The sequence below is a fragment of the Cervus elaphus genome, chromosome 2 (assembly GCF_910594005.1).
Source record: "Cervus elaphus chromosome 2, mCerEla1.1, whole genome shotgun sequence".
Lineage (NCBI taxonomy): Eukaryota > Metazoa > Chordata > Mammalia > Artiodactyla > Cervidae > Cervus > Cervus elaphus.
In genome coordinates, this window is record NC_057816.1 from 15108105 (window position 1) to 16101710 (window position 993606).

The 993606-nt window shown below is 45.9% G+C and overlaps 1 protein-coding gene, 1 non-coding gene and 2 pseudogenes across 6 annotated transcripts; 3 read left to right on the plus strand and 1 right to left on the minus strand.

Annotated features, from left to right (window-relative positions):
* The first annotated feature begins 5379 nt into the window (after nt 1-5379).
* Nucleotides 5380-935441, plus strand: NTM (neurotrimin). Of its 5 annotated transcripts, none has more exons than XM_043873142.1 (10): nt 5451-5784; nt 532986-533070; nt 759353-759585; nt 813904-814029; nt 911162-911296; nt 913151-913271; nt 919151-919302; nt 922405-922440; nt 927091-927123; nt 934444-935441. In XM_043873142.1, exons 1-10 carry the CDS (start codon nt 5703-5705, stop codon nt 934545-934547), a joined length of 1107 nt encoding a protein of 368 aa, XP_043729077.1. In that variant the 5' UTR covers nt 5451-5702; the 3' UTR covers nt 934548-935441. The 5 variants fall into 5 exon arrangements, with proteins under 5 accessions (XP_043729083.1, XP_043729077.1, XP_043729089.1 ...); XM_043873160.1 differs by lacking the exon at nt 5451-5784 and adding an exon at nt 531167-531477; XM_043873148.1 differs by lacking the exon at nt 922405-922440 and having other exon boundaries at nt 5380-5784.
* Nucleotides 19925-20036, plus strand: LOC122677496 (annotated as a pseudogene).
* Nucleotides 340899-342095, plus strand: LOC122674656 (annotated as a pseudogene).
* Nucleotides 690348-690420, minus strand: TRNAE-UUC. Its single transcript has one exon. It is a non-coding gene; the product is annotated as a tRNA-Glu (tRNA).
* Nucleotides 935442-993606: the final 58165 nt, after the last annotated feature.

Here is a 993606-nt window from a genome sequence, read left to right on the forward strand (position 1 = left end):
ATAAACGGAATTAGACTCAAATCCAGGTCTTTTGATTTTTAAATGCTAAATTCTTTCTGTTATATTACTGTGCCGTCTGGCTTCTTTTTGAGATGATGACGATAACTCATAGAAACCGAGGCCAGATGCCTGTGCCTATAATTCCAGTTAGAAAACACAGACCGTGCTCCTCTTGTAGGAACGTGGATTTAAATCTCTGTGTCCCTAATCTCTGTGCTGCTAAGAGTTCAACTTTCATTGTAATATCAGCTTAGGCAAATTATCAATACATCAGGAAATCAGCTCGAAGTCGATTTCTCAAAATAGAGCCCACAGAATTCTGGTGTTATTAGTACCCGGGACACATCACCTCCATTCATGTCAAAAGTAACCTTATCCACTGGAACCACGCCCAGGAGAGCTTTCCAGGGAGACCCCTTGGAAAGGTGGGGGCCATCTTCTTCCCCGCCATGGCTTTCTCCCCCCCAAACTGACACCTGCAAATCAGAGCTGGGCCCCCTGCTCCTCCCCAGGTGTGGGAGGGTGGGCAGATCCCTCCCCGAGGCGGCGCACCACGGTCCAGCCTCAACCAGGTGGCACGGCCGCAGCAGGTGGAGCGGAGCGGAGCAGCGGCTTTTGTTAACTCTTGCACATCATTTCAGGGCTGCTCTTTAGATGGAAGCCCCTGCGGTTCTTTCCATAATAGCTGCGAGGAATCAAATCCACTGCCCACACCCCTTCCCCCTCCTCCCACCCACACACTCTCCTCCTCCCGCCTCTTCTCCTCCCCACGGGGCCTCTGTCTCCAGCCTTGGATCAGGCCCACCACCTGCGATCGGTTGCCACCCTCCTCCTAGGGCTGGAGGGCTTGCTGTCCCGTTCAGCAAGGGGCCAGGAGCACATGGCCAGTTCACAGAGAATCAGTCCCCCCTTGCCCTCGCTCACTGCACAGAAGCTTCAGCTACTGATGCTGAACGGTGTTATGAAATGCCATCCTGGCTGCCTCTCCGCAGAAGTTAGAGCCTTCATCCATTTCCCTTCCTTATTCCTCTTCCTCGTTCCTTATCTGCAAACAGAAAAATCACATCCTCAGTAACGTTCTCTTAACATCAAAGAGTGTGGACGGTGAGAAAATACCATTCTGCCTAGAACAGGAGACCCTGTTCTGATGTCAATTTTGTCTTAGGACCATTCATCCTCCTCTCACCCTTGAACTGGGAAGTAAATGGTGTATATCATGCATCTGGATGATCCAAGAGGCGAGTCTCATCGTCCTGCAGACACCTGATGAGAAGTACTTGAGCCTTTGAGCTCAGGGGAAGGAGTTCTGATTGTTGAGTGAGGAGCCGAGATTTCCAAGGGTCCCCTCCAATCAGAGCTTCCCCTAATCAGGACCTCCAGGGCACAGTCTCTCTGCTGGACCCAGGCTACCCCATATGCAAGGACCTGCTCACCCACTGTTCGGGGCAGTTGCAGCAGAAAAGATTCCCAGCCCTGGGGCCTGAAAGATTGAGATTAAAATGGAAAAAGGAAAGGAAGATTGCCAACTGCCTCAATGTGATCCATGCTTTAGGTAAGGAATGGGCCTGGTTGAACAGACCCCTGGGTGTGGACTGCCCAGGACCGGCTTTCTCATCTGTAACTGTATTAATGATCTGTTGAATATCCAACAGGCCTATGCATTCAGCCCATGTCAGAGGAGGGGAACAGATGTCTTCTCCATCGTGTGCTCCTGTGAAACATGAGGGCCGCTGGGAAATTTTACTCGGTGGTAAATCCAGCCTTGAAAGAGCTATAGCTCTCCAGACAGCTTAGCACCAAGCAGTACTGAGCCCAAATTAGACTTGTGGTTTGATGGCCCCTAAGGAGAGCTTTCGCCTTGGTGAACGCACAAAGCGATTCTGGAATAATGCCTGCCAGGAGCTTAGTTCACAAGCACCAAGAGCTCCTCCCAGGGACACGTGGCAGACTACTTCAGTTTCAACTTGATGAAAATGGCAAAACCGTGAAAACTGGCTGATGGTTACGATGTATGGTGGTGGTGGTCACAGAGTTAGAGCTAGTACCCCTATGTCAGATGTGGAGCTTGAGGTGTCTCAGCTGAGGCTCCCCTGGCCCCTGGGAGGCTGAGCCTAGGGTTTGGACCAGCCAGACGCCCGCCCAGCCTGTGTGGGCCGTCAACAAGCTGTGCTGATGATGACAAGTGTCTGTTGGGTGTGCCTGTGTGTGCCAGGCATAGTTATATTATCTGTGTATAGAGGGTAATTAATACAGGTCAGAATTTGTGCCAGGTTCATTTTTTTATCTTTTAAAAATTTTATTGCAACCTAGTAGTGCAAGATCAGGGCTCACAAACATGTTTCAAGAGCCCCAAAGTTAGGTGTTGTTTTTCTGTCTCTTATTTTTGATTTACAGTGTCTCTTGACTGCATATTCTTCTCTCTGCTTTAAATCTGGTCTCTGCCTCACTTTCAAGGTATTTTATTATGACTCTCACTATCTCCATAGGGCTTTTAAAACCTGTTGTAGAAAACACCCATCTATCACTTTCTTGGCATTTGGATAAAATTGCTAATTGTCTGTGCCAACCATTTGCAACTCGATTACTACTAAAAGTAATACATGGGGAACTTCCCTGTTGGCCCAGTGGTTAAGACTTTATCTTCCACTGCAGGGGGTATGGATTCAATCCCTGGTTTGGGAGCTAAGATTCCATCCACATGCCTTGCAGCCAAAAAGCCAAAAAGCCAAAAAATGTAAAATAGAAGCAATAGTGTAACAAATTCAATAAAGACGTTAAAAATGGTCCACATTTAAGTAAGTCAGAAAGAAAAACACCAATACAGTATATTAATGCACATATATGGAATTTAGAAAGATGGTAACCATGACCCTATATGTGAGACAGCAAAAGGGACACAGATGTAAAGAACAGATTTTTGGACTCTGTGGGAGAAGGCAAGGGTGGGATGATTTGAGAAAATAGCATTGAAACATGTATACTATCATATGTGAAATATATTGCCAGTCCAGTTTCGATGCATGAGACAGGGTGCTCAGGGCTGGTGCACAGGGATGACCCAGAGGGATGGGGTGGGAAGGGAGGTGGGAGGGGGGTTCAGGATGGGGAACAGATGTACACCCACGACTGATTCATGTCATTGTATGGCAAAAACCACTACAATATTGTAAAGTAATTAGCCTCCAATTAAAATAAAAAATTGTCCACATTAAAAAAATAAAAAGTAATGTATAGGTTTTCCTATATTTTCTCTGTGGATGTTTGTGCTGTTTCATGTAAATTTTAATATCATAGGCTATTAACAATAGCAAAGGGGTTATACAAAATATATATTTTTTATCGAGTGCCTATATCTATTTGAGTCCCTCAGAGTATTTAGCATAGGATAATATTTTAGAGGTTGGTCTGAGAGACAAATGCCCAGGTTCACATCCTGACTCCATTGCTTACCAGCTGTGGACAAGTTTTCCTTGAGTCTCAATGTTCTCAGCTGTAAAATGGGCATGATAATTGCACCACTCACAGAGTTTGAGAATTTAATAAGAAAAAATTGCATAGGAAACTCTGGCCCTCATGTCTGGCACATAGCAAATGCTCAGTAAATGATGACTAGAATGATTTGTTTATTATTGTGGTCACACTTACGGATGTTTAATAGAAAGTAGTGAATGTACAGATTTATTGCAGGTCAGGGTGAGGACACTTGTAAGTGTTGGTATCTCTGCCTCGCCTCCTAACAACTTACCAATGACCTGTCATCTTCATCGTCACTCTGGAGAGCAGAGAAGTGGCGATGACGACGCCACCGTGCCTTCTGTCCTGGGCAGTTATCACTGAGGCCACAGCCACTCTGAAGCATCTAACCACACAGGTCACTGTGCGGAGCACTGCACGAGACCAGTCTAGAGATAACGTGCTTGTCCCTTGGGAGTTAGAGACGGGAAGGACATTTTGATGGACTTGTGAATTAGATTGCAGTGGCTTAAAAAGAAAATCTGTTAATATAACCACCTTTAAAATGAAGAGACTTGGGACACAGTGCTCCGGTTGTATGAAGGGAGGACACGGGGAGCTGCCCACTGTCCCTCTGTGTGTGTGTAGCTCCAGCTGGATGCAGATATCCAGACCCCGATGCTCCTTCCGCTCGGAGCTGCCTGGCTTCACACCTGCAGGGGGCGCTGTCCTTCTCACACTGCACAGGGTGAGCAGCGCCTCTGGGGCTTGTGTAAACGGCAGGGCTGTTTCCAGTCCACCTGTGTACTCAGTATCTACTTTCATTCTAGGCAGCTCGGGATATATACAGTAACATTACTATGGGGCTTATAAGGAAGTATAATAATTACTGTGGAAGTCTGAAAGACACATTTCAAAAATATGTGGGTTCAGGCATCATAATGGTACCAGATATATCAGAATCAGCTAAGGAAGGTGGTGGGAACCAGCTAAGTTTTCCAGAATTTTTGTTCACATCATAAAAATTGCTTCCAATAAGAGAAAAACTACAAACTAGATCATCAATTTTCACGGCCCTTAGAAGATCTCTCAGAAAGTCCTCACATCTATTAGATTATCTCTGTCCGAGTTATAGTGTACCCATCATCAAGGACGTGCATATCTGCAGCTCTCTGAGGACATTTGGTAACCACACACAAAGTCTATACCTGGAAAGTTCATCAGCGTGTCTAACCTAAGTCTGTCTTGCTGCAGTTTAAATAAGCCGCAAGCACTTACATTATTCGTTGTCGTGAATGTGGGTTGCCCGAGGCACACAGAATAAACTCCTCCTCTGCTCCCTCTTGGAGAAGCTTCTTCATGTGCAGACTGCAGTCCTCAAATCTCAGGAGCTCTCTCCCTTTTCATGTTATCATACGCACATGGATGACTTCAGGAAATAAGTGAATGAAATATAGGCGTAATGCAGGTATTCTGAAACAGGAGTGACAGGAGAAGAAAATAGAAAGTTATTTACTATTTTCCAAGCGATGAAATAGGAGATTGATTGGAAAAGGTGAAAGATGAGAGCGAGAGAGAGAAAAAAAATCTGTCATTGAATGATATTTTCATCGGAGAGGAAAATAAATACCAACAAATGAAATTTGACTCATCTTTGCAAGTTTCACCAAGCATGAAAATGTCCCTTTAAAATTTCTAGTAAGCAGTGGCTGGCTATGGGATTTTTCCAGTGTAAAGGGAATATGAGTTCAGGAGGCCTAGGAATGCCAGAGGAAAGGGGTTTTTTGATGTTTGGGGCTCTGAGACTGTCGGTTTAAAAAATGAAGGTAATATAGAAGGGCCAAAGTGACATTTATCATGCCATCTCTCCAGGCTCCTGTCTCTTTAATCAGCTAGCCTGATTTGCCCAGTAAATGATTCCTGAGTGTGTGTGTGTGTGTGAGCGCGCGTGTGTGCCTGCGCGCGTGTGTTGTAGCTCTGTCAATCCTTGGATTAGAACCAATGATTGCAGCTCGTAGGAGGGCTGTCCAGGGCCAGATTGTACGATGTGTCTCACTGCCAGAGTATGAGGAGAGATAATTACTGAGAAGTCACACTCTCCCATCCTTGGCTTTCTTGTGGTGTCCTTCAGCAAAACAGTGGATTTAAATCTCCTTCCACCAGCTCGAGAGCAACGCAATCTGTCAGGAAAGAAAGAAAGAGAAAACCGAACCTGACAAAAAAGAAGAAAAAGAAGAAGAAAAAAAATCATGAAAACCATCCAGGCAAAAATGCACAATTCTATCTCTTGGGCAATCTTCACGGCGCTGGCTGCTCTGTTTCTCTTTCAAGGTAAGAGCTTGCTATTGATCTGCCTACAGCAGACCCAGGAATTGTACAGTGTGCTGTGGGTGATTCGCAGACTCTCCGAGTCGGCTCTGCTGTATGGTTTGCAGGTGGAGGAGAGAGCGTTCGCTCGCGTTCCAGCAGCATGGCTGGGACGTTCTCCTCCCTCCCAGGCTGTGAGGGTATTGATCCGATTCTGGCTGCTAGGGGAACAGGCGGGGGATGTATGTACATAAGTAAAGCGTGTCTGGGGCTCCTGTTTGGTAATGTGGCTGTTTGCTGGTCCCCCGGCTGTCTGTACGTTCTTGCACACACACGATGGATGGAGACTCATGGAAGCCGGGGAATTAAGGATTCGGAGGGCGGCGGGGGAAGCTGATGCGTTGCTTGTGGTACTGGGAAGAAATTTCGAGAGGAAACTTTAAATATCTATCGGCCAGTAAAGTTGCAAAGCTTCTGCAAGGAGCAAATGGAAAATGCAGGCTAGGCATAATCAGGTAACTGTGCTTTGTGGTCAGAAAGCCAGCTCTGAGGGCTGAATCAGTCTGCAGCAGAGCTGGGCAACCGGGTTAGTTTTCTGTGTGTTTGGGGGTGTGTTTGTGGAGGGGAGCAGTGGGGGTGGTTAAAAAGCAGATAAGAGGCTGCGGGAGCAAGCAGGGCTCTGAGATTCCGGAAAGCTCTCCTAAGTTGAAGGGAGAGAGGCAGGAAGAGTCGAATGCTAATGTTCTGTTTCTCTGGGAAGCCGAGCCCTCTGAGCTGTAGTCAGGGCCGGGCTTGCCGAGTTGTGGTCCTGCTGTGCTGGGGTGGGTGGGAATCCACTTCAACCTGGAGTCCCCTCGCTGCACCGGGGCGCCCCAGCGCTCTGTCCCAGCTCCCACCTCCCAGCAGGCTCCCACCTCCCAGCAGCCGCTTTCCCTGCCCACCTGCTCGCCCCGCCCGCCCTGTCCTTTGAGGATCTGGTGTGCCTCTTTCTCATTAAAGACCCCTGCGTTCCCAGGCACTGAGGTGGGCAGAGAAACTTTCCCCAATGGTTGCTCAGCTCCATCTCCCACAGGACCCCACTTGGGAGCTCAGTGCTGGCCACTGCATCCCCAAAGGAAAGTTGGCTCCCGGTGGGCGGGGGTGGAGAAGGCTGGGGAGTCCCACCCATCTGGTTCCCTTCCCCACTGCAGTACGGGGCTCTTGCGGACCCCACCTCTAGTCCCCTGAGCTCCCCCTGAGGGTGGTCTTTGGTGACTGTCCCCTTGCCGGAGTTGCAGAGGCGTCCACGCAGATCCACAGGAGGTGGGCAGAGAGGGACTAGGCTGGGAAGGATCAAATGCCTGCGAACCCTCGGCTGGGGCTCAAGGAGGGGGGAGGGGACCCTGGAGGGCTCTGCAAGGATGCAAGGAAGTCCGTAAGTCCATCGGATGGGATCTCCTTGCCCTGCAGCTCCCAGCCATGGGGGCGGGGGGCATGGGCCTCAGGGTCTCCCTCCTCCCCCACAGGGCAGTGGGTGTGAGCATGAAGGAGGCCACGTGGAGGCAGCCCTGACTGACTCCTCTTACATAACATGGAGCAGAGGCAGCGTGTGTGTGTGTGTGTGTGTGTGTGTGTGTGTGTGTTCACGCGCACCCCTGCTTGTACTTGGGTGAACAGGGGCTCACCCAGTGAGATCAGGGCCCCAACTCTAGCACTTGGGAAATTGAGCCCAGAGCCAGGCAGCCTCCAGGTAACAGCTTCCATCACGATAACCACAGAAATGTAAACCAAATGGGGGAGGGGTGGGGGGAGGGGTCCGGAGGAAGGGGCAGGGAAGGTCCCAAGACCTCCATCATTCCCATCCATCCTGAGGTTTGAGTCTCTTCCATTTTAACCTCCCACTGGAGACAATTGCCAAAATTCCACCATCCACAGCCCCACTGGCAGCTTGCCAGGAGCCCCAGGGCCATACTGGATTTACATATAAATTAGCATATGTGATTTTTTTTTTCATCAGAAATAAATGCAGGAAGCATAATATTTGCTCATACTTTGAATCATTCCTGAACAGATGAGAAGAAAGTGGGGGTGTGAAGTTCTCCCCCGGGGAATTCTGATTGTGCACTCTTGTTGCCATCTTGGGTGGGGACAGGGGTGACTGGGTTACCCCAGCCCTCCTCACAGTCTACCAAATCCTGAATTTAATAAGACAAATCATGGCCTTACTTGCACTATCTACCTCGAACCAGCTTTCAATAAGCTTTGATGTGTCATAAAAGAACCGGGCTGCCCAATTTTAAGGCAAAGTGACCCCCGAGACCCACCCCCCACTCCCTCCCAGTTGGACCAGCCAAGGTGACGTGTGTTTTCACTTTCAGGGCATGGGAGCTGGGGTGGGCCAGTTACCTCTTATCAAACTCACAGAATTACTCAGGCAGCCAGGTCTTGCCTGCAATAACCCACCCCTATTGCACTGACCCAGTGGGACTAGTTAGAATGCGGTACACATCCTAAGGCAATTTTTTTCTTCTCTGTTTTTGTTTTAGGCTGGCTCTTCCTAGAGCCCTTACTTCCTGGGCTTCTTGCCCTCTTGAAAAGGTGTTGGGGGCTAAGGGGCGGATGATGGACCCCTCCCTGACCTGCTCCTCACCCCAACCCACAGCCACCATGATCCAGCTTAGAGGAGGAGGGAGTCAGCCCCGATTAGTGATAGGAGGAGGGTGGGGGTGATTAGCGCCCAGGGGCTCTGGCCCTAAGACGCTCCGGAGTTGATTAGCCAGAGGTCCTCCTCGGCCCTGGGAGCCAGAACAGCTCCTGGATGAGGCGCTGTCCTTTTCAGCTCACCGCCCACCTCCTGCCACGGAGAGGCTCAGAGAGGAACGGCTGGTGTACGGCATCTTCTCTCTTTCTAGAAACCCGACCATTTCTCCTTCGAAGGATTAATGCTCCTTTCAACACCTTCCCAGGAGCTGGGCTAGATTCCTGCCTTACCTTTCTCATTTTCTTTCATCTCCTCACATCCCACATCAACTACCTGCCCATGTACACAGCAGCAGGGCAGAGGGGAACGGAGAGGACATGGAGCTGGGTTCCCCTCTCTTTCTCTGGGTGCCGGTGACACAGACACGGTTCAGCTGGGCAGATCGGCCAAGTTCCTGCCACTCACAGCAGACACTTGGGTGCCAGCCGCAGCCTGAGCTGGGCAACGCTTCTGAGATGCAGGCAGTGGGGGTGACAGATGAGACCGTAACAATGTTTACTGGCAGAGTGAAAAATCGGTTTGGGGTGATGGGCTCCTGGGCCTGATGCAAGTAAGCATTGTGGGCACTTGGAAGCATGGCCAAAAAAAAAAAAAAAGAAAAATTAAGGGGAGATGACAGAGGAGCTTCACAAAGTGGACATTAGCTGCCAGGCTTGGACTTTCCAATGGGGGAGGCAGGGAGGCCACGGGCAAGTCATGGAGTGTATAAGAACTGCAGCTTCCCTCCACTCTTCACACCCTGGGACTGTCCTCCGGGCGTTGGATGGAGGTAGGCACAGAGGCCCAGCCGGGGGGCATTCTCAGGTGGCAGTTTCAGGCTAGTCCTGAGGCTGGCTCTTTCCTTTCATCACTTTTAAAGCCAAAATGAGCCCTAGGATCCCTTCTCGCACTGTGGCCTCTCTCCCTGGCTTCGGTGGTTTCTCAGTGGCCTCTCTTGTGGCATGGGGCTGAAGGGTGCTGAGCTGTGTCCCTGGGGGGCGTCTCCTGGTTCCTTGCTTGAGTGTGCCAAGGGGCACTGTCCGTAGCAGCTCCCTGGGGATCTGCCCCTGCTCCCTGGCAGCCCTGAGGTGCAGCAACCCCGGCTGGGGCCAGCTACTTGTCACGGATGGGTCACACCAGTGTTGACTTCAGCCACGGTGTATCCCTCAGGATGAGGTGTGCTCTCCGGACATCCTAAGAAGGGGTGACCTGCAGGACAGGTGATTCCGGCACCTGTAGGAAGATGCTGGAAGGATGTGAGATGCTCTCACTATCTCCTTATGGTGGAAATACTTCAGAGAGGATGACTGTGTCGAGGTTTTGTCTCTGTCCCAGATATTTTAGGTCTGGAACTCACGGCCTGCTCCTACCCATCAACTAGAAAGACGAAGGTGTTAAAAACAACAACAAAAATCCACTTTGCTTTATATTTAACCTCAGCAGAGGTCCTATGGACCCTTCAAACACTGTAATGGGCGTGCCTGTCTGTCTGATTTCCAATCGTTTCAGGTGGCCTGAGCACGCTGGGTGGGGAGCAGGTACATCCGAACACAAAGTTCCCCATGACTTCTGTAGGTGACAATACTTCCCTCTGGGAAGTCTCCCCACCTGTCTGCCAGGCCGGGGAGCAACTCCCCCAAGGGTTGTAAAGGCTCATTAATGCTTGTAAGGCAGCAAACATGTGGTGCTAAGTGGAGCTCCACGCTGAGCCTGCTGGTATTTATGGAGCTCCTTTGCTTTCTGCTCTACTGGCTTGTTACATGTTTACTTTATGTCTGTAGTCATTTGAAATTCAATAAAACTAATTAAACATAAAAAATGAAAACATGCAAAAATAAGGTAATCGATGGCGTGCAGGTCCGATGGGGTCTTGGGTACCACATCCTCCTGGGTGTCTCCTCTGCAGACCTGGTGGCCGGGCCCTCCTTGCCTTAGAGGGTGCGCGGTGGGAGAAGACCAGAGGGGATTTAGAGGAAACACGCGGGACTACGCCTCCTCACTCTTTTCTAGTAGGAGGAAGACTTTTGCCAGGAGGCGTCAGGGGGCGGGGCCAAGGGCAGAGGGGCGGGGGGAGGGGACATGGGAGGACCGGGAGTTTCAGAGGGTAAAAACCAGATGTAAGCTGGACTGGCAAAGGGTGGAAAGAAGAGGCTCCCGTCCTCTGCTTTGACTGATTTCGTTCAGCAACCTCTAGAGCTTATGTTTTATGTATTTATGTGTGTGTGTGTTTCTGCAACCTTCTGAACTGAGCCTGCCCTTGCTATGGCAGCTGAAACTTACAGGAGCGTCCATGGAAGAGATGTGCATGTCCCTCCACCATCCCTCTCCTTCCCTCTCTCCCAGCTTCTCCCTCTCTTCCTCTCCCCTCTTCTCCCTCCCTCTTTCTGCCCTCTCTCCCCCTCTTCTCTGCCCTCCCTTTTCTGTTTCTCGCTGTCCCTTATTCTTTCTTCCTTTCATTTTTCCTTCTCCTCCGTGGGAAAAATAATTGATCAGCTGACAGATCTGGGTCAAGCTGGCAGGGGCCGCTCGCCTCATGTAGGGCTTGCCTAGAAGAGGGGGGAGGGGGGGTCTGTCCTCCCAGGTCACAGGAGCCCAGATGATAGACTGCAATGGTGGTGGTGGGGGACCAAGGAACCAGTGGGGAGTTCATGTCCATAAGGTTGGCTGGGGTCCCACTGAAGGCAACATCCTCAGCTGTTGCGTGTCTGGTACCCCAGGGTTTCACATCCTTTTCCCCTTTGCCTCTTTCCTGCTTCTGTTCCACTTGTACACCCTACTTGTTCCAGTTTCTTCCCTCATCTTTCTGCTTGCCCCTCCTTTTCTGTTCCTTCCCAAACCAAGACAGGAGATCACAGATTCTCCCCCGCTTAAGTCATATTAGAGAAATGGCCTTTTGTTTATTTGCAAGAAGAAAAACAGAAACTCTGCCAGAAGAGCTCTGTAAGTCATTTGCAAACTGCAAAACAAACCAACAGCGCTTCACATTTCCATTGCTGAGAAAAGAGTATTTCAAGAGAGACTGTCAAGCTGAGAAACCAAATATTGGAAAACACATTCTTCAGCTCTGTTACTAAGGACATCTTAGGTTACTAAATTTGATTTTTTTTTTTTTTTTTTTTGGCTTCTTGAAGAGTGTTGCCCTTTACAGTAATAAAGGACTGTTCAAAAGATGGACTGGTTTTGGCTTCAGTAGCTCGTTCAGATTCACTCTCCAGAGGTGCCTCCTTGGCTTCATCTTGGTGGTGTCACCAAAATCCAATCCAACACAGACTAGATCTCGTTGTTTACTTGTGCATTGGTTCAATCACCTGGAGAGTGTTTATTGAGTTCCTATTATGTTCCCTGCATTGTTGTAGGTGCTGGGAATATATCAGTGACCAAACCAACTAGACAGAGTACAATCCCCAGATTTGATTTGATTTGTCATCTTTTTTAATCACATTGGGAAGAACCAGCAGGATTATCAGAAGTAGGGGTGGAGGGGCGCTGGGTGACATAGTCTCCTGCACAGTTGCTTGTGCAAATTACAACGGGTGGCAAGCGCACACCAACCCTGGAGGCTTGTTTTTAAATGGGGAGCGTGGGGAGGGCGAGTGCAGCCAGGCTCTGGGTTCATCGCGTCAGAGGTGCTGCCTCTGTTGCTCCATTGTGACTCCTGGCCGGAAGGGCTCAGGGGTGTGTGATGCTCCCTCCCTTAGCACGTGGACAGCAAAAGCTGCTGCGAGGTGTTGGCTTGGTAACCACTGGCTCTTGTCATTGTCATTCAAGTTATTCAAGTGGTGTCATCACCACTGCCACCCTGGCCAGTGGCCTGTCCAACACCTTCGTACCCTGCCTTCTGCAGAGAACTGGATGGCCAAGCAAGGGGTGGGGGTGCTTACGCAGAACAGGGTGGGGTGTGCTGAGGCAGCTGATCAGGGTGAGGCAAGTGCAGCTCATGGGACCCTGAGGGTTTCCTATTTTAGGGTGGACTTAAGATGATCTCCTTTCTGAGAACTCTTTCTTTGCTACCTACTCATGTCCTCAGCCATGTACTGAGCCCACCAGTCTTCTCTGTCCATGGGAATTTCCAGGCCAGAACACTGGAGTGGGTTGCCATTTCCTTCTCTGCTCCCCACTCATCACACCCTGATTTAGGGTTCCTGAAATGACAGACAAGCGTCATCGTTTATTTGTTCTCCTCTGATGCTACAACTGTGGTTGGGACACAGCCTTTTTTCAGTCATCAGCTTGTGTTTTCAGCCGTACGTACCCAAAGAGAATCCAGCTTCCCTTCTGCTCACGGTGTGAGTTGTGGCTGCCCTCTGAATGTTTTAAGGGGGTTGCTCACCTGGCTGCTTCTGTCTGCATTTCCATAGTGCTGGTGACTCTTCTTAGCATTTCCCCTGTAGAAGTACAGGTAAGTACCTTTCTCATGGATCCATGATTCTTCAAGTCAAGCAACCTGGAGCTATCTGCCTCTGCTGAGGTTAGGAGGTCCTCATGCAACAGGTACAATGTGCCTTTGCTTGCAATACTCCCATTTTCTAAGCCATTGGTCCTCAAATTTGTTCTACCATGGAATCACCTGAGGAACTTTATAAAAATACCAATACCTGGACCCTATCCCAGAACGCTTACATCAGCATCTCTTTGTGAGATGTTCTGATATTTTCCAGAGCTCTCTAAGAGGTTCCAACCTATGGCCAGGTTTGAAAGCCATACCTCTTTGGTTATCAGAAAACATTCTCCAACCTGGGATAAGGCACATCCCTTCTAGGAGCCTCTGTCACTTCATCTCTAAAATAAAGTGGTTGGACTAAAAGATTTTCAAGTTTCACGTCCCACATTTTGCAATTCTGCAAATAGCCTTTCTGAGTCTAGTACTTGCAAGGTAGTGGTGCTAGGGGAAAATATGCAGAAGCAGTGTCTGTTTGCAGGAAGCTAAGAATATAAACACAGCCACAGACGACCACAGTCGGAACATGTGAGTGGTGTGTGTGCACACAAATAGTGCATACTGTATCATACACACTGTCATGTATCCACACATGCCTGTGTTTCTCGTCTAGAAGGCCTCTTTCAGGTGGGAGGGAAGGACGAACAAGCCACAGCATTTCAGGTAGGGGGACTCAGGAATGAGAATGATCAATCCCACAGGAGAAATTCCGGAGCCTTGGAATGTGTGAATGTGGGTCAAGAATGGATGTGTTGGAGCCTGATTTAGCACGAGCTAAGTGATGGTGAGTCTTGGCAGAAGCTCCATTCATAAGTGTGAAGATTTCCATCTCTCTCTCCCAGCCTCCACTCCCGCTCACTCCCCAGGAACCCGCTACCCAGCCTGCTGCTTCCATCTCTCTCCTTCTCACCGGCAACAAAGGCTCCGTGCTCAGAACCCCAATGGCAGTTTGGCAGCTACTGTGTTAGGCCGAGGGAGGCTGGCTCTCACCTCCAAGCCAGGTCAGACCCTGCAGCACAGGCAGGAGTGAAAGCATGCCTGTTTTGATGGAGTCAGCAGGTACAGGCAGCAGAGGGGGAGCAGAGCTACCGTGCGGATTTGTGCCAAATACAGTCCCTGGGTAACTCACGAAGTGTTCCCGCTGCTCCGTCAGCCAGGCAGAGTCACAACCAGCTCAGGCCCAGAGAGACTTTCACGATGGTTTATTTCAATCCCCCTGTTGGAGCTGTAACATCCCAGTGGTGCAGCTGCACCACTCCAATGTGGGGGAACTTGCCTCTCTCCAGAGCTACTGCATCTGATTGATCAGGAAGACAGGGAGACAAAGGAGAAGAATCTGTCCTCTTATTGATTCCAGCCCCTTGCTCTCCGTCTGGAGACGAGACACAGCATAGTCGTTGGATGGTCTGGGTCCAAGCTTTGGTTCTGCCACTTCCTAGTCTGAAATCTTTGGCAATTTAATCAACCTCTGAGGGCAATTCAGTTCCCTCTTGTACAAAACGGAGCTAATTCTGAGACTTACATTTAAGGCTGGTGTAAGGATTACATAAGTTACTGCAGAGAAAGTGCTCAGAACACTGCCTGGCACACAGTAAGCTCTCAATAAATATCATCTATAGTATTACGAGGGCTGCTAATACTACTACCCACAGGATGAGGCTGGTTTTTCTTCGACATGACTTTTCTTCAAATATTTGAAAACACGATTCCCTCCCCTTCTCCCTAAGTTAAATATTCCAAGCTTTTCTCCTGTTTTCTGTATAATCATTCGTAGAAAGGGCGCCGATGGCCCTTTCCTAAAATTATTCTGTTTTCTTTTTATGCTGTTTTTCTACTTATGCTGTTTTCTTCTTAAGGTAAATCTCTTCGCTGTGTGCTTTGAGTATTAGAGGATGTGGCCTCACCTGATTCTAAATCCAGATAAAATGAAATCTCTGCTCTCTGGAAAGGCATGACCCGGGGGTGCCAGTCTCTCTCCAAACCCTTTGTCCTCTGGTTCCGTGAATTCCTAGGGCTTTGCTGCGTCTTCCCCCTAGTAAGCGTGCACCTGCTCCCTCTACTGATGGCTGTCCAGCCCACCTGGCTAAAACTTGTTATGATTCAACGCAGAACTCCAGGCTCAGCGCCTCTCCGAAGCTCCGACTGCCTTCTTTTCTGCCCCCCACGGCTCTGGCGCGTCCTTCCTGGTCTTTGCTTCTATTGCAAGTCTGTGTAGCTCCCTGCTGACGCCTCTGTCTCCTGTCTGTGGACAGTGAGCTCCTGGAGGTCTGGGACTGCCTGTGTGCCAGCACACCCAGCACAGTACCTGGCACACAGTTGATCAGTGTTTATGGATTAAAAAAAAAAGGGGAGAGAGAAGTGCCCTTAGGTTTATCAGGAGCCATAGAACCCTGTAGAATCTGGGGGAGTTATAATTAACCCTTCCTTCTCCAATGACTGTGTCATACTGTTCACACAACAACCTGACCTTGGAACTTGCTCTTCTCTGAAGTCTGTTTATCAGATTCAACTCATCTCTTCCTCTGACAAGATCTCTTTTAGACTCTGAATATGAAACTACAAACATCAGTCACCCCTGCTGGTGATCACCAGCCATAAACCAGATGTTATAGGCACCCAGGTGGTGGAAATGAGCTCTTGTTCTTCCTGGCTAAACTCACCCAAGAGCAGGACATGTTCTCTCTAGGGGCCAGCTGGTCAGAAGCTTGGAGGAGGGGGCTGCTCTCTGAACCACGTTGGCGTCAGAGGGCAAGGGAAAGTCAGACCTAGGACAAGAGGAGAGTGACTGGTGGGTTTTCTTTACCCAGAGAAGGTGAAGAGGATCAGTGCTTCTTACCCATTTCAAACATACTCTGCCTCCTTCTTCACCACTCCCTACCCCGGGGGGCATTTGACTGTCTTCTAAACAGCCAGAGGGGAACCTGACCCAGGCACAGCAAGATTAATTGACAGCCTTTTTTCTCAATGCAATTGGTGATGCACAGACATCTGCAGTTCAGTAAGCCATTTTGTCAGTTCTGAAAGCAAACAAGAATAATCGTTCCGTATTTCTCTTTCCTTCCTCCCTTAAAACTTCTTAATAGAAGGATTTGAATGCCTTCTCACCACTTTTTCATCACTCTCTGGCACTGCTGAATTCTTGTCCACGGCTAAAATAGTTTAATCATCAAGTCTAGAAACTCAAACTTTCTAGAGTTGTGGGAGGTACCTTGGAGTTTGCCTGGTCTCCCACCTGAATGATATTGGCTAATTCCTGCTCACCAGCTCCAGGACCCGCAGAGAACAAATGCTGTCTGAGTTGTGGTCCTGGTTCTGCTGTCTATCCAAATCACCTGTGGAGATTGTCAGAAGCCCAGGTTCAACTCACAGAAAATCTCATTATATGGATCAGAATGGGGTGAGGTCATCTCTACTTTGAAACACTTAGGACTTTCAGTGCAGATATAGCTGAGGATAACTGACACCAGCCCCCGGTTTCATAGTAGGTAAACTCTGCAAGAAAGTGCTGCTCAATATAAATTCTACCCTTTCTCTTTATACATAGTGTTCTAAACTTGTTCAGGACAGCAATATGCTTGCTTATAATATGCACCTCTGAGATTTGCTTAGAGCCGAGGATGGTCATGCCACGCGAGTCAGGCCAGTGGAAAGTAGGCTGAAGTTTCCCAGGTGGCAGTTTGAGTGTTGGACTCCAGAGTGCTGTTCTTTGTGAACCCTACCACTCCTACATCTTTTCTTGACTGAGAGCCTGGCATACTATCCGGGGGTCCAGGAACTAACCTGCAAACAGAAAGGCCAAAAAAAAAAAAAAAAAATTAAAAAACACTTACAACCAGAATGGCAAAACAGGAAGCTCTTAGGCTGAACTAAATGAATTTGCAGTTTGAGTAAATCAAAAATAGTTGAATGTAAACAATTTCACATGGCTCGGTCTAACAGAAGGACCCCAAGTTCAAGATAACATAGCAGTCACGCCAGCTGTGCAATATGTATTTCCACACTTATTATTTATGGAAAATATTTCCATATAATTAGGGTTCTATTACTTGTAGCTGAATACAATCCTAGTAAATCTACATGGGAAAAAAAATGTGCCTCTTTCTGACTTATGCCAGTTAGAGCCACTCAAAGTACCAGTAATATTGAGCGATCCAGTATCTTTCTAAGAGAAGACTGTGATGGACCCTAGTTATCTTACCTTGACATTCTTAGTTCCTTATCACCATTATCATGCATAACTTCTAAACCACTAATCATTGTGATCACTATCTTCTAAGCATGTTCCAGTTTGATGATGATTCACTAAAAGACATTACCAGACGGATTGTTCCTGCTGTAGCTTGATTGGCAAAGTGGGGAGTGGGTTATTGTCTACTACATTTTGGACTTTATACATCAGAACACTTTATTATTACACTCATTTCTTTTCTTGTTCAGATATTCCACACTATTGCTCACTGAAGTTGCACTCATTCCCCTGTCTAAATTGCTGTTATTCAAGACTTCTCCCATCCTTGCTTTTATGTGTTTGAAATTTTATTGCATGTGGGTCCATTATTTAAATCCACTGAGGCTATTTTTGTATTCTGATGAGCTGTCACCGTTAGTTTCCTGTCATTCCCAAGTGATATAAACTTGTCATGTCCACATCACCAAGGTGAATGATTAAAAAACAGCAAAATCATAGATTCAAGAGTATAGCCGAGTTCTTACTTACGTTTTTATTTCAACTACTCCAGAATGATTTATTCAGACCCTACTGTGTGCTAGCCATAAACAGTAAGTCCTAGTTCTTACATTCAGTCAAGAAAGACAATTCAAGACAACATGGTAAGTGTTGGGATGAAAGCAAGTCTTGTTTGCCATGGCCACATCGAGATATATCAGGTCAGAGAACTCTTCTAGAAGGAAGAGGTACTAAAGCTGAGACACAAATGTTACCAGATTCAACCAAGTAAGAGGAGAGAGAAATATTACAAGCAAAGGAATCGGCATATGCCAAATCCTAGAAACAGGAAAGCATGGTAGGAATTTAGGAATCCAATACCAATCTGGCTAGGCTGAGTGTGTTGGTGTAGTTTCCTGGGATAAAGCGGGGGTGGAGGCAGCTGGGAGGTAGAAAGACAAGGGGTGCAGTTACAGAAGTAGTCACAAGCCACACCTTAAGTGCCTTTATGGTTCTTGTTAAAGATTTTATTCTGAGGGAAGAAAGGGTTGTTTGTATGCCAGAGAGCAGCATGATTAAGTTTGCAGTGTTAATTGATAAATAACATTATTTAGGTTACTTAAAAATGTTAAAATGTTACTCCAGTTGCAGTGTGGGAATGAATTAAAAGACTAGAGGATTTGGCAGCCAAGCAGGCATGAATTAACCAGATGAGACTGACAGAGACAAGGAGATGTGGGTATTCAAGCGTCATGGACTTAGAGCAGGGGTCCCCAACCCCCAAGGCCACTGACAGCTACCTGTCCAAGGTCCGTGGCTGGTCAGGAACTGGCCACACAGCAGGAGGTGAGTGATGGGAGAGACAGCAAAGCTTCATCTGCAGTTCCCCATTGCTCCCCATAGCTCACATTGCTGCCTGAAATATACCCTGCCCCCTATCTATGGGAAACTTTTCTTCCACAAAACCAGTGCCTGGTGCCAAAAAGGTTGGGGACTGCTGACTTAAAGGATAGGACCTGGAGATGGAGAGGAAGAACAATGATGCTCGAGAAAGCAAAATGGAAGAGGACTTCTCATATCTGGGTAAATAGGACACAGGCAGGTTTTAGGGAGAGTGTGATGAATGCAATTTGGGTCTCGATGGTTTTATTGGTGTACACAGAGCTCTCTGATATGAAACTAGCTGGATGAATCTGGAACTCTGGAAAGATACCTGAGCTTGAACAAGAGAGTCTTTGACACAGACACAATGAGTTACCCAGGAAGGAAGATGATGAGAAATGGGGCAGACAACCAGGATTTAAGGATCAGGAAGGGAAGAGATCTTGGGAAAACAACTGACAAGAAGTGGCCAAAACAGGGGAGAAAAACCAGGAGAGTGGGATGATATTGAGGTTGGAGGATGTGTGTTTGGGGCAGGCAGGAGCCTTAGCCACCGCATCACATATTGCTGACGATCAACTAAGATCAGACTTAGAGGAAGAATATCTTCTATTCTCTTGGGAAAACAGTCTTTGGGGGTGGAGCCATAGTGTAAGGATCAAGTGGGGTGAGAATAAAAAACATGGATGATTATTTAAGTTTTTTCTTTATTTTAAAGGGAGATAAAGTTGTGACACCAATGGGAGCTGTAGTTGGAGAGAAGTTTGTTGCTTTTGTAAAATAGGGAAGACAGGTCTGAACGCTGGTGGGCGAGGCTGGTAAAAAGAGGGTGAAGGGCGGATAGGAGGTGGCTACCCAGATGAGGGCCCTGGAGGAATGTGCGGCTGGGTGGGCAAATCTTGAGCATAGGAAGAAAAATGGGACTTGCAGAGGAGTAAAAAAACCACTATCATTACTATGAAAAGTAAGGAAGGAACCACATGTTTGAAAATATCCATTACCTTTGGGTTCAGACAGAAATGACAACCACACAGTGAACGTGGTTTAAAGAAGATAGAAGTCTATCTCTCTGGTTACAAAACCACCCCACTGTGTTCCTGGCTGGTGCAGTGTTCCCAGCCTCAGGGACACTCAGGGACCCCACTCTTTCCATGGTTTGGATCTAGTGTACAAGGTCTAAGAGGTCAGCATTCTTGTGTCAGGCCATGGGATGGAAGAGGAGAAAAAAATAAAGGGCAGTACGCACGCACAGACTGTCTCCCAAGGATGCTCCCTCCCTTGAAGCCGTCACAGAAAGTCCCTCCTCACAAGTCCTGGGCCAGAGCTTAGTCACTCAGGCACACCGAGATGCAAGGCAGTGTGAGCAAGGTACCATCCACTCTGGATGACCACACGCCCAGACAAACTCTGGGGCCCGTGACCATGGAAGAAGGGGAGGCTGAATATTAGGAGCCAATTCATGTCTTATGAAAGGAGGGGGTTAAACCTCCCTTGACAAGGATGGGAGGGGCCCCATACAAGTGCATGGTTAAGGCCTTACCACTTATTCTGTGATCTAACCACGGATTTTCAGCATCTCTGGTCCTTAGGGAAATGCAAATACCATAATCGATACTACTTAATACCTATGAGGATGGTTATTAGTTTTTAAAAATGGTGACAATATAGAGAAACTGAAATGGAAACTTGTGCATTGCTGGTGGGAAGGTAAAGTGGTGCAGTCACCGTGGAAAATCATTCTTGGTTCCTCAAAAAATTAAAAATGGAATTACCATATGATCCAGCAGTTTCACTTCTAGGTGTATATACCCCAAAATTTGAAAGAAGACACTCAAATAGATATTTGCACACCAGTGTTCACAGCAGCATTATTCACATTAACCAAAAGCGGAAGAAACCCAAATGCCCAGCCAGGGAGGAATGGGTAAGCAACATGTGGTCTGTACATACGATGAGATGTCATCCAGCCTTGTGGAAATGAGTGAGTAAAATTCTGACATGGGCTACAACATGGGTCCCCAGCCTCTGGGATCTAATGCCTGATGATCTGAGGTGGAGGTGATATAATAATAATGGAAATAAAGTTAACAATAAATGTAATGCTCTTGAATCAACCCCATACCATGCCCCCCACCCAAGTTGGTCTGTGGAAAAATTGCTTTCCAAGAAACACTTTCTCTCTGGTGCTAAAAATGTTGGGGACCCTGGACAACATGGAAAAACCTTGAAGACATTATGCCAAGTGAAATGTCAGACACAAAAGGACAAATATTGTATGATGCAACTTCTATAAGGTACTTAGAACAGGAAATTCATAGGCAAAAAGTAGAATCGAAGTTACCAGGAGTGGGAATGAGGGTTTATTATTTCATGGGTACAGAGATTCTGTTAGGAAAGATGAGAGATCTGGGGACATTGATGGGGGTTATGATTGTACAACATCATGAATGTTCTTAATGCCACGGAATCATACACTTAAAAGTGGTTGAAATGGTAAATTTTATGTGTATTTGGCCACAATAAAGACAAGTGGAAAAATGAGAGCTGATTAGCAGTCTGTGGCACTGTATGGATGCAGGTAAACTTTGAAACTTAGTGACAGGAAGTCGAAGAAGTTAGCATCTGATGGCTTATATTTTCTCTGAGTGTAATTCATGGAAGGTTTATGTGTGCACACTTGTGTATACAAGTTTCCTGTGTATGCCTGTAACTGTGTAGGCTGGCTATTTTTTTTTTCCCAGAAAGCAGAAAAGGACTGAAAATAGTTGTGTGAATAATGATGGAGAGAACTGGCTAGAGAATCAGAGGGATTCCACGTAGTATTAATCACACCTTTCCTCATGGCATTCTTTTTTCTCTGGACTTTAAAATTATTGTTATTATTATTATTTTTACTGAAGCATCATTGATGTACAATATTATATGTTACAGGTGTGCAGTATAGTGATTCATAATTTTTAAATGTTATGCTCCGTTTATGTTACTGTGAAATGTTAGTTTTGATCCTCTTTTCTCCAGATTTGTAAGATATGATATGATCTACTCTCACTGTATTTTCCATCTCTTTTTCCCATCATTTAGGAGATACACTAGACTTTCTCCCAAACACGGTCAAAACTCATCTCCAACTCAGTTCTCACATGAACTCTGTAAGGAATTACGGAGATAGAGTTTTGCGTTTACAGTTTGCAGAGCCTATCCATGTAAAATATATTTCTTGATCTCCACACCAATCAAAAAATTCTTTTCTCATCGCAGTTCCATTGTTAACTCTGCCTTTAGAAACTGAGGGTTTTTGTTTTTGTTTTTTTTCCCCTAAAGGCTTTATTTCCCTCAACTGTAAATGGAATAGTTAAACTTTCTTGAAATGTAGTTTTCATGTTTACGTGGATTATCTTGTGAAATTCGTCTCTCCATTCATACTGAAAAAGTAAAGCCAGGGACCCTAGGAGGTTTCTGAACAGTGCACGTGTTCAGAAGGAACATGTGACTGTTTCTCCCCATGACGGCATGTGCACACACCCCCACACACCCCCACACACACACCACTCCCCTCCCCGACCCTCCTCCCCTGCAGTCTCTCACCACTGGCTTCCATTCTGTTTCTGACCTTCCCTGTGTCTCCAGTGCCAGCTCAAGCTGACTTCATTGCTCACAGGACTGCTGTTGCCTCTGAACGGGTCTCCTGTACCAGTCTGCATCCCAGCTCAACCCTTCCTCCATCTTGCCCATCACTGATTATCTTGCTACAAAAACAAATTTAGCCACTAGAGTGCTTTACTGAAAATCTCCATTAGCTGCATGCAGTTCTGAAGATAAAGCCCAAGTTCCTTAGCTTGGCACAGGCAGCCCTTCCGCCTCTGCCCAGCCAGGGTCCTGCTCTGTCTCCCAGAGACCTCCTTGTGCTGCCCTGCAGCCCCATTGACCCAGACACTGACCCTGCACACCGACTTGGAAATGGACCCTGGAAACTGACCCTGCACACTGATCTGGAAGCTGACATCTTCCCACATCGCAGTGACCCTGCAAAGCTCTCGGCCCAGGGATGTCCTTCCTGAGAGGTCAACACTGTGCAACCCTGCACACACTTGTGTCAGTGTTGAGAGGGGCAGACAGAAGACAGCCAGGGACAGAGTTTAAAAGGCGGGAAAAGGAGAACAAAGGGGTTTTGAGACCTGCTCAGACTCACCGATTCTATCCACAGAGGATCCTTCTTGGCAGTTTCCTTGTTAGGAGTTGGCCTTGTAGCCCAGGCATCCATGATGTCTGGTCCAATCTTGGTCCCTGAATCAGAAAGTCTGGGGCTTTCTGAAAAGGCAGCTACCTGTGTCTGGAGAAGCCCGTCAGATGTGTGAGTCACCCTAAATGTCGGGAACCGCTGACGTGAAGCGGTCGTGTAGCACAGGTGAGGAACTCTGATAGGAAGGAAGGGCTGCTCTGGGGGCTGCTGGAGCCTCAGGGGAGGGGTCTCAGTTTCTCTGAAATATTCCCTCCTTAGCAAGGAACCTGCAGACAAAGCAAACTTGGCAGTATGAAAGCTACAGTGAGTGAGGGAACGTTAGTCCCTCAGTCATGTCTGACTCTTTGCAACCCATGGACTGTAGCCCGTCAGGCTCCTCTGTCCATGGGGATTCTCCAGGCAAGAATACTGGAGTGCGTAACCATTCACTTCTCTAGGAGATCTTCCTGACCCGGGTCTCCTACATTGCAGGAGGATTCTTTACTCTCTGAGCCACCAGGCAAGTCAATAGAAATATGCAAACTAATGAGAATTTCCTTTTGGGTTGCCAGCTTTAGTAAATAAAAATCCAGGACACCCTACTTATTTTCAGATAAGTGATGCCTAACTTTTAATTATGCATAGCACATACTTATATTAAAACTTTTTTTGCTATTGATCTGAAATTCACATTGAAGGGGGCATCTTGTTTTTGCACCATGTTCATCTGACACATGTCTCTTGTCCATACATCTTAGACCTCAGGAAAATGGCCAGACCAGAATTACGAGTCTAAAAGGTGAACGTTTTCTTGGCTTCTCTTCTTTTTAATGGGGAGGTATGTAGTTTGGCAGTGGGGAGAAAAGAGATGGCTTCTCTTTCTGGCTCACTGGATTATATCTAAAATCCACATTTGGGAAAGAAAGAGAAATAGAAAAACAGAGGGTGGCTGAAAGTGGCCCACGTGCCAGGAAGTCCCTCACCTCAGTTGAGCTAACTGAGCACCTGCTATGGTCCACCCCCTGAACCCACAATCCCACAACAGAATGAGGGGCCGGCTGCAGGGAGACGGAATTCCATCCCTCGGGGCCCTGCCTCTGGGCAGCTTTTCTGCAGCCCCTGGTTCACCTGCCCCAGGAGGCAAGATGCCTCCTCAGAGGGCGGGGCTGCGGAGCGGAGACTGGGGGATGAGTGACAGGCTTCCTAACAGGATGCAGCTGAGGGAGCCGTGTGCTGACAGAACAATTTGCTGGTGCCCAGAATATCCACCCAGCTCCGCAAAGCGGCAGCCAGGGCGTCAGGAGAAATTTCAGGATTTATCGTTCGCCGGGGTGTCAGGTTTTCTGGGAGCCGCACGCTTCCCACCGCACTTTTCCAGACCTGCAGCCTTGACAGGCTGTCCGTAGAGACTTCCAGAGCCTTAGGAGTAACATGCAAAACTAGTCCCTTTTTCTCCCTTCCGGATCCACTGGTGTTTATGTAAATGACTGGAAAAGTAGTTTTAGGCTTATTTCTGGAGCTTAAGGGCTTGGTGAGAAGCCTATTATTGAAAAATCAGAAAACTGAAAAGCAACTTCTCAGACAATGAATTAGCAGCTCGAGGAGTGTGTGTAAGGCCGAGTGCACTGTAACTGGCTGCCTTGCAAATAGGAACTCCCCCGGGACTCAGTCATCAAACACGTGGCAACGGGATGTCTGTTTCAACACAGAGTAATCAAAGGAGATTTGCAGTTAATCCAAATAGAACAGAGAAGTGTCCAAGGCAAGGCCAGGAAGAGGAGACTAGAAGCGAGGTGAGGGGTGGCCCAGAGCTTTTGGACCTGGAGTGCCAAGTGCAACTGAGACAGCCTTGGAGGGCTGGAGGGTTGGGGGCTGACCCACTCAGCCCCTGAGGCACCAGCCACCCAGAGGGGAGACCGAGGCTTGGCTTGCGCTGATGCAAATGAGAACGTGAACCCGGCGCCTGGCTCTTCCGCTTGACCAGCAAGGTAAACTTTGGGAGGGATTGAACTAGCCTTCGCGGATTTGCTGGGCAATTCTGAGTCCCAGACTGGCTTGAGGGGCAGGGGTCGGGCAGGCGGGGAAGGACTTGCCATTCGGGAGGTGCCCTTTGGGCGGGGGTTCCACATTGCCTTTCAGGACACTGTTCCCTTCGCAGGGCCATCATGGTGGTTCTGAGAGTGGTCAGCACCGCCTGGGCACTTGTCAGAAATGCTAGTTCTGGGGCCCCACCCCAGACTTCTAGACCAGGGGTCCCCAGTCTCCGGGATCTAACGCCTGATGATCCGAGGTGGAGCTGATATAATAATAATAGAAATGGAGAGCAGAATAAATGCGCTTTGAATCATTCCAAAACCACCCTCCCCCACCTGGGTCCATGGAAAAATTATCTTCCCCCAAACCAGTCCCTGATGCCCAGAGGGTTGGGGACCCCTGGTCTAGACCCTCAAAAAATGCTGAAGCTAATGAGGCCCAGCTGTGTGGGGCTTAAGAGGCCCTCCAGGTGACTCTGCTGCTCGCTGTTGTTGACGTCTGAGAACCAGGGACCGCTGCGCTCACGTGGGGGCCGTGGTGTGGGCAGGCCAGGTGGGCTTGTCTTTGAGTGCAGCCCTGGCCAGTTTCAGATCCCAGAGCAATTCTGTGCTCACCATCCCCTATCCCAGTCCCCTCCTGGGCCGTTGGGGCTGTGGGGAAAAAAACGAAACATCTATCAAACATGTCCCAGTCCTTGGCGCCAGTCACCAGTGAATGTTTTATGTGTAATATTTTATTTAATCCTTTTCTACAACTTGTGAGCCGCGTTTTGCAGATAGGATTTTATCACTGACAAAAATTTTGGCTCCGAAAGGTCAGATCACGGGGTCTGGATGTTTCTGGATCCTGTGCTCTTTCGAATCCCCACAGCACCTCTGACACTAGCATCCTCTGCCCAAAGAAGCCCTTGGGGGCCACCCACACAAAGTGCCTGCCAGCCTGGCAGGGCCCCGCTTGGCCTCCCACCCTCCCCCACCCAGCCGGCTCCTTGCCTCATGTTAATTTCCCACCTGAGCACTGAACACTTTATAAATAGCAAATCTAAAATGAATTTTCTACCAGCGATCATTAGCTCCCTTGACATCCATTAAACATTCTCGCAAGCAGAGTGAAGTGACAAAAGGGATTGATTTTTACAGTGTGCTTAATAGGGGAAAGAAAGAAAGGTGTTGACAAGTCCTTTTTTTTTTTTTTGTCCTGATATCACAAGGAATTTGAAATCAGTCAAATGAGTTTTATCTGAAAAAAAGAAGGCTAGGATTGGGGGCGGGAGGAGAAGAGGGGTGGAGGGAAGAGGCTTTCTCAGCTCAGCCCGTTGCTGCATCTGTGACAGGTAAACATGAAGTTAGTTAGCTTGGGCTGGCCACCAAGATGAATATGTCAGATTTAATGCTTCAAAATACATAGGGTCCTAGCCGGGGAAGGTATGGGGACTGGTGGTGGGCGGGAGAAGTAAGCGGCAGCAAGCAGAGGGAAAATCACCCATCTTCTGCTGAAACTATTGGAAGAATAAATGTGTTGATGCAATAGTCGGAGTCAGAGAAGGCTGGTATATGAGGCACGGTAGCTGAAAATTCAACTTTGATTTCAATTTTCATATTTGTCAGCAGTAATTAGATTCACAAAATGTTGTGCCACTGTTCTAAAATACTAATAAGTAGAGGCCTTTGTAGTGTGGTTAATGGAGTCTTTTTTTCCTAGTGGTCTAGAAAAAATTTCATTAAGGCACAAAGTCATACTATATTACAGCGTTTCACCATCATGGACCCTGCTGCCACGGTAACACCATCGGAGACTGGAGCCCTCTGTCTGACTAGAGCCCCTGACTGGAGGGGGCCTGGGGCTTCATAGGCCTCAGCTGTCCATCATTTTTGACCTGCACGGACCTCCGTAGGTCATGGGGGAAGCCAGCTGGCCAGAGACAAAGAGAGAAGCAAATTCAATAAAGCATCATCGTCAAAAGGATGAGCCTGTGAGAGCAAGTGGAAGAGAGGAGAGGAGGAGAGGGTAGGCAGGTAGGCTCCTGGCCCTGGCTGGGAAGTGTGGCTTCCACCTTGAGAGGAGATCTGCTTTCTGTCCATCTCCAGACTGGACCCTTCCCTGGCTCAACATTGAAGCCCCATCAGTGCAGAACCCACGTACTGCGTGACCCTCTCCTCCCAGGCCCGCTTCTGCTCGGCACAGTATAGATTCACTGGAGACAGGGTTTGATGAAAAGGTTCAAGGTTTATGATTTTTGAGTGACTTTTCCCTGGGGTGTCCTAACCTCTCTGATGTCCCAGGAAATTCCCTATAGGCAGGATGTGCCAGGGGTAATTGCACCTGCTTGGGTAAGGGTGCAGTCTCCACATTCTCTAGGGAGTCTGACGGAGCTGGCGAACTGGGACATCCCTACTCTATCTCAGCACCACTCCCCTGCCGTCACCCTGGGTCCACACAGGTGGCCGGCATCTCCAGGACTGCTCGACAGACGTGGCTACAGAGACAGCAGTCTCTTAGCTGGGCTCTCGGAATCTAGTGAACTGAAGAACTCTGGCCGTGATGCTCTCAACTCTCCTCCCCAAAGTCCAGGAGAGAAGCCCAAGTGGTCAGTCCTGAGGCCTCCAAGCAATAGAAGAAAGAAAAACCAGTGGACACATGTGGCCTCCTCCTCCGGCCCCACACTCCCCCTCGGTTGAAACTGTGCTTTGCTCAGCCCAGGAGAGGAGTGGCTTGGATCTATAGCACCTGAGCCATGAGTGGGCGATGATGGAGGACCATGTGGATGGAGGGAGCTGACCAGGTCAGCAGGAGCCATTCGTGGTGAAGGTAGGGTACATCTGTCTCATGAATGCCAGGTCCCCAGCTGGTCACCCTGCCTGGATCCTGGTCTCCTGGGCCTTCCCCCCGCCCCCACGTCCCTGTATGTGTGTCTCTGGCTGTATCTCCTTCGCCAGAGCTTGCACACCTCCTTGGACCTTCCCCGCGCCCCTGCAATCCCCTCCCCACTGATCGTGCCTTGGCTGCCGCCGCATCTCCCCAGCAGCACGCCCAGATCTTATCCCTGGGAGGCACTTCAGGATGAAAGGAGGAGGGGGCATTACATCCCCCAGTGATACCCGTGGCAATTGGGAGAGGCTTTTGTTGTGTCATTTCCTACCTCCTTCAGCCTATTAAGCAAACAAAAGTGCTTGTGGAATGAGAAATGTAAATGGCCCACGCAAGCCGATTAATCCTAGATGTACAATTCCATTAATAAGGCCGCTTTTTAATAGGCGGCTCTGGCAGCGGCAGCGGGCAGGCCAGGAATTGATGTATTCTTTGTAATTGTATTGCAACTAATAGGATGTGAGGAAAACGGTACCAGAGAAGCAGGTCTTTCAATACTGTTTTCTAATCAGTCGAAATAATGACTTGTAGGGGAAAGCCTTGAAAAGTAACGACACACAAAATATATAACATCATCCAGGGATAACCCATTCTTCCAAATCCTAGCTTGGGCTTCTTCCTTTCATTCCTTCTCTTGACCTCTCTCTGTCTGCCTCCCTCTTCCACCACAGGTGATCACCTAAAACCCAGGTACCTGGCAGGCAGGGCTGGGAGACCCACACATCCCTAGGCTCGAGCGTTCTGGGATGTAGAGGTGCAGGGCCAGCTGGCTGAGATTGCTTTTGCCAGCAGGTCTGGAAGTCATGGTGGGGAGCGGGAGAGAGGCAGGGTTATGGGTAGCGGAGGGGACTCTAGGAGGGACCCGCGCTGGGGCTCACATAGTTACCTGAGTGACTTTGGATCGGCCTCTGCACCTCCCTGGGTTCCCTGCCCGCTCCAAAATGCAAGGAATCCTAATGAGTTTTCAAAGAATGGGCTGGGGGAAGCTGGCACCCTCGTATTCCAGGGATAAGGAGAGCCAGTGGCTGTGCCCAGGACCTGAACGCCCGTCGCCCGAGGCTCTGCTGCGCTCAGGTGTCCGCACTGCATGTGGCCCCTCCAGAGGTCCTCGCTGTGAGTCCTAGTCGCTGAGAAACTTGTTCATCACTCCCTCCTTCATGCCCCGATTCAACAAATACTGCAGGGCGCCACGATGCGCCAGGCCCTGCTGTAGGTTCTGATCAGGCAGCAGTGAGCAAAACAGACTCAACCCCGCACCTGCCCTCATGGGATGTGTGGAGTCTGTAAAGCTTGCTCTGAGCCCTCACCACGGGTCTTATCAGGTCGGGGCCTGCTCACTGGACGAGACCATTCCAGGGCAGGAACTGGAGCGCTGGCCCTCTGCTGTGGGCACAGTGGAGGAGCCAGGGCCCCCTGCCAGCCCCTTGCTCCCTTCGCCAGCCTCTCCTGGTCACTGGGTCTCTCTCCTGCCCATTTGTATGCGGGCTCTGACCCTCCCTTGGTCGCAGGCTGGAGAGTAAATATAAAAAGAAAAGGCAAAGCACATTTCAGTTGAAATCCCCAAGGAAACTGATGTGATTGCCGTACAGAAATGCTTCCAATAAGGGCAGAAAGGAATATTGCTTTTATAGCTTTGGGGACATAAAACATTTAGGAAATGTGATTGACTGGCAGGGCCTAATTTATCATTTATCTTGTTCCCTCTGCTCGCTCTCTGCCTTCTCCCCACAACACCCGGGTGGACAGAAACAGGCAAACTTTTTTCCCCTTTTTGCTTTCCTTTCTTCTCCTCTCTCGGAGACTCGGATTTATCATCATTCTGTTAAGCGGGAGAACTCCTGTGGCTATTTATAATTAATGCTCAGAAACCTGCCAATCCATTTAATGACACTGGCAGGTCAAGGCCCCCTTATAGCTCTCCATTAATCATCATTAGAACAGCTCTGAGTTTTTACATTCTTTTTAAATGTTAATTCACCTCTGTAATGCTCCTTTTAGTTAAAACTGTAAAGAGGCAAGTGGCTGGTGGCTCGGTGCTGCCCGCCGGGGGAAAGGCATGGTGGAATTGATAAAGCCAGCCTGGCTTCTTCTGTTCTTTGTCCTCCACCCCCTATCCTCGGCACCAGATGTCAACCCCATTTGTTCTTTGCGTGCCTATATTTATCTGTAGCAAAAATGGCTAGTGACTTAAAGTTCTGCGCCAATCAACACACTCTGATGTCTTTGGACTCTGGGGGCAACAGACTCTCAGGGCACCAGCCTCTGAGGAGTTGCTAATCCGGGGTCCTGACATGGTTTGGTGGCTCTTAAAAGTGACAGGGCATCAAGGACTCCAGAGGTAAGTGGGGCTGAGAACTGCCCACATGGTTTTTTCAACACTCGCAAACAGGCGGCACATGAGCTGTTAAAAGGGGTCAGGGCACATGAAGAATTCTCTACGTGCCACTCGTCTCCGTTTGGCCACTAATGGGCTCTGAGATTGTACGCAAAACATTTCATCTTCCTCCTCATGTACAAACTGGGGCCCGTGTCTGTCCTGCCTAACAGGTAAGGTTAAATCCATAAGGAAGAATTAGAGTTGAAATTATACTCAGCTTTGAAAACTGCTATATTGATGCACAGCATCAGGTTTCACCCTTCCCCACCTCTCCTGACCTCTCAGCCTGCGTCATTTATACCCAAGTATCTGCTCTCAAACTTCTGTTGTTCATGCACTAATTCATGTCCGACTATTTGTGAACCCATGGACTGCAGCAAGCCAGGCTCCTCTGTCCTTCATGGATTTTACTCAGACTCATGTCCACTGAGTCGGTGGTATTCTCTAACCATCTCATCCCCTGCCGCCCCCTTCTCCTTTTGCCTTCAATCTTTCCCAGCATCAGGGTCTTTTCCAATGAGCTGGCTCTTCGCATCAGGTGGCCAAAGGTTTAGAGCTTCGGCTTCAGCATCAGTCCTTCCAATGAGTACTCAGGGTTGATATCCTTGAAGATTGACTGGTTTGATCTCCTTGCAGTCCTCCATAGCTGTTGCTTTACATCATCTTTCTCAAGTCAGAAAAGTATATTTTGAATCATCAATATCTATGTAGCAAAAAGAATGTTAAATCTGGGCGGGGGACCTCTATTGGATTGGCCAAAAATTTTGTTTAGGTTTCTCCTTAAAAATGTTACAGAAAAACCAGAACAAACTTTTTGGCCAACCCAATAGATCTGAATATCTACTCTGTTACTTATTAACTGTGCAGCTCTGAGCACTTGCCTCATCTTTGTGAGCCTCTCGTCTCTTATTGTTGGACTTGATGTTTATAAGGACCCTTGACCTAGTAAAGCCTATGATTTTCTTGCCTGTCCCAAAGGGCCAGGACAGTGACTCAACCTAATAGTGACAAAAGGGTCCCTTTGACCATCTGAGCTCTTAAATGTTCCTTGTCTTATCAAGCAACACGGCCTAGAATTTAGAACTCTAACAAAAGCAAGGAGAAATTGATACAGAGATTAGACAATGTATTCTTAGAATAGAAAATGTACATGTAATTCACCTTTGACTCTTGATTCCATGCACCTTTGTGCAAGGCATTTGAAACTATGACCTTGACCTTATTTTCAGTGTTAGTCACTCAGTCGTGTCCAACTCTTTGCGACTCCATGGACCATAGCCCACCAGGCTCCTCTGTCCATGGGATATCCCAGGCAAGAATACTGGAGTGGGTAGCCATTCCCTTCTTTAGGGTATCTTCCTGACCCAAGGATCAAACCTGGGTCTTCTGAACTGAAGCTCAAAGAGGTACGGTGGTAGTTCAAGGTTCATGTAGTCTGTACTGTCCAGGGTCACAGGTCAAACTCAGACCACTTGCATTTAAGTCCAGGTTCTCTGTCTTTTTTTTTTTTGGTATGACTTCATCTTGTCCCCGCCCTCCCCACGATCTTGATGAATGATAATGAGGTGATACACCTTGGATGAAATACAGACATCATCCAGCAGCTGCTCTTGTTATGACTAAATTGTAACTAGCAACCTTTAATTTGGGCTAAAAACTTCCATTTCTGGGTTACTTCCCCAGTGTGTTTACATTCATACTGGCATTACTGTGTGGGAGTGAGACTCCTGGGGTCTTTGACAGAGAAGCCCACCATGTTTATTCTTCCCCCCTGTGTGGTCCCAGGGCCCATCCTTACAGCCACCGCCATGCCTCTCCACCCCTCCCCCGTAAGCATCACTGACACTCCAAGCAGACACCGGCCCCCAAGCTGGGCTTTGGCCATCTGTTCTGCCCATGACTTGAGAATGCAATAAAACCTGCTTGACAATCATGCCAACACGAAGGGCAGAGAGGGCTGCACGGCAAAGAGCTGTGTCACTTTCCTTCCTCTAAAGGTTTCATCAAGAATATTTGGGCCCAAAAGAACTCTAGCAGCCAGTAGAGTGTTGTATCATGTGCCTTCTTCTCATGTCACTTCTTGGCTTTGTTAATGGGCTTGTGTCAGTTCTCACAAGTTAATCATAATAAGGACTTAGGATAACGCAGCGCTGTCCACATTTGAAGAAGCTTTCACACGTCTGCTGTTTCTTTAAACTGTCATGGTTGCAGTTGGATGTTAGAACTAAAGGCCTTAGAAAATATTTACCCTAACTCTCTCAGCTGATTATTATTGACGTATTTAGCTTAAGTAATGCATCCTTGTTAAATATAATTTGGACACCACGCAAAAGTAGCTTTAAAAAGATTTAAAGTCACTCATGCACAATTAGATTTAATGTATTTTCTTCCATTTCCCCCCTTATTCTCTGCCATAGTTTTTATTATGTAGTTGTAATCATATCATTTATATCTCATTTTTTCTTCTAAGAACAGATCAGAAGCAATTTTCCATGTCGTTACGTAGTATTAGTGAACATAATTTTAATTGGTTTCATTGCATTCCATCAAGGAGATGTACAGTACCATTACCCTATGTTTGGACATTTATGTTGTTCTAATTGGGGGCTGTTATAAATAATGTTTCAGTGAAGATCTCCATGCATCCAGCCTTAATCCAATTTTAGGATTCTTTCCTTAGACCAGGTCACTAGAAATCCTGTTGCCACTAGTTCTCTTACTTCTCCCAGGGAAGTGAGGCAGGGAGAGATGAAGTGACTCTAGATCCCATGGACCATCAGAAGAGCATCACTCAGGCCCAAGGTCACATCTTTGGCCTCCTGGTTTCTGATTTCTTCCAATCCATGGTGGTCTTTAGAACTGCTAAATCAAAGGGCTTGAAAATGTATTGGGTGCCACATAAAAATAATTTTACTTTTAGTATCCAATGGTTGAGAAGAAAAACCACAATAAGAGCTACCATGAATTCTGCAGCACTGTGATCAATGTGTGTGAAATCAAATGCAGCAGCATCCCTATATACTTAGAAATAACACAAGCCATATATGCTGAGAAATATCTATCCCATCTGCTGACAGTGCTTGATGTATGCGTGGATTCTGAACCTATTTTAAAACTCTTGTCCCCTCTTCACACTGCAGCCCAAGCTAGGTCCCCTGTCCTTTAAAAAGAATGCATTCGTCCCAAGTTTTCTGTCAGGATAATAATTCCAAGATGAATGAATCCAAGATATTCATCCCATCTCATAGAATCCGTGTGAGCCAGGATTCCTTCCCTCTGGACCTTCCTGCCCTCTTTACCTCAAGGGTAGCTGAGTGGTAGAAGAGAGACAGAGAGGTTATTCTGAATATTGAGAGTTGGAACAGACATGCCATAAGTTTATGTAAAGATTTCAAGGCTTTACAGCCTGAACAAATAGTCTCCAATAATAACAACAGCATACTAGACACCAGGTATGCATTATTTTATACAAGTTTACAATGTTTCTGTGAAGAGGGTGCTACAAGTATCATGATTGTTATAGGTGGAAAAACTGAAGAGGACAGTAGTAGTTCAGGGTATCCAGAAACTTGAGATCTGGTAGGGATTTAAGCCTTGGAAACATAACTTCTTACTTATGCACACACACAGCCTCCTTCACCCCTGACCCCAACATTGAGAAGTATAATGAGGAAGGTCATGGTCCTTATGTGGTCAGCTCTTGTTCTCATCCTTACTACCCACTCAGAAGCCAGTGAGGGGGTAAGGGAGAATGTGACTATTAGGACTGGCCACTGGCCTCTTCTTCACCCACCAGCTTCCCAGAATCACAGAGATGACACTTCCTCCCATGGATGGGGAAGGGTGGGTGTCCAGGCAGCAGCCTTCTTTGACCTAGGTTCTGTGTACTCCATGACTAGGAATATCGTGATTGGTGATTGTGATTATGGCATTCAATTGAACCACACAAAATTGCCAGCATCTCACCATTCTGATGTTCACTAGCATCATTTTCATAAGGCTGGTCTTAGGGTATGTCTGGGCCTGATGGCCTTAGCACAGCTCAATGCTGGTTGGTAGACTATTGCAGTGAATGGGAGAAGGTGGACACATGGCACTCTGCCCACCCACCCCACCCCAGCTGGCACAGAGGAGTTGCAAAGGGCCCTCGCACACCTAGAGTGTTGTAGAAACTCTGCCACCTGTCCTTTCTCTCCAGTCTCTCTTCATGCCCCCTTGCATGAACCAGCTCTCCTGAGAGGTTGCCATTTGGGTTCTGCTCTTACCAGCTTTCATGAGAATGTGTACTAGGGTTCTGATCTCCTTTTCGCTGAAGATTGTGCTCCTTTTCTGAGCTTAAGCACCAGGGGAGAGCCCCCCAGAAGCGTGATCTTTATCCCTGGATGGCGCCTTGATCTAATTTCCTGCAGCATCGAGCAAAGCCCAGGGTTTAGAAATACAGGGGCCTTGGTTTGAATCTTGATTCTACCACCTGTTATGTGACCTTAAGCAGTTTGTTTCTTCTCTCTCAGCCTGGGTTTCATCAACTACAATCAAGACTGAAGATTAAGTTCTGGAATTTATGTAGAATTTTTCCATGCATCACGGCCATAGGACACATTTTGCTCCCATTTCTCTCTGAATCTGGTGACCTGGAAGATGCCAGGGAAGGCAGTCTGACTTTATCTTTTCACAGAGGAACGCTATGTGCTGAACCAAAAGTTGACCCCAGGGTTCCAACAAGGGCAGGTATGCTTGTGTGGGCAGTGGACCATAGCATTTGAAATAAGTCACATTGTAGAAAATCTAGGATGTGTGTTCCTTATTATTTATTCTCTCTCCCTTGAGCATGGAGTAAAACCAGTTTTCTGCTTCCTCTCTCTGAGCCTAACCTTTTAATTGTCTGGAGTCTGACACTGCACCCCCTTAATAAACATCCCCCTTTCCCACATGGAGATAGAAAAACATAAAAAGCATGAGTCAGATGGAGTGCAGAGACAGACAGAAACCTTAGAGACAGAGAAAAAGATAGTGGAAGTGGCATGGAGAGAGAAAACAGGTAGATGTTAAAACACTATGTCCCCAAAGCCAACAATATTTATGATCAGAAAAGCCTGTAATTAAGAAAAATAAATTCCTCTAGGTCTTATAAAGCATCCCCAGTAAACTCCCAGGGCACTTAGGTTTACCTGTTCCCAAAGAAGGTCTAATTCCATAAAGATCTGTAGAATTTGAGAAAGTGTGTTTGCCACACTCTTTTGCTCGGGAAAGTATATTAGGATGCCTCTTTCAACTGTTTCTTTCAATGAAAACATGGGTTTTTAAAGCAACAAGTGTTCAAAACTCTGAGGTTCTCTGTGCTGGCTGTTAAGTTATTTGACCTCATTAGGTCAGCCATAATCCTTTAGTCTAAGTTACAAAGATGTTATTATAAAGATGAAGTGATATATGACCATACTTGATATGTAACAGGTACTCAGTAAATGGAGATGCTGTATTTAAATTTCTGATATTTAGATGCATCCATAGTGGCTACTTCTTTCTCTGCCTTCCATTGTGGGCCCTTCATGCTCTTCAGGGTCCCTCTTCTTTCTGAGGACATTGGGTATTTGGACAAGATGTGCTAATTGGGCAGTTAGAAATGGTAAACTGAAAGAATTCCCTTCAGATATAGTTTACCAAGAAAATATCCTTCCTTAACCCAAAATTATCTCATCATTGTGGGAGTCAGGCCATTGGATTTTTTAATTTTTTATTTAAACTTGGCCCCATTTTCTTCACTTCCTTGAGTGATATGCACTGTCGGCATGACATGTGTTAGTTTTAATTGCCATTTAAAATTTCTTCAAAAAATGATACTTTCAATCACACATTGATTTAGCATTGGGATGAAAATCATGTATTCAGAAATGCATACAGACAGAGCAGCAGGGCGTAAATTTGATAATAGGCAAGTCCTATTTGTCTTTGAAAGAATGACCACAACAATTACAGGCTTTATAGGATCTAATACAGAAAGGATGCCCACAGCTGATAATTTTGTTGAAAAACATAAAAATTTCAACTTAAAGGCCAAGGGAATTTCTAAGTCCTTTGTAATAGAATAAAACTTCGCATCTGTAGAGGCTGATATGACCAGCTGAAAGTGTTTGACTTTTCTTATCTTATTAGTACTTAAGTTAATTGTGTGTCCCAGAAGAGATTGCATCTACCATTTGATGCATCCAAAATGGAATTCGTTATCCTACCATCTTGCATGCCACAGAGGCTATTCTTCCTACAGTTTCTCTGACTGACTTACTGGCACCCTTCTTAACATATTCCTTAAACAGAACCACTAAGAATTATCTTTGTTCCTCCTTTTTCTTCACCTCTAATATTAAATCTGACTACTTGTCTTGTTGGTTCTTCCTGCAAAAGAAATCTCCCATCCATTTTCACTCCCTTCACTCTAGTGCCTTCATCCGAGAGATCATGACATCCTGCCTGGACTGTTGCAGTAGTCAGTTCTGCTGCTTCCACACCATCCATCCATCCTTAACATCATGAGCCGGACAGTCCATTCTCCAAACAGCAGCCTAAATAATGCTTTCCAGAACAGATGAGACTTTGTCACTCCCCCTTGATGCTAAGAAGAAAGTCCACACTCCTCCCTGCAGCCCCTAGGCTCTGACGTTGAGGACCCTTGAGGATCCCCCGCCACCTCTTAGAGTCTCTTCTGTATCATCAACTTCCCCAGTGACTTTGCCCCAGAATCTCGATCTGTCCTCTGCCCTCTGTCTCTCAAACTTGTCTGATTTCAGGGACTGTCCGTTTGGTGGGATTTCTGCCTGGAGGTTTCTCCCTCCAGACTTCCCCAGGCTGGGCTAATTTCAGTAATTCCATCTCAGCGAGGCCGTTCACACCCAGCCTCTTTCCATGTGCTCCAACCTTTCCTGGTGCACATTCTCCACCCATCACACAGGCCCCTACTTCTCCTGAGGCTAGCTTAATTTGTTTACTCGTGTGTCACTTGTGTCCTCCCACGAAGATGTTAGTTCAAGAGAGAAAGGGTTACATAAAGCAGATTCATGTCTTTGGATAGCAGAAAATAACACACAGAGTCAGCATCCTCATCAGATTTTCTCTAAACTGCTCACTTTGCAAACTGAATGATAATTGAATATTAAAGAATACTTTAAAGAGGAACAAAATAGGGGATTGTCTCCTTCCTTATTTGATCATGAAGACTTAAGGTAGCATGTAGTAAGTAGCAGATGATCACTCAATAATGTTAGAATTTGGGAAGCAACAGATAGTCCACCTTTTTTTTTTTTTTTAAACAAACTGAGCAGTTTGTTAAACCCCACTTACTATGTGTGCTTACTGTAGAGTGGCCATGCAGAAATCCTTATCTCTCTGGGATATTTTGAGAGTTAAAACAATTTATGAAACAAATATTTTGCCAATTGGGAAAACTTATCATGTCACTCTTTGAGAATCAGATGAGGGCTCTTGCCCAGTCAGAGGGTGCCGGCCAGAGGTGTGAATTCAACTCTGCACATAACACCTCCAGAAACCTCACCTCTCCCCCCACAAACTTGAATGGTTACCTTGGTCCATGCTGAGTCAATCTGCAGGTTGATTACAACGGTTTGGAAAGTTAAGATGCTTTCTCTTTACAGTTAATGGCTAGGACACCATTTTATGTTGTAAATATGAAGGCCCCCACCTGTTGCAAATTCCAGGCACTGGTTCACTCCTACGAGGCCCTCTCCATTTTCTATCGATGGCCTGAGGGTTTCCAGAGGATAGTTATAAGACTGGGTTTAAGGAAACAAAAAGCAAGGCCCTCAGGAAAAGTCCTTAGTGACTAGTGTCTGTCTTGGGATTCAGTGTGTTTTCATCCCAAGGAGAGATTATGTAGCCAGAAAAGAATGTCACAAAGGGAGCCTCACATCCACGCTGTCAGCCCGTCCTGACACAAGGGCTGCATTCACTGCCCTGGAGGCAGCACCAGTTGTGAAATAGCTTATTGCGGCTCCCAGTCTGCACACCCAGAGAACCCAGTGACCGAGTTCAGAAAGGCAGGTTGTAAAAGTTACGAGGGAAGCATGCACTGGGCCCAGTGGAGTCTCCAAGGGCACCCAGGGAGGAGCCCTGTGGAGAAGAGAGGTCCATCAGGTGGAAGCAGCCTAAATGAAGCTCTGGGCCTTTTCTCTTTTCTGGGCTTAGGACTTGTCACCCTTCCTTCCGTAACGCAAATACTCTGAGATGGTCCTTGATGAACTGGATATTGAGAGGAAGGAGCCATGTGGTCCGGGATGCTTATGGGACGTCACACACGGGGACTTTCTGGCCCCGCTGCCCCATCCCCTGACTCCTGGGCGGGAGAGAAGGCCATAGCGATGAGGTCTGGACCCGCCCCTTTCTCTAAGCAAATATGCCAGTAGCATTTGGGTTAATGAACTGTGCCTTTTAATAAATGGTTCTTATCTCGCCAGAGTGGTGCTAAATTGTCAGGATTTTAAATTAACTTAATAGTTTCGGGGATGGTACTTATTCACTGGTTACTTGGAAAGTGAACACGGCCCCCAGCCTGGGCTTCTTATTGAATTATGCAACAGTTAGTTATTTCATTTGGGTTTAAGGGGAAATGTTTAGGATTAATGTGCAATGCCTCAATGCCCCCCTTAATGGGCATTTCCAGGCCTCCCCTAAACTAAAAGCATGCCATTCATCATCAGGTCACTCTCTGTTCTTTAGGCGTCTTGCATAGGAGTGGCCAATAGCCTGTTGGAAACACCCTCCCTGATGAAAGGGAGACAAAATGCCCATCTTCTCTTCCTTTTGTTCATTTGTGCAAAATATTTACTGAGAGGGGCAAACCCCTATCCTGCCTGTAGGAAGTTTATCATCTATATGTTCAAAAGCTATAAATATATAAGACAGTGAAGTTATGAAATTCTAGAACTTCTGAAGGGAAAGGAGAAGTTAATTCTGCCCTGGGGAGAGGAAGAATTGAGGTAAAGCTTCTAGGAGGTAACATGAGCAGAGCCTTGAAAAATGCATAATTTTATATGCATGGAGTTATGAAGAGCCATCCATGTAAATTCTTAATCCCATGCTTCTCTAGTTTACAATAATCAGCTTGTGGGTAAAAAGAATTGCCACTTTTTGAGCATTTACTATGAGACTGATAAGTTCTTCACGAGAAGCTTATGAGAGATAAAGTAGCATCCTGGGAATTCCCTGGGAGTTCAGTGGTTAGGGCTCCATGCTCTCACTGCTGAGGGCCTGGGTTCAATCCCTGGTTGGGGAACTAAGATCCTGTAAGTCACGTGGTATGGCCAAAAAATACATAAAGAAAAAAATAAATAGATACAGTAGCATCGCTTCCATTTTACAGAGGAGAAAACAGGCTCAGAGATGGTAAATGATTTGTGCAAAGCCACACAGCCTTAGGCACACAAAAACTCTAACCAAAACCCTAGTGGGTTGGTAGAACTTAATATTTTTTTAATTTTAAACTTTTAATTTTGTATTGGAATATAGCTGATTTACAATGCTGTGATAGTTTCCGGTGGACAGCCAAGGGACTCAGCCATACATATATATGTATCCATTCTCCCCCAACCTCCTCTCCCATTATGGCTGCCACATAACATTGAACAGAGTTCCCTGTATTATAAGTAGGTCCTTGTTGGTCATCCGTTTTAAATATGGCAGGGTGTACATGACCATCCCACACTCCCTAACTATCCCCTCCCCCTATTCTTCCCCCTGGCAACCATAAGTTTGTTCTTTAAGTTTGTGAGTCTCTTTCCTGGTAACATTGCTTTGGAAGCAATTCCTTTCTATCAAAATTTACTTTAGCGAGTTCATTCTCACCACAAAGCAGATTCATCCATCAGTGCATCAGAAATTGTGTTGGGAAAAAAGAAATGACTTCGCATGCAGTGAGCAGGTGCCAACTCTGTGCAAAGCTTGGTGCCCAGTGGGTTCTGAAACACGCAGAGATGAGGACAGGCAGAGGAGGTGCACCATCCCTTCCAACCAGAGACATGTGATCCAGGACCAGAATCACCGATGGAGGTGGTGAGCAAGTGTAAGGAAGGTGACCATCAGATGCTAAGTGCAGGGCAGAGGGTGGAAAGGCCGGGAATATTAGCATCAAATGCCTCTTAGAAGCAGGAGGATGAAGAGGGCAATAGGGATGGATGCTGAGACGGGCGCTTCCCCATCTGCCTTGGGAGCCCTCATTCAAGCCCTGGTCCAAGACCCCCCAGGGCCCCATGTCCATGGCCCCCAGGCGGGTGCAGCAAGCAGAGTTGGACAGACACAGTTGCGGGGGGGCTCCTTCTACCATCGGGGCACAGGTCCCCCAGCAGCTGCCGGACCTGCCCAGCTAGGAACTTCAGCGTCTCTGCCCTGGGGCAAGGACTCTGCTGTGACTCCGGAGAAGCAGAAAACAAACCCCAGCCCTTTCAGCTCCTTGGCGGTCCCCGGGAGAGGCACAAGGGGGCCTGCTGAGTGGAGTGACCTTGAGAAGGTCGGGCGGGCGTCTGAAGTGGAACAGCAGCGCTGGGGCAGGGGGAGCCACGCAGCCATCAAGGAGAGGCTGCCTATAAAGGATCCCTTCTCCCTTTCTTCTGGCACAGACACGGCCCCGACTTCATTCTGCATTCATAAAGCTTCCCTTGGAAGCGCCTTTAAGTACTGCTGAGGGCGGCTTGGAGAAGCATGTTGGAGGGTCAAACACACATCTCCTTGGGCTTTCTTTCATCTGCCTCAAAAACAAAAATCTCTTCTGTTTTAATCGCCTCCTCCTGTAAAAAGGGCTAATCTTTTTGTTGGCAGCAGCCTCCTGTGGCCCAGAATCTTAGCAATTAATACACCACGGCTGGGGAGAGAAGGTAGGGACTCTGGTCCACGAGGAAGATGGAAGCAGGTCAGAAAAAGGAAGCTGCGGGATGTGGGGGAGCTGGCTGGGTCCAAAGAGGAGGGAAGCCTGCAAGGTGCTGCCTGAGCAGGTCTGGCCTCAGAGAAAGGTGCTTTTCAGGTGCAAATCTGATCCTGCGGCCAGTCGCTTCAGTCTGTTTGACTCTTTGTGACCTCTGGACTGTAACCCTCCAGGCTCCTCCGTCCATGGGATTCTCCAGGCAAGAATACTAGAGTAGGTAGCCATGCCTTCCTCCAGGGGATTTTCTCAACCCAGGGATTGAACTCACGTCTCCTGCATTGCAGGCGGGGTCTTTACCACTGAGCCACCAGGGAAGCCCCTGCGGCCAACAGGTCAATCGAAATTGGCACCTGCAAGGAGGGACCAGGAATGAGAAGGGCTTTCATCTGACTGTACTCTTAGGCCCCCTGCTTCCTCCTGTGACCCTTTCCCTGATCCCCCATAGCAACCTCTTCATTGTAATCATTTTGTCTTTAACTGAAGCACTCCCTTTAATCTCTGTCATAAACAGATTCATTATTTTCCCAGTTTCTGACTATGGTTTGTTGCTTTAGAGTTACATTTCTAAGAAAAATGTGTGCTCCCACCTGGCTTGAAAACCTTCAGTGGCATCCAGTTTCTCCAACGGTAAAACTCGGAACACCACAGCATGGTTTGAGGTCCTCGTGCCCTGAGTTTGATAAATTCCCATCCTCCTGGGCCATCAGGTCCCTCCCCAGACACCTTGCACTTCCACCCACTTGGATGTGATATGATGTGACTTTGCCTCCGGAGTTACCCCACCTTCCAGTCTTCTCCCCTTCTTTTCCCACTTGGCAAATCTCTCCTTGTCCTTTAAAACTCTGCTAAAAATCACTGCCTCTGAGAAGCCTTTGCGAGCTCATCAGGGGGTTTTAATCGTTTTCTCTGCGATGCTTGCAGGGCAGTCTAGGTGCACCACTAACCATGTGCTTGTTGTATTACGTCTTAATGATTTGTTTATGTGGACATTTTTTACCTCCATGAGATTTTCTAAAGCGTAGAGTGTGCGTGATCCATCTTTCTCGCACAATGCCTGGGACCTAGTTGACACTGAACACATGTCTAGGCTAAAGATTGCCAAGATTTGAGGATAAAATATTAATATAATAACCTAGCCTCCAAAATCCAAAGATAGGAAAGAGGAAGAAAAGTTTCTGGGTTCAAGTGATTTTGTTCCATCAGGTGAGCATGAGGGACCTGCTGGATGATAGAGGGGTGTGTGTGTGTGTGTGTGTGTGTGTGTGTGTGTGTGTACAAGCTGAGGAAGCCAGTTAACAATGAGGAGACTGCAGTTAGCAGCTACAGAGTTCCTGAAGTCAAGAGCAAAGGATGCTTGTCTTGCAGACTTGCAGGAGGGACCCCCCAGAGGCCCCCACATCTTGGTTGCAGGTGGGGACCTCTCCGCCCACCGTGCCAGATTTGCGGAGCACAGAGAGCATTTTGGGCAAATCAGAGCACAAGGCTGTCACTTTTTTATTCTTCCCCAATTATGTGCTTGGAACAGAGCCCTGAGGACAGTTTGATGCAGCAAAGGGAGCAAAACCATAAGCAGCATTTGTCTTACTTCTTGAAAGGAGCTGTTACAACCCCCCTGCATGGCTAGATCTGAAAGCGTAGCTCCTCCTCTCTATTCTCAGGCCTGGGGACTCTGGGACCCAGAGCTCCTGAGCGCCCTGCCCCTCTGCCTGGGGAGTAAAAGTCGGGGCTGGCTCAGAGCATCACTCAGAGCATCACTGCAATTCTGAGGGCACGTTGCCCTTCAGTAAGAGTTATGTCCCTATGTCCTTCTTCCTGTCCTGTGTTAGCCTAGGAACTCCTGCCAAAGGGATGTGAGAGGTGAGGAAGCAAACCCAGCGTTTGCTGGGACCTTGTGAGCCTGTGGATGCTAATCATGGATAATGATGACTAGGCCTCTGGGACCTAGGAAACCTGTCAGTGAGGGGCAGGGCACCTTTTGGGTGTTTCAGTCTTATGGAAATAATGCCTTGTGGAAGGAAGGAGGGACAGAAACAGGGAGGGAGGGAGTGAAGGATAGAAGGAAGGAGGGAAGGAGGAAGTGACGGGGAGGGAGGGAGGCAGGAAAGAAAGAAAAGAAGAAAAGCAAATAGACCAAATAGTTCCTTTGTCTGTGAACTTTCAATCTAAAACATACATTTAAGACCAGAATATTCACCTCTGTAATCTTGGCCTCCTCGACTTCCGGATAATCATTGGAATGTCCCTCCCCTCCCCACTGCATCAAGTTAGTCATTCCCATACTTTGCAGGAGAGTTTTTATTAATTCCTGAGTAATTGATAGTAATGAATTTGTTCTCCAAGTGCTGTGGTTTATTGATGACACTTGGGTCTGATCTGCTCTCTGTGCTTATAAGAATAGGATCTGTGCTTGGCTTCTTGAGTTAATAAAAGCTACAAAGTGGTTTCACAGAATATGCACTCGAATGTAGTTCTTGGCAAAAGCAGCCACGTCTTAAGGGGGAGTGTGTGTATGTTTCTGAATCATCACTAATTACCAGAAAGGGAAAATGCCTGCTTTCTACTGGTTTGTTTAGATGGTAAACACTTAGGACAGAACCGTTTGGTGCTGAGGGGGACTTTAGATTCTGAGCTGAGTTTTGGCCAGAGAGTGTTTCAGATGTAATGAGACCTTGTGGTGGACTGGGGTGAAAGTGACACAGAATGCTGGTTTTGTGAGGTTGCTGTGAGTCTCTGCTCACCTCCAGACCGCATCTCCTCCCTGTGTCCATCCGATAGATGAGGGCAGATTCTCCAAGGGAAGGTTGCAGGTACAAGGGGTAGATTGATGCAGCCACCTTGGAGAAGCCACTGCTGGCAAATAATATTGTTATGAATGTGAGGGAAGCAATTAAAATGAACTCATCATTCCCCAAAATATTTATGTATTGAAAGTAATTTCAACTGATTGCCTTTAAGTAGCGTTTTCTTCTGTTTTGTGCGATAACCACTGGGAGTGTGTTTCTCTTTGATTTCGGGATTCAGTCCTCAAGTGTGTGGAGACGAGCAGAGGATCTAACTGGTGATGTGGCTGGACATCCAACCCTGACATCACCCAAGCCATTCCCCCTTCCCTCCTAGAGCTTTGGGAAGAACCTGGCCCTGAAGGGACACTTGTTGTTTCCACCCCCCGAGGGAGGAGAGAAATAGTCAGTTCAATAAGTAAGTCTTAGTTGCTCAGTCATTTCTGATTCTATGCAACCCCATGGATTGTAACTGTTCAAGCCCATCTGTCCATGGGACTTCCCAGGTGAGAGTATTGGAGTAGGTTGCATGCCATCCTCCAGGGGATCTTCCCAACCCAGGGATCAAACCCAGATCTCCTGCATCTCCTGCATTGCAGGCAGACTCTACTGCTGAGTTCCCAGGGAAGCCGGGTCAGTTCAGTGCTGCCTCCTTAATGCTACTGCCTGAGACAGACAGTGGCTGGAGTCAACTAAGGCAAATATGCAAACAGCTGTGTTGCCCCCTCTCTGAAGGATTTTATTAAGAATCATAGTATTTGTGGAGATGGTGGAGGAAAACCTGTGACAAGCCCTGTTTAGGCAGGTGGGGGACCCAGTTTCTCAGCCTGATGTGGTCCTAACTGGCTCTGTGACTTCGGGCCAGCCCCAAACATTCTGAATCTCGACTTCACTCTCCTCGTGTGCAAACAGATCTTTAAGGTCCGTTCCTCTTCTGACACCCCTGAATTCTGGAGAAAGCTCCAAATGCAGAGAAAGTGGAGAGCAGGAGGTTCTGGTCAAAGGTGGGGTAACATGAAAAATAGCTCAACTGTGCGGGGTGCCCCCTTCCCTGACGCTGGGAGAGGAAGTGAAGAGCAGGGCCCTTGTGTGGTAGTCCGGGGTCAGGGTTGCTGTCGAGGACCAGCTGCCTCGGTGCAGCCTACCCCTCTCTGCGGCCCGGCATCACTGAGCCTGGGAAGGGGTCAGGGCTCAAGGTCAGACCAGACTCTGTACCGCGACAGGGATGCTGCGGCCGATCAGGGCAGAGGCCTGGATGGCCACTTTACTCAAGTTTGGGAGCGCTGAGGAGGGGGACAGAACAAGGCCAGCCCCTGACATCACCATGACACATGCGTCCTTGTCTCCCATGCCCAACGCGGGCCCTATGCCCTGAGTCCTTGGTGTTTGCTGGTGATGGATGGAGGTATACACTGGGTTCCCCATTCCCTCTTTAATTTTGTCAAAATCTGCATGTCTGTTTCTCCAATTAGAATGCCTTGCCCCCACCACCCACTGTATGTGACATCCCTAATTTCTCGCAGCTTCTTTCTAACCCTTCACAGCCTTGCATGCTATTCCTTCAACCTCCAAGCAGAGTTCTCTGTACAATACAGCTGCCCAGGCCTTTGAAAAGCAAGCTGTGCATTCCTGAAACCCACCCAATTCCCGTCTGCCCGTCCTGCCCCTTACCACCTGCTGAGGACAGTCACGACAGTGACAGTGACTCTGCGGCCTCGGTGTGAGCCAGGACGCTCCTTCCCTGAGACACTGATAGAACTATTTATTGATAGTGAATCCAAGGGCAGGTCATCTGGGAAAATAACAGAGGGTGGAATTGGAATGGAGTCGAGCTGTAATCATAGACTCTTAGGAAGGATCTTCAGTGATTTTCTAAGTCAATGGGTTGCAGACTTTTTTTTTTTTTTTAAACCAGTGGCACTTTTATAACCACAGTATCTCTAGCAGCCTCCAGTGTCTTACAAAGCAGATATAGAGAACTTGCTGGTGGAAGCAGGAAGAGCCTGGAGCCAATGGGTCTTGGTCCTCAGGGAAGTTTGCAAACCCCCTGAGCCCTGGCCATGTGAGCACATTCTGAAAACCATCAATCTAAGCTAATAAACTCTCCTACAGATGAGATCATTAAGGACAGGGCTTCGGTAACTTATTCCTTTCCATGTGGCTTGATTTTGTCATCCTGTTGAGTTACACATGTACCATATGATTAAAGCCAAGCAAAATGGTTCTAAATTGTTTATCTGGAGTTGCATATCCCGTGAGGAACAGAACAGAAACCAGAATCATGGGTACCTGCCCTATAGGCTAGCATTCCTTCCTCTAAGCTAGAGTCCAAGCCAGCGGCATCATGACTGTGGGCCACTTGTTAGGAAGGCAAATCCTCAAGCCTATCTGCAGACTGACTGCATCAGAAACTATAGAGATGGGACCCAGAAATCTCTGTTATTATCAGGCCTCCAGGTGACTGGTGCTCCCTGAAGTTTGAGAGCAGCTGTCGTGGCCTAAACGTAGAAGATCCTCCGACTCGCCAAGTAATTTAGAATGTTCTTAGTGTTGTGTGAGTTAAGGCTTTGGGTGTTTTTGTGTGTTTATGTGGGTCCTAAGTGCAGGAGGAGGGGAGAAGATATAGAGTATACAGAATACCCCCACGTTCAATATTTGGGATGAAAGTTGACAGACTTAGCCAATGAAAAAATACAGGATACCAGTTAAATGTATTGCTCAGATAAACAATGAAAAATACTTTTGTGTATGTATGCAATATTTAGGGCATATTAATGCCAAAATGTTTTTTTTTTTTTATCTGGTGTGCACATTTAATTGGGCATACTGTATTTTATCTGGCAACCCTATCTGGGACAGATCACAAATTGGGAATATTGCTTTTTTTTTTCAGTCTTTTTCTCCTGCCTTCTTGAATCCAGTCAGACACGTGTCTCATTTGTTGTTGTTTAGCCGCTCAGTGTTGTTTGACCCTTTGTGACCCCATGGACTATAGCCTACCGGGTTCCTCTGTCCCTGGGATTCTCCAGGCAAGAATACTGGAGTGGGTTGTCATTTCCTTCTCCAGGGGATCTTCTTGACCCAGTGATTGAACCTGCATCTCCAGCATCTCCTGCATTGACAGACGGGTTCTTTATCATGGCACCACCTGACAGGCTCAACATATCTCATTGCGGGGCTCTTATTTCCCAAATACCTTTCTGTGTTGGTGAGAGAAGCTGGTAGAGAGGAATTAAAGCATGTGAAATGGTAAAGGCAGTAGTCTGCCAGCTCACCATCATTGTTTTTTTTTTTTTTTCCTAAATATTAATTAATTTTTATTTATTTATTGGGCTGTTATGGATCTTAGTTTCAGCATGAGAGATCTAGGTCCCTGACCAGGGATCTAACCTGGGCCCCCTGCATTGGGAGCAGAGAGTCTTAGCCACTGGACCCCCGGGGAAGTCTCCAGCTCACTATTTTTCACCACCGTTACTTCACTGGCACAGGCACCATATTGTAGAGACTGCTGAGTAAAAGACCAAGAAAACCTTTGCAGAATCACAGACTTCCTCTCTCTCCCTCTCCCACCCAGCAAGCTCCTCAGCCTGTCTGCCGTCTGCACGTCTGCTGATGGACTCACCAGGCTGGCCAATGAACTGCTTGTGGCCTCAGCAAAACTGGGTTCATATCTCTCAGATGCAGAATCAGACTCAGACGCAAACTCAGCTTCCACTGGCAGGAGCGGGGAGCACGTCATGGGCAGCAAAGAAAGTCCCATTGCTTTTACCATAAGCTCTTCCAAATACACTTGAATGTCTAATAAGACCTGATTTAAAAACCCAATTAAACGGCTCTGTAGTCTTGTTTTTGATGTATTGTCCTATGTAATGGAGCTGGATCTGGAGATTGGGAGGCAGAGAAATGCAAAATTCAGTGGAAGATTGAAAGCCCTGTTTTCTCACTATATCTTTTCTCTGACTCCCCTATTTTAGTGGCATTAGGACTGAGAGTCAAAGGCCTCATTTTATTTTTTTCTTGACTTTAAAAAAATACTTTTTATTTTGTATTGACATATAGCTGATTAACAATGTTGTGAGTGTTTCAGGTGGACAGCAAAGGGACTCAGCCAGACATGTGCATGTATTCACTCTCTCCCAACCCCCTCCCTTCCCATCCTGGCTGCCATATAACACTGAGCAGAATTCCGTGTGTCATACAATAGGTCTTTGTTGGTTATACATTTTAAATATAACAGTATGTACCTGTCCACTTCACACTCCGTAACTATGGACTCAAGGCAGAATGTAATGAAATATGATTTTGGACTAGGGATCTGTTTGATCTGAACAGTGCATCCTATCCTTGTTAGGGAAGGCTTTCCTGGCTCCAGAAAGAATTGAATTTTGTAAAACATTAAGGCACTTGTTATTTAATATTTGTGTGCATTGGAAAGATAAGTTCATTGGTCTAGAGGAAATGTCAAAGTATTATGCAGCCCTCCTAGGCTTCCCAGGTAGCTCAGTGATAAAGAATCTACCTGCCAATGCAGAAGACTTGGGTTTGATCCCTGGGGCAGGAAGATCCCCTAGGGAAGGGAGTGGCTACTCATTCCAGTATTCTTGCCTGGAGAATTCCATGGATAGAGGAGCCTCATGGGTTACAGTCCATGGGGTTGCAAAAGAATTGGACATGCCTGAGCGCACCCACATGCATGCAGCCCTCTGTGCATAGGTTGAAAACTTAATCACTGAGGGGAAAACATGTTCTAATGTAGAGAGCTCTGCAGGGGATGGGAGCAGGTATGATGATGTTCTCTGGCATGGCTTGAGGAGCTGAGTCCCTGCCAGATGTCATGGGCTGTGCCCATTGGCTTTAACACACATCTCCTGGGGCAGACCTGCAGTGCACACACAGGCACCACGCCTAGCTGTGTGGTGGCCTAGCTGGATCCTTGCAGAGAGCAATGCCCTAGCAAAGCATTTTGGAACCACAATAACCCAAAGGCCCCCAAGTTCCCATTCATGCAGGATCAAATTAGCATTTCATTTTCCTACTTGACCCAGGATTCTTTCCCTGTAGGAGAAGGGTCCCAAGGTTAGTTCTGTCCTAGATGTTGTGTTGTTCTCTGTACACTTTAACTCTTAGAGAATCTATGTCAAGGAGCAGTAAATCTATTATAGGCTGAATTTTTTATTTAGGAGGCAAATGACACCCTCATTATCTTATTGGAGGTGTTCAGTTTGGACGTTAAAATGAGGGTTGTAAAAGTTATCAAGAAAAGGACAGAATCAAGGAACCTAAGGCAATCATAGCCTTTCAATATCCATCTGGACTATCTCTCTTCCTAAAGGAAGATAGGGCCTGACTGTCCCCACAAGAAGGAGGTCAGATAATGACTTTCCTTCCCTTGATTCATGGGTGTCCCAGGTGACTCATTGGTAAAGAATGTGCCTGCCAATGCAGGAGACCAGGGTTAAACCCCTGGATCAGGAAAGTTCTCTAGAGAAGGAAATGACAACCCACTCTAGTATTCTTGCCTGGGAAATCCCATGGACAGAGGAGCCTGGCTGCAGTCCACGGGATCGTGAAGAGCTGGCCGTGACTGTGCACACACCCATCCCTTGATTCATACTATATGCAGGCAGGACATTGTACGCTGTGTCCCACCTAATGATCCCCTTTGGCAGGGCAAGTCTTTGGAAAACAAACCGACCCCAGTGGGAAATGTCCTGAGCTTGTGGCAGCCTCCTGAAAAGTTTGGTTACAGGTTTCATTTGCTCTCTTAATGGGATTTTCTGTGAGTTATTGGCAGTCAAGAGGGTTCAGACAACTGGCTGAACAGGAGGCATCATAAGATCATAGAATTTTAGAATCGGAGGGAGCACTGGGGCTTGCCTTCCAGACAGAAGTCATTTTGTCTGAAGTCCAGCTATAAGGTGGTGAAGCTGGAGTGATTTTATCCAGTCCTCCTGGCCACACGACGAGACTGATGGAGACCTTTAAATGTCAACAAGGCAATTCTGAATGGAATTCAGAGCCCACTGGGAGACTACCATCAGAGCTGTGTTGCTGGAGGAATTATAGGAACCAAATGTCTGTGGAACCCGTAGAAACCTCGGGCTGCAGCCTGCCGGCTTTATCAGCATGCTGGAGAAATGGCCCCTCTGAGGCCACGCAGGCCAGGAACTATTGGTTCAGATCATGATCACAGTAGAGCACAGGTAGGACGTGACAGATACCCAAATCGCCTTTGTCTCCCATTCTGCAGGGAATTGGTAATGGTTCTTTCAAAGACAGGGCTTTGAGCGAGTTAGAGCAGGTAGAGAAGGAGCAGACACCTTGTCTGAGCTCACCCGGCGTGGTCCGTGCAGAGAGATCAAGGGGGCGGATTGAGCCGTGATTGAGTTGGGCCCAAAGCTGACCCGTCTACTCACAGACCAGATGTCATAATGTTCTTGTTTGTCTCCTGTGGGAGGCCAGCTGTCTGTACCCTGATAGGAATCTCGGTTTGGTTCGGAGAGATGAAACTGACATGAGATTTTCCTGGTTAGTGAACTGGTTCTCTGTTAAAACTCAAGAAAGCAAAATAAGTGACCAAGGCCTATGTGTTGACATTTGTGTGTCACGTGTGTATTGAAAGATGGACACAATATCAAATCAAGAAGAGCCCATGCCCCAAACTGATTCCCCCATGTGTTGAAATAAGGGTTTCATCACCAAATGGATCAAGGAAATCACCCAGGGGTGTGCTTGGGAGACCAGGGTACAGGACAGGGTGAGTTGAGCATGTCCTCTTGATTAGTTTTCATCAATTCATCTGAATTTCCACTCATCCACCATCTACTCATTTATCTATCCACCTAAATGGCCCAGCTGCTCAGTGTATATGGATGAAAAGAACAGACCTGAGCTTGGCCCTTGCCTCACCTTGCAGTCTAGAGGGAGAGGTTATCAGTCCGACCAAAAGCAGCTTCATTGCTGGTAAATTTTTTGTCTTACTTTTATTACATACCTGTCAGAAAAGTTGTTATTCTATGCAAGTAAATAAACAGAACATTGCAATGTGTGTTAAGTGCTGAGTCATAGGGAGTGGCACGGTGCGGACATTTGGACCGTGTATAGAGCAAAGTAGAGAGAACAGGGGAGGGTAAAGGGTGGGTTTCCTGAGAAAGAGTGATCAAGGGAGGAGCTCTGGGAGGACTGAAATTTCAGCTGGAACCTCAGGGATCAAGAGAGAGCAGTGGTGAAAAGAGGACGTGGAGGGAGGAGCATGTGAGAAGACTATGAAAGGAGACAGAAGCCAGATCACACAGGGGCCTGAGAACTATAAGAAAACAGTTAAATTTTAAGTGAAATGGCAAGATATTGGAAGCAGGGGTGGGGTATTGATTCTTTTAGCTGCTGTGTGTAGATGAAATTGGAGGAGGACAGTAGCAGATATTGGGAGCTGTTTTAGTAACTTGGATGAGAAATGACAGTGTTTGAGCAAGAGAAGCTGTGGGTCAGGGCTGGATGCCCATCTTTCTTAGGGACCAAGAGCCATGCATGTCCAGGAATCTCCCCAGAGGATTCTATTACTACCATGGGAGGCTCCGTCAGCTTCTTCCTGCCTTTGTGTGTTGTGGGCAGGCGATCAGTGCCAGGTACAGGGTCCTGTTCTTGCTTAAGCAATTACTGAAGGGAATTTTGTAAATGGCAGTGCAGGCAGATGTATTACGGTCCCCCATTGCTGGAGAAGACTCCTGAGAGTCCCTTGGACTACAAGAAGATCAAACCAGTCAATCTTAAAGGAAATCAATCCTGAATATTCATTGGAAGGACTGATGCTGAAGCTAAAGCTACAGTACTTTGGCTACCGGATGTGAAGAGCTGACTCATTGAAAAAGACCCTGATGCTGGGAAAGATTGAAGGCAAAAGGAGAAGAAGGTGGTAGAGGATGAGATGGTTGGGTAGCATCACTGACTCAATGGACATGAGTTTGAGCAAACTCTGGTAAATAGTGAAAGACAGGGAAGCCTGGCATGTTGCAGTCCATGGGGTTGCAAAGAGTTGGACATGACTCAGCAACTGAACAACAGTACCTATCCATGCCCTGAACCCTGGAACCCGAGAGTGTGTTACTTTACATGGCAAAAGTGACTTCACTGATGTGATTGTATAATGGAGATGGGAAGATGATCCTGGATTACTCAGGTGGACCCAGTGCAATGATAAATATCCCTGTAAGAGGGAGGCCAGAAGGTCAAAGGCAGTAGCAGGAGCTATGACAGTGGAAGCAGGAGGTTGGATGGATGCAAAGAGGGGCCACAGACTAAGGCCTGTGGGCAGCCTATAAAAGCTGAAAAAGCAAGGCAAAGAAATGGATTCTCCTCTGAAGCCCCAGAAAGAACCAGCCCTGGGGACACCCTGACTTCAGCTTACTGAGACCTGTGTTGGATATCTGACCTCTAGAGCTCTAAGATAATACAGTTATGCAGTTTTAAGTCATGAACTTTGTGGTAATCCATCCTGACAGCAATGAGACACTGATACAGAAGCTAGTAATGATGGTATTGGGTAGCCTCAAGGACCACTTAAGGAGTCAGGACCTAATTTCTACACCCTCCTGGGTCCCCTGGTTTAGACCCACTGGACTGAAAGTGGCCCACATTACAATGCAGCTCAGGTTTGCTTCTGTTAGCGGAGCAGCCAACTGAGGACGCGACAAGTCTCAAGTTTCTCGAATTGGACAGGCTGAAGGAACATAACCCAGAAAAAGCAGGCAAAGGATGTATTTCTTTTTTTTCTCCTTTATAAAAGTCAAGTTCAGTCACATAGCAAACAGTGGCAAGAATGATAGCTGGTTGGAACTAGTGAGTGCTTGTTGGCAGCTGCTTGGTCTAACCGTGTGAAATGATCACAAACGTTCCCTGTTCAGTCCCACCCAGCCTCTAGCACTGGCCTTTTTTCTCTTGTCCCCTCAATCCTTCCTTCATTCTCTCTCTATGCAGAATCAATGGAGTGTGTCTGCCCTTCAGACCCTGGGGGAGACATGCCGATCCATGTGGGGTATGAGATGGGCTGGAAGCTTGTAGAGGACTCCACTAGAAGAGGAATTACCAACAGTTGTTTAACTGACAAATCACGCATTTGCCCTGAAATAAACGCATACATCTATCTGACAGCTCTGTGCCGGTTCCCACCGTGCAGGTCTGTGTCAAGTCCGGTGGCGTGGCAGGGCAGTGTTTCCTGCATGGGATGACCAAAGGCCCCTTGGGTATTTTTTTTCCCCCTGTGAAAGTGACAGGGTTCCCCAGAAGAGGAGAGGACCAAGACATCTAAGAAAGACAGCATCCTCCCCTCCTTGACGGTTCTTCCCTTGTAGGGCTGCAGGCACGCAGTGCTGCCCGGAGGACAGAGAAGGCATTGGATGGTGCTGACGGTTCTTCTGGACCCTTTGACCTTTTCCCCACATAGATTCTTTCTTTGAAACCAAGACTAATGATCTGGTAACCCTCCAGACAGCACTCCCGGAGCCAGGGCTTAATTAGGGCTCATTTATAGGAAGTTGTTGCATATGCAGTTCTAGGAGACTTCCCCAAGGGCTCCAGACGAAGACGACAGGGGTGTCGTGGGTCAAGACTTAGACTCTCTCTTTCCCAGAACTATCATTCCGTCCTGCCTGGTTTAGCCTTCCCACGCTCTACCTGAAATTTCAACACAGCACTTGCTGACTCACCTATATACCGTTATTAAGGACTCTCCACCTCAGCCTCAGAGAGATGCATAGTTAGCATTGTGATTATTTGGGGTTAGCTATTTTTTCCTCTTATGAATACGCATGAGGATTCTCCTTTTCCTCCTAGCTGTGTTATAGTGAATGCCTCGCTAATAAGGGCTGTACTTCTAAATGCATTTTACGTCCATAATTACTGAAGGACTTAAGTGCTCTCTGGAGATACTAGCTGTTCTTCCATCCTGTGAGCAGGCAGTGGTCAGGAGCATCAGCTGCTGAAGAATCGGTGGATCAGATAACCCTCAGAGTTCTCGTGTTCTGAAGCCCACATTTTGGCCACAGTGCAATTCGCTTACTCAGTGTAGGTGTCCTGCTTTATCCTGACAGTTCTCTTGCTTGAGCAGAGGAAACCCTAGGATTCTGATTGGCTGTTTGGAAGGATAATGATGACATCTGACAGCAGTTGGAGCTGAAAATTTCTTACCAAATGTCTCAGAAACTGATGTGTGCCCAGCTCTGATCTGCTGTGTCCCTTCTGCCAGAATCTCCATCTAGACACCTGTGCCCTGGATGTCCGTCTCCTCCCCAGAACATTTCTCACCTGCATCCCCATGCCCTGTCCAGTCTGGCTGAGGAAGGTACCATACTGCCTCTTCTGCTGGCCAAGTCCACTGGGCACTTCCTGTCCCCCTGGACTCAGCTCAGGTTTCTGACTGTGAACTTGTGCTAACGATGACCCTTCTGAATTGACACTCCAGTTTAGGAAACTCTAACTTCCTATACCTGTGGCCAGCAGGCCAGTGAGATTCTGAAAGAGAGAGGATGAAAGATATAGTCCATCTGTAAATTTTAAAGTAGCCTCTAAGTTCCAAGGAGGTGCTACATGGATGCTATATGAACAAGGTACCTAAGCTTGAATGTAGGAAATCTACGGCTTTGATAACACAAAGTCAAGTGTCCATGGGGTTCTGTTCTCTCATCTTTCAAGATTACCAGTAACATGAGCAACCCTGAAGAAAAAAATTTCGCTATAACAATTGTTTAGAGTCTTATATCTGATTTTCTTTTCTTTTTTTAAAAAACAACATGTTTATAACTTTCTATTAATATTGGTGTATTTATTGTGCTTATTAGAATATAAACTCTATGAGGGCAGAGATCTTTATCTTTTTTATTGCCACTGTGGTCTGAATACCTAAAACAGTGTCTGACTCCAAATAGTGACTCAATTGAATTTTTGTCCACGTAGGAGAATTCCTACAGGTTAAATAATTTAAAGCTGTTGAGATGATGGGTGTATTATTTTCAACTTAACTAAACATTTTGAAATTTCTTTTTAAGATGATCATACCATTTTACACATCTGTCATAAGAGTTCACAATTTTTCACATTTTTGTGAGCAAATGTTACTGAAACACTGCGGTTTTGTTGCAGGTTGGGTATGAAATGGTTTCAAAGTTGCCTTTTCCTAATTACTAATGAGGGTCTTCCTTGATAGCTCAGTTGGTAAAGAATCCGTCTGCAATGCAGGAAACCCTGGTTCAATTCCTGGGTCAGGAAGATCCACTGAAGAAGGGATAGGCTACCCACTCCAGTATTCTTGGGTTTCACTTGTGGCTCAGCTGGTAAAGAATCTGCCTGCAATGCAGGAGACCTGGGTTTGATCCCTGATTTGGGAATATCCCCTGGAGAAGGGAAAGGCTTACTCCAGTATTCTGGCCTGGAGAATTCCATGGACTCTATAGTCCATGGGGTCTCAAAGAGTCAGACACAACTGAGTGACTTTCACTTTATTATTTAATTTATTCAAACTAAAGAAAAAGAACAATTATTTCTTTCACCTCCGCACCAATCTGCTCTCTGCATCTAATGAACTTATTTTATAAATCTTTATATTTATAATACATAAAATATATTCAAATGTATTTTATATATCTAGTACATAATATAATATGAATATATTTGTATGTATTTAAATTTCACGTATAAGAGAAATCATACAGAATTTGTATTTCTTGGTCTAATGTCACTTTGTATAATGCTTTTGAGGTGAATCTATGGTGTCACAAATAGCAAGAATTCATTCTTTTTATAGCTGAGCAATATTCCATTGTATATATGTACCACATCTTCTTTATCAGTTCATCCACTGATGGATATTTGGGTTGTTTCTATATTTTGGTTATTGCAAATATTTTTATAATGAAAATTGAGGAATATATATCTTTTAAAATTAGGATTTTTGTTTTCTTCTGATAAATAGCCAGAAGTAGAATTGCTACATCATACAATAGTTCTATTTTTAATTTTTTGAGGAAACTTCATACAGTCTTCCATAGTGGCTACACCAATTACACATTCCCACCTTCAGCGTATGACAGTTCCCTTTTCTCCACATCCTGACCAGTACTTTTCATTTCTAGTCTTTTTATAATAGCCATTTTGACAAGCATATGATGATACTTCATTGCGGTTTTTATTTACATTTGCCTGATGATTAGTGATGTAGAGCATCTTTTCATGTCCCTGCGGATCATCTGTATGTCTTTGGAAAAATGTCTATTCAGATCTTATATCTTTTTTTTTTTTAATCAAATTGTTTGGTATTGCATTGTATGAGTTCTTTATTATTTTGGATATTGGTCCCTTATCAGATATATGATTCACAAATATTTTCTCCCATTTAATAGATTACCTTTTAATTCTGTTGATGGTTTCCTTTGCTGTGTAGAAACATTTTTGTTTGATGTAGTCCCACTTGTTTATTTTTACTTTTGCTGCTGTTTCTTTGGGTGTCAGATTAAAAAAATCATTGCCAAGACCCATGTCAAGGAGCCTATGTTTTTTTCTAGGAGCTTTATTTTAGCCCATTCTATTCTGTTCCATTGACCTGCGTGTTCGTTTTTATGCCAATACCACAATTTTAATTACTGCAGCTTTGTAATATAGCTTGAAATCAGGGAACATGATGTCTCCAAGTTTTCTCCTTATTTCTCAAGATTGTTTTGTCTATGTTTCATGATTCCATATAAATTTTAGGATTATATTAGTTCTATGGAAATGTCATAGGTATTTTGATAAGGATGGCATTAAATCTGAAATTTGCTTTGGTTACTATGGGCATTTTAACAATATTAATTCTTCTGAACCATGAACATGGAATATCTTTCCATTTATTAATCTTCTTTGACTTCTTTCATAAATGTCTTATAGTTTGCAATATACATGTCTTTCCCCTCTTCATTAAACTTATTTCTAGTTATTTTATTCATTTTGATGCTATTGCAAATGGGACTGTTTCTAAAAAATTTCTCATTCTGTTAGTTTGTTGTTAGTGTATAGAAATATAAAAGATTTTTGTGTATTGATTTTGCACCCTGAAACTTTATGTATTTGCTTATTATTTCTAATATTTTTGTGAAATCTTTAGAATTTTCTACATATGATGTTATGTTATCTGCAGATAGTGAGCTGTCTGGTCCTGGGTTTTTTTTTTGTTGGGAGGTTTTTTATTACTAATTCAATCTCTTTATTAGTAATTGGTTTGTTCAGATTTTCTCATTCATCATGATTGTCTTATGTATTTCTGGGAATTTATCCATTTATTCTAAGTAATCCAATATGTTAGTGGATAGCTGGCCATAGTAGTCTTTTATGATCCTTTTTATTTCTGTGGTATGGAAGATCCATTCAAGATAGCAAGGTAGGAAAATCTGAAAATCGTCTCCTTCCCCGGACACACCACAGACACACTGAGTCTACAGTCTAAAAATTTCTACACATGGAAATTTTTTGTCTTAAAAAAAAAACAAAACTGTAGGCTGGCTGTGTGGTTACTTCACATCACACAAACAAGAAGAAAATCACAGCAAAGCATGGAGGAGAGACTGGGACAAAATCTCGCCATAAATCTCACCTGATGTAACATCCCACAACCAGGAGGGAACTAATACCCAGAAGTTCTCCCTGAGGAGTGAGGGGTTTGAACTCCATAGGGACACCCCAACTTTTAAGACATACACTTGAGAGATGATCCCCTAAAACATCTAATTTGAAAACCAATAGGTCTTATGTCCTGAGACCCACAAGAATCCAGTGATCTGAGAAACTGCTCTTAAATTTTTCACGTGCTCAGACTCACCCACCCCAAGACTCAACTCAGAGGCAGCCAATCAAGTCCAAATTTAAAATGAGAGACACCTCTCCATTCTCCTAGATCTGGAGCCCAGAGGAGATTGCGTGCTTGGTCCGATGAGACTACAGTAATCCATGTCCCCATGACAGGAGTGCACACCCCTATCTGGTGTTCCAATTTTTGTGATTACCGCTGGATTTCCCTGGTGGATCAGACAGTAAAAAAATCTACCTGCAGTGCAGGCGATGCAGTTTCAATGCCTGGGTCAGGAAGATTCCCTAAGGAAGGGAATGACTACCCACCCCTGTAATCTTGCCTGGAGAATTCCATGAACAGAGGACCCTGGCAAGCTACAGTCCATGGAGTCACAAAGAGTTGGACATTACTGATCACACACAGCTGTCATAACAACTGGGAGCTATTAACCATATACACTGTCTCAGACAAGCACAAAGGTTTGAGCTGAGCAAGGTTTAACGACAAGGTTCATCTCCTACATGAGGCCACTCCTTCAAGACTGGGAGAGGTGATTGTTTCATCTGCTGTATAGAAACCAACACACAGACTCAAGCAACATTAAAAAAAGGAATATGTTCCAAATGAAAGAAAAAGATAAAATCTGAGGGTGGGGAGGAACACCAAAATTTATTGAAATGGAGATAAGTAATTTACCTGATAAAGAGTTAAAAGTAATTTTCATAAAGATTCACACTGAACTGGAACAAAGAATGGATAAACACAAATGACAAAGAGATGGAAAATATAAGAAAGTACCAAATGGAAGTGACAGAGCTGAAGAATATAATAATTGAACTGAAAATTACACTAAAGGGGTTCAACAGCAGACTAGATCAAACAGAAGGAAAGATCAGTCAACTCAAAGACAAGGCACGCACTCAATCAGAGCAGAAAAAAGAAAAAAAAATTCAAAAAGTGAAGCTAACTTAAGGGACTTATGGGACAACATAAAACAGACCACGGTTTGCATTATAGAGCTCCCAGAAGGAGAGAGAGAAAAAGGGAGAGAATCTTGTTTGAAGTAATAATGACTGATCATTTCCCTAACCTGGGGAAGAAAATAGATCTAGGAAGTCCAGAGAGTTCCAAATAAGAACCTGAAGAGACCCACACCAAGACACATTATAATTAAAATGTCAAAAGTTAAAGAGAGAATCTTAAAAGCAATAAGGAAGAAATTAAAAAATAAAAGCAACAAGAGAAAAACTTGTTACGTAGCGGGGAACACCCATAAGACTATCCACAGATTTTGCAGCTGAAACTTTCCAGGCCAGAAGTAGTGTGATGATACTCAAAGTGCTAGAAGAAAAAAAAAAAATCTTCTGACCAAGAATACTCTACCCTGCAAAGTTATCCTTCAGAATTGAAGGACAGCTCAAGGGGTTTCCAGGCAAGCCAAAACTAAAGGAATTAGTTCATTGCCACTAGACCAGTCTTACAAGAAATGTTAAAGGGACTTCTTTAAGCTGAAAAGAAAGGGCACTGATTAGTAATAAGAACACATGTGAAAGAATAAATCACACTAGAAAGGTAAATACATAGTAAAGGAAGTAAATAATCAGTTACTTATAAAACTATTGCAAATGTTAAAAGACAAAAGTAGTATATAAATAAAACTATGATCATAATAGTTAGTTAAGGGATGTGTGTGTTAGTCACTCAGTTGTGTCCAACTCTTTGTGACCCCACTGGTCTGCCCATGGAATTCTCTAGGCATTATGCTGAAGTGGGTTGCCATTTCCTTCTCCAGGGATCTTCTCAACCCAGGGATCAAACCAGGATCTCCTACATTGCAGGCAGATTCTTTACCATCTGAGCTACCAGGGAAGCCCCAGTTAAGGGATACATAAGATAAAAGATGTAAAAATGTGACATCAAAAACAAAATGTGAGGCAGAGCATAACAGTTCATCTGGATTAACACGCTCAGGCTTCCACAACAAAATATCATGGACTGGTGGGTTATACAAAGTTAATTTATTTTCTCACAATTCTGGAGGCTGGAAGCCTGAGATCAGTGAGTTAGTGGATTTGGTTTCTCCTGAGACCTTTCTCCTTGCCTTGACTCAGCTACCCTCTTGCTGTGTCCTCATGTGATTTTTCATCGGTGTATGTACCTCTGACATCTCTTTGTCCAAATTTCCTCCTCTTATAAGGACACTGGTCATATTGAATTAGGGCCAATGTGTGTGACTTCATTTTATATCAGTTATCCATGTGAAAACCTATCTCTAAGTATTTTGAGGTACTGGGAGTTAGGACTTCAGGGTATGAAGTTTGGGGAGACTTAGCTTAGTCATAGCACCGCCTTACACAGCTCTTCATTACAGCTTGCTACCCATATACATGATAATAGTAATTTGTTGTTCAGTCACTAACTTATGTCCAATTCTTTGCAACCCCATGGACTGTAGCATACCAGCCTTGTCTGTCCTTCACTATCTCCCGGAGTTTGCTCAAACTCATGTCCATTGAGTTGTTGATGCCATCCAACCATCTCATCCTCCATCATCCCCTTCTCCTCCTGCCTTCAGTCTTTCCCAGCATCAGGGTCTTTTCCAGTGAGTCAGCTCTTTGCATCAGGTGGCCAAAGTATTGGAGCTTCAGCTTCAGCAATCCCTCTTGCAATCCCGCATCAGACAAGTGTTTCAAAGTCCCCTCTTCCAGGAGGAACTAGATGCTGGAAAAATGAATGGCCCCACTTGGATTTACAGATCTAGTGATCATGAGAGTTGGGATATGAAAAGCAAAGTTCTCAGCCATCACACAAGGTGCCTCCTGGCCTTAGAGGGTAGGAGTTCAAGGACTGTCTCTAACGGGGGAAACAGCAGTCATGCTTCCCTTAACCTGGCTCCGAAGAGTCCCATTAAGCAAATACCAGGATGTTCTATAACTTGCCTTCTCCATAGGGAGATAGAATTAAATTGATCAAAAAGTGAGGAGAGGAGTAAAAAGCTTTTCCTCTTTGAAATGCTGGAAAGAGAATGGTTTGTTAAGTATCCTTCAATTTTTGGTTTCACTTTGGGAAGAAGCATTTTGCTTTGGCTTTTAAGGTTGAAGGACATCACCCCTGGAGCTGGGTGCTTGGAAATCGGATGAGCAGTGGCTATCAAATACCTGAGCTTTAAAAAGACCATTCATTCTTGATCAAGCACACATTAAATTGAAAACCAAAAGCTGTGAGGTCCTTCTGAAACCCACTCTGTGAAAATCATCTTGGGTAAATCTCAGAATCCCCAGTGTTAGCAAGAATCTGCCTAAGTAAGCTGGCCCATCCTGCTCTTCCAGATCATCTAGAACATGGTCTATTTTAGACACTTTGCTAAGTAGGAAATCTCAGGGTAGAACCTCCTCCTTTCCTCTGCCTGTCAAATGGATGTATTTCAGTATAAATCAAGTAGGCAACACCGAGGCAGTCACTGGAAACGACCGATCTTATTCTTTCCTCCTCTGCTTTAAATCTACCTGCTTATTTGATACATTTCACACATGCAATTTATATCTCCTAAATTGTACATAGTTCTTGAATATTGAATAAATCAGCAGCTTAAGGTCAGGGAACATATCTCTTATTGTTCTTGCTTCTAATTTTATAACAGTGAATGAAGCTGTCTACAAGCAGCAAGCAATCAATAACAAGATCTATGTTTGCTAAGCATTTATTAAGTGCCAGGCATCATCCTAGGAGCACTACATCTTTGCTACACAAAACACAGTGCCAGAGCAGCACTGTGTTCTTTGCTAGGGAGATTTTTTAGAGACGCAATCACTCAGGCCCATCCCACCTCCTAATCAGCATCTGCATTTCAACAGGACACTCAAGTGGTCCCTCTGCACATCCTGACCTGAGAGATGCTGCTTTCCTTCATTTCATTTATCTCTTACATCACTTCAAGGAGGTAGGGATTATTACCCCATTATTACCCAGATGAGAAAACTGAGACTCAGGAACATTAAACAAGTTTCCCAAGGTCTTATTTGCTAAACTGGTGTCAGGCGTTCAAATTCAGTTCTCTCTGTCCCCACACTCCGTGCTTTTTCTTTTCTGCTGTGACTTTAGAGGAGAAAAACATTTATGATAAAGATTCAGCTCTGTTGATGCCTGGGTTCCCTGCATTTAGAAATTTGCTAGAATAAAGCTGACACTGTGAGAATGTCTGAAGGTGCTGCCCAGTAGCATCTCCATAAGTGTAGTTCATCCTTTGCTCACTGTTGTGAAACCACACGGTTGTTGAACTTCTCTTGGAACCAGGCGGCACGAGGGGGAAGTTCAGGGTACGAGCCTAAAAGGTTTGGTGCCTGCATGGGAGGGAGGCTTGTTGCTGAGACGTGGTGCATGCACCAGCTCCTCAGAGACCAGGGGTGCTTCTGATATCAACTCTCGGTCCTCTAAAATTGCAGGCTGCCTGGAAGTCGATGAATCCCAGTTACCTCAGGTAATAAAGTACCTGGTTCCTTCTCGTAGCTGGTCAGATTGCATCATCTTTCCCTGTCCCTTTCCCTCCCTAGGGAGGGAACTGTAGAGAGCAAATTGGACTTCCTCCAGCAAACCAGCGTCCAGGCTCTGCATTCCCAGCTCTGGTCTTTCACCAGTGGGGCATTTCCATTTCCCTGAGGTCCTCCAGGAAGAAGCTGAGTGTAGGGTTCACCTGGCCAGCTGGTTAGGGATGCAGTCTTACAGTAGACTCCCACTTCACACCTAGAGCTTAAAGCTGTCGTGCAATAAGCCCTGATGGCTTTCCTCCTACATTTACGTTATCAGGAATTCTTTGACTGGCATTATGATGATAAATGAAAAATGCTTTGCACCATTACCTCAAGCAGTAATGCAGAGTGCAAAAAAAATCTGCCCTTTTTTTTAAAAAAAGAAAAAGAAAAAAAGAGAGAAAATAGGAGACAGGAAAGCAGTTGACTCCTGGTGTCCTGCAAAGTTATTTGCATGTGGGCCTGGGTGAGGCTGCCTGGTGGTGGTGTCACTCACGCTGCCTGGGGCAGGTCCCTGCCTGCCGCCTGCCTTCTCTGTACTGCAAAGTGTTGCCAGCCAGTATTTCCCATTTCTCGGGGATTCATGAGCCACTTCGACCCATTAGACCTGCAGGCAAGCCGAGTTATGCAACGTCCTCCAATCATTATAGATAAATGCCTGGCGCATCTAACTGGCCTGTGAACCAGTATGCTGATCGTTTCCAGTCCAGTTGCAATGTTTGTATGTCCATGTGTGCTCAGTCACTCAGTTGTGCCCAACTCTTTGCAAACCCCTGGACTGCAGCTGGTCAGGCTCCTCTGTCCACGGGATTCTCCAGGCAAGAATACTGACGTGGGTAGCCATTCCCTCCTCCAGAGGATCTTCCCAACCCAGGAGTCAAATGGCAGGTCTCCTTGAGCTCCTACATTTGTAAGAGAATTCTTTACCACTGTGCCAACTGGGAAGCCCTAGAGCTCAGTTTTATTTTGTATCCTTTTATTCTTCATTTGTCCCCCCTCTCAAATTTGAGTGCACTTTGTTGTGAAGACCATCAGCCTAAGAAGGAACAGGCTGGAACTGAAGCTCTCCTCTTCTCATCTTCACATTGTGGGGGAGCCATGCTGGGACTCAGTTTTCTCATCTTTAAAGTGGAGATGTTTGTTACTTACCTCTTCGGGGTTGTCTGTTTTGTTTTGTTCCTTTTGGTTGGATTTTTTGTTGGTGGTGGTAGTTTTTGGTTGGTGGGAGGTAGATCAGAAATAATTCAAGTGAAGGGTTGTATGTGCTGGGTTTTGATAGAAGGCAAAGCCATAGTGTCCACACAGCGTGCCACAGCTCCTTACTGAGACTTACAGACCACCATGTCCAAGTGGTCTGAGATCATGCGTGTCAATCGATAGAGGCCTTTTGATATAAGGCCCAAAACACTGAAGGGAATAATAAACACATTTAAAACCCTCTAAGGAGGTAGAGAACCCACTCCAGTGTTCTTGCCTGGAGAATCCCAGGGACAGGGGAGCCTGGTGGGCTGCCATCTATGGGGTCATACAGAGTTGGACACGACTGAAGCGACTTAGCAGCAGCAAGGAGGTAGAGAAGACTTAGAAATCTAAGTGGGGAAGGACGGCTGAGCCTGAGGCTGAATTCTGGCTCCCCTCCGAAATCACTAAACCAAACTATTATGTGACAGCACCAAGTTTGTGGCTTCCCCCTATAAGTAGAGCACTGTTTCTGCATGGTCTTCTGGGTGCCCTTGTGGAGAAGAGCACATTCAGGCTGCTTTTGAGATGCCCAAGCCTGGTTTTATGGGGGTCTTTCCATGTGAGCATGATGGAGGGTCTCATTAGGACCCAGAAGGATCCTCATGTAACTGCTTAGGGTGGGTGGACACAAACAGTCTTGGGGGAGGCTGGCCTTTGATGTTTTCTGTTGATGATGTAAAGGGTCTTTCAGGAAGCTCCTGGAAGGAATAAGAAAGCTATTTGGAAATGTTACCTTTCTGAGCAAGAGTCTTAGAAATGTTCAAGTGTTGATGAAGTCAGAGAAATGCAGAGGGTGGGTTGTCACCTAGTAGGACCCTTAGGCTGGTCCCAGGGGGACAGTGTTTGGAGCTGGTATCACCCTGGCCCTTGCTGTCAGCAAGTGTCACCTCCTGGAAGCTGTCATTGAGGGTCTGGTACGTGCTACAGCCGGGAGGGTCCTATTTGGCTAAGAGGTCACCTTGTCCTTCTCAACTTTCCTGAAGACAATTAGTGGCCACAATTTGGGTGTCGGGATGAAGGCTGGTAACGCAGAGTGCAAGTTCTTGATTTTGTGTCCACGTGTTTCTTTGTTGGTCCTGTGAGTGAGGAGGGCGGAGGGAGGGTGGCGGGGAGCCTTGAAGGAACCCGGGACGCAGGACACCTGTACTCTGGTTGGTGGGTCCTCTGCGGCTCCACACACCTGAGGGCTCTGGCTTCACACCACGGACTGACCCAGCATGCAGGTGGCAGCAGGCGGTGGGGGGGCGGGAGCGGGGGAATCTCTCCACTTCCAGCTTCAAAGGAGTTGTATTGAGCAACTGTGAATAAAAAACAATTAAATTTGCTAAAGGTCTGTGAAATCAGATCTAATCTCTTTGGGGACTTGGAAAATACAAGCAAACAAAAGAGCTGAGTTATTGATCGCTGCATTTCAGCAGCTCTTAATCTGAAATGAAATCAGCCTGGCTGGAGGCCCAGAGGCCAGGGACCCTGCTATCCATCCCCCTCCCTCCCTCTGCGCTGCCAGGAGGCCCACCTGTCAGAACCAGGGCTCCTTGCTGGACGACTGAATTAGCAGGCAGGTGGCGGGTGGCAGAGAGCTGCAGTCACTGAGCTTCCCTGGCCACAGAAGGCAGAGGATGACCTGGCTTATTTTTGTAAGTTTAAAACAGAGGAGCAAATTGAGTTCACAGGTCCACACCACTCATCATCATGTGAGAGGCACCTGCTTCTCCGGTGGCCATGCTTGGCCCCAGTCCTCCCATCTTCCTTTTCAGAGGGGCTGTCACTCTATTATCTTACCCCCAGTCAGTCTTTATCCCCTTGACCTTCAAAGCTGGAGGGGAAAGGGGGCAGTAAAACTGGTGAGGGGGAGAGGTAAGGGGGGCGACTTGCCCAGGAGGAGGAAGGCTTTGACCTTGAATAGGGGAGCAGGTGGGTGGAGCCAGAGGCCAGGATCTGAGGGGGCACGTTGTCTGACTTGGATTTTGTTTATTTTCTTCTACCCTATTGGTAATTGTAAGAAAGATTATTTCATGCTCCCTGAAGCAAACCAAAGGAGGTCTCAGATGACAAGGTGGCTCCTTTGGCAATTACCCTGAAAAGATCTAGCAAATAAGTCAGGATGTCTTACAAGTTACAGCTTGTCAGTTTACCTTACACCCAGGGACAGGAAAGAGGAAAACGACCAACACCTATCTGTTAGTGAGACCCCTTTTTCCCTTAGTCCATTCAGTCTGTGATATAGAATATCACAGACCGAGCAGCTTCTAAACAACAGAGATTTATTTCTCACAGTTTTGAAACCTGGGACATCCAAGATCGAGGTTCCAGCAGACTGTCTGGTGAGAGCTTGCCTCCTAGTTCATAGGTGGCTGTCTGTGCCCTCACGTGGTGGAAGGGGCGAGGGGCCGCTCAGGAGCCCTTTCCTAAGGACATGAATCCCATTCATTAGGGCTCCACCCTCATGACCTAATCACCCCTCAGAGGCCCCACTTCTAACATCATCATGCTGAGCATTAGGCTTCCATACATGAACTTTGGGAGGACACATTCAGTCTTTAGTGTCTTTGAACGGGGTCGGGCGGGGGCGGGCCTTCCCTTGTAGCTCAGTTGGTAAAGAGTCTGCCTGCAATGCAGGAGACCCAGATTCGATTGCTGGGTCAGGAAGATCCCCTGGAGAAGGAAGTGGCAACCCACTCCAGCAGTCTTGCCTGGAGAATCCCATGGACAGAGGGGCCTGGCAGGCTACAGTCTATGGGGTCACAAGAGTCGGACACGACTAAGCACACAGCACACACACCCCAGGAAACCACAAATGAAGTGATTTTGCAGGGCAGGTGAATCTGAAAATCTTCTAATTGATAGCTTAAAGTCTGTAAGTTGCCATGAATAGGACTCAGTGTTCTGCCCACACCCCCATTCTTCTAAGAGGGTCTCTAATCCTTCCTTCTCAGCCTACTGCACACCAGCTTCCACTGTGACTCCTGTTCGGTGTCAACCACGACCTTACCATTGACTAATCTCATTCCTCCTTAAGCTTGGTTTCCTCGAGGACTTGGAGCCAGGGGCATTCCTTCCCTGATGGCCAGGGCGCTGCATTCTCCTGCTTCTCCATCTGCCTCTGGTACCCTGCCCCTTCTGCATTTCTCTGCCTGACTTAACATTAGGGTGTGCCGAGGTCTCCCCTTTAACTCTTATATTTCTATACACTCCAAGTGATCGATCTATTCCCACAACATCCACTCTCATGCGTGCATGTGTGTTAAGTAGCTTCAGTTGTGTCCAACGCTTTGTGACCCGATGGACTGTAGCCTGCCAAGCTCCTCTGTCCATGCTATTCTCCAAGCAAGAATACTGGAGTGGGTAGTCATGCCCTCCTCCAGGGGATCTTCCTGACCTTTCTATTCTCAGTGTAGAGATAAGTATAAATTCTACTCTAATTTACATCTTTAGCCCAGACCTGTCCCCTCTGATCTAGGTCCATATTTCCAGCTGCCAGTTAAACATAAGTGCCTGAATGTCCCTCAGCTTTCAAACTCCATATGGAGAAAACCAACTTCTCAAATCTTCTCCTCGTCTCACTGTTGGGACTAATGAGATCGCCATTCACTTAGTTTCCCAAGCTGGAACTTCTGACTTCACTCTTCTTTCTGTCCACCTTCTTATTCAATTTAAATCCATACTTCTTGGTTTAGCATATGAGGGTCATCACAAGGTGGCCATAATCTACCTTTCCTGGCCTATGTGTGCATCAAATCTAGGCCAGTTTTCCACCAGACTATCTCTTTTTACTAATCTCTAGCACTGAGTATGTATTTACTCTTTGTTCATTTGTCTCTAAATGTCTGCTACACGTCAGGCCTCTTTCCCTTCTGGTGGTGTCCATGTCTTATTCTATAAGACCTACATTGGATGATGGCTCTTGGGGAAGCCTTCTCTCTTCTACCAGACAGAACTCCTGGGTCCTCCCAGGGTACTATTGACTAAAAAATTAGGCACAACCTGAAAGTAGAAAAATTTTTTTATTTGCTGGGAGTGTTAAGGACTCTGAGTCCAGGAGATATCATCTCAGGTAGCCCTGAGAGATTGCTCTAGCGAGGCAGGAGAGGGAGTCAGGCTCTGTTAGCAACAAGGGGGCAGGCAGCCTGAACTACACAGATTATTATCAAGTAAGGAAAACCAGATATCAAGTTACGGAATTTAGTGTTTTTCTATGTATGGAAAGGCGCAAGAGTATGGGATTACTGAAGTCATTCTTTTCATATACATCTCAACTATCTGGGGCCAGCATCCTGTCCTTTTGATTTCTCACATCCCCGCCCCCCTCCACCAGCTCCTTAGCAATCACTGAGGGGAGAGTGAGGGGGCGGCAGCATCTGCTGGATCTAAGGCATTGTGTTCTGTTTTGGGAGCCCTCATTCACATTTGGAAGCCCGAAATCGCTGATGGCTGTTACATCCTTGTTTATTGATGTGGCAGGAGATATTCCATTTCACAGTACACACCTCATCTGCCCATGTCACACCAGAGTGACGTATCTGTCCCTGCCCCCAGACTTGAGGAAAGAACGGAGAGAAATTACTCTCTTATCTTTGTATCATTTCAATGTTGTAGCACAATTTCTGGCACATAATAGAACCATAACAAATCTCGGTTCAGTGAGTGAATGTTTGGAACAGGAATAAATTCAGCTTTGGACATTCGTGAGCCCTCGAGACAGATGTGGTCCTGCCAAGGAGCACTCACCTGCCCCCTGGACGATGGTGTTGCTTTGTGTTTGATGGTGAAGGGACTGCGGGGTGGTGAGGAGGCTGACCAGGAAGCAGGCATGCAAGGAGGGCCGGGAGAGTCAGCCTCTTCAGAAAGAGCATAAAGCACACAAGCAGATGGAGTGGAGCCCAGGTTCTATCTCACTTTCAAAATGTGAGCAAGATGTAGCCTCAGATGCCTATTTGTGAGCAGGCAAAGCTTCCTGCTCTACAAAGTTGTTGTAAGAATTCAACGAGTATCCTGAGTGCCTTCACAAGTCATTCATGAGCCTAGATTTTGAATGTCATTACTTTTTGGAGTAATTATCTGTGAAGCTGATGATAACAATGATTATGAAAAAAGATATGAATAACAAAGGCAAAGTGACTCAAAAACAAATGGCTGTATAACTTACATGAGAATGTTGAAATCTGAAGAAAAAACAAAACAAAACTAGAGAACACTAAAGCCACTTGAATCGACAACTCTGCTCTTTCCATACATGCTGTTTTAACACGTATCAGACCACGGGGCTCTCATATAAGGACATGCTTAAGCATGCATTTCTGTCTGGTCTCTGCCTGACTCAGGTTTTACACTCACAGAATATTGTTCTAGTATTTGTGTTCAGTGGGCTTTATAATGTAATTATGAATTCATGCCATTAACCCTTCCAAGTCTCCAAAGACAGCTCTCGTTTGTCTCCAACATGTCCCAAGGCACCCTGATCTTACTTTTACCGTGGCCCTGCCCTTGCAAATGCTAGCTTATTTCTCAGACCGTCGCAAATGTTATTTGAGCGCGTTGTTCGCTGCGCTACTGCGACTTAGCTGAGGGTGGAATACTCTTTAAGTTTTGCTCAAAAGGTATGTGCTGGCACTTGTTCATCCGCTGACACGCATGGTGGGGAGAGCTTCCACTGAGCTGGCCCCCAACCTGCAGTGGTACCCCAAGTGCCCACTCACAGACGCTGTGGACAGGCGGGACTCAGCCACAGGAATTATTTAATTGACACTGCAGTGAAGTCCAGCAAAGCAAAAACACAAGGGCCCCTGACCATGTTTAAGGTGTAGGATTTGTGAGGAAATTACTTTCAAATCTAAAATATGAGAGTTATCCATACTGAGTGTGCAAGGGAGGGGGGTGCTAGGAGAGAGTGTGAGGACCAGTCCAGGCTGAGCCCCGCTGAAACCAAACACCTGAGCCCCAGACAGATAAAGGCCAGCTTCCCCACGAGTTATGAGGTCAGCTTACAGCAGAAGAAGGATTAGAATCCAGGGGTTTATCCCGGGCCACACAGTACAATGCGGAGCTATGCTCCAGAGAATGAGAGAAAGCCTTGAGGGATTTGAGAGTGACAGTGGGCCAGGATCCACGCTGACTCCAGAAAAGGGAAATGGCGGGTTCATGCTGCAAGTCACATCACACTCCTGGGGACCAGATGGTTCTCCTGCAGCAGAGACAGTCCTGCCCCTCAGCAGGTGCTCAGACGGCGAGAGTGGTGCCGACTAGTCCCCACCCCCGACAGCGCACCCTGCCCATTTGCTTCTATTAGAGAGTCTCCCTGCAGTTCTGCCAGCAGCGAGGGGCCTCTCTGGGCCTTACACCCTGGGTCATCTGCTTCCCCGAGCGCTGCCTCCCAGCAGGATCCTGCGGGTTGTCTCCAGAGCCTGTAGCCGCACTCCAGGTGGTGTCTTCCCCCAGGGTGCACGACAGCCTCCCTCCTGCCCACGGCTGCAGTGGGAGAGGTTGTGTGGCTGCATGTTGGCTCGACTTGCAGCAGCTCTGAGCAGAGGGCCCAGAGACCTGCAGAGCCCCCAGGACTGGGTTGTGTCTGCCTTCTATGGTTTCTGGGTGGTGCCTGTCTGCTTTTATAGCCGCCCCTCAGCCCTGCCCGGAACGGCAGTGTTTCCTGTGGACTCACTCGCTAGGAATGTGGGTTTCCCACCTGGGCTTTGTGGATGGAGGGATGGGAGAGGGACCCAAAGGGGATGCAGGGGGAAATAGTGACTCAGCATTGTGAGAGCCATCTAATCCTCTACCATCCGCTTCTCCTTTTGCCTTCAATCTTTCCCAGCAGCAGGGCAGAGGGTGAGATGGGTGGATGGCATCACCAACTCAATGAACTTGAACTTGGGCAAACTCCGAGAGACAATGAGGGACAGGGAGGCCAGGTGTGCTGCAGTCCATGGGGTTGCAAAGAGTCGGACATGACTTAGAGACTGAACAAAAACAACAATTGTGAGAGCTGCTGCCCTGGCAGGGGCATAGCCCCTGGGCATTTACTTCCTGCCCAAGACACCCTCTCCCTATCCCACCCCCCCATATATTCATGCTTCTTTGGGGTGGTGGTGGGAGGGGAGAGACTGACAGGCAGAAGAGGTAAAGAGATACGACTAAGCAAAGGCAAGTCCAAGTTCAGGATCTGTTTGCCCACCTCCCCCCATAGATTCGGAGCTCCAGACCAGCAAAGAGTTGTGCTTAGGACTAGCCCCAGCCCCTGGCACACAGCTGGCCCTTCCAGCCACGTCTAAAGCCAGTAATTGTGCATTTTCTCATTTGAGTCACACAACCGCTGAGATCTGGGTGGGGTAGTTTTGGTCTCTACAGCCATTTCACAGATGAAGAAGTTATACAGAAGTTATACTCCTCAAAGTTATACAGAGCCTGGAGCCCCGCACACGTCTCCTGATCTGGCAGCCTCCGGGTGAGGGGTCTGCTTCCCACCAGGGTCTCCATGTAGAAGCAGAGCCCTCTTTCCCCTTCCCCACCTCCCCAACCTAACCCTCTACCCTCCCACCTCTCCCACCACACCTCATCTTTCACCCCCACCCCTAAACTTTCTTGTTTTGAGTAGTAGAAAGAGGAACAATGAAAGGTATCTTCAAAAGTAATTTTCAAGGAAGAAACGCTTTTATCTCTAATGACTATTACTTGAGAACTTATGGAAGGCCGAATGCGGGCAGGAGATCCAGAACCTTCGCAGCGTGGAGGGCGGCCTGGGCCCCCTCTCTGCACTTTGAGAGGTGTGTATTCTCACTACGGAGAACTCTGTGTTCTATGGTGGAGCGGGGAGTGGTTGGTCCTCTTCAAGGAGAGAGCTGCCCCATTTTGATGCAGGAGGACAATCCTCATGGTGAGCTCAGCTGCAGACACGTTCATGCCTTCGTTCATTCTCTGCTCGGCACTGGGGGGGTCACGCGGTGGACACTGAGACCCATTCCTATGGACTCGATCGATACTCTGGTGGGGAGAGAGAGTAAATTGTCCATCTTCCCAGAAAGATTGTGATGACTGCCCAGCAGAACAGGTTTCTGTGAGAGAAACTGACAGGACCCCCTTTTTACTGGAAGGTGTCGGAGAGACGTTTCTGAGGAAGTGACAAACACGACAAAGTGATAAATTCCACCTAATTGAGAGACACTCATCAATCATTCAAAGTCATATAGGTGACATAATAGAACACAGTGGAATCAGGGCTGGGGTCAGAGGACGTTTGCCATTGTTCAGTCGCTCAGCCATGTCAGATTCTTTGCAATCCCATGGACTGTAGCCCACCAGGCTCCTCTGTCCATGGGATTCTTCAGGCAAGAATACTGGAATGGTTTGCCATTCCATTCTCCGGGGGATCCTCCTGACCCTGGGTTTGAAATTTGTCTCCTGCTTTAGTAGGTGGATTCTTTTACCATCTGAGCCACCAAGGAAGCTACAAGTATAACTCTTAAAAAGTAAAAATTGGCCTCACTCTATTCACCCAAGAGTCCCATTCTTTAAAACCAATCGTTCTCAACTCCCATCTGTTAATGTGTGGGTTAAACCACGAGATTTCTAAATACTAAGCTTGCAAAGCTATTCCCTAAAATCTAGACCCCAATTTATTATAGCAAATGAAGCTTTAGCACTCTAATACCACTTCTCATCACATTTATTAATACTTCTCCCATTTTCCCCAATACATCAAATATTTGGTCAAATCAATAACCAGTGTTCAAATTATCAATAAATGTAAATTAAACCAAGTAAATGATAATTTATTTACTTCCTTATATTAATACAACTTCATATGTTTCTTGGAGTTACTTGTTTTTCTGTGCATGTATATCTATTTTCTCCAGAATTTTCCCCACTGTGCTGTATATTTCACAAAGGAAGTGATCAGGCAGTTTTATTGTTGTTGCTTCTTGGATCAGAGAATCTCTTCTAGAACCTTCTACTGTTTCTGCTTCAGTTTGAACTGGCTGCTCTGCAGCCCTACTTTATGGCTGCCATCCAGATAGAAGTAGTAGCATTAGTCTCTCAGTTGTGTCTGACTCTTTATGACCCCATGGACCATATACCCCCAGGCTCCTCTGTCCATGGGATTCTCCAGACAAGAATACTGGAGTGGGTTGCCGTTCCCTTCTCCAGGAGATCTTCCTGACCCAGGGATTAAACTGGAGTCTTCTGCATTGCAGGCAGACTCTTTACTGACTGAGCCTCCAAGGAAGCCTGTCATGCAGATATTTAACCTTAAAATTATCCATCCTCTCAGCTAGTTTGGAGTTAATTTTTCTAGGACCGATGGTTTTTGTCTTCTTGATTTCTCCCATGTTTTGGAGGCACACATGTTTCAGCTACTTCCTGAGGAAGTCATTGGCAACTTGCTTGTTTGAAAAATATCACACATCTTTCTTCACATGATCGTTAGTTAGGTTAGATAGAGATATCTCACCTCAACATTTTACCTCAGAATTTCATCATTATCCTGTAGCTCCCAGGGTGGCTGCTTAGAAATGTTGTACCACTCTGGTTCCCACCTCTGTGTATGTGATCTATAGTTTTCCTAGAAAGGTCTTAAGCAATACTCTTTATCCCTGGTATTCTGAAATTTCTTCATACAGTGCCTTCATGAGGTGGTTGGTTTTTGTTTTTTCTTTAATTTACTCTTCTAGGTCCTTTGTGAATTCCTTTTCAATCAGTTTTGGAAACTAATCTTTTCATATTTACATGTTAATTTTCTCCTCTTTCTGGAAGTTCCATTAAGTGGATACACACACACACACACACACACACACACACACACACACACACACACACACACACACACACACACACACACACACACACACACACACACACACACACACACACACACACACACACACACACACACACACACACACACACACACACACACACACACACACACACACACACACACGCTTCCCAGGTGGTACTAGTCGTAAAAAAACCAATGTGGGAAACATAAGAGACACGGGTTCCATCCCTGGGTTGGGAAGATCCCTGGGAGGATGAAATGGTAACCCACTCCAATATTCTTGCCTGGAGAATCCCATGGGCAGAGGAGCCTGGTAGGCTACAATCCACAGCATCACAGAGATTCAGACACGATTGAACTGACTTAGCAGGCATATATATATATATGATATGTCTATATTACAACAGTTCAGTCACTCAGTTGTATCTGACTCTTTGCGACCCCATGGACTGCAGCATGCCAGGCGTCCCTCTCCATCACCAACTCCTGGAGTTTGCTCAAACTCACGTCCATTGAGTCAGTGATGCCATCCAACCATATTACCCTCTGTCATCCCCTTCTCCTCCTGCCTTCAATCTTTCCAAGAGTCAGGGTCTTTTCCAAGGAGTCAGTTCTTCGCATCAGGTGGCCAAAGTATTGGAGTTTCAGCTTCAGCATCAGTCCTTCCAATGAATGTTCAGGACTGATCTCCTTTAGGATGGACTGGTTGGATCTCCTTGCAGTCCAAGGGACTCTCAAGAGCCTTCTCCAACACCACAGTCCAAAAGCATCAATTCTTCAGTGCTCAGCTTTCTTTATAGTCCAACTCACACATCCATACATGACTACTGGAAAAACCATAGCTTTGACTAGATGGACCTTTGTTGACAAATTAATGTGTCTGCTTTTTAATATGCTGTCTAACTTGGTCATAGCCTTTCTTCCAAGGAGCATGCGTCTTTTAATTTCATGGCTGTGGTCACCATCTGCAGTGATTTTGGAGCCCAAGAAAATAAAATCTGTCACTGTTTCCCCATCTATTTGCCATGAAGTGATGGAACTGGATGCTGTAATCTTTATTTTTTGAATGTTGAGTTTTAAGCCAGTTTTTTCACTCTCCCTTTCACTTTCATCAAGAGGCTCTTTAGTTCTTCTTCTGTATTATGTATGTGTGTATGTATATATACATATGTATATATACTTTTTCTCCCATTTCTATGTTCTAACTTTTTTTTCTACTTTCTGGAAGATTTCCTCCGCTTTATCATCTTATAGTTAAGATTAATAGACCTTAAACAATTGCTTCAACAGTAGCATTTTTAATTCCTAACACATCTTCGGTATTCTTATTCTCTCTTGCTTGTTTTTTATGTTTACATTTTTATTTGATATTTTGTAATACCTAAGTTTTTGCATTTGAAATGTCTTATATGTTTGGCTTTGTGAGTTTTTTAGTTTTGTGGGTTCTGATCACATTTTAATTTTTTCGTTTTTATTCATGTTTATTGGATTATAGTTACTTTACAGTGTTGTGTTCGTTTCTGTAGTACAGTAAGGTGAATCAGCCATAGAGATGCATGTATCCCCTCTTTTGTGGATTTCCATCCCATCTAGGTCACCGCAGCACATAGAGCAGAACTCCTTGTGCAGTACTGTAGGTTCTCATTCTTTCGTTTGCTTTTGTTTGAGAAGCAAGTGCTAAGAAACCCCCTGGAAGGTCTGCGTGGGAGCACGTTGCCTAGGGGGCCTTCTTGCAGTGAATGGTGAGGAGCCAGACACTCCTTAGGAGATCCTCAGGGACCCACCACTTTGCCCCTTTCTCGTGGAAGCATTTTTTCAGAGAAGACACCCAGGCCACTCAACTATCACATCTTTTCTGACACAGCTCTGGGACATAGACTGTGAGATGGCATTTTTGAAAAGTCCCCAGGTGGCCCTGATGCTGCTGATTTGGGGACCACATCTTTGAAAAATGCTCTTGTAGGTCAAAATCTTTCCACCTCTTGTGTGTGCGCTCAGTCATGTCCGACTCTTTGAGACCCCACGGACTGTAGCTCACCAGGCTCCTGTGTCTGTGGGATTTCCTAGGAAGAATGTTGGAGTGGATTGCCAGGTCCTCCTTCAGGGGATCTTCCCCACACTGGGATCAAATCCATATCTCCTACATTGCAGGTGGATTCTTTACCAGTGGGAAGCCCCTTTCCACTTCTTATCAGGATAGAAGTCGGTTTTCAGGTCTGAGAGAGGATTTATGGAATACAGCTTCTTCTCAAAGAGACTTTCAACACCTCCTTGTTTCTTGCCCCATCATTACCACAGCCTCCGCAAAGACACCGTGTCCCAAATTCATGAATATTTCTAGTGCTGCAGCCTGAGTCAGCTTGCCTGTCCCATTTTGGGCATTTTGGGTTTAGCTTTCCCTACTGGTTAAATCAATGACCATTCATCTGCTTCTGTCCTGTACAATTTTGTCAGCATGTTTCATCTGCTCATGTTTTCTTTCCTGTTTAATTTGTCAACATAGTTTTTTTCTTTACTGTTATTTTGGACGGGTATTGGAAAAAACCAAAACCTAACAGACTTCTTCAGGCCACGATAATTAGTCATGTCAAGGGTTTATTCGATTGTAGGGCTTTGCCTCTCTTCCCACGGGAAGTCCACCTCCCTTTGGCCATACACTCAGATTAAGCTGGAGCCGCCCCCAGCCAGGGCTCAGGAACCATGCATGCGCCAGCATCCTCATCAGGAAAAACTCTCATCCCCATTTCTGCGGAGGGAGGAAGGCTTCCCAGAACGAACACACCATCCCCAGAAAGAAGAAAAAGCAGTTTGATATTTTCTTGACTATTTGGAATTTTTTTTCTAGCACAACAAGCTATTTATCCTCTGCTTTGATTCTCATTGAATTAAGGAGGGAGAAAAGAAATCAATTCACCCTCCATATGCTACAAGGGAAAAAGCACCCCTCGCTAAACACTATGGAATATGTAGGAAGGAGGAAAAGAAGATAAATCCATCAACTAACAAGATAAGTGCCCTGTTCCTCCATCTGTTACTGCTGTGTCCTTATCTAGAACAGGAGCGTGGCAGCCACAAGGTAGCTGTGTCAGTATTATATTTCAAAATCATATGAATGAATTTTCATGTGAGGAACCATCCATGATCTCACCGAGCCACGGCTCAATTTGTCCTGAGGCACCCACTGTCTTTTTGCATCTGGAAGTCCACTGAGATCACAGGTGGGCAGGGGGTTGGCAGAGCTCCGATGATGGTATCTGTCTCTCAGCTTTTCCAGCTTTGACCCTCTCTGCCGTGCAGAGGCTGGAGGTGATGACTTAGTTGATTCACCTCTGAGTGCTTGCTGGTGCCCTTATAGGAGACAGGAAAGCACTGGAAGCCTGGGCAAAATGTATAGAGAGGTCTGTGTCTGGGTACATCTATAACGATAGCATCATTGATGAGACGATTGATCAAATGTGCCACTTCTTAGGTCTCTGGGGAAAACTACAGAATAGTGTTCAATTGCAATGACATCCCAGGCACTTGAGCAGCCCCAATTATCCTGTGATGATTTCCTCATTCAAAAACAGAGTTTATTTTGAGAGCTGAGCCTTGACTGAGCTCCCAGGTGCAGACAGAGATGATGACACGTGGCATCGGAACCCGTGCTTTGGCGTCTCTGTCAGGGGCTGAGAGTCGCAGCAGATAGATAAAACTTGTTTGCATGTACGATGGAGACTGAGCTTTGCATTTTATTACAGAGACAGTGTAATTCGTCTACATTATCATCACTGTCATCGTCATCGTCCTCGGCAGCAGCAGGGACATCACAGCTTTCAGCACTTGCTGGAAACCTTACCCGTGTCCATCCCTGTCCTCCCAGCCTGAGAGCATCGAGCATATAACACAAGGGGTGTGCTGGTCAGGCTGCAGGGTCCATGAGATAGATGCGTGTCAGGCGTCCAGGTGAGATGCATGGGCAACTCAGATTTGTATGTGGTCAGAGGCTGGAAAGAAAGGAAGCAGGCAAAAAAAAAAAAAATGTAGTACATAAATTCAGGAAATAAAGATTGATTGTACTGTGTTAGAATAAAAGAATGGGATGAAATTTGTCTTCCAGGTTTTAAGCTATAATGCCTAGGCTTAGAAATAGAGAATAGGTCATATTGTTAGGAGAAAATACAAGTTCTGTTTGGAACAGATTGGGACTGAGTTGCTGAGAGGCATCTGCTTAAGGAGGGCTATCCTGGAAGAAGTGTGTATATGAGTCTAAAACTCGAGGGCCATGCCCAGGCCTAAAGATGCAGACATGGGACCATTGCTGCACAGGTGGTGTGTCAGGCAGCCTCTGGATCACGTCCAGTGATCCCCATCTACTGATCTTCATGCCCTGTATAATCTAGCCTCTTCCATTGGGTGTGGGCTGGACTTTTCATCTCACTTCTAACAGTGGACTACAGCAAAAGTGATGAGATGTCACAGCCAAGGTTATGTTATAAAAAATACTGTGCCTTCCACCTTGCGCTGTCTTTATCAGCCCCTCTTAGATCACTCACCTTAGCGAAAGCCAGCTTCCGTGGTATGAGGCAGCCCTGTGGAGAGACCCAGCTGGCCAGCAAAGGCACATGAATAAGCTAGGAGTAAGACTCCCCACACCCTGCCCTATCCCCCTCGGTGGTGCCTTTAGCTAAAACCATAGTCATGGTCAAGCACTTGACTATAACCTCTGAGAGATCTTGAGTGAGAAGAACTCAACTAAGCCTCTTTCTACACACACAAAGCATAATAAAAAGTCTTGGTATTAAGTTGCTAAGTTTTAGGGTGATTTATTCATGCCTGGGAAATCCCATGGACAGAAGAGCCTGGCGGGCTACAGTCCATGGGGTCGTACAGAGTCAGACACAACTGAAGCGACTTAGCATTACATAGAAATAAGTTACTAATACAAGTGATTAAAATTATGAGGATATTTGAGCTCATCCAGGAAGTTAGTGTAGAGGAAGAAACATAGACCCTGATGCTCACTAATGTCTAAAGGAACCAAGGAAACAAAAAGAGAGTCAATATGGGGACCAGAAGAAACAGTAAAAGTAAAATGAGAAAAACCAGGGCAACTTAGCTTTATGAAAACAGGTGCGTAAGTGTGAGCTCAGTTGCTCAATCACGTCCGACTCTTTGTGACCCCGTGGACTGTAGCCTGCCAGACTCCTCTATCTGTCCATGTGATTTGCCAGGCAAGAATACTGGAGTGGGTTGCCATTTCCTCCTCCATGGGATCTTCCCAACCCAGAGACTGAGCCCACATCTCCTGCCGCTCTGACATTGTCAGGCAGATTCTTTACCACTGAGCCAGCTGGGAAGCCCAATAAAAACACAAGGAATGCATTCTATGGAGAGAAAGAGATTAACAGTATTGAATGCTGCAGATAGCTCAAATAATATAAGGTCTGAAGTGTCCTATAGATTTGGCAATTGGGATAAAGGCTGACTGATCTTTCTTAGAGCGGCTTCAGCAAAGTAGGAATAAAAACCAGATGGCAGTGGATTGAGTAAAGTGGTACATGAGGAAGGGGAGAAGGAGGTTGTAGACTATGTTTTTTGTTTTGTTTTTTGACTATGTTTTGAGAGGAATGATTGAGGAGGGAGGACTGGATGATTGAAGATATGACACAATGATGGCTTTTCATGATAGAAGAGCTAGATGCTTTGACTACAGTAAGGACAGAGGAGGGGAAGTGGTGATATCAGAACAGGTTGTGGATGGATCAGTGGACAAAAGGCACAGAGGAAGTGGGAGAAACTGGGGTCAAGCACACAGGTGGAGGGAGCTGGTCCAAATGGGACTGTTGCTCATTGGCTAAGATGGAAGATACAAGGGAAGATACAAAGATACTGAAGATACAAAGATACAAGGGAAGATGTGGGTACTTATATGTATTTCTGGGAAGTGTCAAGCGAGTGTATGCTCCTCGGTTCTTTGTCTCGTCACAACAAGGATTTGGAGTGACGGACATTAAAGCCCCCCTCGGCGTGTCACAGCTCTCGGGTCTTGGACAGACCGTGTTATAGCTCTTAGGTCTCGAACAGACCGTGTTATAGCTCTTAGAGAAATCAGTGTTACAGCTCCATGTTACAGCTCTATTTTAGTTAGATAATAGCAGGAAAACCCATCTTTGAGGCGTGAGGGCACGTCGATCCAAAAACGCGAAGAGAAGAGCGCCCCATCGCGCGGCGGGGCGGGGAGAGAGAGAGAGAGAGAGCTTTGGCTCCTCTTTTTATATGTTTCTCTCTCCCTGGGCCTGTCCTATGTAAGTTGAGCCAGCCAGGAGTGTTGTTTGTTTTACCTGAGGTCCTCACTCCGGTCCTTGGACCTTCCTTTGTTCTATTTTCGTGGGCTTTTCCCTTCCAGGTCTTTTAGTCACCGCCATTCTGGACTCCTTTTCCCTATTCTAACTACCTAACAGAAGGAAGATGAGAAACTATAAGGCAGTACCTCTGCCCTTGATTTTCTTAGAAAAGCAGGAAGGGCTGTCGATCAACACGGTGCTTCTCAAACTTTTCCACTCAACATCCCTAGTGAGAGAGGAGTTAGTGTGCGTCCCTAGGAATCTGAAGTCATAGCACAAAGCGGTGAGCCGCAAGCTAAAAAATTAAAATTCATTATTAATACATGCTATTTATATTACATTCATTTCATAGCCATATTTTCACAGATGTTTTAAATTGGTTGTATTTAACTTTCCTCCCAAGTAAAAAATGTATGTTTCTGAAAGCTGCATGTATTTACCTCTTTTATATTTTATAATACATTTATATTATTTTGTTTTCTTAGTACTATTATGTTTATCTTGGCACACTGCCCTATATTGTGTGTATCTTGGTATATTGCCTTGAGGGTATTTCTCGAGTGGTTTGCAGGTTCCAGCACTAAACCATTAGCACTCACTGCCGCATGAGCTCGGTCAGATGTTGAGATTCATTCAGGTCTCGGTGGGCACCTTGGGAAGCACAAAGCTTCACCAGAGTGAATGAATTAGAAAAAAAAAAAAAGTACATACAATTGAGGAGCTGAGTGGGAGATCTCAAGCCTGGGGCAACATCGCCAGACTTGGTCTCTTCAGGGTCGAAGAGGTTGGGCTGTGTCCTCATGGGGTACACGGAGGAGCTGATATTTGAGGTCTGGCATGCAGGGGCATCATCGGTCCCAGATTGCAGGAGTTGGCTAGAGATGGCAGAACTTGGGGAGGGGTGTAAGGATGTGAGTGACAGGAACAATTGACGTCCCCATTTTTCCAAGTCAGCATTAACTCCTGCAAGATGAGATTTATGTATATACCATCTGACCTTCTTTGCAAATTACCACGAGCAGATTTTTTGTCTAGATCTAGAGACCAGGCGTTGGCAAACTAAGGCCCATAGGTCAAATCCAGTCCCCACCCACACACCCCTCCCCGCACCACTTTTAGTAAATCAAGTTTTATTGGATGGAATGTAGTCATGCTTATTTGCTGTCATATTGCTCATGGCTGCTTGTCCCTGATAACCACGGATCTGAATAATTGTGACAAAGACTTTATGATCCAAAGCCTAAAATATTATCTGGCTGTTTATAGAGAAAGATCCCTATGTTAAAATGACCTGTATTGTGAGATAAAACTTAGCCAATACATTTTACAGATATTTCTTGCTCATTTTGACAGTGATTCTGAGTCATCAGAAGCTCAGTGTAAGGCCCCTCATGCCTTTCGAGGGAAGGGCATCTCACCCTGAAGAGGGTCCTCAGCCTTCATGTGCACCCCTCAAGGTGGGCAGTGCTCAGTCGTGTCCAACTCTGCCACCCCATGGACTGTATAGCCCGCCAGGCTCCTCTGTCCATGGAGATTCTCCAGGCAAGAATACTGAAGTGGGTTGCCATGCCCTCCTCCAGGAGATCTTCCTGACCCAGGGATCGAACCCACATCTCCTGCATTGGCAGGCAGATTCTTTACCTCTAGTGTTACCCAGGAGGCCCCAAGGTTGGCATGGTGAAAGCCTATTAGAATTTCTGCGCTCAAGCAGAGCGTGCCTTCCAACAGAATTTCCCTGGTCTGCCTCAGCCTCATAATGCTTTCCCTACACTCCCGAACTGGCAGGAGCTCCACTGAGAAGCAGCCTTTGCTTTGTCTCTATTCACCCTTCTCAGCTGTTCTCCTTCCAAATTTTACTTTTTTTCTCTTTTAGAACTTCTGAGCAAGCACACTCAGAGTTCTGGACTCGGACTCTACCACTTCCTTCTTCTTTGATCCTCAGCAAAGATGCCGAACAGAACTAGTTAGCACATTAAAAACAAACAAACAAACAAACAAAAAACAAAACAAGTATTGGTCATAGAAAAGGACTTGCCCAGCCATCACATCAGGCATGAGATTCTGCATTTATTTGCCTTCCTCACCTCCACTTTTGAAATCCAGAGCCTCTGGAACCATTTGAAGCACCTTCTTTTTTTATTGGATTGGCTTTGCAATGTTGTGGTGGTCTCTGCCATATATCAATGTGAATCAGTCATAATTATACATATATATATATATTTTTTATTACAGTCCAAGGGATCACAAAAAGTCAAACACAACTGAGCAACTAAGCATGTATATATGTATGTGTATATATATATGTATATGCATACATATCCCCTTCCTCACGAGCCTCCCTTCTCCCTCCATCCCACCCCTCTAGGCCATCACAGAGGACTGGGCCCTGCTAGTTATACAGAGCTTCCTGCTAGTTCTCTCTTTTACTCATGGTAGTGCATATATGGGCTTCCTAGGTGGCGTAAGTGGTAAAGAATCTGCCTGCCAATGCAGGAGACATAAGAGATGTAGGTTCGATCTCTAGGTCAGGAAGATTCCCTGGAGGAGGGTATAGCAATCTACTCCAATATTCTTACCTGGAGAATCCCGTGGACAGAGGAGCTTGCCGGGCTACAGTCCAAAATGTCGCAAGGAGTCGGTCGGACGTGACTGAAGCGACCTAGCATGCATGCATGCAGTGCATATATGTTAGTACTACTCTCTCAATTTTCAGTTCTTGTGAGGCTGATGAGCCTAGAGCCGGTTATGCAAAGTGAAGTACGTTGGAAAGAGGAAAACAAATATAGTATATTAACACATATATATGAAATCTAGGAAAATAGTAGTGATGAAGCTATTTACAGAGAAGAAATGGAGATGCAGGTATAGGGAATGAAGTGCATTTTTCCAGGCTCCCCCATCGTACTGGGTTTCAGAACCTTGCTTGAGCCCTAAAGGTGTCTCTGATTCAGGGTTTGGGATGAAGTCGGTGTTGCCTACCTGTGACACAGCGGTGAGCACAGTGCGCAGGTCTGGGTGATGGGCTGGAGGTGCTCAGCACGCTTCGGGGCTCCATCTTCCCTGTTACCCGGAAGATCCCTGGGAAGCATGCTGTCATTCAAGTAGGTCTCAGGGGTTACAGGCGCCTAAGCTGAAAGCTGGCTGTGAAGCTTCACAACCAAGTCTAACAGTACCGAAACACATGTGGCAGATTCAAATTCAACAATAGCCAACTTTAAAAGATCAGCTCAGAGCATAGAGCCAGCACCAGGGATGCGGACAGTAGTGTTCTGGTCTTGGAAAACTGGTTTATTTATAGCAGAGCCCCTGAGGGTGGCACTGGCCATCTGGCCCAGTCATTCCAGCCAGTCCCCAGCACCTGCGAGTCCATTCATGAAATCTAGGCCGTGGACGTGGAGGTTTGGGGAAAGCATGGTTTGCTGGGTTATGTGGATTTGTGAGCCTCTCCTTAGGGCCCTTCAAACAACTGCAGATCACTTCGTTTTAAACCTCACGTGCTCTGAAAGAAGTCCTGACTTGGGGCTGGATTAGAATATCAGAAAATGGGGAAGAGAAAAGTTGTGACATTTACATGCACAGGAGCAACTGCCTGGACTCTTAATGCACATTATAAATGTCTACCCACTGCTCAACACCTGCCATGCGGCCCAGGGATGCTGGCTATTTGCATCTATTAGCTGCGTGGCAAGGAAGTATCATCGGTCAAAAATGTAGCTGTGCTGCTCCTGAGAAGAAAAGCAGTCCTAGTTGGACTCAGCAACCTTCCACAGTGGAGAAACCATGTGAGGGCAAGTGGGTGCCATGGGTGTGAAATTTTAATGGAAGCAACACATAGTGAGAGTTTTGAGGAAGTTTCACCCTGTGATATGTGTGTGTGTACTCAGTCGTGTCCAACTCTTTGTGACTCCATGGATTGTAGCCTACCAGACTCCTCTGTTCATGGAATTCTCCATGCATGAATATTGGACTAGGTTGGCATTTTCTTCTCTGGGAATCTTCCCAACCCAGGGATCAAACCCGCCTCTCCTGTACCAGCAGGTGGACTTGTTACTACTGTGCCACCCTGTAATACATGCTGTGATTCCCAGCTTGCCCCTGAAATATGCCTGCAGTCTTTTTTGCTGGATTTCTGAAACGGCACACTGCACCTGGGATTGAAACAATCCAGCTTTGTCCAGGCTGCATGCCACTCCCCCCACTGGCACCTACCAAGTGCCCTCCTACACACTTGCTGTCTATTTTCTTATGTATTCTTCAAAAAGATCTGTGAGGTAGCTAATACTGCTAAAGACACAGACTCAGAGAGGTGAGGTAAATGGGCCGCGAGTCACACTGCTGGTAAGAGGAAAGGTCAGGCAAGGTTCCACCAGGTTGGCCTTGCTCCAGACCTTCTGTGTGCTGAGACTGGCAGGCATCCGTCAGCATGTCTGGGTGGGCTGGGGGCCGAGATGCTGCCAGAAATGCACGCGTTTAACTATTAGCCTCACTAAAAATAATGTCAGGAAGGGAAGCAGTAACAGGACATGAATATGAATGTGGAATGTGCACCAAAGCCCAAAATAATTATTTTTGCTTTAAGTACCCTGCCATTTTATAGGATCCATGACAAGGCCACCTGCTTCCTGACATGGATCCTGAGTTGTTTGTGTTTGCAGGTGGGGGCGCTGTCTCTCATTTACGATATTTTCTGGGCTTTGAGGATTTGTATGTGGGCTGGAAGAGCCTGCTTTAGGGGTGGTGGATTGCAGACCCCCTCACATGCTTCTTAGGCCCTGAAAAACCAAGGTTATCTGGCAGTTCCTCCTCTTGGTATTTCCCTAGGCTGATGCTTCAGTTTATCCTTTTATCTCTGCAGAGTTCACGGGCTTACACTGAACTGAAGAGACGTCCCTTCTTCTTTCCTTCCCATTTGGCCCCTGACGGATTCTGGGCATCTCTTCAGAGCTCCCAAATCCCTCTTCTCATTTCAATTAGAGCGCGCTCCGTGGCGGTGCAGGCCGGGCTGGAGAAGCGAAGCCTGGTCCCCACATTAGAGCTGATTCATCTCCTTCCTGAGCTCAGCCCGCTCTTGGCTGGGGAGGAGGGAGAATGGAGCGGTCTTTCAGGAGGATAAATATGGTTTGTTTGTGTTTGTATTTGCTTCCACACTGAATTCTGATTGCATCCGGTGCCCCGACACCACAATTATTATTAATTTCCCCGTCTGCTCTCCGAATCTTGCTGCCACAGAGATGTGATGACGGATCATGTTAGATGTGGTAATTGGATGGGGGAAGGGAAAGGAGAGAGAGACAGATGTTTCATTCTGAGATTTGAATCTGAGTGTGGGCCTCCAGAGCACAGGCCCGAGATGAAGCTGCGCCGGGGTCGTGGGAAGCCAGAGGATCCCACGTGGATGCTGTGGGCCTGTCGTCCCGAGTCTGCGTCTCCACTCCACTGGTTCCCCGTGGGCCACTGGACTTCACACCCCTTTGAGGGAAAACAAGTGAGACAGAGCGTGAGAAGTAGGACCATCCTGACTCCTCAGACCATGGAATGCCCCGTTTGAGTACAGGGGTCAAACAGCCTGGCTGGTAACCACAGCTAACGGGTCCCAGTTGGTGAAATATAGCACCCTCCCTGCAAGGCCTCCTGCTTCGTGTTTACAAATGGGGGCTTGGTAGCCCCTGCCAAACTGCAGATCTCAGCGCTGAAGAGGCTGGTCTCCGATGAGGAAGCTGCTCAAGAGGAAGGACTTCTGCAGGGCCCTCCCCCACCTAGACTGCCTAAGCAGTTTTGGGCTCGAATTTCAGCCCTCTAATTACGTGGTCTCTCTGGTGACCAGCCCCATCTGCCCTTTCTAGGGCCACCACCTAAAGTCATCTCATTAGCACATGCTTAAAAGGGGCTTTTTTTTTTTTTTTTAATTGAAGTACAGTTGATCTACAATAGTATAATTTCTGCTTACAGCAAAGTGACTCAGTTATACATATGTGTACCTTCTTTTTCACATTTTTTTCCATTATGGTTTATCACAGGATATTGAATATAGTTCCTTGTGCTATAGCGTATGGCCTTGTTGTCTGTCTCTTCTCTAGACAATAGTTTACATATGCTAAGCCAAAACTCCCAGTCCATCCTGCTCCCATCCGCCTCTTGATAACCACAAGTCTGTTCTCTATGTCTGTGAATCTGTTTCTTAGATAAGTGTATTTGTGTCGCATTTTAGATTTCACATGTAAGTGGTATCATACAATATTTTTCTCTTTCTGACTTACTTCACTTATTATTGATAATCTCTATGTCCATTCATGTTGCGGAAAATGGCATTATTTCATTCTTTTTTTATGGCTAAGTATATTCCATTGTGTGTGTGTATATATACACATAAATATATATATATGTGTGTGTATATATACACATAAGTAGGAGATCAAACCAGTCAATCCTAAAGGAAATCAGTCCTGAATATTCATTGGAAGGACTGATGTTGAAGCTGAAGCTCCAATACTTTGGCCACTTGATGTGGAGAACTGACTCACTGGAAAAGACCCTGATGCTGGGGAAGATTGAAGACAGGAGGAGAAGGGGACGACAGAAGATGAGATGTTTGGATGGCATCACCAACTTGATGGACATGAGTTTGAACAGGCTCCAGGAGTTGGTGATTGTCAGGGAAGCCTGGCATGCTGCAGTTCATGGGGTCCCAAAGAGTTGGACATGATATATATATATATACACACACACATATATGTATGTAAACCAGGTGAAGGAAGGTGTTAGTTGCTGAATTGTCTACAATTATTTGTGACCCCATGAACTATAGCCCACCAGGCTCCTCTGTCCATGGGGATTCTCCATGCAAGAATACTTGAGTGGATTGCCATTCCCATCTCCAGGGGATCTTCCCCACCCAGGGATTGAACCCATATCTCTTAAGTCTCCTGCATTGCAGGCCATCTTTACCATCTTTACCATATTACCATATATATGCCACATCTTCTTCATAAAAGAGGCTTCTTATGAATGATGAAAGACAGTCCTTCCACTCAGAAAGTTCCAATGGTTTGAGGAGGTCTGTGCCTTGACCAGGGACAAAGACCAAGTACATTTCTTATGATACTACACTTGTCCTTAGATGTTCTCCTGAAGATCAGAAATTGACAGGCCAGTGATGCTGGTGACCCCCAAAGACCACAGCACAAGGCTTACTGCATGCTAGTAACCCTCACCCTCAGCTGAATTAGATCATAGCAGAGCTGGAGGCATGGCAGCCATAATTATTTGGGGGGTCTTCCTGGGGGCCTCTCTTGAGCATCCTCCTCTGCTTGGGGAAGGCTCTTGCTCACCCTCCTCAGACCCTCCAGGGGCTGCAGTAGGGCCTACAACACATGGGTACAAAAGGAAGGGGGCCCATTTTAGTGAACAAGCAGCATTTGGCTCACAAAGGAGCTGTTCCCGTCACTCCCAGGGAAGGGAAGCCGGGAGAGTCTCTGGGGACTTGGAGCTGTAAATCAGCCCAATCAGATTAGGTGCTTACATTTAGTTTTTTCTCATCAGCATGGACGCCGTGGCTGGTAATGGAGCTGCCGTGTGGTAACTCATGCATGAGATTAGCACAGAGGAAGGACGGGAGGGATAGGAGAGGAGAACCTGAGGGGGACCAGGTGTGGCCGCTCGCTTGTGGACCCCCGCAGGACCGGCAGACCGGAGCCTGAGTTTCTAAGGAACAGACAGGGAGACCAGCTTCCTCACTGTATGGGCAGCAGAGGCCAGGTGAATGAGGGACATGCCTCAGGGCACACAGCAAGCTGGTGGCCCAGCCTGGCGGGGCATTTGAGCAGTCAGCTTGCCTTTCCAATGAGCCTTTCCTCTGCACAGTCTTGCCTATGGAGGGTTAGCGGTGCATCGAGGAGAGGGCACGGTGCATGCCCAGCCAGGTGGCGATTCCAGCATCGCCCTGCTCTTTCTCTCCTCATCTTCCCCATTCAAATCCTGTCTCCTCTCTAATGAACTCTCTCTCGCTCTGTCCTTGCGGTAATTTCCACCAGCTGGCCCTTCGCTGGTGTGTATGTGTGTGTGTGTGCGCGTGTGCCTATGCACAGAGTCAGCGGGGGGCCCGGGTGTGATGGCCGACCCTGTCCTTTGAGCGAAGCCCTGGACAGCGCTTGGAAGCCCAACTTGTCTCAGACCTGTGTGCTGACTGGGGAAGTCTGCCTGGACACATGGGGCTCCACCGTCCACTCCCTGTGGGTGCCAGACAGAAACGGGGTGAGTCCAGGAGGGACACCCCTGCCTACTCACTGCAGCTATTCGGTTCTGGGTGTTTTCCCTGCATTTACTCAAAGCAGTGCTGGGACTGGGGTCCTGGAAACTGAGAGGCCCGGGTGCGGTTTGGGAAGGGTCCAATCCTCTTCTCGGGGCAGGCCTGCTCCGTCTGATCATCTGGGGATCAGACCTCTTCTCTCCTTTACTGCAGGCCTCAGGGTAGGCTGCTTTATTTAATCCTTCAAGTTGTTACCGCGTACTCTGTCCTTCAAAAAAGCTTCTCACACCTAAGCTCCCATGTGGAGCTGTCTTCTGGGCACCACTTCCCCGCCGCGTCCCATCTTGGCTGACTCCTCTCTCCATCCTCAGTTTCCTCTGGGTTCATCCAGGAAGTGGGGGAGAAACCCAAGGTTGCCATGTGGGGCAGGGACTCACACGGGGGTCTCCCGGGCAGACCTAAGAGTGGTACACAGCCACCCTGGGCTCTACTGGCCAGAACCCAGGGTCATGGCCACTGCCCATGGAGTCAGCAGCTGCCTCTGTCCTTGCTCTGAGATGCACCACCTGGAACCCTTCTGTGTTCATTTGACTGATTCCTACTCTGTTAGCTGTTAAGTCAGGTTTTGTTTCCCCCCCAGAAAGCCTTCCCTGGACCCTTAACCAGAAGGTGGCCTCCCTCCTTCCGTAACACATCTTGTGCGGCCTTACAGTATTCATCACGAGGTCAGCCCTCCTCACCCCCTTTCTCACTGGACCATGCCCTTCTCAAGGTCTGTGCTGTAACTTGTCTTTTTTTTTTTTTTTTTTTTTAGAGGCTTCCCTCCTTCCCCTAGTGATTCTTAATAGAAACTATGACTTAGAATCACTTGGAGATCTTTTAAAATATCTGTACTTGGACCTTGGGCTCCCCTGGTGGCTTAGATGGTAAAGAGTCTGCCTTCCTGCAGTGCGGGAGACCTGGATTCGATCCCTGGGTCAGGAAGATCCCCTGGAGAAGGAAATGGCAACCCACTCCAGTATTCTTGCCTGGGAAATCCCATGGACAGAGGAGCCTGGTAGGCTACCGTCCATGGGGTTACAAAGAGTTGGACACAACTAAGCAACTTCACTTCACTTGGACCTTTGTTGTTGTTTAGTCGCTAAGTTGTGTCCAGCTCTTTGGGACCCTATGGATGGTAGCCCACCAGGCTCTTCTGTCCATGGGATTCCCCAGGCAAGACCTGCAGTGGGTAGCCATTTCCTCCTCCAATGGATCTTCCCAACCCAGGAATCGAACCTATGTCTTCTGAATCGGCAGGTAGATTCTTTACCACTGAGCCACCAGAGAAGCCCTGGTGCTTGGACATTACCTTCAAAGAATTAAACCAAAATCTTCAGAATATGGGGTCCTGATATATTTTAGTTAAAATTTCAAACATTCCTTTAGGGCTGAGAACCATTGTAGTAGATGCTTCAGGACTGTTTGTTGAATGAATGAATGCTTCGCTCCAGCGTTTAGGGGAGCAGAGATGTAGCAGCACAAGGAGATTCCCCCTGGAGCCCAGCAACTCCCTTCAACGGGTTCTGCCCTCTTCGTGTGGTCTCTGTACCAGAAGTCAGCCTGTCTCTACCATTTAAAAAAAAATCGTTCAAACTTGTTCTGGATATTGTAAATTGAACTCAATAGAGTCCATTTCCTCTATCTGCAGAATTAGGGGGTAAGGTGTCTATGCAGAGAAAAAAATAAGTAAATAATTGATAGACATTTTATTATAAGCAGTTACTGATTGCCAACTGTATGCCTACTGTCCAGTGAGCCTGTGGGAGATACATACACAGAGTATAAAGGCATGGATTTCCAGTCTAGATAGGGACGCCAAGCAGATGCACAAGACAGGGTTTGTAGATGAGTCTTTTCTCTAAATATTTTGAGGGACCACTGTTACTTGGTACAGATAATTAGAGAAGACGACCGTGGAACACCAGGTGTTAATTATGCAGGACAAACATAATGTACAAGGAGCAAGTGAAGGGAGACATCATTGTGGGCTCTGCCAAGGAGCACGGCTGTGGGTTCAAGCTAGAAGGACCGGCCCACACAGGACCGGGTGTGGGCGGATGGAGGTGAGTCAGGCCAGGGGAGGTGTATGCGCAGATCCAGAAATGACACGTGCGTCTGAGTGTTTGTAGAGAGGTGTGACTGGGACAGAAGGTGTCTGGGGGAAGGAAATCCACACACCTGGGGAGGGCAGGTCACATTAGGACGGACTACGGCTGGAGGTGAGACTGACCCTGAGGCTAGTGCAGAGCATCATTGGTGTGGAACGTGGGGACCCCAGTTGTTAGGCTGGTTGTGACAGCAGTGTGAGAGGCAGATGGGAGAGAGACAGGCAGCAGTACAGAGGCCGGTAGGGATCAGGGTCACATGCGCATTGTGAGCAGGGCCTCTTCAGGCTCCCACGCACCTGGGGGTGGGCAGGGAGGGGTGTGTTGCGTGTGTTAGTGAAAAGCCAGGAGCCTGGGCATCGCAGTAGCTGCCAGCAAGGCCTAAACAACCACTCGACTGGGCTTCTGTGCCATTGCCTAATTTCCCAAGCCGTCAGCATCCTTTCCTCATGTAGTTGGAGGTAATTCAGGGCCCAGGATTTGAATCTGGGGTAGAGCTCCTTTGGAAAGGATGGTGCCATGATGGGCTGGCTGGATGCTTCTTTATCACCTTGAATATCTTTTCATTGTTTGGAGCTTTCTGCGCTTCATGGGCTGAGAAATGGAAGTTCCTGCAGTTGGCTGCAGCCCCGTCTCCCATCCTTTGCTTTGCTGCCTGGCTCAGGGCTTCCTCCTGGCCACAGAAACCTCCATCCCTCCAAGGTTCTCCAGGCTGTGGAAGCTTGTAGCCCAGGCACTCCTGGCTCAGCCCACTGTCCGTGGTGGTCTCAGGTGGGAGCCCCCTCTGAAGGCATCCTCCTTTTTCAGTCGTAAGACTCCTGGAGCCTAGCTCCTCGGCAGAGGGCCACTTACTTAAAGGAGTGCTGGATTTAAATGAGCTGGCCGGATGCTTCCTGAAGCAGGTGACATGTGTTCTCATTTGTAAAAAGGGGTGAACAGGGCCTTTTATTCAATCTTGTAAAGGCAAGTGATGACAAATGAACGTATCTTCTGTGTAGCAGCTGCTCCAAGAGGAAAGCTGTGATTAACAGATAGATTCCTTTTCATCCCTGCGCAGCCCCGAGGGGCCTCTTGGCTTTCCCAAGATCTGGCGAGTTGTGGTCCTCAGGGTGAGCCCAGTGCCTCTGAGGTTCTGAGTGGTCCACCTCCTTCTCTGTCAGCACGGACGGAGCTGGGATTGCATCTTTATCCAGAGCCCCCTTAGGAAAATCGAGACTCATAACCACTTCTGTGGCCAGCTCCCTCTAGGGACGGTGCAGTTGTCAGTGTCCTGAGGGACAAAGCCCACAGGACTCGGGTTTCCTTTGGCTCTGAGACCAGGTCTCCCAGGACCAGATTTCCACCTTATTTCTCAGAGGAGCTGCCTGTTCTAAAAGCAGACATATTTTGAATCTCTGAACCTCCTTTCATGCCCACAGCATCCTCTCAGGACCACTGGTCAAAGACAGAAACCCAGGATTCATGGTAGGGGGAATTCCTCTCAGAGGTGTATATGGGAAGCAGACCAAGTTTGGGAAAATGGGAAGCAGAAAAGGGAGAAATTGCCTTCTGTAGATACTCTGACCTCTGCAGCTTGCCAACACATGCTGTCAAAGAGAGGAGACCTCTGTGTAGTTATAATTAATACTGATGAGTGATCAGAAATAATTCTCTTTCCAGAAGGCTTGAGAGACAGTCAGTAATCCCATTGCAATGCAGGGAGTGGGTTTTCTGTGCGAACAATAGAATTGTTCCTGGTGAATTAGAGGTTCTTGATGTCTTGTCGCAGAAAGCATTCATTGAGAGACAAAGTGATAGGTAAGAAGTACGTTTGTTTAGAAACACACTTCACAGTCAGAGTGTGGGCCATCTCAGAAGGTGAGAGAGCCCTGAAATATGGCATGGTTAAGTTTTATGGGCCAGGTAATTTCATAGGCTAATGAGTGAGAGGATTATTCCAACTATTTTGGGGAAGGGGCAGGGATTTCTAGGAATTGGGCCACTGCCCACTTTTTGGCCTTTCAGGGTTGGCCTGGGAACTATCATGGCGCTGGTGGTTGTGTCGGTTAGCTGATATGTTACAATGTGTGTATGATGTGGCTCAAGGTCTACCGGAAGTTGAATCTTCCACCCTCTTGGACCTCGTTTGTTCTAACCAGTTTTTGTCATGTCCTATGAACATGTTATTCTTTTAAAGGTTGTGCCTTGCCCCCTTCCCTCCTTTTTCACAAACTGCTTCTCTGGTGGTAGAAAGAGACAGAGGAGAGACAAGTACAAGGAAAAGAAAGAGTAGTTTTATTCCAAAAACTAGACATGCAAACCAAAGGAAAGGAACTGCTCTAGGAATTATCAAGCCCACAGTCTCCAGAAGACCCAATTTTGTGCACTGCTGGGCTGTATGTTGGTATAAAGTACATACATGCTACAGTGAAATGAAGTGCCTGACATTTCACAGCCCCGGCCACCAGTCAGTCCATGTTGAAAACATAAGCCATCTGCCACCTCTAATGTGTGCCCAGCCTTTGCTCCAAATATCCACCCAATAAGGAGACGGGTATTCCTAGTAATGTCCCCTAATTCTCCATTCCTCTCTTTGGCTGGACTGCAGGCCAAGACATGCTCCTGTTTCCTGCTTCCTCTCTGCGTTGGAGCTGGGGCTGGGGCCTTTGTGGGTGGAGGCAGCGGGGGTGGAGAGGCAGAGTGTATATATCCATCCAAGGAAGCACGCGGCTTGCAGGTGCTATAAATTTTAGGAAGTCGTCTCCATGGGCAGCGTGGAAGCATGGAGTGGTGGGCGAAGGGGTGGGAGGCAGGGAGGAACAGGCCAAAGACTTAGAATTTAATGATGTCAACAGTGAGCCTCCACATCCTGATCTGGTAATAAGCCGGGGCCACAAAGAGAAGAATTGGGCCACTGTATACAGATCTCGTATTTGGCATAGTTTAAATAATTTTAAATGAAACTCTCAGCCTTAAGCTCTGAAATGTGCCTCCAGCAGAAGATAAACACAGAGATGACATGGGGGACTCCAGCGAGGGGGAAGATATCATGATCTTTAATATTCTTAATCAGCCTGTCTTCCCCAAACAGGAAGCATGGTTGCGTATACCCTTGTAGACCATACATTTCCTGGTTTTGGGGGTGTGGTTGTCAATGCAGGCATGATAGTTCCATTTCATAGGCTCAGTGAGATTTAAAATCTCTGCTTGGCAGCAGCTGGGCCAATGAAGGCGTCAGGTACTGTCAGCGGGCGGCTCAGCCATCGACCTGCAAGCTTGAGGCAGCAGCTGCTGGAGGCTGGAGGGTGGGAGGCTTGGTCATAGCTTGGAGGCAGGGCGGTGCTACAGGGGAGGCCAAGGCCAAGGTGGTCCACCCCAGAGGCTGCGCATCATCTAAAGGCCTGCACGCCCCCTGGTGTCCCTGTTCTCAGGCTGCATGGGGAGTTCCCACCCCCAGACTCAGACCTTGAGTTAGCCTCTATCTTGGAGCTGAAGCCTTATTGAGAGTCTTACTGTGAAGGAGTAGACCACAGGCTAAGGCAGGACCTAGAACCTGGTTGAAGGAACTGTTCCCAGGGAGGAAATAGGCCACTGAGTTAGGAAAGGCAGCTGAGAAAAACGAGGCAGGGTCTCCCAAAACCTGGGAAGCTGGGCCTAGCAGTGGTGCTGAGTGTCAGACAGAATTTGGCTTAAGTTCAGGCTCAAATGAAGGCCTGAGTCCAGGGCTGGAAGAACAGCTGGAAGGGAAGAGTGGGCTTAATTGGCCAGGCATGGACACAATGCGGCTCCATGCTAGTGGCTATGCCTGGTCTGGGAGAGGTGTGGGCTGTCTAAGCAGACCTCAAACTCCTCAACATGGCACAGCTTCTCCACTTTGAAGCTGGTCAGGATTTCCCTCCCTCCCTGTCCTCTTGGGGTAAGCCAAAGACCAGTGACTCAAATAGCTAAGGTTGGGAGCCAACAGGTCTCCTTGCCTGGGGGTTGGGGGGCAGAGTGGACAGCTAGAGAAGTCAGAGGTCAAGTTCAGATCCAAGGAAAACAGGACTGATGAGAACGGAAAGCAGAGCTCAAAAGCAAACCTCAATATTATGTGTAATTTTAACTTGGCACCAGAGCACACTCCAGTATTCTTGCCTGGAGAATCCCAAGGGCAGAGGATCCTGGTGGGCTACAGTCTGTGGGGTCACAAAGAGTCGGACACAACTGAGTCACAGAGCATACATACATGCAAAGATCACCTCCGACAGGGAAGGTTCCACCAGGGATGGATCATCTGTACTCAGTGAAGCTGGCAGGGGGAGCCAGCCAGGAACTAGGGAGAGGGGTTGAGGTTGGCTGCGTCAAGGTCAGCCAGGGCCTAGCAAGAGCCTTCCTGGAGGACAGGTGAAGACATCTAGATTTGCATAATTTGACAAAGGCCCACGGGAGATGTATTTGTGGAGACACAGAAGGAAAGCCTGTCTCGACGTCCCTGGGGAGTTCCTTCCCCAACCTCTGCTGACCAGAGCCCTAGCCCTCCTTCCAGGCACGTCTCAAAAGCCATTCCCTCCGTGAATTGACCACCAAGAAACTTCCCTCTCATCCTCTCCTCCTCAATCTGGCTGATTCACTTTCTCCTTTAATACCTTATGGAATTTTTTTTTGATACTTCACATGTCATCGTTTCCCCTGTTGTTCCTGTGGACAGTGTTAGCAGCTTAAGGAAAGGGGCTGTGCCTTATGCATTATTCACCTTCCACCTCACCTCTGCACCTGGCACATTACCTGGAATTACCAAGCCAGACATGTTTACTGAACTGAATTTTGAGAGTGATTACCAACCTCAGGCTCCCCCTTCCCAGGGCTGTCTTGACTGGATGTCAAATGCTAGAACAGTGGTTCTCAATTTTTTTTTTTTTTTCCAGATCATTTGGTGGGTTATTAGAAAACAGAACCCTGGGCCCCACCCCTGAGTTTTGGATTCTGTAGGTTGAAGAGACCCAGGAGTTTGCATTTTTAACAAGTTCTCATTGATATTGAGGCTTCTAGTTCAGGAAAAACACCTTGAGAACCCCACCTTGGAGCTAGAGTGTGACTTCTTTTGAGCAAGCCCATCACGCGGCTTCCCTGGAGAAGGTGGCGCTTCTTCTCTCTGCGCATCTGGTCTGGCTGCGTGGGAGAACACACATGTGGTTGAATACCAGCACGGCCCCCTGCATCAGCCTCCTGCGAAAAGGAGGGGCAGACATTGGGTGGGCCATCCGAGACGACCAGATAGCTGCTTCTGAGATCAGGGCCATGGACTCCTTACACTCACCAGCAGGGCTGTCAACTAGGCAGGTGAGATTCTCCCGCACCTTCTCCAGATTCTGAAATGGTGTGTGGCTCCTGAAGATATGTTTGAAATTTTCTTGTAGTTTTATTCACACGCACATCACTGAAGGCCTGAACCATAGGTCCATCTAATGGCTGTTGATAACAGGAAATGAGCCATATTTATTCTGAATGCTCAGAGCATCTGCTGCTATGCTGTGTCCACTTTTAATAATAAAGACTATAGGAGAAAAGTATTCCTAGGACGACTGTGAGCACTTAGAAAGGAAATTGTACTCACTGGAAGCAAGCACTGGTTCACTGCCACAAAGCCCTAGCAGCCCAATCTCATTTTCTTTTTATAACAAGCTACTTGGGGTATTTAGTAGACATCACTTTTCACACATAAGCATGGCATTTCCCAGGGTTCTCATGAGGTTCCCAGGTGGTAGATGGGTTTGGACTCCATGATGTTCTGAGTCAGTGTCAGCCCAGGGGACATCGTTGTCTTTGACCCTGTCCCGTCTGACGTTTTTATCAGCATTAAATGAAGAAGCAGCAGGCACATAGGTCACACCTTCGCCTAATTCAAAGCCAGGATGGATAGTTAATAGCATGACAGAACTGAGTTTCAGAGGATTTTGACAAGCTCAGGAAGTGGACTAGGTTTTGAAAAACTGGAACGCTAATCTCAAAGCAATATAAAGAAGAAACAGTGAGTAGCAGAACTTAAAAAAAATGTTTAGGAATGTTAGTTGCTAGAAAGTATGGCATGACATTAGTGCAATGTAACTTCCCCAGAAGCTGATAGATGAGATAGCATTCATAAACGGATAGCACCCAGAACAAACTGCATTTGCAGCATTATAAGCAGTTAGGGATTCAGGCAAACAGAATTGTAGCCAAGTGGCATTGATGATGAATAGACTGGATAACACATCTCATGATTCTTAGGTAGAGTTACAGAAGGAACCGAGGGAGTCCCTGGTGGCAGACGGTAAAGAATCTGCCTGCAATACAGGAGACCTGGGTTTGATCCCTGCATCAGGAAGATCACCTGGAAAAGGCAATGGCAACCCACTCCCGTATTCTTGCCTGGAGAATCCCATGGACAGAGGAGCCTGGAGAGCTACAGACCATGGGATCTCAAAGAGTCTGACAGGACTGAGCAACTAACACTTTCACTTTCGCTTTACAGAAGGTTGAGTTCAAAGACACAGTGTTTGTCTCCACAGACTTTGAAATGTCTCATATAAATTCCATTTATTTTGAAAGCCCCACACCCCAAACCAAATGTAAGATCGATGGGTGAAACACTAAGATGAACAGATTTTGGCTTAATACAGAAATGGAAATTCTAGGCTCCAGATTGTCTATAGGTGAAATCATAATAACAATGATAATATTGATGATGATGATAATGTCAGCAAAAGCTCTAACAACTCATGCAGGCGTATTAAGCACATCTTACTCCAGATCCAGTGCCTAATATCAGTAGACCATCAGGACAGTGGGCTGACATCACTGGGAAAATGCAGCCACTGGCTGAGCAGTGATGTTGCAGAGGAACTTTGGTTATCAAGAGGCTGAACAAGATGACCTTACATTCTGGAAATATTGGAAATACAGTGCCTTTTGGAAAGCTTGTGCACATAGAATGGTCAGTACAAAGTATTTCTTTTCTTCCATTATTTTATATTGTTTCCTCTGGATGTTTTCAAGTATGAGGGAAATTGTGAAGATGAGGGTGTTGGTTGGAAAAACATCCTCTTGCTACACATTTGAATGATGGGTTGCCTGTAAGCCAGAATCTACGGGTGTGTCTGCAATTTTCTGATGGTGGTTTAGTAGCTAAGTCGTATCTGACCATAGCCCAATAGACTCCTCTGTCCCTGGGATTTCTCAGACAAGAATACTGGAGAGGGTTGCCATTTCCTACTCCATGGGATCTTCCCAACCCTGGAATCAGACCCATGTCTCCTGCATTGGCAGGTGGATTCTCTACCACTGAGTCACCTGGGAAGACCCAGAAATGATTCCTGTGGTTTTATTTCTTATATACAATCAGTGTGTTGGTTGCTTATAGCCAACCCTGTCCCAGGATGACCTGAGTTGACTGGTGCATTTCAGTTCCACCTCCTTGCTGTGATAGAGTATCTACTACTGAGTCAGCAATTTGGGATCATGTACACATCCTAGAGAAACATCTCATGTATCTTTGCAGCTTCAGTGTTAGCATAATGCCCGGTACCTACTGAATGAACAGTTTTTTGTTGGTTAAAACGAGATTAGAAAAGAACTAAAGGAAAGTCTCTGTATAACTGACCTTAAGAGATGTGACAGATCAAATATAGAGAGGTTCAAGTTAATATCCCCTTACCTTGTACCGCAGCAAGCACACCCACATGTAAATATCTGTAACAGCTCTTTAATAATATCCCCAAGCTGGCAACAACCCAAATATCTTTCAGCTGGTGAGCAGATAAAACAGTAAGGTACATCCACACAATGGAATACTACTCAGCAGTAAAAAAAATAATAATAATAATAAGGGACTTCTGATACACAGACCACCATGACTGAACCTGGAATGCTTTTGCTAAATCAAAGAGGCTAGACCCCAAAAGCTAAAGACTGTGTGATTCCATTCACGTAACATCCTTGAAATGGCAAAACTATAGTGACAGAAAACAGGTTGGCCTTAGGGGAGAAACTGACCACACAGGAACACGTGGGAACTTTGTAGGGGATAGAAAAAAACCCGTAACTTGATTACGGTGGTGATGACATGACTGTATGTTCATTAAAACATGTAGAATTAAAAAAAATAATATAGAACTATATACAGTGAGAATGGGGAATTTTACTATAGGTAATTTATACTTCACTTTGAAAGAACAAACAATGAAACAGAGGCATCAGAGGAAATGGGATAAAAAGTGGGCTTAGAGTGGGGAGTTAGGTTCAGCCGGGAGGAGGGATGGAAGATGGCCATGTGAATTCTGCATTGCTTTTTCCTGAGTTCTTTTTTCTGTGGTGTAACTGCTGCTTTTCATCCTGTACCGTGGCAAACACCGAGCAGGTCCCTCCTCCCCAGCAGTAGACAGCTACCTAGGGCCCTGCCAGCAGCGTGGTCCTCTTCTGAGGCTGGGCAGCCTGTGGCCTGAAGCTCCCTGCCTTCTCACCGCACCCTGAGGGCATCGAAGTTTCACCCTGAATTACAAAGGGCCACCAGCTTCCTTCTGAGGAGCAGGTGTGGGCCAGAAGAGGCTGTCACTGTTTCAAAGGTTCAAATACAATTTCTGTGCATCCTCTTCAAATACAGTTGAGAAATACAGCCTTCAAGAACTGGAATCTAGGCCCAGGTTTTCCTTGAGGTCTCTGAGTTCACCTCTTCCGGCTTCAACTTTCCCACCTGGAAAAAGATGACAAGGGTGTGAGAGCCTTCCTGGCACCATCCTTGTGTCCTCAGTCCGAGCCCTGCTCCTGACACGCTTTCCAGTGTCCCTTCAAGTGGTGCTACCAGCTGTGCACGCCAGGATCCCTGGAAGGGTGGGTGCTGCTCCAGGGGACTTGGCAGGGAGCAGCTATCAACCACAGCAGGGGGCACAGGGGAAGGGTTGGAACCCTGGGTCTGCACCTTGACTGTGACCTTGGGTGGAAGGCTTAGCCTCAGTTGCTGCAGCAGAAAGTTACAGACAGTCCCCTGTACCCTGTTGAGTGGTTGCTGAGGACTAAACACAGGATCAGTGTACTAGGAGGGCACAGAGTATTTAGTAAATAACAACTGCTAAAATATGTCATTATTACATATATTTTTTTCTTTTTTGACTGCACCATCATGTGGCTTGTGGGATCTTAGCTCCCAAACCAGGAATGAAATCCACACACTGGGCATCTAGGCCCAGTGAAAGCACAAATTCCTAACCACTGGATAGCCAGGGGACTCTCTATGTTTTATTTATTTATTTTTTACAAATTAATAATTTATTTCATTATATAATCAAAGAAAACAAGCCCATAGTATCTCCATACCTAAACTGGTGAATGGCTAATCTATCATCATCCGTTACTTCCATCACTTTCTTTTTTAAAAAATTGTATTGGAATAGAGTTCATTTACAATGTTGTGTTAGTTTCAGGTGTATAGCAAAGTGATTCAGTTATGCATATACACACATCTACTGATTTTCAATTATTTTCAAATATAGGTTATTACAGAATACTAAGTAGAGTCCCTGTACTATGCAGTAGGTGTTTCTTGGTTATCTATCTGATACATAGTAGAGTGTGTGTGTTAAACCCAACCTAGTTTATCCCTCCCCATCACGTTTCCCCTTTGGTGACCATAAGTTTATTTCTGAATTCTGTGAGTCTGTTCCTGTTTTGTAAATGCATGTGTGTGTGTATTTGTGTGTGCCCATGCTCAATCTTGTTCGACTCTTTGCAATCCCACGGACTGTAGGCTTCCAGGCTGCTCTGTCCATGGAATTTTCCAGGTAAAAACACTGGAGGGGGTTGCCATTTCCTCTTCCAGTGGATCTTCCCAACCCGGGGATGGAACGCTGGACTCTTACATCTCCTACATTGGCAGGCAGGTTCTTTACCAGTAGTGCCACCTGGCCCTTGCTAAAGAAGTTCATTTGTATCATTTAAAATATGAGTGATATTACATGATACTTGTCTTTGTCTGACTTAGTATGATCATCTCTAGGTTCATCCACATGTAGGTGATTGATTACTATCATTAATGTCAGAGGTATTAATAGTCAGTATCTGAAAAACAACCCAACACACCAATATGCCAGTTACTATCAACCTGCAAACCTGACCCTTATAAATATTCTCCTCTCTGACCTTTTCCCTAACACTGGGGCATCATCATGATTCTCAGGCTCAGTCCCAGCCCGACTTGGACTCCGGAGGTGTCTGCAGTTGCAAGCCAGGAGGAGAGGATGGAGCCTGGAGGCGGTGGCGGTGGTAGCTTCTGGCTTCCAGGGATGGATTTATCACCACGTTGCTGACGAATGTGTGAGAAACACTGCGGTGATAAAGCAGCACCTGCCGTAATTAAAGTAACAGCTCCTGCGTTTTAAATGCTGTTTATATGATGCTTGGCTTTCTAGGGAGTTTCCCTTCTGCCACTCTAGGACACAGTGTTCCTTCCATCCAGAGACTTTGGGGAGAGCAACGCTGAGCATGAGGAAGGCGGCTGGGACTAGCAACCCAGGAGGACAAAAGCTGGTCCTTGATTCCAGCCAGTTCTGCGGCCCCAGTCTGGTGTGGATGCCTCCCGAGAACAGGGACTTGTAAACATCACACAGGGCCAGAAACTTTGGAATTAGTATAAATGAAGGACACGGTCTCTCTCAGTGTCTGCAGCGTCCAACAAGAAGGGCGGGGTCGGGGGTGGTGGTTGTTAGTTGTTCAGTCGTGTCCGACTCTTTGTGACCCCATGGACTGCAGTATGCCAGGCTTCCCTGTCCTTCACTATCTCCTAGACTTTGCTCAAAGTCCATTGAGCACTGTCCATTGAGTGAATGATGCCATCTGACTATCTCATTCTCTGTTGTCCCCTTCTTCTCCTGCCCTCAATCTTTCCCAGCATCAGGGTCTTTTCCAATGAATCGGCTCTTCACATCAGGTGGCCAAAATACTGGAGCTTCAGTTTCAGCATCAGTCCTTCCAATGCATGTTCAGGGTTGATTTCCTTTACGATTGACTGGTTTGATCTCCTTGCTGCCCAAGGGACTTTCAAGAGTCTTCTCCAGCAGCACAGTTTGAAAGCATCAAATCTTGGAGCATGTGATAAATCCGTCACTAAATCCACTCTTGCTGTCAGCTGTCCCCAAGCTGAGCAGCGTGTTTCCTAGGAGTAAATGCCGAGGCTGCATGCAGACTTTGCCTGAGTCTCTAACACCAGCCTCGCTTTTTGGGTTTCCTTTTCTCTTCCTAGCTCCCCTGCTCTTTTCTCTCTTTTCCTCACCTCCCCTCTGTTGCTGCCAGTTTGGCCAAATTCCTGCAGACTCAGACACTGTGACACCACAGACAGGCTCACAAATCAGGATGTCTTTAGATGGAATCCTGGGACCATTTGTGCCCTTGGAGGGGCCAAGATGCCCTGTTGGCAGCTGAGAACCATGTTCTCGCAAAGACTCTGGTAGGCTTTCACTATCGATGTCCCACCAGGGCTCCTAGGGCCAAAGGTGGCCACGAGTCACGCTTTAAAAGTTGGTTGAACAATTTACTTGCTTTTCCTAAATCTCAAGCCTCTTGAGAATGCATCATACTGGGTTGATAGATTCTTGGACAAGAATTCCAATTGTCATTTAAAAAAAATTAATTTTATTTAGTTATTTATATTTGGCTGTGCTGGGTCTTTGTTGCTGTGGGGGCTTTTCCCTAATTGTGGTGATCAGGGGCGTCCCTCTAGTTGCGGCGTGCCAGGTTCTCATTGTAGTGGCTTCTTTTGTTGTGGGGAGTGGACTCTAGGGTGCGTGGGCTTCAGTAGTTGCAGCTTGTGGGCTCTATAGGGCACAGGCTCAGTGGCTGTGGCACATGGGTTTAGTTGCTCCACGGCATGTGGGATCTTCCCAGACCAGGGATTGAACCCACGTCTCCTGCATTGGCAGGCGGATTCTTTAGCACTGAGCCACCAGAGAAGCTCCTCCAATTGTCATTTTAACCCATTGTTTCTACAACCTGGATTTGGGGATGAGTGGTATTAAAATACGGAAGGAAATGACACACTCAAGACACCCATATGCTGCTCTAGGTCTGGCCAACCCCCACTCTTCCCCAACAGTGGCTACATCCCAAATATGAATGACCCCGGAACGACTTATCTTTGGCCTCAGTGTATGTTAGGCGATTAATGCATGGTGGCATCATCTTCCTAATTGGGCTTTGCTTGGCTGATAAATGAGTTTGTGTTCCTTGAATACATCCCAGCTGGATGCCGAGGTTGAGCTGCTCCGGGATGAACTGCAAACAGACGGCCCCACAAATGGGTGGCCTGCTGGATCGTCACCCCCTGGATGACGGTTTCCGGGCACAGTTACTGCTTCAACTGCAGCCTGGGCTTTCTCTGCATTCCAGACTGGAAGGGGAAAGGATAGATTCTGAATCAGATGAGAATCCAAGAAGACTCCAGCCGGCCCTGCACTGGGAATAATAGACCCGCCGGAGCCCAGAGCCATGATGGAAGCTATGCCTGCCAGGAGACAGCCATGCCTGCAACCTCACCCATGTTGCCAGCTTAGTGCAACTTGTTCTGTTCACAATCAAAATCCATGTCATGTGTGAGATCCATGGTCCCCAGGTCCCGAGGCCTAAGCCTTTGAGTGAAAAGTGAAAGGGTTAGTTGCTCAGTTGTGTCCAATTCTTTGCTACCCCCATGGACTGCTAGGTTCCTAGCCTAGCAGGTTCCTAGCCTAGGTTCCTAGCCTGCTAGGTTCCTCTGTCCATGGAATTCTCCAGGCAGGAATACCGGAGTGGGTCGCCATTCTCTTCTCCAGGGCATCTTCCTGACCCAGGGATCAAACCTGGGTCTCCTACATTGGCAGGTGGATTCTTTACTGTCTGAGCCACCAGGAAAGCCCCAACCCTGGAGACCTATGTACTAATCCAAGGCTCCTTGGGTGATATACTTTCACAGAGCAGAGCCCCAAGTCTGATGGAAAGTCAATAACGTATTCAGTTCTACAGTCAACACTGTCTTCTCTTTCTCAGAATTCCAAATCCGAACCTCGTTAACACACACAGACAGGATGAGGTACGCCAATCTAAATGCACTAGAGCAACCCATAATGTTGCTGAAATGAAGCTGAAACTCCAATATTTTGGCCACCTGATGTGAAGAACTGACTCACTGGAAAAGACCCTGGTGCTAGGAAAGGTTGAAGGCAGGAGGAGAAGGGGACGACACAGGATGAGATGATTGGATGGCATCACTGACTCGATGGCCATGAGTTTGAGTAAGCTCCAGGAGTTGGTGATGGACAGGGAAGCCTTGTGTGCTGCAGTCCATGGGGTCACAAAGAGTCAGACATGACTGAGCAACTGAATTAACCGACTGAACCCACAATGCCTATATCTGCAAGTCCATGTGTGAGGAATTGTACTGAGACAGGTAGAAATGGTTTGTGGTGGTCCCTTGGCCATCCTTGGTATCACAAAGCCCTTGTCTATCCTCCAGAGCCTAACAGGGTGGCCTGGTGGTTGCTGATGACCAACAGATGTCTGAAGAGCACTGGGAGCAGAGACCTCTGAGCTCCCGGTCACCCAGCAGGGCTTTCAAGCAGGCAGGGCGTGTGTCTATCAGGCTCCTAGAAGCTTTCGCCCAAAGCCATCACCTCTGGCATCACACTCAGCCGAGAAATAGACACTGAGGAGCAGGTGTCTGATCTCTCCCCCCGACATCCCCACAATTCCACTGATATTCCAGGTGACTGGCAGCCAAGGATTCTGCCCTTGAGTGGAGCCCAGGGGAGAAAGTAAGGGAGAAAGGACGGGAGGGGGAAGTCAGAGAAAGATGTGTGAACAAGTGGGGGTGTTTTCCAAGCTGATAACACAGTCATGATTGATAAAATACTTCCTAAGGGCCAGGCCTGTGCACACTCTATCTCAGTTAATCCTTAGAGCAATCACTACAGTGGGTGCTGTGAGTGTCTTTGCTTTATAGCTGAGGAAACTTAACGTGCTGCACGTTTAAGCCACGGCCCTAGGACGAACAGTGCAGCTGGCAAAAGACTTGAGGAGCTGTGAAGGTTTGGGGAAAGTGACAACTGAATCCTAATTTCAGATCTTGGAAACCCACCCTGCCCTGGAGCCGTGCAGGCCTGGGTTGGCTCTTCCAGAAGCTGGGCCCCAGGAGACCCGCTCTCTCTCCCTCTCCCCTTCTCTCTGTCCCTCTCTCTCTCAGATGTCATGCAGCACAATTAGTTAATGCTTATAATGTGCTTTCAACAAGGAAAGTGCCACTTAAATTCACAGCTCTGCTAACCCCTCGGTGACTACGTCTACAAATTCCCTCTCTCCATGGAAATCGGGTGCTGAGTGTATCATGGCTCCAAATCACAGCAGTTGCTGATAGAGCAATAGAGTCAAGTGTGAAACTAATATGTTTAGAAAGGAGACAGCCTTTCTGAAAGCAGAATCACAAAGCAATCATTTCTTCTTTCCTGTTAAACTGTTCTCTTAGTGCTGGGCCTTTGTAGACTTATTCCTCTTGGACGCTGTACTTTCACAACATCTCCTGCAAGAGACACAGTCATTGGCCGACTCTATGGTTCATGTCACACACACACACACACACACACACACACACACACACACACACATTCACCACACATACACAAATACCCCCACACACACACCCTCCCCCACACACATGGACGCACTACACTTGCACATACACAGACACACCCACCACAAACACACAGAAGTATACACACACTGAACAAACACACACACAGACATAAACACACACAGACACATGTACACCACATGCAGACACATATATCACACATGTACCACACACATACACCACACATGCATACACACACACATACACCATACACATACCACAAACACACACACACACCATATACACATATATATCACATGCATACACAAACACATACCACACATATACAGACACACACACCACATGCCTACATACCACACACATAACACACATACCACACACACATACACTACACATACTACACACACATACCACACACATATACACCACACATACCACATATACATACACTATACACATAACACACACACACATCACACATACACCACACACACACACCCCAAACACACACACACACGTACATGATTTTCAACCCAACACAAGTTTCTGGCTTATAGGGACTATGAAAACTTGCTTTAACAGATTGTGATGATGAATGAGGAATTTTTTTTTAAATCTATACTTATTGGTAAAGAAAAGATAGGGAAGGGAGAGGGTGAAGGACTCAAGAGGAACAGTAGGAGGAAAGGCACAGAGTGGGGATGCAGGGCGGGAGGGAACAGCAGAAAGTCCTGGGGAAGGTGAGCCATGATCAGAGAAACTGACCCTTGACAAGCTTGTCCTCAGCAGTCCCGTCCCCCCGGGATGTGTAAGCATCTTCCTGTTCCCACTACAAGTTAGGAGCAGTCAGAGCCCAGCCGCCCCGAGTGCTTGGACCCATCAGCCCAGCAGCCCTGCCAACAACCAAGGAATCAGCTGCACATAGAAAGAACTCCAGGGCAGACCAGATCTGCACTGGCCACTCTGGAGTCCCCCAGGTGTGCACATGTTCCCTTGAAGTCAGTGCCTTCTCTGGCTGCAGTTCCAGGCTCCTCTGTCCATGGGATTCTCCAGGCAAGAATAATGGAGTGGGTGGCCATTCCCTCCTCCAGGGGATCTTCCCGACCCAGGGATTGAACCTGAGTCTCCTGCACTGCAATTCTGCTTGTTCTCATCAGTCAACCAAGGTGGAATTCAGAATAAGGAAATGTTGCAGGAATGAAGGGCGTCCTAGGTGTCTCAGAAAATAAAGAATCCAACTGCCAGGCAGGAGACGTGGGTTCAATCCCTGGATCAGGAAGATCCCCTGGAGGAGGAACCCACTCCAGTATTCTTCCCTGGAAACCCCATGGGCAGAGGAGCCTGGTGGGCTACAATCCATGGGGTCACAGAAAGTCGGACATGACTTAGCGACTAAACAATAACATCAACCCAAGAAACTTTATTGTTGGACTAAGTCAGTTGTTATTCAAACTGCAGGCTGCAGTCTGCGGTCCATTGCGTGCGTGGTAAGTCTCTTCAATTGTATCTGACTCTTTGTGACCCTGTGGACTGTAGCCCGCCAGGCTCTTCTGTTCATGGGATTCTCTAGGCAAGAACACTGGAGTGGATTGCCATTTTCTCCTTCAGGGGATCTTCCCTACCCAGGGATCAAACCCATGTCTCTTATATCTCCTGCATTGGAAGGTGGGTTCTTTGCCACTAGCGCCACCTGGGAAGCCCCTGCAACCCTTAGAGGTTACTAAATATTTTAGTGGCTTCTACCTATGATTAAACAAACAAACAAACAAAAATGATCAAAGTGTGTGACATAATGTACGGATATTTTATGAACATTTTATTTCAATGTTGTGTGGGGGGGTGTGTATATGCAGGGAGGTGTTGTGATATAAAATGAATTTGCTATTTTAGGTCACTGTCAAATGTTGAAAGCCATGGGACCAGGTGACCCGGCAGGCCCACGCCTCTGACTCAGAGCAGCCCCACAAGTCCACTTAGGTCTAGAAAACACGGGCCGGGAAGACTTCTGATGACAGGTTCTCCTATGTTCCCTCTGTCTAGGGGATTAGATGTTTGAGAAGAGTCTAGTGTATCATCGACCTCCGAAACTTCACAACATGGAGTGTGCTGGGGCAGCTTAGGATGAGCAGAGCTGGGGAAAGAACTGAGAGTGGGCGAGTCTAAACTGATCCAGCAGGCAGGGCAGGCGTGCAACACCAGGGCTTTCAGATGCAGGGCTGACGCTGCCGCCGGTGGGTGCCCACCTCCCCTTCTTGCCCGTCTGCTCAGCCACGTCTGATTGACTGGCTGACTCAGGCAACCTAATGAGAGGTAACACCCCATATGACGGAGCCAGCGCCGGGGAGTCGGTTGATTGACATCCTGGGATCTGACTCTGTGCATAGCCCCACTCCCAGATTCTGTTAATGGTGGAAAAATTAAAACGGTGCGCCGTGCCTAATGAATGCAGCATGTGCCTCCTATTAGCACATGCCAGCTGCATCTCGGGCAACTAGGAAGCAGTTTCTAAATTATTTATCAGTTCCCTTACCTCCACCCCAAAAGAGAGTTGGCTTATGCATTTCTTTATTTCATGGACCAATATGCAGAGTAATTGCTTTGGGTTTTTGTTTGTTTTTCTTTTCCTATGGATTTTCTTTTCCTGATTTAATGTCAGGTGGGGGCGGAAAGGATAGAAAATATCATGTCAATGTCATTTGAATCATAATAGCTACAAATTCACTCCCCTGAATAAATAGAGAAGCTTATTTATCAAACACAGACAAGATGTCTGTCGGGTTGTTAACAGAAGGAGAGAGATTTGAGTCGGCAGCAGCAGTTGCAGAAGTTTATATGATTCCAGAGCTCCCCTGGGAGCAGAAAGCATGCTGCTACTTCCCTGGCCTGGAACCTTGGGTGTTGGCAGCCAATGGGCCACCTGGACGTGGCTGTCTAAACCCATAAGGGGCTGAACCTGGAGGCTGAAACGGGCAGATAGCTCAGGGCGTCCTGCCAGGACCTATGGAGGGAAGCAGTGTGTGTCTCATTCCGCTCCTCGTCCATTTTGCTGTTGTTGTCCAGTCGCTCAGTCATGTCTGACTCTTTGCGACCCCACGGACTGCAGCACCCCAGGCTTCCCTGTCCTCCCCTGTTTCCCAGTTTGCCCAAACTCATGTCCATTGAGTCAGTGATGCCATCCAACTCTGTCTCCTCTTCTCCTCCTGCCTTTGATCTTTCCCAGCATCAGAATGGCTCCCATTTATTGAGCAGCTACATCCAGGGCCCTTCTGAGTACTGTATGTATATTATTTCATCTAATGCTCACGATAAACAGTGAGACCGTTTCATGACAAATTTACATCAATGAGAAAACCAAATCCCAGGTAAGCTGATGACTTGCCCGAGGCCCTTTCCATGGCCATGTGTCCAGCTAGGATTTGAGCCCTACCTTTTATTTCCATCCGTATATATAGACAGAGAGACACCTGGACTGTGGAGCTGGTTTTGAGCCCTAACAGCTGAGTTATCTTGGTCCAGTTACCCTTAGCTCTCTGGGAACTCAATTTCTGGGTAGCAATGAACTGTCATAGTGGAGAGAGTGGGCTCCTGGGTTTAGATCATAGCACCTTGCAGGGGGCTTACTTGACCTTAGCTTACTCCTCTATAAAGTGGAGGTGGTGGTTGTAATATCACACTGGTGGGGGCAGCTTTGCTGAGCTGATGGGTTGCCACAGATGGGAGGACTCTAGCCCAGCTTGGTGCACGGTCAGCCCTCAGTATATGTGTGTTCTTGATCCTCAGCTTCCATCCATGTGTCCACGTTTGTAGCAGGAGATGCAGGAGTTAAGGCCTACTTTGGTTTGGAAATTCTATGAATCAGGTCTCTGTGTGTACTTAAGCTCTGTAGCTATCTCTGGTGTTATGCCAGTGAGAACAAAGTTAGTGGGTGAAAACTGGAGTGGCTACGAGCAGTGTGAATGCCTGGCGCGGCTGTATCTTTTCCACTGGCAACGTCTGTTTCTGTCGACACCTCATTTCACACTAACGTGTCCACCTCGCGTTATCCCTTTCGGTACGGCAGCGATTGCATTCCCATCTTAAAGAATTGCTCAGCGATTAGCCTAAGGTCAGAAAGTGAGTGGAAAAGAGCGGGTTCTCTGTCCACCTCCCCTGCTTCCTACACAGTTCTTACTTGTCTGCAAGGCAGAGGGATTTGAGATTCTGAATCAAACCCCAAGCAAAGAGGCGCCTTAGAAAATGAGCTTTTTGTCTGACTGCACTAGGCATTTTCTTTTCCAAAATAAAAGGCTGGGCAAAACGTCCTGGCTCTATTTCACCAGCTCATCTTTTTCTAAACATGAAAATGTACCACTTTTCCTTTTTCTGACTGGAGAGCAATTAATCTTGTCTCCTCTAGACCCTCACATTGGCACATAGTACAACGGTCTTGAAGGCAGACGGTTCCCTGGGGGAAGAGAAAAGTGAAAACATCCCAAAGCAACAAGAAGGATTGGCAAGTTCAAAGCCTGGCCAGTGGGAACCCAGGAAGCTGCCCCAAACCTCCCCCAGTTCTTCGGGGGAAGTCAGGTCCCCTCCCCTTGGCGGCAGGCAGGGTGCGCAGGTCAGAGCAGAAAGGAACCCCAGTTGGTCATTTGCATGCAGCAGGGCTCTATCAGGTCCTGAGGGACAGGGAAAGGCCAGAGACCTGTGAACTTGAAAGAGAAAGCAGCAGTCTTTCGTTGAGAAGCAGAAAAGCAACGTCTGTTAACACTTGCACTTCCAGATCCCAGAGCCTGTGGACTCTGGTCCATGGAACCCATTTCTGAGCTCAGCAAATCTTAGCTCAGGGTTGACAGGGAATTGACATCTCTGCAGTTGAGCACGAGGCTGGGAACATAGCAAATGCTCAGCAAATTCCTGAAAAATCAAACTGGATTGTCCAAACTGAATCCAGCTGAAATACTATCTAACAATGTTGTTAGCTCTTAAATAACAGTGTGGGGAGGGCAGTCCTGATCCAGCTAATCCAACTAGAGTGGCTGATCCCCAGGACAATTCTGTGATTTCTCTAAACACATAGTGTTCTCTATCTATTTGCCTTCCCCAAGAAGTTTTCCCTTGGTTAATCCATGCACTCATTCAGCCACTGTTTGTGGAGTTCATACAATATGCCCGGCACCGTACTAGGAAATACAAGGGCATTAAGAGAGCCACCGTCTTTGCCCACACAGATTTGATCATATGTGGGAAAAAGATCAATATTATGCCATAATTAAAGGAATTATTTAATAGAGGAATTGTTTCTTTTTTCTTAGTCTTAGTCTTCAGAATTTTTTTTTAAAATTGGAGGATAATTGCTTTACAGTATTATATTAGTTTCTGCCATATATCAACATGAATCAGCCATAGGTATACATATGTCCCCTCCCTCTTGAATCTCCCTCCCAAATCCCGCCCCATCAGACCCCTCTAGGTTGTCACAGAGCAGGGGGTTTGAGCACACTCCCACTGGCTATCTATTTTACTTACGGTAATGTATAGGCTTCAGTGTTACTCTTTCAATTTGTCCTCCCCCTTCTTCCCCCACGGTGCCCACAAGTCTGCTCTATATGTCGGCATCTCCACTGCTGCCCTGCAAATAGATTCATCCGTACCATCTTTCTAGATTCCATACATATGTGTTAACATATGATATTTGCTTTTCTCTTTCTGACTTACTTCACTCTGTATAACAGGCTCTAGGTTCATTCACCTCATCAGACTGACTCAAATGTGTTTCTCTTCATGGCTTAGTAAAATCCCATTGTATATACATACCACAGCTTCTTTGTCTATTCATCTGTCGATGGACATCTAGGTTGCTTCCACATCCTAGCTATTGTAAATAGTGCTGCAGTGAACATTGGGGTACATGTGTGTTTTTCAGTCATGATTTTCTCAGGGTATATGCCCAGTAGTGGGATTGTTTTATTCCTAGTTTTTAAGGAATCTCCATACTGTTCTCCACAGTGGTTGCATCAATCTACATTCCCACCAACAATGCAAGGTTGATGCGTTGTTGCACCAACTTCTCTCCACACCCTCCCCAGCATATATGGTTTGTAGATGTTTCTTTGATGGTGGCCATTCTGACTCATGTGAAGTGATACCTCATTGTAGTGTTGATTTGCATTTCAGTTAGAGGAATTGGTAAAAGTATAGCTCATTGTTAAAGGAATATTGCAATAGGTAAAGGGATTGCTTAATTGCAATGGTTACATACCATAGTGGAATTAGATAGTGTTTTAGGAGTGTGTAACAGGAAGTAGTACCCAAATCTGCCCCAAGGACAGAGTGGTGAGGGAAGAAGTCTTTGCTGACATTTATGTTAAGACATGGGGAATGAGTGTGAGAATTCCAGGAAAGTTTGCGGGAAAGCAGGCTGAGCTATTTGCCTTTCTTAAGGACTTCCAACCAGAGGATAATCGCAGGTTGACTGGTGTGGACGCAGGCCTGAAAACTCACCCTGTCCTCGGCCTTCAGGGTGGCCTGGCCCTGTTCACACCTCAGAGAAGGAGGGGGTACCCCCGGAGCTCCATCTACCAAGCTGGGATGTGGGACTTCACTATACCTGTGGCTGCCCACCTGCGCACTCAGGAGCGTCAGCCTGAGAACAAACTCTTCTCATTGAGGCCTTGAAAGGGGTAGAGTCAGAGTCTACTCAATCAGGGGACTCACTGGGAACCCAGTTTCTCTGTCCAATGCTGTGGGAATACCACTGGTTTCCCGAACCTGAGACATTTCAATTAATGGGCGGTGCTTCACACCAACATTTTTCTCTTCCCTGGCTTCCCAGTCAGATGGCTGTGTATTATAAATAACAATAAGCCGGCCCAGTCAGAGGCTGTAATTGAGTCTCTTCTTTCTGCTGACATAACGGGATTCCCTCCAGTGAGCTACTGTGTGGGTATCTAATTGGGAGACACGTGGGAGGAAGCCAGCCTGCCCCTGCAGTCATGCTGGGTACGCCCACTGGTGTCAGGTCCACCCCAGGATGGGCTCCGGGTGTCACTTTGGATCTGCGTGGCCTTGGATACTATCGCAGAAAGGTCAAGGAAGACCAAGGACCAAGCAGGTCAGCCTGGAGGCTTGAAAACAGAGGGAACCTTGGCAGAAAAGAGAAATGATCCTGCAAACGAATACTGTTGCCCCAATTTCTGATTTAATTTGTTCAGAACATGATGTTTATTGATTGTGTGTGTGTGCGTGTGTTGGTGAGTGGTTCATAAAGAAGGGAGAAGAACCTTGGAGGACACCATCAGCTGTACAAAGTACAAAAGAACAACTGCTAGGTGCCTAAAGAAATCAATTTCAGCACCGCTTTCTTTAACTAGGAAGAAGGACACGGGAGAGGATTTCACTGTTTTATTTACCTGATGAATGTTTGGTGATGAATATGTACAATAGCCCTCTAAGGTAATATTTAACATACCCATTTGACAGAAGCTGGGTCTAAGAAAACACAGGTAATAAGTGGCAGATATTCAATTCAGACTCATGTCACTGTGACTCCAAATCCCATATTAATTCCACTCTACGCCTCGGCTTCAGCCACTGCTCAGTCCACTATCAAGCTTCTTGTATATCCATTGATTAATTAATGTGCAAAATATTTGTTCCCAGTGCAGGCACGGAATAGACTTCGGTCCTGTAGAGAATATGAGGAGCAGTCGTAATGCTAATATTTACAACAGTAGCTAATGTTTACATGGTGACTGTGATCTTCTAAGCTTCCTCCTGAACATTTTATAAATATTAACTTGATGAGGTGGTGTTGGTTGTTCAGCTGCTGTCATGTCCGATTGTTTGCGGCCCCACAGACTGTAGCACACCAGGCTTCCCTGTTCTCCACTATCTCCCGGAACTTGCTCAGACTCAAGTCCGTTGAGTTGGTGATGCCATCCAACCGTCTCATCCTCTTTCCCTCCTTCTCCTCCTGCCCTCAGTCTTTCTCAGTGTCAGGGTCTTGTCCAGTGAGTCGGCTTTTCGAATCAGGTGGCCAGAGCATTGGAGCTGCAGCTTCAGGATCAGTCCTCCCAGTGAATTTTCAGGGTTGATTTCCTTTGAAGGATTGACTGATTTGTTCTCCATTCAGCCCAAGGAGGTACCAGTGTCTAGACAACTGGTTTCCAAAGATATCACCATCATGCCCTGAAACCTGATCCTTTAGGGCTGAAGGCCCAGGTGGCAGGCTAGAGCAAAGATCAGGCTGTTAACCCATGACTGAGGCCAGGGTGGGCTACATGCCTCAGGCTGTGGCACAGGGGTTCCAGACCAAAGCCCAACTCCCCGAGCTTTGCCAGTTGCTCCAAGAAATTGTCCTCATGGGGTCCATGAGCAGAATGTCCAGATCCTCAATGGAGGAAGGGCTGTGAATCAGTGGGTGAGGGGTCTTCACCAGACACTCAATCCCCCCTCCCTGCCCATTCCCTACTAGGGGTTTGATTTTTCTCTGCAGCACCTGGGGATGCCACAGATAAAGATGTCCTTTATCCTCTCAGCAAACAGGTTTGGATGGGCAGGATTTAAATCATATCAGATGAACTAAAGATTGGGTATTATTGAAAAGTTCCTAGCTGCAAGGTTTTTGAGAAGCTTGGGAGCATATCTGAGTTAGGGGAGGGGAAGTGGGAGCTTCATCCATCACGGAATTGTGATGGCAGTCATCTCCCACTCCCGTTGCCTCCCAGTTACTCCAAACAGAACCCCTGTCCATGTCTGACCACCAGGAGGAGCTGCAACCTGGTCTGTCCCCTCTCAGGGCATGGGGTGACCCTCCCCCTTCCATGGGCTGACCCTGCCACTTCTACCACTGACCCTGTCCCCCCCAACATCTCCCTTGGGATGTTGCTGCATTCATCGCTGCCCTCTCTCTCCAGAATCTTTCATCTCTTCTTCTCCTTGGCCACTTTTTTCTCATCCTACTGTTTTTTCAACCTATCAAGTTTTCCTTCAAAATTAAGAAAAGCAATAAACATAGTCCTCTTGTGATAATTGCCTCATCTCTTTCCTTCCATTATCATCCAGATTTCTTTTAAGGGTAGTCTACAGTCCCACTGTTTTCACCTTATTACCTCATATTCACTTTTCAGGCAACTGTAATTTGACCTCACGCCCCACCATTTCACTCAAATTGCTCTCATTAAAGTCAGAAATAATAGCCTCCTGCAAGACAAAGTCTACAAAGCACTTCCAGAATTTCTCTGATCTTTCTCTGAACATATTCACATCTCACATCTTTGTAAGCATTGATGTAATTCACTGCCCCTCCATCCTGAAACTCCTCTTCCTTGGCTTCTAGGATACCTGCTTGTCTTTCATAAGTATCATCCTAAACAGTTGGTTTCTTTCTCTCCCTCTCTTTTAAAAATATTTATTTATTTGGCTGCCCCAGGTCTTAGTTACAGCTTGTGGATCTTAGTTACCTGACCAGGGGTCGAACCCAGACCCTCTGCATTGATAGCTCGGCAGAGTCTTAGCTACTGGACCACCAGGGAAGTCCCATGAAAAAGTTGGTTTCTTTGGGTTTCACCCTTAGCATGTTTTTTTCACTATGTGCTCTCCTTGCCAATTTCATTTAAACTCATGTTTTGAAGTTCCACTTATATGGTAATAATCCCTAAATCTCTATCTCTGGTCCCTGAGTTCTGTACCTACATAACCAACTGTGTGCTGGATAGAGTTACCTGAATGCCTCCCCAGCACCATATGCTTCACATTCTTTACATCCAACATGGAATTCATCATCTTTACCTCTTATCCTGTTTTGCTCTGAATTCTCTTTCTTGATTTGCAGCATCTCCATCTGCTCAGTTGCCCAGCCAGGAACCTGGACTTTTCGATATTCATCCTTCTCCAGAGCTCCATTTACAAACCAGTCACCAGTTCTGGAGTCTTTGTTTCAAGGATACCCCCTTTTGTCATTGCTGATGCCACTCTGTTAGTTGAGCTTCTCTTTGTATCATGCTTGGACTGTGGCAGGGGTCTCCTACCTGCTCTCCTTGCCTCCACGCTGCCCATCCCCTGTCCCACATAACACTCAACGTGCTGCTCCAGGGCAGTGCTTCCAAAATGTGAGTTACTCTGTGAGCATCCATACTCAATCGGACAGAGCTTAAGCTCTTCCACGTTACATCGAAGTATTTAAATGATGTGACATGAGCACATTCTCCACCTCAGGGCCTGCCCTTGCTCTTTCTGTGACATGGGTGTCTTGCCACTTGCAGTTACCCCAACTTAGCATTGGTGATTCCTAGCCCTCCTCCACTCAGACTGCCCTCACAGGATCCCGCCTCCTCTCTCCTCCATCATGTCTTTGGATCCATTAGCTCTTTAACCTGTCCTCTCAGTTGGCTGAGCACACTCCTTTGTGGACGCAAGGGAATAAACTTGTCAAGTCAAGACCAAATTTACAAGTAGGCAGGATGGGTGCCTACCATGTGGTTTAAATAATGAGGCTTAGCAAAGCTCATAACTAATTATATTTCATTGTTTAAAATTATTTCATTGTTGGATCATTCCTTTTGTTGTCTTTGTCTTTTTGTTCTTGGAGAATCCTCTGTAAATTTCTGTGGGAGGAGGTTAATCCCATGAACTTTTATAGCCCCACACATTACGGAAGGGGGGTCATGGCAGTCAGCTGAGAGAGAGGCTCTTGGTGAAACAGGACAGAGGATGAAAATCTGCACTGAGGATGTGGAGGCCTGTTGCTATGCAGAGAGAGGAGAACACATCAATATAGTGTCTATATTGCAGAGCTAACTCGGTTGAATCATGTGGAAATTTCAGTTGTTCAGTCGTGTCCGACTCTTTGTGACTCCATGGACTGCAGCACGCCAGGCTTCCCTGTCTATCACCAATTCCCGGAGCTTACTCAAACTCATGTCCATCAAGTTGGTGATGCCATCCAACCATCTCATCCTCTGTTGTCCCCTTCTCCTCCTGCCTTCAATCTTTCCCAGCATCAGGGTCTTTTCCAATGAGTTCCTCACATCAGGTGGCCAAAGTATTGCAGTTTCAGCTTCAGCATCAGTCCTTCCAATGAATATTCAGGACTGATTTCCTTTAGGATGGATAGGTTAGATCACCTTGCAGTCCAAGGGACTCTCAAGAGTCTTCTCCAACCAACTAACAACACCAGGAAGTTAGGATTCAAATTAATGCCCAGGTGACTAAAAAAGAGAAAAGATAAAAAGATCTCCTGAATAATACAGAATCATGACCTAAGGATCCCTGTGTTCATTTCCTTAAAAAACAGATTGTCAAAGAGAGATTGCTTTATTGGATCTTGTGAGATGGCCCAATATATCATCTGAGCTTTAGAAATAAAATGTAAAGATAATTCACTTAGCATCTTATAGGTGGTTGGAGGTAGATCGAGGAAGAAATTATGTTACTACCAAAAAACTAGGCAGAAAAGGAAGGAAGGCAGAAAGAGAAAGATACATGCAGCAACTTTGTGTTGAGCATCTACCCAGAGAGAATTATTCCACTGAGATTGTATTGGACGAGTGTGGGTCCCACCCCTGCTGTGAGTATCCACTTGGCATATGGCAGGTGCTCAGTATAAATGTTTGTGGAAAGAAGGAAGGAAGGAGGGATGGAGGGAGTAAACAAGTGCCCTATTGTTAGTTGGTTTAGAATAGCTTAAAGCAAATAGCTATTAAAAATTTACTGTTTAGCTTTTCACCCTGTGGTATGTTCTTGCCCACAGCTTGTTCTTCTAGAAAATTCACACTATATCTATTGCACATTAAGGTGAGGGAGCACTTTATCAGGCTAAGTGGCCTATCCATCAGTTCAGCATGTTAAATCTGAGGAGTTATTAAAGCAGACAGCAAGGGAGTGGCATAGTTGGAGTTCTAAAATCAGGTACCAAGAGCGGCCCAGCCAGTCAGGTACCGGGGCTCTGTAGCCAAGCTGGAGTCAGAGGACACTTGCCTGCTTGTCTAGACCTCTGGACAGGCCGGCCACCCGGCACACGCCCAGAAAGGGAGGATAAAGGCAGTATTGTGCTCAGGGCTAGGGTAAGCTCCGTCTTTGTTTTCTGAACCGCTTCTGTTACTTGCAGGGCCCAGAACAATGGGGAGAGGGCAAGCTTCTAACTTTCGATCAGAGGTGTTTACGTGTGTTCTGGGCCAGTTTTGTAAGACAGCTGCCCTAATAAAGGATTTATCAAGACAATAAAACAAGAGAGGAAAGAGCCTAAAGATGCTCTGGTGAGAGTGGCTCTTTTATTCTATGAGAGTCTAAGAGGGAATACTTTGAACAAAGGCCACAGTTCACCCGTGCCCACCAGCCAGCCTTCTCCAGCCCAGCCTAACACACAGGCAGAAGAGCTCTCGATCTTCCTCTCAGGGACCAAATACTACAGGCACTTGATAGTTCTTTTTGTTTTACAACACCTAAGCCCAATTCCCTTACCCCAGATGGGTTTTCTTTTTTTAGTAATGGCTTTCCTAGTTAGGCAGTTTTGAGGATTTCAAAGATGGCTTGTTCTAACCAATGAAGCAGTTTTTAATTGAAATTGGGCATTTTGACCATGTGATGTCACTAAGTTCTTTTCCATGTAACCCACCGTCAACATTCCAGTTCCACTGGGCTCTTTCCTGAGGGTTTACATTGTGCATGTGTTAGGTGGGAGGACTAAGGCAATTCCAGGTTGCTCCTGGGCTTGTGGAGGTCACCAGGAACACTTACTAGTGCCCTGCACACCACCTCGCACAAATAAGAGTTTAATACAGGCTTATTTATAAGCCTTCTGACCACAATGATTCAATTACTCAGTTATTCATAATTCATCCATATGTTCATCATACTTGTCTTGAGTACCTGCTATGTGCCTTTAATATAGAGATGAATTAGCAACAGCTTCCTTGTCCTTGAGAAGCATTTTAGAGCCTAGTGGGGGAGAAAGACAATTACAATGCAATGGAAATTGTGTTCTAACAGAAATTCACATAAGGAGCAATCTTTCCTGACAGAAGGAAGAGAGAAGTATTCTAGGCAGAGAGAATAGTATATATAAAGTGTGAGAAGGCTGGAAGAGAGCATGCGAGGGCCAGGAAACTGTTAGGTCTTAGGTGCAGTGCATCGTAGGGTAAGTGTTGATGAAGTGTTTGGGGAGCCTGGAAAAGGAAGTGGTAAGAAATGAGGCTGCAGAGGCAAACTAAAGGTTGCCTAAAGTGAGACTAGGAGAAATGAGGGTGAGACCAGTTATGGCTTGAATGCCTTTCTGTAGGCTCTAGGAAGTCCCGTGCACATCTCAAACAGTGTGAAAAGTAGAATCAACAACATGGAAAGATGTAGTTCAGGAAATTAGTGGACCAAATAGAGGACTATTATATTAATACAAGAAAGAGATGATGAAGAAATGAATTGGGCCTGGACAGTAAGTGTGGAAGGAAAGGAGTGATTCAAAAGGTAACTGGTAGTCAAAGATAACGGTCGTGAAAGGTAGTGAGCGTGGAGTCAGGACAGGGTCCAGAAGAGTGTAAACTCATCTCAGGACAGAATTTAGGGGGTGTCCATACTCAGTAATAAAGATGGATCACATTTTAATGCAATATTTTAAGGAATACAAATTAATGCTAAATAAACCCCCACAATTAACAACATATCACATCTTAAAATACAAACAATCATTATGACCAATTTTTCCTTTTACATCTGGCTTCAATATGGCTTGACATGGTAATGTACTTATTCTGGCTTTATTTAAAATGTTATTAGATCGTTCATTGTTGTTTTTGGATATGATTTTGATTTTTCTAAAAATATTGCATTAAATGATTGTCTTGATTACTCTCTTTTAGGTTGCGGCTGTTCAGTCACTCAATCATGTCCAGCTCTTTGTGATCCCATGAACTGCAGCACGCCAGGCTTCCCTGTCCTTCACCATCTTCCAGAGTTTGCTCAAACTCATGTCCATTGAGTCGGTGATGCCATCCAACCATCTCATCCTCTATCGCCCTCTTCCCCTCCTGCCCTCAATCTTTCCCAGCATCAGGGTCTTTTCCAGTGAGTTGGTTCTTTGAATCAGGTGGCAAATCTTTTAAGGGCACCTCGTAAGTTTTGTGCCAAGGCAGGTCCCTCATTCTTCTCACCCAGTCCTGGCCCTGGAACAGGTCTGGGGTCAGAGAGGGGAGGTGTCAGAAAAGATGTAAGATGCTGTCAAGTAGGATATACTGAGGTCCCAATAGGAAGTCTTTCTCTATTGAAGGACTGCACAGTCAGCTTCTAAAAGTGACTTTCTTCCCAGACACCTTTTCTCTGCCCACCACAGCTTGCCATTTCCTGCTAGGAATTTTCACCAAGTGCAGACTTCATTCAGACCCCGTCTATTGCCCTCCCTCTGAGCAACTGAGTTTGGGTCTCCCACGATGAAACGTACATACAGCTTGTATACCACTCGCCTAAATGCTACAAATGCTTTAGAATAAGCATGGAAATTGGTTTCTAAGCTCCAGCAGTTTCTAAAATAGGAGTGGTTTTAAAATAAAGCAGTGCTATAAAAGGGATTCCTATAGAGCAGATTGTGGGAAATGGTGGTGAGCCTCTAAAACGGAAAACCTGGGCAAAGAGTCATCAAGGGCTTCCAGTCAGTGCTGGAAAGTGTGCCCGAGAGGGAAACGTGGTCTGCCAGGGGAGCAGTCAGCTCTGGCTCTGGCTCCTCGGGGCCACGAAACTCATTTCTATCCATCCCCTGAAGCCGCTTTTCACTTTATATCCTGGACTGATGCAGAAGTAATATATTCTGTCAGTGCAAAAATTTGCCTTAAAAAAAATACCGTGGCCTTTGGAAATCTAGGAGGGAATTGGGTGGGGAGCTTCCAAATTAATTGCAATGCACAGCTGGAGTACAGAGGGCATGGTGAGGGGAGGGTGTGGACAAGGCAATGTTTGGGTGGAGAAAATGACTGGGTGGGCAGAAACGGGCAGCGGGGGGAGTTGGATGATAAAGGAGGGTAGATGGACGTGTGAGTGGAGCTGTCTCATAGCTTCAGTTTCCTTAGAGAAGTTGGAGAAAATGTTGCTTTCCGAGAGTCTGGGGTTAAGATGAATCTTCAGCAAGATTGTGAAGGTTAAAAGAAGGGGAGAGAGGATTGACCAAAGACACGTGTGAATCTTCATGGGTCCTTGCGGACCTTCTGCACTTGGAAGCCACGGATGCACATGACTCCAGTCTACACAGCTGCAGGATTATTTAAAAGCATTTATTTATTTAGTTTTGGCTGCAGTGGGTCTTTGTCTCTGCATGCGGGTTTTCTGTAGTTGCAGTGCACTGGCTTTTCATTATTGCAGAGAATGGGCTTGAGAGTGTGGGCTCAGGAGTTTTGTGGGGCACTGGCTTAGTTGTTCCGAGGCATGTGGAATCTTCCCAAATCAGGAATCGAACCCGTGTCCCCTGCATTGGCAGGTGATTTCTTAACCACTCAACCACCGGGGAAGTCCACCAATTGCATGACTTTCATCTCTGGGAAAAAGACTTGGAGAACCCAGGCCCTGGGACTGAAGCCAGGTTGGCAGTATGTAAGGCAGATGAGGGGTTAGGGGTGAGGGAGCTGGGTGGCGTCGAAGAAGAAGGAGAGTTTAGGAGTAGCCAGCATGGACGGGGGATGGGGGTAGTGACCAATGAGACCAGTGATGAAGCAGGGAGAAACCAACAATGCTGAAGAGTCTCAAGCTTCCAACTGTTCCAGCACTTGTTGAAAGTACGAGATGCAACTGAGGGATGTTGTGTGTTATAGGGTCCTGCCTCGGCAGGACCAGCCCCGGGTCAGCAGAGGCAGCCACACCGTGCGAGCTCCCTGGCAACCAAGGCCCCTTTTGCTCTGGTGGTGTCCCTACAGTCACGATGATGACCTCTGCGTTATCACATTACTATCTCTTCTCTTGAAATGCAGCCACACAGGCCCCTCTTCAGCCGAAGAAGGCATCTTTTCTGCCTCTCTGGAGCACCATGTAGGAATAGGCATCCCTGTATGGATGACTAATTTCATCAGTAGCACTGTTAGTTTCCCCCAGGCCCCCCACTTATCCTAAAATTGATAAAATATGACAGTCAATAGGGCTTCCCTCATGGTTCAGATGGTAAAGAATCTGCCTGCAGTGCAGGAGATCCGGGTTCCATCCCCAGTTCAGGAAAACCCCATGGAGGAGGAATAGCAACCCACTCCAGTATTCTTTGCCTGGGAAATTCCATGGACAGAGAGGCCTGGAGGGCTATAGTCCGTGGGGTTGCAAGAGTCAGACAAGACTGAAGTGACTAAACAACAGCAGCGGTGAGAGTCAATAAAGCAGGCGCCATCCTCAGGTTGCTAATGAAGACGGACTCTGCTAACAGTTCTTACGACTGTGCTGAATACAGCTGTCAAGACAGTGGGGAATTGGAGACGGTGGTGTGCAATTAACCTGGTTGGAATTAGGCCAAGGAACCCAAGGTTAATGGCCCTGGGAATGGGAACATTAATGACCACTGATGGTCAAGCCCCTTTTTGTCTTACTCATTAGAGCTGCCTTTTTTATTTTGTGGGAGCCTGGCCTCTGGCCCTGGGACGGAGGGTGATGGAGAGTTGCCACTCCCCCAGATGACGTGTTGTGCATTCTGACAGCTTCTGCCTAGCGCTTGATTCCCCCATCACAACATCCAGGTATGGTGCACAGCAGATCCCAAACATGCCCGCCATCTGCTGAGTGCCGCTGACAAACACACTATGCATATTCATGCACCCAAACCACTCTGGGTTTTCATCCGACAGACTGACAAAAGTGTGACACCCCCTTGCTTTCACCTGTTTGGTGCTGGTTTTCCATTTTCTACACGCTTCTGGGTGAGCTGGAATAGAATCTTTAACTGTGCCAAAATGTGTCCTCAGTCACATTTGACGGTGACAGAGTTATTAACATGTGAATCTTCACGGCCTTACGCCCTAACGTGATTGACAAAGAGGATGCTATTTCTGTCCACTCCGTATCTCTCTTTCCCTATTCCTTTTACCCTCTGAAAGAGAAGTCTACCTTTGCTGGAGCTAATCTCCTGTGATAAGCTTTTGTGATGCAAATTTGGAACACTGGGTGGATAGAGACAGATTGGGAGTGGGGGTGATGAGGTGTAAACTCGGAGGAAAGATGAAAAAAGCCTAGACCCAGCGAAGGAGCAAGAACAGTCCAATTCAGGATGAGAGCAATTTGCTGGGGAAGCTGAGCCTGGGGCTAGGAAAGGAAGAAGCTTCCAGGGAGCTGTGTAGGGTGTGTGAGAAAGACAGTGGAGGCAGGGGAAGGTGGATTTTAAGAAGCCTGGTTGATATTCTCAATCTCTTTGGGCATCTGTAGAGATATATGAATAAATGCTGCTCTCAGTTGTAATTCTGTCTGGTTGCTAGAGAGCTTTCCCTCCCATGGAGGACACTGGGATTATCTGGATTATCCCATCATCTATAACTGGGGGCCGAAGGTTGAGGTTCAAAGGACAGCGACCTTGCATTTTCCTCTTGACCTTAGAGTCAGAAACACATTTTGTGGCACCCCCTTCCCTAATGGATTTTAACAAAGAGTGTATTAAAAATTCATGAGTACCAAGACATTCCCTGCTATCCACAATTGCAAGTCTCTAGAAGGCTCTATGGTCACCCATCAGTTTTGTACCTTCTTCTATAAGCCTTTCAGAAAGTCTCAGGAGGAGATACTATTTTCCCATTTCATGAAGGTGAAAACTGAGGTCCAGGACACTAGAGTTAGGTTACAAGATTCATTAGAAGCGGCTCAACTCAGGGTTCACGTGTGAATTTTTATAAAAGGGGAAATGAACATAGAGGGAAAGATACTGAAATGTGCAAATAGTTCTTAAATAGAGGCAGCAATTTAGTAAAAACCATAAGGCTCAAGGGTTCTGGAAGCCTGCCTTTCCTGGGTGGTTCTCTAACACGCAGTCACTTTGAGCTTTCTGCTGAGAGTGAGAACCACAGAGAGGGAGACACAACTCGGTGAATCTATCTATTCATCCCGCACCTTAGCTTCGCATGGCCGGTAGTCCTCTGTTCACCAAGCCCTTTTCTTTGGATCCAGCAAAAGTGTGGTGGGGAACTCGGGGCCTGTCCTCTGCCCTTGGCAGTGAAGGGTTGGGTATGGGCAGGCAAGGTGAAGATGTCCACACCGTGCTGACAGCCTTGGCATTTCCTCGGCAAACCTGCAAGATAATTCAAGCCATTAAATCAGCCCAAATGACTTGCGGTGACTGTCATTTTCCTGTGTGAACATCTCACTGGCTGAACACCAGCATCTCAGTGGCCACAGTGCCCTAATTTTCTTCATTGGAGACGACAAAACCAAAGGTAGTGAGTAGGAGGAGGGACCGGGTTCTGGGGGCACTCTCTCCAGGGAAGTCTCTTGGGCTTAAATACATCTAAAGTGGATCTAAAAGAAAGCGGTGATTACAGGCTAATTTTCTGCCTGCATTATGTTAAGTGTACCATCATCTACACAAACAGCAAGTGCTTTACACCAGAAATCTTTTGACTGAATTCCTCTTATTGGTAAATTTTGTATTAAAAAAGAGAGAGAGAGCTTGAAGGAAGATTTTTCTATTTAAAGGTGATACTATTCAGCACACCAATAAAAGACACGAGATGGGCAGGGAGCCAGAAGATACTTTTCCCTTTTAAGTGCAAATACTAGTGAAGGAGAGATGGTCTAGTAACTTTGCAGGGAAGGGTCTGGGAGGACCACGCTGTGAGCTTGAGGAGGACACAGCTCTGCCTCCTGCAAACACCCTTGGTTTTCTGGCAAGAAAGCTGACAGCAGAGCAGAGGTGAGAAGAGGCTGGTAAACATAGCCAATCCTGAGTCACTCCAGATGGGAGTGAGGGGGCACTGGTGAGATCTCCTTTTCCTGAGTCAATACTGCCCTTTCCCAGGGGCAATGGAAGTCAACTGGGCCACTGAACAGAGACCCTCTTTCTGGGGCTCAGTCCTATAGGCAGTTTTATCATAGTCATTCATTCACTCATCATCTAATCTATGAACATTTTCTAAGCACCTCCTAAATTGCAGACCATGGGCCACGCCCAGGGAATTAAAAAAACAATAGAGAAAAGGAAGCTGGCAGCATGATAGTCAAACAGGAATAGAATGTGGGCACTGAAATCAGAGAGTTCTGAATGAAGATGTTCACCAAAGCTCGTCTTGCCTGGGATAGATAGCTTATGACGTCGTACTTATAAGCTGGGATATGGGGATGGATTATTGATACCTGCTTCAGAGAGACATTGAAAGGATTCATAATGAGTATAAAGCAATGACCAGAGAGCCTGTTGCCAAATCAGTGCTCAAGAACTGTGAGTTGTTCCACCCTCCTTCTGAATTCTCATTTGGTACCTGAACTTACCCCTGATGCTGGGAAAGACTGAGGGCAGGAGGAGAAGAGGGCGATAGAGGGTGAGAAGGTGAGATAGCATCACCGACTCAATGGCCATGAGTTTGAGCAAGCTCCGGGAGATAGTGAAGGAGAGGGGAGCCTGGTAGGCTGCAGTCCATGGGGTCAGAAAAAGTCAGACATAACTTAGTGACTGAACAACAACCAGAACTTACAACCTTCAGGCATCAAACTCCCAGGCCAACATCGAGAGACTCTTAGCTGTGCTTGTTATGATCCAAGTCTATGAATTTCTTGACACAGGAGGCTGGGAGGAGGCCCAGAGATTGGGATGTGTAGAGAAGGGAGAATTGGGTTCCCAGGGAACAGAGAGCTACAGAAAGGCCCTTCTCTGCCGGGTACCAGTTAGGCACTGTGTATAGATTATTTTGCAGGTCTGTGTAGGGGTGCAGGGGTAGGAATTCCTGCCCTATCCAACCTCAGCAACTCCAGCAGAGTGTCTCCAGGGTCAGGAGGACACATAAGAAATGGTACCTTCCCAGAAGCCCAGAAGAGTGCTAAGCCTCAGTCTTTGACCACCAAGGAGGTGGTCATTTGGAGGACATTCGGAGGACATTTGGCAGGATCATTAATTCCTAAACAGAATAAAGATTTGTGTTGCAGTTGAGAATAAGCTGTAAATTAGTCATTAGTCAACTTTTTGCAGACAGAGTTTGGAGACCAGGGAAGATCAGCTTACCCTCCAGCCATCCCCAGGGGGAACCTGGGACTTAATTTAAACTTATCTCCAAGTGTCAAGTTCCAGCGCCAAGGTGTGTATTTTACTTTCCTTGAACATGTTGACCCCAGGCTCCTGCAGTGCACATATTATTATGGAACCTTCTAAATGACTAACAGCCTCCAAGGTTGAATGCAGCCTCAAGGGCACAGTTGTGAGGGAGAGAAGAAGGGTGTTGGACTCTATTTCTAGAAGAGACTCAGAGCAGATTGTAATCCACATTTTGCCTATGATGAGTTGTGTGACCTTGGATGAATTACTTTATTTGTCTGAGCAAGTCATATCCTCTGGAAAATGGGGATGATACCATCTGACAGGGTTGTTGTGAGACTTAACTTAGAGAACACATTTTATATACCAAGCTGAGCAATGGCCATTTACTGGAAGCCCAGTTAATATTGGTGACCTGCTGCAGAAGGCGGGATGAAGGACACTTGGCAGAGATGCAGTGTCTGATGATGATGGTGATGAACAGAGTCTCACTGCTGATGCTCAGAAAGGAAGACGAGCAGGAGACTCCATCACCTCCAGAAACGGGAGGTGAGTCAGGCAAGAGGAGTGGAAATGAGGGTGGAGGTGGCTTCGTTGATTCACACTAGCAGCGGGGCCCTGAGGTCCAGTTGCAGACAGAAGAGTGGTCCACAGCACATACCGTGACAGGCCACAGGAGGAAATGGATCCACCATGGGCTCACTCATCTCTTTCTTCTCAACCTTGATTTCTCAGGACCAACCACCAGTTCACCTCCTCTGCCAACAGTGAGATGCTCTCAGATGGGGTCCCCTCTGCTCCCTCACCGGCAGCCACCCAGCTTTGCCTCTGATTAACCCTCTGAAACCCGGCAGAAATGGACTTCCTAGATCATATCTCGCTCGTCAGGAATTGACAAGGGTTTAAAGGAGCCGCTCAAATGGTAAAGCGTCTGCCTGTGATGCAGGAGACCCAGGTTTGATCCCTGGGTTGGGAAGATCCCCTGGAGAAGGAAATGGCAACCTACTCCAGTATTCTTGCCTGGAAAATCCCATGGTCAGAGGAGCCTGACAGGTTACAGTCCATGGGTGGCAAAGAGTCAGACACGACTAAGCAACTTCACTTTCACTTCTTTCACTTTAAAGGAGCCAAGCCCCACGTCCTCCTGTGGTCCAGAACTCCTGGAGTGTGGGGGTGGCTTCCTAAGGTGCCAAGTTGAGCATCTCCAGTTAGCATGACTGACTGTCACCCTCTTCAGTTTTCCTCTTTTCCTTTCTATACACGCTCTTCTCCAACTTCTCTTTCTCCCCCATCCTCTCATTCAGCCTTGCTCAAAATCGCTGAGTCAACAAACTCTTTTCCTGCTGCCTGTCTCAGAAAGCAGACAAATAGCAGGATGCCACCCTGGATGGGCCATAAATAATGCATAGTGCACAGAAACAGCTGGAGAGGCCCTCTGATTACAAAGAGATCTTTAGATAACAGAGCATCCCACTTACTCTTCTTAACACCCTAGTTCTTCATTCTGAGAGGCACCCACCTGCTCATTCATCAATAGGGACCCCCAGCAAAGGACAGTGTTTCTCCTGTGGTCTGACCCCAGCTCTACCACCAGGAAGGCCTGTCTGACATCCTCTTGTGATGCTATTCCCTGGGCCCCTGGACACCCGTGGTAATGGTGGCCAGGCTAAATCAGTTCAGGCCTTATATTTCATTATTTTAAACTCATCCTATGATTTTGATGTCTTGACACTTGGTGAATTCTGGAAGAGATGAGACCTCTAGCTTAGTACCCTGATATATTTTAAATATAGTGCCTCATAAGTTCCATATTTAGGACTAAGGGCTTGGTGAATACTGGATGCTCCAAGCAGAAACCTGTAAAGTAGGTTATTAGCATTTCCAGTTTCAGTTGAGGAAATTACAACTCAGATAAGTTAATTGATTAGTTCTAGGTCATCGAGCTAAGAAATTATAAACCTAAGATTGAAATCCAGTATCTGTGACTTCATCTTCCATATTCATTTTTCTTTCTGCTGATTAGGAATCAGGGTGAAGGGACTCACACAGCAGAGTAGATCAGCCGGGTAGGAGCGGAGAACAGAATTCCAGTTGGATCAAAGGAACAATGTGGGGTCTATGTGCTCTTATTAGCAAAGCAGAAATAGAGACACAAACATAGAGAACAAATGTGGAAACAAAGGGGGCAGGGTGTGTGGGGTATGAACTGGGAGATTGGGATTGACACATAAATACACTATTATGTGTAAAATAGATGACCAATGAGAACCTACAGAATAGCACAGGGAACTCTGCTCAGCGCACTGTGGTGACCTAAACGGGGAGGAAATCCAAAAAATGGATAAAAAATAAACATATCACTTATTCACTTTGTTATATAGTAGAAACTAACACAGCATTGTAAAGCAGCTATGCTCCAGTAGAAATTAATTTTAAAAAAAAAGAGGGGGAAGAACAGGGTCAGGAAGAGGAGATGGACACATTTGTAGGCAGGATATAGGAAATCCAGCAGGAATGTTGAGGCTCCCAGTGATTCCCTATCAAGCAAAGCAGTTATCACCTCTAGGCCTGGAGGGAAAAGAAGGAGAGATGATGGTGTAATCATAGACAAGTGAGAGCAGGAGCCGAGGAAGAGGGTCTGCCCTCCAGTATCTACACCTCGGAAGGCTTGGACACTGTCAGGACTCGGTCTGAAGGATCTACACCTCGGAAGGCTTGTCAAGACTCAGTCAAGACTCAGCCTGAAGCACAGAAGAAACAGGAGTAAGGGACCACCTTCTGGAGGAGGCGTTTCACAAACACCTGGAACCAACCAGCTAAGGAGAAAGTGATGCGCTTCATTGGTAGAGTCAGCAACCCTGATACAGAGCAAAACAGAGAAGGGAGCGGGCGGCCTATAGGGTACTGGACCAGGAGGATCACCCGCATGGAGAGTCAGCACACTGTTCTTTATCATTTGACGAGTGCACGAGTCACTGCCTGCATCCCCAGGCTCTTCGCCCAGGGCTGGATTTCCCACAAAGCTGATGAAATTTAAGCTTCGAGGTCTATAAGCCTTGTGCCTCACTGCACAGCAGACTACCTAGAAACTTGATGGCCTAAAACAAAAGTGATTTCTTATTTCCCGTATTTCCGTGGGTTGGCCAGGTGGTTCTTCTGCTTCTCGAGGTGCCAGGTGGAGTCATGGGTCACTTGTGCAGCTGATTTCAGCTGGGAGCTCAGCTGGGTCTGAATCGTATGGACGGCTCCCCTCCATTGTCTGGGGCCCTCGCTTCTTCTGCACACTCTTTCTCCTCAAGATCTCTCATCAGTCAGCACTCCAGCCCGAACCTCCTGGCAGCTGGCTTCTAAATGAGCTACAGCAGGAACTCAGGCCTCGTACTATTATTGGTCAAAAAAAGTGGCCGATTCTAGGAGAGGGAAGAGCAATATGCATGTACAGAGCCAGAAAAGACCTTGGGGATTTTACAGTTCATCTATGCTCCCCAAGACCCTGGTTGGGGTCATCCAGTGGCTACATCCATCTGTACTCCTTCAGGATGGGAACATCTAAGAAGGGCTCAACCTACTGTGTCTTGGGATAGTCTGTTATATAGCAAGAGATAACAGATGCTGAGTCCTGGGGAGAAATAGTCACCTAGTCAAATATATTTTGTAAATATAGAAAAGTAAGACAGTTTAACTGCAGCTAATCAGGACTTCTGTTACTTTTGACCTGACATCTCATTCATATACCGTCCCTGTATTGGGTACCACTGAATTGGCCATAAACATGCTGAGGATCCAGCTCAGAGGAATTTGAGCTGGGCTTGCTTTGATGCACTTTACATAGTTCCCTGTTACTTCCACGCACATGAGACCCTTGCTGGCTGCTCTGATGCAGTCACGGCTCCCAGAGTGATCCCATTGCCTTGGGACACCCAGCTACTCAACATTACTGTGCATTGTGAGTGCGCCCTCAGAGCCCCGAGCTGGGAATACATGGGGAGCGGAGAAGGCAAGGTTTGGATGATAAGAAGCCCGAGGCTAGTCTGTGGAAAATTCTCCCAAACATCACAGCACACAAATGAAAGAAATCTGATGGATGTTTTTCTAGATTTGGCCTGAATCCTGAGAATTCTCATGACACTAACGATCATGATTTGAGAAGCTAGAAGAAACTGCTCTGAACTATCAATTTAAAAAATCTGCCATGCTAGAGGACATTGGATTTAGCTTTCATTTTTTCTGTAGAAACTATTATAAAATCATTATCATGTGAAGCATTGATAAAATATATATATAGCTAATCAGTCCTAAAGGATATATATATATATATATATATATATATATATATATATATATATAGCTAATATATATATAGCTAATCAATCCTAAAGGGATCAACCCTGAATATTCATTGGAAGGACCGATGCTGAAGATCCAATACTTTGGCCCTCTAATGTGAAGAGCTGACTCATTGGAAAAGACCCTGGTGCTGGGAAAGATTGAGGGAAAAGGGAAATGGGTGACAGAGGATAAGATGGTTGGATGGCAAGAAAGTATTACTGAAATGTATTGGGAGAGAATTAATGTTATTTTTTTTTTTAGAGTTTCTGATGTTTGCAGGTACTTTCTATCTTTTAAAAATTTACAAGTTGCAATTTCTCATTTTAAATACATCCATACTTTTTTTTTTCTCAAATGTTAAATTTCTTTTATTTCTTTTCTTAATTGAAGTATAGTTGCTCTGCAATATTATGTAAGTTAGTTGTGCAATATAGTGATTCACAATTTCAAAGTTTACTTCTATACTTATTTTTCTATTTGTAATTTCTTTTTTTTTTTTTTTTAAATAAGAGAACCTCAAAACTATACAAGCTTCAGGCCCCACTGAATCTGGGCCATGTCTGCATCTAGACCAGGGGCAATCAAAGGATGCTCACTAATAACATGCTGGAGCTGGTGCTATCTCTCAGCATGGGGGAGTCAAGCTCAGAGTAAAATGACTTATCTGGGTTGTCTTTCTGGGGAAATAGAGATTCAGAGGATCCCAGAACAAGATAAGACAAGATGAGCCATGAAAAGCAGTGCAGAAGAAAGTTGTCTCACCTTGTAGCTGCTGAGGCAGAATGAGAACAGTGACTTGTGGCCATGGGACCCTCTCAATTCTGAAGCTCCCTGACATGCGGAAGCACAGGATGATAGAACTGCTAATAATGGCACCAGCAGTAGAGCTTGGCCCACTTGGGTAGGTATTGTTTCAGGTATCGTTCTGAGCACTTTGTGGGTATTAACTCACTGGCCCCTTAACAACCCTGTAAATCTCCATGTCCCTTCCATCTGCAACCTGAGGAAGCAGCGCAGAGAGGGGACAGGACCCACCCAGGGCACGCTGGTGTGGTGGGGCTGGGTATGCTTCCTTACCTACCTAAGTACCTGCGTCAATACAGCAATGTGCAGCTTATCAAGCAGTTTTACAGACAGCATCTCACTTGCAATCCTAATAGCCCTGAAAAAGTTGGCAGGACAGTTGCTGCTGCTCTCAAGTTATGGGTGATTAATTGAAATCTAAAATTACAAAGTGACTTATTCATGATCACATAGCCAGTAAGCGGAGGTATTGGAACTGAAAGCAGACTCTTGTGTGCTTTTCATTATATCACGCTGTGGATTAATACATTTCAGCCCAAGTACTTTTCAGTTTCTATAACATCTTTATGTATAATGCTAATGTAATAATGTCTACCACTTTATAAAAAGGTGTTATTATCCCAATGCTACTATAGAGAAATGAACGAGGCAAAGAGACAGCACACAGGCTGCACCTGAGCCCTGGCTTTTTTCTCCAAATTCACAGGCACACAAATTCAAATTCACATACTCCCTCACAAGTGGCAGAGCACCAGTCTGCTTGCCAAATCCTGAACGCAGCTTGGCTCTGGGGGGAACAGAAGGTAGAACCAATGCCCCAGGACTTGGAAGTGCCTGGTGGGCCCAGGAAATTTTGAGAGGATTGGTGTGGCTGCAACAGAGGGTAGACAGATGTCACACTGGGAAACAATTAGGACCAGAGGGTGAGGACTTTGAGTAGCGTGATGGGAGCATTATTTTGCAGGGAGTGAGTATTGGGCACACACCGAAATCTATACCAAACAACGGTAAATAAACTAAAGAAATTGAAGTGCATGCTTTAGCTGCAAACTGCAGTCAGGGCTGGGAGTTACAAATGTATATAAGGCAAGCAGGAGAAACAACAACAATCACAAAACAAACACTTCAAAATATCTGTGAAAGAATAGATAATCTCTTAATAAAAAATTAGTATTCACCTATTGAGTCTTAGGATCACAGAATTGTAAATAAAAGGGTAGTATAATAACCATAATATTTAAAATGCCCCATAGACTCCATGAGAACCCTGCTTACTAAATATTTTCTGTTTAAAGTTGACCTAGAGGTTGACCTAGATTGTAGCTTTATCAGTGGCCATTGATAATGGAGAATTCTCTTCTCCCCATAGTCCATTAGATTAATATTCCTTAAACATCTCAGTCGGAGAAGGCAATGGCAACCCACTCCAGTACTCTTGCCTGGAAAATCCCGTGGACTGAGGAGCCTGGTAGGCTGCAGTCCACGGGGTCACTAAGAGTCAGATGCGACTGAGCGACTTCACTTTCACTTTTCACTTCCATGCATTGGAGAAGGAAATGGCAACCCACTCCAGTGTTCTTGCCTGGAGAATCCCAGGGACGGGGGAGCCTGGTGGGCTGCCGTCTATGGGGTCGCACAGAGTCGAACACAATTGAAGCGACTTAGAGGCAGCAGCAACAACACCTCAGCGGGGGTGGTGATGATGGTGGTGATGGTGGTGATGGTGGTTGGTGATGATGATGGTTGTAACGCCAGTGGTAATGATGGTGGTGACAGTGATGATGGCAGCCACCATTACTCTTTGCTGGCTCTGCTGTAGGTCACAGGTATTGCCCCTGATTCAAAGTTACTCTTTAAGTTAGGTATGACTGCCCCCTTTTACAGATGAATACAGTGAGGCCCAGAAACATAAGTGCCTTTCCCAAGTGGTGAACCAGAGCTTAACACAGGTTAAAAACAAGATAAGCTTCAGAACCTTTTTCTTGCTCTCTGCCTCCCCATTCCTCTGCACAGAAACTAGCATTGGAATTCTGTTCTCTAACTCATTTAAGGCTGAGCAACTGATGTTCACATTTATGGCATCTACACCTGAGCCTAACCTACATATCCATCCTCACTTTCCCCCTTGTAGCCTCTTATTTTAGCTTTATTTTCTTACAAACTCATAATTATTTCTCCTCAAACACCTTTCCCCTAAGTGTCTGTCACTAAGTTCTATTAATCCAGCTTTTTTCCAACTACTTTTCTCAACACATTCACAAATCTCTCTTTCTTGAATATGCTTCTCTCCAGCTCTATCAAAGCCCTATGTGTCATTTAAGGTTTAGCTCTCATGTGTCAGGTGCAGAGCAAATCAATAAATATCTACTGTTATTATCATTGCTATTTTCATTACTATTATCAATCATCCAATGAATCTTTGAGTGCCTTCAACCTGCCCAATATCCAGGAGATGTTAGGAATACAATGACAAATAAGACACGATACTGGGCTCCAGAAACCATGGTGAGGTGAGGGTGTGTTGGATGAGGGGTGGAGGGCTGTGTGGTTACACACAACACAGCGTGTAAGAGTGACTGATGGGGCTGAGGAAGGATGAAGTTCATTCTGGAGTTACTGTAGAAAACTTTCCAGAGGGTACCTCTGAGCCTAATGAACACATTGAAATTAGCCAAGAAATATGGCTTCATGTTAGGATCAGGGGTTTTCTGAGTCACTCAATTTTAAGCACTAAAACTGGGACAGTTCCAGGCAAAGCTGGCAAATATTTTTGAATGAATGAGTAAATCATGCCTAATAAGTCCTTGAGTGGAATTACCCTGCACCCACTGACCTCCCTCTGAATGTTCGCAGATCCAAATCTGACCTGAGTCTTTGCAGCTGGCCTTGCAGCATCCCCTTCAGGGGTGCACCTCTGGGTGTGAATCCGTGGCAGGATTTTAATAAGAAAAGATGGAGAAGAAGATGGAACAGTCACCCAGGTGGGAGAGGACGGCCCTGGAAAATCTCTCCCCCCTCTCCCTCCCAAGCCTGTGTGTTTCATTAAAATATGTATGACAACATTTCTCCTAATATTGTTGCATTACACCATCCTTAATTACATAATTCAACATTTTCAAGGGTATTTGGAGGAAATTTGGACGGTTCATTGACTGGTATTTGAAGGAAGCTGAGAATTAAATTAGAAAACATGAGGGGAAATTAGTAGTAAAAGAGACTGATGGAAGGGCCGACGTGGCCCAACTTTGAGCTCATCACGCATGCCGTCTGGGGTCTTGGGGTTTCTCATCCTCTGTGGAGTCGCTCTTTCCTAGCCTGGTCACCAGGAGCAGGAGGATGGCACGGTCAGAGGCTGCCATGGGCATCACACGCCCCGCTGTTGTTTGTGTTGTGATGTCTGATATGCGTTTTGAGATTGCATATTTCCCCTGCTCTATGGAAGGCACACACTCTCGGGCTGATTGCAATCAGGCTGATTGGTGGCCCAGGCCCACTCCTCCTGCTGGCGTGGTGGTTGGGCTCATGGCTCCGTGCTCTGCCCTACAAACTTCCCTCCCTCACCATGTTCCCCGTGAACTTCCTCCCATCCAGCAGAGGTCCCCCCACCCCATCATCCCTTCTCCTGGGCTTAGACCAGGCCTACAGCCAGGAGGAGCCACCCTGGAAAGAGGCTGGGCAGGGGGCCAGGCACCCCAGGACAGCCCCCCAGAGCCCATGGCAGACATTCCAGCCTCAAATCCCTATTCCTCCCCCTGGAAAGAGCTCTCCTGCAGGCTCAGCCAAAACCTCAGGTTCAAGTCTGCCTCTTAGGGACACTCTGAGACTACCTTCGTATCAACAGAATGTCTCATTTCCACCCCCCACCAAGCGCTGCCTCCCACTTTGCTGTTGTGATGGCTTTGTCAGCAAAACAGAATGCTGGAGGGTGGTGGAGGTGTCAATTTATCAAAACAGAAGCTAAGCTTTTGAGAAGAGATGGCCAAAGATCTGAATGGGCTTCCAACCCCAGCGAGAGGCAAACGTGAGATGTTTGGCTGAATCCAAAACTGAACTCTTAGGGGCAGACGGAACGCAAGTGGATGTCAGAAGGCAACAGAAGCCCCTTCCTCAACCTGGACCCCAGCTTGTCTGGTGCAGCCCCTGCAGGAGGGCTGGGGAGGCGGGGCGTTCTGGGGTCATTTCCTTTTCTGAGACTTCAGTTCATGGCTGAGAATAACCTAGGCGTTGGCTGTCACAGTCCCTCACCGCAGAGAATGATGCTTTCAAGGTCCTGCTGGCAGCCGGTGGGAGTCAGGCCTTGGTTGGAGAAAGGGCCGGCCTCCTGGAGGCTCTCTGCACCTCCGAGAACTCCTCCTTGCTCTCGCTCTCGGGCACTGGCGTGCACCTTGACGGGGGCCTTGCCTGGGACAGGACTCCTGCTCCTGTCCGCAGACAAAGCAGGGAGCCAACCCCAGCAGGCCAGGATCAGGAGTCAGGGATGCCGCGGCCTGGTCACACACACACCGGGGCCCATCATCGCTCACCTGGGGTAGAGGGTACAGAAGCTCCTGGGAGCCCTGTGCCCAGTGGGTGGAGATCAGCCAAGCCCTCTTCACTCGGGGCTTCCTGACCCAGCATCTCCATCAGCCTGTTTGGGAGCAGGTAGTTTGTTCCAGTTCAGTAATCCACTCAATAAAGCTGCTGGTGCCTGACGCGAATCCCTAATTGGAGTGTGGCTCCAGGCCCACTCGCCGCCCCTCCTGGGCCCGGCACCTCCACCAGCCCCCCCACCCCCGAGAGTAAAAACCAGGTGATGTGAACACAGGAGCGGGGAGCACTGGGGTCACACCAGCAACGCCCAACCCCTGAGAGGCCTCGCCCCGGAGCACAGGCTACCCCACAGCCCGGCCTGCAGTCAGCCCCGGGCCCCTCCTAGACAGAGGTGAGATTGGCTGTTACTGAAGCCTCAGCCTTGGGCCTTGCTTCACAGCAGGGTTGTTCGGGTCTGGGGAGAGAAACGTGGCTTGAGAGGGTGCTCTGGTCAGGGAGCAGAGTCACTGTCTCCACCTCCCTCAGCCAGTGGGACCCTCGCCTCCCACGTCCATCACTCACCCCCACCTCCAGTCCTCCATTCCCGTCCCCCATCTCCTACCCCCACCTCTCCACCCTCCGTCACCTGCCTCCTTCCTCCCATATGCTGCTGCCTGAGCCTGGGTCTTCCGTGTTCAGGGCTGTGGCTGGTGCAAGACAGGGCAGAGGCCGCTGTGACTGGACCTTAGGAATACTGGCTCTGCAGTTAGACCAAAATTCGAGTCCTGGCTCTGCCTCGTTCAGGTCATGTGACATGAGACAGACCTGAGCCTCGGTTTCCAGGTTCCAAAAACCGGAGCAAACACTCCCTGCCTTGCAGGGCGGCTGGGAGACGGATGCACTTGTCTGTCTGCATGTTGTGAATATTGAACGCTTGTTAACCGTTACTGAAGTAATCGTCTATTCTGTATTGTTGCTCTATGGATTCTGTTACTGTTGCTTTTATTATGGTCGTGACAAGGTTTTTCTGAGTACTGTGGACAGCTGTGACCTCTGCCCTGGGGCTGGGGCTTTTCCCCTCCTTTTTCTCCAAAATCCACAGCAAGTCATCACCCATTACCTCTCTTACCCTGTTGTCTGGTTTCATTAAACATGCTAATTCCCCCAGCCTGCCTTCCTGTCTTGGCACTTGCGTATATACGTGAGCGGCTCCTTCCCAGGCTGGAGTGGGCTGCAAAGCTGGAGCTGGAAGGGAGCTGTGCTGGGGCGGGCTGGCTGCCAGGAGGGCCACTGCTCAGCTCTCCCCTGTCTCCTTTTTCTCACCTGCCCTCTTTAGAAGGCACCTGCTGGTGAGCAGGAGGAGGCTGGCTCCTGCCACCGGTGCTTCTAACTGCTCGGTCTTGCCAGCATCCGGTCCAGGCAGGAGACATGATCTGTGCTCTTGCAATACAGGAGGCTGGTTCTGGCACGGCCATTTCAGGAGTCACATCACTTGGCCGAGTGGCCCCGGGACATTCCATTCCAGCACTTGGATGCCACACGGATCCCAGTGCAGCCACACAATAAACACAATGGTTATTGCGGCTCGTGTAGCCTGGAAGATGTACCCGCTGAGCAGGTGTCCGTAATTTCATGGGAGAATGTCAGGAGCATGGATTCAATGATTTTACACATTCTTTTTAAAGTGAGTGAGTGGTGGACGAAGAAAATATTCGGGAGGGTTTGTAGATGTGGGTTCAAATACAATCTTGTGACTAAGCTAGGTCAGCTAGGTACTCACCTCCTCTGAGCCATAGCATCCTCATCTTTAGAATGGGTTAGCAGTAACTGCCCCACAGAGGAAAGGTGGTGTTGAAGCAGGCCCAGGCCTTGCCCACAGCTCAAAGCCCAGTATCTCCACTGTTCCCCCTGGGATGCCAGTCTCCCTGCTGGACTACTTCAACCATCCCTGAGGTCCTCCCACACACCCCTCTTGCTTCTTTCCAATTCTCCATGGAGAATGTCCTTTTCAAAATACAAACCGCATCATATCATCCACTTATTTTAAACTCTAAATTGGCTCCTCTTCTGTTTTGGGGGGAAAAAAGTTCAAAAAAGTCTTTCCACTCTCCTTTCACACCCTGGCCTGGTATAACCTAAAAATAGGCCAACTTGGTTCTACATCAGAGAAAACTCTGCTGTGTTCCCAAACCAGATTAGGTCCCTTTACTGAGCTCTGGGCGTGTCCCTGATGTCTACATAGCTCTTGTAATTCATTTATATTTTATTGTTTAATGGATCATTTGCCCTCTTTGAGAAGCAAAATATCTCGCTGAGGGAATGTGGCATCTGAGGGAGGACGGAGCAAGAAATGCCCACTGGCTCTGACAGGTCAGAAGTCACTGTTGTTCGTGACGACCTGGATTCTGGTCAAGGGAAAATGAGTGTGAGGCATTGCAGATGCAGGAGATGGCGAACTCCCTCGGGGGTTTGGGGAGACCTTTGGTTGGTTGATGATGTCTCTCTGTTTTCATTGGGGGACACCGAAGCACATGGGCCTGGCATCTGCAGACTGATGGGACTGTCCAGGGCAGGGAGCCCCTGGAGGTGAGGAAACTCAGGTGCGCAAAGGCAGGATGCAGTGTGTTGGAGATGCAGGGGGAGCACGTGGAGTCCTGAGCACAGAGGGGTCTTGACTTGAGATAGAGTGGAAACAGGAGAGAACGTGGAGCAGAGACCTGGGGTGAACTGGGGAAGAAAGACGCTTCATTTTCTTCTTATAGGTGCAGCTCCTCGGAGGAGTAAGAAGTGAAGTCTTCACCCGGGGGAAGGAAGGAGGTTGGAGGAGGGTGGATAAAGTGGGAGCTATAAGGTGGTCCTTTCTGGAGTTGAGGAAAGTCGATGCTGTGGGGAATGCACAGAGATCAAGGCGAAATTCAGGCCCGCTGGGCCTCTGAGGTCGTAGGTTTAAATCAGGCAAGATGGCCTGGCTTCCCTTTTCTCTGATCCCTTTAAGGACCACGCTGTCCTGGCAGGAAGTCCTGAGCCAGAGCCTTCAGAGGGAACCTGAGACCCTGCCCTGAAAGTGAAAGTGTTGCTTGCTCAGTCGTGTCTGACTTTTCATGACCCCATGGACTGTAGCCTGTCAGGCTCCTCTGCCCATGGGATCCTCCAGGCAAGAATACTGGAGTGGGTTGCCATTCCCCTCTCCAGTGGATCTTCCCAACCCAGGGAAGGAACCTGAGTCTCCTGCATTGCAGGCAGATTCGTTACTTTCTGAGCCAACACGGAAGCCTGGCCCTGAGGTCCACCCAAACCAGCATCAGCTGGCCCCGCAGCCCCTCTGTGCCCCTCTTCCACCCCCACCCGCTGTAGACCCAGGGCTCCTCCCTCCCCACCTGGCCACTGGCTGTTCCTACTCACCCTTCCCTCTGTCCTCATCATCACACCCCACTTCTGACTTCAGTTTGTGGGTCCACAGGGCTCCATTTCCCAGAGACAAAAATGGACCTTTCCTGCAAGGGGGTGTCCTTAAGTCAGGTGGGGCTGCAGCCGCCCCGGTTAACCCTTCGCACTTGGCAGGAATGGATTTCTCAGATGGAAGTTCCTGGCAAAAGAGCTGGAAGGGACTTGAAACAACAGCACCAGCACGCTGCTCATTCCCTGCTCCAGGTGGAATGGGAGTCCATTTCACAAGGTGCTGGGGTCTCTCGCTCAGAGATGGCAATGTCCCTGTGTCCGTCTCTGGGTTGGTCTACCTCTCCCTCGATTTGCAGCCTTTCGTGCGCTCCTGGGCCCGTGTGCACCCCCACACGTCTGTGGGCTGCCAGACGCCCTGGGTATCTGTCTCGGTATTGATCTGCAGGCTCCTGGCCATTGTGCACCCTGTCAGCCTGTCCACCCCCTGCTGCTGCTTCTGTCTGCACACGTGCCCGCCTCCCATTCAGCCTCATGCCCTCTGTTGCTCTTTCTCTGGCAGTTGGCTCTCAAGCCTCAGAATCAACGCAGACATGTGGATATCAGCCCACCCCATCCTCAGTCCTATGGTCCCCAGCCGGACTGCAGGCAGAGGGTGCTAACTTCAGGCAGGACTTTGCTCTGCCCCCAAGGCAGGTGGGGGACTTGGGGACAGGCATCTTGGTCTTGCAGCCGCTAACCTACCTTTGCTTCCTCTTTTCTCTCAGCCTCACCTGCCCCATCTGAGAAGCAGGGACCACACGCCCTGTTAGACAGGAGTGCTTCAAGGTTTAGACAACAAGGTATCCTTATATGTCTAGCTCAGCTTATGGTACATGGTAGGTCTTTTAAATGCTCTTGAACCTCTGGTGTATGGTCTAAATCTCAAACATGTAATACAATAGCCATTTATAGAAGAATTATTCTCGCCATATTAAAGCTGTTACGTGCTTTGTTGTGTTTAATTTTTACAAAACCTGGTGACCTGGATTATCACTGTGGTTCCAGAAACGGTAGCATGTGTATTACCTGGGGATTTTTTAAATGCAGACAGGGAATGAGGAGACTTCCATTCCACAAGCTGTGTGATCTTGGGCCTGTTGCTTTACCTCTCGGAGCCTCTGCTGCTTCACTGATAAACTGAAGTGATGGAACCCAGCGCTATCACAAAGCCTCTCAGTGATCATCCTTTGGTTTTGCAGGTGACTGGTGTTTTGGCAGTCTGTAGGCGGGAGAAGTTTGTCAGTGTTTCTATTTGATGTCAGTTACTGCTCCAGCAGTGGCGTTGCATGGGAACGGGGCAGTGGAGAGAGGCAAAAAGGAATAAGTGGCTGTCAGAGAACAGTTGAGGTTTGAAATCCAAACCTGGCTTCCCCTAAAACCAGTCTCTCTAGAGCGTGTACAGATCAGTGGGGCCCTGTGTCAATTACCTCTTGTGAATATTCTGGAGCCTGTTTGTGGAATCAGAGGCCCTTTCATACATCATTCCTAGGACTTTTCTCAGGGGGTTTATGGTCCAAGGACATCTGGTGCCTGAGGCTTTATGTCTGTTGGTGTGATCATCCGGACGGGGGAAGGGCTCATAACACTCCAAATGCTGGTGCCCGAATATCTTTAATTCCTTCTGAAGGGTCGGGGTTATTTCTCCATTGGGAGTGCTAATGGGATTCTAATACCCTGGCAAATGGGATTTTTTACAACTGCCATTCTGCAGTTACTGAGATGGTGTGTCGCTGGGACAGGCCTATAAATCCTGCCAGTCGCTCAGAGAAGGAGGAGGAGGGGGGCAAGACCACAGGGAGGGCTGGCTGGCTCCGTGGTGCTGACCACGTGTGTGGCGGGCCCGCTGGGGGGCCGCTCTGCATCCAGTTCTCAGGATGAGTTACTAACTGCACTGTGGGGCCCAGCTAAGCTGTGAAAATATGGCTGGGTCCACAGCCCCAGGGCCTAGAAGAGACAGAATTTGATGGAGCTGAGGCAGAAGCCTGTGAGAAATATACTTTTCCTCTTTCCCTCTACATTTGGCTTTCTTTTGAAGGCCTGTGTTTGGAGGGCTCATGGACTGAAGACTTAAGGCTATTTTCCAAAAGTAGGTACTTGTGTCCTTCCGAGCCCAGTGGAATAGGACCCCAAGAATATGGGAGGGGTCTTGTGGAGAAGGAACTGCAGGGGCCCCGTTTTGATGCTAGGTTAACACGGGAGCCTCAGAGTAACATCGCTGAGAAAGACAGATAGACATTTCACATTCAGACTGATTACCATATGAGCAGGAGTACCTAGTGATGTCTGGTCCCAATGTCAGCCTACCATCTACTGATAGTCTTCATTAGATCCCCGCCATGGAGAAGAAAGCCAGTGGAATAGATTACGTTCAGTCCATTGTACAGACGAACAATAAGCTGGGAAATCTGAAATGAGTTGTCCCAGGACATGCCAGTTGGTGAGACAGGACTCAGATCGAGACTTTGCGATTTGAACACAACCCCGCTCCCCATCCTTCTCCAGAAAGATGTCAGGCAGAGTCCACTTTCCTCCTTGAAGTCAGGCTCTCTCATACGGAAAAATTCACCAAAGTGGGAGTCATAAATAGGATTTGGGTTGCTTAAGAGTGGGGACCACCTTACCTTGGGGCCGCCATCCATGGGCACCTCCGCATGGTCCCATTCCGAGCCCCCTTATGCTGCCTGTGCAGCCCACCTCCAGGCTCTCTCCGCTTTTGTGCCCCTTTTTCCAAACTTCCCTTGCCTGCTGCCTTCCTCTCCAATCCCACCCCCACCCCTGTCCCTGCCCCAATCCCACAACACAGACAGATCACTCAGGGACATCCGATCTTGCGAGCCTGCTTTGTCCAGACCAAAATGTCAGCTTTTCCAGGGCTAGGCTGCAGCAAGCATTTATTGAGTAAATAATGTTTGCGTAACTGGACCCTATGGAAGAGATTAAAGCAATAAAACCAAACTCTAGTTTTCGAGGAACTCACAAAGGTCCCGGGGAGACAGGCTATATCCATCCATAAGTAAGAATCACGGTGATTTGTTACCATTGTTTAGCTTTGCACAGATAGTCTGCATGTTCAGGACAGCATCTCATCCTGGCTTCCCATTAAGGAGAGGACATTAGGATTTTGATTCCTTCTTTAAAGAACAGTGAAACAGGTAGGCGGAGGCTGGTCCAATCTTATGAAGTTAGATGTTGCTTTAACTGCAGCTCCACCCTAGGCCCGTGGCTTCAAGTAGACAGGCTGGCGAATAAGATGGTGCCAGTTCACACGATATAGACAGAAATGGCACAGTCACCAAAGGAAGAACAAAGAAGTCATCAGGCAAGAAGAACTGAGAACACCTTCATGCAGGCGGGAGGCAGTGCTCTCCGTCTCTCCAGAGTAGCTGCTTCTCCGTGGCTCCATGAGCACCCAGCAGAGCCCGTGGAGAGAAGGGCTGTGGACCCCCCAGGCTGTGGCCACATGGCCATCATGTCCCAGGAGCCGGAAATCTCAAGTTGCAGGAAGCAGCCCAGGCTCTCCCACTGAGGGGGACAGCTGGGCAACTGCAGATCTGAGATGAGCCCTGTCTGTCAACACAAGCAGCGGGTCCCCTCCTCCTCACACGGCAGGCCAGGTCTGCAGACTTGCCGCTCTCCACCCAGCTCCGTGGTCCTGGAGCCCTGCTCAGAGAGACGGGGCCCTTGAAGGCAACATCTCCACTGCAGGGGCACCCGGCCCCGCACAGCACCTCCGCCTGCGTCCCTCCCTGGTCCACATGGAAATGAATGGGCCTGCTGTACGTTCTCCTCTCCTGGCTCTTAGCTTCCCAAGGAGTGTGGCTTGGAGCCAGACAGCCCTTGGTTCAAATCCGGCTCCATCTCTCCACAGCTGTGTGGCTGTGTTCAATTTAATAACCTCTTTTAAGTATCTAATAACTTCAGCCTCAATTCGTTTCCAAGTATTTGGTTAAGTTGCTCACTTGTGTCCAACTCTTTTTGACCATGAACTATAGGCCTCCAGGCTCCTCTGTCCGTGGAATTTTCCAGACAAGAATATTGGAGTGGGTTGCCATTTCCTTCCCCAGAGGATCCTTTCAACCCAGGGATTGAACCTGGGTCTCTTGCATTGCAGGCAGATTCTTTACCACCTGAGCCACCTCCCACATCCCCAACTGATGTGTACTAAGTCGCTCAGTCTTTGTGACCCCATGGACACATGGGGAGCCTGCCAGGCTCCTCTGTCCATGGGATTCTCTAGGCAAGAATACTGGAGTGGCTTGCCATGCCCTCCTCCAGGGGATCTTCCCAACTTGGGAATCGAACCCGTGTCTCTTATGTCTCCTGTAATGGCAGGTGGGTTCTTTATCAGTAGTGCCACCTAGGAAGCCCCCTGTTGTTTATTATCATTTGGTTATTATCACACCTACTGTATTATCACCTGACTTTTCTGGAAATCCCAGGAGCTGTGTAACTAGAGGATCTGATGCTCTGCTGGGGGCGGGGTGGGGGGGTGGCTCGGGGCTCTGCCTTCTGCTTAGCCCTGGCTGGGCAGGGTCTGCTGCGTTTGCTCAGGTGTGAGAGGAGCGCTGCAGCAAATCCTGCCTCCCGGGTCCCTGGAAGAAGCCGGGAGCCGTCTGGCTGGAAGGAAACGGGCATGTCTGTCCTCACCTGGGTTCTGCCTCCAACTTTCAGGGCACTTTGGTGAAGTCACTTCAAATTTCAGAAACTCCAGTTGTTCAGGTTGAAAACCTTTTCGAAGAGAATGTAACCCCTCTGAGGCTACGGAGGGAGAGGACGCCCCGCCTTCATAAACCATACAGCCCTGTGCTGCTGGCCACGTGGTGTCTGAGTGATGCTTTGAGGAGCTCTTGGTCCATTCCTCTGAGACCCACACAGGTAGATGCCTCTGAGGAGGGAGGCCAACTGGTTGGTGGACACAGGTTCCCAGACCAGCAGGAGAAGTTCAAAAGGAGCCAAGCCAGGCCCTCAGGGCTGGAGCCAAGTGGACGGGCCCAGCAGGTGAGGCTGGCCAGCAGCCAATGGGAAGAACACAGCAGTCCCGGGTCCTAATTGAATCGAAGTGCAATGGACGGAGTCTGGCTGCAGCCACCCTCGGTCTTTGCCAGTCTCTGGCCAGGGCTATTGTGATCCTCAAGCTATTGCCCTGTAATCTCTAACCCCCCTCCCTCGCCACCCTGCAATTTCCCTCCAGCCTGAAGGATGATTTGAATACCACAACATCAGTGCCTTTAGCCTTCACTCTGAAGCCTACGACCTCAAGTCAGCTTGACTCCACGCCTGTCCTTGAAAAACAACAACAAAAAAAACCAACCCAAACAAAACAAAAACCCTGAGGTTGTACATTTTGCATGATGGCATCTGATCTCTGCTAAGAATTGATTTTTCTCCATCCCCAGTTGCAGGAAGCCAGAAAGATGGGATTATTGTCTCGGGCAATCAGGAGTGAGGCACCTGGCAGCTGAGCCTGTACCTCGGCTCCCCACACGCTTGTAAATAGGCACCATCTAGCCGCATCCTGTCCCCAGAAGCCTCAGCTTGCGCGGCACCAACAGCGGCATTTACTAAATCCTATTATAACGGGAAGAGCGCTTTGCAAAGCCAGTCTCCGTGTCAGAGGGGAGTTCTCAGAGCAAGAATGCAGAGGAGCCTCACCCACAGCTGGGGTCACAGGCAGGCAGCTCAGGGTCTCTAGTCTCTGGGAAGCCAGGCCCACCCATCTGCCGTCCACACGGGTTCCAGGGACACAGACAGGGAGAAGCAAGAGAGCCAGGGGCCAGAGGAGTCGCCATCCACTGAAGTGCAGAGGCCTGCCAGACCCTGGCCTCCGGGGCCGGGCTATCTCACCTGGAGCCCCAAGCCCACCTGCAGCCATGCCCCCTCCCCCGATGACTGGCTCTAAGGAACTAGCGAACAGGGCCTGGCTGTGCTTCCTCCCTCCTCTGGGAAGTGAGTTCCAGCCCTGGCTGTAGCCAGCGAAGCAGTAGCTCTGAGTCCCTGAGCTCAGGACAGTAGGGGCTGGGATGAGCAGGGTGGGCTGGAGTGCATGCCCAGGCCCAGCAGTGCTGGCCCGGCCAGCATCTAACGCTCCCGTCCCTTTAGCCACCGCCCAGACCCAGACTCACCACTGGGTAGAAGGAGATGTCTCTTGTGTAGACCCTGATGGAAGAGCCCCACACCCTCTGCTCATTCCCTACGCTGGCCTGCAGATTAGAGCCTCCGCACCCTGCCTCGGGGGTCTTCAGGGTGATAAACTGCAGGGGGGAACCAAGCTCGCCAGGCCAGAAACACCGAACAGTCACCGAGAAAGATCTTAAGTCAAGGGCCTATCCCTCCGTCAGCTGCGTTGTGAGGGGAAGGAGCCGCTCTTCTCGGGTTTCTGGGAGACAGGATTGCAGAATGAGGACAGCTTCCTTCCTGACATCCTGTTCCCACGTCAGAGGAGGGGACCAGAAAATGAAAGCCCCGGTATGAACGGGCTTTGAACTTTTTAGGCTCAAAGGAGCTTTAAGGATCTAAAGTCTTATGATAATCTTTTAACCGTGTGATAATATTGATGATACGATGGGGCCTATGGCTGTCTGGACAGAGTCCTAGGAAACCGAACGTCTTTCTTAAGTATTGTTGTGTGAAAGTCCTCGGCAGCTGAGATGCAGAGGGAGATTTATAAAGGTGGTGGAGGGACAGAGGTGAAGTTTTATCTTGATTACGTCCTGGGAAGTGGCTTTACGCCAAGTCCTAGCCCAGGAGGATGAGAATCAAATGTACCCTTCCCCACAGCACCGTCACCTCCTAATAGACACCATCACTTTGTGTCATCTTCACTGGCTCCTGCCTTAGGCATGTGTGCTCCCAAGCCAGCATCAGGCACCACCTGAAAAAAGTATTATTAATGGCAATAATAATAGTGCTAAGTCAGCTGACACCATCACCAATGTCCCTCAAGAGAAAGCAGAAGAAAATCGCCCCTAACATAAACACTTGTATTTTATTTCCTAAAAAGTTAGGAAATAATGCAGAATCCTAAAGGATTCTACTGCAGCTGATAAAGTAGAAAGATCATAGATCTCAGAGTCAGAGAAAATGGGGCAGGAATCTACCCCTGATTGCAGAATCTTTGCAGATCCCTTGATTTTTCTAAGTCTCGGGTTCTTTAAATGCAGATAATATCTACCTCATCATGCTGTCTTAAAATTCAAATGGGAAGGAGCATGCAAAGCATTCAGCAGACTGTCTAGCGCATGACAATTCTCTAGTATGGTCAGCTGTATTAACGTTGGTATCATTGCCAGGTTTTGAAAAGGCTCCATCACCTCTAGATGTTTTTCAAATGCAGATGTAGGAGCTCAGCCCCCAAGACTAATGAATCAGAATCTCCCTTTAACCAGAAATCAGAATCACTGACCTGACTCAAAGTTGTTTATCTTAAATTCATTAATTAATTTGATTAATTCATTTGGCTGCACCAGATCTTAGGTGCAGCACACAGGGTCTTCAATATTCATTGCAGTATGCGGGATCTAGTTCCCTGACCAGAGATGGAACCCAGTCCCCCTGCATTGGGAGCATGGCGTCTTAGCCACTGGACCACTAGGGAAGTCGCCTGACACAGTTTGTAAGGATTAACTTAGATGATGTAGGTCAAGTGTCTGGCACAGTGGGCAGCCCACAGTAGGTCCCCAGTATTTGTTTGCACCTGGACTCAGACTGGGGAAGGCAGGAACAGGGCTCTGAGCTCATAGATGTGGTGCTTCCTGCCTCCCTGGGAACATCGCTCACCTGCTCAACAGTCTGGTGCTGTGCATCCTTGGCCAAGAACACGGCTCTAAGCACTGGGATAATTACGGCCACGCCACAGACCTGGAGAGAGTCACCTATCTAGAGAGCAGGTAACAGACGAAGTAGGAGTTCTCCTGGAGTTCAAGGTGAGAATTGTGAAGACCATTTTCTGCTGGTGTCAGGCACAATACTTTAGGAATTTGCAATTCTGGCCTTGCAAGCCAAGCCTGGTTCAAAACAATAATTCACAGTTAATGAACTTACAGAGTTATGGCCCTGGGATCAAAGCTTTCCTCGCGTTCATTTGGCCAGTTTGCCTGGATCAGGTGTTTAAACCCAGAAATGAGAAACGTTTCAGCGAGATTGCACATATAAAGCTTCCTGTGAATGTCCAGGCTAATACAGGCCATTTTTGTTTAATTATGCTGTGTACTGCCATGCGAGGGATGAGCGAATTAATATTCTCTAACTAGTTTCTAGGGAGGGAAACAGACACAAAGAGAAGACTCATGTAGAATTTGGGTTTAGAAAATATGGACAACTTCCTAAACTTTGTAGCATTTCCAATGAGCTAAATAGAACCTATTCTTTCCATTGATAACCATGTGTATTGGTTTGCTTGCTTGTTTAATAAATATATTAGATACAGAGAAAGTACTGCTTGATTGAATAGATTTTCTTTAATCAGTGTTTTATTTCTAGAGTGTGCTTTTAATTTCCCAAAGTGCTTTTACATATATTATCTCATTTGATTTACACAATGGTTCTAGGTAGCAGGAAGCAGATATTATTTCATTTCATATAACAGATGGAGGAATCGAGGCTTGAGGTCCTTAGGCATTTAGTCCAGGGGACATGGTGGCCTTGCCAGAGCTGGGACCCCAGGCTTTCGTGTCTGTGACCTGTGCCCTTTCTGCACGATGACCCTGCCCTCTTGAAAAATCACACTGCGCATTATGAGAAAACATGTGTTTCATTAATTTGACTCGGCGGGATGGAGAACACCTTGAAAAACACCATAAAAATTTTCTTGTGTCACTTCCCAGGGAGAAAGTCATCTCTCCTTGTCTCTCTCTATCTCTTCCTCTTCTTAATGTAAGAAAGAATTTTTTTTTGCCTCTTCCTGGGCCCTTTTAAGTAATTTCCACAGAAGTAGATACAGAGCCCCTGTGGACTGCATTCCAGAGTTGGATGCTGGAGCAGGAAAGGTGACCATGTCAAAGCAGGTGGCCATCTGTCTTGATACAGTGGTACGGGCTCAGGAGGAGGGTGACCACTGGAAGTAGCCCCATGCCTGCTCAAGGTGGGGGTACACAGGTGGACTGGAGAGTCTTTCCCAGTCTTGGCACAGACCTCAACATTGCAGGTAGTGATGAGAAAGTCTGTCTCTTCTTGTTTATGCTGTGGCCAAGGTCTGAGCTGCTGATTAGGGCTCAATCTACAGAAATTCCAACCATGGCCTGCAACGGGCTTGATTGAGGCTGCATTGAGAATCCTTGTATAAGAGTCTGCATAATACATAGAAAACCAGAAGCTGGCAGCCCGAGTCACATACCAAACAAAACCCCCAGGGTCACTGTACTCGGGACCCTTCTCTTCAGGGTCAGCACTGCCCTTCCCCTGCCGTCCAGCCGACAATTAGCACTGGGTGCATCCCAGCAGCTTAATCACAAGTCATTAGTAAAAGGCAAAATTAACACACAGGCTGGCAAATGGTGGTGCAGGGCAATCTGATTGAATTCTTCATTTTGCTTACGTGTTAAATCCAGTGCCTCACATATGCCCTTTCAATATCCATCCTAATTGGTTGCCAAACATAATTTTTTTTTTCTTTTTCTTTCAGCAGCTGGGTGTAGAACCCAAGCTCTTTGGTCTAACCCTTCTTTGTTTCTGCCTCAGGCAGAATGGCCTTCTAGTCTTGGCAGGTCCCTGGAGAGACTTTACAAGGCCCTGGGGCCTGTATCCACCTGCCTTCACTTGCCTAGGTCTGATGCGCCTATTTCTAGCCCAAGTCCCCACCCATTAAACTTTTACTGACTTTTCCATTCTCCACCCTCCTTCGAGCCCCAGACCCTGCTGCTACCCAGGGTCGCATGGCCCATCTGTACCACTCAGTATTCTGGGTATCCATTCAGCCATCCGAGTTAGCACTAACACAAACATCCTCATTTACATGGAATGCACAGAAGGTGACATTCTGTCTGTAACAATAGGTTATAATTATCATGTCTCTCATTTGTATTCCATTTTGCAGCTTCTTGAATTGTTTTCACATGCATCACCCCGTTTGATTCTGCTTACAAGGCTGGGATGTAGGCAATTATTCATTCATTCCTTCACTCACCGAATATTGATCGAGGGACTGGGGAAGCCGAGGTAATTAAGACAGGCATGGTTCTGTCCTGGTGGAGTTTGCATTCTGGACCAAATAGATGCTCCCTTTTGCATTTTAGAGCTGACCTAACTGAGGCCCAGAGAAGTTAGACTCGGGTCTCTCAAGTAGTAAGTACAAAGTGAGGGCTGGAACCCAGATTTGTGTAGTTTACTTCTGGGGCCTCTTCTTCACCTGGTTGTTTCTCTGAGGATACAGGAAGTGCCCATCATACACAGAGGCTGTGTTTCAGAAGCTGAGTACTTGAAATTCAGGACACATTCTCCCATAGAAATTATGTTATAAATGGTTACTATGTTACAAGGCCATTCAACAAAAGCCCAGTTAACCCATTTAACCCATAATGTAGCTGAAGCGTGCTATTAATAGGACAATTCCTTCCACTGACACACACGCTGGGGAGGTCTTCCATTGGGCTCATTCAAAATTGATGCTGGGGAAATAAAACCAACTTTTGGCCTTTGGATTTCTCTTCCTCACTCACTGTGGGCAGGCCGCCCTCCCAGTGTAAGAAGCCTACTTTTCCCCATTTGCTCACTTTCCTTATATTTTCTGTTCTCTCTAATTTTGTATGTGTTGCAAGGAGCTAATGTGTATTAAGTATCTCGCTTGGTTTGTGTGGATTGTATGTTTTTAAATGAGGAAGTGATTGTCTGGCTTAAGGACAAATGTATGGCTGTTTCCATGGATACCTGGTCACAATAACTAATTAGACCAACATGTTTGCCAAAGCTAATTCCAGGGGCATTTCAGATGTGACCTACTCCAAACAGCCTATATTGCAGGTGTATTTTTCTTTTTATTTCTCTTTGGTAGCATCCATAAATAACTTCTGCGGCCTTTAATAGAGACTAAATGAATAGAGATGAGGAGTTTTGCCACTTGAGGTACTGAAGCAGCATCCGGTAAACTTCATGCCTCACCCACGATGTGAACTGAAATCTACTAACTGCTTCCAGGGTTGCTTCATCAGAAGAAGTACGAACATCCAAACTGAGACCCAAGGGATGCGCCTCTCTTTCCCTTCCCCTGCCCCCTCCTCCCATCTGAGGCTTCATTAGGACCTGAAACCTTCATGGGAGTGGTCATCACCAACCCAACTCTTCTTTACCCATAGGTCTTCTATAAGAGGAGAAGGCAATGGCACCCCACTCCAGTCCTCTTGCCTGGAAAATCCCATGGATGGAGGAGCCTAGTAAGCTGCAGTCCATGGGGTGGCGAAGAGTTGGACACGACTGAGTGACTTCACTTTCACTTTTCATTTTCATGCATTGGAGAAGGAAATGGCAACCCACTCCACTGTTCTTGCCTGGAGAATCCCAGGGATGGGGGAGCCTGAGGGGGCTGCCGTCTGTGGGGTCGCACAGAATCGGATACGACTGAAGTGACTTAGCAGCAGCTTCATAAGAGGTGGCATCTTGTGTTTCGTTTCTGTGTTAGTACCTGAGAGGTGGTGAGTGGGGCCTTGAACTTCTGTCCCATCCCACAGTTGTACTAGAGACTCACCAGAGAAGAAAACATCCTAGAATTGCTCTAGCGTTGGTAAAGTGGGAGCTGTCATCATTATGATGTTGATGATGACGAGGATGGTTATTGAGCATCCAGCATCCAGAGGCACTGTTCTTTATAACGATCCTTTTGAGTCCTCCTGACCATCTGATATTATCACAATTTTGAAATCAACAAACGAAGCTTGAAACATTTAGGTCCTTTGGCTAAGATGAAGCTCACAAAGCAGCACTGGGATCTGAGACACAGAATCTGCCAGTTTTACTAAACCAAGAAGTTCAAAGGCCCCTGGGAAATCCCAAGTGTCTGTTCTTTTTATTGTCTGTCCACCATCCTTCCGTAGTGTCCCAGATAGCAGTTTGATTTATGATGGTCCTTAGACCTGGACTCTTTCTTAGAAACTCAGGGGGCAGGAATTTTTTTTTTTTTTAATCCTTACAAATACAAATGTCTTAGGATGGTTAACTTTGATTTTACACTTTGTGTCTTATGAAAGCCCAGTCACTATTGCCATGCCATGATCTTCCCTTTACCTTGATGACTTAAAGAGTTTAAAAGATTTATATGTATATTACCCTAAAGGAGAAAAAAAACTTCCTGAAATCTGCCACTTAGCACCCCTCCATTTAAGTATGTGCTAAGAGAATGCTGAACTTGTATGAAGCTGCACGTGTATGAAGCTGAAAGATGCTTGCTTCTTCTCCGCATGTTAAGACACTTCTATACATACCTCACTACCTCATGCTTCCCCTTTGTAATCTCTGAAGATGCTTATGCCTGGATTTTTCATAAGTCCAGGTTTCTCTTACTTCTGATGTAATAATAGGCCAAATGTCTCTTGGAATCATAAGTGAAATTTAAATTTAAATTGATGTGATTTACACGAAAGGACAGCCATGCAGATATATATGAAAAGCCAACAGTGGAGAGTGAGTGGCTCCGGTTCCTGGATGAAAGAGATGAGCAATTTTATGATTGCTGATCAAACTCGGGGGGCAGAGGCACATAAAGATTAATGGCTCGGGTCATCTTAGATCTCCTCTCCTTTCAAGTTCAACATCCATGGGTTGACTTTTGAGCAAGTCTTATTTTTCTTAGGACCATTGATAATAACTGCAACTATTGGAAGGAGAAGAGAGAACTTGGAAAAATCAAAGTCAAGCCTTGTACAAATAAGCTAACTCATAAATTAGATGACCAGATGTTCTGCTAACAGTATTTGCAGGACAACAGAGAAGAGTCCTCTTGTTGATATATGCAGGGCTTCATTTGTAGCTAATGTAAGTGAGAAATATAGCAAGATGATTTGTTGAAATCTTGACTGATATGCATTTCATAACAACTACTGTGCAATTCACAGTTGAATTGATGAGCTATCAGGGTTACGTGTTTCTGTAAAACAGAGACCTCTAACTCAGAAAAGCTTTCTCCAGGGAAACAGCTATTTGAGCTAAATCAAAACAAGATTAAGGAGTGATTAAAGTGCTGCAAATAAGAACTATATGGAAACGTTGGGAAATTGGGTTTATTGAACTTGAGGCAGAAATTCTGCGGAGATTTCAGGAAAACTTCAAGTGTTCCAAACATTCTCCAGCCACTGTTTTCCTCTGTCTCCACAGAGCACAGAGCAGGGTGGATGATCTTAAGCTGTATTATTAGGGATTTAGGTCATTCAGTGGCCCTCAAGCCCCAGCTGCTTGTTAAAATCACTCAGCAACTGTTTAAGCCATACTGATGCCTGGGTCTTATCCTAGACTAATGAATCTCCAGACGTGAGGCTCCAGCATTAATGTTTTCTTTAAGTTATGCTGGTGATTCTAATATGTAGCCAGAGTTGAGAACCACTGTGTTAATTAAAGGAGCTGATTTCCTTACAACATGGGTCCCAGAAACTGGTCAGGAAAGCATCCACAGATATTTTAAAAATCTAGGTGAGTCATATTTTAACTGGACTGTTTATGGCTATGCCAGTTGACTTAGCAAACCCATTTCTGACTTAGCCATTTATTTCAGCTACTTAGTGGTCTGGGATCCTCAAGTCACAAAGGATATCTCAGCATGGATTCTCAGTCAATATTTCTTGAATGGAAATATGAATGCTAGAAGGTCTCACAGGAAGCCAGATGGCAGTTTCCAATGCTGGCCTGGAGAGGGGAATTTCAGGAATGGCTTCCCCAAAGCAAGTGATGCTTAAACTAAGAAAATGCCCCTAGACTTTGTTATTCAAAAGTATCTGCTGACCTTCAAGACTTTCATACCGTAGAGACAGAAGTCAGAATAGAAGATAGAAGTCAGGATTCAAAGGACAACAAAGAAGTGGGTGGCACGGAAGCAGTGGTTCGCTGTTGACTAAGTTATTTGTGAAGTTCGGAAGCAGAGTGAAGAAGAGACAGTAAGGTATACCTGGAGGTGGAACATTTTCTGTGCAAGTTTGAAGATGGAGAGGAAGAATGAGGGCGGGTGGAGGTTGAGGTGCTGGGCAGGGAAGCGCAGCTGAGAAGAGTCCAGAGGCGATGAGGTGGAAGACAGAGGCTTCTCAGAGTTGTTCAGGTGGTGTCTCTGGTCCCATTAGCTATGGCTGTGAAACAAACTAGCCCCAAACCATCCTGACTTGTGGATCAGGAATTTGTTCAGAACTTGGCTGGGTGACTCTCCCGCTCCTCATGCATCTGCTGGAGTCAGTTGGAATGTGGATGGTGACTATGTTGGCCTGAGGGGTCCAAGGCAACTTACTTTCAGGCCTTATTGCTTTGGAAGGCCGTGTTCGCTCGGCCCTGTGGTCCCTATGGACTCAGCACTTTCCACGTGATTTCTCTCATGTGGATGCTGGACTCAGGTGTGGGTGGTAGCCTAGAGCCCAGGGCACCCATATGGAAACTGCCGGCTGTCTCAGGCTGGGCCCACAATCCTGGGACAGCACCACCTCTGCTGCAGTCTCTGGTCTGGCAAGGCTCTGGGGCTAGCCTGGATTCGGAGGGAGGGGAGCTATCTCAACAGCAGGGCTATCAAATGAAGGCCATCATCAGTCTGCCTCAGCCACTCCCTAGAAAGAACCGGTGATCATAGAAAGAACAACATTCAGGCAGAAGATAGTGAAACTTCAGTGCTGAATGGATTTGCATGTTAGTAAAATAGAGATTGGGGCACAAGAGCCTGTGAGGCTCTGGCTTAAGGTGAACCTGGTTTCTAACCCTGGCTATTTAACCAAGTAATCTTGGACTGTTTCCTATCTGTAAAATGCAGTTAATGGTAGACCTACCTGAGTCTTAAGCTAGGTTCTTCAGGAAGCAGAATCTGGGACAAAACTGAACAAAAAGTTGTTGGTTGGGAGGGCCCTTAACAGCAGCCCTCCAGAAGAGGGGGTAAGGAAGGAGATAGGACAGAGGAACAACTTAGATTGTGATGTAGGATGACAGCAGCTCGGTAGAACCCCCAGGATTTGCTTTGGAGTGAGTGTGAATCTTCTGATCAATTCTGAGTGGGCTGAGATTGCCAGGTCTCTACTGAGTCACTGCCTGTGGCCACCTGGGGAGAGGACAGGCCCTGGAGTGAGATGGTTCTCTCCAACTGAGGGATCCCTGTAGGGCTGACAGCCAAGGGCATCTACCAGTAACACACCCAGCAGCTGGAACAATGATCCTTCATTGGAGGCGGCCCTGGGTAGGCTACCTTGTGCCAACCAAGAGGGGTTCATAATGCATCCAGGCACCAGCATGGCTTTGCTGGTCAGCTCGTTTGCTTGGAGTGCTTATAGGTTGGACAAGAAAGTCAGTTGCTGAAGGGTGATGTGAAGAAGGATCGGAAGACAACAAGTGAGCTGGGCAAGGGCTGTGTCAGCATTTAACAGAGTCAAAAGTAGCCAGAGAAAGCTCAGCTAATGGAACGGGCATATCTGAGAAGTTGCTAATACATTCCCAAGCCAGTGTCAATAGGTACCACTCTCTTCACTGTGAGAATGAGTAAAAAGGTCAGGGGACCACGTTTCTCCTCTTTCCCGGGATGACTCAGCGTCACTGGGGCACGAGGTAATGGAGAGATAATGGGCTCTGGGTTCAGATCCCAGCTCCACCGTTCACCAGACGTGTGAACTTTAGGAACTTAATTAATCTCTCTGATCTGCAGCTTCCTCATTTTAAAATGGGGACCACGGCAGCCAACTTGCTGGGCAGCTTAGCGGTAATGTATATCTAAATTGCCTGGATGAAGGCATGGGATCAACAAGTAGGAATGTTTATCTTGGACAAGATCACTTATGAACGGCTTCCTTTCTCTGTTTAGAAATTATGTAGGATGACCCCCAGGGCATTTATATTCAACAGAAACACAGATGAAGCATGCCTTGGGTCAGGCTCTGTACGCCCATGCTCTCATGGGAGTCTCATGGTGGTAAATGTCCAACGGCATCATTGCCCCTTTTCACAGAGAAGACAATGGAGGCTCAGAGAAGCGGAGGGCCTAAAGGGTTAAGTAGTGCAGGAAGTGGCATCAAAGCCATGGCTTCTGACTCCAAGTCCATCCTGCCTCTGCATCTCCATCCTGCCCTAAGTTGAGGCACAGCTTTGGGTGGGGTTTTGGGTCTGCAGCAGGGCACAAGCCATGCTGGCCACATGGGTGCTTCAGGTCGGCTGGAGCGTGCATCTCTGCCATCAGCTTGGACTGTCAGCTTTCTTCATAATGATTAAAAGAAGGTAAAGGATGAGAAAAAGGACTAAAGAAATCATCTTTGTACATTTTAATCTGAGCTGGTTTTGAGCAGGATGATAAGGCGGGTTGTGGAAATGTCAGCTTCTCCTTATCTCTAATTGACTTAAGTCAAGGCAGCTCTAATCCTTGTGAGCACAGCAGCCTGGAATGGAGAGATGAGGACAATTGATTCCTACTTTTTAATTAACACATGAGCTGGTTTAAAACAATAGTATATTGGGGGCAGCCTGGGAGCAGGAGGGAATGTGAGGTGGGGTCATCTCCACGGTGGTGACATTTAGAGCAGCATGGACCGGTGTCAGCATTTGATTGGAATCAGGGCTGGAGGGGAATGAGTGCATCTCATGCCTGGGCGTGGTCCCAGAAGGCTGCAGCCAAGGAGACAAAGGCGTCTCCATGTCTTTTCAGGCACAAGTGGGATGACTCTATTTTACGAAGTCTGAGGGTACCCTAAGGTGTGCATTTGTGAAACTGGTCCCTCACACTGTCCTCCATGTTGCTGTTTGGCCAGGGTGCTTCATGAAGCTGGTGGTCTAGCTAAGTGTCAGAAGTCCCGTCTACACTAATGAACAGGAGCCGGAGTATCTGTGCCCCCACTGTGGCTGCTGCGTCTGTGTGGTAGGTCCCCAGCATCTACAGCTTCCCCCTCATCTCCTCTTCTGTGCCTGGCTTTTGTCTTCATTCCTGCTGTTGTTTAGTCCAACTCTTCCACGACCCATGGATTGTAGCCCACTAGGCTCCTCTGTCCATGGGATTCTCCAGGCAAGAAGACTGGAGTGGATTGCCATTTCCTTCTCCAGGGGATCTTTCTGACCCAGGGATCAAACCCCTGTCTCCTGCATTGGCAGGTGGGTTCTTTACCGCTGAGCCACTGGGGTAGTCCTTCATTCCTGTAAGGTTTCCTTATTCTGAACTCCACCTTGGTTGACTGCTACCTGAATTTTCTACAAAACAACTTCTGTGCTCCCAGCCCCAGGAGCTGGATTTTGACTTGATGCCCTGCTCCTCTTACTTCATCCCTAGTCTTCTATCAGCTTGATCAAACCTACAACCACAATTTATCTTCTGCATTCAATGAGCATCACCCCTCCTATCACTCACTGGATATTCCTACTGCCATGTCCATCCTGTTCCCAAAATTACTTCTCGAGCATGCTGTTACTGTTACCTAAGATTTGCTTTATCTCTTGGACATTGACATTTGAATTCTTTTCAGCCCTCATTGGGGACAGGAAAGGAAGAAGCTTCACGTTAAATTAGCTTCCCGAGACCCATTCTTGCAAGAGCCGCCTTTATTTCTTTTTTCTTCCTGGTCAATTTTCAAGAGTCCAGCACTCTAGAGTAGTTCAGGGCCAAATGACCATGGGTCATGGCACTTACAGTGTTACTAGAGTGAGCACTAGAGGGTAATATGCTTTTAATTAGTGCTCTTAATATATTAATAGACGGGAGACAGGGGCATGGACTAAGTGGCCTCTGAATGTTTCCCTTTCCAGGATTTGAAGATCTGACTGTTCTGTAGATTTAGAAAGTGATAAATAAATTGGCTGTTCAGAACACTCTGCCCAGTCCATCATACTACACTTTGACCTCTCGCTCTTTACTCTTGCTATCATTTTGTTTCTTTTCATGTTTTTTTCAATTGAAGTATAATTGATTTACAATGCTGTGTTAGTTTCAGGTATACAACAAAATGACTCGTGTGTGTGTGTGTATATATATGTGAAAAGATTTTTAAAATATATGTATATAGGTAATACATGTAAATTATAGGTTATTATAAGATATCGAGTATAGTTCCCTGTGCTATACAGTAGGTCCTTATAGTTTAGTAGTGTATATATGTTAATTCCAAACTCCTAATTTGCCCCTCCATCATCTTTCCCCCTTTGATAACCAAAAGTTTGTTTTCTGTGACTGTGGATCTTTTTCCGTCTTGTCCGTAAGTTCATTTGTATCACTCTTTTAGATTCCACATTAAGCACATATATCTGGTTGACTTCACTGAGTATGAGAATCTCTAGGTTCATCCTATTTTCTTATTTCTTACGTCTTCCCCAAGCTCTGGTGTTAGGGAGACACATTGATCTGGAAATTTTTCTCCATCAGAATTTGTGTGTTGTTTAAGGATGGGGACCATATTTTATCCACTGAGGTCACTCTATGCTCAACAGATTTGACTTTACGGAGCACTCACTTGTGTCTGAGACTCTGCTCTGCCCTTTGCATGGTTACTTCTTTGGATGTGAACATCCACTCTTTGAGGTAGTACCACCATTCCCACATTTTCTAATTGAGGAAAAGGACATTGGGAGATGTTAAGAAAACCGGTGCAGGTCCATGGCGCTGTGTGAGTGTCAGAGATGCTGAGTTAGCGTGTAGCAGCTTTTCTGAATCTGTCCCAAAGCATGACACGCCAGAGATTCTCGGTCAGCCTAGCTGAATAAACAATGAATTAAGACAAGAATTCTGTTTCCATTTCTGCTACTAACTTGAACATTTCCTCTAAGTAACTGAGCTTTATTTTCTTACCTGCTAACTTCCAGAGGACCTGGGTCATAGCAAGTATTTAGTAAATATTTCATAAATGACCACTAACTAAATGGCCGAGTGGATGGTTGACCCTGGAAGTCTTCTAGGTCAACCATCTATGACCACAGCTTGGGTTTCTCTCTCTTCTCCGACCACACATACCACACTCCATGTCTAGACATTGGATTCCATTCTACCCTGCAGGTTCTAAGTGCTGAGCATGTGTTTTCTGTATTCCCCAGTTCCTTGTATTATATGTCCTTCTCCTTGGTCCTGAGGCCAGTGTCCAGACTATAATGCATGCTCAGTGAATACAGACTGAAGTGGAGCTGAGTGTTGCCCCAGAACACCTCAAGCCAGAAGGCACACTGACATAGCAGTAGCCTCCCAGGATCTTGTTTTAGTCTTCAAAGAAACTGCCATGTGTTTTCTGCTAAACAGATGTTTTTGACAGGTCAGGAAACAGCATCCAGTCTGCTGGTTTAAGGCACATTTGACACAGTGCCACAGTATGCTACCTTCCATCTATGGGTGCTAGTCTCCAGAGACGGAGGGTGGTACACAGTTCTGGGGGATCCAGAGAGCAGTGGTCTGGGAGAAAGACCCCACAGAAATTGACAAAACTCTACTAACCAGATGAATGGTGTCCTGAAATGGTTACACGCACACACACACACACACACACAACACACATACACACAATCAAACTTCATTATTCCTCATCCTTCAGCTACTTTCAAAGTTGTGGGCAAGACTAGACTCTTGGTCTTGCTCCTTCCTGAAAGTGGAGAGCAACCAATTTTCAGAGGGCAGATAGGATAAGGGATGAAAATGGGCTCTCAGTGCCCAAGGAACACAAGAAAAGCCATGGCAGTGTCAAGAGTAGCCGGAAAATCATGGCTTTCTCCAATATTTGAGATTCCAGAACTTAAAGAGCACTTACTTAAATAAAAACTGACAGGTACATGTGTTGGCTTCATGGCATGGATATTTATCCATAGATTATAGATTCTCTAGGAAGTAATTGAGGAAAAGTTAAGAGGAAGATGGGAAAGTCTGAGCCTGGAGGGACTACTCACATACCCTTAGTTATCCTGCTGCACATAGCCCAGTGGTTGACATTCCTTGCAAAAAGGCATCCATTCCTGTTTTGTTTTGTTTTTAATTCATAAGTAATTTACTCTTGGAAGAAATGAGGTCTTTTCCAATTCTGCCCACCTTTTCAGACACTCCCACACCTACACTATATATATTCACCAGACACTCCTTTAGGGCAGGGACCCTGTCACATTGATCTGAGACCCTCTGGTGCTAGCATAGCATCTGGTACATAGTGGGCATGAATAAGTGTTTGCTGAAAACAAGAATGAAAGAAAGTCTACTTGGGGTTGAGACATACTCAGCTTATCTTGTTCAGTTGTTCAGTCACTCAGTCATGTCTGACTCTGCGACCCCATGGACTGCATCACACCAGGCCTCCCTGTCCATCACCAACTCCCGGAGCTTGCTCAAACTCATACCCGTCGAGTCTGTGATGCCATCCAACCATTTCATCCTCTGTTGTCCCCTTCCCCTACTGCCTTCAATCTCCCAGCATCAGGATCTTTTCCAAAGAGTTAGTTCTTTGCATCAAGTGGCCAAAGTATTCAAGTTTCAGCTTCAGCATCAGTCCTTCCAATGAATATTAAGGAAAGCTTACCTTGAAGGATGCTTTATATCTTGTTTTTCTGTTTTAATTTATTTTTTCCCCTGTAAGAAGTTTTAATGTATGAGTGTCCAGGGGCAAGAAGAAAAGAAAAAGAAATACACTTACCATGGAAGTTACCCAGTAAAGTTTAGTCCTTTTCACAAAGAAAAATTTACCAGTTATTTAATTCGGGAACTTGAAAGCTCACAAAAGGGAAAGAAGGGTGAGAAAAGAGGAGGGAGAGGAAAAGTACTTTCCCACCATAGGGAGGACTGGGACAGGAACAAAAGCTCTGTGATTCACCCAAGAATAGTAGCTTAAAGGACCACGACTACGTGCCAAGCACCCGAGGTGCTGCCAACCTCAGCTCTTGTGGGGCATTTGCCCTTTGATGCAGCCAAGGGAAGGGATTTAACCAGGCAAGTGGTGACCTTAGAACAGCTGCTTGGAGGCCGTTTTGAAAGAGAAGAAGCACTGATATCCTCACCCTTCCCTGACGCTCTCCCTCTAATCGCCAAGGAAGCTAAAGAAAGAGTTAATTAAGAGACTAGAAAGAACAAGATTGTATTGCTGGTGGAATGACCTAGGCAGAAAAAACGTGGAGGCAATTAAGGAAGAAAGCTGAAGTTGAGGGGGTAGGGAAAAGAGGTGGGGAGAGAGATGATCCTTGAGCAGAGTTCCCGGAATAGGAGCCTGCAGTAGACAGCATAGCCAGGGACTTCCCCAGATCAGCTCCCCAAATCCTCACCAGCAACTGAGGGCCTATCTGCTCTTCTCACATCTTGGAGGAGGAAGTGAATTTTCAGCCAGATAAAAATAATAAGACCAGGACGCCAGGGACTTCACCCAGCGGGAGATCAGAAGCCGCAGCCAGGCCAATGAAGCAGAGCCCAGGAAGGGAGGAAACTTCACTTTATCTGCCCTGAGGCTTCTGATTTGTCCATTGTAACAGCGTTCTCTGAGCAGTTAAGACAGTCCACCCCCAACCCTCACAGAGCTAAAACAAAACAAAAGACCCATCGGTGTAATTAAATATTCATTGAACTCCTCCTGTGAGTTAGGAAGGTCCTCCTGTGCTGGGGATACAAAAATGAGTCAAACACCGCCCCTTACATAGGAAACTCCCAGCCCAAATCAGAAAATCATTGTCAAACAAGGTAGTCATTTAATAAGGCATGTGTAAAAGCTTTAAGAAGACACAGAGGAAAAGAGGAAGACCCCTGATGTCAGGGGTATTGGCTGAGCTTCTGCGGTAAGCTGAGGTTTTTGAGGGCGGAGTGGAAAAGGCATCCCAGACGAAGGGCAGCAGCACAGAGCCAGACCACGGCATTTCGGGTGCAGGCGGTCATCCAGGCTGTTTGGTGGGGGGAAGGCGGAGATCAGAGTCAACCTCCAAGATCTGTCATCTTAACAGTCTGTTGGAGAGGCAGTATTTTGCTTTGTTTTGTTACATTGTGGCAAAATTGCATAAAATAAAACTTTACCATCTTACCTAGAACTTGAAGCATTATGCTAAATGAAGTAAGTCAGACAGAGAAAGACAAACACTATCTGTTCTCTCTTATACATGGAATCTAAAGGTAAACAAAGAAGCTCATAGACACAAAACACAGATTGCTGGTTCCCAGAGGTGGGGAGTGGGAGAAATGGGTGAACTGTTTTTTATTTTAATTTAAATGCATGCTAGGTTGCTTCAGTCATGTTCAACTCTTTGCGACCTCACGGACCATAGCCTGCCAGGCTCCTCTGTCCATGGGGTTCTCCAGGCAAGAATATGGAGTGGGCTGCTGTGCCCTTCTCCAGGGGATCTTCCTGACCCAGGGATCGAACCCAAGTCTCCTACGCCTCCCGCACTGGTAGGTTCCTTACCACTAGTGCTGCCTGGGAAGACCAATAATGTAATATCATAAAATAATTTTTATATCGGTTATACTGTTGAAATGATAACATTTTGGAGATACAGGGCTAAAAAAATTATATGATTAACATTACTTTCAACATTAATTAATTCCTAGCATTAATTTTAAATAAACTGAAACAAAAAATAAAGCTTACTATCTTAACCATTTTTCAGTGTACAATTCATTGACCTGAATGAGTTCCACTCATAATGTTGAACAGTCATCAACCACCATCTATCTCCTGAGCTTTTTCATCATCCCAAACAAAATCTCTTCACCCACAAATCAGTTCACACCCCATCTCCCCTTCCCTCCAACACCTGGTAACTTAAATTCTACTTTCTGTCTCTGTGATCATTTGTCAGTTCTTCATATAAGTGGAATCATACATCTGTCCTTTTGTGTCTCATTTCACTTACACAGTGTTTCCGAGGCTCATCCAGGTTGTAGCATGCATCAGAAATTCTCGTTTGTGACTGAATAATATTCCATTGGATGTATCCACTACATTATGTTTGTCCCTTGATCTTTTGATGGACAACTGTGTTATTTCCATCTCCTGGCTACTGTGAATAATGCTACTATGAACATTGGTATACATGTATCTGTTTGAGTCTCTGCTTTCCATTCCTTAAGGTATATACCTGTAGAATATATAGAATACAGTAGAATTGCTGGATTGTACGATATTTCTATGCTTAAATTTTTGAGGAACCATTAAGTTGTTTTCCACAGTGATTATACCGTTTTATATTCTCATCAGCAATGTACAAGTCTCAATTTCTCTACACCCTCACCAACATTTGTTGTTTTCTTGTTTTTTTTTTTTTAATTACAGCCATCCTAATGTGCATGTGAAGGGTTATTATGGTCTTGATTTACATTTTCCTAGTGATGAGTAATGTTGAACATCTTTTCATGGTCTTATTTGCCATTTATATATCTTCCTTGGAGGAAAGTCTATTCAAATCCTTTGTCCATTTTCAAGGTGGGTTGTTTGGGCTTATTGTGGTTGAATGTGTAAGTTTTGAGTATTAGGAACCACGGACAGAGGAGCCTAGTGGGCTACAGTCCATATGGTCTCAAAAGAGTCAGGCGCGACTTAGCTACTGAACGAGAACAACAAACTATGGGATAGAAACTAAATGGGACCAATTATATTTTAAGGTGTTCTGAGGTGTAAGTCATCCATGGTGAAAGCCACTGGATTGGAAGCCTTGTCTGACTTGCGAAGGCCCATATGTTTCAAGATGTTTCAAGTGTGATTGATGAGTATCACTGCATTTAAGGAAATGGGAGAGGGTGGTCTGACCTGGCCTTGAAGCCACTCCTCTCTGTCCAGAAGTCCAGCCCTGGAGAGCAAAGCAGTAGGTGTCCCACTCATGTCACGGGGGACCTGGGCTGAGGACCACCTGTGTCCATCAGCTTAGGGGCTTTTCCTCCCACCTTCACAGGATCCTGGATCCTGGATGGTCAGGCAGGCCCTCCTGCTCCCTCTAGTGGATCAAGTCCAGGACTGGTGGGCAGATTTCCTGCCTTCAAATCCTAGTCCTCTTGTGTTTTTCAGGTGACCTTGGAGGTCCCTAAACCTTAGGTAACGCTTCTGCAAAATGGGGAAAGGAATTACAGCTCTAGGACTGTGATGTGACTCCTATGAAACAAAGTGTGTTCTGCACACAGTGGGTCAGACAGGTCACAGGGTTTGAGAGATGCTAGCGAAGAAGGAAGAAGGGCAGTGCAAGGCCAGGAAAGCCTCTCAGCCTGAGTGCAGAGGCGACTGCAGCCTCTTGCAGCCCGAAGCAGGTGTAACCTGGCAGACGGAGTGTCCTGTGCGGTGTTCCCCTGTAGACCTGAGGCCCCTCTCCCCAGGCCCAGACCCCCACCCACACCCCCTTCCCCGGGGCCTTGGGACCACCAGGCAGTCCTGCTCCATAAGCATTAATCCTCAGGGTTCCTCCCCGAGGGAGGCTTAGCTGCATTCATGAATTCAGAGTTAAATCCCTCACAGTCCCCAGTCAAATGGAACAGCTGGTCACGGATACTGATAGCAAGGACAGAAGTCATCAGTTTGATGGGTGTTTCCTGGAATAATAAGTGAACTGCTTATGACATTTCTGAAAGCGTCCGACACACCTGTCCCCGAGCCCTACCACCCCCTGCAGTCAGCCGCGTGGACAGGCTCTCTGTGCCTTGACTCTCGGGGAAAGCGCCAGCTTTCCTAATGCTCATGGAATGTGTGTAAACGGTGACATCAGGCCAGAGCCAGGGGCCTGCAGACAGCATGGGAAATACGCACAGGCTCCCAGAGGCTTTAGCATCAGGTTCTGACCATTGGCTCATGGCCTTGGGCAAGCTGTGAAGCATTTCCGAATCTAGATTTCCCATTGAAATGGGGTCAATATCTTATCCGAAATGCCCTGCTGGGATCAAATAGGACAGCAGAGGGAAGGGTCTCTGACATTCTGTTGGTGCTTCATAAATGCAATTCTTCAGTTTCTAGCCCAACATAGAAGCAAACTGCGGACTTATTTCTTTGCCCAAACAAAAAAACCTCATGATGGTATTTTGGGGGAGAGAACAGGAATAGGAGGGAGACAGGAAATTTTCCCACCAGTCGCACTGGCATCCCCCTTGGGTACAGGGCCATGACTGAGTCGCTTACAGAAACGGTGGCCGGGCAGGAGGAAGGCTGGACTCGGCGGGGCTGGGCTGCCTGAACATCCAGGACTCAGAGCCCTTCAGCCAACTAGTGCTGAGCCCGCGACGGTGTGGGTGACCCCCGCCCGCCCAGCGGCTGCACAGCCATGCGGCACAAATCCCTGAATTTTCAGCAGAAGGAGCCGCTCTGCTGCCCCTGAAGAGAGAAGGAAACAGACCCTTCCCTGCAAGCGTGTTTGCTCGGCAACCACCACTGAGCGCGATTTTAAATTTCACGTGCGGGCTGCCTCCCAGGGTCCTGATGCTGCTCACGGAAGACAGCAGCTCATTTGTCTGTGTGCCCCGTGGCCAGGGGTGTCCAGGTGACAGCTGCTGCTTGGAAGCGTGACGGGCCCCAGGCAGCAGGAGGACTTAATTAATCAGTGCATTGATGGAGCCGCTACTGAGAGCCAGGCCCTGTGCTGGGCGCTGTGGGGGAGAGAAAACTGGACAGAGTCTTGCCTTCTGGTGTCTTAAATTCTAGCCCAGGGTGGTGACACACAAGTGTGTGCAAAGTTAAATAGAAACATAAGAAATAAATAACAACTCAATTCAATACTATTGGCAATGTCACACGAATACTCCTGTTCATGATTAATTACCCAGGGAAAGGAGCAGACGTGAAGTGCTACAGGAAGGAATCTGTCAGTGTGTTTATTATTGACTGCCTCCTGCAGACCCAGGGCCATGAAACAAGCCAGATCTTTCTCAGGACCCCTGCCCTGGCCTCCCCATCCGATGTTGTTTCGAAGTTCTTGGCAGCCCATGAGGTGCTAGAAAGAGAGCCGAGTCATCCGTAAGAGAATCCCCATCCCCTCCAGTTTGTTCCAGGTGCTCAGGGTTGGTGCTTAAGTGCCCCAAGTGGAGAAGGCAAGGAAGAGGTTAGCACCTGCATCCTCAGTGGGTCTCCTTGAAGCCCTTATCACAGCCTTGAAACAACTGTGTCTCCCTCATAAGAGTACAAACCACCTGAAGACAGAGCCTTGTCTTGCCTATTTTTGTAGTTTCCTCTTTGCCACTGCTTGCTATGATGATGGACACACAGAAAATACTCCCACACATTATAGAATGCGCCTGGCTTCCTGTGTTGTTACTGCCAAACTTGTCAGATATCTCTAACACAATGCTTAGGAGTGGATCATGCTTTACTGGAAAGCATGACTCGTTTCTGGTCAAAAAACCCAATGCTTGTAATAAAGATAGAGGTTGGGTCTTGGGGATTTTGGGTGGGGTGGGCAACACTTACCTTATTCCCTCTTTTCCTTGGTAGAGAACTTGGAGGAGGCTTGTGTGCTAAGTCGCTCCACTCGTGTCTGATTCTTTGTGACCCTATGGACTGCAGCCCACCAGGCTCCTCCGTCCATAGGAGTCTACAGGCAAGAATACTGGTGTGGGTTGCCATGACCTCCTCCAGGGAATCTTCCCGACCTAGGGATCAAAACTGCGTCTCTTACATCTCCTGCATTGAGAGGCAGTTCTTTACTACTAGTCCGCCTGAGAAGCCCTGGAGGAGGGAGTCCTGCTCAATTACATCTTCCCTGAGACAGTCTGAGCAGAGGACAGGTCACTTGAACCCCACACATAGTGGAAGCAGGCTGGTTCTCCTTCAGGTTGGGGCAGAAGAGATGGGCGGGATTCAAGAGTAAGATGTGGTGTTGCCTGGTACCCCAGCCTGCTATGGAAATGTTGTCCGATGCAGATGGGAAGTCAGAAGGCAGACACAGCTTGGAAGGCGAATCGAGGGCACAGGGGTGGACAGAACTGGCAGCCTGCCCTGACTAGCTGAGCGCCCACTACCTTTTCTCAGCATCACCCTGGTTGTCAGAGGATGAAGCACAGGGAGCTCAGAGCCCAGGACGTAGTCGGCACTTCATAAGCGTTAACTCGAGATTAATGAGTGAAGCAGAAGAAACTTTTCCATGTTTTTCAACAATTTTATAGGAAAGTCATCAAACATAACAGGAAAGATGAAACAATTTTACAGTGCGTACCCACTAACCCATCACCAGACACTACAATTAGCATTTTATTCAATTTTCTGTATCAGAATTCATCTATCTCTCTGTTATCCATCCATCAACCTGACACTTGTGATTTTATAAAGGATATATTCCACTTAAGGAAACAAGGCAAGTACACGTGAAACAATTAGAGTTTTACAGGACGGTGCTAAATAGTGAGATATAAGCACGCATATGATTGGAGAGGAGAAGGTGATCTTCTGTGAGGAATATGATATTCAGGGACCATTTCAATGGAGACAGGACTTCAGCTGGGCCTGGAAGAATGTGTAGGATTTGGACAGCCAGAGGGAGGGAGCATGGATTTCAGCAGGCAGGACCCCGTTGCTCTGGGTGGTACTCCACCAGCCCTTTCTTCCCACCCAATGCCAGTCTGGTGTCATCTTCAGAGCTGAGGACAAAACCTGGATGTGAATGCCTCCAGGGCTTCAGACCCTGAGGACTCTGGGCATCTCTCTTGTTGAGCGACACACAGTGGGATTCCAGAGACTGGCCCAGAGGGATATGACCTTTTCACCCAGAATGAAGTTAAAGAACAAAGACCTAATTGGGTGTGTGGGGAGCTACAGGAACTTGAGGAAATGGTCAGGAAGTAGGTGGGTGTCTGGGGGCTTCCTCTAAAGGTACGGAGGGAAGACCAGGGAGCTTTCCCCCTGCCTCCCAGGCAGGGAAAGCAGCACAGAGCCACCAGAAGGGAACATTATGGCCTCGGAAAGGGCTGGCCGTCCTGCGCCTCTGATGGAGCAGGCCTGGTGTGGGGTGGACACAGCTCAAGGGGAGGCAGGAGCTGTAGTTCTACCAAATAAGCCAGCTGTCCCCTGGTGCCGTCTGGGGAAGTGGTTTCTGAAGAGTAACTGAATGAGTCCCGGTGACCCAGTCATGTCCTCCTCTTTGTGACCCTGTGGGCTGTAGCCCACCAGGCTCCCCTGACTGTGAGATTTCCGAGGCAGGAATACTGGAGTGGGTAGCCATTCCCTTTTCCAGGGGATCTTCCCAACCCAGGGATCAAACTCCAGTCTCCTGCATTGCAGGCAGATTCTTTACTGTTAGAACCACCAGAGGTTTCTGAAAATCAGCTTTAAAATGCTGTTAGCACGTGGGTTCCTCCCGGGACATTTGCTGGTGATGGGAGTCAAGTGCCAGCCTGGCTTGTGCTTCAAAGACCGACAGAGAAGGTGCTGAGCATTATTGAGCAGTTTGCACCGTTGTAAGAGCTGGTTACCTATCCCCCTGCAGGAGAGGGTCTGGCTGCCTACAGCTGGGACACACCACCTTGCCCTGTGTTTCCTCTTTCTCGCCTCTCGTTTCCCCAGACTGCTCTCCCCCTCCCTCCGAATCCTTTTTGTCCCCTTTGAATTGTATCGCTGTGCTTGGATGCAGTCCTTGTAGGACTCCCTGAGGGAGAGTTGGGGCCCCCTCCCCCTGCAGCGGTCACCCTGGTCTGCGACGGCTACAGTGGGCCAGGGGCTTTTGTAGAACAAAAGATACCTGTTCTGTGGACGGTCCAGGTGCAGGCTGGAAGGAATTCATCCAAGTGCAGTGGAGGATAAGCCCATTCATTTTGTGATGCAGCTTCTGTGTACTTTGTCAGCAAGATGGAGAACACTCACTATTTTCTCTGGCTTTTAGGATTTCCATATTTATTGCTTGTTTGCTACTGCTAGGGAGAAGCAAAGTGGCGGAGGGGGGGACAACAACTTGCTCCATTTGAAATTTTAAACATACACATGTGAGTTCCCCCCATCCCTGCCCCATTCCTCCCTGTCCCCTGCAGTTCCAGCAACGCAGAGAACCGCGGACTGTTAGAGCTAGAATCACTCGAGAAATCCAAACCCTATTTCCTCATTTTGCGCACAAGGAAATCCCGGGCAGGGTGTGGAGGGACTGGTCATCACTACACACCTAGTTCCTAGCAGCCCTGAGACTAGCGTTTATGCCCACAGAATCTTAATTCCCCATCAGTGGACCAAGTAAGCTCCTTTCCTATCAAGTCACGGTCCTACTGTGTGCAGGAGATCCCACTGTGCGTGAGGGCCTGTGTGGCCACCTGGTGTGTTCCCTGCATCGTTCCTCACAAGGGCGGGAGTCTCTCCCTGTTGGTTTGGTTGGTGAAGTGCAGGGACCACGGGGCAGGTGACATTGAGTCAGGGCTGGGGTGGGGGAGTGGGGGAAGGTGGTCCTCAGGACCCTACTACCTACTGGAGGTGAGGACACAGAACAGATGTGACTCAGTCAGGAATGCAGCATTATGGGAGCTAAAGCCCTCAGTGTCCACACACAGTACAAGCTAGATGCTTGTTGATGGACAAGAGGGAGACATCTCCCACCAAGAGGCCAGGAAAGGCTTTTCAAGACATCAGCATTGAGTTTTCTGCTAGAGGAATTTCAGCTACCAGCCACAATGGTATTTCCAGTAAAAGACAGAAATGAGTTGGAGTGTGTTCAGGAAAAAGGGACCAGCAGGTATGCAAGTTGTGTGTGTATGGAGGGGTGGGGGATGGAAGGTGGGGCTAGAAGGGAAGCTCAGCTGTCCACAAGATGGGGGTCGCGGAAGCCCTGCCATATGCAGGGCAGCCTTGTAGACCTGGAATTTTGCAGCCAACGAGACAAGAGAGGATGGCGATGGGAGGCAGAGACCCACACACAGTCTGTGATGTGACAGCAAGTGCCTGGGAGCCTGCAGTGACGGGGGTCTCTGGAGGTAACAATAAGGAAAAGCCAGCCATGGGGAAACCAGTGTTTACCATGGAGGGAGCCTTCCATGCAAAGGAGAGGCAAGGGGAAAGCTTTGTGGCCAGAACAGACTTGGCACATTTGAGAAAGAGAAAAAAGACTCTCACGAAATAAATTTCATTGGAGTCTACCAGTGGGAGAGGAGTTTGGGGTCAGATTATGTAGAACCTTCTAGTCCATGGCTGGGAGAGTGAATTTCATTCAAATATGATGAGAATAAAATCTAACCTCATTCCCTGTGTTACCTGGCCTTGGCCTCTGTCTTCATGGAAACAGTTCACCTTGATTGACCCAAGACTTTCTCCTTTTGATCACTGAAAGCCCAGCATCTCATGAACACCGTCATTTCCTGGGCAAGTGAGGAGCAGTCAGTCCCCTCACCTCCCACCCTCTTTCTTCCTTATGACAGTCCTATCATGATTCAGGGTGGGGGGGCATGTTTTCAGAGTCCCTCAAAATTCTCTAGATGATTCCCTAGAAAATAGATGGCCATTCAAGATTTCTGAAAACAGGAATGACATAATTAAAGCTATTTAGGCATCTTTAAAACACTGAAAGCCTCTAGGGTCATTCAATTTACATAAAGATGCCTTTCTGTTGCAATCTGGGATTTATTTGGATGCAGGAAGGCTAATGGACCAAGAGGCAGGCCTTCCTTGGGAATAAAAGAAGGTCATCTCCATCCAGATGTTCCTGTCAACACCCTCTCTTGCAGAATTGATTGGATTCTTTAGTCCTCATTCCTCAAGATTTGAAGCTTTGAGCTCTGAATCTCTCTGTAGTAAGCAAAGCTTAAAGGGGCAGGCCTTCACACGACTGTTCCAACGGAGCCTGCACGGTCTCCAGGATTATCTAAAGCTAATTGTGACAGAAATACAATGGCCTCTGCTCATCACCTCTGAAATAGTATTTTCTTTTTTTTTATTTATTTTTTTGAAATGGTATTTTCTAACTTCTCATTAGTTAAGTGTGAAATCAAAATAGTACCTGGTTCCTTTAAGAATCTTTACCAAGATAATGAAATTTGTGATCTCACAATTGCATAAATCACTGCCAGCCCCCTTAAGTCAATTCATATTTCTGTAGTTCATTAGTGGCTCGGGAGGAAATTGCATTTATTATAATTGCCTCTAATTGCACCAGATTAGTGATTACAATTATTGATGGCAGCTGATTATTCATTAGGCATCAAATCAATCCCTGTGCTTCTTCATTACTCGAAACAGTAACTCTGATGAGGAGAGGTCTAAAGGAGACCACGTCCACCCTCTTCCCTGCCTGCCAGGCGGCCTCCCCAGGCTGTCTCTACACAAGCACCTGAAAATGATTTAGGACTTAAAGTGACAGAAAAGCAGCCCTCTCCTTCCCCATCCAATGCCCAATGATGCCAATTGACTAATGAAATGGTGGAATCAATCCAACATCACCAAAGGCTATTTGGAGGCCCTGGAATGCTCTGGACCTGCAAACTCCTCCAGGATGCCCTCCTTGTTTGCAGAGTAGAAACGTCAGAGTTCCCTGGCCCAACTCTTCTGGAATACGCAAAACCCCGAATATGGAAAGAGAATAGACCTCAGGGCCCCATGGGCCAGATTTGTAACTGGCTGATCCCTTGGGAGCAATATAGAGCCCAGCGAGACACTTCAGCACTGCCTGTGCTGAAGAATCACCTACAGGTTGTGAGTCAACAGGGATGAGATGTCCTCTGCTCCTCTTGTTCACCACTGGACTCTCTCACCCAGGACAGGGCTGGCAGAGAGGAAGAGCTGATGCCTGGGTGAGGAGGGAAGACCTGATGGGGTGGTGCTGACAGCTGAGTTAGACGACATACTTAAAGCCCGTGTCTTACACCAGGTGATGAGTTTGGCTTCTTGGTGAAGGTCACTTCCTCCCCACCCCCATTCCCTCCAAACTTTAACATCTACATTACCTTCGAAAGTTCTATTCCTTATCTCTTTGTGCACTGGTTCAATATTAACTGTAAATTTATCTTCCCTGTAGTATCTGTAATAGAAGAACTGCTTCCAGAAGACCTCCCCATGGTAGTTTTCATTCTTTGGCTCACTCATCAATACCTACAGCGTGCCAGGCACTGGATCTAGAGGATCTGAGAGATAAATAAATCATGGGTATTGACCTTGAACAGCTTACAACCAAATGGGAAAGACCATCCATTCTGTCTCCAGGCTTTGTTTGCATTCACAGAACATACACAGTCTAATCAGCCCACCGAGGCTGGGGAAACCCTGCTCATATTGGAGGGTCAAGCAGGCCTCACAGATGTGGAATATGAGATTGAAATGGCAAGAATCTCTTCAAATGCCTAATGGAGTGGCTAGATTTTCAAGAGAGCAAGCAGCACCTGAATAGTGGGGAGGCAGAAAAGAGCCCCATTTCAGAGTGGCTCTGCTGGGTGAGGGCTTCAAGCCCACTGCAAGGATGTTAAGCACTCTTTCCAGATATTCCCGGAGGCCAAGACCTCCATGACCAACGGGCCTTCCCTTTCCTAGCAGCTGAGGTCTCAGAACTGTGGAGTGGTCTGAGGGTTTTTTCTTGTGGGCTCTGCGACCATGTAGAATCCTAACCCATCCTTTCCCCAAAAGTTTGGGTCACCTTGCTCTCCTTGCCACCCCAGGGGCCTCATCCATCAATTCTGCTGCTTTTCACAAAACCTGGTTTCCACCTGGGAGACTCAGCTTAAAGTGTGTAAGTGTCCACAGGGACCAGAGTCGTTTGGGCAGCTGCTGTCTATGCAGAGGCAGGATCCTCACACTCTGGAGAGGGAAGGATGGAGGCTGTGGACCAGGAGGCGTGCAGACCAGATCCTGTGTCCACATGGGTGGAGGCTGGTGCTCATTTCTCTGGTTGCTCAGACTTGAGCCCTGCAGTAGGTCTGACCTGTGCCCAGATCCCCTGAGAAAGTAAACAGTCATCCCTACACAGGGTGTGGGGATGAGCCTGGAGGACATGGCCCTGGTGCTCTTGCCCATGTGGTACTTGCCACCACTCTGCCTCTTTCCGGGAAGCTATAAGGCAACACGTGGCTTCTATGCACAGCATGTGTCTCTCTTGACTCTCCTGACTCCTGACTCTCTAGGCTCCTGTGCATCCTACGTCTGAGCCAGTGGAAAAGTCTCCTTTCTGCCCCAGGACACTCCACAGCCCAGGCTGCTGATTTTTGCAGATGGAAGAGACTCTCTTCTCTAACTGACACGTTCATGTACCTCCTGTCTTCCAGGTGTCCCATATGGTGGCTGTCTCCTTTTGAAAGCTGATCTTTTAGGGCAGGGGTCCCTGACCTCCGGTATCTAATGCCTGATGATCTGAACTGGAGTTGATCAATAATAAGTGCACAATAAATGTAATGCACTTGAATAATCCCCAAACCATCCCCACCCTCTTCTGGTCCGTGAAAAAAATTGTCTTACATGTAACCAGTTCCTGATGCTAAAAAGGTTGGGGACCACTGTAAATTTAGGGGGAGGAAATATATAAGTATAGAATCATTTGCAAAGAAACCTGAGAATATTAGTCTTCTATGATACATCAGAACCCAAAAAATGCTTTCTCTTTCTTGGCAATTGCGCCCACCCCAGCCTCTTTCCCGAGACCCGCCGGAGGTCTGAGTCTCTCCTCAAGGATAGCAGGATGCTTATCCACTGACCAAGAAAGGAAGTTGTGTTCAGCAATTTTCTGATTCACAAGAAAGCTGCTGTGGCCAGAGCCAGAGAGGAGTTCTGTGTGGGGACCAGGAATTGTAGAGATTTGCCTGGGCTGCTCTGGGAAGCTGTCTGGATCCTGCTGTCAGTGCCCCCATAGATAAGGAGAAGTTCTCCTACCCTCTGCTCCAGCAAAGCTTCCCCCGAACTCTAAACTTCCAGAGAAATGCGGACCCGAGCCCCCCGCCCCCACCCAGCCCTCCATCAGCTGGTGCCCGTGGTCCAGCATCACCGTGGTAACAGTTGGGGAATGAGTCCCAGTCTAGCTGCCTGTGCAGGATGGCTGTGCAGTAAGAGCCTTCATCCTTATGGCAGGCACATTAATGCCAAGTTTGCTCATTCTAATTAATAACAGTCAGTAAACACCAAAGAGAGCTAATGATGATTACAGGCCGCAGCTCCTGCCTGTTAGCAAACACACACAGGCAGGTGGCCCCCTCCCTCCCGGGGAAGAGGCTGGGGCTGCTGCACCCGCCCTCCTCCAAGCCCTGCCCCACCTGGAGTCCATCTTGGGTTACTCTTCTCCCGGATTCCTGGCCAGTAAGATAAGAACAAGGCCTGCACAGGCCAGCCATGTGGGAAGAATCCCTGGCTTTGAGAAAGAGGGCTGGGGGACAGGCCTGTGGGTCCTTTTGGGTTCTCAGGCAGCGTTCCCTGGCATTGGGCATTACACAAATTTTTCTATTTTTTTCTCCCTGATTTTAAAGATATTTTTCCAGTTTCCAAAATAATTCAATTTGCTCTGAAAATGAAAAAACTAAAGAAGTGTGCACAGAAGGGAGAGCCTCCCTGGGTGGGGTTTGTGGCTGGTGGAGCTGCCTGCATTTCCCACCTGGAGCTCCATCTCTCCTCTTGCCAGCTTCTGCTCCCATTCTACACCCTCCTCTGCCTGGTACACACACGGTTTTATCCGAAAACTGAATGATCCCCGTAAAGAACCTTTCACTCCTGGTCCTGCGGGTTTCTTACCCCTCCTCCAGCCCCAGTTCTGTTCTTATCTCTAAGGGTTCTTCCCAGGGCCATATTCCAGGACCAAGAGGGAGAAATGAACAGCACCCACGGACCTGAAGACACCCCATCTTGGAATGTTTTCTTCTTTGAGTTCCAGGGGTTGTAGCAATTAAACACAGTTATATAAACACCTGGGCATTCAGGCTGAATCTAAATTTGGAGAATATCCTACTTCTCAAAACATTCCCTGACCCCATGCCGCTAGGTGGATTTGAAATCTCCTCCTTGGGGAAGCTGTCAGCTCTCCGTTATGAAGCCCCGAGCGGCCCCACAGCTGGACTGGGAAAATGGATCTCTGATCACCCAACTAAGTGATGATGCAGCTGTGGCAGAGGCTGGAGGAACAGAGCAGCCGCGTGCAATCTGAATCTCACTCACAGTTTGCTCTTTCTTTGGAAGACCTGGGCCCTCTCAATCTGTCATGGTTTTCTTTGTTCACCCCGTCCTCCTCCTTACAGACGCTAGTTTATTTGGCTGCAAAGATAACGTTTCTTTTAGCACCTTCACTGCAATTCAGACAATACTTTTTTCCGCGAAGGACTGTTCAATCTACTCCACCCAGAAGTGTTTCTCTGAGAGTTTAAGAATAAAGAGAGTAGAAAGAAGTATGAAAGTGGCTGTGTGCCATTTCTAAGGATGCTAATGAAGAGATCCAAGTAAATAATGGGATGTGAGCTGCCGACCTTATCTTCCTGTCTTTTTAAATGAATGAGACCTTTACTTTGTTCCTTTCTTTTCTTTTTTTTTTTCTTTTATTTTGTCTCCCTTTCTATGGCTATTAGTCTTTCTTCCATTTTTTTCTCTATGATTTTTTTTTCTCTCTCTCCTCTCCTTTTGACTAGAATAAGGAATTGAAGGGCAATTCTAAATCTGGTGCAATGCATTGAATGCATTCATTCATCTGTCTGTTTTTTCACTCCAATAATATTCCCAGAGCTCTCGCGTCGCATTCTTGGCTAGTTTCTCCGAGCAGAGAGATGCATAGACCATCTCTGCTCTGGAGCAGCCCTGACTCAGCAAGGGGAGAAAGGCACAAAGTCAGAGTGACTATTAAATACATGCAGCAGATGACAGGAGCTGCAAGAAGGTGAGGAGCAGGTCGATGGGGTCATGTCAGGGAAAACTTCATACAGAACGTGACACTTGGGCTGAATATGAAACTATGTTGAGTCACCAGGTAGCAGGTGGGAGGCAGGGGCTGGTGGGAGGATGGAATTTACAGGCAGAGGGCGCTGCCTGAGCAAAGGCCAGAGGCAAGGAGCCCAGGTCCTGTGAGCACTGAAAGAAATACAACCCTACAGGGAGGATGGAGATGAAAACCTACCCAGGGATGGCTGCTGAGTCTGAACACGAAGAACCTGGCAGGATACTGGAACACACACACAATGTTTCCATGTGGGAATGTATCTTTATTTTTTTTTCCATTTTTAAAAATTTCATGGCACTAGTGGTAAAGAACCCACCTGCCAATGTAGGAGACTTAAGAGACATGGGTCTGATCCCTGGGTCAGGAAGATCCCCTGGAGAAGGAAATGGCAACCCACTCCAGTATTCTTGCCTGGGAAATCCTGTGGACAGAGGAGCCTGGTGGGCTACAGTCTATGGGGTCACAAGGAGTCGGACATGACTGAAGCCACTTAGCATGTATACACAATATACAGTTGGTTTACAATGCTGTGTTCATTTCTGCTATATTGCAAAATGATGCAGTTACACATATATTCTTTTTTTATATTCTTTTCCACTGTTTTATCCCAAGATATTGAATAGAGTTCCCTGTGTTATACAGTAGGATACTGTTGTTTTACTATCCCTTCACTTTAAAATAAGTGAGGGTAAACTCTTCATATATTTCTTTAACAAACTAAACCAGTTGATGTTTACCTCTGAGTATCAGAGATTGGTTTTATCTTCTGTTGGGCAATGACCCTCAGTAGAAACGAGGCTCCTTGCTACTCCATTAGCAATTCTGCTCTGCCTGGGTTCGCCTCTCTTTCCCTGTTGTCTTGCTCATAGACACCTGCATTTCCTTTCATATTCTGCACACCAGGGATTTCTGATAGGAATGAGAAACAGCCAGTCAGTTCCTGGTGGGTGATGTAAATCATGCCACATCTTCCAGACTGGGAGCCAGCCTTACCCCCTGCACCGGCTGAGGCAGCAGGTCGCCCAGCTGTTCCCACTGGGACCTTTCCCATCTGGCGTCACCGTGTTCCCTGTAATCGGAAGAGAGCCAGTAGCCTCTGCAGCTGGGAGTTGAAATGAGCAACTTCAGAAACCAGTAGTAACAGGCGCCACACTGGTCTCTCTACAGAGCTGCCCAGAGCCCCTAGGAGGGGATGAGGAAGCAGCTGGCCTTGGGGTTGTGAGAAAAGTAAGAGGCACCGAGGAACTACTCTCTCTGTTTCTTTCCTTGCTTGTCGAGCTGTGCCTTTCTCCTCCTCTGAGTTTGTCTCCCAGGCCTCAGACAAGACAGAGTGTGGGCCATCTCAGAAGGCAAGCAAGTGAGCAAGTGTAAATCACTCAGCCATGTCCGACTCTTTGTGACGCCATGGACTGTATCTCACCAGGATCCTCTGTCCATGGAATTGTCTAGGCAAGAATACTGGAGTAGGGGCCATTCCCTTCTCCAGGAGATCTTCCCAACCCAGGGATCAAACCCAGGTCTCCCACACTGAGGCAGATTCTTTACCGTTGGAACTACCAGGGAAACCCCAAGGCAAAAGGCCTCCAAATATGGAGTGGTTAGATTTGTGAGCTGGGTAATTTCATAGGCTAATGAGTGGGAGGATTATTTCAACTATTTTGGGAAAAGGGCTGGGATTTCCAGGAATTGGACCACTGTCCACTTTTTTGACCTTTTATAGTCGGCCTCAGAACTGCTATAGCACCCATGGGTGTGTCATTTAGCTGATAAATGTTTACAATGAATATATACTGAGTCTCAAAATTTACTGGAAGTCAACTCATTCTCCATCTTGGACCCAGTTGGTTCTAACCAGTGTATACCCTGTCTTCCAGAGTTGTCATCTTTTAAAGTTTGTGCTTGGCCTTCCAGTCTCCTTTTCACACCCAGGTCACATCTATCCCCGATTGGTTGCTCTTGGATCTGTGCGTCAATCCCACTTCCTCTTTGGAAGATCCTTGGAGGTGGGAGGCAGGATTTACAAGTCATCAGTAGCTCTCAAACCTCATAGCACACTGCTAGGCCGTAGGTGGCTAGGAGGTATCAGAATAAGATCAGAAGCTTGTTTTCAAGATCAAACCAAAAAAAGCAGCAATTTCAGAAAGAGACAGAGATAGGTTCGAATTCAGCCTCTACCACGGATCAACTGATCTTGGGCAAGGTCTGAATTTTTCTGTAACTATAAAATAGGGATAGTACTACTTCTCTGAGAATTTTAGGGACTGTTGAATTAGAACGTAAAGGAAGGAACTCGGGGTCTGGATATTATTAATACCAGGTAGTTGAGACATCTTCCTTCCTTGAATCTTTGCAACAATTTTTTCCCCCTTTTGGACACAAACATGTTTTGCCTCCACCACTACCTTTTCCCTGCTGCATTTTTTCTAAGTCAACCCCACCCAGGAAGAAATAGCCTCCAGGCAGCACATCCATTCAGGTGATGAGGCCTCCAGGAGTGAGTCAGGAGAACGTAGAAAAAGAATTATATAAAAATGCATTCTGTCTCCCTAGAAGAGAGGAGTAAAGCTTGATCAGCTTTTATATTCATGGTTCTTTTTTTTCTCCTCAGAGACTCAGTGTATATAAATGTAAAATTACAATAATTATGATAACATTCAGATTAACTGTGCTCCTGACAAGGCTTCAGGAGGTACAGAAGTTTACTGATTCCCACTAGAGTCCCTTTCTACCCTGACTGACTTCTCCATTCTAATCCAGGGGGACTGCCTGGGGGAGGTGGGAGTGAAGAGACCAGAGGCTGACCTCTTGGTGTTTTATTTATTCACATATAATACATCAAATACCTCCACTGCCTCTAGACTTCTTAGTATATCTAAAACCAGCAGTAAGTGTGTACATTAAATGAAAAGAAGTAAGCCAACAGCAAACTTTCACTGTGGACCAATCATTTCAAGTCAGTTGCCAGATAACTGGGAATTTGAAACACAGATACAGTAAAGATTTTTACTACTGCAAAAATCTTTAGTAATAAAGGAGTTCATAGCTAATGATATGATTGCCCTCAAAATTGGGGGTCCTTGAAGCCAGAATTCACGTCTCATACATTTTTGATTCATACGTGGTGCTTGTACATAGGTGATAGTTGAAAGAATGAATGAATGGGAATTCCTTGGAGGTCCAGTGGTTAAGACTTCAATGTGAGTGATGCAGGTTGGATTGCTGGTTGGGGAGCTAAGATCCCACATGCTTCTCAACCAAAAACCAAAACATAAAACAGAAACAATATTACAACGAATTCAATAAAAACTTTAAAAAATGATCCACATCAGAAAATCTCTTAATGAATGAATGAATAACCAGAGGCATAGGAACTCCTAGTCTCCACCATTCACTACTGTTCTTAGTGTCCAAAAAGCGACAGCAAGAAAGTATCATTCAAAGAAGGAAGATGGGAGAAGCAAGCTTTCTCCCTTTCTGGAATATCCTTGATCCTATTCTAAAGTTTGACAGCAGAAGCATGGATGTATGAAGTACGGGGGTGGATTATTTAATTAGAAAAGAGCATGTGTTTATCTGGGATGGTGCCTCAGAATATTGCAATCAAGTGAATAAAGAAATACATGTCTGGGACCACATCCTTGTTGTCGTTCCGTCACTCAGTCATGTCCAACTCGGTGTGACCCCATGGACTGCAGCACGCCAGGCTTCCCTGTCCTTCACCATCTTCCAGAGTTTGTTCAAACTCATGTCCATTGAGTTGGTGAAGCCATCCAACCATCTCATCCTATGTGTAAGAAACTCCAGGCATAAATAGACAAGAAAGTGAACCAAGGGTTCCTGACTGCCTACAAGATGCCAGGCACTAAGCTGAACCTTTCATATTTCTTATCCCACAATGAGTCATAGAGCAGTGATGGCATCCTTCATTTCCCAGGAAAAGCAAAACAAAAAGACAAACTGACCTGAGGATGGGAAATAATGCCCCCAGTCACAGCAAGCTGTGTTTTCTGTACCAAAAACTTTCTGACACCACGCACTCCCTTGCCTTGGACTCCAACGAAGGGTATTCCTCCAAGGACAAGCTCCGCTGGAGGTCATTCAAAGTCCTTTCATGCAGCCTTTCAGAAGTCTTCATTATTGAAGAGCAGGGAAGTGGTAAGGGGTGGGGTGGGAGGATAAAATATTCACAGGAGGAAATTAAATTCTGCCCCAAAGATGATTAACATCTAACACTAACAATGAGGTCCCATCCTTCAAGTGATAGCACGTGATGTCAGGGGATGTCCTTTGGTGGACACCGCTGGTCATCATGAATTGTGTCAGTAGAGTCAGGCATGTGAAGATGTCTATTTCCTGTCCTATGGGCAGGCCCATGTCCACACGAGAATTGCTTGCATCACTCCAGGGATGCGTGTGGCTCTGGATGCAGGGAGACAGGGATCCACGCTGGCCAAGGGAGCAGGGAGGCTACAAGATAATCACAAGGACAATAGACAGCTGCATTAAATATTTACTATGTGCCAGCTCTGCTCTGAACACGTTACCTGAAATATATTAATTAAACTTCAAAAAAAAAAAAAGAGAGCCCTATGAAATAGACATTGTTTGACCTTTTTAAATGAGAGAACTAAAAAAAATAAAAAAGATGAGGGAACTTTAGATGTGAAGCTTCATTTGTGAATGCTATGGGCTGGCAGTGGCAGAGCCTAGATTCAGACCTAAGCTTTTTACTCTGGAGTCCTGTCTTTTAGGAGGATGAATTGGTAACCCGCTCCGGTATTCTTGCCTGGGACACCTCATGGACAGAGGAGGTAGGCAGGCTATAGTCTACGGAGTTGCAAAAGCATCAGGCACAACTTAGTGACTAAACAACAGTGAGATATGTGCTAAAGTTCACCCACAGGATGGAGGTGGGGAGGAGGAGGGAGAAGGTTAGGGAGGGTGAAGAGAGGAGAGAGGGCCAGAAAGGACAGAAAAGGAACCTGCCAGCATCAGGTGCTGGTGAGACTAGAGTGGCGTCTGCCTCATACGCAGCCAGTGGGGCTGCAAATTGGGACAGTCACTTTGGAAAAGGGTCGCCTTTATGTACCAAAGATACGAGCACCATATGACCCAGACAATCCACTCCCACTTATAAGAAACGTATGCATGCGTGTTTCAGGAGCTGTGTGGCAATGTCCTTGACCAGGTTGTTTAAAATCGCTGCAAGATGGAAACACTGGAATGTCTATCATGGTGGAATGAAGACATCCACTGTGGTCCCTTCATTCAATGTGATGTCAAACAGCATTGAAAATTAGTCACTTCTAAGTATACTTAATGAGGATAACTCACACACATCACACTGAGCTGCAGTATCCAAAAGAACACACACTGTAGGACATCACAAAACAGACAAAATTAAACTCTTGTTTTTAAAGATGCAGACTTAGGTGGCAAAACAGAACAAAAACAAATGAACAAAGCCAAGTTAGTGGTTGTGATAAAGTTTCAGATGGAGTGATGTTCAGCAGAAGGGGAGTATGGGTGGGGAAGGGGCACCTGGGTTCTGGATGTTGCCTGGGTGATAGTTACCAGGGCATTTAGTTGACAATAATTCACCCAGTTGCACTTCTATACTTCATGCATCTTTTTTATTTTATATTCCACAGTTTTTAAAGAAATTTTAAAAAATCTAAATGAGAACAGAGACCAATTCTGCTTGCCTGCGTACTAGATGAACTCACAGCCATCCACCAGACAGGTTGACCAGAAGACCCACAGACAGCCTCAACTCTAAGGGCTGTGATCTCATTCACCCCTCTGGCCTCCAATTCTGCTCCTTCTTTTGTGTTTCCTAATTTGATGAATGGTGAGGCCATCTTATCTTAGAAACCCACAAGTTATTCTGTCTCCTCCTTCCGATAAAAAAGTTTTATCATGTTCAACTTTGTATGTGTGCTCAGTTACCAGTCATGTCTGACTTTTTGCAACCTCATGGAATGTAGCCAGCCAGCCTCCACTGCCCATGGAATTCTCCAGGCAAGAATACTGGAGAATAAAGGTTTGCCATTTCCTCCACCAGGGGATGATCTTGACTCAGGGATCGAGCCCGCAAGAGAGGCAGTCCTCAAATGTGAATCTTACTAGGTTAGATCATACTTTTAATGGCTTTACCATTTCTCCATCACCTGTAAAATCAAGTTTTGACCTCTCTGTGTGGCACACACCGTTATCTGAGCCCTAACACCTACATATGGTTTCATTCCCATTTCCCATGAGGCTGACCATTTGCTATTTTCAATCCTCTTAGCCCACAGGCCTGCTGTTCCCTCTGCTGCCAATAGCTTCATTCCCATTTTTGCCTAGTCAATCCCACTCATTTATCAATAGCTCAAAGCTCAAATCAAATGGCACCTTCTCTATGGATGCTCGTCTTCCTGACGTTAGATCTTGTAAGGTTTTTCTTCCCTCCTTTATACTGCTCCGATAGCTTGGACTAAGTTGTGACTTAACATGCTTTCTGGACATTGCATGTTGACAGTTATGTCTCCTCATCAGATCACGTGAACATCTAAACAGCTTTGCTACGTGTATGTCCATGGTTCCTAGACCAATGTCTGGCATAACATATGATCTCAGTCAGTTACCGAATGACTGAGTGAGCAGTGAATGGTTTACAGGATGACACTGCGATAGTCCAAGGCTTCAGGCTTATTGTGAAGATAGGTCCCTGCAGTATTTGGTGGTGTAGCCCTTGTTGACCAAAAGCAACATTTAGTCACTTATGACCTTTTGCAAACAGGGAAGATCAAGATCTTCAGGAATCGAGAAACTTAGAAATGAGTATTCTACAAATGGGAATGCATGCCTGTTCAGTTGTGTCCAACTCTTTATGACCCCATGGATGATAGCTCACCACGCTCTCTGTCCATGGAGTTTTCCAGGCAAGAATACTGGAGCAGGTTGCCATTTCTTACTCTAGGGGATCCTCCCAACACTGGAATCAAACCCTCGTCTCTTGCATCTCCTGCATTTGTAGGTGAATTCTTTACCACTGTGCCACCTGGGAAGCCGTTACCACAAATACTGGTTCTAAATACAGTAGACAAAGTTTTCTCAGGTCACCTTCAAACACATACACACACAAACACACACCTCTATGAAGGGATAACCCATAAACACAAAAGAATATGGGATCTACTTCTTAACACTCTATTCTTCTAATTTCTGCTAGTTTTTCCATTTCTCTGGACTACTGTCTTAAAAAGTTCACAAGGGAACAGCAAAAACATTTCTAAGATTAAGTTATACATTAACACAACTTTGCTATGTACAAAGAGCAGTTAAGCTTCAAAAAATTGTTTTGAAATCACATGGACTGTTTTTCCCTTATTTCTTTGAGAAACCCAGTCTCTGTCTGCGTGTGCTCTGCTTTTCCTTCTGAAGGGCAGGGCCTCCCAGCCTCCTCCTGCCTGGGGAATGGAGGCTGTTGACGGCATGGCAGCTACCCCACTATTCTTTCTAATTAAACCACCCAGGGTGCCTCTGGGTGATCAGCTTAGCAAGGTGTAAGAACCCAGCTCTTTTAAAGAAGTCATGAATTTACTAAGGGACCACTATGTATTTAACCCAGTTAGTTCTATGCATCATGAATATATGGGGAAAAAGTGAAAGAATTAAGCAGTCAGTCATGTCCAACTCTTTGTGATTCCATGGACTGTCCCCTGCCAGACTTCTCTGTCCATAGGATTGTCCAAGAAGGAATACCAGAGTGGGTTGCATTTCCTCCTTCAGGGGATCTTCCTGACCCAGGGATCCAACTGGGGTCTCCTGAATTGCAAGCAGATTCTTTACCATCTGAGCCACCAGGGAAGATAGATAGATGTTTTTTCCCAACCTGTGGTCAAAGTCAAGTTACTCCTTGTGCCATTTTCTTTGTTTGTTTTGTCTCGCTCTTAGAGAAAACATCGGGTAACCTGAGTAGAATTCCATTAGACAAGGTGGTCCCTTGGCCTTTATGATTAAACCTATATTGGAGATGGTCTTCTAAGGGTGAAAATATTTGAAAGTCATTGGTAGTTCCCAAGTTTTTCTTGGTGATGATGTGGTTTGTCAAGCAGAGACCTTCAGTACAGAAGAATTAACTAATGGTCCTAAACTGCCTGCGCGTCCCCCAAGTTTCTGGCCTGTGACAAAACCAATTACAGGTAGATTAGCAATGAGTGAGGCACTTCCCTTTAACTAAGATGGTAAAGAATCTGCCTGCAATGCAGAAGACCTGGGTTCAATCCCTGGGTTGGGAAGGTCCTCTGGAAATGGGAATGGCAATCCACTCCAGTCTTCTTGCCTGGAGAATCCCATGGACAGAGGAGCCTGGAGGGCTACAGTCCATGGTGTCGCAGAGTTGGACACAACTGAGCGACTAACACTATTACTAGCAAAGAGTGAAGCATAGAACTATCTCAGAATATTTCTTTTGTTTTTTGACTGTCCTGGGTCTTCACTGGGGTGTGCAGGCTTTCTCTAGTTGTGTTCATGGGCTTCTCCTGCCATGGGGCACAGGCTCTAGAGCGCACAGGCTCAGTAGTCACAGTATGAGGGCTTCTCTAGTTGCGGTGTGCTGGCTTAGTTGTCCTGAATCATATGGGCTTAGTTCCCTGATTGAATCTGAGGCCCTTGCATTGGAAGGTGGACTTTTAACCACTGGGCTGCCAGGGAAGCCCCTAGGAACATTTCTCTTTGCTCACTTTCATCCTTCTGTCCCAGGTCAATTGCTAGCCTAGGTTTTCAGATGGTCTCTGGGAAGAGGAGCCTTTGGAACTCTTGCCCAGGCAGGAAAGGTCCCTGCTCCTGCCTCCTCTTTCCTCTCTTAGGAAGATGACAGTCCCCTGGGGCCCAGAAAGAGCAGTCACTGCCCTCAGGGGATTAACTTAGTAGAACATTTTTAAATGCCAAGCAGTGACAATGTACTTTGAGCCCCCAGTCGCAGGCCTCTGGGTAGCAAAGAAGGAAGAATTCCTTATTGCAGAGGGGCAAAGATCCTGTCTCTGGGTGCCTCCAGATCCACGCACACACCTCAGGGGAGATGAACCAGCCTCCAAGGGACCAAAGTTCAAGGAAAGCCTCTTGCTTTCACCAGGAAATGCTGTTTGAGTGTCCAGTGGGAGAAAGTCTGTGTTGTGAGAGCTTCGTGGTGGAGAACGTGTCCTCAGGGCTTAAGATAACAGGCAAACAGAGCCCGAAGGTTGGGAACAGGAGTCAGAGCTGCACGAGGTGCCAGGAGAGAAACAAGGATGCCTCTGATGTCAGCCTCTGAGGGATGTTGTTGCTCAGTTGCTCAGTCATGTCTCTTTGTGACCCCATGGACTGCAGTACTTCAGGCTCCCCTGCCCTCCACCATCTCCCAGAGTTTGCTCAAACTCATGTCCATTGAGTTGGTGATGCTATCTATCTCATCCTCTGTCACCCGCTTCTCCTCCTGCCCTCCATCTTTGCCATCATCAGAGTCTTTTCCAAGAGGTGGCTCTTCGCATCAGGTGGCCAGAGTATTGGAGCTTCTGCTTCAGCGTTAATCCTTCCAGTGAATATTCAGGGTTGATTTCCTTTAGGATTGACTGGTTCGATCTCCTTGCTGTCCAAGGGACTCTCAAGAGTCTTCTCTAGCACCACAATTTGAAAGCATCAATTCTTTGACGCTCAGCCCTCTTTATGGTCCAGCCCCCAATCAGCTCCCCACATCCAAAACCAGTCCACTAAAACAGAAAAAGTCATCATCACCTCCCTCCCTAATCCCCAGAGTGAAGCAGGTAGTGGAATATCATTGTAAATTTGGGAAAACAGTCTGTTATATATAGATTATATTAAAGGCAGGGTATTATCACTTCATACTTCAGATTACACTCTTATTGGAAATGGTATTTAATAATGGGTAAATCAGAATGTCTGGGTTGAAAGCCTGGGTCTGCCACTTACAAGTTGTGAATCCTTGTGAAAATGACTGCAGCTCTCTGTCTCAGCACCCTCCTCTGGGTGGGGGGAAGGTGTAAGAACCGCACCTGTCTCATCAGCAATTTTGAGAATTAAGTGAAAAAATCTGTGTATCTGAGGAGACCGTGCTGTCAATACTAGAGATTGTCATCACTAATTATTATATTATCCTACGTGGAAGGGAAGTCAGAGCGCTAATGATGGGATAACTTCCATGCTATCTTGATATATATGTGTGTGTGTGTGGCTACAAAGGAAAATTTCAGGTGACTTGTAACTTAGTCTTTTTTAAATTAATTTTGATTGGAGCATAGTTGCTTTACAATGTTGCTTTAGTCTCTATTGTACAGCAAAGTGAATCAGCCGTAATAAACACATAGCCCCTCCCTTTGACTTCCTTCTCATCCAGGTCACCTCAGTGCATTAAGTAGAGTTCCTTGTGTTGGACAGTAGGTTCTCATTCGTAATCTATTTTATCAATAGTATATATTTATCTATTTTATCAACACTATATATGTGTTAACCCCAATCTCCCAATTCCTCCCACTCCCATTATCCTCCCCCCGCCCCCCTGCACATAACTTAGGTCATAAATCATAAATCAGATATGCAGGAGCTGCTCCTTCTAGTGTTTTGAAGCAAATTATTTTCTCTGGGTTTCCCAGGAAGGGAAGCTGTGCACAGCTGGAGCCCTCGGGCTGGGCTTTGTGGCTCCGTGTTTATGTGTGTGGTGGGCTTGTGGGTCCAGAAGGGGCAGGCTGAGGCCAGGCTGGGTGCTCTGAGTGTCGGGGGAGGCTTCAGAGGACAGAAAAATCCATCCCAGAGGCGGCTGTGGCGACCACTTTTCTCGAAGCAAATATGTAGATGAATCTTCTCTCTCCAGCTAAGCCAGTGACCTTGGGAGGGAAAAAGAGGCTGTGTGTAGTGTGCAGTAAGTGACTGGGCACTTGTCTTGTGGCTGAGACGTGGGTGCCACCAGTGGGATGTTCTGGGAAGAGTGAGCTGGCTCAGAGGAACGGGAAAGGAGGGTGGGATCCGCAGAACCTGGGCCATGACCTCCATCTCTCCCTGGACTCCTGACCTCCGAGAGCCACCTCAGCTCTCTGGGCTCCAGGCTTCTCGTTTGAGAGCACAGTGGAATCGAGAATCCTTTTTCACAGATGTGAAAGGATTCTCGTCTCGATGAAAGCATACCTCCTCCATCATCATGACTGAATTATGGTGTAAAGATCTTCCACACTTTTAAAGTTCATACACCCTCTTCCTTCAGGAAGCCTAGGCTCCCTGACCTAAAACTAGTAGTAGACTTATTTTTTAGTTCTACTTGTGAGGCACATTTAAAAATTAAGTCCATCATGTTTTATCAGCTTTATGATGCACAGAAGCGTATGGGTCTGTGCTTTGCAATTCACCTCCCTGAATGTAGCGGATTCTGTGGTTGATTCATCTGATGCTCTGAGGCTACTCATTGCAGTGGCTTCTCTTGTTGCAGAGCACAGGCTCTAGGGCATGGGCTTCAGGGGTTGTGGTTCCTGGGCTCTCTTGCACAGGCTCAGCAGCTGTGGGGCATGGGTTTAGTTGCTCCGAGGCATGTGGATCTTCCCGGATCAGGGATCAAACCCGTGTCTCCTGCATTGAAAGACGGATTCTTTACCACTGAGCCCCCAGGAAGCCCTGCTTCCCCTTTATTTGCTGTAATCCTTCTCCTTAATATCTATAGGAAAAGCATGGTGTGTTTGCTTTAATAAAGTTGTCTCAACTTTATTATAGTCCTGGCCCTTAAGAAGTTTGTATTTAAAACCCAGAGGTAGAAAGTGTAAAATAATACCTTAGTTTCAAAGGCCATTATAATTGGGTTTTATGTTAGTCAAGAAAAAGCGCTTTAATAAGGGCAACTCCAAAGACAATGGCTTAATCAAGGTAGAAATATATTTCTCTCTCATGTTGGTAGATGGCCTAGGACTGGTAGGGTGATCTTGACAGCCACAGCCTTTAACTCCAGTTCCAAAGTGGCTGCTTCAGCACTTGCCATCACACCTATAACCCAAGCAGCAGAGAGGGATAAGGAGACAAGGGAATCATACTTTCATTCTTTCCAAAAGCATGACGTGAAAATGGTACCCATCACCTCTGTCCTCATCCTATTGGACAGAACAATGTCCCATGGAGACCTAACTGCATCAGTGGAGGGAAAATGTAGACCACCCATTAAAACAAGAAGATACAATATTGGTAAAAACTAGAATTTTCTACCACAGCTTGCTAGCGGCCCACCAGGACTCAAATTCAGGTGTTCTGACGATGTGTATGGTATTATTTAGAACATAAAACAGCAAGGTAAAAAAAATGACTTGGCCCCCAAAATGAATGAACACAGTTGCTGCACCACATGTGTTTAGAAGACCCTGTAGGTAAAAGTCACAGATAAATCCTGCGATTCAGCTGATCTTTGCAAATCTTAGACAGAAATGTCTTTGCTATGCTGTCACAATTTTGCTCGGTCTTATCTTTCATGGGAGGTTGGGGATTTTTCCTCTTTTCTAGATGAAAAGCCCTGGTTTTCCTCACTTAGAAATTATAGAGATAGTTGCAACTAACATATATCCTCTTATGCAAACATAGTTGCAGAAATTTTGATTCAAAAATCCATTATACAGGGTCAGGACCAGAATATATGTTCCTACATGCCATACATTCTCTAGTAATCATATACTGTTTTTTCTTTAAAAAACAATACTTAGAAGTCAGCCTATGGTATAACATCCAAGGAAGGGAACCTTTTGTGGAATTTATTTTCCATTACATTTTTGTTTGGTGGATGTCCTGTATGCCAGAAGAAACTATCAGCCTCTTTCTTCCTTCATTATTTTGCTGGTCCCTCCCTTCCCCCTTTCCTCCAGTTGCATCTTTTGAATATGAAAAGCTATATTTAATGCTTAATGTATTCTTCTTGAAAAAGCTTTAAGGCCATCTTCATAAACACCACCATTTCTTATTTAATAAACAATCGCTGTCTCATTAAATGTAAATGAGTTCTTTATCCTTAGCGGTATTTGTTGAATCTATTACTTACTGTGTTTACCAATTTTGTTTCCTTTGGCTGGAAAGCTTTCTGTAAACTACTCATAAATATAAAGTTGAAATGAAGGCATTTTCTCTATGTCGAAGCACCTGCATTAGGAAGCTTTGAACAGCCCTTTCCTGAAAGTCTGCTGTCTTTCCTGTCCCCCTGGAGAGAGCTTGGGACTCCTGCTTCAGGCCATCTGACCCCTATCTTTTGTCTCTCAGGAATGCCTATGCCTACCTTCCTGGGTTGGAATCAGAGGACTTGCTGCAGGTAGAAACCAGGCGATCATGGAAAAGCACAGCACAGTCTGTCTTTGGCCGGGTGGAAAATGAGTTCTCCGTAGTGGCGGCAACATTTGGCACTTTGATTCACGCGATCCTATCGTGTCCAGGTTTCTTGGCTTCTAGGGCATGGAGTAAGGCCCATCTGTTCCAGCAGGCTTTCCCTGATTAGATAGGATGCTTGGCAAACAGAGTTGCAGATAATGGATATTTGAATATTTTTGTAATTTCCAGGCTTGCGCCTAACAGCTTAGCAGTTGGCCCTATGTTTAAAGAAAATGGATAATAATCATGAGTAATGTGGCAATTTCCATTCAAAAATTTCAAATGGTGCTTAATTAAATCTTCCAATAACATTTGGAAGCAAAGGTTCAGCCTGCCCATGCTGTAGTTGTGAAGAAAAAAAGAGGGAGAGGATAGTGGATGGAATCTTCCAGAACCGGTGGTGGGGAGACCAACCCAAGAACAGGAGCTGGGACCAGGCACTTCATCGCAGCCCTTGTATCAATGGTCCCTGAACTTTTTGACATCAGGGACCAGTTTTGTGGAAGACAATTTTCCAGAGAAGGAGGCGGAGGTGGGGGATAGTTTCAGGATGATTCAAGTGCATTGCATTTGTTGTGAACTTTATTTATATTATTACTGCATCAGCTCTACCTCAGATCTTCAGGCATTAGATCCCAGAGGTTGAGGACCCCTGCCCTGGATCACTCTCCACATCCCATGAAACTGACTGCCAATCAGGAGGCTCCTTAGCATCATAATGTATTTCCGCAGCATCTACTAGAAAGGATGGAACGCCCCTGGTTGAATGCCTGGGGGTGTGAGGCAGATCTAGAAGATTGTTCTGCTGACCCTCTCCTCGTAAGACTTCCTACTGTCCAGATCACAGAGGTAGCTGCTGGCCAGCCAGGGGGCTCATTCAGAGCTGGTCCTGGATTACAGAGCGGCCCTCATCAAACTCTTCCCACCATGGGTACTTATTTTAATTTTAAACATCTTCCATTGTAGCAGCATTCTTGAACCCTCCTTGGTAACTTTTAATGTCCAAAACCCCACTGGTAATAACATCGAAGAATCTTAGCATTTGGAAAGAATTTGGAAGTCTTCCATTTAGACCGATCATTTTAGAAATAGACTCTGTGTTCCATTCTCGACCCACCCAAAGGTTGTACATTTACCTTAATTCATGTCAGCAGTTTGCATCCGAGCTTGTCCTGGTCTGGAGACTCCCAGTCCAGCGACCTTTGGTTTCAGCACTGCAAATGGATTTTTCGTCTGTTGAAATCTGAATCTATTTTTGTTCCTTCAGTTCCCACCAGGGGACAGGTAGGAGGAGGAGTGATATAGGACAATTTGTCAGCATCCTACTTTTGTTCACCGTTCCTATCACATTGGGGCGTTACTCACCACCCCTCACGTTCCCTTGCTGCATCCCCCTGGCCTTACATTGGCACCTTTCCTCTTCTCCTCCTCTGGTCTCATTTTCCCAACCTGTAAAATCAGGTGAATAGGATTTACCCTTTCCCCTCTCGGGACGTTTGAAGATTGATAACATGTCAGGGAAAAGACTGGATTTATTAGAATTTTGCAATATCCCATTTAAACAGAGAAGAGTCCACGGGGAAAAGAAATTTAGAAATAACTTTCTCTTATATTATTTTTAAAGTTCATCATTTCCCTTCTGATTGCTATTAGTATATACATACATACATACATATATATATATATATATACATACATATATATATATATATTTTGTGTGTGTGGTCTGGCTCTACCACAATTTAAAGTCTTTTATAAAGGTCTTGACTGTTCCCAAGAAAGTCAGCCAAGCACTGAAGCAGGACAGAGAGAAGAATGATACAGTGAGCCCGGCCTGGGGACCAAGAGCCCTGTCACGCTGACTTATGATGGATAGAGGGGGAGTCTATTTCGCAACCACAGTGGGGGGAGGTGAAGTGTAAAGAAAGATGCACCCGTGAGTCTCTGGGTGATCCATCTTGCAACAGATAAACTCTCAGAAGCTGCAGTTCAGGAGAGAAGAAAGAAAGAAGTGAAAAATCAAATTCATTATGTGAAGTTTAATCTCATGAGGAAATATCAAAATATGTCAACAGCACCCAAGACAGGAGGGTGGGGGAGAGGGTGGGGAATTCGCTGATGGTGTTTGTCAGCTGCTAAACCAGGCGTGGAGGCAGAGAGGCTCTGGGCTCCGGGGCTCCAACTGCAAACAACCTTCCCAACCGATTCCACAGGAGGCCAGGCAGAGCTGAGGGCATCTCAGGCAGAATGAAGCCAGGGGATTCAGCAGACACGGGGGACCTATCTGAAGGCCCTACTTCCATCTGCAATTCACCTTCAGAGCCCTTTCTTTGTGTTTCTCATGTTCAGGCTCCACATCAGGGTTGGGTATAAATAATCCCATGAAAAGTGTGGCATGGAGCTTTCTCTCTAAAAACCTTTTGCCTTCATGTCTTCCCTGACCACTCCCTGTTCATTTCCAAATTAATTTCAGCAGGTACTGCCTTTGCATGAGCAGCCTAAATCTTGCAGAAGAAATTCATAGCTTGGGAAGTCTTTCCTGTCACTTTAAGCATGCTTCTTGGGGTCAAATTCTCCTTGTCCTGCGCAGACACGAGGCACCAGCCGGCTCCTTTCTCCCCTGTGCAGACCTGACCCCTCCAGCACCCCAGAGGGGGAGGCGGCAGAGGCATCCCCACCTCTAGGCACAGAGGCAGGTTTTGCAATTTCAATTTCCGTCCCACTCCTCATTCCCATGATGACCTTGGGCAAATCGCTTTCACCTCCCTGGGCCTCAGTTTCCACATCTGGAGAGCTGAGATAATAGCTACCTGCCTCCTGGGGGGAGTCTGCGGGGCTTAATTAATTAATGTTTGGCAAAGCTTCCGAGACCTTTGCTTGAAAGAAGCCTTGCGAGCGCAAATTATTATTATTATATCACAGAAGCCTTAACTCCAATTTTGCTGCTGAAGCTAATGATTATTTCTTTCCTGAAGACAAAAAAATATATATTAACTTTAACTCCAAGTTATTTATCAGATAGCGGGGAAAAAATTCTCCATTTGTCAAGGACATCGCTGTCTAAATGGAATTTCCAGCAGCCCCTCTCGGGGGAAGGTTGCAAGAAAATCTTTGTATTTTGCCCTCTTCCCCGGGTACCCTCTGTCTGTGCCCTTCTCCTGTCCCTGTTCTCGGGTCTCTCTCCGGGTCGGGGCGCTAGCCCGGGTGGGCCAGGATGACCCTTCTGCTGAATGTGCTTTTGATTTCCTGGGCTGTGGGGTCCTCACCGGGGTCCTGGTCTCCACCCACTGCCCTTTAAGCAGCTGACCGTCCAGCTCTGGCTCAGCATCGAAGCCAAATGCCAAGTATTTTTAAGGAATCAGACTTTATTCAGTACCCTTGGATCAATTTCAAATAACTGGGCACCATCACTATTAAAAGCATCAAACTGATTCAGTGTCAAATGACCCCCTCCCCTGAGACAGTGGCCCCTTGTTTTCCACGGAGATAAAAATAATGCGAGGCGCTGGCATCTCTTTTCTCACTTTCCTGTCTGTCCCTGAGGCTTGATGGGCTGCCTGGCTTCCCACCCCAGTTCTCATCCACCTCTCCAGCAGGTTTCCAGGGCTTCTTCCCTGTTTCTCAAAACAACCTCCAAGGCTCGTGTGCTGCTTTGCTGCCGGGCAGGGACATTCCTGGTACCCGTCCTCACCCTGCCAGGGAGCCCGCATCACCCAAAGTCAGATCAGGAGGGCCTCAGTGGGGCGCCCAGTGGGTGTTCTGTGCAAAGCTTTTCCTCCCAGACCTGAATGCCCCCTGTTGCTGCGTGAGATGTCGGAATCCGAAGGTGAGTGATGACTCCATTTTCCTGAGAAAGAAACCGAGGATCAAAAAATAGCTTTCCACCTGCTCTCCTTCACCTGGGTGCAGCCAGTCCTGACACTGCAGCCCTGGCCTGTGAGGCTCCAACCCCCGGCCCGAGTCTTCACTCCCACTGTCCGCTGTTCAAGAATATTCTCACCACACACACACACACACACACACACACACACACACACACACACACACACTCATCTATGTACACACGCAGTCTCGACTAACACACACATATAATCATCAGCTCACACATACACATTCACACACACAACCTCATCAACTCTCTCTCACACACACACCCAGAGTCTTATAAACTCGCACATGCACACACGCTCATCAACTTACACACACAGCCTCAACTCACATACAAATATGTCAACATCAACTCACACACAGACCTGAGAGTGCCTGTCCCTGTCCTCCCAGACCTGGGGGTCCCTCTTGCTGTGTGTCTCCATGCCTAGGGGTCCCTCTCCCCGTGTGCTCCTCAGACCTGGGGGTCCCTCTCCCCACGTGTCCCCTCTCAGACCTGGGCACCCCTCTTCCTGTGTGCCCTCACTGACCAGGGGTCACTTGATGGTTAACGTTCTCCACGCTGGGTGAGCACCTGTGTTTTCACGGCTCCTTCCCCTTCTTATCTAGAAGCATCTTGAGAACAGTGCTTGGCCCTTCCTTAGCACCAAATAAATATTTAATGAACGAATGTGTGAGCAAATAAGTGCCTCTCTGTTCTACGTTTTTAGAGCAAAAATTAATCATACATTTGATGTATTTTGCATGTGTGCTAGAAACATATCTGAGCAGTCTCTACTGGGCCTCGAGTCCCTGCGGGCGCTCTGCATGTTGCTTCTGATAAGCGCCGTCCAGCACATCTTGCTGAAATCTCCACACTCCCTCTGTTTCTGCAAGACCACAGGCGTGTTGTAGTGTCTGCTTCATCAGTCAGTTCTCAAGAGAGACCTTGATGCCTATGCCAATTTGTCTCCAAATGCAGCAAGTCCTACCTTTGTTTTACCTTCAGTCCTGGCAGCCCCAAGCTAGAAAACACTGCATCTTCGAGGAAGATGGGTAGCCTCTGTGTACAAGCCCAGACTGAAGTGGTTGGGAAGGGAAATGTGATGTCGATAGAAGATGATATTATTAGAAACCTGTTAAATGGGTTCCTGGTGCGTGCCTTTCACATCTCTCCCTTCAAGAAAACCACCCCACACCGTGACTCATTTTGTGCAGTCAATACAATCCTGATAAGACCTATCACAGCACTCACGGTGCGGGAAGAAATTAAACATTTAGGGGACTCCTCCCGAGCCACGCTGATTGAGCTGGAAGGATGCTGCTACGTTGACAGAGGCATTTGTCTGCTCTTGCAAGCTAGTAAGTCTTCCTGGCAGAATGAATTACAAATTCCTTAACAGCTAAGGAGATAAAAACAAAATCTGGAGCTCTTTTCTTCTACCTTGATGCTGTTTTTTTCTGGAAGGGAGTCTTGGTGTGCCTGCCTGTGGTGGGCGTGTGTGTGTGCATGTGTGTGTGTGTGTGTCTGTCTGTGTCTGAGTGTTGCAAGGGGGTGCAGCAGGAGAGCCACACAGCGGCTCATCTCATCACACACACAGTGTGAATCTTGAGCTCTCCCAGGCTGACCCTCTTTTCCTGGCCATTCTGTTAATTGAACCAACCGTGCCAGCTCCTGAAATGCAAGGACAATTTTGTCAGCGGGGGAAGGCACCTTGCACCTCTCAGCCAAATACATCACAACTTTAAACCGATTAATAAAACTCTTAAAAGGATAATATTGTTGGGCAAAGTGCGAAGGGGTCCTGCTCTCGCTTGGGTTGTATTTTTATTAAGCTGTGAGCTGTATTTTTTAAAAAAGAGAGAGAGAGAGATGGAGCGATGGAGGGAGAAAGGGAGGCTTAGAGCCTGCAGCCTCTTGTTTGCAGATTATTTTATGAAGATGCTCAGTAGAATATCAATTGCCTGTGATTAAAAGTCCCACCAGGTACTACCTTGAAGAGCAGAGGCTTTAGGAGCGAGAGCGACTCCTTGGAGAAGCCGTACATTTTAAATTTGGAAAAATGATGCAGCTGAAATTTTGCCTTCAGAGCAGACAGAGCAAGGCAGGGGCTGGTAAGGGCTAAGCCAGGGTGAGGAGCTGGTTTGAAAGGAAGATTTCTTGCTCTGCTTCTGTCCCTCTTGGTAAGAAGGGGACTGGTTCCACATGACCAGAGGGGCCCTGGGGGCCAGGGGAAGGACAGGCTGAAGAGGGGAATAAGGAAAAACCTAAAATCTTAAGGTCTTAAGAGATACTGGACAAACCTCTGGCTCCAGAAGCCTCAGAAGCTCTCATTGGAAGTGCTGCCATTCAGGCCTGTTCTATGAGTCCTTTCGTGAATTATCAAGTTCACCCCACCCATTAAAAATGTGTCCTTTGCTTTTTTGGAAATGAGAATAATTCTAAGTGGAAATGTGATCCTGCATCAGCTCAGTTGTGTCAATGCTGACATTTCTGCCCCAGACCACTTGACAAAGATGCTCCCAGCGTCCAACCTGCTTGTCCATCACAGTGAGGATGACACCAGCCATGGCCGGCTGGTGGGGTGACGGAGCATCACTCGGGTTCCAGGGACAAAATCTTACAAACGTTTATGGTGACAGAGCTGTTCTCACAGCTCAGGGTCTGAGCTCAGGGACCACTGGCTGGATGACACCCCGGGGAGTGATGGTGATGCTGGTCAGAGCTCATACGAGGACTCCACAACACGGGTCCTCTGCGTCTGGCCCCTTCCCTGAGTGCCATGCTTTCAAGGTCTTCCCATGGATCTGGGCTTCTTTCCTCTATAGCAGAGCCTCTCTTCTTCCACCATCTTGTCTTTCACTGAACTTTCTATTTTTACTTATAGATTCAGGTTTTTCTCTCGTTCATTTTTCCAGTTCAAGAGACCTGGGCCTTCTTGTCCCAGACACCCTTGCCAGACTTGGAAATCATTTTCCTTTGAAGCAGCTGAGCTTCTCTTTTTTAAAAATTAATTTTTATAAGAGTATAGCTTCTTTACAATGCTGTGTTAGTTTCAGGTCTACATACACATATATCCTCTCTCTTTCAGATTATTTTCCCATATAGGTCATTAGAGAGTATTGATGGAGTTCCCTATGCTATACAGTAGGTCCTTAATAGTTATCTCTCTTACATATGCTGCTGCTGCTGCTAAGTCGTTTCAGTCGTGTCCGACTCTGTGCGACCCCATAGACAGCAGCCCACCAGGCTCCCCCGTCCCTGGGATTCTCCAGGCAAGAACACTGGAGTGGGTTGCTATTTCCTTCTCCAATGCATGGAAGTGAAAAGTGGAAGTGAAGTCGCTCAGTCGTGTCCGACTCTTAGCGAGCCATGGACTGCAGCCTACCAGGCTCCTCCGTCCATGGGATTTTCCAGGCAAGAGTACTGGAGTGGGGTGCCATTGCCTTCTCCATCTCTTACATATAGTAGTATGTATATGTTCATCCCAATTTCCAAATGTATCCCTCCTCCTTTCCCCCTTGGAAACCATAAGTTTGCTTTCTACATCAGTGACTCCATTTGCATTTTGTAAATAGGTTCATTTGGATCAATTTTTAAAGACTGTATACAATAGAATATTACTTTGCCATAAATAAGAATGGAATAATGCCATTTGCAGCAATATGGATAGGCACAGAGATTGTCATACTGAGTGAATAAGTCAGACAGAGAAAGACAAACATCATATGACTTCACTTCTGTGTGGGATCTAGGAGCAGCTGAGCCTCTGAGGGAGCTGTGGTCCCTGCGCAGGGCAGCTGGGAGGTACTGGCCCTCAGTTTCCTGCCTTGGCCTTTTTTCTGTTAATGCTTGCTGTACTTTGCAGAGGTCACTGCGTCTGTGTGCTCACTCCTCCCTTCCCTCTGATCTTTGCTCTCAAAGTTTCTCACTCAGGGCTCTCCTAACAGCAGGGTGCAAAGAATGGCCCGAAGCTTACTTAAAACACTGATTCTTTTTTTTTAATTTAATTTTTTTTATTGCATCAGGGACATTTTTTTCTTTCTTTTTTCTTTTTTAAATTATTAAAGTATGATAACACATTTGTAGGAGTCTTGGAAAATACAGAACGAAGTTACATATAGTTATGCTATCTATTACAATTATTTTTAAGTAGATAAATTAAGATTTTTAGTTGGAGTTTCAATATCAAACTCTCAAAAATTGATAGAATGGATATACAGAGAAGTAGAAGAATATAGTAGATGTGAAAATCACCATAAATGAATGCAATAGAACTAAGATTTTTACAATTTTCACACATGTTTCCGTAGACTATAAACTAGGAGCCATGGAACACATCCAGGGACATAAAATAAGGTGCAAAAACTTCATGATCTAAAGGTATTGAAATTATATAGAGTCTATTCTCTAATCACTGTGGAATTGTGTTAGAAATCAGTATAAAAAGATGCAAAGTGTGGACTCTTGCACCTTTGGGTGGAAAGTGGTCCCTGATGGAAGCCTGTTATGTCTGAAGGGTAGCTTGGGCTGCAGTTCTTCACAAACTCTGAAAAATCCCCCAAACCCAGAAGCCCTATGTGAATTTTGAAAAACATGCATGGAGAATACATTTAATGGGGCAACTTAGTGGGTCATGAATTTGTGGAGTCCCTTACCCACAGGGAATAAGGCAGGCTAAAGTAATCATTGAAAAACAATAACCATTCTCTCAAAAAACACCATTGCTTACCGTGTACCGGCACTGGCAGACTCAGCAAGGCACAAGGGCAGTGTGGTCCCTGCCCTCCCGGCACGTACAGGGTGACAGAGAAGAGGCCACGGAAGAAGTGACTAAGGCCCCGTGGCAGCGCGGTGTGGTGGGGGAGAGAAATGCTTTCCAACCCACCTGTGTAAAATCTCAGTTCTGCTGTGTGGCCTGGGGCAGGTTACCTAGCTGCTCTGTGCCTCAAATGACTGATGTGCAAATGAGGACAATAGTAGTGCTTCATCGGCTGTGATAAGATGAGTGCTTCCGATGCCACCTGACACACAGTAGGCGCTCATTAACCAGGAGGTGCTTGATGAACCGAATGGACCGTGTTTTTGCTAAATGCTCAAGGGGAGGTGGGGTCCACGGTGCGGCAGGAGCTCCCTCCTAGGGCTGGAAGAGCCTCCTGATGGAGTGACATCGCAGGGGCTTGGAGGTCGTACCAGATGACTTACATGTATTAATATGAATCCAAAAAAGTTCTGCAGAGTAGGTGTTCCGCCTGTTTGAATTTGCCCAGGAGAAAACTTGATGTTTTTCGGGAAGTTTGAGCATCTTGCCCAAGGTCGGGTAATGGGAAACAGAAGCGAGTCCTACTCCAAAGGCCAGGCACGTGCCCAGCATATCACTCTGGTGAAGACACAGTTGTGGGAGGGAAGCTGCGTGATTATCACCAAAAGAACTTAGTTGTTTGAGGAGCCACACCCTCTTGGTGCTGTGGTTAGGAAGGCTGGGCAGGAGAAGCCCTGCTGTATTCCAGGGAGGCAGTAATGTTCTGTTCCTCTGTGTTCGTGTTCCTTGTTAAAAAGCACAGTATGGAAAGACAAAGGGAGGCCCTGATGCCTCCACCTTGTAGCCGATCCCCCAGCGAAGGAGGCACCGTCTGAGTCTTGTACTGTTTAATTAAAGCAACATAGGATCCAGCCTTTCAGAACTAGGTCACAAACATGCCTCCGTGCCCAGACACTCCTTTTCAGTGAGACGGGCTTTGGGAGGAAAAGAGCCTGTGATGAGGGTGAAGTTTGCTTTCCTATGTGACATGTCACCCTGCCTGCCAGTTTTTCTGTCCCGCAGAGCACTGCAGGTTCGACGGACAATCTTATAAAGCCACCTGCAACTCTGGATGGGCTCATTTGAAATAAACTTGACTGGTACCAGTTGGCTTCACAAACACAGGTCAGTACACATAAGACGCATGTGTCCAGCCACACACAGGGACTTTGTCTTGCAGGCAAATGGTGAGTGAGACACCCTGATGTGATGGAGCACCGCCCCCAGGGGGCGGGCTGTGGCCCCACGATTTCCGCAGGAGGTGCCCAGGTGAGGGTCCCCGCCCAGGGTGCCTCTCAAAGGTCCCTTCCCAGGACCAAGAATCCTTCTGCCACTGAATACGTGCTTGCATGCTCACTCAGTCATATCTGACTCTTTGTGAGCCCATGGACTGTAGCCCACCAGGCTCCTCTGTCTAAGGAATTTTCCAGGCAAGAACACTGGAGTGGGTTGCTATTTCCTTCTCCAGGGGATCTTCCCAACTCAGGGATCAAAGGCTCATGGCCTCTGTCTCATGCACTGGTAGGCAGATTCTTTACCACTGAGCCACCTGGGAAGCCTGCCATTGAATACATCTGCCCCCAGAGAAAGCTCTCCCCTTCCGCGCTTCTTCAGAGGGGTAAGACCCTAACCTGAAGCATCACCACGCCCACCCCCAACCCTTCCAACCATCTGGGTGCCCTCTCTTCTTCCATCCTGCTTCGTCCTCTTTGTCTTCCTTTACCTGGCTGTGCTTTTTGATCTCCGGTGTGACAAATTTCAGCTGCCACTAATGTTCATGTAGAGCATGTTTCTCTTTCCCTTTGGATGACTGTGCGCTCAATGAAAGACTTCTCAGAGAAGGCTCCCTGAATAGAAATGCACAGGAGACAAACAAAGCCCGCCGCTCAGACATCCCCACCAAGCCTCGGGGAGTTTAAAAAGCCCCCGTCGCCCTAGAAATGAGGCTATTAAGGTGTGACATGATTCTCGCTTTCAGGCAGAAGCTTTTTAAGCTGCTGTAGAGCCCAATCAAGAGGAGATGAAAACTTCAGTGTTTCGAGATATCTAACTCTTGTGCTGGTGAAGGAGGACATGCCGGGATGCAGGAAGAATGGGAAGCAGGTTCCTGGCTGCCCATCAGCCACCTGGCAGAGAGCGTGCTCCCCTGCTGTCCCCTGTATCTATCCGCTTATCATCTCCCCACAGACTCCTGACCATCAGGAGGGGTGGAGAGGGGGCCAGACCCTGCAAAGACATCAGTCAGAGCGGCACGGGGACACCACTTTGCCTTTTTATCCCTCTTCCTTCTGGGGTCCAGGGGATCCTCCATAGGACAAATGACAGCAACTAGCTTGGTGACCGGCTGGGAAAGGGGTACAAAACTCCTGCTGATTCCAACCTACTAGCTAGAGCACAGGTGCTTTTTCATCATTTCTGGAAATTAAACTTGCCCCAGGGAGTGACTTGACCCAGGGAGTGACAGAGGATGAGATGGTTGGATGGCATCACCGATTCGATGGACATGAGCTTGAGTAAGCTCCGGGAGTTGGTGATGGACAGGGAAGCCTGGTATGCTGCAGTCCATGGGGTGGCAAAGAGTCAGATATGACTGAGCAACTGAACTGAACTGAGGGAGTAACTTTGGAACCAGGGGAGTCAGGGCTGGCATCCCATCCCCGCTCATTGATCACTGTATCCCCTCACTTCAGTTTGCTCATTTGCAAAACACCCGCCTTTCGAAACTGAAGAGAAGAGCAGATGAAGTATGCTTCCTCAAGTGCCTGGCTGTAGAAAGGCTGTGTAAATTAGCCTGGCTGTGTTTTCAAATGGCAAGAAAATGAAGGCAAGGACTCCCAACCGGTGGGCTAGGGCTCAATTCAACTTCAGATTCCCCCAAGTGTTGACTTGAGACAGAAATTCTGCTCCTTCCCAAAGGCTTAGCTGGGAGAGGCGTGCCTCTCCCAGGCAGGTCCAACTTGGCCAAGGCCCCTTCTTCCAAAATAGCTCCCTCTTCCAAGATCGCCAGAGAGAAGCTGGAAGGAAAATGAAAGGGGATTATTTTAGCCAGCAGAAACGTCCTCTTTCCCACCAGCATTTTCCTGCCCACAAACCTCTCCTGAAACTGGATAACATCCAATAGAAGTATTGGGTTGGCCAGGAAGTTCATTTGAGGTTTTATGTATTAAATACAAACAAGCTTCTTGGGCAATCCAATACTTCAAAGAAGGGTTGGGGACCTTTGTCTTAAAGAGTCAGATTCTGAGACAGCTCCTCAGTCCTCTCTGGGGGCTTGGTGATGAGGATGGGGGTACATTCTGAAGTGACAGAACACACTTCCACCTGGGAACATGCAGGTACCTAGGGGTTTCTTCTCTGAGCCCCCAGACATGGTCTGTCTGTGCCAACTTAGATGATGAAGGCATGTGTCTTTCTTCTTCAATCCAGTGTCCTTTCTTCCCTCTCATGGTGCCAGCATGGGTGTTGGGGAGGGATTCAGACTTGAAGGTGTGGGAGCTAGAAGTCTAGTGTGTGTGCCTGGATTTTACAGAGGTTCTATAAGGTGCTTGGAGAGACAGACCTAGGTCAGCATTTTAAAAACCAAATAGACCTTGAAAAGCAACATTTATTCTTTTCTTTTTTTAAAGAATATATCTTTATTTTATTTTTGGACTGTGTGGCATGTGGGATCTTATTTCCTAGATTCTTAAACACTGGTCTGCCAGAGAAGTCCCCCAAATTTGTTCTTTGAAGCTGCACATCAAGTGCTCAGTGGTGGCTGCCATTAAGAAACCAGGATCACCGTCCCCCAACTCTAGTGAAATATGACCCCAAGTCACACCACACACCCAATGCCCCTTACATTCAAGACTCTCTGTAGTTTCTTTAATACCCTAGTGGAAAAGAGGAGATTCATATTCTCTGTAGTTTGCATAAACTGAGACTTGACTAGCGATGATGTGCTTTGTCCAAGGTTGCTCAGGCTGAGGGGGGACCTTCAGTCCCCATTGGACAGCACTGGAGAAACCACAAGATCCAAATCAGAGTCTGTGTGTGTTCAGTGTGTGCATGAGTGTGTGGGTGTGTCTGTAAGTGTGTGTGTGCACACAGGTGCACAATTACACTCAGTGAGGCTAGCATCCCTTCCTGCGATGCTGGTGGAGACCAGTCAAGGTGAACGAGGCCAGCAGCATTGAAGGAAGAGGGGGTACATGGACTTGGTCAAAGAAGCAATGCAATCCTTCCAAGAGGGTCCTTCTTCCCTCAGGTCTGCACTAGGAGAAAATCCCCATCACTCAGCCCTGGTCTCACAGCAGAGAAGGGGGGCGTCTCTCCTCTGCTGGACTCGCCTTGTTGATGAAGCTGGGATGGGCCTGTTTGAACAGCAGCAGGCCTCTTCTGGGCTTTGCCCTCCTTCAAAGAGGCCCCTGCATGCCCAGTGGTCTGGATTCTCTCAGGCTTGGAGGAGACCATAGATGGCACCTATTTCAACCTCTGATTAGTGTAAGAACACCCTACTCAGCAGGGTTTCCCAAATTAAAAAAAAAATCAATCCCTTTGGATGGCTCTTTAAATAAAACATGGAGAAGCCTCTGTAGTTCACCAGCTTGTGAAAGTGTTGGACACCTCTCTTCCCCTGAAAGATTCACAGTGCAATTTGGCTTATCAATGGGCTTCCCTGGGGGCTCAGATGGTAAAGAATCTGCCTGCAATACGGGAGACCTGGGTTCTATTCCTGGCTTGGGAAGATCCCCTGCAGAAGGGAGCAACTACCCACTCCAGTATTCTGGCCTGGAGAATTCCATGAACTGTATAGTCCATGGAGTTGAAAGAGTCAGACACAACTGAGCAACTTTCACTTTGGCTTGTCAAGGCTCCGAAAAGGCCTGCAACTAGAAACATATTGTTAAATTATGGTGAGACTAACAAAATCATATACAGACACAGTCTAAACAGCTTCAATGACAGGAAGTCCACTATCTCAGTCAAACTTGCTCCTAAAGTGATCTTAGAGTGTGTATCTTTGGAGATAGTGCCATTTTATTTTCTCTTCTAGTTGAGATGTTTCTTTAACACGAGAATTATAGATCATAGCACTTACTTCATAGCCTAGAACACACAGATTCAACGCTGCTCTTCCCAATAGGATGTATAAGGAAATTAAAATAATGCTTTCTAACTGAATTATGTATTTAATGAAATAACCTTGTTGCCTTGTCAGATCACTGGACCTTTCGGAATTCAGACAGTTGATTTGGAACCTACCTGTCTGTCACTCCCAACCTGTATCTCCTGCTTTTATCCCATTTATTCCCATATTTTAGCTGAATATCTTTGAGAAAACCACTTAAGGGGGTTCGAAAGTGATCCCTGGGCAGTGGTGGGGGTAGCAGTCACAGCAAAGACGGCTCAACCTCGCCCAATTCTGAGAGTCTCCAGTGCACGCCCCTTGCCCAGATCCCTTGAATCCCATTTCCTCTTATTAACATCATGTCTGATTCCTCTGTGCTTTCGCTCCCTGGGTGCTCTGTGGCTTCCGGCCGAATTAGTTCGCAGCAAAGATACTCTGAAAGAAGGAAGAGTGCAAAGCATCTTGCATCAGCAGGGTTAAAACGTCATTTCATTCCGTGTCTGATGAGATCCAGGACTGTTTGCTATCTTCCTTCCTGCTCAGTAAGCTGTAGAAACATACATGTCGACAGAAAGGCAGCCTCCAGCTTGGTGTCTGGAAGATGGGCTGGAAGGAGGGAATTGTTTTGATTTGTATTCCCTTCCTTCTACTCTGTTCCTGACAATTAGAGGCCGGAGGGAGCAGCCCCCATACCATAAATATCAGTGACACCCCCCAGGTCCTCCTGCTTCCAAGCAGGGTTCTGCTCACCTCAGCTACACATCCCCCAGGCCGGCATCACTTCCACTCCTCTCCAGCACAGCTGGAATAAGAGGAGAGGAAGCCGCTGGATGTGGCTATTTGAGGGGGTCTTCTTTCACAAGAGGCAGGACCTGTCTGTATCTAAATGTGCTAACAATAAACCTACCTTTGTCCCTCGTCCATCTCTCCCAATAGACACCCGCCCTTCTAGGACTGTGGCCCAGACACACCTCCACCCAGCGTCTGAACTTTTGCCTGGTTCTTCACCCCTTAGCCTATTAAAGCTCGCCTGTTTGGCTAGCCCCTCGCTTTCCATGTTCTGCTCTCAACTGGACATGTCAGACAGGCTCTGCTTCTCACTAAACCTTTAACAACTGATGGAAACTGCTTCCATTTAAACATAAGTCAATGCCTCACTCAGCAGAAAAACATCATCTCTGATGGTACATTCACCTAGGAGAGCTCATGGAGATGCGTAAAGCTTCTAAGACCCCTCAAAAAATGGCCAGTGGGCACCCGCCAGTGTCAAGCTTGACAGAAAGATGAGCTCTGATGTAAACAACAATAGCATGGCTGCTGACAGCAGAGCATCTGGAATCGGGTAACATGGACTTGACTCCGTTCCACCATTGTCTTTCTCTGTGACCCTGGGAAAGTTCTTCATCTTCACCCACAAAACTGGCCATCGTACTATCACCAACAGGTTGGCTATTGAGGTTAAATGAGATAATCTTTGTAAACACTCAGCACAGTGCCCAGCTCACGGTAAACACTCACAAATACTAGCTCTAGATTTCCTGATTGTGATAGGAGACTGAGATATGAAGGCATGTTTCAAGGACTTTGGGATGGAGCAAACCAGAGTTAGAATTTTGACTCTGATCACTGGCTGTGTGATTAGAAACAACTGATCTAACCTCATTTTAGCATCACCTTCCTCACTGGTAAACAGGAATACACCTGTCTCCCCCACTAGGATTGTTGCAAAGGTTGAAGAAATCATGTGTTCAAAAATACTTTGTAGCCAGGAGGCATTCAATAAATGTTTGGGGATGGGGAAAACATCCTCTGAGCAGATCGCTTGGAAAAAATGACAAGGATTCTTTTGGGCATTTCGATGTGTGCATTTCAATAATGGACTTGTTTCGTGGCTCTGTCCTAAGGCTATCTATCAACTCTTCCAGCACTTCGGTGAGGCAAAGAGCAAATGCTGATAATAGTGTCTCGATTTTATTAACAAAGTTAGTGTCCCAAGCACCAGTCAATAAAGCACAATCAAGTACACCTCGAGACAGATGGATTGCTTTCTTCCTTTAAAGCAGTCATTTTCCAAATATACTTTACATCTCACATTTTCAAGAAGATCTATAATAAACATTATTAAAATATACAAAATACTGGAGCTGCTCTGAGAGCAGGGGTGGGTGGTGCCTGCTCCATTTCCCTGCGGGCCCTGAGTTAACCTCTGACCCCCTTTAAGGAAGTCTAGGACTCCACAATAGTTCAGAACCCAATGTACTGGAGGCATAGAATTTTCTTTAGACTCTTAAACAATGCACAGTGTGAATTAATAGTGATTTCCTACTGTCTTAGATTTATTAATACTAGGTCACATCAGGCAAACCTCATTTCCGACTTTGACAGTGTATTACAGGGAGACACAGTAGGCCTGGTGAATCGGTATTTCAGGAATGCATTTTACACAGCTTTTGTAATAGCTTTGTTGGCATGATGAAGAAATTTAGGCTGAACACTAGTAAAATTAGGTATATTAGTGAGTGGATGAACACCTGTAGCCAACAGGTTCCTGAACAAGTAATTGATCAATGTCAAGCGTGGGCTGCAGGAGACACAGACTGTGTCCTGTGTCATTAAACGTTTCCATCAGCAACTTGGATGAAGACATTGAGATGACACTTATCAAATTTGTGGATGATATGATTGGGAGCCAAAGCAAATTTATCAGGTGATCACATCCAGAAAGATCTTGTCAGGGCTGGAGGAATGGGTCAAATCTAAGATGATGAAATTTAACACGGGTTGGGGGGGGGGAAATGCAATATCTTATAATTAGGTTGTAAAAGTAATTATTCAAATATAGATTTTTGTCAAATCTTATATTAGATTCAGGCATGGTCTGGCTCACTGCGGTGACTTCCCCAGGGGAGGGGTTCTTTGAGAAGGTCCTTGATCTAAGCACTGGATGATGCCCTTAGGAGAAAGACCAGTATAACAGGGACAGGAGGGGTAATCTAGAGAGTGTGGTTGCAGGACAGGGTGGTGGATAAGAGCTGGCAACCATCCCAGGCTGAGGTCCAGGTACAGAAAAGAATTTTTTTCACTCATTTCTTAAATATATTCATTCATGAAGCCATAGTGTTAGGTCTTTAAGGGCCCAGGCTCTCTACCATAGCCTGCCAATCTGCTCCGTCCATAGAATTTTCCAGGAAAGAATACTGGAGTGGGTTGCCATTTCCTTTTCCAGGGGAATCTTCCTAAGCCAGGGATGGAACCTGGGTCTCCCACATTACAGGCAGATTCTTTACCATCTGAGCCTCCAGGGAAATCCAGTACTCAGGCTATGCAGGATTAAATACTGGCCTCACTACCCATCAGCTGTGCACTTTTAGGCAGGTTACTTCCATTCTCTGTGTCTCAGTGTCCACATCTATAAAACGAGGGTAAAGTGTAGGGTTCTTGTGAGGTCCAGTTCAGTGATGCACATGAAGCATTTGTTGTTTTGACTCCTCTTCACTAGGTGCGCAGCTAGATTGAGCACGGGTGAGTCACAAGATTTCTTTGGAGGAAAAGTTGTTCAAGTCATAGCAGAACACCCTGCACTGAAGATCCCAAGGCCGAGAGCTCAGCAAGATAGTCACAGGAGGCAAGACAGGAAGCTAGTAACCAGAACTGTATAACTTGGCGCAAACTGGATTTGGGAACTAAAATGCAATTTAAGCCGTCAAAAGAAATGCAACATCCAAGTCAAGCTAGCGGACCCAGGGCCTGCGGCACTGGGCTAATGTACTTTAAATCTCTTGTGTTTGATGGTAGAGACAAAATAAGGTGGAAACTGCCGTGGACGCTTCCCACTCTGGATCCTGCTCTCAGGAACAGTGGCACCCAGAGGCAAATAGTTGAAATGAGGAAGAGGACAGTAGATTGAAGGAGAATTTGGTGTTAGCAGGGTGGAAAAGGAAGAAGGAAAAAAATGTACTGGTCTCATTGACTGTTAGTTTCCTACCAGTTACAAGAGTGTGGTGTGTGCACGTTCCATGTCTTCAGCCTTGTCCAACTCTTTGCAACCCCATGGACTATAGTCTGCCAGGCTCCTCTGTCTATGGGATTTTCCAGGCAAGAACACCGGAATGATTGCCATGCCCTCCTCCAGGGGATCTTCCCGACACAGGGATGGAAGTCACATTTCCTGCATCTCCTGCATTGCAGGTGGATTCTTTACTGCTGAGCCACAGGGAAAGCCCAGTGTGGTACCTCCTCCTTTGTATATTCTATAAAACAAAACATTCCCAAGTGTGGTGTTACTACAAGCCAGTGCGACAGTCCCGAGTGCCGTGCTGACCGTTGCGCACACCTAAAGGTTTGCAGTGGCCCATGCTGGCAAGGGTGGGTTTTTCAGGCCCATGGAAAGGATGCCATTTCCTGGCATATTTTGCCTTCTTTGACATTTTACTGACATTGAGCTTCAGAATTAAAGTTCTTTCCCTGGAAGTCCCATCCTCTGGTCCTTAGCAGTGCACTGAACAAGGATTTGTCACCCTCCCTTCACAAGACAGCCCTGCATATATCTGAAGAGGTCTCATGTCCGTGTGTGGACGCGGCTTTGATAACCCAGTAGACACTTCAAGCTCTGTAGTGGACATCTCAGCATTGCTTCAAGAGTTGGGCTGGATGTCATAGGGCTAGATTTATCAAATATAGTACTCTGTGTTTTTATGAAAACTGCGACGAAACAATTGGGCAAATCCTGGGATTTTGCCTGTAGTGCCAAAGCACCGGTGCCATCTTTGGAATGTCCGTGCTGGTCTGCATCTCTCCCTGCTCTCTGTTCGGATGGTCCTTTTTCATCGAGCTGCAGTTCAAGGCCAAGCCGGGAGGGGGAGCTGGTGTGTGAGGTGCCTGGAGGCCCCGCCAGGAGGGCTGTGGGATGAAGTGAAGCTGGGGCTCCGGTGGATTGGCAACCGTAAAGGAGCCCGAGAGCTAATCAGCCGCCATCTGTCTTCATTTTGCTAACCCCCTCCACTGGTTGCCACAAGCAGCTCACTTCCTATATTTATAAACATCCCCAATCAGTCATTTCTCTGCCCGCTGTCACATATTTGTGGCGTTAATGCCGGCTGCTTTATCACAGATTGGACTTCATTTCAGGCATAACTCTCCTACGCTGTGGTCCTGAGGTCTTTATGGCCGCATTACGCTCTATGGCTGAGTTGTGATTACACTTCAGCGCAGTGAGGCCACAGACGGTGATCTGGCCCACACCCACCCACCTGCCACCCCTGCCCTCTGCGGGCAGCCAGAGCTCCGGCTACAGACACAGACGAACGGGGATCCATGGGAAGGAGCACGAACAAAGGGCCAGGCACTCTCACAAGGACTCGGGAGACCAGAGCTGCCACAGGGCTGAGAACCACGAGACTGTCTCTTTCAGCCGAGTGACCTGCCAGATGGAGAGACTTAACGGTAGGAAAGCCAGGTGAGGGGGAGAAGTCTGTCCTTGAACTGACCTTTCTCAGGACACCCGTCCCCCTGCCACCTCACCCCAGGTCTCAAGGCTGACACAGGGGCCATAGATTTTTTTTTTTTTAATCTTATATCTGAAATGAAGAACCTTAGTGTTTCTTTTTACTCCCTGCATCAAGCTTGCCACATTCATAAGACCGTTTTTCTTATAGCAATGGAAAAATTTTTTTTGTTGTTCTGTTGCGTTTGGGTTTTTGTGGGTCCTGAGAACCACAGTCACATGGGAAGTAGCAAAAGTCCCTCTCCTACAAGTTGCAGTGGCTATCAAAAATCAGAAGTAAAGTTATACTTGGTTTGCAGATAAACATAACATTTTAGAAAATTGTAGGACCCTAAATTATTGCTAGAAACATGTAAAATACTGGGGATGTAATATGCATATTCAAAGAAAATGTTGTTTTCCATTCTGGAAGAGCAGCACTTCAGTCTTCGAGGCCAGGCCATCTTCTTTCTCCCCACAGAATCCCTGCTCTTCCTTCCTCTCGTTTCTGGTTCTGAGGCTCGTCCCAGGCCTCCGCAAGTCAGCACCCACCCAGGCTTCTCAGGGCTCCTATAGGCTTGTCACCTCTTTCTTTCAGTCCTTCTACCCGTGTCTCCACTTTATCCCCAAATGTAGGCATTGTCCTTTTCCTTCTTCTCCAAAGAGATGAGGCCACATGGTGGTATTGAGGGAAGTTACTTCAAGGAAGAAGGAGCGTGATTTGATACGTGACATCACACTTCTGACACCCAGCCCTCTAATTCTGCCAGATACCTTCCCTTGTCTGAGTCCTGGGCCTGCTCTGAATTCCAGGGCCCACCCTGCCCCGTCTCAAGGGAGACAACGTGCCACCTCTGCCATCCTAACTCCCTAGGGTGCTGCTCTGCCCACAGGAGCATGGGGTTTAGTGTTGTGATGGAGAACCTTTCCCTCCTGATATTTTCAAAATCCCCTTCAACTATCCAGCTCAACCTGCACATCAAAAAGCCTATTAAAATCCTCATTGCCCTATTCCCAGTCCCCACATGCCCCCAAAGCCAGCTTGACTCAGCATGAATTCTGTACCACCACCACCCCCACCTCAAATGCAAGAGTGCTGCTGCTTCAAAAGTTACACCCTTTGAGGGGATGGGTTTCCTATACTAGCAAAGTTTGTTGTAAAGGAACCTCAAGAATCATCTTGAAGGGGGGGAACATGGCCTGGGATCTACACCAACAGGCGCCACCCAGCTGATGAGAAATTGGAGAAAGAAAGCAGCCCAGCTCAGTCCTGTCAGCCATGGGACCACCATATGGAAATGAATCCTCGTCTCCTTTTAGACCCGTAACAGCAACTTCACTTCTAAATTTAAGTGATACATTGCTAAAGTTAACTTAGCCTATAAGCTGCGCTTTGAATTCAGGCTGCCTGCATTTTCAATCTAAGCTTCACCACTTACTAGTCTTGTTTTGTTTTGACTCTGAACAAGCCTCCGTGTTCTCATCTTAAAAAGGGAATCACAGCCTCCTCCAAGTTGGAGGGAAGAACCCTCAATGAACATCCTCAAAGCACTTGGGCCAGCCCATGTTACAGAAGTAACACTCAGTAATTTATGCACTGACATTATTCATCATAACCAATGCCACATCCCCTGTTAAGACAGGAAGGGGGCAGACCACAACCTTTAAAAGAAAGACAGCCATTGTGGACATGACATACACTGGTGAGAACCAACTAGGTCCAAGATGGAGAATGAGTTGACTTTCAGAAGATCTTGAGCATCTTATACACAACTCCTAACACATCAGCTAAGTGACACACCCACAGTTGCCATGACAGTTCCAAGGCTGACCATAATGGGTCAAAACATGGGTGGTGGTCCAGTTCCTGGAAATCTCTGCCCCTTCCCCAAAATAGTTTTAATACTCCTCCCGCTCATTAGCCTATGAAATTACCCAGTCCTATAAAATCTGCCAGCCCCATACCCTGGGGCCTCTCTCGCCTCCTGAAATGGCCCTCACTCTGTTTGTGGAGTCTGTATCTTCCTTGAGCAGACCTTCTTTCGCTTTCCTATGGCTCACTCTTGAACTCTGTCCTGTGTGAAACCAAGAATCCCCACTTGTCCACCTGTCCCAGGGATTCACCTGGGACCTGGGATGCGATCATCCTTTCACGCCCCATTCTCTTTCCTGCACCATCTTTTGGCCACTACTTTTCTCATGGGCAAACACCTCAAAAACCCCAAAGCAGGCTCTCCTGGGATGTATTCCACTTAGGGGTGCTGCCCTTGCATCAGATCTGGGCACCTGTGAGTCCCCCTCCCTCAGCTCCGTCATCCAGGCCACATTGCTCCCAGCTGAGCTTCTAAGGAAATCGAACGGAGGGCCTTTCCTTTAGGACCATGCCTCCAGATGCTGGTACCTGCTGGTACCCGCTGCTCTGCCCAGTGTGGGCCCGTCTCTTCTGCTCGCACTGATTAGCCCAACGCATTACTAACCTTCCTCCACAGTGAGTGGGAGGCTGGGATGAAAGACTGCTCTCTGAGTCTTCTGTTCCAATAGAACGAATTCTGTTCAGTGGTTTTCCGACTGGATTCAGATCCCTCAGCTGAATCCTGCTGGCCCTGGAGAGCAGAGAAGATGGTCTCTCTGCACCTCAAATTTAACTCATTTCAGAGAAATGTGAAGCCTCATAACAGTCCCTCCTCCCCCACAAACGCCCCCACACACAATACAGGCTTTTCCTCTCTAATTCCTCAGCCCTTGTGGCAAAGAGATATTAAAATATTAAATCTGTCTTAGATATCTTCTTCATAAAAAATTAAGGGAAAATGTCTGTGTTAACAATGTTTTAACATGAAATCATAAACAAACTGCAGTAATTGGATATTTTTCTCCTGAAGGTCATATGCCTCCACAAAAATCACCATGGCAAATGTGCAATTTGGAAGAGTAATCACACCTTACGTTCAGACACCATGCTTTTTCGTGTTCAAAGAGCATTCTTTAAACATTAATTAGTTATTCCACCAAATATCCTAGGAGGTGTGGATTAATATCTGCTTAATGCAGATGGAGATTCAAAGAGAGAGCAAGGCTGAGTTGGCCTCATGTCACAGAATGACTCTGAGACACGGATTCTTAGTTAAACCCTCATGAATGGACCAGGAGTAAGCCACAAGCACGGCTTAGATCAAGGATTATTTATCCTAAATTTCTTACAGATTCATTCTCTTCTTTGATTTGCATGAACCCCATAGATGTGTGCATGCGTGCTAAGTCACTTCAGTTGTGTCCAACTCTGCAATCTCATGAACTGTAGCCCGCCAGGCTCCTCTATCCATGGGATTCTCCAGGCAAGAATACTGGAGTGGGTTGCTGTGCCCTCTACCAGGGAATCTTCCCAACCCAGGGATCAAACCCACATCTTTTATGTCTCCCATGCTGGCAGGAGGGTTCTTTACCACTAGCTCCACCTGGGAAGCACCCCCCCTCCCAATAAATGAGCCCCTGAGAAACACTTTCATCTCCCCCTTCTTAAATCAGAAATTCACTTATTCCAAGGGTCTGGTTAAAGGATGTTATAATTGGGATTTCCCCCTGCTTAATAAGATAGGGGCTACTGTACTTGGTTTTGAGGACCATTTCATCCATGAGTGATTTTGCCTAAATGCCAAAAAGCAGGAGCAGGAAGGCTGCTAGGGGAGAACGCAGATCATGGAGATCTACAGCATCTCCTGGGATGCTACTCTCTCATGGCTAGGACAGAAGAAAGCTGAGATTAACTGGCTGCAAACCCACTTTGCTGAGACCTGCCCTGAGTCACAGGTGTACGTCCCTAGGTCCCTGCTCTGTGTTTTTCTTGAGGACTTATAAAGTGCCCGTCACATAAAACCACTTGCCTCCGTTCCCAATAATTGCAGCTTGGAAAGTAGCTGATCAGCATCTCACTTTTATGGCCGGCTACTAACCCAGCCAGCATTTTCTAATAATACTTCGCCTTTATGTCCCAGGATCGCAGAGCAATTTACGAAGATTAATTAGAAGCGCCTCAGAACTCTCATCCTTGGTGGAGGCAGGGGCGGAGGCCATGAGAGGGGAGTTAAATTAACCTCCCCTGAGAGTGGGAAGTGAGGAGTCTAAGTGAGGGCTTGTCTGGTTGAAGCCAGGACTCTATCTGAGAATAAGACCCCGTGTCCCATTAGTAGGCAAGAGAGAAACTCTATGTCATCAGATATTCCAAAAGGATTCAACTGGGAGGAAGGAACGAGGCTGTGTGTGTGTTTATTTTTTATTAGAAAATGATGTAAATACCCAAACTTGTGAATGCCCCCGGGGTCCTGGCAAGATGCCCGAGATATCTGTAATCCTGAGAGATTACAGTTTGCATCATGCAGTCTGGGTCATTTCACTTTTTGCTCTTCCCCACCCCAGGGCTTGCAGTTTCTGCTTCCCGGGAAGGTCAAGGGCATGGCTGGTGTAAATGTGACCCTTTGATAGATGGCAGAATGCAGGCTGCCATCTCAGGGCTCCCCCCGCCCAGTGTACCCCTGGGCCTGGCCATGTGGGGATCAGCTCGGAGGCAAAGAATAGGAAGTGATGACAGAGAAAGGAGGCGATCAGGGCATTGAGGAAGCACAGCTGCGAAGGGGCCAAGGAGGGGAGGGTGCGGCGGGGGGAAGCTGTGGTGACGTCCTGTTTTGTTCTTGCAACCAAGGCACAAATTAAGGCAAAATTAGAGACTTTCTTTGGGCGATTGGACGGATGGGAGGAGGAGGAAGACTGGGAAGCAGAGCTTTTAAGGACAGCAATTTGAGAACATCTGAGACAAATCTGTGGCTGATTTTTTTTTTTTTTTTCCTGGTGGATTAGTTAGTGACTTTCTTTCTGTATTCCGGAGGGGTTTTTCCCCCCTTCCTTTCCCTTTTTGCACCATGCACATGTAAATGTGATTGAGGATTCTTTCGTCAGATCTGCTGCCTTGGCAGCCTTCCTGCCAGCTGGCTGGGCCGGGGGAACCCGTGCTGGTGGCTGACTGCCATTGACAAGTTCTCGCCGGCCTCGTGGGAGGAAATTTGCCTCGGAGACACCGCCAGACCCTTGTCTGGGCTTTGGTGCCCAGAGGAAAGGAGGGCAGAGGGGACTCCCCCAGCAGGACTGGACCGCTCTCTGCCCAAGGATGGACGGTGCCCAAGACAGCACTGCCATTTTGCCTTTGTCCACCCAGCACACAGTGACCAGCGCCAAGCGGTCCTCTGCATTCATCGGAGCACCGTCCCCACAGAGTGCCCAAACACCGGTGCCCAAAGTCCATCCTGAAAGGCCATGTAAGCCACCCCCCTTCCCCTGCTTCTAACCAGGGCATTTCATCAAAACACCAAGATGGACGGTGTGAAAGAGGTGTGAAAACGTTGCCCACCTGAGTGGCTGCGGTTTCTGGCCAAATCAGTCTTTTGCTCCTGTTTCCATTCATTCTTCTTTGTGACTCCTCCTCCTTTCCCCACTCTGGCTTCAGGCCAGAGGCATTTGTTAGTGTTTTTTCTTACCTTCCTTAATTCCTTTCCACCACCAACCCCCCCCCAACCCCACCCCGGGAGGCACCTGACTCAAGGCTCACATCCTCCAGAGTTCTCTCCCGTAACAAAAAGGGACCCTGTGTGTAAACTGCTAAGCGCAAAGCCTGGCTTAAAGCACCAGGTCTCTCCAAGGTCGATGGGGCAGGGTCCCATCATGGTGATCTCTAGTGTGTGTGTGGGTTGGGGAGGGCAGTGTTAACTCAGTCTTCTGAGTTAACAGGTTCTCAGTCTTCTGAGAACCTATTGGCTCTTCTTTATCACAGGATCATAAGGCTACAGGTGTGCAAGTCTCCAGCGGCCCCTTTTCATGTAGGAGTCTGTGGCAGTCAGCCAGAGAGATGGTTCCAGGACCCCTGCCTCCTGGTATTCATAGTCTGTGTGACCCGCCTCCCCTGGAGATGGGGGCTGCACTTGTTGACTGGATTCTAAGGAACATAACATGGTGGAAGTGATGTGATGTCACTTCAAAGATTAAGTTATAGAAAGACTAGGACTTCCGTCCTGGGTGAGCTTGCTTTCTCTCATGGATGGACCCCGCTCATTGCCACAATGCGTTCCGCGTGCACCACCCCAGGTCCCCCTGTTGCAGAGTCGGCCTGTGTTCCCTCTGGCGTCACAGGACCAGTGGCCTCGCCTTCACCTCTGGGAAGCAGCAGGTCAGTGGCCCTCTCCTGTGAGTCACACACCCCTCCTCCCTCCGTGGGCCAGGGGTGCATATGGCTTAGGGTTGACGGTGATGCTCGTCAGGATAAGGGCTCGTACTGGTCAAATCAATGATGAGGTAAAGAAAACTGTGTTTTATTAAGCATCTATGATGCACTCATCTTATCCAGTTTAATACTTGACAAAACCAGAGGAGTGGCTTTGACTGTGGAGGGCAGACTCCTGGGCTCTTTAGAGCCTGCTGATGCTGGTGGCCAAGAACCAGCACCCCCAGTACTGGCTGGAAAGCCTTGGGCATGTAACAACCACCAAGACTCAGTTTCCCCCTCTGTAAAATGGAGTTATCATGTCTACCTTCTCTAGGACCACTGCTGCCTCCTCTTAATCTACTATCCACACAGCTTAGCCTGGGGCCTGAGGTCATAGATGCTCAATAATTTCTGCTTTGGTAACAGGTTGATGGGCTTCCCAGGTGGCTCAATGGTAAAGTATCCATCTGCCAATGCAGGAGTCGTGGGTTTGATCCCTGGGTTGGGAAGATCCCCTGGAGAAGGAAATGGCAACCCACTCCTATATTCTTGCCTGGGAAATTCCATAGACAGAGGACCCTGGTGGGCTACAGTCAATGGGGTCGCAAAGAATCAGACACAACTTAGCGACTAGACAACAATAACACGTTGATACTTGAGTGGTTGTGGTACATTTGAAATATCTTCCAAGGCTTGGCATAGCAGGTTTCTCAAAAAACTAGTGCCTCTTGCCCTGTAATGGTGGTGGCGGTCATGCAACCAGGGACTGAAGTTCCCTCTCTCCTGTCCGGCTGCATAACACACATGTGCGTGAGCATGAGCACAGACACACATGTGCACGCACATATGCAGGCACTCACCCTCACTCCTTTGCTCACAGCTGACATCTCCGCGCCTCCCCTCCTGTCTTCCCCATCACCTCTTGCTCCCGAGCTCCTCCCAGTCTCCTGGCCAGACCCTGACCCCACGTTTCCCACCCAGGAGCCCCCAGGTCCTCTCCCCCCACCCTGTCCCCCACCATCCTGGGCTCCAGACAGATGTGCGGCAGCCCGCCATCTTCCCTTGTCACTCTCTGGCATGCCTGGCAGCTGGAATCACAATTCGCCTTGTTTACAACGCATTGTAATTGCAGACACAGGCTCTGCTGTCACTTGTAATTCTATCTTGTCCTCTTCTCCCCACACATTCCGTTGCCTAAGAGTCAGGCGGGTGCCCTTGTGAGAGGTAGTATTGGCAGGAAACGTGCTCCAACACCAACAGCCAGCAAGAAACATGCTAGGACTTCTCTTTCCCCACTTCTCCACGTGAGAGAGGAAAACAGGCCCAAACAGGACACGCCCTCCTGTAGTCCCGCCCACCCTGAACTTCCTTTCTGGTCCCTCAGCTCTTCCGGTCACGTGGCCTCCTGCTTGGACCTTGCTCCTACAAGTTGGGAGGTTAGAGGGGAACAAAACAGGAAAGTCACTTACCTCTTTGCTGAGCTCTGGAGGGCGGGGTGTGGAAACCTCCTGAAGACAAACTGCCCTCCCGCAGGGCGGGGAGCTGAGGTCCAGAGGGTGCAGGCACAAGCTGACTCCAACCGGCGCACCTGAGCAGGCCTGGGGAAGAAGGCCCGCCCACCCATGCCAGTCTACATGGCCACCCTACCTAGTCCCTGCCATAGCTCTGCAAAGAGGGCATTAGTACCCCTGCTCGCGCGTGAGGAATTCAGACCTCAGTGCCCAGCAGAAGGCCACCCAGCTAGTTGTGTCAGAAAGCAGGGATTTGAGCTAACACCATTTAGCTCCCCGCTTTGTATTGGCTTTGCCTGTGTATCTTTATTTGTGGGTGCACTCCATCTCTGGGCTCACCATATGACTTAGGATGAACTGTTTGTTTGTTGTCTGTTTGTTGGCTACTAAACCTCAGAATCCTAGAGCACAGGGCCTACTTATTTCACTGACTCCTGTTGGCACCCAGCACAGTGGTCAATGCCAAGAGGATCATCCACATATATTTGTTAAGAATGTATGCATTCAGCAGGTTGGTGTTTCTTTGCTTGGATTGCTGTCTGGCAACTGCTAAATTCTGTGCACCAGCCTTACATACACTTGTTTCTGATGAACATGGGAAATTTTAGATGCATAAGTTTGATTGGTCTTAGACAAAGTTTGAGAGGACAATTCAGAGTATATACTTCATGACAATTAGATTCAAGCAAAAACAACAACCTGGACTACCATGCATTCGTTGTTTGATTTGGCACTTGAAAGCATTTTGGAGAGAAATTCTGGTATGTCCTGCAGATTCTTGGAATAAATATAAAGTTGTCCCATATCTGTCCACTTATTCATAGCATTTATGTTAGGATGGGGGAACTAGAGGTGGATGTCCTTTCAACTCTTTCTTCGCAGGTCTTACATAATGTTCTCATATTGTATCTGTAACAAAAAACGTACTAATTTAATAAAGATTGGTAGCAATATTTTTTCCAAGGAAAATATCACCGCATCTTGAAGGGAAGAAATGTACCCTGGCTTGCAGATCTGCAAAAAAACCTAGAGCAGTTGGTAGAAAGGAAGGTGTCACAGCAATCAGTTCTCCCCTCTCTCTCGGCTGATGCTCTGTCTCTGCTCAGCCGCTCACTAGCTGTGTGTCCTTGAGCCACTTACTCAGTCTCTCTGTGCTTCCATTTCCTTGTTTGAAAAACTGAACTAATGATGCCTCTGCATTGTAGGATTTTTCTGGATTTAAATAGATCATAAAATATATGAAGAATGCCTAGCATAGTGGCTCATACTCAATAGGCCTTCATTTAAAGAGGGCTGTTAATACCATGGCTGTTTTGATGCTTAGAGAGTGTGGACAGGGCCCTGACAGAGGTTGGGTAGCTGGGGCCAGGTCTCAGCCTGAGACTCGCTGCTCTGCATGGGCTCTACTTGGGGTAAACGGGGCTCACATGGTCACCACCCAGGCGCGGCCACCAGCTGCTCACCTGCTGGCGGCTGTCCCCTCCCTCCACATCACGATGGGCCTCCACCAGCTGAAGGCAACGAGAAAGCTTTGATGAGATCCAATTAGGAAAACAGAGTCTGCATTCAAGAGGGCTGGGCAGTTCATACAGAGGGAAGAAAAGACCCTGGAATTAGTCTAAGTACTCTCCTCAGATGTCCTCGCACGCTAAATAGTTAAGAAAGACGTGTCATTTAGCAGGACTGACCCCGGGGGTGTTTGCCTCTCATCAGCTGGGACGCTATTATTATTTTGCAAATGACACTTCCATCTCCAGCGACTGTGCTCCCCCTCACTCTAAACAGACACAAATGAATGATATTCAGAGATCGGCTGACTAGGGAAGAGGCTTGGCTGAGATGGAGGAATGGACTCCTGCATCTCCAGGCACCCCCTTCAGAGGCCCCCGGATGGACTCTCAGAGTCTGCATGGACACTTCTGAAGGTTGATATTTCTTTGAGTTGATATTTCTCAGAGTCTGGACCCTAGTCCTCCTTCCCTGGATAAAGGGATGCTTGGTCTAGATGCTTCCCAGTACACTCAGCTCTGTGTGTGTCTTCAAGATTATTATTTAACAGAAAGTCCAGTGATAAGCAAACATTTTCTCTAAACAGCCAAATAGTGAACCGTTAGACTTTGAGGGCCAAATATGGCAAATATGTAACTTGGGCATTGTGGCAACACAACTAAAGGAATGACAAAGGCTGTGTCTCAATAAAGCTTTATTTATAAGAATGGGCACAAGGGCCATACTGTGTTGACCTCACATAACTTCTCCAGATTTTCCTCCTCTGCCTGCCTCCCAGTGCCTCCCCTCTAGCTCCTTCTGCTCTGCTCTGCTAGCCAGGACTCCTGTGGGGTTTCTGGGTGTCTGAAGGTGCCCTGGAGGATGACCTCTCCTAAGCCCTTGCAGATCTTCTATCTGAATCTCTGTGGCATGGCCCCAGGACTCCACTAGGCTTCCTCTTCCTCTTGGGGCTGAAACTTGATTTAGTCTCCCAGTTAATACAAGGTTCAGCTTAGGCCCTCAGGAAACTTCAGTTCAGTTCAGTTGCTAAGTCCTGTCAGATTCTTGGCAACCCCATGGACTGCAGCACACCAGGATTCCCTGTCCTTCACCATCTCATGGAGCTTGCTCAAACTCATGTCCATTGCATCAGTGATGCCATCCAACCATCGCATCCTCTGTTGTCTCCTTCTCCTCACGCCCTCAATCTTTCCTATCATCAGGGTCTTTTCCAAGGAGTCAGTTCTTCACATCAGGTGGCCAAAGTGTTGGAGTTTCAGCTTCAGCATCAGTTCTTCCAATGAATATTCAGGACTGATTTCCTTTAGGATAGACTGGTTGTTCTCCTTGTCATCCAAGGGACTCTCAAGAGTTTTCTCCAACACTGCAGTTCAAAAGCATCAATTCTTCGGGACTCAGCTTTCTTTATAGTGCAATTCTCACATTCATACATGACTATTGGAAAACCATAGCTTTGATTAGACAGACCTTTGTTGGTAAAGTAATGTCTCTGCTTTTTAATATGCTGTGTAGTTTGGTTACAGCTTTTCTTCCAAGGAGCAAGCATCTTTTAATTTCATGGCTGCAGTCACCATCTGCAGTGGTTTTGGAGCCCAAGAAAATAATGTCTCTCACTGTTTCCATTGTTTCTCCATTTGACATGAAGTGATGGGACCAGATGCCATGATCTTCGTTTTCTGAATGTTGAGTTTTAAGCCAACTTTTTCACTCTCCTCTTTCACTTTCATCAGGAGGCTCTTTAGTTCTTCTTTGATTTCTGCCATAAGGGTGGTGGTGGTCATCTTTGTATCTGAGGTTATTGATATTTCTCCCGGTGATCTTGATTCCAGCTTGTGTTTCATCCAGTCTGGCATTTCGCATAATGTACTCTGCATAGAAGTTAAATAAGCAGGGTGACAATATATAGCCTTGATGTACTCCTTCCATGATTTGGAACCAGTTCATTGTTCCATGTCTGGTTCTAACTGTTGCTTCTTGACCTGCATACAGACTTCTCAGGAGGCATGTAAGGTGGTCTGGTATTATCATCTCTTGAATTTTCCACAGTTTGCTGTGATCCACACAGTCAAAGGCTTTGGCTTAACCAATAAAACAGAAGTAGATATTTTTCTGGTATTCTCTTGCTTTTTGATGATCCAGCAGATGTTGGCGATTTGATCTCTGGGTCCTCTGCCTTTTCTAAATCCAGTTGAACATCTGGAAGTTCACATTTCATGTACTGTTGAAGCCTGGCTTGGAGAATTTTGAGCACTACTTTACTAGCATGTGAGATGATTGCAATTGTACAGTAATTTGAACATTCTTTGGGATTGCCTTTCTTTGGGATTGGAATGAAAACTGACCTTTTCCAGTCCTATGGCCACACTGAGTTTTCCAAATTTGCTGGTGTATTGAGTGCAGCACTTTAACAACATCAACTTTTAGGATTTGAATTAGCTCAACTGGAATTCCATCACCTCCACTAGCTTTGTTCATAGTGATGCTTCATAAGGCCCATTTGACTTTGCATTCCAGGATGTCTGACTCTAGGTGAGTGATCATACCATCATGGTTATCTGGGTCATGAAGATCTTTTTTGTACAGTTCTTCTGTGTATTCTTGCCACCTCTTCTTAATATCTTCTGCTTCTGTTAGGTCCATACCATTTCTGTCCTTTATTGTGCCTATCTTTGCGGGAAATGTTCCCTTGGTATCTCTCAAATTTTCCTGAAGAGATCTCTAGTCTTTTCCATTCTATTGTTTTCCTCTATTTCTTTGCATTGATCAGTGAGGAAGGCTTTATCTCTCCTTGCTATTCTTTGGAATTCTGCATCCAAATGGGTATATCTTTCCTTTTCTCCTTTGCCTTTAGCCTCTCTTCTTTTCTCAGCTATATGTAAGGCCTCCTCAGACCACCATATTGCTTTTTTGCATTTCTTTTTCTTGGGGATGGTCTTGATCACTGCCTCCTATGCAATGTCATGAACCTCCCTCCATAGTTCTTCAGGCACTCTGTCTATCAGGTCTAATCCATTGAATCGATTTGTCACTTCCACTGTATAATCAAAAGGGATTTGCTTTAGGTCATACCTGAATGGTCTAGAGGTTTTCCCTAGTTTCTTCAATTTAAGTCTGAATTTGGCAATAAGGAGTTCATGATCTGAAAGCCACAGTCAGCTCCCAGTCTTGTTTTTGCTGACTGTATAGAGCTTCTCCATCTTTGGCTGCAAAGAATATAATCAATCTGATTTTGGTGGTGACCATCTGGTGATGTCCATGTGTAGAGTCTTCTCTTGTGTTGTTGGAAGAGAGTCTTTGCTCTGACCCATGCATTCTCTTGGCAAAACTCTGTTAGCCTTTGCTTTGCTTCATTCCATACTCCAAGGCCAAATTTACCTGTTACTCCAGGTGTTTCCTGACTTCCTACTTTTGCATTCCAGTACCCTATGATGAAAAGGACATCTTTTTGGGGTGTTACTTCTAGAAGGTCTTGTAGGCCTTCATAGAACCATTCAACTTCAGCTTCTTCAGTATTACTGGTTGGGACATAGGCTTGGGTTACTGTAATATTGAATGGCTTGCCTTGGAAATGAACAGAGATCATTCAGTCATTTTTGAGATTGCATTGAAGTACTGCATTTTGAACTCTTGTTGACTATGAGCGGTACTTCATTTCTTCTAAGGGATTCTTGCCTACAGTAGTAGATATAATGGTCATCTGAGTTAAATTCACCCATTCCAGTCCATATTAGTTCACTGATTCCTAAAATGTCAATGTTCACTCTTGCCATCTCCTGTTTGACCACTTGTAATTTACCTTGATTCATGGACCTAACATTCCAGGTTCCTATGCAATATTGCTCTTTACAGATTCAGACTTTACTTCCATCACCAGTCTCCACAACTGGGCGTTGTTTTTGCTTTGGTTCTGTCTCTTCATTCTTTCTGGGGTTACTTTTCCACTCTTCTCCAGTAGCATATTGGGCATCTACCTACCTGGGGAGTTCATCTTTCAGTATCATATCTTTTTGCCTTTTCATACTGTTTATGGGGTTCTGTGTTCATGGGACCTTCTGAAGGAAGTCACCATTATGTTCATTACCTCCACCATAGTTTGGTCTCAGATCAAACAACAGGGAGGAAACACAGCCCCACCCATCAACAGAATATTGGTTTAATGATTTACTGAGTATGGCCTGCCCATCAGACCAAGACCCAGTTTCCCCCACAGTCAGTCTCTCCCAACAGGAAGTTTCCTTAAGCCTCATATCTTTATCCTTCAGAGGGCAGACAGAATGACAACCACAATCACAAAAAGCTAATCAAACTGATCACATGGACCACAGCCTTGTCTAAGTCAATGAAACTATGAGCCATGCTGTGTAGGGCCACCCAAGATGGACAGGTCATAGTGGAGAGTTCTGACAAAACATGGTCCACTGGAGAAGGGAATGGGAAACCACTTCAATATTTTTGCCTTGAGAACCCCATGAACAGTAACCAGTCAATCCTAAAGGAAATCAACCCTGAATACGCTTTGGAAGGACTGATGCTGAAGCTGAAGCTCCAGTACTCTGGCCACCTGATGTGAAGAGCTGACTCATTAGAAAAGACCTTGATCTTGGGAAAGATTGAAGGCAGGAGGAGAAGGGAGAGGCAGAGGATGAGATGGTTCAACGGCATCACCAACTCAATGGACATGAACTTCAGCAAACTCTGGGAGATGGTGAGGGACAAGGAAGCCTGGTATGCTGCTGTCCATGGGACCGCAAAGAATCGGACATGACTTGGCTACTTAACAACAACAACAGTGGCTGAACATATAGCCCAATTGCTATAAAAGTGACTGTCTCAGGTCGATTATCTTCCTTGCCTTCTCCCAAACAGTACACATCACTTCTTGGAGCCAGCACACCTCTGGTGGTCAGAGTTGAAATATACAGAGGTAACCTTAAAACCTGCATCTCCAGATTTGAGATTGTTAATGACCTGGGGTGTAGTTGTCCATGTGGAAACTCTCCCACGGCAGCTTCCTCTAGGGGGCTGGGGTGAGGGTTGTGGGGAGACACCTTGCTGTTTAATAAATAATAGAAGAGCTTCAGAAAGTGTCTGGGAAGCACATTCCTCATGCAGAAATGTTACAGAATAACACAGGATGAATAATAGAAAAGGTTATTGAAAAATTCATAATTTCCAAGTGCCAGTGAAGGGCAGCTCCAGTGCAGTCTATTTGCCTGTAGAAAAGTGATTAAAATATATATTATTGTCCTGTCTATAGGAAAATGTATTATTAAGTGGATACTAGCATGACATTTGAAAAATCCATTTCATTCCATTTAGCAGCAGAGGGATTTTGGCTGCTGCTTTGTGTTCCCAGGTTTCGCAAGCGTTTTAATAAGCCATTTAAAAAACAAAAAGCAATTTTAATTATGGCCCCCTGCCTCTGAGCCATACTATTGCTTTGCACTTACAGTTCTTTTGCCAAAGAGATTTAAAAACACATAATAGGGAATGTAAACATCCTGCCTACATTTATTATGTCAATTGCCAAGAGAGAAAACTGATCATTGACCAGTACTTATGGGCTGAAAGAAGAGGTGGGGGGCGGGGGGAATGAATCTGCTGGTCCAGACACAACAAAGAATAAAGCCTCAGCAGAGAAGGCCTGCAATTCCTGCCAACCTACCTGTGGATACTTTTCTAATGGATGTTCAGCATCTTTCTTGTAAAGCCAGGAGTTCTTTGTGAGGTGTGCTACTAAATGGTTCCATCATAAGCAAGAATTCTAATTTATTCACAGGCTTTTGGGCAGGGTGGAGCTAACCAGCTCGAAGATTCCATCACAGTAAAATTCAGAGTTGGCTCCAGATGGACTCAGATTTGGGAATTGGAGTTGGACAGCTCTTTGATCCTTACTCAGGGCTAACTTTCTCCAGCAAACAAATTAAGGGTCAGAGCGGATGAGGATGGAGCCTAAAAGGCATGGGCCACATTCTGTAGACCTAAAGTGCTGATTCAGCTGGTATAGCCTGAAGCCTTTCGGTAAGTGTAGAGATAGACAGTGGTGGTCCAGAGGTCATATAGCAGTTGGTACAGTCCTGAATATTCATTGAACATACTGATGCTGAAGCTGGAGCTCCAATAAAATGGCCACCTGATTCAAAGAATTGACTCATTGGAAAAGACCCTGATGATGGGAAAGATTGAAGGCAGGAGGAGAAGGGGACAACAGAGGATGAGATGGTTGGATGGCCTCACTGACTCAATGGACATGAGTTTGAACAAGCTCTGGGAGTTGGTGATGGACAGGGAAGTCTGGTGTGCTGCAGTCAGTGGGGTCGCAAAGAGTCGGACATGACTGAGTGACTGAATTGAACAGGAAATCAGGCAGAAATAACAATGTGCTACAAATAGGGCAGCTGTAGCCCCTCTCTCTTACCAACTGGGTAATTTTTCTGGAATCACCTAATTTCTCTGGGTCTCGGTTTAAGGATAAAAAAATAGAGCACTTTTCATCAGATCGCAGTTTTTAGCATTTTTACTTATTTATCCTATTTTTTTAAAAAAAAAGATTATTAAACTATTTGTTCTAATAGAATCTCACTTGCAAGTTGTAAAATTGTTTCTCTAGTTAAACAACCACTCAGTCATGTCTGACTGTTTGCAATCCCATGGACTATAGCCCACCAGGCTCCTCTGTCCATGGGATTCTCTGGGCAAGAATACCAGAGTGTGTTGTGATTTCCTTCTCCAGGGGATCTTCCCATCCCAGGTATTGAACCTGTGTTTCCTGAAGTGCAGGCAGAATCTTTACTCTCTGAGCCACGAGGGAAGCCCACAGTTGAACAACAGTCAGGGAATCAAATTGCCTTAGACCTCAAACCAATGTCCTTCCCCTTTTCCAAGGCAACCCTCAGCAAGACGAGAGCCCTGATTTCACAGGGATTCCTGGAGCTCCATGTGAAAACCAAAGTACTCTTTCAATCATCACTTTCTGATATTGAATCCTGGCCTGGGTATGATCTGTTGAAATGGGAGAACAAATTCTTCTGGCTTCAGATTTTCTCCCACTTATTTAGAGTCATCATATGTTTATCTTTTAATCAGCAAACATTATACATGTATTACATACATATAGAATACTGGGCTAAGTAATGTTTCAATATCATGTGTAAGACATGGTTCTTATTCTAGTGGAGCAACAAGTATCTAAACAACTTGGTATAGTTAAAAATACAATAGGGTGATAATGGAGGAACAAGAAATTTTTTGCAAGTAAAAACTGAATTAGATTTAAAATAAACTAGATAAACATCTCTATCAAGGTAACGTTGGTCTCATAAAATGAGTTAAGAAGTGTTCTCTCCTCTTCAATTTTCTGGAAAAGTTTGAGAAGGAATAATATTAAATCTTCTTTGAATGTTTGGTAAAATTAGCCACTGAAGATGTCTGTTTGTGGGATTTCTTTTTTTTTGTTTGTTTGTTTTTTGGAGGTTTTTGATGGCTGTCAATTTCTTTATTAATGACTAATCTATTCATATTTATTTTCTTCATAATTCAGTTTTTGGAAGGTTGTATGAGCCTAAAAATGTGTTCATTTCTTCTAGGTTGTCTAATTGATGTATAGTTGCTCAACGTATTCTTTTTTTAATCCTTTGTATTTCTGTGGTATTTTGGTAATTTCTCCTGTTTCTGATTTTATTTATCTGATCCTCATCTTTTTTCCTTAGTAAGTCTAGTTAAAGATTTGTCCATTTTGTTTATCTTTTCAAAGAACCAGCTTTTAGTTTCATTGATCTTTTCTGTTCTCTCTTTAATCTTTCATTTATTTACACTGCAGTCTTTATTATTTTCCTCCTTCTATTGACTTTGTCTAGTTTCTTTAGCTATAAGGTTAGATTGTTTATTTGAGATATTTCTTGTTTATTGAGATAAGCCTGGAATTCTATAATTATACCTTTTAGTACCACTTTTGCTGTATCTCATAGATTTTTATTTGTCCTATTTTAATTTATCTTCAGGTTTTTTTTTCTTCAATGACCCAATGACCCTTTGTTTTCTTCAATGACCCAATAGTTGTTCAGTGGCATGTTGTTTAATCTTCACATACTTGTGATTTTTCCAGTTTTCTTCCTGTAGTTGATTTCTAGTTTCGTACCATTGTGGTCAGAAAAGATGCTTGATGTGATTTTAAATTTCTGAAATGTATTGAGACTTTTTTTGTGTCCCAACATATGGTCTACCCTTAAGAAAGTTCCACAAGCACTTGAGAAGAATCTGTATTCTGCTGCATTTTGTTGCAATATTGTATATAAATCCATTCAGCCCATCTGATTGAATGTTTCATTAATGTCAGTATTTCCTTGTTGACTTTCTGTCTGGGCGATCTATCCATCAATGTAACTGGAGCGTTAAAGGTCACCCTTTAGGTACATTAATAAAGGATTTATATATTTTAGTGCATATATGTTAGCTGCATATATATGAATAGCTGTTCTATCACCTTCCTGTACCATCCTCTTTACCACTACATAATCTCTAGTACTGTGTGTCTGGTTACCCTTTTTGGCTGATATGGATGTGGCTACATCCACTTTCTTTTGGCTTCCATTTGCTTCAAGAATCATCTTCCATCCCTTCTCTTTGAGTTTATGTTTGTCTTTAGAGTTGAGATGGGTCTCCTGGAGGCAGCATATTGTTTTTTAATCCATCTGGCCACTCTGTCTTTTGAATGGTGAATTCAATCCATTTATACTTAGGGTGAAGAATTAGTGCTGCTATATTGTTTTCTGGTTGGTCTATATCTCCATTGTTTCTTTTTCCTGTGTTTCTGCCTGTCATTTTAATTTGATGGCTTTTTGTGATGTTTCTCTAGGTTTTCCCTTTTTTTTTTTAAATTTTAATGTTTTGAGTCTCTGCTCTAGATTTGTATTTTTTGATTACCATGAGGTTTGTGTTAAATGTCTCAGAGGTAAAATCATCCTTTTTCTACTAATATCATTTTATCTTCATTTGCCTACCTGGGTTCTGTCCGTTTCCTTTTCCACTTTTATGTTTCTGTTTTCTCAAATTATCCCTTTTTTTGTTGTTGTGAGTTTATTGCCAAATTGAAGTGGCTATTTTTTCCCTTTAACCTTTATGCTTATTTGTTTAACAACCTATTCTGTTATAAAGTTGCAATTTTCTGATTTTGTCTATTTATTTACCACCTTACTCAGAGTTTGTGTACTTTTGCCTTTTTGTTTCAGGTAAAAGAGCTCCTTTCCACATTTCTCATAAGGCAGGACTAGCCGTGATGAACTCACTCAGTTTTTGTTTGTCTGGAAAAGACTTTATTTCTCCCACATATCTGAAGGATGACTTTGTCAGATGGATATTCTTGGCTGACAGCTTTTATCTCTCAGTATTTTGTGTCTGTCACTCTACCCTCTCCTGGACTGCAGATATTCTGCTGAGAAATCTTCTTTTAGCCTAATGGGGTTCCTTTGTAGGTTTTTGTCTTTTTCTTTTTCCTGACTGCCTTTAAAATTCTTTCTTTGTCATTGACTTTGGATAGGTTTAGTACGTGTCTGGGAAAAGGTCTTTTTGCCTAGAGGTAACCAGGTGTTCTCTTAGCCTCGTGAACATGTATATCTAGTTCCTCCCCCAGGTTTGGGGTGTTCTCAGCTCTTACTTCTGTAAACAACTCTGTACCCCACCCACCCCCCTGTTTTCTCCTTCTGGGAAACCCACCATCCTTATGCTGCCCTTCTGATGGGGTGGAATAGCTCTCATAGGATCTCTCTCTCTCTCTTATTTTTTTATCTTAGCATCGCCTCTTCTACCTGAATCATTTCTAGATTTCTGTCTTCAAGCTCACTAATTCTCTCTTCCATATGGTTTGCTCTATTTTCATAGGTTTCTAATACATTCTTCATCTTATTTGCTGAGTTCTTCAACCCTAGGATTTTGCTTTGATTCTTTTTTAGAATTTCAGTTTATTTGGCAAAATATTCCTTCTGTTCATTAACTTTGTTCCTGAGCTCATTTAACTACCTTTCTGAGATTTCTTGTAGCTTATCGAATGTCCTCATAACAACTATTTTGGATTCTCCCTCAGTTAGATCCCAGTATCCAAGACCTTGCTTTCTGGAGAATGGTCATCTTCTTTTTGTAACACCATGTGTTATTGTGATTCTTCATGGTGCTTGGTGACTTGTTCCTCCGTTGGCTCACTTGAAGTAGCCAATATTTTTCTTATTTAGGTAAAGCTTTTTTTTTTTTTTTTTTTTACTTGATTCTAACAATTCAATAGGGCTTCCCTAAGTGGCTCAGTGGTAAAAAAAAATCTGCCTGCCAACGCAGGAGACAGTGGTTCAATCCCTGAGTCGGGAAGATCCCCTGGAGAAGGCGACCTACTCCAGTATTTTTGCTGGGAAATTCCATGGACAGAAGAGGCCGGTGGGCTACAGTCCATGAGGTCTCAAAGAGTCAGACAGGACTTAGCGACTCAACAGCAGCCGCATTCAGGTTGGTAATTAAAGGCCTTTCTTCTGGTTTCCAGTAGGTGGCGCCATATCACAAACATTTTGGATTCTCGCACCTGCGCTGCCTTTGGTCCTATGTGAGAATCTCTCCTCTCTCCACTGCCTCTGCCAGAGATCTGGCGGGCGCCCTTGTGCTTCTGGGGTTGCCGCTGTCTTTTTGATGCCTGTGTTCTGCTGTGGCTGGTGTTGCCATAGCAGGCACTGGGGTGGTGGGACCCTCCACCGTGTCCAGGGTGGTCGGGATCACAGTGACCATGATGACCCCAGGGGGTGCGGGGAGCCAGGACCATGGGCGCCTCTGCGGAATCTGGGGTTGTCGGATTCATAACTGTCACTGCTGTGGTCCAGGGAGGCTGGAGCCACATCACGGCTGGAAGAGACCCAGGTCCCTGGCCCCCCTCCAGGTTCCCTGGCCCCTCTGACACCACTGCCCGTGCCCTGGGCTGTGGACCCTGTTGTGTCTTAGAGGTCAAAGTCCCATGTGCTGCCTCCTCTGCTGCTGCCGGGTTCTCTGGGGCTAGGGGCAGGGCTCTCAGGCATTGCCTCCACGGTTTCCCCAGTCCTCCCACCTCTAGATGTAGAGCTGTGTGGAATTCTCCAACATTTTGGTGGGTCTCAACCAGTGGCAACTCTGTTGACTTGTGGATGTTTTACTGGTTGTAGATTGAAAGGGAGACCAGGGTGTGCTCATGCCGCCATGATGTTGACATCCCTCCTTCCTCAATAATTCTGAGCAGCTTGATTGAAGTGTGACTCACATACCTCTACAGGTCACAAGTTGACATTGGGCAATTCAGTGTTGGCTAGTATATTGACAGAACTGTGTAGTCACTGTGACAGTCTATTCTGGGACATTTCAGCACCCTGTAATGAAACCCTGCACCCATTACCAGGCATCCTTGACATCTCCCCTAAACCCCAGTCCTAGGCAGACACTTGTTGTTCAGTGGCTCAGTCCTGTATTAGTCTTGTGACCCCAGGGACTGCAGTACGCCAGCCTTCCCTGTCTTTCACCATCTCCCAGAGTCCACTAGGTGGACATTAGCCCATGGCTATCCCTACAGACTTGCCTGTTCTGGGCACTACATGTAAATGAAATCATGCAACACGTCATCTTCTGTGACTGACTTCTTTTGCTTGACATAATTTTTTCAAAGTTTATCTATATCATTGCAAGTATCACTATTTCATTCCATTTGATGGCCAAATAATATTCCATTACATAGACATACTGCTTTTTGTTTAGCCATTCATCAGTTGATGGACATTTGAGTCATTTTCACTTTTTATCTATAATAATACTGTTAGGAACCTGCATATACAAGTTTTGGTGTGGAATATGCTTTCATTTCTCATGTGTATATATTTAGGGGTGAATCTGTTGGGTCATAGGGTAGCTAGCAGAGATATCACTTTGCCAACAAAGATCCATACAGTGAAAGCTATGATTTTGCACTAATCATGTACGGATGTGAGAGTTGGACTATAAAGAAGGCTGAGTGCTGAAGAATTGATGCTTTGAAGCTGTGGTATTAGAGAAGACTCTTCAGAGTCCCTTGGACAGCAAGGAGATCAGCCTAGTTGATCCTAAATGAAATCAACCCTGAATATTCATTGGAAGGCCTGATGCGGAAGCTGAAGCTCCAATACTTTGGCCACCCGATGTGAAGCACCAACTCATTGGAAAAGACCTTGATGTTGGGAAAGACTGAAGGCAGGAAGAGAAGGGGTTGACAGAGGATGAGATGGTTAGATGGCATCGCTGACTTGATAGACATGAGTCTGAGCAACCTCTGGGAGATAGTGAAGGACAGGGAAGCCTGGCATGCTGCAGTCCATGGGGTTGCAGAGTCAGACATGACTTGGTGACTGAACAACAACTTGAGATTTAATCATCCATCTATTTCTGATGCAAAGAGGTACAGCCTGAACAACAAAGAACAACCAAACTTTTTCAAAGTGGCCGTACCATTTTATAATCTCATCCTTGATGAATGAGGATTCCATTTCTCCACATCTACCCTAACAGTTGTTCTTAATTCTAATGTTTCTCAGTGGTTTCCTTAGGATTATCTCCACATAAGCTCATATCATCTACAAATAGAGTGCTTTAATTTTCCCTTTTCAGTCTAATGCCCTTTATTTTTCTTGCCTAATTGCCCTGACTAGACTCTCCAGTGCAGTGTTGAATGTAAGTGGTGGGAGTAACCATCCCTGCCTTACTTCTGTCTTGGGGGAAAGCTGTCTGTCTCCTATCAGTAAGGATGCTGTCAACTGTGGGTGTTTGGCAGATGTCCTTTATCAGGACAAGGGTGTTCCCTTCTCTCCCTGGTTTATAGAATGTTTTAATACGCAAACCATCTTCTTCCACTTCAAATCAGCTATAAGGTCTCTCGTTCGAGAGCCCTGAACCCAGCTCTCTGAACACCTCACTGGACATCATCCAGGTCAGCTTTTCCAGCCTGACTTTATAATTATTGCTTCTGCCCTACACTTCCTTTTATTACTTATTAAGTATCATAAGCATTTTCAGCTTCCTTCCTTGATTTACTTTTGTTTTGTTTTACTTCATTATCCTACCATGCCCTTGAAACTCTCCCCAGGAAGCCAGGGACCAAGTTTACCCGGTTCACTTCTGCTACCACAGTTCCTGAGAGAGAGGAGTTGATCAATCAGTAAACACTTTTGAATAATTAAAGAAATGAATGTACCCTCTATAGGCAAACAGGTAGTGCTGAGTGGCCAGTCAGCACACAGAAGCAGAAGGCACAGGTGGCCAATGACTGGATTTTAAGTAAAGATGACAAGTGGTGAGTCGAGAAAATAATAGAAAACCTTTTACAATGAAAGGTTTCAAACGATAGCCAAGACTGCAGGAGAAGCTCTGTAGAGGTGGGTCACCCTTGTACCTGAGCCCAAATCCAAGCCATACGTGCTCAGTGAGGGTGTATTGTTTCTTTCCCAGGTAACAATAGCTCTCTAGCATCCTAAGCACAGCCTGCCCCGCGGCTCCCTACCCCAGCATGCTCTGTGTCACAAAGCAAAGGCCGGCCCATAGGAGACCGCACAGAGGCCGGGTAAATCAACCTCTAAATGTACCTTTATCATCCGTTTCATCTTATTCCCTTCGCCACCCTGGAGTTAAATCTCTCCATTGCTCGGCCCCCTCCTCCTGGGCCCCCATGACGATCATCTAAATTAAAATCTGTTATCGGTGTCTGGGTAATCCCCTCTGATGCCCTAAGTACTGCAGGATCTGTTTTGCTCAAACCACGCATGTAAGAGCTGATAGCTTTTGAGCAGCTGAAATGGCTTTGTATATTTCACACAAATGTCTGCATTGCTTGCAAACAGCCAGGACCTGGCAGAAAAGACACATTCTTGGCTGGAAGGTTTCTGAAGCTGCGAGTGGAACTGCCGTGGAGGGCAGCTCCGGAGGGCTCCTTGCCATCTTCTGTTTACCTCCCCAGATAGAAGAGGAAGAGGGTCCCAGGCTTCTCAGCAGTCACCTAGATATCATCCCCCCACCCCCCATGGCTTAATTTGTGTGTTTCATCACAATCTTGTTCTGCTAGGTCATCCTGGTGAGTGTAGTGGCCAGGAAAATGTTGATGAAACAAGTGATGACTTCTCCTGGGCCTGTCAACCACAATCATGACAGGAAACAAAATTTCAATTTTGCTGTTTTCCTATTTCTTTCTTTCCTTGCTAATGCATTTTCTCTTCTGGGGAAGGAGGGGTGTCTAGTGTGTGTAATAGAAAGAATATACATTTGGGGTTAGCAGACCTTAGTTTAAATTCTGCCTGTGATGATTCTAGCTGAAAAATGCTGGGAAAGGTATTTGAGCCTCCCAAACTCAATCCCATGGTCTATAAAACAAAGTCCCTAATACTCACATAGCACTCATTACAAGAGAATGTAATTGATGATTGCTGCACTTATTTATTGTCATTCTACCAACATATACTGTACTTGTGTACATGGTTAGCTGTGTCTGATTCTTTGTGACCCCTGGACTGTAGCCCGCTGTCAGACTAGGCTCCTCTGTCCAAGGGATTTCCCAGACAAGGATACTGGAGTGGGTCTCCATTTCCTCCCCCAGGAGATTTTCCTGACCCAGGGGTCGAACTCACATCGTCTCCTGTTTCTTCTGCATTGCAGGTGGGTTCTTTACTCACTGGGCCATCGGAGAAGCCCCCTAACATGTATTGTAAATGAGGCCATAAACTCCACAATGGCAGGGAATGATTGCTTTGTTTCCTGTATTGGCAAAACCTCATATACATCACTCACTCAGTAAGCATTTTTGAAAGAATGAATGAGATAGATCAACAGGAAAGTGCTCAGGGTGACATAGTAGGTATTTAAAACATAATTAATCCTTTCACTACTAATTTGAATGTTTCTCAGATTCTGCCTACGGATGGGCACATTTGAAAATCTCAATTAAGGAGAAAGTGCCTTCTTTTTGAGCCTTTTCTGTGCAAAAATGTCACATCATTTTTCGTAAGTGATGGGCACTGTCTAATGCTTCCTGACCTGGGATCTGTGATTGACAAGATGCGGATGAAGCTTTGCCCTGGTCCCCAAGCCTTTTCCGTGGAGCATCTCGAGGAACTCTGTTTGCACCATCTCCTCTTCCCCTTCCAGTCTGCCAGTTATTCCCCCTTCCTTTTCTCTTTTCCTATTTCCCTACCCTCACCCCTCTCTTTCCCTCTCCCTCTCGCTTCTTATGCTTTGCTTGGGAATTCTTCTCTAACATAAGGTTTCCCAGGTGGTGCATGGTAAAGAATCCTCCTGTCAATGCAGGAGATGTGAGAGACACGGGTTCTATCCCTGAGTCAGGAAGATCCCCTGGATGCGAAAATGGCAACCCACCCTAGTATTCTTGCCTGGAGAACCCCCATGGAGAGAGGGGCCTGGTGGGCTACAGTCCATGGGGTCGCAAAGAGTTGACACACGCAGGACACAGGCTACCACCTGATGGATTTACTTCATTTGTTCAACGAGAAAACATTTTCAAAAACATTGGATTCAAAATGTTCCACCAAGTTGGAAGCAAATTCACAATTAGATATCAAACCTTTAATTCCGATCTTTTTGACTCTCTCGTATTTATACTACCTATAATACCTGGGAATATTAGTTAAAATAATAGTACCAGGAAATATTAGTTAAAATAGTTATGTTAACCTTTTTTTTTTTAAACTAAGGGAATGCCTTTCATCAAAATAAATCTATGCTCATGCCCAATGATTAAAACCAAGGAAAGTGGATGTACTCAGGTCGGGGTGTGGAGGGAACACACACGTTCAGCTTCCCTCTGAGCCTCGGGAGGCTGGCCTGTGCCAAGGGTCGGGGTCTCAGGGTGCTGGACGTGGTGACGAGTGACTGCCAGGCTCCACCCCGGGTCAGGCTGGTACAACCTTCCTGACTCTGCCTGTCTCGGCCACACTGAGAGCGTGGGCCTGGGCTGCTTGGCCTGGCAGGTTATTTCACTGTTGTTATGCCTGGCTTAATAGTCAGTGTGAGGTGCTGGCCAGAGCTCTATTATTCAAGTCATTAAACCCAGACAAGACCAAGTCTGAGAGCTCACACCGCGGGGAAGCCCCTGCCCACACTTGGGAAGGTAATGGAAGCTGTGACCTCAGCCGTCTCCACCTCCTCTTTCAATCTCCTCGGCGTCCGCATTCATGCTGTGCGGGTCCCTGGCTGTGACTCAGCCTGGGTTTCCATCTACAGCCTCTGACTTAATCCTGAGAAGATCGAAGGCTCCTTGGTGGGGCGAGGCACTGAAAAAGCAGACTGAGGTTTGCATTTGAGCTAGATTTATTTCTTGTTTTTTTTTTTTTTCTCCTTTTGTATGAATAACAATGGCAGTCCCTGGGTCTGGCACTTAACAGATCCTTATTTACTAGCCAAGTAAATAAATAACAGCTCCTCTTTATTAGCTGCCCCCCACAAACAGCCAAAACATACGTCCATCTTCAACCCTTCTACCCAGCCCTAGTTCACTTAATATAAATGCTAATTAGGACGTAGGTTAAGGCCATTACTCTCTCTCAGCGAGAAGATGCCAAACTTGGGCTTTCCTCTTGCTGAGGATCGTGAGTCTCAGGATGCCTGTCTTCCTCCTGCCTCCATCCCTCCATCCCGGGGAAGGAGATGGGAGTCTCTGCCCTTGGCAGTAGAAGAAGTACTTTCCTTTGTTGCAGTAGGCTTGCACAGTTTTGGCATTATCACTGGAGCAGCATCTTGTGGAAAACAAACATATACAAGCACGAATTACTCCAGCTTCCCACAGTGGGTAGTCCCAAACAGGACATTTGCCAATGGCACCAAACACTGTCGTTATCTTGGCAAACAATAAATAGGGTAAACTGAGAGAACATAAGCTCAGTGCAAGTAAACCAACGAGCTGGGCATCAGTGGTGGTAGAGAAGATGCTGAGAGGGAAGAGGGGACCCTGCCACGCCCATCACTGATGCAGAACCCCAGGTTTCGGGTTTAAACTGTAATGGGAAAGCTAGTTGTTTCCACCCAAAGTAGCTGTTGAACTAGAAGAAGAAGACGGGAATCCACTATAAACCTTATTTCTGAGCATCTTGTTAGAGTTTTGTCCAAAGAATTCATTAGCAAATAAGTACCGAAATCTTCTTACACATAGAACAGTTTGCCCAAGTGTGGAGACGACCCATGGACTAGTCTACAAGAAGACTCTTGTTTAAGGAGCTCTATTCCCAGGGTGAAAGGAGCTTGGCTTTAATACAAGGTTATACCCTGGGTCAAGTGAGCCGAGCAGACAATAACTGGGGTTGGAGTTTTAAAAAGGCAAGTGCTTGAAGGGCTGAGCAGGGGCGAGGCAATCCCAGGAATGGAGAACATTCTGAGTAGAGGCATTGGTGAGAGTTCTCCATTTGGTGCAAGGGACAAGTATATAGAAAAATATAGTCTAGAACGAATATATGCCAGGCCAAAGAGTCTTGACTTCATCCTGACATCAGTGGAAAGATACTGGAAGGTTTTTGAGCAGAAAAATGAATTGATGAAAGTGGCATTGAAGAAAGCTTGATCTGGTCAAAGTGTGCAGAACCTGTTTGACTGAAGGCAGGGGGCAGCCAGACAATACAGAACACTGAGGCAGATAACATGTTGAGAGGTGAACAAAACCTGGGGAGCGGTGGTGATGAGAGGAGAGAGGGATGAGCAGAGAGGTTTTTCAGCATTGGCCGCGGTGTGTGACACCAGGGAAAGTTAAGCAGACACTGAGGTTTCCAACCTTCGCATCATTTTAGATGGCAATATAAACAGGAAAATGTTAGACAGGAGAAGAAGCTGACTCCTAGGAGGAGATGCATTTGGCTTGACGTAAGTATGCTAAGTGTGAGCTAATATTCTAGCACAAGTAGGTGGAGAAATGTAATTAAAAATTGAGCTTCAACAGGGTTCCCTTCTCCCCACACCCTCTCCAGCATTTATAGTTTGTAGGTTTCTCACTGATGGCCATCATGGCTGGTGGGAGAGGACACCTCAGCTTACTTTTGATGTTGAGTACCTTTCTCTAATCACTAGTGTTGTTGAGTACCCTTTCATGTGCCTCTTGGCCATCTGTATGTCTTCTTTGGAGAAATGTCTGTCTAGGTCTTTCACCCATTTTTTGACAGGGTTATTTGTTCTGATATTGGGCTGCATGAGCTGCTTGTATATTTTAGAGATTAATCCTTTGTCAGTTGCTTCGTTGAGTTGGGAGATGATGATTGATAATATATACACTACCATGTGTAAATTAGAGAGCTGGTGGGAAGCTTCCGTGTAGCACAGGGAACTCAGCTCGGTGCTCTGTGATGACCTAGAGGGGTGGGATGGGGGAGTGGGGTGGGAGGGAGGCCCAACAGGGAAGGGTGTGTGTATACATTTAGCTAACTCACTTTCTTGTATAGCTGAGACTAACACAACATTGTAAAGCAATTACTCTTTAATAAAAAAGACTTGAGCTTCAGATGGCACCTTGGATCGGTGCAGAACTAAGTCCTGGTACCCGCTCATGTGACAGCATTTTATAATCATGTGCTTTACACTGCACAGGTGCATGAACTTAGTAATTACAGGATAAATCCTCTGGCTCTTGGCCTCTCCTGATCCTCTGTGTGGAATCATATTGCTCTGGGACCAAGAGAACAGTTGATCAAAGGGTAATCCACTTACACAAGGAAAGACAAAAAGGGCAAGGAGGAATGATGAAAGGTTTTTAATTCCAAAGGAGCTGACCATACAATGGTCCTGCAGTAGCCAGGAGAGCAGAGTCAGAACGGACAGGAAAGGGAGGCATTAGGAAGGAAAGGGGGGCTGGACAGAACTGGAATGGGGTGATGGAACAGAAGTTGGCAGAGGCAATGAAACAGTAAAATATGTCAACCGAGACTCTTCCCACGGGGAGACAGAATTGTCTGTTTGTGTGTCTGTGAATGTGAACGTATGCTTCTGAAGATAGTCCAAAAAGGGAATCCAAAGATTAATAGCTTGCTGAGGTAGCCAGCCTCTGAGATACACCCCAGTGCCCTCACCTCCTGGAATATAGACTTTTCCCCAGTGAATCCTATGCTAGAATATGCTAGGAATTGATGGGCTGTGACTTCAGAGACTTGGTCATAAAAGGCATTGCCCTTTCGGCCTTGACTCCTTGCATCATTTGGGCTTAGGGGAAAGCTGCCTGCGTGCCCCCAGCACACCCAGCATGCGATCAGGCAGCCACGTGAGACAGCCACCTTGGAAGTGGGTCCCTAAGGACAACTTCAGCCCCAAATGCATCAGGCTTCAACCTCACTGTTGTTCAGTTGCTAAGTCCTTTCTGACTCTTTGCAACCCCATGGACTGTAGCACACCAGGCTTCCCTGTCCTTCACTCTCTCCCAGAGTTTGCTCAAACTCATTCAGTGATGTCATCCAACCATCTCATCCTCTGTCATCCCCTTCTCCTCTGCCCTCAATCTTTCCCAGCATCAGGGTCTTCTCCAATGTGGGGAGGCTCTTCACATCATGTGGCCAAAGTATTGGAGCTTCAGCTTCAGTATCAGTCCTTCCAATGAACATTCAGGATTGATTTCTTTTAGGATTGATGGCTTTGAACTCGCAGTCCAAGGGACTCTTAAGAGTCTTCTCCAGCACCACAGTTCAAAAGCATCAATTCTTCAGTGCTCAGCTTTCTTTATGGTCCAAGTCTCACACCCATACATGACTACTGGGAAAAGCATAGATTTGACTATATGGACATTTGTTGGCAAAGTGATTTCTGTATTTTTTAATGCAATTTCTAGGTTTGTCATAGTTTTTCTTCCAAGGGGCAAGCATCTTTTAATCTCATGCCTGCAGTCACCTTCTGTAGTGACTTTAGAGCCCAAGAAAATAAAATCTGCCACTGTTTTCACTGCAATATTGACCCTAAACCAGAACTTTCCAGACAAACAGCTCCTGCATTCATTCCTGATCCAAAGAAACTGAGAGATAATAAAGGATTCTTGTTGTCGAACGTACTAAGCTTTGGGCTGATTTGTTATGCAGCGATGGATAACTAATACACCAGAGTCATACAAAATGTACGAAAACTGTTTAGACTGTTCGTCTCAATGTTTGATACGAGAAATATTTTGGCTGCTGTAATGCATCAGCAAGCTATTGAAATGTATGAATACGTGTTTTCAGCCCAAAGTCTATCCAAAGATGTGCAAAGTTCCATGGAGGGAAGCCGAGCTCGGGAAGAGAAATGGATGCAGATTAGATGTCAAGCACGTGCTTATTGAGTTAAATTGAATTGCAGTTGCAGACAGTTACAGATGAAGCACTTTACATTGTCACCTCACATGTTTATCAAACGCTGAACTACCGACAACAGTGTGGGATAGGAAACACTTCTGTGGCTCCGGGTAACGTGGTGGAACTCAAGTTTACCCAGCCACGCCAGAGGAAGGCGAGCGGCAGACGCCTTGGATAGGACAGCATCTTCTGTTGGCCCAGGGCCATGCTCACAGCGGCAGGGAGCTCAGCTCTCTCCCTGCCGTGCTCCCCTGGCCTGGCCGTCACCCCCTCCCTTGGTCTCTGCTGCAGGAGTGTCTTTGTGACACCCACAGCCCAGGCTCACCTCAGTCCAGGCAGGCAGGTGAAATGAATCCCATCTCCCAAAAACTGAAGCTCACATTCTGGGGACCCGGCCCGTCTGAGGACAGAGAGCCTCAGTTGCCCTCAGCAGAGCCTCCTGGTCTATTCCTCCCCAGGGGGATTCTCCTGTTCTTCTGTCCCCAATTCCTGCTTCCTTTACAGGATCTCTTGCTTTGCTATCTGGCCTGCTTCTTGCTGAAAGTGTCTGTCTGAGAGTTCTCACCTGGGAGCTGGCCCTCAGCCTACATGTCTGGGTACCATCCTTGCCCTTGAAGCCCATAGATCACTCCTACAATCAGACCCCTCATGGGCTCACTCACCATCCCGTGGACTGTGGACCCAAGCCGGTTCCTACTTTCCCCACAGCCTGGCATCCTCACACTGAGGTCTCTGAACAGAGTTTTTAATTACACGAGGTTCCTGCGACCCCCTGTGGGGAGTGTGATTTTTCTTCCAGTAGGTGCCATTAGCATCTCTTGGCCCCTTCCTCAGGCTGCCCCTCTCTCTGGGGTGTGTTGTACTCTGCTTTCTAACTCTGAGGCCCAAATGCCAGACGCAGGAGGAATCCAGGATCTGCTGGACACTTTCTTCAAATGTAATAAAAATTAAAAACATACCATGACTCAAGTTCAATAGTCCAATCTTAAAATATTAATAGTTACAGCTTCCGCTTATAAGGCATGATGAAGAGACAAGAAGAGTATGTAAGTGGTCTCATTGAATCCTCATTGTGCCTCTGAGAGGGAGTTTTATCATTCCCGGTTCACAGAAGAAGCTCAGACTCAGAGAAGTTAAGCACTCACCTAAAACCACACTGCCTGCGGAACCTGAGGCTTTTTTGTTTTCGGAGCATCTCCACTGGGAGATACCTGGGCGCTCCACTACCACGAGGCTGGAGGCAGCCTGGGGAAGCTCTGGGTACCAGCCTCGATTCCATGGCTGGGGAAGCAGGGGTGCTCTACTGGGCAATGCCTCACTGGCCCTGCTTTCTCTTAAAACGCCATTTATCACGTGCAGACTTTCATCTGTATTTCCCTCCCCGTTATGCAGAAAACCTCACATGTCGGTGGCATCACGGGACTTCGAGTCTCTCTGTACAGGCGCAGGATGACATGGAGAGGCTCATTGCCTGCACAGTCACCAGGATTCTGGGCTGAAGACTGGCCAGCCTAGAACCAGGAGGACACGTGTGGGGAGCTCCCTTATCTCAGGCAGAAGTCAGGCCTCTGCAGGGACCACGGGTCGGTCACGGTCACAGGGCCTGACTTCTAGAGCTGTCCCTGGCGTGACCTGACCAGAGAGCCGTTTCTGTAGATGCCCTGGTGCCCGGAGGGCTGTGCAGAGTCAGGAGGAGTCCCTGTCCCTGATGCACGGGGGTCCCGCTCCCCACTCCAGCCCCACTATTAGCACTTACAGGTCTGTCTGTGCAGGAAATGAGCACTTTCCCAAAAAAAATGGGTCAGGTTTTTTCCTTTGATCTCTGGTTTTCCCAAGGGAGGCAAAGCTGCTGGTGTTCCTGCAGGAGGTAAGGGGCGGATATGGAGCGCAGTGGGCACACGGGGTGTGGACTCTCCGCGTGCCCTAGCAAGGGGCAGCCCCGGAGGAAGGCCCTGGAGCCACAGCCAGCGAGCAGGAAGTTGTCCCCCGAGGCTAGAGCTAAGCTGCCTGAAGATCTTCGAAAGACTTGACCCAGTTTTCAGGCTAGCTCAGGGTGGACTTTTCATGATTGCCACTGCTCTGTCAGGTCGCATCTCAGTGTCCCCTGGGTTATAAAACTGCCATTGTCTGTCCCAGGTCTCAGTGCAAAAAGCTGCGGCAGCCGCATGGTGTCCACCAGGACTATGAAATTAGAGGACACGGTTATTCGCAACGTGTTTTATTGGAAGCAGGTGATCTAAGTCTCCGTCGGCGAAGCCCCTTCTAGCTCCTTCCCCCAGATCTAGCTCCAGGCCATGCCCCCTTCCAGCTCCTCCCCTCAGGTCCAGTTCCCAGGCCATGACCCTCATCCTGCCCCACCTCCCAACCCCTAACTTAGTGAGGTGGTGGAGCAGAGGTTGTCACCTTGAACCTCCCTCTTCACCCCAAAGTGCTGGTGAGCAGATACACGTCTAGTCAAAGCAGTGACCCAGGTTCCCTGAAGCCTCATGCAGGATGGTTAAACGCTTGAGCAATTCCTGGTTCAAATCCTGGCTCTTCAGAACGTCCTCATCCTGCAAACTAGATCACGTTACTAAGACTCTCCTCGTCAGCAATACAGGGGTGATGATAATGCCTGTCTCACAGGGCAAGGGGACAGAGTTAAAAGCTGAACACCATGCCTGGATCCCAGTAAGCTCTTCGTAACCCAGGACTCAGGACACCTAGGTGGTTGCCCCTGGGGGTACACAGCTCCCAGAAAGTGGAGTTTTGTCCCAGGCTTCTTCTGTAAACCCTGTTGTTGTTGTTGTTTAGTTGCTCATGTTGGAATTTTTGTGACCCCATGGACTACATAGCCTATCAGGCTCATCTCCCCATGGGATTCTCCATGGAAGACTGCTGGACTGAGTGGTCATTTCCTTCTGTCACCCAGGCTGTGCTGAGAAGGCTCATATCTGGGGTCCCTGAGTAACTGCTGAATCAGCTGAGATCAGGCAGTCCAGTGTTGGGACAGGTGAGCGAGGGGGGTCCTCTGCTGCCCTTGGCCATGACCTGGGGCTGGCCGGTGTGTTTCCATGAAGGACCCACGAGAGCCGAGGCTGAGAGTGTCATCTGCACACCCAGCGTCAGTCACCGTGAGGAGCAGGGTGGGGCCCCAGGATGAATGTATTCAGCAATTTGGCTTTCCTTCATTTTCTCGCTCAGCCTTCAGCGGAGTCCTCACAATAAGCTAACTAGCCCGGGCTCTTTGCCGCTCTTGACAGCTTCTTTGGTTTCATGCTCTTAGGGAGCCCGTTTCTTCAGGGGGCACAACTCAGCTACAAAGAAGGAGCCTGGCTCTGCCCAGGTGAGCGAGGTGAAGAATAGATCGTATCCTGGTGAGACAACATAGGATGCGGGGCTGGTGCCCACTGCCCTCCTCTCCTGGGCCACCTTCCTGCACCCCCTTCTCCTCCTCCGACCACAGCAGTGTCTGCGCCAGACTGCTCAATGCAGACGCCCACTCCCCAGGGACAGGGTTCGGGAGTTCAAGGACAGAGGAGAAAGAAATATTTCTCAAGACTAGGGAATGGGAAATGACCGCAGACGCGGGGCTGCCAGAGCCAGGCCATCATAAAACAGAGGAAACGATTTGACAATGAGGTGAAAATTGCCACTGCCAGTTCTCTCTGACACCCTGAGCTTTACTCCTGGGCTCAGAGAAAGCTGTCACTGGCTCAGGAAAACGTCTGCAAGGAGCTGGTAATAGTTTAGTAATGGCCTGGTGACTCGGAATGAGAAGGCAGGCGGCAGCTGGCTCCTGCTTTTAACCCAAGATGGCGAGATATGGAAACAGCCCTCTTCCCCAGCCCTGCTCCTCTGCCGGCTGAGCACATCGGCTCTGGAAAAGCCACAGGGACAGGGAGGAGGTGGAAAAGAAACTCAGACTGAGACAGGGCTTTAGAAACAGCCAGATTGTGAGAGTGAAAGTGTGTGTGTGTGTGTGTGTGTGTGTGTGTGTGTGGTTTTTCCAATAGCCGTTTTAATGCATGCACCTCCCCTTCCTGAGTCCCACCCCTCTCCCTCTAACATCTTTCTACTTTATGGCAAATGGGTTTTGATTCTGAAGCAAATTGACCTTGAAATAAGCTCCAGGATCTGAGTCCTTCCACCCCAGATGCTGGGGTCTGGAGCGCAGTCTGCTCATTCAGCAGATTCGGGCTCCATCGCAGGAGTCTGGAGGGATGGGCAGTGGCTACTGCCGGTTGTCAGCCTGATGGGCAGAGTTGGAGTCTTCAGTTGGAAGCTGCCACAGGCAAGGGTGGGGTATAAGGCAGATGTGGGTTTTGCCTTCGTTCTCCCTTCTGATTGTGAGTGTGTGTTTGTGTGGCTGTAACTGAGAATGTGCTTGTATTCTGGAATTGTGCAGTGAGTAGCAGGGGCTGGGACTGCAAATATCTAAGGTTCTGTGGCTGTGAAACTGCTCACCAATTGGCCATGTCATGGGGAAGTGGAATCAGCCACATGGGAAGAGCGCGTGTGTTATGTGCAGGCATGTGTGTGCAAGTGAGAACTGGCATTTATCAACATTTACACCAGACTTATGTTTGAAGTTAACTTTGCCTCAATTTGGCTGGATTTCTGACCTTCCTTTTGTGTCTTTTGTGTCAACCGAATGTCAGCCTTATTCTGTGGTGATTGTAATTTAGGGATTTGATGTAACAAAGCCCAGGACAGCGTCTTTGCGTTGAGTGTCTGCCCCGTGCCTAGCCAGGAACACTGCCTTAAAGGGAAAGCGTGAGCCCAGCTGCCGTGCAGAGAAGGAAGTGCCTGTCTTCAGCACACAGCGGTGTTAGACGCTGTTAGAACACCAGTGTTAGACAGTCCGGGTGCCAGCTCTAATCTGAAGGGGATTTCTTTTGCTTTAATGTGTCCGAGTTCAGCTGCATGGTTCATGAACTGAACTGGAAGTACAGGTGCTCATGTCAGCAGAGCTAAAATGTTCTATCCCCGCCCCCTGCACCCCGTTTTCAGTTCCTGTGACATAAGCTGTTGTTGAAAACATGCTCTTTCCCCAGGGAGTTTTGTTGTCACTGAGGCTGAAGCAATGAAACAGATCTGTGCAAAGACAACCAGATGCCTTCTCTAGAGGATGGGGATGTGTAGACCATAAGGCAGATAGGCAGTGGGGGTGGGCTGGGGGCACAGACATACCCTGAGTCCATCCGACCTTGAGACAGGGGACAGTGGGGCTGTCTTAGGAGCAGCGTAAAACTTTCAACTCAGCCTTTCTGGGCCAGAGCCAGGCTCCTCTGAGGTGGCCTAGCACCAAGCTTTGGGGGTGAGCTGGGCAGAGAGATGAGTAGAGATTTAGTGCCAGAACAGCAATCCCAGAAAGGCTTGGGGCCGCTCATTCCTCTTCCAGTAAGGGAGGCCATGGGGAGGGATTTTGATGGAAGAAGCCCTTAAGTATAACCCGGGTTACAGTAGAAATTCAGCAGCTTCAAGACCTCAAAAGTCCCCCAGAGGTTACTAAGTGCAGCCCTTTCCCCTAAGCAAGTCTGAGCCTACAACCATCCCAGAACCATGGGGTTTCCCTTTAAGTATTTCTCAGGCAAGATATTTCATAAACTCCCTAATGTGCTGGTGCCAAAACAAAGCTGAGCAGAGGAAGAACCAAATTTCCTCTGGACAAGGGCCGAATGCAATCCAAGATGAATACAGATGTTTCAAAAGCAGTCAGTCAGTCAGCAAACGTGCCAGCATGCCTCTTCCCTGTGCCCTCGGGTGACACGCTTCCCAAATTAGATTAGCTGGATGTGTGGTCCCACGCTCCCTCCTCTGATTCATCCTGGTGGGAACTGCGTTGTCAGTGCAGGGAAGAGAGGTGGGCAGACGTCTTGGCTCTGATAACATCAGGACCTGCTTTAACTTCCTTGATATTCAGATGAGGTGGACAAATTGGAATTAGAGTCAGTTACTCACAGTCCATAGTTAGCTTGCATTTTATTGAGCTGGCCCACAGTTTCGTTCAGAAAAACCCAAACGAACATTTTGGCCACCCGATGGCTCGTTCAGGTACAAGCGAACACCAAAAAAACGATGTGTTCTGTAAACTAAAGGCTTAGGATATCTTCCATGCATGGATACAAAAGAATTTGTTTGAATAAGCTGGAAACTAAGTGCTGTATACGGTTGCCCATAAGCATTAGTCACTCATCACTTGTGCTGCCAATGTAAGACGGCATTCCTGAGAGGTGCTAGTGAGAAAATAGAAGGGATAATTACCTGGAATGTGTTTAGAGTGTATGAAGAGTGATTAGAGAGGACACAAATCTGTGAATAAAAATACGCTGAGGATGAAAGAATTACTACTCGGCTAAAGATGTATGCAAGAAGAAGAGAATGTGGAAAGGAAAAGGAAGGAAGATGTTAGAACTTTGCCCACAGAAGCAGGTGGAGCTTCTGAGATGCAGTAGTTTCAGATTAAATGAGCTCAAAGGAGAATGTGCAGGCATACCCCTCTGAGGGTGAGAAAGAACGTGTTTGTAGTGGTGGATCTTATCCTGAAAAGGAAAATAGAGGTGATTATATGAAAACCTGACAAGGTTATTTAAGAAGCTTCTTGGGCTGTAAAGTAACATGGAAAGGAAGTCAAGACTCACCAGCCCCATGATGGCCCTCACTCTGGTTTTATTTTAAAACATTCTGCTCAGGCAGGAGATCATGGAGGAGACACATCTCTGGTGACAGTGGGGGCATAGAGAAGATACCACAGTGGGGACATAGATGAGGTTTTCATCTCTTCTAGCACTGAAGACAAGGTCAGGAATCAAATGCAGGAAGGAGAAAATTAAATGTGGTTATGTGTTTAGGACTACAACACAGCAGTTTGTCTGTGAAAGCATAGCTTATCAGACAGAAGTGGTGGGCATGACAGTAAATGGACAGTACCCATGGGAAGAGAAGGCACACGTTTGGCCAGGTGACCAAGAGGATGGAAAAGCAAAACTTGTGGGAAAAGGAGAAAAATGCCTATGACCCTGTCATGTCAGATCTTATGGAGAATAGCAGATGTGATATAGAAAGAAATGTGATAGATGCGGTGTCCAGGAAAATCACAGGGAAGCATAGAGAAGTAATATTTCTTCCTCAAATATCTGTATGCTGAAGCATGAATATATGTAATAAATAAAAGTAGCATGAGATTTCACCCACAGAGGTAGATTCTGTGACCCTAAGTTGAGCCCCATCAGGACTGGCTGAACTAAATTTTTCTATATATGCATTTTCTCTGATTTCTCTGCCCCTTCGTTGCACTGAGAATCTCCTCCTGGCACTGCTAAAACTCTTCTAAAGTCCTGATGAGGCCTCGTAGAGGCCCCTGACTGATTTTGTTTCTACTCGTTTGCCCATCCCTCCTTCTCATTCACTACTCACCAGACAGAATTATCCCTTCAAAACACAGATCACATCCTGTCCCTCCCTGCTTATAATCTCCAGGTGACTTCTCATCTCCTGCAGCTATAATTCAAATGTCGCAGGCAAGTTCACGAGGGTTCCCCAGCCTAAACCCTGTCCCTTCCACAGCCTCTTGTCCTACCCTTGGTCCTTGCTCTCTCAGCCCCAGCTGCCTGGGGCTTCCTGTGATTCCACAAACCCACCAAGTATGCACCTGCCTCAGGGCCTTGACACTGGCTGTTCCCTCTGCCTGAGACGTTCTGACTTGTCACAGGGCTGCTTGGGAACTTCACTCAAGTCTATGCTCATATGCTTCCTCCTAATAGCACATCCTCCACCACCAGCCCTATTCTGTCTTCATCACTCATTGCTATCTAACTTTAAATCACATGTGTGTTTATTACACAGTATCTCTCTCCTAAGCTAAAATGGAATTTCTGTAATAGCTGCTATTTTGTCTTTTGGTCTGCTGGTAGATCCCAGTGCCCAGAAGAGTAGTTGGTGTGTAGTAGATGTTCAATAACTGTTTGGGAAACGGATGAACTAACACTGACTCATAATCAGAAATGATGTTACCCAATGACACCAGTCACTGTCAGAAACTGGATGCTGCCAGAACACAGAGCCCTCTAACAGGTATGAAGCAAGGATGTGCTCAGCTGCTCAGTCGTGTCCGACTCTTTGCAAACCTCATGGGCTACAACCCACCAGGCTCCTCTGTCCATGGAATTTCCCAAGCAAGAATACTGGAGTGGCTTGCCATCTCCTCCTCCAGGGGAATCTTCCCAACCCAGAGACTGAACTCAAGCCTCTCACATCTCCTGCGTTGGCAGGCAGAAGCAAGAAAACAAAAGCTCTAGGTGAATTCACAAGAGAGAATATGAAGGAAATTCAGAGCTGGGGGAGCCCACTTCCTGTTAAGACAGTGAAACGCCAACTATTTATTGATGTTCATATAACGAGTAAGTAATGTCCAAACAATAAATTAGGTCTCTATATTCACTGACCAGAATTTTGCTTCTTTAGTCAGCAATCTATTTGTCCTCTGAAGATATGATTGTAATGAGAAGATCAGATGTGTGAATCTGATACAGTAATGGCGGATCATCTGTGAAGTACAGTAGATGGAGTGGGGAGGTGATCAGGAGGCGAAGAGGGAGAGGACAGGAACTCCGAGGACACAGGGATGGAGTCCCGTGTGTGCGCATCTGAGGGACAGTCGTGGAATACACAAGGGAAGTGACCGTCCGTCCCTAAGCCAGACCACAGATCAAGAGTCACCTCCAGGGAAGAAGGTTGCTGCAGACGGGAACTAAAAGTTCTGTTTTCAGGCTGGACTTAATGAGACACGCAGCCTGTATTTGGGGGCCTAAATAGCAGAGAAAAATACAGAGTGAGGGACAAACCATCTGTCTAGTTTCTCAGTGGAAGCATGGAAACAGCACTGTAACCAGAAAAGCTGAGTTTCTGAGGAGGGCTTCCTTAACCGTGGGTGCGATAGGCGTGGGGCTCCCGACATTGACAGGCGTGAGGGCAGGAGGGGGCTGCCTAGGGATCCAAAGCAGTCAGTAAGGAAGATGCAGCCGGAGACTGAGTCCTGCTAGTTATATAAGAGGGGTGTTATTTACTAACAATAGGATGACCTCACGGGTGCTCACAGCTGATGAGGACTTTGGAAAGATGAATAGAAATGCAGTAGGCAAACGTGCGTTTTGTTCACCTCATCGTACATGTAATCTCACGTGAAGAAGCCTGAGAGCCGAGGCTCCGATCCCCAAATGTGTTCAATCCTGTCATTGGCCGCGCTGTGTGGGGACGGCCATTCATTTGTATGCTCAGGGTAACCCAGTGTTCAAAAGTGATTCTGGAAAGAATGAACAAATAGTTTATTTCTTGCTTGAAAAGTTAATTCATTTATATTAGTATTTTGTTTATTATCTCTAAGTTGATCCGATTATTAAATTAACCATTATTTGGCAGCCAAACTTTTGCTGCACAAACAGAATACAAATTGATTGGATCTACTCTCTGATAAGGCAGTTCAGAAAAAACCCTGGGGATAAAAGAAGTAAAACAGGGCACATAGCTTCAGCTCTGCTTCCAGGCCCCTGCTCCCTGTCTTCTTCAGAAGCAGAGAGGAAGAAAATGTAGGGCAATATCCTGATTCCCCCCAGGAAGTCCACATCCCAGTAACCCACCAGTGATCACCTGTGTTGGGCCCTTTAGTTAATGAAAGGAAAATCAAACTGGCTGTCTAGGGACCATCAGTCAGTTGGCATTTGACTATCAAATTCAGGTTTTCATGCTTGTCACTAAGACAACTTCCACTGAACTCTCGCTGGTACATAGGCTTTCAAATTAAAGCTCTCCAAGAGAAAAAAAGAAGATAGTGGGAGATGCTATCTCAAAGGATCTCAGAAAACTCACCCACTCAGTTACCCCCAACATTGCAAGGATGGGGCTTCGTGAGTACACAGACTCCTCCATAACTGGAATTTTATTGTGCAAATTCCTTCAAGATGAGCCTGCCATGTAGCAGAGGGACCTCATCGATTGGTGGTATGGACATCGTGTGGAGTACGAAGTTTGAAAGCAGAAGGTGGAGGCTGAGTCCTGCTTCTGCCTTGCGATAGCTGGGTGACCTTGGGGAAGTCATTTCCCCTCTCTGAGCCTCAGCCCCTTCATCGTCAGTGTAGATGGTGTTACTACCTCCCAGGACTGTTTTGAGAATCAAATGAAAATGTGCATGAGAAGGCTTTACACCTGCTCACATCTCCAGCCATATACAAAGGCTGGTTATCATTACCATGAGATCCTTTTGGCTGTTCACTATCTAGAGGTGCTTTATTAAAGTCTAAGACAGACCCCATGCTGGACACCAAATTCCATTTTATACCAAGTCATATTATAGAGTCTGAGTGTTTCCATGTTAATATTCCATCTTCCACTGCTTGCATATTTAAATAGAAATTCATCTGGATGGCAGCATGCTTGGAGCAAGACAGCAGTGACTGAACAAACAAATAATCAGCGATGGATTAGGCCCCGATGCAGAGCACACGGGCTGGCACCAGCCGGGGAATGATCAGAGCCCATGGTCCTCCGGCGTGTCGCCCTCTGGTCCAGGACCGCTTCCCTCCTGCAAAGACAGCACTGCACAGTTAGTCGCCTAATGCTGGTGTAGACGGTGGGGAGGAGTCGATGATGCGTGTTTCTTTAACTTATCATTTTTGTGTTCTGCTTTCCCTCAGCCTGGAAAAACCTCACGCTTAGGTAGGATAAAATGGGGCTTGCGCCCCGGCAATTCAGAATTTGTGTCCCCACATCCACTCATCCAACAAAGTCTGTTGCTTTGACACAAGTGGCTAAAGAATCTTGATTCTTTTTGTGAAAAGAGGTGATGGGTCATGTTGGGATGTTTTTACCCCCAACTTTTCTCAGGACATCCTGAGCTCTGCTCCTGGCCAAGTCCCAGGCAGGCAGATGGCAGTTCAAGGGGGGTCTGGTCTGGGCATCCATTCTACCGGTGTCCTGCCCGCTTTTCCTGACCAGCTCACCCAGCACATTTTCCAGCGTGGGCTGTATCTCTGCACATAGAGCCCCGCTGACCAGCTCTGTGATCTGAAGGACGTGGCTTTAGGGTTCTCATCAGTGAGATGGCCCCAGCGCCAATCAGCCCACTGAGCAGTTCTGAGTACTAAGTGTCGTCATCCAATATGGATCCCAGATGGCATGTGCCACCTTGTCAACCACAGACGTCATAGGACATCACCCCTGCCTGCACCAGCACCCTTGGCTGCTCTTCCCAGCCAGGGCATTACTGCTGTGTGCGTGCACCGTTCGTGAGCTCCTTGTATGATTTGCTGTTTCACAAGTGCCTGCCTTCGAGGGCAGGAATCGTGCCACACACACTTACCTAACACTTGCAGCACTGAGCACTGTGATGAGCACAGTGTAGACATTTAACAGAAGGTTGCATTGTGCAGTCTGATTTTCTTCATGCACAGTAGAATTGCAAAGTTGAACACCCGTGCCCATGGTAGACACCATGAGGTTCTCCATGGCCCGAGCCCAGGGCATCCACTGTCTCTGTGTTCTGAGCACCAGTCTGCTGGGTGCATTCACTCGTTCTCTCACTAACCGCGTCCCGCTTGCCTCCTGAAGCCAGGGCTCTGGGAGGTGAGAGGAGCAAGGCAGCCGGGGTCCCGCCTCCACGACCTGCAGAGGGGTAGGCTCCGGTCACTGATGTGCCTTAAGTATGTTTGCTCCTTCAAAGGAGAAATCAGCAATGAGTCAAAGTCCTTGGAGATCTCCATAACCTGAAAAACTTGATGGTATGGAAATAACAACCTGCGCCTAATTATGTTTGTGCATGTGTGCGTGCATGCTAAGTTGCTTCAGTCTTGTCCAATTCTTTGAGAGCCTATGGATGATAGCCCACCAGGTTCCTCTGTCCATGGGATTCTCCAGGCAAGAATGCTGGAGTGGGCTTCTGTGCCCTCCTCCAGGGGTTCTTTCCAACCCAGGGATCAAACTCAGGTCTCTTATGTCCACCTGCATTGGCAGGCATGTTCTTTACCACTAGCACCACCTTGGAGGCCCCTTTTTATTTTTACCTATGATTAAAACTAGAAACAGAGTTACCAACTCAGACGCACTGCACTACCTTTAGAGTTTGTCTCTTGTTTGGAAGGCAACCATGTGGAGAAATCGCTTCATTAAAAAAAATACTCATGGTCTTTTGTAAGTGTGTTTTATTATCATGCTCTTTGGAGATGAACCTGTCCCTTCAAAGGCATGTGGCTCCCCCATAAGCCAAGAGGCACATGTGGTTGATCACTCTGATAGGATCCTCTGCAGGGGGGCTCCCAGGGAGCCCCCTGAAGAGAGGGAGACTTTCTGGTGCCATTCCTGTAACTGGCAGAGGAAGGAACAGGAATCTGTAGGATTCAGAGTTGACCAGGGCACTGAAGGCAATGCAGTCACTTCCTGGGATTCGCAGAAATTATTCTGTGGAATCTTTTCCTAGAGAGAGGGAAGGAAGGAAAGAAGAAAGACTTCATATACATGTTGTAAACTGTCTTTAAGTATGTACAGCCGAGTTCACAGAATGTCAGCTCAATGAAATAACACAAACGGAACACATCCAAATGGCCAGCACTCAGATTAAGGAGCAGAACACAGCATTCCAGTATCCCCATCCCACTTACAGTCCTGACTCCCTTCCCCCAGGAGCTAATCTCATCTCCACTCCTAGCACCAGGGGTGTGTCTGCTCTTCAACTTACATGGACGGGATCTTATGACAGTTGTTCTGCACTGTGACTGGCTTCTCCTGTTCAGCATTGTGTTATGAGATTCATTCGTGTTTATGTATTCCTGGTTGCTGTTCTCTATGCTGGGCAGTATTCCCTTATGTAAATATGCAACTGTAACAAAAGGCTGAGTGCCAAGAAGAACTGATGCTTTTGAATTGTGGTGCTGGAGAAGACTCTTGAGAGTCCCTTGGACAGAAGGAGATCAAACCAGTCAATCCTAAAGGAAATCAACCCTGAATATTCATTGGAAGGACTGATGCTGAAGCTCCAATACTTTGGCTACTTAATGTGAAGAGGCTGCTCATTGGGAAAGATGCTGGTGCTGGGAAAGACTAAAGCCAAAAAGAGAAGGGGGCAGCAGAGGATGAGATGGTTAGATGGCATCACCGACTCAATGAGCATGAATTTGAGCAAACTCCTGGAGATAGCGGAGCACAAAGGAGCCTGGCATGCTGCAGTCCACAGGGTCACATAGAGTCAGATATGACTTGGCGACTGAACAACAACAGCAACAAATATCAAAGATTCACAGAAGAGGAAAAGGCTTTTAAAAGTTTGAGCTCATATAGAGACTATACATGTTAAAGAGAAAGATACCTAATTGTATCAAGGCACTTATACTTCTTCAGCTACTTCATTGTAGTAATTAGTAATTACTGCAGTACTAATAATGAGTAATACAAAATAGATATGACCCCAATTGCTTGGTTCTTTAGGTGGAGTTCCATTTTATCTCCAAAATGATTGGGGAGAAACAGGTATTCATTGGATCACAGCTCTGGGACATGTGGCTATTCACCCAGAGGGGACAGCTTACCTCGGTTGCAGGCAGAGTATTCCTCGAAGAAAAGAGCAGTCTTCAGAATGCTGGTTTTGAAACGTTCTATACGTGGAGGAGGGACAGTGAACATTGCAAACCATGGGTGATGGGCAGAAGGAGAGGGCGAGCAGGACTTGGCAGACAGCTTTCTGTCACTTAAATGATCAGGGCAGAATGAAAGGATCGGCCAAGGGGTGAGGTCCCCGACCAGCGTACTTACTCCCCACATGTGACTGACGAAGAGCCTTCTTACATGACACGGTTCTCCTCGTGGGAGCAATTTGCACCCTCTGCTTCTAGGTTTGCTGAGAAAGCACAAATGAGTGAGTAAATAAACAGCCCAGCTCTCCTTCTCCAAATTGCTTCTTCCACCTGCCTCTTTCCAGGAAAACCATCTTGTGAATCACAGCATCCTGGACAAAAGCTCTCAAAAATCTCCATGCCCATCTCTCTCCCCCACACCCGGTGATAAGATAATGAGATGCAGGGCTCGGGTGTGTTTGACAAGCTGGTCTCTCCAGCAGAAGAGTTGAGAGGCTCAGGGGCTGGGACTGGAGATTAATTAATGCTAAAAGACACAGTTTGATGTGGCAATGAGATTTCGATTATACCAATCTCTAATTATCTTGTACCACGAGTGCCCTGACTCTCCCAGGTGTTTCTTCTTGGTTGGGAATTGCTATTTGTGCACGAAATAAAGCAGACTGCATTTCTGGGGGGTGGAGGGGTAAAGCGGGTGTACATGGGCATAGTGGGAGTGCAAAGAGTGTGCACATTGCCCTCCCTGTTTGGAAGCAAGAGGATGTCAGAGTATCTCTCTGAGGACAGTGAAATTGGCACTGGGATTTTATAAGTGTGAGTGAGGCAAGGTGAAGGAAAATGTGATGAGCCAAATTGAACCAGAATCCTTATTTCTTGAGAAATGGCTGCTGGACTTGCCACCCCTATGGGTCCTGGAGAAACGCTAGCAGAGGAAAAATTAAGTCTCATTTTCCCAAGTCCTATTAGGAGTCCTTTTCATCATAAAGGTCTCCCCTGGGAGAGAGAGTTAGTGATACCAAGCATGAGGCTCATGTCCATTTTATAGTGTTACTAATTATTAGCCATATTTATTGCTAATTATTAATATTATTATTGTATATTATCAGCACTACTACTTACTAACTACTAGTGACAGTGAAGTGAAAGTGAAAGTCACTCAGTCATGCCCTACTCTTTGCAACCCCATGGCCTATGCAGTTCATGGAATTCTCCAGGCCAGAATACTGGAATGGGTAGCCTTTCCCTTCTCCAGGGGATCTTCCCAACCCAGGGATTGAATCCAGGTCTCCCACTGGGATTCTTTACCAGCTGAGCCACAGGGGAAGTCCAAGAATACTGGAGTGGGTAGCCTATCCCTTCTCCAGTGGATCTCCCCAATCCAGGAATTGAAACGGGGTCTCCTGATTTGCAGGCAAATTCTTTACCAACTGAGCTATCAGGGAAGCTCAATATTACTGTTACTACTAGTATTGATCGGTACTAATCTATGAAGCATCTCTTCCTGGGGATGTCAGAGTTTGAGATATTAATTGTAATAGATATCTTCTGATTCAAAGTGGGGTTTGTGTGTGATGTGTGTGTAAAGCTGCTCAGTCGTGTCTGGCTCTTTGCGACCCCATGGATTGTAGCTCATCAGGTTCCTCTGTCCATGGAATTCCCCAGGCAAGAATACTGGAGAGGGTAGCCATTCCCTTCTCCAGGGAATTTCCCCCACCCAGGGATTGAACCCGCATCTCACTGTCTCCTGTATTGGCAGGCGGGTTCTTTAGCTCTAGCGCCACCTAGGATCCAAGGTTGGATGTTCTTCTAATGACAAAGGAAATGTAACCTCCCTAGGGGAGGACAGGAGCCCCTCTTCCCCCTGCAGACAGCTTGTGCCCTAAGTCCCCAGATGAAACCCCTGGGTCTGAGGCAGCAGCCGTGTCTGTGAAGGACGTGTGGACTATACCGGGCGAGACACCTCAATTCTGCTTCAAGATTACTCGTAGTTTGGTGGATTTATCAAGCCAGGTGAGGAAATTGACAAACTCACCTTCTGCAGGACATGGAGGGAAGAGAAGGCAAAATCTCTGCACTCTGACATCAGCAGGACGTGACAAGAAGACCCCCTAACTTCTGCTTGTTTCTCCCCAACCCTTTCCACTCGCAGCAACAGTTCAGACCACGTTCTGTCCACAGCACGAGCTCTGTGGCTGTGGGAGAGTTCCTCAGCCCCCCAACCTCTGCTCTTCCATTTGCAAAATGTGGGGGATAACAGTTATTAATACATCACAGAGAGTATTTTAATGTGAAAATGTGTTTGATACAGTGTTTGGTGTGCAATGAGCACTTAATACATGTTGCTGTTAAAAAAAAATATTTTCAACCTTCCTGGATCCTTTGCCCAAGCATATAGACATTCAAAGAGCTTTTAGGTAGAGTCACAAGTGTGTGTACACACCTGTGTGTGTGTGTGTGTGTGTATTTGAACTAACTGCTCATCAGGTTTATTTTGGGCATGTCTCATAGTCAAGAGTCAGGTACCCAAATGATACTCATACCTTTCATCTTCATCCCTGATACTAATTACCCTGCTCTCCAAGGAAATTACTGCCTCCATCTGAATCTCATTATGTGTCAGGAGTGCTGCTGGTCCATCCAGACCAAGGGTTATCTGAGTCGACATGTAGGGAGAGGCCTTTATCACTGGAGACATACAATTAAAAGAGTAGGCTGATGTACTGTCAAAGTTTTACAAAATGTCCAAAGGGGACCCTGAGGGATGGCTGCACCCTTGAAGCAGAGGTTAGTGTCCAGCTGGGGTGATGAGCTGTGTGCCCAGGAGCCGGGGCTGCGGAACAGAGGAAACAGTGAAAGGAGAGGGGCGTGAGTCCTGCAAAGGGGAGGCTGATGACTCATTTTGAGGTGTATGGCTCCCCAGTTGGGGCCGTGGTCAAGACTCCACCTGCTAGTGCAGGAGACACAACAGACGTGGGTCAGGAAGATCCCCTGGAGGAGGGCACGGCAACCCCCTCCAGTATTCTTGCCTGGAGAATCCCATGGACAGAGGAGCCTGGCAGGCTACAGTCCATGGCGTCGCAAAGAGTCGGACATGACTGAGCACACACACAGCGCGGTGTGAGTGTGGTGCATGATGTGGGAGGCCGGGGCCAAATGAAAGCAATAAACAGGGCTCCCTGGCCTGTGGCTGAGCTGTCTGCTAGGCTTGTGAGTTGGGAGAAGAATGATCTTGGGCAGCGTCCTTGGGAAGCTTGTAAGTGGGAGTTTGGGGAATTTTTCTATCATCCCTTTAAATGAAAATGACAGAGGTCTTCCTTCCCAGGGACTTAATAATGGATTCAATGAAGAGTAAAGCCGCGTGGCTGCAAATGCATTAAAGATTTTTTTTTTTTAATCTTTAGAACCAGTACAGAATGCCCAAGTCATTTTATACAAGGTTCTTTTAGTCTGATCATTTCTGGTTGTGCCTGAATGGAGCCCGGTTTCAACCTAAGCCCAGGGAAGCTCTGTCACTCCTTATCCTCCTGCATTCTAAGTCTGCATGGACATCCAGCCTGTGAAATGGTCTCATGCCTAGAAAAGCTTGGCATCCTTAGCTGAGGGACACCTGCTTTCTTAACAGGCAGCTCTGTGGCAAGGAAGTGTGCCAGCTTCACTACCCATACATTGAATAATTGGCTGGCTGCGGAAAATGGGACACTCCGCTGCCTCTTGCTCACACTTATCTGCTTAAAATTGCTTCTACTGATGGAAGCCCCGGGAAGAAGGCAGCTCACTTACAAGAAACACCCCGGAGGATGCATGGATACATGCACACAGTTTCAAAACAAGAGTATTTACACTTGGCTCCTTTGGTTGAACAAAGGATAGAACCTTACTTGCTCTTATTTGACCCACACTCTCTGTGCAAGAATAAAGTTGGCTCTTGCTAAAGGAAAGGTATCAGCCCCAGGTTAAGCTTCAAGAAAACCTGAAATAAAATGGCTTAAATAATAGAGAATTCCATGTTTCATACATAAAATTTTAAAGATGGGCAGTGCCGGCTGGTTTGATGTCTCTGCGGTCACCCAGGACCACTGTGCTCTTCCACGGTGACGCTTGGCTGCACAGTCTTGGCTGGGGCTCCAGCCATCACATCATTCACCTTCCAAGCAGCACAGAGGGAAGAGGTGAAGTCAAAGGACACAGCCAGCTATTGTTTGGGGACAATTCTTGGAAGCATCTATGCAACCCTCCTGCTGGCTATAACTTAATCACATTTAATAACATAGGGGATGATTGGGCCACATGCTCCCCTAAAAATGCATGATTCTGTGAAGGTCAGATGGTAAAGAGTCTGCCTCCAATTCAGGAGACTCGGGTTGGATCCCTGGAGTCAGGAAGATCCCCTGGAGAAGGGAATGGCTACCCATTCCAGTATTCTTCTGTGGAGAATTCCGTGGACAAAGGAGCCTGGTGGGCTACAGTCCATGGGGCCTCATGGAGTTGGACATGACTGAATTGGGTACGACTGAGCTACTAACATACATACAAACACACAAACACACCTTGGATTAGGAGAAATCAATTACATTTAATATCCAAAATCCCCAAATTGGATATTCCCAGGAAATGCTATATATATATGTATATACATACATATATACATATATATATGTACATATAGTAATTTTTCCCCCTTTTCAAAGCCCCAACTTAATCTCTTGTGATTAATTCTAGCTTTGAACATTTGGGTAAACTCCTTTAAATTGAATCTGGGGAAAATCTTGGAAATCTTCAGATGTGTGTGACTTTTCCAGGTTCTCAGCCTTGCCCTCTTCCTTGCTCCGCTTGACTTGAATAACAACCTTGGTGTGGTCAAAGTTGACCAGACTGATGACCGATTCCTTCAGTCATCCCCTCATTCCTCGGTGTTATGCGCCATGAATGGACCAGGAAGCTCAGGGATAAAAATGAAACCTGCCATCGGGGAACAAGACAAGAGTCAAGGACTGTTAATATGTGATCCAATAGGCTCCTTTAGAAACTGAGGTTTTCTCGATGTTACATCCCTCCTGGGTCAGATCATGATAATCGCCTTCTGCACTGGGATCTCTTGGAGGTTAATTAGTTACCTGTATCACAGGTTGAGCCTTTTATTGAATATTTTTCTCTCTTTATCTCTGGTACATCACATGAAATATTAACTTCAGTTTGTTAAGGATTTAGAGTTTTTCCCTTCAAAAACCCAATGTTAAATGATATCTCTGTGATAATATTCTTCAGAGCAGGGAAGAAATTTTGGATTAAAAAAAAAACACTAAAAAGTAAAATCATGTTTGCAGAAACCAAAAGATTGCCCCAATTTTTTTCTTATATATTCCACAGTTGGCTTCCCTGGTGGCTCAGATGGTAAAGAATCTGCCTGCAATGCAGGAGACCTGGGTTCAATTCCTGGGTCGGAAAGATCCCCGGGAGAAGGAAATGGCACCAGCTCCAGTACTCTTGCCTGGAGAATTCCATAGACAGAGGAGCCTGGCAGGCTACAGTCCATGCAGTCACAAAGAGTCAGACATGACCAAGTGACTAACCTTCATTTTCTTTCTTTCCACAGTGGCCAGCTGCTTTTTAATAGCCTAGAGTCAACTCGGTTCTATTGGTCCAAGTGAAATCAAATAAACGGAGGAAGTACAGCATAGAGGTTAATACTTTGGAAATACTATATATGGATTTTAATAGGGCTCTGGCCCCTACTAACAATTTCTTAAAACCTGTCTGAATTTTAGATTTTCCACCAATTCACTCACCACGACAATACCTAGTATGGGATGTTGTGAGAAGTTTATGAAACAATGTATGGAGATTACTTAGCTTACTAAGTAGTCAATAAATTGTGGACTTCCACTGGTTAAGATTCTGTGCTTCCACTTCAGGGAACGCAGGTTTGAGCCCTGGTTAAGGAACTGAGATCCTGCATGCTGCATGGTGCATCCAAAAATAAAATGATAAATAAATACATAGGGTGTGCAATAAGTGAACTTACTGCCTAAAGTATCTAGGCAGAGGTCCATGTTGTTAGGTATTTTCAAAGCCAAGATGGATTTTTAATCACAATGTACATTTTTTTTTCTAAAAGTTCCCTCACATATTCATAAAAGAGATTAAAATCATTAAGATATTGGAAAAAAAATTTTTTATAATACATGTTTTCAATACAGACAGTAGCAATTGACTCACGACTAGGATATGGATATAAGCACTGCTATACTTCCTCCCACTTTCCCATTAATTATGTCATTATTTTTCCATTGTCATTCATTTTTGTTACAGCAATTTCCATAATTGTTTGGTCTTAATTATAAATTTAAATGCATTGGATTTTCACAATCAAGGAGTCTTCCACCTCCTTTGCTTCACTTTGATTGGCTCACACATTCATGCATGTTTGAGAATGTCTACTATTGCCTTCAGGGCAACTTGGCTGCATCATATTCTGGGGTCACATTTTATTCTCCTCAAAGTTTGGCGAACACTCTTTTCACATCATCTGGCATTGAGTGTTATGTTGGAGAAGACTTAGATTAACTTGCATATTTTGTTTTTTTCTGATAGCTTCATTTTTCTTCTCCTGGATGCCAGAGATTTCTTACTTAATCCTCAGTGTTATGTTATGTGACAATGCTGTGTTTCAGCACCAATCATTCTGAAACAGTTGTTCAAGGAGCACAGAGTCCTTTTTTGATCTGTAGATTCTGTTATTCTTTCAGAGCTATTCTGTATTATATGCTTGAATACTTTTCAGTGCATTTATCAGGTTTTTGGTTCAGAGGAACCACGTTTTCTTATGTCGAATTCCCCCCATATTCATTATCTTCTCCTTAACTTCCTTAATCACTTTGTCATTTTTTCCTCTTTCCTCGTAAGAGTATCCCAAGTCTGCTCTATACCAGTAACTGAAATGTCCATTATGTCTTCATTTTTCTTAATGGTCCCAACTGATTTTTCTTGAAATGGTCCTCAGTTTGAGTCTTAGATACAAGCCTTACACTTTCATCTCAGTCTACTGTTTTCCAGTTTTTCCTGTAATTCTTATTTTGAATTCATGCTCTTATCAAGTCGTATGACACAAATTATTCACCAGCACTGGTCTCATGCATTTCAGATGAGATTTTCTTCCAAACAGGGTTCTTCATTTGATGTTTGCAAGCAAAATTCTGGTCTTTATTTCTAATTTTATTCTCCCTTTTTTTCCCCATAGCGTTTTTGCAGAGCCGCTGTAGCACTTCTTTTCATCTTGACCATTTGTGGGCAAATTTGTTTACCCACAGTCTCAAACATGCATGAATGTGTGAGCCAATCAAAGTGAAGCAAAGGAGGTGGAAGGCTCCTTGATTGTGAAAATCCAATGCATTTAAATTTATAATTAAGACCAAACAATTATGGAAATTGCTGTAACAAAAATGAATGACAATTTGTCACCTCTTCCACATTCCTCCCCAGTCCTGTCCAGAGACAGGTGTTGAGTGTTCTACCCCACCGCAGCCTGAGGGCCCAGCAAGGAAAGAGGGCAAAAGAGTTCATTTGAAGTATTTCTCAATAATTGGGCTCTGATTTATCCTCTCATATTCTGTTAGCTGTGCATTCCCACAGTTGCTGTCCTGATCACAGGACTCTTTCATCTGGGAATACTGCAGACTTCACTCAGTCCGTGGGGAGCTAATCCTCTTATGAGAGGCTGTTATTTCCTCTTCATTTGTTTTCCTTTTTTAGTTTTTATTTCATATTGGACTATAGTTCATTTACAGTGTTGTCTTCATTTCAGGCCTACAGCAAAGTGATTCAGTTATCATATGCATGTATCTACTCTTTTTCAAGTTCTTTCCCCATTTAGGTGATTATAGAATATTGAGCAGAGTTCCCTGTGCTATACAGTAGGTCCTTATCTGTTTTAAAGAGAGTAGTGTGTACGTGTCCATCCCAAACTCCCAATTTCCCAATTTATCTCTCCTCTTAGCCCACGTTGCCATCTTGCCTGTCCCATGGACTTAAACAGAACCCCGTGTTTGAGGCATTAGATTAAAAGTGAGGCTCAGCAAAAGTGATTATTATGGCTTGATCCAATCTCTGAAATGCAGAGTTTTCTATACATATATTAAGATCGTCCTATCTTTCAAACTTTTAAAGGGAGAATTTAAGTTGGCTGCATATCCTTCTCAGTGTTTCAACCAAGGTTCCATCTCTATCTCTCTCACATACACAAGCACACACAGCCATGCAATTTAGAAAAGCAAACATCTGGACACAAACCTGTTTGGGTCTTCCTAATGAATCAGAGCCTCTACCATGGAGAGCACTTTCAGAACTGCATGGCGGGGGAGCTCTGTTGCTTATGGTGTGATGTTCAGCCAGTGCACATTAGGAGCAGGAGAAGAAAACACACAGCCCAAAGTCATAAATACCAAGGCAGCCCAACTGGTCTCTTCCAGGCTGTATTAAACCAAACCCCCCAGTGAGCTGTTTTGAGTTGCAGATCTGTTTGCAAATGAGCTTGGAGCATCCTGGGTAAACAGAGATGGTTGGTAAATTCTACTTCACTTCACCAGTGAGCTGAGAAAGCATTGGATAATATGTTATGAGTTGTAGATCTGTTTGATTGCATTGTTGCAAAGTGGGAATTGTTTTGCAACATAGATTCTTAATCACTGAGGCATCTATGATTGAATGCATCGAAAATTGGCTGAAATTGAAAGTTAACTATACTGCAGACGGCTTATTCTGGTGTATAATTGAAAATAAATTCTAATAACTCTTCTCGAAAAAGCTGCTCAGAGGAAATTTGAAGTCCCCCCCGAAAAAAAAATGCTTTCTCCAAGAGGCTCTTCCTCTGCATAATGTAGTCGTGAAAACAAAGCTCTCTCTAAGTCTAAACTAGTTTTTCTGTGATTTTCATTGCACTAACCAAAAACACATTGATACTGAACTCTTGTAAACTTATTATGTAACGTGCTTCCAAAGGTTTTATACTGGAGAGGTCTTATCATTGCTATCTGAAGCCACTTTAGGATCATTTTACATAAGGATAACCCAGTCTGGGGGAAAAGGGTGTGAAATTTTTTTAATCAAACAGTCTAAGTTTAGATCCTTGCTCTAGATTTTACTGTGTGCCATTGGTAATTCATTTTCTTTTTCCTAAGCTTCTGTTTTTATCTCTTTAAAATGAGTTTAATAATGTAATCTAGTATTCTCTGTTTTGTATACTGTCAATATGAAAAATAAAGCATTTACATGAACAGTATCTTGTACATAGTTGGCACTCCACACAAGATAGAAATTACACATGGATATGTGTATATACAAGTAAAGTCTATATACTCATTTAGCAGTCATGCATACAGTCATATCTTACTTAAATATTTACCCATCTGCACAACCATAGGCAGCAATTCTGTAAGAGAATCAGAAGGCAATATCTAGCGCCACCTGGAATAAACATTTAACCTTCTGGCTTTGGATTTGGAAAGATCAGAGTTCCAATCCTATCCTGGGTATTAGCCTCTCTAAGCCTCAATTCTTCTGTCTGTAAAATAGAAATAAATAACATCATGCATTTTGTTAGGTCATCATTGTATTAAATAAAATCATGCAGCATAACTGTTGTATATTAAGTTCAGTTTATGATACAATCTCTGTGCTGCCACCAAGCCCAGTGGGCCAAGAATCGGCTTCAGGACCAGGCTGATCCAGGCTCTCCTGACTCCTCCCCTCACAGCTGTGAAACCTTGAGCAAGTCCCTGCATGTCTCCTGTCAGGCCACAGTCCATTCGTCACAAGAGATTCTGACCCATGTCAGTTGTCTCCTGAATTCCCCTGCAGTTGGCGTTGGCCTGGTTTGGGGTGGAGTAGACTTTGACGTTGCCTTTTTTTCATGGTGACTTCCTCCCAGGACACAGCTGAGTGACTAACACTTTCCCCTTAGGAGTGGCCAAAAGAATAGTCCCCTCTTCACCTCGCAGCTTCTGCAGGAAATATTCTGTGCTTTGTCTAAGGCAGCGGGTGCCAGTGGGACCCCAGGCCATCCACCCCGCCTCCTGGTGACCTGCCCTGACACTGCTGTGTTCAGTCCCTACAGAAACCAAGTCCAATCAGGCCTCCCCTCTGTGGCTGGGACGCCTGCCTCTGGCTGGTGGTGTGTGCAGCTCCTGAGGTTGTCTTCTCCATGGAAGGCCAGAGTATTTTCAGTGGAAAAAAATTAAAATTTAAAAAGCCACATAGCAGGGGCGACATGCCACTAGCCTGGAATGTCTTCAAGGGATGTGTGTGCACATTAAGGAGGTGTTCAGGGTCTCTGCACACACCTATATCATGTCTCCTCCCCTGGTTCCCAAACTGGGATCATCAGACCCATCTGTCTTCTCAGCTCCTTTCCAGTGGGCCTACTTTCCAGGCCATGCTGTCCTGGTCACGCCTGCTTTAGCCAGGCCAGCAGCTTTCCCTCCTCATCCTGTGCCTTCTGCTAGACAAGGAAGTCTGGCCCAAAATCAAGGTGTTGAACTTTAAACCAATAACTCGTCCCCTCTCACCATCACTGATGTTGAGTCTTACCTGCTCCTAACTTTGTTCTCTATCATTTCCCTTCTTTCTAGTTCCTCTGCCTAAGCCACAAGAATAAAAGCAAACATTAAAAACACTTGTCCTTAAATAGCTATTTTCCATGAAATTTCACCTCCTGAAAGCCAAACCATCCCTGGTGGTGTGCAAGAGAAAATGTCTGGCAGGGATGTTGTAAGGATGAGACAAAAATGAAAGTGCTTGGAGCAAATATGCTCTCAAAAATGATAGACTTTTCTATCTGTTTCCCAGACTCTGATTCCAGCCTCAGCTCCTCAGTGGTCTGATAACCAAGTACTGGTTCCCCTCGCTGGCCCCTTTTCCTCAAAAGCTGGACCCCAGCAGTTCAAACGGCTTCTCCGGACATAGCACGGCCTCAGTGGGGCAACCATCATTATCTGAAGAGCCTCTTGTAGTTTGATAAATCCTGGTTCTCATGCAGGGTAACCGTTTCTGAGAGGAAGAGTAGGTGTGCATTAGTTCATGAAATTTATCAGTTATAGGAAAATTGTGTCACTAGACGTGAGTTTGATCCCTGGGTCAGGAAGATCCCCTGGAGAAGGAAATGGCAACCCACCCCAGTATTCATGTCTGAAAAATCCACTGGAGAGAGGAGCCTGGCGGGCTATAGTCCATGGGGGTCATAACGAGTTGGGCATGTCTTAGCAACTGGACAACAACTGATAAGGTTAGGCACACTGGTATCATAGGGAAGAGTCAGATGGAGCTGAGTTTTAAAAATGCATGAAAACGTTATTCAAAAGCAAGCATAGAAAGATACCTAATAAGAAAATCAGATACAGAAGCTTTATTCTGGAATTGCTCTGGTTGAAATTGGGTAGGGTGGGGGCTTCCCTCAAGACATGCCTCTTAAGTCACCGGAGTTGCACCCTTTCATGTGGTTTGAAGGTCACATAGTATCCGAGGTTTGCATCAGGAAAGCTAGATCCTAGTTCCAGGCCTTGCCACCAAAAAGCTGGAGGATCTTGGACAGTCCCTTTGGTCATAGTTTTATTATCTCTACAATCAAACAGTGCGCTTCCCCCTGTGTGCCACTTGAAGGCATGTTTAAAAGTTAAAATTTACAAGAACAGTAACACTGACAACTATGATAATAGCTAAGACTCATGGAGTTCTTACAGGCACTCCTCTGGAAACCTTTGCATGAATTAACTCATGCAGTCTGCACAGCAGCCTTAAAAGCCTGGTCACTATTATGTTGCCCATCTGACAGGTGAGAAAAGAGACACAGAGAGGCTGAGCTGCTTGCCTGGGGTCACACAGTTGTCAAGTGGTGAAGCCAAGACTTCACACCAAGCCGTCTGAGCCCACACTGGTACTGCTATCTCACACTGTCTCCCTAAGAAGGAAGGTGGTGGTCCCAGCAGTACATGAAGAGGTGTTCTAGTATCTTACCATGTTCGTCAGCCTTGAGGTAATTGCTGCCACACCATTTGTAATGTAAACCGACTTTATAAAAACTATTTGTAAAACTTTTTTTTTTTCCCTGATTTGGGGATTTCCTAAGACGCTACTGCCCTGGAGGAGGAAATGGCAAGCCACTCCAGTATTCTTGCCTGGTAAATCCCATGAACAGAGGAGCCTGGTGAGCTACAGTCCATGGGGTTGTAAAGAGCCGGACACGACTGAGCTCGCACACACACTGAGACATTGTTGACTGGCCCTTCTCTCTTTGCTCATGGCACTTATTTTACAAATAAAATTGCTATTTATGAGATAGGATTTGATAGGGGGGATTTAGCTTTCAATGAGGAAGTGTAAAAAATCTTAAAAAATGCCAAGTGCTACCTTTTACCTCATGCCGCAAACTCCTACCTGTTCGGGCAGATACTTGATCCTCACATCTCGGGGAATTGCAAGACCTAACTATTCTTCTGTTCAACCAAGTGGTGAAAGAGATTCTTTCCAAAGCGCAAGCTTTGCCTGTGCCCCACTGGACAAAGGCCTCTCCTGACCCTCTCTGGGGAGAGGATGGCAGCCTTTCAAAGAGGAGGGATGTGGCCAAATCCCCTTATGGTTCTGTTGTGCCAGGAAAGATGGGAGTGTCTGCCTGGCAGAAGAGAGGAGCAGAGCAGCTCCAGTTCTGAGAATGTGTTTTTGTTTTCTATCTCCTGTGATTTCGTGCTGGTTCTGTAACCTCCTTGCAGCTGGGAAGAATATAGTCTTCAAAGGGCTTTCTTAGGCCAGAAAAAAGTATGAGGCCAAATTGAAAGAAACTACTTGTTCGTGCTGGAGGGATCAACATATACAATTTATTACAGTGGCAGTGAGACAAAGACTAAAAACAAGAATGTGTTCATGAAAGGCTCAGATCCATGTGTCTCAGTGAAGATGATTAGCAGAATGTGAGCTTCTGGCTCATTCTAGTCCTTTCAAGGTAACTCATGGGGAAGACAATTACCCTCCCCAGCAGAAGGCTGCCCTGAAAATGCATATTAGCTATACTTTGGCATTGCCTGAACTTTTGGATTGACCTAATTTGCTGTTTCTTATCTTGTTAACGAGGATAACCACTGCATAAGAAAAGACCTTGAAACGCAAGTCCAGAGACCAGACTGCACGACACTGCCCTGCAGAGGTGACTTCAATCAGGGGCTGGGACTCACCCTGCAGCCTTCCCCTAGTTCTGTATGGAAATCACCTGTGAAGCTTTCTAAAACTGGTAGATGCGCTGGTCCCACCCACTTCAGCACAATAAGTCAATCTCCAGGAGGGCCTAGAACATCAGCGCTGTTTAAAAGCTTCAAGGGTGATTGGTTCTGATGCTCAGCCCAGGTTGCACATGACTTGTACACGTGACTGCTCATCGGTCACCAAAGTCTAACTTCTGCTCACCTGCAGGTTGTGGTAGTAAACAAGTCATCTGAATTTTCCAGACACTGAGATCAGCATCGAGTGTTCACTCTCAGTATTAATACAAATATAAAGGGGGTCATGGGAATGACACTGCTCAAGAGACTTGAAGCAAGTATGCACAAGAAAACATGTATTCTTAGGAGCTGTCCCTCTGTCCTTGTTTGCCACCTTAGGCCAATTATTGTGCGTCCGAGTTGTCATTACTTGCTAACTTCTCTAGTGAGACTTATGTTCTGTACCCAGACTGACACTGTGATGATGAAAGTGTTGATAATAATGGTGGTGGTGGTGCTGCTGCTGCTGCTGGTGATGATGGTGATGATAGTGATGACAGTGATGATGGTGATGGTGATGATGATGGTGGTGATGGTGATGGTGGTGGTGATAGTGATGATGGTGATGATGATGGTGGTGATGGTGGTGGTGATGATGGTGATGGTGGTGATGGTACTGATGGTGGTGGTGATGGTGGTGGTGACGATGATGGTGGTGATGGTGCTGGTGGTGGTGATGGTGGTAGTGATGGTGATGGTGGTGGTGATGATGATGGTGATGGTGATGATGGTGATGATGATGGTGGTGATGGTGATGATGATGGTGGTGATGGTGCTGGTGGTGGTGATGGTGGTAGTGATGGTGATGGTGATGGTAATGATGATGGTGATGGTGATGATGGTGATGATGATGGTGGTGATGGTGATGGTGATGGTGGTGATGGTGATGGTGATGATAGTGATGATGGTGATGGTGATGATGATGGTGGTGGTGGTGGTGATGGTGATGATGGTGGTGATAGTGATGATGGTGATGGTGATGATGATGGTGGTGATGGTGGTGGTGATGATGGTGATGGTGGTGATGGTACTGATGGTGGTGGTGATGGTGGTGGTGACGATGATGGTGGTGATGGTGCTGGTGGTGGTGATGGTGGTAGTGATGGTGATGGTGGTGGTGATGATGATGGTGATGGTGATGATGGTGATGATGATGGTGGTGATGGTGATGATGATGGTGGTGATGGTGCTGGTGGTGGTGATGGTGGTAGTGATGGTGATGGTGATGGTAATGATGATGGTGATGGTGATGATGGTGATGATGATGGTGGTGATGGTGATGGTGGTGATGGTGATGGTGATGATAGTGATGATGGTGATGGTGATGATGATGGTGGTGATGGTGGTGATGGTCATGATGATGGTGATGGTGGTGATGGTACTGATGGTGATGATGGTGGTGATGGTGGTGATGTTGACGGTGATGGTGGTGATGGTGGTGATGGTAATGATGATGATGATGGCAGCGATGGTGATGGTGATGATACGATGATGGTGATGATGAAATTGCCCCAATTTACTAGACTAAGCAGTTCTCTGAAACAATGGGTATGACTCTGTTTGCGATGTCAGGAGCCAGTCACCACTGTGATCTTGGGTGAATCACTATCTTTACTAAGCCTTAGCTTTTTGGGTTTTTTTTTTTCACTTATAAGAAGAGGTGTGGTAGAATAGATGGGTAGTTTTCCACATCTGTTTCACAGTGGAACCCTTCCAAAATAAATAAGATTAAAGGGAATTCCTCTGGCTGCACCCATCTGTTAGGACCTGGGATCAGAGTTCTCCCTGTGTGAAGTCTCACTGAGACCAGCATGAACACTTGTGAGCGCACTAGCAGGAAAAGCTGAACCTCACTGACTGAGGCCCCTGTGAGTGTGTGAGCTGTCTATCTGCCTGCCTTCTCCCACGGGGAACTCTGGGTTGCAGTCACTCCTCTTGGGGAGCACACAGCATGGATGAGAGTCATCAGTGGCCATGAGCAGGACAGCAGCTTGTAAATCACTTCAGAAGATAATCCCCAAGTTTCATTAAAGCTCCAATATTCTGGATTTTAAGATTTCTGATCTTTAAAATACCTCTTAAATGAAGCAGAGGGGAAAAAAAGAAATTTTCTTTTAAACTTTGGACAAGAGAGCCATTTCTTTGGCACAACTTCGGAGCAATTGACCAGGTTGAATGGAGCCTGGAGAAAAGGAAGAATTGAGAAAGGCGCTCCAGGCTACAACCCCATCCGGAGTCTCAAGCTTTTGAGAAAGTCAAAGCAGTTTGAGAGGGGGAGTCAGTACTCCCTTCTAGAAACTGGAGAGACCCAGACAGTTGCTTGTCAAAAGAATAACAATTTGGGGAAGTGGGAGAACTGACTTTGCAACAGATGAAACAATATAAAACTCCAATAAACTCAGGTATCACTCTGGAATTAATGGAGGACAAATGGAATCTGCTGTTAACTTAAATACCCATCTGCTCACATCCCTGGAGCCCATAAATTTGTGGGGCTAATTAGTTGTTGCCAGCCTGAGAGCAGCAGGGGGCTAACCACGTTCCCTGGAGTTTTGTTACATGCACAACCCATTCTCCCTGCCTCTTCAGACACCTGAGCTGGAGGGGAAGGGAGAAAGGTGGAGATGGCCCTTCCTGGAGTGGTCCAAAGAGCTTGGATACGATCAGGTGCCTTGTCTTGACCTTCCTAAAAGATGGACTTGAGAAATCTGCAAACCCATTTACACTTCCTCTACTGTTTTTTCCCCAGCACTACAACAAACATTGCTTTTCCTCATCTACCCAATTATCACCCTGGCCCCTCCCTCAGTCCCCCTCTGCCGCCTGACTTGACTTCTCTAAAAGCAATTCTGTCTGTACCAGAAATGTGAAGCCTTAATATAGGCTCTTCAGCATAATCGCTTCTTAATTAAGTCAGGCTATGGCTCAGTTTCTCCGAATCGTTTCCAGAGGGCTTAATTTTACTTCTGCTCAAAATTAATATTTTACATTTTGCTCTTAAAAGAAACAAAAAAGGCTGGAAAGGAACTCGAGAAGAGGGGAATGAGAAAATGATCCAGGGAAAAAGAGAGATCATATTTCAGACCTCATTACTGAAGCGTTCAAGCCTCTGTCGCAATTTCCAGCGAGTAATACCCAATCTGTGACATTCACTTTAGCAAAACAAAGCATGGATCAAGGTAATTAAATGGCACAACTCAGAGTGAATTAGAGGAGGATTCTATCAACAGGCGACACCTGCTGATCTGACACTTTCCACGTGCCTGGTTTGTCCTGGCCATGCCTACTCTAGCGAGGGGGCTGCGGGGGAGCCTGCTGCCTCTCCCAGAGCAAGGAGTACCTGGGTGCACCTAGGAGCGGGCACAGTCAGAGCCTGTGTGCTTGTCAGGAGGGCGAGAGGCCCAGGAGACAAATGATGCTAATCCTCTTCCTCTAGAGCTGGCTGACTACTGTCCCGTGCCCGGCCCCAGCCCTCCCTGGGGCTCTGCTCAGCTCTCACTGTGGCCTGTGGGGCAGAGCCTTGTGCTCATGTTCACCCTGAGGTTGCAGGTCTTTCTTCCACAAGGAGATTCAGGGCGGCCGGTCCCACCCGACAACCCTGTCATCCATCCAGCCACTCACTGACTTCCGACTGTGGACCAGACTGTGCCCAGGTGCTGGAGCAACATCACGATGCGGAACTGAGAGCTGCCTTCATCAACCTGCAGCTCTGGGGCCATGGAACCTGGGCAGGCCTAGAGTTCACTTGCAAACTCTTAAGTGTGTGTGTGGAGAACTGTACAAAGGAGACCTGGGAATCCTCAAAAGAGACCAGAGGTGTACCTGGAAGATAAGCGCTGCCTAAAAATTGAACAACAGGACCACACACCCACACAAAGGTCCATCTAGTCAAAGCTTTGGTTTCCCCAGTAGCCATGGACAGATGTGAGGTTGGACCATAAAGAAGGCTGAGCACTGAAGAATTGATGCTTTCAAATTGCGGTGCTGCAGAAGACTCTTGAGAGTTCCTTGGGTTGCAAAGAGATCAAACCAGTCAATCCTAAAGGAAATCAACCCTGAATATTCATTGGAAGGACTGATGCTGAAGCTCCAATACTTTGGCCACCTGATGTGAAGAGTTAACACTTTGGAACAGACCCTGATGCTGGGAAAGATTGAGGGCAAGAGAAGGGGATGACAGAGGATGAGGTGATTGGATGGCACCACTGACTTGATGGACATTAGTTTGAGCAAACTCTGGGAGATGGTGAAGGAGATAAAAGCCTGGCATGCTGCAGTCCATGGGGTCGCAAAGAGTCAGACACAACTTAGTGACCGAACAGCCAACAGCATATAGCACTGGCTTGGAGTTTTGCAGTATGGCTGTGATCACATGTGCACACAAATTCTGCACTGCTCCCATCATCCTATCATCATTATAAGATCAGCTCTGTGGAATCTCCCAAGGACTGTGGAGCAGAGGTGCTGAGGAATCTATGCTGAGACCAAGAAGCTGGAAATGAGGTGCTGGCTTTGGCTGAATGTGTCACAAGTTAGTTGCCATCTCTCTGGGAGAATTTTTTCCTTCTATCCTCAGCCTCCTCTCTGCCTTTCAGCTAAGACCAGTGATGTGGCGGAGGCGGAGGAGAGGAGGGTTGGGGAGGGGATAGGAGGGGTCAGGGAAGGCGGAAGATGCTCAAGCACCAGTTAGACTGAGTACCTAACCATTTATCTAACCACATGGAATGTGTGCATCTGTGGGAACTGGGTGAGGACACCTGCATAGTTGATCGGTGTGACCACCTGAACTCTGGTTCCAGTAGCGTGGCGGGATGTGGAGGAGCTTCATCTTAGGGCCTGGAACTGACACTGCTCAGGGTGTTTCCTCTTCTCCTAGTTCACACAACTAATTACTGGCCAGATGTCCCCTCCATCCCAGACTCATGGCCAAAAACCAGCACCAGACCTGCAGAAGGGGGTTTCTGCTGAGTAGCCTGCTCTCGCCCAGGGACTGTTCAAATTCATTACTTGCCACAGATTGTTACTGTACAATATTCTACCAGGTCATTGTGCACTCCACCAGCAGGGCCTGGGAAATCCTTTTATATATCGATTATCTTCATTACTGTATATGTATTTTAGGGACAGACTTACTGTAAGGGTCTTTGTAGCATTTTTCAATTTTTTTTTTCTCTAATAGTTTATCAGCATGATAGATTTGTCTTAAGATGATGAAAGATACATTTTCCTTTTGCCAATTTTAATAAGAAGGGAAATGATTTTTTTTCCCCTGAAAAAGAATTTAGGATGGCAGTAAGCCCATGTATGTTCAGGTGCTTTATAATGGGAGTTGGGGTCTCATCATTTATTCCATTTTGTGGATTGTTCCCAAACACTTCCTCTGCAGGGGAAAGACATGAAAGATTGCCAGACGTGTGTGCTGCCAGGCTTCCCCGGGCTCCGGTTTGGGGTTTCTGAGCCTCTTGTCCGTATGAAAGGTACCATGGACTGAGCCCTTACCACATGCCAGGCCTTCCTTCAAGCGCTTCATTTATAGTAAAGAACCTTCACAGTGATCGCAGGAGGTGATTGCTATTATTAGCCATTTAACAGTTAGGAAAATTGAAGCGCAGAGGGCTTAAGCGACCCCCTAAGGTGATAAGAAAGTGGCGAGGTCTAGTTTCAATGACAAGGCCCCATGCTCGAGTCCCCATCATGCTTTGGAGATGAGCCTGCTTTCTGTCCTCAAATGTGCTGATTCTTCTCAGCCTTTCTACAAAGCATGGAGCCCTGCCGCATCAGAGCCCAGTGGCTGGAGAGAAGGCAAAAGGCGGCAGGCAATCTGGGGAAGGTGTGAAAGAACATTCCATCTCAATCACGGCTTTCAAGTTCAGACCTACACAGTAAACAGGGAAAGCCTTTTCTACCCTCAAGCCCTGTCTTCCTCTTTTTATAGTCATCCAGTTTTGAAACTCACCTCTTCCAAGGAGCCTTCTTCCAATGATTTATTTCGATATTCTTCTACTTCTTAGGTATTTAGGTACTCTTGGATATATATAGATATGCAGCTCCATAATTTATACGTAATGATACAGTTGACCCTTGAACAATGTAGGAATTCACCTGAAGTAGAGCTTGTGGTAGGTCTTCTATATCCACAGCTTCTCTGCGTCTGTGGTCTCCTCCAAGCATTGACTGTGCTGTGCCGTAGTGTTTACTTTTGAAAGGTGTGTGGGTACAAGTGGATCCATGCAATTCTAATCCATGTTATTCAAGGGTCAATTGTATTGTGTCTTAAAAATATGTACATATGTTTCCTATTTCCTCCATTGGACTGGAAGCTCCTCTTAGGAGGGTCAAATATTCTGTCTTTTGTATGATGCTCCCAATAGGATCTTGGCTAGGTCTGTAGACACTAGCTTGTATGGGGCACACAGAACGGATAAACAGCTAATGCTGGGGATTGAATCATGAGCTTAACATCACTCTACAACTTCAAAAATGTCTGTGATATCTACCATTGCAAAGAGAAACACAAACCTTAGAGTGTAACTATTAAGAGTATGACTCCCCAAGACTGGAATTTTCCTGATGCTCCAGTGGTTAAGACTTCATCTTCCAAAGCAGTGGGTGCAGGTTCCATCCCTGTTGGGGAGCTAAGACCCCACACATAAAACAGAAGCAATATAGTAACAAGTTCAATAAAGACTTTAAAAATGGCCCACATTAAAAATATCTTTTTTTTTAAAAAACCAAGCAAGCTCAACTGCAAATGTGTACGTACAGAAGCATATACTAAAAAGTGTATCTACACTGTCAGCATGGAGAAATAGACAAGCATGAACGTTTGTTTTATGGATAGGCTTCAAGGGGCAAATACACAGTGATTATCTAAGACTGGGGTCAGCAAACTCTGGCCTGTGGGCCAAGTCTGGCCTGTCACCTGTTTTTACGACAAAGCTTTATGGGAACACAGCCTGGCTCATCCTATTACACGGGACACAGGGCTGCTTCACACAGCCTCAGTGGAGCCCAGGAGGAAGGCAGAGACTGTGACCCAAAAGCCTCGATTGTACTACACAGCCCTCTTTGTTTCTATTTCTGACACACGCAACTTCTAAACTTCACAGGGGAAAAAAAAGAAAAACACCTCTGAAAATCCATCTTTCTCCCCAGACCTCAACCTATTTCCTTTTCCTCTTCCAACTATCAATTTGAAAATATGTCCAGCACTTCCACTCCTGCAAATCAGTTATTTCCTTAGAAAATGCAGAGCCATGGTCTATTTAGAAGCAGATTTTAGATGAGGTTCCAGATTTTTTTTTATTATACTTTACCTTTTTATAGTACATTTTAGCATAAATGATACTAGAATTCTTTGTGTATTGTCTCACACTTAGAATCACTCTGCCAAATCCTTCATTTTGGCAGAGACTGCTATGGTGCGTGTGATAACCATCAGACGGTCCTTGACACCTCCAACCAGACTGTTCGGTGAGAAATGGAAAAGAAACAAACTCCAAAGGGGGTTTCAAGCTCAGCATTTTTAACATTAGGAGTTTTGTTTCAATTTCAACCTACTATTCCCAGTAAGACATGTTTCCTATTTTTCTGTATTGATTTTTATATTATAGAAGAAATACAAGGATATGCTGCTTCTGGGCCATGTTCACAGTATCATGTGTTCACAAAGGCATGTATAATGCTCTAAGCCCCGAGTTACATGGAGACAGGAAACGTGGAAGGGGACATGTCACCAAGACACGGCTCGTAGAGCTCCCAGGCCGTAGGCTGTGCATAGGAAGTTTAGCCTTCAAGCCCACGCGGTACCTCCTGAGAACTCTGGGCTAACGCATCTTAAATCTCCCCCGTTTATCAGTCAGATTATATCCCCTACCAACCTTCCTTGGCTAAAGGTCAAGTGGATCGTGGAGAGGGGTCTGGAAATAGCCAGGCATGTCCTTGAAACTCAGAAGCATTTGATGCAGGGAAAATACGAGCTCTGGGCAAAAAGAAATTCACAGCTTACTGCAAACTCGAGAGTCTCATCACTAAGGGTTCTCTTCAGCGCATGGGTGGACTTCAGTGGGTTATTAGAGAGTGCTGGGAGGAGGGCACAGTGCCTCCCCAGCCTTTGAGAATGGCGTCACGGGGGGCAGCACACTGTTTGCGGAGCTACAATGTCCAACGTCACAGGGAAGATGACTTTGGGGGAGCTTCTCAGCTTCTAGAACAGAGAAGGGCAGGCAACGAAAAATACCACGAGGGGTTAGCCACCCCACGGACAACGAGCATCTCCAGTCTGCTGAGCACTTGTCGTACATGACCTCTTCAGTGCTTGCCAAATTTCTGAATTCTATAAATCACCTCCATTTAATAAATGATTAAATTAAGCCCTAGTGGAATCAAACAGTTTGTTCAGAGACGTATATTGGATCAGCCAAAAAGGTCATTTGGGCCATTTGGGTATTTCTGGAACATCTTATGGAAAAATCAGAATGAACATTTTGGCCAACCCAATAGTTTGTACGTGATGGAACAGGACACAAATTCATACCTGATTTTATTTTATTTTTTTACTATATCATCCTGGGTAGAAATACTAGCATCCCAAGCTGTCTTGGGGCCAAAGCTAGGAGGAAACATTGACTTTTATGTAGCTTATAGATAAGTTTGTTTCTTTTTTCAACTCACTAGAAATGATGATTTTTTTTTTTTTTTTAATTTTTTTATTAGTTGGAGGCTAATTGCTTCACAACATTTCAGTGGGTTTTGTCATACACTGATATGAATCAGCCATAGATTTACACTTATTCCCCATCCCGATCCCGCAGGCATACTATGTGGTCCCAGGCTAAGTACGGCTCAGGACCTAGCTGCTCTTGGTGACAAATGCTCTTTGCAGTCCACCTCTTTGTAATAGTAACATTCCTTAACCATCACATGAGGAAAGGAGGTGGCATGGAGGTGTGGATGGGAATGGGAATGGGAAGTCGCTCAGTCGTGTCCGACTCTTCGTGACCCCATGGACTGCAGCCTACCAGGCTCCTCCGTCCATGGGATTCTCCAGGCAAGCGTACTGGAGGAGGTGTGGATCGTGGCGTGTAAATCCCACCTCACTCCTGACCTCTCTCTCTGTACTTTATTTTGCAGCATGAGGCATGGGACCCAAGAGGTGTTGGCCGTTTCTCTTGGAGACCTTCTTAGGGATTATTCATGAGCTACTCTGTGGGACAGAAACTGTTCAGGGTCAACATGACATCCCCGATGTCAGGACAGTGTTGGTCATTTCCTGGTGTCATATGCCGGCTGCTTAGAGACGAACTGACCACCTGTGTTCAGATTACCATTGCCCTTCCCTCTGTGACACAGCAGTGGGAGATGGAAAGATCTCTTTCCCTAAACCCTAAGTAATAATGATAGTAATTAAAACATAGTGCATGCCACCAATTAATGATAAGAAGGAAGCTTACTTAAATCAATTAAATCTAAAAAATATTGCTTTGATAACCGTGTCTGAGTATAGGGTGGAGCTTTCAGAAATAGAATGTAGTGTCTGATTATGGGAGGTGGGGAGTGGGAACAAACACTGAATGGGTTGAGAAGTGGTCTGAGCATTCTCAAGCGCCTGTCAGTACCTGGAGAGAGCGCCATGATTCATAATCTTGAAATGCATAGGCAGATAATTGCCTTAATCACCAGAGAAACATGGCTAAAATGTACTGAAATAAGCCATAAAACTCATTACAAGATAACAAGATTCTATCTACTCTCCAAGGTCACGTTAGAGCTTCATAAGGTCAAGGAGTTAATCACCTCATTCAGTAAAAGCACCAAAGATAAGAACCTGGTGTGTGTGTGTGTTTGTGTGTGTGTGTGTGTGTGTGTGTGTGTGTGTGTGTGTGTGAGTTGTTTAACTAGAATCCAGTACAATAGTGATGGCCAGGTAGTTGAAAGGTAAGTGGATGACAGTCTCAAGATAACTAGTGATTTTGTGCTTTCCTTTTTAAGTTCTGGAGCAAAAACATCAGGGTGTTTGCTTTGCAGAGTTAGTATTCCCTAGATTGGTCCCTTCCTATACAGACCACGTAAGCTGTCCACAGGTCAACAGTGGAGCTGGGCCATGGGTTTAGAATCTGGACAGCCAAATTTCTTTCCCATTGGCCTGATGAAGTGCACCGCAGGCGGTTTTACAAGAAGGAGTCTTACGCATCACCTACTCTTACCTCCGAGTCTGTCAGATGAGAGAAATAACGTTCAGGCAGGTGCAGGGCTGTCCAGAGTCCCACAGGTTGTTCCAGGTGCAGCACAACTACAGAGGCCATGCGGAGTGCAAACTCTTTTATTTTTCTAAGAGGTCGGGCTCTCGGAGAGGGGAAGGCACAGCCTGCAGGCAGCACAGGTCTTTTCCTGAAGGTGAAATCTCTTCATTTCCCAGTGATGCGGTGAGCATCCAACGTGAAGGATAAAGTCTCACGTCTTCACACACCTCAGGTGTGGCCTCAGAGTTGAGTCGGTTAAACCTGGCCCAGGGGCTGTTGCTCCTCTTGCATTTTGTCCTCATCTGAGGCCGGAGGTCCTCTGTCCTCTCTGCAGGCCCTCAGCTTACCCCTGCCCACCACTCTTCTCCAAAGCTGATGAGAAGCTAGGCTTAGATCTACATCAAAGACTAGATGCCGTGGTTCCTAAGTAAAGACTGAAGAACAGCAACAATAACAAAACTGCCAGAAGGATGTTTACGAAGATAAAATGAGATTATGAGGCTGATTCATAGAACATTCTCAAAAAATAGTTACTATCGTCATCATCACCATCATTGTGATGGTCACCATCATCACCACCATCATCATCATCAGTTTCAAGAAGAGTGATTGACTAGCTTTCATCACTGCAATGGCCTCATTAAAGGAAACAGGCTTAAATTGCAGCCAAAAAAAAGAAAATCTAATTTTTTTAAAATAAAATTACTGGGAAATTCTGTTATTTACTTCCAAGGAAATATCTAAAATCCCTCTGGGATGATAAATGAGTTACTTTTTGGAGCCAAGAGGTAATTCCAGTGCCAACTCTGAATGTTTTCAGGCATTTAGACACCATTCATCATCAATAAATTACACATAAATTTAAATCTACTGATAAGAAATCCTACTTTTTTTCTGTTTCTTATTTTTTGGTACAATGTGATTTACAAATCTGTATATGAAAAAGACCAAGAAAGCTATCATTTTTTTAGTTATCCCAACAAGGAACTCTAGTTCCTCTATAGCTGCCAACTCCCCTGGAAAGATTTTTCTTTAAGTTGCTCTGTAAAAACAGTTCAAGCTCCCAAATATGCATTTATTGAGGATTTACTTTGATAGATTTTGCGTAGGTGGTGATTGCAGAATTAGCCGTCATTAAATACATTTCTGATACATCAGTTGATTTTCATTTAACACTTAGTAAACACCACACAAACTCTAGGCAAGTATATCTAGTCAAAAAAAAAAAAGTTGAATAAATACCAGCCAGTGAATCAAATGATTTATTGAGAATTAACTCCTTATTACTATCTGGACCCAAATCCATTGGAGACATTCATGGTTAATTTTACATGGTATGCTCTGGTGGGGCCATGGAATAAAGCTTATTCACTGACTTCCATAGGATTCTTGGATATGCATCCAGCCTGGGGCTAATAAGTCTAAATGTTTGCCCCCTAGACCGAGGATAAATGAAGAGAGTATAAAAACCACACTGGAGCCCACGAGGAATGACTGCCTAGGGCAGCTGCTCTGACGAGCTCCGTAAACAGCCGACCACGGGCTCAGAGTAGCCGGAGGTGATCTCCAGAAGTTCAGTCCTGCCAGCGCTCCTGTAGCATCCTCAGAATTGAGGCTCAGTGTCGGGGCCTGCTGCTGAGTCCCAGACCCAGGAGGGAACGGCTGTGACCTTGGGTAACTGACGCGCTCTCTAAACCAGCTTCCTCCCGTGTGAAGCGGGCATGTAAAAGACTACTGATGTCCTAAGACTTCTTACCAAACGTGATAGTAAGCAGGTGCATGCGTGAAAGGACCTTGCCCAGCACAGGAGTAGAAGCCCTGTGGTTGCAGGGATTTTCCGGGGAGAAAAGGTTTGGGATGACACTTTAAGGGTTCTGATGAGGCATTCTTGGCAACCAAAGGCATTTGTTGGGCAGCTCAGTGTCCAGGCATCACTCAGATTGCCAGTGGCCACAAACCAAAATGATGCAAAATGGTGGTCCAGTCTCAGTGCTGCCCTGGGCACGTGGCCCAGACCCAAGTCCATGCAGGTGGGGGCTCACCTCCTTGCTGAGTGCTCGACCCACTCTTGCGGCTGATATTTTTGGAAGATCACCCCTCGGTAATGTTGACGAGTGTGTAGCAGTCCAACTCAGGGCAAGATGACTCCTGACCGTCCACACTTGGAAAGAGCCAGAGAGGGAGGCTCTGGGGAGGGCCCATGCTTTACCCCTGAGGGGCTCCAGAGGTCAGAAGGCTGGGCCCAGAAGCTCTGGAGCTGGACCTAGTCCAGCCTGCCCTCCCCTGGCTGCTGGAGTCCTGAAGGGCAGGGCGCGGGCCATCCCCACCAGGTCATGAATAAACCAGCCAACAACCACGGAATGGGTGTCATCACACTGCCTTCCTGCTCCTCCCTGCAGAGGGTCGAGGCTTAGCAAGTCCAGGGGCAGCTGGTGGCGGCCACTCTGCCTTCCCAAAGCCACTTGGAATGCAACCTGCGAATTGCCCTCATCTTTTACTGCTCTGCCAGGCTGTTTACTGGAGCAACCTTATTACCGATCTCCTAAAAATCCCCATAAACTCCATAGATCATAGACTCTGGCGTTATTACAGCTGCCAGCCTGCATGAAGAGCCCCTGCAATTATTCGCCGGGGGCTGGATGAAGCAAGCCTTAGTCACCAGGTCCCGACTCACGTACGCGACGTGCAACATGGAACCAGCTCCAGAAACGAGCAGGAGGAGGAGGAGGAAGGAAGCGACTGCAGCAGTTTTCTTTTTTTTTTTTTAATTTCTTCCCCTTTTATGGGTCTTTTTTTCCCCCCTCCCTTTGTTTTTTCAGTCTCACACGTCTCCCCCACCTAATGTCCCTCTTAGCCTCCAGAAGCAGATGCGGGACGTTAGAAAGACAGCTTTTATAGCTTTCGTCGCTCCTGTGGGAGGCCTGGCAGCAGCCCGCAAGCCCTGTTTGGGGGTGGGGGTGAGGCTCAGGTCCCTCTGGCTGCAGCTGTGGGAGAAATCTCAGATGAATTTCAAAACCTGGCTTTGCTTTGGATGTGATCAACAGTCACAGTGGGGCCTCTATGTTTTACTATATGAGCAAACCCAGAGGGAAGGGGAAGACCCAGCCACCCCACCACAGCTCACCCCCTCCCCTGTGTGGTGTGGCTAAGTGGAGGGCACGGGAAACTTGTCTACCTCCTGCTCGTGGGCCTGGGCCTGCCCCGGTCACAGCCTGGAGAAGGTGGAAACGGCGGCTGTGCAGTCAGCAGGGATGTTCCACCCGATGCGGGGTGGGGCACCTCTTGGCTCCTGCCAGAATGTTCTGGGCAGAGAGCTTGGGGCACCCACATGACTGTGGCCCTGAAGCCGCTCCGGGTACCCGAACACCCAGGCAGCACCCCGTCCTCAGGCTCTGCCCTGCTCAGACTCCTTCTCGAATCTCCTGAGGACTGGCTTCCAGGTGACAGGATGGCTGCATTGGTGGGAAAGTGTTGCTGGGAGGGGGCGGTAGGTTACAAAAGTCCCAGCAAAGGAAAACCTCAGGCGATCACGGCCTCCAGCCTTATCACAAAGGTGGATGGAATGCTCACCGGAGTTTATGGAACAGTTGTTGATTATGCCAGAAGCCAGGGCAGGGCAACAGCCTCGTGGTTTCCTGCCCATCAAATGGGCCGTCCACTCATGGACGGTTGCAGCAGACACAGAAAACGTGTCTCCCTGGGCTCACAGCTGTCCCTGGGGTCTCGCTGTAAGACAACCTGCTTCCTGTCTCAGGACACTACTGCGTAGGCTTGCAGAGTTCCTTTCTAAAGGCATAGAGTCCACCTCTGGCAACAGGGAAGGGGGACAAGGAAACACTGGCCTCCTTCCCTTTCTGCTGGTAAAACCACTTTCGCAGAAATCTTTCTTTCCAGGCAGAGCCCTGGGAAGATAAGGACGAGCCAGGTGGACCCCCTTTTCCCAATGACAGAGCCAACGCCCTTATGTCTGTTCCAGAGAAGCCTGGTAGGATGTGTGGGGACCTCAGAGCTCCAGAAACTGCAGCTGTAATGGGGAATGACTCCATCAGGGTGCACACCCTTGGGGTCTATCTAATACGATGCATCCCCAAGCCCCGTCCCCCACCTGCAGCAGCACCATCACCCAGGAACTTCCCAGAAATGCAAGTTCTCAGGCCACCCCTCTAACCCAACCCACTGCCTTTTAGAACACCTGCCCAAAAATACTCCAGCTCTTAATGATCCCGTATCATCTCCCTGCCTCAACAGACTCAGAAGCAACCCTCATTGCTCTACCTTCCTGTAGTACTGTCTGGGTGGTGGTGTGGTGCCTTGGAATCAAGGGGATCGTGCAGGAGTCAGCCCCAGTGGCATGGACAGGGTGGGAGCTGGCAGAGTGTGATGGGTACCAAGGAGGAGGTGAAACTTTGGCCAGGTGTGGCCTGTTACAGAGATGCTGTTGGAGGACGTGGGGTTGGGCTCCTATGGATTCATCCTGTGGATGAATGTTCAGATTCCCAGGCTGTAGAGTGTGAGTGTCAGAGCAGGGCTGGAGAAGGCGGGCACTGCCAGCCCCGGGCCCAGACACTTGCCTTTTCATCCTGTCTCCCTTCCCTTGAGGCCCAAAGGCCATCCAAGGGAGGGCTGGAGAAGAGCTAGTCATGGATCAAGTTTGGAATAAGTATGCAACCATCAGAATAAGCTCTTCTCCTGGCTGAAGACCCCATTCCAGGGAAAGCACTTGAACTTGCTTTGGAATGTGTACATTTCAGATTTGCCTGAGTCCTTGGTGCTCCATGAGCACCCTGGGAGTCAGGCATCCTTTCTAAACTCTAAAGCCTAAGGGGCATCCTGGCTGTGGGACCGAACATGTTCATAGACCTGCCTTCCAGCAATGGGGAAACAGACAGAGAGAACAGACTTATGGACATGGGGAGAGGGGAGGAGAGGGTGAGCTGTATGGAAAGAGTAACATGGAAACTTACATTGAAGTGAGGTGAAATCGCTCAGTCATGTCCAACTCTTTGTGACCCCAATGACTGTAGCCTACCACCCTCCTCCATCCATAGGATTTTCCAGCCAAGAGTACTGGAGTGGGTTGCCATTTCCTTCTCCAGAGGTCTTCCCTACCCAGGGTCTCCATTTATGTCAAATAGATAGCTAACAGAAATTTGCAGTATGGCTCAGGAAACTCAAACAGGGGCTCTTATCAACCTAGAGGGGTGGGATGGGGAGGGAGATGGGAGGGAGGTTCAGAAGGGAGGGGATATATGTATACCTATGGCTGATTCATGTTGAGGTTTGACAGAAAACGATGAAGTTCTGTAAAGCAATTATCCTTCAATAAAAAAATAAATTAAAAAAAAAATAGAGCCGCCTTCACATTCAGGTTACAGTGAGGATTGGGGATGAGCAGAGGGCCTTCTGCAGTTGAAACTGTCACCACAGTTGGGCTATCACCATGTGTGGTTTTATCACGGCGCTCTGAGGAGCAGACAGAAAAGTCATTGACAAGGGTTGGGCTTGTAGGGCCTGGAGTGGAGACAATGTCAAGCGAGGCAGTCTGCAGAACTAGCTCCTCTCCTTCAGGAAGGAGAGCATGCGAGTTCATCAGAGGAGAACTCTGCAAGGACTTCCCTGGTGGTCCAGGGGTTAAGGTCTGGGCTTTCAAGGCAGGGGGCACAGGTTCAATTCCTGGTTGGAGAACTAATATCCCATAGGCCACATGGCAAGTCCAAAAAATAAAATATAAAAAAAAAGTTATACGAAAGAGAAGAACTTTGCATTCAGAAGGCAGAAAATGAAGGCGAGTCTGCCCTTGTCGTGGAGGGATGGAGGACACGGGTGGGCAGCGGGTTTTTAATGCAGCTCTGTAGCTGGAGCCGCTCAAAAAGGGCCAGCCTCTTTTTGAAGTCCTCCCTGATCCTTTCTACCAAATTCCAGTTTTCTTCTTTCCCTTTATATTACTCTCGGCACCCAAATGAAAGATGTGGGTGCTCGGCCCTCCCGTGGCACCCTATGCCTGCCCCATGGGGTCAGCCCCGATGCCACATTGTAATTCAGTCTCCTCGTCTGCTTTCTCTCTAGACTGCAGGGAGGCAGGGATCACATCTTTCATCTGAAGCCCCAGAGCCATCACAGGGTCTGCTGTGTATAGATACACAGTCCCTTATCTGCAATTCCAAATCCAGAAAGGTCTGAGAACCAAAAAGTCTTCTTATAACTCATTTTGCAGTAGAATCTGGGTGAGGTATTGGCAGGTTTTCAGAGGCAAGATGTAGCAGCAGAGTGGAGACAACGGATGAATAACAAATGGAAGAAACACTAAAAGCCAGAGCGAGCAGCAGCCACTGGGCTCAGAGGAAGGGGTGGTACATTATGGGGGACAGTATGGGGTGACCTCAGATACCTCCCGGTACTTGTTGTTATTCAGTCACTTCAGTCTTGTCCGACTCTCTGCAACCCCATGGACTATAGCCCGCCACGCTCCTCTGTCCAGGGGATTCTCCAGGCAAGAATACTAGCTTCTCCAGGGGATCTTCCTGACCCAAGGATTGAACCTTTGTCTCATGCATTGGCAGGTTGATTCTTTACCACTGAGCCAACTGGTTTTAAATTGTAGATTCAATTCTCAAAGATGAGGGGCCAGAGGGGAGGTACACTTGGGACAGTACACATAATTTTCTGAGTATTTTCCAAACTTGCTCTCTTCCCCGCTTCCTGTGGAGTTTGCAAACTCTCCCAGGGCTGGGACGTTGGCCCATTTTTTCCCCATTCTTTCCACATGGCCCAGTAAAAGGTGTTCCGAGGACAGTCCAGAATTCTCCTGTCCTGCAGGAAAGACTTCTGGGCCTTGCACATAGATTGCAATCAAGAATACAGTTGGTCCTGGAACAACTCAGGTTTAAACTGTGCAGGTTCAATAATACATGTTTTTTTTTTAATAGTGAACATTACAGAGGCCTTCCCAGGTGGCTCAGTGGTAAAGAATCCACCTGCCAATGCAGGAGACCTGAGTTCCATCCCTGGATCAGGAAGATTCTCTGGAGAAGGAAATGGCTACCTACTCCAGTATTCTTACCTGGAGAATTCCATGGACAGAGAAGCCTGGTGGGCTATGGTCCATTGGGTCTCAAAAGAGTCAGACACGACTGAACAACTGAACAACAACAAAACATTACAGAACCACAAGATCTGCAGGTTGGTTGGATCCCCAGATGTGAAACCCACAGACATGGACGATTGACTCTAAGTTACATGAGGGTTTTGACTATAGGGAGGATGAGTGATCCTAACCTTTGTGCTATTTGAGGGTGTTCTCTCCAATAAATGAAAACTTAGATAGTGTGAGTTTTACATTAATATGCCTTATTTTTGGTTTGTAGTAGAGCCGTTTTAGTCTCCAGCAAAATTAAGCAGAAAGTAGAGATTTTGCACCCATCCCCCTTACAGAAGGGCTTCCCTGGTGCTCAGTGGTAAAGAATCTACCTGCTAATAAACGAAAGGTGGGTTCAGTTCCTGGGTTGGGAAGATCTCCTGGAGGAGGATATGTCAACCGACTCCAATATTCTTTCCTGGAGAATCCCATGGACAGAGGAGCCTGGTGGGCCACAGTTCATGTGGTCACAAACAGTCAGACACAGCTGAGCAACTAAACAATAGCAACTCCTTACAAAAGCCTCCCCCATCATCAACAGTGGAACAGTCCTTGCATCACGTACTGACATTGAAACAATATTATTTTAATGCCTGTTTGTCCTCCCATAACAGTAATAACGACTCAGACAAGGTGTTGCTCCCCAGCTCTGATTGGGAACCTCTTACTCCTTCCCTTTACCTGGAGGTTCTTGGTGTATTGAGAAGCTAGCCGAGCTGCAATGCTGCGGAGCAGACAGGAGACAGGATGACAAGCTTTGAAAGGGGTCAACTCTGAGAAGACAGACAAGTCATTCCTGTGCTACAGAGGGATGCTTACGGACATAGACACTGTATATGGAGAAAGACGTACGGGATGAGTTCCCTCCCTGGGGACCGGAGTGGGAGAGGGAATCTGGACAGAGATCTGATGTCCAGATCTTTCACCCATGGGGAGGGCAAAAGCCACACCAGCTCCTGGGGGCAGCTGGAGACCAGTTTGTCTGTGTTTCTCCAGGAGTTCCGCCCAAAGACAGCAGTCCTGGATACCAAGCCCTGAAAACCATTCACTGTTCACAATTTACAGCACATATTTGAACACGTAAGAGTCTGACAGCCTCATACATGCTGGTGGAGCCTGCAGGGGGTGTGGGACTCTCTCCACCTATCAGAGGAGGGGCTGGGCAGAGCACGCTGGTGGGTTTCTCACAGTGGGCAAGGGGTGAAGCCAGAGTCCAGTAGGCATGTCCTGGGCTGTGCTTCCCACAGGGCGTGGAGGGAGGAGGATTCTCTCCCAGGCTCCTGGCCACCTCCTGTGATGAAACCCCATCGGTTATTCACAGTGTAACACCCATAAAAACAGCAACACAACCATCCTTCTGAAGCTGAGAAGAGTGTGTTAGATCGTGTGTGACTGCGAAGTCATTTCAGTCGTGTCCAACTCTGTGACCCCATGGACTGTAGCCCACCAGGCTCCTCTGTCCATGGGATTCTCCAGGCAAGAGTCCTGGAGTGGCTTGCCATTTCCTCCTGCAGGGGATATTCCCGACCCAGGGATCAAACCCACATCTCTTGCGTCTCCTGCACTGGCAGGCAGGTTCTTTACCATGACTGCCACCTGGGAAGCCCATTTTGGGTGTAGAAAAAAAAGTTTCTGCATCAAATACTTTTAAGAAAAATTCAAGCTTGGCTCTTCATTGCAGACCTTCTCCAAGTCTTCACTAGACTGATGTGGCCACAAAGAACGCAGGGAGAGGGAACATATTTCCTGAAGGTATCTGACCACGACTCTGACCTCGGCAGAGCTTCTTGAATGGAAAGCTCTTAGGGGATTGAATGCAGCATTCAGTTCAGTTCAGTTCAGTTCAGTCGCTCAGTCATGTCCAACTCTCTGCGACCCCATGAATCGCAGCACGCCAGGCCTCCCTATCCATCACCAACCTCCGGACTTTACTCAAACTCATGTCCATCGATTTGGTGATGCCATCCAGCCATCTCATCCTCTGTTGTCCCCTTCTCCTCCAGCTCCCAATCCCTCCCAGCATCAGGGTCTTTTCCAATGAGTCAACTCTTTGCATGAGGTGGTTAAAGTACTGGAGTTTCAGCTTCAGCATCAGTCCTTCCAGTGAACACCCAGGACTGACCTCCTTTAGGATGGACTGGTTGGATCTCCTTGCAGTCCAAGGGACTCTCAAGAGTCTTCTCCAACACCACAGTTCAAAAGCATCAATTCTTCGGCACTCAGCTTTCTTCACAGTCCAACTCTCACATCCACACATGATCATTGGAAAAACCATAGCCTTGACTAGATGGACCTTTGTTGGCAAAGTAATGTCTCTGCTTTTTAATATGCTATCTAGGTTGGTTATAACTTTCCTTCCAAGGAGTAAGCATCTTTTAATTTCATGGCTGCAATCACCATCTGCAGTGATTTTGGAGCCCCAAAAAATAAAGTCTGACACTGTTTCCACTGTTTCCCCATCTATTTCCCATGAAGTGATGGGACCAGACGCCATGATCTTAGTTTTCTGAATGTTGAACTTTAAGCCAACTTTTCCACTCTCCTCTTTCACTTTCATCAAGAGGCTTTTAAGTTCCTCTTCACTTTCTGCCAAAAGGGTGGTGTCATCTGCATATCTGAGGTTATTGATATTTCTCCCAGCAATCTTGATTCCAGCTTGTGTTTCTTCCAGCCCAGCGTTTCTCATCATGTACTCTGCATATAAGTTAAATAAGCAGGGTGACAATATATAGCCTTGACGTACTCCTTTCCCTATTTGGAACCAGTCTGTTGTTCCATGTCCAGGTCTAACTGTTGCTTCCTGACCTGCATACAGGTTTCTCAAGAGTCAGGTCAGGTGGTCTGGTATTCCCATCTCTTTAAGAATTTTCCACAGTTTACTGTGATCAACACAGTCAAAGGCTTTGGCATAGTCAATAAAGCAGAAATAGATGTTTTTCTGGAACTCTCTGGCTTTTTCAATGATCCAGCGGATGTTGGCAATTTGATCTCTGGTTCCTCTGTCTTTTTGAAAACCAGCTTGAACATCTGGAAGTTCACAGTTCACTTATTGCTGAAGCCTGGCTTGGAGAATTTTGAGCATTACTTTACTAGCATGTGAGATGAGTGCAATTGTGCACAGTTTGAGCATTCTTTGGGATTGCCTTTCTTTGGGATTGGAATGAAAACTGATCTTTTCCAGTCCTGTGGCCACTGCTGAGTTTTCCAAATTTGCTGGCATATTGAGTACAGCACTTTCACAGCATCATCTTTCAGGATTTGAAATAGCTCAACTGGAATTCCATCACCTCCACTAGCTTTTTTCGTAGTGATGCTTTCTAAGGCCCACTTCACTTCACATTCCAGGATGTCTGGCTCTAGGTGAGTGATCACACCATCATGATTATCTGGATCGTGAAGATCCTTTTTGTACAGTTCTTCTGTGTATTCTTGCCACCTCTTAATATCTTCTGCTTCTGTTAGGTCCATACCATTTCTGTCCTTTATCGAACCCATATTTGCATGAAATGTTCCCTTGGCATCTCTAATTTTCTTGAAGAGATCTCTAGTCTTTCCCATTCTGTTGTTTTCCTCTATTTCTTTGCATTGATCACTTAGGTAGGCTTTCTTATCTCTCCTGGCTAGTCTTTGGAACTCTGCATTCAGTGGAAATGTCTTTCCTTTTCTCCTTTGCTTTTCACTTTTCTTTTCACAGCTATTTGTAAGACCTCCTCAGACAGCCATTTTGCCTTTTTGCATTTCTTTTCCATGGGGATGATCTTGATCCCTGTCTCCTGTACAATGTCACAAACCTCAGTCCATAGGTCATCAGGCTGTCTGTCTATCAGATCTAGTCCCTTAAATCTATTTCTCACTTCCACTGTATAGTCATAAGGGATTTGATTTAGGTCATACCTGAATGGTCTAGTGGTTTTCCCTACTTTCTTCAATTTAAATCTGAATTTGGCAATAAGGAGTTCATGATCTGAGCCACAGTCAGCTCCTGGTCTTATTTTTGCTGACTGTATAGAGTTTCTCCATCTTTGGCTGCAAAGAATATAATCAATCTGATTTCGGTGGTGACCATCTGGTGATGTCCATGTGTAGAGTCTTCTCTTGTGTTGTTGGAAGCGGGTGTTTGCTATGACCAGTGCGTTCTCTTGGCAAAACACTATTAGCCTTTGCCCTGCTTCATTCCGTACTCCAAGGCCAAATTTGCCTGTTACTCCAGGTGTTTCCTGACTTCCTACTTTTGCATTCCAGTCCCCTATAATGAAAAGGACATCTTTTTTGGGTGTTAGTTCTAAAAGGTCTTGAAGGTCTTCATAGAACCGTTCAACTTCAGCTTCTTCAGTGTTACTGGTTGGGGCATAGGCTTGGATTACCGTTATATTGAATGGTTTGCCTTGGAAATGAACAGAGATCATTCCGTCATTTTTCAGATTGCATCGAAGTACTGCATTTTGGACTCTTGTTGACTATGAGGGGTACTCCATTTCTTCTAAGGGATTCTTGCCTACAGTAGTAGATATAATGGTCATCTGAGTTAAATTCACCCATTCCAATCCATTTTAGTTCACTGATTCCTAGAAAGTCGACGTTAACTCTTGCCATCTCCTGTTTGACCACTTCCAATTTACCTTGATTCACGGACCTAACATTCCAGGTTCCTACGCAATATTGCTCTTTACAGCATCGGACCTTGCTTCTATCACCAGTCACATCCACAACGGGTTATTGTTTTTGCTTTGCAGCATTAGAATGCAGCATTAGAATTCATCAAATGGGAGACACGTGGCTACTTTTCAATCTTCAGCTCTGGGGGTGTCCTGCAAGGAGGTTTGCAGAGAAGTCTGGAGGGGAAAAGACAGACAACTAAAATTTCTAAGAAGGGGCTCAAAAGAAGTGAGGTATTTAGGCATAATAAGAAAAGGACAGTGGCAGGCCACTAAAGTTGACTTTATCTACAATGTGAGGGGATTCGGGATCTCAGGTGGCCAGCTGCTGCTCTTGGAAGAACAAGGGACTCAGCGGGGCTTCCCTGCGGCAGAGGGAGGGGGTCCGCTCGGCTATGAGGAACATGCAGTGTGAATGCTGGGTGCCTAGGAGGCCAGGAACCAGGCAAGGGGAGGACCCAGCATCCTGTTCATGGACAGAGGTTCCCCTAGGATGTAGATGGACCAGGCTAGATCCTACTTGGAGGCAGAGGACCAAAGAAAATGACCCACGTGGGTCTCATCAGGCCTCATGGTGCTGAGATAACTAGTGATTCTTCTAGAAGCAGGTCTGAACCCTGAGCAACAAGGTAACCCTTGGATACTATGTCACGAAGTAGGGAGGCAGAGACCTTGGGTGTATTCATCTCAGGAAGGAGGAGAGAAGAGGGGAATGGGCGAGGGAGAGACAGAAAAATTCAGAGCCAGAGTCATCAAAAAGCTGCCAGGGCCTCCGAGGAAAGTCATCCTGGGGGAACTCTGACCCTTCCCCCGGCTAGGCCCACCAGCCCTGGCCCCAAGTCCCCATGCCTCCTCCCCCAAGAGGACAGGCCCCATGCACTGCACAGCCTCATCCTCACGTCCCATTCCCTTGGTCTCCGGTGTCTGCTCCTCTCTCATCCTCCCGCCCCTTCCTCAGTGAAGAGCGGGAGCGGGCAGTGCAAGGCCAGGGTGGCAGGGAGGGACAGGAAGCCGCCACAGAACCAAAGGAAATCTTGAGGGGAGGCTGGGCCCGAGGGATGGGCTTCTTGCAAAATCCCCAGTTTCATTAAATATAGAAAGGTGGGAGGAAGAAAGAATACCCACTCACTGTTCCAGTTTCAAAGTCGGAAGGCTGGCCTTGATTTCAAAGACCTTGTGTGTAATGTGATGCATGGCTTTCTCTTCTGTTTCTCTCTTTATAGGTAAGTGACATTTCATTCTGCTCATCCCCAAGGCAAAGTTGGATGGTTTTAAAGTGGAAAATAAAATGATCGGAAGGAAACGGGGAAGGTGGGAAGAGGTGGCGTCGAGGGCGGTACAGGTAGGTGCCCACGAGATCGCTGTCCTTCGCGCAGACAGGGAGGGGGAGGCGCCCGGAGCGACGGTGAATGCCTTTCCCCAGGTCTGGAGGTCCGGGCCGTGGCTGTAGTTTCTGAGATGTAGAAGCCTTTGCTCCTGGAAGGAGGTCTGTTCTCTAAAGTGGATGCTCGGGGCTGTCTCCAAGGAGTCTTTTCCTGTTAGGGGTTGGTTTCGTGTCCTGGTTCCATGTACCAGCTGCTTTGTGGTGGGCAGCTGGTGGGGTGCTGGTGGAGTGGGTAGGGAGGATGGGATTGTGTCTGGATAGACAGAACATCCCGGAGGAGGATCAGGAATTCGGAAGGTGAACATGCCTGTTGTGATGGGACTGCAAATAGCATGGAAATTTCTGGACAGGAAGGAGATTTGTGGGGAAACTGAGACCCTCTGGCACATTGAGAATCATTTACTTAATCGCCAGGTCTGTTTATTATCGCGGACGTATTTTCCTGTGGTCTCGGAGGCTACGACAGCACTTCTTTTCTCCTGAGCCTGTAGCTAAGCTGAGTCTTAAAGCTGGAGGCTGACTTATTACAGATGAGTTGGTCATTCAGGGAAGGTGTTTTGAAGTTCAAGATGAGTTTGGGTTTTCTACTCTCCTGAAATTCAATCCCTCTCCCCTAAGATGAAAGTGGAAGAACTTCTAATTTCTCCTATAACTTGCGAATGATCCACTGAAATAATTGATTGACGGCTCTGTCGACATGTACTTTTTTATTTTAAAGAAAGAAGGAAATGTAAAGCCTTCTGTTTAGCGGTTTGTTAATCTAGGTGAAGGACACACAGCTCAATTCAATGAAAATATTTAAAGTGTATGGTCTTATCATGCCCAATTAAGGGAGATAAATAGAGTTGACTGGGTGGGGGGAGGTTAGGAGGAAGGGGACAAAGGTAGAAACCACTTCAATCTGTGGCACTCAGAGGGGAAAATTCTCCACACACAGGAGGCAAATCTGAAGTCCCTAGAAATGTTAGAAAGAGGCAAAAATACTAGAATCTGTTATTTAAGCTATTTGATGCCATGTCTAAATGTTTGCTACACCATGGGTTAATTCTCTTTTCCTCCATTTCAACAAAGAAAACAAACAAAAAAAGAAAACTCAAAATACAATGTCTTTCTCTGAAATTGATTCTATATGGAAAATGACCATGCATCTCTTTTCGTGAATCCTATCCGAATCTTGAGGTCTTTTATTATATAATTATATTCTCACTGACCCCAGCTGTACTTCCAATGCTGTAGACAGGCCAAGAAAACTTCTTGGTATTTGTCCTGCGAAATGGGAAAAATTAGGCTGCATCTATTGGGATCCTAGTCCACAACAGAGCTCCGTTCACCCTGTCCTGCTTTGAAAATGCAGAGAAACTGCAGTTAAGAAGCAACGCCAGCATCTTGCCTGGCAGGCAACACAAGATGGGGTTCTAAGCTGGAGGGCTTTCTAAGCCCCCTTGTTCACAAAAAGCAGATTGTACCTTTGGATCAAGGTCAATTGAGTGACTGACTTTTGGAAAATTCATCTTCTTTTAGAATTTGTCAACAGAACAAGGGCTGTGACATAATCCTTCATCTGGATAGTCTGCCTTTTATGCAGATGGCAGATATTGGGTGGGTGGGAAGGGACTGCGTTCACCCCCAGGCTTCCCCTTTGGACACCGTAGTTTGACTTGTGGGCTCAGAGGGAAGGGCTGCTGAGAAGTCAGGCTGTTGGAGTGGATGAAGTCAGTGCCTTGGAATTTCCTGTTAATAAGGAGGTAATAGGGTATATGTTAATTTCACAGGAAACATTTCCACAGAGTATATAAGTACAATGAATGTATTTGAATAGTTTCCATATGCTGGGACTCTCGGAACCAGGAGGATAAAATTCCATTTGCACCTGTCTTATAAACAACACATTGGCAGCACTCGTGTGCCCTCTGGAATCGGAGGATGAACGGGCAATGCTTGCACACACATACATCCCCAAACATGCCAACACTTGCACATGCAACACACAAATGCATATTTTTAGATGCAAAAACACCAAGCTGCGATTTTGCCTTTGAAAGGTGACAAACAGTAAAGATCTTTTTGAGAACCAGCTCTGCCCTCTCTCTCTTGTTCCAAAAGACCCCACACACTCTGTTCCTCTCCCCCATCACCTCCCCATTGCCTGGTCCAGTTGCTGTATTTACTTCACAGCCTCGTCCCTGAAAGCCAGTTTCTTCCTTGGCTTTGGGATCTGTTGTACGCCCCCCTTCCCATCGTGAGTGCCCCGCGGAGGGGAGGGCAACAGTTCATCATGTGGGTCCAGCATTGACCTCCTTCCCTGTTTTTCTCTCCACTCTGGGCCCTGAGGCCTTCCTTGACCACTCTGTCCATCTGCACCAGCTCTGGAGATGAGGGACATGCTGTGGGATGGAGTTTGTGCTTCTTGGACCTTGAGGTCTCTGGGTGTCAGAAGGCAGTGATGAGTGTGAGGGGTCAAATTCCACAGCCCCTCCTCTGCCACTTTTGCAAGGCCTGCTTTGAGGCCAGCAGGAAGTCCCACATTTCTGACAAGGACCATTCTATGACATTCCTTTAAAGCTAACCTTCATGAATTTCAGACACCACGAGAAACCATTCTCTCTCTCATATTTTATTTTCAAAACGATCCTATGATGTTGGTGTTATCATCTTCTTCTTACAAATGAGGAAGTGAGATAATGTTGCCCAAGGTCACTTGACCTTGAACCTGAATTTGATGCTGTAGCTCTCTCACTGTGATGCGGTGGTTTTAACTGTTGTGTATCACATAGAGCACTTAAACTCTCTCAGAAGAGGACAGGGAGGCAGGGAGGGGAACCTTTAAACCTTTAAACTGGGCTGCTTCTTTCTAGCTCTTTAGATCAATCCAACTCTGGACCAAGCAGGCACCTTCTGGACATGGCCTTGGAGGAGCCAGCACAGAGCAATGGAAAAGAATTGGGCACAGGCTTAGCAGAACTGGGGTTTGAGGCCTGAATCTGCCGTTAAATCTCTGATGACTCCAGGCAATTGATTTAATTCCCTGAGCCTCTCACATCACGACAAAGGCATTATCAAGTACAGCACTATTTCAAAAGCTAAGTTGGAGACCCCATCAGAGAATGGCACCTAGGAAAGGATGCTCTAACCATACCTGCCCATTATCCTTACCTGAACAGTCCCCTTCCATCCTGGCTCCCCAGATCTCTAATCCGAGTTCTTGATTTTTCTGATGAAGTCTAGAATTTTTGCCAACAGTAAAGAACAGTTCTTGGCAGCTTCCTGAGTCTTCACTTCCTTTCAATACCAGGCCTAGTGGAGAGCAAAATTAGCCTGCCAATCACTCAGAGACATGTGGGCCCCAGGAAATTAAATTCCCCCTCTCTCCAGCTGTCTCCCCCGACGTGCCAGGTACCAAACGAATGTGCAGGCCACGCGTTTCCAATCCCGTCTCTCCTTCCTATATGTTAATTTGAGCACCTTAGTAGAACAAAACTAACCAAGTGGATATGAGATGAAGTTCATTATCCCCCAAAGCTAAAGGTTACAGGAGGGAGTTAGTTGGAAGGTAGGTTTGGCTCTCTTACATCATTCTTTTGGATTAGAACATTTTCTTTTTCCAGCAATATTTAAAAGCCACCTTCTTACACAGGTCACCATCTTTTGTGACCAGTTGAAAGGAGAGAAACGAACAGGGACTGAAGCTGCTTAGCACCTACTTGGAATTCCTGCAGCTGCCTGGTTCTCCCAGACCTCATGTCCTTCCTGCAACTACTTGGCACCAGGGACAGGACCCATGCTACTGCTTTCTGAAGATGATGTTTGGGGACCCACATGCAGCTGGGAAAACTGGGCTCCCAGGGCTTTCTGTGTCTGCTAGTGGCATTCACACAGCCCCTCCTGGCCTTGGGGGGATTGAGAGAGGACCTCCTCTGAAGGCTGACTCTTGGGGCGGCCACTCTCTTATGTAACCTTCCCACCTCTCAGCTCTGGAGCGAGGGCTCTTAATCCTGACATTTGCCTGAGCATTCAGAGGAAAAGCCTCTTCAGTACCATGGGGCGAAAAAGACTGTAGATACACAGTCACTGCACAGATGTGAAAAGCCAGGAATAGATCCCAGGGCAAGTGAAGGACACAGAGCTTTAGTGGAAATCTGCGGTCACTATTGTGCGATACCTCATGTCCCCTCTGAATTTCATATGTTGAAGCCCTCACCTCCAGCCCCTCAGAATGCGACTGTCTTTGGAGACAGGCCCTTTAAGGGGTAGGTCAGGTAAACAGGAGTAAATAGGAGGTCATAGGAGTGGGCCATTGCCCAGTCTAACTGATTTCCTTACAAGAAGAGGTTCGGACACAGACATGCACAGGTGAGGACGCAGGGAGAACATGGCCATCTAGAGATGCTTCAGAATGAAACTGACCCCCTAGACACCTTGATCTTGGACTTCTCACCTCCACAACTGTGAGGAAGTACATTTCTGCTGTTTAAGCCACCCAGTCTGAGGTGCATCTTACAGCAGACCAGGCAAGAGAACCCAGTCAGGGCAAGAAACAGCACAGGTGTCTGGAAACAACAGGATCTCCCATGGGCTGCAGAAAATAGGCAGACTCGTAGGTCAAATCCCTGGCCCCCATTCTCCTGACCTTTAGCTAGTTACCATTTTAATCCCCACTTTTCTCATCTGTAGAATGGGTTTGACAGGTATCTCACTGCTGTGTTGAGAACTGATTGATAATGAACAACAAATATTGTAGCATAAGGCTCAACATCCAGTTCTCTACTTCTTATTATTTCTCTTAATAGTGATAGGGATAAAAACCAAGTGTATATATAATATTGTGATTTTAGTGTGTGCTAGGCATTGTGCTAAACGTTCACCCAGGACACTTCATTTAATCTGGCCTTTTTATCTGGTGATTAGAAACAAGGCTAGTCTCAGGGCTCTGTGCCTGGGATCGTTGAGTACATCAACCTCTAAGCCAGGGCCTGAATGGAGACCTGTGAACTTTCCACTCGTCACCCCCTTGATTGACGCTTGTCAGATCTCAACCTTCTTGGCTTGGGAAGAAGGACTGCCTTGATCACGGGTCATGACAGGTCCACACCCCATCCCCAGCCTGCCTCCACTCATCTCCAGGTGTTCCTCTATTTAAACGAAACTCACAGACGATTGTGGCCAAGCTTGAAGTATTCACTTATACCTATTTACATCATTGAGGGTGAGATATTGAGTGTGAACATATCGTGCACCACAAACATACAGGCATTGAAAGGTAGGGGGTGGTCAGTTGTTCTGCCAGTGTCCTGGTCTGTTTGGACATGGAGCCTTGCCTATAACACACCCTCCCAGGTCAGCGGACCTAAGGATGAGTAAACACACTCAGCAAGCACACGCATTCTGATGCCCTGGCAGGGGAGAAGCCTGTGACCTCCAGGCAGAGGCCGCGTGACAGCCGAGAAGTCCCAGTTGACATTCCCACTGCTGCCCTTGCCCTGAGCCCGGAGATCTCCGCTCAGACAGTCGGGGTGGGCCGGGGCATCCTTAGCTATTTCCACATGCACCAGCTCCGGAGCTCTGCTTGAAGACATTCCCCTTCCCACTGCCTGAGTCTGGATTAGTTTAACTCCAAGAGCACCTTTCCTCCAAGTTCTTAACAGTCCTAGCACACTGTGTGAACTGCTCTGCTGCCTCATGGAGCTCAGTCCTAAAGATAACAAGAGATAGCTATTGGCATTCCTGTTTTGTGGGTGAGAAAGTGCAGCTCAGAGATTCGAAGCATCTGCTGTAAAGACACACAGCACCCACATGAACTCATGTCTGTCTAACTCCCAGCATCATATAGATACTGTGTCATATCTCTATACCTGCCTGGGTACAATCTGTATATAATGTGTAATATATATTACACATCAATATTCTATATAATTATGTATCAATATTAAGTTATATAGTAAATGCTAATATATATATATATATATATATATGTGTATATATATATATATATATATATATTGGAGACGATGCTTGGGTATTCAAAAGAATTCCCTTCTAGGAAATACTACAAATTGAGAACTAAGGTTTAAAAAAAAAACCCAGCACCTCGATTATATGTTACAAGTTGAGAATTGAGGTTAAAAAACCCCAGCACCTCGATTATGTGTTACAAGTGTCTAAACCTTTGGACGATGTCCCCTCACTGATCACTTACAGCTTTGAGCTGAGAAAGGGCAGTGCCTTTGAGGCCGCTTCTCTGAGCTGCCCAGGCCTTTTTCTTATTGAACAGGAGCAAGGTGGAAGGGATGAGACAGAAGCAAAGACTTGAGACAACTAATGTTTCCCCCTTCTTGTCCCCAATTTCGGACAAACATGGGGCCCAGAATGAGTGAGGGAATTAAATTAACGAAGACAATTTCTCCCTGTCATTGAACTCTGACTAATGAGTCTATTTCTGGGTAATAAGAAGGAGCAGGAAGTGACAAGGCAGTGTAATGAATTAGTGGCCCAGAACCTCGTTAGTCAGAATAATCTTTCCACGAAAGATAAATGATGCAAACATTAATTATAAAGCCAGGCTGGAAATGCATCCCATTATTTGGCTTCCTAAGAAATATCTCCCAGTTATCACAGGCATTTCAACCAACAACAATAACAATAAAGTAAAGGTTCACTGAGAACTCTCATCCTGGGGAGACCGGCTGGCGGTGGGAGCCTAGGGACCGGCCCCGCTCTCTAAAGCGACCCCTTCTCAAATCTCCTGCAACCTCAGGGTCTCGTCCCAGCCCCGCCTCTCTGTGACCTGCAGCCTCTCTGTCTCTCTGGCTTGGCCATTCAGAGCCGTCCACTCGGGGCCATTAGAGCCAGATGAGGCCAGGAGTTCAACGGGACTGTTCTCCCAGGTCAGAGAGAGAGGGGGCAAGGTCAGGGTTTTCCCAGTGACTCCAGCATCCTAAACGAGAGCTAGAGATCAAAACTGTGCAGGAACCAGAGAGACGGGTCAGCAAAGTTTCGGTCCTGGCTCTGTGTGAAAACTTACTTAGCCTGTTGTTCTGCTTATTTGTTTGTCTGATCAGAGAACTGCTGAGAGCGAGGTCTGTGGTTAAGAGGGCTCTTGGTGAGGGTTAAGTCTGGTTGGCACCTATTAAGTGCTGGGTGAATGCCGTCAGCACGTGTCGTGATGTGTAGTTTCAAGGCTACAGGGCTGGCAAGGGTATGGGGCGTTGGGGGCAGTTCTCTTGGAGCAGGGATGAGGGAGAGAGAGGCACCTGCCTGCCAGTGTCCCCAGGGGGCGAGTGTCAGGCCCCTGAAGGGCTGTCATCTCAGGCTGGTTATCAACTGGAATTTGGGGAGGTGCCCAGAAGGGAAGGGAGGAGAGGGAGGAGGCCTTCGCTCAGAACCAGAGCAGAGACTGAGTCAGTAATAAATGTGCTTTGCTGTGGCCATTACTCCCAAGAGTAAATAAGCCAGAATTAAAAACTATAAAAAAAAAGTCCTCGGCAGCGTCCGGTAATAAACTTGTCCGTGACTTCACGGCTTAGAGGTTCCTGAGCTTCTAAGGATGGTTGCTCCCTCCTGCCCACGGAGGGGCTGGGAATCCTTTGCTGCAGACCCGGGAGTCTGAAGCCCAGAGGCTGGAAGGTTCCGAGCCTCCTTCCAGGTGGCACCGTTGAAGCAGAGGCTGCAGGCGGCTTTGTTTCTAAGGCTTGGTTGTCATCTGACTGGCAACTCTTGGTAATGAGAGAAGAAAAAACCAATTAATTGGGAATGAGTTTTAATTGTCTCCGACTTCTCATTTGTAGGCTATTAAAACGAGTCACTATTAAGCGATCACATTGGGTTGCATCATCCGAGAAGATGGATGCCCCCCCAAATGTGCCCTCTCCTCTTCCAGCTTCCCCTTTGGGCAAAAACTGGGCTCTTGGGCTTTACGTAAAGTGAACCCATGGGGGGAAAATATAGAAAAAAAAAATCTTGCTGCCCAAATCTAATTTTTTCCTTTCTTTTTTCCACTAAAGAACAATTGCCTGCGCTTGTCTCTGATTCTGTGGCTGTTCTCCTCTTGTGCATTCTGGGAGCTGTAGGAGGGTTGCCGGGGAGGCAGGGCTTGCTTTGGGCAGCTTCTCTGTCCGCTCATCACTGGCTTCGTGGTCGTGGGGGTGTGAAAGGCTGTACAAGGTCTGCTGTCTGGGCAGAAGGAGGGGACCCAGCTTAGGAAAGGACTGCCAGGGCCACTCCCCCCTCCTGCTCCCTTCCACCCACCTCTTACTGCTCTAAAACGAGCTTTTATTTTTTTAAGCTTTGTGTGTGTCTGCATGCGTGCTAAGTTGCTTCAGTTGTGTCTGACGCTTTGCAGCCTCATGACCTGTAGCCCGCCAGGCGCTTCTGTCCATGGGATTCTCCAGGCCAGAATACTGGAGTGGGTAGCCATGCCTCTCTCCAGGGGATCTTCCTGACCCAGGGATGGAACCCGCATCTCTTAGTTTTCCTGCATTGGCAGGCGGGTTCTTTACCACTAGTGCCACCTGGGAAGCCTTTTTTGAGGTGTGATTGGCAGATAAAACTTATATATATGGAAGGTGTATGGACTGATGGTTTGATGTATGAATACACTGTGGAAGGATGCTCGCAATCAAGCTAAGGCATCCATCACCTCACACAGTGACCATGTTGTGTGTGATGAGGACCCTTAGGATCTGCTCTTAGCAAATCCCAAATGCGGGATAGGATGCCGTCAACTGCAGTCACCTTGCTGCATGCTAGGTCTCTGGAACTCACTCATCTTGATAACCAAAACTGCACACTTTGGCCAGCATCTCCCCACATCCGCCTCCCCATGACTTCCACTATTTTGGATTGCACAGTATTTGTCTCTCTGCGTCCAGATTATTTCACTTAGGATACTATTCATGGCAGAATTATTCACAGTAGCCAAGATGTGGAAACAAGCTAAATGTCCATGGGGGATTAATTGGCAAAGGAAACACGGCACATCCATACCGTGGAATATTACTCAGCCTTAAGGAAGAAGGGAATCCTGCTGTTTGGGTCCTTGGGGAGGGGCCTGCAGGGTCAGTGAGGTCTCCTGCTGGGAGCTGGGGAGCATTGCAATGTGGGTACCTGAGCTACTACGGACGTGGCAGGTCACTAGATGTTTCTGAACCTGCCCGGGCAGTGCAGGGAGTGGAGATCGCAGCCCTCCCCGAGGGCTTGTGTAGATGCCATAGGTCAGATGTAGGTTGTGTAGGTGTCCAGCTAGATGCTAACCCTGAGGGCCCGGGGGTCCCCATAGTGCTGGAACCCCGGCCCCTCCCCTTTCAGCTCGCCCTCATTGGCCCCCTTCCCATCCCTCTCTGATCTTTCTCTCTGCTCAGCTTTCTGAACGCCCATCACCTGTATCCCACCCGCCGTGTCCCCCTGCTCTCTCCACACAAAAGGGCCAGGGCCCCCACAGAAGGCTCTGCTCAAGGCTCTGCTGGGTAGGGCTTGGCTCCCTGCCTCTCCAGGTGAGCTCTGCCCTCAGCAGCTTTATGACTTTCAAGGTGGAGCTGTCTCTGCCCCCTCGGGCAGAGGCGTAATCAGCCTGGAAGGCCAGTCCCGCCCCCTCTGCTCCCAGGGGTCTTATCTGGCTTCTCTCCCCGCCGCAGTCCACCCCAAGGCTGCGCAGTATTTATGGAGGGCCGGGCACCGGTCCCCTTCCATCTCCTTCCATCTAAATCACCTGCACGTTCAGGGGACTAATTCATGGCTCCTGCTGCATTCGGCTTGTCAGCTCTGGGCTTTGCAGAGGAGGTGGTGGAATCGCTCTGGACTCTGTAACTGGTGGTGCAGTGTGTGGGGCCCGCGGGACCCTCACCAACCTCCCCCTGCCCACACACATCAGAGCCCATGCTGAACAGGGCACCTCTGCGACGTGACGGGGCTGGCAAGCGGCTTGGCTTGTGAGACTCACCAGGAGTCAGAGGTGTAAGAAGTTAAGGCTGGCACAAATCTGGAAGTCACCAGAGGGTGACGAAGTGCTACTAATGACAGTAGCTGATCAAAAAGACATCAGAAATGCAGAGAGCCCAGTCCTGAATGAAGACAGGGCGGCTGGTTGAGGCAGCGCTATTTCTCTGTTTGGGGGCTGAGGCCCTTTTGAAGGTTGAGGTCCAGGGACTCTAGAATTGGCACGCTTGATGGCAGAAGTTCCTGGGCTCAGGAGCCACGCCCTCCTAACCCCGGCTCCCCATCTTTGTCCCCATAGCTCTGCTGCTGCTGCTGCTAAGTCGCTTCAGTCGTGTCCAACTCTGTGCGACCCCATAGACGGCAGCCCACCAGGCTCCCCCGTCCCTGGGATTCTCCAGGCAAGAACACTGGAGTGGGTCCCCATAGCTCTAGGATGGCCTTAATGGGACAGCAGTGTTGATGTTTATTTTTCTTGTCCACTAGATTCCCAGAACTTTTAGGAAATGGACATGAGCCTATTTAGGTTTTAGTTCTCCTGCTACCTGGTAGGAGCTCAGGAGAGGTTTATGAAATTGAAATACCCATGGATGCCCTCTGACTGCCTCTTCCCAGCCCCAAAAGTAAGGCTGTGTGATGAGATTTTCCCTCAGAACAGAGAAGATCACCACACACTCGATTAAGAAGCTACTGTTATTTGAAGCCTAAAAACAGATCTAGACAGATGAGAGGATGGACAGGATCAGAAACCCACGGGCATTTCTGAGATGAATTGTGGGGACGTGATGGACCAGAAGGTGACCCACCGACCACTGTGCTGTCGGTGATCTAGGGCACGCTCATCCAGGGTGGCTCAGGGGTCCTGAGTGAGCAGCGGGTGGGGCTTGGAGTGACCCACGGGATCCCTAGTGCCTCGGGGGACACGGAAGCCGGGGGCAGCCTGCCCCGAAAGGAGCGTGTGGCCTTTGGACCGCGTGCTCCCCAGGTGTCAGCCAGCCAGGCTCCAGATCCGCGCTTTGTGAGAGCCGCAAGCCGTCAGCCCGTCGTGTGTGTGTGTGTGCGTGCCTGTGTGTGTAGGTGTGTGCTGTGTGTGTAAGTGCACGTGTGTGTGAACATGCGTGTTCTTTCTTCCCGCCTCCTCACCATCCTGGTCACCCAGCTCTGGGCAAAGCCTCCATTTAAGTGCGGCACCAGATACCTACATGGAGCATTCTGGGGGTGTCTGCCCACTGCTCCCCTTTTGGCCTCTGTCGGGACCTCTCCAGAAATGCTCCTCTGTCCCTCACCCAGAGCATCGCCAGAGAAACAGAGCCGGAGGCCCTGTTTGGGGGGCTCCCAGCTGACCCCCGACTGCTCCCCAGGCACCGTCAGGGCCTTCACCTCTCTAGGCCTCACCCACGGGGCTGGAGAACAGAGGCCTCACGTCTGCAGGCTGGCTTTTAAAACAAAACACCCGAACAGGGAAACTGCATCCCCACCCCCACCCCCCAACCCCCGCCGCCACCCCCAATGCAGTCTATTGGTGTCAGACTCTGATGTGTTGAAAGGCAGCTCAGATAGAACGGGGGTGGGGAGAACAGCATCTCAGGGAGATAATTGACTTCAGAAAAGCTATGTCTGAGATGTAGGAAGGAAACAAGTGAAAATATGTTATTTTACAACCTTGATACTCCTGACCTCATTGAAAATAAATATACACACGCTGTATGGGCGATCAGGTAGGGAAGTACCCTAGCACGGGGCACTGGCGCCCTCTTGTGGTCAAACGGAGTACTGCCACACCGCATTCCACATTCGGTTTCCCGTAGAAGCCGGTGTATTGCAGGAGTTGCTTGGGCCCTGCTTGAATTAGAGCCAGAAAGTGATCCTAATTGAAAAAATGAGCCATTCCTAAAAGCCTCCCTTCTCCAGACAAGACATCTGGTCACTCCTGGGCTGGCTGGCATGCTCCCAGAGAAGAGGAAGCTATCGTAGGAATGCAAGTCCTTTCAGAGCTTACGGTTTTTTGTGACTTAACATCTCCATGTCTTTCGCGGGTCTGAGTCTCATCATCTGCAAAATTACAAACTGGGAATGGACGGTGCTTCTGGTTCCTTCCAGCGGGACAGCCTGTCGGGCCTCAGCAGTCCTTGAGAGAGGCGGAGGCCTCAGACAGCTGGTGAATCACTGATCAGTCTGGGGGTGGTGGGACTCTTTGCATGGGGTTGCTTCATTGCATTAAGCTCATTCGCTGCTATTATGACAGGCTTTCTCTATTGCTGATGAATCTGGTGTTAGCTCAGTGTAACAGAACCAGACCTATTGTTCCCCCGTCTGCAAGAACGTCCCCATTGTCATTCCCAGGCTGACTGCCAGTCTGTGACTTGTGAAGTTGTCTCTGAAAGTGGTGAGCGAGGGAACCTTCCCAGGGGCTGTGATCATCAGACACCTAAGCTCACTCCCGCCACAGACCTGCACCCAAGAATGCTGGTGGGTGGATGGACCCTGAGCTCTGAATGCAGGGCACGGTTGACGGGATTTGCTCTTATGTTTTTTCCTTTCATCGGCATCTTAATACAGTTCACTCACTTACTGCATGAAAAGAAAGCTCCCCAGTATGGACTGTGTTGAAAAAGTTACCATTCTATGCATTCACTCTTTCTGTAGCAAGAATCTCTCTCTCTCTCTCTTATTTTTTTAGATACAAGACTTAAGCTTAACTAATCTTTTTAAAAAACTTTTTATTGCAAGATATTTGCTTTACGATTCTGTGCTGGTTTCTGCCATACATCAGCATGAATCAGCCACAGGTATACACATGTCCCCTCCCTCTCGAACCTTCCTCCCACCTCCCACCCCATCCCACCCCTCTAGGTTTTCGCAGAGCACCACCCGCGCATCACACAGCAAATTCCCACTGGCTATCTGTTTTACATATGGTAATGTCCATGTTCCCATGCTACTCTCTCAATTCATCCCACCCTCTCCTTCTCATACCGTGTCCACAAATCTACGTCTGCTTCTCCATTGCTGCCCTGCGAACAGGTTCATCAGTACCATCTTTAAAATGTTTAGCCCTGTCAGCTGAGCAAACATCAACCCTCACCCCCCACCCTCACCTCCTGGTCGCCAATGGGACCATCTCACACAGACTTCAGTTCTTGTATAAGATGAACAGAGTCGTTCATCTTTTCTGTTTAAGCCCTTGGGAGATTTCAGTTTGGCAAGACAGTAGTTTCAGGAAGCTACACTGTTTTATTAAGTGTATTAAACAGCACAGAAGCTCATCTGTTTGGCCACAGTTTGTCTACTGGTTGTCTTGGCTTTTTCCCAATATATCATGGGTTGTTTTCCCAACACATTTTAAAATTCTTATTACTGACTATGATGTGCTTTCGTTGATGTTATTATCATAATTAATTTGTTTCTTACATAGCTGAAAACACAGAGTGGTCATTTGCCAAATTTGCACCATTTATAACGTTTCCGGAATGGTGGCCACATCCATTAACAGCTGGTACTTGCTAGGTGCCTACTAAGCGCCACGTGCGTGCTAAGTCACTTCAGTTGTGTCTGACTCTTTGTGATCCTATGAACTATAGCCTGCCAGGCTCCTCTGTCCAGGAGACCCTCCAGGCAAAATACTGGAGTGGGTTGCCATGCCCTTCTCCAGGGGACCTTCCCCACCCAGGGACTGAACCCAGGCCTCTTCCATCTCCTGCATTGGCAGGTGGGTTCTTTATCACCAGCACCACCTGGAAAGCCCACATAGCTTTGCATTTACTTTCTTCAATTTTTCATCACAGCCCTGGGAGGGAGATCATTTTATCTCAGCATCCCAGGGGAGGACACTGAAGCCCCAGGAGGTTGAGTGGCTTTCTCAGTTCTCACAGCTACCGAATCCTGGAGGAGATAAAGCCCACACCCAGTTCTAGCCCCAAAGCCCAAGCATCGCTCACCATCACCCTCCACCCACAGTCCCACCTCCGCTGACATCCCACTGGGGACCTGATGCAGGAGCAGGTCCACCAGTCAGCAGATAGGCCATGGCTTCACGTGGCCTCTCCTGTGGAGGTGACTCAGAGTTTGAATGAAGTGTTTTCAGTCCAAGCACCCTCCCAGGAAAGGCCCTGCTCTGGGAGGGGGAAGCTCAGACCTTGGCTTGGCTCCTGATGAGCCGGAATCTGGACCCAGACACGCAGTCTGCAAGGGTTTTGATCACTCTACTATTTTGTGCTGGGGTGAGAGTTCCAGCAGAGATATTTGGTTCGGTGGTTTGATTCTTAGGCGCTTATCGAGCTGGTTTGTATCACTCAGTCTGGGGACACTGACATGGCCAACGTTTGTAATAAGAGCCTTGGGCTCGAGCCCCTTTCTATTCTGGGGAATTTGAGGTTTTGCTCCCTTTTTTTCTTTTTTTGCATGCAGGGTTCTTTAGCTGTGGCATGCGGGCCTGGCTGCCCCATGAGCTGTGGGACCTTAGTTCCCTGACCCGGGATCAAACCGGCATCTCCTGTATTAGAAGTACTAGATCACCAGGGAGGTCCCCAGAATTTGAGTTTTGACAGGAGACTCTGGGAAGACTATGAGGTCCATGTTGGCCCTAAAATATGCAAAACTTGGGAGAGGAACTGAGATGCTGAGAACACACTGCTATTTTCAAATACTCTGGGATGAGCTGTTTTCTATATGAGCACATCCAGTAAAGCCAAGACCAATAGGCTCATGTGACGGGAACCATTAGCTCGATATAAAATAAACGTGAAGGGCAGAGGTGCCCACACAGGTGAAGCACTGCCCTGGAGTTCTCCCAGCACTGGATGTGCATGGGTGTGAACACGCATTTACACGCTCATGCATGCATGGGAAAGGGCGAGCGGATCTGATCAAATGACCTTCACGACTCTATGATGTAGAATTACAGAATGATCTCTGTAACTAAATTTGATGGGCCTTCAGGCAGCACGCTGATTATCAGAGACATATGTTTGCTCGAGATATCTGCTCATTGCACATTTTTTTAGAGTTTCGAACCTTTACAGAAGTGACATGAACAGCATATGAGCACCTCTCACCCACATTGGCTCTGCAGCTTCTTGGAACCACACGTTCTCTTACGTAATCACAAAGGAGTGATCAAGTTCAGGAAATTTACGTAGATACCAGCTGCGTCCACTGTCAGCTCACACACAGTCTGTCTCACAGTCTTTTCTCGAACACAAGGTCCCCACCGCTGACCGTCCATGTGGCTGGACGCATCCTCACATCTCCTTAGTTTCCATCCGTCCTGACACTGACGTTCTTGGAGACGACAGATGGACTGGTGGTACCTGGTGCTTTTCAAATGTTGCTCGGATGTCCAGCAGACAGCTCTGTATCTGGCACACCGCACCTCATCAGGGTCAGCAGGACAGAGGGCTACCTGTGTGCTGGTGGGCCAGGGCCCAGGCCATCCCGGCTGGCAGGGGAGGGGCCGCCCAGGTGTGAATTCTGAGCTTGTGCCCGTCCCCCGCCTCCTGAGACCCGTGGCTTCCTCACCTCGCGGCAGTCATGAGAATTAAGTGGCATATTGTAGGTAAAAGTGCTTAGTAAACTATAGCAAAGAGCTAGACCTACGTGATACATTGTAATTTATTATTAATACACCAGCAAGGCAGCCTGAAGCCAGAATCAGAGGGGGAAATTGAAAAGTCTGTAAAATGCTGGGTTGAAAACAAAAGCGGGCTGCCCGGGTGGGGCTGCTGGCCAGGTGGCTAGACCTAGCGTCCCCGGCCTGTCCTGGGACCAGCGGTGCCTCTGCTCAGCTCGACCTTCTGAGGTTGGGGCACAAGAACTGCCCGTGCGGACTGAGCCTTCACCAAGGGCCAAGCGCTTTGCGGAGGGAGGCCCCGATATAACGGAGAGTGGGTCCGGCTGCTCGCCGCTCAAAAGCCCGTAAGGGGTGGGGTTGGTGGAAAGAAAAGCTTGCTTTATTTTGGGGGCCAGCACCTGGGATGGAGAGAGGCCGACTCCCCCTCACTGACGGTAGGCAAGAGCTTTTACAGATGGAGGGAGGGGGCTACTTGCAGAAACAGCACAGTCAACTCTGACAGTCATCTTGAAATTGGTCATCAGCAGTCTGATCAGTGTTCTCATGATGGTTTTAGGGACAGTTTATCTTCAGTTCTAGGATCAGTTTGTTTCCATTTCTTGAGGCTTGTTCTCAGAATTGTGGCAGCTTCTGTCAAGGCTACAGTCCAGTCATCATGGAGTTAAATTCTCCACCTGGTGGGGGTTTAGTATCTAAAGACAACTCACAGGATATGGCCCAGAATATTATCTATAGCCCTGGAGAAGGAACCAAAGGTCCTTGATTATGCTTAATGAGTAAACTATCATCATTTTATTTCCTTTGACTGTTTTCCTTTGCTTTTGCAAGTTCTCACTTCTCTGATTAAACTTATTTTTTGGCTAAAATCTTTCCACAGACAACAGCCAGGCTGAGGACCTGGGGGACAAGGACCCTAGGGTCCTGGTCCACTTCACCCATGCTCATGAGAACCCCGAAAGGTCTTAGGATCCTTCAATAAAATGCAGAGCTTCAGAGGTGATGTTATTCACTCAAACTCACACTGTCAGGAAGTGCATTTCCAACCCCTCCTGCAGCACACACACATACACACTCGTATGTACATGTGTGTGCATAGTGAGTGCATGCTCGGTCATGTCTGACTCATTTGTGACCCACAGACTGTAGCCCTCCAGGCTCCTCTGTCCATGGGATTTCCCAGGCAAGAATACTGGAGTGGGTGGTCATGTCCTCCTCCAGGGGATCGTCCCTACCCAGGGATCCAACCTGCGTCTCCTGTGTCTCCTGCATTGCGGGAGGATTTTTTACTGCTTGAACCATCAGGGAAGCTCATATGTGTGCATGTGTGCATGTGTATGTGCGTGTGTGTGTGTGTGCGCACACGTGTGTGTGTTACCCCTCCGTGGACACTGCAGCTGGAGCATTGAGGTCAATGACCTCAATGGATGAGCTCATATCCCCCCATCTCAGGTGACATCTCTTGGGGAGACCACTTCCAGGGCTGGAGGGCTGGAGGCAAACCTCCACACCAGGAATCCCCTCTTACCGGCCTCAGCGTCTGCATCAAGGCTGAGACACCTCGCAGGCTATGAGGACCACTGTGCTGAATTCCGACTCCATCGGCAGCTTTCTGATCTCGAGTTCCTTGTCAGCTCCTGAGAGATGGATGCATGACTGCTGGCCGGCCATACGTCTGGGGCAGCCTGTTTCCTCGCCTGGAAACGGGGTGATGCCCATCGTACGGGTTGTTGTGAATACTGATCTGAGAGCCCGTCACCGCAGAATCACCGCCGCAGTTCAAGGCACCGTGAGCCCGCCTCTGGGGACACCCTGCAGGGCCCGTGGAGGACCGAGTCCCAGTCCCTCCTCCGTGTGCGTTTGTCTTCCTAACTCCACAGAGGCCGGGCGCTCAGGGAGCCGAGGTTGGCTGTGGTCCCTACTCCCCACCTCAGCCCCCGCCTCGGCTCCGTGTGGTTTGAACACATCTGCAGAGTCAGAGCCGGACGCCCCGTGCTCGGCCTCGGTGAGCAGGGCTGCGCCCTCTGGTGGCGGCTGGCGGCGCTGCAGGCCCTCAGCACCGCGGGGCGAGGAGCGAGGACCCGCCCCTCACTTCCTCTCCAGGCTCCTGAGCTGGGAAGGGTCCTTGCTTCTCACGCCAGTCTCTGGTCTCTGGTCTCTACGCGTGAAAGCTACCCAGTTCAGCTGGATCTGAAACTGGCTCCCCCAACACATCAGAAAAGTTCCCTCTGGACTCTGCACTCACCTCCTCTCGGGGTTCGGGTCCCTCCTGGCGGCCCAGAGGGAGGTGGACTTGGCATCCCCACACTGTGCGTGAGGGCACCGTGTCTGGGCGCGTGGCTCCTGTGCATGTTACCTGCCAGCCAGGCCTGCCTGTGCAGAGAACACGATTGAAAAGCGTGTGAGTGTCAGAGACAGGACAGCACCTTCCCCCAACCCTCTCACATGCTCAGTGCACACACACGACACCCACACAAGGATACACAGACAGGGGACCCCTGGAGCCAGAGAGAGCTGTCTCTCTCTGTGGGATGTTGGGACAAGGAGTTGGCCAGTTGCATCAACACCTCCATCACACCCTCCCTGTCTCTGCACCCGGCACTGGCTCCACCCACTCTCCCAGGGTGGTCACGGAGGGTCACTCTGAGTGGGCGACTGGTGACGACAGAGATCACAGGACGGTAGCCTGAGCCCGCTCACCCCCTACAAACTGTGGGGAGGTGGTTGGCTCTCCTGCACACTCAGGGCAAATGAAGCATGGATTGGGGCCCTGCACAGAAAACCTTCTCTCAACAGCCTTGGAGTGGTCAGCAGCATCTTCCTCATCACACCCTCTCCTGCCCTGGGCTGCAGCTTACAGGGTGCTGAGAGCGGGCAGGGAGTGGGCACAGCCTCCCCTCGGGGCTTGGTACCTGCCAGTCTCCTGTCCTCTGGCTGGGATATGGGCTTTCTATACACCGAGTGGTTGCTTAGCTTGGGGTTTGAAGTTGGACCTCTGGGCTCAGCCCAGACTGGGGTCTGTGGCTTGCCCACCTAGGTCTCTTGGTCCTGCCTCCTACATCCCATCCCTCATCCCCTGTGGACCCTCTTTGTCCCAACATCCCACCTTCCTAGAGATCAGGGAGGTGTCAGGAGGCAGCGGTTTGAATCCAGCCCAGGTGATGATCTGGGGGAGATCACATTCCTCTGGGATGTGGCAGCCCCCGAGAGGAGAAGAGGAGAGAAAGAGGTGGGAAGAGGGGCAGGGCCTGGTGTGAGAAAGGTCTAGAAGGAGCCCCAGAGGGTTGCCAAGCTGCCCCGAGGGAGGACCGCAAGCGAGCTGATGTCTGCGGGAACGCCGGGCCTCCCTGTCCATCACCAACTCCCAGAGCCTACTCAAACTCATGTCCGTTGAGTTGGTGATGCCATCCAACCATCTCATCCTCTGTCATCCCCTTCTCCTCCCGCCTTCAATCTTTCCCAGCATCGGGGTGTTTTCAAATGAGTCATTTCTTCACATCAGGTGGCCAAAGTATTGGAGTTTCAGCTTCAAGATCAGTACTTCCAATGAATATTCAGGACCGACTTCCTTTAGGATGGACTGATTGGATCTCCTTGTAGTCCAAGGGACTCTCAAAAGTCTTCTCCAGCACCACCGTTCAAAAGCATCAATTCTTTGGTGCTCAACTTTCTTTATAGTTCAACTTTATTGTCTAATTTCATATATAGTAGCGTGTATTTGTCAAACCCAGTCTTCCAACTTCCAATTTATCCCTCGCCCCTTACCCCCCTTGATTAACCGTAAGCTTGTTTTCCATATTTGTGATTCTATTTCTGTTCATTTGTACCTTTTTTAAGATTTCACATAGAAGGGATATCATATGATCATTCTCTATGTCTGACTAACTTCATTCAGTATGACAATTTCTAGGTCCATCCATGTGGCTGCAAATGCATTAATCCTTTCTTTTTCCTGGCTGAATAATATTCCATCGTATACAGGTGCCACATCATCTGTATCCATTCCTCCATCGATGGACACTTCGGTTGCGTTCATGTCTTGGCTATTGTACCTAGTGCTGCCACGATCGCTGGGGTGCACTTGTCTTTTAAAGTTATGGTTTTCTCTGGATCTATGCCCAGGAATGGGACTGTAGGATTATAGTTTTATTTTTAGTTCGTTAAGGAACCTCCATGCTGTTCTCCACAGTGGCTGCACCAATTTACATTCCCACCATCAGTGCACCGGAAGGGCTCCCTTTTCTCCATACCCTCTTCCTTTTAATCTGTGTAGTGTCAGTCTCTCTACTAGAATTAAAGTTCCAAATGCTCAGAGGCACTTCCCTGTCTCCATCCACAGTGTCTAGAACATTGGCAGAAAAGGGCGCTTAAAAAACAAATTTGGGGAATCAAGTCACAGTAACAGGGACTTCTCTGGCTCTGCGACGACCTTAAGCTGCATAAGCAGTGCTACACTCTACACGGAATGTTTACAAAGTCTAGACTCAGCCCCGCCCCCAGGATGTATCTTCACAAAGGTGGGGGGATGAAGCACAGGTAAGGTGTTGAGTAACCGGGGCCCAGGAGAGCCCCCAGTGGGGAGGAGCCACAGGGCCACACAGGAGCCTGGGAGGGACTGCGAGCAGGTCAGCTCTGGGCCCCCCTGGCTCATCTTCCTATCAGGGATTATGCGGTTCAGAGACATCTCTCTGAGCCTCTAAAGGCTGGGCCCCACCCAGACGCCACAGTGAGGCTGGCCCAGAGACACCGATGAGAACGGGCTAATTTCCTTTGCTTTCCTTTGATGTCTTCAAAGGTAGAAAATGATTTCTGTGCTTTTCTGAAAACCACTCAGCTGAAGGCTGGGGCTTGGGGAATGTTCCATCTGGGGGAAATGCTAATTAGAGACAATTACACCCCAGACCTGGCCTGCCGGCTGCCCCTCCGGGAAGCAGCCTGAGCAGAGTGCCCTGGTCGCAGGGGTGCGGGGGGCCCTGGAGCCAGGCCCGCAGGCTGCGTCCTCCAAGGACAGCCCAAGGGCGGCTGCATTTGGAGGCAGCAGGGAATGTGAACCGGGAGCTGGCTCTCACGGCAGGTGGGGCTCAGCCTCAGCTCACACCTCGCGGTGCCTCCCACCCCCCAAACAACCTCCCTGCCCGCTGTCAGGCAGCAAACACTGAACTAAACAATGTTCCCGGGAAGCTAAAAAGCGCCATCAAGTGTGAAAAGTATGGAACACAGGAGTGAACATGGACAAATCCGTCAGCTGCCAGGAGTTCTGGGGCGCCCAGGTCACCTGTATCCCAACTGTGTGAATGCAGGGTTTCTGCCCCTTTCAACTGGGGTCCCAGCAGGGCCCGGCCTGCTCAGTCACTCAGTGACCCTAAGGAGACAGCACGGGGGTGAGAGCGTGCCTCCCGCTGCCACCTGGGGCTTCCAGGGTCCCCACCGCACCACCAGGCTGGTTCCCACCGTGAGGGACCTTCCTGAGCATCCAGCGTGGAATCGCCCTGGACTGTCCACCCTGTCTCCTGGGGTGACCAGAGCTGGGTAACCACGTTTCCCTGAATTAATGCACCCCGGTGCCTGTAGACAGTGCCAGGCACTGCGGTCTGGGTTGGGCATCGGGGTAGTGGGCACAGAACCCCTCCCCCCAGGGAGCAAAATGACTCCACCCCCCGTCACCAGGGAGAAAGGGACAAGGGCCGCAGGAGGGGAGGGGCACCGAGCAACCGGGCATCCAGGCCGGCTGGGAACTGCCCCCGCGTGGCCTCTACTGCAGACCCTCAGGTGGTCCCCAGCGCCCACTGGCCCTGCTGCCCCAGACACGTCCCCTGGCGCCGAAAGAGCTCTATCAAGGCAACCAAGTGAATGTATTTTTAAAAGAAAGCTCCTTTACCGATCAGGCCTCTGCAGCAGTTGCTGGAACAGCCCTCCTCTGGATGGAAACAGTGGTGTAACGGCCTCCCCGGGGCTATTATTGCGCTGACATTACGGGGGCTCATAAACCCCACCGGGTGCGGCGCGCAGCCCGCAGGTCGCACACCTGGATCCGGATCCTGCAGACGCCCGGCCCGGCGCGCTGCAGCTCCGAGGACGGCCACCGGAGGGCGCGCCCGCGCTCCTCGCGCCGCTGTCGGCGCTCCAGGCAGGAGGACCCCTGAAACCGGCGCGGAGGGGTGGGGGGCGCTTCGCAGAGCGCCCCGCGGAGCAAGCGCAGTCTGCCCTGCTCTCTAGCCGAACGCGCCCTCGAATGGGTGTCCGAACAAAGGTTTGCAAAGCCAACAGCACAGGTACAACCAGAGGAGGCTGGGTAGACACGTCATTAAATCAGATCCCAGCAGGTGAATGATGGTTTTTAAAACTCCTGAAAAATCCTTTCAGATCATATTAAAACGATCCTTTCAGGTGGGAAGGTCTGTGAGGTGAGCCCCAAACCCCCAAAGCCAGACTGGTCTCAGCTCTTCCGCCTCCATCTGCTTCCCTTGGGGAGTCCGTGACCCGGGACCCCTAGGGCGCCACCCCCCCGCCCCCTGCTCCCCGTGGGCTCCCAGCAGGGACAGAACCTGGACTATGCACCTTGCATCCCCAGGACCTGGTCACGATGCTGACAACTTGAGTTGAAGCTGACACCACTTCTTGTGGGGTGTGGGGATGCTCGGGCCAAAGCCCCCAGCCGCTCCCAGCACACTGAACATCAAATCCTGATCCCACCGTCAGGCCGTGCAACCCCGTGAGGGCTGGGAAAAATGCAGCCCCCAGTCTCACAGACCAATGGGCAGACACCCAACCACCCTCTGAGATGGTCTCAGCCAGTCCCAGAGGCCCAAGGACCCCAGTCCATCTTAGAGATGTTGCCTTAGGGCTCCTAGGCCACTCTCAAGACCAATGGCACATTTTATTTTCTTGTTTAAGTGTTTAGTTAGCTTTTTAAATTCTTTATTGGAGTATAGTTGCTTTACAATGTTCTGTTAGTTTCTGCTGTATAGCAAAGTGAATCAGTTGTATGTATACATACATCCCCTCTTTATTTTTTTTTTTAATTTCCTTCCCACTTGGGTCACCACAGAGAACTGAATAGAGTTCCCTGTGCTATATAGTATGTTCTCATTACATAGTAGTGTATATATATGTCGATCTGCTTTAATTTTCCATATGTGTATTCTTAGGAAGGGGCTTCCCAGGTGGTGCTAGTGTAAAGAACCCACCTGCCAATGCAGGAGATGTAAGAGATGAGGGTTCGATCCCTGGGTTGGGAAGATCCCCTGGAGGAGGCCATGGCAAGCCACTCCAGTGTTCTTGCCTGGAGAACCCCATGGACAGAGGAGCCTGGCGGGCTACAGTCCATGGGGTCACATAGAGTCGAACATGACTGAAGCGACTTAGCATGCGTGCACACCCTTTCAGGAAGAGCAAATGCTAGCAAACAAGTTGGATGTTTGTTAAGGAAAATGCCTGCAGCCCCCAGGGGCTGAGGAAGGAGGGAAGCCTTGGAGTGGGATAACTCTTTCTCCTGGGGCCTCTGCCATACCTGTGGCTCTGCAGGGGGACCAGGCGGAGCCAGGACAGAGGCAGGCAGGACCCTCCCGCCACCTCCCAGTGTGACCCAGGAACCCAGGAACTCCTGAAAGGGTCGCTCAGGGGGGGCTGGGAGGACAGGAGAAGGAAGGAAGGAAGGGGCAGGTGGAAGTGAGCCTTGCCTTTCAAGTTTCAGGGCACGACAGTAATAACTCTTTAACTTTCAGGGCCTTAACTCGCAGGCTGATCAGTCCCTAGACCGTACTCAGGACATTTATTCTAGGGAATTCCGTCTCCCACAAATGCTGCTTTTAGCCCCAGTTTCTCCCGGAAGCACTGGTTCCTCGCGAGGTGATGTTCAAGAGGAGGGGCGGGCTTGGGTTGTCCTTGCGCAGGAAGGGGCTCCGGCATCAGTAGATGTCAGTTTCTCGTCTTCCTCTGGGAAGGTCTTGCAGCCCAATTCACAAAACATCCCATCCTCTTTGGATACCGTGTTCGTCTTCTCCCGGGTCCTGGCCTGTCACTTCTGTCCTCCGCCGGGGCCCCTCCGCTCCGAGGAGGTGGCACCTGTTTCAGGTACAGGTCCTGATGCTGGTTCGCATGGGATCACAGAGGACCAAACAGAAGACGATGCCAAGTGTCCTTGCGGCAGGCTGAGGAGGGCGCTGTGTGGGCAATGCTGAGACCCGCCCCTACGTTCATCCTTTAATCCCTGTCTCTTGGCAACCCTTGGGGGGCGGGGTTGTCAGCACCCCATTCTGCAGATAGGAATGTGAGGCCTGGGGAAGTGGTGGGTCATCTCCGGTCCCTGCTCCCGCTGAACACTTAGGCTGGGCTCTTGCAGAGGCAGAAAGCACAAGAATCGCCCCCTAAGGCCTGGCAGGCTGGGGAGACAGCCCTGGCCCAAGAGCACAGTGCTCCCCAGAGCCCCAGGATGGTGGAGAGACGTGTGTGCAGTAGAGATGCAGGCACACCCAGGGCAGGACGAGAGGCCCGCAGGGGGGTCCTGCATTCCGGGCTCAGCCTGTCCATCTCCCTCCCTGCTCCTCATCCCCCACCCCACCCCAGGCTGAACTCCCAAGAGGCTGCACCAAGGCTCACCTCCTCGTCTCATCCTCCAGACAGCTGAGACTGCCCACCTCTGCTGCAGGGGCCACCAGGAGGTCACTTGGCTGGAACCCTGGGGCCCAGCCTGGCTGAGCTGAGATGTCAGAGCGGGAGGGGGGGTGTCCATCAGCTGGCCCTGCCCCTCCCCTCCCCCTCTTCCTCCCAGAGTCCCCATCCAGGGCTCCTGTGGGCACCGACCTCTGATAGACTCCATCTGCCTTGTTTTTCCTGAGCACCTCTCTCCATCCTTCTTCCCATTGCTTTCATTTTCTCCTCTTCTCTTTCTCCTCTTTCGTTCTTCTCCCCCTTAATATAAACCCCCAAAGCAGGGACAGCATGACCGCCACACCCCGGAGGATGGGGTCCTGCACTCAGGGTTTGGGGTGCAGTGACCCTGCCAAGCTCAGGCCCCTCCACTGGGTGGAGCTCATCAAGCATTTGTGTTTTCAGTGTGAATTTAGTCAAGATTAACAGGCTGCTGGGAGTTGGGGGAGGGTTGAACCCACACCCACTGAGCGCTTCTGTTAGGAGTTTGTCATATCCAGCCTTACTCATTACCCAATACACACTCACACTCACACACAGACGCTGTGCTACAAGGTAGATAACCATTAACTTTTCAGTGAAGAAATTGAAGCTCAGCGATCTTGTCTGATTCAGATACTGAAAATGATGGAGATGGCCGTGTCCTCTGATCAGCAAAGAAAGGCGCTCTGGTTGGAGCACCGCCAGGCGGACGTGCGGGTGGGGGTGGGAGCTGCGGCCGTGGAGACCGGCGTGGGGGGGGGCGCAGGAGGGGAGGAAGGAGACACGGTGAGGGGTGGGAGCCCCAGGCTTGCGCTTCTGCAGTCTTTACAGCTCCCGGTTTCTCTTCCTCCCCTGCCGCCCCCCCCACACACACACACTTTGCTGCGCACCGGGGACCCCTCCCAGAGGTGGTGGCGGCTGCCTTCCCCATGCAGATCTTCAGGTGGTGCTGAGACCAGGCTGACTCCTGTTTAAAGAAACGAGAGAAAGAGGAGAAGGAGAGAGGCCGGGAGAGAGAGAGGAGAGAGGGGTGAGGCAAGGAGGGAGAGAGGCAAGAGAAGAGGAGGAGGGGAGAAGGAAGTGGGGAAGAGAGAGGTTGAGATCCCATCGTGGCCTCTGGGCCAAGATGCAGGGACAGGAGTCCCTGGCCGCCGCTGACAGGGCATCAGGGATCCCATCGTGGCCTCTGGGCCAAGATGCAGGGACAGGAGTCCCTGGCCGCCGCTGACAGGGCATCAGGGATCCCATCGTGGCCTCTGGGCCAAGATGCAGGGACAGGAGTCCCTGGCCGCCGCTGACAGGGCATCAGGGATCCCATCGTGGCCTCTGGGCCAAGATGCAGGGACAGGAGTCCCTGGCCGCCGCTGACAGGGCATCAGGGATCCCATCGTGGCCTCTGGGCCAAGATGCAGGGACAGGAGTCCCTGGCCGCCGCTGACAGGGCATCAGGGATCCCATCGTGGCCTCTGGGCCAAGATGCAGGGACAGGAGTCCCTGGCCGCCGCTGACAGGGCATCAGGGATCCCATCGTGGCCTCTGGGCCAAGATGCAGGGACAGGAGTCCCTGGCCGCCGCTGACAGGGCATCAGGGATCCCATCGTGGCCTCTGGGCCAAGATGCAGGGACAGGAGTCCCTGGCCGCCGCTGACAGGGCATCAGGGATCCCATCGTGGCCTCTGGGCCAAGATGCATGGACAGGAGTCCCTGGCCGCCGCTGACAGGGCATCAGGGATCCCATCGTGGCCTCTGGGCCAAGATGCAGGGACAGGAGTCCCTGGCCGCCGCTGACAGGGCATCAGGGATCCCATCGTGGCCTCTGGGCCAAGATGCAGGGACAGGAGTCCCTGGCCGCCGCTGACAGGGCATCAGGGATCCCATCGTGGCCTCTGGGCCAAGATGCAGGGACAGGAGTCCCTGGCCGCCGCTGACAGGGCATCAGGGCTGAAAGCGTCTCCCTGATCTTCATAAAGGAAGTCAGGGAAATGCAGAGACTCAGGCAGGAAGCCGGGTCACCCCATGAGGCTCCTTGAGGGCAAAAGACACTGAGAATGGAATCCTAAGGAGAGAAAGAGTTCAAACAAAACCATAAATAAGGTCTCCTGATTCCAGAAAGAAATCAAAGGGAAGAATGTCATGAACGTTCGGGGCTAGTTTTCAATGCCTCAACCCAGAAATAGCCTGGCAGGTCATTAATGAACCTCGTTGGGATTCTGGGCTTTTATGCTATGGTTAATTAATCTGTGTAAGTATTTATAATGGTAATGGCAGAGCGACCATCAGCCAAGACAAGTCATTATAAGGCTAAATCAGGCTAGGCTCAGACCCGGGGTGGGGAGGGGCTTGGGGCTGGGGGCCTGGCCTTACAGGAATCACTGTGTTCCAAGTGTTCTGGGTCAGGGCAGAGGTGGCCCAGAGGAGCAAAGCCACAGTCTGAGGGTCAGAGGTCAACAGCCCTGGTCCAGGGCGGTGTGGGTGGGATGGAGGCTTGCCCAGGGGCCTCTTTCTAGTTCTGAGCTATTCTGTCTCCATGAGGGATGGGGGGGAAAAAAGTCTGCAGCTGAAAAATGTCACCTTCAACCTGACACTGGAACCAGAGCATTTACAAATCTGCCTGTCACCGTGACAGCCTGACGGATCGCAACCTCAGTCAGGACTGAGTTAAATCGCCACTATACGTCTTGCAAGAAGTTGGGGCTCTTAAGATTTTTATCATTGAGACAGGTTAAGAGATGGAGGGGCACGCCACTTCCAAGCAGGAAGGAGACTGAGGCTGTGAGCCTACCTTCCCTGGGACTCCAGCAGCTGCAAGATTATCTATTACCAGAGGGGAGGTGACAGCAGAAAATTACCCAGCGTCAGCCCCATCTGTTGCTGAGCACCGTTTATTTCACCTTCACTAATTCACTTGGTCTGTCATTTTTCCTTTGTCTCCGTGTCAGGCACCAAACCCTACATCTCTTTGCCCTGGTGTCCCAGCCGGGCAAGTGTGGCTGCAGAAACAAAACCTGGGGAATCTTTCCAGAGAACCACAGTCACTCTGAGTCTCTGTCTCCTCTGCCTCATTGTCATTTCCTCCATAATTGATTAGGAACTGGAGGCAAGAGAGAAACCGTGATTGCTTTTACAGCCTGGGTCTGCAGGCGAAGCACATTTCTGTGTTTGCTTTGTCTCCTGGGACCTGACTCTGTCAGCGGAGGTGGCAGAGTGTTAATAAGGGCTAGCAGACTGTGTCACCGGGAGCAAGGTTGCACACCTAGGCAAGATCCCTGGCACCCCCGTTATCCTTGGCTGCTTGGCCATCAGCCTCTCCCAGATTTGTCTTCTCATCTGTAATAGGTCTGATCCTGGCTCACCTCACCCACCAAGGTTGATGTAAAGATTAAATGAGATAGTATAGGGGCGAATCGTCACTGTGCCTGTTTAATGAGTAAGTGAATTTAATGCACTTAACAGAGCCTTGCAGATAGCAAATGTTCCATAACTACCCTTCTATTATTATGCAAATAGAAGTAACCATGGTGATTTTTTTTTTTTACCCTTGCAGCATCTGCCATTCTTCTGGTTCCTGAGCTAGATAGGGCTTCTCATTCAACATTTATTGAGTGAGTTCTATGTGCCAGATGCTCTGTCTCTCCTGGGGCTGGGGAGACTTTTTAAATGCAAGCAGAAATGGTAGCTCCTGGGTCTGGGAGCACAGAGTCTGGTGGGGAACCCTGTCCCCGAGTTGACAGCACGATGCTTAGGTGTGCACCCCACTTGGAATGGGGGTGGGGTTGCCAGAGAATGTCCTGATTGAGAAAGTGACTTTCAAGATGGGTTCTGTAGGGGATGACTTGTTGAGGTTGGGGGCAGGAAAGGGCATTCGGGTGAAAATTATGCTCAGTAACACTTCTGGGTGGGACAGGGATCAAGGCTCACTGAGAGAAGCACAGAGCCTAAGGTTTCCCTGAAGGATGCTTCCCCCTACTCCATATCTGACAGTGGACCTGTGGATAAGGGAGAAATTGCAGAAGGAGCAGATTCATTTGTTGCTGAGAATTCTGAGCTTCGCTAGAGGGCAGTGAAGACCATTAAAGGCTTTTAACAGAGGTGCCTGAATGGTCCGATTACAAAGAGTGAGGTTAACCTAGACGGTCACTTGGATGGCATGGGTCATGGACAGAGGAGGCTGGTGGGCTGCAGTCCATGGGGTCACAAAGAGTTGGACATGGCTGAGCAATTCACACTCACACACACACACACACAGAGGATGGAGAAGAACGATCAGCTAGGCTGACAAGACAGAGATCCAGAAACTGCCTGCCTGAGGAATGGGTGAAAGAGCAATTATTGCAGTACACCCTCATGCCCCCAGTCAGCACAGAGGAGCTGCCCCCAGAACAGGCAGGATGGCCGGGCCTGGGGCTGGAAGGGAAGCCCCCTGCCAGTTCAGAAGAGCCATGACATTGTGGGCTGTCACCACCAGAGGGCAGTGGCGGGCAGGCTGAGATGCAGGCAGTGCTGCAGGCTTCAGGTTCAGCCACCGCGAGGGTGGGGCAAGCCGTCCGCCGGGAGACCGCTCATGTGATGTCCAGGCTCTTTTCACCTGGAAATGTTCTGGGGCCAGGCCAAGGATTCAGCTTGAAAAAAATCTCTACACTCCACTGACCAGATGCACAGTGGGCTTGCACGAGACATCGGGCCGCCTGGGGTCCTGTCTACACCCCAGGTTTGATGCTCATTGCATTACCTGCCCCACCTATCAGACGGTGCGGGAGGTGGGCTGGGCTTGCCTGGAGGCTTCCGAGAGGGTGATTTCGCCGTCCACTATGCTTTCACATGCACTGTCTCTGTAAAGCCTCCTAGTAAACCTTCGAGTTGCAGATTAACACTTTCCAGGTGCAGGTTAACACTTTACAAGTGCAATTCAAATCAGTTCCCTGATCTGCAGGGAAACGAGGCAGCTGGCGTGGACTCAGCGCTCAGGTCCTTCCACCGTTTCACTCCGAGTCAAATTCTTTCAACCTCCTTTGTCCTTTGAGATCCGGTGTGTTTACTTCCTCAGGGGCACGTGTGTGGACTGTGAGTGTCTTGGAGAAGCTTGATCTGCTTTCTGAGAGCCTGGGAGGGCATCCTGGGGTGGATGGGGATGGACAGTCCTGAACGCCAGGCATTGACTCTGATTGAGACACTTACCGGGCCGCGTCCCACTGAGTCTTCCAGGCAACTCCATGGAAAGACTTATATCCCCATTTTCAAATAGGGAAACTGAGGCTCAAAGAGGTTCCTGTCCTGAGTCAGCAGAGCCAGTGGCCCCCCAGGGTCTGTGAACCCCCTCTGCTGGGGTCTGCGAGCCTCCTGGACCGGGTGGGGGTTGAGATCATGAGGGAGGCTAAATTTATGACCCAGAAACGGACACACGTATTTAACATTTCAGAACTAGTTAACCGAAACCCAATGGTTGACACAATGGACCTGTGATCATTCAGGACCAAGCAGAGAGGCCGCTTCCATCTGGGACCAAAAGAGCCATGATCAATCGGCCGTGGTGGGTGGTTCCCGTCACTGTGAAGACAGGGGCCAGGACGGTCAGGCCCAGGACTTGCTGGGGGAGGTCCCAGGCAGAGAGGAGGTGAGTGGGGAGGGATCCCAGGACACAGCGCTGACCACACAGCTGGACACAGCTGAACACAGCCCCAGCGGTTCTGGCCAGAGCCTCCACGTGTCCTGGGTTCAGAGGTCAGGCCAGCATGGTCATTTGCTTCCTCCCTGGACTCTGCAGAGGACAGATACCCCTCTTACAGAGTCAGATGGCCCCACCTACTTCCCAAGCCTGGGTTAGATGACACACGGCTGTGTTTCCATTTATCATGGACTCTAGGTTCCTTCCAGCATATGGATCTCCCTCTATCTTGTTGGTCTCCTCTCCAAGAGCGAGACTCGAGGCTACCTGACCCTCTCCTCTTCCAGAACTTCTCTGAGCCTTCTTATCCTCACGTGATAAATGAGCAGGGTACTGCTCTCTGGACCCTCCCCAGGATGGAAGGGATCGGTGTGTATGACTGCAATTAGCCCAGGGGATGGCACAGATGAAAGCAAAATAAATATTGGTTTTCTCTCTTCCTTCACCTTTGTGTCCGGAACATGCACACGCGTGCACACACACAGGGCAAGCCGCAAACCTTGCCAATAAATCTGTGCGAAGTCAGAGTTAACTTAGAGAATCGACCTGGTGCAGAAGCTTTTAGAGGACTGGCGTGCCTCAGGTGATGGAAAACAATAATAATAAATCTTCAGGAATGTCACCTTGCCCCTGGCACTAAAGACAAGAACCCGAAACGTTAGTGGAATAGCCTTGAGTGTGTGGAGGAAGGCGGCTGAGACAGCCTCCTTCCCGCAGGAGGGGCGGCGGGGTCTGGAGGGAGCCCCTGGAGGGCACGGGGACTGGTCCGGGGATTGTCAGAGTCCATGATTGTTAATTTCCTAGATTGCATGTCAGGATGGGGATGTGAGGAAAGATGGCTGTGTGTATGGTATACACAGAGATCACGGGGAAATTTGGGGATGGACTTGCAAACGTGGACGCCTCAGTGCATAGCTGTGCAGACTTCCACCTCTCAGAGTCCTAGATGCCCCCAGGGAGCTGGTGCTGTCCCTTCCGGCACCGTGACCATTCTGAGAATGTGTTGGGCCGCCCACTGCAGTCTCGTCCAGAACACTTTACTTTTTGATTGTTCGACATGTTCAGCTGCTCAGTCCTGTCCAACTCTTTGCGACCCCATGAGCTATAACACGCCAGGCTTCCCTGTCCTTCAGCATCTCCCGGAGTTTGCTCAAACTCATGTCCATGAGTCAGTGATGCCATCCAACCATCTCATCCTCTGGCTGTTTGACACATTGGTTGATTACTTTCAGACCTTAGGTCCTTCAGTCATTTTGGAGAATTGTTAATCTTCCATTGTCTCTTCAAATATTATTTCTCAGCTCTCTCTTTCTGAAGCTACTATGAGGCATGGATTTGGTCCTTTCACTGTTAACTGCTGTTTCATATTTTTCATTTCTATACATCTGGATGACTTCCAGGTTTATCTTCCATTTTGGTAATTTTATATTCTCGGATAATGCTTAACCATTCATTGAGACTTTAAAATTTTCATGACTTCATTTTTTACTTCCAAGAGCTCTTTAAGGCTTTACTTTTTCTATGTCTTAATTTCAGATGTATTTGATTCCTGCTTTTTAAAGCATTTTAAGCTGAGCGATTCTATAGTCTCGATTTGGTTTTTTGATTTTGGCTTCCCAGGTGTCGCGGTGGTAGAGAATCCGTCTGCAATGCAGGAAACCCAGATTTGATCTCTGGGTCAGGAAGATCCCCTGGAGGAGGAAATGGCTACCCACTCCAGTATTCTTGCCTGGAGAATCCCATGGACAGAGGAACCTGGTGGGCTACAGTCCATGGGGTTGAAAAGAGTCAGACACGACTGAGCACACACACACATGCACAGTCTTTTGATGACTTACAGTCTAAGAGGCTGTGGTTCTGTCCTCATGTGTTTGGTGATGTGGAATCAGGGGCCCGTGATCAGCAGGAGAGGGTGGAGACTGGGGTGCCAGCATGTCTCTCCCTCTGTTTTTTGGCTCCACGGGGACCCCGGGGAGTGAATCAGTCCAGGAAACACAAATCAGACCCCCAAACCCATCCCATCACAGGCTGCAGTCACACCTTCCCTGGGGAGACTCAGCTGTTCCACCCATCGGTCTGGACAGACGAGGTTCCTTGCTGTCCTCGTGCTAATTCTGGAATCTTTTCAAGCATTCGGCGGCTCTCGAGGGCTCCAGCCTCTTGTGGAAATGTCATCCAGTCCTGTCCTCGCTCTCCAGGTTCCCACGAGGACATGGCCCTTCGGTGTCTGTCTCCGCGAGCTGACTCTCCCTCCCCTGGCCCCAGGGAGCTGCATCCCCAGCCCATGCCCTGGCTGCTTTATTCCAAGACCCTTCTTTGTTGTTGGTCCTTAAAGAATTCCTTTATTTTCTCACATCAGTGTCATCATTAGCAACAGCCCCATCATGGCCAACATTTATTGAGTCCTTTAACTATGTGCCAGCCCTGCCCTAATTTCCTGATACAAATGAACTCATTTACCTTCATAACAACACTATGAGGCAGATGCTATAATTATCCCCATTTTTCAGATGATCAAATTGGAATTTTCTTTAAAGCAGGGGTCCCCCACCTCCAGGATCTAATGCTTGATGATCTGAGGTAGAGCTGATGAAATAATTTCGGAAATAATTTCAGAAACAAAGTGCACAATAAATGCAATGCACTTGAATCCGCTGGAAACCATGCCCCATCCCACCCTGAGTCCATGGAAAAATTGTCTTCCACAAAACCGGTCCCTGGTGCCAAAAAGGTTGGGGACCCCTGCTTTAAGGAACATGTACTCCCTATTGGAAGAAAAAATGCATTGTAAAGATGTAAGTAATAATTTTATAGCAGAAGAGAAAGAATCAGGTTCATAAAGGAAAACTATTTCCCTAGGTTCTCATAGTTACTTTACACCAGAGTCAGGACCAGCCTCCTTAGCCCAAACCTAGATTTCCCCAAGTCTTCCACTGATGAAGTTCTACTCATTTCTTATATTGTAGACAAAACTTGATCAGCAGAGGGAAGTCTGAGAGCAGGTTTGTGGCAGCCTCTGCATAAAGGTGGGTTTTGTCACCTGGGTCATGGCTTCTCTGATCTTTCTAACCAATCTCAATACTGGGAAGATAGCAGAAGGATTGTATCATTTGATCACAAAATTGTTATAAAGGACTGGCTGTTAAATTTTGTCTTCCATGAAGGGTGTTTCTTACAAACCCAGAGAGATGTATAAATACAGGTAGAACATCACTAAAGGAGAGGCTGAAAGATGATCTGGACTCCCTCCCTTAATGTGAGTCATTTTAAAAACAAAAATCTCCCTGTTGAAATTAGTCTCTGGATTAGGCTTTGAAATTACATTTCTATTTCTACAGAGATTGATGGTTGAAAATTAAAAGTCACAGAGAAACACGGGCTCCTTCTGTTACCTTTCAGTCCTAAGATTTTCTTCCCTTTGTTCACATAGAAGACTGGGTTTGAAAGCCTGATAGGGTGAGTCAGAAAAAGGGGGACGGGGAGGCATCCAAGCCTGGGATCTGCCAGGTCTGATAAAGCCGGAAAGGCCAGGAAGAGGCTAGAAACAGCAGCCTCCGAATTGAAGAAAGCAGAGAATCAGCCAGAGGAGCCAGGTGACTGCGCATCTCAGGATAAAGCTCCCAGCTCCGCGTGCGGCCCGTGTGTTTCACAGCCAGTGAGAGTCCAGAGCCCACGGGTCACCTTACCCCGCCCCCTCCCCCAGGCAGGAGCGCATGCCAGCAAGGCCGTGAGACATCTCCAGCCCTCCCCACCTGGATGAAAACCTGCATCTCTACCCCACACAATTCTTGTCTCATCACCAGTGCCGTTTCCTCCTGACCCAAAACCTCTTGTCCAAACAATCCACCCCAGGCTCTACTTGTGGCCTTCCTGACTTTGTCAGGCTGCTTTCCTTCCGGCATATTTTATTTCACCTTTTCTTTGACACCAAACCATGTATTTCATCTCCTGCGTATTAGCAGTCATTCTGATATGCAGTCATTCATTTCCTTCATAAAACCTGGGGTTGACCCATCCCCACCTATTCTATGCATTAAACATCCAGCTGGCAGCCTGATTCTTGAATGATGGTGGGAAATTAACCTGGGAAACACACAAGGAAGGCTTTGGGGATGAAAATGATCTTCATCTTGAATATGGTGGTGGTTATACAAGTATATGGGCTTCCCCAGGTGGCTCAGTGGTAAAGAATTTGACTGCCAACACAGGAACTGCAGGAGATGCAGTTCGATCCCTGGGTGGGGAAGATCTCCTGGAGGAGGAAATGCAACCCACCTCAGTATTCTTGCCTAGAAAATCCCATGGGCAGAGGAGTCTGGCAGGTTATGGTCCATAGGGTCACAAAGAGTAGGACACGACTAAACGACTGAGCTCAATCAGTCAATACACAGGTATTTACATTTATCAAATTTCATTGAGTGGTGCACTTAAAATGTGTGTAAACTATACCTCAACAAAGGTGACCTTTCCCGGCAAAAACTTCCCATACTGGACAAAGAAGGGCTCAGATCACTGATGTTCTCACGTATTCTTTAAGTCTAGTCTGGGAACAAAAGTGGGCTGGACTACAGAGAAGATGCTGAAATTAAAAATGAAGTTTCCAGGAATAAATTTTTAACATGAGAGTCTCTGAGTACCTACGATAGTCAGGCACTGTGCTAGGACCTGGGTCTAGGGATAAAACTCTGATGTAAGTTTATAGTGTAACAGGGAAGCCAGAAAAGCAAGACGTTCCAATTCAATGGATAAGTGCTGAGAGTGGGAACTAGGGAGGTGAGCAAACCCAAGTGAAGCAAAAAAGGTTTTCTGAAGGAAGTCATGTGTATTGGACTAGGGATCAAGAGGAAACCTCCAGCATCACTAGTCAAAGTAACAACCAGAAAGTATCGGAGATGTGTGTGTATGTGTCATGTTTGTGTGCATGCACATGTGTGCACAGACATATTCAGTGTCTTGAACTAGACCACAGCTCTGAAGACCCATGACTCTTCACCACGTAGAAGCCTGGGTACCACATTTGGGTTGGAAGCTGATTGAGGGGCTGGGAAATTATCAGCTACTATGATACTGGGCACAGTTTCATGGTCATTCTGTTCAGGGGTGGAACAGAGCAGCTGGGTTAGCTGTGGCCCCCTTTTCTCTAGGAGTTTGGTTTAATCTTATTTTGTTTGTTATTTCTGACTCTGTTGGTTACCATCCAAGGAGTTGTCTTCCTTGGTCAGAGACTCAATGCTTTATTGCAGATATAAAGAGTAATTTCTCTTTTGTTGAAACTTCAGAAATGGCTTTCTAATGGCCAGCCTTCATCCAGTTCCTCCAAGGCAGTCTGCATCTCTGATGATGCTTGTCTTGGGGCTCTCTTCTCTTCTCATTCCCTCCTTTCTGCTTTTCTCCCATGACCAGTTCCCATCTATAAATTCAGAATGCCTGATTTTACATCTCAGCCAAGATCTCTCTTTCTTAGTTCCATTTGACCCAGTTGCTTACTGGGTCATAATAATCTTCTTAGCTCCACGATGACCCACTTGTTTACTAGGCCATAATGATAGCAAACACTTCTGTAGCACTCACTGTGCCAAGCGTCATTCCAAGCACTTTAATGAGTAACTCATTCAACCTCCGCAGCAACGCTTTAAGGAAGGTGCCATCATTGCTGAGCATCCTCTTGGGGGCCCCATCACAAGCCTCAAACTCAGCTTGTCCACAAATGATGTCACAAGCACTCCGCTAGAACCTGCACCTCACCCTTATCCAGTTCACATTTCAATGAATGACATCATCTTCCCACTGGCTGCTCAACCATGAAACCTGGAAATCTCCCTTGACCTTTTCCATATGCAGTCTATATTCGGTCATCAGCTTTCCTCTGCTACCCAGGTCACAGTTAAGGCTTTGTCTTGGGAGTGGATTGTTTAGCTTGGAATCCTGAATCTGCCACTTCACAGCTGCAAGTCCTTGTAGAAATTACCTAAACTCTCTGAGAGCTTCTCTATTGGCCCAGTTGATTAAGAATCCATCTGCAATGCAGGAGACAAAGGTTTGATTGCCTGGGTCAGGAAGATCCTCTGCAGAAGGAAATGGCAACCCACTCCAGTATTCTCGCCTGGAAATCCTCCTGGACAGAGGAGCCTGATGGGCTAGAGTCAAAGGGGTCACAAAAGAGTCAGACACAACTTAGCAACTGAACAAACTCTCTAAGCCCCAATTTCATGGTGAGAATGAAAGAAATTAAAACATGGAAAGTATTTAGGATGGTGCTTGGAGTTTAGTAATGAAGTATTTCTTCGTCTGTGCCAGTTTACTAACGAGAACAAGGCAAATGGTGGCAGCAGGCCTGGGGTGCATCCTTTTTTGTCACTAGCCATCTATGTGATTTGGTCAGGGTGACTGATTCACTGGTCCACCCTCTTCATCTGTAACGGGATAATCTGATGCACCCACAGGGTCCTTGTGAGGAGTAAACTAGAAACTAGGGGGAAAGCTCCAAACACAGTGTCTGGCATATGATAGACATGCAATAAATGTATTTCTCTACTCCCCTGAACACGCCCGTTATCCACACCACCATCACCGCTGCCCCCCCACCCCCATTTCCACGTCTAAGAGGTAAATAATTAGTTGCCAGGAAAGTTTCTGGAATGGGAAGGAGTGAGGGAGCAAGTCAGCAAATTTGTGAGCTTTGCCATGAACTACAGCCTCCAGAGCCCTGGGCAGGAATCTTGCCTCTGACATTCCCAACTCTTTCATGTTTCATCCTCTTTTTTTTTTTTTTTTTCTCAAAGAGCTGAGTACCTGGTTAGCTTGTAAATCAGACCTATATTTTAACCATGTACCAATGTCTGATACTCACATTTCTGATAAAGTGGAAGCTCCAGCTCTCCCTCCCACTTCATGGAAGGTGCACTCTGAGCGCCCTTTCCTTTCCTAAGTTAATGGTGTGTCTGTCAGCGTGGAGGAAGAAGGGCCCAGAGGGACAGATCTGTCTTCACCCCACCAGCTAGAAGGCCAGGCATGCTATGGGTCAGCTGCGTCTTGTGTGGGCCCAGTACGAGATGAAGGTGCAAGACTCTTGCTCAAAAGTCAGGAAGCATTTTAGGTTGGCAGTAGCAGAGCATGCAACCAAACTCAGGGCCCTTCTAGCTGGGGCCCTGCGGGACTGCATGGGGCAGCCCCGGGCGGATGACCCAACTCTTTTCCACAGGCTCCCTGTGGCCTCCCTTTAAATGTACAGAAATTTCCCCAAACCTTTTCCCTTAGCCCTGGCTTCATCTTTTCACCCTCTGCTCAGCTCAGACCTCAGAAGCAAAGCCCCAACGTCAGGTCATCAGTCTCTGCAGCCACTCTGTGGCCTCGATTTCTCAGGCTCTGCTTCTCCAGTGATCTTCTCTCCTTCTCTTTATAAAGAAAGGATGGCAATTGACAAAGATAGGTTGATTTTTTTTTTTTTTAGATAGGTTGATTTTTGAAAGTCATCATTTAGTGGGTGCTTCTTAGTTCCACACAAAGGGCTCTTAGTGTAATTTTCTGTTTAATCTTTAAGACTAGCTCATCAGTGGTTACTGCTTTAACTCCATCCTAAGGATTAACTCATAGATATAGGAAGATCAAATATTCTGTCCAAGGTCAGGCAGTAAGAAAGGTGAGGCTGGGAACAGAACCCAGGATCTCTGATTCCAGAACAAGGGAGGAACTTTCAGAGTCTGGAGAGATTTGTGATAAAATGCAATCAACAACAGCAACAAAAAGAGAGAGAAACAAACTATATTTGTGACAAGAAGATTGAAGCCTATTAAGATGTCAGTTTTTCCCAAGTGACTTTATAGTTTTAAGACAATTCTAAGCAAAATGCTAATAGTTTTGTTTTCGTTTGTTGGAAAAGCTGTCAGGAGAGAATAGAGTTCACTTTTAGCTTTAGCCATGAAAACCCCCAGAGAGAAACCAACTGGAGGGTGGGAGGAACATCCTGGTCTATTTTAAGTCATTCCACAAACTACAGTGATAGAAACGGTGGGGGTCTGGCAGAGAAATCAATAGATGGGTCTATGTAACAGAATCGATTGCCCAGAAATACTTTTATGAAATATAAGATTTGTGGGCATGAATATGACAATTTCAGAAATAAGTTAGGAAAGATAAGGGTGTTCAATAAGTGATGTAGATTTTTTCTAATAGTGAAAAATCTATACTGAGCCCAACTGCAAAATAAATGACAGATTACAGAGAAGAAAGTAAAACACAAAGTTGTTAAAACTAGAAGTAAATGTAAGTAAGTTTACAGGTCTGTCTGTGTCCAAAAACATGGCATAATAAAGGCAGAAAAATTGATGAATTTGGCAACATTAAATCGTTCTTTATGTCAAACATCATGTAATTTAACAACAATCAATGGAAGTAATTTTTTAACAATACAAAAAAACGGTTAATATTTTAATACATAAAGAACTCCAAAAATCAATAAGAAAAACATGAATATTTCAGTAGCAAAATAAGAAAAGGCTCTGAAGAGCTAGTTAAAAAGATATTAATGAGTAAGAAACAAACAAAAACTTCAAATCACTTTGCATCAAAGAAATTCAAATTCATGTGAGATGGAGATGCACCCTTTTTTTTTTTTTTTTGCCTTCCAAATTGCCAAAGGTAAGAAAAATAAATGCTAACTTCAGTGTAGCAGTGGGTATTCTCAAACACTAAGGTTGGAAAATTAAACTGAAAAGCTGTTTGACTGCATGCGACAAAAGCATTAAAACAGCTACCTCATTTTACCTGGTGTTCCCATTTATGGGATTATATCCTAGGGTGGTTAAAATGTAACTAATAAACGATTCTTATAAAAAGCTATTTGTTGCGATGTTCTATAAAACAACAAAATAGTGGAAAGGACCTAAATACCCAGCCTTAGGAGAATGGCTATGTCAGTGAATATGATGCAAATTATGAAAGTCACAAGTGTTATTCATTCGTCAAAAATTCTAGTGAGGACTTTCCATGTGTTTGAAATGATTCTAAACCATGGGAATGCACCAGTGAACCAAACAATAAAAACCCTTGTCCTTGGAGAGCTTACATTTTGGTGGGGAGAAAAGAGATTAAAAAATAATATAAGGCAAAAACTGGACAATGTAAGTGCTAAGAGGAAAAATATAACAGGGTAGGAGATGGGGAGAGACAAAGCGTGAGGTGGCAGGTTGCACTTCTCAAGTGGAGCATCACAGTTGATCTCACTGCGAAGGGGTTATTTGAACAAACATACGACGGTAATGATGCAGTAAGTGTATTGGGCATTTGTGGGGAGAGAAGACACATTCCACCGAGGGAAAAGAGGCTGCAAAGGCCCTGAGATGGGAGTTTGTCCGCTACGTTCAAGAAGATTAAGGAAGACAATGTGACCAGAACAGAGTGAGCAGAGGCCGGGGTAAGGCAGAAGGTGCTAGAATTAGGGGGTAAGGCACGGGAGGAGGGCCAGAGGTGAATGACTTAGGGCAGAGGTTTCCGCTTTTGTTGTTTGTTTTATTGAAGCATAGTTGACTTACAATATTGCGTTAGTTTCAGGTGTATAGCATCATGATTTACTGTTTTTGCAGATAAGACTCCATTGTAGGTTATTACAAGATAACGTGTATTTCCCTGTCTCTACAGTATATCGTTGCAGAAGTATTATCTATCTTCTATCTAGTAGTGTGGATCTGTTAATCCCCTACCCCTAATTTGTCCCTCCCACCTTCCCTTTCCCGTTTGGTAACCACGAGTTTGCTTTCTGCAAGAGTGGATGGACCTGGAGATAGGATGCTCAGAGAAATGAATCAGAGAAAGACAAATGCTGTATGATCTTGCTTATACGTGAAACCTAAAAAACACAACAAGTGAAAGTATGTGCAAAGCAGAGTATTGTATGTCTCGAGAAAGCTTCTGCTTTCACTGGGCTGAGCTTAGTCACTCAGTGGTGTCCGACTCTTTGCAACCCCATGGACTGTAGCCCAGCAGGCTCCTCTGTCCTTGGGGATTCTCCAGGCAAGAGTGCTGGAGTGGGTTGCCATGCCCTCTTCCAGGGGAACTTCCCAACCCAGGGATTGAACCCAGGTTTCCCACGCTGCTGGTGGATCCTTTATCATCTGAGCCACCAGAGAAGCTTTCACTGTAGGTGAAAGGAACTCCATCGGCATCTTCAGAGCAGAGGAGTGGTGTGGAATGAACCGTGATCTCAAAGGATCACTCTGGCTGCTCTGGTGCGTTTCAACTCCGGGTGCTAAGAGTAGAATGAGGATACTTGTTGGGACATGACTTCCAAGAATCCAAGAAAGAGATGATGGGAAAGTAATGAAAATACTAAGATATCTGTGGTTAGTTTGAAGGCAAAAGCCAACAGGGTTCCCTAAAGGACTGGTTGACAGTTGTAGGTGAGAGACAGGAGTTACGGTGAACGGATTTTGGCTCCAGCATCTGGAAGGACAGTACTTCCACTAACACAGATGGGGATATCTTGGTCAGGCAAGACCAGCCATCCTTCTTCCACATGTTCACTTTGAGATTTCTGATAGTCATTCAAGCAGAGATGTGGAGAGGACAGTTAACTGCATGGTTATGCAGTTTATAGCAGAAGTCTTGCGGGATTGATGCATTTGGGAGTCATCAGCATGTAACAACATCTAAGTCATAAACCTGGATGAGATCATGGGAGTATAGATGCAAAAAAGAAGGTGTGCAAAGTGTGATCCCCGGGCACTGCACAGGAAGGGGAAGGGGGCAGTGGAAGCAGGGGAACCAGCAAAAGAGGCTAAGACGGAGCGGTCCTTGTGATAGAAGAAGAACAGCACGCCCCACACAGGACAGCATGGAACGCATAAGGCTGAGGGGAAAGGGTGTGCTGGAAGCAGCTTGAAATCCAAGTGTGATGAGGAATGAACCCTGGATGGGATGATGGATCAGCCATGTGGAGACCACTAGTGACCTTGACGAGCCGAGTGCAGAGGTGGAGAAACTGCAGTTGGAGACAGAAAGCCTGAACTAACCTACCCACTGGCCCGGGGATGCTGGCTCCTTGCACTCAAAGCCAGTCCTCCACTCTCTCTACCAAGTCATCAACGCCTTCTCCTGGATCATCCCCATCAACATACACATGTTCCACAATTTCTCAGTCTGTTTTTTTCTTTTTTTAAACTACTTAATGGCATCAGAAAACGCTCAGAATCCCAGGTTGAAGGATACAAATGGCACAAAATAAAATACCGGTGTGGGGCCACCAGCCACCCAACCATGGGCTTGGTCTCTTTTCCCTGAGTTACTAAGCCAGTGGTTCTCAAAGGAGCTCAAATCCGAGTCTCTCAAGCCTCCTGCATTGGGAGCTGGGTTCTTTACCACCGGTGTCACTCGAGAAGCCCCAAATATATATATATATGTATATATGTGTATATATACACACATTGTAAATAGATAGAGGCCATCATTCGTATATCATATATCTGTGTGTCAAAGCACAAAGGTAAATAATTACCCTTAATTGATAAAGTAGTAGATGGCTTTCTTCTTTTCCTTCTCCCTTCTCTTTCTCCTTCTCCTTTATTCTTTTTCCAAGTTTTCTGCATTGGACATATTTCACTTACATGATAAAAATGGATGAAATTTGAAAAGAAACAAAGGAAGAAAGAAATAATTATGAATGATTCAATGAAGGAAGGGAAAGGAGGAGGGAGGGAGGACCAGGGAGGAGCCTCACTGACCCCTCTGTGGGATGCGGGGGGCGGCGGGGGGGCGGTAATCTGACTGCAGGAGGTAGACCGTGGAGGAGCAGGGCGGAGCAGGGTGGAGGCAAGCCTGCTCAGGGTGGACCTTTGTGGAGGTTGAAGCCATTTGTGGAGGCCTGTCTGCCCCCAGCACTCCATCTCAGGCCTTCTACAGTTGTCCAGTGCCTTTCTGGAGCCGCGTGAGCCTAGGGAGACACCCTGCCTTTGTGTGGGAAAGCAAGGACGTGCTACCCACTGGCTTTGTAATTATAAACAAGTGGAAATTTTGGGTGCAACAAAATAGAAAATAGTCAAGAACATGTTCTAAATATAAACTACACAATGCCAAACACGCACCTAAAAGAGAGAGAGGGAAGATAGCAATCCGCTGTGCATGAAAGGGTATTGTTGCCACTTAACTGTAATAAAGTTCTGTCTCCAGCCATGGGCTGTATTGCCTCCTCCTATCTTCCTGGTTCAGCCTGGTCTGTCTCAGCATAGCCTCCGCGATTAAGCAAGTCCAAATGTTAAACGCCTCATTAACACCTCTTGCCACCAGGTTGTCTCCAGTGATTTTTCTCACCTTCTGAAGTCCAGTTCATTCTTTTCTATTTTTAAAGAACTAGTCTCTGAAAGCCTTTCCTCTCAAAGACTTCCTTGGTGGTCCAGTGGTAAGGATTTTGCCTTCCAATGCATGGGGTGCAGATTCCATACCTGGTTGAGGAACTAAGATCCCACATGCTATGCAGCCAAAAAAAAAAAAAGACAGGAGCAACATTGTAATAAATCCATTAAAGGGTTTTTTTAAAAAGATTTTTTTTTTCTGCATGTTTTCCTTTTCTCTTAATCCTTAAGAAGGTATGTGTTATACTCAGGTTGGCGACCAAATACACTTCTCTTTGTGTTTCCAGAGAAACCCACTCCACTCATTTTGGGCTTCCCAGGTGATTCTTGTGGTAAAGAATATGCCTGCCAATGCAGAAGATGCAAGAGATATGGGTTTGATCCCTGGGTTAGGAAGATCCCTTAGAGGAAGAAATGGCAACCCACTCCAGTATTATTGCCTGGGAAATTCCATGAACAGAGGATCCTGGCTGGCTAACATTCCATGGAGTTGCAGAGAGTTGAACATGACTGAGTGTCTGAGCGCATAGCAGAGAGGTCACTCATTTTCAAATTAATCTAAGTGTGCTGTCATAGATGAAGCAGGGGCTGCCATTAGCAGCAGCGCATATGGAAGGTATGCATCTTATTTGCAGAGTTGTCCTCCTCGAGTCCACTCTGGTCCACCATCGCTCTGTGATGTCTGTAAATATTAGATATCACTTGCAGATGGCCCTCTGTAGAGACATGGCCAAATTCCCCAGGCTCTGCTCTCTCCCAGGGCAAGAAATGAGGGATTGTGGGTTGAGTAATACTATTTCACAAAATTTATGCTCATTGACATTTATTGAAACGGCCTCCTTAGTTTTGCACGCTGAAGCAGTCTTAGAACCACACTGGCTTAATAAATGCTTTTTAAATGATAATATAAAGAAGCAAGAGCTGTTTATACATGGAATTGTGCCAGGCGCTTCAGGAAGATTCACAGCAAACACTAGCTTTTAGAAGCTTATGAAGCAAGACAGAGGAAGGGATGGTTATTAGATACATTGTTATTAGGTGGGGAGCAGCACCCTCCCCCAAATGCGGTAGCTTAACAGAGATAGAATTCTACTGCCTCTCACTTGACAGTCAGAACTAAGGTGCACAAGGGTCCTGGCATCCCAGTTCCCAGTTAGTAAAGAGGAAGGAAAAATGCAAGACAAGCCATGTACACCTTTATTGCTTCTATGCCGGGGTTCAAACCCATCACATGACGACTCCTGCAGGAAGCCTGGGGACTGTGGTCTTGAGGGGCAAGGCTGAAACCCGAGAAGGGGAGAAGCAGCTCCTGTTTCTGAAATAAGGAAGCAAACACAATTTCCTGGAGGCTGTGTTAGCTCTGGAGCTGCCATAACAAATTAGCACAAGCTGGGCCACTTCAAGCAGCAGAAGTATATTCTCCCACAGCTCTGGGGGCCAGGGCCCAAAGCAAGGTGCCCGCGGATTTGGTTCCTTCTGGAGGCTGTGAGAAGGACTCTGCTCCTCTCTCTCTCCTTCCTCCTGGAGCAATCCCTGCTGATCCTTGTCTTGTAGACACAGACTCCTATATCCGCCTCCATCTCCATGTTCTCCCTGTGTCTCAGTATCCAGGTCCCCTTCTCCTTCCTCTAAAAGGAGACCAGCTGTTGACTTTAAAATTAGTCACAATGTATAAGTTGAGAGTTATGTTTCATTTTCTGGGTATTTTTAGGACTTTGAGCCCAGGAGGTAGCATCTCAAGTAACACTGAGAGAACAGTTCAGAGGAGGCCTGGTGGGGAGCCAGGTCGTACAAAAGTTTTGCAACTGTGGGCAGGTAGTCTGAATATCAAAAGATGATTGTTAATTAAACCAGGTATCTCAAGTTAGGGACTTTCGCGCTTTTCTTTTTATGGAAGGATGTGAGATTCTGGGCTCACTGAAATCATTCCTTTGCTGTGCTATCTGGGGCCAGGATCCTGTGTTTTCGCATCCTGAGTTTTCTCAGAGTTCAGGGTAGGGAGTGGCTGCAGTCTGGTGGCTGTTAGATGGCAGGTATTCTTTCCTTCCCGAGTTCCCTCGGGGTTCACCAGCTCACCATCCCGGGTGGCTGCAGTCGATGGGGAGTATGACATTGTTTGTTTACTGACATGGCAAGAAATATTCCATTTCTCACACATGTGCTCAGTTGCTAAGTTCTGTCCGATTCTTTGCGACCCCATGAACTATAGCCTGCTGGGCTCCATGGGCATGGGGCTTCCCAGGCAAGAATACTGCAGTAGGGTGCCGTTTCATCCTCGAGGGGATCTTCCCGACCAAGGGATGGAAGTCTTGTCTCGTCTCCTGCACTGGTGAGTGGGTTCTTTACCACTGGGCCCCTGGGGAGCCCATTCTCACATATATCCCCCGCTCTGTGTTGGACTTCCTTCCCAGTCAGGTTACCACAACGCATTAAGCAGAGTACGCTGTGCTATATAGTATGTTCCCTGTTTTATAGTGTAGTTTAGTTACAGTTTTATAGTATAGTATAGCTCTCTGTTTATAGCAAAGTTACCTTTTTCCATAGCATAGTGTATATGTACCAATCCAATCTTCTAGCTCCTCCCACCCATCCCATTTCCCCCTTGGTATCCATATATTTGTTTTCTACATCTGTGTCTCTCTTTCTACTTTGCACAGAGGATCATCTATAACATTTTTCTAGATTTCACATATATGCATTTAAATTTAAAAAAAAACAGTTATCAGGGATTAGGATTTGAAAATATCTTTTGGGGGTAAATCCAATTTAACTCACCTCGGAGCCTCTTAGAAGTATCCTGTAGATTATGTCAGTAGTAAAGACAGTTCTTTTTAAAGAATAGGGTGACATCAGAGAGGAGCACCGCAAAGAAGGAGACCAGTATGGAATTCCTATTGGTATGCAGAGCAAAACTGAACCACAGAAACCGTATGTTCCCAGTACAGTGAACCCAGCAGTAAGTTGAGACTGAAGAAGCATGATAAAATAGGTGGAAAGGTTTTTTTTGTCTGTTTGTTTCATTTTAGCATTTAAGACTTCACCAATCTTCGTTTGCTATTTTGGCATATATTCCACAGCCTTATGAGACAAAATTGATACACAATAAATAATGCATATTTCAATGTGCAATATGGTAAGTTTTGATATGTCTGCACACAGGCGTCCCATTGAGGTCCAGTTATCACAATCAAGGTAGTGAGCAGATCCATCACGTCAGAAGTCCCCTTGTTGAATTCTGTTACCCTTCCCTCTTGCCATCCCCTCTCCACCCAGGCAACCTCTCATCTCCTTCTGTCACCATAAATTACTTTGCATTTTCTAGAGATTTGTGTGTTTGAAATCACACATTGTGTATTCACTTTTGTCTGACTTCTTTTACTCAGCACAGTTATTTTGAAGTTTACCCATATGGTTGCATTTATTAACAGTTAGTTCTTTTAAACTATGGAAGGGTATTTCATTGTATAAATTAACTACAACGTCCTTTTCCCTTCATAGGTTGATGAATATCTGGGTTGTTTCTAGTTTTTCTGTATTAGAAATAAAACTGCTAGGAACGTTCATAAGCAAGCCTTCGTATGCCTTTGTATTGTCACATGGTTTTATTTCTCTTGAGTGAATACGTAGGAGTGGAATTGCTGATTCATGTCATTAAATGCATCTTTAGCTTTTTATGAGGCTGCCAAAGTTTTCCAAAGTGATTGCATAAATTTACCTTCCCACCAGCAGTTTAAGAGAAGTTTTAATTCCTCCATATTCTTGCCAACATTTGGAATTTTAATTATAGCCATTCTAACAAGGGTGTAATGGTATCTCATTATGGTTTTAATTTGAATTTCCTTAATGACTAATAATGTTTGAATCTTAGTCTGTGCTTATTTGCTAATTGTATGTGTTTGTTAGCAAAGTGTCCATTCAAATCTTTTGAAATCTTTTGTTGGATTGTTTTATTTCTTACTGAATTTGAAAGTTTATTGTATATTCTGAATATAAGTTCTTTATCAGGTATATAATTCAAATATTTTTCCCAATCTGTAGCATATCTTTTTGGTTTTCTAACAGTGCTATTAAAGGGAAGAACTTTTACATTTTGCTGAAGTCCAGTGTATTTTTATATTTTAATTTATAGGTTGTGTTCTTGGTGTCCCATCTGAAAAATCATTGCCTAACCAAAAGTCACAAAGGTTTCCTCTTATGCTTTTTTCAAGATAGTTTCACATTTAGGTCCTTGATCCATTTTGAGTTAATTTTTGTATATGATGCAGAGCATGAATTGAAAGTTTTTAAAAATTGGTTGATATCTAGTGTACCTGTATCATTTGTAGAAAAAATTCTATATTTTAATACCATGAATTGCCTTAACCCTTAAAAAACTTAGTTCTTACAACTGTGGGTCAATTTTTGGACTCTATTTTGTTTCAGTGACTTATTTTTCTATCTTCATGATACATTGTTTTGTTTATAGTAGTTTTACAGCAAGTCTTTAAGTCAGGTAGAAGCCTCCACTTTTTTTTTTTCTAAATTGTTTTGGTTATTGTGTATGTTTTGCATTTCCATATTTGTTTTAAAATCAGAGTGTCAATTTAAAGTAAAAAAACTACTAGTATCTGGATTGAAATTGTACTAAATATGTGGATTAATTTTGAGAGGAATGTCATTTTAATAACAATGAATCTTGTGACTGATTAGCACAGTATATATCTCTATTAATCTAGGTCTTCTTTAATTTCCTTCAGCTATGTTTTGTAGTCTTAGACCGTCTTTGTACAGGTCTTAGACACTCTTTGATAGGTTTAGCTCTAAGTATTTGAAGTTGCGATGCTATTGTAAATGGAATTTTTAAAATTCAAATTTCAGACTATTCTTTGATTTTGCATAGACTATTTTATCTGGCAACTTTGCTGCACTCATTAGTTATAACTTTTTTATATATTTCATCAGATATTCTATAATGGCAATCATGTCACCTGCAAATAACAGTTTTACTTATTTCTTTCCAACCTGGATGCTTTTGTTTCCCCTTATCTTAGTGTATTGGCTAGAACCTCTGGTACAATGTTTAGTAGAAATCATGTAGACAGAGTTTCGTTTCCTGTTACTTATTTTTGGGGGGGAAGCATCCAGTCTTTTAATTTTAGATATACTGAAAGCTATAGGTTTTTCATAGATGCATTTTATCAGATTGAAAAATGCCTCAGCTTAATTTGCTGAGAGTTGTTTTTTGTTTTTCCTCAATCAAGAATGATGTTAGACTTTGTCAAAGGCTTTTTTTTCCTCTACCTTTTGAGATAATCATCTGCTTTTCTAACTTTCAGTTCAGTTCAGTTCAGTTCAGTTGCCCAGTCGTGTCCGACTCTCTGCGACCCCATGAACCTCAGCACGCCAGGCCTCCCTGTCCATCACCAACTGCCGGAGTCTATCCTTAGTTATACGCATTTCCATTCTTTTGTGTCTTTTCTGGCTTTTTAACTCATTTCTTTTCATTGTTAATGAGAAATTCATTGCAATTTGTTCCTTGTTTCTCTCTAGGTAATCTGTTTCCCATCTAGCCTAGCTCCTTTTAAGATTTTCTCTTTTTATGTCTTTGATTTGAATATTTCTAACTTTAGTTTGTTAATATTGTGAATTACATTGTTTTGATTTTCTTACTATTAAACCAACCTTGGTTTCCTAGAGTAAAAATACATTGTCCTGCTGTATCTTTTTTTTAGTATATTGTTGGATTCAGTTTGCTTAATTTAATTTTGCTTAGCATTTTTGCATATATGTTCATGAAAGATGTTGGTCTATAGTTTTATCTATTTATTTTTTTGTACCATCCCTTCACAATTTTGGTGTCAGGGTAATACTGAGCTCATAGAATTTAAAATGTGAATGATTTCTTCCTCTTTAACTTCCTTAGTTTATTTATAATTGATATTGTTTCATCATGAATTCATCTGGGCTTGCTTGTTTCTTTGTGGGAGGATTTTTATCTACAAATTCCATTTCCTCGGAATCTTACATTTGAGATTTGTTAGGTGAAATCAACACAATGCTTAGTGTTGAGACCAGCTACTGAAGTGAACTGCTTGAGTCACGAGTCACAGGTTTTCCGGTCTGACTGGTAGGAACAGGCAGTATTCCTGGCCCTGCCTATGGGCCGGGCAGTGTTCCCTCTAACCCTCTGGAGGGTTATTTCCCTAGATTTTGGTAATTTCATTGCACATACAAACTGACTACCTCCTGATTACTCAAGGGGACCCCAACAGATTTCTGCAGTCCTCTCTCTGCGCAGGTCTCCCCTGCCTGATATTCCATCCTGAGAACTCTGACTGCCGTCATCTCCCTGGTTCCCCAGTTGCTCAATTCTGAGTCCACTGGAGTCTGCCTGGTCCCCACTCCCAGCGCACACTGGGGAGCTGTCTCCAGGCAGCAAGCTGAGACAAGGGTAGGGTGCACCTCATCTGTTTTCCATCACTCGGAGTTCACTGTCTTTCCCTGCCTGCTGTCTAGTGTCTTGGAAACCGCTGTTTCATATACTCTGTCTCTCTCGTTGCTGTCGTTGTTTCAGGGGGATGGGTAATCTGGTGCCTGCCACTCATCCTGGCCAGAGGCAGAAGTCGGCATTCGCTTTTGATTCTGGGGAGTCATGCAGTGTCCTCCTGGAGGACATTATGGTCCTCCTGGAGAGGCAGCTGTTGGCTGCACCAGAACCATCATGTCAGAGAAACCTTTCAGGGAGAGGAGTGACAACAGAGATCCGGACAATCCATAGCAGTAAAAGCTGCAATCAAGTAGACCAAGGTCACATGGGGGGTACGCATCACAGAAGCAAGAGGTCCTACAGCTTTGGAAGCTTACCATAGCGAAGGAGGCAGTGTCTCAGGAGGGCTAGGTCAGAGAAATGATGGGTTCCTGAGTGCCATAGGAACCTGACAGCAAGCCGTTCCATGCCTGTGACTCCAAACTAAACGTGCTACTGGCTTGCTAAGTGTGGAGGTATTTCTGGAAGCCAGGAGGACCCTGCTTATCTTCCACATCCTGTTGTGTTCCATCAATGCTAATGGGGTCTGAGCAGCCGAAGCACCGCAGGTTACATCCGCTGGGAAATTTTCTCTCTGAGATCTAAGTGGAAACGTTCCAGCAGCTTCAACTTTAGGACACACTCATATGGAGGCAGGTTGCAAATAATGGGAAATTCCTTTGTTCTGAGTGTGCCCCCATGGTGGACTTCCTTCGTTTACAAGGTGCCATTCTCACACTGATGTCCATCCTCTACTTTCGTATATTTGGCATCCTTGAAAACCTAGGTGGGAGGAAATAGAAACTCATAACGTGGTATTTCAGAAGGAGCTTCCTTAGAGCAAAGAAGCACCATGATTCCAACAATGGAGTGATCAACTCAGGCTACAGATCCTGCTGCTTCAATCGATGTTCATTTTAGAAAGGCAACTGAGAAGTTACCAATTATTGTATGACTGCACTGTGCCAGGAGAGTGCTACATGCTTGATGTAAGTTAGTTCTCATAACAAGCACATGTGACATCATAACCTCAAGTTTATGGAGAAGTAGGTGGAGACTCAACTCCAGGCTTCCCTGGTGGTTCGGTGGTAAGGAATCCACCTGCCCATGCAGGAGACATGGGTTTGATCCCTGGGTCAGGAAGTTCCCCTGGAGAAGGATATGGCAACCTGCTTCAGTATTCTTGCCCGGGAAATCACTTGAACAGAGGATCCTGGTGGTCTACAATCCATGGGGTGGCAAAGAGTCAGACATAACTTAGCGACTAAAGAACAAAAAGTAAGTGGATTCTCAGGGAAGCCATACGCCTTGTTAAATGCAGTGGGTCTCTCCTCAGATCTCAAGCTCTTTGCTTATGCTGCCTAAAGAACCCTTATCTTTGTACAGTTCTGTATTGATGTATTCTGTGAGGCAGTCCTGGAAAACGGAATGCTGTTAGACTTTGGAATCAGACGTGTATAATTTAAAAGGTGAGCTCCACACCCACTCCCAAAATCATTCATCCATTCAACAGATGTATAGGGTCAGTAATGAAGGGGGTGGGGGAGATTAGTTAGAGTCTTAGTTTGATAAGTTTGGCAGCCTACTGATGGTGGCAATGTTGCGAGTCAAACCCAAATTTGTCTGTCACCCAGGCTTGAACTCTTTGCACCTCCCCCTGCATTCCCAATGCAGTTTAGTACTATGTTGACTCCTGTTAGGCTAAAGAGCTCGTTTGACTTTGGAGGCAGTATATTATGGTAGTTAAAAGTGCGGACTGTGAAACAGGCTGCCTAAATTTAGGTCTCATCTCTGATACTTACTTTCTCTGAGATTGCGCGCGTGTAAATAACTTAAACTTTCTTTGCCTCAATCATCTTGTTGATAAAATGGGACTAATAATGAGTCCCTGCTTTATAGGGTTTTGTGAGAATTAGATGAGTAGAGCATGCATATAGTGTTTGGTCCATTCCAAGTACTTAAAGGATAATTATTGTCATTTTTTTCTGCAGGGCTTGTACATAGAACACTTTCATTTTAGAGTTAATGAAAATTGTTTTGTTTCCTAGGGAAAAAAATTAATGCACATTAAATTAATGATTTTAGAACTAGGAAGAAAAATGGAAAATAACTTTTAAAATACATAATGTTACCCTTTCAAAAACCCTCCAGCCCAATTAGGATAAGTGACCCCGAGGAACTAGAATAACCCAGCTAATAGCAGTATAATTACCAGTGGAACCCAGGAGATGACAGTTCCTCTTTTCTTTAAACTATGATGCTCCTTCTGCCTTTGTTAAATTTCATCTTCGCACAGTGACTTTGGGGGCTAAGGACAATGGAGAGATTCCTGGAGCCGCTGGTTACTGGCTGGATGACCTTGGACAAGTTACCTAAACCGTCTGAGCTTTGATTTTCTCATTTATGATAATATGGAGATAATAGTGCTTCCCTCCTTAGGTCTTCATGATCATAAACTATGATAATATTTGCAACGCAGGAGGTCTGGGTTTGATCTCTGGGTCAAGGAGGTCTCCTGGAGAAAGAAATGGCTACCCACTCCAGTATTCTTGCCTGGAAAATCTCATGGACAGAGGAGCCTGGTGGAATACAGTCCATGGGATTGCCAAGAGTCAGACACAATGGAGTTACTGAACAAAAACAATGGCTAAAAGCAGAGTCTAGTGTCATATATGCCTGGACCTGAGTCCCCCTCCCCTCACCATAGATATGTGACTGCTTGAAGATAATGACCTTCCCTAGACTTCCTCTTAGACCCTTGATCTGTATAGCAGGATTGCATTATCTCTGTCTTAAAGTTGACATGAATATTCAAGCAAATAATGCTTGTAAAGCACCAGATGCAATGTCTGGCATACAGTCAGTGCCCAGTAAATAATAACAGATGTAAATATAGTTGCAATTCCTCTCATTTTAATTTTTTTCAATATCTCTATGTGCTTAAAATATAGTTCTATAAAGCTAAGTCTCATCATTGGTTAATGGAGAGGAGGGACCAGATTCCAAGTCTCTGACACACTTTATATAATTACGCTCTTAAAATCCCAACATTTCACTAAACTCATTACTATTTTCTAACTTTTCTGTCCAGAAGTGAAGCGACAAGCCATCTAAAGTCACATAATTATTTAATGGCCCATCTGAAATGGCCCATTCTTCTGATTCTCAGTTTTCTATTCTTTCCACTATGAAAAATAGAAATGCCCAAATCCTCTTTTCAGAGTCTGGCTATTGAAAGTCATGAAGCATTATCTTCTGCCTTTCATATCATCCAGTAGTGTTTTAAGCCTCCTTGCCATGGCAACCATCAAAATACTAAGCCCCTCGAAGCAGAATTGGAAAGGCAACTCCAGCCCTGCTATTGTTCCTGCTGATGGATGGAACGGGGTAGAGCCAAGAATCAGTTATCACTGGTCCTCTTCCACTCAAGTGATGTAGCTCACACAGCCGCTGGACCAGAATTCAGTCTCCTCTAAGATGTCTTTGCTGTGTGGAATGTATCCTGTGATAGTTTCATGCTAAACATACAGCAAATAAAGACAGGCATAATCATGGTAGGTTATCCAAGACCACTTCTACTCATCCTTCTGTTTTCCCTCCCCTCCTTCTTCCCTCTCTTTGTTCCTTCCATTCTTCCTCTCTTTCTTTGTATGAGAATGATAGCATAGCCTCTAAACCATGTCAAGTCATGGTTTCAGATAAGAAGATAAACTCCAGCCATCATATTCCAAGCCTCTAAGACACCAGACACTGGACGTAATGAGAAATGTAATAAAAATATATCCAGATCATTTTCTTCTTGTTAGTCTCCTTCTTTATTTTATTTTTCCACTTCTGCTATCTTCAGCAAAAAGATGTGTGTGTATGCAACTCGTGTGGTGTGTGTGTGTGTGTGTGTGTTAGGGGGAGAGAGAGAGAAGTGTGAAGTTGTATCTGAAACAGACAGGTGATGCTTCAAAGGTGGTTTGCTACTTGCTGACCCTGAGGTGATAGAAACCAGCAGGGGGCAGGGGAGAGGGGAGATGGCAGGGACCAACAGCAAGAAGGCCTAAGGGCCGATGCAATTGCTTTAAAGCAAATTTCAAAATGATTTCCCAGTTTGACATTATGTATCTGGCTGTGCATCTTTTAAAGGAGGTCATTCCTAACGAGTCAGCAGAGGGAGGGGCTATACCTTTTCGAGCTGGGATTGTATGCTGGCACTATGATTAGCGCCAAGTGGAACAGTGTGTGGGGGGGGAAGGTTGCAGGTACCAGGCCGTGGCTTTGTTCTCCCGTCCAGATGTTGTGCCAGCTGCAAGGTCACCAGGGAACTCACGGACCCCACCTTCTCTACTTGTCTGATACATAGCTGGAGGCTCCTCTCTTCAGCTGCCCATCTGGCTCTTGGCACCAGGAAGTAAAATTATTATTATTTTTCCAAATGAAAGGCTTTGAATCACAGCTGTTAATTACCAAATGATTATTAAAAACACATATTGCCTACCGAGGTTTGAGAAGACCACTCATGCGTGCTGACTGGCCCCCTCTCAGGGATTCTTTACCTCAAACGTTGCACGTGTTTCTTCAAAGAGCAAAATGTGATTTTCCTATACATTCAGGCAAATGCGTGTAAGATGGGTGGTGGTGAGATTCCAGGGCACTACTTAAAGGAATACGGATGTTTTTCTCCCTACAGAATGTTCCAGAATCTCTCATTGCTAATCTTAGCCCATTACTTGAGTCGAATTACCTTCGTTCGGGGACCTTTCAAACACCTGCAGCCCCTTTGATGGTGTTGACTAAGGCATGGGTACCAGTGATGCCCGAGAGAGAGAGAATGAAAGAAAAGACCCTGCAGAAGGGCACTAATAAATTATGGATCTCGGCTGTCATGCTGAGTTGCTGGAACTCAGCTGAGGGACAGATGGAGGCTGCCTGAGCAGGCAGAGCCTGGGGGCGGGGACAGCAGCCAGCGAGAGTGGACTCTTTACATGTCAGGGGTGAGGACCAGGAATCATGGCTGGAGGGGAAGAGGGAGCAGGCTGGGAGCTTTGAGCTGTGAGTTGGAGAGAGTGGAGGGGAGGGAGCTCTGGACAAATAAGGGGCATCACATGGGCTTTCTGTCTTGAATCCCCGGTCCAGGGGACAATGTGGTCAGACCAGTAATTAAGAAGCATCACGTGCTTTTTAAGTTCTCAGCTTGGTGCTGGACATGGTGGTGAAGAGGGGCATTCGTGAAGCTTACACCCTAGTTGACCACAAAGACAAGAATGAATGCTCGTATACAGGGCAGAGAGGAAAGAAGTGCTAAATTCACACATTTGACAAACAGGTATTCAATATTCATCACCACATGAGTCAGATACTGTATCAATGAACAAAAGGAAAATATGAAGCAAGATCTCTGGTCTCTTAGCTAACATCCTCGCAGGGTGAGATGACCAATGAAAAATTTGAGGAAGTGAAATGTATACCATGTTACATGCAGATATAGCCAATGGAAAAAAAATCAGAAAACAGAAATGAGTCGTCTTGGTGGGGGCAAGCCTAACTGTAAGTAGTGTGACCAGGGTAGATGTCATAAAAGAAAGGATCTGCAGGAGGGGAGGGACCGAGCCACGCAGACCTCGAGGGAGCATGTGACAGGCTCAGAAAGCCATCCCAATGCAGGTGTTGAGGCAGGAGCAAGGCTGGCACGTTCTCCAGTCACTGGATGCGGTGACTAGAGTGCAGAGGGTGACAGGGACAGTGGGCGTTGAGCACATGGGGTCAGGCAGGTAAAGGGGAAGCAGTGTGCATGTAGGACCTTGGATGCTGTTGCGGAGACTGGGTTTTGCTAACAGTGAGGTGAGAACCCGCTGGATGGTCTTGATCTCAAGAGAGAGAGGATGGGACTGCCACTCTCAGGAGGTGACTCTGGCCCCCAGGGTTGGTTCTCAATTTTAGCAATCAGGGCCACATGCGGGGGCCAGTGAAGATGCGTGTTGCTGAGCCCAGCCCCAGATGCAGAGGGTCTGGGGTGGGAACTGAGACCTTGCGTCACGACCAAGCTCTGAAGCGGCGCTGCCGCCTCTGACCTCCAGGGGCATAGGTCAAGGCCTCTGGGAGAAATAGCTGGAACAAACGAAGCATCGGGAAGAGGTGGACTGAGCTTAGGTCCTGAAGAATAGGTAGGATGTGGACAGTGGAAGGCAGAATCAGTCAAGAAAAGAGGAATTACGTGAGCGAACTCAGAGCAGTGTGTTTTTCCTTTTCCATTTTATTTTCTGCTAAAAGATGGAGAGCAGTTTATAAAATGTGGGATGGGATTATTTATGTGGAACTCTGAGACCGTACCTTTTCTTTAAATTGAAGTTTAGCTCTTTTCGCTCTCAGTCATGGGTACACCGCAGAAGGATGTTATCATTAAGTCAGATGCACCTGACACCCTGTTACTGGAGAAGCATGCAGATTATATTGCATCCTATGGCTCTACGAATATTGCATGTCTGAATATTTGAGAATGAGTGGCATCTATTGGGGTTTGACCGTAATGGATCTCATGGGACAACTACATCGCATGAATAGAGAAGAAATTCTGATGTTTATTAAGTCTTGTCAACATGAGTGTGGTGGAATAAGTACTAGTATTGGACATGATCCTCATCTTTTGTATATTCTTAGTGCTGTTCAGATACTTACTCTCTATGATAGTATTAATGTTATTGACATAAATAAAGTTGTGGAATATGTTCAGAGTCTACAGAAAGAAGATGGTTCTTTTGCTGGAGATATTTGGGGTCCCACTAAGCAGCTGGTCTAACTGGAATTAATGGTCTGCTGGAAGTTCCAGCATGCACTGTGCTAGTTATAGCAGCATACAGGAGTACTGGAACAGAGAGGGCAAGTCTAAAAGATAAGGGCTGAATACAGTGCAGGCCGGAGAGACCAGCTGCTTCATGGGATGTGAAAATCTACCTTTATATAATAGGGAGAAATTGATACAAGATTCTCTTTTTGTGCGGTGGCAACTTTGGCACTATTGGGGAAGTTGGATGCTATTAATGTGGAAAAGGCAGTTGAATTTGTTTTATCATGTATGAACTTTGATGGTGGATTTGTTTGCAGACCAGGTTCTGAATCCCATGCAGGGCAGTTACCAGATGTATGCTATTCATGGTGGGTGTTGGCTTCCCTAAAGATAATTGGAAGGCTTCATTGGATTGATAGAGAAAAACTCCACAGTTTCATCCTAGCATGTCAAGATGAAGAAACAGGAGGATTCGCAGATAGGCCAGGAGATATGGTAGATCCTTTTCATACTCTGTTTGGAATTGCTGGATTGTCACTTTTGGGAGAAGAACAGATTAAACCTGTTAGCCCTGTTTTTTGCATGCCTGAAGAAGTACTTTGGAGAGTTAATGTTCAGCCTGAACTAGTGAGCTAGGTTATACCCCTTGATGGAGAAGTTGGTTAATATAGTTTTTATTGTGTTTTAACATTTCAGTAGTTGAAGTGCTTAACAAACTTAGTGACTCCCATGTTAATATTTTGTACATGAATTGTGTTAATTTTAATAAATTATATAATTATACATATTGTAAAAAAATAAATAAATAAATTGAAGTTTAGTTGATTTTTTAGTATTGTTTTAGTTTCAGGTATATAGCAGGCTGATTCACTTTTATATATATATATATATTTTTTATAAATATTTTATAGTTTATTTATATTATATATATATTCCATTATAGGCTATTACAAAATGCTGAATATTGCCTGTTGTGTTATACAGTAATTTATCTATTTTATGTACACTCGTCTATATGTGTTAATTCCATATTCCTAATTTATCCTTCCCCCTCCTTTCCTCTTTGGTAACCATATATTTGTTTTCTTTGCATATAGATTTATTTGTATTATTTTCTAGATCCCACATATAACTGGTATATAATATTTATCTTTCTCTGACTTACTTCACTTAATATGATATTCTCCATGAATGCTGCTGCAAATGGCAATATTTCATTCTTTCTTATGGCTGAATAATATTCCACTGTGTGTATGTATGCATATGGGGCTTCCCGGGTGGCTCAGTGGTAAAGTATCTGCATGCAATGCAGGAGATGTGGGTTTGATCCCTGGGTTGGGAAGATCCCCTGGAAAGGAAATGGCAACCCATTTTCCAGTATCCTTGCCTGGGAAATCCCATGGACAGAGAAGCCCAGTATGGCTATAGTCCATGGGGTCGCAAAGAGTCAGACACAACTTGGCAATTAAACAACAGCAGCAAATATGTATGCATATATACATGACCTCACCGCCCTGAGTTTTTTTATCTGCTTGACGGGGTCATGGTGAAGATTAAATGTGTTAATCCATGTAAAGCACCTGGGATGAGCTGAGTGGTCAGTACGTGTTAGCGTTAGAGCGACGACATAGGATGAACACTTGGTAAATACTGCTGGGGTCAATGCAGGCACTTGGGTGCTTGAGGGGACACCCTGTCACCCAAGAAGATGGGAGATTTAGACAACATCCCAATATCCCAATGGGATATTTATGAAAACAAGTTCATTTACAAAAATTGACATTGTTATTCACATTCTATAAACTTTACCCTTTTATTTTATTTTTTTATATAGTTCCTTTTAATAGGAGGATATTTGTTTTACAACATTGCGTTGGTTTCTGCCACACATCAACATGAATCAGCCATAGGTATACATATGTTCCCTCCCTCCTCATCCTCCCTCCCACCCCATCCCACACCCCTAGGTTGTTATAGAGCACCAGGTTTGAGCTCCCTGCATCATATAGCAAACCCCAACTAGCTATCTAGTTACCTGTGGTAATGTATGTTTCAATGCAACTCTCTCAATTCGTCCCAGTCTCTCCTCCCCTCGCTGTGTCTGCAAGTTGGTTCTCTTTGTCTGCGTCTCCATTCACACCATCTTTCCAGATTCCACATATATGTGCTAATATACGAAATTTGTCTTTCTCTTTGACTCAGTTCTAATGAGGTGGATGAACCTAGAGCTTAGAATAAATTGCACCCTTTTTTAAATTTATTTTTTATTGAAGGATAATTGCTTTCCAGAATTTTGTTGTTTTCTGTCAAACTTCAACATGAACCATCCATAGGTATACATATATCCCCTCGCTTTTGAGCCTCCTTCCCATCTCCCGCCCCATGCCTAGATTGGTACTGAGTCCTCTAGATTGAGGAGCCCCTGCTTGAGCTTCCTGAGACATAGAGCAAATTCCCATTGTCTATCTATTTGGTAGATATGGTAATGTAAGTTTCCATGTTACTCTTTCCATTCATCTCACCCTCTCCTCCCCTCTCCCCATGTCCATAAGTCTATTCTGTATGTCTGTTTCTCCAATGCTGCCCTGTAAATAACTTCTTCAGTACCAATTTTCTAGATTCCATATACGTTAAAATACGATATTTATCTTTCTAAAATATACCCTTTTAAAGTATACAATTCAGTGGGTTTTAGTATATTCATGAAATTGTGCAATCATAGCCACTGTCTCCAGAACCTGTTTTAATCACTCCCAAAAGAAAACCTGTATCTATTAGCCATCACTCACCCTCCCCGTCCTCCCAGTCCCTGGCACTCAGGGACTACTACTTTATTTCTCTGTGTGTGCTCAGTCATTCAGTTGTGTACAACTCTTTGCAACCCATGCACTATAGCCAGCCAGGCTCCTCTGTTCATGGAATTCTCCAGGCAAGAATATTGGAGTGGGTAGCCATTCCCTTCTCCAGGAGATCATCCCAACCCAGGGATCAAACCCAAGTCTCCTGGGTCTCCTGCATTGACAGGTGGATTCTTTACCACTAGCGCCACCTAAGAAGCCCCTTATTTCTCTTGGATTTGTTTATTCTGAACATTTAACTACCTGGGACTATTCTATATGTGGCTTTTGGTGTGACTTCTCTCATTTAGCCTAATGTTTCCAAGACTGATCCATGTTGTAGCGTGGATCAGAACTTCCTTCTCTCTCATGTCTGAATAATATTCAGTTGTCTGAATATATCACCTTTTATTTATCCATTAATTAATCAATAGAAAATTGTAATATTTTCCCTCTTTGGTTATCATTAATAATGCTGCTATAAAAAAAAACACAGTAACTAAGCCTCAACCTAAAGCCTGTACCTTAAACAAAAAATGAACTCAAAATGCATCAGAAATCTCAAAGTATACAATTATGGAACTTTTAAAAGTAAACATGGGAGGAAACATTTGTAATCTAGGGTTAACCAGAGAATTCTTATTCACACCAGAGCATCATCCTTAAAAACCTCTTATCTACAGTCATTATAGCACAATCCAGGGGTTTGTTTGCTTGTTTTTTGTTTGGTTGTAGGGGAAGGATTCTGAGTTTTCCAGTTTTATGGTTTTCTTTTACCCTATAGCTTCCCTGGTGTCTCAGACGGTAAAGAATCTGCCTACTATCGGGAGACCCAGGTTTCATCCTTGGGTTAGGAAGATCCCCTGGAGAAGGGAATGGCAACCCTCTCCAATATTCTTGCCTGGAGAATTCCATGGACAGAGGAGCCTGGCAGGCTACAGTTCATGAGGTTGCAAGAGTCAGATAGGACTGAGTGACTAACATTTTACCTTAGAGCACCCTAAATTTGCCTTCTTATTTTTCTCTTCCTTTACACAATTCTATTGCCAAGAGCATTTCTACCTTTCTTTTTGACCTTTTTTTCTCCCTTAGAGGCTTTGTGTTTTGCAAGTCCCCTTTAAATCTCTCCTAACCCTTTAAAGTGTTATCTCCTCTTTTAAATCACACCTGTCATTTTAAAGAGTACCTCCTCCTTTGAATCATATCGACTTAAAAATCTCTTTTCTGTAGATTACGCCCTGATCTGCCCAGACACTTTCTCAGTATTTTCAGATTTAGGATAGATTTAATATTTTTGGTGCTCATTGCAAATAAATAAAAGTAATGCAGCTATGAACATTCAAATACAAGTTTTTTTGTGGACAAGTATTATCATTTCAGGCTTCCCTGGTGGCTCAGTGGGTAAATAATCCACCTGCCAATGCAGGAAACATAGGTTTGATCCCTGGGTAGAGAAGATCCCCAGGAGGAGGGCATGACAACCCACTCCAGATTCTTGCCTGGAGAATCCTGTGGACAGAGGAGCCTGGCAGGCTACAGTCCATAGGGTCACAAAGAGTTGGACATGACTGAGTGACTAAGCATGCACTTTACCATTTCTCTTGAGTATATACCCAGGATTGGAATTGCTGGGTCAAATGGTGATTCTGTGTTTAACACTTAGGAGAACTACCAAATTGTTTTGCAACGTGGTCTCACCATTTTACCTTCCCTCCAGCCAAGGATGAAGACTCCAAGTTCTCATCCTCACCAGCACTTGTCAGAACCTGTCTTGATTACAGCCATCCCAGATGCTGTGGAGTGATAACCATGGTTTGGATTTCTATTTCCCTGATGGCTAATGACTTGAGGCATCTTTTCATGTGCTTATTGGCTATTTGCATTTTTTCAGCACATTTGTTATTAACATGATACATTTGAGATGGGAATGATAGATCTGAATATGCCCAGGGGGTAACATATGTCTTATAAAGTGGGCATGCGTGTGAGTGGATGAGACTGGACTTTGGGTTTTGTGATAATCATCACACGGTGGTTACTGAAGTTGTGCAGAGATATGAATTCTAGGAGGAGAAGAGCAAGGAATCCCTGAGCCTTGGGAAACATTCATACGTAGTGGGAGAGTTAAATGGGAGAAAGGGAAGAAGATAAATGATCGTCGATAGCCAGGTATGGATCTAGGGTACCTCCTGAAAAGCAAAAATCAAATTTTAAGGAATTCTGTTAGGATCAGTGAAATATCTGAGGTCAGTGGCTTCTCTCCAAAATAGAACAGTCCCCAAGAAGATTCCAGTTCCAGAATACAGTCAGTAAGATTTCATCAGGTTTTGTTATAAAAAAAAAGATAATAATTCTCCTTAGGGTATTATTACCCAGTGCTTCTGACATCAGATTGCTAGACCGCTTTTATTAAAACCAGTGAAATAACCTTAGAGATTCAGAATGTAGAGTTGTTTTCCCTTATAGTTTCTCAGGCCAGAAAAATAGTCATAGTTTAATGGGAGACCTGACTGTTGGTTCTAAAAATCTTTCAGGGTCCACAACCTTAACCGCCCCCCCCGCCATGTATTCTTTTTGTACCTTCATGTCCAATTTCTTGACCCTAATTTTGCTCTATTTAGAGAACTCCAAAGAAAATCATAAGCATGTGGGTCTTTCTCGACTTTATACTTATCTGGTTTCTTTAGATCAAAGGTATGTAGATCAGCTCCCATTTTCATGTTGCTCAAAATAACTCGTCTGGTTGGGCAGGTCAATGCTTGGTTTTGATGCCAATTTTCCATTTGTGTCTGAGATCAGAGCATTTCCTTGTATATGATGTTATCTAATCAACTCCAAATTCCTCTAAAAGGGCTCTTAGTGGTTCCTGCTTATCCCTCTTATTTCAGTGCATTTTATGCAGCTTCAGACACAACTGACACTCACCCAGGTCCATTAATGGAAAATAAAGGTCATGGCTGGGGCACCGATCATCACCTCTCCAGACTTCTGCTCAGGCTTGTGTCTGCGTATGTCAATCTTTTCCATTTTCTTCCTGATTTAGTAGAAGCAATCGTAACAGAATTGGCTCTGAATGTAGGCTGCCACGCTTCTTTGATGAAATTCACCAGCAGGCAGGCAGCAGGCTGGCTGAACCTCATGACTGAATTCACCCAAATGCATTTTCAGAGGCGAGGAGCCAGCCCAACACAGGCTCAGCGATGGAGAATCGCTCTTCTCTGGAGAAAACTCCATGGGCTGTGTCTGCTGGTGATGGTTGATATCTGCTTGGTACCTCGGTGATCCCTCTGCAGAATCAGCCCACCCTCACCCCAGCCGTGCCCCTCTCTGCACATCTGCTTGTCCATCTGATGTCCTACTGTGTGTGGTATAACAGGTCAGGAAAAGGCATGCCTTTTCAAATTCCACTATCTCAGCAACGTCTTAATTGGGTGACTTTGGGCATATTTTATGTGAACGCTCCAGGCCTCCGTTTATTCTTCGGTAAAGTGAAGATAATTAAGGAACCTGTTTCATAGGGCTGTCGTGAGAATTAATGAGATAAGCTGTAGCAAGTTCTCAGTACAATAGAAAGTGCAAAATCCAGCTTGCGTTTTGTTATTTATTAGCCCCATTTGTTATTTATTCACCCAATTGTCTAAGCCGGAAACTTGAGTCTGTATACATACCCACCTCTCTCCTCATCCCCTGTCCCATTGGCCTCCTTTTCCTGGTCATGCTGTGACAGTCACTCTCCAGATCCATCGCCACCTCTGTTTCCCGCTGCCCTGCAGTTGCTGAGGCTCTTAGCACCTCCAGGGTTCTGCTGGTCTCCCTCCCAGCCCTATTCCTTCTCTCTCTCCACTGTCATCAGACACGTCGAACTGAACATTAACTTTCTCACTGTGAGATTTCCTTGGGGCAAATTTTAAGGCAATATATCGATTGTAATTTTAATAAAATCCCTCTCTCCCACTTTTGATTTTCATGGGTCTTTTTGTCACATGAAGTCTCATAATCTCCAGCCTGGGGCTATATTCTTCAGTCCTGTTTGCATCATTAGGTTTGTGTATCCTTTTTCTCTCTTTTTTATTATTTGAATTCTGGAAGTATGATAACATATTTACAGGAGATTTGGAGAATATAGAACAAAGTTACATATAATTCAGCTATATATTACAATTATTTTTTAAGTAGATAAATTAAGATTTTTAGTTGAAGTTTCAATATCAATCTCTCAAATAATAGTAGAATGAATAGACAGAAAAGTATTAATAGAATGACAGAGCAGATCTGAAAAGTACTATGAACCAATTTGACATAACTAAGATTTATACAAATTTTCACACAACAGCAAGAAACAAATTCTATTCAAGTTCCCATAGACTATAAACACTGGAGACACTGGAACATATCCAGGGATATAGAACAGGGTGCAAAAATTTTACGGTCTAAAAGTACTGAAATCATACAGCGTCTATTCTCTTATTGCTGTGGAATTATGTTATAAGCAATATCAAAAGCTATTTGGAAAAAACACATATTTTCAAGTGAAATGTGACATTTGCCAAGAGAGGTTTATGCATTCTTAGAAGACAGGAGTATTTGTGGATGATGTCTATTTGTGTGGGCATTTTTCATTTTCCAGGGCACATGGTCCAGGTCTGTAGATGATGCATATTTTTCCATATGCATTTTTACTATTTCAAATATTATTTTAATTATACTCCTGCATAAAACAAGACCCATGCTATCATAATTACATACATATCATTACATGATAACGAATCACATGTCAATTTTATAAAGAATATCTAAACATTAAAACACTGATTTGTTATTGAAAGCAGAGTAGGATAAAAAAAATGAGCTATAATTTTCATTTTTATTAAAGAGCTATCCCTCCGAGAAGAATCAAATCAATTAATAATATTCACAACTATTACATCCTGCAAATAATATATACCTGGGAAAGTTACAAAGTCTCATGTGCTTTAGTCATTTGTTCCTACTTACATGTTTTGGTTTCTTTTTTGATTGATTCTGTTAATATAATGTTTTTACATTAACACCATTACAGTGATAATCACTTATTAATTTATAGCATTAATGTGATAAATCTGATTTTAAACTAAATAGTAAAGCTTTGATTTAATGAAAAATGACAGATACATTATTCTTTTACAAAGAAATTTTGCTGTTTCCCCATCTCCATAAAGTGAAAGGGTTAGTTGCTCAGTTGTGTCTGACTCTTTGTGACCCCATGGACTGTAGCCTGCCAGGCTCCATGAAATCCTCCAGGCAGGAATACTGGAGTTGGTAGTCATTCTCTTCTCCAGATCTTCCCGACCCAGGGATTAAACCTGGCTCTCCTGCATTGCAGGCAGACTCTCTACCATCTGAGCCACCAGGGAAGCCCATCTCCATGAGTTAAATCCAACTCCCCATAGCATGGCATCCAAGATGGACCTACTAATCCAACTTCCTCCTTCCTTGCTCTACTAACCAGGACCTTGCCCTCTAGTTTTCTTTCCTGTTTTTTTTTTTCCTTCACCCATTTAACCTCATCACATTTTCCCATGCCCCTATAAGGCCTCTTTTAATAGCTGCATAATGATCTATCATATTGTTAGGCCATAATTTATTATAACATCCTCCTACTGTTGATCATTAAGATAATTTCCAATGATCTAATATTATGAATAATGTTATAAAGAGCATCATTGTTCATTAATTTTTTTGTCTACAATAATAGATAATTGTTTTGAGTAACTTATTGATGACCTGAAAATGGGCTTAAAATAGCACTGAGCAGTGACTCCTGTCCAATATAGACACCAGACAGCAAAGTACCCACATGGGGCAGCGGCGGAGCAGGAGGCAGGGGGCAAGGGAAGATGAGGACAACCATGTTAGTCAGTGAATTCCCATCCGTCATTCTGCCATCTCGTCCCCTAGCCTGGAAGCTGACTTGTCCTTTGCGGATTCTTTACCATCTGAGCCACCAGGGAAGCCCTTTAACCGGAAATAAACCTGGATTTGGAGTGGCTGAATTACCATCGTAATGCAGCTGGAACATTTGATTAAGTCCACCTAAGGTCCCAGTACCACCCCCTTTTCCTCTCTGACTTTGATTGACACCTTTCTGCTTTAGTGAGTCCTTCCTTCCTCCTTCCTGCCTACCTGCCTTCCATCCTTTCAGCAAAGGTACACTGTGGGCCAGATACGTGTTTCCTACTGTGTTAGAGGGACCCAGAGGTGAATGAGACTCGGCCCCATCCTAAAGGAGTGAACCTCATCATTTGTCATTCGAAGGACACAGAGTCAAGAATTTGGCTCCTGTCTCTAATTCTACTGCCCATGTCAGTGACTCCCAGCTCTACTTTGAGCTTGTATTGCCCTATTTTCTCTAAATTTAGGGTAGAGACATTGTTCACACCCAGACTCCTCCCCTTACACTACCCTAAGATATGTGAACATGCACAAGTTACATTTCTCTAACATGCTCCCAGCTTCCAGATGAAAACTACTTCATTACCGCCACGACTAGTACCACTATTAATAATCCAATAACAATATCCATATGACCAGCAGCACAGTATTCCCTCTGCCACTCCTCACAACAGTTATTATTTTATCTCTTTTTATTATTTCTCCACCATCACCCGGGGGCCGCTCAGAAAATTAAAATCCAATAATAAGAATGAAGAATAATTAAAATAACACCAAGAACAATAGAAATGAGATGACAAATACTGAGAGAGCTAAGAAAATTCAACCAAGGGGCTAAGTTCCCTGCGAAAGGTGCTAATAAGATCGGCCAGGAAGATGTGACAAAATCCTCCCAGAGAGCTTGAAAATTCTCTGCTTCTTACTCAATGGCCTTTTTGCCACCGAGGTCTCAAGAGGTGGTAGGATGTATAACACTTATTTAGCTGATCCTGCCAAAAATGTGCTGCAAAGGCGAAAAAAAGATCAAGGAAAGGAAGGACAACTCTTTCATTATGAGAGCCACACTGAAGAATATTTCCCCTCTGGCTAGACGCTGGCGAGACTCCCAGGCTCCCTCTCAGCTGTCCAGTTCCTGCGAACGCTTTGCAGGGCTTATGGGGAATTTTACACTGTATTTCCCACTACATTCTGTGCACCCTTATTGAATCTGACTCTCAGTTTCTCCATCTGAGAAATGGATGCAATTACCAGGCATACAACTCATGAGAAAAGTTGGGTTATATGGATGTTTCTAAATGAAACATACTATTGTAACACAACAGTCATTTTGATGAAGCACCTGGGTATTGAAAGTCCAAGGGGATGGCAATTTACTGTCTGAAACAAAATCAGGAGGAAAAAAATAAACAGAATAGTCAAGTTCTGTTTTGTGTATCCTGTGGCAAGGTGTTTGGCTTTGAATACCTTTAAAGTTTTACCTTTAATTGACCCTCAATCATGGCTATGTTTACTGGATGCTTGGCAGTTTCTTTGAGGGCTTTTGTGTTCTGTAACACAGTTGCTCCTTCTGTTAATTTTATGACAAAGATGAACATTGCCAGGCCATGCACATGTTGGTATAGGAGCACTGGAGTGGGAGTCAGAGACCTTGGCCACACCCTAGGTTTTCCATTCTAGACAAATGTCTTGGGTATGGTTGAGTCGTCTGTGTAAACACTCAAAGCAGTAGCTGTTGTTGTTTAGTCTCTAAGTTGTATCTGACTCTTTGCCACTCCATGGACTGTAGCCCGTCAGGCTCCTCTGTCCATGGGATTATCCAGGCAAGAATACTGGAGTGGGTTGCCATTTCCTTCTCCAGGGGATCTTCCTGACTCAGGGATTGAGCCCATGTCTCCTGCATTGCAGGCGTATTCTTTACCACTGAGCCACCAGGGAAACCCCAAAGCAGTAGAATCCTCCACAGATTTCATTTCCCTGTGTCTCAGTTTTGTAACATACCAAAAAAAAAAAAAAAAAAAAAACGGTAGGGCATTGGATAAGCTGTTCCTCTCAACCCTGATTTAATTCCCACTATTTCAAATGGGAGAAATGGATCTAGGAAAGATGCCTTGTCCTCAGGCGGATGCCTCAATTGGATGCTGGAAATCTACAACCCTGGGCAGCCAGTCCTAGATTCCAGAGCTATTTCCACAATGCAGAAGCTACTTACTATCCAACAAGCCATGGAAATAGTTATGCCTCTCCTCTACCAGCTCACACACCTTTATCTGTCCTCCACCCATCTGCCAGGTCTATTCCACTGCCCACACATTCCAAAGTCCTCACCAGATGCATTCGGTTAGGCAGCTCTGGAAGTGGCATCCTCTGCCCAAGACAAAGTCAGCTCTGCTGAGGAAGCACTGAAGCACCTGGGAGGGCCCGGGAAGCTCCGCCCACTGCCTGCTCTGGCTTCTCCTAACATCAGTCAGGCCAGTGTTGGCTGCTCCTGAGAAAGGGATCTCACTTTTTGTTCCATCTCATTTGACACTTTAGCAGCTGGAGATGATGGGAAGCCAGTGATCTGTCAGCTCCCAAGATATGTAACATATCTGCCGAACACTGCTTACTCCCTGGCAAGGCAGCCCAGAACACAACAAAGGAGAGAGAAAGAGGTAGATGATCAGCTTAATGCAAGTTCATTAAAGTCCTGCAAAACTCCCCCTGGCTTCTCTTTGGGCAGCACAGAGGGAGGAAGAGATGAGGGAGGAGAGGATCACCATCTCTGCTTCTGTCCTGGAAGGAAGTTTGTCTATCTCAGCTGAGAATTCAGTGTTGACCCATCACATCCTCATGTATTATTGAGACATGGCTTTACTTTATAAATAAGCCATTATTTCTGTGCAGGGACCACTGCCATGGCAAGAACCCTGCACATAATAACTGTCCTTGGGGAGCTTAAAGTTATACCTGCTCCTTCAAATGCAAGAGAGTGCTCTACATTTAGAATTTAGAAAATTGACATCCTGTGAATGTCAGGCTGTCAGGCTAATGGTGTCCAGGGGAGGAGGGCAGGAACGGACACTCACTGGGTTCTGATGTATTGATATCTGGCACTAGATAAGGTGTCCTCTTAAATGTGGCAGCTCACATAAAAGGGGACCGTTGGTCATGTGAGATGAGCCCCACCCACTTTGTGCAACGAGGGCTAAGAAAAGGCAGTTGGGAGGTTTCTAGGTAGGCTGGAAGGGGAGGGGCACAGTAGCTGGACTGGGAGGGGTCTCACCCCTTCCCCTTAGGATCCACTCCAGGCTGACCACAAACAGCTCACATCAAGGAGAATCTCTGTTCTGAAGTTCAGTTAGCTAGCTTGTTCCGCTACACGTCTCAGTAGAAGAAAACCCATTCATGCTATTTGTTTTACTGCCCCTCTGTTTTTATCTGGTATAAACTGTGTTGATTTTTTCAGCATTTTCTTATTTGTTATTTCATTTGCCCTCCAGAACTCAGAAAAGAGCATCAGACATCATTTTCCTTCTCCCTTCCTGATCCCGGGCAAGATGAATGGATCTGGTTTTATGATGTCTGTACTCTCTGCTCCCTTTCCCCTTTTTCTTTCTCTTTTATGTGCCTCCTACCCCTCCCTCCCCTTGGCTTCCGCAAATATCTTCCGCTTAGAATCTGATTCTTGGTTGCTGCCCTCGAGTGAGGCAGGGAGGTGTGGGGGGAGTTCCCATTCTTCTCAAACTCTGTCAGAAATATTAATGCCCAGTACAAGGCTGACACCCCAGGGCCCGGGGTTGTATCTGCTGCATTTTCTCTTTCTTGTTCAATTCAGTTTCAGGAGTTACATGGTTTATTTTTTGATATGAAAATTAATTTCTGGACAAGAAGAAATATGCCTGTACAGGGGCCAAATTTGTGTTTTCTCACCACATGGTTGTAATTCCACTGTAGCTCAAACCAACTCTCCATCCTCAGGGTTTTTTCCCTCTCCGTGGTCCTGAGGTTGCAGGGGCGGCCCAGAGCAGTGGGGTTTCACATAGCAGCGGTGCAAGGGGTTGGCGATGGATGGGCTGGGTTAGCCATCATTCCCAGGCCCCTCCCCTCAAATTCTTTCTCTGGATGGACATGTCCAATCCATACAAACACAGAAGAAGCTGGTGCTCAGGTCTCTGGCCACAGTGGGGGTTGGGGGAGGTTGGTGGCGATGGAGGTTCCCTTTATTCTGTTAGTTGCAAGCATTTCACTCCTGTGCTTTGAGATGTTGGCAACAAGAAGGGTTTGACACATTTCCCGTGGTCCCTACACATTGCCCATGACCGCCCTGCCTTCCAAAAGCGTGTGTTCACCTGCTAAGAATGGTCACTGTGAATTAATATCAAGGTAAGAACTTGTGAAATAGGGCAGAACCAACAAGAAATTTTCCAGAGTAATAAAAGTGAAGTGACTTTTAGGTTGTATTCAATATTGTGACTTCTAGAGGAATTTCCAGGAAAAAACCATGGCCTTTCTTCATACCCCAACTCCCACAGCTAATTCTAAACTGCTTATATATATATATATATATACATACATACATATATATATATACACACACACACACATATATATATGTAGCTGTACCACTGTTTGGTATAATTAGATATATGGTCCTCAGGTGGACATGTAGTCTTGTCTATAAGCCATGTATCTCTCCCCAAAGAAACCTATTTGATTCTGACAACTACAAGGTGAATACAAACTATTTATTCACATTGTAGCTAGCATTCCTCCAATATCCCCATAATATGTTGGGTCTGAATGATTTGTGTATGGAGAGAGGGTTGTTCAGACATACTTTATACATTGGAAAGTCAACCCGGGAGGTGTAGACAACTCTCATTAAGTGAGCCAAGGCTCAAAATGAGGTTACATGTTCTTGCAGATTGAACTGGGGGCCGAGGGACGTGGGCTCCGATCTCTCCAGTACTGTCATTGGTTCCCAGCGGCTATTCCTCTTTTTTCCATCTGCCAAGTGAGGTGAGGTACCAGTCCCTTTCCACACACCCTGCTCACGGCAACATCTTAAAGGTGATTGAGCTTCAGTGCCTCCCAGACAGAAAAACTCTTTCTCACACCCCTACTCCATCACTGTAATTATTATTATTTTTTTTTCAATGAATCAAATTATGGTTGGATGACTTTTGAGAAGTCAAAACAGCAGACTTTTTTGGAGTGGAATAAACATAAAGGATGGGTTTTGGAATCGAGCAATTTAAGATTTGCATCCCAAAGTTACCACTTACTACATTGATGGGCAAGTTACTCAGCCCCTGGGAGCTTTATTTTCCCACCTAAAAAGTGGGGGTATGTGCCATTTATGGAAAGTTACAAGGGTAAGTAACCATCTTTATTATGTCAGTACTCTTTCAGCACTGGGAGAAAGAATTCCATGTTTAAGTTGCTTTGTAACTACAGGGAACCTCTTACCACCACACACTGGTTGCAGTTTGCCTGTGCCTCTTCTGTAGCTTCTGATGCCTGCAGAAGCTTCCAGAATCCAGTGAGCTCAGCGCCACGGAACTGAGAAATGTCTTATGCTGAGCCCCGTTCTGTGCCTCCGGGTCCAGGGCAGGAAGCCACTGCTTGTCCCTGAAGGGCTCTGCTCCCGGTTAGAGTCCCCGTGTTTGTCCCCAGGAGAGGAGGAGCGTGACAGTGTAACAGTAGGTCTCAGATGGGAAAATGCAGCTGCCCAAGGATGCCTGAGGTTCTGGTTTCTCTTCACTCCTCAATACAGACAGACACCCAGCAGCCGGCTGGAGGTGAAGGCTCTGCAAAAATCGCCAGTGAAGGGCTCAGGTGTACGGGAAACACCAGGAATGAGGAGGGAGCTAACTGCCCAGCCCTGAGACCCAGGAGTGCGATTATCTGACATTTTGGCTTAATGGAAAAATCGATGGTTTAGGAGGTGCCTCTGGGTTTGAAGCCTCCTTCTGACAGGCCCTTGAGCAGAGTGCTGAGTCAGCGGCTTTCTTCACAGACTCCCAGTTTTCTTCTTGACAAGATCAGACTAATAGTTCCCTCACGGGGCTATGAGGTGAGTGTTCAAACCCCAGCCCAGCCAGTGAGCACCTCCAGGTCTCTGGGAAAACTTCTTACAGCTGTCTGCCTGTTTCCACATCTGTGAAACCAGGACAATATTTCTTGCCTGTCTCGCAGGGCATGGTAGGGAATCAACTGTATGATGTACCCAAGCACCTGAACTCATGAACAGTCCACAAATACACCCCCTTTAAGTGGCAATTATGGATGCTATTATTTTATTGATTTTTGCTTATTATACACAAGACTGGATAACTGTGCATGCTGTCACTCAGTAATGTCCAACTCTTTTGCAACCCCATGGACCGTAGCCTGCCAGTCTCCTCTGTCTGTGGGATTTCCCAAGCAAGAGTACTGGACTAGGTTGCCATTTCCTCCTCCAGGGGATCTTCCCGATGAAGGGATCGAGCTGCAATGGCCCACATCTCCAGCATTGGCAGGCAGATTCTTTACCACTGTGCCACCTGGGAAGCCCAGACTAGATAGTCCTTACCTACAAATTGGACTAGATTAGGACACCAGTTGAACCAAGTGTGTGCTTTTAAATGGCTCATACTAGGTAAAATTCCTAGAGAATTTTTATTTTCTGAGTTTTTTTTTCTTGACTCTGGACCTTCCTTCCTTAAATTCATGATTCTCAATCTCCCTCCCTCTCTCTCTGTCCTCCATGCAGTAAAACAGAGCTGCAGGCGGTCAATTTCGAGTCAGTGGGCTGTGGAAAGCAGTTAGAATAATAGTTTATTGACCCTGAATGTGGCAGCTGTGACTGAGGGCAGGCTAGTCTCGGGCACAGTGTAATCGTCACGAGGGAAGTTTGATCATCTTTGATCGTGTCAGCTACCTTTAAGAAACAGGATGTTTGCAGAGGAACGTGGTGAGTACAGCCAGAGACCAGGGAGATGGCCTCCCCAGAGAAGGTGGGGCTTGGGTGGAGAGTAGGCAGGCGGACCACAGGGGTGACGGCTTGCTCTCTGCGCCTGCGCATTGACCTGGCCTCCCCCATTCTCGGTGTCTGAGCGCTGAGCAATGACGGGTGCTCTGAGGTCCACTGGGGATGCTAACCCTCAGTTTCAATGTGTCAGAGCCACAGAAGGACTCTCTGCTTTTCAGATCATCTTTTGCAACTGGGATTGTTCCTAAATGCTGGCTGGCCTTCTTCCTTCACTGAGATGATCATGAACCTTCTGATGGAAACATAATTAGGAAGTAAAATATATTTAAGCTAATTTAATATTTCAATATTACAAACAAACTTTTTGCAAGCATAATTTCAAACAAGGGAGATAGTTGAAGAAACTCAAAGAGACAGGAGAGCATGAGTAAGTGAATGAGTAAACGATGATTTACATTTTGCCTAATTTGTGAGCTACATAATCAAATAAGAAAACAAGACTCTATAGTCATCGAATAGCATATATTTAATAAAGAAACTCAAAATGTATTAGTTCTGGGTAAAATGGGTTGTGGCCTTTAGAAACTATTTCTAAATAATATGTTACCTCATTCTCTAAGTGACGTTTTTACTTCATTGGTTGTGCTTATATTTATTCCCTTTGTGATCCTTGAGTTCAACTACCTATATTGGGGGAAAAAAAACATGTAAATGTATTTTTTCCTTTTTAAAAGAAAGTACCAATACAACTAAAGAGCACATGGGTCTTTCTTGGTATCTGCCATCTGCATTGTGGCTGGAGCAACAACTTGTTGGGATCCCAGAAACTGGGATTACAGCTAAAGAGCCTCCAATATTAGATAAAAGGCACTTATGTCAGTTTCAAGATGTTATGAGCTCTGAGTGAAATATATGAGAGAAGGGGCATGAATTATTTCTTTTCATTTATTATCTTTTCACTAAGAGCAGGGGAAGTTCTGGTGAACAAGCTGGCCAGGTAAAAACCAATGTAAGGAAAACTGACTGCTCTGGGAGAAACAGAAAAGGGGCTGTATATTCAAGTAGAATAGAATCTAGTTGAAGGGTGAGAAGATAGAAATGAAATAATAGTTTGTTTTTCATAGCGACAACCCAGCAAGTGCACAAATTAAATTTGTATGAGCTGAATCCCTAAGTACCGACTGTCTCTAAAGAAATGTGTGAAGAAGCATCTCTGAAGGTTGACACAAGAGGCTGATGGATTCAACTTCACTTTTGTCAACTGTTTATGCATTTATATGAACCATCTGAGGTCTTTATGCTTGATTGTTCAGTCAATTATTGCAAGAAGGGATTTCAGAAAAACCATCTCTGTCTTTTTTGTTTTTTCCCCTGCTCATGAAGTATGCAATTGTTTCCACAAGAGCTGAGACATGGTGCTAACCTCACAGGGCACATGCAGAAGACTTAACAAGTTTTAATGAACATTTTTCTTATTGTGTATTTCACTGACTACTGTTAACATTGTTTTTTTCACATTTTAAAATTAATGATTCTTGGTTAGGATAGATCCATGTCTGATGTCTGATAATTATTTAAGAAACAATTTTGCAGAGTTAGAAGGGAAGTAAAGATAAAGTGTGTTATGAGATTTCCATTTACAAAATTTCCTTTTAAAAATCAACACCCTATTTTCTAGAAACCAGAGATGGCAAGTTTCTGCACAAACTGTGAAACAAAATAAAACCCAACAAAATGTAAGGATAGGACCTTCTTAGTACTCTTCCTCAGAAGGGTAATTTGCTAATTTGCTATGTGGATTTTCTCTCTTTTTATTTATTTTTGGCTGTGCTGGGTCTTCGTCGCTGCTTGGGCTACTCTCTAGTTGCTGTGCATGGACTTCTCATGGCTGTGGTTTCTATTGTTTCAGAACTTGAACTCTAGGGCACATGGGCTCAGTAGTTGAGAGCACAGGCTCAATAGTTGTGGTGAACAGGCTTGGTTGCCCCATGGCATGTGGAATCTTCCCAGAGCAGGGATCAAACCTGTGTCCCCTGCATCAGCAGGCAGATTCTCAACCACGGGGCCACCAGGGAAGTCCAGTGTGGATTTTCACTGCATTCAGGGTCATGAATTCAATGAAACTTAGTCACCAAAGGCAGTGTCCCTACTAAATGCTTGGCCAGAAGAAAGGTACGTCTGGCAGAGGACATCCCACTTCCCAGATGTATTGATATTTGCAAGTCTTTGGCCCTTTGTAAGCCATTAGCCCTTTAGTTCCATATCTCAAGAAGAACAGGCAAGAAGCAATGAAAAAGTTGGGAAGCTGTGTGAAACGGTGGAAATAGCTGTTTTTATTTTTCCAAAAATGTGTACACTGTTCAGCATGAACCAGATAAATCAGAAATTCATCTAGAGTTTTTTAACCCTGGGCAGTGCTGTTACATCGAGGACAATCTCCAGTTCCTAGACACCATCAAATCTGCTCATTTCTGGCACCCCAACCAAATACAGTCTTGTTGATCATTTCTGTTTTCCTCAAGGTTTCTTGTGACTTCAATCATCTGCCTGTATTTGATTGGCTTTTAGGATGAAACCTCAATGTCTTTTTATACTGGGAGCTCTTGATGTTCCAAACTTAGTCCATTTTAGGGAAGCAAGTCCTATTCTATCTCCTATCTTTGGAGACAACTGATTTTCTTTGTCACCTGAACCAAGCCTCTTTACCTTTCCTGATTTTCCCAACTGTGAATCCGAGGTAATTATTCCTAACCTGAAGGAGTCGTCAAGAGGATCAATTTGTTAATGTTTATAAAGTACTTTGGATACATAAAGTGCTAAGTATTATTAAATTCCATACAAATAAATTGAAATCTAGACTCTAAAGGGACTAAATAATTGACTTTATTCTTGTGAGTTTATAATATTTCAGCAAATCTACAAAATGTGGGTATTTTTTCTATCTTACATTTGTATGGATATTATTATTGTTTGCAATACAGAGCATGCAAAGCAACCCCTCCTTCCTACTCAAGTTAATAAAAACGTAAAAGAAATGACTGTCATTATAAGCACAGTGAGTGTCCCAGGGGAAATATCCCCCAATTTCAAACATTGCTGGCAATTTCCTCTTCCAGCCGTCTACAGAAAATCTGCCCCTGAGAAGGTAAGAGGAACCGAGAAGGCAATTAAGGAATTGAATGTGGATTAGACAAGCAATGTTAAAAACTCAAGAATCTCCTAATTATGGTGCTTTCTAGACTCTGAAACAGTTGGGGTAAATATGCAAACTTAAGGTGCTTGCCCTCGAGTCCAGTTTCTTCAGGACCCGGGTACAGACGAGGGCCCTGGTTGCACTTTGTTCAGCCCCAGGGATGTTCAGCCCCTGGTGACCACATGTCCCTCTGACATCACCACACTGCCCTGTCTCATCCCCGCCTGTGGCACGCCAGGGTTACTGAGATTCCATAAATAGTAGTCCACCAGGGCCGCAGGCTTACATGTGTGCTCACCTCTGGGGTAAATGCAAGCACTGCCCGCTGACACGGTCCCTTGATGAGGATGGCTGAAGCCGGAAGCAGTCTCCGCCAGTTATAAAGGGGTGATGTTCTTATTTTTAGGGGGGCTGCTTTGAGTTTTAGTTGTGGCATGTGGGATCTTTCCACATGGCGCACAACTCAGTTTCCCTGGGGCATGTGGGATCTTCGTTCCTCGACCAGGGATCAAACCCACAGTCCCCTGCAGGGGAAGTGCAGAATCTTAACTATTGGACCAGCAGGGATGTCCATAGGGTAACACTTTTAAACAAACCCTGGCCCACAAAGCAGTGACTTCCGCTGGGGTTGTGATGACTTGCTGATTGGTGGGGCCTCCAGAGACCACTCTGTGACCTTAGAGCTGTGGGTGACAACGATGACTTCTTCCATCGCCGGGGCTGTTTCCTGGAGCTGTCCTATGGGGTGTGTAGGATTCCGCCAGAGAACAGAGCATCTGGGTCCTGCCTGCAGTGGGGGCTGGGAGGCCCATCGAGAACCTGAGTGAAGGACTCTTTCCCTCAGGCTCCTCCTCTTTCAAGCCGAGAGGGTTATTGAAGCTACTCCCCACCTTCTAGGATGAGGAGAACGTGGTACAATAACTGTGAAGGCATCGGAAAGCATCCACGCCCTGTGCAAATATGATGGATCCCATGGGAAGCACCCTTTCTCCTGTGAGCAGAGTCATCTCCCTGGCTTAACAATGCCTCAGGCTTCAACGCTCCATCCTCCGCTGCTGTGGTTCACTCCTGGGGAACCTCACATCCCGACAGATAATAAGTGAAGTTTTAGCACTGAAATAAATCCCTCTCATTGGGCATAAGAAACCCCGTTTTATTATTTTTCTTTTAATTTCACCAAAGGAAGAATTTCAGGGGCATATGTTCCTTTTCTTATGGGTGCCTATTTTTCTGCTTTTAGCCTGGGCTGCTGGGTGGTCCAGTGCAGGGGGCAGGGCTCTGAAAGGGGCCCTGAGGGGTTCCAGCCCCTGGGCCTGTGTCATCACTCATCTGAGGACATTTCATTTGCCCTCTCCAGGCATCTTTATATCCTCCTGCTCCCATGGATAACCAGAAGGATAAAATAAGTGGATATGATGGAGAACAGGAAAACGTCTTCCTTCTAAAGGTGACTTTCAGGGTTGGAGAGATGTAATTTATTTCTCTGTGGCAACCATCGGGGATGTCGTCCAGAGCTGGTTGGTACATTTCCTGCCTGGGACTGGGGCACAGATTGCTCTTTTTCAAGCCTGGGAAAGTGACACATTGCCCAACTGGGCGTTTTATGTTGGTTTGTGTAGCCGAATTGGTGCAGTGGAAATTTCACAGACAGGAAAGGAGGAGACCGCAAAAGGAAAGAAGACAGCTGCTCAGAAATTCCTTTCTTTATGATGCACCCAGGGTCTAAGCTGGCCTTTCTCGATCCTTGCGACATAATTTTCCCCATCAAGATAAGCATGAAGTGTGTTGTCAGTCTCTGCCTGTACAATGCAGTTTCAGGTTGTGCTCAGATAAATAGAACTGTGAGTTTGCAGAGACATTAATAAGCCTATGCATTTAAATAACCTTTATCTTCCAAGGAGCTCAGAGCATTATAAATGATGGGATGTTGCTTTTATTTTTTTTTTCCCTGCTTCAGACACTTAGCATTCTTATAAAACCTGAAATTTCAGTATCATCCTTCATGAGTCTAGTGTACCATCAAGAAAAAAAGAGCGATAACAAAGATGTCAACAAATTATTATAACAAAGACTCAGTGATACATACAGAAAAAAGGCAGAAGACTGGAGATTAAATCTCGACTAAGTCATGGATGTGCTACAGTATTTTTAGCCAAGTCACCTCGTCTTAGACACTCAATTTTATTACCTGTAAAATTGGGATAAAAATATTTTCACCTTTAGGGTTGTGGTAAGGAAAATAATAAGATAACCTATTTTATTTGTAAAGCATTACACAAATAGAAGATGATTGTTATAAACATTTCTTAGGATCCACTGCTCCCCTTAGGAACAGTTTCCTGTTTATGTAAATACGCCAGAGGGAAACTAAGGCACAGATGGAAAATAGGCTTTTTCCTTCTGCAGTCTATAAACTCACAACTCCCAAAACTATTAATGCAGCCACAATTCCTATGAGCTTAAAACTCCGTCGCCAAGATGCCGGCTGTGACTTAGAGCCCCCAACCGCAGCATCTCTTCTGAGTTCCTCTGCAAACCGTGCCTCCTTCTGGGTTCCTTCTTGCAGTTCCTGTCACAAATACCTGTGCCAGAAACTGAAGCGCCGTCCTGGTCCGACTTCTGTAGAGCAGAGAGGCTGACCCAATCCAGGTGTTCAGACTGTACGTCCTAGGCTTTCCTCCCATCACTCTCTTCCTTCTTGTTCCTACTATGACATCTCAGCAGAGACCCTCTTGTGTTTCTACTAAATGCAGTAGCTTTTGCAGAGGGGCTTTCTGCCTCTTCCTCCCTCCCCAAACCACTTTCCACGATCTCGCCAGAGCTATGTAAACAAAGTGCAAAACAAACCATGTCACGTCTCAATGTAACCCCTCTCCCCTCCAGAGGTCCCTGTGGACCACAGGATGAGCTCAAGCTTTTCTTCAGGATGAAGAAGGCACTTCATCACACGGGGTCTCAGACACAGACACTGCCACGCCTACCTCCCACTGGAACTTGCAGCAACACCACGTCCGTCCTGAAAGCCCCGTGCATCTGTCCGGCCGGTGCCACGATGCCCTGTCCCCCTTGCACAGGATCTCGCCCCCCACCCCGCCTCATCTGGCAAGCCCATCATCGTCCTGTGCGCAGGCGTGCCTGATCCAGGGCCAGCCACCCATCACCTCTGTGTCACAGGGCACCTGTCCCCTCTCCTGGGGACTTTAGTTACACACAACACAGCTTTCCTAGCAGAATCCACTGATGAGGGTTAAGGGGTTTCAACGCTACTGTTCGTGCAAGACTAAGGTTTGGTGTTGTTTGTTCACTCAGTCATGTCTGTCTCCTTGTGAACAGGATTGTCACCTTCCCTGGAGCCTTGCTCACTGCCCTACAAGTTACTGTAACAGTTGCAGGATTCCCAGTTCAGCCCCCTGTCTTCTTCACTCTCTGCTCAGTACCTCGTCTCCCTACCTGCTCGAGGCAGAGGTCCAGTGGCCTGTTACGCTTCCTTTCCTACAGTCCTGTCATCTGGTGTTAATCCCTCAGTTGTGTCCGCCTCTTTGTGATCTCGTGGACTGTAGCCCGCCAGGCTCCTCTGTCCATGGGACTCTCCAGGCAAGAATACTGGAGTGGGTTGCCATTTCCTTCTCCAGGGGATCTTTCCAACCCAGGGATCGAACCTGTGTCTCTTGCCTGGCAGGTGGATTCTTTACCATTGAGTCACCTGGGAAGCCCCCAAAAGAAAGGCACCAAGGAACAAATATGTTCGATGCCACAGTAGAGCTGTGCGTGTTTGGTCATGCGGTCATTGGACCAGCTCTGTTGAGGGCTTGTGTGTACCAGGTACTGGATTAGATTCTAGGTCATGCAGTATGGCCGGTCCTCTGGGGTGGATGTCCAGGGTGTGTACCATGTAGTGCATACACATGGATTCAGGCTTCCCCCTCATTCCTGAAACCTCTGAAAGTGAAAAGTGCTAGGTGCTTAGTCATTTCCGCCTCTTTGCAACCCCATGGACTGTAGCCCTCCAGGCTCCTCTGTCCATGGGATTCTCCAGGCAAGAATACTGGAGTGGGTTGCCATTCCCTTCTCCAGGGGATCTTCCCAATCCAGGTATAGAACCTGTGTCTCCTACACCATAGGCAGATTCTTTACTATCTGAGCCCCCAGGGAAGCCCCCCGCATCCCTAGAACCTCTGGGGGTTCTGAAAACAAGGGACCAGAGCAGCAGAGAGTGGTTCCTACCAGCAGGGGTCACTGCAGTCAACCAGACACCCAGACAGCCATCATCCAGAGGCTGGAGCTCTGCCTTGAATTAATAACATTCTAAACGTTTTCTATTTATACGTGAACATTCACATTTCTTTGCCTTTTGGGACCAGGCTGGATCTATTCATTCTCCTTAATGGCTTTGTAAACACTGTGGCTTCTGTGACCCGCTCCCCTCCTCCCCCCCTCGCTCCCTGGCTGTGGACCGCCTCTTACTACACCCAGTGAGGAGTGATTTGATTTTGATTGTATTCATTTCCTATACGGAGAGAGGCTGTAAGTGAATCGTACATCGGTTCAAATGACTTTCTGTTTTGAGAGTGTTCCCACGGGGGTGCGATTCTTTTAATTTATTTAATCTGATGTGCTTTTTCAGAATCCCTTGCTCTTCGGCAGAACAGATGGGAGGGGATTGCATGGTAGACTCTAGCTCTCTCTCTCTCTCTCTCTCTCTCTGCTCCCTGGGGAGACCTGGGTCCTCTGTATAAAGCCCAGGGGCTGCGTGGGGCTGTGTGCTGCCAAGGGCGATACAGAGGGGTTTCTTCAGCAGCGTGGGGTCTTTGACCTCCACGTGAGGCCTTGCTCTTGGTCCATCCCTGTAGCCAGCTCCCCTATTTCTGGCTGGATAAAAAAGAGCATGGAGTCGTCCATGTCCTCATCACTTAGATTCCGGAATCCTAAACCCTCTTTGGTTAACCGTGGAAGCATCGCTGGGCGCTGGGGAAGGTGTAATACACGCTGCCAACTTCATCTGCAGTGAAGTCCACTGTGAATATATTCATCATCAAGAGCCACTATCATCAGGAACAGGGCTTGCGAGTCACGTGAACCTGAGTTTAAACCCCAGTTTGGCTACTTCTTGAGGGGAGTTTTGGCAAGTGAAACCACAGTTCCTAGAGTTTAAGGACAGGGAAGCCTGGCGTGCTGCCATCCATGGGGTCACAAAGTGTCAGACAGGATGGAATGACTGAACAACAAATAGAGGAATAACAGGAATACCTGCCTCCCAGGATTGCCCTGCAGGGGAGATGCACAGAACCTGCTGAGTACTCAGCCCTGCATCTGCAGAGAGCAAGCACCCACTGAGCCTGGCAGTTATTATTAATATTAATTGGTGTTCAGTTTCTCACCCGGGTCCGACTCTTCGTGACCCTGTACACCGCAGCACATCAGGCTTCCCTGTCCTTCACTTCCAAGCTCCCAGAGTTCGCTCAGATTCATGTCCGTTGAGTAGGTGATGCTATCTAACCATCTTGTCCTATGCCACCGCCTCCTCCTCCTGCTCGCAATCTTTCCCCAGCATCAGGGTATTTCCAGTGAGTTGGCTCTTCACATCAGGTGGCCAGAGTGTCGGAGCTTCAGCTTCAGCATCAGCCCTTCCAATGGATATTCAGGGTTGATTTCCCTTAAGACTGGCTGGTTCGGTCTCCTTGCTGTCCAAGGGACTCACAAGAGTCTTCTCCAGCACCACAGTTTGAAAGCATCAATTCTTTGGTGTTCAGCTTTCTTTATGGTCCAACTCTCATATCCAGACTTGACTACTGGATATAGAATTACCACTAAGGGAAGGCTTACTTTCCCTTTCTCCAGTGGAAGGGATTTGGCCTATTGGATGGAGGTCCTACCTTGGCAGCTTAGGCCCTGAGATCCAGATCTGTCCCTCCACTCACACTGCTGTGTTGTCACTGGTTTGGCTGCAGGGCCACTGGACTTCCTCCTATTGCTGTCCAAGTCTCCTGCCGTGTTTAGGCAGCATCTTTTGTAGAGGAGCAGTTCCACGGATGCCCAGCAAAGGAAGGCAGGGCACTTGCTCCTTGGTCTGTATACTTACGGTCCCACTTAGGAGACCCCAGGCGACAAGCCATTAGGCACCTGCTTACATGTGACAGAGAAGCAGCAGCAATTACCATCATGTTCCTGTTTCTCTCTATAGCTGTCTCTTAGAATACCTGCCTGACATTTCCTTTTGAGAGACATCATCTTTTTTCTTCTATTCATGAAGCTAGGTGTTGCCGAGTCACTCAGCCTGGACTGGGCACGGTCTACACCCATCTGTGTGGAGTGGCCCTGAGTCTCCCCGATTAGATGGCATCTACTGAGAGAGACCCTAGGACATCATACAAAAGCCCCAGGCGTGTTGCCACACACTCGTGTATTTTTACTGTCTTTATTTTTGCAATCAGGAAAAATGTTACTCTGGCAACAAGATTGTCACCTTCCCTGGAGCCTTGCTCACTGCCGTACAAGTAACTATAACAATTGCAGGACTCCCAGTTCCGCCCCTGTCTTCCTCACTCTCTGCCCAGTACCTTGTCTCCCTACCTGCTCGAGGCAGAGGTCCCATGGCCTGTTATCCTCTCTTTCCTACAGTCCTGTCGTCTGGTGTCAGTTCCTCAGTTGTGTCCGACTCTTTGTGACCTCATGGACTGTAGCCCGCCAGGGTCTGTCTGCCCATGGAATTCTCCAGGCAAGAATACTGGAGTGGGTTGCCATTTCCGTTTCTAGGGGATCTTCTCAACCAGGGTTTCCTGCATGATGGGCAGATTCTTTACCGTCTGAGCCACCTGAGAAACCCACTTGCCATCTATGTCATCATCAAATCCTGTTGATTTCACCTCCAGAATTTGGCTGGGACTCCCAAATGTCCACTGTCTCCACCATGGCCCACACCTCCATCATCCACAGCAGCCACTGACCTACATCTCACCCCAGCCTCATTCAGACACTCTCCTCACTGGAGCCGGAGTCTGGGTGGGGTTTTGAAAGCATGGATTCCTCCACTCCCATTCACCCTTTGGTGAATTTCCACTCCGCTTTGAAATCAGATGCTTGCTTGATGAATGGAGAAACCAGCATTTATTTTATTTTTCTGGATGGTTACAACTCAGTTGACCTCAGGGAAATGCAAACCAAAACCACCATGATATATCACTCCACATCTATTATAAAGACTAATAATTTTAAAGATTGACTACAATAACCAGGTATTGGCCTACATCTGGAGTGACTGGCATGAATGTGCAGTGATGGTGGACATGCAAAATAAAATTATATATACATCTGTACAAAGACTTGTGCCCAATTGTTTACAACAGCTTTAATTATATTAGCCAAATTTGGGAACAATCCACATCCATCACTGGGTAAATGGATACATGAAGTGAAGTGAAGTGAAGTGAAAGTTGCTTACTCTTTGTGACCTCATGGACTACACAGTCCATGGGATTCTCCAAGCCAGAATACTGGAGTGGGTAGCCTATCCCTTCTCCAGGGGATCTTCCCAAGCCAGGAATCGAACCAGGGTCTCCTGCATTGCAGGTGGATTCTTTACCAACTGAGCTATGAGGGAAGCCCAAGTGGATACATAATGATGATAAATCTGTATATGGAATTGGCTTATCAATAAATTAGAATGAACCATTGATACAGGCAGCAATAGGGCTGGATTTCAAATCATTATGCTAAGCAAAAGAAGGCAATTGCTGAAGAGCACAGATGCTACAGTCCTTTAAGTCCATTCTATGGGCTCCTAGGAAAAGCAAAAGTAACCTATAGTGACAAAAGCAGAATGGTGGTTTCCTGAGGCTGACTGAGGAGTAGGGATTGACTGCAAAGGATATAAAGTAACTCTCTGGGTGATGAAAATATTCTGCATCTTGATTTGGGTGATGGTTATATAGATGTACACAAACATTCGTGAAACTCATAGAGACGTACACCGAAGTGAATACTTTCTATTGCTTGTGTGTATAGGTGTGTGTGTGTGTGTGTATATTACTGTATATACATGGTATGTATGTATATATGCATTTATCTATGACATCCTGATAAAGTTGGTTTACAAACCTCCACCAGGCACATCAGGGAATGTCAATCTTAAATGGTCATATGTAGAGCTTTCCCTTTTGGCTGAGGAGAAGTTTCAGTGCTCCTGGGAGTGGAGACTGGCAGTGAAGCAGAGGAGAGATGGATTGTTTTTTCCTTGATGACACTTTCAGTTTTTCATGGCAAAGTGAAGCTGGAAGCTCAAGGCATCAAGATATAGATGGGCTACATTTAGGTTTGCCAGGAAAAATACAGGATGACCACCCAAATTGCAGCCTGTGGTACATGACAGTTTTAGCAAAATAAGTAAGCCTTGTTAAAAAAAAAAAAAAGTATGTCTTGTGTAGTATTTGGGACACACTTATACTAAAAACAAAACAAAACAAAAATTGTCATTTGTCTGAAATTCACATGTTATTGAGTGTCCTGTATTTTCATTTGCTAAAGCTTGCAACTCTTCCAGCGTACCATATCACCACCAGAAGGCTTGAACTCATGCGTGGGAAGTTTTTCTCTGCAGCATATTTTGCATTGTATGATGCTTGTCACAAGGAAAATTGGAATCAATGTTATATGGTGAAAATAATGTGGATTTTGTAGTGACTCAGATCTGATTCTAATCCCAACTTTGCTTCCTAACTCACTCTGAGAGTTAGGCCAAGTTGTTAAACATCTCTGCAAAGTGAGGATAGTAACATCCAGCTCACAGCTCCATTCTAGGAATGCCAGGAATGGACCAGGTATTTGTCATCCCTAGTCTGGGGAACTGCTTCTTTTCCCGCTGCTGCCCTGTTTGGCCAGTAGAGGGCAGTGTCTCAACTTCCAGAAACCATGACATTGTGGTGAAAGGAGGCGCTCTTTGCTGACAACGACCCTCATTCTGAAAGGGGCTCTGGGCATCTTCGTTACTGCATCGGCATCCCTCACACTCACTGGTGTTCGTGGACAGGCGAGGATCAGAGCAGTGGTGTTAAGAATCAGGCTGAAATGTCATCTTCACAGTCCACTGATGCTTCTGAAAGGAAAGGAAGGCCGTGTAGGATTGAGGAGGAATAAAGAGGGGTCTTGATCTACTCTGGAGAAATGGGAGGGATCTTCTCCTGTTAAAGGTTTGCTCAATTAGGATATCATTTTATCTCAGGAAGGAAAAGGAAGGAAAAAGTGCAAGGAGGGTAGTGAAAACTGCTTACTCCCCTGACTTACTTTTCCTGACAGCAAGGCATAGACCTGAGGGCACTTGGGGAAATTTATGGCCAGTGAGTTCCCAGCCATTAAAAGGAAATGCTTCTTTATCTGCTCTGCAGTTGACTGCTGTGGGAGGTCACCGAAGCAGAACTAGGGGCTCTGTTTAGAAAGGGGATCCAGCAATTCTACGAGCCATAAAATTTTGGCTGGTTAGGCAGCTTGGAGCAGGGCATCCAGTGCCACCTGGGAGCCCAGAGTGATGGCTTCTGCCTTCAGCAGGGCGGGTGGGGCTGACCTTGGGCCACTTCTCCGGGCCCAGTACAGTCCTGGGCAGCTCTTGGCAATGGGAGCATCATTTCTCTCTTTGACCCTTCAGTCCTAGGCCTGCTAGAGAGTTCCTCTGGCTGCTGCTTTATAGGTTGGCTTATCATCTACTCCTTCACTTTCCCAACAACTTTATAGCTAGCTGTCATGTGAAATTCCTCCTGTTGGAGGCCTCCCATGCAGGCCGTCTGCCTGTCTGGCCCCTGAAAGATGCATCTGGACATGCCATTTCCCCCAGAATATTTCTGCCATCTTTAACAGGATGGATGGGTGAGGCAGAATCTGTGTAGCAGCATGTGCGTGTGCATCTGTGCTCAGCCGCTTCAGTTGTGTCTGACTCTTTGAGACTCCGTAGGTTGTATCCCACCAGGCTACTCTGTTTATGGGGATTCTCCAGACAAGAATACTGAAGGGGGTTACCATGCCCTCCTCCAGGGGATCTTGCCAGCCCAGGGATCAAACGAGCATCTCTTATGTCTCCTGAATTGGCAGAGGGGTTCTTTACCACTAGTGCCACGTGGGAAGCCCCATGTAGCTGCATAGTCAAGGCAAGTTTGGACAGAAGAAGATTTGGAAACTGACTCTTCCTGCTCTTCTAGCATCCATCCGCAGGGGTGGGCCAATTAGTTCCAGGGTCGGTGCCGTATGACTGACGACACTCCTGTTAACTCAGGGCACATGGAAGTCATACCAGGACTTACAGTTCTTTCAGATTCCACTCTGTGACTTAAAGTTAAACCATCGGTTGAATATTGTTGTTATCCTTGATGATTTGTTTTCTTAAAAGAAGTTATCCCTGAAGTATTCATGCAAAATCAGGATTCAGGGAAATTTAATTCTCTCACAGAGAAACTTAACCAAGGCAGAGGCAACAGAACAAAGATTAGCAAAAATGCACCCAGTTGAAATAAGGGGCTTCCCTGGTGGCTCAGATGGTAAAGAATCTGCCTGCAACACAGGAGACCAGGGTTCAATCTCTGGGTCGGAAAGATCCCCTGGAGAAGGGAATAGCTAACCACTCTAGTGTTCTTGCCTGGAGGATTCCGTAAACAGAGGAGCCTGGCGGGCTCCAATCCATGGAGTCACAAACAGTCAGACACAACTGAGCGACTAACACACACAGGAGGAAATAAACCCACCTCAAATTAAAAGGCAGAGAACATTTTAAAAAACACAGTTATGAAAAATGTATTCTATGGATAAAATTTGGATTAAGGACTTAATGTTTAGCATTATTCGGCTAGCTTCAAATTTTAAACAGACCTTCATTGACTAGTCTATGGGATTAAATGGGTCATGTTTCAAAGAGCTCTCAGTGATCAGTGGACATCGCAGTTTTCTGCTGAGAGCAAATGACCTGACTTAAGCAACAAGCAGAAAAGTCCAAGATGTTAAGTCCACTACAGACTATATAGTTTCACATTGTTCTAGTTGGTGGTTCATTTAAATTTATAGCTACAAATGGTACCATTTTTTAACTTTCATCCTTGATCCCAAATCAAACTTCTATCTTTCTCCCCACTACTTTGTTGTTCTCGTCATTCTGTGGCTACGCCGTGTTCGACTCCCTGTGACCCCACGGACCACAGCGAACCAGGCGCCTCTCTCCTCTGCTGCCTCCTGGAATTTGCTCAAATTCATGTCCATTGAGTTGGTGATGCCATCCAACCATCTCATCCTCTACTTACTTGTAGGAAACTGATGATGTGGCCGCATTAATACACAAATGTTTCATTCTGGACATTGGTGGGAAACTGAATGCTATTTACATTTGAAAAAAAAACTGAGTCATACTTCACCTTTTCTACAAAATACTGTCTTTGAAGCAACATCCTCAGAATGCTTTGAGGAAGGAGGGAGAGAGACAGACAAAGACAGAGAGATTCTTTTTTTAATAGAAGATTATTATCCCCAAACTCACCAGTTTCGCACACTCAGAGCTTTTTGAATGATATAGTCTAAAACATTTATCTACCTAGATGGGTCCTAACAGAAGCAGTGACTGCAGGGACATGAACAGATCACCCATCTCCCTGACATAAGGAGACCACCTTAAGCACTCTAGGCGTTTTATCTCTGAAAAGTTTAGTTTAGTATAATCCAAAGAGGAAGCACAGGGCTGCAGCTCTGTAGCTATTGTTTGGAACAGATTCTTTGAAAACCTTCACACCTCTGTGATTCCACAGAGAACATGGTAGCCATAATGAGCAGGTTCACAGCTGAGCAAGGGAAAGCTTGAAAGCATACCATCTTACTATGCTCTTTTCCCCAGCTCTGTTCATTGCCATATTTATAAGTCCTCTACAAAATGCTTCCGGCTTTTTAGAGAATGAGAAAATAGCTCCATGTTCATGATTTCAAGTGAAGTATTCCTGGGGCTGCAAAACCCACACTAGAGAGGCTAAGATTGCCTGGCATTCTGGAACCCAAGAGCAAACAGAAGACAGTATTCAATTTATGCAGCCCTGCAGATCTTACTCAAGTCAGAATTGGAACATGGACATTTTCATTGGCTTAACAACTGGTCTTTCATCACCCTCTTCTCCTAGCTCTTATCTCTTTCTCTTTTTATTTCTAACTCATTTGTTTGCAGAATGAGTTTATAACAACAGTTCTGTTTGCATATAGTAACAAATTCATAACTATATAAAGCAAATTTGCAAGTGATTAGAAAGAAGGCCATTTTTCCATAGGAGGCTAGTTGCCTGAAAGTGTTTAAGACCTTTCTCATGATGTTAATATTTGTGCTTGTCAGGGCTTATTTTCATAGCTGCTACCAAAATGTTCAGGAAAGTATGTACCTCACCCAGGTCACTCATTTACCTTCTTGAAATTGATAAGCTCGGAAGAAAGAATCCATTGTAACTTTGATCCCAAATGGATTTCTCTCTCCAGGAAGGAATCCAAGTTTCATTTTATGTTTAGTGCTTTTTAAGGTATTCTTCATAGGAGGGAGAGGGTGATGTCAGAGTGTTAATGAAAAAACTAAATAACTCTCTGAACATGAACCCATCATCTGAAAAACAGAAGCTAATTTTGAATTATTAAAGGAGGCTGGATCACAACTCACCACTGAGAAGCAGAGGGAGGGGAAATGGTGTTTGGGAAGTCCAATTATTTCTAAACCAGAGACAGTCTTATTAAGTTGGGCAGAAAATTAATTAGGCTAATTAGAAAACCACATTGGAATTCAGCAAGGAGTTATGAGAGGCTGCATGACAACATGGGGTGTGGGGGAGAGGGAGAAGGTACGGGGAGAGGGAGATGGGTTTTTCAGGAGCAATTGGAGGGTGAGTCACGCTCAGTGCAATTGATCATTGGGTCACTTCAGAGGGAAGCAGTCACGTTTTTATGGACTTTCTGTTCCCAGTTGCAGGTCTTCACTGAATATTAAAAATGATATCTAGTGTATGTTATAAGAGAAAAAAAAAACCTAAGATTTATTCTGAGGCTTCAGTGGGATTTTATATTTATTTTGGTATTTCTGATACACTGGTTCATCAGCATGGTGCATTGTTAAAAAGTGCTGGGTGGGTGGTTTTTTATCTTCATGGATTTATGGAGTTCTTAAAACATCTGTTCCGTCCTGATTCCCGCACTCAGGACAAAGACGTTAGTCCCGGGAAGTGCCGATCGCTGGGCTGTGTCGATGCACTGACGTTGGCAGAAGCTGATGGAGATCATTCTGATGAGAGGCAGTGGTGATGGGCTGGGGAGGAAGGGCCAGGATTCCTGCTCCTGGAAAAGACTCGAGGAAACAGGGTCCTGAGACAAGGCTTGATGCTGCGGACACCGGGACTCTCGAGTGAGGCAGGAGGGGCCCCAGGGTTGGGGGGTACAGGAAGGTGAGTGGACTTGGGGAGCCCTGTTCCCTGGAAGTCATAGCCCGAGAACAGGGCTGTGTCCGTGACCTCTGTATCTCTCCAAAGGTCCTGTGATGGTGACCCCGTTTTCAGTGGGGCCCCGGGAGAGGAGGAGTTGTCTAGCTCCTAGGGAGTGATTCCTACTGTTCTTGCTGTTTTCTGGGCTTTTAAGGTACAACCCAGACCAGGTCAGCAGGATGGAGAGGCTCACCAAAGAAGAGACTGTTTCCATGTGGGGGTAGCATTATGGCGGAACCCCTGATGGAAAGAGAGGCTGCCGTGGATCAGAGACTCCTTGAAAGAAGCAAGAGGGATGGGACCAAACGGACAGCTTTAATACCTCTTGTGTGTCAGAAGTTTCCTCTGCAGGCTCGTCCAATGTATGAGGTGCTGTTAGTCACATTATGTTGTTTTTTTAGTCACTAAATCATAAACAGCTTTGTGACCCCATGTTCTGTAGCCCACCAGGCTCCTCTGTCCTTGGAATTTCCCAGGGAAGAACAATGGAATGGGTTGCCATTTCTTTCTCTAGGGGTTCTTCCTGACCCAGGGATGGAAACTGTATCTCCAACTCAGCAAGTGGATTCTTTACCACCAGTCACCTGGGAAGCCCATTTATCACATTATACAGGGGAGGTAACTGGCATTTTGGAAATCGAGGTCTTAGGGGATCCACAACTAATAAGAAGAGGAAGCTGAAATTCAAACCCAGGGGTCATATGGACTGAATGTTTGTATCTCCCCAAATCCATGGTTTGAAGCCCTACTCCCCTGCCACCTGCTGGTTTTTGAGATGGGGCCGTAAGGAGGTGATTAGGGTTCGAAACAGTCAAGAGGATGGAGCCCTCCTGATGAGATGAGCACCCTTATCAGTAGAGGAAGAGAAGGAGAGACATTTCTCTCTCCGCATCAGGGAGGAAGAGCCGGTTGAGGACACAGTGAGCAGACAGCCACAAGCAAGCCAGGAAGGTGGCTCACCAGACCCCGGCCCTGCCGGCAGCCTAACCTCACACTCCAGCCTCCAGAACTGGAGAAAACACATTCCTGCCATTCAAGCCCCCCAGTCTCTTTTGTTAGGGCAGTGGGCACTAATCCATGTCTAACCAGCATCCACATCGAGGCTGCAAAGAGGGATGAGCTTGACTTGGGATCTTACGAATCGTGGTTCAGGAGATACAGATTTGGGTAAAACCAATCGCGTATACTGGGTAAGAGAAAGCATCGGGCAGGGGCTGTTAAAGTTGCCCAGCGAGAATTGTGATGGACAAAATTCAGTCCTTCAGGACTCATGAGATGCTTTAGGGCTGGGCCCAATACGTACTCTGTTTCTGGTAGGTGTCCTGGATGCCTTTGTCAGGACAATAAGAGCTCAGAAGGTCAGAGTCCACCCAGGCTGAGATGTTTATATTTATATTAAACCCATCTCAGATGTTTATAAGATGTTTATATTTCTCAATGTTCTCCACTCCATTCCAGAGAGCTCTCTTAGCCACACCGCCTCCATTTCTATTTTCCTTTCACGTATGCCAGGTTTGTTTTTCTCAAATTCACTGACCTTCAGCAGCACTGCAGTGCCTCCAGGAGCCCCCTCAATAGTAGCTGGACACTGGACATCCTTTGCCTCCGTTCTTATAGCAGTGGGTGAGAAAGCCCAGGGATGATGGGATGATGGTAATATGTCCTAGTGACCTGGAGGAGGACATTACTTTCACCTTCCTCGGTGGGGTGAGGGGGGTGGTAAAAACGATCTTTATCACTGGATTTAAGGTACTGGGGCACAGGTTCAAAATGAGGCCAAAGGGTCCGAGTTCCAAGTGTCCTTCATCATTGTAGCTCAGAGACACAGGCAGAAGGGCAGCGTGGCCTCCCTGTAGGCCAGCGCCCAGTCAGAGCTGCATGCTGGACAATGACGACCTGAATTTGTGGGGCTGATACTGGAGAGTCGGCCCACAGCATCCCCTGGGCCACCAGATGCCCTGGCCTCCCAGTCTCTCCTTGACCCAGGCCCCCTCTGAGATCGTCCTCTGCCGTTCCTAGGTTTGCCTGTCAAGCTGGTCTCGTAACGAGGCAGGAGTCAATTATTTTTCCCCAATAGACTGCTCCCCTGTCTATTCCCAGCCTCCCAGGTGACCCCATTATGATAATGGCCCGGCCTGGGTGCTCTCAGAACAGGTCTGCTGGAGAAGTGAGAGCCTCCTTGAAACGTGCGTTACAGAGAGGCTGGCAGTGATGGCTCTGTCCCTGCTGGCTCTGGCCAGGAGCCTTCTGCCTCCCCACTGTCACCGCCGAGCGATGCCATGTGCTTGTTCAACCACACGCTGCTGGCATTCAGGGACACCCACTGCGCCATCCCCTCCAACAACGGGCTTGATCTGCTGACACTCGGGAGATGGGTGGGTTCAGACTGCAAAACGTGCTGCTATCGCTCTGGCCTCCCCAGCTGAACTCAGTCTTTAGAGCAGGTGCCCAAGTTTATGACTTCAGGTGTATGAGGGTGTCCCTCCCTCCCGACCTCCATGAACACACCTTTCTATAAAATCTAGGCAGCCTGACTGCAAAGCTTTAGGATAAAAAAAATTAGCAAGTCAGACAGTCATCCGGATATTTGATTTAACATCAAGCATCTTAGTCTTTCCAAATATTTGAGTATGTTAATATTGTGATAGCGCAACCAAAGAAACGTTGTGTGAGGGTGATTGAGTGCTTCAATAATCTCAAATAACTTTCAAACAGTCTCATTCTCAACCTCTGGCAAGCTCTCCATCCTTGGTATGCACGCAAGCCACTGACTCCATGCAAGTAGCTGAGAAGTAGTGATAGAATATTTAGCCAAGACTAAAGCTAAATTTTGAGATACTTTAAAACACGGAGATTAAATGTATGTCACATGCAATAAGCTATTCAGTTAAGGGGATTATGTTGTTCGAGCAATTTATAGCCCTCAACAAATTGCTTTGTGTTCTGGGTGTGATAAAATCCATACACATGTCTGAATCCAGAACATATTACACACCCCAGGTTCTTCTTCCTAGGCTCATGTTGCTTTGCTTGGGATCCATAGGCAAATCTTTTTTTTTTTTGGATCCCTTCACAATTTCCTTTTTTCCTCCATTCTGCAAGCTGCTTTATATAGTGCATGTCTCTGTAGTTCTGGGATAATTTATTATTTAATTATGTAACCATTATATAATTCTTCAGCTTCAGCCTTCAATGTTTCTATTGTTGTTAATGTAACTGCTATGGAGGCATGTAAGTTTTATTTATTGTTTTCACTGCAGAGCTATAATTATGTAACTCTGCAATTCTGCAACTATTATTTCTATTTGTTTAATTACATAACTATAAGGATATTAAACCTCTAAAACATTTGGTGATAGATTTATGCAGAAGATGCTAGGAGACAGCAATAATAATGATGTATCAGAGCAATAATAAAACTAAATAATAGTATTAATATTAATATTAATGGCAATAACAGTAACAAGCCGCAACATTACCATTTGCTTTTCCTTCATGCTGTCTTTGATCCCTTTAACGGGTTCCTTCCCAAATCTCTGTGGTTAATTAGCTATAGAGCATTTGGTTCTCAGCAGTGGGTGCAACCTCATTTCCAGACTTTACCTGGCAAGGCTGTGCATTATAGAATACCAGATGGAACGGATCTGTTCTGTCCTTTATATAGGGCTGGGAGTGGGCAGATTTCTTTCTTTCCCCCGTCACCTGGGGACCTCCCATAGTTAGGATGCCCTGTGCTGAGGATGCAGGTGCTGAAGGATCCTACGAACCTGAGATGTGTCTGGGGTGCACGTGTGTGCCCTGGAGGAGCTGCTCTAGTGAGAAGAGCGTGGGCTTTGGAAAGAGACAGATCTGGATTGCATTCTGGCTCTACCACTAGCTAGGTGACCTTGAGCAAGGTTGCCTGACTCCTGTGGACCACAGTTCCCTCACAGTTAGATTGTCAGTGGTGGACATCGTATCTACACGACTGTGAGACTATTGTGAGGATGAAACACACTAATGGCTGCAGATGACGAGGGCGTCTGTGCGTGCCTGTGGTCACTACTGTTCTGGACCTACACTCAGATGAGAGTCAGAGGGACAGCAGGGCTTGAATTTGTTCCTTCCTATGAATTACCTTGTTTTAACCTTCTCAGCTCAACTCCCTCCCTCCCAGATCCTAAAAGTAATCATAATAGTTAAAGAGCTAATAAGTTGCCAGCAATCAACACAGGCCAGATTCCTTACCCACATAATCTGGTCAACCATCACAACTACCCTAAAAGGTAAGTACGATTACTACCACCTCATGGAGGAAACTGAGACACAGGGAGGTTAAGAGCGGACAAGGGTCCTCCCTGCTGGGTGGTGGTGGTACCTGGTCGAGCGCCACCGTGCCTGCCTTCATGGCAAGTGTTCTCACGCTACACCACGCACATGTAGCATCACCATCTAGAAGCAGCAAAATGAGCACCTCCTCCTCTGAATACGGGTGCCTTCTTCCCCTCTTGCCCTACTCCAGTCCATTCCCCTGCAGAAGAGCCTATAAATCACCTTCAAGTGTAAATCAGATGTGACTGTTGCTCCTTTTCAGCCCTCCAATGGCTTTCCGTTACTCTAAAAATGTAACCCCTGGTCAGGGTACATCTGAGCACCTTCGGGATGTGACCGCTGATTTCCTCTCCAAAGGCACCCCCTCCCATTCTCCACCGCTTGCCAGGTCCCGGACACTTCCAGGCTGTGCCAACCAAGCCCCACCCCTGTCTCTCTTGGGTCAGTACACTCAGTTTCCTCTGCCTAGAATGCTTTGTACCTTCTCATCCTCCATGTCTCAGCTTATACATGATCTCTTCTAAGAAATTTCCCCCGAGGACTTCCCTGGTGGTCCAGTGGTTAAGAACCCACCTTCTAACTGGTTCTGGAAGATTCCATATGTGCTACAACTGCTGAGTCTGCGCTCTAGAGCCTGTGCCCCACAAAAGGAGATGCCAGCACCATGAGAAGCCCGTGCACTACAAGTAGAGAGGAGCCCCCCATTCTGCACAACTAGAGAAAGTCTGCACATAGCAACGAACACCCAGTGCTGTCAAACATAAAAACTAGCTAATAAAAAGGAATTTCTCCCCAAAGCTTTACCTAACCTATTCTCAACCCAACATCCTATTCATTAGTAAGCATCTTGTTTCATGTGTAACGTGTACTGTCCCTCCATTGGTTTTATTTTTCTGATCGTCTATGTTCCGCAGGGTGTCTTCCACTAGGACATAACTTCTTGAGACCAGGCACCGTGTCCAGTTTGTTCAATGTCTGACCCTGGCACAGGGCTCGGGATCTGGACCTCGGCGAACATTCACTTATGGAAGGAAGGACAGACAGTCTGCCTGCGTGCGGCCATAGGTGTCCGTGGGCTTTAGACAGTTCATGCGACCTGGGGAGAAAGGCGGTTGTACTTTCATGAGGGGTATTGATTAACATTCGAGACGTGAACAGCACCCAGCTGCAAAGCGTAGACTTGGATGAGAGTATGTTGGAACCGGGAGCTGGGATCAGGGCAGGATATTCATGCAGTCAGCTGGGGAGAGGGTGCTGGGGAGAAGGCAGCAGAGTCAGAGGCCCCAAGAGGCTGAGGGGAGAGTGCCCCTTGCTCCGTAAAAGTGAAGGGAATCAGGTTTGTTGTTCTAAACTGACATCTGATTGAATCTCTGGGATTCAGACCAGCTGCATTCCCAGGGGTCGCCATAGATTCCCCCTTATGCCAAGAATATCTCTTGTTTGTACAACTGCCACCAAAAAACTCCCTCCCACCAACCTCTGTTATTCCACCTGTTATTATTTTATTGAGGCATTTTACTTCCTTGGGTTATATATGTATGTGTAATCTTAAAAATATATGTTGTCATTTATAGTAATGCATTCTTTCTCCTTTCCACTACTTTCCTTTTCAATCAGACACTTTTTACTCTCACCCATCACATTTCAGTCACAGCCGCATGAATAACAGGGCACATAAATATTCAGACCCGGCCTCCTTGTCCCCTTCCTAATTCCCAGTTTTCTCCTTACTTCACCTTCATGAGGATATTCCTCTCTCTCTGTCCCGAAGTCTTTGTTACCATAACTTTATCTTCTTCAAGAGTCATTGTTTTATTTTTCTATTATTCACTGGTGTGAACGAGGTGGAATCACTTATTTAGTTTATGTCATCTCTCTGTTTTCTTTTACATCCAGAACTATAGGTAAGGAAATAAATATCACATCAAGGTTAATAATTCAAGCTCCAGAATCCGTGTGTTGAGCTCCTAATCTCAGGTCAGAGGCAAGTTACTTGACATTTTGGACCTCAGTTCTTCTCCAAAGTCTTACCTCACTCATGAAGGCTGGGAGAGTTAAACAAGGCAATCTACACAAAGTGCTTAGTGATTTCTCCGAACCTCCTTAGTGGTAGTAGTATTTGTAATGAGGAAAGCCTGTGTAATCTTAATAGCACCAGCAGACAGCAAGTCCTGGTTCCCAACCTGTGGAGCCCAGACTCAGGGGCAGTGTGGGCTGGATAAATGATATGGACCCAGATATTTTTAAATGATTATTTTTCGCTGGAGTACTGATGGTTTGCAATATTGTGTCAATTTCAGGCATACAGCAAAGTGATTCAGTTTATATGTACATATATTCTTTACCTGGGAAGCCAGTGTGTAAATATGGGCTTCGCTGATGGCTTCACGGGTGAAGGATCTGCCTGCCAATGCAGAAGATGGAGGAGACATGGGTTCAATCCCTGGGCGGGGAAGATGTCCTGAAGAAGAAAATGGCAACCCTCTCCAGTATTCTTGCCTAGGAAATCCCGTGGACAGAGGAGCCTGGCAGGCTACATACAGTCCACGGGGTCGCAAAGAGTCAGACACAACTGAGGAACTGAGCCCAAGCATGATATTTATGCAGATATATTTCAGATTGTTCTTCATTATAGGTTATTAAGTTATTGAGTGTAGTTTCCTGTGCTATATGGTAAATACTTGTTTATTTTTTATGTAATAGTTTGTATCTGCTAATCCCACAATTAGCATGACTAATCCCATAATTATATCTGCTAATTATGCCTCCCTCCTTCCCGCTTTGGTAACCATAAGTTTGCTCTCTATGTCTGCGAGTCTGTTTCTGGTTTGGATTCCACACACGAGTGGTATCACATGGTACTCATCCTTCTCTGTTGGACTTGGTTCACTTTACTATGATCATCTCCTGGCCCATACTTGTTGCTGAGAATGGCCATGTTTCTTCTTTTGTTATGAGTGAGTGGTATTCAATGTGGGATGTCTCCATAAACCAACTGTCTGTTGATGGGCACCGGGTTTGTTTCCATGTCTTGGCTATAGTAGAGAAGTATGCAGTTGCTGTTATATTTAATAACCACCTCATTTAAATGGCTGCTGATTTCTTTAAATAAAAGTAAACTTGAGTAGGGGAGGTGGAGGGTCTTGATATCTGAGCAGGTTGTTAACCATTGGCATACGCTACTGAATCTCATTCCATGTGTGTGTTACATGTCACAGGCTCCAGGAGAGTCCATCAGAGCCACAGCAATTCAGGGTTAGCGGCTTCTATCCTATCGCAGAGATTCTCCTCGATTCAAATTTTCACACTCAGATCTGAATCCCCTACACTTTTTTCCCACTTTATCAGTCCTTATTTTATTCTCCAATGATTCAGCATTTTAAGTTTTTTTTAAGGCAAAATGTCTTCTACTGAAACTATTCTTTCAATTAGGAAGTAAAGCACTGAAACCCCTTTCAAGCTTCACACCTCTATGAAAATGCCAACAGAGAAACCCAGCATAAAAACAGGAGGAGAAAGGACACAAGAAGGAAGGAAAGAGGAGGAAATGAAAGAACAAAGAAGACAAATAAGTGTCCATCAGCAGCTAGCTTCTGGTGTCTGTAAAGCATTTACTGTTTCCTTTTTATGGGAAGTCAAAATAGGTTGAGTTCATTAACGGTAGCCATTTGGAGCATGCTGTCCTGTCTGGAGAAGCTCTGCATGACCCCACCTATGGAGCAAACTTATTAACTTTTTTTTTTTTTTAACAAATGAGGCACAGAAATTCAGAGCACTGGCGAGAAGAGCTCAAGGAGACAGCCAGTGACTCGAGCCAAGGTCTTGGGTTCCAAACGCTGCGCTCTTCTCACTTGTCCACGAGGGGAGGCAGGAGAGGGGAGCATCCGTCATATCTCTGCCCTTCGGATTCTGAACCGCCTGAGAACTAGACTAAGTCAGATGACGGTGTCAGCTGTGTCCTGGGTGATAAATGCCCTGCAGCCCCAGGCAGACTAGCAACGCCATCGCAGGGCCCCTGCAGGTCAGCATTGCTCCCCAGACGGTGAGGGGGGTCACTGGATCCAGGGGTACCTGTCCAGCCAGAGCACAGATGCTCAGGACCTCTCCTAGACAGACCAATCACCAACCGGATAGGGCTCTCCTCTCCTCAGGTAAGAGTGAGTGAGGGGGAGCTGGGCAGGGGAGCGGGGCGTGAAGAAGTGTGGGTCCAACTGAAGTTTCCTCTTGGAAATAGGAGGCTGAGGCAAGGTCCAGATAGTCCATGCTACTCTTCTGTTTGCTTATTTCTTTTTTTTCTTCTTAAGATTTTTTTTTGACATGGTCCATTTTTTAAGTCTTTATTGAATTTGTTACAATATTGCTTTTTTTTTTTTGTTTTGGTTTTTTGACCCTGAGACAAGTAGAATCTTAGTTCCCTGAGCAGAGATCAAACCCGCACCCCCTGCAATGGAAGGCAAAGTCTTAACCACTGGACCACCAGGGAAGTCCCTGCTCATTTAGTTTCCACTAAATCCTTTACCCAGATCCCCAATCACCTGGATTGCTCCTCCCCTGACGGGGAAGCTGGGGTGGCCAGACTTGAGCAGGCTCAGATTTTTCTTCCCTCCTCCATCTGTACATGAGTTTGAGCAAACTCCGGGAGATGGGGAGGGACAGGGAAGTCTGGCATGCTGTAGTCCATGGGGTCGCAAAGAGTCGGACACCCCTGAGAGACTGAACACATCTGCACAAAAGGTACAAAAGGGTGTCAAGGTCAAAGGGAGGAGGAGCGGGTGTGACTCCAGACCCAGCGTCACCTTACAGAGCTGACGTGGTCCACACAGTGGGAACTCTCCCACCAGCAGCAAAAGTATCCAAGTCCCAAAGGGTAGAACAAGAGGTCTCGGGGGGCTCCATTGACAGGGCAACTTTCTTTGCCTGAGTTCTCAGGCAAGTCTGATTGGAATTAGGTGTTTACTTTGAGGACTCCAGGGTTAGGATTACTTCTGAGCCCTGGCTTCATAAGTCATGAGATTTTCCTAATAAGAAATAAGTCTGCTAAGTTAAATCAATAGCCTGTGGGTGGAAATGATAGCTTCTGCAGGCAGAAATCCCCAGCTCCTGAGCTGGCAGAAACCCAGTCGGAGCTTCTTGAAGTATCCTCTGCACTGTCTCTGTTCCAGGGCTTTGCCTTTGATCCCTGGAAGGACTGGAGACACTGGCCCTTCACAACTTTGCTTTCAACTTCCTGGGTGGGGTGGTGAATGTCACTGCCTGCAGCCACATCTCTGAGTCAGAAAGGCTCACCATTAAGGGAATCGTGTCTCTGTGTCCCCAGAGCCAAAGCCCAGAACATTTTTGTTCTTTGTTCTTTCTGCTGCTGCTGTGCATGGCACGCTGGTTTTTGTAGATGCTTAGATCCGGGTTGATACTCCATTTCACAATCACTGTAGCCATGGCAACTGGAATGCTGAAGTCCTCTAAGCATGTGTCCACCTCTCTGAACGATCTGCAAATGCTGATCACCACCAGCTGTAAAACTCATAGAAGAAACCTGGCAATAAAAATATGTTGTGTCTTGGTACAAAAGTCAGCATGGAAATTCTCAAAACTCTGCCTCCATCTGACTGTCAAGTTTTTATAAAGTGTGTTACTCTTGGTCCTGCTGGCAGTCAAAGGCAGCTTGGCCTCCCCGTGATTCTGCAAGCCTGCTGCTGTGCATCAGGGTTTCCGGGCTTGTGCTCTGAGCAATATCACTTAAATAGGTGACATGGTGCTAATGAAGATGCCAGCATTTCTAGATCCCTGGCTGACAGCCAGCAGGAAACAGGACTCAGCCTTTCAGTACCTAGGCAATAGTTCTCCCAGTCACCCGTGGAAGAATGAATGGTCTTTCCCCATTGGAACCTGGAGGTGACATTACAGCTGGCTGACACCCCCATTTCAGCCTTGTGAGGTCCTACACAGACCACCTAGCTAATGCATAAGGGCCCCTGATCCCTGAAAACTGAATGCTTACATTTATGGTCATTAGTAATGGTCATTAGTCCTGCAACAAAAGAAGACTCACACAGACATTTATAGCAAACACCAGGGCATCAGAGAGGGAGGAATGGTTCATTCTATCTGCAAGGATTGGGATATTATAGAGTGGAGGGGCTATTTCAGATGAGACCTAATGGAAGGGTAGAGATTTGCAGATAGACGAAAGGGAGAGAGGTTTGTGGCTGTGACACCCTCCAAGGCATGTTTGCAGAGTAAGCTGGTGCGCTGGTGTAACTAAAGGGTGGACGCCTGAGCTCACCCTCTTGAGTCCCAATACAGCCGTTCCATAGTTATATTCTTGCCTTTCCCTGTGTCAAGAAATACAGTTACCCCCGTCTGAGTTACCCAGGTCAGCGATGCCCCCACATACGTCACTGCCCAGAGTTTTCTGTATCACTGTTTTGTTTTTTAAGACCAGGAATGCATGATTAACACCTGCAGCAAATAGTTGGGAGGATAACACCTGCAGCAAATAGTTGGGAGGACACCTTGACCTTGTCCCTGGCTGTGTCTCTCCTGTCTGACGACCCTCATCCTCACATGGCTAATGTGTGACTTCAGACTCATAACATTAGCATCCTGAAGTCGCACATCGTCCTGTCAAAGACAAGGTCTTTATCCAAGAGTGCTGGCAAAACTGATGTCCCAGCTGTGAATGTTCCACTCTTCACTTCCGGTAACTAAGCAGTGCGTGCTTTTCTTTATTATAAGGTCTGAGCCCTCATGCTTCATTCTGCCAGCCAGGACTGCTGGCCTCCCCATGTAATCCCCACACGTGTTTTAAAGCCTGCATTCAAGAGTGTTAAGGACCTCCGATGCCTGACATTTTCTGTCCTGACGTTTTTAAGCAAAAGAGTCAATAGCCTTGGTGTCATTGACTTTGCCTCCTTCCGCTTCTCCAAAATTGCTCTGAAACCTTCCACCAAGCTTGGAGCACTTAGTCGTCCATGAATTCTTCATAAATGTCAGTGGGAAAGCCCATCTGGCCCAAGAGCTTCCCTTATCTCAATAGCTTTTATTGAGCTTCCTACCCCTCAGGCTCTGGTTTTTGCCCCTTGCCACCTCAATTTCTTCTTTCAAGCAACATCCTAAGGATATGCGGTCTTCATTTCTTCCTCCTCCCCATTCTGTCTCCCCCTTGGGGATGTCCATTCTTAGCACTCACACTAGCCTTTGACTTTTCACACAACTGCACACACTTTCTTATGGTGGCTCAGACAGTAAAGAAGCCACCTGCAATGTAGGAGACCTAGGTTTAATCCCTGGGTTGCGAAGATCCCCTGGAAAAAGAAATGGCAACCCACTCCAGTATTCTTGCCTGGAGAATCTCATGGACACAGGAGCCTGGCGGGCTATGGACTCACAAAACTCGGACATGACTGAGCAACTAACACACTTTCTTAAGGAACTAGATGAGTCATTTTCGAGAGTTGCCTAACCATCTTTCTTTGTGGCAGGATGATATACTTTTCCCCACCTTCTGCAAAGAACTGTCTTCTCTATTTGAATCATCCCGGCCAGGCCAATAGAATCTCTGCTTGCCACAGCTGTGTCCCTGGCACGGGGAATAAATGAAGAGGTCATATTTTTGGCTCCAGGTATAATTTTCCATCTCTGATTTAGGTAATTATGTGGCTGCCAAGAATTGTGGCAGGTTTTCTTTTTTTTTTTTTCCCCTATCACTTGCCATTAAGGGACATTCCTCAGAGCTGTTCTCCTTGTGGTTTCCAGGAATGTATTAAACTTCAGGTGAAAAAATTTGGCCTCAGCGTTCAGGAGAAGCATCTCATTAATGATCTGAGTGCTGCTGTGGGCTCCTTCCTTCCTAAGATGACTGTGGCTTTTTTGGGAAGACTCAGATACCTACTGGGAGAAATCCCATGGTATCTCATGAGAAAAGGATACGTATGTTCCCTTCCCTTTTATCTCCCTTCCCTGCACAGATTCCTAGTGCTCAGCCATGCACATCTCACATGGAGGAGCTTTGTTTTCATGGGCATTGGAAAAACCACTCTGAAGATGGATGCTCACCCAGGTTACAATCAGTCTTACCATTGCTTTTGTTCAACATCCCTTGACAGGAGCTCAGCACAGGATTCCCTCATGGGAGGCCTACACCCCCAGCTAATCTGTGACTTACCAAACACAGTCAGCCACATCTTAGAAAAATATGTGGAAACACTGTGCATGGGGCCCATCCCCTGAAAATATTAGCTAGGGAGAATTACTGCTCAACTGCGGTTGGCACCCTTATCCATAAGCTCCCTTGGCTTGTAGTTTAATATTAGGTCACTTTTTGCTGTGTACTGCACTTTCTTAATAAAAATGGTACCATGTTTTCTCCCTGGAGGTGGGCTTCTCTGCCAGGCAAAGATGAGATGAAATTTTGGTGATTTTTAGATAATAGAAATCTGTGTAACTGAAGATCTTGTCACTGTAGTTTTCCTTACTTGATAAATCCCCAAAGGGAAACTTTTGACCCATGACCTACTACCTCCATCCATTTAAAGGGCGTGTCTTCCAGATGCTAGCTTCGATCACCTCTTCCATCCAAAAGGAATGGTCACTGGGGATCTCCCGGTACACGACATATGTTGCGACGGCCCTGTCTATCTTAGGCTCGCCATGGAAAGAACTGCATGTACTTGGCCTATTTCCTCTAGAAGACTTTAGTGTAGAATATGCAGGAATAGAAGAAACCCAGTCAACACGATGCTGGTGGCCAAATGAAGGCTTCTGTGCCAAGGAAGCAATGGTAATGTGACACGGATATGAGCCAGTGCAAGCTGTGAGGGGAGGCGTGTGTAACAAGGAAGTGACTATTTGGGACGGCGTGTTGGTTAGGACGGAGTGAGTGCTTTGACAAAGATAACCTGCACTGCTCACCATTTCCAGCCAGCATCCTGTGCCAAGACTCACACTAAAAGCTCTTTCCTGAAATAATGCCGATGTTCATTTCTCTGACCCTTCTCTGCCCTCTCCTACCATCAAGGTAATGGTAGGTAACTTGAGGCTATTTGGAACAATAGTCTTGGGTTAATCTCGTTTTTAGCTGCAGGGCTGTGTCACTTTGTTTAATTGAGAAGTCTTAATGGACCTTGGGGGCACAAAGATTTAGACTTATTTCTCATTGTTCTTCCTCTAGAAGTGATTTCAAATCTCTGCAACTCCAAGTTTCTGGTACTTTTTTTTCTTCTGCTTCTTTTTTGTCTGCAAACCAGCTCATTCTTTCTTGAAATACTTTGCCAAACACAGCAAGGGAAAATCAACATATGCTAGCATTCTGGCTCTTTCCAAGCACTTTTCCAAGATGCACAGCGTCAGTAGGCACCGGGTCTGCCTTCCACGCTAGCAAGGGTGACCGTTTTACCAAATGTTTCACTGCAGCAGAGCAGGGATTTCCAGCTTGCTTGATCTGTCTCCTTGCTGCCTACTGCAAAACTGCTAAGCTCTTGTCAGAGAATTTAGATATATTATGGCAGAATGTACTTCAAGGCTTGAGTTTCTGTCTTGTTTCAGGTAACGCTAGCAGCTGCAAGAATTGAATCCCCACGTTTTCAGGGCATAACCCAGTGAACATTATTTTTGCATACAAGTTCCAGTGCGGGTGTTCTGGGTCATGGAAGCCTGGCTCTCCTCTACTTGGTAAAGTAGGGATCCAGGTTCCTTCTGTCCCGTGACCCGTATGTTCCAGGGCCTCCAAGTCTTCAGCCTCTAGCCAACAGGGGAGTAAAAGGGCGGTGGCCTTGGTGAACCAGCCTTGGAAATGCAACCTATTACTTGTTCTCAGGCTCCACTTCCCTAGAACGCAGTGAATGGCTGGGCCAAAGTGTGAGGAGGCTGGCAAGTGTGGTCTCTGCCTGGGCAGCCACTTACCAGTGACAGTAGTCCACTGTGACGGTCACAGCACACAGTTTGGAGGTAGGAAGCTGTTTCTGCCATATATGGGGAAAAAAAAAATTGTGGACTTAAAAAATATCCACAACCTGAAATTTGAGAGTTACATGTTATTCGGTGGGAATCTTTAGGACTTCAAGCCCGGAAGACAACAGCTCAGGTGACCCCGAGAGAACTGCTCCAAGGAGGCGATGGGAGGAGCCAGATTACTTAGAACTTTGTAACAAAGGGCAGATAGTCTGAATTCAAAAGATTATTGCTAATTAAAGAAAACCAGATATCTCAAGTTAAGGAAGTTAGCCCTTTTCTACGGTTGGGAAGATGCAAGAGTCTGGGCTCACTGAAATCTTTCCTTTGACATGCACCTCACCTATGTAGAGCCAGCATCCTGGCTTTCATATCCCGAGCTTCCTGAGGGCTCACCGTGGGGAGAGGCTGCAGTCAGGTGGCTGCTAGATGGCAGGTATTTTTTTTCATCCCTGAGTTCCCTCAGCACTCACCAGCTCACCATCCATGGTGGCTGATGACTGTAACATCCTTTGTTTACTGATAAGGCAGGAAATAGTCCATTTCTCAAGTTTCAGAAAAAATTATTGAGTTCTACTAAGAAGGAAAATGAATATTCAAGAATACTTACACATATTGTGTGTACATATGGATACTATATATGGATACTGTATATCAGTATATAAATATGACATTGACATTATATATATATATATACGTGTATGGAATATAACAGTTTCACCAATACCTCTCTCTGCGGGCCTGGGTCACTCAAATTGGCCTGGGAAGAGGGAATGTCAAGAAGAAACACTAGGCTCTATGAAAAAAATGTACACCTTAGCACACATCATACCACACAGTGTAAGTGAACCACCATACCACACAGTGTTTGTGAACAATAGGATTCCAATTCATCGTTATGATTCAAGGGATCTTCCTTTTTGGTTTTGAAATATATAAGCATGAATTTCCATGCTTGATTCTTTGTGAGTAGATGCTTCACCATATGGAGTCCTGGTGTTAGTCCGAACTGGAGCATCTGCAGCAGAGTCTTCTCTCCTGTAAAACAGTAATATTCTTAGGAGGAATTTGAAGCAGATGCCTGCTCTGACAGTGTGTGCTGAGTCTGTGCATTTGCTTCAAAATATGGCATCCAAAAAACCAGAGAATTTCACTCTCATTTTTACAAAAACGGCTCCCCAGTATTGCTTGCCATGCTGGTAACTCACTCTAATTTCCTGGCAAATTGATATTGCTCAGAAATTGCAGGTGCTCCCGAGTTTCTAGTTGCTTCAGGAATTTCTACATTGTATTAATGTAATAACAAAGTTTTTCTCCAGTAAGTGACTGTGAATGTCCCAGCATGCACTTCCATTAATAGAAACACCACAGTTTTTACATTAATCATAAAGGGAATTGATAATTGCCTATGGGAGTTCTACCTATGAGCAAAAACGTTTGACCCAATTATGCCGGCATGGTGTGGGATGAATATATTGAATCATGATACATCTATCATCGGTGGATTTCAAGGGAAGAGAGGAACTATCCCAGGGGAATACGCCATGAGTGAGCAAGTGTTAAAAAAAATTTTAAAACTGATAATACTGTCATTATATCACCTGTCACAGCTCAGAAGTTTAATCCCACTCAATGCAGGAGATGAAAAGGTAAACCAGTATGTTCAGTAACATTAAGCACCTGTCATTCAAATCCCAGAATCCAGATGGATTTGTAGAAAAGCAAGATACACCTTCTACAAGGAGCTGAAACTGGCATTCCTGGCTTGTGACTAGCTTTCTAGGAGGTTAAATGGAAGCTAATGCAGCTGCCTCCATGCACTTATGGTTTGCAAAAAGATAAGCTGCCAGTCTTAGCTCAAAAGCCATCAGCTACATTCTTTTCAACTTGAAGTTTCAGGTTTGATTTAGAGTTGATAAAATTGAGCAAGAAACTTAAGAGTGGCTGATCAGACTTAATTCCACATTAAAGTCCCTTTTCACACATGTAACTACTCCAAGGCTGAGGGGTTTTTTGGTTTGTTTGTTCGCAATGAATTAGAGTAGAAGGCCAGAGAAGGCAATGGCACCCCACTCCAGTACTCTTGCCTGGAAAATCCCATGGACGGAGGAGCCTGGTAGGCTGCAGTCCATGGGGTCACTAGGAGTCGGACACGACTGAGTGACTTCACTTTCACTTTTCACTTTCATGCATTGGAGAAGGAAATGGCAACCCACTCCAGTGTTCTTGCCTGGAGAATCCCACAGACGGGGAAGCCTGGTGGTCTGCCGTCTATGGGGTCGCACAGAGTCGGACACGACTGAAGCGACTTAGCAGCAGCGGCAGCAGAGTAGGAGGCAATTATAGAGTAGAAGAAAGAGCATTTTAGTAGCAGTCAGGAAAGCTGCTTCTATCACAAAGTACAAAATTTTATATGCATTTATAAAAAGAGTAATTGAACCACGCATTTTTTTTTTTTTTAAAGCTGAGGAAGAAAGCAGTTTTATTATTGAATAGTGTGTTAGTCGCTAAGTCATGTCTGATTCTTTGTGATCCCACCCATGGACTATGGGCCACCAGGCTCCTCCCTCCATGGAATTCTCCAGGCAAGAATACTGGAGCGGGTTGCCATTCCCTTCTCCAGGGGCTCATCATGACCCAGGGATTGAACCTGGGTCTCCTGCATTGCAGGCAGATTCTTTATAAAGTTTCCATCATAACAGACCAGGGAGGGCTGGAGTCAGACAGGCATGTCTCTCTTGGTCCGTAGGAAAGTGAACAGCACTGTTGTGAACTGCCGATGAAGACCATGTGCTAAAGGTTCCCGCAGTCAGCCTCTAGAAGCTGGGAGTGGAACCAGCTAACACGTAGCAAGAAGGCAGGTCCCTCAGCCCAACAGCACAGGAAAAACATCTGCCCCAGCCATCAGCCAGAGGAGAAATAGGAGCCTCCGATGAGATCACGGGCAAGAGAACACAACACCGTGTGTGCAGCCTGGGCAGACTCTGAGCAGTGGACTCAGGGACCTCTGGCCCATGAAAATGTGAGATAATAAATGTTCTGTTGTTTTAAGCTGCTAAATCTGTGATAGTTTATTATGCAGCAAAAGAAAACTAATATACCTCTATGCAATATTTCGAAAGAATGTTCAACTCATTCTCCTCTTTCATTTTATATTCATTCACTCTTACAAAAGATGCTTATTAAGTAGCTGCAAAATGACCAATGGCCTGCTAGGTACCAGTGATATGACATAGTACCTGACCTTGAAGTGTTGCAGGTTATGATGGAAACTAGGGAAGAAAATAGGTATATAAACAAAATCTGTGAAGAGTGGATCACATGTGCTCTAAGAATAGCTCACTCATATCTGGTACAGCCAGAGCACAAAGAGGAAATAAGTAAGTCTACTTATGAGATAGGGGAGATACGAGGAGTGATTCTATTATAAAAGGCAACTTGAGTAAATTGTTAGAGAAGAGTGGGTGTTCTCCAGTGAAAAGGGGAGAGAAGGGCATTTTGAACAGAGATGCTATATGACTAATCATGAGATGTTTTTCTGGGCCCTTTAGGTGGGTAAGTGGGTGAAAAAGGGCTGCTGTGGAGGAGGCAGAAAAGACGATTGTAGAGAGTAGTGTGAATAGGAAGCCCCATCTTAGAGACTTGCTCCTCGACGTGTGGTCCAAGGAGCGTCAGCACGGGCCTCACTGGGAACTCGTTAGCAAGTGCGACATCTCGGGTCCCGCCTCAATCTACCGAGTCAGAATCCACACTTTAACAGCCTCCACAGGTGATCCACGGGCACCTTCATGCTTCAGAGCAAAGGGATGCTGGTGAATGTGGATGTTATCCTTTACATAAAGGGAAGATACTGACATTCTTCAACGCAGGGGGTAACACAGTCAGATCTATCTCTTTGAAAAAGCTCTGGAAGAAAGGAGAAGGGCTGACTGGAGGAGAATGATACAGAAAGAAGAGAAACCGGTTAGAGCATTGTTCTTGAGTGCAGGCAAACAAACATAGCAGGCGCAGTGGACACAGAAAGGAGTAGAGAAACAAGACAGATTCTAAGGCAGCAGATGATGTAGAACCTGAACAGACTTAGATGTGCTAACTGAGGAATACTGAGCTCTTTAGAAAGAACCTCTGGTGTCTGGTTAACATAACTATGTGGATGGTCATTTTCAAATGCTGGAAGCATAGGCAGAATGATGAGTTTCATCCCATGAGTGAGTTTCAGGACACACTCTGTTTGAGATGCCTGGGGCTGAGGTGAAAAACCTGCTAGGAAGAAGATGCATGCTTCTGACGTCACTAGGAACATCTAGGTCATTTATTTGGATGCCAAGGACTTGTAGGGTACATCTGAAGTCCTGAGAGTGAGTGAGTGCTTCCATGCTGATATTTCCTGTTCAATGGTCGCTCCTAAATTTTTTTTTTAAAGACTTCTAGACTCAAGATTTCTCCTGGTACTTGATATCCCTTCTTCCACCTTATTAAAAGAATACTTCCAAAAACACAAGTGTAACCCCATATTAAAAGGTTTGAAATGGGATAAGCACATCATTTCAGATTCTGATGTAAGAAATTTCTGACTTCTGAGTTAGGAAGTGATGCTGACATGGAGAAAAATCCACCTACCCCTGAATTTCCATAATCCTTCTTGTTCATGGATAATTGCAAAGAAATAAGTAATAACCATAAGAGACCAGTTAAAAGACTTGGCAGAGCCTTTTATAATTACAAGATGAATATCATTACACCCAAGATACAAGGGAGGAAATACAGATTTTAAAATAGTTACACTACAGAATTCAGAAGACAACTTTAGACAGTAAGTTATATATAATTTTCATATAGTCAAAAAATTCTGTGAGAAGAGTGATAAAATAGAAGATGATGTAATAGCAGATTGAATTACAAAAGTGTTCCATTATATCAAGAAATATTTAAGGAAACTAAAATTCAAGAGAAGGAGGATAGGACAGAAATAGCTTTCTAAAATGTAATCAGTGATGCAGAGAACATACTTCAGAATTTTTTTTTCCAAATTAAAAGATAAAGAACAAAGACATGAAAGAATTAAAGTAGAAAGAGAAACAATTCCTACCTAAGGAGAATTTGTGTCCTCTGAGAACATAACTTACCAACTGAGATCAACATACCTATGATAAATAAACATTTATAAATACAGGGAAATTGAAATTAAAATATATTTACTTTACAGGAAAAAAATTTGGCTAACACTAAGTGAAATAAAAAGGTCCATATAGTCAAAGCTATCATTTTTCCAGTTGTCATGTATGGATGTGAGTGTTGGACCATAAAGAAGGATGAACACCAAAGAATTGATGCTTTTGAACTGTGGTGTTGGAGAAGACTCTTGAGAGTCCCATGGACTGCAAGGCGATCAAGCCAGTCAATCCTAAAGGAAATCAATCCTGAATATTCATTGGAAGGATGATACTGAAGCTGAAGCTCTAATACTTTGGTCATGTGATTTGAAAAGCTGACTCATTAGAAAAGACCCTGATGCTGGGAAAGATTGAAAGCAGGAGGAGAAGGGGATGACAGAAGATGAGATAGTTGGATGGCATCACTTACTCAACGGACATGAGTTTGAGCAAACTCCAGGAGTTGATGATGGACAGGGAAGCCTGGTGTGCTGCAGTCCATGGGGTCGCAAAGAGCCGGACAGGACTGAGCGACCAAACAATAGCAACGACAATGACAAGGTGAAATAAATGAAGAAAGAACACAGGGATCAGCATGAGCCTAGTCTACATTTTAAATTATATATTAATTTATAATTGTTAAATGCTTGGCACTATAGCAAGTGCTAAATGATTCTGTCCAACTAATTAATAAAATATTGGGGAAAAAACTCCACAAACATCAAAAAGTTGATAGTGAGGCTTCCAGAATTTCGCTTCTGGCTATAAAAGATTAACTGGTGCCAGAATTCCCTCCTGCTATAACAAAAACTAGAAAATGAAGCATAACATATAAATGAGTGTTTTTTAGACACTGGACAACAACCAGTGAGGATGGTGATCCCTGAGAATATGAAAGCCGTCGAGATGAACCCCAGGATCCACTTTGATTTCAGCCTAGAAGCATTTTCTGGAAGCACGTCAGTCTTGTGGAGTTGAGCAGAGATCAGAGTTCAGTAAGGTTGAGGAACCTGGGAGGAGGAATGCATGTGGACAAAGAGCTGCAGAAATTGAGAAAGGGGTCCCTGTGATTTTGTTGGTGAAAATGCTAAGGGAGCTTGTGCAAAATAGGGAACCTGTACAGAGACAGGGGAAAAACTGTCAGGGATTGCACAGTGGTCTAATCCCTGAACTTGGAAAAGGGCTGAGAGCTACTCAAGTGCTGGCCAGCTAGCGACATTGTCAGACATGATGGTCATTCAAGGAAGACAACAGAAGAATCTCAGTACAGAAAAGAAACACCAAAGTTTTTGGTTATTTAAATCAACAAACTTCCAAGTTTTTAGTTCTTTAGAGTTTTCTTTAAAAAAAATCAATAAAATTGATAAGCCCCAAGCAGACTGATCAATAAAAAACAGAAAAGACAATTACCAAAAGAGAGAGAAAAGGGGGGTATTACTACAGCTTCCACAGACATCAAATGGTTGATAAGGGTGTATAATAAAATCTGTATGCTGATAAATACGACAACCGAGATGAAACGGAAAATTCTTTGCAAAACAAACATGTTTTATATATATAGTAACAAAATATTACAAGATATTACTATATATATATATATATATATATATATATATATATATATATAATACATGTATAGTAAAGAAATTAAAGGCATAGTTTGAAATAGTTGAAATTCAAGGCCTGTATGGCATTCCTGGTTAAACATATAAAATAATTAAGAAAGAAATAATACCAGACCTATAGAAACAATTTCAGGAAATAGAGAAATAAGAAATACTTCTCAATTTTATGAAACTGGCATTACATTGATATCAGAATGAAAGAAACACAAGATTAAAAAATTATAAAGCAAAATCACATGTAATCATTGACATGAAAATCTTTGACAACATAATGAACTGAATCCAGAAATACATGAAAGTGATAATTCATTAAGACCAGTGGATTTTATCCTAGGAACACAAAGTTGACTTAACATTTTAAAATCAACCAATATAACTGTCCATAGTAACAAAATAAAAGGGAAAGACTCAATAGATATAGAAAACCCATCCGGTAAAAGTCAATATCTATGCATGAGAAATCTCTCAGCAAACTACGATGAGAAGGTGACTTTCTCAACCCGACAACGGGCAGCTGCAGAAAATCTATAGCTATTATGTGGTGGTGGTTTAGCCGCTAAGTCATGTCTGACTCCTGGGACCCCAAGGACTGTAGCCCCCCAGGTTCCTCTGGCCACAGGATTTCCCAGGGAAGAATACTCGAGTGAGTTGTCACTTCTTCCTCCAAGCTATCATCATATTTAGTACAAAAAGATTGTTTTTCCCTAAGACTGAAACAAGGAAAGAATGTCTGTTCTCACCACTATTTATTATTAAACTGGATGTCCAAGCTAGTACAATAATGTAAGAAAAAAAAATTTATACAGATTGGAAGGAAAGACTTTAAATTGTTTGAATTCATAGATGACATGATTGTAAACTTAGAAAATCTGAAGAAATTTAAAAAATGCTAGTATAAATCAGTGAATTGAGCAAGGCTGGTTGATACAGGATCAATATACAGAAATCAAATTTATTTCCCTATGCTAGTAATGAATTGGAAAATTCAATTTGAAGAGTCCCATTTACAATAGCCTCAAAAATGTGAAATATTTAAAGCTGAATTTTTTTCCCAGTTTTATTGATATATAATTGACACGTAACATTTTGTAAGTTTAAAGTGTACAATGTTACGATTTGAAACACACATGTATGGAGAAATGTTTACCACAGTAAGGTTAGTTGACATATCCTTCACCTCACATATTGCCATTTTGTTCTTGTCATGGTGAGACCATTAAAGCTCCACCTTTATGGCAACTTTCAAGTATACAGTATAGTATTGTTAACTGTATTTATGATGTGTGCATTCAGTCTTCAGAACTTTTTCATCTTACAGATGAATGTTTACACCCTTTGACCAATATCTCCCCATTTACTCCAACTTTGAGGCCATGGAAATTATCATGCTATTCTGTGTTTCTATGAGGCCCAGGTTGTTCAATTCCATATATAAGTGAGGTCATATTTGGCTTTCTCTGTCTGACTTCTTTAACATAATGGCCTCAAGTTCCGTCCATGTTTTCTCAAATGGCAAGATTTCCTTCTTTCTCAGGGCTGAGTAATATTCCATTAGATAAATAGAAAGATAGACAGACAGACAGACAGACATCACATCTTCTTCATCCTCTTACTCCTTGATGGACACTTAGGTTCCTTCCATATCTTGGCTATTATGAATGATATTGCAATGAACATCAGAGTCCAGATATCTCTTCAAGATAGTGATTTCATCTCCTTCATGTATATACCTCAAAGTGAGATTGCTCAATCATATGGTAGTTCTGTTTTTAATTTTTTTAGGAATATACTATTTTCCACAGTGGCTACATCAATTTCTGTTTCTACTTGCAATGCATGAGACTTTCCTTTTCTCCATAGCCTCTCCATCATTCTATCTCTTGCTTTTGATAACAGACATTTCAACAAGTGTGAGTCTGTATCTCATGGTGGTTTTGATTTACATTTCCTTGATGATTAGTGATGCTGAGCACCTTTTTGAGTACTTCTTGGTCATTTGTATGTCTTCCTTGGGAAAATTCTACTTTAAAAAAATCTCATTTACAGTAGCATCAAAATAAACTTGAAATATTTAGATGTGGATTTTTAAAAAAATAGGTATTTTTACTTATATATGCTTGTTCACTTCAAACCACAAAACACTGCTGGGAAAAATTAAAGAAAATCTGAATAAAAGAGAAGAGATGTACCATACAGGTGAATTGGAAGACAGCACACTTAACATGTCCATACTCAATACTTCACAAATTTTATATATATATTTAACACATATACATGTACAGGTTCAACAAAATTCCAGTCAAAATCACTGCATGATTTTTTGTTAAAATTGATAAGCTGATTTAGAATAGCTATATACATATAATCAAACAATTCTTAACAAGAGTGCCATGAAAATTAATATGAGGGGTGTGAGTTTGCCTTTTTAATGTATAGTACTAAAAAAAGAAACTGGATATAAACATGGGGGGAAAAATCTATCCTTACCTCATATCTTGTACAAAACTCAGCTCAAAATGGGCCATAGATCTAAATATAAAAATGAAGACTATAAAATTTCTAGAAAAATGTTGGAGGAAAGTTTTATGACCTTGGGTTAGGTAAGTGGTCCTTAAGATTCCACATAAAGTACAAACCAAAAGATAAAAATTAATAAATTGAACTTGATTAAAAATTGTGATGTTTTACACTTTGAAAGTTTAAGAATATAGCAAGGCAAGCCACAAAATAGAGGAAAATATTCTTGATGCATATATCTGAAAGATGACATATTCATAATTTACAAACCAATCTTACAATTTAATATGAAGTGGTCAGACAGCATACCATGCTTTTTTTTTTTAATGATGGAAAGTTTAAAAATATTCTTCACAAAAGAAGATTGATTAAATGTCAGTAATCAAATGAACAGATGCTCAACATCAAGGAAGCCATCAAGAAAATGCAAATTAAAACAAGCAATGTCACTTCCCACCTTCTCAATTAGATAAAATTTAAAAATCTGAAAAAGAAAGTGTTAATAGGCTGTAGGAACAAGAGGAACTCTTTTATATTGCTGGTAGGAATGTAAAATTTCTATCCTTTTGGAAAACAATTTGGTAGTTTCTTACAAAAGTAGATATACGTGTATTATATAACCTATCAATCCCTAGATATTTACCTAAGATAAATGAAAATTGTCCACACAAAATCTTGCAATCAAATGTTCATAGCAGTTTCATTCACAATAGCCCCAAACTGGTAATAATCTAAATGTCCATCAAAAAGTGAATGGGTAAAACATTTGTGTTATAGCCATGTGTTGGAATTCTATTGAGTACTGAAATACTGATACACAGAACAGAATGAATGAATCTTAAAGCACCATGCTGAACCAGAGAAGCTAGACACAAAGAAGAACATTATTATTGGTTTCAATTCCATGATATTCTAGAAATGACAGAACCAAACTACAGTAAGAGAAAATCTGGCATCAGGGGCAGGTGATAGGGAGTGTTTCATGAATACACTGTAAAGGGACATGAGCTATTTTGCAGGGGTTGGATTTGGAAATGTCCTAAGTCTGATTTTGCTGGTAGTTATATGATTGTTTATAGTTATCAAAAGTCATTAAACTGTATGCTTTAAAATGGTTGCATTTTATCATGCAAAATATGCCTTAATAAAGTTGATAGGAATGAGTTTACAAATGGTTTTAAATTTCTCTTTTAGACCTTTCTTTTTTTTTTGGGGGGGGGGCGCCCGCCGCCGCCGCCATGCTGCCCGGCCAGCGAGCGCACGGCGGGCGGGGGCGGGGCCCTCTTTTAGACCTTTCTATATTTTCCAAATCTCTCATTCAGTTCATGTGTTTAAATTTTCATCACAATACACTAATTGAAATATTAGTTATAGTCACTTGTATTGCCCTTGTAGTAAACCCTGTGGCTAGAGAAAAAGTGGAAGCAGTGACAGATTTTATTTTCTTGGGCTCCAAAAACACTGCGGACAGTCACTGCAGCCATGAAATTAAAGGCTTGCTCCTTGGAAGAAAAGTTATGACAAATCTAGACAGCGTATGAAAAAGCAGAGACATCCATTGCCAGCAAAGGTCCATATAGTCAAAGATATTCCAGTACTCATGTACAGATATGAGAGTTGGACCATAAAGGTTGAGCACTAAAGAATTGATGCTTTCAAATTGTGGTGCTGGAGAAGACTCTTGAGGGTCCCTTGGACAGCAAGGAGATCAAACCCGTCAATCCTAAAGGAAATCAACCCTGAATATTCATTGGAAGGACTGATGCTGAAACTGAAGCTCCAATACTTTGGCCACCTGATGCAGAGCTGACTCATTGGAAAAGACCCTGATGTTGGGAAAGATTGAGGGCAGGAGGAGAAGGGGGTGGCAGAGGATGAGATGGTTAGATAGCCTCACTGATTCAATGGACAGGAGTTTGAGCAAATGTTGGGAAATGGTGAAGGACAGGGAAGCCTGGTGTGCTGTAATGGGGTCGCAATGAGTCGGACATAACTTAGTGATGGAACAAGAACAAAGGTACTCTTTATAAGCAACCTAGTCAATACTACCAAATATAATCGGGATCTACAATGACTACAGTACTTAAGCTTTCTGACTTGGTATATACATATGTAGGTTTTCTTCTACTGAAGATACTGGATTCATCATGTAAAACAAAATAAACACAAAATAGTAAAGGATGATCAACCAGTGCATTGGAATTAAGCTGTATAGTTTTCTTTATCAGTCTTGGCTGGAGCTGATCTGTACAACCCTCTCATCTTGTTATAGAAGAGCATGGAACAGGGTAGGTGGGGGGCCCAGGGAGCTCACTACACACAGAATGAAACCACTGAGCCATGGTGAAGTCTAAGTCATATCAGAAGCAAAAATCAAGATTATATGAATTTCAACACATTAAACATAGTGTGCAATGAAACAGAGGTTTAAAAAAAGATCAGAAATCATCTCAAAAATGAAAGAGTCAATTCTTCCAGATACCCAGAGAAACTAATTGTACAGCTGAGCCTTTGGCAGCTAAAGCTAACAAAGAAATTATGTAGTATTACTTAATTATCCTTTTCCATTGAAAGAAAGCATGACAATTTTCTGATAGAAAATGTGTTTCTGGAGCAGAACTCGACAGAATTTATTATGGGGAAGATGAACTTTTGGTAATGAGGTAAATGGTGTCTTCAAGAGAATTTTTAAAAAGTCAAAAGCTCTGCTCATAGACACTGTCTTTATGCCCAAGAGGGCAGAGGAGGTGACTCTCAGATGGAGACCTGATTGAAAATGGTCAGTTTGGGACACAAGGTTAAGGCATCACTTTCTGGTCATCTAACTTAATACAGTAGTCATAGCACTAGAAGTGAATAAAGGGGAAAAAGCAGTTGATATGAAGAGACACAACTGAAGCGACTTAGCACACATGCACGCACATGCCTATTGTATAGGACTTTCCTGGTGACTCTGGGGTAAAGAATCTGCCCATGCAAGAGAGGCAGTTTCAGTTCCTGGGTCTGGAAGATCTCCTGGAGAAGGAAATAGAAACCCACTCTAGTACTGGGTTAGTCATTCAGTCACGTCCGACTCTTTGTGACCCCATGGACTGTATGTAGTCTGCCAAGCTCCTCTGTCTGGGTAAGAATACTGGAGTGGGTTGCCATTCCCTTCTTCAGGGGATCTTTCAGCCCAGGGATTGAACATGCCTCTCTTGCACTGGCAGGCAGATCCTTTACAGTCTGAGCCAACAGGGAAGCAAGCCCAGTATTCTTGCCTGGGAAGTTCCATGGACAGAGGAGCCATGGGATCTCAAAGAGTGACAGGACTCAGCAACTGAAAAACAACAACAAATGCCTATTAAACAGCCTTCCTCAGATATTAGATGTATCAGGAGAGCCTCCGGCTGATGCTGAAACTGACAATTTACTATTGCATCCTCTAACAAGGTCTTGCAGTGCAGGCATCCCACATTGCTGGGCTGGCCATATGTTTCCCGTAGCAGATGGAGAGGGAGATAGCGTTCGGTTGTGAAAGGTGAGGAGCCAGACAGAAGGCTATCTCACTTTAGAACAGGTGGAGACAGCAGGGCTTCTTTCAGGTAAAGCCAGCATTTCCTTCAGGGAAGAGATTTCTGTCTTCTAAAGTATTTAAGTATGGGCTTGGTTAAGACCTCAGAGTTTTATACAACCTGGAAAAAATGCCTTTATGCCTGAAAATATTTAAGACAAGTCTTATAGCTGACCTCCTTGTTCATCAGTGACTTGAGCGCTGACACTGGTATGTCTGCTTTTTAGACAGACCACATCTTGATGTATTTGCCAACACAAGAAAGCTATAAGGTGAGCTGAAAGCTTCACCTGTGCCTTGGGTGTGGGGATGTTTTAACATATTTGTGTTCATAAATGCCTTGCAAATGTAGCGTTTGCAACTGTGGTGAAAAGTGATGCTGAGACACCCAGGTTGGGTGCTCCTCCATACCATTCATTATTAAAGTCCATCAGACACTGGAGGAAGGCACACTTTAGTTCAGCATGATTTAATGTCCCAGATGACATCTGAACACCTGCAAGGAACCAGGGAGATCAAGAAACAGTAACGGGCACTGGGGATTTTGAAAAAATAAGGAAAGCACTCTTAAAGAGCTTGGAAAGTACAAAGATGCGATTGATCTTTCAGATTTACCATGTTATTTAAATATGAAAGGATAATGTGAGACTATGTTAAGGTACAGCTCTGACTGGTAACATTTAAATTAGAGATAGCACCTGCAGGGGACTATGCCATCATGGCACTGGCTAGAAAGAGAGGTTAGGCATAGGTCTGGAGAGGCATGCAGCCAGTCTGTTGAGGCATCCAACCAGTCTGTTGGCCATAGACTATTCCTGTCCACTGAGCTTAAAGGTCAGTTTAAAGAACACCACAAATAGATAGACGCTTCACTGTCACATGTTATTCTTTATAAAATGACGGAATGGCCAAATACAATTATATAAACTCTGGGTTTCTGTAGACATCCATGCATATGCCCTTCTATGCACAATAATATTATTAAATTTGCACTCACTATTGTCTTTGAGAGCTAAAACCAAACCTCTAATTAACTACAGAAACTATATTTGTTAAGGCAGAGAGATTATTTTTCAAAGATCCTAAGATGAAATTGCTCTCAAACAATTCTAATTTCTAGTAGTCTCTTGATTCTATTAGAGTTTTACTTAGGGTCTCCCCAGCCCCAGGAGAAAGCCATACTGTGTTATAATTTTTTTAGTTAATTGCTCATTCTTTTAATATTTTAATGTTTAATTCTGTTAATATTTCCATGTCTATATGCCTGAATGAAATTGATTTCTAACATTTTTATTAGGTTTTGGTATTAACATAATACCGGATTTATGAAACAAATTTGGAAGTTTTAGTTTTCTTGTAGCCTGGACTATTTCAAATATCATTGGAATTTAAAGGTTAGGTAAACCTCAACTGTGAACTCATTTGGTCCTGATTCCTATTAAAAATAGCAGGTGTTTAATTTCATCAGTTCAGGATTTCTACCTCTGAGGTGAACATTTCATAAATTGCATTTCACTAGGATGTACATTTTGTCCTTGTTGCTGTTGAGTATCATGTAGTATCTTAACTTACTGAACTTGTTTGGATTCCAAGCTTTTTTCCTCTTCTATTTCCCCACTCTTAATTGTGCCTATATTTGCTTTTTTTCTGTTTTCTTCTTAATCAGGCTCGCAAAAGACTTTTCAATGAACTAGCTTTGAATTTTTTCTCTTCTGTTTTTATTTGCTTGTTTGTTTTTCATTAATTCTTGATTGCATCCATGTTAATCCCTTCTTCCTAGGTCTGTTTGCTTATTTTGTGGTTCTTTTCTAATTTCTTAGAATGAGTATCTAGTTCATCCATTTTTCATCTCTTCATTAATAATAAAGATGATTAAGGATACTTTGCTTTTTTTCCTGTTGTTCCATAGACTTGATGTGAGATATTTTAACATATTTTATTTAATAATTTAAAATTCCTTTTTCTGACCCAAATATGTTCTGAGGTATGTTTCTTATTTTCTAAGTAAAGGTTTCCCATCATGTTTTTATTATTTATTTCTAATTTAAGGGATTTTGGTCAGAGAATGGTGCCTGTAAAATCTTTAATATTTAAAATTTCTTGAAGTTTCCCTGTAATCCAGTGCAAGATCAGTTTTTAAAATGATGCCTTGTTTGTATACAAATTAATACTATCTAACTATAGCATATAAGAATGTAAGATTACATCTGAGGTCAATTTCATTGACTATATTCTTAATTCTTCTATCTTCTTATCACTTTTTGTCTATGAAATATGCCAAATTCTAAGAAAGTTGTGTTATTGTTTCCTATTTTACCTGTTTTTATCAAGTGTCTCTTGCATTATGGATAACTTTGTTTTATACAATTGACTATATACTGCATATATATAGTATAGATAGGTAATGGATAAAAGATAGATGGATTCACACCTATTATGTCTTCTTTATTTTTATATAATTCTTACATTGATTCTCAAATAACCTGAATAATTGGCACCAGGTTTCAGAAAATTGGACAACTGTAGGACTGAATGCAAATTTTTTTGATGGTTTGACAGAGTGGATTAATATTTTTTTTGTATATTTAAGACAAATCTTTAATCTGAGCTTAATTTTTTTTTAAGATTGCATCTGTTACATCTGAATGACTATCAGTCCTGTCTCCACCTTTGTAGGTTTAGACGTTCCATTCTACTTTTTAACAGGTATAATAATCTTTGCTGTCACAGTATTTGTTTCCTATTATTTGAAAAACAGCATAAAATATAACCTCTCCACTAGGTTGACTCTTGTCTAGAAAAATGCATTTTTCCCTCCCAATCCTCCCCAACTAGAAACGATGCTTGGAACACTTCTCTTCCTCTCCCCCCTTATCACAGCTCAAATCTTTGCTATTCTCTGCTTGCTTCTCCCACTTTCTTTCCTCTGAACCTGAAATGCTAGGTTTTGATGCAGCATTCTGGACAATTTTTGTCTTTGAGTGTGTGTAGTGGTGGGGTACATGCCTTCCTCGCCAAGGATGGGTTTAAACACACTGCAGGGTGAGCTTGGCCCATCACTCTGGGAGGAAGCAGAGGGGTGCTGATCTCCTTCTCCTGTTCCGCTCTCACCTTTGTCCTGCAGCCTCCGTTATACCTCATTCCTTGTTTGCTCCGAGCCGTTCTTGGCGCTTCCTTCAGCCGGGCCTGTGTGCGAAGCCGTCCCTGAGTTACTGCCCAGTCTCGTCATCTTTCTTTTGCTCTGACAGGAGGATGACACCTTGAAGGAGCATAGGATCCTAACACTGTCGTCATTTGCTCTCAGTCATCTGAGGGTTTCATCCTAGGCTTCTCCTCCCTGTGTTGCCCGTGAGTTCAAAGACAGTCTGATTTTCCCCCTCCATAAACCAATTTCCGAGCAGGAGTTCATACAATGATATATTTACATAGAATTCCAAAATTTTGCAAAGCATTGCAAAAAAAAAAAAAGCAATATTCTGAGCCATGTGTTTTCTTACCAGTCCAGCCTGGAATAGAGGAAACCCATTCAGTACCCAGACTCAGGTCTACTCACAGCTCCCCCAAAGCTTCTCCCATTGCTGGCTCAGATTTTGTCTCTGTCTTCTGTTTGTTTTCTACACGAAACAAGTTTTACTCGTGCATTAAACTCCTGTGTCTGTCCTGATGGTTGTCATATTTTCATCTGTGCTTTGAGATATACTTTGCCCCTGGCAACCAATTTGAGTCTCAACAGTGGTATTTCTCTTTCTGTTCAACAATAGAATTTTTTTTTGGAAGAAATTATGCATTTTAAAGAAAATCAGATATACTTGTGTGCAGTACTTGAATTCTCCTCTGTGTATATATTGTGTTATATATAATATGTATCTATATTTAACTCACTTTGTCATCTCTAGCAACTCTGTTTCACCAAACACTGCTGGTGCTGCTTGAATAGATTATTTTTCTCTGTCAATAGATTAGGATTCAGGTCTTGCTGAGAAATTACTAGTTAGGTGCTGGGGGGTGAAGCAGTCTGTCCTCCTGGGGGTCACTTTCTCTTTCCTCCTGGACTCAGGAACCAGGACACAGCTCACGTGTTCAGCTACTCCTAGGCTCCCCAAGGACCTGGGAGAAGCAGGTCATTCAAACCAGGTGGATGTTGAGATTTGTTCTCCCACTTAGAATTTCGGAGTTGGCTGTGGGATACCCTTGCTCCAGAGGCCCAGCACTTCCTGGCTGACCTGCAGGTCATTTCTAGTTTTTTTCCAGCTCACAGGAGAGCATGTTCTGTAGACATTCTCTTCATAGCAGTTACAGCAGAGGTGCTTGCATGAGCCTGCCCTTTGGACCCAGACTTAGGCTTTGGAGACGCAGATCAAAGTTCAAAATAAGAAGAAAAGGGAAGTCACCGCTTTTACAGGCCTGCTTGAATCACTCACAAGTTTCTTCAGAGAGGTCTTTATCGAACTGAGCATGCAAGCAGCAGCAACCGCTGCTGATTAGTGGGGGCCCTTTACAGTTTCCCAAACACACGTGATCCTTGAACTCACCCTATGTGGTGGGTGAGAAAGCAGGGTGAAGGTGTTTCGGCAGTGCCTGAATGTATAAGCTGGAAAGGAACAGCAACAAAACCCAGGCTTTCTGTCTCCAAGTCTAGTGATTTTTGTACAACTGTCTTAAAAAGCAAGAGGAAATCAAGTCTAGTTTCATCTTTCCTACTTCAAGCTAAGCATATATAAAGTCATAGAGTAAAGCATATAGAACAGTAAGAAACACCTGACATCAAGATGAACAGGGTCCTTTCAGACATTTGGGCTAAGGAAGAAGGATTTTTAAAAATCAGTACAGCATTAGCTCTCTAAAGGCAAAGACTTTTCTGCTTGTTTATTTGTTTTCGTATGTGTTTGCAATTTTATTGTGTCATTTTTTGTAGATGTGTGCATATACCTACATAGATATGTACATTCAGAAAAATCCACATAACATAAAAATATACATCTTCATGCAATTTCCAGACTGAACAAATCTATGAAACTAGCACCAGGATCAAGCAACATATGAACATCTAAGAAGCGGCCTCAGGCTCCCTCCCAGTCACTATCCAACCCTTGAAGGATGGGCCACCACCCTGACTTGCACAGCCTAGATGGCTGTCATAAGAACACCCTGATTTACCATGCTACATCCAGCTTTTAACCCTGAAGGCTTGCTGTGCTTGATAAATATCTGTCGAATGAGAGAATGAATGAAGGCATCAGTGAAGAACTGAGTGAGTCAGAATTAAGACCCTTAGAAGGTAAAACATTGCCAACTGACTCTGGAGCCAAAGACTGGAGTGACGCTCCAAGTTTAATTGGCTATGTGATTTGAAGCTAGTTATTTAATCTCTTTGAACCTCAGGTTACTCATCTAAAAATGGAAACACCAAAGTCTATTCCAAAAGGCTTTTTGCCATAATTCTTAAAGTTGATGTATGTAGAACAAGTGCCTGGCACCTAATAGGTTGTTTAATATTGGTACCTAATAACTGTTGTTATGGCAAGAAAGGGATTTGGGTGGCTGTATTTGGGGCATGACTAATCTCCTTACCTTGATCTTTTATCTCTTAAATAACATTCAAATCCTTTTAAGAAATGACATTTTAATACAGTGGAAAGGAATTATCCATATTCAGCATCCTAGCAAAAAACAAAAAGAGATCAACAAACAGACAGTGACTTGGGGCTAAAGCAGCTAGTTTGCGTCCATGAATAAGTTCAGGTCCTGATCGAGATTTCAACTCCTCTGCCTGTACCATCCTCTGTTTGCAGAGTGGTCTCATGAATTTCTGATCCTCCAGGCCTTGGCTTATTCCTGGTGGTAGATAACAGCCCCACCTGACTGAACTTAAGCCTAAGTTCCAAATCTAAACATTAATTGTTCCAGTTTCACTGGAATCCAGCCTTGCATGACCCCCACCAGGAGAATTCCTCTCTTCACTTCTATACGATGCTGCCACTATCTCTTCATAAACTCTTCATAAAGTACTGTCCCTCTGACCACCACTTCTAGACTCATGGCTTATTCCATCGGAGGCAGCAAAGGATGCAGATAAGACGTCCCTGACAAACAGACATGGCCTCTCCACACCGCTCCTGCCAAAATGCCGTGTGTGGTCCTTGCTCCTTGAATTGGTTTTGCTTTCATTTTGTTTTCAAGTTAAAAAGTGTAGGCATCCAGAGTGAAGTAAGTCAGAAAGAGAAAAACATACATCTTATATGAACGCTTATTTGTGGAATCTAGAAGGATGGTATAGATGATCTTATTTGCAAAGCAGAAATAGGGGCAGAGACATAGGGAACAAATGTATGGATAACCAAGAGGGGAAAGGCAGGGTGGGGTGAACTGGAAGATTGGGATTGACATATATACACAACTACGCTTAAAACAGAAAACTGATGAGAATCTACTGCAGAGCATGGGGAACTCTACTCAATGCTCTGTGGTGAACTAAATGGAAAGAAAATCCCCAAAGAGGGGGTATATGTAAATATAGGGCTTCCCAGGGGGCACGGTTGTAAAGAATCCGCCTGCCAATGTAGAAGACGCAGGTTCAATCCCTGGGTCGGGAAGATCCACTGGAGTAGGAATTGGCAACCCACTCCAGTGTTGCTTGTCTAAGAATCCCAAGGACAGAGGAGCCTGATGGGCTACAGTCCATGAGGTCGCCAAGAGTCAGACACTGCCCACATACACGTGTAAACGTATGGCTGGTTTATGTTGCTATTCAGGAGAAACTAACACAACATTGTAAAGTGACTATACTCCAGTTTCAAAAAATAAAAAGAGTAACACATAAAGGTGGGTGATTTGATAGGAAAAAAGAGTGATTAGGCTATAAAATGGCTTGTGGTCTGCATAACCTATCCATTGTCTGTGTAGTAAGTACATCTTTGTGGAATGAGCCATACCTGCTTTAGTTAAGCTGAGTAATTTCTCTAAGCAGCGTTTATCTCGCCTGTAAAATGGAAGAGTCTGGATCAGATTCCCCAGAGTGCGCTTAAACAAATGCACATCTGGAAGGGGGGTGGAGACAATCCCATAAAATGCAGGCTGTGGGTCCTCTCCTTAGGAAAGTCACCACTGCCTGGAAAGACTTTTCAGTTTCCTTTTTCCATTACCAAACCTGCAAACACTGAGAGCAATCTGGGGACACGGTCTGAGAGGCTGATAAGAAGCCAGCTACTCTGGCAGAATAATCTTCATCATATTGATAATGGATATGCTGCTACTATTTGGCTGCTATGACTTCTTTCATTGTTATCACTATTAATGATAATGGTAATAACACTGTGTAAAGTATCTTCTGGACTTCACGTATATACTAACCCCAGCATTCATGCATGGCACAGACTCAATACATATTGGTTAATGATTGGATAGAGGGCTTCCCTGGTGGCTCAGGTGGTAAAGAATGAGACCTGCGTTCAATCCGTGGGTCAGGAAAACCCCTAGAGAAGGGAATGGCAACCCACTCCAGTATTCTTGCCTGGAGAATCCCATGGACAGAGAAGCTTGATGGCCTATATAGTCCATAGGGTCGCAAAGAGCCAGACACAACTGTGCTCAATATTGTGCAGTGTGATCTTCTATAACTTGAAGCTGACCTATGAACTGGGAAGCATTCTATTTCACAGATTTGAAAACTGAGTAGCAGAGATGTTGAACAACTTCCTAAAGCCAGAGCCCCTGAGTGCTTCCCTCCCCACAGTCTGGTTGGAGTCCAAGTCACCCCTTCCACGGACCTGTAATAGTACCAGGTTTTGGAACCCTGGGCAGATTCTACTTTTAGACTATCTTAGATCCTTCTATCCTGCAAACCTGATACGTCATGCTTCCTGCCTCCCACTCTCTATCTTATTTTCAAAAATTGGAATTGGTGTGCTAGGAAGAGATCCCGGAGGAAGTTTCCTGAAGCAGTGATGCAAAGTCTGAGGGCTTCTGAATCACTTTGAGCATCAGATCACGGGGCTAGGGTGCAGCGCTCCCTGCCAGCTGCTGTGCCGGGCTCTGCCTCTTGTCATTTCTGTGTCAGACAGAGGTAGACGAATGGAAAGGCTGTCACCAGAGAACAACAAGAATGATTAGAGGGCTGGAGGGATTGACTAGTGAGATAAGATTAAAAGACCTCAATATTTATCATTTTCTGAGCTATGGCTGTGAGGCAGACAGAAGACCCATCTACAGGTATATGTGGTGTAATCACCTCTGACCTCTGGGCTCTGCAGGCAAGGGGATGCTGGCTGTCAGAAGGAAAAGGGGTTGCGAGGGTTGGAGCATGGTGCCATTCTCAGCCTGCTGGGCACCTCAGTGCCCACATCCAGGATGCCTCCACTTTCATTTAGGCTCTCCCCTGCACCACTGGCCCAGCAGCTAACTCTACCTCTGCACTGGCCCCACGGGTAGTCACACTGACATTTGAATGTAAGCCAGTCTGTAGCACCTGGGTGATCACTTTGTCACAACCTGCTTTAAACTAAGGCAGCAGAGAAGTGTAGTCCTTTAACTCAGGGATACCTAAGTTCTGGAACACGGGTAATATGTCCGCCATAGCCATTAGCCAGATAAGCCACTTGATGTGTTCATGATCTCTAATTTCAGGCACAAACTAGTATTAAAGCAAAGTGGTCTGCCTTTATTTCTCATCTGCAGTTTACTATTTATTCCTTGGGGGTTATCGCAAGGCAGACAGAATTTTGCTGTTTGGTAGTTTTTTTTTTTTCCCTGATAAATACATTGAATTCCAAAAGTACTTGAATAAAGAGTGGTAATAGACTGAATACATAATAGGCATTCAGTGGCTATCAGTTTTTCTTTCAAAGTTTAAACGTTTTACGTTATATTGGAGTATAGCCGATTAACAGTGTTGTGGTAGTTTCAGGTGAGCAGTGAAGGAACTCAGCTACATATACACATGTATCCATTCTCCCCCAAACCCCCCTGCCCATAACATTGAGTAGAGTTCCATGTACTATACAATAGGTCCTTGTTGGTTATCTCAATGGCTATTAGTTGAACAAAGGAATGGATGAAGAAGTAGTACATATAAAATCAGAACTGCACCTTTCAGCCCTAAAATGCATGACATCTAAAACCAGAGGAGATTGAGTAGACTGTAGGGAAAGAGAGTTCCATATGACATGTGAAAACCATTTGTGTTTTTTGAAAGCCCCTGCCTGCACTCCTCGGCATTCAGCTCAGAAAGCTATAGGAAACCGTGCCTTCTGTAGATAAATGTTGTGATCACCCTGGCTATATGGTCAGCAGTAAATGATTAAGGGTTTGGAGCTGGGGAGGCTGAATTTCCACTTCTTCTCCACATCTCACTGGACGTGAGATCACATGCATCTTTCAGAAGCTGTCTGCCATATCAGAACCCGAGGACAAAGAAAAAATCAGCAACATCTACCTCAGCTTTGCCCAAACTTTTAACATCTTGGTTATCATCAATTTGTATATTCGTTTTTATTTTTTTAAAAAGTATGTTGTATCAACATGTGTGTGTTGATTACTCATTTTTTGTCACTTTCTTAGATTTTGCTCTCAAGGAGATCTCCTTCACTTCACCCTCCGTCTCATCATTTCAGTATCATTTTTTTCTTCATAATAAGGCAGCAAAGGATTCTTTTTTGCAAAATAAGACTTTTGCAAAAGAGGTTAATGATTTCTCCCTCATAGGGTCATTGCTAGAATTTAGTGAGATAGTGCAGTGTCTAGATGCTTATGTCTAGGGCAACAAGTGGTGTGGCTCAGCAGTAAAGAACCTGCCTACCAATGCAGGAGACGAACCAATGCAGGGTTCGATCCCTGGGTGAGAAAGATTCTATGGAGAAGGAAACGGCAATTCATTCCTATATTCTTGCCTGCGAAATCCCATGGACAGAGGAGCCTAGTAGGCTATAGTCCATGGGGTCTCAAAGGAGTCACACACAACTGAGTGACTAAACAATTATTGTTATCAGCTATTTGCTTAGCATCACTTAAGAAAGGACTAGTGGTGTTTCCGGAGAAGGCAATGGCACCCCACTCCAATACTCTTGCCTGGAAAATCCCATGGACGGAGGAGCCTGGTAGGCTGCAGTCCATAGGGTTGCTAAGAGTCGGACATGGCTGAGCGACTTCACTTTCACTTTTCACTTTCATGCATTGGAGAAGGCAATGGCAACCCACTCCAGTGTTCTTGCCTGGAGAATCCCAGGGACGGGGGAGCCTGGTGGGCTGCCATCTATGGGGTCGCACAGACATGACTGAAGTGACTTAGCAGCGACAGTGGTGTTTCAGGAGTGTCCTTGGACTACTGTTCTAAGATTAAATGCTGAATATGTGACTTGAAGAAATGATACCCAGTCACCTCTAAGCTGACTTTTAACCTCCTGTCCTATGGTTCTTTCTTACAGCAAAACAGCATCCTGTCAGAATACAGCGAGGGCATTTTCATTTGATGTTTCTTCTGTGGGAATCCTGCTCCCTCCAGTTCAGAGCCCCAAGATCCTGTGAGGAGTTCAGTCCACACTTAGGCCAGCATGGGGGTAGTGCATGTTAGTTCAGGGCAAACAGTAGATATTTGTGGTATTTCTTCTAGATTCTGGATATGGTCAGAAGTGTGGGAGAGGCAGGGATCCACATTGTGACATTGTCTTGGGGACAATCGACTGGGGAGAAAAAGAAGAGTAGAAATAGCTGAGTGGTGGAGTAAGGGTGCAGGCACAAGGATGTCTGGGATGCAGAGGGAGGATGTGCAGGCCACTGGGTGACTTTCTGGGAGCAGGTGATGCCCAGTGGCGCCACAACAGCTGATCAGACATCTGCAGGTAAGGGAGACAAAAGTCCTTGCAATGGAGGGGATGTCAAAAGCCGTGAAAGAGCACTCCTGTGGAGAGGCATAACCAACAGTGTTGCACAGGAAGATGCAACCCACACTAGTTATTTTACCTAGGAGCATCTGATAGAGAGAATCCGGCAACAAGGTGCTGAAGGACTGCAAGGACAAAAGGAAACAGTGGAGCCCATTTGGGGCTGGGGAGAAGGAGAAGATAGGACTGTCAGAAACCACACTTGCGGGATTTGTAGAAATGCCCTGTGAGCAGGGACCAGCCCTGAAGGAGAAGGAGGGTCTCTGGAGCACCGAGGAGGGGCTGTGTGAGGCTAGGAGCAGACTCTGGGGGCGCAGGATGTGGGTCCTGCTCATGCTGGTTCCCATGGCAGAAACAGTGAGCTGAGCTGGGGGGTGTGGAAAGAAGCTGGAAATGAACCAGCTGTTCCTGGAGCTAAGTACTGCTGCCGGGTAAAAGGTCGTTGCTGTGGTGATGCTGACTGAACAGCCCCCAACAGGAAGTAGTCCCCTTTCCTGCCCCCCATCCTTCCTGTCCCTGCTGAGAGTTAGCAGGAAGCCAGGGGATACAGAAGAAATTAGTCTGCAGAATCCCAGCTGCATCGTCACCAGGCAGAATAGAGAGGGTGCACTTGGAGCCCAGACACCTGGGGTTTATGTCATGCCAGATGCCCTCGGCCTCGGCAGGTAGGGTAGAAGCTGGAGCTGGAGCTAAGTGGAGCCCCGGGAGGAGGCGAGCAAAGGTGGTGATACCCGGTCCCCTGAAACGCATGGCCAGGGTAGACAGTGCCTTCTGGGGAGGATGAAGCCCTCTCCCCCTTCCTTCGGGTGTGTGTGGTGGGGGAGGGCAGTCAGTGTATGAGGCACCAACTTTTATTACACTCACAAGTAGTTGGAAGTGATCCCTACCATGTCATGGAAAACATTTGGCAAATGATTAGAAAGAAATCTCTTTCTTCCTTTTGTTTTCTCTTTGCAAAGCACTTCATTGTTCAATGAATAACTAAAGAAAATACTTAGCAGGATCTAATAATGTAATTCTAATTAAATGCTTTTTAAATTCTTTTTTAAAGATTCTGAATAATGTGTTTAGTAAGTAATGGTGTTCCTGAGTTATCTTTAAACTAAGGAAATGACTTAAAACCATTTATTAGAAACTAGTGAGATTATTTTTGCATAGTTTTTTCCTCTGTGGTGTCCACAGGTGAGCAAAAGAACATCAACAAAGCAGTGAAAGGCATTTTGTGCAGGTGAATGACTGCTCAATTCCACATCCTTATCCAAACTTCTTTAGAGAACATTCACCCTAGGTGTGGTCCCCAATAGGAGGACGTGATACAGTAAGCCTCAGAAAAAGGTCTAATTCTCATCCTCCAAGAATTTACAATTGAACTGAAGAGATGCCATGAACACACAGCCTTGTGTTTGCCTTTGGCAGTGTATCTGTTCATCCCAGAACGAGTTTAAGGAAGCATGAGGTGCATGGGACCTTCCTCATATATGTCTTTTCCTCTAGCTGATGGCCCATTGTGGAACTGGAGTTGTTACTTACTCTTTTTGTTCTTTTGCTACTATAGGCAAGAATCTCTCAACTATTGAAAAGTAATAACACAGTATGGTAACGTGCATAAATCAATAATGCATTTTAGAACAGTGACTAATGTCGGTCCCAGGTGTCTTTTCCTGTGGATGGATTTTTGTGTTCATTGAAAAGTAACAATCACTTTAGTATGTATCACTAATTAAAAACTGCTGAATAATTTCCAACAGATATTAAGTAATTATTGGCAATGCCATGTCAGCCCCAGTAAATAATTATCTTACCTTGTAACACATAATTAAAATTACAATGCCCCCAAACAGGTATTAAATAGTCATAAATGATTCCAATTGTACAGCACACGGAGCAGATTCAACTCGGTTATGTTTATAATTTTAAATGACATTTTTCATTTGACTGCTGATTTATGAAATTTTTAAAAATCAATTTGCCTTTCTTAATGGGCTAATGCCTTTGGGGGATACACCAGATGTTCTTCTGCCCAAGGTTGGCAGCTGGGCAGAAAAAAATTAGCCAAGCATATTGATACAAGACCTAAACAAGAAAAGGGTAGTAATAATGGGTGGCAGGGTAAAATAAATTAACTGGGGATGTGCTATGAAGTGGTCCTTGTGATCCTCATCTTGATGATAAGAGGCTGTGCAGCCTGTGGTCTGCAGGTTCCCGGACACCTCTCTACACTCTTTCTCATGGCCATTGTTATCACGGAGCTGTCAGAGGACCGCACATGGTATCATGTCCTTCTCTTTTTCTGCTGGGATCAACATCTAAGGGCAGGGAACAGAGGAAGGCTCTTCCAAATGCTTAATGCACTGCCCCCCTACAGCCTGACTTCCCCGGGACGAGGGCATAGCAGGGGGATGGCAAGAATGAGGACTCCAAAGCCTGATTACTTTAGAGCAGATGGCAATCTTTCCATTGGTCGTCACTTGACAAATATTGATTGAGAACTTATTGTGTGCTAGGGACTACGGTTGGTGTATCCTCGCTTTTAAAATGTGAGCCGATACACTTTGTCCTTTCACCTCCAACAGTTTGAAGTCTATTGATCTGTATTCATCAGATAGTAAGTTGTTGTTGTCCATTTCTACCAACGTGTGAATATCAGGTACGATGTAGCCAGATCATCTCCAGCTTTTTGTGGATCCTGAGATATTATCATGGGTCCTTTAGGGTATCTGCAGTCTCCATCCCTGCGATGGGAGTCACCATCTGCACCTGCACCTGCCTTGGGTTACTTAGGTGCTTTCAGGAAGCAGATGATAACACCCAGTAAACTTCAGTGAACTGCTTGTTCAATGATCTTTCCCCTACCAGACCATTAAATTCCGTGAGAGAAGACTTCAGGTCTATATTAATAACTAATATGTTCCCTGCAATTAGACTAGTGTAAATATTTGTTTCATTAATCATTGAGTAAAATTTCAAAACAGTAAAAACAGCAGAGAGCAAAATTGCCGATGCCTCTCACTCTTTATAATCAATTCAGAGTATCCATCTTGAAAGACAAATATGACTACATCCTTAATACATCACTCCCAAACCCCAATATGTCCCCAGTCCTGAGTAGCATCCTATATCACCATGGTGAGGGTGCTTCCAGGTGTTCCGTGTAATTCACAGAGTTGGGCTGGGCTGGGTGCTTGTCACAGACACTGGGGTGGCTCTGGGCATTGTGTCAGGAGTAGCCTGATTGGGGCTGATGGATATTTTTCACTCTTGCATCAGAAAGAAACCCTGCGGGTGTACAAATCAGATCCAAGGGAACTGCACTTATTTGTTCTGTATCCTCAGGCAACATATGGGCCATCCATAGGGAAGGATTAAGTCTAGGTTGGAAGGGAAGAGTGGTGATTAAGACAGTGCTGTGCTGGGCTTAGTCGCTCAGTCATGTCTGACCCCCTGGACTGTAGCCCTCCAGACTCCTCTGTCCATAGGATTCTCCAGGCAAGAATACTGGAGTGGGTTGCCATGCCCTCCTCCAAGGGATCTTTCCAACCCAGGGATCGAACCCAGGTTTCCCACATTGCAGACCGATTCTTTACCATCTGAGCCACCAGGGAAGCCTGATAAAGGCAGTACTGAAGACAATAGGGAAACCAGGTTGTCTTCAGCTTTGGAGCCCAGTCTGCTCCATCCTGGCTCAGGGGAGGTTCATTTTCCCTGTGTGCTGCATGTGGGGACGTGGGTTCTAGGGTTTTGAATCCATTGTCAGCTGATCAAAGCAGTAGCTACAAGAGCTGGTCACTCCTTCTTGGAGGCGGACACAGGAAACTAGTTGTGAAGAGGGGAGGAGAATGCAAACAGACAGCCAGTACATGGATGAGTCTGTCTCAGTTCCTAGTGGCCGAAGGATGTTCTGAAATTCTTAATGATGTATCTGATCCATATGGAAAGTCACTTCTGAAAGCTTTGTTTGAATAGGTAGATGAGTCAAAGATTTGGGAGGACAGGGAACAACACAGAAAAGTTTCAGATTTATGGTTGGAGTAGATTCTATTACATATCCAGGTTGGACATATTGATGTGAGGAGACAATGCTCCAGACTAAAAATGTAGTGTTTTTTAAAACTGTAGATTTGTGTATGTGGGACCTGAGTTCTTGGGTACCTGTGCTTTGGGGTACCAGAGTGGTTTTTTTTTTTTTTTCAGAGTGGTTTTATTAAAACCTAGGAACATAACCAGAAGGTGATGCTTCATGAGTACCTGTGTTTGTTATTCCCAAAGGATGCAGTACAGAGACTTCAGCAGGTGGCAGAAGGATGCATGGTACTCATGTGCCTAAGAGCTCTTCCATTATCTCCTCAGGTGGTTCTAATACAGAAGCTTCTAGATGTCACTTGCCAATCCATTTTTCTCTTTAAAGAAGAGTGATTTGACAACTGCTTCATATAATGCTGTTTAGTCACCAAGTCGTGTCTGACTTTGCAACCCCATGGACTGTAGCCCACCAGGCTCCTCTGCGCATGGGATTTCCCAAGCAAGAATACTGGAGTCCGTTGCTGTGCCCTCCTCCAAGGAATCTTCCTGACGCAGCGACTGAACCCATGTCTCCTGCATCTCCCGCACTGGCAAGCAGATTCTTTACCACTGAGCCACCAGGGGAGACCTTTATATAATGTTAAATTCCAGTAATTTAAATCATGTATCATTTTCATTCGCTCTTTATACTGACTCTGTCCATCCAGCTCTGATGTCCATCGAGGATGGGACCCTTCCTGCACCACTGACTCCACGTGGCCCCTTTGCCACCAGAGTCCTGCTGTCCCCATGTCAGTGAGAGCAGCACCGTGTGATGGAATGAGGAGGGTTTTAGCCTTGGGTGATTTTAGTTTATGTCTTAGTTTACATCTCACCACTTACAAGATCTTGGTCGTTTTTCTTTAACTCATGAAACTGATTGCCTTCATTTAAAAATGAAGAAGCAGTAGCCACCTCCAAGGTTACTGGTGGATTTAATGAGGTGGTGCACGTAAAGCCCCAAGTGTGTGTCTTGGCACCTTCCAGGTCCCGAATAAATCTCCATTCGCCATGCACTTGGCACCTGGCCAGGTGGAACAAGCCATTGTGAAGGAGTCCAAGGGCTCCTGGAAGTGCTTCTACTTATGAAGCAAACAGATTTACCAATACTAAGGGTTCTTGACATTGACAATTTAGAAACAATTACAGTCCTTGTCAAGCTTCCCTGGTGGATCAGTGGTAAAGAATCTGCCTGCTAATGCAGGAGACGTGGGTTTGATCCCTGGGTCAGGAAGATCCCCTAGAGGAGGAAACAGCAACTCACTCCAGTATTCTTGCCTGAAGAATACCACAGACAGAGGAGCCTGGTGGGCTACAGTCCATGGGGTTGATGAGTCAGACACAACTTGGTGATTAAATAAGTTCCCATTGCCTTATCTGATGGAGACAACCTACACAAGTGTTATTTCCCATTTATTGAAGACAGAGCAAGCAGATGAGGAGGTTCGATGGCCAGTTACCCCATTATCCTGTATTTGTGCTGGGAGAACATGCTTTAAAGTATGAGGTTCAGCTTCCCTGGTTCCAGGTCCCTACACTCCCAGTGGGAATTCTGGGGCCACGGGCGCCTCCAGAGGAGGTTACATATTGAAAGGTTGTGCTGAACGATAAGACGCGGGATTCTTGGCCTCCGGAGGAGACGAATTCAATCCGGGGCCAGAGACGAGGCTGGATCGCTCAGAGCTTTTGTGTAATAAAGTTTTATTAAAGTATAGAGAAAGCTTCTGACATAGGCATCAGAAGGGGGCAAAAGAGTACCCCCCTCCTAGTCTTTAGCTGTATGTTATATAGTCACTCACAGTCTGTTAATGAAATGAAAGGAATGTCATAAAATTTAGAATGGCATCAGATAATTCATCCCAGGCCATAAAACGATTGACTTGAATCTTTTAGAAGGGCAGAATACCAACAAATAGTTCCGTTTACATAGATTAGGAGAACAATACCTGAGGAAGTAAGTTAGGCCGTTTAGCGGAACCAACTTGAAGATTGAGTCTGGGGTTCATTAACATAGCTTAAGACCACATTTCCATACGAAAAAGGCATGTATTGGTTAACTCAAAGTTTGAGAGTGGTTAGCTTTAGGTGAGACCAGGTGTCATGGCAACACAGAATGTTAAGAGAAACCTCCTTTTAAATTTGTATAGAGAATGAAAAACAAATCACTGGTTTGTTTCTTCTTGCCATTTAAGAGAGATAAAAATGTCTGGCACTTACAGCCTCTTTCCTCCATTTGGAGACCCCTGGCCTTCCTGCCTGTTACCCTTTCAATATCTTTCCATCTCCCTGCAAAAGATTCACATGAGCAAAAGAGATCGGACGGGTACATTTTGCTTTGTTTAAATAACATTTGCTTTTGCTGCTTTTAATCATGGGTTCCCCTGAGCCTGGCAAGCTCTCCACAGCACACACTGGCTGCATACCTAACAGATATTTTGAATACAACAGCTTGAGTCCCCTGCTGCTCCGATGATAGCGATTGGCTAGGTATTCCAGCCTCTTCCTTCTCGCTCCTCCATGGATGCAAGGAGATTTCAAGTGCAATTTGGCCTTGTACATCAAATAGCAATTTTCCTGCAGAAATCACCGCCTCCAAAAACTCTACTCTAATCAAATCTATCAAGCCCAATTTAGGGGCAAGCTTGTGTCTGTTTATCAAGGAAATGGAGTTGAAATTGCCCCCTTTAATAGAATCACAGCTGCCCACCACAATCTTTCACATGGATGTTTGAATTAATGGCAGGCCATGGCCCATGCTCCCCAACCTTGGCATCTGATTCCAGTTGGAGGAAATTGCTATAATTTCTGCCCCGGGATTCTGGGGAATGTTGGGGCATTTCCTGTGGGGGTGAGAAGGGAATGTGAGAAGGGTGTCAAGGGAATTAAGGAATTTGGAAGTGGTTGGGGGAAAGATTAGCACTTTACACAATACCCAGTGGGTCACCTCGGCATCAAAGCAAACCCAGTGTGACTCATGTGAACCTCTTTTACCAAGCCAAGGAAAAGAAAAATCACAGAGGGATGACTTTTTCTGAAGTTGAGGTTTTAAATCAGAACACAGTGGATCTAGGTAGCATGTATCTGTTCTGAATATAGAGCACCTCAGTGGTTTCAGTTCCATTTGAAGAGTGGGTGGGTGGGCAAAGAACTTGATGTAGGAGATAGATGGGCTCCAGGTTAGACATTCACAACTGGTCTCCTGTTTGCCTTTCATGGGGCACGAAAAAGTGGGCTTCAGGCAGGATACTTAACAGCTGTTAGCATCACTGAGACAAGAGATCGTTGGGCTCCAGTTAAGGCATTTTTTAATCAGCCTCCTGTTTGTCCTCTGAAATGGAAATAACAGCAGAAACAGGGTAAAGAGCCAGTGTTTGTCTCTTGTGAACACCTTAAGGTAATAGTCACAGCGATAGTCATGGCAAGGACAAGGAGGGGCAAGACCCTGTTTGAGTAAAGATTAAGGGATCTCTAGTCCCACCTCTTTGGGGTCAAGGGAGACACTACACATGCGCAGAAAGACTCTTTGTGGGTCAAAAGTCAAGGGACAATGCCAGACCATAATGAGTCTTGATCCTCCCAAAAGCCTTCACTTCAAGATCCATCTTGGCTGAGGGCTGTGTGCACACCCAGGGGAGGGTCCCAGGGTAGGTCAGGTGTGGGAGAAGATACCAGACAATTGGCCTGAAGGAAGACAAAGACCCAGAAGAAATGACCTCTATAAATGACTTAACCACCTCTTTGCCGTGTGCCTCCTCACTAGGGGGGATGCCCACACCCTTTCTCTCGGGTTGTGCCTCTCTGCCTTGCTTCTATGTGTGCTCGCCCACTTGTTGTTATTCTATGTCTCTAATAATAAAATTTATATCTATATTTACAGTTTCTACCTCCATGATAAATGCATTTTTCACCAGGCGCAAAGATCCAGAGATAAAGAGCTTCTAGTCTCTAGCCCTTGCTGGCCTGGTGGCTAGGATTTCTGGTTTTCATCCAGGCTACCCAGGTTCATTTCCTGGGCAGGGAATTAAGATCTCGCTTTATACTACTGCTCATAGCTGCATCACCGAGACCAAACTCAGCTGAGATGTCCGGGCCCCCTGGGCCAGGGAGCAGGCCAGCAGCTTCTCTTCCTGTTTGCTCCTGCGGCAACCTCAGCCCCCGGATTTCCTGCTGAAGCCCTAGAGATGGGCTTCTGTCCCACACGTGGAAGTGGACAGTCGCTGTGGCCGTTTGTCACCCAGACAGACAGAGACCTTCTCATTATCAGGCAACCTTTTTTTTTTTCTTTCAAGCGTATTAACATCTTGTATTTTTATAGAACTATTCTAATCATTTCTTTTCTGGCACATTTTCATGTTTTCATCCCGTTTTATTCTCACAGTACAGAAGGGAGGTGAACTATTTATAAAGCAATACTGTAAATGAGGAAGCCAAAGTTAAATGACACATCCAATTAACGGTGCCTCTGGGACCAGTCCTCCTCCCCACAAACCCTTTGCTCCTGCATGTCCCTCTCTGAAGTACTGGAGCCCTCTGACCTCCCTCTGTGAGAGTGAGGGGCACAGCCTTCCTGCTCCCACACCCCCCAGCCCCCCCAGAACTCCAGCAGCATCCCCTTCTCCCTTTAGGAACTTTCCATCTTCCCTTTCCCTCCAGAAATAATCCCGGGCATTTTACAATCAATAGGTAATAGAGATTCTCTCTTTGTGAAATGGACCTGAAATTCTTCCTCTTCCCATTGAAAATAAAGGACTCCTAAATGAGAGCATCATAGAAATTTAATAAATGTGGGAGAAAGCCTATTTATTTTCTTCAAGAGCTGCTAATGCCTCTTCGAAAAAGCCTCCCATTTAGAATTAATTCAGCTTTTCTCTTGCATCCTTTTCTCATTCCTTGCCCTCCTCCTAGACCGGCCTCTTTTCATTTTACTTAGGGCCATTTGCATGAAAACAGCATTGCAACTACCGGGGGCTTATCTGCAGCTGTTGATTCTCCCTCAGAATTCCTAATTCCCCTGGAACCTTCAGGTCTGCACCCACCACACGTGGGTGTCTTCAGGCATAAGGGTGTGTCCTCTCTCTGGCGCCAATGCGCACCCTGGGGGCCTGAGTGGCATGTAGCTGGGAAGTTGCTGCTGGTGAGGTGTTGGGTTGGGGACAGCATCACGAGGGTGGGCGACCAGAGAGCTGTCTCTCCTGGGGCATCAAGGCTCTGCTCCTGAGCTGCCGATGAATCATCAATCATCAATCCTCGGTCTCAGAAAGCAGAGGCTGATTTCCTGTGTGGCCAGAGAGTCGCACTCTTGTTCCTTCCTGCACTTCAGAAGGCAACTAATAGCTGGAGCCACTGCGGAAAGACAGGGGAAAGCAAAAACACAGTGCTTAAAAAAAAGGAGAGAAACACCGTGCTATTTCCCCCACGTTATGAAATTGCTTGTCAGATTATTGATTGAGGCTTAGCCCTTCTGCTGTGCAGTAGCCTCTCTGCTGCTGAGACTGCCTCTTACTTAGGGCCAGATGTGCTGCCCCTCATTGGATTGTGGGGGGCTGGGGGCCTTTCGGCCAATGCAGACCCCCTCTGCCTGGTCAAGGATGGTGCCAATCACAGGCATGTGCACGTAATTCTAACACTCGGGGGGCCCGGCCTCCTGAGTTCCCAAACATGTCACAGAGCTGCAAACAGCAGGTCAGGCACCTGTAAGTAAGGTGCCCCATGGAAAGGGGGATGAGCTTCATTGGGTGTTCCCCTCCTTTCACTGACAGACTTTGGGAGAGAACATTGAGCACTTACTGTTTACTATCATCTCTGTGCTCCTATTTTCTCCTCATAACACTCCCAGTCTCAGTTCATCTCTTGAAGCTTATCACTGATGTTAACTATAAAATAATGGGTTGAATGGCTTTCCAGGTGGTGCTAGTGGTAAAGAATCTGCCTGCCAATGCAGGAGACTTGGGTTTGATCCCTGGTTCAGGAAGATCCCCTGGAGGCGGGCTTGGCAACCCACTCCAGTATTCTTGCCTGGAGAATCCCATGGACAGAGGAGCCTGGCGGGCTACAATCCATGGAGTTGCACAGAATTGGACATGACTAAGTGTCTGAGCACAATTGGCTGAATCTCAATCCATCCTACTCCCTTCTGCAACATTCACCCAGGCTTCTACTGCTCCTCTGAGACCGAACTTCCCATCCTTCTATTTCTGGGTCCTCTTTTCCTCCACCTACATCCCCTTGCCTTTCTTTACCTCCAGAGCCAAGGAATTCTGTAAGGTTTGGTCTTTGTCTATTCCCTTTTCTTCTCTATGCTCTCCTTCTTGGTGTTCTTCCCACCTCCCACTGTCCAATTATCACCTCGGTGGGACTGATGCCTAAATCTGTCTCCAGTCTTGATTCCTCTGTTGAAATCTAATCCCACATTTATAATTACCTGAGGACTATCACCAGTGCTCTCTCCCTTCAGTTGTTCAGTTCAGTTCAGTTGTTTAATCGTGTCCAACTCTTTACTACTGCATGGACTGCAGCATGCCAGGCTTCCCTGTCCATCACCAACTCCCGGAGCTTGCTCAAACTCATGTCCATCAAGTCTGTATCTCAGGTCTGTTGATCTGCGGATTCTAACTTTTTAGTTCCCCACCCCTCCTTTTCATTTCAACCACCTACATCCTAGTTCATTATTTCATTACTTCTCACTTGAACTATTGGGACAACCAATTAAAATCTCTCCCCTTCTGGCTCTACCCTTCATGTCTCTGCTGTATTAGTCTTTAAGAACAGCTCTGGCCCCAGCAATCCCTTATCAGGAACCATTCACAGTACCCTTTCTGGTGAATTTGTTTCTTACTTTGTTGCAATAGATTTTGGAGATGAAGTGATAGTTAAGAAGTGGATTTATTTAAAGAGAAACACACTCCACAGGGGGTTTCCCTAGTAGCTCAGCTGGAACAAAATCTGCCTGCAATGCAGGAGGCTCTGGTTCGATTCCCAGGTTGCAAAGATCCCTTGGGGAAGGGATAGACTACCCACTCCAGTATTCTTGCCTGGAGAATCCCCATGGACAGAGGAGTCTGGTGGGCTACAGTCCATGGGGCATTCGCAAAGAATCAGACATGACTGAATGACTAAGCATAGCACAGCACACTCCATAAACAGAACATGGGCCATTTCAGAGGGTGAGAGAGCCCTAAATATGGTTCGGTTACTTTCTATGGGCTAGGTAATTTCATAGGCGAATGTGTTGGAGGATTATTCTGATTATTCCAATTATTTCGGGGAAGGGGTGGGGATTCCTAGGAATTGGGCCAACACCCCCACCCCCATTTTTTTTTTTGGTCTTTTCTGGTTAGCCTCAGAACTGTCATGGGTATGTCATTTAGGTGATGTGTTACAACGAGCATATGATGAGGCTCAGGGTTCACAGGAAAGACCCCGATGCTGGGAAAGATTGAAGGCAGGAGGAGAAGGGGACGATAGAGGATGAGATGGTTGGATGGCATCACTGACAGGATGGATATGAGTTTTAACAGGCTCTGGGAGTTGGTGATGGACCGGGAAGCCTGCTGTGCTGCAGTCCATGGGGTTGCAAGGAGTTGGACATGCCTGAGCGACTGAACTGAATGGAATGGAAGATCCACAGGAAGTTGACTTGTTTGGTTCTAGTCAGTTTATGTCTTGTCCTCAGGCTGTGTTGTTCTTTTAAAGGTTGTGCCCTGCACCCTTCCCTGTTGTTTCCATACCTTCTTTGCCAGGAATGTTAAGTCCAATTTTTTTTTTTTTTTAGGCACAGGTGAGGGGATCAGTTTTGACACTCAGTGTTCCCTGTCCATGGGCTGGTCCACTTCAAATCCTCTCCTTCCTCCTCTTTGCATGGACTAGGCATCCCAAACCACACTGGACAGGCAAGGACATCCCACTGGATGACGTGCCTAAAGTTGATCATGCTGTTCCCTCTGCCAGATTAATTTTCCCTTCCCCATCTCACCAACCTCACTCCATCCCCTCCACCTTGACAAACTGTTTATCGTCTTTCAAAACTCGGCATAAAGATTACGTTCTCTGCAAAGAGTTTTCCATCAAACTGGATAACATTAGCCATGCCCTTTTCTACTCTCATGGTGCCTTGTGTAACTCTGTTAGGATGTCTGCTTTTAGGAGGCTAGGACCACCTTGACCATCTTACTTATCTTTATAGTCACAGCACCCAATATAGAATAAGTTGTGCTATTATGTGAGCATCCCCAAATTCCTATCTCTTTGCTTGTGCTCTGGCTCTTCCTTCCAACTGAAATCCCTCCTTCATTATCTTAATAAAGTTCAGTGTAAAATATTCCCTCACAAGATGCCTCCTTTGATCACTTTAACAAGTGTATTTTTGTGTATACGAACTCCCAAACATGGAAAGAACATGACTTGTGTTTATCAGACTTGCCTTAGATTTGGACTCAGACTAACAGAACTTTATTCTTTCATTATTTAAAAGTTTATTCCACAAGACTTTAACAGTACAAAAAGTCTCTTTTCAAGGACAATAATACTTACGAATGATAGAACTTGGAACACAGCAAATGATCAATAAATGTTAATTCATGTTCTTCCTTCTTTAAGGCACTTGCCACTTTATGACTTTTAGCACAGACATTCATGTCGTTTTCTTATTGTGAATAATAGAACAAAGCTCCTAGTGGAAGAACACTATCTTACTCATATTTCCTTTTTTCAGCAGAGAATATCAGAGATCCTTATATAATTCAGTTGTTTAGAATATTTGTTGAATTTAATGGGGCAAACTTATTTTTAATGCTTTATGCTTTAAAAAGAATATAGTTTTATTAGTTGCAAAAAATTAAATATGAGGTTGATGGCCATGCCCATAAAATGTTGGCTATCACACTTTGGGTGAATAATGTAACCTACATGATAACATACTTCTATGGGAAAATCAGATTAGACATCCATCAATTCAACTTAGTATCTTTAACAGAAATATTCCTCTTTCTCTTTGTGAGAGCTGCCTCTTATATCTTTATAAGCATGAAAAAAAAATGAAACAGTATTGACTTGACAACATTCTTTTCAAAAGTGGTCAATGAGGTAAATTAGATTACCTGGTAAATTCCATATAAAAAGTGAGTGTTTCTATAAATTTAAGTGAAAAATCTTTGAAGAACTTTGTTCTCAACGGTGGAGAAAGTTATAAAGAATTGTTTATGTGCCTTCAACAACTATGCCTCAGAACACAGGAGCATTAAGAGAATCTAATCATCACCAAATTTAGAGACCTTTGACCATCACTTCATGGCAAATAGCTGGGGAAACAATGGAAACAGTGACACACTTTATTTTTGGGGGCTTCAAAATCACTGCAGTTTGTGACTGCAGCCATGAAATTAAAAGATGCTTGCTCCTTGGAAGAAAAGCTATGAACAACCTAGACAACATATTAAAAAACAGAGACATTACTTTGCCGACAAAGGTCCATCTAGTCAAAGTTATGGTTTTTCCAGTAGTCATGTATGGATGTGAGAGTTGGACCATAAAGAAAGCTGAAGAACTGATGCTTTTAAACTGTGGTATTGGAGAAGACTCTTGGGAGTCCCTTGGACTGCAAGGAGATCCAACCAGTCAATCCTAAAGGAAATTAGCTCTGAATATTCATTGAAAGGACCAATTTTGAAGCTGAAACTCCAATACTTTGGCCACCTGATGCGAAGAACTAACTCATTAGAAAAGACCCTGATGCTGGGCAAGACTGAAGGCAGGAGGAGAAGGGGATAACAGAGGATGAGATGATTGGATGGCATCACTGACTCAATGGACATGAGTTTGAGCAAGCTCCGGGAGTTGGTGATACACAGGGAAGCCTGGAGTGCTGCAATCCATGGGGTCACAATGAGTCGGATATGAGTGAGTGACTGAACTGAATTGAACTTTAGTTTTCTCTTTTGATTAAAAAAAAAAAGTGTGGTTAATATAGCCACCTGGCTTGGATCACAATGATGATATGAGAACTGCAAGTACAGCTCTTGATTCCAGGGTCTGTCTTTATTTCCACACCCCAAAGTCTTATAAAGTGCCTGGAATAGAAAATATGCTCAATAAATATTTATTGAGTACATGAAGCATGCGAGGAAGATTTTGAGGAATTCATAATGTAACATGGTGGAATTCACACTGTCTAGTGCCACTTTCTTATTTTAGATGTGATAATGAGACTCAGAGAGGACAAGGGATTTGCTTAATGTCACACGACAAACTCCTGGCAGAACAAGGAACAGACTCCAGATTTCATGTGTCCTGGTTTAATGCTCTTCACATACACCGCACTGCACCAGCCATTTCCCAGATGTGATAATACACCATCTGATAATAGAAAGAACCAATGCAATTCAACTAATATTTATTAAGCTCTTGTTATATTCCAGGCATGGCGCTCAGCACTGCAGGGATTACAAGATGAATTACACAGTCTCTGCTTTTAACTTCACGAATTTTGATGGAGGAGGAAAACACATAAACCGTTACTAAATACTTATTAGAAAAGAGACACCATAATGGAGACATAGGGAATGTGCTGATGGGCTCATCCTGAAAGGAGTTAATAAATTGGATTACGGGATGGGTGGAGGTGCAGGCTGTGGAGCGTATTTTCTCCGATAGTTTTTCTGATCTTGGAAAGAAACACAAGGATGCCATCAGCTAAGAGGGGAAGGGAACCATCTGGGCAAAGGAAAAGTCTGGGAGAGCAAAGAGGAGGTGGATGCTCCAAGCAGCTCCCAAGGCTATGACCTGAAGGAGCTGTGGCAGGAACGTGGAATGAAGTCTGGACCGGTAAATGTGACCGATCTTTGAGGACCTTGCTTGGGTATTGGGGCTTTCTTTGGTATGTCATGGAGAGCTTTGAAGGTGGCTGAAGACAAGTACTTGCCTTTTTGGAAAACCATCATGGCTGGAGTGTGATCAGAGTGGACAGGCTGGCAACTGGGAGAGTAGTTACAGGGCTACTTCGAAATCCAGCAAAAGTTCCCTCCAGGGAGGAAAACAGTGAGCACAAGAGAGATTTCTCCAAATAGGAGAAACATTATGAGAAGAACTAGGAGCCTGGGCACCTGATTCAGACTGACTGTCCCCCTTGCTTCCTTATACAGGTTCCGTAAATTCTCTGTGCCCAGTGTTTACCCTGCAAAGTGCCCACTCCCGCTGTTGCAACCTACTGTTGCAGGTGCAAAGTGCTAGCAAGGGCACCTGGCTCACAGGAGGTCCCCAGGAAATGCTGCTGGCTGTTGTTGGTATAAAGATGTTACATGGAGTGTGGGTCTCCTGAGAACAGGTATTCCTTTTACTCCCTGTGCTAGAAAATTGTCTGCCCCACTGTTGCTATTGTTCAGTTGCTGAGTTGTATCTGACCCCATGGCTGCCTATTAGGCATTTAATAACTTCATTATTGCTGTTGTTGTTATCCTCAAAGTTTTCTCGTGGTACCTTCTCCCTCTGTATCCTTCCAGTAGGACTGTACAGGAGTTATCTCCATAAGGATTATAACTGGTGTCTTCCAACAACGTGCCCTGACATGTGAAAAATCATTCATGATATCATAGTCTTTTCTAAAACTGGCTATCATTTTCAATGTATTCAGCAGAGGCTTGGAAAGTTTTAAGCTGCAAATGAACACTTTGGAGGCATCCTTCCTTGAATTTGATTTAAGAGATCAGGGAGCTGAGGTTGAGCTGTTAATGATTCAGAAGTCCAGGGTCCTGTTTGGCAGCTCAGGTGACTCACTGGGTCGTGAGAGCCAGGCCGTGTTCTCTCTGTGACTCACTTTACTCACCTCTGGAATGGGATTCTAGCTGACCTCAGAAACAGTTCTGTGTTGATGAGTGGGCACAAGTGGCTGTCTTAAGGAGGATGAAGGCAGTTGGTGGGGAGGGCTCCTGGAGAAAACACAGGTCTCTAATGATCATCAAGGATTGGCAGGCTGGTTATAAGGCATCCTGGACTGGAGTTCTGGGAGCAGCATGACCTGTTTTGAGTCATACACTCCACTAAGCATGATGTAAGTAGAAACCCTAATCCCTGTAAACTACAAACACAAATCATACCTGTAAAAAGGTGAACTCAATGAAGAGAAAAGAGTGCTCTGATGGAGATACCTACAAGGCAGAAAAGAAGGAAGAATTTGCTATGGTGTGTGGAGCAGATGTTATCCAGGGAAGGTGCTGAGACATGAGCTGGGTGTCTAAACCTGAGTCAGATCACAGAGGGTGTCCCAGTGGGAAACAGCACATGCAAGGCTTGTACTGAGTTATCCCCATGAAGCAGGAGGAGCGTATTAGGAACTAGCTTGGAAGGGAGTAAAGATGTCAAGTCTGTAGAAGAATGCACATGTGCATGCATGAATGCACATGTGCACACACACACAAAGAAGCCAGTGGGATAGAAGAAAAAGCCAGCCAATGAGGTCAGACAGATCAGGACTGGAATCCTGGCTTCTTGATCCCTTTGAATCTCAATTTTTTCATCAGTAACATGGGATTCATTGAACTTACCTAGCAGTATAAATGCTGATAGAGATGTCCATTCATGTCCTAGGAAATACAGGCATTGTGTGCTCAGTAGCCCAGTCATGTCCAACTCTATGACCCATGGACTGTAGCCCACCAGGAACCTCTGTCCATGGGATTCTTCAGGTAAGAATACTGCAGTGGATTGCCATTCCTTTCTCCAGGGGATCTTCCCAACCAGGGATCAAACCCAGGTCTCCTGCATTGCAGGTGGATTATCTTTACCGTCTGAGCCATCAGTGAAGCCCCAAAAATACAGGCATTAGCAGACACATATACTATAGTTGGATATGTCTGCTTCAGTGACTACACATACACAATCCCATATGGATAAAATGCTTGCAGACATTGATTGATTTGGTGGTGGACGCTCAGGGCTTCACTTCTTTAGTTCCTTCCTGATTTCTATAAAAGTCTTTGGAAAAACAGCACAGTCAGTAGATCTCCAGGGAACAACAGCACTGGTTAGCAAGTGAGTGGAGTATCCTCTCCACATACCAGCTTTCCTGCAGTATCTTCGTTTCCATGAGAGTATAATTGCTTTCCAAAGTTGTGTTAGTTTCTGCTGTAGAGCAAAGTGAATCAGCTCTATGGATACATATATCCCCTCCCTCTTGAGCCTTCCTTCCACCCCCTATCCCTCTAGGTCATCACAGAGCACTGAGCTGAGCTCCCTGGGCTGCATAGCAGCTTCCCACTAGCTCTGTATTTTATACACGGTCATGGAAATATGTCTGTGCCACTTTCTCAGTTCGTCCCACTCTCCCTCCCATCGCCTCCTGTGTCCACATGTCCATTCTCTATGTCGGCATCTCTGTTTCTACCCTGCAAATGATGAATCGATAAAGAAGACATGGTATATATATACAATGGAATATTGCTCAGCCCTAAAAAGGAATGGAATTAGGTTATTTGTAGAGATGTGGAGAAACCTAGAGTCTGTTCTACAGAGTGAAGTAAGTCAGAAAAACAAATATGCTATATGAACACATATATGTGGAATCCTTGGATATCTTGGTAGCTGAATACAACTGTGTAGGATTCATTTTTTCAAGTTGCAGTGCTGTTCTGCACAACCACACCGCCTGCCCAGGGGATCTGCTGGGGTTAATTCACGCCCACGCCTCCCTGAGCTGCCGGCCACTGTCAGGACCTCATTGAGGGCTCTGGTTACCTGACAGGAGGACCACAGAGGGGAGAATCCAAAACAGCCAACTGGCACCAACAGGAAGGATTTCTGAGTTTCCTCCAGCACTTAAATTGTGCTTGCACACAGCTCTCAGAATTCCCTGTGACCCATTCCGGGTTTTGCCTGCTGCTATCTCAGTTTTGTTGCTTTGAAATCTCCTTTCCCCTGATTTTGATCTGAGGCAGCTGTCCTCAGGTGACAACCAGCAATTCCAGATAATGGCTCAGATATACACCCTTGGCTTTCCCTCTGGTCTCCTCAGAATCCTGGGAGCCAGAGTCCGAATGAGACAGCAGCCCCTTTGACTGTGTCTAAGAGGAGGTGGGCTGTGGGCTCCCAGTGGCTGTCCTTCCACACCACCTTCCAGCTTTGGTTCCACACCCTGCCTCGACGCAGATGTGTGTTTTGATAGAAGGTTAATGCATACGTGAACACACAACTTTTTGATTTATTGTCGTTGTGAGCTCATCACTCTTTCCTTTAAATTAAAACTCCCTCCAGATGGGGATCTGTGACGCAGATTTATTGATCTGCAATAAAACCTCACTCATAATCTCTGCAGCTGCCCATTCGTCTTCTCCAGAAAGAGGGCTCATTACTCTGGGTGTCCCAAGAATGAAAGCAAGAAGCTAACTTTCTCCTTTGTTCCCTTCCTGCCCCTCCCTGGCTTTCTGCTTCTCTCCTCCCTCCTGTTCTCCGCCCAGCCCCTCCTTTTACTGCTGAATTCCCCGAAAGACTCACTCCCGTTCCCCATCTCCACCCTGTTCTCTTATATTTCTCTTTACTCCTCCTCCCGCCCCAAAGATATCCTTTATTGTTGTGGGCACCTTGTAAGTGTCATGACATTGAATCTGATTTGTCGCTGAAATCAACAGCCCAGTCTCCACTCTGCTCCTTCCAGATGGATTTGCCCTCCCTGGTTTGGAGAAACCACTATGGGCTCAGGAGATGGATGAGGTCATTAGAAAAGGGGTGTGAGCAGCCAGACTGATCAAAATCAGAGCAAGTGACAGGTGGGTAGGTGCTAGGTCTGTGGCTAAAACGGGGTACATGTGGATAAAGAGTGCTTACCACTCTGTGTTTTGTTGGGTCCAAAGAGCCTTCTGATTGATGGCCTAGGAGACGTTCTGGAGCGCACACATGATCAAGGCTGCTTCCACTGGTCAGCAGATGGCCTGGCCCCTGTGCCAGGAAGCAGAATAAGTAACTGTTATCTCACACTCAACAGAAGGAAGGGCAAAAGGACTTCTGGAGTGATCAGATGAATTGCCTAGTCAGTTCAGTGGAGTATCTCTTCATATTACTAAAATCCTCTCGGCTTTTCTTGCTGGAAAACAAAGTATCATCATGTCTGGCAGATTTCAGCTGGAGGGTCATGATACCCTGGTGTGTTGCCATCAACCCTATTGTGGGATGTGACATCACCACACAATACATGTAACATATTACTTCTAATAAAGAGCTGGTTTGTAAAAAAGAGTATAACTAACAAGTTATACTCTTGTTAGAACACATTCTAAGTTATACATATAACAGTGTCATTTTTTCACTCACATTATTTCTGATGTTATTTCTTGGACAGAAATTTGGTATAGTGAGAGGAGACCTGGCAGGAACCACATGCTCTTCGTACGGTACAACAGGCGTGTAGTTGGCATTCATCACTAGGGAGTGACAACCACTGCTCCGGTCTGTCTTCCTCTTCATGCAGGAGAGCTGTCCTCAGGAGAACCTTACATACCCATCGCTTGTGTCCCTGCAGCTTAAAAAAAGGATGCAGCTTCTCCTCCTCATTTTAAAATGGCAAAATTGCAACCCAGAGCCAAACAATGAGGGTGCAAGCCCAGAGTTGAACGCAAAGGCACAGATTCATATTCAGTGTGCACACTTTCCACTGGCCACTGCCTCCTCCAGCAGGCAGGCATGAAGAGCTTGGGACAGAGGCTGGGAACAGGTGGGGGAAAAGCGAGGAGGAAATGAATTGCCATTTATCACTGGAATCAGGAGGCTACCCCAAGCAGGTTTAATCACCCCGTGCAGAGAGGGCTGCAGAGCAAGTTTATGGTTTACAGTGAGCAGGCTGACACAGCTGATTGATGTCAAATATGTCATGATGTATATTGTAAAGCAGGGAGATTTAATGGTGTAACTCTATGGCAGGCTCAGAAGTGAGTTGCTGCAAAGTAAGGAGTGATGGATAGGCTCATTTACATGTAAAATTGCCAATGGCATTGACAGCCCTGGTATGTGAGGGGAAGATAAGAAGCCCCGAGCAAGATCCACTATTGTCCTAGTACTGGAATATTAAAATACAGCTGTGGCAGCATCTGGAGTTTGCAATGGACTTTAGAGGTATAATTATTTTTCACCTTCAGCCCTGAGATAATCTACATATTTTATGAGGTTTTCTAAAAAGTCACTGTAATGTCCCTGGATCAAATATTTGCAGTAGATGGTGATGCTAGTATGAAATTTAGTTGTATGAGATGGTTCACTTAAGTTCAGTCACACAGTTGTGTCCAACACTTTGGGACCCCATGGTCTGCAGCATGCCAGGCCTCCCTGTCCATCACCAACTTCTGGAATTTACTCAAACACATGTCCCTTGAATTGGTGATGCCATCCATCCATCTCATCCTCTGTTGTCCCCTTTTCTTCCTGCCTTCAATCTTTCCCAGCATCAGGGTCTTTTCAAATGGGTCAGTTCTTCACATCAGGTGGCCAAAGTACCAGAGTTTCAGCTTCAGTATCAGTCCTTCCAATGAACACCCAGCACTGATCTCCTTTAGGATGGACTGGTTGGATCTCCTTGCAATCCAAGGGACTCTCAAGAGTCTTATCCAACACCACAGTTCAAAAGCATCAATTCTTTGGCGCTCAGCTTTCTTTATAGTCCAACTCTCACATCCATACATGACCACTGGAAAAACCATAGCCTTGACTGTATGGACATTTGTTGGCAAAGTAATGTCTCTGCTTTTTAATATGCTGTCTAGGTTGGTCATAACTTTCCTCCCAAGGAGTAAGTGTCATTTAATTTCATGGCTGCAGTCACCATCTGCAGTGATTTTGGAGCCCCCAAAAATAAAGTCTGTCACTGTTTCCATTGTTTCCCCACCTATTTGCCATGAAGTGATGGGACCAGATGCCATGATCTTAGTTTTCTGAATGTTGAGCTTTAAGCCAACTTTTTCACTCTCTTCTTTCACTTTCATCAAGAGGCTTTTTATTTCCTCTTCACTTTCTGCCATAAGGGTTGTGTCATCTGCATATCTGAGGTTATTGATATTTCTTCCGGCAATCTTGATTCCAGCTTGTGCTTCCTCCAGCCCAGTGTTTCTCATGATGTACTCTGCATATAAGTTAAATAAGCAGGGTGACAATATACAGCCTTGACATACTTCTTTCCTGATTTGGAACCAGTCTGTTGTTCCATGTCCAGTTCTTACTGTTGCTTCCTGACCTGCATACAGATTTCTCAAGAGGCAGGTCAGATATTCCCATCTCTTTCAGAATTTTCCACAGTTTGTTGTGATCCACACAGTCAAAGGCTTTGGCATAGTCAATAAAGCAGAAATAGATGTTTTTCTAGCATTCTCTTGCTTTTTTTGATAATCAAGTGGATGTTGGCAATCTGATCTCTGGTTCCTCTGCCTTTTCTAAAACGAGCTTGAACATCTGGAAGTACAGGGCTCACGTAATACTGAAGCCTGGCTTGGAGAATTTTGAGCATTACTTTACCAGTGTGTGAGATGAGTGCAATTGTGCGGTAGTTTGAGCATTCTTTGGCATTGCCTTTCCTTGGGATTGAAATGAAAACTGACCTTTTCCAGTCCTGTGGCCTCTGATGAGTTTTCCAAATTTGCTGGCATATTGAGCGCAGCACTTTCACAGCATCATCTTTTAGGATTCGAAATAGCACAACTGGGATTCTATCACCTCCACTAGCTTTGATGGTTAGCAAACCAAAATACTCTATGACCTTATCTATCCCCAGCCTAACAATGTCACAATGCCTGTAGAGTAACAATGTGAAAGATGGTACCTTGATTTTTTATTTTTTGCAATTACATAGGTGCATCACTTATTAAATGGAACTATCTCTATAGTTGGGCTTCTCTGGTAGCTCAGCTGGTACAGAATCCACCTGCAATGCAGGAGACCATGATTAGATTCCTGGGTTGGGAAGATCCCCTGGATAAGGAATAGGCTACCCACTGCAGTATTCTTGGGCTTCTCTGGTGGATCAAATGGTAAAGAATCCGCCTGCAATTCTGGAGACCTGGGTTTGATGCCTGGGTTGAGAAGATCCCCTGGAGGAGGGCATGGTAACCCACTCCAGTATTCTTGCCTGGAGAATCCCCATGGACAGAGGAGCCTGGAGAGCCACAGTCAAGAGTCGGACATAACTGAGCAACACAGCACAGCACATCTCTATAGATGTTTGAGATGTTTCCAATTTCTTTTTTTTTAAATTTATTTTATGGAAGTATAGTTGATTTACAGTGTTGTGCTAATTTCTACTATACAGTGAAGTGATTCAGTTTTGTATTATACACACACACACACACACACACACACATTGTTTTGTTTGTTTTTGGCTGTACTGGGTCTTTATTGTAGCATATGGGCATTGTCTAGTTGTGGCCTCTCAGCTAGAGAAGGGGGCTTCTCTAGTTGCAGTGCTTGGGCTTAGCTTCCCTGTGGCATGTGGGTGGAATATCAGTTACCAGACCAGGGATGGAACCTGCGTCTCCTGCATTGGAAGGTGAAGTCTTAACCACTGGACCCCCAGGGAAGTCCCTATATTGTTTTTTTGTGTTCTTTTCAATTATGGTTTATTACAGAATGTTGAATATAGTCCCCGGTGCTGTGCAGTAGGACCTTGTTGTTTATCCATTCTCCATATAAGAGTTTGTGCTAATCCCAAACTCCCAGTGATCCCTCTGTGCCCCCCAGCCCTTGGCAACCACAAGTCTGTTCTCTAAGTCTGTGGGTCTATTTCTGTTTCATAGATAAGTTCATTTGTGTCATATTTTAGATTCCACATATGTGATGGCATATGGGTACCTTGACTTGAAAACTCCATTTTCTTCCCCCAGACTCTTGCTTTCTACTGGTTTTCTCTGCACTAGTCAAGGAAGAGAATAAGTCTCCCTCTCCCTCTCTCTCTCTCTTCTTTCTTATTCTTCCCTTCCTTTCTCCTCTAATAAGGATGTCATCATCATGTGTGGGCTAATGTTTATTACATATGAGAGTAGTGAAATTGATTTATCCTCCCAACAAATAGCGAGGTTTGGATCGACTCCAGCTAAACATTCAGCTGTGGGGATAGATGCCGGACCTGAACTGGATGGTTGAGAAGCACTTCATATTTGTCCCCAACATTAGAAAGTGACACAGTAGCCCTAGAGCGGCCAGCCTTCCATCACTCTATTTCTCCATTCCTCCATCTTCTTGAAAGTCCTCCTCCAAACAACATACTTGGGGCATCATGTGACATCCTAGAGACCCAGCGGTGAATGAGACAGAGGTTAGAGCTTGGAACACAGAGGGAGAAAGAACCTCAGGGCATCACTGCACCAAGGTTATTCTAAAGTGTCAGGGAGGGACCATGGGGATGCACAGGAATATCTCCACAGGACCAAGGAAGGGGTGTGGCTATAAGATAAATATTGAGGGCTTCTTGGAAGAATCAGCATCTGAGCCAAGATTGAGGGTAGCAAGGCAACATGGGGAAGGGAGATTTGACCAACGAAAAATATGGTACATGTGCATCCAGAGCAAGGAGGCATTTAGCAGCTTTAAGGACCTGCATCTACAGTGATGCAAGAGAAACAGACATTTGAGAAGGGACAGAAGGAGATGAGGCTAGACCTAAAGAGCCTGGCTATTTAAAAGGTTTGGACCAGGACACAAGATCCTTGGTACATATAGTGGTGTTTTAGATTTTCCCTACACACAACTGTGGATTTGGCTCTAATAAGCTGAATCTTATATCTGGAGATGATTGCCAACTGTGTGATAAGAAAGATATGTTGACAATAATAAAATGCATCATCAAGTCATGCCTTTGGGGGTGCTCATAATATTATGTGTGTAATTAAGCACATAATATTAAGAAATAAGGATTTACCAAACATATTTGTCAATTCAGTTTAATGTATTTTATGTACTTCTTCCATAACCAGATGATTGTTATCATGACAGCAAATTAATTTTATACATTAGTTAATAGCATCCATGCTTTATCATCCTATCATATTTGTTTCACTCCTTCAAAACATATTTATTGAGAATTTACTAAGTTCAAGGCAGTTTTCTAGGTGATAAAGACACAAAGATGAATAAGTCTTTCTCATAAGCTAATAAGTAAGCCATATCATAAACTAAGCTTCTGTAAAGAATGGACTGGGTAAAGAATGGAGAATAGAGGAATTTATGGCCTTTGCTGGAATGTGGGATGCTCAACAAAAGAGATATCCATGCTTTATCCTAAAGAGTGTTTTGGAATTTTCTGTGGGCAATGTTTGACTGGACAGCAAAGAGATAAAACCAGTCAATCCTTAAAGAAATCAACACTTAATATTCATTGGAAGGATTGATGCCAAAGCTGAAGCTCCAATACCTTGTCCATCTTATGCAAAGAGCTGACTCATTGGAAAAGCCCCTGATGCTGGGGAAGATTGGGGGCAGGAAGAAAGGGAGGTGACAGAGGATGAGACAATTGGATGGCATCACTGACTCAATGGACATGGGTCTGAGCAAACTCAGATAGGGAAGATAGTAAAGAACAGGGGAGTGTGGCATGCTATATTCCATGGGTTCACAGAGAGTCAGACGTGACTTAGTGACTGATCTTGCCGATGAGGAAACAAAGGCGTTTTGATGCAAATAGCTGATTCACATAGAGTTTCACTGAATCTCACTAATTCAATTAAAATGATGTTGTAAATTATTAGGTTTATTCAGTTTTGTTCATCATCTCTTATTCTTCTAAGAACTTGGTTGTAACATCTGTGATGCAATCAGCAGGAAGGATGTGGTTAAGACCAGAACCTCTGGAATCACAAAGACCTGGGTTCTCATTTGCTGCTTAATCATCATAAGATCTTATATCGGTAGCTTAAAATTTCTGACCTTCATTCTCCTTTGTAATAGATCATGTAGCATATTAAAGGAAGTAATGTGTTGAGCTTGGGGTCAAGCACCGAGTAAGAGTTAAATAAATGTTAGTCATGTTTGATTAACATTATTACTATTATCTGTCATTTAACGCCTAATGAAACTTTGAATGAACCACAACACAGCAACTTTCTGGAGCTAATGTACCTTCTAGAAGCCCTCATACAGCCCTCTTCTCCTCTCTCTTCAGGAAGAATATGCCCATGTTGTAATAAATCACCAACACAAAGTGGGCACACATGGTCCCTCTTCTCCCCTTGGGTTTTCCTGCAATTATTGTGCTATTTTCCCTGGTGTTTCCTTTTTTGCTCTTCAGCTGAAAACTTCCTGATTGTGCAGTTTGCTTGCTCTTCCCAATCATTATCAAGCTATGCAAGCTTGCACCTGGGATCCCTTCTCAGCCTCCCTCCCATTAGGTGCCTCCCCCAGCTCATTCTCTGGGAGACCAGATTGTGAGTACACACAAACACGTTCCTATCACTCATCTGGGTGGTCACGTGAAAACAAAGTTCTACAACCCTTTCATGCAGTGCATTTTCACTACTCACTTTCCCCCAGCTTTTTATAAATGCTTTATCAATAGTTGGGAGTTTCTCAGGTGGTGCAGTGGTAAAGAATCCACCTGCCAATGCAGGAGACCCAAGAGACACAGGTTCGATCCCTGGGTCAGGAAGATCCCCTGGAGTTGGAAACGGCAACCTACTCCAGTATTCTTACCTGGGAAATCCCTTGGACAGAGGAGCCTGTCAGGCCTCAGTCCATGAGGTTGCAAAGAGTCAGACACAACTATGCTACTGAGCATGCATGAGCACACACACATCAATAGCCTGGATCCTAAAAAGCAGGGATCTCCAACCTCCAGGATCTAATGCCTGATGATCGGAGGTGGAGCTGATGTAATAAGAATAGAAATAAATTGCACAATAAGTGTAATATCCTTGAATCATCCCAAAGCCATCCCCTCCCCTGTTCCTAGGAAAACTGTCTTCCATGAAACCAGTCCCCGGGACCAAAAAGGTTGAGGACCCCTGCTAACGGACATTCTTAAACTTGCCCTGCTCTTAATCTAGTGCAAAAAAAAAAAAAAAAAAAGTGAAAAAAATAAACCAAAAGAAAACTCAAAGAATGGGGAGGTGACAGGCACCCCACTGAAGCCCCTCTGAACTCTTTGTGGCTTTCTCTGCACTGGGCCTCCACGGTGCCCCGTAGGGACCTTCATCTCTGTGTGGTCCCACAGCTGAGCTGCTGCACCCGCCCTGGTGCCCAGCCTGGAAACCTGGACTTTCCTCTTGATCCCTTCCTCCTCCTCAACCATCACAGCCAGGTGGGTCCTGAGGATGCACCCTCGCTGTGTCTCTCACAGCCAGCCACGTCTTCCCTTCACTGCCACCCCCTGTACCAACACACTGTGGGTGATGCCTTTAGATGATCCTCCTTTATTTTTTGGCCACGCCATGCAGCATGTGGGATCTTAGTTACCTGGCCAGGGATGGAACCAGCACCCCCTGCATTGGAACGGCAGAGTCTTAAGCACTGGACCCCCAGGGAAGTCCCAGCCTCCTTTTACTCTTCTCCAGTCTTTTTTTCTACTCAGCAATCAGGGATCTGTTACAAGGCAAGTGTGATCTTGGTGGCCTCCACTTTGATGGGTTTCTATTGCTCTCAGGATAGGATCAAGCTGAGACTCTGCACTTGGCTGAGAAAGCTCTTCTTAACCCACATGACCCTTCATCCCACTGCCGACTTTGTTATCTGTAGCTACTCCCCTACCCTCCCACCCCCACTTTTGCTCACTTTCGCTCACTTTCTATCTACAATGTATCTGCTGGCTTAGAGTTTAAATATGGCTTCCTCTGGGAAGCTTTCCAGCCCAACTATGCTCTGCTCCATGCCTGTTTATGAGCATCCGTGGCTTTCCAAACCCTGCCTCATGGCAAGTACCACACTCTGCTCTGTTGCAGCTGCCTATCTGACCAGCTGTCCCCCTTGCCGGGCTGTGCTCCCAGGGATGAGCCAGCCCCGTTCCCAGAACACAGTAGGTGCTCCATACAGATGTGGTGAATTCTTTCAGAATCCTTTTGAGGGGAAGAAAAAGCCAGTCGGGGTGAAACCAAAACCACCCAGGGGTGGGAGTAGGAACCCCTCTCTGCACAGGAAGGGATGGGTGAGCATTCTCCCCACCCTCTCCTGATCAGATCCAGCCCTCACTTCTCTCAATTCCACAGTCAGCAGAAGGGCCTAAATTAGGATATTTTTCCAGAGATGACTTGAGTGAGCACGGACTGAGCTGACCCTGATAGAAATGCTTAAGGAGCTTTGCAGCAGGATTAAGCAGCTGCCTTTAATCTTGCTTCCTTCCAGGTGGTGGGAGCAGATTCCAGCTTGTGGACAGGGCTGGGCTGCAGCTTCTCTGAGTCGCAGGCTGTCTGGGCAGGCTGTGAACTGGGAAGGCAGGAGTTGGGAACAAGGAGAGCGAGCCCGAAAAGAGGGGACTGCTTCCATTTCAACACTGTGAGAACCTAGCTGAATCATCTTCTCTCTTCTCCTCCTCTATTTACAATTCAGAAAGCGTTCCTATTTCTAAAGGCAAAGTGCTCTCATTAGGGGCTGGAAAATTCTACATTTGTGGGTTATGTAACCATCACAGCTAAACCCAGAGACACTGAAGCACAGAGGATTTATTCTGGATCACACTGAGTGAATCCGTCCAGAGAAACAGCAGAGGCTGGTCACCATCGTTGAGTGCATTTCAGATGCACTGATCCCAGGTGATGGGCTGTTTTCCCTGGCGTCACATGGCGTGGCCTGGGGTACAGCATCTGTCCCTCCAGCCCCCAGGACCCCCCTAATGTAGCCAGTTGCCCCCAGGATTACCTAGCAGGATCAGTTCTGAAAACCCCGGAAAAGGGAGAAATAAGTTTTACATCTGGGATGTGTCCCTTCTTAGATTCTCCATGTTTTAGAGACTTTGTTAATATGTATTAAAGACAAAAGCAATCGACTTCTGGGCGCAATCCAAGAATTTCATTGGATATTAAAGCTGGAAAAGGAATTTGAAGAGTATTTACAAGTTATCAAGGACAGGTGAGGAACCTGAGTCTGAGAGTACGTCACATATGCTCAGTCGTGTCCGACTATTTGCAAGCCATGGACCCACCAGACTCCTCTATGCATGGAGTTTTCCAGGCAAGAATACTGGAGCACATTGCCATGCCCTCCTCCAGGGGATCTTCCCAACCCAGAGACTGAACCACGTCTTCTGCGTCTCCTGCATTGGCAGACAGCTTCTTTACTACTGCACCATCTGGGAATTACCCTCAAGACCTACAGTGCTCTATTGACTAAGCGGGCTTAGAATTAGGCCCAGCTTGCTTTTTTCCAGGCCATATTAGAGGCTTTGGAGGCGGAGAGCAACCAAGGGCTGTGTCTTTGACAGGAGTCCTATTCTGGGCAAAATCAGAGCATGCATGCCCCACGTGAGCTCCTTGCAGCTTGAACGCTTAGAGTTGAGTTTCTAGGCCAAGGGTCCATTCTTTTTTTAAATTTTTTTTATTTATTTATTTTTTTTCCAGTGGGTTTTGTCATACATTGATATGAATCCAAGGGTCCATTCTTAACACAGCCTAAATCATAGCAAGCACTCAATGAATATTTGTTGGATAAGTGTCGGTCTGTCTATTTTCATGGACAGTGGGTTTTGGAGTCTCTGGAACTTCCTACTATTTTAGCTAACCCTCCCTGGTATTTTTTAACTGGGCATAGTGCCTATTACATTTCCAAATATTTCTTATTCAGGCTTCAGGCTGTGTGGGCATTTGGAAATTCAGGAGCACGTGAGGCTATGTCACCTAATTTTGATTCAGCTGGGTCTACTGTTTCAGGTTTTAATTTCAGCAGGTTAATTTCAGTAAGGTACGTCTCACCCTGAATTTTTCAGGCTTTCTTTGCATTCACGTCCAGGCTCTTCGGAGTACTCTGTGTACTTGAAAACCTGCGTGAATTTCCCTGAAAGACCCCTGTGTGTCATTGTACTTGTATATTAATAATGTATCTGATTCATTACTATTGCACCCCAAGCATTACAAGCCTCAGGGTATAAACATGACATTTAAGACCAAGAATTATTTCACACAGAAAAGATCTGCTCAAAAGTAAAATCATCTTCAGGGATTTAGGGAGAGTGAGAATTTAATGGCTGGTGCTGATTTTATTTTTTAAACCAGTTGACCCTAGCACTCCATCTCTCAGTCTTTTCTTTCATTGAGAATAAGAACCCAGTTCAGCCTTATGGCCAGCTAGCCTCTCAGGGTGGCTGGGTGGTTCAGTAGCAGCTCTCCCACCAGACAAGCCAGCCTGGAATCTATGACTGCTCTGTCATCTCTCAGCCAATGACATAAAGACGCTGGGAGGGCAACGTGAATACCCTGGGGATCCTGTGTTTTTCATGCACTTGGGCCTCTTCAAAGGTATAGATGATCCTATTTGCAAAGCAGAAATAGAGACAAAGACAAAGAACAAATACATGGATACAAGAGGAAGTGAGGGGTGTGGAGGCTGGGATTGAGACATATGCAATACTGATACTTGTATGAAATACATAATTAATGAGAAAATACTGTATAGCACAGGGAACTCTACTCGAGAGTCTGTGGTGACCCAGATGGGAAGGAAATCCAAAAAGGAAGGGCTGTATGTACACCTGTGGCTGATTCACTTTGTTGCAGAGCAGAAACTAACACAGCATTGTAAAGCAACTATGCTCTGATAAAAATTAATTTAAAAATACATTGGGAAATTTAGTAACACAATTGAATACTTCTGAGTCAAATAAACAGATTTATTGCCTTAAGTATAAAAGTCTATTTTGTATAAAAGTATGTAAGATATATTGCATTTAATAAACAGATTTATTGCCTCAAGTATAAAAGGAGAAGGCTGACCTGGAAGCAGGTGCTGAGCTTACGTGCTGATGGTCTGTTCCGCCCTGAGTCCCACCTCCCCTCTGGCCCGACTTCTCTGGGTTAACCTATTGTCCAGCCCTGGGGTCTCAGCCACACTGTTCCAGTGAACCATCACCGACCTGAGACTCCCCAGTGGCCCTGTACATCACTGGCTCACACTGAGTGACTTCTGGACCGTTTTCTAACCTCCCAGGGCCTGGGAAGTAGATGGGGCTGGTGCCAGCTGCTACTGCTGGGTTGGAATTGTACCACTTACTGTCTTTGCAAATAAGGAAGAATCCTGCTGATTGCTTCCTTCCAAAGAGCGTTTTCACCACTAGCACCACTGAAAGTGAGATGCTGGGGGCTGGTGGCCATCACACACATTAGTGGTTTTTTGCACCCAGCAGTCATCAGCTGAAGGAGCCTGAGAGCGACCATGACCTGAATCTCCCTCCTCACTCACAAACCCACCTTCACGCCACAGTGCATCCTTCACAATGATTTCCAGGGAATTAATTTAAAATGGCTTTCTACTATCCTGCCAGTGTTCCAGGCCTGCCTGATTTCCACCCAGACTCTCTCCTACTGACTTTAGCAAATGGGTAAAACACATTTAAATAAAAGGGAAGACCATTTTTCGAGGAGTTATAAAGATCTCTCTACCTAGTGACAAAGACTAAAATCTCCCCGGGTGCAAACGCGTCCTTCCTGGAGGAGAAGCCATATCACTCTGGGCTCCAAAGCCATACATTTGCATATTGATAGAATCCTTGGACTTGTGTAGCTGGGTTGGAATATTAGAAACCATCAAGCACAATTCAGTGCAGCCATTTGCCTCCTGGAAATTTGTGGGGAAGGTGATTATTTAATATCTAGTGAGGCAGAAATAGTCAATTTCCAAAGACACGCCACACTTTGATTCACCCATGAGAGACACCATTCATTCACTGGCTCATTCAGTCACTCAGCCAATAGTTATCGGATCCCTCCTGTGGCAGGCTTTGTCAGTAACCAGAGATGCTGGAAGGAAATGATAATAGTGTCAGATGCTCTAGCGCTTGTCTATACTGCTTGTCTGCACTGACTGATTGTCTGTCTGTCTGTCTACTCAGCATCTTTGCAGGGTATAAGAGGATTTATAGGGGCCTCTCTCTGCCCCTTATTAATGACATCGTGAAACACAGAAAAGGCACCCAGTAAATATTTATGCTGATGGTTTTACTACATGAGTTCTGGGTCATGGAGTTTTAAGGTCAGAGAGCTGTCAAAACCAAAGGGATCTAGTAATAAGATCTCACCTTTTTGGTTTTGTTTTAAACTTTTATTGCGTATTGGTGTATAGCTGATTAACAATGTTGCGATAGTTTCAAGTGAGCAGCAAAGGGACTCAGTATACACGTCATCTTTTTTTTAATGGACGAAGACACTGAGATTTGGAGGGCTCAGGTTACTTTCCAGAAGTCACAAAGCAAGTTATTGCTGGAGGTAAGATCAGACCCCACTCGTCGTCCTAAGTCCCTCTGGCTACTCTTTCTACCGCCTAAGTTCCTGATAAAAACCTATAAATCCAGCTAAAGGAGGCTGTAAGGGACCATCCAGTCCAAAAGTTATCAGCTTTGGCCACACGTTTAGAGTCACCTGGTGGAGCACGTCAAACCCTGAGGACTGGATTTCAAAACCTGCCACCCCAAGAAATTTTAGTTTACTTGACTTGGGTCAGGTCTGGGCTGCTGAGTTTTCACAAGTCCTCGATGACTCGGATGTGTTGCTTTTAGGGGAAATTCCAATGGACCATTCACCCAGACATTCTACTGCTGTGTTCATTCATTCATGCCACATCTTTCCTTAAATATTAGTTTACCTAGAGAGAGGCATATAAAAAATCTCCCAAGCTGGGATTTCCCTGGTGGTCCAGTGGCTAAAACTCTCAGCTCCCAATGCAGGCAGTCTGGGTTCGATCCCTGGTCAGGGAACTAGATCCCACACCATGCAACTAAGACCTGGGCAACCAAATTAATGAATTAATATTTTTGAAAAAAGCTTACAAAATCTCCAAAGGGTCCGTGTCCAGTGTCAGGAAGCTTCTGCTAGCTTCCCAGCACACCACAGTCCTTTGCCATCCCTCGCCTCCTCCCTAAATGCCACTCCCAAGCAGGACTGGCCAGCCAGCCCCTCAAAGGCTTCTGGCTTCCAAGCTTCCTCCCAGGGGATCCAAGAGGGAGGCCTATCACTGTCTGCGGGGACCACACCGGCGCTCAGGGCCGTGACAGAGGCACCAGGGCCTCGTTTCCCATTATTTACTTTTAATTATCATTTTCCCCATGTGGCTCTGCCCTCCTGCGGGAGCGGAGGCCCCCTGTTAATGGGATTATGTGGTGGGGACGCTGGTCTGTGCGGTGTGTCTGAGTCTCCCGTCTCCGAGTCTCACCCAGATAATTGATTTCGGTCTGTTCCCTGACACTTGCCTTTACGGCACAGGGTGTTATTAGGGCCTTTGTTCCATTTTTGAGTGACAAAGCCTTTACAAGCCAGCCAAGCAAAAGCAATTGTTGCATCTCTCACTTTTCTTATTAACTAACAGAGAATTGCAGGCAGCTTGAAACCCGCTGAGAGAAATAATAACATAAGCGACTGCTTGGGAGCAAAGTGGATCCTTTCAACCACAACAGCCTGGTGGGATTAACAAGGCCCCCTCCCCCCCAACTCACCCGCAGGATCCTAGCTCCCTGTCTTCTGTCCTCCCCCCTCTCTGCTTCCCCCGTCACATCTCTATCTGCTTCTGGACCCTCTCCCACCACCCAAGCAGCACAGTAGTCTAGGGAGAACATTCCCCACCTGGATCCTGGCCCACCCTGGCCTCAGCTCTCTGGGGAGTGGAATGACCCATTCCAATGATTCTTGCTTGATGGTGTTTAGGACTCTCTCTGCTTGCATTTATATACTTTTTAATTTAAAATATTTAATAGGAAAGATTTTAAACATGCAAAAGAGATAGAAAAGAGAGAAAATGAACAGAAGTGTATCTGCCACCCAGATTCACAAAAACACATCACCTGTACAGGTGAGGTCTTCTGAGAACCATCCTCTGACTTGTCAGCCTCTCCTTCCCCACAGGATTCTGTACTATTTCAAATTTGAACCTTTTCATCCCCAGACCTTCATTTATATCTCTACCATGTGTGCGTGTCGCCAAACAATATAAAATACTGTTGGTGTGTTTTTCTTTTTTTTTAATGTACACAAATGTTATCATAGCATGTTTATTCAACAATCTGAAATTCCAGGTGTGGTATACTTCTATTTGAAACGTTAGCTGAGGTTCCTTCATTTTTCCCAGCGAACACTTTATTTTTTAAAAAGCTTTCTATTTTATACTGGAGTATAGCCAGTTAACAATGTTGTGATAGTTTCAAGTAGATAGCAAAGGGACTCAGCCATATATATACATGTATCCATTCTCCCCTAAGCTCCCTTCCCATCCAGATTGCCACATAACATTGAACAGTGTTCCCCATGCTAAACAGTGGATTCTTGTTGGTTATACATTTTAAATACAGCAGTGTGGATCTTCCCTGGACACTCAGGGGTAAAGAATCCATCTGCCAGCAGGCACTCTATTTCGTCGTGTGATACACCACCATGATGTGCTCAGCTGTTCCTTTGTTGGCACCTGTTTAGTTGCTTCCTTACCTTTGGCTGCAGCTGTGGCTGCCTTCCTGTCTGGGGTCACATCTCCCAGACTCCCACCCAGTGTTTCCTTAGGCACAAGCCCGCACATGAGAGCGCCCGGGTGGAGGCGCTGCTTCGTCAGAGGGTAACACCAATGTGTCTTGAGATGAATTTTCTCCTGAAAGTGTAAAAAAAGGATGCATTGGGAGTGTTGGTCCTATTTCACATACGAGGGCAGAGAAATGATGCCCCCTTTGCTTGGCCAGGTGGACGACAATACTGGGAAAGGAAACTATGCCCCCCTCCAACCCAAGTTCTCATTCTTGCTCCCCCACCTTCCAGGGTATTTTAGTTGAACAGAAGAATCACCATCCTACTAATGGAATTGGAGACTCACGTCTCCTTCTGTTTTCCTTGGTGACCAATTTCTGTCCTAAGCCATTGACAGGATCCACTGTCACAGACCTACTTCCTGGTGGCCCCCGGACAGTGGGAGACTTTCTGCTCAATTACCTGGACCTTCTTTGAGCCAATCAGCCCTCTCTCCTCTGCTTCCCTGGAAACTTCAGCAAGTTAGGTGGGCACTCGGGCAAAAACCCGGGTTTTGCAGTAAGAATCTGTCTTGAGTTTGGATTCTCAGACCTCAGTAATTTTGTGACTGCAACCAAATACTTAACTTCTCAAGCTCTGTTTCCTCATCTGCCAAAAAGAGAGAATAATCACGCTGACCTCACAGAGGAGTTGTGAGGATTGGGGAAGAAAAGCAAAAGCATAAGGTTTGGCTCAGGAAATAGGTGTGGCCTTAAATGTACGCCTATTTTGTTTTAGTTTTTTTATTATTATTTTTTAAATTGTAGATAGCTGCTTTACAATGTTGTGTTAGCTTCTACTATACAGCAAAGTGAACCAGCTACATGTGTACATATATTCCCTCTATTTTGGATTTCCTTCCCATTTAGATGACGGTAGCACCCTGAATGGCATCCCTGTGTTATATACTCGGTTCTCACTACTCATCTATTTTTACATACAGTAGTGTAGATGTCAGTCCTGATCTCCCAGTTCATCCCACCTCCCTACCCACTTGGTGTCCACATATTTAGTTTCTTGTCTCTGTTTCTGCTTTGCAAATGTACTCTGGCTGGCAAGTAGAGTGGCCTGAGTGCCCTGCGGTGGGGAAGGGCTCACCCCTCCTTCCTCACCTCCCTTCCTTCAGTCTCCTGTTCCCATGGCTGTAGCACAAGGGGGTTACCCTGACCTCCTGGACTGAGCTCTGACAGTTTAGGGAGGAGACAGACCTCAGAGATCTTTGCTAGACCTGCCCCAAGGAGACCGACAGAACAAGCTTCTCTGTGGACAAGTCTCAGATTCGTGCATATGCAGCTTGCATGAGCGTGTGCGAAGTCGCTTCAGTTGTGTCTGACTCTTTGTGACCCCATGGACGGTATAGCCCTCCAGGCTCCTCTGTCCATGGGATTCTCTAGGCAAGAATACTGGAGTGGGTCGCCATACCCTTCTCCAGGGGATCTTCACAACCCAGGGATCAAACCTGTGTCTCTCATGTCTCTTGCATCGGCAGGCAGGTTCTCCACCACTAGCGCCACCTGGGAAGCCCACATATGAGGCTTATGTAGACCTTCTTCCTCACATTGTTGTAACTGTCCTTTGCGGAGGTGGAAGAACAGCTTCCTTGCTCTCTCAGTAAAAACTCAGTAATATGAAGACACGGCTGAGATCCCTTCAGAGGGGAGGGAGAGAGCTCAGATCCCACTGCCTGCCGGGTGCCCAGCTATGGTATTTTTATGTTGTTTTCTTCTCCACAATTCTCATTGTTTTCTCATGCAGTTGTCACCCCATTTAATTATCCCTTCTGTCTTTGTTTCTTCTCTAGCTCCCACCCCTCCTGATGCTTTTTCTTCTCACCCTCTCCTGGTGCTTTCTTCCCAGCTCTCTCAGCTTCCTGGCACGGCCACAATTCACCCACCCTGTCCCCAAAGATTCTCATGCAGCCCCCTTGCATGAATGATTACTGGAAGGAATAGAATTGTTAAAAAAAACAACAATGTTTTCTGTGCACCACTGTGTAAAATGTATAATAATAAAGTGGAACGGCACTAAATGAATTATGGTTTTTAAAAAAAACAAATTACCAACCTGTCAAATACTATTAACGCTCAAATCAGTAGGAAGAATAAGAATATGTGCACAGAGGGAGCTTTTCTTCTTTTGTAAAGCAAATATCAGCCCCTCATAACAGCTGGTTTCAGTGTCTTGAATAAGTAAGTGATAAAGAAAAGGAAAGCAGGAATTCCAATGAATCGTTTCTCCTGGTGTCAATGTAATGTGTATTTCTGTGTGGAGTTCATATGCATTTCTGAATTTGAGTGAAGGGCTCACTGCCTCTCCACTGGCTTAATGGTATCTCATTCCATAGGATAAGACAGATGGGAAAGGGGAAATTATGAAAAATAAAGTGGGGCTGGAGGTGGGCTTTCAATATTCAAGGACTGATGGGCTTCTCAAAATAGGCAAGTTTAAAAGGAAATACACAGGAAGATGCCTTGTCTTTGTGAATAGGCTAAAAAGCAATATCCATTTGGGCAGAGAGCAGAAATCTTGTTTTTAACGCTAAACTTCAGGAGACAAGGAAGCTGGGTCTTTAATCCAATAGGAGCCTGGCGTTCATAGAGGTACCTTAAAGTCAGTATCAGGAATGGGGCAGAACACATATTACTTGAGAGATTAGTGGCGCTGACAGTGATATTCGCAAGGTGCTCCTGGACCATGCAAAGTCCTCATTGACCCTTAGAGGGATATCTTCTTCTCCAACGTTGGATAAGCGAGAACTTGGCCACTGGAGGTGGAGCAGAGTCCAAACATTCTCACCCTGCAGTCACTCACTTCTTCTAATTCATCTAAGTCTTCTGATTTTGTCCTTCAGAAGTGAAGGCATTAGTTGCGTATGAAATTAGAAATAGGAGAAACTATATTATAAATAGATTTAGCTCATCCAGTCCATGGGAAATGCATAGCACATCTCAACTGAATGAAGAGATTTGGTATGAACCACAGGCATGACCTGTGACAAGCATTCTAATCAGTGAGTGTCTGGCTTTCATTCCCTGTTGACTGTACATAATATTTCTTGCTTGACCTTAATGTACGAGAATATAGTCTTTAAAAGCAGCTTGGGAAACTTGAATACAAAATAACATATAAATATATAGCTTATTATTAATGTTATCATTGCTTCATTGAAAGGAGCGTTTTCTTATCATATTGATGTATTTATAAGATTTCTGTGTCTTTCTCAAATGGTCCTGGAGCACACAGATTAAATAAAAAAAACAACTTTGAGGGAGAGAAGTAACTGTGGTTATATTGTTTCAGCTGTAGCTAAATGGATTTCCACGTAACCCCAAACACAGAAGGATGTTCCTTTGACCCTAGTTTATGTTTAAAGTGTCCAAATATAAGAGTGTAAGTCCAGGAGACAGTGAGAGTAAGTGGGAGACTTCCCTATTTCTGTTTCTTCTTTGTGCTGTTCAAGGCTGTGTGTGATTATAGTGTTAGTTGCATTTAAGTGCTTTGTTTTCCCCTGGGTTACAAACATGGAAGGGAGGAGGGAGGAGAAGAGGACGGAGAGAATTGAAAAGAATCCTCAGAAGGCATTGTGAGCACATCCGCTGAGAAGTGAGTTATAAATGAATCTGAGAAAGAGACATTTAATTTCCTTCCACAGAAGCTGGAGGCCGAACAGAGGAACTTACTGAGCATAACTTTACTTACCAGGAGCAGCGCATTTAAACCATCTTCAGTGCAGGGAAAAATAATTCAAGCCATTGGGTAATAATTACCCCCTTACGTATCTGCATAGTGCAGTCCCTTGAGCCCTACAATTTTTACACAATTCACTTCCACATGTGTTTGTTGGGTGCTAGGTTCCAGATTAGTGCTTGGCCTCAAAAGTTGAGACTCAAAGAAGTCACAGCTCCTTCTCTCAAAAGAACAGCATCCTGTGACATAAGATCCAAGCCCAGAAGGTGCTGTGGCGAATTCTGTAATTGTGGGTAGCAGAAATCACCAGGGGAACATAGATGAGTGAGCAGTGAATTCTGTCTGGACTGGCATTTCAATCAGCCCAGAATATGTATTTATGTAAGTATTCATTTATTCATTCAAATAGCCAATGATTTTTTTTTTTTTTTTGGCTTGCCTACACTGTGAGGGATATCACGCTTGTCAAAGGACACCATGAATTATACCCACTTATCAACTGCAACAAGTCTAATGAAAAATGCATCTTCCTTAGGCTGGTCTTCCTCAGGAATGCCTTTCCTCAGCTGCTCATGAAACTGGAGAATAGTTGGAGTTCAAGTGAAAGAAATAGGAGGGTTTGCATTCTAGATAGATGGAAGGAAGGGCGTGTGTGAAGCTCTGTTGTGGACGAACTCGGGTTACAGGCAGAGAAGGGAGGTCAGCACGGCTGCCTCTCTCCGAGCAAGGGGGATGTGGTGTGTGTGTGTGTTCACTTACTAGGGCTGCAGTAATAAAGTACCACAGACCGGGTGGTTTAGAACAACAGAAATTTGTTGTCTCTCTCTTCAGGAAGCTGGAAGTCTTCAGATCACGAGTCGGCAGGTTGGCTCCTTCTAAGGGCTGTTCCTGGTCTCTCTCCCAGTGTCTGGTGGTTTTCTGGACATCTTTGGTTTTCCTTGGTTGTAGAAGCACCACGCTGATCTCTGCCTTTATCTTCAGGTGACATTCTCACTGTGAGCGTATCTGTCTTAATTGTCCCTTCTTATGACATCAATCAACTTAGATTAGGGGCCTGCGCTGCTCTGGTATGACCTCATCTTAACTAAACACATCTGCACAACCTTATTTCCAATAAGGACACATTCCAAGGTATTGGGAGGGAGGTCTTCAGTCTATGGACAAGATCAGCCCATAACGTGATGGAATGAGGCTGGAAGCAAGGCTGACTGACTCTTCATGACTTTGACTTTTTTTTGTTAGGAAGTAGGCTCTTTATCCTAAGATGTTGAGCAGAGGATGCCATGATCAAATTTGCATTTTGAAAGGGTACCCCTTCCTCTTCTTGAGGCGGATGCCCTTTGTCAATCCCACCTCCATCCTCAAGAAGAGATGGGTGGGGGTGGACGCTGACTGAGGTGTTGTACAAATGCATAAGACCTAAGGTGGTTAGTGGTTCAGTCTCAGCAGTTCTTCTGAAGAGGATGTGTTCTAGTTCCAAATAACAAGAGAGTTGGTTTCCAGAGCCTTTGTGATATGACATTTGTGATTTTTGTCTCCCAGGAGCAGTGTGGGTGCAAACACAGGTGGACAGTTTTTGCACTTACACTGCATGAGGTCTTGACATTTCAACTATCAAACATGCATAAGAAGTCTGAGCATCTCTGTCTGTCTAATTTATGACAGAAGATGGCAGTGCTCACGGGCAGTGCATTCATTCCCTTGCTTATGCATGCATCCATCATTGTCTCTATTCATTCAACAAACATAGTTGAGTACCTATTGTGTACCAGGGTGAATACTAGGTTGATTTCCTGGTACTCATTTCACCTTGAGTACCAGGGTGATGTCCACATGGTCCCTAATGTCTGCTTGGGATAGATAGAAAAGAAATATCAAACAAAACCAACAAACATACATCTATCTGTTGGATGAAAGGTAAAATGTAAGCTGCTGTGATAGAAAATGAAAGGAGAGACATGCAAGGAGATCAAAACAGTTAATCCTAAAGGAAACCAACCCTGAATATTCATTGGAAGGACTGATGCTGAAGCTGAAGTTCCAGTTCTTTGGCTACCTGATGCAAAGAGCTGACTCACTGGAAAAGACCCCAATGCTGGGAAAGATTGAGGGCAGGAGGAGAAGGGGATGGCAGAGGATGAGATAGTTAGATAGCATCACTGACTCAATGGACATGAATTTGAGCAAACTCCGGGAGACTATGGAAGGCAGAGGTGACAGTCCATGGGGTCTCAAAGAATCAGACACAACTTAGCGACTGAACAACAACAAAATACTTACAATAGACACTTTGGGTCTATAAAGACAGAGAATTTGGGAAATTAGCCAGACCTGGTCATGCAAAGTGTTGGGATGAAGCCTTCCTGGCAGAAGTGGGAAGGGATGATGGGGAGCCCTTGTGGACCGCACATGGTGAGATGACAAAGGATCCCTCTGTATTGTGGAGACAGGATTGTAAGGGCAAAGGGGAGAGGGGTGACATGGTTAGGTGGACTCAGATTCCATGCCCTCAGTTGAGAACAACCTGCCCATCATTTTGTCCCTAATGGCACATTTTCGATGGCCTAGGTTTTCCAGCAGGCCTCATGGCTCATGTAGCAGGTAACACTCCCTGGAAAAGACATCCTTTGATGCACAGAGGAGAGCTCGCCTGAATTGCATTCATACCATAGCTTTTCAGGAAAAATTAGGCCTTAGATACTCTAAACCTAAATTAAAGAGAATGAATTCTACTTGACTGCTCTCAGGCCAGCCCCATGTTCAGATTAACTCAGGGTTTATAGGAGCTTCTTAAATATTCATGAAAGTACAAAGGATCCCAAAGTTAATCTACATACTGAAGGTGGGGAACAGAGAGGTTTGACTTCCAAGTACATATATATGTGAAAAGCCAGTATTAGTCAATTCTCCGACACAGGAAGATTTGTCTGCATACAGATAGAGGAATAAAAAGAAAGAACTTTGTTCCCAAACCTCCTCAAACTCCCAAACCAGCCGTCCGAACAAGCTACACACACTCAAATGCAAGCATAAACACTCACGGCAAATCTTAGATGTGAGAGGAGGAAACAGCAGAGGTCATATGTATGCGAGATGCTTCCCTCTTTCACTCATCACTTCAGAGTAATTTCCTCACCTGCTAGCTCAATGTCAGACTCTACGAGACCAAATCCAGAAGCAGCAGCCAGGGGACTGAGCATGTGATATTTGGTAAAGCAATCATTACAGAGAAAACTTGCTTCTGAGAAAAAAACATGATGCCCTGAGGAGAATTTGACCTGCATATTTGTTCCTTCATGGCAAAAATGAATCATGATTCTATAGACTCACTGGCAGTAAAGAATTGACTACAAGTTTTATTTTTAATCCCAATACAGGACAAATTCAGGCCTATGAATGGACTATGAAATAGTCTGTGACGATTAATCTTGACTTCACCCTGAGCTTGTAAAGGAGGTATTCTTGAGCAGGGAAGCCTGGAGCGAGATCTGATGTCAAAGTTCTGGATCCATTACCTACTAGTTCTGTGGCTTCCGATGAGTTACTAAGACTTTTCAAGCTCCAGCTTCCCTGCTTGTACAGCAAGGAAAGCACTAGAAAGTCAACCTTAGGCTTGAGGATCTATCGAGGGAAGGGTATGCCTGTGTGTACCTGGGCATGTAAAGACACACACATGCACAGCACACACATGTGCACTTACATACATATGTGCATGCATGCACATAAGAGAACAGGCTTCCCTGCTGGCTCCATGCTAAAGAATCTACCTGCAATGCAGGAGACACAGGTTCAATCCCTGGGTTGGTAAGGTCTTCTGGAGACGGGAATGGAAACCCACTCCAGTATTCTTGCCTGGGAAATGCCATGGACAGAGGTGCCTGGTGGGCTACAGTCCAAGGAGTTCCAAAGAGTTGGACACGACAGCAACTAAACATCAACAACTTAGGAGAAGACTCTTTGAAGACTGATAAGGGCTATCCAAGAGATAAACCAACTTAAAAATATAATTTAGGTTGCTTTGTTATATTTGTTGTCATGAGGTTTCCCTTTTAGTAATTACAGGCTAATTTGCTGTTGTTCATAAGAGAAAAAATGTTAATGAAATAGCAGAATTATGACTATAGTTAATACTCATGAAGTTTTTCTCTATAATAGTAACTAGTCCAAAACATATTAAGCTCACAAAGTGTATCCTGTTGGCTGTATCTTGAACAGAAGTTTATAAATATAATATTATCCAGTATACTAGATTACACCTGACTGCATGTTTTCCTTAGATACCTTTCCTGGTTTGGGCATTTAAGAATTGGATATATGACCTAAAATACTTGCTTCCTTAATAGCAACCAAGAAAGATGGGGTTGATATTCATTATAGGTCACAAAATGTCTTTTATATTCTTTCTACGAGTTCAGTATTGTTCTCAACACAGCAGCAAATGGGATCTGCAAAGATTCCTGCCCTCATGGGGCTTACTAATCTGGAGAGAAAATGCATTGTAAGAAGTATAAGAGATTTCAGGGGATGGTAGGTACTTGTTCCTTGTTTTTAACTTAGACTTGTCACATCTTTTAGGGGCCTCCAAACTGGAGCCATTCCTCTGTTTTTAAGTTTAATGCACAAACCCTAACCATTCAGAATGGCAAATGAAAACTGCCAAATGTGTGTGTGTGTTATGTGTGCATTAAAGGCTATGACATAAACCATCCAGAGTGCTACTGGAGATTGAATTTAAGCTCCTTAATCTGAACAGTTGCGACATTCATAGTATACATAACTGACAAATGACATACTAAGAATGTGTTTTGTTAATGTTCAGTCACGAAGTCGTGTCCAACTCTTTGAGACCCCGTGGACTGCAGCACTCCAGGCTTCCCTGTCCTCTGCTATCTCATGGAGTTTGCTCAAACTCATGTCCACTGAGTCAGCGATGCCATCCGACCATCTCATCCTCTGCTGGCCCCTTCTGCTTGTGCTGCCAGTCTTTCCCAGCATCAGGGTCTCTTCCAATGAAAGACTTTTCCAGTGAGCTGGCTCTTCACATCCAATACTTTGGTATTGGAGCTTCAGCTTCAACATCAGTCCCTCCATTGAGTATTCAGGTTTGATTTCTTTAGGATTGAATGGTTTGATCTCCTTGCAGTTCAAGGGACTCTCAAGAGTCTTCCCCAGCATCACACTTTGAAAGCATTAATTCTTTGGTGCTCAGCCTTCTTTATGGTCCAACTCTCACATCCGTACATGACTACTGGTAAAACCATAGCTTTGACTATACAGACCTTTGTCAGCAAAGTGATGTCTCTGCTATTTAATGTGTTGTATAGGTTTGTCATAGTTTTCCTTCCAAGGAACAAATGCCTTTTAATTTCATGGCTGCAGTCATGTGTAAGCAGCTCTCACAGATAAAAAATAAAAAGACAGACATCCAATAGAAATGTCAAAATGATTTAAACAGGCACTTCATAAAATGACTAATAATTTTGTAAAAGAACTTGACCTCACTAATCATTAGGGAAATTTAAATAAAAACCACAATGATATATTACTGTGTAGCCATCAGAGTGGCTAAAATTAAAAGACTGACAATGTGCTGGTGAGGATGCAGAGAAACTTGAACCCTCTTGGGTTGCTAGGGAAGAGTCTAAGTAGGCAGAAACCCTTTGGCAAATTATTTAGAACATTCAGCTACAGAATCACATATTCTTCCCTGTGAAAACTCCCGAAGCATAGATATACACAGGCCCTCAACAGATATTTTACAACAATATTCAGAGTTATGATATTTGTTTTACCCTTTAACTGGAAGCCTCTGAAACATAAATAGTCTAATGAATATCTGAATTGGGATATATTCATTCAATAGAATGGTATAAACATGAAGACTGATGAACTGTATAGAACATGGAGGAAGACTGAGCAGAAGCAGCCAGACACAGAAATTTACCGCAAGGCGTCCTGTTATATACAGTGTGAAACATTTACATTACTTGTAGGTAGAAGTCAGGAAGGTGTTACCTTTGGAAAGCAGAGGAAGGGAGGGGTTGGGAGAGGGACTTCTGAAAAAGGTTGATGATCTAGTAATATTTCTTCAGTCAGTGGTCATAAAGCAGCTCTATCCTCTGTGGGAATGCTGTCCACTCTGTATGTATTTATATTTTAATAAAAACGTATCTTCACAGTGATCCGCATACTTACCACCTTGCATTTCCTGGTTCTTCCTCTATTTTCCAAGATTTCTCATGGAATTCTATCTCTATAAAATAGTTTGAAAGCCTCTCCAGAGCAGAGTTCTTGCTTTTTCTTTCTTTCTTTCTTTTTTTTTTTTTGGTAAATCTCCCTTAAATCTTTTTGGACTGAAATAGTGAGTGAGTTAAAATGATTATTAAGGGAATTCTCATTTTTATATGCCAGAGAATAGCACAATGCCTGGAACTCAGGACGGAGATAATGAGCACTTGCTCTGTCAATGAAGGGTGGATCCACATTTCTAAATCGTGTTAACATGTCTTTTTAGTATCTACACTGGTATCTGAGGCTGGGAATTCAAGCTCATTTAAAATGATTTTCCAATAAGCATGACCTCCCCTGTACAGTTTTCATTTTATGAGTGTCTGGACTTTTATTGAGTCTCTGTAGAAGTCAGCTACCCATTAGGATGCTTTATTTACTTTAAATATGTGAAAAATGGTTTCAGTCCTCAGGGGATTATTAATTACTGGTTTACTAATTACTCTGGAACAGTATTTTTTTTTTCTTAAAAAGAAGCCTAGGCAGTTGTTTGAATGAATTCTTATTTAAGTGAGTAATTAGTTAGGTCAAAATAATTGATTAAATTAAGAAATTCTTTAATAGACATTATTGAGGTGTCAGTTTGATTTTGCCACTGGTGATGTGTAACAAATTCATTGTGTGATTAGTAATAACCTGTCACTCCTGAGGGGATTCATTTTAAAACAAAAGGGAAGTCTCTTGTGAGACTTGTGGGGAACTCCAGTACATATAAGTTACAAAATATTTTGCATTTTGTCTTTAAACTTCAATGACAAAACTCAAAAGATACAGGCTATACAAGAAAGTGTGTGTGTGTGTGTGTGTGTGTGTGTTTGTGTGTGTGTGTGTGTGTGTGTGTGTGTGTGTGTGTGAAAAACTTTGACCTGGGAGGCAATACATTTTTTTTTAAGATTTTATTTTTATTATTTGGATGTGTCAGTTCTTAGTTTCAGCACACAGGCTTAGTTGCCTCTTGGTATCTGGGATCTTAGTTTTCCTGCCAGGAATCAAACCCATGTCCCCTGCAATGCAAAGCAGATTCTTAAGCACTGAACCACCAGAGAAGTCCTCAGGAATACTTTTTGATCCATGTTGGTGTCAAGACCAGGGCAGGAGTGGGCCCTGTGTGTAATACATAAGCATTTCCACACAGGTTCTCGGGAAGTTCACCCCGTCTTCAAGATCCTTTGAGAAGGCACTTCCTCTCTCATGCCTTCTCTAACCCTCACCTCTCAATTAAGTAGTTAGTGACTCTGTAAATTGAGTTTTTCTAACAGATGGTGCAAATCCTGAAACACTGTTCTCATCATAATGTAGATGTCCAATGATAGCCCTTAACCTGCTCCAGTAATTGTCTCTGTAATCCAGAAGTCAGCTATTAAAGAGTGAATCAACAATGCATGGATGAGTTAATATTTAGGAGAGTCACATTCAATTGGGTCCTTGCTAAGAGCCCTTTCGCTGTTTCCTGATTGATGTGGTTTTTCTAATGATGATACAGATCACTGGTAAGTAATGCTAATTCTTCTCCCACTTTGCTCAGGATGCTCCTTAATCATTCTTTGAGGACCAACCTAGAATAAGACCAGCAAAGGATTTTTAAGCTCCTTAGCTCCTGGATGCAGAAAGTTACTGTGCACCCAAGTCTATGTATAACTGTCGCGTGAGACCCGGCATCATTACCTGCTGTAATGTAGGGCTCCATCCAGGGAGGGGTAATCACCAGCTCTACCTGGGCTCCAGGACTCCTGGTGTTAGGCACCCTGACGTTGGAACACATGTTCTAACTGGGGATGACTTGAACTGCCTGAGCTAGAAAGGGGTCGTGTATAATACCAGGTTTTATATTAAACAAAAATAAATTTTCTCCAACGCGAGTTTTCAGACAGGTTGTCCTAATATATTAACTTCTGTCTGTGTTTTGAATAGTCAATTTCACGGTGAAATGAGTTCTTAATAATATATTTACCACCTGGGAGAAATCTCCCAGCCATCTGGAAAGGAGAGGGGATTTAGTGCCTCCGAACGGAGATTGGATTTTTTTGCACAGTTATTTATTTATTTTTATATCAGGTAGCGGGAAAGATGACCTGGTTCCCGGCTGGCGGCTGCAGTGGGTAGGGAGGGGACCACGGAGGGCCGTGCGCATGCTCAGTGCCCGCGGGTCCAGGAAGGCGGGCTCTGCCTCCTGTGTCAGGAGGCTAGCCTTTCAGGATGTCAAAAATCCTGAAGGAGGTCCTGGTGAGAAAGACGGAAATAGTAACATTTAGCGTCCGGTCTTTTTTGTATTCTGCATTCCTATGGGGCAGCAGAAGGTGAACAATCAGAGCAGCAGGCTGTATTCAAACCCTGACTCTCTGATTTATTAGTTGTGTTACAAGCTAATAAATTCCCCTGGGTTTCCTTTTCTGCATCTTTAAAATAGGCATAAGTATGTCTACCTTTCTGCATTGTTGTGGGGACTGGAGAAAGGGGAAGTGCTTAGTTCAATGGTTAATAAGAAAATGTGGACGGTGGGAAAGAAAGTTAAAAATATATGATTGTCTGTATCTACATGTGTGTGCATGCATACATACCTCAATGAAATACACAGACAAAAGGTATTGAAACTGGATGAATAAAAAGGAGAGGCTTAAGTTGTTTGTTTATTTTTAAAGATTGGTTTGCTTATAATTTTTATGCTTTATTTCCTTTTTTAAAGCCTACCTGTATATTCCAAGTAAAACCTGTTATTTGTGTAATGAATATATGCACACAAGCATACACAGGGAGGTTTAAGCTTTAAAAAGAATTTTCCAGAATTAAAAAGAAATCCATTATTCATTCATTCACCAAATATGGACTGAGCGCCTACTAGGTACAGATACTGTTCTAGGTGCTTTGCGTATGTCTAAGAATAAAACAAATATTCTGCTTTCTTTGACTTTAGATTCTCAAGGTGGAAACAATCAAGGGGTAAACAATCAACAGTAATGTAATGAGTAAATGAATCATGCTGTAAGTTTTAAGGTGATAGAGGATAGAAAAGAACCAGAGAAGGGTTAAGGACTGAAGTTTCAGGGCTAGAACAGGTTTTAGTTTTAGCAAGGTTGTCAGGGTAGGCATCACTTACAAGATGACAGTAGAGCAATTATTTGGAGGAGATGAGGAAGTGAATCCTGTGGACATTAGGGGAAAGACTAATCCAGGTAAGGAATTAGCAGGGGGCGACAGTCCTGAGGAGCATGCAGGGCAGGCTCTGTGAGGAGCAAGGTGGTCAGTGTCTGAAGCGAAGTGAGCCCAAAGATGCTGTGGGAGTGAAGGTAATAAAGATAACAGGAAACTAGGAAGGGAGAGAGTTACAGGTTATTATAAGGACATAGGCTTTTACAAGGAGAGAAGATGACAGCCACTGCTGGGTTCTGCACAGACCTTACATTTGAAAAGAATCATGCCTTTTTCAACTACCGTGCTGAGACTAGACATGGCTGTTGAGAAATCATCAGTTTGGGGATACGTGTCCATGGTAGAGAACCATGATTTCCTGATGGAATGTGAGAATCTGGTCTGTGAGAGAAAGGAAGAAGCATGGAGGCAGGTATGATTGCAAGGCATTTAGCCTAGACCACTGGAAGGATGAACTTGCCATCAGTAGAGATGGTAAGGCTGTGAGGGGATCCTCTCTGGGAGGTCCAGTCAGGAGATTCGTTGGGAAGATGCTGAACGTAGTGTGTCTATTAGACATAGGTGAAGGTGAAGAGTCTGCAATTGCATATTCATTAACATAGTTCAGATTTGAACCAGAGACATAAGCTTGGACATTTTTGGCATATAGATGTTATTTAAAGCCATGATTACAAATGAGATCCCCAAGAAAGTAAACAGGAATGGAGAAAAGAGCTTTCAGTTGAGCCCTTTGAGCCTCAATATTAAGAAGACTATAGAGGAAAACCAAGATCATGGGTGCCATGTGAAGCAGGTGTATCACAGAGCGCGGGGTGATTAAATGCTGCTAATAGGTCTCATTAGATGAGGCTGAGAAGTGACGGCTAGATTTGGAGGGAGGGAGTTCAACACTCACGTAGGTTCAGGTGAGAGCAAAAAAATAATTTAAGAGACAATATGAAGAGATGAATAGAAAACAGACTATTTTTGAGGCATTTTTTTCTGTGGAAGGAGCAAAGAAATGACTGCAGAAGCAAGGTCAAATAAGAAGCTTTTTTTTTTTTTTTTTAAATGAACTGCACAACAACATGTTTATGTGTTGATGAAAATGATCCAGAAGGGAGAATAAAGACTACCTGTAGGAGAGAGTGTGGAGAATGGATGAATGATGTCTTTGAGTCCAATCCCAAAGAAAGGCAATGCCAAAGAATGCTCACACTACTGCACAATTGCACTCATCTCACACGCTAATAAAGTAAAGCTTAAAATTCTCCAAGCCAGACTTCAGCAATATGTGAACCATGAACTTCCAGATGTTCAAGCTGGTTTTAGAAAAGGCAGAGGAACTAGAGATCAATTGCCAACATCTGATGGGTCGAAAAAGCAAGAGAGTTCTAGAAAAACATCTATTTCTGCTTTATTGACTATGCCAAAGCCTTTGACTGTGTGGATCACAATAAACTGAAAAATTCTGAAAGATAAGAATACCAGACCACCTGACCTGCCTCTTGAGAAATCTGTATGCAGGTCAGGAAGCAACAGTTAGAACAGGACATGGAACAGCAGTGTGGTTCCAAATAGGAAAAGGAGTATGTCAAGGCTGTATATTGTCACCCTGCTTATTTAACTTATACGCAGAGTACATCATGAGAAACACTGGGATGGAGGAAGCATAAGATGGAATCAAGGTTGCTGGCAGAAATATCAATAACCTCAGATATGCAGATGATACAACCCTAATGGCAGAGAAGAAGAACTAAAGAGCCTCTTGATGAAAGTGAAAGAGGAGAGTGAAAAAGTTGGCTTAAAACTCAACATTCAGAAAATTAAATCATGGCATCTGGTCCCATCACTTCACGGCAAATAGATGGGGAAACAGTGGAAACAGTGGCTGACTTTGTTTTTCTGGGCTCCAAAATCACAGCGGACGGTGATTGCAGCCATGAAATTAAAAGATGCTTACTCCTTGGGAGGAAAGTTATGACCAACCTAGACAGCATATTGAAAAGCAGAGACATCACTTTGTCAACAAAGGTCCGTCTAGTCAAGGTTATGGTTTTTTCAGTGGTCGTGTATGGATGTGAGAGTTGGACTATAAAGAAAGCTGAATTCCATATATATGTGTTAGTATGCTGTAATGTTCTTTATCTTTCTGGCTTACTTCACTCTGTATAATGGGCTCCAGTTTCATCCATCTCATTAGGACTGATTCAAATGAATTCTTTTTGATGGCTGAGTAATATTCCATGGTGTATATGTACCACAGCTTCCTTATCCATTCATCTGCTGAACTCTGTGGGAGAAGGTGAGGGTGGGATGTTTCAAAAGAACAGCATGTATATTATCTATGGTGAAACAGATCACCAGCCCAGGTGGGATGCATGAGACAAGTGCTCAGGCCTGGTCCACTGGGAAGACCCAGAGGAATCGGGTGGAGAGGGAGGTGGGAGGGGGGATCGGGATGGGGAATACGTGTAAATCTATGGCTGATTCATATCAATGTATGACAAAACCCACTGAAATGTTGTGAAGTAATTAGCCTCCAACTAATAAAAAAATTAAAAAAAAAAAAAAAAAGCATTTGCCCAACACCTTGTAAAGAAAAAAAAAAAAAAAGAAAGCTGAGTGCCGAAGAATTGATGCTTTTGAACTGTGGTGTTGGAGAAGACTCTTGAGAGTCCCTTGGACTGCAAGGAGATCCAACCAGTCCATCCTAAAGGAGATCAGTCCTGGGTGTTCATTGGAAGGACTGGTGTTGAAGCTGAAACTCCAATACTTTGGCCTCCTGATGCAAAGAGCTGACTCATTTGAAAAGACCCTGATGCTGGGAAAGATTGAGGGCAGGAGGAGAAGGGGACGCAGAGGATGAGATGGTTGGATGGCATTATCAACTTGATGGACATGGGTTTGGGTGGACTCCGGGAGTTGGTGATGGACAGGGAGGCCTGGCATGCTGCAGTTCATGGGGTCGCAAAAAGTTGGACACGACTGAGCGACTGAACTGAACTGAAGCCCTCTGTATTTGCAGGTTCCACATCCATGGATTCAACCAACAGCATATTGAAAATATTCAGCAAAAAGTCCAGAAAGTTCCAATAAGCAAAACTTGGATTTGTCCCACACTGGCAACAATTAACATTATACTTACAACTATTTATACAGTATTTACATTGTTTTAGGCATTACAAATAATCTAGAGATTATTTAAAGTATATGGGAAGATGTGAATATGTTATATGAAAATGTTGCACCATTTTACAGAAGAGCCTTCAGCATCCTTGGATTTCAGTATCCATGGAGGGTGAGGGGTCCTGGAACCTGGCTGTCTTGGATACTGAAGGATGATTGTCCATTAGTTGGAGAGGGACTGGTGCTCACTGTGGGTGTGGATACTGGTAGGTGGATGAGAGGTGGTTGGTGTAACAGATACTCTTCTGAAAAGTTTACGTTCCTCAGTGATTTAGAAAGTGAGATCTTGAGAAAAATCTGAGGATAAAGAAGAGAGAACTTGTGAGATGATCTTTGTAGGGAGTTGGACACTGAATGAACCAGTGGAATGCTAAGGTTGTCCAGTAATCCAAGCCCTCTTGAGGCTTTTGATGATTAACTTATACGAGGATATTCAATTTATGGTCAGTTAAATAAGTCAAGGACAAGTTTTTGAGACATTTTATGGGTCATGAACTGTTCTTGGCTCTGGAGACACAAAATGAATAGGATGTAGTCCCTCCCCTCAAAGAACTCATAGTCCTGCAACAAGAAGAGACTGAAATATGAAATCAATGACTCTAACAAACTGTGATAATTCTGTAATTGAGTTATACTCATTGATTTGGGAATTACTGCCAAGTGCTGTTGCCAAATATAGTGGCACAGCAAGCTGGCGGGGTAGTTCACATCAGAATCAGAATGTGATTCTGCATAAATACCTTCCTTTATTCAATAAACATTTATTAAGGGTCCAGCACTGTGTTAGGTGGTCATGCCACCATAGCAAATAAGAATTTCTGCACTCAAAGAGCTTGCGAGCTAATGCAGTGATTTCCAATCTTAGCTACACATTAGAATCACCTGGGTGTTTTTAAAAACCCAGGTATCCAGACTGTGCTGCATAATAATAAGTCAAATATTTATAGTTCCCCAGCATTTCTAACATGCAGTCAAGGAAAAGGACTGTTGATCTCGGGGGAAAGGCGAAAAGGAACACAGAAAATGGAAATGCAGGTGTGAAAAATGCTGTAAGTTATGGAAGTACGTGGTACTAGGGGTCACCACCTCAGGAGCTGCGTAAAGAGTGAGTGAGTGTGAGTTAGTAAAGTGGAGGAGGGAAGGGCATTCCTGCTGAAGGGGCAGAAGTGGTGAAGGCCCCGGGATGAAAAAACAGGCCCCCTTCAGAAATCTGTGAGTGGCTCAGTAAGTTCAGAGCAAGGATGTGAAGTTGGAGAAAAAGTGGCCAGAGAGGCTTAGTGACCAGTAGGCAGTTGAGCCATACTGGAAAGGGCAAGCTCCACATTTGTTGCAACTTTACTGTAGGGTCCCCATTCAAAGATGGCCGAGGAAGTCCATTGGTCATACAAAACTGGGGCCATTGAATATGTTGAGCAAAGGAGAACCATACTCCTTAGAGATTCTAGAAGCGTCAGAAGTTAGGAAACGGCGCTTCACAGAGCTCTGGTGGCTGGGGTTCATCCCAAGCTGGGTTTGGGACAGGGACTGGTCAGCATTGCTCAAACAGTCAGTGGTCTTATCTTCGGAACACATGCATGGTCTATTTTGGAACATTAAGGATCTGAAGGAGTGGGTATGAGAACACCTTGGCCTCGGATCGCTTGTGTTGTGCATCAAGATTTAGGAGAGTTCATTCGTTTTGCAGTTGTAGTACAGTTCTGCAAGCTGTGCTTTCTGTTTCATTCCTCATGCTTTGCTGTGTTCAGAAAATACAGCATATAAGTAGGGCATGGAGAGTCAAGAGTCTGCCATAAAATAGTGTCAGCAAACCTACTGACCCCTGGAGGTACCCTAACATGAACACTGTATCTACTGGGCCTGTTCCACACACCTGAGAGAAAGGGAAAATAATTTGCAGAGAACTTTTTGTTCAAACACACTGTAAAAGAAGCACATTGATCCCCTGTATCAACCGCTGAGTATAGAAATTTGCATATGTTTTTATGCCAACACTATTAAAATTAAAATCAATGTTTATAATTTTTCCAAATATGTAGAAAAAAGAATGACTAACAAAACACACAAATATGTACTAACTACCCATTTTTCTGACATTATAGAATTTTTACCTCAGATCTCTTTGTTAGAAAAATAAAACATTACAGTCACACCGAATAACCCTGTTTATTCTACTTCAATTCCATTTTCCTAACTTCTTTTCTCTCTCCCCAGAAGTACCCATAATTACAAATTTAGGAAAATTTTTTCCTAATTGTAATGCACTCATGTGTGTAAATAAAATATTATGTTGTTCTCCATGATATTCAAGTTTTATAAATAATCTTAATCTGATGGTATTCTTATAGTTATTTGTCTTGCCTATATGAATTTGTTTCTGAGATTTGATCTTTTTCTTTTTGATTAATATATACATATATAAGTAACCATATATATGATATGTGTGAAAATGTGTTAGTTACTCAGTCGTGTCTGACTCTTTGCAAACCCATATACTGCAGTCCACAGGCTCCTTTGTCCATGGAGTTCTCCAGGCAAGAATACTAGAGTGGGTAGCCATACCCTTCTCCAGGGGATCTTCCCAATGCAGGGATCGAACCCAAGCCTCCTGCCTTGCAGGTGGATTCTTTATCATCTGAGCCACAAGGGAAGCCCCAATACAACCTTATATATGAAATGTAAAACCATATACATGATATAAATGAAATACACATTTAATTCTTCTTAATTGCAATATAGTGCTCCACTTCATAGATATAACACTGTTTCAGCTCTGTTTTATTTCCAATTATCATGAATAATGCTGCAATAAATAATTGTGTATATACTCTTTGGGAACACGTAAAAGAGAATTACTGGGTATGGATAAGCATACCTTCAATATTTCTAGATATTGCCAAATTGCTTGATAAAATGATTTTACCAGTGTATCATTCTCTCTGGGATGTATGAGAGTAGGAAATTTTCCGAATGTATAGTGATATCTCAGTGGTGTTTTAACTTGTATTTTCCTGATTGCTACTGTTATTGAGCATCACTTAAAATACTTATTGACCATCTGATTTTCTTCTATCTGAACTATTCATTTTTCCTATTGCTTTTTTTTCCTTTATCGCATTTTGGATACTAATTCTTTTATATTTATATACATCACAATTACAAAATGTCTTTCCCAGTCTGTGACTTGTGTTACCACTTTACTTCTATTTGTGGTGGGGTGGGGTAGAAAAGGGTTTTTTGGTTTTGTTTTGACTAAGTAAAATTATATTTTCCTTTATGTGTATGTATGCATGTATATTTGCATAAAAAATCATTTCCTACCAGATGCACATAAAAATACTTATATTTGTATTCTCTCTTATATTTCTATTCTAAAAATGACAAGACTGTGCTTTTCATATTTAGCTGTTTTATCTGTCTGCAATTGATTTTTGTATATGGTTGAGAAAAGGGCCCAGCACATTTATTGATTTCCCAAGAACCTGCAATGTCATTTCTTTCCCAAACCCAATCTCCATATAATGTGGTCTGTTTGGGGCTTGTATCCTGTTTGGCTGGTCCACTTATTTATTCTTAGAACCCTTACCACATTGTCTTAATTATTGCAGCTTTAAAATATGTCTTGCTATCTGAGAATTGAGTCTTCCCATCTTGCTTTTTGAATTCATCTTAGTTATTCCTGACCCTTTGTTCATCTTCCTAAAATTAACATCTAGTACTGTGTAAAACTCATGGGATTTAGACTGGCATTGTATGAAATGAAATTTGTGGAATAACTTGGTGTGAATTGACATATATATGATGTTGAGTCCCCCCTCCCCCCCATGAACATACAATGTGCTTCCATTTCCTCAGGTCTCATTTTTTGGTTTCTGGTAAAATAGTATTATTTTGCTGTAAGTCTCTTGCATATGTTTTATACAGGAATTCCTACAAACCCTATTTTGTTGCCATTATAAATAGTGCCTCCCCTAATTAATTTTTTATGTGCATGCAGACTGTGTTTGAAAATTTAATTAATATTTCTATATTGATCCTAGATTCAGCAAGTTTTCCAAACTTGCATATTAATCCTAATTAATCTTTTGATTTACTTGGATTTTCTTCACAGATAATCATATCATTAGAAAGCATTACAATGCACTTCATTCTCTTCTTTCCTAATTCTTAGAGTTTTAATCTCTTTGTATGGTCTGTCTGTGACTCTGACTTCCAGAGGTCCAGCCCATTCTGAAGTGGAGGGGTTTACTTGAGGTCATAGACACCCAGGGAGAAGGGGAGGTCACTAGAGGCTGGCTACTACACACAGGAAACGTCCATTATATATTAGAATCATGTTTCATGAATGAACAAAACATTTTTCTCTCTATTCTTTATTTTCTCCTTTTGAAACAAAGTTTGCTGGGTATCATATAAACCTGTTGTGTCCTTGAGTGGAAATTTGTTTATGGGTTCTAAATTTCAGATACAAAGTTGGTGTAACAATACAAAGTAGCTTGATTGTACATGTTTTTTCTTAATTTCATCCAAATTCCCTTTCTTAGTGCAGACCTAGTTTTTATCTGTTGACTGGATTCTGGCTAAAGAGATAATTTTTTTTTCCTTTCATCTTTATTGTTTAAATTATGAAAGTATGATAACATTTATGAGAGACTTGGGAAATACAGAACAAAGTTACATATAATTCCACTATACATTACAATTATTTTTTTAAGTAGATAAATTAAGATTTTTCATTGGGGTTTCAATATCAAACTCTTAAAAATTAATAGAATAAATATACAGAGAAGTAGAAGGATAGAGCAGGCTTGAAAAGCACTGTGACCAATTCAACAAAATTAAGATTTATACAATTTCCATACACCAGTAGGATATAAATTCTATTCAAGTTCCCATAAGCTAGGAGACACTGGAACATATCCAGGAACATAAAATATGGTGCAAAAACTAAATAATTTGATAGCTGTATATAAAGATAGGGAATCCCCCACATGGTCATAACAGTCAAATTGAGGTGTCCTTTATTGTTCTTATTAAATAGTTGATTCCTTTTCTTCTCCACTAATAAGGTGAAGCTATGGCCACTTGGAATCCTTGTCTACATGGAAGTCTCTTTCTTGATGTTGCGATAGTATCAGTGGTAATCTGGCCATCAGCTGCCTGAATGGCCCTGGGGAAGGTCACAGCAATATTGTCACAGAGAATGCATGCCTCCCAGGAAACACTGATGCCTCATATCAGCCTCCCCTCCCATGTTTCTTGAAGAGTTCTGCTTCCCTCTGACCTTGGATAATAGTATTACCATGCATGCTCACTTTCAAAATACTGTTAATAACTAACATTTAGGCCATCTTTACATTTTACAAAGTGCTCTTATATGTGGCATCATCCTTGGTTCTCATCTGGGCTCTAGAAGGCATCACACTGGCCTTAAGTCACACCTGTAGAAACACCAGAATCAGAACTAGAACTCAGATCTTCTCCCTTGAGTCTCTGCTCTTTTAATTACATCATAACACACTGTGAAGTGCCAACACTGTTTTCTTATTCATAAATTAAAGTCTGTTATCTAAGTCACTTGACTTACTCTACTTTTCAATGTTACCAGGAAAGGGTATCTCTCAGGTAATTTCTTGCCAAATCGCTGACTTCTTGTACAAGCTGCTTCACTGTTTAGAAAAATTAAGCTTCCTAATCTATAAAATAACTGTACAATCACTTCTCCTAATAATAATTGTTACATGAAACTAAATGAACTCAATGTAGTTAAGATTTTAAGCATAGTTATTTTGGCTTCCAATGGCATATTTCAAACAAAGCCCAGTGCTAGACAAATCAAGCGTGTAGAGGGAGCTGGAGACCTCTGATGGAGACCTCTGCCCAGGAAAGATCGTAAGTTAAGCAGTTTTTCCTAGTATGTTTTTTATTAGGTCGTTTTTTTGGTCCTTTAAGCACTATGGCACTTCCCTGAAAAATTCCCACTGACAAAAAATATTGCATAGGATTTCAGGGGCAATTGTAGATTAGCTAAAACTCATCTTTGGATGCCAGTGAAGACCTCTGATTTTGAGGCCTGTGGTCTGCTCTCAGGATGCTAAGTGAGGGTTGCAGTGACCTTTAACAGTAGGCTAACACCCTGAATCAGTTTTAATGGTTTGCTGATAATAGGAAAAACATAAAGATTGGAAATCATTCCTCTCGACAGGTAAAACACACTTTCACATTCAGAGTGGCAGCTTTGGGTATTTGGGGTAGCAACCAAACGGTCTGAAGTGAAGGATTTCTGCACAACTGATAATAGACAATGAATATTTATCTTCTCCATTCATTTGATTAAACCTGTACCCTCAAAGCTGTTGAAGGACATTAGCCCCTTGTCATTGTTCAGTCACTAAGTTGTTTCTGACTCTTTGTGACCCCATGGACCTCAGTGCTCCAGGCTTCCCTGTCCTTTACCATCTCCTGAAGTTTGCTCGTGTTCATGGCCACTGAGTCAGTGATGCTATCTAACCACCTCATCCCCTGTCGTTCCCTTCTCCTTTTGCCTTCTGTCTTTCACAGCATCAGCCCCTTGTAGCCACAAGGAAAAGAAAGCTAGCACTATGTCCTTGCCTTCTCCACTTGGCTCCGAGGTTTCCAAGGCTGCTGGACACCAACAAGTAACCTTTCCTCCTTGACCTTGAGCAGCATTGCTGATTAGGGAGCCTCAGAGCAGAGAGGGTGATCGTATGGACTAGGTTTCCTTCCCTGGGTAGGGAAGTTCTGCTTGTCCTTCAAAGTAGGAGGTCACTGCTCTCAATTGGCTTAAAGAAAACTCAGAAACAAACAAACAAAAAAAGGATTAGCTAAAATTCCTTTGGGTAGGCAGCGGCTTCTCAGGAAAATGGTCTAATGAGGGGAACAGCAGCAATCAATGTTCAAAAAGGGGTCAGCGGGGGTCGGGTTGCGCCATTGGATTTGGCTGGGATTGTTCAGTCGATAACTGACCTGGCAGGAAATGACTATAAACGAAGTGCACCATCTTTAATTTAGGTGTGGGCCGAGGAGAGGGCACTGACCCGTGGGATTTCTTGATTAGAACAAACGGCAGCGGGTTATTTCTCAGATGGCTTTCAACAGACACACCTACTGAGCTGAGTGGTGATCAGAGAGCCGTGCTCTCTGCCCCCCTGCTTGTCTGCCCATCTTTGCAGATTGCCATCTGCAACACGGCCATCTTGGTTCTGTTACTGAGTGAGCACCTGCCCATGCTCATGAGATACCCACGAGTATCTGCATGTAAGCTGGGGTGTTCTTTGCTTCAATCTGAGGGGAACCACATTTTACTTGCTTTGCCAAGTCTCAAGCAGAGTATTTTGATTTCTGCTTTTATATCATTATTGATGTCAAATGGATCTAAATAAATGATTAAATGAAAGTAAAGCTACAGGACTTCCCATCTGGTTCAGTGGTTAAGAGTCCACCTGCCAATGTGCAGAGGACACGGGTTCGACCTCTGGTCCCGGAAGATTCCACATACCGTGGGGCAACTAAGCCACAATGCCTGAAGCCCAAGCCCTAGAGCCCGTGCTCTGCAACAAGGCAAGCCTCCGCAGTGAGAAGCCTGTGCACTGCAGCTAGAGAGTAGCCCCCATTCACTGTAACTACGGAAAACCCACCTGCAAAGCAGTGAAGACCAGCACAGCCAAAATAAGAAATAAATTTAAGAATAAGAAAGTAAAGCTACAGCAGAGATCCTGATATCCAACATCTCTGGTTATGTATAGCATTAGTATCCTCAGAGTCACAGATCTGTCCAATACTGGGCAGCAAAGAGGCTCAGAGTTTTAAAAAAAAAAAAAAAGAGGCTCAGAGTATATGGAGTCCAGAACTTGCATTTCATAGACATAAAATTGGAACCCTAAGTGCTTACATGATGCGCTGGTCATAACTCAGTGCTCTTTCTAATGAAAAAAAATATTATTATTTGTATTTTTTGGTTGATATTTCCATCCAACATGACTTTATCCTTTAATACACTTAAAGAATAGCAATTCTCTCCAGATTCAGGGGAGCGGGCTGGTGTTTCCTGTGATGATCACCCCAATTGCTTGTGTCCCCAGACTCCCTTGCTGAGTTGCACACTATTCATACCACAGCTGGAATACAAGCTCCAGGGTCTGGGGGGAACGTGCGTTCTGAGTCTGGTGCCTGGCGCAGCGGGAGCTCACAGGCAGCCTTTGTGCTTTTGAGAAGCTCCCTCCTGTGCTTTGCAACACAGCTCAGCAGCCTTCTTCTGTGCCTCTTCTGTAGATGTGTCTCAGCTTCCCTGATGGCTCAGACAGGAAAGAATCTGCCTGGAATGCAGGAGAGCAGGGTTTAATTCCTGAGTCGGGAAGATCCCCTGGAGAAGGGAATGACAACCCACTCCAGTATTCTTGCCTGGGAAATCCCATGGACAGAGGAGCCTGGTTGGCTACAGTCCATGGGGTCACAAAGAGTCGGACACAATTAAGTGACTTCACATATCTCTAGGAGCAGCTTTTAGGACATATTGTCTCTGTTGTCTTACCAGGCGGTAAACTGCTTGAGGGCAGGAACTATCTCCAGTAGGAAACAGCCAAACATTAATAATTAAAAATAGCTGTCATCAAACGGTAGGTGGAAGAAGAGCCTGTACATTGCTCAAAGCTCTGGTAACATGAAAGAGAAGCGATGAGTGGGACAGAGAATAAGAGGGAGAGAGAAGCAAGAGGGAGGACAAGAATCGTCATTTTGGTGGGAGTTCTAAGGAAGGGTTAGGTCAATTTCCTTTTCATCTTCTAAGTCGATTTGTCTGTTGGAGCCTGGGTGCAGAGGCTTGCCAGGCTGGGATACGCTGGCTTTATCACCAGCTGCTGGACTGGCTGATAGAATTGTCCTTGATGTTCTGGAATAGAGAGAAAGGCAGACACCGACAGAGGGGTATGGGGACGGCCCCCTGCGGAGCCCTGAGCTGTGTGCAGATGGCAGTCTGCTTGCTTTGAAGCCTCCCCCTTGGGAACTTCAAATAAGGAGAGGACAGACAGATCATCTACAGGAAATTAGTACCTGAGAGGGCTCAAACCTGCTCTCCCTGCCACCTTCATCTCCCAACTGCTCGCAGACGGCATTTACTCTCTGCACATACTGAGCATTTAACACAACAGAGGCTCGCATACCCTGGTTTTTCTAAAACAGAAAACCTTACATTTCAATACTACCCATCTTGACTATTTCCTTTTCTTGCTCCACTTTGAATCCTTTCTCTAGGTTTTGGAAACTCCCTAGGGAGGAAATAGGAGGATGAGAGCCAGGAAAGCCAGGCTGGCAGAGTAAACCCACTGTCCTGCCCTATCCTGAGACGTTCATGAAATCAAATTCAGACAGAATGCCCTCTGGGGGTCAGAAGCAGGTCTTCTGCCTCTGCATGGACATAAACCCACATACCTCAGAATATTTGCTTGACTCAGTGGCTAAAGTAGAGAAGCTTATCTTGGACTATCCTGGGAAACAGATAGGATTTGCCTTCCCTGGTGGCTCAGATGGTAAAGAATCTGCCTGTGATGCAAGAGACCCAGATTTGATCCTTGAATCAGGAAGATCCCTTGGAGAAGGGAATGGCTACCCACCCCATTATTCTTGCCAACCCATTATTCTTGAAAGCTTAGGAGCCACAATTCTAAACAGGTTGTGACTTCTGACCCATTTGTATTTTTCTGTCTTCAGAGGCTCTCAGAATCCTGTATGAGAGTGACTAGCTGCGAATCCCGTGGACGGAAGAGCCTGGCCGGCTACAGTCCATGGGGTCACAAAGAGTCAGACACGACGGAGAGACTAACACGCCATCCACTCCTCCAACCAATCATCTACTCCCCACCCATTTATCTATTTCACCACCCACCCTTCCATCCACTCACTTGAACTTGGAGGCAGATAGTCCACTTTAAGTTGACCTACTTTATACCCAAAGCTATGATAGAGGCTAGCAACGAGGACAGGATAATACATGGCCTGTCCTTGTTCCCTGTGTGTTAGGCACAGGGAAAGACCCAAAAGCAAAATACTACCTTATGCCACCCTCTTATGCTCTTGCCTTTAATTTGTGGTGGTTGACCTGTCTGTCAAATTCCTCTTGAGGCCACCTCCCCTCCCCCACCACCACTGCCCCACACCATAGAGTACTGATTTTACACCACCCAGGTTGACCTATTCATCCTGGTGTGCCCAGCACTGCCCAGGAGTTCCTGGGTTTTAGCACTGAAAAATCTCATTTCCTAGGACATTCCTCAGTCTCAGGCAAATCAAATTGGCTGCTCAGCTTACTGCAGCCATCTCAGATTCTCTATGAGTGGTGCTCAAATTGTACCCAGTTCTCACATCCAACCCCAACCAGGAGGCCTGGGCATCACCCAGGGACTTGTCAGAAATGCAAATTCTTGAGCTCTTCCCCTGACCCACTGAAGCAGAAACTGGGGGAGTCATAGCCTGTTACCCAACACAGAATCTGTGTTTTCACAAAGTCTCCAGATGATCCCAAGGCACAGGAAAGCTTAGGAGCCACGCTTCTAAAGAGGTTGTGACTTCTGACCCATCTGTATTTTTCTGCCTTCAGAGGTTCTCAGAATCCTGCATGAGAGTGACTAGCTGATCTGATAAACTAACTATGGCCAGGTGGTCATGGTGATAGGATATTCCCTGAACTAATAATAATTAATAAAGAAGGAAATAAGCATGCAACTAAGGAAATTAGATATGATGACTGAAGAACACAGAAGCAGCAACAGGAAGCTGGGAAGCCACATCTGGCAGTCAAGGGATGTCTCCCCTTGAAAGGGCAATGTGCATGGGGGACCAAAGTCGTGCCAAGCCCTGGTGGGCCGCCTGGGAAAGTGTGTCCCTTTCTAGGTCATATTTTCACAGAGTTGGTTCTATAATGCTTTCGTAGAAAGCCTCCACAGTATTTGCCTGGCTGTATTTTAAGAGAGTGTTTGGAGCACTGTCGACTTTGTCTATATATAAGGCCAGTTCCAAGAACCATGCTGGGAGGCAGGAGTCAGAGAACCTGGCCTGTCATCTCAGCCCGGGCACTAAGGGACTTTGCACAAGCAATTTAGCTGTTCTGACTTGACTTCTTTCATCCACTAATAGGTGTAATAACTCTTTGCCCTTCCTCAAAGATGTAATGAAGCAGATTCTTTTGAAAACCATGTCACTGCAAGTGGTTGTTTCTGCGATGGTTGATTTATATACTCCTAGGTTGTACATAATGATACACTTTGTGAACGAGTTACACACTCCCCTATTGAATATAATTTTTTATGGAATTATGTAGAAATGGCAGTGGTAGAAATTAAACAGTAGAAGGATCTAGGGCAGATGCAAGTGGGCAAGTCAGGAAAGTATCCCAGGTGCAGCAAGACCCTTTGTGATAAGGCTATTTTCTTAGGGTCACAAAGAAAGCGTTAATAATAATAGAAGATTCTCACCACTGAAGCCTCAGCATAGAATGGTGGTGGTGGTTTAGTCACTAAGTCATATCCGACTCTTGTGACCCCATGGATAGTAGCCTGCCAGGGATTCTGCCCATGGGATTCTCCAGGAAAGAATACTGGAGTGGGTTGCCATTTCTTTCTCCAGGGGATCTTCCCAACCCAGGAATCGAACCCTGGTCTCCTGCTTTGCAGGCAGATTCTTTCCTGATTGAGCTATGAGGGAAGTCCCCCAAAACCCATGATGGTGGTGGTCTAGATATGTTTTCTAAAGTTGCTCCAGTGTATAAGGACTGGGTGGGTCCTAGCAGGTACAGAGAGGGTCTCTGACCTGTATTCCTGATGCCAGAGGTGACCAGAATACAGAAATACACAACACACACCACATCCTTCCCATAAGGAACTACCATTGAGTGAAAAGGTACGATAATAAAATACAAATTTAGAAAAAATGATCATGCCTGCACTCATGGGCACTTGGAGGCACTGAAAACAAATATATGATTTATGTGGGAGGGAATTGCCACCTGCGGATGATGGGTGAGTGAGAGAAGGCTTTTCTGAGCAGGCAGCATTTGAGCTGAGATCTGTGAGAAGGGAGAAAACCGGTGTCCCCAAATCAGAAGGAGCTGTATTTTAGGCAGAGGGCCATCGAGGGTTCAGGTCTTGACGTGAGTGTGGGCTGACGATGTTGGGAAAACAGAGGGGCCAGTATGGTCTGAGCCCAGTGAGGGGGGAGGGTGGAGAGAGCTCAGGGAGGTGGAGACCACGGTCCCTGAAATTAGGGAGGGATTTCCCTGGTGGTCCAGTGGCTAAGACTCCGAGCTCCCAATGCAGGGGGCCCAGGTTCCATCCCTGCTCAGGGAACTAGATCCCACATGCTGCAACTGAGGGTTCACATGCTGCAATTAAAAAAGATCTTGAGTGCTGCAACTAAAGATCCTACGTGCTGAAACTAAGACCCATGTAGCCAAAAAAATAAATAATATACCTTTAAAAAAAAAGTGATAGAAAGACATGGGAGGCTTTTAAGTAGAGTGAACGAACATTTAATATATTATCCAAATAGGATTGCTTTTGAAAGTGAGAGGAGGCACTCTTCCTAAGTACCTCTGGACAGTGGGTATCACGGGTAAATTGGGACTTAACATTTTCCCTAATTTTGAGCAATGTGGTGACATGATTTCTGTTTGCAAAAGATGGTTGCAGCTGCATGTTGAGAATCCATACTGGGAGAGCGAGAAGGGAATGCAAGCTGTGGGAGCCAAGGTGAGGCCTGTGGTCCCGAGGGGAGGCCCCAGTTAGCGACTGAGGCTCAGACAGTCACAGTGCTGGGCAGGGGATGCAGACGGCAGTTCTGGATCACCAGAACCAAGAGGCACCACGTGCACTTAGAAAGGGCAAATGTAGAGCAATTAAAATGAAGTGCTTCTTTACCCAGCAGGCAGTAATACCTGCAAACCTGTTACTCCAAGACAGAGTGCAGGCTGACAGCATGCAAAGAGGTTAAAAGAAAGTGCATGCAATGAGTTGCTAAGGGAAACTAGGTTATTTTGGAAACATCCATAACATTGAGATATTAATTTGAAGGAAAGAATGATGGCTTCTCCAAACCAACTTCAAAAGCAGTAGAGGACTGAAAATCTTCCGTTGTTACCCTGCTTGGCAGTGTTCATATTTTAAATTTGCCACTGCCTGCTTACAAGCTCAGATCCTCCTCATTCTAACAAACAAACAGACAAAAAATAAACAAAATATAACAAAACCAAACATGAAACAAAAAGCAAATCTTTCACTTGGCACTGGCAATCTTCAAATGACCAAACCATTTTCTTTTTCCTTTGACCACGAAACCTCTTTAAACAGCTGGTCTTCATAGTCTTGCCGTCTGTTATCACTTAAAAGAATGGCTTTGATTTTCCATCCTAAAAACCCTATTGAAATATCTGTCTAAGCAGTGGTCCCCAACCTTTTTGGCACCAGGGACCGGTTTCATGGAAGACAGTTTTTCCACGGTGGGGGAGCAGGATGGTTTCAGGATGATTCAAGCATGTTACATTTATTGTATACTTTATTTCTATTATCATTTCATCACTTCCACCTCAGATCATCATCATTAGGTCACAGAGGCTGGGGCCCTCCTAGCTAGTCTAAAGGATTTTTATGTCAGTATCCCCTAAGATCAAATACAATAGGGTCTCTGTTCATATTCCTTCTTTCCTATTTGCATCACTGGGAGATCTGTGGTCTTTACAGATCTGAGACCCTCACCTCCTCAATGAACTTTGACCTCCATGAGAATGGGGACTATGCCTTATTTTTCCTAGCATCTTTAGAAGCTAGCCTAGTGCCTGGCACATAACAGATGCTCAAAGACATTGTTTAATTGGATTATGTATGAAGTGGTCTATGGGGTTCACTGCCAGATCCCCATGCCTGAGAGACAGTGGATGCCCAGTGAACGTTTATTGAGTGACTGAAAGAAGGACTTCTTGGGCTGATGAGAGAGTCAGAGCCTATCCATTGCACACACTGGGGTGCAGCCCTGTGTTAAGCTAAAATCTTTTAAAATTAAGATTTCTTTCAAATTGTGCAGAGCAGCAGTCCCCAACCTTTTTTTGGCTCTAGGTACTGATTTCACAGAAGACAGTTCTTCCATGCACCGTGGGCGGTGGGGTTGATTCTGGATTATTAAACCCATTGCATTTATCATGCACTTTACTTCTAAACTAATGCAAAAGCTGACAGGAGGTACAGGTCCAAGGCATGGAGTTTGGGGAAGCCTGGTGTAGAGGACTGACAATCTGGTGCTAACAGACAACACCCTTGGTATCTTGGATGCTTTCCCCATGTGTTTGTTAAAGGAGGCTCAGAGGTAAGACTGCCTCTTGTCCCTGAAAAAGGGTCTCCTTAGGGGCCATGTTCTGTTTTATCATCCCCTTCTCAACCGTATTTTTGTAAGGCCAACAATATTGAGTGAGAGGATAGCGCTATGTCCGAGACTTACCTTGTCTTCATGAGGAGCACACCTACATGGGAACTTGATCCATCACTGACCAGTTTTGTGACTTGGACACATTACTTAAACTCTCTGTTCCTTAGTTTCATCATCTAAAAAGAGGGATAATAATATCACCCATTAGCTAGTACACCACAGTATGAATTTTTAGCTGAGATCTATGTATGTAACGGGCTCTGCACACACCTCGTGTGCACTAAATGCTCAGCTGGCAGCCCTGAAGAGGATGGTGTTGCTGACCGTGGAACTAAAGATGGGCTCTGAGACATTCTGCATTTCCATTTTAGGAGTCCCCCACCTTTTTTCCTCTTTCTCTCTTTCTGAGACTTTTAAAAGTTATTCTCATTAGTAAGGACATTTTCCCCTCCTTTCTCACCTCCTCCCCCCAACTCCCCCTAACTCTGTAGGCTCCTAGGTAAGAAGAAACACATGTTTCTTATCTGTGAGTAACTGAACGTCTATTCGAGTCCTCAGGGTGCTGGGAGAGCTTAGTCACCGCTGGGGGTGAGGCGTCTATATTGGGCCACAGCTCGTATCTGTCACCACTGTCAGTATCAAAAATAAATCTCTGAAGCAGCTGCGGGCTTCAGGGTTGAGGGTAGGACAAGCAGCAGCTGGAGAGTTTTCTCTGGGAGTAGATGTGTAGAGGGTCCCTCAGAGCCCCTCCTGTCTGGAAAGTCCCCAGGAGGACTCAGGGGACTTGGCGTGCACTGCGCTCCTGAGTCCCCTCGTCACACAGGCAGTGGGGACTCACAGCAAGTCCTAAGGGACAAAGATGCAGGTGGCGCAAGAGGAGACTCCGGGAGGCTGCCCTGTGCTCCCATCCCTCATGAGGAGTCACACGGAGTCCACTCTTCCCCGGATACATGCCTGCGAGGTGTCAGCCCAGGGAAGCCCAGCAGGGACTCAGAGCTCAGGGCTGTCCTGTGCAAAGAGTCCTGCTGCTGCTGCTAAGTCGCTTCAGTCGTGTCCGACTCTGTGCGACCCCATAGATGGCAGCCCGCCAGGCTCCTCCACCCCTGGGATTCTCCAGGCAAGAACACTGGAGTGGGTTGCCATTTCCTTCTCTAATGCATGAAAGTGAAAAGTGAAAGTGAAGTCGTTCAGTTGTGTCTGACTCTTAGCGACCCCATGGACTATAGCCCACCAGGCTCCTCCATCCATGGGATTTTCCAGGCAAGAGTACTGGAGTGGGTTGCCATTGCCTTCTCTGCACAAAGAGTCCAGGCACCAAAAACCAGCCTTATCAGTTAGCTGGTGATGGGGAGATTCTGAGAGCCAAGTTCCCAGACCAAGTTCCCAAGCCAAGGGCCGCCTTGCAATCAGGCCTCTCTAGGGACAGTGGTCTTGGGCCCGCTGTGTCCTCTCCTTTCTGCACCAAGGGGCAACCCTTCCCTAGAAAACACTGCTGTTCTTATAGGCCGGCTCGGCCAGCCCTGCCAGGGAGGGGAGTTTATTGGGAGGGCTGCGGTCCAGGCAGGGCCTCTGGCTACTGAAGACCCCGCAGGAACCACAGGGAGTTCCCAGTCTTCTGGCTCAGCCTCAGCACCTCCCAGCTGAACCCCCCACCTCCAAAAAAACACGCCCCTGTTCTCCATCAGGCCTGGATCTCTGCCTCAGACCACCCACCTCCTGAGCCCTTACCTGCTCCTCCTCAGGTGGTGAAGGGCCTACATCTTTTCCCTTATTTTCACACCCTTCATGGACACACCTCTCTTTCCCCTTATCTTCTTGGTTTCCTAGTTGCCAGCGACTCTGCTAATGCCAGTGGTAAGTGAGCTGATGTGGACTGGAAAAAATCGCTGTGAAAAAGTCTGTTAGTCACTCAGTTGTGTCTGAGTCTTTGCGACCCCATGGACTGTAGCCCACCAGGCTCCTTTGTCCAGGGAGTTCTCCAGGCAAGAATACTGGAGTGGGTTGCCATGCCCTCCTCCAGAGGATCTTCTTGACCCAGGAACTGGACCCAGGTTTCCAGCATTGCAGGTAGATTACTCTGTGAGCCACCAGGGAAGCCCCAGCGCCCAGCATTGCGGTGCCCCTAACACACTGGCCGCCACCATCTGGCCTAGCAGTAGTTAGAGTTGAGCCCAGCTTGCCACAAGCTTTAGCGCTCTATCCACTGCTAATCAGCCCTTCCCCGAGGGTTCCACCTTAGCACTGGAGGAGCCCTTCAGCAACATGCCTGGCTCCCTGGCTTCCCAGGGGTACATTGATGCTGAGACTGAACGTGACTTTGGTGAAAGGGACAATGGGGTCAGAAAGAAGCCCCCTGCCAACTCCTAGAGATGTCCCTTCAGTTCCATGACAGTGCTAGAGAAGTTCTAAACATCAACACCAAATGTTAACAAACGGAGGACCACACTATCCCATCCCCAGGTGCTGGAACCGCACTCAGATCACCCGGGCCTGTGGCTTGATTGCACATTCTCCTTCTAAATTAAAACATCACCCCCAGCAATGGGGCAACAGGGCCGTGGGCAGCCCCCTGAATCCTCCCCACCCTTCCAGCCTCTCTTCCCGTCTCATCCTGGCTTTAATTCTCAAGCCTCTCCCTCTCTGTCTCTTCCTCCTTCTGTGTCCTCTATCTATCTTTCCTTTCTTGATGAAAATTAAGAAAAAAACAACTTGATAGATTTTCCAATAACCTTCCAGAAAGTCTCACCGGGTTACATTTTGCTTTAATAGCATTTAAGCCAATCTGCCTGATGTTGCTGTAAAGGTCAATTAAATTCACCCTAAAAATTTCACTTCTGGCTCATTATACAATTGGAAAATGAATTAGAAGCACATGCTGCCCCTGAGGTTTCTGATATTTCACTAATGAATATGTCTTAGATGGGGGGGGGGGGGAAAAAAGGTGGCATAGGCCACCCAGCTGCTTGCAGTGTTACTGGCCTGACTCAGATCACTGCCCCAGGCAGTGGCTCGAGACGAGTGGGTGCTGCTTAGACCTGTCTCCACTCCACATTAGAGGTGCTCAGACGTCGTCTGCAGGGCCCGAAGGGACGGTGTGCCCTTCTGTGTCCCCTCTGCACATCTGGAGCCCATTCTTAAACCCCAGGTCGGACATGCAGCTCTCCTTTCTCCCCACTGGCTGCCCTCAGTATGGGCTCAAGGACTACAAGTTCAGTTTAATATCAGCCTAAATAAAATATGGGGCTTCCCAGCTGGCTCAGTGGTAAAGAATCCGCCTGCCCAGCAGGAGATGCAGGTTCAACTCCTGGGTCAGAAAGATCCCCTGGAGAAGGAAATGGCAACCCACTTCAGTATTCTTGCTTGGGGAGTCCCATGGACAGAGGAACCTGGTGGGTTACATATAGCCCATGGAGTCGCAAAGAGTTGGACACAACTGAGTGACTAATCAACTTAGAAGCTCAATGTATAAGGAATTTGGCAGCAGCAGGAGGTGGGGGTGGGGTGGGGAGGGGATGGGGGCGGGGACATGCATTGCCAAACCACTGATGAATTGATCTAGGGGCTCTCGGATTCTGATAAAGTTGGGGGATGTGCCTGAGGGGCAGAGAACAGTGTATGGAGGAGAATAATATGTATTTCTGGCTTCACTGGGGCAGAGGGTACAGGGAATACACGGTTAAAGTTGCCCCTGACTTAGAAAAGTCATTTTCTTTTTTTGTTTTCTTTGATGTGGACCACTTTTAAAGCCTTTACTGAATTTGTTACAATATTGCCTCTGTTTTATATTTTGGTCTTTTTGACTGTGAGGCATGTGGAATCTTAGCTCCCAGATCAGGAATTAAACCTGCAGCTCCTGCATTGGAAGGCGAAGTCTTAACCACTGGACCACTGGGGAAGTCATTTCTAAATGACCTTCCCTAGCCCCCACACTAAAAAATAAGCCACCAGATAAGACAGTGCTTTCTAGTCCCTGAGGGGTCTTCAGGGAGCAGAGTGACCCTGGGAACCTTCTATTCAAGGGTCTTATGTTTCAGGTAGAAGGCTCATTTATTTGTTCATTCAGCATATTTATTGATGTATTAATTTCATAGACAGAACTAAGCTTGGGAGCCCGCACTCTGAACTGCACAGCCTCCTTATTATAGATTGAGGTTTCCTTTCTGAGAGTAAAGTTATTTTTAAAGGAAGTTTCCATATCTGAGTATCTAGTTTCAAAACAGGTCCTGACATCCATATATTGCTCACATCAGGGCTTTAGACAAACAGCCAAGGCTGCAACTGATCCTCTCACAAGACACCGCACACTGGTTTTCTATTTCAGGGCAAGATGGCTCCAAATCCCGTAATGCGAGTTATCGGACGGTCGCCTTAGAGTTTAGGTAAAAACCGAGCTGCATTAACTGAGATGTGTCGAACACAAGCTCTCAAGTCCTTCAGGGAGAAGGCGCTCAGCCTGTATGTCCCACAAATATCCAAAAAGGATTTTAGGTTTTCAAAGCTGGAAAGCACATTGAAGTTATGACGTGGAATTTTCTTGCTAAGTGGGGAAACAGAGGTGGCTTTCCTCACGTAGTTAGTACATGAGCAAGCCGCCTGCCCCAGGGTCTCAGGACTCCCTCTTGTCTTGGCTTCTTCTGTTGGTAAATTCATGCTTCTCTTGTGAATGGCGCTCTGGGAGATGGAGGCCGCTCTAATGTGTGTCCAGGCAGCCCACCAGGCAGTGAGGAAAGGAGGGCGTGGACAAGCGGGGCTGCCTCTGAATCCCAGGCGGCTCTGTCCCTTCACTGATGTGGCTTCCTCCAAGCCTGCCTCTGCGAGACCCTCATTCATGTCTCTCCATGTTTCCATCTTCGTCTCCCAGGGTTGGACCTTCTTGTCCTTTATCGAAAACCTATGTCACTCGATGCTCTCGGAGTCCTATTGATGCCATGGGACAGTGGGCTGAACCTCTTCAGAGTGTCCCCAAGAAGGGACCATGGAAGTTAGCCAGCCATTGCCTCCCTACACTGACTCCCAGCCGCCCAGCCTTAGAGCTGCAGAAACAGGAACCCATGTGGAAACCAGGGCTGCAGGCTAATAATAGCACGAGGGGAGGGCTCCCCTTTGCTTCTCTCTGATCCCAGCCTGCAAACCACGGCCATGGAGACTCAGCCTTCCTAGCCGATTTCCACTATGAGAACAGGCCCCCTCCCTCTTCCTGTCCACCTTCTCTTCCCTAAAGAGCTCAGGCTGCCACCGGGGCTGGAACTGGTTTAAACTGGTTAAATGCATGGAACTGGTTAAATTGAGGAAGAATTCTGATGCATCCTTAGCTGTTGATCCCAAGGAACGCAATATAATCACATTTCAGATAAACCAGTGCAGGGCCTGAGAGTGAAACTGATGAATCCGGGGTGACTGTAGAAAGGGACACATGAGATCAGGATATTAGCACATACACATGGAGTCTAAAAAGTGGTACTGAGGAACCTACTTGGAGGGCAGGGATAGAGACGCAGACACAGAGAACAGACGCAGACACAGTGGGGGAAGGGGAGAGTGCGATGAATGGGAGTAGCATTGACACACACAACTAACATGTGTAAACTAGATAGCTAATGGGACGTTGGGTTTCCCTAGTGCTCAATGCGGGAGATCTGGGTTCGATCCCTGGGTCAGGAAGATCCCCTGGAGAAGGGAATGGCTACCCACTCCTGTATTCTGGCCTGGAGCATGGAATTCTATGGATAAAGGGGCCTGACAGGCTATGGTCCATGGGATCGCAAAGAGTCAGACGTGACTGAGGCTCAAGAGGGAGGGGATGTGTGTTTACACACAGCTGATTCACGTTGTACGGCAGAAACCAGCACAACAGTGTAAAGCAATTGTCCTCCAATTTAAAAAAATCAAAAATAGTACAGTCATCAAGACAGTGTGGTACTGGCACAAAGACAGAAATATAGACCAATGGAACAGAATAGAAAGCCCAGAGATAAATCCACGAACCTATGGACACCTTATCTTTGACAAAGGAGGCAAGGATATACAATGGAAAAAAGACAACCTCTTTAACAAGTGGTGCTGGAAAAACTGGTCAACCACTTGCAAAAGAATGAAACTAGAACACTTTCTAACACCATACACAAAAATAAACTCAAAATGGATTAAAGATCTAAATGTAAGACCAGAAACTATAAAACTCCTAGAGGAGAACATAGGCAAAACACTCTCCGACATAAATCACAGCAAGATCCTCTATGACCCACCTCCCAGAATATTGGAAATAAAAGCAAAACTAAACAAATGGGATCTAATGAAACTTAAAAGCTTTTGCACTACAAAAGAAACTATAAGTAAGGTGAAAAGACAGCCGTCAGATTGGGAGAAAATAATAGCAAATGAAGAAACAGACAAAGGATTAATCTCAAAAATATACAAGAAACTCCTGCAGCTCAATTCCAGAAAAATAAATGACCCAATCAAAAAGTGGGCCAAAGAACTAAACAGACATTTCTCCAAAGAAGACATACAGATGGCTAACAAACACATGAAAAGGTGCTCAACATCACTCATTATTAGAGAAATGCAAATCAAAACCACAATGAGGTACCATTACACACCAGTCAGGATGGCTGCTATCCAAAAGTCTACAAGCAATAAATGCTGGAGAGGCTGTGGAGAAAAGGGAACCCTCTTACACTGTTGGTGGGAATGCAAACTAGTACAGCCACTATGGAAAACAGTGTGGAGATTCCTTAAAAAACTGGAAATAGAACTGCCATATGACCCAGCAATACCACTTCTGGGCATACACACTGAGGAAACCAGATCTGAAAGAGACACATGCACCCCAATGTTCATCGCAGCACTGTTTATAATAGCCAGGACATGGAAGCAACCTAGATGCCCATCAGCAGATGAATGGATAAGGAAGCTGTGGTACATATACACCATGGAATTTTACTCAGCCGTCAAAAGGAATTCATTTGAACCAGTCCTAATGAGATGGATGAAACTGGAGCCCCTTATACAGAGTGAAGTAAGCCAGAAAGATAAAGAACATTACAGTATACTAACACATATATATGGAATTTAGAAAGATGGTAACGATAACCCTATATGCAAAACAGAAAAAGAGACACAGAAATACAGAACAGACTTTTGAACTCTGTGGGAGAAGGTGAGGGTGGGATGTTTCAAAAGAACAGCATGTATACTATCTATGGTGAAACAGATCACCAGCCCAGGTGGGATGCATGAGACAAGTGCTCCGGCCTGGTGCACTGGGAAGACCCAGAGGAATCGGGTGGAGAGGGAGGTGGGAGGGGGGATCGGGATGGGGAATAAGTGTAAATCTATGGCTGATTCATATCAATGTATGACAAAACCCACTGAAATGTTGTGAAGTAATTAGCCTCCAACTAATAAAAAAATTAAAAAAAAAATAAAAAAATAAAAAAATCAAAAATAATTTTTAGAAAGGGGATGAAATGCATGGGTAAGAAGAGATGGAAGGGAAGTTATGGTGCAGGGTAAGATCAGCCAATCCCAGAATTACCCGGCATTCAAGACACAGAAGGACTGTATTCTTTGGAATGTCATGCATCCTTCTGGAAGTGCAAGCAGGTAGGGAAGAAAAGGAGGGAGAAAGAAAAGCAATTCAGTGAGAGACAAAGTACATCAATGAGGACAGAGCACATCAAGAGAAAAACCTCAGATTACTCCTGTGCCCAACGCAGGGCTTCTGGCCTGGTGTTTGGAGGGCATCTTTCCACTGCTGCTGGTGAGAGGGACAGGCAAGGTTGACCCGAGATCCTCTCTTTGGACTCACCAGTTTCAATTAAGACTGTAACAGAGGCTAATTATTACTTTAAACCTTCCTCCCAGACACACTCTCCCTCTTGCTCTGTACGGATTGCTTAATGGCCCCAGCACAAGGCTCTGAAACTCCAGAGGTTCCCTATTAATTCTTTGCCTCCAGCAGGGACCAGGGACTTCCAGAGTGTTGGGTTTCAAGGGAACATAGGCTCAGCAATTCTCTCTTTCTGTTTCACAGAAACAAAGACTTAGCATTGGGAGAACATTCGATTTCGATTTTGATAGAGTTGGACCTTCCACTGCATCAAAAGGTTTCCCTCCACGCCGTCCCTGGCTGGGATTACCTGATTTTGAGCACACCTGCCGACAGGGAGCTTGTTACCTCCGGGTCCTTTGTTGGAGAGTTCTCGCAGTCAGAACGTCTCTCCTAAGGCTGAGCTGACCTCTGCCTCTTGCTAATTTCCATTAGTCTCAGTTCTGCCTTGTTCTAAAGGTTTCTGGGTTTCAACAACCCAAGGTCGTCTGATTCCAGCAGTACCTGCACTTGGGTCACAGGATTGCTGCTGCGTCTCGTTGCCCTCTGCCCAGGGGATCTGCCACCTGGACTGCCCATCTGCCTTGGGCTCGAGGTGCTGAGGCTCTTCCTCTTGTCATCCCGCCTCTGCTGGACAGCCAGGGAGACAGACAGTATACACTTCATTTACTGTGCTTTGAGACATGCTCTGCCCTGAGACAGAGTGCACGCGCCCTGAAAGGCAGGCATTCATGTCTCCACTTTCCAATCATGCGGAGGCTCAGAAAACGTTACCTAGGTTACTCAAGGTCACGCAGCTGGTGCATAGCAGAAGCCAATGTTCAAGCGACTCTGCTAGACTCCAAAGCATGTTTTCCTGCGTCACACTGGACAAAGACGTGGATTACATGGCTTACCAAGGAGGAACGTGCCTCTGAGTGTCCTGTAGACAGCCACTCAGGAAAATCCAGAATATGTTATGTTTATATAGACTAGCTTATAGGTTAGCAACCCGAGCTTTTCCAGAGATAGTCCTTATACTTTATTCAACTAGCCTAACTCGTTCCTCCCGCTCTGCACTTGAGAGCTATTTAAAACAAACAATTAGAACAATGCCAGCAGAGCCTGAGTATACTCACACCCACCTGCTTGGCCTGGCCTAGGGAACTGACTCCCTCCTCCACACTCTCCGTGTTTCTACATGCATGCACATGTGTGCATGTGTACGTGTGCACGCACGTGCATGCACACACACGCACACACTTTTGTCTTTTCATCCTTTTTTTCTCTCGAGTCTTGTCCCAAATTTACCTGGGCAAAAGCAACACAGAACAAAAACATGAATGCCTTTTGGAGGTGAGGGCCAGTGATCCTCAGAATCATCAACAGACTGCAACTGGGACTCGGGAACTGTCGGGCAAGTGAGTTTGACGTTGCGATGGGCGGGTGGAGTCTGCTTCTCATTGGGGGAGGGGGGCGCTGGGGACCCGGAGGCTGACACTAACCCGGAGAGCAGAGCATCAGAGACCTGGACCCACCTGTCTGCAGGTAGAGGGCACCTATTCTCCATGGATCTCCAAAGCCCAGAGGAATGAATAACCAATAACCTACCTTGCATTAATTCAGTATGTGTATGTGTGTTTTCCACCCACAAATCTGTGTGGACTAAAAATATCTGTGCAGTCCATGGGGCCGGAGACCACTGACAAAAGAATTTATATTTGCAGTCAGAAATGACTCTTGGATTACTTTTGAAAGAACCTGCCTTACATTTTATTTATTTATTTTTTTCCTCCTTACATTTTAAACAGGTTGGTGGATTCATCATTTAGGCTACTGCCAAGAGGCAGCTATTAAGCGATGTGGCAGGGAATGGCGTTTTTCTTAAAAGGTTAAAAAAAAAAAGGCAGTTATTTTCATTAGTGCTGTGATTTTCCTGGTTTAGAAATAAAATCCATCTGAACTTGGGATCCTTTAGACAAACCAATATCTTTGGGAAAGTGGGTTAATAGGAAATGCGTGTGGAGGAGGCAGGTTGTCTTCCAGAATCTTCTGAAGTGAGCAGGGCACGGTGTGTGCAGATGCCAAGACAGAGAGCAGGACACCGGTGGGCGGGAAGAAGGGCCAGCGTCTCTCCTCCCAGGCCCCTGGGACAGGAGAGCCGAGGGTCAGAGGGAATCGCAGGAAGAGTTAGCAGTCTGCAAGCAAATTAACCAGCAGATTAACTTCTCAGACGCCCAGCTGGTTGTCCTCTCAAATCCTGCAGTCCTACCCGTCTGCCGGTTCCACTTTACAGCAGGACTGGGAAAGCAGGGCTCAGCTTCAGTTCCTGGTCCTGCCAAAGAGCAGAGCTTGGGGGCTGGAGAGCGCAGAGCTGAAGCAAGAGCAGGAGGCCAGGCGGGCAGGGGGCGCATTTACGGCCGGGGCGTCGAAGAGGGGAAGAGCCCGCCGCGTGTGTGCGTGGGTCCACTAGTGTGTGCATCGGTATCTGTTCTGTGTGTGTGTGTGCATCTGTGTCTGTGTGTCTCCGTAGGTGCAACTGTGTGTCTGTGTACGTGTGTGCATGGGTGGGTGGGTGAGATGGGCAGGGAATAGGTGTGGTGGGTGAGGGCGTGTTGAGGGCACAGAAGCAAGATTTAGCACAAGCCCAGAGGCCACAGGATCCCGCACCAGCAGATGGTGCTGTAGGTACAAGTTTGAAGGGGGTGATGCCTGGACTGCTAGAGACCTAGAGGGGAAGATAGCGTTGAACGCAGGGATTCAGGGACATCACACCCCACCTGCATAGAGAGCATGGAGCCTGAGGAAACCTTGAACACACCTAGCATCTCTGTTTCTCCACGAAGGAGCCTATGTGCTTTAACGCTGATTGAAGACCCTGCACTAAGGGACCTCCTTCGGTTCCCTCCTCACCGGCCCTCCGTACCCATCATTGAGAACCTTACAGTTCTCAATGTAAGCCGGGGGTGTGTGGTGCCCGTGGTTTCACAGGGGAGGTGGTGGGGCTGCATTAACTGGGCTGCCTCTCTCCCACCCTTTCCCTCTAGTCCTTCTCTCTGCCAGGTTTTGTCAGAGCATCTCTCCCATCTCCTCATCCCTCCCCTCCGGGAAAGCCCTTCCTTACTTCCCAGGGGGACCTCACCCAGTTCTCTCCTTGGGGCCTCTGCCCACAGTCTCTCCTACTACCACCTCATCTTGCCCGCGGCCAGGAGGTTAATCTTCCCCAAGTGCAGCTCTGCGATTCTATCTGTGGCCCTGGCATCTCAGCCGTCTCCACTGCCAGCCCGCCTCAGCCTGGAGACGACACACCTTCTCCTCCTGCCACCTCTTCACCTGCTCCTTCCAGAGCCAGGCTGAGTCCCTTCCCTTCCCTCCCCAGCACTGAGCTGTCAGCTTCTCTCTCCATCATTCTATGGTGTGTGTTTAAATTTGTCCTTCTTCTGTTTCAATTCCAGATGCCCCAATCCCTTCAAATCTCCCCCTTCGTGAGCCGCCTGCCCCATGAATCACCCTGCCGACCTGATCTCACAGCATCCACTCCCGGCTCTGACCTCCCTGGGCGCCCTGTTCTGTAACCTGCCCCCGCTCTCCCATACTGCCTGTGGTTCCTTGCAGACCTCACCTCCCACCATGAAGGCGACTCACTTCCTGTTCCCACCACCACTCTACGTGGGAACTCAGTAGAGTCCTTGGATAGATCAACAAATGTTTACCTCTGTTTGCTTTTTCCTTAGCTAAGCTCCAATTTGAGGAGGTTGATGGAGATCTTTCCCCCAGCCCAGAAACAGGAGACAAGAGACCCCCGTCTTTTTCCACTGACATTTCCCTTCTGCCTTCAGTTTCCTCAGCTCCTAACTGAGGGCAGTGGTGGGCTCAGTCATTTGTTTTGTAACCCCTTTGTCTTGTCCCCTCAGGACTGACAAGTCTTCCCTGTCCGCCCTCTCCCATCAGGGGCAGCTGAGGGAGGAAGGGTAGGTTTCATCTCCTGGCTCAAACTCTTGCCCACTCTCCTCTCCTCTTCTCCAGCTCATGAGAACACCATTGTTTCAGAGGAAGACAGTCCCTTCCAGGCCCATGCCTCATTGTGTCATTCTAACAAGACTCTTCCTACCCTTCCTAGCTTGACCATTTTTCTCTTCCCCTTCCAGGGGCTGTGGACGTAAACCAGGACCCAGGAGCTCTGCAGCCTCTGACATCTGTTAATGCTCCCGAGCTTCCCCGAGAAGCTGGCCTGTCCTTCCCTTGCTCCTCTTTTAAGCCAAATAAAATTTAACATTATTTCAGATGGCTTTAGTCGATGCCAGCTTTCAGGCTTCCAAATGCTATTTCTAAAAATTTATGTTCTCATTTTATTTTATTCTTAGTAAGATTATATAGACTTTTAGAAACAGAAGGAAACTTCAGTGATAATTTAGAAGACTTAATTGTGGATCTCAAGTCAGCTGCCGTCGTCACATCTTTCTCTCCTGTCCCCGTCCTCCTCACCCAAGATAGTGCTCAGAATTCCTGTTGGGAAGAGGGTTAACTCCAGGGCCTTGCCTCGGCCATCCAGGTGGGAGCCTTCACTACAACGTGAGCACGGCCAGTTGCTTAATCCATCTTCCCTAAACCCAGGGGTCTTCATCCTTGCTAGAGCTCTAGATCAGCTGGCATTTGCTCATTACTGACCATGTGCTGTGCAGAAATCACATTTGATTTATGCTCCTCTCTACAGTGTGTGTGTGTGTGCTAAGTTGCTTCAGTTGTGTCCGACTCTTTGTGACCCCATGGACTGTAGCCCACCAGACTCCTGTGTCCATGGGATTCTCCAGCAGGAATACTGGACTGAGTTGCCCTGCCTCCTCCAGGGACTCTTCCCGAGCCAGGGTAAACCTGTGTCTCTTACCTCTTCGGGTTCTTGACCGCTAGCATCACTTGGCAGGGTAGATGCCAATCACACAAGATGGGAGAACTGAGACATGAAAAGTGAAAGTAACTTGCCTAAAGGTCTGCAGCCTTCAAGAGGTGAGGCGAAGACATGAGCCTGGGAATTCTGACTACAGAGACTTGGCCTTTAGCAAGTCCATGCTGCTGAGCTCTGGCGAAGGCACAACCCAGAGGAGGGAAGATATTTCCTCAGTGAAAAAGAGCAGAAAGGGAGCGAGTGGGCTTTGGGTGTAAACGGAGCTGAGTTGAATCCTGATTTTACCAATGACTTGTGTGATCTTGAGATTATCTTAGCTTTTCTGAGCCTGTTTTTTTTTTTTTTTTTAAATAGTAAACCAGGATAATGATGCTATTTCCAAAAAAAAAAACAAAAAACACATGAGCTGAAGTTCTCAGTGTGGAATGCCTGGCAGTGGTGCCCGGTGAAGACTAGGTATTCCCTGAGTGTCAGCTTCTTCCCTTTGAGTAGAAGTTCCAAAGTCCTCACTTTGTTGGTGGACCCACCTGTCCTGATTGGTGTGTCTCTGGAACTTGGCCCAGGATCTGACACCAGGCTGCGAGCCAGTGGGGCTCCTCTTTAAGCTGTGTCCCTTTGTAGCTTTGAGCAGGACCTCAGTCTCCCCTCCCCGTGGGGTACGAGGCACATTACCATTTCCAAGGTTCAAGGCCTTCTAGTTCCCTTGAACTTTCAAGGTGAGAACATGCTGATAGAAAGACACCAACTTGCAAAATTTAGAAGCTGATTCTCAGAGAGAAAATGATTGAAATAAAACCCTCTCAACCCACAATATAGGTATGAGCATGAGAAATGACCTGTGGGTACTGCCATATATATATATATTTTTTTTTTTAATTTTTTATTTTATATTGGAATATAGCCATTTAACAGCATTGTGATAGTTTCAGGCAGACAGCAAAGGGACTCAGCCATACATATTCTTGTATCCATTCTCCCCAAAACTCCCCTCCCATCCAGGCTGCCACATAACATTGTATTTTAAAGATATCTTTGAGCTCTCCCCCTCCACTGAATCCCATTCCATCATAATGCTTTCTGGGAACTCATATCTGTGGTTTAAAAGTATCCCTGTTTCAGAACCACCTTGCTGGACCTGATAGAAGGTGCTGTGATAGGGCTATTTAAGAACCTGACCCTCCTAAACAGAGGATCCGCAAGCTGCCATCTATAGGGAGCAGACATAAGAAAGTCCATCAGAAGGCACTGTTATAAATGCTCTAAATCTGTAGCTAAAATAGAGTCAGATTATTATCTGCTGCTGCACATGCTAAAAGGTACCCAGAAAGCATCTGTGTGATCACGTGAGCTGATTTCCTCCTGTTTCCATCAGTGAGGACATTTGAGTTAACATACGTGTTCTCCTCCGTCTTGGCAGCTACGTTTGAAGTTCACTCTCTCTGTTCGCCCAGTCCAGGTGGTGCTGCCTGCGTTTCCTCCCTTGTTCATTTTGACGGGTTAGTGTTCGTGTTTTCATTTTTAGCTTTTCCGCTTTCTATATATTTTAACATCACAAGCTGTCTCAGACCCTTTTTTCTAGGTAGGTGGAATATAAATCAAGAGTAAATAAATAAAGCTACTGAGGCAATGAGTGACTTCTGAGAATGGGGAGGTATTGTAGGCAGGCAGACACAGCAGGACTGGATAGCATTATAATGGGCTTTTATACTTTGATGCTAAAACTATAACTATTAGCTATGAAATATAGCTCATGCTTTGTTGCCTCTTGTATGTTTATTAATTGATTTGTATAACCTGACATACAGAGTTTTTCAACACAAATCCTTTGCCTCTATGGGCTTGTTTTCTTGCAATTAATCTAAGGAGTAAGTAAGAGAGTGACAACTTTGCATCCTTGGTCTATTCCTTCTCTGGATCTCAGCCCACACTGTTTTTGTCCTGGGTGGCATCCTGCCCTGGGTTCTCAGGGGAGCCTTTATCCTGTCTCTTCCTTTGCATTTTCAACTCTTGGTCTCCTAGGTCCTTCCTTTCTCATCATGTACCTTGTCTTCCTCCTCTTGTTTCCCTGAAGCTTCTGCAGTTTCTCCCAATTAAAAATGAAGTGGCTCAGCCAATTTCAGTCCTAAAACTGGGAAAACCTGTCAGTGCCTTTAAGGGATTTCAAGTCTCTTTGTGAACACATCCTGTATACATCGCTAGAATTCCCTTGGCACGTTCACGAGCTTCATTCAGTCTTCCATGCCACTGGATTGTGTGCTAGTGCACCTAGGACCTCTTATTACCAAAGCTTTCCCCCACTGGGCACCCCTCTGCCAAATCCCAGACCCCCTTCAGCAAAAGCAGAGTAGACTCAGTAGATCCAGTGCAAAGTATTCTCCAACAGGTGAGGACACAGAGCTTAGGCCCTTTAGTCCTCATTTAAATTTTCCTGGGGCTCCACAGGATCTGGCTTTGGGTGTGAAGATTCAGAAAGTTTATAAAAAGGAACCAACACACTTAGGAATGACCATATTTGTCAATTTCTTGGTGTTCTTCCGTGTTTCCACCCGTCTTGATTACGTGAAGGGGCCAGTGACTGTCTCATGTATTGGCTGGTTCCACCAAGATCTATGCCTCTCATTCCTCCTTTTCACAACAGCCGTCCTATTCATATTATCGAATGGCCACTCACTGTGTTCTGGTTTTCTTTATCAAATTTTTATAAATTTGAAAATAACTCAGTAAAGTTGGTCTATCTATGGGCCTGTGAGCAGATGTCGTCGGAAGGATGGGGTGATGCATATAATGAGCACAGATATAATTGTAGTATTTCAGAGTCTATCCAATCTGATGATTTGTATTCTCCCATCAGTGGGTAGTGGCTCTATTGAAAGCCGGGACCATGAAGATTTTATTAATGAATTATGCTTGGGTGTTGGGCCAGATTTAAAGTGGGCAGCAGTGGCACTCAAAAATATAACAGAGTGCTTAGCATGATGTCTTGGTGGTTCAACGGGGAAATAATTAAGAGATAAAGCCCTTCTTGGTCTCACTCAGGCTCCCATGGTTTATATAGGTTGGGGAAGATGTGGTCCATCATCTCTCCTTCTGCACAAATGGTGTCAATCACTTCGACTGACAGTCCAGCAAGACAAAGAACGGGAGCCGTGAACCTGTGGCAGGTGGAATGCTTGGAGAATCATGTTTTTCATCCTGAGGTTCAGGGATTTCTTTTGAGCTGATTTGTTTTCATCATGACATTTAGCTTTCCAGTTACCATTATTAAAAGCAAAAAGGACCACGTCAACAGTAAAATAACAGTAAGTTGTTCTCCGTTAAATAAACATCACTAAGTATTATATAAAGAAAATTAAATCTAGAATTCTGTACAATTAATTGGCCATTTCTTAATTGCAATATTAAAAAATTATAGGCCTTGATTTTGAGGGTTGTAGTTACATCTTACTTTGGTCCCCTGATGTGAAGAGCCAGCTCATTGGAAAAGATCCTGATGCTGGAAAAGATTGAGGGCAGGAGAAGGGGACAACAGAAGATGAGATGGTTAGAGAACCTCACTGACTCAGTGAATATAAATTTGAGCAAACTCCAGGAGAGAGTGGACAGAGGAACCTGGTCTGCTGCAGAATGGGGTTGCAAAGAGTCAGACATGACTTAGCAATGGAACAAGAACAAGTTATGTCTTAACTACTTTGCTACTTCTTGAGTATTCTGTTTGTCGGGCAAATCTTTCTCCTTTCCTTCTAAAACTGCCTCTATTATAGTATAATACTCTAAACTAGTTTATATACATATAACAAACACTTAGGAGCTTTTGGGCTTGGCTTATCAGAGTCCATCAAATGATTGGTTAAGGCCTTTATTTTGCCAGAGTTCTCCTTCTGAGCCAGGTAAAGGATTGATTCCCAGTCCCAGCTTGGATATTCCGTATCAGGAATAGGGCTGCAGAAATGTTGTGAATCGTGATTTGAGAAAACCTTGACATCTGTCCTTTCTGCAGAGGATGAGCTCAGTGGGGGGAGAGCTGGCTTTCCTTCCCTGTGGTATTTTAGGACCCTGGGGGGAAGCAGGAGAAAGACTTTGAACTCCAGCAGAATCCCCACCACATCCTGTGTTCTCCACTGGCCAACTGTGGGCTAAAAAAATTACCAAGAGCTTTCCCAGTGGCTCAGTGGTAAAGAAACCACCTGCCAATGCAGGAGACACCGGTTCTATCCGTGGGTCAGGAAGATCTCCTGGAGAAGGAAATGGAAACCCACTCTGGTATTCTTGCCTGGGAAATCCCAAGGACAGAGGAGCCTGGCGGTCTATAGTCCATGGGGTCACAAAAGAGTCAGATGTGACTTAGGGACTAAAACAAGAAAAATTACCAGACTTCCCTGAGGCTTTTTCACTATGCAGAGACTGGGATTTATACTCTCTCCTTTACAAGTTTTCTCCATCCACTCTTTTCATGTAACCAAAAACCTCGATTTCTTAGTCTCAGATGTTGGGCTTTCTAGAAACATTTTCTGTAAAGATAGTTTTCCTACACTTTAGAAGAAACAAAAAATTGAATATAACAGCTCATAGCATCTGTGAGTTCCTTGAGGGCAGAATCTATATTTTGTCTATTGCTCTGTCTGGAGAGCCCAGCCAAGGACCTGATGTACAACACAGAAGCTCTGAATTGATTTTGGAGTAAATGAATCTATAATTATGCACAAACTCTCCTGTCCTGTGTCTCTCAGCCAAGCACTGTTGTGGTTGCTATTATAATAGAAGTAGAGAAAAAAAGTGAAAGTGTTAGTCACTCAGTCATGCCTGACTCTTTGCGACCCCATGGACTATAGCCTGCCAGGCTCCTCTGTCCATGGAATTCTCCAGGCAAGAATACTGGAGTGGGTAGACATTCCCTTCTTCAGGGGATCTTCCCGACCCAGGGATTGAGCCTGGGTATCCTGCACTGCAGGCAGATTCTTTACCATCTGAGCCACCAGGGAAGCCCTGGAGTAAACAGTAATTCAGGGCAGGTTTTTGTAGGATGCGAAACACATGATGGATTTTAAGCTACAAGAAGGAAGAAGTATTTGTATATAATTTCCTATTGACAGTGACCTGGGCATAAACTCACACAATCAATTCTCATAATAAAGGCTTGGATAATGATGACACTGAAAATGATGATAAAATTCCCCCTATGTGGTCCCTGGTGGACATTGTCCCAGAGTTGGGACAAGGAAGGTCTCTCACCCACTTCTTTGCCCTTTTATTTATTATCTATTATTCCCCATAGTGAGAGGCTTTCTAAGGGCTGTTTTTCAGTTCATCCTCCTCTGAAGGCTGGAGAAGTGGCTTCCTGAGAGGTCTGGAGGCAGAGGCAGGAAGGCAGCTGATAGGTAGGGGCAGAGGAGCCCTGTGTGAAGAGAAAGTCAGGCCAAGGGATGACACTTGACAATTTTGTTTTGAACCTCTCTGTTATTTCCAGTAAAGCAATTTCCTTGACATTTTCCTGTGGCATTTGAAAGGGGGGAGAAAGCAGGTTTTTTTTTTATCATTTTTTTTCCTTATCATTTTTTTTCCTTTTCTTCCTCTCCAGAGTGATTTATCTTGTCTTTTTCCAAAAGCCAACGCTCCCCAGTGTCTAGCAAATACTGTGAATGTTGTACAAAGATGCACATCTGTGCCCCTCAGTCAGTGTGGGGTTTGCGTGTGTATGGTATGTGTGTGCGTGCGTGTGTGTGTGTGTGCGCATGTGTGTAGGCAACAGCTGGGACTCATGACACTGAGTACTGTCACATAAACCTCGTGACAAAGATCCCAGGCACTAAAGCAGCCACAGGGCACCTGGCCAGAGGCCCACTCAGGTACACCCCACTTACCTGCCTCCTCGTTGGGACCGCCTGGCCTGCAGATGACCCACAGCTTGTCTTGACGCTCTGGCTTGTCCTCAGGTGACAGGCCCTATTCACCTCCCAATGTGTGATCACAAAAAGACCAAGCAAAACAGAACAAGAAAAATCTGCTAAAGGAATAACCTGAGTCATTCCCAAACCAGAAGCAGGTCAAAACCTGTCACGAGGCATGTCAGGACATGGCCTGCTTTCGTCTTCTCTCCATGAGCTAGAGCCACGTTAAAGGGAAATGAGCAGGAGCACAGCCTCAGCAGGAGCTGAGGAAGGCCCACTTGTGTGAGTGAGACATCTCTAAGATGCTCTGTCTGTAGGATGAAAACCGCTATGGCTATGCCGGAGGGGTCATGTCGACGTGAAGAAACGACATGTAAAGTGTGAAGTGCTGATGGACGCAAAGCTCAGTGATGACTGATGCTCACCGCGCTCCCTGGGATCGCCTCACTCCCTGGTCTTCAGTGGGCTGTCTTCCGGAGAGTTCACAACCTGTGCATGTGTGCTCAGCTGGGTCTGACTCTCTCTGACCCCACGGACTGTAGCACTCCAGGCTCCTCTGTCCATGGGCTTTGCCAGGGCAAGAATACTGGAGTGGGTTGCCATTTCCTTCTTCATGAGATCTTCCCAACTCAGGGATTGAACCTGCATCTCTTGCATCTCCCGCACTGCAAGCAGATTCTTTACCACGGAGTCACTTGAGAAGCCCTGGGAGTCTTGTCCTGACTCCCCTGTTAACGATCTGTCCTGGTCAGCGCTACCTGCCAGGACCCACATGGACCCTTGCCACCTGACTCCTCTCCTTCAGCTTGGTCTGGGACTTGGAATGGACAGGCTATCTTCAAGTTCACCTCCACAAGGAATCTGGCTGGAATTCCTGACTTGCAAAAACTTCATAGGAATATTCTCAGATGCCGCTGTCTGAGTCCCAGAGAGACCTCAGCTGGTACCTGCTGGCCCCAAGAGGGCCCTTCATGCTTCCCTGGGGAGGCAGCAGCCTCATAGCAGAGATGAAATGCACCCATCTCAGGCATGCTTAGATCTCTGATGCATCTGCATTTTTTTTTCTAGAAACGGTTACAGAATAAATGGAATTTATAATCAGAAACCATAAAATGTCTGATTTATTGCTCATCTTGATGACAATATTTAATAACTCGTGTATATTTTATCAAATCTTTTTAATGCTCTGTTGTGGAATTTTACTTAATGGGGTGATTCCATCCTCTGTATCAAACTATCTTCGGCACCAAAAGGGAAGAGCATCCTTTTAAGTTAAAGGTCCAGAGACGATGGGGAGAATGCCCAACTCTTCCAGGTGGTCTGAGGAATCTCAGGTTATCAGACCAGGGCTAGTTGCTTCCTAAGTGGCGAGAATCTCATGACACTTGTGGTGAAAGATAAGTCAGGGTTTCATCACCTACTTCCAGTGTGGGAAATTCTATGTTTAGAGATTAATTCCTCTGAGCCTTAGAGTCATGTTCTTTTCAAGTGTTCCTTATTGAGATTCTTATATCCCCAGAAAGAAAAACTGCTATCACAGAGACTGGGAATTATGTAATAGCCAAATTGAAAGAAGCATCTTGTAGGAAGAAGGTACAGGGGAGTGGCTAAAGATGGGGAGAGGGAGAGAGCTCAGGAGGAAGTAAGCAGAAAAGGGGGCTAGAGTGGAGTTGGCTTGCTTGGCAATTTTGCTTGGTGAGATAGACTTTGCCTACTTATTTCCTGCTCCTTTCTTCTGGGTCCAGAGTCTCTTGAAAGAGAGAAAAATGTGCCTAATAATGAGGTCCTATTCTCTCTAAGGGAGCTCCAGTGTTATTTCCCCCAAACAAAAATTCTATCTTCCTGACCAGTATATAGCCCTCCCAATCAAGGAGTCAATATGATGCCAACATAACCTTGCCATACAAAGAACTCATTCATGTTGCCAACAGTTGTAATAATATCTCTTCTTCCTCTCCTGCCCAGGAGCTTCTCCAGGAGCACACATGAAACTCAATTGCCGTAACTCGCAGTCTCCTTCAGTTTGAAGCAGTTGTGTGTCCTTCCGTCTTTCATGCCCTTATCAAACCTCAAGAGTATCCAGACCTCAGATTCTAAAGCATGACTTTGAACCTGGTCTGCCTCACCATTGTTTTTCACCAGTCACAGGTGGTACAGTCTTGGCAGGAATATCATAGAAGCAATGTTGCCACAGGTCAGGAAGCACGGGTCTCCTATGTCCCACTTGGAGATGCTAAACTTCATTCCTTATCAAGTTGGTCCTTCCAGGGTTCTTCACTGTGTCAAAAACTTTACTGAAATCAACACGAAAAAGACCACACCTAAATCATCTAGACAACACACCCCACTCCCCAACTCCAGTCTTCAACACTCTTGCACTCAAACTGAAGTAAAGTCACTGAGGTTAATTCAGCTATAAATTTGCAAAACAGAGAGGTCCCTCCAGGTGGGAATGGGAACTCTTCTTACCTGCCAGCTTAGTACCCTAGTGATGTCTTAGGAGGACCTGATGGGTTTCGAACTCAAAATATATTCAATTTTGTTTTTCAAAAATATCTATTTGAAAAATATTTTTAATTTTTCATCCTCTGGATCATAGAGATGATTCTAGCTACTTAGAGTCTTATGGATAAATTCCTCCCAAAATCCTTGGCTCAAGGCATAGGTCTTCTCCTGCAGTCTTTTAAACAGATTGTCCCAAATTCCTTTCTTCTGTTTAGATTCCATATATAGTCTTCTTCATGTTTCAATGGTCTATGGCCTCAGAGTCTTGAAAAGCTGAAAGAATCATCTGTGTTTAAAAAAGGCTCTTTCAGGATTTTTGTGTGTAGTGTTTGAGATTTTCATTTTTTGATTTTTTTTTTTTTTTTTTAGTTTTTGGTTTTGTCACCTTTAAGAATTATGATAGAGGACTGGAGCCACAGGGCCAGAAAGCTAGATGCTGGAGACACAGGAAAACCAGTGTCCTTATTTTTACTCTTCTTTCTCATCTTCCCGACCATGCACATGCATACACACATGCACACACACACATTTATGCACACACATGCACACAGACATCTGGACAAATCTCTAAATCTCTGCTAGCCCAACAAACAAACCATAAAACTCTCATTAAGAGAATCAAGAGGACCAGCTCTGGGAGTGACCTTCCGCCCTTTTCTGAACCACTGCTGAAGCCTGAACGAGGCTTCCAGATTCTTCCCAGCACCAGCTCTGGCCCCAGAACCCCCAGGTATGCTCAGTTTCCCGGTTGGCAGATCTAGGTCTGATGCTAAATTACCATCTACTTAGGCAGAGGGCTCAGGGGCAGATGATCGCAGGCTAAAAACACCTCCAAGGTAACAATGCAAATGAGGGAAGAGGATTATTGGTTTGCTCAGCAGGTGCTGGGACCAGGAGCAGTGGCCTGAAGCTGAGGAAGAGAAAGTTCAGGCGTGGGGTTAGCAGAGAAGCTCCTCACACAGAACTTCCTGTTCTGGACTTTGGGGTACAGTGCCAGGTGCCAGGGACTGAAGCATGGTAATCAGCGCCCACAAGGATTCCTGCCAGATTCACTGGAACCTGGGTCATAGGGGCTGACCTGAAGCTTTCTGGTCATTATATGTATTCCTAGGGCGGCAGCCACACAAACCCCTTTGCCTCAGGCGTTTAATTTCTTTTTATTTTATTTCTGTGTTTATTTATTTTTGGCTGTGCTGGGCTTGTTGCTGCATGGGCTTTTCTCTAGTTGCGATGCATTGGCTTCTCTTGGTGGTGGCTTCTCCTGATGTGGAACAAGGGCTCTAGGGTGCACAAGCCTCGGTAACTGTGGAGCGTGGGCTCAGGAGTTGAGGTTCCTAGGCTCTAGAGCACAGTGCAGAGTTGTGGCACATGGACGGGCTTAGTTGCTCCACAGCTTGTGGGATCTTCCTGGATCAGGGATCAAATGTGCGTCCTCTGCATTGGCAGGTGGATTCTATACCACTGAGCCACCTGGGAAGCCCCAAGCATTTCATTTCTAACCTGGATGTTCAGGAGACAAAGTCCTCATATTTGATCCCTTGTGTTGCTGAAAGATCAATTCTTTTCCTTCAGTCCCCAAAGTTGGGAATGCGTAAGTGAAAGAGCTCAGCCTTGTCCAACTCCATGGACTGTAGCCCGCCAGGCTCCTCTGTCCATGGGATTCTTCAGGCAGGAATACTGGAGTGGGTAGCCATTCCCTTCTCCAGGGGATTGTCCTGACCCAGGGATTGAACCTGTGTCTCTGGCATTGCAGGTAGATTCTTTACCATCTGAACCACCAGGGAAGCTGTAGTCAAGTTTGAGAACTAATATCCAACCCAGGCTGCTCATCCCGGTATGCAGAGATGTAGGGCTCTGAGTCAGATTGGGTGGGTGGGAGCGGGGAATGATGTTTCTGGATGTTCAGAAGATAATAGAAGCAACAGGAAGAACATTCTGGTAATAACTCTTACTGATTAAAATATTACCTGACTGTGTTTTATCTCCTCAGTAAAAGTGTTAGGGGGAACAGAAGAGAAAAAATAAGGACTTGAATGTGAGACTTTATCTTTTGAAATCCAGAAAGCTTCATATCCAACAAATGAACGTGCCTGAGAGAACATTTTGCCTGTAGAGAAACGGTAATGTTATATCACACTAGGCTATACATTAGGGTTCCTCAGAAAGACAGAACTAACAGGATGTATGTGTTCGTGTATATATACACTAGGATGCATATGTAAAGAGAGAGGGTTTTATTTCAAACGACTGGCTCACAGGATCATGGATGTAAGTTCAAAATAGGGCAAAACTCCAGGCAGAGTCGATGCTGCTGTTTGAGTGTGAAGCCTGTCTCCTGGCACAATCCCCTCTTCTTCCTGAAACACAGTCTTTTCCTCATAAAACCGTCAGCTGATTGCATGAAGCCCACCTATGTTACAGAGGGTAATCTGCTTTGCTCAAAGTCCACTGATTCTATTTCATCTGAAAGCGACCTCCAGAGAACCATACAGACTAACACTTGCCCAAATGTCTGGGTGCTGTGACTCAGCCAAGTTGATACACAATACTAACTGTCCCAGAACCATGGAGAAGTCACTTCCTAACACACATGCTTAATACATTCCTTCCCTCCTAAAGTGTCTCACACACAGTGGGTTTAGACTAAGCCTCGCACCAGTCAGGGAACCAAGGGGAAGGACAATTTACAAGTGACATGAAGGAGTTCATATCTGCAGAGTAGAAAACAAGGAGAGCAGATATTCTCTGAGGATTTGGGATGGGTGCTGAGGCAGGCGATTCTTAACCTCAGTACAGACAGCCTTGAGGGCCATGTTGGAAAATGCAAGCTGGATGCAGTAAGAAACCGATAAGAGTTAAGACTACCTACTTCATTTTATTCTTTCTTGTTTTTCCTAAGAGAACACAGGAGTCAGAAACATTCAAGAAAATCATGAGTGATGAGTCAGGCTGTATCAAAGGCACTTAAGCCATGCTCCCTGGGATAGAAAACACGTGGTAAATCCTGATGCATGCCCCTCTGGAGGATGGGGAGCTGGAGGGGCTGGTCCTCGGTCCTGAGCTCAGGAAGCAGCCCAGGCTTCTCGTTTACTATTTCCTGTCGGCCGCGACCTACACATCAGCATGCAACCTTGTCACGCCAATGACAGCGCATCTCACGCAATTAAGAAGGAAAAGTCAAAACATTAATATCTCATGTTCAAAGGTCAGGATATCTCCACTCAGCTTTCCAAAGCTGGTGATAGAGGGCTTGGAGCCTTCCCAACATATAATCCAAGCAGAGGTCATAAGCCAACATGTCCTGTCTCAAGGTTTTTGCCCCATCATGGCCAGACTGTTGGACTCTCAGAGAACTTGCAGTTATGGTCATGTTCACAGAGTCTGAGAACAGAGAAGGAACCAAGCCACAGCAGCATGCTCCCATCACTCTTCAGATGTGGGAACCGGAGGCTGGAGGGAAGTGGTTTTCTCCATGTTGCATGCTAATTTGTGAAAGAATTAAGACTAGAACTCAGTTTTATGACCCCAGACAGGTGTGCACTCTTTTTGGCTTCTGTTTGAAAGCCAGCGTCTGCAACAGTAAAGCAGAAGGGTGGTAGGAGAAGATGATAAACCAATGCCAAAGAGAGGCCTGTATCCCTGCCTTTTCTTCCAAGGTGCTGAGCTGGGACAGATTGTCAAGGTAATTTAATATAAAAAATATATATAAAACTCATTTTCACAGCAAAAGAAGAGAAAAGACAGCTTCACATCTTTGTTGGTGGAAATGACCTGCTATCCATAGGCAGATGAAATAAAATGGGAGGAGTCTTGAAATGGCTGCCTGCATGTATGTTTGGGGGTGTCATATAGTATCTATAATTAATAGTACTTACCATTGATTGAATATTTAATATGAAACTGGAGCTATTCTAACTAAGCCCCTCATGGGAATCAATCTATTTAATTTTTTTTTTTTTTGTCTGCACTGGGTCTTCATTGCTTTGGGCAGGCTTCTCTCTATGTGTCGAGCAGGGGCTATTCATCGATGCAGTAGGCAGGCTTCTCATTGCGGTGGCTTCTCTTATTGCACGGGCTCTAGAACAGGCTCAGTTGTTGTGGCCCACAGGCTTAATTGCTCCAGCATGTGGGATCTTCCTGGACCAGGGATTGAACCCATGTCCCCTGCATTGGCAGCTGGATTCTTAACCACTGGGCCACCACCTAAACCTATTTGACCTCTACAATAATCCTGTGAGCTGGATACTCCATGCCTCTGCTTTACAGATAAGGAAACTGGGTTGTTGGAAGTTATTCAATGATAGGGTCACACAGCTAGAAAGTGTCAAAGCTGATATTTGTGGCTTTGGAGGCAGGACTCTCAGCTCCTACCCCGTGATGCCCATCAAGCTGTGGAGAGCTAGAGGAAATGCCGCCTGTGAAAACATGACTTCCGCAGATAAGAGGTCCCTGGGTCTAGCACAGGCGAATACGAGAGTCCTCATAAAATACCAGGGGCTCTAAGGAGGGAGCACTGTATGGGAAATCTTGATGAGAGGATCGTGAAGGAAGAAGGTAAACAAGTCTGTCTTGAGCTTGTGATGGGATCGCACCCTTGAGAGACAGACGGACAAATCCTAGAGGAACTATATCTCCAGTAGGTTCCCAGGTCAAAATACCCAAATACAGAGAAGGAACACTCATGTCCTTTTTCAGACCCTTATGCTGCTGCTGCTGCTAAGTTGCTGCTGTCATGTTCAACTCTGTGCGACCCCATAGACAGCAGCCCACCAGGTTCCCCCGTCCCTGGGATTCTCCAGGCAAGAACACTGGAGTGGGTTGCCATTTCCTTCTCCAATGCATGAAAGTGAAGTCGCTCAGTCGTGTCTGACTCTTCGAGACCCGATGGACTGCAGCCTACCAGGCTCCTCTGTCCATGGGATTTTCCAGGTAAGAGTACTGGAGTAGGGTGCCATTGCCTTTTCCCTTCAGACCCTTATAATGGCTGATAATTTTCAAGTGCTTCCAAGTTCCAGGTCCTGTTCTCAGCCCTTCTGTACGTGTCACCTCATTCAAACTTCACAGCAAAGCTTGAGACATGGGCTATCGCATCTCTCTTTTCCAGAGGAGGAAGCCTAGCAGGCTCAGAAAGTTTCAGAAGCTTTATAAGCCAGGTCGCAGCTGTGTTGACTTGATCCTGAGAGTTACAGAGCTGGGCCAGAGCTCTGCCATTCCTCATCCGAGCATAAAGGCTAGTTCTCAGGAGGGGACCAGGGTGGCTGGAGGTCTCGGTTTTGCGGAGTAAGCAGACCTGCAAAAAACTAACTGGCATCAACTTGCAGGAACATGGATGGACCTAGAGAATATCTTGCTAAGTGAAGTAAGTCAGAATATGACATCACTTATCTGTAGAATCTAAAATATGACACAAATAAACTTATTTACAGTCTACAGACTGTAGACTCACAGACATAGAAAACAAATATGGTTACCAAAGTGGGGAAGGGAGGGAAAGGGATGAATTAGGAGTTTGAGATTAACATATCCACATTACTCTATTTAAAATAGATAACCAACAAGGACCTACTGTATAGCACAGGGAGCCATACTCAATATATTTTGTTATAGCCTATAATGGATATGAATCTGAAAAAATATATACATATATATGGGCTTCCCAGGTGGCTCAGTGGTGAAGAATCCACCTGCCAATGCAGGAAACACAGGAGATGCAGATTCAAATCCTGGGTCAGGGAGATCCCCTGGAGGAGGAAATGGCAGCCTGCTTCCCTGCTTCAGTATTCTTGCCTGGGAAACCCCATGGGAAGAGGAGTCTGGCAGGCTACAGTCTATGGAGTCACAAAGAGACACGACCAAGTGATTGAGCGTGCACATACGTATATATTTATAAATGAATCACTATTGTATACCTGAAATTAACACAACATTGTAAATCAACTATACTTCAATGAAAGAAAGAAAAGCTGGGCACCGTATGGGTGATGGATGGGAACTAGATGTGTTGTGGTGACCATTTTACATTGTATACAGATATCAAATCATTGTATTATACACCTGAAATTAACATAATAGCATATGTCAATTAAACCTCAATTATAAGAAGAAAGCTGGTCACCACACCGTGCCTGGGAAGCCAGGCATATGGGATTACTTGTTCCACCTTCTGGGGCGCTCAGCAGGCTCGCTGCCCTGTGTATACGGGAGCACACAGAACCCCTGTCCTCACAGAGCTTTCAGCCTGGCGGGATCCACTCACAAGAGGAGGCGACCAGCGTTCCCCCATCAGGACCAGCCTCGTGTGGCAGCCCCCCATCCCCTCAAACCTGAGCTTCTCACACACTTCCAGGCGGGTGGGGGCCCCGTGGTGAGCCGGCTGACACATAAAAATGGCCTTCTGCATTTCTGCTGACATGTCTTCCATATCTGATGGAGTTAGATCTTCATTATGAAATTAGATGAGATTTCTGATGCACAGACTAATAGATAACAGCTCCCATTCTTCCTCTGAGCAGCGGCAGAAACAGCCAAGAGCAGGGAGCGGGGGGCCGCAGCTGCCCCCGCCCATCCCATCCCATCTTCCTACCCACCTGTCATCGTCCGCTAACATCGTTAGCTCACCGAGGGGACAGCAGCTCATTGTGTTATCCGCTCTCCCACAACCAAAGGGCTGTGTGTACTGAGGCTGTGGCTAAGTCATTGAACATCTAGATACATTCTGCATAGGAAGCGGTGATGAAGATAGCCAGCAGCTGTCCTTCACTTTCCAGCAAGGTGGAGGGGATCTCTGGGGGATCCCTGGGGCTGGGGTTCCCTGGCACCACTCCTGAGGCTGCCTTCCCCTCTATCCTCCCTGTGAGATCTCATACGCAGACTGCCCACTGTGTGCCAGGCTCTTTGTGTGCAATGTCCCGTTTAGTCCTCATGATAAACCTGTACGTGGGCACTGTTATTCCCAGCTCACAGCTTGGGAGCCTAAGGCTGAGGTGGTCAGGTGACGCCCAAGGCCAATGAGCTGGTCAAACTCACATCAGTTGAACTCCAAGGCCCCTGATTTTTCTATCATTTTGCTCTGAAGTCTTCACCTATCTTTTTATTTTTTTCTATTAAACTTTTAACTTTGTATTGGAGTGGAGCTGATCAGCAATGTTGTGGTAATTTCAGGTGGACACCAAAGGGACTCAACCATACATATACATGTATCCACTCTCCTCTAAACTCCTTTCCCATCCAGACTGCCATATAACGTTGAGCAGAGTTCCCTGCGCTGTACAGAAGGTCCGAGTTGGTTAATTCACCCCAGTGTAACTCCCTGCCTTGCATTTGTCTCTACTTCTGCAGGTGGAGGACAGAGCCATCTCTCCTTGCAGCCCCACCTTTATCTCCCCAGCATTCTTCCGTTCAGGCCTCAGGGGACCGTTCCCCTTTGACCAGCCGGAAACCGAGCTTCTGATGTCCTTAGGGGATTGCTTTCTTCTTCATTTGAAAGACACATCCTCGGCCCCCACTGACTTTGCAAACATTTCACAGCTAACATTTACGCTTTAATGCTGACGCTTTTACCCTTCCTTTTGGGGTGAGCCACACAGCGGCCGAGTCTTGGGGGGCCCAGGGAAATTTTTCTTCATAGGCTAGTTGATCTATGGTTCCCACCTGATAACCCAGAAGAATTTAGGTTGCGGTAACTAACACACAGGGAATGCTGGTGAGACATGGACCCTTTTTCCCAAGTGCCGAGGAGAACGGATCTTGCTTCTGATGTGTTGGCGGCTGTGTCTTCCTAGCAGGGCATGTTCACTGAGGCTTTCATCTACATGGGCTCCTGGTGTCAGGGTCTGTATTCCACGGCAGATAACAGAAGCCCAAGCTCACAGGCGTTACTGTGGAGCATGAAGTACAGAGATGGGCAGGCTGCTCATCATGAAGACCATCCACCTGATGGCATCAGCCCCTCAAGGGCCTCTCGTCTGTCCTCTCCGCAATCTTAAGTGTCAGACACTTGTCCTCATGGTGGAAAGATGGTACCTCGGCCTCACCCTCACTTGAATTTCCAAGGAGGAAGAAGAAAAAGAAGTCAGAAGTGGGAAGACGTGTTGCCAGAATGAGGAAGCATCTCTAGGAAGTTACCACTTTTGGACAACTAGCCACGTCCTCACCATGGGCTGCCCCTCCTGTATAAGGAGAGATGGGAAAGGTGGTGTTTAGATAGGCCCGTGGTCCCCTAAACCAACTCGAGATACTGAGAGAGGAGGATGGGGAGGACACTTTGGTGGTGGATAACTTGCTGTGGCTGCCACTTTCCCGTCCCTCCTACTTGGACTTTTCTAGGGCAGGGAAGAAGCCATTAGAAGGAAATTCTTATGTTCGATCTGCCCTTAAAGACAGAGGCCTCCATGGCCCCTCACACTTTCTGCTACAAGGTCGCTTTTTTTAAACTTTTCATTCATAATGGAGTACAGCCTATTAACAACGTTGTGATGGCTTCAGGAGGACAGCAGAGGGACTCAGACATACATATACGTGTATCCAGGCTTCCCAAGCGGCACGAGTGATAAAGAACCCATCTGCCAATGCAGGAGACATAAGAGACACAAGTTCGATCCCTGGGGCAGGAAGATGCCCTGGAGGAGGAGCTGGCAACCCATTCCAGTATCCTTGCCTGAAGAATTCCCATGGACAGAGGAGCCTGGCGGGCTATAGCCCACGGGGTCACAAAGAGCCGGACACGACTGAGTGACTTAGCAGGCACATGATGGTGGAGGAGGGGCTGACTTTTCTTGCCTTTGGCCCCACACATTTTTTCCCCTTGGTCTTCCCTGGTGGCTCAGTGGTATAGGATCTGCCTGCAGTGTGGGAGATCTGGGTTCGATCCCTGGGTCAGGAAGATCCCCTGCAGGAAGGCATGACAACCCACTCCAGTATTCTTGCCTGGAGAATCCCATGGACAGAGGAGAGGGCTGCAGTCCCTGGGGTCGCAGAGTCAGACACGACTAAGTAACACACACATTCTCCCCTGCAAGGCTCCCTTAACAGTGGCTCTGCTCCTTCTCTGCCAGACCATCAGTCCACCATCCACTGCTGCTTAAGAATTCTGTGTTGTTTTACTGTAATTTTTACCACTGGGGAGGAGTTATTGATATTATCTATTATATAAAGAATTTGTAAAGATAGGAGAGCAATTAAAATATGATAACAGTGGGTAAAATCATTCAGCTGGATCATGTCTCTACCCTTTTTTAGAAGCTCCAATGAATCCACATTTCAAAAAAAAAAAAAATGGAACCCAAACTCTTTACCAAAGCATGTGGAGTACTTCAGCATCCCCTCCCACTATTCCTCAGACACAAATGATTCCTCACTTTTTCTTAAACAAGCCTTGATCTTTTAAATCTCCCTTTCTTCATTCTTTCTGTTGTTTGCTGCAAATAGACCCCTCTTCTCCAATTGGTGACATACTACCTACCTTACAAAGCCCAGCCCTTCTGCTAAGTATTCTCCAGGTCCTTTGAGCCTCAGGTCCAAAATTTCAGACTCACTAGATGATCACTATTGTAGCTCCCATCACACTGCTGGCAATTTGCTCATACATCTGTCTCCTCCACTAAGCTATGAGCCCCTTGAATGTGGGCACAGGCTCTTACACACCATTGCAGCCCCTGTGTCTAGGGCAGTGCTTGCTACATTGCAGTTGCTTATTTGTTGTTCAGTCGCTCAGTCATGTCCAACTCTTTGCCATTCTACGGACTGTAGCACACCAAGCTTTCCTGTCCTTCACTATCTCCCTGAGTTTGCTCAGATTCATGTCCATTGAGTTGATGATGCCATCCAATCATCTTATCCTCTGTCACCCCCTTCTCCTCCTGCTCTCAACCTTTCCAAGCATCAGGGTCTTTTCCAATGAGCTGGTTCTTTGTTGCTTATTATGTCATTAGAATAACACCTTTGCAGCCACTTTGTATAAAGGAGGCACTGTTATTTCCAGCCCCATTTTACAGATGAGAAAATCGAGGCTGGAGAGGGTAACTTGTCACTTTTCTACACAAGTGATTGGAGTTTCTGGTTCCAGTGCCTGAACTTTGAGTCATGACTCAACACTGCTTCCGAATAGAATATTGTATGGAAGAATGAGTGAGACAATAGACATTGTCCAGCCTGTTTTGGAAAGGGATCACAGAATGCAGAGAAATGTGCAGCTCATCCCCTCCAACGTATGACTCACTTCTGACCCATCTGCCAGCCCAGCTCTCCTGCCTTCAGCAGTGAGCCTGGCACAGGTGCAGGCTGCCTGCCTGAGTTTAGGCCCAGCTTCAGCCCCTTGAGGCCAAAGGCCACATTATAGCATCCTGGCCAGGCTCCTGGGTGGTGCCTGTTCTGTCTGTCTGTCTCTCCTCTGCCCATCCTTCTCTCTCTCTGCCCCCTGTCCCTTCTGCTTCCCTGTCACAGATGTAGAATCTGTGCAGCCATCTCTGATGCGTCTAAGCACAGGCACTCAGGGACAGTCTTGCTCCAGATCCTGCCTCCCATTTTCATATTTCCTGTGGCGTTTTGTAGAAATAGCAGAACAATTACTCATCCACAGGGGGTAAAGGGAGCAGGGTTTTATATAATCAAATGTTAAAAAAGTGACAAAGTTTTCCAGCCATTGGGGGAGAGAGAGGGAGGGAAGGTGGCGTGGGGATGATTGGGGGATGGAAGAGGAGCCTGGACCCCTTGTCCATGGTGCAAGCTCCAGCAGGAATCTGCTTCGTACCTATGACGCTGAAGGTGGATACAACCTGTGCTTTTGGTTCTGCCTCCCCTGCAGTGAGGCCCTGCATCACCTCCGGCTAGTGAGTCTGCCAAAGGCTGCTTGGAACTCCCTAGCTTCCAGAGGGACCATTTCAGAAGCCTTGATACTTTATATCCATCTCCTGCATCGACTGAGGAAGAGAGAGAGAGAAAAAAAAATAGTGGTTCATCTCCCAGCAGGAACATTCTTAGCCAGACGAGGGACAGAGTCCAGACACATCTGTCTGTAGCAAGCATGCTCGGAGTTTCCCGTAAACACACGTTTCCATGAAAACCGAACAAAGGAGGATGAGAGAAAGGCCAGACATGTCCCCACATTTAAATGAGCCCCACGGCCTCGTTCCTTTCCACCCAGGGCGGGGTCGGGGAAGAGGGTGCTGGCTGCTATTTGCACCCAGACCCGCAGCTGGCTGTCCCCGCCAAGGGCCTCCTTCCCACCACACGCACCGCTGCACATGGACAGGCTCCCCGGCCATTTGTTCTCTGATGTGCGCTAAGTGAAACATAATTACCCACTTTGTCACATCGCATGTGACTTTGACGGCCCAGTGTGTGGGCTTTAAAAAAATACATTAGAAGGTCTTCAAAGGGAACCAGTGCTCCTTTGGGGATGGTTTTTGGGATTTCAATGGGATTCCAAACAACAGAACCCCAGAGCTGGTGCCTCCGGGAGCAGCAGCTGCTTCTGGCCACCTGCCCTCACCACTGCGCATCCCCTACAGGAAGGTGGGAAGGCAGGCAAAGAGGGAGGTTGTGGGGCAAGGGGGAGGGGGACATCCAGAGGGCTTTAGCAAAGAAGACAGGAAAGGAGGCAAAGGCACATGAGAGGCCAGAGCACGCTTGAGTCCCTTCTTTTGCGGGATGAATTGTTTCCAAAAGCAAGGCTGGCCCCTGCAGGCACCCTCTCCCTCTGCCTTGGGAAACATCCTACTTAAGCACGTGTTTAGTCTCTTTTCCAGATTCCTCGTACCCCACATCTCGTTTTTCTTGCTCACAAGACTCCTTCCCAGAAGGGCCAAGCTCCTCCCTCTCCAGCAGCACTCGCCTCCCTCTCCCAGGACCCTCCCCCCTGACCCAGTTCCCTTTTCTAAAGGAAGGCTCTGGGTCTTCTGAGATAGTGCCCTCATGTGCAAGTGGGCACACACACACACACACACACATACACTCCTGACCCTCAGAACCAGCACTTCTTTGTGGAGACACACTCACTGTACACCCTGGAAACAGAGCTTCCGCAACACAATTTGAGCCCATCAATGCTGCGAGGGCTCAGGCTGTGAGTGTCTTTAAATGGGAAGCCTGCTCGTTACTGCAATTAATTGGCATTGCCGCACTAATCGGAAGGCAGCCTGCCTGTAATGAGCGTGGCAGCAGCCTACTGCGTGCAGCGGGGAGGCAGAGGTGGGCTTGGAGCCCTGGGCAGTGTTTACAGCAGACGATACAGGAAATCCATAAGCATTCTCAGCTTTTGTAAAGCAAGGTTGCACTATTGGGTTTATATTAGCAATTTTCAATCATCTTTTATTAGTGCTCCATTGATCTTCTGTCCATTTCCTTAATGTATTAAAGCATAACAATCTGCAGAACATTCTCCCCTGGTCAGCTGACTACATAAAAGCATCACCACCCAACTGCTTATTCAGAAGCTCTGAGTCCCTCATGCAAACCCCCTTTGGATGGGAACAGACATGTGCTGAATGAAATGAAGTTTCTCTGAAGTGAAGTGGACAGAGAGGTCCATACTGATCCTGCATGTCTCTGGTGGGACGCCTTCCAGCCAGGGAATGGCAGGTCTGGGGGCACTTGCAGGAATCGCTCATACAGCCTTTCACTCTAGCCTCATTCTAGGCAAGCAACTCATGGAGTTAACGGTGCAAATGAGTTCCAACTCCAATCTGGCCAAATTGTATGAAGACTCATCTGGGCAAGCTCTGTAGGTTTGTCTTTCCTCACCTATAAGAGGACGACATTGACCTGGATGACTTCTATGGGTTTTTTCAACAATAAATTGAATTGGTTTAATCAAAAAACAAAGACCTTCCTGACAACAGACTTATCTTCTTGTAGGGAAGATCACGTGTATTTATACACATTTAAAATGAAAGGCAATATGTTTTATATGTTGGAGAAGATTCTTCTCCAGGGGATCTTCCTGACCCAGGGATCAAACCCAGGTCTTCTGCATTGCAGGCAGACTCCCTGTTGTCTGAGCCACCCAGGGAAGTCTTATATACTGGAGAAGATACAAAATATTGACATAAAAGGAATCCAGAAAAGGGAGACATTTCTCAGTGAGATGACCCGGGAGGACTGCCTGGAGGAGGCATCATTCAAAATGCATCTTGAGGAGTGAGAACTTAGTCAGGGGAAATGGAGCTGAGGGTGGGATCTTCCCTGTGATGGTGACATTGCACTCCTGGGAAGAGAGGAAGGGGAGTCTAGAAGGTAAGGTGCTTTGAATTCCAAAGACTGAGACCATTTCAAGAAGTAGGAGAGTATTTCCGGGGGCCACATGCTGCCAGGAAATCAACGAGGCTGACTGCTGTGTCCTGAGCAAACACAGCCCCAGACAACAAGCTCCGGTCCTCCCACGGGACCCTGCCTGGGCTGCCAGTGGTCACCTGTGAAATGCCTCCCATGTTCTTCATGGTGGAGCTGCATTTGTGCTCCCCAAGCCTGTGGTGTCTGTAAGTCGTGATCACTGTTCTGTGGACAACACATGCTGCCTTTCCAGACACTGAGAGGTTACGCAACGGGAGATGAATGGTAGGCTGCTCCTCTGCTCAGACACCCTGCACTGGCTTCCTATTCTTGCTGTGCCGCTGGGCCCACTTCTGCACAAGGTTCTGATGCTCATACATCTGCTTCTGAGTTGTAGGAGTCCTCCCATCCCTCATGAGTTATCTCCCTTATCCTGCCAAAGTGCCCCCTACCCTCCCTCTGAGCTGGGGTGTAGGGGATATTCCACAAGGAAAGAGGCTGGGTCCTTGCCTTCATTAAACTGCAGGTGAGTTAATTAACCTGCATATAAGTCTCTCAAACTCCTTATCCAGCAGAACCACTGCCTCCATTTGACAGATGAACCAACCAAGGCTTATGTGTGTGTAGGAACCTTCCCTGGCTTCCCTGGTGGCTTAGTAGGTAAAGAAACTGCCTGCAATGCAGGAGATCTAGGTTTGAACCCTCTGCCGGGAAGATCCCCTGGAGAAGGGAATGGCTACCCACCCCAGTATTCTTGCCTGGAGAATCCCACGGACAGAGGAGCCTGGCGGGCTGCAGTGTGTGCAAAGACTCAGGCCCAACTGAGAGACTTAACACTTTCACTTGAGTCTTGAATTTGGAGTCAGAGGATTGGATGTGAGCCTGGATCTTCCTTATTCTACCCTTATCCTTTACACACATGAGCCTTGGTTGGCTTACCTGTTCAACGTGGGCAGTGGTTCTGATGGACAAGGAGTTTGTGAGAGAATCAGATTACACGACAAAAGAGAATTTGTTTTGTAAATCCAACATTTTGATTTCTATTATGATTGTTTCAACTGTGCAGAGAGAGATAATCTTTATCATTTTAATAAGTTCATCAACCATTCCACAAATGAAGTTAATACATCTGATTTTAAATTATGTGTACATATTACATAGCTGCTCTCAGACAGTTTGCAACTCCTTTTACTGTCAGGCAATCCTAGCTGATTTGTAACTTAAGTCAGGTATTCAGAGCTTTCCTCCATGCATTGTCTTCCAAATACAGAATTCCTCCAGTGATCCTAGGGGTCATTTGCCTGCATGGCTACTGTGAAGAGTCACCACATCTTGCTCTCTGGGTGGCCGCACTCACATGCCGGAAGGAACTGAAGGGTGTTGGATGTGAGAGTTGGGCTATAAAGAAAGCTGAGTGCTGAAGAATTGATGCTTTTGAGCTGTGGTGTTGGAGAAGACTCTTGAGAGTCTCTTGGACTGCAAGGAGATCAAAACAGTCCGTCCTAAAGGAAATCAGTCCTGAATATTCATTGAAAGGACTGATGCTGAAGCTGAAACTCCAATACTTTGGCCACCTAATGTGAAAAACTGACTCATTGGAAAAGACCCTGATGTTGGGAAAGATTGAAGGCAGGAGGAGAAGGGGATGACAGACGATGAGATGGTTGGATGGCATCACTGATTCGATGGACATGAGTTTGAGCAAGCTCCGGGAGTTGGATATAGGCAGGGAAGCCTGGCATGCTGCAGTCCATAGGGTCACAAAGAGTCAGACACGACTGAGCAACTGAATTGAACGGAACTGAAGGGTGTTGGGTGTCCATGCTCAGTCTGTCCTTCTCTTAAGGAGTGATCATGTTGTGGACAGATCTCATAGAGCAGCAGTTCCCAACCTTTTTGGCAGCTGGCACTGGTTTCATGGAAGACAGTTTTTCCATGGACCAGAGGTGTTGGGGGGATGCTTTTGGGATGATTCAAGCACATTGCATTTATTGCGTACTTTATTCTGATATAATGCCACCACTGATCTGACAGCAGTTATCAGTCCTAGGCCTGGAGGTTGGAGACCCCTGCTGTGGAGGGTGCCTGGTCCTTATCCTGGACTGTCAGTGGCTCTCAGGCCAGCCCACACCCTCAAAGAGCAAGAGCATGCTTCCCCTGACAGGGCTTCACAGCAAGCCCCCACCTGCCTGAGCCTGTAGGGTCGGCACTTTGCTTCTGAGCAGAAGGAAGTTTCTTGCCTATCCCCGCTGCTCCTTCCCTGGGAACAGTCTTCCCTGCCCTTTCTCTCCTCTAGGGCAGAGCTCCAGCATCATTTTTAGAACTTAGCATCACTTCGCATTATTGATCCCTATCTTGGAGGATTCCTCCTCGGCTGAAAGGATACAGGGAGGCAGAAAAGGCCTAGAACATCATAGAAAGACATGTTTGCTGGAAACTGAGGATGTGGTCCATTGATCTTGGTTATTCGCAAGGGGTTCTATGGGGTTAGGTGTTTAAAGTATGCTCTTGTGCATTAATTGCTTTGGGGGCATGACTGTTCAGATGAAGGTTGTTTGAATTGCATCCCTGCAGGTCTAAAGTATATTTAAAAGTGTGAACATTGGAGGAGGAGAGGGAGCCGGAAGCCCACTCATGCAGATATAGAGACTTACATGACTCAGTTTCCTTCTCCAAAAAGAGGACAATGATGTGGTTGCTTTCTGGCAGGTTAGCTAGCATGTGGGTGCTGTACTAATTAATGTCATATGGAATTGCAAAGCATGCAAACTTTAGAAGCACCCTGGTGCAGTACAATTCTTGGTGCATGAGTCAGCCTGTGTATGCCAGTATTTATTCATATAAATATGAGTGAAGGAATAACAGAAAGCTGGCAGCAGAGAGCAGAATACATGTGCACACAGAGCAAGACCAATTCAAGGCTGAGTGAAAGCAAAGTGGAAGTGTTAGTCACTCAGCAGTGTCCGACTCTTTGTGACCCCATGGACTATAGCCTGCCAGGCTCCTCTGTCCATGAATTTCCCAGGCAAGAATACTGGAGTGGGTTGCCATTCCCTTCTCCAGGGGATCTTCCCCACCCAGGGATTGAACCCTTGGCTCCTGCATTGTAGGCAGATTTTTTACCATCTGAACCACCAGGGAAGTCCTTAAGGCTGAGTAAAGGAGTCTAAATAGATTGTCATCCTCATAAAATTAACATAGTTCTCCTGATGAAAAGCCAATGCAATATTTAGGGTGATTTGGGCTGCAAGTAATTGAACACTTAGTAATGGAAACTTAGAAAATCAGGACTTCAAAGAAGCCTAGAGGTGGGGTGACCAAAAGTTCAGTAATAGCATCTGGGACTCAGGATGTCACAGCTGGCCTCCATCATGCTTGAGACGTGGGGTCATCATTCCATGAGTGGGAAGCAGCTGCTTTTCTCCAGCCCTCACACCATCACCTGGCTGTGATCAGAGACAGGAGCAGGGACTTCCCTGGTGGTCCAGTGGCGAAGATCCCATACTCACAGTGTGGGGGGGGGGGGAACCCTGGTTCAAATCCTGGTCAGGGACCTAAATCCCACATGCTGCAATGAAGTTCAAAGATCCCACATGCTACAACAAAGACCTGGCACAGCTAAATAAAATTTTTAAAAATTTAAAGAGTCAGTCAGTTCAGTCGCTCAATCGTGTCTGACTCTTTGTGACCCCATATACTGTACCACACCAGGCCTCCCTGTCCATGACCAACTCCCAGAGTTTACTCAAGCTCAAGTCCATCAAGTCAGTGATGCCATCCAACCATCTCACCCTCTGTCATCTCCTTCTCCTCCTGTCTTCAATCTTTCCCAGCCTCAGTATCTTTTCAAATGAGTCAGTTCTTATAAATAGTGAAGGTCTTTAAAAAAAAAAAAAAAGGCAGGAGCAGAGGGAGTTGGACAAGTGCACACACATCTTTTGATGAGGGCAGGACACTCAGCCCATCTACTGGGCATGTGATGTGGTCCACCATGGGTATAAGAAGGTGACTCGCTGGCATTTTTAGCCTCTGTTATGAGAGCATAGAAAGGAAGGGAGGGGAGAAAAAGGATTTTATAAAGCTGTCAGCACCTGGTGTCTTTGTGAGCAATGGGCTTGTAGATAAAGATCTGCGATTTGCTGGGGTATGTTCGCTCTGTGAACACCTGAGATGACTGTGCAGCCTCCCTCTAGCTGCCGGCAATATGCCTGTCTAACGAGCTTCTCTGCGGTGCCGCCTCCCTGCACGTGTGGGCTGCAGAGCGTTGGCCTCACACACGTGGATCCTCCCCAGCATCAGACCCTCCTGGACGTGCATATGGCGCCTGTGGTGTAGACTGGGTTCCTCTGGTGTCCCCCTCCCATGACACAGACAGTGTATGAATGAGGGTTGTAGGACGCCCACCTGCTCTGCAATCTTGTGGGCTGACTAACCCTGCAAACCTGGATATGGTACAATATGTGTATTCGTGTTTGTCACTTGAGTCGTGTCTGATTCTTTGTGACCCCATGGACCGTAGCCCACCAGGCTCCTCTGTCCATGGGATTCTCCAGGCAAGAATACTGGAGTGGGTTGCCAGGCCTTTCTCCGGGAAAACCTTCCCAACTCAGGGACTGAACCCTGGTCTCCTGCCTTGCAAGCAGATCCTTTACTGTCTGAAACACCAGGAAAGCAGTACGTGGATGGTGGCCCTGAAAGCCAGTATAAAGCCCTGCTTGGGCTTGACAGAAATGGGAATGTTCTATTGAAAGCCCCGGGCAGAAGGCCTAATGAGACGTTAGTCAGATGTTCAGGGACACTGTCTACCCAGGGGCTTCCATCTGCTTGTACCCCTGTCTTCCAAACCAGGGTCTGACTGTGTTTGTTGATCACCAACTGGCTGTCCTTCCTCTCCTCTCCCTGAGTCGCCGACCAGTTGCTGGACTTCCTCCCCACAGACCGGAGCAGCTGATGGACCTTGCTCCTGCTCCTCACTCTTTCCTGATGCATTTTTCATCATTAAAGGGAAAATGTCATTTCGGTGACAGATATTAGTGTGATTGGTGTCAGGAATGAATCTTCCTTTCTCTGTCAGCCTTGCTTCACACAATGCTAAGACAATGTTCCGTTAAAAGGCCACTTCCATTTCCAGCTCAGGCAGCATGCGAGAAGGGCAGGCTTTGGCTGTGATGGATGGCCTCGCTCAGGGCTGGAGCTGGGCCAGGGAGCACAGCAAAAGGCTGACCCTTCCAGCACCGGGACAGCCCGAGGGCTCTGGGAAACCCACGACTTGTTTCTGCCTGCATTCCACGGGGGATGTGGTCTGATGAAGTGGGCACCTACCGCTCTACTTGGCAACCAAGTCTTCGGGATGGATTTCCCATCATCAGCGACGTATAGTGTGATATAATCCAAACCCTTATATTGAAAAGCCAACCTAGCAATGAAAAGTTCCGTTTTCTTTCAGCAAAATGTAGGCCGACCTCTATATGTCCTCCTAGGTGCAGATCTGAGCCTGGAATGAGCGAGTGATAGTGATACCTCCCTGCGCGTGTGTGCTCAGTCACGTCTGGCTCTTTGAGACCCTATGGACTGCAGCCTGCCAGGCTCCCCTGTCCATGGGATTTCCAGCAAGAATACTGGAGTGGGTTGTCATCGTCTCCTCCAGATCCCCAGGGATCGAACCCACGTCTCCTGCATTGGCAGGCGAATTCTTTACCACTGCGTCACGTGGGAAGCCCGGTTACCTCCACAGCACGCCTCATATGACCCCCTGCGTACAGCAAACTTTCAGAACTCATTTAGAATTCAATTTCCTCAAGCCGGAATAAAGAAAATAGTGCCCCGGCTTTCCCTCTCCCCAGCTGAGCTGCTCATTCAATTTGGTGGTTGTTTATTGAACTCACGGTCAGGGCCACACACTTTGCTCAGCTCTGAGAAGGTACAAAGATGAACAAGAAGTGTTACCTGGCTTCAGAGAGCTTCCAGCCTTCCAGGTGAGATCAGATGAATAGGCAGTCAATTATAATACAAATATATATATATATATTAAGCTCAATATTTTGAATTATTTCTCAATGATAAGCATACAAATGTATCCTAAAACTGTTTGATTTTAACCAATGAAGGAGAGGGATGGGGGACTCAGTAAAAGTAATATTTTATAAAGAAAATTAAATTTTAACTGGTCCCTGAGTATAGGGCTTTCCTGTTGGCTCAGATGGTAAAGAAGATCCCCTGGAGGAGGAAATGGAAACCCACTCCAGTACTCTTGCCTGGAGAACTCCATGGACGGAGGAACCTGGTGAGCTACAGTACTTAGCATGTCTAAGAATCAGACACGACTGAGTGACTAACCCACTGAAGTTTGAATGGGATTTAGAAATCAGCATGGAAAAGTAGGGACCCTGTAGACCTGTAGATGGGAAGTCTAAGCAAATGCTTAGACTTGGAAATACAGAGAGGCTGAAGACCCCCAGGGTGGCGAATAAAGCTGTGGATGGGGCCTCAACAGAGACCAGACCGAGCCTAGTCAGTTAGGCTGACATAATTCTAAGAGCCTTGATTACTCAGACTTGGGAATTTGCTATATGTAAAAGCAGGGAAGCCACTGAATTTTCCTGAACTGAGCTATGCTTCAGAAAGATAAAACTGGCTTCTGTGTATGAAATTGTTTATATCAGGAGTTATCTCCTTTATCTGATCCAAATCTTATTAAAATATTTTATAATACCTTTGTTTCTATGAACATTAAATTCATAGAAAAAATAAGCTACCTATATACCTACTTGAAAAAATGACCTATTTAATGTCCTAGGTGGATCTATATGATACATAAACAGAAAATGACTAATAATCAAGTTAGTGTAAGATAAATCTTTTTTTTTTTTTAATGTAGACCATTTTTAAAGTATTGAATTTGTGACAATATTGTTTCTGTTGTATGTTCTGGCTTTTTGCGTATGTGGGATCTTAGCTCATTGACCAGGGATTGAAAACACAACCCTTACATTGGAAGGTGAAGTCTTAACCACTGGACCCCCAGGGAAGTCCCTAAAATAATCTTTAGGCACAATGACGTCATACGATGTGATGAAATGCGGAAGATTGTGTCCGTACAGAGAGTCTGCGTGAACCTACTGGCTACTGTCCACAGTGACACGGGGCTGGGGAACCAGCCACTCTAATACAATGAGCTTTACCATTGGTCACGTGATCTTTCAAACTAGTGACAATTCTTGGTGACGAGCTGAACACATCAAAGCATAATCTTCCCTCAGCTGACAGGTAGTTGCATTCCTAAAGGATTAGTGACTGCTAAAGCCTTGTAAAAATATTCTGCGCTGATAAATCAAATAGAGTTCATTTTAGGCTACTCACTTAAATGTGAGGTGGGCATCCGACAACAGTGACAATGTCCCATGCATGGCTGAATGTCTAGCCTCTCTGGTCCCCATGCAAGGGAAGCTGACGTGTCTCTGTAATTACAGTGGCAATCAACATCCCCCCAGGAGTCTATCCTGCCCCTGTGAGGAAACAGTGGTTTAGGGAAAGGCAGAGTTGGAGGCAGAGAGATGAGTTAAGGTTTAATTAAAATAGTGGAGAAAAGAAACAAGGGGAGACTTCGTGGTTGCAGTGGAGCCCGGAAAGGAGGAAAAACATAGGAGACATCCCTACACAAGTGAGATAAGGGATGTCGGTGGTGAGGTTTCAAGCTCTATGCAAATATTGCTGCTATTAGAGTTGAATATCGTTATGTTCACTTCCAGAAAGGAAATCTGAAGCCCTGAAAAGATGCAGTGACTTTTCCAAAGACATAGAACAGGTCAGGAATTGCATTAGACACCAAATGCCTCTGACCTACATTTCTTTGTAATTACTAATGCAAAGGAGCTTCTACTCAGCGTGGAGAATTTTAAGCAGAGAACTAGAGCAGAGCCAGTACAAAGATGGAAACAAGTTCTGGAAATTGTCGAATTCCAAGTGCTCTATTTAGCATCTCGGTATTTCATAGAATGCCTAGAAAACTCCAGGATTCCAAACACAGATCAAGATTCTCCAATCCATCCACTTCCGTGTTTGCTTAGGCCTCTAAATATTCATCAGTAACATTTGAGACAAAGGGAAGAGATAATTACAAGGAGAGGTTTTTCAAGATAGTAAAGGTTAACAGGATTCTTGGCATTTGTGGCCTGTCAATTTCCATGTAATTATGCTCAATTCCCAGAATTCTGAGTCAGTTGTACCTGTTAATGCTTAAAGATGATATCCTTGGAAAATAATTTATAAGATCGTTTTTCACAATTTTTAAGTTCAAACCAAGCACCCTGGCTAATAGATGATTATTAACGTCCTTATGGGTGGAGAGTGGTAGGAGGTCATAATGTGGATGTTGGGATTAGAGTGGAATTTTTTATGACAGCATGATAAGCTGGCTTTCCCAAGAGCAGAATGAGTGCCCTGAAAATATTTATATAACCTGATATGCAAATGTGTCCTATTTTGGTTTGATAAATAACAAGAACTTGGGAAGGGTGCCCCAACTCCCTACTGCCTCTTGGAAGAAAGAAAAAGGTCAGAGAGGTGCCTGTGTATGGAGCAGTACAACCACCTGGCCTCACGAACAGATACTGAGATGCTAGATTCTAGGTGTTCTTACACATTTATTCATTCAATCATCCTTCTTACACTGACATGTGATTTAATCTGTTACCCTGTTCTGTGCTAAAAATAGAGTAATCATGAATAAGACACTGTCCCTTCCTTCTTCTGTTCCCCTGTCATCTTGCACTTGCTCTTTATAATGTGCATTACACTTGTGATTCATTGATTATTAGTACAGTTACTTCTAGCATTTGCCTGTAGCCCTGGAGTCTGGACAGAGGTTATGACCATCCCTGTTGTATTGTATCATCGGCACTGGTACTCACCTGTTGAATCAGTGTGAGAAGACTGTACTCATTGCCCCTGTGGATCAGAAATAAGCTTTCCAACTAACTTCCTTGAAACTCCATCTGGGAGAAACTTTCCTAGAGTGCTTCTGGTCTTGGGTTTGCCCTGTCCTTGAAATTCTGCGGTCCTGTGCATGTCATTCAGCTGTGTCTTCAGGAAAGGAAAGTGCCTAATAGAGATTCTCAAATGAAGTTACAGTTAGAAACCTCCTGCTGGAGCAAATTTTGCAGCGAGTGAGCTCAGCACACAGGTCTGTGTGTTACCTGTTGTTTTGGACTACGGCTGTCATAGTGCTCTTTCCCAAGAAGGAAAAACAAAGAATGATGTGAGAAATCAATTGCCCTTCGTCATCCCTTGGAAAGTAGGCTGACACAGGGAAGCAACAGGGTGGAGGAGAAAGACCAGGGGACCAGGAGTCTAAAGACACATGCTGCGATCCACATCTTCTGGTTACTAGCAGTTGAGCTGGACTAGAAAGAGGGAGTCAGGAGAGGTGAGCAAGTGGCCCAAGTACCTGGGAGTTGATGTTCAAGGAGACAGTGGTTCAGGGTGGAGCAGGTCTCCCATAGCTAAGAGTGGAAACCAGGAATTGGACGTGAAGGAAATAGCCAAATAGCAGAAGGTAAGAACTGAAGGCAGTCCATCTAATTCTCCCTGAAGGGTGAAGGGGGCTTTTCCCCTGCTTGCGGGGGTCACCGTTCACACAAATTACACACACCTTTTCTTGCAGCATTTCAAAATGGTTCTTCCTAAGTGTACACAACTGTTGTAGAATGGGCTGCTATAAGGTGTATAGGGAGAAAGATGATCGTATTTCCATTATCCCTAGCAACGTGGACAACAAAATTATTGTGACATTGCAAAGGTCACCCCAGATCATATCAATTCAGATGTCCTCCTTACCCATTTTGGACAATGGCCATTTTGCATGGGAATCACACTTCAAAGGTTAGAGATATACATCAGACACCCCTAACCTAATAAACCAGAGTGGGTCTGTCACCCATTAATTTATCCAAACTTCCCTTCATCCTATTTAGATATTATTTTCTGCCTGTTTAACCTTTTATACAGACAGGCTTGTTTTTAATCCTTAAACTGCCATCTTTCAATTTCTTGGAATTATTATTTCTAGCTAGAGATTGGTCATTATATGTGAGTACGCCCTGTTCGTACACTTCATGAATACCAAATAGTCATCTTCTTAACATTCCTTCACTTGGAAGTCCCTGCCCTGCCAGAAAATAATTTTAATTTTGATTCCCCCAGCTATACTTAAGGTCAATAAATATTTATCAAAAACCTAATATGTGCCAGACTTCAAGGATATAAGAGGATAAGAGGGTAAGAATTTAAACTCTTACAAGTGTTATGAACGTTAGAAGATGCCAATGCAGTGGGCATTTACCTGATTGAATGGAATAGGTATGGTCTTTATGAGGGAGTAAGAATGTAGAAGGATGAATAGAATTTAGCCTAAAAATGTGGGGACAGTATTGGTGACAGAAAGTCAGTATGTGCAAAGGCCCCACGTTGAGAAAGAGGAACCTTTGAGGGATGAAAATAGTCATCAATTAAAATAAACAGTGGCATGGCTCGATAAAGGAAGAGGTACCAGGAGAAAAAAGTGAAAGCAAACGAGGCCACATCGTGAAGGCTCAGAAACCACAGAAAGCATTCGGGGCTTTATTAAAAATTACTGCGTGGAGCCACTAAAGACTGAAGTGGGAGAGGAGTGACGTGGTCAGGTTTTCAGGAAAACTTGATTTGAAAGTGGAGCTTGAAATAGACCTGGTAAGAGCTGACGGAAGAACTCCCTGGAAGAGGGAGTCTCATCATTCCAAGGAAGGAAATGAGAAGAGATGACGGCTCAGGCGGGTAAGTGGGGGTTTGGAAAGGACTGGACACTGAAGGTTTTGCTGAAGGACCCGCAAGAGAAAGGAATTGCAGAAACACATGGGAGCGGGCAGTGGTAAGAACCGGGGAAATTAAGAGTGGGTCCTGATTCCTCACCAAGAGGCTGGGCACATGAAATTCCTGGATGCTTTGTGAGGTATAACAATAAGTACTATGATTAACATTTGAAGAAATTATACACAGCGATTTTGAGTAAATAAAATGCTTCTTTGTTTCTATTTCCAATATTCTTCTAAGAGCTTTCATAAAATGTTACTCCCAACATTTCTTTTTGGAAAAAATCCTGATACCTGTTAACAATACACTATCATACTCCAAAAATGTGCTTTAAGTCCCCTAACTCAGGAGCCACTAGCCATGACTGTTCCCAGCGTTGTTTTCCTGGTTACCCACGTGGAGTCTGTACCACATGCCAGCTCCTTCTCTGGGTACTATACATCTGTCATCTCATTTAGCCTCTCATAGCAAGTATTTGGAGTAGGACATATTCCTATTTAACAAGAGGAGAAAACTGAGGCTCTGAGAGGGAGCTTGGACTAAAAGTGAGAGCCATTAGCCTCACCATCCATGCTCCATCTACTGCTCATCACTGCTCCTATCCTACTGCCCAGAGTCCAGGGTCAAAAAGCACCAAAGATCAAGGCATTTTCCATGATCTTTACTCAAATATGTGATATTGCATTTCACCCACTTCTCTGCACACTTGCATAAACCTTGTGGATTATTTATAGCTCATTATGTCAACTGAAGGTTTACTTACTTAAGGGGACCTAATGTTTTTTGCAGATGTGGGACAGTTCTCTATGAATCCCCTTCAGCAGATTGTTGATAGAAATACTACATTTGGTTTGTCCCAGAAACTCTCCCCTGGAGAATCTGGTACCTGTGCTTCTCCAGATAGAAACATGTCAATCTGGTCCTTGATTTCCATCTTAGCTTTAAGCTCAGTGCTCTACTTTTGAAGAAAAAAAAATAGTATCCTCATTAACCGCTTTATCTTTAAGGTATCTTTGATCCTGACACCTTGTGGACATTCCCGTGAAAGCTTAGGTGAATTATTTTCTTGTGTTGCCCATGTTCCCATGTCCGCTTACGGCATTTTCCCTGCTCTCCCTCCCCACGATCGGGGCTACCTGAACCACATCAAAGTCCATTCTCCCAGGCTACTCCCAGGTGACTGACTGTCTCATTACCTGCGGCACCTCTTGTAGCTTTCTGGTATCCTAGGTGAAGAAAGCTTACATAGGTTTCAGGGTAAATTTTTCCTTTCTAGGAGGGAAGGCCCACATCAGCTCCCAGGTTGTGAGGATGTGAGGTTATATCTGTTGCTTCCATTGCTTTGTCTTAAAAGACCCTGAACTTCCAAAGGCAAGTGCAGAATGAGAGATGGACACGGGGAAAGCCAGGGAGATGCATAAACATGCAATGTGTTCCATTATTTTTTTGAATTTATAAGGTTCAATAAAATAAAGCATAAAGATGCAGTGAAAACAGAGGATTTGTCTTCCAACTGAAGACATTGTGAGGGTCTCTAGTCTAACCTGATGATAACTGAAGTAAGGGAGCAAAAAGGAACTGGGTGGTTTGTGCATTAGTTAGAAATACAAAGAAACATGGCTTTTCCAGGCAGCACACATGTAAAGCCTTTCACGAGCGAACAGTTGAGAATACATTTGATCCTCTTAAAAATGTGTAGCATGCCTTCTCACCTGCCCACCTGCCCTCAGCTCTGACCTGTATTCTTCCTCCCTAAATCCATCTCACACCACATCCCTCTCTCCAGCACTAGGCCTCCCCAGGCCCTGCAAGGCAGACAGTGAGCCTTTATATGTCTAACTCAGGGACCTACACCCTCAGAAACATCAGGGTGAGATAATTTAGTCTCAACCAGCTCCCACTTGAGGAAAGTTAACTTAGCTTCAACACTAACCCATCTGATGAGGTGTTTATCTTTAATCCACGTTTCACTAATAAACTGAAAGCAATGAGTATGTGTGTGTATGTGAAACGCTGTGAATGTGCTAAAATCATAGCAAAATACCATTCCAGAGGTTTTGCTGTGACAACATTTATAATAAAAAATATTGATTGATTTCAGGGATAGCAAAGATCAGTCCTACCCAATTACACTCTCACTGCCCCTTCTAAAGCTGTGTGACTCACGGATTATTTCGCAGCTCTTGGTCTTTTGTATACAACTGCCACTATAAAACGTTCTTTATGACACATTCAATTATACACACACGCACACACACACATATATATATACATGCTGTGCTTACTTGCTCAGTCATATCTGACTCTGTGACTCCCCACCAGGCACCTCTGTCCCTGGGATTCTCCAGGGAAGAATACTGGAGTGGGTTGCCATGCCCTCCTCCCAACTCAGGGATTGAACCCAGGTCTCCCACATTGCAGGCAGATTCTTTACTGTCTGAGCCACCAATGTATATATATATATACATATATATATATATATATATATATATATATATATACACACACACACACATTCACACACACAGAAATTGCTATGTATCTTACTTAAATGGCCTCTCTTAACAAACTCAAGGAAATACTGAGGCAAAAACACTGCAGAATGAGTGTAAAATATGAAGTGTAAAAGAAAAAATTCACCAGCAGAAAGGAAAGAGAGAAATTCAAAATGAAAAGAAGACAGTGGAGAGAAGCAGATGCAGAGATAAGGACACACAATGAAGCCCTTACTGAAGAGATGGCGAAAATGGGCCCCCAGAAAGCTCAAAGACACAGGGTATAAAACTTACTGGTCCAGTTGACCTCTAAAACCCTTCCAAGCATGATATTGTAATCTTCCAGTCTTAGAAGGAGGCTGAACTCTCCTCTTTATGGCTGGATGCCTAGCACACACTATGATCCAGACAGCCATGTCCCAGCTAGGCTGTAGGGGGAGAGTCCCAAACGGGCAATTAATTTAGATTTAATAGGACAGTTACTATAAGTTTAAATAAATGCCAGTTAAATATTAACAGCCTATTTATTGAAGATTAACATTGCTGGTTGCATTGTGGGATTTTCTTTTCCTTAAAGAAACCCTTTATCGGAAGACTTTTAATCATCCTGGCTCTTCCATTGCCTGCCTTAGATCCAGTGTAGCTCATTAATTACTTTGCGCCACCGTTTTCTGAGTTTTGAAATGGACACCTTGGAGAGTGGGAACAATGGAAGGACAGGGTGAGGAGGGCAATTTCTCAATAAGAGGAACCGATGAGCAAATAGGAAGGATAAACTCATTTCGAGAAGAGTGTTGAGAAGCAATAAAACCAAAGACTGAGAGTTGTAAGGGGACTGTGCATGCTAAGTCGCTTTAGTTACGTTTGATACTGCAGCCCTATGGACCATAGCCCGCCAGGCTCCTCTGTCCATGGGTTTCTCCAGGCAAGAATACTGGAGTGGGTTGTCATGCCCTTCTCCAGGGGGTCTTCCAAACACAGGGACTGAACCCGCATCTCTTATGTCTCCTGCATTGGCAGGTGGGTTCTCTACCATCTGAGCCACCCGGGAAGCCCTTGAAAGGGGAACTATGAGGTGGTTTAATCCCAACTCCTCACTTAGAAGGAAACTAGAAGTGATTTGGGCAACTCCATACAGCCTGTGAGTGACAGACTGGGGGGCAAATGCTTTACCCTTGACCCCAGCCTTCTACGAGCTATCACCCTACTGTTGCTGTTTAGTAGCTAAGTTGTGTCCTACTCTTTGCGAGCCCATGGACTGCAGCATGCCAGGCTCCCCGTCTTTCACTATCTCCCGGAATTTGCCCAAACTCATGTCCATTGAGTCAATGATACCATCCATTTTCTTACTGTAGAACAGTGCTTTCAGCTTTCAAAAGTTCATTAGCCCACTTGGATGTGTTGGTTGGCACTAGATCTTCTCAAAGACCTACATTTCATGGAGATGTTGGTTTTTGTGAAAACAAAGAAGCTAAAAAACAAATGAACAAACGTGGGACTTGTTTAATGTTGGCCGGAGTTAAGACTTGGATCCAGATACTCTGGTTTACAAAATGATGTTTACAAAATGCCACATCCGGTAAGAAGTACAATTGAACCCATATGTTATCAGGCAAATTCTTGTCTCATTACATTTTTTGTCTTCTGCAGTTGCTCCTGGCTGGGGAGAAAATGCAAAAAAATGCAGACAAAAGGTTAAAGAGAGACTTGAAGGTAACTGATTAGGGAGAAAGGCATCAGGGCAGGGCTAGGCAAGCCAAGTTCCTCTAAGGGAACATTTGGGGTTGAAGCTCCAAGTTTGGGGTTGGCTGGTGACCATCCAAAGGCTCTTTCTCTGAGAGAGCCGCTGTGACCTTGGTTGGGCTGCATCATGCAAAGCTTGGAACTGGAGTCTGTGTGTGTGCAGGCAGGTGAGTGCAGGTCACCCCTGCTTACTTCCACGAGGCTAGGAGGCACTGGGGTGCTCAGTGGTGGGAAGTGGGAGCAATGAGGCCGACGCTACATGGTATTAATAGCATCCATTGACTAATGTAAATCTAGACCCTAGAGTGGGTAGGGGGCTTTGGGCTCCACTCCCAGGCCCACAGGAGCAAAGAGGGCCCCAGGCTCCACACAGGTGGTAAGAGGCGCTACTCATCTGCTGCTCGGAGGAGATGTCCCACCTTTTTCTCAGGCTGTTTCCTTTCCTGGTATGTGTGGGAGCCTAAACAGACGAAGGTACCCAGGCTGCCACACAAAGAAGCAGCCCCATCCCCTTTCTCAAGCTTCAGGCTGCTTCCCATGGGCCCGGATCCTGTGTGTTTCCCAAGACCTTGGGTTGGGAACAGGAAGGTCACCCATTTCCTGCCCTGGTTTGAAGCTCAGTGACTGCCCTTTCTGACCACATCTCAGCGTGAAGTTTCTGCCCTGCTCCCGCGACGACACCCTCAGGGTGTGCCCAGGGATGGTTCCCCGACACTGAGACGGCGGCTCCTAGGTTCTCAGGATGAATGTCCCACCGAGGCCCCTCTGAAGGAGGGGAGCACACCCGCGGCCCCCTTTCGGTCCCTCCACAGGAGGCCCGCAGCTGCCAGGCCCTCTGCTACCCCCTGGCCATCAGACCCTCATAGCATCCTCACACCACCCCTCCATGGTAGGTACCGTTCTGAGCACTATTTCGCAAATGGAGTTATTCCCGCAAGGTCACACAGTTAGCGATGGAGACGAAGTTTGACTTCTGGTCTGTCTGAGTCCAAAACCGCTGGTCATTCTTAATCGATAAATATGTACTGAATGAATCAATGAACGCAGGAACACAGGATGAAGAAGCAGTTAGGGCTTTCCAATCAGACAGAGCACTTCAGACGTCCCCACCCTCAGTCTAAGGGAGCACAGTCTGAATATAAAAGGCAACTTGGGCCCAACCTCCTTCCAGTCTCTGGTTGTGCACATTTTGGTGAGTCTGTAACTGGATTCCAGCTCACGCCACCTGCACACTCAGCTGCTTCTCACTATGAAGCCCCAGTTCTGTCTCCTGATCTTCCCGATTCTGTGAGAACCTTCTAGCATGTATGTTCTTCCACTTCCCCACAGGGCTTATCACCAGCATATCTGCTGTCTTGTAAAGTTCTTCCTTTCATATCTGTCTCCCCTGCTGGACAGTGTCCTTAATGAGGGTTAGAAACAGGATGGTTTTTCGCTGGTGTCTCTCTCGCCCACAGCTGAAATCCACCACCTAGTGCATCGTTGGCATTTACTGTGCACTGAAAATGCAGTTTGTCAGGTAGATGAATGTTTTCCCTACAATTTTAAAGTCCTTGAGAGTGCTCCACCACCTCCGATGCCACTTTATTTTTGTTTTTTTAAAGATTTTTTTTTTTTAATGTGGACCATTTTTCAAGTCTTTATCTAACTTGTTACAATATTGTTTCTGTTTCGAGTATTGATTTTTTGGCCACGAGTCATGTGAGATCTTAGCTCCCCAACCCCGGGCACTGGAAGGTGGTCTTCATCACTGAGCCACATCCCAACTCATTCTTGGCAATAAGACTGTTCTCAGGGGCTTCCAGGGATATGAATGCAAAAAGAACCATGGACAAACCCGGCAGCACTCAACTGTAGGCAAATTGAGGGCAGGGTGATGTCTTTCATCTTGTATCTCTAACTTTCTGCTCCATAGGAAGAGCTCAAAGTCTACTTGGTTACCTTCAGCGTTTCCTGGCTACACTGAATTCAGTTGAATAATCGGACACTCAGAAGTATCGATACCGGGCAATAACACTTCTGTGGCTCTCTCTTGCACAGATGTAGCAGCCATGGGAGACATTTTGTCATTTGGTTCTTAAGCAGTGTCCTTACCTGCCAGGTACGGCCAAGAGAACAGGGCAGTGGCCAGTAGCGCTGAGTTCTAGTCTTGATTTGCCAGGGGTTAACTTTATTCCCGTGATAATGGGTCCTCTCTGCAGGCTTCACTGCCCCCCTCCTTATGGAATGAGTGTATTACACGTCTTTCAAGGTGCCCTCTGACCCTACCACTCTCTCATGCTGTGACCCCAGGGTCTTATGATGACCCCAAAATGTAGAAAAGGAGAGATGGTTCCTCTCAGGACCCCTGACTCTAGGGCTGTTCCCCTCTGGGTATCTGGAGTTTGCTTTGACGTCACTTTGATTTTGCTCATTTGCCTGGCTCTTCTTTCCTTTTCTGTCTGCCTATTACTCTGCTGACAGCCTCTCCTCTTGATGTAACTTACGAAGTTTCATGGCTCTCAAAGTCCAGGAGCAGCCTCACCTTTGCCCTTGTTCCCTTCCTCCTCAGTTCTCTCCATTCATGACCGCTTTCTTTTCCTCTGATGCTTCTTCCTCTTCTTCAGGCTGCTCTTTGGCTCTTCCCTCTGGAATCCTCACACACCAGACTCTAGCCCAGATGACCAATGATTTTTGGATCCTCTGCAGGACAGAACAGCACTTGTTCTTCTGGAGCCCAGCCCTTCCCTGCTCCCCTAGAGCTATCACTGATCCAGATGGACCCTGCTCCTCCAGATTAAATGTCCCGATGTCCGTTTGGTGCCACCCTGTTCTCTGCAACCACCCTGCAAGCAGCATCTTCTCGCCTGAGCTCCTATTTGGAATCTCCACCAGGAGAGGGGGGCCTTTCGCCTTTTTAGAGAAGGCAGCAGCAGCACTGGCATGTCTCAGGCTAGAGCTCTTCTTTCGGTCTCTTGTGTGTATGCAGAATTCACTGCTCTTCAACCAACCCCAGCTTGCTGTAGGTAACACAGGGAAAACCAAAAACAGCCGATTTCCCTTCCATTGGCAAGTGTTCCCTTCTCCATCCCTTCTTAAGTGTGGAGATGCTGCCACTGCTAGGAGTCTTCGTCTCCCCCACGTCCTCACCTGCCTGCCAGCCCTCCAGTCCACACGGCAAGCTCCTCCGTGCCCCCTCCTTTGCAATCGCAAGATTATTAAAGGGAATATGATTGTTTTCTTTCATTCAGACAGTTTGTGTGAGGGTGTATGTGTGCGCCTGAGAGCTTGAAAGGCATTGTCCTATAGATATTTTTATAACCTGCAGCAATTACAGCTGTCAGCACAGAGACAAGCTGTGACAAGTTGATTTATGTGTACAGTATATGTGTATGCAGGAGGGAAGACGGGGGGTGCAGATTGAGATGGGGCGGGGGGCATGGCGGGGGAGAAGGTAGAGGTGGGCGCTCGTTAGGAATCCTCTTTCCAGGAAGTAGAAAGGAAGTTGTTTCTATAAAGAACACAAATAATGAAATTGCTCTGACTGTCATTCCTTTTTCATTAACTCGGATACGCTGGGAAAAAAATAAAATAAATCCAGCAGTTTTTATGAAGCAAGAGACAGGATATAAGATAAGCCACTAAGTGTTGGTTATATTTAGGGATTAGGAGATGAGACGGGAGCTGACATATGATTTTGATCTTCATCTATTCAAACCGCTTCAATCACGAGTTTCAATAAAATGGATTCTGTCTTGTTAATTGTGCTGGCATCTCTGACCTCTCACCGCTTTCTCAACTTCCATTTTTGAATGAAGTTTGGATCCCTGGGTCCACGAAGCCGCTATGAGGTTGCCAGTGGCTTTTCTTTGTCCACCCGGATCTCTGCTGGGTTTCCTGTCGGCCAGGCCAGGAGGCTGCAGCTCACCACTGTCCCTTCCCCAGCCAGACACAAAGACAGTGTGTCTATCTCAGACCAAGTGCCCGCAGACTGGTATAAGCCGAACATCCTACAGAGCCTGTGAGAAGAGTTCTTTTTCTGCCTGGCTATAATAATGAAGCAGTGGCAGGCAAAATATATTAATAAACCATCTTCCACCTTAAATGGATTTCTAAGTATTTCACCGTAGAGTTAATCATGTCTGTAGGCCCCTCGGGAAGGCTGGTTGTTGTCATTACCCACATTCCGCGATGCAAAAACTAATGCTCATTTGTACCTACCTGGGAATTAGATGCAAGAGCCAGGATGAGAATTTATCATGAAAAGAGTCATGCCTGCCATTCTCAAGCCTGGAGGGAAATGACTCCAAACCCCAGAAAAAGTCCCTCTCCCTTCTCCACTGCTGTGCTTGTTCCTACTTGAGGTGCTAAGACCTGTTTACCCAGAGGAATTGGAGGGGTGGATACAGTGGCGGTGGATGGTCAGAGGTAACTCCTTGGCCCCTATGGAAGAACCCCAAATTCAGCAGACTAAGGTCAGCCATCATGATCTCACACCTAACATCTGCTATCATATAACATTTGAGCTTGGGGAAATCAGGCGATTTCCTATTTCCCTGAGATTTCCCACTGCAAATATCGAGACAAAATAGGGTCTGGCAAGAATGGACTAGTGCTGAAACCAGTTAATTCTCTTCTTCTTTCAAAAACATAAACAAAATCTCCTGCTCCCCATAGACATCATTTTTGGTTTTCCTGAGAGCAAAGTCATCCTTTGTGGTCACAAGTTGACAATTGATTTTTCTTTTTTTGGTGTTATATATCAAATGGCCCCACCAGCTAAAAGTAGCAGATGGATTTCCCTGAGAATTTAATATTGGAAAAGTCAGCAGAGGAAACGAGGGGGAAATGGGCCTAATGATGGATTAAGTTCAATCTTTAGTGTGAATTGCTCGACTTTACCTGGTAGTACATTTTCTAGGGGCTTCCCAGGTGACTAAGTGGATGAAGAATCCACCTGCAATCCTGCAGTGTAGGAGACGCGGGGTCCATCCCTGGGTTGGGGTCTCCTGGAGGAGGGCATGACCAACCCACTCCAGTATTCTAGCCTGGAGAATCCTGTGGACAGAGGAGCCTGGAGGGCTACAGTCCATGGGGTCACAGAGAGTCAGACATGACTGAAGCGACTGAGCGTGCATGCATGCAGACTTCCTGGTTACCTGTTAAAAGAGGAAGCCATACCTTCTCAGTCTTTCTTTGTTACCTTGTTTGGCCTCCACATCTGCACACGCACCTCCATCCCTTCCAACCCAGGGCAGTTGTGGGCACAGGGTATGAGTGAAATGCTTGTGCATCATTCATACATGTATTATCTACACGTACCTGGGATGATCCATTGAAAGATAAATGGACTTAATGGCACCAGGACCATTATATGACAGTGATTTAGTTGGAATAATTCAGCCTCTTTTTGGCGGTGGCTGGGTGACTTTGGGAAGAACACATTTTTTGTTGTTATTGTTGTTTTTTAGCAGTTGTTTAAAAAATAAAATAGCTTCCTGGTTGGATTTGGGAGAAAGTCCAGGGGAAAATCAAAGCCACACTGCCTCTTCTCTTTCCCCAGGGAGAATCTGGGTCAGTGCAGGGAGCTCAGACAGGAGTCCCCAAGCAGAGAACCATGTTGGTGTTAGCATGCGGGGTGGGCTGTGTGCAGCTGGGGGCTCCCCCCACGCTCAGGAACCTGGCCCAGGAGGGAAGGAGCCACATTCCATCAGGGCTGAAGTGAGAGGAAACATACGAAGGTGGGCACACAGCAGCCAGAGAGGAGAAGTGACAGGAACTGAGGCCAGTGCAGCCTTCCCCTGACTTTCAAGAATTTGAGAAACATACCTCTTAAGAGGAAACCGGCTCTGCAAGAGTGTGAAGCCCTGGACACTTGGGAATCTTCGGTATCAGTAATGCCAGGGGCTCACACTCATTCATCTGAAGTGAACACTCTGCAGGGCCAGCATCTTTTCATGTCGACAGAACAAGAATAGAGAATGTAAGTCAGTGTCGGAACTTGACCAACATTTTGATGTGGTTTTGCCAGATTCGCACGCTAAGAGGCTTCTGTGATTTTGCATTGGTTTTATATATGGAAGATCTCTATAATGATATTTGAAGGCGCTTTTTTTTGGGGGGGGGGTTGGTGGGGTGGGCGTTGACTGTTGAATAATAAATGGAATTATTCTAAAACATCCTCCCAACACTTTACATTTACTCTAAACGCTAATGAATTAATCTGATAATTTTAAACGTGCACACGTGCATGCTTCAGGGTTTTCCTTTCCTAGTTAATTAGTTTGTGACCCTTATTAAGATGTCTCGGGCTTATTAAGACCGCTTGGTAACTTTGCCTTTCTTCTTAATTTGGAAATGACAGCTCCTCAAGGGGGGAAATGGTTAAACTCCTCGCCCGGGCTCGTGCACGGCCGCAGCGCGGCGCGGCGGGGGTTAAGGTGGGCGCCCGCGCCCCGCGCCCCGCGCCCGCCGCCCGCCGGGATGCGCGCGGTCCGCCCGCTCGCTCGGCGCCGGCACCGCGGAGAGCGGCGGTCAGTGATGGAGCTGCTGCCATGACAACCCCGGCGGTCGGGGCCCGCGCGCGTCGGGGCTGCTCCCGGGAGGCCGGCGGCGCGGAGGCCGGGGGCGGCCGCTGAGCGTGGCGTCCGCACGGCTCCGGGGCCGGCAGCGCCTCGCCTTGCCCAGCGAGCGAGCGAGCGAGCGAGGGGCCGCCGCCGCGGAGACCGCCCAGCCTAGACCGGCCGCATCGCGGCGGCTGCAGCGCGCATTTGGGCTCGGAGGAAGTTGACCGAGGCGGCTGCGGCAGCAACCCCCGTCCGGATCGCGCGAAGCCCGGCGTAGCCTCCCTCTCCTGCTGGCTCACTCCTGCGCCTCCTGCGTGCTCCACTTTTCGGCTCTGCTATTGTTACAGACTGTTTTCTGCTGGCCATCCTTCTTCCGAAACTTACAAAGAAAGTGTTGGACCTGCCCTTGTTGGAACTGAGGAATTCAGATCATCTCTGTGTGGCCGGATCCAACCCACCCCTGTCCCCTTCTGGTACCAAAGTGCTTACTCCTCTCCCAAGTGCCATGCCTGAACTGTTAACGCGAGGAAGGGGCTCCTGAGACGTGCCCGCACCTTCGCACCTGTCTGGCGCTTCTCCTCTCTCGGCCACCTTCTCGGCCAAGCAGCACCGAGGCAGCCCCCTTTGGATGTGCTCCGTGGAAACCGCTTCTCCGAGGCTGGAGCGCTGAGGCTCTATTTGGGGAGGAACACCCGACTTGGAGGAGTCTGCGCGCTTTTTCTCCAGCCCGCGCCTCCGGGTCCCCGTGCTCGCTCCCCACCCCACCCCACCCACTTCCCGTGCGCGCCCGGGGGGCGTGTGCCGAGCCGCCGCCGGAGTTCTGGGAAGTTGTGGCTGTCGAGGATGGGGGTCTGTGGGTCCCTGTTCCTGCCCTGGAAGTGCCTCGTGGTCGTGTCTCTCAGGCTGCTGTTCCTTGTACCCACAGGAGTGCCCGTGCGCAGCGGAGATGCCACCTTCCCCAAGGCGATGGACAACGTGACGGTCCGGCAGGGGGAGAGCGCCACCCTGAGGTAGGGAGCCGCCATCCCTCTCTGAATCGACTGATTTGTGGAGGGGACGTGGGGGGAGAGCGCTAGGGGTGCAGGTGTGTCCTGTGGAGCTGCTGCGGGGAGGCTTCGCTGCTTCGCTGGGCTGCCCTATTCATGGCTGAGCTGGGTGTTCCGCCCGGAAAGGTGTTGGTCATGGGGAAACGTTCAGCGGTTCCAGAGATGAGCTGTTTCCCAAACCTGGCCTCCTTGGCTCAGGACTTGGTAAGCAGGAGGGGCGCTGGGCCAGGGGCTCTCTGATATGGAGGCCAGTGTCCAGAGCTCTGTCTGTTGCCCGAAGCTGGTGGCGTGGTGATTGGGGGCCTGGCTGGGGCTCCGCGTGAGCAGTCTTCTCTGAAGTTAATGAGTCCCAGAGGTCGGGTCTGGCTTCCTGTGAATGCCATCACTCTGCCTATGCCATGGGAAGTTGCCAGCCAGCTCCCAGACTCTGGTCGAGCGGCTGTTTTGCCCTGGGTCTGACTGTGTCTGGGCTTTCCTGGGGCACCTTCGTGCCTCGAGCTGGTGACCAGAGGGACATGCTTTCTCTATCTGAACATGGCCCTGAGATCGAAGCCATGGAGATAAGTCTGATTTCTCCTTGGAAATATCACTTGCTCTGTCAGTGGTGCTATCCTCCACAGCAGTGTGTGCAAAGCTCATCTACCCAACGGAAAGGGGATTTTATTGTTGAGTTGGGTCCTGGTGGACTTCTGGGGTTCAGGCTGATAGGAGGTGGAGGAGGAAGAGAAGAAGAATCTTGGCTATGTTTTGTGTAAGGTAGAATGAGCCTGTCTCCCGTTCTACCCTGCCTCCTGAAATGCTAACGCCAATTTCCAGTGTCTACAAACCATACCACACACAGGAGGGCCACACAGAATATCAGTGATTGTAAGCGGGGATCTTACGCTCTGGAATTTGATGAGAGTCCGCAGGAGGTAGAAGTTAAGAAGGTTCATGGAAAGAATGATGTGCTTGCTTAAATAAAGTTTCCCAGACTGGGCCACCGCTGAGCTGACTGAATGGGAGTGTGGCAGAATTCCCATTCTCTGTACATGAAGATTCTTGGAGAGACAACCTTGGTGCTGGTAGCCACGGTTTTACCCCTTCTGTGACTGTCCTTCTAAGGTTTATGGATGATGCATGAGGCCATACCCACGGGATAGAAAATGTTGAGGAAGGGGCACGGGTTACCGAGCTGACTTGTCAGGACGTTGCCAGAGGAGAGGTGTGATTTAAGGGCCTGTCGAAGCCTGCAGACATCCATGCTCCTTTGTCTCTGGCAAGCTAACACCCATGCCCCCAAGGATTGGTAGGTTTTCTTTGGTTCTGGGATCCACCTCTTCCACGGAACCCTGAGTTAGGGACAGTTTTGAGCAAAGGTTAAAGATTTGCCTGCCTCATACCTGAAATAGCTGTGTGTCTGCTTTGTAAAGGATTTCATGGACGCTTCAGATATGTCCTGATCTCAGGCTGTTTAGAAAGAAACACAAAAGCAAGCCTCGGAAGCAATATAGTGAATGGCATGTAGTGTCCTCGGCGTATGCCCTTGGTCCCCAACCCTTGGCTGCAAAGTGTAGCCCCCAGGAGATAAGACGGAGACAGTCATACCGGAGAACAGTCATACCGGAGAACACGGTAGAACAATGTAGAATGGAATGGTACTTTCAAGAAGGTGGAAGGTAGTCAGCTCTGTAGACATTAGGAGCTAAAGAAGCAAGACCAAGGGGTCTTGCAGACAGTAGCTCCCATAGTATAGGAACAGTGGGGGGATATGGGTGGGCTGGGTGTGGTCTTCAGCAGGCAGCCCCCAGGCTCAGGAGAATCTGGACCCTGCCAGCATAGGCTCGGCCTGGAGCCAGGCCTGGATAGGAGCAGCTCCTCTTAAAAATCGCATGATTGTGTACCTGCTGGCTTCTCTCTCTTTGTCTTCACTACCATGCTTCTTGCTGGCTTTCTCTGGGCCTCTCTGTCCATCTCTCTCTCGCTCTCACATTTGTTTGCATTTTGATGTGTGTTTAGGCTCACTGGTCTTGACTGGTTGTAGATGGAAGAAGTGGGATACCGTGGGGCTTCCATAGCCCAGCTCTGGAGCGGAGGCCCCCCTGGACCCCCCCAACACTTAGGCAGCCCCTGGGGCTGACTGTCTTCCCACCACGCAGCAGAGAGACCCTCCCAGTGGAGGGAGCCCTCCAGGGCGGGGGTTAGAGGAGCGGGGATCTGACTGATGCCAGCCCACTGGCCGCGGGCCTGAGTGGGGTTGTGAGCTGGGCCGAAGGGGGACAGGGGTGCGTGGTCCTCCTTAGGCCCTCCCTCACTGGACGAGGAAGGGCCGCCATGATCGGGTCCACTTCTGTGGAGGGGCAGCCCTTAAACCCTCAAACATGGGCTCAGCCTCTTGTGATTCTCTGTGCAGAGAAGCAAGTAGGAAATCTCAGATTTTTTTTGCACCAAAATTGCTAGATTTGCACATAACCTGATTCCAGGTTGCAACACTGTAGTGGTTCAGGGCTCTGGGTTATTTCCCTTTGGGTTTTATTGTGTGTGTGTTGGTCTCTTCTTTCTTTTGTCCTCCCTCCCCTTCCCTCCTTCCTCCTTTCCTCCCTTCTGTATTTCTTGATTCAACACGTCACCAAGCTACCCAGACCCCAGTCAGGCTGGCCCTGACCACCCCAGCTCTGCCAGGGGAGCGACCCTCCCCAAGTCACCGTGGGTGACCATGAGGTTCACGCTTGTAGTTTTCTCCTCAACCAGCAGAGGACTTTTTGCTCTAATTTCTTTTTATTCTGCTTTGTTCTCACCAGTTTCGTTTTTTTGAGGATCTTTTGCAGTCCCCAAAGAATGCATGCTTCAGCAGCAGATTCTAATGTGAGGGAACTTTTGAGGAGGTTTTATTTCCTCCAATTAGCTCTAATGATCCTTGTGGAAGAACCAGGAAACCTTTCACCTAGTGTGGCATCTACAGGCTGAATAGAATTACAATTTGCAATCTCTCACTCCTTCTGCCCTCTTGCCAGTAGTCTATGTGCTTATTTTTACAAAAGAGTGAGGTTTCGTACAATAGACTGTGCAATAATAATAACATGAACCTAAGTTTCTTGGTTGCTCACTATGTCCTAAGGAGTATTCTAAGTGTTTTATACACTGTCTCACCTATCACCAAATTCATAACATAAACATTTAACCCTAATGCCACCCCTCTGATTGTAGGTGCCATGATCATCCCCATTTTACAGATGCTAAAACTGAGGCTTGAAGAGCTTATATCATTTAATTAAGGGTGCACAGCTAGGAGATTTGGAAGCCAGATTATGTGGCAGTAGTAATAATGTTAAATAGATGCATACATGTGTGCCTGCTAAGTCGCTTCAGTCATGTCCAACTCTCTGTGACTCTGAACCATAGCCTGCCAGGCTCTTCTTTCTGTGGGATTCTCCAGGCAAGAATACTGGAGTGGGTTGCCATTTCCTACTCCAGAATAAATGCATAGTACTATCAGTTACTGGTCAGTTACTCGCAATGAATCCTCACAACAACTCTCTGAAATAGATGTAATAATCGATTACATCTCAAATTACAAGCCCACAGTCTCCATTTTGGGCTTCCCAGGTGGCAGTGCTAGTTGTAAAGAATCTGCTAATACAGGAGACGTAAGAAACATGTGTTTGATTCCTGAGTCAGGAAGAGCTCCTGGAGGTGGGCAAGGCAGCCCACTCCAGTTCTTGCCTGGAGAATTCCATGGATAGAGGAGCCTGGTTGGCTACAGTCCATGGGGTCACAAAGTGTCAGACATGACTGAAGTGACTTTAGCACACACGCATGCATCTCCATTTTATCGATGAGGACGCTGAGACGCAGAGAGGGGGATTTACCTAAGATCACACATGAGTGAGTGGCCCAGCTGGAATGCCGAGTCCTTGCCTTTGCGGGACGATCTTTGCCCAGCGCGTCCTGTGCTTTCCTGATGACTCTGCTCGAGGGCTCGGTGTCTCCCCACTCATTTTCTCTCTTGCCCTGTCTTGTGGTGTCGTTCATCACCCTTTTCCCTCTCCTTGTGGTTGGGGAGCAGCGAGCTCTTGGCAGCGGGGATCCTGTTTGTTGTGCCCAGAGCGCCATGTGCTCCCAGATGTCTACTGAACAGATGAGATGACTAAAAACAAAACAAAACATCCCCCAGTCTCCATACAACTGTGATCCAGCCAAGATGTGTGGAATGGTCCTTACTTGAAGGGCATGAGCTGGGTGTTGGGTGTGGAAAGGCTTGGGGCTGAGGCTTCTCACCCCAGGACCTTGGGTCCAACTCACAAGGCTGGGCTGTGGTTGCAGAGGTTGAAGAGGTCATCAACCGTGGAGGACGTTGTGTCCATTAATGAGTGGGTGGGTGGTCTGCCTGTGGTCAGAGAACAGTATCCTCCTTCCAATGGACATGACTGTGCTGCTCTGATGGGAGCAGGGGAGCCCGAGATATCAGCTGTGTGTCTCTCATTAATTAGACCATCACTGAATGTCACCGTGTCACTTGACAACTTTGATGAATGCGTGTCATGTTTTCATAGATTCCCCAAATGAGGCAACTGGTGAAGTCAGTTGTCTCCTTGGGCGAGATCTGGTAAGTGGGTATCAGAACTGAACTATACTTTCTTTCATGTCCCTAGACTCTAGGCTTTGCCAATAGTGGGATGTTGCTTTTTTATTTAAAAAAAAAAAAGTGAGTTAAGAATAAAAAGTCTGAGAAAATTACAAGACGGAAGTGGGGTTTCATATAGCAGTTCCAGGGGATGCAGAGAACAATGTGGTTTCCATACTCGAGGAACCCCGCGGGGCCTTTTCCGCTGCTGGAGGCTGCAGCGTGTTACTCAGGTTTGGAAAGCCTGTAACATTTCATTCTCGAAGCTGGTGGGTCCTCTGTTAGTCTCTCCAGCTACTGCATGGCCTCTTGAAGCCAGAATTATGACAGCTTCAGGTTTCTGTCCCTAGTTCCTAGTGCATGACTTGGACCAGGGTTTTTGCTAATAAAGCCTGACTTCCTTCCCTCGCTTCTTTCTGTTTCTTGAACACAGAAAGTTTCCTCTTGCTAGAGAGCCTTCCCACGTGTGGCTCCCTTTGTGGTCGTGCCCCTCTTTCAGCTCTTCCTACTGTGGTGGCTCATCATCATTTTGGCCTCAGCTCAGATGGAATCCCCTCCCTCTAGCCTGACACCCAGATAAAAGTGATTCCCTAGCACTTTCACCAGGCTTGGGCTGGCATGTCATCCTGGATTATTTTCAGAGCAGTTTTTCCATTCGTTTGTCTGGTTATGTGCTCAGGGGTCTGTCTTCCCCAGCTGGGTTGTAACTTCCTTGAGGATCGGTGTCTTCCCTGTCTTTTCCTGTCTTATCCTGTGCAGTATCTGGGAGATGCTAGGTGCCTAGGGATGTAGCTCTTGCATGAGTGGAGGAAATCATGAGGGTCAGCGATCATCATCTCCTCCTTGCCTTCTCTGCCCTTTGTCCTCAGTTGTCCAGCGTTGTCCTTGGCCTGGGTGTGTTCCTGGATCGGTGTCATTTCTGTCTGGGCCATGCTGTGTTGTGCTTGAGGATGCCCTTCAGGAGGGCACGGCTACACATAAGTAATTGAACTGGTGTCCTGTCCCGATCACAGATGGTCTGTGTCAATTGTCTGCTATTTCACAACCGCGCCCACGACACATGCTATCTTTCTGCCAGGTCACTTTCCTGCCCAGTCCTTAAGCTTTTGAAGAGCTGCTACTCTCTGAGAATATACTCAGCCCCAGACAGATCTCAGGGAAATGAACATTTTCAAGATAAAGAGGGGCACAGAAAGGCATCTCTCCACCCATCCTTCTTTCTGTCTGTTTGGAGTCTGCTGTCAGTGGGTGTCTGGCCGTGTAACTATTGATTCGTTGCTTTTGAGTTAACTCCTGCAGAATAGCAATGCCACTTGGGAAGCAGGTGCTGCCCTGGCCCCTCCCAGCATGGACCTCTGTGCACCTACTTCGCCAGGCATCCTGCCGGGGGACCGAGGCTCAGAAGAGCCTGGACAGATGGGGCTGTGGAGGGAGGCTCCTGGAAGCACACTCAGCCTGTTAAGGAGCCAAAAACTAAAATGGGAAAGCTGAAAACCCAGCCAAATGCTGGACAGAAGGAAAAGGACATGTGAGTTCACAGGAGAACCCGAAGAAGGTACAGAGGGACAGCCTGGTTCTCAGGGACTCCTCACCTATAAGATTAGGTGGTTTGTAGAAATGCTTCTCTTTTCTTCTGAGAAAGAATGGTAGAGACCTGGGAGTGCAGCCATCTAGTTTTCCAGATAGTGAGACTGGTGACCATCAGCTCGCCCGAGGAGGGCTTCCTGCAGAGTGAGGAGGAGCTGACCCCCAGCGCACACTGGATCACACACTGTGAGCCCTTGCTTACCAGTGTGCCCGAGACAAAGTCACCTTTTCCTATGAAGTGCACAGGCCTCACACCACCCAGGATGCCTCCGACAGACCTGGCCAGCATTTACCACCTAGCGCTCTCCTAAGTGCTTCTCCCCTCGGCCACTAAAGTCAGCATTCTTAGCCTCTATCAGCTCTGCCTGCGACTCTTTGGGACGATGTGTCAGGCAGGCGCTGAGCACCTACCAGTAGAGACGTACTGAACACTCAGAGCTGCCCCACGAGGCAGATCCTGTTATTATTCCAGTTTTACATGTCAGGAAAGCGAAGGACTGGAAGGCGGAGCGAGCCGTTCCCCAGCCATTTCCACACGGTCGGATGGAGACAGTGCCTGGGACTTGGGACTGGTGTTGTCTGACTTCTAGGCTCCTTCTCTTTTTGTAACAAAGGACTTTCCTCATTCTGTTCCTTTTTTTCATCGTCAGTTTCGTTTCCTCCCAGAAACCAAGTGAATTTTCTGTTCTTCCTTGTCCTGAGCACAAGAACCCCCTTTCTGAAAGTGTTTTAGGAATTGGGTACTGGGGGTGTACAGTTTGGTGTGGTCTGTGGCATGATGGCGTGTGTAGGGTTTGGTGTGATCTGTGACATGATGGCGTGTGTAAGGTTTGGTGTGGTCTGTGGCATGATGGAGTGTGTAGGGTTTGGTGTGGTCTGTGACATGATAGTGTGTAAGGTTTGGTGTGGTCTGTGACATGATGGAGTGTGTAGGGTTTGGTGTGATCTGTGACATGATGGAGTGTGTAGGGTTTGGTGTGATCTGTGACATGATGGAGTGTGTAAGGTTTGGTGTGATCTGTGACATGATGGCGTGTGTAGGGTTTGGTGTGGTCTGTGGCATGATGGAGTATGTAAGGTTTGGGTGGTCTGTGGCATGATGGAGTGTGTAAGGTTTGGTGTGGTCTGTGACATGATGGTGTGTGTAGGGTTTGGTGTGGTCTGTGGCTTCATGGGAGTGTGTAAGGTTTGGTGTGACCTGGAGGCACAAGGAATGACCCAGCTGGCCTCTAGAGGTCCCTTCTCATCAGAGAATCATAGAATCTCCATAGATTGTTCAGAGTAAGAATTTTATTCCAGGTTCTGCCACCAGCCTTCTGCTTCAGATGTCAGCAATCTTGGACTCTGTCACAGAGAGTTCACACTGAACACATTTCGATGGAAACACGGATCTGTAAGGACTCCACAAGCCAGTCTATCTGGATGCCTGGGCAATGGGAGGTGAATAGCTGACAGCTCGACCTATTAATGTCCTTCTTTGTTGTACTAGAAATAGGGCCATTGGCATCTCTCCTGGGGAAACTTGAAAAAATTTTAAGTAATGTGGACATCATATTTCTTTAAGTTCAGAGTCTCCACTGAAGGGTAAAATGTAACATTATTCTTGCATTCTTTGAGATTATTTTGCTTCTTCAGGAGCAGGTTGATGGAATCCTGCTATAATAAATAAATAATATCATTAACATCTTTTAAATTGTCAAGTAATAGTATTTTTAGGAAAGGAAGAATTAGTTGGGGTTAAGATGCAATTTCAAATCACAGGTGGGAACCAAAGGCAAGGAGGAAACAGTAGGAATGTTTAAGGGGAGTGCAACTGAAGGAGACAAAGCTCTTCACGAGACAAGATCTTTCTGATTCGTATTCCTGCAGGAGTGGTGGGCCAGAGAGAAAATGGCCTGGGAGACAGGACTCCGCTAACTGACTTTCTCCGTGTCATCTTGGGCAGTTTTTACAAATTCTTCTGTTTAAGGAAGACAGCCACTCCCTACCTCAAAGGATTGTTTTGGGTTAAAACGAAATAATGTATACAAAGTTTAGTCTAGAATTATAGCTCTCTTTCCGTTTGTGTGTGTGTGTGTGTGTGTGTGTGTGTAAGCATGTAAGTGTATTAATGTATGTGTATACATAATAGTGACACATGTAGCAATTTTCATTAAAACCTATTGCAGCTTAAACACTCCTGTGCCCACACTTTGATGGATGAGCTATGACTGGCTTCTGGAAGATCTATGAGGAGAAGAAGGCCTCTTCATCCAGCTCTAATTATACTTCTCTGGATGTCTCTCCTACACATCTGCTTAGATCCTAGGAATCTTCTGTTCACATACTTTCTTAAACTATTTTATATCAGAGATGGAGTGAGGAGAAAGGTCTTTATTTTTCATCACAGATTCTTGGATAGCAAGTTATGACAGTTCATGGCTCTCAAGATGAATTTCCTACCAAAAAAAGAAAATTATGCTAAAGGATCTTTGGAGCCCGGTTCAGTTCAGTTCAGTTGCTCAGTCATGTCTGACTCTGCAACCCCATGGCCTGTAGCATACCAGGCCACCCTGTCCATTACCAACTCCTGGAGTTTACTCAAACTCATGGCCATTGAGTCTGTGATGCCATCCAACCATCTCATCCTCTGTTATCCCCTTCTCCTGCCTTCAATCTTTCCCAGAATCAGGGGCTTTTCCAGTGAGTCAGTTCTTTGCATCAGGTGGCCAAAGTATTGGAGCTTCATCTTCAGCATCAGTCCTTCCAATGAATATTCAGGACTGATTTCCTTTAGGATGGACTGGTTGGATCTCCTTTCTGTCTGACCTATGTGGAACAGGTTACCTGGCACAAATAGTGGGGTCAGGAGTTGATGTACAGATTTAGGATTTGTAGACCTTTTTACCACGGAAGACTGATTCTCCCATGACAGGTCCATTGGAGTCAGCTGGCAAAGCAGGGTAGGGATGACACTGAAGTGGGGCAGAGAGGTTAAGCTCTTCCAGCTTTGAATCCCTGAGATTGCATTTCCCCTCATCCTCACCTCTTCACTGAGAGGCCATCTCAGGACCCCCGTATCGGATCTCTGCATTTGGTAGTTTTTCTCTGGTACAGTTCTGGGATAAGACTGGTGTGGCCTGAGAAACTGATCTTGAAAGTGTCAGTCACTCGGTTGTGTCCGACTCTTTGTGGCCCCATAGACTGTAGCCTTCTGGGCTCCTCTGTCCGTGGGATTTCCCAGGCAAGAACCCTGGAGTTGATTGCCATTCCCTTCTCCAGGGGATCTTCCTGACCCAGGGATCGAACCTGGGTCTCCTGCATTGCGGGCAGATTCTTTATTGCCTGAGCCACAGGGAAGCCCATAGAAACTGATGTTAGAATTTACTAAAGGAACCACAGAAAACATCCTTCTTGCTGCAACCCTGCGCCACAGGGCTCAAAGTAGTTTAAATTATAGATAGCAGTCTGAGTTGTTCATGATCTGTTTCCCCCAAATCTCATTGATTCATGTGGTTGAGTTATTTGGGTTGATTTGGGTGTATTTGGCCAACTTGCTGCCTTGTCAGTGTGAGATGTTTTGGCTTAGAAAGCTTTAGAGAGGTTAGATTTGTCTTGTACTATGTACATATGAATTAATCTTACCATCTTGCTGATGGATTTTTAAAAATAATAGAATTTTTAATGAAAGCAGCAGCAACCATGAGACTGATGGAAAATGACAAAACTGACATCAACCTTCAGATAAAGCTTTGTTGGCCCCACAGAGGAAAGTGAGATATGTTTGTGTGAAATAATTTCTTGATCTTCTCTGGCTTTCAAACAGGCTGTAATGTAGTAGATGAGTGGAAAAATGCTCTTGCACTCAGAATAATCATCTTTGGACAAATTTACTTATCAGGAAAGCTCAGTCCAAAACAATTCTAACTGGTCAGAACCCATGAGGAAGAAAGTAAGAAAGAGAATATATGCAAAATATTTTTAATTGGGTTCAGCAGTCATACATGAAAACTGGAAAAAAATAGTACTTTGGTGACATGAATTAAATTGCGCCACGCCCTCCCAGCCAAAGATTCTGTTGAAGTCCTCACATCCGGAACTTCAGAATGTGACCTGCTTTGGAAGTAGTTATAAAGAAGAGTTTGCACTGGAGTCCAGTGGGACCACAATGCAGTCCAGCTGGTGTCCTGATGGAAGATGACCTGTGGAGACATGGTAGACACACAGGGCGCTAACTATGTGATGATGAAGACAGACTGGAGCCATGGGGCTGCAAGCCAAGGAATGCCAGAGGTTGCCTGAAAGCAGCAGAGCTCAGAAGGGGCAGGGAGGGATTCTGTCCTACGGGTTTCATGGGGAGCGTTTCCACAGCACCTTGGTTTCAGACTTCTGGCCTCCTGAACTGTGAGATGTGCGTTTCTGTTGTTGCAAGCTGTGCAGGTTGTAACACACTGTTATAACAGCCCCAGAAACTGATACACGTGGGCATTATACAGAGATGTCTTAAACAAATAATCACGTATGATGCTCATGGTATGACTGTTCCTCTCCCAGTCATCAGGTCCCAGCCTCCATCACACACGTCTAGGAGGCTGACCCAGGGTAGTGATGCAGTTAGAATTGATTACTCCTTTTTCTTAATGGACCATCAGGACAAGCCCTCGTGTATCTTACTTCTCAGTGATTTTAGCCACCTCAGAAGTCAGAGATGTCCCAGACTATGTATCATTTTTTAGATTCTAGTCACTGTACGGTTCTGTCTATCCAATAATCTGACCTGGTTGCCAGCCTCTCTCTAATCTCCCGAATCTTTTTATCATCCTCTGGTCTTTATGATCTGTCATCAGGGATATCCTCACATCCCCAGTCTCTTCTCTGAACGTTCCCCCTCATCTGAAACTTGGCTGTTTCCTGTCTGATATCCACTCCTAGAGTCAGATCATAGGCTTCCTTGGTGGCTCAGATGGTAAAGAATCTGCCTTTAATACAGGAGACCTGGGTTTGATCCCTGGGTCAGGAAGATCCTCTGGAGAAGGGAATGACAACCCACTCCAGTATTCTTGCCTGGGAAACCCATGGACAGAGGAGCCTGGCAGGCTGTGGTTGACAGGGTCGCAAAGAGTCAAACACGACTGAACGACTAACACTGTTCAGAGTCAGATTAGTGGTGGTTGTTTTTTTTTTTTTTCCCCCATGTCCTTGTTTCCATGAGGTCTGAGATTTGAAGAGATGTTCTCCTTGCTATTCCTCATGGCTTATGGATATTTCTTTTCCCATCTCTCAGAATCCCATTACACTGCAGCACAGGCTGTGTACCCTCAGCCTGTTTCTTGCTGCCGCGTCTGCTGTCTGGCCTGACCAGTCTTCCTCACTCTGGAGCTCTAGGCTGTCCATGCAAGTATTAATCCTTGCATCAACTTCCATGACTCAGATGTTTCAAAGGCTCTGCCCCAAGTGGTGTTTTCGACCAGCCCCGTGTGACTCATTGCCAGCCACCAACAACTTGATCTTCCTTCAGTCTGCCCCATCTTGGGCACAGACCCCACCATTCACCTAAGAGATATGATGTTTTTTTCTTGTTCTCCTATGTGATATCTAGTCTATCAGTAAATCTTGTGTCTTTACAAGACACATCCTGAGTTAGATCACTTTCCTCATCTGGAACATGACCGCCCTAGCGAAAGCCACTCTCAGCTCTCTCCAGGACCATTCCAGGGGCATCTCATCTGGTCTTCCTGCCTCTATGTCTGTTCTCCCAGAGTCCATTCTCACCTAGTAAGCCATTTCAGAACATAAGTGAAATCTTGTCCCTCTGTTTAAAGTCCTGTAGTGGCTTCCGGTTATACTGAGAATGAAATGCGTGTGAAAGCCTGCATTTCCTGCTGTGTGCTTATCCCTCTATCCTCCCTGCCCCACTCACCAACCTTCCTTGTTGTTCCTGCTCCAGTCTCCCATTCTCGGAGAGGACCTTCCTGACCACGCTATATGAAATAGTTATACCCCAGCCCTCATATCCCTCCATCCCCCTACCTAACTTCAACTTTCTCTATAGCCCTAAACACTTAGGAAGTTCTGTTATTTATTTATCTGATAGTTATTTATTGCCTCTTCCACTAAAATGTGAGATCCCCAAGGCCATTGGTTTTATTACTCTCATTTATAGTGGCTAAATTACCGCCTGGAACATGGCATAGATCAAGGAGTATTTTTCGAGTGAGTGAGAACTTTATTAGGAATCGTGGTAAGCTGCTAATAGTGAGAAGTATTTATCTTTTATTGGAAAGAGGTGACTCAGGAGTAACTCTTTCTTGGCCTAGGTTTGGGGCTTTCACACAGAGCTCAGAGTGGGTGTCTGGGACTCAGCCTTGTTTTCTAGACCGCAGGTGGGTCAGGCCTTGCGGACGGAGTCAGGGGGTAGCGTGACGCACTTCATGAAGTCTCTACACCCAGAATCAAGAGGACCTTTACAATTCCAGCTTCACAAGAGATTTTATAGAAAATCTAATAAACACTTGAAAATCAGGATTAGTTTCTAGCTGAAAGCCTATGAACTTGGGGTGGGGAGGAGGGAAGGAAGTGGCAGTCAGGCAGAAAGCAGCCTGTGAGCCTGAAAGTTAACACATTGTTCAGTGTCCATTATTTTGTCTGACACTTTCCTGAAGAAGGGAATTGTACCGTGAGGCTGTGGGGCACGTGGATGGAGTGCAGAGTCTGGGGCCAGACCGGTCTCTGGGTTCCAGTCCCGGTTCTACCCCACTTCGCAGCTGTGTGACCTTTGGCACGTTGATCCACCTCCCCGGGCCCCAGCTTTGTCATCGTTGAAGGGAACTGATCACAGGAATGCTGAGCCTGAGTGAAGCGTGGGGCATGGTGAGCAGTGTCCAACACTCAGGAAGTGTTAGCGTTGTTTGGCTGGGGAAGGATTGAGCGCGGAATGTCCCCGCTGTGGGCCCAGCGCGCTGATGTGTCCTGTGACCCCAGGGGCGCTGCCTAGAGCCACGTGGAACAAGAATTGGGGCGCCGGGGCCCAGGGTGACGTTGGTTGGTGCAGACCTGCCGTTTCAGGGGCATCTATGTAGTGGAGGATTTTGAAGAGTCTTGGCAAATTTTGTTGTTTTGGGAATGTGAGCGGTGGTTTGGGGCTAGGGTGACCTGAGTTTTAGTCGTGGCTCTGTCACAACCCACCATGAGATGCTGCTAAGAAAATCAGTATATCCACTCCTGCCCCCTTCCCATGTGGGGAGTGGGTACAGATCCTTTCTGCTCCGTTCAGTTTCTTATAGCTGAGGAAGAGATTCTTAGCTGTTGACAAATATCTAAGTTGTAGAGACTGATATCTTTTTAAAAAGAATTTTTATTGGAATGTAGTTGCTTCCCTGGTGGCTCAGATGTTAAAGAATCCTCCTGCAATGCGGGAGACCTGGGTTCAATCCCTGGGTTGGGAAGATCCCCTGGAGAACGGAATGTCTGCCCACTCCAGTATTCTGGCCTGGGAAATTCCATGGACAGAGGAACCTGGTGGGCTGCAGTCCATAGCGTTGCAAAGAGTTGGACACGACTAAGTGACTAAGCACAGCACAGCACATAGATATATATTATGTATATTATATATCTAATATTATATATATATATAGTATCTATATGTATATATATATAAAGTTTTTTACCCACCTTCTGCCACAAAGCTTGACTGTGTTTCCCAGCCTCTTTTGAGTTTAGCTGTGGCCAGATGACAGAATTCTACCCAAAGGTGAGCAAAAGTGATGTTGGATTGGCCCCTAAAAAGCTCCCATGTGAAATACTTCAAACTGTTTCGCCTTGCACCATCTGGATGTTGGTGCCCAAAATTACCTTGGGAACCGTGGCCTATTTGGCAGATGGTTCATGAGCCAAGTGATCGAATGTTCTCATAGAGAGGGCTTCAGCCCCCGCCCTTCCAGCTGACCCAGAACCTCACTCCTTAGATTAGTGCATGAAGGAAAAATGCACTAAAATATACTTCCTTTGTGATAAGCTCCTGTGATTCTGGAGTTCATTTGTTACAGTAGCTAGCATTACTCTCTCTAATTCAGTACGTCTGTTATAAGTCATATTTTCTGATTTCAGCAGCATAGAAATACATGAATCTATTTTTTTAATCCAAACTTAAGCACTTATTAAAATTTCTTGGCCAGGCTTTTGGTGGTTTTTGCCTGTGTCTGAAAGGAGGGCCTTTTCAAACTGAAGCTGCAGATGTTTGATTTCCTTTTGCTTGAGTCTTTACATTGCTGAACCAAGTCACAGGTCTGCTTTACTCTACAAGTTTGTGAAAACCAGTGACAAAGAAAAGTTCTACCTTGAAGTAAATTAGCACATGTCTGTAATGGCTGCGGTTAGAGACACGCTGTAATTAGTGGAAATACCTTTTAGATGACAAATTGCTCATTAATGGCTGGAGGTGTCTTATTTAGAGTAACCTTTTGTGCTGGAGATCTCCTAACATTCAGTGTTTTAATTGACACACAAAAGAGACAGATGGGATGGTTTTTAGGCTTGTTCTTTAAAATGTTGAAGAGGAAGGAGAGAATTGCTGTCAGAGGGCAGGTTTTAAAAGAGCAGCTGGGTGGTGGGGCCATCACCTGTGGCTTTGGGGACCGGGACAAGGGAAGAGAGAAACACGTTGTGTGGGCAGGTCTGCAGCAAACAGAGGCCGAGCAGAGAGATCGAGGGTGTGAAGTGGTTCCCCTCCAGGATTTTGCGCTCCGGAGGCAGGATCCTTTCGCTTTCATTGTTGTTTTCAGGATGATAAACAGTGGCTGGCACAGGATAGGAGCTTCCTGTTGTTTAGTCACTAAGTCCTGTCCAACTCTTTGCAACCCCATGGACAGTACCCTGCCAGGCTCCTCTGCCCATGGGATTTCGCAGGCAAGAATACTGGTGTGGATTACCATTTTCTTTTTCAGGGAATCTGCCCACCCCAGGGATTGAACCCGCATCTCCTGCATAGAAGGCAGATTCTTTACCACTGTGCCACTAGGCGCTTCCTGAATCTGTACTGTATCCATTTGTCACTTGGGCACCACTTACTGTGCATCTCTTGTGGGCCAGGCATTGTTCTAGGTCCCAGTCCCTCTCTCCCCCCAGGGGAGGAGAACAGGAGCTACAGGTTATACAGAGTGAAGGAGAATAATCTTCTCCCAGCCTGCAACTTGCACCAACCACTTAGCTATAGGTGCTCTTCTTCCAGCCTGACGCATTCACTCAGACTCCTGTTTGGAGAGACAGACCTGCACTAATGCAACTTCTACTTGGTGCTCTTTGAGCAGTACACAACCTGCACAACTGTACCAGACGGACATCAGCTGTCAGCACGGAAATAAGTAGACAAACAACATGCTTCGTGGTGAAAAGCTGAATATGGGTGGGGTGCAGGGGCAGGGGCAGAGGCATTTTCAGGGTGGTCCAGGGCCTAATAGTGGGGACAGCTCTATGGGGATCAGCAGGAAACACATTATAGGCAGAGGAATCGGCAAGTTTCATGATCTTGTATAAGAAGTGCAGGGTGAGAAGGAGGCAGTCTCAAAACTGAAGGCATGAGAAAAGGTGGATTTAGGATGTTGAGTGTCTTCGGGAAATAGAATAACATCAGAATGAAGGAGCACATGATGAAAGCATCTTCAACTTTAGGAGATGAGAAAATAAATAAAAATCCCACCTGAACAAATCCAGCCCCTGTGTCGATGTTACTTCCAATGTGAAGTTTTCTGGTGGAGACTGTCCAGCCTCTCACAGCGTCGTGGTTGTATAGCAGCTGGTACTTGCTGTCTGGATCCCACCTCACACATGTCTAGTTGTGTGGGTCTCGTGTTTTTTAACTGGAATGTCATCTTTCTTGGGTTCCTTATTCTTTGTCATCTTCATTTATCACATACAAAAAGTATAAACATTTAAAATCTGCCCAGTATCTGATCTGACTTCTTACCTGTTGCCATTTCCAGGATATTACATCATGAAATTAAGCCGGCGTTTTACGACCGTGTGTGAATGTGTGTATGTACAGCAGACACATATTTGGAATTAATGGACTTGTAGAAATCAGAGATGGATTAGGCCTAATGAGCTGTTGAGAAGAATTATTTAGCACATATTTCATATCTCTGTTCAGTAATCAAGCCTACACACTGAGTATGCTAAGAAGGTGAGGTCTTTACATCTCTTCTCTCCTTGGATCATCTCCGTGTGTGCCTGAGAATTTAACATCGGACCTCTGGAGCATTTTGTACCAACTTTATTAACCATCCAGTCTGACATTTCCCTGCCCTTAGGGTGATCTTGGTATTGAAAAAATAGTTGCTTAGCTTGTTACCGTTTATATGGAAAATAACTGTTGCCTGGCTCCAGGGAGCCCCCGGGGCTGCTGGACTGGCTCCGATCAGGTGGCAAGAGTCATCAGAGGCCAGGTCCTGCCCCCTCCCCAGATGTCCCCTAGTCTGTAGGACAGACAGGCCTGACCTTCGAGTGTGCTGGTTGGAAGACTTGGAGAATTAGCCTAGATGAGAGGTTTAGAAATATAATGTTTTGAATTTGTACCCAAAACAGATGATTTCTCTACTGCCTTCTGTTTTCACCTAAGGTATGTTAGAGCTGGTGCCCGTCTGTCCAGTTGGACCAAATGCACTTGGCTGAGGCTCACTCTGTTTATACTGTCCCTTCAAGCCTACATTTTCAACAGACCTTCAAAATCCTATTCACAACAAAATCCTATTCACAGCCTATTCAGGTTTTCCTGACTAACAAAAAGGAAAGCATTATGAAAGGTGGGCCCCTTGATAGTGTGGAATTTGACCCCGAGAAGGGCTGACTGTTTGAAGCTGTAACAGAGACATGAAATTATAGGACTTAAAGGAGATGGGTCGACACAGGTCAATTTCTGATAGTCAGATGCCTGCCCTGTGGGTTTTCTTTATAGCCTGGTTAGGTATAATACATAAATGCAGAACCTAAACATAGAGGCTTCTCAGTTCTTGTCTGTCTGCATAAAACATGCTCATTGAGAATGTGTTCTGTAGTGGAGAAAAGATGGAATCCATAGAGGTTTTTGTAAATCAACTATACTTCAATAAAAAACATTGAAAATGAGCGAAAAAGAAAGTTGGGCAAAAATGGGGAAACTAAATGGAAAGCAAAATGAAAATTACAAATGGGAAAAAGAAGATGGACTCAGAGTTGGGTAGCTTTGAGCTGGAACTCAGCTTGATCTGGGAAACTGTTAAACCTCTCTGAGCCTTTATGTTTCTTGTCTGTGGAATGGGGCTTAAATAATACCAGGAAAGTGGAGAGTAGGTGCTAATTTGAAACACACTGGTGGGAGGTTTTTCTGAGATAGGACCTTTGAGTGAGAACTGACCAAGTGAAGGGAGTGTGTGTATGTAGACGTGGGGAGGATGTTCCCGACAGAAACACGGCCCATACCCATGTGCGCAGGTTGGGGCATCCTTGACTCCAGCAGACAGAGGAGAGGAGGGCGGAGCCAAGATCTTAGCCACGGTGATCTCAGGGTCCACAGCGACCACTTCCCATTTTGGCCTTAGTGTTTTGGAAGCTGCTGGAGCAGTTTGATCATTTTGGTTGCTGCATATTAATGCATTTTCTAACTTCATTTTATGATTATTTTCATGTCCCAACCTTGTTCAACTGTAAGGCCAAGCCCGTGTATGACATGTATCCTGTGTCAGGGACTGACCAGAGCCCATACCAGGCTTAGTGAGCTCCCCAGCCCCTAAATCACCTGAGCCCCTTGTCATATCAGCTCTTTCTCCTGTGTCTCTGCCTCTGGTTAGACTCACAGTGATTCACAAAGTAAGAAGCCACTTCCAGCTGTTACACTGTGAGGATGTCCTTGATGGATCAAGAATTCCTCCAAGTTCAAGGCCACTGGTTTCTTGGGTGAATAAACAGTGTGCTGTCACTATATTTTCATTCTCATTTATGATCAAAGCCTTGGCCACCTCACCAGGCCCCTGTTGCTCATGGTCTTATGATGGTTGAGGTTGATGAAATGTCCTGGAAGAATGATTTGTGATAAATGCTTCGGCAGAAAGGCCATAAACCCGCTTTTCTTATTTTATTATTTTAATTGAAAGTTTTTTTCCACTAATTTTAAAAAAGAGATAATTATGTTCATTTTGCTTTTTAATTATTACCTTGGTTGATGCTGGGTTGTTGGTTAATTCTACAGTGTGCACTGACTGTGTTTTTGGTCTGTATTTCACAATAATGCTGCTAGAGTTGCCGATAAAATATTAATTAAACATGCTCTTGTTTTTATCTTTTTACATATAGTTCCTATCAGAAATATATCTTTAAGTGTTCCATTAATTCTATGAGCGCTAAGTTGCTTCAGTCTTGGCTGACTCTTTGCAACTCTGTAGCCCTCCAGACCCATCTGGCCATGGGATACTCCAGGCAAGCATACTGGACTGGATTGCCATGCCCTCCCCAGGGGAATCTTCCTGACCTAGGGATCAAACTTGAGTCTCATAAATCTCCTGCATTGGCAGGCGGATTCTTTACTACTAGCGCCACGTAGAAAGTATTTTTAATTCTATAATTTCTAATAATTCCGTAATTTGTTCTTTATTTTCTATTAATTGTTTTAAATGGTAGATTATATTATATAATTAAAAAGTATATTTTATTGGCCACGCCACATGGCATGGGGGATCTTAATTCTCTGACCAGGGACTGAACCTGTGCCCCTTGCATTGGAAACTCAGAGTCTTTACCACTGGACTGATGGGGAAGTCCCTCTAAGTTCTTTTCTACTAGAAAGTGGGGATCGGGAACGTCCCCTGGAGAAGGGATAGGCTACCCACTCCAGTATTCTTGCCTGGAGAATACCACGGACAGAGGAGCTGGCGGGCTACCGTCCATGGGGTTGCAAAGAGTCAGACACGACCAAGCGACTAAGCACAGCACAGAAAGTGGGGGTGGGTCATGGACCAAGCAGGTGGGTGTGATGAAGGATGCATCACTCCTTGACCTGGGATTGGTCCTCCTTCCTCCATATTCATTTTGGGGTCTGCTAGCCCCTCACAGCCCCTCACAATGGGCTTGGTTTATGACAGGCCCTTAGTAACAGTTTGATGAACTGTTTACTTGAGTAGCACAATATTTTATGAATTCTGGGGGCCAAACATGGATTATTTTCCTTTTTATTATGAAACATTTTATATGTTAAGTGCAGGTATCATATCTGTGTTTTAAAAACATAACCAATTGTTTGCTTATGTGCCCTCCCCTGATTCTTTCAAAAGCTATGAAACCTCTTATGTTCCCACTATGTTATACCTTGTCTCTGAGGAGCTGACCACAGCCCTGAACTTTTAGATCGTTTCATTCCATTTTTTAAAGGTTTACCAAGTCTGTAAATATCCTTAAACACTATATCATTTTGGATACAGTTTTGTTTTTTTCTTTACGTAAAAATAAATTTTATTTATTATCCTGCAAGTGTTTTTCATTTAAACATTAGGTATTTTTTAATAATTTGAAATTAATATCATCTGAATGTGCATAAAGGCAGACCTCTAAGTCATTTCAGATAATTAACTGGTCTGTAATTCATCAATCAAAAATGGTTCAAAGCCTTGGAATGTGAGTGTGTGCACACAAATGCCTGCAAAAAATAATAAGCAGCGGAAGGCCTTTCTACCAGCATGATGATGCTCATAAAGCTTCAGGGTCGGGGAATTATAAGTGACTTTGATTTTCTTCTTGTGTTTTCTGTATTTATTAAATTAAAGAAATTAAATTTTGGTTTTCCAAAATTGGAAAAAGGTCGACGTTATAAAATCGAATAAAAGTGAAAATAGCCTACCCTTTGAGCCCATGATGCTCCATCTGGGTCTTAGGGCTTTTTGCACACATACTATATTGTGTGGGGGGTTTTGGTGGGCCCCGTGTGGTCTACCAGGATGAATAGGGCATGGTGCCTTTTGTCGACAAGCCTCCAGCCTCACCAGAACCAGGGCATGGGAAGAGTTGGAGAAGGACCCCACCGCTGGTCTGGGAGCCAGCTGTGACAATGGGGCACAGAAGGGGACTTGGGACATCAGGGAGGAGGCTGGAGGGGGCTGCCGGTGGCTGGGCAGTGAGGCCGGAGCGTGACTCTGCCTGGAGCAGCAGCGGCAGTCACTCGCTGAAGCTGGCCCTTGCCTGGAGGGGATCTGGGCTTTCTGGGCTGGTTGGTCTGTTCCCCACAGCCGTGACTTGGCCCATTTCACATCTGAGTCAGGGTCTGGGGTCTGTCCAGACACAGACTAAGCAGTGGATGCTGTGCGTGGCCAGGTCACCTTTGATTTTATGCAGTGGAAATTGATTGTCTGCCGGCCACGTGCCAGGCAGAATTCTAGCCACTGTGGAATCTGCTAGTTAACAAGACAGTCCCTGCCCTCATGGAGCTTCCTTCTGGGAGAAGGAGACAAACAGAAACAAGATCCAGTAAGTGGTCTACATACAAACAAGTTCCACTCTGAGAGCGCATTTGTTACCACCAATTTGTCATTAAGTCCAACACACTTAGCCTAGGTGGAGGTACCCAACCAACACAATTGACTGTATAATACTGCACTCTAATAGGTTTATAATACTTTTCACAGAAATAATACATAAAAAAACAAAGACAAAAATGAAGCATTTTAAATCTTATAGTACCTTGAAAAATACACTAGTGCATACAACAGCAGGCATACAGGGTCTGGCCTCCAGTGAACAGACAAGAAGAGTTACTGACTGGAGAAGGAAGGAGATGGGAGACGGTAGAGCTGAAGGGTCATCGGCAATAGGAGATGGTAGGCAGGCTGCAGTTTCGCCCACATCTGACAGCGATGGAATGCATGTTCATGTCTTTGAAAGTTTGCAACTTGAAGGTTTGTATGTAGGGGACCTACTGTCCATACAAAAGCTGGACTCTATCAATATTAGCTGGTGCTGCAGGCTGCGGAGAAGATGGAGTGTGGGGAGCTTGGGAAGGGGTGAAAGCCACAATTTCAAGTGAGATGTCAGACAAGGCCTATGGGGTTACTCTTCACGTACCTGTATATTTTAAATGGTCAACGAAAACACATTATATTGACATCAGAAGAAACGCATTAGGACAAAAGTGAAAGACACCATTTAAGGCAGTGCATACTTTTCTCAGCCTTTGCGGAAAGGCTGTTGTGCACGTGTATCAGAAATACGTCTGAGTGTCTAACATTCTCTGCAGCCACAATGCTGATACTCACTTGTCAGCCATGCTCTTCTTCCTTTGTCTTAATTGCTGCTGCCAGGAAGAATAAAAAATGGAAGAGCTTTGTCCGGCTTCATCACGGGAAACCTGTTTCTGATCAGCACACGAGGAGTAATGAGATGGTGCTGATGATGGGATTATTCAGGACTTCACGAGCCTACATGTCTCATCGGTGGGCGGGTACTGCAGAGAACTGGCTGGAGATGCACAGCTGTCCTCAGGAAGCTTTCTGGAAGCTTCTGAGGCTGGTCTGGGCCGGTGCAGACCCAGGATGGTCCAGTCCATCCTCAGGGCAGCATTTAGCCCAGGGGCCTTTAGAACCACTTTGCATGGGGCAGTTTAACTGCTGGGACGCCTTCCAGCCTCTTGAAAGCAATGGCAGGGGAATAAAACAGGAGTTGTAAATAGATAAACCAACCAGCAAATAAAGGCGTTAATAAGTGGATAGGGGAGCAGCACCCGAGCTGTGAGCACCCGCCAGATCAAGAAATGTCAGCTTTCCTCTCGGCTTCTCCTCCACGGCGCCAACTGTCAGTAATTTAACTAACATTTTGTAAATAAATGTGGCACTCGGACAGCTGTCAGCGCGCCTGCTATAAACACTCCTTTTGTCAGTGAGAGCTGGCAGCGCCGCGCTGTTTCTCTGTGACTTTAGCGGCCACTGCCAGTTGGCTCCCCGGCCTTGGACTGGCTGTCGGGGGCTTGGGGAGGCCTGTGAGCCCATGTCCCCCTGTCTCTGTGGCCCCACAGCTTCTTGCAGCCGCAGCACTTCCGGGTGTGTTACCGACCAGGGTTCTTGGCCTGACCCAATCAATAGGAGTTGACCAGAGGCCTGACAGGAAATGCAGGCTAGGCTTTATTGGGGCGTCTGCTACAGCAGAGGGGAGCGAGAGCAAACAACAGGTTCTCCGCCTGCTGCCTGAGGTGAGGTGAGCTTGTTCCACATGTGGGGTGAGGGTAGGGGTGGGTCCAGGAATTGGTCGGGCTGGAGGGGTGGCCTAGGTGGTCTGCCCACTCCGCTGGTGGAATTGAGTGCAGGGGGCAGATGCAGTGCCCTGCTTTTGCTCCCGACACTCTGCTTTTGCTTCAGGCTACTCAGAAGTGGCAGTTGGGTTTTTTGGTCTCTTTGTATCTTTTGGATGCAGAATTTTCCCCAATTCCATGGGGTCGAAAAGAGTCAGGGACGACTGAGTGCCTGAGCATGCATGCACTCGCATGCACACGTTGTTTTTAGCCCCATATAGCTTGTTTGCATTTTGTAGCTCGGGGAGAGGTGTGTCCAGGTACATGCATTGCAGCCAAGGATCCCAGGTCCCAGCCTGTCTCAATTGTACTGGTATGATTGGGGAGGCCTTGCTCCTTCCTGCTTGTCCTACATCCCAGGTTAAAAACCCAGGCTGCAGTTTTCCAAACACCTCAGTGTTTCAGGTAGGATTTCCAGGTCCCTGATCCTTTGGTTTCCCCCAGTGGCTTTGCTCTTGCTAAAGAAGAGACATTTATTTATCTAGGCCCAAGATACCGAACTTGCTGTTTTCCGCTCTGGCTGCCCGATGATTATTTAATGTTATGCAGACAGATTCCTCCTCCAGAGGATAAGACAAATGGTTCAGGACTGTGCGTGGATTCATCCAGGTCTCATCACTGATCTTTATTAAATAGTTAGCGCTTCTCTGTGCTTTTCCGCCCAGCTTCAGGATTCTTAATCTGCGCCCAAGCAAAAGCAGAGGGAGAGGAGGGATCTGTCTTAATAGGAAAGTGCCATAGGCAGTAAGTACATGGGGGTTATTGTAATCTAGGTGATGGAGCTCGGTGAGAATGAGGATGGACTGGGTGATTAAGTAGGCAGAGATGTGTTTAGTAAAAATAAAATTTCTAGCGAACATTAGTGAAGTCTTGCTGTTTTTTGGTCCTGCTCTGTCCACCTGCTGTACATAGTACCTCACTTAACACTCACAGCTGTGTGTCCATCCCCGTTTTACAAAATGAGGGTCAGGAGTGCAGACGCTTCTGGAAGCTGCTCAAGGCCTAATGCCTAAAGCCTGGAGGAAAGGGTTTGATCGCCAACCATTGATTCCTGGTTCTCCTGACAACTGCCTTAGGCTTCTGCGATTGTAGGTTCCATGTGTGCTGGGTATGGAGTCACCAGTTTTAAAGAAGTTGTGTGTGTGCGTGCCTGCATGTTAAATCACTTCAGTTGTTTCTGACTCTTTGCGACCCCATGAACTGTAGCCCACCAGGCTCCTCTGTCTATGGGATTCTCCAGGCAAGAATACTGGAGTGGGTTGTCATGCCCTCCTCCAGGGCATCTTGCCAACCCAGGGATGGAACCTGCAGCTCTTATGTCTTCTGCAGACGGGTTCTTTACCGCTAGTGCTACCTGGGAGACCCTTAAAGAAGTTAGGACACCGTAAAATAAACCCCACACTAAAACCAAGGAACTAGCTTTGATCTTTTTCCAATGAAGGGGAAGGCTTTTTATAGTATTAGGGAGACCCATGAGGGACATTATTCCCTAGAGCAGGGGTCCACAAACCTCTGGGATCTAATGCCTGATGATCTGAGGTGGAGCTGATGTAATAATAATAGAAATAAATTGCACTATCAATGCAATATGTTTGAGTCACCTTGAAATCATCCCCCCACCCACAGCCCAGAGCAAAATTGTCTTCCGTGAAAACAGTCCCTGGTGCCAAAAAGTAGAGGAGCTGCTGCCCCAGAGGATATTATAGTTAATATAGAGAGAACATAGAGGAATGATTATGAGGATGGACTCGGGTGTCAGCTGGGAAATTTACTTAACCTCTCTGGTAACACAAGAATAGTAATTAATAGAAACTACCTTGTAGGGATGTCCTAAGGATTAAATAAAATAGTCCATATAAAGTATTTAGCAGTACCTGGTGCAGAATAAACATTCATTCTCTCATTGAAATATTTATTACACGCATGTGGTGTGGATTCTGCAGTGACTAGGAGACATAAATGTTGTTGGAGCTTCTGTTCTCTTGAGGAAACCAACAAACAGATCTATACAAACATATGAGCCCCCAGGAAGTGCTGTGATCCGGGCCACCTGAGTGGTGGTGGGTTAGTGACAGTCTCTTGAGAGGAAGTGACATTTGAGCTGAGATCCAATGGGGACCCAGTGGTGTGGGAATGGACCCCTGCAGGTATGGAGGATGAGCTTCATGTGCTGGAGGAAGAGAAAAGAGATCCTTGTGTCTGGAGCGGAGTGGACCAGTGGGGAGGGATGCAGGATGAGGTGGGAGGGGTCAGATGGGCAAGGCTCTGAAAGTTAGGTACTGGATTTCTGTCTCATTTCATTAAGTGACAGCATGCTATGGGGACATTTTCTTTTATTCTTAAGATTTTTTTAATGTGGGCCATTTTTAAAAAGTCTTTACTGGATTCTTTTTACAATATTGCTTCTGTTTTATGTTTTGTTTTTTGGCTGCAAGGCATGTAAGGTCTTAATTCCCCAACTAGGGATCGAACCTGCACTTCCTGCATTGGAAGATGAAGTCTCCCAATGGACCACTCGACCTCCAGGGAAGTCTCTGCTGTGGGAGCACTTTAAATAGAGCCGTGGCATGGCCTCAGTTACAACAAGATGGTGCTGGCAGCCATTTGGGGGTTGGTCTATTAGGCTGAGTATTGGAAACTCTGATACCTGTAGAGGTTATGAGAAATCCAGGTGAGAGCTGGCAGCAGGTTTGACAGTGGGGAGGCATTAAGATTGAGAGATGCTACGGATATGTTTGATGGTTAAGCAGACTAGGCTGATGGAGTTAGTTTAAGGGTGTGACTGACTACGATACTTGTACTCTGGGTTACTTTAAAATAACAGAACACTGTGGTTTTATTGGACTTTCATTATTGTGGTGTTTCCATGATGAATTACTTACATTTTGAGATACAGCCAGAAAATGATTTGCCATATCACTGCTTTAAATCAAACATGGATGTTCTGATTTAGAAAGCATCGCCCCACCTCCCCTACTTAAAACCCATTCAGGGGCACCTATTTTTGGGTTTTACTCCCTTTCTCTACTTTACTTATGAAGTTGAGATTCTTTTTTTTTAATTTTTATTTTAATTGGAGGCTAATTACTTTACAATATTGTGGTGGTTTTGCCATACATTCACATGAATCAGCCATGGGTGTACATGTGTTCCCCATCCTGACCCTCCCTCCCACCTCCCTCCCCATCTCATCTCTCAGGGTCATCGCAGTTAAATATTTTCATGAAAGTCATTTGGTGATTTGGTGTCTTAAGTCCATATCCAAATTTCCTGATAGAGTTATTTTGGAATTGGAGTGGTATGTGTGTGTGTATGTATGCTGACCACAGATAATTAAGGGAAATAGGAAGAGGATGCATGCAAGCTAAGTCACTTCAGTTATGTCCAACTCTTTGCAACCGCATGGACTGTAGCCCACCAGGCTCCTCTGTCCAGGACATTCTCCAGGCAAGAATATTGGAGTGGGCTGCCATGCCCTCCTCCAGGGGATCTTCCTGACACAGGGATTGAACCCATCTTTCTTCTGTCTCCTGCATTGGCAAGTGGATTCTTTACTAGTAGCACCACCCAGGAAGCCCAAGAAGAGGATACGACAGGGATTTGGTGAGGAGGGGAAGGAAGAGGGAGAATTCCCTGTCCGAATTCGTCAAATTCCCTCTGCAGCCCTCCTGTTTACTACCGGGCTCAGACTTATTTTCTGTGGACCTGGTTTTAGTCTTAGATAGAATAATAGAGTTTACTTAGGGTCTCTTTCTCGAGTCTTTTTACCTGTAGAGTTTTAGTCCAGGAGGACAGAGGAGACTCAGTCCTGGATGCAAGCCCTTTCTCCTGTAGAACAAAGAACAAAGGGTGTGCAGAGGAAGGCTGTGACAAGCTCACTTTTTAATAAAATACTGGCATTCACTGTCATTAATTCTGATATTTTGTTCTTATGTGGAATCAGTGTTAAAGTACCAGAATGATAATTTTGCTCAGGTATTGCAATAACTAGGAAAGGTAAAAAGAGAAGAATCAAGGAAATCATAGCTGTATTTATATAGAGAGAGCAGATTCTTAAATATCTCATTAACTCCTAAAAGTATCAATATAAAAATTGGTGTTCAGAATGAAGAACCCGAGACATCAACACTTTAAAATATATTAAATTACATTCAGCCTACTCGGTCTCCCGAGGCATTGAAGGGAGTCATATATTTCCAGCAATTTGTCATCAAAGTCGGTTAAAATTAAGGTGATCATTTCAGCGCATATAGAATTAAACTTCAGTTTGTCTCAACATTCATTTATATGATACATTGCACTCCTCTACATGATACCAGCAAACTGAGGTATTGCTGGAAAATGCATGTTTTTAATCTCTTTTAGGTTTGAGTATCTTTTAAGCAAGTTGTTCCCTTGAGTGTCTTTTTCTCAAGCCTTAGATATGCTAAGTGGTGGATTATCAAACCACTGGCCAGAAGGAGCTAGTTCTCCAGATCAGTCATTGCTGAAAAAGAGACCCTACCTGTGATGTATCAGTATTGGAACCAAGGAGCACGTAGATCTTACGCAGAGTTAACACCAGCACTTGTCAGTCATTTTCCATGTACCAGTTAGAGTTCTGGTGTTTACATCTATCTGATGACAATCTGTACAATAGATTCTACTATTATTACCACTCCGTAGTTAAGTGGTAGTTAAGGGGCTTCCCTGGTGGCTGAGTGGTAAAGAATCTGAGATTTGGGTTCGATCCCTGGGTTGGAAGATCCCCTGGAGGAGATGACGACCCACTCCAGTATTCATGCCTGGAGAATCCCGTGGACAGAGGAGCCTGGCGGGCTACAGTCCATGGGATTGCAAGAGAGTGGGCCCAAGTTAGTGACCACACAACAACAATAGGTAAGGAAATTGAAGCTCGGAGAAGTTAAATAACGTGACCCCCCCCCCCCCCACCCCAGTGACCAGGTTTCCTTTACAGTTCCAGAGGAGGTTCTTATCTTAGGTCATAAGGAGAGCATCCATCCTACTGTTTTAACTCTCTAGGTTTCCGCTGTGAAAATGAAGAAAGGCAGGGCCAGGTACGGTGAGTGCCCGTCTGTGACTGTATCTAGTGTCTCTGCTGTTATTCCTGCAGAAACAGAAGCTCTGCACTTTCACTTAGGACTGAAGTCAGCAGTTTATGTGTGTGTGTTTTTTTAATACTATCTTAGCAATTAATTATTCCTTTTAATAAATGCAATGAAAAAGAATCATTATTGGGCTACTCCTTTAATTGAATTAATAATTTATTATGGTTATTAATGTTTTTTTCATTTTCTGTGTATTATTTCTTGTTCTATTAGACAGATATGACAAGGAGAAAGGGTGTGAAGTTCTCTGGGTATCCATGGGTGGAGTCTTCTGAAAGGCGCAGGCTGACAGTGGTCTGTGTTCCATGAGTGCGTGCAGTAGGTAGCTTGTGTGAGATGCGCTGAGATCTTCTCGTCACTGCAAACGTGATTGAGGTCTTCTGGGTAGTTTCTTGGGCAGAGGTGAATGAAATCACAAAGTCATTCATAGATACTGCAGACTTCTTCATCTGAAAGTGACTTCTTAATCAGGTCCATTCCCATTTTTCTAGTTATTGACTGATCTAGGGAAGGGGATGCTTTGTACTTAATAGCATGATAATCTGGTTCTAACTGTAGAAATAAATCATAATTTCTTTATATCCAGCATTCCATTTAGAGAGATGGCCCCTGTGTTGGAGTTATAATAAAGGGTGTGAGGTGTGGATTAAGGTTATTTTCTAGGGGGTATTCAGCAAAATGTCTCAATGGGCAGAGGAAAGCTGAACAATTCTTTTGGATTGTACATAGCCTGTCCTCTGTACTTGACCCTTCTTGTCTAAGATTGTGTGCTGTGTTATTCTTAGTCTGTCAGTCTTGTCGGACTCTTTGCGACCCCATGGACTGTAGCCTGCCAGGCTCCTCTGTCCATGGAGTTCTCCAGGCAAGAATACTGAAATGGGTTGCCATGCCCTCCTCCAGGGGATCTTCCCAACCCAGGGATTGAACCCAGGTTTCCCACTTTACAGGTGGATTCTCCACCATCTGAGCCACCAGGGGATAATCAAAATTAGGCTCTTCATTATGTCTCGGTGAAGATAGGCATCTAGCTATCAGTTTAGCTGATACACATGGTTCCTTCCTTCATTTATTCACTTACCTAACACTCTCTGAGGGCTTACTGTGTGTTGGCATTCATCCAGGTGGTGGGAGTACACAGGTGATCAAGATACACAGCCAGAAAGTCCTCACCTTCATGAAGGCTTACATCTTAGCATCTTCATGGGAAAAGTAGATGATAAGCACAGAATTAAACAAGGGCTGAGAAGAAGAGGAGCCAGTGATGTGATGGGAAATAAGTGGGTCAGGGTGGCCTGGAGTGGACTCTGATGGTGGAAGTCATTGAAGTGAGCCTTGAGAGGTGGGAAGGAGTTGGCCAGGCAGAGAACCTGGAAGGAAGGATGGAATTCTAATGAGGAGCAAATAAGTACAGAGCTGTGTGTCTGTACTTGTGTGTCTTCTTTTGAGGAAGACAGAAGATGTCACTGTGGCCAGGCACAGTGATAAGAGTGACGTTGCAGTAAGAGAGGCCAGGTAACCAGGCAGGCACCGGCTCCCACCCTGCCCTGCCGCCCAGGGAGGAGCCTCTGCATTTTCTTTGGGTGCAATGGAAAGAAGTAGAGGTGCTAAACCAAAAAATGGCTCAGCCATGTCTCTATTTCTGAAACACCCTGGCTGCTCTACATTTAATGCAAAGTGGGAGGGAGCAAGGATAAATCATCACTGTGGAGGCTCTGTGGTCATGCCAATGAGAGGGAGAGGTGGCGGCTTGGCCCAAGGAGGTGGCAGTGAATGTAGAGAAGGGAGATATGGAAATATGTGTTTCGGAGGAGAGCTGTAAGACACTATGCTGGAATTTGCAATGAGAGAATAGAAGGAATCAAGGATGACTTCCAGCTGCTTGACTGGAGCACTTGATGGATTGTGATTCTTTTACTAAAGTGGACAAGATGAGAAGACGTAGGTGCGGGGAGGAGAGGAGGAAGTGAGAGGGCCATCTGAGGTTTGCTCAGTGCAAGATTTAGGATCAAGAGGAGTTTTCAAGTGAATTTACGACCATGGAACTTGGGGAAAAAGATGAGAGTTGTGGATATAAATTTGGGAGAGATCAACTTCTATTTGTTGTTAAAAACTTGAAGCTGGATAAAACCATCAAAATAAGGAGAGGTTGTCTCTGGAGTGAAGGATCAAGGATTAGAGCCTGAGAGAGGAAGAGGAAAGAAAACATACAGAGTCAGCAGTCAGTCAAGCAGGGAGAAAACGAGGAGAGTGTGGAATCAAAAGGATAGGAGCAGAAGATGTTCTATTAGGGAGTTACCAACCTTGTGGGATGCTGCCTCAACCGGGAGTCTGAAAAACGGGAAAATGGACACATCCATTTGTGGATTGTGTAATATGGAAGGACAAATCTGACTCCATACTGGATCTTTCCCTTTTAAACTTTGCATTCGGTTGCCTTTGCTACAGATTAATCACTAAAAGAATGTTGCCTAGAGCCTGTAGTATGCGAGGTAGCCCATTCCCAAAGCTTGACCTTTAAGGGGATTAACACTTTTCCATTCATTGAGAGATAGAAGTTATAGAACAGAGAATAATTTGTCTTGTTGGAGGTTTATAGGAACACTGTGACCAGACCTACATGGACAGCTGCAAGAACAAGGGATTTTGACACCAAGGAGTTTGCAACAACCAACCTTACCACCTCCCCTCTTAGTATAAAAGGAGCCTGAATTCTCACTTGTGGAAGATAGTTCTTTGGGACATTAAAACACCATCTTCTGAATAAACTTGCTGGTTTCTATATAAACTCACTCTTTCTTGCACCAACAACTCATCTCTCTGGCCTGTCATGTGGCAATTAGAAGGAGCTTGAGGACTCTGTAGCGATTAAATGAGATGAAGGCTTGGTGATGGTGGCAATAGGGATTTCAGGTGAGCAGTAGGTCAGGAGTGCACAAACGGTGATAATTGGAGAAGTAAATCAAATAAAAGTTATTGTGTTTGTGTGTATGTGTTCAGACACGCTAACAAGAGTTTAATTGCCTGCAGGTGAGGAAGTTATAGCAGAGACGGGGTAATTGTGATGCAGGAGGGCAGCGGTGAGAGGCGGAGTGTAAGTAGAGGTCAGGCCTTTGAGGGAAGCTAGGGTGCACCCTCGGTGTGACAATACTTCTGGTACTGGCTTCCTAATTTCCTCTCTCAGAATCTCCACCCCTATTCTTCTCTTTAGATTCTTTCTTTCTTTCTTTTTAGCTGAGCTGGGTCTCTGTTGCTGAGCATGGGCTTTCTCTACTTGCGGCCAGCAAGGACTCCTCAAATTGTGGTGCGCGGGCTTCTTGTTGTGGTGGCTTCTCTCGTTTTGGCACACAGGCTCTGGAGCACAGGCTCAGTAGTTGTGGAGAACAGGCTTAGTTGCCCTGCAGCATGTGGACTCTGCCCAGAGGAGGGGTTGAACCCACACCCTCCCCTGCATTGACAGGTGGATTCTTAACCCCTGGACCACCAGGGAAGTCCTCACATTCTTATAAACAACTTAGCTGGGACAATTTCACTACATGTTTTTACCGATTTGCCAATGAGATAGTTGAGAGTATGAGCAATTTAACATGCGAAGTGGATTTTCAAGATTCCTCTTTTACTCCCTTGAATGGATGATGCAATGTCTTGTGGACACAGGGGCAACTTAAGACAGTAGAAGGGTTGGGTACTGCATTGCAGTTGGATGGATGTGACTTGGTGATGTAGACGTGTGAGGATAGTAGAATCTTCCATCTGTGTCTGCATATGTCCTCCCTGCGGATATGAAGGGCTGAGGAAGGGATTTGGAAGCATCTTTGGATTTTGATATCTGTGGAGATCCTGGAGCCAGTGCCCCGTGGGTAACAAGGGGTGACTTACCAAGTTTGATTCGAAGAGAGCCACCATGGGCTCCTTCATTACTGTTGAGATTTTTACCTGTATCTTCCCTTGTTTGAATAGTTTGTTGTACGAATCTGAGTTGGGCCAAAAGAAGTCTATTTTAAACTGTGTGTAGAACATCTTACTTCAGAAAACTTTCCTCCCTGATTTTAACTTCATTGATCCCAACTTAGGATGGACAAGTTTGAAGAGATCTGATGTGTCTTATATTCAGTCTCCAAGGTGAAACCCTCACCAGACACTGATTGATTATGGTTTCTTTTTTTCAGTTTTGACCTAATGAAAAGTGTCATCTGCAGCTCCTGTGCAGTTTTATTATTGTATAATCTAATATAATGTAACATAACATAGCACTGTATAATATAATGGATTAGCAACGCGATATTGTAGGCTATTCCCAGGAATGGTTGATTGTGGAAGAAAGGGTATGGGGAATGCTTGTTGGAGATTAAACAAGTAAAAACATTAATTGGTGTAATTTACTGGATAAATTTACTGGATGGGAGCCTGCATTTACTTGGTTGTCCCAAGTGTTTTCCAGATAATACCAAGTATACATGTGAGCAGATTTCCATACTTAGTGTATACACTGTTATCTACCATTCCATTTATTGGGGAGCACCTTACAGACATAGTTCACTAACTTGAGTCTCAGATGTTTACAGACACTTTTATCCCAAATGATTGTCCCAAAGCTTTCAGCAATGTTTCCTTATTTTATCTCTTTAAATAAGTCTTTGTGATTCTTAGAGACAGGATGCCTTCTTTCTGATCCTGGGTAAGTTTCCTGGAATATTTGAGTGCCTCACGCCAAACACAGGTTCAATCACTCTTTGTACCCAACAAATGTTATTAATGAGTGTGAAAAAGAGATTTGATGCTGAATCTTGCATGTTATCCTAGTGTTGCCGCATTCTTGAAGCATGAAAATTATTTAGATAAATTGACTAGCCTTATTTTGATGACATAATCAGTTTATGAGTTGGCACAGTGATTTTTTTAAAGATGTCATTTATGAATATGAATGCAAGTTACCAAAATATTTTATCAAGGTGAACCCATCCCATCAAATACATTAAAATTTTATTTTTCATTGACTCTATTGACCAGAAAGATAAGGTCACATGATGGAATGAACACAGCATGTGGATGGGTTCAAGAGTATAGGGGAAGGATACCCTAGAGCAGGGGTCCCCAACCTTTTTGGCCCCAGGGACCAGTTTCTTGGAAGACAATTTTTTCCACAGTCCGGGTGGGGGGAGGGAGGTTTGGGGATGATTCAAGCACATTACATTTATTGTGCATATTATCTCTATTATGATTACATCAGTTCCACCTCAGATCATCAGGCATTAGATCTCAGAGTTTAGAGACCCCTGCCCTAGAGGCTAAAGAGAGGAGAGACACATTTGACAGTTTCTCGCACGTCATATTTGTATTTGCATATTTTTTAAAGGGCAGTCACTCATACATCTGTCGCTCTGATTCCACTCATGGTCTGGCATTTTTCCAGTTTGTATGTGTGGGCAGAGCAGCGTCCGCTTGGCCCAGAGCTGGGGCTGCATCTCTGACCACTCCTCTCTTTTCGACCCCGGCTCCTTTGAGGATTCAGAAGAGCTTATGGAAAAGAGCCCAGGGGTAGGGATTCAGGTCCTGTCTCTAACCAGTTGGGACCTGGGTTTCAAATCCAAGCCTGCCTGGACCCTAGGCCCCTGCTTGTTTTCACTAAACCATTCTGGGTCCCCAAGCTGGACATGGGCTAGTGGCTTCCTGCATCCGTGCGGTGCTTTCCAGGCTGTGAAGCGTCTCCTCGGAGTCTCTTTACTTCTCTCTCTCCCCTGAGACTCTTAGCACCTGGAGAACAGCGAGTGCATGTCTGATCTCTGCATCTCCAGAGCGCGGCAGGGCTCCTGGCCCCCAGCATTGTGGGACAGAGGCAGGTTCGGGCATGTCAGACTCCATTTCACCCCAGCCACAAGTCTGAGAGGTGTCAGGAGGACTGGGGTAAAGCTTGGCAAGCACCTAACACGGCTCAACAAATGCAGGTTCCTACTGTTAGTATTGGGGAGCTGGTCTTATTCATTCAGAGTGATCAAAACAAAATTAAAAAAAAAAAACCCACATCATCGATTTGAGCTCTCAACTCACTTCTTGTGTTTCCACTTAACCCCGTTGCCCTTCAACCTCAGTGACATGTAGGTCTATTCAAATCGGCAGGTGTTGGCTGCATGCGAATCACGTTAAGGATCACACTGATAGTTCCTGAGCATCATCCCATTGTATGTAGCTGATTTTCCTTCCTTGTTTCCTTTTCCCGGCATCTTGTCTTCCCTTCTGCACACATTTATCAATGATCTGTTTTATGCCAGGGTTTTATTGTTTGCTGGAGATGAAAAAAAAGAGGAGTAAAGAAACCTGTAATTTTATGGGAAAATGGGCACTTTAAAAACTAACCATAATGTAAACGGGAAGTGAGAGAGCAGAGGCACATACAAACTGCTTGGCAGGAAGGGAAGGGAGGGTTGATTAGTGCATAACTATTACTAGCTGCTGTAATAAACAACTTCCAAATCCTAGTGAGCTAGCAGGGTGCAAATTAATTTCTTCCTCTTGCAGTGTCCACTGCAGGTGACATGGGTCCCCTGGGTGACCTCTTCCAGGTGATGACTCAGGGACCTGGGCTCTTTCCATCGAGTGACTCATTTATGTTGGCTCCCTCACTTCCTTGCAGGTGGACACAGGAGAGAGGAGAGGGAATTAGACATCCCTCTTGGGTCCAGGCCTGAAAGTGGAGCCCAGAACTGTAGCATGTCCCCACTTCGATGCAAAGGGACTGGAAAAAGGCATTCTGGCTCTGGGCCCGGGAGGAAAGTGATCGTGGTTTGGTAGACACATAACCGTGTCTGTGCAAAGGGAATGTTGTTTCCATTGAGAGCAAAAGCAGGAGTCTGGAGTCTTGGAAAGACTCCATGGGGCCGTGTTTGCCCCAGCTCTTGAGGGATGCGCAGGCTTCAGCCATGAGAGAGGGTGGCTGGGCATCCCGGGCAGAGACTCACAGGAACTGGGCCCGTGCCTTCACCACTTTGACACAGTTGAGGGTGGGGTCCTCAGGGGAAGGGGCCTTTCAGGAGCATCCTTGAGTCTTCTTCCTGAATCTTCTTGCCACCATCCCACCTCGTGGTGGGTATTTACCAGTTTGGTTACCCAGCATCCAGACTCCTCTCCTGTTAGAAAGTCTCTGTGGTGTGTGCTCTGGACCAGCCACGGGTCTATCTCCCCTCTGGACACCCGCTCCTATACTTGCCCTGCTCATTCCCTGGCACCTTGGGTGTGGACACATGATCTAGGCTCATCATAGCCAAAACCATGTCTGAGGTGTCAACTCTTGTGACACCGAGGAGCAGGGTAGCTAGGTGCCAGAAGATCTCCAGAGCGGGCAGGCAGGGGGATGGCCGAGGACTCCTCATCGTTGTGAACCCTTCCGGTGCGTCTGATGGATGCTGCAGTGTGAGAATCACCGGGAATCACCACTTTACCCCTTTCTCCCTGCTGAGTTCACCCTCAGCGTTTCTGATTGAGTAGGCCTGGGGATGGGGCTGGGAATTTGCATCCGTGACAAGTTCCCAGATGCTGCTGGGTGCTGGTTCAGGGACCACACGTGGAGAGACTGTGCTACCTCATTACCTCAAAAACGCAAAGAATAGGAAAGAGAGGGAGGAGGGACATAAATGCATAGACTCTCATCCAGGGTGGTCCAGGGAGGCCAGTGAGGGGCCTGCGGGCTGCAGCTGGGCTGCCTCTCCTGTTACCCTCTGCCCTCTGAGCTCAGGCCTCTTGTCTCTGCCCCATCCCTTCCCATCACGTCGGCCTCCTTAGCAGGGCTAAAACCATTGGGAAATGCAAGTTTCTGTCTTTCTTTTTCTCTGCAGATGCCAGTTCTGTCATTAGAAATGTCTTGCCAAATTAGATCACAAATAAGCCAAGAATATCCTTCAAAATGCAGATAATCAAAAGCACAGCATCAGAAGCTGATCATTCGATCACACATCCATGGTGACGGCCCATAGCTGCTCCCTTTGCTGCCTGGCAAGACATTCTAATTCTGACTCACATTTTTATTTTTTCTAAAAGGGGGAAAAAAATTACCTCTTAGATGGATATTCCTTAAAGAAGATTCTTTCTTGGAGGAACTTTATAAAAATCATATTTGAGCATTACTTGTATGTGAAAATTGAGCTCATCCCGCTCATAAACTTTTCTGAAACAAGTTTTCTTACCCCCCTCCCCCCAGCTTTTTTGTGAAAGCTTAGAAAAGGCCTGGCGATTTTCAAACGTATGTGACAGTGATATGCTTTTGGTAGCAGATAAATGCGCCTGTCTGGGATGAAGACAATTTGCCTGGAAAATATGAAGGGCTATATATCCAGAATTACTAGGCATCCAGTAAAATTCTCCATTTGTTAGGAAAAAATATATATATATATTGCCTGACACGGACTTGAGGTAGTTGAGTCTGTACTGTGCCTTATTAATCCTTTGTTCATCTTGCGTTTGACACGGGAGGAAGGGGCTGCTGGTGAGAGGTGAATTCTTAATAAACTGTGTTTGGGTCACCAAATAACCTGTGTTACAGGCTGAGAGCTTGGGCAGTTCTCTGGTCCTTGCAGGAGAGGTCGGGAGTGCACCCGGTGATTTGAACTTCCACATCCCATCCTTGCCCTAGCTTTGCTTCCACTCAAGGAGTGATGCTATCAGCTTGTAATCTCAGCATTTTGCCCTTGAAATAAAATCCCGCCTGCTGCTCTTAATATCCAGTAGCTCACTCCTCACTAATTCGAAATGGGTCCCCGTGGGTTGGCATCCCCTCCATCTGAATTGCATCATGCACTTCATCTCCTCCTGTTTAAGATGAGCATGAGCGTGCTTACCGAGCTTAAGAGTTGGAAGCTGCTCGGGGATAGGTATTTGCAGTGTCATGAATTATTTATGTAAGCAAATGTATACAGAGCGTTTATGTGTTGGGATATATGCCTGATCAAGTCAAAGGGGTGTCGTGGAAATGCATCATTCCACAGCATCAGCATGTTGACACATGTAGCGTGTAGAATCAAAACACTGTTACTGGGAGAGAACGGGATTAGCTGAGTTTGGAGTCATTTGGCTCTCATGATGCAGGACTAAGTACATGCGTTTTATCACCCACCCTGTTGTGTAAGGATGAAGCCCAGCCTGCGTCTATTTGGGCTGCATGCCTGGAGTTTTGAACTAAACACAGTCCCATTGGTGTGTTGCAGGATTTTATTGTTTTTGTTTGGTTTTCTCCTATCTCCAAGTACAAATCCAGGAAGACAGCAGGATGTGTTTTCTAGGTTTTCCTTATAGAGAGACTCACAAAATAGTATAAATTGAGTCTGATTTTTAAATACATGTGCAAGACAAAGTCTCTTTTTGCCCTATTTCCTCAGCATCTCCTGTCTCACAGGTACACAACACGGGCACACAGGCAGAGGTCTGCTGTGACACTTACCGATGCATTCAGGTGTTTAATTTGAAGCAATGCCGGAAGCCAGAACCTGAGTATCCTCACACATCTGGGCATATCCAGCCCGGAGCTCACTTAGAACCCTTCATTCCACCAGGCCTGGTTGGGGGCAGCTTCTTGACCCCCTGGGTATCCTCAGCTGTCCTTTCTGGTCCATTGGCAATTAAAGTGAAGTTAGAGAATCTAGAATGAGGCCTTAAACTCGTGTAAGCAGGTACTGCTCTTTACACACAGTAAGAGCTGAAAGCCCAAGAGGAAAAGGTTGAATGGGTGTTCCAAGTTTTTTGCCTCAATATTTCCAAAATAATTTGAGGAATTAACCTCAGAGGGAATTATTAGCCGCCAATGTTTGTCAAAAACAAACGGCAAATAAGGTCCATTACCTGGTTAATTGCCCCTGAGAGGTAGCCTCTGAATCATGCAGTGACCTCCTGATACCCTCTTGGAGTCCCACACGGAAGGGTAAATGTAATCGCTAGCTTTGATGCGTCCACCTTGAAATCTCTGGGAGACAGAAGTATTAAAATGAATAGATGGCGTCTGGCAGATCCCTCGCTGCCAGCGATAAGCAATCTTGCCTATTAAGTGTCTCCCAGTGCAGGCAGATACTTACATTCCAGGCACGGCCACCGGCGTGGCGTGGGGTGATGGATGGAATGTATCTGTACTTTGTATACAGCTAATGAACTGGGGATGCTTGCTTAAAAGGAAGACGGATAGAACCCAGAAGTCACAGCCAGACTCTGGCCAGAAGGAGAATGAGAAAGCTGTCCAGGGAATTGGGCTAGAGGGGAGACAAATCAGATGGAAGGAGGTTATAAACAGGCCTGGGAGGCTGGGGCTTGCCGGCAGCGTGAGAGATCTCAGGAAGCGGGGTGAAACGAGGAAACAGACCACTGATGGATGCTGCACAGATTTCCATCCTCAGCAGACTTGGGCTGGGCAGCCATATGTGCTTTTTAGAAGGGAATCTTCTTTCTGAATCCTAGAAACAGTTGCCTGAAAAGATGTGAAAAATCGTACCAAGTCCCTTGTTTTATTTTTTATTTATTTTTATTATTTATTTAAGTAAACCACCCTTTATTTTTTTTCTGAGACTTTAAACTTTTTATTTTATTAAAAAAAATTTTTTTCCATTTATTTTTATTAGTTGGAGGCTACTCACTTGATAATATTGTAGTGGTTTTTGCCATACATTGACATGAATCAGCCATGGGTTTACATGTATTCCCCCCCCCCCCACCTCCCTCTCCACCCGATCCCTCTGGGTCTTCCCAGTGCACCAGGCCCGAGCACTTGTCTCATATAGCTGATTAACAGCGCTGTGATAGTTTTGGGTGAACAGTCAAGGGACTCAGCCATGCATACACGTGTATCCATTCTTCCCCCAACACTCCCCCTATCCAGGTTGCCATATAACATTAGAGCAGAGTTCGCTGTGCCCTGCAGCAGGTCCTGGTGGGTCATCCATTTTACATATAGGAGTGTGTACATGTCCATCCCAAGCTCCCTGACTGTCTCTCCCCCTCGGCCTCCTTCCCACCTCAACCGTAAGTTCATTCTCGAAGTCGGTGAATCTGTTTCTGTTTTGTAAGTAGGTTCATTTTTGTATCACTTCTTTTTAGATTTCACATATGAGGGATGTCGTATGATATTTCTCCTTCTCTGACTTGTTTCAGCCAGTATGGCAATCTCTAGGGCCATCCATGTTGCAAATGCCAAGGCCCGTATTTTAGATCCGAAAGCCCCTAGCTAAAATAAATTGTATCAAAAGTCAAATGGGCAGATTTCCTCACCTTTGTTGTTTCTAAAATGAAAAGGAAAATGTTTACTACTGTTGTTTAAAAGAAGGAAGAGAAGAAGAAAGGGAGAAAAGGACTTATGCTCATGATGAAAACCTAAACATTATTTTAAGAATTAGGGAAAGTTTGCTTAGAGAGGTCTTTTTCCTCCTTTTCAGAGGGGTCTGTAAGTTTGCATGTATTCTCACATTAATTTCTACCCAGTATGATGAATACATTATGAATCGTACAAAATGAAATATGTTACACGTATTGATCTATGGTTTCTTTCATTTACAAACAGGATTTTGGCTGTATGCATCCTTGCCAGTGTGAATAAATTAGTCTTACTTCTTTTACCTTGATGAACAATATATGCTATTTTCTAAGATGCCATCCTGTATTTCACTAGTTCCTTATAAATTCACATTCAAGTTGTTTCTCTTTCCTCTGCTCTGCCAAACAAGGCCACTGCGAGCATCTGGGTGGATACATGTGTCTATATAAGGAAAACTTCTAGATATGGATTTTCTGAGATCAATGGTATGCAAATTAAAAGTTTAAGAAATATTGTAAAATTGCAAAAAGAGAGGTTGTTGTAATGTGCAATCCCACTGACTGTATATGAAAGTTTCCAGAAAATATAGCTTTTTACATTCACCAGACTGGTAGGTGAGAAATGGCTAATTTATATTTCTTTAACTATAAAGTTAAATAAATGTCTTTTCATAGAGTCACTGGGTATTTTTATTTCATTATCTTTGCTTGTTTATATTGTTTGCCTACTTATCTGTTTTTTCATCTTTTTAATATTGATTTGCAAGAGTACATAATATGTTAAGGTAATTTGATAATTGTCATGTATATTATAAATTACCATTTGGTTGTTTGCAGTCTTATTTTGTTTATCAGATATATTTTTCTACATAAACTACTTTATTTCTACGTAGTCAAAAAACTTTGCCTTTATGACTTCTGAGTTCATGGGATCTTTTCCTTCCCCTCCTGAAGATATTGAACCATATGAATTATAATAGTTTCCTAATGGTCTTTACGGGTTTAATTTTATATTTAAATTGTTGGTCCATCTGAAATCTATCTTATATCAGGAGGGGGGGGGGGTCAAGCTTTCCTTTTATAAATGGGCTCTTAGCCCCAACATCATTTATTAATTAATCTATCTCCTCCTCAGATTGGAATTGCCATCTCAATTGTATAAAAATGACTGTATGTGTCTGGGACAAATCCTGGACTCTCTTTTATTTCACTGAGTTGCCAGGCTGTCGCCAGGCAGTTCTATGCTGCATTGTTCTTGTAGAGGAAACTCTGTTCCGTAGCTTCTCTGCTGACTCTGGGCTCCGTGTACAGTGCCGCCTTTCTTTCCTTTTTATTTTGTTTTATTTTATTTTTTCTTTCTTTGCTTTTTTATTCGATGCTCTCCCATGATTTCCTCCCATACCTGACACTGATGAGCCGGATCCTCAGACCTGATTCTATTTTCCATCCTCGCCGCACACATGAAGCGTGGGATAATGTCATGGTCCACTGGAGGAACTTTCTTTGCCCTGTGGGCCCGATCTCTATCTTCATGGTCCGTAGGCTCTGCGTTCCTGTCTTCAGCACTGCGTCTGTCCACCTTCACTGGATCCCTGCACAGGCAGAGAGCCTGGCAAATAGAAGCTCTCAGGAAGTGGCTGGGGAGGGAAGAAAAACTAAAGGGAGAGGGGAGATAGAAGCCGGGATGCTCCAAGGATGCGCCAAGCATTTGGGATGCATGTAACATCTGTGCGATGCTGGGACGCCAAGGGCTCTTCTTGATTCTGGTGTGGTGGTCTTGTTTGAGTGCATTAGCACCCTGGACCATGTGCCCTCACAGCCCGATCCATCCAGTTACCCACATGGGGGGATGCTGGCGTACCCCTAAATCACATGGGCTTTGACAGCAGTCAGATCTGAATGTGACTAATGGTCAGACCACGTATTAATTAGTTATTGGTTTAATTTAGCTTCTTAAGTCTCAGTTTTCCTCCTTAGATTAATAGTGAGGTTGAAATGGGAGAATGTATTTAAAGCCCTTGACACAGAATCTGGTATGAAATAAGCGTCTGATAAATGTCAACCTCTATGAGTAGGATTTCTGTTTTATTTTTTTAATTTTTGCTTTTATTTCCTCCAGCACTCTTTATTAAAGCCAACAAACAATTCTTAAAAAAAACAACATATCGAAATTAACATTCCTATGAGTGTGTTCTCAAGGATTTCTGTTCTTTTTATTAATATTATTATTATCTTACTATTAATAAGTGGCAAGATTATAAATGCAATTTGGTCTCTGGCCTTAAGGCTATAGGTGCTGCACTGGGCAAGATATAATATCACTTCCCTTTAACCTCATCCCTTTCTTTGCGTAGTTAGGTCCTGTTGTTGTGTTAGATGTTCAGTCGTGCCGACTCTGTGACCCCATGGACTGTAGCCCTCCTGGCTCCTCTGTTCACGGGATTCTCCAGGCAAGAATACTGGAGTGGGTTGCCATTCCCTTCTCCAGGGGATTTTCCAGACCCAGGGATCGAACCCAGGTCTCCTGCATTGCAGGCAGATTCTTTACAGTCTGGGCCACCAAGGAAGCCAACAATTACAATTAGGTTGCTCAAATAAGACTTTTGTTTTTCTTTACATTTTTAAAATGATCTCATAATTTTAGAAGGATAAATGCTAGTAACCTGCCTAGAAAATATGTGAAAAAAAGAACAGGGAGACTGATTTTCCCTAGCAGATGTCAGAAAATGCTATTGTTGTTGTCCAGTCACTAAATCATGTCCGACTATTTGTGACCCCCATGGACTGCAGCACGCCAGGCTTCCCTGTCCTTCACTATCTCCTGGAGTTTGCGCAAACTCATGTCCAGCTTAATAAGAACTTAGAATCTGGTCAAGTCCTAAGTCTGCTTGGCCAGTGGATAACTCTTTCCTGAGCTTATGTTTAGTTTAAAAATCTGTCAAAGAGCAGGGAATAATGGCACCTGTCTTATCAGGATATTGTTAAGTAAAATCTTCTGTGTGAATGGTTTGGCATAGAGGCAGTCCCATAAATATAGGCTGTTATTTCTCTTCAAAGCCAAATTAAAAAAATTTTACTCTGCCAACTCTCCCCTCCAATCTTCCAAGACCTGGCCTCTCTCTTTCCTTTCTGTCCTCTTGGAAGCCATGGTATTGCTGGCCATGCATTAGAACTCTTCCTATACACACTCTGTTCCCTCCTGTCCATCTAAGATGAGAAACGCCTTGAAGTCAGGGGTCCTATCTTGTGTTCCCTGTGACACTCTGAACATTGCAGTTGCTCCATATATATATATAATTTTTAATGGACTGAATCATTTTGCTGCTACCCAGGCTTTTTCTCTATCTCAATATCCTGCAGATTAGGTAAAGATAGCCTATTTTCCACTGTGGTAATGGCCCAGCAGCTAGGCCCTGATTTTGAGCTCTTAATATGGTACCAGGAAAATCACTAGCTTTGAAAGAAATAAGATCTGAGGGTGAATAAAAAGGCATTTGATGAGGCTCTCAGTGTAACAGTATGTCTGGCTCATCTTTTTTCCTTAGCCTTTGAAATAGACAATGGCCTGGAGCCTTCTCGGCAGATGGACCATGTTTGTGCCTTAGCCACTTAACAGCCATTAGCCTAATTCCATACACTGCAGCCAAATTAAATGATAAGTAAGAGCCTATGAAAAGCTGGTTTGGAGACAGCGTTACTGCCTTTCACTCGACGGCCTCCTCTGAAGCAGATGCTCCCTCTCTACCCCGTTAACCTAGTCCAGGAATAAGGAGCCTTCCACGTGGAAACCAGGAGAGACCTGGAGAGCGCTGTCTGGACTCTGGAGAGAGGGGATGGGCCCAATGGTCAGAGTTCAGCTTCCTCCCATGCCTGCCTCCTACATGCCACCTACCAGGAAGACAAGGACTTCAACCCAGAGGCACAAGGTTATGTCTGCTTTGATGGGTCAGAAGTCGCTCTTAGTTCTAATGCAGCTACAGAACCTGGACAAGCTCAGAACCAAGGAAGCAGCATCCCTGTTTTACTCCTAACAAGTCTGATTCGCCTTTGTTGCCTCCATGTTCTTTTTTTTTAGATTTTTTTATTTTATACTGGAGTATAGCTGATTAACAATGTCATGATAGCTTCAGGTGAGGTGGACAACAAAAGAACTCAAATACATGTATCCATTCTCCCCCAAATTCCCCTCTCATCTAGACTCCACATATCATTGAGCAGAATTCCCTTTGCTCTAGAGTAGGTCCTTGTTCGTTATTCATTTTAAATACAGCAGTGTGGACATGTCCATCCCAAACTATCCCTTCCCCCATCCTTCCCCTCTGGCAATCATAAACTCATTCTCTAAGTCTGTGAGTCTGTTTATGTTTTGTAGATAAGTTCATTTGTATCATTTCTTCTTAGATTCCGCATATAAGGGATGTCATATGACATTTCTCTTTCTCTGTCACCTCCCTTTTCTTGCATTTATGTCCTTGCTTATAAAATCCTCCTCCAGGAATGCCTCCCTGCTAACCCACACTATTCAAGGACCAGCCTAAATGTCCCTGCCCCTGTGCAAATGTGTCAGACTCTCCACGTTACTCTCTATTGCTACTGACCCAGCACATCCTCCTCTGAGCGCCCACACTCTGAATCTCATCATAATTTTAGTGGTACTTTCCACCTTCCCACTTGTATTATGAATTATTTGTATGTGTGTCTTCCTTCTAACATCTAGGTTCTTGGAAAGCATCTTTCTACTTCCTACAAGTTTAACCTGGCTTGTAGTTTATCTATGAGCATATATATCGGTATGCACAAATACACTAAATATTTTTTTAAACCAAATGCATGCAAACTCACAGACATTTTAATGGTATCCCCCAACACCTGCCCCATAGTGAACTTAAATCCTTTCTGTATATAGGCAAACAAGTGTCTGTATTTGTGAAGCATCTCCATCAGCTGTCACTGCTCATTATCTGGTTGTCAAGGATTAGATTCAGTTATCTTCTCGAAAGCGTGGCTGCATTTTTCAACTCAGATTTTGGCAGAACACAAAAGCAGTGAACTCAGTTTTCATTAAAAAAGAGGACATCCCTTATTCTACTGCGAAGATCCTTATTGCAAGTTACACTCCATCCTTAGGCCCACCTGTTCACAGGTGTGGTGCCTCTGACTGCAACTTGGTACTTCACCGCTGTTCTCTCTTCTTACCTTTGCTGAAGATCCCCCAGGGTAAAGGGAAGAAGGACAAAGTTGTTGTGTTTCTGCTAAATGAGATGGCATGTAATTCTAAAGTCCCTGATCCTAGTAACTCACGCCAACTTGTTTGGAGTCGGTTTTATCTTGGAATGGGGAACACATGTAAATCCATGGCTGATTCATGTCAATGTATGGCAAAACCCACTGCAATATTGTAAAGTAATTAACCTCCAACTAATAAAAATAAATGGGGAAGGAAAAAAAAACAAAGGCAGAACATAGTCCATTGTTATGGCTCCCAGACAGAGTTCAGATTCCTGTTCAGTTTCCTCCAGCTACTGGCAAGGAAGAGCCTGAGGTGGAGAAGTCAGATCCTGGCTGGTTTCAGGCATCAGGAAGACCGGATGGTCTGTTGTCCTGGCAACATTTCTTTGATGTTGCAATAAACGTGGAAGATGAGGTGCTAAGCTGTCCAAAAATAGAGGCATAATATATCCTGTTTTTCTCCATTTTTTTTTTGTAAGATATTTTCACCCCATATCTTAGGAGTAAAAATTGAGATAGTTTTTCCTGGTTGTGGCGGGGAGGTGGTGGATGTGATAGCCAGGGCATTTAGAACGGTGGAAGTCAAGTCCGTGTGGCGTGAGTGTGAGTGTGTGCGAGTGTGTGTGCACTTAGGACTGAAAACAGACTCTGCAGACCACTGCATCTACCTAGGGGCATGAAGTACAGGGAAGTGTGTATTAAAATCATGTTAAATTTTGGGGAAAGTGGATAGTTCTGCCTCCTAACCCAAAGGAAAGCACTTTCTCTAGGTAAGTGATTCCATTGACTTGGAGGCTCTGTGTGGTTGGTTTTCTGTGTTGTTGCTAGTCCGGTCTGCCTTCCCTGGTAGCTCAGTTGGTAAAGAATCGCCTGCAGTGCAGGAGACCCCGGTTCGATTCCTAGGTCGGGAAGATCTGCTGGAGAAGACATAGCCCACCGACTCCAGTATTCTTGGACTTCTCTTGTGGTTCAGATGGTAAAGAATCTGCCCACAATGCGGGAGACCTGGGTTCAATCCCTGGGTTGGAAAGATCCCCTGGAGAAGGGAAAGGCAACCCACTTCAGTATTCTGGCCTGGAGAATTCCATGGACTGTATAGTCCATGGGGTCACAAAGAGTCGGACACGACTGAGTGACTTTCACTTTCACTGGTCTGGTCGGCACTAGGTCTGATTGAGGCTCAGTGCTGGACAAACTACAAAATGGCCCCAGGAGTCTGGACTTAATGTAAAATAGTCAATTCTGTAGCAGTTCAGATTTTAATGAAAAAGGAGAAGGAGGAAAGAATAGGAAGAACAGAAAACTGCTGATAGGTTAAAAATAGCTGGATAAACCGAGAAAAGAAAAGATAAAATAGAGGGATCCCAGGTGAGAACGAGGAGGAGGGTAAGCGAGTGGTGTACCCTGAAGAGAAGCAAGCCCTGTGTGGGGAGTCTGGTTTGCCACGGCGCTCTTGAGAGGAGACACGTTCAGGGCATTCTTTGCTCTCTGGAGCCGTCAGGGCCTCTGGTGCTCTCCATCCACCTGTCAGGCCAGAGAAGTGAGTTCCTTTTATTTAAAGACTTGTAATTAAATTAGTCAAATCAGAGGGATGCAGCAGCATCTTCCGGCAGCACTCTCAGGGCTGAGATGCTGTCAGAGCTGTGATTTAAGATAGGACCTCCCTTCCCTAAGACAGCCCCTTGAAGGATGCTTCCTGGCATCACAGGGAGCCTGGAACTCAGAGGTCAGCAGTTTGGGGAACGGGAGTGACACAGGCGTTGCAAACAGCACAGGGGGCTTCTCTCCGTGAATGAGGAGCCCCGGTAGACTCATGGGGGGCGGGAAGGGCAGGACCATCCTGCTGTCCTCTGACCGCTGCTGAGGCTCCGCAGCACCCCGGCCTGGGTGGGATCCCGAGCTGTGCTGGGAGGAGGTGGCCCCACTGTTCCTGTGTGCTTCGTGAGGTTCACTTCGGCCAGCAGTGGCTTGCTCAGGGCTCGGGTGCTGCGGCAGGACGGTGCGGGCCCTTCGTCAGGACCTCCCGTGTCTGCTCACCCGATAGAAATAATTTCTCCCTGTCGTGCCTGAAACTGTTTGCGTGCTCAGTCAGCTTTTCTAGAGTAAATGGCATGCTGTTTTTTAAACAAATCATTGTATGTTTGTTGCAGGACGTTTTAGGAAACACTGATAAGAAAACAGACACACACGTGCTTATACAATTAAAACTGTCCGTAATTCATCCTCCACAGTTCATCACCGTTAAATAGTCATGTGTATGCCTTCAGTCTTTATGCGGTTATATATCTAATTATAATTTTCATTTACAAAAATTAATCTCCACCCTACACAACCTTTTGTTACATATAGAGTATGTATATATTATATAACATATATATATTGATATATGTTTTACATATATGCATAGTATATAATATATAACATGTAATATATGCAATAAGATATATAACATCTGTTATATACAATATGTACATGTATTATACATAATACACATTACAACTATATATTATGTGTATGTTATATATAATATGTATAAAATAATATGTATAAAATACAATATATTTTATATCATATATAGCATATATTTATATGCACAATATAGAGTTATACATATATGTTATATTTACAATATAATATATAACATATTTCTGTGTTATTGAATATTTTATAAATTATACTGCTGCTGCTACTGCTAAGCCACTTCAGTCGTGTCTGACTCTGTACGACCCCACAGATGGCAGCCCACCAGGCTCCCCTGTCCCTGGGATTCTCCCAGGCAAGAATACTGGAGTGTGTTGCCATTTCCTTCTCCAGTGCATGCATGCATGCTAAGTCACTTCAGTCGTGTCTGACTCTATACAACCCCACAGACAGCAGCCCACCAGGCTCCCCTGTCCACGGGATTCTCCAGGCAAGAATACTGGAGTGGGCTGCCATTTCCTTCTCCCTATAAATTATATTTCATGGCTACAAAAATCTTGTTTTATGAATGGATCATCGTTTATTTAACTAATAATCCTTATGGTTGGACAGTTAGGCTATTTCCTATGATTTTGCTGTTGTAAATACCATTCATATGAACATCTTTGCTTTTGAGTCTGTTCACAACCAGAGTTCTTTCCAGGATGCATTCTTCCAAGTGGAATTGTAGCAGAGGGTATGCAGACCCCCAGAACTTCTTGGTCTGCTGTCAGGCTGCCCAGGGGGGTGTTGCTAGCAGAAGGACCTGCTAGCGGAAGGACCCCTCATGCCCACATCTTCACTCGCTCCCCACCCCATCAGTGCTTGTGGACCGCTGTCCTCATTTTGTTGCCACTGTTAGTTTGTTAGGTAGACATGCCAGGTTTCAGATTGCATTTCTTTTCATAGTAATGAGTTTGCACTTTTCTCCCCTTGTTGATCGAAGTGCTGATCTTTTTGCCTACTTACCCGCACAGGTAGATCCTGGCTTGGCTCCTGACTGGAGCTATAGCAACCATTAGGATTTCCCTCTCCTTGGTGAGAGGTCAGGTAGCAAGGATGCTGCATGTGTTCAAGAAAATATTTTAAAATATAATATGAAAAATTAGAGAGGCAGATTACAAACTGAGGGCAATTCTCCTAGTTCTCAGGAAGGCAACGGCTCAAAAGACACATGAATAATAAAAAGAACAGATTGTTTGGGAAATCCACTCATTAGCTTGTCTGGGAAATCCACTCATTAGATCATCCGCTCATTAGATGATCAAGAAAAGCATGCCCTCCCATCCTCCCAGCGGAGCCTGCATTCATTGAGCTACCATGACTTCAGGACAGTGGTTTTGTGCTAGTGTGCCCACCAGAGACATATCTTCCCCTAACTCACTGGGACCAGAACATCACTCTCCTAAATATACAGTCCATGCTTTAGCTTTTAAAAATAACGGCAGAAGATGACCGGAGCAGCCCTTGGTGACGTCTAAGCATCCTGGGGCAAGTCAGCTTGTTCGTAAGATAGCTCTGTCCCTGTCTTGCTGAATTATTTACAAAACCTGTAGGGCAGGGGCTGTGTGAAGGCATTTCCTGTCTGAACACCGGGCTCCAGAATGCTCAGGGCCTGGTGGGGAAGCCAGTGTCTCATACCTGGAGTCGGGGAGTCTGCCATTGATTTTCTCCAGAACAGACCTCTCTGCAAATGCCACAAACCTGCATTAGCTAGCCCTCCAGAGACCTGCCCAGAGGCAGGCAGAGAGCGCAGGGGAACCCCACGAGCTGGTTTCACCTCTGCCGTGGATGGTTGCTTCTTTTCACTTCCGTGTCTGTGGTGGGGAGAAGACACATGCTCCCACATCTCAGCCTGAACGGTGACCCCAGAGCCTCTGAAAGTCCTGGCTGTTAAAGATACACTTACATCCATCTGCATTAAAAAGGCATTTGGGAGTGGGGGGAGGGAGATGGGAAAAGATGATGGGCTTGATGTCTGAATTGATTTCTTCTCAACAGTGGTGCTTTCAGCGGGCTTTCTCAGATAATTTAAGATACTCCATCATTACTTTGGGTCTCTGGCCAGATTTTTCACTTTTGCCACGTGGGGAGGACCTTAGGAGGAGGAAATCTGGAGAAGCCTCCTGGCCTTCAGGCACCACCGAGCACAGCTTGCTCTCAACATCTGTCTCCCTGTAGTTGGGCCACAGTGCAGAGGAGGCTCCATTCAGGGTGGTCCTTCCAGCTCAGGAACCGTGCTCTGTCTTCACGTTCATAAGCTTCCCTCGCATTCCTTTAAAACTTGCATTTCTCTCCTAGTATCTTTCCTTTAACTGAGGGAAAGTAAGCACAAGTACCTGGCCTTCCCCCTTCTCAGCAAGGTCAGCCCACACCTGTGTGGGGCTCAGAATTGAATCCCAGGGTCTGCAGCTAACTAGCTCTGTATCATTAATCTTATCCCCTAATTCTTCAAAGGATGGATGGGTGCACTTTTATTCCTCAAGCATCTATTTTGCACTGTCCACTTTAGCCTAGAGAGCATATTAAAAAGCAGAGACATTACTTTGCCAACAAAGGTTCATATAGTCAAAGCTATGGTTTTTCTAGTAGTCATGTATGGGTGTGAGAGTTGGACCATAAAGAAAGCTGAGTGGCGAAGAATTGATGCTTTTGAACTGTGGTGTTAGATGAGAGTCTTGAGAGTCTCTTGGACTCCAAGGAGATCAAACCAGTCAATCATAAAGGAAATCAATTGTGAATATTCTTTGGAAGGACTGATGTTGAAGCTGAGACTCCAATACTCTGGCCACCTGATGCAAAGAGCTGACTCACTGGAAAAGACCCTGATGCTGGGAAAGATGGAAGGCAGGAACAGAAGGGGATGACAGAGGATGAGATGGTTGGATGGCATCATTGACTCAATGGACATGAGTTTGGGTAGGCTTCAGGAGATGGTGAAGGGCAAGGAGGCCTGGTGTGCTGCAGTCCATGGAGTCCCAAAGAGTCGGACACGACTGAGCGACTGAACAACAATAACTTTATGCCCTTTGTGTGTTAGTCACTCAGTCATGTTGGACTCCTTGGGACTCCATGAACTGTAGCCTGCCAAACTCCTCTGTCCATGGGATTCTCCAGGCAAGAATACTGGAGTGGGTTGCCTTTCCCCTCTCCAGAGAATCTTCCTGACCCAGGGATTGAACCCAAGTATCCTGCATTGCAAGCAGATTAGTTACTTTCTGAGCCACCAGGGAAGCCCTGTAAATTATCTCATTTAATCTTGGTCATCTTTCTTATGTTAAGTAGGGAATAGCATCACTAATTTGCATACTGTGTAACTAAGGTTTGCAGAGGTCTATGGTCACAGGAGCTACAAGGTGTCCATGTAGGAGTTAAACAAATACCAGTTTTTCTTTTGGCACAGCTCTTATTTTCTTTTCAAGGTACTGTGGTTGCATTATTTCACAGGGCTGTTTTGAGGAGTAGATGATTGTAATATATATGAAGATAAAAGAAAACAGTCTGGCCATTGTTGGGGACTGTTTTGATTGCATCTGTATTCTAGTTGTCTGTCTGTTATGAAAAGGCAAGTTTTCAGAGACTCTGGCTTTGAAGGAAAACAATAAGAGAAATAAGGGGAAGGGGAGTTGCAATTTCTTTTTTCATCCCAAGAGACCAGTTCCACTCTGGCCTCATTCCACAGGTCCACTTTTCAAACTGGACCTTTGGCTACAACCCTTCTCTGACTACAGAGGGCCGGCCTCTCCTGGCTGGGCTCAGCTTCCCTTTAGCTTATGATCGCTTATGTTAAAATCACTCTGAATTATCTTATTGCATCATTTCAGGGTTCATGCACCCTCAGACACTGGGCACCACTTCTTAATCTTGAATTCTTTTTATTTATTGTTGAAACCACCCAAATAAGAGTAGGGATAATAAATGTAAGAGTATTTTGATGGCCATCCCACTTATCTTAAATACCCACCCTTTCTATTCTTCTGCCACTCTGGAACATTTTGAAATATGGAAGATTATTTTATCATCTCATCCTCTTTTCTTAATCGGAAATCGGAGGGTATGAAATTTTAATATTAATGTAGTTTTTTAGAGACAGACTTTTCCAGAGGATGATGTAGAAGATGAATGATGGAGGGATAGACACGTTGAGATGCACACACACATAGACACACACACACTCAGACACACAGACACACACACACACACACTCTCCCGTAGCTTCATGTAAAGTGTTTAAAGATCTTGGAAATTTTGCTCCAGGAATGGAAGCAGGAGAAGCCTCAGGCTTCATGGTTGATTGCTTTTCTGATTGGTGCCATAAAAAAAATGCATTAGAGGGAATGTTTGATTTAAAGAGCGCCTAGATGCCGACACCACCTCTGTTTGTTTTCCTTCCTTTAGCAGAAACCTTGTAAAATTTTTATGAAGCATTAATGGATCTGAGATTTTCTCAAGCAAATTTTATGAGGTGAGCTTAATCCCACACATCCGACCCAATTTAGCAGTCTTTAGAGACACAGAACATAAAAAGCACTTGGAAAGCATCCTGGGAGCCTCAGTGCCGCAGGGAAAGGAGCATTGGGCAGGGGACCCGCCTTTGCTCGCCCACAGCAACTTTGATGGGTAGTTCCTGGGTGGTAAGAGTAGCAGCCATTCAGGATGGAAATGAGCCTTCCTGGCCACAAAGATTACCCACAGGTAAGCGCGCACTCCAGGTATTCGACCTGAGTTCATTATTTAGCTCTGACTGCAACAACTCCCCCATATACCTCTTTTCATCAAGGAGAAGAATCACATTAGAAAAAACAAAATGTATTTGTATCAAAAACTTCTGCAACGTCAACCTGAAATCAATGGCTTTGATCTCAGAGACACGCACAAACACGCGCACACACAAACACACATACAGACAGCTCACCCTCCACCCTGATTTGTTTTCTGTATCAGAAACAAAAGAGCTTTGAAGATGATAAGTTAAATTTGGATGAGTGAAGTTCTGTTCTGTAACGTGAAGTCAAGCACCTCAGCATGTATTCAGAGGCGCATGGAGGGAAGCCCCGGAACTTGCCTGCTTACATTTCTTTTGTCCTGCTCTAGGGAATTCTTGTCATTTACTGTGGACATTCGGTCAGATTTATGGTCAGATTTATGTTGCTGGGAGAATAGCATCTTCTGGAGGACTAACAGAAACCCTCAATGCAAAGCCATGCGACTGCCCTACAAAGACACGTTATCCTGCCCGAGTCTCCTGGATGCTGATGGGGGACTCGAGACCCCTGGGCCAGAGACTAAGGCTGTCGTGACTCTTGGCACAGTGAGCAGCTTGCCCTTCAAGTTCCCATCAATCCCGTTTGTTTTTTAAGTCCTTGGAGGGCGATGTGTGTGGCCTAAGTGGGTATACAGGCAGTTTGCTTGACTTTGGGAGAGGGGTGGGGAGACAAAGTGGTGTTGACAGGTATGTAGTGAGGGCCTTGCAGAAGCAGCACTATCACCTGCCATCCTGATAAACTTTTCAGAAGGTTCCAGGGAGTATCAATCAAACTGTGGTCAGGGCCATCGGACGTGACGGCAGATTGGTAGTCAGTTGAATTAAGATCTTGACAGCAGTTTAGGAGAGTTGTGCTGGGTCATTTTCCTTGTCAAGAAGGCTCTGTGGGCGGCTTTACTTTTTACTAGTTTTATTTTTATCTGTCTGTCGTTTATTTTTGGCTGTGCTGGTTCTTCGTTGCTGCACGTGGACTTTCTCTGGTTGTGGCGAGCGCGGACTCCTCTCTAGTTGCAGTGCGCAAGCTCCTTGTTGTGGTGGCTTCTCTGGTTGGGGAGCTCGGGCTCTGGGGCTTCAGGAGCTCTGGCTCCTGGGCTCTAGAGCGTGGGCTCAGTAGGTGTGGCGCCCAGGTCAAGCTACCTCATGACAGATGGGATCTTCCCAGACCAGTGATGGAGCCCTTGTTCCCTGCATTGGCAGGCAGATTCTCAACCACTGGACTCCCAGGGAAGTCCTCCACTGGTGGCTTTAAAAGACAAGCAGGTGACTTGTGTTGCTTCTTCCCTGTCCTTCCCAGGAGGGCCTGGGGTGTCCCCTCCCACGTACCTGGGTTTCTGCTCCCCATCTCCAAAAAATTGGTATGTCATATACAGCAGCTATAACTTCACCTTTTCCAGTCATCACCTGTCTGCACCTAGGCCTTTCATCTGGAAGAGTCAGGTGTAAGAGCATGGTGGACATCGTTATAAAAGTTACAAAGATGCACTGTGTCCCCATGATAACCCGTGTGAGCCATGGTGGAGGGATTCAGGCGAGAGAGTATGGAGCCATGTGGCCATTTTCCTTTTGATCCTGGACCTTGTCAGTCCAACAGGAGAACCAGGAGGTTGACCAGAATCGAGTTTGAATCCTCTAGATTCCCTTTGGTCAGGCTACTGCCAGAGGATGGACCAACCCGCTGGCCTGGGCTTGCTGGTCCAGGAAGGAGAGATGCCATGCTCAGGAATGGTCAGAGCACCATCTTGAATTCTCAGGAAGGGCTTGTATAAACCTTCATTCATTTCATCCTGCTCATTATCCAATAAATGGCTGATGATATCTTTCTTGGAAGAGCCACAGTCTGTTGTCAGGAACTGTGAGGATCTGGGAGTTTTAACTTTCACGCTAACGGCAAAGCTAGCCACAGGCTCATGGGTGCTGATGGGAAACATGAGACCCCCTGGGGCAGAGGCAGAGGACTTAATTCTTCCACCACAGCATGTACACTAGCCTCCCACTCACACCAGCTTCCCACGCTTCCCAGCTCCACAACTGTGACACAGAGCAGCCAGCCAGGGTGTTGTGCATCCAGGGTTTTGCATCACAGCTGTGTAACCCTAAGCTCAGGGAATCTGGGTCTCTTGCTCCAAAAGCAAACCTCCCTAACATATTCCTAGGAGGGAAATCTTGTCTTTATTATACTGGACAGCAAAGAATATATTTACTCTGCTCTGGAGGAAGGTACTAGCTCTGTCTTCCAAGGTTATTCACTCTGCAAACATCTGTGAAAAGACTTTCGGGGCCTCTGTTTGTAAAGATGTTCAGAAATGCAAGTGGCCGTAACAGTTTTCTTTTTTCTTGAAAACTTGTAAAAGGATTCAAGCCAGAGGCACTGGGCAGGTGACTGTTGAAGTACTAGTCTTGACTTGAGAGCATCCTTTCATTCAATGGCTGGTTACTAGGATGTTGTAGGCTCTAGAAGAGGCACAGAATCTATCATAAATAGCTTGCATGTGTGCATGCTCAGTCACGTCTGACTCTGCAACCCTATGGCCTGTTGCCCACCAGTCTCCTCTGTCCATGGGATTCTCCAGGTAAGAATACTGGAGTGAGCCGCCATTCCCTTCTCCAGGGGATCTTCCCGAACCAGGGATCAGACCTGCATCTCCTGTGTCTCCTGCATTGCAGGCAGATTCTTTACCCACTGAGGCACCTGGGAAGCCCAATAGATAGCATAGCTCTGTTTTGTTTTTTTTTTCCCCATGGTAGAGCTTCTGCAGGCAAAATAACAATGGTGACAGCTATACTTTCACAGGACGAATTATGTCCCAGGCCTTTTGTAAGTATTGTACATTTTAGTCATTTTTAAATGACACTTTGAGATGGAAACTACTATTATTATTCCTCTGTGTACAGATGAGAAAGCTGAGACACTGAGATGGAGTCAAACCAGGCAGTGTCTTGAGTCTGGGTGTCTGATCACTTGGTCTTCTGCTCCTTCTGGTGGAGTTGTCACATGCTATCATGAATTGTGATTTATGGTTCGTTTAGGAGGAGCTTCTGGGCCAGACTGAAGGGCATTCCAGAGGAAGTGACCTGGAAGAGCGTGGCTGGAGGATGATTAGGTACTAACCAGGGGGAGGTGGGAAGAGAGATTTTCCAGCAGGGAAATGTGCAAAAGCATTGGCGGTGAGCTGAGATGGTTCATGATAATAACATTTGCTTTGATGGGTCAATTACTCTAAAGTACAGGTTTCTTTAGAATGAGTCAGGTTGATGAGATTTCCCCTAGAATTCTAACTCATAGCTCTTTGTTTTATATGTATTTCTAACTAAAGTTATCCATGCATTTATTTTATTTTTAGGGAAGCTTTATTTTATTTTTTAAAACCTTTTATTTTATACTTAAGTATAGTTGATTGAGGGGCTTCCTTGGTGGCTCAGTGGTAAAGAACCCAACTGCCAATGTAGGAGACGTGGGTTCCAACCATGGGTCAGGAAGATCCCCTGGAGGAGGGAATGGCAACCCACTCCAGTGTTCTTGCCTGGAGAATTCCATGGACAGAGGAGCCTGGCGGGCTACAGTCCATGGGGTCGCAAAGAGTCAGACACGATTGAGTGACTAAGCAACAACAACAGTAGTTAATTGACAATGTTGTGGTAGTTTCAGATGTACAGTGAAGTGATTCAGTTATACATATACATGTATCTATTCTTCTTCAAATTCTTTTCCCATTTAGATTGTTATATATTAATAATATCGAACAGAGTTCCCTGTGCCATACATTTATTGTTGAGATGGCCTAGGAGCCTTTAAAATGTCAGCAAAATAAGCCATGACATGGTGGAAATGACAAACAAAATCCACCCTTATCTGAGTTTATTTTGATTTATGAAGGACTCATAATTATTTTGGGATTTCCCTGGTGGCTCAGGCAGTAAAGAATCCACCTGCAGTGCAGGAGATGTGGGTTCAGTCCCTGGTTCAGGAAGATTCTCTGGAGGAGGAAATGTCTACCCACTCCAGTATTCTTGCCTGGAGAATTCCACAGACAGAGGAGCCTGGTAGGCTGCAGTCCATGGCGTCGCAAGGAATCAGAAACGACTGGGTGATTAACACTTTCACACTTTCATAATTATTTAGTGAGCAGAGAAATTAAGGTCAGCTGCACAGGGGGTTATGGGAGAGAAGAGAACTGTCCAAAGCCCAGAAGACTGGGCGTTACTAGCTTCTTTGGTGGCCTCTCTTCCCGTGACCATTGGTAGACCTTACATTGCTGTCCACCTCCTGGCGCACTGTTGGGCTCCCCAAGGTGTAGCACTAGCCGGATACTCTGGTCTTCCGCACCCTAACATTCCCTGTGATCTTTCATCCTTTTCCCAGCCAGCAGCCCCAGGTGGCGAGTGCCCTGTGATCTGACAACTCTGAATAATTGATCCCCCACACACAGAAGTCAGGTTTAGGTCCTGTGGTTCAGCACGATGCTATACTCTTGTTGACCTTAACCTTCAGAGGCGCTCGGGCATTACAGAGAGATCAATAAAACTTCCCCTGGCCAGGCTGAGCGGACAGGAGCCTGACAGAGAGTGATGACCAGGGGGAGAGGGAAGGGAAGATTGTGCTGCAACCTGGGGAACAGGAGAAGGGAGGGAGTGGGAGGCGGTGATGGGGAGGGGTGGGTCCAGGGGGAGAGACAGGGAGAGAGAATTTTTAGGTTCCATGAAATGAGTAATAAAGTGATGGGGAAAGAGGTCTGGCAGAGAGTGAAGACAGTTGAAAGGATATAGGAACACAAGGACAATGCAGGAAGGATAGGAGATTTATTTCTTTTTTTAAAAAAAAATTGGAGTATAATTGCTTTACAACGTTGTGTTAATTTCAATGGGAATCAGCTTATGTGTGTACATATATTCCGTCCTTCTTGAGCCTCCCTTCCTTCTCCAGCAGATCTTCCTGACCCAGAGATTGAACCCAGGTCTCCCGCATTGCAGGCAGACTCTTTACCTCATCAGAGAGTGAGGGAAATAAAATAAGCTCATGACACAGAAGTGAGGTAACTGCTTGCCATTGGGAGAGGAGAAGGGCCTTAATGCTTGACTGTCAACTCTGCTACAAGGGCATCTGATACTATTCAGTTTCATTATCTGACATTAGTTATATTATTACATAGTATATGATATGCTGCAGTTATTTATTAATTGTTATTTAATTTAATTATCTAGGTAGAATTATAATCCTCACCTTAAATGTGTAGAAATGTAAGCTTAGAAAGGTTGGACGTCCTGCATAAGCCAGTTGATAAATGCCAGAGCTGGAATATGCACTCGCTTTCTCCCGACCCCTAAGACCATGTGTTCCCTTTACCATCACAGGCTGCCACCCACCAAGTGAAGCTTCAGAGTGATTTATTCATCCGGAGTCATTGGAGAAATCTTTAGTGAACTGTAAGCTCATTAAAAGTGAGCTGTCTGATTTTTAAAAAAACCTACCTTGTCTATAACATCGTATATACTGCATAAAGTATGCTAAAATATTTGTAGAAAGAAGGAGGAGATGGAGGGAGGCAGGGAGGAGGTGAAGGATGTAGGGAGGAAAGAAGGGAGGAAGGGAAGGAATTGTGCTTGAGCTGAATCTAAAAGAATAAATTATATTTTTCTGGGGATGATGGTGGGAGGAAGAGTTATTTGAGGCTGAGTAACATCCTCAAAAGGACGGGGTGTGTGTTTATGTGATAAAAGAATGACAAGTAATTCTTTCTAGTTAGACTCTAGAGGGAAGAGAATAGTGGAAAGTGAGGCTGCTAAAACAGAACCGGGACTTGTGTTGGTTCATTCATTCAACGAAAATCTACAGAGTGACTGCTATGGAGGGCATTGCTAAAGAGGCTTAGGACTTGACAGTGAATGAAAACACCTGACCTATAGATTTTATCTTCTAGTGAAGAGAAGCAGGGGGTAAACATGATACATAAATAAATTATACAGAATGTGAGAGGTACTAAATGCTTAGGGGTGGAAAATGTTAGTTGCTCAGTTGTGTCCGACTCTTTGCGAACCATGGACTGTCAAAAATCTCACCAGGGTCCCTGGTCCGTGGGATTTCCCAGGCAAGATTACCGGAGTGGGTTTCCATTTCCTTCTCAAGGGAAACTTCCCGACCCAGGGATCAAACCTGGGTCTCCTGCATCTCAGGCAGATGCTTTACCGTTTGAGCCAGAAGGGAAGACTCCTGGGTGGGGTGGTGGGCGGGGGGAGGAAGCAGCAAACAGGAACAGCCCAGACAGTGCATTGAAGGTGAGTTATTAGGAAGGTGACATTTGACTGGTCTCTTGTGTCGGGGATGAATTCCAGGCAGCGAGAGCAGGCTGCCTGAGGACTCGAGGGCAGAAGACCAGTGTGGCGAGGGTGTCTGTGGTGGGCTGGGTGAGGCTAGAGGTGGGAGAAGGACCAGGGGTCCAGAGCATGTCAAGCCTTGAGGGAAACAGGAGCACTGGCCGGTTTGAAGCAGAGGAGTGATGTGTCTGGAAAGGGATAGTCTGGCCACTGTGCGGGGGCAGGTGTGGGGTTACTTGGGGAGGTATTACAGTGGCTGAGCAGCCGACGGGTGTAAGGAAGGTGGCTCCAATGGGCTCTGCTACCCATGACCAGATTCTGGGTGTGCTTAGAAAGGAGAGCTGGTAAGATTTTTCTGATGGGTTAGATGCAGAGTGTGAGAGAAACATGGGGGTCAAAGGTAACTCTGGGCTTTTTTTGGTTCAAGTTTCCAATATCCAGAGTGGAAATATTGTGGACGACTTGAGTTTGTTGGCAAGGCTTTGGAGCTATTTTGTGCAGGATGCTTTGACGATTAGACATCCAAGTGGAGATGTCAAGTGGGCAGATGAATATAAAGAGGCTGGACCTTAGGGAGAGGACCTGGCAGGAGGCTTCCAGTGCACAGTCGTAAGCACGTAGAAGGGATTTAAAACCATGAAATGAGGAGAGGCAGCCAGAGAGAGGAGAGAGGTCCACACATCACGGATGGGCTCATCTGCCGTGCCGGTGGCTTGAAAGTTTATTTTGGATCGATGGGGAGCTATTGATATTTTTTGAGATTAGGAGTCACAGAATCTCAGCAGGGCTTGTTTCCTTGGCGCTTTTGTTTGCCTGTTTTATACAGATGCTGCTCTGGTGGTCCCATGGGGATGCCCCGGGGAGGGGCAGCGGCGAGCTTGTGTAGTAGCCGCGTGTCCTGCAGCAGGCCAGGACAGGGTGAGGATGGAGGGGCAAGATAAAGGGGAGAAGGGAAAAGGCGGCAAAACCAATTTTCCCTTCCACCCAGTTCAAAACAGAAATCACCAGATCAATAGAATAGAAAACATAATTTAAGCCTAAAAAAGGATTTTATGTGTTCTCTCTCTCTCTCTCTTAACTGCTTGAGGCATGGCTGTGGTTTCTAATGCTTTGCTTCCTGGGGGCATAGCTGACAGCAGCCGGAAAGGAAAAGAGAGTTTTCAATGTCTCAGAAAATTTCTGTCTGAACCAAGGAGCATGAGAAGCTTGCACTTTCCATTAACTCTTTCGCACGTTCAGAGAAAACTTGTGAGACAGAGAGAGCTGAGTCCATCCTGATAGAAAGATGGGATTGCTATATCCCCGAGGTCTCACCTTGTATGGGAATAGATGAGAAAGAACACAGTGTAGTATCTAGCCTTGTACATAGCACATGCTAGCTGCTATTTGACCAAGAAGAATGCTTTATGGTTCAAAATCACATGTTAAAGTTTTTATTATTGGAGTATAATTGATTTACAATGTGGTGTTAGTTTCTGCTGAATAGCAACATGAATCAGCTGTCAGTATACATATATGCGCTCCTTGAGCCTCCTCCCCACTCCCCCCTCCGCCCCATCCACCCCTCTAGGTCACCGCAGAGCACTGAGTTGAGCTCCCTGGTACGTATATACAATGGAATGTTACTCAACCAATAAAAAGGAACAGAATTGAGTCATTTGTATTGATGTGGACGTACCTAGAGTCTGTCATACAGAGTGAAGTAAATCAGAAAGAGAAATTCAAATATGGTATATTAATACATATCTGTGATGATCTAGATGAAATCTAGAATCTGTAAACCTATTTGTAGGACAGGAATAGAGACACAGACATAAAATCACTTTTATATACCATATCACAATGAAGAATCACAGTGATCCTTTGGCATAAATAAGGAAGGTTTCCCTCTTTTACTGAGAGCAGAGAAAGTTGGTCCTAACTAGGTGAAGTGACTTACTTGCATCACAGAGATACAGAACCGGGAACCAACCCAGTCTGCAAAGCTGAGATCTGCTTTTCCAGAGCATGTGCTGCCCACAGAGGGGTCATGACACTGAGTACACTGGGCCTGGTGTTTAAAGCATGCTAGAGGGTGCATGATCCTCTCCCCTCAGCTCCATACTTGACAACTGTTTCTTGAAAATACAACACTGAAGTGTGGCTGGTCATTGCCATCATCCACAAATGGGCCTGCAAAGGCAAGCTGCAAGCCTACAGGGGGGTTAAACATGGCCCTTGTGTTGGTCAAATAGCAGTTGCCAGCTGTCAGGTCCAAGGGTAGGAATTATATTGTGTTCTTATCCACACATGTCTCCTCATCTGGTTACATCCGCGTCTTCTCCATGCTGTGCATTTTGCTGCCAGGTCTTATGTAGTGAGAGAATAGTGGCCTTTCCAATTGGAATTTTTTTGCTGTTTTTTTTATTTTTGTTTTGTTTTTTGCTCAGACAAGTCCCACTCTTTTGCAATGCCATGGACTGTTGTTACCCATCAGCCTTCTCAGATCTTTAATAGGGCATGGGGGTGGAATTCCTTTTTCATTGTCCTAAATCACACATGTGCATGTGCGTGCATGCTCAGTCGCTTCAGTTGTGTCTGACTCTTTGTGACACTGTGGACCACAGCCCACCAGGCTCCTCTGTCCATGGGATTCTCCAGGCAGGAATACTGGAGTGAGTTGCCATGCCCTTCTCCAGGGGATCTTCCAGATGCAGGGATCGAACCCACATCTCTTTTGTCTCCTCCATTGGTACGTGGATTCTTTACCACTAGCGCCACCTGGGAAGCCCAAATCACATGTATCCTCCCCCAGAGGCATTTTGAATAGAGCACTTAAGTGATGGAACACAAGCAGCCTTCCACCCCCTTGATTCTCTGGATGAGGATTTCAGCTGCTTCCCTGACTGTCTCTCCACTGCTCTTTGTGCCTGTTGAAGACCAGTGATGCTGGAGACCCACCTGATGGATTCATTTGTCAGCAAGCAAGGAGACTCCACCTCTGTCCCTGCAACATTGTGATCAAACACAGTTAATTATAGGGCAAAGGCAGTACAGCGGCAGGGCTTTTAAAAATCAATTAGCATGCAATTCAAGATTAAAAACAGAAGAGGACTAATTCTGTTTTCCATTTGGGTGGTAGGCCGCTTAAGGAATAGCAGGACAAAGGCCAAAGTCTTTACAGGAGAATTTCATCAGAAGTGGAGTAAGTAGCCAGGTGTCTTTGTTGGGTTCCCTGAGAGGGCTCAGTGGTTGAAGGCAGGCTTCATTCCCCAGGACCTTTCAAGGCTTTTGTCTTCCTAACCTCAACTCCCCTCCATTCTTTTAGCTCTACTCTGTATGAGTTATGTGTACTTGTTCATATTTTTTTTTTGTCCCTGTAATTATTCAAAACTATGTCTTCTTGACCTGTACCATTTGCCCATCAGCTCTAGAGAGCAGGGTCCTTTAATCTGCTGACTTTGGAAGCTGGGGAGGGGCAGGGTACATCTTCCATGCCTTTTACTATGGATTAGAGCCCCATAATGAATGTCTGGGGTTCATTGTTTGGGGTTTGGTGGCAAAGGATGTGAAGAGAAGTACTTTAGACACTGGCCGATCTATGCCTTTGAAGTCCCCCTATTATGTCTGGTTTCAAGTGCTACACAGAATGGACACTCTTTATATTTTGAAAATGATAACCTATTCTAGACTGAAATTTCTCTCTAACCCCAGGATCCTCTCTCCTCTCTCCCCTTTCTATGTTTTCATCTTGGTATAAGGAGAGAATGGAGGAGGAAATGGCTACTCATTCCAGTATTCTTGCCTAGAGAATCCCATGGACAGGAACCTCGCAGGCTACATCCATGGGGTTGCAAAGAGTCAGATACAATGGTCTCAGCACACATAAGGAGAAAAATGATAATTCATATATGAAGGCTATGAAAGTAATGCAGGTAGAGACTTCACCCATGCCTTATCACAACTAGATCCTAATTGTGCTCCTGAGTCCAGGTCAGGAAAGACTGTTAAAGTGTTACCAAATGCACGTTTGTGTGCCTAACACAGTGAGGCAAAACAAACCGAAATGTTGGAGTTTGGAGCAAAGAAAGGCTTATTACAGGGTCCTTCAAGGAGAGGAGTGGCATGTACCCCCCAAACCCCTGGAGGGTTTCAGCAAAGCATCTTTCAAGGCCTTGTGAGGGAGAGGTGTGGTTAGTTGTTGCAAACTTCTTGGTGTTGGAATCCTTTGTGTTTGCAGCCATCCACATAGGTAAACCTCCAACAAGAAAAATGTCCTTTTCTATCCTGCAACTTTTTATCTCTATGTGAATGGGAAAGTGTTATCCCCTTAAAGGCCAGAGTCTTGAGAATGAGCTATCCCTTTGTTTCAGGCTATGTGTGGGTGATAAATCGCTTTGGTTGTGTCCGACTCTTTGTGACCCTATGGACTGTATAGCCCACCAGGCTCCTGTGTCCATGGGATTCTGTAGGCAAAAATACTGGAGTGGGTTGCCAAGCCATTCTCCAGGGGATCTTCCTGACCTAGGGATCAAACCTGCTTCTCTTTTGTCTCCTGCATTGGCAGATGAATTCTTTACCGCTAGGGCCACCTCGGGAGCCCCCTTTCAGGCTACAGGCAACATTCTTTCACAAAAAGTGCAGAGCCAGCAGGACTAAGCACCTGAAAAGAAACAGATCTATTACAGAGTCAGATTTCTTCTTCCCTGTCACAGAAAGACGTTCACCATGGCTCTGGTTTTCCTTGTGTTTCTCTTTAGCTCTGCTCATATCGGTCATGAGATTCGATTGTGTGTTTCCTGTCTGCTTCCATGTTCTAGCTGCCAGTGAGCTTGGAGTGAAGTTCATGTCCTCTGGGCCTCTCTCCAATTCTGCACAGAGTAAACTCCGACTCCGCACAGACCTTCCAGTTCTCTCACCCCGGTTGTCATTCACCTGTCATGCCTGAGGTCATCATCGCGTTCCTGTGGACTTTATCCTTCCCCCGCTGGGCTGCTTGATTCCTACCTGTCTGCTCCCAGTTCCCAAGACTCCTGGGTGGAGGCAGCAGCTGTTTACACAAGAACACTTTTGTGGTCCCTGATTTTGGGAGTCAGCAATGTTTCACCCTTGCATCTTGTTCCACCACAACTGGTGTTCCAGTTTCTCCTCCTGGCCTCTTACCTTGTTATCCATCCCTAACCCACTCATGAGTCTTTTATATTGTTCTTATTGATGTATAATGGACACAACATCATGTTCATTCTAGGTGTACAACTTAGTGCTTCCATATATGTATATATTGCTAAATAATCACCAGGGTAAGCCCAGTGAACACTGGTCACCAAACATAGTTACACATTTTTTTTTTCTTGCTGTGAGAACTTTTAAGATCTACTCTCTTAGCATCTTTCAAATATGCAAAATAGTGTTCTTAACTGTCGTCACCAAGCCACAGGTTACCTTGTCCTCTCATTATTCTTCATTATTTACATACAGATGCCGGGTGGCCGAGGGCTGAGGAAATCTCATTCCTCCGTACACAGCACACTTTCATTCCTGAAAAGGGGTTGGTTGACCCCTGAAAAACACTTCCTTATTTTCCCTGCATCTCCAGTTTCACTCCTGTTCTCCTTTTCCCAGAGTGTTCCCCACGCAAATGTGTTCCATAAATCTCAATAAATGCGCATGAATGTGCATGAAGCATGATGTATACTGCATGCGCATGTCCCTGATGGATCCATTCCTCTGATTCTACAGGGCTCTTTCCAACTTCCTTGTATTCCACACAGTTCCCCCTTAGAGGCACCCCCTTACACACACTCTGCTTCCTAGTGCTTCTAGGAAGCAGAACTGGTGATGGCATGGCCGGGTGACGGGACTCCACATGCTGACTTGTAGTAAGAGCCGCCATATTGCATTTCCATGAGGCGTTACACGTCTACGCTCCTCAGTACACTGTGAGCTCCCATCTGCCACATCCTCACCAACACTTACTCTTACCTACATCCTGATTCCTGTTTTTGTATATCGTGCTCATAGGCACAGAGATAGCTCATCATTACTTTCTTTTGTAATTCTCAGTTTACTGATGAGTGGCAGCCTCTCTTCATGGACTTGTTTGCTTTATGGCTTTTTCTTTGGTATAAGGCAGAGATTCTTTTGCTTATTTTGTTTAATTTTGCTGCCTTTTCCTTAGAGATCTGTAAGCATTTTTTTGTTATTCCGGATATTAATTTCTTGAGCTTTAGATGTTAAGAAATATATGTGTGTGTGTGTGTGTGTGTGTGTGTGTGTGTTAGTTTCTCAGTTGCATCCGACTCTGCGACCCCATGGACTGTAGCTGGCCAGGCTCCTCTGTCCATGGAATTTCCCAGGCAAGAGTACTGGAGTAGGCAGCCATTGCCTTCTCCAGGGGATCTTTCTGACCCAGGGATCAAACCTGGGTCTCCTGCAATATGTGTGTGTATATATATGTGTGTGTGTGTGTTACTTTTGTCATTGGTGCCTTATATGATGATTAAGAGTATAAAGAGTGTATATGCTGTAACCCAACTGCCTAGGTTCAAATCCTAACTATGTGGCCTTAGTGATGCTCCTCAGTTTTCTGTCTATAAAATGGGCATACTAAGGTTACCATCTTTATTGGGCTTTGGGATTAAATGATTTTAAATTTGTAAAGAAAAAAATTCTGTGTGTGTATTTTTCCAGTGAAAGCGAATATATTTTTTTCTTGGCTTTATACTGTTCCCATTTAGGTAATTAATGTGAAGCCCACCTTAACATAATATAACCTTGATGTAATGAAAGGTAAGGATCTAGCTTTGTTTTTCCCCGTGTTGTGAACCAGTTTTCTTTCTCGGATCATCTACTAAACAGTCAGTCATCCTGTTGCTTTGTGGCGCTCCTGTTACTGTGCTGAGTTCCTGCATGTACTCGGTTCTTTTCCCAAGCTCTCTCGCCTGTTCCATCTGTCTCTTGTTCTCGGCTTGTACCCTCACCACCCGGGGGGATGTTTTTCCTCTTCCTCTGCGTTCTTTCTCCTGGATCCTTGCTGTGCTGACGGTGCGTGTGGCACACATCTCGTGGTTTCCATAAGATTATCAGAAGCTCTTCTGGACCAAAACACTCTTACCATATTTTCTTCCTCTGTTGTTAGACTGTAAACCTCTAGGAACCACAACACTGGTGCCTTTTTTGTTCTTGTGGAAATTTCCAGGCATAGTATCAGGGACAGTCAATTAAGATATTTTTAAGGATTAAAAATAAGCACCACTTACCAATTTCACCGTATCATTCTAAATGAAAGAATGTCTAATGATTTTCATGCACTGGTGAGTGAATTGTGAGTCAGCTTTGTCATTCTGAGTTTGTCCCTTTGAGGCAGAGAGTCCTTTTTAAAACCAACTCTTTCAGAGCGGTCTAAACCATTGTGCACTCTCTAAGCTGAACCGATTCAAAACAATGAATAATTTGACAGATACACGTATAGCAAACAAATTAACGTGGAATAAATGCTGTGTATTTACCAGTCTGGGTCACCAGGACCCGAGAAGAGCTTTAAGTTCATTAAAATGGACTCCAGGTTTCCTAGAGGGCTGTCCTGGCCAGCTTACATCTCCCCTCTGTTCCTGTCTATAATAGGTCAGTAGGACGGAAGTGGTAAAGAACCCACCTGCCAATGCAGGAGACACAAGAGACTTGGGTTCGATCCCTGGGTCAGGAAGATCCCCTGGAGAAGGAAATGGTAACCCACTCCAGTATTCTTACCTGGGAAATCCCATGGATAGAGGAGCCTGGTGGGTTGCAGTCCACGGGGTCATAAGAGTCAGACACGACTGTGCTTCTGAGCATGCATGTACTGTCATCAGGAAAGGGGAAAAGTTCTGCCCAGAATTTCCTGTCATTTATCATGGAGAGCTTTGCGGAGTTCTCTGTGCGGAGTGAGAGATGAGATGTGCTAGGCCAGCGACCCCACAGCTGCTTCGTCAGAGCCCCACGCTGCCAGCCCCAACAGCTAGGCGTCCTCAGGGGGCCCTGGTCTGTGTCCACAGGGTCTTGTTACCTTTGCAAAAATAATTAAGTGGCCTTAATATATTTAGAGCGTATCATTGGTGCAGTTTAATTGCTCATCTTTTTCATTTTTGTAATTTTGTAGAATCTTGAATGCGTATATTGGCTTTTGATATAATGGCATAAAGTCAAAGCAGCGAGAGCAGGGCCGTGGGTGGTGGGCTTGGACGTGGAAACGGGTGAGTGGCGGCAATGAATTGTTCTGATCCTTATTGTTCCTTTCCTGTCTCCACTGCCTGTCGGCCTGGTCGGAGGGAGTCTGGTCTGCTGGGCAGCCGTCAGTCAGCTCTTGCCTAGAAGCTGTCATTTGCACCTCATAGTTTTCAGTGTTCTCTTCGCATTCAGAAGAGAAATCATCTGATACATTCAGTTTTCTAAATTCTTCCTTTCTTGTTCCTGGTTTCTGGCTCTATGAGATGGGCACACAGGTAACTTGGAAGGATGCGGCGGAATCATCCGCTTTGCTCCAGCCCCTCCTGGCTGAGGGGTAACTGCATTCACAACTCATGGATCCAATTACTAGTGTAAATAACCAAGTCCATATGCACTCTGCAGCTCCAGGGTCTGCAGTTTGAGGGCATACTCTCAGAATTCAAAGTCTTCCCCATGCCTCTGTTTCTAATTTACAGCGGAAAACAAGCCAATGTAGGGAGTAGTAAAAAAAAAAAAAAAAATCTGGCAAAGATGCCCATGTGCTAACACAGCTCCTGTTTCCCTGATTCTGCTCCCTCTGAGCTCAAGCACTTTAAATTTCCCACAACTGTTACCTAAATGAAGAGCAGCAGGAGTGATACACCTCGGATGAGGCTATGAGTGTGTGGGTAGCACGCGGCCGCTAATCTCTGCTGACATTTACTTCCACTCCTGAGCAGGGGGTGACCAGCCCCGCCGGTCCTCCTGCAGAAGATAAATGTCAGCCCCATCCGTAGGATGCTTTCTATGCATGCATGCATATTGGAAATCAAACCTATTTGGCATATAACACACGGAGGCCCGGGTGCCCAGCCCTCAGAAGCACATTGATTGTTCTTGGCCATCCCTCTCACCACCATGTTTGATAGACCTGGAGAATAGCGGATGAGTTTGCTGCATGTTTAATGGAAGAACAAAAAAGCCGACTAAGCTTAACAGTTTCCGCCTCTTGTGCCTTCAGGGCCAGGCTTTGTCTCCCCATGTGTTGTGCTTTTCCAGGAGCATCTGCTTGTCCTCTTGTGAAGGCAGTGAGCTGGTGCGTGTCCAGCAAGGGCTTTCTGTTCCTGTCCAGTAGTTCTGTGTGTTTTGATTGCCCTCAGAGTGGGTCCTACCCATCACTCAGGGGCAGCCTGCTTGCTTCTTCAGCCCTGGGCAGGGGAAGTCATAGCATTCTTGAGCAGTTGCTTCCTTTGCATAAAGGAAAAAGGGGTTTTGGTTTTAAGGTCTGGCAAGTTCATTAATGAGCTTACTCTTTTTTAAAAAAAAAAAAGAAAACACTCTTATTGGAGTATAGTTGATTTACAATGTTGTGTTAGTTTCAGGTTTATAGCAACATGAATCTGTTATGTATACACACAGAGATCCACTCTTTTTAAATTCTTTTCTCCTATAGATCATTACAGAGTATTGAGTAGAGCTCCCTGTGCTATATAGTTGGTCCTTATTAGTTACCTATTTTATACATAGTAGTGTGTATATGTCAATCTTGATCTCCCAGTTAATACCCACCCCCACTCTTTTCTCTTGGTAACCGCAAGGTTGTCTTCTAGGTCAGTGGCTCTATTTCTGTTTTGCAAATAAGTTCGTTTGTATCCTGTTTTTTATTCCACATGTAAGTGATGTCGTATGACATGTTTACTTTTAACCTTGAATATCTAAAGCCATTTCCACACAGTGTTCATGTGAGATGTAAATGGCTGATATAAATATTATCCAGTAAGGGCTGGCATCATAAAATAGTCACACACAGGAGATTTTGTTTCTTTTGGCTTCATCACATAAAAATATGGTGTCCCATGGAGATCTGAAGCGCAAACCTTGGTCACCCAATGCAATGTGAGTTGCTTTCAAGAAAGAAAACGGAGAGAGTGGCAGCCAATCTCCATTCTTGAGGCGTGATTAACATTGCAGCATAATGTGGCCTCTGATAGGCAAGAACAGCACCAAATAATTTTTGGAGAAAATCAATCACGAGCCAAAGAGAAGAGAAAGTTTCCCAGAATGGTTGCAGAGTCAGGAGGGTGTGTGCTGGAGGGAGCTGGGCGGATACCCAGGGGCTCTGGGTGCTCAGGAGGAAAGCAGGGGTGTCAGGCTTCCATGTACCTTCTGGAATGTTAAGAATGAGAATGCACGTCATTTCTGCAGCTGAGATAAAAAGTCTGCTTAGAAAGTAAAGCAGAATTTATACTTTGGAATAGAAGGTGTGACCTTGGAAGAAGCAGTTGTGGAGGCGGGATTACTTGGAACAAAATAGTAATACTTTGAGTCCAGAGAACTCCAGGATGTTAGTCATTTGGGTATTTTGTTATCACATATCTTGCTTCAAAACAGAAAGAGCTTCCCAGGTGGCGCAGTTTTAAAGAATCTGCCTGCCAGTGCAGGAGATGTAAGAGTTGCGGGTTCGATCCCTGAGTCAGGAAGATACCCTGGAGGAGGAAATGGCAACCCACTCCAGTATTCTTGCCTGGAAAATTCCATGAGGAGTCTGGAAGGCTATAGTTCAAGAGGTTGAAAAGAATCAGACACGACTGACCACAGCACACACATGCCTTCAAAACAGTGATAGACTCACAGAATGTTTGCAGTGGGGAGGGTTTTAGAACCTCTGCCCAGTGATATTCAAATAAGTTTGGTCAGAGAATCTGTTCTTATGAACCGATCTTATCTAATATTAAAAAGTGAAAGCTAACAAACAAAATCAGAAGAGAAAAAGCATAGTAGCCCTGTGGCGGCTAACGGGCAGGTGCAGTTCGAGGCCTTCCTTCTTCACCTGACCCCGTCCTGGAGGCCACCCCCACCCCCAACAGAACCCCAGGGATTTGTGGAACAGGTCTGGAACCCTGTTGTTTCTGGTATTTGTTCCTCAACCAGCCTCACATGTACTCTGTCAGAATAGGCTTCCTTAGGTTATTAAGTTTTCAGAAGCTGCTTATATAACCAGTGCCCGGAGAAGGGCAGTGCACGTTGGTACGTGGAAGGCAGTGTGGGGTCCTCCGCTTCTGAGGTGCATTCATGCGTGTTTGACCTAGTTTCTCACCTGGATCCTTGAGTGTATCTGTACCTGACTCAGAAACCGTTTCATCAGAAACACCTATTAACATCTGGGGCAAAGAAATGGCCTGGAATGCAGTTTAGGAAACACACCTCTTGTCAGGGTTCTGGTCTAATTCCCTCATTTTTCAAATGGGGGCTCTGAGGCTCAGAGAGATGGTGACATGCTGGGGTGACACGTTGGAACATAGTTAGGAAGCATGTGTAGGACTCGTGGATCTGTGAAGTTAAGGCGCTTTCCAGATATTCTTTTGTTTTTAATATTTCCTCACGTCTCTAGAAAGGTTGGGGGCTTTCCAGATGGCTCAGCAGTGAAGAATTCACATGCAATGCAGAAGATGCAGGAAACGTGGATTTGATCCCGGGGTCAGGAAGATCCTCTGGAGGAGGAAATGGCAACTCACTCCAGTATTCTTGCCTGGAGAATCCCATGGACACGGGAGCCTGGCAGGCTGCAGTCTATGGGGTCGCAAAGAGTCAGAGACGACACGTGGCAGGTTGCAGTCCTGTTCTGTTCTGTCCAGGCTGCACCCTGAAACACAGAAAGTCAACATTTCCCAGCTGGACTTGACTACGGGACTCCCTACTGTGCCCCAGTTTACTTACTGGGTACTCAATCAGTCAATCTCCCTGATGAAGAACAGAGGTAAGGCCACCCATTTCTTAGATTTCAGGCCATGCTAAGACTGAGATTTCAACTGGAGCAGATGTGCAATGGCATCATTAGCAAGTGGCATGGTAATTTCTTAAGGTTTAAAGAAACCAGTGGTCATTGCCAACCCTCTGCAGTGATCTAGGTGTTTTGTTCTGTTGGCATAAGGAAACTGGACAAATCTCGGGCCAAAGTAAAGGGCAGCCCACAAGAATTATGGAGGTGCGATGAAAGGGAGCTACAGAACCCTCTCAACTGCCCCGCTTAATTAGGATTTGATCGGGCAGGCTCTGTGGCCATTAATTCATTATCTGGTAATCCAATAAGGAGTGATTGTTTGAGGCTGTTTGAGAGACACTGGCCTCGTTATTAACTCAAAAGAGGCCAGAAAGCAGCAGGCACTAAGATGTCATTCTTTCTACCCAGAAAACGGTGTGACATTGAAAGATATTTGACATTCATTTTTGACAGTGCTTTTACTTTCAGACTTTATGGCTCAAACATTCAAAAGTCTGTGGATATGATAACGGAGCTGGTGACATCTAATTACTAATGGCAATTAGTGATAATAGCCCTTCGTGAATATGGAGGGCCATTCTGAACAAGGAGCTCACTGCTCTTTGCCCATGTTAATTAATAAAGACAAGCACGTAGGACCAGAAAGGCAACTTTCTGACTTTACTGCTGCTGAGTAAACTGAGTCATATTTGAGCTTCGTCTCACTAATTAGTTGCTTATTAGAAACCACACAGACTATAGTTTTAAAGTTAACTGTAGAGGAAAAAGGATCAGAGAGAAGGAAGTAGAAGCAATGGATGTCAGGAAGAAATTTAGTATTATTAGAATATATGGATGCCTTGGTTCCTTCTATTCATGTATTTTTGAAATAAGAGTTGGTCATTTGTAAGGGCTTTGCTGAAAGCTCAGTTGGTAAAGAATCTGCCTGCAATGTGGGAGACCTGGGTTTGATCCCTGGGTTGGGGAGATCCCCTGGAGAAGGGAAAGGCTACCCACTCCAGTATTCTGGCCTGGAGAATTCCATGGGCTGTATAGTCCATTGGATTGCAAAGAATCGAACAGGACTGAACGACTTTCACTTTCACTGGATTGGCAGCCAGACCTTATCTGGTAGATAACCTGTTGGCAAAGTGATGTCTTACATGTGTGTCCAGAGCAGGATGAATTTATTAACTTCCTGTAGAGCCCTCAAGATGCTGGGTTCTGCTGTGAAGTCAAATTCAACCTGAGTGGTGGTGCTTTATTGGCCCTGGTAGATGTAACCAACCTCTGTTTGCCAGACTCTTATTTGAAAATGTAAATTTTAATTAAAAGTAGGAAACTGAATTGCATGATCTCTATTGATTTCCTCTAACCTCCCCCAAATTATCTAATGATGACTTACTTATATAATATCAAACAAAGTATCATCTTTAAAAATGAATTTACCATAAGGTCCAGCAGACCCACTCCTAGGCGCAGATCTGGAAAAGACGAAGCTCTAATTTGAAAAGATATGTGTACCCCAGTGTTCATACCAATACTGTTTACAATAGCCAAGACATGGAAGCAGGTTAAATATCCATTGATAGATGAATGGATAAGGAAGCTGTGATACATATACACAATGGAGTGCTACTCAGTCATAAAAAAGGATGAAATAATGCCATTTGCAGCAACATGGATGGATCTAGAGATTCTGATAGTAAGACAAATATCATATGATGTCACTTACATGTGGAACTTAAAAAAAAAGTACAAATAAACTTATTTACAAAACAGAAACAGACTCACATATATAAAAAGAAAACTTACAGTTACCAAAGGGGAAAGGGAGTGGAGGAGGGATAAACTTGGAGGACGGGATTAGTAGACACAAACTACTATACATAGAGTAGATAAACAACAAGGATTTTCTTTATAGCACAGGAAACTGTATTCAGTATCTTGTAATAGTGTATAATGGAAAAGAATTAAAAAGCACACACACATATATATATACATATATAAATATATATACATATATATATTTATGTATTTATATACAGCTTCACAAGTGGTTCAGTGGTAAAGAACCCACTTGCCAGTCAGTGCAAGAGATATAAGAGACGTGGGTTTGATCCCTGGGTCAGGAAGAGCCCCTGGAGGAAGAAATGGCAACCTACTTGAGTATTCTTGTGTAGAAAATCCCATGGACAGAGGAACCTGGCAGGCTACAGTCCATGGGGATGCAAAGAGTTGGACATGATTGAGCACACATGCACATATATTTGTACACACCTGAATAGCATTCCTGTATACTTGAGATTAACATAATATTTTAAATCAACTATACTTCAATGGAAAATGTTTTAGAAATAAAATTAGAAAGGAATAATTACTCAAATTTTACAGTGTTCCATATAGAAATGAAGTGACTTCTCACTGTACTCTCAGAAACAAATGGGAGACCACACCATCATTTTATATATTCTTTTAATTCCCAAATAGTTAATGAAGGACCTCCTAGGTGCCAAGCACTGTGCTGAGCCCCTGATTTATTAACAGAAAAAGCTTTGATTGTGGCCCTTAAGACACTCAGTTCAGTGATAGAAAAGAAGATAAACCAATATAATCCAGTGTGATAAATCCTACAACAGAGGCAGGAGCAAGCTGTGGCCAGCTCGGGGGCAGAGTAGAGCAAGAGTAGACCTTGCAAGTAGCCTGATGTGTGTTCAAGGGCTAGAGTCTGAATCAGAATCTGTTGTCACTAGTAAGATTAATACTTGTTCTACAAACCTCTTCCTGCCTGTTACTTAAAGTGGATTTCACAGCTCTCCAATTTGGAAGGGTAGTGAGCATGTGTGTGTGTATACAAGTGTATGTGTGTATGTGTTTACAGTAATTTAAAATCTCCTGATTATTTTACAACCTCACTAATCCCTATTGGGATCTATTTGTTTTGACGTAGGGAGGGAAGTGAGATTTGGCATGTAGGGCATTCAGTAAATATGATTTCAGATGTAATACTAAGGTGGACTGTGTCCTGAACAATTTGGGCAGTTTAGTGATGCTCTGTATCTTTCTGCACCATATTTTTTAAGGCTACCTGTTGAGGCCCAAGGAAGAGAAGAACAAAGTTGTTTCAGGTTGCATAGGTGTTAAGTAGGCACAGTGTTTCCACCTGGGAAGCTTGAGTGTGTCTCTGATGGACCAGGAACTCTCTGGAAGCCCCCTGCAGTCCCTCCGTCGCTCTCTCCAATCACAGGCTGGAGAGGTCTTGATGAATCTCTCTGCAGGCATTTCTTCCTCCACCGAGGAGTGATTCATTGGCATGAAGCTGTTTGAGCAATTACAATAAAACACTTTTATGGAAATGTTCTGCCTTCTCTGTGTTTCTGGCACCTCTGCAGTGTCTCTGTGGCAAGAGAAGGCCAGAGCCAACACATAGCATCCTTGTTTCTTCTCTCTTGTTAGAATATTCAGTATTTTATGCTGGGATAGGGTTTGGAAATTGTTCTAGCTCATTTCAGATCACCTTATATGTGCCCAAGGGTTTTGGAAAAGGGAGGATATAAACACCCAAAACCACAACTTGAAGTTGGGTCTGAGACTGCCCGTCCAACTCGAGGGCCAAGGAGAGGATGAGACAGGACTGTGGATGAGTGGCACGGGGCAGCAACAGCAGCCTTACCAGGCAAAGGAGGGTTTCTGTCCTCCTTTTTGTCATTTATACGAAGGAACTCGCCCTGATTACCACTGAGTCACCTGGAAAGCCAAAGCGTCCTCTTGCCAATGCAGGAGACCTGGATTCGATTCCTCAGTCAGAAAGATCCCCTGGAGAAGGAAATGGCTACCTACTCCAGTATTTTCCCTGGAGAATCCCTTGGACAGAGAAGCCTGGTGGGCTACAGTCCATGGGGTCTCAAAGAGTTGGACACGATGACGGACTCAGCAGGCACGCACGCAGGCGCTTGCCCTGATTGGAGAAGAGTTTGCGATGCTCACCAGTGAGGGGTTTCTTTGTTAACAGAAGGCAGACAGTGAAAGTGTAAAGAGGAGGAAGGAGCACAGACAAAGATAAAAGGAACCAGAGGATGGAGAGGGAGAGGAGGAAGGGGAAGGGGCAGGGGGAGGGGGAGGGGGAGGGGACCAGATGGGGGAAGGGGTTAGATATAACTGCTTCTCAGATTGCAGGAGCAGCTGGGGCCATGCAAGGGGATCTGCCCAGAGGAGAGGGTCCTCCCAGAAGGGACACTCTCCTGTGAAAAGCAGAGTGTCTGCTTCTCTTAATATGTACCCTTCAAAGCTAGCCACACTGGGGATGTGTACAATGAAAGGAAGGGAGGGTGGAAAAAAGAGGGAAATTATTATACTTCTTACATAGATGACTTTAAAAAGCAATGATTTGGGTCCTTTTATTCATTACACATCATAAAGGACCCAGACCGTGTTGCCCATGGCTTTAGAATCTAGGGCCCTATTAAAAACCTTTTCTTGTTAGTTACTCAGTGCTTTGGAAACTAAGGAAAAAAGCCAATTTAATCAAGGCAAGATTTAATACAAAGAAAGGACCTGATCTTGCCTTTCTGCAGAAAAACTTTCAGGATCAAATGGCTTATGATGTGTATTTACCTAAAGAATCCCTGTGGAATCGGAGGTTGAGGGGAGGGGGTTCTTTCATTAGCATGTAGGGCTCACCCAGATTTTGCTTTTCTTTTTGCTTCCACACTGAGTCCTGACTGTCTCCTTACTGATTCAGAGAAAAATAATGTTTTTTTTCCAGTAATTCTTGGAAGAAAACTCATGCCCTAAGCTGGAGATGAAAACAAACCTACTAACGTCTGAAGGTGGGGAAAGGTTGGTTTATCTTGACCCCAGTAGAGCCTTCTCTTAATGACTGATAGTGTATCTCCACTCTCTGGATGACTGTGGTTGAACTGAGAGGAGGTGCTGGAGCTGGGGAGTCAGAGATGGGTGGTTATCAGGATTGTGTTCAGTGCTTAAATAGCATCAAGCCCCTGGTTTTACAGTTTTGTCAGTCTTTGCCTCAGTGGGTAAAGAATCCAGCTGCCAGCGCAGGAGACGTGAGAGACGTGGGTTCCATCCTTAGAGTAGGAATGGTAACTCACTCCAGTGTTCTTGCCTGGAGAATCCCATGGACAGAGGAGCCTGGTGGGCAACCTTCCATGGGGTCGCAAAGAGTCAGACACGACTGAAGTGAGTGAGCACACATCCACTGAAATGAGTGTTTCTGATTGTTGGTGAGGAGAGAGCTTCTGCTCCGCACTCTCGGGGACCCAGGCTGACAAGTCTCTGTTGCCATGAACTTGTGACATTTAGGGTCAGCCTTTCAGCCAAACTCAGAGGAGGCACATAGAGAACTACACATTGGAGGTTCTCAAGGGTCATGATATTACAAGTCTTTTTCCCCCCACATTTCTTTAGCTAAAGTGCAGTCACTGACTGCAGAGCCTGAGGAAAGGAGTCTAGCCTAATGCCAAGAAAAAAGTGGGAAATGTATTTTGGTGTGTAGTAGCTGGTCATCGTAGCTACAGTATTTTAACCAACTATCCATCGTCACCCTCATTCACGTATTGAGAACACACAGCCCCAATCCAGCTATTGCACCCAACTCAAAGTCCAAGCTCACTTGGTCGTATTTACTCCCTCTCTTCATGACTAGACACAGCTTTCCATGAAGAAGTGACCCGTGACCTGTGGACATGAGTTTGAGGAAACTCTGGGAGACAGTGAAGGACAGGGGAGCCTGCTGTGCTGCAGTCCATGGGGTCGCGAAGAGTTGGACAGGACCTAGCGACTGAACGACCGTGACAAGAATGATAAAGGTTGCTGCCTTTTAATATAGCATCTTTTTTAATGGCTTGCAGGAGAGGATCCTCACAATGGACGTCTAGGGGTTTTAGAATTTGGAAAGGAGGAGAATTGGAGATACAGAGCAGTTACTGATCTGTGGTGGTAGTGATACCCAAGTCCTGGCACTTGGAGACACTCCATTCTCAGATTCTGTTCCCTGGAGGAATTTCTTGGTCTTACACCCTGGGAATCTCACCCCACTGGGCGGTTCTTCTTTGGGCCATGTTCTCTGTGACTGCGTCTGTAGTGAACACTGTGGAGCATCTCCTTGGGGCTGAGGGGTTTACGTAGCTTCTTTCCTGTTAGGACGTGTTGGGGAGCTTGGCAGCTGTTTTATACTCGTGGGCTCTTTCAGAGCAGACCCAGGGTTTCTTTGGCTACATGATTGCTTCAGAAGCGCTGTAAATATTGCTGTTTGTTTTCAGGCAGACCCATTTGCCACATGAAAAAATATCAAAGGCATAACAAGATCACTTTCAAGCCAATCTTCTTTCCTTCCTTCTGTGCCCCCCTGCTCCTCTCTCTCAACTGAATGTGGTTACCTTAGGGTCACTCTAGAGTCTCCCTGTCATTCCAATATCTTCTTGAAACTGGTATGTTCTTTCCTGAGCTGGTCTCTTTCTTATAATCATTGGTGAAAACAGGGAGGAGTGATGAATACACACGGATATTTTGGCATTTTCAATCCATTTCTCTATAGTATCGGCTCAGCAGGCAGTGAGCTTGCCTTTGAAGTTATCCTGAGTGACAATTGTACCAAACGTCCTGCTATTGCAAAACAGGGTTCCCCAGCCTTCTTGCCCCATCTCTCTGTTTCATTGACAACCACAGCCCAGCTTCAAGGTGGTGCTTCTGGTTGTAGAGTGTGGGAGGCTCTACATTTTGGGATCACTCAGGGATGCTGCATAGGAGCTGTTGCCATTTAATATGTGACTTCCACGTTTGCAGAGCTTCCTAGGTGGTTCTAGTAGTAAAGAACCCACCTTCCAATGCAGGTTAGATGTAAGAGACCCGGGTTTGATGCCAAGGTTGGGAGATCCCCTGGAGAAGGGAGTGGCAACCCACTCTAGCATTCTTGCATGGAGAATCCCATGGACCTAGGAGTCTTGCAGGCTCCTGGCAGTTACTCAAGTTAGCCCTCAAAGTACCCAGTAACCACTTAATAAGCATAGGATAAATGAATCACTATTCTTGGTTATTTCTCCTCGGAGTCAGGGACCTTTGAAATCTGACCCTGTTTTGGATTGAACAATGGTGAATCTCTTTGAGTCTGATTTTTGTCTGAATTAAAAAGATCTCTCAGGAAACCTACACTCTTTTCCAAAGAACCCCATCTGGTCTATTGGAAACTGTTTCAAAGTTGAAACATCAACCCTGACAGGTCCTTTGGCCACTAAAGATGTAGCCTCCAAGGACATGTCTGTGCTGGCTGTTAACATAAAATAGCATAGCAAAAATCGGATGAAAGTCGTCTGCTGTGATGGATTTGGCATCCTTCTTAAACACACCTGCTTTTAAATATACTTCTCACAGAAGCTTGGTTTTACTTTTCCCAGATTTTAAGTCATATTCCAGACTTCAGAAAGAATAATAAAGGGCTTGTTTTGTTCCTTTCCATTTCTATACTTGTTTATAGTGTTTGCTTCTTTTCCCCTCCATTCGCTTTATTTTTTTTCAGTTGATTAAACTTGTTTCTAACATTATTGAGGTATTATTGACAAATAAAATTGTAAGGCATTTAAACTGTGCAGTGTGATTATTTGACATGCATATACATTGTGCTTTCAAACTGTGGTGTCGGAGAAGACTCTTGAGAGTCCCTTGGGCTGCAAGGAGATCCAACCAGTCAGTCTTAAAGGAAATCAGTCCTGACTACTCTTTGGAAGGACTGATGCTGAAGCTGAAGCTCTGCTACTTTGGCCATCTGATGCAAACATCTGACTCATTGGAAAAGATCCTGATGCTGGGAAAGATTGAAGGCGGAAGGAGAAGAGGGTGACAGAGGATGAAATGGTTAGATGGCATCACCGATTCAATGGACATGAACTTAGGGAAACTCCGGGAGGTGGTGAGGGACAGGGAAGCCTGGTGTGCTACAGTTCATGGGGTCACAAAGAATTAGACACGACTTGGCGACTGAAAAATAACAACAACAGAAAAATACGTTAAGAAAGGATTCTCCCTATTAAGTTACTTAACATATCCATCATCTCACACATTTGCCTTAATTTTTTAATGAGGATGGTTAAGTTCTACTCTTGCCGCAAATTTCAATTAAACAACAGTGTTTTCAACGTGTAAGTTGGTCACCAACTTACACATTAGGCTGTCAGACTTTATTTATCTTGTACCTTGAACGCTTATTTCTTTTTCCAAATTCTCCCTATTTCTCCCACCATCCCTCCACACCGCCCCCCCACTCAGCCCCTGGCAAAAATTTTTGATTCTGTGTTTCTGTGAGATTTTTTTGGTTGGAGACCTGGGTTCGATCCCTGGGTTGGGAAGATCCCCTGGTGAAGGGAAACGCTACCCACTCCAGTATTCTGGCCTGGAGAATTCCATGGATGATATAGTGATTGACCTTCACTTTCATTTCTTTTTTAGATTTTACATCTAGGTCATGCCATACGGTACTTGTTTTTCTCTGTGTGACTTACTTAACATAATGCCTTCCAAGTTCACCCATGTTGTCACTAATGACAGGATTTCACTTCTTTTTGAAGGTTGAATACATATATATATATATGAATATATAAGTAATGGAATAACATATATAAAAATTTGTATAAAATGGGCTTCCCTGGTGGCTCAGATGGTGAAGAATCTGCGTGCAATGCGGGAGACCTGGGTTCAGTTCCTGGGTTGGGAAGATCCCCTGGAGGAGGGCATGGCAACCCACTCTAGTATTCTTGCCTGGAGCATCCCCATGGACAGAGGAGCCTCATCCATGGGGTTGCAAAGAGTGGGATACATACATATATATATATATATATATATATATATAAAATATATAAATAGACATATATTTATATGTAGTAAAATATCATATATTAAATTATATATAAATTATGTTAAAATATATTAAAATATATATATATATATACACAGAACTATATATGTGTATATATAGGGTTAACCTATATACATATATATATATAGGGTTAACCAAAAAGTTCATTTTCTATAACATCATATGGAAAAATCAGAGCAAACTTTTTGGTTAACCCTATGCATATATTTTTCACATAGTCTTAATCCATTCAACCGTCGACAGACACTTAGGCTGTTTCTGTTACAGGAGGCAAGTTCCTGCCCCCAGTGCGTAGTGAGGCCAAACAAACGTAAACATCAGAGTTTAAATCAGAGGAAAGTTCATTGCAGCGCTCTGCAGAGAGGAGTTACTTGTGCCCTAAGAAACCCAACTCCCTGAAAGTTTTCAGCAAAGCATCTTGAAAGACAAGGTGAGGAAGGCCTGTGGTTGCTTGCTGCAAACTTCTTCATAGGGGAATCCTTTGTTCTTATAGCAGAGGTCAGTTCATGAGGTTCCTGTAAACCTCCAACAAAACAAATGTTATTCTCTGTTCTTCTCTATGTTGTTTTTTTCTTTTATCTCTTTATGAATGGAAAAGTGTTAAAGGGCAGAGCCCTGAGAGTGGGCTTCCTATATATTTCAGGCTGCGGGCAATGTTCTTTTACAAAAGGTGCAGAGTCAGCATGACTAAGCACAGGTACAAAGCGCAAGGGCTACAGTAAGAGGAACAGATCCGATATGGAGTCAGATTTGTTCTTCCCTGTTACATGTCCATGCCTGGACTGTTGAAACTAATGCTTGAATGGACATGGGAATACAGGTGTCTCTTCCAGATAATGATTTCCTTTGGATATGTACTCAGAAGTGGGATTGACATAGTAGCTGTCTGGTTCCTCTGCCTTGGAATCAGGGATCAAATTGCCAACATCCCTTGGATCATTGAGAAAACAAGAGAGTTCCAGAAAAACATCTACTTCTGTTTTATTGACTATGCCAAAGTGTTTGACTGTGTGGATCATAATAAACTGTGGCAAATTCTTCAAGATGGGAATACCAGACCACTTTACCTGCCTCCTGATAAATCTGTATGTAGGTCAAGAAGCACCAGTTAGAACTGGACATAGAACAACAGACTGGTTTGAAATTGGTAAAGGAGTACATCAAAGCTGTATATTGTCACCCTGCTTATTTAACTTATATGCAGAGTGCATCATTTGAAATGCTGGGCTGGATGAAGCACAAGCTGGAATCAAGATTGCTGGGAGAAATATCAATGACCTCAGGTATGCAGATGACACCACCCATATGGCAGAAAGTGAAGAAGAACTAAAGAGCTTCTTGATGAAAGTGAAAGAGGAGAGTGAGAAAGTTTCAACATTCAGAAAACTAAGATCATGGCATCCGGTCCCATCACTTCATGGCAAATAGGTGGGGAAACAATGGAAACAGTGACAGACGTTATTTTGGGGGGCTCCAAAATCACTGCAGGTGGTGACTGCAGTCATGAAATTGTGGGAGGGGGGATCGGGATTGGGAATACATGTAAATCCATGGCTGATTCATATCAATGTATGACAAACCCACTGGAAAAAAAAAAAAAATAAAAGATGCTTGCTCCTTGGCAGAAAAGCTAGACAGTGTATTAAAAAGCAGAGACATTACTTTGCTGACAAAGGTCCATATAGTCAAAGCTGTGGTTTTTCCAGTAGTCGTGTATGTATGTGAGAGTTGGATGTAAAGAAAGCTGAGCACTGAAGAATTGAAGCTTTTGAACTGTGTTGTTGGAGAAGACTCTTGAGAGTCCCTTGGACTTCAAGGAGATCCAACCAGTCAATCCTAGTCTGAATGTTCATTGGAAGGACTGATGTTGAAGCTGAAGCTAAAATACGTTAGCTGCCTGATGCGAAGAACTGACTCATTGGAAAAGACTCTTATGCTGGGAAAGATTGAAGACTGGAGGAGAAGGGGATGACAGAGGATGAGATGGTTGGATGGCATCACTGACTCAATGGGCATGAGTGTGAGTAAGCTCCAGGAGTTGGTGATGGACAGGGAAACCTGGCGTGCTGCAGTCCATGAGGTTGCAAAGAGTCGGACACAACTGAGCAACTGAAGTGGACTGGATAGTCGCTCTTTTTTTAGTTTCTTCAGGAACCTCTATGCTGTTTTCTACAGTGATTGTACCAGTTTATATCCCACCAAGAGTGCACAGGTGTTCCTTTTTCTACATATCCTCCTCAGCATTTGCCATCTCTCATTTTTTGATAGGGCTTCCCTGGTGGCTCAGATAGTAAAGAATCTGTCTGCAATGCAGAAGACCCTTGTTCAATCCGTGGGTGGGGAAGATCCCCTGGAGAAGGAAATGGTTACCCACTCTAGTATTCTTGCCTGGAGAATTCCATGGACAGAAGAGCCTGGTGGGCTATAGTCCATGGGGTTGCAAAGAGTTGGCCACGACTGAGCACGTCAGCATCGGGTGTGAGGTGGTATCTCATCGTGATTTTGATTTGTATTTTTCTGATGCTTAGTAATGCTAAGCACCTTTTTATGTGCCTGTTGGCCAACTGTATGTCTTCTTTGGAAAAAAATGTCTGTTCTAGTCCTTTTCCCAGGTCTTAATTTGATTATTATTTTTTCAGTTTGAATTGTATATATTTTGTCTTGTATAGTTTTTATATTAATCCCTTATCAGATGCATGGCTTGCAAATACTTTCTCAATTCCATAGGTTACTTTTTTATTTTGTTAAGAGTTTCTTTTGCTGTGTGCCAGTTGTTTTAGTTTGATATAATCTCACTTGTTTATTTGTACTTTTTTGCATTTGTTTTTGGTGTCAGATCTAAAAACTCATTGCCTAGACCAATGTCAAGAGTTTACTTTCTATGTTTTATTCTAGGGCTTTTACACTCTTTAGGTGTATGTTCAAGTCTTTAATCCATTTTAAGTTGATTTTTTGTATGATGTAAGATTGGGTCCAGTGTTATTCTTTTGCAAGCTGATTCATTAAACATTTGGTGTGTCATGAAGTATATGGGACACATATGTACATAACTTCCCCAGAGTGAGACTTTTCCTAACCATCATAAAATAACAATTCCTTCCACTGGGCACTTTCTGTCCTTCACTTATGTTTTAATGTTTTATTTAACATATTAGCTGGGGCTCCCTTGGTGTCTCAGCGGTAAAGAATCTGCCTGCCAAAGCAGGAGACGTGGGTTTGATCTCTGGGTCTGGAAGATTCCCTGGTGAATGAAATGGCAATCCATGCCATTATTCTTGCCTCAGAAATCCAATGGATGGAGAAGCCTAGTGGGCTACTGTCCGTGTGGTCTCAAGGAATTAGATATGACTTAGCGACTAAACAACAACAATTAACTTGTTGTCTACCTGCATGTTACTTCTTTGATTTTGCTCATCTTCCTCATCTAGAATTAAAACTCCATGAAGTCCAGGACGTTTTACTGCTTGTGTTTATAGCTGTCTCCCTGTTGCCTAGAACAGTGTCTGACTGTAAAAGGGGTTCAGTAAGTATTCATTGAATTAATAAATGATTCTTATTTGTTGCTTAAAAAAAAAATGCTCGTAAACAGAAATCTGCTAGTAAGCACATACTCAGATAATTAATAAGGCAAAGATGACTATATTAACTACCTTTAAAAGTTGCAGTGTTTAAGGTAAATCAAGGAGAAATAAGGGAGAACAAACTTTTGCTAAAGCACTATTATGGCATATGAACCTCACTTACATTATTTTATTTATTTTAATCCATAGAGTAATATTGGAGAATAAGTGGCTGATCTCCCATTTTATAGATGACGAAACCGATGCTCCAAAAGGCAGAGTCATTTGTTCAAAGTTACAACTGGTAGAGTCAAGATATTACTACACTCTACTTGGCTTTTTTTTTTTTAATCTTCAGCAGTGATTTACAAAATTCTTTCTATCCACCCATAGAAATAAGCATATTCTAATTATAATGCTGTACAGATAAGCACTCACATATGTGTGTATGCTCACACACACTCACATAGACAATCAGAAGTATTTACTTTACATATGAATCTTGTCAAAATGGCTATTCTACCCAAAGCAATCTATAGATTCAATGCAATCCCTATCAAGCTACCAATGGTATTTTTCACAGAACTAGAACAAATAATTTCACAATTTGTATGGAAATACAAAAAACCTCGAATAGCCAAAGTAATCTTGAGAAAGAAGAATGGAACTGGAGAAATCAACCTGCCTGACTTCAGACTCTACTACAAAGCCACAGTCATCAAGACAGTATGGTACTGGCACAAAGACAGAAATATAGATCAATGGAACAGAATAGAAAGCCCAGAGATAAATCCACGAACCTATGGACACCTTATCTTTGACAAAGGAGGCAAGGGTATACAATGGAAAAAAGACAACCTCTTTAACAAGTGGTGCTGGGAAAACTGGTCAACCACTTGTAAAAGAATGAAACTAGAACACTTTCTAACACCATACACAAAAATAAACTCAAAATGGATTAAAGATCTAAATGTAAGACCAGAAACTATAAAACTCCTAGAAGAGAACATAGGCAAAACACTCTCCGACATAAATCACAGCAAGATCCTCTATGACCCACCTCCCAGAATACTGGAAATAAAAGCAAAACTAAACAAATGGGACCTAATGAAACTTAAAAGCTTTTGCACTACAAAGGAAACTATAAGTAAGGTGAAAAGACAGCCCTCAGATTGGGAGAAAATAATAGCAAATGAAGAAACAGACAAAGGATTAATCTCAAAAATATGCAAGCAACTCCTGAAGCTCAATTCCAGAAAAATAAATGACCCAATCAAAAAATGGGCCAAAGAACTAAACAGACATTTCTCCAAAGAAGACATACAGATGGCTAACAAACACATGAAAAGATGCTCAACATCACTCACTATCAGGGAAATGCAAATCAAAACCACAATGAGGTACCATTACACGCCAGTCAGGATGGCTGCTATCCAAAAGTCTACAAGCAATAAATGCTGGAGAGGTTGTGGAGAAAAGGGAACCCTCTTACCCTGTTGGTGGGAATGCAAACTAGTACAGCCGCTATGGAGAACAGTGTGGAGATTTCTTAAAAAATTGGAAACAGAACTGCCATATGACCCAGTAATCCCACTTCTGGGCATACACACCGAGGAAACCAGATCTGAAAGAGACACGTGCACCCCAATGTTCATCGCTAACGTACTTCTAATCTATCTATTCTGTTCTGTTCTATTCTATCCTTCTACTCTATTCTATTCCATTCCATCCCATTCCCTGTTTTTTCTTTTTCATCCTATCCTGTTTTATCCTGTTTCTTAATTTGATTTTGACCTATTAAAGTGTTTTTGCAGCAAAACCTATGGGTTGCAAAACAGAATTTAAAAATACTTACTCTTGTCAGTGTTGAGAGACTGGAGCCCTAGACCACATGCTGAGGAACAGGAAAGACTTTATTGAGGAGGTGACCTTTGAGCTATGCCTTGAATGATGGGTTGGATATAAGGAAACTATTACGATACAAATTTCACCCATTCAAGCAATAGAATACTTATATAATTTAGGCTTCTATCAAATCATCCAGATGCTTGACATTTTATGGTAAGGCTGAAAAATCAAGGTACTCTGATGTCTTGCTTTATTCACTTGGTTACTCAATCCATCAGGTGCTGGTTGCTATACTTAGGGAGTAATTACTGAGCACTAGTTGCATGTCAGGCAGTGAGTTCAGCACTGGAAACCTGTAGACATCTCCAGGGTGACGTCTGCCCTTAAGGAGAGTGTGTTCACATCTCACTTTCCTCAGGCTGACCTGGCAGTGGGTGCTTTGCACTGGGCATATCCAGCTCTAGTCCACTGTCCCCAGGGAGCTGGTGTTCATCATGTTTGGCTTTATGCTGGGCAGTTCTGGGGATATGGCATTGTCCTTTCCTTTCTTCCATCTTGAAATGGGATTCTGAGTTAAAATGGAGCTATTCCTTGTGGCCTGATGACATATTGATTGGTGATGGCTTTTCTTTGTGAAAGCATTTCACATGAATGATGCTTCTAGACATCGTGAGGTAGGGTTATGGGCTTTGTCATCACCTTTTTTGCCTGAGATCAGATTTTTATCCCCCCAAGTCAGAAAAATGAAAGTTGACTCATCCATTTAAATCAGGGATTCTCTAGAGAAGTTGATGTGTGGTCCCATGGGCAGTGCCTTCATTTTAACAGTTTTTAGGGTCTGATGAATTGATTGGCAGTAGAGGCAATTAGACAGCTGGTCTTTGGCAAAAAGTGCTCCGACAAGGAGGCTTCTAGCAAAAGTCCTCTATTTTAAGTAGGCTTTCGATAACTAAATCATTACACCAAAAACATTAATATATTTCCTTATTTTAAGCCTGTTATAATGAACTTGTATTGTTTTGGAATGGATAAATAGAGATATAGAAACATGAAATAAAATAAAAAGAGGCACCATCTTCCTGACCCTGTTAACTCAGATATAGTGGGGCTGGAACATTCTATAGCATTTTTTTGTTGGTTTTAATGGATGCAGTGGTGTTCATTGGTATTAGGCTCAGTCACTGAGATATGTTGCAGGATAAGATGCTGGTTTCCTTTTACAGTATTCTGGGCTAAAGTCCTTTGAAATTAGTTCTGTGTTATATGCTTCGTGTTATTCCCAGCATTGTGTCTTAAGAGTAGCTGCTCAAAAACATGCTAATTGACAAATTGATATCAACTCATATATCAATATGGCAATTTGTAATTTATAAACACTTTCATGTACATTTTACCATTTGATTTTTAAAAACTCAACAGCCATGCATTTAGTGGTTTGTTTTTCTCAAGTCTTAACAATGTACTGAACTTACACTTCACGTAATGAAATTACAGTACGAAATTACAGTAGTTCTGCATGGTAAAAAGAAATTGATTCTTGGCAATTATTTGCCTAAGTTGTAGGATCAGAAAAGTGCTAGTGTACTAGGTGTTAGTCTAATAACTTTGGACTTTCAGTATGTTTTGCAGAGGAAATAGAGAGCATCAGTTTATCTGATAGGGTATTTCAATGAAAATTAGTTAAGAGAGATACTAATGTGTATTTGTCAGCTTTGGCTAAGTTATGCTGCAATAACAAATGTCCCCAACATGTCAGTGGCTTACAACAACAATGATGGCTTACAACTCTGTGTACATTCTCTATCTTCCTACTGATACAGATTATGCATAGGCAGATGGGGTCGATGTATATGTATATGTATATATTTATATGTATTCACAAACACTGCTCCATCCTCCCCTCTCTTTCTCTGCCCCCACCCCCATCCAGTTATTTCTTTAATTCCTGGATCACAATTTGAAGGAGTAGGTTTAATTGGGACATGCAATATGACTCCAGAGAGAAAGAGTGACAGAAACACATGATGGCTCTTAAAGCTTTCATTTCATAGTGACACAAGAGATTTCCATTCCCATTGCATTGGCCAAAGCAAGTCGGATGGCTGGGCTGAGGTCAGTGTCAGAGGTGAACTATATGACCCTTTCCTACAGAGAAGCTGAAGATACTTGGAACAATATAGCCGTTACTCCCTGCTGTTAGTATGTGTAGATAGAATGGTGATTTAGATCCTCATATTAATTTAGATCCTTATAAGTAACCATATGTTCAACAAAATATGTCTTATTCACTACATTGTATAGACAAAAAAACCCTAAGGCTATTTTTGAAAACAATTTTAAGTCTTATAGTTGGTAAATGGCAAATTCTAAATTTGAACTGAAATCTGAATCTGACTAACTTCCTAACCTAAATCTAAATCTGATGCTCTTTGTGGCCTTACTGCATATGTGAATGTCTGTAACTGGAACAAACAGAATGTTTCAGCTATAGTATACTCTAGAATGTGGGTTTAAATTTCTATTTATTTGTTTCATACTTTTTTAAGGTGACCAATATTTGACCAATGCATTCTTTCTGTCAGTGGATATACTCAATTATTGTAGATTCTTTTTGTTAAGATTGTAAGTTTTGGTGCAGGAGAGTATTTGTGTGTGTGTGTGTGTGTAATAAAATCAGGTCCCTTCAATCCTCTGCAGGACCTTGACAAAAGATTCTTACAGACCCTGCTAAAACTGCTGAGTTTCAAATCAGGAATTAGTTCTGATTCTGTTGATGTAAACCTGAAAAGAGAGGAGAAATAGAATCCACCTTCCTGTGTTATTAAGATTTCAGATATACAGTTTTGATAAAAGCTTGCAAGTACAAAATTTGCTATCAAGCCTAATGTAGCATGGAGGATTTTGTCTGAGCTAGCAAAGGATCACATTTTCATCTCCTATGAGGCAGAGACTGAGCTCTATAAACTATTTTCCACATGCACGCTTTACTCGAAAAGAAGAAAAAGAATATTTTGTTGTGAATCTTTGTCTGATTTTAGAATGTGTGGGGGTGCATCCTAGACCTAGTTACCTGATAGATCACATTCTATAGGTGTGACGTGTGTGTGTGTGTGTGTGTGAGAGAGAGAGAGAGTTGCTCAGTTGTGTCCGACTCTTTGAGACCCCATGGACTGTAGCCCGCCAGGCTCCTCTGTCCATGGGGATTCTCCAGGCTAGAATACTGGAGTGGGTGCCCTGCCCTTCTCCAGATGTGATGCACACACTGCCTAAACTGAGCAAAACATTGGCCTCAGTTACCAGGAAAACCGATACCACACAATAAATGGGCCAAGTGACCCGTTCAGCCCGATTTGTGCATGCTATGCAAATAGGGCTGGAGTGGTGCCCTAGAGAAGATGCAGCACCCTCCCAGATGCTGAGGAGTCCTCGCTGAAGAGATGAGTTACACTATCTTGGGGCAGTGCTGTGGAATCAAGTTTTAAAAGAGCCTTTTTCCATCTGACCTGCCTTTTTCCCCCCCAAGATTGAGACATGGTCATGTCCTCTGCTGCATAGTTGGGGGCTGTAGTTCCAGAACGAGAGAATCTGGTTTGGAAGTCAGAGAGTGAGTCATTACTGGCCGTAGACAGTCATTTTTCTGACCTTTGCTTCATTTGGCCCCCTCTTCTGAGTATTTAGTAACTAATAACTGATTCATTAATGAAATCAGTTCAGCCTTTCATTTAATAAACATTAAATGAGGCCATTCTCTTGAGTCCAGAGCTGTGCTAAATGACAGAGAGCTAAGGTTTTCAGCAGGCCCCTTACCCTTCATTTTCAAGTCCTTGAGGGGAAAAAGACAAGGCAACCAACGTTTCTAAATGCCATGTGACAAAAGCTGTGTTGGATGTGAGCACAAGCATTTCTAAGACACAAGAAAAGAATACCTTTTCTAGATTTAAACATCCTGGTAGGGAGTTTCTAGAGGAGGTGGTCCTTGAAATGAATCTTCTTGGATGAGAAGGCTAATTGCCCAGATAAAGAATGTACAGGGAAGGGGTTGTACACCTGTATCACATGGTAGCATGCACAGGAGAACAAGGTACCAGTGGTCGTGACAAGGAATTAAGGATGGTGGAGGAAGTGGAGGGGATTGGGGAGGAGGAGAAGAGTTGGGGATGATGGCAGACAAGTAAGATAGAAGTCAACTTCACGAAGCACTCAAAGTCCATGGTTATTAATGTGTGCTATTTTGAATTTATGCCTAGAAGCCAACTCAGGAAGGAAGGAAACTTGCTTAGAAACACTGAGTATTTTCCTGGAGTACCTGTGAGGCTAGAACTTGGCCTCAAAAATAGAACAGGGATACCACCAGGGACCTCCACTCCATTCTTCTGTCCTCTTTGTGGGTTTTTATTGCCCTCATTCTGCAGAATTGCTCATCTCCTTTTTTTTAAATGCAGTGATGGACACAGAGAGTAAGACCATCATCTGAGATCTTACATCTTACACGTAGATCCACCTGGAAAGACTGAGTGCCTCTCTCTGTGCATACGAATTCTTTCTGAAAGGAAATCACGTGGGTCAGCTTGAGTCTGGTACCTCCTCTTGTACCGCTTTGTGATGAGAAGGCAAGTTGTGTTGCATGAGCCTTGTTTCTGGGACCATGAGACGCCAGGGGACTGGTTGCCTTGGAACTTCCCAAGGAAAGAGACTGGGAATTTTACAAATAAATGGATTATCTATGTGGGTTTCAACTGACAGTCCACTGGTAAGGTACCTCATGATAGCTTCTGGAGTTTTGGAAACAGGCAGCAGCATATAACTGGGGTGTGTACCTGCTCAACTTTCTGAGTCAGTAGATCTAAAGTGGGGTCTATGGGGCAGCATTTAAAAATTCAGTAATTGATGCTAATGCCCTGGTAGAGTCGGAATCCTTTTAAGGAATTTTCACTTTATCTCAAACAAGAGAGGACACCTCAGGAGGAAGAAGGGAAGGCCACGGGGTAGGTTTGTATCATGGGACACCCGTGTGGGCAGGTGATTTGAAAAACAGGTGAGGATATAGTGACTTTGTAGCAGTCTATTACATTTATCCAGTGTAAACACTCACTGAAGGCAGGAGTCGTGCAGGAGAGAGAAAGGTGCTTAGAAGGAAGAGCTGACAACTTCTTGTCATCAGTTCTATCTAGGGGAGCAAGGGGCGAGGAGTGTGACTGAGCAGGACCCTAGGGGACCTTCCCCCATATCCTCCGCTTCAACTCCTCTCTGAAGTACCCAGATACAGTATTTGATGCATGTTTCCTGAGTTGTTTTGCAGATGTGAACCCCCCTCTCCCAAATGGAAGATGTTAACTACTTGATGACCGTGAGCACATTGCCCAAGGCCTCCTGGAGCCTAAGGGCTGATGAAGTTAACCCCAGTGACCCTGCCCTGTTCCCTCACCATCAGCCAACCACAGAACTGTGAACAAGCTGATCACACACCCCCTCTCCATCATCTGCCCTTTAAAAACTCTTTGCTGAAATCCTTCCAGCAGCTCTAGGCTTTTTAGGGCCTGAGCCAACGGTCTCCTTGCATGGCCCCTGCAGTAAGCCTTTCTCTGCTCCACACTCCGACGTTTCAGTTTGTTTGGACTCACTGTGCATTGGGCACAGGAACTTGGACTAACAGGAGTGCATCTAGAGCAACTCGCATGTTTTGGGCATGGGTAATGAGGCTTCCCTGGTGGCTCAGAGGGTAAAGCATCTGCTTGCAATGTGGGAGACCTGGGTTCGATCTCTAGGTCGGGAAGATCCCCTGGAGAAGGAAAAGGCAACCCACTCCAGTATTCTTGCCTGGAAAATCCCATGGATGGAGAAGCCTGGTAGGTTACAGTCCATGGGGTCTCAAAGAGTTGGACACAACTGAGCAACTTCACTTAATGAGGTAACTAAGGCTTCCCTGGTGGCTCAGTGAAGAATCCACCTGCAATGCAGGAGACCCAGGTTTGATCCCTGAGTTGGGAAGATTCTCTGGAGAAAGGAATGGATACACACTCTAGTATTCTTCTCTGGAGAATTCCATTGTCAGAGAAGGATGGTGGGCTATATAGTCTACGGGGTTGCAAAGAGTTGGACACAACTGAGCAATTAACACTTCCACTTTTTTTTTTTTTCCAACGAGCTAATTAGGTGATACAGGAGGAGAAATGGGACTTAGGACAGGGTTGAAGATGACACAAGACCAGAAGGGAGCTGGGTGCAGGGGAGTTCTGAGCCAAAGATGATGCTTTTGTAATCATTGCTTGCAAATGACAGATGAGGACTCTGTGTGCTGATTTCCTAGGGTGGGTATGATTAAGGACCAGTAAGTCTATGGATTTGGGAGACATCGAAAATTAAGTAGGAGGGGAGGTGAGAAGGTTGAGAAGGAGACACATCAATGGAAGGAGAATATAAATCAAGAGAGACTGCTGTCCATAAAACATAAGGAGAGATTTTAAAGAAGACAGAGTTAACCATATGAAGTTAGCCAGATTTTCAGTGTCAAAGATGTGCTGTGAGTCTGACTAGTAGTAAGTGAATTACAACCTTGAGGAGAGCAGTTTTGTGCTTTAAAGTTATTTTCACCTATCTTTCCTCCCTAACTGATGGTAAACGTCACTCATGCGTTCATGGAGTAAACATTCTGTAGGCAGGGCTAGGAGTCCTGGAATCCATAATTTTTGACTCAAGGAGCTCATAATTTAATGGAAAGACAAATAAAAAGATTATAGTAGACAGTGATGAGCTCCAGTGAAGGTAGACAGAGTCTTATAGGGGCCCTCAGGAAGGAGAACCAACCCCTTAACTAAGTAGGCACTCAAAGAAATTATATTAAATAAAAATATAAAATTATATAAATTATATTAAATTAGCATATTTATTAAATTTGCTGGTGCAAAAATGAGTGATATTATCAATAAGTAAACAGACACAGAGCCAGCTAATGAGAGCTGGTGTGTTGGCAGAAGTTTAAGAAAGGCAGTTAGTCCTCTCTGGTTTCTTTAAAGGCTCGTATTTTTCAGAGTTTTGTCACAAACCCACTGGTCTCTTCTGGCTCTGCATGGACACCAAGAACTGTTTCCTTCCACTTCGGTGATTTTAGCCTTTGGATTGCTAACTCCCCAATTTATGTTTCTGGCCTTTCCCGGAAACCAGTCTAATCTCTAGCTGCCTGCGGGACATTTACACCTGTGTGTCTCACACACACTTCTATTTAACTGGAGCACAAATTGGACTCCATTTCCAGCTTCATATTCTGAATTCTTTTTTTTTTTCCCTAAGCCCATCATCTATCTACCTGGCCACCAGACTTGGGGTCATCCTAGACTCCTCCCTCTTTACTTCACTTTGCTGCTGAGTTTATTTTTTGAATGGCTTTTGTCTCTCATCTGCATTCACACTGCCACTGTGGCAGATCAGACTTGTTTCTTCCCCGCCTGGTTGAAGCCAGCAGATGCCCCGTTCTCTGTACACCCTCCTCCCTGCCATCTTTCTAGTTCTCTAAGCTGATGCTTCCAGCATTGGTGGCTCCCTGTTAATAGTAGTCGACCATCTAAACAACTTAGGTGGTCAGGCCACACAGTCTGTCTCCAGGCTAGGTCAATTCAGCAATTTAACAGAATTTTGTTTTTTCATAACATTGGCTGGGCACTGTGCTAACAGTACCCTGCTCTAATGGGGCTGACATTCCAGTGTGGATGACAAAAATGGAACTTGGAATTGAGAGTCCAGTGAGTGAAAGAAGTAACCGGAGGAGTGGGAGAGTGTGGCTGTGGGTCTTGGTTAGTCCCGGGGATGTGGTGGCATTGGGGGTCAGCCAGGAAGGCTTCTCGGGGGAAACCACATCTAGGCTGAGGCTGGGGAATGATAGGGAGGCGGGCAGGTCCAAGTTGAGCTTGCAGACATCCTGGATGAGAGGAAGATGAGAGAGCCAGCAGACGGAAGAGCCAAGGCTATAGGTGATCCTGGTTGGACCTCTGTAGGGGCCAGGTCAGGGAAGACCATAAAGGACTGCACTGGGGGACTTGGACTTTCTCTTAATGGGCAATGTTTTGTGCTTGAGGAAGCTACCCTGGACTGCTCTGAGAGGAATGGATTGGGCGGCGCCAAACATCCAGGCAGGAAATGCAGCCACCTTACTGGTCTCACACCAGCTCTTGTCTCCTGAGCTCACTGGCCAGCATCTTCCATGCCCAGCACAGCATGTTCAGAACACTTGTTCAGCCAATGACTTAACACATGATGCTTCCCTACAAGGAGCTGATGTTCTCGGCAGAGTAGCTGCCTACCTTAACCTCTGCATCAGGGCTTTCTCCACCAGGAACTTCCTTCTCCTTCAGCACCAAAAACTCATATCCACCTGTTAGACGGCCATTCAAACCCCACTTCCATTTCTTCTCTAATCCTTATAACAGCCACATGGGGAGCTGTGTTGTCTCCACTTTGTTGTGCTTGTTGTTCAGTTGCTAAGTCATGTCCAACTCTTTGTGACCCCATGGACTGCAGCATGCCAAGCTTCCCTGTCCTTCACTGTCTTCCCGAGCTTGCTCAAATTCATGACCATTGGGTTGGTGATGCCATCCAACGTATCATTCTCTGTTGCCCCCTTTTCCTTTTGCCTTCAGTCTTTCCCAGCATCAGGGTCTTTTCCAATGAGTCAGTTCTTTGCATCAAGTGACCAAAGTACTGGAGCTTCAGCTTCAGCATCTAGTGAATATTCAGGGTTGATTTCCTTTGAGATTGACTGGTTGGATCTCCTTTGCTGTCTACAGGACTCTCAAGAGTCTTCTCTAGCACCCCAATTTGAAAGCATCAATTCTTTCATAAAGCTCTTTCATAAAATTCTTTCATAAAACTCAGCCATTTTATGATCCAACTCTCACATCCGTACATGGCTACTGGGAAAAACCATAGCTTTGACTATATGGACCTTTGTCAGCAAAGTGATGTCTTTCCTTTTTAATATGCTGTCTAGGTTTGTCACCTCCACTTTACAGAGAAGGAAAAGGAAGTTCACAAAGGTTAGGACTTGTCTGAAGTCATATGATGGAGTCTGGGGCTTTACGGCTAAGTCTTCTTCTCTTCATACCCATTGCACACCTGACTAAAGCTCCTGGGAATGTGAGTGATGGAAGAGGAACAGTCACCCACTGGGGTCTCAGCCCCGAGGTGAATCATGCCCCCTGGATGTGCCTGTGTGTCCTCTTCCAGGACTTCCTGACCTTGCTTTCTGACCTGCACCCCTGCTCTGTCCCTCTAGATGGAGGGACCCCCCCCCAACAGAGCAGTCACTCAGTGCAGCCTGTCACTTGCTGTCCTGTCTGTCTGTCTTCTCCAACCTGGAAAACCCAAGGCCTCCTGGGTCACCCTTTAGGGCCACCGTCAGCTTCGTCCTGGTCCTCACTGACCTGGACACTCTGGGGACAAAGCCTCTGTGTCTGGGGTATCCCGTGTGGTCTGAGGTCAGCCTCTATCACTTCTGTCTTGCTCAGGTTCTGTGTGTGGATGCCTGTGGGTCAGAGTGAGCCCATCGGCCAGTCCATTCCCTCTGCTCCGCCCTGAGTGCTTCCCCAGGAGCACCCACACTGCACCCCAGCCCTGGCCCCTGACTCTGCAGAGTGATGCTGGCTCTTCGTGGGGATGGGTAAAGCACACAGCCTGGCTAGCACTTTTGGATGATTGAAGATTCCAGATGTGGGCACAGGATGAGGTTGTCTCAGCCACAGTGACTCAGAAGGGGCTGATGGGCATGAGCTACATTCCTGCCCCAGCTGAGGAGTGAAGCCTGCAGGGTTTGCAGCACCAGGCGGGCTCCAGCTGGGCAGAGGTGTTCTCACCCTAGTGGGCAAGTTTCTCTGAACTGCATGGAACACTCAAATTGCTCTGGGCTGGCTCTCTGGCCCCTCTTCTTTCTCTCTCTCTGTTTTTTGTTTTTTTTTTCTGTAATGCAGGTGTCATAATGATGGGAAGATGTCCTTGAAGAAGTGCTATGGAGCCTGTGGTTCCCTGGCGGCTTCATTTTTTATCTTCCCCTGAAGGCGCTTTCTTGCTCAGCCCCTGTTAGTTATGGCTCTGTCTGCAGAACCTCAGCTCCCTCTGTGTTGGGTGAATAGTGTTGGGATGTGGCATTTTGGTGCTCTTGAGTGCTGAAGACTGCAGCACCCCTTCACGTGCATCTCTCCCGCCTCCCTCCCCCACCCCTCCCCCTCCTTCCGTGCCTCCCCTCACTCCCCATCCTTCCACCCCACCCACACCTGCCTTTGTTCAAGGCAGACCCCCAGCGGTGTTTCCTCCATCTTTCCTGGAGGCCTTGTAAATGCACAGACCATTTAGACTTTAAGACGGTGGGGCCACTTTTCATCTCAGGCCAGGCTGCTGCCTGGTTTTACGGGGTCATAAAAGTCCTGACAGGAGTCATAAAAGCCTCCAATTGCACTGCAGAAGCCCTTGGAGTATATTTTAAGGGCCCCTGAGTTTTCATTTTGCTGCTTTTATGGGGACTCGTAAAAGCTGCGTGGAGGGAGCCGTCCGATTGGCTGTTTGGCACGGAGGTAGTTAAAATTACAGCTTTAGACAAATTGTTCCAGTCCCAATAAATCAGCAGTGGGCATGTGGCAGGGGACCAGCTTCCAGCTCTGCCGCATTCCCCGTAGCCTCCTGTCCCACCTCACAGGCGAGGCTGTGCTCAGGGCCATGGTTCTCCAAGCCATTCTTGCAAAGATAACTCTGGTTAATCAACCAGCTGCTCGTATGCATTTTACCAGAGAGCTGGTTGAATTTTTTGTTTCCTTAAACCTGGGTGTTTGAACGCTGATTGATTTATTTTTTGAATCAGCGGGAGTTAGAGACACGGTCTCAGACTGTCCATTTGGATGATCACAGCATCCCCCCTACCCCCACCCCTCAGCATCACTACTGTCTCCCTGCAGATCCCCTGGCTTCCTACCGCCCCACAAGCCCGTCTTTCCTCCACCTTCTACCTACTGTTGTTCTGGTGTGTCATTATCACCCGATGATGGGCCAGTGCGGGGCCACTATCATCAGTGGGAACCCCATTTGCTGGGCCCATCCCAACTATTCTCTGGTTGTGACTGGCAGAGAACCAAATGACAATGGATATTGTGGGATGCTGTTTTGTGCCATTATTAGCTTTTTATAAGCTTTTGGTCAAGTACATACCAGTCAAACAAGCTGAAGCTCCGTCAAACTCTTAACTGAAATTTGGATGTTAGGCCGGACTCACCCTTCACAACTTTGGACTTCTCCCTTTTCAGGCAAGGAAAGTTTTCAGAGAGGCTTGGAAGGTGCCTGAAGCAAGGAGGCTCTGCTCAGCCCTCCCTGGGAGGAATGTGCTACTCCTGTTTGTGTGGCCGCCTCCGTTCCCATGGCAACCACCTCTCTCCCCTGCTATTTCTGAAGAGCACGTGCTTGCGGGAGTATCATTCTGAAAAAAAAAAAAAAAAATGATGCTCTCTCCTCCTTCTCTGGAGATCAGCCAAGTCAGCACCTCCAGCAGCATGAAGTTTCTGATTACTTAGGAGACAGCCAGCTAGGTGGAGATGGGTGGGGGAACTGAGTGAAGGAGGGTGACAAGCTTGGGGTAGGGAAGGGATGAGGGGCCTGCTGCCAGGAAGTGGATTAACTTGAGAAATCAGACCAAGACACATGTGAGGAGAGCTCCACCACCATCAGTTTCCTTTCAGAGCCATGGGCTGGCAGATTGGCCCCTCTGAAGCAGGAGGAAAAGGAATGCAGGCATTGCATAAGTCAGGAGGGAAAACAGGCTCTCTGCTGACACATGCCTCTGTTTTGAGGGGACTTATTCTTTTCTTAAATAAATGAACCAATCACAAAGGTTACAGGCTACGTGAGAGAAAAGCTCATCCTATTTCTGTCTTGCTCTAGTTTTATATAATTATTATATCAACTGTGGCTGATCAAAGCATTCATTAAAGAGAAACTATCTCTCCTATGCTTTTGTTGCAGTTTGGAGAGAGTTGACAGGCTTTCTATGTCTCTGGCTATATTTCCCCTTTCCTTTTTCATGGTTGATTTCTCTCTTCTTCCTCTCCTCCTCCCCTTTTTCCATACCGGTGATTTTTAACACATTTTTTCTTTTTTTTCCTCCACCTGGCTTAATCACATCTCTTTTAAGGCATCAAGGGAACCATGAGCTCAGGCAGCTCCTGGTTGTGTCTGTGGTCTGGAGAGTGAGCGGATCTCCAGTTTGAGAGAATGGAGCCTGCTCTTCATTAGGCATGGTCCTCACCCCAATCATCCCTCTCTGGTATCCTTCCTGTGAATGATTTTGGTGTCAAGCTTACTGCCCTGTCCCAGTAATTTCCTCCCAAAGAGAGGCACAGATTTGACATCCCTTTGTCAAAATCAGGAGAATCCTGTGCCAGCAAAGGAGTTCCATACGGTCCACTTTCTGTCTTTGCAAACTCTCACCTTTCAGCATCATTTTTTTGCTTCTCCTCTTTTCCTTATCCCAGTACTGTTGCTCCTATGGAGGCTGCTCCAACTTACTTACCATAGAGGGTTTTCCCCCAGGGATTTCAGCAACCCAATCAATTATGGGAGGATATGACTTGAACTTGGAGAGCACTGGGCATCAGTGTGTGAAAGTACATTTTTCATATTAGCGTATGCCTCTATATCCCATGGTGTGGCACAATTTTATGTCACTGTCCGCTGGGCTGGCTAATGGCAGACTCCTTCACAAATTTATGAAAGAGCTTTGGTCTTCAGTCTATATTTCATCCTTTATTTGTTCATTGGTTCAACACACAAAGCACAGACTATGTGCAGGTACCATGCCAATGTGCAGGCACGTGGCGATAAATAAAAACAATTCTGTCTTCTTGCAGTTCCTAAACAAATAAGGCAGGGAGAAAGCACAATCGGTTACCTGTTAACCATTGTGGAAAGTGCAGTGATACACAAGGAAGCGGTAGGGATAAGCAGTGACTTTCTGGCAGTTTTTCTTCAAGAGGGTGAAGCAAGGAAATGGCATCCAGGTAGAGAGAGCCTCGTGGGAAACTCCCAGAAACACATCACAGCATGTGTGTGGCGTTCATGGTTTTCTGCTGAGGAACATCTGAGAGAAACATTGGACAGCACAGAAGCTGGAGAGGAAATCAGGGATCGGATCTGGAGGGTATTTGTGTTATAGGATGAAAACGTGCATTTAGATTACTAAAGACAAAAACATCTCTGTATGTTGCCATACCAACTGGGGCATTTGGCAACTCACTCCAATATTCTTGCCTGGAGGATCCCATGGGCAGAGGAGTCTGGCAGGCTACAGTCCATGGGGTCCCAAAGAGTCAGACATGACTGAAGTGACTTAATACGCACACACACACACATATACACACACCCTTCAAATTAGCAAACACTTTCTGAGTGTCTACTGCATACAAAGTAGCATACCAGGTGTGGCAGAGATGCAATGAGAATTTAAAGATGTATCTTAGTACCAGCCTTCTAATGATCAGAAATACTGCTGCAGGGACAGGGCTTCATAGCTGATGTATGGTGCCACATACACACACACACACACACACACACCAGACATCAGTGGAAAGTGAGACGACAAGATCATACATGAGTAACTGTTAAGTAATCTTAAGGACGATTATGGAAGTGGAGGAGAGAGTGACTCATAGACATGGATGGCTGAGGAAGGCAGTGTAGAGGAGATAAATTTGAACCCAGGAGGATGGGAAAGATTTGGGAAGGTGGAATCTACATGGGTAGAAAGAGTTGATGGAAAGCGTAGGGGCAGGAAAATTCAGATGTCCATTAGATAGAGCGAATACATGAAACGTGCTGGGAGGGGAGCTGATGGCAGTGCCGGGTGACTGGGGTCGGAAGTGAGCTGCCTTCAGACCCTGCAGGGTCTTCACACATCAGCTTGAAGCCTGTTGGACTTCTCCCTTTGGCGACAGGGATCCACTGCAGGTGTGAGTGGGAAGGTGACGTAGGCTAGGCCAGACCCTCCTTATGGACTGTTCCTGGCACCTTTATTGTAGGAAAGCCGTCACCTTTAATAATTCTTCAGTTATCTGGAACATTACTAGAGCAAGATATCATATCTTTTAATGGGAATTCAGGAATGGGAGTTTACTGATAAGCAGCTGAATTAGAAGGATATCAGGAGGGAAAATTTTGGGCAAAGAGGATAAGAAGGTGAGTTTTGAGTGGCAGTGGTCCAAGATAAACCCTCCTGTATCAATTTCTTTTAAGGAAATGCAATTAATACTCTGTTAACCATGTGCAGAGAAATGAAGTGGTGCCTTTGGGCTTGTTGCCAAAACGAGGCAGTTTCTAGCCATTGCTTGTGTAACTTTCTGCCATTAGTGGGCACAGATTTATGTTTTTTTCTTTCCTTTTGTTCTTTTAATACCCCTGATTCTCCTGAATCATTTCTCTACTCAAGAATCTCAGTCAATCTATTAAATTTTATGGCAGCAGATTGCCTGGATTTGGACCCAAGTTCTGCCACTTCCTTGCTCTGTGATCTGGGGTGAGTTATTTAAACTTTCAGTGCCTATATTAACTCATGTGGAAATGGGGAATGCTAGTAACAGTTTCATCAAGTTGAGGAATAAGTACACCTTACTCATAAGAAGTTCTTAGACCAAGTCCTTCACTTATTAGCAAGCTCCTTTTTCAGATCTGCTTGCAGAGATAGCCTCACTAAAATGTTTCTTGTTCAGGATTTGTTTTTCAGCCACACAGATTCTCTGTGAGTTCAAGGTTCTCTTGTGACCTTTTTTTCTGGAACATCCTTTAGCCCCTGGGTGGCCCAGACCTCCTCTCTTTATTTTTCTGGCCTAATAGCCTCCTTAATCAAACATTAGCATAAAGTATTAGCATATCTATAGCACAATTATATTTTGATTACTCTAGTCCCAGTCAGACTAAAAGATGCCTTCAATCTAGATATAAATAATTTAGACTGTTTATACCAAGGGAAATTACAGGGTAGGGAAGGAGAGACAGAGTGTTTGTGTGTGTAGGGGGTTTGGTGGGTGTCAGGGTTGTGATGGTGGCAAAAGACACGTTAGACCTTGGAACACCACCTCATCCTATACTCTTGTCTGTATTGTTCTCTGTGAGAAGGCGTGTGTGTGTGTGTGTGTGTGGGGGGTGTTGTGTGAATGTGTGTGTGTGTGTGAGTGATTATGAGTTGTGTGTGTGTGTGAGAGAGAGAGTGTTAATCTCTCAGTTGTGTCCAACTCTTTGTGACCCCATGGACTGTAGCCCACCAGGCTCCTCTGACCATGGGATTCTCTAGACAAGAGTACTAGAGTGGGTTGCCATGCCCTCCTCCAGGGGATCTTCCAGACCCAGGGATCGAGAGAGAGAAAAAATATTTAAAATACAAGCAGCGTTTTGAATTGCTTCAAATCCTCTCCTTCCTTTTCGTGTCATTAAGTCTATCAAAACTGTGTCTTATTTATTAAGTAAAGATGGTGGTGTTGACGTCTATTTGTTCCCTTGGGGCCTAGGATTTGTTTCTGAAAACTCCTTCTTCCCTTGTGCACTTAACTTCCTCAACTCATCATTGATGTCACCTGTCTTTCTGCTCCTTTATTGTCAATGTGGAAACCTGGTTCCCCTTGATTGGAGTCCTCTGTAACCAGCTACAATAAATCTGACTACATTTTGGCTCTAAGGAAGTTTCACTCATGAGCGTGTGTATGTGCATACACACACACATATATATCGTATCAGCTGGAGGCTGGGCATATCTGTGGTAGAATCACAATCACTCAATGTCTGTGAAGTTCAGGCTGCCTCTGAGATTGATTCAGCTTTCAAGTATCTGTGGATGGTAAGATAAAAGGACTTCTTTCCTGGGGGACTTCTAAGTGGTGACATTATTGGTTGTCCTCTGAGCAGCATGGAGAGAAATTTAAGGCCTGAAGCGGAGATGACTTTTAAAGTTACATTTAGAATGAGTTATGTATATATATAAACCCATCCATGGAAATTGTCCCTCTCGTACCTTCCCGCCCAGAATAACTGCTGGAGGCTTCACAGAAGCAGATTCTTTTTTTGTTTTTGTTTTTGATGTGCTATTGATGATGACTGGAATGGTGTGGGGGCTAAAGAAGCAAGGATGACTCTGGAGTGACATCACTGGTGTGGCTGATCGTATGGTTAGGTTCACCAAGGGTGTTTAAAAAAATTTTTTTTACTGGTTTCTAGACCCAAACTTGGAGATCCTGCACGTTTGGAGCTAGAATCCCATCAGCTGACTGGCAGCCCTCCAGATTGGGGTAATATGGGTTTAGATGTGTCAGAAACACCTAAGCTTGAATCTAGATAAGCTTAGGCAAGATGCATCTCTCTGCATCTCAGTTTTCTTACTGTGGTCTCTGTGTTCCAACCCTGCTCCTCACCAGAAGAGAAACGACTCGATGGCAATAGGTCTGTTTTTCTCTTTGTCATAAGTTCTTTGCTTAGCACCAGGCAGAGAGTAGGAAGCCAGTTTTAATTCTTTTAGAATTCATGAGCCAGTGAATGAGTCAGTGTTGGAAGAAAGGAAGGGCTGCTTGAGTGAGACTCAGACATACATTGTGCGTGTAAAATGAGTGGTTGTATGTAATGCTCTCATGTTGGGTAGGGATTCAAATTTCCTTCCCCCGTTTTCACTACAGCCCAGTAAGTTATTGCATTGTCCTTGTTTTCATATTCCTTTACTTTTCCCTCTCTTTTTATTTATTTAAAAATTTTTAAATGATAATTTTATTTATTATTTATAAATTTTATTTATTATTAAATAAAATAATTGTGTCATGCAAACTTCATGTTGTGGCTTATGGGATCTAGTTCCCTGACCAGGGATTGGACCCAGGTCCCCTGCTTTGGGAGTATAGAGTCCTAACCACTGAACCTCCAGGGAAGTACCCCATTGTCCCCTTTTTAAAAGGGGGGAAAGGTGCTAAGACATTGTCTCCCCCTCATCTATTTCACTCACCTCACTCCTTAGCACACATTATTAACACACCTAGATTTACAGACTATCTTTCTGACTCAAATCTTTCTTCTTTCCCTCAAGAGAACAAATGCATCTTTTCCTTCGAAATTATAAAATAACTTTAAATAAGAAAGACATCTTTTGAAGAAATGGAAAATAAAGGATTTCAACTCCATCTGTGTGTTTCAGTTCCCAGTGTTCACCTTACCCCATTGATGCAGATAGGTGAGGTATCTTTGTGTTATTTTTTTATCTTCCTGCCAGAAACACAGCCTCTTTCCTTGCTCTTTCCTGGTCAGCTGTTCCCATCTTTCGGAAGCCTCGTTGCATTTGGCTAATGCATCCTGACACCCCCTTTAATAAGAGTGCTTGGTGTTAGCATTCAGGGGGGTGTAGCAGTTGACAGAAACCTACCTTGCAATCTTTTCCTGGCTCGAAAATAAACCAGTCACCCAGGGAGACCTAGCACCTGCATCTCTCAACACAAAATGATGAGAAAGCATAGGGGGAGAGGAATGGCCATGGATTTAACAGAGACAGTTTGATTTGCTTGTGTTTCCTTTCTTCCTCGTGAAAAGGCTGGAGGCAGGAGGAGAAATTTGGGAAGTAGAACCTGTTTCAACTTACCCCCCACCCAAAAAAGCAGAGGAGAAATGCCAACAACAAGACCCAAGAGAATGTGAAGAAAAGAGCCGCCCTTTGAAATACATTAAAGCTCCTATTGCAAGAACATCATGGGACATGGGAATTTCTGTAGGATTGGAAACCCCAGCAAGGCACCTGAGATCTGGGGCTCAGACCTCAGGAGACCCCTGGAGGGGGCATCCCGCAGGGAAGGTATTCGCAGGTACCGTGCTGAATTCAGGACAGCTCTGCGATCTTCTCCTTTGGGGACAAGGCTTAAGGGGCTGGTCTAATCAGTGATATACTATCAATAGGGCTCTTTCTCCCACAGAACAAGCATGTCCAGGGTCACCTGGAACTCACTTCATGCATCTCTTCCCCAGGGGCCCAGATTCTGTGGTCAAAGGATAGTCTGGGAGGCACTGCTGTGGGTCCCCAGGGAACACCAGTACTGCACTGGTGGAGCTCTCTTCATCCTGACCACATCCTTGGGAAGGATTGTAATCCTCTCCCGTCCAGGAGGCATGTGCCATTCGTCCTGGCCAGTGGGAGGCACGCAGAAATGACCTGTATCATCTGGCGGATGGTTTCAACATCTCCTTTCCAATGTGGGGTCTCCCAGAACTCTCCCTTCACCCTGTCATGGCAAATAATGGCTTTTAAGATTGTGGCTGGTCCATCAGCCTGGGTCTCTGAGTCCCTGAGCTTGAGAGGACAGAATGAGCCCCACCCCACTGTGTCCCACGTGCTGACCTATGATGGAATCTAGTGTAAAAGACAAATATACTTGTGTTGTTTCAACCACTGAGACTTCCCAGTTGTTCATGGTTTTGGCGTGACCTGACTTATCCTGACTCATACAGGCTCTGATACTAAAGCAGAAGATAATCAGGAGATGAAGCCTGGCTCTACAAAGCGCCTGCTTAGTTGTGAGGCTCTGCACTCTTCAGGGTAGTTTGTTGTTGTTCAATCACTAAGTCCTGTCTGACTTTGCCACCTCGTGGACTGCAGCACGCCAGGCTTCCCTGTCCATCACCAACTCCCGGAGTTTGCTCAAACTCATGTCCATTGAGTTGGTGATGCCATCCAACCATCTCATCCTCTGCCATCCCCTTCTCCTCCTGCCCTGAGTCTTTCCCATCACTGGGGTCTTTTCCGGTGAGTTGGCTCTTTGCATCAGGTGGCCAAGGTATTGGAGCTTCAGCTTTAACATCAGTCCTTCCCATGAGTACTCAGGGTACCTTGATGAAATGGAAGTTAAGGGAATAGTGACAGTTCCTACCAGGGTTGCTTGTGAGCATAAAGAGAGTGGTGCCCGATGCCAGGTTGTGAACAGAAGCGGGCCTCCAGGACAGCCAGTGGGGCCTGCCTCCCGCTAAATATTAGGAAGAACAAGAGGTTTGGGCAAGAGCTCAGTGCTCGGTGAATAAGCCCTCGATGTGAGGTCTCCAGGCAGATGCTTTCAATGCTCCCTTTCACTGCAGCTTGCTTTGCTTTGTGCAAAGGATATATCCCTGGGGCAAAATCAAGTCATAATGCAAGAGCATCAGAGGAGCTTACTATTTCAGGAAAGCCATGGTGAAGCCTTTTGTGAAGGAATGGTCACCCACCCTGATTTGCATTCACTTTGTACATGTTGGGATGTCTTCGTATGTGCTTCGGGTTTTATGAATTTGGGGCACATTGTAATGCATGTCAGGCATAAGAGTTCAACAGAGCTGGATTTTATCCTTAGGTCAGCTAAAGCACTTAATTTGACTTTATAATGGGAGGAGGACAACTTCTTCCTAAAAAGCTCTTCCCCATGGAAGGTAGGGATGAGGCAGATGGTGGGAATAGTCCTGGTGGGGTTAGGCTAGATGTGAAGGAGGTGAAAGAGAAATGAAGTAGGGGGAGAGGAAAATAAAGCATTGAGCAGCCTGAACTCAGATTTAGATGGCGCTTTAGTCTTTGGAATGTGGAAATTGTGAAAACTCCACCCAGCCCTGGAGTCAGGAGGCAAGAGGGCACAGCTGAATGTACTAAGTGGGAATAGAGAGGACGCTGGGATTTGATTCATCCAGTGAACAGGAACAAGAAATAATGGGAAGAGCATGGACTATGGTCTGAGATTGATGGGAGGTTAAATTTCAACTTTGACACTTACTTGCCACTTCCTTGGAAGGATCTCTTTAGGCAAGACTTATATATTTTAATTTTATTACCATTATTTTTGTGTTTCTGAGTCTTGGTTTCCTACCCATGTGCTGAATGTCATAACCTCTCTTTGCAGGACTGTTAGGTGGATCAAGAGCGTGTGGATATCTAGTGCTAATATTATAGCTGACCCCGAGCAGGATGCAGGAAATTAAAACTATTAATATTGTTGACTGCATATTTATTTTTCCCCCAAATCCTGTTAAAGTGTTCATCATAGTGTGGAGTCCATGGTAGGGCTTTTCTTAAACAAATTATTTATTTTTTATTATATTTTTTTTATCTTGGTTGTGCTGTGTCTTTGTTGCAGCTGGCAATCTTCTCTAGCTGAGGTGTGAGGACCTAATTGCCCTGCAGCATATAGGATCTTAGCTTCCCGTGTGTGTGTGTGTGTGTGTGTGTGTGTGTGTGTGTGTGTGAGTGAGTTCAGTTGCTCAGTCGTGTCCAACTCTGCGACTCTGTGGGCTGTAGCCTGCCAGGCTCCTCTGTCCATGGGATTTTCCATGCAAGAGTACTGGAGCAAGTTGCCATTTTCTCCTCTAGGGGATCTTCCCAACCCAGGGATTGAAACTGTGTCTCCTGCACCTTCTGCATTGCAGTGGATTCTTTACCACTGAGCTACAGAGGAAGCCCACCTTAGCTCCCTGCCTAGGGATCAAACCCACATCTCCTGCATCGCACGGGGGATTCTTAACCATCAGACCACCAGAAAAGTCTCATGGTAGAGCTTTTATAAGTATTTGTTGAGGGACAGCCGCAGTGCTGGTACCATGCAGGGCGGACACCAGACGAGGGTGCCTAGGGCAGTGGACTGCTCTGTTTAACCTTCTGCTTTTCCTTATAGCAATACTGACGCCCCTATTCATGCTTGCATGCTAAGTCGCTTCAGTCATGTCCAATTCTTTCTGACCCCATGGGCTGTAGCTTGCCAGGCTCTTCTGTCCATGGGATTTCCCAGGCAAGAACGCTAGAGTCAGTAGCCATGCCTCCTCCAGGTGATGTTCCCGACCCAGGGATCAGACCTGCGTCTCTTATGTCTCCTGCACTGGCAGGCAGGTTCTTTACCATTCGGCCCCATTTCCCCCTAAAAACATGTCTATTTCACAGAACCCACGTTGCTCAGAAAGATGAAACCATTTTCAGCAACTCCATGTTCTTTTCATCCCTTCTCACCCGCCCCGTCAGGCTCCGACCCTTTGATTCCACCAACTCAAAGAGCACTCCGTTTTCTTTCCCCTTTCCCTTTTCCTTTCCTTTTCTTTCTTTCCTTGTTTTTTTTTTTTCCCTCTTGTTGTCAGAGCCCTAGGAGTTTCTTTTCCCTTTTTAATTAAGAGCAAATGAAGGTAGCGGAGTGTTTTATCACTGGAGAGAATTCCGCAGCGGGACCCTGAGGTGGAAATGCGTGTGGTGAGAGAAAGGCGGGCAGCTGCATCTTGGCGTGGAGGGGAGGTGGCCGCCACGGTGTCTGTGTCCTGCTGTCCCGTGGCCCAGCCCTCCCTCTGCATGGCAGCTTGGAAACTTTACCTCAGGCACAAGTCCCCCCATCTTTTGTTAGGAAAAGCTGCAGTTGGAAGCGTGTTTCTAAAAAGCGTTTTTAAACGCACAGTGTGCTCTCCTGAAATACGCCTGTGCCTGCAAGGGTCCTACAAGTTAATTCTTGCCGCCCAGGGAAATGTCCTAATTTTCCCTGCCTTCACTGACCTGCTCCTCGAGGTGTACTTGGCTGTCTTTAAACACAGGTACGGTTTGGGGTTGGACCAGCAGGTCCGGTGGAAGTGTCTGCCAGGTGTGCATGCATGTGCTTATGTGAAGCATGGACAGGAGGCTCAGAGGACGCCTGTATGCAGGCAGAGGGAGGGTCAGGGCCTGTTGCAGAGAGACCCTTTCCACCCTGATGCTGTGGCCAGGCTGGGGCTGTCTTGCTGTCCTGACCACTCTGGAGGTTCTCCTCTTGGGAGAATGGACCAAGCGCAAGCTCTCAGCGACTTCTCCGGAGCCCTGGGTCTGACCCGTTGCTTTCCCGAGCTGTGTTGCGGATTCCACATTTAGAAGATGGCGTTATGAGATTCCTAATGAGGAAAGCGTGCTTTTTTATTAAACTCCTGGACCAAACTGCCTCCCTGTTGCCCTCTTTCTTTTTCCATGAGGCATGATGGGTTATTACATTTGTGATTAAAACAATCCGTCATCGGTGTGTTTCAGTTTTGTAGGAAGGTGATCATGGTGCCAGTTCTTAGAGGAACAGAATGATGGCCAAGAACAGGTGAGTTTGGGTATTTAAGGACATGCAGCCACAGTGAGGGCTGGGCCTTTTTTATACATTCACCGTGGCCGGGTGACTCAGTGGTGGTGAAGGGTCACTGAGCCAACCACAGGCACACTGAACCAGTTCTGCATGGTGAGCCAAGTCAAGGGATGGGCTGGCTTCTCAAACCAGTGATGAGACTGCAAATGTCCATACAGATCATTCTGGAATTTTTAGATCATCCAAATAAGTGCTTATTCTTGCCATGGCTTTCACATGGCACCTAATCATGCCAGTTTTGTCCTTACTCTCTATTTGGATCTGAATGTTTGAGAAATGACAATTTCCTTTAAAAGATGTTAAACACAAAACCAAGCATTTGAAATTCAAATGCTAATGTGTCTAATACAGTGTCTAATATAGCGGCAGTCCCAAACATCCAGCTCACCTCAGTCACTTAGATATGAAAGGAAGAAGAAGGTAAGCGTTCCATTTCTCTGTGGTTAGACCACCTGCTTACGGATCTAGTTCTGAAGTTACCAGGAGGCGGATACAGTACAAAGGTCGAGTTCCTTCAGAAGCCCCCACTGCTCTTCCCCATGACTTGACTCCTCCTTGGAATTGGTAGAATGGTGTCTTAACTCATTTCTTCATTTCCAGTCTCAAACCTCCCATTTGTTCCGTGTCTGGGTACAGTCCTTTGTGCTGAAAGAATGCCTTGATCCTGTCTAGTCTCTCCTTGAGCAAACTTCAATGAGTTTCCCCTTCAATGGCCATTCCTGTCTCATCCTGGCATTTGAGGCTCCCTGTTAAGTTCCCACTTGTACTTCTTCTTGTCTTCCACTCGACTGCACTTCATGGCAGCTGGATGGTACTCTCAGCAATCATGGAAGGGGCCTCATACAGTTCTCCCAGCCTGGGACTCTACCAGCATCCTTTTGTCTCCTCATAAGTAAAACTTCCCCCTCCCTTATTTTTGTCTATCAAAACTGCACAGTTTTCTCAAAAGCATGGCTGCTTGCTGACCCTCTTAAGATTTCCCTATGAAAGTAGCATTTACTTGATGCCAGGAGCCTCAGATTCCACTTCAGCTCTTGGGGAAGACTCTTATACTTCTCTTAGTTTCAGTTACTTGTCTAATTTTTTTTTAAGATTTTTTTTTTTTTATGTGGACCATTTTTAAAGTCTTTTATTGAGTTTGTGACAGCATCATTTCTGTTTTATGTTTGGGTATTTTTGGCCGTGAGATGTGTCGGACCTTACCTCCTTGTGTGCATGTGTATTCAGTTGCTAAATCATGTCTGACTCTTTACGACCCCATGGCCTGTAGGCCTTCAGGCTCCTCTGTCCTGGGATTTCCCAGGCAAGAATACTGGAGTGGGTTGCCATTCCCATCTCCAGGGGATCTTCCCGCCCCAGGGATCGAACCTGCGTCTCTTGCATCTCCTGCACTGGCAGGCAGATTCTTTACTGCTGCACCACTTGGGAAGCCCTTAGCTCCTTGACCAGGGATCAACCCCCAACCCCCCGCACTGGCAGGTGAAGTCTTAACTACTGGACTGCCAGGGAAGTCCCTACTTGTCCAATATAATCTCTAAACAACCTTGGTCTTCATTCTGTGTTGGAAAGTGACCTGATACTCATGTATCTCATGTGGGCATTGCCACTGTGTGTATTTCCTGGCAGTGAGTCATTTGTATACCTGATTAATTATAAACCTCAAGCATGGGATCATTTCTTATATGACTGGTGTCCTAAGAAGTAGTTCTTATATCATAAAAGCAATTAGTTCTATGCTTTGTAAAATTTGTCCCATAAAGTGAAGAGCTGAACGAAATCACCTCGAGTGAAAACTGTAATGATCCTGTGACTTGAAAAAAATAAAGGCGTACATGGAGATGAGGAACTCCATGTATGAGACAGTAGTTTCTCACAGTATTTCTAACATTTTCTTGAAGTATAAGTAAATGAATTTTAATAAGTTGACCTCTCTTTGAAGTGACCTGAATGCTGGCAGTGCTCTGGAATGGAAGGAATCAAGCATCTCTGTTAAGGAATAGAAAGCAGATGCTGGCAAGGTCGAATTGGTGCCTCACCATGAACTAGGTGAGCGATACCTATGCACCTGTCCAGTTATTTCTTCAGTAGGGGTGTTTATAGTTGACATGGCCTTTTTACTTGTAAGAAAAGGATATTTGCATGGATGCTTTACATTTTCCTTATTTACAATGTCCCTGAACTTTATGAGCATTATTCCAATTAATACTCATAATAATTCTGTGATCCATATATTATGATACACATTGCAAAGCTGAGAAAAAAAAAAAAACGAAAAACTAGGACTCAGGGAGTGTAAGCAACTTGGCCAAAGTTACGCAGTTAGTATGTGGCAGAGCCACTGTTCCAAACCAGACACATCTGATTTCAGAGCTCATGGTCTTTCTGGGTGTCACATGGTTTCTATGTAGGCCCCTCCCTTTTCCTGCTTCTGTGTCTTTGTGCAGACTTCTTCCTAAGCTTGCACCACAATCTTCCTGTCTGCATCTCTACAGGTGTCTTCTCTTATCCCTAAGCCCTGTTCTCCATCAGTTAGGAAGTAATTACTCTTTTCTTGGGAATTCTCTCAGCACTTAAGATTTTTATGTAAAACTCCTTAAAAAAATTAATCACTTTCATCCACATAATATAGCCATTTATGTACTGATTTCATCTTCCTTGCTGAGCAGGATGCTTCATGAGGGAGAACTGATGTCCTTTGACTCATTTGGATTCTTCACTTCATGCACTGTGTATCACCCCATACACATATGTGGAAGATGGGATGGGGGAAGGAAGAAGAGAGAGAAAGGAAGAAAAGAAGGAATTAGAGAACAATAGAAGCTGGTATATAATTAAGTGTTAAATTGTGTGGTTCAGACTAATTATAAAGCCTTTTAAAAGAAACGCGGTTTTATTACTTTCAAGAACATAAAGTTAATTAATGGCTAACACAGTGTTGTCAAGGCGCTGTCTTGTCATTCCCACTGTAATTAATCAATGCTTTTTTGCATAAATGCAAAAGTGGACTTAAGCCCAGCCCATCTCCAGGTTACTGAGAATTTTAAGTTAGCACAGTCTGAAATAATGAGTTTCTTAGAGGGTAAGATAGAGGACTAACAATGAAAATGTATGTTGATAAAGATGGCATAGGACACTTCTAAATATTTTTTTCTCTTTAAGCAGTACTAACCAAGTGAAAGTTGCTCAGTTGTGTCCAACTCTTTGCGACCCCATGGACTATACAGTCCACGAAATTCTCCAGGCCAGCATACTGGAGTGGGTGGCTGTTCCCTTCTCCAGGATGTCTTCCCAACCCAGGGACTGAACACAGGTCTCCCGCATTGCAGACAGATTCTTTACCAGCTGAGCCACAAGGGAAGCCCCAATTTTGTTAAGGCCCTTACTTGCCAACATTATATCTCATCTGCTTAGAATTTTGACTTCTTTCTTCTCTATCAAAGGTTCAGAAATAAGAAAAGTAATACCAGTAAATACCAAAGTGATAATTAATAGAAGTTTACTGTGCACACAATAAATAGACAGCTTGTAAACCAGGATTCCTCAGACTAAAATGTGGAATGGGGCTCAGGGGTGTATTGTTATAAAGCAGCTTGTATAGTGAGACAACAGTGACTGTGTAAAGGTGATTGGTTATCCTGTTAGAAATTTCTTAAATGATAGGGAAGTGGTTAGTATTTACCTGATATCAGCTTTGAGAAGCAGTTTAAATTTTGCATAGAGGCGTGAGCCAGAAATGACCCAGGTCAAATTCGCCTTGCAGAATAAGCTAGGGAGTTTTCAAGGCTGGTCTCAAAAACTTTTTGTTTGTTTATTTTAACATCTCCTTCTTTTGATTAATTGAATGGTTTATTTATTAATTTTGAAATAGAGATTCATGTCAATGTATGGCAAAAACCACTACAATATTGTAATTAGCCTCCAATTAACACAAATAAATTAATAAAAAGATAAAAAAGAGATCTAAAATGACTACTTGAAGGCTCATTCAAGAATGCTAAAATGATGCAGTAATAAGGACAATGAAGCCAGTAGTAGGAGAGAGTGGAAAGGAGAAGATAGAACCAAAATCTAAAAACGATAGGCTAGGACTGGGGAACAGTCTAGCATAGGGATCAGGGAGAGAGAAAGGGCTGCCAAACAGCTTCCAGATTTCTTCTTAAGACAACAGTTTGGCAAAGGTTCACAGATGCAGAAGAGGAAAGGGATTTGTGGGGAACAGTGCAGGATTAAGTCTTGGACCTACTGTGTTTAGAGTGATTATGAGGTTCAAATGATTCCGAGAGCAGGTGACCGATAGGCCTGAAACCCAGAAGAGAGGGTCACCTAGAGATTACTTGTTTGGAGTCATTAAATATGGTAGGTGAAGCTTTTCAACAAGGAGGCTGTGTCAGGTCAGTTGAGAATGGACCAAGGAAGGGGCCACAAAGACCTATGGTTAGACTCAAAGAAGCTTATCTAACTAATGGCTTTGAGAGTCAGAGAAAAGCCCAGAGAGAGTGAGGTTGACTGACTGAGAGGAGAGAGTGTTTTTAAGAAGGGATTATTAAAGAAAAACCTACAAAGCATCTATAAGATGTCCTATTTAGAATGTCGTGGGCCAGAGGAACCTGACTCTCACGATGGAGGAGGAGCCCCACTGGAGCCAACTGTGGGATGAGAACTGGGAAATGGCCAGGTCTATCACAGGCCATTCTTCTAAGACATGTAGCAATAAAGGGAAGAAGCTAGTGGAGGACTTGGGAGAAACAGAGAGAGTTGGGAATAAAGAGGATCCAGAAAAAAAAAATTGATGGAGGTCCTTTGGATTAGGACCAGCATCCCCGCCTCCACTCAGGCAGAGAGGAATAGTCACCGAGGTCTGACTTTGGCAGACAGCTTAGTGAAAGGTTTAGCTTGCTGTTGTGTTGTTATTCTTTGTGATAGCTTTGTTAAGACATAACTTAAACAGCATAAAATTCACCCACTTTAGTGTAAAACTTGGTTACTTTTAGGTAAATGTATTAAGTTTTGTTACCATCATCACAGTTCAGTTTTTAGAACATTTCTAATCACTGCAGGACGTTCCTTTGTTCCTGTGTGTTCAGTTCAGTTCAGTCCAGTTGCTCAGTCATGACGCCCCGTGGACTGCAGCACACCAGGCCTCCCTGTCCATCACCAACTCCCGAAGCCTGCTCAAACTCATGTCCATCGAGTCGGTGATGCCATCCAACCATCTCATCCTCTGTCGTCCCCTTCTCCCACCTTCAATCTATCCCAGCACCAGGGTCTTTTCAAATGAGTCAGTTCTTTGCATCAGGTGGCCAGAGTATTGGAGTTTTAGCTTCAGCATCAGTCCTTCCAATGAATATTCAGGATTGATTCCTTTAGGATGGACTGGTTGGATCTCCTTGCAGTCCAAGGGACTCTCAAGAGTCTTCTCCAATACCACAGTTCAAAAGCATCAATTCTTTGGCACTCAGCTTTCTTTATGGTTCAACTCTCACATCCATACATGACTACTGGAGAAGTCATAGCTTTGACTATATGGACTTTCGTCAGCAAAGTAATGTCTCTGCTTTTTAATATGCCATCTAGTTGGTAATAGCTTTTATTCCAAGGAGCAAGTGTCTTTTAATTTCATGGCTGCAGTCATCATCTGCCATGGTTTTGGGGACCAAGAAAATAAAGCCTGTCACTGTTTCTATTGTTCCCTCATCTATTTCCCATGAAGTGATGGGACTGGATGCCATGATCTTAGTTTTCTGAATGTTGAGTTTTAAGCCAGGTCTTTCACTCTCCTCTTTCACTTTCATCAAGAGGCTCTTCAGTTCCTCTTCACTTTCTGCTGTAAGAGTGGTGTCATCTGCATATCTGAGGTCATTGATATTTCTCCCAGCAATGTTGATTCCAGCTTGTGCTTCATCCAGCCTGGCATTTCACATGATGTACTCCTATATTAGTTAAATAAACAGGGTGACAATATACAACCTTGATGTACTCCTTTCCCAATTTGGAACCAGTCTATTGTTCCAAGTCTGGTTTTAACTATTGCTTCTTGACTTGCATACCTGTTTCTCAGGAGGCAGGTAAGGTGGTCTGGTATTCCCATCTGTTTAGGAATTGTCTGGTTTGTTGTGATCCACACAGTCAAAGGCTTTGGCGTAGTCATAGCAGAAGTAGATGTTTTTCTGAAACTCTCTTGGTTTTTCAATGATCCAACGGATATTGACAATTTGATCTCTGGTTCCTCTACCTTTTCTAAATCCAGCTTGAACATATGGACATTCTTGGTTCATGTACTGTTGAATCCTCAGTTGGAGAATTTTGAGCATTACTTTGCTAGTGTGTGAGATGAGTGCAATTGTGTGATAGTTTGCACATTCTTTGGCATTGCCTTTCTTTGGGATTGGAATGATAACTGACTTTTTCCAGTCCTGTGGCCACTGCTGAGTTTTCCAAATTTGCTGGCATATTGAGTGTAGCACTTTAACAGCATCATCTTTTAGGATTTGAAATACTCAGCTGGAATTCCATCACCTCCACTAGCTTTGTTCATAGTGATGCTTCCTAAGGTCCACTTGACTTCAGACTCTGGGATGTCTGGCTCTAGGTGAGTGATCACACCATCATGGTTATCTGGGTCATTAAGATCTTTTTTGTATGCTTCTTCTGTGTATTCCTCTGTGTTCCTGTGTGTAGTTAATCTCTTTTGTCTACCTCCGGCCCAGTTCAAGGCAACCTCTAGTTTACATTCTGTATCTATACATTTTTTTCCTTTTCTAGATATTCTGTATACATGGAATTATAGAATATATAGTTTTTGCATCTGGTTTCTTTCATGATGTTTTTGAAGTTCATTCCTGTAATTCATTCTTTTGCATTGCTTAATAATATGCTATTGTGAAGATATAACACGTTTTGTTTATTTATTCACCAGTTGTTAGCTACTTGGACTGTCTCCAGATTTGGGCTGTCCTGGATAATGTTATTATGAACATTCACCTTCATGGCTCTATGTGAACATATGTTTTCATTTCTCTTGCATAGATTCCTAGAAGTGGAATCACTGGGTCATTTAGTAAGTTTATTTTTAACTTTAAAAGAACCTGCCAAATGTTTTTTCAAAGTGATTACAACATTTTACATTTCTAGCAGCAATTTATGAGTTTTCCATCTTCTCCCCATCCTCACCAACACTTGCTTTTATCTCTTTTTGATTATAGCCATTCTAGGGGGTGTATAAACCACAAGGGATAGCTCCTTGTGATTTTAATTTAAATTTCTTTAATGACTGATGTTGAACATCTTTTCATGGCTTAATGCCTTTCATATATCTTCTTGTGTGAAGTGTTTATTCAAAATCTTTTGCAATTTCTTCTTCATGCTGTTTTTGTTCTTAAGTTGTAAGAGTACTTTATACACTGTAGATACAAGTTCTTTATTAAGTGTATGATTAGCAAATATTTTCTCCCAGTCTCTGACTTGTCTTTTCATTTCCTATGTAGTGTTTTTTTTAAAGACAGTAATTTTAATTTTTATGAAACACCATTTATCATTTTTTTCTTTTCCAGATCTTTTCTTTTGCTATTATTTCTAAAAACTTTTTGCCCAATTCAAGGTCATGAAGAATTTCTCCTACATTTTCATTTAGAAGTATCATAAGGTTTTGTTTCTTATATTTAGATCTGTGATCCAATTTGAGTTATTTTCTGTGTATGATATGAAGTAAGGATTTACATTCATTTGTGTTCACATGAATATTCAACCGTTCTAGATCCATGTGGTGAAAATACTCTTTCTCCCATTGAATTATTTTAGCATTTTTGTCAAAATTCAACTGATCATATATGGAAGTTATGCCTTTTCTTTTCTTCCTGTGAATAAGATTTATTTCTGGAATCTCAGTTCTATTCCCCTGACCTAAATGCTTGTCCTTGCACCAATAATATGCATCATTGATTTCTGTGATTTACAGTGAGTTTGAGATCTGCTAGTGTGAGTCCTCCAACGCTGATCTTCTCTTTTCAAATTACTTTTGCTCTTCTATATCCTTTGCATTTCCATATATAGTTGAGAAACAGATTGTCAATGTATACCAGCCTGCTGAGATTTTTATAGGGATCACATTGAATTTATAGATCAATTTGGGGAGAACTGCCATTATGACAATATTGAGTCTTCAAATCCATGAACATGGAATGTCTCTCCATTTATTGAGATCTGTTTTAATTTCTTTCCACATGGTTTTATAATTTTCAGGGTAGACTAAGTATCTCATTCTTTTTTATACTGTTGGGCATGAAATTGTTATCTGAATTTCATGTTTGGCTTGCTTTGGTTATTGATACACAGAAATACAATTCATATTTGTTTATCCATGCTATTTTCTGCAACTTTGGAAAATTGTTTATTAGTGCTAATAGTTTCTTTGTGAATTTTTTAGCATATTTATAATCAGGATTCTATCACAGGATAATAGAGATTTTTCTATTTCTTCCTTTTCAATCTAGATGTTTTTCATCTCTTTTTCTTTCTTTTTTTTTTTCTCTTTGCAATGAGTAGAACTTCTGGCTCAGTGTTGAATAGAAGTGTCAGAATTGGATGTCCTGCCTCCTTCCTGATCTTAGGAGAGAAACACTGTCTTTTATCATTACTGAATGATCTGAGCTGTGGATTTTTTCATAGATTGAGGATGTTTCTTTATAATACTCTTGGTTGAGAATTTTTTCTTTTTGTCATGATTGGGTGTTGGATTTTATCAAATGTGTTTTCATTATTTGTTAAGGCAACCATGTGGCCTTTCTTTTTATTCTGTTACATGATATGTTTCATTATTTGATTTTTAATATTATATCAAGCTTCCATTTCTGTGATAAGTCCCATTTGGTGTTGGTGCATAATTCTCTTTATGTGTTGCCTGATTCAGCCAACTAATATTTTGTTAAAGGTGTTTTTTTTTTCCTCTTGTGATTTTTTTCTTTGGGGGTGGCATGGGTCTAAAGTTAATATCAGGTAATACTAGCCTCAAAGCATGAGTTGGGAAGTATTTATCTTTTTATATTTTAAAAGTTTATGAAAAATTAATATTTTTCTTTTTAAAATATTTGATAGAATGCACCTATGAGATCACGGATTTCCCTAGTGGCTTAGTTGGTAAAGAATCTGCCTGCAATGCAGGAGACCCAGGTTCAATCCCTGGGTCAAGGAAGATACCCTGGAGAAAGAAATAGCAAACCATTCCAATATTCTTGCCTGGAGAATCCCATGGACAGAGGAGCCTGGCAGGCTGCAGTCCATAGCGTCTCACAGAGTTGGACATGATAGAAGCAACTTAGCATGCACACATGGTAACTGTGAAATTACAGGGCTATTTTGTGGGGAGAGTTTTAATTATTTACTTATTTGTTCGATTTAGTTCTATTCATACTTTTTCATGTCTTCTTGAATCAGTTTGGTAACTTGTGTCTTTCTAGGAATTTGTCCATTTTATCTAAATTGGCTCATTTGTTGACATAAAATTGTTAATAAGATTTCCTTCTAATCTAGTTATAGTCATATAATCATAGGGTCTGTAGACCATGTCTTTTTATTAGATTTTTGATAATTATTCTTAGTTACTGTACCTAAAGATTTGTTCATTTTGTTGATCTTTCAGATACCTAATTTTTGTTTAACTGGCTCTATTGTTTTTCTTATTCTATTTCATTGACTTTTCTCCAAATCACTGTTATTTCTCTTCTTCTGTTTAATTTTGATTTAGTTTTCTAAACTAGAAGTTTCTTAAGATATAAATTTTGGTTATTTATTTGAGACTTTTCTTATTTTCTAACATAGGTGTTTACAGCTATAAATTTTTCTCCAAGAATTGCTTTTGCTGTGTCCCATAAATTTTGATGTCTTGTATTTTTGTTTTCATTCAGCTCAAAATATTTCCTATTTCTTTTTGTTATTCCTTCTTTGATCCATGCATTATGTATAAGTATATTTCTTACTCTGAAAGTATCTGAGGATTTCCCAGATTTCTTTCTGTTATTGATTTCCAGTTTAATTATGTCATTATTTGGAATGTGATTCAACCTTCTTATTTTTATTTTGTAACAGATTTTTTTTGGATATGGACCATTTTTAAAGTCTTTATTGAATTTGATACAATATTGCATCTGTTTTATGTTTTGTTTTTTTTGGTCTGAAGGCATGTGGAATCTAGCTCCCTGACCAGAGATCCAACCCACACCTCTTCATTGAAAGGTGAAGTCTTATCCTCTGGACTGCCAGGAAGTCCCCAACACTTTCAAATGTTGACAGTTCTCTTGGTTCACCACGTATTATGTCCTGGAGAATATTCCATGCACATTTGAAGTAAACGTATCTGCTATGGACATTGATTGGAGTCTTCAACTATATCTTTAAGTCAGGTTGATTGATAGTGTTGCTTAAGATTTTTGGCTGTTCTATAGTTATTCAGGGTAAGGTATTGGAATATCCAACTTTAAATGTTGATTAGTCTATTTCCTTTTTTTCTTGCAATTTTGTCAGCTTTGGCTTGCTGTGTTTTGAGGTTCTCTTTTTAGATACATCTAGAAGTTTTATAGTGACTTCCCTGGTGACTCAGACGGTAAAGAATCCACCTGCAGTATGGGAGACCTGGGTTCGATCCCTGGGTCAGGAAGATCCCTTAGAGGAGATGGCCACCCATCCCAGTATTCTTGCCTGGAGAATTACATGGACAGAGGAGCCTAGCAGTCTACAGTCCATGGGACTGCAAAGAGTTGGACACAGCTGAGTGACTAACACCTTCACTTTTCATAAGTTTTATATCCTCCCAGTATGTGGACTGTTCATGAAATACATCTCATGTGAACTTTTTTTTTTTTTTTGAGTTCTTTTTTTTTAAAATTTTAATTGGAGGCTAATTACTTTACCATATTGTGTTGGTTTTTGCCATACATTCACTTGAGAAACCTTCCTCTTGGTCTTTGAATGTTTCTAGTCTTAAAATCTGTTTTGCCTGGTATTAAAATTCTTCCTCACCAATTTGAATGCCTTCTTTTTATGGCTACTGTTTGCACAGTACATTTTTATCCTTTTACTTTTGGCCTATTTGTAACCTGAATCTAAGGTGTGTCTCCAAGGTGTCTGTCTTAATTTTATCCAGTCTGATCATCTCTGGCTTTTGATTGGACTATTTTTGCCACTCAATTTTAGTTATAATTATTTTTGCGTTTGGATTTATATTTGATGTTTTGCTCTTTGATTTCTTTATGAGTCCTATCTTTTAAGTTCCTGTTTCTTTTAAATTGACTTCTTTGTACTAAATAAATATTTTAATGTGTTATTTTGGTTCTTTTATTGACATTTTATCTATATATTTGAGTTGTGGTTTAATTGGTTGGCCTAATGAGTTTGTGATCCAGATTAGCTTATTATGATCTACTTCAGATTAATGTTAACTAACTGATACAATATAGAAAACTTGCTCTATTAAATCTCTATTTTCTTACTTCCTTTTTTTGCTATACTATTGTCAGATATGTTGGGTTGGCCAAAAAGTTTGAGTTTTTCCATAAGAAGTTATAGAAAAATCTGAATGAAGTTTTTGGCCAACTCAATATTGTATCTGTATATGTTGTAGACCCAATGAAATATAATAATTTTTCTTTATTCATTTTTATATTTTTATTATATTAGAGAAGAAATGAGACAATACTTATAGAGATATTTATATGGTTCTATGTTTACAGACTGTTTGTATGTATTATTTCTTGCGTTCTTCATTTCTTCCTGTGTATTCAAGTCACAATCTGGTCGTTTCATCCTGAAGGACATTTTTAGTAATGCTTATAAGCTAGATCAACTAACAACAAGTTATTTATCTGAGAATGGTTATATTTCACCTTCATGTTCTGCTGGATGGAGACTTCTTGGTTAACAGTCTGTGTATTTTTTCCTTTCAGTACTTTGAATATGTCAACTCCTGTCCTGGCTCCGTCATTTCAGATGAGAAGCCAGCGTCTGCTTACCCCCGCCCTGCCTCAGTTGCCTTTTGTTGCTGTCGTGATTTTCTGTCTCTCTTTGGTTGCAGTAGTTTGATTGTTATGTGTCTAAATGTGGATCTCTTTGGAGTTATCCCACCTTGGATCTGCTGAATTTCTTAGATATGTAGATTAATGTTTTTCATCTGCTGTAGGAAGGTTTCCCAGTTATTTCTCCTTTTTTATTGTATAACGGCTATTTCTTCTTCTTCTTCTTTTTTTTCTTTTGGCCAAGCAGTATGGCTTGCAGGATCCTAGTTCCCCAATCAGGGATTGAACCCAGACCCTCAGATGTGAAAGCACTGAGCCCTAACCACAGGGAGTTCCCTGCCAGTTACCTCTTTGAGTATGTTTCCTGTTCTTTCTCTCTTCTCCTGAGACTCCTCTTACGTATATGGTGTTACTCCAGGATCAGTTTTCCATGTTTCCTCAACCTTTTTTCCCTTCTGTTTTTCAGTTTGGATATCTTCTATTGATCTCTTTCTAAGTTCATGGATTCTTTTTCTGTCCCCTCAAATCTGCTCTTGACTCCTCCAATTAAATTTTCATTTTCTTATTATATACTTTTCTATTCCAGAGTTTGCATTTGGTCCTTTGTAACTTCAGTTTCTGCTTTGAAAATCTATTTACTAATTTATGGTTGTCATAACTTGAATTGTAAAAACATGGTTTCTTTATTTTTTTAAACATATTGTAAGAGTTTCTTGGAAGTTTTGGCTGCTCAACCCAACATATGGGGACACTTAGAGTTTCTAAGTGTCAAAGAGTTTCTAAGAGTCAAAAAAGTATATATATACTTTTTTTGTGAGTATGGATCACAATTTCCTGTTTCTTCCTGCTTCTCATAACTTTTTTAGTGGACATTTTGGAAGATACATTGTGGCCAATCTGGATCCTGTGGCCTCTTGAAAGTTCCTATTTTGACTATTCTCTGTTTGTTTTTTTGTTTATTTAACTGCCTGGAATAGCCTGTGAAATCTGTCTTCTCTGCTGGGCAGTGTATAGTCACTCATATTTCTCCTCAGCTTTTAAAAAATATTTGTGTTCTAATATTTGAGCCTAGCCTCCTACGGTTGCCTCTGGCTCTGTGGGGCTGAGGTGTTAGCCAGTGATGCAACAGAGGTTGTGTTCCAATAGCTGAAGCCAGATTTGTGTGGGGGTAGGGAGCCCACTCCAGTACTCTTGCTTGGAAAATCCCATGGACGGAGTAGCCTGGTAAGGCTGCAGTCCATGGGGTCACTACGAGTCAGACATGACTGAGCAACTTCACTTTCACTTTTCACTTTCATGCATTGGAGAAGGAAATGGCAACCCACTCCAGTGTTCTTGCTTGGAGAATCCCAGGGACAAGGGAGCCTGGTGGGCTGCCGTCTATGGGGTCGCACATAGCCGGATACAACTGAAGCGACTTAGCAGCAGCAGCAGCAGGGAGCACATTCAGAGAGCAGGCTAGTTTTAAATCTGTCCTGGTTTTATCTCCCGCTGGGATCCTGGGTGTCCCTTTGGCTTGTCTTCACAGCTCAGAGTCAGTGATGGGTGAATGGCCGACTGGAGTGCTTTTGCAGGCTGTGTTTGCTCAGCCCCAACCGAAACCTCATGCCAGTAGGATGCTTGTCCTCCCTTCAGCCACTGAATGTATCATTTCTACCAACAACAGCACCAGCAGCATCACCCACAGCTCCAGCCCATGCGAACCCCTTACCCTGGTAGGGGAGCTGCCCATCCTCAGGACGTGCCCTGCTCTGGAAGAACCTCCACGTGACTGGGCAGTGGCTGCAGCCAGAACGCCGCAGAGTCCACAGGTCTCCTCCAAGTTCAGCAGCTTCCCATGGAGGTGTTCTCAGGTGGTTGTCTTTGTTCAATTTCCCTCACTTTTATGGTTGTTTCCGCCAGTGTTGTTAAACTTTATATTCTCTCTCGGGCTTCCCTGTGAAATCTGTCTTCCCTGGTGATGGACAGGGAAGCCTGGCGTGCTGCAGTCCACGGGGTCACAAAAAGTTGGACATGACTAAGCGGCTGAACCGAATTGGGCTTCCCAGGTGGCTCAGTGATAAAGAATCCACCTGCCAATGCAGAAGATGCAGGTGACGTGGGTTCGATCCCTGGGGTGGGAAGATCCCTTGGAGTAGGAAACGGCAACCCACTCCAGTATTCTTGCCTGGAACATTTCATGGACAGAGAAGCCTGGTGGATAACAGTCCATGAAGTCGCAAAGAGTCAGACATGACTGATCACACAGCACACACGATCCCTCTTGTTGTGGACAAAGTCCAGTCTTTCTTCTGAGCCATGGCAGGAGTCAGTGGGTTTTGTTTAATACAGATCTCAGACCTTTATATTTGTCACTTTGGGTGATGTTTCTTCAGGACCCACATGACGTTTGTTATCACATTCTCAAAATTTGTAAGCAAGCTTCTAGTCCCAGGAGACCCTGCGGGAGGCGCTGCCTCTGCTGTCTGACTCCATGAAGTCACCAAAGAGACTTACTCCACTGAGCTTCCAACACGCCACCTTCAACAGTGATGTAAACTCAGAGGCTTGCATTTGTTGAGCAGTGTGGAGTCCGTGGGGAGAAGGCAATGGCACCCCACTCCAGTACTCTTGCCTGGAAAATCCCATGGATGGAGGAGCCTGGTGGGCTGCAGTCCATGGGGTCACTAAGAGTCAGACACGACTGAGCGACTTCACTTTCACTTTTCACTTTCATGCATTGGAGAAGGAAATGGCAACCCACTCCAGTGTTCTTGCCTGGAGAATCCCAGGGATGGGGGAGCCTGGTGGGCTGCTGAAGCGACTTAGCAGTAGCAGCAGAAGCAGTGGAGTCCGTGGCAGTCCCCAGGCCAAGCATCTCTTGAATTCACTGGTTCGATTCAGGATGAACATACCATAGGCAGCTTTAGCCCCGAACTCGTCATGAAGACAGGATGCCAGGCCTGCACTGAGTCACGTACCACGGGAAGAATCTCAGAAAATGTGCAGCATGGTCCTTTAAGATTTGAAAGCTGCAATTCAGGGGCTGTTAAGACCTTCAGCTGGTGATAATTGGATTTGTGAGACAGTGCAACATGTGATAAAAGCGCTCCTGCTGGATGAGATCCCAGTTTTCCTCTACCCTTCCTATTAATGTGATAAATGCTGCTGTCTCAGCTGATAGGGCCGTGTTGGATAATCAGACTGGAATCAAGTTTGAGTTCCTCAGGCTTGCTCCGTGGGAAGCTCGTGGGAAGCTCGTGGGAAGACTTGGAAAAAAAGGCGGTAGAAAATGAAAGGGGGACCCGGGTTTGCAGTGAGGAAGTCTTACGTTTATCATGAGGCTCTGTGGGAGAGTCACTCACCAGAGACTGAAGTCGGGGTGGAGCCTCTGCCCGTGCGTACCTGGGGTGGGAGAGATAGGGATGCATCTCCTGTGTTACTTACTTGGCTTGTGCATGTGCCTACTGGATGCTGGGGAGCGGGGCGGCGGGGGGCAGGCGGGAAACAGCAGCGTCTCTTCATGTGGGTGTTGGGCCAGGGAGGAGCCAAAATAATGTTGGAAAATTAAACCTCTCTTAATTAAAGCTGATGGCAAACAAACTCGAGTAATATGGCACTACAGCTGGGAAACAGAAGTACGATTTGCAACTGAACAGCTGTGAAATTGGGCGCGCTGGTCACAGCTGGGCCTGAGCAAAGGACAGACGCCCTGGCAAAGGCATGTACCCTGGCCGGACTGGGCTGCGGACTGGCGTCCAGGCTGCCTCCCTCCACCCCCGGCTGTTTCTGCCACAGCAGACCCCACCCAGATACCCGCTCTCTCTGAGTCTCCAGACTCCTGGGATCTGCTCACCAATAGCACCTGTCTATCCCACAGGCTGGTTTAGGATATTTTTCTGAAGTGAAAGGCATCATTGCCAGTGTGGGAATTGAAGAGACTCAGAGAGGGGAGGAGAAGAGAATGTGTTTTGAAACATTTTTGTCTCTTCATTTTCCCATCGACTCCCCCCAGGCTGTGCCCTTCACTGTTGGTGTGGTCCACTAGTCAGTTCCTGCCTCCTGTTTCCAGCCTGGTCCTGAAAGTCCTGGGCTGCAGCAGACTGTCTGGATGTGGTCTGGCCGCATACTTGCTGGGATGGGGGTGTTCAAGGCTTCCCTGAAGTTGTCACCTTCTGACTCAGTCACATCCTCCTCCTTGTAGGCATATGGCTATCACTTTCTATTGCATATTTTCCTTAGTCCTCTTTCTCGCGTTAGGAACAACCACAACAGTGTACACTGATCATCACGTGTGGGTCAGGATGCACCAGGCTGTGCTGCTAAGAAAAATAAGCCCTGAAATCTTAGAGGCTAAATTGAAGACAGTCAGTTCTCACCCCGTTTACTGCTTGCATCAGGTTGCACAGACCCACCCGTGTCTCTTAGCTAACTGGGAACTCCTGGACCACAGTTCCTCCTCTTGGGTGACGCCTCTGTCTTGGAGTTCCACGGCATCTGGCCACAAATGAGAGAAAGCAGAGCTAGGAGACGGCAATGGGAGTGCAGGGCTGTGGAGCAGGACGTTTCAGGGTGTTTCTCCCCTCATTCCGTGGTCTGGTTCGTTAGAGCCTTCAGCCTCCCTGCAAGGGGCCTGGAGGAGGGAGCCTTGTCCTGTGCCCAGGATTTGGCCAGTCTCTACCACACCATAAATGCTACCATTGGTCTGTGTGGTTGTCCCTGACTTATTGCCTGGGCTTGAAGGCATCTTTGGCAGCAATTTGGTACTTTTTCTGTCTGCATCTGAAATACCTTAGCCCAGAGCTTCCAAGAGTATGCCCCTGGGACAGGGGCAGTCCTTGGCATCACCTGGGAACTTGTTGGATGCGAATTCTGGGGCTCTCCTTCTGACACACTGCATTGAAAACTGAGGGGCTGGGGCCAGGCTTTCGTAAGCCCTCCAGGAGATTCTGATGCCCTCTGAAGCTTGGACCCATTTTCCTAGGCTAGCAGTTTTACTCAACCAAGGCCACCCTCTGGGATTTTCCAGATGGCCAATCTGAAGGGTCAAATTCATAGTCAGAAAGTGCATTGGGAGATGCCAGGGGTCTGGGGATGGGGAGTTAGTATTCAGTGGGGACAGAGTTTCAGTTTAGGAAGGGGAAGAATTTGGGAGCTGGATGATGGTGAGAATTTCACTACAATGTGAATGTACTTCATGCCACTGAACTGCACAGTTGAATATGGTTAAAATAGTATGTGTGTTTTATATCATGTGACTTTACCACAATAAAAAAATACATTTAATAAAAATGTAAAGTCCTTGTAGGACCGTAAAAGAGTACTGATTGCTGGGTCCACATCCAGAAGACTCTGAATTGACTGGGGTTGTGGCTTGAGTTAGGGTGAGAACTATTGACCTAGGATGATTTCTTTTTAAAAAAATTTTTTTAAAAAATTTCAGTTGTTTACTTGGCTGTGCCTGGTCTTAGCTATAGAACATGGGATCTTTGATGCAGCATGTGGGGTCTAGCTCCCTGACCGGGGGTCAAACCTGGGCCCCCTGCACTGAGTCTTAGCCACTGGGCCACGAGGGAAGTCCCGCCTAGGAGGATTTTTGATGAATGCTTTTCCCCCTGAAGATTTCCATGAAAGTAGATTCCATGTGGCTTCTGTGGCACTTAACAGCCAGTCAAAGGCTATGGGAGTGATGGTGTTTCATGTTCTAGGCACTCCCCTTTCCTTTTTAACTGGAAGCACCACCCAGCTTTGTGCTGAGTGAAGACAGAAGCAGAGAATTGGGAACTTAGAAATGGAATCCTGATTGTGTTGTGGACTCATCACGTGGCCATGGGCCAGTCGATTCATTTCTCTGTGTCTCGTGTCTATGAAACAGGAATAGTAAGTTGCCAGCATTATTTAATTAATGAGCAGAGTGTGTCTGGGAAATACAGAGTACTGTACAAATGCTAATCATTATGATGAATGCAGTGCATTTTGCTGATACAAAAGTGCTGTGTATATGCTCATAATTATTATAATTACTGCTCATACCAATAATATTACTACTTCTGAGACTACATTCCCCTTGCAGGGGGAGCTCAAGTGTGTCCTTTGGGTTCACATCTTCCCCACATTGTCAGGAGGTCTTGCTAAGCAGCTGTTGATGACATTGCTCCCCATCTCCTGGGAAAGTGTCATTCATTGGAGGTGCAAATAGTCATGTGTGCAAACCATTCTGGAGTCCACTTAGGAGAGGTCCCTGACTCTTAGGTCATTGTTAGCTCACGTTACAGACACTCTTCTTTAGGTTAAGGAATGTCTGGAATATACAGTTCAGCGATTCTCTTTACTATTTTCATCCAAGGAAATTCTGTGTTCCTTCTCCTGCTGGTCTTTTATCTACAGTAGCTTTGCCATCCACTTTCATTAGGTGGTAAATGTGCTGAAGAGAATCCTAGTGTGTGTGGCAGAGTGAGACTAGGATCTGGTGCTGACAATTCACAGATATTATCGGCAGCGATTGGTGTTGAGAACAGTGTAACTGTCTTTGCTCTGGTTTTGCTTTGTTCAGTTTTAGCTTGGATTGTGATCAGGCAGAAGGGCCATGGGGGCAGGCAGTTGAGTCTCTGCTTCTGAAGAAGGAAATGGTACTGGGAACTGTGGAGCTGGTTTGGGCAAAGCAGTTTTGGGGAACAACATCGAGAGGTGATACGAGGATACAGTCAGCAACGTCAAGGCCTCTGCCCTGTATTCATGATCATTCTGACTCCTGTTTTCTGGTCATAAGATGTGGAAGTCTGAATTGCTTGGACTTCATCCACACTTGTGCTTCCTGATGGGGATGAAGCTTACAACATAAAATCATCCAGAGAATTATTCCAATCTAGTCTAAGGCCTTGGAACAGATACGGAGTTGCCCAATTGTCCCTGCCAGAGACCCCTGCGGGCTCTCCAGGTAACATCACAATTTCAGAGCCCTGATGGCTGTTTTCTCTGCCTCTTGGTGAGGACACATATGAAACCGATGTGTCAAGCTTCTTTATTTTCAGCTGGAACAATACCAGTTGGATGAGTGCTGATTGTCTCATGCTGATCAGAATCTATGATTGACAGGGATGTCTTTAATAAATAAGAAATGTGAAAACAAAATTATCACGACTTTTAGATGGATCCAAGTTTCTGACCTACCTCATTTTTCTTTCCTTCAAAGAACTTCTTTTGACATTTCTTGCAAAGCCCTTCTGCTAAACACTGAGTCCTCCAGTTTTTGATTGTTTGAGAAAGTCCCTATTTCTCTTTCACATTTGAGACATAATTTTGCTAGGTACAGGATTCGAGGTTGGTGGGTCTTGATTTTTAACACACGAAATACTTCATTCCACCCTTCTCACTTGTGTGTTTTCTGAAGAGAAGTCTGACGGAAATCTTACCCTTGCTCCTGTGTAGGTGGGTCCCTCTTCCACTAGTTTCTTTAAAAGTCTTGTTTTGGGACTTCCTATATATATGTACCACATCTTCTTTATCCATGCATCTGTTGACGGACACTTAGGTTGCTTCTGTGTCTTGGCAACTGTAAATAAGGCTACTGTGAACATTGGGGTGCTTGTATCTTTTCAAATTAGTGTTTTTGTTTATTCCTGATACACATGCAGATGTAGAATTGGTGGGAATGTAAATTGATGCAGCTACTATGGAAAACGATAGAGATTTCTTAAAAATCTAAACATAGAACTAATAATCATAGGTGTGTATTAAATTCCCCATCTAATACCTTCAATATCTCTGCCATATCTGAGTCTGGTTCTAATGCTTGCTCTGTTTCTTGAAACTATCTTTTTTGTGTTTTGGTATGTCTTGGTGATTTTTTTTGGTGAGAGCCATAAAAGTGTGAGGTAAAGGAAACTGAGTTAAATACGTGCTCAGTGTAAGGCTCTATGTTTATCTGGCTGGGGTTTAGACACTCTTTACTCTTTGCCTTAGCCATAGGTGTCAAAGGCTGAGACTCCCTTGGTGTCCTTGTTTTTGTATGTCTGTTGTCTTTGGGTTTCCCTAGAAACTTCTCACATAGCATCTGAGAAAATGCACCATTATTTCAGCTGTGATCGCCTGTTATTATATATAGGACCCCCTTTGGTGTGTGAGATGTGGAGGAGAGAAAGCGTCTGGAGTCCTGTGATCAGGTCTCAGCACTGTAGTGAGCCCAGGTCCCTGGACTGTGACCTTTATAATCACCTCTCGGTTTTGTTTTCTCCTCTTCCTTAGGTGAGTGGGGTGCAGTTTGGTATTTTCTTTTGCCTGGTCATTTAGCTGATGGTGAAATAATTTCTCTTATGATCACGCCTTGTTCAGAAGAACAGGATGCCTTATATGGATTTTACCGTGGCCCTGTTTTCTCTCTTCCTATTGGAAGTAAGGGAGGATTTTTCCTGTTTTTCACTGTGAAAACCTGGTGGGGCTTCTGGAGGTAACGTGACAAATGTGTGTAGAAGCATCACAAAGACGGGAGCCCCTGGAGTTATTAACCTGCAAACTTGTCCACACTGTTCCTCCAGTGATTCCTGGATAACAGTGTAGGTTTTTCTCTCCCAGTGCTGATCCCCATGAAATTACTTCCTCCTGTGATTCTGCCCCTGTGGGTTTGGACCTTCTATATCCACTTGTCTGCCCCTTCGGTTTTGGGGTAGCGGTTTTCCCTGTGACCTTAGTTCTCTGATGGGTCCAAGGAGAGCTGTTGGTTTTATTTGCTCAACTTCTTTCTTATAGTGTGATGGGAGCCAGAACTTCTGTGCTAGACTGGAAATTAGACATACTGTTCACTCTAATAACTATCACTCAAGATATTCAGCCCATGAAGTTCATCAGGCAGAAAATAATCATCTGGGCCTTTAGCAGGGAAAAGGTGGAAATAGACTCTAACTCATAACTACTAGTGTTTGTTTTCAAAAACTGCCTTTTTAAGAGAAAAAGAAGAAAGCTGCCTAAGGTCAGAGAAGAGGAGTGGGTAAAAAATCAATTCTGCCCATTATTCATGGGGAAAGAATAATCGGCAAGCTCATTTCAGATCCTGATATTTATAGAAGAAAGTCTTGTTTATGAAGCACCCACAGTGTTCCACATGAATGAATGTGTCATATAGCTGAGCTGTCGTCCTTTAAATTGAACTTAAAACATTACAATCCTTTTTGATAGAGTTCCTTTTCTAAATATATATATATATATTATTGTTCTGTCTTATTGAGCAAAGCGTGGAGAATACCATTTATCTTATTTTGTTACTCAGGTCATGACTGTAAACATCAGTCACAGAGCTGCTTCCAAGGGCTCTCGAGGTTACTGGGATCATGGGCATACCTGCCTCCTTCCTGACGCTTCTCACCGGTGACTCATCAAGCCCCCAGCTCATCTGTTCAACCTCAGTAAAATTAAATATATTTTATTTGTTTAAAGGCTGTCCATTTATCTCGTAGGAGCATTCCACATTTCACTTCATGGTACACAACAGCAGCTGGAAAACCACTGCTCTGTAGGGTATCAGAATTGAAAGTCAGCAGGGGAACCTGAATTTATGTCTGTTTGATTACTGAGCAGACTGCAAGTGCGAAAGTAAGTTATAGGCTCTGGCCTATTGGCTAAAAAATAAATACATGTTTAACATGTCCGTTGTATTATGGAGTACCATGGAGAAAAATAAACCGAGGCAAAGGGTCAGAGGGAAGTTGAGACAGGGGCTCTGGAAAATCTTCGCAAGATGATATTGAATAGAGATCTGAAGGAAGTGAAGAAGGAGACCATTTGGGTATTGTGGAGTAGGGAGCGGTAGCTGCGTGTGCAGAAGGCCTGTGGCCGGAGGACCCTGAATCGGGAAAGAGAAGAGTCTAGGTCGAGTGGGGCGGGGGGACACAGCTGATTGTTGAGAGGCAACGCAGTGCTGCAAGCAGAACTCAGACATACAGCGGCATCTTTGCCCCTCACTTTTGGATTTGTGAGTTGGCTGCAGTGGCTGTAGACTGCAAATTAGGCTCAAGCTTCTTTCACACATGTTCATTCTGGGCCCCAGGCTGAAGAGCCAGAAGCTCCCCACCCACCCCCAATCTCTTCTCCAGGGAGACCCCCAGAGTGCAAGAGGAAAGCCTGACCACTCGAGCACTTTGCGAGCTTCAAGCCTGAGCATGTTCTTTCTACAAACAGCTCAGAGGCCAAAGCAAGTCACACGGCCAAGCCCCACATCAACAGGCAGGAAAGTGGACCCCGGCCACATGGGAGGGGAAGGAAGACTCAAGCTGGGTAATTCAATCCACTACCACCAGGAGAAATTTGTAGGCCACTGAGAGTCTTTGATGTAAAGGGGGAACTCCGAAGAGTATTGAGCCAAGTAGTGACTTGTTCTGACTTTTGTTTTCAAAGAGTAACTCTGGGAACCTGAGGGGAATAGACTGTAAGGGACTAGCTGGATGCAAAAAGAACAGTGGGGAATAAGTAATGCGTCACTGTATTCCAGAGGAGAGGTGATGGTGGCTTTGGGATGATGTGGAAGAGTCCTTTTCTGGATCTGTTTCATGGGACTGCTTGGCAGATTAGATGTTGGGTACAAGAGGAAGAGAGTGGACAGGAAAGACTCCACGGTTTTTGGCTGGAGGACCTGGAGTGACTTGGGAAGACAGGACACGAAACAGGTTTGGGAACTGGAGGCAGGGAATCTGAAGTTTCAGTTTGGTCACATAAGGTTTTGATGTCCATTGGGCTTTCTAGTAGAGATGCCAAGCAGGCAATTGCATGTATGAACCTAGGGCTCAGGAGAGGTCCAGGCTGGAGACAGGGTTCCCTGAAAACTTATAAGAGACTTAGGCCTATGTTTGTCTATTGAAAATACTATTTCACTTAGAACTGAACTCTGCTATGTCATCTCTTGTGAGTGGAAGTCCCTAAATCTTCGTGTTCTCTACTGGCTTTTCCCCCCAAAACACAACTGAAGCTCAAGTCCTCCACTTCCTCTCTCTTTTCCTGTTCATTTATTTCATTCTTAAGTGACATTTTTGGAGTAAAATCTACTTCCTTATTTCTGTTCATTCCTTAATATTCTCACCGCTACCTCTGTGAAAACAGCTCTGACAAACTTCCCAAACTCTGCTCACATCCGAGTGCTTCTTTCATTGCATTCAAATCACCCCCTTCTCCCCTCCTGAGCCCTTGTCCAGCTGTGGCTTCAGCAATCCTGCTTCCTTGCTTGCTTTTCATCATGCTGCTCTAGATATTCTGGCTTTGTCTCCTTGGGTGCACTTTTCTGCCTCTGCTTAAACCCCTTAAACATTGACTCTGTCCCCGACCCAAAGCTGCTAGCCATCTCTGTGGGAAATCTCATGCATTCCCTAGGTTTTCACTCTCACTTACGTGTAGGGGCTGCACATGGGACCATCTCTGACTACGATCCCTTACTTGAATGTAATCAAAGTATTCCCAGTTACAGGTTGCCACGCTCAAATCCATGACCAATAGGTACTTCAATGCCAGTGTATCCAACATAAAACATCCCCTAGTAGTTGGAGAGGTAGAGGCTGCCATTCTTTCTTTAAATGCTAGTGACTCACACTTTCTTACAGATATGGTAACCATCAGTCCTGACTTAATACCCATCTACCTCTGAATGCCCCTGTGATGCATCCCCATAAGGGGATGTCCTCTGAATGCTCCTTTCCTTTATTTCAAGTTGCTCTACTTCAAGACATCTGATTCAAATGGTATTTCCTCTGAGAAGGGTGCCCTGAATTCATAACCAGGATGAAGTGTTTGTCCTTGGTCCTCTGCCAGCTGTTCACCCGTCTCATCACACTGTATAGACATGCTATGTATATCTTTTTGCCTCACTTTATTAGTTCAGCTTCTCCAGGGAGGAATGCTATATTCATCAGCACCCCTCAAGTACCTAGATCAGTACTCAGAACCTGATAGGGTCTCAAGAAATGTTCCTAAATTTAATAGAAATGACATATCAATGCATCCCAGTAAAGATAAGACAAGCCTTGATATAGAGATAGACACATAGTCTTTTAGACCTCAGAGCTTCAACTCTGGAATTCATGATCACTTTGGTCCATGCCAGAGCTTATTCTTCATGCCTGTTGTACACACAAAATGAGGGTGTGTTCATGACTATAGGCAAGAGCCTGGATGATTTACATGAGTTCTGACAACTCCTTAGAAAGAGAAAGTAGCCCAATCATCTCTGGCTGGGTGATAAGTGTGTCTCATGTTATTTCCAGGCAATGTAAGGTTTTATTTTTGTCGTGCACCAAATGGACTTGGTGTCAGGCAGTCAAATGCCTGGCAATCTGCCCAGCTGAAGGGATAACACGAGTAGTGAATAGAACATTATTGTGTGATAATGATTTCCAGCGGCTATTGAAGATAAATTCCAATGCAAAGTAGAAAGCTTTATTTCCAGGGGAGGAGATATCGATCCTGTGGCCACTGTAAATAACATCAAGTCGCTGGTGGGGAGAGATGTCCTGTCCTGTCATGGGCGTTGAAATCAGACCAGGGGAAGAAATTGCGACCAGAAGTGGGTGCAGACCCACATTTTGGGGGGCAGTTGAACTTTCCCCTGATGCTGCTGTTCATGGACATGCAGGGACATGTCCCAGAGATCAGATGCATCATGTGAAATGTAGCTTCCACCACAGTGGTTGCCAGGATGTTCCTAAATGCGTACCCTGAGACTTCTGTGGATCAACCATGATTTGTCACAGTACAGCCCTGGGATCTTGCTTGGTTCTTTGAGAGAAAATATCGTATGAGCTAGAGATAGGTCAGGAGCCTAGGTGACTGAATTATTTTATAGCCTTAATTGTTGGTTTAAACGTGAGTCTCTTTATCAGCATCTTGAGATTGAGAATGTGGTCATTCTTCATTAACTTTTGAAAAACTGATTGTTACAGCCCTTCTAGTTCATAGAATGTTCAATCTAGGGTGGACCTGAAGGGCCGTATCTCCCAACCTTTTTCTTTTTTAGCAAGGAAATAACAGCCCAAAGATAAGTAACACACACAGGGTCACATAGTTAACTTGGACTTTTGTTTTTAAAGCATTATCAAAATGAGCCACTCTTTTTAATCTTACTAGGATTCTGGTGGTTGTAGAAGATATCTTCTTTGGGATAGCAGTGATTTATGCCAGAAAGAGAAAATCTCCACTGACACCTTTCTAGTTATTAACGGTCTAGAGGGGGTGCAGACTCCCCCTAGTTTCAGAGTCTAGAAGATGTATCTTTACAGTTCTTCCATGGAGAAATGCAGACTACTTGGTGTCCTCATTTTCCTTAGCATTACCCAGAGACCAACTATCAGTGGGCCCTAGAGTTTAACGTTTCCATCTCCAAGGTCTCTGGGGGCCCAGGACTTCAGTGTCACTAACTTCAGGATCTGTATTGAGTGAGTCTGTGCACCTCAGAGGTCAGTGAAGAACATTTACAGGGTAAATGTTGTAGATCTGTGGCTGGAAGGTCAGCCAGTCAAAAGTCTGCTCAAGTGCCAATCAGATGATGGCAAATGGGTTTCCATTAAATCCAGATAAAACCCAAGAGGCCATTTTGATTAACCTTCAGCAGTAGCTCTATAGTAACTCGGTCGTGACACTACTCCCTGGACAGCCGGTTAGGAATAGTGATTGGAAGTTTGGATGTTTAGGGGCCAAGGAACCTGGAGAGGGGAGGCTCTTTGTTTCTTGGAGAAATACCCTCATTGATCCCCAATGGATCATGCCCTGTACTAACTGGACGCTTTGATTAAAGCTTTTGTACTTTCTCAACTGGACAACTGCATTTCTCCCTGTCTCAGACAAGTTTCTGAGTCCTTTGGTTCATCAACAAACATTCCTACTGCTGTGGATGTAACAGCACCCAGGTGATAAACATGTCCTCAAATACTAAAGGGACACGCAAGTTCTCAGTATGTATCTGGTCTCCTAGGACCTTGACTATACACAGCTATAAACTTGTTTATGCTCATATTTCTGATATTTTCCTTCCCAAGGTTTCTGTTTTTCCTTAACTCAAAAAATGAACTTATTTACAAAACAGAAACAGACTAACAGACTGAAAGAACAAACTGATGGTGTTCATTGGGGAAGGATGAGGGGAAGGGATAGTTAGGGAGTTTGGGAAGGACATGTTACACACTGCTATATGTAAAATGTATAATCAACAAGGTCCTACTGTGTAATACAGGGAACTCTGCTCAATGTTCTGTAGCTGCCTGGATGGGAGCAGAGTTTGGGGGAGAATGGATACATGTATGTGTATGGTTGAGTCCCTTTGCTGTCCACCTAAATTTATCACAACACTGTTAATCAGCTCTACCCAATACAAAATAAAAAGTTATTTTTTTTTAATTCTGGGTTTTTTTTTTTTTTTTTTTTTTAGTGGTTGTTGTTGGTTTGCTCTTGGAGAACCTAAAGGACTGTGAATGTAGAGAAATATGAACAGTCTCTTTCTAACAGACCTTGAGTGAATGTGGTATTTCAGCTCTCTGAGATGTTCATTTCAATCTGTAAGAAGCTATGGTTATGATTATACCACCCCAAAGTGAGTTTCCTCTTTCTGTTATTTCTGTAGTTCTCATGTCTGTTCCAGTCATTTGGCAGATAATTATACATTGGCTGTGGAGTTATAATTTAACTTTTTAGTATTTATGTTATCTGTGTAAGTGGACTTAGATACTTGGGGGTGGGGAGAACTGAGTATTATTCGTCTTTGTTTTCTCTCTAACATCTAGCAGAATGCTATATGCACAGTCGGCTGTCAAACAATATTTGCTGAATAATCTACCACACAGAATTTCTTAATGCCTCTGCATAATGGTCCCAGAGAGTATGTTGCATAAAAAGAGACAATATTCTTCGCAATATTAAAATATTCGCTGAAATGTTATAATAGTGAAAAGTCTGCAGATTAAATGTTCCAGGCAGTGTAAATTGGCTGTTGGTATGTGTGTGTGCGGCCATGCACACATGAGCATTTTTGTGTGCATGTATTGGGGAGCCTTTGCATTTTGTCTCTAATTTCGGGAAACTTCATCAGTCCCTCTGATGTGAAGGATAGAGAACGCTACCTGGATAATGGATGTCTTGCTATGGATGGTGAGGCAGTCGTGTCTCACCCGGAAAATCATTAAATCCCAGATTTCAGCCTGTCTGTCTATCACCTGTCATCAGCAGCAAATCTGCTTTAGCAGCCAAGAATTCCCTTATCTCTCGGTGACTATGGACCGTGCACTGCCGCTTTCTGTAGATGCGAGATAGAGCCGCATCGTTCCCCGGAGGTGACAAGGATGTAATTTACAGTCTCAATCTGCTCTTGTTACCGTGTAATTACAGAGTTATTACATGGTCGTTTGTTCCTGATGGACACCAGCAATCTCTGTTTCTTGTCTTATGCAACTAAGGATGTTCAGTCTCTTCGGCCTGGAGTGTTAAATGTGTACTGGGGAGGAAGGACAGGGACGGTGCGGGATGAGATGTTGATTATCCATTCGTCTTCCTGAATGGGCCTGGTGTTTATAGCAGCATCCTGAGCCTTCCCTCCCCTTGGCTCCAAGTTCACATTTGCTCCTTAAGAAAGATGGAGACAGTATTTGATGGTGTGGGGGGCGGGATGGGTGTAAGACATATTCTGTCCAGTCCCACCCAGGAAGAGGTGGCAATATCAACCTCGAGATTATGTCACCACCTCTTGTCGTTTGAGGTTCATGTTAACACAGTACCTCTTGGAAGAAAGCTTTCTTTCCATAATGAAGAGGAGAGGAAATCATTTGAGTGTGTAATTCAGTATCACAGAGAAGTCAGGAGAAGGTTCGGGCACCTGCCGAGCATCACCCAGGGAATGCTGTGTCTGGAACTCAGATGACAGGCCTGGATTCCTTCCACTCGAATGAATCTCAGTGAACTCCTGCCTTCAGGAGCCAGCTCACTGTTAGAAGCACAAGTACTAGGACCCATGTGAAGAAATTTGAAGAGTGCTCCACACTTGCTTGAGTGGCTTAGGACAGGCTCCTCCACTCTAGGCTTGTATGTATTCATTACCAGCGGATTGTGTGATACCACTTCATTTTCTGAGGGTGTCTAATATGTGTGAAATTTTAATTTAGGAGAAAATGGTCCTCGTGGGGCATTTCAAGAAGTGTGACGGACGTTGCGTTCGGATGCGGGTGGTACACTTAACGGCGCAGGCATGCAGGTCAGGAGACTTGAGTTCTGGTCTCAGGTTTCCCCCCTAATCTGTGTTATCCAGAGCCACTCCCTTGCCTGCCCGGGCCTCAGACGCCCTCTCTGACTGGTGATCAGTGGATCAGACCATGGCTGGGGTCCCTTCTAGCTCTGACAGTTGTCTGACTCCATGTTTGATGACCTGCAGATGAGTCTTTGAAAGCGGGTGACGTCTTGGGTCCAAGGTCACATAGAGACAATACCCACTGTTGTTAGCAGGCGAGCATTGCCCCTCCTGGGAGGCAAGAAGGTGCTGGCATGCCCGTCCCATTTCAGTTGATGGAGTGCTATGAATCATTAAGCTCTCTGCCGCTTCTCTCTGCTCAAAACACCTTGCTGATTTAATTAAAATCCTTTTTTTTTTCACCTTTGAATGGCTGAAAACCAGCACTAATTATAATGTAACTGCTATGTAACTAATATGTGCAGGTAATATTGTGATTATATATAGACAGCCATATGCTACGAGGCAGCCATTCTCCCTGCCGTTAAACTGCTGAAGCGGATGACTCCGTGTCCGTGCACAAAGTAATTGCACCAAACTAATTTGTGTTTGCAAACAGATCCCAAATTAACTATGTAAATAGGCAGATCTGCAAACAAAATATTAACATGTGCATGTGTGCACATGCAGTTGGCCGATGGGTGATTTTCTGCCCTGCACAAGTGATGTTGGTGAGAAGAAGCAGGGTCTGTCTGTGCTGTGAGTTCCCTTCCTGGCTTGAGTTTCTCTGAATTCTTGCCCCATGTCACTCTGTTTGAATGTGGTATTGGAGGGCAGTCTCATTTTGTTTTCACTAAGCATAAAGCATCATTTCCATCAGTCTACCTTTCTTGGCCTCCCTTGCTATCCCCATGCATTCTTTGGCCAATGATGCTTACAGCATACCCATCTGTGGCTAAGGGTTTAATCCAGAGTGAAGTTTTTTCCACTGTAAAGAGAGAAGTTGGTTTTCTGGCCTGGCATGTGTTATTGTCCCAAGGACTGCATACGGTCTTTTGAGTCAACCAGGGCAATTTGCAATCGTGATCCACCTTGGGCGAGACCCTGGACTTCTCTGTTTGCTTGTGTAAAAGGACAGGTGTGGCATTGGGACTTGCCTTCTAGGGCTGTTTGGAGGAGGAAGTGCATGTGTGGGGGTAGCATTAGCCCAGGATCAGGGGTCCTTTCGGTGCCTGATGCCACTTGGGCACAGTCCTCCCCGGCTGTCCCAGCACAAGCTCCTGGAAGTCCCGTTGGCAGAGGAAAGACTGATTTCAGGCAGGTTCCTGAGAAGGAAGCCCATGGTAGTAGCCAATGTTCTCCAGAGAAACAAAACCAGTAGGGTTTGTAGGGAAGAGAACAGTTGTCCTAGGAGTCAGCTCCGGAGGTCATGCAGGCTGAGGGCGTGCTCCTGTGACCTACCGTTGGATGCTGGAGATCCAGGGATGCTGATGACATAACTCGGTCTGAGTCTGAAGACCCGAGAACCAGGAGCTCCAGTTCTGTGGGCAGGAGAAGGCAGACATCCTAGTTCATGGATACCTAGTGCTGTTGTCCACTCTGGGCCCTTGCTGGATGGATGATGCCTGTTTGCATTGGTGAGGGGGGTCCTCCGGCAGAGATGCTATCTGGGTGATCTGGGTGATGTAGTTAGCTATCTGGACTGCCCTTAGCCCAGTAAAATTGACACATAAAATTAAACATCACACCCCAAAAGGCAGCCCCTGAAAGATCACACCTGCCTGCCTCCTGTGTCCTCTGCACCCTCCACTGGGTCCAACACCTTTTCCTCCAGGGAGGAGCTCCGGGCTCATGGTGGTGCTCCACCAGGCAAGCCCCCATCCTTCACCTTTCTGACCTGCTCCTTGTTCTGTTCAAGCCTGGTTCCTGGGGCCCAGCTCTGCAGACTTGGCCTGCCCCTGGGCGTTTATGTTGAGCAGGGTGTTTGTGGGCACAGTGGCCAGGCTGGTCTCTGGGGGTCCCTTGCTCTAGCTGCTTCCCCCTCCCCAGGTCTTCACTCTGACCCCACTTTCCCCAGTGCCCCCCACAAACACGGGACGGCAGAGCAGCCCTAACTCCCACTCACAGCCTCCATCCTTTTTCTTTCCCTGTGCTAGTTTTTCTGTTTTTCAGAGCTGTCATCACCTTCTAATATTTTATGTTTTCCTTATTTGTATTGTTTGTCGTCTGTTTCTCCTCACTTGCTTATGAGCTCCTTCCAAGTAGGGCCTTTGTTTTGTTCATTAAGGTTTGTGAAAGAGCTTGGTCTGTGCCTGGCAGTAGAAGGGTCTCTTGTAAGATTTATCATAGCTTTGCCAGCTCTCTGACCATGGGCACATCCCTTGAGCACCCAGTTTCCTTATGCATATAAAAAAAGGGTAACAGCCAGTCCCATGGTTGTTGCAAAGACTCAATTCGTTGGTTACATGGAAGTCCCTGACAGAATTCCTAGCACATTTTAGGAATGCATGTTCATTTTGCCCTTCTGTGTATAAATTAGACTAGCTGGAGTCTTCCACACCCAGTATTTAGAAAGAAAGCGGGGTTCAATTACATTTATCTAGATGAGGGCTTTTCTTTGTTTAAAATGCACACATAAGCCTGTGTATTGTTTTTGCTCTTCATTTTATGGTGTGTGTGCATGCCTGTGTGTATGTGTGTGTCTCGTGGTGGCTTGTTTTTTAGGGGAACTATTTTTGTTTTGTTATTTTTTTCAATTTGTAGTCAAGGCAATGGCGAGCACCAGAGGAGAATCAGGTGGAACTGATGATGGGAACGTGGAAACAAAGGACATTCACTAGGCTCAGCCGGAAGTGCTGATAGCAAAGGACGTTCATTTGTCAAATCCACTCACATGTATTCAGAACAACCTGAAGCATATTTGGACAGGCATGCGTTTTATTTTTGTCTCTCGGCCTTAATGTGCTGACTTGTAGGATTATTAAACTATAATTCCCGGCAATAGATTGCTGTCACTCATTGGGTTTGAATGTGCAATCACCAGCAAGCTCGAGGTTCAGGAGTCTTGATTCTCTGTTCAGTGGGCACAGAAGAAGGAGCATTGCTGATGCCAGAAGCTAGGGCAAACTCCCACTGTGTTCCTGAGTCACTGGAAGGTTCTAAGTGATAATGGATTTGGAACCAGAAGACATAGGAACCAGTTCCAGCAGTATGACTTTGAGAGGCCCACTGGACCACTCGGAACCTTAATTTCCTTATCTGTAAGATGGGGAGAATGTTGTTGTATTGTGAAGATCAAGTAAGTTACATCTATTGGCAGATTAATAAACTGTAAAATGGTAACTCTGGTTTTGTAATTTGACATTATCCATCCTGAGTTAGTACTCAGTTTTCCAGCTTGGGAAATGAGTACCAGATGGCACTAGTGGTAAAGAACCCACCTGCTAATGCAAGAGACATAAGAGAAGTGGGTTCGATCCCTGGGTCTGGAAGATCCCCTCGAGGAGGGCAGAGCAAGCCACTCTAGTACTGCTGCCTGGAGAATCCCGTGGACAGAGGAGATTGGCAGGCTATAGTCCATAGGGTCGCAAAGAGTCAGACATGACTGAAGCATGCACTTAGCATGCACGCATACATCATTTCTGCAAGACTGGAAAGTGGTCACCCATTATGGCTGCTGGCTGTACCACTGGGTCAGTTCAAGCGCATGACTGCGTTATTCTCACCATAGCTGAACGCAGGGAAAACCAGACCCAGCACCGGATAGTCAGGAAAAGCTGGGATTATTGTTGTCCCAGCAGCATCTACTGGGTCTGAGAGGAGAGGAGAGCGTTCAAATGGAAGAATCATGCAAAGATTAAAAGTGCTAATTGAATAACATTGACACATATACACTACCGTGTGTAAATAGGTAGCTGGTGGGATGCTACTATATAGCACGGGGAACTCAGTTCTGTGCTCTGTGACGATCTAGAGGGGTAGGATGGAGGGTGGGAGGGAGGTCCAAGACGGAGGGGACACATGTATACATATAACTGATTCACTTTGTCGTGCAGCAGAAACTAACAAAGCATTATAAAGTAATCATACTCCAATTAAAAAAAAATCACCAAGGATCTCTACTGTGCATCTTCTCCAGATCAAAATTATATCTTCTTTCTGTGTCCCTCGGGCATCCCACAGCTGTGTGAGAAGATGAACAGTACAGGACAGAAGGGCTGGAAAAGGCGAGAGAACCAGGCTGCCCCGCTTCCTGTTTCGAGTGTTTCCTGGGGCAGGAGGTTAATCGGTCTCCATGCATGTGTGTCCTCTTAGTTGCTCCGTTGTGTCTGACTCTCTGCAATCCCTATGGACTGTAGCCCGCCAAGCTCCTCCGTCCATGGGATTCTCCAGACAAGAATTACTGGAGTGGGTTGCCATTTCCTCCTCCAGGGGATCTTCCCGACCCTGGGTTGGAACCCGCGTCTTCTGCATTGGCAGACAGATTCCTTACCACTGAGCCACCTGGGAAGCCCCTTCAGTCTTCATAGGGTTGTAGACCGTGAGAGTCACCTAAAGAGATCCAATTCCAGCACCGTCTCTGCTTCCCAGAGTGTGCCTCCATGGAGCAAGCCTAGAGCAAGGGGCTGCGGTCAGATGGGGCGAAGAGGGCTTTTCTTGCAGAAACAGCTTGCTTATCGGGTTTGTGGTCCTGTGATAATCAGGTTCACATCTCTGCAGGCAGGAAAGGGTTAAGCTCGGACACTGTGTGGGAGGCTGCAGATCTGAAGGAAATGGAAGGTGATGCTGACAGTGTTGCTAGAAGGAAGAGAAGTGGAGAAGGACTTGGAGAGACAGGAGTGGACCGGGCAGAGTCATGGGCCAGCCCTCAGAGATGCAGTGGGAATGAGATGGCTCTCTTAAAAAACAGATAACACTTCTTTTTTCAGTTTATAATTCTATACCTAGAGCTGTCTGAAGTTATTCCTCGGGTGCATTTCCTTATTTTTAGCTTCTTTTACAAACATAAATCACGAAGGATAATATTACATACAAACATAATATGATTTTCTATGTGAGCGGTTATTGTTCAGACATGTGATTTCAATGACTATTTAATATTCTATTCTATGGTTAGTCCACCAATTCCTTAAATACAACTCAGCAGGAAAGTCATGGAGGGACCTCAGCTCCCAAGTTTGAGTACTGCTAAGTCAGAGCTGGGGTTTCTTCCGAGCATGTTTCTTGGTGTGGATCAGCTGGCAGTGGGGTTGCTTTCTGGTCTGGGGTTTCTCCATTCCTGGTGCAGGGGGCAGGCCCGATTCTCAGTGTTCACAGTCACCAGCTCACTTTCTTGGACCTGGAAGAGCTGACCATTTTTTCTAGAGCCCTTGCTGAACTCCCACTGTTTCTGGACAACTACTGGTGGGTCCCCAGCAGTGTTTGGATGGAAAGTAAAGAGGTGAGAGATTCCTGTTGTCCTGGTTGTATATAGAAAAGTAGCTGCTTATATACATTAAGAAACTGCAATGTATTTTATCTATGCAGCTGCCTGTCTCTCCTACCGAACTGTAACCATCCTCTTTACTGCATGACCTTGGATGAGTTACTTGACATACTCAACCCTCCTTTTCCACAAAATGGGGATAAAAAGAGCGTCTACTTCATAGGATGGTTTTGGGAATTAAATGAGATAAATAAGATCCTGTGCTTAGCATAGAAGCTGGCAACCAGTAAATGTCCAAGAAACGAGAATTCTTGTGTTTTTGTCATTGTTGCTATCATTCTGACCTTTTCTACAGCAGAGACTGTATTGTGTTTATCTTTGTCGGAGACAGTCAATAAATATTTGTTAAATTGAGCTAACTGTTCTAAGTAAAAATGAATAAGTAAGAAAAAAGGAAAAAAAATCTATCCCTTTAAATAACGGTGCAGCACTTCCACTGACCAGTGCAGAAAACACACATCCTTACTGTGAGGATGTGAGTTATTATCTCTGAATAAACATAAGCCTTTCATATGACCTAATGATTAATGACTTAGGCAAGGAAATTTTAATACCATTAATAAAAAATTAAGCAGCAAGCGTTCACCACTCTTTTGACAGTGTCAGGCTGTCACCTGTTCTCCTGGGGACAACAGGTTTCCGGGAACATGCTGAGTACAGAAAATAGATCATCCCCAGACAGTGCTCCCCATGTTCTCTGTGTCTTTCTGATCATCACGTGGGATGGAGACAAGATACTCCATAGAGAGAAGAAAGGGCCACGAAGCAGAGGGACCAGCTGAGTGTTCTGTCTGCCTACCATCTGTCCTGCATCCATCCGGCCATCCATTCATCCATTTGTCCATCTACTGTCCACCCATCCATCTGTCTATCCATCCATCCTTTCATCCATACATTTTTTATCCATTTATCCATCCATTTATCCATCCATCAGTCTATCCATTCGTTAATCCAACCATCCACCCACCCACCCATCAATCTATCTAGTATCCTTCAGTCTCCTTTGCTAGGTCTTCTATGCTCTTATAAACTAGGATCTGAAATGACATCAGTCATTCAAGCAAGAATGAACATGATTCTGGCACTGAATGCCCAGGAAGGGAGTCTTATTCAGTTATCTAAATAATCTTTTAGTGTTGAGGCCAGATTTCAGCCAGATATCCAGGCCAGTTCAGTTCAGTTCAGTCGCTCAGTCGTGTCTGACTCTTTGCGACCCCGTGAACTGCAGCACGCCAGGCCTACCTGTCCATCACCAACTCCTGGAATTTACCCAAACCCATGTCCATTGTGTCAGTGATGGCATCCAACCATCTCATCCTCTGTCATCCCCTTCTCCTCCTGCCCTCAATCTTTCCCAGCATCAGAGTCTTTTCAAATGAGTCAGCTCTCCGCATCAAGTGGCCAAAGTATTGGAATTTCAGCTTCAGCATCAGTCCTTCTAATGAACACCCAGGACTGATCTCCTTTAGGATGGACTGGTTGGATCTCCTTGCAGTCCAAGGGACTCTCAAGAGTCTTCTCCAACACCACAGTTCAAAAGCATCAATTTTTCAGCACTCAGCTTTCCTCACAGTCCAAATCTCACATCCATACATGACCACTGGAAAAACCATAGCCTTAACTAGACGGACCTTTGTTGGCAAAGTAATGTCTCTGCTTTTTAATATGGTGTCTAGGTTGGTCATAACTTTCCTTCCAAGGAGCAAGCGTCTTTTTTTTTTTTTTCTAAATAGATTCAATTTTATTTTTTTATTTATTTTTATTAGTTGGAGGCTAATTACCTTACAATATTGTAGTGGTTTTTGTCATACTTTGACATGAATCAGCCATGGATTTACAATATTCCCCACCCCGATCCCCCCTCCCACCTCCCTCTCCACCCAATTCCTCTGGGTCTTCCCAGTGCACCAGGCCTGAGCACTTGTCTCATGCATCCAACCTGGGCTGGTGATCTGTTTCACCCTAGATAATATACATGTTTCAATGCTGTTCTCTCGAAACATCCCACCCCCGCCTTCTCCCACAGAGTCCAAAATTCTGTTCTGTACATCTGTGTCTCTTTTTTTGTTTTGCATGTAGGGTCTTTTAATTTCATGGCTACAATCACCATCCGCAGTGATTTGGAGCCCAGAAAATTAAAGTCAGCCACTGTTTCCACTATTTCCCCTTCTATTTGCCGTGAATTGATGGGACCGGATGCCATGATCTTAGTTTTCTGAGTGTTGAGCTTTAAGCCAACTTTTTCACTCTCTTCTTTCACTTTCATCAAGAGGCTCTTTAGTTCTTCTTCGCTTTCTGCCATAAGGGTGGTGTCATCTGCATAACTGAGGTTATTGATACTTCTCCCGGCAGTTGTGATTCCAGCTTGTGCTTCCTCCAGCCCAGCATTTCTCATGATGTACTCTGCATATAAGTTAAATAAGCAGGGTGACAATATACAGCCTTGACGTTCTCCTTTTCCTATTTGGAACCAGTCTGTTGTTCCATGTCCAGTTCTAACTGTTGCTTCCTGACCTGTGTACAGGTTTCTCAAGAGGCAGATCAGCCTGATGCTAATTCCTGGATATCCCTTATGCATACTTTGTCTACAAGCCTTTGAACAGCAGTGTTTCCACATCAGATGCCATTTATCTTTTCCTTCCAAGGCATGGTTTCAAACCATCACTTGAAAGCAAAAATCCCAAATTTCTAAAACCAGAATTCTCAAACTTCAAAACTAAGGGAGTCTGCCAGAACCTCGCCATCGCTGAAATTTCTGAGCACACATGAGCTCCCTAGCCTCAGCTCCATCCCTGACCCTCGTGGACTGGCTGGACGATGTGTACCCTCACATCTTTGACATCCTTGCTGTCCCTTGGCCCCCATGTTTTCTCACATCACTGTTCTGAGATCAAGAGAAGAGAACTCCTTCCCAGTGAATTGCTCCTTGGCATGGTCTTGAGGACTCCATCCTGCTCTTGACCCATATGAGAGTCCTTTGCAAGCAGAGCTGAGTGGGTCAACTGCAGACTGTGTGGTCTGGTTGCCTGTATAGCCCCAACTCCCTCCTTCTCTATGCTGACCTAACTTTTCATCCTGAGTTTCATATCGTTTCTCTGTGGCCATGTGCACCTGTGTGTGTGCACGTAAGTGTATGCTCATACCTACTCTTCTCAGCTACACTTGAACTTTTAGGAGGAAGATGCTATTCCTTCTTTATCAGCTTTTTGGCTGAGCCCAGAGAATAGGAATGAACCTGAGTGTCTCAAACACATTGCTGCCTGCTGGATCACAGGTGTCCTCTTCTGCTGAATCTGAAGGCATGCTTGTGGAGCAGCAGTGCCCCCCACCCTCATGCCTACACCCCTCACCCCTCCCTCCAGCTCCAAGCAGAGCCCAGGTGCCACCCTGGAAGATCAGATTACCTTCTGTGCTGTATAACGATCTCTGGGTCGTCACCACACAGAATCTGGCAGCGGGTGCACCCTTCTTTGCTGCCAAGGACGAAGGGCTGATATTACCTATTGGGGGTGAAAAGCAGGGCCACTGAAGCTCATGAATCTTTGTATTCCCTCTGGAAACAGAAGAACAGACTCTTCTCACACATCAAAGTGGAAAGAGTCCTTTGCTTCTTGTCGTGGTTCCAGAGTCCCTCTGAAGCCATGTGTGAGAAAACCATGTGAGTGTGGTAGACATCGGTGGATGGTTGGTCCCAGCTGGCAGGGACAATGGCTCAGGGACTGAGTCAAGAAACCCCAGCAGAAGTCACCTTGGTTTCAGGATTAGCATCCTGACATTCTTGGAACAGATAAACAGAGAAACCAGGCCAAACCAAGCAGCCGCAGTGACAACATCAACCCACAGAAATAACCAGAACTGTGATCTCAGTAACCCGAGAGCTACAATTGCTAAAACGCACGCCGGCCACCGGCTTGTGCCTGGGGCCAGGCGGGAGCACATCTGAAGAGTCAGCCATTGTCCTATAAGAGACTCTACATAACTAACCCTGGAGAAAAAGACTCCTGGATTATGACCCAGGATTTTTGTTTGTATTTTGCTAATTATAAGCCCCAAAGCAAGGAAATGCAGCTTCTCAGGTGTGACCAAGCCACAAGAAATGCAGTGCAAGGAAAATATAACTGCAAAGTGATGTGCCTTCCTGACTTCAGGGTTGCACACCTCACATGCCTACTGATGAGAAGCAACAAAAAGAACAACTCAGACCTGTGTGACACAGAAGAGAAAAATCCGAGTGTCAAGTATGTCTGCAAAAACTCACAAGCGACCCCTGGAGGAAGATGTTGGCAGATGACCCAGGAATGGAGATCATAGCGGGTCATGTGGGCATGAAGCATTTCCAAGGAGAAAGGAGAATGAGTTTTCCCCGTTGTCTGTCACCGCTGTTGGGACTGGTTACTCCTGAGAAGGTTCACTGGGTCCTTTAATCCAGTCAGCCTCCTGCCTGCAAGCAGAGCTGGAAGAGGCAGAGATGGAGATGACAAAGAACAGGAGGCAGGAGGTGCACCCCCAGTGAACAGAGGACCCATCCCCCAAAAACATAGCTTCTGAAGTCAACAAAGGCTCTCTTGAAGCCACAGTTGGTGGGAGGAGCGTGCCCCACCTGCAGCCTCGCTGGTTGTCAGCACTGCTGGTGATGTTCATTTCATCTCCCTCACCTGGGACCATTATATGATGTCAGTCCTGGTGGCTGGTGGGTCTGCACTTTACCTGGGAGACAGGCACAGCACTGGGTTCAGCTGGAGGTGCCATGGGGAAAGCTGGAGGGAAGAGAAGACAAAGCAAAGAGGGACATGCATTCCATTTAGCTCAGCCAGGAAGGCAGCCTTTAAAGCTCTTGTGTGTTTGATGTACCGGCTACTTGATGGAGGTGGAGCTCCAGCTCAGGGGAACCAGTGGCATTTACCTAGCTGAGGCCACTGGCAGTGTGACAGAGTCGGGTGACCTAGGGTTTAAAGAAAAAACACTGGCGGGAAAATGGGGAGGGCAGGAAGGCTAGAAGGGAGGCATAGGTGTCCATTTCCTTTAGTGCTGCATGATGCTTGAACGCCAGCTGATTGGCTGATGAGTATCCATCCAGGGAAGTGACAGGAGACCCACTGCCCAGTTTGGGGCTGTTAGAAAGGTGGAGCCTGGACCTGAAGCTGACGGGCTCCCAGAGCTGCCTCCTTCTCCCTGTCTTCTGGAGCGGCAGGACAGTCCACAATTGGTCCTCACGGCCAGTGTGGGTGAGCACACCTCTTCATGATCTGTCCTTTCTGGAGATTCTTGAAATAGGTTCACAGGAGACAAAGGAGGGGAGGGAGAGGCCAGGCAGTCGTGTCCCTGGAGGAGGTGCAGTCAGTAATCCTTCACTGTATACGGGTGCCACGTGTGGTCAGACCATGGAGAAACCACCCCTTCCTCCATGGGTGTTATTCTCAAGGGAGGAGACAGACACCAGCACAGCACAGTACATCTGGGCTTCAGAGGGGACTGTGTGCAGTGGAGGGCTTGCAGGAAACGGGGTCTAGACTGCAGAGGCCAGGAGCTCCACGCCGAAGAGCCATTGCATCAGGCACTTCAAGGATGGAGAGGAGGCGGTTAAGCAAGAGGGAGGGCACAGCTTCACCAGGGACAAAACCTCCCAAGACCGGAGCAGCTGAGCACACTCATCTGAAAGGCCATTGACTCCAGGGCAGAGCATAGGATGCTGCATGGGCGATGGGGGGATGTCTCCCTTTCGTCCTTATTTGCTTGTTCCTGCTGCTTGTCTTTTCATGGTTACATGGGATTCCTCCCTACAGATAGGGAAGCAACTTTACCACCTCTTCTGCATCACTGTGTCTAACTGGTAGTAGGAACTCCGTGAACAGGACTTGATGTGTCAGAGCCAAACCCTGTGTCAGGAGGTGGGGAGGATGTGCTGGTGCCCACTGCTTGGATAACCTTGACCAGGAGAGGTGTCTTGATTCTTGGTTAAGCATCTCCTCTCCAGAGTCAGATATATGTCAGTTTGAATCCTAGCTCTGTGACTACATAATCTAAGTCTCAGTCACATCTGTAGAAAACTACAGATGATATCTGTCTTCATTCACCTGCAAATAATGATGATGGTGAAAACGATACTTTTATGCCGGGCACAGTCCTGAGTATTTCACAGGTATTAACTCATTCAGTGCTTACCGTGGCTCTGTAAGGAAGGGAATATTATTATTATTCCCACTGTACAGATGAGTAAGCTGAAGCCCTAGGGAGTTATTACACAGTGACCGTGGGTTGGAGCCAGAGTGTGATCCATGGTCTTTGGAGCCTGAATCTGCACACTCAGCTACCATGTGTTATTACATTTTCAGTCTTTTGGGGTCTGGAATTGTGGGCAATGCTATGTCCCGAGAGACTGGATGGGGAGGAATTGAAGCGGCCACAGTGAGCCAAGATCCCCTTTTACCCCTCCCTCAGTATATCATTTTTTATTAGTATTAATTTTATTTATTTATGTATTGGTTATGCTGAGTCTTTGTTGCTGCATGCAGGCTTCCTCTAGCTGCTGTGAGCCGGGGCTCCTCTCTAGTTGCGTGTATGGGATTCTCATTGTGGTGGCTTCTCTTGTTGTGAGCATAAGCTCTAGGGAGCACAGGCTTTGAGGCTTGTGGGCTTTAGTATTTGCAGCTCTTGGGCTCCAGAGCACAGGCTCAGTAGTTGTGTGTGCAAACTTAGATGCTTCATCACAAGTGGGATCTTCCCAGACCAGGGATCAAACCCATGTCCCCTTCACTGGCAGGCAGATTCTTAACCACTGGACCACCAGGGAAGTCCCTGTATCATTCTTTTGTTGGAGGCTATTATTTATCTGTGATGTTTGCCTCTGGTGTCTCTGGGGTGAGGAGGGAGGGACCAGAAGGGGAAGGACTGAGTCCCTGGTGGTGGAGGACTGACAGATTGCCAGCAGGATGGGCCAGGTGCTCCCTTCTCCCCGATCATCCTTGAAGGAAGAGTCCTCGCTAAGCCCCGCCACCCTGGGCTGTTCTCCCAGCCACTCCATCTACAGTTTTGATCCAGAACGCGCCGGGCAAAGCCACGTAAAAGCTTTCTCAAGTGCTGAGTCCATTTCAGAAATGATTGTCGGGAACTCAGGAATGCAGGCAGCTTATTGCACTGTGATCCCTGCAGATTGGATTCAGTGCTGTGTGAGCTGACGGCGTGATGGGCTGACCCTGCTGGTGGGGTCACCTGCTGATTGCGCCCTGCGGCCCCGCTGCTCCTCTCCCTGGCTGTGGAGAGACTGGAGGCAAGAGGATCAATTAAATTGGTGGAGGAGGTTTCACCTTTAAAATGTGGGGGGAAAAAAAATCAGACTTCGTATATAGAAGTTGATGTAATTATTAAAAAATAAAAATATTGGCATGTTAAGAAAATACCCAACTGGTTTAGAAAAAAATGTTTTCTAAATCCTCAACAGACATTTATCCAGAGGAGGAATATTCACTAAGCCAAATTTGCTCTTAATCCTTAATCCACAAGGCTATGATCCCTGATTTCACCAAGTAAGAGCTGGCATGAATGCTAATTGGAATCCTGGACTCTCTCCCTCCCCCATCTCTTCTGTTTTTGGAGGCCAGCATTTTATGTTTGGAAGTCCTGCCTTGTTTTCCCTCAGGGGGCCTTGTGTTTGAATGACACACCCCACTATTCTCTTTGCATTTTTAGTGTAAATGGTACTTTATCGGTGAAAATAGGAATCTTGTCAACAGCCCCCAGCTCCACCAGGCTTATCAGGGAACCAGAGAGAGAGAATGAGATTCAGAGAGATGTACCTGGCCTGGTTCATTCCAGGGGAGTGATAGATGGTAGCATTTCTGGGCAAGACATGGCAGGAAATCTGACAGACAGGAATTAAGGCACCAAATGGAAAAGTCAATCGCTTATTCACTCCAAGTTTCATAGTTGAAGGAAATGTTATTTGATTTTGAGGCGCCCTCCTTCCTCTCTTTCTGCAAGGCAGGAAGTATAGAAGAATTAATTCTCTGTCTTCACAATCATTTTCCAGGCCCAGCGAATCTGTGTTTGTGTGTGTGTAAATTCTCATTTAAACTTGTACTAATGTTTAGCAAATGTGTGTTTCTCAACAACATTAGGTCTTTCAAAGCCTCATGTAAGTAAAAGGCTGTGATTCCTTTTCTCAGAATGTCTCCTGTCATTTCCAAGATAGGCCTAATGCAAGAGTGAAAATAATAAAAATTTAAAAAATAACAATACTACTTTTCTGTATTATTCATCTTATTTGTACACCGTTTGATGGATTTTATACTTGCATTGCATTGCAAGTAAATTGCTAACAGCAATGGTATACCATTGACACAAATACTTATCAACTAAACACCAGGCATAGGTGATATAAAATGTTGCTTGCACTGACCCTGGGACCGAGTTGCTGCCATGTTCCTTGCTTACCAGGGAGAAGTTCAGGCTTGAAGAGTTGATTCATGTCCCTAGGATCCCCCACCAACTAAGGGGTAGAAATGAGGTTTGGTCCAAGCCACATTGACACTGGAACCTGACGTCTTCAAAGGTTTGTTCTCCCTGTGTTCAAAGTGAGGATAGGGCCAAAAAATGAAGGACAGACCCAGACACTAGATTCAGGTCTTGTTAACTCTTACAACTGCTCTTCTCACCCTGCTGAGGCCAAGGATAAGGATAATCTTGTCACCGAAACAGGAATTCCTGTAGGGTGCCTTCCAGTCACCCTCTCAATGCAAGAGAAAAGGGTTCTGAGATTCTGGGCCAATGTATGCATGGTCCCTTGGGATGTGAGAAGGGAGAGAGGATTAGTGAGGGTGGAGGCTGACCTTCTGAGCGTGAAATACTATGAAACGAAGAAACACTCTCTTCTTCCCGACCCCAGCTTTCCAAATAAAGTTCTTACAAAATTAAGCAAATGCTTGCTTCAAAACTTCAGATAGAGCATTCTTCATCTCTAAAGCCACCCAGGTGTTCCCTGAAACGGAAGGCATGTAGTCACTGTGTGCTCTTTCCTTTCCTCAGACTGATTACTCTGATCGGTGGGTTCCCTTTGTAGCCATGGGCTTCCCAGGTGGCTCAGATGGTAAAGAGTGCCTTCAATGCAGGAGACCCAGTTTGGATCCTTGGGACAGGAGGATCCTCTGGAGAAGGGGATAGCAACACACACCAGTATTCTTGCATGGAGAATTCCATGGACAGAGAAGCCTGGAAGTGTATAGTCCGTGGGGTCCCGAAGAGTTGGACACGACTGAGCGACTAACACTTTCACTTCATTTTCAGTAACAGCTGTCAGCTCCCCACCAGAACTACTTCTGTTGTTCAGTAGCTAAGTTGTGTCCAACTCTTTGTGACCTGTGAACTGCAGCACTCCAAGCTTCCCTCCTTCACCATCTCCCAGAGTAGTTGCACTGATTCTTGGAGTCTATTTACAGTAGCACCGATAGGGTTACCCAACAAAATTCAACCAAGAAATAAAATTAAAATAAAATAGTGTGCCTTGGCTTCCGCTGCACAAGTGGCCTGAATTTGATCCATAGCTGTGTACATTCCATAGAAGAGTCGGGATTATCACCTTCTAGCCTTGATTTACTTTTTTTTTTCTTTAAGCAAATCTATCAATGTAGTTACAAAGCCATTGTCTACATTATCTGTGGATGAAAGCAATTGATTCCTATTAGGGTCATAGTCATTGAAAATAACCAAATGATTTTTAAATTAATTTTTATTGGAATATAATTGCTTTGGGCTTCTCTGGTGGCTCAGACAGTAAAGAATCTGCCTGGAATACAGGAGACTGGGATTTGATCCCTGGGTGGAGAAGATCCCCTGGAGGAGGGCGTGGTAACCCACTCCAGTGTTCTTGCCTGGAGAATCGCATGGTCATGTAGTCCTAATTCACTCTGTTGTCGTTGTTCAGTCACTAAATTGTGTCCAGCTCTTAGTGACCCCATGGACTGCAGCACACCAGGCTTTCCTGTCCTTCACCATCTCCTGGAGTTTGCTCAAACTCATGTCCATTGGGTAGGTGATGCCTTCCAAGCATCTTGTCCTCTGCATGTCCGTCCCATGGACATGTAGCCCTCCCAGAGTTGGATGTGACTGAGTGATTGCCATTTGTATTTTTCTATAGTTGCTTTGCAGTGCTGTGTTAGGTTATATTGCTCAGCGAAGTGAATTGGAAAAGACTGAGGGCAGGAGGAAAAGGGGGCGGCAGAGGACGAGATGGTTGGATGGCATCACCGACTCGATGGACATGAGTTTGAGCAAACTCCGGGAGATGGTGAAGGACAGGGAAGCCTGGTGAGCTGCAGTCCATGGGGTCACAAAGAGTTGGACACAATTTAGTGACTGAACAATAACAGAGTGAATTAGCCGTACACCACAAATGTTGAGTGCACTTCCATGTAAAATCCATTCTCTGAAGATCTCAAAGCAACTTTGTGTTTATTATGGCTTTTCTACTCAAAATACTCCTTTAAGATGGGAAGGTGATGTGGTAATCTTCACATTAGAGAAGAGAAATCAATGGAAGCAGAGTTAGTTTGCCAGTGTGTCTTTGTGTTGGCAACTGTAAGTGGATCAGGTAACATGATTCCACTGAGACCCAGGTGTAGTGGGAGGAGGGAGCAGCCAGATGGGACACCCTAGCTCGGGAGCCGCTGGAGACTTAGGGGTATCACCAATCTACCTTGAGTGGAATAACGGAGTCCCTTTAGGGAGTACTGCTGACTTTCCTAAAGCTAGTCCAAGTCTTTGTGTAGCTTATGACAAACTTAGCCAGATAATTCTGTGAGATGATGGAAAGATGATGGAATTGAGATAGAGGACGTGGCAAAGGACCAGCTGCCTTCCCTTCTAGGATGGTGCTCAGGACCTTGATGCTGCAAGGGGTGAGCAATAGAGGTAGGCAGTCCTGATGAGGACTTCAAAGGGCTCGGGGCAGGGATGGAAGAGGGTGAAAGAGGGTATGGGACAGATGTGGGCAGAGTCTTGAGAGCTCTCAGAAGGCGTCTTTCAAGGTGCACTGCCCTCGGGGCAGGGGGATGATGCATTTTCTGGGGACATAACTGCTGTGGACATTTAGAGATTCAGATCTCTACTGGCAGTAACAGTGGTTGTCAAGAGCTGAAATCCATACCAAATGAATGTGGTGTGTGTGTGGGTTTCATATGATTTGCTTTGGTTTCTTCTCCATCCTCTAAAAGGCCCTGCCTATGTCATTGTGATTGACATGTCATTGTCCAGGGATGGGCATCCACAGTAAAGAGTGAGGCACCACTTCCGACACGTTATTCCCTCTGCATATGACCATCACCCTCACTGAGGAGGTAAGGAGACCAGGGCTTTTAGAGATTCAATAACTAACCCGAGGTCGGGTGGCAAACAGTAACTGACTGAAGAGCATGGACTCAGCTACCATGTCAGGCTTTTGGTCATTAATTTATTTAGAAAGAAATTTAAAATTCCCATCGATTCATTTATAGGTCTCAGAATATGTCTAAAAATAAGTGTCCTTCGGTCAATAGCCGGCACGGCGCTGTGGTTAACTCCTTGGGTTCAGCCCTGGCTCCCTTGGTCACTAGCTGCGTGCCCTTGATCAAGTCATTTAACCTCTCTGTGACTCATTAGAACCCTTGTGAAGGTTGAATGAGTGAGTTTTTATAAACCACTTAAGACAGCATTGTCTGACATCCCAAAGGTTTAAGAAAAGCTGGCAGGCCAGAGAATGAAGTCAGAAGGGTCCGAGCTCCCTGCCGAGGGGCTGGATGGAGTTAAGTCCTGTTGCAGAGGATTTGATGCCTGAGAGGCAGGATCAGGTATGGCTGTGATTTTGACTGTCAATTTCCATCCCCAGTCTTCTCACTTGAACACCTTTTATTGGCACTAAATTTGTTTTCGGATAATGAAAGCAGATGTTCTGTTTATGCCCTCACCCGCTCACCTCCAAGTCTCACCTCAAAGACACCTTCCTTCCTCGCCCTGCGTCTGAGCTCAATGGGGCTGTGTGTCTGGGGCCAAGGTGGGCGTGGGGAGAGCATGCTGCCAGAGAGCCATACCCTGGGAGGGGTTAACACAGTATCTGGGCTCATCAGATAAGCAAACGCACAAACTCACAAGTGAATAGAACCATGTTTACTAGAGTGGAAGAAAAACAGCTTTTTGGCATTGCTGGCGCTGTGGCCTGAGGAGCAGCAACTGCAGCCTGGGACAGCAGTAAGGAGGGCGGGGAAGAGAAAGTCCACGTGGACCTTCCAAGTGTTCCACTTCAGGAGTGGGTATTTCCAAGCAGAGGGGAAGCGTGCGTGTGTGTGTGTGAAAGAGAGAGAGAGAAAGAGAATTGGAGAGGGAGAGAGAGATGCCAAAGGAGATGGAGAGAGAAGAAATGCAGAGGGACAGTGACGAGGCGCAGCATGGTGGCACGCAGGTAACACGGCACTAGCAGTTTGACTTAAGACCCAGTGGGTTTGGGTTTGAATCCCGTCCGTTTCAGCCAGGAGCTGGGTGTCCTTGACCTCGCTCCTTGCCCTCTTCGAATCTTTGCTTCTTCACCTGCATGAACTTGACCGTAATCCATCCTTGGCATCTCAGTATCGCTTGCTGTACCTTTAGCATCTAGCATGGGACCCGTAACACAAAAGGTGCTCAGTAAATGCTGGTTCTCTCTGTGGTTCTGCAGTGGATTTTCTAGGAAGGCTGCAGGAGCGGAGGGTCTTGCTGAGTGCAATGCTTTCAGGAGGGGAGGGGGACAGGTGAGAGGTGTAGGGCAGCAAGAACACTTGAGAGCATATTTTTACTTATGAAGTCACTCTTGCAGTGGGTGGATAAATAGGACACACTCCTCTTTTATAATTAAAAGTGAAACATATTTATTTTTATTCAGTAAATACAGAGTATGACTAAACTATACCCTCGTCTCAAACTTTGCCATTTAACACCGAGAGCGGGAAGAAGAGAGAGATGTTAGAACTGAGATGAGCTCAGCTCAGCGCTCTGTGATGACCTAGAGGGGTTGGAGGTAGAGGGTGAGGGAGGCCCACCGGGGAGGGAATATATACATATATATATATATATATGCATGTGGCTGATTCTGTTCATTGTACAGCAGAAACTAACCAACATTATAAAGCAATTATACTCCAATTAAATAGAAAAAGAAATGAAATAAGAAAGGACCCTGGATTGCAGTCCTGGGTTCCTAGACATCCTCCCATCCCAACCCCAAATAAACAGCTCAGTTTCATAACTTGATGAACTTTCAGTGTAGAATTTCATTGGCCGAGAAGATTCTACTACCTAAAAGGCAAGTGTGATAGCCATTCATGTACACTGTTTGGTATCTGTTCTTTCCCAAGCAAATGTAAACTCCGTGAGGGCAGGATCAACAGTGCCTACAGGAGGCGAGCTCACACAGATGATGAGCTGATGAATGCGTGAGTAAAGGATGGGAAGAGAGGAAGCACAGACAAGAGAGTGTCTTCTGAATTTATGCTTCCTTAAGTGAGTCTAGCCTAGAGTGTTGTTTAGTCACGAAGTCTTGTTGACCTCTTTGCAACCCCATGGCCTAGAGTAAGAACTTCCTAAATTTTAAATGCTAATTAATGTGCCATGGATGAAGAAGGCATTCACGTTTAATGGAACGAGGACATTAAAATAAGAGCTTCCCTGGTGGCTCAGATGGTAAAGAATTTTCCTGCAATGCAGGAGACCCGGGTTTGATCCCTGGATCGGGAATATCCTCTGGAGAAGGGACTAGCAACCCACTCCAGTATTCTTGCCGGAGAATCCGATAGATGGAGGAGCCTGGTGCACTGTGGTCCATGGGGTCAGAAAGAGTTGGACAGGACTGAAGCAACTTGGCAGGCACAGGTGTTAAAATAAAGTGGGCTATTCTAAGTGCTATCCTTCACTGATGTAAGCTGGGGGAGAGAGAGCTTTTTGCTACTGATAAAGCAGTAAATTTAGTAAAGTAGATCAGAAATGTGGAGCGGCACAAAAAAATGCTTTGCCCCATCACGTGTTATTGATGCAAACTGTTTGTAGAAACCAAAGGCAGACTTTGATTTCCAGTCCTGGGAGTAGTATATACTACGTCAGATTCCCTTAGGGAACATACATTCTCTTGTGAAACTATAGCTGCTACCCTTTTTCGTCCATGGGGTCTAGACCTGAGGCTGCAGAATAATTTAGAAATCCATGCATTGCCTGCTTCATATTGGTGTGATTAATCTTCTCTGATTTCATGTGTCTAAAAATGGTGTTAGTGGTCATAACTGCACACGACGGCTATTTTTATCGGTCTGGAAAGTGAATATTTGTGTTAGAACATCTGCAAAAGCAAACACTTTTGCTCTGTTGAAAAATAATGAAGATCTAAGTGATTTTAAGAATAAGCACTTAAATGCTGCTAGATTTTTATGCCTTTTACTGTTAATGCTGCATTGAAGATATTGTTATGCTGCGGCACACTTTTTTTTTCCTGTTTCTTCTTTTCCTTTGTCTTTCAAAACATATTCATTCTAGCTGCATTTTTCCTCAAAAATCAAGATAACCATGCTGTATGTTCATAAGTAAATATACATAAAATAAGCAGGATCAGCTATTTTCTGTCACACAATAAGTCACAGTCATATAAAAGTCCTTCCTGACACCTTTGGTCTTATACTCACTGATGTTTAGCATGCTCATGGTGCAGTTATAAAAGTCCCTCAAACAGTAGCTGATCAATTATTTTAAGTTCCTTGTGTGGGGAGGGGTTGCGTTTAATTTTCATATCAGCTTGTAACTAATAGAGTATGTGGTTAATGAAGGTATTGAATTAAATTGAATTAGATGGAATCAAATTGAATTGAACGTAAAGAAATTGAATTGTATTGAATTATGAACCAGAGAGTGAAAATACATGACAATCTAATAGCATCTGATAATCACAGAATACTGAATGCATATGCCCAACTTAGGAGACATTTGATAACTCATAAGTGAGAAAATTGCCCTACTCCTATGTTATTGGGTATCCTTGCCAAATGGATATGAACGTCACAAGAGACCCAAGGCAATTATACAGTTCAAGCATCTTCTGTATTTGTGTGGTGGTAGATGGTGGCAGGAGGGTTACAAACCAGCTTTATTGTTCTGTATGTCACCAGGTAGGAGCTCTGATTTTTCAATAATTTTAAAAAAATTTTCCTTTTGTTCAGCAGCAGCTGGCTGTGTGCAGGCACTTAGAATAATGTGATGAGAGAGTGTGTGTGTGTCGGATAGGGGGTGTCATTTGCTAGTTTTAATTGGTAGATTCAACATCTTCCACTAACGGTGCAGAAGCCACTGGCTGAGATGTTACCATGGTAAATCAAACCCTGGTGTTTGATTGGTCGTTTTCTGAAGCAGGTACGATCATTTTCATCAACTCCAGGAAAGTTAAGGCCATCTGGTTTTGCCTCACCTGGAAATAATTTACCACCCCAGGTGCAAAAAAAAAAAAAATTACCCTGAGGTCACTAACACCAAACCTAGCTCAGGATGTTCCAGCAGGGCATGAAAGAGGAGCAGTGTCACATAGTAATTTTCATCTGTTTGTGTTTATATTTTTGAGCTGGAAAAAGTGAGGGGCTAATCATGAAAAACAGAGCCAAGAATAGACTTGGCAGATGCTAACCCAGCTCATTCCAAACAGCAGAGCAAAAGCCCTCAATCTCATTCTATAGCAACTATTTTAATGGTCCTGTTCCGAATGTCTAATAAGTGTTTTTTTTTAAGCCAACTTTCATAGGATTCAAGTATCTCATGAATGTGACTGAAGAACGTGGTGTGATTTGAAGGAGTAAAGAGTGAACTGGATACACATGCAATGAGGGACATCTTTCAAAAAGGCTTCCCCCTCCAGAAGTGTATTTTGGACAAATGTGTATATTTTACATAGCAGCTTAATATTTTAGATAGTCTTGGGGTCACATACAATGTAACCAGCCCTCACCCAAATACAGAGGCTGAGAAGACTGCAGATCATTAGTTCTTTGGAATCCTTAGAAGGATTTATTTGGCTCATGTGACATTGATTTGTTTGGGCTGCACTTGAAATGTGTGGTCTTTGCAAGTCAATAGAAATGAAGTCCTTTATTGAGAAAGAAAAAACTCCATGGAGTGAATTACGTAAAGAAACTGAAGGCCAAGGCTCTCAGTCTCTTGTGCATCTGTGAGAAGGCAGGCAAGGGAGAAGGGGTTGGAGGATGGAGGGGGGTGATGAGTCGGAGCTGGGGGGTTGTGGGGGTGACGAATGGGAGTTGGAAAGTCCATTTATGGGGAAGTCATAGCTGGAGTGATGTGTGGTCAGCGGGAGCCTAGGAGAAGAGGAGACAGAAGGCCACAGTGAACCCCTAATTCTTCCAGGAATGCCATCATCCCGAGGGCTGGGAATGCAAAAGCCCTGCAGAGGCATTTCTTAAGATGCCTCATTTTATTAAAGAGGGCGTGGAGGGTCATTGAGCAGCTGAGGGAAGAACTAAGAAGTGACGTGGGTGGATCTAGAGTCTATCATACAGAGTGAAGTAAGTCAGGAAGGGAAAAACAGATATCATATATTAACGCATATATGTGGAATCTAGAAAAATGCTACTGACGAACCTATTTGCAGGGCAGGAATAGAGGCACAGACATAGAGAACAGACTTTGGACACAGTAGGAAAGGAGAGGGTGGGACGAATTGGGAGATTGAGGTTGACATATATACACCACCAGGTATGAAATAGATAGCTAGTGGGAAGTGCTATATAGGCTCTGTGATGACCTAGCGGGGTGGGATGTTGGGTGGAGGGAGGGAGGCTCTAGAGGGAAGAGATGAATGTGTATGTAGAGCTGTTTCACATTGTACAGCAGGAACTAATATAACACTGTAAGGCACCTATACCTCAGTAAATAAAAAAAGAAATGGTCAAGCAGAGTGAACTCCAGTTTCACAGACAGCACCAGCTTCAGGAATCTACCAATTCAGCAGGACCCTATTCATTCATGGAATCAGGTTTCTCCCCACCCCTTCCATGAGCTGATGTTCAGTTATTTCAGGGCCTTCAGACTTCAGTGGCTGGAGATGAGTCCAGCATTGCGAGGATCCAGGTGGATCTCTGATCATCCATGTTCTCTTTGATCCTCGGCTAGGCTGTAACAGGCGAAGGAGGAAGGTACAGTTCTTCCCTCTGCTTCCTGGGCTTTGTCTGCAATGGAAACAGTGAGACGTGCTCTTACTGAGTCAGCCTCCACTGGACTTTCTGCACACAAAGGGGACAAACACAGTGCTTGCCATAAGTCAGCCCCTTTCAGCATCTTCCCCACTTAATCTGCTGGTCCTGTCCCCAGAGTCAGACCCAGTGAGAACCCACTTAGCTTGGCCGAAGGAGCAGTAAGTTAAGGGAGCAGGATGTTCTGTCCTGGAGCATCAGGGGCACAGCCTGATTCGCTCTAAAACCTCCAGTGCAGGGGCAATTGAGGAGGGGGCGGGGGAGAGGAGAGAAAGGGAGAGTGCAAAGGAGGGCGGGGGAGAGAGAAGGAGAGTGTGGAGAAGGGAAAGTTTAATGCCAAGAGTCAACTTTTGGGAGTTGCACACTGCTTTATTTCCTCCTTTATTGTCTGCACAACTTGTGGGATATTAGTTCCCTGACCAGGGATTGAACCTGGGCCCTCAGCAGTGAAAGTGCCAAGCCCTAATCACTGGACAACCAGGGAATTCCCATTACACACTATTTTAAAGAATCTGATAAAGATGATGATCTTTTTCTCCAGGAAACAAAGTCAGCTATGTGTCTCATGTTATGAGTTATATATATAAATATGTATATATACATATATATGTGTATATAAAATCACAGTTTAGCAAAGTTAGATACATATATATGTATGTATGTGTGTCTGTCTGTCTATTAAACATATATATAAATGTGTCCTGCTAAGTTGCTTCGATCGTGTCCAACACTTTGCGACCCCATGGACTGTAGCCTGACAGGCTCCTTTGTCCATGGGATTCTCCAGGCAAGAATACTGGAGTGGGTTGCCATGCCCTTCTTCAGGGGATCTTCCGACCCAGGGATTGAACCCACATCAGTGTCTCCTGCATTGACAGGTGGTTCTTTACCACTAGCACCACCTGGGAAGTCCTGTATAAACATATACATAACCACAATTTAGCAAAGTTATATATGTATGTGTGTGTCTATCTACCTATCTATATTTTTTTTGCTAAGTTGCAGTTAGGTTACACATGTGTTACCCAAATGGAAACGGGATACAGATATCAACTACAGCCCTGAGTATCTAAATTGTACAAGAGTGAAAGATGAGCCAAAACTCAGCCAAGACAAGTTCAAGGTGACTGTCAAGGAGTGAGGAGTTAGTGGGTGGCTCCCACCATGCAGTGCTTTCTTTAGGGGAGAGGATTTGATGATACCGGTTTTGGATGATTTAAGACGAGCTTCACAAAGTCTCAGATAACACAGTGCATGAGACAAACCTGAAAATAGTCAGAAGAGCAGGCGGGGAAGATGAACAGATATTTGCTCTTTGAACCTCATGGTTCCCTTCCATTTCATCTTTCTTCAAGCCAACATGGTTTCTTTTCCTAGGGAAGGCAGCTTAAGTGGCCACCACCTTAGATTATGGGTCAAGGCATCGTATCTCACTATTTCAGATGGATGAACATTTCATAAAAATACTGCATTTCAGTTGCTTTCCAGAGCATGACTCATTGTCTGTGTATTTCTGCGTTTCTGCTTTGTTGTGAAGTACAGTGTGATATTATGGATTTGCAGCCATCCCCTGCAAGGATATGCCCCTGTGCTGAAATTCTAAGAGCATGTTTGTCTCCACTCTCAAAGGAACAGATTAGGGACTTGCATGTTGCTGCTGGCCTATCCGTGCCCAGAGTGTATGGCTCTTGGAGTGACATATGCAGCTGGCTCTCCACATCATTAGGAATCATGAAAGGCAGGCTTTGTAAACATTGCATACATTCCCAGCCATTGAACACTGTGACATTTCATAATCAGCTCTCTCAGAAGAGATGCCAGGCTCAATGTCCCTTCTGGAGTAGCCTGGTGTAATTAGGCTGCCCCCAACTCTTCACCAGCACAAACACGCCTGCCACATCTTTCTGCCATTGAGTCATCACATGTGTGCGGTCACTTGTCTGCCTCCTCAAAAACCGTCTCAAATCAGCAAGCACGCTATTTGGAAATATGCTTCTTGTTCTGTCTTAATCAGGGCTTCATTATCTACCTCCCAGAACCTCTTGCAGCAGGGTCCAGACTAGCTCCCTTCTGACTGATCTTTCCACTACCAGACAGCCATCTGTCTGGAAGATAGAAAAGGCTGTGCTGTTCCATCCTTGAAAGCCTCTCTATGGATCTCAGCTTGTATCATAAAGTCCAGACCCTTGGTGTGGCATTCAGGATCTTCACATTCTGCTTTGAACACAGGTTTCTAGCCTCATGGTGGAAGGGAAGCTTCAGGTGGCTAGATGGGAGTCCTGACTTTCTCTCTTACTTACTGTTACTGAATACTGAGTTAAGTTCAAGGAACTGTGCAGGTGTGTGGCAAACACTAGCTAATAGCCCTAACAGCTGGGCAAGGCAGATGTCCTTAACTCTGTTGGTTAAACTGAACTCACAAAGGTTCAGTCACTTACCTGTGGACACACAGAGGCACTTCATTTGAACTCAACTCCATCAGATGCCAGCCCTCTTCCTTTACCCACTGGGCTGTCCTGCCTTTCTTTGTCTCTCTGTGTTCTTGGGAAGTCTCTTTCTTTTCCCAACATCAAGTTCAGGGATGGGGAGTAGACCAGAAAAAAAAAAAAAAACCCAACAGTGGATTTAGGTCTTTTTATAGTTCTCCCATGTCTCTCATAAAGCACAATTTGAGGGTCACTAGAACATCTCACTCGGAGAAGGCAATGGCACCCCACTCCAGTACTCTTGCCTGGAAAATCCCATGGATGGAGGAGCCTGGTAGGCTGCAGTCCATGGGGTTGCGAAGAGTCGGACACGACTGAGCGACTTCACTTCCACTTTTCACTTTCATGCATTGGAGAAAGAAATGCAGCCCACTCCAGTGTTCTTGCCTGGAGAATCCCAGGGACGGTGGAGCCTGGTGGGCTGCCGTCTATGGGGTCGCACAGAGTCGGACATGACTGAAGCGACTTAGCAGCAGCAGCAGAACATCTCACTGAAGCAACTTAGCAGCAGGAGCAGAAAATCTCAAAGAGACTGCTTGCCGTAGCATCCTAACTTTAGCTCTTGGTCAGTTGTGGCCCTGTTGTACCACTTCTCAGAACCACGGATGTCATGATTCTTCCATGTGGAGCATCATCATCTTCCCTACTTCCCTGCCTCCTTTCTCCTGCTCGCTTCACACACCTTGCTCTCTGTGAACCCTGTTGATGCAAAAACAGTCCAAGCTCTTCACACTTCGTTTGCTTTATTGTTGTCTTTATTTTTGCCAGTACTGGGTTGGAGTTTTCTGACTCTTCATCTTATATAGCTGATGAGCTCTTTCAAAGAAAGTCACATCTTTTTCACCTGATATATTAAGTATTAATATTTATTTATTTGGCCTTGCCAGGTCTTTGTTATGGCACGTGGGATTTTCCATTTTCATTGCTGTATGCGGGACCTTTAGTTATGGAATGTGAACTCTTAGTTCAGGCATGTCCGGTCTAGTTCCCTGACCAGGGATTGAACCCAGGCCTTCTGCACTGGGAGCGTGGAGCTTAGTCACTGGATTACCAGAGAAGTCCCTCTTCTTCATTTTTGATAGAGTCTGTATTGGTTTCCTGTGGCTGCTGTAACGAATTACCACTTATTTGATGGGTTAGAACAACACAAATTTATTTTCTCACAGTTCTAGAGCCTAGAAGTTCAAAATCAGTTTTACTGGGCTGAAATGTGTTGGCAGGGCCACAACCCCTTCAGGGGCCATAAAGGGGAATCTGTTCCTGGTCTCCTCTAGTATCTAGTGGCTGTCAGGAGTCCTGGACTTGTAATTCATCGCTCCAGCCTTCAAGGCCAGCATCTCTAACCTCTCTGCTCCATCTTCACTTGCCTCCTCTATGTGTATTCAAGTCTCCCTCTGCCTTCCTCTTATAAGAATGCACCCGTTTAGGGCCACTGCATAATTCAGGATCATCTGCTCATTAAGATCCTTAACATATTTACATATGCAGAGACCTTCCATTTTCAAATTGTTTCCTGTATGAACTTATATTCTCAGGCTCCAGGGCCTGGGCTGTAGATATTTTTGGAAGAGATTTTATAATGTATTAGGGTTTGCTCATTGCTCCCTAAAAATTTATATCCATTCCACGTGCAAAATATCTTCACCCTATCCTGAAACCCCCAAATTTCTCAACCAGTTACAGCATCAACTCATGTAAAAGAAATCTCACCTAAATATCATCAGCCCTCAAGGTCCCAACTTTCATCATCTAATCAGGTATGGGTATAGTCCCCCTAAGACAAAATGCCACTCTGTCCTTTGGGCCTGTGAAACTAAAAAGCGTGGCACCTGCTTCTAGAATGCAGTGGCAGGGCAGGCAGAGGATAAGAGTTCCATAATGTTCTTCTTCCTAATGAGAGAAGAATGCAAGGAAGAAGAGGCCACCAGTCCACAGCACCTTAAAAAGTCAAATTTAGGGTGCAAGGGCTGGGAATAATCCTCTGTGAGTTCTCTATTCATCCCGTGGGCCCACAGCTCTGCCTTCTAACCCTGCATTTCTGGCTCTTGGACCCAAGTCTCAGCCCTCAGGGGCAACCTTTTTTTTCGAAAGGTAGGACTCAGTTGTACCTTAGTTTTAGCAACCTGGAAATTCCATCAACAGAGGAGCCTGGAGAGCTACAGTCCATGGGGTCACAGAGAGTCAGACACGACTAAGTGACTAACACTTTGACTTTCTCTTGCCTATAGAATTTGGGGAGCCGACTGGTTTTCTTTTATTCTGTCACATCTTCACCATTTTCAGCCTAAGGTGGCCATAGCTCTGCTTAAAATTTTCTCAAAACTTTGTGGGTCTCTTATGAATATCATGGGAATTCATATCATTAGGCAGAAAGGTCTTCACTGAACTTTTTTATGTAACCCCTATCTGTTTGTGGCTTCTGCTGATGTGGCCGAATGGTCCCACCTGATATCTTTCGTGCTGATGAAATGCTGTCCACCCTTGTTCTTCTCTTCAGAGCATATTTTCCTGACAGTAAATCTCCTGATTTTAGCATCTTTTGCAATTTAAATAAGCTAAAAATTTCCCAATTCACCCACTTTTTTTTACAGTTTTCCCCAATTTATATTTTTCCCGTTATATTTTACTACAAGCAGGAAATGAAAGGTCATGTGTTCCACCCTTTACTCGACACTCTCCTCAGCTGAATTCCCAGCTCATAACTCACAGCACGAGCAACTGTGAGGATACAACTCAATTATGTTTTCTACCTCTATATTGTGTGGGTCATCTTTCCTCCAGTTTCCAAAAAGATTTTACTCATCTGCTTCTGAGATCTCACCAAAAGTGTTTTTACTGTCCACGTTTCTAACAGTAACCTGTTTAAGGAAATACAGCCTTTTTCTATCATGCACCTGTTATGCCCAATGTCCGAATCCCCGAGCGGGAAGAGAGAGAAGGCTTCCAAGACAATGCAACTCGCAAAAAAGGGAAGTTTATTACTGTCTCGAGCCAGGGCTTTCTGCCACAAACATCACAGTGGTGCAGGGTCAGAAAGCGCCGAGCTCAAGCTTGTTACACAAATTTATAAGATATGCAAAAGCGGTTAGTAGCTGGCTTAAGAGGATTGGTTACATGTTTGCAAAGCAATTCTATTGGTACAGACTTTCGCGGGCTTTTTTTCAAACCTGGGCGTTCGCGGGCTTTTCAGCTCTCCCTTTGTTCTTACTGGGCGCATATTGATTGGCTGGCTCCAGGTTACCTGATGGGGGTAGGGAATCTTACCATTTCAGGGGAAGCTAAAACTTAGGTCCAGGCCGCCCGTCATGGTATTAACCCTGGCAGCCTCACACACCTAAGAATTCTTCCAGACTACCCATTATCCAAGTCCAAAACCACTTCCACATTTTAAGGTATTCGTTCCTACAGCACCCAACTTCCTGGTATTAAAATCTTAGTGAAAGTTCAGAGAAACAGAAGCAGTAGGAACTGTGTACTAAGGGTCTTATTTGTGGGAATTGACTTAGATGATTGTGGGGCTGGCTAGGCAAGTCCGGAGTCCACAGGGCAGGTTATCAGGGCAGCTGAAGCCTCTAGTGGAGGTTGAAGCTGCTGTTCATGGTGGGACTTCTCCTGCCCAGAGGTCTGGTTCTGTCCTTGTAGCCTTCCAGCTGATCTGGGTGAGGCCTGTCCTGATTATCTAGGACCATTTACTTGAAGTCAGCTGAGGTTGAATATTAATTACAGATTAAAATAAAACACTATGTTAGTGGACTATTGTCTTCATACCAGTGAGGAAATCATTTGGTGAAAGTCCAAGACCATTAAAGACTCCTTAAAATCCATTAGACACCTAGAGACTGTCATACTGATGAAGTAAGTTGAACAGAGAAGGAGAAATGTCCTATGACATCTTTAGATGTGGAATCTAAAAAGAAATGATACAAATGAACTTATTTAAAAACACAGAAGCAGACTCACAGACTTAGGGAACAAACTCATGGTTACCAGGAGGGAAAGATGAGGGGAAGGGATTGTCAGAGAGTCTGGGATGCATGTGTACGCTCTGCTGTGTTTTAAATGGGTAACCTTCTGTGTAGCACAGGGAATCTGCTCCGTGCTATGTGGCAGCCTGGATGGGAAGGGAGTTCGGAGAAGAATGGATACCTGTATATGTATGGCTGAATCCCTTTGCTGTGTTGTTAATTAGCTATATCCGAATATAAAATTTAGAAAATTAATAAATAAATAAACATCCATTGAAAGTGAAGGTGTTAGTCACTCAGTCACTCTTTGCAACCCCATGAACTGTACGTAGCCCGCCAGGGTCCTCAATCCATGGGATTCTCCAGGAGTAAATAGCCATTCCCTTCTCCAGGGGATCTTTCTGACCCAAGGATTGAACCTGGGTCTCTTGCATTGGCGGGCAGATTCTTTACAGTCTGAGCCACCACAGAAGCCAACTTTAGGTAGTGTAGTAACATCAAATCTTGTTTTAATCACATAAATGTCTATTTTATTTTTCCCATTCTAAATAACCATCCAAAGAATTTTTTTTTTAAATTCATTTGTGGTAACTCCTTTTAAAAAAATATACCTCACTGAAGTAATAGCTAGATCTTTTTTGTTTTTTTCCAACCTTTTTGGTTGATATTCTTAATTGCTCTTATTAGCATCTGAAAGCCCATTGAGAAGGCCTCAATGAAGCTTCCTAAACTGGTTTTTCCATTCAAAAAATCCATTAGATATAGTTATAATGGGAAGTTGGGGGCGGTGGAGAGGGGAAACCCACTCAATATTTAGCAGAAGTTAAACTTCTAATAAAGTGAAATTTCCTAGCCTGGGACTGGTGGAGCCAGATAAACTTCAGGACAGCCGTGAATTTTCTAGAATTATAAGTTGTGTGTGTGTGTGTGTGTGTGTAAGAGAGAGAGAGAACATACATTTGTCTGCAATTAGAGTCCATAGTTTTCATCAGATTCACAAAAATATTACTTTATCATATGTAATAAACAGTAAAATACTGCCTCATTTATATGGTAGCCAGATTATCCGTCAGTAAAAATAGGTCTCCATTAGAAGTCTGAACTGGTGGATCTGATAAAATCTGTATTCTTAAACCCTCACCCACCTGGATGTTCTACAGCCAAGTCCTGGAGAACTCCCAGGTACTGCTGTAAACGGTTCTTCTGAGGACTGGCTAGGGCAGAATCAGGAGATGCTTATTAGCCCAAAGCTTACCTGGAGATGTTTGCCACTAATAACTGAGAAGTCTGGCCTGAGTCAGTGGCGGGAGGAAGCCAGGTAGCAGTGATCAGCACAGCCGCGCGGATGAGCCAAGCGCTGCACCTCCCCCGACTTAGAAAGGGGTTAATGCACACAGATGGCTGCAAACCCCCCAAGCAGTCAGCATCCTGTAAAACAATATTAACATCACTGCCTTTTGAATACCATGTCTTGTAAACCCCAGGATATGACAAGCCTCTTTAGAATCTTCTTTGATTGTGTTACTGAGTCTCCCGTAGGGAAGTAGGGAGGGGTAGGGGGTAGATTCCAGAGGAAACATATAATTAGATATCTCTTAGAACAATAAGGGTCCTCAAACACATATGCATGAAACTGCTTTGTTGCTCTGGTATTGCTGTTGGTGAGTAATTAGCCAACTTTGGTGGGGAGTGTGTATAGTTTGGGCAATCCCATTGTTGTGAGCCGTGGGGACAGAATAGTTCCCCTTAGCTACGTTTTCAGGGAAACACTAAATGGAGATGTGAATGGAGAGGAAAGAACAGACTTTCTGGAGAGATTCCACTGTGGTAATGTCAGAACTTCCTCTCAGACTCAGATAAATCTTTCTTGTTCTCATCCTTATTTTTAGTTTTGCGGAAGACAGCAGGCCTGTTTCTCTGAGAGGATGCTGTGTACGCAGATCTCCTTGTCACTTCCTCAAGAGAGACCCAGGACCATCTCTACTGGTTTCTGGCTCTGTTTTTTTTTTCTTTTTACTGTAGCGATTCCTCATCATAACTGACTGTGCAGATCATGGGGAGGAGGTGTTTTTATTTTAGTGCACAGAAAGAGAGGTTTTCTCCTGGAAACTCTTCTGAGAGAACAGGTTTCTGACAACACTTTCTGAAACTTACTCTGTGGCCAGATTCAGAACAGATCCAAAGACGGTTGTCACTGCTGAGAAATGAGGCTGGCCGTATGGTTCTCTGCCTGTGGCCGCTGAGCCTCTCCACTTAGAGATGCCCCTGAGATGCTACGCTGGTCCTGGGGACCACTCGGACTTTCTGTCATAGGCATAAGAAAAAAGAGTTTGGCAGTTCCCTAGGCTAAAGGTTTCCAATGTAAGTGGCCTCTGTATTAAAAATAGGGAGTTCAAATGGGAATTTTTGTGTTTATGAAAGGAATCTGTCTAAGGAAAATAGAATATTTTAATTGAAATCAAAGACTCTGGGCATGTGAACTATCTTCCCTGGGTCTCAGTTTATCTATCCAGAAGAATGGGAGCAGAGGTATTTACTTATTCATAGGACTGTTATGAGACTTACAGTGCTCATGCAATAATATTCTGATATAACTGGCCCCCAAAGTGCATCAGGCTAGTTGTATTAATAGTAAGTTTTCCAGAGTACCTGGCTCCTCCGATAAAAATGACCTTTCGGAAATGCCAAGCTGTGAATACTATATAAAGGAGGAATGGCTTTACCTGCTCTCTAGAAAAGTGAGGAATATAGGGGCCACTCTTTAAGCAAAGGAAGAGATTCAGATTGCCCTGACCTGAAATTGTCCTTAAAAACTGCAATCCAAAACTCCTCAGTGCAATTCACCAAGCTAACCACTGCAGTCAATTCTGTCTGGAAGCAAAGGATCATTAACTCATCTGTCCAGTAGTTTAGGCTCCTGTGTGGCCCAAGGCTGCATTTGGAGGCTGAAGTAAGTCCTGGACTCAGGATCCCCTGCTCCCATAAACAGCTTTCCCTTTCTGGAGTCAGCGGTCTTGGGATTCCACTGTTTGTTTTTCAGCCAGCCCTCATCTGTGGCCACAGAGGTGGAGTTTGATGGGTCATCAGTGGACACAGGCAACTACTCTTCCATCAGGTTGCCGACTGTGGAGGTCCCGGTGGGTCTGGAAGGAGTTTCTTTGGGGACTTTTAGGGGCTTGATGTGATTTGAATGTGTGCTATCTGGCCATGGTCACAGTGGCAGTTCTAATTGGCTGCGGATGAGCCTTGAAATGTCACGGGAAGATTTATCTCTCAGCACAGACTGTCCCTCAGCTAATTTTGCATTAGAACATGGGATAATGGGTTGTTGGGAAAACAGTGCCATCTCCATGGCTTTTTGCTTTGGGAGGAACCTAGTAGACTTCTTGGAGCAAAGGAGCGCATGGGGACGAAAGCCATGATGGGCTGAGAGACGGTTTTGCCCTGGGAATGAAGGGCCTGGATGCTGCGAGCGGTTTTGTTGTGTCTTTCTGTCACTGTCCTTGTGGGGACTCATCATACAGGTGGGTGGAGAGACCTGCCTTAGGACTTAGGACCCCTGAAGAAATATGAGGTTTGACATCTTGGACCTGTTCTATCCACAGCAAGGATTAATTTCGGACAAGGTATTTCCTGAAAAACGGACTTCCCCCCCTCACTTTTGGTGGCCCAGGAAAATACATTTTGTTGAGTTGAGATCCCATTGCCTGTCAGGTGCTTGTTGATTTAATAATAACTTTGTTAGGGCTGGGAGAAGTAGGAAGATGGGTACCATGTTACTTGCACATACACATTATAAGGTACATTTCTAATTCAGAAACCTTAAAATGTGAACATATATTTTGTAAAACAGTACGACAGAAGTAAAGCATTATTTTTGGTGGCCCGACATCAAACGTTCCACGTATATTTGCTCTGAAATCTTTTTCCAGTAGGATTCCTAGCTTGATATGGCATTTCTTAAGACAATGAAGGACTGGTTGTTTTACACATGTGTACATCTAAATGAGAAGAGAGTTTCTGATGGTTTTGATTTCAAACAAAGCCCCTGTCATCTTTAGACAGCTCTGGATTTCCTGAGCTATTATTAGCCTGCAGAGTATAGATAATTGCAATCCACACAGAAATCTAAAAATAAAGTGTTCATTATCTCTAAAGATTTTTTTTTTAGCACATAGCATTTTTCCAGAAAGGTTTACAAGTGCTTAGATTAAAGGATGACGTTTTGCATAGCCCACTCTTCCCCTGGAAGTTTGAAGGAAAAGCAAAACAGCCCAAAGGCAGAAATCCGGAGAGGAGAGGAAGTGTAGAAAAGGTCTTATTAATCTGTCTCAGAATGATTGAGAATTGGGTGAAAATCTAAGTCTTCTTATGCAATTGGTAACCTTTATGTTGCTGGCATTTACTCGCACAAAGGTAAATGTTGATAGCGTTGGTAAGTATATAATCAATGACATCTTCTCATCATTTATTTTTTTTAAAGGACACAATAGTATTGATCACCCCATACATTCCATGCTAAGTAGTGGCATTAATCTGACCTAATGAGTATGTGTTTTTGAAACATGGTTGTCCTGCAACTGTCACCAACTTGCAGTCATGGTTTGCTTGCTAAATATATCTTTGCTTTATCTGCAACCTCTGCTTGATTCTTGTGAGCCAAGGGTCAACATACTTTTACTGCAAAGGGCCAAACAGTTACTATGTTAGGCTTCGTGCAACTGTTCAGCAAAGCTGTTGAAGGGTATGCAGTCAGGAAGGCATGGCTGCTCCATGTGCTTAATTGTGGGCCCTTGGAGTTGGGGCCTGTCTGTATCTGATACACAGGCTGTATCTGCTAATCACGTTGTGATCCGGGATTGGAGAAAAAGCCATAATCACCACTGTGACTTGTTGAGGACGCAAGTCCTTGGTGGCAAGCTGGTCAACTTTCCTGCTCTTCCAGAGTCAACATTCTCACTGAGAATAGGGGAACAGAAAAATAAGAAAGTAAGTTAACCAAGTGATTTTACCTCTATGTGAAAAAAGGAGATTGGATGAAGAATAACTTACACTTGTTGGGTTTTGATTATGAACCCGAGTTTTTGAGAGCCAGGTTATCTTTTCCTAATGAATTTTGTGATTCCCTTCAGACTCACTTTTTTATTTGTCTTGTCAGGTCGCACTGAAGGATGAATAAGATTCGGGAAGGGTCTTTTGTGAACCAGTAGTGCCCATGCCATGTTTCTATACCTTATTGTCAATATTGTTTTTAATGTCATTTTTATCATTCACATCCTTGTTATCAGTCACATTTGCTTAGAAGGGAAGAAACTATAATGAACATAACAAAAGGTAGTCCAGAAGAGGCAGAGTGAACTGCAGTTCTTTGCCTTTTATATCCACTGAAGAGACTTTCTCTAGGTCACTTGCAAGTTGAAGCTGTTATCTTCTATTCAGCCAACATGAGAGGCCAGTGTTTATTATCCCCACTTTTCCCCCTCCTGGAATATCCATCTTTGTCAGCAGCCAACCCTATGGACTTGTTGATAACATTTGAAAAAGCACAGGAGGAGTTGGTCCAGACGCTCAGCAAAAGACGCTGGGCAAACTTAGGAATTGTCCTTGCTTGTCGGCAGCTTTATAAACATCCATTGACAAATGCGATGAGTGACAAACTGAGATAATTAAGCTTTCTCTTGCTCTGTCCTCTCTGATTCAAAATGACCGTCTGAAAAGTGTGCTCCGTTTCTGCCTCCTGAAGTCAGATTTCAATGGAAACTCAGAGTGCTTAGAATATGCGTGACTACAAAATACAAACAGCAAGAAGAAAACACAGTAGTGGCTATCCATTGCTGAGACTTTAGAAGCCAGGGACTCTGTCAGAAACATTGGATTCAACTTTTTCCTAAGCTCCCCAATAAACTGCCACAACCTTTTTAGGTAGTAAAATTCTCATTTTACAAAGGAGGAAATGGAGCCTCAGAACCAGAGCGTCTTCCCCAAGGTCATCTAGCTGCTGAGCAAGAGAAGCAGAATTCAAGCCCAGGTGAGTCTGAACCAAGGCCAGCACCTGATTTACCCGACGGTAATTTTTAATTTTTTTTAATTGCTTACATCCTCCAATAGGAAAATAAACCATACAAAATAAAACAAAGAACAGCAACTTAAAAATACATATCTCCCCATTATATGCATGGGTACATAGTGAAAAGTGAGAGTGTTATTTGCTCAGTCGAGTCCGACTCTTTGGGACCCCAATGGACTGTAGCCTACCAGGCTCCTCTGTCCATGGAATTCTCCAGCCAAGAATACTGGAGTGGGTAGCTGCTCCTTTCTGCAGGGGACCTTCCTGACTCAGGGATCGAACCGGGTCTCCCACATTGCACGCAGATTCTTTACCATCTGAGCCACCAGGGAAGCCATATATATCATATATTTGTGTATCACCCATAATTATGCATATTTATTAACAAGGTAAACCTCTGTGTCATTATACTAATGCATATTAAACAAAATTATCAAACATTTAGTAAAAAAGTGAAATGCGAAAAGGTTGCCCTAAGGAATGAATACAAGTGAAGTGAAGTCGCTCAGTTGTGTCCGACTCTTTGCGACCCAATGGACAGTAACCTACCAGGCTCCTTCGTCCATGGGATTTCCCAGGCAAGAATACTGGAGTGGATTGCCATTTCCTTCTCTAGGAGATCTTCCCGACCCAGGGATTGAACCCCGGTCTCCCACATTGTAGGCAGTCACTTTACCGTCTGAGCCACCAGGAAAGTCCAACGAATGAATACAAGGGAAAAGCTTTTCCTCCTTAGATGAGCAGATCCCCACTGGTGTTGAGTAATTGGTGTAGCCCACTGCCCTGGACCACCCAGATAAGCCAGATAGACACAGCAGGGCTAATGGTGTTTTGTCTCCCTAGTGATCATGTTTAATTTCTGCATGCAGCCCTATCTACATAGCCTTCATAGATCCCAACACGTTAGAGGCTCCCTCTGAGTGACTCTAGCTGCTCCTGCCACCCACTCGGCACCGGGTCCTTGGGTGAGTGCTGCCAGGCGTCCCCAGCAGTGGGCTCTGGCCATTTCAGAAATGAAGTGCTTCTTCCAGCACACAAATATCTGGCTCATTAGCAACTAGCCATCAAGGGAGAAGAAACGAGGGAAACAGGGGATCTGAAGTGGTCTCCTAAGAGATGTTAGGGGAAAAAAAAAGCTGGCACTTAAAGTAAGCCAGATAAAAATGGGGAGCTGCCTCATTTGGGCAGGATGTCTCGCACTGTTTTTCTAAATGTTTTTGATTCAGCAAAAGGCCCCAGTGCATTCTTCCAAGGTGCTTTTTTTTCCCTTTAATTTTTAAATGCATTCAGATTTCAAGGGGAATTTAATCCGTATGTTTCTGGTTCTTTTACACTTAACTCATCAAAATGTTGTTCTTTAAGAGCTGTTTGATCTGTAAGGCTTATGAGCCTTTGTTATAAGCCTTTTCGAAACCTCTTTCCCCCTTTTGAATCAGCAAATGGAATTGTGCCAGTTCTGAATGGGATTTGAGTAAAGAGAAGTCCAACTTTAGGATTAAGTGCAGAACCTCACGGGGATCTGAGGGAACTCTGCAGAGACGCACACATGGCCCTGGCATGGAGGGAGCACCACCAGCATCCTGGGTGCACTCTGCACGGAGCGCGGGGCTTGGTCAGAGCCAAGAGACGGGGCTGCAGAGGGCGTGCATGTATGTCTGAGAACAAGAGGCCTTAGAATTCGGCCTGAGAAGCCGCCTACTCCATCCCTCCATCCGGTGGCATCTGTGACCCATGATAATGAAAATGACATTATCAGTAACAAAGGAGCTGATATCAAGAGCACCAGCTCAATGGCCAGCTGCTCCTTTATCCTCATCAAACTCAGAGGGAGGCTTGGAGTTTGTAAAATTGAATAACTAGAGCTTAGGATTTAGAATCAGCTGCCCTGGTTTTGGACATCATCGTCAACACGGTACACTGCAGAACATCAGGAACATTCTTTAATGCTCCCCAAACTGTGCTTCCGTTGCTCTTGTTCCCGTTGTCATGGTCGTGATAATGCTGCTGAGGATGCTGTCACACTCCACTGTCTTATAGGGCAGCCATTGTTTCCATTGTTAGCTGCTATTGTTAGAAAGTTGTCTGTCCCCTTTTTGGTTTGTGTTTATTTCTGTGTCAAAATCTCCTGTCTTACAAAGTTGACCCATTCATTCTATAGTAGACGTTGGCTAACTCCTCTTCGACATCACAGGCTTCTCACACCTGAAGACGCTTGTACCCCTGCACTTCTCTTTTCCAGGGTGAATGAGCCGTATTTGATCTTCAGGTGTAGAAAGGGCTCTGTTTCCTGACCTCCATCCCCCCTTGTTGCTCTGTCCCGATGCCCTAGAACACTCCATTGAGGTCTGGCCAGGGTGAAGCACAATGGAAGCCTGCCTGCTTTGAGTTTGTATTTTCTGCCCTAATTGATACAGTTGTTGCATCCTTTAGCTTGTGGAGCTCACATTACATATTTTTGTGGATTTAGGGTTAATGCCAGTAATATGGGCTTCCTGAGGTCAGTGGTAAAGAATCTGGTGCCAGAGCAAGAGACTCAATAGATGTGGGTTCGATATCTGGTTCAGGAAGATTCTCTGGAGGAGAGCATGGCAGCCCACTCCATGCCTGGGAGAATTCCATGGACAGAGGAGCCTGAAGGACTATAGTCCACAGGGTCGCAAAGAATCAGACTCAACTGAGAGAGTAAGCATGCATATGCATGCCAAAAACAAAAGGTTTATTTTTTCATGAATTGTTTAAGGCAGTGCTCCATCTCTTGTACTTCTGCAGTTGATCTTTTGTTCCAAAATATGGTGCTTTCTCATAGGCCCTGTTGAATTCATAAAAATGAATAGGTATTTAATGGGGGAAATGCACATTGTACTGAGCACTTAGATATTAAGAGGGGACGTGATCAAACAGGAAGAGTTTCATGGATTCCTCTTCGTACATGAACTGAATTCATGGCTCTCAGATTCCAAGCCTTTAAAGCTTCATTCTGGAGTCATTGTGAAGCTCAGGTGAGTTTTATCATGAAAGAATGCTGCAAAATCAATTGCCCTTGGCCCTCCCATTGGGTAGGCAACTGAGAGTGAGCTTACAGCCTGTGTAGGACATCTTTTAATTTGCCAAGTGACTAAATGTGCAGTCACTGCAGCAGGCATCCGCCAGCTGTGCCCACATGGCCCACTCAGCTGGACTACATTTCAGAGAACAGACCGGGCTCATCTACCTTGTCTTGACACTAAAATTCCATTCCAAAAAGATTATCATTGGATTTGAACATTAGCGTGAAATCTCCAGCAGCCAAAGGGAGGCGGCTTCGCTTGACAAAGGCTGTCTTGTCCTTCAGTCCAACAGGCAATGTCTGGGGAGCGCCTTGCCCACTGTTGGGCACCATGAAAAATGGCCAGTCCCAGGAGCTGACCACCGGTCCTGCTGGTGAGGCCAGCCATCTGTGCGCTTACCTTTTGCCTCCATTTCATCTCTGTATTCTCGTGGGTGCCAGTAAGCCCTTTAAGCTTCCCTGACCTATTCTGCCGTGAGCTCGAAAGCCCCTGCAGGTCCTTACTTAACATGAGAGCTTTTCAAATGCATCTCCATGGAGATGTCTTCTCTTGCTAACAGGCCTTGGTTTGTATTTTAATCCCAGAAACCTGTGAAATGTTATTGTTGTATACGATGTTTCTGAGAGGCTGCTTGGAGATCCGATATCGGGTAGATTAGGACAAGAGAATTTGTTAAGAGACAGCACCTGACTTCCTAATATGCACCCAGCCCAGGGCTGGATCCAGGAAGCCACATGTGACTTAAGGCAAGGACCCATCCCCTTCCGGTCCTGATGGCCATTTAATGTGGTAGAGACAGAAGTGCTCAGGAATTCGGTACAGGCTCTAAATTCTGTGGTCACCGGAGTGAGAAAGGACACTAGAGGCCAGAAAGCGGGACCGGCTCTGGGCTTCCAAACTGGATAGGACTGAGAGTGATGCAAGAAATGGGGAGGTCTGGGAATGAGGGTGCGTTGTTGGGAAATATCTACATGCGAGCCAAATGGACAGACTACAGATGCACAGATACATCACAGAAAATGCAAGTCAGTGATATTTTATCCTCATTTCATTTCCTAACACCCAAAAGCTTTGAGACCACTGTTGCCAATGGTGATGGACACTAGCATCTTTTTAGTAAGACTTTTTTCACTGCCCAACAGGGTGGACACTATTCCTTTTCAGAGCCAGAGTAGCTCTCTACATTTACTGACGCTTGTCTGAAATAACATGTGGAGAAACCAGAGAAATGGTGCAGGCAATCGTCCAGTGGCTGGCACTTGGGAGGTGAAAAGCACCCGTACTGTGTGTAATTCTAGAGCCCTTGCTAGGTGCTGAGCACTCTCCCAAGGGCCATGTGTGTGCGTGCATGGTTTCCTCTAATCCTTGGGAGGACCTCTGAGGGTGGGGAACATTATCATCCTCATTCACAGACAAACAAAACAAGGTACTGAGAGACTGAGGGTAGAAATGGAATGAAGCTATGAACCACACATCCTGAATAAGATCAGTCTCGAAACAATGTTTTGTGTGTAATGAAGCCATCACATCTGCAGCCAGCCATTTGCAAATCATCTTCTCATGTGAGATCTTCTTTGTCCTTCACAACTTTTCTGGGAAATGGAGAGTATCATGGTCAGAAGAAGCCAGGTGTTCAGTCACTCAGTCATGTCTTACTCTTTGTGGCTCCATGGACTGTAGCTGGCCAGGCTTCTCTGTCCATGGAATTCTCCAGGCAAGAATACTAGAGTGGGTTGCCATTTCCTTCCCCAAAGAAGCCAGGGGATATGCATGTATCCTTTCTTTTTTGAAGTCTGTGAGTCTGTTTCTATTTCGTAAACAAGTTCATTTGTATCATATATATTTTTTTAAGATTCCATATGTAAGGGGTATCATGTGATACTTGTTTTTCTCTTAACTTCACTTTGTTACAATCTCTTGGTCCATCTGCATTGCTGCAAATGGAATTATTTCATTCTTTATTATGGCTAAATAGTATTCCATTGTTTAAATGTACCAGATCTTCTTTATCCACTCCTCCGTCAATGGACATTTACATTGCTTCCATGTCTTGACTATTGTGAATAGCACTACAGTGCATACTAGGGTGCATGAATCTTTTGTAACTGAATCAGTTTGCTCTACATGTGAAACTAACCCAACATTGTAAATCAACTATACTCCAGTATGAAATAAAATATTAAAAAAAAATAAATAAAATGTATGAAAGAAAAAAAGAAGCTGAGATAAAGAGAAAGGTTCCCCCAAGGGCTGCAGTCTTCCCTCTGTCCAGGCCTGTTTGGTGATGACTCAGTAGACATTGCCCATTCGGTGTTTTTACCTTCCCATCTCGAGGGCACTTCACGTCCCTTCCATGTTAGCTTTCCATCCATGCGTCTCCTCCGAGCTCTTCCACCCAGTTCTCCAGCTCAGCCAGGAGATCAGATGGCCTGTGCCCTGACCGCCCCTCCGTCCCCTCCCCAGCCTGCTCATCTGGTTCTTCCTCCTGCTCCACGGCACTGAGACCGAGGATTCACTGACCCCTCTCTTTTCCTGAGTCTCTCAGCGTCATCCTTTCTCTGCTCCCTTCTGTATCTGGCAGAGGTGAGTGGTCCATGGTTTCATCCTCTGTTGCCAATATCCTCAGCATTCTTATCCCATGGTCCTTGTCTCAGACTCTCATGGCAAAATTGAATTCCAGGGGTTGGGGAGTGGGAAATGCATCAGAAGAGGTCACTCTGGGTGCTGCTGGAGAAAAGCCTAAAATTCTTTGTAGTGGTATCTCCATAATGACATTATCTCTGATCTTACCGACATCTCTGATCTAGACCATCAGACAGACAAGCAAAAACAGAAAACCCTGACAGTTCTGAGTTTCCCTGTTTTGTCTCCTTTCTCATCTAAACAGTGGCCACTTCCAGTTGTCTCCATAACATTTAACCCTCTCAATCCTACGTTTGTCTCTTATTCACAGAGGATTACCTTGCCTCTAACTTGGCCTTTCTTCCTTTGGCAATGTTTTTTTAGCTTCAACATCATTTTTTTTCAGGGAGGTTCTTCCTCATACTTATCCTTTCCTGGTTTCCTTATCTTTCTGATTGTAACACCACATGTTTTATTGCTTGTTTAAATTTGCTATTATCTCTAAGTTTGAAGAGGTCTAATGACATGAATTGTATCCTCTGTGAGTATATGTTCTAGTAGGCGTCTAATCAATGTTGAAATGGATGAATGAATACAGGAATGAAGGAAGGAAAAATACATACATGCCAGCATGTAAGAGCTTTCTTAACCCCTTGCACTGGAGCTCCGAGTCCTCCTTCCACACCATCTTCTGTCCTCCTCAAAGGAAGAGCTGTCCTCTCCATCCAAAGCTCTATCTCCCAGTGATGCTGGGGCCCCATATACCCCCACCCTCTCGGCCACTTTGTTTTATCCTCCTTCTTCCCTGATGCCTTTAACATTTTACTTCTTATTTTTTCTCCTCAGCAGTTGGACATGATCAAATCTATCTCTTCTTTAAAATAAAACCCTTTCCTTGATTCCTTCTCCAGCTCCTGGCTTTGCTTGTCCTGCTGTTGCTTCTCTTGGTCACACCTGGTCCTCACGCCTGACCCCTGCAGCCACCACCTCACTGACACCGGGGTCTTTGTGGCTCGACTTCCTGTGACAGTCGTGGAAATATTGCTGTCCCTCTGAGGCTCATTGGTGAGCCTGGGCTCCAGGGCCGTCTGTGTGCTGGTGGCTCGCTGGCCAGAAGGTCCAGCCTGGCTTCCCCTGACCCTCCTTCCCTGCCCTGTAGAGACCACAGACACCTCACACTCAGCAGGTGTACACTCATTCCCTTTGCTTTCTCCCAAAACAGCCATCGCTCACCCCGAGGACCGAGTCAGAAACCTTGGTGTCCTCCCAGCTCCTCTGTCTCTTTTCCCAAATGTCTATCAACCCTGACCGTGTCTCTCCATTCCCATCACCACTTGGCAGGTTCAGGTGACCTTGACCTCTCATCGGGACCACTGTCCCTAACTGCCCTGTTCACCTTTGGCTGGAACTGATCTGATTCACTCCTTGTGCTGCAGCCAGAGAGGGCCTTGGGAATTGAATGTGGATTCTGTCTTGTCACGGTTTAGGACTTCTCATTGGATTTCTCCATCTTTCAGAATGAAGTCCTGCCTCCTTGATGGGGCTTCCGGGGCCCTAAGTCTTTCACCATCTGACCTCTTCTTGTCTCTCATCTCCACCCTCACATCTGTATCACCTCCTCCCCCTAGCATACCCGCCACATCCCTCACTCTATTCTGGCCGTACTCTGGCCTGATTGCGGCTTCCTCCCAGGCCTGCTCCTGCATCTGGACCTTTGTGGTGCTGATCTCTCTGCCTGGACACCGGTCAGAAGGCTGTCATGGTCACACGTGCATGCTGAGTCCATGTGTTGCATGGGGCACCAGAAGAACACACAATTTGGAATCAGAGAAACCTGGCTTACCAGTGTATGCCTCCATCTGTCCACCCACCCATCCAACAGATGCTGGGTCAGCTCCCTCCTCCCCTCTTCCAAACACACTTGACCCGGCTGCTTCCTAACTTGTCTTCAGGCTGCACCTTAGCCCTCAGCTACACCAGAGAGCCTGAACACACACACACACACACACACACATGCTCTTCTCTCTTTTTAGGAGTTGCATTGTACCCTGAACTTTGCCCATCACAGCAGCTTCTGTCAATCAACAAACCTGAGTTGAACTCTGTTGTCCGGGCGCCATGGTGGGCGCTGGCCACACTGCACATTGCGTGTTTCCTGCCATCTGAGTCTGCAGTGGGGCCCGTGCCGCCTGTGGGCTGTGAGAGGGAGCATCCCACAGCTGTTTTGTGCCAGCGGTGAGCCCTGCCCACGGATTATGGAAGATTACTAGATAATTTTTGTTGGCTGCTGGCTGGCTGGTGAGAAAGACAGGAAGTTAAGCTGGCAAGCCCCGTCTCTGATTCCACATCCTGTGCTTTTCCAAGACCCCCCAGCTGTCTGTGGCTTCAGGAAGTGTTCCTAAGATGGTCCTCCTGGTTTCCCTTGGGGAGCCCTAGCCAGTCTCAGGGGCCCAGGCCTTCTCATCCCTGCCTCTCTGGTGTCTGCACCTCCTTTGTCCCAGTGAGAGTCTCAGCCCTTCATGATCATAGCCCTTTTATTTAGGAAGGCTCAGAAAGCAATGTGGAGGGCCATATAGCAGGGGGATGCGCCAGGACTGAATTATTTGGCTAGAATTTAGCATCCGTGGAGGACAGTGGACTCCAGGTGTTGATAAATAGAGGTCCCTTTCAGCAGAAGCGCAGCAGGCTTTTCCTCCTCTTTTATTGTCATGATTATTATTATTTTTGTGGTTCCCATGGAAACAACTAGAGTGAGAGAACAAAAAAGTCAGGGAGGTTAGAGTGATGAGACGGCCCCCATATGCTCGAGAAGACTGTGAATGTGTGTGTGGTGTGTGCATGCGTCTGTGTGCACTGCGCTCACTTTGTTCCCCCTGCACACTGCTGGGTTGGGGGAAATCGTGCTGTTTATTCATAGCGTTTGTTACAATTGGGCTCAACCAGGAGACAACTATCAGCTTTCAGCAATTAGGGAGCCTTGTAATGACAGCTCCTCCATCTGATTAATAGCGGAGGGAGGCGGGCAGAGATGGAGACATTCAGAACGAGAGCCAGAAATGTCAGAGAAGAAGACATGGCTCAGAGATGGAGTCACGGATCGGCATCCTGTCCCCTCTTGTTTCCTTTGGTGTGGGGAGTTGATGGGGGGCATCTCTAGATGCCTCCGGTGTGGTTTCAGTGGGAACCGGGATGGACGGCAGCCCGGCTGCCCTGTCCTGGGGACTTCATCCACAGTCTGCTGCCTTGCTGATTCTGTACCTGACTCAGGGGTTGGAAGAGGACCCAGCTGAGGACCCCTTGTTCAGTGGTCAAGCTGATCACTGACATCTTGAGCCCCCAGGAGAGGTCACAAGGACCTTTCCAAAGCATCACTCCCCACGACTGTCCTTCTTGTGGACCTGGAGGGACTGGTTGGGCCACCCCCTCAGTCTCTTTCCTGGCCTTAATGATCAGGAGGCCCTAGGATCTAGGTGGAGTCCCAGCCGCAGAAGGCGTCGAAACAGACCTGCAATCCCTGGACTGAGAGCAATTCATTCAGCTGGCACTGGAGTGAAGACAAAGATGAGCACCAGAGGAGGCCTGTGTGTAAGAGAGCAACCTGCCCACGGTGGGCGGCCCTCCTCTCCAGCCCTGCGCTCCATGTCTGGAGAATCCAGGGCTTCTTAGCAAGCCCTCCCTGCACTGGCTGTGGCCAGGTGTCTACTCCTCACTCATGAGGTTACCTGTGCTACTTCCAGACCTCCCACCGCTATTATTTCCTCTCAGGACGGTCTTGGAAAAAGCATGCTAAAAACACATGAATCTCAGCATCCTGGGCCTCTATGGTCAGAGCATTGGCACCCCCACCCTGGCCCCAATGACCAGCAGCACCCACCTTTGGACTTGAGAACTAAAATATTGCTACCATGTCAGTAAACAAAGGAGGTTGGAGCCATCAAGCCAATTACAGCTGCCAGAATGGTGAACCCTGAAGAAACTCAGGATGAGAAAACACAGGATGCTGGTCCCAGATAACTGAGGTGCATATTAAAAGATTAATTTCAGTGAGCCCAGACTCTCGCATCTTCCCACACATAGACAAGTGCTCAATTCCTTAACCTGAGGTATTTTGTTGCTGTTATTTAGTAGCTAAGTCACGTCTGACTCTTTTTGCGACTCCATGGACTAGCCTACCCAGGTTCCTCTGTCCATGGGATTTCCCAGGCAAGAATACTGGAGTGGGTTGCCACGCCTGAGATATTTGGTTTTCTTTTATTAACAGTCACCTTCTGACATTCCGACTACCTGGTCTTTTGTTGCAAACTCCTGTATATATCTTGGCCCCCTCACCTCGCTTCTTCAGAACAGTTTTCTCAGCATCATCTGAGATGCTTTGTCTCAGACTTGGAGTCCTCAGAAAGTCCACTGAGTAAAACCTAACTCTCTATTTTTAGGTTGTGCATTTTTCTTCAGTTACACACTGTGCGTGTGTGCTAAGTCGATTCATTCATGTCTCACCCTTTGGGACCCCATGGACTGTAGCCCACCAAGCTCCTCTGTCCATGGGGATTCTCCAGGGGAGAATACCAGAGTGGGTTGCCATGTCCTCCTCCAGGGGATCTTCCCAATCCAGGGATCAAACCTGCATCTCTTATGTCTCCTGCATTTATAGGCTCGTTCTTCACCATCAGTGCCACTGACTGTACTTAAGCTGACAGACTCTTCCTCTGCGTTTGCCAGTGGCATCTCTGAGTTTTCTAGTCACAGCCCTTTCTCCTCCCTAACTAGGAGACCCTCTCTCTGTGCAGTGCAGGAAGTGGAAGTCATCTTCTAACCCACCCCACTGCCCTCGCAGCCCCTTGAATTTTCCACAGTGCCTGATGGGCTTGAGTGCAGCCAAGCCTGAGTGACAGGTCCCATCTCACGCATTCCTCCTCCTTCTTCATGCGTTCTTGGCACCCATACCTTTAAGGTTAATTTTTCCCCACCCCGAATGATAATTTTTTTCCTTTCTGACCAGTGGCCTTTGATAGCAAGGAGCAACTCAGTTGCACATTACCAGAGGAACAGTGTGTGTTGTAATTGGCCAGGGATCGGTCTTGAAATGTCAGGGAAAGATTTATTTCCTCATGCACCTTCTCGGGGTGCTAATTTTGCTATAGGCTGCTGGATAATGGTTCCCGCTCACAATGGCCTGAGTTCCTAATCAGAATACAGGGCTGTAATTGGGTTGAAGGGATTTTAAATCATTAAAGTTGCATTTAGAAAGGGGAATAGAAATAGAACCCCAAGATTGAATGACTCACTTAGTATTTAATGAGGGAGTCATGGAGTATTACTTATAATATTCTCTTAATGACCTTACAAGCAATGTAACTCCCCCCGCCCTCCAGGGTCTATTCACGAGGCACTGTTCTGCAGCCTCCGATCCAGCACTCTGGAGCAATTAATTACTGACCCATCAAAGAACAATCAGGCCCTGCTCTGCCAGCAGAAGCGCTGATTTCTGTCCCCACCATCTCCTCACTCTGCATTTCCCTGCCGGCCCTGTTCTGGGGCTGCCAGGAGGGCAGTGGATGTTTCCCAAGCCATAAGTCATCAGGCAGTTTTTGGAAAGCCTGGCTTACCATGAGAACGAGAGGGTGTCAGGGAGTTTCACGGAGGTCTACACGGAGAGGGTGACAGGAGGGGGATCGGGGGCTCTGGGGGTTCACAGACTTCAGGTTTCTGAGGATACTCTCTTGGTGCTTCCAGCTGGGCTGGCCTGTGCTGGGTTATCCAATGTCAATCACTGGTTTAGTGCTTTAATAGCTGGGTTTACGAGCCATCAGAATCAGGTCAACCCTGAATATTTATTGGAAGGAAAGATGCTGAAGCTGGAGCTTCAATACTTTGGTCACCTGATGTGAAGAGCCAACTCATTGGAAAAGACCCTAGTGCTGGGAAAGATTGAAGGCAAAAGGAGAAGCGGGTGGCAGAGGGTGAGATGGCTAGATAGCATCGCTGACTCAGTGAACATGAATTTGAACAAACTCTGGGAGGTAGTGAAGGACAAGGAAGCCTGGTGTACTGCAGTCCGTGGGGTCGCAAAGGGTGGGCATGACTGAGAGACCGAACAACAACAATAATTGGAATCAGGGAGCAAGTGGCACAGAGGAAGGAAACAGGCTCCAGGGTCCTGTAGATCCAGCGCTGCCTCTTAGGAGACCTGCGGCTCTGGGCATGTGAGCGAGGGTCTGGCACAGGGCAGGCGCTGGACGAGTGGTCACTTCTCTCAACGTGATTGTGAGCAGAGGTTGCCCTCCCCCGGCCCCTGCCAAGTAAATCTGTTTCAGGTCCTGTGCAGTTCCAGCACCTATGTTGGCTTTTATCTCTGGGTAGACTTGTGAGCCCCCAGACCCATAAATAGCACCCCTCAGCTCTGAGTTGCAGAGGGGCTGCTTGGGGCGTGTGAACCTCTTTCTTTGGTGAATGCAGAAAGGCCTAGACTCCAGAGGGAGCGCGCGAGTGTTGCACCTATGCGGGCCCTGTCATTGCTGCTGGGGACAGTGGCCATGTAAGGCCCCACCTTCTGGGACACACAGTTTGGAATGGTGATCCTTGCAGAGTGAGCTGAGCTGCCCTGGAGTCAGAAGGTCCAGAGTCAGCTGCCCGTGGTCACTGGGTCCCCGTTGGCCAGGCTCTCTGAAATGCCTCTTCTGAGCACAATTGAGCCAGTGTCCCTTGGCAGGAACGGCTTCAGCTTCTTGAGTCATCCACGGTGCCATGTGCCCATTCTGACTTAGGCCTTTGGGGAGGTGACTTCGTCTTTTCTAGGACTTAATAGTAAGTCTGAGCTGGTTTCAGCTTCAGTTGTAATTCCTGTTGTCTGACCTACAGTGGAGAAACACTATGAGCGGGTTGTACTTACATAACTGCCTGTATTGGGTCCGTCGGAAAGACTCTCTGAGAAGGGAGTACAGCTTCCTAAACACCAGGGAGAAGAGTGAGGCTGTGAGTTAACACGGGTGTTTTCTTTAGGTGATAGAGTTGTACTGCACTTGGGTGACTATGCAGAGGACCGTCCTCCATAAAAGGGCAGGAAGGAGAGCTGACATTGTGGAGCGCCTCCTCGGGCAGACAGCAGACTGGTCATTGAATGGAGAGGAACTGGTTCATGATGCCTTTGGGTGGTTTGTTGTTTAGTCACTCAGTCGTGTCTGACTCTTTGCAACCTCATGGACTGTAGCCCGCCAGGCCCCTCTGTCCATGGCATTTCCCAGGCAAGGATACTAGAGTGGGTTGCCATTTCCTTCTCCAGGGGATCTTCCTGACCCAGGGATCAAACCCTCATCTCTTGCATTGCAGGCGGATTCTTTATAACTGAGCCACTTGAGTCAGGTCGTACCCAGCTGCACAGACTTGGTGAGTTCCCTCTACCAGTTCTGCTTTTTCCCAATGGATGCAAACTGTGGCAAATGTTTTGTTATAATATTTATTATCATTAACATCCATTGAGCCTACCAGAAGGAAATGCACTATGATTCGGAAAGTTAAAACATCTGGGATGTTCTTGAATTATGAGGTGTTGACTGATTTCAGTTTAATACCTGTGGAAGCATCAGTGGTTAGAGGGATGGTTTACCAAAAGTGAAAGTGATCACGCGCACTTCTTACAAATCAAAGCCAAAACAGCGTGACATTGTGTGTGAAAGAACACACTCTCCTTTGTCCAGTTAGCCCCTTCCACCCCAAACTGTGACATTTATGATAAATCTAATAATGTCGTACATGCAAAAAATTGTAAAGAGTCCTACAGAGGCTCCTTTGTGCAAAGATTCTTGGTCATTGCCACCATCACTATTAAGTCATCAGCTCAGAAACTTCCAGTGTCTGTGCTTATCCTTAAAGAGGGCCACCTCTGTACATTCTGAACCAGATGGTTAGAGCATTTCCGTGTGGGCTGCATTTGTCACCAGATGCTGGAATGATGGGGACAGAGCCTCCAGACCACAAGCCCCAGCTACTGGGAGGCTGCTCTTTCTGACCCTAATGCCATTGCTTTCCTTTGGATTTTCAATCTTCCATTTTTGTTTCAGCCAAGGCTGGCTGCCAGACCAGAGGGCCCCTTCTAAGAGTAGAAAAACCTGCCCTCATGGGTAAACATGGCCCCCCAAGTACAAGGTAAACCTAGGACATCTTTGTGCAAATTAGATCAGGAGGTATGGCCCCGACCCAGGCATGTTACTGGTTTCTAGCCCCCTGGAGACCCTTGGCCTGGCTCCCTTGTGCAGTGAACAATCATGCAGCAGGTACAGGGCTGCCCTGCTGTCCTCCAGCCTGACTGTTGTGATCATGGCCAGAGCAGCATCCGAGGGATGTGCTCTGTCTTTAGGTGAACTTGATGATGTTCAGTCGGGAATTATAGTTTTGTCTTCTTTATAGAAGCAGCACATCCCCTGAAGCTGGTCAGGCACCCCAGCTGTTTACCGCCTGCAGAAGCTCCTGCTTATCTCCACGAACAACCTGCCTTTCAGAGATCATGTCTTAATTAACTCAGGGCTGTCAAAACTGAAACCGTAGCAGTGTCGTGAGATCACATTGTCAGTGAAAGACAAAGGGGCAGGAACTCTGCTGACAGGGAGTGGTGCTGGACACTCTCCTGAGCTGGATGCTGACTGCGGGCTGCTCAGCGGCGGCTGGCCGAGATTCAGAACATTTTATTTCACTTGGAAGGAATCTTAATGCTCTTTTAATCCTGTAACTTGCAAATATCTTTAAAAGTTTTATACCATATAACTTATTCTTATGGTACTCAGGATGCTCTGATAATTTCTGTTCTATCCTATTTAATTCATTTACAAAATCGCTGGTTAAAAATCATCCGATTGATTCATGGCCTACTACTGATTCACAACATGAAGACTGAAGAACAGTGATCTAGTTCAGTTCCTAAATGTTAACTTTAAGGACTGAGAGCCAAAGAGACGAAGGAACTTGTCCTGGGTGGTTGTTAGAATCAGACCTTGTTCTTACACTCTTCCCAGTGGATCTGTGCCTGCTCCCCCAGGACCTGTCCCTGGGGAGCCTGTTCCCTTCAGTACAACACTAGCTGAGCACACCTGTGTTGTGTCCTTGGGGAGACAGGTGCTTTCTCGTGTACCAAGTGTCGGCGACAGGCACTGGTCCTTGGCACACGGGGCTGTGTTCCCAAACTAAGGCAGTGGGGTCACAGATGCCAACACCTGACCTTGTCCTGTACCTTCACCCACACTGCACTTGATCCAGCGTGTACTCACCTCCACTGGAGCTGCTCCTGAAATGGTGACTAGTTCAGGCACTCTTGTGGAGACTGCACTTTCAGTTTTTAAAAGAGAAAATACCTGGGACTCCTTGGCAGATGTGTCTTGCTCTCCAGGCCTGGGTTTCCATATTTTTCATGCACTGAAGGGGGTTTTCCATTGAAAGTCTCCTTGGTGATTACTGCGCCCATCAGCTTCCTCCCTGTGGGCCCTTGCAGCAATCCATGGACCAAAACAACTTACAGTGAGTCCCCTCCACTCTGAGAGCATGTTCGTAAGTCCAAAAAAGTTAACCTAGGTACCCACCTATCAGATGCTGCATGCTAAGTTGCTTCAGTTATGTCCAACTCTTTGCAACCCCATGGAGTGTAGCCTGCCAGGCTCCTCTGTCCATGGGATTCTCCAGGCAAGAACACTGGAGTGGGTTGCCATGCCCTCCTCCAGGGGATCTTCCCGATCCAGGGATCGAACCCAGGTCTCCTACAGCTCCTGCATTGCAGGCAGATTCTTTACTGCTGAGTCATTTTAGGAGCCCACCCAACTAACATAATTGGCTACATAGTACTATACTGTAATAGGTTTATAATACTTTTCAGACAAATACATGAGCAAACAAACAAATGCAGAGAGTAAAGAAAACATTTTTAACTGCAGTGCAGTACCCTGGAAAGCACACTAGTTCAGTACAACAGCAAGACCACAGAGGCTGACATCTAGCCAACAGACAAGAGGAGTTACTGGTGGAGGAGGGAGGGGATGGAGGAGATGGTAGGGCTGAAGGATCACCAGCAACAGGAGACAGAGGGCAAGATGCAGTTTCACTCATGCCTGACGTTGACGGAACGCACGTTCGCATCTTTGAAAGTTCACAGCTTGAAGGTTTGTATGTAGGGGACCTCCTGCAGCCCCTTTCCAGAACACAGATAGACACGGTGCGTAGCATGCTCCCTGGGTCCTGTTTTCAGAGAGCTGACTCCTCACCCCGTGGCCTCATGTCCTCCGGCCCTGGCATGCGGACACACACTTCTCTGAGTGGCCGCCTTCGCAGAAAGTACCACGTTGTCCAGCAGACTGCACCAACCCTGCCACTTTGGGACGGCTCTGTTCTCTTCTTGCTGGGTGACCCCCCCTGCCTTTCTTGACTCAGGAGGCTCACTGCCAGCCCCACTCCCTCACAGACACAGATGTTGAGCCATGTTGAGCCGTGTTTACACATATGAGGTGGGCTATCAGCTGTAGTTTAACGAATGGTATCACTGTCAGAATTTTACAAAATGAAATCTCATCAGATGCTGAAGAAAGATTCTGCATAGAAACTAACAGGGGAAATTTGACAGCCTTTCAATCCAGTTATCAAAGCGTTTGCGGTTCAAAGCCAGTGAAACAATAATGGAGTCGTAGTGCTGAGTGCTCATTTGTATCTGAGTGTTTCAATAAATAAAATGGTGGGGGAACATGAAAGCAGACCTGTTGTCTCCAGTCCACTAAATTTAATATCCCGAGTATTGACTGACAGCTTTTTATCACCATAATTAGTATGGATTGTTCCTGAGGCCATTGATCAATCTTCCCTACCTCTGTGGACTTGAGTTGCTGTTTTCTTCCTCTCTTGCCCTCCCCACCTTTTATTTTAATATTGATCCTGCCAGTTGCAATCTGCCACAGGGAGGCTGCTCACTTAGACAAAGGAAACCTGTGGGTGAGGAGGGAGGCTGAGCAGCCGCCAGCCCTTCCTCACTCATCCCCAGCTTTGATGTCATGCAGCCTCATCTTCCATGAGCTCCTGGCCTGGTCCCAGGTCCCAGGGACCTCCAGGGTCTCTGATGTCACCACACACACACACCATCTCTCCCCGGGGTGGGGGCCGTGTGAAGACAAACCACAGAGTTGGTGGTCAGTGGATACTCGTTGCATGATTATTCCTTCTTTAGTGGCACCAAGCTAAGATTGGATAGACTGATGAACTCAGCTCCATGTATGTGTGTGCCTATGAATGTGATCTGTGCCTACAATACAGACTAGAAACCTAGGAACACAGAACCTACCTTCTTTTTCACCAAGGTTTCCAATTTGACGTTTTGGTTCTTTCATTCCATCCTCCCTCCCTCCATCTCTTTCTCTCTCTCTGTGTGTCACATCATCTCATCTCTCAGTGACGTCATTGATTCCTCACTGGCCCTTCACTTGTGATCATTTACCGTCTCACCTCCTATCTCCTTCCCTGTCTTGGTCATCCTCAACCTTCTATCCTTAAATCCTCTCTACAGACCATAAAAGTGTTACTCACGCAGTTGTGTTTGACTCTTTGTGACCCCATGTAGCCCACCAGGCTCCTCTGTCCATGGGATTCTCCAAGCAAGAACACTGGAGTGGGTAAGCCATCCCCTTCTCCAGAGGATCTTCCTGACCCAGGCATTGAACCCCGGTCTCCTGCATTGCGGGCAGATTCTTTACCAGCTGAGGCACCAAGGTACATAGAGAAGCCCATACAGACCACAGGTAGATTTACATAAAATACACATTCTTATTATGCCTCATGTGCGTTTCTTGTCCAAGCTCCTGGCTATAGCACAGATGGTTCTGTAGCCTGATCCCTGCCTGCCCCTGAGCCCACCTGCCCTCTAGATCCTTAACCCCCCAGGAAAAATTCCCTGTAGCTCTTCTCACCACCTGTCTTGCACCAAAATCTTTGCTCACAATCTTGATTTTACCTTGTCCAGCCTTTTTGCCTCTTCCCTTGACTGCTTTTTGTCCTCCTCGAGGACCCTGCTTAGAGGGCATCGTTCTGGAACCAGTCTTACAGCCCCAGGAGTCCCCTATGAATGCCTGTCCTCTGAGATTTTTGAGGAGTATGCATGGGTTTTCTTTCCACCTGTCTCTGTCTCATAGGAGAAAGTGAACCCCTGGGGGACAGGAGTGTGTATGTTTTTGTTGTAACCCCAGTCTTGTGGGACAAGACACCTGACACCTTGGTTGTGTTTTTATCCTGGAAATAAGTGTCCCCGAGAAGAGAACCAGCAGACTCCAGGAGTGGGGGCCTGCTTCGTGTCCAACAGGATGCGTTCATCCTGCCCTGAGCGATAGCCCGGGAGGGTCTCACTTGTGAGGATGGGGAGAAGGGCTGGGGATGCATGCCCCATGCAGGTGAGGAGTAGCCGGGTATCTTTCTCTGGCCGCAAGGAATCCAGGGCTGGCACTCAGGTGAGGGTACACGGTGTGAGAGAACTTAGCAGCCTGCACATTGAAAGGATGTTTCTCATCCATCCTCCCAGGGGAATTTCTCTTGTCCCACCTCATATCGAAGATCACGCCATCAGCACCAGTTTTCCGGAGGGTGTGCAAAACGTGGGCATTTCTCTTGATGCCTGCGGAGCCCTTGTGGGCTCTCCTGGCATCCATTGTGCCATCTTGGAGACAAACCTCCCCCAGCCCCCACCCCATGGCCATGTGGAGCCTGCCTTCCTTGCATCCCTGACAAGACACCCCCCACCATCTTGCAGGTGCACCCCTGCGTCACAAGCCCTGTGTTGAGGCCTTCAGCTGAGTGCAACTGTCCTTCCTGACTCAGCACAACAGAGCCGAGTGGGAGGACAAAGGCCATGCCCTCCAGGGCCCCCAGGGAGCCTGGGTGGCAGCCCCCCGTGCCAACTGCGGACACGCGGGCAGAAGTTCCTGGAGGTGACCTCCAGATGTGTGCAAACACGGGGCGCCTCCTGCTCAGCTGCCCTGCTCTGTCCAGCTTCTGCAAGACAGATTTGACAGACTGACGCTGATTGGCACATCTCTGGGGCCAGATTGGAATCAGCCCCTTCAACTGTCCATGCGGCTACTGTCCATGACGGTCCATGTGGCTTCAAGAACACACAGAAGGGCATGATTGTCAGTTAGGCGGCCGGTCCTCTGTGCTCCCAGGCTGGCGTTTCTCAGCTCGGGCGTGTGTCTTGGCTGAGGAGCCCAGACCTCGCGATGCAGCTTCCAGTGCGGGGGCTGTGACGACCGTGAAACTGCTCTCCCTGCCCCTGCAGTTGGTCTCCTTGGTTTACTTTAAAGCAGAACCACTGCAGGAGGTTCCGCATGTGCTGTTACGTTCTTCCTCATTCACTTCTGTGAGGCCAGAACTAAGGAAGGCCCCCACTATCTCCATGTAAGACTTCGGTGGCTTCAGCCTGTGTGTCCTTTAACCTTTAAACCCGAAGGAAGGTGAGGACTTGTAGTTCTCCCTCTGGGTCTTGACTGTACCAGAGGCTGGCTGTGAATTTGGGCAGGACACTTAATTTTCCTGAAATTTTGTGTCCTCACCTCTGAAGTTCTTTCTGGGTTGGTTGGAGGGTTAAACAAGATGCCATGTATGCAGCAGCCCAGCACAGACCCTGGGACGCAGCAGGGGTTCAATAAATGCCATTCCCTCCCCTTCCCAAGCCAAACAGGGTCTCTTCAGATGGACTTCCCGAGGAATCGCATGCCTTCTGCATGTTTTCCTTGAAGCCGCATGGACCCTGAAGACCTGATTCTAATCTGGCCATGGAGATGTGCCTTGGGACCTAAAATAGCTTATTCATAGTACAGTCCCATTGCATGCTGTGTATATAATGACACACACACGTGGATGGTGTTGATGACTGTGTGTGAGGATGGGCACCATGATGTTTATAGTGAACATTTCTCAGTGAGGAGAATATGGGTAATCTCCTACTTCCCCCTCTGCCTCCTTCCCTCCTTCCCTTCCTTTCACCCTCTCCCCTCTCTCTCTCCCTCCTTCCTTCTTTCCTTCCTTCCTATTCAACTGTTTTCCCTATAATTAACACTTTATAAAGTCATAAAATCTATATTAAAAAAAAATTCTTGAAAGTTCACCCAAGGCTGTATCAGTGGAAGGACTGTGATTTGGGACCAGAGGTCTGAGCAGAGCTGAAGATGTTATGTGATTTCTTGAAGCTGCACCCTGTTTAGTGAGGATGAATGGCAACTTGGAACTTGGAAAGTCCCCAGGGAATGGGACGCTGTAAGTTCCAAATAAACAAATGCATCTCTTACTAATTTAATATGCACTGTTAGACCAGGATCCCATTTGTATTAGTGAAAGAGAGAGGGGTATTAAAAAATCATCTCTTAGGAGAGGAACTTGAGAAATCAGAGGAGAGGGGAAAGGAGCAGGGTACCAGGCAGGGGCGGCATGAAGAGGGAAGGAGCCTGGACAGGTGAGAATGTGATGAAGAAAGAAGAGAAAGAGGAGTGGGAAGAGAGAGAGGGAGGGAGAGAGAGATGGAGAGACAGGGAGAGGGAATGAGGGAGGGAGGGAGGGAAGGAGGAAAGAAGGAAGGAAGAGCAAGCCAAGGCCCCCAGCAGAGAAGCTCTCATCCCAAAGTCCCAGGGTCATCATAGAGCGAGGGTCCTGTGCAGCCTGGCCACATGGCTAATTACCCTTAACGATCACGAGTTGACTCCTCCAGGCCCCCAGGCCAGGGTTTCGGGTGGTTTTCTCTGCTTGGCTGCCTGACACCGCAGGTTTTTGACATCACAGTCTTGCTGGGCTGGCTTCCAAGTGCTGAGCTGATGGCTTCATGTGGGGTGACACTGGCCGAGGATCCACCTCCACCCTACCATCTTTTGCTCCTGAACCTAAAGATTTCCTTGAGACCCAGGAAGAGAGTCTGTTCTAGGTGTCCATGCGGGTAGGAACAGGGAGGGGACCTTGTGACCAGCTACACCGACCACACAGTCCTCGTTGTAAACCCTTTGGACAAAGGCATGTGGAAGTGCATATATTCTCGGGGGTCTGGGTGCGCGTGCCTGGTATCTGCTGGGGTGGGTGTTGGTCTGGAATAAGTCAGTGAAATCGTGAGTTTCGGTGACATGCCTGCTCCCTGAGGCTGAGACAATTGCTGTTACCCCACCTAACGTGGCTTGACCTATGTTTTACTTGAAAGCCTTCAGCTAATAATGAGTTTGAATGTTGGGTTATAAGTAAATACGTTCCTATTCCAGAAGTGAAAGGGGGAATTACCCAGCAGTTACCTTCTTTCTTCCCTCCTCCCGTTTGGCCTCTGCCTTCTGTTGGCTGTTTCAGCTGAGCTTTGTGAAGGGGATCGTCATCAGGGAATCACTTCTTCTAAGGGGACCGTTCAGAAGTCACGAGGCAGCCAGGCTCTATCTGGGCAAGTGGCAGGATCCTTGGTATATGGGAGATTTGAACCATCTGGATAAAAAGGATCAAACTCTCCGCTGGCAGCAGCGAAGCCGCTCCATGTGGGGAAGCCACGTGACCACGCCACAGGCTCTGCCAAGAGCCAGAGATTAGTAAACAGAAGCCCACAGCAGCAGGTGTCCAGGTTGGCCCAGCTCCGGTCACTTGGCATTTGTGTGATTCCATCCACTCTGAATATTAAGGAAATCAACCCTGAACATTCATTGGAAGGACTGATGTTTCCAAACTCCAATACTTTGGCCACCTGATGCGAAGAGCCGACTCACTGGAAAAGACCTTGATGCTGGGAACGATTGAAGGCAGGAGGAGAAGGGGACGACAGAGGATGAGATGGCGGGATGGCACCACCGACTCGATGGACATGAGTTTGAGCAAACACTGGGAGATAGTGAAGGGCAGGGAAACCTGGAGTGTTGCAGTCCATGGGGGTCGCAGAGAGTTGGACACGACTTAATGACTGAACAACAACACCACCTGCTCTGGGGTCCCATCTGTCTGTGCCCATGCTGTCCACTGAGCTGAAGCAGACTCGTTTCTGTCTGACTTTGTTTAAGATGTTGACAGTCTAGTGCCAAATGGATCCTGCTGACGATGAGTCTCAGGCATCCACCGCAGCATCCTTTCCCACACGTAGCCCTGGTGCCTCTGACATGCCGGCTGCTCCTCACTCTTTGCTGTGAGGAGCCGGAGGATGTGGTGTGGTTGAGCGCGATGCTGAACTCTCAGCTGGTGATCATGAAGATTCATCCAGACATTCACAACAAGGTTAGAGCACATGGGCCTGGGTTATTTTAGGACATTGTGCTGACTGAGTAATGGAAATCTTTTATGGAAAAAAAAAAAAAAAAGAAACATAAAATCAGGTGCAACTCCCAAATGTATCACTTGTTCATTCAACAGATATTTATTTGCCAGGCACTGTGCTGGTCCCTGTGGCTAAAATAGAGACCCATTCTCATGCAGGCTGCCTCCTGGCAGAGGAAGAATGCACAGGCCTTGAGAGTGTAGACATGCCCCCTCCGCTGTCCCCAGCTGCTGTCCTCCTTGTGATGCCCAGTGAAGGCAACTTCACATGACCCAACACTGATTTTTCCCAGGTGTAACACCTGGAGGCTTGCCTGTCCTCTCTTGTGTGTGATACAGAATGGTAGATCAAATAAAGATCTGTGTTTTTTCAACATGAATTAAAGACGGCTTACTACACAACAATCCCGTGGTGCATTTTCAGTGTTCCTGATTTCCTTAGTTTCCAGGCATATCACTCCACCCCCTTATTTTCTTTGTCCACTTTCACTGGACACTGCTTCACTCCACACTGTCTTGGATGTTGCCTTTGCTTAGGATTCTAACCCTGTGTCTTTCATACACTCCAGCCCTCTTCTCACAATCTGCATCTCCATGAAGCTCCAGACTTGCAGGAATGATATGATGGACAGTCCCACCTGAACTGATTATCATAATGCTTACTATACATCCAAGGGGTGATTCCAACTGGCCATTGTGTACGGGTCTAAAACAGGACTACCTACACACTGCTATATACAAAATAGATCACTAATAAGGACCTACTATATAGCACAGGGAACCCCACTCGGTACTCTGTGATGACTTATATGGGAAGAGAATCTAAGAGTGGATGTATTTGTGTATAACTGTTTCACTTTGCTATACACCTGGAAATAACATTAAATAACACAATTTAATACTTGTAAATCAAGTATACTTCAGTTAATTTTTTTAATGTGAAAAAAAAAGCAGAGCTATTGTTTTTTCCCCTCAAACCCTGTTAGTCAAGCCCATTCTGTTTCAGTAAAGAATGCTGCCTTTCAGCCTGTTGCTCAGAACACAAGTAGAAGTCAAACTTGACTCCTGTTCCACTGCTCCTCTCATCCCTGCCACCTCCCTGCTTCTGTTCCCCCCCACAACTTTTGTTGACTTTACTTACATCAGGTGTCCCTCAGCCGTCCTTTGATCTTTATTTCCACAGCCTCTAGTTAAAGCCACTGTCATGAAACACGGCGGGAACCACACAAGCTTCCGCACTGGCCTTTCTGCCTCCTTGATCTTCCTAAACACTTGGTTCTCCACACAGAAGTCAAAGGCATCTTTTATAACATAAATCACATCATATAACTTCTCTGCCTAGAACCCTTCAGACCAAACTCTGCACATTCAAAGCCCAGGCTCCTCACCAGGTGCCCACACCTACAAGCTCTGGCCGCTTGACCCAGGTTCACAGCATCTCCCAGGGACCCTAGAACCAGCTGCAGTGGTATCTCCCCTCTGCTCCAGGACTGCCCCTGACCCCCACTTTCTCAGCACCTTGGCAGGGTTCTTCCCTCTGTTCTCCCCACACCTGCATTGTGTTGGGCTGCTGCTGACAATGTAGGTTTCAGGACAAAAGATGCCCCTGAAAGTGAACTTCAGTCAAGACACATCCCTGCCTTCTGCTCAGCTCTCATCTCACCCTAGCTCATCGCCCTGGCATTCTAGAGCACTCACTAGTATCACATAATCTTGTTCAGTGTCTCTCTTCCATGCCAGAGAAAAGGAGGAGTTTTGTCTTTGGTGTGGACACCCCAGTGTATCCAGCTATGGCTGGCTGGCCTTGGCGTCCCACAGACACTTGCTGACTCAGCGGATGAACGACCGAGCAAATGAATCATGAACTCCTCACCCCGTAATTTTGGTCTTCCCAGCTCTAGCCGACTTGAGAAATACTATCTTCCTCAAAGTTTCTACAAGCCATATCTCTACCAAGGACAGTGACCTCACTGAGGGGCTGGTCGTCAGCCTTGGCTGAACTGCAGTTGTGTGGATGGCCAGCATAGGGTAGATTCACATTGCCTGGTGGCGAGGGGCTTAGCGTCTTCTCCATGTTTTAGAAGTGACTTCAATGCAAATGTTTTTTTATCATAGTCGTGCTTAGTGCAAATGTCACAAAAAGTCTTTTAAAGAAATAGGAACTTTTAAAACTTGAATTTTACGTGAAAACATACTGCTATTTCTGGATGTGCTCAGGATTTAAATGAGCAGAGAGAGTTGTTTCTTGAACTTCTGTATTCATATAGACTATAGTTATATGTAGTTATATGTCCTCCTCCTGAATCCTCACTTGGTGTTAACAAGAGAAAATATAGCAGGAAGTCTCTAAAAGTTTTTCTCCCTCTCCCTCTCTCCCTCTCCCTCTCCCTCTCCCTCTCCCTCTCTCTCTCTCTCTATATATATATATATTTGTGTGTGTGTCTGTGGGTAAGTATATGTACACATACACGCACTTAAACACACACACGTATCTATTATCTATCTTTCTCTCTATCTACCCATCTGTCTATCTATTTACAGTTTTTGGTCTCTTGATTTTCTTTGTCTTTTCCATCTCTTTTTGTTGGGAAAAACTGGAGCTAAAAAACTTCAAACCTAAGCTTCTTATGAGCAAGATTAGTGAACAGAAGGAATGTATTACATTGAGCTGCGTTTTAATTGAATTATAGTTGATTTACAATGTTGTATAAGTTTTTGCATTATAGTAAAGTGATTCAGTTATGCATATGTATACGTTCTTTTCTAAAATATTTTTTTCCATTCTGGTTTATCATAGGATATTGAATATAGTTCCCTGTGCTATACAGTAGGAACTTGCTGTTAATCCATTCTATATATAATAGCTTACATCTGCTAACCCCATCCTCCCTCTCCATCCCTCCGCCAACCCTGAGCTACTTTGGATAAGCTTAAAGATAGCTTTAATACAGCCTAGAGCTTTAAACGCAAAGGTGAGCACTGGCGTGTCACTTCAGTCTCTGGCCCCCTGGTCCCTGGTGCCCTGCAGTGCTGAACAAACCAGAAGCTTCTCCTTGTGCTGCTGTCTCGTCTGTGTTAAATGTTCTTTGTTTTAGGACTCTCCATGAGAGTTCCTCGAACTGACCCTCTGAAGAGTTGTAGGTGCCTCAATCATTGAAGTCAATTGAAGAAAAATAAGCGTGAGGCTTCAGATTTATTTCCCCAAATGATTCCCTTATCAAAATTATTTACTAGGTAAGATACAAAACGTTTCTTCCAGCCAGTTGACACCAACTGGGATTGGAGTGAGCCTCCATAATCATGATTATTAATAAAAATTCTTTAGTGCACATTTGCACTTGCTGCCAAGGTCGTCAGCGATTCATGCTTGAGGCAGAAGATGACCAATTTGATTCTAAACAGGCATTTTGGTTGCTGAGGGGAAAGGATAGTTAGGGACTTTGGGAAGATCATGTACACATTGCCATATTTAAAATGGATAAGCAGCAAGGACCTATTGTATAGCAAAAAAATCAACAGACATTTTGGCAAAGGAAGGGGGAGTTTACTTTTTTCAGTCAGTCAGTTCAGTCGCTCAGTCGTGTCCGACTCTTTGTGACCCCATGGACTGCAACACCCCAGGCTCCCCTGTCCATCACCAACTCCCGGAGCTTGCGTGAAATCATATCCATCGAGTTGGTGATGCCATCCAACCATCTCATCCTGTTGTCCCCTTCTCCTCCTGCCTTCAATCTTTCCCAGCACAGGGTCTTTTCTAATGAGTCAGTTCTTTGCATCAGGTGGCCAAAGTATTGGAGCTTCAGCTTCAGCATCAGTCCTTCCAATGAATATTCAGGATTGATTTCCTTTAGGATGGACTGGTTGGATCTCCTTGCAATCCAAGGGACTCTCAAGAGTCTTCTCCAACACCACAGTTCAAAAGCATCAATTCTTCAGCACTCAGATGTAGAGTAGCTGCTCTATAAGCACTGGAAGGTCACTCCCCCTTCATGGTTCCTTCCCCAGTGGTCTGAAATAGGGTGAGTCGAGCTGCTCCTCCTCCTTCCTTTCTCCTGTCCCCTGCATGGCCAACTTCACCTGCTGCATCATGGGTGGTGTGTCTGTCCCACGCCGAGATAGCTGTATATAGATGGAACAGACCAACGTTGAAGTGGTCTTGCACCATTGTCCTGTTTCCTGGAAGTCATTGAATGGTACATGAAAGAGACCAGTGTTTCTTAACATTTAGCCTAGTTCTACATCTTGAAAGACAAGTTGGGTAGAAGGGTGGAGTTAACCTGTCAGTGGGTGAAAATACGAAAGAAGAAAAGAAAAAAGACATTTTCAGAAACCATTCACTTAGTAAATAATGGAACTTCTCAGAAAATCCCTTGAGTTTCTCTATATTGATAGAAAGTGTTGTTTCAGTCTTGGCATGGGGCATGGCTGGCCGACTCAACAGCAAGACGCCAGACTCCCATTGGGAGAGCGTGTCCTGGCTAAGTTGCACGTGGACAAAAGGGAGCTCAGTTATTCAGTCCACGGCACATCCTTCCACAGAGCAGACCCCTGCTCCCTCATCCTAACCTCCCGAGACCCTCAGGGGGCATGACTTGGACCTGAACGCCTGTGTCGGCATAATAGACATCCAGGCCTGGGGAGTGTGTCCCTTCCATGCAAATACATGCTGCAGGACTCCTATTCAGGGGAGGGGGCTAATGGATGGGCCAGCTTTGAATGAAATGATAGCAACTCTGTTTTCTTATTGTAAAGATGCCAAGGATCACAGTGGGTGAAACAGTCAGAGGAGGTCTTGTTACCTCCAGGAAAGCCCAGGAAGGTGCTGGAATTCCTGTGGGGCCAGCTGGACCACCCTTTATGTTTTTGGACAGAAGGAAATGTTTCCTGGGAGAGCTCCTGAGAGCTGCTCCTCTGTCACCCCTGCCTAGTGACTGCTGATGCTATTCTGTTGCTTTTTTGTATTGTTTTTGTTATTCAGTCACTAAGTCGTGTCTGACTGTTTGTGACCCCATGGACCACAGCATGCCAGGATTCTCTGTCCTTCAGTATCTCCTGGGGTTTGCTTAAACTCATGTCCATTGACTCGGTGGTGCCATCCAACCATCTCATCCTCTATCGCCCCCTTTTCCTCCTGCTACCCTCAAACTTTCCTGGAATTAGAGTCTTTTGCAATGATTGGCTCTTCACATCAGGTGGCCAAAGTATTGGAGCTTCAGCTTCAGCATCAGTCCTCCAATGAATATTCAGGATTGAATTTTTTTGTATACATTGTGCAAATTGCCCAGTTGCTTCCATCAAGTTAAGGTCATGAGCCCGATTCTCTCCTTGCCGTGGTCTGTGCCCACTCAACCCCCGCCCACCTCACTGAGGAGCTTCACCTGGGCGGTTGATAAAGATATTCAACCTGAGACTTGCTTTTTAAATAACTTCGGAATCATAGCCACAGTTGTAATAAATGCCTCTGTGATTTGCATTTAAATAGTATTTTCATCCACAGATCACAAAAAGTGAAGCTATCTTAACTCAGCATCATGACCTGAATTCCCTTCATCTCAAAGCCAGCCCTTGCGCACCTGGTACACATTTTCCCTCCGTGTCACATTCAGGTCTGTGAACCGTACTGATTAAAACAACAATTAGGTCTGAATGGCTGGGACACGCCCTGGGTTCTGTGCCTCAAACACTCATCCTTGCCCAGATCCAGCGAGCTTGGACCGCGGCACCTCCATCCCCATCCTGGGTGGGATGCAGGGCAGGAGATGGGGCGTGGCCTTCTCTAAGCCCAGCTGGTGCACTCAGCAGCCGGTAGTTAAGAAAACCATCTCTTGGGTTGTCAGGGAGGCCAGTTTGACCTAGAAGTACTTGACAGGCAGTAAACACAGATCCCAGCTTTAGCAGTCACTTGGCAGAGCACTGTTGCTGTTTGAAGTGACTCCTGTGGTCTTCCTTGGTTTCACTGGCTTGTCAGCTCTTGGGAAGACAGGAGAGAGACAAAATGCTGGCAGGACGCAGAGTTGGAGAAGGCATCTGAGCACACGCGGGCACAGGACTTCAGCCCCATTGGTGACAGCTCCGTCCTGATCACCCAATTTATACTCTGCCGGGGCCTTTCTCGAGTCTTTTTGTCCCATTTCATGTCATTCTTCTTCATCTTTTAGCAGGAACTTGTTTTTTTTTTCATACCGTGCCATTGAACTTATTTCATCATCAACACATTTTTCCCTGCTTTGTGGATTCTTTAAAAGGCATCCTTTGAAGATGTGTTTCTATTCAGACAGAAGCTTTTGTTTAAAAAAAAATAAAAGAGGTGTAAATATGGAATTTTATTGAAAAGGTCTTATCTTGCTTTAGACATGACATCGAAAAATGTGTTTAAAATAAAGAGCAAGTGTAGTACAAGGCATGTGTCAAAGCAGTTGGCTTCCTGTTGTGAGAAACTTCGGCTGCTTAAACGCATCCTTGCCCCTGCAAAAGCTTTCCATGTGTTAGGATTCTGTGACCCCAGTTCCTTATGCGGATATGTCCCTTCTTGATCCGCCACCAGGGGGACACATGGGACCCTGGTTTGCTGCCTCGCCTGGATCACCAGTTAGTCCATTTCAATGAGGTAATGGGCTTCCCTGGTAGTTCAGCTGGTAAGAAATTCACTTGCAATGCAGGAAACCCCGGTTCAATTCCTTGATCAGAAAGGATTCCCTGGAAAAGGGATAGGCTATGCACTCCAATATTCTTGGGCTTCCCTAGTGGCTCAGATGGTAAAGAATCTGCCTGCAGTGCGGGATACCTGGGTTCGATCTCTGGATCGGGAAGATTACCTGGAGGAGGGCATGCAAACCCACTCTAGTTCTTGCCTGGAGAATCCCATGGACACAGGAGCCTGGCAGGCTACAGCCCATAGGGTCACAAAGAGTCAGAAACAACTAAGCAACTAAACACAGCACAGTGAGGTAATAGATGTCCAAGTTGGACCATAAAAGAAGGCTGAGCACTGAATAATTGATCCTTTTGAATTGTGGTTCTAGAGAAGACTCTTGAGAGTCTGTTGGGACAGCAAAGAGATCAAACCAGTCAATCCTAAAGGAAATCAACCCTGAATATTCATTGGAAGAACTGATGCTGAAACTGATGTCCAATACTTTGGCCACCTGATGGGAAGAACCGAACTTTTCATTGGAACTTTTCATTGAAAAATACCCAGATGCTAGGAAAGATAGATGGCAGGAGGAGAAGGGTGAGACAGAGGATGAGATGGTTGGATGACATTACCGACTCAATGGACATGAGTTTATGCAAACTCTGGGAGACAGTGAAGGGCAGGGAAACCTAGCATGTTGCAGTCTATGGGGTTACAGAGTTGGACATGACTTGGTGACTGAACAGCAGCAATCATGAGATAAAAATATTTTTTGAAAAATAATAATATCCTCATAATGAACATAGTCTTCCTGACTTGACAATACCCTCTTTATTCACTCTCCCATCTTCCCACACACCTGGACATTGGCATGTAACACATTCATAATTCTATAGATCAGAGAAAAGTGCAGGAAATTCAAGTTTGTTCTATAAACCCTAAACCACAATAGACAATTGTAGCATCTTGGAGGGCCTCCTTAAGATGAGGTGACCTGAGTTCAGAAAGATGGGCAAGGCCATGTGCTCATTCCTGGAAGGCCCTAATTGACAGTTGTTTGGCGGGATGCCCTGAATGCCTCTGGGCACAACGCTTACCTCACAGGTGTACATGCTCTTCTTACTGATGTTTGTCAGCTCTGGTGCTTGGGATCTTGAGTGGTACTGAGCAGTAGATAAAAGTCAGAAGCATGTAATGTTTGTGGTACAGACTTCAAGAAGGCATCTCTGAAGGAGCAGGCAGACGCTTTCGTGGAGGGGAGCCCGCTGCCATCCATCCGGACTCGGTGACATTCCCCCTGACCGTTGGTCACTGTGTTGCGAGGGCAGCCTTGGAAACTAGCGCTGGTCCCAAGATCTGTTGCAGACCTCACGGCCCGGTGTCCCCTGACCACCTGCCTTATGGTTCTCATGTGAAGTTTGTAACATCACGACGTGGGCTCCTCTCCTCTCATTGATTATTCTCATGCCTTCTCGGAATCTGGTAATGTACACTGTCCAGAGGCTGCCCAGAACAGGTGGTGGAGCTCCGCTCCTCTGCAGCCTGTCTCCGTGACCATTCTGTCTATGGCCACCATGTGCAGACACGCTGGCCGCCAGGACCTGCCTTCACACCTCCCCGTCCTCCTATTACGCCCTTGTCTTTGACTCAACACTGCAGGGCCTTCCAAACTGAGCTCAGGGTGGCCTCCTCCTCCGATGCTCTCTGAGTGTTTTCCCTCCCCCTCGAACCAGCCAGAGCCCCTGTCAGTGTAACAGGCATAGTTGGTTGCACCAGTGATGAAGGTGATGGGGAAGCTGAGGAGCCAATCAGGAGACTGAATGGCATCCGCTTATACCTGTCCTCTTCCCATCCATATGCATCTCCAGGCTGGGGGCATGCAGGGAGGAGCACTGGGTCAAGTTAGGGGGCCAGACCCAGCCATCAGGAGCTACACATACAGAGAGGGGCTGGAGCCCCTGGGAGATGCAACCAAGGCCACAGATGCCACCCAGATGGGCGGGAAGGTCCCCCTGCTCCGTCCTGCCCTTCCCCAATCGACCCTGTCCTGCATTGAAACCTGAGGACAAAGAGGCCTGGGGGGTATGGGAGATGAGTTCTCCGGACCAGAGCTGAGGAGATGAGGTCAGGAAGTGGACAAGCAGACAGATGCAGTGATGATTGAGCCCCTTCTCCGGACTCACAGCAGCAGACCTAGTGGTCACCACGTTGCATCTCCTCATGATCAGTGCAACCTCCAATATGCCCCAGGGACCTGGCACAGTGGCTGGTGCAGACAGGTAATGAAGGAGCGAAAGCTGAGGTCTGCAAAGTGATGACGCCCTGTAGAAATGCAATTGATTATCATGTAGGTCAAGCCAGAAGCATGAACGTGACTGAGGGTGGCCGATTTCCAGATCTTGCTTTGCCATGGGTCGCAGACAGACAGCTCCACTCTTTTCTCTGGTGCCATCCTTGTTTGTGGGTTTGAAAATGAAAAGTAATGCACTTCACTAGGAGCCTGTGGATGAATAAACCACCTGTTCAGAAAAGAAAGGTGCTGTGACCAGCCCAGGTTAGAGGAGAGTGAGAATAGTGTCCAGGGAGGATTCTGCAGAGCTTATGCTAATATTTTCTCAAGAGGTGAGTCTTTCCCGGCATCTGTGGATCCAAGCAGGATCTGCCCAGCCCCCACCAGCCATAGAAGTTCAGAGTTCCTGAGTGACTCACATTTAGTTCAATTTATGCATTAGAAAATTTCCATTAGAAATCAAGAGTGTTCTGTTAAAATGAGTGTTTCTTTGTATTACAACTGTATTCTACTAGCCTAGTAAACCCTCCAGCAATGCAAATAGTATTCAGTCTTGCCACATGAAAACAAAAAGCATATTTGCCAAGCTCTGTACAGGGAAGGATATACCGTTTTTATTCTTTCTGTTGTTGAGATTGAAGCGATCAGAGAGGTCTGGCAGGCTCTAGGCTGGAGGCAGTGGGTGTGCCCCTCTCTGCCTGGTCTGTGTGTGTCTCTTGGTCCATCTTACTGGCCAGATCACCTACGATTCTTTGGCTTTTACAAGCTTCTACTGGTGGAGTGACAAGTCCTTCATCTTGAAGAAGGACTCACCTTCAAGAAGTGGCGGGCCATGCCTTGGCAAGGGTCTTGAAATACCCTGATGCATAAAGAATTACTATCATTAGTGTAACTGCTGCTGAAGCCATAGACCTCCAGGCCCTTTGATTCCTCCCAGAAAGAAAATCCCAAAGGCGTTGAGCTCTGCTTGGTTGATATGCTGCAATAATTAAAAAATAAGTAAGATAGGACCGCCACCCATGTTTCCTCGCTTCCTCTCACTCATTTGTCTTCCTCCAGAGGACTTATCCTCTGATGCATTTGCTTTTTTGGTTGTTTGTTGTGTCAGCCCCAGGAGAATGGGGGCTTTGCCTTTTTTTGACTGTGATGCTGCGTGTGGCATGTGGAATCTTAGTTCTCAGATCAGGGATTGAACCCCAGACCCTGTAGTGGAAGCATGGAGACTTAACCCCCTGACCACCAGGGAAGTCTCACATTTTTCTTTTCTAAAGTCACTGTTCTGTTCCCGACTCTGATAACAGACACACTGTGGAGGCTCCATACATACGCACGTAAAGGATATACATATTCCAGACCTCTGTGGAACTTCAGGGCAAAGATTAGCCAAGAGTTACAGGTGTCAGTCTAGTTGCCTGCCTGTCCCTACATCCCAAGTACCTCCTTCGAAACAGGAGAACTGGGGCTGCTCTGGAACCAAGATCTCGGGACTCTGTTGAATTAAATCCATCTTGTCACTCCCATCTGCCTGCCTCCATGTCGGTGTAGATTAATTACAACATAATAGAACACAGAATATAGCATCTTCACAATAGTCCCGGGTCCTTTACAGTCTTACAATCTAATTAAATTGTAGCTTTGAACATGAATTTCTTTAGTTTAAATGCATAAACTAAGCAGACAGACCTCGTTTTTTTCAACCTCCCTCTTCTAAAACTAAAAGACCAGCTGATTTCAGCGTCCCTGAGTATTATTAATTACCAGTAGCCAAAATCAATGCACAGAGTTTGTCTAGGAAGCTATTTCCTCCTTAGGTGAATGGCTGAGAATACAATAGGTGATCATCAATGACTTGGGATGGGTGTGGATAGAGGCTGAGAAAAGGCTGGAGCGTGGCTTTGCCTTCCCCTCCCTGTGCAGGAGGCAGAGAAGGAAACTTGACTCTGCAAGGAAGACAAAGGTGGAGATGTTTTCCTCGCACACATACATGGCCAACCTGGCAGAGAGAAGACAAATGCATGGAACACAGGCTTCCTCTCCAGGGACCCATACCTGCAGTTTGGAGCAAGCTGACTTGCACTCCTTTCACCAAGAAACTGCCCTCCTGAGGAGCTGCAGGGAGGGGCTGGAACTAGGGAGCCCACCAACAAAAAGAATGATGAAGTGGCCCTTTAAATATCAATCTCTGGAGCCCCAAACCCGGTGGATGTTCCCTTAAGTATTCAAATGAGATTGCGGCATCAGATTGGTATGCATTAGGCTGGTTTCAATGAAAATTAACATGTAATTGCTTCAAATGAAGTAAGTGAGGAGGTAATCTGTTCTTAAATTGGATTCCCAGGATTTTGTGGTACCATAATGCAGCTGTGAAATGAAATATATTTTAAGGATGATGTCCTCAAGGGGGTGCAGCGGCTAGGAGGGGGAGGAGCAGAGAGAGGAGAACCACTTTCTCCCCCAGTCAGCCTCACTCCCTCTCAGTTCCCCAACTGCCCGTGGATGAAGAGGCTCTCCTTCTCCACCCTTGGGCGGCTCCCCTTTTCCTGCCGCCATCCCCGTGGGTCCTCTTCACGCTCTTACGGCGTCAGGAGCTGATTCCTGGTGGCACTGAATGCTCCCGGCCCCATCGCTCTGTGATTCCTTCAGAGTGGGATGGAAGATGCTCATTCTGGTTGCGGTCCCTACTGAGACCCTCTGTCCTGGTCGTTTCATCCGGAGCACATAGTGCAGCCTTTGAATCACGGCTCCCTGTCCTCCTGGTGCCTGAATCAGGGGAGGTGATGCTTCCCCTCATGACTGACCCTTCTGGTATCAAAGGCTTAGCCTGGAGCAACAGCGGCAGCAGCCCCCAAACTCATGACCACTGCCTCCTCCAAAGTCTATGTCCAGCCAGACCGGTCCCCACTCCCACCCACCTCCCCAGCAGCCATGATATGGTCTGCGAAGTCTGGAGATGAGCCTGGGAATAATTAACCTTCTTACCCTTCAGTCAAGATGAGAAGCAACGGGGTGAGGACTCGGTGTAGGTTAATGCATTAAATGGTTTGCCTGGGCCTCCCTAGGCTGAAATGGGGTTTTCAGCCCCCCTTTGAAATGAGCTGGTGGTCCTCAGGTCCTGGGGCCTCAGTGCTCTTACTGAAGAGACATCTCTGGTGGGCTCCGGGGGCCTCCTGCACTCAGGCACGGATGGGCAGAGCTGTTAGAGGAAATGAATCACCTGTCAGCGAGCAGGCAGAGCTGTGGTGAGGTTCACGGTGGTGCTGCTTCTGGGCTGGCCCGAGCTCCCCATCAAGGGGCTTGGGACCAGGCTGGTAGGGCAACTGTTCCTCGGCTCGTGAAGAGATAAGGATTTATTATAGGCTGTATAAAGAATATATGTTTCAATAAAGGAGCCCCCATCCGTGCTACGGAGCAGGGAAATTAACAGGAAACGGGGAAGAATTGAGTTTCACGGATGCACCGCGGAATGGGCGCCAGTCTGAGTCTGGCTCGCCTTCCCCTAGTCACAGCTTGGTTTTACAGCTCGGTTGATGATGTTTTTAATTCCTGTCTTTGTTTCTCCCTCTGTTTATGTTGCTATTTTCTTTCTGCACATGTTTGAACGGCTCTGGCTTTAAAGCTGATCAGAGCTAATGGCTTCTTCAGATGTACATGCTGTATTTCTCTCTCGGTACGTGTGACCAAGATTTTTGAAAGGACACCAGGCTGGTTCCCTTCTCCTTGGGGACTGCTGGGCTGATGGATTCAGAGACGATAAAATGCAGCCTAGAGGGAGAGGGGGGAGAGGAGACAGCACCTGGCTGAGGGTAGGTCTCCCTGGAAACGATGGCCCAAGACCCCTGAGGTTACCCTGGCTATTGTTTTTTATTTCCTACTGTAAGCATGGCCACAAAGTTACATAGAAAATCAGGGTCTTCGCTGTGGGCAGAAGGGGGACGAGGCTACAGTGTTGACATTTTTATTTGCTGTGTATAGGGAATCCAACCTCCAGTTCCTTTAAGGAAGAGAAGTTCTGTACCACTTTAGACAAATTATATGGATTGTTCCCTATCTTTCTTCATCTGACAATGGGAGGAGACTATTATTTTCTTATCTGCCTAGGGTTCTGCAAAGATTTGCAACCATCTCATCCCCCGGCCTCCCCCAAGAGGCAGGCTGATCACAACAAAAGAGCTTGGTGTACTTTTCTAGGATGTGCAGATGCTGTGTCTGCTTTATACTTCATTTGTGCTCAGCCCCACTGCCAGCCCTTGGTAGGATCTGGTGGGCTGCTATAAGCTGATCCTGGTTAGGAGAGACTGGATGGAAATGAACATCTTGGGGGTGTGTGTGTGTGTGTGTGTGTGTGTGTGTGTATGGTACACACAAGTGCATTAATCTATCCCCTGATGATCTGCTATCTTGTATTAATCACTTTGACACCCTTTTCTGCTGTCAGAATCCATCACATGGCCACCTGGATGTGCTCTTCTGGTTTCACTCTCCCCAAAGTTTGCAGAGTTCGCAGAGAAAAGTAGAAAAGGCCATGGTTGTATTCCTGTTTTAGAGACACAGAAGAAGCATTCCCTACACAAGCCTGAGGAAGTGTAATTTATCTTCATCACTGGATTGTCCGTGTGATGACATCTATACGCCCTTCTACCCGGGACCTCATTTGCTTTGAATATTAAATCGGGGTCATGGTGTTAATGTCCTGTTCTTAAAACACGAGACAGCATCAAGGTCCAAGAATAAAAAGTAAAATATAAACCCAAATGCATAAAGTCGATGCAGCTGGGATATTTCAGTCTGACACAGAGAGAGAACACAATCCATGTGCTGCCCACGACTTCCAGGGTCACCAGGGGCTTGAGGAGATGCTTGAGCTGAGGGACCACATGTAAAACACCCGGCTCCATTCATTGAAGTAAAAGAACTACGAAGTGTAGAAAATATAAGTGAAAAGCTGGTCTGGGGACTTGCCTGGTGGTCCAGTGGTTAAGACTCCGCCTTCCACTGCAAGGGGTGTGTATTCCATCCTTGACTTGGGAGCTAGGGTCTCACACGCCTTGTGGCCAGGAAACCAAAACAGAAGCAGTGTTGTAACAGATTCGATCAAGACTTTAAAACATGGTCCACAGCAAAATAAATAAATAAATCTTAAAAAAAAAAAAAAAAGCTGGTCCATAATGAGATCCTGTTCTGAGGTCCATTCTTCCCACCCCTCCCCCTAGCTAGGCCATCCTCTCCCCCAACCTATGCTGTCCCTTCCCATCACTCTCTTAAATTCGACTTTAGGAGCTTTAGTTCTCATTTTGTTCTCCTCCCCCATGTGTAATCGATGTCCCCACAAGCTCTGCGGCCCTCTCTTCCAGCCAGCGGACCCACCCCTTCTGTTCATCTTCTCTCTCCAAGGAGCCCAAACTGACAATTTTGCCAATAGTTTTCATGCATAATAACTTAAGTGCATCACTTTCGCACAAACATGCTAGCGTTCAAGTTCAATTCTTCTGCTCCTCGTCTTTTGTACCTGGCAAATCTATTCCTCTGACGTGTGTTTAGGAAGATGGCTTCATTCTATGCCTGTGCCATTAGTGGCAATTGCACAAAGCAGAAACACAAATTACCCGCATTCCGCAGACATCGCTAATAACCTAGACACCACGGGCTGGCATTCAGTGGAGCCCCCGCCTCCTTGCAGGAGCCTGAAAAGGGACACCTGAACCCCCTATTAGTGTGAAATGTAGGTAAAGTGCAGAGGCGCGGGAGAGACTGTTTGGGAGGCTATGTGTGCCGGGCTCTGGGGTCTCTGTGCCGCTGCCCTGAAGGAGGGCTCTGTGCCAGCCTTGCTGGGGAGATCTGGGGCTGGGGAGCTTAGGACCCTGCAGAGCCCGAGAATTCCTATGAAAATAACCCCTGCTGGATAAGGAGCAGATGAGCCGCCCACCAGGGGGGCCAAGGAGGGCGCTTCCTGGCGTTGGGACCTGGAGAGGCACGCGTGGGTTCCCCACTGCACTGTTCTGCAAGATTCTCTTCCCACTGGTTTTATTTAGGCAACTCTGTAGTCAGCAAATCAGCCTCCCCTGGGGCTGTTCAAGTCAAATCCACAGGGTTTTTATGGGAACAAATACTTATAACAAAGAACCTGGGCTCCTCCAATGCCACCTACTGTCAGACTTCAGGAATGTGTTAAGGGAAGCCTAGGTGCCCCTCACCTGCCTGGGGAGGAAACAAGGGTCCCTTTTGTGAATGGGCTCCCCTTCCCTGCCAGGCCTGGGCGGCCAGTACAGACACCAGGAGTCTCAGCAGGGCAGCCTCAAAAGGGAGCAGGGGGGCCCACCCTGGAGACCCCCTGGTGCTGGGCAGACTGGTCCTTCCCAGGACCTATGCCACAGATGCAGCCTAGCGAACTCCCTAGTGGGTATTGCTGTAAAGACACTTCATCTCACCCGGCTCAGACTTACTCAGGTGTAGGGCTTACCACAGTGCAGCCCAGAACTTGGTTCTTGATGCTTGTTACACACACACACACACACACACACACACATTCATCCAACAGGAAACAAAGAAAAACTCAGAGCACAGAACACCTGTCTGTTTTCTTCTCTCTCCCCATTAAGAAAGCCACCTTGACCGAGACCGCAAGGAGGTCCTGCCACTAGAGGTTCAGTCCCCCCTTATGACTTAGTACCTGGCTTTCCTCTTTCCCTTCCGAGCCCCGTCCTGTCAGCCTACCTGTTTCTCCATCCTGACCACCCCTTTGCCTCTTTCTGTCTCTTTTTCTCTCATGTGTAATGAGGCTGCTGGGCAGAGTCGGGTCAGTGCTGTGAACCCCCAGGGATCAGTGTGAGGGCCACACTGACAAGGCGTGAAACAGGTAGATGTCACAGCGTCGTGTCAAGCGCACTGTCCATGGCAGGGACAGTGAGGACGCTGGAGGGCGAGGCTGGTTTGGGGAGAGGGGTGGACCGAGGACTGGCTGCATAGTGGGGGGGGGGGTCACACCCATGTGCTTCCATAGAGATAGGTTCATGGCAATGGATCTGCCATCTCTCCCAGACCAGCCGTGTCCCCGGAGGGAGACCCACCCATCTCTGCAAGATCAGACGGTGGGGTGTCTGTGTGCCTATGGCGCACATCAGAGGCCCCTGCAGCCCTCCTCTATGAGAAGTCCTAGGACTAGTCCTTCTGCAGACAGTGCTGGGTGAACATCCCATACACTGGTCAACAGGTGTCTGCCCACCTTCAGGGGACCAGCCAGCAGGAGCAGCCTCTGAGGCTCAGCCAGAGGCCCCCATCCCACAGGCACTGGCAGGCTGGGTGGCGAAGCGACCAGCCCACAGAGTCCTCAGAGAGCCACCCGTGACACTCACACTCCAGGCTGAGGCCTCTGTAGGACCGCCCATGCCTTGTTCCAGGGCTCTGCCCTCACCCCCTTGCCCCGAAGGGGATGGGGCCTGGCTACAGAGTGCCGGTCTCCTGGAGACAGGCCACCAGAGGTCCTGTCCCCGCCCTGTGACTTATTACCTGTGTGACCGTGGGTGATCTGTCAGCTTTGCTTCCTTGCGTGTGAAGTGGAGATGTTGCTGACCACGGCCTCGCTGGGCAAGTCGAGGGAGAGCAGAGTCCTGGTGCCCACTGCCCACTGGCCCACAGGACGTGTTCCCTGCTCTTGCTACTGTCCCTTCCTCCCTTCCCCACCCCGCCCACCCCCAACTCCCCAACCTGGATGAGCGTCTCTCCATCCCTAGTCTCCATCCCTCCATCCTTCCCGGGCCCTGCCCTGCCACTGCCCGCAGCCCTAGCGGGCTGGACCACGGGGCGTCTCACAGAGGCTCTCTGCTTCTCAATATGCTCTCCTGCGGCAGCGATACCCTTTCAGGACGCAGGTCTGAGCACATTCTCATCCTGTTTGAAACTCTTAGACTCTACATGCCAGATTCCAGATTCCTCAGGGTCCAGATCCCACAGAAAAGATCCTTCATGATGGTGTCTTTGCTCACCTGTCCAGGTTTTCCATGCCCCTGATTTCTGTCCAAACCCTGCCCTCCAGCCCCTCTGAGAAGCAGTAATAATTCTCAGCTTTATCCATCGGAAAATTATGTGGAGCTTGTTTGGAATTTGAGCTTGGGGTATTTATAAAATACAGTCTTTTTTAAAGAAAGATTCCATAGCTGTGTCTGATGTGCCTCATTAATACCACCTCGAACATGCTCAGCAGGCAGACACCTTGTCCTGTTGACCTTTGTGTCCCCAGGCCCTAGCACGTTGACTGGTTCACAGTAGGGTTGCAATTTTTTTGGTGACTTATTGATGATTAATAAATGAAGGATATTTCCCATGATAGCAGAGAGAATGAGACTAAAGCACACAGCACATGCACGCACAGGATGCAGGGAAGTAAAAGAGAGTATGGGCATCCCTGGTAGCTCAGCTGGTAAAGAATCCGCCTGCAATGCAGGAGACCCGGGTTCGATTCCTGGGTCGGGAAGATTCCCTGGAAAAGGGATAGGCTACCCACTCCAGTATTCTTGGGCTTTCCTGGTGGCTGAAATGGTAAAGAATCCACCTGCCATGCGGGAGACCTGGGTTTGATCCTTGAGTTGGGAAGATCCCCTGGAGGAGGGCATGGGAACCCACTCCAGTATTCTTGCCTGGAGAATCCCCATGGGCAGAGGAGCCTGGCGGGCTACAGTCCATAGGGTTGCAAAGAGTCAGACACAACTGAGCGACTAAGCAGAAGCACAAAAAGAGAATATAGTGTGCATGTTTTTAAGTGTGTGAGAGAGAGACAGAGGGAGAGAGGGAGAGGCAGTCTAGCCTGGGGGGATGTGTGGGTTGTTGGCAGAGGGAAGGAACAAGTCCAGGAAAGGTGTCACGTCACATGTTGTAAGCACTGTGAGTCTTCATAGGCACCACTGCATGATGGGTGTGGGAGACGCGTTTCAGTGGGGGTCTGGCCATCTGTGTATGCGAGTGAATGTACGTGGATGGGAACAGGAGGACCAGGACAAACAGCCAAGGGGAAGTGTGTCCTGCATCCATCAGTTCTTTCCAGAAGAGGAGTCTGGTGGATGGGATCTGTAGGTGCTGGAACACTGCGGCAGCAGAGCCGCCGCCCAGCTGTGGCCGGTGGCTTCTCCATGGGGAGGTGGCAGGTGCAGGCAGAGAGCCCCGGGTGGGGGTGGCAGGACACCTGCACCAGCCATTCGCCCCTGGAGATGGAGGTGGCTCCTTCTTTTATTCCTTCCATCACCCCTTCTCCTCTGTGATAGATGGGGCCGAGCTGTTTGCGGTGTGCAGAGGCTGACAAAACGCGGCGATCAGATTGGAAATCAAAGCTCTCCCGGCGCTGGCTGGCCGGGTGCCTGCCTTCCTGCTACCTCCCGCAGTGGGCGCAGCAGAGGGATGAAGCAGCTGCTGCCGTTTTCCCCCAGGAGTTGTTTGGGGTTTTACTTTTATTTCTCCCAAGACAGGGTTGCTGGAGAGGGTAGCCAAGGCCGCCGAAGAAAGGAAAGGAGACAGAAGGCAAGCACTGGAATGCACGGGAGAAAGCCGTGCACACGGGGAGGGGAGGAGAGGCGAGACGGGCAGCTGAGGGAAGCCTTTGTCCCTGCCTTTTTTCCTGCGTTCTCTGATTTCTACCTGGCCTCCTGTCTTCTTCCCAGCTGCTCTGCCTCTGTCGTCAGATGCGCTGCCTGCACTCCACAAAGCATGGTTTAGCGCACAGGGTGTGATGGAAATGATTCACGTGTTCTGCTCCCTGGAATGGCTGGGAAACCGAGGCAGGGCACATTCAGGGCTCTTTAACTGGATCCTCTTTGGTCCTACCTACTTCCTGTCTTTGGTTTCAGAAAGTATTCATCCTCACAGTCTCCTTACAGGATGAAGCGTTGATTCCTGTCTGCTTCTCTGACCCCTTCTCCCAGGATGCCTCGTGCCTGGAACTGCCCCTCAGGGTCCCCGACCTAAGTGTTATGGGTTGACTCTGCCCTCTGCTGGATCAAAAGGTGGAAATGAGGCAGAAAAGGGGAATCGTTCCAGAAAACACATGCTGGCGTGCTTCCCAGGAAAGTCTTTGGTTAAAGCAACCCAAACCCTAAATGAATACAGCTCAATATGTCTGTGATGTATTAATACCCTGATAAGCCGGTCAGAATAGGTTTCCAAATAGACCTGTTACATAAGAGGCAATAAATACTGTCTCTCTTTTCTCCTTGCTTGTGAGAAGAGCCTTTGTGCAGGATCCTGGGGCCTTGGAGACAGAGTCCTGGAGATTCTGACCTCTTGACTGCAGGGGTGGGATGGGAGGGTGGGGTCTTGAATCCTATAATGTAGGTCTCCTGTGACACCCACACCGCGCAATCCTGCCCTTTGCTCACTGCTTAATGACTTTCTATTTTGTTTTACAACCTACGATCTGCTGCCTGTCCCGGTCAACAGTATCTCTCTTTACTGCTGCTGCTGCTGCCTCGGATGCTTTTATGGCCATCGATTCCCTCCGCTGGTTCCCCAAAGAGGTTCTTTTCCTTGAGCCAGAGCGTCATTCCGGCGGATTACAGTGCCTGCCACTCTGCACTCCGATTTATTGCCATCCTGGGCTTTATTCTCCCCTACACTTGCAGCCAAGCCTCATTCATTTCGTTTTCTGGGGCAAGCAGAATGCAGGAAGTTGCTATTAATAGGAGAAAGAATGTCATCCCGGCAGGGTTAGTGATGTCTGCCTTTATGGTCTGCAGTTCGAGAGCCTGGCTGTGGCCTGAGAGTCACTCTTCTTTCCAGAAGTGATGAACCCAGTAGGAATCTCCCTTAGGAATTGACCGTCTGAAAGCTTGACACTGTTTTCAAGCTTTAGTGGACAAATGGTGTTCTTGTTTTGGGGCAAACTCGGCCACACATCCTACACTTTCCCCTGCGTGTGACCAGCCGTTTGCATCTAGAGGGAGGGCTGGACAGAGTTGCAGGTGAGGTCTGAGTGCAGAGGGCTGGCCGCGAGGGAGGTGGACGGAGGCAGGCGCAGCACGAGCCTTGTCAGCTCCCCTTGGAGGCCTCTGCCGGTTTCCCAGACACTAATGTATGTGAATCCAACTGAAGTCACTCTATGGGTTATATTTACTTTGATAAACATGTTTACTAATCACTTATCACGAATCAAATAGTAGAGCAGTTTCTAAACAGTGTCCCACAGATAATAAATATCTTTTGCATATGAATGCAAAATGTTACATCTCAGCTGTTTGTTACAAGTCTGGCTCACTCTCTCAGAAGTAGAATTTAGGAACTGGCCAGGGGCTGCAGAGAGCAAAAGGGCAGCAGCTACCCCTCCAGCACACATAGGGCTTCCCTGGTAGCTCCTGTGGACTGCCCTCAGGCTGTGTGGACTTCAGCTCCTTCATACAGAACAGGAGCCACAAAAAAACCTCCCAGCGGGTTACCCTTGTGGGTGTAGTTCACCCAATCAAACCAACTGGCCAGGAGGCCTCACAGGGACAGCCGATGAGGTTGGAGACCACCAAGGGCCGTGTTGGGATTTTTCCCTGGCATGGGCTCAAGTGGATGGGCACAGAAGCCTTCTCTTTACAAAACGTTCCCAGGAAAATACAATTTGCCAGAGCAGTATGGCTAGGGGATGGGGTGGCTGAGATAGCATCTGTTTGGTCATGTATTCTGTTTTTAAAAAATGTCATTGAAGTATAGTTGATTTACAATGTGTTAATTTCTGCTGTACAGCTGATATATGTGTGTGTGTGTGTGTGTATAACTGAAGGAGGACGAGATGGTTGGCTAGCATCAATGATTCAATGGACCTGAACTTAGACAAACTCTGGGAAGCAGTTAGGGACAAGGAGGCCTGACGTCCTGCAGTCCATGGAGTTGCAGAGGGTCAGGCATGACTTAGCAACTGAACAACAACAATATTTATATATATATATGCACACATAGGGCTTCCCTGGTAGCTCAGATGAGAATCTCCTGGAGAAGGAAATGGCAACCCACTCCAGTATTCTTGTCTCAAAAATCCCTGGACAGAGGAGTCTGGTGGGCTACAATCCATGGGGTCACAAAGAGTTGGACAAGACTGAGAGACTAACATACATTAAATATATATATATATAATTTTTCATGTCCTTTTCACTATGGTTTGTCATAGAATATTTAATATGGTTCCTTGTGCTATACAGTATGACTTTGTTATTCATATAGTCTATATATAATAGTTTGCCTCTGCTAATCCCAAACTCCCTTTCTTTCCCTCCCCTCCCGTCTCCTTGGTAATAACAAATCTGTTCTTTATGTCTGCGAGTTTGTTTTTGTTTCACATGTATGTTGATTTGTATTATATTTTTTATTATTTAAAAATATATATTTATGTATTTATTTGGCTGCCTTGGGTCTTAGTTGTAACACATGGGAACTTCATTGCATCACGCGGGATCTTGTGTTATGGTGTGCCCGAGTTGTAGCGCTTGGGCTCTGGAGAGCTCAGACTCAGTAGTTGTGGCACATGAATTCAGTTGTTGCATGGCATGTGGGATTTTAGTTTCCTGACTAGGGATCAAACCTGTGTCACTGCATTTCAAGGTGGATTCTCAATCACTGGACCGCCAGGGAAGTTCCTGTATTGTATTTCAGACTCTACATTTAAGTGATACCATATGAGATTTCTTTTTGTCTGTCTGACTTAGTATGATAATCACTAGGCCCATCTATATTGCTGCGAATGGCTTTATTTCATTATTTTTGGAGGCTGAGTAATATTCCATTGCATATGCATACCACAACTTCATCCATTCATTTTTCGATTGACATTTAGGTTGCTTCTGTGTCTTGTGTTTGGCCACATATTCTAAAAGAGAAGTTTGGAGGTGGTCAGGGAAGGACTTGGTGTCTAAAATGATGTGCATTTCTCCAAAGGGCAACTCTATATAATGCACATGATTGTGTGAGAAGCATTGTTGCCGTTAGGTCTCTAGTGACTGTCTTACAGCCAACATAGAAGGTACTCTTGCAGCCTCCTGCCTGAGTACTGATCTGAGTATTGGACTTCACCTCCAGGAAGATAACAAAGTGGCTTCAAACAGAGCCTGGGAGCCTGAGTCCAGCTTTGTGGTTTCCAAGTGACTCTTGGAAACTTGACCCATTGCTTAGACCCTGTGGGTTCCTAGTCTCATTTTGAAGACACGAGAAATATATTTTTATAAGAAATTCCTAAATACAGATCTTGGTTGGGGAGGCAGGGGAGGTTTCCCATGCCTACCTAGAAGCAAGGCCAGCTTTAGATCAATCTATAGCATCCTGTCTGCTCTCACTCAAAATCGTGGAAGAGAGAATTGCTAGGAAATTAAAATTGGACTTTTGATATTATCATCCTTGTTTTTCTTTAGCAGAGATGCAATAGCTGCCTCCCTCCACCAATCATTCCAAATTGGTGTGTTCCTCACTCTACAGAAAGGCAAGGGTGAAGGCTGTAAAGAATAGGGGAGGTACCACATCCCTGGAAGCAGTGAACGATACTCAGACAGCAGTGTGACTGCCTCCCCCACCCTCCTCTACTCCACTCCCTCTTCCTAAATTTTCTGAGCAATTTGGCCCAGGCTTTTCGTTGAGAATAATCTTCAACCCTGCAGGTAACTATATTGCAACCCTCTTTCTCCCTGGGTGTTCTTCTGATCACTGAACATTTTAAACTGGTTTTGATGAAGCTAAAACTGCCAAAGTGCATCCTGTTAGGACTCTGGGAGTACAGATGTGTGTTAGCACCACATTCTCAGTAGGAGAAAGAAGCCCAGGGGTGGCTGACCAAGAAGAGGGGCTTACCCTGCAAGGTGGGACCCCTGCATCTGAATTCCATTCACTAGTGGAGAAGGAAACAAAGGGGAGACTTGATCAGCTTTGTTGAGGAGATGCTAGGAAACCCTGTATTGGACATAGAAGCCACAAGGTCAGGGAGGCTGGAAGGTCTCCAAGTGGGACGAAGGAGATCTGTGCTTTCATCCCCTGTCTTGGCGATTCTCTGATAATTACCACTGAAGGAGCCATCATGTTGCTGATTTTACTTAATGTGCTTAAATTCTAATTAATATTATTGAATTCTTCTTAGAGGTGAAACTAAACATGCTTGTTTGCTCTTAACACCCTTCTTTCTCTCAAGAATTTGCATAAGGAGTGAAGTTATGTTGGCATTTATTGCATCTCAGCAATTGGCCTTTTTGCCTTCCCAGTTTCACTCCACTTTCTGTTCTAACCTGATAACCTTTTCTCTCTCTGTTCACCTGGGCGAGGAGAGGACAGTTATGGCTGTCAGACAGCCCTGCCTGTCAGAGACCAGGATGCATTGATGGGAGCCCGGGCAGGGAACTGGGAAATCCCACGGTGCTGGGGTTCCTGCAGAGACAGCTTGTCTCGTGCAGGTGAGGAAACTGAGGTGAAGCTTCACAGAAGCGGAGCGACTCACCTGTGATCACAGGTTTTAGGTTCCTGTGTCTGAGGGTAGAGATTTGTCTCTGCCTCCAGCCTTGTTTTGATAATTCCATGAGATATAATTATCCGTGAAAGGATTTTGCCTGCTGTCATGTATCAGAAAGTTTGAGCTATTATTTTTCTGGTTAACTAATAAAAACAACCCCAAACTCCCATGAAATTCTGCTGCATCCTCCTGTCTCACGTTTTGAGCTTTCACGGAGCCTGAATTGTGCCACGGTGACCTCTGGTGGCTCGCCATGTGTGTGGGGCAGGCTCCTGAGTCGCCATGGAGGGCAGCTGGAGAGACTCTGTGTCTGGGTTGTGCCTGAGGCCAGCCTGGTCTCAGAGGAGCCTGGTTGGGGGTGGAGTGTGCCTGCCGTGTGCCTTCCTTCTGGACATTGACGAACTGGGGGTGAGGATGGGCAAGGTGCCATGCTGAGCCAGGGGGGTCAATAAAAAAGAAAATGCATGAGCCCTGCCTTCACAGTGGGCACGTGGTCTAGGTACTGACAGGGTGACCACGGACAGAGGTATTGCAGGATGGTGGATGTCAGCACAGGCGTGGCAGGTGGGAAGGAAGGTGCATGTGGGGAGGAGGTGGGGAAAGGTGCTCTAGGCAGACAGATGGGGCAGCATGGGATGTGGAAACTGCGAGAAACTCACCAACACACCCTGAGATACGGCTCCTTTACAAGGTGATGGGTCTGGATGAGGCTGGGGCCTCCTGGTAAGCTGTTCTGAAATGTCATACTGAGGGCTCTGGACACCACTGGAGGCTTGGGAACAAATGAGTCTCCAACAGGTTTGCTAGAAAGGTCCTTCCAGCAGAAAGAGAGGCTGGAGGCCAGAGGTCAGTTAGGAGAGGCCGGTGTGGCTGCCACCCAGGGGAGTGAGGTGGGAGTCTCTCCACCCATCCCATTGTCTGGAGTTCAGAAGGAGGTCAACCTGAGTGAGCTTTGGGATGATTTGAGCTGCTGTTGAAGGGTCAAGATCAGAGGGTAATTTATGCAGAAAAAGATGGAGCTCTCCTCTAGCCCAGTGAGAATCCCTTCCTACAGAGACCAGCTAATAGAGAGTTTCGCTTAAAGCACCGGGGGATGCTGTGAAGGACTTGCATAATTACTTGCCCGGTGTTGGTTGAAGGAAATTACTCCGCTAGGATCAGCTGATGTAGCTCCAGCCACATGAGGGCTGACTCCATGGCTGCATCTTTTCTTCTGAGTGCCCACCGCCTCCCCTTCCAGCCGCCCTCACCCTCCAGGATGCTTCCTGCTCTTCCTGCTGCTTGGGGAGGCGGCCAGAGGGGTGGAGAGCATCCCTCTGTGCAAGGCTCCCTGCTTTTGGTTCAGGGCTGGGCTTTGTGCTTTCAGAGTTAAGATTGTGTCCATCTTTTCCAAGTCTGTCTGGTGTCTATTACTGAATTGCCCATGCAGGTCCCTTGCTTTCTTTCTTATAAGCAGTTGTTATCTTCTTTGTAGGATAAGCTCCTAAAATATAGATAGTAGGGAACATGTTTTGTTCTAAGAAGTGAGCAGAGCATCCCCACAGGCATAGAAGCACAGTAAATAGCTGTTTAATGCTGAGCGTGATGATGGAGGCATGGATTTGGTGACTTGGAAAATCATACCAAAGAGAGGGGTATGTGTGTTCACACGCAAGGTTTTAAACATCAGCGCCTCCCTGTTCTTCTCCAGTTCCTTCTACTTTCAAGGTATGTTGTATACTTTCAGGTAAAACATATGTTGTATGTTTCTTTGAACCTTGGATGGCCTTGAGGATTGAGTGGGCAGATAAGTTTTTTCCCATTTGACACATAGGAAAACCGAATCGCAGAAAGGGTGGGGAACCCAGATTTGTCATAGCAGATGAGATAAGAAGACAAGGACCCAGCTGGCTCAATTCTGTGGAAGTCAGGCCAGAAGTTCAGGGCCTGGCCACTGCTTCTCTCCACTATGAACTGGGAACTGAGGTTCCAGCAGATAAAATACCCCAGTGTCTGGCAACCTCCAGATGGGAGAGATCTTAAAATCCAAGTAATGTGTGGTGCATTGTCAAGCTTTCAGAACGCTCAGTGCACAATCTCTCTTCAAATCCACCAACCCCAGAAAACACTGTTGTTTTATGTCAAGTTAAGGAATCAGGAGATGCAAGTTCCCATCCCCAACCTTTTTTTTTGTTTGTTTTAATTTCTGTTGGAGTAGAGTTGCTTTACAATGTGTTAGATTCTGCTGTATAGCAAAGTGAATCAGCCCTACATATACATATATCCCCTCCTTTTTGGCTTTTCCTCCCCATTTAGATCACCACAGAGCATTGAGTAGAGTTCCTTGTGCTACACAGCAGGTTCTCATTAGTTATTTATTCTATACATAGTAGTGTATATACATCAGTCCCAATCTCCCAATCTGTCTTACCTTGCAACTCCATTTTGAACTAAATAGCTATATAGCTGTAGGCTTAAGAGGGACATAGCTGTGTGTCTAAATGTCTCCAGGGTCTGTATCTATAGATGACTTCTCAGGCCCCTCTAAGCACCAAATATACACCTTCTGCAAAGTTCTCAGTATAACACCTTCCCTGGCACATAGACGCAGCACATGGACCTATTTATTTTCTGTGCAACACCGCATACTATCCTCTCATAAAATGCCCACGATTGATTGTAATCTGTCTCAGCTTCTCTTTGGCAGAGCAGAATATCTGTGTCTGTCTTATTCATCCTATGTGGCATCACTTAAGCGCCCAACACACTGCATGGTCCATACGAGATCCTCACTGAACACTTGTCAAACAAGTGAAGAATTCGATAAACCCCTAACCCTAACCCTAACCACAGCCCCATCTCTGGAGGCTGTTTTCTTCCCGTGGAGGCAACTCCCCTGTGCTCCTGCTCTGTATGTTTAGTTCAAGGCGAGCTCAGAACTCACTGTCCCGCCCTGAGATTCCCAGTCCACGTGCCCCCCCCAAGTCCAGGCAGCTGACACCCCCAGTAGGAGGCCCTTCTGTGCTTGGGCCTGGCTGGATTGACCCTTTGCCCCGTGGTGTCAGCACCCCGGGGTGGCCCCTGCCCACCCGGCTCACTCACCTGGCTGCCGGCTCCTCTCAGCACCTCCCAGAGTAGGACCTCGTTACCCACCTCCCCCCCACCCCCGACCCTGTGCTGGTTCCTCCCCGCAGCCTCCCAAGCATCTCATGCAGCCTTTCTCATGGGGTCGCCCCCTGATTGCAAAACGTTTGTGAGAATTGCAGACAGGATCATCTTAGTTCTAGAGCCCCAGAAGCTGGCCCTGAGAGGCGAATTTGTGTGAATGTGACTTATTAAGGGCTTGTTCCCCGGAGAGATCACAGAAGGAGTGGGGTGGGGCAGCCAGGAAGGGCAGGTGTCCCCGAAGGGGGCTCCAAGGGGACCTGCTCCCACCGCCGGCGCCCCACTGCTGCCCTGGGGACACACACCCCTCCCCAGGCACCTCGGCCCCTGGGAGTGGGTGCGGAGGGGCACCCACCGTCTAAGGCAGCCTCTGGGGAGAGGCAGGTGTGGCCGCTTTAGAAGAGAAGTGCAGAACCAGGGCAGGGGCACAGATATAACACGAGGACCCCAGGGGCCTGGGCCGACAGACTGCAGCCACGCGCTGCAGAGGTGGGGACACCCTGTGGACGGAAGACGGGGACTTGCGCGTGGCTTCCTGCCTCCCTGGTCCAAGTGCCGTTTTGTCTCCTCAGCCTTGAGCTTCTCCCCAGCTGGTGGTTTGAGTCCTCACCATAGGTCATCCTGAATGGTGACAGGAGGGCATTAGAGGCAGGATCCAGGCCTGCGGGAGGGACTCCAAGTGTGTCCAAACAAGGAGCTGGAGCTGAAACTCACCCCAGAGATGGGACCAGCATGGCACATATGCTGCTTTGTCTGAGGCTGACTCCCACGCATAGAGTGCCAGGCTCGCGCGTCTTCCCCAGCCACCCCCCAGCTCTGGGCTCAGGGACACTGGGGACTTCCAGACCTGTTTCCAGCATGGCAGGGCACCCCGATACACACCGTCCACCCCCAGGGTACCTGAGTGAGTCTTGGTTTTCCAAGTGTACCTGTGAACAGTGTCAGCTTGGACCAAAATTAGTGCATCCCCCTGCTGCTCTCCTGCGAGCTGGTCCACCATCTCCAGGATGAAGCTTCATCTCAGGTGTGGGCTCTACACACCTGGCTGTCCGGACAGGATGGCTGGCGGGATCAGAGACTCAGTTGAGAAGAAGCAGGCTCATTTGCCTCCGGGGATCTGGCCCCTCCTCCCAGGGCGGTCCATGCTCGGAGAAGGGGCGGGGCTTAGGCTTGGTGCTTCTGTGGCTTAGTGACCCTTGATGACTTTTTCAGGTGGCCACTGCAGAGCTCCTCAGTTTGGGTCTCTGGTCTTTCCTATCTTCAGGAGAAAGGAGACAGTCCGTCATGTGGCTTGCTGCCTTAGTTCCTGTAGGGAAAAGATGGCACACTCAAACTAGGCAATTTGAGGAGAGTATAATAAAGTGGATGTTTAAAAAGATAAATAAATAAAGTGGATGTTTACAAAGGTGCAGTCAAAGTGCAGGAAAGACCACTAAGGTTAGTTAGGACCCCCAGGAGCAAACGGGGTGGGAGTGGGGGTTGGCTGATACCTCCAGGTCTCAAATAGTGAAAGGAGGAGGTCGAAGCTCTTACCAGGGACAGAGGATCCCTGGCCAGGAGCTGTGACCTCTGACAGGAATGTGGACGGCTGGTGGTAACCCCTCCCCTGCCCATCAACTGACCCGACAAGAGGTCGGAGGTCAGGAAACAGTCAATGTGACCCACACTAGTCAGTCTGCGGTGGATGGAGGGGACACAGAAAGAGCAGGACACTCACTCACTGGCTTCATCTCACCTACCTGTTCTGCCAAAGCCTGATGCTCCTTGCAGGCCAAATGTCCATCCTTTTGCAAACACGCTGGTGTCTTTCCATAGCTCTGCTGTACTTTGCCATGCTGTTTTCTCTACCTGAAATGCTGTGCCTTGCTCTGTTCTCTTTAGCCAACTCCTTCCAACCTCAAAGGCCACCTTGACTCTCACAAGACCCAGATTGCCTTGAAAATAGCCAAAAATCCTTGGAACAGAGAGACACATGTTGTATGCCCCCTCCCCCCACTCATATTACAGATAGACTGAGGATGGATGGTCTTCAGAGCACATGTCTTTTGTTTTCTCTGGAAGGCAAAACAGTAGCAGTTGAGCGATGTGAGGCCAGTGAAAAATTGTGAGTTCAATGTTTGTGTCTGTAGGTGACCCAAGCCAATTTCATACAAGTGTCTATTCTAGTAGGGTCAAAATTGGGTTTCCCTGATGGCTCAGTGGGTAAAGAATTGGCCTGCAATGCGGGAGACCTGGGTTCAAGCCCTGAGTTGGAAAGATCTCCCTGGAGGAGAGCATGACAACCCACTCCAATATACTTGCCTAGAGAATCCCATGGACAGAGGAGCCTTCCAAAGGATCACAAAGAGTCGGACATGACTAAGCGACTAAATGCACACACACACAGGGTCAAAATTAGCAACCCTCCTCGTCCCTGCAGTAAAGAGCTAAGGTGCCAGCTGTTTTCTGCTGAATTTTCAGCACGTCGGTGATGGAGCATCCTGGTTTGTCTCTTGGTTGGTGTCCTGCAGAAGCGGACGTGGGAGATGTACAGGCCAGTTGGTATTTCCGGGCCCTCCTTGTTGTGATGCTTTGCCCTGAAGCTTGAAGGGAGGTGCCGGGCACAAGCTCAGAGGAACCAGACTTAGGGGCACCTGGACCATTTCTGCAAGATAAGAGGAGATTGTGATCAGGTGCTGTGAAAGGCGGAAGCACCTACTTCGCCGTAGGCTCAAATGTTGCTAGAGACGTGTCGCTTTCAAAGGCAGTTAAAGGGCCATTTGAGAGAAGGGACGGGTGGGTTACCCATTGTCCAGGCCCATTATAGTCCTCAGATCTTCAGGCAGGTGTGTTTAAGAAAGGCCGAGCCAGAATTATTCTATCTTTCTTCAATAATCCTTCTCTTTATTTCAACACTCTTTTTGTCTGTCTTCAGAAGGTGCCAAGCAGATCTTTCTGCACTATTTTTCTTCCAGCTTCCAGGTTCCTATTTCTCTCTCTGTCTCTTTTTTTCCTTTCCTCCCAAATCCAGGAGGAGCTTGAGGCCCCGAATCCACATTTTATGTTTTATCTCTGCAGCACTCTTCTTAGCCTTGCTTAATCATTTTCTCTTGCTATTCCTCTATGTACGAATGCAGCCACTATAATAAAGCCGCTATTCATCAGCGGGAGATTAAGGGCACAGAGGGCTGCGTTTTCAGAGCCTTGGTATCATCGGAGCAGCTGCAGAAAATTTCAGGTGTATCAGCTCTCCCCGCCATGCACTGCATTCAGGTGCGTGGTCTGGCATAGCTCCATGGGGCTGGTCCTCTTCTGGGCAACCACACGTGAGACTCCTCATCATCAAAGGGGGATGCAGGCTATCCATGCAGGCCGGACACCCTTGACGGCATGCACTCACATGGACCAGGCCCATCTCTGTAAGAAGAAACCGCTGCAAGGAAAGGAACAGGGTGAGGACAGACATACTGAGGAGGATATGGGCACAGCAGTGAAGGGGTGAACAAGACATGCCTCCCAGGTTTTCTCTGTCTGTCTGGATCCTGCCAGGGTGTTGCATACAGGTGAGACCATGCATGGTCCAGGGGGGTCTACACATGGGAAAGGAGAGCCTCCAGTCTGGTGAGAAGGGAGGACCTATCAGAGAAGTAGGGAAGGCTGAGGGCTACTGGCTGGAGGGCCGGAGTGTAGAGGCAAGTGAGGGCAGGCACTGAGGCTCTGAATGGAGAGATGATAGGAGTTTGGGGAGTCCCAGGGCTCAGGCTGGAAGCCCAGTGTGTGCAGAGGTTGTTCCTCTGTTTTTTGCATGTGTTTCAGGACAGGCAGAGGAAACGATGCTCAGGGTGGGTGTCTGATGCATCTCAAGTTTGTGGGAGAGGGATAGAGACCTTCAAGGTTGGGGCAGGGAGTCTCCTATCCTTCCTGGCTCTCTTCTTCTCTTCCTGGCCTGCCTCACACCGGCCTGTGACTCCTTCTCCAGTGACAAGTAGCCGTGTCTTGTTACTCTCACCTGGATTAGTTAGGGCCGGTTGAGTTTGAAGCTTTACTTACTCCTGATTAATTTTAGAGTTGATCCCCTTCCTGGGGGAGTTGAAATAGCAATGAAATACATCTGATTTTAGGAGTAATTTTGTCAAAGTGAATTAAGGGCTATCCCTGGAAAAAGAAAGCCTGGTGACTGAGTTTTCCACCCAGTCTTCTCCCGACTCCCACTAACTGAAGCTTCAGTTCTGCTTGGAAGTGCACTCATGCTCTTTTCACTTTTTTTTTTTTAAACTAGCCAGGATAATTGTCTCCTGTACATTGTTGTAGAGACTCGATAAATGAGACAGATAGAAGGGGGCAGGTGTGAGGAAGGGCCCAGAGTTGGCTGCCAGGTTACCTTTGCGATCCAGCTCTGCAGAAGCCACATTAATTCCGTGGAGACTCAGCAAGACTGATATCCAGCAGTGACAGTTTGGACATCTACTCATGACCTTGGAAGTGCCCCAAGCCAGGATGGAAGCTATGCCAATTTTTCCATATAGTATTTCACAAGGGGGCCGCCTAACCACGCTGAAATTGGGTGTGTTGGAGCATGAGTGCTTCTGCAAATGGCCATGTTTGGCCCTGTGAGTGTGGTGCAGTGTGGTGAGACCACTTCCATTTCAGTCAATTTTCAGTCATTAGACTCTCACGAGAAAGCCCAGCGTGGTCCTCTCGTGTTCACCAGGAGGCTGCGAGATGCTCCCTTGACGGGCATCAGAAACAATTACCAGGCAGTTTAGAGGTTGTTGATCAGCCTGTCCTGCAGCAGCTCCGTTACCTGGTGTCTGGTTGCATTTAAGCTGCTGGAGGAGAAAATAGCCAGGACTCTGCTTCTGGCTTGTCAGAGAATGTCGGTCGTAAGAAAGTTCTCTCCTATAAAGTAGTAGAAAAGTGTTTTAAATGAGAGTCATTTCCTCACGCCCATTGGACTGCAGCTCTCATGTCACCACAACCAGAGAAATGTCTAAATTAATGGTTCTCAAAATGGGGTCCCCAGCCCAGGTAGGAGCCGAGCAGTCTCTCCTTTATCAGGAATTACAGGTGGTTCTGGTGCTTGTTGAATTTAAGTGTTGTGGGGACTTTTGAAAATATGTATTTTATTGCAAAATATTTGCTTTACAATATTGTGCTGGTTTCTGCCACACATTAAAATGAATCGGCCACAGATATACCATATATCCCCTCCCTCTTGAACCTTCCTCCCATCTCCCACTCCACCCCACCTCTCTAGGTTGTCACAGAGCACTGGGCCGAGTTCCCTGTGTCACACAGCAAATTCCGACTGGCTATCTATTTTATATATGATAATGGATATATTTCCATGCTACTCTCTCAATTCATCCCATTATGGGGACTTTTGAGAGGCCCTGGATAAGGACATTCAAGATCCCTGACTTTAGGGAAAACAAACAAAAACTGGGTTTGAATCGTGTTTCTGCAGCTTATTTATCAGGGTCATCTTAGTTCATTTGGATAATATTTGTTAGACTCAGTTAGCCTCATCTGTAAATTGGCAGTAATAAGTGAACCCAACCAAGTTTTTCGAGATGATAAAACAACACACAGCATACACTTGCAGTGTGTGTGTGCTAAGTCGCTTCAGTTGTATCTGACTCTTTGCAACCCCATGGGCTATAGCCCGCCAGGCTCCTCTGTCCATGGGGGATTCTCCAGGCAAGACTACTGGAGTGGGCTGCCGTGCCCTCCTCCAGGGGGTCTTCCTGACCCAGAGATTGAACCTGCATCTCTCACATCTCCTGCGTTGGCAGGCGGGTTCTTTACCTCTAGTGCCACCTGGGAAGCCCCATAGACTTGCAGGGTACCTAGCATATAGTATTATGTGTTCAGTAAACATTAGCCATGAGTATGAGTTTAGCCAACTCCTCCATTTGCGTCCAAGCAAAATCCTGAGCAGTGTTGCCCTTAAGGTCATGAATATGAATGATATCCCAGGTACAATGCTAGCAAAGCAAGCTGTGGAGTGTGTTGTTCTTGAGGGATTTCAGACCATTATGGTTCAAATCCACAGTTCAATGAGGTAGCCTGAGAGGAAGTGCATCAGGTGTGCAAGGAAAGCACAGCCTCAGGGGAGGTCCAGCGTCAGGTGCTTCCTCCATCGGCTGCACTTTCCCAGGTATGTTCAGGATATTGCTATCGCAGCTGACAGCAAATGTGCTCTAGACCGGCTCAGACTGCAAGTGCCTTCTGGTGACTGGAGAGCTTATTAAAATACAGGTTCCAGTTCATTACATCTGAGGTGGGGGCCTGAGAATCTGTGTTTCAAATAAGCTCCCAAGTGATGCTCATCTGCTGGTTTTCTGATCGCACTTTCCTGTGGTGAAGTGCTATTAATAGCTCAGTGCTCCTCAAGCCTTCATATGCATATGATTCCCTCTAGATTTATGCTGTTGAAGAAATGGTCTGGGGGCCGCCAGCACTGTCATCTCCTGGGAGCTTACTGAAACTGCAGAATCTCAGGCCCCACCCCAGATGTACCAAATCAGAATGTGCATTTCAGTAAGAGTCCAAGGAAATTTATAAAATGTGACATCCATTCAGGGTGTGTGTTTATTCACATTGGACCCTGCTCTGGTTAAATGCCATGCTCTCACCATCTTGAAATTCTTAATAATTCTTGAACAAAGGGTTCTGCATTTGCGTTTTGCACTGAAAACCACAAATCATGCAGCCTGGTCCTGGACACCCCTCTCTACATCCGTGCTTTTCAAACTTAGGTGGGTACATGACCCAACTGGGGTATTGTTAGGAATTTGTGTGTCTGTCTTCCAAAAGATTCTGAATCCGTAGGACAAGAAGATCTGTAACAAACACCTCACCTGATTTTGATGCAAGTGGTCCATGCCCACTTTCAGAAATACTCCCCTGGTCAGCTTTCCCATCATTTCTCTCCTTTATTGTCCAAAAAAAAAAAAAAAAAAAAACACAAAAAAGTGCAGTAAGCGGCACGAAGCGAGCTGGACAGCGGACAGAGGTGTTTCTGGTTGAGCAGTTTTCCCCACAGGGGCTCTCAGCAAGCCTCCACACCTGCACCTGAGAGGCCCAGCAATGATCCTGTGACATTTACATAAGTACCCGTGGAAAGGATGCACAGAAGAGGAGAGCCGTCTCGAGAGGACCGCCTGGGGGAGCGGACGGGCCTGGCAGGAGTCCTCAGGCTTTTTATGGTCACAGCCAACTTTGAGAATTCAATGGAAGCCACTGTCCCTCCCCACTGGAAACCTCACCTTTGCACATCCTAAGGGGAACCCAGGACTAGGAATTAGAACCTAACTGAGAGGGCTGACTCCATCACCCCCTTGCTCTCTGTCCTGGGCAAGTCATCAGGCCATTCTGACCCTAGAGGCCTGATCTTTAAGGCGGAGAATGGTAAGATCATCTATCTCAGCAATTTGCTGCAAGAATCACAGTGTGGATGTAAAAGCGCTTTGTACTCTGCAGAAGAAGATATAAATTGGAGGCAATATTGTACCTACTGTGGCTCTGTTGCTATTTCCAGCCTTATACTCAGGATCAGGACACTGCATTTGTGAATTTAGCCTCAGGCCATAGAACATATTCTGTGTAGCTAGAGAAGGATATGAATGCAGAGAAACTTGATGAGGACTTGGCGAGAGTAGCTAGGAAATTTGAAAGTGCAGGAAAAGAGAAGGGAGCTTCCACAATTTGGGGACTCCAGATGCAGAAATAAAAGAAAGAAAATCTATTTTTACACGTGCGAACAGTTTTGAGATTTTGGAAAATGCCTTTAGTCTAGCAGTAATTGAACATTTCTGCCCCTGGGTGTAATGAAGAGAAATAGCAATGGTGGTGGTCTGTATTTAGTTTTGACTTCAAAAGCCTTCTGTTGGAATCTGCTATTCTGAGATGAGAGGAAGAATGTTTAGTAGTTAAAGTCTGGGTTTCTGATCTAACACATATTATTTGTGTGATTTAGGAGAGGCGTTCAGTGTCTTTGTTCTTCAATTCTTTTCACCAATAGGACCTTCCTCATGGCTTTGTTATGAGTATTGGACAACTTAGTACACCCAGAACACTTAGAAAGTAATGCGAGGAATTATCATCATGCGCATCATGGAAATCTCAGAGGGAGGGGAGGTGGGGGTGGTCCCAGGGCCCAGCTATTCTTGGGATGGACAATGACTCCAGGCTATAGCTATTGAATATTTAGGACTATTGAAACCATTCTGTGCTCAGGGGTTTTCAGACACAGAGTCAGTCAGGACCTGGAAGTCTGAATTAGCCACTGTTCTGAGGCTGCAGTTCTGCAAGGCCTCTGATGCTGAAACCCAGGTCAAATCAAACAGGAGGTGCTTGTGCGTACACTGAGGGCAGGGTGACCAGTCATCCCAGCCTTGCCAAGAAGACCCTGATGGCATCTGTTTCCCTGTGGCCCCTTGACTTACCCATCTGGTCCTCCCTCCAGGTGCACGATTGACAACCGGGTCACCCGGGTGGCCTGGCTGAACCGCAGCACCATCCTCTACGCCGGGAATGACAAGTGGTGCCTAGACCCCCGCGTGGTCCTCCTGAGCAACACCCAGACCCAGTACAGCATCGAGATCCAGAACGTGGACGTGTACGACGAGGGCCCCTACACCTGCTCCGTGCAGACGGACAACCACCCCAAGACCTCCCGCGTCCACCTCATCGTGCAAGGTAGGCAGCCTTGGGGGCGGCCAGGGGTGGCTGGGAGGGCCTGTGTCCCACACTTTCACTGTGATCCTCAATTTAGATGAGACTGTCTGCTCGATCTGGCCAGGATGGTTTCCTGATTTTCGCTTTGCCCTTAGATGCTGAAATTTCAAATCATTTTCCCATTGAATAGGACTAGGATTTGGGGCCTTTTCTTTGCTCCTGATCCAATAATATATTGTCTCAGAAAATTATCTCCTCATTATTTCTTTCCTTGGTTTTTTTCTCTTCCGAGTTTTTTTAAAGGTTCCATCCAGCGCTAAGCGTGCTTTATTTTCAGAGCAGTGTGTTAGCTCTTCTGGCTCTGCGCATATGCCATCCCTCACACAGCCTGCAAAGAAGGCAGAGCCGACCGCGGTGCTCTAGACACCTACCTGGGGTGCAGCCATTACAGCCACCTCTGCTGTTTGCAGCTTGCTTGCTTCCTATTTCCCCTCCAGCCCTGGGCCACGTCTCCCCTTTAATACCTGTGTCTGATTCTCTGTGTTTCGGTTGCACCCCAATCCCCTCCCATTCCTCAGAGCCTCTCACCTTACCCCCAGCTTTTGAGATCTGTGTTTTTGCCTCTCTCTTACTTCTGCTGTCTCTGTGCTTCTCTGGCGCTTCTGTACTTCCCCATAAGCAGAGCACGTGCTAAACATTCAGACCACAGGTGACCACACAGACAGGTTCCTTGTCAGCGAGCCAGCGCTTTCTGACTTGGGGGAACCTCAAGTTACCAACTGTGTCTCAGGGTTTCCATCTGTAGAATGGAATCAGTGTTGCAAGCATCTGCGGTGAGGATTACACGTTCCATGTACTGGAGTGTGAAACAAAAGAGGGTCTGGCACACAGAAATGCTATTTAAGTGTTAGCTAGGGCTTCCCTGGTGGCTCAGAGGTAAAGAATCTGCCTGCAGTGCAGGGGACCTGGGTTTGATCCCTGCGTCAGGAAGATCGCCTGGAGAAGGGAATGGCAACCCACTCCAGTATTCTTGCCTGGGAAATCCCATGGACAGAAGAGCCTGGCGGGCTACAGTCCTTGGGGTTGCAGAGTTGGACATGACTGAGAGACTCACGCTTTCACTTTTAAAAGATACAGTTGTTTTTAACTTTTTAAAAAGCATAGTTGTGTGTGGACCAGATACCTTATTGTGTTACCTCAGAGGTGAAGCCCCCAAGTGATGGAGCTGGGGCCTCTGCTGGGGTTTCTCTCCTGTTCTTCATCCCTGTAGATGGCAGGCCAGGGGCAATATGCTCCCGGTCTCCAACAACCCTCTTGGCAGCACACCCACAGGGAGGAGGGAGCTGTGGATGGTGGGTGAAAACGCAGGGAGCAGGATGGTGGTTCAGGGAGGATGAATAGGAAGGAGCTAGAAGATTCATGGGGAGCAAGCTGGGAGAAGGCAGGAGAGAGGGCAGCCAGGGTCAGGGTGCCGATTGTGAAAGGCATGTCGGTGGGCAGCGATGGTTAGAGGTCAGGCTGGAGGGACACTTGCCCAGGGATTAGGCCAATGAGGCTTCTGAGCCCGTCGTGCTGCGACACACCTTGGTCACACCACGTTGTTTGCATTTTATGTTTGTTTTTTTTCCCCTCTTCTTTTTCCAAAAGAAAATGATGATGGCTTTTTTCTTTTGTTGGTTCCATATATGAATATCTTTCAAACTGCTGAGTGCAAACAGCATTTTTTAAAGGAAATGAAATTGCAGAGACAGGATCAGAGTGTATCACTAACAAAAGAATAGGTTTTGTTCCTTGAGATGGTTTCAGTGGGTGAGCGTGTTGTTTTTGTTGCGAAGAATTGGCCAGAGAAGGCTGAGAATCACTCTTCCGCAAGGGGGTTTGAGGGATGCCCCAGTGGCTCAGGTCGCAGTAGGTGGTGTGACTGAAGCCACATCCCATGCCCCCGGCCCCATTCCCTCCACACACACACACACACACACACACTTACCGCTGAGAGTGTCTGACACTGACAGAAAGACCTTAGGAGCTCTGCACCATCACAGACACTTGTGTTAGACAGCAGGGCTTTTTTGGAGCCAGAAAATGGAAGGAGTTGTGAGAAACTCGGAAGCCCCCGTGAAAACAAGGATCATGTTTGTGCCATTTCTTTCTTAAGTTCCCCTCTCCCTCCTCCCACACACCCATACACTCTCACCATGAGCACCTGGCAGGTGTCTTCAACAAAGTGCACATTTAACAAATGCTTCCTGAAGCAAATGGCTGGATTGTAGCCGCAAGGACTCACACAGACTCAAAGAGGGGAGGTTGGGTGTATAGGGGTGGGGAGGCGTGAGGGGCAGGACATAGGGGATGGGGTCTACAGCAGTGCTCCCTCCTGTCCACGCTGATGGAAAGTGTCTAATCCGCAGCTCGGCATTTATACCTCTGGCTTGGAGAGGTGGCCTCTGAGCATGACACACCTCCTTGAGTATCGAAATCTCATCTTGGGCTAATTTTCGAATGCTGATGGGTATATTGATCTGGAAACGAGCTGGGTTAAAAAAGGCTCTGGTCTTGTCCACAGACTCAGCCCCAGCTAATCTGCTGTCGATATGCCTGGACCAGTCATTATTGACACTTTAATGAATAGAGGACCATGGTTTCTCGGAGCCAGCTTGTCCCTGCTCTTAAAAGCAATCAGACAAACTAAATACAGCCAAGCTTCCCTGTTTCTGTATTGGAAAGAGGATGCATCACCATCCAGGATTAAAAAAAAAAAGAAAGAAACGTATTTATCTTAGGATCATTTATTGTTCTGAACATAAACCTCATTCCCTGCAAAAGCGGACTTCTGGATTCTGTTGACATCCCCACTCAAACTTTGCAGAACAGTGTTGAAAGATGTATGAACTTTTCAAAACTGTATTGTGATCATTAAACACACGCTCACAGACAGACACACACATCATAGCAGCAGCAGAAAGGAAGTAAACTGATATTTTTACCCAGGAGTGTGTGTATTTGGGTATGTGTAGTCAGCTTCGTACATAAATAAACCCACACAAAAGGAAGGTAATTTTTTTCCCACAGGATCACACGAGCTTATTGAAGTCTGGGATTATGTTTCCCTCATTCCTATTAAATATCCCTGCTGCCGACTTGTTCTCTGTACGGGGTCTCCTCTCTGGTTGTGATTCTGTGTGTTTATCCCCTGCTGAGGCCTGGTTCCACCCTTGAATCTGCCTCAGTACCAGCCACTCTGCCCTCTGTACCTGCCCCCGCCCTTGCCTTCGTTCATAAAGGCGAGGGTGGGACATAAATCACCATTGAGAACAACTCTGCTTCCCAGGACCCTGGCCCAGCTCTAGGCACATGAAAATGAATGAAATGCCACTCATGAAGCATGAGGTCCCCTTCATGGGGAGTGGATGGAGTTGGATGCCACACCCAAGCCCTCCCCAGGAATTTAGTTTCTAAGTTGCTTCAGTCATGTCTGACTCTTTGTGACCCCATGGACTGTAACCCACCAGGCTCCTCTGTCCATGCGATTCTCCAGGCAAGAATAGTTGAATGCTGTGCCCTCCTTCAGGGGATCTTCTCAACCCAGAGATCAAACACATGTCTCTTATATCTCCTGCATTGGCTGGCAGGTTCCTTACCCCTAGCACCACCTGGAAAGCCCCTCTGGGAGTGTAGACTTTGGCTAAATCCTTCTGGGGCTCCAACTTCCTCCAAGCCCCTGGGTCCTCTCACCCCACTGGTGTGTGATCAGACATTGTAATAGCATTCAGAACCATCTCTACAGAGACCAGGCTGGTCCACTTATGTGGCCCCCACGTTTCCCAGGGCCACTGGGCAACGGGCAGTCCTCTGGCTCAAGCTCAGGGCTGAAGGCTGGGATTTTCCTCTCCTGAGTCTTCCAGAGCTTGAGTTCTTAGTGTATCTTCAGCCTTTCCACCCCTCAGGGCAAACCTTTCACTGTGTCAAGTTCTAGAGTTGTCCTTGGTTCCCTAGGATATTATTAAAAACCTGCCGATAATCTGTCATGTCCTTATAGTAAAAGAAAAGGGAAAGAGGGGGTGTTCAGTTCCTTTTATTAGTGGGTCCATCTGTTCTTGTCTCACTACCTGTAGTTGTTGTGTTGTATTTTCTGTGTGTGTGTGTGTGTGTGTGTGTGTTTTAAGGTAGATAGCTCTGGAGCTACCTAAATTCTCCCAGAGCTTTCGAATGCTGGTGAGGGGTGGGGTGGTTTCCAAAGGTCCTGGCAGGACTGGTGAAGTGACTGGAGTGGGGACGGGGGTCAGGCAGGCCTGGGCTGCAGGGAGAGCCCTGCGATGGGCAGCCCGGGGGTGAAGGAGCAGCTCTGGAGTTGAGCCATGGACAGCCCCGGGCAGAGGAGGGGAGAGTGTGAAAGCCCAGGGAACTCAGCCTGCATGGCCAGGCGTGTAAGAGCAGCCGGCAGGATAGAGTTGATGGTGCTTCTGATTTGCACTGTCCCAATACAGCATCCGGGGAGGAGCCCAGGCAGTCACGTGGGGCAAGTGTCCGAGGCAGGTTGGGAGCAAGGGGCAACCTTGGGAGGAGAGTGGTTCTGGAGCAGGTGTGGGAGGGAGGTGGGGGCAGGCAGCTGGGCTGGTGGCAGGAAGGATGAGGGCCAGATGAACAGGTGAGCTAAGTAGCTGCTCAGCAAGGTGGCTTTGAAATTAAATTCGAATTAGCTAAAACCAAATACAATTTAAAAATCTACTCCTTCAGTCACACTGGCCACATTTCAGATGCTTCTAGAGCTACAGGGGGTGGTGGCTCCTGTACTGAACAGTGCAGATGGAATGTCCCCAGCGGCCTTGAACCATCACCTGGGTAGCAGGTGCTGAAGCCAAATGGGCTTCATTGACTTCAAAGGCCGGGTGTGGGGTGGAAACAGGGATGGGATTTTGGAGAGAAGACGGAAATTAGAAAAGATGGTGGTGCTTTAAATACAAGAGAGAACTTTGGGAAAAGATGTAGGTCTGGGGTTCGTCTGTTAGCTGTAGAGAGAAGGACTTCCGAAGTCAGGAACTTTGTCCTAAAAAGCAGAGGAATAACTCATAAGCTGGATAAGTGTGTGAATGAGGGGGAGGCGCGTCCACCAGGACATGGAGATTCTGGCCTTGGAGCCTGGGGCAGGGTGTTGCTCACTCATCTAAAGGGCCCTGTGATGAAGAGGCAGCAGGGTGCGGGGGCTTCAGCAGATGTGGGGGGTAACAGAGAGTGGGGCTTCAGACACTAGGAATTCTTGATTTTCTGATGCCTTGAATTCTCCATTCAAAATAAGTTTGTGAAGAGTAAAAAAGACCACCCAGGGGTTTGCTTGCCCACTTAGGCAGCCAGAATGTAATCTCTGAGACCAGAGTGAGGGAGCTCCATCTACGATTTATTAAAATTTGGGTCTAGCGATTTCCATCTCTTTGACCTCAGGGTGCCCTGCTTTATGAGTGTAATTAATAAGAGGCCGCTTCTCCAGTTCAGCAGCACACTTTAACTCTTTCCCCCTCTGGATCTGGCTGCCAAAGCAAGCTTCTCGGAAAAGCTCTACGCTTGTCTTCATTGCTCCTTGCAAGAGGCCCCATTCTGGAAAGCAGAGTGAACAAAAAGGCTTTGTACTGAATTGTTTCCAAATTCAGGACAGCATGGAAGACATCCCCAAAGCCCTCATTGTATCTATAAAAGCCTTCTAGTGCAGGGAAACCACCCTGGTGGTCTTATGGAAACTTCAGGAATGGTCTCTTTGTTGTTGTTCAGTCACTAAGTTGGGTCCAAATCTTTGCCACCCCATGGTCTGCAGCATGCCAGATTTCCCTTGTACTTCACCATCTCCCAGAGTTTACCCAAATTCATGTCCCTTGTGTTGGTGATGCCATCCAGCCATCTCATCCTCTGCTCATCTATCAGAGGGCAGAAATTGACTGGTGGTCTGCCTGCTGAGTTTAAATCTCACTTAGAGACCTATTTGCTTGATAGAGAAGAGTAGAATATAGTGCTTATAAAAATGGAGGTATTGGTATAATAATAATAATAACACAAGCTTTTGGCCCTTCATCGGTTTTCTAGACCCTATCTAGGTCTCTCTTTTGTCTTTGGAGCATCTAATCACCCCCTCCCTTTTGTTTGGTGTAAATGAGTTTTCGTAGTTCTTCCTGGGCAGAATTAATCTGAAAATCCTTCCTATTGTTTGATAGTTAATTACCTGCCTTTTGGAGTCAAACAGGCTCTGAAGCTCACGTGAAGCGGGGCCTCCACTAATGTCTGTGAAAGAAGGCAGAAAGAAGAAGAGGAAGCCAGGATGTGGCTGTCTGTTCCCTGGGCTGGGGGATTCAGAGAGAAAGGGAAAAGGCCAGGGAATAGCCCGCAGCAGCAGGTGATTTGCAGATAATAAACAGAGCTTTGCAAACACCAGCCCTTCTTTTAGCTTGTATTGTCTTCCTGCTCAGAGCCCTCCCCTCTTACCCGCCTGATAGGTATAATAGTGTTGCTTCCTAATCCTGAATAATTAATTGACCTTGTCAAGCCAAACTCATTATTATGATTAAGAGAACAGGAACAATAACTTTTAATTTCTAGACACCAAGTCCCATAGACCCTCCCCACCCCAAACCTGAACAAAAGGGAATTTGAAAAACAACAGATCAAACGAAACCATGTGGTCTAATCCTTAAACTGAAAGCAAGGAGTTCTGTCTCTCCAGTCACATCCTCAGGAAAGCAGTCTGCCTCCCCTTCCCCCCTTCCTGCCCACCCCTGGCCCTGCAAGGCTCCCTTGGAGCTGAGGAGACCTTTGCACCATCTAATTTCCATTCGGGCTGCGTCTCCCTGAGTCCATAATGGAGGAGCATCACCACTGAGCCTGAGTCCACAGAAGTCATCTTTTGAGCCCATCTGCCTTCTTCAGCTGCCAGTGGCCTTGCGTGACTGAAGGTCCCGTTTGCCATCCCAAACTGCTCTCCAGACTGTCTTAGCCACTCCCTGCCCCATTCAGGGCAGAGATGAAAATGCAGATTTGGCCTGGCTATAAGACTGCCTCTGAATTCCACCGGACTTTCCCCAAAGTCAGGAAATTAAATTCTGCCACGCAATTAAAGTGTTCCTCAGAGCACCCTGGAGAATGACAGGAAGTAGGGCATTTTACCTGAAATTGAGTCACAGAATTTCGACAGCATGCGAATGAGGCGACTCAGTTTTACCTGCTGAGTTTTAAAACTTTTTTGATGCGGTTATGGGCCATGGGGGGGCAAAAATTCTGAGCGAGTTTACTCAATTTTAGTAAACCCCCTGGAACGTCATCCATCTGCTAAGCCAAGTAGGGTAGAGTCTATTAGACTGAAGGAATCTGAGGAAATTGCTGTAGTAAAATTTATATAGGCGTAATAATAGCATTTTCTGTGTGGTCTGGTGTTGCTGGGGAGGGTCCTCCAGTTTTCTAGGCAGTTGGGAAAACTAGGCTCCTGCCTGCTGGGGCTTCCTGGTCAGCACAGTCAATCATATTATTATGGGTCCCGTGTCCAAACTGTCCACACCACAGGGCCCTAGGAAAGCAGAAAGCCTGGGTGACCCTGTCGCTTCACAGCAAGGCTTACGGGAGTCGGACAGTGTCCCTCCAGGCAGGCAATTAGTGCTTCCGAGGGGAGGTCTTTGTGCAGCTGCAGAATTCTCCCTTAGGTGGTTTTCCCCAGGGAGTCTGAACTTCCTCAGATTCTCATACCAGAGGTTGAATAAAGTGGCTCCTATTCCTCCTGGATCTTGTGTAGCCCTGCAACCTCCAAATAAGCCTCGTTGTCCTTTTTCACTGGGGAGAGGTCACACATCAGATCCTGAGTGAGCAGCTCTTCCTAATAACTTCCTCCAGACTCTCATTCCACACCAGAGGCCCCCTGTGGTTTACTCAAATTGAGCTCGAAGCAAATGTTTTTAATGAAGGATTGTATGAGGTGTCTTTACAGCTTTATGACCCACTGGATCTGCCTCATGAGTCTGTTCCTAAAGGTTCTGGTAGGTCATCCCTGTAAGGGTGTGTATCAAGTGAGATCAAGAACAGCATCTTTAATTTGAAGGTCATGACTGTTGTCAATGACTCAGAAACGTCTGAAACCTCTCTCCTCTTCTTGCTAAACTTGAAATGCCCAGCTTCCTAGAGCATGGGGAGAAACTGGTGACCAAGTCTCTTAGTCCATCTTTTGTCAACTTGAGGATTGTCAGCTGTCAACTTTCAATTCCATTTAACAAACATTTGGAAACCAGGCGCTGGGCACACAGATGTTCAGAGTGCCCACCTTGTCTAGCTGAGGAGATGCGGTGTTAGCAAATAACCCTCTTAGAAGGTCACAGGGATTCAGGTGCTTATACATAGAGAAACCATGAATACATCGAAAGGGAGGAACTGACTTTAGCTACAAGATTAGGGAAAATTGCAAGATCGCATTTCTCTGGGGTCTTCGGGGTGAGCAGGAGTTTTGGGGGCCTCTGGCCAGAAGCAGAGCAGGCAGGAGCAGTGGCATGCACAAACGTGGAAAGTCTGAGAATATATGACAAGTAGGAGGAGGAGTGAGGAGCAGACGGGCTCCCAGGGCAGGGCTCCTGGGATGAAACCATTGAAAGTGTGGCCAGGGAGATCGGCTGCATCTTGGCTGGCCTGTGTGTCCAGAAAGGAACTCGGTGATGATCAGAAGGATGGGCGTCCTGTGATTTCCCTTGATGTCCTACAAGAACATCACTTCTCTTCCTCAAGGAAAGTTGCATTCCATTGTCTTGGCAAAGGCCAAATATCCAGAAGGCTCTCAGTGGAATAGAGAATGGCAATTGTCAGGGGCAGCACACCTTGGAGGAGAGAGAAGTGTTGGAAGGAAGAGCAGATCCAAACCCAACCAGTCCAAGGCCCCTCGCATGTCCAGATACACAGGGGAAAATGCAAAGATTCTTTTGCCATAAGGTCAGTATTTAAAGCATAGCAATATATGTTTTATAATTGCAGTCATATCAATGATGATGACTTTCCCTCACTGTAGTTAAGGTACCTTTCTTTGTACACTAGCATACGGGTTCCCAACCTCCAGGATTGAAAGCTTGATGATCTGAGGTGGAGCTGATGCAATAATAATAGAAATAAAGTACACAATAAATGTAATAATGCTAGACTCATCCCCAAACCATCCCTGCCCCTTGCCGGTTCATGGGTGGAAAAACTGTCTTCCATGAAACTGGTCCCTGGTGCCAAAAAAGTTGGGGACCCCTGCACTAACAGAGTCCTTGAAACTGGGGTTCTTAGTTCTGTCATCATGATGACTGAATCAGAGAGGGTGAGGATGCTGCCAAGGATAAATGAGAATCACAGGAAGGGGTCCGCAGCCCCTCGGGTCCACAAGACCACCCACCACCAGTATCTGCCTCTCACTGGTACCCAAGAGCTGGTGGGCAGAGGACACCCAATGTTTTAGATGTCTCCAGGCCAACTTAGGTTAGATGATATCACCCCTTGGAGCCTAGCATAAGATTTATATTCCTGTTGAGAGCTATCTGTGATAATTTAGAGTCTGACATTGGTGAGAAATCTAATTGGCTTCTGCTGGAGTTGGGCTCAGTGGAGAAGGACTCCCGGAGATACAGGAGCTGGATGTTTTTCTTTCGGGAGATCTTCATTTCATGTTATTTGAGAAAAAAATTTATTGATTTAAAATTAGGGCAGTTTAATTTGGTGGCATGTTTTCTTTATGTCTCAATTATATATTCATGTCTTTGTGGTAAACTCAGCTGGTGGGGGGATTAAGAATTCAAAATAGAGGATTTTCACTTGGCAAATAGTGTTTTCTACTCTGATTAATTGGAAGTCTGCACAGTGAACCCAGCATTGGCTCCGTCAGGGATGGAACGGCTTAGCAGAAAGAAGTAAATTTCAGGATTTAGGAGTCCTGGATTCTAGTCTGAATCTTGACATAAGTACCTGGAAAAATGACCTACTTCTTTCATCTATTTCAGATTAGACACACTTTGTAGAAATGTCTTGATGTATCACCCAGTCTTAATTTGGAGAAAGGTACGGGAGAGAAGGAAGCTGAACATCACTAGATAATAACGTCCTCCGTGTGCGTAGTCGTTTATCAGCCGTAAAGGCTTCCAGGCTCTTCCTTCCTTTTGTCTTGTGTTGGCTCTTTTAGACAGTCCTGGTTCTCTGCACCAAGAATGCATACATGCCCTCTTGCAGATTTGGGTCCCCATTCTTGGAAGCTGTCTGGGGTGCACCCCCACCTCTCCCAATCCTGGACCCCCCGTGACACTGTGTGCCTGGTTTTCTGACCTCTGACCTGCTGATCTCCCTCCGCTCTCCTGCCAGCATCCCCTTCTCTCACAATTCCCGGGCCTGGTTTGTGGGGGTCATAGGGTACCACCGTGCCTGGACTTCAACAGGGCACTCTTATGCTCACGCTGCTCCTCCCTCTCAGCACCCAAGCTGGCCATGCCTTTTCTTACTGCCTGGAGATAAGGGATCAGAAAATCTCAGTGTTCTTTTCCCCTTCACTTGTGAGTACTGATATATGGGTTGGAGTAGATATAAAGATGAATGAGACCGGTCTCTGTGATCAGGATATATAATGGGGTTGGGACAGTAATTAGGGTTTAGAAGGGGAGCTGTTGGGACAGAGCCATTCACGAGGATCCAAGGACTAAGACAGAGATGCTCTTGTGAGCTGGGGAGCCAGCTTGGGTTCTGGGAAGGCCAAGCAAATAGAAGATCTTTTGAAATGAATGGTCTGACATTTTAGCTCTTGGCTGTTAAAATGAAAATAGCTCGTCTGCCCACACCCTCTCTGCTCTCCATCACCCACCATTTCTCCCCTCGAAGCCCAAGTGCACTTCTCAAGCCTCGATTTGATGGTACCTCAAGGACTTTGGGGCTTCCCAAGTGGTACCAGTGGCAAAGAATCCCCTGCCAATGCAGAAGACATAGAGACATGGGTTAGATTCCTAGATCAGGAACATCTGCTGGAGAAGAAAATAGCAACCCACTCCAGTATTCTTGCCTGGAGAATCCCATGGACAGAGGAGCCTGTTGGACTATAGTCCATGGGGTCGCAAAGAGTCAGACACGACTGGGTGTCTGAGTATGTATATGGACATCCTTTAGGCATGAATCCGAATGCCATGTCCTGAGGGAGCTTTCTCAGACCCCCGGTCTTAGGTTAGCCCCTACCCTTCCTCCCCCTGGAGGTAGAATCATGAAACTCTGTGTTTCTCACTGCCGTTATAATTTGACATTAGTTTTGTGATTAGCTGAATTATGTATGTTTTCCAAGAAGCGTGTCTGCTTTTGCATTCTACCCCCAGGGCTTGGAACTTAATACGGGCTCTCGGGCTCCTTGTTGGGTAATGAATGGACCCATAAAGCTTCTTTTTTAAATCGTTAAGCGAATTGATTTGTTGTGTGTTGAGGCTGTCTACGACCGTTAAATAATCCCCACCCTAAAATATCAGGCCCTAATTTTTGGAGCATTGAGTGTTACCTTATATGATGATATCTTTGTAGTTTAAGTGATTAAAGTTTGGCATGGAGAGATTAGCCTGGATTAACCAGGTGGACACTGAATGTAATCACATGTATCCTCAGAAGAGGGAGGCAGGAGATTGTACACAGACACACAGAAGAGAAAGCCACGTGAAGATGGAGCAGAGAAGGACTCAAGATTGCTGTCCTTGGTAACTAGGGTGATGTGGCCATGAACCAGGGAGTGTCAGCAGCCCCCAGACGCTGGAAGAGACCAGGGACAGAGTCTCCCCCTAGAGCAGCCAGAAGCTGTGTGGCCCAGCAGGCACCTTGGTTTCATCCCAGTGAGACTCACTTTGGACTTCTGGTGTCCGGAACTGTGGGAGAATACATCTCTGTTGTTATAAGCCACGGAGTCTTTGGTAACCTGTTAATAGCAGCCACAGGAAGCTAATACACTGGCCTTTAACACTGCGAGTTCCCGGTGACTAAGAGTCAGCAAAGTTTGGTAGTTCAGATCTGCCAGAAGTGCAAATTTGGCCAATGCAAGAGTTGAAGAAAGTGCTATCTTTGGGGCAGGCTGTTTCCATTATTTATTTTTCAAAGTAAGAAGCTCTCTAGCGATGCACTCTTGTGATGTAGACGTATGTACAATATCAGCTGCTTGTCCGTAGGGGTACCTGCAGGGGGTGTCAGAGTCATCCAGATGCCAAAACGGAGACTATGCTCTGTGATATTGAGCATAACTGCCCCCCAGGTGCTGAGGTGGGGGAACCACATGTGGGTCTGGTGGGAGGAGACTGGTGACGTTGCCCTGCCCTGGGCTGTGAGATGTGGTTTGGGGATGTGGGGTTGGAGTTGAGATAAAGTTGCTCAGCGTTCTGTTACTAACTGGCTGGGATCGGGGTAGGCGGGGGCGATACTCTTTGGACTTGATCTCTGTTTGTCTCACAGGCACCTTAAACTGAAAAGGTATAGCATTGACCTCTTGCATTCTAGCCATCTTTGCAGATGGGCCCTCACCCTGACCCCAAGCTTCCTCCTTCTGTGTCTCCCCATCTGTGGCCTTGAGCACGTGTGAGTTGTTGATGGCGCCCCGGGTTGGCCACAGTGAGGCCCTGTTTGGAAGCTGGGTGGGGTTGATGTAGAGGTTAAATGCACACTCTCTCTGGGACGGTCGTTCCCTCCCTCTGCCGTCTCCCATCTGTCTCTCCGAGGCTGGTTTCATTTGATCTTGCCAGCAGTTTCTTTTTTATTGCCGCCTGCACTTTCTGTGGCCTTCTGCCTCTTGCAGCTTTTCGTCCTTTTTCCTTTCTTCCCAGCCTTGCTCAGGTTTGCTGTCCTTGTCACTCTGTTTCCCGATCGCCACCTTGAACTTGTGGCTGCACTGTCTTCACTTTGACCTTCTGGTCTCTGTCCTGTGCCGTCTTGTGCTCATGGGCCCTTTGCTCTCATATTTGTCTGGATCCCCTCTTCCTGCTAGGTTTTCTTTCTGTCTCTCTCCCTTCTCCCCTGCTTCCTTGGCCCCCTTACATCTGGCATCCCTCAGTGGTATCCATGGCCTCTTCCCTCCTGTTCACAACCCCATGCTCCCCAGCCTGCCCCCTGCCCCGCAGTCTCTGTCCTCCAGCCTGTCCACTAGGACACTTTCTCCTGTGATTGGCATCTGTGATTTCCCTCCAGTACCGAGAGCTCACATGGCTGTGATGCAGAGAATAAGTAATCAAGTGTGCTTTTTATTTCTTTATTTTCATTTCACCTAATAAGCACATCTTGAAATGGAGCTGTGTGTCACTCACAGTATATCACTTCCCCTGGGGAGTCCTCATTCATTCTCACTTGGAATTCTCTCCCTGCACAGCCCAGGGAGGGAAGACGGTACACTGAAGGTTTCTTTGTTGAGCTTCAAACATGATGTGTCTGTGTCCTTCATCCCTAATGCTATTGTATGTGTTGGGGAAGGGGTGCATCTGTTTATGAGCCAGAAGGAACTCACAGATGATCGTGATGTAATGGACTTATGTTAGGCCAGATTGAATGTGAAGGACCATGGAGGGAAGGAGGGCTGCACCCTGGGGCTGGGGTCTCTGGGGTGACTTTGGAAGAAGGACCATTCTGAAAGACTGTTCCTTAACTCCACCTGCCTTTCCACTGATCCACTCAAGAGAGTGACAAGTGAAAGCATCAGTTGTCTGAAACATCACGGCCACTCCACTGGTCGCCCAGACCCTTCTCTGCAGAGAGGCACTGCCTGTCATGAGGCCTGGCCACACGCAAGAGCAGCAGGACAGAGGGGCTTTTGGAGTGGGACGGTGGCTGTAGGGCAAGCATCTGAGCTGAGTTCCAAGGTCTTCCCGGCCCCCACTATGCCCAGAGGCTCCAGACTGGGGTGCCTTACTGGGGTGTAACGTGCCCGCAGCTGTGCTGGTCTTGGGAGGTTGTAAGCTTCTCATCGCATCTCACTGTAGAGGCAACTGGGGGAAAACAGTTCTTGAGCTTTCATCATGCAGTGATCATGATACTTACAGCTGTTCCTTACTGAAAGCTTACTACGTGGCAGCCAGAAAGTGGGTAAAACCCTTTACATATATCATCTCATTTCATGCTCAAAACAACCTAGTGCAACCTGTGAGGAAGCAGAAGTTTGCTCGCCTGGGTCTAAGGTCCCCCACTTTGGGAAACAGCAGAGCCAGGTCTGAGCTCTGGTGTCCTGACCACTACACACCTGACCACAGGCACTGCGCTCCCTCTCGTGAGCAAAGACTCACATTAATCTGACTCAGAGGAATGGCTGCCAGGTGGGAATGTGCCTTATGAGCGTGGAGCACAGTCTCAAACCATTTCAGAGCTGGAAACACCTTGAAGGCCACCTAGCCAGTGATCCTCAGTGCTAGTGTACATCATTTTTACTTAAAGTGTTATCCGACAACAACAGTCTTGAAGGTCTCCTCCCCAGCTTGGGTTTCTGACTCAGTTTACTGGAGATACGGTCATGGCATACTTATATCTTAAAACATGCTGGGTGCTTATATGTTTCACTTATGTTGAGAACCACTGTTCTTTTTTTTTTTTTTTGGGTTTTACTTTTTTTTTTTTTTAATAATTTATTTATTTATTTTTTCAGTGGGTTTTGTCATACATGAACATGAATCAGCAATAGATTTACACGTATTCTTATATCACAAATGGTTCTTGTTGTTCAGTCACTCAGTCGTGTCCAACTCTTTGTGACCTCATGGATTGCAGCACGCCAGGCTTCCCTGCTCTTCATTATCTCTCGGAGTTTGCTAAAACTCATGTCTGTGAGTTGGTGATGCCATCCAACCATCTCATCCTCTGACACCTCCTTCTCTTCCTGCCCTCAATCTTTTCCAACCTCAGGGTATTTTCCAATGAGTCAGTTCTTCCCATCAGGTGTCCAAAGTATTGGAGCTTCAGCTTCAGCCTTAGTCCTTCCAATGAATATTCAGGGTTAATTTCCTCTAGGATTGACTGGTTTGATCTCCTTGCAGTTCAAGAGACTCTCAAGAGTCTTCTCCAAAACCACAGTTCAAAAACATCAATCCTTTGACACTCAGCCTTCTTTATGGTCCAACTCTCCCATTCATACATGACTACTGGAAAAACCATAGCCTTGACTTTGCAGACCTTTGTCAGCCAAGTGATGTCTCTGCTTTTTAACATGCCGTCTAAGTTTGTTTTCTTTCCTATTGAACCCCTAATTCAGTCACCTGATCCTGTAGGTACCCCTTGTTCATATCGGCCCATCTTTACCGTCACTGTGTTGGTTCAGGATTGTATCTCATTTTACCTCATTGGTTACCTAATCGATGTGCAATCCATGTCCTCCACTATGCATCCTCTGTCCAGCAGTCACAGCAGTAATATCCTAGGAAGTAGCGTGCATGCATGTTCAGTCGTGTAGACTCTTTGCGACCCTGTGGATGCTAGCCTGCTAGGCTCCTCTGTCCATGGGATTCTCCAGGCAAGAATACTGGAGTGGGTTGCCATTTCCTCCTCCAGGGGATCTTCCCAACCCAGGGAAATGAACCCAGGTCTCCTGCATTACAGACAGATTCTCTACCTCTGAGCCACCTGGAAAGCCCACAAGCGATAATAACAGAAAACATTTATTGGGTTTTTAATAGATCGTGGGTACCAGGCTTAGTACTTAACAAAATGTCATTAAATCTCACTGCAGGTACTTCCCTGGTGGTTCAGCAGTTAATGCTCCCGGCTTCCATTGCAGGGGTGCGGGTTTGCTCTCTGATAAGGGAACTAAGGTCCCCCATGCTGCACAGCATGGCCTATATATATATATCTGTCTGTCTATTATCTGTCTATCTTTCTATCTATCTCACAACAGTCCTAGGCAATAGGTAAGAATATGATACCTACACTTTGCAGATGAGGAAACTGAGGCTTACAGGGGTTAACATCTTGCTAGAGATCCTAAAGCTTCCACATGGGAGATGGGGCTTGAACCCTTACCTGCTGTTGAAAGGGTGGTTGCCCAGGGTGGTTTACCCCCTTGTCGAGAGGCTGAACTTTTGAGGTGATTTCTCAAAATCATCCTCTTGCTAAATGCTGCTACCTGCAGAGAAGAGTCCTTTTTTCTTTTATTTTTGGGAGTTTCCCTGTTTTCTCCATAATGTTGATTTCATTGCATTTTCATAATATTTCATGCTTTAATTTAATTTATTTAGTACTGCTGTACAGTGCCCTGGGCATCTCAGGAGAAGCGAGAATTTTATAAATAAAATTATTATTATAGCTGCTGTGATAGCAGCCCCTGAGCTAGTTGGTTGATGTATTGATTACTCCCTGTGTTGAAAACTTTCCCCTAAAGCCCTTTATGGCCCAAGTTCTCCCTGTCTTTTGCTGCTCTCTCCTAGTTGTGTAGATTTTCTTCTAGAGATCAACCCTGCCAGGGTTGATCAGAGAACCCCTCAGCCAGAGTTCCCTGTAATGTATTCCAGAGAGCATGACCTAGGTGTGTGTTTTTTTTTTTTTTAACCTTTTTGAAGCACTGAAGTTCCAAGTCCCATTTGCTAGACCTATAATGTCAATTTTGCAGTGATTCAATCCTCTTGGCCCACCATGCTAAATAAGACCTTGTTAGTTATTGGACTGCAGCAGGAATCTCTTCCAGGATACTCTCAGGCTAGATAGGAATTAATCCTGACACTAATTTGGAACCCAGAATTTCAGAACTCTAAATTGGAAGAGATAAGCAGACATAATATGTGTCAGTCTCAAAAGGAAGAGAAGCCCAAACCAGAGGAATAAGGTGGGAGTCTGTGTTATTGACCATCATTTTTAGCATTAAGGCTTCTTTCTGGAACCGCCTACTGCCTCACAGTCTCTGAGGCCTTTATCAGTAAGAGGTGTGGGAAGACCATTGTCTTGTATTTATAGAATACCTGTGACATGATGAGGAATTCACAGGATAAACTCATGATTGTGCTGGGGTTTCTCCCTGGACATCTCTCAAACCAATGGATTAGACCTTCCCTCTCTCAACTCCTTACATGGCATGCTCCTTTTCCCATTATTTTCAATGCGTTTTTCTCATTAACTCATTCAATAAAAATTCATCAGTGGGAACTTCCCTGGTGGTTCAGTGGTTAAGAGTCTACCTTCCAATGCAGCGGACATGAGTTTGATCCCTGGCCAGGGATCTAAGATCCCACCTGCTGAACGGAAGCTAAGCCCATGTGTCACAACTAAGACCCGACACAGCTGAACGTAATTCATTTATTAATTTAAAAGAAAAAAAATATTTAAAAAATTCACCGAGCAAAATTCCCACAAACAGGAGAGAGCAGCAAAAGACAGGGAGAACTTGGGCCACAAAGGGCTTTAGGTGAAAGTACGTCCCACCTCTGTGGCCAGGGTGTACTAAGACAAGGATGAGCAAGATCAACCTCGGTAGTCACTTCTTTGGTGTTTGCTTCCCACCTCCATTCCTCCGTTCATCTTGACTTGTCTCCATCTCAAGCCAATATTTTCCTCCTAATTTACAGTTGCCTTTAGGATTTCTGAAGAAGTTTCCTAATTAACCAAGAGCAATACACTGCGCTGTCTCCACTCGATGTTTTTAGAGAACGGATGGGAGTAGCCAATCTGTCCATTGCAAATGAGTTCATTCCTATTCAGGCAGCGGCTGGCACGCACCTTGCCTGAGGCTTCTGATGTTATGAGCAACATATTGGCTTTCGATGTCTGTACTTCTTCCCAGCTACACTGGGAGCCCTAGATGGATGGGAGACACAGTAACTCGGAAGAATTTATTGCATTACACATGGCGGCCACGCATGGTTTCAGTAGCAGGCAGCGTGGTGGGTTTGTTCAGGGTGGATGTGTACAGACTTCTCTCCTCACCACACAAAGGTTGTTGGCTATCTAACAGCTATATTTCCTTCTAGCCAAATAAGAATATGAAACGAACTGTGACCCAGATGTCTAGGTCCATGAGAAATAGACGGGATGAAGCCTGTTTCTCCCCCAAAGGGAAGAATAATTTCCAATGAAAAATGACTAACTGACCGTTTGCTACAAAGGAGATAGCCTAGAGACCTGCCTAGTTCGGTTAAATTTTCCTGTGGCTCAGAAATGCCTCCCAGTCCTTAGTAAGCAAAGAGTACCCAAGAAACTTTGCATTTCTCAGCCCAGTCTTCTCAAGATGCAGGAATCACTCAGTGGCAGTTTGTAGCCCTACTAAGTGCAAGTCACTGTTCACAACACTGCTTATGCTGAGCAAGGACATTCTACCCCATTCTTCATGGTACCATGAATTTGGCTGGAGTGATTTGTCTTCTGTCCCCTCTCTGGAGCTTATCTAAAGAGGTACAAATCTCCCATTTCTCCACATAGACTGTGAATTTAGGAGGCCTTCTTGCCTGGATCAGGAGAGTCTTAGGCTGCTGTCTGTCCCTGCTCCATTGAGTGTCTCATGTCACTCTCATTGTCATTCTCTGCTAGTCCTTTAATGAAAATGGCCAACTCGCTCAGAGATAACAGAATGAGAATCAATGGGACCTGCGATTGTCTGCATGCCAGACTCTCTTGTCAACCTCGTCTCCGATCCATTCTGCCAACCCAACCTCCTCTGGGACTGAGACGTTTGAAAACAGTGCAGCAGCCTCATCTCCCGGGCAGTGTTTTTCTCCATCATTTGCTTTATTAAATATTGATTTTCTGTTGCATTATTAAACCTTAAGTCTAGAGCATAAATTCTGGGCTGATACTTTAATCTGGCTCTCCTCTTTTTTTTTTTTTTTTTTTTTTGGCTTTTGGAACTGATTTTCAGGCCAGATCTCCTGGGGAATCTTTAAGTCAACCCAAGGCCTGCGAGAAATCTGCCTGAAAGAAGGGGGAGGAGCCCAGGCTTGAGAGGAGCTCACCTTCTGGGGCAGGACAAAAAAGACTGAGCTTGTGTAAGGCAGACCTTCACTTGGTGCAGACCCAGAAGCCTGGTCCTGCTGGGATGCATGTGCTTGTACCAGGAAGGCCTTTTGGAGTCACACAACCAGAACTGAGGAGCAGGTAAATGGTGTCCTGAACTGATTTTAGAATCAGACATCGCAGAGCTCCTCAGACATTATCTGACCCATTATCCACTCACGACTCCTTTTGTTTTGGTCTCTATTATTCCTAGGCTTTGAGCCATCAATTCTAATCACACAGTCCTTTGGCTTTTCACTTGTTTTGAACCTCTGGTTCATTCTTATTTCATCTTCCTCTCTCTTCTTCCTGAGGGCCAGTGGCTGAGTGGTCAACAACATCAGTCCATTGTAGGATGGAGCCATCATACAGGTTATAAAACTCTTTCTGAGGGATGTAGACATCTCCAGATGGCTGTGTTAGCTAGGGCAATCTCCTAGTTCAGGTCCCCATCCTGAGATTAGCCTCCTGGAACTGCCACTGGCTGGGGCCCGGAGATTAGAAGCAGGAGGAGCACCTTGCCTTTGTCTTCAGCACTGACAGACAAATAGGAGAAAAACTAGGAATAAATATTGATGGAGTTTCCCTGGCAGGAATGGAGCATGGCAGTGACTCTCTGGAGGTTTGCAGAGAGCTATGACCATCTCCTGCCCAGACTTCAACTCATCCCATCTCTCTGTCTGTTGTTGTTCAGTCACTAAGTCATCTCTTTTGCGACCCCATGGGCTGTAGCACGCCAGGCTTCCCTGTCCTTCACCATCTCCCAGAGTTTGCTCAAACTCATGTCCATGAGTCAGTGATGCCATCCAACCATCTCATCCTCTGTCATCCCCTTCTCCTCCTGCCCTCAGTCTTTCTCAGCATCAGGGTCTTTTCCAATGAGTCAGCTCTTCACATCAGGTGGCCAAAGTACTGGAATTTCAATTTCAGCATCAGTCCTTCCAATGAATATTCAGGATTGATTTCCTAAAAACTGTGCCTCCCTCTAAAATCTGTCTTGTTTTTTTCTCCTCAAATTGCATAGAGTAAGTTGATTTCTTTGCAATAATAAAAAATGTTTGACTTTGAATCAAGAGCTATGAAGTTTGAATCTTACTACTGTGTAAATTTCCACAAGTTATAGATCAAAATGGCTGAATATTAGCAGTTGTGTATGTTTCAATGAAATGCTTAATCTCTCTGAGTTCCAGATTTCTCATTTATAATGGCCTGAGTACAACCACTCATCAGTTTATCGTGATATAGATAATATGAGGAAGCATTGAATATTTTTTTTTTACAATTCAGTTTGACAGATATTGAATATTTGTGTTTTGAGGCACTGTGTTGAGTGCTAGGAGTAGGACAGTCAGCCATATGTGGTCCTGACCTCATGCTGGAAATGACAATATTTGACAATGCCTGTTGTGTTCCTTAAGTGTCCTCTTCTCCCCTAATCAGACTGTTCAAGCATTGCAATGGGTCTCTCCTTGTACTGACCTCATTATGTCCTAATTATCTCTTCACCCAAAAAACCTAGCTCTTTGGGGCTCAAGAGTCATTTGCCAAAATGTCACATATTGTCCTCAGTAAATGTGGCTTGTTGAATGAATCTCTAATTCCTCATCATTCATTCTGTGATAGATTCTAGTGTCTTTAGGACTGCCCTCGTGGTGCAGTGGTAAAGAATCTGCCTGCCAATGCTGGAGACACAAGAGACAGGTGTTTGATCCCTGGGTCAGGAAGATCCCCTGGAGAAGGAAATGGCAGCCTACCTTAATATACTTGCCTGGGACATCCCTTGGACAGAGGAGCCTGGCGGGCTACAGTCCATAGAGTCACAAGGAGTCAGACACGACTGAAGTAACTTAGCATCCAGCACGTGCACACGTGTCTAGTCAGGGTTCTGCTGTTGCAATGTTGATATGCATAAAGCGTTAGCAATTGGCAGCTTTCATAAAGAGATGCTTTGTAACGTCTGCATGTTAAAAACCAAGGGTGGGGACTTCCCTGGTGGCCCAGTGGCTAAGGCTCTTTGTTCCCAATGCAGGGACCCTGGTCGATCCCTGATCAGGGAACTAGATCCCACATTGAGACTGCACGCCGCAGCTGAAGATCCCACATGCCACCGCTAAGACCTGGCACAGCCAAATAAATACATAAACACTAAAAAGAAAACATGGGTGCTTTGCACTGTGTCTGGTTCCTCCTGGTTCTTCTCATTTGTTTGACTCCCTTCTGAGCACTGTGCTGAGACACAGTCAGAAAGTGTGTTCAGAGAACACAAGGTTTCTGCACAAAAAACAACTTGGGAGAAATTTGTTCACTGACTAGAAATCACCCTAAGTTTGGTTGGGTGATACAAAAATGTTTTGGCCTTATAGAGGAACGAGACCATTAAAATCTACTTAAATGCCAATAATGCATGGAGTCACAAAGAGTGGGACACGGCTTAGCGACTGAACATCAGCCACAGTATTGGAGAAGCCAGTCAACCCCCACATCTCCAGAGCACGCACAAGATGCGCAGTTCCCCACTTGTGCATCACGGAAGGCTCCAGGTCACATCGGAATATTGCAAATGGGTTGGGGGCCCAGGGTCTTTGGGCTATTTCTGCCTCAAATTATTTTGATTTTTCCATTCAGTGCTGTCAGAAACTCAGGAACTGATCATTTGTGCTGGAAATAGCACAACTTCTGCCCTTTGTTTCGATCGCTTTGGCCGTGTTTGATTGGCAAATTTGATTGCTGGCCACAGAAAATTGCATTTGTGTCAAGAGCATTCTGAAGAGATCAATGTAGGAGGAAACCAAGCAAGATCAATTGTAATACCAAAGGACTAGTGTAAAAAGTCATGCAACTCACGTGTCATGCTGTAGGTCTCTGTGTCTAAACACTTCCCAGGCCATCTGGAGGAGAGGGGCATAACTCCATGTCCATGCACCTGACCTTACATAGAACATGTGCAAAGAGTGAGACAACCTGTAATCCTACAAATAATTATGATAATTGCTCCATATGTTTTCTAGCTACTGTGTCATCTCCTATAGGCCCATTTTTAATCGAATCTTCAAATGTGTGAAAGTGATAGTTGCTCAGTTGTGTCTGACCCTTTGGCCCCCATGGACTGTAGTCCACCAGGCGCCTCTGTCCATGGAATCCTCCAGACAAGAATACTGGAGTGGGTTGCCATTCCCTTTTCCATGGGATCTTCCTGGTGTCGGGATCAAACCCAGGTGTCCCACATTGCTGGCAGATTGTTTACTGTCTGAGCCACCAGGGAAGCCCCTGCAATAGGAGCTTTGAGTTAAATCATTGCCATTTTATGACCAAGGAATCAGAGCTCTAGAGGTTAAGGAATTTGTTTTATGACTGTTCCCACATGCCCAGGAGGTGGGGATGGGCATGTATGTTCTAACTGCCCCAAATTCTACCCTTTTAACTGTCTTCATGTGTTTTTTTTGTGTTTTTGAACCACAGCATTTTACACCAGTGTGAACATGCATTGTGGTTGCTGCTGCTACCCCTACTGTTTTAGGAATTCTACCGGATGTGTGTAGTAGGCTAGCCATTTCCTCGTCTCCACGAGAGGACTCTGGGAACCTTGGAGGAGGTTTCTCAAACTCTTAAGACATGTGTAATAGCTGCATGCATGTGACTTTATGAAGCGGTTTCCATGCCTACTATTACCAGCAACTTATGAAGTAGGGCAAGTGTTATCAATTCCATTTTCTAAGTGCTGATTAAAAAAAATTGCACAGTATGAGAATTTTGAGTTAAATTTTATTGGGGGCAAAATGAGGACTATAGCTTAGGAGGCAGCATTTCAGATAGCTCTGAGAAATCGAAACTGCTCCAAAGAGGTAGGAGGGAGGGTCGGTATATATGTTATTTTGGTGAAGGGGGAGTGCATGCAATCAAGCACATATTTTTTGCAGAAGCTTTCTTCTGGTCATGAGGCACACTCATTGCTATGAAGGATTTTAATGCTTTTCTAGACATGAAGAGACACAAGAATCGGGCTCCTAAAATCAGCTCCTGAAAATATTTGACTATCTGAAGTCCTGTCCTACCAGTTGTTCCCTAAGCACAGAGTGCCTCATTTCTGCTCCCCACCCTGAGCTCCTTTCAGGGGTTGTTCAAAGTCAGCAACTACTGCAGCACCTGATTTAATCCTTGTAGAGGGAGATGGCAAGTGCCCATAGCAAGCACCAATTTGTAGTTGACATAAGCGAAGAAAGTGAGGCTCAGTGAATGTGACTGGTGCCCAGGAAACTAAAGAGAGAAGCCCTCTGGCTACAGAGCTGCTGGTCTTTCCACTGCCTGCCCTTCTCTAAGGTAACACATTTACCTTAACAGTAGCTCATCTTAAATGGGATGAGCCCTTTTCTTAAGTGTGGGACTGTCTCCATTCCTTCTCTCTTAGAAACAGCCACAACGGTCACCTCAACATTCCAGAAGGCTTTGGTCAGAGAGTGCGTCTTGTTTGATGATGGCTTATACATGGTTTGGCCCTCCCTACATTTGACCCTGCATGCATGCATGCTAAGTCTCTTCCGTCATCGCTGACTCTGTGAACCTATGGCTTGTGGCCCCGCCAGGCTTCTCCGTCCCTGGGGTTCTTCAGGCAAGAACACTGGACTGGGTTGTTGTGCCCTCCTCCAGGGGATCTTCCCAACCCAGAGACTGAAGCTGAATTTCTTATGTCTCCTGCACTGGCAGGTGGGTTCTTTACTATTAGCACCACCTGGGAAGCCCACATTTGACCCTACCTAGCTCTCAATAGATTGCCTTGAACAGAGAGAGATGTTAGATAGAGGCTTCCACTGGCTCCTAGACTACCAACTCCTTGATTCAGATATTAATGGTTTAGTCTCATCATGCTTTATTGCCAAAAAAATGTTTATTTATGGCCTCCTGCTTTCTAGACCCTCAACTGGGCACTGAACAGGTAGCTGACCTTGAATAAGTCATTGAACTCCTCCAGGCTTTGATTCTGTGGTCTGTTAAATAGAGGTAATAGTGATCCATTTCCTACGTCGAATAGAATAAAATTGCATCATGGATGTGAGCTGATAATGCAAAATAGTCAATCCTATACTTATATTACACTGAGCTCTCAAAAATGTTTGGAGATGGGTTGGCAAATCAAGAACATGCTTTTCTATACCCCCCAAGTGGTAACGGAAAACAATGCTGAGAAAGTGACATCGTGAACTCAGGTGTGTTGGATGAAGGCTGAGCAGGACGGTGGTCACTGTGTCCCTCTTTTCCCCTCTGGGTGGAAGGGGTCACCTTGGCAGGATTTATCCACTCATCTCTGCTTTTGAAACTGCTTGCTCAGAACGGTGTGATCTCTATGGCATTTTCTCCTTTCTCTTTCTGACAGTGACTCTTTGAAATATTATTTTTGCTTCCTCGACGGCAGGGCTATATAATTGATGGCCTGTCTGGGTTTCTGGAGCCCCGCATTTAAACCATGCTCGCCTTGGCTCCTACGCCTGTGAGTTCATTACTTTTTGAAAAGCCTCACGTCTGCTTGTGTTCAGATGATTGTTACTCTGGAGAGGGCAGTGACTGTCAGGCAGGAAGAGGAACATGGAGAGGAATTCATGATAATCAAATCGTCTCTTGTCCTTAGATGGATATTTCTGGGTAACAGGACTTTACGTTTATCTGATGTGTCTGTTCTGAACTGGGGGACTGAGGACGTGCACTTTGCCCACAGCATGCCAGAGGGGCCCTGCCACTTTCAGTCTTGGGATGTGGGAGGCTGCGGCTTTGCAAATAAAGTGGGTAATGAAAGTGTCCAGCTCAGGTACTCGAGGATGATTCAGTGCAGAATATATTCATGTAAGATTTTTAATTAAAGGTGTGGGATACCCTTGGTTCTCGGTGATAGGGTAGGTGGAGGGCACATTTCCTCCTCCCCGCAGCCTGGGGTTTTCTCTCCTCTGCAGGGATCACCATGTCCCTCTTAGCCCTGCTCTTTCAGCCTTCTGGCTCCCCCACATTTTTCCACACCCTGTCTCCTGCTGTCCTGCTTGGTAAGCAATAGGGCCTCAAATCTGGTAAAGTCAATCAAGTTTGTAGAAATTTAGAATATCCCACAACCTAGTCTTTATGGCAGATGAAGAGTAATGTCTTCAGTTTGCCTGAGATGGAGATTCAAAGACCGACTGTTGGGAGTGGTTGTGAGAGGTAGAACTGAGAACTTTTAACTCTCTGAACCTTCCTTCCCAGTCTGAAACAAACAAGCCCATTCTCTAAAACTGAAATTAACTGCCTTCTTGGAGAATCCATCTTCTGAGAGTCCCCTTCTGCACCCATCCCATTTCAAGCAAGAGGCTGGACTCTGTCCTTCAACTTTCAAAGGTATTTGTTCCTATCATGACTTCAGCATCCCTTACACTGTTCCAGGATTATTCATCTCATGGGTGCTTCCTTTGCCCTCCTTTCACTCCTAACAGGAGCCAGGCAGGTTTCTTGTTTATTTCTGTATAATCACTTTTCAGTGTGGTCCTGACATATGCTTGACAATAAAGAAAGGTTCATTGTATGAATCCATGGAAGGACTTCATTGATCAAAGCACATTCATAGCATCTCTGCAGTTACATGCCACTGTGTGCAGAAGCGAGTCTGTGTGCTGTGCAGAAGACGTGTTCATTCATCTGTCCTCAGGAAGCTCACATGGCTTCTCACCCAGGGGGAGAGGGAGCCAGGTGCTTCATCTTAAGGTGGGCCTATTTGCACAAGGTTAGGGCTTCCTCAGTGTCTCAGATGGTAAAGAATATGTCTGCAATGCAAGAGACCCAGGTTCGATCTTTGGGTTGGGAAGACCCCCTGGAGAAGGGAATGACAACCCACTCCAGTATTCTTGCCTTAAGAATCCCATGGACAGAGGTGTCTGGTGGGCTGCAGTCCATGAGGTTGCAAAGAGTTGGACACAACTGAGCAACTCACACATGCAGGTGATAAAAAGAAAGCATTTGTAAAAGATGGGTTTTGAGCATTTTGGTCAGTTATAGAGAGAGAATCACCCTTCAAAGATAAAAAAGAACACACACGTAGAAAAATTAGTTTCAGGAAGAGTTTTCATCTCTGTAGGAGATTAAGTGCTTTTAAGTTGAAGGCAGTTTCTTTCCCTTTTGTAAGATCATGAGTAGAAGGCACTCATGTCTCGTCATTTGAAGGGTGTACAACTAGATTATATAAGTAACACAAGATATCATGCATACAGTGATGTTTAACAAATAAATATTTGAAAGATATTTGAAGAATATCTGTCAATGTCAAAAGACTTTCCAAATGAGACTCCAAGGGGTAGACTTCCTCACAGATTAGGCTTGGCATGAGGTATTATATCTATATACACCTTAGTATTCTGAGAGCGAGGAAGGATTTAGGCTCTCTGAATCCTAGTCAAGTATATGAGTCTAAAGTCTATTGTTTCCTTGTTGCTCAGCCTTCTCCTTGATGCATTCCTCGCTAGATTATGTGGGTTATAACAGCCTAAAGCTCAGAAAAGTGGAGATGACTATCAGAATTTGAAATGCTGTGACATTTTGCTGCCAAGAAGTAATTGATTTATTAGAGACATTACAATACATGCACAATTCAACTTAAGAGATTCCTTTGAACTTGCTCAGTATCAAATCCTGTGGGAGGCTAATTTCCTTCAGAACCATGAAGAGAAACCCCCTTTCATTCTGGTTCCATTGGCCTTGGAGAAGTAAATGCCAATCCAGTGACCACCATATGACTCAATTTCATAGCTTTAGCAATTCCAACTCTGGTGAGTACCAGAATGTTAATGCATTATTGTGCATTATGTTGCCACACAGTGGAGTGAGGGACAGGATAGGATGACTTATATTATTATCCTTATTATCATTTTCTTGCTAAACATAAGGATAATACCTTACAGCAAGTCAGATAAAATACAGAACATTTCAGAAGACATTTGAATTTTTCCTAACAAGCAACTTCTTAGTAATGCTGTACTTCAAAACTCTCTGCAAGAAACCATAATTGAGTTCAGTGGTTCCACACCTGAGCAATGAACCAAGCCGACTAACAAAATGCCTAGAGCTAATGAAAATCTTGTTGTTGAAAGCAGTGACGCCCCAGTGGGCCATGGGGTAAAATACTGGGAAGATTAGGCTCTCTGCATTAATGGTTGTGAACTAATATACTTATCCTAACCAGCTAAACCTCTAGTCAATCCCCAGTTGCTTTGGGCAACTGTTCAAAAACTTTTTAAAAATAGAGACACATTCTTAATCTAGGATACTGTTTGCTTCTTTATTCAGTGTTTACTGATTATAAATGTTCCAGAGCAACTTTATTACTTCTCATGCACATGACAAAATAAATGAAAACTAATAATGGAATAATTCAGAACCTTGGCAGAGTAACTCACATTAGACTGGAGTATAGACTACATGTCCATGTTGGTGGGGTAGTGGGATAAATTGGGAGATTGGGATCTACATATATACTCTACTGATACTATATCTAAGATAGATAACTAATGAGAACCTACTTTATAGCACAGGGAGCTTTGTTCAAGGCTCTATGGTAATCTAAATAGGAAGGAAATCAGAAAATAGGGAATACACGTACTCATATAGCTGAATCACTTTGCTTTATAGCAGAAACTAACACAACACTGTAAAGCAGCTGTACTCCAATTAAAATAAATAAAGTTTCTGGTTAGAGCATTAAAAAAGAACACATATCCATATTGATGCCAGAATTTAAAATATATATAGAACATAAGATGATATGGGTCTCAGGTAACATGCAGTCCATGTCATCAGTAGGGAAACCATCTTCTTATAGCTAAGGAGATTTGGATCATCAGAACAGCGTCACTTGCCTGAGGTCTCAGGAATAAACATGTGGATTATGCTTAGGACTTGTTTGGGGAAAAAAAAAAAAAGAGGGCAAACTTTAATATGATGTACATTGTCTTTTTTTTTTTATTATCTGGAAAAGCTGCAATGTATCCTTCTTACTTAACAAAGCATTCATACAACTGAACATCATTCCCTTTCGCCCTTTATCCAAAAGAAATTTAAAGCTTATAATCAGAATGTATGCTGGCATTTATGATTGCCTTTTGAGGTATGTATTCTGCTCTCCTTGGACCTTACTCCGTGTGTTTACCTTGCTCTTTAATTTTGTGTGTTCATTGTAAGATGCCTCAAATTTATTGTGGAGATTATGGAATATAAATAATTATGAATAACTTGGTAAAGATACATATATATACATAATGTAGCATGTATAAATACATACATAGCACAAATTCTGTATAATCTAATGTTGTTTTAATTATGCCCTGGGCCACGGATAACTTGTGCTTTTTATACATGCGGATCATTTGTTTATTTTAAAACTTCAGTGGGAAGGAGGATTGCTCATCATTTGTCCATCAAGAAAACATGATGGGGAAGACAGATATTAGAAATTAAATCAAAGTAATAAGAATTTCATTAGTGTAGATGTCGGCCATCTAAGAGAGGCAATATTTTTGTTGAGAACAAAAATGTTTTTTAAATATTATGGGAAAATTTGAGTTATTAGAATTTAACATTTAACTTGTCAGTTGGACTAATGGATTCAAGGCAAAGAAAAACTTGGGCCTTTCAGTTATTCAATTCAAACAATTACATTAATTAAGGATGCTGAATTCACTTTTTATTCCCGATTTTATTTATTTTGCCATTCATTTATTGAGTACCTGCCATGTTCCAGGCACTCTGTATTGTCTGATCATGATGAGAAAAAGAGAATTGCTTTTCTCATAGAGTTTTCAGGAGGCTCCACCCTTTGTTAACATCGAATGCAATGAATTGTAGGATGCTGGAGAAACAGAAAAGACGGTCAAAATTGACCTGCTTCAAGGCGGAGGAGTCAGGGGAGGCTTCTAGGTTGGGTCTAGAGGTAAAGGCTGACTGGAGTTAGCTGTGTGAAGATTGAGCCTCTGCCGATCCAAGGAACCAGAATGGATGCACAAGAGAACATTCTGGGGAGAGGTGGCTGGTACAAAGATCCTAATACAATTTATCAGTGTCAGTGATTGAAAGATTGGGGTGGGTAGGCAAAGACTGAGAGTGTTTGCGTGTGTGATGCCCACGAGTGTGTGTGAGAGAGAGTGACTGATTGCTTGACTGGGTACCTTACCGTAAAGCATAAGCTTGCTGAAGCAACTCGTGCCAGCCCTGAAGGTCCTTGCTTGATACACTCAGCTAAGGATTGTACACACTGCTAACCTGAATGAAAAGGGAATACTTTAAAATACTATAAGCCAAGGAAATTTGCATTTCTGAAAAGATAAGGAAGTTATTTTGAAAGACGTTCTGGACAAAACTGGCATCCTCTACTCTAGTCATATCAGGGGACCAGTGAGGATGGCCTGAATTAAGGTAATCCGCCATGATGGTGGGGAAGGTACAGACTTGAATGCTTTTTTGACCAGTAAAGACCCATGGGATTCAGTGATCCATATGGAGAGTAAGGAAACTGAAGAAGAATGGAAAAAGTCCTTGATTGCGGAATAGTGTAGCATAATGGTTTAGCACTGAGAGCTGACTGGCTATGTTAAAATCTGACTGTTTGACCATGACATGTGTCTTAACCTCTCTGTGTCTCAATTTTTCACCTGAAATCAGAAGTGGTAATAATAGAAATGTTATTTCGCATGCACTTTCAGAAAGTTATTGGAAAATCTGATACTCTTCCTTAAATCTTCTTAAAGGCCCATGAATACCCGTTTAAGAGCTTTTAGAATATATTATAAAAGGGAGACTGATTGGGTTTGGAGAGAAAGGTGATTCATTCAGTATGGAACTTCACATTCACTTTGTATCATGTATTCACAGTCTAATAAATTATTTCCTAATCTGTGAAGATGAAAGAGAATAAGAACATCCTTAAGGAGGATGAAATTATCCAGTAGATGTTGGAGATGATTAGCAAGGGCCTTTGGGAGGCAGAGAGAAGTTGACAGTCATGTTAAGTCAAACATGGCTTTTAAAGAAGCTACTAAACAGTGATGGATTATTATTAAAGGCAGAGATTAGCCAAGAAGTGAAGCAGGCAACTTCAAAGGAACAAGAAAAATGGATGAAAATGTGTTTAAATCTTTAAAGTAAAAGGACAAATGATAGAAATTTTATATAACTGAACAGCTTCCCCTAAACAAGTAGTTCTGATCTGTCCTAGATTCCAGGAATGCAAGCTCTAGGTTTCCCAGGTGAGAGGAGGAAAAAAAAAAGCAAATCTTCTCATAATTTTCTATAAAGTGTGTCCTGAGCATGTGGACACAAACACAAGGACCTGAGTTCCTAATTTCTTATAAATCTGACACCTTTATCATCACCAAAGTAAGAGTTCACAGCACCACCTCCATCCTCTGTTCTCCTTTGTTGTTCAGTCACTAAGTCTCTGACTCTTCAAGACCCCATGGGCTGTAGCATGCCAGCCTTCCCTGTCCTTAATGTCTCCCAGAGTTTTCTCAAACCATGTCCATTGAGTCGGTGATGCCATCCAACCATCTGATCCTCTGTCACCCCCTTCTCCTGCCCTCAATCTTTCCCAGAATCAGGGTCTTTTCCAGTGAGTCAGCTCTTCATATCAGGTGGCCAAAGTATTGGAGTTTCAGCTTCAGCATCAGTCCTTCCAGTGAATATGCAGGGCTAATTTCCTTTAGAGTTGACTACTGAATTGAATATGGTGAAGCTCTGTTGTCAGGTGTCTCTCCACTGTTTTCTGCTGCTATCAGTACTGGGCAAACCTTGGCCCCTTTCCTGGAAAGAGTTTCAGAAAAAAAGAAGAAGGAGAGGGAGAAGGGAGAAAGAAGAAGAAGGAGAGGAGGAGGAAAGAAGTGATACATTTGCTCCTCCACTGTATGGGTATGCTCTATCATCTGACACTATAAATTAAGACTACTTATTTTATTTGAGGATCTCAGAATAAGTTACTCAAAGTAAGGTAAACTGTTCCTCTAAGGACACCAGTAATTTCTTATCATCAACTCCCAGGGCATCTTTTCAGTGTTCTTTCTGCTGAAATTGATGTCTTTGCCACCACTCCTTTTTGATCTTTTTTTTCTCATTTTTCATGAAACAACTCTCCTGACATTCACCCAGCTCTGACCCACTCCATCTAAGTCCCCTTTGTTTAATAACCTAAATCCTTCTCATAAATCAAAAATGCCGACTTTCCTCTGGGTTTCAACTTTGAGCTTCTTCCCTTCGTGTTTCCCCAGGTGATGCTATCAACCATGGCATGAGCTGGAGATCCTGACATGGGCAGACATCAGACTGTGCCCACCTCTAAATTCCCACATGATTACAAGCTGTCTAATGAACATCTTAACCTGTATGTCCTGAAGGCAACTTGGACTTAACATATTTCATACTCTTCTTATTATCTTCTGTACATAGCTGAGTTCTTGGTCTCAGTCAACAGAAATTGACTCAGTTTGACTTAACAAAAGAGAAATTGATTGCAACTCTGTTGTAGAACTCAGGAAACTGACAGAGAGCTGATTAAAAAATGGGAAAGAGGTCGATATGCAGCAAAAAAATCACAATACAAGAAGAGTCTTTCCAGGGCATTGCAGCAACCATCGCTAACATAGGGACTGTTCTTGGCACTACTGTGGTCCTACTGACACTTCTGAGCACCAGGCACCCCAACGAGAATGACTTCCAAACTATCCCTGACTCTTTTCATCACTCAATATAGAGGCAGAGTTCTTGAGAAGAGCAGGCAGAGGCCAGGCGATGTGCCCATTCTCCAGCTACTGGAGTGGACGAGCACAGCTCTTTGGTCTTACCAGATGTCACACTGTCTAGAATTTCTGATATTTAGGAAAAAGTTTCAGAGTCCAAGTAATAGCTTGAAAGAGTGGGAAATGCGCACTGCATGTTCCGTAAGATAAATCAACCGCTCTGGTATTTCTCATCTCAACAAATGACACCAACATGCATTTGGTCAACAAAGTTCAGAGTCATCTGCAACTATTTTGTAAAAGAAAAAAAAAAGGGACTCATCTTTTATTTACTGGCCACACCATGAGGCATGTGGGGTCTTAGTTCCCCAACCAGGGATTTAACTTGTGCTTCCTTCTGTGGAAACACAGAGTCCTAACCACTGGACCACCAGGGAAGACCCAAGTATGTCTTTCTCTTTATGGTATGCATCTACTTTGTTGGTGTTGTTTATTTAAGTCACTAAGCCTCAAAATTTCATTGACAAAGTAGTCCTGAACTCATTTCCACTCTACTTTTTCTATTTAGATCAACCTATGCCATTTCTAGAGGACTTTAAATGCTTTCAACCAATGATGGGGTGAATGGTATAAAGGCTGTGGATGCCGTGTGTACAAATCATACTTCTGTCAGTCACTAGCTGGATGACCTTAAGCACTTCCCCTCACCTTGCTCTGTATTGTGTATTGAATAATGTTAATAATAGTACTCGTCACCTAGAGTTGCTGCAATGACTGGTTGAGGCAGTCTGGTTAAAGCACTGTGAATGCTTACAAACAATAGTCATGCCCTACAGGTCATGTAAGGCTGAAAGTGAAGAGCGGTGGTAGTGAGTTGATGAAGATGATAATAATAGTTGTAGTAATGGTAGTAACTTCCTCTGACTAGTACTGTCTCCAGTATGCAGTCTTTATTGCTATCAGCATTATCTTTCCAAAGTAAGAATTTGATTTCGCTATTGTCCTGCTTGGAATCCTTTGGTGGCTCCCATTTCTTATGAGACAAACTCCAAACTCTTTAGTAAGATATAGAGATTCTTGCAAAAGGAGACCCTGAATTATTTTGCTACTTCTGTCTTCTGCCACTTGTCATCACTCATGTTACGATAGAGGAACATGGACCAACTCATCCCACAGCATTTTATAAATTTTACTTCGAGTGTTCACACACAGGCTGTTTCTTCCTCCTATATAACCCTCTCCTTTGCAGCCCTGGAAGATCAAGCACATGGCAGCTATGCATTCCCCCTCTGCCCTCCCTGTGTGCCCATCACAGTTGGTCCATGAACATGACGTGGTGAACATATAGAGTATTTGTTCCATAGATTGTCAACAAATTCTACCCCTGCTGCTGTGCCATTTCCCTGAGTGTTCCTGTCTTATTCATTTCTGCTTTTGTTTTGTGGAACTGGCACATTGCAGGTATTCAGGGAATGGCTGTTCAATTCCTGTATTAATGAACACATCTGTAAGGACTCCGTGAAGACTCAGAGGAGTCCAGGAAGAGGTGTTGCAACTTGTTCCCAATGAGTGCACTCTATCCTACCGGCTACACTTGGCAGTGAAGTGGACAAGCAGAGCATCTGCGGACCTTGATTCCTGCAGCTCTGCTTTAATTGTTTCCAGTAGGTGCTTGGCACCATGCACCTTCCTAGATATTAATACTTTAACAGAATATCGGGAAGACACGCTCTTTTTCTGAAGGAATTTTCATTTCAGTAGACTCTAGTCTACTTCTTTAGTAGATTAGCAGACATCATCTGTATGGGACTCTGGAGCCAAATTTGCAATCACCATTAAGGGGAAGAGCCCAAAGACTGTGCATTTTCTAGTACAATATTCCAAAACTGCTATCACTGCCTTTATAAACACAGGTGCCATATGAAAAAGCTCTATGTTCCTTGGAAGAACCAGGACAAGTGTGTTTTCTCTGGATTTAAGAAGCTGTAGAAATTTGCCTTCCTTCCTGCCAAAATAAAAGTCACACACCCTAATCAGGCAAACTGCCACTCTCTTTATTGTATTTGAAAACAGTAAGTACTATTGGATGAAACTAAATTATCTAATTGGAAGAGAGAAAAAAAGAGACCAGCTGAGTTTGGAATATAATTCTTATGATATTTAATTATTGAAAAAGGATAATTTTACACAAATGCATGGACTTTCTCTTTGTTGAATATGCCACACTACCCAGAAAGAATTCCCTGGAAGTATTAAGTTCTGGGGACCAGTGTTGGGAAAATCCTGGTATAAAATGATTCCATGGTCTGATTCTAGAATGAAGGATTTTAGCAAGTACTTGGAAATTATAAATCATTCTCTAATAAACAAATTTGCTATAGCAGAGGCACAGCACCATCATATCATGGATCTAAAAGAATTGCATGGATTTTCTATAGTCAGAGCAAACACCCTCAAGTTCTCCATTGCCGCAGGGCAACCATCACTGCTCTAGAATCTGATGCCTCCACTCTTTTATCCTCCTGCAGTGACAGCACCCTTGCCTGTGAGCTGCTTAATGAATTTTATGTATGTTAGTACTGTGGAAAATCATTTGATCTCAGCATCTCCTATGCATACAGTTGAACTAAAATAAGAGAAGGATTCTGTATATCAAATATTTTATTTTTGACAGCCTCTCTGGAAAGGACTGAGTGTTGGGATAACCATAGTTTTTTCTGCCTCATATCCTGTGTCCACTCACCAAAAGGGGGAAATTCCACAAAAATGCCTGCCTCCTTCCTAGGGATGGATAAGAAGGATTTGTCCCTCCTGTCTCCACTTTCCTCTCTTGGAGGAGAAAGGGTGATACTGAGTTGACCTCTAGATCATTGACCAGTTCCAAAGTAGACTTCTCTCCCCTTGTTCTCTTTGGACCCTCCTTTTTTTGAGTGTCGAGGGTACTTACAGAGCCTGGGTTCCTACAGTAACAAGCAGGTGGGTCTCTGTTACCTCTAAGACTTTCCAACAACTACTGACTAGGTAGACCAGATGGCTCGAGAAGAAGAAGAAGCAGCGCTGCTTTTTTTCTGTTCATGTAGGAGGGAATAGGCAGTTCCTTTGCCTGTAGGCATGTTACATTCTGGAGCCTCCTGTCCTGGCAGTAAAGCTGGTGTAGCCCTTGATCCCACCTGAAGTTTGATCTTGACTGAGTGTACCTGAAAGGAAAGCCCAGAGAAGAACAAGCTCCCTAAAACATCAATGCTGCATTTTTTTAATTTAGAGTATTTGTAATTCTACTGTATGAATCCAATGAACCATTAACTACATATTTTTTTTGGCTAAAAAAAATATTCAGTTACAGATATTGGGCCTTCAGGCAGGTTAACACAGTGTTATTAATGTATTGAGTCACTGTGAACCTACACTATACACCATCACATCATCCGGTCACACGTTGCAATTTAGGAGGTGACATTCCTATGAAACTGTGTACCTGGCCTTCTGTTTTCTGCTCATTTTTTGGTGTTAATTTCTGTTGATTTGAATTTTTACTGAAGTCTGCTTCAGCACAGCGGGTTCTTCTGCTGAAACTGTTTATACATTGTGACAGTCTTATGATGGCATCTGATCTGTTATTCTCCCAGTTCCTCTAAAAAAAATCTGCGTCTGTGTTCAGTTCTATAGAAATAGAAGAATTTCTTGACAAAAAGAGAAAACAAAACAAAAAACCTCTTATGTGCTGAATGTTGGAAGACATTGCATGCTTGAACATTGTGTGCCCTCTCTGGCTCCCTGCTCACTCCTTCCCAGCATGTGTGCCTTAATGCAGATACGTACACAGAAGTGTGTATGTTTCCATGCACATGCAGACCTATCAACCAACCTACCAACACACATGCATGCACGCATTTTCTGCAGGAGACGTTGAAGCTTTTGCTGTTCTCTTTAATGTTCACGTTTCACTTTTCTTCCTCAAGAGAGGAGATTTTCATCCATCAGAGCATCTCTCTGAAATTAGCCCTGCGTTTATAATGCATGTAAAGATTTTTTCCAGTGTCGGTCTAATGAAAAATGATACCCCAAATTAGTGATTACTGCCTTCCAATTATCCCATTGCTCATGATTCTGTTACACCACAAATAGTTATCTTCTTCTCTCCCCAGTAACAACATAAATGGGTTGTTGTAATCTACTCCAAAACGAATGACCAGGCCTGGCTAATCTTGCTGTATATACAGTTTTTAAAATGTCGGTTATTAAAAGAAGACTATCTGGTTAGTGTGTGTGGTCCCAGTCATCCTGGGACCTCCACATCTCTGGCATGGAAGAGGGTTGGAAGTTAGTTTTCCAAGAGCATGGCTTCTCTCAGAGCTGGGAGAGAGCCCAAGAGAGGGCAGGAAGGGGTTGGGGGACTCAGGAGCATTCATCACTTTCACATTATTTTGCAGCTTGAATTTTCCAGTACTGACCCTGCTTTGTGGTCAGGCAAATCATGGGTCATGGCACTTACAAGCAGACAGCTGCACTGGACTTGATTCATCCTAGTCATGCATAATGGCCACACTTGCCTACTAATCTCTTTTCCACCCTAGAAATAAAGAAAAGGGGAAGAAGGAAGTCAAATCTAAGTGGTTGTGCCTTAGATGTTAAGAGGACGGTTGAAGTCAGGCAACCCCAGGCTTTGGGGAAGCCCACTGGATTCCAAATGTCTGGGAGACAGAGACAAAGACACCCTGCAGGAGCCCCGGTGACCACTCTAGACCTTGGGGCTGTTCCCAAGCTCTCTCCCCACACTGAAGTTCTCATCATGTCCTGCCCTTGGGGAGCACACATCACAGCAAGGGCGGGTGGGCCTGAACAGGTTGGACTGTAGAGGAGCCAAAGATGCAGGAATCAGTCAGTGGGCAGCAGATCCACCAATATGTCAGTTTGCCTGTTTCCATCAGCCCAGACCTCTCCATGGAAACCCCATCAAGTCTCAGGTGGCTCAGGCAGCCTCCTGCCTTTGGTTTGGCTTTGGTGTCATGGCTCCACGAGGAATCCATATGATGACTGCAGGTGGAGACTCTGCTCCTCATTCAGGTGCTCACTGCGTGGGGCTGCCCACTTCCGCTCCCTCACCCCACCCTGACCTTTGGGTCTTAGCATCACAGCCCTGCCTCATATTTTTTTCTTTATTGATATGAAAACACTTTCACTTAAATTGCCTAATTTGGGTCTCACAAAAACTTCATAAGGCAAGACAGCTGTGATAGTTTCTAGTTTGTAAATAAAGACAATAATCTTCAAGACATCAATCCTTTGGCCCCAAGTGCACTGGCGCTGGGAGTCCTGTGGGTCTACCCCAGCGATTCTGCCCTGGTTCCAGTGCCGCTGTCTCGGGCGCCCTGGCCAGGGCTCCTTGTGACTTTCCGTGGGAGGGTCTAAGAGCTGGTGTGTCTGGCCGTGGACTGCATGCGTCATCTGCTCAGAGAGGCGTGGTGGTGGCTGGTATGTTGACAAAGCTTCTTGCTTGGTCCCACATCCAGGGGAGCACCGTGTGTCCCTGAAGGCCGCTGTCCACGTCCTCCAGTCTAACCTTCCCCACCGCGTGCAGGATGGGAATGGAGCTGGTCAGCCTCTTGCCTCTCTATCCTCACCAGGAAAACATCTCTGGGCACCTTCTCAGAGTCTTGCTTCTCTTCTCTTCATTCTCAGTGGGAAGGAAATTGCTCAGATGGTGTAATTTTTTTGTTGTTGTTTTTAGGCTCTGGTGCCCTGGAAAAAACCAGATGATAAGTCTGCAAGTATGTTCCATGCACCGTGGCTGCTCTCTTGCGTCCCCCACTTACTTCATGTTTTTCTTAGCTCTTCTGTTTTGGTTTGTACCAACATAGTCTCCCCCCACCTCACATATCTCTTCAGGGTGAAATGCCTGCTCAGTAAGCTCTGGAAAGGCAGTATATTTTAGGCAGCCTGATAAAAGGCTCTAATCGCCCCAGATTAATGCATTCATTCCTAGCCAATTGAAGGATTCATTCCAGTGCTCAGGCGGAGGCTCCTCTGACGGACTTGCCCTGGGTAATGAGCCATTCAGCAGCTGCTCCCCTGCGCTGCTGGGAACCTGCAGAGGGGGCCGCGAGAGGGAGCCAGGCAGTCGTAGGTGAAGAGCGGAGAGCGGGTGTCTGGGTACCTCTGACCCTGGAGGGAAGTCGTGGGAGCAGGAAGGTGCTTGTAGCCATGATCTCTGCCTCTGCAGCGGGAAGTGAGAAGCATCTGGTGGGGATATGCCAAGGAATGTGGCCACTCAGATGGCACCCGAGCTGCTAAAGGCTGGGAGGTGAGGTTCACGGTGGACAAAGGATGTCTGGGTTTTGAAAGCAAAGCCCAGTCGTGCAACCAGAGAAGAATGTTTGCTGGAGGAGCTTCCAAACAGCTGTGCTCTATGCCTCTAACTCACCTCTCTACAAGGACATTTCCAAAGAAGGAACGAGAGATATAGAGCTAGAGGAAAAGTTAGGAGACTTCCTAGGGGTTGTCTGGCCTGGAGTCTCTAGGAGCGGGCATGTGGTGTGTGAGGGGGAGTTTCCCCTGCCAGGACATTTGATGATGTCTGGAGACAGCCGTAGTTGTTCAGAATTTCAGGTGGAGAAAGAGAGATGATACTGGCATCTAGTGGGTGAAGCCCAAGGATGCTGGCAAACATCCTGCAAAGGACAGAATAGTCCCCAACACAACAGAGGAACATCCGCTCCCAAAGGTCAGGAGTGCCAAGGCTGGGAACAGGCTAGCCCAAACCTACCCTGTTGCCAGTGAGACAGGTGAATCAGGGCAAAAGCGATGGGCTCAGGGTACGCAGATGGAGGATGGAGGAGTTGGGAGGGCGGCAGCCTGCAGTCTTTCTCTCTCACTGCCGTGATGCCCCTAGAACCAGGAGGCCTGCTTTCCAATTCTGCATCACACTGATAAGTAGCCTCAGAAGCAAAGTCGTTTCCTCCCCTCCTGGACCACAGAGCACCTTTCCAGCCCCCGTCTCCAGTAAGGAAAATTCCATTGCCTGCCTTTATGAACACACGTTGGTGCCTACCCACTTTGGTCCAGGCAGATCTCTTTTGGGGGATTAGCTTATTATCTTTGTTATGCATTTTAGAAGCGGATGGTACTGCTGATAAAAATAGGAATTGCCAGAGGAGCTAGCACCAGACGTTATGAGATGCTGACGCACTGGGTTGTTGCAAACGGTTCCCCATGAGGGTGGAAAGGAGACCCCTTGCGTGCACATAACTATATCTCACAATTATTAAATATTGATTCATCTCAGCAGGGCCTGAGCCTGATTCCACGTGGAGGCCAGTGCATTAACTGCTGTTGATCTCATCTGGACCCCCTGGCATCACACCCTTGACTGTCTCTGCTGACCCTTGTTCCCGGACTGACAGTATAGAGGGGAACCAATTCCTTACCCCCCATTTTGACAAGAGAAATAAGTATATATGAGTTTATATCTGGAGTCTAGGGTTCCTGGGGTTTGAGCACTAGAGCTTCATAAACAAAGAAAAGAAATCAGCCTGTAACAGTCATTACAGGGACTTAGATTAGTATCAGTGTCCAGAGCAATCGTAAACATTTCCTGGGGCCTGTGTTTGATGGTGGAGGGGAAGAGTGGTCGGGGGAACAGAAGGAGAGAGGGGCCAAAGATAAGAACAAATATTCAAGTCCAGAGTGTGTGCTTAATGGAACTGAGATTTATTTTTCTGTGTGTCTTTTTAAGCCTCTAGATAGATCACAAAAAATACAGCCAGCCAGGAAAGAAATAGCCCAAATGTAATTTAAAGGCTGACTTTTTAAACCAGTACTTCAGCTTGGAGACACCTGTCCTGGTCCCTTGAAGATGCCCAGCTCAGGGGAGGAGTATTCGAGTTACTGATTTATCTTCAGGCACACAGACCTATTTTTAATGCATTGCCCAGTGGCAGGCTTTTGTTTAGCTTTTCTGTGCTACTCTTCACACCCTTCTCTGTGGAAGGGGAACAGCCCCGTGGGCCATTGTTTCCTCTGATGTCCTGATACCTCAAGAGATAGAGCCTGGCCATCTACGTCAGCAGTTTCTCTGGCTTCATAATAGGCAGAAAATTCCAAAATAGGACGTAGAGCCACCCTGCTCTCTGACGTGCAACTGAGAGGCGTGTGTGCACACACCCAGGACATGTGTGAAGCTTTGGGAGTGCACACGGCAGTAACGTACATCCATGGAAACTTTTACCGCAAATATGCCTGTTACTCCCAGGGAGCCACAGCAAAGATAAGCCTGATTCAGTTCAGACATACATGTCACACGCATGTCAGATGTGACACATGTGATACACGTCACACATGTCATGAATGTCACATACATGTGCATGAACACCTATCAGTTGTGGATTAGAGGGCAGGGAGGCTGTATCTCCTATTTTGGAATTTTCTGCCTGTTATGAAGCCAGAGAAAGGACTGATGCCCATGGCCAGGCTCTGTCTTCTGAGGCGTCAGGACATCAGAGGAAACAATGGCCTACGGGGCTCTTCTCCTTGCATAGAGAAGGGTGTAAAACAGCCGCATAGAAAAGCTAACCAAAACCTGCCAGCGATCATCTGTTACCTGCAATGACCCTTGCTCCTTTTTGGGGCATGCGCAAGTGAAGCCTAGAAAAAAAATAACACAAATATGACAGAGCTGTCCTTGGGGGGTCACATGTTCGAGTGAGGGTGTGCTGTCCATATACCAACAATGCAAAATAGGATCTGTTTGATGGGAGTGATTTTTTAAAAATGTATTTTGTTCAAATATAGTTGATTTTTAATGTGTTAATTACTGCTGCACATCACAGTGACTTAGTTACATATATATTATTTTCTATTGTGGTTTGCCGCAGGATAAGGGAACATATAGTTCCCTGTGCTACAGAGTAAGACTTGGTTGTTTATCCATTCTCTATAAAGTAGTTTTCATCTACTAATTCCAAACTCCCAGTCCATGCCTCCCCCATCCCCTTCTCCTTGGCAACCACAAGTGTGTTCTCTATGTCTGTGAGTCTGTTTGTGTTTTGTAGATAAGTTCATTTGAGTCATATTTTAGATTCCATATGTAAGTGTTGTTCTATGATATTTGTCTTTTCTTTCTGATTTACTTCACTTAGTTTGATAATCTCTAGGTCCATCCATGTTGTTGGAAATGGCATTACTTCCTTATTTTTTATGACTGTATGACTAATATACAATTGTGTGTGTGTGTGTGTGTGTGTGTGTGTATATAAAATTCCACATCTTCTTTATCCATTCATCTGTTGATGGACATTTAAGTTGTTTCCATGTCTTGGCTATTGTGATTAGTGCTGCTGTGAACATTGGGGTGAATTTATCTTTTTGATTTATAGTGGCTCAAATTATAAAGAATCTACCTGCAATGCAGGAGACCCAGGTTCAATCTCTGGGTGGGGAATATCCCCTAAAGAAGGGAATGACAGCCCACTCCAGTATTACTGCCTGGAGAATTCCATGGACAGAGGAGCCTGGCAGGCTACAGTCCATGGGGTCACAAAGAGTTGGATATGACTGAGCAGCTTCCACTTTACTTGTTTGTCCAGATATATGCTCAGGAGTGGGATTGCTGGATCATATGGCAACTCTGTTTTTAATTTCTTGAGGCACCTCCATGTTGTTTTCCATAGTGGCTGCACCAACTTACAGTCCCACCAACAGTGTAGGAGGCTGTTTTGTATGGGAGTGTTTTGAATGAAGGACAGTGAGAGCTGAAGAAAGGGGAAGTTGATGGTGACCAGGAAAGGTCATGTATTCCACATGCATATACTGAGCCCCTACTGTGTGTTGGGCACTTTCCTGGGTGACAGGGATACAGAGGGGATGGATGAAGTTTAGGGTTTAATGAGGAGATAAATAACAATAAACAAATAAATGGAGAGTTTCAGAGAATGGATATGAACCATAAAATAACTAAAGCAGATAACTGGGATGGGACTGGGAGCTCTTTGAGATATTGTGCTCAAGAAGAATGCAGAAAATGTTACAACTGGAATGAGAACCGAGTGACAGACAAGTATCCACATGGAGATCTGGGGACAGAACATTTTAGGGGGAGGACAGAAGCTGCGGTGGTCATGCTAAGGTCAAAATTCACTGGGGGCAGCTATGCCGAGTCTTTGAGACATGATGTGAACTTTGAGTGTCATTCTAAGGGCAGTCAGGGGCCGTGAGAGGTTTTTAAGCACGGGGTGATCTGGTTTATGTTGTTGCGTTTTTTAATTGGTCCACCTGTGATGCAGAAAATGGAATGTCCATGTAAATAGTAGAAAAAAAGAAGAGAAGATAAGGCATCGAGGCAGAATGAGCATTAGTTTTGAGATAAAGTTGATGGGACTTAATAAGTGGATGTAGAGTTTGAAGCAAAGGGAGACATGATGGACAATTGCTACATCTTTGTTCTTGACAGGGACACAATGATGGTGTCATGAACTAGGATGGGACAATTAGGACAAGGAGGTGAGGAATCTAGACCTCTCTTTGGGACATAGCAAATGAACTTGTCTATTGAGTAACTAAAGATCAGGCCACCTTGCTATCATTTATTTAGCACACACTGTATTCCTGGTATTATTCTAGGCTCTTAAGTGTATGACCTCACTGAATCCCCAGGATAACCTGATGGGAAGAAGGTGAGGCTCATTGATGAGCACAGACAGCCAAGTGCTACTCAGACACACGTCTCTCGCAGCTCTTATGGGTGAGGGAAGAGGCTGGCAAAAGGACCACTCTGCACCAGGAGAGGAAAACTCCCATCCCAAGTGGTGCCAGGGAGCAGACGGCCTCCTGTCAAGTTTCACTGACATCCTGATGAGCCCACTTCCACCTGCTGTGAGCTGATGAGGGAGAGAGAGAGTTATTGTCGAATTCCCAGCTTGCCCTTTTTGATATAAAGTTCACTTGTGGTATTTTTTTTAACTCGGGCTGCTAATGCATCTTGTTCTCCAGAGTGTGAGGGACCCAGCTTCCCTCGTAGCCTTTAATTAGTTTCTGGATGATAACATCTTCACCAAGAAGCAACTGGTGGCGTCCCCCCATCTCGGGGGGAGGTAAAAGAATCTAATAAAGACATTCAGTTTTCTAGGTGATGTGTTTGACAAGCTTTGTATTAACAAGAAGCCTTGTTAGAACTTTTTCTTATTTCCCACCACGCTCCCTCCTTGGCCCCAGATCCCTGGTATTTCGCAGGAGAATTCACAGAACTGAGAACTTGCAGCTTCAAACAGACCAGCTCACATCTCCACCTCTCGTCCTAGAGGGGAAGAGGCTTCACCTTGATCTGTTCGCAGACCGTAACCTTTATGAGGGATTTAGCGGCAATAAAGCCTCGGAACAAAAAGTCAGCTTAAAACCAACTGACAGGTTACTTGGCACAGCAGTGGGGCCACTTCCTGGGCCTCTGGATTCAAGGCCAGACAATGAGATGTTCCTTCCATTCACCTTAATTATTCCCAAAGATGCTGGTCACAGGGAGGGAGGTATAACTCAGTTTCGTTTTGATGTCTGCAGCATCAGTACTTGGATGGAGAGAGGCAGAAACTCCCCTCCGAGCTCCTCTGAACTTAACCTTGCAGGTGCTTGAGGGAAGGAGAAAAGTCTGGAAAAATTTGGGCCGTACGGCAGCCCAGGCGGGGTGGGGAGCACTCCGCGGCCGCTTTCCCACTGCCATCAGCACCATTCCCCGCTGCACATGGTTTTATAGTGTGTGTTTGAGCGTGTAACTACCAGTGCTTTTAGGCAATTAGCATTAAAGCGCTGATGACGCCATCAAAGCAGCTGAGAATGGAAGCGATCTTGGCACTACTGGCAGTCAGCAGATTGACAGCCTGGAGATGCCGGGTTCCGCAGGGCTGAGTGCAGGGCCCCTGGGGGGCAGGGCCTCCGTCCCTGCCCTGCCGCTTTGCCCCTTGGCCCCCATCTGACCCCGATGAGGCAGCCTGGGAGTAAGGAATGATTGGAGCCTGCTCTCCTGGGAAGCTCTCAGGGCAAGAGGGGAGTTCGAACAAAGAGAACCATTGCCAGGAATCTGGGAGATCACGGTGACACGTACAGACCCATCTGCATAATGTTTTCTCTCAGGATGGCCAAGTGTGAGGTTCATCCTGGTCTGCTGAACAGCCACGCTGGCTGTTGTAGAAAGACTATTCCTCTCTCTGCAAGGTGGGTTTCAGAGCAGAAGCAAGAACATCCACAATTTTAGGAGCAGAGTTAGTGAACATCTTCCTGCTAAAAATGCAGTGGGAACATCGAAGATGAGGAAATAAAACTGAAGTAGGTAAAGGGTCCCTGCAGCTAAGGCCAAGGCTGCCTGGAGGGCCCAGCTGTGTGTCCTGAGCCAGATGGGGGCTGTGTCACCTTTCTCTGCAGATCTTTGGGGCTTGTGCAAAAAGTTTCTCTGGAGGATGGGGTCTAGGATATTATAAGAGGGCAGCCACACTTGGGTAGCTGTCCTTAACTGGCCCCTCGAGTTTCATGGGCATCAGCTGTGTGCCTACTTTGGAAAGTGAGAGCCACCGGAAGACACCAGAGGTTGTTCAGTCATGTCTGACTCTTTGCAGCCCCCATGAACTTCAGCCCTCCAGGCTTCCCTGTCCTTCACTATCTCCCAGCGTTTGCTTAAATTCATATCCATTGAGTCAGTGATGCTATCTTACCATCTCATCCTTTACCACTCCCTTCTCCTCTTGCCTTCAATCTTTCCCAGCATCGGGGTCTTTCTCAATGAGTCAGTTCTTTGCGTCAAGTGGCCAAAGTATTGAAGCTTCAGCCTCAGCATCAGTCCTTCCAATGAACACTCAGGACTGATTTCCTTTAGGATGGACTGGTTTGATCTCCTTGCTATCCAAGGGACTCTCAAGAGTCTTCTCCAACCACCACAGTTCAAAATCATCAATTCTTTGGCACTCAGCCTTCTTTATGGTCCAGCTCTCATATCCGTACACGACTACTGGAAAAGCCATTGCTTTGACTATACCAGCTTTGACTTTGCCAGATGCCAAGGCAGAAAAAGAATCTGCTTGAAGAGGCCTGGGGGCAGGGCCTCCAAGGATGTGGCGAGGCTGTGGCCACTGGGACCAGCGGGATTAGACAACTCCTGGTGCATCTCCCCAGCCCCTTCATCCAAGTGGTGTGGAGGAAGCTGGTTCTAGGTGTGCTGTCCGGAAGCCCTGGTCAGACAGCAGACCCTTGTGCTGTTTATTGGGAGTAGATTGGACTCTGTATTATGTTGATTGATCACAGTAGCCTTCATCTGTGGTGTAATTAGCAATTCACTAAGTGTTTTCAGTTATGGGACGTATTTCATCTGATCCCAAAGCCCTGTAGGCAGAGCTTAGGTCTCAGATCTGCCACTTCCTAGCTCACTGGCTTTGATTGAGTTAGTAGCTGTTTACAGCCTCAGTGTTTTGGGTTAAATAGGAAAACACATGGGTGGTATCTGGTATTTATCAATTGTACAGCAAATTTTGGGCTTCTCTTTCCAATTTTCTTCATGAAATCATGTAGGCTAATCAGGTTCTTGATTCCATTTTGTTGTACCATCATTTTCATTTTTGAGGACTTAAGTGTATATAAGTTTTAGTTGATTTCTCTCTAATAGAGAATCTGTAGTCTGTCTGACTCCCTGTATGAAGACCTTGGGTTAGTTGCATCACCTCTCTGAGCATCAGTGTCTTTACTGTACAATGCAGGGAATGCGTATGGGTTCCCTAGAGGATTTAAGAGGAAGCAGCAAGTGGTAAGGAAATTCCAAGTTGGCTCATTAGTTTAAAAAAAAAAAAAAAAAAATCCACCTGCTAATACAGGAGATTCACGAGACAGGAATTCAATCCTTGGGTTGGAAGATCCCCCGGAGGAGGAAATGGCAAGCCACTCCAGTATTCTTGTCTGGAGAATCCCAGGGACAGAGGAGCCTGGCGGGCTACAGTCCAGGGGTTTGCAAAGAGTCAGGCATGACTGAGCGGCTGAGTGCACACACACAGCAAATGTTAAGCCCCTGACAAAGCACTTGGCATACAAGGTATCCTTGCTGTCTCTCCTTCCTTCGTGAACTGGTCCCTAAAGAGCTGAGTGTGGAGCAAGAAGCCAGTCACGTGCCTTCAACCCAAAGCAGGTGCTTTCACATTAGAACTGGAAAGCACTCGCTGTGCCTGGATATCGTGATGAGCAATGATTCCCTTACATCCGCACTTTAAACAATTGATGAAGAGAGCGTTCTTAGCAATTTCTTGGATGTTGCCAAATATAACAGCACTGATGGTGGCAGGTAGGTTGCTGTGAAATTCAATTTGCGCTAATATGCCCAGAAGCAGGGAAGCGTGGCGTGGGGCCCGCGTGGTGTTTACCCTCCTCCCCACGTCTCTATCAGGCATGAGGAAACCAGGTCAGGATCAGAGCTCGCAGAAACTTCCACCTTTCAGTGGATCCTGAAAAGAACACATTCCGAACTTCAGAACCAGTGGCTTATGACTAATCCCGAATAAATCACTAGCTTTTCTCCCCGGGCTTCTTGATTTTTTCCCCCGCAAACAAGAAGGGTTTTAATATGGGGAGAGAGAAAGAGTAAGATGTAAGAAATGACAAAATGATTCTGGGTAAAGAAATAACAACCCGCCCGAGGCTGTGTCGTCAAGGAGCTCTCTGCATCTTCAGACTCTAATTTGGGATTCTGAGTATCTAGGATCTAACCTCTCCCTTCTGGAGAGTGTAGAGAGCAAGCACAGTGCTGGGGCCAGTGTGGGGGAGGCGGAGGGTTCCTTTGCAAACCCCTACCCCACACCCACTGCATCCCATGTCCTCACCTCAAGACCCTGCTTACCTCGAAAACACTAGCACTTCTGACGAAGGGATGAGCACCCATTTGGGAAGTGGTCAAGCCCATCTCAGCCTCTAAACAAAGTGTCCTTCTGCCCCCACACTGCACCTGATGTCTATATTCAGCCTCATCCAGGCCTCTAGAGATACACATTGTTAGTAATATTGATAAATCACATTTGAATAGTACTTTGTGTTGAAAATGTAATTTCCCACAGTTTTATCTGATCCACAGAGCATGTGCTTTAAAAAGGCAAGATAGGTATTCATATAATTAAAATAATCTGAGAGCTAAATGATGGACATGAGTTTATTCGGCTAGAAACAGTCATCCTGGGCTTAATACTCAGGCTTCTGGGGCAAAGCTGAGGAGTCTTTCTATCAAGAGATCCCACAGATCCTATGATACCTGAAGATGTTTCCTATTATACAAATATTTGTCCTGGAAAAAAGGAAGAAGAGAAAAGGAACGAAGAAAAGACAGGCTGACTAGTCTTTTCAGTCAAAGTAAGCCAAGAGAATGCCCCTCCGTGGACTCAGCAGTGGGTTTGATGGATCATTTCTCTGTCACGATACAGGGGCAGCTAGGACCCCTGGTTGCAAGAGGCGGCGGCTACAGCCTGCCTCACATGAACACTCCCCAGAAGCTGCAGCTCTGGGGTCCAGTGCATAGGGCGAGGCCGATGCAAAAGAGAAGGAAGGTTAGGAAGAGCCGGTGATGGATAGGAAAGATAACGAAACAGTCATGCAGACACTGGAAGGTCCAAAAGTATACTGATGAAACCTCTCACCCACTCTCCTAATAGAAACCGAGGCTATGTAGGACAGGGCTGTGGGCGGACAGGTGGTCACAGGGAGCTGCAAAGTCAGGTGCCCGTCATGGGAGGGTGCGTCAGCAAGACCCCAGACCCAGACAACCCCAGGCAGGGCGCCCACACTCCACTGCACTAACTCTGTGGGCAGAGAACACATTTGGGATCAGACATAAGCTGCAGTTGTGTCTCACCATCTGGATACCTGGCGCACATCACTAACAGCTCACAAAGCCTTAGTTTCCTCATCTGTAAATCAGAATCATAATAGTGCCATCTCGTAGCATTCTTGTGAGATTCAATAAAATAATGGAGTCACGCTTGCTATAAAATTTCTCATTCACAACAGGAATTCACAGTCTCAGTGCAGGTATGAGATGGTTGAATTCTATTCTTTGTGTGTGCATCCATGATTCGACATGCATTTCTTATTTTTCTAGCCCATCTATCTGCTCATTAAAAAGAAAACACTTAAAAATTCTGCATTATAAACTCCTTCCATGTTACAGATGAAGATGTACCTTCACCTGTAAAATGTAGGGAAGGGAACAATGAGGGTGACCCAGGCATCTCCGTTTGCCTGGAGCTTTTCTGGTTTCAGCGCGGAAATTCCCATGTTCTGGGAATCGCCTGTGTGCTAGGTGTTCTTAGTCGCTCAGTCTTGAACTGTAGCCCACAAGGCTCCTCTGTCCATAAGGATTCTCCAGGAAAGAATACTGATGTGGGCTGCCATGCCCTCCTCCAGGGGATCTTCCCAACCCAGGGATCGAACCCAGGTCTCCCGCATTGCAGGCAGATTCTTTCCTGTCTGAGCCACCAGGGAAGCCCAACTTTCAGGTAAACCAGGATAGTTGGTCAGCTTGGAAATAATATCTACTTGTGGATTAATGCAGGGGTAAGATAAAGTGGGGCTTCCCAGGTGGTGTGCGTGGTAAAGAACCCACCTGCCAATGCAGGAGATGCAGGGGACATAGGTTCAATCCCTGGGTGAGGAAATGACAACCCTCTACAGTATCCTTGTCTTGGAAATCCCATGGACAGAGGAGTGGTGGGCTACAGTTCTTGGGGTTGCAAAGAGTCAGATATGACTTACTAGAAAACAACAACAGCAGTTTAATAAACAGGAACCATTGAAATTATTATATAATCTGAAAGCCTTCAAGGGCTATTTAGAGATGTTGAGGAAGTTTAGTTATTTCAGTGTATTTACATTCCCGTACAGCCTTGTCAAAGCACTCATTCATTCATTCAAAACCTACATGTTGAACACAAACTGTGTTCCAGCATCCTGTTGTGTGCAGAATGCTTCCTGAACAAGACAACCAGTCGGGCTTACATTTTCCTTGGGAGAGCAGACCATATGCAGTAATCTGGTGTGGGGTGTTCTACATCAGGAAAGATGATGGAGGAAGGCTTCATGGAGGAGCTAAGGTTTAAAGAGTAAGACAGACCTGGCCAGGCGAAGAGTGGGGAGAAAGGAAACTATGAAGAACCAAAGAATGACCTGATGTGTTTGGGGAGGAAGGGAAGCCAATGACTGGACATTCCTACACCAGGTTATAGACCCAGGCCTGGGTGTCTCTGGACACCAGGCAAGTGGAGGGTATTCCAGATGGGTCCTTTTAATTCTGTAAAGACACAGGTCCCAAGGCCTTAGCTGTGATGCAACCCTTGCTGTGAGAACAGTCCTGAGCTGCCATAGGCATCTCAGATCTTCACTGCAGAGAGGAGGTGGGGGTCAGGGGGTGGGTGTGTAGGGGGGGCATGCCATCAGCAGCAAAGGCAGCATCTAAGATGCTTAGATCTGCATGTGTCCTCAGGAGCCTGGTCCAAGGCACTTCTGCGCATCCTCAGCCCCACAGGACCGTGAAAGGCTAATAAAGCATCTTAATTTGGATTTAATAGGGTATCTACTGTGCGCTAAAAACAGCCAATTGCTATTTATTAATGACATAATTATTAGAACCTAACACCTGGGCAGTAGAGGCTACATGAAGAGTGAGGAAGTTCCCCAGAATACTGTTTTAATAATTATGTTATTTAATTATTTACACATTTGAATTAAAATTCAAAAAGAGCCAGATTATACCTTAACATAATATAGTAACGTGGAACTGGATCCAAAGAGCGTGACGGAGGGGGTTTCCACCTTTCTTTCCATTCTAACCTGACCATTTCTCGATTGTTCTGGTTCGATAGGGATCAGTTTTCTAGATTCAGACCTCAGAAGTCAGCAGAGACATCACATGCATCTATGTGGAAATAAGCTGATGGCCTCTTTAAGGGTCCATGAACGTTTTGCAAATCTCAGACTCACCCCAGACCTCAACTGTGTGATCCCAGCTGCCAACAGGATACTCCTGCCAGTCTACTGGTCCCTTATCATCCCCATGAGCTTGTCTAATACAGAATCAAACTAATGTTTTGCCCCAAAGAAGTTATTCATATAATGTAAAGGTATGAGCCATCCAGCTGCTGTTGAACAAAATGGCCTTCATGTCAGACTCCAGGCTCCTAGATCCACCACCTGGGATCCCCAGGCGCCACGGCTTGACCTTGGCATTGCTCTCAAACCCACCCTTTTCTTTCCACCCTTACAGAGCCCACGGTTTAACCCAGGCCTTGAACATCACTTGTAGAAATTGATTTCTCAACTTAAATTTCTGTGTATTTGCTCTCTGACACCTTGTTACAAGCTTATTTTGCTTAAAGCATATTAATATATATATATATTTACTATATACTTATATATAATCTTTCCTCTTTTAAACAATTTCAAATGCTTGCCATTGCCTATAGGATGGAGTTAAAACCCAGGAAGTGGGCTAATCCTTGAGTGGGTTAAAATTTATCTACCATTCATTTTGTGTTGACATGACATACATATTTGCTAAGCACTGTAGATGCATGCTCAGTCGTGTCCAACTCTTTGTGACCCTATGGACTGTAGCCCATCAGGCTCCAATGTCCACAGGATTTCCTAGGCAAGAATACTGGAATGGGTTGCCATTTCCTCCTCCAGGGAATCTTCCCGACCCAGGGATCGAACTCATGTCTACTCATGTCTCCTGCATTGCAGGCACTTCTTTCCAGCTGAGCCACCAGGGAAGTCCTCACCTAATACTAAAACTCACTTATTGCACACTTCACATAGCTTGGGACTTCTGTAAGTGCATTTCACAAACTTACACCTAAATCCTGAGGAGAACCCTGTGAAGTACATGCATTTGGCTTCATGACATGAAGATGTGAAGCACAGAAAGGTGAGGTGACGGGGCCAAGACTGCCCAGCTTGAGTGCAGTAGATCCAGGATCTGGACCGCTGCTCTCCATTGCCTCTGGCAGTGGGTAGACTGCCTCCTCACGTGCACCCTGGATTCCTGCCTTCCCATCTGTGCCCGTGTACTTCTGTCCCACCTGCAGCAGCTTGATTCCCTTCAAAGCCTTCTTGACTGTTTCCCCATTGTCGATCCCTACACTAGACTCTGTGGCCCAGGAGAAACTGTCCCCACACCCTCACTGGTGGTGATTCTCCCACACTAGCTCACAGAACTCAATGTCTGTACTGTGGTGTCCAGTCACACACAAGTCTGTGATGCACTGGGATGTTTATAGGCACTGTTTCCCCCAGTAGACTGTAAGTTCATGGAGGATCAACAAAACATGTGCATTTCTGCACATCATGCACACACCTAACCCAGTTATGTGTGCAGTAGGTGTTCACTCAATAGTTTTTGTTTTTTTTTTCAATATGGACCAATTTTAAAGTCTTTACTGAATTTGTGACAATATTGCTTCTGTTTTATGTTTTGATTTTTTGGCTGTAAGGCATGTGGGACCTTAACTTCCTGAGCAGGGATCAAACCCGCACCCCCTGCATTGGAAGGCAAAATCTTAACCACTAGACCGTCAGGGAAGTTTCTTACTTAGTGTTTGGTGAGTGACTTTTGGCCCTGTCTCCTTCAGTGGCTATTCTTCCATTAACAATGATGCTTGGCCATCAAAATTCTTAGTAATAGGATTTTTCTAACATCACCTCCTTTGCCTGGAATGCCTTTCTTCCTCAGAACTGATTAATGTTTACTTATCTCCTGGGACTTGTCTGAGGTGTCTCATATCCAAGGAGCCCTCCATGACATCCATCTCCAGGCTGGCTAGAGTGTCTCTCTCTGCATTTCCTCACCACCTTATCATATACGTTAAAGGGATTTGTTTCTGTTCTGGTTTTTTCATCTCTAGACTGTGGACTCCTTGAGGACAAGCACTGTGTCTTTTCATTGGCATATCCTTGAGGCTGAGCACAACACTGGTCTATGGAAGTGCTCTGTGAATATTGATGGATGAATGAGTGAACAAATGCGTGAATGAATGAATGAAAGCAATGCAATCCTAGTATGTTTCTTTTTTTTTTTTCCATTTACTTTTATTCCTAGTATGTTTCTAACAGCCTGCTTGATTAGCCAAGGTAAGATGCAGGATGTATCCATGGAAACAAAATAAAATTGTAAGTAGCCCTATCTCCATTGGCCAAAATCTTCTTATGAACATGTATTAGCCACAATCACAGTGCATCCTTGTCGATTTAGTTTAATTTTAAATACTGACAGCATGTTAGCAGTTGCCACCTAGACAATGATACTTGTAATCTCCTTGCATCTTAGGCACTGTGCCAGTTAGGGTCGATAATTGGGATCGCATCTCTGGTCAGACCACCTCACCTCTCTGCCCTGCATGGTCTGCCTTTCAAGTTCATCTCAGGGCAGTCTGCCATCTTCAAGCTCTACTCTGAGGCAGGCTTGAAAGGCCAGTGAGCATTTCACCAACTTCAGCTGCATGAGTTGGACGAGTTCCAGTTGTGAGAGGAGGGAGACAATTCTAGATGATTCTTCCAAGCATGAGGTGTGATGGTCTCATTTGATATACTCACTCTGCTGACAGCTCTGGCCCAAACTGCCTCCTCTTCTACTCGGGGACTTTCCATTGTTCTCTAGTGTATGATTAGCAGATTAGCTATCATGTAAGAAGCCAGGAAAATGAACTCCCAGCAAGCCCTTCCAAAGCAAAAGTAATTCATTACCCAGCCTGATTTCCACTTAAAATGTACTTTGAGCACACTTCCAACTACAAACCCTAAATCACCCTGTGTTCACAAAGTCCATCATTTTTTATTTTATTGCGTGGCGTTGGCGTGACATAATCCCTTGCAGAGCATCTCAGAGTGCTTTACAGATCAATAAATTACTTACCTGCAGAGTTGAAGCGATGTCTGCAAGGCCAGCACCGTCATTCTGCAGCAGCCTGTCCTCTAAGAAACAGGCAAGGCTGTGCGATTGCCAAGTGGGGGCAGGATCAGGGCTGGGGCTTCAAGAATTACAAGTCCCAGTTAAAACTGTGTGTATAAAACGCATCAGATTTAAATGACTTAGAGAGCTTAGAAATTGGGATCCTTCAGATGGTCAGCAAATCAAGTGTTCAGTCATTAACTCATCAAGTTTCTTTCTCTTCTGGAAGTTTCAATTTAGCTTTTATAATGATACAGCCATAAATCACAATGATATGTCTTAGAAGTTTCAGATCTCAGAGGCTGGGGTCATTCCCCAGCCCTGGCTACATCCACCTTCACACTGCTTCTACCTGAAGCTCCATGTGGATTTAAGTCTAAAAATGATGAATTGATGCTTGCTTTATGCAGGGAGCTGTATTGGAGACAGCAGAAAATAAAATGATGAGCAAGGCTCTTGTGCAGTGTCTTCCAGTATAATCATGTATAGTCAAGGAAAAAAATGACACATGTTATGTAAACCAGCTAATTTTAATACTGTGGAGGAAGCTACATGGTCTCCAGGATGGAGAGGGAGTGCCCTTGGACATGGCCTAGAAGACCTCCTGGAAGGGATGCTGGCTCAACCAGGCCTTGAACGATTCCAGTCAGTCTAGACAGTTGGAGAAAGGTGCTGGGGACCAAAATCAGAACCAAGGGCTTGAGGCTCAGGAAACAAAGTCCGGTGTATGCTTGTTACTGAGCGTTCCTGGTTGGGTGGGGCTTAGAGATGGATGGCAAGTCAGTTTTCAGGAGAAGGAGGGAAAATGGCAAAGAACAGCTATCTGCAGACACCCCCGTTTCTGGAGGAGAAAATCCAGCATAACCAGGACTGAGTGATGAATAGTTCCAGAAGAGAAAAGGCAAGTGCAGAAAGTTCCAACCAGTCTTATTTTTGTGTGAGGGTTGCATTGGGGTCTTAGCCTTGTCTGGGAAGTAAGGGTGATGGTCAGCTTGCCTGGGGTCTCCTGCAGGCCAGGTGACACCGTGTCTTGGGGGATCATGGGTTCTGGAAAGACACCTGGGGGTGGCTCAGAAGTGTGCTGATTGAAGGAGGAAAACTGCTGTGAAGACACCTATGAGAATCGGACAGAGAGGCCAGGCAAACTTGAAGCACTAGTGTGTCAGAACCAATGTTGGTAGAACTGAAATGACACGTGTTAATCGCATGGTTTTGAGGTTGGTGTAAACATGTAGCTAGTTGGGGAAATGGTTCCCTTGAACAACTGTTATAATTCCATCCTATAAATATTTGTTGTATTTTTACTATGAAAATACATATTAAAAGTGTTTGTGGCTCAGTTGTGTCCAATTTTTTGCAACCCCATGAACTATGGGCAGGGGGGCTCCTTTGTCCATGGCATTCTTCAGGCAAGAACACTAGAATGGGTTGCCATTCCCTTCTTCAGGGTACCTCCTAACCCAGGGATCAAACCTATGTCTCCTGCATTGCAGGTAGATTCCTTACCATCTGAGCCACATTCCCAGGCTCTCCGACATTGCCTTTAAATAGGAGGAAATAGAAGGTGAAGTCAAGGTGAGATGTTTCTCTCATGCGTAATGTGATCCCTCTAGTTCCTCCTCATTAACTGTAGCCCCTGCGTTTCTGTCCCTGGGTTATTCTGCCCACTCCCCTTTGAAGACAACAAAGAAATACTTCAGCAAAATTTTAATTTTCCTTCTGCCTGTTTCGTCTCCACAGTATCTCCCAAAATTGTGGAGATTTCTTCAGATATCTCCATTAACGAAGGCAACAACATCAGCCTCACCTGCATAGCAACGGGTAGACCGGAGCCCACGGTTACCTGGAGACACATCTCCCCCAAAGGTAAGAGAAGCAGCTTGGTCCATCATGTCATGCGAGGTAGTGGGAGAATCGTTGTCTCTGGCAGGAGGTTATGGTGCTGGTGGCTTGGTCACAAGGATCCCACATTCTTGGTGGTCTGATAACAATATACTCATAGCTCTGCTGAGAATATCGGTGTTCTCAATGCAAGACAGGCATAACTGCTAAGATTCCAGAAATCACACTGGGGGATTGATGCAATCCCTGGGAGATTAACCTCCCTTGTTTCTGGGTGAAATGATGGTAGGATGTCCTGGCTGACTTTTCTGGTCACATTGGATGGTAGAGTGCTCAGTTCGGTATTGGTGGCATTGTTCAGCTGGCTGTGGTAAGAGAGAAAACACAGACACACAATGATGGATGAGAGCTTGGCATGGCCATGTTCCTAAAATGAACATTTCCAGGTCTGTACTGCTTCAACATTGCCAAGGATCTGGTCGCTAGGCCTTCAGTCCTTGTGTGGTTTTGTTGTCGTTCTACTCTGATTAATCCTAGATAACAAATATCACTTAATGTGTGACCAAATTGCAAAACTCACTTTGTCTAAATGTCTAGATGTTTTGTAGACCAGACTAAGTCTTGTTTTGTGCTCGCATAGATTGAACCTGAAACTTTAACAATTTAAGGCAAGATGCCATTTATTAAGGGCTTCGCCAGTGGCTCAGCAGTGAAGAATCCACCTGTAATGCAGGAGGTGCAGGAGACGAGGATTCAACCCCTGGGTCGGGAAGATCCCCTGGAGGAGGGCATGGCTACCCACTCCAGTATTCTTGCCTGGAGAATCCCATGGACAGAGAAGCCTGGCAGGCTACAATCCATCGGGTCACAAAGAGTCAGACATAACTTAAGTGACTGAGCATGGGCATCATTTATTATAAAGCTAGCTTTTATGCAACGTACATTACATGGTTTCATTGGTTCTTAAATATCAACTGAGTGTTTGGGGATATAGTGATAAGCCAGAGCAGGCAAGTCTCTGCTCTCATGAGCTCACATCCCCATGAAACAAATAACCAGTAGTATTAATAATAATAATAAGCGGTGATAAGGATGGGAAAATAGAACAGGATATGTTGACAGAAGGACAAGAGGTTTGGTCAGGAAAGGCATTTGACATGGTGACATTTGAGCCGAGACCTGAATAAAAATCCTTAAATTTCATTGCTTGTATATGGCTAGCCTAAAATACATTTATGTAAGTATGTAGGTATACATGAGTGTGTTTGTAGGTAGGCATGTGTGTATGTAAGTGCACTGTTGACTCAATGAAGGTTTAAGATGCTAAAGGACAGATACCCACTATTGTAAAATAGATAAACAAGGGCCTACTATAAAGCTCAAGGAACTGTACTTAATATCTTGTGATAACCTATAGTGGAAAAGAATCTGATATATATATGTGTCCTCTACTGAAGTTATGGGGGTGACCTTTCACACCAGCACCGTAGTTGGTCACAGAATTTGGGCTGTGACCCCAGGCCAGATATCTCTCTTCCTGCTGGAGCTGAGGACTGTCTGGCCCACCCCAGGCCAGGTGTCCTCTGTTCCTGAAGAAGGCGGGGCATCGCAGGGTCTGCTACACCTGGCATTCAATACAATCAGTTGAAGAAGACTGCATGGGCCCCAGATAGCAAATTCCCTCTCTTGGGGTGACAAGTTGCCCTAAGGACATTTTCACAGAAGGGGTGAGATTTTCAGTGTGTTTAGCTGAAACCCTGAGAACTCTCCGTAGCCACCATACTTGAAGGCACCACTGTGAGTGAGGGAATCAGAGAGATGCTTACGTTTCTGCCAGTCTCTTAACTGGAGCTGACCTTACAGGTGGACTGGCCCACAATCTGGGAAGAGGTTCCACTGGGCATGAGATCGCTAGTGATGAAAAGTGGTCCTGGGGCACATCCCAGGGAAGGGTGTCCAGGTGGACAGACTTTCTGGTTCAATGTGCATGCTGTTCATCCCTGTAAATGTCGGGTCCTCGCTCCCACTGGACACTGGGACGGTCCGTGCCTTTAGAATCCACAGAGCATTCATCATCTCAGCATCATGGACTTTGCTTCTGTCAGGAGGCACCTCTCCCTCCATCCTGCAAGTCCCCCTCTGACTCCTGTTTGATGTCTTTTCTCATCCCTCCTCTGACTCTGCAGCTCTTTGTCCTTTTCTGGGTTCCTTTTCTGCCTTTCCTTTTCTTTCCTTTCTTCCCTTCTCCTCCGTATGTCTCCTCTTTTTGTCCTGCCCTTTCATGCTTTCTCTTTTTGTTCTCTGCTTTCCTCTCTCTCACAGCCTCCTACACGTTCCCCTTCCATCTCATTTCATCCCACATTGTCATCTCCTTTTCTCTCTCTTCCCCTCATAATCACTTTTGTCTCCCCGCTGTGTTGGCACCCTCTCCGATCTTCCTGCTGAGGTTCGCACCGCTGTGCGCTAGCATCCTTCCCCCACCCCGGTCATCCAGCTGCCTCATTTCCCCAGGGGACTTTACCTGAGCCCCGGCCAGAGGCATCCATTTTCCTGGGGTTTTAGCTGCTATGGAAACAGAAGATGGATCAAGATGGAGAGGAGCAGGATAATCAGAATCTACCTGTGGATCAGAGTAATTTAGACACGCAGCTTTTCCCAGATCCCTGGTCGGGATTAGCTACCCAGATTCAAGCTGACGAGAGACACGCCACGTGATAACTAATCACCTCGGGGCTCACGGGGTGCTGCTTTCTCAGTGACTGATTATTTGGAGATGAGAGCTGTCATTGGGCTGCGGCCGAGCCCGAACTGAAGCTGGAGACCCTTAGCGGGCCAGAGCTTCATCTCACCCCACTAAGTGTCTGCAAAATGCAGCTTATTTTACATACATGTGGACAGGATGGGGGTTCCTTGGAAGAAAAGATGCCCTGCACCTGAGCAAAGGCTCCAAAGACAGAGCCTCTGTCATCCCTGGTGCCACTCTGTATGGGCAGGTCATGACTCAATCAAGGGCATTATTATACTCACACCCATTAAAGCCCTGAAGGAGGGCGGACCCAGGCTGGACACGGTGGGCAACCTTGATGGCTTCACTACATCTTCTTTCCTGCACTATCTGTTTGTTCTGCACATTTCTGAAAACTCCTAGTTTCCTCTATCACAACTCATATGGTGCTCCCTGCAATAAGCTGACATTGGTTTATACCATTATATAAGTTCCATGCATAAAAGATTATATTTTGACTTCTGTATACACTGCAGTGAGCTCACCGCCAAAAGGCTGGCTTCCATCCGTCTCCATACAGTTGACCCCCTGCTCCCATTTCACTACCTGCCCCCACCCCACTTCCCCTCCAGTAACCTTTATTCTGTTCTCTGTATCTATGTGTTTTGGTTTAGTTTGTGTGTGTGTGTATATATATATATATTCCCCATATAACTGAGATCATATGATATTTGTCTTTCTCTCTCTCACTTATTTCACTTAACATAAGTTCCCAGATTTCACTGCCTTTATGTGGAAACAAAATAAAGAAGTGTTAACCGCCATTGTATAATAGTGGCTTATGTATCCAGATATACAGAAGCTGGGAATGATCTCATGGTGGGGAGAGGGTGGCAGGGTCTTTCTCAGAAGGTGTCTGCTTGGCACGTTACATCAGAAGGCAAAAGTGTCAGTTGTCCCTTTCCAGAATAGAGAGAAAGTAAGACTTCTCAGGCCACCTCTTGACATTGCCGTAGAATGTGAGAAGTAACATTTCACCTGTTAGTACTGGTTGTATGTCTTTTTGGCTCCCTTTATGAACTTAGAGCTCCCAGGAGTTCAAGAAGAAGGTGTACTAGCTTTATAGAGATATACCCGCCCTCACTGTACATACCTCTTTTGAAGGGTCCAGGTGTTGCCTTGGTGTTTTCAGGACAAAAAGCCCATCTCACTTTCTCCTACAGAAATGCCACCTGGAGCTACACAAATGTCGCAATGGCCCCTTGCCGAATCCCCCATTTTAACCTGCTGCTCCAGGCACTGGAGGACCAGCAGTGGTCCCCAGAGTCCCTCAGACACAACCCCCACTTGTGATTCTGTGTCTTGTCTTCTCTTTGCCTTCCCGAGATGTTCAAGAACTTACCTCAGCACAGCCCTTTCTTATCCAAAAGAATACCTTTAATGCTGTCTATTCCCCCGAGTCTTCTTAAGTAAACGGATATCCCATCTCTTCCAGTGTGTCCTAAGAGATGCTTTTTAAGACCTCACAATTCATAGGAAAGTATTCTCAAAGCCCAGTTTTATGTCTCCAGCTTCTGCTGGACTGTCAGAGCTTCAGAGAGGAAGCTGAGATTTCTGTATTTCCACCTCCCTGGGAGCCCTCCATGAAGCCCATTTGAAGGCTGAGTCCAGCTACTGTACCTATGGGGTCTGGGCTCACTGACCATCCTAAAAAAAGCAGTCCTTCTGGGTACACCTACCTCAGCCTTTATCCTGTCAAATACAACACTGAAAATGACTATGTCACCAAGGCTATTGGGAGGAAGCTTGCAACTTGGGTATTGGCAGGGGGCTCAGGAGGGTCCAGCAATCAGTCCACAGAGATGTCCAGATTCTGGCTCATGAGTTCTTTGAGACCAGGGCCTGTGTCTCTCTTTTCTCAGATCTTCCACCTCCTAACTCAATACCCAGCACCCAGAAAGCATCTAAGAAATATGTGATTCCATAAACAACCTTTGTGCTTGCTGCTACCCCCAAGGGCATGACCGTTCTCCTACCTAATTCAAAGATTCCATCTGCATCCTTGAGGAATTCTCTTCCACTTTGATATTGTGGTCCGTATCTGGTGTGTTTCCTGCTGAGACTCTGCTGGTGAGTCTCCAGGAGATTTTCTCTGGTCTTTTTTCTCAGGAGATTTTCTCAAGTCTTTCTGGAAGTCCCTCTGGTGGGGCAGCTGCTGTGGCAGCTGGATGTCTCCTCGAAGGAGTGACTCCTTTTTGAGTTCTCTTTTGCAAGGACTGAGATGGCTCCCAAACATCTTTGGAGGTGGATCTTGGGTGGGCTGCCTCCTGTCCTCATCACTGCCTTACCGCAGTCACTTTTGCAATGTCTGTTTCTCTGACACGTAACTCACCAGGCCCTTCCGGGCACCTGAGCCTTTTGTACACTTGCTCATCATCCCAACTCGCCTGTGCCTAAACCCACGACAACTTCCAATGGTTTCATAAATCAATCCTGGGTGTTCCCAAAGAGAGTGAATTCAGTAGTCCATGAAAATGTACTGTTCCTCGTGGGTTAAATAATAATAATAATACAAAGAAAGAAATCAGTACAACAAAAAGGAAATATTATTTAAAACTTCTCCCCCCATCCCTCAGTGTGTGAACTGAGGTGGTGTAGAGGGGGAATGTTTCTTCTCGCAGCCCCACAAAGACCCCAGGGGTGCGGGGGGTCAGAGTTAGAGGCAGACTCTCCATCCATTGAGCTGCACACCAAACCCATCTCTTCCCACATTGCGGGGCGGATGCTTCTGCAAGCGTTCCACACCCTCACCTGTGGGGGTGGGCAACCTGCCTCCGCTGCCCAGCCCCTTCCGCCACCTCCCTGAGCTCCCCTGCTGGACTTGAGGACCCAGGGGGCGGTCAGCTGTCCAGGCCCATCCTTGTTTCTCAGAGCCTTCCAAGGCACCAGCTGGTGAGGACAGGGTGACCTGCAGATGGGAGGGCTTCTCCAATGTTCTGAGCCCTCCCTGACCCGCCCCCCGCCACCAGGCCCTCCCCTGGCCCCGTGCCCACCCGCTTCCCATTTGTCAGCATTGACAGGCCTCCCTCCCCAGCCGAGCAGGACACGGATGTACTAATTGGCGTTGCAGGTATCACAGCTTGAGTTCAACCAAAGCTGGCAGGTGCCGCAACTCTGGTGACAGCTCTGCAGAAGGGTGTCAGGAGGGGAGCTCCGGTGTGCCAGCGGCTGACGCGGCACCCTGGCAGTAATGAGCAGCCTGTCAGCACCCGCGTCAGGGGCCCCGCGTGGCACGGGGATCATTAGGACGGCCAACAAGAAAAGAAGTCTCCGGCAAAGAGGCGCCGGGGATGGGAGGGCAGAGGACAAAGTGGGACTAAAGGCTTCACCTCGCCCACCAATGTTCACCACCCCGAAGGAGGGGGCCGAAAAAAAAAAAAAGACGCAGGCAAGACAAAGATCTTCATGAAAGGTCTCTATCTACGCCCACCCTGGACAACTTAGTGGAACCTTGTTCTGGTGGCTGCCCTGAAATTAGCTGTACAGGTGATACATCTTTTCTGCCGTAATCCGGGTGGGGGTGTGGGGGGCGCGGACCTCCATGACTGAATCACCGCTCCAGTCACGGCCAGGGATGTGAAGCCAGGGATTAGCCTCCATTCCCGAGAAACAGGGGCCTGAAGGAGAGGCGGCCTGGGCATCTGTGTTCTTTGGCTCTGTGTCAGGGAGGCTCCCTGGCAAGGGGGCCTGCTGAGCTGTGAGGGGCCCGCCTGTCTTCTGCTGGAAGGCTGGAATGGGGGCGAGGCAGTGAGCAGAAGGCTTCTTCCCTGAGGTGTTGCTTCCCACAGGTGCGCCGGGGTGATGAGCAGTGTGTCTGCTCTCTCCATCTGCTTCCTGAGGACAGGTGAGAATGGTCCTTTCTTCTGAGCCGTGCGCAATGTCTGGCCCTTGTCTGAGGCTCTGACCACCTGCCGTGACTCCTTGTCCTGGCTGGAGGTGACTTGCCCGAAATGGGTGACTTTGAAGGCAGGTCCAGCTGCATTTGCATTCCCTTCGACAGCTGAGGGCCTGGATCCCGCTGGGGCAGCGAGAAGCCTCTCTGAAGATGTGCTCCTTTCTTGGGATTTTGTTCCTGCTTCTCAGCACAGCACCTGGAACTTTCAGGATCTGGTCATAGACCCCAAGGGCCCCCCCGGCTCGTGCTGTGGGTCACACTGGGGCTTGAGGTTCACCTCCTCCTAGGACTCAACCTGCTGTCCTTACACATCTCCCTGTAGCTTCTCGATCGAGTCCTACTCTTTTTTTAAGACCAGACTCAAATGCTACCTGTTTGAGAGCCTCTGGTGACTTTACTCTGGCAGAGCATCTCAGTCCTTCCCCCCGAGACCCCACAGCACTCTGCATGGTGACGATGCTCGCCATTGCCCCAAGGCTCTGGAGGACTCCCCGACCCCTTGTCCATGGGATCGGGGAGCAGAGGCAGGTCTCCTGCGGTTGTTTTACCTCCAGTGCTGAGCACAGGACCTGACAGTAGCAGGCACTGTAGGGGATCATGGAAGGACCAAGTGTCCATAGTGCAGATGGAGTATGTTTCTTCCCTTTTAAAGTTGAGTCTGGTGCATAATTTAAATCAAAATCAACTTTAGCAAGGAAAGGGTAAGATCCAGGAATGTCGTATCTGCATCATCACGTTTCACAAACCAATCAAAGGAGTTCGTGTAAGAAATGCCTCTCCTCCCTCCCCTCCCTGCCCACTCCCCACCCCCCTGCTCCGGGAACCGGCTCCCTAGTAGACCCAGGATTGAGCCTCAGGCACTTCATCTGCAGAATAGAGCTGACCAGGCCCTGCCAAGGTGGAAGTGGCTTGACAGTCATGCTTCCCAATGCAGGGTGCCCAGCTGACAACATACAGCAGGCGCCTCACCCTGGTGGCTTCCATGGCCCAGGCCAGCCCTTGCTCTCCTCTCCCACCCAGAAGACAAGAACAAAAAGGAGGAAATTAAAATTCCTTCCTCTGAAAAGGTTAAGTCCTTACAAAAGGACTCAAGCTCAGTCAATTGCCAGAAAGGATAGATCGTCAAAGGTGCTTCCTCAGCACCTCCCTCACTCCCATGATTTTCTAATTAACGTAGGTGCTTGATTAAAATTCCCAGAGTACCCCAAGTAGCCATCCCAGGAGGGAACACATAATTGCTATTGCAAAAGATATTACAGCGCTCATTGATGGCGGGAGAAAAAAATAATTGCATCATAATGGAAAGTGGTGGATCTCCTGTCCCGCCGAGCAGGGGTGCATAAGGTATTAGGTCCAACCTGTACAGAGAAAGCAGTTCATTATGATGGAGATAAACCAGCAGTCCATCCTCAGGTATGGGGCGAAGCGATCCACGAACTTGTTAAGTAAATGGTTTAAACACAGATCAAGGTGGCAAAGAAGGAAGTGGAGGGAGACATTTATAGATCACTCTCTTAACTCTGTAATTTGCTTTAACTGAAACATTATGGCTACATAGATACATTTAGGGTAAAATTTGCCAATGTCAATAAGGGTTTTATAAGTTTAATATTTATGATCTGGTTTAAAGTAATATTAGAGCTGTGCAGCTTCCTACTTCAAAGAAGAGGGAAATCATAAAAAGACTAGTGGGGAAATTAATGAGTTCAATGTGCCTCAATTGAGAACATATGAAATCAAGCCTCTGTCTGGAAACCGAGGGCAGGAGTGCACACCACAGACGCTGTTTGTGGTTTTACCCAATTATTTTAAAACCCTTGAAAAATGTTGTAGAATGAGACGTCGGCTGAATGCAGGCACTGCTAAACAGCATCCTCCCCCACGCTCTCCTGAGTCTTGGGCTATTTATGCGGGTACTTGGTGACCGTTACCATGCAGAACTGTTTTGATGAAACGAAAAAGGAAACAGAAAAGCAGAGAGATTGTATTGTCTTCCCCACAGATGCTAAGCCGCCCTGGCTCGGTTATTACAAAGGCCGGTTAAAACGGCAGCCCCTCTAGGCCAGGAGACCCCATCTCTGAGGGGCACACCTGATAGGCAGCTCTTTGGGGGGTACAGAAGGGCCTCTGCAGGGCATCACCCTCCATTACAGCCCTGAAACCTCCTCTCCAAGGAATCCCCATAGACCAGATGAGGGCTTCAGGAATCCCATGGCCAGGACTCACCAGGAGCTGCCAGGAGAGCTTGGAGACGTTTGCAATCAGATTGTCCTGGCCACGAGGACTTTGCTCTGATGCTTTGACTTTACACCTGCTTTTCCATCCTGCATCTTATCTTGACCTGTGATGACTGCCTTTTCCTTAGAGTCTGAATGGCAGGGTCTCTATTATCCAACAACAATAACTAAGACTCCGAGGATATTAAAAAATGTGCTATCCACTCTTCTAAACATGCAGCATAGTCGTATGAATTCTTCTCAACAGCAGTGTGAGGCAGGTCCTCTGATGAGCCGCTTTACTGATGAGGGAGCTGAGGCTTGGGACACAGACAACCCAGGACACAGAGCTCCAAGTGGCGGAGCTGAAACCACCCCCTCCACGGCCGCAGCGTCTCCGGAAGGCGTGTGCTTAATGCCCTCTGGGGTGACCCTGGACCAGCAGCATGGGCGTCCCCTGGGTCCTACCCCAGACCTCAGATGGGATGCAGAAATCTGCATTTTGGTAAATCCCCGGGGAATTGTGGTGCACCCTTGAGAGTCATCACTGTGTGCTGTTTGCTCTGTGCTAGGCACTCTGCTTTACAAACCTTAATATCACTTAACTCCTACAGACGCCCTTATAAGTAGGCGTCGTTTCCATTTTGGCAAGGAAGAAATAGAGAGCTGATAGGAAAATTGGCCCACAGATATTATAAAGGTGAAGTTCAAATCCAAACCTTTTTGACTCCATGATTCATATTCTTTTTTTAAGAATCTTTTTAATTTTTTTAATGAAGTATTGGTTTTCTGCTGTATAGCAACGTGAATCAGCCACAGTTATACATATATCCCCTCCCTCTTGAGCCTCCCTCCCTTCCCTCCATCCCACCCCTCTAGGTCATCACAGACAGCCAGACTAGGCTCCGTGTGTTACACTTCTCACCAGCTATCTCCTTTACACACGGCAGTGTTTATATGTTGATGCTACTTTCTCCATTCGTCATATTCTCTGCCTCCTCCACTGTGTCCACAAGTCCATTGTCTACATCTGCATCTCCATCCTTTGCTGCAAATAGGATCATCAGTCCTGTTTTTCTAGATTCCATGTACATGTGTTAATATACGATGTTTGTTTTTCTCCAAGATTCATTTTCTTTTCCCCGTGTCGCTTCTGACCCATGGCTTCTCCGTCTCTGGGACATGGCCACTCTCTTTCAGGCCTCCTTCCTGCCCAGAGTCTGTGGTCCTTGGGTTTCCAGGTGTCCACAATCTTCCTACAAGTTCAGCCATACTCTTGTCTAGACCCTGGGCTCCAGGCTGGGCTCTGTGCTGGGCCAGGACGCTCCACCCTCCCCAGACTCTCAGGCTCCTTCCAGTGGATCTTTGCAGCATCACCTCCGAGAGCAGCGGACGCAGCCCCAGCACGCGCGGTGACCACTCATTTCTCACGGGAGGCATCGTCCTCCCTAGAGCCGCTTCTGTGAGCTTCAGGCTGTCTTCCCTCCCCCGCCGCCCGGACCATGCAGCACGCGTGGCAGTGCGGCAGCTGCTCCCTGACTCAATATATTTCTTCCTCATGTTAAATACTATCATTCACTCGCACAATGGTATGTCTTCGGCTTTGATTGTTATTATTAGGTTGTTTTACACTTTAACGGCTTTAGATATGAAAAGAAATTGCTGGATGCCAGGCTATGTTTTTCATTATCTGACTCCATTCAGTGTCGCTCCGTGTCCTTGTGGCATTTGGCACACTTCATCTTCCTAGGGGTGTAAAATGCCTTTCCTGCTGGAACCAGGACAGTGAGAGAGCAATGAGCAGAATACCAATTCCTGTTCTTCCAGATCCAGGGGCCAGCCTCCCTCGGGGCTGGGCTGCACACGCTCTCCAGATGTCCCACGCTTGCCTGGGTATTTGGGGTCAGGACTAGGTAGCCCTTCCTCACCTAAGAGCGCCATCCTGCCCTTTACTCTTGACAGAGGCTGATTCTTCTACATTAACCCTCCCCCCCAGCCCCCAAAACAAATCGTTCTTCTCTTCTCTTAGCAAGAGTTAAAAGGAATGACGTTGGGCTTAATCATTATTTGGACAGATCTGGATTCCTGTTTAATGGGTCTGCAGCCCAGGAGGCCTCATGCTCCTTCCTAATGCCCTGCATCACTGCTTTGCCCTTTACGGCATGGTTCATCAGGGTCACAGTGGTTGACGATATTCAACCAGTCATCTGCGTGATCGAGAAAGACGGATGGCTTCTTCCCTCCATTGATTTATTTCCTCTGTCGCCCATCATCTCCAAAAAGGATTAAAGCAGAGAAGGTGACATGGATTTTTGTGCCCAGAAAAACTTCTGAACAAAACAACCCTGGTTGTTTCCACATTGATTCAACTATTTACTCAATAATTGCTGTTGAGCACCTCCTTCCCTGCAGCTGTCTCAGGCCGTGCAGATCCATGGCAGGACAAAGCAGATGGAATCCCTGGTCTCACAGAGCTTGTATTCTATTAGGAGAGACAGAAAGTAAATGCAAGGATAAGTGAACCTGGGAGTGTATGATATTGAAATTACTGTGAAAAAAAATTAACCAGGATAAGAGGCAGAGAGATTGTCAAGCATCAGTTTGGGGTTTGCAGCCTTCCATAGAGTAGATATGGATGGACTTATTAAGAAGATACCCTATAGAAGTTAGGGGAGGAGGTATTTGGAACTTTGCTGGCAGGGCTGGCTTTTGAGTCCCAGGCCCTCCATCACGACACATCCAGGATGCTCCAGAATCGTCATGGAGACCACCCGGCTATGGAAGACTTACCCAGTACCTGCTTGCCTCTCAATGGACTCTAAGCTTTAGGAGGGCGAGGAGCCTGCTTCTCCTTGTTTCCCACCATGCACCAGTGCACAGCGTGCTGCCCATTCAATCTGACAGTTGGTAAATGTTTGTTGAGTGAGAGAGTGAGTAAAATAAGCATGGGCTTGGACTTCCCTGTAGTCCAGAGGTTAACACTCTGTACTCCCAATGCAGGGGCCTTGGGTTTGATCCCTGGTCAGGGAACTAGAAAATCTTTCATGTGGCAGCTAAGACTTGACACAGCCAAATTAATACATAATTTAAAAAAATAAAAAGGTAAACATCAACTTGCAGTGTGAGTAGTTGTGCAAGTATGCTAGAATGTTACAAGGTTCAAGTCAGAAATGGTGGTCCTTTCATCAGTGACTTCAGGTTCCATAGAATGACATGTTTGGGCCCATAACAGTGGTAGCAAAGGGCTGAGATGAGGGACAGGTCCATGGGGAAGCAGGATCCAGGTACCTGGTGGCATGAGTATCTGACAGATCACCAAAGGGAACACTGAAATCAGTCCAGGTAGTGGCCCAGGAGAGTGACAAGTAGGGCTGCGATCCAGGAGTGAAAGCTCTCAAAGCATCATGGGGAGTTTGGGACATCAGTCCTTGGCAGCAGGAAGTGGGGAGGGTATAGATGCAACATTGTCAGAGGCAAGAGCTGGAAGATCAAGTTTGTCAATAAGAACGTAAAAGAGGAAAGATTTTCAAGTTACCTTGGCAGATGAGGAAGATCATCACCCCAACCTCTGATGCTGAAACCAACAGTTTCTTGAGGGCTTCCCAGGCGGTGCCAACCTCAGGAAATACCTGGGTTTTGGTTAATAAAGGCATTCCGGGGGGTGCTCATCCCAGAACCTGAGGTCTGGGGCAGCGTTTTGCTTAGGAAGTGGGTGTTCCAGAAGCAGAGCCATCAGACATGGAAGGTGGGGGGACGTGAGGGATGAGACCTGCAGAGCACTGAAGGTAGGGAGGTGATTCCTCTGTCCTCCACTATCTCCCGGAATTTGCTCAGATTTATGTCCGTTGAGTCAGTGATACTATCTAACCATCTCAGCCTCTGCTGCTCCCTTCTTTTTTGCCTTCAGTCTTTCCCAACATCAGCGTCTTTTCCAGTGAGTCAGCTCTTCGTATCAGGTGGCCAGAGTATCAGAGCTTCAGCTTTAGCACCAGTCCTTCCAGTGAATATTCAGGGCTTATTTCCTTTAGGTTTGACCGGTTTGATCTCCTTGCTGTCCAAGGGACTCTCAGGAGCCTTCTCTAGCACCATAATTCAAAAGCATCAGTTCTTCACGGCTCAGCCTTCTTTATGGTCCAACTCTCAATATCCGTACATGACTACTGGAAAAACCACAGCTTTGACTATATGGACCTTTGTTGGCAAATATGACTTATGTGGCTAGGTAGGATATCAGGAAACAGCTGGTGCCTGATTTATTTCTGCCTGTCGATCCATGTGGGTTAGTTCCCTTTTCTCCCAAAGTGATCGTTGCAACCCCAGGCTTATTTATTTATTTATTTATATTTAGAGAATCAGGAATTATTAGACTGAACAGAAATGATAAAGTACAACAGAGATATGATAAATAGGCAGAAATGAATCATCTTTTATTCATCAGATATTTTTTGAGTACTGAATACATGGCAGTGTGTGGCAGTGAACACGGCATTCAGAGCCCCTGCCCCATGGGACTGCAGTGTGGGAGTGGGGAATAGTCAATAAATAAATATGTGAGCTGATGTCAGGGAGACAGTACTGTGGAGAAAAAGAAGACAGAGGCAAACGAAAAATGATAGTGGTGCTCCTTTGGTTAGAGTGTTGAGAGAAAGCCTGAGCACACACTGATGCTGAAACTTGGCCTCTGTGCACTGATGCGAAATTGAATCTCAGAGACAGAGGTTGGGATGAAGTAGAGAAGGAAGAGCGTTATTGCTCTGCCAGGCCAAGGGGGCCACAGGAGTCTAATACTCTCAAACTGGGTGTCCCAACCCTAGGTTGGGGGGGGAGGGATTTGGTGAGGGGTTTGATAGCAGCGCTTCACGGGCAGCCTTGCTGATGAGAATCAAGGTATTTGCAGGACCTGAATTCCTTCAATCCAGAGGTCATCTGGCCTCAGGTGGTCTCATACTGTGCCTTTCTCTCTGGAATGAAGAATGCTTCCTCAAGGAGTTAGCATCTCCCTTTTGTTGGTGGTTTTAGTCGTGCAGACCAACTCAGAGATACTGTTCTGTGTATCCCTGGAGGGGGAACCAGGATCCTACTCCAAGGCTGCACTATTGTTCCTTGACTGCTCCTTCCTTGTCTCCGTATTCTGCTCCCTTCCCAGATTAGCAAGTGTTTGAACCTACCCTTTGGAACTCAAGGGAGATGGGGCGGGGGGCGGAGGCTGAATGAAGCCTATTTCCTGCAAACAAAAAAAAAGAGGGACACAGAAAAGCTTTTGCCCCGTAAGAGCCCCCCACTGGGTCCTACTGGGTTTTAAGACCTTGGGAGCTGAGTGAAGTAAGGCAGTGAATAGGTCAGAGGAAGAAGGGGTGTTCCAGGCAGAGGGACCTGTGAGTTCCAAGGCCCTGAGCTGCACAGACCTTTGGTGTCTGCGAGGAACAGCCAGAATGTAGATGCAAGGAAGTGACATGGACGCTGTGAAGAAAGCCAAGAGTCAGGTCATGTACTGCCTCGAAAACCAAGCTTAAAACTTTGGCATTTGTCCCAGCAAGTGTCAAGCAGGATCATGAACTGATTGAATAAATGTTGTTAAAGGGTTACATTTACTGTTTGAAAGGAAAGACTGGGATAAAGGGGCAGGGGTGTAAGGGTGGCAGCTATGGTACCAGTTAGGATGCTGTTGCTTAAGTCCCTGACGAAGTGATGAAGGGTGGGCTGTGCTGGTGTTGTCAAAGATGGGAAGACTTTATCCAATCTGGGATGTATTCTGCAAGCTGACAAGGTTTGCTGACTTCTTAGATAGGGTTTGTGAGAACGAGTTAGGAATCAAGGGGTATTCTAAGATTTGTGATCTGTACCAGCTGGTGGCTACTTCTATCAATTCCTGCCATGAGGAACTCCACAAGGAGCAGGCGTGCAGAGGAAAAAGGAGCTTGGCACTTTAGGTATGTATATGGAGATGCCGAGTAGATAGCTGGCTCTGCAAGGGTCAGGTGCTAGAAAAATAAATCCAGGCGTCATCAGCATGCAGATGGTGTGCAGAGCCACATGTCTGGCCATCACCACCTATTGGGTGAAGGTGGACAGAGGAGAGAAGTGTGGACAGGGCCCTGGGGTATTCCAAAATTGTGGTGTTAGAAGAGGAGTATCTAGCGAAGGCAATTGTGAGGAAGTGGGTGGAGAGTGGTGAAGGAAATCTGAAAGGTGCAGACAATGCCTTGTGGAAGAAGGGAACAATTAGTATCACATGCATTGCTTAGAAGTCAAGGGAGATGAGGCCTGAGAAATGACAGAATGTACTCACACGAGACATTGGTGAGAGAGGTTCTGCCCAAAGATGGTAGATTAAGATTAGCTGGAGAGCTTGCCTGGTCGGCCAGTGGTTAAGAATCCATCTGCCTGCCAATGCAGGGGAGGCGGGTTCCATCCTTGGTCCACTGAGTCCACATAGCATGGAACTAAGCCCGTGTACCAGAACTAGAGAAAGCCTCCATGCAGCAACAAAGACCCAGCACAGTCAATAAATAAATAAAAAGACTAATTGGAAAGGGAGAGAATGGGTTGAAGAAATGGACAAGACTTTTAGAGAAGTTTCGCAATAAGGTTTTGTAGAATATGGGATTGACGGGGAATGTGAAGTCAAAGCGACTTTTCCCCGAAGTGTGGTCTGCATCCTGGTCACCCTTGGCCGCTCCCTAGCTGTACTGCTGGGTAATTGCTAGCCTTCAAGTTCTCAGCTGTTTCTTCTTCAGGTGAAAAAAAGAAATTAGCTATGACTTGTCTCTTTTTGCAGAGCAGCTTATACATTTTATTTCTTTGTGAGGCTTTCCAATGCTCTTGGGAAACTTAAGCCAAAGTCACCATGTTGCTAAAACAACTGACCATCTCTGACCTGGAGAAGCATCACCTGGAGGGGAGACCTGCTGGGAGGTCTGGTGAGGGTTCCCTGCTGGTGGTGGTGGTTTAGTCACTCAGTCATGTCTGACCTTGGTGACCCCATGGACTGTAGCCCACCAGGCTCCTCTGTCCATGGGGTTTCCCAGGCAAGAATACTGAACTGGGTTGCCATTTCCTACTCCAAGGAATCTTCCCGACCCAGGGATCGAAACTGTGTCTGCTGTGTCTCCTGAACTAGCAGGAAGATTCTTTACTACTGAGCCACTGGGGAAGCTGAGTGTTCCCTGGTGATTGACAGTTGAAGCATTTACTTTTTGGAGTGTGAAACCTCCCACGAGGAGGGGCCTAGGGATGTAGGATGATTTCTGCTCACCCCCAACCCCTCCCCAGGGACCACAGAGAAGTTCTCAGAGTCCTCAATATTCTACCCTCCTTGACCAGACATGAACCTGAAACAGGATGTCTGAATTCATCTTTTCTTTAAAATCAGAACAGGAACCAAGTTACCCTGGGGAAGCCTACATATGGCAGCCCACATAAGCCCACTTTTGACCACAATCATTATCCAAGTGAAGCCTCCACCACCAAGAAAGCTCCCTGTGGATGGAAGGAGAAGGTCAACTAATACCAGGAAGTGTGGACAAATACAGCCCAAATCCAGTTCTGGAGGGCGATACTGTCTGGGGAAAAATACCTTAGCCTTTACAGCTGTGTACTTTGGACATTCTGCAAACGCCCCTGATGTTTGAGTGCGGCTGAGCCCAGGGTCAGGTACCCGCGGGGCAGAGGAAGCAGAGGCCCAAAGTGTTCAGCCTAGAAAAATACTAGAGACGGGGAAGAGCTCACCCACCCGAAGAAAGCTGCCTGTTGCTCTGACAGGTGGCAGCAGCGTCTTCTACCCCCAGTCCTCCCTTGCAGGCAATGCCCGAGTCTCCATCCACAGTTTCTCCTCTGGGTCCAGACAGACCTGCTCTCCCTGTCTTCCTTACCTTAGAGGCACTCCTTGCCTTTCAGAGGGGAAACCCTGACTCAGTGGGGCCCACTGTGTAAGATGGAAGGATTGGAGTGGATGGTTCCATCTCTGTGTGCCTCTTTCTCTCTATCAAGAGCCCCACGACGCTTGAGAATCCAGGGCAATTCAGCAAGTGTGACCGCAGTGTTTTCTTCAACATTATTTTGCTCCCTCTGGCTTTGTCGCCAAGTGTCCGCACTGACCAGCCCCGGTTCTTGCTGTTAAGAGGCCACGTTTCTCCATGTGTTGATGCGTTTCTTCTCTTTATCAAGGCACTTTCCTAGGCCTCTTGATTTCAGTCACTCAGGTGTTGTCATGGCAATGACATCCTCAGAAGAGTGGTGCTGCTCATGTTGTCATGGTTATAAGGACCTCTTGATGAGAGCCTCACTTCATTGTCATCACGCGGCCAGCAGCGAGGAACGCCAGGATCTCTTGGCAAGCTTGAATTCTTAGGCTAGAAGCTAGTGGTTCTGTGCCTGAAAATGCAAGGGGCAGTAATTAGGAAAATGACAGCAGTCTAAAATGGTCAGATTCGATCTGCATGAAAAAGGAGACTTAAAGAAGGACCATCCTCACCTCCTTCTCCTCCTCCTCCTCTTCATCATCATCCCAACAGCTAATATTTTTATTGTAGTTTGGCTGTTTTCCAGGCACTTTTCTAAATGTTTTACCTATGTGAACTTTTGCTTTCTCTTGACAGTCTTTTGGTGCAAGTGTTATTAATGTTCTCTTGTAGGTGGAGGAACTCAGACCCAGAGCATTCACTTAAGTAACTTGCTCAAAGACACACACGAGGCTAGGAGGTGGCCGAGACTTAACCAGCCACGTTGGTTGCAGAGGCCTCACACAGAACACATTAATCCACTGCTTGCCATTATTCCTGACAGCAAAAATCAGGATGAATCAGTCCAGCTACTGAAGGAGGAATCAACAATGATCATCTTTTTTCCCACTAGAATTTGAGTAGTTTATAACAATTTTAATTTTTGAAATAGTTCCATATTTTCCTTTGATTCTCTGACATACTTGTAAGTTTAATATCACTGTTAACTTTGGGGGGCTATGCTGGGTCTTCATTGCAGCGCCCGGGCTTCTTCTAGTTGTGGCGCACAGCTTGGCTGCCCTGCAGCTGTGGGGTCTTAGCTCCCTGACCAGGGATGAACCCATGTCTCCCTCATTGCAAGGCTGATTCCTAACCACTGGACCACCAGGGAAGTCCCTGCTGTTCATTTGATTTTACAGATGAGAAAACCCAAGTTTGGAGAATCTATGGTTTCCCAAAGAAACTTGTCTGCTAAATTGTGAGACTAGTGGTGAATACATGACCATCTACAGACTCAGAATCAAGGCTTTTGTTCTGCCCCTATGCCCATCCTACCAAGGGATGTGGCCCAAAGACAGGCTCTGGGGAGAGGAATGGCCGAAGCATCTCGGGGGAGAGTTGCCCACAGTCACCTCTGTCGGTGACAGACGGGATGAATGGCAGGTCAGCCTGTCACTCAGGTGGACATCTGCCCTCTCCTGCCCCCTCCTTCTGTGTGTAATGACTCCATGGGTTCAGCAACGGCTTCTTCCATCCATCACAGTGCAGGCGGCAGAGGGCAGCCTGCCCGCCATCCTGACTACTGCCACTGACTTAGCTCCTGTGAGCAAGCAGTGTAACCTACATGGGAGAATCCCAATACAAGCTTAATCATAGCTCCATGTTTATGCTGATTTTCAGAAAATGACAATTAGACACAAGTAAGTTACTTAGAAACCAGCCTCTGAGAAGGGACAGCTATTATAGCAGAATGCGCAGACCCCTAAGAGCTGGTAGGTCTTGTTCAAGTAAAGGGGCTTGGAAGGAGATTTGGTGGGTAGAGGTGGCCATGAGGTTCATAAAGGTGATAAAAACAATAGCAGCAAAGGCTTATGGTGCTCTTACTACTGTATGTTAGCGCTTTCCCTCTGCTGACTCATTCAATCTTTGGAACAAAGCTGTGAGTTGAGATTCTGCTGTTATCCATATGTGACACATGAGGAAATAGGCGCAGAGTCACTCAATAACCTGCTGAATGTCAGGTAGCTGCTAAGAGGTAGACCTGCAAACCAACCTGCCTTGCGAGTGTGTCTGTAGACGCTGGCACATGGTCTGTCGTGGCTCGGACTGGGTTCCAGGAATGGGGCCTGAGCTTAGAGGCTTGAGAAGGTGAATTTTCACCACTTGAGCTCTGAATATACCACTTTCTGTGCAGAGTTCCCTTGGTCATATTGCCCATCCTCTGAGCCTTGGTCATCTCACCTGGAAAGTGAGCACCCCGATAGGATGGCCATCCTGAGCTTGTAAGGATGGTGTGAGTGACCATGTAAAGGCACACCCTATGTTTGGCCCAGAAAGAATGCCCTGTAAGCATTTGTCTTGGGAGTGGCGGAATCATGGTGGTGTAGACATCAGCATTACCAGGCATAACTCCCCTGTCCTTGGCCTTAGCACCTTATCTTATTTTGAAAGGTGAGCAGGCTGCTCAGAACATCCGCAGGATGTGACAGAGGTCATGTGTGGCAGGTGAGGTGTGGACGCTCAGTCCGGAGCCTTTCCAAGCTTCCTATGTCATATAGCACAGAGTTGTTCCCACACTGTTTTTACATGGCCTTTTGGTAGAAGGGCCACCATTTCCTTTGGGAAGCCCTTTCCAGAGCCTCTTCTAATGTCCCCGGTGGCCACTGGAGGTTCCTAACATATGCCCCTTAAGTGGAGACAGTGAATGCCTGACTGGTAATAAGGGTCTCCTTACCATCCTATCTTTCTTCTGCAGAAAAATCAAATTCCCAGTTAGTAGCATCTGGGTAGCACTGACATATATACACGACCATGTGGAAAATGGATAGCTAGTGGGAGGTGGCTGAATAAACAGGGAGCTCAGCTCGGTGCTCTGTGGCGACTTAGAGAGATGGGGTGGGGTGGGAGTCAGGCAGGAGGTGCGAGAGGTTGGGGATACGTGGATGCTTGTGGCTGATTCATGTTTTTGTATGGCAGGAACCAGCACAACATTGTAAGGCAGTTATCCTTCACTTAGATTAAAAAAAAAAAAAACAGTTTCAGATGAAAAAATACAGCAGAAAGTGACTAGAGATTTAACCAGAAGTAATACATTTTTTTTTTAGGTTTTAATAACCGAAAGCACAAGTAGAAAATTCCTATTTTACTCTCAAAGGACAATTATCAGGGCTGTAATGAATCATGATTGAGTTGGATGGGTTCTGCTCTTGTCATTTCCGTGTAAGCGGTGTTCTAGCTACATGACATGTGTGTGGAGCTGTGGGCTCAGAGTCCAGTCTGCAGGAACGGGGGACCTGACAAAGACCCCAACCTCCAGTCCCATGGGACTTGGTCATGGCAAGGTGCTCTGCAGATGTCCAGGTGCGATGCTTAACCATCCGCTCTGGGGAAGTTTCCACCTGCCTTTTAAGATAAAACTCTCTTCTCCCCCTGGCCAGCTGTTAGGGCAGCCAGCGGGCAAGGTGCAGCTTGTCTGCCGCCTCGTGGGCACCGTAGCCGCCAGGAGAGTTGAAGGCCAGGTGGGGGAGGGCCAGGAGGCTCACAGTGGCGTCTCCGTCAAGATGCAAGTTAGACACAAAAGGAAACTGGAAGCTTCCTGTTGAGCTGTCATCGCCCTCCCTGCGCTGCGCCTGGGAGAGTTCTCCAGCTGGGAGCGCGGAGCATGCAGCCCTGGGGAGCTGTCCCCATCTTGTGGACTATAAACTTCCCACTGCGAGGAGGATAAAGGGAGGAGGCGCTTGCCAAGTGCACCAAGGGAGAAATGTAAGTGATTCAACGTCTGAAGACAGGCCTCACGTTGGGGAGCGTGTTTGTGCGTGCTCAGTCAGTCGTGTCTGACTCTGTGTGACCCCATAGACTGTAGCCCGCCAGGCTCCTCTGTCCATGGGATTCTCCAGGCAAGAACACTGGAGTAGGTTGCCATTTCTTTCTCCAGGGGATTTTCCTGACCTAGGGCTCGAACCCGCATCTCCTGTGTCTCTTGCATTGACAGGCAGGTTCTTTACCACTGAGCCACCTGGGAAGCCCTGGGTGGGGAAGAACAGGAGGAGACAGTAAAGAGTGTGATGGAAAGTTGGCAGCAGATGGATCATCGGGTCTTCACTGAAGAGTTTCCATGTGAATCAGAGCAACCTTCCAGAGCATTCCATCAGACACATGTTTTCATGGAAAGCTTGGCTATCTGTGTCCCTACCCAGGAAGGGAAATCCTTCCATGCATAGATGCCCATCTGGCAGCCCAGGGCACACAGGATGAGAGCAGGGGTCAGGGATGCAGGGATTTGAAAAGTGCAGCGGTGGGGACCCTAGATTTGACTCTTTGCTCTGCCAATTACTAGATGGGTGACCCTCCTGAAGCCAGTGGATTGCCTCTTCTATAAAACAGGATCAGAGCATGGAGTTTAGTAATCCCACATTCTGGGTGCTTGGTCAACAGGAAAACATTTTGTGTGTGGTCCTTTATTAATAACCAGTTCTGCATGAATCATGCATATTCTCTGGAGTGATGCCAGGAAAGTCATGAAGGCGGGGAGAGGGGAACATGACCCCGGCACAGGGCAGTCTTCTAAGACAAAGATGCCTTTATGTTTTTGCAAGACAAACTGGAAAAGCAAATGATGCAACCGCTGTTTGTGACCGTTGTTATAACAACAGTGATTCTCCTGTGTTCCCGTTATCTAAGTCGTACATTTATCGATGTGGCATAATTAATTTCAGAGTTCTCCTAAAGCATTTCACAAATGCTACCTAGATTGTTGCCCAGATGAGGAGAGTTGCATCTGGAAATTGTTTGAAAGGAGCAGAACAATGGGCCACAACCTCGTGAAACTGAAATTACAGAAATCAAAAGGGGAATTGTAGGGCAATAGGAAGATGGGGGTTGGGGCTGGTTTTAGGATGCAGCTGGGATCTTCGGCTTCCCCTGGACTCAGGATCTGCAGACCAGGGCTGGTTCTCTGTGTCCTATTTCACTACAGCAGAGATGAGGCTGGTAGGTGGGCCGCATCCCACGTGCTGGCTGCTTTTGAACCTGTGAGCTCAGAAAGAATTTTACATTTTTAAATGGCTGAATTTAAAATGAAAGGAGAGGACTAGTTCATGACAAGTGCATGCTATTTGAAATTACAATGTTTTATGAGGACATAGAACAAAGTATCATAAGAACCACCACAGCCCTTTGCATATGGTGTCTTCCCTCTTCCTGTGTCAGAGCTGAATAGTTTCCATGAGGTCCTCTGTCCTGCAAAGTCTGAAATATTCATTATCTGCTTCTTAGGAAAGAAGTTTGTCAGCATCTGCAATATGTGAAGAATAACTTTTTAAAAAATGTTTTTGAAATATAGTTTTACAATTATAAGTTTACAGTGGTGTGTTAGTTTCAGGTGTACAACAGGGATTTAGATTTACATATATATATTCACATGTATTATATATATATATAATCTTTTTTTTACATTCTCTTCCCTTATAGGTTATTACGAGATACTGAGTATAGTTCCTTGTGCTATATAGTAGGTCCTTGTTGGTTATCTATTTTTTATGCACAATAGTGTGCATCTGCTAATCCCAATCTCCCTATTTATCCCCACTTCCACTTTGGTAACCATAGGTTTGTTTTCTTTGTGAGTCTATTTCTGTTTTGTAAGTAGATTCCTTTGTATCATTTCTTTAGAGGACACATATAAGTGATATCATGTGATATTTGTCTTCCTCTGTCTAGCTTGCTTCTCTTACTGTGAGCCTCTCCAGGTCCATTCATGTTGATGAAGACTGACTCTTGACAGTTCTAATTGCTGCTATTAAAATTCTTAATTTTATCCCTGAACCTCCCTTGGTTCCCTTTCCCACCCTTCTGTGAACTTGCAATTACGGCAGTTTTCATCCATATTCACAGTGGTCCTTCCAAGGGTGGTCCTTCCAAGGGGGCCCATGCCTTCCTCACGGCCCCCCACTGGCTCCCAGATGTCATGCTGTACCTGACAGCTCTGTCTTACCTTGGTCTTGACCTCTGCCGTCACAAGGCTCTTATTTTCCTGGCCCCAGAGGAGTGCTTCCCCGATTCTCACGCTATTCTGTCTTCCACTCCCTTTGCCTTCTTTCAAGCCACCTTTGCCTGGAAGGATCACAGCAATCCAGCCCTCACCCGGGTCTTTGATCTTGTAAGCTTCAAACATGATTGCTCCTCAGTTGTTGATTCTGATTTTCCCCTTGGGGAAGCTCTTCAGATGTTGTTGCTGTTTCTCTTGTTCCCGTGGTAGCATCTGATTCTGCCTTCACTCCTGGTCTTAGTACTGGGTATCGTCTCCTGGGAGGAGCAGGTTTGCCTTAAATCATCACCTTCCGACCACCCCTCATGAGTGCAGACACCTTAGCTCCTCTGGTTTCACATCGTTATCTGGCCACCACCAGCACTGCCCCCTGCCTCCTGTTTTTGTCTAAAATCTGTCTCTCACACTTTTATTTGTGAAGCGGAGGCGACTCGTCTTATGAGTCCTTATGGTCATACAGATCCTACTCAGTTTATGACTTTCCTTTTGAAATTCTCAGGCATCTGCTAGATGAATGGTCTTTCAGAATCCCATCATTGTGATTTCATAGTTTCAAAAATACTTTCCACGTTATTATAATAATAATTTGACCAAAGTGAGAAAAGGATCAATCTGTCCAAAAGATTTCTTTTCTATTGAGATGCATGTTGAAATCCTGTCACTCACTTTCAAAGGTGAATCCCAGTCTTTACATCAAAAAAATGAATGAGTGGTTCTTGCTAACTGTTGAGAGTACAGATGTCATCTCTATTCTTCTCAACTTTCCTACTGCTCAAAATGTTTAATATATGCCTGCAAGAATTATATCGTCATAAACTTAACCTTGAGAAATAGGTTTTCAGTTTTCAAAGTTGGGAAAAATAAGATATTGAGTTTAAAAAGCTAGGCCTTTGGTGATGAATACCCAGCAAATGGGCCTTATCGTAGACTAATTCTCACCCTAGGACAAAACCAGATTTGTTCATTCATTTGTTCATTCCTGTGATTTGTAGAGTTCCCTGTGATCTTAAGACTCTGTTTTAGCAGAAGTCAGAGTCATGGTATTCCCCCTCCGTCAATGGGATAAATTCTGGAACAAAGCCTGGATCTTAAAGTCAACCCATAGGGCTTCCTGCAGTTGGGCAGACATTTCTGCTTCCATCTTCATTAAACATCATTATAGCCATCTTTGGTGATTCTGGAAGATGCTGGAGTCTGATGGTGACATCAGTGGGAAGCAGGGTGTATAATTGAACACCCATTAAGCTGTCACAGTTCTGTAGGTATGTGTATGTGTATGTGTGCATGTGGGTGTGCACGTGTGTGTCTGTCTTTATGTCCTATGCATTTCTAGCCTCCACATTGTTCCTCCTCTTGTGTTGTAATCACATTGAATGGAAAAGTGCGGAGGTTTTACAATTAGGTAATGCCTAGAATGTGGCACCTTGGGTAGCACTGAAATAGGAGGGAAACTATCAAGATGAAATTCTTTGTCTTTTCTCCATGTTTGTTTCTTTTTTTCCTCTCCCTATCTACCACTGAAGAGTTTGATGCCCTGGGAGCATCCCTTGGGCTTTTTGTCAGTTCACCAAGGTAATCTATCTTGAGACATGTGGAGCTCAGAGGCCATCTCCACCAGAAGCATCCATGGTTAAACAGCTGACAGAGTCAGGTGTGGGACGTGTTTCTCAAGACAGCTCCCCAGAACACTCTATGGGCCTGCTTATTAGTTCATCATTGGGGTTATTAAAAGTGAGTCCCCTGGGAAGGCTTGCAACTAATTAAATGTTCACCTTGGCATAGACAGTCTATTTGAACAATATGGTGCTGTTGACAAAGACCAGAATTTTAGTGAACCCCTCATATATCAGCAAGGCTGCATTTGCTCTCATGAAGGTGCCTGTTTAAAAACTGAGCCATCACACTTTTTGACTAAAGGAGCGTGTATAAGTAGTCTAGTCAAAAAAATTCAATGGCTTTATAAGTATAAATGTATAGTTATATATATGTGTGTGTGTGTGTGTGTGTGTGTGTGTGTGTGTGTGTATACACACACATATGTGGGGGTTTCCCAGGTGGCTCAGACTGCTAAGAATCTGCCTGCAATGTGGGAGACTCAGGTTCAATTCCTGGATCAGAAAGATCCCCTAGAGAAGGGAATGGCTACCCACTCTAGTATTCTTGCCTGGAGAATTCTATGGACATAAGACACTGGCAGGCTACAATCCATGGAGTCACAAAAGAGTTGGACACAACTGAGAGCCTAAACAACAATAACAACATTACTCATCTAATTCATGATACTTTGATCCAAATGGCTCCCTACAAATGTAAAAGTCATGCTTGAAGAATGATTTTCTTGTCATTGAAATTGTTAAGAAAACATCTCCAAGAAACTTGTTTGCAGCTTTTATTCTTTGCCAACCCTGTGCGAAGTGCTCTCCATCTGTGGTCACATTTAATGTTCATTACAGCCCAGTGAGGTAGGTACCATTATAATCTCCATTTTACAGGTAAGAAGCTCTGCTGAAGCTCAGAGAGCTCAGGACCCTTCCAAGTCACACGGCAATAACAGCTGTGGTTAGTTTTCATTAACTTGTATGGTATCTATAGAAACTGATTTCACATAGAAAGAAGACAGCACAATAGAAAGAGAATAGATGTGGAATTAGACCTGTGTTTGTGTGATTAACCTTTTGCAGCCTGTTTCTTCATTTATTAATTGGGAATAATATGGGCACCTCTAACTACGACTGCATAAGTATCTTGTGTCATTTATAGGCACCAAGGAGCATTAATTAACAGAAGCAATGATCACTAGTATTATTATGAAGACACATGGGGAAGACTATCTGTACATGTTACCAACTTAGAAATGGACAGAGCAATGATGAGAATTTGAACTGAAATTAGAGAAAAAAGAAGCCTGGTACTGTGATGGGAAGGCAAAAGACAGCAGGACTGGCTTTGTGGGCTGTGCTGGCCTTGAAACATGCCCACAGATTCTTTGAGCCCCTCCTATGAGATGGAATCCCAGCCCTTTCCTGGATTGCTCCCGGCTTTCCTGACTCCCCTACTAATGAATGGAAGGAGGTAGAAGCCAGGCTGGTGACATGCAAGGCCAGGTTCCCAAAGCCTGTGCTGCCTTCTTGTGGCACACAGGTTGGAGAGCCATCGGCCACCATGAGAGAAGCACAGTTACCCTGAGGATGCTGCGGTTGAGACTATATGGACAGACACCAAGGAATGCTGGATTCCCAGGCTTGGCTTTTGGAGTCAGTGAGCAAACCTTGGAGAGGACCTCAGCCCAGCCCAGCCTCAACCTCATGCAAAACCTTTGCCAGACCTCCCACATGAGCCCAGAAAACTCCAGCATCAGTAGAAAAACAATTTAAGCACCTTGGAAATACTGCCTGTTCAGTTGTAGATCACAGCAACAAAGCAAATATCTCAATTAAGCAAGTCACAAAGTTTTAGGTTTCCCAGTACCTAGAAAAGCTATGTTTCCATGACACTGTAGTCTAGCAAGTGTGCGGTAGCATTATGTCTAAAAGTCAATGTATATACCTTAATTTAAAAGCACTTTATTGCTAAAAAATACTAACCATCATCCAAGCTATCAGCAAACTGCAGTTGTAACATCAAAGATTACCAATCACATAACAAATACAATAATCATGAAAAAGTTTGAACTACTCCAAGAATTGCCAAAATTTGACACAGAGACACAGAATGAGCAAATGCTGTTGGAAAAATGGAACCCATAGACTTGCTCAACACAGAAACTTTCAATTTGTAAAAAAAAAAATGCGGTATCCGTGAAGCACAATAAAGGAAGTGCGCTATAAAACGACTTATTCCTATATGACTATCGCTGTTGTATGCCTGTGTCTTGAGATGGACTTTCCTCAGCAGTAAGTTACTGAAATGTGGGCACATGGTATACAAGGAGATTACAGAATTCCTCACTTAGCTACCGCCTTATTTTTCTGTTTCCTCCTTTGGTTTCTCCTTCCTGCTGTACTTTTTCCTTCTGGCCAAGCACATGTGCTGTGTGCGCGCCATCGTTCTGTGATTTCTGACTCTTTGCGGCCCTTTGGACTGTAGCCCACCAGGTTCCTCTGTCCTTGGGATTTCCCAGGCAAGCATACTGGAGTGGCTTGCCATTTCCTTCTCCAGGAGATCTTCCTGATCCAGGGATCGTACCCACGCCTCCTGTATTGTGAGGCTGTCACGGCTAACGCCATGGCAGGCAGCCTAGATTAGGAGTAGGCCTGGTTTCCCAGGGTAACATAATTATCAGGCCTCCTGGAGCCAGCCAATCAACATATGCCTAGCCAGAAAAAAGGGAACCTATCAGGGGAAAGCTGAAACCCCACGTTGGGCCAACAAAAATTACCTTGCAACTGTGTAACCAATCCGCTTATGCCAACTACCCACTGTGTAACCAATCCGATTGCATCAACTACCTGCTGCTTTTTTTGACCTAATAAATACCCGAGAGAACTGGGGCTCCAGGCCTTTTGTCCTCACACACCTGGTGAGGGCGGGAGGCCCTGGCTCGAGTCAGTAATAAATTCCCCTATTGCGAGTTGCATTGTTTCGAGGAGTCTTCTTTCCCGACCGGAGACTCGGACTACGGGCAGAACAGTATCTCCTGCATTGCAGGAGGATTTTTTTTACCCACTGAGCCATCAGGGAAGGTAGACCTAATGATCTTGGTCCCCTGGGGGCCTTTCTGGTGCCTGAAGGTGAGAATCTGGTCTCCAAGTGTTCCTCCCAGATTTCAGTCATTTTTGGTGAGCCTGGTGTTTTCATTTAATGACAGGGAGCTTCCAAAATCTCCGAGGGTTAATTCAAGCCTCTGTGTGCATTCTGAGAACTGCCTCACTGCTTTGCCTTTGGGCCACAGTGCCCATAAAATGGAAGAAATTTGGAGAAGACCATAGGTAAAGGTCCTGAGTTTCCCAACCCAGACATTCCTGTCCTCACCCCTCATAAATCCCATTAGGCTTGGTAAGACTTAGGCTGAGGGGTCCTCTATCAACCCAGTGTCATTCCCTCCTCCTTAAATCCACAGGCAGAGGCCCAGGCCACCTTGCCTGTCGTTCTCTGTAAATCAGAAGCAGGGCAGTAGGAAGCTGGGGGATCTTTGTGTCCGCATGGCCAGAGGAAACCGGGTTGCCCAGAGAGCCCTGGAACACTTGAGCGGAGGAGCCTCACTCGGTCCTCCTCTGTCAGCCAGTCCCAGGCCTGGGCTCCAAGTCAATTAACTGAACCGTTTCAACAGGCTTGAATTCTGTCAGCAGCTCAACCATCCCCTTGTTTACTGTTGAAATAATTACTACTTTGCCATAATATTAGCTCTGAGCCGTGACTCCATTACCATTATCACTGGAATATTACCCATTTATTATCTCCCAGCAACCCTGGAAGATGAATACTGGGCTTTGGAGACCCATCGCTGTTGGGCAGACAGGATCTGGGTGTGCATTGCTTAACGAGGTAAACTGCGCCACGGCCAGCTCTGACTTGGCTGCGGTGCTTCCACGCCATCACTCTTAACCTGTAAATCCGCCACAGTTTTTGATGTGAATCGGCGAGGAGGGGCAGCACCATTTGAGGAGGGGACGCAGCCTGGGGGAGATGAGGGGGAAGGTACGAGAGAGCTCTGTCCTGTTCCTGGGTGTGTTCAGGGCTGGCCAGGGAGCCTGAGGGGCGTGATTGTACCCCAGGAAACAGGAGGAGGAAGCGGGCAGTGTTCACACAGCCTCTGATCCTTGGGGCACAAGTCCTAAAATGCTACGATGATGTGATGGTTTCGACATAATCAGAACACCTCCCCTCTCCCAGCTCAGGAGATGTGGGTCCACAGAAAGCATTTTCTCATCACTCTTGGTGTTTCGCCGCTTCTGTTCTGCATCCTTGGCATGACCACTGCCTCTCATCCCTGGCAGACCAGGAAAAGCAGAAGATAGAGATGGAAGTCAAGAGTGTCTTTTTTCCTGAGGGTGGGAGAGGCTCCCAGAAACAGACAGCCCTCCCCGCTTTGCTGAGCACACGGGAGCCCCACATGTGGGAGCACAGAGCTCTTTGTGGGGAGAAAACACAGCTGGAGATGTTCCGGGGGACCAGGGGGCTGAACAGCAGATGAAAGAGTCTGCAGCCCTCTCCTGTCAATGCCTCCCCTGCTTCTCAGACTTTTAAGGTGCACAGAGACCACCTGGGGATCTTGTGAAAATGCATCCTCAGGTTCAGGAGGTCAGGTGGGGCTGGAAATTCAGCATTTCTAACCAGCGGGGCTGAGGCTGCGGGGTCCACAGATGCACCGCAGGGGACGTGAGGCCCACAGGGGAGGGGAGTGGCTCCTGGCGTAGGGGGAGCCATGTCTCAGGAATGACGGCGCCGGCTCGGCCCAACTCAAACCTGGGCAGATGGGGTTGTGTGGCTTTTGCTCCATCACATGCTGGCGGCTTCCATACAGGCCGGGGGTGAGCAAGGCCTGAAAACTTCTCAGAAATAATATTCCAGAAGCAAAGGAGAGCAGGAAGCCTGCCAGAAATTAGTGTCTTCGTTTTTTTTCTAGGATATTTTGATGTAGACCATTTTTCAAAGTCTGTATTGAATTTGTTACAGTATCGCTTCTGTTTTATATTTTGGTTTTTGGTCTGGGAGGCATGTGGGATCTTAGTTCCCTGACCAGGAATCGAACCTGCACCTCCTGCATTGGAAGGTGAAGTCTTAACCCCTGGACCCCTAGGGAAGTCCCCTCTTTCAGTTTTTCAGGTTGAGAACATTGTATTCCTGAAGTGTCCTAAGATTGCTTTTATAGTATAAATTGTCAAAGAAGCAAAAGGACTTGAATATAACTTTGGACTCTTGAACTCTCGATGCAATCCTGTTCTTCAAAGAGAATTACACTTTCTGCCACATCACTTGTGAGTTTCCCAAAATAACCTCTTTTCTTGATCTTGAAAACCTTCTTTCCACACAAGCTAAATAAACTTCAGACTTCAATGATTCCATTTATCAAGCCCAGGTAATTAGGGTTGAACTTAACAAAATTGTTCCAGAAACTTCTGCAGTATTAAAGAGTGGAGCTAATGTGCTTCTCTAAAACCTGTCTCAGTTTACTTCCTGTCTGTCTTTGGGTAATGCTGAGTTTTACTGAGAGAGGAGAGGGAGAGGGAGAAATCTTTGTGATTTAGTAAGTAATTTCAGGAACAACGGGGACTGGCAGACAGGATAAATTGGGAATATATCTTACTGTGTACCAAAGCTTTTCATTGTATTCATCAGAAAACTTATTATTTTTATCTCAGGATATACATCGGAAGTATAATTTCAGGGTGTGCATGTGTGTGTGTGTTTCATTCTTATTCTTTATAAGACTAGAATAACAATAATAATTTTCCTTTTAAATGTAATTATAGTTAAAGAAAAAGAACAGGTAATTTTCTATTGTCTCCAAAACTGTTCCAGCAGTGGTTGGATAACATGTGTATGGTTTGAGAGCATAAGTCCTTCCTTGGTTCATTTGCCTGCCCATTCACTCATTCAAATATCCATACATTTGTCCATCCATCCATTGAGATGATTATTTAGCATCTACTAGGTTCCCCTAACTGATTATAGTATTCTTGCCTGGAGAATCTCATGGACAGAAGAACCTGGCGGGCTATAGTCCATGGGATGCAAAGTCGGACACAACTGAAGTAACTCAGCATGCATGCAGGTTCCCCTAAAGCTGGAAAAAAAATAGAGTGGAAAAACAAAAATAAATGAGACATGATCACTATCCTCAGGGGTTTCACAGTTTAGCAGGAGAAGCAGATACATAAATTGTTGGTTGGGATACCATTTGCTTCCAATCATTTCTCCTTCCCCCAGTCTTGAAAACAGTTTACTTTATTGAGATTACCTATTCGCTTTTTGGTGAAACACAGACAAATGGTTATGTAGAATCTAGAAGAATGATATTGAAATAGTGACTATCACAACCTTATTGGGAGTGGGGTTTCCAACACAGTTGCATCACTAGCTCTTTGTCTTGACTTCCCCAGCCTCAGAATTGGACTAACTGGCATGATGATTCCATCTCAAGAGCATTTTTCTAGACTCCAGTGGAGGGTTGCCTTATTCCAAACCTGGCTGGGGCCTTCAGCTCACCTTTGTAGAGCAGCTGTTCCTGTCTACTACGTGTTTGAGAGAAAATGCCATCCCGCTGAAAATGCTTGGCCACTGGCCATATTCAACCGGGGGAGGCACTGCTGAAGAAAAGCTGTTCAAAAGAACTTGAGAGACAGTGGATGACATTTGACAGAGAAAAATCCAAACTCTGAGAGATCTATCATGGTAAAAGATACTTTGGCCTGCGTACCAAGCTGGTGAACTGAAGTAGTTAATCAAGAATGCTGGGGAAGTGGAGACCCTAATTGTTTCTGTTAGAGGTGCTAAGACATTGTCCTTATCAAAAATCCAACTATAAATCAAGTGCATATATTCATATATATTGTTGTTTTGTTGTTCAGTTGATAAGTCAAGTCCAATTCTTTGTGACCCCATGGACTGCAACACGTCTGGCTTCCCTGTCCTTTACTATCTTCCATGCATGCTAAGTTGCTTCAGTTGTGTCTGGTTCTTTGTGACCCTGTAGACCATAGCCCACCAGGCTCCTCTGTCCATGGGATTCTCCAAGCAAGCACACTGGAGTGGGTTGCCATGCCCTCCTCCAGGGGATCTTTTCAACCCAGGGATTGAACCCAAGTCTCTTGCATCTCCAGCATTGGCAGATGGGTTCTTTACCACTAGAACCACCTGGGATGCCCTCTGTCTCCCAGTTTGCTCAAATTCATGTCCATTGAGTCAGTGATGCTATCTAACCATCCCATCCTCTGCCACCCTCTTCTTCTTTTGCCTTCAATTTATATAAGTAAATGCACTTTGGGCAACAATGCACATACACATAATAATGTTATATACACATACACTATATATGTGTGTATACATATAAAATTATGTTTTTATTTTTGATACATGAACATATATCTTACCTGGTTTCTAATGAATCATGTGGTTAGTGTTTTGGTACATATTTAACCATATTTATTGAGCAGCTAACACGTGCTAGACACAGTACTATGTAATTAAGTTTAATCTTATTTACTCTTCATCCCCTCCTAGCAATATAATTTGGTGGTGTCTAGTTACATGAGCCAAATTAACTAAGGGACTGTTTTTTGCTGTTGATCGAGCAGGGACATGAAGTCAGAGTGATTCAAACTGGTAAATCTAGTGTCCTTATAGTTACCTCTGCTCTGGAGCCTTCACCTCTTACCATGACCTATCCCGTTTTTCTCTATAAAATGAAGCAAATATTCAAAAAAAATGAAGCAAATGATGAGTCATCTCTATTCTCAATACTTGAAATATCTGTGGCATAGATAAACATTTGGGGGGGGGGCTGCCTTAAAAGAGATCATGAAAAGCAGCATTCTTTGGCTCATATTTGTCTGTAAGTCTCTTATTCGTCAGCATGCCCTCCTGTCCTATGCTCTGATTTCAAGTGCATCCATCAAGCCCAATTGCCCATAAACAGCAGAAATGCTCTGTTACGAAGCCGTGTTTGGGAGGGAAGATGTAAACTACCCTTTGTTGTGATAGTCTCAGTGTGTGTGCTCTGTTCCCTCACTTAGAGGAAATTGCTGTGGGTAAAACATGTATTTTGCACTCAGATGCCATCCCAGTCTTTGTTCAAGTGCACTCTGCCGAGGCACAGTACAGGGTGGTAGTTTGAAACCATCTCCTTCGTTTCTCTCATCATATTTGTTTGTCTCTCCACTGATGGTCAGAATTCAGAAGCCCTCGGTGGGTCTCTCTGTCCTTCAGCCCCACCTCAACCAACCAAGCCTTCAGCATCCTGGGGACCCTCTGGAAGTCATGCCTTCTCTGTTTGCTTCATCACCTTTACTGATCCACTCTCAAGGGAGGCAGGAACCACATTAACAATTAAAGTACCTACAAGACGGCAGCCAGAGCTTCCTTTTGGCTTCCCTGGAAATAGGGGATCATCCTGGGTAAATTCGTTAAGCTTCTAAATTTGTAAAGACAAACGGTAAAATTTAAAAGGGCTTCTCATGTGTCACAGTGGTAAAGAATGTGCCTGCCGATGCAGGAGACATGGGTTTGATCCCTAGGTCGGGAAGATCCCCTGGAGAAGGAAATGGCAGCCCACTCCAGTATTCTTGTCTGGAGAATCCCATGGGCAGAGGTACCTGGCAAGGCTAAACAGTTCATGACATCACAAAGAATTGGAGGACTTAGCGACTAAACAACAACAAAATTTTAACAAGTTCTGCTTAGCTAAAAAAAAAAAAAAAAGAAAAGAAAAGATGAGTTGGTCAGTGGGAGAAAAAAAGAATGGCAAAGAAAGAAGAGGAAGGTGTCAGGCATCTCACTTGCCTTTCCTTTACCCTGGTTATCAAAAGAGCAAAGAAACCCCCGCCCCACTTTCTCCACCCAGATGCACAGGTCTGAGGTTTTCACGTGGCCCAACCAGGTACCCTGCTTGAAAGGAAGGCAGGAACAGCCGCGGAGTAACTGAGATTCCTGAGATCACTCCACAAATTAAAACCTTTTATCAGCCTCTAATAGCTGTGCAAACTAATTATATTTTGGCCAAACCTTGCCAAAGACTCCCTCGAGGTATTATTATAAAATTTTGAGCTTGGAAATGCGTCCCCATTCTGTCAACATCAGGATGTTTCAGCTGTAGGAATGGAGCTCCAGATCATTTTAGCTTCCATGATGTGCTTTGCATACGCGTGGCATTTGCAGGCTGGCGGGGCGGGAGGATGGCGGAGAGGGTACAGCTGTATTTGAAAGCACACAGGGGTGTGTTGCCTGCCTGCCGTCACATTTCAGACGCAGGGGCTGAGGTTTGAGAAGGATCCGTTTTTTTTTTCTCTCCCAAATTTTAAGGAGCTGCTGTAGGGAATCTTAGCTCACTCAACATCTCTGTTGAAACAGCTTCTAACTTAGCAGGGAGGGTCTGTTATCTACCGTCTCAGGGCCCCAGTTCTTCACATGTAGTCCCCAGAATGACACTGTTCGAATCCTTGGCTAGGACTCAGAGCAAAGTCTGGAGGGACAGGGGGAGCTTTCTCCAAGGGCTTGATAAGAAGTTGTTAGAGTCTCGGAGGATTTAGGTTTACAAATAATAAAGGTTCACACCCCATGTGGTTGAAGTGAAATTTTCAGCTACAAGTGGTTGTTTACCAAACACAAAGGGACAGTGTAACATTGTTAGAGGTACATGGAGGCACGCCTTATGCCCATGAGGGCTGGCAGGTCCCTCCCCCATCCTTCTGGATAATTCTCTGCAGCACATGTTCCCATCCTCAAGCACAGAGTCCCATGAAACAGTCAGCATCAAAGGTGACTGGAGAAGCCAGCTTCTTTGTTCGGGAGCTGGTGTTCATTTCCCTTGCTGGCTTCATTTAGTCTGAAAGCAGGAAAACGAGTGAGATGACCTTCCAGTGTACTTGGGCAACATAGGACAGTGTGTACTGACCACTGCCAAAACTGACCATCTGCCTAACTTTTTGACCAGCCGTGGGCCACTGGTGCAGCCAGGGAGCCTGGAGCGTGCTGCCCAGCAGTCAGGGGGAGAGTTTTGGGGGCTGGCACTTCATGCTCCAGCCCCTCCAGCCGTGCAGTGTGGCCCAGAGCCCTGCCAGGCCCAGACCAGAGGCAGGGGATTGGGGTTCAAGGAGGCTGCCAGGGTCTAGACCCTCCCCCACCAAAGGGTCCCGAGTTCCTTTTTGTCTCTGCCATCTGCCATCCCATCTCCAGGGCTCCCAGGATGGGTTCATCCGATTCTTGAATTCTTTCCAGTTGTCTCTAATTACACTGCAGGTCCGTAAATCATCCCAGGCTGGGGCTGACAGGGGGTGACACGGGCGCCCTGCCACTCGAAGCCAAGGGGCTCCCAGCCCCACCTGCCACAGGTGCCTCCCAGGCAGCCACCCGTCACTGCTTGGGGCAGACTGGAAGGACAACCCATCACGCGTGCCCCGGGGACCTCCCTGTTCCTGGATCAGCCCTGAATATGGGTTCTTGCCCTGAAGCTGCCTCCGGCAATGCAGTCAAGGCCGGAAGAGCTTAGGCTTTGTGTGTGGGGTGGAGGTGGTGATCCCTGTGTCCCTACTGAAGGCAGCTGAGCAGAAAGGTGACGTTATTTCACCTGGAATTTTACCAAGGTGGGACAGTGCTTCTCAAATTTCACTAAATACTGCAATAGATTGATTCCTCAGTTCTTAGGTAGGTCTAGAAATCTGCGTTTTAAACACACACACCAGGTGCCTCATGGAACTCCACCTGAAGGTCCGCTGGGCATCAGTTCCACCCTCCCTCTCTCTGGCGGTGGGCTAAATGACCCTCTGGGTCTGTGGGGTGCTGAGGTTCTCATTCCAACCTCGCCATTCCAGTAAGGACTCAGATCCCTCTGATGAGAGCCACACTCAGCGTCTCTGGCACAAGCGCCTCAAGCCCAGCCCAGGTGCCATGTCGCTCCGAGTGCTGCAAGCTGCAATGCTCAGGCCCTGGAGGGAGCCCGGCACCCCCAGCCCCTGGCTTCTAGGGCACAGATTGCTGGCTAATGGGGCGGAGCTAGCCGGAGTGCCTTCTATTAATGGAGCAGAATATAAACAGAATAAAGCCTTCATTTCCCAGGCTGTGGTTTCATTATTAATATACTTTACAGTTCACGGGTTGTAGTCCGCGCCCGTGTTTTCTCAGCTGGTATAATCTGCGGCTCCGAGTGAGAACAGTCATAAAATTTTCATTTCCAGTTGAATGTGCGTCCAATTCGCCGTGAAATGTTCTATCTGTCGTGAATATTAAGTGCATTGAAGCAGTGGCTGCCAGATTAGGTGGGGAGGCTCCTGGGCCCCTCCCAGGCCGGGCAGAGGACGAGGCTCCCTGGGCCGGGCAGGGACTGTCCCCGGGAAGCCCCTGGAAGAGGGGAAATGGACACTGAGGCGGCTGAGGGTCAAGGGAACAGAGCTGGATAGCTGGGGGCCAGGGAAAAGCCAGCCATCGGGCAGGAGCTCTAAGAGGTTGGAGTTCAAGTGCGGGGAAACGGGGGCAGGGTCGTGCAGGTAGGGAGGCCGTGGGCAGGTGGGATGGTGGAAAGCAGCTGCCTTGAGAGGGACGGGTGGGATAGGGGCAGGACAGACGGGGTTGGCAGTTAGGGAAGCATTGCTGTTGCCTGCATGGCCTTCAGACCTGGGGCAGGCGACAGCAGCAGGGGCTTGGTCCTGGGAATTGGTGTCACCAGCTGCCTGCTGCCCAGAGGGGAATTATTTGCCTCCTGGCACTAACCTCATCCTTCTTTCTCTCTCACTGCCTATGCTTGGCCACCTGCCAGTTCTGGCTTCCAGGTGCCTCCCTCCTCCCCTGATGCCTGGGGAGCCTGCAGTCAGGGTGGAGAGTCCTCACCCTTCCCTCTGGGAGCAGCAGCCGCCCGCCACAGGGCAGCTGAGATGGGACCGGAGGCCTCCTGGGCTCGGCTCTGCTCCTCTTGGTCCTCTAGCCTCCCCGCTCCCAGGTTCTTCCCTCCCCAGGGCTGGCGCCTGTCCTGGAGGGTTTTCTGTGCTCCCCGTTGCCCTAGGCTGGAGGACGGAGCTGGAGCAAGTGGACGTTGTGGCCTCAGGCCCACAGCTTCATTAGCGGTGGCAGGAGAGTGGCGGGCTGTGCCCTCGGGAGAACCCGGGAAGCATCTCCCGGCGCTGCCGGTGCTGGAGGCTGGTCCAGGCCCGGGGCCCAGCCTGTACCGCCCCCCAGACAGGCAGGAGAGTCCCATCCGGCCAGCAGGGAGAGAAACAGAGGTGTGCATGTGTGAGTGTGTGTGCGTGCATGTCTGTGTATATACACAGTCAGACATCCAGAGCCAGGAGGCGAGCGCACCCTTGGCTGTTTACATGGAGAGCTCCCACCCGCCCAGGGTTGAGCACTGCCCTCCCTGCCCGTGCAGGACCACAGCCCAGCTGCAGGCGTCCCAGATATCCTCTTGGTTCCAGAGCAGAACCCAAGGTGGAGCCAAAAGAAAACGCCCATGTTCTGTTGGGGAGGTGTCCCCCAGCCCCCCAGTTCAGTGTTCTGCCCCCTCGCTTAGTTTCCAGTCGTTTCTCTTCGGATAGTATTCAAATCATCTCCTGTTTCTCGAATACATGCCAACTAGGAGACAGAAGGGCTTCCCTGGTAGCTCAGCTGTAAAGACTGCCTGCAATACATGAGACCCCAGTTCGATTCCTGGGTCAGAAAGATCCCCTGGAGAAGGGATGGGCTACCCACTCCAGTATTCTTGGGCTTCGCTGGTGGCTCAGATGGTAAAGACTCTGCCTGCAGTTCAGGAGACCTGGGTTTGATCCCTGGGCTGGGAAGATTCCCTGGGGGACGTCATGGCAACCCACTCTAATATTCTTGCCTGGAGAATCACCATGGAGAAAGAAGCCTGCTAGGTTACAGTCCATGGGGTCGCAAAGAGTCAGACACAACTGAGTGACTAAGCACAGCATAGGAGATATAAATTGGGGAGAAAAACTTGAAAACAACCTGAGCAAGGAAGGTAAAGCAATCAAAGATGAGTAGCACACCATCAAAATCCTAAATGTACCCAGTCTCAATCCTGGGACCGAGAGCCTGTCCTCTCACACTGACCGCACACCTACGCCTTTTAATTGCCAACAAGCACCTTGGGAACAAACTCAGAATTGCTTACAGTGGGGCATACACAATCTAAGTGAGTAATGTGATCAAAGATGATGAAAACACCCAGAAAACCTTGCCCGAGCCTCACTGGGCCCTTGTCCTCCAGGGCCCTGCAGGGATTGCAGGCCAGACCTGCCACAGCCAAGTCTCTGCAGATGCCCCTCCGTCTACCCAGGATACCACTTCATCACCCCACGCCCAGCCGACCCCCAAACCTCTCACTCACTCTGCAGTCCTTCCAGAGTCAGTTTACACTGGGCCCCTTGGGGACCCCCTTGGCACCTCCAAAGCACAGTTCCTCTCCTGGGTGTCACCTGGACATGCACCCCCTCCCTTCCAGGGCTCATTGCACCCTCTCTCTTCCAGGGCTCATCGCATAGGGCTCATTGTCTGCATGTCCAGCTCTCTGGAGAGACAGTGAGGTTTTCAAGCAGGGACTGTGGAACCCGAATCCAGAGCCTGGGAGCCTGGGCTTTGAAATTAGATAAACATGGATTTTTAACCCAAGAGCAGCCCCTTCTGTGCTGTGAAACTCTGACTGAATACTACAATGTACTTGTGCATGGAACAATTTCCTCTTCTCTAAAATGGGGCTAAGTAGCTTCCTTAGGGGCTTCCCAGGTGTTACTAGTCACCTGCCAATGCAGGAGACATAAAAGACCCAAGTTTGATCCCTGGGTCGGGAGGATCCCCTGGAGGAGGATATGGAAACCCACTTCAGTGTTCTTGCCTGAAGAGTCCCATGGACAGAGGAGCCTGGCAGGCTATGGTCCAGGGGGTCGCAAAGAGTTGGACGCGACTGAAGTGACTGACCAGAGTACAGTTTCCTTAAAGGCAGGTGGTAACTTATCTGTGGGATAATAGATGTCACAGGAAACTTAGAACAGTATTGAACGTAAAATAGTGCTTTAGTGAAGGCTGGTTTCCTTTCCTTTAAGAAATATCTCTTCTTTCCAAAAACTGTTTGTTGATTAAGGAAGATTCATGCAATAAAATGCAAAATGAATGAATGTTTTAGACTCAAATTCTATGAGGGATTCAGAAGGAAAAGATCATCAAGATCAAGTGGTGGGGAAGGTCTGCCAAGAAGAATTGACCCTCCAAGTGACCCTTGATTTAGACAGAGTGTGTTTTTCTTCCGAATCTAAGAGGTTGGCTCTCTGCACATTTGTACGTTTCTTTCTCTCTCTCTCCCTCTTTCTTTCCCTTCGATTCTCTGACCCTTTCCCTTTATTGGAGCTGAAAATTTAACTCATGCTTTCTACCTCGTGGAGTTTTATCCCATGTACTTCTTTAACCTTAAATTAAAATCGTTAACCTCTCAGAAAGGTCTTAATTCCTGGGATCTTCTGAGAGCATCGTCTTCTCCCCGTCAGCCCTGGAGAGACGGGCCTGAGACGACACTGAATGGTCACAGTCCAGAGCGTCTACACACGGCAGAAAATGGAGAAATTAGCAGGAACTGCTCTTCGACTAAGCATGCCTTCCGCATCCTTAATTCTGCCCCTTGTTGCTCAGAACTCCCGCCCTTCAAATGCATTCAAAATGAATCCCCCAGAGGCCCTTTCTCAGGGAAGGACAGGGGGAAAAAACTGTACATCCTTCTCCTGGCTTGTCACTGTGGAGTTGAGATAATAATAGTCTTTTTCTGATCCCCTGAACTTTCCCATCTGCTTCATAAAACAATGGCAATTTTTCCCTGGCTCTGTCTTCCCCTCTCTCTCTTTTATTTTTATCCTCCTACACTATAATTTAAAACTGTGGCAGTGCTATAGCCCTTGAGTTTTTTTTCCCCTTTCTTCTCCCCTTGCTTTAATACATGACTGTTATTTAAAATGGCCTTTCATCTGAGCATGGGAAGCTGCCTGGCCTGGACTCTGGCCTTGTGCTTTTGTGGAGGGAGGGTAGGGCCAGCCTGGCCCCTGGCTTAGCCCAGGACCTGCTTCCGTGAAAGTCAGGAGAGTTGTTTGTGTGTTTGTTCCATTCCCTTCTCCCAAGGCATTTTTTAGGAAGATATCAGAAACCTACGTCCCAGAAATGCCCCCACCTCTGAAATGGCCATCCTAGCAAGCTGGTGACCCTCAGCGGTCCACGGGACACCAGGTCCAAACAAAGCAATTCCAGCTGCATGCAGCAAGTGCGGCATGCCCACGGACGCCAGGAGAGACATGTGTCAACCGCCAAGCATGGGGACTTTCAGCTGTTGCTATGCAAGCTTCTCCATGGGTCTTCTGCCAGTCACACCCCTCCATGCCCCCTGCCTTAGCTGGATGGACACGCACAGGAAAGGGTGATGCCAGGGCTTGCTTTCCCAGGGGAAATGTCATCTATTTTAGGTGTCTCCAAGGAGGGCGTCTCACCCCAGTATTTCCCAGCCAGAGCTACAGCACCCCCTGCTTCTGGGTTTGGACCTCCGAGCAGGAGTCACTCTGCTGTAAAATTCCTCACACGCGGCCTATCTCTGTGTCAGTTCATTACGCCGATGCACCTGTACCTCGAAAAGTGATTTTGGCCTTGTCGTTTCTCTCCAGAGTCTCCTCTGAGCTGGCATGGGCAAAGCAATCATATTGTAAATGATCTTCATGAGGGAAGATGCCATTGCAATAAAACACAGGGACAGAACAAGGCTGAAGGCTAGAATATAGAGCGTGTGTAGGGGGATTAGAGGGAGGCCCGTCCCAGGCTCGTGGAGATGATCACTTGGCTCTTTGGAACATGCAGCCATGTCGCCAGCTGGAGACGAAATCTCCGGGGAGGACAGGGCCCCAGCTGGTCTGCTGGGGAGGCCACAGAGCCGCTGGAAACGGACGCGGTCTGCATCCTCGCCTGTGAGCTGTCTCCTTAGCTGTGGTATCCAGACCGATGGGTGGTGGGAGGAGGTTCCCGGACGTCCGGTCTCTTGGTTCAGGTTTGGGGGCTTGTCCTTTTGGATTAGGTGTCACGGCTTCTGTCCCTTCCTCTCCTCTGGAAAACTCCCTTCTCTTAAACACTGGGGATCATCTTTAAAGCCACAGAGATATAAAGTTGAGAGGGAGGCTGGCATCCAGGGGCCTGGATTCTTGGTGAAGGAGATTTCCAGCCCTGAAGTAGTGACACAGGTCAAGGCCAGAGCCACCTGCCCCCCTCCTTTAACTTTATGAAGAGTAACTATAATCAGTATCTTTACCTTCCCCTGATGGGCTTCCCTGGTGGTGCAGATGGTAAAGACTCTGCCTGCAATGTAGGAGACCCGGGTTTGATCCCTGGGTTGGGAAGATCCCCTGAAGAAGGGAATGGCTACCTACCCCAGTATTCTTGCCTAGAGAATCGCATGGACAGAGGAGTCTGGTGGCCTATAGTCCATGGGGTCATAAAGAGTCAGACATGACTGAGAGATTAACATTTTACACTTACCTACCTCTGACAGTCTCCAGGGATGTCAGAATATTTTAAATTTGCCTGCCATCATTCCAATTTCATAGCCATTGCTGACCTACAGTGTGATTAAGAATATAGTATTTTTATTGAAGTACAGTTGATTTACTATGTTGTGTTAACTTCTGCTGTACGCAAAGTGATGCAGTTATACATATATATGCATTCTTTTTTGCAGTTTTATGGATAGTTAATATAGTTCCATGTGCTATACGGTAAGACCTTGCTGTCTATCCATCTTAGATGTAACGGCTTACATCTGCTCCTGTCTGCCTCCCACTCCATTCCTCTCTGCACCTCGGCCCCCCTGGTCTGTTCCCTGTATCCCTGAGTCTGTTTCTATTTTTGTAGGTAGGTTCATCTGTGTCATATTTCAGATTTCACATGTAAGTGATGTTGTGATTCTTTTCTTTCTCTCTTTGACTTATTTTACTAGGTCTGACCATCTCCAGTTGCATCCATGTTGCTGCAAATGGCATCATTTCTTTTTTTATGGCTGAGTAGTACTCCATTGTATAGATGTACCTTGCTGACCTACAGTATAATTATAAGTATAGTTTTGAGTTAAGGTTTCCTAAAACTTTCATTTATCACATTTTTATCACATTCTTTGCTCCTCATCCCTTCCTGTACCTCCATCTAGGATTGATTATTTATTTAAATGTATTTATTTTTTTCCTGCTCCAAAATCACTGCATGTGGTGATTGCAGCCATGAAATTAAAAGATGCTTACTCCTTGGAAGGAAAGTTATGACCAACCTAGATAGCATATTAAAAAGCAGAGACATTACTTTGCCAACAAAAGTCCGTCTAGTCAAGGCTATGGTTTTTCCAGTGGTCATGTATGGATGTGAGAGTTGGACTGTGAAGAATGCTGAGTGCTGAAAAATTGATGCTTTTGAACTGTGGTGTTGGAGAAGACTCTTGAGAGTCCCTTGGACTGCAAGGAGATCCAACCAGTCCATCCTAAAGGAGATCAGTCCTGGGTGTTCATTGGAAGGACTGATGCTGAAGCTGAAACTCCAATACTTTGGCCACCTCATGTGAAGAGTTGACTTATCGGAAAAGACCCTGATGCTAGGAGGGATTGGGGGTAGTAGGAGAAGGGGACGACAGAGGATGAGATGGCTGGATGGCATCACCGACTCGATGGACATGAGTTTGAGTAAACTCCGAGAGTTGGTGATGGACAGGGAGGCCTGGTGTGCTGCAATTCATGGGGTTGCAAAGAGTCGGACATGACTGAGCAACTGAACTGAACTGACTTTTTCCCTGCTTAAAGTACTGTGCTTAGGGTTTCTTCTAGTATGATCTGTTTGTGACTTTTTTTGTTGTTGTTAGTTTTGTTTCGTAAAAATGACCTATTTTGCCCTGATTCCTGAACGGAACTCTTTTGGGTTATGAAAGTTTGAGTTGAGAGGTGTTTCTCTTCAGCCTCGTTAGATCTTGACTTCCAACATCATTGTTGGGGGTCAGTCTTCCGTCTTAATTTTGCTTCCATGGGTGTCATCTATCTTGCTCCCCCATCTCCAACAATCCTCAGTTCTTTCAAGGCTTTTTCTTTGTTTTTGTTCACTTTTCTGTCTGCTGTGTCTAGGCATAGATGTCTATTTTTATGTGGCTTGGGATTTGTTGGTATTCTTGAATTTGTGGATAATATTTCTGCTAGTTAGTTCATGGAAAATTCTCACCCATGACCTCTTTTCTCCTGTCCCTTTCTCCCTTTCTCTTCTCCTCTGGAATTCCTTTCTGAATGTGTCAGAATGTTCCTTCAATCTGTGATCCTTACTTATCTTTTCTATTTCTCTGGCTTTGTGTCTCTCTGTTCTATTTACTGGTAATTTCTTCTGACTTATCCTACAGTTAATTGATTCTCTCTTTAGCTAAGTCACGTCTTTCCATTTTTTATTTTGAGAAGTCTTACTGTGTTTTCCTCAAATATGCTATGTACTCTTCATAGTTTCATTTTCCATGAAGAATTTTCAAGTTTGTCATCCATAGTTTTATAAAAGTAAACACAGCTATTTTACCAGTCTCTGTTCCATAATTTTTTATCTACTGTATCTACGAGCCTTTGTTTTGTCATGTACCTTATGCTTCTCTTGCTCTTAATATCTTATTTCTTCTGTGCTTACTTATGTTTTGCTGCATGATGGACATTGTGTTTTAAAAAAAAGTTTGAAACAATTTAAGCACTAGAATTAAAATATTTAACTTCAGAGATGCTTTGGGTTTCTGTCTGCAAGATGGTTAGGGGACTCTGTTCAGAATCACTTTAAGCTAAGGTCTTCTTATTCTCTGGGTCGCCAGGTAATTCAAACCATGATGCACTTTCTTGTAAAGATGTTCGGCTTTCAGGTCACCCTCATCTTGGAGAGGAGACCTCCTGAAGCCTCAACTTACAGTAGGAGTGTTTTCCTACTAGACACCCCCACTTCAGAATTGTCTGGAGTTTTAATTTCTGTTCCCCTGGCCTCTAGAGGTTGTCAGACATAGCAAATGCCTTCAGATTCTGGCCCCGGTATTTCTTGCTACCTGTTTTCCTTTTAATTTAAGGTCTGAATTCCCTACCAGGAAGGAATCTCTTTCGTGTCTTTAAGAAGGATGTAAAATGTGTCTTACTTACCTCTTTCAGTGATTTTCAATAGCAGGACTGGCTGAATAGCCCAGTCTGACCTTTCCACAAATAAAAGGGTCAGTATTTTCTTAACCCACCACCCGTATCACCCTTCCATCACATACTGAAACTTGTTCACGTGATAACTGACGATGACTGACGTCGTGTATTCCTCTCCAACATTCAAGCGCTGTTTGACTTTATATGAAATTGTTATCTTTCGGGGTCTCAGTATCTTCAGACATGAAATGGGCGTTTCACTGCCTCCCTCACGGGGTTGTTGCAAAGCTAAGGATGATCAGAATACCTGGTTTTCATTGACTTGATGGTGTCTATGAAGTGCTTTGCGATACGTCGAGTCTGCTATGTATTTACTAGGCTTGGGATTTGCTTGCTTCTCAAACAGTCAAATGAGGAGAGTGTTTAATCGGTTGTGGGGTGAGGGGCTGCTGCCGCTGGCCCATCCTCCCTGGAGAACAGAGTCTTCCTGAGGGAAGGGAAGAAGCCCAGCATCAGTTCTGGCCAGTGCAGAGGGAACTCCAGGGTCTCGAGGCTTCATGCTCCTCCCAGCGGACGGTCTTGGCAGGTGTGTTCCTCCTGGACCCTCACCCTTCCCACGAAGCCCCCCAGCATCCCTCCTCCACCTGCCCTGTCCTCCCAGCTTGGCCGGGGCTGGTCAGACAATGCAGTGCTACTTGGCAGACCTTCTTTTCCTCATCTTTATTTTAACATTTGTTTCCCTGTCTTATGAAAAATTGAAAATTTATCTACAGTCAGTCCTTTGCCTGCCTCCTTACTGGCTCTCCCCCTGCTCCTCACTTCTTCCCCTTTATTTCTGAAAGGCATCATGTAACAGGTGCATCATTTGATGAGCTAGGTGCGGCTGGAGGCAGAACAGAAGCTGGGCCAGGGCTGCCTGGTAGTGGTCCTGGGGGACCTAGACCGTCCACTGCCGACACCTGAGAGCACAGTGCCCGGAAAGGGGGTGGTGTGGATGCGTGAGAAATGTGGGGGGGTTGGGCAGTAGTAAAAGAAACCCTCTGCAAAGATCAGTGGTGTTATGTGAGGAAGCTGGAAGGGGGGCCCTGATGGTAGCACCTGGAGCCCGGATGTGGGTGGGGGGATATGGCTGTGAGCAAGTTCCCTGCTGGGTGAAAGAAAGAGGGAAGATGCTTTCCAGCACCTGTGGATGCTCTGATAATGATGGATGAGAGTCATGGTTGGATACATGGATACCTGGGTCTTTTCGTGACTGGCATATTGCTGGGTAAGCAAGGGATGTGTGTGTGTACACCCCTCTTTCTGAAATTGTGTTCAGACTTATACTGATGGCCTCCATGAGACTAATAGTTATTTCTGTAGGGAGGAAAAATGTACTGTGTTCAAATCAGTTTAAGAAACTGTGTGTGTTCTAGTTCCCATTTGGAGATCCGTGGTGTGTAAGAACTGATCAAAGATTCTGAAGAGCCCTGCATTTTACCATTAAAATCCATTTTAACCCAAAGTTTCTCCAAACTTGTTCAAAACAGAAGTCTTTCTTTTTAAACAGTGATTATAGTAACATCTTGCGGGGCACTTAGAACTGGGGCGGCGGGGGGGCGGGGGAGGTGGTGGAAATATTAATCCAGAAGCAATAGCCCTCTCTGTTTTTTCCTCTGTGGTTTGGAGGTTTTCTATCCAACAGCAACTTGTTTCTAGAAGAATACCTGTGACCTAAATTCTCCTCCTGGAAACCCCGTGTGCTGGGAGCTTCCTGTCTGGCCATGCATCGAGGGTCTGCTCTGTGTCCCATGTAGCATGTCTAATCCTAACAACGAGCCTGCTGGGTTGATAGATAGCACTGTTCCCATTTCAAGGATGAGAAAACTGAGCCATTCTTGTGTCTGAGGCCAGTGTCTAAGCCAGGATTTGACTTAAGGTCAGGCCACCTCTAACACAATGGCTTTCTATTATTAATCCAGCCACACCAATTCTGAAAATACAGCCCATGGACTAAACAAAACCATTTAGAAAGCAAATCCACGTATTTATCTTTCTCAAGTTCCATACAAAACAACATTGGGTGTTAGCTTCAGAGAAAAATCCTGAAAACTGTCTAGCCCTATTTTTCTCATCCATTTGCAAACAAGTATTTTTTGTGCACTATACTTGTTATTTCTATGTTTTCTCTTCCACTAGTGTCTAGAACCGTGGTCCTGTTTTCTCACCTGTCCCCTCGTCCCTTAGAACAGTACCTCATGTCAGTATCAATTTAACACACTCCTTGTGAACAGGCTTCGTCTCCGCTCTCCTAAGCTCCCCACATATCCTGTTGCGTTTCTTTGCAGCCCTGCCCCTGGCAAGCTCCCGAGGAGCTTCTAGCATCCGCCTTCCCTTAGCCAGTCCTTCATTGCGCTGACTTTCACTTTTCCTCTCCATGTAGTTTTCATCTCCTGCCTTGGCTTTTCTTATAGAGAGCATTCTTTTCTTTTCTTTTCTTTCTCCGACTTCCTCCTCATCCCTCTGCCCTTTTGGGCGGCATCCTCTGTCTCCTGACCTCTGCCTGGGGAGACAGAGCAGCTAGGTTCCTGGAGATGCCAGTGCTGGTGGGCAGGAGGGAGCCGGGGTTCTACAGGTGGGTCAGCATCTTCTGTCCTGCTTGGATCCTCCAAGTCTGGGGCTTCCAACCTCAGAGCCATTGACATTCGGGCTGGGCCGTCCTCCATGGTGGGGGTGTCCTGTGGGCTGTGGCTGTCCAGCAGCATCCCTGACTTCTGGTCACTAGACACCCACAGCTCCCACCTCCCAGCTCTGACAACAATGAACAGACGTCCGACGGGGTGAACTTGAGCTTGTCTTTGTTGGTGTTATTTTGGTCCCTTTGGCTCTGCCCTGACTTCCTTTCCTCCTCCCTTCCTTCATCTTTTTATCCATGTTCTCTTTAGCCTGACTTCACTATAAGCCAGGCTTCTCTGTCACACGACCATGTGGCGCTCTTGAGCCCCGTCTGCTGAACGCAGCCTTGACCACAGCCCCTCAGCGCTCCTTGCTTTAGGGTTCTGCTGGGGCCCCGGCCGCTCCTACAAAGGTCACGGTGTTGCCCAGCTGGCTGCTCCAGGAAACGCAGCTTCCTGGTTCCCAGGTGGTTAAGGCCTGTTTGATTAGCTGTAAAACAGAATCCAGCAAATGCCAAGAGGCAAATCTTAATTCACCTTTCAGAAGGGAGCCGGCTGCCCAGTCAAAGACGGGAGTGAGGTGGGGTGAGGAGTACCCCAGTTTATTAAAGCAGCAACCGGTGAGCAGCCAGAGAATGGGTTCTGAAGACACATCTGCTGAGTCACCTTCAGCTTTTGGCTGTGGTTCTGGCGGGAAGAGGATCCGGGCACAGGCCGCCCTCCCAGCTCAGCTCTGCCTTCCTGGGCTGGTGCCTCCTCCACCCTGAGCAGCAGCTCCTGTCCTATTTTAATGCCACTTTGTGACTTTCATTCCAGGCTCACCTCCTCGACCAACAAGCAGGTCTCTACCATGTTTCTCTCGCAAACACATCTCACTCCCAAATCTGCTAGGGAAAAAAAAAAAAAAAGTAAAGAAAATCAAAGAATTAAAAAAAACAAACAAAACAGACATATCCAATGAACCCTTCGGTAGATGGGGAAAAAAAAGACACCCATCTTCTCATCTTTCCTCCTGCATTGCTTGTGCACAGCCTCCAGCCCCTCTGGAAGGGAACGTGGACTATTCAGTTGCGATCACGTGTGTGGCTGGTTTCGGATTATCACTCCTTGTACCATGTTCTCCTGCCGTGAAGCACTAAGGTTTCACTCTGGCTGTTGTCTTGATGGCCGAACATCTTATGTGCAGCCAGACCCCATGGTCATTATTACGACAGCATCAGGACCGGATAGGGCTCATGGTTTGCTGGTCACAGCAGAGGCACCGTAAAGGACAATTGACCAGGTGTAGAATAGCACACTTGGCTCAGGCCGCCGCATAGCTGGGCCTCAGGAACACACGTGCTTCTTACCCGAGGGGGTCAGTTCTACCTTTGAGTTCCTTTCTACCTTGGCTTTGGTGCATCTCTTTCCCTTTCTGCACAATCATGACTCCCTGGATTGTTTTTACCCCTGGTGGTTCTTCTGTTTTCTCTTTCCCTTTCTGCACAATCATGACTCCCTGGATTGTTTTTACCCCTGGTGGTTCTTCTGTTTTATTTTCCTTCCTGCTGCACCACTTGTGGGATCATAGTTCCTCGACCAAGGATCGAACCCACACCTCCTGCACTGGAAGCACAGATCTTAACCACTGGGCCATCAGGCAAGTCCCCCCCCCCCAGGTGCTTGTCAAATAAGGATGCTTTCTGAATCCAGCCTGGCTCCCTCCCACTGTGCTGGTTTTTCTCATGGGCCTGTGGGGACAGGCATAGCGTGATCTCAGACAAGTGGTATAACTAGGACCTGTGTGCGTCCACACAAAGCCCCCCAGGAGGCCTTCCGTGACTACAGGAGAGGCTGAGGTAGGCTCACCAGCCACCAACTCTGAAGCCCACAGCTCACCTGTGACGCCTGCTGATTCCCACCCGGTGATAACCTGGCGAGCATCCCGGGGCCTCAGCTCCCACAAACAGGATGTGTGTGTCTGTCTGGCTGACTTTCTGCAAGAGCATCTGTCACTCCCCAACGTTTCCTTTCTCATTGCAGCAAAGTATTTAAACACTACCCACTGAACCCCATCTGTCGCCGAGCCCCATCGCTGTCAGGGCCCGGCCTCCCCAGGTCTGTGAAGAAACTCTCTGCAAAGGCTCCGTGCCAAACAACAGGGCAAATTAAATCAAAGCTCGTGCTGCACCCAGGGGGACCATGCACATCAGCTTTGACTTACTGCACAGAGCACGCTTACAAGAGAGAAAGCAGTGGCTTTTGTCACTGCGAGGGGCCATGAAAAATGAATTAGGGCCTCTGCTGAGAGAGGGCATGGAGGAGAATCTTTCATTCCGAGACGCTGTCCTCTCTCACCTTGCAAGAAGGAAATAATGAAAGAAGAACTTGTGGTGGGTCTGAGTCTCCCCCAGCTTTGACCGTGCCCTTAAACACTGCCGGTGCAGAGAGGAAGTGACAGGCTGGGGAGAAGGACCTGGTAGGGGCCATGGTAATAGCTGAGGTTGCGCAAGGCTCCCCGAGGGCAAAACCTGAGCAGATGCAACAGATCACAGGTGGTACCCTTCGGGGGAGGGGGTCCAGAACACAGGGTCTGGTGCTCAGTCTAGATCAGCCCAGACCACGGACCCTGGGGAATGGGCCAGGGCATCTCCAGCCCCTCACGACGGGTCACTTACTGTGCTAACTCTTCTTCACGCTGATCTCTCTTAATCCTCACGTTCCCATGAGACAGAGATCACTTTTGGCCCATTTTACAGATGAGGAACCTCCAAAAATTTAAAGCCATTGCTTGCAGCCATCTAGTTGGTGTGCAGCGGGGCTGAGAGTCCAACCTACATCTGCCTGACTTCAGAGTCCATTGCCTTCCCTTATAAAGGAATCTGTCCTCCGTCTCCGGGCTGCCTGTGAGACACAGCTCATTTATTTCCCTATAATGAAGGAGGGGCCTTCCATTTCCTAACAGATTGCTCACCTGCCATACTAATGGAGCTGGCACTCACCGTGGGTTTGGCCGCAGCGTTTTACCCACCAGACACATTTGTACTTGGTGACCGGGTAGTACGCATGGACAAGTGCTCAGGGTTTTCTGATGCAGCCTTTCACAGGCAGAGATCTGGGCTTGGACAGCATCTTCCAGGAGAGGAGGAACCCAGGGACCAGCTCTGGTTAGATCCCGGGCCGGACGGCTAGCTTTATGTGCCCGGGGTGGGGTTGCATGTGTGTGTTAGCTGGGCTGGCAGAGGGGATGTTGGACAGAGTCACAAATTCTTACTGTTCTGACCTCACCTCAGTTGCTCACCATCTTCTGTCCCTGTGTGTCCACCTGTGGGTTCTCACACTCTGCCATCGGGCATTTTCCTCAAGTTAAGGGTTGGGCTTGCGTAAAACCTACTGGGCTTGGGCTTAGATGGCCATAGGTTTTATGATTTTCCTCTGGAGGAGGGCTGGGTGTCGCCAAATGTTTGGGCAGGGCTTGGACTGCTGACCCATTTCGAACAGACTTTCCACCTGAGTAGTATGGTTTCAAAAGTCTTGAGTAGAATCAGTTAATGAAAGGATTTGTCAGGGGGAGCATAGGAGAAGTTCCCCAAGGAAATGTGGGGTATTTTGTGTCTGAGCCACTGGGGAAGGGAGGACCACAGTTTGGGGAATTCGGTGATTCTGCTTACATGGAACTCATCTCAACCCTTAACTTAAAGTAAAACTGGGTTTATACAGTCTTTCTTTCCTCAGTTACCAGGGGCCTCTACAGATGAATCAAATCTTCAGTCTGCAAGGGATTTTAAAATCACACAGCCTAATCTCTTACTCCTTTATTTATTTATTTAAAAAAGAGAAAGCCAAGTTCAGAAAAGTTTCAGTGAATTTCTCAAACTCACACAGTTAATTAGTAGCAGAAGCAAGACTGTATTCTAGGAAGCTGGACTTTATAGTAATACTTTTCCTAAACCATCATGCTGTCTCTTTGTATCCCCATGCAGATCTTTAATTTTGTTTGTTCCTTTTTGAGAAAATTCTCCAGTTTTACTTTGGATAAAGATGCTTCAAAATGCAGGTGACATAATTAGAGGCCAGAGAAGCTAGAAGACGAATAAAAGGTAGTCATACAAATCTTTAAGATGGCGATCAATTGTGCGGAGCAGAAAATTTGATACAAATCTGTGTCCTCAGATTTGACTTGTCTAGTTTGTACAGCTAGATTATAAAGTATTTTTAAAAGCAGTTTTATTCACAGTCTGCCCAAATTGACTTGTTTTGGCTGAAGAGCTGCAGCAGAAGAGGGTCACCAGATGGGACAGCCCTTCGTCCCCAGAGCGTGGCCTGAAGCACAGCTGAGTTTTTAGGGGCTGGCAGTGGGACACGGAGGACCTTCTGTTCAAATGTGCCCCATACCCTGCAGTCGTCAGCCACAGTCTGCTCTGGAAAGACGTTCATAAGACCTGACATTTTTCTCCTGCGCATCGCTGGTAGATCCATGTTCTTCAGGAGAGGCAGGTAAGGGCCATAGCAGCTCACATGGGCAGGTGTCACAGGTACTTTATGCTTAGGAGTCAGGATTTGGGTTCATTTGCTCCATCTCCTCATTTTAGTTGCTTGGCCTTGTGCTGTGCTGAATCACTTCAGTTTTGTCTGACTTCTTGCGACCCCACTGCCTGTAGCATGCCAGACTCCTCTGTCCATGGGCTTCTCCAGGCAAGAATACTAGAGTGGGTTGCCATTTCCTCCTCCAGGGGATCTTCCTGGTTCAAGGATCAAACCTGCATCTCTCAGGTCTCCTGCATTGGCAGGAGGGTTTCTTTATTACGAGTGCCACCTGGGAAGCTTGGTCTTAGGCATGTCTGTTTGCTGGATGTGAAGGTGAGACATTTTGCTCATGTCATTAGTTGGTCTGCACTAAACCAGGTCACAGCTTCCCAGGAGACACTAGTGATGAAGGACCCAGCTGCCAATGCAGGAGACATAAGAGCTATGGGTTTGATCCCTGAATCGGAAAGATACTCTAGAGGAGGAAATTTCAACTCACTCCAGTATTCTTGCCTGGAGAATCCCATGAACAGAGGAGCCTGGGGGGCTACAGTCTATGGGGTCACAAAGAGGTGGATACAACTGAAGTGACTTAGCCCAGCATAGAGCAAGATAGGTCGCCTGCCTTACCTGAAGACAAAAGTGGACATTCCATAGACAGAACTATTCTTTTTTAGAATATGTATTTATCTATTTTGTTTGACCAGGTCTTAGCTGCGGTACGCAGCATCTTTGATCTTGATTTGTGGCTTGCGAACTCTTAGTTGCAGCATGTGGGATCTAGTCCCCTGACCAAGACTTGAACCCTGGGCCCCCTGCATTGGGAGTGGGGAGTCTTAGCCATTGGATGGCCAGGGAAGTCCCGAGAGAACTGTTCTTTAACCAAGGGTGTCTGGGTAGCTTCACTGACCTGTCAGAACTTCCAAACAAGCGGTCAAGAACCGTCCAGTTCATCATATATCTCTGAGCCTCTCTCGCTTTCCTAAAGTCGAGCTGGTGATGGTACCCAGCCCCCCGTGGCTGGGGAGGCTGCAGAAGGATGAAGTGGGAGGTGCCGGCTGAGACACGTGTTGGAATCCGGGTGTCAGTGCTCTTGCACCCACAAATGCACCACTCTGCATCGCAGCTGGGGGAAAGCAGCTGCTCCTCCCTTCCGTGCAGTTATAATACTTCAACAAGTGGGGAAGATGAGCAGGGCAGATGCCAGGCCAGAGGGGAGGCTGGGACCTTTTCTGTGTTTGGGCAGAGCTGGTTAAAGGCAGAACTGGTAGTTCGACTGCCCACGTTCGCGACCTCGTTTAGACCAGGCATCTCTGAAATGCCGTTTAGATGGAAGATCTGATCCGCAGAGGCCACACAGGCACGATAGGAGACGGAAGGCTTGCGCTTCGTTGTCTGGAGAATAGATGGGTTGCAGGCTTCCGGAGAATAGGAGGTGCCAGTCAAGCAGTTTTAATAGAGCAGGGAGGATAGATTTCAATAAAAGAAATGAGTATAAATATTGTGAGTGGAGGAAGGGAGACAGCAGCGTGATCATGTTTGACTAGTCACAGTGGGGAAACTTCAGGAACTCGAAACGGAAAGCTCTGACTGAGAGCTGAGGCAAGTGGCTGGGCTGATTCCGGGAATCCAGGGCCGCTCCGGGAACACCTTAATGAGGCTCCAGCTGGATAGGAGGGCCCCACATCAGTGGGTCTCAGCCCAAATTGAGCCCTCCCAGGCATGTGGAGTGGGCACTCAGGAGTACACAGCGTCGAGGGAGCCCCACCTGCAGACTGTCTGCGGATGGAACCTCATGGGCTGGGGGGTTCAGAAATCATGTCCTCCAGGGGTGCCTGCGGCCAGCCTCTCCCCTACCCCCATAGCACCAGAGCTTTCTTCCTTAGCAGCGTCCTGCTTTGCCCCAAATGTGCAAAGCTGCCCAGGCCCCTGCCTCCTCCTGTGTGTGCCAGGTCTGAAGCCCCAGGAGATTTGGGATCTGTTTGGCTGTGCCAAGGTGCCGGTGCCTCTTGTCCGACTCTGCCTTGCCTCTGGCCGATGCCCAAGTGGCCAACGCCCAGCCTGCACTGCGCCTGCCTCTCCCATCTAGAGCCAGCGCCCCGCCATCCTCGCCCGGCCTCCGTCTGGACAGCTCCTAGTGGCCACCCTCCTTGGGGGCTTAACCTGTAATCACAGTCTCCCTGGAGGCGTCCCGTCTGCCCTAGCCTCATCTGTCACAGTTCTCTGCCCCTCCCATCCCCAGCAGGTCATATCCAGGTTCACGCAAATTTTGTGGGCACCAAAGCTAATTCAAAGAATGTGGTTTTTTGTATTTTTTTTTAATTATTTACTTTAATTGGAAGACAATTACTTTACCATATTGTGATGTTTTTGCCATACCTTGACATGAATTGGCCACAAGCACGCATGTGTCCCCTCTCTCCTGAACAGCCCCTCCCACCTCACTCCCAACCCAGGTTGTCATAGAGCACCAACTTTGGGTTCCCTGCCTCATGCATCAGACTCCCACTGGCTATCTATTTTATATATGTGGAAGTGCAGAGTCTTAACCACTGTACTGTGGTCTGTTAAATGTGCAATAGCATTATATCTCAAGCACAATGTACAAATCTTAATTAAAAATACCTTATGGCTAAAAAATGCTAACCATTATGCAAGCCTTCCACAGGTTGTAGTAATAACCTCAAAGATCACTGATTGCTGTAGCACATAAAATAATAATAATAAAATTTGAAATATCACGAGATAATGGGAAACAGAGACACAAAGTGAGCAAATGCTGTTGGAAAAACAGTGTTAATAGACTTCCAGGGTGGCCACAAACCTTCAGTTTGCAAAATGACAATGTGCGTGAAGGGCAAGAAAGTGAAGCACGATAAAAACAAGGTGTGCCTATGTGATCACATGGTAATTTCATTAAGCTTTTGGATACATAGTCACTCCTAGTCCTTCCCTTGAATAGACTTGGATGTACAGATATTTATATGCATATATGAATATTTCCATAGGCTAGGTTCCTGCAATAGAATTGCTTGGTCATGAGACATGTTTATTTAAAAGCGTTATGTTGCCAGCTCTATTACTCCCAAAAAGGCCGTGTCAATTAGCAATCTCACGAGCTCCCCGAAGCGCCCGTGTTCATAACCCTTGGCTGTTCATACAGATATTCTCAATGGTTTACATTCTGCCAAAGTGATGGGCAAGGAAATGGCACCTCATTCCAATTTGCATATTCCTGTTACTGGAGAAGTTACAGCATATTTATTTCCATATTTCATATGTTTGCTGGGTATTTATATTTCTTCAGTGAATTGCTTGTCCACGTTTTTCATCCATTTTTGTATTGCATTGTTTATCATTTTTAAAATGGATGTGTGGAAGTATATGTATGTTACACAGGTTAACCCTTAGTTATAAATGTTGCGGATAGCCCTCCCTGTCTGTCTCTTGCCTTTTTTCTTCATTTGATAGTGTCATTTGTCATTCAACAGTTTCAGATACGCTAGGAATAAAATCTGTCAATCTTTCCTTAAGATTTCCTTATCAACCCCTGCTTTGCTTATGTGGCTTTCACACACACAAATTCTGTTGTGTATTTGGTAAGCTATCCTAAATCCCTTAAAAAAATAGAGGCAAGACATAAAGAAATGAATGAATTAAAGTGAGAAGAGTTCTTCCCAGGCACATGGAAGGTAGCCGCGTCTTATGTTTACGTAGCACTGTCACTTCCCAAGTGTTTTCGGCTTTAGGATCTCCTTAATCAGGTCCACAGTGCCTCCAACAGACAGAGCTGCGTCCGCAAGTGGCGCTCACTGGATTTACCACTGTTTGCTCTGCTATCACCCCAGGAGGGATGTGCAAACCAAACTCCTTTAGGTGGGTAACCTGGAACCACAGCTTTGCCCCACAGTACCAGACTGACCTCAGGAACCCCTGGCAGGAAGTGGCTGCCATTGTCGGGGACAAGACGACCTGAGAGATACTTCAAAGTGCCCACTAACTGGGAAGTCGGGGATCCCTCCTGGCATGACTTGCCCTGGCATTCACGCTTTCCCACTGTTTCACTCCAGAGACAGCAGGCGAGGTGGCAGGAGGCTTATAGATGCTCCTCTGAGCCAGCAGCTAAGAGGCGGGAGAGACTTCCCTTCCTCACTTCAGTCCTAGCAGCCCTGCACTGATAACCTGAGTAAAATCCTAGGATGGGAAGATAAGGAGGTCGCAAGGAGGGGAGGAGGTAGGCCTCAGGGTGTGGAAGACCTGAGGCTAGGGTGAGCACACCAGTTCTGCCCAGACCAGCCCTGGAGACAAATGCATGCATGATAAGTAGCTTCAGTCATGTCCGACTCTGTGACGTTATGGACTATAGCCCACCAGGCTCCTCTGTCCATGGGATTCTCCAGGCAAAGATACTGCAGTGGGTTGCCATGCCCTCCTCCAGGAGATCTTCCCAACCCAGGGAATGGACCCACATCCCTTATGACTCTGGCACTGGCAGGCAGATTCTTTACCACTAACGCCATCTGGGAAACATGGAGACAGGCGCCTGATTATAACTTCCATGATCATGTTTGCAGTGTCATCTCTAGGACACTGGAATCTACTCTCATCTCCTGGGACTGTCCTGAGGATTAAATAAAAGTATACATCTGAGGCATTTTAAGAATAGTCAGTGCTCAAGAAAAGTCAGATATTTTAAATAAAAAGTTCTATCCCCTGGTGCGGTTGAAAGGACATGGCTTTTGTAGACAAACTTAGGTTTGGCCCTGAGCTCTGATGTGGGATCATGGGTGAATGACCCGACTCCTCTGAGAGGCTGACGTCCCTTCCCGGCCTGGTTCTGATGTGGCTCCAGAAATGACTCAGACTCTCAGCTGCCTCCTGAACCCTAACTGGTGGCTTGGGTGTATTCATTACCAGTTAGGATTCTTTGCAGGAAACCTGCACTAATTCTGAGTATCACAAGCTAAAGAGAATAGAGTGTCAAGCATATGGGCCCACAGAATTAATAGGAAACTTAGCAGAAAGCAAAAAGTAAGAGAGCTGAGAAAGAGAGAAAGAAAAAGCATGTGGATGATTATTGTGATGATGGCGACCACGGACATAGTCTGTGTATCAGACACAATGCATTTAACATAATCGCTTATTCGGTTCTAACAATTGGAATCAGGTACATAGTAATAATATCCCCATTTCACAAATGAGGAGACTGAGGCAAGGGTGCAGGAGAAAGCCTAAAGGAACACTCCCAGCAAAGTGGCAGAACTGTACTCCCATCAGGGTCGGGGCTTTGGCTATAGCTCTTCACTTCCCCCACCCCAGAACACTGTCTCCACCTACCCTGGCTTCAAGTTCCTGGAAAACAGAATCTTATGCCAGAACTGCATCTGCTAAGTCTCATTCCAAATTGGGAAAGGCTGTATATTGTCACTCTGCTTATTTAACTTATATGCATCATGTGAAATGCCTGGCTGGATGAAACACAAGCTGGAATCAAGACTGGCAGGAGAAATATCAATAACCTCAGATATGTAGATGACACCACTCTTATGGCAGAAAATGAAGAGGAACTAAAGAGTCTCTTGGTGAAAGTGAAAGAAGAGAGTGAAAAAGCTGGCTTAAAACGCAACATTCAAAAAACAAAGACCATGACATCCAGTCCCATGACTTCATGGCAAATAGATGGAGAAACAATGGAAACAGTGGCAGATTTTATTTTCTTGGGCTCCAAAATCACTGCAGATGGTGACTACAGTCATGAAATTAAAAGATGCTTGCTCCTTGGAAGAAAAGCTATGACAAACCTAGATAGCATATTAAAAAGCAGAGATATTACTTTGCTGACAAAAGGTCCATCTAGTCAAAGCTATGGGTTTTCCAGTAGTCATGTATGGATGTGAGAGTTGTTGGGCCATAAAGAAAGCTGAGGGCTGAAGAATTGATGCTTTTGAACTGTGGTGTTGGAGAAGACTCTTGAGAGTCCCTTGAACAGCAAGGAGATCAAACCAGTCAATCCTAAAGGAAATCAGTCCTGAATATTCATTGGAAGAACTGATGCTGAAGCTGAAGCTCCAATACTTTGGCTGCCTGATGTGAAGAACTGACTCATTAGAAAAGATCCTAATGCTGGAAAAGATTGAAGGCAGGAGGAAAAGGGGACGATGAGGATGAGTGGGTTGGATGGCATCCCTGACTCAATGGGCATGAGTTTGAGCAAGCTCCGGGAGTTGGTGAATGACAGAGAAGCCTGGCGTGCTGCAGTCCATGGGGTCACAAAGAATCAGACATGACTGAGAAAATGAGTTGAACTGAACTGAAGTCCTTCTTCAGGGTGCAAAAGAAGGAAGGATGAAGATGAATGCTAGAGAGAAGAGAAGCAGAGACAGGAGGTCTCCTGGTCAGAGCTGGTTGCTCTACCTGATGACCAACACTCTCCCTGGTGACCTGGTCTCAGGAACAATGTCATAGATTCACCTAAAACAGTTACATCAGGTGCACAATTCATCACCTGGTTCCTTCGTATCTCTTGTCTGCATTGGAGCCCACATCTCTGGCTGGGTTACCCAGACTCCCAGAAACCAGAGAATCCCTGGGGCTACTCCAGCCAGAGGGCAGACAGACTGGCGTCTCTCTGGTTGTCTACACAGTGCATGGGCTCCTGGTCACAGCCACAGAATGGTGTGCATCCAGGTTAAGGCCACGCTGCAGCTCAAGGGATAGCTATCATCCCCCACAACCTGAGATGAGGGTGAAAAAGAGTCCCATTCTCCATCTAAAGACTATTTCATGTGGAGATCACTCTGTGGAACTGAACGGAAGCCACACATAATGAAGAAAGAGGCCTTTAATCTCTTCCTCTGAGATGCTGGCATGATCTCAGTTTTAAAGATAGAGAAGTTGAAGCCTAAAAGGATTATGTGGTTTGAAGGCAGTTTTACAGCTATTTAGAGGTGGTGGTGGAACGAGAATCCAGTGTCCTAGACCTTTCTGAATGAAGACTCCTGAATTTCTGATTGTTTTTGCTCATGTGGATCTAAGGTGCTCAAAACCATGTGGGGTCGGATGGGAAAAGCTACAGGAAGGGAAGTTGTTGGGGACTGTGGATGGATTAAGGCCACTTGTTTGGAACAACACATGCAGTGGTCGAATGACTTAGTCAACATCCGAACCAGAGGAACCCATTAATAGATTTTGACTGCAAGTATTTCATTTAAGATCAAATGATCTTTTTGGAGAGTAGAAACATTAGGGGCTGGTAGACCTCTTCAGGGAAGGGTGGTATATCAACTATGATGAGAACGTTCAACTGGGATACTCAGGTAACAGAAAAGGAAAGGTAAGATAGGCGAGTCCCACTGTTTCCCCCACTCACGTGCTAACACCTTGTCAAAGGGACCAGCAGTCTCCCGTGTGTATAGACTGGATTCCCTCCTCCAGGAGTATCTGCGTCAAAGCGGTTCTCCTGGCAGGAGCTCATTTAGTCTCACAGCAAAGATTCAAAAGATGAAAGACTAGATGTACATTCCAGGAGCACAAAATCAATTAATTTGAAAAATGCAGTGTAATATATTATAGCTGGTTACTTGGAGACTGCTGCTGAAATACTGAGAAGATCATTGGGGGCCACGTTATTACCTAGATCTATACATGTCTCACCCTTTGGTTACACCACTCTCCTTAAATCTACTGGAATTTACTTCATCTCACTCACACTCTTTACTCACATCCAGCAAGTTTCAAATATATACATCCAGCCCTCATTTTAGGCATTTTCTCGAAGCAATCTTTCATCCTGAATCTGCCCTGATGCCTATTTTTTCTTTACTGGGAAACTCATGGGGCATCCCAACTGATCTACAAGCTTCTGTGTGGAATCCGAGTGGGTGTTTTCTTTAAGATTTAGGAAAGAAAAGGATCTGAAGGGACGGTTGCCCGCATGTCACCAGGAACACTCTACGTCCCTCTCTTCTCAAGTGGGTACATGGCTCTTAAAAGGCAGAGACTGGATCTTCAAGTCTCAGCATAAGAGACACCGCCTATTATTACCAAACTGTGAACTTCATAAATATGTGTTGAGTGCTGTCATTGTGCAAAGTCCTGTGCCAGTGTGAGTTGGACACACATGGCTAGCACAGACCCCAGCTGACATCCACATGGGCGTCGGAGTTCATTCCAGTGAGGTGCTTTATATGGTAAGCTTTTGGAATCCTATATTTTTCTTTAAAATCACAGGTCTAAATAGGTCTGTGTGGCTTAAAAGACACAAAAGGTCTATATTTTTTCTACCCATCTCACACTGTCTTAATTACCGTAACACTATAATAATAGATTTTGAAATCCAGTATTTTAAAAAAAATAAAAAGGGAAGTATATATTCAGTACTTCCTTTGTGCCAGGGACTGTACCAGTTAAATGCACATTATTGTTGGTTTTTAAAACGTTCATTTATTTTTGGGTGCACTAGATCTTCATGGTTTTGTGCAGGTTTTTCTCTAGTTGTGGCAAGTGGCATCTACTTTCTAGTTGCGGTGCATGGGCTTCGCATTGCAGTGGCTTCTCTTGCTGCAGAGCATCGTCTCTAGGGTGAGTGGGCTTTGGCAATTAAGGCTCCTGGGCTTAGTTGACCCAAGGCTTGTGGAATCTTCCCGGACCAGGGAACGAACCCATGTCCTCTGCATTGGCAGGCAGATTCGTAACCACTGGACCACCAGAGAAGGCCTATTATTGTATTTTAATCTGTACCATAAACATGCAAAGTCAATAGTGTCTTCATTTTTCAAATGAGGAATTCTGACTCTATGAATAGTTTAATAAAAAGTTAGCAACACACATGTAATAACCAAATAGCTTCTGTATCATGTTTCATTGTTGTTTTAGAAGATTGGCAGAGGATTTTGTCATGAAAGCAGAGCCTGCCCATATGTTCAGGGTTGGCTGATGGTGGTGATTCCTAATTCAAGTGTGCACGTGCATGTTTGGGATGGAGGGACTAATTTAGGATAAACATGCACCATTTTTAAAGGTGGTCTGGGCTAATCCTAGTTTAAAAGAAAATGTCCAGTTTGCTGAGAGGACAGTAATATTGATAATGACATCTCTAGCAGAAAAGAAATAGTAGTGAATCTGGGCCAGGGTCTGAGGAAGGTCAGAGAAAGTTGACTGTCTATCTCCCTGAGTGACCTGACGTGATTATCCAGACCAGGTCACTCATGACAGCTCAGCCATGACATAATCAAAGGATCACCTGAATCTCCATCTTCCTAATACCTTTATCCCTTGCATTCCAGAGCCAAAGCTGCATGAAAGAGAGAGGGGAAAATAAAATTGAATCTGAAGGCAGAGTCCATCTGTCCAGTTTAATTGAATGTAGGAAGGGCGGCTATGTGAGGCAAAGGGAGAAAATGCAGGAGAACAGACGGGGTACTGTTCCGAAGCAGGGACGCCGAACAAGAAATAAAATGAGGAAAAACTACTATTTCGTGTGCTTGAGAACTTGTCTTGCATTTAGACTTAACTCCACTGCAGACCTAGGGATTGCGAGGAAAGAAGAGAGAAGACAGTGCTGGGGATTTGTTTTGTTTTTAAATTAATGACCAAAGATAACTAAATTTTCCCTTTGTGTGGTTCAGATGGTGAAGAATCTGCCTGCAATGCAGGAGACCCGGGTTCGATCCCTGGGTCAGGAAAATCCTCTGGAGAAGGGAATGGAAACCCAGTCCAGTATTCTTGCCTGGGGAGTTCCAAGGACAGAGGAGCTTGGTGGTCTACAGTCCATGGGGTGGCAAAAAGTTGGACATGATGCAGTGACAAACTTTCACTTTCACTTTGTGTTTCAATGGACACAGGGTGAGACCACCTCTGAGGACAGGCTGGCCTGTTTCCTGGGCTCGGGCATGGTTGCATCATCTGTTCCCATGAAAATCCTGCAGATATTTCAGCAGAGTGCAGCACTTCTCTGTGTAGATGTGTGTTAATAAAATACTTAGTGGCAGCAAGCCCATCTAATATGGCAGATGGCTAGATAGGTCTTATATAGTTCAATCTGTGCAACGATCCCGCAGAATAGGGATGTTACGGGCCTGGATTTATACCCCAAATTGCACAGCTCATAAATGATATAGCCTGAGTTGGAATCACGATTCCTGACTTTCAATTTAGCCTTCTCTGCGTTACACGATGCTGTACTGAAATTACCAGGATACGGATGCCGAGCCAGGAAGGTGAGAAAGCACGGTCTTGTGATTTGGAGGTCCTCGCAAGTCAACAATTTACAAGTGTTCCTGAAATCCCATCACTCGGGAGCTCACCCTGCAAACACATCTGAGAGATGTGTGATTTACTTCTTCAAATGACTTGTTGGGTTTGTTTTGTTTTGTTTTTTTAAAGCAACTTGGCTGAACTATAATTGCATACAATGAAATTCAAACATTTTAAGGTTGATGGCTTTCGACAAATTGTATACAGTCATGTTAACTACCACCTTAATCAAGGTAGGAAGACTTCTTGTTGACTAAGAAGGTCCCCTCATGCCCCTGTGCCATCATTTCCCTCCCTAGCACCCAGCCCTGGGCAACCGCTGATGTGATCACTGTACCTATGGATGGATGTCGTATTTATGAAATCATGCACTATGCAGTCATCAGGATGATGCTTCCTCCACTTAGCATAATGCCTGTGAGATGTGTCTGAGGCGTTGCGCATAGTACTCTGTGTGGAAGGACACTGCGATCATTCTAGTTTTAGGTTATTAGAAATAAAACTATTCAGAGCATGTGTACACATACTCCCCCCAGTAAACATACTTGGAAATGTTTTCCAAGAGAGACAGCATGGTAGTCCATAAAGGAAGCCTCAGTACATTTAAAGTAATTGAAAAATAAAAAAGCAATTGAAATCATACAAAGTATATTGACTGACCACAATGAACTGAAATCAGGAATCGATAAGAGAAATAAATTTGAGCAAGTCACATGTATGTAACATTAAACTACACACTCCTAAACAACCAATGGGTCAAAGAGAAATTAAAATATATACCAAGGATTGGAATTACTCTGTCTCATGTTAAGCGTATATTATTAATAAATTTTACATGATATAATGACAGTTTACAGAAGCTGTTGAGCCATTTTGCCATCGAAAATATGAGCCTTCCATTTATTCACAGACTAGTCCTTTGGCAGTAGGTATTTATTTTGGTGTTACAATTAGTTAATCCATTGATTAAATAAAAGAACATAAAATATAGTAAAAATTTCAGTTGTCAGCATTATTGAGATATAACTAATGTAGCTTACAATCCACTCATTTAGACATGTACAAATTAATATTTCCATATGTTCACAGAGTTGTCCAAGTGTCAATTTTTTGCTATGCAACACAATTGTAGAAAAATTTCATCACCCTCCAAAAGAAACTTGTATCTTTCCAATGTCATCTTCACCTCCCCTCCATCTGGTACTTGCCCTCAGCCCTACGTAAACACTAATCTATTTTCTGTTTCTATAGAATTGCCTATTTGTTTTGTTTTTTTTTCCTAATGTTATTTTTGACTATGCTGGGTCTTCATTGCTGCACACGGGCTTTCTCTAGTTGCAGGTAGGAGGGCCTGCTCTCCAGTCGGGGCGGACGGGCTTCTCATTGCAGTGGTTTCTCTTGCTGGGGAGCACAGACTCTAGGGCAGTTGTGGGCACAGGTTTAGTTACCCCACGACATGTGGGATCCACTCAGACTAGGGATCAAACCCATGTCTCCTGCATTGGCAGGCAGATTCTTACCCACTGGACCACCAAGGAACTCCTTGTTTGGTATACTTAAAATAAATGGCATCTTTTGTCATTGCCTTCATTGGCTTAGCAGGATGTTCTCAAAGGTTCATTTATGTTGTAATGTTTATCAGTACTACATCCCTTTTTGTGATCAAAGCATTCCATTGTATAGGTATTAACGGATATGCCAAATTTTGTTTCTTCACTTATCAGTTTGTGTGCACTTGGATTATTTCTGAAAAGTGAAAGTGTTAGTCATGCACTCACGTCCAACTCTTTGCGACCCCGTGGACGGTAGCCTGCCAGGCTCCTCTGTCCATGGGATTCTTCAGGCAAGAATACTAGAGTGGGTTGCCATTCCCTTCTCTAAGGGATCTTCCCAACTCAGGGATCGAACCTGGATCTCCTGTATTGCAGGTGGATTCTTCACTGTCTGAGCCACTAGGGAAGCCCAATTTATTTTTAGGTGTCTCAAATAGCCTCTTTATACAGAAAGTGAACTTGAAAGCGTTAGTCACTCAGTCTTATCTGAATGCGACCCCATGGACTAGCCTGTCAGGTTCATCTGACTGCTTTGGGACTATTGTAAATGACACTGCCATAAACATTCACGTGCCAGTTTCTATGTGGATATATTCATTTCTGCTGGATGTGTACTTAGGAGTGGGATTTCTGAATCATGTGGTAGCTCTGTTTCACCTTTAGAGACACTTCTAGACTATTTCCCAAAGTGCTGTACCATTTTATATCCTCACCACAGTGTATGAAGTTTCCAATTTTTCTGTATCCACACCAACACTTATTATCCATCTCTAATCACAGCCATCCTAGTATGTGTGAAGTCTTGTCTCATTGTGGTTATGATTTACATTTTTCTAATGGCTAATGATGTGACTATCTTTTGATGTGCTCCTTGGACATTTATATACCTAATCTGGAGAAATAGCTGTTCAGAACCTTTGTCCATTTCTAATTGAGTTGTATATTTTTAGTGAGTCATAAGAGTTTTTTAAAAAATATTTTCTATTAATATATATATCTATATCTATATATATCAGTATCTTATCAAATTTATGATTTGCAGACATGGTCTCCCTGAGGGTTCACTTTTCACTTTCTTGATGGTATTCTTTGATACAAGGTCTTTAAATTTTTATGGAGTTTAGTTTTTATATTCTTCTCCCTTTTATTGTTTGTGCCTTTGGTGTCCTATCTAGGAAACCATTGGGCTTCCAAGGCGGCACTAATGGTAAAGAACCCACCTGCTAATGCAGGAGATGTAAGAGACGAGGGTTCGATCCCTGGGTCAGGAAGATCCCCTGGAGGCGGGCACAGCAACCCACTCCAGTATTCTTGCCTGGAGAATCCCATGGACAGAGGAGCCTGGCGGGCTACAGCCCATGCGGTCACAAAGAGTCAGACATGGCTGAAGCAACTGAGCATGCATGCATGCTGGGAAACCATTGCCTAATCCAGGATCATGAAAATTTACTCCTATGTTTTTTATAAAAGTTTCAGTTCTGACATTGTTCATTTTGAGTTCATTTTTGCATGTGGTCTGTGGTAGAGTACAACTTTATCCTTTGCATGTTGATATACAGTCTTCCCTGCACTGTTTGTTGAAAACAAAATCTATTATTTTGGTCAGTGACTTGGTTTTGGCACTATAGTAAAAGATAAACTTATCATGAACTCGGGGGTTTGCTTCTGGACTCTGAATTTTATTCCATTGATCTATCTAGTTATCCTTATGTCAGTATCACACTGCCTTGATCATTGTGACTTTGCAGTACGTTTTGAAATTTGGAAATATAAATCCACCAAATTTGATTTCCTTTTTTCCAGATTGTTTTGGCTCTTCTAAGACCCCAGAATGACCATATGAACTTTATTATCAGCTTGTTAATTTTAGCAAAAATTTAAACTTGGATTTTGGTAGCAATTATACTGATCTGAAGGTCAATTTGGGGGTCAATTTGAATGTTAACATACTGAATCTGAAGGTCAATTTGAATGTTAACATTAAGCCTTCAAGTTCACACACACGGAAAGACTTCTCAATGATTTAGATTTCCTTTAATAACTTTTAACAATGTTTTGTTGAAACGTATTACCAAGTATTTTATTCTTTTTAATACTGTTACAAATGGAATTCATTTTTTGTAATTTCATTTTCAAATTGTTCATGAAAATGTACAGACTTAGAATTATTTGTTATATATTGATCTTGTATTCTTAATATTGCTGAATTCATTTATTAGGTCTAATAGTTTTGAATGGATTCCGTAGGCTTTTTCTGTATCTAAGATCATGTCATCTGTGAACAGAGTTTTACATCTTCCTTCCCAAAAGGTCTTTTATTTCATTTTCTTGACTAATAGTCCGGCTAAAGCTGGCAGTACAATGTGAATAGAGATAGTTGATAATAGACATTCTTCTCTTGTTCCTGATATTGGGGACGAAGGGAAGCATTCAATTTTCCACCATTAAGTTTGATGCTAGCTGTGGGTTTTTGTCAATCCACATTATCAAGTGGAGGAATTTTTTTTTTTCTATTCCTAGTTTGTTGAGCACTTTTTATCAGGAAAGAGCATTGAATTCTGGCAAACACTATTTTGATCTATTGAAATGACCATGTGTTTTGTACTTTACTCTGTAGACACAGTACATTACCTTAATTGAATCAATCTTGCATTCCTGGTATAAGTTCTATTTGGTCATAGCGTGTCATCATTTTCGCCTGCTCCTGGATTTTGTTTGCTAGTATTTTTGTTGAGGATTTCTACATCTATATTCATAAGAGATGCTGGTGTATGATTTTATTTTATTGTGAAATCCTTGTCTGATTTTGAAATCAGGGTAATACTGGCCTCATGCAATGAGTTGTGTATTTTCTTCTATTTTTTTTTTCTTTTTAGACAATTTGTGAGGAATTTATTAGTTCTTCTTAAAATGCTTGGTACAATTCACAGTGAAGCCATATGGACCTGAGCTTCCTTTGTGAATAAATTTTAGCTACTAATTTAATAGATGTATTTGCTGTAGGTCTATTCAGAATTTTTAACTCTCCTTGAGTTGGCTTTAATAGTTTATATCTTTCTATAAATTTGTCCATTTCACCTCAGTTACCTAGTTTACTGCATATACTTATTCATACTATTGCTTTATATTTTCTTTTCTGGAAGGTTGGCTGGTATCTCCTCTTTCATTCCTGATTTTAATAACTTGAATTCTTTATTTTTATTAGTTACTCTTTCTAAAGTCTTGTCAAAGAACCAACGTTTGGCTTGGTTGATTTTCTCTATTGCTTTCTGTGGTCTGTTTCATTCATTTACTCTTTACCCTTATTTTCATCCTTGTGCTTGCTTCAGGCTTAGTTTCCTCTTGTTTTTCCAGTGTCTAAAGGTGGCAGTTTAGGTTATTGATTTCAGATCTTTCTTTCTAATCTTAATGTAGACATTTCCAACTATAAATGTCTAAGTACTGTTACCTGTATCCCATAAGTTTTGATATATTTGAATTCATTTTAATTTATCTCAAAGTATTTTCTAATTTCCCTGTGACCCACTGGTTTTTTAGAAGTGAGCTGTTTGTTGTTTACCTATGTGTGAATTTCCCAAATTTCTTGCTGTTACTGATTTCTGATTTCAATTCATTGTGATCAGAACAACATACTTTGTATAGTTTCAATCATTTTAAATTTACTGAGGCTTCGTTTATGGACTAGCATGTGGTCTCTCAGAAAACATTTCATGTGCCAAGGATGTTTATTGGTTAGGACATTCAATGCCACTCTTTTAAAAAATGTGTTCTGCTCTAGTGAGTATTGTTATTCATGTGTTTATGGGCCATTTGTATATCCTCTTTTATGAAATGTCTTTTCAAGTTTTTGCCAATTTTAAGTAAAAAGATGTGTTGCTATTATCACATTATATGAATATTTTGTATTTTGGATGTAATTCCTTTGCTGAATATATAGGTATTGCAAAGTTTTATTTTCCTCATTCTTTAGCTTACATTTTCATTTTCTTCAGATGTCTTTCGAAGAGCTAAAGGTTTTACTTTGATATCACTGAAATTACCAACTTTTACTAATATGGTTAGCTTTTTCTTACTTATGCAGATTTTGTGACCAGCCAAAGATCTTTGTCCTACCTCAAGGTCATGAAGATGTCTTCCTATGTTTTCTTCAAGACATTGTATCATTTTACCTTTTGTGTTTAGATGTACTGTCCGTTTATTTTTTCTTATATGATGTAATGGAAGGATTGAGATTATTTTTCTGATTCAGATATCCAGTTTTCTAGAACATTTGTTAAAGAGGCAATCCTTTCATGCATTGAATTGCAGTAGTGACTTTTCCAAAATTATATGGTCATATATGTGTGGGTATTTTTGAACTAACTATTCTCATCCATCGATCTAGATGTCGGTGCTTATGTTTATACCACAATACCTTATAACTTTATAGTAAGCCCTACATAAGATAATGTAACTCCTCTAAGTTCAGTCCTCTTTTTAAAATGTTTTGTCTATTTTTCTTTTTCATGTATTTTGCTTTTTCTTATATATTTTAGTTTTTCAATTTCTTTTAAAAAATTCCTGATATTTTTGTTGCTGTTGTTATTGTTTTATTGGTAGGTATTTGTTCTGAAAGAATTAATATAGCAGACCCAAGACAGTTACCTTTAAAGAGAACTGCCTGCAAGATTGACTCCTAGGGGTGGTGTCTGGGAACATTCCCTATAAAATGTGAAAAGTGAAGTGAAAGTGTTAGTTGTTCAGTCATGTCTGACTCTTTGTGATCCCATGGACCATAGCCCCACCAGGCTCCTCTGTCCATGTATTCTCCAGGCAAGAATACTGGAGTGGGTAGCCATTCCCTTCTCCAGGAGATCTTCCCAATCTAGGGATCACACCTGGGTCTCCTGCATTGCAAGAAAATTCTTTTACCATCTGAGCTACCAGTTATATAGAACTTTCCCTAACTGATGATAAGAGAGGCTCACTGTGCCTCGACTGTACCGTGTGGTTTATGTTGCACGCCTGGTTTCTTCCTGAAAGTCTGGAATGTGGGTCCACACTAGGCACATGAACAGCGCCCAGTTAAAACCTTGGGCATTGAGTCTCTCTTGAGCTTCCTTAGGCAGAAACATCACCCATGTTGCTGCATATTCGCTGCTGAAGGCAGCCTGTGCTCTGTGTGACCCCTCACGGGAGGGAGAGAGCACTCCGAAGCCTCGTATGGACTCCTTCTGACTCCACCTGTGTCTTCATAAGGATGATTCAGTGGTTTCTCCGCACTGTGCCTCTGTAATCAATACCAGCCATGAGTGCAACTCATGCTGAATCCTGTGAGTTCTTTCAGGGAATCATTCAGGGCAAGAGTGGTCTTAGAGACGTTGGACTAATTATTCGTTCCAATCTGTTGGCGCTAGTATATAGAAATACACTTTATTTTGGCATGTTGACCTTTTGTGTGTGTAACCTTGATAAATTCACCTAAATTCTAGCAGGTTTTTTGTAGATTCCTCATATTTCTGTGGGCAGTTGCTATCTGTGAGTAAAGCTAGTTTTCTTTTCTTATCTGCAACTGATTTTAATTTGTTTCCTTTTTTTTTTTTTTTTTTTTTTTGGCTCTGGTTAGATCTTATATTGAATGGAGGTGGTAAGGGTTTGCATTCTTGCCTGATTTCTTATTGATGGCAGAAGACATTAATTCTCTCATTATCATCAGTTACACTTTCAACTGATTTATGACTTAACTTTACAATGGTTTGGTACTTTTCTAAGAGAATATTTCTCCCAAACAGGAGATAGGACCACAACATATACTGTGTAGGTACCAGGTGACCAGAAATTGAAGGAAAAGACCTTTATGGATGAGGGTAAAAATAATTGAAAGCTATCCTTGTCATATCTAAAGAACTCAGTTCAGTTCAGTTCAGTTGCTCAGTCATGTCCAACTCTGTGACCCCATGAACCGCAGCATGCCAGGCCTCCCTGTCCATCACCAACTCCCGGAGTTTACCCAGACTCATGTCCATGAGTCGGTGATGCCATCCAACCATCTCATTCTCTGTCGTCCCCCTTCTCCTGCCTTCAATCTTCTCAGCATCAGGGTCTTTCAAATGAGTCAGTTCTCTGCATCAGGTGGCCAAAGTATTGGAGTTTCAGCTTCAACATCAGGTCCTTCCAATGAACAACCCAGGAATGATCTCCTTTAGGATGGACTGGCTGGATCTCCTTGCAGTCCCAAGGGACTCTCAAGAGTCTTCTCCAACACCTTCAAAAGCAATTCAATTGAAGAAGTTCAAAAGAAGTTCAATTCTTCGGTGCTCAGCTTTCTTTATAGTCCATCTCTCACATCCGTGCATGACTACCAGAAAAACCATAGACTTAACTAGACAGACCTTTGTAGACAAAGTAATGTCTCTGCTTTTTAATATGCTGTCTAGGTTGGTCATAACTTTCCTTCCGAGGAGTAAGCGTCTTTTAATTTCATGGTCTTACAGTCAACCATCTGCAGTGATTTGGAGCCCAGAAAAATAAAGTCATTCACTGTTGTTCACTGTTTCCCCATCTATTTTGCCATGAAGTGATGGACCGGATGCCATGATCTTAGTTTTCTGAATGTTGAGCTTTAAGCCAACTTTTTAAGTCTCCTCTTTAACTTTCATCAAGAGGCTCTTTAGTTCTTCTTTGCTTTCTGCCATAAGAGTGGTGTCATCTGCATATCTTAACATCTTTTGTGATTTTTTTTCCTCTAGCTTGCCTTTCTTCTTCACCTTTATATCTCAGTTCCTGAACTAATGCCTCACATGGTAGATTCTCAGAAACATAAAGCTTATAGAATACTTGAATCAAAAGTTAATCACTACAAGTGATTATTAATAATTTTGTTAGATGCCTTAATTGTATTTGGCAATATAATATCAAAAGTACTGCTTTTTAAAGATGTATTCTGAAGAATTTCCAAGGGAAATAATTTTAAAATATCTGGGATTATTTTAAAATTCTCCAACAAGCAAGAGCAGTAACTAAAATGATATTATATTGGTAATTATAAAAGCTGAGTGCTGCATGTATCATACTAAAAAGTCTTGTAAAGAGATCAGTCGTGTTAAAGCTTTGTGACCGACAGGTAAATTCTGGTCTGGGGAATTTTATTTTCTGAGTTCCAAGACATGACAAGTATTTTTGCCAATTAATTTTTTTGTAACACATTATTGAGAACTGAGGGCTTCCATGGTGACTCAGCTGGTAAAGAATCTGTCTGCAATGCGGGAGACCTGAGTTTGACCCCTGGATTGGGAAGATGTCCCCCTGGAGGAGGGGCATGGCAACCCACTCCAGTATTCTTGCCTGGGGAATCCCATGGACAGAGCAGCCTGTGGTCTACAGTCCATGAGGTTGCAAAGAGTCAGACACAGCTGAGTGACTAAGCAGAGCACACAGCATTGAGAACTGTAAAAAATATTGGCACTCATCAATCGTCAAGCTGTCCCTGAAAGAAAAGAGAAAGCCTGGTAGAAAGAACAGTCTCCTTTCCAATGCTTCCCTCACTAGCCTACTAGAGTCTGCGCTCTAATCCCATCACTGTACTGAGCTACTCAGGCCACCGTGGGCCTTCTGCTTGCCGAATCTAATAGACTCCTCCTCCTCTCACTCCAGATGTCTGCTTCCTTGTCTACTGTGTCTTTCAGATTTCTGTCCTTGTGCTTGGCCCCAGTGCCGTTTAGCTCCTGGAACCAGCTAAATGGTTAGTGGTGGGAAACTAACAGTGGTATCCCCACTCACAGACGCTTGGGTCAGGGGTCTGGGAGGGTAGGTGGGGGACAGGCCTGTGTCTGTCCCTATGACACATGGGGGCCTCACCTGGCAAGGCCTGAAGGCTGGGTGAATGCTTGGGGCATTGGAAGCATCTCCAGGCACCCTAACCCACCTGTGTAGCTGCTTATGTTGATGGTTGGCTGAGATCGCAGCTAGGCCATCAGCCAGGCATAGGCACACAGTCCTCTCTGGGGCTTCATTTGGCTCCTTCACAGTGGGGTGACCAGGTTCCCTAGAGAGCAAGTGAAGGTAGGATATATCCGATGCAAGTGAGGCTGGGATACAGCCCCCCCCCCCCCCAACACGAGGAGAAGGCATCACAGACCCCACTTCCCAGTGAGAGGTTGTCCATGTCAGCGTGCCCGGGAGACACTGTCAAGAGATCTTTGGGAACATGGTCTCCTTGGCCCCATCACCCTCCTCCATGCTTCTCCCCGCTCTTTGAAATTTCCTTCTAAACCTCTCTCTACTCTCAGCTTAAGGACAGTAATCTCCTGGATGGATCTGGCCTGGATCCTTTCCTCTTTTCACTTTGAACTTTCTCCTTTCATCTTGGTCTAGACCACAGCCACAACTACCTCCACTTTGTATCAATAGCTGCAGTAAACAACACAGCAAGCAGGTCTGTAGAGGCGCCAGACTCCACTCCTGAGCCTTAAATCCAAAGCGCTGTTTACAGACAACCCCATTTTAATGTTCTATAGACACCTTAAACTCATTTTATACAAATGGAATTCATTATGTGTGTCCTGTGTTATTACAGGGAATGGCACCCCTGTCCCGTTGCCCCAGATAGAAAATTGTTATCTTAGATTCCTTCTTTTTTACTGCACGTATCTTTTTGATCAATTTCCAAGTCTTTTGGAAGGATTCCCAGTCCTTCTAAATATCTTTTCAAAACCTAATTTCTCTCCATTCCCACTGCCCCTGCCTGGTTGAGCCGCATATGACCTCTTACCAGGATCACTGCACTGTTTCTCCTAGTCTTTTATCCTTAACGTCCACACAGAGTGTTCCTCGTTCTTTCCACTGGTACACTTTAAACTCCAGGATCAGCAGACTTCTTATGAAAATCTCTTAAAGTGCCACACTCTTTTCTGCCTCTGAGCCTTTACACCTGTTGTTCCACTTGCCTAGAAACCCTTTTTCCTTTTGTCTCCCAGCCTCTTTGTTCGTGGTTGGCCTTTTAAAATCTCAATGTCAGTGTCACCTCTTCCAGGAAGCTCTCCCTGATAAGCAGCCCCCTTCACTGGCAAATCAACAACTGCAAGAACTCGGTACGCTTGTGGATGGATGCAGTGCTCTGCAATGATTCCTCTGTGGCCCTCTAATTTAAAAATAACTCCATGTGTGGTCATGGCTGTATTGCATAACTCTCTGCAGACTGTAAGCCTCTTCCCATGAGAACTCTCCTCTCCTAATCTCTTATTTATTAATTCTGTCCACAAACAATGATAGCATCTCTTGCTGCTGTTGTAGGGGCCAGATGCCATGGTAAACAGGACTCCATTCATAGCTTGACTGTAGCTCATGGTAGGTTTTTCAGAAAAATCTGCGTTTATAGCTTGGCTGTAGCTCATGGTAGGTTTTCAGAAAATCTGTGTTTACTATTTGAATAATGATGAACAGTTGTGGGTGCTCACCAGCATTTTGCAATGGCTGCTGAGAAGGAAGGCACCTCCCTGAATCTCCACTGGGGTCGTTATGGAAATCCTCCTGTGCACATGGGGCCAGGACTGTGATTTGCCAGTTTACATAAAGCAAGTCAGTAAACCTCAAGTATGATGTGGAAGCTCCCTTGGTTTAAAGGCTATTGACATCCATGTCCCAGAGGAAAAACAGCAACATCACATCACAGAAGCCCACGCCTCACCAATAGACACGTGCTGTCTGCATCAACATTCCCAGCTCTTTTCCTTTCGAGGCTGCACCTGCCGGCCTGACGGATAGCACATCTCCAGGCCTGTTCTCCCAGGTCTCCTTTGGTGGAGTCTCTTGGGAACTGTCTCCTCTTGAGTCAGGTCATGTAGTCCACTCCCAGATTTGAAAAGCCACAAATACCTGTTCTTTACCATTCTATTCCCAGTGGTGCAGTGGATAAAGAACCCACCTGCCCAATGCAGGAGATGTAAGAGACTTCGGTTCGATCCCTGGTTGGGAAGATACCCTGGAGGAGGGCCTGACAACCCACTCCAGTATCCTTGCCTGCAGAATCCCATGGACAGAGGAGCCTGGTGGGCTGCAGTCCATGGGGGTCAGAAGGAGTCGGAACACGACTGAGTGCACCACACACAGTACACCAGTCTACGGAATCAACTTCCATTGCCCTCTGGGCGGCAGGGACTCTGTGGGAAATCAAGCTCTAGTGCGAACATCATTTATTTCACTTTTAGCAGCTTTTATCTTTTGCAGGGGCGTCGATCGCATTGTAGACATTTTTTATAATTGGCGTAAACCTTCATTTACTTTTATTTGACCTGTGCTGCTTTAAAAGCACCGCATCGCCACTGAGTTCCCTTGCTTAGTGACTGAGCTCTGTTCGTAGTTACGAAGGATCGACTTTGGGTGTGATGGTCCAGAGCCACAGAATGGCCACTTTTGCGTGGTTAAACATGCTGTCAGGCCAGTCAATCGACACACATTTACCAGGGCATCATCACAGGTCCAAAGGGTGCAGGGGCTTCCTTACGGGGAGGAACACTGCTACTTTCTCAGTAGGTTATCTGTTCTAACTAAATGCCTGACAGTGTCAGGTGAATAGATTCTGGACATGCCGAAGCACACTGCACTGCCTCCAAGAGAAAATAGTAAAATATACATGTTATATGATTTTCACACTTCTAACTATTCTGTATTTTCAAAATTCTACTTATGTGAGTAATGTGCATGTGTGTACATGTGTGTGTGTGTGTGTGTGTGTGTGTGTGTGTGTGCAGCCTGCTGCCTACTCAGTTGCTAAGTTGTGTCTGACTCTTTGTGACCCCATGGACTATAGCCCACCAGGCTCCTCTGTCCATGGGACTTTCCAGGCAAGAATAATGAAGTGGGTTGCCATTTCCTTCTCCAGAGAATCTTCTCAACCCAGGGGACTGAACCCATATCTCCTGCATCTCCTGCACTGGCAGGCAGATCTTTGTCACTAATGCCCCCTGGAAGCCCTATGCAAGTAATACTGAACCATCTGTCCAATTTCAACTGGGGCTGTTCATTGTGCCCTAATGGATGACTGGGATCCTTCCCCACCTGTGAGCATGGGCCGTGGGGGAGAACGGTTCTTTTAATCACAGAACACCAATCTGTTCCTTGTAGACAAATAGAAACAGCAGGGGGCCTGATGCCCAGAAATAGCCTGTGAGGCCTGATTCTGAAGCAGGAACCATGAGACCCCGAAACACAGCTAGGACAACACCTGCTCACCCACATAAAGGTCAAGCCTGGGCACTTTTTCCTTTTCAGTTTGGAATAAGGGTTAATCACATAATTCAGGAAGCACTTGGGAACAAAGTCCTGTGAATTCTCACAGTTACAGTTATATTAAAAATTAACCTCACATGTGGTGAAAAGAACAGGAGAACTGAGAATGCTTTCAAGTTAAAAAAAAAAAAAAAACCTGTGATATTAATAACACAGAAGAAATTTATTTTTTATTAACTCATGCTTCTAAAATTTCAACAGTGTGATTCAGGCTCCCATCTTATCATACTGTGATGTTGTTCTGCCAAAAGTAACTCCGTATCGATATTTTAGAAATGCCGCAGGGCTTTTATGTAACTAGTTGCTATTTTACCTCAAAAAAAAATAAATAATGCTTCCTGTTTTTTACTTTTACTTATCTGGAATAAGTAGCTATTGACATCGGCTGAAGTCAGTATAAAGATTTATTTACCCCCAATGCAAATATTGACCAATAGGGAGCCTGGCTTGGTGTTTATATGTGAAGGGACAATAAATTGTGATATTGACTGGGCTGGGGCATCGATATTTGGCCATTGTTGTAAACATTTAAAAAATCTCCCATGACAATATTCTTCAGAAATCCTCTTGTCATCAGAGGAGCTGAGCTAGGGCTGTTTGGGGACGAGCTGTGTCTAGAAGCAAGCAGGTAACTTGAAAGAGCTATAAATTGTTCTGGTTTCCATGTTTACACAAAGACACATTTTTTTATGGTGATGGATAGTGGTGATTATTAGGAGCTTTCAGGTGACAACACCCATCCCCCCCACCCCAAATAAAAGATTTTTGTCTAAAACACCTCCCTATGCAGAAATAGTCTCCATGATCAGCTTATGTCTTAAAAAATCCTCATGTCTTCCAAAGAATATCTGCTCCTAATAGAGTGAAAACATTAATTCCAACTAGACGAATTCATACCTGGGGATATTTAGACTCCATTGGCGTGAAGTTTTCCTTTGTGTTTACAGTGGAAAAGAAGATGATTTAAAACAAATTTGTAGGTAGGGGAGGTAAGATGATTAATTGCCTACTTAGTCAATTGAGCAAAATCTATACAAAATCTTATCAGTGCCTGTGAATACCTGTGTGCTCCTGTGAGTTCTTAAATACAAGTGGGGGTGTGTGTGTGTGTGTGTGTGTGTGTGTGTGTGTGTGTTAGAGTATGTGTAACTTTTACCTAATTGCATACACATGTGGTTGCATACTTTTGACAACATGCCTTGACATTCTGGTATGGAATTGGAAGAAAATGAGACATGGGCAGTTCCTACTAGAGAGGATACAAATACACTTTCTAGTTAATCCATGCTACCGCATGTGTGCTCAGTCATGTCCAACTCTTTGCAACTCCACAGATGGAATTTCCCAGGCAAGAATACTAGGGTTGCCATTTCCTCCTCCAGGGGATCTTCCCAACTCAGGGATAGAACCCTCTTCTCCTGCATTGGCAGGCAGATCTTTACCACTGAGCCACCTGGGAAGCCCAGTTAATCCATAACTCCTAATTATTTCCAAGTTGGCAAAGCTGTAACCTCCCTTGGCTAGCCCAGTAATCCTAGGTGAGTGACTCCAGGTAATGAGCCCCCTGTTGGAGAAGCAGGGATTGAATGTCCCATCACAGGGTTTGAGGTCCAGTGTCTTTGTAAAGAAAGGCAGCTCCTACAGCACCCTGATCAGAGGAGATCAAAGAGCTTGGGAAGATGCGCCAAGAAGGATGCCTGTTAATGTGTGAGCATGAATTTGGATGGAAAATTTGGAATTTCAAGATACATGCATCATGATTACATTCCTAGAGGATGTGAGATACAAAAAAGAAAAAAAAAATTGCTGTATATGCCTTGTGATGCCTAACTTTCTCCTCTAGGCAGCTCTCTCTGTTACAGAGCCCAGTTCTCAGTCTCTCAGCTGTAACCCCAGTCCCTCCCTGCCCTCAGCCTCCCCAGCTCCAGGACTGCACCTGTCCCCACGCTGACTCCTTCCCTGCTGCCCATCAGGGGAAGGCAAGGTGTGTAGGGGCTGCGGGCTTTCCTCCAGGGCCCCAAGAGCCTGCCTTGAATGCCCAGCCACACAAATGCCACAGTCATCTGGCTCAGAGACACCAGGACCCAAGTACTCAGGAGTCTGAGCTCCTGGTTTTGCCATCTGCACATGATGATGAAGCACAGCTTAAAGACGGATGCAGGCTGGCTCCCCTGGGCAGCTGGAGGGGAGGGCAGAGTTCGGGGTGGGGCTACCCCCCACCCAGGACAGCAGGAGAAGCAAGTGAAGGGTCAAAGTTCCCATCTGTGCTGTCCGCTCCAGCCTGCCTGCATCTAGGTCTTCCATCCTACCCCTCGCAGGACTGGACCCTGACTTCCATCTGCTTCATGGCTTCCCCTGGGCATGAACTGGGTGCTATCCTGGGTGGTCACGGCCCACAGTCCCCACCCTCCACCCTGTGATCACAGGAACATCAGAAGGCACTCTCTGGGACCCTCCTTCTATCTCTCTCTTCTCATCCTTCTGAGCCTTTTTATAAATTGCCATGTGAAAGTGAAGTTGCTTAGTTGTGTCCAGCTCTTTGTGACCCCATGGACTGTAGCCTACGAGGTTCCTCCATCCATGGAATTTTCCAGGCAAGAGTGCTGGAGTGGGTTGCCATTTCCTACATGTAAATTGCCATGTACATTTAAAAAAAGTGGAGCAAAATCCCTCAGCTGGCTGAGTCTGTCCCTCTCCATCGCAGCCCTGAGCCAGCTGGCACCTCCCTGGCCCCGTCTCTCCTTCCTCCTCTCCAGGCTGTGACCTCACTTCCTGCTGCCAGATGCAGCCAGGTGTGGCCACCGCATGACCTGGCTGGCCTTGCTCTGTGATACAACATCACCCACCCTGCTCAGCTCTGCTGCTCCTTGAGCAGCACCCCTAGGGCTCCCCTGGGACCAAGTTCACATAACAAGTTTTGCTCTTGGGTCCAGTGGCCGCTCAGAAATGATTTATTCTTCGCAGCACACTCCTTCCTCAGGAAGAAATGAATCTTCCCGTCTCTGCTCCAGCCCTGTTTGCTGCCAGTCCTCGAGCTGTCGGTCCCTGGCCCGGCCTTGACAGATGAGTCTCGCTGCACTAGGGTCTTTGCAATTCCAGGCACAGCCTACCCTCTTGCAGATGGTCCTTTTGTGAATGCCTCTCCTCCAGCTTACCCTGCTGCATCCTGAGACCGGTGGAGCTGAACACAGCATGGGCCCCAGGTAGGCGGCGCTGGTACAATCTCAGCATCGTCCCCTGCGAGGAGGACCCATCGCCCCAACAGCTGACCCTAGAGGCTTGGCCACTGACTAGCAATGGACCACTAATCAGTACCTTCACTGTGAGCATCTGGGTTCTGTGAATTAATAGCTTCTTGTAGCTCTGCAGCATTCTACACTGTACAGAATATGTCCATATATTTAAAACATTTAAGCGCATCTATAGAATGTAGGGTAGATATTCACACCCTCCCCTCTTGTTTCAGAGGGAACATAAGGGACTCTGCCCAGATAGCCCAGTGATAGTTCAGCTAAAGCAGCCAGGGGACTGACAGTGGGACACCCCTGTCTGTTGCAGCTGCTGCTCCGGAATCCATCACAGGAGAAGCAGTTTAAATGCCTGGTTGTTCTTTTCAAAAGGGGTTGTGTTTCTGGTCCTTTCTTGGACGAGGGTATTGTCTGAAGGGCTGGAAGAAGATCAGAAGGAAGGAGGCATAGGAGTAACCCAGAAGTGCCTCCAAGGACGCCAAGAGGGAGAACACAGAATCACAGACCACCGCCCCCCCCCCACCATCCTGGCCGCTACCCCTGCCCCCTCAGTGGGCGGCTTGCTCCCACGTCCTCTTGTCTCTCTGCTGTGTTACTGCAGCTGGAACTTTTCCTGCTTCATCACCACGCCTGAAGAAACTCTGCACTCAAGGCTCTCTGCTGGGGGCACTGTCCCTGGGGTGTATTTGAGTATGTGAGGGCATGTTTGGTCCTCAGAGTGACCGGAGGGTCTGATGGCACTGAGAGGAAGGGAGAGCCTCAAACACTGCACTTTAGCACTGTGGTGGGGGGGTCCAGCCACCACCCCCCAGCCCCCGGACAGTGTCACCACCTGTGGACACAGCACATTTAGGAGGCCCTGCAGTTGGTCCCTGGACTCACTGAGAACCTGGAGGACCATGCTTCTCTGCTTCTTCTCTGCATCTGCCTGCTCATCCTTCCTTCGAGGTGTTTTTCTTCTTGGGTGCTGTGAAGAAGCACCTTTTGAAATGACCCCACCATAGGAAACCTCTCCCTGATTCGTGAGCAAAGACTTCCTCCTTTAAATTCTTCCTTGTGCGTGGGCGCAGTCGCTCAGTCATGTCTGACTCTTTGCGACCCCAGGGACTGTAGCCTGCCAGGTTCCTCTGTCCATGGGATTCTCCAGGCAAGAATACTGGAGTGGGTTGCCATTTCCTTCTCCAGGGGATCTTCCCGACCCAGGGACCAAACCCATGTCTACTGCATTGCAGGCAGACTCTTTACCACTGAGCCACCCAGTGGGAAACCCAAGTTCCACTTTAGTGTGTATTTATTCTTCAAAATATTCTCTGGACCCCTCAGGCACTTGATAACAGAGACGATCCTGTCTAAGCCTCTTGGATTGTTCTTCGGAGTCAGATCTGTCTCCCCAGTTTTAAGCCCTGGAGGCAAGGCCAGTCTCCGTTCTGCGAGGTGTAGGGCCAAGTGTTGTTCTCATGCACAAATAACATACAGTCACAGTGGTCATCATCAGAGTCATGAGTTTTGGTAAGCGGAATATCCTAGGCTTTCCGAACTCTTCGTTTTCAAAACAAATAGAATGAATAATGCAAGAGACATGGAGCTCTCAGTTCAGAAGTTCTGTTTGGGGACGTTTCTCCCGATGACTGGGAGGAGCCTTCTTTGATGTAGTGCTAGATGGCGTGTCAGGCCAGGTGTGCGTGCCACCCAGCAGAGGGAACCTCAGCCTGTGTATATGTCACACTGGGAATGCATATGAGGTTGAAGTTCTCTAAATTCCGGGGCGGGTGGGGGGGATCTGGTTTGTAAGAAAAAATGAAACACCAGAAAGGATTGAAAACAGGATGTGAGAGACTGAATGACCCCTAGAGAATATCATTATAGAAAGTTAAGTGCTAATGAATCAAGATCTTAGGATTCCATGAATGTTCCCCAACATGAAACATCTGAGAAATAGATTTACAGGGAAATAAATGGCAAGTTAAGTATTCTGCTAAATAAAGAAAGAAAATGTGCTAACATATATGCATGTGTGGGCATGCAGGCGAGTTTGTCTTAAGAACTGACAAATGTATGAGCTTACTATCTGGGGTCTGTGTATGCCCAGGAGCGTCGACATGAATAAAAAGAAAATGACAATGTTCTGGGGATGTCTTTGGAGTCTTATACATCTATTTTGAAAAATATTGAAGAAAAATGTGGGCAGTTTATCCAATAAACATTTATGTGGTTGATGGGGACAATGTATGTCATCCCTGGAGACCAGACTGTTGAAAAGTAAAATTTCAGTTACTTTATATGCTTTGCAGAGTATAATCTCTTTTTTTCAGAAAACTGTTAGCACTGTGTGTGTGCACAGAGCCTAGAATCAGTATTTCTCTGGGAACTGAAGCAGACAGTTTCCCAACCAGTGGAGAGGGAGCTACCTGGGGAAGGACCCAAGATAGGGGTGGAGAATGTGACCTTCAGTGGAATCCAGAACCAAGACTCCTAAGGTCAAGAGGGGTGTGAGCGTCTTAGGAATCCACAAGCTATTTGAAGGAATGTCAAGTTTCTCAGTGCACAGACCATCCAGATTTACTTAAAGGACAAGTCAATTTTAAGAAGCTGCAAAACTTGAGGACAGCCAAGATTCTGACATGCGATGAAGTTTGTTTGGCACCTATGTTATTCCACACACTTTGTGAGCTACTAAAGTTATCTGCACTTTGTAGTGTGCATGTCTGTGAGTTTTAACATATGCTCAGATTCAAGCACCCGCCACCCCCAGAACTGGACATAGTACATGACATAAATCATCTTGCCCTTTTGTAATCAAGCTCTTACCCTTCTCCCAACCTCTGCTGTTCAGATGACATGAATTCTGCTCATCTGTTTTCAAGTTCACTGACTCTTGGCTCTTATTGTTTTCATTCCACTGTTGAGCTTATCCAGCGAATATCTGAAATTCAGTTCTAAATATTTTCAATTTTTTATTGTTTATGGCTTCTGGGTCTCTGTGGAAATTCTCTATTTTCATATTCCTTTTGAGAGTGCTACCTTTTACTTCTTGGGACACAGTTATGCTAGCTGCTTTAAAGTCTTTGATCATTGTAACATCTAGGTCTTCTCTGGGTGGGCTTCTGTTAACGGTCTTTTCCCTAGTGAATTGTTTAGCTTTTCCTTGTTCTTTGTGTGATTATTAACGGATTGTATCCTGCCCATTTTGAATATTATGTTAGTAGACTCGCAGTCTGGTTAAAATCCTTTGAGAATACACTGGGAGGTAGAATCGACCCAGTCTTAGCAGCCAGCTAGACCAGTTAGGCTCACACCACAGTCCTGGCCCTCCCGCTCCTGTGGCTCCAATGTTAGTTCTGATTTCAAAGTGTTGGCAGTGTCAGAAGATTGTTGTGCATTGGCCAGCCAGGACCCTGAGTGGAGGCATGAACCATAGTTTAGTTCTCGAAGCCCTTGGTATACTGTCCTGGGTGAGTCCCACACACGGTCAGTGGTGAGCCTGAGATTGTTCACAAGCTTCATGTGAGCTCCCTTTTCTCTGAGATTTCCCCTCACAGGCTGGCTCCGTGGGTCCCCCTTCCTTGCCTGCAGCCTGGAAAGCAGAAGTCTTAGCTCCTGTGAATGTCCCTCACTTCTTGTGACTGCAAGTCAAACTGCAGGGCAAAGCGGGGAAAGAGAGGAGAAAACTATAACTGAGATTCCTTCTGTTCTTCTGAACACAGTTCCCTTAGTACCCCAGGTCACAGAGAAGATCTTCGTTGTTTTGCTGTTTGTCTTCAGTTTTAGGTGGCCTCTGAGCCTACTACCATTGCTCCTGGACTTTAGCCTCAGGACCAAGGTTTATCACAGGGCAAGGAGAGGGGGAAAAAGAACAAAACCAATAACAAAACTAAAAAGTAATATCTCTCCATCTTGAAAGTTTTCCCTTTCCTTTTCTCAGACCAGAAAGAGAGGGTTTATCATGATGTTTTTTCCGTTAGCATCCTCTACACAGTTTTAGATTCTGGCTGCTCTGAGTCAAGCCAAGAAAGAGGAAGAAAAATACCAAGAAATTTACCACCATGGTGTTCTTCATACAAGTTTCAATTCTCCTGTTCATCTACCTTCTATTCTTTACTTTTCAGAGTCCTTGGGTTTTTTTTTAATGTTTCTTGTCTAGTTGTAATGAGCAGGGGAGATCAGGTAAAGTGTGTTTGTGTGCGTGTGTGCTAAGTCACTTCAGTCATGTCTGATTCTCTGTGACCCCATGGACTGTAGCCCACCAGGCTCCTCTGTCCATAGGATTCTCCAGGCAAGAATACTGGAGTGGGTTGCCATGCCCTACTCCAGATCCAGGGGATCTTCCCAATCCAGGAATCAAATCCAATTTGAGTCTCTTAAGTCTCCTGCATTGGCAGGCTGATTGTTTACCTCTAGTACCACCTGGGAAGTCCCAGGTAAAGTATGTTTACTCCATCTTAACTGGAACTATGAATGCTGTCATCAGAATTGATGATACTGACAATAACTAATTAAATCAGTTTGGCTTTTTATTATCACCGTGCTTGTGTGACTTTAAACGATATCTATGAACAGACATTCCCACCGCCCTGCCTTTGATAAACCATCAATGTAGGAAAATGGAAACTGGGAATAATAGGAAATGGGGCTGCAGAGTCAGGTATGTATGTCCTCCCCTTAAATTATAGGGGAGGCACCAGGTTTAAAAAGATGGAGTCTAGAATTTCCATGGCAGAGCAAGGATACGAAAAAAGAATCAAATACACCTGTAGCCTCCAGTGGACAGGACTGGTCTGTAGGGGCATCCACTCCCCCAGACCCAGGATGTCAGTGGTGGGAGGTGAATCTCCAAGAAAAGCAGAGGATGACAGAGATTGTGCAGAGCAGGTCCAGCGTGCAGACGGAAGGGTCTGAAAGAGTGTGGAGGTGAGGCGGAGGAACTGGTCTAGGAACGATGTGGCATGGGGACAACGGGGAACAGGAGGCTACTGGAGAGGTCAGACACGTCCATCAGGAGACATGCCCGTCAGGGGCCAGGGGACTGCAGCTCACGGCCAAGTCCCATCTACCAAGTCCCATCACGGCTAAGTCCCATTTTCTGTGTGTCCCTCAAGAATGTCTTATTATGTTTTTAAACAGCTGAATGTCCATCAAAAGAAGAGGAATAGTTTGTGACGCAGTAAGATGCTGTGACATGAAAATGTTGTTGTGCATAATCCACTTTGCTGGGACCCACTCCTTCTGGCTCTTTCTCGTGGCTGCATTGGACTGGCAGTGCCTGAGTTCAGAAGTCCCTGCACAGGCAGCATGGCCTCAAATATTTGGGAGGTCTCAAATATTTGCCACGTGGTCAAAAAAAGTGTGCTGACCCTGTTCTAGAGGCTCGGTGATGAGGGCCTCACAGAGAAAGGGAGGTTCCTTGGGCTGATGCTGGCGTCTTCAAGGCATCACAGGACACTCAGGTGAGGTCTGGGAGTCAGCTGTAGCCACAGGCTTCATACAAGCCTGGCTATGGCCAAGTCCTCCCACGGGGCTGACAGTGGCTTTGAGCTTTGATGAGAACAGAGCAGTTGTGGGAACGAGCTTCTGATTTACCTGAACTACTGAGTGACTGTCTTCAACAGACACCTTTCGTTCTCCCTGCTTTCTCTGTTTAACTTGTCATTTTATCATCTGCTTATGCTCCGTCTCTGTCTCTCTCTGCCCGCTTTCTTCACCAGTTGCTGACTTCACTGGTCGATTCACGAGCTCCCATCCACCCTTCCCCTGCACCATGGAAGGTGCCAGCAGTCAGGTCTCAGATGTGGTAGTTAGTCTGCTGAAGAAGAGAATTAGAACAGAAATAAAGAATAACTTTTTCCCTTCAGTTACCATTGTTAGATTTTTCACTTCAAGTACCAATGTCATCAAACAAAAGTATTCCTCTATCCCGTGTCTTGGGGTTGTGGGAAAGGAAAAGAGTGACTAGGTCGGAAGAGAACCAGGGGGCTGGGAGTTAACGCCATCTAAGCAGAGCAGCTGAAGAGAGGCAGAGAGGGAAAGAACTCAGCGCCCTCAGGGCAAGCAGAGCTCAGGGCTCCAGAGAAGGAAGGGGCCAGGGAGGTCACGTGCATCTCTGTGCACTGTAGGTGTCAACCCCCTTGAAGCAGGTGCTGAGGTTTTTCAGGGAGGTTTTGATGCTCCAGCATGGTTTTGCCCTATTAGGTCAAGTTCAAATTCAAGTCCTTGCTTGTGTCCACATCCCTGTTGCCAGCTTCCATTCCTTGCCTAGAGCTCTTATCATAGCGCCTGTTAGTGTTTCTGCTGCGGAGGCTGCCGGTGGCTCTGCAGAGGCCTGTTTTGTGTGGACGGCAGCACTTTTTCCCTGCCTGCCCATTCCAGGAAGGTAGAGAGCCTAATCACGTTCCCTGCAATCATTCCACTGCTAATTGCATATAGACAGAGCTGAATCACCAAGTTGATTCCACTCGGGAAAAAATGCAACCCAATTGATGATGCCATAAGAAGACTCTCTGAGACACTTCTGATTAGACACTTCTGAAACCTGCTGCATCCTAACTCATTCGGAGGAAGCAGGGGCCTGAGCTCCAAGAGCTTTTAATGAGGGGTATTTGTGGAAATGGACAACCAAGCTCTTTTCTTATTCACTCCAGGTCTCGCTTGATGAAGGCTTTTTAGTTCCCCCTTAGGAAATGTGCAATAAAATTATTTAACCTTAGGAGATTAGGACACATCAAGGACACTCTTTATGTGTCCAGTTCTGTATCAAAAGAAATATTAAACTTAAAAGATATCTGCTTGTTTCTTAAAAGTCACCAAAGAAGGTTTGAATAGTTCATTACAAGAGCCAGACTAGCCACCAGAATTATAGTCAGTTACTTCATTCATTCAGTCTTGACCATATGATCATTCGGCAACTTCTGTGTGTTCAATGCCGCCATACATATTGGGGCTAAAGATAAATAAAATCCCCTTCTGTCTTATAAATTCGAGTGGGGTAAACACATGCAATTATATAACAATGCGCTGTGATTGGTACAACACTAGAGGCAAATAAATAAATAAATAAACTGTAGAGAGGAGGTAAGGAATTTTGATTGCAAGAAAGCATTCCCAAAGGAGTGATATCTAAGATGGTTTTGAAGGCAAAAAAGAAGAGGATGCAAAGCACAGATAAACAACTCAGTCTGTAGGAACTTCATGGTGCGTCTAGTGGGTGGGGGGAGAAAGGAGCTGGGAACAGAATCTAGAGACATGGATGAGAGCCAGCTCAGAAAGAGGAGCGGAGCAGGACAAGGTGCTAAGGATGGGGGAGGGGAGGTTTGTTTTGTTTTGTTTTTGCGATCGTTTGGGGATCAATACTAAATATAATAACCTGGAGGAAGGGGTAACAGTGGAGAAGGGATTGTAATAATCCAGAGTAGGTAACTGGCATTGAGTTAACACAGGTAACAGGATGAGAGAAAGAAGAAAATAGATTTGAAAACTATAAAGGGGGTAAAAACAACTAGATTTGATGGAAGGGAGGGAATGAGTGAAAAAGTAGTAATTAAATGTGACTCTATTTTATCCTGGGAGAATGGGGAAGAAGCCCCACCACCAGCAGAGATTAGCAGACGCAGGGTAAGTGCAGGTTTGAGGGGTGAATAATGGTTCAGCCTGGGGTGTCTGGGAGACACATGAGGGGTGTTATCCTGGCAGTCCCAGGAACAAACGTCAGCAGATTGTCCTGGGATGCTGACATGGACATGGACATTGGGAGTAGAACTGGTCATTTAAACTGTAGACACGGGATTCAGAGTATAGATTGACCAAGGGGAAGAGATAGAGGAGAGCTGAGGAGGGGACTTTATAAGATGCCATCAAATTGCCAAATTGCTCCTAGAATCTGTTCTTCCTGACTCTTTTAGATCCTTCTGTGAAGGATCTAAAAAGAATTTGCTCAATTTCTCTCATACAGTTCTCAGACCCAACCTAGGAAGAAGGAATAAAAGCATTTCCACATGTCACTAACAAGGGAACTGGGGCTCAGCAGTTTACTCAAGGCTGCATAATTCCTAAAAGAAAGAGCCATAATGAGGGCTCAAAAGCACTGAGTTTGTCCTGACAAATCATAGTTGTCTTGTTTTCTTACATTGTGTTCCATCTGCACGCAGGTGTGCATGCCTATGTTTAGATTTTGTGTGAGATGAAGAGAGATGGAAGGAAACCTTAGCAGTGGAACCGATGAAAGAGTAAATAAGCTCCTCTTTTTCCTCCACCTCTCTTCACTTCTATGTGACGGGACTGAAGGCCCACCTGTGTGTGGAGTTCCACTCGCAGCCGAGGAGGGAGGCGGTCCCAGACAGCCAGGCAGGGTTGTGCACGCATCTCAGCCAGTGATTCAGTAGCAGGTAGATTTGGTGGTGGGTAGATTTTGAGAACTACTTGCAAAGATGATTATGTTATGTTAAATATATTCAAAAGTGATAGTGAAATTCTCTCAGTCGTGTCCAACTCTTTGCGACCCCACGGGCCACATAGTCTGTGGAATTCTTCAGGCCAGAATACTGGAGTGGGTAGCCGATCCCTTTTCCAGGGGGATCTTCCCAACCCAGGGATCAAACCCAGGTCTTCCGCATTGCAGGCAGCTTCTTTACCAGCTGAGGCACCAGGGAAGCCCAAGAATACTGGAGTGGGTAGCCTACCCCTTCTCCAGTGGATCTTCCCAACCCAGGAATTGAATTGGGGTTTCCTGCATTACAGGCGGATTCTTTACCAGCTGAGGCACCAGGGAAGCCCGAGAATACTGGAGTGGGTAGCCTACCCCTTCTCCAGTGGATCTTCCCCACCCAGGAATTGAATTGGGGTCTCCTGCATTGCAGGCGGATTCTTTCCAGCTGAGCTACAAAGTGAAAGTGAAGTCGCTTAGTCGTGTCCAACTCTTTGCGACCCTGTGGACTGTAACCTACCAAGCTCCTCCGTCCATGGGATTCTCCAGGCAAGAATACTGGAGTGGGTTGCCATTTCCTTCTCCAGGGGATCTTCCTGACCCAGGGATCAAACCCAGGTTTCCCGCATTGGAGGCAGACGCTTTAACCTCTGAGTCCCCAGGGAAGCCCTAAATATGTTCAAAGCCTATAATCAAATCTAGTGTAAACAAAGATTTTCACCATGCCTCCCTTTCTCACTGGACCCAAATAATGCTACATCCTCAGGCTTTCTCTTACCCTTGTGGGTAGCCTGTGTCCCTATCTCCTCTCCGGGCCAACCGGAAGTGCAGGCTGGCATTTCCAGCTCCAACATTGATGACACTTGCAGCTTCCTCTCAGGATCTGATTTGAATTTATTCACTGGATTATTTTAACTATAAATTTGATCCCACCCCTGGCTTTCTTCTCTCTCCCTTCCCCCAGGCAGGATGTTTTCACAGCCTGTTTGCTTGGTACATCACCAGTGCTCCCTCCGTGTCCAGCAGGCCTCTCATTGGCCTCCAGTGGTCGTGGGTCTCGGGGAAGGAACAGAACCCTGCCCACTACACTTCTTTCCTCCTAAGTCTGGGTGGAAGGAGAACTCCTCTTGTTTAGTGAACAAAGCACTGCTCAGATCTGCATGCCTGTTCTTCAAAAGGATGATTTATAAGTTACTTCACTTTCCATCCTCTACAAAATATTTAACATATACACAAGGCTGTGCTTTACTCCTAGAGTTATTCCTTCTTCCGATCATCAGTTATATTTTAAGAAGTTTTTTCATTTTTCTTTGTAAGACTGGAGGTTGATAAAGACTTGGTTCCGTGCAGTCACTGTTAGATGAACCATAGGACCATAGAGGGGTCAGTACGAATCTTTCTGGGTTCTGTGCTCCTTTTAGACCTCTTTTCAGAAAGAAATAGAATCTTTTGTTAAAACACACACACACACACACACACACACACACACACACACAGAGGCATACATGCATGATGTCATTTCCATAGCTTCAGAAACCCCTAGGGTTGGAGTTCTAGTTTTCAGATAAAAAATCCTGCTCTTAATCCAGAAATCGTCTTCATGGCTAAAGCACAGACAGCCCTGCTTTCCCAAGGCAACTCAGGATGAGGTGGCTGCAGTGACCCCCTGCAAGTGGACTTCTGATCATTTGTGTGCATAATAGAACCTGGAACCTTAACCCATTAAGAATCTTTAAAAAAAAAATCCAGTAAATTAATCTGGACAAGGATTTTCAAAGCAACTTCAAATCCCACAGCCCTCATTCCTGGCTTATATCTCTAGGGATTTAGAAAAAGAGAAAGCAAACAGCCGATGTTCGAGGTAATATGACACTGCGGAGTTCTATATTTATCCTCTATCAATGTCTTTCAGATCAAATTGGCTGAGTTTACAAATCAAAAGCTGATTCCTTCACTTATTTTTTTAATTTTTTATTTTTTTAGCAGCCATCAGCTGCACCATTGCAAACATCCAGGTTCCAGACATCAAGCTGCAAACTCTAAACCTCCAGCTGTGCATTTTCTAACTTTGAAACCATCCCTCGTAATAGACAGTCTGCATGCAAACCTGAGCTGGGGTTCCTCGTGAAAAGGCAGGCAGCAGAGGGGCACACAACTCCAAGAGCCCAACCAGTTGCTGGAGCTGGGTCTGCAAAAACAGCTTGTTGTTAAAGGAAGGGATGGGTCTCAGAGATATATGGGACCTGGTGCGGTGGAGTGTGAAGGGGTCACTTTCATATAATTGTGTTTTGTTTGCAGCTCCTTCTCAATACAAATGTAAAGATGATTCCCAGAAAGTGTCCCACTTTAAAAATTAAGGGAATTCCCTTTTCTTTTTATATATCCATAAAATATATTTCATGTATGCATATTCATATGTTTTCACAACCATACATTTGGTTTCAGCTGTCACATGAGTTCTTAATATATGTTTTGCTGTTACCTTTATCTCTAGATAGGTAGGTATGCAGATAGATTGATAGATATATAGATGATAGATATGTAGTTAGATGGATGGTACATAGATAAGTAGATCAATAGGTTGAGAGATAGTTATGCAATTTACAGTTGAATCAGTTTATGTAAATTTAATTGGATTTCTGATTACTGCTTTATGATGGAATCAGTTTAAGAGGTTAATTTGAAGGTTTGGGGGACTCTGTCATCTGAGTGGGGATGCTGTGGGAAATGAGATGTTTCCAGGTCTAAGAGAAGTCCACCGGCAGTAGTGACGACTCTAGCCTGGCAGGCAGGCATGGGCGGGGACTGCAGCTCCTTCTCCCCAGCAACCAATGCGGGTGTGTTTAGGGAGGGTTCCTCTCCTGTAATGGGAACCAGAGACTCTGGAAAACTCATCCCACCCCACTCCCCAGCACTGGCCCCTGTGTTTGATGCATAACGTTTTGTGTTTGATGCATAACGTTTGATGCCTAACGTTCTGTGTTTGAAGCTGTACCTCAGCGCAAGAGCAGGAAAAATTCAGAACTTTTCCCTGAAGAGATCTTTGACATTCACGCATTCTTAGAGAGATTGTTAGACTCTCCTTTCTACCAGCCAAGCTATCTGCATCCAAAGGAAAGGTCAAGAAAAATACATACGTGTGTATATGTGTGTGTGTGTGTGTGTGTGTGTGTGTGCGCACATGTGCATGCTCAGTCATGTCTGACTCTTTGTGACCCCAAGGACTGAGCCCCGCCAGGTGCCTCTGTCCATGGGATTTTCCAGGCAAGAGTACTGAAGTGGGTTGCCATTTCCTCCTCCAGGGGATCTTTCCAACCCAGGAAGATTGAACCCATGTCTCCTGGGTCTCCTGTATTAGCAGGCAGGTTCTTTACCACTGAGCCACCTGGGAAGCCTCTAATGTGTGCATATGTGTGTGTATGTATGTATGAATATATATATATATATATACACACACACACATATGTTGGTGGGGTGGGGGCGCTTCCCATGTGGCTATGTTAGTAATCTCCAACATGGTAATTGCCAGTACAAGAGATGTAAGGGATGGGGATTTGTTCCCTAGGTTGGGAAAATGCCCTGGAGAAGGAAATGGCAACCTACCCCAGTATTCTTGCCTGGAGAATCCCATGGACAGAGGAGCCTGGCAGGCTACAGTCCATAGGGTGGAAAAGAGTAAGACACACCTGAAGTGACTTAGCATGCATCTACGTGTATATATGTATGTTCTTGTATTCTTAGCTGTGAAATTAGAGATACTTCTCAAGCCCCCAGTTGGTCTCACATGGGCTATACAGCTGCACCTGCCTTCTTAGAAGAAAGGATCCCCAGGAATTGTAACCCTTGTAAATCAATCAATCAAGACTTTGATTTTCTAAATCAAAATCTCCTAATTTAAGAGAACAGAGTAGAACTTTCTAGTCCCAGGATCTGTGGTAAATCGTTTGTAAAGTTATTATGATTCAGTCCCCCTGGAAAAGCAGAGATCTGATTATTCTTTCATTTTCACATTGAGATGCTCCTGTATCAAGGATCTGGAGTACTATAGTATGCTCATATAAGTTGTGGGTCAGTAAGGGTAATCATGAGAGCTGCCGGTTGTTCAGAGGTTACCATATGCTGAGTACTTTACTATACTTATCGAATACTCACAACCACCCTGTACATTGGTGTCATTTTCCCATTTTAAAGAAGAGGAATCAGAAGAATGCAGAGTGAGTCATCAGCTAGGATGACTGCGGGGGCCAATGTGCAGACATGGGAACTCACCCCTGCCCACAGTGTGGCTGAAGGCCAGTGGGGCTAAGAGCTGAGATCAACACTTCAACCATTTTGCTCCAGCTGAATACCAGTTCTTCGGAAGCTCTCCTGTGTCAATTGTTCAGCAGTAACAAATATTGTATTAATATTTAGAAATGACTTTTGACACTGGTCATCTCACCCTGTCACAGCAGATGTGGCTTTTGTCTGGAGCCCACGAGCCCCCAGCCTGATCCCACAGCCCCAGGATTCCCCCAGCACCAGGTTAAGATCGCCCTGAGGGCCCATCTCCATGCCGAGAAACCCCAGCTTTACCTCTTGTTAGTTCTCGGAGGCCCCCTCCATGCAGCCCCCCACCACTGCCTCTTCAGGCTGAGGTAGAGTGAGGGTCTGCTATAAGGGTTTTTGGCTGAGGCCTGGGAGCCCGAGGCTGCTCTGAGTTCTCGGCAGGAGTGGTGGAAGGGGATGAGGAGGGCTTCCTTGCTCCATCGGCAGCTGCTGACTCTGGATCTCACAACACCCTCACCCGCCTCTAATGTCTTCCCTGAACACATCTTCTCTAGTTCCACCCTCACCACTTCCTCCCTCAAACCTCAAACGAGTCCTCTGGCTTTCGAGGGCTGCTGTTGAGGATACTAACCATGCTTCTATCACCATGTGTTTGTGGACCAGACCTCCCAGCACCTGAGCAAAACCATGGCTTCCTCCATCAATGCACAATTCTTCCAGCACTGCTCAGCTCAAAATCAAGACACCCTGGAGGGACACCGTCTTACCTGTCCCCAGCTCTCCCCAAAGCCCAGTCTGCATTGAACAGGAACTTCCTGATGCAAATCAAAAGGGAGGAGGGAACCAGAGTCTAGAGGACTAGTTTAGGACTAGACGAATCTTCCCTGGTGGGTTTTCCCTGGTGGCTCAGCTGGTGAAGAATCTGCCTGCAGGAGACCTGGGATCAATCCCTGGGTTGGGAAGATCCCCTTGAGAAGGGAACCGCTACCTACTCCAGTATTCTGGCCTGGAGAATTCCAGGTACTGTGTAGTCCATGGGGTTGCAAACAGTCAGACACGACTGAGTGACTTTCACTTTCAGACAAACCTAGAAGATGAATCTAGGACTAGACAAGTCTAAGACTAGACTAGTCACAGAATTTGAAATAATTTTTTAAGCGATTCCAAATTTGGAATTCTAGAATTTTGTGCTCTTTTTTTCTCTTAGTTTCTGAGGTCCAGTGATTTTTTTATTTCAACTCATGTTTATGCCATAAAAATATTAAGCAAGGAGACAGCTGTGCCTTCTCCTCTCCAATAGCTACAGCTGTTCTCCTTGACAAGTGTTTCTCGGGTGAGATAAAAATGATAACCGTGGCTATTATTATTTTCAGTTATACAGATTTCAAAGCCCAATCTATGAACTCAGAAACTTGGGGTTTCTTTTCCAAAGGAGTGTTACTTACACAGGGCAGTTTTCATCCTTCCATGGCTTATAAACTTCTGAGCTTAAGTCCTCCGAAGAGTATGAAGCTTCTCTGGAGCTTCAGGAAATGAAATTATCATGTTTCCAATTTGCTTCCTTCCCCTGCTTAGATTGTCAGAGTCTGCTTAATGAAATAGTTCTGTTCCTGAAAAGTTGGTTGCAAAACAAATTCTGTTAGATAAATCACATTTCCTCATTGATCTCCATTTTTAAATTAAGGATGCATCCCCCAAGGAAATAATCAGCCCCAAGATTAAATATAAATTATACTAAACACTCGATAAAACTTTTAAAATCACATATTTAAAGAAAGACTATTGTTAGAACACTAGTGGTGATGATATTTTTTAAAGTCGGGAAATACAAATATTTTGCCAGGAATAATTACCAAAGGTGGTGCTGTTTGGGAACAGAGTGAATGGATAAGGACGATATGATCCATATATACATTGGAATATTGTTCAGCCATAGAAAAGGAGCAAATTTGAGTCATTTGTAGAGATGTGGATGGACCCAGATCCTGCTATACAGAGTGAAGTCAGTCAGAAAGAAAAAAGCAGGTATGTATATTAATGCATATAGATGGAAACTAGAAAAATGGTACGGATGAACCTACTTTTAGGACAGAAATAGAAACGCGAATGTTGAGGACAGACTTATAGACAGTGGGGGGAGGGGAGGATGGGATGAGCTGGGAAAGTAGTGTTGACACATACACACTGCCATGTGTAAAATAAATAGCTAGTGGAAGGCTGCCGTACAGATCAGGGAACTGAGCACGCGGCTCTGTGATGACCTCGAGGGGTGGGGTAGGAGAAGGGTGGGAGGGAGGCTCCAGAGGGAGGGGATATATGTATACTTAAAGCTGACTCCTGGGTCAGGAAGGTCCCCTGGTGAAGGGACAGGCTATCCATTCCAGTATTCTTGGGCTTCACTGGTGGCTCAGATGGTAAAGAATCCACCACCTGTGATGTGGGAGACCCAGGTTCGATCCCTGGGTTGGGAAGGTCCCCTGAAGGAGCGTATGGCAACCCGCTCTAGTATTCTTGCCTGGAGAATCCCCATGGACAGAGGAGCCTGGTGGGCTACAGTCCGTGGGGTCACAAAGAGTCGGACAGGACTGCGCAATGAGGCACAGCACAGCATAGCTGATTCACGTTGTGTACAGTGGAAACCAACGCAACATTATAAAACAATTATTCTCCAATTAAAATAAAATTAATAACAGAAGCAATAAATAAAAAGAAAAAAGAGGTTGACAAACTTCCAATTATGTAAACTACATCCTGAGTGCCTTGAAAGCCAGAAATGCCCAAGACATGGCCCCTGCTGTTAAAGAACTTCAATTACATGGGAAATGAAACCAGTGAACAAGACATAAACCCACCCTTAGAAAACACTCATCGCTGCGGGATGAATAGGTGTGGGGGCATCCTGTGACCTAGTGTGCTGCCTCTGTCCACACATGTGATCCTGGACTCCTTTAAGCTTCAGTTTCCCACATAACAAAATACAGGATTGACCTAAATCCCTAATTCCCAACGTTGAGTATACATGAGAATTTTTAAGACTCCTCATCCCAGGAGATTCTGATTTCGTAGGTATGACTGGCAACTAAACTTCTCTATTCAAACAATGATTCTATACAGTTCTACTGACCTCAGCCTCTGTCCTGCCTCTGTGGGTCTGTTTTCTTTTTGTCTTTCTTCCAATATTTTTATAAGTTATCCATTCGAGCAACAAAGCACTGATCATTTCATAGCCAGAGCACAGATGCTACTAAAAGAAAACTTTCCTTGAATCATTAACTCTATAAATCCAGATTTCAGTTAAGTGTTTTTTTTTTTTTCTTTTCTGTTTGCTTGTTTAAGTAGTACTGATAGTTACCTCATTTCTGGTGATTCAGAGTTTTATTTGTTTTGTATGTATATGTATATATGTTTAGTCACTAAGTCGTCTCTGAGTCTTTTCTACCCCATGGACTGTAGCCTGTCAGGCTCCTCTGTCCATTGGATTTCCAGGTAAAAATACCAGAGTGGGTTTGCCATTTCCTTCTCCAGGGGATCTTCCTGGACCAGGGATCGAATCTGTGTCCTCTTCATCGGCAGATAGGTTCTTTACCACTGAGCCACCTCGGAAACCCATATATGTATATATACTAGCTTTCTCTCTGGTTTTGATATTTTTGCTTCTAACTGAGAAAAAGTATTTGGGGAGAAAGATGAAAAATATGACAATGAAAGGTAAAATGTATAAAGCATTTTAATCTATACATATTAATTTTCATATGCCTTACCCAATTTAATCAGGAAGTGTAGGGACTTCTGCTTTATTGATTACGCCAAAGCCTTTGACTGTGTAGATCACAACAAACTGTGGACAATTCTTCAAGAGATGGGAATACCAGACCACCTGACCTGCCTCCTGAGAAATCTGTATGTAGGTCAAGAAGCAACAGTTAGAACTGGACATAGAACAACAGACTGGTTCCAAATTGGGTAAGGAGTACATCAAGGCTGTTTATTGTCACCCTATTTATTTAACTTACATGCAGAGTGCATCATGCAAAATGCCGAGTTGGATGAAGCACAATCTGGAATCAAGATTGCTGGGAGAAATATCAATAACTTCAGATACACAGATGACACCACCCTTATGGCAGAAATTGAAGAGGAATTGAAGAGACTCTTGATGAAAGTGAAAGAGGAGAGTGAAAAACTGGTTTAAAACACAACATTAAAAAAAATAATATCATGGCATCCAGTCCTGTCACTTCATGGCAAATAGATGGGGAAACAATGGAAATAGTGACAGATTTTATTTTCTTAGGCTCTAAAATCACTGCAAATGGTGACTTCAGCCATGAAATTAAAGGACACTTGCTCCTTGAAAGAAAAGCTATGGCTAACCTGGACAGCATATTAAAAAGCAGAGATATTACTTTGCCAGGAAAGGTCTGTCTAGTCAAGGCTATATTTATTCCAGTAGTCATGTGTGGATGTGAGAGTTGGACTATAAAGAAAGCTGAGCACCAAAGGATTGATGCTTTCAAACTGTGGTGTTGGAGAAGACTCTTGAGAGTCCCTTGGACTGTGAGGAGATCCAACCAGTCCATCCTAAAGGAAATCAGTCCTGCATATTCATTGGAAGGATTGATGCTGAAGACAAAACTCCAATACTTTGGCCACCTGATGCGAAGAAGTGACTCATTGGAAAAAACCCTGATGCTGGGAAAGATTGAAGGCAGGAAGAGAAGGGGAACAACAGAAGATGAGATGGTTGGATGGCATCACTGACTCGATGGACATGAGTTTGAGCAAGCTTCAGGAGTTGGTAATGGACAGGGAAGCCTGGCGTGCTGCAGTACTTGGGGTCGCAAAGAGTCGGACACAACTGAGCAACTGAACTAAACTGAACTGTAGGGACTTCGCTGGCAATCCAGTGGTTAAGACTTTGCCTTCCAGTGCAGAGTCGTCCAATGCATGGGGTGTGGGCTCAGTCACTGGTCAGGGAGTTAAGATCCCGCGTGCCTCGAGGCCAAAAAACCAAAACATGCAAGGGAAACAATATTGTAACAAATTCAGTGACTGTACTTTTTCTCTAATTCTACATTTGTTCTGGAGAACACAGGTTAGTAAAATTAAGCTTCCTTGGTTTTTGAAGGATGACATTAGTGTAATTCTCTTCCTCTAGCAGTACAGATGTAGATCAGTAGGAAATGCACACTTTGCCCAAATCTTAAACTATCAAACTTCCTTCCCTACATAAAATTGCCTGATATTAACATTGTAAATTTCACATACAGTAGCGCAATGTTCTCACAAAAAACATGAGAATTTTTTTTTTTTTACTATGATTGTCCTATTATTTACATCCTTGCATTTCACCCTATGGCAATATCCCCCTCTCTGCCTCAACTTCTCCGTTTGGATGTTCCTATAACAAGTTCATTGGAGTTTGGTTCCTGTAAGTCTTACTGTGGTCACACAAGAACCTGTTTGATTGGTAGCATTAAACCAGATGCGTGCTCTGTGGTTGGACAGAACAAGGGACCTGGGAACCCTGCGCCGTTTGGTTTCCTTGCTTTGATGGTGTCATCACAGCCTCCCAGGAGATCTGAGGTCCTACCAGCCACTGTCCTGACGCTGGAGCTCAGTCCAGAAACAGCTGTCCAGAGCTAATTTATTTCCTAATGCTACGGCACTGTTAATTTATAAATTACACTGGTAATTCGAGCTATTATTAATTTCAGATGGTGTAGGGCAAGCCTAATTAAAATATGACACCAATTGCCACACATATGTACCAAGGACCACCATTTAAAATTAATGGGAATATTAAGTGTGACACTAGTGTCCGCGATGCTCTGCACAGTAATTACAGCATCTAGCGGGGAAGATCTGACTAATGTAGGCTCACGGTGGGTACAAATAAACAACGACAATGTAAAAGGAAGCACAAGCTCTTCATTTAAGCCTCTCCTCCTCTTTTCCTCCACCCTTCATCAGTTCAAGGTTAGTGCTCTTTCCCCTAAAGATGCTTAGGGAGCAGTGAGACAATTAAGGCCACTGTGCTTGCTGGTGGGGACCATGTGTCTCTATGGGCTAATGTTGACTGTCTTCTCAGATTCTGGACTTTGGGGCCCTGCTTGCTACTTTCAGCATGTTCTTGGCTCTTCCTGTGAATTGATTAACTCTTGCTTGCCTGCTGTGACAGATGCTATCTGCAGGTAGTACAGGCAGGGGAGCTCCTGTCCGTGTATACTACAGCTTCCATAGGCAGAAAGACAGCCGGGGGATGCTCAGGTTGGACTAGGTCTGGATGATGACAGACTTATCAAGACCCAGGATTGCCGGCCACTCTGGGCAGGCAGTGGTCCTTCTGTGTGCGAGAGCTATTGTCTTCTGTGTCATTGTCATCACCCCTGCTATTACCGTTATAAAAATGGTGATCTTAGCAATGTCACAGAACAAATATAAGCACTGTTTACATGTCGTTATTGTTGTTCAGGCGCCCAGTCGTGTCTGACTTTTTGCGACCCCATGGACTGCAGCGCGCCAGGCCTCCCCGTCCATCACCAACTCCCGGAGTTTGCCCAAGTTCATGTCAATTGCATCGGTGATGCCATCCAGCCATCTCATCCTCTGATGCCCTCTTCTCCTTATTTACATACCACACACATAATTCTTTGTATGACATCAGTTTCTTTTAATTGTCATATTTATTTTCTGCATCACAGATACAGGCAGCATTATGGAGAGGTTTTATGCCCTGGGGGAAGGACTGTGCCACTTCCCTTCCCCTCAGAATGGGCCTCCCACACTGTGTTAACAGAGCCCTGATCCTCTGAGTCTGGACCTCCAGGCAAATCATAGGGTAACTGTATAGTGCTTTCAAAGAGGGTTTGAAAAGCCACAAGTGTGTAGTGCTTTCAAAGTGGGCTTCAAAGCACTTTCTTGTAATCGGTTTATCATTTGTTCCTCCAGACATCCCGGTGTGCTCTGTGATGACCTAGAGGGGTGGGATGGGGGTGCCTATCTCAGACCCAGAGCCTGACTGCTTGGTGAGATTCGGGGAGGGTGAACATTGACATTATTCACCACTTATTGAGGACCAGTAATTCTCCAGACTCTGTGCTTGGTCCAGGTAGGAACACAAACATTGTACCTGGTCCACTGGGGAACCGAGGACAAGCTAGTGATATAAGAGGTAGAAGGGAGGCAGGCGGGAGAGCTGGAGTCCATCCTGAGAATCTGGACTGAGCATAAGCACGATGCTCTGCAGACATAACCACTGCACACTTGGTTTGCTGAGTCTGTGCCTTTGTTGTTTTTCTTCCTATTTCCTCACCCCTTCTCCTGCAGCTGTGGGCTTTGTGAGTGAAGACGAATATTTGGAAATCCAGGGCATCACCCGGGAGCAGTCGGGGGACTACGAGTGCAGCGCCTCCAACGACGTGGCGGCCCCAGTGGTGCGGAGAGTCAAGGTCACCGTGAACTGTAAGTGGTCTCAGGCGCCCCCACCCAGCACCTTCGGGAGGCGCTGCCTTCCTGGCCACAGAGAGAGCTGGACCACACTGCCAGCCCTGACACGGGGCGGGAAATGGTGCAGCCTCGCTGGCCATTTTCTGCTTTCAAGAGCAACGATTCTAAGCTCTTAAAGAAAATAAATGGGAGCTGAAAATAATTTTATATAATCCAAAACTTGACTTAGAGTCCTAAAAGATCATTACATCGCATCCAGTGCATAATTTATACAAGCTTGTCTTTGAATCCCAATTTTTACTCATAATGTCACCAAGCTTCTCATTCTCTGGACAGTCATCTCCTTAATAGGGAGCAAAAATGAAAAGCATGTGTATGGAAGAAGTGTTATAATTTATGTTTATATATACTTATGTTATCTCATCCTCTTCTAATTATGTTGATGGACATGGTATACATTCACAATTGAATTATAAATAGGTAAACATACACATATCTGATGTGAGAGGGTATATCTCATACCTGATTTTTGCTAATAGAGGTACTGAACCCCAAAAGCTGGAGGCCACTTCTCTGGACCCCTCCTCTTCCTTCACCATCCAAATTCTCTCTGACATCGATGCTGCTCAATGTCCCCGCTCCCTCATGCATTCTCTCTAGGTTCCTCATTAGGTACCCTGACTCGGGTCTCTAGGACATTCGGAAAGTTTTCCCACATGTGCTAATTTCAGATGCTCTTAGGACAGAATAGAACCCAAGAGTTAAACCAGCAGACAAGAAGAGTTTCTCCTTCCAAACTTGGGTGGGGTTGGACATAGGGGAAGAATACCTTGGTGTGATATTTACTCCTTCACTTTAATATGTTGGTTTCTGTTACAGTTTGAGCCTAATTAACACAAAGCACTTGACGAATCAAGGAAACAGGTGAAGCAATCATGCCATTTTTGTACCCTACCACAATTTCCTTTTAAAGTGACATAATTTACAGTTAATAAAGATTAACCTAAAGAGTAAGGAGATGTAAGAGAAGGGAAAAACCTATGTAGAGAAATAAGAGAAATCTATTGGTAAATCAGCACATGAAGTTTATAGCCTGAGGTGGTCAGATGCGGGTCCAGGATTTGGCTTCGAAGTGCTAAAGCAAAGATAGGAAACATCATTTGGTTTGAGGTTTATGTCCATAAGATAAAAGTGAATTTGTTGCTTCGGAGAAGCACTGCTTTTTTCTGGTGCTGAGACTTGAAAAATAATTTCACTTTAAGGTCCCTATAAATAGAGCATAACAAGCATCACTTGCAACGGTCATGCAGTGGTTGGCTGTGGCTCTTTTTCATGATGCATTTCAGTGCAACTGTCGGCATTGACAAGGGTGGTTTGGCAAAGACTTGGAATGAAAGCAGGCTGAATACTTAGGTAAAGTTATTCTAGCTGGATTCAAGCGTCCAGGGTAGAATACCTCCAAGAATGACGGATCTGTATATCCCCCAGGCAATTCTCTGTGACTATTATTTCTTGCAACTGAGTTTTTGATGGGAATTGAATAGTTCAAGCTTATATACTCTGGCAAAAACCTGGTGTGCAGAAAACCTATAGGGCTAGATTAAAGGTACTGTCAAGCCATGGGGCACATGGTGGATGGGGTTGGCTATATCGTATGAAAGTGGAAAAGTTTAAACAGGAAATAGGCCTAAATGCCTGCTCATTCCACTGGTGTCCAGAGGGGAGCAGAGACAGTGCATGCAAGCCTTTCCTTGGTGATATAGGATGGCTTCATTCTCCAGCACTTCGTGGAGACCAGAGTTAGAGTGGGGCGTGGAAAACAGATCGAGGGAGGCATTTGAGATGCTGTCGAATGTCCTCTCTTTGTAGATCCTCCATACATTTCAGAAGCTAAGGGGACCGGCGTGCCTGTGGGACAGAAGGGGACCCTGCAGTGCGAAGCCTCCGCGGTTCCCTCGGCAGAATTCCAGTGGTACAAGGATGACAAAAGGTAAGACTCCCTCCCCCTCTCCCTCCCCCAAGAAGGAAGCTCTTCCAGGTCCCTGGTTCCACACGGACGCAAATGGATTCCTGCAAAGTCCTCTCTTGAATGCCTCCTGCCTGTGAAGGAGAAACAGTACCCAGACCAGTCTCTTCTTGATGTGAATGAACTTCAGCTGTGTTTGTAATGCCGCCATGCAGAACTATCACTCGCCAGTCAACGAGCCTAAGAAAAACTATTTCTTTAGGAAAATGGACTGTCAAAGGAAAGACCACCAGGAGCCCTGGAAAGCCTGTAAATTTTTTATAGGCCTGGGAAATAATGTGTTCTGCCCACAGCTATTTTTAACGCATTCTCAGGCTTGCATGAAGGCGTCAGGAGTGCTCCCGGCGCTGAGTTAGCTGTGGCCGAGGACTCTGGTTCCATTCCAGACACACTCAGTGGTGCAGGAACGTGTCCGTGACCCGACTTGGCCTCGCTGTGAGCAGAGCCTGTACTCTCACGGCGGGAGAAAAGACAAGGGCCTCCCCATCCCCTCCTATTGTCGCAGCTGCCATCCGGATGTTTGCCCTGATTCACTGAAGTTTGTCACCGCGAGGAGTTATCACATGGCGCGTTAGCAAAGGGTTCAGCAGCTCCGAGAGCCAGGCAATTACTGCCATCAAAGAGCTATTTTAAGGTGGATGAACAGCAATTGATGGGCAAGAGCTGTCCATGGTCAGAACACAACTTGGTGAGAACAGGGAGGGGGCAATGCAGAGTCCTGAGGTGTATGTGGGGTGTAGCTGGGGGAAGGAGTCGGAGAGCCTGAGAAGCTGAGGAAAAAGCAAAAAAAAAGGGCAACTTTGAGAAGGAGAGAGGGTGAGCAGCTCCAGGCCAAGACGCAGATTGAGAGCAACCCAGCTGCTGCCCACAGGAGTCAACATCCCCAGCGCCTGAAGTCCTTTACTTAAGAGGCCAGTGTTCAAGGCAATGCTTGGTGCAATAGCCAAGATGTGGAAGCAACCTGTGTGCCCGCTGACAGATGAATGGATAAAGAAGATACGGTGCGTATATACAATGGAATATTACTCAGTCATAAAACAGAATGAAATAATGCCGTTTACAGCAACTTGGATGGACCTGGAGATTATCATAGTGAGTGAGGTGAAACAAAAAGACAAATACCATATACCATCACTTATATATGGAATCTAAAATATGGCAAATGAACTTATTTACAAGATAGAAACAAACTCATAGACATAGAAATCAAACGTGCTTACCACAGCGGGCAGGGAGGTAGAGAGATACATTAGGAGTTTAGGATTCACAGATGCACACTACTGTTATATATATATATATATATATATATATATATATATATAAAAGAGATAATCAACAAGGGGAGGACCTGCTGTATAATAGTACAGGGGACTATATTCAACATTTGAATAACCTATAAGGGGAGAGAATCTGCAAAAGAATATATATGTGTGTGTGTATATATATGAATGTATAACTAACTCACTTTGCAGTACACTTGAAGTTAACATGACACTGTAAATCAACTATTCTTCAATAAAATACAAAGTTAGGGATTTCCCTGGTGGTCCAGTGGTTAGGACTCTGCTTCCCTTGCAGGGCATGCAGAGTTGACCCCTAGTCTGGGAATTAAGATCCCACATGCCACACAGGGCAGCCAAGAATTTTTTAAATTAATTTTTTTAAAAAAGGCCAGTCAGCACCAAGAGCCCCTCTAGTCTCTGCATTATCCTCTGAACTTTGTTTACAACCAAGTCACTTAGTCAGAGGCTCGTTATAATCCTTCCAAGTGAGAAGCACTACTTTTTTGTTCTGAAGCACCAATTCTGGCAGCAACTTGGGTGCACTGTATTCATCTAGCCCATTTTATAGATGTGTGCACTGAGAAAGAATGAGTAAAAGCAGACTCAGAAAGAGATTAGAAGAAACAACTGGCTTTTCTCCTTTTGCCCAAGAATTCATAATCAAGCAGAAGGGAATAGTATTTTCCCAAAAAATAAATGTGGGTTTCTTTCTTCAAAATCCTGCTTGCTTTCTCCATCTATTTTATCTTTTCTTTTATACTAAGAAGAAAACTGAAGCATGAAAGTCCAATATCAGAAAACATAGCAAAAAGCCAAAAATCTGTTGAGCTCCAGGGTAAATTCCTGAACTTTCAATGGGTTAGATCTTCAAGGAAGTTAATCAGCTACATCCTGTCTTTCTAATCTTTGATGGGATGAAAATGCAAGCTAAATGTGGAGGAAACAAAATCTTAAAAGATGTGGAGGAAAGATTAGCCCTCAGGCAGAGGTGGCCAATGGTGGGCACACAGAGGGCGAGGTCAGCTCTGCACGGCCACTGTGCCCCAGGGACGGGGCTGCGGGCTTCACCCAGGACGACAGAGCCGGACTGGCAGCATCTCCATGGGCAGGGGGCTTTCGGAGCCGTGGACTCAGGTGGCTCTGAGTCCTCTGTCTGAGCCCTTCTCGAGGCAGCTCCTTTTCTCTCCTTTAGTTCATTCCGCTCAGTTTTTCTATTTGCTCTTCATTTATTTATCCCCCACCCCATGTTCTCCCATTGAATGGAGGTGTCTGTCCTCCGGGCCCCAGGCTCTTGAAGAGCATCTCTGCTCTGAAGTCTTGTTGCTGCCTGTCCTTCCTGGACCACTGGCAGGTCACTCCTCCAGGGAGGTCTCCCAGGGAAGATGGCCCCCACTAGGGGGAAGGCCAGCTCTAACCTAACTGACATGCCTGGGGAGATGAGCGGATTTCTGAGACCAATCAAAGGAGTCCTTGTGATGGGGACAGGCGGTTTTCTCAGAATTTAGGGTAGCAGTCTCTCTTGACTGCATTCTAGCCACTCAGTGCCCACCACCACCGTATGTGCCATGGATCTAAAGGGAGAGGAAAGGGAACCCTGTCCTTAATAAGGACCACTCGTCTGTAGGGACTCGAGTTGTTGAAAAGCATGAAGAAGCTGAAGCCTGGTAGTGATACTGAACTGGCCTCTGTACCCCGGCACCGAATTGAATCTCAGAGACAGAGTTTTCGGTGACGAAGAAGAGAATAGCTTTAATGCTTTGGCAGGAAAGGGGGACCACAGTGGGTTCATGCCCTCAAAACTTTGTGTCCCGACCTGGAGGGGATAATGGGGAGTTTTATAATAATGGTTCAGAGAGGAGGGTGGGATCAGCTAGTGGACATTCTTCTGATTGGCTGATGGTGAGATAATCAGGGGTCAGCATCATTAACCTTTTGTACTTGTAGGCAGTTTATAGTTAACTTTTCCCACATGGTGGTGGTTTCAACATCTGCTAAACAACTCAAAGATATTATATGTATCCCTTAAACGGGAGAGGAGGGCATGGCAACCCACTCCAGTATTCTTGCCTGGAGAATCCCATGGCCAGAGGAGCCTGGCAGGCTACAGTTCACGGGGTCATGGAGTTGGACACAACTGAAGCAACTTAGCACGCATTGTATCCCTTATCAGCCTCCCCAGTGGCCTTGAAGGGGAACCAAGACTTTGTCCCAAGGCTGTTCCATTGCTTCTTGGCTGCTTCTCCCGTCTGGCATGCCCTCCCTTCCCTAATTAGCAAATGTTTGAACCTGCCCTTTGCAACTCAGGGAAGGTCTAGGAGGCTGAATGAAACCTATTTCCTACAAACTAGAAAACTGGGGATACAGAAAAGCTTTAAGCACCAGAGCTCCACAGGGTCCTGCTCCATTTCAGCACACCTGTCTCAGCACAGCTGTCTCAGTTTCAGACACCTCCATTCTCCCATTGCACGGAGGCGTCTGTCCTCTGTGGCACGGTGTAGTGTGTGACCACACACAGCATCACCCCAGAAGCTGCAAAATGCTGCCGAATACCACTGGCCTCCCTGCTCTGCTTTTAGCTAAAGACATTTCAGAGCTGTCAGCAGAGCCTGCTTTCTGGGCAAGTGTCTCTCCCAACTGCAGAGCTGAAATCTAATTCACAGCTTGGTCCCCATGTGACGACTTCCTCCCCAGCCCAGGGATGGTGTCAGAATGGCAAGAGGGATCAATAAGCTTGAGGAACTCAGAGAAGCCTCCGGCAGGTGGGCTGCAGAGCCTCCTATGGACAGCATCCCCTGCAGGACAGCAACAGAACAAGCCGGAGATAGAACAGTGGCTTCTGGCTGCACAGCCAGACACCTCATTCCTTTCGGACTGTGCTCATATTATAACCAAGTACGTGGACCCGGGCTGGTTCACTGTCCCTCGCGTGGGAGAGAGAAAAGCCCCCAGATGAACATCTACAGGATGGAAAGCAACACACGTTCCCCCAGCCCTGCTCTGACTTCCCTTGGAGACAGACGCTGGGTTGGGACAGAGGCCCGAATCCTGCTCTCTCATCACAGCGGTCACACGTCTTGGCGATAGAGAGAACCGTCCATTCGTCCTGCAGAGTGGACACCTTCAGATAATGATACAGCAGCTGATGTCGCTGCCAAAACTGTCCTGTGGCCCAGGGACAGGAAGGAGTTTGCAGTGTCTCACTCCACAGAAATATATTATTTTGCATAACATTTTATGGTTTACAAAGCATTTTCTCATCATTATCCTGCTGGGCTTTATTTTCTATTTCTGCCCGGAATATTGTCTTTCTCGATTGGATGACTCCAGTACCAGCCATTTGCCTCAGTTTCTGCCCTGCGAACCCATTCCAACATGTGTCCCCTTGACATATTGTCCTGTCCACATGTCCTGCTCCAGCCATACCCTACACAGGCAGCTGAGCTTTGGGGATCAATCCCTGAGATCCTCCATTTAGAAGGATGGTTGTCCCCACTGGTGGTTATCTTTCCTGTAGCACAGACAGCCTCTGGGCAAGGAAGACAAATTATTTCAGGGAAACAAACAGTTTGGCTTAAAGCCTGTTCTCTGAAATAGGATATCCCAGCGGTTTTTACAGAGAAGAGCACTGGTCTCATGATTTCCATGCAGACATGTAGGTTCAATAGGAATTGCTCCTAACAGCCTCCAAAGGAGAATGTGGCCCCACCAACCACCGAAGCAGTTTTTCCTTTCCCTCTCTGTCTGCCCTGTAATAGTGTCCGCACTTCTAACCAGTGTGTCTGGCTGTCCTCCCCACCTCTCTCCCTGGCTTTTATCAGTGGCCCCCAGCTATTGTTCTGAACCCTTGAGACACGTTGAACTCCAAGTCTGGGTAAAACAGCCAGGGAGGTGGTCCTGGCCACCTGAGGCCACACTCTCGGGCTTCTGTAATCCCTCCCAGGATGAGATGCTCTAATCCAATGGACAGATCGCCCCTCCCAGGCCCATCAGGGTCCCCTAGTGTAAAAACAGCCCCTGATTCTTTTATCCTGATCACGGCCAAAGATAAATTACTATCTGTAAAATGTCTCAAGAACTTAAGGGACAGTTTTACTACCAGGTGCATGAAAAGCTTTGCTCTTTCAAACCCATTGGCTTTTTCTCCTGTTTGAAGACTAGGTTCTTCATTTTCATGGTTGCCATCATCATCTTCATCAATAACATCAATTCTCCAGCACCTACTGCTCGGATCCTGTGGGGCTGAATGGCACACAGGTGGCGCATTGTATTTGTTGAAGGCACCTGCCTTCAGAGAACGTCAATAACTGCATAGAGAGATGAAGATCTGCATTGTGCCAAGCATGTCTCCAGGCACACACATAAAACAGAGAAATGTAATTATGTGTGTCATGGTGATGAACTTGCTGTGTAGTTGAGTGGGGAAAAAAATGGGATTATAGTGATGCCAGAAAGGGGGAAGAGGGAAGATCACTAATTCCAGAGTGTTTCTTCTTCCTTGAAAGGAAAAATACTTATAACCATCCCCTTTTTCCTCTCTTTTCTGTCTCTTGTTTGTCTCAGGCTGGTTGAAGGAAAGAAGGGGGTCAAAGTGGAAAACAGACCTTTCCTCTCAAAACTCATCTTCTTCAACGTCTCTGAACATGACTATGGGAACTACACGTGTGTGGCCTCCAACAAGCTGGGTCACACCAATGCCAGCATCACACTGTTCGGTGAGATGGAGCCCCAAGCTAGACAGCAAGGAGCACAGTGGGGGCGGGGAGTAGGGAAAGATAGGGGGCAAGGAAGAGAGTCAGGAGTAGTTAGGCGGGGGTGGGAGAGAAGGACAGGGATGAGGAGGGAGGGGGAGAGAGCGAAACAGCACGGGTGTGAAAGTGAACACCGGGTTTCATTCTGTACTAGAAGTCCTGACACTGCAGGAAAGGGTTTGGGGGATACTGAAGTGACATTGAACTTTCCCCCGAGTATCTCCTTAACTGACTGTGGGGATTGCAATCGGATCTAGTCGTCAAGAACCCAGAGAGGAACATACACTACTTCCATACTTCTTCCCTGGATGAGTGTGAAATGTTACCATTTCTGAAATGTTTTCTGATCCTCAGGATATAAGAGAAACTTCATTGTATTAATAAAAGTAGACTCATGGGCCTTGGGATCCTGAGTAATGTTAGTGTCAGATGGAGAATTAACATAGCCAATGGGTGTGTCCCTGGTTCTCCATCTGTGTCCCAGGGTGTTGGGCGGCATTGAGATATTATCTGTCCAACTGAGCCACCATCTCGACAGAAGTCGCATAGTCATTCATGCATTAATTCATTCAGTCACTATTTATTGAAGGACTAATGTGGGCAAGGCAAGATGTGGTGCCTTCATGGCACCCCCGGCAACTGGAAGGGTGCCAGAATCAAGGGAAGGAGGCAAGGAAACAAACTTAGATCCCCGGGTCTCATGCTTCTGTGGGGAGAACAGTCACACAGACCTGAGCCTGGATGCCCGAGAGCCATTCTGCATCTCTGACGGGCTCCCTCCCCAGGAAGAAGCAGACTGTCCACACAGCCCATGGGGCTCATTTCTGGTTGCTTTGTGGGGAGTTGGGGGTGGGGGGAGGCACATCCCTCCAGGCCCCAGCAAGTATCTTAGCTTGGAATCCTTCGATTTGTTCCCCCATCTCCCATGTTAACAAGCACTCTCAGGTGTCCTGGGGAGGGAAAGGTAAGGAAGCTAGCAGATCATTGGCAGGAGCCTAAACCCCTTTATTCTGAGAATTCCCAGATAATCCCAGAGCTCCATAAAGCACCCCTCATCCCCTGCCCACCCTGCCATATCTCCTCCATGGCACCACGGACCCCGATCAGATCCAGACAGCCCACCTGTGCTCTTCCCCTGTTCCATTCAGATTTCCAAATTGCATTCCATCCCCCCTTTTACCCAACACATAAAATAAACCCCAGCTTTATCCTCCAGGGCTGGGAGTGGGTAGGCTGCCCTTGATCCCAGGACTGGCAGACCGGAATGGGCAGAGCTGTGATTAGACTGATTGATGTGTCTGACGCCTCCCACCCAGGGACAGTCATCAGGGCCGCTCACGTTTGTCAGCCTTTTGGCTTTTTGGCAGGTGTCTGTCTGCATGAACAGAAGGACCATGATTAGGAAGGGGCAGCCCCGCCTCCCCTTGCCTCCCAGATCCAAGGCTTTCCCCGCCCTCCTCCCACAGCCTTCCTCTTCCCTGTAAACAGTCTCCCTCTTCCTTTGACCCCTTTGCTCCTCCGAATCAGATGCATGAAATGGTTTTGCAACTGACTTTATCACTGCTGTCTAATTCCCTGGCCTCGTCCCCTGAAGCCATCTAAGATGAGAAGAGAGAGAAAAAGCAAACTTTAAGAGTGAAATACCGGCATTTGTGACAAGCAATGCAGTGAAGCGTGCGCCATAAATCTGCTCCTTTCCACAGACCCGTGTTTGGCAGTTAAGACCTCTGCCCGCATCCCCGGCAGTCTGTCAACATCCCCTGCACCCCGTGTGTCATGTGGGACGGCCCTACAGTTGCCAGCTTTCTGGAGTCCAGGGGACTCTCTAAAAGCATGTATGGAAAAGTGATAGTATGGACTCAAGTAAGTTTAGAAAGACTCAGATCAAACAAAGATGAACTGGGTCCATGTGGGGATGTTCTTTAACACAGGAGGGCTCAGAGCCCTTGCATGCTAAATCTCTAAGAGGGAGAAACAGTTTGGAACATTTCCAAATTTAATCAATGAGCTACCAGGTTTTTAGCCTCATTTAAGAGAGCATTTCTGAGAAGCCCGTCACAGCATCACCACCTGGGTGATGCCTAGATCCATGGGGCTACGGAATCCCATTAACGTGCCACGCCTGCATTTCCACCCCCTTGGCTCACACTGCAGCTGGTCCACACAGCCCAGCCCCTCAACTCTTTATCAACACCCACTATCAATAAGGCCTCTTGACAAATATAAACATGTTAGCGAGTTTTCTATGCCCTTTCCCGTGATCAGACCCATCAAGCCGACTTGCGCAAGTTAGAAAGCAGCCTTTGCTTTATGCAAATACACAACCTTTGTGATGAAACTCCTTCTCCTGTAGCATCCGAGAGCTAGCTAAATTAGCATCATTTTGCCACCAACCTGCTCGGAAGCTGCACGCATGACCTGACGTTGAAAAGTGAGGGATGCTGGTGCTGGTTAGATTCCTTCAGGGTCAATACCTTTGATGTACTACAGCCAAATGGGGTAGGGGTGGTCCTTCCTAGCAGGAACCCTACCAGTAGGATTCTGAGAACCTGGTCCCTGAGGCTCCAAAGGCGTCAGGGGACCAGGAGAATTCAGCCCCTGGGATCCTGAATCACAGAGATTCCTGGGGGGGCGGGGGGGCCTAGCTCCTGCCGTGGTGCTGGGAGGCCAGAAATCTCTGCACTTGGTCTCCCCAAGTGAACCAGTGGAGCTGTGGATGAGACACAGATCTCATCTGGAAAGAGGCTTTGGTCCTCTGCTACTAAGTCAGCACCCCAGCTCAGCACACTCCCAGAGTCCGTGCTCCTGTGGGGGCTGAGAACGCATGGCCAGCCCCTCGCCTTCCAACCTCAGCATCCTGTGTGCACGCACCCAGCCCTTCACCGTTCCTCATCTGCATCTTGCCCCACCACCTCTGGTTTTTGTGTGTTCCTTTATTTCTCCATCCCTCCAGAAATGTTTGTGAAAACTGGTATACAAACTATATATGATGGATATATAGCTACTGTATATAATATGTGTGTTTGTTTTCATTTTTCTCTCCTGTGTGTCCCTCACCCGATATAGAGCTAAGTGAGCCTACAAGCTCATCTTTGTTGCAAGGTCAGTATCCCCCCGTCCCCCTGCTTTATGGGTTCTCCCCTCCCCGCTTTCTCCCAGAGCCCCTCCCCCTGCCCTCCTGTGTGTTCCCCGAGGCTCCTGTCTGTCCAGCAGCTAGTGGATGGCGGCAGGCGCGAAGTGGGTTACTGGGAGCCGATGAAACTCCAAGGTCCCCCTTACTCTCTGCTCATATTGCCCACCTCTCCTGAAGGGCTGGGAAGGGAGAGGAAAAGAAATAACCCTATCCTCTCAAAGCCTGGAGGTCTGCATGGAGACAAAAGGCTCAGAGAGCGAGGCTTGGGGCAACAGGCAGAGAAGTCCACCCACTGAATTCTTCTCATAGGAGCCTCAGTGACAGCCCCCCCCCCACCAGCCACAGAAGCAAACCCCCAGGGCACAGAGTTTCGGAGGGTCCCTAAGCTGTCACAGAGCATTCATGGGGAGTGTCTTCAGGGAGGAAGGTGGGCAGGTGCCCCTGCAAGGTCCTTGGAGTGGATGCCGCTGAGCTCCTGTCCAGAACCCGACTTCCACGGGTGCTGTGCGCTTGGGCAGGTCAGGAAGTATCATTCAGACTCAATTTCCTCTTCTGGACCATAGAATTGACCACCCGCCTTACAATGTGAGAATTGTTCTAGCCTTCACCTGAGAACACATAGTAAAAAGGCTTTGAAAACCACCAGGTGCATCTTGAACCATTGGAGCTCAGTCTCTGGTTACAGGGACCCCCCCACCCAGCATATCACGATCCAGGGGTTCATGAACTCATTTCTCAAGCCCTCTCCCTAACTTCTTCCCACCTCTTCCATGCCAGCCCTCCCCAGCCTATGATACCTGCATCTCTCGCCTCTTTTTACTCAGCCCCTCAAATTTTCTCAAGGTCCCTAGTCTAGTTAAAGTGATTCATTTAGGCCATGACTAAATGCTCAGAAGTGGACCCAGGCTGAGTGGTAGAATTGGATGAATGCCGCATGTGCTACCTTTTCATGCTGAGGACAGTGCCGACCCTCGGAGAGCCTTGCAGGAAAGCGGCTGTGACCACAGTGAAGAGAGGGTCTTTCCCCACTTCCCACCATCCTTCTCATCCCACCTAGCACCCCCCTCATCTTGTTCATCCATTCACATCTGGCCATGCAAGCAATCATCAGAGGATGGCATTAGACTTGGGGAGGGGGAAATGGAAGAAATGAATTATATGGGAAATTATTTGACAGAAGAGGAGAAAACTTTTATGGTGAGAAGATTCAGGGATGCAGTATTCACCTTAGTGATATAGAGTGCCATGGTGATGAACCACAAACAGGAAAATGAAACAAAAATAGAAAGGGAAGTCAACGGAAGGCTCCAGGTTCAATTAGTAATTCAACGTATGCTTATTGAACCCCTGGCCAAGGCATATGCACAGATCTCGAAGAACGTTGGAAAAGTAGCAAAGGACATATGGTGAAAAGGACGTGTGAGAGGCTGGAGGTAGGGCAGAGGACAACTTGAAAGGGACTTTGAGTGACTTAGAGTGACTCAGCTCATTGTGATCACTGATGTCTGTATTCTCAGCTGGAAAGGGAGCTTTTAAAATAGGGATTGGTTGCCAAGGAGTTAGAACTCCACTACAGGTGCATCCCAGGGATGGAGGGAGCATGTCCCACATTGAAGCCAACAGTAACAAAACTGACCAGAAGCAAACAAATCCCTGCCTGGTTCTGAGCAGGGGACTGGGAGCAGAGGCTCCACCTGCTGACTCAGAGCTGAGCATCCTCACCCCTGCTCTGTGCTCTGTGATCTGCTGTGAATGTGGGGCAGGGTCTCCATGCCAGCTCTCTTCTCTACGTTGCTCCCACCCCATCACCCTTCTCATTGGGTGCAGGGCAATGGGTCAAGGCCAGTGTTGTAGATGGTAGAATCCTGGAACATTCCAAGACTTGGATTAGTGTGGTCTTCAGTGTAGCTGTCAGATTCTTGTACACCAAGGGCTGTATTAGAGAAAAAAGACCATGCTCTTGGGGCCTTTATCTTATGCATTACTCTCTGTGTGTGTATATGTTGCTTTTTCCTCCTCCATGGCTAGCCTACCCAGGAACAGAGCGCTACCTCATTTCTCTGGAATACACCCAGGTTATGCTCCTCTCATTTAGAAGGATTTCCACCCATGAGGAACACTTAGCTTTAAAAGACATTCCAAGCTATTTTGTTACTCAGTTTCCAAATGGTCCAGAAGGATCCAGAAAAGAGAATTTCGTTCCTTCTCAGCATTTTCTGCCACCATGACGTATTTCTCTGCTCCCCCTCTCGCAAACACAGTGGACCGCATGTCCCCCTCTTGTATTAATATGTAGTGCTGCCGGACTCCCACAGGACTCCCACCAGTCCTTAGACTGGTGGACCCACCACCGTCCCTCATGCCCTCCCTCATAGACAAGTGTGCCGGGGACGCACTCAGCGGCTCGGTGGCTATTCATTTCCCATCCCTGGTCCGTTGTCTTTTATCTCCTGGGCGAGGAGTCAGATTTGATGGTACCAGTGGTCTGGGGAAGGTCGGCCGAACCTCGCAGTGACCCTCAAATCATCTTAGTAGACAATGGGGGAGCAAGTCGACTCTGTGCTTCAGAAGAAACAGTTGCAGTGGGAGTGAGGATCTATTCTTCCCTGCTGAGGATGAGAGAGAGCTCATTAAACCCAGTCTCCCAGCAGTTAGCATTTCTATGGCACATGTGTCTAAATATAGAAGGTACCGAACTAAAATCCCCTCGCCCTATTTCTGGAGTGTTTGTGTATCCTGTGTATCCATTCTGGCGTGAATCCAGCCCTCTTCTGCTCACTAGTAAAGACAACAGCCCTGTGGTCACCTAAGAACTTGGATTCAGCTGGGTTTGGTGGCAGAAAGATAGTGTTATGGATTGACCCTTGACTTCTCTGAGTCACCACTTTGATCTTTGATTATTGATCTGCCCACAGCCTTTTCTGGAGTAGATTCTTGGGGCAGCTAATGTCCAGTTGGATCAAGAGTTGTATCATGTCTCAGGTGCCTTTAAAGAGCAGACTGAGAGTTTGAATACATGGGGATGTACTCAGGTGATTTTGGTCAAATGCTCTGGTTGAGTCTAGATGGAGTCATCTCTAGATTATCTTTCCTTCTATATGCAAGGATCTTTGTACGGAGAATCCTATCACTTCAGTGCAGAAGGCTTTAATGTCATTTTCTTTTTCTCAGTTTTATTTTCCCTTATTTCAAGTATAATGGATGAGTAAAATTTTAAGATATTTATTTATTTATTTTTCATTTATTTTTATTAGTTGGAGGCTAATTACTTTACAATATTGTACTGGTTTCTGTGCATCATGGTGATTAGATACCTATACACACTGTGGAGGCCTTCCCAGGCGATGCTAGCAGTAAAGAACCCGCCTGGAATACAGGAGACATAGATGAAGGTTCAACCCCTGGGTTGGGAAGATCCCCTGGAGAAGATAATGGCACCCCACTCCAGTATTCTTGCCTGGGAAATCCCACGGACCGAGGAGCCTGGTGGGAAACAGTCTATGGGGTCACAAAGAGTTGGACACGACTGGAGTGACTTAGCACACACACATACACGTACCCTGTGGAAGGATTTCCCATCCTCTGTATCCAGGGTGAACGCATGCAGAGGCCCCCAGCTAACGAGGAAAGACGAGAGGTCAGCCTGCTTCTGGCCAGTCAGCAGGATAGGCTGTATGCATTGTCCCAAGAACCTGGACTGGTGAATGGAGGTCTTTCCTGGTCCAGCCAGCAGAGGGGAGCTGATGCCCAGCATTTCCCAGGGCAGGTCCCAGCAGCAGGGATGCAGGTCTTACTGCCTTAGATCACCCCAGAGAGAGGAAGCCCTCGGGGCCAGCTGGTTACAGTCTGACTCATCAAGAGAGGTCGGATATCAAAGGTCTGCCCTCCTCCAGTACACAGAACCTCGCTCACTAGTATCTCAAAGATGCATAGATGAATGCCAGTTAACTTTACAGATCAAACAGAGCATGGGCTCCTGCATTCATATTACTGCAGGAGGGCCTAGGCTTTAGTTTATAATAAAGCCTGCAGACTTCAGGGCTTCCCTGGTGACTCAGAGGATAAAGAATCCACCTGCAATGCAGGAGACCCAGGTTCAGCCCCTGGGTTGGGAAGATCCTGGAGGAGGGCACAGCAACCCACTCAAGTATTCTTGCTTGGAAAATCCCATGGACAGAGGAGCCTGGCAGGCTGTAGTCCATGGGATCGCAAAGAGTCAAACACAGCAGAGTGACTAACACTTCCACTTCTACTTCTGTGGACTTAACTAATTAGAGGATAGTCTGGTGGTTAAAGAAAAAAGGTTGTTCTACAGAGAAGTGTTTATTGGCTTGGGGGCTCAGGCTCCAGGGTACCAGCTTCCCCAGCCAAGACATGGCGGGGATGTTGGATCTCTGAGTCAGAGATCCAATGTGAGCATCCTGCCCCAAGCCCCCTGCAACCTATGCCAACTGACTTCCCAGCATAGCGGAGGGGCACATGTCCAAGGGCTGGGCTGTGGCCAGGACAGTATGGGGTCTGGGCTGGTTCAGCCTCCTTCCCCCAAACTATCGGAGGGTAAATTAAATGTCTCTGGCTGCTTTCTGCCTTAACAGTGGCTTGTTTTTCATTTCTTTTAGAAGTGAAAACCACAACTCTGCCCCCTGGGAAAGGTTGGTATGTTTACTTTCCAGGCAGCTGCTGCCTTGGGCTGGGGGGCGCAAGACTTATCGCCTTCTTGCAAGATGCATTCTCTTCTGTGCTAACCCCAGGAGGCAGCCCGGTGGGGACCGCCTGACCTCGGGCCGGCCCTGTGTCAATTCAGATTAACTATCCCCAAGGACATCGATTCTCCCCGGGTGCCTCCCTTGCAAAGTCTAACTTGTCTTTGCTGGCAGCACTAATGGGGACCTGTCAGTGCCCAGAATAGCTCCACGTCTGGGCCCTTCTGTAGCAGGCCCGCCTCTTTCTTTGCACACGATGCTCTAATGCGATGATCTTCTTGGACCTTGGCCTTGCATGCTGGCCTCTGCTTACCTCATTCTCTCTTTTTCTAACTTGGAGCTGGAAGGGAAGTGGCAGGAGGAAGGGGTCAGGGGAAGGAAGGGGGCGGTTCTTGGGTGAGTCACTTGGCTACGAATAAAAATTCATCCTATTCGGGGGCTTTCATTCTGTCCAGATGTTTCCGATGGATAATTGACACTCGTCACAGCTCTCCGGGACCCTGACGGTCCTGGTAATTAGTCTCTTCAGGCCTCCAGAGCTCGCTAATGAGACTGAGGCAATAAGGCCTTCCAGGCTGAGGGGAGGCGCTGCTGGATGGAGCACACAGACCTCCTATGTGGCCGCATCGTCGAGCAGATGGGCTGAGCTGTTACTCTGGCCAGCTCGGGTTCTGAGAGGGCCTCGTGGCCACAGCCTGGGATCCACACCTGCCTGGACAGCAGGTCATCCTCTCGTGGGCATCCTCCTGTGCCGATCAGTGTGGGCGGGCCTGGGGTCCCCAGCTTGACCGGTACCCGGGCCGGGCAGGCCCTGCAGCCCCACTCTCTGCTCTCTTCCTCTCTGGAGATGTGAGCGGCCCGCAAAGCCACAGCTCTGAGTCCATGAAAAGAAAACTGTATTTGGAGACAGAAAGCAAGGGACCCTGGGGACATCACTTAAGGTCTCCAAGAGTGAGTTTCCACACATTAGAGCAGGAGATAACAGCCTTCATCTCCTACATGAGGGACTTCAAGGGGCCAGAACCCATTTCCAGGTGCAAACACTCCACCTGGAATCCTAACCAATATGGCCTTACCTCTGGCCTTACCTTCCCTCAACCACGTGAATTTTCAGTGACTTGTATTGGGAATTGTTAGAAAAGTGGGGGAAGGGTGTTTGAAAGACGGCAAAGTAGGAGAAGAATGTTTTGCTTTGTTTTCAGTTTGGTTTGTACTTTTCTTTTTCAAGTAGAACCTTAAGAAAAAGAAAAATACAGACACAAAGTAGGTATAGACATGTCATCATGGGTCACTGTTCTGGCCCCTTCCTTCCTTCAACTAGTGTTTGTTAAGTACCTGCCAGGGGCCCAGCTGGGCACAGATCCTGCCCTTATGGAACTCAGAGCATGGAGGAGGAGACATGTGAGACACATGAAGGGAAATGTAGGATGGGTGTGTATTTTAATAGTGGGATGTGTATGGTGTGGTAGAAGGAAACAAAGCAAGTCAAAGAAGGCTGCCTGGAAGAGGTGGCTGAGGCCAGAACAGAACCTGGAACAAGAAGTAGGAGTGAATCTAGTGAAGAGCATTTCAGGCAGAAGATGTGATATTGGGAAGAAAAGAGAACAGGCTGGAAGGTGCACACGTATGTGTGTTGCTGGTATTGTGTGGAGTAGGAGCAGGGAGGGCCCGAGGCACACGTGTCCAAGAGTGAGGCTAAGGATTCAGAGGGCAAGCCTCTGAGTGTCCTACGGAGCAGCTGAGAGGTTTCCCAAAGGCCAAAGGTATCTAATCCACTAGTGGTCTGGTCAGCTTAGAGTCACAGAAACATCGGCCTGGGGTTGGCATAAGGAGTCAACCCAGAAAGTCCAGGGTGGGTAGTGGACAGCTGGTGCTTGGACTCTGGGAGGATGTGAGGAGACCCCCGCCTCAGGTTTCTGCAGGAACCACTGCTGTTTCCTTCTCCAGGGCAGCTGTGTCCAGAGGGATGCTGGGTGGGGAGCAGGAAGGGGTGGGGAGGCGAGGTCCTGCTGGCGTGGTGGTGTCCAGGGGAGCACCAGCCCCACGGACACGCCTGGGAGAGGAGGGCAGCTACGGAACTTCATACTCCGAGTGCCCTCCCCGCCGCCTCACACCCAGCCGGCATTTCCTCTCCTCTCTGAAAGGCGTTCTCTGATTCGGGGGATCAGGGCCCTCCCCACAGGCTTTCTGAGTGCATCCCCGTAGGCAGCAGAGCACCCAGGAGCCCCAGGGGGGCAGGAAGAGTCAGAACACAACACGCACCCCAGATACCTGCCACACCGCGGCCGTTGCCAGGTGCCCGGCGTGTTTGCCAACTCCCAGCCGCCTCCCGCGGCACGCTGCAGACTCCCTGGCCAGCAGACAAGGCTTCTGACTTTTCTTGCCTGGCCAGGTCCCTGCTGGGCTGTCTGCCTGGCATGCGCATCCTCCATGCACCTCCCTGGAGATGTGCGGTCCCTGTAGCCCAGAGGAGTGGAGGGCGGCAAGGACAGAGAGCGTCTCCATGCACGAAGTGGCATCATCCCCTTTCTCCTACCAGGTGCTGGAACAGGAGGGCCATGCTGGGGTGAGTGGGAAGTGAGTTTCAAAGCTGTGTGAGCCAGTGTTCAGGAGAGAGAAGAGGTGAGAGAGGAAGGGAGCCCTGTGTGAATAGACACCTGTGTGTCCGGACGCGTGAGCCAAGTGAGCAGAACACACTTGGAATCACAGGCAGCGTGCCAGGGGGAGGGGCGTGCAGCCACCAACCCTCCCATCACACTTGGAACCTGGCTCCCAGGGACCCAGAACAAACTCCCCATCTCAGAGCTGGCCTCGGGCAAAGATACGCTTCCCCTGCCAAGAATCTTGGGGTGTCCCAGAGTGGAAGAGCATCCCCTCTGGGGGCGGCTTCTCTCCTGAGATTCCAAGGACTGCTGTAGAGTCAGCAGTGATTGAACATAAGAGCTGGGGTTTCTGGTGATGATTTGTATAGAAACAGGAGTTAGATTTTAGAAGATGCAACCAATTTGTGATCAATGGTCAAGGATAAGCAAATCTGAAATTGAATTACAAGTCATCCAGAGCTTTGGAGGTTCGCAGGGGTGCCCCTTTGTCATGGGTATGCGGTGGACTGGGAGAAGGAGGATGTTAAGCTTTGTGTCACCCAGACATTCACCTCCCTGGTGGGGAGCAGAGGAGTCATCTCTTGTCCTTCTCCTCAGGAGAACTTGCACTGCCAAGGAGTTCTGGCCTCAGGAGCACTGCAGTTGGGGAGGAAGAAAATTTCCTGTATCCTAGGTACTTCTGGATGGCTTAAGAATTAAATTGACATGGAATAGAGTAACAGGAGACAATAAAAGACAAATTTAATAATACATATATACATGAACAGAGAAGGAAATGGCAACCCACTCCAGTTCTCTTGCCTGGATAGTCCCAAGGACGGAGGAGCCTGGTAGGCTGCAGTCCATGGGGTCACGAAGAGTTGGACACAACTGAGCGACTTCACTTTCACTTTTCACTTTCACGTACTGGAGAAGGAAATGGCAACCCACTCCAGTGTTCTTGCCTGGAGAATCCCAGGGATGGTGGAGCCTGGTGGGCTGACATCTGTGGGGTCGCACAGAGTCGGACACGACTGAAGCGACTTAGCAACAGCAGCAGCAGCATATACATGAAAGGGGTTTCCCTGGTGGCTCATTGGTAAAGAATCTGCCTGCAGTGCAGGAGACACAGGAGATTCGGGTTTGATCCATGGATCAAGAAGATCCCCTGGAGGAGGACATGGAAACACACTCCAGTATTCTTGCCTGGAGAATCCCTGTGGACCGAGGAGCCAGGTGGGCTACCATCCATGGGGTTGCAAAGAGGCAGACACGACTGAGGGACTGAGCTCACATGTACATGGAAGAGACAAGGAAAACTGATGCACTCACCAAAATGTCCCAAACCTTCATCTTAAATGCCGTCTTCAGCTAAAGACAGAAGAGGATGCTGGGGAGAGGGGGTTAGGACTGCAAACAGAGAGGAGGCATTTCACATGGAGATGGAAATGTTGCTGTGTGGTGGCAGTTATTGGTGGGCAGGCAGAGATGGACACAGAGGGAAGGATAACAGACAGATTCTGCAGGCTACTTCCTGTCACCACAGCCAGTTCACACCGTGTCACCTGTGGTGACAGCTCCCTTCCTGGGACAGGTCCTCCTTCTACATTCTTTACCCAGTCAGATGTTGTTTTTGTTCAGTCGCTCAGTCTTGTCTGACTTTTTGTTACGCCATGGACTGCAGCACACCAGGCTTCTCTGTCCTTCACCACCTCCCAGAGTTTGCTCAAACTCATGTCCATTGAGTCAATGATGCCATCCAACCATCTCATCCTCTGTCGTCCCCTTCTCCTCCTGCCTTCAGTCTTTCCTACCATCAGGGTCTTTTCCAATGAGTCGGCTCTTCACATGAGGTGGCCAAAGTATTGGAGCTTCAGCCTTAGCCTCAGTCTTTCCAATGAATATTCAGGGTTGATTTCGTTTAGGATAGACTGGCTTCATCTCCTTGCAGTCCAAGGGACTCTCAAGAGTCTTCTCCAATACCACAGTTCAAAAGCATCAATTCTTTGACCCTCAGTCTTCTTTATGGTCTAACTCTCTCATCTGTATCAGTACAGATCAGTTCAGTCGCTCAGCCATGTCTGACTGATTGTGACCTCGTGAACCGCAGCACGCCAGGCCTCCCTGTCCATTACCAACTCCCGGAGTCCACCCAAACCCATGTCTATCAAGTCGGTGATTCCATCCAACCATCTCATCCTCTGTCGTCCCCTTCTCCTCCTGCCCTCAGTCTTTCCCAGCATCAGGGTCTTTTCCAATGAGTCAGCTCTCCGCATCAGGTGGCCAAAGTATTGGAGTTTAAGCTTCAACATCAGTCCTTCCAGTGAACACCCAGGACTGATCTCCTTTAGAATGGACTGGTTGGATCTCCTTGCAGTCCAATGGACTTTCTAGAGTCTTCTCCAACACCACAGTTCAGTTCAAAAGCCATCAATTCTTTGGTGCTCAGCTTTCTTTATAGTCCAACTCTCACATCCATACATGACCACTGGAAAAACCATAGCTTGACTAAATGGATCTTTGTTGGCAAAGTAATGTCTCTGCTTTTTAATATGCTGTCTAGGTTGGCCATAACTTTCCTTCCAAGGAGTAAGCGTCTTTTAATTTCATGGCTGCAATCACCATCTGCAGTGATTTTGGAGCCCAGAAAAATAAAGTCAGCCACTGTTTCCACTGTTTCCCCATCTATCTGCCATGAAGTGATGGGACCAGATGCCATGATCTTAATTTTCTGAATGTTGAGCTTTAAGCCAACTTTTTCACTCTCCTCTTTCACTTTCATCAAGAGGCTCTTTAGTTCTTCTTCACTTTCTGCCATAAGAGTGGTGTCATCTGCATATCTAAGGTTATTGATATTTTTCCTGGCAATCTTGATTCCAGCTTGTGCTTCTTCCAGCCCAGCGTTTCTCATGATGTACTCTGCATTTAAGTTAAATAAGCAGGGTGACATTATACAGCCTTGACGTACTCCTTTTCCTATTTGGAACCAGTCTGTGTTCCACATCCGTATATGACTAATAGAAAAACCATAGCTTACACATGCAGACCTTTGTCGGCAAAATGATGTCTCTGCTTTCTAGTATGCTGTCTAGGTTTGTCATAGCTTTTCTTCCAAGGAAGATCAAAGCTTCTTCCTCAGTCTTGAGCTTTGACCATTCTCAACTCAAAATAATCTGTGTGCCAAAGAGACACTTTGGGGTGGCGACTCACCACCCTTCATTGAGAAGCAGCACCAGAGACCCGGAGGCTGGATGACCTGGTGCATTTCAGACTCATAACTGTTCAGGGGTAGGCTTAGATTAGAACAAGAGCTTTGTTCCAAAGGTCTAAGAAAGAAATCACATGGGCATTGCTTCCAGGCTAGGAGTTCTAAGACTTGAGAACATAATTCCATATGGCATGAGGGAGCCTGGCTTGATGGTAAACTGTAGTAGCCAGAATTGTCTCTGTATCCAGCGTCCGAGTCAGGCAAGCAGGTCTGGCTTTGTCCCTTCAACCTGGTGAGGATGTGGACTTAGCGAGGGCACCAGCTTCAAGTGCCTCTGCTAAGTCCAGTGATAGCATCACCGACTCAATGGACATGAATTTGAGCAAACTCCAGGGAGACAGTGAAGGACAGAGGACACTGGTGTGCTGCAGCCCATGGGGTGGCCAAGAGTTGGACACGACTGAGCAACTGAACAGCAACAACACAGTCCCGGGCGACAGAGGCTGCCGGAGCAAGTGCAGTCTGAGAAGATGCCTTGCTTCATTAGGCGCCTAATTCATCCAGGCATCCAAACGTGTATACTGTTCATGAATCCTAACTGCATTTGTCATTGGAGTTCATGGCCATGGGGCTCAGGGAGCCAGAAAGCTTAAATGATAGGGAAGCTGCTGGGGAGTGTTATGACCTCATAGTTACCTTGCCTCCCGAATTTGGCTCCATCTCCAAGAGTATCTGTGTGCAGGCCAGGCCTCTGTGTGGCTCGCAGAGAAAGGCGCCCTCCATCTCCCCTCGACAGACACATGCCATGGCATGCTCTGCATCCCACTGTCCCTGGAAATCCTCCCATGTGCGCGGCCAGAAGCCATCTGTCTTTTGACTTGATCCCACCTCATGGCAGCTGGGTTTGACCTTCTGAGCCTGTGGAACTTGAAGGAGGTCTGCTCTTAGCTGGTCCAGATTGGGGAGAGGCCAAGAGCACTGCCCTGAAATAGAGTGACTGACAGAAGGAACGCCAAGGCTGCTGAAGCATCTACAGGGGGACGGTCAATGTGTCCACCAAATCCTTTCCTGTAGGACAGTTGGAGCGGCTGAAGGGCCATGTGGATGTTTGAGGCGGGCAGTGCTCAGAGGGGTTGGACGATGATGCAGGCGATAGAGGGATCTCACTTTACCAAAGCTCTGGGTAGGGTGTTCATTAATCCACCACCTTCTTCTTGAGCCTGCCCCCTGAGTCAGGGCCTCAACGTGTTCTGATGGCAGGGGAGTAGCGGCCACCTGCACAGCAAAACCCACACCTCTCAGCCCCTCTCTGCGCGGGCGGACTCCCCACCACTTAACCGTGTCCTCGGGATCAGGCTGTGGAAGGTTCATTCCCCACGCAGTCCCAGTGTGTGGACCAGGGGCGCTGGAGGCTCCCAGCCAGAGGGGCACCTCTGCGAAGCAGGGGGCAGGCTCATGGCAGGTGTGTTCTCTCCGCAGGCCCGGGCGCCGTCAGCGAAGTGAGCAACGGGACGTCGTCGAGGAGGGCGGGCTGCCTCTGGCTGCTACCTCTCCTGGTCTTGCACCTGCTTCTCAAATTTTGATGTGAGAGCCGCATCCCCGACGGGGAGGAGCCGCCGCACCGTCAGCACGTCAGCGATGGCGACCCACAGCATCAAGGCGAGCACCCCTGTTCTAAAGCAGACACGATCCCACCAAATTCAGACAACAGAGCCGAAGGGGACACAGATTCGAGGGAGGGGAACCAAGAATGCTCTGGGAAAACGAATTGAACGAGGACACTGGAAATCACCGTGCAGATACCTAGGTACAGCCGAGTTTTCTTTCTTTTTCCAAAGGGGAAGAACACCCGTGGCTCTGGACCCACCCGTAAACTGCATGGCGTGACCTCTGTTACCAGGCGGGCAGGGGCTCAGCCGCTCTGCCCACCACAGTGCCCCCCCACCAAGGAAAATTCTGGAGTTCGGCCACCCCAAATTCAATCATTCCATAGAGAAGAACTCAGAGGGAGGCGAGCGGGCCCGTTCCTGGAATGTGTCCCTATTTTGTGTGTGTGATGAAATGCAGCATCAAAAAGATAAATAAAAAGGAAAAAACAAGACAGCCTGACAGCTACAACAATCCCACAATCAACAGTCACAAAAGATATTCTTAAACGTTCTTTTTTTTATTTGTTTTTCATTGTACTACAAGGACATCATGGATAATAAGGGATTCTGATTCATTATTAATTTTATTAATTATATTTTCTGATATGAGTCTAAAACTTAGTGCAAAAACAAGACAAAACTAAAAAAAAAAAAAGTACAGAGAGGAAAGGGGTGAAGGGAAGTGTGTTTGTTAAAGGTTAGACGTGAATAGTGTACTTCTTACCTAGGTTTACAACTGGTGGACCACACACCAGGCTAATCACCTGGTGAGGATTTGGCAAATCCACCAAAAAAAAAACAAAGAAAAACCACATACAATTTAACCAACATCTCCACCAGCGCTACAGATTTCTTATTCTGTGCATTTAATGCAGACAATACTATGCTTCTACATGCTGTTTAGAAATGGAAGGGTGACCTGCACTGTATCTTGAGTTTGCTGACAATGCTTCTTTTGATGACATATATTATACAGTATATATATATACATATATTTTTTTTGTTAGAGTTCTAGCCATTTCCTTTCTCAGCAGGGTCCTTTCTCAAACATTACTGCATGCTGTATATGGCGTTAGCTGTGTGTTGCTCTTCTAAAAGATGATAGAGTTTACTGGTAATTGTGTAATCAACTCCTGCCTTTTTATTTTCTTGGGTTATTCACATGTCAGAGACATTTCTAAAACGCGACAAGAGAAACAAAACACTAACACCAGACGCAGCATCTTTTCCAGGGGGGGCTCTCGGACGCGAGGGCTCATGCGGGAGCGGCTTCTCCAGCAAGAGCCCCGAGTGTGGACAGACAGCAAGCTGCCGAACCAACTCCGCAGTCAGTAACCATTCGCTTTAGCCCGTCATGGGAATCTAGGATGCCTTTGTGACCGCTGGAGAATCGAATCCTCTTGGTTTATTTTATTTAATTTCCCACCTTTGTGTGCGTGTGTATGAAAGAGAAGAAAAGGCAGTTTTTAGGTAAACTTTTCTTCGTCCCCCGAAGTCTGGGAACCGGAGGGGCCTCGGGGAGGGGTCCTGATGTGGTGAGGGAAGGTGGGATTGGGGGCTGGGAGGGAAGGGTTGTCTCTGACTTGACATTAAAAAGTGTTCCATGTCCCTCTTCACCTGGTGTGGTACCTCATTGTCAAGCAGGGGGTGTGGGGGAGTAGAGCCTGCCTGGCTCAGGCGTGAAGGTGGGGTTGGCCTCCTGACTCAGGCTCTCTGGCCCCCTCTGGGGTGGAGTGGGGCTCCCCGTGGCGTGAGCTCTGACCGCAGGCAGGGGTTCGGGAAAACACTCCTCCATTACAAGCGGGGGAGGTGAGGCTCTGGCGACCGCACCTCCAGTGCCTTCAGGAGGACCTGCTGTGTCCACAGCTCCCCTGTAACCCAGATGGCAGGTCCAGGGACAGCTTTTACACACGATTGCTTCCGGGTGCAGAGTGCCGCCATCGCCCCCCAAACCCCTGAAACATTGTGCGTGAGTACTGACACATCCCAAGCCCCATCGGCCAGCGTGTCGGGGACTTTCCGCCCAAGCCTGCCTTCCAAACCTTGCCTCTAGCGACAAATTAAGAGAAAAGGTAGGTGTTAATGCAGAATCGTTTTCAAATAAGTCTAACCTGTTCTGATTCTGGGACTTCAATAAGCAGCTGAAGAGCCGCTGAAAGACAGAAATGAGGTCAGAGCTGAACCATGCAGGGATTACTGTGCTGTGGTGTCCTTGGGGGCCAGTCCCACCCGAGAGAAGGAGGAAGTGTCGGAAAGCAGTCGTTTCATTTCCAGCAGCTCCTGGCAGCTTTGAGAAAAGCTTGTTGACTTCATGTTTCTTTTTTTTAAAAAAAAATTTTTTTTTTTTTTCATATTCTTCCCCACTGGTTTATCACAGGATCTTCAGTACAGTTTCGTGTGCTCTGCAGTAGGACCTTGTTTATCCATTCTAAATGTAACATGTTTGCGTCTCTTAACCCCAAACACACAGTCCACCCCTCTCCCACCCACCCCGCCTCATGTTTCTTTGCACCTTTTCTGACCTTCCACCTCCACCACCAGCTGTCAGGTTCTCCGGCTTCCTCCTGGTAGCATGGCCTGAAAAAGTCTGACCAAGCCTCACAGATCCGGGCTGGCCCTGCAGTCATTCTACCCCATGTCTCGAAACTGCGAAAGGCAAGGGGCTGTCTCCTTACGGTGAGAGTGGATGAGATATACTAGCTTCTGTGTGACCAGAGCTTCTGTAGACACAGAGGACCAGAGGAATTCCATGCAGATTGTGCCTCACAGGAATAGAGCAGGAAAAAGGCAGATAATTTCCATACTTCTCAACTTGAGCCCAGAACCGCTTTGAATAAAATGTACCAGGGCATCTTGCAGACAGTCTTCTCAGACCTTGCTGGGATGAGAGCACAGCATGACGGGTAACCGCCTCGTGATTCAGAGCTTTCTCGTTCAGATTTACTAAGCTTGATTTACTTCGCCCATCACCATCCTCCCAGGAAGGACTTATCTGTCACGACCAGCTCTGTAAAGTGACACCAATGAAGAAGGGTTCATTTACCTAGTTGCCATTTCCATAGCCCTTCCTGTCTTGAGGCTCTTTAGAGCTGTGGTCATTCCCGAGCGTGTGTCTGGTAGAACCAGCTTTGCTGTGACCTCTGGACTCGGCAGCTGGGAGAGCTCTCTGCCCTGCCTCCAGAGGGTTTCTTCTCTTCTGTTTAGTGCAACACATAAGCCATGAGCTGCTGAATTCCAGTCTTTTTTAAAGGGTGCCTACGAGGTAGGGCCTCCAGCCAGGCTCAGAGTTCAGTCCAGGAGGACGTGGTTTTGATAGGAGCTCATGGGGTGATTCCCTGGCTTCTCTTCTCAGGAAAGAAGCTTGGAAAGACAGTGCTCACTAGAGCAAGTAAAGAACCATCCTGAATAGCCTGTGTGGGCGTTTTTCATGGTGCAGGTGCCAATGGACGACCGCCACTGCCTGCCTGGATTTCAGACATACAGGACCTCTTTGGAACTCAAGTCGTGGTCATGCTTCAGGATTCAGGCACCACCTCTAACCTTAGGTTGTCCTTTGGGGAAACCACGGTTGTGGTTTTGCAGATTTTATCCTATAATAGTGTGTGTGTGTCGGGGGAAATGCTAATAGTGGGGTTCAAACCCTAAACGCTCTAACCACATGCTCGCAGAAAATCCCATTCATCTTCTTTCAACAGAATATCTGCTCCTTTCCAATCTCACAAGTGCAGCTGCTCTCGAGTTCCTGCCGTGAACTCTCTCCCCGTCAATGCTTCTACACAATCGTTTTAGATGTCTGACGTGTTATAGAACTGGTCCAAGGATGTCCGTCTGCCAAATGGGACGTGCTGAGCTGGAGCTGTCTTTGCCATCAACGAGCCACAAATGTTTGCTTCTGTTGCTATGGATGATGATAATGATGGTGATGATGAAACACAATTGTTCTTCAGGCTGGAGAGAAGTTGGAAAGTGAATGGACCCTGGAATCTGATGGAGGTCCAGGACACTTCACTAGACTGACCCTGTCTTAACCTTGTACCTCTGGACCTTGAATTCAGAAAGGAAAACAGTCTCACTAATTAGTCCCAAGAAGGTCCCTCTACTGTGTGGGTTTGTTTAGTAAAAGTGTATCATCTGGGAACAGCAAATCGCCCCCAGCTTTTTTTTTTTTTCAATTCTTATGAGGGTAAACATTTGAGGAACTTTTCATTAGAGCAGAGAAGTCTCTGCAGGTGGATAGAAGTGACTGAGGGGTGAGGTCTGCCTGCTGGCTGCTCTGATTCTGCTCACCGAGTGCATCACCAGACAAACAGCTGAGACTCGAGAGGGTCTGTGTCTGTGTGAGGCACCAATACTACCCCTCTCAAGCATTTTTTAATGTTTATTTTTTTAATTTTTTTAAACATTTATTTCGTTCCACTGGGTCTTAGTTGTAGCATGCACTCTCCTTTTACTGCAGCATGTGGAATCTAGTTCCCTGACCAGGGATGGAACCTAGGCACCCTGCATTGGGAGCACAGGGTCTTAGCCACTGGACCACCAGGGAAGTCCCTTAACATTTATCTTAAACCAAACCCCAGAACTAATTTGGTTGAGAGCTTACTCCTTGGGCTTGCTCCATGGAAGCATCTCCTTTGTCATTCCCGTTGTGGCCGAGTCAGGCTGTCCAAGAGCATGGGTGCTCACCCCTCTCGGCTCTTAATTCCAGCCATATTTCCATGAGTGCCCAACTCCGTCTTCCTCCAAGACAATACATGCAAGTCAATATCGCTGTGATGTATGAGTAACAGAGATCTGAAATCTCTGCCCCTTCATCCTCATGCGCCTCCCACAACTCCCATCTTCTCGCAGCAGGTCCATATCATGGGACGAGAACAACCTGGCTTTCTGCAAAAAGACTACTCCTAATTTCTGAGCATTAAGTGAAGGTTATTTCTTACAGTGTGTATTTGGTGCATGGGGGCCATGAGCCTTTATGTAGGAAGCATGGTTTGGCTTTAGTTGTTTGCATGTTGATTTTACCTTCATGCAAGCCTGCAAATCACCTAGATACTTGCTTCTAGCATATTACGTGAGTGTGTGAGTTGATTTCCATTCTTTAGGGCTCATTAACATTATTTGAAAATGAGGTATTCCTCTGCCAGAATATCTACTGGATTAGAACTTCCTAGAAGTGTAAGTTGGCTATAGCTGTCCATTTACCTGGCTTCCAATGAATCTGATTTTTGGAATTTCTGAATATCAGCATAGTATTTTGGGAAGGAACTGAATTGTTAATCAGTAGAACTAGGTTTTAGTTCAGATTCTAGCTAGGCTAGAATCCTTTAGTTAGGCTCCTTTTCTGTTTCTTATGTATAAAGTGTCATGATGGAAGATTGCTATTTTTTTTCTCTCTTTAAAATGAAATAATCAAGTATTTTTGGATTTTAATAAGATATTTATAAGAAACATTTTTGGAAAGTTGCTTTTTTTGTATATAAATGACAATTGAAGGTGTGACTCTGGGCAATTTTATAGCCAGTGCATTGTCTTTGTTCCCAGAATGGCTCATAGGAAGGGAAAACACACCATCAGAGCTGCAAGATTTGCAGACTTTTGAAGTGGTTCCTCGAGGAGAATTTGAGGGATGGACATCATAGCAGTTGGAAGGGAATGTTTTCTAATAAAAGACAGTGGCTTTTTCTGGGACGAGAAATGATTTTAGCCCCAAGCTGTTGTTCAGTTTTGTTTTCTATATGACACAAGGAAAACAAGGGGGAAATAAACTGCCGTATATCTTAAAGTCTGCAGAAGGAAACTATACTGGGACTAGACAAAACTCTCAGAGTTCCCACTAAGTGTGTATGTGTGTGCGTGCGTGCACACATGTGCACATATGTACCCATGCACGTGTGTGGTGTTTACTGTAATTACTTAATTCTTCCAAACAGATGACATCTGTTATTCCCAAGATTCATCTTTAAAATAGCAGGAAATAATAATGAAAAGAAGGTCTCCAGATAAGGTTTTTAATGATCACATCACATCCTCCTGACAAGTATTCTCCTCAGGAGAAACATTGCTGCAGATCTCATTTGAAATATTTGTGTATCGTGAGCTCAATTCTCAGCTCACTGCACTCCCTACACCTTTCTTCTCATACCCTAGACCTTCTGTTTCATTTTTAAATCCTCTGTGAAGAGCAGCAGGATGTAAAGACCGTGGGCCAAGCTCGGACCAAGCTTCTTTGGGTTGTAGAGTTGAAGGGAGGGCCAAGTGGAGTCACACCTCTTGTGCTCTGTCAAGGGGAGGAGCGCGCAGGCTCACGTGTGGGCGAGGGGTCCTTTCGTTCCCTGGGAAGGATGGCGGAGACAGCGGGGGAAAGCGGAGTGGGTGGTCCGCCCTGTCACCTGTTCCAGCTATCGCCATGTCGTTCTGTTCACTCACACCGGCAGTTCTCGTTTGTCCTGGACCCCTCAGAAAGGGAGGCAGACAGGAACTGAAACATATGGCAATGGTCGTCATCTGGTAAATACAAAATCTTTTCTCTAAATGCCCATATTATAGTTTAAAGAACAAGAATGATGGAAATGAAAAGATGAAATAGAGAAGAAATCCAAAAGACCAAACTTATCGTTTCTGTACACGGGAAGAAGCCTACCATACAGATGTCAGGAGTGTTCTGTGCTGCGGAAATCCTGGGGCTCAGAGGTGAGGCCCTGCCTCCTGGCTCCCCCATCACGGTGAGCTCCGCTCCTCGACAGGCGCTTGATGACATACAATCAGGGTTTGCATATTGAAAGGGGCATGTGGATTGCTTGCCAATTTCCCCTCATTTCTTTGAGGAATGGGTATAGGTGGAGTAAATAGAATATGACACAAGCAGACAAAAGATGCCTTCTGGTCCAGACACAGCCTTGGGTTTGCTGTGGGATGCACATCGTACCTTCCAGGGCCTTGATTTTCCAAGCGGGAAAATGAACGTTGGCCGAGCTGCTGTCAGGAGTCATCCCGGGGTCTGAAATCCTCAGCCTCTTTCTGTATCCTCACATAGCTCACATCTGTTTCCAGAACTAAGACAAGGCCACGGCGGAAGCCAAGACAGCACCTTTGGACCGCCGTCAGCCTTGTGGTGCTGTGTAAGAAACACCTCTTCCCCACTCACCGGGGAAGGACCTCCTTCTGTTGGGATGACATGAGATGGGAAGAAAGCCTGCCATTCTCATACCTTTGGTTGTGAGTCTACTTTCTGAAAGTCAGAAGAGGAAACAAAGACATGCTCTCAAGAGAAGAAACCCCAAAAAGGTACCAATGCACAGAATGCTCTAGAGAGTTTCGAATGCTGTGTAAGCTATTTCAAACTCACCAGTGAATTCCTTGTTTAAAAAAAAAAAACCCTACTGTGGGGCTTCCTGGTGGTCCAGGGGTTAAGACTTCCCCTTCCAATGCAGGACATGTGGGTTCCATCCCTGGTCAGGGAGCCAGATCCCACTTGCCTCCTGGCCAAAAAACCAAAACAGAAGCAATACTGTAACAAATTCAATGGAGACTTTAAACATGGCCCACATCAAGGAAACCTTTAAAAGAGACAACCTGTTAATGAAGTTTCACCCTGGATTTACTTCTAAGGTGCTTAAATTTCTCAAATATACTTGAGAAGAGTTGTGTTCAACATGCTTTGACATGTAACAAAGTAAACAATTAAAAAGACAAAGCAAAAAGCTGAACCCTTCTGGAATCGCCCAGGGAGCTGCCCATAGGTTAGAGCCAGTTCTTTAGGAATGGGGACTCAAACACATGGGGCTCTGACTGCTCCAGCTCTTTGCTTCCAGACTTTCTGCCTCTCCTCAGTGTAGGTCTGACCACTGTAGGGAAAGGCAAACCTGCTTGTGCTGTTATTTGTAATAGGGAGTGATTTTGTGATTTTGACTCTTCCGTTACACCTAACAGCTCATAGCCCACAGTGAGCCAAGGAAATTAAATCAACACTGTTTTGTTGTGGTGGTTGTTTTCTGTTAGGCCTAAGGTAGTCAGAACATTTTACTCAAGAAAGCTTGCTTAATTCACCAAACACTCATGTGTTAGGGTTCTGAAATGTCAGGATAGTTCATCCCTCGCGTTGGCATTTCTTCCCCATGTTCTGGACAGGGGATGCCCGCCTCCAAGGGTAAAACATCATCTGCTAAGCATGCGATTGAGCCAATGTAAGCACAGCACGTGTATGAGAGGGTCAGGCAAACCATTTGCCCAGCGCTGGCTCTGAACAAGGAAATCAATATTCCGTAGTGTAATTCACTAGTCAGAAGTAATCGCCCTCGATCACAGCGGCGCAAGGGCAGTAAATTCATTACAACCTGTTTGCTGCCACTTCTCTCATGAACCTCAATACCACTGTTTTACAAATACTTCAGACACCGTGGCCTCCTGATCATTTTTGCATTAATACATGTCTTTTTTTACAGCCACATATAGAATCATTTTTCCAAAACGTTGGCACACTCAGAGCATCTATATTAATGCCTCATCATTCCTTGTCTTCAAAAGTATAAAAGAATAATCAATCAGGCAGAGTCCAGGGAATAGGATGACCTGAGCGCCAGGACCCTGGGGATCAGACTGGAATTTGTGAATAGAAGCTCGGACTGTTTCCATTAACAGATACAAGCCATGTTGAGGCACATCCCTGAACCTTTGATGAAAAAGTCTTTCCAACTAAATAACCCACCCCCCTAGACCACCCACAACTCTTTTAGTAGCATTTTTCTATGTATTTCCTTTTATTGCCTTTTCTTTCTCCCATTTGCTTCTTCTGGTGCAGCCCACCTTTGCAGTAAAAACCTAAGAAGTAAGCTATCTGAGGAGGATCAATTTCAAAAATCAGAAAGTGCTCTGTCCACAGCGTTGTCCTAAGACCCCTTTGTTTACACTAGGGGTTCAAAGTATGACTTTGAAGAAGGAAATGTGGTTGGTTTGGGCAACCCCCCAGGAGGGTGCATTGCCCTGAAGTGCATCCACATCAGCCCAGATCATTGTCAAGGGCTTGGCTGGCCTCGGAGGCTGTTCTTTGTGGTAAGTTGCACTGGTGGACCCCAGGCACTAGGTTAGCAGGAAAGTTGTCTGTACTCAGGCACTTTTATTCAGCCTCAGCCACCTAATGAATAACCCAGATTAGCCACATGAACAGAGCAAAGAACTCCAAGTTCCATCCTTTCAAAAGTTCCTTGAGGAATGATGTCAGCAACATGGCAGATAAGACATATTTATCTTATCTCCCCATCTCCAGGACAATGGCTCAGCATCTATCCATGGAAAAATGTTCCCGCATGAAGTTATATGCCCAGGGGCTTGGAGGAGACTTGCCCACTCATGCATTGTGTGTTAGGCACATAGATCTCAGTCCTGGCCATGAGCCCTGCAGTGGTCCGTGAATTGGGTCCAGTCCCTCTCATCCGTGTTCCAGAGGAAACTTGAGCTTTAGGGTCACCCATGGGAAAGTCAAAGAGAGGTGTCACAGCTAGACTTTGCAGAATCAAGGGAAAGCATATAAGCTGAGGAATTCTGCCCCATGAGAAAGCAAAGAGCATGGGACAGTCATACCTGCAGAAGGTCTTAGCCTCAGTGTGCAAAGCAGGGCCAGGCATTTCTCTCCCAGAGTCACTCAGTAAAGACAGGAGGAAGTGACTGCCACTTTAAATGTGAAGTTAGCAATGCAAAGCTTCAAGGGGTGTAAAAAATCAAGCACACATGACCCCACTAAATGATCATGATAATCCTCCAGTGACCCACCCCCAAGACATGGAATCTGCAATCTTCCCAATAATTCAAATAACTGTTTTAAGGAAGCTGCTCACATTGGTTTTGGCAACAATTTTTTGGATATATCACCAAAAACACAAGCAAGAAAAGCAAATGTAAATAAGTGAGATGATGTTCCAAAGCTAAAAATCTGCAAAAAAAATTGTCAGCACTATATATAAAATAGATAACCAACAGGACCTAGTATATAGCACAGGAAATTGTATTCAATATTTTATAATAATCTAGAAGGGAAATCTGAAAAAGAATATATATGTATATATATTTTTCATATACATACATATAACTGGATCACACTTGAAACTCACATGACATTTAATCAACTATACTTCAATAGAAGAAAGAAATAATCAACAAAATGAAAATGTAGCTCACAGAATAGGAGAAAAAATTGCAAACCATGTATCTGATAAGGCTTTAAAACGTATTAGGAATATATACAACTCAATCGCAGACAAAAATTACCTGATTTTTAAAAATGAGAAGAGGAACCAAATAGACAATTTTACAAAGAAGACATACAAATGGCCAACATGTACATGCAAATATGCTCAGTATAATTAATCATCTGGGAAATGCAAATGGAACCCACACTGAGAATCACCTCACACATGTTAGGATGGGTGTTAGCAAAAGATAAGAGAACAAGTATGGGCAAGGATGTGGGGAGAGGAAACCCTTATGATCTGCTGGGAGGAATATAAACCGGTGCAGTCACAATGAAGTAACAGTTTGGGGGTTCCTCAAAAAATTGGAAATGTAACTACCATACAGTCCTGCAATAGTCCTTGTTGGCATACATCCAAAGGAATGAAATCAGAATGCTGAAGACATGTCTGTACCACTGTGTTCATCACAGTATTATTCACAATAGCCAAGACATGGAAACAACCGCAGTGTTCCTCTATGGATGAATGGATAAAAAACGATGTGATATGCATGTTGTATATATATCATATATGTGCTGTGCATAGTCACTCAGTCATGTCTGACTCTCTGCTACCCCATGGATGGACTGTAGTCCACCAGGCTCCTCTGTCCATAGGGATTCTCCAGGCAAGAATACTGGAGCGTGTTGCCATGCCCTCCTCCAGAGGATCTTCCCAACCCAGGGGTCAAACCCAGGTCTCCCGCATTGCTGGAGGATTCTTTACCGTCTGAGCCATCAGGGAAGTCCATATCATATATATGCAATGTATAATATATAGTGTGTTTGCATAAATATGTATATATATATATATAAATTTATATACAATTCACCACTTGAAATAAGAAAATCCAGTCATCTGTGACACCATGATTGGACCTTGAGGGCATTGTGCTAAGCCAAGGGACTTCCCTGGTGGTCCAGTGGTTAAGACTCTGAGGTCCCAATGCAGGGGACCCAGGTTCAGTCCCTGGTCAGGGAACTAGATCCCACATGCCACAACTAACGGTTCGCATGCCACATCTAAAGGTCCTGCCTAAGACCCAGCACAGTCAAATGAAGTAAATAAATAAATATGAAAAAATATGCTAAGTGAAATAAGTCAGCAGAGAAAGACAAATGCTGTACAATATCACCTAAATGTGGAATCTAACAAAGCCTAACTCACACAGACGGAGAGTAAAACGGTGGTTTCCAGGTGCCAGTGGATGAGATAAAGGGGATGTTGGTCAGAGATACAGGCTCCCAGTCTGGGGAAGGATGCATACATAAATACGTATGGCTGAGTCCCTTAGCTGTTCCCTTGAAACTATCACTGCATTGTTAACCAGCTATATCCCAATACAAAATAAAAAGTTTTTTTTTTTTTTATATTTTAAGTACAAATTCCCGGAGGTAATATAATGAGCAAGTTTGGGGAATTTAATGCACAGTGTGGTGACTGTAAGTAACAATACTGTCTTTTATACTTGATTCTTCATCAGAGTCTTATCCTTGAAAGTTGGAAATTGTGTGACATGATGGAGATGCTAACTAACCCTACTGTGTTCCTCATTTGGTTAATAGATAAGTGTAACCCATTATCACATTGTAATCCTTAAATTTGCACATTGTTATTTGTCAATTATAGCTCAATAAAGCTGGGGACTGGGACTTCCCTGGTGGTCCAGTGGTTAAGATTTCACCTTCTAGTGCAGGGCGTGAAGGTTTAATCCCTGGTCGGGGAGCTAAGGTCACACGTACCCTGTGGCCGGAAAAACCAAAACATAAACAGAAGCGATGTTGTAACAAATTCAATAAAGACTTGTAAAACTGGTCCACATTTTTTAAAAAGGCTCTCCTTGCCTTAGAGCAAGAATCAGCAAACAAACAAAAAAAAATTAAATTAAATTAAAAAAAAAAAAAAAAAGCTGGGCATGTTCCTTAAGGGAACGAGAAGGTCATATTAAACTTCAGATGGCCAGTCGTTCTGTGGTTCCTGGTGTGAGAGATAACCAGCACAGGCTCAGTGAAAGTTTCCACTTCAACCCTTACATCACAAGAGAACTTACAAATCCCTTTCAGAATATTAGGTCTCTGCAGAGATTTGAAAAAGGAATTCAGTAGACGTTTGTTTTTCTTACTGAATCTAAACTTATGTAACAACTTCTTTCAGTCCCATTGTTTTCCTTACATTTCTGAATCATGTTATCTTCTTTCTGGTGCACGTGTTCCTGAAAATAAACAGGCACCTTTCTAGAAATCAATGCATTGCCTCAGTGAAAAGCAGTTACATTGGAACTGGATAAGATACCCATGTATACACTACCTCATTGTTTATTCAGGACCTAATATGTTCCTGACACCGTGCTAGGTATTGGGGATGGAGTGAAGTGCAGATGAAGCCATTCCTGCTCTGGAGATGTTTCCAGTCTGGTGGGTGAGAGAGTCCATAATAACATTATTATACACATACACACGCAACACCCAGCATTTCACAACCCATGGTAGCTTTCAATTCATTTTATTTTGTGGATTCGGACAACCCACCCTTGGGACACTTCTCTGACTCTGGTTTTCAGACCCCTGTGTTCAGACATAAGGAGGCACAGGGTCACTAGAGGTGAAGCCAGGATGGTCACCAGGGGGCCTGACGCTGGAACCTGCACCTTCCGTCTCTGAGCTATCTGGGCTTCCGTGAATACCGCTTGAATTCAGTTCTGAGATTCACACTGAACTCTTCGAAGATGTGTCTTGCACTGAGCGGCATGTCATAGCTTAGTTGGCATCTTTTCCTTCCTGCGGCACATAAACTAACAAAGGAACGGATGGGAACAGGAGGACCAGCATCTCTGCTCTCGTCCTTGCCCCCAGGAGAGCAGCGCACATACTCAGCACACTGAATACTGAGATCTATAAACTATTTTTATTACCATCAGTTGGATGTCCCAGGTGGGATTAGTGGTAAAGAACCCACCTGCCAATGCAGGAGATGTGAGAGACACAGGTTTGATCCCTGGGTATGGAAGATCCCCTGGAGGAGGGCATGGCAACTCACTCCAGTATTCTTGCTTGGAGAATCCCATGGACAGACAGAGTCAGGCGGGGTACAGTCCATGAAGTTGCAAAAAGTTGGATACAACTTGGCACGCTAGCACTCACATAATTAATTACATGTTAATGTATTTATCAAAAAAGAACTTACGGGCAAGTTATATTAGAGTACCCCTCTTGGCTTAACATTTCTTGATGACTATTAAGAATTTTTATACTCAAATGTTTCTTCCAAAATGCTATTGTGAGATTTTTTTTAAGGCATTAAACTGATGCCATTTTCCATCTTTCTAGATGGTTTGAACTAGATGGCCTTAATTTAAGCCACCATGGTTATTATTCTCTGTGAGTCACACTTCTAAACACAGCCCGATGTTTTCTTGTATTAGAAGAAAATGAAATTCCCACCAGGTACAGGTAACACTCTCGTTTCTATTTGTTTGTCTGTATTTTATTCATTATTTTAAGTGGCCGATTTGGACTGGACACTTAGGGGTTTGCAGCATACTAAGAATAACTGCCTGGAAAATCCTGCACCAGTCACAGTATTGAAAATAAAAATCATTTATTCTTTGCAGTTTACAAAGTCCTTTCACCTACTCTATCTTAGCAAATCTTATTTAAAGTTCTCCATCACTATGGAAGGGAAGACCAGCCTTTCACACTCTGCACCTTCTTCATTGTTTGCATCTCTCTCATCCTTTGGGCTCTGAAATGCCTACTTTGGACCCAAAGACATGAATTACCCAAAGAGACATCAAAGGTCTCAACAAACGGGGAATTGTCTTCTTAGGTGGGAATGAGCCCTTGATTGCAGACAAGAACCACTAACACGTGTTCCATGACCCTACCTACAAACACCAGTTCAGTCCAGTCACTCAGTCCTGTCTGACTCTTTGCAACCCCATGGACTGTAGCATGCCAGGCCTCCCTGTCCATCGCCACCTCCCAGAGTTTACTCAAACTCATGTCCATTGAGTCAGTGATGCCATCTAACCATCTCATCCTCTGTCGTCCTCTTCTCCTCCCACCCTCAATCTTTCCCAGAATCAGGGTCTTTTCAAATGAGTCAGCTCTTTGCATCAGGTGGCCAAAGTATTGGAGTTTCAGGTTCAACATTAGTTTCCTTTAGGATGGACTGGTTGGATCTCCTTGCAGTCCAAGGGACTCTCAAGAGTCTTCTTCAATGTCACAGTTCAAAAGCATCAATTCTTTGTCATTCAGCTTTCTTTATAGTCCAACTCTCACATCCATACATGACCACTGGAAAAACCATAGCCTTGACTAAATGGATCTTTGTTGGCAAAGTAATATCTCTGCTTTTTAATATGCTGTCTAGGTTGGTCATAACTTTCCTTCCAAGGAGTAAGAGTATTTTAATTTCATGGCTGCAATCACCATCTGCAGTGATTTTGGAGCCCAGGAAAATAAAGTCAACCACTGTTTCCACTCTTTCCCCATCTATCTGCCATGAAGTGATGGGACCGGATGCCATGATCTTAATCTTCTGAATGTTGAGCTTTAAGCCAACTTTTTCACTCTCCTCTTTCACTTTCATCAAGAGGCTCTTTAGTTCTTCTTCACTTTCTGCCCTAAGGGTGGTGTCATCTGCATATCTGAGGTTATTGATATTTTTCCTGGCAATCTTGATTCCAGCTTGTGCTTTATCCAGCCCGGCATTTCTCATAATATACTCTTCATATAAGTTAAATAAGCAGGATGGCAATATACAGCCTTGACGTACTCCTTTTCTTATTTGGAACCAGTCTGTTGTTCCATGTCCAGTTCTAACTGTTGCTTCCTGACAAAGACCAGGGGCTTAAAGAAGACCCACAGGGCAGAGCCTGAGTGGCACGGCCCCTGACTCAGGGCCATCTGTGACCAGCTCTCTCCATGTACCCCGGGATGTCATGCACAGACACACATGTGTTCTCTGTGTGCTAGGACACTGAAGCTGGGAACATTGTAGACTTCAGAGCAGATTAGACCGTCCATCTGGGCCCTAGAAATCCAGGCCCACTTCCCTGATCCAGTCTGTGGTGTCCTCGCCTCCAGTCTATGCAAGAAATGTGCCATTGAGCTGTGGATGGAGCACACTGCCTGCATGGCTTCTGCTGGCCCTGTGTTTTTCTGCAACAGGGATGCTAAAACAATCTCACCATTCAAGTCCACATGTGGCCCTGTTCCTGGAGATTCCAGGCCAACCCAGGTGCAGTAAAAAGCTTCAGGCTTTGGAAAATTCCTTCAAATAACCTCAGGATCTCTGGGAACTAAAGCTCAGAGCAAGATGATACTGCCAATCCTCACTCTTCCTGCTTCCCATCTTCTAGGGACCCGAGAGGACTTTCTTGGACATCCCCCTCTGCTAAGATGAATTGAGAACTAGCAGTGATATGGCCAGAAAACATTCTCTGTGGTGAAGCAGGCTCTGGTGATTCAGAGCAGGTGGCTAAGCCCCATGGATATGATGTGGGGACCAACCCTTTATGTTAAACAGGATTAGCAGCCCAGACATTAACAGAGCTATAATGCCAGAGGCTCTAAGACCCTCCAGGAGCCCAGGACCTCTGGGAGATTTTACCTTCGATTCCATTTAAATCCAAGAGGCTTTAACCCCGCTGGCAGCTCCGGAGTTACTGCGGAGGCTTAGGGAGAAGCTGTTATGAAAAGCCAAGGCTGTTGCTAAGCAAAGAGAGTCTGGTGGAGGCAACTGACAGCGTCAAAGCAACACCTGGTTAAACTGAAATTGACAGGAGAGCGCCTCTCTGCTCTGAGCTGCTTTTGTGAGGGTTAGAGTTCCATCCGCCTAATACTAGAAAGGCAGTAAGCACAGAGAAGCTTGGTTCCTCTAGACATGTGTGTTCCCTACAGCATGGACATGGTGAGATATATGACAAACTGGGGGGTCGTCCTTGGGAGTTAGGGTGTGGGAGGCCCGCACCCCATGCTCACCATTCCAGGCTGTCCTGGGTTGAGCAGAGGTGGGCTGCACAGAGAGACCCTGCACTATAACATCCTCTTCCAGCCTCATCCGGAGAAAGGAAACTGCAGGACAAATGGCTTCTACTTGGTCAGTGAGAGGGCAAGGCTCCAGGCATCTAGGGTGTAGGTGGTTTTGCATCTGGGTAGCCTGGGCCAGTTGGTCAGCAGGCTTCACTTTCCCCTAGGAACCGCACCGCGGTCTCCGGAGATCTGGGAGTCTGCTCACGGGCCTGACCTCAAGGTAGTCTCCTCATTACAGCACTGATGCACAGCAGAGATTTATTTTAAAGGTAATGTAGTTCAAAACGATACATGCACCCCAATGCTCATGGCACCACTACTTACAATAGCCAAGTCATGGAAGCAAACTAGATGTCCATCAATGGTCCATCAATGAATATAAAAGATATGGTACATATACGCAATGGAATACTACTCAGGCATAAAAATAACAAAATAATGTCGTTTGCAGCAACATGGATGGACCTAGAGATTATCATACTAAGGGAAGTAGGTCAGACAGAGAAAGACAAATAACGTATGATATTACTTATATGTGAAATCCAAAAATATGCAAATGAGCTTATTTACAAAGCAAAAACAGAGTCACAGACTTAGAGAAGAAACATACAGTTACCAGGGAGGAACGGTGTGGGGTGAGGGATAGTTGGGAAGTTTGGAATGGACCTGTACGTACGCACTACTATACAGTAAAATAGATAACCAACAGGGACCTATTATATAGCACAGGGAATATGTATAGATGCATATGTATGTAAAACTGAATCACTTAGTTGTGCACCTGAAATTCACACAACATTGTAATCAACTATACTCCCATATTAAATAAAGATGAAAAAGAATAAAAAATAGCAGAGTGTCAGGATAGCCCAAATGATGTTGCACAGATTCTAAGGAGGGCGGGTATTCAAAGGAGACTGGGACAGTAGTGGGGAGAGGGTGGTTGGGAGGGCCACGGCAATTCACTGAGTCAGGGCAGGAAGACAGGATTTGGACAACAAGAGTATAAGGCCTTCCAGCAGGGAACCCACATGTGGGAAACTCCAAGCTGAAAATGAACAGCACAGTTAGATCTTTCTCGAGTGAGAAGAAACAAGAGATGGCTGAGACCCGGGCATTGCTCCCTTTTTTCCTTTCCCGAATGCACTTCCACAAAGGCGACAGAGGGCGAGGACACGGAGATGAATGCACTCAGCTCACTGCTGCGAAACTCTGGCTGCAAACACAGGTGTGACCTCTGCCCTGGAGCTGGGCTGGCTGTCCCGTGGGTCACTGTCCAATTGGCTGCTGCTTAAAGGCTCACTACCCTGACTGCTGAAGAAGCTAGTTTCTGCTTTCTTCCTTTGCCAGAACTTGCCTCTCTCCTCCTGATTAGAGTAGTTAGTTCTAATGGGATGAAAATAGAATGGAAACTAATGCAAAACAGCAGAGAAGGCAATGGCACCCCACTCCAGTACTCTTGCCTGGAAAACCCTATCGATGGAGGAGCCTGGTGGGCTGCAGTCCATGGGGTCGCGAAGAGTCGGACACGACTGAGCGACTTTACTTTCACTTTTCACTTTCATGCATTGGAGAAGGACATGGCAACCCACTCCCGTGTTCTTGCCTGGAGAATCCCAGGGACGGGGGAGCCTGGTGGGCTGCCGTCTATGGGGCCGCACAGAGTCGGACACCACTGAAGCGACTTAGCAGCAGCAGCAGCAGCAAAATGGGAAAGAGAGTGTGTCATTCTAAGACATTGTGCTTCAGTCAGAACCTGGTGCCCCAGGAAATGAATCCATTCTATTTGCTGTCCAGGGACACAGAAGAGCCTCCAGTCAACAGGCCCTGGCCTGGGCCACCCTGCTCTGCCAGGCCTTGGGTGCTTAGCTTGAGTATCTTCCTTCTGTCCCTCTGAAAGAAGCCCCTTCCTGCTCCCCCATGCTCTGCACCCAGAAGGCTGGCCTTTACTGCTCACCTCAGTGATGACCCCTGCTGCCCAGCTCAGGCTAGAGGTGGCTCCTGGGTCCACCTGGAGGAATCCAGAAAGGAGGGGAGGGAGTGGTTGGGGTTTTCATTCCTGGGCCCCTTCCCACTGGCTGCAGTTGGCACAGACTAAGTGCCTCCAAGAATTCAGGCCTCAGCTCCCACCTGGCAGCCGTCTCCATGGTGACAGATCTACCCAAATTCTCATAAGCACTCCACGCCCTTGACCTTTCAGGCTGAAGGATTGCCGGAGCTTCCCACTGTCCCTGGGGCTGTGATGTCTCTCCATCCCCTGAGGCTTGTCCTTAATGCCAAACATGTGACTCTATCTGAGTCCTTCTTTAATCTCTCTTCAGCCTCCCCCTTTCAGACTTGTTTCCTGCTTCTCCCAAAGCTCCTGGATGATCCATACACAGCCTGACTGTGGAGGGTCCCAGGAAGCTCCACGTGGGGTGGCTGTGGTGTCCAAGAGCAGCAGAAGGGTTCAGGGGCCACGCAGCATCCAACACGGAAATGCTTCCACATTTCAGCAGCCGCAGTCATCACACAGGTGCGTGCTGGCTGCCATCAGCCCTGTCCTGAGCATTAACTGCTCCTGCCTCATTTTTCACATAAAGAGACCAAGACTCAGGAAGGTCAAATGAAATGGCCCATTATAATTTTCCTGTCTGCGACGGTTTGGGGCTACTGCTCACGGATCCTTTCAGGATGGTGAATGCCACATTCTATATATAAAACTATGACATATAAAGGAAACATGTAAGAAATTCTTTCTAAAGGGTCAGAACCCTGAGTGCATTTATGTCCTTTACTTGTGATTTTTTTTTTTTTTTTTTTTATCACCAACTCAATGAATTTAGCTTCTCTGCTCCCTGGGAAGAGACTGTATGATAACAGAGACCTTACCTGATTCTTTGTTTTGGTACAATGTCTAATATGTTTTGGGCGTTTAATGAATGTCTATTAATAGCATCTATCCACAGGAGCTCAGTACTTAATGTGATCACTTGCTGCTTCATATGTGGACGTATAATACAACATAAGAGGTTCACTTTCTTCCAGGTGAAATCGTGGGTCAGCCTTCGAGAGGACTCTCAGAGGCCGCGTTGCCCTACTCTCCACCCCAGGCAGTGCTGGGCTGTAGCTGTGACCATCAGGGTGGTGATGCTCACAGACACCCTTGCAGAGGTGCCTAGCGGGCCCTTCCCAGGGGCTCCCAGGCTGGCAGCACCTCCTCCTGTCCAGTCTAACCACTTCCTCTCTCTGGGCACGCAGCGGGCAGAGAGAACCAGTCACAGCCGGGCAGGAGGGAGTGGGTGGAAAATGGAAACATACTCAGTGGAGAAAGACAGCCAAGGGCTGAGAGGCAGGGCGCTCACTCTGCTCGAGGGGAAAGCAAAAGGATGAGACCTTTTGAGGGCAGTCCTGTGTGCCTTCCTCCCCAACACAGGAACAGATGCTGAGCCTCTGTTGTGTTTCAGGCCATGTATTAGGTGCTAAGGATACAGGAATAAGTATAAACATAAAAAGACAACATAGAGATGAATTCTAACCATGAACAGACTTCTGTTTAAAAAGGATGAAAACTAACAGGACCTGCGTCTCTTCGAGTGCCACTTTCTGTTTGATTTTTGCTTAGGCTTCCCTGGTGCCTCAGATGGTAAAGAATCTGCCTGCAATGCTGGAGACCTGGGTTCTATCTCTGGGTCTCAGAGTTTTCCCCTGGAGGAGGAAATGGCAACCCACTCCAGTATTCTTGCCTAGGAAATCCCATGGACAGAAGAGCCTGGCAGGCTAGAGTCCACGGGGTGGCGAAGAGTCGGACACCACTGAGCAATTAACACGTTCACTTGGTTTAGTGATGTGCACAGATAACAACATTTACTGAGCATTTCCAATAGGTCAGGCACCGTGAGAAGTACTTTATACTGATTACCTCACTTAATGTCCGCAAAAAAATCTTAGAGACATCTGAGATGAACGTGATTCCATTTTCCCAGTGAGAGCACCGAGACACCCAGGAGTTGCTTAGCTTACGCAGTCCAGCGGTTAAGACTCCAGCCTTCCACTGCAGGGGGCCCAGGTTCGATCCCTGGTCAGGGAAATTCCTGCATGCCACATGGCATGGACAAAAAAAACGATGAGAACTAGAAAACAGTCCCATGGTGAGCAGTTTATTCCTTCCCATATTCTGAGAGCACCTACTTGTTTCAGGAGCCTGGGATATGAACAAGAGAGCTTCAGATGTTTGCTTTCTGGCAGTGAACTAGAGTTAACCACTAGCTCTAAAAATAAATAAATAAATGATTTTAAAAAAAAATCAGATGGTTATTTAAATACCCTAGTACCCACGGCATCAGGTTCTGATAAGATTAGATGAGTCAATACAGACAGAGCACTTTGAAGAGTGCCTGTGTATAGAAGAAGCAATACATGAGGGTCACAAAGGAGAGGTACAGAGTGAAATGAGAGAAATCTGGGGGCCTAATCTGCTCCTGGGCATCAGAAAAGACCTCCTGGAGGAAATGTCATATAAGCTTGGGGTGGGGTTAGACTGGGAGAGAGCCCCCAGGCAGATAAATCAGCCCCGAGCAGACACCGTGGAGCAAAGAGCTCGGGACAGGCTCGTTGGGGTGCAGGTGAGAAGGGGATGATGAGGGAGGAAGCTGCCTCCATCGTCAGAGAGCAGACCATGCACAGCCCTGCCAGTTGGGCGGGCGGTGGGCTAGAGTCCAGCCCAGACAACAAGGGTCCAGCCAGTCTCCCTGGAGCATTCCCTTCCCTCTGCCTCCTCTATGTGCAACTCATGGAGAACGAGGTCCCAGAGGCCCAGAGAATTGAAAGACCTCACAGTGGAGACTCTAGGACTGTCACTTCTGTGATGCTAGATGGGAGGGATTCATACCCTGGGACTGGCATGACCTCTCCTCTCAGGGACTCACCCAAGCACTTTTTGGGTGTCTAAGGGAGACCACCCAGTATTTCTCAGAATACATTTCTGAACTGACCCCAAGTAGCTGATGCTACCTCAACCAAGAAGGAAAAAGTGAACACATACATTTCGTTTCAATGGTAGACCTCTTCCAAAAGCTTTTAGGATAATCCTGATCCAGGAAACTCGTTTCAGGAGAGTGCAATAGGTAAGGACCTGCACATTTAGCCCTGGTGGAGTAACAGATTTATTCTCCCACCTTATGATCTGGGCCACAAACTGAATACAGGAGCCCAGATTTCACTCCCTGCACGACATAACCAAGGCAGCAGGGAACAGCCGTCCTTAGAGAAAGGAAACAAAAGAATTCGGTCAACAGTTGCCCCAGATCACTGCTCAGAAAGAGTTCCCAGGCTTCAGTGCAGACAGCAGAGACCAGCCTGGGGCTGGCAGTCTCCTGACACAGCAGGAATTCACAGGCAGAGCATCGAGAGAAGAAAGCAGCCCGGGCCCCCTGAGGGGTCTTCAACTGAGCAGGTATGTGCCTGGCACACCCAGAGCCCAGGAAAGGCCTCTGGCATGGATTAGGCAGAGGAAATGAGCACACAGCGCCCAGGGATGGGGAGCCTGCAGGCCTACCGGACAGCGTAGAAAATCCTCCTAATACAGGGCTGCCTTGATAAAAATGTGTCTGCTGCTTAACACCCAAAGCATGTACATCCTGCTTCTGGAACCGCCAACGTGGGTGCTCCTGGTCCAGTTCAGAGGCAGACAGCGTCCACAGCAGTCCTGAACCCAGAAGGAGGCCGCCTTGGCCATGTCCACCGACGGTGTCCAGATCCACCCTGGACATGGGTGTCCCTCTGAGCTCAGAGAGGACAGACACTGGGGGGACATGCCTTTTCACCACATTGTCCTGGAAGTCACACGTCACATCTGTTCTCATCGTTGGAAGGAAGTTGTCACGTGGGCCACTCAACAGCAGGGACAACTCTGCTTGAAAGGACGTCTCTTCTTGTCTTCAAGAAGACTTGCCTCCTAGACAGAGAGGAAGCTCGCATGGGTGTGAGTTGTTTCAGTGACTGAGTCCAGGGAGAAGGCTGAGGGGTAACTGGCAGGAATTGATATGCTTGTCCTCTAAAGCTCAAATCCTGCTGCGTGCTTGCTAAGTCGCTTCAGTGATGTCCTACTCTTTGTGACCTTATGGAATGTAGCCCATCAGGCTTCTCTGTCTGTGAGGTTCTCCAGGCAAGAATACTAGAGCAGGTTGCCATTTCCTCCTCCAGGGGACCTTTCTTACCCAGAGATTGAGCCCGTGGCTCCTGCAGCCCCTGCATTGGCAGGCAGATTCTTAACCACTAAGCCCCCTGGGAAGCCCCCAAATCACCAAAATCAAAAGCTCAAATCAGGACTCTGTAAAAGGACCTCCCACAAAAAGCGTATCACCTTCCTGGCTGAGTGCCCAGGATCCCATGAAAAACTACCATCTTTGTCATCAGACATAAATCAGGCTCTCGAACTCTGATGAGCTGCTGAGGGGGGTTGATGTCTCAGATCCAGATTTGCTCTTGAGATGGTCGCTGTCACTCCATCACTGACCAGTCCTGGAGGAAGTAAGTGACAAATTCATTTTAAGCGAAGTCCTCAACATTAAAGAAGCAGCATTTTCCTCTTCTGCCCCTATTCAGGGATGATGTGTCCATGTCTTCAGCACTGAAGAGTCACAGTTTGTGACCCTTCCCCTCCTTGCCTGCATGCTTCTGTCTGGCTGCAGCCTTTTGGGGGTGTCAAGGTGTCAGAACGCCAGGGGTCCTCCTGAAAACACATAAACCATGTCAAGACAGCTTCCCTGCTGGGGTCGCCCCTCTAGAACTTTTCCAGGCTATGGATCAAAATCATAGAAATGGTAAAAGAAAAAGCATTTGCAGCCTCACAAACATTTTCCCCAATAGTCTTTAATTCTGCTCAAGTAGGTCAAAGTCTGGTTTTAGCCATTAAAAGACAAAAGGCTAAAATAATAGTCTTTCATGTCAAGAGAGAGTGTGAGTATGAACCCTGATCCTGGCTCACCCCACGCGGGCTGCACAGAGAGAGGGGTTCCCTGCCCACCTCCCGGCCTCCAGTGTTTATTTGCATGATAGAAACACTGGTCCTGAATATTCAGTGACAATCTAGATGGGAAAAGAATTTTTAAAAGAATAGATATGTATACATGTCTATCTGAATCGCTTTGCTATGTTTCTGAAACTAACACGACATTGTAAATCAACTATACTCCAACATAAAATAAAAATTTAAAAAACAACAAAACAAAACCGGCCCCCAGAAGGACTCTGTGTCCTCAGTCCTGGGCAGGAGGTGGGATACAGGGCACGGGGCCCTGACCTGTGGGTGAAACATCGCATTTGTCCTGGAACAGGAAGATGCCGTGGGTTCTCGGGGATGTTGTCACTGCCCAGAGAGTCAGCATTTGAAACAGGACTTGGAGGTCTCACAGTGGGCGGCCAGGAGGTGGTGCGGTGCCCAGCAGGCAGCCTTGGTGAGATATATGAGCAGAGAGAAAAGGGAGCCTCCCAGGAGATCTGGGTGGTGGAGAGGGTGAGGGAGGTGGGAGTGAGGTCCTGCAGTCACTCAGGGGTGGACGGGCCAGCAGAGTTCCTGCTGACAGCATGTGACGGCGAAGCCTGGGCCAGCTGGGTTATGTTGTTGGTGATCTCAGGCAGGACTTGGAGGAGTCTGGTACAGCGTCTGTTGGCATCCCCACGGACTGCTGTTTTTAGACTAAAGTCAGAAGTACACCTTCACCACAACCACCACACTGCTCAGAGGCTGGACAGAGCGCAGGCCAGCAGCCAGGCCCCGGGGTCTCACATGACAGGAGGAGACCTGTGGTTGGGTCCACTTTGGTGCTGGAATCAGTGCCCCGAGGAGAGGCTTCCTGTTAGAAACGGGATACCTCAAACAGGGAACAGGACCTAAGCGATTTTTTATGAACTCTCTAAAGCAGTAACATACTTGAAAATGTCTTGAGATCATCCAGGGAGGAGAATCCTTGGAGGTGTGTATAAGGCATTTTCTGTGTGCACCTCATTTCTAAAACCACAGATGGCAGAGCTCCACCCAGAAGGGAGTCTTCTGAGGAAGATTATGCATCATGAGTCTGTATCACTGGGCACCTACCACAATATGAAAGTCATGGTGATTGTTTATAATATCATCCCTCTCAGATAGGGCCTCAGGAAGTGTGTCTCTCCATGAGGCTGGTGTTTGGGGAGGTTTCCATGGAGGCTGTGTCTGTGAGGTGGACTCAGGATTTAAGTGACCTGCAGAATCAAAATATAATAACGTGACTCTGCAGAATCAGAACACCAGTCAAAAATGGCCATCATCAAAAAATTCACAAGCCATAAATGCTGGAGAGGGTGTGGGGGAAAGGGGACCCTCCCACACTGTTGGTGGGAATGTAAATTGGTATAGCCACCAAGGAGAATAGAATGGAGGATACTTTAAAAAAATGAAAATAGAGCTTCTGTATGATCCAGCAATCCTAGTTCTGGGCATATATCTGGAGAAAATTGTAATTGGAAAATATACATGGACACCTATGTTCATAGCAAGACTATTTATAATTGGTTGGGCATGGAAATAATCTAAATGTCTGTTGACAGATGAATGGATAAAGATGGAACATATTATGGAATATTGCTGCACTTCAGTCGTGGCTGACTCTGTGCGACCCCATAGACGGCAGCCCACCAGGTTCCCCTGTCCCTGGGATTCTCCAGGCAAGAACACTGGAGTGGGGTTGCTATTTCCTTCTCCAAAGCATTAAAGTGAAAAGTGAAAGTGAAGTCACTCAGTCGTGTCCGACTCTTCGCGACCCCATGCGTGGACTGCATCCTACCAGGCTCCTCCGTCCATGGGATTTTCCAGGCAAGAGTACTGGAGTGGGGTGCCATTGCCTTCTCCTATGGAATATTACTTAGCTATAAAAAAAGAATGAAACAATGCCATTTGCAGTAACATGGATGGACCTGGAGATTATCATGCTAAGTGAAGTAAGTCAGACAGAGACAGACAAATACAATACAATACCACTTACATTTGGAGTCTGAGATAAGCGAACCTATCTACACAACAGAAACGGACTCACAGACATGAAGAATAGATTGTTGGTTGCCAAGGCGCAGGAAGAGGTGGGGGAGGGATGGACTGAGAGTTTGGGGTTAACAAATGCAAACTATTATGTGTATGGAGTAGATGGACAAGATCCTACTTTATAGCACACGGAACTATATTCAGTGTCCTGTGATAAACCATAATGCAAAGTAACCTAAAAAATTATACATATGTATAACTGAATCACTTTACTGTAAAGTAGAAATTAACGTAACATCGTAAATCAATTATACTTCAACTTAAAAAATAGGCGGGTCTGCAGGAGAGTTCAGGATGAGGTACCTCACCAGGAAGTGGTTCAGACATGCTGAGAACCCATCACATCCAGGTGAACGCCAATCACACAGGCCCACACTAACAGGGACAGGTGACAGCAAGGCTGCTCTGTCCCCTGGGACCCTGTGTGGCCTGTCCTCCACTAGGGGACGTGTCTGGAGTCCCTCTTCTGTGTTGCATGCAAGTGGCTCCCAACAGTCTGTACTAATTAGCCCTGTCACAGTTGGTTTTGAGGCATGTCACAAGCAATTTGTGGATAATAATAAAGGAGCAAATTTTTCCAATGATTCCTTTCTTTATAAATTAGATTAATGTGTTAAGACTTCTTTGGTTGTAATGGAGAGAGAGCCAAATTGAATTAGTTTGGGCAAGAGGAACTTACTGCAAGCTCTGTGTCACGCCAAGAGCAAGGCTGCAGCTGATGTGACCGGGAACCCCGTGTCCCCAGGGAGCTCCTCTCACCTTTCACACCTACTTTTCTCTGCACATTGGATTTATTTGCCCAGCAGTACAAGCGTCTCAACATGGCAAGAGATGCAGTGCAAACAGTTCACAAGCCTCACATCGCACATGTTACCAGTCCAGCGTCCTAAATCTCTGTTCCAAGTTTCAGTTGGAACATCTCTAAGGGTTGACGCCAACTCACTAGAAAAGACCCTGATGCTGGGAAAGATTGAGGGCAGGAGGAGAAGGGGGCGGCAGAGGAGGAGATGGTTAGATAGCATCACCAACTCAATGGACAATGAATTTGAGCAAACTCTGGGAGACACTGGAGGACAGGGGAGCCTGGCATGCTGCAGTCCATTGGGGTCTCAAAAAGTCAGACAGGACGAATGTCTGAACAATAACGAAAAAGGGATGAAGAATTCCTGGGTGTGTCTTTGGTCCCGCAGCCACTGCCCAAACAAGGCGTGTCACATTCCTGGTGACCTGACTCCAATCCAGGTCCCCACCTCCCAGATAAACCTCTGTCACCCAGACACAACCCCTAAATTCCTTTAATGATCATTACTCTGACCCCATTTTCCATGTCTCTCCAACATCCTTTATACTCTGGTCCAGAACTCACAGTCTGCCAGGAGAGATCCCCTGAATCCTGAGTTCCTTCTCAAAGTGACTCTCATGAGCTACTCTGGAAGATACTAGCTCTTGAGTTCATTTCTCAAGTGGAGGCTGAATCTTCTCATTCCCTGTCTTCCCAAAACCTCCACCTCTATGCTCCTTGCTCTCTGTTGCTTCTACAAAACCACTTCTTCCTCAGATTCACCCTCTTCCTCCAAAACATCTACTTTTGCTTTATCGATTACTCCAAAGCCACTGACTATGTAGATCACAACAAACTGTGGAAAATTCTTCAAGACATGGGAATACCAGACCACCTTATCTGCCTCTTGAGAGATCTGTATGCAGGTCAAGAAATAACAGTTAGAACCGGACATGAAACAACAGACTGGTTCCAAATTGGGAAAGGAGTACCTCAAGGCTGTATATTGTCACCCTGCTTATTTGACTTATATGCAGAGTACATCATGCAAAATGCTGGGCTGGATGAAGTACAAGCTGGAATTATGATTGCCAGAAAAAATATCAATAACCTCAGATATGCAGATGACACCACCCTTATTGCAGAAAGCGAAAAACTAAAAAACCTCTTGATGAAAGTGAAAGAGGAGAGTGAAAAAGCTGGCTTAAAACTCAGCATTCAAACAGCTAATATGGCGAACAGTCCCATCACATCATGGCTAATAGATGGGGAAACAATGGCAACTGACAGACTTCCTTTTCTTGGGCTCCAAAATCACTGTAGATGGTGACTGCAACCATGAAATTAAAAGACACTCGCTCCTTGGAAGAAAAGCTATGACCAACCTAGATAGCATATTAAAAAGCAGAGACATTACTTTGCCAACAAAGGTCCGTCTAGTCAAAGTAGTCAAAGCTATGGTTTTTCCAGTAGTCATGTGTGGATGTGAGAGTTGGACTATAAAGAAAGCTGAGTGCCAAAGAATTGATGCTTTTGATCTGTGGTGTTGGAGAAGACTCTTGAGAGTCCCTTGGCCTGCAAAGAGATCCAACCAGTCAATCCTAAAGGAAATCAGTACTGAATATTCATTGGAAGTACTGAAGCTGAAGCCAAAGCTCCAATACTTTGGCCACCTGATGCAAATAACTGACTCATTTGAAGAAAATCCTGATGCTGGGAAAGATTGAAGGTGGGAAGAGAAGGGGATGACAGAGGATGAGATGGTTGGATGGCATCACTGACTTGATGGACATTAGTTTGAGCAAGCTCCAGGAGCTGATGATGGATAGGGAGACCTGCCTGGCATGCTGCTGTCCATGGGCTCACAAAGAGTCGGACACAACTAAGCAATTGAATTGAACTGAACTGAATTAGGATTCAGGTGAATAAGTCATATCTACCCCCATCTGCTCTATTCACCTCATCACTGACCTCCCGATCATTTCCCCTGTTCATTCAGATTTGAGCACTTGTTTTATTACCATCGTCTTCTCTACTATCTTCCCTTTCTGTGAGGACAATTCATCCCAAATCTTGCTGTTATATTTGCATTATATTTGGGCCAGTGGGAACCCAAGGGGCTGCAGAGAACAAGGGTAGAAACATGTAATTTAAAAAAGTGGAGCCTCAGCTTTGCCTTGAATTATGCATGATGGAGCTAGATGGTACAGAGAAGGGTGTATCGGGATAAGAACAGTGTGGAACCAGAAACAGCCTCATTCATGTCAAAGAGGAGATGTGAATTCTACTGGGCAGGATGGAGGGGAGTGGAAAGTAAGGAGGGCTGAGGGAGAAGACCAGGAGGAAGCTTTGGAGGGCTGTCTCTGTTGACTGGAAGGAGGTCCATTTTCTCCTGTTTTTACAATAGACGAGAGTTGAGTGGTTTGGCACCTGTGCATGTGTTGGTCACAGTATTTTGCACTTTGTTTATGATAATATACTTCTTAGGCTCTCTCTTTCAACTGCAGATTTCTGAGATGCACACATTCTCTCCATCTTTCCATCTCCTTTATCAAACACACAGTAGGGGCTCTGTGTTTGCGGGAAGAAGCAGTAAAGCTTGTGGGATCCCTGAGCATTTCCTGCTCATACAATTATTTACAGAGAAAAATAGAATGAAAAGTGTATTCCAAGTTTTGAATAGTAGCCTTAGAGACAAGCTTTTGGAAACCCAGCCAATCCACAGCCCACACTCCACAGAGATAACATTTTTGTGACTTTGACAGTTTTTCAAACTTGCCCTGGAGAAGAAGCGTAATTAGGCAAGTTGTGTCAAGGAGTTTGGGAAGACAACTAATATTTTACATGGCTTTATTGCTTTACAGCCTGCAAGGTGGTTTTTAGGAACATTATTTTATTAAATCCTCTCCATCAAGCGTGAGAGAGTGAGAGGGAGGTCTTATTATCCTTGCAAGAAAGTAAGGCAGAGACTTTAAGCCACTTGGCCAAGGTCATACAACCAGTAAGTGACAGAGCCTGGACTTAAACTGGGATATTTGAACTTAACTGATTCTTAACTGAAGTTGAACTGGTTCCAAGTACAGGATCTTTCTGTTTCTTAGCACTGACCCTGGATCACAGCAAGAATGCCTGATACTGGAGAGACTGGGTTATCAGGGAGGTTGTCCTATGGCGTCTCTTTAAAAAAAAAAAAATCCCCAGGTAAAAGCCATCTGTGCTAATAAGTGTGTGAATTGCCTACAAAACCTGGGAATACTTTCATCCTTTCACTGCTATGCCATTGGTCAGACCCTGGTATTATGTCTGGCCTGAATCTCAGTCTTTCAAGAGAGATGTACAGAAATGTAAAAGGGTTCAGTCTATTCTATCTGATACATGAAAGAATATTATGGGAGGATTATGGTCACCGTCTGCACACAGGGAAGGCATAGCCTTGCAGGAAATTAGCAACTTGCCGCAACACAAATATAGGTTAGACCCAAGGGGGAAAAAATTCCTGATTGTGAGGGCTGTGAGATGCAGAGAATGTCTTCAAAGCAGGATATGAATTCTCTATCACTGCAGATTTTTTAAGAATAGGAGAAATTCTTTTCAGAGTATGTTGGAAAGCTGGGAGCTGAGGAATATATATATAATCAGCTCTGGTTTTCCTCCTGTGGGGGCGGGGGTGGTGGGATGTGGCAACAGTATCCTTGGGGCTTACCCTGAATTTATGCTTTGCATTCATCTCCCCTCCCAGATTATGTTACTGTGTGTCTTGCTAACTACAAGTAGATGTGTTTTCCTCTGTTTATTGTATTAAACATGGGAAGCATGATCTAGGTATCCATTCCCAAGAAATATCTGCTGTCTGAAAAGTCCAGCCTGCTGGTGATAGCAGAGGTGAAAACGGAAAAGAGCAAGACAGGAAACCATCTGTCTTTCTCCTATCTTGTCCTCAGCAACCCCATGTTAGAAGCATCGTGCGACCCTCCTAAAAACGATCCTAGTGATTCTTTTCACTCTTTATCAATCGTCTTGTTCTGCACGCTTCCCTGGATCCAAAGTAATTATATATGACTGTCTTTTTGTTTAAAATATGTACTTATATGTTTGGAGGCGTGTATTTTTAGAGGCCTTTAATGATTTTCTTCTTACATCATTGCACACTATTTTTAGGGTGCGTGGGAGAAGCTTCAAAAATAACAGGATTCTGCCCCTCCCTGCATCCACCTCATCTTGAGATACATGGCTCTGAGCGATCCTCCCCGTTGATTCTGGGCTTGGCAGATGCCAGCAGTCTGTCCTGTATCGCCAAGCCCCTGGCCAGCTCACCTCTGACCTCAGCCTCATCGGAGTCCACGGAGATTAACAAAGACTAAGCTTACAGCCAAAGAACCATCAGGTGATCTGCAGAATCCTTCTGTATGCAAGTGGTTGGTTGAAAACAATCAGCTTTGGATGGTGTGTTACCCAACTCAAGATAACTAAAGTCCATAAACTTAGAAATGGCAGGATTTGTTTCTAGTCACTTCCATTTTAGGTTTGGCTTATTTCTGGAGGAAAAAAATATGAAAACTAAATACACATACAGAGACTAATGCATCAAATATTTTAATACTGTGTTTGTTTCAGGTCATTTATAATACAGAGAGGATTACAAACCCATTCCCCTTTTTACTTCCTTTTAGCAATTATTTTCATCAATTTAGTATGAATTTGTCCAAGCTTTTCCACTTGTACTCTTCATATGTGAGCATGTATTTTATTTATATAAGAAAGTTTTCTTTAGTCAGTGAGGCTAAATATATTTTAAATTATATATAGAATCCCATCATGTATGTAAACCTGAATTAATTTTTCTATCACCTGCTAATAGACATTTGTGGTTGCTTCCCACATTAGAAACTGTATGTCTGTACTTATTTCCTTGTGCACATATGAGGGTATTAGCTAGAATCAGTTATTATTTAATAACTGTTTAATGTGCATCTTCTCATTTTACATAAGACTTCCAGCTCTCCAAAATAGTAATGATAATTTAAATTTGTATTAGCAATGCATGAGCTTCAATTTCCTCACCTGAAACAAATACTTAATTTTTTTTTTCAGCCAAGGGCGAGGTTAAGGAGTAAAGCAAACATTTTAAAACATCAGACAATTAAATAAAGGGAACTGTGTACAAAAGGTTTAAATATAATATGTGTTAATATATTTTAATAAGATAGATGAAAACAGTATCTTGTTTTATTTGCATTTTCTTGATTACTGATAAAATATAGCATTTCTTTATGTTTCTTAGTCATGCAGACTCTTTTCCATGAATTTCCTGCTTGAATTATTTGCACATTTTTCTATTTTGCTTGTCATTTTCTTACTGGTTTTTTAAAAATTCTTTAAATGGATGTTTACTTATTTTTTTTAATAATGTTGCAATTATTTCATCTCATTGGTTTTTGTGTTTTACTTTGTCCTGGTATCTTAGCCATACAGAAAATTCCATTGTAGTGTAAATTAATGTAATCCATCTTTTCATTTATCATGTGGACTTTTTTGTTTCATCCTTTGTTTAAAAAATTACTTCCTCATTCAAGTTCATATATTTACATATATGTTTTTAAAATAATTCTGTAGTTTTGCATTAAATCCATGTGGCACTGAGTTTTGGGGCAATGAGGAAGAGATCATACATTATTAATAGGAAAAGGAAATTTCCTTTAAGGAATTAAGCATTTAAGGAATTATGCATCTTAACCCTTTCTGCTCTCCATGTTGATTTTAAAAAGTGTCTGAATCAAACTATCAGACTTTTTAAATGCTTGGCTCTGGTTCTGGGTTTTCTATTCCACTCTGATTTTTCCCCCCTCTTTGGTCTATTCTTAAACCCACATTCATTTAATTATTGTAACTTTAAAATGAATGTTGACAAATGGTAATACATGTCTCGCCTCTTTGTTCTTACTTTGTAGAATCATCTTGGCTACTCGTATTCATTCATTATTTTATTTTAGACATGATGTTTTAAATTTCACAAAAAGTCCTTTGAGATTATGATTAGAATTTTGTTGCATTTAAAGACCAAATTGGAATAATTTTATATTTATAATATTGAATTTTCATATCAGAATAATGGGTACCTCTCCATCTATTGAGGTCTTCTTTGATGCTCTTCATGAGTTTTGTATTTCTTTTCATAAGAGTTCAGCACATCTTTGGCCAGAGTATTTCAAAGAGTCTTTTATAGGTTTTGTTATTATTGCAAAAATAAGGATTTTTTTTTTTCCTGTTACACTTTCTCTCCCATCATTCTTCACAAAGAGGGATATTCTTTAAAATACTCAGATTATATCCTACAACTCTGCTGTACTTTTTATGTCTATAAGCTATTTTAGATTTCTATTCATGCAATTATTACTTCTCAAATAAACCAAAAAGTATAGCTACTCTTCCTTTCCAATTCTAAAACACCTTTTCTTTTCTCTTCCTTGTCTTATTTTTGTTTGGTATTTTTGTTTTTGTTTTTCCGGTAAAAGGCTTAACACTTACTTATACCCCAAGTGTTCACTGAGGACTTACTACATGATGGATCTTGCAGTACACAGTATACAAAATATAAAAACATCATTTTCCTCATGTAGGCCCCATTCTAACAAGAGACAAAAATACATGTGTATCTTATATGTATAGTGTTAAGCAATTATAAGTCCTGTAAGAAAGATATAAGGCAATATTGGGCTTCCCAGGGGGTGTTAGCGGTAAAGAACCTGACTGCTCATGCATGAGACCTGCGAGAACAGCCTGGAGGTTGATTCCTGAGTCAGGAAGATCCTCTGGAGGAGAGCACAAGGAAAGCGACTTACCATGCACTCACGCAAAGCAGGATTACAGAGTGTAGGCTCAGAGGGTTAATGCTGTTGTTTAGTCGCTAAGTCATGTCAGACTCTTTTGCAACACCATGGGTTGTAACTCACCAGTCTCCTATGTCCATGAGATTTCCCAGGCAAGAATGCTGGAGTCGGTTGGCTTTCCTACTCCAGGGGATCTTCCTGGCCTACGGACAGAACCTGAGTCTTTTGTGTTGACAGGCATGTTCTTTACCATTGAGACAGCACAGAAGCTCAGGCTCAGAGGGTACTGGCTATAATTTTAAGTAGGATTCAAGAGATGGGAATACTAGACCACCTGACCTGCTTCCTAAGAAATCTGTATGCAGGTCAAGAAGTAACAGTTAGAACTGGACATGAAACAGCAGACTGGTTCCAAATAGGAAAAGGAGTATGTCAGGGCTGTGTATTGTCACCCTGCTTATTTAACTTATATGCAGAGTACATCATGAGAAATGCAGAACTGGATGAAGCACAAGCTGGAATCAAGATTACTTGGAGAAATATCAATAACCTCAGATATGTAGATGACACCACCCTTATGGCAGAAAGTGAAGAATTATAGATCATCTTGATGAAAGTGAAAGAGGAGAGTGTAAAAATTGGCTTAAAACTCAACATTCAGAAAACTAAGGTCATGGCATCTGGTCCCATCAATTCATGGCAAATAGGTGGGGAAACAGTGGAAACAGTGACAGACTTTATTTTTGGAGGCTCCAAAATCACTGCAGATGGTGACTGCAGCCATGAAATTAAAAGGTGCTTGCTCCTTGGAAGAAAAGCTATGACCAACCTAGATAGCATATTAAAAAGCAGAGATATTACTTTGCCAATAAAGGTACATCTAGTCAAAGCTATGATTTTTGCAATAGTCATGTATGGATGTGAGAGTTGGACTATAAAGAAAGCTGAGTGCTGAAGAATTGATTCTTTTCAGCTGTGGTATTGGAGAAGACTCTTGAGAGTCCCTTGGACTGCAAGGAGATCCAACCAGTCCATCCTAAAGGAAATCAGTCCTGAATATTCGTTGGAAGGACTGATGCTGAAGCCGAAACTCCAATATTTTGGCCACCTGATGTGAAGAACTGACTCATTTGAAAAGACCCTGCTGCTGGGAAAGATTGAGGGTGGGAGAAGGGAATGACAGAGGATGAGATGGTTGGATGACATCACTGACTCAAAGGACATGAGTTTGAGTAAACTCTGGGAGTTGGTGATGGACAGGGAGGCCTGGTGTGCTGCAGTCCATGGGGTCGCAAAGAGTCAGACACGACTGAGTGACTGAACTGAACTGAACTGATTAAGCTGGGCATTAATGAAGTGATATTTGAGGAAAGATGTGAAAGAGGTGAAATGGTTCACTTTGCAGATATCTGGGTGGATGTTCAGGCCACTTTAGATGACTCTCTGCTTGCTGTCTATCTATCCCACCCCCAACCAATTTCTGCTTCACCCCCCTCACAGACTGACCTTCATCCTTAGGAGTAGAACCCAGTAGTAAATACCTACATCCCCTCCTCCAGCCCCAGCTGGTGATTGTTACAATCTCTAGATCAGGATGACTCTCCTTAGACAGCTTAATAAGAACCTCCTCTTCTTAGCCCAAGGGGCTAGGAGGGTCAGGCTCTTCTACTGGTTTCCCTGTTAACCAATGCTAAGTCACTTCAGTTGTGTTTGACCCTTTGCGACCCCATGGACTGTAGCCCTCCAGGCTACTCTGTCCATGAGATTCTCCAGGCAAGAATACTGCAGTGGGTTGCCATTTCCTCCTCCAGGAGATCTTCCTGACCCAAGGATCGAACCTGTGTCTCTTTTGTTTCCTGCATTGGCAGGTGGGTTCTTTACCACTGTTACCACCTGGGAAGCCCAGCAGAGTTGCAGGATATAATGATGTCAATTCCTCCTATAACTGGTACTTGTCCCCTTGCCCCTACCATTTTCCTGGGAGCAAAGACTGCTGCTGTCCTGTTCTGCCCACCATCCATAGTAGGGTGTCACTCCAGAACCCTTTTGTTCCAGACATGTAAGAGTGCCTACCTATTTATTAAACCATTGTTGTCATCGACCCCTGGCTATATATTCTGTCTAAGGCGTGGCGAAGTATAGGGCTTGCAGGGCTGTGGGGAGCAGCCAAACGTTGGGGAACACCAACACTGGAGAATGAACCCTCCAGAAGAGAGAAATCCTCAGACAAGGTTCAAGGCAGTGGAGAAGGGGAGAAATGAGAAGTGACCAACTCCCGGGTGTTCTGTGAACTGGACGTGATGTGTGAAAGAAAGGAAGCCCTTACCAAAGATTCCTATGTTTGTGGCCTAAGCAATCAGAAAGAGGCATGTTCTCTCAATGGAAAAGGGAAAGACCAGGGTTAAGCAGATAAAGGGGGAGAAGATGAAGCATCTAAATCCAGACATGGTGCTGGGCTGCACCCCACAGGCAGCTCAGATTCAAGACAGAAGAAACAGCCCAGTGTCAGCAACAGAGACATGGGTGGTTAAATGGACGGGGGAGCTTACACATCACAAACAAGGTCTTGGAGTAACACCCCAGCCAGTGCAGTGGGAGGCAGGCCAGCAGTCCTCCCTGGGGGTGGTGGGGGAGTTTATCAGTTAGAGGGGAACTGACATCAGATGGGGCTCATTAGTTACCAGGGGAAGCGGCAGAGGGGCACGCCCCGCATAGCCCCTTTGGTAAGAACAATCCATCAGCTGGGGCTGGGGTGATAGGAAGGTAAGTCAGAGAACTGGGTGGAGGTGAAGCAGGCATATGTGTACAGAGAGCAAGAGAGCAGCCCCCTGACAGGGCCTGACTACAAACCTGGAAAGCTTGAGATGTGGATGAGAAATCCAAGAAGAGACGCGAAATCGCAAACTGACATTCAAAGTTGGTAAGAGAGGTCTGGCTAGAGATTAAAAAATTGAGACACTGGCAAATAGAAAGCATTTAAAGTCAGGATATTAAGTAAAGTCACGAGATGATTGGATGGTGTCATTGACTCAGTGGACATGAGTTTGAGCAAACTTTGGGAGACAGTGAAGGACAGGGAAGCCTGGCATGCTGCAGCCCATGGGGCCTCAAAGAGCAGGACATGACTTAGTGAACAGCAATAAAAGTCATGAGATTAGATGAAAACATTTAGACTGAGAACTAAGCCTGGGGCCACTCTAGAAATAAGAGTCCGCAGTGATGAGGAACCAGGAAAGGTGAAGGAGAAAGGCCTGCCAGTCAGGAGGAAAACCAGGATTCTGACATCCTAGGAAGTAAATGCAGGTTGTGGAACTGGAGGAGAGTGATGACGGGTGTCAAAAGTAGTAGAAGGGTCAGCAGAGATGGAGGTCAGAAATGACCACTGAACATAGACCTAGATGAGTTCCTGTGCCATAGAGCAGGCGGACAAAACCCTCACTGGGGGATTTGAAGACAGGATGGAGAGAGTCCTCTGACTCAGGGAAAGGAGCTCACTCTTCGGAGTTTTACTGGAAAAAAAACTGGAAAAGAGCAGAAAACTGAGGCTGCAAGAGAAACAACGGCCACAGAGCACAGGGAAACTGCGTGTTTACCGCGCTGATGAGCAGTATCCAGCAGCAAGGGAACAGACGTAGAAGACGCAGTCGGAGTGCTGTCCTTGAGTGAGGAAAAGTGAACATGAGCTTGAGTATAAAGCAGGAGAGACGGATTCAGATCGAGCTAATAAGGCATTTCTAAGCAAGTCATGGACATGCCCTTCATTCCTCTCTGCTCAGAGCTCGTGTGAATCATAACAGAACATTAAGTTGCATCGTATTATTCTCTGGGACCTATTTCAATGATCATAGCACGTTCCCTCTTTTATTAAACTGGTATGTTAGAAGCGTATCTCATGTTGAACATCTTTGTATACATGGGATAAATACTACTTAGTCATGATGTATTTTTATGCAATATGATCCTCACTATTTTATGAATGTTGTTTCTGTGTTTATAAGTCACACAAGATTATGATTTTTTTGTATCATCATTGTTCAGTTTGGGTCAGTTTTATACTAATGCTTGAAATGAATTGAGTAGTTTTTCCTTTTTAAAACAGTTTTGTAAGTCAGGAATTATCTCTTTCTCTTTCCTGAGAATTTGGTGAAATCTATTGGTGAAATCTATAAAACTATCTAGAACTGATACTTTTCTAGGGAGAAGATTTAGACTAATGATTTAATTCCTTCATAATTATTAGAATATTCAGATTTTTCTACTTCTTCTAGAGTCAGTTTTGTGACATATATATATATACACATGTATATTTTAAATTGTAGGAACAAAATTATTCATAATATTGCCTTAAATTTACCTGTAACTATGTTCATTTCCTATCTTCATTGCATAGAATGCTTTAAATATTAATTTTATCATGATCATTTATTTTTAGTTACAGAGATATATGCAGTAGAAAAATAGCTCACTTTTTAAATTCTAAGATAGCCTATGCACTTGAGTTTAATTCTAAAGATATCTTTGAAGGCTTACTGAGTGGGCATACATGGCAAGGTTTATAAGTAAATTTTACTTCCTAGAACAAATACTAAATGAATAAACACAATTTCCCACAACAATATTAACATACATTGCACCAATCATAACCTTAGACCTTAGAGTTATATTTTATAAGACACATATAAACTATTTCAGTTAGAACCTCTTAGGAGAATTTCTTGCACATAAAGCAAGATTAAGAAAGCAATATTATTTCAAAAGTACAGGTGAAAAATAGATATAATCTTTAAAAAAAAAAACTTTTTGCCATCTGGCTAAAAAGCACTTATATCTACAAATACTCTACTTAAAATTTCTCATTATTTAGAATTAAATGAGTAGCCTATGATTTATTCTAATTTTAACCAAGACTGAATCAAGGTATTAGGGACTTATAATTTTCTATTCCCACTTCTCTCTTTCTTGAAGTTTTGCCATACATTTTCTATTGTGTTATTTTAATTTATAGAATTAGCTTTTGGCTTTGTTAAAAATTCCTAAAGACCCATTTAGTTTATTTCTGTGTCAATCATCTTTACTTTTATTTTTATTATTTCCTTCATTCATTACATAGTTTATTTTTCAAGGTCTAGATTTGTGATTGAATGCATAATTCATTAATGAATAACTCAAGTTTCAGATTTTCTTCTTTTTCACTTTGTGCATTTAATGCTATAAAATTTCCCCCAATTATTACTTTAGATGCAACCTGCAATCTGGATGTATAGAGATTTCTTTGTCGTTCCTCTCTAGATATTTTATAAGCCTACTGAGATTTTTTTTTTTACTTCGTGAGTTACTTAGCAGTATGTTTTTAAGTTGCTACGAACATAGGCAGAGGTCACTGAGATTGTGTTTTCATTGCTAATGTTGCACTGAGATCAAGGAGCTCAGTTTGAATGTTTTCTTCTGAATTTCTGATACGTGTACAAATATAGATATAAAAGCTTCATGACAATGGGAGCCTGCTGTAACATCATTTTAGCTCTAAAAATTTAGTTGTTGCCCCTGGCTTCAACCTAGATGTTTTCTTGCAACTGTCTTATCTTTGAGGTGTGGAGCTGGGAAAGTAGAACTCCAGAGAAAGTCTTCACATATTGTCTGTGGCTAAAGTCAGTTTAGATAGTTTTTGTTGTACCCTTGTTTTGTTTTATTTTAATTTCCAAACATCCACAAACTAATAGTTTTATAAACTACAGAGCCAAAAGCTTAGCTATAGTGGAAGTATCAAAATGATATATGAAAGTATTCAGTTGCTCCTACTTTCTATACTTATTAAGTTATCCCTTGTTGTTGCTGATGCTCAGTCACATAGTCATGTCTGACTCTTTGCAACCCAAAGGACTGTAGTCCTCCAGGCTCCTCTGTCCATGGGATTTCCCAGGGAATGATAATGGAATGGGTTGCCATTTCCTTCTCCAGGGGATCTAATCTACTCTGCACACAACAACAAGGAATATTACTTTTAAAATACACAAATCAGATCCTGTTATTCTTAGTTCACAAACCTCCAGTGATTTCCCCAACTCATTTAGGGGAAAAAGATTATTTATTTATCACGGATCAGCAGCACTTGGAGTATCAAATTTCGAGTAGCATGGGCTTCCCTGATAGCTCAGCTGGTAAAGAATCCGCCTGCAATGCAGGAGATCTCGGTTCGATTCCTGGGTTGGGAAGATTCCCCTGGAGAAGGGAAAAGCTACCCACTCCAGTATTCTGGCCTGAAGAATTCCATGGACAGTCCATGGGGTCGGACATGACTGAGTGACTTTCCCAAACACACTTCAAGACATATATACCTACATGTGTATATGTATAAAATATATATGTGTGTTTTATTTATTTACATCTATATGTGTGTCTATGTATATACATACACAAGCACACATACCAATTGCAGAATGAGAAATGTTTTGTAAAAGTTATAGAAATTCAAAAGTATGGCACCTTTATGCTGCAGTCTGAGATACACTGTATCATTGCAAAGTACAACTGGCCACACTCTGTACCTCCTTCAGGTAAGCTAGAGGCATAGCCCTTGGTTGTCCGCTTAGGATTTCTGAGGTAAAATATGCATCATTTGGGATTATTGCCTCGGATAACTTATTGAGCCATCCGGAGACTTCCATACAAGGGTTTTCTGTAGGTTCAGACTGTCCTCCATGCTGCTCAGCCTCCTGGGCCATATAATTCAGGAAACAGAAGCACCTGGGTGGGTGAGGATACAGGTGACATTTTTGTTGAACTCTAATAGAAGTCACAGAGAAGACGTCTATGATTTACCTATCAGGGAACCACTTTCCACTTGAAAAATAGCTTTTAGTGAGAGACTGGGGTGTAGTAGAGACTGAGCTCCTGACCACAGAAAACCAAAGAATTGTAACCTGCAAAATGGCCAAGGAGCGAAAGGGCAGAGCCTAAACACAGAAGCACATCGAAAGCTCTGAGTTACAAGCACCTTCTAAAATTCCACAAATGTAATCTAATGTCAAGGGGCAGGAAGGTGCATTCTGCACACTCTGAGGTCAAAAAAGTTCTGTGACCAAGCCAAACATCAATGGTGGGACTTCCCTGGTGGTCTAGTGGCTAAGACTGCATGCTCCCAATGCAGGGGGCCTGGGTTCAATCCCCAGTCAGGGATTTAGAGCCCACATGCTGCAACTAAGACCCAGCACAACCAAATAAATAAATACTTTAAAAAAATCAATACAAGTGAGACATAAACACTTCCTCTGGAGGGAGGGAGGGGAGTGAATATGTTTGAACAATAACATAATCTACTGTACCTACCAAATTATAAAGTTGGGCAGGCTGATCAGAAGTCCATCAGGTAACAGAAGTGGTACCTTTGAGACCAGGCTCAAACAGACCCAAGAAGCCCAGATTGGTTATATGCACAGGTGTCAGCTGCATTTGATATCCTGTCTCTGTTCCCTCAACCTGTCCTTACCACCTCATTGTCACCTGAGAAGTTTCCTATGACCATCTGTCCCCAGAGGAAAGGAACTTGACCAGATTCCCAGATGTATCAGTACAAAATATTAGCGCTAGCAGGAAATGAAGCACTGCCTCATTGTCTGGAAGGCATGATGGAAGAAGTAAAAGGTTGTTCCGGTGTTCAGATGAAAACAGGAGGCATTCTGGATCCCGTGCTGGCTCTTTATCTGTCATACTCTCCTATCAACACAAATTCCATTAGCAGTCACTTAAAAACAAATCCTACACCCAAACATTTCTCGTGCCCTCCACGGACAACACCTGAGAGAAGCCACCCGAACGATGAGCCAGGATGATGGCAAAAGTCTTCCCACAGCCTCCCTGCTTCTTCTTCTAATTTACTCTGCACACAGCAACCAGGAATATTACTTTAAAAATACACAAGTCAGATCCTGTTATTCTTAGTTCACAAACCTCCAGTGATTTCCCCAACTCATTGAGGGGAAAAAGATTATTTATTTATTTATTTATTTTATCAAACTCACAAGGTCCTGCATGACCAGGCTTCTGGGTGCCTCTCTGATTTCATCTGCCAAGTCCCCTTCATCCTTATTCAGATCAAGCTTGATGTCTCTCAAAGTCTTCAACATCCAACCACAAGCTGACTCCAGGACCTTTACATCTGCTTCTTCAGCTGTTGGAATGCTCTTCTTTAGACTTTTATAGCTTGTTCCTTCACAGCATTCACATCTCTGCTGATATCTAAAGGTCTGTCTCCATTAGGCTATTTTATATTTTTTCATATTTTTTCATTTTTTCATACTTATCAACGACTGGCAACTTATTCCATGTTTACTTTACTATCTGCCTTTCCCATGAGAAAACGTGGTCCACAAAGGCTAAAACAATGTTACTCATCTTTGCATCACAGCTTGTCGTTGTTATTTAATAAACATTTGTTGAAGGAATAGATGAGCCAATGAAATGACTTAAGTGCCTTTTACCATAACATATATGCTTCTTAGGTGGCGCAGTAGTAAAAAAAAAAAAAAAAAATCCACCTGCCAATGCAGTGGGTTAGATTCCTGGGTTGAGAAGATCTTCTGGAGTAGGAAATGGCAACCCACTCCACTATTCTTGCCTGGAAAATCCCATGGACAGAGGAGTCTTGTGGGCTACAGTCCATGGGGTTGCAGAGAGTTGGACACTGTTGCCAGCCAAAATCTTGGCCTTCTCCACCCACCAAATGAAAAATACGGAGACAGAGGTTGGAGGAAATAGAAAGGTGGCTTTTATTCTCAGCTGGCGAAGAGGGGAATACAGTAGGCTCATGCATCAAGAACTATGCTCCCGTTCCATGAAGAGTCTAGGGGCTTATATCGGCAAGGGCTCACAGTCTGGAGTCAGTGATAAGGAACAAAAGGTGATAAGACCTGGATTTCTTCCTCTTTCATTGTTTCAAAGATAGTCATAAACTGGCATCTGTAATCCAGTAATTGAGTCTGGCAGTTCTGTGGCTCTGCAGCCTTCTTTCTGATATGTAACAACAAGGGGAAGGGGGTTGTAAGGGTAAACGCTAGATGGTGGTGGTGGTTTAGTCACTAAAGTCGTGTCTGACTCTTGCGACCCCATGAACAGTAGGATGCCAGCCTCCTCTGTCCGTGGAATTCTCCAGGCAAGAGTAGTGGAGTGGGTTGCTATTTCCTTCTCCAGGAGATCTTCCCAACCCAGGAACCGAACCCAGGTCTTCTGCATTGCAGGCAGATTCTATACCAACTGAGCTATGAGGGAAGCCCTGGGAACCCCCAAACGCTAGCTGGGGGATGCATTTAGCATAGAATCAAAGGGAAATAGGTGTGAAGTGTAGCTCCTGCAGTTAGAGGGCAGAGAAGCAAACTTAGTTACAGACATTCAGAGTTAGGAGCAGTTAAAGTAAAAAAAACTAGGAATACATGTATTCCCCATCCCCAGTGCACCAGCCCTGAGCACTTGTCTCATGCATCCAACCTGGGCTGGTGATCTGTTTCACCCTTGATAATATACATGTTTTGATGCTGTTCTCTCTAAACATCCCACCCTCTCCTTCTCCCACAGAGTCCAAAAGTCTGTTCTGTACATCTGTGTCTCTTTTTCTGTTTTGCATATAGGGTTATCGTTACCATCTTTTTAAATTCCATATATATGTGTTAGTATGCTGTAATGTTCTTTATCTTTCTGGCTTACTTCACTGTGTATAATGGGCTCCAGTTTCGTCCATCTCATTAGAACTGATTCAAATGAATTCTTTTTAATGGCTGAGTAATATTCCATGGTGTATATGTACCACAGCTTCCTTATCCATTCGTCTGCTGATGGACATCTAGGTTGCTTCCATGTCCTGGCTATTATGTCAATCCATGGCTGATTCATGTCAATGTATGGCAAAAACCACTACAATATTGTAAAGTAATTAGCCTCCAACTAATAAAAATAAATGGAAAAAAAAATACCAAGGGCAAAAAAAAAAAAAAACCAAACACCAAAGCTAGGAATAATCAGACCTGCTTCCTGTTCTCTTTATCTTCTTTGTTCTCAGGAAAGGGAAAGAAAAAAACTCACTCCTCTGTTTACATTTTCACTGCAACATGACTGAAGGCCTGAGCACACACTCACACCGTAGTATATATAGGTTCATCTTTATTTATTTACTTAAGCCACTTATTCTTTTTTGAGTGTGTTTTTAGCTGCACGCATGCACATTATGTGTTCCTACTTTAGGGATTTCACTTTTCTCACAGTTGTAATTTTTACTTTAAATACTGTGATATTGGATTTCTGTACATATTTTAGCACCTTGGATCATGAACTCTGTTTCCCAGACATGTCTTCTGAGAGTGTTCATGTGTTCTGGGGACCACAGAAGCATCCAGAAAGCTTGGTTTCCTAGTTGCCTCTGTTAAATTGTCGCTAATTTTATAGGTTCCTAACCAGTTTTATTCAATACAAAAATTGGGGTCTACATCCATTTGCAGGGCAGAATAGCATCTCTGGATTCTGTGGTTGAATCCTTTTTGCCCCAGGGGTCCAGCTAGAGTTATTACTTCCTGGCTTCCTTCAGGCCAGAAAGTGAAGATTTTTCTAAGCATGTCTAATGTTTCCCAGGTTCCTAGCTTTTTCAGCTGCTCTCCTCCCCCGCCCAAGACTGGCAGCCCTCATTCACCCCAGAGAGGTCTGAGGCCCCTCTGGTATCCATCCTGCCCATTTTCCTTCAAGTGTCCTGTGGTCTCACAGCCTGCTTTCTTTCACGTGTTCCATCTTTCCTCTGGAAACTGGAGTTAGTCCCTTTTTGATTTCCAAGCTTGGCTACATATTTGATTTCTTAAAAAACACATATTTTGGGATGCCCCTGGTGGCCCAAAGTTAAGACCCTGTGCTTCCACTGTAGGGAGCGCTTGCTTCATTCCTGGTTGGGGAACTAAGATCCTGTACGCAACACAGCGTGGCCAAAATAAAATAAAATAAAAAGATGGCGTGCACATCTGCTATATAGCCCTGGGAGCTTGGCTCGGTGCTCTGTAATGACCTGGAGGGGTGAGACGGTGTGTGGGAGTGGGAGGGAGGGAGGCTCTGGAGGGAGGGGATGTATGCATACTTATAGCTGATTCATATTTTTGTACAGCGGGAACTAACACAACATTATAAAGCAATTATCCCTCAATTAAAAACAAATTTAAAAAATAAAAAAATTAAAATTAAAAAAAAAATGAAAGGATGAGTAAGATCTACAGGTACTGATGCCCATGGTCTAATGTAAAATGGGAACAAGAGGAAAGCAGGCTATAGATATGGTGGGGTATGAGTCCATTTGCTAAAAATAGACAAATAAATAAGATACATATTTTATGTAATGTTTTATGTGTTTGAGGCAGAAGGTGACTTCCCATCATAGTTCAGCGCTAGACTAGAAATATCTAAGGTTGTCTACACACAACTGGGAAGACATCACGTGCTCAGAAGTTCACAGGGTTGGTAGTGGTTGTGATTGTCCCTGTGACGTATCACACGAGTTGCAATGAGCCTCTAAAGAGGCAGTCTAAATTCAATATCCTGTCATAAACTACCAAGGAAAATAAAAATAAATAAATAAATGAATTAAAAGGCATTTAGTATCTGGAAGCACTTCCAAGTGTCTGAAAAGAGGTCATAGAAGCTGGTTTGATTTCCTGTGTTTGCTAGAATAGATTATCACGCAACTGACCATTTAAAGAAACACATAGCTGCTCTCTTACAATTAAAGAGGCCAGAAGTCAGGCATCACTATTCCAGGGTGGAAATCAAGGTGTTGGCATGACCAAGCTCCCTTCCAAATCTGTAGGGAAAGATGCATTCCTGGCTCCTTCCAGCCTCTGGTGGGGGTCAGTGTTCCTTGGCTTGTAGCTGCATCATGTCAATTTTTGAAGCTGAAATCTTTGAATCTCTCTCTGCTCTGTCTTCACATGACCTTCCCTCCATACATCAAATATTCTTCTACCTCTTTCTGGTAAGGATCCATGTCATGGCATTTAGTGTCCACTGGATAATCCAGGATAATCTTCCCATCTAGAGATTTTGAACTGGGAAGACTCACCCTGTTTTGTTTTGTTTTCTGTTTCTATATGAGGATAGATTTGTGGATTTCAAGACAAAGGTCTGGATAGTCAAAGTTATGGTTTTTCCAGTAGTCATGTATGGATGTGAGATTTGGACCATAAAGAAGGCTGAGAGCCAAAGAATTGAGGCTTTCAACTTATGGTGCTGGAGAAGACTCTTGAGAGTCCCTTGGACAGCAAAGAAAATCAACCCTGAATATTTATTGGAAGGACTGATGCGGAAACTGAAACTCCAATACTTTGGCCACCTGATGTGAAGAGCTGACTCATTAGAAAAGACCCTGATGCTGGGAAAGATTGAGGGCAGGAGGAGAAGGGGGTGACAGAAGATGGGATGGTTGGATGGCATCACCAACTCAATGGACATGAGTTTGAGCAAACTCGGGGAGATAGTGAAGGACATGGAAGCCTGGCAAGCTGCAGTCTATGGGCTTGCAAAGAGTTGGACATGACTCAGCAACAGAGCAACAACGAATGGATTGCATGAATTGGAGGGTGGGTTCATGACTGAACAACAGCGACAATCATGTGTTTGGTTTAGGGGACCACTTTTCCATCTACTACAGGGGCTGATGATAACTATGAACAAGAAAATTGTCTCTCTTCTCCCAGCATACTAAAGGACACATTTCAGAGAGAGAAGCAGAAACGACAGACAGCATGTTAGCTAAGACCAGGGGAACTGATTTGCAGAGAGGAAGTGGGAAATGAGATGAACCTAGTCACAGCTAAGAATATGCATCAGAGAGGAGATAATTTTGAGCTGATTCTGTTCTTCTGGGAACCCTAGGGAGATGCTTGAGGACAAGGAAGATGGTGGAGCTGCCATAGATATCCCATGGTCCTCCATGGCTCAGCGATTTTTAGGCCATAGGAGTTACTACATAATTCTAACGGTGCACTTGTTTGTGAATGTGCATGTACTTAGTCGCTCAGTTGTGTCTGACTCTTTGCAACCCCATGGACTGCTCCTCTGTCCATGGGATTCTCCAGGCAAGAATACTGGAGTGGATTGCCATGCCTTTTTCCAGGGGATTTTCCCAACCCAGGGATCAAACCCAGGTCTCCTGCTTTGCAGGCAGATTCTTTACAGTCTGAGCCACCAGGGAAGAATGGCTGATGGAATAAAACCATAAACACGCTATGTCATACTCTCCTTCATCAAATTCCAATAACATAGCATGAAGATCATGAAGGATGGGGTCAGACAGAGATCAATACACTCATTTCAAGTTCAGCAGGGTCGACCGAAGGGCAGTGAAAATCCCTCAGAGTAAATTAAAGCATGTTCTACGGCAAAAGTATATTTTCAAAATTTGGGGAGGGGAAGAGGGGAAGACCCAGGCGTACAGGGATCATGTCAAAAGAGGGGTGGGGTTGCACAAAGTTCAATAAACTAAGAAGCTCATCTGGGTCAGAAAAAAAGAAAATATTAGAAGTCACACATGTCAAGTTAGAGAATGAATGCTGTTTCTCTTCAAAATTAAGCAGAACAGGAGTGTCCCTTGAAGGCAAAGTTCAGAGAGAAGACAAATTTTTCCACACGTGCATCAAGGATTCTTGAGATTCAACAGAAAAACTCGTTAAGTTTCTTCTCAGACTTGAAGATCCAAGTATTTGATCAGCTTTCTTCCAGTGATGGAAGGGGTGATAGAAAACGCCACCCTCCCAATGCAACCTGATCTGGAAGTGCATTCTACCTCTTACAGGTTCACAAGTCTAGTAGAGCTTCTCTTTTTAAAACACACAAAAAAACCCAGAAACAAAAAACATGGAGATCATTATAGACCTCGGTGTGAATATCTTCTGTGAATGAACCCCTTGCCTTTTCTGTGCTTCAGTCTCAGGAAAGACGTTAAATTTATATATGTGTGTGTGTGTGTGTGTAGTTATTTCAATTTTGATTGTTCTTCATTGTTGCTCGGACTTCCCTCTAGCTGTGGCAAGCAGGCTTCTCATTGCAGTGGTTTCTGCTGTTGCAGAGCAGGGGCCCTAGAGCTTGCGGGTTCAGTGGCTGTGGTTCCCAGGCTCTAGAGCTCAGGCTCAGTAGTTGTGGCTCATGGGCTTGGTTGCTTGGTGACATGTGGGATCTTCCACCGACCAGGGATCAAACCCGTGTCTCCTGCGTTAGCAGGTGGATTCTTTCTCACCCAGCCACCAGGGAAGCCTTATTTTATTTTATTTTATTTGAATTTTGAGAAATTGAGAAGAAAAGTGGATGCAGGGGAAACTTGGGGCACCTTCAAAAGGGGAACCCCAAGGAGACATCTGGGCCATGAGCTGTGGTCAGCCTGAGGCAAGGGAGGGAAGCTCCCAGACATTTGTTTTCACTCCTGTGTGGAGAATATTGCCATCCATCCTCTCGTTTACATTTCCTCCCCGCCCCCGTGGGTGGTGGGGCTGCCTCACCTCACAGATGTAAGGGACACCATCAGGGTGACAGGGTTTGGAGCCAGAGGGGCAGGAAGTGCAGCCCTGGCTTCTTTGTCTTACTTGCAAGTCAGGAGCTTTCTGATTCTGGGGGTTGGGATGTGGCCACGTGTTCCTTCCCTGCATCTGGGCTGCCTCAGGCCCAGGGGAGGGGTCCTCACACGCCCCTCCTGCTGCTTCTGGCGGGCTGGGTCCCTCCCTAGCTGCCCCAGCACGGATGCCCCGCGTTCCCCAGCCCCCGGGCATCCTGAGAGCAGGAACTGGGTCTTCTTTAGGTGGCCTGCCAAGCGCCCAGCACCAGGCTCGCTACACAAAAAACGGCCCAGAATCCGGTACCCAGTGAGGGCGCAGTCCTGACAGGCCGTGGGCCTGGGAACACTCAGCAGTGTCCCCTGGGTTCTGGCACTGTGTCAGGCGCTCACACGAAATCTGCGTCTGTTAATCCTCAACACCGCCCTGTGCCAAGACTGTGACTCGATTCCACAGAGAAGGAAACCAGGGCTCAGAGAGGCAAACCGGCTTGCCCGAGGTGACCCAGCCACGGAGGGCGTTAGGGTCAGAGCCCTGCTGTGGTGCTCCCCTCACCCCAGGCTGGAGGCCCGGGGGTGACCACAGGGGTCCGGCAGCTCCAACAGCACCTTTTGTATGGAGGCGCTTAAGAGAACAGATGGTAGAGAAAGACCTGGGGGTTCTGCAGAAAGCAGCCTGTTCCATGAGCAGGTACAGGGCTGGCTGAGCAGCATGCTGGAGGTGGGGGCTGGGGGTGATCGGAGGAGCAGGGATCCTGAAGGCGGAGGGGTCTGGGAGCAGCAGACTTGCAGCCTGCAATGCAGTCCCTGTTCCCTGCGAAGTGGGTGAATCATCTGCCCAGCAGCTGCGGAGCAGACGTGTCGCCAGCGCCCCCCTGTGCTCACGGGGAGAACTGGACCCGCTCCGGGGGTGACCCTGCAGCCGCTGAACCCTGAGCGCGCGCACGCCTGGCTTCCAGGCCAACAATTGGCAAATGCTCCTTCAGTCCCAGGAACAAATGACTAAGCGGGTCTCCAGGCCCAGCGGGAGCCAGGCCAGCCCTTCTGCCTGTCCTGTCGCAGCGGAGCCTCTGGCCCCAGGCCGGATCTCAGGTCTCCGGGCTTCTCCCGTGTGTGTAGGGCAGGGATGAGCTGGGGCATCCTCCGGAGGAGAACAGGGCTTTACAGAGAGTTGTACCGCCCAGCTCTCTGCAAGGGGGCAGGTCTGGGGGGGAGGGGTCCAGGCTGGGACTGGAGAATGTGCTCTGGGCTGTCGGCCAGGTTGCCTTCTCCTTTCTTTGGGCAGTTTTTCTCTGGATTTCAGTTTCTCCACCTGCAAAGCGGGATCATATTGGGGCTGACAGGGTCAGGTGTTGTTTGCCTCCTCCTGGGTCCTTTCTGGCCCTTCCCCATGGCCCCTCATTCCATCTCTTCCCTTGGAACCAGTCATAAGGAATGTGGAGGGTTTTAAAAACAAGTAAAAATCAAAAAAACAAAAACAGGGGTAGAGAGTTTATTTACATCAGAAATCAAAGGACGGGATGACTGAGGTTCCTCTGGCTGCAGGCTCAGATTCCATGGGAGAAGATCTACTCCAGAGGCGAGAGGTGCTGTTCCTTTAATTTAATGGTCGCGTATTTATTTAGCAACTATTATGTGCCAAGTGAAGCGCTGGGCCCATTCCTCCTCTTCCTCCCTGCAGCCTAAGTAACAATCTGGAGAAGACAGAGTTGTATCCTAGCCGCTGTAACACCAAATTGTATCTTTGCTCTGCTTACATCTCTGTAAATGTGCCTTTGCATGAAATCTAGAAAAATGGTACAGATGAGCCTATGTGCAGGGCAGGCATAGAGACACAGAGAACAGACATGTGGACGCAGCGGGAAGGGGAGAGTGGGATGAAGTGGGAGATTGGGATTGACATGTATGCTCCACCACGTGCACAGTTGGTAGCTAGCAGGAAGCTGCTGTGTAGCGCAGGGCGCTCTACTCAGGGCTCTGTGATGATCTCGAGGGGTGGGATTGGGGGAGGGCTGGGAGGGAGGGCCATGAGGGACGGGTTATGTGTACACATGTAGCTGATCCACTTCTTCCTACAGCAGAAACGAGCACAACATTGCAAAGCAATTATAGTCCAATAAAAACAATTTAATTGCCTTTGTATGAGGATAAGAACTGGAGAGAAATAGAAACTTAAGGTGTCTCAGTGGTAAAGAATCCAACTGCCAGTGCAGGAGATGTGGGGTCCATCCCTGGGGCGGGAAGATCCCCGGAGAAGGAAATGGCAACCCACTCCAGTATTCTTGCCTGGAGACTCCCATAGACAGAGGAGCCTGGCGGGCTACAGTCCATAGGGTCGCAAAGAGTCAGACACGACTGAGCACACACACACATTGAAATTTAAAGTATAAAACAAGAGTTGGTTTGATGGTGTGTCAGAAGGTGGGAATGGGCAGCTTTTGCTGTTACAATGTTGCCCATGAAACACACACGCAGAGCATCCCAAGGGTGTGTGGACACAGAGGCAGGGAGCCTCCACCCTGGGGCCCCAGAGGCCCTCTGGCGACAGCAGCTAGAAAGTCCTGGGACAGATGTCATGTCAACATCAGCATGAAAGCGGGACGTTCACACACCCAGTGAAGCAGCTACAGAATAAAAAAAAAAAAAAAATTAATAGATTCATTCATTCCGTCAGTCAGTCAGTCATTCACGGCTGAGGATACACAGATAATTAATACACACTTCACGCCCCGCAGGAAAACACAAGGAGAACAAACGGGAAAGAGTCAAGAAATGTTCTTTATCTGGTGAACACAAGCCCGAGAGAAGTGTTTTCTTAATTAGCAATTAATGATACATTCCCATCTTCACAGCTCACTGTTTATAAGCAATCTGTCAGTTATGAGTACTGGTATTGTTATTATTGACATTATTATTTACCTTGACATTATTATTTACGGAGCTTTCCGGGAGAAACGGCAGGGAGGAAAGAAAGTGAGGCAGGAGGAGTATACTTTAAATGGACCAGGAGAGTCTATCAGTTGGAAAGCAAAGCTCTTAAAGAAGTTTGTGAAAACTTGAAAAGGATCTTTAACATGCCAATTAACCCTGAGCTCACCCAGGACATCTACAGCTGCCCCCAGGCCCTCCCACCCCCAGAGCACCTAAATAAGGGTGGAGAGTGCTCTTTGACTGACCTCTTTCTCCAGGGACTGCAGGGACTGCATGCTGGTCCCCTCTGTACCCTGGAGTGCAGCGCCCAGTCACATAGAGGTGTGGCTGGGGATCACAGCAGAGTGGGCAATGCCCCCTCTCTGCCTCTGGTTAACCCAGCGGGCAGCCTGGAAGGAGGCAGACCCCAACCCTTCTGTGCATTACTGACCCCTTACATTGCAGGGAAGTTCAGGGCAGCAGTGGACCCCACTGGACAGAGGAGGTCTGCTGACCCTTGCTGAGGGGGTCAGCTCCTTGCTAGCCAGCATCCTCTGCTTTATGGGCAGGGCGGATCTTCCAGGACTGGGCAGAGCTTTGCTGAGCTCTTGAATTCCTGGCTTGCTCCATGCTTGCCTTCCTACTGGCTGATGAATGACACAGATTATCGAAAAAAAAAAAAAAAAAATGGACACAACCGCAAACTTTACTCCATGACCATCATTACCACCAAAATGTTTCCCCTCCAAAGCACTGTAGGCTTATGCGCATATGAATAAAATAACCCCCTCTGCCCTCTCCTCTCCTCCCAACCCCCACACTTCATATAATATTAGGTCTCCAAGAAAAAAGGATGTTGTCTAAGAAACATTACGGAAAGCCCGTGGATTTTTGTTTATGCGGACCTTTCAAATCAAGCTGTCATCTTTAATATTCTTATCCCAAGCGCCATCCAAAAGCAAAATTCCTGTAATCAAAGCCCATGAGGAAATTTAGTACAGAAGAATTTCACAGGGATCAGACTTTTCTCCCTTTCAAGAAGGCACTGAAGCTAAAATACAACAAACAACACAACAGCCTCTGCAGGAGAAAGTACATCAGAGAAGCCCTTGCTTGTTTCTATACATTTCATTTTTAAAAATTTCTTTATTTTAAACTGGAGGCTAATTCCTTTACAATATTGTGTTGATTTCTGCCATACATCAACATGAATCAGCCATAGGTATACACATGTCCCCTCCCTCTTGAACCTCCCATTTCATTTTTTGAACAACTTATCTGCCCATGAAAATCGAGTCCAGGGGAACAGATCTAAGTCCTAGTCTGGGGCTGCAAAGGGTTAATGCTTTTTTCTTCTTGTGCAGAGCTCTGAAGATGTGAGAAGAGCCCTGGTCAATAGACAGATATATTGACTTGTTATTATTTAAAGTTGTTTAACCAGGTAGAGATAAACGAAAGCTTTCAGCAGCTGAACTATCACACAAATCACAATTAAGGTGGCATATGTGTTTGGGAGACGTAAAATCAATTCCCGCGAAGATAATGTTTTAGTCTCTATTTGAACTTGAAAACAGAAGTAAATTTTCAGCAGCAACAGCTGGGCTTGTTCCATCCAGGAGGCTCTCTATTAACTGTACAAGAAGGGCCTTTATTACCTCTTCTAATGGTTTTCCTCTATGGTTTTGTCTTCATCAAAAAAGCCAAATTGATTGCGGTGGTGCTGTTTACTGATGCGGCGGTCGGGGTGGGGGCGGTGGCAGCTGCGTGTTCCCATCCCCCACGAGGACCTCTCTCTCCTTGTGGTGAGCCTCTTGTTGTTGGGAGGCCAGGATGATGGAGCCCTGGGGGCTGCTGGGGGGACTGGGTCAGGAGTTAGGGGGGCTGGTCCCAGCCTGTGCAGGAAATGGAGGCATCTTTTGATCTAAAGTAACCCCTGGGGTTGGGTGACCTGCAAAGATTCCCCCGGAGGGATGTGGCCTCTGAGTCCCACCATTAACATGTTAATCATGTGAGTGTGTGTGTGTGTGTGTGTGTGTGTGTGTATGTTTGTGGTCATGTTAATTCTATCTACTGCCTGGAGGATGGGGACCACATTTAATGTCACTAGATCTTTTATTGGACTTGGTGTGTTTCTGGCACATCATATGTAAATATAAAGGGGACAATGGCTGTGGGGAGCCCACAGGTGCAAAGACCTGGATCTAATCCACTCCCCATCATATTACCCTTCTCAGCCCTCGTCACGGTCACTCATGGGCATGGAGGGTGGTTACCTTTTTACTCCTCTTGTGTTTTCCCTGTGAACTAGGACAGGAGGCTGCCGGGTAAGCTGGTAGAAGCAAGGGTGGGGCACAGGTCCCCCTTTGGGGGTCGCAGGGCTTGCCTATGAGTAAAAGGAATGTACAGTGAGGAAGTTTGGCCTCCACCAGGAAGCGGGTAGGGGAAGAAGATACCCTGGTTCTAGAATGAGAACAGAGCTGATCAGGACAGGAAGAGGGCCAGTGAGGGACCAGAGGCCAGGAGCCCGGGCTCCGTTTTCATCTCATCTGGGTGCTACCAGCTGGGAAAACTGGGGCTTACCACAGGCTCTGGGTTATAGGGGCTTTGTCTGAAAAATGTGAATGGTGAGATCCAGGCTTAAAACATAAACACTTGTAAAAATGCAAGATTAGTATTCCTGCCAAAGGGAAACAGACAGACAAGCAAACAAAACAAAATAGGCAAAAAGAAGAAAGGTGCAAAGAGACAACTTGTTCTGTTCAGACCTGTTCTCTTTTAGACAACAAAGTGAGTAGGCAGGTCCTATGACAAATCTCGTGTCTCAACATATTTTGCTTCTGGGTGATTCTTTCTTTCTAACCTCCCGCATCAACACTGGGGACCAAAACGTGGACCTCACACCCGTTTCACCCTACTGGTGTTGACTGCCTCCTTCCACTCTCCAGTGCATCTCTACACAGCCTCTGCTCAAGGGCTGTTTAGATCAGGTTCCTCAAGTCAAAAGCCAAGGAATCACTTATGCACCAGTTACTGAGGTTTTCAATGCACCAGGCACTGTGGTAGGTGCTGGGGAAACAGAAGCTCTGTGACAGACAGATGAGTCAATGGGGGAAGAGAGAAATTCTCACAGAGACATAGACACTTATATTTATGTCAAGTCAGTGGTTCCTAATCGCCTGAATGGAGTCACATTTGGCTGAATAGTGTCTGTATTTCCATCGTCCATAATCTGTTGTTCTAGGCAGTGATTCTTGGTGATCTCTCTCTTTTTCATTCAAACTAGAAAACAAGCCTTTTCCTCCTATTGCATGATCCTCTACTGTGTTCTGGGAGCCTGGAATTAAATGCTTTCCTTCCTTCATTTCTTTGCAGGATCAACAATTCCCCCTGTATATTGCTTCTCAGAGGCTCTCAGACTTGTGCCTGGTTTAGGGTCAGGCACTCATGAGCCACCTCTCGGCGGGGCTTGCTCCCTGATGACAAAATGGAAAGGGGCAACCCGCGGAGCACAGGCATCTTCTAGACCCGACCCCTGGAGCCAAGAGAGCATCCCGGGACTTGGTTCCATTTTCTCTCAACATGCGTCACCCCACCTTCCCTTCTGGAAGCTCACGGAGAAAGTGGATGTCCACAGACATAAGAGACTGATCTTGGTTCGGTCAACAGAGCCCTGAGAACAGGGGGCCATGGACCCTGAACCAGGAAGAGCATGGGGTGTGGAGCCAGAGGGAACCAGGGTGGAGGAGGTTCCAACCCTGCCGACTTCTAGCCCCGTGGAGATCTCTAGCACTGACGTCTGGTCTCCAGGGGGATAGCACATCGTGCTTGAGGTGGTTTGAACACTATATGAATTAGGCGTGGGTGAGCTCCTAGCTCTGCTAGCTCCACGCGTGAGTTCAATAAACGTTAAGTGTTATCTCCCCAGGGCCCTTGCTCGTCTCCCTCCATCCTGCCTGACTCCTCCCCGCACACACATTGCAGTTGTCATAACACAGTTGTGCAAGGCACCCGGGGCCGGCCACAGTGTCTCTTTCTCCCGGCACATCACCGAGACTGTGTGTCATAGTCTCAAGACAGAATTCTTCACACCGGGCACAGCCCCATCACATCAGACCCTATTCCTCAGCAATTTCCAGCTTCTTAAGGTAAGAACTTTGAGAAGGAGAGAGGCAGGTTGAAGAGTGATGAGACTGCCCATGACCAGAGATAGTGCAGAGAAGAGTCGGGCAGGGACAATGGGGCTTCTGTCACTGTAACTCAGTAAGGGTTGACATCAAAGTGGGCACGTTCAAACAAGCAGACTGACTCTGATACCGGAGCACCGCCACACGAAGTGGAAGATGGGAGACGGGAGCAGCCGCAGACGGGGTTGTCCAGGCAGCCCTGAGATGGAGGCTCTGGCTTTATCAAGAGTAGAACCGGGGCCTTTGTATCTGAGGACCTCCAAGGAGTCCCTTTACTGTCCTAGCTGACTCCATCACGCAGCCACTGCTTCTCTAATAAGCTGATTCCCCCGAGACCTTCACCGAGGAAGAGACAGAAACGGCAGTGATTTGGTCTTGTAACCAGAGCAACCGTCCTTGCAAGCTCGCCTTGCAGGGAATGAGGCCAAGAGTGAAAAAGGAAGCAGGCTCCATGGGTAGCGCCCAGCTTGACTTCTTCCTCAGCCAACCCAGAAAGCATCTCCCACCCTGTGGGGTCCAAGCACCAGGGGAGCCAGGGACCTCCTCTGTGCTTTTGAAGTCGGTTTGCTTACCCACCCAGGACCGCATGGAAGCAGAGGAGAAAGGGGAGGAGGCAGTGGCACCATTTAACACTCAGGGGCTGGATGCTTTGCTTGGAGCTCTACATATTTTACTTCCCATGACCCTATTTCTCAGACCTGTCTCAGGACAGCTCTGAGAATATGATATCTAAGCAGAGCCATTCTTCCTGCGATGACTTCTAGACCATCATGTGGGGTGGTCGGGGGTGGTGGTTGGAGAAGGGACAAGACAGAGCTGAGGGTGAAGGAAAGAGACTCACTGCATGGCCACCTTCCTGCTCAGAGCATCCAAGCTGGTAGCTCGCCCGTTCCTCCCATGGCGTCCGCCCTCGTCCATCTCGCAGTAGTGCCATGACAATTACAGACACGACTTTGCAGACAAGGAAACTGAGGCTGTAAGAGGTGTTGCTGTCAGCTCACAGGCACACAACTCATCTATGGCAGAATCTGGACTTCAGCTCAGTTTTTCCCGGCGTGCAGCCTCCACCCCCTCACCTCTGAGCAGCACACACAGGTGTGCCCAGGCTCACGTCGCTGCGTGCTTATACACACCTATAGGGCCACCTAGACAACTCATGGTGCGGAGATGCAGTGGACACGATGCCTCCTGCTGGGACGCAATCTTCCCGGCGGGTGTCTCTGGGATCATCGGGGTGGGGGGCGGGGGGGAAATGAGCAGAGTGAGAAGAGTCATTCAAGTGGAATGTATGCCTCTGAAAGTTGCTCTCTGATGAGGTCTGAAAGCTTCCAAACCTTTCTGAAATTTGCTCACAAGCAAATGAGCATCATGTGGTAAACAGACAGAGAGGACTCGCCTGACTCTAACATGGAATAGCGTGGGAAATAGACAGGACTTGCCTGACTCTGACACAGATAACAGATGAATCTCAATGCTTGGTCATCCCTCCCACCCCATCACCCACTGAACTGAGGTTGGTCTCCTTGCACTAGACATGAAAAGTGCCAGATCCTATCTAGGTGGGGGGTAGCTGTGCCGGTTTGCCTTCTTCCTGCTTAACTCATCTGGTACTTCCTGACTCTTCCATCACAGCAAGTGATGAAGGCAACACCTTTGTCTAACAAAATCAAGATGCAGAGCAAGTGGAGGATGCTGAATGAATCGCAGATGATCCAAGGAGCTAGAGTTCCTATGGAATGAAAGTGGGAAGCAGAGAAGGAAATCAGGGTCCCTTGTAGACGATGATGATATAATTAGATGACTCAGGAAGATGCTGATGGTGCTTAAACCTCTCCACCTGGAAGTTCTAAGGATGTTTGAAAATGAATACATCAAAAATTGCATGAGACCTCATCATCCTCCTGTTTTGAGGATCTTAGAATTGTACCATCTCCTACCCAGTTGGCTGACTTAGGACCTGGAATATTCCTCGTATTTCATATTCTCCATCACCCCAGGCATCTAGTCCTTCTTGTTTGATTTCTCTTCTAAAACTCACCCCTAACTTGCTTATTGCTCCTTATCATTCCTCACCTGAATGATTTTAACCCTAACATGTTGCTTTTTCGCCCATTAATCTGCTTTCCTGCCATGGTGATCTTCCTAAATTGCAAACATGGTTTAGTCACCCTACTGATTAAATCCTTCTACACGTCCCCTCTTTTAGGACAAGTTCAAGCATCTCAACATTTCTGGAGATTTAAGGACCTTGTCCCTGCTTGCCCCTTCCACCCCATCTCCTGCCATGCCTCCCCTGCCCTCACCCCTCTCGGGATAATCTGCACCTCCAAGTTCCTGACTGTGCTATGCTTCTCACATCTGTATAGGCTCCTCAAAGATGGAAATCTCCCATTACTTAGCTGTTTGCCTCCCTTTCCCCAGCTAAGCCCTCTTGCCTCTGTAAGACACAGCTCAGGCCTCTCCTCTGCTGTAAATGAGCCCTGAGCCCTGCGATCTGGCTACCTGCCCTTGCCCTGGGCTCCTGTAGCCTTGACACTACCTACCGTGTCTCGATGTAGTTCTAGATCCTCCTCTGGACCGGGCTTTCCTGGACAGTCACTCCGTCCCTCACACTTGTGTCCTCAGTACTTGTCACATATTAGCTGTTGATACAAGCTCATTAGACTGAAATGAACTTCTACCCTCTACTTTTTCAACTTTCCTGGAGGTTCTACAAAAATTCTTCCCACTTTCCAAGCTTCTGTCCTTGAATTATCCAATACTCAGAGATGCCTTCCTTCCTTTTAAGCTTCAATAAATAAATAATTCATAAAATATTTTTTCCAGCTTTTTGAAAGAAATAAACAGAGTTGAGATTCTGTCTTATGCAGCGGTCCCTCAACTTTTTTGACACCAGGGACCAGCTTTGTGGAAGATTTTTTCCCACAGGCAGTGCGGGGTGGGGGATTGTTTCAGAATGATTCAAGCACAGTACATTTATTGTGCTTATTATCTCTATTATTATCATATCAGCACCACCGCAGACCATCAGGCATTAGATCCCAGAGGTGGGGGTCCCCTAAATGGAGGATCAGGTACATGAGGACAGTGAAGGAAAGCTGAGGGAAGGATAGAAAAAAACAACTCAAGTTTATTTTGCAACTAATAAATAACAGGTACCATGTTACATATCCTTTCTTATTCACACCTAATAATTCTCACAGTCTGTCTTCTGAGGCAGGAATTATTACCACTGTATTAATGAAGATGAGATTGAACGGGTATCACTTGATGTCTCTGAAGAGAAAGGACTTGGAGAACTTAAACAGAAGGAAATATGTCTCATAGGACATGATAAGTGAAAGAAACCTGGTAGAAGTGAGTCACTCAGTCGTGTATGACTCTTTATGACCCCATGGACTGTAGCCCACCAGACTCCTCTGTCCATGGGATTTCTCAGGCAAGAATACTGGAGTGGGTTGCCATTTCCTTCTCCAGGGGATCTTCCCAACCCAGCAATTGAACCTGGGTCTCCTGCATTGCAGACAGAGTCTTTACTGACTGAGCCACCGAGGAAGCCACTTTATACCAGACAGGTAAGAACTGTAAATATTCTAATTTTGAAATAAGAAATGCAGTTAAACATGTAAATGCAAGTGAGCCATGTCTTCATCCTAATCCCATAGTTTTAGGAAGATCTTATCTGGAGAAACTCAGTTGTAGACTTTCTGCAGCTCACCCTTTGCCTCTTGGTTTTGCCTTGCTCCTCAGTCTCTGCTTCCTCTTCCCTCATCAGAAAGGTTTATGGAGATTTGACATCCAATGAAAGATGCTCCATAACTCCCCTCTCCCCTAAATTGTTATATTCCAACCAGATTTGATGCTCTCTACATGGTATGTGACTGAAGAAGGGAATGGCAAACCACTTCAGTATTCTTGCCTTGAGAACCCCATGAATGGTATGAAAAGGCAAAAAGATAGGACACTGAAAGTTGAGCTCCCCAGGTCGGTAGGTGCCCAATATGCCACTGGAGATCAGTGGAGAAATAACTCCAGAAAGAATGAAGAGATGGAGCCAAAGCAAAAACAACACCCAGTTGTGGATGTGACTGGTGATGGAAGTAAAGTCCGATGCTGCAAAGAGCAATATTGCATAGGAACCTGGAATGTTAGGTCCATGAATCAAGGCAGATTGGAAGTGGTCAAACAGGAGATGGCAAGTGTGAGCATTGACATTTTAGGAATCAGAGAACTAAAATGGACTGGAATGGGTGAATTTAACTCAGATGACCATTATATCTACTACTGTGGGCAAGAATCACTTAGAAGAAATGGAGTAGCCACCATAGTCAACAAAAGAGTCCGAAATGCAGTACTTGGATGCAATCTCAAAAATGACAGAATGATTTCTGTTCGTTTCCAAGACAAATCATTCAATATCA

Bases quoted from the DNA above. Each gene is read 5' to 3' on its own strand.
- NTM (XM_043873142.1), top strand. From the start codon at position 5,703: ATGAAAACCATCCAGGCAAAAATGCACAATTCTATCTCTTGGGCAATC. The intron at 911,297-913,150 runs GTAAGTGGTCTC...CTCTCTTTGTAG, and splicing joins AGTCAAGGTCACCGTGAACT to ATCCTCCATACATTTCAGAA. The intron at 922,441-927,090 runs GTCAGTATCCCC...CATTTCTTTTAG, and splicing joins AAGCTCATCTTTGTTGCAAG to AAGTGAAAACCACAACTCTG.